This window comes from Pseudorca crassidens, chromosome 13, assembly GCF_039906515.1.
Source record: "Pseudorca crassidens isolate mPseCra1 chromosome 13, mPseCra1.hap1, whole genome shotgun sequence".
Classification (NCBI taxonomy): domain Eukaryota; kingdom Metazoa; phylum Chordata; class Mammalia; order Artiodactyla; family Delphinidae; genus Pseudorca; species Pseudorca crassidens.
In genome coordinates, this window is record NC_090308.1 from 19,458,012 (window position 1) to 20,610,313 (window position 1,152,302).

The 1,152,302-nt window shown below is 38.8% G+C and overlaps 3 protein-coding genes, 4 long non-coding RNA genes, 2 other non-coding genes and 4 pseudogenes across 24 annotated transcripts; 5 read left to right on the forward strand and 8 right to left on the reverse strand.

Moving 5' to 3' along the window:
• The first annotated feature begins 31,466 nt into the window (after nucleotides 1-31,466).
• LOC137204945 (gap junction gamma-1 protein-like) lies at nucleotides 31,467-32,634 on the forward strand (annotated as a pseudogene).
• A 16,587-nt stretch (nucleotides 32,635-49,221) lies between these two features.
• LOC137204946 (uncharacterized) lies at nucleotides 49,222-452,890 on the reverse strand. The gene is made up of 5 exons (XR_010933920.1): nucleotides 452,866-452,890; nucleotides 450,175-450,261; nucleotides 402,316-402,429; nucleotides 315,210-315,325; nucleotides 49,222-49,348 (listed from the first exon to the last, which is right to left on the reverse strand). It is a non-coding gene; the product is annotated as an uncharacterized lncRNA (long non-coding RNA).
• LOC137204944 (large ribosomal subunit protein mL48 pseudogene) lies at nucleotides 217,740-218,700 on the reverse strand (annotated as a pseudogene).
• Nucleotides 452,891-461,363: 8,473 nt separating the features above from the next.
• Nucleotides 461,364-461,975, forward strand: LOC137204947 (ferritin heavy chain pseudogene; annotated as a pseudogene).
• Nucleotides 461,976-462,400: 425 nt separating this feature from the next.
• UTRN (utrophin) lies at nucleotides 462,401-954,542 on the reverse strand. 12 transcript variants are annotated; one of them, XM_067701857.1, is made up of 77 exons: nucleotides 953,744-953,958; nucleotides 951,943-952,118; nucleotides 949,066-949,230; nucleotides 863,031-863,092; nucleotides 848,222-848,314; nucleotides 846,901-846,978; nucleotides 846,465-846,557; nucleotides 843,811-843,983; nucleotides 841,094-841,209; nucleotides 840,232-840,398; nucleotides 835,029-835,232; nucleotides 833,938-834,119; nucleotides 832,816-832,966; nucleotides 831,535-831,654; nucleotides 829,288-829,389; nucleotides 825,496-825,603; nucleotides 825,032-825,211; nucleotides 822,345-822,514; nucleotides 817,654-817,777; nucleotides 806,059-806,146; nucleotides 801,166-801,407; nucleotides 800,822-801,002; nucleotides 798,727-798,872; nucleotides 797,851-798,063; nucleotides 788,574-788,687; nucleotides 787,428-787,583; nucleotides 783,569-783,739; nucleotides 781,636-781,815; nucleotides 777,656-777,790; nucleotides 775,601-775,750; nucleotides 774,298-774,459; nucleotides 773,716-773,844; nucleotides 772,873-773,046; nucleotides 771,019-771,174; nucleotides 766,170-766,340; nucleotides 761,885-762,064; nucleotides 759,571-759,699; nucleotides 757,198-757,368; nucleotides 754,728-754,889; nucleotides 754,153-754,290; nucleotides 748,203-748,391; nucleotides 747,155-747,327; nucleotides 739,166-739,316; nucleotides 737,774-737,949; nucleotides 733,727-733,862; nucleotides 731,890-732,039; nucleotides 728,519-728,594; nucleotides 722,338-722,552; nucleotides 720,237-720,354; nucleotides 716,645-716,850; nucleotides 713,769-713,923; nucleotides 697,772-697,961; nucleotides 614,603-614,775; nucleotides 601,584-601,740; nucleotides 579,500-579,629; nucleotides 564,886-565,154; nucleotides 558,426-558,572; nucleotides 555,891-555,969; nucleotides 552,232-552,292; nucleotides 537,096-537,157; nucleotides 535,354-535,428; nucleotides 527,266-527,467; nucleotides 521,128-521,213; nucleotides 516,526-516,683; nucleotides 514,554-514,720; nucleotides 513,515-513,626; nucleotides 497,019-497,155; nucleotides 491,859-491,897; nucleotides 491,568-491,633; nucleotides 490,415-490,480; nucleotides 483,559-483,717; nucleotides 482,934-483,174; nucleotides 479,664-479,772; nucleotides 478,239-478,331; nucleotides 468,567-468,743; nucleotides 466,746-466,768; nucleotides 462,401-464,402 (listed from the first exon to the last, which is right to left on the reverse strand). In XM_067701857.1, exons 3-77 carry the CDS (start codon nucleotides 949,142-949,144, stop codon nucleotides 464,394-464,396), a joined length of 10,482 nt encoding a protein of 3,493 aa, XP_067557958.1. In that variant the 5' UTR covers nucleotides 949,145-949,230; nucleotides 951,943-952,118; nucleotides 953,744-953,958; the 3' UTR covers nucleotides 462,401-464,393. The 12 variants fall into 12 exon arrangements, with proteins under 12 accessions (XP_067557958.1, XP_067557960.1, XP_067557963.1 ...); XM_067701859.1 differs by lacking the exon at nucleotides 953,744-953,958 and adding an exon at nucleotides 953,436-953,671; XM_067701862.1 differs by lacking the exons at nucleotides 951,943-952,118; nucleotides 953,744-953,958 and adding an exon at nucleotides 954,083-954,542 and having other exon boundaries at nucleotides 840,238-840,398.
• On the reverse strand, nucleotides 874,534-874,640 carry LOC137205143 (U6 spliceosomal RNA). Its single transcript, XR_010934007.1, has one exon. It is a non-coding gene; the product is annotated as a U6 spliceosomal RNA (small nuclear RNA).
• LOC137204948 (uncharacterized) lies at nucleotides 900,516-902,436 on the forward strand. Its single transcript, XR_010933921.1, has 3 exons — nucleotides 900,516-901,097; nucleotides 901,589-901,852; nucleotides 902,286-902,436. It is a non-coding gene; the product is annotated as an uncharacterized lncRNA (long non-coding RNA).
• A 14,198-nt stretch (nucleotides 954,543-968,740) lies between the features above and the next one.
• LOC137204949 (uncharacterized) lies at nucleotides 968,741-972,675 on the reverse strand. The gene is made up of 2 exons (XR_010933922.1): nucleotides 972,603-972,675; nucleotides 968,741-969,349 (listed from the first exon to the last, which is right to left on the reverse strand). It is a non-coding gene; the product is annotated as an uncharacterized lncRNA (long non-coding RNA).
• A 32,042-nt stretch (nucleotides 972,676-1,004,717) lies between these two features.
• Nucleotides 1,004,718-1,004,800, reverse strand: TRNAL-UAA (transfer RNA leucine (anticodon UAA)). Its single transcript has one exon. It is a non-coding gene; the product is annotated as a tRNA-Leu (tRNA).
• Nucleotides 1,004,801-1,016,827: 12,027 nt separating this feature from the next.
• STX11 (syntaxin 11) lies at nucleotides 1,016,828-1,055,841 on the reverse strand. 5 transcript variants are annotated; one of them, XM_067701870.1, is made up of 3 exons: nucleotides 1,055,618-1,055,841; nucleotides 1,020,862-1,020,966; nucleotides 1,016,828-1,018,574 (listed from the first exon to the last, which is right to left on the reverse strand). In XM_067701870.1, exon 3 carries the CDS (start codon nucleotides 1,018,567-1,018,569, stop codon nucleotides 1,017,706-1,017,708), a length of 864 nt encoding a protein of 287 aa, XP_067557971.1. In that variant the 5' UTR covers nucleotides 1,018,570-1,018,574; nucleotides 1,020,862-1,020,966; nucleotides 1,055,618-1,055,841; the 3' UTR covers nucleotides 1,016,828-1,017,705. The 5 variants fall into 5 exon arrangements, with proteins under 5 accessions (XP_067557971.1, XP_067557970.1, XP_067557973.1 ...); XM_067701869.1 differs by lacking the exon at nucleotides 1,020,862-1,020,966 and having other exon boundaries at nucleotides 1,055,618-1,055,840; XM_067701872.1 differs by lacking the exons at nucleotides 1,020,862-1,020,966; nucleotides 1,055,618-1,055,841 and adding an exon at nucleotides 1,054,178-1,055,489.
• An 85-nt stretch (nucleotides 1,055,842-1,055,926) lies between these two features.
• Nucleotides 1,055,927-1,084,496, forward strand: LOC137204950 (uncharacterized). Its single transcript, XR_010933923.1, has 3 exons — nucleotides 1,055,927-1,056,493; nucleotides 1,063,706-1,064,396; nucleotides 1,084,288-1,084,496. It is a non-coding gene; the product is annotated as an uncharacterized lncRNA (long non-coding RNA).
• Nucleotides 1,084,497-1,087,465: 2,969 nt separating this feature from the next.
• Nucleotides 1,087,466-1,089,088, reverse strand: LOC137204952 (large ribosomal subunit protein uL4-like; annotated as a pseudogene).
• An 8,358-nt stretch (nucleotides 1,089,089-1,097,446) lies between these two features.
• On the forward strand, nucleotides 1,097,447-1,098,216 carry SF3B5 (splicing factor 3b subunit 5). Its single transcript, XM_067701874.1, has 2 exons — nucleotides 1,097,447-1,097,870; nucleotides 1,097,982-1,098,216. The coding sequence occupies exon 1, from the start codon at nucleotides 1,097,590-1,097,592 to the stop codon at nucleotides 1,097,848-1,097,850; it is 261 nt and encodes an 86-aa protein (XP_067557975.1). The 5' UTR covers nucleotides 1,097,447-1,097,589; the 3' UTR covers nucleotides 1,097,851-1,097,870; nucleotides 1,097,982-1,098,216.
• The last annotated feature ends 54,086 nt before the right edge of the window (nucleotides 1,098,217-1,152,302 follow it).

Consider the following 1,152,302-nt stretch of genomic DNA (forward strand, 5'->3'; position numbering starts at 1 on the left):
GCAACTGGAGGCTGAAATTTTTGAAAATTTATGCAATGCATAAATTCCAACTATAATAGAATTCATCAGAACTGACTCAAGAAGAATGCCTAAATTGTCCTATTACCAATAAATAAATAGAGTCAATAGATAAAATATTCCAACAAAGAAAATACTAGTTCCCAACAGTGTTGTAGGTGAATATTACCTTGAATTTTCACATTATGATTGCATGTTCTGTCTATGAGGTCACTATAACTTTGACATCAAACTTGGCTCTTATCTTTCTGTCATTGTCCCCAAAGAAGCTTCACCAGTTAGCCTGGTAGTTCAGGGAGCAGACCAGACTCTACCTGTAGCTTGGAGTCGAGTATACCTAGGCCTTATCTAGATCAGCTTGACCACAGCCCACCCACAGATACATGAATGAGTATAAGTATTGTTTTAAGTCACTGAGTTTGGGGTGGTTTGATATGCAGCATTATTTTGACAATAGCTAACTCACTGTAGAAAAAGCATTTAATACAATTTAACAACTATTCATGCAAGACTATTAGTAAACTAGGAATAAAAGAGAATTTCATTTTCTGTGTAAAGTGTATCTCCAATAAAACTATACTAAGTATTGTGGAAATTTGTGCATTCATAATCCCTATACCTTACAAATTTTATTTCTAAGCACTGTCCTAGAGAAACTCTTGCACATATGCACCAAAATATGTGTGCAGCTATATCTATAACATTATTAACATTGCAAAAAACTAGAAACAACACAGTGTCTTAAAAGTGAAAATGAATTGTTGAATATTCACACAATGGAATATTAAACAGCAGTACACACGAATGAACCACAATAATATATGACATAACACTGAGAATGGCAAAATGTTCAGGACTACACACATCATGAATTCATTTGTATAAATCTCAAAAACATGGAAGCTCTTAAGTTGAATATGGTTTCATAGTAGTTACTTTGCTATTATGATTTTAATTTCTATATCTATTATGTATATCTTTGTATCTATAAATACTGTATAAATATGATAACATGGAATAAAATATAACAAGTTTGTTCAGAATTACTTTATTATAATAATTTCAGTTGATAAGTCAATGAAAATTTATTAAAGACACGATATTTTAGCCTTGGTGGCTTTTACAAAGAACTTACAATGGTCAGCAATGGAAGAGATTTGAAGTATTGCTTATTATGCACAGTATTATATTTCATGGTTATTTTTGCAGCTATAGAAATGCAAATGTCCCCTGAATAAAACAGGTGACAGGAAATTTGAAGCTTTGGAATATTATGTCTTATTTATTTGTGAATGGCCATTATGCAATCACAAGGAATATATAGAATCTATTCTCAACATAACTATTCAAAATTTTATAGAGACTGAATTTAAACAGGACACACACACGCATATGTATGTACTAATTAGGGAAGGATAAAACTATCATTTGTACACAATGTAATCATCTACCTAGAAAATCCAAGAGCATCAATCAGAAAAAACTATTAAAATTAATAAGGTGCTTGTATACAAAATAGTACATAATAGCTTTTCTACAAAGGTCAGTAACCAATTAGAACACATCATGGAAAAAATCCTAATCACAATAGCAAATGAAACCAAAAAACAGTGAGAATGAAACCTAACAAAAGATCTGAAAGACCACTGAAAAAAACAACATAACACTTTCTGAGGGATATATAACCCAACCTAAATAATTGCAGGGGGAGAGCATGTTCTTGGAAGAGAACATTTAACATGTAAAAGATGTTAGTTCTTCCCAAATTAATCTATAAATTTAATGCAATCCCATATAAAATCCTAAAAGAGCTATTTATGGGGCTTGGAATGTTGAAAGTTCAATTGAAGATGAAAATACAATAGCCAGGAATATTTTTCAAAAAATCAAAAACTGGTATTTCTTCAATCATGTTAAAAATATCTAGTGTAAAACTATATAAGTAATTGTTCAGGAATAGACAGCTTGATAGCACAGAAAAGTAGAGCGTGAGAGCAGATCCAGATAATTAGGGAAATTTAACACATGACAAAGGCAATGTCAGATGTTACCTTGTGAGGAAATTAGTGAGGAAGTCATGGACGATTTAATAAGAAGTCATAGGACAATTAGATGACAATTTGAAAAAAATAACTTTTGTCCTACCTCACATCCTCACAAAATTGTTTTGAAACATATCAAGCAATTATACATAAAAACAAATATAAAATTATGCTGAGAAAATAGAGTATTCATTTATAATTTAGAGTCTTAAAGGATTTCCTGAGAATGGCTCTAAATTCAGAAATCATAAAGGAGAATGTTGTCATATTTTCCTATGTAAAAATTACAAACTTTAAAATGACAAGAGTCACAGTAATTAAAAGACAAGTCACAAATGTCTTTTCTAGAGAAATAACTCCCATTTGCCCAAAGATGCAAAATCAACCTACACATCCATTGGTCATGGACTAGTTGAACTGTAGCACTTGTGTCCTGGGGCATAATCACATAGTTCTATATATATAAACATGGAAAGATATCCAGTACATATTAGGAAGTGGAAAAAATAAATTGCTGATATTCAGTGTATAATTATGTAATTTAGAGAACTGTTTAAAAACAAAATTAATGTATGTATACATGTACATATAAATTTACATATATATATATATATATATATATACCTTACATATTGCATTGAAAGTGATCTGGGGGAATTCACAATCCACTGTTAACCCTGGTTACCTAGGGAGACGGGAGTGAGATTCAGGTATGTAGACAAGTCAAACCGGACTCTTCATTCTTACATTGTAATGTCCCTGTGGTTGAATTGTTTTCATAAAATACATTTTCTTACATAATTAAGAACAAACCAAAAACAGATGTAAAAAGAGAGTGACTGAAAATGTGAGTGAAAGAGTATGATAGTTTAATACCTGGAGAGAAATTTTAGTATTAAAAGTCAACTGTAGCATAACACAATTTATCATGCTACTTGCATTTACCCACTTGATTCGCATTTGAAGCAAAAGCAGGAGTCCTCTGTACTGAAGTAAAAAAATTAACAAGTTGTTGATGGTGATAAATTGAGGGGCCTAGAAATTTCTTGCCCTGGGTTTTAGGGCAATGGGTCACCACTGTGTCATACTTGTCAGGGAGAGAAAGCAAGATGGCCTTTCCATGCACAGACTTCTGAGTTCTGGCTGTATTGTCATTCCGACCTCAATGAAAACTCCAACAGACATCTGTGGGGTCATAGCTGAGTTGCATACCAAGCTATATTTTAGGTTATGAGCAACATAAATTTTAATTAGTTGCTAAAGGTAGGTGTGTGATAAAAATTCTTTATAAAAATGTTTATGGATGAGTAAGCTAGAAATATCTAATCTTTTGAGAATTGATGAAAGGACCTTCTCCTTGGAAAAATATACTTAAGTATACAATTTGCATACACTATCTCTTCAGTTAATTTCCTACTTGATGCAAAGAGGAATGACATATGTGTCAGACAGGGGTTAGTCCCCCAGCCCCTGTCCTCATCCAACCACACACAATCTCATAAATTCCCTTGGGTAGTTTCAAGTACCATAGACAGCTTGCCATATTTTCCTTTCTCCTGTTGGACATTGCTGGAAATATTCAGAATACAAGACAGGAACTCTTCAGCATGGCTATATTATATTGGTAAAATAAATATGTATGAAATGATAAAATAACATGTTTGCTCATTGGTGTTTAAATAATAGTTAATATGTCCTCAGCACACACCAGCGCTAAGCACTCTTCTAAGAGGAAATGGGAAATGAAGGAACTTGCCCAAGATCTCGCAGCTGGTAAGTAGCAGACATGGGATTTGAACCCAGGCACTCTGGCTCCTGAGCCTATGCTTCTGAGTACTGTGATAGATGGACTGTTAAGCCCTAGTTCATTTATACACCCACAGCCCAGCTTCAAGGTGAGAGAGGGTCTTCACATAGTTTTGCTATGGTTGAGCTTCTGGTTGCCCTTGAAGTTTCTCCCCTTTCAAGGCTCCCTCTGAAATGCCTGCCCCAGCTCCTCAAGGACATGATGTGCTGACTTGTAGCTGGGGCTCACACCATCGCCCAAACTCAAATATTTTGTTGGGAATAAAAGAAACCAATTTATTTTTTACTTGCACTCACCATCTTTTCCGTGTTCTCTGTTTCAGAGACCTTATTTATCTCTCCCTTCTCTCCGCCAGAAAGTTACCTCATTCCTCAGGAGACCTCTTCTCTTCAGACAATTAACAGACCCTTTCCTGTGACACCTCACACAACATATGGCACTGGATTTTCTAGTTATTGCTCAATCATTCAACTTTACTGTAAAGGTACATATAAGTGGAGCTTAATCCAGTGCAGAAGGAAAACAGGTTGTGTCTCTTTTTTAATCTCTTCATCTCTATTTTATGCACTGCTTTTCTCAGAGGCTGCTTGTACTTTGTTATACATAACATTGACATTGCCTTTTAAAATTGCTCCCTGAATATGAAAACCTCCCTAGCTGCCTCATATTCACATGCATCCTCCAGTCCTGACTGTATTGACTGTAGTGCATTGAAAACAAAGCCCATCACCTGCTTCAATCAAACCCAAATGACAGATTTCTACACAAAACCGAAGTCATTGCCTATGATTTTTGTTCAACTTCTCAAATTAGGCAGGAGTATTTCTTTGGGATAAAAATATTATTCAGTCTTCTAAGTGGACTTAGATCCCACTTTAAAAGAAAGAGCATAACTGATAAGAATTGGAACAGGAATGGGATTTAACTGCACTCTCTCTGAGCTGATGAATGAGGGGTTTGTTGAGAAAGAGGGCATATTGCAGTCATAGCGTTTGATCTTTGGTTAGAAAGGCCACTGAATGGGGAATAAAAAACACTAATTACCAGTTGTACATTAATATTTTATGTTGATATGTTCATGTTGGATATTTGATGTGTCAAATCGGGTACATTTTAGAGAATACATCTGGATTTGACTCTTAAAAGTTAAAGCTACAAAAGTAATTACATTGGTGACTTGCTAAAGAGAATATTCCTTTTGTTAGATGGTTAAGAATTTTTTAAAACTTATTTTGTACAGTTTTCCCTTAGGATCAAAGTAGCATATTCTAAAATTCCAATCAAGTAAGTAGTCTATGGTCTACTGCAGTCTACTATCTAATGCTCACCTGCCCACCCATCCTTCCCATCATCCTCCAGTGCTTATCTTCCAGTTCACACCTGAAGAAAAGAAGGAGGGAAGGAAAGACGGTAGAAAGGAAGAAAGAGAGTAAGGAGGGAAAAGAGAAAGTGGGTTAATTTTATTTTGAGGATTTACTGTGCACCAGCTGAGTGGGAGCTGCTTTCTTTATATATGTTAATTTTATCCACCCCACCCAGTTTAATCCAAGATAAAACTAGGATTTTTAAACTGTAAGGGACATAGGTAATGATCTCTTCCCTCTTATTTTATAGATGAAGAGAGGGCGATCAGGAAAGTTAAGACATCGCCCAAGATCATACAACTGGTTAGTGACAGAGCCCCAACTGAGCTCAGCATAGAGGGAGGGGCCATTCCCCCACCCGCTACCTCCCCAGAGCATTTATCCTTGCAGTGGGAGAATTGACAGGGACTGGCACTGAGCAGTGGTGGCTGACTACCCCTAATAAGTGACTAATGATAGACTGGCTCATGGACACATACTTAAATGGAACACTGGAAATTCCCAGAATACTTTCAGGACGGGAACACCAGAAGTGTCTGGACTTCCCGCATGGGTTAGTGGAACATCGGAACTCTCTGGATTTGAGTATTAGTATTAATGCAATTGTCATTGGATTCAGAGGCTCGGAATTTTAAGCATTTGTATTAAAGGCGTCACTGTTTCAAGTTACACAGATTTCATAAGTATTGTCTAATGAGTTTTTTGTTTTAGTTATTCTACTCAGTATTACATTTGTATTTGAATAGACCTTAATAATTCTCTACATTCAGACAAATCTATCTTGACAAATATCACAAAGAAGTAGGACTCATTGTGAGAATCACACTTCAACCTCTGGCTGCTCAGAAGAAAAATCAGCCCAAATTTGAGAGTCAGGAAAGGGGAGTTTCATTCCCAGCCCCATACCCATCTGATTGCACCTCCTTGAATCACCTCTTTTCTCTGGCCTCAGGTTGTGATTGGCCTCTTAGGCTGATCATTACTGTCCTATGTATGCAATAAAAAATTAAGTGAATAAATGGAGAAGGGAGACACATGCAGTACAGGCAAAATTGCCTGGTTTGAATCCTAACTCTACTGCTTACTAGCAACAAAACTTTGCACACATTATTTAAATTTTTGCCTCTATTATCTGTAACATAGGAATAATGATTATGGTCATTTGTTTATTGTGAGCATTAAATGAGCAAATGTATTTTAAGTTCTAATAAACCTCACTTAGTGCATAATAAACAATCAAATATATTTATTCAACTTTAAAACATTTGTTTTCTCATAGAGTCTATTTGAATATTTCCATTTTATAATGTTGTCTTATGATCTTTTGATATCACCTACAATGTCTAAAATATATACATTTAAAATTTCAGGGTAATCTTTATTTGGAGAGAAATATGAATAACCATAACTTAGAATGCTACCTGACGGTAGCATGTAACTTAACGGGAAAATAAGAATCTACATATCTGTTCTTATTTCCTTATTACCTCTTTTGTTCATATAATTGTGAAATATATTTGTTCATATATTTTTGTAAATAAAAATAAGTCCTCTTCAATCTTCATCCCCATTTTCTCTACCTTTGTCTTAATTTTTTCCTTTGTTTGGCACACAGTAATCCCCCAATAAGTTGTACATTTTGTCACGATTAGTTAAGAGAAGAAAAAATGTAATTGAAATGATCAAGGCTTTGGGGCAGTAGGAACACACTATGGATTTCTGATAAAATGGAAAGGTGATGCTTTCCTATTCTCTCTCTCTCCTTCTCTCTCTGTCTCTCATTCTTTTCCCTTATAAAGATTTGGAGGGGTTGCAAATGGCCCAATTATAGATTAGTTCCTTTGCATGCAGGCACACATTTGTTCATTCACCCAAAAGATTTATTTAGCTCATGGTGGTTGGGTACTGAGTATAGTATTTTGAGGTTTGTGTAACCACCATGAGCTGGCAATGGCTAATTTCTGTCACGCTTTACATTATTTTCTACATTTATTTGCAATAAGCAGGTCACTGCTATCTTAACAGCAAATTTGCCTTTGGTCTTTTACCTCCCCAATCACCTTCTGACAGTGAAATGTCACAGGTAACTTATTTCAGTATCTCCCTTCTAGTGAAAACTTATTGTCTCCTCAATCCACTTTGGTGTGCACATTTGCATATTACTAGAATAACACTCTACAGAGGATTTTCATTGAAAAAAAACCCCACAACAATTTACTGAATAATACCAATATCCTACAGTAATTACAAAAGTAAACGGCTTACATTCTCCAAAGAGTATCTAGAGAAATTTTAAAGTTCATTCTACAATAAATTTTACAGGCATTTTGTTTATTAGAAATGAATATTCAGATGGTCCCAAGGAATCATTCATAGAATTTATAAATGCACATTCTCAGACATAAACGTTTTAATACATAAAATTTTCAAAAACCAATATTGAAATATTTGGAAGGCTCTTTGAAGGAGAAAGTAAAATAAGGTGATCATATGCAGTGAAAAATTTTTAATTGTATCTTTAAAAGTAAATTGTCTAAATCATGTAACTTTATAGTTCTTCATCCTTTTACCTTTACATTTGAAGCCACTATTTATTCATTTATAAGTACATGCATACACATACATATATTTAGTATCAAAATCTGATACAAAATGATTTGAAGAGGAATACATCTAAATGATATTTCTATATTTTCCATTTTACTTGTTATCACTACACAATTTTAAACAATCTCATATGCCCATGTATTTAGAAACAATGTTCCTATATATCATCATACTCTCTTCAGCCACTGAAAAACATAAATAAATGTATGTATGTATATATATTCACACATTCACAAATGTATGTTTATATACACACATACATACACATATACACATACACATATGCATATATGAAATTTTTGCACAAACTTGTGAAATTGCCAAACATAATCAGTTTTTCCAGTTTTTCTTTGTTATTTCCAACTTAATATCACTGAGGTCAAAGGAGGTGAGTTATATATTGATCCTTTGGAATTTGTTGAGATTATACTTATGAGTATAGTATGGAATCAATTTTCATGAATATTCTATATGTTTTTTTCCTTAAAAAAGTATATTTTTTTCATTAATGGGTATAAAGTTTTATACATCTCCGTTACATCAATATTGTTCATTGTCCTTTTAAAATCTTCTACAGCCTTATTTGAATTATCTCTACATTAACGAAAGAGACCTGTTGAAATTTTCCATCATGATAGTATTCTTCCTAAGATGTCTTAGTTTTTCTATATAGTTTGGGGCTATTATATCTTACTGGTGAGTTGAAACTTTTAATCATAATAAAGTAACCAACACTTCTAAAATCATTTTTATCCTCTTTTGTCTGCTTGTTTTCATTTTAGAGCCCTTTCTTTGCCTTATATCAGCTTTCCTATGGTTAGTATTTGCTTGGTGTATATTTTTCATCATTTGCTTTAATTATTTTGGTGTCCTTACATTTTGCGTGCTTCCCTTATAGACAATACACAGCTGAAATTTTTTCTTTGCATACCACTCCCCTCATGCAGGCCACCTCATCACTCTCATTTGGGTCTTTCATACTCTCTCTCTCTCTGTCTCTCTGTCTGTCTGCTACATTTTCCTTTTGTGAAGGTATTCAGTATTTAACTCTCAGTTTTTGTTTATCTGAAAATTACTTTACCCTCATTCTTGAGAGATAGTTTCACTAGGTTTACAATTCTAAATTCATAACTATTTTCTCTCAACTCACTGAATATTTGTTTTCCTTCACTTCTGACTTCTATTATTGCTGTTGAGAGTTCAGTTGTCAGTCTTATTGTCATTCTTTTAGGAACATGTCATTTTGACTGTTTTTAAGATCTCTTCTTTTTCTTTGTTGTCCTGCAGTTTATGGTGAGGCTAGAAATGAATTTGTATTTATTTATGTTCTTGGGATTTTTAAAAAATTTGTGGATTTGATGATTATTTCTTTTTAATATTGTGTATGTCCTATTATCTCCATTATTTTCCTCTAGAATACTAAATGTGTGTTATATTTTTTATGTCTTATAATCTATTTATCTGCTTGTCTTTTTCTAGACTATATTCTAGATATTTTACTCATATCTGTCTTTCAGTTCACAAATTCTCTCTTCAACTGTATTTAATTTGCTGTTTAATTTTCTATATATTATTTCTAGAAGCTTTATTTGGCTCCTTCTCAAATCTGCTTATTCCCTGATCATATTTTCAAGTTTTTCTTTTATTAAACATTGCTTTACAAGCTGTGTGTCAGATATTTTCAATATCTAAATTAATTAAAAAAATTTTAAATCTGTTGACTTGTTTCTGCTAGCTCCCACCCATATTTCTTTATTTTCTTTTATGTTTCATGAGGTTTGACTTTGAGCTGCTCATTTTTCTTTGAGACCTGGGCTGAAACTAAATCCCTACAGAGATTTGCATTTGATTCTGCCAGTTGCCTGATACAACTTTAAATTCTCTCTAAGAGGAATTTTTGAATCACCCAGGTAGTATGAATTCAGATCTCAAATGCACTGCCAGGTCCAGTATGGGATTACAAAAATTCAGAGGAGAATTTTTCCCTCAACTTAGTCCTGGACCTGAGATAGGAAAAATTTCCCCGTATCTCCTTTGCATGGCAAAGTTTATTTCTTGCCTAATTCTAATTCTTACTCTTACTGTGCATGTAGCCCATAGAGAGGGGTCCAAGCTCTATGGAGTCCAATCTCTTATTAGATTCCCTACCCTGGAAACATCCTGAGTTTTATGTCTTCTTTCCCATACCTCATACCACCATGGAAGCTCAAAACAAAATAACTAGAGATGAGTGATCATCCTCAAGACAAAAATTAGCTTTGGGGCTTACTGACCTGGTAAGATTTCATTGTTTCATTTATTTGGGAGCTTTGAGGATTTACTGATTTCCTGAAAGTTCTAAAATTTCCTAAAAATGCATTTAGGAAGGTGCTTTATATATTTTAACAAAAATTTTTTTCAGCAATTTAGTTTCTTCAGGCACAACCAGCACTTTGGAGGATTATTTTGTGTGACTAACCTGCCATATTATTGGAAACAGGAGTACCCGAACATATTCTTAAGGAAGTGACATACTGAATTATGAGAGTTTTTCACAGAATACAAATTTGATTTAATAGTCTAAGCATATTATTAGATACCCACGGAGGCTATCAACATCACAAACGTGTCAAAAACAGATGCATGTCATTCTTTTCAAACTGGAATAATTGGTCAATATACTTATAGGATGTGCTTAAGGGTTTATTTTTTTCCTTTTTTTTATTTTAAATGGAGACAATAGTAGACAGAGTAAAAACGAGAATAAATTTATTGAAGGAAACACCAACTAAAGATTAAAAAATAATCTTTAAAGTTAAGGGAGCACAACTACTAGTTCCAAGCAATTATTGTGAGAGCCTCTTACTGAAAATTAGCCCCAGTAACAGGAACACATGATGATGAACCTGGTTTGTGAGTATTTTACATTGTGTTGTTAGCTAATAACCATGGAGCCATATGCCAAGGGAAAACTACTCATTAATGAAATACCTTTTGATCTGCTATCCCGAGATTGCCAGACTCTCAAACAATGATGGAAACACTAACAGTGATGAAGTTAGAAAGGAAATCACTTCCTCAGGAAATCCTACTCTTCTTAATCCACTCTTTGCACAGGTACAACACAGTCAAGGAGCACCAGGGGCAAGTTATAGCAAGAGAGTTAAAAAAATTTTTTTTATGTTTACTCTCATGACATTGCATCTATTTGGGGGAAAAAGCAGACAATTTCCCCTTTCAAAAACCTGAGAAATTTTTTTCTTTTAGGACAACATAGAATGGGATATCTATCTGGATGGAAAACTCTAAATGAAAAGGATTTTTTTCTTCCCTACCTCCTCTCCCTCAACCAACCCCAAGAACTGATTTTATGTAATATTTTTTCTAAATGATAGGATAGAAAGTAACTTCAGAGAAATAACATTGTGTTCTTCTGGGTAATAAATTTTATCAGTGTTGGGATAAATTGCAGGGAGAGATTGTGAGCCTGTCGGACAAGAAGATGGCATGGAAAGTTTTAGAGACAACACTTCAAAAGCAAGGGACTTGGGCAAACAATTTAAACAAGAAATACAAGATTATGGTCTTTCAGCTATTTGTTACAATATACAAAAGGCTTGGGAGTCCTGAGCATCTACTACTTGAAGTCCAACATAAGTTCTGTATCATTGCAATTGAACAGGCAAGGAGAAGTTTCACATAGGCAGAGTACACAAGTGTTTGGTTTATAAAGCACCAGGAAACTTCCCACATCCCCAGACAGCTTTCTATTCCCATTATGTACATGCCCAGCACTACTGGAAGGTATATTTCACTACTAGAGATCCACTAAAGATGTAAAAGTCTTCTGTGGAAATACTTTTAAATCCAAACATTTCATGGAAGTATGCAAATATTTTTATTTATCAAAATTAGGAGTTCATCTCTATTGGCAAAGTAGGGAACAACATCTGAAATTCAGAAAAAGGCAGACAGATACATAGCAAGCAGTAAGAACACAGAACCAAAACGGCCCTTGGAGATGTCTGGTTAATGCAAGTCACACAAGGAAAGAGAAGGAACACAATGCTGTGGAGTCAGACATGTACCTATTAGGGGGCCAATGGACAGAGATCAGGTGAGCGCACAATTGCATGCAGTACTTTGAGCAACAGTGGCTGATGCCTGGATTTGGAGAGTGGGATATGGAAATAAATTCTCAACCTTGAGGGGCATCAGGGAAGGACCCTGTTAAGAGAGCCAGGGTGTTAATGAGAGTAGCAGACTACAGAAAAACCAAGGGCTGGACTGACACAGAAAGCAGAAGATTGGGAAGAGAATTTTAAATGAAGAAACAATAAGAAAAAAAGTTGTAGAGAAGTCTTCTAACCTGTGGTTTTCCACACCTTGGGTTCACAAACCTTTTGTTCTCCAAAACCCTTTACACACCTAAAGATTTTGGAGCTCCCAAAAGGCTTTAATTTACATGGTGGTATGACTTGATATTTACCATAATAGGAATTAAAATTTAAGAAAATTAAAACTTCTTAATTCATTTTAAAAATTATAATAATATATCCAATTCAAGTTAACAGAAATAACTTATTTTTATGAAAAATTAGCACATTTTCTAAAACAAGAATATATAGTGAGAAGACTGACTTTGATTTACATTTTGAAAGTCTGTTTAATGTCTGGCTTAATAGAAAGTAAATGGATTTGCATATCTGTTTCCGAATTCAGTCTGTTACAGCATATTTTTTATTGAAGAATATGAAGAAAATCTGGTCACAAATTTGGAAAAGAATATTATAATAGTCTTTTGAAATAACTGTGAATATTCATCTTTAATATTATACCAAAACTCAAGAAGTAGTAGTTCCTTAAAACTTAAGTGTAGAATTTGCAACCATATCAGTGATGTTACATTAAAATCCATTTGTCCATCCTGTGCTTAAAATAGATGTTGTACCCATGCAAGATTTTGTAATATCATGCATTGGTCATTTGGAAAATATTAGTGCAGTGAGTAATGCAGCCTTTCCCAAATTGACACTTTTCATTATACAATATTCAAAAATCACATATGATAAGATCACTGATTTCATTAGGGAAGTATTCATGTGGCTAGGTGCTGTCAGACTACAGGTGGCAGATACACATTTTCTAAAATTCTAAATTTTGCTTGAAAGCTCAAATGTTATCATTGACAACAGATGCTATCAGTTGCTTTTCTTGAAGTTACAGGCTCATTTGGTTGATTCTATAGAAAATATTTGCCAAACACTCAATCCCAAAGAACCATAGGTTGACCCTCACTTGTTTCTTTCAGGTAAAAATGGTATTCCTAAGGATGTCAGCTCCTGGACAAGATGGAGTAACAGGAACTGTATTTACCCAACTACCTGATTTTTAAAATGGGCAAAGTATATGAAAAAAAACAGTTTTCAAGACATTGGAACAGAACCCTGAAAGACGGAAAGCAAATGATATGCCTCTGTAACTGCTCCAGCTTACAAGGTTAGAGAGTTTCTAGCTCATGGTGCAGATAGAGGAAACCGAGAAAGAGCCTGTGAGATGACCCTCATTGAGGACATGGAGCTGAGAGTTCAGGCAGAACGAGGTGGCTCCAGTTAGTAGGACAGAGTATAGGAAAGGAGAATTGTACAAAGAAGCCTGGAGATCTGTAGAGAACTTCTCCAAGAACATTCAGCTTCTTACTGATGAGCATTCGCATGTAAAAACACCTACCCAAGGTCAGGGAAAGAATCACCCCAAAATATTAGAGGTTGACAGTGCTGTGATCACTGTTGTATGTGTCCTTTAGGGTGGGCAGTACACATATACTTTTCTGCTGGGTGAATGCGTAGGAGTGGAATTGAGAGGCTACAGAATGTTCATCTTTAGTAGTTGCACCAATTTAACACTCCCACTGATGGTTTCCGTTTTTCTACATCCTCTTGAACACTTGTGTCGTCTATCGTTTTTATTTTAGTCATTCTGGTGTATATAACCTCATTCAGTTTTAATTTGCATTTCCCTGATTACAATGGAATCGAGTTCCTTTTTATATGTTCATTGGCTTTGTTCACATCATCATTATGGCATAACTAATCATTAAAATAACTTTGTAATGAAAAACAATTTCTTGTTTTATTGACTTAGAACTTCCTTCTCCTTAGAAATAATAGACTCAAAAATCAAAGCTTAGAGGAAATTTTCCATCAGAGTTGTTTGACTATCTTGGGCAAAGTCCACTGCAAATCTGAAATTGTAGGATAAACACTATTTAGTAAGTAGCTTTGGAAAATCTTCATTGATTGCACTAGCTGGAAATACTTTACCAAACTGAGTAATTTGGCTCATGATTTATTTGGCCAGTGGGTGATGATCAGATCTCAAAATGAGCTGAACAGCAAAGCTTTCCCCTTATGAGCTTGTGGGAGATGTCTACTATTTCCAGCTTTGATGTTAGACCAACTTACTTCAGCAAGTGAGACCTTCGGATACATGGGGCAGAAGAGGCTGTCACATGACACTGGTAAATTTTCTCTCAACAAAATTAGAACAAATTGACAGACCTCTGCTAAACTTAGAAGTAACTTCACTATGTAAATAAAAATAAGACTGCACTGAAGGGGGCATCTGGTGGTACAAAAATAGACTGCACATGGCCCAGTGAAAATTAGCTGTCATGAAAGGGTTTGCTAATTATTTTTCCTTTGGTGCTGCCATTCCTGAAATACTTCTACCACCTGAAGCCTTATGTTTGGCTTGATTTAAATATTTAAAAAATTGTAGTGGGTGTCTAAATATGCCATCAGCAAAATCTCAATTAACATAAAGTGCCCATAAGTCAGAAAAGCCCTGAAAAGGGTGCTTATCGGTATCATTAGACATTCTACCTCCCCTCTTAGGTAAAGGCAAAACCTGTGAGACCTCTCAGATAAAACAAAGTATCACAAAGTAAATAGATCTGAAATAGCTCCCTGGCCCTGATGCTTCTGCCTCCTACATTTTGTATTATTCATTTTGATGAGACCTATAATTTTTCATTGCGATTCTCATGCCACTCATTTTCAGAGAACATCACAATAACTCATGAGTTAAATGACCAAGGGAATGTTTTGAAAAGCGGAGGAGACTCTTTGGATTGTGTCTCTTAGGTAAAAGTACATTGAAACAAATCAGCTGTTAAATTTCAAATTTTAAACGTATATATCATCTCTGTGTTTTCATTTTTCTATTTAAGTAAATAAGATGAGCAATGATTCAAGGAATAGGTATCTCAGGCATCACTGGTGATAAGTAAGTTAGCTTATGGTTTAGCTATAGATTTAGTTCCTTAAGCACCAAATTATTGTTTTATATCAAACAAAAACAACAGAATTTATGAGTGTTTACTAAACACTGAGTGTCACACTAACAGGTCTGCTTGCATCTTCTTTTCTTCTCAATGATTATACAAGTTAAATATATTATTTCTCTACTTCAGATAACAAAACCGAGGCTTAAAAAGTTTACATCCCTTTCCTTTTCCTCTTTAATACTCATTCAATGTCCCTTTTGCTTGTGCCTTTCAAAGCAGTTGTTTCCTAAATTCTATTGTCTTTTTCCTCTTACAGTCTCCATGGAAAATTTGACTTACGTTATGGTTTCCTATAAGTTTGGGTAATCAGATAGAAAGTGCTAAATCCACCATTACATGTAGAAGCTGAAGACTGATGAAAGAACACTTCATTAAGGATCTTAAATATTTTGCTCACATTTTAAATTAAAAAATGGAAAATAATCACAACACAGTATTTACTTTAATCAATTATGTGGAGGCACTACTCCCTGTGCCCTTTGAGAGAGAAAATGATCTAATATATATTTGTGTCCTAAGGAATGAGAGCAATTAACATAGAGCAGGCATCTCAGTAAATATTCAAGAAATAAAATAATACTAATAGTTTATTAGTATAAGAAGCCCTAATAGTTTAATGTAAGTCTTCAAAAATTCCCAGAACTAGATATGAATATAAACTTTGTTTGCTACCAACAAAAGCATATATTTACATATTGTGCTTATATCTTGCTTTCTTCTTCAGTCTCATCCTTAGTATCTACAGTCTAATAGTCATACCTCTGAATCATTTTTTGCCATCAAGAGTTATGCATAAAATCATGGTGACATGCTTAGTTCTCGGACTTTTAGACACTTTAAGATGAACATTATGATGATTTCAATGTTTATTGAAGATATCTAGTTGTCACGGTAAGACGTGTTTGAAGTTCCTTGTATTCCATGAAAATAGAAGTTTTGTATTTATCCTTGTATCCGTTTGTTGAGCCAACGACATTTTAAAATATTTTTAAACTCCTGAAATATAATATTTGTGTTTGAGAAAAACACCAAAAACTGTCAGGGAAAGACAGAATGATCAGAAGGAAAAGTAGAAGTATGGCATTAATGAACAGACTTACTTAGTAACCAGGCAAGAGATGATGAGACAGCATCCTTCATCCTTGAGACAGCAAGGATGAAGAGGGAAGAGCATATTGGAAAGATATTAAAAATATAGAATTAGCAGAACTTGGTAGCTAATTGGATGTGCAGAGTTGGGGAGTAGGAGAAGTTTAAAAATATTGATCAAGGGCTTCCCTGGTGGCGCAGTGGTTGGGGGTCCGCCTGCCGATGGAGGGGACGCGGGCTCGTGCCCCGGTCCAGGAAGATCCCACATGCCGCGGAGCGGCTGGGCCCGTGAGCCGTGGCCGCTGAGCCTGCGTGTCCGGGGCCTGTGCTCCGCAGCGGGAGAGGCCACGACGGTGAGAGGCTCGCGTACCGCAAAAACAACAACAACAACAAAAATATATATATATATATCTCAAAGAAGATAAACAGAAGTCCTTAAATCAAGTTTCCCAGGTGTGTACCTGGATGAAAGAATCGTTAGGAGAACTACAAGCTGGTTTCTTCCTTTTTTCCCTCCTTTGAAAATATTTATTGCATGCCTTTTTTATTCCAGCCATTTTTCTAAGCTTTGGGACTACACAGTGAACAAAACTGAGTTCCTACCTTCAAGGCACTATATTAAGGAGACATAGAATGTATAAACAAGTAAATACAGAGTATGTAGCGTGTTATGGAGAAAATAAATGCAGTAGGATAAACTTCCACTTTGACTTGTGATGGAGTAACTGCTATCAAGCCAGTTCTCCCATCATGAACACCTGTTAAAGCAGGTGTTCTTATACTAATTCTTCTTATACTAATTAAAAAAGCATAAAAAGACAACGATTTGAAGACATCACAGAATATCCAAGGTAACCGTGACTTCAGGAAAAAGATTCTAAGATTCTAGAGGAAAAAGATACCACACAGATGTTACCATGACATACTGTGCACAATTTCCACTTTGAGGCATCCTTTTGAGGCATTTACCGACTCCAAAGTTATGTACATTTGGAATGATTTTCTAAGAAACCATGCTGGAGCAGTGATAAGGGGCTAAAAAGCTAAGAGGAGATTTCTGCACTATCAAAAAAAAGGAAAACTGTGAATCCGCCAAGGAAGTGAGACTCTGGTGGACAACCCAGGACTAGGCGGTAAGAATAAGGATAAACGGTTGAATTAGTGAATTGTGCGTGACAGTGTCGCATTACAGTTTTTCTTCTCTTTCCAACTATTTTTTTGGTGTCTTTTACATACCCCAAACTTTTCATTCTCATTTTCCCTCTTTTTTTTTTTTACAGTCATTTTGTATAGATGATGGGAATTTTGCTTATTTGTTTATTTTTAGCTGCATTGGATTTTCGTGCATAAGGAATAAAAGGTCATTCTACAGACTGAGAAAGATGGGTTTGAACTGAAAAGATGCGGCTTACTTGGCTTCTTAATTCAAGAGCACTATTGTATGCGAAGTGCAAATTCTTTAGCAAAGGGTACCTTTTGGGAAGAGTCTTTCTTCCTCTATTCTTGGAAAATATTTTGTTTTTATACAGCCATTATCTCTAGATGTTTACTTCTTCCTCTTCAGCACTAAGCCTCTAGGAAGCGCTGTCTCAACAAAACTGTCGTTCTCTTTCCCCAGAAGCAGTGCCTTCCTAAGAGTGCCTTTGCGGTCCTATGCACTTTCTAAGAAGACTTCATTTTACTCCCCTATTGTCAGTGCTCTCATCTACCAGACTTCAGATATTTTCTCAGTATTCACCCACTCAAGATACAGCCCTCCTTTACTGGGGATAAATCACAGTCAATATTATCTCTACTTTACTCCTACTAGGATCCTATTGTATTCTGCTCTCTTCTGCACAATCCTTGTCTGACCCTCTGCCCTGGTTTGTAATCTAGAGAATGTTTACTTAAATGTGAATCAAAATTTTCAAAAATTTCTGCCTCCCTGCTATTGTCATAGGTTAGGGGTGATTGCCTTTGTTCTTTTTGTTCATATAAATGTTTTTGGGAGAAGCGTATGTGGGAGAATTTGAAGTTAGGTGGCCATAATTAGCCTACGGGAAACCAGAGCTCTATTTTTCTTTAGGTACTGCTGTTTGAAGGTCAGAAGACTGGAAACATACCTGGAAAGTCCTCAAATTGCATAAATCATGATTTTGGCATTCATGTTTTATAATTCTGTATTTTGCTAAAAAACATTCTGTCTAAGGTTGAAACAGAATATTTTTTCCCTCATTCTTCTGCACCTAGATTTAGTTCCTCAGCATCAGTTAATTTGGCAGTAATTTTCATAGTTCGTTTTTGATATTCATTTTTAATTGAAGATAAATGAATTCACTGCTTTTAAAAAATCTAATCTCAGATATCAGACAGATGGAGATGGAGAAAGAAGAAATTTCATTCCACTTATCTTCTGTTGTATCTAAGTTTTGCCTTGTATGCTATCAATAATTTATTTTTAACTTCCAGTTTCTCCCCTGAGAGCTGTTGATACAAATGCCATTTCTGACCTTTGGGGGTTATTTGTTTTTTGTTTTCCCTCAAATATCTTTTTTAACCTGTGTAGCAGAATTCTACTAGTCACACGGGGGCATTTGACTTTCACCTGAGCCATCAAAATATCACAGTCATATATGCTTTTTACTTAAAAAATAAATCTTCTGATTAATTCTCTTATAAGAAAAGGTTAAAAACATTTTTCTATCTTACAAAAAAATCATCAATAATTTCTATAGGACTCACTTGTTCACTCCACAATGGTGTACATATATTGTTCCTTATAATATATTAAAATCTTATATATTTCCATCTTAAAGATGATTAAAATGAATGAATAATTCTAAGTTCTGCAAATGTTTAATAAAATGTTACAAAATATGGGCTATTTAATCTGATGATTTTATTGTTTCTAGGTTTATAATGATAAAGTTTATTCATTATTTCATACTTGTAATAATCTCTATCTTTTAAGAAATATATATATTAAGCACATACTATTTATGCCAGGCCTTGTTCTAGGTACATGGAGTATGGAAGCAAATAATGTGGAGAACAGGGAAACAGAGATTAGATAAACAAACAAGTAAATTAACAGATAAAATAAAATATACCAGACTGTGGTAAATGTTTTGTTTAAGAATTAAAATAAGATGCAATGTGATAACTAATGGCTAGTTCAGATTGGATGGATTAGGTGAAGAACATTCTGGGAACAGGAAACAGCTTAATAGAAACAGCAAGATGGCCAGTATTGCCACAAAAAAAAAAGGCTGGAAATGAAGAGTCTTTTTTTGTTTGTTTGTTTTGCTTTATAAATTTTGATCTTTTAAAAAGTACTGACACCATCAAATTAGAGTGAATTAGTTTTTGTGGAGATAATATTTGAAAATAATTTGAGAATCTAATCATCTAAAATACTTTGTGGACTCGATCATTTGTCAATGGAAGATTGAGTTGGTTCTTTTGATTCTTTTGATTCTTAGCTCTCTTGTACTGAATAGAAATCTGCGAATGTGGTTTCAAGAAAACCCTGCTCCCTTTGAAAGAAATACCTCCCTAAGGATAACTTTCCAGCACTAGCAGCTGGAAAACTTTCTAGTTTAATGAAAGGAAGTGCTGAGGCAAGGGAAATCTGGTGTCTGCCTTTGCAGTCTTCCAAATGGTTCTTGGAGGCTCTTAATGTGCAATGAAGAAGACCAGGAATCTGTGTTGAATGCAGATGTTAAAGTCTTCTGAATTACCCTGTCTTCCTCACAATGTTTACAAAGCAACATGTAAAACCATCTGTCACAACAAAGAAAGAAAAACCCTTTTCCTCAAATACAGCCCAAATACACATGATAAACTATGTGTGTGAGAGTGTGTATACACTATAAATTCTAATAAAAAAACAATTGTATAATTCTGTATGATGACAGATAATTGTATCCTTGCCACTAGCTGTTCCCTCTGCCTCTACACCCTGTTCCCAGACATCTAGATGACTAACTCCTTTGCCTTCTTCAGAATTTACTACTCTATTTAAAATGATCTGTCATCCCCCTTAAAACTCTACATGCTTGATTCCCTTTTCATTATGTCTTATTCATTGGTCTTATAAAAAACTATATATATTAGATACAGGAGGGAATGCAGTGGTGTGGACATGATGCTGGCTATCTGAGGCTGTCAGAGTTAGCGCAAGATGAAATTCATTTGAAGGATGCTATGTCAAGAACTCTTCCATGCTCTGTTGAAGAAAATTTCTTAGAACTCCACAAAGGACAATACTAAGCAAAAATTCCCCCAGGTAGAAAGGAAAAAAGTTCCTTCTCTTTTCTAAGCTTGATATTATTCAAAGTGAAATGTATATCTATGCACTTAAACTGAAGAAGAGAAAGAAATCTTTTTGATCATTAAGGTAATCCTTTGAGTGCATTTTGAAGATGATTCAGGAATTTTTGAAAGATGTAAACAGATATTGAATAAAATACAGTCTCTTTGAAGCCAATTAAGAAAATGGATGAAAGTAAGGAAATACAAATGGCATTAAAAATTGAAATGTCACATGTAAAATATTTTTTAAAAATTAAGTTGCTTTTTGATTTTGGCCCTTCTAATTTTTGCAATTTTATGCTTAAGAAAAGTTTAGAGTAAAAGAACTTGCTCTTAAAACTTTTATATAGTATACTAGCAAAACCAAAAAGACAACCTGAGAAAACTTTGTGTATACATGTATGTATAGTTTCCTTCTTTGTGATTTCATGAATGCATAGTTGTATTTGTTTCTGCATTATACATTAAGCTCGTCACTCTACTATCACATCTTTTAAAATGAGACAAATCCACTTAAATATTTAGAATAATGTGTGCTACAATGTTAATTGTAGAAATTAAGACATTTCAACATGAATCTGGTTTTGAGAGATTGTACAGCCAACAGAGAAAACTGTACATAAACCTACCAGCTCATAGTATGGACTATATATGCAAAGGGAAGAGTGTGAAGGCAGCCGTGACTCTAATGGAAAGAACAGAGTGAAACAAGGAAGAAAAAACAATGGTTCCAAATTTGTCCTATCTTGGCCTTCTGTGAACTTTAGCCAATAGTGAGTTGATTCTTTCCTGAAAGGGTAAGGATTGCTGCTTGATGCTTGGAATATCAACCATAGAATAATTCAATGGAAATTCCTAGAGGTAGAATATAGTAAATATTGCTACATTCTTTACAGAGGTCATTAACAATTATTTTTCATTTTATTATTTAAAAAAAATTTTCAAAGTCTTACATAAGTTTTTATATAGAGAATTTTAAATGTCTAACTTAATGGATTTTGGTTGAATAGAAAGCATTAATCTTCATGAGCCTCATGCAATCAATAGCATTTGAGACTTGGTGGGAGAAGTACTTAATAATGATACCTAGACAAATTATAGTCTATTTAATTGGAAAGACATACCTTTGAGCTAGACAGACATGACAAAATAAGGCAAATACACAGTGCTACCTTCCAGCAATTGGCTGTGTGTCTTCAATTAGGAGCAAATGCCTCAGAAGAATCAGTCCCCTGAAATCTGGCCTTCATAACAATGAAAGTAAAAATGGCAACAAATGCCATACTTAATTGATATGGTTTCTTATTCTGTACTGTATCATTCCCAAATATCTGGCTTTTTTATGGGAATGGGTTGGTTTAGATAAAGAAAATATAACTATTTGGCAAACTATCTCAATAATTTTTAAAATGCTCATTCTTACTGCCTAGTTAATTTTACTTCCATACAATAATAGAAAATTCAGACAATGACTTATACAGAGAGATACTCATTGACATGCTAGGGAGGAAAAAAACAAATAAACAAAACAGCAAGTCTGATAATCAAGCTGAGAAATTACTTCTATTTCTAGATGGAAATATCTTCTCTCCCAGAGCAATAAAAACAAAATTTTGGTAGAGATTAGAGAGGCTTAAATCAAGTGGTTAAAAAATGATTTTCTGTTGAAAATCATTGTGGGACACAGAGAAGGTGTGGAGAAGAGATTTTAAAAGGAGATAGGAGTAAGGATAAAAAGAAACAATAATGAAAATCTGGAAGTAGAGTATGGAAAGACCCCATACATTTTACTTTTCTGAATCCCTGTTTCAGCTTAGTAAAATGGGCTCTAACTAATAGTAACTACTAAGTGACTGTAATTTATTATGTGTGAATATATGGGACCAGTATTCATTCTTATAAAATATAACCAGGGTTAAACATTTTAGGGTAAAAATGAGTTAGTCTTTGGGTGAAATGCATAGGACAAAGTCTTTGGTGATGAAGTGTTAAAAACAACGGCACCCTTGTGGGTACCACCTTGTTCATCATTGGTGACCACATAATTTCAGTTTAGGAAGGGAAGGGGGAAGGCAATTTAGTTGGAAAGGGAAGGCAAAGTAGAATAAAAATAACAAAATTGTTTTCTTATTTTACTGCATATGAACTGAGAAAACATCAATCACACACATCAAAGAATGATGGTAATAGAGTTGGTGATGGTGACTGAAGACATTTTGACCCTTCCCTGGAGTCGGCAATTTTCCTGATGGTCAGTAGCTTCCTGAGGAAGGCAAAATGGCCCAAGTTTAAGTGACATGGAATACAATTCAGTTTGAGTAACATTTCTGGTTTCCAGTGACATAAATATAAACAATTTTTCAGATCTTTTTCACAAAAGATGACATATACAGTATGTCTTCATGTCATATCTACAAGGAGAAATCCTTTGATTGACTCATAAAGAAGAGAATTAGAAAATAGAAAAAAAAAAAAAGTGTCCCAATTATGAAAGGTACAAAGCTAGTACTTTCAGGTATTTTAAAATAATTGCATGTATATACATATGATATATAGATATGATTAGATAGACATATCCTATTTAATCTACTATATATATTCTATTTAATCTACTATTTTTACCAGGTGAGTTAAAATCTATACTTTTTAAGATATAGATTTTAAATTTTTAACATTTTAAAAATCTTTGTAATTCTATCAGTTTCACTCGACAAACAATATTTTGAAGATATGGTTGAGTGGCTTTTTAAAAATCATGGTGTAATATCTCCTTTTGTTTCTTTTAGTAACTTTTTTCCTTAAATTACTACTTTATCTGATAGTAATGTTATTTTGTTTAGTGTTTGTCAGTTGTATCTTTCACAGTTATCTTGTTTTAAACCTAACTTTTTGCTTTAGATATATTTCTCATAAATAGAATTTAACTCTTATTTTTAATCCAAATTGATATTACCTACATTTAAAACCCAACTCATCCATATTTATTGTTACTACTGGCATATTTGAACTTATTTATGTTAACTTATTTTAGTTTTCTGTTTATTTTTTCTTTACTTTCTTTTTTCTTCTTTTCTTGTTATTCAATGTCAAGCAAGTAGCAAGACCCAAAATTTGAGTGTCTCATGGGTGAAAGTAAGTAATATAATGTTCTCACAAAGTATCATGCTTCTTGTTTGGTCCTTCACTGTCCATTTCCAGCACGTTATATACTGTATTTTATCTCCTCTTGATGAAACAGTGAATGAAACTTGCAAAACAAACTGAGTGATACAACTGTGAAATAAGCCAGAGTGTTACCAAAGCATCAGTTCTCACAAAGATTTTCTTAGGTAAGATACAGTTTAATGGTATAATTCTTATCATAAATTTCATACTCCATTGTCCTCCTGCCAATGTAATTATTGTTGAAATAATTAGAAGTTTCCCAAGTGGATGTTCACTGCCAAGGTAAGGAACTAATTAGATTCATGATCGACTTTTAAATTTTAATTACCTCATTTCTTTCAACAAATGTTTCTTACCTATTTATATAAAAAGAACCTATAAAAGGTATACAAAAAGCAATGAAGAGGATGAAGTTATAATGTACATAATTATATGCATGCAAGAGCCTCCAAAATTATTGATGCAGCAAGGATAAAATGTAATTTTAAAATTTCCAGTAGGAACTTACCATATGGTAAGCAGTTTGCAGAAATTGCATATGGTTTTATTCCATATGATCTGAAGCAATTTTAGGGGCAGAGAATATCATATCAAAGAGTATGCTCTTTTAAGTGTCAAAATAGAGCAATGTTAAATATTGTTGGCCTGAATGCTATGGTGGTGGTGGTGTAAGTGTGTGTGAGTGTGTTAAAGAGAAAGAGACTATAAATGTAACTGACAACTTAATTAAAGTATATTCATTATAAATATTTAATTGGACTCTTAGGAGTTGATCATGTCAAAGCTCATTGGCAATTAGAGACCATGGTTTTGATTTCAGTGTTCTTAATATTTCTCCATCGAAAGAAGCCAGTAATGCAGAGTAGAAACATTGACTCATAAAATATATTTTTAAAATTTTTATTTAGATATTTTTTAACAACTAATGTTTAATTCAGGTTTCATTTTAGCTCAGGAGTGTATATTTTATTTATTTGGACTATTTCTCTGTTTTGTATCATTCACATTTGTTATATATTTCATTAATGAATAACAAATTATTCAGAAAGTTTTGATATCAAGTTCTTTTAGATTAGTAGCATTTGGTTAAACTTCTCAGAAACCTATTCTTTTGGACACTGAATTCTAGTTGTTATATGACCACATTGATGGCCTTAATATTTAGTGCAATGGAAAATTTCTAAATTCAGAGTGTGTTAACAAAAATCAAGTTTTTTTTTCAAATTAAGTGGGGTTTTTTTTCAAAAAATTGAAGCCCTCTGTGCTGGTGAATTAAAATATGAGTCTTAATGAATATATTTGCTACAAGTTTATCATTGTACTTAAGGCAACTCACATCAAAATCTTTCACAACTATTCCTCCAATTTTTGAGATTTGATTCCTGTTTCTATTCATAGATCTCCATCTGCTTTCACTTTAAATTTTCTTTCATAACCTGTCTAAAACAGTTATATATCTTAAAAAGCATCTCATCAACTTAAAGGATATTAGCCCTAGAAGAACGTTTAGAAATATCCTAGTCCAGTAGAATATTTTTTGATCCAACACATCTGAGGGCTATAACTTCTGTTAGGAATGGAGGCTCACTGGACTGTAATTTTCAATGGTAAGGTGATGCATGGTAAGGGTGAGGAGAAGGGCAAGACTTTTAACAGAATTTGCATGGAGAATGAGTGTGTATGGTTTTAAAAAGATACCCAAGAGATCTGAATATGTCCCCTCAGCTGAGAATCTTCATTCTTTAGGTAAAACAGCATGGGAGCAAATAAATCCCAGTTGTCTAGAACAGAAATAGAACTACAGCCAAAGTGTTCTGACCCTAATCTAATGCCCTTTCTTCAATACCATGTTACCTTCACTTATTCAAGTCCCATAAAATTTAGATTTCTTTCTTTGCATCAATATAAACTGACTTTGGGTAATTTAATTCAAAGAGAAAAAAAATTTAAGTACATAGGATTGCTCACGGAATTGAAAGGAAAATGCAAGAAGCAGGCTTCAGAGTAGCTCTGGGCACCTGCCCTCAGGAACAAAGAGATGTTCTCTCACTGGCCAGCATGAGTCAGGTCAACAGTTCATATGTCATTCGCTCATGAATTAAATTCAGCCAACAGTCTGGGGTCTCCTGCCCATTTTTGGCAGGAGTGGAGTGCGGTATCTTGATCAGGAATCCCAAAACTGAAGACGGGCTGATTTCCTAAATAAAAATTAGGCTGTTAATATCCAAGGAAGGATGGACTGAAAGCAGACAGCCAGAGCAACACCTGTCCACTCCAGCACCCATCTTGTGAGAAGTCTCATTTGAGCAGAGTCTTCAAACCCTGCTTTTTGGTGACAGTCATTCCTGGCATGCTTTCTAGATGCCTGTGCTGTGGTCACGAGCAGAGATTCTCTTCCCCAACTCATGCCATTCTCCCACTTAAATCCTCCTTCCCCTTAGCCCCCACTCAACAGATGGGGCAAAGCACACAGTGGAGGAGGTATTCCTGGAAAGAAGCTTTATGGAAAGGAATAAAATGAGAATGAACAAAAACTGAACAGAAAACATTTAGCATTGGAGAGGAAGAATTTGTGGGAATTCATGCCAGCTCTTTTCTGTTTTCTCACTTAGAGCATTGACTGAGTGTTACTGAGCCCAAGCTCATACTGCTCGCTGCACGACAGGCCAATAAATAGAGAGACGAGTTGTTGAGGCAAGGAATAGAGACTCAATTCAGAAAGCCAGCAGACGGAGAAGATGGTGGACTAGTGTCCCAAAGAAACTTCTTGCCCGGGTCCTTTTATAGAACAAAGAGGGGGAGGTGAGGAAGTAAAGTAAAAGAGGGAATAAATTGTTGCAAACATTTCCTGATTCTGGCCATACTCTGGAGGGACAGTGTTAATTACTTCTTTCCTACAGCCATTCACAGGTGGGCCTGGTCAGGATGTTTCCTGTGAACTAAACAAAGGTAATTTAGCTTAATGCTCAGGCATGAGAGGCAGGGTTCCCTGAGATGGGCCATTCTGTCTACTTTAAGCTACAGGCAACATCTCTTTAGTGATTAACTTGTAGCAAAAGCAATAGAATACAAAGGTTAAAGTAAAAAAAAAAACAAAACAAAAAAAACAGATCCAATATGGAGTCAGACTTGTTCTTCCCTATTACATAAGGAGAAATTGTAGGAGTGTTGGAGTCAGCATGCAGCCAACTAGAGGTGATGTAAAGGTTCCGAGTAGCCTGTCCCAGAAGAAAGTCAGAAATGTGCAAGGACCAGGCCAGGGGACTGGACCATTGTCTCCTAGTTCTGCTCTTCTTCCCACGAGGTTGAGTGAAGGGAAGAGGAACTGGAATTGAGTGGTGAAGGACCAAGTGGGAATAGTGAATTCTCCGGGATTGTGGTGTGAATGCAGTTTACATTTTGATTATGGGGTCCATATGGAAGGTAGCTGAAAGAGGCTGGGGCATGGGACAGCTCAGCAACTGGAAGCTGTCATGTCAAAGAGCTGCTTTCTTGGTGTGCGGGATGTAGCTACGAGCAGCCACAGGACTTGTGATCACAGGGAGGACTTTTACCATTAAGGGTTCAGGCATGGAGTCTGGATGCAGCTGATTCATGTGTGTGGCTGAGGTGAAATGGGCATAATGTTGATAGGACAGGAGCAAAGTCTAAATTGAGAAAAAATCACTCCCTCAGGTTAAGAAAATATAAAAAAATATGAATATAAAAATGAGTGATAAGAATTGATAAGTTATTGCCTTGAGTTGCACTTAGAGTCAAATTGTACTGGAGTCCCATCTACCACATCCATCTTACAGTTCTTTTCTGGGAGAGTTATTCTTTTACCAGCATTTATGAATGCACTATGCTATGAAAAAAACACACTTACTGAAGAGAATTTTAGCCTCCAAGACTGACTAACTCAGAATTCCATTTTTAAAAAGCTATAAAGTAAAACAAAAGTGACAGACCAACTGCGTGGAATGTTAAAGGGTCAAAGCATTTGTGAGATTGCCAATTTTAGAACCATACTCCATGGCAGGAGATGAAAAAGTATGTTTTTCCATGTGAATCATAGCAGTACAGTTTTATAGACTACCTTAGGATTTGCTACTACTGAAAACCAGGATAGTAACACGAGCTTGAAACTCTAAGTAGGAGCCAGCTAAGGAGAAAGACAAATTGAAATAAGTGAAGAGGAACTAAAACCCCTGGGAAATCTCATCTAAACTCCAGGCTGCACACCCACCCTGACACGCTCCCTAAGCTTTGTAGGCAACACCAACCTGCTCTTAACATTGCCTCAGCCAATGCACAGCCTGCTTGGCCAGGAGAGTGATTTCAGCCATTAGAAGATGAAGTTCAATTCTTCAACAGAGAGAATTTCTCTGTCCTCCAGACATCCTGTAGGAACTCTTTTTATAGATTTTTTTGTTTTGCTTTACCATTCTTTTCACAAAATACACTTATTCTGGGAATAGAGTGACAGTAAAAAAAGAAAAAAAAGGAAGAAAATCAATTTATATTTCCTACAACCTCTAAACATAAATCACCTTCATAGTGTTGTTGGTTTGCCTATTTTATAACAAATCACCTATAGTTTAATAACAAAAATAAAAGTACATCCTGTAATGCTCTAAACTTATAAGTAAAAGCATTCCGAACAGTTCTCCCTCAGGAAATATGGGATGACTTACTCTAAAATAGAAATACCCTTGTCTAGACTAAAGGCATGCCGTGTGCAAATTATTCCTGTAGCGGCAACACTCAGCTATCTGATCTCTCATCATTGTCCCCATCCTTTGGGCTTTCTGCCATCCCTGTATTTATCTGCTTGGTTTTTAATTCCTTCAAGTCCTCAGCACTACTGCGGTTCAAAGTGAGCTGTTTTTATAATCCTTTATGAAACAAAAGCTGGGCTAGTAGTGGTCAAGTTTCATAAGAAAAACCATTGAGGAAATGCCAGTGGGAAACCGGACATCACCTAACATAGTCCCAATGGTCCTGCTTTAATATCATCATAAATGTTGGAAAATTGACTTCATTTTGTGCCAACAACAAATCTACACTAAAAGCAGCAGTGACCATAGGCATTCAGAATGATGGGCTGACTTCACTGAGGGTATTGTGTCCTAGACTCATGCTTCCATGTGGGAAGAAAGTGGTAACTCCTGTAGGGCCTCTGAACTGGGGGTTTTCGATTACTCCTGTTGGCAATTACTGACGACCTCCCTCCCTAAGTAAGCAGGGTCAAGACTGATTTCAAGCTCTGCAACTGAGAGTGGGTCATGATGGCACTTGGTTAGGGGGCACAGAGCAAAGTGGCACCAAATTTTGTGTTATGGGGTAAGGCAGGCCCAAGAAGCCAGAGACCTGGTCAGGTCTAGAAAACGGGTGAAGAGCAAAAATGGGAACCAAATCAACAGCTTTGCAGTTTGGGTCAGAGGAGCATGAACAACTGGGCTTGGGAGCCTGGAGATTTACCTGAGCAGAAGAACTCAGGGCTGTAGCTCTCTATGGAGTGTCTGTGGCAGAGCAACTGGGAAGCAGAGGAGCCATTATGGGCTGTAAGAGGTTCAGTCATGAACAAACTAGTCACAATCATCTCGGTGCATTTTTAGAATGAAATAAGATAATGTACGTGACAGTACTTTGGAAAGTGTAATGCAAATGGGAGGTGTCATTATTATTGTCATTAACGTCATTATCGTCATCACGAAGCCCAGAATATCTAATAAGTCTACACACTGGAAAAGAATGAAGAAAAAAAAAATAAGAATCTGATTCTTTAGTCAACAATTTAGATGCTAAATATCCAGCACAGATGTAATTAGAAGTAAAATGATTTCATTAATGTGTACAAAACCTAAATTAAAAATGTATCTCATGTACAAGTTTAGGGAAAATTTATATTAGTGGTGGAAGGCTAAGGCAGGCACATCTGTGGACCTAACGTGTTAAACAATGTCCAAGTACAATAGATAGTGCTTCTGTGAAAAATGTGGGAAGACTTCACGTATCAGGAGAGATTTCAGAATCTTTTTAAACTTTATGAAAGCCAACTTTATGGTCCAAGTGAAAGCCCGCACATTGTCAGATCACATATTTTTACACACAGAATGCTCTCCATTTCTTTTGACGTGTTCTGTCCTGGCTAATGAAAGTGAAACTCTTTAAGGGCAGACCCTAATCTTCCCTGATCTTGCATGCTGCCAGAAAAGTGCTAAGTACTCTGTAGGTATCTAATGAGTACTTGTTTGATTACAGCTGAAGTAACAGTGTACTCAGAGCAAGGCCAAGTATTGACCAAGGACAGATCCTAAGTGCAGTGAATGAGCAGAGTAAATAGGAAACAGGAGACAAAGTAGGATACAGGAAAAAAAGAAGTGAACCAAACGAGGCCTTTGAAAAATGGTTTAAAAAAATAATCTTTTAGATCTGTACAAAGCCACCCTGAACTTTCTAGAATGAAAGAATAAAACAATAGGTTGAAAAAAACAGATACAGGGGCTATTAAGTGGACTGGGGGAAGGGTAGGATATTCTCAAAGGTATGAAGTCCAGCAAGAAGAAATTATAGGATGGACAAGGGATTGAGGAGGAAAGTGCTACGCACAGGAATCTGACATCCAGGTGAACTTGCAGATCAAAGGATAGAGAAGACAAGAGAATGAAGTGTGCTATTTGTGTAATAGGCTGTTAAAGCAAAATTCTCTCTGCCTCAGTTTTGGTTGCAACCCCAAAGAAGGCAGGCAAAACTGAGGTGCTAAGTACCCCTTTCCTATTTCAAAGTATGATGATACATCCTCTATGCAGGAATTATACGGGGAATAAAAGACAAGCCAAAAAAATCTAGTGGTAGATAAGAGGTTGATGTCACAAAGAGGCAGGCCTGGTTTGGGAGATAATTTCTTCAGAAGTAGCTACTTGAGTGTTGTGGCATTCTTTCCCACCCCATCCCTACCAGAGGTCAGGAAAGGAGTGTACTTGTGCTTATTCCTCACATCAAGCAGAGACAGGTGAGCTTCAAGAAAGCCACTTGGAAAGCTTAACTTGGAAGTCTAGAGTTTGTGAGCTTCAGAGACTGGTACCAGACCCACATCTAAAAAAGCAAAAAGGTGAGATGGTGGCTGGCCAGCTCTCCAGGACAGCAGAGCAGAAAGGGCTGCACTGGGAGTGGCTGGACTTGTGCTGAAGGTGGACATGTGGAGAGAGCTGGCCTGGAGTTATTTTGATCCTGCCCAAGAGGCTCACCTGAAGGAGTAATAGGACTCCAGCAGCATCCAGCCCAGACAGCATCAGTGCCATATCATGGTCTTATCCAGCAAGTAAACCTGCCCTGGTTTCACCAGTCCTCTCTCCTACTCACTCCATTTCTAGGGAGAAGGGAAAGGCTACCTAGAGAAAGGTGGTGGTGGAAAAGCATAAGGAAGGGAAGTGGAGAGAGGGCTACCTAAGCAACCTACCACCCAGTCCCTTTCCCCACCATAGATAGACCCAGGAGAAGAAAATAAGTGAGTCAGTCTAGCAGTGAGAAGTTTTTCATGTGAAAAACTTGCAGGAGTCAGCAGCAGGAGCGGCTTCGGCCTTGGCGGGAGACCAAGGTGAAGGCAACGGCGACGCGGGGCACGTGAGGCAGCGGCCGATGGAGGAGGCGGCCCCGGGGGACCCCGCCTACCAAAGGAATTTGGAAAACTTGTAAGCAAAACATTTCTCTAAGAAAATTTTGGGTTTCAGAAATTCTGGATCACAGGGCAAACCAATCCAGTCACCATGAGTAGGAGCTTCGTCACTTGCCTGCCGGAGGAGATCCACAACCACTCCACGTTTGTGAGGAAGATCTGGCTCACGGTATTGATCTTCTTCCGGATTGTCCTTACAGCCGTAGAAGGAGAACCCATCTATTACGACGAGCGAAGCAAATTTGTGTGCAACACAGAGCAGCCAGGCTGCGAGAACGTCTGCGATGATGCCTTAGCACCCCTCTCCCACATGCGCTTCTGTGTGTTCCAGATCATCCCGGTGGCGACCCCCTCTGTCATGTACCCGGGCTATGTCATTCATAAGGTTGCCAAAATGGAGCACGGTGCAGCAGACAAGAAGGCCCATCGGAGCAAACCTTATGCAATGCATTGGAAACAGCACCAGGCCCTGGAAGAAATGGAAGAGGACCATGAAAAGGATCCCACGATGTATCCAGAAATGGAATTAGAAAGTGAAAAAGAAAATAAAGATCAGAACCAATCTAAACCTAAGCATGATGGGCAGTGGCGGATTCGGGAGGATGGGCTCATGAAAATCTACCTGCTGCAGCTGCTGGCAAGGACCATGTTTAAGGTGGGTTTTCTGATCGGGCAGTACTTTCTGTATGGCTTCCAAGTCCACCCATTTTATGTGTGCAGCAGACTTCCTTGCCCTCATAAGATAGACTGCTTTATTTCTAGACCCACTGAAAAGAGCATCTTTCTTCTGTATGTATGGTGTTACAGGCCTTTGCCTGTTGCTTAACATTTGGGAAATGCTTCATTTAGGATGTGGGACAATTCGAGACTCACTAAACAATAAAAGGAGGGAACTGGAAGATCCAGCTGCTTATAATTATCCTTTCACTTGGGATACACCATCTGCTCCCCCTGACTATAACATTGCCATCAAACCAGATCAAATCCAGTACACCGAACTGTCCAGCAACACTAAGATTGCCCACAAGCAAAATAAGGCCAACATCACCCAGGAACAACAGTACGGCAGCCATGAAGACAACTTCCCAGCTGACCTGGAGACTCTGCAGAGGTAAATCAAAATGGCTCAGGAATGCCTGGATCTGGCAATCCAGGCCTACAATCACCAAAATAACCCCCATGGTCCCCGGGAAAAAAAAGCTGGGTCCAACAAAAGCAGTTCTAGTAGCAAATCAGGGAATGGGAAGACCTCTGTCTGAATTTAATCTTGGCTGGGCTTAAAACTTGTGCTTTTCATAGTTCATGGTAAGCAGCGGCTCACTGAATAATGACTTCCACTGAGTAAACATTTGGCTGTGGTTATTTTCAGGGACACTGTTAGCTCATGATCCAAGCTCAGGGGACTCTGAAGGTGGGGCTGGGACAGGGGGAAGAGAAAGGGGAACACAGTGTTCCTGGACACATGTTCCAGCAATACACTTGCAGAATTTTACATTTGTGTCTTCCAGATCTGGAAAAGAACAGATATATTTAAATCATTCTCGTTGAACAGTTTTTGTATGTACAGTATTATGGTACTTTTTTTTTAGTATGAGAACTTTTTTTTTATATTATTACATTGGACCACTGTACTTATACTTTTATATTAAAGGGGAAAAAATCCTTAAGATAAAAAAAAACCTCGCTTTTCTGTGGCCCTAAAGCTTTGTAACTATGGCCAATGGATAAAAGTTGCAGGGGCAATATTTATATATCAATATAAGGAAGGACATGCTTTTTAAAATTGAATAGATTTGACATACAACATTGTACAAATTTAAGGTATATGATATGCTAATTTGATACATTTATATATTGTAATATGATTGCCATTGTAGCAATATTTAGCACCTCTATCATGTTACATAATTATTCCTTCTTTTTAGTGGATGGGATAGTTAAGTTTTAGTCTCTTAGCAAGTTTGATGATTATAGTACACCATTGTTGTCTCTATTCATTATACTGTGCTTTAGATCTCTACAGCTTATTTTCTAGTTTGTTTTCTTGAGAAACATCAGTCTTATCCCCCTGTCCCACACCCCCTGGTATCCAACATATTACTGTTTTTTTATGAGTTTGACTTTTTTAGATTCCACACTTAAGTGATATCATAGAGTACTTGCCTTTCTCTATCTGACTTAATCTCACTTAGCATAATGTGCTCAAAGTTCGTCTGTCACAAATGGCAGCAGGATACCCTCTTTCCTCATGTCTAAATAATATTCCATTGTGTGTGTGTTTATAACACACACACACATACATACACACACACACATATATACACACACATACATAAATACACACACACACATATATATATATCACAACATTTTCTTAACAAAATACCAAACTTCAATATCAGAATTTGCTGAATTTCATCTCATGAGGAGTTCCTAGCATCATGGGAAGAGGAAATTTCCAGAATGGTTGCAGGATCTTCCTAATTTGTTTACTGTTAAGACTCTATGAGTAAAATTCATAAGACTTTGTTCCGGCCTTTCTTCAAGTACTGGATTTAACTTTACAGGACATGGTGGTGATTTCAAACTGCATAATAAAAATTTAGGTCTTCATTATATAAAGTTGTCATAAACATTTAATGGCCCCCAGAAATACTTAGGAAAATAATTTGGCCTGCTCTTGGGTAGAAATCATGCTCTGAAGTACAGCCGGGTGGCTAAGTATTTACAAAGTTTTCTCCTTGACCTCCAAGTTCTCCCTCCAGAAATTCTCTGTATTTAACAGCATCATTTCATTGAAACTGATCCAGGGTGGTGACCTTCAAAATGAGGATCATTTATCCCCCATGCGCTGCACTGTTCTTATGCTCTTCCCTCTTCACAGTCACTGTTGATTTCACCTACCTTAGTAAAATAGAAAATTGATAAGACATAAAGAAAACACCCTGGCATTTGTCACCATATTTAAATTACCATAGGATCCTATATGTCTGCCAAGGTGGAAGCAACCGATAGAGTAATGGTAGGGTTCAAAAACCACCCCAAGGGGAGCCAGGCAGCAGAGGACCCCAGATGCCTTCCCTTCCTTCTGTTGCCTCAGCAGCAGTGCCAGGCAAATCTCAAGGCCTGTTGTGAAAACACATTTCCCTGCATCCTATAACCATGACAAGTAAAACAGGATGCTCATTTATGTAAAATGACAGTTCCGACAGAAGTTATACGTTTCTCACTATTGATATAGGCAATGGAGTGGATGAGAAACAAACAAGAATCTTAGCCTCAGTCAACTTGTTGAATTTTTCCGTAAATATATTCTGAGTTCTGATTATGCGTTGAGCACAGTTCTGGGCTCTATGAGAGAGGCAAAATAGAAATCAGACATGATCCCCTATACTTTAAATTAATCTAAATAAGGGGCCAAAATCAAAGTCAGTGTTCGAGAAGAATGCTAAGCATTACCGGAATTCAGTAAAGAAGAAATATTAATTTAGTTTTTATCTGCAGAATCAGTTGGCGTGATAGGTATGTAATTTACCCGCTCTTTTTTTACTCCCATGAATGATCTTGCATTTGATTCAACAAGCTTTTGTAAGATGCCTATGATATTTCATCTACAAGATATTTGTCAGGAATGTGTATATATTATGGGTACTTTGATTTTCAAATATGCATTGATTCAAAATTGTTTGTTTTATATATAATTTAAATAATGTATGTGTGCCAGCATTGTCAACATAAGGATAAAGTCTTTTATCAAGCCAACACTCTATCTGTGAAGGTGTTTTTGGAGGTTATATCTTCTCCTTTTTCTACTTTTACTATTGTAGAAAGAGTCAGAGTGTTTAAGCCATAAAGACATGAATTCAAATCCCAACTTTACTACCTACTAATTGTATATTCTTGGGCAAATTTTTTTATCCTCTTTGCATATTAATATAAAGTAACATAAATAAAATCCTTGGCATATGTGCGTCAATGATTTTTGTAGCTGGATGATGTACATGGGCTTCATTGTACCATTGTGTATGTTTGAAATTTTCTTAGTAAAATACCTTCTCTGGTTCTCACTACGGGCACCCTCATTCTCTGGGTTATTTGGATCTGAAGACATGAAGTCAATGTGGGTATTGTCCACAGCTAACCCTTGTTAATTCTTCCCCTAAAATGTCCCTGACATCCTCTCCTTTTTTCCATGACTTCCAACAGTTCCAAAGGATTCCTTACTATCCTACTCCAATAAGTTCTTTACCACCAGCTTCATCTTACAGTATTAAGGTCATTATGTCGGTTACATGCTTTTCTACTGCCCCAAGGATTAGATTCCAATCCTAATTTGGCTCCTATTTACTCTCAAGCCTCCCATTGCTCATCTTCAGGAGTACTCAGGCACACTATACTTGCCCATCCCTGCTTTGTTACATTGTCCAGGAAAGCTTTTGTTCGCCATGTTTTCTACCCCTCTCCAAATCCTACCATTCCAAATCCAGTGCCACCTCACCCCCTGAGCCTTCTTTATAATTCCAAGCCTCACTGATTTCCCCTCTGTTGACTCTCCACAGAATTGTCTCTCAATACCATCATTTGGATACTGGATCCCATTATTGTGTTATCTTCTAAGTGGATATGGTAGCAAGCGTCCAAGATAACTCCCAACATCTACACCCTTGTGTGTTCAACTTCCATATTGGAACAGGGTTGGCCTTTGTGACCCATAGAGTATGGCAGACATGACAGTGTGGGAGTCCCAGACGAGGTCATAAGAGGTATTGCATCTTAGCCTTACTCTCTTGAATCACTCACTTGGGAGACATGTCATAAGGACACTCATGCAGCCCTGTGGAGAGGTCCACGTGGATAGGAACCAATTTACCAGCATCAACTTGCCAGCCATGTGAGTGAGCTACCTGAGAAATGGATCCTTTCTCCAGAATCTAGTCAAGACAAACAGCCACATGAGAGGACTGGGGCAAAACTATCTATCTAAGCCACTTCCAAACTCCTGACTTACAGGAACTGGGAAAGATAATACATGATTATTATTTTTTAAGCCACTAAGTTCTGAGGTGGTGATTTAAATAATAAGTAGAAAAATAATAGTCTATAACTCACCTCCCAACTGCACTGTAATCTCCTTCAGCATAGCATATTTGTTTAAATTTTTAAAATCCAGGCAATTATTCAGATACCATTCAACACTGTAGCAAAATTAGATAATGCATATGGGATTAGAGAAAGGAACCATCATTTATTGAATGTTTACTAAGGGACTTCACATATGCATGAGTTTTATATGCATCAAAATGGCTACATACATAGATATAGAACAAGATGCTCCCTAAATACATAAAACATTGTACTTGAGCTGTAAAGTTATGAAGTCAGTTTTTCTCTCTTTTATCATCATTTCCCAGACATGGTTTTTTAAGGGGGATTACGTGAGTGAGAGCATCTAATAAGCTATAAAGTGTTCTATAGACATAAGGCATCGTGGCTTGCATCAATTTATTTTTCTATCAAGTTAAAGTGCCTTAACACTTCTACTCTGGTACTTATTTTGCTTTGCTAAACTAGAATTAGACACGTCACTGTGATACAAACATCTCTGACTTTCTGAAAACCAGTGAAACGGCAAAAGAAAGAAGTGTCGTGGCTTTGGTACTGTACTGTCTCTTTGGTTGTTATGTGCCCAGCAGATGTCTGTTAACAATTGCAGTTGTCAAGGTCTCTGAAGGAAAGAGATGGCCCACTCACATGGGTAACTGAGGACAGTTTAAAAGGGTTAAGAGAAATGAGAGGAAAGGAGGGAATGGTTAATGGAATCCAGAGAAAGTAACTTCAGGAGAAGTCCCTCCAGCAGCTGTGGCCTTTGGTAGAGAATGTAGCCAACTGGTCGCAGCCTAACAGGGAGGGGCCAGAGGGAATCAATTCTTGGACTTCACCCTCCTTGTACATCTTCCTCTCCTGCCCATGCTCCACACTGGCTGAATGCAAACCAAGCCAGAGAGTAAGGCAGTTAGCTGGGATGATGCAGTTTGTACTGATCAGCTTCCTGGGGCACAGAGCAGGATGGAGAAGAGTAGAGAATTAATTGAGGATGGGCAGTGGGAAATTTCCAACACAAAACGTAATGTTTTTTATATAATGGCAGAATAGCCCCTTTGATGTATGGTAGGCACAGAAACCAGAGATACATCCCAAGGGACAGCTAGACACTAGGGTTCATACCAGGCAGGGTCTCAGATTCAAGATAAAAGGAGAAGTGAGGGATTATTCTCTCAAATAGCATGAGCGCGAGGAAGCAAGTGTCATTTTTGTTAATCGTGAAAAAGTGCTTTAAGTTCCAAAAGGAATATTAAATACTTAACTATCTCAAAGGTCACTGCCATTTAAACTGGTTAGATACAACTCCTTAGCTACTTAGTTGTATAAATATCCGACCTACACAGAAGGTATATTGAAAAATCACCTACAAGCTTCAGTCAAACTGACAGCATTCTCTATATATTCATTTATAGCTTCTTGACTCGATGACAACTTTTTAGAATAATTTTAATAGTATTAGTCCATGTCTCACACGAATAAAGGTTCACGTTTTAGTAACAAACACAACTAAAACATCTTTCCTATTTAAACTATAAAATTTATGTAATGCTAGTAAAGGGAAATATTTTTAGACACATAACTTGGAAAAATCTGCTAAATGGCATTTTAGTTTAATTCATGTGGTACTTTTACAATTTTAAGTTGTGATAATCCTCCACAACTATAGGAAAGTTAGTAATTTTCTCATATTTTGCATAGGTGTGCAGAACTTACAGTAAATATGCATTTATGCTGTAGCCTTTTAAAATTTTTTTGATTTGCTCTCATTATGTCAGTGTGACATGATAAGCCTAGAAAATATTCCTTATTACGTGGCTGATTTTAGAGACTCTTCCAGGGTTATGTAGTCTCTGATAGGTTGCATGCTCAGTGATTGTAGTTTGCCTAAGACAGGTACTCTGGTTTAGTGTAAATGCCTGAGATTGCCCAAATCAGAGCAAATGTTTTAAATGATTTTAGTGCATGTCAATTGTCTCAATGTACCTCGGCCAGATTTATGAATATAATTTCATTGGAAACAAATCTCAAATGTTCCTTATCATCTGTAGAGCAGTTTTCTATTTTCCGATCTGGGGAACTTTACTGTTTAAGACAATGGCTAGTGAAATATAACCCTGGGTTCAGCCACAGATCATGGTGTCAGTATCTGCACACTTCCCATCGCCACCGGGCATGATTCTGATTTTCCCAACGCTGTCCCAGCTCCTTCCTAGTTGAGCTTCCAGGCAAGTCTCCATTCCTTTCTTTTGGAAAATCATTGCTTCTTCTAGACCAGTGGTTTTCAAACTTGAGTCTGGGAGAATCACCTGAAGGACTTGTTAAAACACATCTGTACTCCAGAGTTTCAGATTCAGTAAGTCCGGAATGTGCATTTATGATAACTTCCCATGTGAGGTTAATGCTGTTGGTGAGGGGTTCTCACTTTGAGAACCATCAATCTCATTTATCCCTGGGAAGGTTTCTTCCCTAAACCAATACTGGCCAAAACATTTGTTACTCCTCCTATTCCTGAGACATTCTATTTCCCTAGAAAATCCGCTGTCTCTGACTCAACGCCATTACTTATGCTGCATTCACACCGCCTGCCCAGCTATTGCATTTTATCTGACATTTTCGTAGCTGCCATTAGAGGAAGGAATTCCAGTCCGGTAACAGGCAATTCTCGTTTATGTATATGCATTTGCTAGAGCATTTATCAGATATTATTCCTATTATCACTTTCACATGTCATGGTTGCCTCCTTAACAGTGGAAATTAAATGGCAATGATAGATGCAATTTCAGTAGCAGCACCCTTATTCTGAAGCACTACCATTAGAACCCTAGATCTAGCATTGTATTAAATCTTTTATATGAAAAGAAAAAAGTTATCTGAGGCTTCCTATGTATTAGCTTAGACCATTTAGGAAATTACATGTTCACCTTGCCACGGCCACCTTCTTGTTCCGGAAGAAGATAAAAAACAGTGTCTTTAGTTCATTTTCATACTAATCAAATTTTTAAAAAATCCTTTGGTTGTACAAAAAGACATTTGTATGTCTTTTTTCCAAGAAGACATACAAATGCCCAACGGATATATGAAAAAATGCTTAACAACACTAATCATCAGGGAAATGCAAATCAAAACCACAAGGAGATATCTCCTCACACTTGTCAGAATGGCATCAACAGAAAGACATAGCAAATGTTGGAAAGGATGTGGAGAAAAGAGAATTCTTGGGCACTGTTAGTAGGAATGTAAATTGGTACAAGTACTATGGAAAACAGTATGGAGGTTCCTCAAAAAATTAAAAATAGAACTACCATATGATCTAGCAATCCCATTTCTGAGTACATATCCAAAGGAAATAAAATCACTATCGTGAAGAGATAACTACACTTTTACGTTCATTGCAGCCTTATTCACAATAGCCAAGACATGAAAACAACCTAAATGTCCATCAGTGGATGAATGGATAAAGATAAAGATATGGTATATACATGCACAATAGAATATTATTCAGCCTTAAAAAGGAAGGAAATCCTACAATTTTTGCAAATGCAAGGACCTTGAGAGCATTATGCTAAATGAAATGTCAGAGAAAGACAGATACTGTTTGTTCTCATATATATATGGAATCTAAAGTATCCAAACTTACAGAAATAAGGAGTGGAATAGTGGTAGCCAAGGGCTGGAGGGAGGATGGGAAATGGGGAGATGTTGGTCAAAGGTACAACCTCCTGCTATAAGATGAATGAGTTCAGGGGAGGAACAGCATGGTGTTAATATACAGCATGGTGACTACAGTTAACAATACTGTATCATATACTTGAAAGTTGCTGAGAGAGTAGATCTTAAATATTCTCATCAAAAGAAAAAAAAAGTAATTATGTGAGGTAATGGATCTGTTAACTAACTTTATTGTGGTAATCATTTTACAATATATATGTGTATATACCTTAAACTTCTGCAATGTTATACATCAGTTGTATCTCGATAAAAGTGAAAAATAATTTTTAACAAAATTTTTAAAAGAAAAGAAAGAATGATCTACATAGGACAGCGTTTTATCAGGAAAAGCTTAATACAGTCATTTCTGCTCTGGCATGAACTTCATCTTTTTTCAATTTTGTGTTTAACTCTGGTCTCATTTAATACTCATAGTCAACAATAGAGAGCCTCACCTTAGGATGAAATGACTGTCTGGTAATTATGTGATGTAACCAGAAGCCACAGCAGGCAAGCAGATATGAAGTTTGGTTCAGGAAAAGGACTTTTGTTATCAGAATGTAAGCCACAGAATTGACGATGAGCTACTGTGTTTTTGGCAGACCACTGAATCAAATTGCACTTCTGAAAGAGGGATACGATGAGTGAATTTGACTGATTATACATGCAAATTCAAATCCAACATCTTCATAGGTGGTACTATAGTGTAAGCCCAGTTTTTCTAACATTGTCAGCAGCTTTTCTATTCACAGCAGCAGCAATCCAATTAAAATGACCATCAGAGCAGAGCTGAACTGCATTAAATGGTTCCCATTAATGTCATATTTAATTTAGAAGTACAGTGTTGAAGGTGTTCATTACTGCCCTCTGTAAATCTTCATTCAGCTTGTGGACATCAAGCTTTATAAATTATATTTACATCTTTTAGGAAAAATGAAGATCGGTTGGCTTGTATTCCAAAACGACTGTGTTGGGTTTTTACGTCCCTTTAAATCCATAACAAACAAATCACCACGTTTAAAACCAGTTTTCTGTACTAACCTTTCATGAAGGTGTGAGGAGGGGGACATATACTTTAAAACAGAATCACAAACTGCTAGGAGTGTTATTTAAACATGTCTTCCAGGAGGCAATGGGTTGAATTAGAAATGAATTATTCTGTTGGATTTTCAGAATTGATAATGTTGAGACATTTTTACCACAAAATTTAGAATCAGGGAATAGGAAGCTTTGAAGATAATTAAAAAAAAAAAATCTACTGAGGAGTGCTACTATTGAAATGAGCTGCAGAGTAATCATGGCAATACCTCAGCTTCCCCCAAGCATCCATACAGCACATGACTCATGAATGGTGAGCTTTAATTGATATTTTCAGCCTATACACCCTTATTCTGACAAAGGTAAAAATGTTTAGACAAACATGTATATATTTTTAAAAAACAGTTTACATATGAAATAAAGATAGTATAGAAAGAAACAGGCATCAATAAGAAGACAGTGAAAACATTAAGAATGGGCAAAAGATATTAATAGACAATCCATGGAAGTAAAAATTCAAATGTCTAAAAACACATGAAAATATGTTGAAACAAGACTAATGAGAGAAGTGTAAATCAAAATAATTTCATAATTATCAGAGTGGCAAACATTTAAGTGTAATAGTATCAGGTTTGGGGAAAGTTATAGAATTTTAGGAACTCTATACACTGCTGGAAATATAAATTGATGAAACAACTCTGGAGAGTAATTTGGCATTAAAATAGAAAATCTACATGTTTTTTAAACAGAACTCTCAAATTTAGGTTTATACCATAGAAAATAACTCAGATATGTATGTGGGTATAAAGTAGATTTACTTCTCTATAGAGAACTTTTTTTCCTTTTAATTTTATATTTTAATATAAGTTCAAACTAACACAGAATTTTCAAGAATAATTCAAATAATTCACCCAGATATTCCAAATGGTAACTCATTTGCCTGTTCTCTCACACTGTTTATCTATACTAAATTGTTTTTCTGAACAACTTGAGAAAAAGTATCTAATATAATGTTTCATTACCTTTTAGGTATATGTCAGTGTATGTTTCCTAAAAAAAAGAACATTCACTTAATCAGAATATAATTATTTAAATCAGGAAATTAATATTTATTCCGTATTATTACTTAATTTACAGACCTATTGAAATTTCATCAATTGTCCCAAACTTATTCTTTATAGTATAAGAAAATTCCAGCTCAAATATTCCATTCAAAAGTCAAGTCTCTGTAGTTTCCTTTAATCTGGAGGATTTCCTGAGGATTTTCTCAGTCTTACTCTTTCATGACATTTGACACTTTGCAAGGGTAACAAGCCAGTTATTTTGTGGAAATTCCCTCAATTTAAATGTATCCAAATTTCCTCATGATTAGATTCAGTTTGTGTGTTTTTGGCAGTAACACCACAGGAGTGATGCTCTGTTCTCTGTGCATCTATCAATAGTTGCATGGTGCCAGTTTGTTCCATTACAGTGTCATTTATCTCAATCATTTGGATAAAAATGTATTTGCCAGTTTTCTCCATTTCCAAGTTACTGTCTTTCTCTTTCTAATTAAGAAGTAATTTGGAGGGAGATATTTTGAGACTGTGTAAATATCCTATTATTCCCTGAAATTTCTCCTACTAGTTTTTATATCTATTGATAATTGTTGCCTAAATATATAATTTTTCTGATGACTGTCAAATGGTGCTTTTCTAATTTTGCCATTCTTTCCACATGTATTATTTGGCTTTCTAATCTCGGGAGAGTTTTCCCTTCTCTCTCTCTTATTTATTCATTACCTATATTACCATTGACTCACTAATTCTTATTTTATTCAAAAGTTTATAATCTTTACTATCATTATTTTATGTTCAAAATTTTCCAGATTTGACCACTAAAAAACCAGCTCCTGTGTCCTTTTGAATGGACTCTACTGTAGTTTAAGCACTGCCTTACTTTCTGGCACAAGAAAAATGTTTAGTAGTAAACTGACAGACCTTAGGCATTTAAAGCAATGCCGATTAACAAAGTACTTGAGAGGCAATAGAGTTTCTTAATGGAGACCTCAGCCCATGAAGTCAAAAGACTTGGGTTTAACTTTTACCTTAATCCTTTCTAACTGTATAATGTCAGACCAGTTATTAAACTTCTTTATTCCTCATATTGGCTCACAGTTTTTTGAGGTAGAATTTAATAAGACCATTCATGTAAAGGCCTTCACATTGTGCCTGACACATGGTAGACCCAAAAGTCAGATACATTCTAGGCATCAACAAAAGAAGTGGCTAGAAATAAGATATAAATTATTATTCTTCCTTAAAATGATACATTTATATGCAAGGGATGTTCTTTGCCCTTCTGGTCACCAGACCTTAAAACAGACATCAAAGATCTTGATAAGGTTAGAGCACATTCAGTTGAAAAGATCAGGAAAATAGGATACTTTTAATAAAAAACATATATAAAGATGGGCACAAGTATGCACATGCCAAATGCTCCATAAATAACAGAAGTTTTCATTTTCCCATCAATGTGTTACTTAAAATTGTTTATGTCATGTTGGACCTTAGGCTTTTTTTCCCAATACCTATTCTCATAGACTTGATTACAATCAAAAGAGACAAATGAAACAATAATAATAGAAATGTCTTTGTTCGATTAAGATGCCGGTACACTATTATAATATTGTATTAAGTACTATATTAAGTGCTGTATTAAATTATTAAACGCTTTAGCAAAGTCAAAAGTACTTTATTTGATATTTCTTACTTTAATGGTTTTTCTTACTGCAGAAACACTTTTTCTTAGCAATCTGCCCCAGGCCTGTCTCAGACTACTTCCAAAGCTCCATTAAGCAGACAGTAACCCACACATCACCAATCCTTCTGGCCAAAGACAAATAGACAATTTGACCAAGTACAATTGCACAGCATGACCAAGTTGAACCAATCTGAGTGCTTCCTAGGAATTGTGTATTCAGATACAAAAAATGTAGAAAGTTAGCTATAGGTGAGGATACTTAAGGCCGAGGCTGGTCAGACACGATACACCTTGTGTATTTGAGGGGCAAGCAGAGAAATCTGGTCTCGAGAAGAGAATGCAGAATGCAAATGCATTTTATATGCAAATGCAGCACATATGGACAAAAGCAAGTCAGCAATAGAGTAAAAACCAGACAGAGCAAAATGCAAGAATAGACTGATACCACGGAAAAGAGAGAGAAGGAACAAGAACATCGGGGATAAATAAACATGGGAAAAGAATGCATCCTTTTGCTTCTCTGAGGAAAAGTAGTGCCACAGTTGACAGGGCCATAGTCACAGTGGAATATTTAGTGAAGTCTGTATTACATGACTGAAATTCTCAGTTTCAAAGGTTTGAGAACTGTGTAAAATGGTTGGCAAGTTTCCTACATATAGAAAAACTTTAATAATTCAAATTACTTACAGCATCATTTTGTGTTATCCAAAGGCCTTCTATTTGTTTTCAATACAATTTTTGTTACAAAATAGTGAAGACTAAAATCAATAGTGTTCAAGAAGTAGTTGCAGGACCTGTTTAATGAATTCATTTATTTGTTCAACATAGCGTTTGAGGGCACAAAATGCTGAGCTAGGCTCTGTGATTATATTAAGATAATTATAATAACCTTGGATTTTATGCTATTTAGTAATTGAATATAGTTTGCTATAGATTATACCTTTCCCTTAAACCTTGTTTATATTTTCAAGAATACAGTATTGAATGTAAGTACTAAAGTACTCCTGGGCCATTTTGTTCATTAATTTAGTAACCAATAAAGTAATAGAAATTGAAGAGCATTAGCGATCTAAATGAAGTCTCCCTGGGGTGTAGTTCTGTTTACAAAAGTCTGAAATTCACAGTGAATTTTATATTCCTGATTTCAAGCTAAAAGGAGATTGAGAGAATATGAAGAAATACTGAGTGAGAAAAACCGATAGACAAGAAATGTATGACATGGAATAATAAAAATTTAAAAATTAGATTCATATGTAGCAAACAATGGATTATTACAAAAATGCCACTGTCCTAAATATTGTGAAGGTTTATAAGATGGGGGTGTTGGCGACAGGGGCTTTCACCAACTGATATTTTTTATTATGACCAATTCTTACCTGGAAAAAATTTTGAAGTATGAAAACACTGCATCCAATATCATGTAAATACAATGCAATCTTCTATGAGGTTGCCGCTATTTGCAATGTAGCAAAAAACAAAATCAATCCCACCCAGATTCAGTAACTTTGAATGTTTGTATGAAACAAAAACTCAGTAAACAGCTTCAGTTTACTATGTAATCACCAGAATATTCAAAGCTTTTCTCATTCACAGTTAGCTTTATTTTTAAGGTAGGACTAAATACAAGATCCCAAACCAAATACATGGTTTGAGTTTATGCAGTCAAAAAAAAAAAAGTGATCATCTTATCACACAGGAAGCTATTCAAAGGCAAGCTTTTCTCTATCCTTAGTAACTCTCTGAAAAAAGGTGTCACTTGTTCTTGAAGCCATACACTACTTCCTAATCATCCCCACATGATTTTCTAGATGGGTAAAAATGAGTTTAATCCATTCTGAAATTCTTAAAAACAAACAAACAAACAAAAAACACTTACCGTTTTGTAGGTTTCTAAATCCATTTTTTATTTCATTAAAAATGTGAAAAACATTTATTCATATCATTTATATTTTTCTTGATATTTAAAATATTATTGGTAGTGGTCCATTATTCCTGTGTCTGTATTCTTAGTTCCTCCAAATAAGATTTATGTTTCTAGGGAGACTTACTTGTTCCCTTAATCTCTTCACTTATCTCTTCAACTTTTTCCTCAAGAAGTTTATCTGAACTTTCTGTTATGGACTGAATGTTTGTGTCCCCCCAGAATTCATATATTGAAATCCCAGCCCACGACGTGATGGTGTGAGAAGGTCATGCTTTGGGAGGTGATTAGGTCATGAATGAACAGGATTTGTGCTTTTATAAAAGGGAACCCCGAGAGCTCTCCCAGTCTCTCCACCATGTGAGGATACAAGGAGAACTGCTTTTTTGGCTTCTGTTAATTATGGGGGGTGCTCAGGTGCACCATCTAGAGCCCCCTTCAGGACTGAAAGACTTACCCCCCAACTTCTCAGCGTGCTGTTTACTGACAACGCTCCTTCATGATTGCTCTCTGCTGGAGAGCCACTCTCTCTGTCGCCAGCTCCCCTGAGGCAGCCTGCAGCCAACGCCAGGTCAGTGAGGGGGGATGAAGCCCAGCCTCCTTGTTGCACCTGACCACTCGGTAGGCTGACACAGCTTTCAAGCTTCCTGTGACGTCAGCTCATGCCTTTAGTGACATGGAATCCTAACCCCAATTTTCCCTCCGTCCAATCCTGCTCACTTCTGCTCTTCAGCACGTGTTGATATCAAGATTACTTGCTAATGACAAACTGCCGTCTAGAGACTGCTTTCCCAGGAATCCAAACTACCACAGCGATCTTTCTGAAGCAGAGTACACCTCTTCCTTGAAATGCTCCTAACATAGCTTTTAAGTGCCTTCCGTGTTAGCATTTACATTTTTCCAAGATGCACTTAAGTGAAAGAAGAAAATTCAGGATTTGTCGTCTTCCATCATGAATTGGATGCTTAGAAGTCATTATTGACTATTTACTTAATGTCTCCTACAGATATATAGAAAAATAGTCCCAAGACTCTTTTTTTTTTTCAGACTAGATCCTAAAAGGAGGAAGATAGCAGGCAAGGACAGACATACCAAGAGGACCAGTGCTATGGATATTATGAACAACCACCTCAATTCCTGTCAGCACTTCAGAATCAGGACATTTTGGATGCCTGAGATAGGAAGTGTTTGAGCTATCTAACCATTGAAGAAAGAAATATGGTACTATCTGAAAATTATAAAGGCGTATACATACTATTATTTTTACTGATGCAGGAATAGGCAAACCAATGTAAGATGTGAGAAAGACCAGAAATTAATATGAATACTTAAGACTTCAATAAATTACAAGTTTGTATTTTGTTTCAATGGAAAAATGTTAAAAAAATATCGGTGCTAGAATAACTCGTCATCCTTATGATAGAAAATAAATCTGGTAGAAAATAAACTTCATACTTTATACAAAAACATACACCAAGAGATTGTAAATACAAAAATTAAAAATACATGGATATTTTTAATAGAATATTTTTATAACCTTACAATTAGGAGAAACCCCAGAAGTCATAAAGAAAACAGATCTTTTTGAATCTTTTTGATTTGCAAAGATCGATTGAAAGATTTGAAATCTTTCAATATTTTGAATTTTAAATTAAAGTTAAGACTTGGTGGGTTTTTAAAATTTATTTAATGACACACTGGAGTAAATATTCACAGGACACATGAAAGAGAAGAGCTTCATGAATCTAATTTATAAAACACCTGCAAATTTATCAGAAAATTAATCCCAATAGAAAAATGAGCCAAGTATAAGAACAAGTAATTCAAGAAAGAAGTTCAAATGGCCTGTAAAATGGAGGAAAATATGATCAATCTCTAGGGTCAGGGAAATGAAAATCAAAGCAACAATGTGCTGCCATTCCCATCTGTTGTATTGGCCACATTTAAAAGAGTTTTGCCATACTGCTGGTGAGGGTGCAGGGAAGCATGCATTCGCACTCATGATTGCCAGGCAGGTAAGTTGCTCTAACCATTCGGAAAAGAAATATGGCACTATCTGCAAATTATAAAGGCACACACATAGCTTTGATTTAGCAGTCCCACTTTTGAAATGGCAGCCTGTAGAAACAAGGTTTTTTGTTTTTTTTTATGTTTCAATTCTTCGTGGTGGCAAGAACAGCAAAACTAAATGTCCATTAGTTGGGGAAAGGTTAGATTAATTATAGCCCATCTAAATTATGGAATATTATGTAGCTATTAATAAACAAGTTAGTGCTATATCTATTGAACTGGACAAATACATCTGTTCTTATGAATTAGCTAGTGAGTAAAGCAGGTTGAGGAATAGTGAAAAATATATTTCATTTCTTAGCAAAAGCACAAGTGTGTGTGTTTGTATATACACACAAATATTTAAAAAACACATACATATATACATATATTTGGAAGTATATGTGTGTATATTTGTATGTGCAAATATATAAGTTTATATATACTCATATGGAGGAAGGTGTGGAAGACAATATCCATTCCCCACCTAGATGCCCTTGTCTTTGCGCCAGTTCTGTGCACGCATCCCAGCTTTGGCATGTTCTGCTGCTAAGACTTACCTATGACATTGAAAAGATTGCTTTGGACACAGGGGTTAACTCATTCCTAAGAGAGCTAGAAATACTTGGGAGTTAGAACCGCTGTCTCACCCCCATCCCTCCATGGGCTTCTGTACTGGGCTGAGTACAAAGGTTTTGTCTCCAGGCAGACAGACTCTCAAGGCATAATTTACACTCCAGAGCTTTCTGAGAGAGCAGGTGGAGCTTGGCACTTCTGAACTTCCACCCTTGCCTGGCTCCTTCCTTATTTCTATCCTATATCTTCCATTTCCTTACTGGTTTCTCCTGGGAGTAAATCCTTGGTAAATCACTTCCACCCAAATTGTTGTCTCAGCATTTGCTTCTGGGAGAATTCGACCTAGGACACTAGGCTAACTTTGGTTACCTCAGGGGGATAAGGAGTGCATCATTGGTTATTTAGACATTTTTGCATGGTTACACTAATTACAATAAATATGTCATTTAACTAAAACAATAAAACATCTAAAAAGAAAAAACAAATAGCTTCCAGTATCCTTTACTTCATATGTAGTGTTCGGGATAGCTAAGAGAGAATTTCTCAGTTGTACCTTCTTATTCACCACAGAGGTAAATGCATATAACCTTATTTCTGAAGCAGCACCTGATGTTATATTGCTGTATTTTTGCTTATGATTTTATGCCAGAGTACATCAGAATAAAGCAAGATTCTTTTTACCTGCTTCATTTGTTCCTGCTTTTAACCATACAGAAGTATCAGAATGAAGTTCCAAGGTTCACTTCAACTTCTTTTATCACTTTCAAGACAGCAATTCGAAAACACTTGTATTTTATTATCCTACCCAGTCTTCAACCTCCAAGTCCACTTTTTCCCTACAAAATAGAAATATTTTCTCTTACAAAATAGAAATATTTTGTAAGTGGGAATGTCTAGAGACAGCTTTGTTTTTAACTAAAACTAAAAATCTCATACGTGCACGTCTATTTCTCAATGGTTCTCCTCTGAAAGGTTTTCTCAGATACTCTTCCTTGCCAAAGAAAACTAGTCCTCTTGGCAGATGGCATCTAAATTCAAGCTCAAGTCAAATATTTATGCTAAAAAAAAAGTATTTTAGGTGAATTGCTATCTAGAAAAGTTAACCTCCTAAATTGTACTGAAGAAAATCTAAGAAAATTGTATTTCTCGGAGTTTCCATTCTCTCTTAGGTTCAAACTTGAACAGTTCTTAATCTAAAATATGTAACCACTGGAGCAGGCACAAAGCAAGAGACATAACTGATTTATTTTGTTCACTATCTTTTGTAATGTGTATTCGTAATTAATTATGTCCCACATCATTGCACTATATTTTGTAATAAAACAATTTTAACTAAAAGGAAAAAAAAACCCTACTTTGGATTATTTTGCAGGAAAGGGAGTTCTCTTTTTGAATAAATATTTACATGGTATTTTCATCCAATTTAATAAACTATTCTTATCTGGGATAAATTATTTTATAACTGAAAAAGAATACCAAACAGATATGATGTACATAGATAAAATCTCTCCAGGTGAGATGAAAACCAATAGGTAGAGCAACTTGCTAGCACATTTGTAAGCTATTTTGTGAATGAAGGAAAATGTCCTTTAAAATTTGGGGGATCCAAATATATGTATGGCACTCTATCATGATGTACTCTATTGAACTGATGTGTGCTATTTATTTGGGTAAAATTCCAATAAACATGATTCAGTAGAACATAAAGTATTGAGGAAGTGTAACAATTGCAGATATTTGTGGATGGATTCAGTGTTAACCAAAAAAATTTCTCTTTGAATAAATTGATTTGGTATCTCTATTAATTTTTTAAATTGGGATGTAAGATTTATACAGTAAAATACACTTAAACTTTTTTTTAACATCTTTATTGGAGTATAATTGCTTTACATTGTTGTGTCAGTTTCTGCTGTATAACAAAGTGAATCAGCTATACGTATACATATATCCCCATATCCCTTCCCTCTTGATTCTCCCTCCCACCCTCCCTATCCCACCCCTCTAGGTGGTCACAAAGCACCGAGCTGATCTCCCTGTGCTACACGGCTGCTTCCCACTCGCTATCTATTTTACATTTGGTAGCGTATATATGTCCATGCCACTCTCTCACTTCGTCCCAGCTTACCCTTCCCCCTCCCCGTGTCCTCAAGTCCATTCTCTACATCTGTGTCTTTATTCCTGTCCTGCCCCTAGGTTCTTCAGAACCTTTTTTTTTTTTTTAGATTCCATAAATATATATATGTTAGCATACAGTATTTGTTTTTCTCTTTCTGACTTACTTCACTCTGTATGACAGACTCTAGGTCCATCCATCTCACTACAAATAACTCAATTTCATTTCTTTTTATGGCTGAGTAGTATTCCATTGTATATATATGCCACATCTTCTTTATCCATTCATCTGTCGATGCACACTTAGGTTGCTTCCATGTCCTGGCTATTGTAAATAGTGCTGCAATGAACATATTGGTACATGTCTCTTTTTGAATTATGGTTTTCTCAGGGTATATGCCCAGTAGTGGGATTGCTGTGTCATATGGTAGTTCTATTTTTAGTTTTTTAAGGAACCTCCATATTGTTCTCCATAGTGGCTGTATCAATTTACATTCCCACCAACAGTGCAAGAGGGTTCCCTTTTCTTCACACCCTCTCCAGCATTTATTGTTTGTAGATTTTTTGATGATGGCCATTCTGACCGGTGTGAGGTGACACCTCATTGCAGTTTTGATTTGCATTTCTCTAATGATTAGTGATGTTGAGCATTCTTTCATGTGTTTGTTGGCAATCTGTATGTCTTCTTTGGAGAAATGTCTATTTAGGTCTTCAGCCCATTTTTGGATTGGGTTGTTTGTTTTTTTAATATTGAGCTGCATGAGCTGTTTATATATTTTGGAGATTAATCCTTTGTCCGTTGATTTGTTTGCAAATATTTTCTCCCATTCTGAGGGTTGTCTTTTCATATTGTTTATGGTTTCCTTTGCTATGCAAACATTTGAAGTTTCATTAGGTCCCATTTGTTTACTTTTGTTTTTATTTCCATTACTCTAGGAGGTGGATCAACAAAGATCTTGCTGTGATTTATGTCAAAGAGTGTTCTTCCTATGTTTTCCTCTAAGAGTTTTATAGTGTCTGGTATTACATTTAGGTCTCTGATCCATTTTGAGTTTATTTTTGTGTATGGTGTTAGGGAGTGTTCTAATTTCATTCTTTTCCATGTAGCTGCCCAGTTTTCCCAGCACCACTTATTGAAGAGACTGTCTTTTCTCCATTATATATTGTTGCCTCCTTTGTCATAGATTAGTTGACCGTCGGTGCATGGGTGTATTTCTGGGCTTTCTATCTTGTTCCATTGATCTATGTTTCTGTTTTGGTGCCAGTACCATATTGTCTTGATTACTGTAGCTTTGTAGTATAGTCTGAAGTCGGGGAGTCTGATTCCTCCAGCTCCATTTTTTTCCCCTCAAGACTGCTTTGGCTATTCGAGGTCTTTTGTGTCTCCATACAAATTTTAGGATTTTTTTGTTCTAGTTCCATTAAAAAATGCCATTGGCAATTTGATACAGATTGCATTGAATCTGTAGATTGCTTTGGGTAGTATAGTCATTTTCACAATATTGATTCTTCCAATCCAAGAACATGGTATATCTCTCCATCTGTTGGTATCATCTTTAATTTCTTTCAACAGTGTCTTATAGTTTTCTGCATACAGGTCTTTTGTCTCCCTAGGTAGGTTATTCCTAGGTATTTTATTCTTTTTGTTGCAGTGGTAAATGGGAGCGTTTCCTTAATTTCTCTTTCAGATTTTTCATCATTAGTGTATAGGAATGCAAGAAATTTCTCTGCATTAATTTTGTATCCTGCAACTTTACCAAATTCATTGATTAGCTCTAGTTGTTTTCTGGTGGTATCTTTAGGATTCTCTATGTATAGTATCATGTTATCTGCAAACAGTGACAGTTTTACTTCTTCTTTTCCAAGTTGTATTTCTTTTTCTTCTCTGATTGCCGTGGCTAGGACTTCCAAAGCTATGTTGAATAATAGTGGTGAAAGTGGACATCCTTGTCTTGTTCCTGATCTTAGAGGAAACGCTTTCAGTTTTTCACCACTGAGAATGATGTTTGCTGTGGGTTTGTCGTATATGGCCTTTATTATGTTGAGGTAGGTTCCCTCTATGCCCACTCTCTGGCGAGTTTTTATCATAAATGGGTGTTGAATTTTGTCAAAAGCTTTTTATGCATCTGTTGAGATGATCATATGGTTTTTATTCTTCAATTTGTTAATATGATGTATCACACTGATTGATTTGCATATATTGAAGAATCCTTGCATCCCTGGGATAAATCCCACTTGATCATGGTTATGATCCTTTTAATGTGTTGTTGGATTCTGTTTGCTAGTATTTTGTTGAGGATTTTTGCAGCTATATTCATCAGTGACATTGGTCTGTAATTTTCTTTTTTTGTAGTATCTTTGTCTGGTTTTGGTATCAGGGTAATGGTGGCCTCATAGAATGAGTTTGGGAGTGTTGCTTCCTCTGCAATTTTTTGGAAGAGTTTGAGAAGGATGGGTGTTAGCTCTTCTCTAAATGTTTCATAGAATTCACCTGTGAAGTCACCTGGTCCTGGACTTTTGTTTGTTGGAAGATTTTTAATCACAGTTTCAACTTGATTATTTGTGATTAGTCTGTTCATATTTTCTATTTCTTCCTGGTTCAGTCTTGGAAGGTTATACATTTCTAAGAATTTGTCCATTTTTTCCAGGTTTTCCAGGTTTTTTCCAGGTTTTCCAGGTTTCCAAATAAAAATTGTCCATTTTATTGGCATAGAATTGCTTGTAGTAGTCTCTTAGGATGCTTTGTATTTCTGCAGTGTCTGTTGTAACTTCTCATTTTTCATTTCTAATTTTATTGATTTAAGTCCTCTCCCTCTTTTTCTTGATGAGTCTGGCTAATGGTTTATCAATTTTGTTTATCTTCTCAAAGAACCAGCTTTCAGTTTTATTGATATTTGCTATTGTTTTCTTAGTTTCTATTTCATTTACTTCTGTTCTGATCTTTATGATTTCTTTCCTTCTGCTAACTTTGGGTTTTGTTTGTTCTTCTTTCTCTAGTTCCTTCAGATGTAAGGTTAGATTGTTTATTTGAGATTTTTCTTGTTTCTTGAGGTAGGCTTGTATAGCTATAAACTTCCCTCTTAGAACTGCTTTTGCTGCATCCCATAGGTATTGGATCGTCGTGTTTTCATTGTCATTTGTCTCTAGGTAATTTTTGATTTTCTCTTTGATTTCGTCAGTGATCTCTTGGTTATTTAGTAACGTATTGTTTAGCCTCCATGTGTTTGTGTTTTTTATGTTATTTTCCTTGTAATTGATTTCTAATCTCATAGCGTTGTGGTCAGAAAAGATGATTGATATGATTTCCATTTTCTTAAATTTACTGAGGCTTGATTTGTGACCCAAGATGTGATCTACCCTGGAGAATGTTCCATGCGCACTTGAGAAGAAAGTGTAATCTGCTGTTTTTGGATGGAATGTCCTATAAATATCAGTTAAATCTATCCGGTCTATTGTGTCATTTAAAGCTTCTGTTTCCTTATTTATTTTCATTTTTGATGATCTGTTCATTGGTGTAAGTGAGGTATTAAAGCCCCCCACTATTATTGTGTTACTGTCGATTTCCTCTTTTATAGCTGTTAGCAGTTGCCTTATGTAATGAGGTGCTCCTATGTTGGGTGCATAAATATTTACAATTGTTATATCTTCTTCTTGGATTGATCCCTTGATCATTATGTAGTGTCCTTCCTTGTCTCTTGTAACATTCCTTATTTTAACGTGTATTTTATCTGATATGAGTATTGCTACTCCAGCTTTCTTTTGATTTCCATTTGCATGGAATATCTTTTTCCACCCCTTCACTTTCAGTCTGTATGTGTCCCTTGGTCTGAAGTGGGTCTCTTGTAGACAGCATATATATGGGTCTTGTTTTTGTATCCATTCAGCAAGCCTGTGTCTTTTGGTTGGAGCATTTAATCCATGCCTGTTTAAGGTAATTATCGATATGTATGTTTGTATGACCATTTTCTTAATTGTTTTGGGTTTGTTTTCGTAGGTCCTTTTCTTCTCTTGTGTTTCCCACTTAGAGAAGTTCCTTTAGCATTTGTTGTAGAGCTGGGTTTTTTGTGATGAATTCTCTTAGCTTTTGCTTGTCTGTAAAGCATTTGATTTCTCCATTGAATCTGAATGAGATCCTTGCCAGGTAGAGTAATCTTGGTTGTAGGTTCTCCTCTTTCATCATTTTAATTATATCATGCCACTCCCTTCTGGCTTGTAGAGTTTCTGCCGAGAAATCAGTTGTTAACCTTATGGGAGTTTCCTTGTATGTTATTCGTCATTTTTCTCTTGCTGCTTTCAATAATTTTTCTTTGTCTTTAATTTTTGCCAGTTTGCTTACTATGCATCTCGGCATGTTTCTCCTTGGGTTTATCCTCTGTGGGACTCTCTGCACTTCCTGCACTTGGGTGGCTATTTCCTTTCCTATGTTAGGGAAGATTTTGACTATAATCTCTTCAAATATTTTCTCAGGTCCTTTCTCTCTCTCTTCTCCTTCTGGTATAATGTGAATGTTGTTCCGTTTAATGTTGTCCCAGAGGTCTCTTAGGTTGTCTTCATTTCTTTTCATTCTTTTTTCTTTATTCTGTTCCACAGCAATGAATTCCACCATTCTGTCTTCCAGGTCACTTATCCATTCTTCTGCCTCAGTTATTCTGCTATTGATTCCTTCTAGTGTAGTTTTCATTTCAGTTATTGTATTGTTCATCTCTGTTTATTTCTTCTTTAATTCTTCCAGGCCTTTGTTAAACGCTTCCTGCATCTTCTCGATCTTTGCCTCCATTCTTTTTCCAAGGTCTTGGATCATCTTCACTATCATTATTCTCAATCCTTTTTCTGGAAGGTTGCCTATCTCCACTTCATTTAGTTGTTTTTCTGGGGTTTTATCTTGTCAGTGAATCATGGAAGCAGGAGGTTGGATTGTGCATCCTTCTCCATTGCATGCAGGCTGCCTGACTCTCTCTTCACATGATATCTTGCCTGTGTGATCTGTCTATAGGATGGCTAAGGGGGCTTTTGTGGGTAGAGAGCTAGTTATTCTTTAACTACTTAATTCTTCATTCTACTTCTTTTAACATCGGAAAAGAATCAACAGGTTAGGCAAGACATTGTGTGCATTCAGGAGAGCACAAGTCAGGAGTTAGTTTAAACTGCCTAGTGATCTCATCCCTATAATTAGGTTCTTTCAAGGTTAGAGGGGGACAAAAATGGGCAAACAGGAAAGGGACAAAAGAGCTGCTTTCATCAAGGGTTAATGTAGCACTGTGTCTTGTAGAATACTGGTCTGCAAACATACAAACAGAACCCCCACTTCTCTGCCTATGTAAATGAGAGTTGTGTGACTTAGTACTCAAAAAATTTTTGAAGGGGAGAGGGAGTCCATCCAGTTAATAGAGTTGTTTTGTTGTTTATCTAATAATTCACACTTTGAGAAATACTGAGAGCTCTCTAAAATGGAGCTGGTAGTCCATTAAGGAAGTGTGACTTATGCACATCTCAGCCTGGATGGAATATGACCTTTTGACTACTTATTGTCCCAATGAAGGTATCCAGAATATTTGCCAGAAGCCCAAGATACCTATTGGACCACCTATCCTAAAATAACTCATGATTCCTTAAGGGCAAATATCCTGGTTGGAGTCAGAGTCAATCACAGTTCTCACCAGGCAACTTTTAACAACCTCCTGGCTTTTTGTCTTTATAAACCTCTGACTCTCTCTTCCCCAGAACACTTTAGGCTTTATCCAAATCTGTGTCTCCCAAATTGCAGTTCTTAAGACTTCAAACACTTTTCTTATTTGCAGCCTCCTATACTGCTTTTTGGTTGACAGGTGTTGTCCCCAGTGTCTAATGGGTGAAAAGACCGCACTTCCATAATTCTGACCTCTCACTAAAGCCTCACTGAAAGTCAGTGCCTTATCTCAGCTGTGCAGTTAGGAACAAAGGGAGGCTTGGTCTACACATAGGGGAGGAGAAGAATGGTAGAGAAGGTAAAGATGACATTAAGATTTGGGTCATGCAACTGGTACTACTGACAGTAATAATGTAATGATAACAAATTAGGGAGACAGTAAAGAAGAAATGATTGAAGATAAAAGAAAGAACAATTAACTGATGGTGTAAAATCCTAAAGGAGAAGAGAGGGAAAAATAAAGTTTAAGGGGAGAGGGTGGGGATAAGTATTGGAAAGGAAGTTGGATTTCAAGAACTTGTTATGCTAGGGTATTATATTTTTTTCTCATCCTTTGGTGTGTGTGTGTGTGTGTGTGTGTGTGTGTGTGTGCGTGTATAAGAATGTAAAAGTATAAGGCCCACTTGCTCACCCAGTTGAGGAGTTCGATATATACTCAACATATACCAAATTGAGCAGGGGTCCTTACCTTTTGATGCCAGGAGTTGATGGAGGTACAGAAATGCAGTTAGTCTAGCCTTTGGTTGCCAAGAAAGAGCAAAGAGAAAACTAGGCACACCATCCGGAGGCAGAGCAGGAGTATGGAATGAAGCAAGTAGTCCAAAAGACTCATCCAATTCAAAGGGCACAGGCAGAGGGCAAAAACTGGGTCTCTGGGTAAAAGTCTGTCAGGCTCAGAAGAGAGTAAACATATTCTGGAATGGATATGGGGTACCAAGCCTGGAGCAAGACCTCCAAGGAGTCTATATGCAGAGTCAGGCCCCTTCTACAGGGCATGGGCAGTCCTGCCCATGGTCAGGCCAACAAGTGAAATGGAAGTATTAAGTTCGGTCCTTAAGGTTTGGAGACATACAAATACGTAGCAAAAACCATTTGCTTCTAGAGAGTATCCAGTTGAATAAGTGGTTGAATTTTCAAGGCAAGTCAGTGTGTTTATTTTTAGTTAAATGGAAAATGATCATTAGGGTCCATTTATTTACCTTTTTATTTAGTACAAGCATACATAGCAAATAGAGTGGTTTATAATTCCTTTAAAATTTATTTTCCAAGTCAAATGTTTAATTTTATAAGGCAGCCAATTCTATGTTTCATTGAGATAGAGAACCTGTCTTTGAATTCCCATCTACAAATCTGCTTGACTGGCTGAGGTTTAATTTTTATGGTTCTGATTAGCAAATGGCGGAAGTCAAAACTGTCGCTTATTTAGAAGAGTGAAACTGATTTAAGAGATGAAACCAATGCTTATTCATTGCATATCTAAAAAATAATTGAGCTCTTGGTGAAAGATTTGATGGAAAAATTGCTTTCATTAGTAGGAGTCTTAGGAAGGCTGATTTAACATAAACAGGTCAAGCAGTTTCCAGCTTGATTTCTCTTCACATAGGCAGGCCATTTTGCAGAGTAAGGAAGTCTGACAGATATTAAACTCTAACTTTTTACCTCTTTGTAAATTACCTTACTACTTTGTCAATGTATATGGACTTCATTCTACATATTAATAATCAGTGTACATACGTTAAACTGAACCCTTTGCCATGTATTGCAATATTGCAACATACATATTTTGTAGGTATCAGAATACTTGCCATTTTAAACGTACTTTTAGTGTGTCAAAACTAAGGTTTTTGCTTTTTGTTTCTGTTTTACTTTGTTTTTAGTTATTTCCTTAACATTAGTCATCTGGGCTGTTGTCAATTTTACATCTTGGGAAATGGTACTTTCTAGACACATCTCGGCTTGATCACTATTGCTATTTGTGTGTGGGGAACCTCAGCTGCCCTGATTGGCTCAGGGAGCAAAGGGAAGCCTGTATCCATGCCTTGGAAGGCAGAGGAAAGTGCAAATGCCAGGTTTGAGGAAACAAAATGCAACGTGAAGGAAGGACCTGCTACAGGGAAGAGGCAAGACTGGAAGTGGACTGGGGGCTCTGGATAGAGTTGAGATCCAGTGCTAATACCTGCCTTGCCTGCACTGCTTCTCAGGACTTGGTCTGCTCTTCTATGGGGGAAACATCTTGGCTCTGAGCTCTAAGGAGAAAAAAATTTGAGGGGTGATTATACAACGTTATAATGATGTACTTGATAGCAGATGTACAAAAAAAGCACAAGTCTTATACATGTAACCATTTTAAAATAAAGGTTCATTGTGAAAATGGAGGGCACAATGTTAAATGTTTTAATACAGTCATTTCATTTATGAGTTCTTAATAAAAATGAGGACAATATTAAAGTATGTGAAGGGCTTTCTACCAGACAGTAAAGTTACAGAGTCCAAGTCTGTAGTTTTCTGGAGATCTAAATGATTATAGAAATAGAGCTCAGAATAAATTTTGGATTTCCTCCCTATCACTGTACCCAAATTGCTCTCGATGAGATTACCATGACTTTCATGTTGCTAATTTCATTGAAAATCTTTAGGACTAATCTCATTGCATCCTCCAGCAACACTTAATACTTCCTTCTGCTTAAAATACTTTCTAATACTAATAGCTCACATTTAACATACGTGATGCTAAGAACTTTACAGCCACATAATCAACTTCATTTACAGGTGAGGAAGCTGAGGCTCAGAGAGATTAAGTAGCCTGATGATTGTCTCATTACTGGTGAAGCCCAAGCCCTGTGCACCTGATTCCAAAGCTGGTGCTCTTAACCAGGATGCCATCCTGCCTGTTTCTATATGTCCATCTCCTCTCCCCCACCTTTCTGCCAGTACATCTTATCTGGTGCAACAGTAGAGTTGAGACTCAGCAGTAGTTCTTAGCAGGACTGCACACTAGTGTCACCTGGGAATTTTTTGTTAAATGCAGATGGCTGGCCTCGCTGGGATCAATGAACCAGAACCTTTGATGATGGACCTGCCTGGACATCTATAGGTTTAAGAAGTTCTCCAGGTGATTCTAATGGCAGAAAGGGTTGAAAACAACAGAACATCTAGAATAATAGTTCCCAAACAGGATTTATTATTAGAATTAACTGAGAATTTAAATATCTTGTCTGAGGTGGGCAGGGAATCTGTGTGTTTTCAAGAACTCACAGTGATTCTGATTATCAGTCAGGTTCAGAAACAACTTAGAGTTTCTCTCTCAATTATCTGCTACATAAAGAAGACTTTATACAGGAGCTTTGTGGTGTAGTTATTCTGTGATGTTTTAAATACCAGACCACTACAAAAAGCAAAATGAGATTTAATGAGATTTTGAAACAAAAGTAGAGAAATGTGTTTGCAACCTCCTTCTTTTTATTTTTTAATTTTTACTGGAGTATAGTTGATTTATAGTTTTGTGTTAGTTTCAGGTATACAGTAAAGTGAATCAGTTATATGTATGTATGTATATATATGTATACATATATATATGTATACATATATATATGCATATATATGTATATATATGCATATATATATATATGCACTCTGTTTTAGATTCTTTTCCCACATAGGCCATTACAGAGTATTGAGTAGAATTCCCTGTGCTATACAGAGGAATGGATAAAGAAGATGTGGTACATATATACAATGGAATATTACTCAGCCATAAAAAAGAAAAAATAATACCATTTGCAGCAACATGGATGGACCTTGAGATTGCCATACTGAGTGAAGTAAGTCAGACAGAAAAGACAAATATCATATGATATTGCTCATATGTGGAATCTAAAAAAGGGTACAAATGAAATTATCTACAAAGCAGAAACAGAGTTACAGATGTAGAAAACAAATTTATGGTTACCAGGGGGTAACGGCAGGGGGAGGGATTAATTGGGAGATTGGGATTGACATATACGCACTACTATATATAAAATAGATAACTAATATGCAACCTCCTTCTTATGACGGCCAGCATTCTCTGGTGGCCGACACCCATTTGCTTTTCTGCCTCATCGCTCACTGCTTCCTCCCCAAAACCCAATTGAATAGAAGCATCCCCAGAGCTGGAATGCTGCTTCTTGCCTCTATCCCTTTCACACTTTCCTTTACCTGGAATTCCTATTCTTTACTTCTAGAGCTGATTAACTCCTATTTGTCCTTGGAACCCCTCAAGTTCTCCGCATCCATGAAGCCTCCACCAGGGGGGCCAGGAAGAGGTGGCACAGCCAGGTGATTCCTAGCACCCTGTGCCTTTCTCTGTTGCTGTGTTTAACACATAATTAGATTAACTAAAAAAACAAAAAAAACCACTTTTCATATGATTGTAAAAATAAAATGTTTCTTATTGAAGAAAACTTTGGAAAAAATATAAAATCAGAACTAGAAAAACAAAAGCCCCCATAGTTCTAGAGATAACCACTGTTGAGGCTGGGCATATTTCTCTCCTTTTATGCAGACTGAATACGTAATTGAAGTTATTTTCACCACCATTGTGTATGCGTATGTTTCCCACTTTCCTGGACAATAGACAATGTCAACTTTTTACAGAAGTTCTAGCTCTGCCAAATGCCTTGCCCCCGTCCACCGCCTGAGAATTCGACTGCTTCTGTACCCCTTCCCCGGCACCCGTTTTAGCTCTGCCACACTCTCTACCAGGCCAGGCTCCATCCCATTTTGGTATTCTATTCAATTCCAGAGAAACTGATTGATCACTCATCTTGAAGCACTCACTATAATAAGCATTATGGAGACTATAAAAATGGGAAGACAGATTCTGTCCTCAGGGATCTATGAGCAGGGAGAGCACAAAAGACATTAAATAAAAGACCAAAGATGCTATATATTCGGGTCTTGTAGTCAGAAGGGTGGTCAAACAGTTGATGGTGAATCTGAGCTGAGCCTTAAGAGTCTGACAGGTGGAGCAGGGCATACCTGGGTTGACAACAGCAGGACCAAAATCAGCCTGAGGAATAAGTAACAAGACTTTCTCCAGGCTCACCTCAGTTGCTTGTTAGAAAGGTGGATGCCTACACCCACTGAGTTGAGGAAGGGTGGCAGCAGCAATGGGAAACTGCCATTTTAACAAGCGCTCCAGGTCATCTCATGCCATTGATTTGGAGATGGGCGTTTGGAAAGATTGGAGTATGTTCAGTTTGTGCCCTTGGGTTTCTGTCACAAGGCTATGGGATATGAGGCAGGGAAACAGAGCTTTCTAGATGATATTGTGGAAGGCAAATGGCAACCTAAACAGTCGGTACCTAATTCCTGGGCAATAGGGAGCTGTTAAAGATTTTTGAGCAAGGAAATGATATCATCAGAGCTGTGATTTAGAAAGAAGGAAAGTTAGCGCTTAGTTCCTAAACTTGGTATCTATCAGAATCTAAATCAAACTCTTAAAATACAGAGGCCTGGGGGGCTTCCCTGGTGGCGCAGTGGTTGAGAGTCCACCTGCCGATGCAGGGGACGCGGGTTCGTGCCCCAGTCCGGGAAGATCCCACATGCCACAGAGCGGCTGGGCCCGTGAGCCACGGCCGCTGAGCCTGCGCGTCCGGAGCCTGTGCTCCGCAACGGGAGAGGCCACCGCAGTGAGAGGCCCGCGTACTGCAAAATAAATAAATAAATAAATAAATTAAAAAAATACAGAGGCCTGGGGTTTTCACCTGAAATATGGAATCAGTTGGTCATTGTAGACCCAAGGCCTCCACATTTTTAAGTTCCACGAGAGAGGTCGGGTACGGACTACAAGTCCTCAGGCAGAGATGCTTTCACAGAGGTTGACCTGAGAATTCTGTGAGATCTTGCCTGCCAGTTTGTGGCTTCTATTCCTCAGAATGAGACAGAAATTAGCTTCCAGCTTCAACCCTGCAGGAGCATTACAGGGTCCTCTCTTCTGTGGAATAGCTTCCCTAACTAAATCTCTTGGGTTTTGGAAAATAAGCTGAGAAACTAGGCTGCTGGTCCTGCTGAACCCCCTTAGAACCATTACCTGCCCCATGTGCATAGTGCTTACCAGTCAGCCTCACATAGAAGGTGTTGAATCAAGCAAAACAGACATCCAAGAACAACTGAAATGTTAGAGGCCAGATTAATCATAATGCTCATTTCAGAAATGGAGACGAGAAAAAAATAAAGTTGCTTGATGTCAGGGGGTAATCAGATAATTATGACTAAAATTCAATAAACTACTGTCCTAGAATATTTGTGAAGTATTCTACTCACATTCACAAACGGCTATTTCAAACTCTCTAGCGTATCTCAAAGTAGCATTTATGTAAAAATATAACTTAAGGCATGAATCCCTTTAAGAAACAGATGAGCACAGTATCATTTTATATCATTTTATGTTTGAAATATGGCAGCAAGTTTCTCAGAGCCAGTTGTTCATAGAAAGGCTATTATCTGGTAAGCAATGAGCATTCTTTACTCAGATGTAATAGTTCATAAAATTTTACAAATTCTACAAACTTGGAAATAAGAACCATTAACCAATTAATTCTTTTTTTGTTGTTGCAGATACGAAAACTGAAGCTCTGCTAGGTAAATTGCGGAGAAAAGACTCAAGCCCCCCCATATCTGTCTGAATCTGTGACATTCTGCTGTCAGGAGACCTTGGTTAGAATCCTAGTTTGACATCAACTAATTGTAGAAGATTTTATAAGAAACTTTTCTCACCCTTAATTTTCCTTATCGGGTAAAACAGCATTAAATTTATTATTTAAAATCCCCAAGCAGTACTAAGATTCTACAACTTTGACTTTCACTATTTGTCTACCTTCTAAAATTATAAATGTCACTAAAATCAAGTTATTTAGATGCTCCTGATTCCTAACCTGCATGGATCATTGTTCAATCGTTTTTGTTATAATACTTCAGATGATAATGCAGCTTATATTTTGCATAGTACAAAGTAGAAATTCCGATGTTCTTATTTACTTAAAATAATTTGCCATTGGGCTTCCCTGGTGGCGCAGTGGTTGAGAGTCCACCTGCCGATGCAGGGGACGCGGCTTTCTTGCCGATGCAAGAAATCTTCTTTCATATCCTTTGTTGGTTATTTTAGTTTTCACTCTGATTTCCTTTTGAGTACTTAATCTTTAGTGTTCTACCGCTATTAATATAATGTTTCTTGGCAGACTTTTTGGGTTCATCCTGCTTTGGATACATTGGAGTTTCTGAACCGCAGTGATGCTGTAAAATATTGACAGGGAACAGCTCAATCTTTCCAATTTCTTCTCTGTTCACAGTTTCAAGCTCTGGATTCAGCTCATTTTTTTCTTTTTTTTCAGAGAGAGAGGAAATCTTCAGAATTTTTAAAAATGTTCTAAGAATCCAAAATGCAATTAGAAGTTTATTATATTCAGTATCTAGTTATGTCTTAGTGGGAGAGGCCTTCAAGGTGCTTCCCATTGAAAATATTCAGTCCAGATCATCTACCATAAATTCCATGTCTGAAATATTCATATTGTTAAAATAATGAGATGGTGTAAAATAATTTTAAAGCTTATAAAAACACTTGGTTTTTTTTAAAAATAGAAGCTCTCTAGCTATGTCCAAAAATTAGAGTTTATAGATATTAAAAGTGTTTTCTTCCTTTAGTCACTATCCTGGAGTCTCCTTCTTAGTCTTTCTGATCAGCTTCCTCATGCTGGAAACATTCTGAAGGATTTACTTTTGCTTAATTTTTATATATTCTAGATTTCATGCTCTTTTTCTGAAGGCTATATATATATATATAGAGAGAGAGAGAGAGTGAATTATTTACCATCAGTCATTTACCATCATCAGGGTAAGCTTGATGTTGCTTCTTTTAATCTTTTGAATCAAGAAATGATATTCCTAGAGGTATACAATGAAACATGGTTTTGAGAGTCTTTTAAAGGACAGTTTATTAATATCTTTTGAAAATCTAAGTGAAATGGTTTGTTTCCCACCATTAACAGTAATGTAATGAGATCTTTATTTCTGGAGTGGCCAATATCTACAGTAATAGAAGTTTCAGAAAAGATTCACCCTTCAATTCTCTTTGCCAATTTTCTCAAACATTATGAAAAAGACAGTGTATTGAGGTTTTCTTTTTGAGAGTAACAGAGACAACCATCTCTCTTGTTTCTAAAAAAATAGGGGGGAACTCATTTTTTGTAAAATTTTGTAAAATGTATTATTAATAAATGATACACAATCTAGAATTCTTACTACACATTCTGTCTCAGGTGCTAGATGGTTCATGTGTCACCTTTACCCACACATCATCTTCATGGAGAAAGCAGACGCAGCTATTATTAATTCCCATTTTCCAGATGGCAAACGTGGAGCACAGAGTGATCAACTGTTCTATTCAAGGAAGTTAGCTGCAAAGCCAGAGTAAAAACCTAAGACTCTATTTTCACCCAAGGGTTTGTTTTCTAAAGTTCCTTAAAATAAAACAAAGCCTGAGAAGTCAAAGTAGTTTAAAGGCTATGTTATATTTCCTGCCTCCAAGAAATTAAGGATCCATGTCACAATCTATGTTTTATAAACTCACTGTCATAATTTCACGCTGTAATTTTTCTAGACCTTTGAAGGAGATTTTTGCCAGTTTCATACCAAGGGAAATGACCAGTGAAAATAAAAATAGACACAATTGCTTCTTTACCACAAGGATCTAGGAATGGCTGCAAACTCATACAGGGAGCTGTCATTCCAGCAAGTCCTTCTTTTGTGCTTTCGCTCCCGTCTCCATTCTCCACTGGCCCAGGCCCTGCTATTACTTGGGCTTCATGTCAGTGCCACACTGGACTGCTTGCCTTCAGCTGCCCCTTTGGCCCTGCCTCTGCCTCACTTTTCCAGACTGCAGACGGCTGCTTCACCGCAGTGCACGCTCTGCCACACTTCTCCATTCCTTCTCTACTCCAGTGGTTTTAGTCATATCCTTACAAAAGGATCCTACTCCAGAGGTTTTAATCACGTGCTTACAAAATTTCATGTGGTACACATTGCTATTTTTATTATTTCCATTTTATAGATGAGGAAACTGAAGCTTAGGGATAGGAAGTTACTTGGCCAAAGCCACTCAGCTTGTAAATAACAGAGCCAGAATCTGAACCAGATTTGTTTGATTTCAAAGGCTCATTTCTTAACTGCAAGGCCATACACATAAATGTTGAGAATCCTCGCCTGTCCTCCATGCATGGCATTGGAACACTGTTGCGGGGCGTCACCAAACGTCCCCCTGTGGTGCTTCGCTGCCCGGCTCCTCTCATCCTGAGGCAGGGCTGGTTTTCCTCTGACTCTGTTAAACTATTACTTCTTCTAGGCTATGTTCCTCTAGAGTGCCAGTGTTTTCTCTTCCCAAGAATGGTTTGACCCTGGTGAATATATGCGTGTGTGTGGGGTGCAGACCCTGACTGTTATTTTGCCTGTTCGTTATAGAATGAAACTAGGCCAAGTCTTTTTCATGAACGTTTCTCTGAAAGACTTAGATAGTCTTTGCAGAAGGTACATCCACAAAAGGTACTTAAAAGGCTCTATCTGGACGACATGGGGAATATAGCCAATATTTTATAATAACTGTAAATTAAGTATACACTTTAAAAATTGTGAATCACTATCTTGTACACCTGTAGCTTGTATAATATTGTACAGCAACTATACTTCAATAAAAAAATAGAAATATTAAAAATTAAATAAATAAAAAAATGTAAAAAGAGTCTATCTAGGACTTTCAAGTACTCAGTAAATCAAACACTGGAAGTGCCCCTGGCTTTCACGTGACGTTACCCATAGACTGAAAGCTTCTTTAGGACAGGATCCAAGTCTAATCGTTGCACGTTTGCCACGTATTCCATGCACCATAAAAAGCTTTTCTCTGCCATGTGCCTGCAGTGTAGATGTTTCATCCATTTGTTTACTGTTCCCATGTTGACCTTTAACCCCCCTTAGGTACCTATCTCTTCTCTACTCCAGGCAGTTTCAGACATAACAAATTCAGGGCCCAGGGTCTGAGAAATCTGTACATCGTATTTGGTTTTTTCTTGAGTAAATGGTCAATAAATAAAATTAGGAGCTTTCACCAAAAATTCCAGATTTCAAACACGTCTTACAAGGTCAGGAGACCTGACAGCACTGAGCTGGACTGAGAGACAATCATCCCTGAGGGAAGACGTGAGCTTCCTCTGCTCCTACCCTCTCCCTGTGAAATCCCAATCGCTGAGGCCGAGAGGCACTGCCTGCAGCTGTCCCACGGCACTGTTTTTCTTATGGCAGAGTTAAAAGGCAAATAAAACCATTCATACTGTGTTTTCTCTATCCTAAGTGGGGAAATGAAAGAGTCTGTTTCAAGAGAAAATTATGTGAACATATTTTGTTGCTAAAGTGAAGACTAGAGCTATGTTTTATATAAAGAATGTTTGTGATAAAAGAAAATAACCTGAGATACCATGAACAATAATCTTAAAAACTATAAAAACATGGGAAAGATGCATGATTAAAAAAATGAAAAAAGGGCAAATTTAAAATATTTTGCTTTTCAAAACGATCTTGCTATGAAATGCAACTATGATTTAAGACAGCTAGTTTGTTTTTCAGTTTGAGATCACTGGTCTGGAAGGCTGGACTTTGTTAGCCTTGGGAAATTTATTACTAATTACTTAACTTTATTATGATAATTATGTCTTTTATAGGAAAAAAATTCTTTTAGGAGATACAGTTTGTGATACAAAGATGTATAGGATAGAGACCCTGACTTCAAAGAAGTATCTAAATGTTGTCATTCATTATTTCAACATTTGTTGAGCTCCCTTGAGGGCCAAGCACTGTGCTGGACCGGTGATGCCAAGACGAATAATGGTCTCATCCTATTAGAAGTTTATAGTCAAATGGAAGACGCACATAACTGAGCAAGCGGGTACAATGCAGAGTGATCCGTGGGGTGAGGGAGTGGGTACAGGGCACAGTGGGAACTTAATGTGGCAGACAGTGAAGAGGGGGCAGGGCGCATGAGGATGGTAGTGAGAAACAGAGCTGAGTAATCTGTAGGGAGATGCTTCTCCATGGAGTTTCATGTGTCTCTTGCAAGTAGAGGCACTGGGTATCTTTATTCTAGACATTTTTTCCAGGATGTCTGTATAATAAACAGCCTTGGAAGACAGAGATATCTCCCTCCAGAACGACAGGCAAGCATGCTTACAGTCCTGTATAATAAAGATAAGGTTTCCCTCTGAAGACTTCCCATTATAAAACGTCGGGGTTCCTTAAGCTCAGGGTTCCTCTGCAGTAACGCATCCACCAAGTAGGCAGGTGTCAAATGGGCCCATCCACATTGTCCCCCACCCTCTAGGACTTGAGAACAAGGGGAACTAATGCAAATATGCCAATCTTCCTGCTGCTTGCTGTGCCATGAGAAATAACATCCTGTCTATGCTTCTGCCTGCATCCATGAAACTAGCAAACTAACTTGTCAGCTTATAAATACAGTAAGATCTCAGACGCTTCACATTTCTTGGTATAGCCTTCTGGCAGAATTTTGTGCTCTACCTCGTTCCTCTGAAAGCTCACGCTTTGTTGGCATCTATTTTGGAAGAGGGATGTGTTTGTTTAGTGGAATTAAACAAAATAGAATAGGGGAAAAATGCTTTGAGAAAATAGAGTCAAAGGCTTTGCTTATCGCTGTGCACATTTTTGTGCAGGTGAAATGCAGATAAAGTAGACATCAACAATAATATTTAGGGAGATAGAAGTAGGGGAAGGGGGTTCCCTAAAACAGCAGCATGTAGCCTGTGTGGAACATTGGAGATGTGATTATGACTACTCACCATCTAGGACCTGGGTCATTAAATATAAACTTCAAATTCCTATCACAATCTATGTATGTATGTATGTATCTAGTTGTATCAGTTGGTGAAGGTACATTAGCTGTCTGGTTCCCACAGTCTTTTCTCTCCCTCCTCACATCTGCATTCGTCTTCCAGCCAGATTGAACAGCAGCTCCTGTTCTGCTGTTTCCTCTAAATGGTTCTCTACAAGGTCACTTACCCATCATGCTTACTTTGGGGCCTGGATGTGCTCCTTGCCACATTATATGGTCATGTCCAGGTGTTTCCCAATCTGTTAGCCTCTTTAGGACCGGACATGTTAGCATCCTTGAAAATGTAAACGAACCAAAAATGGCCACATCTCTTGAGAAGTTACATTCTGAAGCTGGTTTAGATTTCTTGTAGCTCTCCTCTTTCCTCCTTAAAGTCCTAAGCCCTTAAATGTGTCTCTTTCTGTCTCAAACTTTTCCTGTTCATAAAAAAGTAGTTATTTTGATTGGATTTACATGTGTTCTTTCTGTCACACAGAGGCACATCACCATCCCTGGGGTGTGATGCTGGATTCCTGGTCGGACGAACACACACTTCTCCGTCTCCCTAGAGGTTCATCTCTGTACGTAAATGACCAGGCAGTAGAATATTAGCATAGTTAGGCTAGCCATACACATCACACAAGTGTTTTAAAATAGGCAAACTGAAATAAATCAGGGGACGGTTGTGATCAAGTTGATTAGGAAAAGGTCACTTCCCACAGAACAAGGGAGAAAGTCAGAATCTCACCGTGGGGCTTGGCATAGATGAGCACCACAGAGAAGGTGACAGTGACAACTGAAACCTGGGGGGATATTCCACAACTTTCTTGTTTCTGCTCAAATATGCATCGCTCAGTCAACTGTCCATAAAACAGGCTGTGTTTTTTCTGTTTGTGCTTTCTGGGGTGTGTGTGGATGTGGTAGTGGAAGTGGGGGAGTGGATTTGTTACGGAAAGGAGACCAGAGGGGTGAGAGGGTGAAATTTATTGAATATAGCAAAAGCAAACAAAGTCCAACGTGAAGAGTGTTGTTTAACTGAAACTACCAGTGAAAGAGGGAAGGGCAATTTGTCCCTCAGACACCACGCTGAGTCTGGAAGCCCAGTCCAGGCAGGGTGACGTTGGATGCCAGCCGTTCCACAAGAGCCCCTTTTAAATGTCTTTTTCTCTCTAGTTATGCAGGACCAGGTATTGTTCTACCATGGCAAGGCTTTAAAACCCCCCTCAGCTGCAGGTCCTTTTCTATTTTTCTCCTCTCTGGTTGCTAAATTAATACCAAGCTCACAGGCACAGATTATCTTTGCCTAAAGGAAGGCGGCACTTGTGTGCTCTGTAGGATGACAGTTTATCAGCCCAGCTGAAATGCAGGCTTTTAGGATTTGTGCTTTCTCTCCAGCTCCGTGCTAATCCTCCTGTTATCATCTCCGTCAGATTTGTTGACTACCATCAGTGTGTCACCTGAGGTAGGCATATCTGAAGACAAATAACTAAGCCTGGGGCTTCCCTGGTGGCGCAGTGGTTGAGAGTCTGCCTGCCAATGCGGGGGACGCGGGTTCGTGCCCCGGTCCGGGAAGATCCCACATGCCGCGGAGCGGCTGGTCCCGTGAGCCACGGCCGCTGGGCCTGCGCGTCCGGAGCCTGTGCTCCGCAGCGGGAGACGCCAAAACGGTGAGAGGCCCGCGTACCGCAAAAAAAATAAAATAGAATAACTAAGCCTGCATCTCACAGTGAGTTCTTCTGTTTGCAAAGGGCTAAACCTAATAAAGTTTTAAACTGTGAGTCCCCTTTTATTCAATAAAGACAAAAGCCATCTATGTATTTGCCAATTCGTATGCATGATCAATTGATATACTCCATTAGTTTCACGAAGAAGAAAATGCAAGTCAAGAATTCCTTGTGATTTGCTTACTCTGTCAGTGATGCAGCCAGGATTAGACTCAAGTACTCAGTGAAATGTCTACAGGCAGAGAGGCTAAGCAATGAGATGTCTCTTCCCCTCAAAGCTTACCCATAGGTACGTGTCTACACACACACACACACACACACACACACACACACACTTTTATTCCACTAATCTTTAATTTGTGACAGGAGTAATCTAGATGAAGAAGATTTTAGGCAGTAATGTAACAAATTTAACTACTTCTATGGAGAGCTGTTTGGAAGAAACACTTTCATAGATAAATGAAGGTAAAGAATGGGATTCTGAAGTCTGCTCAGGCTTCAGATGTTGATTTATAAACATTGTGCATTTAAAAAACAGAGGACTTTATACTGCTTGGAAACGGAAAAGAGAGGAAAGGGGGAAAAAAGGGGGAGATTTTAGCCAGTGACATGTAGATGGTCACTAGAAGTGACTCTTTCCTCTGACTTTCAGCTGTTTGGTAATTTTAGCCAAACGCAAAATTCTCTGTGTGGAAAGAATTTGGTTGAAACCAGCGAGAGTTTAATTTTTTTTTGTCCAGGCTGATCTGTAGTGAAGGTTGTTGCTCTTACTGAGCTTATATACAAGAGGGGATAGAGACAAATTAACACATATGTAAAAAAACATAATTTAATAGAGAGATACGTGTTATAAAGAAAATAAACCATGATAACAAAAAACAGTTGACTGGGGTTGGCCTGGCTACAGATGATGAGGAAAGGGCTTAAAAATGAGGTGACATTTATGTTGAGAGTGCATAGCAAAAGGATGCCACTTTTTCTTCTGAAATAATTCATATTCAAATTTTTGCTAGTTGATGGTAGGGAATACAAGATGAAAATAGCAGTTTTGATCTACAAGGAGCTTACTATCTGAGGATTCAATAAAAGTACAAGGCATTTAATAAAGTTCTATACATTCATTCAGAAACACCTTCTTGACTTACATCAGCTGGAATTAATCTCTCTGTGAAACAAGAGAATGACCGGCTAGCTCCACATCAAAGAAGTCTTCCTGGACAAGGAAGAGGATACTAGTCAAGTCTCTTGGTTGCAAACTTCAGAATCTAACTCAGGCTGATTTAATAAAAATGGGTAATTATAGAGTATGCATAGAGAGGATCATAGAAGTGGTGGAAAAATGGAAGAACAGTCTTGGAAAACAGGAAACAAGATGGTGCCTAAAACTATACAGCAGCAAAAATCTGACCATGATGCCACCGTGTCATCGGTTCTATAAGCCCCAGTTGGGTTCCATGACAGAACCCAAGCCTGGCAGAACCACTCATAGACTGCAACACATTAAATGAATTCTGATTGTTCTGTGCTCTCGAATCATTCCCACAAGGTTCAAAATCCCAGGCAAATATATTCAATCTTCTGAGCCAATATACTATTCCCTTTCCAGGCTCAGGGAGCAGAGAAAGAGTACATCTGGTTGAACAGTGTTCAGGCCCTACATCAGACAGTATGGAAGTGGGATTGTGACAGATCCCACTTTGGCTCCCAAAATGAGAGATAAAGCTTTGCATTTTAGTAAGATTCACACAATGGGGATTTCCCTGGAAACGAAACAAGGATTAGATTCTGAGCAGGAAAAATGACAAATATCCAATATCCTTCACCATGTTTGGCTGCCCAACATCCATGTACATATTTATCCTCACACTAATATTCCAAAATAAAAAGCTCTTGCCTAATGTAACTAATAACTGTTTTGTCAGAAACTGCACTCACTCTACTCCAAGACCAGAATCTCTTCCCTTTAAATTAAATTATTCCATCTTCAGATCTGTCACAATCCCACTTCCATAGTGTCTAATGTAGAGCCTGAACACTATTCTCCCTGTACCCAAAGCATCATCATCACCTAGGAACTTGTCAGAAATGCAAATTATTTGGTCACAACCCATACCTATTAAATAAGAACCTTTGGGCATAGTCCTCAGCAATCTGAATTTTAACAAGCTCTCCAGGTGATTCTAAGAGCCATTGGTTCATAGAACTTTCTGTGATGATGGAACTATTCTATATCTTCACCATCCAATACAGTAGCCAATACTTATATGTGGCTATTGAGCAAATGCTAGTATACCTGAGGAACTGAATTTTAAATTATATTAAATTTAATTTAAACTTAAATAGCCACAGATAGCTAGTGGTTATCATATTGGACAGTGCAGGGTTATACTGTTAGCCACTGCTGACATGCAATAGTAGGAAAAAAGGAGAGAAATGATGTAAGGAGTTAAAATATATACATATTATACATGACATGACAAGGAGGAAAATATTGATAGGAGGTTTAGTCCCATTTAAGAGGAGCTTTAGCCTAGTAACTAATCTGTTACTTGTTTCAAGCATGGGGATTGGTTATAAAAGTGTAGCTTGTATCAATATTTATAAGTCTAACACATTTTATTGGGTTGGCCAAAAAGTTCTTTCGGGTTTTGCCTAAAACCCGAAAGAACTTTTTGGCCAGCCCAATATATTGCCTTTGTTTTCAGCCATTACCTCCACTCCTCAGAGCCCTTTAAGTGGTTTGATGACCCAAAGTTTTATTCTGGAGGGATCTTGGTCCTTGTTGGTCCTGGCAGTTTTGTGTAACTAGTAGTCTCCCATTAGCTTTTACGACTGGACATAATAGTAGAAGGAAGTGCCTCAGGAGCTTCCTCAGTTCCATTAATCCTCCTTCCTCCCCTCTTGGTGAAATAGCTATCTTTGACCACCTTAATAGGTTAATTCTTAGCCTATCCAACATTATAACTTTATTTTTCCCAGTAGCATGAACAAGTGGGAAGCAAACTGCCTGTGGTGGACTCTTTGATGCACCACACTGATCTCTCTATTCCCCTTCTGGAATGAAGGACCTAATCCTCTAAATGCTAAGAGGGCTGCTGGCAGACAGCCCTCAGCTGTCATCCCCCTTTGGGGTTGCCTCAGCTGAAGAGAGCCATTTCACTGATGTTCACACCCTCTTTTGGGGTAACCCATTTCCAATGACTGATAGGCTCAGGAGTGTAAAGGCTTGGGCCTCTTACCCAATTCAGAAGAGTTCTAAAGGATCAACCCACATTAGCTACCCATAGGGTCGGCTGAAATTCCTTGAGATCACAACACAGCTTGACTTCATCCTCTACCAAGTCCTGCTTCCGCATCTCTTTCCTTCCACAGGTGCTGAACACTAGAGCGCTCTGATAAATCTGTATGCTAATCTACATCTCAGAGTCCACTTCCTGAGGAAAGCCCCTGCAAAACTTTCTCATTTCAATTCTGAGGAACAATTGTATCCACTGTGAGAAGCTGTCCTTCCTTGGGCATTTAAAACCCCAACACCCCAGACTTGCAAATTGAGGCTTACAGGAATGGGAAGCAAACGTTTTGTGAGTAGATCTTTTTTTATCTGAATGCATGTGTTCTGACATGAAAGTAACTAGCCATAATTGTTTGCTGGTTCAGAGCATCTATCATATCCTACAGTTCTGCCCCACAATCTTTCCTGGCATTGCCGTCAACCTGGCAGGCACCATAACTAAGTTGTCAGTCATTCTTTCTCTCATTTTTCTAAGGCCAGCTGCTTCTGGGCACAGGATAAAACCACTGACTCTCTTTGGCATCATGTTGGGAAGCAGGACATTTCTTTCCACCAAGATCCACATCAAGAAGGATTCCCCTCACATAGGAAGGTGGTTTGAATACACACAACTAATTGTTGACATATTGCTGTGGTGACTTTAAACTGGATGGCAAGGAATTATGTAGGATGGGATATCTGGTTTTTCACAAAATTGAAGGCAAATATTCATACTTTAAACTTTATAAATACTGTCAATAATTAGACATGTCCATTAATATACAAATAAATATTTGATATCCCAGTTAACTATTCTCATATATTTTTTAATGGAGCCTTGGGCATTAAATCTCTGATGAGTATAATCTGAATTGATTTACATGTCCTAAAATAAAAGAAAATAATTTCGTTTGAAATATTAGATAAGTCTGACTTTTGTAACTGAGATGAATCTTCTCGCTATTCAGTCTGACAAATGAATTTTCTGTACATGTTTCATTCCATAGGATATGAATGACCATCTGGACTTTATCCAGTGTAAGATGTTCAGGGTCATTCAAAATTACTCTGTCAACTGAATTTTTAAAATGTGCATAAGAATGCAAATGTCAACTTACATCTGGCAGCTTAATAGAATCATTTGAACTATTTGAATAGTTGTGAAAAATTCATTTTGAAAATTTTGAAAGTTAGCAATAGTTGGATAAAATAATTGCCAATATAGACAGAATGTACTTGGTTTGGCTAGTTGAGCTGGCTTAAATACGAACTAAAAGTATTCTTAAAGTTTTTTTCATATATATGTGAATTTTATATATTTATACATATACACACATACAATCATAAAAGTAAATGAGGGACGCCTTCCCAGAGTACCTGATAATTAAGCTTTGTTATGAAGGTAAGATTTCTCCATGTGGAGAACACCATATTAATCAGTTGAAACACTGTATTATTTACAGCATATGGAGGTAAGAAAAAGCAGCATGTATTATAAAACTACAAGAGATTTAATGTGGCTGGAAAATGGTATATATATGAGAAAGACAAGAAATAGGGTTAGAAATAAGTGAGAATCAAGTCAACTGGTATTGTATGTCATCCCAACAAGCTTGGATTGTATTCTGTACTTCAACACCATAAGCTCACAGACATTATTTCCAAGCTGGCACCATATCTAAATATTCAATCATCATTCCTCTAATTCTCCTAGGGCCAACTGCTTCTGGGTACAAGATAAAAATCTAATACCTAGATTTAGCAAAAATAAGTAGGCATTTCACAGAAAAGTACACTATATGGAAATTATACATTGTGAAATAATTTTACATACATCTGTCCCTGGTTCCTGGCATGGAGCTCCTAAGACCCATGTAATTTCTGAAGTGATAAGAGCACTAGGAACATCTTTTGTTTTAACATTTGTTCCTTGACTCTAGTTCCTGACACAAGAACTCCTAAGTCCCTTGGAATTTCCTGGGTGATAGGAGTGTCTTCTGTTCTAAAAGACAACTCTTGGTGGGCTCCTAGATGGGAACTGGTCACCAGAAAGACCAACCCATGACTAGAAGTTGGAATTTTCAGCTCCACCACCATCCTCCAGAAAAGGAAGAGGGGATAAAAGATTGAGTTAATAATCAATCATGCCTATGTGATGAAGACTTTAAAGAATCCCCAAAATAGGAGGTTTGAAGAGCTTCAGAGTTTGTGAACACATCTTCATGCTGGGAGGGTGGTGCCCCTCAACTCCAAGGGACTATAAGCTCTTGCACTCAAGACCTGGACAGACTCCACCTTACGTATCTGGTTGTTCATTTGCACCCTTTAGCATATCCTTTATTATATAATAAACTGGTAAATGTGTTTCCTTAGTTCTGTGAGCTGTTCTAGCAAATAATTGAATCCAAAAAAGGGGGTCAGGGGAACCTGAGTTGTAATCAAATAGGATAGAAGTTGTGGGTAACTTGAGGGACCCGTCACTTGTGAGTGATGTCTGAAGTGGGAGAGTCTTGGGAGACTGAGCCCTTAACCTGTGGAGTCTGCCGCTAACTCCAGGCAGTTAGTTTCAGAATTGCTTGGTGTGAAAAATCCAAAACCTTGTGTCAAAAACATTGTGAATACGGTAATACTGTGAGAGTAAAGGAAAACACAGTACATTTTTCCTATGGACAGGTTGATGAAATATCACAAGTAGAACACACCTATGTAACCATTACTCAGAATGAGAAATAGAACAATAGAACTTTAAGGCATTTCAGAAATCCTCCTCTGCTTCCCCAAAGGTAACCATCCACTCAACTGATTTCTAACAGTATAGGCTAATTACACTTGTTTTTGAACTTTATAGAAATGGGGTTGGTTTGTGTCATTTCTTTTGTTCAACAGCATATGTGTATGCTTGTGTGTGTGTGAGAGAGAGAGCGATCCAATCATGTTGTTGCGTAAAGAAGCATTTTGTCTATTTTCATCACTGAATTGCATCCATTTTGTGATACATACCATAATTTATTTATTCGTTCTACTGTTGATAGACATCTGGGCTGCTCCCATTTTGCAGTGATGATGACTAGTGCTGCTATCAGCATTTTTGTATGTGACTTTTGTTGCATGTATGTACCCATGTCTATTGTATATATACCTAAGAGTGGAATTGCTGATTCATTGCAGAGGTATGCTTAGCTTTAGTAAAATTCTGTCAAACATTTTCCAAATTGATTATATCATTTTACATGTCTACCAATAGTGTATATAAATTCCAGTTGCCAACACTTAATATTATTAGATTTTTGGAATTTTAACCATTTTAGTGGGTGTGGATACGGAAACTTTAAAATGTTCCATTCAGTTCTACGTTGAGTATCTAGTATGCGCTGGAATTTCCTAAAATGCAAAAATGAATGAGACACAATCCACAGTACTCCAAGACATTCTTGCCATTCATTTGAAATAATCCCATAACATAATTACTCCTCTTCCTCAAAATCAACTATGCTTATACAGGAAATTGTCTGAGAAAAACAATTCCAGGTCTCTTTAAAGCTTGTAGAAAGTTACTATAGAATACTATATCCATATACAGGTGAGAAATTTGTTCTAAAATTTTTGTATAATTAACTTAATTACCCTGAGGAGAAGCCTACAAGTAGTTCACACGTTAAGAAGACTCATTAGCAATGCACCTGTAAACTTCTGCAACCATAAAACATTAAAAAATTTAACCTATATCAATCAAGAAGGAATATCACTATATATAGAAGTAAACACACAAAAAAACGACATTATTACTTGCAAAAGCATCTCAGATTGGATGCTTATTGGAGTCTATATTGAAGTGAAATTGCAAAGTAATTGTAATGGAATATCTTTTAAGAGATAAGATAGATATCTAAATAATGACCTATTTCAATCCGCTTATCAGTATGAATAACTTCTTCAATAAGAAAGGGAAGAAGTGAGCAATATTTTACAAAGTAGAGCATTTATACTCAACTTGGGGAATGAGGTGTTTTTCATTCTCAGGACTTAGCAAATATATTGGAAACACCTAAGAGCCTCCTTCTGGGGGAAGTACAAAGAAAGAAGATGAGAAGAAAGAAAAGTGAAGATAATTTTCAGATGGCCAAAGAGTCACTGGAATGACTCAAACCTGCCTCAGAAGTTAGTGGATGAAACAATAGTGGGAATGGACCTCAACTCCCAATCATTTCTATCTGTGCCCTGGGTCATACGTTGCTTCTCCATGGTAGACTTCTGGAACACCTACTGAGGGGCACTTTTATATCCATGACTGAAGAGAGCACAGCCAGAGGTGGAATCCTTTAAAAATAGACCTACCAAAAAAAAAAAAAAGACTTACCACCTGGCTGAATGTGTCCACCTTACATTCGTTCACACAAGCTTTGATTGAGGGTGCACGTGTTGTGCAAGTGGACGGGTATATCATGGTGAAAGACAGACATAGACCTGGGTCTAATATGTCATCACTGAGCCCTGGACATTGCCTGTCTCCCAACTTCCCAAGTCAGCTCCTGAAAAGCCATCATTTCCCCAGAAATGTTCTCCTAACTCCTTATCAATAAGGTCTGAAATTCTACATGCATTATTTCCTTTATGGAAAACATTTTCTCCCTGTGGTCCTTTCAGAGTCTGCAATATGCTTGGAAGAGTAACTGTTTTCTCCTAGAACAAAAGGAATTGTCAGGGAGGAATAAAGAGAGATACATCTTTAAGGGGGAAAAGTCACGGAAAGGAAACATTTTTGAGATATCGGAGAAAAGGTTGCTTAATTTCACAATGTTGCTTATGACTGACACATGATTATTTCATGAGTATAGACCCCCTGCTGATGAAAAACAAAGAAAAAGAGGAGAAAAGAGCCAAGTACGTTAAATCTACCCTAGGCGCGTGGATTGTCAGGCATTAAATGGCTTTTTTAGAACCTGGGGCTGTTGGACAAGTGGTTATTTTCACAACTACTATATTTCAACAATTACATTCTTCCTCCATGAATTTTGCTTTTGTTTTCAAATAATACTCTCAGGAATCTGAAATGCATATTAAAATATACTAGGGTAACATGATTACTACTTCTGGTGCTACAATTTGATTACCCTAGTTCTTCTCACAGAGAACATAGTATTCTTGACAATGATCAAAATAATAGAAGAGGTAAATAGTACAAAAAATCTCTACTTACCAATATAGTTTGTTCCCAAGGCATGTGTTTCAAGTGGGTATGAACATATAGCTACACACTTGCCAAGACTGTTCCATTAGATGTGTCGTGTGGTGCAAATTAAGAAAGTGATATCTCTAATGCGATAAACTCTTGTGAAAATACTTCCTAACCTTAGAGTTTTCATAGGGAAGTTTTTGCTAGTAACACTTTCACTGATGGAGCTTATATGACTTAACCAGGGCAGATTTGATGATATTTATATCCTTAAAAGTTCAGAGTGATTGCTCTGTCACTGGCCTCGAGTTATTATTAGAGAATGATGGAAAACGCAGAGAAGACTTGATGTAATCATAAATTTTCAATGTCCCTCTTCTCTCTGTTGAGGTATGGAATTGAAAACCATTTTCCTTGCATAATTTAATTAACCTGTCACTTTATTTTGGAGACTTGTTAATTCATGATCCAAAAGGACTGACTGACGGAGCATTACAAGGACAAAAGCTAGATGCTGAATAGAATTCAGCAGTATAAGCATGATGTAAGAGTAGAATTATTTTTAAATTAACATCAATTATAAAATGAGTTTAAAAGATTATTTACTGCTTAAGCTGGAAAGTCTGTGGTTTATTGACCTGAATTTTAAAAATCTGACTAGAGTTTCCTGACATTCATTACTGAAGAGTTAAAATAATATTGAAAAATAGTAATAGCAATCCTTTAATTGTGCCAATTACTTGACACATATTATGTTAGTTTCTGTTTACATATATATTTTATAGTCTCACAAAAAGTTGCAAAATAAAAAATTATTATTAATGATTATCAATCCATGCTCAGGGAATGTTTTATTCCAACTTAGTTTACAAAACTTATTATGGTGCCAAAAGAAAATTAAAGAGTGTATGGAAAATGGGAGAACAGTCACATTTGCATTGGGGAGACTATTCTTCAAAAAAATTTTACGTGGGCTTCCCTGGTGGCGCAGTGGTTGAGAGTCCGCCTGCCGATGCGGGGGACACGGGTTCGTGCCCCGGTCCGGGAAGATCCCAGATGCCGCGGAGCAGCTGGGCCCGTGAGCCATGGCCGCTGAGCCTGCGCGTCCGGAAGCCTGTGCTCCGCAACGGGAGAGGCCACAGCAGTAAGAGGCCCACGTACCGCAAAAAAAAAAAAAAAAAAAAATTTACATGTTAAGAATAAATTGGAAAAGGTCTTCCAACCATCCATTTCCTAAACAATATCAAAGAGATATTCTCTTTTAGAACATCAGGAAGTTATCTTGGAAAATATACAAACACATATCCTTTAGGAGTTGGGAGCATTTATAAATAAAAGAAGGAGACGGAGTGACACAGGAGTAGAAATATTAGTTACAAGGGAAACAAAGCTATATAACTTGGCCTTTGAACATTAGTCTTTTCCTTGTTTGGGGGGTTGGAGTGTATGTGCATACCTAGCACTTGCAGAGTAGGTAAGTGAGGGTCTTAAGTGAAGAATATGAGTTGAGTGGGTCTTTTGCCTACTCTAGAAAATTCTAGTTATTCTCTCATGATTTTGCAGGTCATTGTGGGTGGAGCCAGGGAGTGAGCTCCAGCTGGACGGACCACGCAGCTTGTGAGCGGCGCTGCTCCATGGTTAACCTCTCTTTGCTTGCAGCAGTTTCCACCCTTAGACCTAGATAACAGGCCTCCCTACCCTTGCCTTCTTCCCACTCCCACAGTATAGAGGACACCCTCTTGGCCCTCTTCTGGTTGTGCCTCACCCCTCAGAGTCGGGGTTCATGGTACTAACACAACACAGATGCTGGGATTCCAAGCCTCTCCTTATAGGTCATGCTTGGGTACCAGGGATCTCAGAATTCCCTGCCCAATAGCCCCAAGTCTGCTTCCAGGACTCTATGAAACTCAGAGTCTGTTCCACTGAGGATGGACCACACTACACATGTGATCACCTTTATGCCTAAGGGACAGTCACGGGGAGGCTGTGTGCAGATGTGTGAACGCGCATGTGTGCACGTGAGGCACCTCTTGATGTGGGATGAACCAGAGATGGGAAGAGAGGTACCGCAGCTAGGCGCTAAGCACCTCAGCTAGGCGCTAAGTCACAAGCATGACTTTTCCTCAACTCTATGTTCCAGCACCGAATTCCAAGGAGCCCAAGAATTCTAATGAAGATCCTATCCTTCCAGAGCATTAGGAAAGTATCTATGTCAAAGTAGGAGAATAGACCATATTTTATTTAAGAGATTATGAGCTTTACTTACAACAGCTAAATATTCAAACAACTGCAGGTGGGTTTCCCCTGGTACTCCACTCAGGCCCTGCTGATAATTAGAGCTGGACACGTCAAATATTTTAGATGAAACAATTTAAGTTTACATTTGCTAAGAGCATAGACTCTTGCATCCTTAACAGCTGGCACAATGCCTCATGCATAGGAAGTACTCAATAAATATTTGTGGAACAAGGACTAAATTTGACTTGTTCTTGTAAGTGGTGAAAACTCACATTCTGGAGCAGAAGTTCCCATAGCGGGAGATTTAGAGCTAACAGTTTCTACAACAACAGAGAGTAGATTGCTTGTGTAAATCACTTAGCACTATTTCTGTCACTTAGTAAATCCACAGTAAATGTTACCTACCATTATTAATTATACAGTCTATGGATTATGAATTCTAGAGATTTCATCAGTTGAGACTCAGTAAGTACAGTTTGTGTAGTCACTTTATGTGAGCAATTTCTTAGCATCGTTCAAGTTCCCATGAAAAGATTTCTTGCCACCTGAATAATTTAGCTTCTATCCCAGTGAGTGGTTCCAGCACTTGTCAGACTAGTTACTTGATTAGCTCTACATCTATGACATCCTTGGAGTAGACATAAATTTTATTTGAACTATCTTTTAAATGGAAGAGTTTTCTTGCCTTCAAGTTCTAATCTGCCTGTTAGATTTTTGTTTTCCATATTTGATGTTATTTGCAGGATTCGTCAGCACACACTCAGTCTTTGATTCCCAAAACGCCTGTGTAGGGATCTTAAATACACTGCATGCTGGAACCAGCAAAGGCTCTGATTAAGTTACAAAAGGAAATACTATATTATACATAATTGGCCCTTGAATAACATGGGTTTGAAGTGCCTGGGTTCACTTACACCCAGATTTTTTTCAGTAGTAGATACTAGAGTACTACATGATCTGTGGTTGGTTGAATCCACAGACACTGAGGAACCATGGAGGGCTGGCTATAAATTATACTCAAATTTTCAACTGTGCAGAGGGTTGACACTCTTAACTCCGATGTTGTTCAAGGGTCAATTGTATATTTGATAAATGAAAGAGGGAATGAATCTCATTTGTTAAGAGAATCTGTCCAAACAGTGCAGCATTTATGCATTAATTTGTCTAGATTTAACCTTAGTTTATCCCTAAGAAGTAGCTGAGCTATAATTATTTCAGGCCTCTACAAAAAACAAACAAAAACACCTTGACTGGGTTAGATTCATATATACCCTTCTCCTTGTAAAAAGTTCAGTACCACATTTGCCTATTTGAACAATGTTTCTGTAATAAAACAAGGATTACAATGGCCTAAGTTTAATCAGAGAAACACTTGCCTTTCCAGAAAAACGTGTACGGCAGTGGTAGGGCAGAGTAGTTCATTGGAGTATTTGACTATGTAGCATGAAGTGTATCTTTTTTTCTTTAGGAGCTGACGTATTTCAGCCCAATCCATTTCTAAAGAATAGTGATTAGCTCACTGTCGGGGGCAGGTAAAGTTTACTGCTGCGTTTTTCTTACACAGGCTCTCTTTCATTTTTATTTTTAATTCTGTTTCTTTTCTTGGCTTTAGTTTTAATTGTATACACTACTCAGAATTCTTTTGGGAATAGGCAGGATACAAGTACTATACTCCATAGTATAAACTCACAGAGAGCAGGGTTTTTGTACATTTTCAATACCTGCCCCAATGCCTGCATCCAGTATACTTGCTATATGTATATAGTCAATGAATGAATGAGGGTGGGCAGAACATTTGACTATTTCAGAGAGATCTAAAATTCTACTAAGAGATTGCAAAATTCACATAAGCTCTAATTTTACAGGCAGAAATTATATCTTGGGCAAGAGAAACCAAATTTCAGAGTCTCCTAAGCTCATGCTGTCTAATGGCCTTCCTGACTGAACCAACCCTGCACAGTCTGTTGCCTGGGCACAGGCATAGGAGGTAGCCATAAAGAGGCCAATTTTCTGGAAGGTTTTTTGTTCTGTATCCTCTCTGCCACTCCAAGAGAGCGAGATAGTCACCAAAGAGATAGTTAAATATTTAAGAGAATCCAGTTTTGGTTTATCACGATAAAAATTTAAGCTCAGTGGGAAAAGCACATTTGTCATCATTTTTCCAGATGTTGTTCCCTTACATTCCTAGAAAAACACCCATTTTCTCCATATATGCTTTCCTGTGGTTCACACTGAAGAGCTGCATTCTTGCTGCTCTGCTGAGTAGCACTGCTCACTGAGTGTCACTTTGGCATCAGTAGACTGGAAGAGCTGATCACGGGCAACTGTACCATGGTTGACAAGGGCAATAAACCAGTCTGTTCATTAGTCACTGTAGCCCTGTGAGACTATGTTGATAAACCGATGGTCCTTCTAGAATTACAAATGCATGTAGAAGAAGGGTAGAAGAAGGATGGGAATTGTAACAATGTTGCTATAAATATATATTGGTATAATACTGTATTTTTAGCTTTCACATTATCTCATGTGGTCCTCACAATACCTCTGTAATTTAGAGAGAATAATTATTAGCCTGCTCAATTCAGAGTTGAGAAAACCGATGCTCAGAAAGATCGAGGAGCTGGTTCAAGCTCACACTATCGTAAAACAAAAATGTGGCTCTGGGTCATGCTGTCTGTCTGGCTCTGTCTTATTGGACACAAGTAAAATGCAAGTTAGTCACAAAGGAAGAAGGAAAGAATGGTGCCTCCTTTTAGTTTGCTAAAAAAGGATGTTTTCCTGAAGATTCTGCAAGGATGAAAAAGGAGGGCCAATTTAACTAAAGTCCTTAGGAAAATAATATAAAGAGTATGCAAGGCTTTCCCCAATTGCATACTGCTTCGATTTGAAAACAATCCACAATGGATTCAGTCCATGTACCGTATTGAGCCAGCACTGCCATAGATTAGATGAGTATTTTCATGTTCAGAAAGTGACTTCAAATTAAGCCAGTAACAAAGGTAAAATTAACTTATTCTTTCTCTCCCAAAATGTGATGTTCTCATTTCAGTAATAAATAGCTATGTTAAGCATATTTACTACATGTCAGTAATTGTCTAAGTAAGTTTATATATTTTAACTCACTGAATCTTCACAGTAGCCCTAGGAATTTAGTCCCATAATTACGTGCATTTTGCAGATGAAGAAACTGAAGCATATATTGGCTAGAAACTAGCAGAGGCAGAATCTGAACCTGTCCCATAACCTTTACTTTGAACACTAGGCTCTAATGTCTCTGGTAGGAAATTTATAAGTGATAAAATTTCTTAGTAAAGAGCTTCCTCTCACAAAATTTACTGCCAAATATAAAATACAACATTTTATTTTGTATACTTCTTACTCCAGCAAAGCAAATACAATAGTGTGGTCATTGTGATTTCAGGATCAAATGAAATAGCAACACGAAAGGGTCCATTCTCACTTGACCTCCCGGGCACTCCAGATATTAACGCCTATTGTTCTCTCATATATTTTTCGATGGAAATCTCTAGGAGGAGATAAAACAATGATGAGACCATAGTGACCGCCTGTGGATCAGGTGAAGTCTGCCACAGTTTGCTAAAACCTCTTGAAAATAGAGATTAAATTTCTTATATAAGTCACCACTTTCATTCAGAGACTGTCCCCTCAAAATTGTCCTTGTAAACACACAGAAGAGTATGATCTTAACTGTAAAAATAAAAGGTCTAAAAGGAAATATAAGAACACGAAATAGAGGTTACCTCTAAATGGTAGAGAGATAACGATTTTTTTTTTTTTTTTTTTTTTTGCGGTACGCGGGCCTCTCACCGTTTTGGCCTCTCCCGCTGCGGAGCACAGGCTCCGGACGCGCAGGCTCAGCGGCCATGGCTCACGGGCCCAGCCGCTCCACGGCATGTGGGATCTTCCCGGACCCGGGCACAAACTCGTGTCCCCTGCATCGGCAGGCGGACTCTCAACCACTGTGCCACCAGGGAAGCCCATAACGATGTTTTTATAGTTATGTTGTTTAAAAATTTTCTAGAGTAAGTGTGTTGCTTTTAAAATTATATGTAAATTAATATATATTGCTTTAAAAATTATGGAAAATATACAGGAAAGTTAATTACTAAGAGAGTTGATCTTAGACGTTCTCACCACAAAAATAAATGGTAATAATGTGATACGGGTGTTAGCTAATGCTATGGTGGTAATCATTTTGCATTATGTAAGTGTATCAAATCAACACATTGTCCACCTAAACTTACACAATGGTGTCAATTATATCTCAATGAAGCTGGAAAATAAATAAAATTAATCAATATCCTGAAACTTGTCACCAAGTAGTTTTAAAAATGTGTTTTCTTTAAAGTACTATACTATCATTTGAATTCACTTATGAATCAAGGACATATAGAGTTGACAATTATAAACTTCTATAAGAGGAGTAAGGAAACTTTTTCTGAAAAGGGCCAGATAATAAATATTTTAGGCTCTGTAGACCAAAAATTTCTATCACAGCTACTCAACTCAGCCATTGTAGTATGAAAGTAGCCATAGACAATATGGGAAGAAATGAGCATAACTGTGTCCCAGAAAACTTAATTTACAAAAACAGGAAGCAGGATGGATTTAGCCTGCAGGTTGTAGTTTGTTGACCCCTGTACAAATATTATGTTCCAAGTACAGAGTTACAGCATATTCAAGCTAAAGGAAAGTAGACGATCGTCTAAGCAAAACTCCCTCAATTTGCAGATGTTTCCTGAAGAGACAGAAGCAATATTTCTTTTTAAATATTTTTCTTGTAGGCACCATATTAGTTCTCACAGTTTGACAAACTCTGCCTTTTAATTACAGTGCTTATTTATTTTTTTTTAACAAATTTACTTATTTATTTATTTATTTTTGGCTGTGTTGGGTCTTCGTTGCTGTGCGTGGGCTTTCTCTAGTTGCAGCGAGCAGGGGCTACTCTTTGATGTGGTGCGCGGGCTTCTCACTGCAGTGGCCTCTCTTGTTGCGGAGCACGGGATCTTGGTGCCTGGGCTTCCGTAGTTGTTGCACATGGGCTCAGTAGTTGTGGCGCACGGGCTTAGTTGCTCCGCGGCATGTGGGATTTTCCCAGACCAGGGCTCAAACCCGTGTCTCCTGCATTGGCAGGCAGATTCTTAACCACTGCACCACCAGGGAAGTCAGAGACAGAAGCAACATTGCAAAGTGGTAATAAATTAAAACTTAAGTTTCAAGTAGACCTTGGTTTGGGTTTCAAATTTCTGAACCTCTTTAAATTTTAATTTCCTCATCTGTAAAGTAGAGATAACACTTCATAGATTTATTACATACTTAGGTAACAATTTAAGTTCATTGCTTAGCTCAAAATCTGACATGTAGAAAGTAGTCATTAAATGTTAGCCAGTAGTAATATCTGTGGTCACATGTTGGTTGGTGGCAAAGTGAAATATCCACTTCAGTGTTGCTGGAGCCTCCCAACATGACTTCAGCAGTAATTGTGAGTCCTAAATTCAGCACTGGGAAAACTGGTGAATAAAACAGATGAGGTCCCTGCTCTCATGGCTCTTACTTCATAGCAAGTAAGAGGGAGATAGAAAATACACGTGAACAATGAATAAATAAGATAACTTCAGATAGTGAAGAGTGCTAAGAAATACAATTTTAAAAGGCAATGAGATATATAGTTACTGTGTGGAGTAAGGATGGGAGCGAGGTTTGCTCTAGATTTGTGCTGACTAATAAGAGAGCCACAGCCATACGTAGCTCTTTGAATTTAAAATGATTAAAATTAAATTTTAAAAATATCAGTTCCTCAGTCATACTATATACTTCAAGTGCTATAGCCACATAGAGCTAGTGCTGTTATATCAAACAGCACAGAACAACACTTCCATTATCACAGGAGGTTCTATTTGATAAGCTTAGCTCTAGATAGAATGATGAGTGTGGACAGATAGAAAGAAGGAAGGAAGGAGGGAAGGAAGGAAGGGTGGGAGGGAGGGAAGGAGAAAGGAAGGAAGAGAGAGAGAGAAAAAGAAAGAAAGAAAGAAGAAAGAAAGAGAAAGAAAGGAAGGAAGAAAGGAAGGAAGAAGGAAAGAAAGAAAATAAAGCAAGCAAGAAAGCAAAAAAGAAAAAGAGAGAGAAAGAAAATAAGTAAATAGGGAGATGGAAATTATAGAGATAGAGGAAAAGATAGAAATAGATACAGATAAAGATATAGACATAGATATAGCGAGTGGTGGCCTCTCTGAGGAGGTGATGTTTAATCTGGATAATGAGAAGACACTAACATGAAACATCTCAAAGCAGAGTGTTCCAGGGAGAGGGAAGAACAATGCAAAGGCTGAGACTGTGCTGGAAGGACAGACATAGTGAGGGAGGGGACCCGTTGGGGAGATAGTCGGGGAGTAGGTCATACTAGTTCTTATAAGGAATTTGGATTTTAAGCTAATGGCAAAGGAAGTCATGAGGGCATTTTAAGTAAGGGAGATATAGATCCGATGTACATTTTTTAGAGATCAGTTTGGCGTCTATGAAGTTTGGCATCTATTAGTAAAATGGGAGTTTGGAGATCGTATAGGAAGGAGACTGCTGTCGGTGAGAGGTAGTGATGGCTTGCAGTGGAGGCGGAAAAGATGAGAAAACATCTAGATTATATTTTGAAGGTATTGTCGACTGAGTATGTTGTCGAACTGGATGAGGAAAGGGAGAAAAAAGAAATATCATGGATCAGTTTTAGTTTATATGTTGAAAATGGAAATGATCGTCATGAAGAGAAGTCAGAGCAGAGTTGGGGGAGAAAATAAGGAGTTCAGCTTTAGGTCAGAAGTTGCCTATTAGACACGAGCATTAGTTTCCCAAATTACCACCAACTTGGTGGTTTAAAACAACAGAAACTTATTCTCTCACAGTTCTGGAGGCCAGAAGTCCGAATTCAGTTCTACTGGGCCAAATCCCTCGTGTCAGCAGGCCCACACTTTTTTTGGAGGCTCAGGTACCACTATTCCTCGCCACTTCCTGCCTTTAGTGGCTGCCGGCATCACTTAGCAGCACGGTCACTGCGCCTTCTCCTCGCCTATGTGTTTTCTCTTCTATGCGTCATTTTTTTTCTCACTCTTATAAGAATATGTATTATTACATTTAGGTTCTACCTGGATAATCCAGAATCATTTCCCCACCTCAAGATCCTTAACTTAATCACATCTGCAAAGGCTCTTTTTCTAAATAAGGTCACATTCAGAGGTTCCAGGAATTAGGATATAGATATTTGGCAGGGCAGGTGGATTTTTCAGCCTATCACACCTGAAGTGAAATATTGAGCTGAATAAGTGCATCTTAACATGAAAAGGTATTGGGAACTAAAGATACACACTCAGGAGTAAGTCATTGCACAAAGGGCATGTGAAGCCGTAGGAGAGAGGGCTGAGGACCAGCCCCTGGGACATTCCCAGACTTGGAAGCCCGACCTAGGAGGTGGTTCCTGCAGAAAGACAGAAGAAGGAAATCAGTGAGATAGAGAGAAAAACAGGGAGATGTGGAGCCTCAGAGTCCAAGGTAGAAAAATATTTTAAGGGCTACGTCACCAAATGCATCAAATGCAGGTAAGAGGTCAATTAAGATGGCATAGAGAATTAACCATTGTTTTTGTTAAAGAGGAGTTAGTAAGTGGAAGTAGCGAAGAGGAAATGGGAGTTCTATTTCTAGTTCTATTTCTAGTCTGGTGTTCTCTATACTCTAAAATCCTCAGTTTAAAAAAAGAACTTGGAAATGTTTGATGAAATATAGCAAACATCCTCTCAACTACATGGCAGAACTCACCAAATATTAACAGAAATCCTCAGAGCTTCAAAGCAAAATGGAAACTGAAAAACTAGGGTGAAGCAGCTGCAGAAGTTCTGCTGATCTAGACTTATTTCTCCATCTGATATGCAGGTTTTAATGGACACAAGGTTTGGGTATTAGATACATACCCAAACCTGCCTCAAATTGTGACTTACAAAAATAGTAGTTTTCCAGAAAGATTACAATAAAATTTATCAAACTTGATCTGGAATCTGGATTAAAAAAATAATCTCCTGGACAATTTTAATCACAGTTCTGTTCACAAGGGTTGGGATTTGAATTTACAATATTTGTCCAGGGTAGTAAATGTTAAGCCATGAATTTAATAAAAGTGGTCCTGGGCCACAACAACTCAGGATGCTGGAACAGGACAAAGAAAGTCTCCTCTGGACAATACCCATGTGCCATCAACCCAGACAGCATAGAATTTCTAAGCAAACAAGACCCTAAAAATACAAGATTATAAACACAAGCGGAAACAAGACACCACAGCTGAGCTACAGAAGGAAAATCAAAGAACAGAGTTGGGCTCCTAGGACTTTCAGATAATGAAAGCCGATTTCATATTTTATTTCTTTTGATGTTTTAAAGAAATTATATTAAAAGGTTTAAAAAATAAAATGCAGAATCAAAACCATGAGAAAGAAACCCAGTGCTAAGCAAAAACCCAGTCAGATTTGAAAAAAGATACTTAGAAATTAAGTATATAATAATAGAAATTTAAAACTCTGTTGATGAGGTAAAGAGCAGTTAAACCCAGTAGAAGGAAAAAACTAAGTAAATTAGAAAATAGAACTGAAGAAAGTCACTCCTAAAGAAACAGAGGGACAATAGAATGGAAACTATGAATGAAGTTAGGAGACATGGAAGATTAAATGAGATATCAGTTATATGTTACTTTCTGTGTCTGGTTCCACCTGGACTTACCTCACATACCTGCATTTAACTCAAGTGTTGATTAGACTTGGCTGGGACAGCTGGGATAGCTGGATATCTCTCTTCATAAGATCTTCACCCTCAAGGAGGCTAGATCAGCTTCCTCACATGGTAGTGGTAGTGTTTTAGGAGAGCCAGATCTAAAGTGCAAGTGTGTTATCAAGCCTTCTCGTGTCACATTTGCTAATATCTCACTAAGCAAAGGAAGTCGCACAGCCAAGCCCAGAGCCAATGTGGGAGGGACCATCCTGGGATACCAAGAAGCACTAGGGTAACATCTATGACAAACGAGAAAGCCTAACGTTTGTGTAACTGGAGCTTCAGAAAGAAAGGAAAGCATTAGTGATTAAGAAAAATAAGAAGAGGCAATATCCAAAGAGTTAGTGGCTAAGACTTTTCCAGAATTGATTTATAGATATATGCATGTATATATTTCTGTATATATATTTTCAGACTTGGAATATTCAATTAATCCAAAGTGGGCTCCACCTTAACCTACAGTATAATATCTCAGAGAACCAAAGTGAATATCTTAAAAGCAGCCAGAGAAAAAAGACAGATTATCCCCAAAAGAATGACAATTAGACTAATAACAAACCTCTCAACGCTAATGATGGATGTCAGAAAGCAAAACAATATTTTCAAAAGCTGAGTAAAAGTAACTGTCAACACAGAATTCTATATAGCCAGTAAACCATATTTTAGAATAAAACTAATATAGAGACATTTTCAGAAAAACTGAAAGCTTGTTGCAAACAAGTGAACACCACAAAATGAAAATTTAAATAATGTATTTTAGTGAAAAGGAAGTGACTCCAAAGAAGTCTGAGATGCAGAAGTAAATGACAAGAAAAGAAACTGAGAAACAGAGGTGCATCTAAACTAACATCAGATGTATAAAAGAATAATGATATCAATATACTATAATAATATTAATATAATATAATAATATTACATTAATAATAACAATGTCTAATGTGGAGGGTACAAATAGTGAATCTAAAATACTGGGAAATATAACAGTAAGTTGAGACATGATATATTAAAGAATATGGATGTTCTTATGTTGGTCAGATGTTGATATATTTTAGGATTTATTAGCTATGAGGATTAAAAGTTTAGAAATAAGCACTAGTAAAATAGAAATAGAATCTGAGTATAGATAACATTTCAAATTAAAAAGGAAAAGATCAATTCAAAAGAAGGTGGGAGAAGAAAAAAAAATCATAGAAGAGATACAAAATGTGTATATGTCAGTAATTTAAAGAACTATGAAAGGAGTAAACTCCCATTTAAGTACAGTGATGAAGGGAGAAGAAAGGGAGGGAGGAAAAAAGGAAGGAAAGAAGGCAGGCAGGCTCTACTTGCATCCTTTAGCATAGGCACTCCTAAAATATAAGGATGCAGAATAACTAAAAATGAAGTATAAAAACTATAAACCAGAAAACATTAACAAAAATAAAGACGATACAGCAATATTAATATCAGATTGAATAGGCTTGTTGTTTAAAGGCCTTTATCCTTCTATACAGAGAGGGAACTGTCATAGTGATAAGTGACACAAAGGACACATTATGGGAGCTTCCGAGTTGGTGGACGTGTGGAGGTGCCAGGAGAGTGGGCACAGAGAGGGCCTGGAAGCTCTGCCCCTGTCCACGAACCTTGCCCCACGTGGCTCTCATCCACTTGAAACCTTTCCATCACTAATAGGAATGGATCCGAAGCTCCACAGCATCACATACAAGGAAGTCTCTTCATAAGCTTTCCAGCCTTTCAGCTTTTTATTTTGGATAAACATTATATAGCCAGAGATGAAAATGAAGGTATAGGGAATGATGTCAGAAAAATGATGATATAGGAATTTCTGGTGCCTGTCCCCTCCCAGAAACATAAATTTGAACATCTATCCATGTACGAAAATACCTTCACACAAGCTAAGGATTCCAGGTGAGGAATCGCAGCACCTGGGTGAGGCACAAAAATAAGAAAAGAGACATTGAGGAGGATAGAAAAGATAGACTCAGTTACCCCCTACACCCCTCCCCCATGCAGCCCTCCCCATGGGAGGAGAGTGAAGGTCTCTTTTCCTCTGACTTCACCACAGACCCCAGTGCTGGCCTGTCCAGCACTCGGCTGATTCCCACAGCCCCAGGTGGCTCCTGCAGGGCCTGGCTCCCATAAACCCAGGCTCCTGGCGTGCCCTAGTGCCAGATTGGCCCCTTTACAGACCCAACCTCCAGGCCAGTCCCCAAGGCCCCAGCTTATAGGCCAACTCCCATGGCTCAAGGGCCAGTCTCACCCTAGCATCAGGCCAGCTGGCTCCTGTGACCTAAGCCTCCAGGAAAACCAGGCTCCTAGTAGGTCACAGTACTGCTCCGGCTCCCTTAGAACCAGATGCTGGGCACAGCCCTGTGGTCCTTAGCACCTGGTTGGCCCCCGTGAACCCTGGTGCCCCAGGCACCAGGCTGATCCCCATGTACCCAAGCACCAGCCCTGCCCATCTGTTGACCCAGGAAACAGGTCTGCCTGCCCAAGGGCTCTAACAGCAAGTCTGCCTGCAGACACCATCAGATGATCCACTGAGAATCTGGATAGGCTGAATAGTGCAAAGGACTCGAATACGGTCATACAAGTACATGACCAACGGGTACCTGAAAAGACACTCAACATCACTAATCATGAGGGAAATGCAAATCAAAACCACAATGAGATATCACCTCACACCTGTTAGAATGGCCATCATCAAAAAGACAAGAGGGGCTTCCCTGGTGGCGCAGTGGTTGAGAGTCCGCCTGCTGATGCAGGAGACACGGGTTCATGCCCCGGTCTGGGAAGATCCCACATGCCGCGGAGCGGCTGGGCCCGTGAGCCACGGCCGCTGAACCTGCGCGTCCGGAGCCTGTGCTCTGCAACGGGAGAGGCCACAACGGTGAGAGGCCCACGTACCGCAAAAAAAAAAAAAAGACAAGAGATAGCAAGCGTTGGTGAGGATGTGGCGAAAAAAAGAATACTTATGTGCTGTTGGTGGGGGTGTAAACTGGTACAGCCACTGTGAAATCTAAAAAGTCAAACTTACAGAGAGTAGGAACAGTGGTTGCCAGGGGCTGGGGAATGTGGGAAACAGGGAGATGTTTTTTTAAAGGGCATAAACTTTCAGCTATAAGGTGAATAAGTTGTGGGGATCTAATGTACAGTATGGTGGTTCTAATTAACAATACTGTATTATATACCGGAAAGTTGTGAAGAGAGTAATAGATCTTAAATCTTATCACTACACACACAAAAAAGATAATTATGTGAGGGAATACTGGTGTTAATAACTTCATCGTGGCAATCATTTCCCAATATGTATGTGTATCAAATCATCACACTGTACACCTTAAACTTACGTATGTTATATGCCAGTAATATCTCAGTAAAGCTGGAAAAAGGGAACATGATTTGAAATGTATAAGCATCAATTAACACAACTTCAAAATTTATATTATATTAATATTTATACAATTACAAGGAAAAATTAATATTACATAATTTGGGAAATTTTTATATTCTTCTCAGTAATGAACAAATCAAACAGACTTAGACTCAGTAATGCTGAGATTTAATAAGTTTGTGCTATGGATATATAAAACACTGCACCCCATTAGAGGACATGCATTCTTTGCAACCACATGTGGAACATTTAGAAAAAAAATGACTATAGAGTATACCATAAAATAAGTTTAAAAAATTTTGTATAATTAATATCATAGCATTCATACACAATACAATTGAGGCAGACATCTGTTACAAAACTACTGAAACAATAAGTAGATCTGGAAATTAAAAACACACTTCTAAATAATTCATGGCTCAAAGAATCATAAGCGAAATGCTTAGAACTCATCAATGACAAAAATACAATCTAGCAAAACTTCTGAGTAACAGCTATGATAGTACTTAGAAGAATGTTTCAAAATGAATGAGGTATTACAACAGAGAAAAGGTAAATAAACACTAAGAACATAGAACGGATAAAGCCATAAAGGTGAGTGAAAGTAAATGAAATTGGAAACAGTCATAGAGAAGATCAATAAAACCAAAAGCATGTTCTTTGGAAAAGTTGAAAAAATTCTAAACCTTTGAGAAGGGTTAAGGTGAGAAAAAAAAGAGAGAAGCCATAAATACATACCTATTTGGAATAAAAAGAGCTATATAACTACAGATAAATCAGAGACTGATAAAATAATAAAGAATGCTAAAACAACCTCAGGATAGTAATTTTGAAAACTAAGAGGAAGTACGTTATTTTCTAGGAAAACATAACTTGTAAAAGCTAACTCCAAATAAAAATTGAAAATCTAAAAAGGCCTACAATATCAAATAGTCTGAATAAGCAATTAAAAATCTATGTATAAAAACATACCATACCAAGACTTTTTACTGGCAATATCTAGCAAACATTCAAGTTATAGGGAATTCCAATCTGTACAAACTCTTCCAGGGAATGAAAAAGAAACACTCCTAACTCACTCTATCAGGATGGTAAGTCTAATTTCTCATACATATATGATAAAAGGACATATGTGAGGAAAAGGAAAATCCATAGGTGATCTCATTTATGAACATGGATAAAAACATTTTAGCAAATAAGATATACTTTTTAAAAAAGAATTCAATATATCTGTTATTGACTAGATGTTTGTGTCCTCTGCAAAATTCATATATTGAAACCTAATCCCCAATGTGATGGCATTTGGAGATGGGGCTTTGGGAGGTGATTAGGTTATAAGGGCAAAGCCCTCGTGAATGAGATTAGTGTCTGTAACAGCGACTGCAGAGAGCTCCCTTGCCCCTTCCACCATATGAGGACAGAGTGAGAAGATGGCCATCTAAGAACCAGAGTCCTCACCACACACTGAATCTGCCAGCACCTTTATCTTGGATTTCCAACTTCTAGAACTGTAAGAAATAAATGTTTGTTGTTTATCAGCCACCCAGTCTATGGTATTCTGTGATAGCAGCCCAAATGGGCTAAGGACAGTAGCCAAATTGGGTTTATTCTGAGAGTTCCATAATAGTTAAACAGGAGATTAAATAGTGTACCACAATACGGAAAAAAGAGAACCTATATGATCAGCATTGTTTGTAATACAAAAGAACGACCTTCATAATATCAACAGACAACATAACGTCCATTAATAGAAGAATAAATGAATAAATTGTGGCATATTTATTCCATAAGATAATATGGAACAACAAATGAAAATGGCAGAATTGGATTCCATGTACCAACACAAGTGAATGTAGCAAACATAATTTTAAGCAACAAACGCAATTGATAAAATATATATAGTATAATACAATTCTTATAAAATCTAAAAACATGCTAGACAATTCTACATATCTTTAGGGATGCATGCATATGTATTAAAAGTGAAAATATATTCATGAAATGATTTAAATATTAAAAAACAGCATTATGGTTACTTCAGGGGTGATAGAGGTAGTAGGAATGAGATCAAAGAAGAGTTTCATATTTTAAATAGGATAGAGGATAAATATTAAAATAATAGAAAATAGAGACCAGATTTGAAGATTCCCCAGGCAGACAAAACCAGTAAGCAAAACTGAGTTTATTTCATGAACATAAGCAAAAATTATTTCTTGTACACACTCTGATAATCATAAATGAAACTTGTCACCTTTTTAAATAACATGAGATAATCAATTTAAACCAATCCCCTGCCATCTGGAAATTCCCACTGTAATAACCAATCATTTTAAATGTTAAACAGCTTCCTCATTTTCACTTTATAAGCCATCCTGTAGCGTCATGCCTCTGAGTTTCCTACCAGTTTCAGGTTTGAAATATCCCTGCTCGTGAACCGTTTCTTTCTCGCTCAATAAAATATTCATATCAAGTAAAGCTCTTTGAATTTTCTTTTAACATTAGTGTACAAATTTTTTATGAGCGAGGAAAGGTAAGGAAGAGTAAGGAGAATAAATTCAATAGTCAACAGACTGTATGTCCTCATAAGTTTGAAAGTTTGCTGGAGTGGAAATACTTCAGAAAGGAAGCTAGAAGTATAAGAGATGGAAGTTAGAAGTCAGATGCCTAACACTGAGTTCAGAAATGCAAGATTCAGGGTGGTAACAAAATCTGGAATAGATCCACAGAGTAGATGATTGTGATGTGGAGGTAAAGATCACTGCCCTTGAGGAGGTTGCAAAGCTACAAGGTCATTGTGTAGGGGAATCCTCTCCCTGGAATTTGAAATTGACCAGAATGATAACAGAAGTCACAGAGGAGAAGAGGACAGTGGTCCAGTTTTAATGCATTCGTAGGTACAGTCTGTAAATCTGTGCTCACAGCAAAACGGAGGGGCAATATGGTAGGGTCTGATTTTCAAAAGACCTGTGGTTTTGGTTTAATTGTTTTTGTTTTGTCCTAATAAGCAGAGAAGATAAAAAAAAACTTTAAAAAGTAAATGAAGAGCGAGGAGGGCATAAACACCTGCTGGTCCAGGCACATGGTGTGAGGGCGTGTGGGGGAACTTTACTTGACGACACTCCACGGAAAACAATGTCCTCAGGGGGGCAGCTAATTTCAGTTCTAGTTACATCAGGAAGGCAATGTCCAGGAAAGAGGCTGAGGCTTGTCAGCGGCGATTGCTGCTGACTTACTCTGTTCACAGAAGGCGCAACAACCCAAGTGTGCGGCAAGGTGTGGGATGTTGGTGTGGGATGGAAATCAAGTGGTTCGGTCATATACTCAGCAGTATTTAAACTGGGATGGTGGAGAACGATCTAAGAAACTTGGGCTTCTAACAATCACTGTGAAGCATGATGGCAATAGCCCTGGTCGTGTCTAAAGAAGGGGAGGCAACTGGTTTAAGTTAAACACCCTGGTATGTAGAAGCAGAAGATAAGCTTTATCAGCTTAGAATTCAAATTTCTCTGCTTTCCTCAGCTCCCCAACATCATCCCTCAACACGCAGCTCCACTCTGATCAACACACTCTCCTTTTTGTACTGATTCAACTATTGCATATCAACTACTGTGGTATCTCTTTTATTTCCCCATGAAATTGTGATGGTCTTTTAGAGCTTGGTTTTTCTTTTGAATCCCTGACAGTACCTAGAAAAGTGCTGGATGCACAGTAGATATTCAATAAATATTTTATTGATTGAGCTATAAATTTCATTTGTCTAGGTTATAACCAGCACTCTGGCACTGAAGGTATGGCTATAAATCGGAAAGCAAAGGATCTCAGCTTTTATTACAAACTTTTTCATGTTTAAAAGAAAACCTTGGCTTGTAAAGATTTTGCCGTTACTCTTGCTTCCTTCCCACCTCTTCACATCTAAGATTTATAAAACAGAAGTAGTTGCTGTGGAGACGATTGCTGGGCACTAGAGGAGCCATTTGAGAATAAAAGCAAGAACTGCTATAATATTCAACAGCAAGAGTCTACATTAATCTTTTTGCTTTTAATAATAAAACTGAAAATAAAATACCAGAAAAAAATGTCGGATACTGTGAATTCACTCTCTTTGTTACAGAGCTGATAATCATCTGATACACACCAGTAGACACTACCCTTTGTTAAGATACTGAAATAATTCCGCACTGGTTACAAAATAGCCATTGCCCCTGGAACCCCCCCTGATAACCACCCGATGGCCCCAGCTACTCAGCCCCTGTCCCTATATCCTCCCCAACTCTCCATAATCCAGCAACTAAAGGTTAACATCCGGTCAAACAAACATGGGCTTAGCACTGTGGCCGTAGTGGACACACCAGCTGTTAAACATGGTGAATCTACCAGCTGTTGAATATAGTGAATGTCATTTCTGACTGTATTTGTCAGAGGTTACAAACTAGGCTCTTATAGACATGATTTGTGTGGAGGATTTTACATTCTTCTAAAATTGCCAATTAGCATTTGAAACTTTAGTGACTTCATGTAATAATCCAAATTTTTAGCTCCTCTTGAAAAATTGGAGATCCTGGCAACACTGGACTTTCATTCCAAAAAATTAACAGAGCAGAGTGCAACTGTCCCCTTGAAACGCTGCACATGCTTTCTACTCACCAGGCTTCACCACTTCTCATTGTTCACCCAATGGATTGTCCCTTTTCATGTAAATAGTTCCCTCTATGGATGTTTAAGTGTCTGTGCCCTGCTCTACAATAAGCCCAAATCAAATCCTGGGGAGCTGTGTTTGGTTCTAGACTTAGGGTCATTGGGTGGGACACCAGCTCAGTGCAGGTCCACTCCTGCTTTGCCGCCTCCCTCTTCCAGGTGCCTTTTGCGTCTACCAGTTACAACAGCAACTCACCTCCCTTCTCTTCTAATTCACGATGGCATGTCCAGACTTTGCAGACAAGAAAACCTTGTCTATGGTGCCTATATTCCTGAATATTCACAGAAATGATCTAGAATTGAGGAGAATCATGCACTCTAGTCTTGATATTTACCACCAATAAAAGATAGGAATGAAATTTTGTGATCTCTGCTCTCTCTATAATTGCTAAGTGAAAAATTAAATGTACAGGAAAACTGCTACTGGCAATCATCCTGCTATTTCTGGGAAGAAAGAGCTCCAGCAGGTACAGGCCCAGGGTTCCTACCTGCTCACCTGCTATTTCCTCCCTTAATTGTGACTGCTTCTGCCAGTGTGTGAATTCACAGCTACAGCTGATGATAAACAAGAGGGAATGTCCTAACACTACATTTAATCAGAATCCTTGCCTCAGTTTTCTATTCTGCACAACATACCACCCAAAACTTAGTTGCTTAAAACAAACGCTGTTGATTTGTTCGTGCTTCTGGGTTTCAGCAATGTGGGCTGGGCTGGCCAGGGTCATTCATGCTGTTTTGGACACCCAGCAGCTCATCCCTCGTCTAAGATGGCCCCTACCACATGTCTGGCAGGTGGGGCATCTGGGTTCTCTTCCACATGGTGCGCTCAGAGCAGCATTCCAAGATGGGTTGAGCAGAAGCTTCAGGGGTCTCACAAGGTCACTTCTGCCACATTCCATTGGCCAAAGCAAGTCACGAGGTCAGCCCAGACTTGAAGCGTCAGGAAATAGACTCCAGTACCTCATGGGAAGAGCTGGAAAGTCATGGGGTGTGGATTCAGAAATGAGAGGAGGTAGTACCACCTTCTGTGCAAACAACCTACCGCATTCCTGAGGCTAGAAGGGGCAAAGGGTTGGGCTCCACTATAACAGAAAAGAGGAATTATGACCAAAAAATTATTATGATCCTTTCATATGTATTGTAATCATACAACATACATTGGAAAGTCTCTGTTGAGATGGAGAATGTAAAGAATTATGGCCCAGAAAACCCTTCAAATATATTGGAATCATAGAACATACACTGGCAAGTCTCTAGTGAAATGGAGAATGTAAAGATCAGGAAGCTTCTGAAGTTCAGAAGTTCTGCTTTGGAATTTATCAAAGAAGTTATGAAGGTGGGTGGAAAGTGGAAAGGGCGGGGGAATAAAGGGCACACAGTGAGGCAGGCGAATCTGGGAGGGAGAAGCCCGATGGGAAGACCTGCTTCCTGAAACAGATGTCAACCAGCTGCCACAGCGAAACCCAGGCTCAGTCCTCAGAGTCTGGGCTGTGTTTTCCGATCAACCCATCCGCTCTCCTCTCACTCTCAAGTGTAGGATCTCATCATCTCAAACCTCATCACTGTGATATGATCCAAACAACTCCTCCGGGTTTTCCTCTTTTGGTATGTCCTGTGTGTCACACCTGCCTGGCTTAATTGTTTTTTTTTTTAAGATTTTTATTTCTTTCTGAATAAGTAAGGTATGCTCACGTTACAAAATTTAAAAAGTACAACAGTTACACAAACAAAAACCAGAGACTGAGTGAAGTTAAGCAAATTGCCTCCTAAAAAGTGGCAGAGCCTGGATTTGAAGGCAGGCTGACAGGGAGCCCATGCTTTCGACCATGGCACTGCTGAGTTGTAAACCTGGGGCTCTTCATCAGCCCTGCTCACAGAGAAGTTAGAAATTACATTTTCCTCCTCAAAACTAATAAAAAACAAGAAAGAAGGACATACCTGCACATTTCTTGGCTGAAAGAATAAAGAAGCAGGACAGGCTTACAAGTAGTCAACATTGTCCCTGTCGCAGAAATACGAAGTTATGGGAAACAGACACCAACACTGCTAGTTGTATTAATTTTGGCAACACTTGTATACCATGTCATGCCAATAAAGACAACGGAATTGAAAGTAGAAATTGAAAGCTGGATGTGGTCTGCTTCTATCAGCCTCCCCAGAGTCAGTGTGGAAGATGGAGGAGGAGAGGGGGCCTTTGGGAGGTGGGTGATTAGCGTCAGGGAGGAAAGAAGGTCCTCTGGCTTCTCTCCCTGTGTCTAACCTCCTTCCGTGAGAAGTCACCTTGGAGGAGAGACCTCTGCCATTTTTGCTCCCTCATCCCAATTGAGAAAAGAGACATAGGAAGAAGCGTGATCATTTAGGTTTTAGCACACAGACTAATGGTCTTTGGGTGATGCATCCAGATATATTTATGCTACAGATGGTGCACGGGTGTGTGCGTTTGTGTGTAATCATGCAGTATTTGCAAGTACAGACACTGGCCAAAGAATATTTACTGATAGCACTTTCCACATGGTACACCTGCGAAGGCCCATTGAGTTTTGAACACTGGTGTTACAGCAGCATGAGAAGAGGCAAAGTCATCCCACCTGCTGGACTGTGCATGGGTCCATCCCACAGTCAGGCAGATTTATCCGAAGCTGGACTTGCTATCATTCTTACTCTGCTAAACCTCTGGTAACTCCTTTCTATTTATTAACACAAATCGTCTTGCTAAAAGGCCTTTCTATATTTCTGGTCTTTTGGACCTATTTTGTAGTAAGAGATATTTGTATCCAAAGGATACATTTTTTTTTTTTTTTTTTGAGGTACCTGGGCCTCTCACCGCTGAGGCCTCTCCCATTGCAGAGCACAGGCTCCGGACGCGCAGGCTCAGTGGCCATGGTTCACGGGCCTAGCCACTCTGCGGCATGTGGGATCTTCCCGGACTGGGGCATGAACCCGTGGCCCCTGCATCGGCAGGCAGACCCTCAACCACTGCGCCACCAGGGAAGCCCCCCAAAGGATACATTTTATCCATTTGGGGCAGTTTCTGACACTAGCTTTTAATCAGCCACCTAAGTCACTCAGACTAGGGAAAGGTAGATGGATCTTCCTGCGGCTTAATGAACTAAATTTTCCTCTATCCACTATGCCCGTGCTGGCCTGGACTTTAGAATCTGTAAATTAAAATATTTTCCCCAATATAACATTAATTCTCAAAGCTGAAGTTTGAGCCCAATTCCTCTTGTCAGTAGACAATCCTTTTTTTATTTTCTCCCTTCCCTTGAATTTATACATTTAGGGGAGGTGAATAGGTCAAAGAAGAAAAGTGAGAATGTTTTTTCTATACATTACACAAAATTTCTAAGAGTCAAGCACAAAACAAACTTACCTGAACACCTTGAGTTCTTCCCCATTAAGGTGGGTAAAAGGAAGGATATAAAGGTCTATGAGATTGCTTCTTACACGTAAGAGGCTGTCTGGATTCTCAAAAATACCAGACCATGCGTCTTCATAAATCGTTATTCTACTTCATATGTTATAATTTTCTAGAGAAGATGTATGCACAATATTTATAAAATTTAATTTGAATGTATTCAGTGTTATGTAAATTAACTATATTTAAAATAATAAAAATTATATCTGTTGTTTGATGTATTGTTCCTGAGAGGTAAAATTTTACACTGGCTTCCTTAACTGTGTGTGTACGTGCACGTATGTATGTGTGTGTGTGAGTGTGTGAAAGTGCAAGGGAATAAGGGTGAAGGGTTCAGTTTCCTGTGCGCATTCTGGAGACAGAAATATACCTTCTGTGCCTTTAGCAATTACAGGCTAACCATGGAATTCGAGAACGTGACTGCAGGGTTCCTGCTCCAGTAACAGGACCACCAAGGCAAAGGCAGGCAGGGCCCAGAGCCAGGTTCCTCAGAATCATGGGCTCAAATCAAATCTCTACAGGGGGATATAAATCATGCCTTTCTTTATTCTACGCTGTGACGTAACAGTGGCCTCTGCTTTATAACATGTTTGGCGCATAGTGACTCAACAGTAAGCAAGTTTCTCAAATAAAATCTCATTTGAATGAGGGTAGGGATGAGAAAGATACCTCCTTCCAGACTCTCGCATTCCTCTTTCCCACCCTGCATCTGAGGCAGGTGGTAGAGAAGAAGGCATTCCTGAGGGGCCATTCTCAGTCTGCAGCACCGCAGACAGTGGACCCATTTATAACCAAATCACTGAACTCACTGGGGACCACATGCAGCCTCCTCCAGACTGGCCAGACACTAAAGGGGAGGCAGCACTACTAACCCCTTCTCTGTTCATTCCAGTGAGGACTCTGTGATGACTTTAAAGAAGGGCTTGGGGGCTTCCCTGGTGGTACAGTGGTTGGGAGTCCACCTGCTGATGCAGGGGACACGGGTTTGTGCCCCAGTCTGGGAAGATTCCACATGCCGTGGAGCGGCTGGGCCCGTGAGCCATGGCCGCCGAGCCTGCGCGTCCGGAGCCTGTGCTCTGCAACGGGAGAGGCCACAGCAGTGAGAGGCCCGCGTACCGGTAAAAAAAAAAAAGAAGGGCTTGGTGTCTGCCAGAGGAGGGACAGGAATACATACAAGGGGACTGTTCTGAACAGGTCGTTAGTCGGTATCAATACCTGCCACTCAAATCCACCAGATAACTTCTACCTGATTTTATATATACATAAATATATGTAAGTATACATATTTATATATAAAATCTCTGGCATCTTCACCTCCTGCATCAGGCCTGAAAACACTGAAGTCTTCAGACAAGCAGAAAAATGAAGCTGTGCTGAAACTCTGGAAGCAGCAGCAGTCCCGTTTGTCTTCATGACTTCAACATGCAAAATCGCCTCTCACAAATCATCCATTCACTGCTCCTTTCTGGAGCAGTAGCCTGGAATCATTGTCAAAAGTCAATCTCCGGGCTTCTCTGGTGGCGCTGTGGTTGAGAGTCCGCCTGCCGATGCAGGGGACGCGGGTTCGTGCCCCGGTCCAGGAAGATCCCACATGCCGCGGAGCGGCTGGGCCTGTGAGCCATGGTCGCTGAGCCTGTGCGTCTGGAGCCTGTGCTCCGCAACGGGAGAGGCCCGCGTACAGCAAAAAAAAAAAAAAAAAAAAAAGTCAATCTCCACTTGACTTGAAGGATATAGTTTAAAGATCTGTTTTGGAAACCAAGATTCCCAGCACACATTTAAAATAAGACTCGTTATTTACGCAGCACATTTTTCAAATGGGGCTTCTAGTTTGTTTGGTTTTTTTTTTTAAGTAGGAATGCTAAACTGAACACATGCTGGTGTCACTTCTGTGGCTGGTTTATTATGGGGAAAGTTGGTTGCTTGACCCGGTCAACAATGCTGTGATATCCATCCAGAGAACTTTATGGGTTATCTACTATATGCAGGGTAGTAAAAAGGCTGAATTTGTATCCAAGCTTCACTTGTACTTCGAGTAAAAACAGAGCACTTGAAAATGAAACTGTCTCAAAAAATCTGGATGATATAATCTTTGCATATACACACTATATGCCAGAAAATGCTATTAAAACCTGTTGTCGTAAGTAAAGGAGTGAAGAAAGAAAATTAGTGTAAAATGCATGTAATACCACTGTCACTGAAATAAGTGTTTGCTTTAAAAAAGAAATGATATGAAGTAAGTGCTAGATTAAGAGTCAGTGCTGAGTACAACCCCCTGCTTGGCCATCAAGACTCTGGATAACGGGGGCAAATTCCTCTTCATCTCTGAGTTTTAGTTTCCTCATCTGTAAAGCCAGGCAGCTGGAAAAGGATGATTTATTATGTCTATTTCACTATTGAAATTCTATGATTTTCTGATTCTATCTGAGTCACTCTTCCGTAACACTGAATTTCTTCTAACAGAAAACAGAAATAAGCATCAAAATAGCAAAACACACATGTTGCCTTTCATCATGAATACACATTTCCAAACTCCCAAATCTGCAGTGTACCAAATTATATTTCATAATTACCATGCAGTGTCTACTGGTATTATTTCCAAATGCTGTATTTTGTCAAGAGTCAGTATCTAAAACAATTAAAAATTTGGAATGTTGAATTCTTTACAGAGCGCATTCATCAACCACTAATGGTCATTCGTTTTTGTTTTGCTGTGATTCCCGTACCTCTTGTTTTATTATTGTAAAGGTTCTAGTGCCCTCATTGTTCCCTAGCAGAAAAATCTTCCAGGAAGAGTCAGGGAAACATTAAAGAAAGTGGTATTCTTATAATATCTGGCTGAGATACAGTTAATAATTACACTTTGGAATATGAAGTCACAGATGCCAATCAGCTATTTTTCATTTCCACAAAGGACAAAGAAAAGACTAAAGCAAGAACAAGAAAGTCTGTGATTACCCGAAGAAGTTCTGATCGTCGTTACTTTCTAGAATTTGATACCAAGAAATATCAGTCAACCTATTGTTCTGGATACATTTGAGAATATGGCTGATATATTTGGGGTGCCTGAATTGAAGGCTTCATGAAAATGACACAGAAAATTACATTTCCTCCCAGTCCCTCTCAAGAAATAGTAGAGAGAACACCCATCCCTCATCTGTTCTGTTTTAGGTCTTCCAGTATCACTACTCCCTATTCCAAAAGGTCTTGGTATATTTAATAAGCAACCGAGAACGCCTTTCTATTTACTTCTACACAAGTTGGAACTCTATTCCTGAGCTTGTGTCCTAAGTAAGAGTGTGAAAATAGTTTCTACAAAGCTGTATCTAAGCTCAGCCCTGTGAATCATGGAAATATGCCCCAAGGTAACCTGGACAGACCTATCTCTGCCCCAGCATTTCTGTGGAAAAGGTTTCTGAAGCATTTGGGTGGTTCCTTTGGGGTTTCATAAGCACAAGAGGATGGTGGCATTGCTATCCATGGTCAGAGTCATTAATATTAATATAAAACACCTCACAATAGGATGTTGATAATGGGAGAAACTATGTAAGTATGGGAATAGAGAGTTTATGGAAACCTCTGTGCCTTCTACTCAGTTTTACTGTGAAGCTAAAACTGCTCTAAAAAAAACAAAGTCTATTAAAAAAAAAAAGTCCATGACCATACAATAGAAAAATGGATAGGATGTCAAGAGACAGTTCACATGCAAAAATGAAAATAGCTATTAAATGTAAGAAAAGATATTTAATCTTACTCATAATAAGAGAAAATAAATTATAACATTATAAAGATACCACATTTTGGGTATAATGCTGGCAAAGATTAAAAGGTCTTATTAATATATCTTGTTGAAAAGATGTGGAAAAACAGGCCCTTTCACACATTTCTGAGGGCACTGCTATACCCTCCACATAGGGCAACTTCACAATATCTCACAAAATTTTAAATGCACATATTCTTTTTACCCAGCAATTTCACCTGCAGGAATTCATCATTCTGATATAATCCCATATGTGTGAAAGTTTATATGTACAATGTTATTCATTTTTGAATATTCATATCCATGACATTTTTTGTAATAGCAAAAGATTGAAAATTTGTATTCATTACATTTTGTAATAGAAAAAGATTGGAAGCATCTTTGGTGTCTATCAATAAGAGACTAGTTTACTAAATCACTGCTTAGTCACAACGCTGGGGTTGTTCAGGGATGTTACTGCCATATTCTTTTGGGTTTCAACAGAAAGAGTTTTTCCTAAACATTCTTAATTTCTTGCCCCACTGTTTTCTAAAGTAAGTTGCCTAATTAGTGAGTTTGAGTGAGAAACTACCAGCATACCTGATCCATTTGTCCATCTTTCCTTTGGGATCTGCCTGCTCCATATTTACATCTATTTCATCAGGTCATGAGCCTTTCAGGGAAGCCATCCACGTAGGGAGGCCCGTGGCTCTCTGAGCTACCTTTCACTAAGTTGTTAAGTCTGTCTGATTTGAGGGTTCAGTATTAGAAAATCATTGTCATTGTACATCTGAGCTGCATTCTCCAGTATCAGCTTTACCAGTAATATATATGTCTTTTAATCTTTATTTGCTTTGCACTGTGTTCTCTCTCAGTGAATTCGAAACTCAGGTGGGAAAAGTACAGGTGTCATATACTGTGCCTCTCCTATCCAACACACACATTGGAATCCTATCCACTCACAGAAATGAGAAATCGTAACTGGTACAGAGAGCAGATGATCTCCAAGTTAAACTGATGGCAGAAAAGAGCAAGGTGCAGAACAGCCTGTGTAGAACACTACCATTTGGGTAAAAAGAGGTGGAGGAAAGAACATATGTTCATTTGTATCTGCCTAACATATCTCTAAAAGGATAACACTCGAAACTGACAGCACTGGTTGCCTCTACAAAGGGGAAGACTGTGGCTGGGATCAGAGATGGGAGCGTTTTCAGTGTCCACTTTTGTACCTTCTGAATTTTGAACACATGAGGCTGTTCAAGCACGTGAGTTTGTTTCCTCTGCAGCACATATTGCTAAAATTATCTCCTTCTCTTCCCTCTCTTTCTTGCTCCCCAAAGTCTGTTCCACTAGTGCTGGTGTTCATAAAACAATATAACTGTGTAACATGAGAGGGGACAAGATTAACATATGACAATTTTGGGGATTTCTCTCCCCTGACACCTAAGAAGGCCTCTCTCTCTGATCTTGGCCCTCCTCCTCCATGAAGGGCTCTTTCCACGGGGTGACTGGGGCTTTGATGATGCAAAATCAGGAGACAGGGATACAGATGGTCAACAGGAAGGAGGCTGGAGGGGAAGTTCAGGTTGTTTGACAGAGATTGGCACAAGATTAACTCAGACGTACATGGAAAGTAGGTGTAAGTATGAGAGAAGTAAGGACTTTTAGGAAGGATTTCTGAGAACTTGCATACATTTCATGGTTCTGAGACAGAAGTGTGTGGGTCACAGTTTCAATGGACTTCACAAGTATCATGACTTGTAGCTGAAAACTGTCATGATTGTGTCTTGCTGCTTTGGATGGCCCCCAATATCAGCATTCAATAGACACATAAAACAAATTACAAGGATTAAAACCTTCCCTTTGATAGACTTCTACTGATTCATTTATTACAGAGAAGCATGGTGTAGTATCTAAGCCACTAATGAATCGTCAAACCAGATTCCTGTTTTCTTTTCTTCCTAAAAATATAATAGGGGTACTGATAACCTGTGTGTCCTGGGAGCTCCCAGCAAACAGTTTTGTTCACTGCTGGGTATCAGATACAAGCACTGGGGGCAGTCACGCTGGACGCAGAACCGACCTAACCAGCACCTCTGTGCCATGAAGTCCTGCTGGAGGAGACCGAGGCAAAGGCAAAGCCCCTCTGGTGGTGGGAAGAGCTCACCCCAGACTGTTTTCCCAAATCTACTGACCCTACAGTTCTCATGTCTCCCAGCCCCGACTATTGTTCCTTCCTCCAGCTGATCTCCAAAATGCTTGGTTTGGCTATTCATAGAAGACATATTTCCACGGATAAGACTGACTTCCATTTATATGTAAAACACAAAACCACCATTTTATGCAGATCATTAAAGAAGTATCAGATTGTCTTCATTATAAATTTTCTTTCACCCCAACATGAAATTCTGTTCACATATTTTCAGTTTTCACAGTTTGTTGCTCACATAGCTCATTACTTGGAAATACACACACTCAGGGAACCTTAGGCTTAAGCAAGATTTAGTAACGCTGCCCCTCTCTGCTGAGATCTGCTGGGGAGTTTGTTAAGAGTCCTTGAGTTCTGGAATTATCATGTGTTTCTATGATGATGGGAGAGATGCGAAATAATCACTAGTAAGAACTTGTTCTCTAGTCAGAGATGTTTGCGGTATGGGGAGAGAGCAGCTTAGAAATTTGATTTAAAACTCCAGGAAAAAAAATTTTCCACAACAATAAATGTCGACTGTCATTCAGACACCTAAGCAGAAGCAGAATTCCCTCCAGAACAGAAACTCTTCTGAAATACACAGCAAAAAGAGTTCCTTTCTTAGACTTTTTATAATTATCTATGAAAGCAGGAAGAGCAAAGACAGCTAAAAAATGATATGTTCTGGATGCCTTTCAAAGCTCTGATTTTACTTTCAGCTGCATCCGCCCCCCCACCCCCATCATGAAAGTCAAATCATCCTAGCCAGATATTGTTTTCATTTGGGAATGCTGCTTCCAATAGGAAGGTAACATTGAATTTATATTATGTATGGACTTTCAAAACCTTGTAGCAGGTTTCCTGCATTTCTAAATCCACGAGTATTTCTTCTCAGTGGAATCACTAATTCCTTGAATCACTTGTGGATTAACAAAGTCTATTCGTTCGCTTACACAGAACTGTGTTTCGTTTAGTAAAACATCGCCAGCGGACAATCCCCTATTTCCCTAAAATTTGGTGAATTAGAGTGAATGACAAATGAACACCTCTCCCCTTTTTTCAAGGCAAGCCCCCAACATCAGGATACACATTGGATGATGCACATCAGTGGTACCTCCTCTGATGCAACGGAGAGTAGGGAGGCTTTTCTTGGCGAGATCCCTGCAACCAGATTCACTGCCCATGGAGGAACTAAAACCCAGAAAAACAAGAATAACGTTCTAGTCTCGTGGCCAGAAAGGCAATTTGGGCAAGGAATTCTGCAGCTCTGTATTTGTTCTTTCTGGGGATGACTCCTGCCTTTCTACTGAGATTTGAAGGCATCTTCATTGATTATCACAGCTCTCACTTTTCAGATATGACTTCAATGTGAAACCCTGCTAAGCCTAGCCTTTACAGGGCTAGGCAACAAGTAGTTTGATTGCAAGTATGACATAGAAAAGGGGAGGGAGTAAGTGTTAGTGGTAGATATTATAAAGAAGTGATAGTCATAATCTCTTTTGTTCTATTTTCTATTGTGATGAAAAAGAAGATCAACTAAAATCATGACTCATCTTCTCAATCTATCCATCTGATTATAGAATGTTCAGTGGTTCTCTCATATTTCCCGTCATTATGAATTTTGTTTTGCTCTTGGGATCCGGCCATTATATTGGGTGGAAAGGCCACAGGCACCTTCTCTTGACACTCGTGCATCGTGAGTTTCCCGATACTCAAGTGCTATGCTGTTACTATAAAATGGCCTGCGTGAATAATCAGGCGACGATATTCTAAATTTAAAGGATAAATAACCTGCTATGCCTTGGTTACAAGGCTGCGACCATAATCAGTCTTCGTTCAATTGGGCTGCAAATGACTCATGATTAGAACAAGGTTGTATTCCTCCAAGAGCAGGTTACTTCTTAAAGTTAAGGCCTTGAGTAATAGAAAACTGCCTTGCCACAGTACTTTAAAGAACAAGATTACAGTCCTACTAATTAAGGTAGAAATGCTCTGTGATTTGTCAATTCAGCTTGTAAGCAACATGAGGTATCCGTACATTAAGGGAATCCACACAGTGTCTTGGGCTGGTCTGCCTCTACTTGAGTGAGTGTATTAGGGCACCATTACGTGCCACCTGAGAATCTGGAAATACATTTGTCCCTGATAATTTAACAAGTAAAATCCACATATGATGTTGACTACCTGTGGGAGTAAATCCGAAGAGATTACCACAGGTGATTGCAAAACCTCAATAAACGTGATCAGGTAGCAATTTCAGATTATTAATCAGACTCTTTCAAGATGGCAGGAAGCAAAGACATACTCAGGTTACCTCAAATAATGGACAATTATTGTAAAGAATGACAAGGAAAGAAAAGAGACAAGAAACATTCTCAGGAGCCTCATAACCAGGGATTGTAGCCCCTGAAAGGCTGCTCTGGAGTCAACAGGAGCCAAGAAAATCTGTCTCATCAGAAGTGGGCATCATAAATAGAGCTGCAGTGAACACTGTAGTACGTGTCTCTTTTTGAATTATGGTTTTCTCAGGGTACGTGTCCAGTAGTGGGATTGCTGGGTTATATGGTAGTTACTTTTTTAGTTTTTTAAGGAACCTCCATACTGTTCTCCATAGTGGCTTTACTAATTTACATTCCCAGCAACAGTACAAGAGAGTTCCCTTTTCTCCACACCCTCTCCAGCATTTATGGTTTGTAGATTTTTTGATGATGGCCATTCTGACCGGTGTGAGGTGATACCTCATTGTGGTTTTGATTTGCATTTCTCTAATGATTAATGATGTTGAGCATTCTTTCATGTGTTTGTTGGCAATCTGTATATCTTCTTTGGAGAAATGTCTGTTTATACAAAGGAATATTACTCAGCCATAAGAAGAGATGAAATTGAGTTATTTGTAGTGAGGTGGATGGACCTAGAGCCTCTCATACAGAGTGAAGTAAGTCAGAAAAACAAATACCGTATGCTAACACATATATATGGAATCTAAGGAAAAAAAATAAAAGTGGTTCTGAAGAACCTAGGGGCAGGACAGAAATAAAGATGCAGATGTAGAGAATGGACTTGAGGACACAGGGGTGGGGAAGGGTAAGCTGGGACGAAGTGAGAGTGGCATGGACATATATACACTACCAAATGTAAAATAGATAGCTAGTGGGAAGCAGCCGCATAGCACAGGGAGATCAGCTCGGTGCTTTGTGTCCACCTAGAGGGGTGGGTTAGGGAGGGTGGGAGGGAGACACAAGAGGGAGGAGATATGGGGATATATGTATATGTATAACTGATTCACTTTGTTATAAAGCAGAAACTAACACAACATTGTAAAGCAATTATACTCCAGTAAAGATGTTAAAAAAAAGAAAAGAAAGAACTTGGCAACCATTGCTCCATCTCCAAGTTTTGCCGTCGCGATGAATCTACAATTCCTCATTTCTGCTGCTTCTGACCCTACCACTGCTGACTCAGTGCATGCTCCTTATCGGGGTGCTTTCTTCTTATTTAAGGCTTTACTGCCTCATGGCTTTCTGCCCCTCATGATTCCTTTCGCTTTCTTTTAAAGTATGTTTTACTTCTACTGACCTAACTGGCAGACTCCTTCTCTGCGAGTCTCCTTCAAGTGTGTCATAGGAGAGGATCGAAATAGGCTGGCCAAGTCACCAGTGCACAGCATCCTCTTGAACAGGAGTTTCATATCAAGCCCTTTTCAGGCCTCTGGCAAGCACAGAAACCTCTGCCCTAGACTCACAGGCCCATTCAGCCTTCTCCTAAATCAGCTGTGGCCAAGGGAGCAGGAATGTGCAGTACAAAGTTGACCTACTAAAAAAATATGACTACTATGTGTAAGGAACACCTCAGAAGGGTGTGGCAGGCATTCTGAGGATAGTAGAGGACCTCCTTTCGTGCCTGATCTGGTACCACAGGAAATCAGGGCAGAATTGTGACTTAGGAAGTGGAACCCTAGTTTATTGTATTGTGCTGTATGAATAGAGGTATTTCTTGATGGTAAACAATGAAATTCCAAAAAGCAATAGCAGCCCAGTCACTGCCCTACAGAGAACAAGCTGAAGGGTCAGTCCATCTGAAAACTGCATTTATTGTAGAGATGTGTTACTCCCATGGAAGCCATATATTAACCCTCCTTCTTCTGAGCTCACACGTGCCAAACAGCCTTCACATAAAGTCAACTTTATGTAATTTGACTACAGGGCAAGTATGTATGGCTCTGTCAACATGACTATATGTATATATACAAGCAAAATAAATATACAAACAAATATATTTGTATAATACAAACAGTCTCTGACTTAAGATGGTTCAACTTATGATTTTTTTACTTTATGATGGCATGAAAACAATACACATTCAGTAGAACCCATATTTTGAATTTTGAGTTTTGATCTTTTCCCGGGATATGCATCACAATACCCCTGTGATGCTGGGCAGCGCAGAGAGTGGCAGCTCCCAGTCAGCCACGAGATCGTGAGGGTAAACAACTGATACACTTACAACCATTCTGTACCTGTACAATCATTCTGTTTTTCACTTTCAGTACTGTATTCAAAATTACATGAGACATTCAACACTTTATTATAAAATAGGCTTTGTGTTAGATGATTTGCCCAACTGTGGGCTAATGTAAGTGTTCTGAGCATGTTTAAGATAGGCTAGGCTAAGCTGTGATGTTCAGTACATTAGGTGTATGAAATGCATTTTTGACTCACTATATTTTTGAGTTACAGTGTCAGGACGTAACCCCATTGTAAGCGGAGAAAAAATTGTATATCTGTGTATGTTTCTAGACAATGTACATAGATACAGATAGATTTATATAACATATATAGTAATGCATAATACATATGTATTCTATCATATCATATGTATTCTATTATACATGAATGAAATATATAATATGTAATATATATTTCTAGATAAAAAATACAGGTAGATTTCAATAATATATATTATATATTTCTATAATAGATCATATAAGATATATATGTATATCATATACATATATACTTCGACAGTATTTGCTAATGTAAATTTATCCCTCAGAGATAGAAGAACTCATAAAAATTAAGATTCTGGGCCTCAAAAGTTGAAGATCAGCTCCTGACATGATAAGTGTCTCCGAGGTAAATTACCAGCTGAGTTTCAACAAGCCTTCCCCATATTCTACGCCTCCGCCTCACCATGAACAATAAACCTTCTATTTGAAACTTCAATACAAAATATTGCATTCTCAAGGGAATCCTTTATGTATTCACTTAATAATTGATAAGAATCATTTTCATTTAGCCAAGCTGCTGGCTATTACATTGCACACTGGGTTCACAAAATAAGGTTTTCCAAACTGAGTCACGGAAGATGGTTAAAAGGAAGAAAAAAAATGTTTCCAAGATATCCTTAAGAACAACCTGTAATTGAGATAAATATACTATTACTTGAGGATTATAGGCTCAAACTTGGCTACTCAACATCATCAGTTCTCCACCTTCATTTCCGCTTCCCTCCTGTTCTCGGGTGCAGTACACTTCCATTACTGACAACTCTCACACACAGAGCGGGTTTCAGCAAGGCGGCACGCAGAGAGCAAAGGACCACTCTTCCACTCTTCTACCTTATTAAGAATTTCAAGGTAGTGATCCCTCTGCAGTCTAGGTAAATGGCGTCTGGAGTTGCACAGTGTACAGCCTGCACGACTGTGTGCCTCGGTTGCAAATGATAACATGACCTACTAATGTATTTGATTTGTATACAGTCTAGGTTTAAACTACTGCTGTCTATTCACTTTGTCTTTTGAATTCTTAGAAAGGATGAAAGAACTATAATTACAGACAATTAGGGGACAAAAGACTCCAGGGTACACACATTTACTAAAAGCAATCAGTGATGAAGTAGTTAATGTTCAGGCTCAGTAAAAACCACAGCGCTGGGGGAGTTGTTTACATCCTTCTTTAAGGTTCTGAAAGAAATAAACTGCATCAGGAGGAAATAGTGCTTTATGTCTGGGGCCAAGGCTTGAGAGATGAAGCTTAAATACAAGAAATTGCCTGGGTTGGGTTTAACTGTGGTCGATAAATCCAGAAATCACATTGTACTTTCATTCTCTGGAGATTAGCTTCTGTAAGGTTCCTGTGTGTGTGTGTGTGTGTGTGTGTGTGTGTGTGTGTGTGTGTGTGTGTGTGTGTGTGTGAGTGAGTGAGAGAGAGAGAGAGAGAGAGAGAGAGAGAGAGAGAGAGAGAGAGAGGCTACATATATGCAAGAATGTCTCAATTCCTTCAATCAGAAAAATCATTTTGAATAGAAATTGATTGCGGGGGAGGTTATGAGCTCCTTTCAGCTTAAAAGTAGCAATTCTTCGCCCCATTAATTCTTTATTCAAAGTTTGTCATTATTTAAACACCACTGTTTGTCTCTTTCTCAGCGTTGCTGATTTGAAAAGAATCCTGCCACATTCATTAACCATTAAAGCAGGCAGGGCCACTGCGGCATTATCTTATTAAATGACTGGTTGCTTTTTAAATGACTTATAAAAAAAAAAAGCACAAGATCTACTTCCTGTCATGAAATAACCACATTGATTAAAAAACAAATCCAGCAAGATGGTCTCAAAGTTTGTTTTTGTCAAATTGGCAATGACTGTGAAAACTCTTAAGATTGCTGTAGAACAGCTTTAAGATGAAATCCCACCAACAACTATTATTGTGAGGTAGGAACAGCACTAAAATAAACAGCATGATGAGAAGAATCTGGCAAGGCAGGATGGTCTGAGCCATATGTGAAAAATGCTTCGAAGCATTTAAGGTGAGTGTGAATTAGAGAACTGAGGAACTTGATACCAACAAATTGGGCATGTCTCTTACTGACCTTGATCTGTCCCCCTTCCTCTAATGTTTCTCCTTCAGGCCCATCTCCACACTCCCACCAGAACATTCTTTCTTAGATATTAGTTAATGAAAACTGCTAGATGTTTCCCTCCTACTTACAGATCAAGTCCAAGTTTTTGACATTGTGTGCAGTGCCCTCTGTGTTCTGACGTCTTTATCTCTCCAGACGATGACCCTCTCCTACCCACCCTGAAGACCCACACCCTGCAAATTCTCTCTCCATCTCTGTGTTGTACTCTAAAGCACAGGTGGTCCTTTCTGCCTGGTATGCACTTCCTTCTTGGTCCTTCAAAATCAAGTTCAGAGATAATCTCCACGGGATTCCTTCTCAGACTCCTTTCCCTCCTGTGAATGTTTTCTTGCATCTATCATGCTGGCAGGATGGGAAGCTGGGGGAGTCATCTGCTGGAAGTGGGTATTTGGGACTGGGGTAATTGCCTTTAAGTTGTGGTTGCTTAGCAAACACACTGACTTACTTAGAACTTAGGTTGGATGTTCATTTAGGGGATTTAGGGATGCTGATGGAGATTATGTGGTAGAGGCACTGAAGCCCTCTTAGCCAGTCTTGGCAGCCACAAGATACACAGTGTATGTCTGCATCTTCCATCCGTGCCTGTATTCGAGCCCTCCTGGGGCAGAAGCTTTTTCATTTCTGCACCCCTCTGACTCCCAGGACCAGACATTCTGAAGTACTAAAGAAATGCTTTTGCTGAACTGAATGTTTCAGTCGATCAGAATACGCATATTTTGAATATTTAAGTCCTAATGAACAAAAACAACTTTCCTGAGAAAATGCAATAGTTCACTAGGAAATGAACCAGTCTTTAGGATTCATAAGGAACCTGACACAAATCTCATTTAATCCTCACAAATAACTCTGTGAACATAAACCACGGCACAACAGAAGGCAGCATCAGACAAACATGGGAGATCATTCGTTTCTGCCTTACCTCCTCTCCCTGAGTCTGGCTTCATTTCTCATTCCTCTCATGCCACGCTGTCACCAGGCAAATGTTGTGTCACAACCAAGACAAGCTCTATGGCTGGCAGTCAAAGAAATCTCACAAAGTGACTTTTACTACAGTGAATCTGCCATGGACAAAGGCTTAGCCCTGAGTCCTGAAGGTTCAGAAATTCAGTTACAAAGACTTTGTCAGGATCTTAATATCTCCCCTCAAGGAAGTTTTCCCTGAATTAAAGAACATGGAGTCTTTCTAAATGGTCCCACAGGATTCTGCACTTACCTCTGTTCAAGCTCTTAACTCTCTATATTGTTAATATTGATGTCTGTCTTATCAGATTACTGACTTCTTGAAGACACGATTGGTCCTATTTATCTATATCTCCTCTATAAGTAGGATGTCAGTACAGGTTTGGTAAATAATGAATGAATGCACGTATTCAGTTTTTGGAGATGTTTAATCTTTTGAACAAATGCCATAAGATTCTGAAATCTAAAACTATATTGTCAATTTCATAGTTTCACATTTGGAAATATAGCTGTCAAGCTATAGCAACTTCACTTTTTTAGTCACAAGGTATGTGGTGTCTGATGTGCCCATCTTCAAGGTGACTTTGTCACAGCCACATTTAGCCCTGTGACTCTTCAGCTCTGTGCTTTCACAGCAGACCAAACTTCTGTTCTCCTGGACACGTTTTTTCTCGGTACACATATAACTCCAGTCATATTTCTGTTGATTCTTATGGAGCTAGGAGTCATCCTAGCTCCTCAAGATGGTGTTGCATACATCTTCCTGATCCATTGTATGCTGATTTATAATTCAACTCTCAAGAGGGAATTCTCAAGGAGCAAACTGGCTTTAATTACTCGTTGTCACCGCATATAGTAGTTACTGTTATTTCCCCTATTTTAATATTAAATAAATAAAACAATACCTAGAAAGATCAAATTAATTGAACAAGATCATACAACTCCTAAGGGACAGAATTTGGACTAAAATTGATAGTTTTTGCTTCCTAGTCCATGCTGCTTCTCTCATTAAAAAAAAAACAAACTGTTGTTGAGGTATAATGCACATAGAGAAAGCTGTACACCTCAGTGAATTTATGTAAATTGAACAAAATCATATAAGCACCAACCAGACCAAGCATCATCATATTCCAAGTAGCCCAGAGGTTCCATTCTCTTCTAGTCACTACACCACCCATGCAATGGAAATCCACTATCCCAAGTTCTAAGATCATAGATTGATTTTCTCTAATTTTACACTTTACATAAATGGGATTATACGATATGCATATTTTGCACCTGTCTTCTTTTACTGAACATTATGTTTATGACATTTATCCATATAGTCATAGTCGTTCATTTTCATGGCTGTATAGTATTCAATTTTATGAAAAGATCACTATTTATCCACCTGCTCATGATGGGTATTTGGGTTGTTTTAAATTTGGGACTGTTATGAATAGGGCTGCTGAATGTTCCTTCCCTCCAAATTCTGACCATACATATCAAATAATTTTAGAGATGGAAGCACAAATTCACGGCAGAATGAATCAAGCCTTTTATTTTGAAAATGCTGCTTTTACCCTAAAATGTCAAGGGTGGCATAATATTCATAAAATGATTAATTAGCAACAGTAAGAGATTAAAGGAGAAAAAGCATGCAATCATCTAAAGAGATACAAAATTTTTTCAATAAAATTTACTGTTGAGTCTCAATAAAAACTTCTAGCAAACTAAGAGCAAAAGGAAAGTTTCTTAATATGTTAAGGGGCTAGAAAAAAATGGAAAATCCTTCTCTGCAACAAGACAAGGGTGTTACAACAAGAAAAGGTTGTTGTGTCTCACTACTATTCATTATGCTGAAGGTACCAGTAAGCACAATAAGATGTGAAAAACAAAAGTTGTAAGGATAACAAAGGAAAATAGTTTTATTCACAGGTGATATGATAAAAGCATGGAAAATCAAAAATTATACACATAAAGGGCTTCCCTGGTGGCACAGTGGTTAAGAATCTGCCTGTCAATGCAGGGGACACGGGTTCGATCCCTGGTCCAGGAAGATCCCACATGCCACAGAGCAGCTAAGCCCGTGCGCCACAACCACTGAGCCTGTGCTCTAGAGCCCACGAGCCACAGCTACCAAAGCCCACACACCTAGAGCCCGTGCTCTGAAACAAGAGAAGCCACTGCAATGAGAAGCCTGCACACAGCAACGAAGACCCAATGCGGCCAAAAATAAATAAATAAATTTATTTTTTAAAAAATTATACACATAAAATATTAGAAATAATAAGAATCTAGCAAGTTTCCTCAGTGTAAAAATACATTTTAAAAAGATCACTGCATTTCATTATATGAGCAAAACGAGGTAGAATATATAATTTAGTTAAAAAGATAGACTTTAAATAACATTTTAAAAATAAATTATCTTAAAATGTAAGAAAATTTAAGAAAAGAACTCTTCAAAATCATTAAGATGACATGAAAAGATTGACAAAAGACTTAAAGAGACATTTCACTGAGGAAGGCTCTGTAGTATAGAGACAAATACATGAAAAGATGCTCAATCTCATTAGTAGGCAGCGAAATGCAGGGAAATTAACCACAATACATTCTCTTCCTACCAGATTTGCAAAAATTAAGTGTCATCAAGGATATGGAATAACCAGTACACTTATGCACAGCTGGTAGTGTATAATCACTTGAAAAAACAATTTATCATTGACTGATAAAGTTGATTTCATTCAGTGAATGCAACTCAGCTATTCTACTGGTGGAATACCTAGGAATTACCCTAGAGAAACACTTCAAAATATACAAATGTCTATCCACAGTAGAATGGGAAAAAATACAGAATAAGCATATGATAGATTACTATCTATCAGGGGAATTGAATGCATTTCAGCAGCCTGTAAAAACATAGATAAATATCAAGAACACTATTGAACAAAATAAAGCAAAGTTGAAGATGGATATACATCGTGTGATTCCATTCATATAAAGTTTAAAAACAGGAACAACTAAACACTATACTATTTAGGCACAGACACATATTTGGTACGTCTATAAGGTAAAGCAAACCAAAAAATCAGAATAATCATTACCAATTAGAAAGAAAAGAATGGAATATGATTTTAGAAGGGTACAGAGAGAACCTGAAAGGTAACGGCAACAATCTTTACTTTCTTCATCTACATGGTGAATACTAGGCAGGCAGATATTCAGCTGGTACAAACTGGTAAAGCTGGAGTGATGCGTCCTTACTGGTTGTAAAGAGCTGTTTCCAGAGACCTCCAAGTCTCCCCACTCCAAGCACCTGCGTTGCCCCAACCTTGAGATATGAATTCATTTACATATAATTTAATTACTGATATTTGGGGTTTAGAGCAACTAAACGATTACTATTTGTTTTCTATGTGTCTCACCTATTTTTATATTGCTTTGTTCCTCTTTTCCTGACTTGGTTTGGTATTTTTTTTATTCTATTTTGTACTTTCTTTTATCCTTTAGGTATACAATTCTTGTCTTTTTTTATTAGTGGTTACTCTAGAGATAAAAACATGCATATTTAACTCACTACAGTCTCCCTTATGTTAATACTTTATGACCCTTGAAACAATGCTAAGAACCTTACAGCAGTTTCACTCTATTTACTTCACTCCCAACTTTGTATTATTGCTGTTGTAGATTTTGCTTCTCCATAGATTGTATACTCCACAAGGCACTGTTGTCATGTTGTTTTAAAGTTAGTATTTTTAAATCACCCACACTTTAACCCATTCTGCTGTTCTTCATTCCTCCTATAGTCTTGTATGTCTATCTGAGATCCCTTTTCCTTTAGCCTGAAAAAATTCCTTTAGCCTGAAAAAATTCCTTTAGTGTTTCTTGTAGTGCAGATGTTCTGGTAATAAACTATGTCAGATTTTGTCTGCTGAAAAGTATTTCTTTTACCTTCATTTTTAAAGGTGACTTTCATTTGTCATAGAATTCTCAGTTAGAAGTTTTTTCTTTCAGTATCTATGATGTCATTCCATTTCCTACTGCTTTCCGTATTATCTGCTCAATTGTCAGTGATAAGACCTATTGTTGATCCTCTGAACTTAAAGTGTCCTTTTTAAAATTCCTTTTAATATTTTATCCGTTATTATATTTTTCAGTTATATAATTTATTTGATTTTTTTATAGACTTCAACTCTCTGGTGAAATTCTCCCAACTTCAATAATTTTTTTCTCTCAACTGCAATCTTTTTCTCCAACATACTACTTGCAGTTTATGTGCTATAATAGCCTCTGATTAAAACACTTAAGTGTATGGTTTTTGAGAAACTAGCAATCTTTTATAAATTATAGAGGTAAAATTTCTCATGGCTTCTTTCCCACTCACTCTAAATCAGAACTTAAAGAATCTAAGAATTCTTTAAGTTCTAAATTACCTGGAGGAGGGGGAGGTTTCTTCACATAAAGAAAACCAGTTATACTTTAATTGCTTAGATGGGTGTTATTATTTTATATCATACGTGTCTGGCAGACACAACCAATTCCCTTTCCAACTCCTTTCCTGCCTGACTTCTTTAACTTCAAATTTATCTGACTGCTGAGAGTATAACTGAATGGCAAACTATAGAGTTAAACACATTATGATTGACCAAAACACAGCAAAGGCAACTTGATGCTTTGCAAAAGGTGTGTTCCCCACTTAAATGTGAAAAGTGTTGTAGATCAAATGCTTCATACGGGCATGTGTCATTGGTCTGGCAAGCTGGCTGATTCCTTGAAAGCAAGGGCAGGGCCTTAAATTCTCTTCCATTCTCTTGACACTTCCCAATACAGCTCTTTGTATATATAATAGATGTTCAGATTTTGGATGTCTCTTGTAACTATCCAAAATTTGATACAACATGCAGAAGAAATTCTATGTCACTTCAGAACTTAAGATTAAAAAAAAACACCTCTAATTATCTACTAATTCAATTAGTAATAAAATCCCAGAAATGAGATTGTACCACAAGTACTTTTAAAGAAGAGTTTTTCCAACAGCATCTGGTAAAGCTGTTGAAAGTGAGTAAGCAGCCTCTTAGTATACCACACTGGCCACAGTTCCCTTCTATAAGAAAACTCCAAGAGAATGTGGTTTGGACAAACCACTTACTGAATATATCAATAGTTTCAAGGGCAGTCAGCACAAAAGAGTTGAAGTTTTCAAAAAACATTGTACTGTAGTACTTGGTGGGGGAAGGAGCACATGTAAGATGATTAAAATTAGCTCATGTCATAGGCAAATTCGGAAATTGCAGAGGCTTAGTACAGTAAGAATTTTTTTCCAAATTAAAACCAGTTGTAGGCCTGATGACCCATTCCATTATGAGGCTATGCTATCCAGAACACATGACCTCAAGGTCACCAGGGCACAGCAGACAGGGCTAGAGGAACCAGGAGATAAATTTTTAAGAACTGGAATCACTTTGCACATTTTCCATTGGCCAGAACCCAGTCACAAAGCACAGGCAACTACAAATGAAGCCCAGAAATGTAGAGGACAAATGGGTATTTGGTGACTTAACGGTCTCTGCTACAGAAATGATGTCAAAATGAATCTTTGGCCTGTATTTTTAACTCTTCTATTATTAGATGGGTATAGAAACAGAAATCTGACAGTGATGATAACAGGGGTTATTGTGATTTTATAAAGCAAACATTTTCCTTTATTCACCTAATAAGCATTTATTACTGAATTACTATAGGCATACAACGCTGTGTAATACAATGAAGTAGGAATAAAGATAAATCAGTCTTAAACATTTTTCCTCAAGGTGTATGGAGTCTAAGAGCAAAGATAAAGACATGGTGCAGAATGTTCACTAAACTTTCATTTCTTTCATCTCCACAAACTGCTGGGGTTTTGCCTTTGTTAACAAAAGTAACAAAAACACTTAAACGTTATTCCAAGTGCTTCATTTTCTATTTAAAGTAGGAATTATACTCTTATCTACTTCTATAGGCTAAAGATTCAGCTGTCAAAGTAATATAAAAAACATGAATATAGAAAGCTGTCCTATTTTTGTTTTAATGTGATGGGAAGAGCAGTCAATGCCTCAGGGCATTTTCCTCCTGCCACGGACTGACGCTGAGACCTTCGGGAAGTCAGTTCAACCCTAAGGTCTTTGGTTTCCCCTCATTCGGACATGTTCCTGAAGGTCTCTCCCCAGTGTAGATTCCAAGTTTTGGGTTGCTTTTCAGGTTTGTCTTCATTGTTTCTCACTGTCTTTCTGTTAAAATACCTTCTTCCAATTCTGCCCAGGAAGGCATCCTGGTGCCCCAAATGAGTCTGACACCCCAAACAGAGGTCCAGCCTCTGGAATCTGGACTTTCCCAAATCTCTTCTTGCTCTGCTTTCATGTGTTCCTGTCCTGTGGCCCCTTCTCTCAATCCTTATTTCCTACTTCCAAGGACTTAGCTACTCAGATAAACTAACATGTACCCATGTGTTCATGAACCCATTGCTTCGTTCCCATCTCAACTAACACAAATTCAGGACTAGTTTTCTGGAGGAAATTTCTTCCCACAAAGAGCACTACTAAGAGGGCAAACATGAGGTTCCTTGGGTGGTGGGAGAACAAGAGAAGCCCTGAATCTCTGGCTAATCAATTGTCTGTTCCTGTGACAGAAAGTGGACATGTCACTAGATGATTCTGCTGTAGATCATCTCAAGAGAGAACACTTGCTACAATATCCCCGTCCTTCAATAGCACCTCTCCATTTAGCCAAATTTCATAACCTCCTGAGCTTACATTGCTTATGTAACAGTGCATAATGAAATGGTGTTGAAATTTTATCAAACACTTTTTCACATGTAACAGATCATATGGTCTCCTCCTTTCTTTCATAACCTTACTGAATTATGTCAACTGATTTTTGAATGTTAAGCCAAACTTGCATTCTGGGAATAAACCCAACTTTTTATGATATGTTACCATTTTTACATATTCCTAAATTTGATTTGCTAATATTCTGTTTAGGATTTTTGCATTTGTAATTTTCCTTTTCTGCAGTGTCTCTGTAAATTTTGGGTATCAAGGTTATGCTGTACTCATAAGGAGAACTGGGAAATATTTCTTCCTTTTTTACTTCTCTAGAAGACTTCATGCATATTTAGTGTTATTTCTTACTGAAAATTTTGTAGAATTCATTATTAAAGCCATCTAAGCCTGGAGCTTCTTTTATTGAATGTTTTTTAATTATATATTTATTTTTATTTATATTTGACTATTAAGATTTTTTGTGGGGGGGGATTTTTTTTTTTTTTTTTTTTTTGCCGTACGCGGGCCTCTCACTGCTGTGGCCTCTCCCGTTGCGGAGCACAGGCTCCGGACGCGCAGGCTCAGCGGCCGTGGCTCACGGGCCCAGCCGCTCCGCGGCCTGTGGGATCTTCCCGGACCGGGGCATGAACCCGCGTCCCCTGCATCGGCAGACGGACTCTCAACCACTGTGCCACCAGGAAAGCCCACTATTAAGATTTTATATTTCTTTGTATCAGTGTTTTTTTGCTGTATTTTTGCAAGGAATGTTTCCTTTTCACTTAAGTTTTCAAATTGATTAGTATAAAATTTGTTATTATATAATTTAATTATTCTTTTAATGGATAAAATATCTATAATGTTTCCTTTTTCATCCATGGTGTTTGCAATTCACAACCATCTCTCTTTTTCTCTTGATCAATCTTCCCAGGAGTTTTTCATTTTTATTAAACTTTCCAAAGAAGTAATTTTGGGCTATGTTGATTTTCCCTATTGCATGTTTTTTTCTATTTTATTCCTTGAGTTTACTTTGTTATTATTTTTCTAACATATTTATATGGATACTCAGGTCACTGATTTTCAGCCTTTCTTGTTTCTAACACATGCATTTGGAGACAGAAATTTCTCTCTAAGCATGGTTTTAGTGGCATCACAGGTGAATGATACTATCATTTAATGAAATATATGTTCTAATCCCCCCTGTAATTTCTTCTTTGATCCATGGTGTGCAGAAAAGAGTTGACAAAGCAAGCCTGACTGCCATCCTTTGAAAGGTCTGTGAACAAAGGTGGCCCTTGGCTGGCATCTGGGAACTTAGATCTGGGGAGTTTCCACCATTCCCAGAACTGTTAAGAGTCACTCACGAAGCCTAAACTACACAAACAATATGGTTGATGTTGATCACCTGCTGTCCTTCTGGGAGTCTGGCCTTTTGGTACATACCAGGCAGAGGCTGGTCTGACCAGACCCCAGTAAAATCCCTGGGCACTGAGTCTCTATGAGCGTCCCTGGTTGGCGGTAGTTCACATATGTTGTCACAACTTGTTGGAGAAATTAAGTTCATCCTGTGTTACTCCACTGAGAGAGGATTCTGGCAGCTTGTACCTGATTGATTTCCCCCAGATTTTGCCCCATGTGCCTTTTCCTTTGCTGATTTTGTTCTGTATGCTTTCATTGTAATAAATCATAGCCTTTAGTATGACTATATGCTGAGTCCTGTGAGTCCTCATAGTAAATATTGAAGCAGAGAATGGCCCTGGGAGCTTTCAACACACATGGGTTCAAACATTTGGGGATTTTCTCCCTTTTATGTGCATCTGTTTCACTTAATTGCACTGTTGTCAGAGAACATATGATGAATGATTCTAATCTTCTGAAATTTGTTGAAACTGCCTGTATGATAAGTCAATATGAATAAATTTTCCATATGTAGCTGTAAGGAATATTTACTTTGAAGTTGTGGTCAGTGTTTATTATGTCTATTAAGTTTGTTAATTTTAGTTTTCAAATATTTTAAATATTTGCTTTTTTTCTGCACGTTCTATCAGTTACTTAAAGAAATGCATTAAAATGACCTACTGCAATTGTAAATTTGTGTATTTTTCTTTCTAGCTGTATCCATTTTTGCTTTGTATATTTTGAGGCTATATTATTACTTGCATCAAATTTAGAATTGATAACATCTTCCTGATAGATTGACCATTTTTCTATAATGAAACTTCTTATTACTAATAATGTTTCTTGTCCTAAAATCTTTGATTGATAATAGCAGTGAAACATTATTTTCATGTGTGTGTGTGTGTGTGTGTGTGTGTGTGTGTGTGTGTTTTGCTTAGGTTTGCAGGGTATATATCTTGTCTATTCGGTGACAATGTATCTTTCTATATCTTTAAATTTAAGAATGTCTTTTGTAAAAAGCATATACTTAGGTTTTGTCTTCTTTATCCAGTCTGACAATTACATTCAGTATAATTGCTAATATTTTTAAACTTAAGCCTACTATCTTGCTCTTTGTATTCTACTTGTCCCACTTCTTTTGGGGAAATAACTAAAGCCCATTATATAAAAATATGGATATTCAAAACTACACTGCCTAAAGATTAGTTGGACCCTCAAGGGATGATTTGGCAAACTCTTTCTTAAATATTTTAGCCTTGCGGTTCATGTGGTCTCTGGTACAAGTAGTTAACTGCTGGTGTGGCCCAAAACATGTAAATAAATAGCCATGGCTGTCTTCCAATAAACTGTTTTTACAAAAACAGGCAACAAATTCATAGCCAATCTTTCCAACTCTTGTTCTAGAATCAATTACTTTTTTCTTTATTGGAGTCCCATGCAGTTCTTCCATTCCTTCAAATAATTTTGCTTTTTATTCTCTCTGTATTTCTGTCTTAATATGTTTTACTGACTTGCTTTCTAATTCACTGATCTCTTCTGTGTGTCTAATCTGCAGTTAAACCATCCATTGTTTTTTTTTTTTTTTTTTTTTTTTGAGGTACTCGGGCCTCTCACTGTTGTGGTCTCTCCCGTTGCGGAGCACAGGCTCCGGACGCGCAGGCTCAGCGGCCATGGCTCACGGGCCCAGCCACTCCGCGGCACGTGGGATCCTCCCGGACCGGGGCACGAACCCGCGTCCCCTGCATCGGCAGGCGGGCTCCCAACCACTGCGCCACCAGGGAAGCCCCATTGTATTTTTAATTTCAACTATTGTATTTTTTACTTATACATTTTTCCATTTGATGTTTGTATAGATTCCAATTCTCTGGTAAATTTACCCATCCTCTCATCTTTTTCCTTTGACACATTAATCATATTTGTGTTAAAGTCTATAGCTATTAACATCAATATCTGAATGTCCTATTGTTCTATTTTATTATCCTTTTCTCTGGGTTTTCAGTCATTTATTAAAGTCTTCCAGTCTGCCTGGTAAAGTAATATTGTGTATGAAAAGTTATACAGATAATTTGAGGCTCTAGCCAGTGCTATCTTTTTCCAGATAGAATTAACTTTTGCTTTCTTGCAAGCATTCAGAATAGGGTATGTCATCTAAATCCAGGCTGGGATACAGTTATTTTGAAGGTGTATCAATCTTTTCTGTATACTGGTTATTTTCTTCTTTAATCTTAATCCTAGAGCACAGATCCTGTGGGGACCTAACTGGAAGTCTAGAGGCCCCTTCCCCTCATAGACTTTGATTCAAAGTTTAGTGTCCCCACCTTTGTGAGACTGTTGGAAACTGAGCTCAGTCTCCCAACCTCTTAGGGAAATCTTTCTGCTCTGATCTGTAGCATTCAGCTCTGCACTGTTTATGAATTGGTAACTACCTCAAAGGGAAAAGCAGTGCATGACTGGGCTCACCTCATATGTTGTTCCTTTTTCCAAGATCTTCTCTCAAGTCTTGACTCTGGTCATAGTTTTGCTTTAGAGCCTTAAGTAAGACCATTTAAAGCTTAGCTCAGGATCCCAGCCCTTACCTTCCACAGATTCTTAGCTTCTTAGACTTTTGTTAAAACACCTCAACTGGTCATTGGATTATTTTTTTCCTGAACTTGTATAAATATGTTTATCTAAGCTTTAGTTCACATGTCTGTCTAGGCTAAGCATTCCCTTTCTCAGATACTGAAACTCTAAGATGGTACGAGTACTTTCTTCTGGGTCTTGACTTTCCTTGAAAGCACCAAACAGACATCCTTGTTGGTTAGAACTAAGTACAAAAGAGGGAATTCCTGGTGGTCCAGTGGTTAAGACTCAGGCTCTCACTGCTGTGGACCCGGATTCAATCCCTGTTCAGGGAACTAAGACCCCACAAGCCATGCAGTGCGCCCCCGACACACACCAAAAAAACAATTAAGTACAAAATAGTAGTTCTGGTTGTTTCCTCTTTTTGAGGAGGGAGTAAACTATCAATAAATTAAGTCAAGAATTTATCAGATGTGCTGCTTTTAGCAAAAAGAGATTTTCAGCACATGTACAGCCTGTTGAATTACACACAATACTTACTAAATCTTGCCTTTCTGATAGTTTTGTGATTTGTATTAGATCAGCCAGCCAACTTATTCCGAAAGGTGGACCAAATGCTGGTACATAACCGTCTCCAGACCAGGGGTGTGTGTGTCTGCAGGAGCTAACCGCAAGGAACAAAGGGATCAAACCACTGTGGAGCTGTTACATCAGGAATTGGCAAGCTAACTTCAAGACGTGTTCAGACGGAACTTGAATGTTATTGGTGTAAGTTAGTGTAGAATTTTCAAATGGATATTTCAGTTTTAGCTTGATCTCCAAGGGCCAGATCTCCCTCTAAAGTGGCTGCAAGCTGTGCTGCCTTCCATTCACCTCAGGATACAATTGAACAAGCCATCCTGGAGTTGGTCAAATCCTCCTCTCTGGCTCCCTACAGACTGACTCTCTTTTTTTTTGCTCTTAAGCAGGCCAAGAACCAGGCTGGAATTCGAAAACAAAGATGATTGAATTTTCTGATTTAGTCAACGTATTTTACATAAGATTCTATGTGGCAGTGATAGCTGGCCCCCAACATTTGTGTTCTTCTTCTACAGCACAGTTCTACCTGGGAAGAGGCTGCCCCATCAGTGATCCCATTTCCCAGCACTACCACTTCCTTCTAGTTCTCACCAATAGAATATAAGCAAGTGCTGAGTGTTGCTTCTAACCTGAGGCGGCTGGGAAGTGGATATGCATGTTCTACTCTTTTCTCCCATCTGTTGGCTGAATTTTGTTACCCAAAAAGACCTCAGAAGGCACTTCTTGAAGGTAGTAAGATCTCGTCAGTCTGGGTTTCTAAATAGGTACAAAAAAAGAATATGTTCATTCTCTACCAAGCAGGAATACACACACGAGACTTTCATAGAGCAAGAAGATATCTATTGTGTTACATTGCTGAGAGTTTTGTCTTATGGATATGTTAGTTCCAATAGCTAGCATTATCCTAACCAATAGTGCCTTTATGGACACCTACACACACACACACACACACACACACACACACATGCACAGACAGATAAGCATTCTTAGGCAATTGACTTCCATAGTCTCATAGACTAGCTGTCTCAATCAGCATTCAACTGGGGAAGCACACACTTCTATAGGAGGTATATACATATACACACACACACATAGGTGTGGTGTGTGTGTGTGTGTAAAGGTATTTGTTACAAGGATTTGACTTTACACAGTTGCGGGAGTTACGCAGTCTCAGTGAAGCTATTGTCTCTGCATCTGATCCAGGAGCCTGAAGTCCACAGACATGAGGACCTGCCTTGTCTGAAGGCAAGATGCTGTAGAGTGAGGGAAGGCAGGGATAATGTGGAACCCACAAGGACAGACTGGAATCAACATCAGTTCTTAATTTCTCAATGCTTCCAGACTTGAATATGAGAGTATTCTATGGGTCACACTATCATCCTTCATCAGGGAGCTAAACACAATGTGACATACAAGTGGGAGAAACTCAAGGAGGATCTGAGGACAGGTGAGGTTTCAAGTCTGGATGCTTTCCAATGCCAAGGAGGTGAGCCAGCAGGTAAGCAACAATGAGCTACAAAAATATCTGACAGCCTTGCTTCAACCTTTGGGCATTAAAAGACAAGACGGTTGCTGCTTCACTTCCACTCTCCAAATCTCGTGTAAACAAATGTCTCTTATGGATCATTCTAAAAGAAAACATGTAGAAAAAGAATCTCACCTGAACACAGTTGAGTCTAGTGAAGTTGACACATTACAGAGCCCCCCATCCAGTTTGCTGATTAAATTACAGGCCAATTGTTGTTCCTTAAAGGATTACCACTCACTTATTCAACAAATGTGCATTGAATGCCATATATTTTCCAGTATTTGGGAAGTACTGAAGATAAAGATACGAGTAAGATGTATTCCCAAACTTTAGCAACTCATCATCCAGGGGAAGAAACAAAACTATAAACAAATTATGATACCATCATTGCAATGATATCACTATTCATAGGGCATTGTACAAACACAGAGGAGAAGCAGTGTAGCGTATTGACATTAACGAGCATACGAGACCACCTTGTTCACACCTACATTTCCAAATATCCTGGGAAACATCACACGGCTCCAATACCAGCAACTTCCAATCTGCTTTTCTGCAGTCAGCAACATCCCCTACTGTCTTCCAAAGGTGTTAGCTTGAGAGTCATAAGTGTAGAAAGAAACGGTGAACCTCGTCTTAACTTTAGAAACCAGAGATGAGGCTAAAAGTAATTACTAGAAGAAAATGACATCAATTGCTTTACTTTAAATTGAAAGCAGTATATAGGAGAGACTAACAAGAGTGAACAAAGATCTATAGACTTTGTGTAGTCATTTTTCATATATATTCAATTCAGCAGTAGTATGACTTAGTAAATAACAAGCATAGAAATGACAGGAAATGGGGATTCGTTTTTCCTTCTAACACTGAGGAATAAGTTCTATGTAGGTCCATCATCAAGGCATGGAACATACAAAGTGCTTTTCAGATTGTTGAAGGCATTTCACCAGCTTTCCCTAATTAGCCAACAAACATTAACAAAATTAAAAATCAATTATAATGGCCCTCAGTTCCCAAGTGGGAAAACTGAGGCCAAAGACTTTTTTTTTTTTAACATCTTTATTAGAGTATAATTGCTTTACAATGGTGTGTTAGTTTCTGCTTTATAACAAAGTGAATCAGTTATACATATACATATGTTCCCATATCTCTTCCCTCTTGCGTCTCCCTCCCTCCCACCCTCCCTATCCCACCCCTCCAGGCAGTCACAAAGCACGGAGCTGATCTCCCTGTGCTATGCGGCTGCTTCCCACTAGCTATCTCTTTTATGTTTGGTAGTGTATATATGTCCATGCCATTCTCTCACTTTGTCACAGCTTACCCTTCCCCCTCCCCATATCCTCAAGTCCATTCTCTAGTAGGTCTGTGTCTTTATTCCTGTCTTACCCCTAGGTTCTTCATGACATTTTTTTTTCTTAAATTCCATATATATGTGTTAGCATATGGTATTTGTCTTTCTCTTTCTGACTTACTTCACTCTGTATGACAGACTCTAGGTCTATCCACCTCATTACAAATAGCTCAATTTCGTTTCTTTTTATGGCTGAGTAATATTCCATTGTATATATGTGCCACATCTTCTGAGGCCAAAGACATTTATTCAAGGTTAGGAAGGATTTATGACAAAGTGAGGAACAGAGGCTGTATCTCTGACTCTTTTTCGGTGTCCACACCGCTGGCCTCAATCACCCTGCGATAACCGAAATGAATTGTAGGTTCAAATATTCCTCCTGCCACACTTGAATTTACTTGCTATTCTCTTCCTTTCTTCCTCTCCCCTCGACAACCTGGGGGTATGACGAGTTGTATTTATTCTGACTGGTTTAAACAATTTGAAATATTATTTCCTGAGGAAAGTGACCCAGGTAAGAGCGCTGTAAATTTGTGGGTCCCAAAGTAAATTAAGGCTGAAGTGATCCAGACTCTTGGAATTTGGAACTTCAATTTGCTCCCGTTTTGGAGGGATTTTGACTCTGACACTAGAAATCACTTTTTTTAAATCAAAAACACTGAACATAAGTGGTGAAATTTTATTTTTTTTGCTAAGTGCTTAATAGTGTACACATAGGTAGAGTGATATAATTTATCATCCAAACCGGGGTATTTTGAAAATGAAAGGAGGCCTATTATTTATTATGCCTAGAAAGTAAATGGAAACAGGGCTTCCTGGACAAACTGAGACCAACCTGATCAACCTACATTGCAACATGCTTTTTTATTAATGGATGTGTAGAAACATTTGTACCCTTGGTGAATATCCATATCGTGCATAATTAATTTATCTTGGTACACTGGCTAGCTCGTTGCCCCTCACCCCGAGTATCTAAATTTAGATAGCATATTAGCTTCCTAGAACTACTGTAACAAAGTACCGCAAACTGAGTGGTTTAGAAAACAGAAATTTATTCCTTCACAGTTCTGGAGGCAAGAAATCTGAAATCAAGGTATTAGCAGAAACATTCTGTCTCTGAAGTGTCTATGGGAGAATCTGTTCCATGCTTTTCTCTTAGCTTCTGGTGTTGCTGGCAATTTCGGCTATTCCTTGGCTTGTAGAGCATCACTTCAATCCTGCCTCCATCATCACACGGCATTCTCCCTGTGTCTGAGTCTGGGTCTCTTTTCCTTTTTTCATAAGGACACTAGTCATACTGGATTAGGGTCCGCCCTAATGACCTTATCTTAACTTGATTACATCTGCAAAGACTATTTCCAAATAAGGTCACATTCACAGATCCCTGGGGTTAGGATTTCAATGTATCTTTTTAGGGAACACAACCTCTAACAGATAGCAATGATATCAAAGAGCATATTTCATTTAGAATGAAAAAGTAGCAATGGCCTTGTGGCCTCTAGAGCATGCTTTTCAATCCTTGCTGTAATTGTCGTTTCTTGAACCAATGGACCTTAGAGAGGCCGGGGACAGGTTACTGAAAGAGGGCACTGGAGAGCTGCCAAGCACAGAGGAGGTTATTTCAATGCAAGGTTCAAATCTATCTGGAGCAAATAGTCTTTAGGAATATAATGTACCTTCTTTATGGCATATCCTTTTATTGAAGCATTTTCCCCCTTGAGATAAAGCCCATGAATTCAGGCAACACAAACTTTTGATTATTTTTTAGTTACTACGTTAGGTAAAAAATTACCACATCTGTTTTAAAATAGCTCTTGGGAAGGCTAGTGATCGAATGCTGGTGGCTGTGAGCTCCAGTGATGCAAGAGGAACACGTGGCTGAGCACTCACCTTCACAGCACACAGCTAAATATATCTGCTGATGCAGTCAATAAATTATTCATGCTATTTCTGCCTAAAAGCAACACTGCCATTCAATGCCTATGAGATCCGCTTCCTCCTTACTATATTCTTTTTTCCGCAAACACCTGGGAGAAATCATTATCATGTCTTCCTGAGGTATTGTTAGCAGCTCCATGCTGTCATTTCTCAGGTTACATGACCCAGAAATAAGTTAATTATTAGCTGGAGTGATATAAAATCAGAGATGAATTGTTATCTAGAAAAGCAAAAGTAAACAAGGGAGAAATATATTCATGCCTCCAAGCTTTGGTTTATGTTTATAGAGTATTTCACATTTTATTGTTCAAGCTTATTCCACTGAAGATGCTTTAGGTTTTTATTCCTATAACTCACGGAATAATGCATTTTGAGACTCTTTGTTTATTCACTATCAGTGAGACACAGACCCCTTTCTCTCAAATGCCAGAATCAAAGTATCAGAGTATGAAATCACTGCAGACTTATCACACTCTATTGGGAGAAGCCAGTTATTGTTATAAGTTTCATGGTATATCACTATTATTCCATAGACTTTTTCAGACCTCATTAAAGTGAATCCTCTTTCTTTTGTCCAGAAAACACACATGCATTTCTAAAGGACTGGTTTACTTAATGTACATGAACATTGCACACTATACGGTGAAGTTTCAGTCATGCATGCCTTCAACATTAATAGTCACTTTGTGTTCTGTGCATTGGGGAGATTATTTTATCTTGTATTTTCATGTGTCTCTGCGTAGACATCCAAGAGATAGATTAAGAATGTTTTCAATTAAGGAGTAGAGGGAGACATTTTAATCATGTTGAGTTTGAAAAAGGGGGAATAGAGGGGAATCTAATCAATAATAGAGACAATGATACAGTTTCTGGTACTGCCATGACAGGTAAAGATGACAGCATTGACCTTATTCTAGAATGAAATGCCCAACAGACCTCAATTTTTAGACACCATCAAATGTCATATACTGTACTTAACCCATATTACAACTCCTAAATATCTTGGGAATTGTGGTAAAGCATATTTTCTTTTACATTTTACGTCACTTTCCTCTCACAACCTTTTTGTTTTAATATAAACTAATGTGTGAAGAACTGGCTAATTGGTCAGAGTGTCTAGTTAATGTAGTATCAGTGCTTTTCCTTTCTATTGATTTATATTCATATACTTATTCCCCCAAAAGTCTCTTTAACTCCTAGAAACCTTTATGCCAAATAAAATCACCTTAGAAGAACTCTTTGAGAACACCTGTATTGTTCATTTGCCAGCGTAGCAAGTCAGTAATGACCTTGGAAATTTGTTCCAAATGAAGTCACTAAAAAGTAACCTTTTGTGCATTCTGCCAATTCTCTTTAATACTTTATTATGCCCTCTACTAAGGGCTCAATCCCTTGAGCTCTTATTGTATTGACGTCTACTGATAGAGAAGATGAGAGAAGGAATGGGAGGTCTGCATCAGATTACAAAATCATGGGACTTGGTAAGGTGGTGTGATGGATTGAATGTGTCCTCCCAAATTCATATGCTGAAACACTATCCCCAATGTATTTTTCCACCCTCCTTAACCTTATGGAAGAGATTTCATTTGGACATGCTTCATAATGCTACACAGATAATCTTAAGCTTTGTCATCTCTTTATTTTGGTTAAAGTTCTCCTTGCCTGAACCAGAGAAAAATTTTTTCTTTTAAAGCTCAGCTTTTTTTTTTTTGAGATTTTTTTTTTGATGTGGACCATTTTTAAAGTCTGTATTGAGTTTGTCACAACATCGCTTCTGCTTTATGTTTTGGTTTTTTGGCCACGAGGCATGTGGGATCCTAGCTCTCCAATCAGGGATCAAACCTGCACCCCCCATGCTGGAAGGCGAAGTCCCAACTACTGGACCATCAGGGAGGTCCCCCTGAAGCAGAGGACAACTGCTCCATAAGCTGGTGACCCATAAGAGGCCAGATCTCCATGGAACCTGGTTAGGATACCTATCGTGTGAGTAATAACAATAATAATAATAATAATAATAAATATTAGCAGCCAACATTTTTCCAGGCATTATCCTAAGTAGGTTACACTTATTCTCTCACCTGACCCTTATAACCCCCTGAGTCAGGTATTATAATTGCCCTATTTTAGAGATGAGTAAACTGAGCCATAAGAGGTTAAAACCTAATAAGTAGCAAAACCAGAATTTGAATGTAGACAGTCTGATTCTAGAACATGTTATCTTAAAGCTATTCTGAACTGAGATAACATTCACAGAGGGGCAAAGAAGAGAGGCAGTGAATACAGAAGTACTAGTCCATTTAGTGATGAGGGTCTCAGAGTGTGATGGCCGAACCACTAGGACCACGTAACAGTCCTTGAAGCTGGTGTCTACAGCTGACACGTTTGTCTAACCCATTTCCAGCCACAAGTATCACAAGTATTTACTCCACAGTCATTAATATGTCTACCTTACTTTAACTCAAAAGTACACAAAGCAAGAACAGGTGCCAAGGATGGGAAATTTGGAGAATTGCAAAAATACAGATAAAAATCTAGGAGAGGCAGTAAAAAGAACTAATGTTGGTCCCAACCCAAATTTAGGCTAGAGAATGGTTCTACAGTTTAAGAAATAATTGGACTTTCTTTAGTATAAAACCCACAGAGTAGTGGCTCCTTCCAAGGTGGAGCTAACATCTCCCAAGGCAGGTGGAGGTTCCTTCATGTCTAGGGCTTCACATCATGGCCTTTGGGAACTTAAAGGGCACCTTGCCAATTGTGCAGAAACCAAAGCTATTGCCAAGAAACATAATTTGGTCCAACATTAACCCTTGAGAGTGGTGTCATCATTTGGAAGTCACTGTGAACCAGCATAGCCCAAACCCTTCGCCCCCACTCTGCGAGCTACTCACACCACAGAACTCCCCATCAATAAAAAACAGGAGTATAAGAGACTACGCTGTCCCAGCTTACCCTTCCCCCTCCCCATGACATATGCACGCTACCAAATGTGAAATAGATAGCTAGTGGGAAGGAGCTGCATAGCACAAGGAGATCAGCTCGGTGCTTTGTGACCACCTAGAGGGGTGGGATAGGGAGGGTGGGAGGGAGGGAGACGCAAGAGGGAGGGGATATGGGGATATATGCATACATATAGCTGATTCACTTTGTTATAAAGCAGAAACTAACACAACAATGTAGAGCAATTATACTACAATAAAGATGTTAAAAAAAAAAGAAAGAGACTACACTGGGAATGACAAAGGTGTGACTTTCACAAAGGAAAAAGAGTCAAAGCCAGTAAGTGTCAAAACATGAAATGCATTTAAGAGAAAAATGAGTCTTCTCTTGAACATTGCTAGAGTGAAAGGTAAGAGATGACCAGGATGATGTCGATGTCACGTGCCATTTGTTGAATATTTAGTGTACTAAACACTACAATAGACACTGATACCTATTGTTAGGGATTATTATCCTCATTCTTAAGATAAGAAAATTAAATTTTAGAGACGCAAAGCAATTTGCCTAAAGTTCCACAGCCATTCTTTCAGTAGCAAGATTTAAACCCATTTTTCTGTTACAACAAGAATTGTACTCTTTGCTGCTGAACTCCACTACCTTTGAGTAGAAAATAAGGATCTAATTCCATGTTTCAGATGATTGTAGACAGAATTCGTCCACAATGCTGCATTTCCTGCTTAACTAGAATGATTTCACAATGCACTAAGGCGCTATCACAGAGAACCACAGGGGCCGTGGTCCTCCTGCAAATGGTCTGGAGTCTAACGGTCTCCCGTCCACCACTCATGAGGCTCCACAGCAGTCCACTCTCCTGGCCAAAGGGATCTGGAAAACATTTACCCAAATTTACTGAAAATCCTTTTTGGTGTATCTTTCCTCAGGGATTAATGAAGTCCCTACTGAGCTCAGACTAAAGAATGAAGACAAGAAGCCCGGCACCTGAGAAATTTCAACAGTTATTAGGACTGGGACAACCATTTTAAGTAAACTGAATTTGAGTCACTTTATAAAATAAACATCAAATCAATGATTAGCTTTCTCTTCTAAAATGTCTTGCAGGCTATTGAAACTAGGCCTTTTATAAATTATGAAGTGGTCGCCTGAGCGGTTTTGGAAAGTGGATTCCCAGGAGCTCTGTGCACAAATGCTGTTGTTGGCTGGCAGGTTGTCAGCAGAATCTCCAGGTACTGCCTCACACAAAGGCCTGACGATTGACACACATTTAAAATTACTCCTTTCCCACTTTATTTGTACTTTCTTTATTTCTCTCTTCTCGTTTGTGATAATAAAACCTCGACTTTAACCTAGGAATCTAAGAACCTGAAATTATGCATGCAGCAGGCTTCCAGAATGCCCTGTTTGTGCACAGATTTGTTGATAAGGAATCTCAGAGAGTACATTATTTCTAAATATAGGCAATGTGAGGAATAACCACCTCACGTCAGCTAGGTACATGTCAGACCTGTGCACTTGACCCCTGCAAACCAGAGGAGTGACACAGAAACAAAAACTGTGGTAGGTACAGAGAGGACTGCCCAGATGCCCCATCATGACAGAACTTGCCACACAGAACAGCTTAGGAGTGTGGTCAGTGACCAGCTGCCAGCCGCTGGCTTCTTCACAGTGGCCTCCTACTGTGTACACAGCCACTGCACCCAACGCCACGAGCTTTCCGAGGCAGCCCACGGCTGGTGACTGACAGGTGAAGGTCACACAGAACAAGTCTGTCACGCAGTTATTCACTTGAAAACTCATCAAGGCCAACGGCTCAGTTGAACTACTTCCTCTGCCAAACCCTGTTCCCTGCTTCCTTTCATAGGTCTTGAACCCCAATAAATGCATTTGAGCCAAATTCCAACTCAGCTTATGTGGCAAACACCCAACAGTTTCTGAGCACTTATGTGCCAGAAAATCCTCTAAGATTCATATGCATTACCTTGTTTTCTTCTGCCAACAATCTTACAAGTTAGATATTACTATTACTCCATTTGCAGGTGAAGAAACAAACTTGGAAGGTACAGATTGAGGATTTGCCCAACTCCAAAGCTGGGTATTTAGCCACATTTTATTACCTATACTTGGGGCATATTTCGCGTTTTCTGGTAAGTTGGTATACAGGGTATAGCTAGAGGGCTGAGAATACGAAGGGAAATGATGAGGAAGAAGGTTTGAAATTCAAAAAAGAAATTAATCTGGGGGGTAAAGATTAAATCAGCAAAAGGATCAGAATGAAAAAGTAATCTACTGGAGATGTGTAGAGGGAGAGCAGAGTTGTTGTTAGGACTTCCGAGTGGAAAGTCAGAGGAGAGAGCCACCAGCTCTGTCTCAAGAGCCTACTTGGGAGAGAAGGTTCACAAGGTGCTGTTGGAGACCAAAGGAGAATCTAACTGACTTGGAGTTGAAATTAGATGGAACTAAGAACTGAACGCTTCCCGAACATGGAACTCTACTTATCCTATGCAGAGTCAAGTCGCCTCCCTGTGTCCACTTCGTTAGTCCTAGGATTTCCCCATACTTTTTGGTTGTCAGCGGGATGAGTTGGCGTTCTACTGAGAATCAGAGAAAGGAACTCAGCTTTTGCTGCTGAACTGCTAGAGCAGGTTAATTAAAATATGCAGTCGAGGACTTCCCTGGTGGCGCAGTGGTTGACAGTCCACCTGCCGATGCAGGGGACATGGGTTCGTGCCCCGGTCCGGGAAGATCCCACATGCAGTGGAGCGGCTGGGCCCGTGAGCCATGGCCGCTGAGCCTGCGCGTCCGGAGCCTGTGCTCCACAACAGGAGAGGCCACAACAGTGAGAGGCCCGCATACCGAAAAAAAAAAAAAAAAAATGCAGTCGAGGCTCAAGGAAACCAAAATGGAACTCAGAGAACAGTCTCAACTGAAGCCCGGTTACCACCTGGGAACAGAAGGACAGAGATCCTTAGAGACAGAAATTGAAATCAGGAATAGAATCAGATAAAAGAAAACAGAGACAGAGCACAGAAGACAGGGTTAGGTCAGAGAGCCTATCAGCCAGAGCAGTAGTTCTGCAACCCTAACTGCACATTAGGGTCACTTGGAGAACTTTTAAGTGAAAACATGGAGGCCTGGGTCCCACCTCCGATCAACATAGGACACGGCATCAGTATTTTTCAGGCGATCCTGCTGCATAGTGAGTATTAGGATCTAATGAGCTGGAGCCATGACATGTCAAAAAATAACAGGGTTCATACTTAGGCTAAAAGAAAATTGCCAGGAGAGGCAAATCCCAAGTTGTACCTAATCAAGGGGGAGTCTCAGCTTAACTTTGATTCTATGAATCACCCAATCAGCCTGCTTCATGACAAAGAGCATGAGAGTAGAAAATGGAGCATGGAAGCATTCTCCTCGTTATAGCCCCGAGGCAACTAAGCAGAAGAAAATCACCGCCCCTGGATCCTTTTGTTGATAATGAGGAAAGTAGTGATCCTTGAACATAGGGTACAAGAATTTTATCATAATCGCCATACTCACATATTTCAAAAACAATTTGATAGATCACATAAATTCATACAACTAATTTTTTTTTTTTTTTTTTGCGATAAGCAGGCCTCTCACTGTTGTGGCCTCTCCCGTCGCGGAGCACAGGCTCCGGACGTGCAGGCTCAGAGGCCATGGCTCACGGGCCCAGCCACTCCGCGGCATGTGGGATCTTCCCCGACCGCGGCACGAACCCGCGTCCCCTGCATTGAGAGGCAGGCGGACTCTCAACCACTGCGCCATCAGGAAAGCCCCATACAACTAATTTTTAAAAGAAAAATCAGAGAGGCATAGGAAAGCAAAACTAATTCAGAATAAAGTTACCAAATAAAGGCATATAAAATAAGTTCCTGTATAATAACTAGCAATTCTGTCCCCAAACTACTGTCCTTTGCCCATCCAACAACTTGCTTCTTCCTTAACACCAAATTTTGGGTTTGGTAGCAGACAGAGCTCTCTGATCTCTGAAAAGTTATGTCCTTCCCCAGTTTTCCTTAGAGGAGGAAGAAGAGGAGGTAAGCTGGATTGACTCTGAAACTTTTTTTTTTTCTAGCTAAGAAGACAGAGCCTGTGAAAGGAGTGAATTTTGCCTGTTTCTCCCTTCCGCTAGAGCAGTGGTTCTCAAGCTTTGGTCAATATTAGAATCACCTGAGGAATTTAGTGACCACATAAAAGGCCTAGGCTCCATTCTTCAAGGAGCCTGGGCCTCTGTCTGCTTTATCAGCCCTTTAGATGATTCCAATGCACAGCAACGTTTGAGAACTACAGCTAGAGATGTAGTTCATCCAGTGTCTGAAGGAAATTCAGAGACACTGGTTCCCAGATGAGATGCTGAGCCAATCCCAGCGGTTACTTATTTTCAGGCTTCTTGCTATGTAAAAAGAAAAAGAAAAACCTGTTTAAGCTATTGTAAGTAATTGTGGCTAAAAACATTCTAAGTTGATTCACAGCCAAAGCAAAAAAGGAATCACAACCCATTATAAAATCTCCAATAGGCCATAGAATCAAAATGTTCCAGGTGCTCAGAAAAAATTCAACTTAGGCCCTGAAGCCAAAGAAAAATTACTCCCCTAGGCCTGCATGAAGGAGACACTGCTTGCTGTGGTAAATAATACCTTCAGCAATATTCCTCCTAGAGATAAAAAGAGAACATTTTATACAATCTCACCATGGTGTCTCATTGCAAAATACCAAATCATATTCCAGTAACACTGATTCTGGAATAAGATATAGATTGCAGGGGATCTGAGTTAATCCAAGAGTGAAATTTAAAATATTTGGATGATTAACTGTTGCATAATATGAAAAGGTAAAAATCAAGAAGCAAACCTAAGAATTGGTTGGTTTATTAGCATGGGCCTGTAATTTAGTTTGACAATCTTTTCTGACTTCTGATACAAACACAAGCTTCTAATTTATTCACAGATACCCAATATTTACCAGATAGAACATAGTAGCTCTACCTTCCTCAACTTTATCATTAAAGCACAAATTAATTTCAACTCGGCTTGTTCCAGTTGTATTTTATTTTTTCTTTACATTTCTAGGTATGTTCTCAAGCTAAATACTTACCTATCCCTGCAGCCTCTAAAAAGTGTTCAATTACTGCTGCCTTTAAAGAAAAGCAATAGTTGCCTTAGAAGACCATGGTCAGAACTACCCACAGAAAGTCAAAGGAGGACAGGCATAAATGGAGAATGCTGAGCCCGGCCATGCAAGTGCAGGTCAGGGTGGACTTCCCCAGTGCTATCCCAGAAGTACTTCCCAGCTGGTCATTAGGTCTCAGTAGCAAAACTACTGCCTTATGTAGTAATAGAAATTACAGCCTCATGCTGACATGACTTAATTATAATTCACAACAAACTCACAGTTCTACAAGCCAATAATATCTCCTTCTGCCTAGACTGGAGACAACCAAACCCTGAGTGCATTTCCATGAGATTCAGGGGAACGGCCACTTTAATTATCTTCCTCTTTGCCTCTGATTTTCTCTGGGTCAGTACCTATACTTTCCTCCTTTAGTCCTGTCTCAGAGGAGGAATTACTTTGTCTTTTTATAAAATAATTGTTCCACTTGTTATCTTGATGCCTTTCATCCTTCCGTCCTCTGGGACTTCACTCCATCAATCATCCCTGTTCCTTCATCTTCAACCCTTCACTTTCCTCTTGTTTCTTCCCTTCTAATTACAAACATGTTTCTATATCTCCTACTCTAAAATAAATCCCTCCCTTGATCCTGCTTCTGCATTAAACTACTATCTAATCTCTTCCCTTTAAGAGGGAACTTCTAAAAATAATAGGCTATGCTCAGAGACTTCACTTATAACACTCTCCACCCCCCACTTGAGTTTATTTTCCAGCGCTTTGAAAATAGGACCTTCCCCTAACACTCTACTACATTTTGTTTTTCAGAATGATTTCAACAAGCTAATTATCCAAGTCATTTGCTTTTTTACATTCTTATTTTTCTCTCGATACCATCTGACATGACTGATCACTCTCTGCTTTTGAAATTTTCTTCACCCTTGGTGTCAATAACGACACTGTACTTTTCTGGTTCTTACTGTATAACTTCTACTTTCCTGACAAATTTGAACAGTTTTCTTCTTAGGAAAACTTACCGCTTTCCCATCTACTAATATGCGCACACACACACACACACACACACACACACACACATACATTCATATACACGTGTGCACAAAGGCTGCCGGGGAAGAATGATGCCACATCCACTCTCATCCTCAACCAAAAATGACTAGTCACCAGTGTCAGGCTAAGTTAGGGGAGCAGAGTGGGGTAAGCAGGACTTGGAGATTTAGCTCCCCTTAGAATATGGATTCTATATTGAGGCAACCTCAATACCCTAACTCTGTTCCTGGACCCTTTTCCATCTCATTGTAACGATTACATTAATCATAACTTCTACCTAAATGACATCCACATTTATTCACATTCAGCCCCAATCCTTCTATTCCAATTCAGGTCAGAATATCTAATTGCCTGCTATTATCATGACTATCCTGACAACCCCTCAAATGCTTTGCATTCAAAGCTAAGCCAAAACACCCAGCACTTAGCACAACACCTTGTTAAATAATAGAACAAACGTCTGTTTAATTGTTTATCTATATTTTAGAAAGTTTACACAATTATATACTATTTTAATAATACTAATTTTTAAAGCATATTGCACATGAAAGTTATGTCCAATGACCAGTGCAATTTTTAAAGCCATGGGGAGGTTTTACCATTGAGACACCTTGAATGACAAAGACTTAGTGTCTTCATGGTTCCTTCCATTATTTTTCAAATACATAATTTTCAGACCCTTTAACAGCAGGGTTAAAGGTTAGAGGTTGTTCCTCTGTGGTCAAAGTCTGTCTTATTAATATGCTTTTTAAAAATATGACTTCTGGAATTGTCAAAATGAATTCAAGACTACTGTATAACTACGTAAGTTTTGGAGACACAGCTAAACCTAATAACCACTTCGGCTCGCTATGGGCCTGCTTGCTTCACTTTTAAGTAGTAACTAGGGAGCATGGACTTTGTGTGTGTAAGTATATGGATGAAAGAGAAAGTGATGGTGAACAAGGGTTGGGATTTGCTACTTGTGTGTAGCTTATCCCACAGTGCCCTTCCATCAGCAAACATAACATTTAAAAATGGATCCATTGTGGGCTCCCCTGGTGGCGCAGTGGTTGAGAGTTCGCCTGCCAATGCAGGGGACACGGGTTCGTGCCCCGGTCTGGGAAGATCCCACATGCCGCGGAGCGGCTGGGCCCATGAGCCATGGCTGCTGAGCCTGCGCGTCCGGAGCCTGTGCTCCGCAAGGGAGAGGCCACAACAGTGAGAGGCCCGCGTACCGCAAAAAAAAAAAAAAAAAAAAAAAAAAAAATGGATCCATTGTTTTGTGAAACAGATCTGGAATAGAAATAAGTCTTTCTTTTAGCTGTATGGATGCTCCACTATGATCCAATGATTATACTACAGATGGACAAGCACATAAACACTAAGAAATACACGCCAAATTCATGCCCCAGGATTTATTCATGAGCTTATGCAAACTTGAAGACTTATGTGCAGCTATGCATATTTATGAAGCTGAAAAACAAGGTATATTATTATTTCCTAACCTACAGGGCTCTTGATTTTATGTGTGCATAAAATGACTATAATTTTGAGATGAAACATTTTTCACCTGCATCTGTCTTCTTATATGATGTGTGAAAAAGAAGGGCCCCGATATCATATCGATTCATCTAGAGTCATAAAGTTAAAATTGAATTCAAGACCTAGTCTGACTATTAGATACACTCAATTCTTTGCTGTTTGCTTTATTAAATAGTTTAATGACTTTGAGTGGTCCGTTAAGTTCCCACTAAAGGCAGTCAAAGCCAGCATTAGCCATATAAAGAGCCGAGTCCAAGTTTATGCTGCAAAAATTGGGTCTTGTATTATTCGTTACTCGGTGGGGTGAGATAAAAGTGGAACTGATTTCTCATGCTGAACATCCGAAAAAAAAAGCAAGAGTAATTAACAGTTTTGAGTGTTCCTATGCGCCAGGCATGGTGAAAAGCAATTTACCTGTATATTAATTCATTTTAATCTCATCATTAACTGGGTAATGCTATTGTTCCATTATACGAATAGTAAACATGAGCAGAGGAGCGATTTCATTGCTCGTAAATAATGCAGTCAGACTTCAAATTAGGCAAAAAATTTCTGGAGTCAACATTTCACTTTTCTGTTATGTTAGCTGTTTCCCAAATAAATTCAAGTAACATTTTAATTTAGTGGTAATGCTATGCATATTTAATTCTCCCATTATTCACTCAATTATCTATAGAACTCTGTTGAAAACTTCAACAACTAGGCATTCGCTATCCGAAAGTTGAAAGTACAAGATGCCAGTATTTTGGGTTTGCCTGAGACTCCTCTGCCTTATAAAATTTTTCAAGGAAAATACCTCGGAGTTTTTGGGAGCTGCCTCAGTCATCTCAATCTGTAGATCTGAAACTTTGTAGCACGACTCAGTCATCTCAGCCACAGTTTATCCATGGGATGGGTACATGACTTACACTGAGCAAAATGACCCCTGCCTTGGGAATCTGGGGAGGGTCCCTGGCTGCCTCAGTTACGACATATAAAAAATGAACACTTTTTGAAAGTAACACTCCCCTATGTGGACTTGGGAGCAGTAAAAGGTTAAAAAAAAGTACATTCATGGGGAAAAGCCAGGACAAAAGACACAAAATGAAGGTTTCCCAAGTTTCCCACAAGAGCTCCAATCCTGTGGCCCATTTCTAAAGCCTGGTGGACTTCATGCTTTCCAGTGCCATCACATTCTTGGGTTTCCATATAAACTTTGGGATATCTTTCTGGTATCCTTTCTCTTTTGGCTTTAGCTGGTTCTAATGATGTTTCTATTACTTGCAACCAAAAGAATTCTAACTAGTTTACAGAGAGACACCATTACATTTAGAAAAGTTGTACATATTTTATATATATTTATTATATTTAATTAAATACATTTAGAAAGCACTTCTTAAATTTTTGCTGAAACATTTGCCAAATATTTTTACCAGCTACCTCAATCTGAAGGTTAACCCTTTGACGGGAAAGATGAGAAAGGATAGTTGAATTTTGCTAGGCAAGACTCATCAATAAAACTGAGTCATTTACAGCTCTGCTTCCTCAAGGGCATAGAGTTTTCTTCATGTCTATTATGTAGGGTCATGAAATAAAGCCTCCAGCATGTCAAAAGAATGCTAAATGCACCATATTTCTTTTGACCTCTATTTCAAGGTCCTGAGTCAAAATGTTGCCTGACTTGGGCATCTTTCCAGCCAGGATGTGGGCCTCTCAAGAGCCAGAGGCTCTGGGACATTGGCTATGAGCCAGGTGTTCATGTGGGCAGAGTAATGGAACTTGAAGAATAATGAAAGGCCCTGCCCACCTCCAAGTATTTTCTTCAGATGCCTTTCCCAGTGAGAGTGCTTTAGCGAGGAAAAGGAAAAGAATAAAACCTCAAAACCATTCCACCACTGTCGAATTATTTTGGTCAAATGCCAAGTCAGGAGTAGAGATAGTCATAGAATGAAAGTGCTGTCAATCAAATGAGCAGTGACCAAGATGGTCCATTGACTGGGTAGTAAAAAACTAAGTCAGAGCCAGCTCCGTGGCATTAGTACAGCCTGTATTTTATTTAGCTGAAGAATTCTCAAGTCAGACGGTACAGGAATTATTATTATTATTATTATTATTATTATTATTATCAGGAATCAGGTGGCTGGGATGTAATACTGGTGTTTCATTTAGTGAGAGTATTTACTCTGTAATAGTTAATGAGTGCTCAGTATTTGAGACAGAAAAAGAATAGGAAAAAATTATCACAGGTAATCTGAGTTAATGTTCAAAAGAAATCACTGCAGTTATAGTTTGGCTGAACAGTAAATGGTTCTCTCAAATATTTGGGAAAAGTCATTGCTGCTTAATTTAATAGGTCCTTCTTATTTTGCTCAGGGCTCCTGGTAGCCATGTCCATACTTGGCTGTACATACAGATTCAGCATATGTAGTCAAAACGACGGCATAAAGGGCAGAGGAATAAAAGTAGCCAGAACCTGGAGGCAAAGGACAAATTCCTGGAGCTGAGTAGTGGTAAGTATTTGCCAAAACAGAGTCACCTAGGTCGAGAGAGCTGTAGGTCATGGTACCCAGCCGATTCTCTAAAAGCCCAGGAGAGTACTCCCAAGAGAATCAGCTGTCCACTGGCCCCAAGAGCCCCAGGTCTGTCTAAACCAAGTTCAAGCAAGACCTTTGCTATGTACTTACCACTTCTTTCTCCTCAGTTCCCAACAGAGAAGCAACAGAAACTGGGTGGCAGGCCAGGGGAAGGAGGACAATAGCAAAATTAAAAAATAGAAAAGGTATCATTAGAACTACATTTTCCACTGAAGCTTTCAGCCTAAAGCAAGGGCTGGGGAGAAAGTGACATCATGTCAAGTTAAGAACTGTGATTACAATCTGAGACAAGCAATCTAGTTTCTGAATGAGAATATACTCATTTGCAACTTAAAGTGACCCAGGACTCAGTTACCTAAAAACGAACAGAAAAGCCAAGGAGTCTTTGAGAAATTTTAGGCAGGGACCAATGACAAATACATTTGATGAGGCGGCAATGGGAGACAAAAACAAAAAGTTCACTTTAATTATATTTTGAGTTTATCTTGTTCATTAATTTGGTAGAATAACTAAGCCATTATTATTTTTCAGGCAGTGTGCTAAGTGCTTTTCATGTATGAGATAATACATGAAATTCCTCTCTATTATGAGGAAAATGTGCCCAAGGTCACACATCTAGTAAATGGAAGAGCTAGGATAATAAATAGGTCTGTCTGATTAATAAGTTCATGTTCTTAACTACTGTACTTTCAACCACTACCATGTACTATTGGCACAAAGAAATCATTCATAATTCAGTAAAAAGGTTTGAGGGAAAGATCTTTTATGAAACAGCAAGTAAAACATCCCAGTTTTATAAGTTAAAAAGTATTCTTCACATGTATTTTTCTGTGCGTATGACTGTGTGAAATATTTTTAAAGTCTGGATAAATACTATGATTTTTCTTTAGTTTGTTGGGGGATTTTCCTTCTATTTGCTTACCTTTGTTTCTAAATTTTTTTTTTACTACTATTGCTTTTGTAAAAGGAAAAAAATCACTTTTTTAAAATTAATTAAAGTATGTCTCTTCTCTGTCTTGTGTTTTATTTCCTTGAGTTTAATTGTGTGACTGGTGTTCATTTATTTTTTAAATTTTATTGGAGTATAGTTGATTTACAATGTTGTGTTAGTTTCAGGTGTACAACAAAATGAATCTGTTATGCATATACATATATCCACTCTTTTTTAGATTCTTTTCCCATATAGGCTATTACAGACTATTGAGTAGAGTTCCCTGTGCTATACAGTAGGTTCTTATTAGTTACCTATTTTATATATAGTAGTGTGTATATGTCAATCCCAGTCTTCCAATTTATCCCTCCCCCCCACTCACCCCCTGGTAACCATAAGTTTGTTTTCTACATCTGTAACTCTATTTCTATTTTATAGATAAGTTCATTCGTACCCTTTCTTTAGATTCCACATATAAGTGATATCATATATGTCTTTCTCTGTCTGACTTACTTCACTCTGACTGTTTCTTTAAATTGATTTCTATCACTGTTTTAAATTGGTCAATTCTGCCCTCCCGAGTGGCTCAGCTTCTCCTGGTCCCTGTGTTGATTGACAGTGCCTGAAGCTCCCCAAAAGTGCTTCACAGTTAGGGAGACAGCTCGCTTCCTCCTTCAGTCAAAAAGGATTGATCATTTCAGAGCTTATTGCACAAAATCCACACAATAATTATTTATTATCAAAATATAACTATAAAAAATACGATGAAACTGTAAAGCACCATTTATATAACATTCAGAAAAGGAAAAATGAGAGGAATAGAAAACACATCAGTGGTTTCCAGAGTCTGGGGGAAGAAGGAGGGGTGGACTACACATAGGCAGAGGGTAATTTGGGGGGGTAACAAAACTGTTCTATAAAGTGGTTACACAACTGTATATACCTGTCAAAACTTGTAGAACTGTACACTAAAAATAGTGAGTTTTCAGTAGGTATAGTCTATATTAATTTTTAAAAGTGAGAAGAAATACAGCATAAATCCTGATGTTCCATTGTCGATTTTGCTTTTTAGTCATATGAGAAAAATAATATTCAATAAAAGAGCTTATTGCTCAAGCTCCCTTCTTTTTGCCAACACCACTATGCTTAATTTTTCTTCTCCTCCGGGTCTCTCTTCTCTTCTCATGGTTAACAAGTTCACTAAAGAAAACCCTTACAGCTACACATCATAAAGATATTGTCTCCCACCCTAGCCTCCATATATCCTAGATCAAAGATTAATTTATTTTAATTCTATGTTTTAAATAATTAACTCAATCTTTAAATTCCATTACGAGGAAAAGCCTTTTTCTTTAAGAACAATTGCTTAAGATCATTATTTTATTCATTCTGGAAAGCATCTAGAGCAGTGGCTTTTGATTATGGCCGCACAATGGAATCATTCAGGGAGCTTTGTAAAAATCCCTGGACCTGGGGTCCTACCTCCAGGGATTCAGACATATTGCTGGGATACAGATTGAACACAAGGATTTTAAAATCTTCCCAGATTATTCTAATGTGCAGCCAAAGTTCAGAGGCACAATCTAAAGTTTTCAAAATAGACTTTTTTCTTACAGAAACTACTTCTTTCATAGCTATTCCTAAAGAAGGAAATGCTTATTTTTAGTAAGAAAAGTGTGTGTATATACAGAAAGCCATCACACTGTGATTTCCTCACCTGATGAACTGATTTGAGATTGTGTTAATGACTAATGATGAGTCATTACATTTCCTTTCCAGGTGACAACTGCAGCTGCACAAAGGTCACAGTAGCGCCACACCTTGGCATTCTGGCTGGTCAATGGAGGCGACAGGGGTGGGGCAGTAGGAGAATCATATCACCTAGTTTCTCAAATTGTACTTGGGTGGCAGCTATCTGCTCCACCGGGGCATAAGAAGTAACATTACGTCACATGAAGATAATTACAACATTGATCATAAAAGGAAAAAACAGAATCAATTCACAGGTGGGAATAAAAATGAAATGTGAACAGCCAAGTCAGCTCAGATTCACAAGAAAAGGGGAAAAGATAGATGATTTCATATGTTTTGTTGATGGTGTCCAGTCCAGAATCATGGCTGGCTTTCCCTGACCAAACCTCCTGAGGGTACAGCAAGCACCCAATCAAAATAGACAAAGATTCTTCTGGAGAAGTAAAGCTGGTAAGAACATGTATACTTTTGATACTTACTGATTGTAAGACCCTACTAGAGATGGTAAAATTCTGTGCTGGCCATCAAATGGCCTATGTAATCCTTCCACTACAGCTTTCTGGGTGAATTCAATGAGTAGACCATCTTTACCCTCAGTTTTCACATGTATTAAATGACTGTAAGAAGTACAACCTATGTAGGTGAAAGTATTGATTAGATAGTAGAACATTATATAAGTACCATAAGTCAAGGCATTGTCACCTAAATAATAACCTCTTATTTCAATTCACAGAGAGGCTAATAAAGCCTAGGGTCTTCTACATGACTGTATAACCTTCCTGTCTCCTTGCCCCGAAGCCCTCTTTTTCATCACTGGAGCTACTTAGCTTGGTCGATTCTTATCAGACAAGGCTTAATGAGACTTGGACCAGTGATCCACTATAGAATTAGACTTATTTTAGGTTCTGCACACTGCCCCCAGAACCTCAGCTCTCTAACTGAGCTCTGGCCTTTTCTTCCCATTCCTTAGTCCTTGTTCTCATGTTTTGAACTCTCACCTGGTTCCTTTCAAATGTCTCTACTATCTTGCTCTGTCCAGTTCTCCTGGGTTCTAAAGTCTTGGCCCTAAAAATGTGTGACCAGGTTGCCTTGATTTTTGTCTGTCCTACAACTGGAGGTTCCCAGGCTTCCAAGCCAAGCCTTCCTTCACTCTGGGCTGACCTACTTAAGATTTCCCATCTTACCGCCTAGACACTAAGGACAGCTATAGCTCATTAAGATTTTCTGTCAGCCAAGACCTACGCTAAGCACTTTTGAAGGGAGATATTATCATTGGATAGAAGGAAACTGAGGCTTGGAGACCAGTGTTTGTATATGACAATGGCTTGTTGGATGACAATGGCTTGTTGGATGAATATAACTCAAAGGAGCCCAAGAGTTTTATTATATTCCTAACTTACTCCAGTATAATGTCAAATAAAGCATTAAATATGGAATCCAGAATTCAGGTCCCTCCATCAAAGTGAAATCAGCTCTTTCTATTAGTCACACAAAATTATGAGGCAGAATTAAAGAAAACTTTGGGTTATCACAGGATAGTCATCCAACCTCTCTGAATTATTACTGAAGAAGAAATAGTCAAAGCTCAAGAGCTCCTGAAACTGACCTCAATATTTTTTAAAGTGTCTTTTATGGAAGACTTTGGTGGTATTTAATTATTTTCCATCTTAAAATGGTCTTTCATTTTGACTGAGTTACGGTTGTATTTAGGATGAATGAACTAGCCTTAGTCATTCCTGTGATCCCATGACCCATTCAATTATTCATGTATTTCGTATATATTTATGGAGTGCCTACAATGTGCCATGAATGGTGTTAGGGCTGGATATGCAACAGTGAAGAAAACAGACATGGCTATAACCCTCTTGGCACATAAATCTAGTAGAGGAGGGAGATAATAAATAAAATAATTTTAGATAATGAAAAATCACTATTAAATAAACAAGGTTCTTTAACAGAGAGAATGTATTGGAGTGTTGCTACACTAGATATGATTAACAAGGGAGGCATCTCCAAGGAAGAGGCATTTAAACTGAGACCAGAAAAATGGGAATACCCAGTCATGACATGTGAAATGTAGGGGGTGGAGGAAGAGTGATCCCAGCCTGAAGCTCAACAAGTGTAAGAATAATACAGCAGCAAAAAGACTGGTGTGTTTCAGCAACAGTCAGCGCTGTTTAGAACAGAACAAACAAGTGGGAATTTGGCCTGAGATGAGGCTGGGAAAGTAGAAAGTTCCAGCACCTGTGGAACTTTGTAGGTCATGGAGAGGAGCTGGGGTTTCATTTTAAGCCTGTTGGGAATCTGAAAATGTATTTGCGATGGCTAATTTTATGTGTCAGCTTAACTGGGACATGGAGTGCCCAGATATTTGGTTAAACATTATTCTGAGCATTTCCATGTGAGTGTCTTTGGATGACGTTAATACTTAAATCAGTACACTGAGTAAAGTAGATTGCTCTCCCCAATGTGGGTGGGCCTCATCCAATCAGTTGAAGGTCTGCATAGAACTAAAAGGCTGACACTTCCCCAAGTAAGAGAGGATTCTTCCTGCCTGATTGCCTTTGAACTGGGACATCAGCTTTTTTCCCCTGAAACATCAGCTCTTCCTGGGGCTCAAGCCCACTGGCCTCTGATGGGAGCTTCATCATCTGCTCTCCTGGGTCTCCAGCTTGCTGACTCATCCTGCAGATCCTGGCACTTGCCAGCTTCCGTAATCATGTGAGACAGTGCCTTATAGTAAGTCTCTTTTACACACACACACACACACACACACAGACACACACATAGTTGGTTCTGTTTTCCTGGAGAAACATCTCAGTGTTCCTGGAGAACCCTGACCAGTACAGCACTAAAGGTTTTTTGTAAAGCAAATGATTGATACAATCCAATTTTATTTCAAGAACATCTCTGATTAAAGCATGGAGAATAGTGGATTCAAGGGAGGTTGTAGTCAGTCTATTATTGCTTCTAAATATTCTTTGGCCCTCTCTGTGAAAGGATATACCACCTGCCCCTTTGGAATCAGCCTTGGCCCTGTTACTTGTTTTGGCCAATAAAGTATGAGAAGAACTTATGCCACATCAGAGCAGAAGTTCTAAGAGCCACTGTGAAATTTTGTGATTATTCTTTTTCTCTCAGCCAGGAGGGCAGCATGTCCCATATAAGGGCTTCTCCTTCAGCCTAGATCCTTGAGTAAAGAAGACCCATGAAGCAGAGGCACAATCAATACATAATGTGAGCCAAAAACAAACACCAATGTAGACCACTGAGATTTGAGGATTGCTTGTTACCACAGCATTAGGTGGAGTAAGCTGACTGATACAGAGAAGTCACAAGACTGCTGCATTTGTCCACGGAAGGGAAGCTCGTGACTTAAAAAGAATAGGAGCAATAAAGATAAAGATGAGCAGAGAGGCCTGAGATACACTGCATATTGTGATGATTAATTTTATGTGTCAAATGACTTGGCTGTGGTGGCCAGTTGTTTGGTCCAATACTTGTCTAGCTGTTGCTGTGAAGGTATTGATATCTGTGAATGAGATTAACATCTATAGTGAGTTGACCTTAAGTAAAGCAGGTAAACCTCCAAAGTGTGGGTGAGCCTCATGCAGCTGAAGGTCTGAAGAGCAAATATCTGAGTTTCCCGGAGAAGAAGGAATTCTGCTTTGAGACTTTAAAGTAGAAATTCTGCCTGAGTTTTCAGCCTGCTGATTTAGCCTATGGATTTTGGACTTGCCAGGCTCCATAGTCATGGAAGCCAATTCCTTAAAATAAATCTTAATCTCCCTTTCTTTTTATATATATATAATATTCTCTGTGACTCCATATATATAAATATATATTCCATCTCTTTCCATATATACATATATTTTATATATTATATAATCTCTTTCCACATATATAGAAAATGTTATTACAATAATATATTTATTATATATTTAATATATTATAATAATACATTATTAAATAATAATATACTTCTTGCCTGTGCACCTTGGTGGATGTCTATGAATGGTGGTTGTGTTGGGTAGAAAAAAATTAACCGCTAATCCAAAAAACTCTTGAACATTTTTGTTGCTTAAACTCTTAAACCATGGTTAAGAAAAGTTCAGACAGCCATTGGAATGTCATTGATAAAAATTTAAAAGGCAGCAAAGTATTATTGGTTTATCTGGGCTTTATGGAGAATAAAAAAATCTCTACTGGAACTATGCGCAGCCGTCAAGAAAGCCTAGTGAAATAAAATACTCCCTGAAGCGGGATATTGATCATCCACATGACTTAGTAATGCACAAGGAGAGATATTCACTAGCATCCTAGTCACCTTAAAATGCTACTTTGAAAATCATCAAGGTGGAAGCAAGCTCCCAAGATGTACTGAGTTTCAAAAATCTCATGCAAAACAGTTACGTCCTTCCTTCTTGAGCTCCCCCTCCCCTCACACCATCAGCCAGGCGGGGCCACAGACAGAGAAAGCCAAGACCTGTAATGATGACTTACAGCCAGTGGTGGCTGCAGGAATAAAACATTAAGAATTCCTCCCAGCTCTCCCACTGGGGTGATCCTTCATCACAAACAGAGAGGGTGTAAACCGGCAGCATCTGGGCCACCAGAGTGCACAACGCCACAGGTCTGGTCAGGAGGCCAGACTAAGAGAACCCCTGGGGGTTCCTAACAGAAAATGATGGGGCTCAAGAATTGCATCTACCCATGCGCTCCTAGCTAGGAATCTCATTTCTTCTACAATGGAAGACAGAAATTCACATGCACCACCAAGTTGGGTAGTTAGTTCCTTACAGTCTAATGATCACAGGCAAAGGGACCAACACAAATGTTTTCTTGAAAGGTCTACCTATGTTTACAACTCTAATGATAATTAGAGTCTAATTTTCAACTTCACTCCAGGGTTTCCTGCTAATTTCTCCTTTTTGCTTATTGCCTTAAATCTCTTTAAAAGGTAAAGTCCCTTTAGCATCCACCTGAATTTTTTTTTTTAATTGAGCTTCAGTTATGTGTTCTTGTTTGGACTCTTCAGCAGCTACTGGAAACCTTCTCAGTAGAAGAGTGCTAGGATCCTTTTCTTAGAAGTGTATTTGTTTCTGCCAGTGAAAAATGTTATTTATGATTTTAATGAGCAGAGATTTTCATTTTTGACTTCTTTAAAAAATGGAATGTCCAAGGATACAAGGCTTGTTGAAAAAAAAGATAATGTTTCTAGTGGGGACTAGCTGTAGGTTACCGTGGCCTCTCCTTGATCCCCATCTTTCCTCTTTTTTCCCCCATTTTAATTTTGCAGGCACTTTTTTCCCTTCCCCTTGACCTTCATAGTTGGTCCCATAGGACCAGAACTGTGTGCTGACCAATCTCAAAATACTAAAGTCTAAACAGAACAACGATGGCAAGGACAAACCCAAACAGCACCAATTTATCTTTTCCTTCCCCACAGCTTTAAGATTCAATGGAGAACATATATTTAAATCAGCACTTAAACTCCCTACCATCACCCTAACTGCTGAAAATAACTACGAAAGTTCAAAAGCAGAAGCTGTGAATCACTAAGAAAGGACCACATCGGGGACTTTATATTGTGAGGATACAACTTTCCTTGCCTCTGCTGCACCCAGATCCTTCCAGCAATCTCTCTTAGATTCCTGCAAGACTGGACTCAGGCAAATCGCCAGCCAAAGGGACACATTTAAGCTACGCTCGTGCCACTCCACAAAAATCTTCCAGTGTTTTTAGCAGAAAAGCAGAATCCTCAAAACTCTCTATTCTCCAGTGCTTCACCCCCTCCCATGTACCACAGGCACCAGACCCCCAATGCTTACTAAGCTAAGGAGCCCCTTTCCCCTCAGGGGCAGGAACCCCACTGAGAAAGAAGAGGCATAGGTGGAAAGAGAAGGCAACTCCACTGCTCTCATGACCTCCCCTCACCCAGCTGAAGAGTATTCTTACGTTTTCCCTGATCGTTCCCCCACTGAAGGGGTCATGTATGGGGGAAAATTGTCTTCCAACAGTCCCTATGCCTAACATCATAGGATTAAAGCCCAGCCAAGTAGTTTGGGGTGGGTCAGTTTATATTCCCGTCACGTGACAATCATCTATCTATATTGCCACAGAGACGGTGCTGGCAGGAATAGGTCCTTTCTTTATCTTGCCTCTTTGTCTTGATGTAGGCATGAATTTTGAGAATAAATTTTAAGCAGGAAGCTCAGCCTTCATGAACTTAGAGGTTTCAATCCATTTCCTCTGTTCTAGGGGAAATATTAAATGGATACTATTCTAACCCAGGGCGAGCAGGAAAATAAAATGAGGGTGGGAAGAAAATTACTGAGCATAGATTTACTTTCAATTTTGCCATTCACCTTCCAATATGGTATCTCATTAATCGAAAAACTATCCTGTAAATCAGGTACTATTCTTCCCATTTTTAAAAAATTTGAGTAAATAAGCTAAATGGTTAAGTAACTGTCTAAATGTAACTCAGAGCCATGTAAGTTAGAGAATTTACTCACAGATATCCATTTTTTCCTAATCAAACACACTATCTTTCAAAAACAAGAAAAAACGAAGGAGGGTGGGAAATTCACAAAAGAAGGGGAAATTAACAGAATCATTTTCTTGGTAAGTAGGCAACTCTGCAAGCGCTTTCGCTGGCTCTGGCAACGTCCAGATCACAGCCACTGACAAAATCCCTCCATTTTGATATAATCTCTTTAGCTCAAAAATGATTCCTGTTAAAGAAATAACACAGAAAATAGTACATTTTAAACAATTCTTTATCATTTATACTTTTAGCAAAGGAGCTCTCAATCCTTTGGGGAAGAAGAGCCACTTTTAATTTCCCCCACAGCATTGAAAACCCTGAGCATTTGGAACTCCTCTGCCGGAACTGTGTTCAGGGCCAGTTTATCAACCACATAAGGATAACTGTTACATTGCACACATTCACATTTTTTAAACCCAGCTTGTTTATCTGCTTTTTTTGGGGGGGCTCTAAATAACTTACTTATCTCCAAAATGAAATTCAGTATTAAAGGATAAAGTTTGCTACTGCCGAAGACTGTCCAAAAAAATGTACGTTGGATTCTGAAAAGAATTCCAAGGACATTTTGAGCAAAAGCAGAAAAACAAGGGTAAATATATGAATTCCAAGGAGTTAATTTTGCTGGGGCTCAAACTCCTCTGAATGCAAAACTTAGGGTATGTTTGTCATCATTTTCATTACCTTCAGAGCAGCATTTCTACTTACAGCATAAAAATTAAAAAATTTAAACCCCTCCTATTTCCTAGATTTAGGAATCCAGGCAGAGCATTTGACATGAACCTGTATGATTCACCGAGGTTCTCAGAGCCTTGTTTTTTGGCAGTATGATTTTCTGTTGGTGTGAAACTGTTGTAATATAAAGGAATATATATACTCAGGAATCTTGAAGGAGTAGGAGGGAGCAATGCATAATGTGTAAAAAGTCCAAGCATAAAGCACTCAGATGCTGCTAGAATCCCCAATTCCTGAGATCTTCTCAAAAGCACGAGAGTTTGACTCATCAGTTGCAATGGACATTGGCAACAAATAAAAACCGGAGCTAGAATGTTCAGCCAAGTAGTATAGGACTAAGAAAGAAAAAAAGATAGAAAGAGAAAAAGATAGAAAGATTGTCCAGATGTGGCACATGTTGGAAAACCTGTTCATGATGTTAAGGACAAAACACAGAAGCACAAGATTGAGGCCTCTTTGCCAGGACTGATAAGGAAGGAAGGAAGGAAGGAAGGAAGGAAGGTAGGAAGGGAGGGAGGGAGGGAGGGAGGAAGGAAAGAAGGAAGGAAGGGAGGGAGGCAGGGAGGAAGGAAGGAAAGAAGGAAGGAAGGAAGGGAGGAAGGGAGGAAGGAAGGAAGGAAGGAAGGGAGGAAGGAAGGGAGGGAGGGAGGGAGGGAGGGAGGGAGGGAAAGAAAGAGAGAAAAGAGAAAGAAAAATAGAGCTTATTGTCTGACAAGAGAACTTTGTGGAAACTGACAGGCAAACAATCTCTTGGGCCAATAATAATCTGAACATTAGAAGCATGTGTACTCAGAACTATTGAAGCAAGTCTCTACTGGGAGACGATTCTCAATAGGTCTCTCATGTTTCTGCTGAAGGCACTGACAGCCTTTTCTTCTGGACTATCTTTTCAAGGGTCTTTGTTAAGCAAATAACTCTGGAAGATAGAAGGAGTGTCTCCCTCGGGGGCAGGGCAGATTTTTTAATTTTTTTTGTTTTTTTTTGTCTACGACAATAAAGATAATCTCTCTCTCTGGGGCAAATGTTGAACATTATTTGCTGACAGTCCCTTTAAAAGAATGTTTCCTCAGCTTTGATTCATTACCTGGGACACAAGACCCCTGTGTGTGTAACATCTACCTGGGCTGCCCTGTAATGTCCCACTTGGGACTAGGGGGCAAGGGAGATAAATGTGAACATGACACCTATAAGGCCCGCTGTGCCAGAAGTAATAAAGTCCTTTGTCTCAGACGCAAGTATCTTGTGTCTTCTGCTAGCATCGTCCAGGAAATTGTGTCAGGCTACCTTTTTTTAATTGCAAGAAGGGTAATACTTTGGATCTTTCACAGTTCTTAGCATTCTGCAAATTCCAGAGAGAGAATCACATATGATGCTTTTTATAATATCTCTCAAAGCAACAACTTTTTATCCTCTAGGAGACAATTAAAGTGACATAGATGTCAATGAGAAAAATACAGGTACAAGTATGAGGAGACAAAAAAAAAACAACCCACCATTAAGCACAGGATGAAAACAATATTTTAAGTGACTTATAAATAAAGATAATGGATAGATATAGATAGATGGATAGATATATAGAGAGATAGGTATAGAGATAGATGATAGATACATAGATAGATAATAGATAGATAGATGATAGATGACAGAGGCAGACAAAGACAGGGACACAGAGACAGAGAATAAAGTGCATATTTGGGGGTGTGAGTGTACATGTGTATCTGTGTTTTCATGTGTGTATACGGATACTTAGCATTAATATGCAAGCTAAGAACACATGCACATAAGAATAAAATGTTTTCAGATTTTGCAGTTTAGAATTTGTATTTTAAAAAATATTTCTCAGACAAGATTTTGAGCCCCCCCCATCAATGAGATGAGTAGAGGATGAAGTCAGTTGGTTTTCTCTTTATTTTTCTCTTTGATTTCTATCTCTGGTGAACCTTCAGGAGAAATGATGCTGTATGAAAATTAGGTCTAAAATTGGATCATTCATTTCAATTCTATTGCTTGTTCCCTGAAAGAAAAGTGGAAGAGCAATAAATGATCTCTCACCTCAGTGTTATCAATTTGTATTCACTGTGCTTTATATCTCCCATTCAGACATGGCTGTGTCCTGACCTTCCTTTTCATTTCGTTCCAGCGTATCTTTAGCATTTCTTCTCATGGTCAGTCTCAAAAACTTCTGGAGCATTTCGCAGCTTTCTGAGGTTACATTTCGAAAAGATCTCGACCTGTTACCTTATTTTTTACAATCGTTACTTAAACACAATGAACTCTTTAGTTTCAGAGACCTCAGATAGCCTTGGACTTTGTTTCTTCAGGAAAGTTGGTATATCAGCACTAATCTGGGCAAGAAACATAACTTGAGGCAAAATGTAGCTTTTCTCTAACCCCTGGAAGCCATTTCAGCAGCACACACTAAGTTAGAAAACCTTTAATCTCCCCTAAACCAGAGAACGTGAAAAAGACTTCACTTCATGGAGCAGCTGACATGAGGTCAGAGCCTCAGAGGTGAGCCTCCCAAGTTATAGTCCCCCAAACCTCCAAAATCTATGTCGTGCTCACTTGGGTTTCTGATGCAACTCCTTTTGCTTGCCGTTATTCATTTTTTTCCTATGAACACTAAGTCTAACAACTAGTAAGGGGATTGGGAATCTCTTTATCCTCAAGGTAGTGAGACTCATCCAGTGAGGACCTAATAGCTCCCATCACTTCCTGTCTCACTCTTCCTGCTTAAGGAACACCAAGCTATTTACATTTATTGTTATACCTCCCCTTCCTGACTATAATTTACCTGCACAATAGAGGTTTAATTTCTAAATTATTATTATTATTAATTTTTTTTTTTTTTTTTTTTTTTGCAGTACGTGAGCCTCTCACTGTTGTGGTCTCTCCCGTTGTGGAGCACAGGCTCTGGACATGCAGGCTCAGCGGCCATGGCTCACAGGCCCAGCCACTCCGCGGCACGTGGGATCTTCCCGGACCGGGGCACGAACCCGTGTCCCCTGCATCGGCAGGCGGACTCTCAACCACTGCGCCACCAGGGAAGCCCCTCTAAAGTACTTTTTAACCTTGCTTCCATTTCAAATGGATACTTCATCATTCTTAATGTGAGGTCTCTTCAAAGAAGGTTTTTGTCTCTCACTTTTGACCTCATTACTTTTGCTGTAACAGTGGGTATAGTTCTGTTTTCCAGAAGAATATATTTCTATGAAAGTTACTGAAAGAAGAACTCTTTTTGCTGACTTGCTTAATAAGAAATTAAGTTAAAATAAAAACTGTGCACAACAAAGACTCAGCTGGGAGGTTTATTACCCCTGCTGGTCCTGACTCTCTCCCAAGAGTTTGTTATTTCTGTTCCTTAGAGTTGTCAGCTTTGGATGCAAAACAAAACCACGGAGTATCTTTTCCAGACCTCGTTAAGGTCTAGCCAACTGTCACCAGCATCATATCTCCATTTAGAAAGTTTCTAGTCCTCTGCAGCCTTTCTTTGCTTTTAACCCAAACTTTTCTCACTTTGGAATCTCTACTTCTTTTCCCAAGTCCTCGGGGTTTGTTTCTGTTCACAGAACATTTGTGGAGCAGTTACACCTAAAGATCCCTGATATTCCTAAAAGATAAAAACTTTCCTTGATCCAGCTGCCAGCTCTGTCACCCTCCTGAGCCCCTCTTAGATGACTTGTCCCTACGTCAGTTTCTTGGGATCTTGTCATTGCAATTCTATGTAGCAGAACTATTTTAAACATACATTAAGAACATGCTTTTGATTCACCACCAAACTGTCTTCTTTAGTTATTCAACAAACGTATCGAGTGTCTATTATGTGCTGGATAAGTTGCTAGGCACATGAGATTCATTAGATATGGTTCCTGCTTTCTTTGAGGTTACAACCTCTCAGAAATATTAACAGGTGTTTTCTTTTGTTGTACATAATCGATCACTAACACTCCAGCTTGGAAATATCAAAGGTATTCATCTCTTTGAATCCCTTTTCAACGCTGTACCAGAACTTTCACTGGGTAATTTACATAAATAAGCAACTCTCCATGGGTAAAACTTTTTTTAAAAGCCTAGATAGAAGGACACAGCCTTTTTACATAGATTTTTACACTATAAGCTATTTAAGGAAGAATTATCTTAAAGTGAAAATGAAAAAGCTCTGAACCAACATTGAGAATGTCTGGGCTCTGTCACAAAAAAAGCTAGATGGCTACAGAAAAGCCACTTAACCTTTTGAATTTCAGTGTCTGCATGTGTTAAATGATGGGTAGGAGTAAATGTTCCCTTAGCTCTCAGATCTAAAATTCAATGAATCTAAATGTAAAAGTATTTCAGTTACGAAACACTGTTCTAAACACATTTCTCATGGAGATTCAGTGAAATGTAAAAATTCAGCCAGCAGACATAGGAGAATTCACTGGATAAACAGATGAGAAGTTGCACTGAAATTCTCTACCACGAGCAGTCTAGGACGATGGTCAGGCCTGCCCAGGGGTCTGAGAGATATTCGGCTCTCAGCCTGCTCCATAGCTCAACTTCCTCTCTCAGCAAAGTCAGGTCCAGCGCCATCAGAAGATTTGGGGTTGGCTATGACTTTTCTTCTATACCTGGTGATGATCTTTCCAAATTTATCAGCACAATTAGATTGAAAAAAAAAGCTATTTGTTATTGGATATGCAGGATGATCAGGTCTTGGTAATCAGATCAAGACAGAGAGAAACCCATATAATAATTATGTATATGTGTTGAAAATGGATCTTTTCTGTGCTGTAGGGATCTGCCAATTCCAATACTGGAGTCTGAAGAGAACCAGAAGATTAAATGTAGTATTGCCTTTCCCGAGGACAACAAAATAGTGGAAACAGCAGACGTTTTCTTCATGCAATTTTAAATATATATGGAGTTAAAGAAAAAAATGTTCATAAAATTTTTATGCAAAATAGTCTCAGAGACGAATACCCACTACTCACTTAATGATTAATTGAAACTCATTTATTGGTTCTGAGGAAAAAGTGTGATTTCTTTTTCCCTTTAAATAATCATTTTTGTTTCTGCTATGGTTTTTGTTAGAGATGTATTTTTCAGACTAGCTCTTCTTAGCCTTTTGTACTGTGTCTGCATACTATGAAACTGTTATTTGGCGTTTTCCTTATTCTATAATGGATGTCATAACTGATATAAGCCCTAGTCTCTACTGGCTTAAGGGACATAAAGTCAATGATGGATCTCCAGTTTTCTGTTTTCATTGACAACAAAAGCCATTCTAAATCAATAAGTTTACCTTCATTAGACCTTGGCCAAATGTGAAATTACATAGCAAATTATCCATAGACATATAAATACTATTATAAAACAATGTCAGTGCAAGAATTACATTCATTTTCTACATTTCCCATGTTATAGTTTGGAAACATACACTATTCATCATTAGAGAAACATGCTTTAGCTCACAGCATCCCAAAACCTGTGCTACCAGAAGGAGATTTCCAACGGCTTTACTATAGATGTATATATAAACACTACTTGTATTTAATATGTGTGTTATCACCCTTTATTGTTGATCAGCCTCTCAGGGGCTGATCGTAATACTTTAAAATGTCTAGAGATGTACAGATTCTATACAATCTGAACAGTAACAGCAATTTTCCTTGATGCTATATAAACTAAGTTAGAGAGTATATTGGATAGAAACAAATTATTTTGTTTTCTTTTTAGTGTTCAAATTTAAAGAGTAGTATCATATATATGTGCAACTGAATCACTTTACTGTACACTTGAAACTAACATAACATAAATTAACTACACTTCAATTAAAAAAAAAAAGAATTGTAAAAAAAAAAAGTAGTATCAGGCCATAGTTATTAGGTGTCTAGAAACCTAGTGTGCCACAGTAAAGTAATCTTAAAAGGTGATAAATGTTTACTGGTGTGTGGGTTAATGGATACGTTTGCATGTTTCCAAATTTTATGTGTTATGCAAACTAACTACAATATTAATTTAGAGTCACTAAAAGTTATCTCAAAATTTTGTTATCTATGATTCTTTTTTCCAAAGCTATCATTTTTCACTCCAAATCTCACCTTCTCATAAACATTCTACCAGAAATTGCTGTGTGCTCACATAACTCATTTTATGGATTGAGGCCGTAAGTATTAACAAATTAACTGCAAGAGAATGTGGCAATTTAAAATTGTATCTATCCTCTTCAGAGCTTGCTGAGTCAGAGTCTATCAAGTGATAAAGATCAGTTCAGTGGATATAAACTAAACTGTAATTCTCATTAAGGGAGAAGCATGTATGAATGTGCAATGTATGTTTGAAGCCAGCGGCTTCTGACACGTATACTTTTCATTCCCACCCATCTCCTCCCTCAAAAATGGGGGTACCACTAGCATGTACCTCTCTTTTATAAGCCAACCAAAATGGGAACTCATTTGGAACTTTGAGTGATTTTCTGATAGTGCTGACAAAGTGTCAAAGCACAAAGCATATTTTGTGGTATCAAGTATGCTATAACATAATATGTCCTATAACGTCATATATGTATGTTGTAACGTATAATATGTCAATAACATCTTTTCCAAGAATGTTATTGAATTATTCTGGAGCACACTGGCAGGATAAACCTGGAAGAAGAGTCCATCTTTCTCCATTAGAAAGGAAGATCACTGGAGTAACTTGTTGGCGGGCTTTGTCAGAAATTTGTCTAGATGGTCCTGTTTGAAGACATTCTCTTACTAATCTTTGTCCTTCTATAACTTCAAAAATGCACTGTAGGGCTTCCCTCGTGGCGCAGTGGTTGAGAGTCATCCTGCCGATGCAGGGGACACGGGTTCGTGCCCCGGTCCGGGAGGATCCCACGTGCCGCAGAGCAGCTGGGCCCATGAGCCATGGCCGCTGAGCCTGTGCATCCGGAGCCTGTGCTCCACAACGGGAGAAGCCACAGCAGTGAGAGGCCCGCGTACGGCAAAAAAAAAAAAAAAAAAAAAAAAATGCACTGTAATTTTCCCCCTCAGCAAGGCTGGTGAATTTAAGATTTTTTGATTTGGTTACGTGTGTCAAATGAAATAATACATTTTTTAAAAATACAAACAAACACAAGATGTTAATCTAAATTTACTAAATCATTTGATTGAAAGAAAAATTTTATTTAAGTGGAGAAGTCAGAATACCTGAGTTGTTATAAGTTACCTATGAATTACATAAAGTCTATAGATGGAGAAAATTCAAGAAATTATAGGAGTATTATTATTAAACTGAAAAATGGAATTATAGGGGATTAAAGCATGAGATAAAGAGAATCCACAAATGGCACTTTGCATATATTTTAGTGATTCTTCCCCAAGTACCCAACTTCAAATAATTTGACCTATATCAGTAATCTACTTAAATTAAGCTTTCCACTGAAAAGTATCATACCAATTATAAAAGTTCTCTGGGGATTTCTATATATAAAGTATATTAAAATGTAAGCAACATAAATTCAAGCATAATGCTGAAATGACATGTTTTAAAACAGTTTCAATGATTTTTATCCATTCTTCTTTGTGCTTAAAACTTTGATGGGCATTACATTTGTTTTCACATTCTCAGGAACTAAGCTTGACATGTACATTTTCCCTATGCTTTCACATTTCTCAAGCAAGGAACTATGCTTGACGTGTACATTATGAAGAAGTGAGTTCTTCATAAACATAGCTGTACTGAAGTTATTTTCCATTGGAGTAATGAGCAACAAGGGAAGTAAGAAGGCAGGTGGGAATGAACTTCTGCTTCACTCTCAAGGGAGATATCTACATATAAATGTATAACATACAATTGTGTCCTTTGTTGAGGGATTCAGACTTATCTTTGGAATTAATATTCATTCTGATTATAAAGATAAGGATGGCAGAGAATTAGCTCTGAAAAAACTGTGAACTTGATTATGCTTTTTTTGTAGGACTCACACTTGTTATTGCATGTATACAATATCTATCCTTTCAAAGACATAAAAGACTTCAGATCACACCCATTTGGGGTAAATTAAACTAGGAATTTTGAACTTATATAATCAATAGGGCAGACTAGAGCTTTTGAATAAAACCTTGTACTTGAAGGATTTTCAACCCAATTGTAGTTGGTGCCTACAGACATGTCTTTTAGATTCTCTGTTAAGCAAGAAGAAGTGCAAAATTATGAATGACAGAAACTTAGAGTAAGTGGGTTCCTAGGCAGGGGACAAATTTCTCTGATTGAGAGAGATAGTTGAGATGTCCAGAACCAAAGGAAAGAATTGAAATGCTCTATAAAAAAGGAACTCCTTGGGTTTTAATTCAAACATCCAACAGGTGTGTTCAGGTGGGTGCACAGTCACTTTTCTATGGAGTTGATCAGCATCTTAAGCCCTTAGTGGTTGAAGTGTTCATTTCACTCAGAGTGATTTTCTGTCATGGGCATCTCTCCAATGGGACAATGAAAAGTTTGTGGAAAACAGACTTCTCTTTTAAAAAATTGCTTCTTGTGTCTATTTTGCAATTCAAGTGATATGGAAATTAATACCAGTGTCGAGGGTTTTCATCAGGCTTGAGTGGATGCAGGACAGAGTGTCTTCCTACAGCACTGCTTTCTTGGAAACTGCAGTGTTAAGATAAATGTGGAATGTTGTATTGGCTTCCTTGTGTTTATGCCTGATCTGCAGAACCACACTTGGGCTGTGGAGCTGAAAGCAGGCCTTGGACCTGTGTGACTAGAAGGGTACAAAAGAGTTGTGGGAAATTTGGCTACTGTCTGCAGCAGCTGCATTGGCTCTGAAGGGGAAGGAGGCAAGAGGATCTGTGTACTTGAGTAGTTGCTGGGTCCCCATGAGGTGATGCTGAAACACCTGCCCTGTAACCTTCTATAAAGCTAAGAAAACGTGGCCCCCAAGCTTACTTACACCTTGTGAGTCTCATTGCCAATTTGCCCCTCCAGCTATGACTATGCTGCTACAATGTCACACGAGGCTTTCCTTCCTGTCTTCATCGCCCCTTCCACTCTGCTTCCCAATCCTGCAGATGTGGGCAATACCAACATATAACACAAAATAAGAATGTGACTCAATGAATATTCATTGAGCACCTGCTATTTGGGAGGAGGAATGGGATTTTCAACAAAATCTCTGGAGAAAGTTATTTTTCTTCATCAAAAGATGCACACACAGCTGCATTCTCACAGACATACACACAGTCTGCGTGTCATCTCTCTGCACCCAGGCATAGTAACATATGGGAGGAAAAGTCATCTATTACTACAGGCTGTGACAATCACTGAGAAAATTTACTGCAGAAAATTAGTCAACAGTATTTCAGCAGAAGGTCCAGAAATGATCTATCAAAGATTCAGAGACTTGAGGCAACCTTTCACCTCATTTATTCAAATGCTTTGGGCAAATAAAATTATGATAAAGCACCTAAGAACCTGTGTGTCCTGTGCATTTTGACAAGCTTACTGTTAACTGATTATTTGGGTCCAGTTCCCACTCCAAGAGAAATCGATTACTATTAATTTTAGTTGATATTTCATATAAAGGCATGTATTTATTTTTATTTTTATGAAACTGAAATTCAATTCTGTAAATCCTCAGGAGGAAACGGAGGGATCACGATTTGGCTCCATCCTGTGGCCTTTAAAAATGCAGCTCAATAACAAAAAACAAACAACCCAATCCAAAAATGGGCAGAAGACCTAAATAGACATTTCTCTAAAGAAGATATACAGACTGCCAACAAACACATGAAAGAATGCTCAACATCATTAATCATTAGAGAAATGCAATCAAAACTACAATGAGATATCATCTCACACCAGTCAGAATGGCCATCATCAAAAAATCTAGAAACAATAAATGCTGGAGAGGGTGTGGAGAAAAGGGAACACTCTTGCACTGCTGGTGGGAATGTGAATTGGTACAGCCACTATGGAGAACAGTATGGAGATTCCTTAAAAAACTACAAATAGAACTACCATATGACCCAGCAATCCTACTACTGGGCATATACCCTGAGAAAACCATAATTCAAAAAGAGTCATGTACCAAAATGTTCATTGCAGCTCTATTTACAATAGCCTGGAGATGGAAACAACCTAAGTGCCCATCATCGGATGAATGGATAAAGAAGATGTGGCACATATATACAATGGAATATTACTCAGCCATCAAAAGAAAGGAAATTGAGCTATTTGTAATGAGGTGGATAGACCTAGAGTCTGTCATACAGCCTGAAGTAAATCAGAAAGAGAAAGACAAATACCGTATGCTAACACATATATATGCTAACACATATATATGGAAAAAAAATGTCATGAAGAACCTAGGGGTAAGACAGGAATAAAGACACAGACCTACTAGAGAATGGACTTGAGGATATGGGGAGGGGGAAGGGTGAGCTGTGACAAAGCGAGAGAGAGGCATGGACACATATACACTACCAAACGTAAGGTAGATCACTAGTGGGAAGCAGCCGCATAGCACAGGGAGATCAGCTCGGTGCTTTGTGACTGCCTGGAGGGCTGGGATAGGGAGGGTGGGAGGGAGGGAGACGCAAGAGGGAAGAGATATGGGAACATATGTATATGTATAACTGATTCACTTTGTTATAAAGCAGAAACTAACACACCACTGTAAAGCAATTATACCCCAATAAAGATGTTAAAAAAAAAAAAAAAAGCAAGCGACAAAGTAGCCAGCCAATTAACAACACTGGAGAAACGATTGGTCAAGCATTTGTAAAGCACGGATGTTAATACTACACCACTTAAGCAAGCCAATCTAACTTGGCATGGGGAGCATGTTATACAAATAAGAACACAAACCAATTTCCAAATGTGTTCCTCAAGCTTAGTCACTTTCAATTAACCCCCCTTCAGCATCTTAACCCTTCTTGGTCCTAGTAAAACTTGAATACATTTTAGGAGATGTGACAGCCATATGAGCAAAGGGTTTAAAAACCTTCCTACTTGGGATCTGCTTTTAATGCATTGATAAAGCTGTAATTTGGACAACATAAGTACATCAGCTTTAGTCACTAACCAACTGTTGGATTCACCAAACATGTGTTGAAGGTCCTTTGTTAACCCCTGTGCTAGGCTATGTGCAAACAACTCTAAATAAGAAACAGACTCATCCTCAAGAAATTCAAGTCTACTGAAGGATGCCACATGGCTGAAGAGCTAAGAGCAGTAAAATGTGGTGAAGGCACAACAGAAGTGTGCATAGGCTATGTGGCAGCTCCTAAAACATATGCTAAGCCAGCCTGGTCAGACCAGGTTTCCTAAGCATGGTGACTAGACAGCAGTGTCACTGAACTGCTGAGAATCAGCAAGGAAAGTGAATTTGGAGGTCTTCTAGTTCTAGTACCATGAGTCTCAGTGACAAACTAGGAGTGGGCAGGAACTGTATGAGGAGGCATGTGTACTTTTAGAAAGTGTATAACGGGCTTTCTTAGGCTAGAGAACAGGGGTGGAATTGCACTAGAACTAGAAAAGGCAAAGTACTCCTGATCAGAAGGCCTGCTATCTTTGCAGCCACTTGTGAGCTAAGAAGCTGAGAAACACTGATCTAGTTGGTTGGTTTGGAGGAGAATTAAGGCCTTGTCAGAAGGCATTGTCAGTGAAAATTTATTAAGAGCCTACTATGCACAAAGTGGTGTTTTAAGATTGAAATTAAAATATGTGGTAAAATCGATTCTGTCCAAGGTCAGGAAAAGAAAAAAAAAAGAGCCTTCCTTTTTAAAGGAGGTTAGTGTGGGTGATAATACGAGAAATTAGACAGAGGGAAAGGAAGTTAGGACAGAAAAGTTGATCGGGTCATTTTGTGCAAAGGAGGGAGTCAAAGAAGAGGGAATGTGAAATGATGTCTAAACTGCACCACAGAGAATGTGTGTTCCAGCCATGTGTTTTTGTGCAAGATGGGCTTGGGGACAAACACTGCAAAACTCAACAGACATAAACAGCTGAGACCCAAAGAAGAGAAGTGCTCGTGTTCACATCCTCTACCCAGTCAAGGCCTTCCACCCACCAACTGATTTTTTGTGTCATCAGTTACCTTTGCATATTTTAAGTTTACTTTCAACTGAAGAGTTTTCACCTCATTTAGCATTTATTCCAATAAGAATTTTTTACCTAGCTTCTTGAAAAAAAGGCAAACACTTTAACATCATGAAACGCATCACATTTTCCTTGTAAATGTTTTGTAATAAATGGGAAACTGTACTGCAGTTAGTCCAGTATTACCCAAGCAAGATGAAGCCTCTGAGCAATTACCTTTTTTCCATGGCAACAGCATATCTGCCCATCCTTCAGTGTGATATGGGAAAGCCACTAAATTGGGTCTGTTCAGTAAAACTAAGGAAAGTTCACTGAACTAGGGCAGGCGGAAGGGGGGTTGTAAATCTGATAATAACTGGGTTAACAAACAAATTGCTATTGATATTATTTATCAAGTGGTTCATTTAAGCAGCTCAAAATAATCTGCAAGGAAATTTCCAACTGCAATGTTAGAAAATGGAAATAAAAAGCAAATTTGTTAAAAAAAAAAAAAAAGAGAAGAGGAAAATGACAACTAGACTTTTTAGTACACTTGCCCACACCTAATCCCTTAGGAGGAGGCCTCTGAAGAATTCCAGGACGTTGAGTGCAGAATGGAAACAAATTTTCATGGACAGTCACCTCAGGACATCTGCCTGGACCTCACTCCACCCAGAGTCTGCCTGGGCCAGAGAGTAAACCTTTTATTTTCAAGCATATTCTGGAAAAGGAGGCCAGCAAGTGCACCTCTGACATTCATGAGAAACCATACTATTATTCTGGCTGTTACAATCCAAGGAACTGCAAGAAAAGAACAAATCAGAAAAATTGTATCGGACACTGAGTTATAACGCAAATAAAAAACAGAGGAAGCTCCTTCAGAACAAGACTCTGCAGTCGACGGCAGCTACCTTTCCTGAGGGGGTTTTATTTTATTTACTTATTTATTTTTAAATTTTATTTATTTTATTTATTTATTTTTGGCTGTTTTGGGTCTTCGTTGCTGCGTGTGGGCTCTCTGTAGTTGCGGCGAGCGGGGTCTACTCTTTGTTGCGGTTCATGGGCTTCTCATTGTGGTGGTTTCTCTTGTTGCGGAGCACGGGCTCTAGGCGCGCGGGCTCAGTAGTTGTGGCTCGCAGGCTCTAGAGCACAGGCTCAGTAGTTGTGGCACATGGGCTTAGTTGCTCTGAGGCATGTGGGATCTTCCCGGCCCAGGGCTCGAACCCGTGTCCCCTGCGTTGGCAGGCTGATTCTTAACCACTGAGCCACCAGGGAAGCCCTTGAGGGGGCTTTAAATAGAGATCTAAGGTTGGAAATTAAAGACATGTTCCTCAGGGGAAAATGGACATTATAACAATGTTGTGTCCCTGTTATCACACTTGATTACAGGTTCTCAAGGGAGCTGCTTCCCAGACAGTTTTAGAAATAAGATGTAATTTAGAGACATTTTCTTGGTGGGGATGATAAGGGAGGCTCTAAGTGGGAGGTGGGAAGAGAATGTGGAAGAGGTACAGGGAGGATGGTAGCAGAACTGTAACCTGATATGCCACACAGTTTGATCAATATGACATGTAATTACATCTAATTACAGACATCTCCTGGAACTTGGACCACAGGGTTGCAGATAAATTTAAATACCTTGGAGAAATACCCTGGCTAATATACTAAAGGACTTTCTTCTATTTAGATGAACAAACCTATTAATGCAGAATCTCTAAATCAAATGATTATACATCTGGGAACTTTGCTTATGGTAAGGAATAAAGAAATATTTTTCTGGGAGACTAAGGGCATAGAGAAACCAAAAAGTGGACCGTAAGAATGTTCAAGGGGGCTTCCCTGGTGGCGCAGTGGTTGAGAGTCCGCCTGCCGATGCAGGGGACACGGGTTTGTGCCCCGGTCCGGGAGGATTCCACGTGCCGCGGAGCAGCTGGGCCCGTGGGCCATGGCCACTGAGCCTGCGCGTCCGAAGCCTGTGCTCCGCAATGGGAGAGACCGCGACAGTGAGAGGCCCACGTACAACAACAACAAAAAAAAAAAGTAAAGAAAAAGAATTTTGAAATAACAACTCTGCTGATCTCTTTTCTACATAGGGACTTGGGAACACATTATTTGTATTTTAGGAATTATATGTTTGCATTGCCATATCAAAATTCCTCAAGACTGTCAGCAAAAGTATCCCGGAAGGTAATGTTCAAAGGAAATGTTTTGACAATACCATTTTTTTTTTACTTTTAAAAGCATATATATTGTCATGTTTGGTAATTGAAAATTTTATTGCTTAACTTAATGATACAAGATTTAATTTAATATGTACAATTTACTGTGTACAAAAAACAAATATATTAGCCTATGTTAATTAAATATTTAACGTGTTAAATATTTAATATAGAAAAATAAAATTTAAGATCTTTGCCTAAACTCACTACGTTAAAATCACCCACAGATATAGCTGGACCAAACATCAATATTCAGTCTTTCCAAAATTAAGATACTCAGTCCAGATATTTTACCAATATCTAGTACCAGCCTAAGACATAATATCAGCAATAGTAAACGGTAAATAAATGTTTGTTGAATGCATTAGTTAATGGGGAGTCCAAAGAGTCAGTTTTAATTCACCACTGTGTTCATGACATAGTTTGGGATTATAGGCATAACCATAGGTATCTCTAAATTATCCATCATTATTTAAAGTACTCTTTCTCCATCTTATAATGGCATTTTCTCCTCTTCACCCCAAGTTCCTTCTGCAGGTTTCCTTAACTTCCTTGTAATCGTGGAATCCATTTTCATTGTCCTTTTTGTTACCTGCAACCTCCATCGTTTTGCCAGTCAAGATAATTACACAAACACAACAGACTTGCTGGACATCACCTCTGTATCCATTGCTACTTGTCACTATGAGGTTTGAGCATGGTCTCTACCCTAATCTATTGGGAGAGGTAAGACATAACACACATAAAGAACAAACCTACAGTGAATTATTAGATTAGGAAACATGGGTGGTACAGAAACAAAATTCTTTAGTGACTTAAAAAGAGCAATGGAATAGAATGGTAGAAACTCAATAGATGGAAAGATACAGGAAAAGTAACTATTGAGCAGCTGGTTTCCATCAGGCCCCATGCGAGGGGATTTTACATATAGTATTTCATTTATTTCTCACATTGAAAGTTTGAGATGTACCTTTTCATAATTTTATAAGATATGAAGTGCAGCAGGGTTTCAAACCTTGCCCAGGATTGTATTGCTTGCAGGTCTCTGAGCAGACATTCTAATTCAAGTTGATACTATTTCCATTCCTGGCAGGAGGAACATGAGTTTGCACTAAGGCACCACGGTAACATTATGCACAGGTGTGTTGGACAGATAATGATGGCAGCCATCATCTAGAGCAGAGCATCTAGCGGGGAAGGCACAAGCTTGGAAATAGGTCTGGAGACACTCAGACTTCTATCTCTAGCATTTCTTTCTATTTTTGTTTTCCTTAGGATTTCCATTAGATAACTATTGAAGTAATTAAAGAATGAATGAATGAATGTCTTTTTTTTTATTCCTACATCACCCATCTGTTCTTGCATGTTGTCTACTTTATCCATTAGAGTCCTTAGTATCAATATATTAATCATAGTTGTTTTAAATTCTTGGTCTGCTAATTCCAACATCCCTGCCATATCTGGTTCTGATGCTTGCTCCTTCTTCAAATAGGGTTCATGGTGGAAGTTGGTTGTGGGTTTTTTTGTTTGTTTGTTCTTTGTCTTTTTTTGTAAATTTTTCTTGATAGCCAGATATGATGTACTGAGTAAAAGCAACTGCTATAAATAGACCTTTAGTAATATAGTGGTGAGTTTGGAGGGAGAGGAAGCATTCTATGGTCCTATGATTAAGTCTTAGTCTTCTAGTGAGCCTGTGCCTCTGAACTGTGAACTTCACAAGTGCTTCTGGTTTTTTTCCTCTCCCCATAAGTGGGACAGGATGGTTAAAACTGGCTGGAGGGTTTCCTTTCCCCAGGTCAGTTAGACTCTGTTAATACCCCAGCAGGTTAGGATCCAGTTACACTCAAACTCTTCAACACAGCCTACAAGGCCCTGTGTGACCAGGCCTGGCCTGTGTGTCCTCGTCTGGGCTTCTCACTTCTTTGCTCACATCCCACTCCAGCCACACTGGTCTTCTTTCAGTGCCCCAGGAAGCAAGGAAGCAAGCTCTTCCTAGCTACCAGGCCAGAAGGCCCTTGTCCTCATTTGCTGCCTGGTTGGCCCTTATATCCCGTTTGGTCTCAACTAAAATATTGCCTCCTCAGGGAGGTTCTTCCCTTACTACTAGAAAGTAACCCCCCACCCCATTCTCTCCAACCCTAATATTCAGTTTCAGTGATGCGTACTCTTCCTTTCAATGCGCTTATCATAATCCTAAATTTTATATTTATTTGATTGTCTCCTTGTTTACTATCACTACCTTGCTTGTGCCAGAGCACCTTAAAGACATTAAACATGTCAGTTGCGTTTATCTCAGCTTAACTACAGCCAAGGACTATGCCTGGAATATAAAAGTCAGGCAATAGATAACTGTTGAATTAATTGAAGACTGAATAAATGAATGACTTTTTTTTTCAATTTTAGTCTTAGCATGAATCAATAAAATAACATCTATCACTATTGTTTAATATCTGCTGTTAAATAAATGGTGACTTTTGACAAGTCTATTTAAGGTGATATGTGTTCACTGCCAGAGGGCAACAATAAATGGCTGTTGATAAAACAATAACTGTAATGTGGTGAGAAATCATAATATAAGGAAACAAAGTATTTTGCACGTTAGATGTTGCTGAAATCCTTATTAGCTGAGCAAGTACAGTAGTCCCGGCTTAACCATGGTTTCATTTTCCAATGTTTCAGTTACCTGCAGTCAACTGTGGTCTGAAAATACTAAATGGAAAGTTTCAGAAATTAACAATTCCTAAGTTTTAAACTGAGCACCATTCTGAGTAGTGTGATAAAATCTCTCACCATCCTGCTCCATTCAGCCTGGGAGGTGAATCATCCCTTTGTCCAGCTTATCCCTCCAGTTAGTCACTTAGTAGCAGCCCAGTTATCTGATCCACTGTGGTGGTATCACAGTGCCTGTGTTCAAGTAACCCTTATTTTACTTAATAATGGCCCCAAAATGCAAAAGCGATGATGCTGGCAATAAAGTGCTTCATTTAAGTGAAAAGGTGAAAGTTCTCCGAAGTGAGGGAGTGACATCGACATATATACACTACCAAATGTAAAACAGATAGCTAGGGCTTCCCTGGTGGCGCAGTGGTTGAGAGTCCGCCTGCCGATGCAGGGGACACGGGTTCGGGCCCCGCTCCGGGAAGATCCCACATGCCGCGGAGCGGCTGGGCCTGTGAGCCATGGCCGCTGAGCCTGCGCGTCTGGAGCCTGTGCTCCGCAACGGGAGAGACCACAACAGTGAGAGACCCCAGTACTGAAAAAAAACAAAACAAAACAGATAGCTAGTGGGAAGCAGCCGCATAGCACAGGGAGATCAGCTCCGTGTTTTGTGACCACCTAGAGGGAGGGGTGGGATAGGGAGGGTGGGAGGGAGACGCAAGAGGGAGGGGATATGAGGATATATGTATACATATAGCAGATTCACTTTGTTATACAGCAGCAACTAACACAGCATTGTAAAGCAATTATACTCCAATAAAGATGTAAAAAATAAATAATAATAAAATAAAATTAGTGAAAGAAAAAAATAAGGAAAGAAAAAACTCCGATGCTGAGGTTGCTAAGATTTATGGTAAGAACGAATCTTCTATCCATGAAATTGTGAAGAAGGAAAAGAAATCTGTACTAGTTTTGCTGTCGCACCTCACACTGCAAAAGTTATGGTCACGGTTCATGATAATTGCTTAGTTAAGATGGAAAAGGCATTACATTTTTACAATAAGATATTTTGAGACAGAGGACCACATTCACATAACTTTTATTACATGATATTTTATTATTGTTGTTGTTAATCTCCTACTGTGCCTAATATGTAAATTAAACTTTATTATAGGTATGTATATATAGGAAAAACATAGTATGCATAGGGTTTGGTACTATCCATGGTTTCAGGCATCCACTGGGGGTCTTGGAACATACCCCCTCGGATCAGGGGAGTCAACAAAGTTATCAATTGCATTTATAGGCATCATCAACCCTAAGTCTTGGAGTTTTTCAATAGATAAAAAAATGTTTCTGTGTCCCCTTCAGGATTTGACACTAATAGAGGGTCTTACTTTTGTCTTCATCTGGGGCTTTTGTTCAGCCCCAGACTCAGGTTAAACCTTGCAGAACTTTTACATCTGCACTTCTTTCGCACCTATGCTCCTTGCAGACCTAGCGTCAGGACGCCTCCATTGCTAACAACAACCCTCAACCGTGTGTGCCTAGGAAAGGCTCTCAGGAGAACACTACATACGTCCACAGCGGTTGTAGTTGGATAGTGGGGCTAACAAGCCATTTTTAGATGTTCCTTGCATTTTGTTTTCCAATTGGAAAATAAAGTAAAATAGCTTTGTAATTAAAAAATAGTAATAAATCCAGCATGACCCTTGAGCTCATTTATTGAGAAAATGAGCCACCGTAAGGTCAATTTCTTCACTGTTAAAGCTAATAATAGTGGTGGTGTAAAGGACAGATTTCACACAGTGCTCTCCTGATGATGTTTAAACAACAGTAATAGTAGAAATAATAGAGCTGATTGTCAGTATTATATTGAAACATTTAGTGAGCAATTACTATGTCAGGCACTATGCCAAGTGCTTTACAAAATATTATCTCATTTAATCCTCACAAAAATCATATAAGATACTATTATTAGCCCCATTCTACATTAAGGAGAATAAGGAAGTGAAAAGATTATACTGGCCCAGTGTTCAGTTCAACTCTGAGATATCCATTTCATGTTTTATTTTAAACCATTCTTTCATATTTGTTCAACTACGTGATTAAGGGTAAACTATGTGCCAAGGCCTGTCCTAGTCATTAGAAATACACAGGTATGTAAAGAAGTTTCTGCCCTCAAGTACTCAAATCTAGTGGGAGAGATGGCTGTGTAAACAGACAACCGTAATAAAGTGTGCTAAGAGGCAAGTTCAGGGTTCCAGGAGGATACAGGAATGGAGTGCCTAAACTAGACGTGGGTAGAAAGGATATATCAGACAGAGTGTCTTGGAGATGGTGACACCAGATCTGAATTTTAAAAAACAGGAAGCACTTAAAAAAAAAAAAAATCAGAAAGAAGTGATGTGACTTTTCCTGGGTGGCTCGCTAACCGGGAAATGATGGGTGAGAAAGCATTTAATATCAGCAAGCCTGAGGCAAGAGACATCACGGCATAGAAGAGGAGGTGCTGTGAGGAAAGGGGTGATAAGACATGAGATGGAGAGACAGCGAGGATTAAAAGGTAAATTAAATGTCATGCTTATATTATAGAAACATGACTTCAGCACGTACTGAATAATTTGAGAAAGAAAGACTGGAAAGGCTAGAAATCTTGTTGAGAAACTGCTGAAATATAATAGGCAAGTGAGAAAAAGGGCCTTACTTAACTGGGGGTGGTGGTGGCAGAGATGCCGGGAAAAGAGAACATTTATGATTTGTGAAATGTTTAGGAAATAAAACTTGCAACATTGATTTGCAATGAAGAGGTACAGAAAAAATTTAAAAGTAACTCTCAGAATATTATCATGAAATATTAGGGGAATGGATCCTTGTTCCCTGTGGAGACAGAAAAAGCAAGAGTAGAAGCAGATCTGGGAAGAACTGAATGCAGTTTCAGACAGGCCAAATGGAAGTGACAGTGGGACTCCGGCATGAAATATCCAATATGTTGCTATCCTTAAGATTTTGGAGCTTGTAGAGAGATTTGAGCTGGACAGAGATGTGAGGGTCTTCAGCATATTAGTAGTAGGTGAAAACCAAACGTTTGGGGAGATATCTCTGGGAGAGCAGGAAAGAGAGAATCTTGTACATAAAATATAGGGTTGGACTTTTGAAGGGTAGAAGTAGCAGGATTACGAGGGCAGTGGGCAATGACAGAGCCTTTCCCCAGGGAAAGGGTCAAGGCAGAGGAGCACACCAAACCCATACAGGTCAGGATTGATATTGGAAGTTCACAGAAAACTAAAAGAGGGTGGTCATATGGAAGCCAAGATGAAAGAGATTTAATTAGGTAGGGATCAGCAACAACAGAGGCAGATGAATGGCCCAATTAGATAAAATTATAAAAAACACTCCATCGCATTTGTTAATTGTGTCATCGTTGGCAACTCGGTGAAGTTAGTAGATTGGTGGGGACAGAATGCAAGTTGCAATTGTTAGCTGAGTGAACGGAAGGGAAAGAAGTGAAATCATCAGATGGAGTTACTTTCTAAAAATTTGATAAGAAATGGACAAAAAGATTGGCAAATTGCTAGATGTGGTTCAAAGTCAAGAGTTTTGGAAGGAGATTGTGGTTTTGGTTGGGAAAAGATTACCTGGATCTGAGCAGGTTTATGGTTTAATGCATAGAATCAAGTTGAAAGGAAATGAGGTATAACTGGAGTAGTGAAGCATCAGAAGGAGATGCTTGTGGGTGGAGTTAAGGATGCAGAGGAATGGGTTGACCTTGAAAAGGAAGAGGAGCATCTAATCCACTAAGACTGTTGGAAATGAGGGAAGAATGAATGGGTGTAGATAGATTTGTTAATAGAATCAGTAAGTTGAATAAGATACATTATGCCCAATGACTTCAATTTTCTCAGGAAGGTAGAAAGAAAGGTCATCTACTCAATGGCTCATAAACATATCAGGGAATAACAGCCCAGTGGGAACTCTGATAAAAGTTAAAAAAAAAAAAAAAAAAGAGTTGCTAGTGCCAGGACTTCTTTTCCAAAGGATGTGGATCTTTAAAGAAACTTGAACAGAATCTGAGGGTTGATATGCCATACAGAATCTTATATTGATATCATGAGTGTGTAGCACCATCAGAATTGGGGCATGAATGCCTATAAATGACCATTCCAAACAAATTCAGGTAAGAGAAAGGAAAGCATCATGTGACATTTAATTCAACATCAAAGCACTTACATCCATCCCTTTATGTCAAACATTAGTAGATGAGATACATATCAAAGTCACAGAGATTTCCATATATACATGTATGAAAGGAACTTTGTTCACCACAATTCCTCTTAGTAGAAGTACTGCAGAGAAATAAGAACTGAAGAAGGAGAAATAAAAGATCAATGGGCAGGTTTAATGATCCACTCAAGTTGAGGGACCACAAATTTGGAGGGGTATTCCTTGGCATGGTTAGGTGTGCTGTTCTGTTTTCCAGAAAAACAGGAATTCTGCTATAAAGAATGAGGAAGGTGGATTTACAGCATTTAACATAGGATTGGAATTTCGAAGGATAGAGACAGCAGAAGGATGGAGTGCCAATAAATTGAGAATGGAAATACGAAAAGAACTGAGATGATCGCGTTTGGGTCTGGCCTGAACAGAACTTAAACACATTCCAGAGGAACAGCTGGAATGAGAGAAAGTGGCAGCACCAGCAGCTTGGAGGTCTGTAAGATACCGAAGACAGCTCCAGTAGAGATGAGGCTAGAAAGGTGGCATATTGGACAGGAAGAATGCCTAATGAGGCAGTTTCCCAGTGACGATATGGTCCAGGTTGAGAGTAGCTGATTGGAGAAGAGGTAAAGATCACCTGGGGCAAGTGGACCAGGAATTGTGTTGCTGCATCATTGGATGTTTTGTCTACCTGGGTGTTGAAAACATCTAGAACTAATGTTCAAAAGGTGGGGAGGAGATGCAGACTATGAACTGGGCCCCAAAGGTTTTATTCTTGATGGAGAGGAAGACTGATGTTGAGGGTAGCCTGTGATGGGGTGAGGATGGGGGAGAGAGTCATACAGTCAAACAGCATGAACCCCACAGGTTCTATAAGCTCCAGCTCCAGTCACCTCTGACCTGACCCCTACCACTCCTTCCTGGGGTCACACTTTTCCAGCCATATGGGTCTCATTCTGGGTCCATAAACTCCCCAGGCAAGCTTCACCTCATAGCCTTGGCACTGCCCCTTCCCTCTGCCTCGGAAGCTCTTCCCCTGGTGCTGCAAGTTTCTCTCGGGTCTTTGCTCAAATGTCACCCTCTCAATAAAGTCTACCTGGACCACCGACATGTAAAATAACAATCCTTCATCTATCTTTCTTCTCTGCTTTCTTTTTACCCATAGCACTTACCATCTTCTTAATCTTGTTTCTTAACTGTTTCCATCCACTAGAATAGAAGCCCCTTGAGGACAGGAATATTTTAAATTGTTTTTTAAACTAGTTTTTAAATTGCTGTCTCCCCAGTGCCTAGAACAGTGACTGGTCATAGTAAATACTCAATAAATATTTGTCAAATGGATGATATTAGTTTTTACATACGGTAAATAAGTAGTAGTCTCAAATCAGATGATTTTCCTGGATGTGTGCACTCAGACATAAAGTGCTTTGAATGTCTCACAGATAAGTGTCTTCTGTTTTGCCAGCTGTTTAATGAGCATCTTCCAGATGCTAAGCACTCTGCTGGCACAGCGGATGGGAAGATGTTCATAAAAGGTTCATGCTCTCAAGGATTTCATCATCTGGTGGGGATACGAAGATAGCAAAACACCTCACTGCAACTCAAGGCACAAGAAAGTAAGGACAACCAAAGTGCTGCAGGAATCCAGAAAAATCATCGGTTCTTGTTGTTGGTTTCCAAAGTGGTAAGTAAAGAAACAGCTGGCAGCAGGGTGAGTGTGATCCCAGTGGGAACCGAGAGATCACCAGCAACAACATGGAAGTTGACAATGGTGACCAACATGCTCTGTTCTAAGCACATCACACGTGTCCTCCCATGTTAAACTCTCGATGACTGTGCAAGGCAGGTTCTATCATTACTTGTTTCACAGATGAGGAAACTGAGACCCAGAGAAGTAAGATGTAATTTACTCAAGGTCACCAAGTTCATGGCAGAGCTGGCTTTTGAACCCAGGCAGTGTGCCTCCAGAGCTCCTGGAGTTTTTTTGGTGGTTGTTGTTACAGTAACATTTATTCTTTAAATTAATTATTTTTATTGAGGTGTAGTTGATGTACAATACTGTAGAAGCTTTAGGTGTACAACATAGTGATTCACAATTTTTAAAGGTATATTCCATTTATTAGAGCTCCTGTTCCTAACAGCTGCATGTTACTATCTTTCTTGTTTATCATCTGAAGAGGGACCTTGGGTAGCTGAGCATGGCTGCAGCTGGAACAGGGCTGGAACAGGGTTTGCGTGGAGGTAGGTGGTGAGAGATGAATCTGGATGGAATAGTTCAGAACAAGGCTGTAGAGGACCCCGAACACTTTGTTCTCAGGTTAGGACGTCACTCTGTACAGTCAAGAGCTATTTTAGGGTTTGGGGAAAGGACATAACCTGTCTTGTGTTGCAAAATGAGAGCTAACAGTAGTGTGAAAGAGAAGAAGGGAGATGGTGAGCATGTAAATTTGGCCAAAGGAAATGGAAAAGAGGAACAGAGTTTGGAGACATTTCAGAGGTGTAACTGACAGAACTAGATGATGCCCTGAGAGCTTGAGGCCTGAGTGGTCTGTAAATAGAGAGACAGCACGTAGGAGATAAACACAGAGAATTATTAGAACTACACCCATTTTTATATTCACTAGTGTCAAACGATCCTTATTATCCAGCCATAAGGATAAACATTCTAAGTTTAAATAGTTTCCAGAGCAAATATGGAAATTATTCCTCCTTCCAGTCTAACAGATTTTACCACCTATGGATGAATTCAATGTAACAAGTTAATTAAACCATCTGTAGTAAAAGGTGTACATGTGTTTCCCTGAAACACCTTGGAGTCTTTATGAGAATCTTTACCTGAGTGTAGGATTATAAATTAACTTTTCTATCAACTTTTCCCCTTACATTTGTCCCTCAGACGGGGGAAAAATGACCTTCCAAATAAATTATTTTTAATTTCAACTTATATTAAAACATTTACTGTTCTGAATAGGGCTCACTTTTCCTTGAACTCATCAAATCTCAACTTCAGTAACGAGAGCAAGCGTCTGTATATACTTATCAATAAAGGTCAGCAGGGTTCTGACATGGGGGAGTATGGTGAAGACCGCCCTGCAAGGCAAGACAGGTTCTCACATGCTTGTGTAGCAAGAAAACCTCAAAGACATCACCACACTCCCCTGAGCCTGCTTCCTTGATACTCTGTAATACTCATTCATGCTTTCATTCTATCATGCACATATTCAACAAATATACATCCGGGGTCCACCTAGTGCGAGTCCTGGAGAGAGAGGGAGAGAGCTGGATTAGCCACTTCCTGTTCTCAAGGAGTTTTCAGTTTAAGTATGGCAAACTAAACACTTGTGATTTGAAAGATTAATATAATATTAAAATCCACAATGCTATCTCAAGGAAATGATCTATATTTTGGAGCCAAAGTGACCAATCCAGTTAAACACATTCAACACTTTTGATATTTGTTCCCTGGATAATAATTGGACTTTCTAGGCTTTGTAAAAATGACTAGACTCAAAAAAACTAAGGAGAAAATAAAATGGGCTAGATCAAGAGTGCCCTTCTGCCGTCAGTATCATTGCACCACATTTGTACAAAGAGGTCTGACTCCCAAGAACGCCAACAGGGTGCTACCAGGAGATTCCCAAGTCTCCTCCTGCCCTGGCTTTTACACTTAAAAAATGAGTTATTTGTCTTCAGGTGTAATATGGGGCAGCCTCTATAACTTTAGAAATATTTGTGCTTCTGACCCCTCATGCCCTCTATTACCCACTGTCTGCAGACACAGAGAAGGCCAGGCCTCCTGTGGGGCGGCCGGCATGTTTTCTAGGAAACAGTGCAGGAAGGTGGCACGGGGGCAGCTCTTGACAGCCTGTCTCGCATGCCTTTTATCTCCACTGGCCACTCACCATTTCTAGAAAAAGTGTGTCGGGGTCCTGCTGCCAAGCACAGGGGTGACCCTGGGAAGCCTTGCTGCTTGTGACAGGGAAGTGTTCACTGTGCCCTCTGGGCCAGCAGGACCACAGCCGTCAGCACTGTTCAGAGAAAAGCCTCCCTCTCTGAGCTTCAGGCATCCGAGCAGAACATCATTCCCGCAAGATAACATACAAACCAGCTCTGCTGTGCTCTGTTTTGCTTACCCAGAAAGAACCAGCATTTTCTCAGCCCTCTTCAGAGGATGAAGGACAGCAGAGAAGCCTGAGCACTCTGGGCTCCTGATTCATTGGAAGCTGAGACCTATCTCTTATTAGCAGCTAGCCCACGGCCTGGATAATGGTAGATGCCCCCCAAAACATGTGTTGAATTAATTAATTACTGATTTAATAATCTAATTAATTTATAGTCCTGTGGCTGGCATGGTATCTGGCACATGGCAAATATCAAATAATAAATATTTGATAAATATTTGATGAGTGAATGAACCAGCTGCACAGTCTGCAACTCAGGTAAGCTCCGGCTCAAGTACCAGGTCCAAGGCCATGACATTATGAGGCAGACGAAGTTGTTCCAGCCTCTCGCATCCTCACTTCCTGCTCCTGTGTACTCTTTCTAGGGCCTCCCTGGCTCACTCCAGACAACCTGTCTGCGTGCAGTGTGGTCCCGGGACCAGCAGCAACAGCATCACCTGGGAATAGGCTAGAAATGCACATCCTCAGGCTCCACCCAGACCTACTAAATCAGAAGCTCTGGGGGTGCGGTGTTGTAACAAGTCCTCCACGCGATTCTGTTGCATACTAACGTTTGAGAACTACTGCTTAGGTTTTTGGTTTTGTTTATTTCTTAGAAAAAAAAAAAAAACCCACATGAGGCTCACCCAGGAGTGTTTGCTGGACAGGTGGTTTGGCCTCTCCCCCAGATCCTAAGAATTTGAATCTCTAGGGCTGCAGCCAGGTGGATCTGCATTTTGAACAAACGATTTTTTTATACAGTAGAACCACTTCCCCAAAGCTTTGCTTTCTTCCCTTCATCTATTAGTTAATCAGTTTCAGCAAAATATTCTAGTCAATTAGATCTATTATATTACCTCAGTAAGGTGATAACCAGAGATATTTTAATACTTAACAGGGAACTAAAGGTCCCTCTGTCCTAAAAGAATAATGTGCCACTAACAATGGAAATTCAGATCCTGTTATAGGCAGTAAAGGATGCTCTGGGTAGGGTGGGAGTTTTCCCCTCAAATTAAAAGGCATCATTGGATTCCTATCTGACACAACGACAGGGGCAAGGGACACATTGGATTATATTGAAGGGTCCTTGACATATTGACTTTCTTTCTAGAATTCTACTTAGCATTTTAATGCGTTTTGTCAAGTTGTAATATTTTTTTCCAAAAAAATTAAATAAGTATTTTATTAGAAACATTTTTCATGTGTTATAATTGAATCACAACATTCACTTCATCTGGTATTCATTCGATTATGAGAATGGCCATTTTTAACCAAGCATATAATAAGACAATACAAATGATAGCTGGTCCACTTAATAGCATTTCCCCACATACCTATCAGAAATATCATACTGTTTACACTATTATCGTATTGTGCATAATGCATTAATAACTAACCTTATAAATTTACGTTATCTATTCCCACTGCAAATAATTTCCCCACCATATATTTCTGGAAGTCCCTAAGCACATGAATTAAATAAGTAAATGTAGCCTCTGCCATTTCCCCCTCTTTTCCTGCTCTGGTGTCTATTTATTGCTTTATATTTATTTCATTAGAAACCTTGGAGTGAGAGGGTTTAAATTTATGGCTCCAATAGCCACTCTGAAGTAGAGGTTAAGGAATAAGGCTTGCTCATGATAGAGTAGGTCGGTTGAAAGATATCATAGCCCTTTCCCACTGCTGACTTCCACAATTCTGTGCTAAGGTAACCATTATTTCCCCAGTGCTCCTATGACGGATCTCCTTTTGCTAAAACAGAAGAAGGCTGTAAAGCAAGAAGAGCACAGAGCCCTGAAACCATCCCCATCCAGGCAGGTCACCATCCACTTTTAACAGGACCTAACTATTCCACTGTCTTCATCACCAGAACTTTACCATTCCAGGAAACCCCTGCCCAGGAACATAAAAGTTGCAGATAACTTCATTGTTTACTTTGGAAACTTCTCCAAAGTCCCATTTCACCTAATATCAGACTGTCCGGCTTTTCGAGAGGTAGCATCAAATGACCGTTTACTCTCCAAGGCTCTTGGAAGCCTCTCCATAAAGCCCTTGCCTTGCTGTACCCACCAATTTTATTTTATTTTCATTTTTAACTTTACTTAGGTACAATTGACAAATAAACTAGTGAGCTACTTAGTGTACAATGTGATGATCTGATATGCATATACGTTTTGAAATGATTCCTTCATCGAGTTGATTAACACATCCATCACCTCACATACTTACCCGCCACTTTTTTTGGTGAGAATATATTTAAGGTCTACTCTCTTAGTAAATTTCAGCTATAGAATACAGTGTTATCAACTACAGTCACCATGTTGTAAGTTAGATCCTCAGAGCTTATTCATCCTATAACTGAAAGCTTGTATCCTTGTATCAACCGTTCCTATCTTTCCCTCTCCCTAGTTCCATCCTGGCAACTAATTTTCTACTCTGTTTCTATCAGTTCAGCTTTTCAAAAAAATTCCATACATCTGATTCCCTGCAGTATTTGTCTTTCTCTGTCTGGCTTGTTTCACTTAGTATAATGCCCTCAAGGTTCCTCCCTATTGTCACAAATGGCAAGATTTTCTTCTTTTTAAGGGCTGAATAATAATCCATTATATATATATACACACATATATATAATAACCCATTTTATACACCCACACACGCACACACACACACACACACACACACCACATCTTCTTGATCCATTCAACCACTGACAGACAATTAGATTGTTTCCATACCTTGGATATCTGTACTTTCATGTTCATTACAGCATTATTCACCATCATGTCATGGTTCTTACCCAATCTGAACCCTTATACCAGATGCCAAAGCCTCAAAAATGTCCTGAGTTTTGCCCTCCCTTCTCCTTGACTTTGTGAATAGTAAACTTAGATTTGCCTGATCCTCCAGGCTTTTCAGTGGCATTTTAAGAGAGCCAGCATTCAACACTCCAAAAGACCAGACTCATCAGCCACTCAGTTGGTATGTTTACCAACAATCTGTTTTCCAAACACCCTTCACAAAAGTTTCTGACTCTATTTTAATTCATGAGGTTCTGCCTAGCTGAGACTGGAAATGATCAGTATTGGATTCCAGCTCTGGAGCTGCCTGTGCTGCTCAGCTCCTGGTGAGTTCCATCTCCCGCTCTCATCTGCATGTGAGACAGCATTTTATTTTCCTCGGCTTTGAACTTCTGCTAGAAAAAAGAATTAGCTTAGTCACGGAGTAAGCCTAATTGTGGCCTCATCACACAAATACTTTATCTACACATTACTCACTGTTTTTATTTCCAGAATATAATTGCAAATACAAAGGAACACATCCCTGGGCCCTTGACAGAATCCAATGCTGTGATGTACTGAGCCAGCTTGGTACATTTACCCCAAAGCCAGTTCCCTTCAGAGGGAGCAATCCCTTTATCCTTATGCAAATGTTAAGTGCTTTAAATACATTAAAGATGATTGTAAAAATCATAACTCATTAATTCAAAGTGTTTTTTCAACAAGTACTGTATACATAGCAGAGTATATGTTCAGCCCTGGGTGTACAGTGGGGAAGAGAACCAATGCAGTGTCTCCATCATGGAGATTAGTCTAATTTTGAGCAGTCATGAAACAAATATTTGCAAAATAATTACCTACATTGCAATTGTACAGAGTTCTATGAGGGAAATAAAGAGGGCTGCAAAAGTACATGTCAGGGGAACCTAGCCCAACCTGGGAACTTGTCCTAAGAAAGTGATCTTTAAACTGAGACTTAAAACTATGTGATCTGATCTGCCTTCACTGGGAGATCCTGAATATTATGACACTAATTATAAGAACAAATCTTAAAAAGATGAATATTATTTTTTGCTTAAGATATATTTTATGGTAAAATTTTACAGGATATCTAAGAAAAAAGAAAAGATTTGGCACATTGTAAGTTCACAGGGGAGTTCTTGACACAGATTTCTCTAGTTGAATGTGCCCAGTTATTACTGATGGGTGTCTTTTGGTTTTTGTTTGTTGTTTATCAATATAGGTATTCCCTTGCGCATGAAAGACATATTGTGATAATTCTCAAATTTCAGGTCAAAATTTTGTTCCATCTTTTCGGTATATAAAGTTAAATTAGGAACTAAAACCTCGGTTAGTAATTTCTTCTAATTTTCATTATTTGAAAAATATTTGATTCAATTTTATTTGTAATATTTTTACCCTTCATATACTATTTTTTCTCCTGCTTATATGGGACTGAAAATGTCACAAAATGACAGAGCTATACAAAGTCCTGGAGAGGTTAGACGGATTGTATTATATCTGTTTAGAAAGCATAAATGAGAACTTCATGAATATAAATTAGTGTTTTATTTTTTCTAGTGTCACATACGATAAATCAGTTCTCTGGAAAGTGACAGTGATATGAACAGTAAAACATCTTCTCATCTCTATGCAAAATAGAGGACTTACTAAGATAAATAAAAGGAGAAACTGGGAATGAAAAGAAAAGCATTCTTGTCTTAAAGAGATAAAAATGAGAGATGGGTAACAGAGAAGGAGGAGGGTTTCATAACCAGGTGATTCCCACCTCACCATGGAAATCAGGCAACAATCCTATTCAAGCCTGGCTTAAAGATTTCACAAATATTTTGAAAACCAATATATTAAAATAGTGCATTTTTACAGTCAATCCTCCTATAATTTCCACATACATCCAGAAAGCAATATGATAAGAAGGAAGAAGAGAAGGAAGGGAAAAGGAAGGGAGGGAAGGAGGAAGGAGAAAGTGGACTTCTTTCCTTTGCTACATAGACACACAGACTCGGTGTTTTGTTTTAATAAAGAAAATTGCCCCAAATTAACATTTTAGAGGAGCTAATTCATATCTAATGAAAATGAGGATTTTATTTACAAGTATCCTAAAGAAATTGGGGAAATAATAGAAAAGTCGCTATGTAAATACATAGACATGCAACATCATACATGATGGAGATTACTGGTTCTTTGAGGGAGAATTCAGAAAGAAAAGACTGAGGCTTTTGTGCTTATATAAGTGTATTTTCAATTGCATTAAGGTACTGGAGTCTTAATGTTATTAAATTATTTCTCAGCTCATCCATTTCCTTCCTCCTGTCGGCGCCGTACATCTATAGCTCTAGAGCCATCCCATGAGATAGGAAGGTAAATTACACTAATTCCAGATTGAGCTATCTTTAATTAAAATTTTTCTGTGCAAGGATTTCCTGATGACGACAGAAACATATGGAACTCAGAAGCCCTAACACCTTAAAGTTGAATCAAATTGATTAAATTCTCCATAAAGTTGTTCATCTTTGTGCAGCATAAGAAAATACTGTTCCCCAGGCCTTATGATGGAAGCACTTCCTAGAGTCAATAGCATGTCTCTCTGCTTAGCCGCTCTCCTTTTCTTTGCTTTCTTTCGATTTCCAGCTCAGGAGCAAGATAATCTCCCCATCAGATACATTACTTCAACTTTGACATCTTCTAGTTTTAATGTCTGAATAACATTTTGCACGTGAATGCTAATAAGGTAATTTATCTGAAGAAAACACTAAATTGGACTCAGAAACTAAAGCGACAATTTCAAAACGCCAAGATAATTCCTTAATCTATCTCTTAAGCTGCAATAGCTTAAAATGAGAGTCAAGCAATTCGATCAAGTGGCAGAGATACTCAACAGGAAAGGCTGAGATACTCAGCTTCTCCAGGATCTCATCAGGCTTCTGGAAAACTTAGCTGAGTATGCTTCAAAATTTTTCACCCTTTGTCAGATTTTCCATAGCTCTTAACGTATGCTTGGAGCTAGAAAGATGGGCATATCAATCTCCTACACTACATAAATGATAATGAACCCCAGCCATATTGCCCTGGAGTTATTTGGTTAGACTCTGATATCCAAGTTCATCACCATTTTTTTTTCTTTTTGCTTTTCTCCTTAAGATCCTACAAAGTTTTTACCATAACAAATGAATTCAATTCGATCATTTGCTCCTGAATGTTTAACTGTGGCTCTGCCACAGAATATAAAGGAATAGAGTTGATCTGTGCTGTCCAATCCAGTAATCACTATCCACATATTGCTATTTAAATTTAAATGCACATTAATTGAAATTAAATACAATTAGAAACTTGGCTCTTCAGCCCATACCTACATTTCAAGTACTCCATAATCATATGTGGCTAGTAGCTATTGAATTGGCCAGTACAGAAATAGAAGTCCCATCTTCACAGAAAGTTATATTGGACAGTGCTGAACTAAATGATTAAGGAAATTAATTAATTCTTTAATTCAACTGGGTTAAGATTTTTTCAGCATGTTTTTTCACTCTCAGCTCCTTCAGAATATAGACATGCTTCTCACAAGCCTATAGTTAGGCTAGTATCCAACTTGATAGGTTAATTCAGGATCCACAGAAGAGTTTATCAGGCTGCATGAGCAGGTACAGAAGGTGCCATGCCAAAAAGAGCCATTTGAACTGGGCTGTCTGTCTGGAGGATGCAGGACTTCAGGAGGTCAATGAAATTCTTTTTTGTGGAGCTGAAGTCATGGAGCAAATCAGAGGACAGAGCATTAGAGCAGGATGCAGATGAGAAGGAAAGCTAAAGCCCAAATGCAGTTGCTGGCAGAAGAGCACAGAAGGGCAAGGGGTTCCCAAGTGGGAGTCAAAGCTTGACGTCAGAGGGAGGTAGGTCCTGTTTAAACAGTGGCAAGTTGTGGTGTCCAGACCATATCAGAGGGCTTACCTCCCTTTGAAATAGCCACTAGGATTGCCAGGTGTGCCACTTCTTGGTTCAAACAGTTGTGCTCATGCAAACCTGAGAATAGCCTACACTTAGTGTGTATATATATATACACACACACATATATATCCCACTCTTCATGAAGAGAAGGGCTCTCTTTCACTTTATCTCTCCTTTAGCTTCTTCCCACTCTCTCCTCACAGACTCTGCTTCTAATCACTAGTTGTGATATTCAGTGTTTCAATTTGTACCTGAGAAAAGCATCAGGGGGAACAAAAAGTGTGTGTGTGTGTGTGTGTGTGTGTGTGTATAGATTCAATGACCCAGGTAACTGGAGAGTGAGCCTGAACCCACACCATTGGTGAGTGTAGTACTCCACATAGAGAGGAAAAAAACCCAAATTATCCAGTGCTAGAAGGGTTAAGATTTTGGAGATGTTGGGATGGGATGAACGTATTTTGCTCGTGGGAAGGACATGAATTTGGGGGGACCAGAGGTTAGACTGTTATGGATTGAATTGTGTCTCCCCAAAAGATGTGTTGAGTCCTAATACCTGGTACCTGTAAACTTGATCTAATTTGGAAAAAGGGTCTTTGCAGATATAATCAAGTTAATGCGAATGAATTTGGATTACAGTGGGCCCTAATTCAAATACCAATGTTCCTATAAGATAAAGGAAATCTGAACACAGATACACCGACAGGAGAACACCATGTGATGACTGAGGCAGAGATTGGAGTGATGCGTCTACAAGCCCAAAAATGCCAAGGACTGTCAGCAGCACCAGAAGCTAAGAAAAGACAAGGAATGGTGCTTCCCTAGAGGCTTCAGAGGGCATGGCTCTGCCAGTACAGTAAGTCCCCGACATACGAACCTTCAAGGTGCGAACTTACAAAGATGCGAACGTGCATTCACATGTCCAATCATGTAAGTTAGTTCACGTGTCTGGCGTACATTGTCACATGTGTGCATCCTCTACAAGTGGTTGTGCTTTTTGTGCACTTCACTGTACAGTACTGTATAGAGTACAGTAGTACAGTATCTTTATTTCAAGCCCAGGATGTCCAGAAGCAAGAGTAGAAGCAGCAGTGATGTAGTTGGTACTGCTAAGAGGCTCCAAGTGATAACGATGGAAACAATAGTGAAAATAATTGAGAGAGTGGAGCGAGGCGAAAAGATGGTAGACATCACTTGTTTTTATAACATGAATCATTCAACCATAGCACGATTCTAAAGAACAAGGACAAGACTGTGGAACATGTGAGGTCTGCTGCGCTGATGATGTCGACAATAATATCAAAGAAGCGTGGAAAAGTGATGGAGGAGATGGAGAAACTTCTCGGTGTACAGATGCAGGATCAACGTCAGCGCTGAGTCCTGCTCAGCTTAATGCTGATTCAAGAGAAAGCTAAAAGGCTTTGTGAAGACTTGAAGAAGAAACACAGCGAAGAATCAGAGGGCACATCTTTTAATGCCAGCCATGGCTGGTTTCATTAGTTCAAGGTTAGAGCCAACCTTCACAACGTAAAAGTAAGTAGTGAAACAGCAAGTGAAAACACTCCTGGGGATTCAGAAAGGAATTTTATTCTATGGGCATCAGTCTACACCTCCCCATCTACCCACTTCATATACAGAACCAACCTCAATGGTCCTTCTACTGAGATACTTTGTTTTCTCTGACTATCTAGCTCTCTGCAAGATTAGAGACCAGCCCTGAGGGTTCACCTCGCTGGCTTGAAGAGCTGAGGCCTTTAGGTCTTTCTTCTTCCTGCCCATCTCTATCAGAACTCTTCTCACAGTTCTCAGTATCAGCTTGTACCATCCTTACTTATTAAGAACCCGGCAGGCTCCATGTGACCCTGAGAAGACCTCTTCCCCAAAGGATTGGGGACTGTGCAACACCTATGGTCATGATGCCCGAGCAGGGATTCCAGATTGTCACACACTCATTGACTTAGGCTTCTGGTCTTCCCTCTTGGGAATGGAGGAAGCAAGTAGCCTTGCTCTCTACTAGTCGGGTTTCTCCTATCCTGCCCCAACCCACAATTTGGTCCTGTTGTGCTCAGTTCTTCTCTAGAGAATAGTCCATAATGCAGCCCAGGTGGGGCCCCATCATTAGCATAAATAGCAGGGGATCTATTTTATACATGGAAACTATTGTTTATATTAAGCTACAAATTTTGAAGCTATTTTATTACTACAGATATTTCTTTATTGTTTTAGGAACTGAAGTGGCAAAGGCATGCATGATGAAGCATGTTAATCTTCCAGTAGAATAATGTACCACCAAGTAATTAATAGCTTCTTCTATTTAATGTGCTGGAATCTTCAAAAAAAAAAAATAGAGCCACAGTTTTGGCCAGTGAATGTGCCATTCAAACTACAGTGATGACAAAAAAGGATTGCTTGTGCCCTGGTTCACTGGCAGCAGCAAATTATTGGGACATGCTTGAGCAGTTTTTAGTTTTATATTTATTTTTTCTTTTGTGATGTTGTATTAACTTTCTCTATACAAGTCTCCCAACTTCAGGGAGTACTAGTGTAAAACTAGATGCAAATTATTTGAGACATTTGAAATTACCAAAAAGATCTCTGGGTAGGTACCAGAAGAGAACTTCTACAGAAATTCAGTCTTATGCTTAAACTTTGAAGTACAATACACTTTACTTTTGTTCTAACCTACTAGCCAGTTTACTTAACTCCTTACCTTTTTTTCCTTAGTTTCCAATACCCAGATACTAATTAAGTTATAAAATATTTCTGTTGTTAGTGTGGTCAAATAGGTAACTTTTATCCTAACAAATACACGTGGCCACCATCACAATAGGGCATATCAAAACTGAACTTATCTGTTGCACAGAGACAGACTATTTATGGCAGAGTCACACCAGAAATTTTGGTTAAACTTAACCACTGTTTCCTGCACAACAAAATCGTAAGTAACACTTCTGAATTCCTATCAACTGTGCTTCCATTTAGACTGACAACAATAATTAATTTGTTCAAAAGTTATTGTCAAAACACTTCCTGGAAGCAATGGCCAGGGAATAGGGAATCACCAATTTTATGTAAGGACCATCTTCAGAATCACGGGAGAAGGTTAAAAGGTTATGCTCAGAAATTGAATCCAACAAAGAACAAGATGAAAGATATGCTATAAATTTCTTCTTAAAAAAATCTTATTTTAACAGGTATTTTATTAAAAGTATTGCTTATGAGAGAGCAGGATGTCATCTAAAATCTACATGCTAGGGGCTTCCCTGGTGGGGCAGTGGTTCAGAGTCCGCCTGCCGATGCAGGGGACACGGGTTCGTGCCCCAGTCCAGGAAGATCCCACATGCCGCGGAGCGGCTGGGCCCGTGAGCCATGGCTGCTGAGCCTGTGCGTCCGGAGCCTGTGCTCCACAACAGGAGAGGCCACAACAGTGAGAGGCCCCCGTACCAAAAATAAATAAATAAATAAGTAAGTAAAATCTACATGCTAGGACTTTCATCTAAAATGCAATGGATATAAGGAAAACTAAACTTGACTAGTATTTGAAAGTTGACTGTCATTAGGTAACATTAGACTAGAAAAGTCTTTTGCTAGAATGATGAAAAGAAGGGAAATGGCTTTTTACAAAATTAGTAAATATTTGCTTAGCATCATTCAGTAAAGACTATGAATCATTTAAGCACCAGTAACATGGTGCCCAGTACATAAGGTCAAATTAATTTTACTATCTTTAATGGTCACATAAGAATTCCTCTTAGGGAGGAAATGATCCTCAAAACACTACCTTATATTCTGTTAAGAAAGATGAGAACTTAGCAGAGGGCATAAATCTCAGCAAAGGACATTATAATTGATGTGGCAGAGAGCTATTTTGCCTGAGAAAAGAGTAATTTGTGGGGTTTGTGCCTAAAAGGAAATGGGAAAGACAAATAAAGAGGAATGAGAAGGAAACAGGAAGAGAGGAGTAATGAAATCTCCAGAAATGGGGTAAGTTTACATTATCCTTATTTTCCCCAATGTTATTATGTGAACCTCTTTTCTCACTCATTTCCAAAAACCACTAGTAAAATCTCCCAGGATCATGATCGTGCTCACTTTGTTTGAGAGTATGTGTGTGTGCACGTGCACTCGTGTACAACCTGAAGAGAATGAATGTCATATCTTGGCTGTCACGATGCATAACCAAGGTTACTGATGCAAAGGAAAGAGACAGAGAAACAGAGAGAGGGAGAAGGAGGAAGTGAGGAAGGGAAGGAGGGAAGAAAGAAGAAAGAAAGAAAGAAAGGAAGGAAGGAAGGAAGGAAGGAAGGAAGGAAGGAAGGAAGGACGGAAGGAAGGAAAGAAAGAAAGAAAGAAAGAAAGAGAAAAAAAGGGAGAGAGAGAGAGAGGGAGGGAGGAGACATGGAAGGAGGGAGGGAGGAAGAGAGGAAAGAAGGAGGGAAGAAAGAAGAAAGAAAGAAAGGAAGGAAGGAAGGAAGGAAGGAAGGAAGGAAGGAAGGAAGGAAGGATGGAAGGAAGGAAAGAAAGAAAGAAAGAAAGAAAGGGAAAAAAAGGGAGAGAGAGAGGGAGGGAGGAGACATGGAAGGAGGGAGGGAGGAAGAGAGGAAAGAAGGAGGGAAGAAAGAAAGAAAGAAAGAAAGAAAGAAAGAAAGAAAGAAAGAAAGAAAGAAAGAAAGAAGGAAGGAAGGAAGGAAGGAAAGAAAGAAAGAAAGAAAGAAAGAAAGAAAGAAAGAAAGAAAGAAAGAAGGAAAGAAAGGAAAGAAAGAAAGAGAAAAAAAGGGAGAGAGAGAGAGAGGGAGGGAGGAGACACGGAAGGAGGGAGGGAGGAAGAGAGGAAAGAAGGAGGAAGTATTCCCTTGAAAGTAGAGAAAGGAATTCAGGAAAATCTTGGCGTGCAACTTCCATAGGCCGAGAAATTGGGGAGGGTTCTGGACTAATGTTACTTAGATCTCAACATACAGGTGGCTCCAGCTGATTCCTTACTGGCACTAGGAAGAGATGCTCTTTGTGAGGTTGAGGTACTTTCTAAAACTCCTCTAGGGCCTTATTACTATTCAATCTTTTTATTCTGATAGACCCTACGCTGCCTCCCTGAGTTGATCTTTGACAACTGTGCAAAGTTAGCCATACCAATAGCAGGAAGGATAACAACCGTGTTTCCATTACACAGCAGGAATTGGGATGCAATGTTAGGACTTGGATGGGATGCACCAGGGACTCTCCTCCCCTAATAAGGGATGGCTCAGTGCACAGAATTCCACCTGAAAGTGCCCTGGCTATCCTGTATCATGTTGCCACTCTTCTTCTTTAGTGGGGTCAGACCCTAAAACCAATGCCATTTGATCAGAGCCATGATTTAGTATCTTGACAATTCCATACTCCAGGGTTTTCTACAATGGAGAGGTCCTTCAAAACTGTTTTGGTCCAACCTCCAGATTAAGACTCTTGGTAATGCACCAACCTAACCCACACCTGGACAGCTTTTTTTTGCGGGGGGACCCTGTGTGTTGGATCATCCAGCTGTGATTGCTGGGGTCAGCCTTAGCAGCCTGTTGTGTTTCTCCCCACCAGTGCCCTTTGCCTTTGAGCTGAGTATTCCAGAGCCCAACTAACCATACGATGTAACATCTTTTCTATTATATTTCTGGGAGGAAACTGCAGCTCAGAGCTGTTAAGATGTTGCTCAAGGTCATATAACTAAACTAGGTTCTCAGAAACAGTTTTGTCTAAATCTAGACCATCTGTTCTCTCCACGTTACCACCCAGCCTCCCATTATTTATATTCTGAATCTCTCCAAGAATGATTTAAAGCTTTAAAGTTAATAACTGAATTCTGGTTTATAAATCAGCCTCCTGTGCATTTGGGTAGCACGAATAAATTCCAGTGAAATTTAACCTAATGATAAACTGGTCCTCAGTATTGTAGATCCAGAAACTGGACCGACGGTGAGTTTACCAAAGTGAAGACCCCCCATAAGGTGACCTGAAACAAATGCTCTGATCTTCTGCAAGTATTAGAACTACAATGGGAATAGTTTGGCTTCCATGAGTCTCCATGTAACCATAGACACTCTGGATAATGCCACTTAAGAGACTATTATACACTGAGACTAGAGATCAGTTGCAATTATCCTCACCTCTCAATAAGTAGCCTTAACAGCAAATTGAGTTCAACGATTAAACCTTATCTGTAAGCTCAGAATAGCTGCACTGGGGAGTAGAATGAGTCAGTGCTTCCAATACATTCTCGCCTTATCTTGCCACATTGCAGCACCACCCAGCTGCTGGCACAGAGATTCCCTCCATAATTCTCAGCTCTTTCAGCTGTATCTTAATTTTGGAAGCACGATGGGTATTTGATGTGCTTCACTAACACATTTGGACCCACTTCTTTTCAAAGTGATTCTTACTGGATCTCCTTTGAATAGAACTTTGAAGTTTTCTTCCTTCTTAGTGGGCCCATCTCATTGGCTATCTACCTAAAGAGTTATCGCCAGCAGTCTGACTAATATTACAAATGCTTTTAACATTATGTTAACTCATTTACTATCCAAGCCTCAAAAGCCAATTTTTCAACCTCTAAAAAGAAACGAAGTTTTTCTCAGAATGACAGGGCATTTCTTTTCTTGGTCTGTTCTTTAGCACCACATTGGTTAGGAACAAAATTTCTGGGTTCACAGCTGAGTACAAATGCCAGCACCAGCCCCAGTTATGTGGTCTCGGGCACGTGCCTTAATCTGCCTAAACCTCAGTTTCTGTTTCTGTCAAATAAGACTAACTAACTACCTTTATATACATTGAAAAATGTATATAAGGCACTTAGATGGGACATAATTAGCACACATTAAGTCTTGCTTTATCTTCCTTCCCTTGCCCAACTCAGCTACAGCTCCCTCTGCACTTCTGTGGGTAGGGACTGCTCAATGTCTCCTGAACATAACCAATATTCCCAACTGCCTCCATACCTCATCCTATCGGTCAACCTTCCTTTTCCTTCAAGCTCAACTCAAATGTTAACCCATCTATAATTCTCTGCCTAGTATTCCCATTTGAGGGAGCTCTGTGATTTTTCTAAACAACTCTCTACTCTTGTACAGTTTATTAGACACTTCTGGAATTCTCCAAAAGTTTCATACTTCTTTGGAAATGCTAAGGAGTCCTATTTTAGCCAAAGGTAGTGCCACACGGGAAACGGCCTATTAGGAACCCAACACCCCTCCAAACTTAGGAATTGACTGACGCTTGAACATGTGAAAAAGACTTTGAAGTCTGCCAGACCTGGGTTTGAGTCTCATCTCTGGAATTTAACAATTACTTGGCCACGGGCAATCACTTTACCTTTATGGGAATTGTTTTCCTCTAATAACACTACTAATACCCACTTCTGAGGTTTTGTTCTGAAGATTTGAGGTAATATATGAAAACCCAGAGCCCAGCCAAAAAGGATCTGCTAAGTAAACAGCAAATATAATTATTATTTAGTCAACTGGCAAAACTATTGGCTCTAGTGGTCAATTAGTCAAGCCTGGATCATACCGAAGCCTCATAGGAGTTCACTGAGTTTTTCTAGGGTATAGGAGAGCTGTGTCAGTCAAAGAGTTCAGTTCAGCTATGGCTCAGTGCAAACTCAAGTGATCCCTTGCTTTGAGAGGCCCAGTCAGATTCCTCCTGAAGAATATGAATCATTTTCATGAGTATATTAAACAACAAAGGAAGTCATTTTGACTCAGTGTTACATCCATGTTTCCCTTTGAGAAAGTAGACACTGGAAAACACACTGAGCCTACAGCTTTTAGTGCAGGTATCAGTATTACATCTCCATGTGTAACTAAGAAATATGAGGCCCAGGCATAGATGTGTGCTTGTCCAACATTTCAAACTTATCTAATAATAGAACTAGGTCTGAAACTAGGTTTTCTGACTCCTAAATCAGCATTCCCTATATGAGGTACATGAAAGGGCCTAGCATATCACTAGCATACTCAATAAGTATTCATTTTATTTTCCTTTGTTCTTCTTTTCACCTATTCCAAGTTAAACCTCTATTAATTACAACTGCTCCAAGCTTGTTTCAGTTGGGAAGTTGCTTTTGTTTTGAACAGGAAGAGAAGGAGTCTAAAATGATGGCAATGAAATCCTTTTTCCCATGGTGAAGTTGTATATTGTTCATGCCATGGAATCAATTTGGCTAAAGAATTCAAACTTTAAAGGAAAATCTCCTTTTCACAGTGGGTAAGAAACAAGCATTTCTTTTCTCAGTATGAAGAAAACTGAAGTGCAGATAGATGACAGTTCTGTCTAAAAGATATCAAGACCTGTTTCATTTTGCATCTGGATGTTTTTGACAGTATAGAGAGTCAAAGCAAATTTCTGCAAGTCTTAGAAAATCAGCGTAGAGGAATAAAATCGAAATTTTCTAGGCCTCTCTTTTATCATCACTTTACACATTTGGCAGCAATGCTTCTGTATTCCTCATTGTTTCTAAATATATCTATAGTTTTTCTCAAAATCACAGTTGCTTTTGAAAATGTTTATCATGCTTAAAGTAAATGAATTACTTCACAACCCATTGACTGACAAATTAATTCTTTTTGGAGACAAAGTAAACAATCATGTTAGATTAAAATTCCTCATTGATGAACATTCCAGGATGCCATTTACCAAATATTCATATGTTTGTTTAAAAAAAAAAGATAATATTTGATAAATTGGTGTTTATGCAATTTTTTGATGAATTAGCATTTTAAGTAGGCATAACTCAGACATATATTTAAAAGCCTTCAGGAGGGGTAACCTGATCTATGTGTTTCTTAGGAAAAAGAAAACCTTTTTCTTTAGTGTTTTATAGGTCAAGATAAAGAGTATCTGAAGGAATACAATCTTTATACTAGACACAGAGGGGCCGCAGCCATTCCACCACTCAGGAAAACATTCTCTCACTTTTTCTTCAAAATTTACACCAAAGGAAAGCAGAAGTCACCATATAAATAGTTGGATTATTTTCCAGATCTATAAAGATCCAAAACCTAATTAGGTTAAAATTTTGTATACAGGTATAATGTCTTCAGTATGAGACAGGCAGTCAATAAGAGCAGTCCATTAATTGCAAGGAAGAGAACCTGTAACAGACACTTTGTTGCCTATTAACTATCCATTTCCCTTTATTCTACACCATCAGAATCCCAGTTGCTTCTGTGATATCAATGTTTCCTCATTAAAAAAAAAAAACATTTCCCAGCCTCCCTTGCAGGTATTTATGGCCAGTGACATTCTCCTGGCTAATGAAATGTAAGCAGAAGTCATTATGTGTGGCCTCTCAAAAGGCTCTTTAAAAGCACGTTGACGAAGACCTTTGACTCTGCCCTTTCCATTCTTCCCTCATGGAGCACTGATGTGATGCTAGAGGCACTGCAGCCATGGGTCAACCCTTAGGAGACATGCATGAAGAATCTGAACACAGGCTGAGTGGAAAGAGAAAAAGCCAGGGCCTCAGGCGGCATCATGGAACCATTTTATCAGTCTGGGAGTTCCAACTTCATGCATTCCTTACTCTAGGGGACAAAAAAAAACAAAAACAATTTAAAGAGCTCTAACCGGATAATTCATAATATAGTGAGTTTTCTGTTATGTGCATCAAGTATTTCTTTTTCTCTTAAATATCAGGCTTATTTATCCTTTGAAAAGGAAATTTTTAAATTAACATTTTTTCTTCCTTGTGGAGTCATTTTGTGGTAGAATGGACATTTTATCAGCAGCATAAGGATTTCTATATTGATCATGCTCACCCTGGAAATGTCCACAACTCCAATTATACAGAATGGATTAAAGCATCAAGGAAGATAGGAGGACATATTTTATATGGACCCAAAGCACTCTCTCTTTACTATTTGTACTGTTACTACCACTACTTCTACTCTACTACTATTACTATTAATAATGCATAGAAACACTGAAATGGGAAGAGTAAAAGTTCTCTTTGCAGATATGAATGACTAAAGCAGCTTTTCCCAACTTAATATTTTATTAATTATGAAAATTTTTTAAGAAGCCACTTTTAAATTAAGACATAATTTTCAATAAAATGCACATCTCAAAATTTCAATTCAATGACGTTCATCAAATTTTTTTTTTTTTTTTTTTTTTTCCGGTACGCGGGCCTCTCACTGTTGTGGCCTCTCTCGTTGCGGAGCACAGGCTCCGGACGCGCAGGCTCAGTGGCCATGGCTCACGGGCCCAGCCGCTCCAAGGTATATGGGATCTTCCCGGACCGGAGCACGAACCCGTGTCCCCTGCATCGGCAGGTGGACTCTCAACCACTGCGCCACCAGGGAAGCCTGACTTTCATCAATTTTTATCACCCATTTATTGTCAGTCTTTTTAATTTTAGCAATATTAGTGCTATATCATTATGGCTGAAAACTGTTTAATAACTAATGATGTTGAAAATATTTTCATTTGTGTATTTTTGGTGAAGTGTTTGTTTCAACCCTTATTTTTTACTTGGTTATTTACTTTCTTATTGAGTAGTAAGAATTCTTTACATATTCTGAATGCAAAGCTTTCACGTAATATGAGCTTTATAAATATTTTCTCCCAGTCTCTGGTTTTTCTTTTCATTGCTGTAACAGTGTCTTTTGAAGAGTCAAACTTCAAAAATCAGTCTGAAATCAATTTTGTGTTAATTTTTGTAGATGTGAGGTAAGAGCTAAGAACTGAGGTTTAATTTCTTTCCCTTTATTCCTTATTAATTTTTATATATAGTTGTCTGATTGTTTCCACATCATTTGTTGTTATTCATGAACCAAGAAGAGAAATAATGAAGAATACTTAGGAAGAAAGGGACTAGAGGGTGAGGACACACCAATATAAAATTTACATGATTTTGATTTGTTGGAATGTTAAATAGAGCAACCTATAAAACTCAGATGAGCGTAAAAAAACAAAACCCCAAAACCCCGAAAACCTAAATAAGGCCAATCCACAAAGGAATACAAACATTAATACAAAGTGTCAAAAACTAAGAAAATCTAAGATAGAAATTTTTGAGTTTAGGTTTTCCTGACTTTTACCTCCATGTCTAAGCAACCCAATGTGAATTATAATTTTAAGAAATGCCCCCAGTTTGGACAGTAAATTAATAACTTGAAGAAGAGTATAATTAAATACCACTTCTTTTTCTTTGGTTCAGATTAATTTAAGTTTCATGTGGGCTTGGATTAATTTTACACGGCTTCAGTTAAATGAGTATACTGATTCAATGAAGAAATTTTACCTTGTTCAGTATTTTTAATGTTTTAACTAATCTAGTTGCTGTATTTCTTGCCCGTAAAGCGCTCCACCAGATGGCAGTAACTGTACCACCTATTCTTTTAAAAATGGAAACAACCTGCTGAATTAAACCAAATTTATCTTCAAGTATTTGGTAGAGTTCAATTTTCATTGGCGGGAGGAAAAATTTGCAGAAAAAAGTAGGTTGAATTTTTGTATGTTAAATTAGAGGTATTGTCACAAGGCCAGTGACAATGAAAAATTAAGAAGAAGAATCAAAATGAAAAACACTGACCTTTGTAAAAAATGTATAAATTGAGCCAGTAAAAGTGAAAAGGCCAAATCGGCCACATATTGAATACATTTCAGTGAAGTTTTGGTTTTTTATACTTGGTAAATTATGGTGTCTTTGAATTAATTTCATAGATTTCACTTGTAAATATTTTTGTTTGACCATAATCCAACTAAAGTACTTCAAATAGATAACAGAAATCACTGAGTTCTCCAAAAATCAATGTAATTAACATTTATCTTCAATCTCTTTAAATTTACTGAAACCAATCAAGAGAATTAAACTTTAGTTCTATCCAGTATTACAGCAGGACATAGAAGAGCTTTCTTTGACTAAACTTAATCTGGGTCAACAGATTGCAGGACTGGCAAAATGAACCAGTATATACAATCATAGATTGAATTAACAGAAGAACAGCATTCAGAACAAAGGAGAGGTAGTCTAGTCTACTTACATTGGTTAAAACATAACCTGAGGCATTGGGCTTTGGGGCTGTGTCTTTAAGGTAAATTGAAAAAGTAAAGAGTATCTAAAGAACATGGACCAAAATCTGAGTAAACTGAGTAACAGGGAATGCTAAATCTATGGAAGGAAATAGAATGCCATATCTGCAACTATGTAAAGGACTGTTATGTGGAAACGAAACAAGACTTTTTGGGTGATGTCAGCAGACAGCTGGAAATTGCAGTGAGAAATCTTACAAGAAAGGAAAATCTCCATAGGACAGAAGGAAGAAGAAAATATGGGATTGAAGAAAATATGGGATTAAGACGGGATGAGAAAGAGGACTGTTGTTAGACCCAGAAATTCACCCTAATGGACAATGGCTCTAACACTGAGACAATGATGGAATTTAAGATCTTGGGTTCCAAAAAGGCAGGCAGTTGGAACAGAAACCCCTGCAAAAAGGAGAAACCTGAAAGGGTGTACCCTTGATACAAAGGTGGCTGCAGAAAACTCTGCTTACCAATTCAGAGAGAAGTTTGTCTGTACTATGGTGGAAGGAAACTCTTCCAGAGCCCAGGTTTCCCAGGTTTCCCACTGTAAGAGAGACTTTTCTGCTAACTGACATTTCCCAGAAATTGGATTTACTGCCTCAGGGGCTGGTGAGCTCCGAGCCATTCGTACCATGGAAATAATCAAGCAAACGCTGACTATGGCAGAATCCTGAAGCTCTGCCCAGCATCTGGCAAAGGGGCTCTTTAGGTGAGATCCTTGAAACACACTCATAAATACAAGTTTTAGCTTTTGTGAAATGACACATCCCATAAGATACAGACGTATTCCAAATTATACTGAACCTATACCATTGCCAGAGTCAAAGCCTAGCTTCTAAGAAAAGGAAACAAAGCCTTGAGTCAACTTTCTGGAACATCTGACTGTTTCCTATTCTGAGCCACAGATATTGAAGGAGGAGATACACGGCTTTCAGGAGACTCATCTGCTTTTAACTAAAAGCATTTTGAAGTTATGTCAAACAATGTTTCCTCTTCAGCTATATTTAATTAATTTAAACATACTTATGAAAATAATAATCACAAGAGCTACCAGATATTGTGTCAGAACTCAGTACGTGCCATGAAACAAAGCAGGCACTGTGCTTTTTCTCCAGTTTATCCTCAGAAAAACATCATGAGGAAGGTCTTATGAAGGAGATGAAGAAATCAAAATTTAGGAAGGTTGGAAAGTTCATCCAAGGCCACAAACCATGTAACAGTCACCATGGGACTTAGGTCTTTGCGAAGCCTCAGCTCCTAACTAGGCTCAGTTGCTCACTGTGTATTATTTAGGGATAGGTCAGATGATCTATTCGGGGTCTTGTGGACGTGATGGCAGTGACAGAATGGCCGAAGAGAAGACACCTGGAAACTTCAACATGCAGACTCCATGTCACCATACGGGAGATTCTGATACCGAGCTAGGGTCCAGATGCCTTATTTTATTGACTGGCTCCCTTGGTGATTCTGAAGGACATCTACCTTTGATAACAACTATCAAAGGGAATGTGAATTCATATTTCCCATAGTGAGTTGGCATATAATAATCCTGTCTCCTTTCAATTCGAGATTATTTTAATTACGTGAGGAATTATTATGAACCCTTAAACTCAGAGAAGCCGGCCATCCAAAAGGAGGAGGAGTTAACAGACCCAAGTTGCCTGCAAAAAGAAAGGGTTCCAGGTTTAAAGACCTTTTAAAACATTGCATTTTACACCTTCCTGTGGGAGAATGACAATCTACTGCAGTATGTTAAAGCCTGGCAAGTCCTGCAATAAAGAAACCTGTTTAATTCTATTTAATCCAGGATTTCCCCAACGTCGTTTACCACTAAGTTTTCTCTTGCAGCACCTCTGAATTCCACAGCAGCACTTAAGGTTCAAGCACAAACATTCAGGGAGCTGTACCAGCAACTACTGTCAGGACGTCCCAGCTCTCTGTCATGTAAATCCTTTGCTTCCCAGACCCTCTCTTCTTTTAGTCTCCTACCCTTCTGCCCTTGCCTGGCTATCTGACTTCACAGTTACCAAGCAGGTCTGCACAGCACACCGCACTCCTGCCTTCCACTTTGCCCTTAACTCGTTGTAAAGTGGATTGGAAACCTCTGAGGTGTTTAAACTTTCTGAGCCAGCATTTCTCAATAGCTGGTGCAAATACTGGAGAAGTCCAGCTGGACAGAGTAATAGGCCAGGAGGTTGATTCTACCCCGATATTATCTTCATGTATTTAAGAAACAGTCCTGTCTTCAAATATTTAAGAAGCAGTCCTGAGACAGAGGAAGACTTGTCCTCCGTTTTTTCGGCGGCCATAACTAGCACTTTTGGGAAAGGACTTTGCACTATACAACACTGGAGTGGAATGCCCCGTCATTCATTAGTGAGTTACCCTTGACATGTTCAAGTGGTGGTTGGATACCACTTTCCAAAGTTATCTTAAAAAGGATACTTGTAGAAGGCTGGGCTAGATAATCTAATTCTAGAAGTCTAGTCTTTTTTAAAAGAGAGTGCACATCCTTTATAGAACATTTGCTATGGGTGAACTGATTAAATCATGGCTCCAGTGGTTTTATTGTAATTAGCAGGGCCGGGCAAACAACTGAAACAATGACATAACCAGCACGGCTGTTTACATTTTCAAAGCCAGACTCAGAGAGGACCCCTGAGGATGGAATAATTGTGTGCTCCACTTAAATATATGCCCCATACTAAAATGAGTTTGCAAGTTTTGATAGTTTAGCCATTTGACTAACTTAGTGAAAAGGCATTATAGGAGAATAACATGCACAAGTTTATACATGGAAAAATGTAAAATATTTAAATTGTTTTAAAAGCAAGTAAAATAAAATGATTGCTAACAGATTACATATTGTGTGGTGGGAGTGGCACTGTCCTGTTTTCTTTCCTTCTGGGAACATATTCCTGTGTATGACAATGGGAATAGGTGATTTGCTATAGGAAATATATCTCATTACATACAAATCAGAGAGATCCCCTGATGTAAAAATGAGGATATCTGATGTTGAGATCTTTTTGCCCATTATCTGCAAATGAATTAGTGCTTGATTAGATTTTTGCAAAATGAAGTTTCTGTATCAGACAATTTAAAAGCAGATAAAAACCATAATAAACCTAGTTGTGCTACTTTGTCAAAAGTGGAAATTTTTTATGGCTGATCTTAGTTTTGGCAAATCTTCAAAGAGCTCTCAGCAGACTTATTAATAGAATTTTGCAGTGGAGGAAACTGATGAGGTTACACAAAGAATTGGTAACAGAATGAGGGGGAAAAAACTCTAAGACTCCAGAGCCTTATTTCTGGTGAAGCACTGCCTATCAGATCCTTGGTAAGTGGTGTCTAAACTCTTTTTTAAAATTCTAGTTAATCTTCAGTTAAGTAGCAAGAAGGCACCAAAATGTCACCAGCAAGAGTCAAGTGTCTTAGTGATGAAAACCAAAGAAAATCAACTGTCATAGCTTGAATCTGTGACTATCTGGTACATTCTAAATGTGCTGGGTAAGTGTCTCTGGAACGACTTGGACAAGGACAGATGACAAACGTAAATGAGCTCTTTGAGGTAGGTCTTACTCAAGTTAATATCTTCATAACCTAGGGAAACAGCAAGCACTAGATAAATGCTATTGAATAAATATTGTTAGATGGATGATTTATTATGCTTTAGAATTTAATTTTAAATATAAGAATAAAAATTTGGACAATATGATTAGTCAACAGTGTAATTCAAGGGTTTATTAATAGAACAGAAACTGAAGGGAAATAGTATAAAACCTGAAAGAGCATTTTTCAACATCGGGAGATCTTAAAAGAGAAAGAGGGTCCATCGTACGGGAAGAGAAGAAAGAGAGAAATCAGTATCCTTATTTTTTCAGGCTATTTAAAGAGCTAGTTCAAAGTTATCACTCCTTTTTTCCTCTCAAATTAGAATAAGCTTAAAAGAACTTAGTCATCTTCTGAGGTAATACAAGTCTATGACTCTTATTACATTAAAATTGGCTTAATTAAAATATATTTCCATTTCCAAATTATTTTCAGAAAAATGAATTCAGTTTCTTCAATAAAGTCTGGTTATTTTGTTCTGTTTTGTTTTAAAATAATTATGCCTACCATTTTTTGAGTCACATAAAACAGATATGAATAAAATAAAATTAGAAAAGGCAATTTATTAAAACTTGATAGATAATGAAAATTTGCAGCATGTCTAGCTTGTTTTTTTCCCTAATTATCTATTCTAATTAGCTATGCTTTTATATAGTATTGATACTGTATCTTATCCCTAGGCTATATAATAAGAGAAGCAGAGTCTTTGTATAGAAAAGTATACTTTTTCTTTGTGCCATTATCTGATGCCAGTGCTACACTGAGCCAGACCATTCAAGAATTTAGTTAGTGGGCTTCCCTGATGGCACAGTGGTTGAGAGTCCGCCTGCCGATGCAGGGGACAAGGGTTCGTGCCCCGGTCCGGGAAGATCCCACATGCAGCGGAGCGGCTGGGCCCGTGAGCCATGGCCGCTGAGCCTGTGCGTCCGGAGCCTGTGCTCTGCAATGGGAGAGGCCACGGCAGTGAGGCCCGCGTACCGCAAAAAAAAAAAAAAAAGAATTCAGTTGGTGATAATTCAGCAATGAGAACTTTAACTACTCCAGGGACTGGGGTTAGAAGCATTTGGAATCAGGCAGTGTTACCTATAATAGATTTAAATACAGTTTAGGAAGTACTTCAACTAATCAAACTGAACATTTACTGAATCAAAACCATTTTTAATAGTCACCTATAAAACATGATCTATATGGTTAGCTTGCTTTCTAAATGGAATAGCTCAGATATCTCAAGCTAACACCCTACAGAGTTAGAGATGGACCGGTGAGCTGAACTGGAGCCTGACTCATTCTCTGTGTCTCCTGATCTAAGTAGTTAACACAACACAAACTCACATCTGTACCCTGTCCAATATAACCTACAAATATCACTTCCTCTTTGGTGCAAAAGGAGATTTTTTCCTTTCTCAAATTTTGTTTTAAAAAAAATTAGTCTTCCTTTTTCAGTACTTACTATATGCCAGGCACTGTGCTAAGTGCACTAAATTTATTACCTCTTTGGAGCCTCCTTTCAGCTCTGCTAATAGGTTATTATCCCTGTTTTACAGAGGAAATTGAGGCCTGTTAAGATTGTTATTTAGTCAAGTTATTTTCCAACAGCAGTTTTCCCTCTAAAATAAGTTCTGGGGATTGGTTTGCATCTTGGGAAATGTTCTGTATCTTTTAAAGAGAATTGATTTGGTTACAACAGGAGGGACTCCATTCTTACTACTAAACATGTCAACTATTTGACTTCAATCTAGAATTTTATTTGGCCCTCATTTTACTGCCTGTCTACCCTAGTTTGTCAATTCAAATATGAGTGTATTGTAATAAACTGGGTTCAAGATCTTCAGAATGAATATCAGAAATCTGACTCTGAATGTCACAGGATATTTCCCACCAGACAGGAGAAGAAAGAAAGAAAAGATTCCAGTATTCCTTGCCATCCACAGAATCATAAATGTATCCGAGGTGATCACAGAAAGACAGAGGCAGAGGTCAGAGAAGCAAGAAGAGCTAAACCAACTCTTGTTGTTAGGGCTCAGGGGAAGGTAGGAGCCGAACAAAAATGATGGGCACTGTACAAGTCGATTGTAATGTTTTGTTCACGTGGCAAATATACCTTGGGTTCTAGGTTATCCCTCACTTCTAACTGGTAACACTTCATACTTACCCAGTGTGCCTGCGTCTAGAGTTTAAGGAGACCATATTACAATGGCAGTGTGCACACAATGGGGAATGGGATGGGATGGCTGAGGGGTCAGGTCAGGAGACTTAGGGCCAGCCCAGGTCTGTAACTAGCTAAGGAGATTTGAACAGATCCCATAATATCTATGGAACTTACTTTCCCATAAATCCAAACACATTACATCATCTTTCGGGTGATTTACAGATTTATGATTCTAAAACTCCATCGATTTTTTTTTTAATTTGTTTCTTTTTCTCAGTTATTAGTTAGTCCACTCCATGCTCACCTGGCTTATATTGTTTCTATCTATACCTGTCACACTGCTAGTATTAGAAATGGTCACATACACGGTACTCACAGACCCTGGACACATACCAATATAAAATACCAAATTCTGCCTCCTATATGTGTGACTAAATTAGACCATATGGATGTATAAGTTAGTAGTAAGCTAACAACTATTAGCTTTGGAATATTTATTGGTTTGTAAACCATTTCTGATGATTTCCATAATCCTGTGGAATACATATTTTACCATTACCTAAGCTAAGAAACTGAGACTCAGATTACATAAGCATGGCAAGATTAATCAACGGATGACTGTTGCATTAGTTGACCCATGTTATTCTAACTTAACAAATTAATTTTCTTTCACCATATCATGTTTTAAGTGGCACAAACATATTGCACTTGTTGCAATTTAGATTCAAGAGTGAGAGATAGAAGAGTTATGAAAGTTCTATTTCCAGATTAAATGAGGCCAGAAATTTTGTCTGCAGCCAGTGATCAATGAAGGAAGTCTATAGGCTGACATGGTCATCAAGGGGGTTTCCAAAAAAATATTTTCTGAAATAATACACAACCACTACTGGGGAAATTTGGGCTTATTTCCAGCAGAGTCTAAATGATAGATATTTCTTTTTCCTGCTAGAATCCCTAAGCACATAGTGAAAATTAGAAGATCTAAAGCATGTGACGTTAATGACACATTTATTAGGACCTCTTAGATCTCATCATGGCAGTCAGACAAGATGCCAAGGAAGCAGAGGCTCAATGAGGAGTCGACCGGATGAAGGAGATGCTGCCTGCTCAACAACAGAAAAAAACTGGTGCTCAGGGAGAAGCTCATGCTGGGAGGTCAGAAATTCTCATTGCCACGCCAAGGATCTCCCTCCCAGGAGAGACACAAACCAGGCCCGCAGCCTTAAGCCATTTAATATGAAAGCATTTGCTTTCTCCTGCTAATGGCTACAAAGAAAAGTGCCTTGCCAATCTTCCTTAGAACTTTCTTTAAGGGCTACAAAACTTAAAGAGAGAGAGTATCCCTGTGAAATTTCTTTTCTAATGATGGAGCGTGGTTTGAAGCTGTCCAGGAAAGTCTTGTAAAATATTCGAAAAAAGGACGCCCCAAAATGAAGGTGGCCTGGCTACAGCAGACATGTCTATTGGCATCAGCTCAGCACAACCGCACTCTTTTTTCTCGCTGTTTCAGAAAGAATTTTGGCCAGAAGATTAATTTGCCCAGGAAGAGGCAGAAAGACAACAAACTAAGTTAAGATGATACAAGAAAAGCCCTTAAAGGGCTTCATTTATACTAAATTGGTCCTGAGGAAGACGATGTTGCTTTAAAAGCCTTGCAAAGAGCCTCTTACCCCCAGGCAAGCTCATGGATGGAGATAATCACCCCCAGCTGACCTATAATTACCTAGTTTGGACTGAATCCACTCCGATTATGTATGGCCAAATGGATTTAACTGAAATTCAGATTTGCTAAAAATAAAACGGCTAACGACCCAGAGCAAGTAACAGTCTCTAGATGATTCATCATAAAGACTAAACTTAGCTGGATTATCATGTCTGCTTGCCAGAGCAGTTGCTGTCTTGTTTTTGTGGATATGAAATTTCATCTTCCTCTAAAATGCTTGAAAATCAGCAATTCTGTTGAAAGCCACATGTATCTGGGAGACTGAGGATGGCTTTCTGAACAAATACTGGCCCTCTAGCCAGAGGCTACTGCCTTGATTACAGCAAGCCCTGCAGGGAGCAGATGTGATAGCTCAGCCATGCTGCACTGAGAAGGAAAAGCACCATTGCACTAATGCACAAACTTCTATTACCCATCAGATGCATGACAGCACTTACTGACTTGCCACTGTGTGCAAAGACTCAATATGCTGGGACGGGAGGTCATACTATTGAAGACACAGCCCGTGCACTGAGGGAGCTCCTCCCATAATTAAAGGGACAAAAGAGTGGCTGTGAAAAGAGAACTATGTGTACCTGGAGGCTCTCTCCTACAATTTACCTGCTGGGTGAATTAGAACAAGCAGTAGAAATGGAATACTATTAGGATAATAATATTATTTTTTTATTAAAAAATTTATTGAGGTATAAGTGAGGTATAACATCATATTAGTTTCAGGTATACAACATGATTCAGTATTTGTGTGTATTGCAAAATGATCACCACAATAAGTATAGTCAACATCCAACACAGTTATAAATTTTTTTGTAACTATGATGTGATGAAAGAACTTCTATGAATATTTTTCTGTTTAAGAAATTATTCTTAAATGAGATGCTGTTTTGTAAATGGAAAAGCAAACAAATATTAGTTTCCACATATCAGAAAAGATGACAGATATACTTAATTGAGAGCTTGAAGTCTCATGTGTTTGAGTTCCTCTTTACCTCCTTCTTCCTGCCCAATTTGCTTTGCCGGCTCTCCCTCAGCCCAAACAGGGTAGCAGCATCTATCAGGGTGCTCAGCAGAGCGTAGTCACTAAAATAATGTTCATGCTGGAGCTCGATGATAGAAACCTTAGGCAAGCAACATTTTAAAACACTATCACTCACAGAAGTGTTCTTCAAAACCATATACTGTTGATCTTTTGTTACTGGTCCCTCGTGTTAACCTCCCAAAGTAAGGGGAAATGAACAGATTTGATGAGCAGGTGCTTCTACTAGAGATGAGAGGAGACTTCTCAGTTTGGTAGGCTGCCATCCTGTTAAATGAACATAGTACACCCTACCTGTACTCACTGACCCAGACCCTTCTTTCCAAGGATGACCATCCTCCATGGAAAAGTTCTGCTCTGCTGTTCAACCAAGGTTGAGATTGGCCAGCCCCCCAACTAACTTTCACAAGTAGTGAGCTGACATCTACAAAGTGGGGTGAAATACCTCTCTAAGATTCATGAGACAGAAGCCTGGCATGATGGGAAAAACAAAGCAAATGTTTTCTGAAGTTGTTTGTAAAAAAGCCAGGACTATTCATATATTATCACTTCATTGTCAATTTCCATATGTGAAAGATGATGGATACCATTTCAAAAATGCATTGAAATGGCTTTCCAAAGGAAGGGTCCACCTCCTGCTTGGCTTCGGCTGAGAATGTCTGGGGAGATACGTTCTGAATCAGGGCCAATTCTCTTCCATTTTAGACAGACTTGTGTTTGGGATCCTATATAATCAGACTTTCACAAATTAACATTTCAAACCTAGTCACTTAGCAGGTAGTGGAAACCTAACTTAGTGGGGAAACACAGAGCTAGAAGATCAAATTGTATTTTCAGCTCTGCCAGTTACTCTATGACTAACCAATATTTATTGAGCTGACAAATAAAACTAGGACTGACCTTGGGCGAGACTAAGCTCATCTTTCTGAGCCTCAGTTGCCACAGCTGTATGAAGGGGAGAGTAATATTTGCTTCACTATTTTTTGTCTGCTGTGAAGACAAATAGGGGGATATAGGAGAACACAGTGTCCTTCAGAGTAAATGTTCCAACTAAGTTTTTCAGTATTTTTAGTACTGAAAAATGTGCTGCTTAACACAGGTAAAGGAAGCACTTTAGTCCATCCTAGCCCGATTTTTCCAATCTGACATGCTTCTAATGTAGTGAGGGGAAAATGCTGTTCAAAGAGACTGAACCCTTCCCTGAGAGTTCTGAATGATAAACCGAAGGCTATATGACCTTTCAGCCCTTACAAAGCACGAGGAAAGCCCATTTTATAAGGCAGAAGAGACAGTGTCACAAGTATATAAGTAATGATAGAATCCAAGGCCATTTTATTTTCAGCGGCACTCTGTGTTCTCTCTGCTTTAGCAAAGGCCTACCACTTATCAGTCTAATAGAGGAAGTGAATTATTCCCCAAAATTGAACTTTACATTGACATTTCCAGGAGGCTACAAATGCACAAAGCAGAAAAACAAAAGAAGGAGCCTATTGTCTGAGGTGTTATGTCAACATAATTTACTGGAGGACTTACACCTTACACTCTCGCCATCACCTCGACAATAACCAAGGTGCAGAACTACGCATCGGCCCTCTGTAGCTACCACTGTTCCCCGTCCTGTTTGGAAATGCCCGGCACAGTGCTGGGACATAGTAGGTGTTTGATTAAAACTCGTCGATACTGAATCTAATGCGTCATACCGCCCTCATCGACACTCTTCTTGTGTTGAATGTCCATTCTGAAAGATCAAATTTCATTGCTCATTCAAAGACATTTTCACATACTGAAAATCTTCTGAGAATTTAATATGTCCAAAGGGCATGAAACCGATAGACTTGAACATAGACCTTATCTGTGTTATGGAAAGGAGAGCTACAAACTGGATCATACCATCACTCCTATGCATCAACCTCACACGAAGAACTCCTCCCCTGGTCATTCTGAATGACCAGGAAACAATGCAGCTGTCGTCCCTTCTTAGAGCCCAGAGGTCACAGTCCCTGACCATGCAGTACTCAGTGACGACTGAGGATCTACTGTGCTGACAGCCCCAAATAGAGGAGGCAACACCGATATTTACAGCAGCACTATTTACAATAGCCAAGACATGGAAACAACTCAAGTGCCCACCAACAGACCATTGGTTTAAGAAAATGTGGTGTGTGTGTATATATATATATGTATATACCATATATTCATACAACAGAATATTACTCAGCCATAAAAAAGAATGAAATATGCCATTTGCAGCAACATGGATGGACCTAAAGGTTATCATACTAATATGTGATATAAGTCAGACAGAGAAAGACAAATATCAGATGATATCACTTATATGTATATCACTTACATTTCTCACTTAACTGTTCTTTTCCCAAGAAATGCCCATGTCTTTCATTTAGTTTAAAATGTTGGGTTTTTAAACATATACCTTGATTTTATTTTGAGGTTTAGTTGTCTTGATTAGTTGTATTTTAATTAGGTGACTTCTCTTATATTGATGATTTATGAAATGTCCATTCCTGTTTATACTATTGCCTTTTTTATTGGCATATACAGATTTTATTATTTTGAGTTTTGAGACTGATAATTAATATCATAACTAGATCTTCATAGAAAATTCCATGATAAATATCAAGATCTTGATCTTGATGTAAACAGAAGGGAGTGATCCCCCCAAATCCATCAAAACATCATAGATTTTGTGGAGTGAAGTCTGAGAAAACTATTCGAATCTTGATAAATAAAGCACCAAGATGCCACTGCACTGCAGCCAACATTCATCTGCAGGGCACCGCGGGCCGAGCTGACATCAGATGGCCTTTCTGACTGGCCATCTACAGCCCATAAGCATTCCTCAAGGTGTCAAATGAAGATTAATAAAAATCACTGAGAAAACAAGAAACAAAACTGACTACCACTTCGCAGTGTTTGCTAGCCTAAATAAATAAGACAATGACACAGGACAATTTTGTTGGTTGTGGATCAGTGCGGGTAAGTGGCACTGAAACTGTAGTTCTCATGAATGTGTGGGCTGAGATGGGAATATGAACAAACCACCGTCAGCGTTTGACAGGGCCGGGTAGTGGGGTCTGGCTTACAAACTCACGCCTTACCTCCAGTACTAGCACTATGTACTTCTATCCTGTTTCTGCAGTTTAGATTTTGATGGGCTTTAGAAAAAGACCACAGAAGATCCCCTCCCCAGGAGACGTGAGAAGAGAGGATGGTGGCTCTGGGGATACTTCACAATTTTAACCTGGAGTCCTGACCAGCCCTCCATGCTTCACCGACCCTTTTTTGTTTTTTCCATTTTTCCCCTTTTGCTTTCCTGCTTATTGTCCTGATCCACTTATCTTATACCCTACTCTTGGGCTCCCTGTCCTTCCCTCCGTTTTGACTAACTGTTTCCTGAGCACCTGCTAGGTGCCAAACCCAGTATTACATTCTGGGGCACAGAAAGGTACAAAAGTCTCTGCCCTCAAAGGAGGCATAGTCAAGGGTAAATGTTATCTCCTTTAATCCTCACAAAACCCTGGGAAGCACTTATTATTTTCCCTTTCATGAAGGAAGGAACTGGAAGTCAGAAAGGTTAGGGGATGTGCCCAGAGTAACTCAGCCAGGGCAAGGCCCCCATGACGCTGATCCAAGGGTCAGCTCCTGTGCTTCTCCACCAGCCCTCAGCCTCCTGGATTTCCCTCCTTACTGCACCCTCGTTCTTCACTTAGTACTTCCCCAGTTCTTCTATTCTAACTTCTAACAACTTCCCTTCTCTGTTCCCTTTGGAGAAGGCAGACAATTATTTTTAATTGATAAAAGTCCACTGGTTTTCAACCCAGTTTTTAAAAGCCCTGTGAAAAGAACAAGACTTGATATTGGTCCAGCCTTCCACAGATGATCATGAAAACCAGACTTCAAAGGGACTTGGAGAAAATTTTATTGACTCCTTACAGAACTCCTGCCTAGTTCTCCTTTGGCCTGTCTGATCTTTTTGAGGTTTATGGGTATGAGGACTGGACCCTGATTCATAATCCAGTGCCTTCAGGTAGTTTTCCCAACCATTATTAAGAACTGAAATATGTTTCCCAAAGCAGACCTGGCATATAATAGGCCAGGAAAAGAAGCCAGGCAAAGAAAGGAAGGAGGGAGGGAAGGAGAAAGAGAGAGAGAGAGAGAGAGAGAGAGAGAAAGGAGGGAGGGAGACAGGAAGGAAGGGAAGAGGAAAAAAGAAAGAAGGAAAGAAAGTCTACCTTCCAAGTAGAAAGAAGAATAGAATGCCTTCATTCGTATATTGTGAAAGTTTGCTGTTAACCAACCACAAGGTATCATTATTAAAATAACTTTCTAGAATAAAGCAAAGGGAAACAAAAGGAAGACCATGAATTCTTTGATACCAAATTAAAGCAAATAAATAAATATAAATAATAAAGTAAAATAAGATCAAGCTACCATTCCAGAGGAAGAAGATGAGAAATAAATAAATCTCTTCAAACCAAACTGTAGGAAAACAGTCTCGTTGGAAACAAACACGCCTACAACAGAATTGATCACTTAGGACAAGAGAAAAGAGCAGAAACCAGTAAATCAAACAAAGTATGAAACTGAAGTGTAGGGTTAGCATTCACCTAATCAATACCTAACACCACAGATTAACGAGGCCCTGGCAAGAGAGTCTAACTTTTTCATATCACCAACATCCAATGGGGGAGGATGTGAATATCAATCAAGACATGATAACAAGGGAAAGGAATCAATCACCTGCTTCTCAGTATTAAATAAAGGTAGCTCACAGAAAGAGCTGGTGCCTGCCTACCACCTTCCTCAGTAAGAAAACAAGAAGGCATTAGTAAGAGTTCATCTGTGAAAACTTTCTGTCAACAGTCACAAACCACACTATAAACAAGACTTTCTACCAGGATGGGAGTCTAGAGGTGTATTAAAAACAAACAACAAAGCTTTACCTCTGATTCAGTCTGCAACTAAATAACGTCATAAATGGGATGCTTTTAATAGCAGACTGCAAAGTTTTCCCCTAATGCATAGTTTTTTAAAAATCATTACTTTTCTGGCAAGCACTCTAATCTGATTACAAATCTTTTAATTTACTTCTATCTGGACTTGTAATTACATATATGAACAAATGCAAATCACTTCATTTCATAGCCATAATTAAACTATTTAAGACTTCAAAATTTTTAATAATTTTGGTTCTGAAATATATACTTGGTTAATAGAATTTGCAGCAAATTATATATAGAGAGGAAGAAAGTACTTTATCTCCATCAAACAATAGAATTACATCCATCTGTTATTTTTTAAATGGTGACAGCAAAATCAATTCTAAGGGCGTGAAAAGAAAATGAGATTCTGAATTTCTCACCATACCTTCTAGTTCCCCTTGACACACTAATTAGTCTCCCACCCTCTTCTCTTATGCCTTACAGCATGTTTGCCTGGAGGAAAAATGAAACTGGCAAAACAGAAGAGAAGCAGTGGCTAATGAAAAGGACAAGAGAGAAGTGACAATTCCTTTGAATGGAGCCATTAGCTACACGCTGCTTTCAGGGCTCCCGGCCTCAATATTCTAACACTTCCAGTTGTTTTCAGAAATTCCTGTGGAGAGTTACAGACTGTACAAAGCTCCATCCTGGATAGTTTGCTATTTGTACAATTAAGAATGGCATGCCCTTTCTGTATCATTTTTCAAGATTATTATTGTTCTTCTCTGAGACTCAAGAGAGGAAGCATAATGAATACTGTCTCGTTACTACCATCATCCGGTCATGAAGTTCAGAAGAAAATCCTTTCAAAGTTTTCAATATCAAATGACAGCAAAAATCTCTGATAGCTTTGAAAAGCAATTATGTACACAGTTTGTGATCAAATTTGATATTTTAAAACTTATATATGCTTTTCAATAAGGGGAACTATTTGAGCACATATTTTTCGGGGATCCTTGATACAGAACAAAATTAGAATTGAGATTTCACTAAAAATTACCCAACCCTGGAAAGCATGTGACTGAATCCAGTGTCATCAACATCTGGCAAGGTACTAACACATAAGCAATGTCTCTGCCATTGTAGTGTTTCAGGCACATTTCTACCCTACCATAACTTTTTATTCAAGTGTCCTGTTATATGCCTGAGGAAAAATAAAGCATATTTAAAAGGAAAAAGCAAAAAACAAACAAACAAGGAAATGTCTTTCAGCTCTTTACTTTTATCTTTAGCTATATCTTCCCAAATTGATATGAGCTAATTGATTATGTTTTTCACTACAGCGTGGTCTAGGGTTATTTATGCCTATTAGAATTCTGAAAAGTTACAAATGGAATTAGCATTACCTAAGATATGATTTTAAAATTTAGAGTAAAATAGCAAATTGACATTTGGGGCCAGTGCTTGGGGAAAATCATCCTGTTGCTGTGGAAATGAGTATAGATGCAGACCTTAAATTTCTCTGTATTCAAAGGCTAATTGTGACTTGAGGTGAATCTTACACACACACACACACACACACACACACACACCACTGAACTTGAGGAGACAAAGCACCAGGCTTTACCAAAAGAAAGTAACTTCCTGGCAGTAGACCCTTACCTATTGTTACATTCAAAGATGGTTCCTACTAGTTGGCAAGGTTGGATCTTAGCATCCAATTCATTTGGATCTTAGTTGGAAAGGTTGGATCTTAGCATCCAATTCATTTCCTTAGGGAACACCTGCCTGGGGATAGTTCTGTCCAATTCATGGGCTTCTCCTGGGGTCTCCCCTCTATGGCTTGGTACCTTCTAATATCTGAGTGAATTCGGTGGTTCCAGGGCAAGCAGAGGAAACACCAAGAAAAGACTTGAACTTCTACAAAGACAGCTGATCATGCAACTCTCCTTGTCAGCTTCTGATATTAATGGGCACTTCATCTCTCTCTGCATCTCTGATTTCTGTCTACAAAATTTGAGGAGCATTCTTTCCCTATCAGAATGATGAGTACTTAAAATAAATTTCTGTCATATCTTAGAAACTGTTTGCTAAACTTAATGTCAGTAATAGATATTCAGCAGTTCAGTGAAGGCACCTGAGGCATATGAGCCCTTCAGGTAAAGGGCCCATAAAAGTGTCTTTCAAAGACGCATACATAGAGAATAGACTTGAGGACAAGGCGAGGGGGAAGGGTAAGCTGGGACGAAGTGAGAGAGTGGCATGGACATATATACACTACCAAACGTAAAATAGATAGCTAGTGGGAAGCAGCCGCATAGCACAGGGAGATCAGCTCGGTGCTTTGTGACCACCTGGAGGGGTGGGATAGGGAGGGTGGGAGAGAGACACAAGAGGGAGGAGATATGGAGATATATGTATATGTATAGCTGATTCACTTGGTTATAAAGCAGAAACTAACACACCATGGTAAAGCAATTATACTCCAATACAGATGTTAAAAAAAAGTGTCTTTCAAATGTCCACATGGACTAATTACTATGAATGTGTGGATTTTATTCTGACTTGGAGTGTATAACAGCTATTTGTAGTGACCAGGGGCTCTGGTGTTTAGTGTAAATTACTTCTCTAGAACAAAAGAATTTGGGTTTCGTCTTAACCAGCAAAATCAATCCACAAGTGCTACCTTCTTGATAGCTGAAACACCCTGGCTTTCCAAAATGGTAGAAGTAGAAAATCCAATATCAAACTATTTTGATTTAGTTTTATTCTGCTTTTATTCAGTCCTTCCCTCTTTTGAGTCTTGATTAGCCTTTAGTTCCTGTTCTGCCTATCTCTGTCAGGAGAAGAGATAAACAACTAGAATAAAAATTGCTACTAGACTATATATTTAATTTTAACTCAGTATTTTCTTTCTTCATTTACTGACCAGGACTGTGAGAGCAAACGATGGATTAGGATCTTTGTTTTGAGGTTATTTTGTCAAGTGGATGGAGATTTACTTTTTTCTAATTGTCCTTATGACTTGGAAAGCTGTACAGTGAGCAAGAGGTACAGGTTTCAAAGGGAACCATATTTTAATATCCCATTTCCTATTTAATACTAGTTCAGAATATTTCAGATCAAAGGAACAGAACTGATCCAAAGTGCTTTAAGAAAGAAAGAAAATAAAAAAAGATTTGGTCAGAAAAAAATTTTGGTCCCAAGCCAGGTTGTCCAGAGGTTCACCATGTCATCTGAACTTTTGCATTCTTTTTCTGCAATTTTCTCCCGTTGGCTCCCCCAGGTAGCTATAGCAGTTGTTAAAGAAAAAAATTATCCTGACACTTGTTACAACAGTAAGGCAGACATAGGACTATTGCAATAGGCTATTGTTATTATAGGGACTATAACAATGAGGTTCTGCAGTAGGGGAGAGAGATTGAGCTCAACTCTGAATACAACAAGGAAAACTAAGGATTGATAGCCAAGAAGCAAGGTGAGGGGGTCAGTGGATGGAAAATTACTAAGAGGAAACATCAGCGGAAAAGGGGATTCTGCCTAAACCTACCTGAGAGTATTCTTGCTTAAGGCAGACCAGGGTGATCACATATCACCTGCGGGATGGTGACAGATGAGAAATTTGGTTAGATATTGAGGGTGATCAAATAGTGAGGGTGAGGGAGTCTCTCTTGATAACCTGAATTTGCAGGATTCTTGCTAAAACTGGGTCTTGAGGAGATGTTCAAGACAGGGTCTAGTTGGGCTCAGAGGAGTCTGTCTAGAGTCTGGTCAAGAAAAGAGTCTTTGTCCCAGTTCCAAACTCCCTGTCCTCAAGGGACACCCAGTCATGGAAGAGAAGGAGCCCAAGTCCCAGCCTTCCCTGTGATGGTCCAGGGCACACTGACTGGACCATCCCAGGGTAAGTACTGCCCCCAGAAAATGAGGACACTCAAGTTAACTGAAAGCAATCAGAGCCCACCTCAAGAACTGGAGTGGGGCCGTTGTCACTCAAACTACACAGGGGATAGGTAAAGAAATTCAGGTAGTATTACAAGAAAGGAAGAGAAAAGATGCTGCTGGTCAGTAAACAACAGAAGTACTTGGCATCTCTCTGAGCACTGATGGCCTCGTAGCTCTCCGTAGGACAGTCAGTAGGACAGTCAGTGGTTAAACACCTATGCATATAAAGTCCCTAACACAGCATTTGGGTTATTTCACAGACACAGGCAAATATTCAATTCCTTTCTATGCTCTTCCGGCAACTCATAAATAATTGTGCATTTTTTAGAACTTTGGTCAAACTTAAACATACTGCCTATAATTTATGGAGCACAGGTTTCTCTGACCCCCAAATGTCCCCAAACTGGTATATTAGCATAATATTAACTGACTGCACTAAGGGACAATGTAAGGCAGAGCACATTCATTCCTTAGGTCTTCCTGACAACCAAATTCCCCTTTTCTCTGTAGCAGTCATAAATGTCTGAAGATGATCATGCTAGGGATGAAACATACCCAAAGGCTGCCCCTCCACAATAGGATCCTGTCGCTTCTGCTTTTCTCAGTCACCTTTCACAAGTCTGCATTGCCCCTGGTCACAGAAAACTTTACTCCTAGAAACTCCCCTAAAGGCTCATAAGCACTAAGGGAACATTGGAAACATAATGGAGGTCATTGCATACTTTTAGCTGCAGCTTGTGACATTGTGAGAAACCCAATACCTGTATTTTGCAGACGGACTAGTTAGTATACAGTGGAGTACCTTAATCTGTTTGCAGTTCACTGGGTTTCCTACCTGTAAGGATTGGTGTCTTTCAACAATTCGGATAAATTTTCATTCACTATCCCTTAGCTATTGCCTCTTCCATTTTGTTTCTCTTACTTATCCCTGAAATTATATATAAGGTATACATTATATGTGTATATGTGTGTGTATATATATATATATATCTTACCACTCCTATAATCCATAAGCACACATTATATATGTATATATATCACTCTTATCCTCCATAAGCATAGTAGTTATTTTGCTTTTCATAATTTGCTTCATTTTGTCTTTTTGGATCTATATTCTCTATTTTTTTTTTAATTTTATTTATTGATTGATTGATTTTTGGCTGCATTGGGTCTTTGTTTCTGTGTGCAGGCTTTCTCTAGTTGCAGCCAGCGGGGGCCACACTTCACTGCGGTGCGTGGGCTTCTCATTGCTGTGGCTTCCCTTGTTGCGGAGCACAGGCTCTAGGTGCGGGGGCTTCAGTAGTTGCAGCACGTGGGCTCAGTAGTTGTGGCTCACAGGCTCTAGAGCACAGGCTCAGCTGTTGTGGACCACGGGCCCAGATGCTCCGTGGCATGTGGGATCTTCCTGGACTAGGGATCGAACCCGTGACCCCTGCATTGGTAGGCAGATTCCTAACCACTGCGCCACCAGGGAAGTCCCTATATTCTCTATTTTTTCAGTTTTTATTTTTTTGTAAATGAATGAGCAGGGCTCTCTTCCAATAAACCTTTATTTACAAAAACAGGCAATGGGGTTTTGGAACTGGATAGAGGTTGCACAACACTGCATATGCATTAAATACCACTGAATTATTCACTTTAAAATGGTTCGTTTTGTGACATGTGAATTTCACCTCAATAAATTCTTTTTAAAAAGCAAATAGGCAGTTGTTGGGATTTGGCTCACAAGCAGTAGTTTTCTGACACGTGACCAAGATCAACCTTTAATTCTTTGCTTCAACTCATTCCAGGCAACCCTAATTTGCAGTTATGTAACATCTACCTGCATACTTATGACAGGTCACTCACTACCCCACAAGGTAATTTTTTTTCACTTATGGACAGACCCTGATCCTACCTGGAGGGTTTTTTCATATACAAAATCTCCCTCCCTATGCCTTCTATCCACAGAGAGTTCACTTATGATTGTCTGCTTCACTAAAGGGACTCCATGCCAGGTTGATTTAAAGGATGAGTTCACTCTAACTGGAGAAATACTGAAGGGGGACATGCTTATATGCTAAAGCACCAGGCAAAGAGAAGTTGAATCCCTTAGTTAAATACACTCGACAGGATGGACTGACTTCTCACATACACACACATCTATCCATCATCAGCAGATTTTTATTAGATGGAAGATACCTAGGGTTGGCTCAAAGGAAAGTGGTGACAGTCGGCAAGCACTCCTCCACAGAGGAGAGGAGGCACCCCTGGCTGTGGAGATGGGTACTTACGATATTGAGAGTCAGGGTCTCCTCCTTAACTTTGGCCACCCAGGAAGCTCTTCCCCTTGCCACTCAGTATCACCAGTGCTGGCCTGAAAGGGTCTGCAGGGAGCTAGTTCAACTTGGCTAGCAGTTCTTCCAGTTCTGGCTGGGCTTTGAACCTTCCCTTGAAGTCTTCTTCAGCGTGCTCCCTCACTGACAGTTTGACTCCTTCAGGAAGATTGCTTTGGATTATTTCCAGGAAAATCTCTGCAAATGTAGCGCTCCAACCGCTGATCTGAACCACTCGCCCATGGGTGGTAAGAACTGAGTACAGGAGCATTTTGCTGCCTTGGACCTGCAACTGCAACGCCTCCACGGTTTTGGTGGGCATCACATAACTTTCCTCGACTTTAATGGAGAGATGGTAGCAGAGGTTGTGAACATACCGGGCATAACTCTCTGCCAGGGCCATACATTTGCAGTCAGGTGAATGTTTCAAACCCCATATTCATAATCTGTCCCAGATTAATGGGTCTCACTTCCACTTTTCCCCTCTTCTTCCTGGGCTGAGCAGGAAGCAAAAGAGAAAGAAATTCTTGTGCTTTAACTAGGTGCTTGTATCTTCCAATGCCATGCGTGGGTTGTGACCTATAGTGCCGACTGATGCTCAGGAATGCCACCTGCAGAACAGAGGGGATTCTCTCCTGAGGTTCTGAACCTCAAGAGGGAAAAGGCTTGCTTAAAAATGGTGTCATTCCTCAGACACAGCGCCTTTCCCAGAGCTCCATTCATCCTTTGCTGCTGCGCGGCCTGCAACTGTGCCAGCGGAAGATCGGCCCAAGTTGCCGCGACCGCTGGGCGTCCGAAAACACTCTATTTTTTCAGTTTTATCTTCCAGTTCACAGAGTTTCTTTCTCTTCAGCTCTATCTAACATGACATTTAATCCGTCCATAGGATTTTTAATTTTTTTTGTACATTTTAAATTTCTAAAAGTTCTATTTGATTCTTTTTCCTATTTGTTAGGGAGGTTTTTTTAATAGTCCTGTCTGCTCGAATTTTCAAGCTTATTTTGAATTGATTTAGACATATTCCATTTCATATTCAATTTATGATAATCCCAAAGTCCCTGTGGGTCTGTTAGAGTGTCTCTTGTCCCACCTGTTCTTGTGGGACTGACTTCACATGCTTTGTGATTTTCGACTATCGGCAGCTCACTTTCCTTGGAATTTTTTTCTGTAAAAATGCTTCAAGGGCTGGGTTGAAGTGAAGTTTCTCCGAAGGTAAATTATATTTGCTTGCGTCCCTAGCTTGGGATCACTTCCAAACAAGGAACACTTTAAACATGCTGCTTGAGGTTTTTCAGACCACAGAGATAGAATCAGTCCCGCCCACACATATTCACAAGGGCTGAATTTAGTTACACAGTCTCAGATGAGATTAGTTTTTTTCCTCTACCCCACATCACGGTAAGCATAGTTAAGTTTCTTTGCTTTCCCCTTCTTCACAATGAGGTTTCTTTCCTACTTACCTTATACTAAGAATGTAAAGGATATACTTCTCCAGGGTTCCAGCTTTATTCATAAGTCTCTTGTTAGGTTCTCTGCTTTATCCAGTTCTGAGGACTTGTATCCATCTCCTTTGCCCCCCAACATTCCCATGTAACTTTGGTTTTGCCTCTGCATATTCCTTCCTTTTTATCAGTGTGTTTTAAAAGGTTTTCAAAGTACATTTTATCCCGAATTTTAATTGTTTCAATCACAAGAGTCATTTACGGTATCTAATTTACTACGTTGATAGAAATAGGCATCCCTGGGAATAAAAAGTTTTAGACTTATTTTTGATTCTGTTTTTGTTTTGTTTAATTTCTTAATTTCTGTTATTCAGTTTGGAATAATATAACTTATGAACGTCCTACTCTGGTTTCATTTATGTTGGGTAATGTTTATAAACTTATGCCTGATAAATAATCGCATACAAAGTTAAATACAGCTAACTTGTCTAGGATCCCAGTGTCTACCTTTTAGACAACTGGGGAAAACTGTGTCACTGCTTCTCCATCAATCACAGTGTACCACCAGGGCTAAAATAGATTCTATGCATGTCACTTGTTTGTCAGCCACAAATCATGTACAAATTGCTATAGCACTGACTGGCACAAAATAATGTGGGGTAGAGTAATGCACAGCAACAGAAAGTCAAACAATGTTGAGTAGAAAATCAACTATCAATAAATAGTGAGCCTATTTACTTTGGTTTACATTATGTCCTTATATCTTTGGGCATTTATTTTTTATCATTATTTGTGAAATCACACAAATAAATAATCATTCATTTTCACAGGTTTTCTTAATCAATGATCAGTTTGAACTTCAAATTTTTAAGTCTAAGACTTTTCTCATTCTATTCCTAAATATTATTGGTTAAGTAGTTTGCTATTTTTTGTCAGAACTGTTCTTTTTTAATTCATTCTTTAAAGCTAAACTCACTTTGCTCAATGGCTGACAATTGTTAAAAGCTTTCTTTCAAATGTAGATGATAAACTAAAATCAAGAAAGATGTTGCTCTTTTGACATGAAAGAAAATTAACACTCTCTTGATAGAGACAGTGTTACTTGTATGTTTGCTCATAATTTTTGGATGCATCAGTAATCCTAGAAACATATGAACTATTCTGAATAGTCATGAAAATAAAACTCTGGTCTTGTTGACCACCGATTTTACCATCTACACAAGCCACTGTCAACATTCTAATATTTGCTCTCCACAAGCTTTATTTTGCCTTAAGAAAATCAGTTACCAAATGACACTGGACATCTGGATTTCTTTTAGAAATTAAGCACTAGCTTATATAAATTGACCACAGGTTTCCCACACTGAACTTCAAAACATCAAATAATTTAAAAAAGAAAATAAGCCTATTTATTGGGTGTTATAGGCAAAAAAAAAGAAAAATGTGGAAGTGGCACCAATCACCAAACTCTTATTCACATACTCTTGGTCTAAGACATTTTGTTCTCAAGGTTTCTTCTACAAATTGCATGTAACCTTTAGCAGATTTGAGGCTGGTGGCTCCTACTGAATCATACTTTGGTAACTGTTGGACCATTTTACTCAGGAATTTTTGCTCTTAGAGCAAACAAGGTATGCCACTCAGGTGCCCCATACCTGAGTTAATTATTCATCAGAAACAGGCATGGTCCTGGGTTGTGTATCTTACCTAAGCTGTTGAAAAGTTTATTTCTCACTGATTTATTTTTTTTCTAAAACCCATTCAGAGAATTTGAGTTTTATTAATCATTGATTGAACTGATTTATCATACTTAGGAAAAATCAAAATATTCTTCCAGTTTGTATTATTGACCAGTAAATACTACATTTGATTTATTGTAGTTTTAAACCAAAACACATTCGAAATCTAATCCTAAATGAGGCTGGATTTTGTGACTTTTTCTATAATCTTTATATTCTGTGGAATTCTCCCCTACCAGGTAAGAAAATCACAAACAGAATTAAGAAATCTATTCAGAAGTGAAAAGGGAAGGCAAGAAATCAAGAATGACTTGGAGATTTGGGGCTCAAATGACAAAGAGATTTTTGGGAGCCATTAATAGAAATAAGGAAGTCAAGAGAAGAAAGTGAGTCTAGTGAGAGGTGGAAGAGGAGAAATCAATTTTTTTACATATTGATTTTGAGTTAAAAATGTAAAAGTGAAAGGACTCACAAATATAAAAAATGAAACAAGGATTGTAAATAGCACAGGTAATTCAAAATGTAGGAGCAACCTAAAATATTAATAAATATGACAACATAACCGTGAAAACTTTTGAATGACAAGAAACATCAGCAAAGTCCGAAGACAAGTGACAAACTGGATATAACATTTTGGCAACTGATAAATAAAAGGCTAATATTCTTAATGCATGAAGGACTCCTAAAAACTGAGAATTTAAAAACCACGTACAGCAACACAGGAAAAATTAGCAAAAAAATGAATGAGCAGTTCACACAAAAATTAATTCAACTGGACTTTAAGCATGGGAAACAATGATTAGTCTCACTCACATTAAGAGAGATACAAATTTTAACTCACTAAGAAACCACTTTGCACCCATCAAGTAGGCAAAATCCATAGTCTCTTTTGATAAGACTGTGGGGAAACAAGTACTGTAATGCATTGTTGGTGGGACTGCAAAATTATATAACCCACATGGAGAAAATCTGACAAAACACAACCAAATTACATGTATATTTATTTTCCATTGATCTAGCAATCCCACGTCTGCGAGTCTATCTCAAAGATACAGTGGGAAAAAATGATATATATGTTTATATGTATCATATGTAATACGAGAGAGAGACTGAAACAGGAAGAAGCTACATTTTAGACTCCATCAGTACACAGAGCTGATGATGATCCTATGACTGAAAAGATAACAAAACGATGCCTAACTTGAGAAGGGACAAAAGAAAGGATGGATATCAATATTAAAATGGGCAAATCTCAGCATCTCCTGAGGCTGGGTCCCTGGGAGGAACTGTTCTAACTCAGCAAAAAAAAAAAAAAAAAAAAAATTCATTTTTCCTCTATTTGCAACCAAGAAATAGGCAGCTTCTCAGGCACAGATGCCTGGGTATTGAGAAAATGAAACTAGTTGCATTTGACATGACAAGAAAGGCTGTATCATTGGCATAGAATCCCCTTAATAGAGTGTTTCTCTCTGATGAGCAGATACAGAGTCTATAAAGTCTGCCAGAAGAGAAAGGGTTGATGGTTCTAAGATATCTTGATGAGATGATAATATCCTGCACTGAGAAAACACCATTTCACATTATTCTCTACTATGAGGTCTACAATTAATACCTACTATGCACCCTAATTCTGAGTCTTAAAAACAGTCTTCAGAAACATTGAATTCAATGTTTTTCTTCCAATTCTTGAAGGACTTGGCTTTGGGTACTCCTGGGTATAGGTACTAGAGATATGGAACTGTGGAAGGAATTTTTAAAAATATTTTCTCCTTGATTCATCTAGGTTCTTTCACAGGCAGGCAGCATTTCTCCCAACACATTCCAGTTTTACAATGTCCTTTGTCCAACCTACCAGGAATAAAATTCAGGCTTCTTATTGCTGAAACCTATAAGAAAAATTAATTCCCAGCATATCGTCATGTATAATACATCTGGGAAAGCAAGTTACTCATGGCCTCAGTGAAATTTTGGCAGGATTTTTACTGCCACACTGTTAGGGCCTACAAATGGGGAGAACATATGTATTAACAATTGGAGAAATCTCATATGGGATGACATCATCTGCATACGAGCTGAAGTGTATACTCGTATAAAATAAAACCAAATATTTCTCTGGCAGCAATCTAACTCATTAAGAATTCTAAATCATGTACCCTGAAAACCTGAAACAAAATTCTGAAAAGTTGGCATACACAGGTGAGCTTCATCAGTTCCGAGGTTTACTCACATCCCCTGTGACACAATATGGTGATGTTTTGATATGCTACGAGGGAGCATGAGTGCCCCTAAAATGTGATTCTTTTCTATATTTTGGGATGTGTTTGGTGGATTAAGTTTAGGGATATTTGGTCAGCCAGCAAAGGTGAAGAAAATCCTACTGATAAAATGTGTCTCAGTAGGTGATAATAATGAACTCAATCAGACGGCTGTTCCAGGGTAGATATTAGACAGGACAAGTTGGTATAACAGAGTGACATGTTTGAATGTTACCAGTCTTCCTAAGTGTTGATCATACACCAAATCTTTGGGTACCACCAACCAGGTAAAAAGAGGATACCCTCAGATTGTACGAGTTCCTCGATTAAAATTCAGTTAATTGATCCAGACCATCACTCAACCAACAAGCAACCTGAGATGTCTGTGCTCCCATGGAGAGGTGGCTAAAGCATATGGGAACACTCAGTTACTCAAAGACCTGAGTGCATGTCCTGGCTCTGCACATAGTAGCTAAATGACCTTGAGCAAGTTAGTGAACTTCTCCTACACCCTTTCCTCCTGCTATAAAATGGGAAAAATAATAACTATCTCACAAGATGAGATTAGTGAATATATGTAAACATTTTCCTCTATTTTAAACTGGCTCTTGAACATCAGGCCTGGAGAGTCCTTGTTTTCCCCCCAAGACGTTGACATATTTCTGTTCCATTTTATTTCTATTGATTAGCTAATTAACTTGGAAATAGTTTTCTTACCTGCATTTCATATTTTATTAACTCTGCTTGCTTCTGACATTTGCTTAAAAGTTGGTTCTAACTTTTAAAAGGGCCATATTCTTTCTTAGCTTTTTACATATTTAAAAATTTATTTTTAAAGCATCTTTATGATGGTTTTTCATGCCTCTTTTAGAGGATTGGGAATTTAATTAGATCTGTATAGGGCTTAAGCCCAAGCAATGGAAACTAATGGTAGGAATTTAATAGGCTGATGAGTGAATGATTTGAGAACAGGTGGACTTTTCTAGTGACCACACAGTAATTTTATCAAAGTTATAACTGAAAATGCCTCTGAGTATGAAAGGCATGGATACTGAGGTAGCATCTCAAAAGGAAGTTCTCCACAAGGCAGCACTCTAGTGCTGTCAGTAGAACTCTGTGGTGATGGATATTCTCTGTCTGTACTATCCAATACTACAGCCACTAGTCACATCAGGACTACTGAGCACTTGGAATATGGCTAGTGTTACTGAGGAACTGAATTTTTTACTTAATTTTAATTTTAAAATAAACTGGATGAGATTTTTATATACTTCCTTAAAACCAGAAGCCCTCCAACCTTCACTAGTTGTCTTTTTCTGTCTCCTGTGTTTATTGTCAACAAGTCCTACTGATATTTTTTTTCTGATATATATCTGGTAGTCATCTTTCTTTTTCTTTTTCTACCTTGTTTAAGGACCTCCTCAATCCATGCCAGTGAAACCCAACAGCTTCCAATCTTCTTGCTTCTAGGCTCTCCCCTCTCCAATTCAGTTGCCAGAGTATCTTGATAAATTACCAAATTCATTATTGCTTAAAATCCTTCTTTGCCAATAGTATGAAAATTCATGTTCTCAGCCTGGTCTTCAAGACTATAGTATGATCCAACCTTAAGGTCTCTAAATACATTGGCTTCAGAGTTTACTTCCAAACAGGTGATTCATTTATCTTTCAAAAGATGTCATGTCTGGTATCCTCTTATCGCCTGTTCGTTCTGTTCCTATATAACCTTCCCCCTGTCCTATCTATTCACATATTGCTGTATTCCAGGATCCTCTGTGACAGTGGCTTTTAAACTATTGTTTTTACTATAACCTATAAAAAGAAATTATTTAACATGGTTCTATAGCATACACACTGATATTTTCTATTCTTTTGTACTTTTCTATTCTATTTCTTTTTTATGCTTATCTTAAACCACTAAATTGACTTCATGATGATACTATGTCATGGGCTGAATTCTGTTCCCTAAAATTTATATGTTGAAGTTCTAACCCTCATTACCTCAGAATGTGACTGTATTTGGAAACAGGGTTTTTAATGAGGTAACTAAGGTATGATCAGATCATATGGTGGGCCCTAATCCAATGTGACTGTTGTCCTTATGAGAAGAGGAGATTAGGACACAGACCCACATAAAGGGAAGACCATGTGAAGCCACCAAGGGTAGATGGTCATCTATAAGCCAAGAAGAAAGACTTCAGGAGAAAGCAAACTGCTGACACCTTGACGTTGGACTTCTAGCTTCCAGAACTATGAGAAAGTAAATTCTGTTGTTTAAGTTTGCTAGGGTGGCAACACTGGCAAATTAATACAATGCTTTAATGGGCTGAGAGTCACAATTCAAAAACCACTGCTCTATGAGCCTTTCCTCAATTCCCACAGCACATTTTAATCATCTTATCTTGTAGAACTTACTCTCTCTACCAGTCACTTAGGCATGAAATTACATACTACTCTTTAGCTTTGTGTATATGCCTTGCCTCCCTGCCTTTATTTTAAGATCCTTGATAGTACAATATAATCTTGTTTTGTTTTCTGCAAAAAAAATAAGCACATAGTTATTAAATATATTTTTGTTCAGTATGAGATTGTTCTTTTTCTTAAGGCAACTGAGCAAAATCTAACCACTAAACACTGTCATCCCTCTTTAAAATCATTTTTTCATACCTGTCTTCCAACATCTCAATCTAAGTCAAGGATAGCAACGTGCTGTCAAACACAGCCTTACAGTCCTTCTCAGCACTGCTCCAAGCAGCTATTTCCAGTCCGTCCATGCTGCCATCTTTGGTCTAAACCAAGAAACCAACATCAGAGCTAGAATTAATGGAGTGGAGATGCAAATACATTCTACATTCTCTTGTCCATAAAAATTATTTTACTTATTATTTAAAATGAAACTACCTAGTACCATTCTGCCCCCTTCAGCTCCTCCACAGTCAAACATTCCAAAAGATTCTATATTCACCCTGTCTCCACTTTCTCATCTGCCATTCTCTCATCTACCCACACTAATATGGCTTCTTTCCCACTATCCACTCAAAGGACTCTTGCCAAGGTCACCAGGAATCTCCAGCGAACCAAATCCAATAGATGGAGTTCTTCCCTCATCTGTCCTACCTCCCAGCATTACTAAACACAGTTGCTCATTCTCTAATACTTGAAACCTTCTCTCTGGAATTCTGTGACCCCTCTATTTCCAGTTTTCCTTACACTAACACCAGCTACTTCACCGTTCCTCATTTGTAAGACCTCTGAGCGTTGTTGTCCCTCAGTACTTAACCCTGGGTCCTCTTCTCTTCTTTACTCTCACCTTAATGACATGTATTTCAAATATATATATACACATATGTGTGGGTGTGTGTATCTATCTATCTATCTATCTATCTATCTATATATATATATACACACACATATACATAAACACATAGTTTACTGGAATTATCAGTTTCACAAAACAAATAGTTTATGAGAATATGATTCTCTCTCATACTTCCTACTCCACTATATATCCTATTCTATTTAATTTTTTAAAAATATTGGTCTTAACCCGCTAAACTGATGTGATAACACTAATGGGTCGTGACTCACAGTTCTAAAAACACTGCTTTCCCGTGACTTTAAATAACATCCATATGCTAAAAATTCCTAAATTTATCTCTCTCTTCTCACTTCCAGGCTTGTAAATCCAACTGCTTATCCATTTGGCCATCTAGTAAGAAAATCGAATGTAACCTCATGAAAAGTGACGTCTTTATTTCCCCCACATATCTTTACTTTTCCCAATTAGCAAATGATACTACACTGAACCCTGTTGAGCAAGCCTGAAAACTCCAGGTTGGCCTTGTTTTGCCCTCTCCTTGGCTCCCTTCACTCACACAGAAAGAATGGACGATCAGGTCTTGTCAATGCTACACAGGGTCAGAGAGGATGATCAGGATCATTGCAACAACTGCGTTCTGATGTCAAACTGTGACTTTTTACCTGAAGTTACTCAAGGCCCTCCTCACTTCACTGCTTTGGGACAGCTGTTTAGTACCAGGTCTAGCAGGGCAGGCCAACTCCCTCAAGGGTCATGGGCTCCTTTTTCCATGAAGCCCCGAGTCTGTTTCTGCCTCATCATCTCTGGATGGATGAAGAAGTACAGCTGAGGACTGTACTGACCCACAGTTCTGCAAGCCTGTGAGTTTCACCCATCCCTCCCTTCCCGGTCCCAAAGCCGGCCTGTAAACAGCATAGCAGCTTGGCTGTTATAAGAAAGAGAGGCTACAGTGGACTCCGAGTGTCTCATCCTGAGTCTGCAGCCAAGGAATAGTTCACTGAGAGGCCGCACATTAAAAGATCAAGTCATCAAATGATTAATTTTCCACATTTATGTATTTATCAAAAATAAATTATTTAAATTGTTCATAACGCCTTTAATACTTAATATTGGCTGGATTGGCAGGGTCTACAAGAGTCGTGGGAAGCCAAGGCTCCAGGGTTCTGGATCTTCACACTCCCTCCCTCAGTCTCTTCTCCTCTGCCTCAGTCCCCCCCTTGCCTGGGACTGGCAGCCTCTGTCTTTCTTCCACTAGCAGTAAGTTCCCACCCTTGGCCTGCCAGCAGCTGAGGCAGCAGGGAGTAGGGACAGATGAAAATTAAACATTCTTTTTAAAAGCTGTTATGAAAAGACTGAACCATCCTATGGTATTAGAGGTCATAATAGAAGTCAGATAGAGGCCTGGAGGGTTACGAACTGGAAAGGGGGTGCAGGGAGAGGGCTTTCTGGTACTGGACATGTTCTATATCTGGACCTGGTTATACAGACATATACATATGTTAACATTCATTGAGCTGGGCTTCCCTGGTGGTGCAGTGGTTGAGAGTCCGCCTGCCGATGCAGGGGACACGGGTTCGTGCCCCGGTCCTGGAGGATCCCAAGTGCCGCGGAGTGGCTGGGCCCGTGAGCCATGGCCGCCAGGCCTGCGCGTCCGGAGCCTGTGCTCCGCAACGGGAGAGGCCACAACAGTAAGAGGCCCGCGTACCGCAAAAAATAAAAGAAAAAAAAATTCATTGAGCTATATATCCTTACCACTTGTGCATTTTGCTATTTCCGTGTTATACTTCAACACAGAGTAAAAATACTGAAATCCATGAAAATTGTTACAAATATTCCACGCCATACTAATTGTTATGAACCTTCTACACAGAAGAATTATTTTTTTTTCAAAAAAGAAATATTTTTTGATAATTTGGTAAGTTTTGTCATTATTCACACAGCAAAACCTAAATCCTAAAACTGCCAAAACATTTATAGGACAGCAAGTGAATTCAAAAGGATCTGCAAAAGAGGAAAGGTTAAAACTGAAAAATTCAAAGTGAAATGCTGAAATTTGGGAAGTATTCATAAAAATAATGTATTTAATATACTCAAATATATATTGGAACACAGTATAGTGTTTCCTTAAAAATATTAAAAATAGAACTACCCTATGATCCAGCAATCTCATTTCTGGGTATATATCGACAGGAAATGAAAACAGGATATCAAAGAAATTCCTGCACCCCCATGTTCACTGTAGCATTATTTACAATGAAAACAACTTGTGTCCATCAATGGATGAATGGAAAAAGAAGATGTGAAAATGTATATATATATATATATATATGCAAAAAGGAATATAATTTAGCCATGAGAAAAAAGGAAATCCTGCTGTTTGTGACAACATGGATAGATCTACAGGGCATTATGTTAAGTGAAATAAGCCAGACTGAAAAGGCAAATACGTACTACATGATATCACTTATATGTGGAATCTTTTTGAAAAAAAAGTCAAACTCAAAGAAACAGGGAGTAGAAAAGTGGTTGCCAGGGGCCAGGGAATGGGGAAATAGGGAGAACAAACTTTTAGTTATAAGATGAATAAGGTCTAAGGATCTAATGAATAACATGGCGACTACAGTTGATAACACTGGGTTCTATAATTAAAATTTGCTAGGAGAGTAGAAGTTAAATGTTCTCACCAAAAAAAAAAAAAAAAAAAATTAAATCTATGTGGCGCTAGGTGTGTTAATTAACTAGATGAGAGGTTGCAGAGAAAAACAGAAGTAAGAAATAAAAGTGAAATATGTGACGAATGTTGGGGGTGGGGGTCACAAGGAGGAGGAGACTCCCACAGAAGCCGGCCTGGACCAAATGGCAGCCTTGCAAGAGACTCCTCAAGACTGAAATTTGGGCTGTAAATGTCAGGTCTCTCCCCTCCCCCACTGTCCTAGGGCTTCAGCTTCTAGCAAATACCTTTTATCAACAGAGAAACTCCTACTGCGGCCAGGCACCCACATGTTCCTACTGCTGCAGGCCTAGGGTTTGGTCTGGTTCTTCCCGCCACAGAGGGGTAAGGAGCCAGGGCCTTCTGAGATTGAAGACCTCTCTCTGTCCCCCAGCCCCACCCCTGCACATCCGTGTCCAATTTCCACTTGTTTTGGCAGTCCCTTGACTTATTTTGTAGTTCGGGTTTCATCTGGAATTTACATTCCTGTTCCAAGTTCTCCTTGTGAGGTTTGTGTGATTTCCAAGAAAAGAAGGGAAAATGACGACTTTTACAATCATTTTCCAACCAGGCGTGGCTATTTGGGAATTTTAATGAATGCATAAAGATCAAGGGAATTGTTTTTATCTAAAATACTTCTTAATTACAATAAAATAGATTTCTGTGAAGGAAAAGCATCCCATTTTAAAGTAGTCAAACACCGTAACAAACAGACTTGTGGTTGCCAAGGGGGCGGAGGGGTGGGGGAGGGATGGAGTGGGAGTTTGGGGTTAGCAGATGCAACTATTATATATAGGATGGATAAACAACAAGGTCCTACGGTAGAGCACAGGGAACTATATTCAATATCCTGTGATAAACCATAATGGAAAAGAATATGAAAAATAATATATATATGTATTACTGAATCACTTTGCTATATAGCAGAAATTAACACAACATTGTAAATCAACTATACTTCAATACAATACAATACAAAAAAATAAAGTGTCAAACAAACAAAAGCCTTTTAAATTTGGAGTGAAGAAGAGCTCCAGGAAGAAAGTCTCTGGATGGGAGGCGAGGTCCCACCAAATCTCTTTAGGAGCCTCTCACTGATATTTCCTCTTCCACCATCAAATCAGGTCCCAAGAGAGCACACTATCTCCCTTTAAAACTCTGCTTCGAAGTGTCCTTCTCTGTTTTCAAACTGGAAGATGGAAGAAGTATAAAGGAGGCTCAGGGAGGAAAGGCTATCTCATCAACCGAGACTGAAGTCCCCCGAAGGATAAACTCTGCACCGGCATACTAAAAAAGGACCCCGCGAGTGAGAACGGGAGGAAAGAGGAGGCCAGAACACGGCACTCTGTGCTACGCCAGAGATTCAACGCAACGTAACTAGACTCATTCAGCCAGTTGTCAGGGCCAGTAGGCTAGAGAGGAGTAGGCTGATGGGTTCAAGCACTCTGGAGATGTGCAGGGATCCATGACCCCAGAAATTTTTCCAAAACCTTTTATGGATTCAGAGCAGGAGTAGACTGATGAAAGTGACATATCATCCCTACAAGGGGACTGGCCTGTGTGTTCAGTGGAAGGTGGGGAGTCTGAAGGCTGGCCAACCTGGAATAAAATCTCACTCTGGGAACACAGGCAGTTTTCTGGAATCCCACACCCCCGTAGCTCAATATTGACTTATCTTACTTTCAACCAGACTTTGTTATGTCCCTTTTTAAAGTTGTGAGGCCCAGCAACTTATCCAATCATCAATCAATCAATAGATAACACTAGTTGAAAAATCAACAACTCAAAATTCTATCTCCTTGTTTCCCTTAGCATAATTGAGACAAGAGTTTTTCCTGTTGTAGCTTTCTTTTAGAAACTAAAGGACCCATAAATAAATTAAATGTATAGAAAAAGAACAAAAAACATAAAACACCATGCTTTTCAGAGTGCAAATTTCAAGTCCTACAGTAGTTAACATCTGTTAAAAATGATTAAAGAAAATAATGTAGGGGATACAAACAAACATTATTTAACACTTCAAGAAGCAGGCAGTCTCTATTCCCAAGGGTCCAGGAGACTCCAAAATGGGGTAGAAGGCAGAGAGCTTTCACAGGGTAAAGAATAAGAGACAAGGAAGAGAATAGAAAATAAAGAAAGAACAAGGAAATAAGTATAGAGCCCAGAGCTGATGTGGCATTTGGGGATTGGCTATAGGATGTACTACATTTCTGGCCAAATGGAGAACTCCCAGGGACTGTAAGTTTCAGTTTGCTGATGTGGCACTGTGGCTCCATCTTGGGCCTAGAAATTTCTTTAAACAGCAGGTAAAGCTGAAATGAGGTTTCAAAATAGACAAACAGGAGAAGGGATTTCCAGGAAGGGGAAATAGCGTGTGCAAAGGACAAACGTGTGAAAGAGTACAATGTTTTGGAAAATTTATATGGCTTTTTTTTTTCTTGGCTTTTTTTTTTAACATCTTCATTAGAGTATAATTGCTTTATAATGGTGTGCTAGTTTCTACTTTATAAAAAAGTGAATCAGTTATACATATAAATATGCTCCCACATCTCTTCCCTCTTGCATCTCCCTCCCACCCTTCCTATCCCACCCCTCTAGGTGGTCACAAAGCACCGAGCTGATCTCCCTGTGCTATGCGGCTGCTTCCCACTAGCTATCTATTTTACGTTTGGTAGTGTATATATGTCCATGCCACTCTCTCACTTTGTCACAGTTTACCTTTCCCCCTCCCCATATCCTCAAGTCCATTCTCTAGTAGGTCTGTGTCTTTATTCCCATCTTACCCTTAGGTTCTTCATGACCTTTTTTTTTTTTCTTAGATTCCATATATATGTGTTAGCATACGGTATTTTTCTCTTTCTGACCTACTTCACTCTGTATGACAGACTCTAGGTCCATCCACCTCACTATAAATAACTCAATTTCATTTCTTTTTATGGCTGAGTAATACTCCATTGTATATATGCGCCACATCTTCTTTATTCATTCATCTGTTGATGGACACTTAGGTTGCTTCCATGTCCTGGCTATTGTAAATAGAGCTGCAATGAATATATTGGTACATGACTCTTTTTGAATTATGGTTTTCTCAGGGTATATGCCCAGTAGTGGGATTGCTGGGTCGTATGGTAGTTCTATTTGCAGTTTTTTAAGGAACCTCCATACTGTTCTCCATAGTGGCTGTATCAATTTACATTCCCACCAACAGTGCAAGAGGGTTCCCTTCTTTTTTTCTTTCCCCTTTTGCTGAGCTTAAAGTACAAGATTAAGAAAAGAGGCAATGTCATGAGAAGATGGGTCAGTCAATAAGAGGTGAGTTAGAAAAAGGATCTAATAGAATCACAGTAGGAGAGGTTGCTTGACTGTGCCAAATTCTCTTGTGGGATCAAATGAGATAATGACTAAAAAGAGTCCCGTGGATTTAACCATTTGGAGGTTGCTGATATCCTCAGCAAGGGAAATGGGGAAGGGTTAATGTAGTGTTGAGTGCCTGACAATTAGCTTTTTTGATTGTAATGTAAGTGCCTGCCATTAGGCTTTTGATTGCCAAGGCATCTGTCTCAAAGACATGCATCTCGAATAAGCATATTTCCAGCTACACAGCTTAGAGAGTCACCTCACCCATGAAGTTCCCCCTTATAAAGCTCTGGATAACCTAGATAACTGATCCCTTGTATGACCCCCCTTTTCCCTTCCTGTGCTTTAATTCCTGCTCTTAAAATCACCAGTAAAAGTAAATGTCAAACTCTTTTCCACAGTGTTTTTACCATCAGCACAGGAAGAGAATTCTTATTATTCTACATCCTTGCCAATACTTGCTATTGTGAAACTTATAAAAAGTTCCTAACCTAGTGGGTTGGAAATTATAAACCATTACGGTTTTCACTGACATATTGTTGATTACTAATGAGGTTGACAGATCTGCATATACTAATTGGCTATTTGGATTTCCTCTTCTAGAAAGAACTTGTTTACCTGACTTTTTTTTCAATTAGATTATTTCTTTCCCTTATTGACAGGAAGGAGTTCATTATATATACTAATTACTAGTCCTCTGTCAATTATATATGTTGTAAAGTCTTCTCCTCGTTTATTACTCATCTTTCACTATTTTTCATTAATGAAAAAGAACTGCTTAATTTTAATGTAGGCACATTTATCAGTGTTTTCCATTAGTTTTGTGTTTTGTTTAGAAATTCTTCCCAACCCTGGTTCATAAAGACATTCTCAAATATGCTCTTCCAAAAGTTGAAAATGTTGCCTTTCACATTTAAATCTATACTCCAACTGGAATTGAATTTTGTGCTATTTAAGACGTAAGATCTCAGTTTAATTTTTTTCCATACTGACATCAATTGTTCCCATACAATTTATTGGAAAACATCATTTTTTCCCACCTCTCTTCAATAAAACCTCTGTCATATACCAAAAAAAAAAAAAAACAATCACCAGTAAGGTGTGAACCCATGAAATCCTAGGTACCCCACCCTGGACCCCAGTAAGGGCAGAAGCCCAGGTCTGTGGGGTTCTCCCTCATTGTCTCCCTCTTTCTCTCTTTCTCAATCTCTCTTTCTCTCTCTCTCTACCTACAACCTCACGATATAGCCCTGGGTGTGCCATGTACCCTCCAGGACTTGTGAGTAATAAAGCTTGTTTCGTCAAAGTTCCCTGATGGTTGTTGCTGAGGTGCACCTTGTAATCATAATAAGAACCACAAAAGCTGGCCCAGACACCCCTGACTCCCTCCACGTCTGTGGGGCCCACCACAAGTATGGGCCCCAATGAGTACCCCCAGGCAGTCCTAGTCAATAGCATCACTAAGGATAGGCTGAAGCCAACACAAAACAGTTCATTTCATTGCAAAAATAAAGTCTAAAGCCAGTGCCAACTAAAAATTGTCACTTGCCATCTGCTTCTACAAGGATTAAGTCACTAGCCACCATAGTCACTGACCTTCATCACACCCTGGAAGGAGTTCAGGGTGGAGATCAGGAATGAGGCACTCCGTGCTCTGGGAAAAACTGGCAGAACAGCCCTTCAGATAATTAGATATTTTCAGGAGAAGATTTTATGAGCCCAAATTCTTGCATCTTCTCATATCTAGAAAAGCACTAAAATCATAAGGGAGACATCTGCTCCTCGTGACTAGCAGCACCCTTCTCGTGACTAGCGGTAACCTTCTGCCAAAATGTGTGCTTGACTGCACGTATCCGCCTTCGCCAGAGTCACATATATACTGATCTCTCCCCCCAACCTCTTCAGAGCAGCTCCTCAGAGCTCTCTGAGAGGCTGTCTCCTGGGCTATCGATCTCATTTTGCCCCAAATAAAACTTAACTCGCAACTCTCACATTGTACGTTTTTTTTCACTCGACGTCAGATTGCAGTGAGTTGAAGCATGGGTGGGAGAAGAGAATACGGAGAAATACAATATAGTTCTTTTTTTACTTCGCTGTAAAAGGAATAAAAATATGACTAAGAATACAAATGTAAAATTAATTCAAATATCAGAAATGCCATAAAGTCATTTTCTACCCCAGAACCTCAAAACTTAACATTGAGTAAAAATTGAAGTAGGCCCAGTTTGGATCCCTAAAGCAACCAAAGTAGCTTGCTAGAAAAGTTTTGTTTATAAGGCAGGTTCCCTGAAGAAGCCCAGATCACTCACTCTCTTACAGACTCCACACATACACTCAGGAACAAGGAGGCACTCTTCATTCATTCAACATTATATGAGTGTACACTGAAGGTCCACAAAAGACCAGGCCCTACACCTGGTGCTGGGGATACAACAGCAAGAAAAATGGACCCAGTCCATGTCCTCTGATTACTTATACAGATTCACAAAAATACAATTCTAAGGGCTGTGAGGGTGAGATCTCTTAATAGAGGGATGTGAGTTAGTCTGAGCAATGGGGGCTGGGTGGGAAAGACATCACCAGGGAAGCAGTGTTGGACGTGAAATCAGAAGGATGAATAGGAGTTAATTAGACTAAAGGGGGAGTGGTTGCTTTGGGGGAGGGGAAGCATTTTCGGTGTAGGCAGGAGAAGGTGAATGAAAGATGAACTGTGGTGGGAGTGCTGAGGCCGATGGGATGGGTGATAATAAATGAGTGAAGAGTCAGGTAGGAGTAAGAGTGTGAAGGGTCTCGTGGCATGTTTCCATGACTTTGGAAAACCATGGAAAGCTTTTAGGCCAAGGAATAACATAACCAGATTTTAATTTTAAAACATTCTAGCTGAAAGAAGACAAATGAATTGAAGGAATGTGGTGGTGATGGTGGAGGTAAAAAAAAAAAAAAGACAAATTAAATAAATAAAGTTTTAGTGACATTAACAGGGCTTGATAGATTAGTGAAAGAAAAGTCGTAAGGGCTGTGGACTATAACAAGCATAGAAGTCAAGAATATTAGGAATATTGGTTCCATTGGTCCCTTGAAATTCTGAAGAACAGGAAACAGCAAAATGAGACACCAAGGACATACTAAATTTGCAGATTCCCATTTCTGTCCATTTATATGTCATAAGATGATATAAAACCAAGTGCAGCAGCTTGACTGAGTATCTGGCTGGAAGGCAATCGCACAAAGGTACATCTGCAGGGTCTTGGCCAGACTTGATTAGAAATCCTGAAGAAAGTCAGGTCATCACTTGAAAACTATGCTCTAGACTCTTTGTCCTGTGTAGAACTGCTAGCTGCAAATAGCAAGGGAATCTTCTCATATGCTATCTGTAAAACAGAGCTGGGTGTTGTTTGCAGCTAAATTAGAGTAATACATCTAGCAGACCCAGGAACATGAGGGCACATAGCTTTTCCCCCTCCTTGACTGGGTGTACTTACTCTTTAAGACTGTGCCTGTAGGTCAAGTTGTGAGCTGTCTGTCTTCCTTACGTTTAAGGTACACATCCCGAACAAACGGCCTGCTTGACTTGGCTTGACTAGATACTGTAGAGCAATCTAGTCACATGTTGGCAAGATGTGTTAATTCTTTTAGGCAGGTGTAGCACCAATTAGCACTTGGGAGGGGTTATTTGGCCAATTAAGTTCCATTCAATCAACATTTATTGAACATCAGGTACTAATGTACCAGGCACTGTACACTAGGATATAAAGATCCATAAGAAATAGACATTGTCTTGAGGAATTCATAGTGTAGCGAGGAAGGAAGCATAAGTAATTAATTTAGTTCAAATCACTTCTCTTTATAGAGGACCTACTACATGCCTACTACTCTCATTACCATGTTGACACCCAATAAACCACTGACTCATGAGTTTAAGCACATGAGAATGTATATCTTCCTGAAGGGTGTTTGAACAAGAGAGAACTGAATTGATACCATGTCATTTTCTAATCAGCCTTATGATGACAAAAGTTCCAAATTTTGGCTCACACCTAAAATTAGCCTTTGATTTCTAGGCCTGCCCTTCATTATTGCTACCCATTTTTATATGAAAAGTTTGCTCTACTCTATTTAAGCCTGACAACAGTAAAAATATATACCACCTCAGTCTTTTACACATAAAATGCAAAAAAAATGACTACAGACTTACAGGGCACAAAGTCATAAACAAGGGCACATGGTAAAGAGACCATTCCATTTCTTTCCTTCAAAGGACACACATGAAGGATGGGTCTTGCTTGAATGTATCGGTACTTATGTGCTTTGGTGCCCATTAACCCGAAACATCATTGGGGAATGAGGCCAGGCCAGAGGGGATATAACTCTCTGAATCTATCTGACACTTGCTGCTGTAAATATTTACTCTGCTAGATTGTTCAGCCACTTTCAGATAGATACAGAAATCTGTGTTGGCTGAGAGGTGTCACAATGTAGTGGTTCTCTATTAACATAGGATACCTTTTTAAAAGCCCATAGCTGATCATGTATCCCTCATGCTTATAAACTTCTGTTGGTTCCATGACAATAAATTCCAAAATCATTTGATAATAAACTTAATTATTTGGCTCCTGTTAACCTCACTAATACTATCTCCTACCACTTCCCTACTCACACTCTGGGTTCCTCAAAGTTCCTGAACTTTGAATCTCTGAACATGTGAGGCCATGTCACATCTCTGTGCCTTTACACAAATTCTTTTGCCTTCCAAGAATGCTTTTCCCCTAATCATGGTTCTAGGCTCACTTTAAATACCCCTTCCTTCTGGAAATCTATATTCAGCAGTATTTCTGATTCTTTTCTCTTTCCAGACACATACAAGACTGCATTTTCCCCACCTGCTTGAACTTAGGTGTGGCCATATGATCTGCTTTGGCCAATGCAGTGTGAGAAGTTCATTTGTCCCTTCTATGTGAAAACAATTAAGAGCTTATGCACAACATTCTATATTCTCTCTTCCTTTGACAAACCAACTGAGGAGACCCACTGTTCAAGATTATAGAGCTACTGGATGGTGAATATTACCACAATCCTGGACCATGTCACCACATAAAGACCAGTTGCCTGGGTGAGTGACCTGATCACAGCAGAATTTTTTAAATGTGAGAAACATCTCAAAAAACAAAAACACTAACTCAAAAAGATACATGCACCCTAATGGTCATAGCAGCATTATTTACAACTGCCAAGATATGGAAGCAACCTAAGTATCCATCAACAGATGAATGGATAAAGAAGATGTGGTATATATATGCAATGGAATATTACTCAGCCATAAAAAATGAAATTTTGCCATTTGCAGCAACATGGATGGACTTGGAGGGCTTTATGCTAAGTGAAATAAGTCAGACAAAGAAGGACAAATATTGTATGATATCACTTATATGTGGAATCTAAAAAATACAACAAACTAGTGAATAAAACAAAAAAGAAGCCGACTCACAGATACAGAGAACAAACCAGTGGTTACCAGTGGGGAGAGGGAAGGGGGAGAGTCAATAGAGGGGTGGGGGGGAAATGAGTTATTATGGGATTATATGAAATCATGTAAAACTTTTGAAAATTGCAAAGCACTATAGAATTTTTTAAAAATACATAATAAAAACAAAAAAGTGAGAAGTAACTCCCTGTTGCATTAAGGTCCTAAGAGTTGTTTGTTCCCAGCTAAAACCTCTCCATCTTGACCAATAACACCCACCTACCTCCTCCAGGAAGATTCACCTGCTAATTCTTCTGTACGTCCACATGTTTCGTTGAAATCTGTTTTCGTGAATACCACATCGTATTACTATTGAATTCTTATACATCTGTTTCTCTCAGTAGCCAGTGACTTCCTGAAGGATGAGGGCCATGTCTAATTAATCTTTATATCCCCTAAACTGAGTGCAGTATCTGGAATACAGATGTTCAATACATATTTATTGAGACCTAGGTTTTATCCCTGGCTCTATTGAGCAATTCATTTAATAACTATGTGCTTTTAGCCTCTTCTTGTGAAAATGTAGATGAGAATGGCCTGTCTCTGCAAGGTCAAACAAGTTAATAAGAGTGAGAACACTTTGAAAACGAACAGGACAGAAACCACCAAATTATTATTGTTATGAGCTATGGCCAGACTGTCAGGAAAGCAGCAGAACTGGAAGTTGTCTACAGAAAATATGGGGAGACTGCTTTTGTATTCCTCTTATTTACATGCAATTCTTCAAGGTTTTTTCATTTCTTTTTGGAAAACACTTTTAAAAATCACTAAGGAAGATGGAAGACAAGAGGAGGAGCAAGTTCCCAGGCCCCAGAATGCTCTGACCAAATTCTCACCCTACATTTCCTGTACTGTTTAGTTAGTGATTCCCCCCACACAGGAAGTGGATCAGGTGCACTGCAGCAGATGCTACTGCTGTCCTGTCCATCTCTCCCCAGCACTCCCCACTTCCAGGAACACTCACAGCTTCTTACGGACAACTTCTAACTTTTTGTTCAAGGGCTTTCTCTGGCTACAAGAGTGTGCTCTGTCTATACGAAACCCAGGCTCAAATTTCTTGGTGCTAATGCCCCTGGCAGCAGCCCTCAACCAATGATGAAGTAGATGTTGGTGGATAAATACTTCAGCTTCCTTCCCTTTTGGATGCGAGGACTCTGAGCCATGCTTTACAAAGTGGCTTAGAGGCCACTGAGGCACTGAGCCCTAGATGCCCAGAGCAGCCCCTGCTCATTGCACGTCTGCAATGGCTTCCTTTTTAAGTCAGTTCTTTTTTCTCCACTTCTTTGTCAGTATTTCCTAGGATCCCCCTGCAAGGAAAATATTTGTATCCAAATCCTTGTCTCTGGCTCTGCCTCTAGAGAATCTAAGGCAGAATAACCCATCTTCCACAAAGTTTTATGTTTTAATATACAATAATTAATAAATATACAGATTTATGAAACAATAAATATAAAAGATATAAAATAAATAATGTGAACATATAAATAAAAACACAGAAACACATATAGGCACACCTCAGAGATATTTCAGGCTCAGTTCCAGACCACCTCAACAAAGCAAATATCACAATAAAGCGAGTCACGTGAAGTTTTTGGTTTCCCAGTGCATATAAAAGTTAGGTTTACACTACACTGTAGTCTACTGAGTGTACAATAGCATTATGTCTAAAAAAGCACATACCTCAATTTAAAAATACTGCTAAAAAATGCCAAAACAATTACAATAGTAACATCAATGATCACTTTATCAAAAATCACAGATCACCATAACAAGTATAATGAAGAAGTGTGAAATATTATGAGAATTACTAAAATGTGACACAGAGACACAAAGTGAGCAAATGTTCCCTGGTGGTGCAGTGGTTGAGAGTCCACCTGCCGATGCAGGGGACACGGGTTCGTGTCCCGGTCCGGGAAGATTCCACATGCCGTGGAGCGGCTGGGCCCGTGAGCCATGGCCGCTGAGCCTGCGCGTCCGGAGCCTGTGATCCACAACGGGAGAGGCCACAACGGTGAGAGGCCCGCGTACCGCAAAAAAAAAAAAAAAAAAAAAAAAAAGAAAACAAAAACAAAAACAAAAACAGAGTGAGCAAATGTTGTTGGAAAATTGGCACCAATAGACTCAGTCTACTCAGAGTTGCCACAAAGCTTTGATTTGTAAAAAATGCAGCATCTGCAAAGCACAATAAAGTGAAGTGCAATAAAACGAGGTATGCTTGTAAAATAAATAAAACGATATGAAATTAAAAGTTACTACTTACTCTTGCACAAACAGACCTTCTTTGGATTCATAAACAGTCTTTAGTGCAATGTTGTTTTATCAAAAGAACCAAAGTGCAAAATACGTTACTCCAGACAGCGTCATCACAGGAAATTATTTCAAGAGCATCCTTCCAGGGGGGCAGGTGGGCATGAGGTCAATCTACTGTCCCTGGGAGGGTGCGTGATGGTGGCGACCCAGGCTCAGATCTTCAAGAAGACATCAGTCCTTCAGACGTAAGATGAGATTTATCGCAAATGACCCAACAACCTTCACCCTTAGCACTGGAGCCTCAATCTGTCTCTTTCCTGAGTTTCCTTCCAGTCACTGGGAAGCAAAGTACAGGACAAGTCCCTTGTCTTTTTCTTTCTCCCGATGTTGAAATGGCTGATTAAAATGGAGAGAAACTGTCTTTTATCAGCATTCCGACAGCCATGGCAGAATTATTCCTCAAACCTTATTACCTTTTGATTTCTAGCTTCTTCCCCAATATTGTTTTCAACATTTCAGAATAAATTAGATACAATTTTTACTGTGGCTTGAATATACAGCATGGACGTCAGAGCTGAAGCTTGCCTCTTTACCAGTAAAGCAGGCCCCAGAGAAATAAAAGTCAACCACAGAAATGATTTAGTCCCAGAACTGTGGCAAAGGGAGAAAAAAATGCCATAGAGAGTATGTTAGAAATTCAAAAAAGCATGCTCATTTTACCAAATGGCATGAAATCTTTTACTTTTTTTAAAATTCACATGAAATCTGTCAGGTTATAATAAAGGCCAATTATTAATAACAAAGAAGCTTTGAGAGGCAGGTGGAGAGGGAAAATATACGCAAACTTGGGCTGAACATATGTGTGTGCTCTGGCCATTTCGACCACTTTCCCAATCAGCCCTGATGGCAGAGAGTAAGTCACACTGATTACTGAACAGCTGAAGTGATTATGTCACCTGCTGTGTAACAGTTCAGGCATTTGCGGGTAAGAGTGCATTTGCTGTGCAAAGTGACCCCTGGCAGCCTTTCAGAAACCCTATAGCTAAATTTGAAAATGGGTTTGAGAACAATATCAATTTATGCCAAACCAATTCAATAACTGACCGTACGTGGAGAAACTAGAAGGGAGCCTGTTCTGGAAGCAGAACATTTTCAAATTAGAGGGTTGACTTTCTCAGATCATTTTCATTCTGGGATTCTTTTCCATTTGTGAGTTGTTTATTTTACTGTGTTTCTGCACAATTAATGTAGTAAATTGTTCACCAGGCACTTCACATTTCATGTGCTCATTCATTCATTCTATAAATATTTATTGAAGACTTACCATGCTTAGGGCACTATCTAAAATCTACCTAAAGAGAATAACATTATTGAGGATGTGGACTGTGTCATCTATGTGGTCATGGTAAGCGCCAGGCTGACTGAGCTGAAGGTGCTGGCAGGATCTGGCATGCTGTGTGGTCTCTCTTCTCTCTCTCCCTCTCTCTCTCCCTCCCTCCCTCCTTCTCTCTCTCCCTCTCCCTCTCTCTCTCTCTCTCTCTCTCCCTCTCACACACGCACACACACACACACACACACACACATTCAGAATCCTGAGCATTTGAGGTCAACATATAAAACTGTAACAGTAGCAAAATACCTCCATGATTTCTGGGAGTTAAGAGAACTGAGGGCTAAGCTAGATTTTGCCAGTGACTTTCAATTTGGCCTTCAGCAAATGAATTCACCTCTCTCCACCTCAATTTCCTATAAAGGTGAAAACTTTCTCTGTTAGTTTTTACTACTTTATCCTCAGCTCCTAGAATAGAGCCTAGTGCTGGTAAAGCTCAATAAATATCTCTTGAATGAATGAATAAAATAGTTTGGTTTCAGATGGCTAGGGTCTGGGCTAGACCACAGAGGAACTAGAAATACTTACTGACTGTCTCTGGCCTGTGGCCTTCACTAAAAGCAGACTTAGTGACCTCTTTGGCCCTTCATTTTAGACCCAAAAACTAATCGGAGTGTTAGTATCTAGTCACTCTGACGATGAGGGCTGCTGAGGCCGAGAAAAGAAAGGGCAAGAGGAGAAATTCACCCCGATGCCTCACACAGAACTGGTCCAGGTGTTGGATGTAGGAAGGGTGGAGTGGGGTAGATGTGGGGAGATGGCTTTGGTGGTGACAGAACACATATGAGTTCAGGTCCATCTAAGCTGTTAAGATGTCATAGGAAAAAAGCACTGAGTCAAAAAGTCCAGTGACATCTTTTCTGATTACTCTGGGCAAACTTCAGTGCTAATTTCTCTGTGATTTCATTGCATCTTGTATGTACCTCTTTTATTGCCAGCACTGTAGGTCACTGTCTGTATCTGTTTGCATAACCACAAGGGTATGCGTTCACGGGGACTAAAATGCTTAGAACACAGCAGATGCTTAATAAATGTTTGTGGGAAGAACACAGTCTTTCTTGGCATGGACATTCACAAATATCAGGTTACTGCCTAAACATTTTAAAAGTTTAGTTTTATACTTGATAAACTTTCTTGCCCATCAGGAAACAAAGATGTTAATGCACCTTCACAAAGTGAAAGACGGAAGCTACTTCTTCACGGCTCTCCTCTGAAACATTTCTCAGCTCACTCCTTCTTCCATGGAAATGATTAATCACTTCCAACAATTGGTGCTTTAGGTTACCCACAAAACTCACATTACAACCTTTTGAAAACCCAAATATAGATGTATCACAAAGGTAAACTGGAGAGCATCTTTTTTCTGTTGTGACAGTATTGTGTTTGCAATACGTAAAATCAGAAGGAAAGAAAACATTGTCTTCATTACAGAGAGTGATTCCCACACAGCCAGGAAGTGGTTTTTACATGGGTTCATCAGGAACTGTCATTAAACAAACTTACTGTAGGCAAGGAAACAAATCTGTAAAGCACTCTTAGAATCGTTCATCTGCCTGTTACCACAGAAATAGCCTCTTTGCAGAGTCCTTAAATTCATTCTAAAATAAGTTTCACTTAAATACACTTTAATATGTGACATGGCATTGTAAGTAGGGAAGGGACGCCCGAGAACAACCTGTTTGTTCATTTAGTTGGCAGGGGGCACTGTTGCCAGTTAATAATTGGCTCCAATGTTATAAAACTTGATGCATTCGCTCAAAATTTGATTTCCTACACAGGGACTCTACGTGTTGAGGACCATGGATCTGAGTAAGAAGGCAGAGGCTCTGCTTCCTTGCCAAGCAGGTGGGGTCTCCTAACTCTGTCTGGTTTACTTCAGGTCACTAGGGATTCTCTAACCTAATTTTCTACCTAAGTTCTCTTAACTAGTTCACTCGGGAATTGCTGACTTTCCCGTCTTCACTCCCTGGCATCACCAGAGTAGCTCAGTGGACATGCTTCCTTCACAGGCAGTGACCTCCGTAGAAGGAATGCTGCCAATCTTTGGTCCTAAGGCTTTGCACCGGACTAAAGCGACAGTAAATGAGATTTCTTTCAGGCTGGCATGGTGAGATGACCACTTTCTTACTTTGTTTATGTGAAGCATTTTAGGCTTAGAATGAATGCCTTATTTCACCTTTTTATATGAGTGGGATTCATCAGTTTAATTTGAACGGCCAACTGTTCCAGATCTTAGGTTAAAATATGATAAGAGTCAGGGTGATTTTATTCATTATAAAATTAAATTTCATTTATTGTAAAAAGTTTCTTAGTAAAATTAGTAAAGAAACTTTAATTAAAACATTGGCAGGAAACAAAAAACAAAAAACATTGGCAGGGGCTTCCCTGGTGGCGCAGTGGTTAAGAATCCACCTGCCAATGCAGGGGACATGGGTTCAAGCCCTGGTCTGGGAAGATTCCACATGCTGCAGAGCAACTAAGCCTGTGCGCCACAACTACTGAGCCTGCGTTCTAGAGCCCGCGAGCCACAACTACTGAAGCCTGTGAGCCACAACTACTGAAGCCCACGCGCCTACAGCCTGTGCTCTGCAGCAAGAGAAGCCACCACAATGAGAAGCCCATGCACCACAACGAAGAGTAGCCCCCGCTTGCCACAACTAGAGAAAGCCCGCGCACAGCAACAAAGACCCAGCACAGCCATAAATAAATAAAGTAAATAAATTAAAAAAAAAAACATTGGCAAACTATTCATTCAACAAATTTGTACTGAAAGCCTATTATGAGCTGAACTGTGGGTTGGTTTCTTTAAATGCAAAGAATCTGCCCTAGATGAACTCACAATCTATTAAAGGAGATTAAGCCAAAAATATATTATAGAATAATAACTACTATGTAAAGTAAAAGTGACAACATTGAGAAAGGACCTTAACTCAATTTCACCTGAGTTTCTATCCTGTATCATGCTCTCCTGGGCATTTTACATTTATTATCTCACTGCTAAAAGACACTGACATAATCAAAGAATCCTTGAGGATTAGTAGCTATTTTCAAAACAGTTAAGGCCTTAAAAAAGACATTTTTAAGCACTCATATGAAATATGCATAAATAATTTAGGAATGAGTGACCCGTATAAGAATATATGTTTGATATTTTTCCAAATGCAGAAGGTGGCTAGAGGGAAACAGAAAGCTAGAGACAAAGAATTTGAGAAGGGGGTTCACTGAGAACTCCAGCTAATGTCATAGCTGGAACATTTTCATTTATCCATTTGTTCACTAACCAAGTACAAGTACCTCCCTATACAGAAGTGTTCATTTAAAAATAGAGACCAGGGCAAGAAGGGACTGGTTAGAAAGAAGAAACCAGGTAAATGTGTCAGGGGAAATAATCTGTTTCCCCTTGTCCTGCCACAGGCTACTATTAATGGGCATCGACTCTGCGCGAGGCACTAAAGCCAGGTGCGCTGAGAACGTCAACTCAACTCCACATCACTGGTACCAACAAGGCATTACTATCCAATCGAACAGATGAGGATGCTGGGCCTCTGAGCATTAAAGGATTTATCTAGACTGACTCTTAGTGGCAGAGCTGGAGTATGAACCCAGATCTGTTGGATTCCACTAGCTATATTCCACCACCACCCCACTTTAGTGTTAGATAGTGAGTGCAAAAGAATTTGCAAAAGCCAAGATTAAATAAGGAAAATATTTAAGGATGACCTTGGAAAAAAACAAAACAAAAATATATTCACCTGCATCACAGAGGAGACAGACAATAAATTCCAAGCTGCTCATTTCTGCCTGGCTTGCTTTTGCCTGCTCATTTCTGGGCCTATATTTGGTATTGTAAAAACTGTTAATCCTATAACATAGAATTAATGAGACTGAAACAACAACATTAAAGAGACAGGTTTCATTCAATACTAGCAAGTGAAAATGTATAAAAAAGAAAATAAAGTGGCAGGTTTTGTAAAGCTGAACTTCTGCAATCAGCAAAAGAAAAATATGTTTCGTGTTCTACTGATAGTAGCAAATGTATCCTTTATGGGTCGTCATGTAAATTTTAAAATCATTCCATTTTTCCCTTCCTTTTCTTATTTTACAATTGCTTATATTGATTTTATTCATAATATCTTCCTAATTGCTGGTTTTCTTTAATTGGCTAGTGAAATAACTAGCAAACTCAGGCTTGCAGTGAAATTCTTTAAAATTAGGAACTCTTGGCAATGATACTACGTCAATTCAGACTTCTGAATTTTTCAGAATTGTTGGCCCAGTAATAATGTTTGCTTTGTAATCTTTGTTAGGAGAGAGTTCTTAACTTTCAATTAAAAAAAAAAATCTTTGACATACTTCAAAGCATCTCTATAGACCAATTATTTTCTCTGTGGGTTATTTCTAAGATCCCAGCATGGTATACAAATTTTGCTTTCTGTTGTATGTTTTCCCGTTTTTCCATTCAAAATGTAATTTCCTTATAGACAATCAAAAGTCTTGATCTTCAATACTGTAATAACTTGAAGTTATAGTTACACTAACTGTGATGATACGGTGTTAGAAAACAAAACAAAACAAAACAGGAATGGAAATTTGGCTTCTTGTTTCCCAGACTGGGAATTTTCATACCTCAAGAAAACCCTTTTACTTGTTTGCTAGAATTAATGGCCAGACATTATTTTCAAATACCCATGCCTTCAGATAATATGAACTATCAAGAAGACTTCTAGGACAGGTCCTTCCAGCCTAAATCTGACCTCTCTGTTCTCTCTTGGCTGGACTGATTTCAAGAAGCCTCCTCTTCCCACTGTTCACTCTTAGGAATACTGAGTACACTGTTTGCCAGGTGTGTACCCTTACGAGATTGTTCAATATTCAGCTAAAATTGGGACAGGCTTTGTGCTGTTACTGCTCACGAAAGTCTTAGGTAATAATATCAATGGCTTTTTGGTGCCTGATATTGGGAGAATGGGGCACAAGCAAGACCTCACATCAACCTCCAAGTAATGAGGGCAGAGATCTTTGAAGAAGAAATACCCAACTTCATCGCACCTGGCGGAAAGAACACTAGCTCTACAGTTGCAATTCAGATACAGTGAATGGCTGAACTCACCTACAACGCAGAAGAGCACTGCAGCTCCAAAGGTGATGTGATGTGATGTAATGTGATGTGATGTGATGTGATGTGATGTGATGTGATGCGATGTGATGTGATGTGAAGATGTGACGTGATGTGATACAATATGGACAAACAGTTGGCACACCATGAGATAAACTTCAGGGTACACAAAAATGGTTGAATAGCGAATATTTGGACCATCTTTTTGAGTGAGCATTTCTTGAACCAGTATCTTATTTCAGGAATATCAGGTGCCACTCTTGTGTTCAGGCAGGTGCTTTGTTCTCTAAGAAGAGACTGTGATAATAGCTACACAGGACTGCATAGTGTGATCAACCCCCAGTGATTCTAGTGGAGACCATCATGGCAGCCATGACCACACCTGTCGGGGAAACATCCGGGATGAATAGATCTTCCATTCAAAAGGGGAGAGAGGATTCATCAAGGACTTCGCAATCACTGTGGAAATTTAGGGCCTGTATATGTATCAGGAATTAACTGGGACAGTATCTCTTGAGATACTAGAACTTTGTAAAAAATTTCTAACCACATGCTTTTATAACACGAAGAATACACACTAAGCAAAGAAGGGATACTTAATCAAAGAACCTAGTCCAAGGTCAGTATGAAGGATAGTATTTGTTGGGAATAAAGGCAACACTTAGCTCTAATTCTCCTGGGAATTAGGAGAAAAAAGATCCATACAGGGTGTCATAACCTTTATGTTAACCACAAAGTAAGGACAATAATAAAGGAAGCTAACAGTTTATCAAACATGTGTGTTTTTCTAACATGTATATCCAGGTATACTTTACTGCATGGCAACTCAAGTAAAATGCTTTGATTTTCATGAATGGCCTTCTAAGATATTAGAGAAATAACTAATTTTTGAGAAACTTCAGTTGATGGGAACAGATGGATTAAGAGACATTTCGTTGAAAATTGGGGGACAGACTATATATTCTTTATCTAATTTCCAGCCACTTAACTTTGCAATTCTAATAAACAAATATAATCAATATATGCTTAATGGCACGATAAAATGAATAATATTCTGATTAATCAACAGTATGTCAGAGACCTGAATTTTAATAATTCAGAGCTCATAATTTCTATGTGAATATTTGTCAATAAATCATATGGAATGTCATTAACCCAAACTTTATATATTGTGATGCTAGGTGTGTGTGTGTTTATTTATATTGGTGTGAATCTTGAAAGATGGATAAATGAATTTTTCAAAAGGCAGGTAGGAATAGATAAAGAAAGAGAAGCGATTGAATGAAACAGCACTGCACAACAGCCTGGTTTAACTCCTGATGCCAGTAAATAATATATACTTGAAATACCTGGGAAGCCTGACAGATGAAAAATATTGAACATATTTTTAAGTTTTTTTTTCTTTTTTTAAAGTTTAGATTGAGACTTATAACAAAACATCCCGATAGAATGGGAAAAAATTCAATCAATCGTATGAATGTTGTATCTCAAGATGCAGAGCATCCAGCCATGGCCGAATGACCAATTTTCACATCTTCTCCCTCTGCAAACATTTCACTCAACATTTGGACTTATGCAGATAAAGCTGAAGTAATAAATCCCATAGGACTGAAACATAATCAGATGAAAGAAGAGATAACGTCCCCAAAACCATTTTATAAATTGCAAACAACCACATAAATAGAAGGTATTATTTTTAATTAGTGATCCCCTTAACAGCATTAACTATAAATATTAATAGAAGACAGACGGCAGATTTCTTGAGAGCTTTCAAATAGATTCTGTTCCTTTGTGCTGTCCTTACCTGCTGGCTCCATGAAAATACACATGAGGAAGAAGGCTGAAGACACGCTTGTGAGATTGAGAGGCTATTCCTGCCTTAGAGAACCCCTGAATGTCTTTAACAGCAACTTTGGGGAACGTGTTTCCTCTGTGCTACATTTATTGAACAATTTTTGAGCACAGTGGTTCAAAGCCTGAGGTCTGGCATCAAGCAGAACAGAATTTGTCTCTAACCAGAAGTGAGACCTAGGGCAAGCTGCTTAGCCCCTATAAGCTTATCTCCTCACCTGTAAAATGGGAGGATCAGTCGTTATCGTTTATTCTCTGAAGGGTGCTGTGCTTTCTTACACTAATGCTTACTCTTCAGCATTTAAGCTGTGCTCTACAAAGCCCTTAGCACCTTGACAGCACACAGAGTCCCTTATCCACACAATAATGATCACATTGTTTTCAAAAATAGAGGCAATAACTCTGTTCAACACATCTGCCATTCCTTAAAATATAGCAAATCAAGCAATGTATAACCAATATGCAAGAAAAAGATTCTTGTTCTGTTTTCATGTCCATCTCTCCAACCCATCAGAGCAAATCACGGCACAGTAAAAGGAGTGTGAAGTAAAATGAGCAAATCCACATGTCCGGTCCTTTGAATGCGTTCACCTACAAGACAGAAGACCTCAGTGTCCTGGGGATTCCCTAAGTCTGTCACTGTGCCATGCCTCCCCTCTGCCAGCTGTCTGTTCCATTCCCCAGTGCTCAGGCGCTTGACCTCTCAAACAGTCATCACTCAGGCTGTGCTCTTACCTCGTGCAGATTTACATCAGCTTAAAAACCACACCTCCCCCAACTGTGGTTACTCTCTGGATACCCTTGACGTGCTCTTGGTCCTTGCCTGACTTCTGAAGGTTTCCAGTGGGAGAGAGAGGACCACCTCACTCTACACTCTGTCCTTCACTGTCCCCCCTTCTCTCTGAGAGAAGTTCGTGAGACATAAGGAACAATTCATGATACAGTCTGAGGCATTTACAGTTGAATAACTTCACCCATATCCCAGCTTCTCCAACACTAGTAAGTGACTATTCTCTTGGTAATTATATGACTAGGATGATTGGGCCCCTTCTAAAGAAAGAAGGCATGCTCCAAGATACCTTGCCGTCTTGATCGGCAGCTAAGTTTTGCCGTCAATTTTAATGCAAGTGTTTCAGAAAAGAAAATAGGTAGGTAGGTAGATAGATAGATAGATAGATAGATAGACAGACTAATAGTTATAGACCTAGGTCTATTAGCTGTACAGGTGTACATATAGATCCTAAATATAGTTATGGCTAAAGAAAGAGTTCTAGATTACATCTTGCCTCACCAGTCATGGGCTAGATCAGGGTGAAGAAGGCTTCTGTGCAGATCAAGCAAGGGCCATAAGGGCCTCTTCAACATGGTGTTGGGGTCGTCCTCCACATGTAGCCACAGAAACTTAATTTTTGCAGCCCAAGTACTTCTCTAGACTCACAAGAAACTGGTTTTACTGCTCAGAATGTTAACATATTGCTCTAATTGTAGATAAACTTAGGAATGAGGATAGATTGGCCACATGCAGAGGGCAAATGATCATATAAAAGGTGCATCGTGAGGAAACCACCCAAAGAATACTTGCCACAAAAATTTTTGCCCCAAGCCAAGACAGCCTGGTAATTCACCTCTGTACTCTAAGGATATTTATATCTCAAGAACATCTTGGGCCAATACAGGACAACTCTAATGGGTCATTTCAGCTCCGGACACCCTGTGTGATGAGGTAAGGCTGTGACTGAGGCTTCATCACAGTTCCATATTTTCCTCTACTCCATCTGACTTTTATGTACACTAGAACTAACCCCTATATATTCCATTTGGTTTTAGTGTATACCCATCTGTGATGCTCTATTCAATAACTATCCATTCTTTTCCTCTTTTCTTTAAAGTTTTGTTCACTTTGAAGACTGTCTCTGTTAAAACAAGAAACATCTAAATTCATCATTAAAAAAGTGGATATTTCCACAGGTTTCATCATGGAGTTTTGGAATCGATACTGATTGCACTAGTCATCCTAATTAGTGGAACTATTTTCATTTTACAGATTTGGACTTAGAGCCTCTTGAACTTGGTATATACATCTGAGCAAAAGCATTCGTGTATTTTTCATTTTCGTTAGGAAATGAGAGCACTTGAAGAAAGGCCCATGGTAATGGCTACCATAAAGAAAATAATCCCAATGTTGATGGAACAGAGAGATTCTGAAAACAAAAGGAAGTTAAGATATTTACCCAAGGTCAGGAAGCACATTTGTTGTAGCTCTGAGAATAGAATGCCACCTAACTCCTTGGCCAGCATCTTATTCAATAGCTTCCTCTAGTCAATATTTCTTACCTTGCCATGAAGGGCAGTAAACAAATCTCTTTAATGTAACAAATGTGAGTCCTGGCACCTTGGCTGCCTACTTGAATTTACTTCCATCCTTAAAATCTCCTTTTCAATCCGTTCTCAGGAGTACTTCAGTCCGTTTTTGCTGTTTTTTAAAGGTTATATAAATTTATTGAGTTTAAGGAAATGACAGGTAGCCCTCATTTTACAAATGAGTTACATGTATGAAATTTCATGCAATTTCTATCATAAATCTAAGGCACAGTTCAAATACTGAACAGTTCTTGATATTCTTTCTCCAAAATATCCAAATTAATTATGCTGCCCTCCATAATCCCATAATTCTTATCATATTTATTTGAATTATCTGTGTATTTATCGGGCTTCTTTAAATGCAGGTGATTTTTCTTATTTATATTTGAATCTCTAGTTTTTAGTAGTTTCCTGGTATAAGTGTGATTTAATAAATGCTGAGAGAAAAAATATTTATTTACACTTTTTAATGATATTTTTGTTCTAGCTTCCATTATATTTCCAAGAACTACATACAAGAAAGAAATGGAAACCCAATGATGCAACCCATGAAAAGTATCACACTTAGGGTTTTCCCAGTGTTCACTTTACATGGCATTTTGCTCTTGTAATTGTGCAGCAGGGAAGGAAAAATCTCTTGGCTCTGCCAGTGGTAGGGGAAAGTGGTGGATACAGGGGCAGAGTAGAGGAAGGAAGAAACCTCTATGCCTTGACTATTTCTTTATAACAGATGGGGTAGAATCATTTATTCATTTGCTACCCACTGTTTTCCCTGGGAATGCAAAAAATATTGTAGGGTTCAAAGGAAAAGACGAAAATGGAGAGAGTGCAAAGGCCTTCAGGTGGTTACCAAAATTTCAGGACTGAGACTCTCCAGTAGAGGCAGAATGTGTTTTAACTTTCTGAGATTTAAATGTCTGAAACTTGCAGGGCAAATCCAGAGCCATTTGGACACCACTCACTGGGTGTGTGGTACCTTCTACTTCTGCAGATCTGAGAGGGCTGTTATATGAAGATAAATTGCAACTCATGTCTGATGAGGGAGCTGGAATGGATAGTTTATATCTAGCAGATCTGAGGGGTGAATGCAGAACTGAGGCAGGGGACAAATCAAGAAGTCAAAAGGTTGCCAGCCTGGGTTGTACAGAAGAGAATAATTTGGAACAAAGAACATGAAGGTACATAAAGCTGGATGCATAGCTTATTAAAAATGTGCGGTCTGTGTACCTGTGTGTGTGCAGGTGGGGGTGCAAGTCAGCAGACTTAACATATACACAAGTATCTATGTATATGTGAGTATATACATAAATATGCATAATGTGTGTATGTGTTAGGACATGTTGAAAATGATCAAAGAAAATTTAGGTGATACAAACAAACTTAACACTTCATGAAGTGGGGAGTCTTCATTCCCAAGGATTTAGAGAACTGCAAAATGGTGCCAAAGGCAGGAAGCTTTTAGAGGATGCAGAACAAGGAACAAAGAAAAGAAAGATAGAAAATGAATAAGGAGCAAGGAAGTAAGTGTAGAGCCCACTGGCGTTTCGCGATTGCTACTGGATAGACTGCCTTTCTAGTCAAGCGGAGCATCTACAGGTACACGACAGTTATCTAAATTTCTGTTTGCTGATGTGCCCAGCCCCACCCCGGTTGGAAGGAGCGGGTCCATCTCTCGAGCCTAGACAGTTCTTTCAACAGTCTTTAGTGAAGCCTTTCATGACTCCCCAAGCATGTCTTTGCTTCTTCAGCAGGGCTCCCATTGTACTTGTGTATATTCCCCATGACCGTAATTTTCTTACTGTTTGTCTCCCTCTTTCCCATATTCGTCTGTGAGCTGCTTGAGGAAAAACTTGTGTTTTTCATCTTTGTATTTCTAGCTCTAGAAAAATTCCTAATATGTGGTACACGCAGGAACAATGCTTTATAAAATATCAACTGTCAACAGAAGTTTGGCAGTTTGGGTACAGTTGGAGGCTCTATTTTTTCCTTGTATTCAAAATTATGATTCATATAGTTGGGGCATTTGGGAGATCTTATGGGATGAAAATGGTTGTCCCTAAATCTGAAACTGTGGAAAGGAATGAGTAGTCCCAGCTGCCTTGTGTGTATATCTGTGCCCCAGAGCCATATTCTCATGCCGTTTGTACTTTTAAAGGAATCAAGAATTACAGATTCTAGTGCTGGCTCTGCCACTTTGTAATCTGTAGCATTCGACCAGTTACAAAACCTGAATCTCTAAAGTTTTTCCCAGCTCCAAAGTTATTTGTTGAGGAGACTTGTGCCTCTGCTATGACAAAATATCTGGTTCAGATCAGCTTTCCCACTGAGAAGATCTATAAAAACTGAATAACACATTTTGAAAAACAGCTGTTTGAAAAAAATGGGAGAACAACTAAGGCAGCCAGGACCTGAGGGCAAAAGATCCTGGAAAGAAGGAAGGTACATTGTATTGTGAATATTCACCATTTTCCTTCCTAAGTATTTGCTGATCCATAAGTAGTACAACACTCAGGCTGAGCAGAAACTGGTTATTGAAGTTTTTGGCAGCCGGAAGTTCAGAGATAAACATTCAGGACTTGAGAGATCAAGATCCTCAAGAAAAGATAACCTCAAAGAAGTGAGCTTAACATTCTACACCACATTTTTCCTCAAGGTATTTACTTATTTTTGAGCTACAGGGGGCAAGAGTGGATATTAGACAATATGTTAACTGGATGATAATGAAAAATATGACATAACATAGTTCATGTGATGCAGCTAAAGCTATACTTAGAGGAAAACGTATATCCTTAAATGCATATATTAGAAAAGAAGAAAATCTGAAAATTATATAAATATCCATCTCAAGCAGTTAGGAAGGGAATGGCAAATTAACTCTGAAGAAAGTAGGAGAAAATAGTAAGGATAAGAACAGAGTTAACTGAAATAGAAACAACTGTATAATATAATAAAAAAAAATTAACCAAACCTAGAGTTTGTCCTTTAAAAGAATAATAAAATTAGTAAACCCTAGTAAGAAAGATTAAGAAACAAATCAGAAAGTAGCAACAAATCATAAATACTAGTAATAATTACATAATTATTTATATTATATAAGTATGTAACATAATTATGACATAATAATTACATAATATATAAATAATATAATTACAAATCTTATATACATTAAAATATGAGAACATACTATTATGACAATACATTTGAAAATGTAGATAAAATTCCTTGAAAAACATAAACACCAAAACTGACACAAGAAGTATATATACTTATAACATATACACATAAAGCCCTTAATTTAAAACATTCCAACAAAGAAAATTCCAGGTTCAGACGATATAAGTAGTAATTTATTTATCACACAGACAAATAAACCAATTTAGCAGAACTGAATACCGTATATGGAAATTCATTTGTGACAAAGTTGACAGTAAAGTGCAATGGGGGTTGAATGGCCTTTACAATAAATAGTATAGGTTAATTGGATGTCCATAGTGTAAAATTGGAATTTTGAACTCCACCTCATATCACACAAAATGTCGTTTCCAAGTGGCTTGAAGAATGAAATGTGAAAGGTAAAGCAATAAAATTTCTAGAAAATAAACATAGAAGAATATCTTTTTATTTTGAGATAAGCAAATTTTTCTTAAACAGAGCACAAAAAAGTACTAACTATGAAGGAAAAGATTGAAAGTTGATTGTTATTGAAATCAAGGTCTTCTGTTCATCAGAAGATATCATCAATAGGGTGAAATGGCAAGTCATAGAAAGGGAGTAGGTATTTGCAACATGTACACCCTAAAAAGACTTTGTGGGCTTCCCTGGTGGTGCAGTGGTTGAGAGTCCGCCTGCCTATGCAGGGGACAGCGGTTTGTGCCCCGGTCCGGGAGGATCCCGCGTGCCGCGGAGCAGCTGGGCCCGTGAGCCATAGCTGCTGAGCCTTCGCGTCCGGAGCCTGTGCTCCGCAACGGGAAAGGCCACAGCAGTGAGAGGCCCGCGTACCGCAAAAAAAAAAAAAAAAAGACTTTGTGTCTGAAAATATGTAAGAACTCCTATAGGTAGACAACCTAATTTCAAAAGGGCTGCTGGAACTCTCATACAGTTAATGGAGGTAGAAACTGGGGTAATTACTTTGGAAAACTGGCAATATCTATTAAAGCTGAATAAATAAATATACGTATATGTGTGTATGTGTGTGTGTGTGTGTGTGTGTGTGTATATATGTATATAGATATGACTTGGCAATCAACTTTCTCATACTATGTGCTCCAAAAGACCAAAGAGACAAGAACAAGCAGGTTCATAGCAGCATTGGTTGTATCAGCCAACATCTAGAAACTACTCCATTTCCTTCAACAGCAGAATAAATAAATAAAATGTGAAATATTCATATAACGGAATGTTCTACAGCAATGATAATGAATAAATTACTGCCATACAACAATGAATCACCAATACAGCATTAAGTAAATGAAGTCAGACACCAAAAAGTACATACTGTATAATTCCAATTATATAATTTATGGAATGAAGTCAGAGTTGTGGTTTTTCTGGTGGGGACAGGATTACTGGGGATCCAGGGATGATGAGGGAGGCTTCTGGGTATCTGTGATGCTTTATTTATTGATCTGAGTAGCGGTTACATGGGTGTATTTACTTCAAAAAATTCACCGAGGTAGTAAACTTATGATTTTTGCATTTTTATATAACTGTTAAATTTCAATTAAAAATTATATTTAAAAAATGATTTCATACTGTTTTTCTATTTAGTACACGCAATCAAACTCAGAAGTTCTGGACAGAAGGACAAGGGAAGTAAATTGACATTCAACTTCTGAAAGTACCAGAAGGCTCTGGACCTCATTACCTGGCAATACACTTTATGCACGGTTTATACCAATGTGTATTTAAGCAAGTGGAAAGAGAGCAGCCGAGCAGGCCAGCCAGACCAGTCTCCAGTGTGGACAGAGTATGAGGTCATATTGGGGGGTAATTAGAGTTTCACTAACCCCCAGGTCCCACCCTGACAAAACTTACTTCCCAGTAAGCAGTTACAGTCCCTAAAGCTCATACCAGCAGGTCGAGACAGCACTTATAAAAAGTGCGTCTGAGGTTCCCAATAGAATTTTCTAATTTTGTTTGCTCTTTTATTTACATGAAAATCTTTGAACACTCTGTCATTATAAAGATTGATTTCTCTTTTGCAGTGAGAATCCACAATTGAAAAATACTTTCAGAGACTAAGGTTTAATAATTTCTTAAAGTGGTGTATGCGGATCTCTTGAAGTCAGGCTACTTACTCTCCAAGGTCCAGAAGAAATCTTTTTACCCAGGAAAGGACTGTTTCCAGAATGCTGCAGCCAATGTAAAATTAAGCTACCCAAGAAGGCTAATTTTTTAACTATTACTACCTATTATCACATTAGCCTAGATAAAGGGTCAGCAAACTATCGTACATAGACCAAATCCTGGCCAATGCCTGTGGTGGCAAATAGTTTCATTGGAAACCAACCACGCCCATTCATTTACATATCATCTGTGGCTACTTTCAAGCCACAGTGACAGAGTTGAGCCGTTGCAGCAGAGACCACTTTAGGCCCACAAAGCCGAATATATTTACCATCTGGTCCTATACAGAACAGATTTGCCAGCCACTGGCCTAGATTTTTGTATTACCTTCCTTATCTCAGGAGAAAGCATGGTCCTATGAGAATAAAACTCAAAATATGTACTTTTTAAAATGCCAGAGTCAGAAAGATCTAGACAGAGCAAACAGCACAGCAAGGGGCACTGCTCATGTGGAGAGTAAGCAAACCCAGCAGCCATTCTTGATTTGGAAGGATGCTTATTCCTTTGTCGATTAAAAAAAGTACTATTAGATAGAATTATTTCCAAAGAGCATGGTTTTATTCTAATGCCTTAAATGATATAGTAAATACGACAACTAAGACTAATGTATGAGCCCCAAGTGGATCTTGGATTAAAGATAAAACATAAAGGATATTACTGTGATTAATGTGGAAATGTTAATATGTGCTATAAATTAGATAATAACATAAAATCAATGTTAAATTTACTAAGTTGATAATTGTAGTTTTATAAGAGAAAGTTCTTGTTCTTAGAGGACTGAAGGTTCATGATTATCTGCAACTGAGATTAAAATGGAACATCAAATAATCAGAGAGAGATTGCAAAGGAAAAAGCAAATGTGGCAAAATGTTAACAATTGGTGAATCTGAGAAATGATATATGGGTGTTGATTGTACTATTCTTGCAAATTTTCTGTAGGTTTGACAGTTTTCAAAATAGACTGTCAGAGGAAAATCTTTTAAAAATAGATATTGAACGTTTTTTTCCTCCAATACTTGCAGAAAGAATGAAAAAGATAAAACCCCATTTTTTTTTTTACTGAGAAGTTAAATTTGTCATTACCAAATTTATTTAGATAGTCACATAAGATTATATTTCCTTCTCTTTTTACCAAGTTTTATCTCAGGCCTCACTGCATCCCTAAACTCTTCATTTGATTTCCTACACACAAGAAAAATTGTGTTAAATATTTTCTCCAGGAACACATTATACATATTACACGAGTATACCTACAGCACACGTTATAAACATATCCCTCAAATAAACATTCCCTCTAGTTAAACCTCTGTTTTAAAATCTTTTAAGGAATTTCTCACATTGTGACACAAACAGAAGATAAACAAACCAGATCCAAAGGGATCTCCAACACATGTCCCTCGTCGCTTCTCAGAAATACGGTAGCATGTAACCTCGCAAGACTGACACATTCACAGATGACAGTAGAGAATCACCAAGGGGAATACAACTATGTCTGGCATCATAATTTTATGTTGTTGCCAACTGCTGACATATATTCCACATGGCGCTTAGCTCCTGTGGCTTCAATATGAATTCTGAATTGTATTTGAGAGCCTACATCTCTGAGAAATAGAGGAGTATTTTTCCCCGTGTCCTTCATGGCAATCCCTAAATGTAAATGTGTCTACCTGCAAAGAGAAGTGTGATTAGCAGTCTCTTGGATGCCAATCATCTTGTTAAAGAAGGGGGCCACTGCCCAGGTAGCTCACACTCGAGTTGTTAAAGATAAAACAGTACGGGTCTCTGGTTCCCAAACCTACATCTGATGTAAAAAATTAGGTTCCTCTGTCTAGGTTCTTAATTTGAATTCAGTCCTTCTTTGCAGAAGACAATTTACTTAACTGACTTGGAGACTGGCTCTTCCTATATTCTAGTTCTTTCACTTTTTAAAAAAATTCCAGGGCTTTTCAGTAGACACCACTAGTCCTCAGAGTCAACAGTTGGAGCAGAGGTACACCACAGCATTATACAGGTGGTCAAGATAAACTGTTAAGTGAGGAAGGAGAGGAACAAGGGCAGAAGAAGCTTTAAGTGGAACTGAGTGCACAGTAAAAGCTCTACATGTATCTAATGAGGCTAAGACTGATAGGTGCTTAAATACGTCAAGTCAGCCAACACATCCAAATGACAAATTCTGCCCTGTCCCATGGTATGCCTGCAACATGGGCAAATGGGGCCACAGAGCTGTACCATTAAACTATCACAATACATACATAACATCAAGAATGCTGTGTTACTTCACAATCCCTGTTCATGTTCTGAATGTGAAATGAGCAACAAACCTAAGGCTCCATTTTGATGAGGGGGCCAGCAATGTGTATCCTCTCTGGGTTCAAATACTGAGAGCAGCTGAAGGCAATTTACTTCTTTTCTAAGACAAAGGAAATAATCCTTTATCTTAAACAGGAAGTTTGTGGATTTTTTTTTCTTTTTTTTTTTTTTTTTTTTGCGGTACGCGGGCCTCTCACTGTTGTGGCCTCTCCCGTTGCGGAGCACAGGCTCCGGACGTGCAGGCTCAGCGGCCACGGCTCACGGGCCCAGCCGCTCCGCGGTCTGTGGGATCTTCCCGGACTGGGACACGAACCCGTGTCCCCTGCATCGGCAGGCGGACTCCCAACCACTGCGCCACCAGGGAAGCCCTGTGGATTTTTTTTACCTCCCAAAATTATCTAGGTAAGATCTAAGTGCTTGTTGTGTTGACAGAGGCAGATAGTCAGGATAACGATAAAAGATGCCATCTAAACTCCTGCTTATTTACCAGTTACACTGTGGGAAGAATAAAACACAGTGTTGTTTTCTGGGGGCCCAGAGCTAATTCAAATAAGCCGAAAAGTTACGTGGCTTCTACAAAGTCAACATATATGTCAGAATAGTAGAATATTGTTCTTTTAAAATAAAAGAGAAGACTCAGTAAGTAAGGTCATGGGCACTAATTAGGAGAGAACCATAGATTACATCATTTAAGTTTTCTTCTCTACTTTAGCCATAACGTCTAAGATCAAAACAATCTCTATGTTCCCCACCGCCTACCCCCTTTTTAAGAGCTTCAGTAGATACTGTTTATGACTTATAAGGACAAGAAATGAGATTAGGAAATTAGTCTGAAGGCCTTGGGAAAGCAAAAGAGGCAAGATATAAGTGAAGTCATTATTTGTTTATCTAAAATGAATCCTTGGGAGCAATTACCACCTCATTCAAAGAAATAAATATGGAACAGTAAAACCAGTAAAACCTGCATCAGAAGCCATCCACATCTGATGGAAGACTTTGTCAGCCTCCAATGGAAGAATATACAGACCAAAGTCTCCTTAGAATTGCTTGCAGTGGATAAATCTCTACCACAAGCCAATTGTTCTCATAATTGGAGAGGAAATGAGAACTACTAAACAAAGAAGGTAAGACTCCAGGGTTGGGCTGACTGACTTACTTAACAAAACAGTCTATATTTTGTTTAAAACTGGAGCTTATGACAAAGGTTTGATTTTGATGATATACCACATCAATAGCACTGACCACAGAATTCACCCCATCCACAGTATTCACACCCCATTCACAAGACCCTGTCCTATCTACCTTGGAGCCCTGTACATAGTAGGCGCTCATGAAATATTTAGTGAAATTAAGGAAGGTAAGAGAGAGAGAGTAAATATGTGAGTGAGTGAATGTGTGAGTAAATAGAGAAATAAATGTTGAATTGATACGAAGTACAAGAAAAATTATTCACATTAACAAATATTAGAACTTCATTATAAGAATCTGTGGACTGTACAGCCTTTTATAGCAGGGAGATTAATTGCTCATGGTATATTAAAAAATACATATATTGTGTCTAGACTTTAGAAGAACAAACTTAGAAAGCTGTGTCTATCATTGCTGTCAGTTCAGAAAGTGCTGAGAGCAAAATTGAATGAGAATTTTCACAAACTCTCATCATGAAAGATTGGGTTTGCATGACTAACTTTGTCTCACCATGTCAGATCGTTGCCTTTGACTTCCAAAGGAGATGCTATGGGCACCAAGCTCTGTATGGGGCAAGGGGGTTGGGGAACGGGTGCTACCGAGATGAGAGAATAACCAGCCACCCTTCCTAAACATTCCTGTTCATTTCGGGTTTTTGTTTTGGGGCTGTTTGTTTGTTTGTTTGTTTTACAGAGCCGTTAGCTCTTTGGGTAGCCTGCCTTCTCATCAGATATGGTACTGATGTTTTTGTCCAAAATATTTTATAACAGTCTCCCATGATACTTTTGTGTAGCAATTTGCATTTCTTAGCCTGAGAGCTGTCTGATTTCTTCTTCTGTGCTTGGTGTTTGCGTTTCTTTTGTTTTACTATCAAAGAAAGAAACTGTACAATCTGGTAAGCCTCTTAAGAAAAGCCACAGAAGCATCGGCAATCTACTTTAGGGAACATATGAGTGATCGAATATGGTTTTCTATACAATTAGGAGTAGCACTGAGAAGATTGAGGAATCCATACCTGAAGCTGCCACCTAATAGCTTTTCAGCATGGATTGATGCCTTAACCTCTCTGACCTCCTTTTCCTTCACTCTAAATGATTGGGGGAGGGAAGGGGAAAGGAGAAGGGTGAAGAATGAGTGGCAGCTTGTTTCCTGTCGTACTCAATTTCAGGGACTACTGTGAAGATCAAATAAACTGAAAGGATTTTGAAACAGAAAAGGGCCTTACCAGCTCACTGGGTTGTTTTAAGTTGTCAGACCTTACTTGCTGCCTCTCATATTCTCCCTAATTATGGTGCCTACTGCTACTCATCCTTTTGATTCTTGGCCTATACAAAAAGGTGAAATTCCTCCAAATCCACACAGTGTCAGGCAGAAGGTCTGTAGCTTCTGAACTGGTCTAGATTCTTACTTGGGAGGATGAATGGGACTAGGGAGAGAGGTGATTTAAATTGGGGCATTTCTGGTAGCCCTTGATTGAGGGTGGTAAGCAGAAACTGGCCTGGATGTTTAGGTGATACCTCTGTGGTAACTTTCCTTCAAGGATGCTCTTGACCTAGGCAGGATGAAGAAATTTCCTTCCTTTCTAGGTATAAGTGGTTAAGAATCTTACCTCATAAATGCCCACAACCATGGGGAAATTATTCTGAGAGAAAGAAGATGACGACAGAGAGAAATCAATGAGAGAAAAGAGTGTCCTGAGACCAGCATTTCCCCTGCTCTTTTTAGTTTGGTTTCATGATTTTTTTTAACTTAATCTAGTTTGAATTGGGTTTCTCTCACTTGCAACCAAGAAAGCTGGCTGATGGGACAAAATTCAAGTTTGCGGCATTTCCGAATAAGAGCGTTTACTGACCCCTCTCCTTCTCCCCCACTCCAGGATGCAGTCCATCAGCAAATTCCATTGGCTCCTTCTTCAGCAGCTATCCAGGATCCCACCACTTCTCACCTCTTCAAGAACTACCATGTTTCTAGTCACCATCACCTTTCCTCTGGATTCTTGCCTTCTATCAGGTCTCCTGTTTCCACCCATTCCCTGCCATACTCTTCTCACAACAGCCAGAGTGATCCTTTGAAAATAATCACTTCTCCAATCAAAACATTTCAATGACTTTTCATCTCACCCAGAGTAAAACCCAAAATTCTTATCACGGCCTCTAAGACCCTCCATGATTTAGCCCCTTCTGCACCCTTTGACCTCATCTCTATTACTCTGGCCCTTGCCCACTGCACTATATCCATACTGGCCTCTTTGATGTCCCTGGAACGTGCCAAACACCCTCCCACCTTAGGGCCTGAGCTAGCTCTGCCGGGAAGGTTCTTCTCCCAGATAGGGCATGTCACCCCCTACTTTTCACACAGGTGTCTGCTCAGATGTCAGCAGAGAGACATTCACTGCCCAACCCAACTAAAATAACATCATTCCAACAGTCCCAGCCCCATTTCAATCTCTATCATCCTTACCCTGCCTCATTTTTTGTAACACTTAGCACTATTGTATTAAACATGTACTTAGTTATTTTCTTTCTCCCACTGAAAAATTCCTGAGGACTGGAACCTCAGCCATTTTTCTTACTGCCATCGACACCTAGAACAGCTCCTGGCATCCAGGAGGACCCTGCAACTATGAGTTGCATAATGATGCATGCATGGCTGAGCAAATCCTGTGGTCATTCCAGAAAGAAATCAAACTAAAGGTAACTGGCCTACGAAAGCAAGCAGGTGCAATCAGAACTTCATCAGTTACTGCACACTAATCCCTGGGAGGAGCCCTGGGAAACATGCCACTTTGTGGATAACATGAGTGATGCTGGTCTCAGGACACACTCCTCTCAGTCTCTCCCAGGAGGACAGTGGGCAGTAAGTCATCCAGCCTACCCAGGTGACAGTAATGACAGGAATAACAACAATCATAATCCAAGATCACCTACTTAATGCCAGGCTTTGCTTTTGTTAATTTCTTTTAGGGACCGCAACAACCCCGTGAGAAAGGCCCTGTTATTACACTTATTTAAGATTAGGAAATTATGTCACAAGTGGTCTGAATAATTTGCCCAAAGTCACAAAACTACTTAATTGCATAGCTGAGGTTTGAACCAGTGCACGCTGGTGCACAAATCCAGATTAGCCACACTACCGCTGGACTGCAGATGGTCTTTACCATGACCTACAGTTTGAAATATAGTCCTCGTTGTCTCTTAGCGCGCGCGCGCGCACACACACACACACACACACACACACACACACAAACGTATAAATAAAGTAAAAGCTTCACAGAACAATGCTTGCCCGCTAATGGATTATGACCAGCGAGACAAAAAATAAAGCAGAGGGCCCTGTTTGAGGTCCTCTCTACTCTCCATCACACACACCTCCATCTCTAATTCTGCTTTTAAACAGGTTCCAGGGGTGAACTACACTTAAATACCCACTGGCTCAGTGAAGGGACCTTACTGGACAGCTCACTCTATAAGGAAAAGGACACATCTAGGAGGACCCACCTAGAGAGAGAGGGAGAAAATATGACAAAAAGAGCAAGAAGGAGATATTAACTTCTCCTACTACACAATGTTGCCTAAGGCTAGCCCCATCCTGCTTGTTGGAGAATTTCTACAGATCGGAGAGGTGAACCACGGTTGTGTAAATTAAACAGTTGCTTCAACTGAGGCTTATCCATATTCCTCCAGGTCTGAGGAATGTTAGCTCAGCTCCCCTTCTGCCATTCAGAAGGCAGTGTCATTCGTTATACACTGAGGTACCTGCTGGGAGAGGACAGTACGGTCAGCTATTTTGTCTAACTTCAGTTATCTAATTGAGGTTTTATTCTGTTGTTCTTAGCATTACTATTAGATCTTTTAAATACTTTAATTAATTGCCTTTTTATCTTTCATATTTGTGCCTTAAAACAGTTTATAGATAAACACTTTCAAAATAGCTAAATAAATGATCAACCTCTGAATAGAATGATTATCAGTCTTTAGAAAACAACCCCTGGTTTTCACTTGTACAGTCACTGTGTTCCCCGAGGTAGTTTTAAAGTTCTTTTCTAGATGTTCTGGAAAGCACAATATACTTTATTTGAATGGCAGATGTTCGTGAAAATATTGGGATACATTAATAGGCTTTATAACTCACCATCCTAAAGCTTAATCCAAAAAAATCAGCTATGGATGAATTTACTTGGAAAAGTTTTATCTAGTTGTATTCATGGCTCGTTGTATTCATGGCTTTTGACCCATTTTCAGCTGATTTCCTAAACATGGCACAGGGTCTTCAAAGACCTCAAATCCTGATTTGAGGATATAGCCCCTACTATATAGAAATGTCTTTTGTGTTGTTTCTGCTCCTTTTTTTCCCTAATATTTCACCACCCACTTTTAAATTCCCAGGGGCTCCTCTTAGAAAATCAGTTCAGGCTGACCCCCAACTCACAGCTTGCCTCTGAGTTACAATTCCCAATTACAATCACCCCAAGAACCTAGTCCTAAATTTAATTTTTAATCTCCTCTGTGAATATGCAAAGTCCCTTAGAAAGTTTTTTCGGAAGCTCTAGAGTTAGCTGTTAAATTATCCCTCCTTCCAAAATAGATTTTAGAGTACACAGTGAAAACTTTAACCATCTTAGTGGCACTGAACTGAGTAAAAGTGTGTGGTCTTGGAAAGAACACAACTCAAAAGATCAGAGTTCACATCCCAGATCTACTCCTTATGAGCCATGTGAGCTCTGACCAGTTCTTTGGTCTTGGTAAGCTTCTCATTTCTCATCTAGAAAATGGAAGGCAATAATACTTCCTTCACCGCTATGGCAGGTATCAGCAATATTACAGGTGAGGCACCTGGCACACGTACTCAACTAGATGACAGGGCACAAGATAGCCTGGTGCTAAGAGCACAGGTTCTGGAGCAAGTCCGAGTTTGAACACTCCCTCTACTGCCTAATGGTGGTAGAGCCTTGAGCAAGTTATTTAATTTCTTTGTGCCTCCATTTCTTCATCTGTAAAATGAGCATGATAACAATAAAAGCAAATAGATCACATAAGGGTTAAAAACATTTTCAAACATTCAAAACATATCTAACAAATCTTGTCACATAGTAAACAAAATGTTAGCTTTTAGACCCCAAAATGTTAGCTTTTAGACCCTTTTTTCATACATATCCCTTGACGCATTCCAGGGATAACTTGAGGGACTTGGATATTTTCTTCAAAACATAGAAATTGTATATATTTTTCTCCCCAGATAGGCATTAATAAGAGAAACGCTGAAGGAAAATTTTCTCTGCAACTCATTTATATGTTTGTTTCCTGAACATAAGGCCATTAAAATCATTTAAGTTTATAGAACATTAAAACATACATTAGGCCAAGGGAAATGCTGATGCTGAAGACATTTGCTTCCATTTTATTCCTGGTTAAACAAAAGAAGCATTTAATTTGGCCAGTGAAATAGTGCTTCCTCGGGGAACTCGGGGAAGATGAATTACCCAAATGCCCCCGAAAGTTGCTTCTGCATAAATCCAATCTATCCTAGAGCTATAAATGACAACAGAAAAAAAAAAAAAATCTTAGCAAAAGCTGAGCTTAATGTGTACTCTACCTGGTGACGAATAATTTAGCTAGTCTCCCAATTTTTGAGAATCAGGAGAGGAAAAGCTTTATTGTGCATATGACAAGGTGTAAAGAGGAGTGAAAGCAAAGAATATTTTCCCTTTTGGAAATAATGGAAATGTCTTAGGTTAACTGATTTAGGACACCTACGGAAAAGTTTCTGGAATTGTACTAGTTCAGCTTCACTTCCATCATCATAGTATACATTCAGGAATTAAAAAAATATTGTCTACTGGTATGTCTTTGAGTCGCAATACATAGTAGAAGGATCAAGCCAAGCTGAGAAGAAAAGCTAATCTCATTAAAAGTATAATTTAAAATGTTGTGTGTTTTCAAATTACATGCTTAATGCCATCAGAGCACAATTACCATAAACTGAAAATGACTAGAAGCAGTATTATAGGCCAATATGTTGTTTCACCTCTGGGTGGGTTTGATATTGCATTTGCTTGGGGCCTATCTGGAGCCTGTTGAATGAACTATAAGATGTTGGAAGTCCCCATCTGGCCTAAGTAGCCATGGCTCTTTTTATATTGAAAGGTTAGAACCTGAAGAAGGACCTCTACATGGATTGTAGTCACTGGACTATCGAGGCCCACGTATATCCTAAGCCCCACTTACCTTAGAAAGCTCTCATCATTTCCCACTGTCTCCACACTGATCTCAGAGAGCCCTGCACTCTTTCAAATAAGCAGCAGAAGCATAGCTCCAACGTGACCTTGTGCACCTGATGGTATAGCTGATGCAAGGCTGAAACATTTGGGTAAGCCTTTCTCAAACTCTCAGCCATAACAAAAGGAAAAAAATACATTCCTAGAGCGAAGAGACTGCAGATACTTCTACTTAACAGATCTCACTTGCTTTCTGGGGCTCACAGTATCTAACTCATCCTCTTTCTGGGTTCATCTCCCCAAGTGGGTACCAGCATATCCTCCAAGTCTGCTGGGAACATGGGACTAGATATATACACTCTTCTGTTTAGAAAAAAGAGAAAAGACTGAGCCAGACGAAGACTGTGTTCTCTCCCCTCTACCTAAGACCTACCTTCATAGTCTTTATTTCTTACTTAAGAACCTCCTCTTGCCCTTGTAATTGACATCAGAACAACCATTCCCTTAAGAGAGGCCATAAACTCTCTACAAAAAGAAGTTGCCTATGGACCTCAACTGAACAACCATATCTCAGTACATAATGGCTCCTGAAGAGCAAGCATACATATTTTATTTCATCCTTACAGCACCCCGTTGATGTGAATAATTGGCCTCTTCTAACTAGTAGATTTTACCTTCTAGAGGGTAAAGTCTGTATCACTTTGGAAGAACTGAAAAAGTTAGGTGATACCAACCTGGGAAATGAATTTCAAAATCAACTTACTATCAAATAAAACTTTTTACATCATAAATTAACACCATTAAGTCATAGCATTATACATAGAACATTTAATATAAACTAAAAAGGTCAACAGAAAAAATCACCTTATTTTCCCAGGCACATGACAGTATTGCACGTTGATAGGACCTGGCGGGGAGATAACAAATTTCTGCTTTGCCTGTCTCTTCAGTGACTCTATGAAGGCCATATAAGGCAATATCAAAAGAATGAAAGATTGAGCTTCACTATTTACAGTCTAGGTTCCTACAGTATTCAGATTTAAAGGACAAATTAAAGTAATATGGAAGTAAGTTATTTATAACTTATAAATTATGACATGAAAATAAAAATAGTATTCTAATTTTTGTCATTTTTCTGGATTCTATTTCTTAGATTTATTACCCACCACTAAAAATACTTGGGGGTTAAGCTCCAATAGTTAGAGAAACATGACTCAGAGAGATACACTTAACATTAGCTCATGAAACTTGGTATTTTTTCTTTTTAAGATAAAGAAGTTTTCACTCCAGGTCTTGGATGTGATGAAATGAAATTACACTGAAAATGCCATATGATTACTTACACCAGAGGGGAAACCTGGAAACAATTCATAAGAAAGAAAGAGAAAGAGAAAGAAAAAAAAAAAAGAAATGAATTCGTGAAGTTTCTAAATGTACTTAATTGAGATATATCATTAACTAAATTGTAGTTTGCAGTTGTTCCTTGTTACGGTTTCTGATTCATTTACTTCTGGTTCATTTGCTTGTCATAAATTGTAGAGCCCCAGAGTCACTGCAAATGCATTGCTGAATTGCTTTTTGCCACAGTAACCTTTTCTCTCACCATCTGAGACATACATTTTTATGATGTGGGTTTATCTGGGATAACACCAAGTAATTCAGACATAGTGCAAGAGGCTCAAATGCAGCCAACAAACTTTGTAGAATTCAGACAACTTCCTACTGCCTTTGGCCCCAATTTTTCCCTAAATCTACCATCTAGTCATTTTCCTTACCACCCTCACTGACCTTCTTTTATCAACACTTATCCCTTGACACCCAAACTCTTTAGAGACAATGAAACTTTACTTAAAATGTTCAACCAGAGAGAGAATCCTTTCTTCCTTCCTCTTCCCCTTCTTTCCATCGATACTTCCTTCTTCTACTTTCAATGAACATGGAGAACCAACAATATGACAGATACTGCCTAACGGATACATATGTAACTGTGACATTGTCTTCATCATAAAAGATTTTACAGTCTGATGGAAAAGACAGACCTTCCAACATATTGGGTTGGCCAAAAAGTTCATATGGGTTTTCCTGTAACATCTTACTGAAAAACCCGAATGAACTTTTTGGCCAACCCAATATTATTACATGGAAGTGGGAAGATGTCTGAACATGTTGCTTTGGGAGCATGGACACAGGTGGTCACGTAACTCTGTTTGGAAACAAGATGGACTGTTTGCAGGGTGTGGGCCATTTGAGCCAGTAGAAGAGTGAAGCTGAAGAGGTAGATAGCAGCAGGATCATGGGGAGATCAACTGTACCAAGGAGAGTAAACTTCATCCTGTGGGCTAGAGGTTGGCAAACATGGCCCTTGGGCCAAATCCCCATCCCACCACCTATTTTTGTAAATAGTTTGGTTGTAATACAGCCACACCCAGTCTATTCAGCATTATCTGTAGCTGCTTTCATGCCACAATGGCAGAGTTTAGTTGAGACAGAGGCCATTTGGCCCCCAAAACCTAATTATTCACTACCTGACCCTTTACAGAAAAAGTCTGCTGACCTCTGCAATAGAGCAATGCCTTCCAACTCTTTCCCCCACCCTGCATCATGGTATGCAAGGAAAATGGTAACATGTGAGCAGGAAGCTGGGTTAAACAGAGATGCTGCTCACACCAGAGGCAACCAGACTGGGGCCCTGAGCTATGCAGAGCCCTGTGTGAACCATCTTAAGCTGGCATGAGTGTTAGTATTTCATCAGGCCAGGACCTATTATTCGTGATGCTGAAAGCTCAGCCTCCGTACACTGGCGCCAAATCCAATCTCAGAGTTTTGGGTGAAGCAGAAAAGCATAGCTTTATTGCTTTGCCTGGCAAACGGGGACACAGTGGGCTCCTGCCTCTCAAAATTGTGCATCCCAACCCGGGAGGATCTGATGAGGAGCTTTACAGCCATAGTTCAAGGGTGGGGCTGTGGCAAGGGTGTGCCAGGGCCTGTACTTCCTTAATCTCATCTCAGGTGGTCTCTTCTCATCTCCTCTGGTCCCTTTAATCTCGCCTCAGGGGGTTTCTTGGCTGCTCCTCCCTTGATTAGCAGCTGTTTGAATCTGCCCTTTGGAACTCAGGGAAGGTCGTGGAGGCTGGAGTCTTGCCTACAAGAAATGGGGGACCGGGCTTCCCTGGTGGCGCAGTGGTTGAGAGTCCGCCTGCCGCTGCGGGGGACACGGGTTTTTGCCCCAGCCCCGGAAGATCCCACATGCCGTGGAGCGGCTGGGCCCGTGAGCCATGGCCGCTGAGCCTGCGCATCTGGAGCCTGTGCCCCTCAACGGGAGAGGCCACAACAGTGAGAGGCCCGCTTACCGGAAAAAAAAAAAAGAAAAAAGAAATGGGGGACCAAAAGGCTTTCGCGCCCAGGAGCCCCACAGGGTCCTTTTCAGTTTCATTAGCACATGAGTTGGGGGGAAAAAAACACTCTTTGTAATCAGAAGTCACTGGAGAATATTTTAAGCAAGAATGTACGTATGTAATGTTTAGCCAGGAGAAAAAAATGCAATGAAAAATTCAAAAGTAACTTTCCTTAGGGAAATCAGAAGTTCAAGGGTTTATAGTTCTAACCAGCAAGTTGAAATCAATCACGCCAAAAAAAAGTATGTATTTAATAACTTTTATCTGAAAAATATTCTGTTAGGTTCCAACGGGAGACAAAGACATATGCCTGACATCACAGAGCTTGAGTTTTAGACCATGCTTTCCTCAGAGGACTGGAAGAAAGGACACCCCCCGTCTGCCAGTTTACTCAGGAGCTGAGGAACGATGGAAGCCACTTCTTGGCAGCCTTCTGTGACTAGAAGCTCCTGCCTGAGACAGAACCCAGAAGTCTGAGCAATGCCAGGAGTTGCCTTCTGCTCACAAATGACAAGCAGATTTGGGTGTGACTTTATCACCGCTCTGGAAAGCTAGCTGCTCACGTTTGTGGCCCTTGACTGTCACGTTGCCAGAAATTCTGTCGTCAGAAATTCGAAGCTGAAGAATTTCTTATTAAATTGTACACCCTCCCAGCCCCAGAAGTGGCTGAGCTACTTTCATCTAACAGCTTACTGAAGCTCCATTCACTCATGAAAAATTTACTGGGCACCTTCAGTATTCCAGGGGCTTTGCTAAGCCCCTGGACACAAGTTAAAGTCAATGGCCCCAGCTTAGTTGAGAAATAGCTAGATCAGGCTCTGAAGGAATAAGACCCAGGACAGCTGCAGGAGGGGAGAGAGAGAGAGAGAGAGAGAGAGAGTGTGCGCGTGTGTGTGCGCGTGTGTGTGCGCGTGTGCGTGCGTGTGTGTGTGTGTGTGTGCGCGCGCGCGCGTATTGAGGGCATGTTGGAGAAATGGCAAGGTCTTTAGACAAGAGGCAGAAGCAGGTACAGAAAGTAAATGTTCCAGATTTCAGCTACTTCACACTTTTGCCTCAGGCTGTCTCTGTAAGATAATTTCTTTTTATAACGTGTCACAAGAAGCAGCACCACCCATGGCTCACATGCCTGCATGAGGAGGTATTTACAGTTTCCTCAGTTTTGTTCTCTGATGCCTGATTACTAATTTCCCACTTAAAAAACCTGACCATTCTGATGGCAAACCAGGAAAGCAACAGAAACAAGAGAAAGATTCTTATCAGAACCAACTGACACACAAAGCCAAACGTGTTTTGATCCATAGCTGCTGAGCAGCTTGGTAACACGACAGCCTTGGAGATGCCATTCTGCATCCCCATGGCCTTCATCATTCCTTTCCATCTTTACACCTGCCCTCCTCCTGGTTTTAGGATGATGAAAATGAACTGGCCAAAAGACTGATTTCTCAACAGGTAATATTTCAATAGCTTTTGAACAATCATTTCAGGGACTTTGAAAATAATGTCATAAATGCTAGGGTGTACTTTACACCCTAGGTCTTTTCAACTTTATCCATTTGTATTCTATCTTCATTGTCCTGAGACACATAAGTTGCATTCTGATTCCCATTTCTCTGCTGGGAGTAAATCCAGTGTCACATTCCTCGCAGGAGTGGACCATTAAGACTAGATTGTCTTCGAGATTATTTACCTGATAAATGACTTCTATCATACTCCAGCAATATAGCCAATCCTTCATATAATTGCATGGTTACAAAGGGAGCAGTTTAGAGTCTTTGCCAGCATAGGTGATCATCCAGTTCAGTGACTAAATTTATTCTATTAATAAGGCACAGAGTGAAGCTTGGAAATGTCATCTGTTGTTAAACCTTAGAAGATATGATCACATCTGATTAATCTGATGTGGTGCTTTGCCCTACACTCAAAAGATAACAGAAAACTGTTGTGGTATTTACCTTTTTCTTGCAAATTGCTCTTGAGATATTGCTACTCCCCAGGGCCACCTCACTAAATACTTGTTTTTCAGAACTTGCTTCTATAACATTCAAGCCAGTATAATCAGTATTCTTGGAGAATCTCCTATACTGTGTGTGAGGTATTGGGTTAGGTACCAGGAACCCAGCAATGTACAAAATGCTCCTACTTTCTACCCTCAGGAAGCCTGGCAGGAAAGAATGGGAAATCGGTGAAACTGCTATCTACCTGGGCTGCCAAATATTCTCTGTTTGTATCCCCCACTTCAGATCCTATCTCTGCTTTTCCCAGTCCTCTGTGCCCCTGAAGCCTAACCCACACAGATACTGTGATGGTTAATTTCATGGATCAACTTGGGTAAGACATGGTGGCCAGTCTAGATGTTCCTGTGAAGGTATTTTTAAGATGTGATGAGCACTTAAATTAATAGACTTTGAGTAAAGCAGATTATTCTCCATAATGTGGGTGGGCCTCATGCAATAAGCTGAAGACCTAAGAGCAAAGACTGAGGTCCCCTGAGAAGGAAGGAATTCCACCTTTAGACTGTGTTCCTACTCAAGATTGCAGTAGCAACTCTTTTCTTGTTCTCCAGCCAGCCAGGCTGCTCTGCAAATTTCAGACTTTCCAGGCTCTACAGTCAATAATGCGAACTAACTCCTTAAAATAAATCTATCTCTTTCTCTCCCTCTCTCTCTCTTTTTTTATATATATATACATATATATATGGTCCTGTTTCTCTAGAAAACCCTGACTAATATATCCATAGGCTCCCTATTCTCTGGCTTTGGATTTGGATTTGATTTTGTCAATAGGAGGCACAGACAGAAGATCGGAGGGAAGGGGGCTCCCTGGCTCCCTTCCTGTGGGTCCATGTGTGAGCAATGACTATGTCCATCCGGCTGATGGCTGTGGCACCTGTCCAGTGGTCCTTTCCTATCTTAATGTTCTAGGTCTCTCTTTCTCTGGGTTATGATAACCACTCTGTCCTCTCACTTCTTCAGGCCTAGGGGAAGCTACAGTTTCCTATCGCTGTTTACTTGGGGTATTCACCATACCTTGTTGGTGTCCTTCAATCCCACTTATATCTACGTAAATAGTTATTTCACCTAAATTCTCCTAAATGTGTCCATTTGAGTGTGCCAGCTATTTCCTATTGAGACTGTGACTCTGAGTCACAAACTTTCAACAAAATCTCCTCTCTTCTCATACTTTAATAAAAAATAGTTTTGTAATACATAGTATACTGGGCTCCAATGAGTGGATTACTATTTCATGGTGTTTATGAATTTCTTACAGGTAAATTCTCTTCAGTGTCAGCCTGTTTACAAACAAAGAATTTTGTCCAAAAAGTTTTAGAGCAAGAAGAAAATTGATTAATTGTCCAGTTCAACCATGATCCAACACAATTTTCACACTGAAGAAATTAAATGCAGAGAGCTGAAAAGACCACACAGAATTACACAGTTAGTGTTAGGACTGATTCTAAAAACCATGTTAAACTTTAAATTGTTAAGGAAAATTTTATGTCTTAAAATCTATGATTTCAAAAATATCTTAGATGACAAGATTTGTCCTTAACAGACTGTAGAAGAGCTGATATAAAGTCATTCTGCAGATAAAAGGCGATCTCACTGATGAACTGCTCATCGGATAAGCCAACATTGTGTTTTATTCTCAGTTTGCTCTAGTTACAAGTATTTCATCCCAAAGTATTGGCAGCACACCGTCTTAGCCTAAGTATATATTTGCACAAAGACCTATAACTGCCCAAACACAGAGACCTCCTTCCACCGTGATAAAGTACAGTTAACAGATAATGACATCCATGCCTTGGGTGGCGGTCAAGGTTTGGTGAATTAATAAAATTGCACAACTGGTTTCCATCTTTGCTTATTTCTAATCTTGTTTATCAGTATCAGAGTCCATGGCTCCCTTCTGATAAATTATAATTTATCAGAAATTTATAATTTTTGATAAATTGGGTAAGCTTATCTGTTATGGGCTGAATGTTTGTGTCCCTCCCCCAAAATTCATATGTTGAAATCCTAACTCCAAATGTGATGGTATTAGGAAGTGGGGCCTTTGGGAGGTCATTAGGGTCATAAGGGTGGAGCCCTCATGAATGGGATTAGTGCCTTACAAGGCGCTGAAGAGACCAGAGTTCTCCCCTTCTGACACGTGAGGACACAGGCAAGAACCAGGAAGCAGGACCTCATCAGACACCAAATCTGTTGGTGCCTTGATCTTGGATTTCCCAACCACCAGAACTGTGAGAAATCAATGTCTGTTATTAAACCACCTAGTCTATGGTATTTTTGTCATAGTATCTTGAATGAACTAAGACACCTATCTAAAATAGAAATTGTTTCTGAATATGGATCTTAATACAGCTGTAATAGTTCACATCTGGGCAATTCTCTCTTGTTAATGTTTTCAGGAATTTGGAGTAGACATATGTGAAACTATATCACATATAGTCAGGATCCCAAGGTAGACTTTTTTGGAGGCCTATAGAATATCATTCCAAAAGAACAAAGCAGCTACCCACAATTCTCATTGTCAATTCTCATAACCACTGAACAACTGACAGGCCTCACTGAGATACTCTTAACTGTCTTGCCTGGATCAAAACCACTGAAGCTGAAGCTGTTGTACTACACTTGCTAATCCCTGAACCAGGCAGCCCTCCCTCACTGTAAAAGAGATCTTTTTCTGGCTTCCTGCAGGCTCAAGAGGAAAAGAGTTCATTTAGATTTAGATAAGGCTGAGAATCCGCCTGAGCCCCAAAGCCACAGGAGGCTCTCCCCAGCTGAGGGCTCAGGCGCCTGCATCTCAGTGCCCCTGAGAAAAGGGGTCACAGCTCCAGCTGAGCAGGTAATATTGGCTCCTCTCCTTCTCTCCCTCCTCCAGGGCCTTGCCATTCCTGCCACATACTTTTTCAATATAGATCAAACACTTGTAATTCCATTTTTAGTTAAACTGTATTTTGTCAGCTCCCAGGTGTTTCCTCCCAGACACCAGTGTGGAAGTGAGCTTGTGATTCATCATCCGAGTCCTACACAGGATAACAGGAAAAAAGAGTTTCAGGAGCTGATCTTCTTTAGCGTGGTGCATTAAGGTGTTTTGAGGAAGAAATGCATGATCATTTAATATAAAGGAAATGGCCATTGGCCTTTGCATCTTTAACCTCAGGCTGTGCAGAAATCTGCCTCCACAGGCATGTGATGCCTACATTGTGTGAAGCCCAACACATGCTCCAAAAGGCCAAGAACCACACCTGTTTAGTTTCAAATGCTCTAATCAGCTAGGAAGAAAGGAAGGAAGAAAAGAAGATGGGAGAAAGGAAGGAAAAAAGAAAGGAAGGGAAGGAAGGAAAGAGGGAGGAAGGAATGAAAAAGGGAAAGGAGCTCACATTTTCATACAGTTCATTTATCTGACCTTTGTGAAAATAATGGACCACTATGATAGGACCAAGCCAACTTGATACCTCTCCACCCCACTGAAGGAGAAGGAAGCTGACACGCTCTGAGTGCTTGCTGTGTGCTGGATGTCTCACATATTCTCTAATAAAAAGAATAGCTTACATTTATTAAACTCTATGTCAGGCATTACTGGGATGCAATTTATGTACATTCTTTCATTTAATGCTTACAATCTTTCAGGTACTATTTTTATCCCCGTTTATCCCCAAACTAAAATTTGAACACAGAACACTACAAAATCAATCACCTTTAAGTTTAAAAACTCCTCACTGTCTTAAGAATATTTAGTCCTGTTTTAAAACAGAGCTAAACAAGAAAACTGAGATTGGATTTAGTTATCTAACTCAACGAAACTCAGGCTTCCACTGAGTGGTGGGAACAGGATCTGAACCCAGTTCTATATGATGCCCAAAGCCCAAGTTCCATCCGCTGCACCATCTTAACTTCTTGAATTCCGACTGAAATCCATGTGTTTATAATCATCTAAAAAGTGCTGGGTGATGGAGCCTTTGAATTGCAGTGTTCTCATCCCACCCCTCCCCTCCTCTCCCCTCCCATATGGGAGTCTTACAAGGAGTTGAATTTTACCCTCACCTACATGGCCCCCTCATTGCCACCACTCACCCTGCCTGTGTTCTGGCTCTCTGCCTCAAGACCACGACATCCAGGATCCAAGGAAGGAAGGTTCCAACAGTCATTCAGCAGTTTTGCCCTACACTAGATTCCAGACATGTATCAATCCTGGCATTCCTCATGCATTCATTCCATAAACATTTAATGATTATCTCAATATGAACTATGAAAGGTCTTAAGGCTACAGAAATGTGTGTAGTGGAGTGAGAGCTCCTGCCCACAAGAAAACTCAATGTCCACTATAGAAATAGACATGCTAACCAAACATTTATGAATAAATAAATGCCCTGGGGGGTTTAAATCAAGTCTAGATTCTATAAATTAGACCTAAATGGAAGTAGACCAAGAAGAAGTACTGAAGTTGTCTTACGGGAGTCCCAGAGAAGTTAGCAATTGGCCTGTCTTGAAGGAAAAACAAGGGTTTACCAGACCTAAAAGCAGAAGTAGCAGGCAGAAGCCCTAGCATGCACAAAGGCAGAAGTAAAAGAACACATACAGTTCTGGAAACGACCATGGTTCCATGATGGGGGTGGGGTGTAGGGAGAGTGGCAGGATCTTGTGCTGTAAACAGGCTTTGACTATATTTTACAGGTCACAGAGTCATTAAACAATCTTAATTCCTGGTTGCAGCTCGAGAGGAATGATTCCATTGCTAGTCCTGCTTGAAGGTGCAACATAGGCTCCAAGAGACTGGGTGTTCCATTGCTGTGTCTGCTTCATTTCCCTCAGATCTGAGCGGATGGAATGGAACCAGCCTTCCCAAGGCCTCTTGTCCCTCCAATATGCTAGAACATCCCAGCCAAAGTGCTTACTGGCCATCACAGTTTCCCTGTCTCAGCTCTCCTCTCTCTCCCTCCTCCTGGCAACATTTTGAATCTAAAATAAAATCAGCTTCTGCCTATAGTGAATAATTACAATAATAATGGTATTTCTAAGAGCTTTTTGTCTCCCTCCCCGCTTCTGTCCTATGGAGGCCCCAGGGGACTGATAAACTCAGCAAATTTACGTGATGTGAAAACCAAATCATTTATCCAAAAGCTGCCTAATGAGGTTACTTTGGAAAGGAACACTACTCATAAAACAGAAATCAAAATGCCAAAAGGCAGAGAAAGAAATGTTTCAATAGTTGCATTCCTGACACCCACAGGCAAAGGAAATACAGGACAAGTGATACTTAAAGTTATCAAAAGCCATGATGTTATTTAAGGCAGATCATCACACAGGTGAGAATATAAATAAGAATAACTCTTTACACTTCCAGAGGAGCATAGTTCTTAGCTTTTCCCAAAATGTTTTCACAAATACCATCTCAGTTGAGACACACAGCTGTTTTGTAGAGGTTGCATGCTCAGAGAAACTAGGAGCCAGGTGTTTGAATAATTACCCAACGTCATGTGACCCATAAGTGATAAAGCCCGGATAGAACACACACCTTCTGCCTCATGGTCAGCATTCTTGTGATAAGCTGACTTTGATATCCCCCCCCACCCCGCCCCCTGGAAGAAGCTTCTATTATTCCACAAACATATGTTAGTGCTGATGATGTGCCAGTCAATATTCTAAGTGTTTAGGGATATTGACACATTTTACCCTGATAATAACCCTGAGGCCCAGAGAGATTCAGTAACTTGTCCAAGCTGCCATAGCAGAGCCAGGACTTGAACCCCTGTGGTTGGATCCCAGAAACCATGAGGTTATGCTGCTTCTCTGAGCTCATATTCATAATTTTTAAACAAAGAAAATGGTTCATCTCTAACTTATTATCTAACTTTCTAAAGGCTGACTGACTTTTTAGAGGTTCACTCTTTTATTTTTTTTTAAGTTTATTTATTTTATCTTTGACCACATTGGGTCTTCATTGCTGTGCATGGTCTTTCTCTAGTTGCAGCGAGCGGAGGCTACTCTTCGTTGCAGTACGTGAGCTTCTCATTGCGGTGACTTCTGGTTGTGGAGCATGGACTCTAGGTACGCGGGCTCAGTAGTTGTGGCTAGCAGGCTCAGTTGCTCCGCAGCATGTGGGATCTCCCCAGACCAGGGCTGGAACCTGTGTCCCCTGCACTAGCAGGCGGATTCTTACAGAGCTTCCCTCTTGAAAGTTCTTCAAAGTCAGTGCATTTTAATGTCTTAGACCAGGGGTCTCAAAGCCCTTTCATGGGATCTGTTAAAGTTATTTTTATAATAATACCAAACATTATTTGCCTTTTCACTCTCATTCTGTAGACAAGTGTACAGTGGAGTGTTCCAGAGGTTACCTAATGTGTGACATTGCAGTAAGTGGCATGCAGAAGCAGATATGATAATGTAACTCTCATCTATTAAGCCAGACATTAAAGTAATCGGTAAAAATGTAAAACAATTCCACTCTTCTCACTAAATTGTCTTACTTAGGAAAACAATGATTTTTCATTAAAAAAAATATGGTAACGTGATGGATTTATTATTTTTCAAATAAGTTTATTTAAAATTTTTCATTTTTAATTTTTAATAAGGTAAATATTAAAAGATAACTCACATAAACAAGAACTTTTTGGGGTCCTCAATGATTGAAAAAGTATAAATGGCTCCTGAGACCAAAAAGTGAGAATTCCTGTCCTAGATTATTTAAAATCTACCATCATAGAACCTAGTAATGAAGAGCTTTAAGGTAAAGTTCAAGAGGTGTTAAATACTGTAACATTTGGAAGTGACATCTTCAATGTCATATTTACTTCTACTCATTCCTTTATTAATAAGTAAGGAAACCAAGGCCCAAATTGATTAAGGGCTTGTACATTTAGTACAAAACTGGTACTACAAACCACATTTTCATCATAAACTAATTCTTTTGAAACTTTTGTTGAATAATAAGTTTGAAGGCAGAGTGGGAAATTGGAAGATAATAGTAGGTAAAATGAAGCATATGGATAGTATTTTAGAGTTTTCAAAGTGCTTCCATTCTCATACACTCCAGTATACACTCACAATGTGGTTCCTAGGCAGGACAGATAGCCCCAGTTTTGGGTTGATTTTTAATTTTATTTTATTTTTCTCAGATAAAAAAACTTATTTAGGTTTAAAAGTGAAACAGCACTATAAGACCTTCAACTATTAACAGTGGTCCCTGTCTCACCTATCCCTACCCTTCATATCTTGTTCTCTAGAAGCAAATACTTTTATTTCTTTGGGTAGTTTCTTGTCATATTTACAACCATGTGTCTAAACTCTATACTTACACTTCTATTTCTTGGCTAGTTTATACTCTGTTATTTGACTTCCAACTAGAAAATTGAGGATTTAGCCCTTGTTTGGCTCACCTACTGCTTTATTAAAATCTACCCTCAAAACATAAAACCTTAATGCAGTCATCTATTATAATCTCTTCTCACAGTTGTGTGGTTCCACTAGACTCAGGTGGGCTCGTCAGGTGTCTCAGGGTCCTTCATGTGGCTGCAGTCAGACGGTGGCTGAGGCTGGATTCATCCTGAGGGAGTCGTCTTGTGCACTCACGTATCTAATTGTTGCTGCAGTGGCTAACATGGCTGAGGACTGCTCCAGCTGAGGCTTGTGGGCCTCTACATGGTCTCTTCAGCATTGTGGTCTCAGGGTAAGCAGACTTCTTAGATGGCAGATGAAGGTTCTAAAAGCAGGAATTCCAAGAGAACAAGATCAAAGTCATGATCTTTTCTGACCTGGTTTTGGAAGTCACTCAGCATCACTTCCACTGCATTTTGATGGTAACAAATGGGTCATGCGGCCAGAGGGGAATAAAACTCCATCTCTGCATGGGAGATTGGCAAGACCACATAGTAGCAGAGCACATGGATGGGAAGCATTGACAGGGGCTTCTTTGGAAAATGCAATCGGCCACAGCACTCTCATTACAGCTTCCACATCCCTCCTTCCCTCCTCCATCTTTTCAACATTCAGTGTTTACATTATTATTTAATCCATGTCAGTATTTTCCACAGCTGAGCCACATAGTATATAATGATTATGTCACTTTTCTTTTACATGATTTTATTTTTCTGGACGTTAACAATTTGTAATTTTTCCTTTTTAAAATTTTTTCTTAATTTCTGTGTTCCTATGACTAATTCTTTCCCAAATCTTCAACAGAACTAAAATTCACCACTCAGTGCAGTCATACACCTCAAGGAATCTAACACGTCCAGTTTTTTTCCTTTTAGAGATTCTTCCTAGAGGCTTGGCCCTTCTGATCCAAGATGTGCTATGTGAGCCAGTCACTCTCTCTCTCCCTGATATGCAGTAGGCTACAAGGGGACTTCCACTAATCACTAACCCCTTTCCTTTCTCCTGTGTTGAATCATCTGTTTCATGGATGATGTGTCTTCTTTGTTGATTTATCGAGTAATTGTTCTATTAACTTGACAAGAAGGGCTGTATGAGAGGTAAAATTTTTGAGAACTTGCCTATATGACAATGAATTTATGTGACATTTACACTAGTTTTTCTGGATATAAAATTCTAGGTCAGAATTTTCACTTGGTGTCTATAAAGTCATTGTTCCATTACCATCTAGCTTCAATGTATTGTTGAAAAGTCCGGTGTCAATCTGCTGCTCAATCCTTTTTGTGAGACCTAGTTTCCTCCTTCTCTTAAGCTGTATTCAGATATCGTATGATGATGGAAGTCCTTTGTTATTCATTGTGCTGGGCGCACAGTGGGTCCTTCCAATGTGAAATCATATTCTGTATTATTTCTTTGACAATCACCCCCAACCACCACTATCATTTTATTTATGATTTATTTTTGAAATTTCTGCTAATCAGATATTGTGCCTTCTTGACAGCTCCTGTAAATTTTTTCTTTCCTTAATTTCCATCTCTATATTTTAGCTCTACTTTCTGGAAGATCTCATCAACTTTTGCATTCCATTCTTCTATGGATCTCTTTGAAATTTCTACCATCATGTTTTTATTTTCTAAAAGCGCTTTCTTGTTTCCATTTTTTTTTAAACAGTATTCTCTTTTCAATTAATGGAAGCAGTATCTTCTGTGAAGATTATCAAATACAGGTTTTTAGGTGACAGTAGTTTCCTATTCTTCTGAAATTTCTTTTTGTTTATTTTAGTTTCTTTCATGTTGGAAGCTTTCCTCAAGAGTCTGGTGCACTTGGTGTTTCATTCATATTTAAGAATGGGGTACTACAGATTTAACAACTGCTTTTCTGATTGAGAAGGAATGAGGTGCTTTTCCAGGGGTGCTACCAAAGTGACCATATCTATTGGTCTTTTCTCCACAGCTAGTAAAGAAAAGCTGAAGGTCATAAGTCTGGTAGTCAGCACTTTGGGAACAGGGTAGAGAGAAGATAAGATAGAGGAATTAACATCTCTATTGTAGACTTTAATTTTTTTAATTTATTTTTTTAAAAAGGGCTTGTAAATGAACCTTTAATTTGTTAAATAATAAAAATATAATCATCAGTAATGAAACAATTATGAAATTACTATCAAAGTACAAATTCAGCAAGTGAAAAATGTGTTTTAATATCAATCAATAGTTTGATTTTCTTTTACGTTTGAATCAAGATGTATGTCTAGGAGTAATCATTCTTTTTTTTTTTTAACACTGATACAATAGAGTTTAATATAGAATCCACATTCAAATTTCCACATTTGCCCCCAAATATTCTTTATTTTTTTTTAACATCTTTATTGGAGTATAATTGCTTTACAATGGTGTGTTAGTTTCTGCTTTACAATAAAATGAATCAGTTATATATATACATATGTTCCCATATCTCTTCCCTCTTGCATCTCCCTCCCTCCCACCCTCCCTATCCCACCCCTCCAGGCCGTCACAAAGCACCTGAGCTGATCTCCCTGTGCTATGCGGCTGCTTCCCACTAGCTATCTACCTTACGTTTGGTAGTGTATATATGTCCATGCCTCTCTTGCTTTGTCACACCTTACCCTTCCCCCTCCCCATATCCTCAAGTCCATTCTCTAGTAGGTCTGTGTCTTTATTCTTTTCTTACCCCTAGGTTCTTCATGACCTTTTTTTTTTCCTTAGATTCCATATATATGTGTTAGCATACAGTATTTGTTTTTCTCTTTCTGAATTACTTCACTCTGTATGACAGACTCTAGGTCCATCCACCTCAATACAAATAACTCAATTTCATTTCTTTTTATGGCTGAGTAATATTCCATTGTATATATGTGCCACATGTTCTTTAGCCATTCATCTGTTGATGGACACTTAGGTTGCTTCCATGTCCTGGCTATTGTAAATAGAGCTGCAATGAACATTTTGGTACATGACTCTTTTCAAATTATGGTTTTCTCAGGGTATATGCCCTAGTGGGATTGCTGGCTCTTGTGGGAGTTATATTTTTAGTTTTTTAAGGAACCTCCATACTGTTCCCCATAGTGGCTGTATCAGTTTACATTCCCACCAACAGTGCAAGAGGGTTCCCTTTTCTCTACACCCTCTCCAGCATTTATTGTTTGTAGATTTTTTGATGATGGCCATTCTGACCGGTGTGAGATGATATCTCATTGTAGTTTTGATTTGCATTTCTCTAATGATTAATGATGTTGAACATTCATGTAAAAGAATGGAATTAGAACACTCCCTAACACCATACACAAAAATAAACTCAAAATGGATTAAAGACCTAAATATAAGGCCAGGCACTATCAAACTCTTAGAGGAAAACATAGGCAGAACACTCTATGACGTAAATCACAGTAAAATCCTTTTTGACCCACCTCCTAGAGAAATGGAAATAAAGACAAAAATAAACAAATGGGACCTAATGAAACTTAAAAGCTTTTGCACAGCAAAGGAAACCATAAACAAGACCAAAAGACAACCCTCAGAATGGGAAAAAATATTTGCAAATGAAGCAACTGACAAAGGACTAATCTCCAAAATTTACAAGCAGCTCACGCAGCTCAATATCAAAAAAACAAACAACCCAATCCAAAGATGGGCAGAAGACCTAAATAGACATTTCTCCAAAGAAGATATACAGATTGCCAACAAACACATGTAGACTTTTATTTAGTCCCTTGTTTTTTAACACTTTACTCCTGATTTTCAGTTTTCCAGGAGCTACATGCTATTGTTTTGTTTAGTTTGGAGTCTTTTTTCTCCTTTGTTTTTATTTGTTTGGTTTTTGGTTTTGCTTTATTTTTTAGATCAAATACATAGCTTGTTTTTTAATGCAACTGGAAAACATTTAAAGTTATGCCAGCTCAATGCACAGTAGTTGTAGAGACAAGAATATGGTTGAATGGACAAATCCACTGATCCTGCACCTGAGTGACGCTCTCATGAATCTATGATGATATCAAATCAAACTAATAAGAAAAATATTTTTCTTGGAAAAAGGTACTTATTGTTTTTCACTATGATTAATGCCACAGAGGAGGAGGTGGATGATATAACATGAAAGGCTTCTGATGGCACTCGTTTTAAGAAATGAGAAATATAGTAGTCACAAGGGATTTTCCCAACAAAGACTTACAACAATCCAGCAGCTGAACTGTGGCTAAAGAGCCAGTTGGCCTTTGGCTCTATTTAATAATGTCTATTTGATAATGCAATTATTTCCTCACTAAGCTGAAAGTATCTAGTTGAGAAGTGGGAGAAAAAAAGAGAGGTACAATCAAATATTATTTTCTCCTCTGAATACTGACTTTATGATGAATTTTTTTTTTATTGTTTGGTTTTGTTTTTGTTTTGGCCACGCCCGGGGTCTTGTGGGAATTTATTTCCCTGACCAAGGATCGAACCGGAGCCCTCAGCAGTGAAAGCACCAAGCACTAACCACTGGACCAAGGAATTCCCTTTAAATTTGTTTTATTGCACTAATTAGATTAGACTTAGATTACACTAAGTGTACAACTCAACGAACTTTTCATGTGTGTATACCTGTGCAACCACTATCTAGTCAAGAGAGAGAATATTCCCAGAGCCCAGCAATTTGCCATGTGCCCCTTCCTAGTCACATCTTCACTTAGAGGTAATCACTATGCTGACTTCTAAATCTATAGCTTAGCTTTGCTTACTCTTGGACTTCATAAAAATATAATCACACAGTTTGGACTCTTCTGTTTCTGGCTTCTTTCACTCTTACATTATATCTATGAAATTTATCTATGTTATTATGTGCATCTGGAGTTGCTTATTTTTTTTTTCTTTCTGTCTAGTGTTCCATTATATGAATATTCCACAATTTATTTCCATTCCCATTGATGGAGATTTTGGTTGTTGTTTCCAGTTAGGTTATTAAGAAAAAAGCAGCTATGAACATTGTTGCACATGTGTTTTTGTGGGTACATGCATTCATTCTCTTGAGCATATCTATAAGAGTAGCACTGCTGAGTCATAGGTTAGGCATATGTTAATTTTGGTAGGTACTGCCAAATCATATTCCAAATGCAACTGCTGTGTCCTTTACTCTCATCAGCAATGTAAGAGAGTTTCAGGTACTCCACATTTTCTCTAATACCTTTAAAAAATATTTATTTATTCATATGTTCCAAAATTAGTCTATCAATTGATTTTGTCCCATCAAATTTAAATTAAGACCAGTTGACTGAAATGTCCTGCTTTTAATGATTATTATAGGACAAGTCTGCCATAATGGTACCTACCATCCACACTCTGATAGCTAGAGTTGTTTACAATACTTCCTACATGACTTCTGGGGCTTTCCTAGGTCTGGCACTTTCTGCCTCCTCCCATTTTCAATGTTACTGTTAATTCCCTGAAGTGTCCTTGAACACTTTCACTTTGTGCTTTTCATAGAAGAACCTTTTGAGACTGAATCACAATCATTAAATCTAAATCACTATTGCTCAACAAGCAGCTTATTTCTTGGCCACAAGCCAATTTTTTAAGTTGATTCGATACTTGAAAGAATATGGAAGAAATTGTGATCTATTGACCAAATGAGAGAATGTAGTTTGAGTACAAAGAGCCTCATAACATTCAATAGGCTTTTTTTTTTTTTTTCAGGAATTATTTTTTTTTTTTACAGGAATTATTCCTGTAAAAAGAGTTCAGCAGAGTGAGGATCTGTCCCATTATCTGGGGGAGATTATCTATTCCATGTTCAAATTGACTTCTTTCCATTGTTCCTCTTTTCCACTTTACATGTAAAACTGTAAACCTGAATTTAATTCCAATAAAGAGTCTCTTTATTTTTTTATTTAGGTTGAATGAGCTCATGAAGAAGGGGAAGCTAATTGGATCAAAGTAAATTAAAACATTATTTAGAAAAAACTCTGTTATAGGTGAGCTGCTCTATCTTATAAAAGTATATTTTATTAATATATTTGACATGTCCAAAAAGGGTCACACAGGTTATTCTTGAACCTATATGAATAACTGTAAATATTAAAAGGAAAATCTCATGGCAATATCAAAGTGTCACCAAGAAATGTGCTTGGTTATGTCTTTACAAGAGGTCAACTAACTCAAAAATTATGTAACAATACCCAGTTTGTGATCCTAGCTTTTAAGTTTAGCAATTTGATTTTGTCAGCACAGAGAGAGTAAATTCATCTCTTAGGACTAATTCATACTAAAGCAAGCTCGCAAAAGACTTGTGCAAAAAACAGAATTATAGTTTATGAATTAAAAATGAGAAGCATAACTGTTTTAGTGCTTAGAACACATCAGCATTTTCAGTGCATTTTCTCCCAGTAGACACAAATGATAATCATGAAGCTGTCTCATGAGCAAGGGAGTTATAGTTAAACGTTTCAATGGCATCAGACTCTGGTAAGTCAATGCATACATTTCCACGGGGCGAAGAGTGAAGGATACTTTGTCCAGGGCATCCCCTACTCTAGTTGTGCAAATAAAAATATCTACTCTAGCTAGCGTAGGCAGAAAAGCTATTTATTAAAGAGCATTAGTTAGTTTATGGAATCTTGAAAGGGCCAGAGACTTGGAGGCTATGAGCCAGGGGCAATACCAATCACACCACGCAAAAGCTCTGATGATGTCATGGCTTCTGGCCTCGCTGAGCACAGACACCACTGCTCACACTGCGGACGCTGGGTGTGAGAATCTCACCCACTGATTCCCAAGAAAACAAAACAACTCCACTGCTTCTCACAGCAGAAAATGGAACCTGCTTTTAGCACCTGCTTCGTCATGTTACATTCTTCCGATGCAAACTTTCACGCAGATGCATTTAATTGGTGAAGCCAAGGTCACATGACTGCTGCAAGGAAGGCTAGGAAAGTGAAACATGGCTTATATCTCAGGTAGATGGGAATCATAATGTGGGACATTCCCAAAGATCAGCAGGTGTTCAAAAGAAGTTGAGTAGCCATAAAGCATGACAAGTAGGGACTTCCCTGGCAGTCCAGTGGTTAAGACTCCATGCTTCCAGTGCAGGGGGCACAGGTTCAATCCCTGGTGGGGCAACTAAGATCCTGCATGCCACACAGTGAGGCCAAAAAATAAATAAAATAAAAAACCATGACAAGTGCCCTGTAGAGGACACAGCCAAAGTTTGTTTAATCCTGTGACTCTTTCCTCTGATATGCCAGAAATGCACCTACTATTGCAGTCAGGGAGGGGGCTATGGATGTGGCTGTATAAACATAAAATTTGTTGAATTTTTGGATTAAGATTGGTGCACTTTATATATGTTATAGCTCAATTTCAAATTATAAATGATAAGCAAGGAAAAATATGCTTTAATATTTAAGGACTGGATATCATTTCACCATGACCCTTTATTAATTTATTCCTTAAGCATTTAATGTTTATTTGCCCATATTTTTCTAATATTATATGAGGAAAGTAAGTTCTGGTACATCTTTGGGCACAAGGCTTATTCCATGGGAGACATTATTAGAAGTGAAATTACTGGTGAGACATAATGAACATTTTTAAATCTCTTAGTGTATATTGCTGAATTACCAGAAAAGTTGTACTGATATATATGCCCACCATCAGTACCTGGGTGTGATTTTTTCATCCCCCTCAGCAGCTTTATGAGTTACCATCTATCCTATCTTTATAAAATTGATTGACCAAAAAAGTTCTCTCCTTGTTTTAATCTGCACTTCTTTGATAACCAGTGCTGTAAACATCTGTGAATGAATATGAAATATGAATATGAAAATGAAAGTGCTTTCTTTACTGTCAATACATGCCACCCAGAGATACAGCCACACTTAGGTCACTCATTCTATTCTTGTGAGATGGTTTATATAAATCTTAATAAGAGAAAGAGAAGAATGGTATAATCTGTTCTTTAGGCTTCATTGTGTCGTAAAAATTTTCAAGTATGTGCAATTTCATATCACTGTTGGAGGACTGAGGAAACCTAACTCTAGTGCCAAAAAAACCCAACCAACCAAACAAACAAACAAAAAAAGGAAAGTTGTATTTGATGACATTGTTGTTTTTTTTGGTCCCTAAAGAGGGAAGCAGGTTCCTTTGGAAGAGAAGCTGAGACCACAGTTTCACATGAGATGGAGGAATAAATCCCTAGATTTCCTTAGACATTTAATAGAATTCCAGGAAAAAGTTGCCATCAGCAGAGGGCTCTGAAATCGATTCAGGTGATAGTTTATTTTAACTTAATATCATATTGGGGAGAAAATCAAATAACTATCGAATAACCCTTCAAACTGATGTCTGTCTCGTAGCTCTTACACTTTCATCTACTTCCCTGTAAAAAGACTCTATTAATTAGGGGCTTGGCAAGGAAAAGAGACACTCTTTGCTATTTAAACAAAAATAAAAATTCCCGAAACAGTTATTCTCACCTATAAATTTTTCCTAAAACGTTACTTTCATTTGTCAAGTTCAAAAAAAAAAGCTATACGAATTTAAATTGTAGTAGTAATTATAACATTAATTCAAGGATTTATACCTTTAAAATAGTGAGTCCTTCCATCTAGCTAAAAAGCCAATCTTCTTTCATATCTTTCTTCAGCTTTTGTAATTTTCTTCATATGAGGCCCACACATTTCTATTAGTTAATGGGTTTGGGGTGCTAGAGTAAATGGAATTTCTTTTTCCATTATGTTTGCTTACCAGTTGTTGCTGGTATAGAGAAGTATTGACTTTTGTGCATTTCTCCTGATTCAGACGCTTTCTGAACTCCCATTAATTTAAAATCTTTCAGTTGATTCACTTGGATTTTCCAAGAAATTTTCGATGTATTGATGCTGAAGGCAGGCCATTCTACTGCTATAAGATGACTTTGCCTCACCCTGTTCTGAGCCTTTCCATGCTCATTTTTACAACAGTCTCATTTCAAACTTGGTTGTCCCTCGTGCCTACTCATAATGAATGCACATGTGCGTGTACACACACACACACACACACACACATGCACACACAATCTTGCCCAAACAATACTGAAGAGATTTATAACATGACATCATCAGGAATATTCTTTATCCCCATAGGGCCCAGCTTTAGGTAAAGCTTGATCCAATAGCCCTGACACTTTCACCAAGGCCCTAGTTTCTCTGTCTCCCTGCTCTGCATAGTGTCTGGTTTACCCCCCGCACCGAGACACCCACTCCACCTTCCAAGAGCTCCAAGTTTTCTTCCTTCGGCCAAAGCCGAAAGCAAAGTGAAACAAATTAAAATTTAAAAACAAAAAAATACCAATAATAAAAGACACAGTATCAGTTCTGGAACTTACTTTCTTACATTATCCAAAGGAGAGAGAAAGAGAAGGAGTTTCTTTCTTATAGAAACTTCTCCCTCGTGGCTGCCTCAACAAACATCTCGCATCTAATTCTGTCCACGGGTATGACATGAATACCCCTGATCCAGTCACTCTACTGAGGGAAAGAGACACACTGGTAGATTCAAGACAGTCAAGACCCATCCCTGGAGTCAGCAGTGAGGTCAAAACCAACCCCGATGGCTAAGAATGGGGAGTGGCGGCCAATGGAAAAATAAGAGCGAGGACGAATGCTGGGCAGCAGACAACAGATATTCACCACAGATGGTAGGTGCTAGCTACAGGTTCTTTTGGTTCCTATACCCTACAAATCTATACTTACCTAGTACGTGCTGTCTTAAGGCAGCATCCCTCGCAAAAATTAAAGCTCCCAGTCAGTGCCCAACCAGCATTGATCCACAGCTCCTATAATTTTACCCTGAACAGAACCACAGTATCAGGATGTGTGCATGACTTCCCAACTCCTGTCTCCCCTCTTCTGAGGAAGTGAAGACAGGCTTTATAACCAGAGGGTCTTTGTTTTGTTTTGTTTTTGTTTTTGTTTTTGCGGTACGCGGGCCTCTCACTGTTGTGGCCTCTCCTGTTGCGGAGCACAGGCTCCGGACGCGCAGGCTCAGCGGCCATGGTTCACGGACCCAGCCACTCCGCAGCATGTGGGATACTCCTGGACCGGGGCACGAACCCGTGTCCCCTGCATGGGCAGGCGGATTCTCAACCACTGCACCACCAGGGAAGCCCACCAGAGGGTCTTCGGATTAGCTCCCTACTAAAGCCTCAGTCTGAAGCACTATCCCTGGTTTGCCACAGTTCCCAAAGGACCCAGGAGGGAGAGCACCAATAACTCAATGAAAAGTCACCACCTGCCACTGAAAACCCAACTCACAAACAAATAATCACCCTCTTCCCTGCTCCCCATGGAATACCTTTCATTGTAAAGAATAAATTTGCTCTTAAATAAGAGTGTGGTCTTGCTCATCATACTCATGCTCAATTGCTACCTTTGCCCTGGAAGATAACACCCATTCATTCCAGAAGCAGCTATTTCCCCTGTGATACAGGACTCCACTCCTCTAGACTCTGCACCTTGCTTTCAGATCTGATCATTTCCCACCAAGTTGCGCAGCTGATTCTAGACAGGCCTTATCTCAGGATGCTTGCCTGATTCGTCTGTCTTCTCTATAATACTTTTGACAATGCTATAAACATTCTATGCAGTCAATAAATATCTTTAATGACTTGAGAATTTTATTCCCTTGAAAGAACTATATATCCCTTGAAGTGGAACAAAGCAAGCTGAGACTGTACACATTTCCATGGAATAAAACCCATATTAGTCATTTCTCAGTAAACTTCCTCTTAGATTTTAACATGCAAACTTCATAAAACACATGTATCTTTAAATACCATGTTCTCCTGTCAATAACGATAAAGGAAAAAATGTATGTCACCAAACTTCAGTGCAACATTATTACGAACGTGTCATGCAGGTAAAAGTCTTAAGTTACATACAAAATACAACATCACACAGAGTATAAAGAGTGTGGGAATATCCCAGCTGTTGCTGGTATAAGAAAGTGGATCCTAAGAGAGGATCATAGCGCCAGGGGTCATGAAGATGCGATGACAAAGATTATGCTGGAACACACTGGCGATATGACAAGAATCTGGTGAAAACCTTTTTAAGAAAAAATTAAGCAAAGTTGCATGTTTTTAGTGTTTCTGCATCCTAAAGCCTCAACCAGCTCCTTGAAGACTAATCACAGTCTTCTGCTTAGAAGCCTTTAGAAAAGCCTCAGAAATGTGGCGCCCCTCTACAGTTCCTCTCATTCTGATAGTCTGCCTGAGGTTGCCCTTCTTTCACCCAGTCAACGCCAACTCCTTACAGCACCTCCTTTCATAACCCTTGACAAACAATAGCTTCAACCCTTCTCCCCAATTCCATTCTCAACTTTTTTCAACCTGCAGATGACAAAGAATTCATTACAAGAAATGAACTTTTTCTTGTAACTTTTTATTAGCTTTTTCCCTAACAACTATATTTATTGCTGTGTATCCATTTTTATGCCCTATCACAAACATAATATTTAGGACATGGAGTAAAAACTGTACATGTTACTGCATAAAAAGCATTATTAATAGTCTTACTAAGTGTTTGCTGATCAGAAAGGGATGGTTAATTTTTTACTTCCTAACACGGTAGTTACTTCTACCTAGACCTTTTACTGGGTTTTAGTTACATTTAGGAAATTGGCTGGTTGTTTTGTGTTGACATGTAACGGATTATAATTTTTCTCCTTTTAAATGATGAGCAATAGGATTTGGTTAGCGTTTTCATGAAAAATGCCTGATTTTCAAGAACAGATTCTTATAATTACCATTTTGTTATATTAGACGGGACAAAATAATTTTTCAGCACTTTTGAAGTTTCTACTATACTCAAAGCACTGGGCTGGGTGATACAGAGAAATCAAGGCGACCACTACGTGATTCCCCCACCCTCAAACAGCCTCAGAATAGTAGGGGAGATAAACATCTATTCATCAAACTACAATACAGGTCTAATTGTGGAAAGCAACAAAACTGAAGCAGAAACAAAGCTCTGTGTGAGCAGAGAGATGCATTAATTCCAACTGGAACAAAGGATGGAGATTTGACAATGAAGCTTAAAACTATCAAGTTAAAAATGAGAGTTTACAAGCATTAACAAATGTGTTTGTGCATATTAATCACAGCATTAGGGCTCTAAAGAGAATGGCAAATATGTCAAATTCTGACTTATCCCCTCAGTAGTAGGGAGGAGGTACAATTTTGCATTGTTGGTGAAAAGGAAAGTCTATTAAGAAAACAAATAGGGTAAGCAAGAATATGAACGAAACATCTACTTCCTAAGCAAATCAGTGCTTGGATTATTTTAAAATTATACATTAGTCATATGACCTTGAGCAAGAACTTAACTCTGTTGGCTTCATTTTTCTCATATGTAAAACTGGGACATGAATTAAATGATTTCTGAATGTCTCATAAAGTCAAAAATGCTATAATTATATAATTTGCATACAATTCAAATTATTCAGTGCCTGCCATGTATACGATGCCATATGCACTGGAAAGTATTAAATAAACATAATGCACAACCTCTGACTTCAGAAACATCATCTTTTTGGAGAGATCCATCAATGTCAGGATCTATGTGCCCAAGTGCCAAAAGGCAAGCCCCAAATAATAAGCAACTTGGGAACTGAGAGAGCAAGAGGGTCTTGGAGCCAAGGGAAGCAGCTGGCGGGGACAGGGAAGGACTTAAAATATGCCACAAAAGAAGTTTGGATTTGAGGAGAAAATTAAGAGGAAGAAGCCACCAAACTTCTCTACCTACCTCCCACCCCTGACTAAAGGCAACCCCAAAGGGGGTGTACAGGAATCATTAGAGCTCCAGATCACTGTTTGGAAAATACTACTTTATCATTCAGCAGTTAGCTACTAAATGCAAATATCTAGGCCATGCATTAGAGCAATTGGTATCGGCTGGTTTTCAAGGCTTCTATAGTATGTTAACTTACATTTTGTTATTTCTGTGAGTACTGTTCTTAGTTTTATGTGGTCATCAATTCAAACTGTGAAAATAAATCTATAGTCTGAGCAATAGTAGTAATGATGAAAACCTTAATACCTTATTCCTAGTGTTTATTATTAATAACGGTTGGGTCTGGACCTAAATGTAAGGCCAGACACTATAAAACTCTTAGAGAAAAACATGGGCAAAACACTCTATGACATAAGTCACAGAAAAATCCTTTTTGACCCACCTCCTAGAGACATGGAAATAAAAACAAAAATAAACAAATGGGACCTAATGAAACTTAAAAGTTTTTACACAGCAAAGGAAACCATAAACAAGATGAAAAGACAACCCTCAGAATGGGAGAAAATATTTGCAAATGAAGCAACTGACAAAGGATTAATCTCCAAAATTTACAAGCAGCTCATGCAGGTCAATATCAAAAAAACAAAAAACCCAATCCAAAAATGGGCAGAAGACCTAAATAGACATTTCTCCAAAGAAGATATACAGATTGCCAACAAACACATGGAAGGATGCTCAACATCACTAATCATTAGAGAAATGCAAATCAAAACTACAATGAGGTATCACCTCACACCAGTCAGAATGGCCATCACCAAAAAATCTACAAACAGTAAATGCTGGAGAGGGTGTGGAGAGAAGAGAACCCTCTTGCACTGTTGGTGGGAATGTAAACTGATGCAGCCACTATGGAGAACAGTATGGAGGTTCCTTAAAAAACTAAAAATAGAACTCCCACACGACCCAGCAATCCCACTACTGGACATATACCCTGAGAAAACCATAATTCAAAAAGAGTCATGTACCACAACGTTCATTGCAGCTCTATTTACAATAGTCAGTACATGGAAGTGTTCATCGACAGATGAATGGATAAAGATGTGGCACATATATACAACGGAGTATTACTCAGCCATAAAATGAAACGAAATTGAGTTATTTGTATTGAGGTGGATGGACCTAGAGTCTGTCATACAGAGTGAAGTAAGTCAGAAAGAGAAAAACAAATACCGTATGCTAACACATATATATGGAATCTAAAAAAAAAAAAATGGTTATGAAGAACCTAGGGGCAGGACAGGAATAAAGACGTAGAGAATGGACTTGAGGACAAAGGGAGGTGGAAGGGTAAGGTGTGACAAAGCAAGTGAGAGGCATGGACATATATACACTACCAAACGTAAGGTAGATAGCTAGTGGGAAGCAGCCGCATAGCACAGGGAGATCAGCTTGGTGCTTTGTGACCACCTAGAGGGGTGGGAAAGGGAGGGTGGGAGGGAGGGAGACGCAAGAGGGAAGGGATATGGGGATATATGTATATGTATAGCTGATTCAATTTGTTATAAAGCATAAACTAACACACCATTGTAAAGCAATTATACTCCAATAAAGATGTTTAAAAAAAAAGAAGGAAAATTAGGCACATAGAAAAATATAAGGTGATAATTAACTCAAGGAAAAACCAAAAGCTGTACCACAAAGTAAACTTTATTATAGTATATCTAGCTCTAAAGTGATTGGTATTTAAACAATCATAATGATATAAACACTGATTACTGATTTATCTAAGATCATGATACAACTATTTGAAAGGATGGGAAAGAGGAATCAGGTGGCGGGTGTCCATTAAATCCTTATCTATCATAAAGGGAAGGCAATTAGGACTCAAAGTCACTCATGTGGAATATAAAAAACTGATAAACAATAAATAAATGAACAAACCAAACCAAACAAACACATAGATACAGAGAACAGAGAAGTGTTTACCAGATGGGGAGGAGCTGGGGTGGAGGAGGAAAAAATGGGTAAAAGGGATCAACTGTATGGTAACAAACAGAAACTAAATCTTTGGTGGCAGCATGTTGTAGGGTATACAGAAGTAGAAATATAATGTTGTACACATGAAACTTATATAATGTTATAAATCAGTGTAACCTCAATAAAATAATTTTTAAACTAAAAAAAATTAAAAATAAAAAAATAATGGTTGCGTCTGTTCAATGATTCATACACCTTCCTCCCTGAGCACTCAAGGCTGCTATTAGCTCATTATCACAGGTATTGTCACTGGGCATAGTATTCTATGAAGTGTAACGGTGTTCTGATTATTACATTGTGGCATGTGAATAATGCACTCCATCATTTCATAGGCTATCTTGTATAAGGGTAACTTACTATTACTTTAAGCTATCTTAGGAAATGAGAATGAAATTTTAACATCAGAGATGCTTTCAGTTAAACACAGTGACTTGTTCCCAACACAGTAATCATACACATTCATTGTACTTAACAAGTTGGGAAAACTGAAAAAAAAAAGTAAAGTACCTGCATTATTTTTTTCTGTAAAAATGCATTTTAAACCTTCACCAAAAAAAGGAAATCAAATTATGCAAAGGTTTTGTAGCCTTTATACAGTTACAAAGGTAGTCTATTTCATAACATACATACTCAATACTATATTTTTTTAACTAACTGCCTTCATCGCCAGACCCTCTGTCAATCTTCCTCATGTACCATGTGAACTTATGACTAATTAGTTCCTGTCAGTCTGTCTTTTCTTCTAACTTCATAAATCAGCATCATGACAAACACCTCTGGACACTGTAAAATAGGGTAGGTTTTTACCCGTTTAAAAGGGGTCTGAGAGCACTCAGCTGTTCATATCATCAGGCACTGTGTAGATGCAGTGATCAAATTCTACCTTGAGGGAATATGTACCATGAGGACAGGTCTGGCTAATGGCTGGATCACACTAAATATCATGAGTTTCCCTTCGAGCTCTGAATTTTAATCAAGATTTGCTCCTGATTTTTAATCTCCAAACCATAAATCCACCTTCGAAAAGCCAAGTGGAAACGGAAGACCAAGATTTCAAAGGGAGCAACGGCTACGGTCCTATCTGTGACAAAGACATTTAAAACCTCAATACAGCAAGTCCTTGATATCATCCTTTGCCATCACGTCTGAGGAATCTTTGTCTCATAATTTCTAATTTGACAGAAAGCACCAAAATCCCTTTCCCTGGACAAAGGGACAAGCTCAAGGATAGAAAGAAATTTGGGAACAAGGTACCATTTACCTGAAGAGTAGCATTGTCAATTAATGTGTAGCTCCACTGAGGTGCAAGGTGGAGGGACGCCTGAAAATCAAGGGGACCGTGTGCTTTTGTACATTAAAAAGGCCAGGTTCTTTATTTCATGAAAAGTATGACTAAGGTTTGTTGAAAGGAGGAATATGCATGTCTCATGAAAACTAGACTTGGGTGATTTTTGAAAGAAAACAAATTAATTCTCATGGTCACCATATTGTTTATGTCAAAAACTTGACGAGAAAATCAAATCACAGCTCTGCTGTTGGGCAAAGATAGAACAAGAGTTGAAGCACCTTCCATTCTCTCAACCCCAACTCCCTAGAACCAGGGCGCCCCCTTCAGCCATGAGGAGACTTTTAGAGCAGACGAAACTCCACTGACATCCAGCCAAGATAACTGAGGACACAACTGGAAAGGCACATGGTACTGAACAAGGTCTCCCAACACTTTGGTGTGTCCCGAGAGAGAATGTGGAGACCCTGAGTAGGAAAGGGTTAAAGAGAGTTGCATGGGAGGGGTTAGAACATAATAAGTACTGTCAAGGAGAAGACTTAGCATTATGTCAGTAAGGAGCGTCTCTATGAGTCACCCTCTGATGGAAGACTTACCAAAGGAGCCCCTATGTTATACCAGGACGTAATTCCAAATACTCACACTCTGCTCTGGTTCAGGACACTTACAAAGGAATCAATGAATGGGCAACTCAAACCTCCTTTGGAAACCAGTGTGTATTCATTTGAGGAAAACAGGCAAAGAGGTAGCACCTGGAGGGCTCTGGCCAACTCCAGGAAGTGTGCAAACCTGTATTCATCTACCCAGCCTGGGGGATTTTACCTATGATTTCCCAGACTCTTCACCATTCCCCTGCACAGAGGATCCCTAGGAACCATTTTCCAAATCTCAAAAGCCCTCTGCAGGAACATAAATTTCAGTCTATCTGGTGGTGCTTAAGCAAATCATGTCTTTTAGAATAAATTCACACATGGTAGGAGTTTGAACTGGATAACATCTTTGTTTGCATAACTATTCTATAACTTTACTGGTAGCTATTCCATAACTCACTGGGTAAAATCAGGGTCCTCAAGATCTTATTTTCTATAGGCTCAGAGAAGAAGAGGGAGGAGGGAGAGGAACAGAATGACGGGGAGGAGAAGCGAGAGGAAAACACAGCACAACCACATCAGAGTACTTTATTTAGCCTTAAAAATCCCAGTGTTCCAAAGTCTATAAAAATTAGGTTGCTTTCCTTCTCTAGGCAAGATGGTACTTCGACCCTTACTTATCGCACTGGGCTTGAAAACTCAGACCACCATGAGACAGCCAAGAGGGTTCCACTGAACATTTATATCCTAGCAAATGTAGAACCAAGTAATATCCAGAGGGCTTCCCTGGTGGCGCAATGGTTGAGAGTCCGCCTGCCGACGCAGGGGACACGGGTTCGTGCCCCAGTCCGGGAAGATCCCACATGCCACGGAGCGGCTAGGCCCGTGAGCCATGGCCGCTGAGCCTGCGCGTCCGGAGCCTGTGCTCCGCAACGGGAGAGGCCACAACAGTGAGCGGCCCGCGTACCGCAAAAAAAAAAAAAAGTTATATCCAGAAATAACTCACTGCTTCCCCCTGCCCGAAGATTGAATTTTCTAATTGTCCAAACCATCTTGAACCCACATAGAGAGATTTTCCAATGAACTACTTGATTCCAGGGATAGCAAAACTGTCAGTAGTTTCTTTCCAGAAACCTTTGCTAAATCCAGCTTGTCCTCTCTCAACTGGCTTTGGTGGCTGGGAGGGGACTGTAGTGGTTCTTTTTTCTTCTCTCAGCCACCCTTCACTGAGGTCCCGGACATTGATGAGTCACTTTTGAAAGAACTGCCACATCTGGGTGCTGATAGGCTTCCAGAAAATGGGAACGATAAGATGTGGAACTGTCTACACCATCGCACCCCCGTCCCATGCATTTGGAAATAATGTCTTTCTTAAGGTAAGTAGCACTGCTACTCAGCTTCCTGTGCATCCCATTGTCTAACACTCTTACATCAATGAATTAAGTGCATGTTTTCGTACTCAAGTCTCCATGCAGTTTTCCTGTGCTGCCTCCCTTTAGGGTCATGATTCTTAACCTTGTTATGAATTTGATTAAATGATCAATCTCTCTGTATAGAAAAAAAAAAACAGATGCACAAATACACAACATTTCAGAGGGTTTCTGGGTTCCCTGAAGCCCATGAGCTGATTACCTAGGGGCCCATGGACATTTAGTTACTAAATCCTATGCAACCACATTGCTTCTGGAAATACTTACATTAAGTTTTCTGCGGTTGTATTTTGAAAAATCAGCAGCTCTAACTCATTTTAAAAGGCTCAGTCACTTACTTTCATTCAAATGTATCTTTAAGATGAGGAGATGACGTTCTCCCAGAGGATGGAGGGAAATTGTCCTAAATGCCAGTAACCAGACTTTAAGCATTACACATAATATCACAAGAAATTGGGCAATAGGACTGCAAAAGGACAGGACACATGTCACAGATACTTGGGAATACATTTAGACAAAGTCTATTGCCTACATTTGGACTGAGACTTTCCATACACTTGACATCATTGGAATACTCAAGAATTACAAATATTTGTCATATTTTATACGTTGCAAATCTGTCTTATTATATAGCCAATGTAGATAAGATCTTGCTAGAACTTTTTCACTTTAGTACTAAATCTCACTTTATAATAAAAACATGCAGCTCAACCCCAATGGCAGAGTTTTAACTAAAATGTTGTATTAGGTTGACATGAAGCAGCAAAGTCAGTAACAATAGCTTCAGACACCAAAGAGCAAAAATACACACAGTCAGCAGGAAAAGAAAGGACAGTGAGCCCAGAAAGAGCAAAACCCTGGAGGCAGGGAAATGTGAGACTCTAATCCTTTAGACATAAACTCTAATCCTAGAAAAATACAGAAAATAAGACATGAAGGAAGATTTAATATATAGATTTACATAATATAAAAGATAGAAACATTTTAAAGGGAGCATGGACTTATTGCAAAGCTAGGAAGGTATGACATACATACAAGGACAACACCAGCTTAATCCCCTAAAACAAACCTCCAAATCATCATAAAGCACTTAGAATTTTCTTGGAGAATCAATTTAACTTGTAATTTAAGGTGAAGTTTAGAACTGAAGAAAAGCTGACAAACAAAATTCTCTCTGCATGTTGGTATCAGATTTCACATCTTTCTAATGAAGAAGACCATCTGGCTTTCTTTATTCATGTATGCAGTCTTCTCAGATGTGGCACTATTTGCTTCTGCTTAATTTTGTAATATTCTCTTTTCTTCCTTTACAGCTTTCTTCTCGAGCATGCCTTAGAGAACAACATTCTCTAGAATTCTGCTGAATTGCGTGACTTCTGAGATTCTTAGGGAAACCTTTCATTGTTTTTGCTATGGGAAAAATCTTTGAGGAAAGTTATTAGTATAGTACATTAAAAACAAGAAATATTTATTAGCCCAAGCGAGTAGGAAGCTGGACTAGATTTTTATACAAGAATATTTTATACAAGAATCTATGAGACACAAGAGGGAAGAGATATGGGAACATATGTATATGTATAACTGATTCACTTTGTTATAAAGCAGAAACTAGCACACCATTGTAAAGCAATTATACCCCAATAAAGATGTTAAAAAAAAAAAGAATCTATGGCTCTATCGCATGTAGGTTACAAAAGACTGTTCCTGTGCTCAGAGGGCTTGCAATCTAGCTTGCAGACAGAATAAATAGGTATGAAATTTCAGGCACTGGATGATCAGTGTCAAATAAGTGGTACACACAAGTGTGCAGAGAAAGCAGGGGATCATGCAGGGTTGGGGTAATCATGAAGTTTCACGGACCAGTTTCAAGGAACTGGCTGCTCTCCACATGGATGCCTGAACAAGATGGAGCTGCATGAAATATACTGATTACGATTTCAGAGACCTCGAACCTCATTTCTTACTTATTTCCCTAGTCAAACCAGCTTGTACTCTTGGTGGCAAGTTCTACGTATCTACCCAGAGAACCAAATGCTAATAAAATTCCAGGAATTGAGAAATCAAATTTAGATTCAAATCAGTCTTACACTTGTTCACTCACTTGGTATAATAAACACCACATGAAAGAAGAAAAAAAATAAAGTGGGAAAAACATAAAGTAGTAAATGGTGTATATTTAACTGTATTCCATTAGCCATTTTTCCCTTCTCAGGTGAAGCTGAAAGTGGTTCTGGGAAGAGAAGATTATAGTGACTTCGGTTTTTTTAAAAGCTTAGTAAATTTGGTGATTTATTAACATGCTATCTTACTATTAGTGTACTAGTATTTTCAGACTCAATGAAAAATGGTTTCACAACTTATTTTATGATAACAGATGCTAGCATTTCAATGCCAATCTTTCTCACACAGTGTTGGATCATCATCTAATAGATGTGTAATAACTAGAAATGACTCTGGATAGAGGAATTTAAGAAAAACCAAAAATGCTCGTGAATACTTGAAGAAGATGATGAATAAATATACACAACTTCTGTGTCCTGCTACTCCCTTTTGAATTTAAGTTCAGTTTGGCGATTTTTGTTTTTGACCCAGATTGAATGGAGCTGGTCTAATGAGTAGAAGAAAATGGATTCAGTAATCTCAGTAAGTCAGGAAGATACATGTAGACTCCTTGTACTGGGTGTATATTCTAGTTAATTTCTAATAGGAAAGTGTTTCGAAAATAAATTTGGTTAAAAGAACATGTAGTTATATACTTAAAATATTTGTCCTAGAAAGGTCTTTTACTATCATCAAGTAAAATTTACCAGGTTTCAAGGGGATGCACAGATAAACTAGAAGCAATAGTGTAAAGTTTAGAGTCTCACTCAGGTTTTCAATGCTGTATCTCCTTTCCTCCTTCTCATCTCCTACCATCTGGCCCTCGGGCAGTAACCCGGCAGTGTAAACCTCAGTTGCCACCATAAACTACAAACTACCTGCTGCTGAGGCATTGAGGCTCCAGTGTCCTGGAATCCACAGGCACCGAATTTATAATCTCTATTCCTAAAATCTGAGGCAAACAGTAGCTCTTCTCACAAAGCTACATCAGTCTGGGAAAAGAACCAAATCACCTTGGCGTCTGATATCCAAAGTCAGTGGGATTCACAGGATACTATTTTCAGCAGGTTAGGATTTAGGGCATTCCCCCAGAGTAGGGATGGGGTGGTGGGCGTTTCCAGCAAGTTCCCAGGTGATGCTACTGCTGCTGCTCCGGAGACCTCACTTTGAAAACCACCGGTCCATCCGTAGACTCTGTTCCTCCCGTCATCCCTACCCACATGGCCGTTTGTTTCCAGGCATGCTGAAATTATGCAGAATGCCAGGGCTTCATGTCTGCAGGGACAGACTCTTAACACGGTGGCACGGCACCTAAAATAACTTGCCATATTTATTTTGATAATATTACAGTATCATTCCTCAAATGTCACTAATTTTTTTCTATGAAGTTTAATTTTTGAAATTAGAGGTGACAAACTGAACAGAATTATAAATTTATTCTTATTAATGATGATATTTCACTCTTGTTTTCTCTCTGCCCCTCACTCCTAATTCTGCCCCTTTGTAAAATGTCTCAGTGGGAATAATGGAGCAGCTTTTCCATTCTCATGGACTTCCCCTTGCTCCAAAGACATCTGAATAAAGAAGAGCAACGTGAATGGTAATTCTGTCCTAGTTCTATCTCATATGCTTGGCCAAGAATTCACACACCGCAATATTGGAATATTCTCTATAGGGCACTGTCTGACTAATACAAATTTCCATTCGTTTCCATTCTGTGCATCTGAAACATTAGCTCAGATTCCTAATTTTGATATTAATTCAAGAACATATGTAAAAACAGTTTTGAAAATTAATGATATTATGTAATGGTTCTGGTCAAGACTCTTGGTTGCAAGGAGAGCAACCAACTCAAGCTAACTCAGATAGAGCCATTTGTATACATCTGGAGTTTCAGGAGAAGTGGGTCTCTGACTCAGGGGAATGTCAAGGAAGCACAGTTGGGCGCTAATTAACTACAGCTGGGAAATGGTACCTAGAGCGGCCAGGGACTCTCTCCACCCTTTCTCCCCGCCCCCAACATGACTTCTCTCATAAATGATGCCTTTTCCCTCAATCCTCTAACTCCACAAACTTGATCCCCTCCCCCGTCCCACCCCATTCCAGCCAAACACACTCTACACGGCCTTTCGTCTTGACTCCCCACACCTTAACTGTTCCAGTTTCTCAAGGTCCAACCCATAACTTTACAGGAGAAAAAAATGGCCCCAGTAATTTCAGCTCCCCCCGCCCCCAGCCTGGATTTTTCTTCCTCAGCAGTGGGGGCTGGTCACCCATAACAAGCCTGTTAGCCTAGGCCTACTCTTTCACAGGAAAAGTGGGAGCAAAACCAATGAAGGAGGAGAAAGGAAGCAGGATCGTGTAGAGAGATAAGTAAAACCTGACTCAAGGCTACCAACAGCCTCGGTCAGCTCATGGCAACCATCCAGAGTTGATCCAAGCTGGAGCAAGATCCAGGGCCATTATGCCCCTTCACTGACAGTCACTGGATACGGGCTACCCCTGCAAAGAGGCGTGACCTTGGGTGAGTCACTTTACTTCAGCTGAAGCAACTCTCAAAGAGGGCTGACAGCCGAGGACTGTCTTCCAGCAGCACTCCCAGCAGCTGGAGACTGTCCTTCATTCCTGAAAGACATCTGGGCAGCACATCACACCATACACCGCAGCCTACCCTTGCACCATATGAATCCACTTCTTTCTCTAGGTTCTGGGAGCAACTCCTCCAGGATTCTGGTAGACTTCTCTTCCTGGCGGAAGCTTAGAAGAAGACTAGTGAGAAGAACCAGATCCTCCTCTGCTGGAGCTGGTCTTAGTGCCACAACTGATGTTCACTGTCTCCCTCCTCTACCACCCAGTATAGATTCCTCTCACCCGCAGCCAACACATCCTCTGGTCACCATTATCTTCCTGATGGTGTAATTCAGAGCCTCCCTGGAATCTCATCACTATGACCTTCTCTGATTGGGGTTGCTGTACTTGTCCATTTACGATCAATGTAGGACAAAGGAGCACCAAGACGTATCCAAGTGAATCACGCCGGTGCCAGATGTGTTCCTCCGTGTTCCCACGTGTTCCAGCAGCCCTACACCCTCCTGATTGGGATCAGTGATCTCTGCCAAAAAGGAAATTCATCTTCTTGCCTCTGCTGTTCTTTGGCACAAGGAGCCCAAAGTACCTAGACAGCAGCTTTAGCTTGTAGTTCAAGGGGAGTTTTGCTGTGTCCCCTGATGAAAGTGATTCCTCTTTGAGAAAAACAATCTCTAAACTCAGAGGAATGGGAAGCACAAATTTCCTGAGTGGGTCGATGGGAGTTATGGCTAGTGGGATCACTCCTGTTTCCCGCACACCTGGTTCCTGAACTATATGTTCCACCTATTGGAGACATAGCACCATTGAAAGGTCTTTGATTTAAGGTAGTTTGCATCCTAGAGGATGGAGTCTCATCCTGGCAAAGTATTATTTTTGAGTTAGCTATTCAGCTGGGCCTTCAACAGTCTGCTCCTTTATTCTATCAAGCTGGCAACTACTGGATGATGCAGTATGCATTACACAGTGAATTCTATGGTCATTGATGCCCACCTGTCCCTCCTGTTCAGGTGTCTGTGTGTCTGTTGGCCTGATGTATAGGGATCCCTGCTTAGGGACTGAACACTCTGTAAGCCCCATGAGAGTGGTGTTGGCTGAAGCCCTCCAGGCAAGAAGAGCAAACCACCCATACCTGGGATATGTGTCCTTCCTGTAAAATTGAATTACTGCTCCTTCCAGGATAGAAGGGCTCAAATGTAGTCAACATGCCTCCAAGTAGACGCTGGTCTTCCCAAGGGATGGTGCTGTATTTGTGGCTCATTCTTTGTCTCTGCCACTGGTATTGTGGACACGAATTGTCAGCTCAATTAGCCTTCTTAAGTGCTGTTGAGCTCATGTAGAACTCCATCTCTGAAATCATGGCTACTCATTTCATGCATGTACGTCAGCACTGGAGTAAATGAAGAGAGAATTTCGCTGGTTTTAACAATCTATTTTGTTGTTCAGTGCCTCTTCCATGGTGGGTATTAATATGCAATAGAAAGACATTCACACTTTGTCTTCATGCTATATGCCCACCCACGTGCCTCTCCCCCAGATCTCCATGTCCCCAATCTTCTAATCTTTCCTCCTCTAGACCAGCCAACCAAGACATTCACTACTGCCCATGTGTTTTATGTTTCATCCTTGAGCCACAAAGTAAAAGACCAGATGCACTGCCTGAAGCTCTACCCATTGGGAGGGCTTTTTTTTTGCGTTACGCGGGGCTCTCACTGTTGTGGCCTCTCCCGTTGCGGAGCACAGGCTCTGGACACGCAGGCTCAGCGGCCATGGCTCACGGGCCCAGCCGCTCCGCGGCATGTGGGATCTTCACGGACCGGGGCACGAACTCGCGTCCGCTGCATCAGCAGGCGGACTCTCAACCACTGTGCCACCAGGAAAGCCCCGGGAGGGCTTTTTATCACCACCTTTTTTCAAGAATATGCCTGAATGGTACTATAGTGCAACCACTGTTCATTTTCAGCTACTCCTCTTATTAACAATGCTTAAGATTTTTTCCTCTTCCATCAGCTGTTATAAAGGATGACCCATGTTACCACAGATTCAGACTGAAAGGGAGCCACTAGGACAATAGTGGTAGAGAAAGTGGGTATCTGCCCTACATGGTTCAGATTGCTTGTGCCCCTAGTTCTGTTTATGATCCGAGATGAATATCTTCCATCCTATGAATGGTTAGTTGATGTACCTGACCTTACCATATAGTGGGTCTGATAAAATCCAACGCACAATGGACAGTTCTGCCCAAATGAGCACTTGGTGTCCCATGGTCAGGTGTTCTGTCTCTCCTAAGGCCAGTAATATGCCAGGAGCTATCTTTTAAAAGATGTATAATTCTCTGCTTCAAATGGCATAGTCTTTCTCCAATACCCTGTGGACCTGTGTTGTGGTTTTTCCCAGTAAGGACTTACCATAAATTCCACATGATGCGTTTTTCCACCACAACTATCTATTACACCACTATACGACCTGAGAGATCACATACCTCAAGTGGCAAGGCACTCGCACTGCAGCCGGGACTTGCTGAAAGACTTTCTTGCCCTGGGCCTAACTCAAAGCTGTCAGCCTTTTGTGTCACCCAATACATCGGTCAGAGTATTATTCCCAAGTGTGGAATATGCTGCATCTAAAACTTAAAAAGGCCACCAAACATTGGATTTTCTTCTTTATGGTAGAAGTTGCAAAATAAATAATCTGTCGTTTACTTTGGAGGAGGTGCACTGATGTGGAGGATGTGAAGAGTCCCTGAATGTTTAGCCCCCATTCTCTACAGCACATGTGCCCTTACCACGTTCTCCAACATACTAGCCATTTCTTGCTTATCCATGCTGTTTTACATGATATTATCAACACAGCAGACCAGTGTAATGTTCTATAGATCTGGTCCATATTAGGACAGCTGAAGAGAGAGTTGACATAACACTGGAAAAAAATGGTAAATACTACTGTCCAAAGTGAATACAAACTTTGTTTGTCTTTTTGAAAAGAGACAGAAAATAATGCTAAGGAAGAATTCCTAAGGAAAACTGATGGCTAAGGGTCATTTTCTGTTAGCCCTTCCATCATCTGGGAATAAGTACTCTAGTTCTAGAGAAGGATTCTGGGCAGGACCACAAGACATGTGTACTACACAAAAAACCAATATTCTAAGAATTAGTATCATTAAAACTAATTTTTAATAAAATAATATGACTATAGGATACTTTACTATGCGTGAAGTATTTTGAAAAATTACATTTTTCTTTACAACAACTCTGTGAGGTTATCAGGTTGGGTATTATTATCTTTAATTTATACACTGTTAAAACCCTGAGGCTCAGAGAATTTAAATTAATTCCTTATGTTAGAAAAACTATCACTCACTTGATGTTTGATGTTTCCACAAATATCAAACATTTGATATTAGTATAATTATCAAATGATTAAAAAAAACCCCACACAACCTGACATCAGATTAAGAGGCTTTCCACTCTCCCACTGAGGATTTCTGTATGATAAATAAGACCAAAGATTCAATAATAAGAGTATAACATCAAGCTTCCCCTCTAGAATATGTGAGTGAATTTTTAAAAACTTTTCATTACAGCTCTGCTCTTTTACACTGAGAAATAATTATAAGGATTGACACTCAAGAAACAGGTCAATCAGTGAATTAAGAAAAGGATTATTTTTGGGCTTCCCTGGTGGCGCAGTGGTTGAGAGTCCGCCTGCCGATGCAGGGGACACGGGTTCATGCCCCGGTCCGGGAAGATCCCACATGCCACGGAGCGGCTGGGCCCGTGAGCCATGGCCGCTGAGCCTGTGCGTCCGGAGCCTATGCTCCGCAACGGGAGAGGCCACAAAAGTGAGCGGCCCGCGTACCGCAAAAAAAAAAAAAAAAAAAAAAAAGGACTATTTTTTAAAGTAAGAGTGCTTGACAGTTCTCGTGGGCTGGAGGGAGGCATCTCTTCAGACTCTGAAATAAAATAAATATCTTCTCTGAGAGTTAAAAAAAAAAGTCAATGCTTAAAGGATTAGAAAAGAATTAAGCAAATTTCATCTTTGAAAGAAAGACTTAGCTAGACCCACAAATTTCAACTATAATCAGAATGAAAATACAGTTAAATCTAAAGAACTATAGTAAGCCATATTAAAGGGGCTTAGTTATCCATGGAGGGAGAGAACGAGTAGCTCCAGTGGCAATACTGGCATTATCCAGTCAACCCTATCCCTATTAGAGTATGTCCAGCCCAAGAACTGATGGCCCAGGCCCAGTGGGAGGCAGATTCAAAAGATGAAGATGGATGTATAAGGCCATCTTCACTTGAACTCACGAAACATCTTTATGAAAATAAACCCTATGCTGATGTTGGCAATGATGGTGTTAAAAACCAAGTGCTAGTAAAATTCCACTACTGTAATTCTACTGTCAGGGCTCCTTGTGCCCATCTTTCCCATCACCCAAAAAAATAAAATAAAAAAAAAAGGTCATCAAGCCTTCATGCCTTTCTTGCATGGCAGCCAGAACATTTGGTGGAAACTCCCCAGCCACTGACATGTTTACTCTCCTAATTTTTCACTCAGTTTGTTCTTGGCACCTAGAGAGGACAAGCAATAACTATCATAAGACACATATGGCAGGAGAAGGCCATTGGCTTCGCACAGACTGATGGATGTGCTTATTCCAGAAAGCTTCAATTTGCAGGAGGAATGACAAGCCAAAATCTGTATGTTTTCTCTTCTGAGGCAGCCAGGATTTCTTCAGCAGTGCCCAACCATCACAAAAACACTATAGTAGCAAGATCATGTGCTCGCCATGGGACTGGACTTAGGAAGAGTACGTTCGCAGAAAAGCCTCTCCCTCAGAAGGTTCTCCTTCCATTGCAGCCCTGCCAATGACGCTCCTAAGTAGCATCATAACCGTACAACATCCTAACTGCACAGTTCCTCCTCGAGCTCGGCCTCCAGTCACAGATCACGCTCTATAATCAGCCAGGGGCTGGCAAGGAGTACTCTCTCTACAAGCAACTTCAGTGTCATGTGGTGATAGACATCCTGGTGGCTATAATGTTCTTTACTGCTTTGTAGATGTAGGCTAAAGAGTATCAGGGGCTGTGCTCCAGAAGCAGCAGCTCCATCTAATGATGATTGAACGCCATCTACATTCCTTGGTTTCCTCAGCTACAACTGAACACAAGTCTCCCAAAGAATCCTCAGGCTACTCCAACTTTCTTCACCAAAAGTGAAGCAAAGTGATACAATAAAATAAGCCACTCAAGGAAAAAAAGGAAATATCTATCACTCCCTTTTTTCTGCATTAGATGGCTTTGCATATATTAGTGTATGATAATTATACGTTTAATACTGTCTCTCCCCACAAGGCTGTGAGTTCCTTGAGGAGCTGTGGAAATAAACAATTCCATCCAAATGAAAAAAAAAGCAAAGGTTATATCCATTCAGAGCTCGCTAGAGCAAGGGAGTCAGCAGCCATCACTTGTATTTGGTAGAAACTCAAATGCAGGCAAGGGAAGAGGGAAAGCTTTATGATGCCAAAAATGGAAAGGTTCAGGTAGGCTCTGATTGGAACTTGTTGGCATGAGGAAGCAGAGGTGGGCAAAACAGAAGCGGTGCATCTTATGTGATGAGCTTGGAGAACATGTTTGGCTTTCTGGTTGGTCCTGATTTGGAAACAGAGGCAAAACATAGGGACGCTGGCACTCATAGGCTAAGTCCTGACCATTCTTGGCTGATGGTTACAGACCGTGGGCCAGACATCTTTCGTCATATGTAGTCTGATCACTGTTCGTTTGTGTATCAGTCTCTCAGTCTCCCCATTTTATCACTGACTCTCTTGCAGAAAGTTGACCAATTCAGGAAAGGCAGATATCAAGATCTTTACCTTCACTGCCTGAGGATTCTTCAGTTGTCTCCATGGGTCAACAGTATTACAAAATCTCTTTACCTTTTTGTTGTTATATCATCATGACAATCATATGAGTAGGCTGTACAGAAGCATTTAAGACTCTGGATAAATTACAACAAACCAGCATCATAACCACTATGACAAAAACAAGAATAATGAATAGTCCCTGTAAGATGATTCAGAATCAGGAACCCTAGTTGCCTAACCAAGGTCAGGAGAATAAATCCTATACGCTATGAAGATCAGCCTTAGAGAGCCAAGATGTTTCCTTAAGGCTTTTTCCTTAAGCCTGTTTTACCTTCCTTGTACCCATTTCATTGATCCAAATATAGCAAGAAATATTAGCAGTGTCACAGATGCCACCAGAACTAGCCAACAAGAAACAGTAATAGAAACGTGCATCACTACGCATGCCAACTGATCTGTTTTCCATTTAAGGCAGAGGTGGTGTTGTTAATAACATCTGACTATTGGTCTATTTGTCTGGTTTCCACTACTGTGAATACTGCTCTGTTTGCATAAACAATGAGTCAGTAATTCTTCCAGGTAGAGTATTTGAATAATTACGAGTACCGTCATTTAGGAACTCACATCTGATTTATGGAATTGTAAATAATATAAGATTTTATTATTTATAGATTTGTAATAATAATATATCTTCTCTCCAGCCTTGGTGACTTAGAGAATTAAGTTCTCTATGTACAGAAAATTCTCAGAATACCTTTCCTGAGGTAAATGAGATGTTAATGTGAAGCAAACAGGACCAGTGTGTCGGCTACAAAGGAAGTAGTATCCTACAGGGGCACGTGGAGATCCAGGGAAAAAGGAGTCATTTATGACATAAAGTTGGAACCAAGCCATTACATTATCTGGTTACATATTTGGATCTCTATTATTCTTTTCCAAATAATAAGTGTTTGGTCATTGCCCTTCAAAGGTTGTTGAATTAAAATTTAGAATTATCTAGGATCTGATCAAGAGATTATAATAATTGGTCCTTTTCCTGGAAAAAAAGGACACTAGCAAAGTCACAGGTTGATTTTTTTTAAGGTCATCTGTTCATGTAGATGCAAGTGGAAATATCACCAGCTGTAATTCCCTATGGTCTCATTTGATGAGACCAGAATTGCCCAGAGGTTTTTATGATAGGGATCTGGTAATAGCTGGCATTTCTAGCAATCAGAGAGATTGAGGGGAGTGGATAGCATTTAGGATAATCTAAGAATAGCATTAGAGTATACACTGACTAACAACTATTATTATGAAGGAATAAAAAAAGAAAAAGAGCTGCAGGTAGTCAAAAAACAGTGATCTTTAGAAACTGAGAAAAAGAGTGAATATACACAAGCAAATCAAAAACAAAGCAAGAATTAGGCAGGTGTTTTGGTCCAACGTCTTGGGGGAATCTATACATTATCTGAGGTCATCTGTTTGTTTTAAAGTTCTTGAGCTAGTGCCTACTTCTGAAAATAGAGCTGTTCTGAAGGATTTCTGAGAATCCTCAGTTTGAGGTCCCCTATTCGAGTAGTCTTCCAATTATGTGGAATTTTGAATTGCCTCTTTAGTTGTGAAATGTGAGCGCAAAGATTGACTCCCTGGAGGTTCACTGCTGTGTTTATTGTTAAAACTACCAGATAAGGTTACTTCCAGGGAGGTTCAAGGGCAGTTTTTCTTTGATATCTCTTCCAATGTATGAAACCTCCTGGTTGAATATCATACAGAGGCTCTTTGGGAAGATGTTGTAGGAAGGTGGCTTTCATCTGTTGGTGATAGGGAATGGGTATAGTACCTGAGCCCCTTGCAATATTTTGTCCTATCTGCACGCAGCAGGGAAGAGTTTAGTACTGAAGATGAAATCACTAAATGCATGAGACTTCCAGTTAACAATGTGTCCCTCAGGGAGTGGACCGTATGACCATAAGAACTAATGAGAATACTTTGGCCAAGGGAGCTCAAGGGTTTCTAAAGTTTCTCCTAATTTTAATTTAAGGAAGCCTTTTGTTCTTTTAACCTTTCCAGAAGATTATATGTGGTAAGGACAGTAAAGGTTTTGAGAAAGGGGTAACACTTTACAGAGTTCTTTTTTTTTTTTTTTTCCCACATAGTGTGTGCCTTGGCCACTGACATAAAAGTTGATATGCTACAGGCTGGAAACATAAAATCAAGCAGATTTTTAGCAACTGTAGGGGCTATAGTTTTTCAGCAAGGAAATGCTCCAACCTGTTCTGAAAATAGATGTGCAATAACTAAAACATAGTCAAATCCCATAGAGGTGGAAGCAGGATAAAGTGCATTTGAGGGTGTTCAAAAAGCCCTTGAGGCTTTGGTTTCTGGCCATGTCCTACCTTTATAATTTTTCCAGCATTATGTTGTTAACATGTGGCATATGACCCCAAAATAACCTCAGCTGTGTTTTTTAAATTTCCCCACCAACGTTGATTTAAGATAGTAACCAATCTGTCTGTACAATGACGAATAGTTTCAGGCCAATGAATAGTTTCGGCATCTGAGGGAAGCGTGCAACCAGATTTTTCCCATTCTTCCCTTTACAAACCAGGGGCTAAATGTTGGTAATTTATAATGGTCTCTTTGAATCCCTCCAGGACTTATCCTTTCAGGGATTAGACAGGAAAATAACCTGCTTGTTTGACATACTGATCTGCTAGAGCATTTCCTTTAGTTTCCATACTATGTCTTTTTGCATAAGCCTCAACTTTTATAGTAGCCATCTCTCTAGGAAAGTAGGAGTGTGTCTGAAAGTTCCTTAACTTGCTTTTCATTTCTAATGGGGGTTCTAGCAGAAGTGAGAGTCTCCTTTTGTTTCCAAAGCACACCAAAGCCATTACTATGTCAAAAGCATATCTGCTATATGTATATATGTATATCTGCTAGATGTATATATGTTTACTCTCTGGTCTTTGGTTAATTGACAAGGTCTAGTAAGTGCAGTAAGTTCTCCATTTAGGCTTATTTTACATACGGTAGAGGACTATATCTACCTATGAAAGAGGACTGTATTCTAAAGGGGAGCTTAAATTAGTGATATCATATCCTGTTTGATAACCTTCAGCTTCTGTTTTGAGGTATGATCCATCAATAAATAATCAGGTCAGAGTTCTCAACGGGAGTCTCCAGGAAACCCGGGCAGAGTACAGTGACGATCATGAGGCTCCCCTTCCAGCAAGAATGGGGGAGTGGGAGGATTCAGAGTATTGCAATGGAGAATAATAATGTGAGAGGGAGAGTGAAAGAATTTCATAAAAAGTTAACTGGCTGGCTGAAAAGTGTTGTGTGTTCTCCGCCAGCAGTAATATCTATACTGCGTGAGAAGCCATGAGGTCAAGCAGGGAACCCAGATCTAGTTCAACAGAAGCACCAACAAGTTTTACGGCAACAGCTGTCATATCAGGAGTAAGGTTATAGTAAGCAAATAGTTTTTGGTGGTTCCCCTGAAATTGAGTTACAACGGCAAAATCTTGTCCGGATGGCACAAATAGACAGAAGGGTTTTGTGTAGTTAGTGGTGTCGAAGTAAGGTTGCTGAAGAGCCCTCTTCAGCTTATGGAAGGCCTGTTAATGCTTGGGCTCTCTGAAGAGAGAGTTTCGTACCGTAGGCTCAGCCAACTCCTAAAAAGGCATCGCAATTTCGGTAAAATTTGGCACCCATTGACTATAGTATCCAGTTAAACTTAGAGATTCTCTTAATAGTTATTTTTTGAAGTGTCTAGGATAAGTCTAGATTGTTTTTAGTCTATCCAGAGAGAGTGCTTTTCCCTCATTTATGTAGGTCATACCCTAAATAATGAACCATATTTTAGCAAAAGTTGTCTTTTGAAACTGTATGTCCCTTTTCTGCTAAGGCTGAGAGAATGTAAACTGAACACTTTTTTATGAGTTTCCTTGTTCTCTGAACAAAGTAGGAGATCATCCACATATTTTTCACAATTGAATCACAAGGGAAATTTAATCTTTAAGTATTGATGTGAGGAAAAAACCCTGTGGTGTGATTGTCCAGGTGTATTGTTGTCTTATTCAGGTAATGGCAACAAGATATTGCCTATTCTGTTCTAAAGCCACACTGAAAAAGACGGAGCAACGATCCAATACAGTAAAGCAAGTGGCTTCAGGCAGAGTTAATGACAGGATGGTATTTACATTAGGTACTATCCGGAACCAAAGGATAACAATTTTGCTGATGGCGCTAAGGTCTGAACAAATTGGTATCTTCCTCTGTCTACTCTCTTTACTGGCAGGACAGAAGTGTTACAAAGGCTATTGCGTTGTATAAGACCTCTGTATACAAAGCTCTTAACTATAGGTTTGATCCCTTCTTTTGCTTCTGGCTTCAAGAGATACTGGGGAAGTTTGGATAATGGTTTGGTAGGATCCATCTGAATTTTGCTAGGTTCTGCTTCTATTATTTTTCCTATGTCAGCTGAAATTTTAGCTCATAGTGTCAGGTATGATGTAAAGACCTTTAACTGGGCCACGTATCAAACATAATGGAGAAGACAAAGGAGACACAACTTGATTACAAATAAGGGTATCCTCAGGAAATAGTCCTTCTGGTGTGTATTTCATATTACAGTCTCATTTGCAAAGTAAATCCTTCCCTATTAAGTTTGCAGGGGTGGTATCACAGAACAGGAAGGAATGTTTTTGGTTAAGGGCCCAAGGGTTACAGTTAAGGGCTGGGAGACAGGGAACATCTGTGATTATTTGAAATACCTACCATCTGAGTGGTGTGTTTACTCTTGGGAAGAGGTTGAGCAAATATGGCAAAGCCTAATGCAGAAAGAGGATTGTCTGTGTCTACCAGTAATTGATGAGGTTGACCAGCTATATTTATATTTAATTCACCCTGAACGTTTAAACTTAAGGAAAATATTGAGCTCTTTTTCCTTCCCTGAAGCATCCCTCATTCATCCGAACTAAAGAATTTTTCTTTGCCTTGGTTTTTCTTTGGTTAGATGGGACTGCCTTTTTTTCCAGTGTCATTTCAATTTATAAATATCTACAAGTGTCCTTGTCAATAGGTGGTTAGTTGGGAAGTGTGCCACCTATTTGATCTATAGGACCTTAAGGTTATTTGGGGTTTCATCTTGGTTTTGGTTCTAAAGCCCTTTCAAAATGATCTGTCAGGTGTAATTCAGGTGAAGGAACTATTTACCATTCCAATTTCATCTTTGAATTAGATCTCCAATTTCATGTTTAACTCCATTGTCAAAATGAGAGGAAAGGACTGCCCCTTCTTTAACTCCCAAATAATTTTGGAAGGATTTTCTAATCTTCCTAAAAATCTCTTATTATTTTATTACTTTTCTGTTTGCATGATTAAACTATGGTTCAACCAAATTTTAAAATGTTTAAAAATGTTTTTTTAATTTTAAATTGTGGTTAAGAAACACATAACATAAAACTTAATCTCCTTATCATTTTTAAGTGTTCAGTTTAGTAGTGTTAACTACATTCACATTATTATGCAACAGATCTTCAACTGATTTTTATTGGAAATATTTTGGGTATGACTTTTAGGGGACTGCTCTATTGCAGGGGGGTACATTATTTGACTCTCAGGTTTACTGTGGAAGGAAGGATCCTTATAGTTGCCTTTCTGGGTCAGTCCAATCACCTTTTGCAACTCAGAATTTAGCAACTGAGGTTTCAACCAACATGTGTACAACTTAATACAGATCAGGTAACCATGGGTCTAATGCACCCCAAGGAATTTTAAATTCTTCTATGAATATTTGCTGGTCTCTCTGGGTTTAGGGAAATCCTAGTTATAGCTCTTGATTTAATTTGGTTCCAAAGTTTAAATTCTACAGTTGCTTACACACTTGACTCATGGGAGGGATGGATTTTAGAGGAAATTGGAGTTTGGATTCTTAAAAGAATTAGGTGATTTGGACAAGAGCAAGAAAGGGAGGAGTCAAAAGAGGTATAAAAGGAGAGATCAGAAGGGAAAAAGGAAGAACATTTGGTTAGTGGGAGGCAACTGGAGGACAAGGATGGGGAGGATTTACCTGGGAAATGAGTCTTATGTTTTGTTATATGAGTTTGTCAAATTGCTCGTTAGCATTGGCAAAAAAATCTTCTAGTAAAGAAACCGTTGATGAGAATTTTATTTGGAGGCCTCTGCTACCAATAAAAATGCTGCCCAATGGGCCTGAAAAATATTATTCTCTTTCTTTCTAAGGTGTCTCTCAAATGAACAATTGGAGATTGGAGACAAGATGGCGGAGTAGAAGGACCTTGAGCTCACCTCCTCTCATGAGAACACCAAAATCACAACTAACCGCCGCACAACCATCTATAAAAAAGACTGGAAGCTAAGAAAAAATATATTCCACATCCAAAGACATAAAGAAGAAACCCAGCAAGAAAGCAGGAGGGGCACACTTGTGATATAATAAAATCCCAGACGCCCTGGTGGGCAACCCACAAACTGAAGAATAATTATATCGCACAAGTTCTCCCACAGGAGTGAGAGTTCTGAGCCCCATGTCAGGTCCCCCAGCCTGAGGGTCTGGAGGAGGAACCCCCAGAGCATTTGGCTTTGAAGGCCAGTGGAGCTTGATTGCAGGAGTTCCACAGGACTGGGGGAAACAGAGACTCCACTCTTGGAGGGTACATACAAGGTCTCGTGTGCACCAGGACCCAGGGCAAAAGCAATGACTTCATAGGACCTTGGGCCAGACTTACCTGCTGGTCTTGGAGGGTCTTCTGGAGAGGGATGAGGTGGGGGTGTGTGGCTGTGGCTCTCTCTGGGTCATAAAAGTTGGTGGCATAAATATCAAATGAACAATTGTGTTCAAGTCAAATGTTCCCCCAGAGTGGCCACTGAAAGCCAAATCATCTTCAGTGATTATGCCATTAGAAAAATAGGTACAAGACTTGAGAGCACCGAAAAGAAGCGGAAATGTTTCCAACAAAACAAGACGATTTAGTCTTAGACAACCCCATAGCAATGGTCGCTAAAAAGTGATGATTGTGCACCTCATGCCTTGGGCCTCAACTAATACTTATCTGCCTCCAACCACAGACCGGACAGTCTGCACCTCCAACAGGCAGAAAACTCTCAGAACTTTCAAAGCCAAGCTCTCAAATCAGAAATTAAAGACGGAAGGAGAACCTTATCTAGTTTCGTTGCTGACACACACCAACATTTTTCCAAATGGATACTAGCTTGATGAGAAACCATAAACTCAATGGTCGGTGAAGCTGGCTTTTGAACAACAGGCTTATTATACCCGGTAACGCTCTATGACTATGATCTGTTTGGTGAGTCTCCTTCTGATTACAACACTTTTAGACGCACAACAAAAAATGGAAGCACAAAGAGAACAAAAGAGGATGAAAAGGAATGGCTTGATTCCACCAAGGATGCCAAACAAACGGGCACCAATAACAAAACCCTGGTACCAAACTGAGAATAAATAGCCAAGTTATACAAAAAGAGCCCAGTTTAGGCCTAGTTCTGACTTACCCCAGGGGCAGGGATTCAACAAGCCTCAAGCACCAAAACACAGGGGCCTCCGTTGAGTATCACACGTCTAAGTGACAGGCTGTGCAGAGTGGATCTCAGTGAAACCTCCAGGAGAACTGTGGAAATAAACAAAGACCATCCAAATGAGAACAAACAGGCCCACTTATTCAGAACTTTCTGTAACAAGGGAGTCAGTCACCATCACTTGCGCTTGACAGAAACTCAAAGGCAGACAAGGGAGTGGAAAATTTTACAGTGCAAAGAAGGAAGCCTCCAAGTCCGCTGTGGCTGGAGGTTTGTTGACACGGGGAAGCAGGAGCTAACTGGAAGCAAGATATCTTACGTGATTGCTTTAGGGAGCATATTTGGCTTTCTCTCTCTCATTGGTCCTGAGTTGGAAGCAGGGACAAAAAAACAGAGAAGCTGGCACTCATAGACCAAGTCCTGACTGTTCCTGCCTGATTGCTGCAGAAGTGTTGGTTTGACTTTCCAGGCTGGTTGCTGCAGAAGACGATGGGTCAGAGTTCCACTGTTATATACAGGTAATCCATTGCCCATTTGCATATTTAGTGTCTCAAGGAAAACCCTATGACTTGTTTAAATTTTTTTCAAGGGTTCTAGCCCCAACCCTGGTAAAGAATAGAAGCTCAATAAATATTTGAGAAGAAGAAAGAGAATGAGGGAGAGAAATAAAAGGCCCAAACAGCAGTGAACCCTAATTAAGTATGATAAGCTAAAGGAAGCGTCCATGCGATGAAGCCATTCGAGAGGTCATAGGAGGCATGCCTTCAGGTGGCATTGCTTAGCTGTGACCCACAGGAACAGCAGGACATAACCTTTCAACATGTATGCAACAGTCCAAAAAGATGTCACTTAATCAGAGAAAAGCTATAGGATACCATGCGAAAATGAAAACAGTCACAATGACTCGCAAAAAATATAATCCTCCCAGGCAAAAGGGATGGTCTTTGAGGTAGTGTCTTGTGGGAATACCTATTCAAGTGTCTTTTCAATCACTTGCTTCTGAGGAGTGAGCACTGTCAGAAACTTCTGAAATTTAGTAATAAATAAGAAGTGGCTGTTTACTTCCAGATGAAACTTTATATTGCTCTCATAGGTACCTGAGCTAGACAGGACATTACAGGACATTAGTCCAATGCCTCTTCTTTGCACATACACCTGCATACGTGTACACTGCCCAGCCCCCCACCCCCTCATACACACAAGAGACAGAGAAAATTTAAATAGATTCCAACATTACCTGGAGAAAAATAGTCATGGGCTTTTTAAAAAGGAAGTAAATCAGTGCCTAAGGTGTTTGTGAGAGGCCAAGTTGAGAAGCTGGAAGTAAACCAGGGGAGGTGAGCAAAAAATGAATTGTATGTTAATTTCAAATTAGCATTTACACTGGTTCCAGGCTTCAAAGGGCAAGGATCTGAGAAGTATTCAGAGGAGGAAAATTATTCATCCTAATTGAAAAAGGACAGTCTTGAGGGATTTACACTAGGGAGGCAGGCTCTTGGGATTATTGTAATCTGTCCCCTGTTTTTAGCTGAGCTGTGTGGAGCAAAAAGCCAGCTCCCCTGGGCAAAAAACTGAAAAGCTGGGTAGCCCTTCAAAACAAGTGATGGTCAAGGGCATCAGGAGATATTAGGTTTTAACTCAGAGCTAAAAGAAAAACAAGGAAATTTTAATAGCTTGAATAGCCAAGAGCTATCTTAAGGTGTTGGAGCTACAGAGATAACTATAAAAGTCTAAAATGATACGGGGAGAAGAGGAAAAATAATTTTCCCTCTACTCTTCTAAATTCTTGGCTGAGACCCACTTAATAATAGAGGTTAGCAAGAGAAAAACAAGCAAGTTCATTCATATGCACATCTAATGTATGCATGGGAGATACCCCAGGAAAACTGAGTAACTCAAAAGTGAAGGCTTACGACTCCAGCTGATACATAGCATCTTCAACAAAGAACAATAAATTCATAGAAATGATAAGAGAAAAGAAAGCAGTTTTTGACTTCCGAGGGTGGCAAACTGTGAGAAGGTAGATCTATGGGAGAAAACTAGGAGGAGATAAAGCCTAGTTAGTAAAGTTTGTCATGTAGATTCCTCTGGCGCCTTCTACAGGCTGATAAGGTCTAAAGTTGTTTCTGGGGATTAACTTTTGTCCTTTCTGGTAGACAGGAGAAGAGGGACACATTTACATGCTACAAAATTTATTTAGGCAAATAGGGGGAGGGCAGGGAGCTTTCCTTGTATCTGCTTCTTCTCAGTTGCCTCAGCTCAAAACAATTCTTATGCTAAAGTGGCATATTTGAGGTGGCATATTCTACTACCCTTCTGGGGTGAAGGATTCTTTATGCCTTATACTGGGTTAAATAGTGACCCCCCAAATTCATGTCTACCCAGGACCTTTGAATGTGACCTTATTTGAAAATAGGTTCTTTGCAGATATAATCAAGTTAAGATGAAGTCATACTGAATAAGGGTGGGCCTTAATACATGACTGGTATCCTACCAAGAAGGAATCTGACACAGACATAGGGGAGTAGGACAGAGGCAGAGAGACTCTCGTGATGCAAGCCAAGGAATAACAAGGATTGCCAGCAAGCACCAGAAGCTAGGAACTCTCTGAGACAGTATGGCCCCCACCAACAACTTGATTTTGGACAGCTAGCCTCCAGAACTATGAGAAAATAATTTTCTGTTGTTTTAAGCCACCCAGTCTGTAGTAACTTGTTACAGCAGCCCTAGAAAACTAACATAGGCCAGAGGAAAAAATTGGATGAAAAGTTCAAAAATGGATGTTACATAAATTCAATACATATTTATTGTGCATTAACTATGCCCCAAATTGCGGCTGTAGAGAATACAAAGATACTTATGAACAGATCCTGCACTGGAGGAGCTTAGCATCGAAACTGCCACTGATTTTCACAGGAAAAAAAAAAGCTTTTCTTTTCCTTTCAGTGACGCTGTCAGGTTAGCAACATAGTGGAAGACTGATATAAGAGAATCAAAGTCATGAGTACTCAGCAGGTGGGCCATATTGTGAAATGGCTTGCAAACCACTACAGAGAAAAAAAATTGTAACTTCAGGACAAAAAGGTACAATGCAAATCAACTGGTTTCTTAAGCAGCTCTGTAGAGAAAAGTAAACTTTCTGAACTACTTTTTCTCCCCCTTCCCCCAGGATTCCTTTCTGGAAGCAAAGTGTTGGTGGGGAGGTAATTACTAATAGCAACATTAGTGCTGACACTTGCTGGAAAAAAACCTTTGGCATTTTTACCTATAACAAACCTGTCACCAGTGAAGGCACTTAAGAAACGTGCCTTGCTAGTCTTCTGAACACTAGAAAAAGAATTATGGTAATGTAAGGCATTTAACAAACACTTCATGAGTGAAAAAGGAGTGATTCTTCTTTTGCCCAATTTCTTCCCAAATTATTAGTTCATAGGGATAGAAATTGACTTCTCTTTTCCCCCAAATGATCAAATTAGAACAATTCTATCTAGTTTCAATCCCTGAAATTAAAAAAAAAATTAATTTATAAAGCCTGGAACTGACTATTCCTGGGGTTAATTCCTCATGTGACCCTCCACGTCTTCTTATGTAGATCTCTTTCCAACGTCATGTGGGTTTGGGATACATCAAAGAAAAATCGCACTGCATGGAGTTAAACAGGTAAGGGGGACTTTATTCAAGACCATCTCAGTAGAGGTCAAGACTACTGCAATGGGGGATGGAGACTGAATGTAACTCTGAATACCACCAATGGCAGCTGGGTATTTGTAGCCAATGGGCAGGGTGAAGGTGTAGATAGAAAGTTATTAAGAGGAACTTGGTTTGGTATCAAGGATAGAGGTAGACTTCTGCTAAACTGGCTTGGCAGGATTCTTGCTGAACTAGACTGGCAGGCCAAGGGTAAGACCTAATAGAGAAGAGGGCTCAGAGCAACCTGACTAATGTTCAGTCAAAGAGCGAGAGCCCTTATCAGATGATACACCCAAGTAGCCTTTGCGTTAACAGAGGTGTGTTAGTCCAAGGTCCAAGAAACGGACCAGATTTACCCACATGTTTGATTGTCTTTGTTTTATTTTCTTTTGGTTTATTGGCCAACTATTCAAATAATTTAGAAATCACCCAAGTAATTTTTACTAATTGGTATGTGTGAATTTATAGAATGGCTACAATTCAAATAACTCGTATGCTTATATCAATAAAAACAAAACTATTCAAAATTGCTTTCATGGTAAGTTTCCTTTGTTTCTTATTGTTCAATGGTTGCGACACATAAAGGAGAAAAGGAAGACAAAGAGTAGACATGAATCAGGAACAGGGCCTCACCAGATGCACAGCTACGTCCTGAGGGTCTCCCAATTCCTCCCATTAGGAGAGCTTCAGACCCATTGGCTGACTCGCTCAAAGTCAAATGGAGAAGTCAGGATTTGAAGCCAGATCTGTCTGACTCCAAGATAAGATTCTTTCCATTATACCAGCAGTTCCCAAACGCCAGCTCTTGGACCTGGACCAGCTCAAAATTAAGTTATAAGCTGTCAGAGCAAAATGAAAAATGCAAGGACAATGTAGTGAGCTTTTTTAAAAACAAAATGAATTCAATTTAAAGCATTGTTCTTTTTCTGAGATTACGGCCCACTTCTGGTGTTTAAAATGTTCTTTCTCTTGTGAAACGATAGTGGTTATGATGGCAATTATTTGTTTTTGTTTTTGTTTTTCAATGTCCTTACCAGACAAAATTTAAAATTTGGCCAAGCTATAAATGACACCTGAATGTTTTTGATATTTTGGTCACTCATGGAATTCCAGAACCCAGAAATCAGGACTGCCAAAAGTTCCCATGAAACATAGAGGAAACAGGCAGCTTGACATGTTCATTCAGTGATTTCCTCACCTCCGTGTTCACTTCAACCTCTGAAATTTAGAGAAAAGTCACTCTGATTAGAAGAAAAGTTAACATCTCTAATTGTATTAGAGAACAAGGACAGACACCAAGGCACAGCTAGAGACGATGAGACTCGAGGTGATTCTAAGGAGTAGAAGAAAATCAGCCACTGGAGGGTCTAATGGCAGGAGAAGAAAACAAAAGATATTGCTCAGACTGAGAATAAATATGCACACTATTGATGCTGCAGGCAGGACAAACAGAACCATTATCCTCTGTGGAGCCATCTTTGTTTTTTTACCTCTCCAGGGTTCTACCCACTGGAGGGATGCTTGCTTTCACCAAAGAGGGTGCATCTTCCTTAGTGAACAGGCAGGAGAAGTACAGGCAGATCAGCATTCCTGTATGTGCAGGAAGGTTTCTCATTTTCAAAGGTTACTATTTTTAAGTGACCATTTTTAAAGATGACCAGACATCTCTGACATAACAGGAGGTGTTCTATTTTTCACTTCTGTCCACTTGCTTACTTGAAGTAATAGGAAAAAAAAAAAAAAAAGAAGAAGAAAAAGGTCTTGTTTCCTACCTAACCAAAAGAGACAGTGTGTCATGTTTAAGAGCCTTACAGTCAAGAAAAACAGGTGTGTAATGGCCCACGTGCAGTGGGTAAATCAGGATGGCTCTCTAAACTTGTGGTGCCTCTGTTTCCTTGCTAATAAAATGTGACTAATAATATTCCCCACTCAATAGAGTTGCTGTGAGAATTTAAAAATGTATGTTCAATACTACATGTACCTCCAGGTATATACAATAATGTTAGCTAACGTTATGTGGACTATATTTACTGTAAGTAGGATAGCTGAGCATGTCCCAACTCAGAATAAATAATAAGCATATACTACTAAAGAGAGCCTATTGACTAAACTTGAAGTAAAAAATTAAAAATTATTGTTCACTACATCAGCAATGTACCGAGGGCCTGACAAGCACTTCTAGCTGTTGTTCTGACTCTCCCACTGATTGGCAGCTACAGATGACTAGGAAGGATGCCCACCCCACCCCCATTCCTCCTCATTCCAGAGACTCGACCTTTAACACAGTCCCCTAGGTTTCCGGATTGGAATGGGCAGGGTTATCTGTCTGCCTCAAGAACTCTAAGGATGTTGGTCCATTCTAGTCAGTAAAAAGCACTGTCCTAAAGTCAATAACTCTGTCCTTAGATTGACTCAGACTCTGAGAGAGGCAATACCATGACAGGGCTAGGGCACAGGTATTATTCCTGAGACTGGTTAGCTACTTCAATCCTTGTCCTAAGTTTTGGTTGGACTCTTTTGAGGGAATCCATTTTCCAAAGCTCTTTCAAATTCTGGATAGCTCTTCCAAGTTTATTTCTAAGTATCAGTGTCCTTTCTTATTACTTCTGGATTATCTCATACACAACCTTTATTTTTTTAAGAAGTCATCAGAGTTCATTTTAAGCCAAGATTTCTTTTTCTTATTAATTTTTTTTCTCTCATTGTAAAGTTGATAATCTTTGTGCTAAGAGACTTATGAAACAAAGTTGGATTACTCCTGGAAGCCATCTAAAGCCAGATTCCTGAAGTCAGGGGTCGCTAAAGTAAGACCAGCTGGCCAAATGGGCCCACAGCCTGATTCTGTAAATACACTTTTATCGGAACACGGTCACACCCATTCATTTACATATTCTCTATTGCTGCTTTCACGCTACAAGGGCAGAGTTAAATAACTGGGACAGAGATTGTACAGCCTGCAAAGCTGAAAATATTTACCATCTGGCCCTTAACAGAAAGATTTACCATTTCCCTGCCTTATGAAGTCAGAACGCTATAAGAAAAGCTGGTCAACTCTGAGAAAAGTTAGTTGGCTACCATCCTGATAATTAAGTAGCCACTTTTGCCCAAAATTTTCCAAGATCGCAACATGTCACAAGGAGATCTGACACTTGAAAACATTTTCTATTTTGATGGTTCAAAATGGGACCAAAATTACCATCTTACAATGGGAATTATCCAGGTTCCTCTATATGAAGCATCCTCTCCCAGAAACTACTTCCAATTAATTAGAGTTGAATACCTAAAAAGCCACGCTGGGGGTAATTTTGGTGGGAAGATAAGAGGATGTGACAGTCATAAGTCTAGATTACATTTAGTGAATGGGAAAAAAAAACCCTCCAAATTTGAAAATCTTTGGAAGAAAATTTAAAGAACAGTTTAGTTAAAAAATTAGTAAAGTTCCTATCTCTTTTCTCCTCACAAGAAGCCAACTGTACATCACAGGGGCACCAACACCAATATTTCTGAGCCAAATAACAAGCACTGGGTATTAATTTGCATTAATAAAAGAAGCATATTCTTGATGGGTTGCTCCCTTTGCTGAATAAGAGACAAAGTTTGGGAAAATGAGAACATGAGATGGAAGGCCAGAGGAGCTGCTTCTGGCTCCTTATGCAAAGACACGCTTTTAAACTTTAAAATAAGTAAGATATCCTTCAATTAAAGAACAAGAGACAATCATATTCTATTAAAAATGAAGCTAATACAATTTTTAGTTGTTTATTTGGCCACATGTTGCAGGCATTTCTCCTTTTTTGTGTGCGGGTTGTGTACAGCTGGGTCACATGCATTCTGGATGATGTTTAGCTTCACTGACTTTCCTTAATTCAGTCACCAATGAAATCTGCCACCCATTTAAAATTGTCACATCCCTGGTGGAAAGCAATTTGGAAAAACATTTTAAGAGACACAGAATGTTCACAGCCTTTGACCTAGTTATCCCACTGCTTGGAATTTATCTTTAACTAAACAATTGTTTATAATGGCACACACAAAAAAACCTTTACATCCAAAAATAAGAGAATAATTGAATTAAGATACATCAACTAGAAGAACTGTTAGTTACATAGCCATTAAAATAATTATGGAAATCATGTAACAATACAGAAAGTATTTATGGAATAATGTTAAGGGAGAAAAGTAGAATGTAAACTTGTATCTGCATTATGATTACAATATGAAAAATGATGTCTGCATAAGAACTAGGACTGGAAGGAACACAAAAACGATTTTTTGATGAATTGAAATATAGGATTACTTAGGGTGGTGGTATTATTTCTTTAATAAATGTTTATTTTTATGATGCTGTTTATAAGCTTAAAAACAGAGAAGAACATCTCACTTTTCCCCCTTCTCTTTAATATTTAAAATAATTTAAGAACTATATCAGTCATGGTCCAGTTACGAAGAAAAGAAACCATTCCAACTAGATTAAGCCGGATGGCGTTTATTCCCGGATCAAGGCAATGGCTGAGGAAACAGACTCTAGGTTGAGTTTCCAGAAATAATTCTCAAGGCTCTAACTGGGCACCCCCAAGAGCTGCTTCTCCTGCCATGACCAGGAAGCAGCTTGCAAAACTAGAAAGCTCTGTTTACATCTGTTAGCTCCCAGAGAACATTGCCTCTGTACGATCTGCACCAAGGCAACTGAGCTTCACGCTTTCTTCTCTTACTGTGTAACCCAGTTCTGAATTTAAGTTTTGGACAAGTGCAACAGATCGACAATACCTAAATCACATGCAAAATGCTTTACAGCTTCCACAGTACAGTGAGGCACTAAAAGGAGGCACTAAAAGGAGGCACTAAAAGACTAGGTGGTAAACAAGCCAGTTTCTAGTATCTGCCACAAAGAATTGCCAGATAAAATACAAGGCACCCAGTTAAATGAGAACTTCAGATAAACAACAAATAATTCTCAGAATTTCCCAAATATTGCACGGGACAGACTGATACTAAAAAAGTATTCCTTGCTTACCGGAAATTCAGACTTCTTTGGGCATCCTGCATTTTTATTTTTTAAATATTGCAATCCTACTGTCATGGAAACCAACAGAAACTGAAATCATTCCCAATTCATACAAAGCTTTGGTGATATTTATTCTCAGATACGGATTCTTGCAATAGAGTAGCCACAAATTTCTAATGGAAGCATTTTCTTTTTTTAAACTAATAAACATTCTCTCGATTCTTTATAATTTCTCCAAAAGCAGGGAGCAAAGAGGTGTTTACATGTTGGTTAGACTCTCATAACCAATCAGAAGGTATCAGTGCTGCATGGCCCCCCCTAGAGAGAATGTATTCCTTAGAGGTAATTTTTTCTCTACCGCTTTCTTTTAACAGACAAGAAGTTAAGTTAGAACAGAGTCAGAGTTAGCGCCCAGGACTCCCAGACTTGACTCTTTCAGTCAGGTGCCTCTGAAAAGAATAAACGTCCTTTATCAGTTGTGATATATTCAAACATAAGTGTCTAAGACAAAAACGTGGAGTCCTGATTAACCTCTCATAATTACTGAATGCCAGGGAAAGCATGAGTTGCCACTCAAGAACTGTGGTAGGAAAATCTCTGGACCAGGATGGCCTGGATTTTAGCCCTGAATATATTACCACCCTGCTTGGTAAGTTTGAGAATGTGATAATTCTTCTGAGTCACAGTTACTTCATCCTTGAAATGAGGTCATTAATACTTTTCCTGTTTCCTTTACACGTTGTCATAAGGATCAAGTAAGTTCACATCCGTAAAATTTTATGAAATGTAAGAAGTGCCATATAAGAAACTTTACAGTCTCATGATTGAAAATTACTGAAGTTTAAAATATTCAATATCCCAAAGATTATCCATCTGTGGTGGGCTTGTTATATGCAATACTTTCAATTCTTGCTTATTTTACCCTTGAGCAAAGTAGGTTTAAGTAGTGACAGAAGTCCCAAAGTAGAAATGGTCTAAACAAGATAAACAATTATTTCTTGCTGAAGTAAATGAACTCTGAAGGTAAATGGGACTTAATTATTCTTAGGGACTCTGGTTTCTTCTATTTTGTTCTTCTGTCATTCTCATCATACAGATTCCACCTAATTGCCCAAGATGCTGATCAACTCCAGCCATCACATTTGCATTACAGACATGAGAAGCGGAAAAGTTTTGAAGAAGGCATACACCTTCCCTTTGTGTTGAACATGCTTCCTTGAGTGTAAACACCATTTTCACTTATATTCTGTTGCCATAATTTCATCAAGTGGTCACACCTAATTATAGCAAGCTGTAATTTCAGACAGCCACATGCTCATCTATAAATCAAGACCTCTATAGCTAAGTCAGACAATATTCTTTGCCACTGCAGGTAAAAACCAAATATCTTTCCACATGAATTAGAGAGAGTCTTAGTTTGGGCTGTTATAACAAAGTACCATAGACTGGGTGGTAACAAAAATTTATTTCTCACAGTTCTGGAGGCCAAAGCCCAAGATCAGGGTGCCATCATGGTCTGGTTCTGGTAAGAGTCCTCTTTCAGGTTGCAGACCGCCTTCTTTGTGTTGTATTCTTCCACAATGGAAAGAAACTGAAAGAGTTCTCTGGGGTCCCTTTTATAAGGGCACTAATCCCATTCACGAGGGCTCCACCCTTATGACCTAATTACTTCCCAAAGGCCCCACCTCCTAATGGCACTGCACTGGGAGTTAGGATTTCAACAAATGAATTTGGGTGTTTGGGGTGGGGGTGGGGGGCAGACACTGACATTCAATTCATTGCAGAGAGGAATTCAATTAAAGATTAGAATCTTTTTTTTTTTAATGCACACATAGAGTGGAAAAGCCAAACAACAGTTGCTTTAATCATATAATTAAATTACTGTCTACATTCTATAGTTACCTTGGTATGTATCAATAATAATATTAATGAATTTAACTTTGATACAGGTTGTATTTCTAATGTTCTTTGCTCAGTAGTGATAGACCACGTTTTATTAAATGTCACACTTATTGTTAATGTCTCACAGATTTTTTTTGAGCAGTAGACATGTCAGTGTATTAATATGGATAGATAACCAGTGTGAGAACTAAAGAAATTTTTTCTAACACAAATTGTATGTTATTTAAATTCTCCCTGGTAAAAGAGAGAAGAAATGAGCTGAGACATGGGATCTGTTCACATAGACAAGGTCAGGATAGGGAGCAGGTACAGGGAAGAAATATTTTGGAATCACTAAATGAGTCAACAAATATCAGTACAGAAGTAAGATAATATATCAAATATCAAACAATAAATATCAGTACAGAAGTGAGATTTATCTTTTTGAAAAGTATTGTACTCCAATGAATTTGGTCTTTTCTGCAAGCCTTAAAGTCTCATAACTTTAACACCAGGTTTACACTCAGAATAAATATATGAGCACACAATTTAATTTTGTTTCTTATAATATATGACTTGGGGCATATATTATCTGAGTTTTAATTATCTTGTTTGTAAAGTAGAGATATTATACTACGTTTAACTTAGGATATTCAACCAAATGGCCCTCTTTTACATAATTAAAAACACTATAAAATTATATGTTATATCTGCATACTTCATTATATATAATCATACTGCAGGCACTATATACTGGTGATATTCTCTTTACTATGTATTATTGTATACACAAAATCATGTTTATTATACTTTATGAGCAATTCAAACAATTTTTCTCATATAGTTTTGACTATATACAGTATTTGTCTGATGTGCTGATTCTAGAAATGAATCATCAAGTAATTTTTTATTCCACTGCAATACCTACAACACAGATGGGTTGATATGAACACATCAAAAGAAAAAAATGGTAAAACTGTCAGCATGCAGTCAGTTCTCCATTTTGTTGGCCAAATATGAATTTTTATTCCTGAAGCCTAAGACAAGCATATTTAAATGATATAAACGGTAATAGAGTAATCTCTATAGCAAAGAAAATGACTATGTTAATCACAGTCACATAACTACACTGAAGGCCACCAGAAGATGGCAGTCATTTCTTTAAGGAATAGGATGACTCTGAGACAAATGGTTGGGATATGAGATGACAGATAGCGTGGAAGATGAAATCGTTCAGGTCACTGCTGGCTACTGCCTGTCGGCGTAATTCCTTCCCCAGGTAAGGCCAATGAACTCTTTCTGCAGGAAGTGCCGGAAACTAAAAAGCCTGACTTTTAATGCTATGGATTACACCACGAACGATTACATAAGGAGAGAAAGAAAGAGTTCACAAGTCATGGGAAACTTTTTCACCACTGTTTTTTTCTCATCTTTCTTGGCATGCTCCTCTTTCATGCTGTGTCAGCACACGTGAATGCTGAGATAAAACCTAGGGTATTCCTCTGATGTTTTCTCTAGACTCATTGATGGAAAGAGAAAACAGATTTACTGTGGTCAGGAAGAGACACTGAGGCCGATTATCTAGTCATATCCACATCCTTCAAAGAAGGTATCCAAACCTGAAATACATCTAAATCCTATATATATATAGATAGATATAGATATAGATATAGAGTAATCTCCTTCTCAGCCTCAAGGAATTAGGCATTAAGGCAGCAGATTGGGCCTTCATGCTGTGTGTCTTCAAAAACCCTCTCACTGATTTTTGTGACTTTCCGATGCACCACCATGAACAATAGGCTGAGCACAAAGAAATCAACAATCCTAAATTGAAGTTCTATAATAGTCACCCTGCTGTTTTCTTTCCTGCCTTTTTGATAAGTTGCTTCTCCCCAGCCTATGCATATAGAACAGGAACAATTTGGTTTGCCCTTGAAGAATCCCTCCCCCACCAAAAAAGAACACTGGCATTATTCACATTTTCCCAATATGGATTCATGTAATGCCATTTTTTCAGTGCTGTTTTGAAGGCTTGGAGAATGGTGAAAACTCACATTAATAAGCATAACCATTTAATTTCCAAAATTAATGAGGAGAACTCAACAGATTGAGTGCATTGTATTGGAATATCTGATTTCTTTGGAATTGCTCTGAAACTCAGAGAGGGTATGATGACCAAATGGTGCTAGACTAATGATCTTTTCATATTATGATATGAAAAGAGAGAAACAAGTATTGTAGCATGCATAGCAATTTTGTTTCAATTTGTTGATGACAAAACACATTTCATCTCAATTAACAAGTAGACTTTGTTATGAAGTGCTAGCCAGATTGCTAATAATTAAAGACTTAATGTGTCTTCCGTCATTATAATAGGACAGTGATGAGAGGCTGTAAAAAGTGTTTGAATTCTGTTTGCTCTATTTATTTGGGGAAAGGGAAAAAATCCCTATCTTCATAAAGATGAATTAAGAAATAATGCATATGATTATTCTGGGTCTTTGGGAAAAGTTAAGATATCATCTCTCAGTGCTTGCCAATGATGATACCCCAGTATAGAAATGGTCCCCAGAGGATTCCAGGCCAGATACCCTTCCCCAAACAAGTAACTCCCTGGCCCTCGTTCCAAGTTCCTGTCTCCCCCATATCTTTATAATAGACTCACTTTTTAAAAAATTAATAATTGAGAGCTTAATATATGTATGCTTTCCCATACTTGTTATACTCTTGGGTAACTGGCCTAAATGACCAGTTTTAATGTTTGTTTTGATTTGGGCAATCTAATTGTTTTAGCATCTTGTATTGAGATTACGTTAGTCACTCATTTCTTTCTTTTCCTGCAACTTAGGCATGTGGGCATGGTTCCATGCATTCGAATTATCACCAGCATCAATTTTTTAAACCCAAATCAGTTTAAGATGTCTGTTTCCAATATATTTTATGCTGAAGCCAATTGGTAATGATCCTCAGTATTTACTGAGGACCTTCTTCCCCCTAAGATTTTTAAATGATGAGCGTTTGCCCTACAGCAATATTTGCCGCTTCAAAGTCCATGTTGTGGTGTGGCTTCTTCATATCTTCTGAATGGGCTTTTATTCACCATTATCACTGTAACGAAGAAAATGGATCGACCTACACATGTTGCCTACCAGGCCCGGTGCTGTACACAAAAAGTCAAAAGAAGTGCTCTTTGGCCCTTCAGGGCTTTCTTTTAGAGATGAATTAGATCTCAAGTAGGATTATGATATGACCATTCCTGACTGAAAAATGCAGACTGAATTTTCTGGCACAAATACTCCTGAAATTTACTCTGTTTCATGCTGATCCAGAGCTCGTTCTCTGATCAAAAAAATGCAGAGATCAGCAACGTTAAGGATACTTTTTTACCAGAGTTAGACAGCCATTGTATTTAATCTTCTTTCACATATACACACTGCATTTCCCATTTAATCCCAAACACACAGAAAATTTGCCCACGTGTGACAAGTACGGCAAGACTGGGTTTTCTATACTCATGCTGGTATTTAATACAATTGGGTAAAGAAACGATTCAGATCATAAAATTTAAAACTATGATAATCACAGTTCAATTCATATGGAGTTTCATTTAAAGGGTCAAAAGTATATTCCTATGTTCTAGTTTATTTATTTTTTCCAATCTCCTAGAATTGTAGAAAGGAAAATGTAATTGATTTTGATTTGCGTCTTTCTCACTGATCTTGTGTGGTGTACTTTAGTTTAGTTGACTTGCAAAGGTCATTCATTCACAACAGAGATTCGATCAATATTTACTGAGCACTTACTTCATGCCAGGGACTGTGCTACATGCTGGGGATAGAACACTAAACAGAACAGTCCCTACTCCTGAGGCGCTTTCAGATACTTTTATAGCCAACTAGAAATAAACTCTAGATATTCAATTCCTTAATTTTCTGATCATTTCTTTATCCAGTAAGATCTGATTACCCAATAGATTTAATTATTGAATATCTGATATTTCCTCAACTCTCAGTAGGGTGTTTAGGCAGAAATTTTTCAGGTATCATTAATTCAGTAGCAAAAATGCTATGAACTATGATCATGTTCTGAAAGTAGAATTCTTAATCTTAGTTACAGAGCTTTGTGATTTTTTATTGTATCTTAACAAATAAAAATGAGAAAATTTTAATTTTCTTACAGGAAAATTAAGAAACTATCTTTGGCTCAAAAACATTTTTTTAACGTGGAGATAGATGTCTTTTAAGAAATATCTTGCACATTATAGTCAGTTAGTGAATGGCTTTTTGAATGAATGTAAGATCTTTGACAACAGAGACTTTGCCACCTTCCTTTACTTATCTGTTTCCAGCACATAAAACTGAGTGTCTACTATGTGCTGGAAATAAAGAAGTGAATTTATTTATATTTAATGAATGAATGTGGCCTCACTGATAGCAAAAGACTAATTCTTACTATTTAACTGGAAAAGGAAAAAAAAAATCACATGAAATTCCTCAGTGAAGAAAATTGTTGTGATAGCTTTAGTCTACTAAATTTTATTATAAATACTGGCTTATTTGGATTTATTTCAACCAGTTAATTTGAGCTCTCTATTCTGTTTTTAGGTTCCAAGCATTTTTCCCACTTTTATTGTTGTTGAGAAATCTGTTGTCAGTACAAGAGTAGCTTCATTGTAAGTAATCTGTCTTTTCTTTCTGGCAGCTTTTAAGGTCTTTGGTATTCTAACTTTCATTACAATGTGTTTACGTGGGGATTTCTTTTTTTTAAAAAAAAATGTATCCTGCTTAGGACTATCTTTATTTTGTAGATTCATATCCCTCCTCAATTCTGGAAAATTCTCACTCATTATCTCATTGAATATTGCTTCTCATTTTTTCTATTTTCTCTATCTGGATGCAAGTTAAATGTATGTGAGAGCTTCTCATTCTCTTCTCCATCTTTTAATCTCCCTCTCAGTTTATCTTTTTATCTCTTTTTGCTGTTTCCTGATGAATTTCACTCTGCCTAGCTTTTAGTTCACAAATACTTTCTTCACTGTGTCTAATCTACTCTTCAGCCTATTAAATGATTCATCACAACAGTTGTATTTTTCATTATCAGAAATTGTATTTTGGTTCTTTTCTAAACCTGCCTGCTTTATTCTAACAACCTATTATCACATTTTTATTTCATCTCTTCTTTTTATAACAATTTGGAGTACACCTTTAAAGAAAACCATATGAATCTCGATTTCCCATTATTTTAAGCTCTTGGGGGTCCTAAATTTGCTTTGTGTTACTTCCAATGACACTTGCTCTTAGCCTGTGCAGAGAGCATGGTCCTACAGAAAGGATTCACACATTAGTTGAGTGTGTCCGGGGGACTATGCTAATATGCATTATCACTGCAAGTGTTCAAGAGGTAAACGTTATCTTTTCAAAACTGAATGAAATGTGGCCAGACCTAGGTTACGAATTCTCAGTGGTGACATTTTTTTTTTCCTTCTATCCACCACCAAGGCCAACACAGACACTTTCTCTCAAAGTCTACCTCTGCTGATACATATATACTTTTTCTTAACCCATTCTTTCACCAACTGTTAGGATACTGGTTTTATATGAAGTTAAAGTTAATTGATTTCCCATCTTACAGAGCACAAGTCTGTCTCCCACTCCAAGGGGCAATTCAAACCTGGTCACTAAATCCAGCAAGTGCCCCTAAGACAGCTCATCTCCTTGATTTTCACCTTCCTCTCACGGGGGTTTTCTCTTTCTATCTTTAACACTCAGCCATGCAATCAAAATGTCTTGTTAAATTTTGCCTAGCAACATTTTGGGGGTAGTGAAATACCTGGTGGGTCACACTGCTAGAAAGAAAAGCTTTACAAATTATTTTTAACTCTCCTTTGTTATCTTACTTTTGGTCCCGACACACATTAATTGAAAGCGACCATTTTCATCTGCGTCAAAGGTAAAGAAAAGATGATAGGTAAACTTTTCCCAGGTGCTGGGACATCCATACTCCTGCCAGAAAAGATGTCAACTTCCAGACTCCCCTCCTAATGGCACTGCCTGTATTGCAGGGTATGAAGGAAGCGAAGACTGTACGCACATATTGATTAACACTGCTGATCAGTCCTTGTGAATGTTACTGAATCTTATTTCTTCTCTTGTTAACATTTCTGTCTTCCGTTCTGGTATCCCCTTGACTTGCAATCCTCTTTGAATCGAGGACTTTTCTCTTGAGAAAAAGAATCAGATCTCATCCAATCTGAGTAGCATAGAAACACACATTACAGGACCATCCATACCCACAGACTAGGAGGACAGACTCCTAAGTCATTCAAAGAGAGATAATACGTTCCTGTTTTCAAGCACCTATTTTTCCTCCAACCAATTTCCAGTTAAAGAGCATGTTTTTGTTGTTTAGAAGGAAGCTATGTGCTTTAAAGATAGGAATAGCAGTGAAAAGTAGAAAAAACAGTCCTTAAAAACATCTTCCTCAATGGAAGGCACTGAGGAAGTCATTCAGTGATCCTGACAAGCTAAATCAGTGGCCTAATTATTTTTGCAGAGGAAAGGTGACTCAGAAAGAATATGAAGAATGCTTACAGGAATCTGCATATTTATCTTCTTAAACATACTCTTTTCAACTCCTACTCTCACATACACGGACAAAGGAAAGGGTGAAAAAAGAATTTAAAAGCTCACATGATGTGCAGGCTGATTAAAAGTGAAAGCCAGATCTGCTGACAATTGACAAAAAATCAGGTAGTCATTTATTTAATTGGACACCAAGTGACAAGAAGGTGAGGTGATTACCAAAGAGATGAACCCTTTGTTCCAGCCTCACGGTTTAAGTCATTTCGAATGGAAAGGGAACTTCTTCAATTTCTCTAGGACACCAGCCTGAGGAGGTTTTTCAATATTAATCCAGGTAATCAGGATCAAGAATACTATTTGCCTCTCTCACAGAAAGAAAAGATTATGAGCCACTGAAACGGACGGGCTAGGAATGCTGCAGGTATTACCTCAGCTGCATGTCAGTGAGATACAGGGAAGTCTGTGCAGTTTGGTTCTTACAGTTTTGTTCAGTGGCATAAAAATATGGTTCAAAAGAGAAACCCCCAACTTCCTCCCTATCTTCAGTGACCTACAGAAGAATTTAATTTCCACTTTACAACTGTTAGAATTCTGACCCAGGAGCATTAAGGTTCTGATACAGAAAAACTGGATACTGGAAGCAAGAATACAAATACATTTTCATCTTCTTTGTACTGGATTTATGAGAGAGAAAAGAATTAAAACTTACTGAGTACCCACTATGTACCCAAGATGTGCCAAGTAATGTGCAACACACATTACATATTTTATTACGTTCTCACAATAACCCTATCATAAGAAGAAAATATCCCAATACTTCATAGGGCTAAAAATACTTTGAAAACACTATTATTCATGTCTCCAATACTTTGGGGTTCAATTTAAAGGTAAAAAATAGAGTCAACTCCCACTCAGAGCGATGCAATGGTCTCTGTTTAAAGCTCAAGTACTGGTCACTCTGAGCAAAAACAGCTGCCCTCAAGAGAATGTTGAACATCTACAAGACAGACTGCATCCCCAGCAATTCTTAGCAGCTAAGGGCCACCTTCAGGAAAGGGGAAGCAGTGACCCATACTGTAATCCTCTCATGACAGATGACATGGTAGCATCCCACCATGCCAGATGAATTCATTTCCACAATACAGGGTTGGAATACATCTGGATAGGTTAGATCAGAATGGAAGCAAAAAAGATTTGGAAGAGTGTTGCTACTGTCAAATTAAATTTTAGTTATCAGTAACACATGAATACAGGCCACTCTAGAAAGCTGGGTGAGGATGTTATCATCAGTCTTTGGGAGATAAGAGTAGCATTGCACAGGCTGAATGGAAGTGGCTGGAGCCGGGAAGGCTCCCTTCCATTCACCAGCTCTTCTGTTCCAGATAAACATAGCTCTGGGAAGATATGGGTCCCACAAGGTTAACCCAGGGGACCCATGTCACCAGGAGAGGGGAAATTACTAGATGGTGGCCACAATGAGGCAAAGGCAGGAAGGACCTCTTTTTCCTCTTCTTTATAAGTTGCCTACTGGACCATGTGCAGAAGGAGAGGGTCAGATGACCCTCACCAGAGGTCTGTATCTCTATCACTGCAGAGGGTCTTATGTTTAGACCTATAAAGTGAGATCATCCAGTGGACAGGGACATAAACTCTGAGCATGAATTGTCTAGATGGTGGGAGAACATCTTTCCCTCTTGATCTTAAAATATCTCTTGCTATGCAGTGTATTAATACAGGATTCCTGTAGGGCAGGGATAAGACCAGTAAGCTACTTTCAAGAAAAAAAAAATAGCAAGTGTGGTGTAAGGATTTTTGAGGAGATAGAATTCTCAACAGGCTGAATAGTAAAGAACACAGACAACAGCCTTAGGGGTACAGCATGGGCAACAGCTCAACAAAGATCAGGGTAGGAAGTTGACTGATCATTTCTCTATTCCCTCCCAGGGTGCAGAAGTCTTTGCTGTGACTACGAAGTAGCTTTACATAAAAGTCTACCAGTCCCGGGCTTCCCTGGTGGCGCAGTGGTTGAGAGTCCGCCTGCCGATGCAGGGGACGCAGGTTCATGCCCCGGTCCGGGAAGATCCCACATGCCGCAGAGCGGCTGGGCCCGTGAGCCATGGCCGCTGAGCCTGTGCGTCCGGAGCCTGTGCTCCGCAATGGGAGAGGCCACAACAGTGAGAGGCCCACGTACCGCAAAAAAAAAAAAAAAGTCTACCAGTCCCAAAAGGATGGAGGCACAACCTATCTAGTCAACTCATGTCCCCGTGTCTTCCTGAGGCCATCTTTGAATCAGACCCAGCCATGTTCACTGCTAAACTAGGTTGCAAAGCTCTGTGATCTGTCACCTAATAGGTCCCAACTCCTAACAGAGTAAGCAAGCATTTCTCAAACTATACTCCATGGAGATACAGATACAGTTATTGATATATAGATATAGATATACTGAGAATTCCAAGGGACTCAGGTTAAGTTTATTTAAGTCAATGATTGCCAAACTTATTCAATCATAGGACTCTTTAAAAAACAACAAATAAATCTCTTGGGACTTCACTGATCATATTTAATAGACTGGTCAAGTGGGTAAGAGTATCATTTATACTCTCTAGGACAACTGGAAATTCAACCTTACCTCATTGTCTTATGAGTTTTGCTCATCCATTTTTCATTGAAAATTTATTCAGAGCAAACTCTATGTCCACATAATAATAGTTGCTACCTAATACATAGGGAAATAAAACAGACATGGGTCCTGTCATTTGGGAATAAAAAACAGGCAATAAAAAATATCAAATGATTAGTAATAGTATCTAGTGCTATGATGAAAATAATCAGGACATAAAGAAATATGGTCAGAAAAGGACTGGAATAGGCCAAATCCTTAAAGAATGAGATGGAGCCAACCATGAGAAAGCTAGGAGCAAAGGTATACAGCAAAACAACTAAAACCAGATGAGCCTGAGTGAGATGCTATTTTTATTTTCCATACTGAAATAATACAATTATATTTCTGTATATTGCAAAGAACTTCCATCAATGAAAGAAACTTCCAAATTCTAGAAATTGCCTTCTTGTTATTCTATAATTCTTCTTGTTATTCTATAATTCTAAATATAGAATTATTCTATAATTCTATATTCTATAATTCTGGAAGTAAAAGTTGGGATATTACCTTTAAGTTTCTTACACTATCTTGTGTTTCTTTTCAAATTAGTCATCAAATTTATTTCTTGTTCCATATCCACCTACCTTGATGGATTCTATGTTAAAGAGAGTAAAGATCATGTCTGTCTTATCACTTGCTATATCATAGATGTTCAAATATCATTTGTTAGGTGGTTAAAACAATTTATTTTTATGAATAAGTATTTTGGTCCTCAGGAGTCTGGGAAAAACACTACAGCATCTGCTACAAATATCATCTTTTTGGTTGATGTAATCTTCATATCCAGGGTATTTGTTTTACATTGTTTTTAACTATGAACCATTTATATGTCATTGATTTGGGACACATAGGTTAAACAGATACAAACACAATTTTTAAATTATTCAATATCTAACAATATTCTTTAAAACTGAAGTAATAAAGCCCATGGGTATATTCCTTTCTTCAATTAGAAAAATATTTAAAGTGATTAATGTGCCTCAACGATCTTAAGTGTAGGATTATAGTGGCATATGTGTTATGAGCTGTGTTTTCTATAAAAATATATAATTTTTCAAAGAATGACCAATGACTGAATAAACATCACTTACATTTCAGAGTGAAAGGATGGATGACATAAAAATATCCTAAGTCTGGCTGATTTAAAAATTACTATTTCAAGGGAAACTAAGACAAAGACAAAAAAGAACAATAGAGGAGGAAATTTAATAATGATAGATAACTTTAAGCTAGGAGAGCTCCAACTGGACTCTTTGTTCAATGGATCCCTGTTAGAATAAGTGCTCTGAGCCACGGTCAAACTATGCAGTACCATTGCTGAACAAAACATTTTTAAAGACACATTTGCTTGATCTACAGTTCATAGAGAGTAGTCCTCTCAGATCCTCTGGATAAAAGAAACCTGAGAAAGTCTTTCTGATTCCCTTAAACAGAGTGCCATCTCCCCAGAATGGTGTTCTGTAACACAACTGTCGCCTCCAAATCTTCAACAGCCTCCTGGGTGAGACAGCTTTGGGAAAACCAGGCCAACAAGCAATGCATTTAAGGATGGTTCCAACTGGACTCTTAACAGGAGAGGCTGAGGACGTTTGGTGCATTTGGTGTTTTTGTCATTGTTGCCTTCTTTTCAGATTTCCACAAAATTCACTGTAACTCACAAGATAGGAAAGCAAACAGGGATTTGGGGCCATGAATAAAGTATATGCAAACGGCTACACCTAAGCATGAGCAGATGGCAGGATGCGACAGAGACATGGTCAAGGGAGAGGGAAACGACAGTGTTCATGTTGCCTTAAAAACTAAGCTAAGAAATTCACAGCCAATTATTGTGACATTATTTCTCAGCCAAGTAACCAAGTGAATAATAAGAGAATGAATGAACACTTAGGGGGAAAGATTTCTAATAATTAACAAGCCAATCTGCCATATTAGAATTAAACTGTATCAACTGATTAAAAATACTGTCATTTTGTAAAATCAAACAAAAGTAAAGCAAATATATTTGGGATTTTCAAAATTGCCATAAAATAAACAGAAATAATTCTGACGAATATCCTAGGTCTGGAGCTTACTTTTTTGATGATGTGTGTGTGTGCCTGCATGTGAATGCATGTATGTGTACATGAATGTACATATGTGCGTGTGTGTGTACATACATATATACAAACTATATATATGTGTGTTTTATGTGTATGTGTGTATATATATATATTTTTTTACAATCTCTCAGTTGCTATTGTGGTATTCCATGTGGCCAAATGAACATATGATCTGTATACACTTTTGCCACCACTTTATCCCTTAATCTTATGAGATGCACAGTGTTAGTTAGAATTCAGAGGTGGAATTTCAAATGCATTTATGTCCTGGGAACACAGAAATGCCTGAGTACTTGCTTAACAGTGATGTGTCCTCCCTACATACCTCTTTAGAAGGATATATATAAGAAAATGAATCTGACTCACAGTATGACTCATCCATTCCAGCAGTTAAGTTTAAAACTCCCAGTAGTTGAATAATATCCCCACAGCAAGCTGCCTGTTTAAAACGCTGTGTTGAGCACAAAGCTCAGGCTTGAGGACCAAGTGTGATCTTTTACTCTCTCCAAATGTGACTCTTAAAGATACCAAGTTCATTTATTTCTAGAAAGAGAGAGAATAGCCAGCCTACCCATGGTGACCCTGGCCCTGAACAGTCATCTAACCTCTTGAAGAGAGGAAGCAGGAGGTACAGGCCCTGGAGAGAACCAGAAAACCTTCACGTATTTTTTTAACACATAATCACTCTGATTGCTAGTTAAAAGGTGGTTTAGAATGCTAGCCTTTGGCATACCTAATGCTTTTCTCCATTAGGAAAGATGGTAAAATGCATGTGCTTACACAGAAAAAGAACAGAAAAGATTTACGAATAAAATATTAAAAGTGGTTCTCTCTTGGTGGTGAGAGAACCACTCTCACCACCAAGAATTACATTTCCATTTTATATTTTTTGTGCTCTTCTGTATTTTTCCCAGTGGAACTACATCATTTCTATAATCAGGAAAAAATATTTTTAATTATGCTTTTTCATATTAGCTTTGACTTTTAGTTTATGGTCATGTTAGAATGATATTCTATGCATCTTATGAAAGGCATTATGGCTTTTTAATTGCAGGTTTTATTTTTAACGGGGCAGGGAAACAAAGACATGAATTCTTTAGTTCCATTTTGTTTTTGTTTTTTAAAGTCTCTACTGAATTTGTTACAATATTGCTTCTGTTTTTTTATGTTTTGGTTTTTTGGCTGCAAGGCATGTGGGATCTTAGCTCCCCGCCCAGGGATTGAACCCGCACCCCCTGCATTGGAAGGCAAAGTCTTAGCCACTGGACCACCAGGGAAGTCCCTAATTCCATGTTGTTAATATAAATCTTCCATAGGTGCAGGAGTTCTGATTTTTCAGTATTGTCAGCAGTCTCTGGTTACATTAACCAAAAATAGTCTATTTAAAAAAAATTTATTGGAAAGAAGGAAGAGTATTCAAAATTCATTATTTCATTTATTCCATTATTGAATTCAGTTATTGACTGCTACACACTGGGTTTATAGAAATGAACAAAATATAGCCCCCGACCTCAAGGAATTCACAATCTAGTGGGAGAGGCTAATAAATTGACAATCATAAACAATTATATACATATACATATGCTACTGAAGCAGGTTCATCTTGCCCAACACACAGCAAGCCAAAAGGCTGAGACATCGAGGTTTGTAGCAAAGAGAAGTTTTCTTCGCAATATAGCCAAGCAAGAAGACAGGAGAACAAATCTCAAATCCACCTCCCTGAAGGCAAGGGGCTCAGGATATTTATGTGATGAATAAAGAAGCAGGGCGGTCTGAGGTGTGGGAGGTGTGGGGAGCCTGGGGGAAAATGAGTGGAAAAAGGTGTGCAGGCATAACTAAACTACAGGTCTCTGTACATTGGAAAAGCCACAGAGTGGACCCTTGCACAGGCCCAGTTGAAGGGTAGGTGGCCCCACCCAGTCTTAACCAGCTCAGCTGGAACTAGAAGCTGCTGACTCCAGGTTTCTGGAAAACGACTCAGGCAAACATCTTATTGCTTAGACTGCATGCCACTTGGAGGACATGCAAGTCCTAAGACAACCTTGGTTAGTAAGGCAGGTGAAATGGATTTGACTAATTACCCATGGTTTCATATACAATACACCTATATACATATATAGATGTGTATGTATGTGTGTATGTATGTACACACACACACACTATACATACACACACACACACACACACACACATCTATATAGTTAGGGACAAGCTAAAAGCAACTCTTTCTAGAGAAGATGATGCTTAAGCTGAGCATTAAAGAACTCTAAGAGTTAACTTGACATTCTAGAAGGGAGTAGAGGGAAAGATCTGTGCAGCGAAAATAACAGTATTTGCAAAGCTATCAATCTATGAAATACTTTGGGGCATTCAGGAAATTTCCACAAATTCAGAATGGTTGAAACAAGGAGCATATGTGAATATGATGGAAGACGAGCCTGGAATTAGATCACAAAGATTTTATAAATCCATTTTGAAGAAATTTGATTAAGCTCTTTGGCAATGGAAGGCCATTAAACACTTTTAAACTTAGAAATCTCTATATCACTTTAAATTCAATGCACTCAAACTCAATACATCTAGTTTGCCTCCAAGACTCGCTCTCATCTGGTATTCCATTTTCCAGTGAAAGTCACCATCATCTGTACCGTTTCATAAGCCAGAGAAATATGCAGCATCCTTCATACTAAACCTCTTCATCCCCACTTTCATCCTGTCACCAAACCACTACTAAAATGTCTCTCTAATCCATCAATTTATCTCCTCATCCACTGTTGCCACCCTAATCAAAGTTACCACTATCTCTCATCTGGACTATGGTGGTACAGAACTATCCAGTCTCCCCAGTTGATTTTTCTGCAATCTGATACTCACATCAAAGCCAGATCTGTTCAAAATGCAAATCTAATCCCATCTTTACCACGTTTAAAACCTTCATAAAGCTCTTATGATGAAAAGGGCCTATAAGAACCTGCATGGTTAAGCTCTTGCTACCTTTCCCAACTCATCTCACCTCACTCTCTCTGACCTCCAGCCATTCCGGCTTCCCTCAGTTCTTCAAACAGAGCATGTTCCCCCTCCCCCCGACTCCTGCTGCAAGCGCTGTTTCCTTGCTCTAGACTAACCTCCTTTTCCTCCTCTCTGCTTCACACGTCTCTCCCTCATCTCAGGATGTCACTCACTTTCCTGACATCCCTGTGTAGGTCATATGTTCTTTAGTGTGATTACTTCATTATATGTCTTTCCCATTGAACTTTTCAGTCAGTATTGTATTTCTGGCATCTAATATAGGGTCTGACAAATAGTCGATGCTCAACAAATCTTTTTTAACAAACGAATGGATAACATTAACAATTTGTGAGTTTAAAGTTTATTCTGATAGCAATACAAAAAAATTTGCATGAATAAGATTAAAGGTAAGGATAGGGTTAAGAAATAAGTTTCATAATCAGACTAGAGATGGTAGTTGTTTGAGCCACACGTGGCAGTGAGAATGGAGATGAGAGGGCAAATTTGAGCCCTATCAGGAAGTTAGCATCATCCTATGTGGCTAAGATTTCACTTTGAAACAAGGAAATACCTGTGAGCTTCCAGGAATTGCTAGATGGCTGTCACAGAAATATTTAGATGCTTCTAGGTCTTTGGATCAGGAATATTTCCTCAAAGCAGAAAGCATGATTCACTATTAATGCATAAATTTCTTTTAACAATGACAAGAATTATCCTAAAGTAAGTTTAAGTTGGTGGTATTTGGGGAGGGATGCAGTGGGGAAAGAAGAGAGATTTCAGAGCATGTGTATTTCAAAGGGTTTCTCATGTGATATTGATATAACCCCGCCCCTACTTGCACTTCTATTTATTGGCCTCTGATAAGCAATTTGGCTTGAATCCATTGGGGGTCAGAGATGACTATTACCAGAATGCTACCTGTAGCTTCACGAACATGTCAACTCTGAGGAACTAGCGTTTTTTTTAATATTGTAAAGAGCTTATTTTAAATGAATAGAATAATATCCTGTTTAATCTATGTTTCAGATGTCTTAGGTAAGACTAAGCCACCATAGTGCAGTCTTAGGCCACAATGGATTCCTGAGAAAACCTGGGACTATTTCAAAGGACTTAGAACAAATCTAAAGACCTGACTGTGACAGCTCCATGTTCTTGCTCTCAACTACTAAAACACAAAATTCAGCCAAGTAAATGTGAACATAGGATTGGCTTCGTTCAGAGATTCATGAATCAGGCAGCATCCCATTCAGCAACTAGAAGGGTGCTCCCAGGGGATGTATTGATACAAATGGGAAGGTTTTTAGGAAGAAGAGTGGAGCAAGGGAGCAATTAGCAAAAGAAAAAAAGGATTATTTTTAGGCCCAGACATCTTTTGGGGTGGGGGGGGGGTGGGAATGGCAAGGGTTATATCATGCAGATTACCTCTTCTTCCTCTGGAGGAGCGGGGAATGGAGAGGATCCGCATGACATTACTTTATTGGTGCTTACCAGAAAATTCCAGACTAGTTGATTAATATTACATTTCTGGTGAAGGTCAAAACTGCAGTCAGGTCAGTTTTTACACCTAGCTTTGGTATCATGAGCTTTAGCACAAGTGACGTCATTGTGAGCCTGTGGTTTTTTTCCCTTAACACAACCAACCACAAGCATCGATTCAGCTCCTATACATACATCTCTAGGAATTTTCAGTGTGCTTTGTAACCCATGAATGTGCCTATTACGAACCATTAGCAGAAATTTCTCTTTCAGTTAGAGTGCTTCTCTGTGAATGGGCTCATCTTCTTAAACATGGAAAAAGATTAAGAGCCATTCAAAGAGATCTGCAAGATGTCTAGTAGGGATGCAAATGTGCAGGATATGGACAAAACGAGTAGCTCCACTTGTGAAACATTTGGATTACGGGAATTTAACTTAGAAAGCACTGCTACTTTCCACTTGAGAAAAGGTTTTTAATTTTCATTTCTTCATATCCTGACTCCATTTCCTCTCTTACAGATGTGGTGATGCATTCAGTTCTTGGCATTCTAATTTTCTTGTTCTACACTGTGTATCTCAGAGCTCTCAATTCACAATTCACTTTCTTAGCCTCACTCTCAACTCTTTCCTTTTGACTTCAAATTTACATCTGCTTCTCAGAGATTTAGTCCAACATCTCCAAACACACACTGGACATTTTCAACTCAAACTTAAGATGTCATGTATACACCAAGCACATCATTTTTCACCTACTCCCATCCAGAGAAACATTTTCTATCAGTGGTAGTAAACTTGGTGTCAGCCTTCACTTAACACTTTCTATGTTGCCTCATTCAGATGGGTAATCAAGTGCTACTGACTTTCCCACCGCATCCTACTACTTCTCAAACCTACCCTATCCACCAGCATTCCCTTAACCTTGCCCACCAATCACTTTCTCTGCTGACACCCTGGTCATGGATTTCTTGCTCCCTAACCTTCATCAGTCTCTCAGAAATGTTTATCAATATCCCACCTCCCTCACTCTCAACAGATGTCCAGGCTGTCTATCACAAGCTCCTTAAGTTTCTCTATTCTCCATCTCCAAATCTGTTTCTCTACCTGAGCAAAAAATAAGTATTTTACATTTTCACTAGTGTATCCACTTCCTTGTGTCCTGAACCTTGTTTTTGCTCACTTTTCTCAGCATTTAATTCTATCATTTATCTTCTGTAGTGCCTTCATTTTCATTCATTCAATGTCCATTGGTATTTTTTCCTTCATTTACAAATTTGCTTAGATTTTAAATTTCCTAAAAAAAAAAGAAAAACCTATTATACCCCTTCTAGCTACTGTTCTAGTTCTGTCTTTCATTTCTGAAAAAAGTTCTACAATCAAATTATCTCTGTATACTTTAACCTCAATTTTTTCTTCACCTAAATAACCATTTGTCAATACGTGATCAGCCATTACATTACTAATGAAACCACACCTTCAAAATCATTAATAACCTCCTAATCACCAAATTCAATAAACTTTTTCAGTCTCCCTTTTCCCTGACTACCCTGTATTATGTACCATTTAACTATTTTTTCCTTCTTTATCTCTTTTACCTGGTTTCCATGACATCACTGTCACTGCTAAGCAGATCTTTCCCTAACTTTGACTAATCTTTCTAATCCTTTATTGGTTCCCTAAAGTCTGTCTCCATAGTTACTTAAGTTTTTGTCCATGACCTTTTATTTTCCTTCATCTTCTCCATATTCTCGCTTGTTTTTTTTTTCCCTATTGCTTCTACTTCAGGACTCATTTCTATGGAAACAGATCCCAAGTTTTGTGTACCCAGTCCCAACCCTCTTCCCATACTACAGCCAATGATTCGTTACCACCACATTTTCCCAAATTCTACATGCCTAAACTCAAATTTACTCTCTTCACCAAATGTCTCCATGTTTGTAGTGGACCCAGGATGTTTCCAGTTCCTCATTTACTAAGTGTATTTATTCAACAAACATTTACTAAGCTCATACTCTGTCATTTGAAGATCCAAACAGAAAACCAGAAACCACTCAAAATGTTCTATACAGAGAGAACTTAATACAGAAGATTTGTTACACAAGTGATGGAAGCCAAACAGGGGATGATGAAGTAACGCATAGATTAGCAAAAGCTAATCTTGACTAGAATAATGAGAGGAGGTTTTGGTAGAAGGTTCAAGATTTAAGATCACCCAGAAGAAGCTGCAACCACGGCAGAAGCTACAGCAATAACAACAAAAAAGGTGCAGCTGTTGCCAGAGACGCTGCTCAAGCAGGAAGAGAGTGAGAAATACCCTGGATTCTCACTTTCTTGTCCTCCAGTGTCCACTAGTGCCTCTTTCTGGACAAACCAATCCAGAAGCCAGTGGTCATTATAACCTGGAAAATGCAATCCACAGAAGTTACCCCTCTCCCCACGACTCCAGGGGAGGTTACACAGAGCAGAGTCAAAGAAGAGTGAAGAATGGATCTGAGAGTAAAACAAGCCAATAGATTCAAGCCACGTTGAATCTATTCTTGCCTTTCTCCCATATTGTATTCTCATACACCACCAGCACGCTTCCACCTAATATGGTGCAACTTTTCTTTACAGAAAGTTGTTCTCATGCTCTCCTCACAGAAAGGAGACACAAAGATCCATCAGTCATTATTTTTATCTCAATAATTCATGAACTTCAGGTGATATGCAGTCATTCACATCTATTTCGGATGTGGCTTCTTATTGGTCTAGTGACTTGTGCACTAAATTGTGAAGTTTAGCACCACCAAATTCCCTTTACAAAAAGAGTATAGAAAGGAAAAGGGAAAGGGGAGAGAGGATATCCATAGCTCCTGCAGTCCCCATTTCAGTAACTGGTGCCAAGACCATAGCTGATTTTTTTAAATAGCAGTTTTATTGAGATATAATTCACATATTATACAATTCACCCATTGGAAATGTATAATTAAATGGCTTTTAATATAGTCACAGATAACATGCAACTATCAGCACAATCAATTTTAGAACATTTGCACCCTCCCCCCAAAAGAAACCCTATATTCATTAACAATCACTCCCTATCTCCTCCCACCCCTTGTTGAAGATCCCCCACATTTCTTTGAAGATCAGTTTAAAATCCAGTCACCCCAGCTTTCAGGCCCTACTCCAGACTCTGAAATTGGAAACATTTACTGTCTGGCCTATTCATTTGGATTCCCCATAGTGCTAATCATCTTTTTTATGTATATGCTCTGTTTCCCCAATTAGATTATAAGTCTCTTAAGAACAAGACTCTTGTCTTGATGGAAGAGATGGAAAACATATTGAAATGTAGCTGCCTCACTGAATTGAATCCTCTTTTATTTGTTTTTTGATTAACTCATATTACTGAGAACTTTTCCCCTAAGAGAGATTTTCTTCCTTAATCATTTCCCCCAAGAAAATAATTCAAAACTGATGGAATAGATTTAACCAGCAAATTTAAGGAGTGTGTTAAAACATGAAAATGGAACAGTTAAGAAAAACACATCAGAAATTATTTGTGATTCTCATCTATTGCCAATATGCATTTAAGATGTGCTGGAAATGCTGATGTTTCTTTTGTTCCAGCATTACAACAGTGTCCCTTCACTGCGGTATATAACAAAGTGTGATACTAACACAAGGCGGGGAATAAAACAGTTTCATTTCCTCTAATATATGTTGAATTTACAACTTAAATATGGTGTTAGATGTAGTACACTTTTAATCAATTCTTTCAAATGTATAAATATTTATATGTGGTTTTAAATATGTAAAGACATCTTTCAGTCTGTTTCCTGAAATGAAACACTTGAATAATTAACACTTTTTTTTAATTTCTTTTTTTTAAAAAATAAATATCAGGGTATTGGATAAGTAAACTTTCCTTTCTATACTTATCTTTTCCTCCTTCCCCTTCCTTCATTCTTTCCTTTTTTTTTTTTTTTTTTTTTTTGGCCACACCGCAAGGCATATGGGATCTTAGTTCCCCAACCTGGGATCAAACCCACACCCCCTGCACTGGAAGCATGGAGGCTTAACCACTGGACCACCAGAGAAGTCCCTTCTCTCGTCTGTTCTTACTTTCCTCTCACTCCTTTCATTCCCCTTAGGAAGACATTAGGACAACTTCTTATATTTGTTAGGAACAATCTTGAAAAGCTAAGAAAATTAAATTAACTGTGGAAGAAGAAGAAAGTTCATATAAAATTAGTGTCAGGTTCTCCCCATCTCTACATCTTACGGTCATCATGAAAATAATAACAGGTCATATATGCTGCTTTATATGAAGCTCTGAAATAAATCCTTACCTTGAACACTATTTTGAAGTATATAATAACTTCCAAATTAGGCAACATCAGGTAATGTTTCTACGGTACTTATTTTGTGGCTAGAATTGTGTAAATGTTGGGGATGTTTCACTGTCTGGTAGAGAAAGAAACATAAATGAAATAATGGCAACACGGTGATAAAAGTGCTGTCTAAAGTACCATGGGAGCACTGAGCACAGTCATTCATTTCACCAGTATTTCTGAATGCCATGTTTGTGCCAGGTACTATTCTAGATGCTGGGAATACAAAGTTATTTTCCCTCAAGCAAATCATGGTTAATACAAAATTACCCTACAGTGTAATAATCAATTGCCAAGTTAAAGCTGAATACAGAATGTCGTGGAAACCAGAGGATGGAACTAGAACAGAGGGGGAGATCTCGGGAATGTCACAAAAACTCTGGAAAAGAGTTCACTGCAGAGTGGAATCTTAAATGATGAGTAGGAGTAGAATGTACTTGATCTCATAAGAAAAAGGGTGTGTGGAAATAGGAAGGATAAGAAAAGACCATGCCATGCAGAAAAGATCTTTATAGAGAAGTAAACAATGTGCTGCCTTAAAGGACCAAAAATTGGCATCTCTGAATTTCAAGGGGCTCCTGAAGAATCTACAAGAGATAAGACTGCAAGCAAGACGGAGAAGCAAGGAAGGATCGGGTCATGAAAACCTTCTGTGCCGTGCTTAAGGACCATAGACTTTATCTTGAAGACAACAGGGCGGCGCTGAAGAATTAAAAGAGAAATAACATGATCAGCTTTATTTTTTAGAAGAATCAGTCTACGTCTGCAGTGACAGGCTGTATTGGTGGATTGATGGTTGTGGAAAGGTAAGGGAGATAGAGGGAGACCCACAAAGAGTCTTTCTTGCCGCTCCCCAGGTGAGAAATGTTAAGTGCCTGAATTAAGGCAGTGAAAATGGGTATGGAGAAGAAAGTAAGGCTAGAGCGAATTTAGAAACAATTGTGCTTGTTTCTAATTGTGTAAGAAGGGTATAGAAGAGGGAAAACTTAAGGATAATTAGATGTCTGGCTTGTGCAACATGTAAGGAATTAGGCAGAGGAATAATTGGGGTAGGAGGGAGAGAAATGACTTAAGTTTTTATTTTATATTTTTATATCTTTGGTGGAGTATAATTGCTTTACAATGTTGATAGTTTCTGTTGTACAACAAAGTGAATCAGCTGTAAGTATACATATATCCCCATATCCCCTCCCTCTTGAGCCTCACTCCCACCCTTCCCATCCCATCCCTCTAGGTCGCCACAAAGCATTGAGCTGATCTCCCTGTGCCATGCAGCAGCTTCCCACTAGCTATCCATTTTACATTTGGTGTAAATATGAGTGTATATATGAGAAATGCCTTAAATTTTGCACATACTATGCTTAGCATTAAGAAAGGGGGTTGGTGCTGGATATGTGTGTGATAAGGTATGGATGAGACCACTAAGACCAGCAGAGAGGATCTAGAGAGTAAGAGAAGAGGAGACTTGAACCAAAACAAGAGCCCAAGATTCCTGCAGAGGAAGAAAGAACTGATAAAGGGCAGATAAGCAGTTAGACAGAAAACTAGAGAGGGTGTTAGAGCCACATGAGTAGTCTCAAGAAGAAGTAACTGAACGTGGCAAATTCCACAAGGGGATATGTATTTATTCCTTTTTACTTTTCGGTTTTCTACATTTTTTTCTACCTCCAGCTTATATTTTAATATATAAAAACTGTCATATATAACCACCAGCACTCCATCTTTATCCTATCCTGCAAATTATTTTATTAGAAAAAAATCTATTTTTAAAGCCATGTGGGATGACAAAACTTGTGCTTTAGAAGGTCAGTCTGAGAGCAGTTTGCAGGCTCTAATAATAGTCCCAGAGACGATAGACAGAAGGGAATGGATTCAGTAAATATCATGCTTATTGAATTGATAGAATTTTATATTTAAATTAGAGGTAAATAGAGAAGGAAATGAAAGAGCCACAGATATTTAGAGACATCAGGCTTGAGTATCTGGAATAGTGAGATCTGAGAAACAATGCAGGCATTGGGCTGGGGAGGGGAAAGGCAGACGACAGTGAAAGGCAATCCAGTCTGTTCTCCTAAGTGTATTCTATTTGCTTTTCACCCCAGACACAGTCTGGTAGTAATGGGTGCTATTCATCAACTATTCCTGGCTCTCCACCTCCATGGCATATGGTAGAAATGCGCTTCTTTCCTGTACTTATGGATGAGTGTACCTCGTGATAAGATTTACCCCATCAGTTGTGAGCAAAAGGAACCAGAGCACTTTCTTGCTTCTGTGAGACTCTCCAGAGCTCCTTTCCTTCTCTCACTACAACTGTCCACGTTTGAGTTGGCAACTATTCAGGCAGTCTGAGTACTTGAAAAATAACAATGAGCTTCTAACCACAATAGACACATATCATGAATGAGAACTAAAATTTGTTGCTTAAAGCCACTAAGTCTTGGGGATACCTCAGCATAACCTAGCCTATCCTGACAGACACATACTCCTTGGGTGATTTCATAAACTCCCACATCTTCAGCTGTCACTGTGCACGGATGAAATCCGGTCCACAACTTTAGCTTTCAGTCTGGAAATCCAGACCCTTACTTCTAGCTGCCTGTAGGATGTGACAATCATTTCAAACTGACCATTCTAAAACCGAACTCATTAATAGTGACTATATTTTTTTTCCAAGCACTTACTCTGTCCCAAGTGCTTGCCATTCCTTTTACATAAATTATACCATTTCATTCATATAATAAATCCAAGGGCAACATACCATTATATCCCAGCTTTAGAATATAAATCCTAAGAAGAACAGGAAGTGGTAAAGGAGATGAAGTAGATGCTCTTAGAGCAGTAGAAGAAGAACCAAGAGAGTCAAAAGAAAAGGGAGTGATAACTAACGTGAAATATCACAGATAAGTCAAAGGAGATAGAAATAAAGTGATTCCAATGCTTTGCAATTAGGAACTTACTGGCAACTTTCAAAGGAACACTGAGGTAAGGAGTACAGGAGATACGAGGTGGTGGAGAGAGTGAATACAGAAAACTCAAGAATTTTGATGATATCTAAGGGAACAGAGTAGATAAGGTATCAGCTGGAAAAGGTTGGAAGGTTTAATTTGGGGATTGTTTATAAGAGCTGCAGGCATGTTTACAGGCTAAGATGAAAATTTAAACATATAGGAGAGAGAATGAGAGACTAGTTGATGATGCAAACTTCACGAAGAACTAGACAGAAATGGTACCATGAGCACAGATGAAGAATTTAGAGTTAGGCAGAAAGAGGAATTTCTATTCTTCTGAAGTTAAGTAAGAAAGGGTACAGGCAGGTTTGAGGGGAGGAGTCAGGGTTTAAAACAGTTCATGCTGATGGTCTCCAGAATCCTTGTTAATGTGGCAAGGCCAGCTGCTCAGAGATCCAGGAGGAACGAGCAGAGGGTTCACTTAAAATATTTATTTGAACTTAGAAAAATAATGAAGTTAAAAATAAAACATTAAAGATGTTTTGGAAAACATCTTTAAAAAAATTGGAAAACACTTTTTTAGAAAATAGTAAACCCCATAATGAGTGAAGAGTGAGTGCTGATTCTTTGTTATAACCACCTTCTATTTAATCATTCATGAAGCTATGTATCGCAGGATGATTGGAGCTTACAAGTAATCCTGAACTTCACTGTTGCCAATAGTTTTAATTTCCTCTAGGAATAAGCTTTTTGTTAGAGCTTACTGATTTGTCCCTGATGTGTGGTTTCTCAAAGTGGGAAGAAGACCAGTCAGGTAGAAAGATCATTGAACAGAGACTTAGCAGATCTCACCTCCAAGCCTAGTTCTACCATCAGCTAGTCATCGTCTCCTGAAAACTGACTCACTTCTCCATCCGCAAGACCGTTCCAGGTCTAACTACTTACTTCTACTTTACCACCTCACCTACCCAGCTCCATGTATAGCAAAAGGGCTCTGGACCTTTTAAAAAATATGACTCAAGAGAGCAAAGCATTTCTGGATAAATTCCAAACTGCAACATCGGTCTTTGCTAATCAAGAACTTCTTCTCCTAACTGTAAATAAGCCCTCAATGGTCCAAAGAGGTCATGGACCCAGCGACTTTCTGGCACATGTGCTGGCATAGCACAGAAGTCAAAGAGTTCCCCAATAAAGTGTAAGAAAGTGTGTATGATCCTGTCAGAATGGCTATCATCAAAAAGAACACAAATAACAAATGTGGAGAACACAGAACCCTCGAACACTGTTAGTGTAAATGTAAACTGGTGCAGCCATTGTGGACAACAGTATGGAGGTTTCTCAAAAAACTAAAAACAGAGCTACCATATGACCCAGCAATTCCACTCCTGGGTATATATCTGAAAAAAACCAAAAACATTAATTCAAAGAGATACATGCACCCCAATGTTCTTAGCAGAATTATTTACAGATGCCAAGATGTGGAAGCGACCTAAGTGTCCATAAACAGATGAATGGATAAAGAAGATGTGGTATATATATACAATGGAATACTACTCAGCCATAGAAAAGAATGAAATTTTGCCATTTGCAGCAACATGGATAGACTTGGAGGGCATTATGCTAAGTGAAATAAGTCAGACAGAGAAAGACAAATACTGTGATATCATACAGTGGAATGATATGTGGAATCTAAAAAATACAACAGACTAGTGAATATAGTAAAAAAGAAGTCTCATACATATAGAGAACAAACTAGTAGTTACCAGTGGGGAGAGAGAAGGGTAGAAGGGCAATATAGGGGTAGGGGATTAGGAGGTACAAACTATTAGGTATAAAATAAGCTACAAGGATATATTGTACAACATGGGGAATATAGCCAATATTTTTAATAACTATAAATGGAATATAACATTTATAATAGCTATAAAATTGTGAATCACTATATTATACACCTGTAACTTATATAAAATTGTACAGCAACTATACTTCAATAAAAGAAAAAAGGTAAGTGTGTGTGTATGCGGCTGTCAGTAGTATGTGTTTGTGCGTGTGTGTATATGTGATATATACATTAGTATGATACAAAATGCTATAATAAATAAATCCTACTATGTAGTAGTTTAACGTAAAAGTCACTTCTTCTCTCTCATGTAACAACCCAATGCAGGTGTTCCTGGTTGGTGAACATTTTTCCCTTGTGGAGTAGGTGGTCCAGAGACCCTCAGACCTAACATCTTGTGGCTCTACCATACCCTAAGTTCTCAGAGTTCACTGCATCCAGGAAGAAGGGGAAAGAGAGGGTAGAGAAGGCATTTCTTAAATGAGGAATGATACACATCACTTCCTTGCTGAAGTACTGATCATACAGCCTCACCTTGAAGGAAGTGAGGCTGGTAACGGTGGCTCTTAGCAAGGCACCATTTCCCACCAACGATATGCAAGGTGAAGCATAAATATTTATGAACAGTGAGCCATCTCTGCAGAGCCAGTCCCTCTACTACACCCTTCTTCCCACACATAAAACACACTCACTGCCTCCCCAAAGAAGTCAACCCAAAGTCCCATCCAGTCACTGTATCTGGGACAACGTCCAAATCCCTTTATGGTGTATGGTGTTCTCCATCAGGGACAGGTGTGTCTCCTTGTGGGCCGTGACCCACAGTCCAATTAAGGTTTCCTTTGTGTAAAGGGGAGAATGGTGATACTTAGCAGCCATGGTCCACAGCAATAAGGAATCTTTCCAGGAAGAAATAATAAAGACCCTCTGCCTTCGCAAAGGAAGACGTTACATGCTTTGACTCTGCTTCTGCTTTTTCTGAGAAACTTCCTTGTCCATAGATCTCCATAGCCCCTGGTTCTGTTCCCTGAGAGTTTCTTTTTGTCTATTGTCCTCCATGGTCACCTTTGAACTGGGCATTGGGAAGTGTTCCCTCCTTGGAGGCTATGGCTTCTTCAGCGCATGTCCTGATGGTACCTTCAGGCTGATTTATAAGCACAGGACTTTTTTAGTCCAGGCTTGTAATGACTTTGACATTTCAATTCTCTCAGGCTTCTGATACAATTGTTTCTATTCAGCTCCATGTGCCAAGAGCCTGTGACATTATTACACAACATTGCTTAATTTTATGGGTTTTTTGCTCCCAAGTCTTTCATCTTAATGGTAGTTTCTTTGAGGCCACCTAAAAAATAGACTTGGGTGAGAAAGAAACATCCTTAAGTTCTTTGTTGCAAGAGGAAGGTTTCTGTTTAACTACAAAAATCCTAATATGTCTTCATTCAAACTTCTATTCATTCTTATTACTTAGTGTTTCGAGTCCAAAACCATTAGATTTTCCAATCCTGAAAGTCCCAAATTTTGAGAAACTTCCCTATTATTTCTGCTCAAAGTCTCCAATTCTTGCCTATGCTCATCTTCTAGCTTTTGATGGCTGTGGCATTCCTTGGCTTGTGGCCACAGCACTCCAGTCTCGGTCTCTCTAGTCACGTTGCTTCCTCCTCTACTCTGTGTGTGTGTGTGTGTGTGTGTGTGTGTGTGTGTGTGTGTGTAAGAGTTCTTGTAGCCTCCCCTCAGCATCTCTTTCACTTTCATGATGACAAATATTAGACAACAAAACCCTACCCAATCCAGATTTGGTCACAACTGAAACTCACAACTTAATAAAAGGAGGAGCATATTCAGGGCTTCCAGCTATGAGGCTCTCAATCCCAGAATCCTTATTAATTAAGCACAGTTCCCTATTTTCTTAAGCTGCAGACGAGATCTTTCTACCCCTCCATGCCTCGATGTCTCCTTGAGGGCTTGGGAATTTATCAGATAAAATTGCTCAGCCTGGCTTCCTACTAAGAACTCAGAGTGAGAGGAGTTTTAAGGGCAGAACTCTGAGCCATGTCCTTGAGTGAAACAGTCAATGTCATCTCAACCCTACAGCTGCCTTATTAAGGAGGTAAACAAAGTGAAGGAGTGGGTTGGGGCTCTGAGAGGAGGAGGAATGAAGAGGACACCTGCTTCGTGCTCTGTTGTCTCTGGTAAAACAAACAAAAGTCCAAGATTTTCATATACATGACGCTGTCTTTGTTGCAATATCTTGTCAAATAAACTGAGTCTTTAATGTGCAGTATGTTTCCCGCCCCCTCCCAAACTTTCACTATCAAGAAGATGCAGTATCAAAGGACTGCACACACTCAATTTCACGAACCAATAAGCACAGCTTTTCCATCAATTGCCATTTCGGCTCCCTGGAAAAGAATGACAGAAGTTATCAGGAAGATGCTCATTACTGCCAGGCTTTATCTGATGGTAATGGAAACCTAGCCAGTCACAAACTGAAGCTTCCCAAATGAGGACCAGCTCTCAACTGAGAGAACAGGACTGGCTGCTCCCGGATAGTTCCTTGCACATTTTATTAGCAAGAACAGCCACAGGTAAAATTTCTCCTTCGTGCAGCTTTCCCTCCATTGGCTTCCTGGCTCAGCAGAATGCCAGTATTCCTGGTTCTGACGCCGATACCCAGTTCAGATATCTTGTGGTCGTGACCATACTCTGTGACCTGTGCCCTGGGCCATCACTGGAAGATCCAGGCAAGGGCTCAATCTTGCCCAGACTGAATCAGTCATTAGGCTGTCCTCTATGCCTAATAGTGAGGCCTGGGGGCTGACATTTACTGGAGCTGAGTTGAGGTGACAGCAAGAGTTGAAGATAGAAAGGACATTAATTTCTGCTTCTGAGACTCCAGAATTGCACTAAGATCTTCTTTTCCAAACTCCAGGATGTTCAACTTTTTCTTTAATTTCATAAGCTTCCCTAATATCTCTCCAATGAATTCCTTTCTTTCTTCAAGCTAGAAAGGATTGGTTTCTGTTTCTTGCAACTTAAAGGAATCAAATTAATATTTCCTTTGGGGTGTAGCTTAGAAACCACGAAGCTCATTATATTTTCAGCATATTGCTGAAAATGAGATCTAAATCCTCCTGGAGAAGGGCCTCAACATTTTCAATATATATATTACCTTCCTTACACTCTCCTCACGTCCCCTGAATCTTAAAAACACATTTCAGGAGACTTGAAAATTTATCACTCTTCCTAGAGACTGGACCTGTTCCATATCAGAGTGCAGTTGGAGTCGGGGATACCCAGCAGAAGACAGAATATTAACTGGAGCACAGGTTTGGAGAGAATCCTGTGTTCTGGATGCTTACCCAGAAACTTCTCCTGACACCCGCACCCCACCCCCACGTACCGCCCCAGGCAGCTTCACAACAAATTCCCCTTGAACCGCAGACAGTGGATTTCCAGCAAAAGCCACAAGCACGGCACCACAGTGACTTCTATGCCATCCAGTGAGCCACAGTCATGCCCTCTCCAATGAGGTCTGGATCTCAGTTCTGGAAGAGTCCTTTTCCTGGGGCTCTCAGCCGATCCTTACCTTTACTATTCTTGTACTCTAAGGTTTACTTCCCTCCTATTAATCAATCTCTCATTATATCCATCTTCTGTTATAGTTTACAATTTTTATACTAAACTTCTCTTTTAATAATCTCTGTGTAGTTTTTGTCTCCTAGGTGGAAACTGACTGGCTGATATAGTTAATATCATATATTAATATGATGGTTAATATTATGTGTCAACTTAACCAGATATCTGGTTAAACATTATTTCTGAGTGTGTCCACGAGGATGTTTCCAAAAGAGATTAGCTTTTACATTGCTAAACTGATTAAAGCAGATGGCGCTCCCCAGTGTCGGTAGGCACCACCAAACCTGTTGAGGGCTTGAACAAATCAAAAAGGCAAAGGAAGCTTGAATTTACTCTATATCTACCCTTGGCACTCCTGTCTCAGACTTTCAGACTCAAGCTGGAATCTACAACATGCGCTGGTTCTCAGGCCTTCCAACTACACCATCGGATTCCTGGGACTCCAGCTTGTAGATGGCAGACCATGGGACTTATCAGCCTGCATAATCATGTGAGCCAATTCCTCATAATAAATTTCATTATATCTAGATATAGATATAAACCTCTATCTTAAGTAGAGATATATATATATATAATAAATATCATAATAAAAATAAATATATCTGTTGCTTTTGTATCTCGGGAGGACATTGACTAATATACCCCATTTTAGAGATGAAGACCTGAGGCTCAAATAAGGTAAATAAGACACCTATGGTCACACAACTAATAAGTGGAAGAGAGAGAATTAGAATACCAGTTCTGTCTGACTACCAAGGCTGTCCTCCATGACCTGGAAATTCCCACAGCCCACATAATTCTGTACGCATCCAGTAATTTAATGGAGCAACTGCAGATAATGCCTTTAGGCTTACTGTCTTCTAAACCGGTGCTTCTCAGGGTTGTTTACGGACCTGTGCCAGTTTACAAACTGTTTGCTACCAATGTGCAATGAGATAAGTACAAAAATTGAGTCTAAGCATGTAGAACATTTCATACTGCTACAACATCCAAGTCCATTTGTATTGTATTTTACAAAAGTATTAGGTCCACAACAAAGTAATAATTTTAAAAAACAGCTAAGTCCTTTCCCGTAGATAGTTTTCTAAACCTTGGGCTCAATATTAAGTCTAAATGTACTTTTGTAGTTGTTGCTGCTCTTTGAATCATATGTTGAAAACCTCTTATCAGGGTGGGGATACAAGATGATTATAGCTGGTGTAACTGTTACAGAATATAGATGTGTAATAAAGCACATATGAGATTAATCATCTTTGCACAGTGTTTAAAAGTGGACAGATCTACAGAGGACTTACAGAACTTTTTTTGGACTTAACAATGTTTATCCATATTAGTATAAGCTCCAATGTACTCCCTGACTTCTCTATCAATAATCAGTTAAGGAAATTTCAAGTAAACAGTCTAGATAAAACATTAAGTAGATATATTAAGCCATATTAAATTATTTTGATTCAAGGTGTGGTATAAATATATAAATATATTCAAATATAATAATCTGAATATTATGTATGCCCCTAATTCTCAATATATTTCCTCTTAAAATTAGATTTTAATATATTAACTGGTCATCATATACTTACTGAGTGACAGCTTATATGCACGGACTGAGCTAGTCTTTGTATTGACACAGAAGTGATATGAGATAGCCTTGTGTAGTTTCTAATCTGACCCAAACTCAGAGAGTAAAATGGAAAAGCAGCAATGGAAGTTAGCAGTTAACAAAGAGATTAAGTTCTGTGGAATAAATGACAAATATGCCAGAAGGTCAGAAAACAAAGGAATCAGTAAGTGCTGAGATGATGAGGCCATGGAAAAGGAGGCTTTGAGTTGGTCCCCGACCATATGCTGTGGCTAAAATGACGTGACCTGATTTGAGAAATAGCAAAAGCAGCACAAAGATGCCCAGACGTAGAAATACTGTAAACCCATACAATGTCGCAGAAATTACCACAGGGCAGCTCATGCAGAGTGCAATTTGGAAAATGAACACTAGAGTCCAGTTGATCACCACCCATAGCACAGAGATCTTACCTTTCCTTTAGATTCTAATGGATATCACCATGGAAAGGAGAATGAGTGTTCTAGGTTTTCTTCTGCAGAAAATATAAAAGGCTTATGGCTTCAGTCTGGTAACTTTTTCTCTGGCTGATTCTCCTTGACTACTAAATAGAGGCATGATTTTAAGGGGGCAGGAAAAGATTTTTTTGGCGAGGGTTGGGATAAATTCACTTGTAATTCTACCTCTCTTACAAACATGTTGCATTTAACAGAATTCCCTGGCTGAAGGAATGAACTACCCCTATAATGACAGCTTCCCCTTAAATTTCTTCTTAAACATGCTTAAAAGAAAAAAAATATCTAAACACATTACATATAATCCTGTCGTCTTAATTAAAAGGCATTAGGGCTTCCCTGGTGGCGCAGTGGTTGAGAGTCCGCCTGCCGATGCAGGGGACACGGGTTCGTGCCCCGGTCCGGGAAGATCCCACATGCCGCGAAGTGGCTGGGCCCGTGAGCCATGGCCGCTGGGCCTGCACGTCCGGAGCCTGTGCTCTGCAACGGGAAAGGCCACAGCGGTGAGACGCCCGCGTATCGCCAAAAAAAAAAAAAAAAACTTTTCATGTTTAGATTTAGAATATTTGCCATTCTTGCTGTCAGGTTCTATTTTTTTTCTTAACTTATAATTAGTGCCTTTGCTTTTGCAACTGCAAGTTCTTTGCCCTTTGTCATTTACTCCTTTTCCACTGAAACAACCTAATAAAAACAAGTAACCAAACACATTAGAATTGTGCCCAGAATAAGGGTAAACAGGTTTTGAATGAAAATTTGAATTACTCCTCAAGAAATTTAGGTCTTTGACATACATTACTTGACTTTTTATTTGGAAAAACATACTAACACTCTCTCAGAGATTATTTAAAAAGTTATTTTTTATCACAGAAAATTGAAAACATCAAAATAGAAAGTTTAAATGGTCATAATGCCACTTCCTGGAGACAATTTCATTTCTATATCCCAAAGAAGCTGAGCTGGACTTCCGGGGTGGTATCATCATTCAGAGTCTGTCTGTTACTGCTCACCCGAGATAGGCCTTAAGAAGACTCTGATTCCCAGGAAATGTGACTCTTCATTCCTGCCATCTATAATTTGATGTCTTCAAAAAAATTCTACCCCACTCATCAGTCTCCCAACCGCAGAGAGTCCGAGTTTATAAAAACAATCATAAAGTAGAAAGGTACACCCTTTCAATCTGCTGTTCCCATACTGATTTGCTGTCCTTCAAATGCTGGCACTTTTCAAAACTACAAAATCATCCTCATTTTAGATAAATGTATCATATTCTATAAAAAGAAATGTCGTTACTTTCAATCTTAAGAAATCAGGTGGATTTTAGCCACTTTTTGATCAGTGGTTCCTGTAGAAATAAAACCATTAAGACAAAAAATTGTTCAGCCTTCGTGAAAATTAAGAAAAAATGTAGCACCCAATCGTATTTAATAAGCCTTAGGAGAAAGCATCCTGCTGACATAAGTCTATTATAGTTGTGTGTTGGAAAGATAAAGTATAAAAGTTAAAAAAATAGTAACATTCCTTGAAAATAGGATCATAGTGAACAAAGGGCACTGATAAAAGATGATCCTGGTGAATAAAAGGTCTCTCAATTTATACCCTTACAGGTCCTGTTTCGTTATCTCTACTGAGAGCCAGAAGAGTGCTTCTAAGATATTTAACTGTTAACCATGAAGTTTCTGCTTAAACTCTCAGTAGTATAACCTTCAACCACAAAGCATATAAATATCACAAAGCTCATAAAAAATTCTGATTTATGAAATAAAATTCATCCCCATAATTTACAGAAGAGCACTCCAAGCGTTGTTCTTATTAACGCTTTTTATCTGAATATCGTTCCCTACCTTCTGCTAATCAGATACATCTTTGCATCTAATTTTCTCTGCAGATTCTAATCTAAGTGCACAACCAGAAGGCCGTTTTCTTCCACATTCCTTAAAACTAGTCTGCAGAGTTTCACTGGTCTGCATATTCATTAAGCAAATAATTATCGGACACCTATTTTGTGCCAGGTAAACACAGTCAGCTCTCTTCCCCAACACTAAATTTATTTAAATTTATAGACTATCTATCCTGATATTATGTTCTTCCTCCTGTGTAGGGATTGAAATATGGTGATACAAAATTAAATTGCCTCTTTTTAACATCCTTACTCGGCAAAATAAAATGCTAACAACCCAGTGCCACTCTCCAAATTTGTATTTGCAATATTACTGCTCCATGAAATCCAAAACAGCTACACAACTGATCTCGCTGCTTCCCATCATCCCCAGACTATGTTAATTTATTGCTATATTTTCAGCATCTAAACCTGTGACTTTCAATTTATGTTTATTGAATACATGATTACTGGATGGAAGGATGGACGTATCCATCTCTTTGAGCCAGACAAATTACTGATTGAAAAGACCCAAAGTTGGACTAAACCAGGGAACCAAGATGTGCCAGATGTGTCTAAATGGACCACCATCCATTAATAATAATAATAATAGTTATCATCATTATTATTAACTGCTTAGCATATGCTGTACTGCTCTCAGTACTTTGTGTATGCTAACTCATTTAGACTCCAAAATGAATCTAAAGAAAATAGTTTTATAACCCCATTTCACAGAGAAGAAATTGAATTCAAGGAGAAGATAAGAAACATGTTTAAGTGGAGGAGTCCCAGATTCCACTCTTAATGGCTACACTGTGCTGCCTCCCTTTAACAAGAAAACAGTAAGAAAATAAAACAGAAAAGAGTACAGAAAATTCACCAGCGACCTCCATCCAGTCCTCATCAAGCTCACTCTCATGTGGCATGAGCTGCAAATTCTAACTCATGGCAATGCTACTCTATATTAATCATAACATCAAGCAGCATTTTTATTTATTTGCAAATGTTATGAGTCATAACATGAAGCAACACTTATTTCCAAATTTTCTGCTGTGTTTTTTTAGATACATCCCTCAGAATCCATTCTATCCTTCACAGGGCCTAGCATTATGTCATGTTCATAGTAGGCACTCAAAAATCCTTTTTGGATTTGACTAAATTATTTTGGAGTTGCTAAGGTTCGAATCTCACAGGTGCATTCTGCAAACCCACACAACTGAAGGAATAAGATTAAAGCACAAAGAAGCAGAGGGACAATTCCTGACATAATGGAACAACTTGAGGGATTAAAACAAACATTATAGAAATCACCTGAGGCTCTGAAAACTTGATTAATTATTTCAGGAAAATACACCAACCCCGACAAAGCTTTGAGCAAAAGCTTCATTATGCGGTACTTGGCACATTGAAAGTACACCATTAACAGTACTTCTTAACCAACGGCTGCTCAATGTTACATAAATTATTGTCATGACAACTATTCCTTCAACAATAAAACTATGAAAACCAAAAGACAGATTAACAAAGCCTTATCATTTGCTATTCACAATGAGTTTAATGTTTACCCCTCAGCAGTCATCACAGACAAGGCATCTGTGTAGCAGTGCAGACGCTCCCCAACTTAGAAACGAGGTGCTCCAAAAGAACACGGGAAGTGGGCTGTTTGAACTCCAGGAGGCTTTGTCCCCTAGAGGCAAACAAATAAATGTGGGCTGGAGTTCTACACGTGTCCACAAACACCTAAATTACTCATGATTTGGTTAAAATGCACAATATTGGGAGAGGGGGAGAAAAGATCATGTCTGTATTCCTAAGTATACAACAGGAAAGGTAATAAGACTGAGGAAATAAACTCAGTCTGAAAAAGAACCCGTGGACAGTGTCAAGGGCTTCAAGGTCGAACACACTGCTTTCTTACTTCACTCTGTTAATGAACTTCATTTCCAGCCCTCTCTGCTCCTGTCTCACAGACTTTTCTCTCTTCCTCAATCTTTCCAGGCTCCTCTGAGCCCAGGATCTCTGACCTGCTGCTGCTTCTGTCTCTGAAGCTCTTCTCCTCCACCCACCTTCCCCACATCACCTGACTACCCCTCACTCATCTTCAGGTCTCAGACTAAGGGGCCATCCAGCTGAGATCTGGCCCTTCTAAGAACACAGCATAGCATCCTGGGCTGAGAATTCATGCATTTAATCTCTATCATAATTATTAGGAATTAGTACAGTTACTTGTTCTGAGTATTTCTTTAACCCTGTCTCCCCAACTAGAGACAAGCTCCATGATATCAGGGACACTGCCTGTCCTTGTCACCTCTATGCCCACATTACATAGCACAGGCCATGCTCAATAAATATTATTTGTTGTGTTCATGCATTTTTTAAAGCAATCCTCCCTTTTCTTGATAAAAATGTAATATTCACATGATTCTTACACCATGATATAGTGTGAGGATTTTGTCTTAGAAATGCAACACAGGAAGAGAAAAGGAATCTTCCTTCAAGGGCTGCAAGGAAGGAAGATTAGATTTTTTTTACAGTGGAATAAACATTGGAGAGAACAGTCAAAAGAAATCAGCTAATATATCCTCTGAATGCTCTCATTTCAGAGAGAGGAAGCAATCGGTAGGGAAGAAATCGTTGCATTATACAGTTTCTAGAACTGACCAGAAGAAGTATCATGCAGATAGGCTAAGGCTGTCTGAATCAGGGAGAGGGTTTACAGGGTAGAATGAAGGCAAGACACATCTGGCAATTCTTGTGTTTAGTACAAACACAAATTAAAGGTTTGTAGCTCAGAAAATGGCTTTTCAGGGAAGTATTCTTTTGACTTGGAAAATATAGTTCAGCTTAACTTTTTTTTAACATCTTTACTGGAGTATAATTTCTTTACATTGTTGTGTTAGTATCTGCTGTATAACAAAGTGAATCAGCTATATGTATACCTATAGCCCCATATCCCCTCCCTCTGCGTCTCCCTCCCACCCTCCTTATCCCACCCCTCTAGGTGGTCACAAAGCACCGAGCTGATCTCCCTGTGCTATGCGGCTGCTTCCCACTAGCTATCTATTTTACATTTGATAGTGTATATATGTCAAGGCTACCCTCTCACTTTGTCCCAGCTTACCCTTCCCCCTCCCCGTGTCCTCAAGTCCATTCTCTATATGTGTCTTTATTCCTGTCCTGCCCCTAGGTTCATCAGAACCTTTTTTTAGATTCCATATATATGTGTTAGCATACGGTATTGGTTTTTCTCCTTCTGACTTACTTCACTCTGTATGACAGACTCTAGGTCCATCCACCTCAACACAAATAACTCAATTTCATTTCTTTTTATGGCTGAGTAATATTCCATTGTATATATGTGCCACATCTTCTTTATCCATTCATCTGTCGATGGACACCTAGGTTGCTTCCATATCCTGTCTATTGTAAATAGTGCTGCAATAAACATTGTGGTACATGACTCCTTTTGAATTATGGTTTTCTCAGGGTATATGCCCAGTAGTGGGATTCCTGGGTCATATAGTAATTCTATTTTGTTTTTTAAGGAACCTCCATACTGTTCTCCATAGTGGCTGTATCAATTTACATTCCCACCAACAGTGCAAGAGGGTTCCCTTTTCTCCACACCCTCTCCAGCATTTATTGTTTGTAGATATTTTGATGATGGCTATTCTGACCAGTGTGAGGTGATACCTCATTGTAGTTTTGATTTGCATTTGTCTAATGATTAGTGATGTTGAGCATCCTTTCATGTGTTTGTTGGCGATCTGTAAATCTTCTTTGGAGAAACGTCTATTTAGATCTTCTGCCAATTTTTGGATTGGTTTTTTTTTTTTGATAGTGAGCTTTAACTTATTTTTTAACTTTTCTTCATTCATTTAATAATTTTTTTTCCGAGCACCTGCTATATTACCAAATCCTGAGTTAGGTCTCAAAGGTACAAGATTTCGGGCTTCCCTGGTGGCGCAGTGGTTGAGAGTCCGCCTGCCGATGCAGGGGACACGGGTTCGCGCCCCGGTCCGGGAAGATCCCACATGCCGTGGAGCGGCTGGGCCCGTGAGCCATGGCCACTGAGCCTGCCCGTCTGGAGCCTGTGCTCTGCAACGGGAGAGGCCACAACAGTGGGAGCCCCACGTGCCACAAAAAAAAAAAAAAAAAAAAAAAAAAGGTACAAGATTTCCCTTGCCAGAAAGAAAGGGAAAATGTGAACCGGGTCAAGAGAGCTGCCACTGGGCAGAGGTGACTTTTAAGCTGAGGCTGAGTGAAAGGAGTTTGTCTCTCCAACAGAGAAGGAAAGGTGTTCCTGGATGAGGGAGAGAAGAGCGCGTGCAAGGCACGGAGAGAGCCTTTGGCATGTTTGAGAAAAGAGCAGCGGTTCTCCGTGGCTGGAATAGAGAATGCATATTGTGGGGAAGCAATGAGCTTAGACAAGAAGGGCTAGATCTCGAGGAGTCTTGTAAGTCATGAGCTTAAAATTCCCTCACGACTAATGATATTCAAAATCCTTCTAAACACAGACATATTCTTTGAGAAAATCTTATACCAAAGTCCAACCTATAAAGTAGAAAAGAACATAGCTGTTCTGGGCTGCTGAGCGGCTACCTGACCCCTCACCTCCAACCTCCACACACAGCCTAAGGTCCTTCCTTGAAGACCCCAGACCTCTGAACACTCCTGCTGTGGACAGTGCAGAGTTGTTTGGGCAGGGCAGGTGCTCAATAAATAAATCAGCTAGAGTCACATGATCAAATGAGGCTTTCACTTGTCACTCTAATTTTTGCTTTTGAGATTACTCTGACTGCAGTGGGAAATGAACTGGAGATGAGAGCCTGGCACAGCAAGGGGCAGGCATGTCAATTAGCAATCCAAGTGTGGCAGGATAAGAGACGGTGGTAGAGTCTTGTTTCAGCCTCACAATATTTTCCCCACCCTCCCTGACATTACCCCTCTCTGTGGGGCTCTAGGGTTGCAAGGGAGAAATATGTGATTGCCCCTACAGCAGAAGTTGCCTTCTGACTTCCTCAGCTAAAGTGTGAACCACAGCTGGTTCCAGGAAGAAGAGAGGTCTGAAGAGGCAGAAAGAAGAGACCTTCCCAAACTGGAAGGAAGCCTAAGATGGGTATAGACCAAAGGTTTCATGGGTCTGAAGCTTAAACAATTGGAGAGATCTTCTAAAAAAATGAAGTTATGAATACAAACTTAGATTTTAAAATAAATTAAGAAGGAGAAATCACATAAATTACAGATTTTAAAGGCATTTAAAAACAGAAAACATCACAAATCCATTAATATAATACTTTTATTGATGAACTGCCCTACACACCCATTTGACACTGTTTTTGCTTACACTTCCCAGCTGCATACTCTTCAATGATTTCTTCATATAACAATTGTGTATTTTCTACAGAAAAGGTAGATAATTCAGCATTTCTTCTAGCATAGTCAGTTGCCTTTTGGTGTATTATTATCTTTGGTTATTTATTTAAATTTTAGAAAATTTTCTTTCCGTTTACTCTTTTTGGTAATATCATGTAAATTTTGAGAATTGTTGTCAAATTCAGGAAACCTCTATCAAGTCTTATGCGTGAGCTGGAAGACTTCAGGTCATTTCAAGGTTTCTTTTGCTGTGACAAATCTTACTCTTTTGATTGATGACACCCAGTGACCAGTTTGTCATGCTGCTGTCTTCATTGTAGTGCTGCATTATGCATTTATAATATGATCAATGAAGTCACTATTTTATGTCAAAACAGCAAGAAATTTAGATTGTTTTCCAGTGTGTTCGTATGAGTCACTCCTCTTCAATAACTGGATTATTAAGCAATCCAAAGTCATATTCATTATCTCTGTGTATCACTTCCTCTCACACAGAGAAAATTTTTGGCTGGCAAAAGAATTAAAAGTTATTCATAGGGTTTCAGTGTGAAGAGTAGCATACATAATAGCCAACCAATAACATTTGGTGAAGACATGACAATAAAGAAGTAATATTTGGCATCTGTTTTACTTACCTAACGCTTCATTTTTACACATTTTCCCATTATTTGATTCTGAGAAAATGATTTGGGATAATTGAGTCACATTTACTTTTTCATTTTGACTTTTTTCAATGTGCTCATACAAAACTGAATCAAATCTAGTGATTTGTTCAATAATTCTCATGATTTCAGTAATTATCATTATTTAAAGAACACCACTTTTCATTGTACCCTCTAAAGAGCAAATCCCATTCACTTAAAAATTAACAGGCATAAGTACTCTTTCAAATGCTTAAAAATAATACTAAACATTGTCAATAAAACGGTTCTCTCTTCTCGGTTCTTCAAGGTGTTCATCTACTGCACTTGTATTTGACTGACGTGTAATTCAAGTACCTTCTTGTCTGTGGAGTCCTCCTGACTTTCAGGAAGTTAAGTCTAACTTATTGGAAACACTTCATAAATTATACAATATATTCAATGTCTTACCTTGGACTCACTAGCTGGAATCTTATAACAGTTGGAATATTGTTCTTTTTGTTGTTGTTGTTCATAATATCTACTTGAAAAATATTTCTAGTGTCTGTTGTATGTTCTGTTTAATTCTCTGTAAATATTACCGGCATCATGATTTTGGGAAAAACAACAACAACAACAGCTTTCTTTTATTAAACAGTGCTATCAGGACAAACATGATACATATCAAAGTCAATGAACTTTCCCAATAAAGATGTTATTGAAAACCCTGCATGCTCCGGTGATCATACAAATTTTTAGTTTCAGTTGCAATAAGAGCGTTTTTGGCGTGCCAAATTTTGTCTTTTTGTGTCAAATTATCTTTTGCCAAAACAGTCCGTTACATTTTTTGGCTTCCACTAGAATACTCTCTTCCCATAGTACCTGAATTTATGTGTAATTAATAATTCTGAGTAACAATGTATTTAATTTACCTGAAATTAAGGCATATAAAAAATTCAAATTTATCTTTAGTCTGCTGCCACACTGTAGGGACCTACGTCGTTGTATAATATTTCTCTAATATAAAATACATTAACATATCAATGAATACGTGTAGGAGCTCTGTCACTGGACCACTTGTTTCCTGAGGATGTTTGGCTATGTTGGTGGCAATTTTGCAAGCCAATTCATCTGCAACCCCCAGATGACTTCAGGGCAACATGCCTCAAATACACTAAGATGTGAGCTAATGTGTTGGGATGAAAACAACGTGATTTCACACGTAGAATACTTAATATTTAAAGTACTGCTATAGATTTATGTTCTACAAATACAGAAATTTTGACAAATAATGTTTTTTATGATTTTCATTTTAAAAAGAAAATGAATCTCACATTTATAATGGTATATAATGTATCAACAAGTATATTTCCTTATGGAGAATTCTAACTAGGCATTAGTAGGAATTGCTCCAACACTAGCATCTGATGACTGGGAGAATTTCCCGTAAAATAACTGCTGGCTCCAAACTTTTCAAACCTCGTTTCTTCTCCACTGCCCACATATTTCCAGTGCCTTAGGATATATTTATATCCCAACCAACCTGTGGTCCTGCACCATTGTTTCACGAAGCTGAATGCGTCCTGGGAGGATTCCTGGAAGCCAGTCCTATACTACACCTACCGCTAGCAATAACATAATCACACAGAGAAGGCCCTAAACATGATCTAAACAAATTAAACATTTCCTCCACTCAACTTCCATATAGTGTGATTTCCAAAATGCCAGTAAACACCAAAGCCACCGAACATGAGATGGAATCAGAGTGGAGACAGTAGTCCTCACTGATCATGGTGAAAATACATGATCATATGAATACACTGCCAGGGTCCTTCTGATAACCTCAGAAGGGCCCCTTGAGAGTGAGGCTCCTTGAAGCAAGTTTTAATTAGCTTTATAGTAAATCCACCTCCTGTCACAGGAATAGAACATCAGGGTCAGAAAGCAAAGGGAGCATGCCCTTGAGCACCTCCAAGGAGAAGGACTAAGAAGTGTTCCTGACGAGGCTGCATTCTTGGCATCAAAACATTCCCTTGTCAAAATGAGACATGGAAGCCACACAGTCACTGGCTTTTAAGGACCTCAGAAGCTTGAAGAGCTGCATTCTTACAAAAAACCAGAGGGGACACTTCGAAGTTAGGTTTTTTGCTGTTGTTATTCTTGTCATCTCTATTGCCACTGTTGCTGTTTCCTAATAAACTGGAAACTCCCTAGTCCTCAGTAATGACCAGCTTCTCACCAGCCTAACAGGACAGGGGCTCAGAATATACTTTATTTGACAATAAAGAAATATAACACATCTTGCATGCCCAAGTTGAGATTATGGTTGCAAATCCATGCCCATTATTGTCTCATTATTTCATGTGAGATACTTATTATTTCTACCATCTCAGTAATCAGAGAGGTTAAAACAAACGTATATCATTATAGATAGAGGTATGACAGTAGCTGAGGAAAGTATTAAGGCATTATTTTCATTGACAATAATTTCAAAGGACAGTCCATGACACCCTAAAGATATTTATTCATATTCTCATTTTCAGAAGCAGTGTAAAAAGTGACTGCCTTTCAATTCTGTACTTATATATTTTCTTAATTGTTTAGGACAAAAATTAAGGTAAAAATATTTCACTGAAAACAAACAAACAGTGTTCTGCCTTGCACTTGGGTTTTTCCACAATCCCCTGCTGCACGGTAATCAGAGACCCTAATGTGGTCTTGCACCTCCATGAAAATTTCTGGATAGAATCGCCATGTGTACAAAGCTCCCCTGGTTTCCAACCAACATTCAGAAAACAGTGAGCACTGCATGCATGGCTTCTGCAAAGAATACTGTGAACTACTGTTACAGAAACTGATGCCTGACAAATAATCAGTTCCCTGAAAATGACCTAATTTAGTTGAGTTCCTAGCACTGAATAAAATGAGATTATGTGTTTGCTGGCCAATCTGAAATGTAAAATATGTTGAGTTTTTCCAGCGTGTGACATACAAAATCCTTTCAATCTGTGACTGGTATGATGCTGTGAATGTGTAAGATTGGGTGAGAACTCAGAGAAGGAAAAAGGGGGCGACATAGACACTGCCACTCCAACTTCCTGGAGGGAAAATAAATTGCAAGTGTCAGAATCAAAATAAACTGGGCATAGAACAGGACGTCAGATATGTTTATTTTGAAATATAAGTCCCAGTTCTATTCTGCCACAGGGTACAAATGTGTTGATTTTTCATTCAAATTAAAAGGAATTGAGCACCACTTCTGTGCCAAGTGCTATCCTGGGCACTGGGGATGCAGCAATGGGCAAGAAAGATACAGCCCTCGCTCTCTGTCCTGCCACGAAGAGCCAACTCAGGGCTTGTCTGAGAAGGACAAGCTCTTGACGTGGTGTGTGTTCTTCTCCTAGTCATAGAGAAATCCACAGGGAGACCAAAACGGCAATCATCAGAAACAAAGCATCCACCTGAAATTATTTAGAACCAAATAGAGCAAACAGCTCTATGGATTTTTTAACACTGAAACCCATAATTCAAATAAATAAATAAATTCGGCTTCTGAGGTCTTGAGACATTTCTTCAGGAGTCCGCATTACAAGGTAAGGTCCCTGTGTCCACGTACTCCTCTCCCACACACTTCAGAAGCCCCGCTAACATGCGTCAGACCAGGATGCCTTTAAACATCCCGTTCATTAAAACTCCAGATTCAGGGTCCATGCTCTTCATTGTCACTCACTTTCCCATGAGGCTTCGCTACAGATGGAGAATTCACTCCTCACACAGACCTGAATGTGGCGGGCAGCACAATCAAATGAAATTTCTCATCCCAAATTAATAAATTACCATTTTATTTCTTAAATGTGGACATCACTCCCTCATTCAACAAATTTTACTGAGTTCCTACAATGTACCAGGTGATGCCGTAGATGTTGAAGCTGTGAGAGTGAACAAAGCAGATGAATTTTAAGTCCCCTAACAGCCTACATTTTCAGCTTCAGAAATAGCAGTTTCTCCGCTCTTCAAGGCATTATGGGACTCAGACAATGGTATGAAAAAATCCACACTGGAACAATGAATTGTCCTATTTCATCAATTCTAAAATGCACATGTTTTCACCTGTTAACATCTCTGAAACCAAAGTGCATCCTACAGTGAGCAGATTCTCAGTCACTGCCATTATGGTGACATAGTTTGTGAGGGAATAAAAAGATCCCTTGATTATTCTGATAAGATCAAGAAAGCACCAGTACACAAACAATAACTAATAATAATAGTAGGCAAACCTCACATTTCACTGACTAAAGATAATAAAAGATTACTTCTCTCTCAGTGCAATGCTAGCATCCCATTTTGGATAGCTCTCCTCCAAGCACTAATTTAGAAACCAGATTCACAGTGAGCACTCTCCAGTCCAGGACTCTCAGTGTTTCCCTGTGGGTCTTTACCATCTGGCCGGGCAGAAGGGAAAGAGTATGGAAGAGTATGGAAGACCACATGTGGGAGATCATGTGTGGGCCAGGAAACAGCCTGTGTCACATCTGCCAGTATTCCATTGGGCAGAACCCAATCACATGGACACGCTAACCTGCCCTCTCACTGAGTCGCCTGGGCCCTGATAGAAAGTACAGCGACCGCGCCCAAGAGCAAAAATCAGACTCAGCCATGGGAATCTACAGATCCCGGACCTTGCTAACCCCAGGGCAGAAGTATGAAAAACAAGAAGCTCATCAAATATGTTTCACTTGCTTAGTATATTGAGGTTGTAAAAGCTCTTTCGTGTTTTCACTCTCACTCCTCAAAATAAATTTTTGGGATTGGTATTTTTAGGCAAATGAAGGATGAAGACACAAAAGGGTTACTTATTTGCCTGATTCTACATGGTATAAGTAGAGTGAACATATCATTTATCTTTTAAACCAGGACACTTCTGAGAAGGAAAGGGAACACTCTTAATAACTGCACCGGAGAGCAGATATAAATTGGGACAATCCTGGGCAAACTGAGACGTATTGTCCTCTACTTACCAGGGGCAGAGTAAGGACTTAAGCATAGAGCTCCAGACCCTGAGTCTGATGTTCTTTCCTCTACACTCTACCTGGTCTTTCAGTCTAATTGAATCTAAGAAATTCTTATGGAAAACAGTACTTAGTCCATTCTAGGGAACTATGTTATAATTGAGCCTTTAATGATTGCAAATAATATGTTTGCAAGATTTAAAACAAGCCCGAAAGGTGCAGTAAAAGTCACAGGTGTTTAATCCATACAAATTAAACAAACTGGGCTTTAATTGGTTTTACAGTAAAAACCAAGGGGAATATAGATTTAACGGATTCTGTTTTATGCATGATGAAAGAAACTGGACACAAGATTCCATGCTGTGGCCAGTGATTCACGTGCACAAAGGGAATCTGCCACCAAGTGTACGTGTGTGGTAGAGAGATTTTCCCCTGGACTTGTGAGTAGAGTGATCATATAATTTATCATCCAAGTCACAACACTTTTAAGAGTGAAATGGGATTCTAATAATAATTATGTCAGGGGAACAGACATAAATTTGGGCTGGCCAGGGCAAACCGGGATACATGGTCATCCCGTAAAAGAGGAGGGGGCTTTCTCCTCTCAGGGATTTTCTCCCTCATCCAGCCTGGACAGGCTCTAAATGAGGCTGCAGGGGAGACACTAAAAGTCATTGCTACTTCACTGGTCCACCTTTCTTTTTAGAAAAAAAAATTGTAGTTAATGAGGGTTTCCCCAGAAAATGCAATATTTCCTTTTCCTTAATTAACATACTGACAAGAAACCTCTATGATTTCTGTAATTATAGGAAGAACTCTAGATGGTAAGGCAATCACAATTCCTGAAAATGCTTTTGCTTGCAGATAGCGCTTATTTATTGTTTAATGTTTGTTTACTTGTACTATTAATAATATGTCTGCACTAAATTATAACAATGTTACATAAAAATAACTATTTCATCCAATAACGGTGCCTGAATGATTCTTAGGAAATAAGCTACCAAATATTGAGGGAAATGACCAATTGGTGGATTGAACACGTAGGCCTATTTAACCCAAAGATTAATCCAAACAACTTACTTGCATATAACAATGCCCAGATCAGTACCTACTTTCTTTGCCTTTTAGTTCTTAAATAAGTAATATTTCACCCAGAAGCCATTCAATGAAATATCAACAGGAAATTTTATGTAAAAAAGACAATTAATTTTGATATTGATACAACTGCAGAAACTGGGCATTCTTTCCACATTTTTTTTCAATGTGCAGCTCACTTGGAAGTCTGTAAATAGAAGCCCCCTACGCCCAGAACAATTTTCAGTCATAGCTTGCCTGGGTCTGATCATGCCAGGAACCAGAGCAAGGGTCCTTGGGGTCTTACCAACTGTACTCCTAGCGGCCTCTGGGGAGAAACTAGAGATGTGAGCCATTTGACCCTGTATTTGATTTGGGCCAGGGTACGATCATCACCTGTGCTTCATGCTGCCACTGGGCACACAGATGCTACTCTGAATTCTTGCAACCATTATGCACCCAAAACACTCATGGACTCAAGTGTAAATAGAATAAGATATAGAAACAGCCCCCAAACACTACCCAAAACACTCAAAGATTCTAATGCAAATAGAATAGGATATGCACTGCAGTGAAAACAGATGTCTAACATCATTATTATAGGGATTACAATAATAATAGGGACCGTCCTTATTCCTCGGTTGTGCTGATGTTTCTTCTATCAACTTTAACTTTAAATGTTAGGCCACTGCTGGTTCCTTAGAAGCTAATGAAAGGACTTGCACTCATGGAACCTCCACTTCTCCAGGAGCCAACGACCTAGGGAACTCTTCCCTCTGAATGCACACAGCAGCGATGTGGTAGTGATTTTTGCACGTGCCAGATGCACACTAAAGTTTATGTTTATGTTTGTGGAGATGCTTCTTTGGTATGTGTTCCAGTTATCCTTGCAGTGAAACAGACAGTCATTAATTTAGTAACATAAAACAATGACCATTATATTATGCTTACAGATTCTGTAGGTCAAGAATTAGGAAAGGGCACAGTTGGGACAGTTTTTCTCTGCCCAACAATGTCTGGGGAGTCAATCTGAAAGACCTGCATGGCTGAAGGGAGGCATCACTGGGGCAGGAGGATGCTTCCAAGGTGGATTCTTCACTCACATGTTTGGTGCCTGGGCTGAGCTGACTTAAAGACTGGTTCAACTAGAACTGTTGAACAGAGCATCTACAAGTCGTTCTCCATATGGTTTGAGCTTCTGGTAGGACAGAGACTGGGTTCTGAGTGGAATTTCCTAGAAAGAGAGAGTTCTAAGCCCAGGCAGAAACTGCACCAGCCTCAGATATCACCACCAAACCTGTAACTGTTGTGATAAATGCACCCAAATTTACATGGAAAGGACCCAGACTACACCTCAGAATTTAGAGACCATGTTTTAAAACTGCAATGTATGATACAGCAAGTGTGTCCCTTTTTCCTTCATTATTATGAGACTTGCATCTGGGGCTAGCCAATAAAACCACCGCAGTAACAGCTACAAATTAAGCTTTATTTTTAAATATTAAGCAAGCTAAGAGATGACTCACGTAGTAGAAAAAATATTGTTGCCAGTAGTTTTGCCGCTTTGAAGATGGTAAGTAGAGCTTAGTATACACAGAGTCGAGAAAATACTGAATCCAAATCACCCACTCAGGACAATGATGGGGCAGGACCCACGCAAGACCTGCCATGGGCCATTGGTAGACGAATGTTTTGCCCACTTTCTCCTGTCTACTCCACTAATAGCAGAAATTCAGTTGCAGCCCAGCCCAGTGAGACATGACTCCATAACCAAAGATGGATACCACCACTGCTTCTTAATTAACCCCTACCCCTATCTTCAGTCTGACAGTCTCAGCACTCATCTGCCTCTGTTCTTAGACTAGTTTTGGGGTAAAAATAACGTTCTATGATGACAAATAGTTAAGTGGTAACAGGAGCTTAAAATGAGGGAACTATTATTACAGTCTTCATTCTTGGTGTCTAGGATGCTAGTGCTTGGTGTCTAGAATTTGATAATCCTTTGGTTATTCATAGTACTTTATTATTACTGGTGGTGGTGATGGTGGTATTTGACCGGGGTTTTAATGGTGACCGAAATAACTGGGTTGGTCCCCTTCTTCATTCTGGTCATAGAAAAGTATTCCAGAGAACAGAGAACAGCACTCTTCCTCTCCTCTCCCTTGCTTTTCATTCCCATCTAACAAGTAAAACACAACCCTGTTCTTCTTGGTCCCAATCCATGGGAAACTGATGGAGAGATTCAAAGGACTGTGAACGTTCGTGATTCAAAGGTTTGTGTTTTCTGTGAGCTCCAGCTCTGCCCTTTACTATCTGTATTACCTTATGCAACTATCTCAACCAGTTTCCCCGTCTGAAAAAACGATGAGAAAAGTAATATGTACTTTATATGGTGTGGTGAGGTTCTGCATGTAAAGCGCTTAGCATATCATAAATGTGCAGTAACCCAGGCAGTGTAACTGTTCTTAGCTACTATGTCTCTAGTCCCAGCTGGAGCTGATGATTCTGTTTCCTCCTCCAGTCTGCATGATCACAACTTTGAAACTTCATTTCTCTCTAAAACTTTATCATTTCCATGCTTACTCTCAGCTAATTACTTCTGAATGTACAGAGGAAATCTTCCTCCTGGGGGGACCCAGACATTGCCAAAGGCCCAGGCTGCCCTAGGGTTTAGAGTCCTGGGTGGGAGATGCAAATTCCTAACATCTCCCTTTTTCTCTGCCCCACCTTCCCCACACACACATGTACATGACACGGAGTATGGCAAAGAGACACAGAAGTTGGCCTGGCCCTCGTCAAGAGCTGCCATTCCCCTGCCAAGCTTCCCCTTGAAAAGGGCCAGCTTATGCTAGAGATGCTTTCAGTGATTCAAACTGCCAGGAATGTGGGAACCAGATCAGAACTTACTCTGCTGATAGTTTCCTACACAAACCACAACGTGTCTGAGTTCACACTTACCAGGGACAATGGACAGGCTGCATTCCAGCTCTAATTTCCCATCATTATAATGTTTTAATACTTCTGAGCTGTGGCCAGGGGTGTTTTGGAGCTCACTTATGCCAGCTCACAAGCTCTGATTAATAACTTTTCAGGAATTTTGTGAGCAGTTGTCATACATAGGCATTATTGAAAATTACTTTATGTAAACTTACATATTAAAGGAGTCATATTAAAAATAAAGACAACAAATACTCAAAATGCATCACATCCTAATTATTAAACTACATCTTTCTATTATCTATGCCTTTGAGGTTATTTATGCCTATTCTATCTGTATGTTAGGAAAAATTTATGATGCTGTGCTAGTGCATATCATTTGTAGCTTTAAATTGATCATGGTGGCTACCAATCAGAGCTTGATATTTTTTGGTGTTGTTGATTGTCTTGACATGAGAAGTAATGGAGAAAATGTTAATAATGCAGATTAAACTCATAAGTGTCTGTAGCCATTACAATGTGAGTAGCACAAAAAATTGAGGACTATTGTCCCAGTATTTGGAGCAAAGAAGTTGCTCAGTCACTGACACACTAATGAAGTTCTGATAAACAACTTCACTGTTTCACTTTCATTTCAGTCCTACTTATTAATATAAATAAAAATATCATTCATATCAGAACTGTACTCATTCATCAATTACAACCTTAGGTTGGCTATTTACAAATAGAGTTCAGCAAAAATCAACTACAGCACTCCGAATTGGCTATGTGGCATTAACAATAAAGAGTATTTTATATTTTATTATTATTTGTCAATTGTGTGCTACACATTCTTTATATCAGTAAAATTTATAATGTACTTACGTACATATATATGTACAAATATTTTTTTTCCAAAAGACTGTTGTTAAACATTTACTAGCACACTACTGGTGCTGTGACTGTTTCTATTAATTCCTTATAGAAGGGTCAGACAGAGCTCAGAGAATTTGAATCTGTTTTCACATGCCACATGTAGGGGTTTCCAGGATTCTCACAGTATTGATCTTTATTTCTTCAAATATTCAGGATGGCATCTTTGCCTTATTCACAGCATGAGGAACTTTCAAGATGAATGATGTTTTCACATGAGTATGTTTATTATAATTTTATGCCAATAGATTATATAAATATGTAGGCTAATATTGAAACTTTAACTTTCTTTCATAAATTTATTGCATCTGTGATCATATTTTTCCTAGGAAGTTTGCTTGCATAACAGTAACAGAAACTTGCATTTCTCTGCTTTGTATTTCTCATGATAACAAGCTCATCATGTATGATTTCACTAAGTCACTTAACTGGGAGTACAGATTACATTTCACTATAGTTGTTTGAGTTACAGGGTGTTAGGTTTTTACCTACTAACCACACAACTTAATAGGAACACCCTATTTAATGACACTCCAGGGGAATCTGAAAAGGGCATGCCTCTCTCTAAGCTTTTTTTTTTGCAAATAGGTCCGTTGTTCCCAAATGGAAATGAGCAAAATGTTTGATGGTTTTTAAATAGTTGGTTATAAATAAGCCTCTTGATTTTAATTTTGAATGTCAAAGTTATCATAAAATTCTTTAGGAAAAGGAGTTCAGTTTGAAAACATTTAAACCTAGGATCTAATTTAAATTAAAGTGAAAGATTTGTCTGATGCTCTGGAATCCTACAAGTGGAAGGCAAAGTAAGAGGAGGCCAGCACTTCCCAGACATCTGTACACCCCAAATTGAAATGTTTGGTGAAATATGGGAATACGGGGAATACAGTTAAGAGTGCTGAATGGATTTCTAGAGCCCAGTCATTTTCCCTCTGTGACATATATCCCAACATCAAAATCGGGGTACTGCCTTTGCTATATAACTAGTCCAAGAGACTCCACACTCTCAGCAGTCCTTATTTAAATGTTTTATTTGGTCCAATCTAAATTTTAGGTGCTACATATATTTTATACTTAATCTTTTGGCTTTACCCATATGAGATATGAAAAGAAAGAAGACACAAATTCCCTTTCACTTACACTTTTCTTCCTATATTTGGAGATCACCAATTTAATCTCTTCTGGAGAGGAAAATCATCTAATTCTTGGCAATTGCATGGGATAAGCCTAATATTCTCAGAGTGTGCACTTCATGACATTTCCATTGGTTTTACAGAGGTCCTAAGGTTTCGCTGCTTGGGGGCTTAATTTAGCACACGTGTAAATACATTATGTCTCTATAGGCTAGAGCTATGGACCATCTGAGAACCAGCCCCCAGACAGCAAATACCAAAATTCTTTTATAACTGTAAGAAACTGAATATCCATCCCCAGGAAATTATCCAACTCATCACAGTAAAATTTTCTCTATGCCCATGTGCATTACCTACACTCGGGCACATGGCCAGGCCAAAGTTTAGCTAGATTAAGAGACCACTGCACATGATCTAAGGTAACGCTTGAAATAAATAGTTCTCCTGAATTCCTGTTCAAAGGAAGATAATGAACTTCTTCATAGTTCCCAATAAGGCATAATAGTACATAAAGTACGATTCTAGCAAGGACCAAGGCCGTGAGCCAAGATCTAAATTGCTCCAAGCTATACTTCCAGTCTCAGAGAGCATTTGTATTTGAAATACTGCCTAACCAAAAGGAGCTCATGAACATCTTGAGCAAATGCTAGCAAAGCTTGTAGTGGGTTTTCAAATCTTTATTGTACAACAATCCCTTCCCACCCAAGTCATTTAGAATCCCTTTTGTTCATTTTAGCTTAATGTGCTAAAGGGAGTCTGGCCACAGGGGCTTCTCATCAGAAGGGAAATAAATCGATGTCGAGTTTTGCCAAACATTTATTGATAGAACATATAACTGATCTACTGAACAAGTCGGGCACAGTAGAGTATGAAGATAAAGAAAGAAATCTTTATTTTTTCTCATATATACCTTTGCTTTTCTTCTCTGGGCAATTTCTTACACCTCATAGCTTCTCCAGTGCCTTTCAGATAATAATAAACGGTACCATCTTTAGGTATAAAAAAGTCTAGCCCTGTCTAATATCAAGTTTCACTCTCGCAACTGATTTAAAGTTTTTCTGACTCCTCTGACCTGAGCCTAACTCAGGCTCAAAACCGAAGGGCAGGAGCAGGCTCTGCCTGGTCCTTATTTCTTCATCTTCCTCATTCACTCTTCCTCCCTCTCACTGTTCTGCACTTGATTTGGGGAAGTGCAGTGGCAGAGGGGCTTCAGAAGGGAAAGGGTAAAACGGCTCCTGACTGAGAGTGGCAATCTGTCACCTCAGTCCTCTCTTCTAATGTTGCTTCGTTCTTTCACGGGGCAGCTCTGAAGAACCTTTCTCCCCCTTCCCCACAGAGATTACCCCCGCAAACAGTCCCTTTTCTGGCCTATGAAATCTCTGGCTGGACACTGAGAACCACCCCTCGGTCTCGCCCGCAGTGCTGCTGTCTCTGTAGGGTTCTTTCTGGTGACAGGCAGCCCTCCGGAGTGGGACCCTTTTCAAGATGAAAAGCCTGGCCCTTGCTTCCTGCTTGTTCTGGCTCTCAGCAAAATACTCAGCACCTTTCCCTGCCAAACCTGGAAGTGTAGGTGGCCCTTCCTCTTTGTGTTGCCATCAGGGCAACGTCAGCCAGCTTCTTGCCTTTGGACCTTCCAGCTGAGGACCAGACGCAGTCTCTGAAACTCTAAAGCCTAGGGGGCACAGGTCAAGTTCTCCAAGAACTTTCTGTCCATCTTTGCTCCCATCCAGGGTCGTCCCTCAACGACACGGGACCACAAATTTCCTTAATGTACATGTCACGAGAACGGGATTGAAACGGCAGTCTCCTTCCTGACAGACATCCCTGCCAACTTCGGGTTCTCCTTGATATACTGGGAAGTAATCTTCTCCTCTCCCCAGCAGAAAGAGAAGGCCCCTGCACAGTCATCCATTTATTTACCTCAAGGAAACCCTCATCTTCTGGGAATGATAGAGCATCCTTTTCAGAATGTGGGGAACTTGCCACCGACTGTTCTTAGCTCTGAGGCCTCAGCTATGAGTAACAGCAAGAATCTTACCTAACATCCTGTTACACACATATGCTCTATTCAGGACCCATTCTATAAAGGTCTCTGTGGGCTTATCTGCCTTCCCTTGTCCAACCCATCGAGGTATCTACTCAGGGTCTGCATTCTTACAATGCTGCTCACCTTGCTCTACAATTACTTGGACTGAAACTAATACCTCTGAATGCCAGTCTCTCGTGGCTACTGGAAAGACCACGTGTCATACCCAGCCTGCGGCACACCCACCAATCTTTAAAAAGGAGCCTATTACCCTTAGTGTGAAAACAGGGCTTCTTTCCTTGAAAATCTGGAAATATGTCCCAGGGATGCTTAGGCTGCTAGCAGAGGTGAGAAAACAAATTCCCAGCACATAAAATGGTTGTTAAGACAAATATAATCAGCATTTACCACGGGAAAGTCCACTTTCTGCGGGTGTATATTAAATACAGGAGAGAGAGATCGAGAGAGAGCACAATTTGTCGGGGGACTGCGGTGTGGCAGACTGTGTAATGGTGAAATGAGAGGCAGGGAGGTAAAGTGAGGAAGAGTTTGTTTTGGTTCGGTTTGGTTTTGGGGGTTGTTTTTGAAACTCAGTGGTCTTTAGGATTGACCAGAACAGCTGAGTGAGGAAGGGAGATGTACATCTTCTCAGACGAGGCACTGCCTAGAAAATAATGAGCCAGAATTTTTTTCTGCCACGATTGGAACTCCTCAAAAGTAAAGAGGAAAATAGGGGTTTCCCTGGTGGTCCAGCGGTTAAGACTCCACACTTCCACTTCAGGGGGTGCGGGTTGCATCCCTGGTAACTAAGATCCCACATGCCGTACAGTGCAACCAAAAAAATAAATAAAGAGAAAAATGTTTTCTAGACCTTTCCATTTTGGTAAACACATTAACTTTCACATAATTTTATTTAAAAAAATAATAATCTCAATGGCAGAGCAGAATTGGTTGGTAGAGAAGTCACCCAGCATGAATATTACTGGCAAGGGACCAGCTTCTGGGATGATGTTATTTCAACATTCTCAATAATATCATACTTAGAATTTTAACAGAGATTTTGTTGAATTCCTACTATGTGCAAGGCATAGTGTTGGTAGAAGAGATAATCATATAGAATATATATGCTATGAGCATTCACTCTGGGGGAGCTATAAAGAAGTAATTGCATAAAGAAAACTTACCCTTTACCTTAGTATCTTCAGAAATTTCCACTTTGCCAACTTAAGAGACAAAACTTTACCTCTTGATCACTCTAAATCAAGAGTTTTAAATATATTTAACACTTTTTTTTTAAGAGGGTGCTGGAAAGGAAAAGAAGGAAATGTAGAAAAGGAGATCAACAAATAGATTCAATAATTTACCATCAGAAGTTTCCTCAGAGCCACCAGCAAATCTCTTACAGAGTACATGATTAATATTTATGAGTGAGACGCTGTAGGGCCTACATCTGCCATTGCTTGGTAATTCACTTAATTTCTCTAAGGTTCCATTTTCTTAGCACTGTGGTAGAATCAACTGACCCCAGTCCCTTGGGAAGAGGGACTGGGTTTGGTGTGGAAGAAGAAAAAATTTGAAACTTTAGAAAATTAATCAGAGGCGGGTCATCTTTCTTGGATGGCAAAACGCAACAGGTTTGTACCTAGTAGAAGCTCTGGTAACTTGATCCAAGTCCAGGAAAGAGTCAAAGGCCCTCACAATAATGCCAGAGTTTATTGTTCTCAAGAGGCAGGGTGACTGTTTTTTCTGCCTCAGATATTTGACTGTATTATCGCAGAGAAAGTAATCTGGACTGTGATAACATGTGCCAGCATCCCAGGTAAACTTGTGAGGAAATTTACTTGGTTCATCTCTGGTGAGGAGACTGAAGTGATCTGAAGTTCCTATCTCCATCAGCACTGGCAGGACCACGGCCCACAGTCTTGCCTCTGAATAATTCATGACTGTGCAGACAAGAGCCTCTTGAATTAATAATTGGGCTAAGGTTTAGGAAGGTCGAAAAGGTGGTGGAGGGTAATGGAGATTCTCAAGGAAAGGTGTAGGAGACTGGAGAAAGGACTGATGTGGGGAGGCAACAGAGATGAAAGAGATCAGGAAAGACAGAGCTTTGCATGGTTCACCCTTCTTTTGAAGGCCAAGTCCTTAGACAGAGATACACTCTCCTCTGTCAGAAATCTTCAACCTCCATGAGAGCTGGGTGTGTGATGGGTTGGAGAAGACGGGTGCGGGTTGCACCAGTCAGGATTGTGGCAAGAAGGAGGGTGATGCCCAGGGGGAAATGACCACCTGCCCCCTCATTTGCAAAGGCTTGATCACAGATGGAACTGAGGAGGAACTCCTCCATCCCCACCCAATCCCACCCACATCCTGGCGTTTTCTAAACAGGGCCACCAGTGACCCACAGAGTGGAGAGTCCCACGGAACTGCAGCAGCAGAGAAGGTACGATTGGCCCACGTGGCTGCCTGCCACAGTTTAGTAAGGAGTACTATTCAAGACCAGAATAATAAATTGTTGAAGGTATACTGTGAGTATCAAGTGAGACCATTTAGGTGAAAACGCTTGTCACTCCATAAAGTGCTACACAAAGATATTATTTTCAATTATGTACTAGTCACTCAATCACATACATCTTGCTACAAAGTTACTGGTTTGACCTTCTGTCTCTAATTCCAAAGGAATCTTTTTTAATGCCTACATATTATGATTTTGAGTTGAAAGCCACCTGGATTAGGTACATATTCTTTTTCTTCTCTTCCTTTTTTCTTAGGTATATATTCTTTATTAACCAGACATCTGAAGCCCAGAGCATAAATAAGAAGGAACTGTGTTCCTTTACGGAGCTGCTTTGGAGCATCTACTTTGTCCCAGACAGCGTGAGAAGTACCAGAGACAAAAAAATAAATGAACAATTTGTACTCTCAGGAGACCTCAGTCTGGGGGAGGAGACACAACAATTCAGCTGGGCTTAGGACAGGCTGTGTTAGGACAGAGGATCACTTTTCTTAGGAACAGGCCACAGACAAACACTGTATTCCAAGGAGGTGGCCTGCTTATGTGGACAGCAGGGTCAGCATAACACCCATGCCTATGAAAAGGGAACGAAAACTGGTTGCCTAGTGATTGAGACTGGCAGGTCTGCTGTTGCCAAGAACTAGATTACATAATTAGGAACTCTGGGTTCAAGAAACAGAAACCTTGTGTAGAATACGGTGTGTGGGGAGTGAGCAGCAAAATATTAATAAACAGGAGAATAAAGAAAACAAATCTCAACCATGCAGAGTGGTACTGTGTGGTCGATTCGAGTTTGGGCTTTAAATCAGGCCGCCGACATTTGAATTCCAAGTTCTGCTCCTACTCACTGTGTGACGTTGGGCAAGCTATTTAACCTTTCCAGCCTCGCTTTTCTCATGTTTAAAATGGGGTTAACGAAAGTACCTACTTCAAAGAATTGTTTTGTGGATTAAAGAGAAAATCCTTGAAAAAGTTTTAAAACAGTTTGGGCAAAAAGTGGGAGCTCAGTAAATGTTATCATTCATCAGTGTTATGTTTCCATGCTTCAGGGAAAGCTGAATGGTAAGAATTCTTGGGAAGGAAAATCAATCTCAGGCAAGCAGGCCTCATGCAGTTTGGAATATTATGAACCGGTAAGTCACGGAGAGCCTGAGTAGTGCTAAAGACCAAGTTACTTTGCTTCCCCCCCACCTAACCCCACCTCAGCTATGGATCTATCTGTTTTCACCCGTCTTCACCACTAACATGACTCAACTTTCCTCCCTGAACCTGCAGCTACTGCTTCTTTCCTTGACTTTATTGCTCCTGCCTTACCAGCTTCTGCTTCTTTATGACGTCCCCATGCTGCTTTCTCTCTATGTGACACTTCTGCGCCCAATACCCACTCCCAGTTCTCTCTGTATTTTACGTTCAGATTTCCTAAGAGAGGGTCAAATTAGTCACTAATATCCCTGTCAGGCAAGACAGTCCTATGAGCCACTTAATAGGTGTCTGGCAAGTCAAATGGGCTCACGTGAGTTGGGCGTATGCTCCTGGTGCATTCAGTAGTGGTCAGGATGAGGGCACTGGGTAGAGCAGAGTATGTTCACCTCAGTATAACGATACACTTAGGTCTGCTTCCCACTGGACTGCTTATGCCAGAACCTCCCAGAAGTGGGCACTGGCTCCCTTAAGGAATGTGGGGCTGAACTCTAGTTCACCAGTACCTCCAACCACCGTCTGTCAGGAAAAGGTAACCAAACACTTTTTTAAGTGCACAAAACACAAAATAAAACACCAGTATCTTCTGAATTTCAAACACAATAATTAATACGGTTGAAGTCATTCTTAGCCATCATATCTCCTGTATTACAGAACCTGTGTCCTCTTTTATCCAAGAACCCAAAACGCTGTTAAATTTTTGTCTAAATTTTAGTCTCTAAAGGGTGTAATTTTCCTTCTCTGTAAAATGAGATGATTGCACAATATTGATCTTGACAATGATGCTCTGACAGTCTATAATCTATGACTCTCTGTAACATGTCCTGCGCTGCAGCCTGCATCTGACATCTGTGGGGTCCAGAGCGAGAGTACAAATGGAATTCCACATGCATAACACAGCGTAATATCATAGCACAAAAGTTCTATAAATAAAGGGAAAAAAGCAGCTAAATGAAATATGTTTGATAACATACCTTTAAAAGACCTGGGAGGCTAAATTTGAATTTAGAATTCCTGGACTGCTTAGAGTCCCAGAATGTGGCAGCACTGGGAGAGCCAGCCCCTCCCTGCCCAGGCGCCCAGCTTACAGCCTGTTTCCCAGGCTCTATCCTGCATGATGAGGGGTCTGGTGCACACACGTAGACCCCATTAATCCATATATGCAGCTCCCTCACCCCATCCCCCATCCCCCAAACCACTGCTCCTTGGCCATGCCTGGGGCCTAGAGGTATACACGCTGTCAGTGGTCTGGTTAAAATGGACAGACATGGGGGCTTGGCTCTAGGCCATTTGAGCAGAGAATTTGGGGATCCTAGGGATTTCACATGTAGTATAGAAAGGAGGGTGGGGGCTCTAGGCAGGCACATCCTCTTGGCCTCCCAAACTCCTCTGGCTTAGCCAGAGTAGGGCCAGAGCAGGACCCTCTAAAGGATGGCTCCCCAAGCAAGGGCCACTCTTACCTATGTCTCCGAGGGGTACTACACTGCCCACGACTCCCTGGCCCACACTTATCAAATTAAGCTACCAGGTAACTGTTTTGTCCCTAATTCATTTTTCTGACCGTGAAATTCTATGCAACTAACCTAATAAAGGGATAAATAGAAACATTTTAGGGAATAATGGGTTTATTTGGTAAACTTCTGTTTGCATTCTACTGTGTTCAAAGCTGCCAGAAAGAAACTTCCTTTGTCTCTACAGTGATAAGGGCTCTTCCCAATTCAATTCCCCTGAAGTGTGACCTTCTAGATTTCATGAGGAATCCTGATTTTATAAATTTCTGAATTACAAATTTCAGAAATTCAGAACAATGAGACAAAAAGAGGTGACATGGTTTGACCACAGTAGTTTGGAAATGCTCACACAGGATTCAAGCCAACTCTGACCAACTCCAAAGTCCAGATCCATAACTATTCTCAATTCTCATGAGATGAAATATGTTCAAACGACCCCTGGCCACATTTCACCTTACCGGCATAAGTCAAGTCATCTGAAAACATTTTGATTTTGCAAAGTAATATGTTTTATGCACAACTGAATTCCTGTGTCATGCATGAATGCAAAATGAAAAGAAGTATGTCTTTAAATTCAAATCAGTGGGTTTTCTGCAGTGACAGCAACCAAAACAAGATTATGGAGTAGACTGGACATAAGCAACACACTTCGGGTGTCACTGTCTCCTGTCACCCCCAGATGGGACCATCTAGTTTCAGGAAAACAAGCTCAGGGCTCCCCCTGATTCTGCATTATGGTGAGTTGTATAATTATTTCATTATATATTACAATGTAATAATAAGAGAAATAAAGTTCACAATAAATGTAATGTGCTTGAATCACCCTGAAACCATCCCCCCCCCACCAGTTCATGGAAAAATTGTCTTCCATGAAACCAGTCCCTGGTGCCAAAAATGTTGGGGACCGCTGTTCTGAGATACTGTGGGTTAGGACTGCAACATAAGAATTTGAAGAGGTGGAAGACACAATTCAGTCTGACTTGTCTCACTCTTTCTTTCTCTCTTTTTTCCTCCTTACATCTCTTCTTTCAAATCTTTTTTTTTCTTCATTTCTCACTCCTATTTATTCTCTACTAGTTTGCAAATTATACTCTCTATACACTAGGTCTTTTAACATGACTACTCACTACTTTTAAGGTCAAGGTTTTCCAGTTTCCTGGAGAATACCAGGTTCTTTGAACACTTGAACTCTAGTCATCTCTTCCCAATTTATATGTTGTTTCTGTCCAACATTTTAGCTTCATCTTGTTTTATAACCCCAGTTAGAAGTTATTAACATTGTTTCTTGAAGTCAGAGTTTGTTAGACTCACCCTATATTTACTACTTTCATGTATAGAGTCAGACCTCCCATCTGGGATTATTTGGTTTCTACCTAAAGTACATCCTTTAGAAATGCCCTCGGTGAAAGTCTACTGTAATTAACACTTTCAATTTTCAACTTGACTGAAAACATCTGCATTACTCCCTTGTTATTGAAAGGTAGTTTCTTTGAGTGTAGAATTCTAAGTTTACAGGGTTTGGTTTTTTTATTCTCAGCATGTTGAAGATAATATTCCTCTGTATTTTAACCTTTTTATTGCTATTGAGATATTAACCTTCTGTCTAACTGTTTTCATATGCGGTGATTGATCTTTTCTCTCTCCATGTATTTAAGAACTAGAGTATCATTGATACTCTCCACTATGATGTGTCTTTTTATTTGCCCCACTGGTAATTATGGATTTGAGGTTTGAGGTCTTTTAACAGTTCTTAAAATTCTCAGTCATCATCCCTTCAAATATTTCTTCTTCTTTATTCCTCTCTATTTATTCCTCTCTATTATCTCCTTCTGGGATTAGGTACATAATAGAAATTCTCACTGTATGTTCCAAATTCATTAACTGCTTTTGTTTTCTCTCTGGGTTGACATATGGAAAATTTCTTCAAGACCACATTCTATTTTCTTGATTCTATCTTTAGCTGTTTCTAAACTTCTAATTAACTCACCAACTCTTTAAGTTCAGTTATAATGTTTTTAATTTGTAGAAATTTGTTGTTTGACAAAACTTTTTAGTCATTTTTATAGTTTCTTGATACTTGCTGATATTTTAAGAGTATATTTTAAATCTCAAATAATGTTAAATATATTTAATTTATATTATCAGTCTGATAATTGCAATACCTGAAATTTTCATGTTTGTTCTACTGTTGGTTGTCCTTGTTCTCACTGATGGTGAATTGCTTCTTTGTATATTTTGTGATTTTTTTAAAGTTTATTTACTTATTTATTTTTGTCTAAGGGTCAAATCTAAGACTACTTTAAATAAAATTTTTGATTTGAGGTTTTCAAACACATCTATGGGCAGACTTGTGATTATGAATTCTCAGGAGGGGGTTATATTTTTTCTTCACCCTGAATCAAGATTTAGGCAGACACTTTCCCTTGCTGTTTTATACCTGAATATACTCAAAATCTAATTATTTTTATGTGATGTGTGATGATTACCATAGGAAGATCATAAATTTGGAGTGTGAGAGATCTGATGTGAATTACCTACTAATTAGGTATGCTGTGACTAGTAACCTAATATCTGTGAATGTGGATAATAACATTTACCTCACAAGTCTACTTTCAAGACTGAATGAAGTACATGTGTGTGTAATATCAGGCATAGAGCAGACCCACAATGTTAGCTTCCTTATTTAGGGAATGCTCATGTTTCACACATGTCATTATTTTTGCAAATGTCACCTGCAAACAAATCTTCCTTTGCCAGTTGGGAAACAGGAAAAACAATCTCAGTCCCTCTTCTCTTTTTCAATCTTTATTCATGCAACTTCCCATCTGCTGACAATGCTCTAGTTACAAGCTACAATAGAACAGCTTTATCTTCCTAGAAGTACGATTCCTACATCAGGGTAGGTAGCCAATAAAATTAAAGTATTACTAAAATAAAAGTTATTCTTCCATAGGGAGCTGTTTGAGATGAGAGAATAACACACACACACACACACACACACACACACACACACACACACACACATCTATTTCAACTTGCCTCTCAAACTCTGTAAAAACTCTTGATTCATAGACATCAAAAAATCAGGTGAATTTAGTTTGGGGGTTTTTGTCTCCTATCTAAGTTTACACCAAACAAACTTCATCTCTGTGGAATACTGTAGGAGACATGGTTAAAGATTTAGAAATTATTACATCTCTTAAATTTATGACAAGTATTCCAACAAATAGAACTCCTCAAATTGGATAACTTACTCAGTTGGAATTTTTTTGGCATTTAACTTTAGAGGGAAGATACAAGAGAAAATTAACTCATACTAGTAATTAAGGGTACAAAAAAACGAAATTTTCAGATAATGTCCTTGGGTTTGTAAAACTTTATTCCAGTCTTTCACAGTTTTTGTATTTGTGACTATAATTCTAGAAAATAAGAACTAATATTCATGGCATAAAGGCATGGGAAAATCCCCCAATGTTTAAAGGAAATAGGATTAATGTTTACACAGTATTAAATTTACTAAATATGTAGAATGTACATGTTCACATTAGAAAGAGCTCACCTAACGTTGATACATTAACAAACACCAATATGTATATATTTATAAGCATATATCATAATCTGTACCATGTCTCTTCATTCAAACTCAAGTCTAAGAAGACCTATTCTTAAATATTGTAGACGTCCTGAATTCTAAGATGGTAAGAGAGTTCTCTCCCTCTTGATTAAAAGGAATCTTGAATCTCTGAGCAGTGAGATAGCCAAACATCTCTGAGACCTTCTCTTTCTGGAGTTGGAACAGTTCTGTCTTTATTGAATTTAGTAACAGATGCTCTTCTACTCAGAATTCTAAAAGGCTAGGCAACCATAGCACTAGGTATGAACCTAAATGAATTAACCTTGCCACAAGCACCCTTCAACTATCAGGAGTACTAGGCCCAAACCTTTGAGAAAGTGGTACCTCTTAGACATTTGTCTTTCATACTGTATTGTGGACACAGAACAGCCCTGCTTTGGGAATATTCTGATGCTCTGCCCTTTGTAGTGTCACTGAGCAATGTACCAGACCACATCCAAGATCATTCAGAGGAAGAAAAGTGAAATCATAAAGAAGTCTGCCAACTGCAATACTCTGATGGATAAGGCAAGAGGGAAACATCTTTCAACTTACCCTGAAATGGTGATTGGTTTACTCTCTGAAGCATGAGGACTGAATTCCTTACAATATTATTTCCACTAGAATTCTGCTGTTGCCTTTTTACATCAAAAAAAAAAAAAGTTCCCTTTGTTAAGCTTAAAATATTTGTCTTAAAAGAGTCTTCCAGCAATGCAGGTTCATTATACAAGAATCCCAGCGTGAGGCTAAAATGATTAAGGTCATGGTTATAAATTATTCAATCTTCAGAAAGTATTTCTTGACCACTTACTTTGTGCCAGACCCTGCACAAGGAATTGAATACAGCAGTGTCTGGGGTGGAAACAGCTCCTAACGTCATGGAGTCTGCAGTCTAATAAAGAGGGAGATAGCTGAATAATTACAACTAAAATGATGGTTATAAAAAAACGTATAAGGTACAATGATAACAAAATCTCAGGCACCCTGTCTTTGGAGATATCAGGCAAGATGTTTACTCCCAAAGTGACATTTAAGCTGAAATCTGAAGAAGGAGTGGAAACTGGTCACATGAGTATGCAGGGAGGGGTGTTTCAGGGAGAGAAATTCCAGAAAGAGGGATGACTAGCTTGTGCAATTCAAAGACCACTGAGAAGGTCACTGTGCCTGGAGCACTATGAGCAAAGTGTGGTGGCAGAAAATGACCAGTGAACATAAGTCAGACTCTTTATGACCTTGGAGGCTCTTAAAATGTTGATCATTACGTTAGGGGCACTGTGAAGCTTTGAAGGTTTTAAGCAGGAGAATTAAATGACCAGATTTTAAAAGAGTGCTCTGTGTTCAGTCTGAGGTTTGTCCTCAATGTGTAGAAAGAACACACAAGTCTCTTCTCTGGGCAGAAAATGCAGGACAAATGCCAGCCTACGAGGATAGACTGGGCAAATGTGCTTATCGCAGGGCAACCCATCCTCATTATTAGGAACAACATCCAAACATGTTCTTCTATGACCGCACACAGACTCATAGCCTGCCACATCTCAGTTTCTCACAAGAACAGAAATATTACTTGCCCTTCATTGACATTGACCAGCACTATGATATAATAATATTCTCCTTGGAGGTTTTAATGGCCTGTTCTGTAACTCAGGTCATAGCCCAACTTGCAGATAACTTTCTGTCAAAAATCAGACACCAATATATCATCAAAGAGACTGTATTCCTCTGCCTCAATATTTTTGCCTGGAAATCAGTTGATCTTTGGTTTATAGCCCAATCTAGGGTTGCTGATTTCTTCCAACTTCAGAGGTTGGTATTTGGTTCCTGCATTAATTACAAAGTGTATTTGGGAAGATCATGTTGGGCTACTTAGTACACTATCTAAGGAAGGAGATGATATTCTTTTCCTTCCTTTGACCCCCAGCATCCTCTCTCACCCTTTCTTCTGGATTCAGTAGTTTAGGAAACGGTCTCAGGCTATTCCAGGTTTGGTAGCTATCCCCATGCTCAATCACAATCATCAGTCTCAAATGTATGGCTGTCAATTTACATTGGCCACATTTGAGCATCTTGGATTCCATCTACAACCAACCAGCACATCTTCCAAAACACCTGAGAACAAAGGGCTGTGCTGTGTCTTCAGAAGCATAAACGTCCTAAAAGAGTTGTTCACCAAGCATGAGTTCTATGTGTTCTCTTGGATCCTGAGATCAGGATGATGAGAGGTTGGCTGAGCTCTGAGTTCAAGGAGTCTGCCTCTGTATTATCAAGGCCCATCAGGAGACCAAGTCTAAACTCTTTTCTTGCTCCAGGATTCAGCTAGCCTCCTACTTAATACATTTTTATGTTATCAGGTAAGAGAGAACTTTGAGTGGTTGGTTTTTGAGACATCAGAGCTTCCAAACTGATCTTCATCAGAGTTTCACATGTTTGAACAGTGAGAAGGCCAATGCATGTGAAGAGGAGTGATCATAGAGAAGAACAGTAGGATTTGAAGAGAAATTTAGTGAGAAGCCAGATTATCCAGGCCTTGGAGGCCACTGTAAGGACTTCAGCTATTACTGGAAATACAATAAGGAGTCATTGCAGGCACTTGAGCAAAGGAGGGACATGATCAGGATTATGTTAAAATCTGCCACTTGTGGAGGATAGACTGAAAGGGGCAAAGGAAAGGGGTAAAAACCAATTAGAAACAATTGAAATAATCATGGCGAGAATGGATGGTGACATAGCTCAGAGAAATGGTTGTGAAGGTAATGAGAAATGGCTGATTACTTTTCAGTAATTCTGTGTCTGTCAATCCAGTGTAGCTATTACCTCATGTTAACAAATAATAAAATTATAAAATAAAATAAAACAAAATAAAATAGAATACCAAAAAATTTTCTGATAGCCCTAGGCCATGATGATGTACAAATTCTGGATAACATAGTCAAAGGCTCACTTCAGAGGGTATCTAAGATTCCAAACTCAATAGCGTGATCACCTGACAGATCCTTTGACCCTCTCAGTTGGGGAGGTAAGAGTTTGGGGAGATTGGGCTTGACCTCAAACGGCAACAGAGAAAGAGAGAGACGGATATACAAACAGACAGGCAGGCACAAAGACTGTGGAAATTGTGAGACTTCAGTGCAAGTATGTATATGGCCATTTGCTTCCCACAATTTGATTGTCTTTTGGGCTCACCAGAGCTCTCTTGCTCCACAGTGATGTTATTGCTCTACATGTAAGTCAGAGACAGGGCAAAGGATAGAGACACAATGTAGGTACCATTAATTTGGACCTAGACATCCTCCACATGGGGTCTGGGATCCTGGGAGAAAATGTAAGATTGGGAAAACCCAGCACCTTATTCTACTCCCTAGAAGAGTGCATTCTCTGGCTCCCTAGAAGAGCCAGGCACATTGTTTTTCAATTCTTTCTCCTTAGTATGACAAAGGCCTCTGCTCTCTGTGGAGTCAATTTTCTGTATGCTTCATTTTCCTGGAAAACATAATGCTTTAATCATTCCCCCTTTCAAAATGTCTCTTCTAAAAGTCAAAAGGGTGTTTTTCTTGTCTAGCTCAGACAGAGTTTACACACTGCAGCTCTGACAACATGGGAGGACTTTCTCCCATGTGCTGGGTCACCGAACACCCTCCCTGGTGGACTTAATCTAATCCAGTCCACCGAGGCCCCTAAACTGGCCAATTGGTTGTCATCACTAATTAAAGAGAACATTTTAAAGTCATTTCATGAACGATTCACAGACATATCTCAGTGTCCTTTGTATTTGCGATGGCATTCACAGAAGTGAATGTACTTGAAAAATGTCCCACAGCTCCCAGGAACTACTTCAATCAATATTTGCTTTTTTTGCTTGTCCTCGGCCCTATCAGGTCACCTTATCCTTGAATTCTGGAAGATTTTTGCTCTCATTTCTCACAATTTACTTCTAAGTTAATCCTCTCTTCACCAGTTTTTCCCTAAATCCCATGATTTCTGTTCTATTATTTTTATGTTCCTGAGCCCTATGGCACATCATTCTAAACCATTTACCTGAGGTAACCATGTCATAATTCGCCATCATCAATGCCTTTTACAAAATGATCTCCAAAAGTATTTTTAAATTCCCATCACCAACTCTAATGGCAATGAACCAAGCCCATGAGAAGTTATTAAGCAACTGAAGAGACATTCCTGAAAACCATTACCAACTGGGGTCCCACAAATTTTTCAAAGCCATAGTTCAGAAGGCAAAACATTTGGCATCAAGGTTAACATTTTATTACCGCACTTTCTCCTAAGGATTGTCTCAAGATTCCAGCTCGCTCATTTTAGATGCTGGAAGACAGTAGCTGTTAGAAAGAAGCTTGCATTGCTTGCTTAGCACGCCTCCCAATAGGCAGCTCTACAATGTGAAGAAGAGTGCCATCAGCTCCTTTTGTGATATTTCCTCTTGACTCACCCCTGCTTGGGCTGACAGAGGGATGAGTGCCTTTTTCACTGACCTGGTTTTCCCTGCTGCTGCAAAGAAACAGCACAGGGCTTTGGCACCCCAACTGTACCTCAAATAAAGGGAAATATGTGCTTCAAGAATTAAGTCTTTCTGGTTTGCCTCTTGATGTCTGGGGTAGATGCCAAGGCCCAGTACAGAACAGTCCATGCAAGGGAAGCTCAGATACTTTGCTAAGCAGCCGTACCTTATCAGCATCATGTGTGTTGTGGTTATAGAATGTGTGTCTTGACAGTTTCGAAAGCATGGTGGGACAAGCAAGAAAGCAATGAACACATGGAAAGGACTTTACCTTTAGAAGGCTGTTTTATTAATGTGTATTACATACAGAAACTGTCTTGAATTGTCTGTTCTTAAACAGAGTATCTGACATCCCTACTTTAGGTTATACTTACGACAAATGTACAAAGTCAGTAAGATAGAACAGAATAATAATAAATGGCTTTTTCCCTGTGTCAGCCAGGGATTTTCTGTCCCAGAATTAGATCTTTAGAATTCTAGAGCTTTGGGCTATGGCTTTATCAACGACACCAATGAGATTTCCAGGTTCTAAAGAAGGAGCAGGTAGAAAATAAGCCTACTAATAGTTTGTGAAAAATAGGCACCAGATAAAAGGCATGGGTTACAGGAGGACAGCCACTAGAGAAAGAGGCAATGGAGGCAAACAAGTGAAGATGGGAAGAATGCAATTAAGGAAGGCAACTTCTTCTTCCACCACTGAGCCAAGAAGACACTTCAAGTTTATTTAAAAAAAAAAAAAAAAAGAAAATCAATGGATCCTTGTCCACAAGTTACACATCTTTTGGCCTTGCTCACCATTCTGACCAATCCCCTTTTCCTGCACTCTACTTCATGTGGAACTGAAGCCTGTAAACTATTTCTTTATGCTGTGGCACCCCTGGTCTATGGATTACAGTGCACATGTGTCCAGTTAAAGAACGAATCTTTAGGGCAAGAATCAATCATCTCTCCCTCCAAGTGCATTCTACTGCTGAGAAACTTAAGGGGGTTTAGTAATTGGTCCAAGATCACACAGCTGCTAGGCAAAAGGGTGAGATGTAAGACCAGCTCTAGATGGTTGCAAGTCTCAAATGCAGCACCATGTCTCATGTAAAAGGTGATCAGCCAGTATCCTTTGATGGACTGCGTGGTTAGAGAGTAAATAAAGTTAAAAAAAGAAAAAAAGAATTTGGGGGGACCTCCCTCGTGGTGCAGTGGATACGAACCCGCCTGCCAATGCAGGGAACACGGGTTTGATCCCTGGTCTGCCAAGATCCCATATGCCACGGAGCAACTAAGCCCATGCGCCACAACTACTGAGCTTGCGCTCTAGAGCCCACAAGCCACAACTACTGAAGCCCACGTGCCTAGAGCCCATCCTCCGCAAGAAGAGAAGTCACCGCAATGAGAAGTCCGCACACGGCAACGAAGAGTAGCCCCCGCTCACCACAACTAGAGAAAGCCCACACACAGCAACAAAGACACAATGCAGCCAAAAAAATTAAAATTAAATTTAAAAATAAAGAATTTAAATCTAAAACACTAGCAATTTGAGAAGAATATTTCCGTAACATCCAATTTCATTTTCTAGTTTCCTTAAAAGGACATAGGAAGGGGTCCAGGACTGGATATAAGAGGAGCATTTCTTTCTAATTCATCAAAAACTTAGAAATCTCCTTTAGTAAGTCATTGAACCGCACATGCTTTTGTTTCTCTGAAAAAAATGAAGATACAATACTAAACATTAGTTTACGTTTCCCAATTAGTTTAGAACCTTAGATGATTACACTGTACCAAACATGAGAATAGTAACTAGAATTTTAGGGCATGTATTCCAAAATTCTTGATTATTTATTTTAAAAATCGACAAATAAATAGGAAAAACAACCATGGGTGTAACCCCTCCCACCTGACCTTACTGCCTTGGGATTCACTGAAGGGTCTCAGCACAAAGATCTAGAGAAAGATCTAAGAGCCCACCTACAGCCTGCTTTCCCCTCAGTTTCCTCAAGAGATGACATCAGGGCTTATTTAAGTGTGAGCTGACAATCCTGACCCCCACACAAAACCTGAAAGACTAAGGCTGGTAAAAGGAAGAAGTGTGTTCTCTGGACACCGGGCAATTTATTATCGTTAAGTCAATTATACTGAAGAAACACTGATTGATTGCCAACTATGTTCCAGGCACTCTGCTCTGTGTTGTGTATACAATCATGAAAACGATGAGGTTCTATCCTCAAGAACCTTTCAGAAATCCTAACTGAATCCCAAGCTGACACAATGGTGTTTTTATAGAATAGAGTGAGGGCAGAAATAAGGGAGGAATCAATGCTACTAGAGAAAAAGAGAGAGTTCTGAGACTTGAAAGGTGAGTAGCAAGTAGGAAAAAGGCATAGAAGCAGTGGGGAGAGCATGCACAAAAGAACAGTGGCATGAAACACACAGTAGATGTGAATAAGAACAAATAATTTAGGGAAGATAAAAAGAGCTGGGTAGTGCTGGAGAGGAAGGGAACATGGTAGTGTCTGGGAAGGAGGCAGAGGTTATATCATAAGAGACCTATAAACCTGATAAGAAATTTAGGTTTTAACTTGAAAGCTATGGGGATTAAAGAGAGTTAAGCAGGCAAGTGCATTTTAAAACACTTAGACTGGTGGAGCTGTAGAAACAAAGAGAGTATAGGAATAATCCATGAGAGTTTTGAGGGCCTAGACTGAGACTTTAACAGAAGAGGTTGAAAAGTATAGGGTAGATATCACGGTGGCAAAATCTACATGATTTGAAAATCAATTCAATGTTTGTAGATAGGGACTTCCCTGGTGGTCCAGTGGTTAAGACTCTGCACTTCCAAGCAGGGATGCAGGGGACGCAGGTTTGATCCCTGGTCAGGGAATTAAATCCCATGCGGCGTGGCCAAAAAATATATATCTATATGTGTGTGTGTGTGTGTGTGTGTGTGTGTAGACAGAAGTAAATTAAATAGGTGAGAATTTAACTCAGATGTCTCGTTTGGATAGCAAAATGATAGGTGATGCCATTCACCATGGTAGGCAAGACATGTGTGCTGGGATAAGGTTAATAAAATGAGTGTTCCATACGTTAAGTTTATGGTATCTGGGGAATGGAAATCTGAGTGAAGTTGTCCAAGGTCTTGAATAGACAGAGATTCAAACCGGGGATCCAGATTATCATGGGTACACAGTTAAAACTTTGAGATCAGATGTCATCATTTAGGGACAAAAGTATAAAGTAAAAGAATAAGAATCTGAGGACAGAACTCTCAGAAATAGAGAAGGAAAGGGCAGAGGGAATGAAGCATCAGCAAGGAAGGAAGATAACCATGGGAGAGTGATGTCCTAGAAGTCAAGGAAGGAGAGGGGTCTGCAGGAGGAGGGGGAGTCATCGACAGTATCAAATCTCACAGGGCAGATGAGAAAATAGCATTATATTTGTCAGACAGAAGATATAAATACCCATTTCTAGGAGGAGAGTGAATGGGTTCTGAAAAAGTGAAGATAGAAAATAGAGACTACTTTTCAGTATGCCTGGTTGTAAAGGGTGCCCTGATATAGGGCTCTAAGAAAAGGAATACAAGGGGCTGACAGCGGGGTTAATTTCTAAGTGAGAATAACTTTAGCATGTCTCCAAGTTGTTGAGAAGTTAGTGAAGAGGATAAGTTTAAAAATACAGAAGAGGGGTAAATATAGAAGAGATGAGAGAGGATGAATGAGCTTAAGATCAGCTGTAAATAGAAGCTTCTTTCCGTAAGGCTGGAGGGAAGAAGTGAAGATGTGAGTGAGCATGAAGTTTATCCCACTTCAACTTCAATTATCTTTCGGATGCAGACAGCAGCTTTACCAGCTAGAAGGGAAAAGGGCAAGTGCAGAAAAAGGGGCTTGAGAGTAGTTAAAATCTGTGATAAACATGTGGTGACTGGGAGAGGAAACTGACCAGAGGCAGACAAAAATTTTGATGAGTAGTGTAAATGGTCCATCTGAGGCTGGAGACCATTAAATGATCCTGGTACCAAGAACTCAGACGTGTGATTTTCTCTAAAGGTTAGAATGATTACAAGATTTGTATGATGGAAAAACAGAGGTAATCATTAAACACACGGGGAAGAATTTGGTTAAAGCAGCAAATTGTGGGGTCTGTTCAGAATTGATAAGAATGCTAAATCATAAGAATGAACAGGGAGGAAAAAACTGAAAGGGCTGAGGGACTAGAAACCTCAGTGCTGGTAAAGAACAAGCAAGCGGGGACTTCCCTGGTGGTGCAGTGGTTAAGAATCCACCTGCCAATGCAGGGGACACGGGTTCGAGCCCTGGTCCAGGAAGATCCCACATGCCACGGAGCAACTAAGCCCGTGCGCCACAACTACTGAGCCCACGTGCCACAACTATTGAAGCCCGTGCATCTAGAGCCTGTGCTCTGCAAAAAGAGAAGCCACCACAATGAGAAGCCCATGCACCGCAACAAAGAGTAGCCCCTGCTCTTCACAACTAGAGAAAGCCCGCGTGCAGCAACGAAGACCCAAAGCAGCCAAAAATAAATAAATTTATATTAAAAAAAAAAAGAACAAGCAAGTGTACTAGATATTTAACATGCAGGAAGGATGGGATGAATTCATAAAGGAATGTTACTTTTGGCCTCCACTTCTCCTTTAAACCTGTCAGGTAGGGGTATGGGGTAGAATGTCCTCTGCTCCTAGAAAAGCAGGCTCTCAACTCTACTGGCCTCTCTTAGGTAGTGAAAAGTTCTACAGATCCTTTAATTCACGAACATTCCAGTAATCAAAAATGTCCATTTCAATATCAATCCACAATTCAATTCTCATTGAAAGATGAGGCTTATCCCCTTCCTCACCTTGAATTAGGGTTAGTTATAGGTGAGCTGTCCACCACTTGGGAAGGTAAGTTTGTGGTTGGCTTCTTCTCTCTTTCTCCCCACTGGCTAAGCTATTTCAACTCTTGCCAGAATGGAAGCAGAGCCAGGCTGAGGGCGAGTAAGGGGGACTGGAAAGACCTTATTTGACTATGTCTGTTTAAAGAAAGCTTCATGCTCTCTGAATCCAACAAGTATTTAAAGCTTATTCTTCTCCCAAGTCATGTTTGTGCCTTCACAGATGTCCCTCCTGGGCCTCCCTGACAGCAATTATCAACATGGACATAATCCTCTCCTTCAGCCAACTACTTCTGATTCCCTCTGAATTTCTGTCCTGGCTTTTTACTGCTTGATGCCTCACCTGGCAAGGCAACATCTTTATAGAAGAAGAGAGGGAGAAATAAATAAATAAATAAACACACACACACACACACACACACACACACACACACACACACACAATCTTATATATACTCACATATTTATTTCATTTCTTCCTGTGAATTTAAATTACTGTCTGATGTTATTTCATTTCAACCTGAAGGAGCTCCTTTAGTATTTCTAGCAGGACAGGTCTGCCAGCAACAAATTCCCCCAGTTTTTGTTTATCTGGGAATATCTTTATTTCATCTTCACTTTTGAAAGAGAAGTTCACTGTATATAAGACTCTTGATGAACAGTTATTTCTTTTTTTGTGTGCTTTCTACAAATGTAATTTTTTTAATTTATTAGTTTTTTAATACACAAAATCAGTTGGAATGGTAAATTTTCACAAACTATGTAAATTAATTATAATCGTCAATAATTAAAATAACACAAGTTCACAGACATATACATGGACACTCACACTTGTTCTAGATTGGATTCCTCAATACATAGGGTTCTCCTGAACCCAAACTTTTCTTGCCAAATTCCAGGTTGAGAGTTCATCTTTTCCAATTTCACATTTTCTCAATTCTTCTTGGAATCCTGTGGGTATTATTTTCCCCTTAGACCAGGATTGTGGGGTCTTTAAAAACTAGAAACCCTAAGAGATTTCTTACTGCTGAAGCACCAGCAGATTGTGTGGTGTGATGTGATGGACACAGAAGAAACCCAGGAGGGTTCTTGATAATGTAGATAGACTGGAAAAGTTTTTTAAAAAAGATGAGAAATAAGAGACCTGTTTCTTCTCACCTTCCTCCCTGAGTGGAAACCAAGAGCCAGGAATAAGCGCATTTGAGGCTTTTTTTAAATTAATTTTTATTAGAGTATAGTTGATTTACAATGTTGTGTTAGTTTCAGGTATACAGCAAAGTGAATCAGTTATACATATATGTATATCCACTCTTTTTTAGATTGTATTCCCACATAGGTCATTACAGAGTATTGAGTAGAGTTCTCTGCGCTACACAGTAGGTTCTTATTAGTTATCTACTTTATATATAGTAGTATGTATATGTCAATCCCAATCTCCAATTTATCCCTGCTAGCCCCCCCCTTCTCCCTTGGTAACCATAAATTTTTGTTTTCTACACCTGTGACTCTATTTCTGTTTTGTAAATAGGTTCATTTGTACCATTTTTTTAAGATGATGGAGAGTTATTTCTTTCTTTCAACACTTTGAGTATATCATTACAGTGCCTTCTGGACTCCACTGTTTTGGGTGAGAAGTCAACCATTCATTGTACTGACATTCCCCTATTGTAAATCAGTCACTTTTTTCCTGCTGCCTTCAATATTTTCTCTTTGTTTTTGGATTTCATCAGTTTCACTATGATGGTCTAGAAGGGTGTCTTTTATTTTTATCATAATTGGTGTGTATTGAGCTTCTTGGATTTGTAAATTAATGTTTTCATCAAATTTGGGAATTTTTCAGCCATTATTTTCTTAAGCATTTTTTCTGCCCTTTTTCCTCTTTCCTCTCCTGGGAGTTCCATTACATGTATATTGTTACATTGATGTTATCCCACAGGACTCTGGGACTCTGCTTATTTTTCTTCTATTTTTTTCTCTATGATCTTAAGACTTCTCTAACTTCAAGTTCACTGATTATTTCTTTTGCCATCTCAAATCTGTCTTGAGCCCATCTATAGAATTTCTCATTACAGTTTTGGAATTTTTAATTCAAGAATTTTATTTGGTTCTTTCTTAGAGTCTATTCTCTCTTAAGTTTCCCTATTTGTTGAGTCATTGTCATAATATTTTTCTTTACTTTTTTGAACACATTTATAACAGCTACTTTAAGTCTTAGTCTACTAAAGCCTACACTTGAACCTACTCAGAGTCAGTTTCTATTAACTGGTTTCTCCCTTGAGTATAGTGTCATACTTTCCTATTTCTGTGCATGTCTCATAATTTTTAGTTGAAAAACTGACATTTTAGATAACTTATTATAGCAACTATGAATTCTGTTTTATTTTTCTGAGAGTTGCTTTCATTTGCCTGGACATAAACTGCAATGCTTATCTGCCCACAATGTGCACTGAACAGAACAGACGTCTCTGTTCAGTTTTCTTATTCTTATTATTACATTATAGTCTGTCTTTTTAGGGGTCATCCTTGTGGCTACATAGCTTTGTGGTCAGTCAATAATTTGTGTTGAGACCTTCTGCCTATTGATCTGTACTTACCAGGAAGTACATTCCAAGTTGTAGCAAATTCTCAAGTCTCCCTTGACTTATAATTTATGCTGCAAAAAAAACTGGGATAAATGTAGTTTCCCAGTAGGCCAAGGGTTATGGAGAGCTTATCTACTCAGCCTTTTTAGAGTTCTCTCTTTTCCAGGACCACCTCCTCATTAAATTTCTTGCTAGTCCACTGCTCACCCTAACCAGGACCACAAACTTGGGCAAGCAAAACTACAAGTTTTCCCCATTTATTTCCTACCAAGTTCTTCACTTTTATTTGACAGGATTATAGATTTTTGCCTCCTTCCCCAAATTGATTCTGCCCACTCTGACAATAATGCTACTAAATTTTGCAGCCAGCTCTAAGCTGGTAAAACTATACTTCTTTCCAGTTGTGCTGGGGTGGGAGAGAGGCTGAGAGCAGTCTAAGCAAAAAGGTGTTAGACTCCTGCTGTTCTTACCCAAAGCACTCCAGTTTTTTAAAGAATATATGCTTCTCCAAACGTAAGGTAGATAGCTAGTGGGAAGCAGCCGCATAGCACAGGGATATCAGCTCGGTGCTTTGTGACCGTCTGGAGGAGTGGGATAGGGAGGGTGGGAGGGAGGGAGACGCAAGAGGGAAGAGATATGGGAACATATGTATATGTATAACTGATTCACTTTGTTATAAAGCAGAAACTAACACACCATTGTAAAGCAATTATACCCCAATAAAGATGTTAAAAAAAAAAAAAGAAAAAAATATTATAGCATTTACGGCAATGGATGTTAGCTAGACTTATTGTGATTACCAATTCACAAATATATGCATATATCAGATTATTATTTTGTACACCTGAAAGTAATATTATATGTCAGTTGTATCTCAATTTTTTAAATAACATAAAGTAAATAAATAAATAATAAATAAATTATTTTTATTTATAAAATATATATAAATATTATATTTATTTATAAATATTATATTTATTTATAAATATTATAAATATTTTATTTATAAAATATATATAAATAACAAAATATTATAATTCAGAATCAAAAACTGCTAGTCTATGGCTAACAATAAGAAGAATAAAAGGTAAAGAACTTATGCTTTATAACATGATATTGAATCAATTATGATAAGTAAAGGCAATATAATGGGATGGATAATTCTATACTCTTGCCTCTCAAGAACACTGAAGATTAATGAGATGATAACACAGTGCCATTCGACACAAAAGGTGATGAAGCTTCAACAAAAATGTGTCTTTATTAATGAGGAAACGTGTTTTGTTTGGACATTAAAAATTCTAAGCTTGGAATTCCCCAAAAAAAAAAAAAGAATATATGCTTCTCAAATTGTGGTCTACACAATATGGACTCTGTGGTCCAGAGTCCTGAAATATTTTTTCATTTTTAAATTTTGCCAGTTTGTCAGAAGATTCACCAACTTCTTCATACTACCCTAATGGAAGTCACTCTAGGCTGGTCTCTTAAAATTACATCAAGCTGACATTACCTGTTTGGTTATGACATTTGTTCCCTACAGTTTATGCCCTGTGCTCTGCAGCTGGAAGGGAGGCAGTACTTTTCCAGATACAGCCCACTTCCATGCCCCAAGATGCTTTAGCTTTCTCAAGCATGAATCAAGCCTCACTAATCTGTGTTCTATATCTGTAGAGATTCCATAGCAAGCTCTTAATGTGGTCTCATTGGAGTTCCTCTTATTAGACTTGGAATTAGGAAGCACTTTCCTCCTGTAAATACACACTTCTCTCTTTTGATGGGGTGGACTCAATAGGGTAGCTTTCTCCAAAGAAATCCTCTCCTAATTCTCTTTAGGCCCAACAACTGAATACTTTTTAGACCTTTAATGTGGTTTATGTGTGAATTAAACTATGGTGACTTGACTTAGAATTCACTTTAGAAGGAAGTCTCTACTGTATATGGCCTCAACTAAAGTTGAGATAGGAAGCGTCCCATCTTAACATCCTGTGTCAAGAATAATCTGATGAAAGATTTGCAAATTCATAGGTGAGGTTAGATGGCACAAAAAAATACTGTAACATGGGGGCTTGTGTGTTGAGGGCTTACTCAAAACCCCAAAAGTGATTATTTTTCTAATTTAGGAACCTTCAGTTTAGTCCATCTTTAGAAATGGATGACATTCCCTTTTTTGTGGAAGGAGGCAACTCTCTTCATGTACTGCTCATGCAGACAACTAATTAAATGAAACAAAACGGTCCACAAACACAGAAAGTCTCATCAAGAGGTCCCTGTGGATGGTTCAAGTAATTATGCCTGTCAAGGGAAGATACTGTAGGAAGGATATTATGTTCAGAGAGCACACAGTGTTTTTAGTGTTAAATTTTGGCAGCCTGAGACATGATAGCATCCCTTAATGTATCACTGCCCTTAAGAAGATCAAAGGAGAAGAAACCTCTCTGCCTGCCTTTTTCAGAAGTTAAAAGAGATTTAAGAATGGAAGAGCTCAGTTGTAATGCAGTAAGTTAACAATGGATTACAAGGATCTAATAATTCCTGTCTTACTTTTATTTTACTCAATTAAGTAGGCAAAAGGCAAGAGTCCTATCTCTTAGAAAGCAGTATTTCAATACTGCTAATGTTGGTCCAGAAAGATTTGTTGAATGAATGACATCTCCAGCTTCCCTAGGGATATCTTCAATCAGAAAAGAAGACTTCAAATGAACAGTCATCTATATTGGGGGAGTAGGCGGATGTTGAGGATATGGCACGCACATTCATAATAAGCACACTTATTTTACACATATAGGAATACAGCGCTCTGCTTAGATAGTTTTGGCATCTGCTAAAAACATTAAGCACACTGTTAGACTAATTTTCAGGTCTCAGTTTCTCCATCTGTATAACGAGAGGATTTAACTAAAATCACAGATAGGGAATAAAATTTGTCCACTAAAATTGAGTGGTAGTTGTTATATGATTACCATAAAGAAAAGGATTTTTGAGCTCTACAAAGGCCTAGGGGAAAAGTACACTATGATGGATAAGAAATGTTTTCCACGGTCAAAGGATAGAAGAGTAGTGATTTAAGTTGCAATTCTGCCATCCTTGGAAATATATCTAAGGACTCTTACTTTAACATCCTATGATTTTATAACTGTATGATATAGTCTGTATTATACCTTCTAGAACAAGGCAGTCTGCTTTGTAAACAGAAATAGATCCATTCCACAGAGAATTGAGGATGAAACTGGTTTCATTTGTAGGTAGATCAGTTACTCATTTATCTGATGAGATTTGGGGAAGAAGAGTGGACACAAGTCCTCTTGCATCATTAATTCCAGACATGTTTTTCATGGGTCAAATTTTTCTTTTCTACAGGTTATATGTAATCACCCATAGGAAATTAACTTGCCACACTACAACGTAACTGAATAATACCAATGAACCCATATACTTTAATTGAAATTTTAACTTTATAAAATGCTTTCACATTTATTTTTATCCTGCATCATTGTCACTTCACAGCAATCCTCTAAGACAAATATCCTTACTCTTAATTCAGGGGAGGACTTGATGCCAAGGGAGGTTAAGTGAATTGGTTGCCAAGCCTCCCTGGCTAGAGATGGTAAGTGTTAGAGATGACATATGAATGCAGTGTATTTAACACCATGCCCAGAGATTTTTATACCACAGCTAATCCTTTTCAGAAAGTAGTTTTCAGTAGGAAGATGAGAAATGGCATAAAAGCAGGAGGTACCGAAGAAGGCGGGAAGGGAGGCTGGTGGTGACGGTGGTCAGATGTTTAGGGAAGAAAAGGGAAATCAAAATCTCTGAGCCACACATTACTGACTCCCACATTTGTATCTCAACATCCTTTACTATATACCAACTACCACCTCCACATCTCCATGAAGAGAACTCTTGATTTTCAGCCCACCCTTCCACCCCATCAAATCTACTCCTTCCACAGTTTTCTATATACCATTATATGGTGTATTAGCCTGTTCAGGCTGCCATAACAGAATACCAGACTGAGAGGCTTAAACAACAGAGATTTATATGCTTACAGTTCCGGAGGCCAGAGTCATGATCAAGGTGACAGCAGGGTTGGTTTTGGTGAGAGTTCTCTTCTCAGCTTGCAAACGGTGGCCTCCTTGCTGTGTCTTCACATGGCCTTTCCCCTGTGGGTGCAGAAAGAGATCTCGGGTGAACACCAGTCCTATCAGATTAGGTCCCTGCTTTTATGGCCTCATTTAACTTTAATTACCACCCCAAAGGCACTGTCTCCAAATACAGTCACATTGGGAGTAAGGACTTCAACATATGAATTTTGGGGGAACACAGTTCAGACTATAGCAACAGCATACAACATTTCATCTACTGTTCAAGTCAAAAATACTAGGAGTTATTCTTGATCCCTCTTTTTCTCTCACATCCCACATCCAATCAATGTACCTTTTTCTTAACATCTTTATTGGAGTATAATTGCTTTACATTGTTGTGTTAGTTTCTGCATATAACAAAGTGAATCAGCTATACGTATACATATATCCCCATATCCCCTCCCTCTTCCATCAATCTACCTTTAAAACATACCTCTACATCAGAGACATCTCAACACCTCCACAGCTACTACTGAAGACCAAGCCCCTCGATCTCTCACCTGGACCACTGCAATAGCTTCCTAACTAGTCTCCCTGCAAAGCTGTCCTTTAACCCTATAAATCAGATTATTCCTCTTTTGAAAACTATTAATGCTTCCCATATCACTTAGAATTCAAGCCAACCCCTTCCTTAGTGTTAGGAAGGTCCTCAACAACCTGGCTCCTGACTATATCTCCAAAGTTATTTCCCCCTTGTTCACTAGGCTCCCCAGCCACCCTGGTTCTCTTGCTGGCCCTTGAACACTCAAAATTATTCCCATCCCAGGGGCTTGGCCCTTTCTCTTCCTCCTACCTGGAATGCTCTTTTCCAGAACTGCCAGTGACTCGCCCTTCATATCAGTCAGGTCTTACTCAACGGTCATCAACTAGGGAGGTCTTCCCTGACCAAACTAACTGAAATACCCCCCAGCCCTCAAACTGTTAAAACCATATAGCTCACTGTTTGCAGTAACAGGACTCCACCATCCTAGGAAACTCTTGCCCAGGAAAATTGATTTGCAGACAATAGTATTGCTTATTTCAGGAACTTCTCAATATTCATTTATCCAAACAACACTAGACTTCATTCAAGTAAATTAGCTGGGCTCATCAAACAGTTTCCTCTTAAATTCCAAATCCAAGCCTCTGGTGTGTTCAACAATCCCAATCTGGACTGACAATGAAAAGCCTGCCTTAAACTAGACTTCCCAAAACTCATCAATATCCCACCTTTTCCCTCCCTATCCAAGGCACATCTAAGACTGTTGTGGCAGTGCTCTTCCTTTCAGCACTGAAATCACAGTAGTGACTCATCTTTGCTTTATCAGCAGGTTATTTTGATGATTCGGGAGAGGAGCTGGCACTTGACTCTGCCCACCTTCCTTCTCCTTATCCTGTTTCATTTGTATTCATATCATTTATTACTAACAGGTACATATACAATCATTTATTTGTTGCTGATTTATTACCTTTTTCCTGGAATAGAACATAAGATCCATAATGGCAGGGATATTTTTTGCCTTATCCTTGGCAAAATTCCTGGAAACTAGGACACTGCCTGGCACATAGTAGGTTCTCATTAAAATTGTTAATAAATGAGTGAGCTCTGTAGGTTGGCAGAGTCAGGATTAAGAAGACAAGGCAGATACAGAAGCCTCTTCATATTCAGTGAGATGAACTGCATTTCTGGTCCCCTGGAAAGATCATAGAGGCTAGAGACTCTCCCTTTGATCCTGCACAGCACTGAATCACCAGGGCACAGATGCCATGGGTTCCACAAGGCTGGTCTCCTGGGGATTCTGTCCATTCTAGTACCCCTGCCCCACCTGAGAAAATACAATCATCACCATTGTTCTGCTCTGCTTTCCTCTATTATCTTTATTCTAACTCCTTCCTTCCATCCAAGGAAAGAGGGACATGACAAAATAGAATATCTAGAAATATTTCTGGTGCTCTTTCTCCTGAAGTTTGAGCCCTATATAAAACCTGGCCAGAGTGAGGCTGTGTAAGAAACATATTTACATATTGGGAGAAGCATATATACGAGGACTGCTGGATAAAATTCAGGATGCCAACTTGATTTTGAATTTCAGGTAAACGATGAATCACATTTTAGCATATGAAAACCAATATTGCATGGGATATACTTACACAAAAAATTAATTTGTTGGACTTCCCTGGTGGCACAGTGGTTAAGAATCCGCCCGCCAATGCAGGGCCCATGGGTTCAAGCCCTGGTCCGGGAAGATCCCACATGCCGCGGAGCAACTAAGCCCGTGCGCCACAACTACTGAGCCTGTGCTCTAGAGCTCGCGAGCCACGTCTACTGAGTCTGCATGCCACAACTACTGAGCCCGCGTGCCCAGAGCCCATGCTCCACCACAAGAGAAGCCACCGCAATGAGAAGCCTGCGCACCACAGCGAAGAGTAGTCCCTGCTTGCCGCAACTAGAGAAAGCCCACGTACAGCAACAAAGACCCAATGCAGCCAAAAATAAATAAATAAATAAATGTATTAGAAAAAAAATTAATTTGTTGTTTATCCGAAATTCAAATTTAACTGGCTGTCCTATGTTTTTGTTTGCTAACTCTGGCAACCCTAATCTATTCACTTATAAATGGGCACAGGTAATAAATATAAGCGGACAATTGAATGCATGTCCCCATATGCTAAGGATGATTGGGGCTTTTGTCAATTATTTTGTAAAATATAAATCCCTAGGAAACAGTGATCTCCCATTAAAATACCATGCAAGTATAGCACTAAGGAACACAGGCCAAGCCAATTAAGGCATGGTCGTCTCTAACCCTTTAGCTTTTCTTGATGTTCATACAGGAATAAATTAAGACACATATATAAATGCTATGGAGAAATAAAGACCACCAAATGAGAACAAGGAAAGCCTATATTCAGAGTTTCTATAGCACAGGAGTCAGCCACCATCACTTACATTTTGGCAGAGACTCAAACGCAGGCAGCGGAGTGGGAAAGCTTTATAGTGGAAGAAAGGGAAGACTTCGGGTATGCCCTGATTGTAGGCTGTTGGCACAAAGAAGCTGTAGGAGGCTAACCAGAAGCCGGGCATCCTACGTGATTCGCTAGGAATATACGTTTGGCTTTCTCCGGTTGGTCCTTAGTTGGAGACAGGGACAAAGGTTAGCGAAGCTGTCAGTTATTAATCAAGTCCTGGCCATCTGAGGCTGAATGTTAGGGGTGATTGTTTGGCTTCCTAGTTGTTACCAGACATAGTAGTCTGGCTTCCTACAAATCTGAGGTATAGTAGGCTGGCCTCCTGGGCTGGTTTCCTGGGCAGCTTACTGCAGGTTGTGGGTTAAGAGTTCTGTTTTTGTGTGTGTGGTATGGCCATTGTCTGTTTGTATATTCAGTCTCTCAGTATGAGGCTGCACTATGCAATATGGCAGCCACTAGCCACATGTGGCTATTTAAATTTAAATTAATTAAAACATAAAATTTTAAATTCAGTTGCTCAGTCACATTAGCTACATTCCAAGCTTTCCATAGCATATGTGGCTGATGGACTACCAAATTGGACTGTGCAGATATAGAACGTTTCTGTCACTGCAGAAAGTTTAACAGAATAGATGACAAAACACTTTTATAACTTTGTTCATTAGACTTCCAAACCCCTCTAGGAAAATGCAAGCACCATTATCATCCTACTGGAAAATTTCCACCTTCTCCCTTCTCCCTCTGAGTCTCATTTATTCTGGCTTTCCACAATTTCACATTCTCCATTCTGTTTCTTAATTACCAGACTGTGCCTCTGCCCTCTTTTATGCTTTCCCAGTTTGCTGGGTTGATGCTTTCCTTTATTCACAAATCGTTTTGAAAAGTTACTCTAGTGAGTACTTACTGAATTACCTCACTAACTCTACTTTTCTAGAAATTTACCTCCTTCTTCACTAGCCACAAGGTTATTCCAGAAGCTGACATGTTCCTACAGCATGTCACCCCACAGCCATAGCCTCTGGTCTCATTGACTGGATACCTGACACAGCTGGGCAATCAGTCTCTTCCCTGGGAATTGGAAAGCAATTCCCTAGCCAGAGCGAGCAAGAGATCTGTTTTCTACTGGGTTATCAGTCAGCAATAAGTAACTGTGACTTGGGAGCAGGCGGTACCAGCCATCTTCTACCAGGCCATGCAGCTAATAAGAAAACAGTGAGAGACAGTAATGAAACAGATGTACACAGAGAGCGAGGCAGAAAGGAGAGATGGAGAGAGGGCTTTCTGGGTTCCCTGCAGCATGGCAATCTATTGTTCCTAAGGTTCGGCTGCTTCATTGCCCTCAAATTCAATGACACAGTCCATTATCCCTCCAACAAATTTTCTTTTTTGCTTAGAGTAGTCTGGATTGATTTTCTGTTATTTGCAAGCAAAGAGTCCTAATCAATATAAACTGTAATCAAGGGAATTTGGAACTTGCCTATTTAGAGTCTTTTTCCTTCTCAAAGCATCACACATGATCATCAAGCCCTCCTTTACTGCAAGCTGGTACAGGACGTGTATGGCTAATCTCTTGAGAAGAAATAAAGGAACACAGGCCCTAAAGTGCAAAGTAGGATAGGTTTATTTTTAGAATAAAGTAGCTCAATTAACAATGCTTACTTTACAAGTCCTACCAGTAAAAAAATGGAAAAGGGAAGGAAGAGATAGGCATTTTCTTTAATTTTATTTAAATCATTAAAATTCCATAATCATTTTTTGAAAATAGAAAGAAATTAAATTCTTACCTTTTATTAATTTATTATTTATTTATTCAATAAATATTTATTGAATATCTTTTATGTAGTGGGTACTATGAATGACACTGGGATTCCTAAAGTATAATTTTCAAAAAGCTAAAGTTCTTACTTTGTATAATTATAAAATGAATGCATGTCAAAGATTTTACTCAACTCATTAATGAAGGAACTGTTGGAAGGCAATCCTTCCTCTATTACTCTGTATTCCTACACAGGGTGTGCCGCTGGAGCACCGAAACTGACTCGCTAGGATGATAGGCAATGTCTCCTTCCCCCCCAGGACCATCTGCTCTTCACATTCAAGGGTATTCCACATAAAGCTGCTTGCCTCCTTCATGGCAGGGGCATCTGCTCCTGTTCAATGATTAATAATATCATTCCTATCTCTCCCAGAACCAAATGTGTACTTTCCAGGGTAGAGATCTTCCCCTCCTTCCAGAGAGGATTTGTTTACATTGTGAGTAAAAAATAATCTCTCTTTCCCTGAAAGGGGGAGGGGCGGGTGTTCCAGCTCCTATGTCAGTTCTGAGATTCATAATCTGGGGCTTCTCTCCTGCGGTACAGCCTCCTATATGCACAGGTGTAACCATCTGGCTCTCATCACATCACTAGTAAGGTGTTGGGCTTGAGGAACCAGTGCTACACTGTTATTGCCGTGAATAATAAAGGTGCAACATCCTATTCAGAGCCTGGTGTTTCTGCAAGCAAAGGAGTATCTCAGATACTTCACAGTTTCTGAATTAATAGGAAGTAGTAAAACGTTAAAAATGGTTCAAAGAAGAATTTGAAGAATGAACATAAATATATATTCATTAGGTATATTATTATTCATTGTATGTATACAATAAGAATCAAGAATGCTGAAATTAATTGACTAATAGATGTAAAACTGGTTAATATCCTATATGGCAATAAAACGTAATGTCTGAGGTATTATCATTTCAATAAGGCATAAGCTATCAGACAAATTCTTTGCATTCCTATAGATGAGAATCATTTGCATAACTATCAGTCATCTGTAACTTCTACGTACAGAGTTCTAAAACAACTTAGTCAATAGAAAGATGAAGATGTAGACCCTTAGAGAGTCAGATAATCTTTGGAGGGTCCATCTAGACAACAAAAGGACATCCAGCAACCTCTTTGCCCATGTTTAAGTCTTAGACAATTTTCCCGATCGTTTAAAAGAGCAAAAACAGAAATGGTCCTCACTTTCTGAAGCTTAGTCTTGTGAAAGATTGACATTAATCAACTAATGACAAAACAGTTGAATAACTGAAAATTGATGAATAAATTAAAGATATAGAGTGACATGAGAACATATCATGGGGAACCTGAGATGGTTGAGGGTCAGAAAATGGACCTTAGTAAAAAATACTGTCATGGACCAAGGTTTTATAGAAAACAATTACTTTTTAATTGTGGTTAAATTCAGGTGGCACAAATCAAATGTACTGGGGATATAAGATGAAGAATAATTCTCTCTCACTCCTAATCCCCAATCACCCTGTCCCTCTCTGGAAAGAACTAGTGTCAACAGTTTCTGGTGCATTCTTCCACTGTACGCTAAACATATACATATATATAAATGTATGCAAATATATTTACATACATTTTTACACTAAAAACTATATACCAGATGTTCTGTCTTGCTTTTTTTTACTTAACAATTAAGTTATTTTTTATCAGTACATATAGAGTGTCTTATTCTTTTTAACAACTGTAAAACTGTCCATTGAAAGGCTGCACCATCATTTGTTTAACCAATTGGACAAGTTTTTAGTTGAAGAAAAATATTTATGAGTATGATCATTTTGACTAAAATGTATGCAGTGTAACTCATTTCATATGTAAGTTTCATTTTTTGCCAGGTTTTAATTGCCCACCACGTTTGTGAAAAGATTACTGCGTTCCTTTGAATAGATATCCCCAGTCTTGGCTCTGTTAATTGCTAGGTGCAAGATCTTGGGCAAATTGCTTAAATTCATTTACCCAGAAAATGTGAATTAAAAACGCCTGCGCAAAATCTGGTTTGAAGCGTTGAGGTAACAATATGCGCCAGTGGTTCTGAAATTTGACCCTTGCAGCCCTAGAGGGCAGAAATCTTCCTACTCTGAGACACACCTTCCCTCCCACGCCCTCCACCACACATGCGTTAACCAGAGCATCTGAGCCGTTTAATCTGTTTATTTATTTTAAGCTTCTAAGTAAGATTTTATTTGAAGACAGAAGGGAAAAAAATTTTTTTAATTTGAAAAAACCCTGGAAAATTATTAAATATAAAACAATGCATAAACACAAGGTATTATTGTTATTATCTTTTCAGGATTGAAAAGGAATCTTAAAGGAAATGGGCAATGCAATTAGGACACCAGCAAATCCACAGGTGCCGCAGGGATAGGGCAAGTGGTGCAGCAAAACCAGCTCTCCCGCAGTATCCCTCCCTGAGATTAAGTCAGCCTGTCAAAGGCAATCTTCCGAAAATGATAATTTACGGAAGAAAGCAGGAGTAGGAAACTCAATGCTGGCTTGATTACTTGAGAACAAAAGCTTGAGAGCAGAAGGCTCCAAATGAGTAAGTACGCAATTCACGACCAAAGTGTTGAGGGCCTACAGAATCCTGAATGGATGTATTTTCAGTAGCTTGGGGGCCTGATGTTATTTTGAAGTACCACCCTACTCAGCCTTTTCCTGAGAAAAGCGCATTTCATCACAAACATGAACACAGTGTGCTTGGCTTAAAGCTTCTGTAGTCTCTTTTGAGCGCTATAAATTATCTTATTTTTAAGATACAATGTTATTATGTGCTATAAATATTATAATATCAACCTTCCATATATGTTTCCACCACACACACATACCACTTTCAATCTTTAGTGTCAGGTGACCAAGGACATTAAAAAATTATATAAAAACATATACATGGGCTTCAAGTCTTTCTCTTCCAAGTGGCAGCCATTCAACACAGAAAGATGTGCTGCGCCCTCTCCTTCATGGCAAACACTGCATTAGGCACCAAAGATACAGAGGTGAATAAGACACAGACCTGAAGGGAGCTCAGTGTTCGGCAGAGTAACCCAGCAGATGGCTAGGAAGGGCATTCCAATCAGAAGGATCTTCCGGTGAGAATTATTAGAATTAACAGGACTAAACTGCTTCAAAAGCAAGAGTCTAGAACATAGACTAATAGCTAAATAAGTAACTGAAAACATTACAGTGTTTGACTCCACTCTCTTCTGGTTCCACTTTCCTCTTATGGTGAAGTTCATCTTTTTAAATGCTCAGCCTAGCCAATACTTTAGCTCCTGAAAAGGACTTACATATTTTTTATAGTTTTAAAACAGTGTTACTTTTCCTCATACATTTTTCATTTATTAATGGTGTAGTGAAACGTTATTGAATTTTGTATAATGCTGAGCTCTCTTTTAGCCTAACGAGTTTGCCCATTTAGCCTCTCAATCTGTTTAAGAGATGATAATATTCTCAAGCAATGACAGTTCTACCTTTTTCTTTCTGATCTTTATACCTTTCATTTCTTTTTCTTATTAGAAGGACCAGGACCTACACTTTGATGGTAATCAATAGTAGGAAGAGCAGGCATCCTGTTTTATTCATGAATTTAACGGGAAAACATTCTAACAGCTGATCATTAAACATCATGTCTACTTCTGATATATCCTTTACTAAGAAAAGTCCCTTCTGCTCTTAGCTTGCTAAGAGTTTTTATTGCTAAGATTTATCATTAGTTGATGTTGAATTTTATCAAATGATTTTTTTCTGCATATGGTTCTTCTTTATTAATCTCCAAGTAATGTGGAGCTTTATATTCGTAGATATTCTAATGTTGAACTGTCATTTCATCCTGCAATAGACCAACTTGGTTATTATGGCTATTTGTATTATGCTGTTAGATTCAATTTCCTGGCCTACGATTTTATTTTCTTGTACTGTCTTTTTCCAGTTTTTATATCAAGGTAATAAAAATGAGTCAGATAGCTTTAGCTCTTTTTATATTTTCAGATTTTTTTTTATAAGATATTGCTTAACTACTCTTAGAAAATTTGCAAAACTTTGCCTATAAACTTGGCCTCGTGTATTTTTTGGTTGAATAGGTAAGAAAAGAATTTTTATTAGAATTTTATTTCTCTAATGGTTATTAGTTTATGCAAGTTTTTTGTTTCTTTTAAGTGTGCTAATTTCTCATTTTCCTTAAAAGATGTCCAGTCATTTCACCTGTTTTCAATTTTTTTCATAAACAACATTCTTCCTCTTGACCATAATAAATCTGATGCTTTCTTAATGTTTTGCTCTCAAGCTCTTAGCAGATATTAAACTTTGACAACTAACCTGTCCAGTTTTCTCCTTGCCTAGGCCCAATATTAATCAGTCTGTGTTTACTGCCCCCCACGGGTGGTATGACACACTGGCTCCTTCCAAGACTATCAGTGAATGTTGCATGATCCAACTGTTGTCCCGTGACTTGTGACTATAAAACAGAGCTTCTTTAAGGAGATTGTTAGTGTCCCAACTACTTAAAGAAGTAATGCAGCTTCAGCCCAAAGAAAAAATTATTTCTCCCTACTTCAACGTTTTGCATTTGCAATGGCTTATTCATTCTTACGAAGCAGGTCAAAGTCACACACTTTACAAATAACAGAAAGATATGCAGCTAGACTATGCCATATATGCCTTATTTTGAATTTCAGTTTGAATTTTATGAAGAACAGGGAGCTCTTAACTACTTTTCAGGAGCTATTTGGGTCACAAGAAGAGCACTCCTTTGTATGACACAGTTAAAAGAATTGTGACCCTAAAGAAAATGTAATCAACAAGGAGACAGTGTAAAAGTTCTAAATGGACCCAGAGAGATGCATTTCATTTATTTATTTTTTAATTGAGGTATAGTTGTTTTACAATGTTGTGTTAGTTTCTACTCTACAGCGAAGTGGAGTACCCTGAGATGCATTTCACTTAGAATGTTTAGTTCATGGAAGCATTCGACCAAGAACAAACAATAAATGTTTGTTGTCTAGATGTTTTCAGGCAACAATTTCTATTTTCTTCTTGGAAACAAAATACAAAACTCCACCTGCTTCCTTGAACTGCATGTCAACTGACTTCAAGATCCTTGATTACTCCCATTTGCTTCAAATATGGTCCCTTAATCATTCTCCCTTACTCACCAATGGCTTCAGCAACTGCTTTGCTGTCTAACTGTCCACCATACGCCCTGACATAATTTATTGTGATTTCAACATCCACTTTTGACACTTCTCAGGTTCTTGATGTTTTTAGCTCCAATTATTCTTAAGCTCTCAACCCCACCTGAGCCATGCAATTGATGGCCATACCTGTCAAGATGAAAGACTGCACTGAACTACTGAAACAGGAGGGAAGGGGGCAGGACACAACTTTTTTTTTTTTTTTGCGGTACGCGGGCCTCTCACTGCTGCGGCCTCTCCCGCTGCGGAGCACAGGCTCCAGACGCGCAGGCCCAGCGGCCACGGCTCACGGGCCCAGCCGCTCCACGGTATGTGGGATCTTCCCAGACCGGGGCATGAACCCGCGTCCCCTGCATCAGCAGGCGGACTCCCAACCACTGCGCCACCAGGGAAGCCCCAGGACACAACTTTTGAAAGAATGACATAGCCTGAGGACATGACATAAACTGAGTAGAACCAAATGGGTCCAAGATGGCAGACAACTCAACTTCCACTAGACCTTGAGCTTCAGTATACGCTCACTGTAACACATCAGCAAGATAAATGACACACCCACAGGTGCCATGACAGTTCCAAGACAGACCATAAGGATCAAAAAGTGGGTGGTGGCCCAATTACTGGAAACCCCCCCCCGCCCCTTCCCAAAATAGCTAGAATACTCCTCCCACTCATTAGCCTACGAAATTACCCACCCCTATAAAAACTGACAACCCCCATACCCTGGGACATTTCTCGCCTTCTGAGACAGCTCACAATCTGTCTGTGGAGTATGTTTCTCTCAAAATAAATCCACTTCTTACCTATCACTTTGTCTCTCACTGAATTCTTTCTGCGATGAGACATCAAGAACCTGAGCTTCATTAAGTCCTGAAACCAGGTATGTGATCTCTGTTGGAAGACCGTGGGTTTTGGCTGGGTTCGAGTCCCAGCTGCGTGGGTTTGAGTCCCAGCCACTTGAGTTCGAGTCCCAATCTGGGTTTAGGCTGGGTTCCAGTCCCGGCACGTGGGCTCAAGTCCAAATCTGAGGTGCATGGTTTCACTATCATTTTTTAACTTCCCTCTTTCTGATTCTCAGGTTTTGTGTTCCAGTGTACTCTAAAAACTCCATTCCAGTAATATTCTGACCCTTGCTGAGACCTCCAATAATACTACGTTTTCAGTAAATAATATGACATTAATGTCCTCACTTCTCCTTGTATCTGTTTAGGATTCAATGTAGAGCAAACACTTTCAATGTCCTTTCCTCGCCCTCCCTCCACTGAATTCCTTCAGCAACACCTAACTGGTAGTTCGCCTTACTCCTCACCTGCACCAAATCAGCTGAATGAGCCTGGCGAAAACCACACAGCTGTGCTGAATGGACTCACCTTAATTAGGTGAGTTAATTTAAATTTAAAATAATTTTAAGTTTAATTTAAATAATTAAATTTTGTTTATTTTACTACAATTTACAAGTGGACAATTAATTTGGCAAAATAGTGGTACTATATATCCTTAGTAAACTTTCTCTCCCCAACTTTAAAATAATTAGAAAGACCCTGTGGGGCCTTCCCAGGTACAAATCCTTTCCATGTCTCCCATTTCTTGTTCATAGGAAACAGGCTTCATTTAGCCTCCTTGACCTTCCCTGAGGTCCTAAGGACAGAGTCAAACAGCTGCTTATCAGGGAAGGGAGGGAATGCAGAAACTAAGGAGGAGCAGTCAAGAAACAGTAGTGCAGCAATGGGGCAGGGTCCTGGTTCCTCCTCAAGGAATACACAGAAGCATACTTTTGAGTTCTGTAGAAATTAAGGCCCCACCCAGGTGGAGGATGGTAACTTCAGACTGAGCACAAGATTCCTGGAACACTTCCCTGTTACCTCACCACCAACCAGTCAGAAGAAAGTCTGCACAGAGTGGAAGATAATGAAGACTCTGCCCCCCTCTCCAAATGATTCTCCCTTTGAAGCATTTCATGGTCAAGCAGAATCTTTGCTGTTGGATTTTGGACACAATTCTGACTTCTCCCCAGGTTGCTGGCCTTCCGGCCTCTATTTTGAGAGAATTACTCCTCCTCTAGCTAACACTATCCCTCCACTTAGCATATATACTCACACCTTCTCAGGGATGTCACTTGTCAATTTACTTTTTTCCTTTATTGTTAATATTCAGTATATTCTTCTCCACTGTATCATTCCAATTGACATATAAACACACTTTAATATCACCCAATTTAAAAAAAAAGAAAACCTCCATGACTTGGGTCCCCCTCCAGCTACTGTTTATCTCTCTGCTCCTCTTCATGGCAAAATTCTCAAAAGGGTTTCTGACCTCAGTTTCCAACTCCGCCTTTTCACTCTTCCATCTACTCCAGCAAAGGCTTCTATCTTCATCACTCTCCTCAAGCAGCCCTTCTTAAAGTCAGCAATGACTTACCTCTTGCCAAAGCCAAGGCAAGGTCTGCACTTTGCTCCCACTGAAGTGTCATCCATCGAAACGTAAATTTCTGTTTTGCATATTATTCTGTTCTGTGGCCAGTTGGGGCTTGCCATAGCAACAATGCATCATCAATATTTACATTTGAAAAATGAAATAGAAATTAGGGAATGAATTTAATGTCCTTTATTAAGAATGGCATATGGAATATTATAAAATTTCTTGAGTGTGATAAAAGTTATGTTACTGAACTGAGGTTTGGCTGCTCACCATTCAAAAGCCAATACTTGAGAGACAAGTGTTGGTTGGAAAGGAAAGTTTGCTTTATTCAGGAGGCCAGCAATCTGGGGAAAAGGTGGACTTGTGTCCAAAACCCAACTGCAAAGATTTTGCTTGATCAAGAAAGTTTTTAAAGGGTGAATCATTTGGAGATGGGGGCAGAGTTTTCTCATCTTCCACTGTGTGCAGACCTTCTTCTGATTGGTTGGTGGTGAGGTTAACAGGGCGGTGTTCCAGGAATCCTGTGCTAAGCCTGAAGTTACCATCCTCCACTTGGGTGGGGGCCTTAGTTCCTGCAGAAGAACTCAAAACTATTGTTTGGTATATTCCTCGAGGAGGAATCAGGACCCTGCTCCACTGCTGCACTGTTGTTTCTTGACTGCTCTTTCTTAGTTTCTGTATTTTTCTCTGATAAGCAGCTGTTTGAATCTGCCCTTAGGAACTCAGGGAAGGTCAAGGAGGCTGAATGAAGCCTATTTCCTGTAAACAAGACACGGAGGACATGGAAAAGACTTGTATCTGGGAGGGCCCCATAGGCTCCTGTTCTGTTTCAGTTATATCAGAGAATATTCCTTTTTTTAGGAGATACGTGCTAAAGTATTTAGAAATTACTTTCAAATAGCTCATTAAAATACACCCTGTGTGTGTGTGTGTGTGTGTGTGTGTGGGTGTGTGTGTATGTAGGGGAGAGAAAAAAAATCTTTTGCCTCTTCTATGAAATAATAGAAAATAAATATATATGGGTCTCTACCCCAGTTCCTGGCACAAAGGTCCTAAACCTCTTGGAATTTTCGAAGTGGTAAGAGCACCAGGAGCATCTTTTGTCTAAAATTTGGTCTTTGACCCTGGTTCCTGACACAAGCTCCTTAAGTCCCTTGGAATTTCCTGGGTAATAGAGTGTCTTTTGTTCTAATGAGGTGACTCTTGGTGGGCTCCTTGATAAAGGCTGGTCACCAGAAAGACCAAGCCATGATTAGAAGCTTGGAACTTCCAGCCCCACCCCACTCTCCTATTCTCCAGAGAAAAGAGAAGAGCTAGAAAAGGAGTTAATGGTTGATCATGCCCATGTGATGAAGCCTCCATAAGAATCCCAAATACAGGGTTCAGAGAGCTTCTGATAGGGATAGAATAGGATAGTTATACAGGTAGTTGTAGCAGTCCCAGTAGGGGATTATAGATAGAGATGGAAACCCAGGGAACTCTGGGAGACCACTTCAAGTTAATGATCACTCAAGAAACGTGGAATGAAGCAGGCTTGCTTAACTATAAAGCATGAGATATGCCCCAGGTCATTAACTGAAAGAAAAATGTTACCACCGTTCTGTTGATTTGAATAAGCGCTATGACAGTCCTAGTTTGACCTCATTCGGTCAGACACTCTCCTGCCAGATACGAAGGAGAAGCTAGTGATGTAAGCCTGAGGACTACTCAAAGAATGACGTCTTTTCTCTCTCCCCCACTTTCCTTTGATTATAAAAATGTAGCCCACTTAATCCTCAGGGCAGAGCCCCCTTGCCTGCCTGCCTGCATCTCTCACAAGGGTCCTATGTTAATAAATCTACTTCTTGCCTATCACTTTGCCTCTCGCTGAATTCCTTCTGCACTGAGACACAAAGAACCTGAGCCTCAGTAAGTGCAGACACAAGGTGAGTGATTCTAATTAAAAGACCATGGGTTCAAGTTGCAATCTGGGTTTAGGCCGGGTTCGAGTCCAGGCACATGGGTTTAAGTCCCAATCAGAGGTGAGCGGTTTCACTTGCAGGTTGCTGAACATGGGAGATGCTGGGAGAGTGGGGCACCCACAGAGAACGCAGGAGTTCCATGCCCCTTCCCACATACCTTGCCTATACATCTCTTCCATCTGGATGTTCATCTGTACTCTCTATCATATCCTTTCATTTTTATTATTATATAAATTTCAGGTGTACAGCATTATAGTCCAACATCTGTATATATCACATCCTTTTATAATAAATTGGTTCACTGTAAGTAAACTGTTTTCCTGAGTTCTGTGAGCCACTCTAGCAAATTAATTGTATCTGAGAAAGGGGGTTGTGGAACCTCCTATTTATAATCCATTGGTCAGAAGCACAGGTAACAACCTGGACTAACAACTGGCAACTGAAGTGGGGGATTGGAGGCAGTCTTGTGGGACTGAGCCCTTAATCTCTGAGGTCAGAATTGAGTTAAATTGTAGGACATCCAGTGTTGCAGAATTACTTGCTGTTGGAAAAAAACCCTACACATCTAGTGTCAGAAGTGTTGTGACTCCTGTGAGTGTGAGAGTAAAAGAGAAACACACAGGAGAAGTGTAGGTTTTCTTTAAGGTAAGTTTTCTTTAAACCTACCCATCTTGTGTTCTCTGGCTAGGGCCTTGTGAATTAAACTAACAAACTAAAGATTAACAAGAGAAAAACAAACAGAAGTTTATTAACATGTGCATCATCAATGCACACAGGAGCCTTCAGCAATGAGTAACTCAAAGGGGTGGTTAGAACTTGGGCTTATGTAGCATCGTAACAAAAGAACAATAAATTTTTTAAAAAATGACGACAAAGGAAAAGGACTCTGGGCTTCTAGCAGTGGCAAATTGTAGGATGGCAAATATATGAGGCAACTAACAGTAGATAAGGGCTATGTGATATCGTGATTTATAATAAGGAATATATATTTGGTCTTTGTCCACCTTTCTGGAAAAGTGCGCCCAAAACCCTTGGAATTTCCTTAGCAATAAGAGCAATGGGAGCATTTTTTGTTATATTGTTTGGTTTCTTGTCCTCAGTTCCTGAAATCACTTCAAAGCCATAAAGGTAAAATGGGTGTCTTGTTATTCATTACAAGTCCCTTCCAAACACAACTCAGTTTATATTAATGAGGTGACTTTTGGAAATTCCCTAAAGATGGAGGTGGGGTTTGGGAAGTGCGGCACAGTTGGGGGCGGGGAGAGGGGGGAATGCTGGTTGCCAGGGGAGCCAACCATGTGACTAGAGGGTTGGGACTTTTAGTTTCCCCTCCCAATTCCAGGGAGGGGAAGGGGCTGGAGGTTGAATCAATCAGCAATGGCCAATGATTTAATCAATCCTGGCTATGTAATGAAGCCTCCATAAAAACCCAAAAGAAAAGGTTCAGAAAGCTTTCAGGTTGGTGAACACATGGAGATTGGGAGAGAATGGCATGCTTGAAGATGGCATGGAAGACCTATGCCCTTTCCCCATATCTTACCCTATGCATTTCTTCCATCTGACTGCTCCTGAGTTACATTCTTTTATAATAAGCCAAAGATGTAGTAAGTAAAATGCTTCTCTGAGTTTTGTGAACTGCTCTAACAAATTAATGGAACCCAAAGTGAAGGTGATTGGAATCTTGAATCTATAGCCAGTTGGTCAGAAGTACAGGTGATAACCTGGGCTTGCAAATGGTGTCTGAAGTTGGGGGAGGAGGGGGAGGTCAGCCTTGCAGGGTTGAATCCTTAACCTGTGGGATCTGATGCCATCTCCAGGTAGACAGTGTCAGAATTGAGTTAAATTGTAGGACACCCAGCTAGTGTCTACAGCATTGCTTTGTGGCGCTGGGAAAACCCAGCTCCCCACATGCTGGAATTGGGTACCCAGAACCCTGAGGCTAGTTTAAGAAAGGTTTGTTATGTAGATTCCTCTGGTGTTCTCTCTGGACTAATCAGAGTCTAGAATTATCTCCAGTGATTAACTTCTCTCTTTCCTAATAGACAGAGGAGAGGGAACCACCTTTAAAATTTTATGTCTTGCTTGTAGGCAAATAGGAAGAAGGGCAGAAAGCTTTCCTTGAATCTGCTTATTCTCAAATACCTTCAGCTCAAAATAATCCTATGCTAAAGTACAGTATTTGGGGATGACATACTCTGCTACCCATCACTCGTGCATGTATGTGTCTGTGTGTCTGTGTGTCTGTGTGTGTGCACAAAGGGAAATGTACAGACATCAATATGGCAAAAAGTTAACAAATGTGATTGGAAGATATATATGGTTGCTCACTGAACTATTTCTTTTTACTAGAAGGTTTAAAATTTTTCAGAATAAAAAGTTGGGGGAATATATCATGATCGGTTTAGATGTATCCCAGAAATAAAAATATAGTTCAACTTCAGAAAAACTGTCAACGTGAGTCCCAAAATCCAGAGATTAATGGAGGAAAAAAAATAATGATTTTACCACATGCAGGAAGAGCAAGTAATAAATTCAAATCCATTTATGAGTAAAATCAAAAAACTCTTAAGAAATTGGTGTTAGAAGAGAACTTTCTTCATTTGATTAAAGATCTCTACCTGAAATCTATAGCCAGTATCATTCTGAATATTGAAATTACCAAGACTGAAGGTCCTGGCAAATTAAACAAGGAGAAAAAAAATACATATTCTTAAAAGGAAGAAATAAAATGGTCACTTGCAGAATATGACTATCTACATAGAAAACCCAATAGACATATCAGTTTCTGGCAATGCAGTGTGCTACCAATAACTAGAAACACTCTCCTCTTTTTAAAAAAAACTAGAAATTCTTGAAAATATAATAAGTATCTCTCAAGAACTATAAATTCCTAAGGGTCAAAACAAAGAGGAGGGCTTCCCTGGTGGCGCGGTGGTTGAGAGTCCATCTGCCGATGCAGGGGACGCGGGTTCGTGCCCCGGTCCGGGAGGATCCCACATGCCGTGGAGCGGCTGGGCCCGTGAGCCGTGGCCGCTGAGCCTGCGCGTCCGTAGCCTGTGCTCCGCAACGGGAGGGACCACAACAGTGAGAGGCCCGCATACCGCAAAAAAAAAAAAAAACAAAGAGGAGAATTAAAGACAAGCAACAGCAGAAGTTGATGCGGTAGCTGTATGGAGTGGAGGTACATTTCCTGACTATCAAGCAGCTTGGGTTCTAACAGGGAAAAGATTCAAGGCCTTGAGCTCATATGAGGAAAAAGGTTAGAACTAACAACCTTCTCTTACTGAGCTATAACCTCCATAAAAGGGAGAATTAGAAAAACATCATCGATCACCCCAGGGAGATGACAGGTCTCTTGTCTTCCTAAGGCTAGCATCTAGGTGAAAAAATAATTCTCCCCAGAGAGCTCAGGTCTGTGTTCACACAAGTATGGTGTTTGAATTTACACTATCTATGTCATCTGAGAACCACTAGGGTGAGAAACTAACATAAAAATTGTCCCAAGATGGTGGTAGTCCTTACATAAAGAAATGCATATATTGTCTGGAAGAAAATACCTTCTTCAAAATACACAGGGTTCTACAAATCATGCCCCGCCAAACAGGAGCTCACCCACAGGAAAAGAATTCTTCATAAGAAGAAGCCAGCAGGCACAACCGAAATCAAACTTAATGCCCTAAAAACTTGAGATAATAGAATTATCAAATATAGGTTCAAAATTAAAATGATTAAATACTTATAGGAGGAATTTATATTGATTTATAAAATTAAAATCTCAGTTGACAAATTAACAGTAATTAGGCACCAATAAAGAGATCATTAATAAAACAGAAGATTGAGCTCAAGAAATTAACCCAAATTCATCAAAAGAATTAAGTAGTTAGAAAAGAAAGAGAAGTAATGAGACAGAAAAGATAGAACAAGAAGATGCAACATACATCTTTTTCATTTAAACATTGTTTTGAAAGGCAGATCAGAGTGATTGGGAAGAGCTGAGAATTTTCCAGAATTGATAAAAGATATGAGTCACCAGAATATAGATCTTTGGATTCATCAATCCAAGGCAAGATAAGTAAAAAGAAATCCACAACTAGCATAATAAATATGTGGAATACCAAAAACCTTAAAAGAAAACAGAAGGAAAATACTGTGTTTTAACACAGAATTAATTAGAGTAACTACAGATACATCAATGTCAACAATTGAAAGCAGAAAAGAATTGAATAATATCTTCAGATCCAGCAAAAAATGAAGGTGAACAAAAAATCATTCAGATAGACATAATCTAAATGAGTTTACTATTAACACTCCAGGAAAAAATAAATAAAAAGCAAACCTAGGAGCAAGTCTGGATATACACAAAAGAATTATGAGCAAAATCTCAGGGCTTCCCTGGTGGCGCAGTGGTTGAGAGTCCACCTGCCAATGCAGGGGACACGGGTTCGTGCCCCGGTCCGGGAAGATCCCACATGCCGCGGAGTGGCTAGGCCCGTGAGCCTGCGCGTCCGGAGCCTGTGCTCCCTGACGGGAGAGGCCACAACAGTGAGAGGCCTGCGTACCACAAAAAAAAAAAAAAAATCTCAGGCAAATGCAGACAAATCTACATAAAGATTAATAACTACATAAACTAATAGTATTAATTATTTTGGCAATGATGAATTTTAATGGTAGACTTAAAATTGTGAAAAATGACATGTAAGACAGAAAAGAAAATTATCAGAATTAAAGCTCTATCACTTATAATTCACAGGAGAGTTAATAATATTAACTTTAGACTCAGTAAATATACACATAAAATTTTTGAAGGAAACATCAAAAATAACTTCTAGTAAACCGATTTCTGAAGCACATTTTTTTAATGGTTTTAGCCTAAGAGTGTAATGATGGTTCAACATTAGAAAAAATTATTTTTATAGCTCTCCATCTTAGCAGATTTAAGGAAAACAATGTCATTTCAATAGGTGCAAAAAATATTCACTAGCTGCTCATAATTTTTTAAAAAACAGAACAAATTATACCTTTCAGTAAATTTAGGAGTTCCTCAAGCAGCTAAAAGGGTAGCTACCAAAAACCTGCATAAACATAATTAATGGTGAGATGACATAAGAATTCTTATTAAAGTCAAGAAAAAAATAAATAATTTCTACTATTACTGCTTCATTCAACATCGGCCTAAAAATTCTTATCAGCTCAGGAAGGCAATTTTTTAAAAAAGCAAATACAGAGTAAAAAGGACACAAAAGTATCATTTATAGATAATGTAAATAAATCTCAAGATAAGGATAATTAAAAGAAAACACAATGAAAGAAAAAGTTAATGAAATAAACACATCAAAATTTAAAACTTTTATACAGTAAAAATGTAAAAGGAAGGAAGGAAGGCAGGAAGGGAGGAAGGGGAAGGGGAAGGGGGAAGGAGGGAGGGAGGAAGGAAAGAAGGAAGAGAGAGAAAGTTAAAAGGCAAGTGGGAGAAGCTTCTTCAAACATATACATCAAATAATTAAGACTCAGAATACATAAATCCTACAACCACTCTACCAATCTAATTTTTAAAATGAGTAACAACTGTGATCAAATTACAATAGAATAATTTCAAACAGATCATAAACAAAAGAAATGATGCTGAATTTCATTAGTAATCAAAGGAATTCAGATGAAAACAACAGGATTCCGTTTCAGAGTCACCAGAATACAAAATTTCAACAGTCTGACACTTTCAAAGGTGGGAAAGACATGGAGATAAAGGAAATATTTGGAAAGCAACTTACTAGTATGTAATAAAATAGAAAATGAACATAACCTGTGATGAGCAATTCTACTTCTGGTATATAATCGGGAGAAACTTTTATGAATGTGCACAAGGATAGCTGCAAGGGTGTATAGTATAGAATTGCTTGTACAAGCCAACATCTGAAAACAACACAAATGAGAATGGTGTTGGAACTCCATACAACGGAGAACTATAGAGACACTAATTAGATAGCAATAGACATGTGACATAGTCTCACAGATAAATCTCAGAATACTATGTTGAGTAATAAAATCAACATATGGGTCAACACATACCATATTATGGCATTTATCCAAATTAAAATAAAGATTAAATGCTATTGAAAATATCAGTGACTTGAAAACAGCAATAGAGATTGTGCAAACTAAAGCACAGAGAGAAAAAAGACAAAATAATTTTCAAAGACAGCTTCTTAGTGACTTCTGAGACAATGTCTTAGTCTGATATTTGAGGTCCCAGAGGAAGGAAATGGCTACAGAAAAACATATGAATAAATGATGGACAAAAACTTTCCATTTGTAATGGAAATTATAAATTCACAAATTCAAGAAAATTAACAAACCTCAAGAAGAAGAAAGAGAAACTACATCAAGGCACATCATAATAAAACTGCTAAAAGTCAGTGATAAAGAAAAATTTAAAACCACCAGAGAAAAAGGAATTAGTAAAGACCTCATGTCAGAAAAAGGAAGGAAGCTAGAAAATAAAGTATAAACTTTTCAATTTCGGAAAGAAAACACTGCCAATCTAGAATACTATATTCAACAAAAATATCCTTCAAAAGTGATGGTGAATTATGTGGGATTTATCTCAGAAATGCAAGAGTGGTTCCGTATACAAAATCAATCAATGTAATACGTTACACATTAACAAAATGAAGGGGGATAAAACCACATGATCATCTCAAGTGATGCACAAAAAGCACTGACACATGATAAAAACACTAAACAAACTGAGAATAAAAGGGAACCTCCTCAACTTGATAAAAGACATCTGGGAAAAACCCATAGATGACATCACACCCAACGTTGAAAAACTGAAAGCTTTCTTCCTAAGATCAGGAACAGGACAAGCATGCCCACTTTCACCACTTATGTTCAACATTTTACTAGAAGTTTTATAAAACTACAAAAATTTTTGAAAGAAATTAAGGAATACCTAGGTAAATGGAAAAACGTCTGGATTGAAATACTTAATACTGTTAAGATGACAATACTCCCCAAAGCAATCTATAGATTTAATCAGTGCAATCCCCATCAAAATGCCAGTGGCTTTTTTTAGCCATTTTAAGTACAAATCAAAAATACAATGAGATACCACTTCATACCCACTAGAATGGCTATAATTTTTTTTAAAAAAGGAAACAGGTAGCAAGGCTATGGAAAAATTAGAACCTTTCTGCATTCCTAGTGGGAATATAAAATTGTGCAACCACTATGGAAAACAGTTTGGTGGTCCCTCAAAAGATTAAACATAGTAATAGCATACGATCCAGCAATTCACTCATAGGTATATATTCAAAAGAATTGAAAATAGGGACTCAGTCAAATACTTGGACATGAATGTTCATAGCAGCACTATTTACAGTAGCCAAAAGGTGGAAACAACCCAAGTTTCCATCAATGGATGCATGAATAAATAAATTCTGATATATCCATACAATAGAATAGTATTCAGCTATAAAAAAGAATGATGTACTGATGTTTGCCACAACATGATTAGCCTCAAAAATGTCATGCTAAGTGGAAGAAGTCAAATACAGAAGGTCACATATTATATGATTCCATTTATATGAAGTATCCAGAATAGGTAAGTCTGTGGACACAGACTAGTGGTTGCTAGGGGCTAGGGCAATAGGGAATGAGGAGTTACTGCTTAACGGGTACAGAGTCTCCTCTGGGGGAGATGAAAATATTTTGGAACCAGACAGAGGAGATGGTTGGATAACACTGTGACTATACTAAATGCTATTGAACTGTATACTTTTAAACGGTTAATTTTATGTTATGTGAGTTTTACCTCAATAAAGACAAATAAATAAAACTGATTTTCTCCAATTGCAAAAAAAGGTGAGGATTTTATCAAACAAAAGCTGAGAGAATTTACATCATAAAAACTCGAAGTAACTAGTAATGGAAAACCTGCTCAACCTGATGAAGAGTGTGTGTGTGTGTGTGTGTGTGTGTGTGTGTGTGTGTTGTGTCAAAAAACCCTACAACTAGTGTCATACTTAAGAGAAAAAGCTTAAACCTCTACTCTCCCCACTTTTAATTCAACATAGTTCTGAAGGGCCTACTAAGTGGAATAAGATAAAAACAGTAAGTATATAAAAGAAATAAAAAGCATATGCATTGGAAAAAGAAACTGTCTTTATTTGCAGATATGTAATCATGTATGTAGAAAATCTTAAAGAAACCACAAGTTACAAAAACTAGTAAGTGAATTGAGGAAGGTCCTAGGATATAGGATAAATCAACTATATTTATAAATACTAACAAACTACAAAAAATTAATTATATTTCTAAATACTAACAAAAAACAACTGGGAAATGAAACTTTTTAAATATCAAAGTTTATTTCAGAAAAGTATCAGTAACATGAAATAGTTGTGAATAAATTTAACCAACTATGTGCAAGTCCTGTACAATAAAATATCAGAACACTGCTGAGAAAAAAATAATGAAAAACAGAGAGATATACCATGCTTATGAATTGGAAGACTCAATATTAAGATATCCATTCCCCCCAAATTAATCTTCAGTATATCACAACCTCATTCAAAACCCCAGCAACCTTTTTGTAGAAATTGAAAAATGTATTCTAAAGTTTTATAGAAATGTAAAAGGATTAAGCAAAATAATTCTAAAATGTAAGAACAAAGTTATAGAATTTACCCTACTTAGTTTTTAAGACATTGTAATACAAAAGTCAGCAAGACAATATTGGTGTAAGGATAGAAATATAAATCAAAGTAACAGAATAAAGTCCAGAAATAGGCACACATACACAGTCAATCGATTTTTTTAAAATGCCAACTGAGAAAGAAAAGTCTTTACAACAAATGGTGTGTGTGTAGTACCAATTATAATAAGTCTGAGTGTGTGCATAAAATATATAATATACAAATAAAAATTTAAATAAATAAAATATTGAAAAGAAAATCTTTATTCAAAACTGCCCCAAACTGGAAACAACCCAAATATTTATTAACATGTAGATGGGTAAGAAGATGGTGGTAATATACACACATACAATGTACTATTACTCCATAAAAAAAGCAATAAACTTTTGTTACGTATAATATCATGGATGAATCACAAATTTTTTAAAAAATGCTGAGCGAAAGAAACCAGGCACAAGAGTACATGCTGTTTAATTCTACTTACATGAAGTTCTAAAACAGCTAAAACTATAATTACAGAGAGCAGATTAGTTTCTTGAGGCTACTGCTGGGTATGGAGATCAATTACAAAGGCCAAGAAGAAATCTGGGAGATAACGGAAGGACTCCCTAATTTTACTTTCATGAAGGTTACACAGGTCTACACATTTGTTGAAACTCATTAAACTCTTCCCTTAAAATTGTGTATTTTACCTTATGTAAAGTATGCTTCCACAAAGTTGTGTATAGAAAATAAGGAAAACAAAAGGACATACATATTTAACACTATTTATGGAGTTAGGGCCACCAAGAATGAGCGAGTACTTAACAAAACCGTAGGGGATTTTTTTTTTCCATCCAGTTTTTGCCATTTCAGAAAATCCAGGGCACACTTCCTCCTGACAGACAATCAGGAGCAAGAGGGAGGGTGGCATTCCTTGTCATAAAACCTGACATCACCTGACTCCCAATTACCTCATGGATTAGGAGGAACTTTCAGGAAACCCCCAAGAGCAGAGATCAAAATCAAATCCAAGAGAAACTCCTAATGCATCATGAAAGAAAACCTCAAAATCGATTTGGCTGTGAACAAAACAAGGTGCACAGGGCCCTACAGCTTTTAATAATCAGACATACTCAGAGTATCTTTTTTGAACATTACAAATCAAAGGCGAGGGCTGTGGCATTTCAGAAAGAAAACCTCTGAATCACCTATGGAAATAAGACTCTTACAACAAGCTTTGACTTTTACCAAGCCTCAGAAACCTCAATGACTGAACCCCAAGGGGCTTAAAGGACACCACTGGGTCAACAGAATCACAACTATATCAGGATAAAAAAAGAATTCCTCCCTTCCACTTCTTCTTGAAGGAGGTGAGGAGTTTTTGTCACCAGAACAATTAGAAATTATTCGGTCACCAATTGACAAATTAGTTGATTTAACAGACTTAGGGTAATGCGCCTACTTATTTAGAGTATGTTTTTTAAGGTCTGATGAAAGTTTTGAGGATTCTAAACAGAGATGCCAGTCATTTCAATTGGTTCCACTCACTGACTGGGGTCCGCATGGGGTGAAAAAGGGCAGGACTGGGCTTGGGTCAGAGGTCAGAATGATGGCTCTGTTGCTGGAGCATGACCTTGAGGGAGGCGCTTGACCTCCTGTATTTCATTTTTCTCATTTGCAAAGCAAGTCTTATTGGACCAGGATCTGTAGAAAAGGAACTAGAACCTGCAGGCCTCAGAATGCACAGCATATAGGAGGGTTGGGTGTGTGGAACCTGAGGTCATGGATGAAAGTTAGAGCTGCAGTGCCCGAGGGGAGAAGTAAGGGGTGTAGCTCAGAAACAAAGTCCATTGCCAGGAAATTTCCATAGACAATCCTGTGAGTAATCTATAGATGGGTGTGGCTGGCTTAAAGGATCTGACCAGGTACACAATCAATACAACTATTCAAGATCATGGTGGGGATTAAACAAGAGCATAAATGCCTACCACAGTGGCTGGCACAAAAGAGCACTCAGGAAAAAACCTTAGGTGTTTGTTACGGGTTGAACTGTGTCCTTCCACCCTCACTCCCAGAATTGATACGTTGAAGCCCTAACCCTCGTACCTCAGAATATGACTGCTTTTGGCGATTAGGCCTTTAAAGGGGTATTTAAGTTAAAATGAGACCATTAGGGTCTAATTAGGTCTCTAATTCTAATCTGAATGTGTCTTGATAAGAAAAGAGAATTTGGACACACAGAAACACCAAGGATTTGCATCCACAAAGGAAAGGCCACATAAGGACACCAGGAGAAGGCAGCTGTACACAAGCCAAGGAGAGAGGCTTCAGAAGAACCAAACCTGCTGAAACCTTGATCTTGGACTTCTCAGCCTCTAGAACTATGAGAAAGTTAATTTCTTTGTTTAAGCCATCCAGTTTGTGGTATTTTGTTATGAGAGCTCTAGCAAACTAATGCAGTATTCAATACGAATTGAGTCATAAAAGATGAGCTACATGTTCAAGTAATGGGGAATATGTATTTGGAAGAAATGTGAGGCACCAAAAAAGCCACCTTGTCATTGGCATTGTGGATTCTGTAACAACAACCAAAAAAAAAGAATGCTTGCTGATTTTCCTATCAATAATATGCTAAATGACACATAAAATATCATTCTTTAGAGTGTTTAAAATAATACTTTAAAGTTTGCCTTCTAGGGAGTAGTCTAAGGCACAGAAGTATGGAGGATGAAATCCAAATATTTCTTCATGAAAAACTCATGATGTTCTAGAACTCTCTAGGAGTCAGGGTGCGAGCACATTCCAAGCCAAACCCCTATGTCCCCCCACTGTGCCCCCACTGCTCTGAGCAGGTTTGTCTAGTAGCCCAAAGATACATGCTAGATGGCTTTAGGGGGTAATCTGAATGTCCTTTTCAGCTTAATCAATGGAACAATGAATACAGCCTGTTCTGCCTGACAAATCAAGAAAAAAGAAGGTGGTATCAGAAGAACACAAACCAACGAATGTCCTGCTTTTATTTAGAAGAAAAAGGTGAATTTTGGAATTCAAAAGTGGGTAGATTTCATGTTGGCAGCATCCTAAACAGAATTCTTTCTGCTTTGAATGACAGGCTTTTAAAAGGGAACAGGAAGAAAATGGGACAATTAGGCAGAGAAAGACCCCACTGAGAAAAGTGAAGATAGCCAGCTGGCAGCCTCCTTGCTCCAAGGTTGCAACTCCATCAGGTTTCTCTCCAGGGAGGGTGGGGAGTGGAAAGGACGTCACAGACTGTCCCAGTGCAGTGGCAGTCCTGGGTCGCCTGAGACGGCTCTCCTGGGGGAGGAATGTCCGCTTCTCGTGCTCCTGCTCTGACTGTGGCCCGGCTCTCTAATCATGCACATCAATAGCACAGGCAGAACAGCAAAGGCATCTGGCATTTTCCAAACCGAGTGGGGCCAGTGAAGAAGCCACCTATCCATCATCCGTCCAGCCTGCGGGATAACTAATTTCTGTGAACCTGAGGGATGTTCCTTCAGAGTAACACAGGTGACAGAAGAATACAAATGACCTGTTTACAGATGTCAGTGCCAAGCCGAGCAGCCGGCTCAGTGGACAGCGAGAAACGTTGGCGGATTTTAATATCTTGCTGTCTAGCCATGGGAGTGTGTATATTGACTCACAGACTCACCCACGACCTTGGAGGGGTATCTTCTTTGTTTCTCAGTCTTTAAACAAAATAAACTTTAGTCTAGCTATGTAGAATAGCATTTATCTATCATTTATTTTTGCATTCTTCCCTTCAATAAATGTTTGTGGAGAGGCAACCATGCCAAGCACTGGGCTAGGTGCAAAGGAGTCAATCATGAATAATTCCAGCTACTCCCCTTACTCTCCCCCTTGAGGTGGCTAAGAAACAAGGCAACACACTTGATGACCACAGGGTCTTAGAGATACAGTAGGAGCATCTTCCCTTGTCTAGGAGGAGAGTGGGGCAGGTTTAATGGATGAGACATTCTAGAAAGCGAGAAATTGTATAATCTTTAAGAATACTACAAAAGTCACATCGTCTGGGAGGAGTAATACATTTCCTTTCATTGTCTTTTCAGTGGGGCAATCCTCAGATTCAAAAACATCCTGTCATTTCTTGTACCTTGTAACGGGCACTGTATTTCCCTTACTGGTAAACCAATGCATCTTTCTTCTCCCCTCATCCACCAGAATAGTCCCCGGGCAAGGAGGAGCCCAAGGGCGGGGGATCAGGCTGATATAGGGGGAGGCTCATCATTTCTAGCCCTACAGGACAGCACGGGGACAGTGGTGAAACAGAAGAATGTCCCTGCTCCAGGCTCTGTCCGAGAGAGTAGAAGTTGGTACAGATAAACTGAGGGGAATGATGTGAGCCACAGGCTTTTGCATTGGTTCACATTTGGATTCTGGAACAGACCATTTTGGGGCTGCCCTCACCTCATGGACAGGTAGCAGATATTCCCCCCCCCAGCTTTACTGAAGTATAATTGACAAATAAAATTGTATATATTTAAAGTGTAATACATGGTGATTTGACATATATATCTTTTATGAAATGATTGCTACAAGCTGGTTAATCACATCTATTACCTCACATAGTTATCTCTATAGGGGAGTGAGAATGCTTAAGATCTACTCTCTTAGAAAATTTGAAGTATACAATATTATTAAATATAGTCACCATGCTGTATTAGATCCCCAGAACTTATTGCTGAGCTCAAGTGGCCTATGAAAATAGCTCAGCTGGGTATCAATGGGCCTGCCACAGGCAGGGAGCAAGGGAGACAAACAGAGGATATGCCAGAGGCTCAGAGGGGTCCACAGTCCCAGCAGGAGCTGAGGTGAAACCAGTTAAAGCAAGGGCCCCGACCAAACCATGGAAGATGGAGCCATGAATTACATCAGCCTCCAACTTCAAACTACAAACGGCAGCAGAGACTGTGGGCAAAAAATAGTGCTATAGAGACCAGAGGAGCCAGAAATAAAGAGCCTTTCACTCTGCTGGTGGGAAGTCACAGGGAGCCTCTTACCCAGATGCCATCCTGGGAAAGAGGAGGGAAGCGAGGAGATCTGAAAGACCAAGCACTCAACCCAAAGGGACGGCTTAAATTACTGAATCAGCAAAAGGATGGTCACCAACATGTTTAGGGTTGGCAGAATTTCAAGATTTTCCCTTCCTTCTTTACTTTTATATTCTGTTTGGATTTTCTACAATGGGCTTGAATTAATTATCTAATCAGAAAAATGTGCTCTGTTTATCATCCTAAAATTACTGGGCTGGACTAATCAATTCTCTCCCCTCACACATACACACAGCTTATCTCTCCTGCTATCTCAAAATGATCAGTAACACAGGGAGAATAAAAGTTACATTTTCCTTGAAGTCTCAATTTAGGGTGAATAACTTTGCCACCACCGTCTGCATCCCAGAGCCACACCTGGAACTCCAGACCCTGTGCTGTTTCTTTGCTGAGTCACCACACCCTTTGTCCCTCAGAGACAAACTAAAGAGGTGGAGCAAATTAAACAAAGAGGGTCCAATTTAACGGTCTCTCCATAGACGCAATGGCAGTAAGTCAACCCCCTAAATTGAGTGAAATGATCAGGAGAAAGGAACAAAAATTAAATAGATCAAAGAGAGGTCTCAAAGTACAAGTAACAAAAGAAGAAATGGAAGAAAAAGATGAACTTCTCCCCTGGGGAGGCGCGGTGGAGTGGGGGGATTAGCTCCTGAAAGCTAATCTTCATTCTTCAGGCAGACTTCTGAATTATATTTTTGAATTATTTGATGTCTATATCTTCCTATACTATAGAAAACACTATTGTTATCCCTTGTATACCTTCATTTAATTGTGTATTACCTTCCAAAGCAACATTTCCACTGGACTGATTCTTGCACACTAAGACACCCAGAGAGGTGGTGTTAGCACCGTACTTTGAGCTTCAGTTCTGGAGTGACACAAATTTGGATTCAGCATTTTGCCAGTCAATCTCTTCAGTTGTGGTGATAGAAACTCAGACTATCTTAAACCTAAAAAGGGAATTGTCTGGCTTCTTTATTTGGGAAGTCCAAGATTATTACTGGCTTCAGAAATGGCTGGATCTGAGGATTCAAACAATGTCTCCGTTTATTTTCCCTTTCCCTGCTTTCTTCTGTGGACTTTGTTTAAACCAAGACTCTCTCTCCATGTGGCAAAGACGACCCTCCAAACCTCTGCACCAGGCAGTCGTGGTCCATACCTGTGGCCTCTTTGTTTCAGCATCGGAAACACTAGGAAGGTCTCTATTTAGCCTCAGCTGGCAGAGGAGCGGGGTGCTCCGTCATGTCATTCGTTAGGCTTTTCACAATCACATGGAGTGGGGAAAGCGGAACTTAACCAAAGGAAGCATTCGGAAGCAGAGCAAATATTAACAATCCATCCAATTGGATAAGTTTTGACATACATGTCTCTATTTATATTTATACACACACACACACACACACACACACACACACACACACACATACAGTGAAACTATCACTACAATCAAGATAATGAACATATCCTTTCTCTCCAAAAAAGTTTCCTGGTGTCCCTTTGTAACCTCCTGTCTCACCTCTTCCCCACTTGACTTCATCCCTCTCCCCAGGCAAGAAATAATCAGATTTCTGTCACTATAGCTTAGTTCCCAATTTCTAAACTTTAAATAAATTGAATTACACAGTATGCCTTCTCTTCTGTCTGGCTTCTTTCATTCAGCATAACTATTTTGAAATGCATCTGTATCACAGTGTGCATGAATAGTTCATTCCTTTTTATAACTAAGTGGTATTCCACTGTAAGGATATCCTATGATTTGTTTATCCATTCCCTTTTGATAGAAAATTTGTCTTTGTTTTTTTTAGTTTGGGGCTGTAGTGAATTGTGTCCCCCCCAAAGGTATGCTCAGGTCCTAAGCCCCAGTACATATGAATGTGACCTTATTTGGAAATAGGGTCTTTGCAGATGTAATCAAGCTAAGGATTTTGGAATGTCATCTTCCTGAATTTACAGTGGATCGTAAATCCAATGACTGGTGTCGTAAGAGAAAAGATATTTGAGATATACAGAAATACAGGGAAGAAGGTCATATAAAGACAGAAGTAGAGAACGGAGTTATGCAGCTACCAGTCAAGGAATGTCAGGAGCCACCAGAAGCTGGAAGAGGCAAGAAAGGATTCTCCTCTAGAGCCTTTAGGGGAAGTGCAGCACTGCTGACACCTTGATTTCAGACTTCTGGCCTCCAGGACTGCAAGATAATGCATTTCCGTTGTTTTAAGCCACGAAGTTTGTTGTAATGTGTTGTGGCAGCCCTAGGAAACTAATATGGGGCTGTTACAAAGAAAGCTGCTAAAACTCTTGTACAATTTTTGTCATTACATGCTTTCATTTCTCTTGGATAAACACCTAGGAGTTGAATGCTAGGCGATATGGTAAGTCTATGTTTAATATTCCAGGAAACGGCCAAGCTCTTTTCCAAAGTGGGTATATCATTCTACATTGTCCTCAACAGCATGTAAGAGTTTCAGTTGCTCCATAGCCCTGAAGATACTTGGTATGGTTAGTCTTCTTAATTTTAGTCATTTGAATAGGTTCATAATGTTATTGTGGTTTTGATCTGCATTGCCCTAATAATTAATGATATCTAGTGTCTTCTCATGGACTTTTATCCATGCCACACTTTTTTTGATGAAGCGCTGTTTCAAATCTGCCCATTTTTATTGGGAGTTTTTATGTTCTTAGGGTTCTTTATATATCTATGTACAAGTCCTTTACCAGATAGGTGACTTACAAATATTGTGTTCCACTTTGTGGCTACTCTTTTTATCCTCCACAGTGTGTTTATATGAGCAGTAGGTCCTAAATTTGATAAACTTTAAATTCCTAATATTTTCTTTTATGGATTGTGTTATTGTTGTCATGTCTAAAAGAAATTTCCCTAACTCAATGTTGCAAATATTCCTTTCTTGCATGCTTTCTTCTAGAAGTTTTCTAGTTTATGGTTTTAGATTCAGAACTATAACTCATTACGTGCTAATTTTTTAATACAGTTCAGGGTTCATTTGTTTTGCATATGTATATCCAATTTTTCCCACACCAGGTGTTGCAAAGCCTGTCCTTTCACCAGTGAATTTTAAATTGACCACATACGTAGGAGTCTATTTCTAGATTCTATACAGTTTCATTGATCTATTGGTCTATCATTATGTAATATCACACTGTCTTGATTATTATACATTTTAATAAGATTTGGAGTCAAGAAGAAGCTCTCTTTCTTTTTCATAGTGAATTTTACAATAGAATCAGCTTGTCAATTTCTACAGAAAAATTGTGCTGATATTGTATTTGAGATTGCACTGAGCCTATAGATTAATTTAAGGAGGATGGCCACCTAAAATATTTGCATCTTTTGATTCACAAACATGGTATATCTCCCGATTTGTTTAGATCTTCTTTAATTTCTCTCAGTGATGTCTTGTAGTTTCCCGTGCACAGATCTTACACAACCTTAGTCAATTTGATCCCTAAGCATTTTATATTTGTTATGCAATGTTGAATGGTAATTTTTAAATTTTAATTTCCAATTTTTTGTTATTTAGTGATAGAAATAAAATTGATTTCTGTAAACTGATCTTAGATTGTACAACCTTGCTAAACTCACTATTTCTAGTAGCTTTTTTGTTGATTTCATATTTTCCTTATAGAAGATCATGCCAGCTGTGAATAAAGACAGTTCTCATCTGGTGGTTCAACTGGGAAAGAATTTGTTTTCAAGCACACTCAGGCTGTTGGAAGAACTCATTGAGAGGTCACCTTCAGCTGCAAGAGATCACTTCTAATTCTTTACTTCATGGGCTTCCTCAACATGGTTTCTCACTTCACCAGTCCCAAAACGAGAACATCTAGAGTGAGTCTTCTTGGAAAAGAGGCTTATATAATGTAACGTAACCACAAGAGTGACATCCTGCAACCTCTGTTAAAGTCAAGTAGTTAGAAACAAGTCACAGGTCCTGCCACACTCAGGGGGAGAAGATTGCACAAAAATGTAAATACTAGAAAGTGGGGATCATTGAGGATCACTTAGGGTCCATCTACCACAGATTGTGACATGGGGCAGTAGTTTCCTGGCTTCTAAGTGTTTTGTGCTTAGGCATAGGAGCAGGTGTGTGTGTGTCTGTGTATATTTGTTCCTTTCTTTCTTAAGTATAGGGAGAATGATCAGGCCCTCTGGGCTATAGTCATTTCCTTTACAATTTTCCCCTCCCTGCTTCGTCAGTCAACATATGCAATGGTCAGTTTTATGGGTCAACTTGGCTAGGCTATCATACTCAGTTATTTAATCAAACACTAGTCTCAGTGATGCTGAGAAAGTATTTTGTAGATGTGGTTAACATCTACAAATCAGTTGACTTTAAATAAATGAGATTACCCTCCATAACATGGGTGAACTTCATCCAAGCAGTAGTAGGGCTTGAGAACAAAAACATATTTCCCAAAGGAGAAACTCTGCCTCAAAACAGCAACATCAACTCCTGCCTGATTTGCAGCCTGCTGCTCTTCTCTATAGATTTCAAACCTGCCAGACCCCACAATTACATAAACCAATCCATTAAAATAATCTCTTAATATATACATATATACGCTATTGGTTGTTTCTCTGGAGAACTCTAATACACCATACATTGGTTGACAATTTTCATCTACTGTTAGCTTCCTTTTCATTCTTTTCACTTTTGTGGGTTTGTAACTCCCCTTTAGTAAAAGGGGTTTGTAATACCCCTTTACATTATTTTAATGGAGTCTTTCAAGGAAAACTATAATACAACTCTGTGCTCAACTTTAAAGTGGATGTCAAGGGCTTCCCTCGTGGCACAGTGATTAAGAATCCACTTGCCAATGCAGGGGACACGGGTTCGAGCCCTGGTCCAGGAATATCCCACATGCCGTGGAGCAACTAAGCCCGTGCACCACAACTACTGAGCCTGCGCTCTAGAGACCACAAGCCACAACTACTGAAGCCCGTGTGGCTAGAGCCCGTGCTCTGCAACAAGAGAAGCCACCACAATGAGAAACCCACATGCCGCAACAAAGAGTAACCCTCGCTCACTGCAACTAGAGAAAGTCCGCACGCAGTAACAAAGACCCAACGTAGCCAAACATAAATAAGTAAAATTAATTAATTAATTTAAAAAATAATAATAATAAATAAAGTGGATGTCAAGATATATTTTACTTCATTAGGTAAGATTTAAACCTCTAATGCAATATTTCATAAGTCTCTTTAGAATTTTCTTAAAATAATGCTATTTATATGGAAAACATAAAAGAAAAAGGAAAAGGAAAAGATTCATACAAGATATGGTATTCCAATTTCCAAATAAATTTCTTTAATATTTATGAAGGAAAACTGAGAGAGACACACGTAGTTCTTAGGTACCATAATTCATTCAGAGTGGTCAGCTATAATCAGGCAGAAGCAGATGGCAGCTTTGGTCTGTTCTGAAGGGATGCCCTCAGGAAATTTCATTTTCTTGGCTTTTTATACAAAAAGCCAAGAAATTTGCAGCAGTTCTTCTACATATACAATGCATTCATAAGTGAGCATAAAAGTGTTAAAAAGTAAGGCATCAACTAGACTAGGCAATTAACCCAGCCACTGCTGCTAGTGAGCAAGCCAGGACAGGAAAGCATTTGATGGTCAACATGGAAAAGTGAACATTCCTGAATAATGGCAAGATGACTTTAATATTTTACGCAGGTATGGTTTTTCTCTACCTGTTGAAACATAAAAATTAATATATATAAGCCCTTTCACTGCATTAACACAGAAAAAAGAAAGCTGGGCATCTATAACAGCTGTGACAGGCATGTTTCAGGCACAGAAGAAAGTCACACATCTGTCTATTTCAGTATTACATGGATCTGGGTAGTAACCAATAGGAAAAGAAGCAGCTACCTAAGTACAAGGGGATACATTCATAAAAATTTAAAGTCTGAAAATCCAGCAATTACTGAGATACTGACAATTTTGAGCAATACTGATAATACTAATATTAAGTTCTTCCAATATAGAAGGCATGGTTCTAAGTGATTTTCATGTACTATCATGGCACCTTATCATCTGTAATCTCTCTTGCTGCAGACTCTTCGGAGCCACGGAGGAGAGTGCAGCAACTGGGCTGCAGAGGGCAAAACGGAGAGACTCCTGCACAGAGGATCAGTGCCCACCAGCACTCACCAGCCCGAGAGGCTTGTCTCCTCACCCGTTGGGGTGGGTGGAGGCTGGGAGCTGAGGCTCAGGCTTCGGAGGTCAGATCCAAGGGAGAGAACTGGAGTTGGCTGTGTGAACACAGCCTGAAGGGGGCTAGTGTGCCACAGCTAGCCAGGAGGGAGTCTGGGAAAAGGTCTGGACCTGCTTAAGAGGAAGAGACCATTGTTTCAGGGTGCACAAGGAGAGGGGATTCAGAGCACTACCTAAACGACCTCCAGAGATGGGCGCAAGCCGCGGCTATCAGCGCAGACCCCAGAGACGGGAATGAGACGCTAAGGCTGCTGCTGCAGCCACCAAGAAGCCTGTGTGCGAGCACAGGTCACTATCCACACCTCCCCTCCCGGGAGCCTGTGCAGCCCGCCACAGCCAGGGTCCCGTGATCCAGGGACAACTTCCGTGGGAGAACACACGGTGTGCCTCAGGCTGGTGCAACGTCACACTGGCCTCTGCCGCCGCAGGCCCACCCTGCATTCCGTACCCCTCCTTCCCCCTGGCCTGAGTGAGCCAGAGCTCCCTAATCAGCTGCTATTACCCCATCCTCTCTGGGCTAAGAACAGATGCCCTCAGGTGACCTACATGCAGAGGCGGGGTCAAATCAGAAGCTGAACCCCAGGAGCTGTGTGAACAAAGAAGAGAAAGGGAAATCTCTCCCTGCAGCCTCAGGAGCAGCAGATTAAATCTCCACAATCAACTTGATGTACGCTGCTTCTCTGGAATACCTGAATAGACAACAAATCATCCCAAATTTGAGGCAGTGGACTCTGGAAGCAACTGTAGACTTGGGGTTTGCTTTCTGCATCTAATTTGTTTCTGGTTTTATGTTTATCTTAGTTTAGTATTTAGAGTTTATTATCATTGGTAGATCTGTTTTTTGATTTGGTTGCTCTGTTCCTTTTTTTATGTATATAGATATATATATTTTTTTCCATTTTCTCTTTTTGTGAGTGTGTATGTGTATGCTTCTTTCTGTGATTTTGTCTGTATAGCTTTGCGCTTACCATTTGTCCTAGGGTTCTACCAGTCCGTTCTTTTGTTTTTTTGTTTAGTATAGGTTTTAGCACTAGTTATCATTGGTGGATTTGTTTGTTGGTTTGGTTGCTCTCTTCTTTCTTTCTCTTTTTTATGGCTTTTTAATTTTTTCAATTTTAGTAATATTTTATTTTATTTTAATAACTTTATTTTATTGTATTTTATTTTATTTTTCTTTCTTTCTTTCTTTTCTTCTGAGCTGTGTGACTGACAGGGTCTTGGTGCTCCAGCCTGTGCCTCTGAGGTGGGAGAGGCGATTTCAGGACGTTGGTCCACCAGAGATGTCCCGGCTCCATGTAGTACCAAACAGCGACAGCTCTCCCAGAGATCTCCACCTCAACGCTAAGACCCAGCTCCACTCAATGAACAGCAAGTTACAGTGCTGTACACCTTATGCCAAACAACTAGCAAGACAGGAACATAACCCCACCCATTAGCAGAGAGGCTGCCTAAAATCATAATAAGGTAACAGACACACCAAAACACACCATCAGACACAGTCCTGCCCACCAGAAAGACAAGATTCAGCCTCATCAACCATAACACAGGCACCAGTCCCCTCCACCAGGAAGCCTACACAACCCACTGAACCAAACTTAGCCACTGGGGGCAGACACCAAAAACAATGGGAACTATGAACCTGCAGCCTGCAAAAAGGAGACCCAAAACACAGTAAGTTAAGCAAAATGAGAAGACAAAAACCTACCAGACCAAATAAATGAAGAGGAAATAGACAGTCTACCTGAAAAAGAATTCAAAGTAATGATAGTAAAGATGATCCAAAATACTGGAAACAAAATGGAGAAAATACAAGAAATGTTTAACAAGGACCTAGAAGAACTAAAGAGCAAACAAACGATGAACAACACAACAAATGAAATTAAAAATTCTCTAGAAGGAATCAGTAGGAGAATAACTGAGGCAGAAGAATGGATAAGTGACCTGGAAGATAAAATAGTGGAAATAACTACCATAGAGCAGAATAAAGAAAAAAGAATGAAAAGAATTGAGGACACTCTCAGAGACCTCTGGGACAACATTAAACGCACCAACATTCGAATTATAGAAGTCCCAGAAGAAGAAGAGAAAAAGAAAGCGTCTGAAAAAATATTTGAAGGAATTAGTTGAAAGCTTCCCTGATATGGGAAAGGAAATAGTCAATCAAGTCCTGAAAGCGCAGAGAGTTCCATAGAGGATAAATCTAAGGAGAAAAACGCCAAGGCACATATTAATCAAACTATCAAAAATTAAATTCAAAGAAAAAAATATTAAAAGCAGCAAGGGAAAAGCAACAAATAACATACAAGGGAATCCCCATAAGGTTAACAGCTGATCTTTCAGCAGAAACTCTGCAAGCCAGAAGGGACTGGCAGGACATATTTAAAGTGATGAAAGGGAAAAACCTACAACCAAAATTACTCTACCCAGCAAGGATCTCATTCAGATTCGATGGAGAAATTAAAATATTTACAGAGAAGCAAAAGGTGAGAGAATTCAGCACCACCAAACCAGCTTTACAACAAATGCTAAAGGAACTTCTCTAGGCAGGAAACACAAGAGAAGGAAAAGACCTACAATAACAAACCCAAAACAATTAAGAAAATGGTAATAGGAACATATATATTGATAATTAACTTAAACGTGAATGGATTAAATGCTCCAACCACAAGACACAGACTGGCTGAAGGGATACAAAAACAAGACCTGTACATATTCTGTCTATAAGAGACCCACTTCAGACCTAGGGACACATACAGACACAAAGTGAAGGGAAGGAAAAAGATATTCCATGCAAACAGAAATCAAAAGAAAGCTGGAGTAGCAATTCTCATATCAGACAAAATAGACTTTAAAATAAAGACTACTATAACAGACAAAGAAGGACACTACATAATGATCAAGGGATCAATCCAAAAAGATATAACAACTGTGTAAATATTTATCACCCAACATGGGAGCACCTCAATACATAAGGCAAATGCTAACAGCCATAAAACGGAAAACTGACAGTAACACAATCATACTAAGGGACTTTAACACCCCACTTTCACCAATGGACAGATCATCCAAAATGATAATAAATAAGGAAACACAAGCTTTAAATGGTACATTAAACAACAGGGACTTAATTGATATTTATAGGACATTCCATCCAAAAACAACAGAATACACTTTTTTCTCAAGTGCTCATGGAACATTCTCCAGGATAGATCATATCATGGGTCACAAATCAAGCCTTGGTAAATTTAAGAAAACTGAAATCGTATCAAGTATTTTTTCCAACTACAATGCTATGAGACTAGATATCAATTTCAGGAAAAAAACTGTAAAAAATACAAACATATGGAGGCTACACAATACACTACTAAATAACCAAGAGATCACTGAAGAAATCAAAGAGGAAATCAAAAAATACCTAGAAACAAATGACAATGAAAACAGGATGATCGAAAAACTTTTGGGACACAGCAGAAGTGGTTCTAAGACGGAAGTTTATAGCAATACAATCCTACCTCAAGAAACAAGAAACATCTCAAATAAACAACCTGACCTTACACCTAAAGCAATTAGAGAAAGAGGAACAAAAGACCCCCAGTTAGCAGAAGGAAAGAAATCATAAAGATTAGATCAGAAATAAATGAAAAAGAAATGAAGGACACAATAGCAAAGATCAATAAAACTAAAAGCTGGTTCTTTGAGAAGATAAGCAAAACTGATAAACCATTAGCCAGACTCATCAAGAAAAAAAGGGAGAAGATTCAAATCAACAGAATTAGAAATGAAAAAGGAGAAGTAAGAACTGACACTGCAGAAATACATAGGAACATGAGAGATTAGTACAAGCAACTCTATGTCAATAACATGGACAACCTGGAAGAAATGGACAAATTCTTAGAAAAGCACAACCTTCTGAGACTGAACCAGGAAGAAATAGAAAATATAAATAGACCAATCACAAGCACTGAAATTGAGACTGGGATTAAAAATCTTCCAAGAAACAAAAGCCCAGGACTAGATGGCTTCACAGGCAAATTCTATCAAACATTTAGAGAAGAGCTAATACCTATCCTTCTCAAACTCTCCCAAAATATAGCAGAGGGAGGAACACTCCCAAACTCATTCTAGGAGGCCACCATCAACCTGATACCACAACCAGATAAAGATGTCACAAAGAAAAATACAGGCCAATATCACTGATGAACACTGATGCAAAAATCCTCAACAAAATACTAGCAAACAGAATCCAACAGCACATTAAACAGATCATACACCATGATCAAGTGGGGTTTATCCCAGGAATACAAGGATTCTTCAATATACACAAATCAATCAATGTGATAAACCATATTAACAAATGGAAGGAGAAAAACCATATGATCATCTCAATAGATGCAGAAAAAGCTTTTGACAAAATTCAACACCGATTTATGATAAAAGCCCTCCAGAAAGTAGGCATAGAGAGAACTTAACTCAACATAATAAAGGCCATATATGACAAACCCACCGCAAACATCATTCTCAATGGTGAAAAACTGAAACCATTGCCTCTAAGATCAGGAACAAGACAAGGTTGTCCACTCTCACCACTATTATTCAACATAGTTTTGGAAGTTTTAGCCACAGCAGTCAGAGAAGAAAAAGAAATAAAAGGAATCCAAATCAGAAAAGAAGAAGTAAAGAGTCACTGTTAGCAGATGACACGATACTATACAAAGAGAATCCTTAAAATGCTACCAAAAACTTCCAGAGCTAATCAATGAACTTGGTAAAGTAGCAGGATACAAACTTAATGCACAGAAATCTTGTGCATTCTTATACACAATGATGAAAAATCTGAACGAGAAACTAAGAAAACGCTCCCATTTACCACTGCAACAGAAAGAATAAAATACCTAGGAATAAACCTACCTAAGGAGACAAAAGACCTGTACGCAGAAAACTATAAGACACTGATGAAAGAAATTAAAGATACAAACAGATGGAGAGATATACCATGTTCTTGGATTGGAAGAATCAACCCTGTGAAAATGACTATACTACCCAAAGCAATCTACAGATTCAATGCAATCCCTATCAAACTAACAATAGCATTTTTCACAGAACAAGAACAAAAAATTTCACAATTTGTATGGAAACACAAAAGACCCCGAATAGCCAAAGCAATCTTGAGAAAGAAAAACGAAGCTGGAGGAATCAGGCTCCCTGACTTCAGACTATACTACAAAGCTATAGTAATTAAGAAAATACGGTACTGGCACAAAAACAGAAATATAGATCAGTGGAATAGGATAGAAATCCCAGAGATAAACCCACACACATACGGTCACCTTATCTTTGACAAAGGAGGCAAGAATATACAATGGAAAAAAGACAGCCTCTTCAATAAGTGGTGTTGGGAAAACTGGACAGCTACATGTACAAGAATGAAATTAGAACACTTCCTAACACCATACACAAAAATAAACTCAAAATGGATTAAAGACCTAAATGTAAGGCCAGACACTATAAAATTCTTATAGGAAAACATAGGCAGAACACTCTATGACATATATCACAGCAAGATCCTTTTGGACCCCCCGCTAGAGAAATGGAAATAAAAACAAAAATAAACAAATAGGACCTAATGAAACTTAAAAGCTTTTGAGGAAACCATAAACAAGACGAAAAGACAACCCTCAGAATGGGAGAAAGTATTTGCAAATGACGCAACTGACAAAGAATTAATCTCCAAAATTTACAAGCAGCTCATGCAGCTCAGTATCAAAAAAACAAACAACCCAATCCAAAAATGGGCAGAAGACCTACATAGATATTTCTCCAAAGAAGATATACAGATTACCAACAAACACATGAAAGGATGCTCAACATCACTAATCATTAGAGAAATGCAAATCAAAACTACAATGAGGTATCACCTCACACCAGTCAGAATGGCCATCATCAAAAAATCTACAAACCTGGTGGTGCAGTGGTTGAGAATCTGTCTGCCAATGCAGGGGACATGGGTTCGATCCCTGGTCCGGGAAGATCCCACATGCCGTGGAGCAAATAAGCCCGTGAGCCACAACTACTAAGCCCACGTGCCGCAACTACTGAAGCCCATGCGCCTAAAGCCTGTGCTCCGCAATGAGAAACCACTGCAATGAGAAGCCCACACATTGCAACGAAGGGTAGCCCCCGCTCGCCGCAACTAAAGCCCACGTGCAGCAGCAAAGACCCAACACAGACAAAAATAAATAAATAAATACATTTATTTAAAAAAAAAAATCTGCAAACAATAAATGCTGGAGAGGGTGTGGAGAAAAGGGAACCCTCTTGCACTGTTGGTGGGAATGCAAATTGAGACAGCCATTATAGAGAACAGTATGGAGAGTCCTTAAAAAACTAAAAATAGAACTACCATACGACCCAGCAATCCCATTACTGGGCATATACCCTGAGAAAACCATAATTCAAAAAGAGTCATGTACCACAATGTTCATTGCAGCTCTATTTACAATAGGACATGGAAGCAACCTAAGTGTCCATCGACAGATGAATGGATAAAGAAGATGTGGCACATATATACAATGGAATATTACTCATCCATAAAAAGAAACAAAATTGAGTTATTTGTATTGAGGTGGATGGACCTAGAGTCTGTCATACAGAGTGAAGTAAGTCAGAAAGAGAAAAACAAATACCGTAGGCTAACACATATATATGGAATGTAAGAAAAAAAAAAAAGGTTCTGAAGAACCTAGGAGCAGGACAGGAATAAAGGTGCAGACGTAGAGAATGGACTTGAGGAAACGGGGAGGGGGAAGGGTAAGCTGGGACGAAGTGAGAGAGTGGCATGGACATATATACACTACCAAATGTAAAATAAATAGCTAGTGGGAAGCAGCCACATAGCACAGGGAGATCAGCTCCGTGCTTTGTGACCACCTAGAGGGGTGGGGTAGGGAGGGTGGGAGGGAGAGGCAAGAGGGAAGGGATATGGGGTTATATATCAGCTATATATGTATAGCTGATTCACTTTGTTATAAAGCAGAAACTAACCCACCATTGTAAAGCAATTATACTCCAATAAAGATGTTTAAAAAAATAGATGTTAATAAATAAATAAAAATAATAGCAAACTTCCAGGTAGTTGTAAGAATTGAAAGAAAAAAAAAAAAGATTATGACATTCGACTTTTATTTGGACCATAACATCCTTTTCTCTTTTTGGTGTTACCACGTTTAAGAAAATTTAAATACAGACCTGCTCTTGGAGTTTAAAAGAGAAAGGTGCGATGACTACACTGAATATGGCAATATTCCTGCTCTGTCTCAAGATCTCTGGTGATGGAAACAAAGACAGACCCGGCCTAAGAGCAACCTGGTTGTAGGCTAGGCATGCCCAGGACAGATGTCAAGAGCAAAAGGTTCTGCCAGGCAGGCCACACAAACTGTCTCTGAATGGAATCTGGACAGGGAAATAAGAAAGAGAGCCAGTGGGAAGGTACTGAACAGAATAGAAATAAAATATAAAAAGACAAGCGGAGGGGCTTCCCTGGTGGCTCAGTGCTTGAGAGTCCGCCTGCCGATGCAGGGGACGCAGGTTCATGCCCCGGTCCGGGAGGATCCCGCATGCCGCGGAGGGGCTGGGCCCGTGGGCCATGGCCGCTGGGCATGCACGTCCAGAGCCTGTGCTCCGCGGCAGGAGAGGTCACAGCGGTGAGCGGCCCGCGTACCGCAAAAAAAAAAAAAAAAAAAAAATTGGAGACCAAAATAAGTAGCATAGTCACAGGGGTTAGCTGGGTTATGGAGCGGCTGTGAATCTTCAAGCACAGCTGTTCTGTGTTCCTTGGATAGTTCAATCTCTCTTCACGCCACTGATCTCATCATAGCTCCACTGCTGGAGGTGGCTGTAATATCCTGATCAGCACAGAGCTTACACCAATACACCCGGTCTATTACCATTCACTGTGCTTGACTCTCAGTCTGATAAAAACTTAGAAGCAGAGTGCAGTGCAGTGGATATTGTTAGTCACTACTTGACATCTATTCCCACTTGCAGCCTTCTTTATTTATAGAAAACCAAAATTTGAAAGGAAATTGTCCAGGGAGGCTCCTGAGGAGTTTTCTGGTTCCTAAGAAAAAGCTAAAGGAAAATACACTCTTCTTTTCTTCTGGTTGCTGGCATGTCTGAGAATGAAGTTGACGCTGAGGGAAGTAAAGAGAGCAGGAGGACAGACTGGGTCCCTGGTGACACACCTAAGCCATTAAATCAACGTGAAGCCAACTCTCCTCCTGGACCTGCCAATACTCAAGACAAGAAAGTCTTTTATGTTTAAAACCCTTTTGAGCTGGGTTCCTATTACCATATAAAACCTGTAGCTGGAGTTTAGCATTTCTCCTTTTCAGTTGAAGATTTCTTAAAAATAAGATGATGGGAAAATTGAGGGGCGGGCAGGGAGGGCAACACTGGAGTTTTCCTATGATGGGGGAAAATTTCCAACAGGGACCCTGGCATCCTACCTCTGGGTCTGGCACTTTATCCCCACTGTGCCAAGAAACAAAAGTCAGCTTTCTGGTCCATATCTTGTCCTTTGGCCTGAGGCTCCAGGGCAAGCACCAGAGTTGGAGGCCTAATGCACAGGGACCCCTCAGGGAGGACCAATGTACACCCACATCCCTCCTGGTACCTGGCCATCTACCTAGATCTCCAATCCTGAGACTTACGGTAGGGACCATGTTAAATTCAAATGACATGAGAGCCCAGAGAAAGGGAACATTTCAAGGTCTATTTGTCATTTACACTTTAGTTTGAATGATGTTGAGATGACTTCTTTAAATTGAGCTTTCATATGGGAGAGAGAAAAATCAAAAGGGAGAAGGGGAAGGAAACAGTTTCTGATAAAGGGAATGTATTAGTCTACTAGGGCTGCCATAACAAAATACCCAGATTGAGCGGCTTAAACATCTTAAATTTAATTTCTCACAGTTCTAGAGGCTAGAAGTCCAAGATCAAGGTTCTGTCAGGGTTGGTTTCTGGTGAGCCCTCTCTTCCCAGCTTCTCTCTCTATCCTTACATGGCCTCTTCTCTGTGCATGCGTGGGGAAAGAGAGCTCTCTAGTGTCTCTTACTCTTTTTATGAGGACAGGAGTCCTAGCGGATTGAAGCCCCACCCTCATGACCTCATTTAATTTTATTATCTTCTTATAGGCCCTATCTCCAAATATAGTCACATTGGAAGTTAGGGCTTCAACATATGAATTTTGAGAGAACACAGTTCCGTCCATAACAGCTTGGAATCAGATTTCTCCTACATGAGGCAACTTCAAAAAGTGGCCTTATCAAAACAGCCACAACTTTTCATAGCACAGATGATTTCTGAGATAAAACCATACATGTGAGCTTTATAGCTTAAAAATGTCTTTAGAATCATTATCTTATTAGGTTCCTAAAACTCTGAGAAAGAGGTAAGTCAGGTAGCCTCATCCTCACTTCGAGCTGAAGGAACAGGCTCGCAGAGAAGAGCTGGCCTTGGAAATGTCTTTGGCTGGGGAGGGGCAGAGTTGGGACTGGAGTCTGCAGTCTCCGCCTTAGTGGTAGGGGGAGTAGAAAGGGGGGTGGATAACGGTGATAAAAGGGAATAATCAGAGAGATAAAAACAGGAGAGGGATCTGGCACCAGGCAGGGCAACAGTGTGACTTGAACTAGAGGCTATGATTAGCTCAGCCCTCTGCACCTGTCAACGAAAGAAAGAAGTGGCTCAAGGCCCAGAATGTCTCTGATGTAAGGGAGATGCGGACAGCACTAGAAACACCCAACCTGGCTTATCTAAGGTATCACCTTGTAATACACATGAAGGAAAACTTGGAGTTCTACTAAAAAAAAGTTGTCATTCCCAAACCTTACTTCATGACATTCTTTTTTTTTTTTTTTTTTTTTTTGCAGTACGCGGGCCTCTCACTGCTGTGGCCTCTCCTGTTGTGGGGCACAGGCTCCGGACGCGCAGGCTCAGCGGCCATGGCTCACGGGCCCAGCCGCTCTGCGGCATGTGTGTTCCTCCCAGACCGGGGCACAAACTCGTGTCCCTTGCATCGGCAGGCGGACTCTCAACCACTGCGCCACCAGGGAAGCCCCTTCATGACATTCTTGCCTCACTGGAGGCAAGAACACCCTCTGAAACGGAGATCCCATCTTAAAGAAAAGTTATATGTCTCCGTTGCTACTCTATGCTTCATGTTATATTTCTCGTCCCCTTTTACAGTTACACTTCTTAAATGAGTTAATACAGATCATTTCTGATGATCCCCTTATTCAGTTAGTCATAATTGGATGACCCCCCTGTGATTTGCATATACCTTCAGTACCCTACTAAAAATGTACTCTTAAAGTTTCTAATGATCTCCTAATCAACTGTCACATCTTTTCTTGATCTATACGTTCTTTAAATGTATTGGATATCTACTCTTTCATATCTATACTTTCTCCTTCAAAAAATCTGTGTACTGGGCTTCCCTGGTGGCGCAGTGGTTGAGAGTCCGCCTGCCGCTGCAGGGGACACGGGTTTTTGCCCCAGCCCCGGAAGATCCCACATGCCACGGAGCAGCTGGGCCCGTGAGCCATGGCCGCTGAGCCTGCGCGTCCGGAGCCTGTGCTCCGCAACGGGAGAGGCCACAACAGTGAGAGGCCCACGTACCACAAAATAAATAAATAAATAAATAAATTTGTGTACCCACGTATTTCTCAACTACAAATCCCTAGTCTTAACCTTGTTGCTTTTGCTTCAGTTTGAAATATTCAACTGCATGGTTTTAATATCTTTGGTTCTCTTGTTGATTTAGTGAGTTACATAGAATTTTTGAAATGTGTTCATTTTATTTTTGTATGAGAGTCATGATTTTAACTTTTTAATAAAATTAAAACAATTGTTTTCTAACTCTGTGGGCCCTCAGAGAGCTCTAAAAACATCTATAAACTATGACTTGCTAATATTACTATATTTGTTATAATTTGTTACTATAACTCTCACAGCCTCACTTGACTTTACTAAAGAAGTTCCAAGGTAGTATCTGGGGCCCCAAACGTTCAGAAGAAACGTGGTGATCTGTGTTTCAGTGCAATTTGACTCTCTCCTACAGTAGGGGCTGTCAAACTGGAACCTGTATCAGAATCATTATTAGGGCTTGTTGAAACAAGATTTCCAGGCCCAATCCCAGAGCTTTGAGTCATTAGGTCTGAAGTGGGGCCCAAGAATTTGTGTTCTAACAAGTTCCCAGGGACAGTGATGCTGACGGTCCGGGGACAACACCTGGAGAACCACTATCTGAAAGCAAGCCTAAATTTATTGATTGCATTGCTTAGAAAGAAGATCTAATATTGGTCTAAAGAGTCCACTTAATCAATAATAGCTCTTTTCTTTCCCATAAATTTGACAACCATTTTCTCCTTTAATTAAAGTTTACTGGGACTTCTCTTAAATATCCCACCTGCTTCACTAAAATTTTTTATATCCAAAAGTAAGTCAAACATATTTGTGCATTTTGTTTTTAGTTTGATTTGGTAAAATAAGACTACCCTTCCTACCCCTCACCCCACCTCTCACCCCTGGCAAAATAAATTACCTATTCCGTTCCTTTCCCTTAACATGAGGCTTTCTTGGACTCAAAATATAAAAATCACAGCGTAATTTTCAATAAATATTTGTATGATGTGTAAGATAAAGACAGAATGAAGATGTTTACTTAAACCCGATGAACTGTATGCTTACTGGTTGATTTTAATATTGATATTGCTAAGTATGCAGTCCATTTTTATCAATAATATGACAATTGCATATGCAATTGGGGTATTGACATTTTGTGTATATGCAATATTCTGAGAAGTATGAAAATATATCTACATAATCTATGCCTGCACAGCTGTTTCTGTTAATGTTATTTTACTGTTAGGCCATCTTCACTAACATAACTTTAGCATTTCACTATCTTTATCAACATGGTTTTGCTATTCTAAGAATCTCTTGCCCAGGAAGATAAAAGTTGCAAATAACTTCATTGTTTATTCCAGGAACTTCCCAAACACCATTTAAATGAATATCAAACTGTTCAACTCTTCAATAAATAGCATCAAACATCTGTTTACTCCTCACAGCTCTTTAAAACCCTTCCCTAAAAATCCTTTTCTTGCTGGGTCTACAAATCCTAAACTATTATATCATGATTTTGATACTTATCCAATCCTAATCAAACACCTGTATTAAAAGATCTACCTTAAACTTGACTCCAAACGCTCATATATATCCCCATCCAAGACTCTATTAAGCAGTGCTCTCTTTCACCATAGTAAAAATAAACTCAGCTTTGTCTTATCAGTAGATTATTTTAGTGTTTGTTTGTTTGTTTTTTCCAGGGAGCCAGTGTTTGACAGTCTTGGAGTTCCTACCAACAGCCATTCTAGATCTCCTTACTGTAGTAGCCCAAGACCCTTGACTAGGGCACTGCTACTCTGAGTCCCCTTGACCTCCTGCCAGGGAAACTTGTTAGAAATGCACATTCTTAACCCTGCCCCACCCCCAAAACTACTCAGTCAAAACACTCTGGTGGTCAGCTTCCAAAATGCTGAGATTAACTTCTAGGAAAAAGGAACCCATTTTAGGAATTCTTTACTGTCTGCTCATATTTGAAATATATATATATATATTCTTGGCGCAAACTGCCTTATTACAACTACTTGTTTCTATCTGTCCTTGTAATTTTGGTTGTACATCTATAAGAGGAAAGTTCATAGAAAAAAGGAGGAACATACAGTATTTGTCTTTCTCTTTCTGACTTACTTCACTCTGTATGACAGACTCTAGGTCCATCCACCTCATTACAAATAGCTCAATTTCGTTTCTTTTTATGGCTGAGTAATATTCCATTGTATATATGTGCCACATCTTCTTTATCCATTTAAGAAAAAAAAAATGTCATGAAGAACCTAGGGGTAAGACAGGAATAAAGACACAGACCTACTAGAGAATGGACTTGAGGATATGGGGAGGGGGAAGGGTAAGCTGTGACAAAGTGAGAGAGTGGCATGGACATATATACACTACCAAACATAAAATAGATAGCTAGTGGGAAGCAGCCGCATAGCACAGGGAAATCAGCTCGGTGCTTTGTGACCACCTAGAGGGGTGGGATAGGGAGGGTGGGAGGGAGAGGCAAGAGGGAAGAGATATGGGAACATATGTATATGTATAACTGATTCACTATGTTATAAAGCAGAAACTAACACACCATTGTAAAGCAATTATACTCCAATAAAGATGTAAAAAAAAAAGGAGGAACAGAGGTCCCAATAACTCCCTTCATCAAACTGGCCCTAAGAAACTGAGAATTTCAGTGGTTTCTTACCAGAACTCATCCTTTGAACAAAGTGTCCTGGTTCCTTACCAAATCTAGGAGGACTTTCCTCAGTCTTCACTTGTTTTGCCCATGGGAGTCCAGTTTGGGAAAGATTTCTCCAAGCTCTTCCACCCTCTGTGATTAATCAGAGATGGCCTGGCCATTAGGCTGTGGGGCTAGAGTCATGAGGTTCACAAACCACCCTCTCTGACTAACCGTTCCCAGACTCTCTGGGTTTATCTCCATCCATATATATAACTGCATTCCCTCTGGGTCAGTTATCTAGTTCTCATATTTTTACCACTACAACTGCAAATCATGAGCTTAGCTTTCTAAATGACATAATTCACCAAGGATAATTCAGAATTACAGTAATCACTCCAGAGAAACTTTCTGATATAATCGAAAGCGTTCATTTGAGAGTCACCTTCGAACCAAAAAGGGAACAAAATTTCAAATATCCAATTTTTGCAAATTTTGATTAGCATAAGGAAGTGGTTAAAAGAAATTCAGATCCAAAGTTGTTTCCTTAAAAAAAATTCTCCACCAGGGTTTCCCTGGTGGCGCAGTGGTTAAAGAGTCCGCCTGCCGATGCAGGGGACACGGGTTCGTGCCCCGGTCCGGGAGGATCCCACATATCACAGAGTGGCTGGGCCCATGAGCCATGGCCACTGAGCCTGCGCGTCTGGAGCCTGTGCTCCGCAACGGGAGAGGCCACAACAGTGCGAGGCCTGCGTACCGCAAAAAAAAAAAAAAAAAAAAATTCTCCACCAAAGCAAATGTGAAAAACATAAAACTATCTCCCTTTTTGATTCCCTCAAATTACAAAATGAACCTACTAGTCTTTATCCTATGATTCTTTTCTACCATACTATACACCTTCACTTCTCTCTACTCCTGCTCGCTCTCTGGCACTCTCCCCTTCCGGCCTAGCTGGACAGAAACCCCCAAAGCTCAATTAACTCTTTAAACTGCCCTCAGAACAGGAAAAACCTCTTGTGGTTGGTTTTAAGCTAAGGTCTCACTATGAGTTGAAAGCCACTGTCAAATAGTTTCCAAAGTCTATATAAGATAGAACCAAATTTGCAGAGAAATGTAGGATAACTTTAGAAACCAATAATCCAGGGCTTCCAGATATACAACAATTAATTAATACATTATGGAAACTCAGGTGCAGAAAATTAAGAGAATGAGGCAGAATGGGAAGATCACAAGGGTAACTGAATAGAGTTCTAATTAAAAAGGGATCTAGAGAGGTTTAGAAGAGCTTGAAATATTGAGCACAGTCTTTTGTGGCTATCCCCACAGACTTTCCTATGAAAACAGAATGGACTATGATATAGTCTTGTAGCAAAGCACGGATAAGTTTATTTGATATTTCAAGGACAGGCTCTCTACTATTTAAGCAGAATTTAGGAGTAGATCCTAAGGTGAGGCAGATGTGACCCCAGCTTTCTTCTCACCTTTTATCAATAGTCTTAAGCTACAAAGAGGGAATTTAATATGAAAGCAAAAACTAGAATGGGAAATAGCCTTTTACCAGGCCTCAAATACCTTGCTGAATATTTTGGAAAAGGCTTGAAACAGAAACAGAGTAAGCCTCAGGATACATTTATTCTTTTACAGAAAACAAAACAAAACAAAACCCAGCTAGATACTTCTGCCTCAGTCATTCTATATGGGAAAAGCCCGTCATCTGATGAACTCATGAGTAGTTACTGTAAACAAAAATGCATTGGAAAAAAAATTATCTTGTGTTAGCCAAGAAACTACAGGAACAAAATGAAGTGAAAAGTCAGTAAAGGTGCTCGAAGGGGGAACTGAGCACCCAATTTCCTGCTTTACTTCTAAACTTACAAGTAGAAATTTCTCTAAATATTACCCACATTTTTTTTTTTTTTTAAAGGTTGGGTTTGTTTTTTTGTTTTTTTGTGGGGTTTTTTTGCGGTACGTGGGCCTCTCACTGTTGTGGTCTCTCCCATTGCGGAGCACAGGCTCCGGACGTGCAGGCTCAATGGCCATGGCTCACAGGCCCAGCCACTCCGCGGCATGTGGGATCTTCCCGGACCGGGGCACGAACCTGTTTCCCCTGCATCGGCAGGCGGATTCTCAACCCCTGTGCCACCAGGGAAGCCCCTTCTCTAAATATTAAAGGGAAAACTTGCAAAATTTTTATTGATACAGGTAATGCAATATCCACCTGAAATCCTACCACTGTTATACAACCTCACTTCTGGAGTGAACTTTTAGAATATATTAAAACGCAGCACAGAACTATTAGAATACTCAGTGGTGGGTGTCTCTAACAATCCTGGCACGCCTTGTGTCCCAGCCATAACCATCACCCTCGGGTCTTTAACCGAGTAACATGTTTTCCTCCTTAATGATCACACACCTGGTAACTGATATGCAGTGGTTTACTGTGCAAATTGAATTGCCAAACTAAATATGCTAATAGTTCCTTTCTTGAAGTCCCTGAGGGCCTTCTATTCATCATAATGGCATAGCTAATTTGGACAGTGACTTACCAATGTCAGTATACCTAAACCAAGCTCACATTGCAAATCTCAGAGGCGCCAGACTTCCCGTGGGCAACATATTCTAGTAAGCTTACCGGGGCTGGGCCCATCAAGGTTAACACTGCCCCACCTAACCGCCAATTCAAATTTTCACAAAAGCCTCTGAGAGTTAAAGGCGGACTACAAACAACAGCCAAAATAGAGAGAGGACTCATCTTACCTTGCAGCACACCGAAGAACACTCGTATCGTTCCCGTTAATGATCCACCGGAAACGATACAGGTCCCGCCTAGGCCAGTTCCGCCTAGCTCGGCTCCGCCAAGCGCGGGTTCCGCCTAGCCAAGGTTCCGCCTAGCCCTGGTCAAAAATATTTTGGGGCTTCCCTGGTGGCGCAGCGGTTGGGGGTCCGCCTGCCAATGCGGGGAACGCGGGTTCGTGCCCCGGTCTGGGAGGATCCCACGTGCCGCGGAGCGGCTGGGCCCCTGAGCCATGGCCGCTGAGCCTGAGCGTCCGGAGCCTGTGCTCCGCAGCGGGAGAGGCCGCAACGGTGGGAGGCCCGCGTACCGCAAAAAAAAAAAAAAAAAATTTTGAAAATAAAAGTCCATAAAGCTCCAAAATCTGAAACTTGAATTTATCACGTACTGGCAACTATTTATACAGCATTTACATTGCGTTAAGTATTGTCATAATCTAAAGATGATTTAAAGTATACAGGAGTATAGTATTTGCAAGCACTATACCATTTTGTGTAAGACACTCGAGCATCCCTGGATTTTGGTATCCACGGGGTCCCGCAGGATTACCCAGTGACAACTGTACGTACTTGTCCCGGACACGAGGATAACTATTCCCTGCTTCCCTGTAGTGCCAAGGCCAAATATTATTTTCTTTTTGGTGGCTCCTGAAGCTAAAATTCTACAGTAGTAAATCCGTGTTCTGCTTCTTTCAGTGGTCCTTTAGGTCAAAATAATCAATATTTGTTTACGTTCTCCTGGAAAAATCAAAAATATACTTGGACTACTATGGCCAAAAGTGTTATTGAAGTACCCTCCTATTCTTCATAAGTTTTCAACCACAACCTCAAGGATCTAAACTTCCTTGTGATTCTATTCTTATCTAGTATGTGGATGACCTTTTGTTGTGTTCTTAAGATGGGGCATACACCCTGAGAAAACCATAATTCAAAAAGAGACATGTACCATAATGTTCATTGCAGCACTATGTACAATAGCCAGGACATGGAAGCAAGCTAAATGTCCATCGACAGATGAATGGATAAAGAAGATGTGGTACATATATACAATGGAGTATTACTCATCCATAAAAAGAAACAAAATTGAGTTATTTGTAGTGAGGTGGATGGACCTAGAGCCTGCCATACAGAGTGAAGTAAGTCAGAAAGAGAAAAACAAATACCGTATGCTAACACATATATATGGAATCTAAAAAAAGAAAATGGTACTGATGAACCTAGTGGCAGGGCAGGAATAAAGACATAGACATAGAGAATGGACTTGAGGACATGGAGAGGGAGGGGGAAGCTGGGGCGAAGTGAGAGAGTGGCATCGACATATATACACTACCAAATGTAAAATGGATAGCTAGTGGGAAACAGCAGCATAGCACAGGGAGATCAGCTCAGTGCTTTGCAAAGACCTAGAGGGGTGGGATAGGGAGGGTGGGAGGGAGGTTCAAGAGGGAGGGGATATGGGGCCATATGTATGCATATGGCTGATTCACTTTGTCATACAACAGAAACTAACAGAGTATTATGATGCAATTATATACCAATAAAGATCCATAAAAAAAAAAAAAGATGGGGTGAGCTCTAAGATTGATTCCATCTATCTGCTTACTGTTTTAGCTCAGAGAGGGCACGAGGTCTTCAAGAAGTTACAATTTTGTCAAAGTAACAAACTAGGTTTCATGTAGATAACAAACCTAGAACATGACTTATCCCAAGGAGGTAAATTTCTTTCACTTATCAGATTTAGCTTTTCAAAACTTTATCAGGCCATTAGTTGAGAGACATATAAGAGAATTCCTGGATCTGGCTAGCACTGCAGTTCCTACTTTTTCGCAGTCTCCATGTCACTGTACGACTGTGCTCTACAGCTGGTTCCCACTAGCTATCTCTTTTACACGTGGTAGTGTAGTGTATGTCAATCTCAATCTCCCAATTCACCCCACCCCCCCTCCCCCCACAGTGTCCACACGTCCATTCTCTACGTCTGCATCTCTATTCCTGCCCTGCAAATAGGTTCATCTGTACCATTTTTCTAGATTCCACGTATATGCGTTAATATACAATATTTGTTTTTCTCTTCCTGACTTACTTCACTCTGTATGACAGACTCTAGGTCCATCCACGTCTCTACAAATGACCCAGTTTCGTTCCTTTTATGGTGGAGTAATATTCTATTATATATATATGTACCACATCTTCTTTATCCATTCCTCTGTTGATGGACACTTAGGCTGCTTCCATGTCTTGGCTATTGTAAATAGTGCTGCAATGCACATTGGGGTGCATGTATCTTTTTGAATTATGGTTTTCCTCTGGGTTAACTTGTTTTTTAGGGTTTCATTTAAACTTGACAGTCCCTCATGTTGTACATTCTTTGTTTTGAAAACAAAAAGTACCTCTCTGCAAGTAGACTTACCTTCTAGGAAATCCTATATTTTTCTCTCTCACATATTTCTGTACATCACTGTAATGCTTTGAATACCACTACTCTTCTTCCATCATCTTTAAGAAGGAGGCACTTATGACTCTCTAACCTTTGTAAACTATCTAGGCCCTTCACTAGATAGGCTAGAAACTAGTTTACAAAATCAAGACTTAGTTTTGATTGTTGATACTACATATCTTAACACTGAAACAGGAAAATATCAGGTGGTTCAAAATAGAGCTGCCATGTAATATGGTCCTCTAAAAGGAACAGGGGCTAGTTTAGAAAAAGGGTACTGCAATTACATCTCTCTAGACCTCTCTGGTATCTAAAATATTACTGAGATCCAGTATGCAAAGAAATTATGAATTTGAAGACTTTTGCTAATAACCCCATAGCTAATGCTGCAGGCTCTTCAAATGGGTGATTGTATTTATTCTCCCGGCTTAGTTTGGGTACTTGTGGCTCCTGAGAAGTGGAATGCAAACTCTGATTTGTCTGCGTTGTGGTGTTCAGATCTGTGATCCCCAGAGTTTTGCATACTGTGTGTAGCTGCTGTCACATTTAATGATCCAACAAATGTCTCCAACAAAAAGAACAGGAAAGCCTGACACTCATGGCAGTTGAAAAACCACCCCAGAAACCTGATACTTGATTGTAATAAATTGATGTGAAGTTGTGGCTTGATCATGCTTCCAGATATTAATGGTCTATCCTTCAGCTCAGGCTGAAGAAGCTGAGAACAGAGAGCATATACACTCACTCAACTTTGTCTACAATGTCATGAATTGAGAATTCTATTGTCCTCACTAACATAGCTTTGGTATTCCTCTGTCTTCATCATCATTACTTTATTATAACTTCATTGTTCCAGAAACTTCCTGAAAAACCCACGTATATGCACATCATACTGTTCAGTTCTTTCTTCAACAGATCGTATCAGACAACTCCCATTCACATTCACAGTGCTCATTTCCAAAAATTGCTATCTACAACTCCTTTGTTTGTTATCAATAGTATGTGGGAAATGAATTTAATAATCAGTACATGTCTCAAAGCACTGAAGAAATAGATTAGAGAATAAGTCAAACAGATTGTGACAATCTAGAACATTGTTTTGCTACTTAAAAAAATATGAATAGGGCTTCCCTGGTGGCGCAGTGGTTGGGAGTCCGCCTGCAGATGCAGAGGACACGGGTTCGTGCCCTGGTCCGGGAGGATCCCACGTGCCGTGGAGCGGCTGGGCCCGTGAGCCATGGCCGCTGAGCCTGCGCGTCCGGAGCCTGTGCTCTGCAACGGGAGAGGCCACAGCAGTGAGAGGCCCGCGTAGCGAAAAAAAAAAAAAGAATAGATCCGGAGGAAAATATGACAGAATTTTTACCTGCGTGCAAAAGAGCCAGATTGCAAAAGAAAGGGGCTTTTGGAAGAGAGAAAATATATGGTATTTATAGCTCCATTTAACACGGCAATCATATTGTTTTGTTTGTTTGTTTGTTTTGTTTTTGGTCACGTGGCATGTGGATCTTAGTTCCCCAACCAGGGATTGAACCCGTGCCCCTGCAATGGAAGCACGGAGTCTTAACCACTGGACCACCAGGGAAGTCCCAGCAATCATATTATGATTGGATAATGTTTGGGTCAGTTTTAGCAGACACCAGGAATTCCCATTATTAATTAAGCAAAGAAATAAACAAAAAATGGGATCTCAGGAACAATTTTTGGATACCCCAGCCATTCCTAGATCCTGTGGTTTTGTAATACATGCCTGGTTTAGTAATGCCTGCTATGCATGGCTTGTTTAGGAAGACACGGATTTTAGAAATAGAAATTACTTTCCTCTGGAAATATAAATGTTTCCTGAATGGAGAACAGAGGGCAAACTGTCTTGACTCTTACCCATGCTTTAGCATATCTCTTTAACGATAGAAATATATTGGTTGTCACATAAGATTACTTCCTGTTTTAAAATCCTGAATTAATACTGATAATTGTTTTACTTTTCACTTGTCACTTTTCTAGACTTCATGGGCTCACCACCTATATATATTTGCAAGATTAAAACCAATGACTAATTCAGCACCTCAAGTGTACATTACAGAATGTTTACAGGTAAGTGGCAAAAGAGTTCTGTTGCTAAATGCTTTAGAAATGCAGAGTGATACACAGGTAGGTTTTTTCAGGATTTCTCAAAGCTTTTATTATGTTCATGTGCATTGCGAATCTCCAAAGGGCCTTACAACATGCACTGTTTCTCAAAATTATTTAGTCAGGGAATCCTTTTAGTGGCGAAATCCTGCTACATCCATTGCATTTTTAGTGATCATCATGATGTCTTCTTTGGATTCTGACATCACAAACAAGCACATTGAAACATCACAGTGAAATTATTGGGATATGGTTCTATAGGTGGTGGTTAATTCTCACATTTTTTTCCTTGAGCTGTATCCCTATATTTGGATACACATCCTGTGGGGATCTAGAGCACACTACAAGTTCTTTTTTTAATAAATTTATTTATTTGTTTATTTATTTATTTTTGGCTGCATTAGGTCTTCGTTACTGCGCTTGGGCTTTTCTCTAGTTGCAGCGAGCAGCGGCTACTCTTCGTTGCGGTACACGGGCTTACTGCTGTGGCTTCTCTTGTTGCAGAGCATGGGCTCTAGGCGGATGGACTTCAGTACTTGAGGCACGTGGGCTCAGTAGTTGTGGCCTGTGGGCTCTAGAGCGCAGGCTCAGTACTTGTGGCGCACAGGCTTAGTTGTTCTGCAGCATGTGGGATCTTCCTGGACCAGGGCTCGAACCCGTGTCTCCTGCATTGGCAGGCAGATTCTTAACCACTGCACCACCAGGGAAGCCCTACAAGTTCTTATAAGGACCTGCTAATCTTCCTTGCAGCTCCCATTACTATTATCATACCCTCTTGCTTATCATTGTGCTGAACCATTAGATTAGGCAGGTAGGGATTTGTTCCCTAACTAACTCTGTTTTCTGCAACTTGAACAATACGTTGCCTGCCACTTGGATATTTTGTTTCCAATTCAGTTATAGCCACTAAATTTCAAGTCGAGGCAGAATTTTGATCTGTGGTTAACATCCTCCAGTTAATCACAAGATTTCTATTTACTTTAAAAATTTTATTATTTCATTAATAACATTTTGGGGATATAGTATCCAGCATGCGTTTTGTTTTGTACTAAGCAGCCTCTTATATTGGACATCATTACCAATATTAACCTGCATGGTCGGGGTGGGAGTGGGGAGAGAACAGGATACATGAGGATTATTTGGGGAAGGGTTGAGCTTTTGAAACTGCCCTCGCAGACATCCCAAGCAGTATAAATAGTTGTCCTCAGTTTGCTAAGGGGTAAACATGGCTCATGAGATTCATGGAGTGTAATGAACAAGACTATTCTAGATTTTGATACGCTCACTGGGGTCAGATTTATGCTAGAATGGCTAAATTCTTTCCAAAAGTTTTATAATGTCATTTTATTTTACTTTATCTAAATTAAAAGAAAAAAATTGATTCGAAGTAAAAATCAGTATTTTAATACTTTCAAAAAAATGTTTCTTAAAGTATTATCAGGAACGAATTGTAATTACATCCCATGGCAGCCTGGGACCTCTTCTCATTTAATTACAAATTCAACATTTGTGGTTTCTGGACTGACAACAGAGCAAGATGTGGGCAAATTGTCAATTAACTTTTTCTAATTACTCACGTACAAAATTCAAAACAGTACCAAAAAAGTAAGCTATCTGTAAAGGAATAGCTGAACCCAAGCATACACTGCAAATATTCCCAAATTATGAAAACTATGTCACCAACTGGAATGCCTTCAAAATGCAAGATTAGTGCCAAGTTGGTAAGTTTAAACAAAGTGCAAATAAATTGCATGTTTCTAGACAAATGCTTGCCAGGGTATGATATCACATGTATCTACTCATTTGGTCAATGTGAAGAACCTCCTGTGTATTGTGTATTCTTCCAGCTAACAATTTAAACAAAACTTCTGAGCAGTTTATAATAATATCCCTTTTATTGTATTTCTCACCTATGCTTTTTTCTTTCTTTATTGTTTTTATTTTTATTGTTTTATTCTAATAATTGTCTTATTTTTTTCTAATTTTAGTACCAGTCCTTTTCTATCAGGAGGTCTTCTGCTTCTCTTAGGATTTGGGGCAAAGACATGCTAAGTTTTCCTACTTGTGTTTCCTTCTGAAATTGGATTGATAACCTGGGGAGGAGGGGCTGACATTCTTGATCTTTGTTTTAAAAGAAGGCCTCGTAAAAAGGCTGCTTCCTTCCCATTCCATTGAGGCAGTGGACATCATGGCCAAGGAAATGGACGTTAGTATTCTGGCCCACGTCCTCTGCTTTGCCTCCCTCTAAGTTTACAAGGTGAAACCTGATGACTTCTCCCCTTAGCTACACCCTTTGTCCTGTGACTCCACAGTCTGTCTCACAAAAGAGGTGGAATCTACTCCCCATTCCTAGCCTTATAACTTGCTTTGACCAACAGAATTCAGTAGAAGTGATGATGCACCAGTTCTCAGCAAAGCCCATCTGCAGTCCCACAAGTCTGTCATTGCACAAAAACACACCCAGTTAGTTGGGTTGCTAGTGGATGAAAGAACCCCGCCTAGGTGCCACAGTCATCTGAGTCTAGCCATCCCAACAGCCGGTCAACTCCAGACATGTGAGCAAGTCCAGCTGGGATCAGAAGAGTCCTGCCCAGATCAGCTGAACCTCACACCCCATGACCTACATAAATGATTACGAGGTTTTATGGCTGCTGTGTCACATTACAGTGGCAATAAATAATACCACAGGTAGTGAATGTAATGTGATTGTGATTGGCTCCTGGCCTCCATCAAAGTCTCACTCTTGTTACTTAATTAACCTCACAAAAACACAAGCTGGTATCATATGTCAATGAACTGTGGGGAGCCTACTTACAGTGTTAGGTGGCGTGGTATTAGTGGTTTCAACAAATTCTCGAGTGAATTAAGAAAGGCCCCTGAAAAAGTTGGTCTACTGAAACAGTTGAATGGTGGCGTTCCAGAGGGGTGGGGGAATATCCAAAAGCAAACTACATTCTTTAAATATATATATATATATACATTCTCAATGATAAAAGTAACAAGCTGAAGGCTTACGCTTAGTATAAAAACAAAACTTTTTCATTTGTTCTCAGCTCCATTTTCAACTACCTACTCAACAGGTTTGCTGGAAACCAACAACTGCTTCTTTAGGAATGCGTAATGTGGATATTACTTTGAGGTAGACAGGATGTTTTAAATGTATGTTTATTGAAATGGGTGGATTTAAAAAAAATTTTATTTATTTACTTTGGCTGCATTGGGCCTTCGTTGCTGCGCGGGGGTCCTTCTCAAGTTGAGGCCAGAGGGGGTTACTCTTCGTTGCGGTGCACGGGCTTCTCATTGTGGTGGCTTCTTTTGCTGTGCAGCACGGGCTCTAGGCCCGCGGGCTTCAGTAGTCGTGGCGCACAAGCTCAGTAGTTGTGGCTCACGGGCTCTAGAGCACAGGTTTAATAGTTGCAACGCACAGGTTTAGTTGCTCCGCGGCATGTGGGATCCTTCCGGACCAGGGCTCGAACCCAAGTCCCCTGCATTGACAGGCGATTCTTAACCACTGCACCACCAGGGAAGCCCGATCGATTTTCTTTAACAAATTATATGTTTGGGGTTTTTTCTGTTTCCCAGATAGCTTTGACTTTTAGAATCAAGTAACATGATTCTCAATGCTATTTCCCCTGGGGTAGCTTCCGAAATGCACTAAATCTCCTACCAGAGTGGTAAAATCCAGTGCATATACAAAAAGTGCATTATTTAAGAGCATGAGGCTAAAAGTGGATTTGGAAGGGTAACCAACTAAATACCAATAGCACCTAAGCTATTAAAACAAAAGCTCAGACAGTCCTTGCGGAGAGTCACCGCGGTTTCCTGCTTCAACAGTGCTGGGACGGAAGCAGCGCTCACCCGCCGCTCCGGCCGCCCCAAGGTCCCCGCCGTCTCTCCTCGGCCGCCCGCCATGACGACCGTGTCCCCCTCCCAGGTGCGCCAGCACTACCACCAGGGCTCGGAGGCCGCCATCAGCCGCCAGATCGACCTGGAGCTCTACGCCTCCTGCGTCCACCTGTCCGTGTCACACTATTTGGACCACGATGACGTGGCTTTGAAGAACTTTGCCAAATACTTTCTTCACCAATCTCGTGAGGAGAGGGAACATGCTGAGAAACTGATGAAGCTGCGGAACCAACGGGGTGGCCAAATCTTCCTTCGGGATATCAAGAAGCCAGACCGTGATGACTGGGAGAATGGGCTGAATGCAATGGAATGTGTGCTACACTTGGAAAAAAGTGTGAATCCGTCACTACTGGAACTGCACAAACTGGCCACTGAAAAAAAGGACCCCTATTTGTGTAACTTCATTGAGACTCATTACCTGAATGAGCAGGTGAAATCCACTAAAGAATTGGGTGGCCATGTAAACCAACTTGCGCAGGATGGGGGCCCCCGAATCTGGCATGGCAGAGTAACTCTTTGACAAGCACACCCTGGGAAACAGTGATACTGAGAGCTAAGCCTTAGGCTGGCTTCCCGTAGCCACAGGGATGACTTCCCTGCATCAAGGCAGTGCACGCGTGTTTGGGTTACCTTTACCTTTTCTATACGTTGTACCAAAATATCTACAAGTTCTTTCCTTAGTACCATTCCTTCAAATAAAGTAATTTGGTACCCCCCCAAAAAATGAAAAACAAAAGCTCAATAGGTTTCATGTACATGTTTTTAACATCCAACATTATTTATTCCCTATCAATAAGCCTTCTATCTGTAAAGGAAATTGAGAATTATATATATAAGAGGCAAGAGAGGAACACAGAGAAAGAGAGAGACAGTGAGAGTAAGAAAGAGAATGTATTAGTGTGTATGAGAGAAACTTCAGGAACACATGTAGATTTATCAGGATATAGGCTCTCCTTATATTTTATTTTCATAAATGTACATTTGAAGTTCAGAGTCTACCAGTGAACACCGCTGAAGAATATCAAAGTCATCTTGTGTTAAAATTACTTTTATTCAGGATGAAAAATACAGATATAACCAGATTAGATGATAGTCTATGATTAGTTCTTTACCACATATTTCAAAAGAACTACATACTTATTTCCCCTTGTTGTTACTGCAATATATTTCTTTATATTTATTATTCCTTAGAAGGTTACAATGTAGTGTTTTATGTAGCTTTTCCTTAATAGCAGATAGAGAACATGTTGCACACAATTACAGGCAGAAAAAAATTAATACGTAACTTTTCAAAGTAAGGACAAGGAAGACACCAAATCTACAACTTGTAGTTCAGAGTTCAGGGAATTTTTTTCTTTAAATAGGTGCTTTTACTGGGTATGATGTGGTCTGATAAAAGCTTTAGATTTTCCACACTGCAGTAGCATAAAGCTATTTCCAACACGATGGATGAAGACGGATCTGAGGTAGAAAGGTGGTCATGGCTTTCCTCTTATATAAAACAATTTTCTTCTTCTCAAAATATCTCTGCTGCAAATAGACACCCTTGCCCCCCAACCCACCCAACCTATTCTAAAAGAGTAGGAATTTCTAACTTTAAGCCTCCTTCTGGCCAGATCCCAGTTAAAGAGAACTCAAAGTTAAAATGTCCTGATGTTTTAAAAGCATATATGCTTGAATCAAAACACATTATTTTCACTTTTTTTGGTTTCTCTACATTTGGTAAATCACATAACATGTTTAAACTGAATCAAATACATGTTAAATCGGAAGCCGAACCAAATACCCAACTGAACGCACTCAAAGGTATAAGCCAGGGTGCCAGCACCTAAGCATTAATTTCATTCTTCTATAGAAGCAGTGATGTAGGCTTTTGATGAACATTGTTCCCAAATGTATTAATCAAATGAAGGGTAATTAAATGGCTGTTCATTCACTCAAAAGGTTAAAATGAGACATTCATTAAACTTGTGTCTGCTTTCAGAAGGAAAATAACCGGGGGCTTCAAGAGTCATAGAGGGTTTGAGTATACATAAACAACCGTAAAACTTTCTTCAAAGGGAACCAAAGACAGCCATGTGTTTTGGTATCACAATTAGGTAAATGTCTGCTGTGTACTGAATGATGAAAACCAAGACCTGGGAACTAGGAAAAGTGGGACCAAGTTTTGTTTCTGCGTCAAAATGAAAATATGCTTAAATGGGCAACCTTTGGTAAAACGATCTTTGAGATTATTATAATCCTGTCATATAGATTGGAACATGAAATAAATAAAGAAATCAAGACCAACTGATACAGAGCAGGGAAATAAAATGCAGGAAAAAAAATCCCAATAGAAATGCCATTTAGGCCCACAGGATTTTTATTGTGGTCATCCAAGTGATCGCTAAAGAAATAAGTGTACGACGTCAAATAAAGTTAAACAGTATACACAGAGCTGTAGTCTAATCCATAAACATATAATATTTGATTGAAATATATGAACTTATTAATTTGGCCATATCATGGAAACAAATAAAGAAAATCTATTTGGTCATGTGGTTGATGAATTATAAATAACCAAAACATAATGGTAAAAGAGTCAAAGAAACAAATGAAGTTATTGTACAAGGTTAATATGAAGGAATGTAAAAATGTAAAATTGTCTTCTAATTCTTATGCAATTTTTATGGTTATTAAAAAGAAGGTGTCATATTAGAAAGCTCCCACCCACTTTCCCAATACTGTATACAGTATACAAATCAGTGACAAGTGTATTACCACTTCCAAATACCACTCTGTTCATTAATTTACAGTTGCATAGAAAGGGAAGAAGAAAACAATAATATATGATTATTATAAAAACAAAATATCCTTTTCTCTTTGGATAGTCAGTGTTTTACTCCTTCAGTAGAACACACAGTCAGCGCTCAACAGCATGATTCAAAGAGCCATGGAGCTTCTGATTAAATGGAACTTGAAATTGGCATTTGCTGAAAAGGGCAATACTGTAAGTTAAGAAATGTTGGTTGGCTAGATGAATACTTCACATTGCCTGTGGGAAGGGAAAACAGCACTGTCAGAACAACATTTACAGAAAACATTACAGGTAGCAGAGATGTCAACTCTTAAAAAAAAAATTAAAGTGCTTTTTTTCAGAACTAGACAAGCCCTAGTTTGCTTTGTTCAATGGGGACTCTTTACTCCCATGTGACTTTTGTTCCTGGGATGAGGTCCTTTGCTCTCATCCTGAAGTTACTTAGTCTGCTTTTTTATCCACTCAGCTGACATAGGGGAAGTCTGGAAGACTTTTATTTTGCCCAGGCTGGAAACCAAGTTAAAATTGAGAAGACTTGTCTTTGTTTTTGCAGGAAGGTACCAATGTTCAGTGAATTAGGCTGGTGTAAGCACCCTGTCTCTCCCTGAGGGTCTGTGGGAGGTCTCCTGCAGAGGCGGTACCCTTGACAATTCTAACTGGTCTCAGTCCCCAGCTGGGGACCAGACAACAAGAACTCAAGACAGGAATTACAGTCCAAGGGTGTGCAGTGGTTCCAGTTAAAGGCTCAGGGCCAACGTACACAGGCAAGGGAGGAGAGAAATCCAGGCCACACTCAGGGTAGTGGCATCAACCTTTCGAAGAGAAGTCAAACAGTTTGGTCCATCATCCTTAAAACCCAGGTCCTCAAATTCTTCTCTGAATGCATCTTTCACTTGCATGCTCTAATGGATATCTGGATCTGCCCTGAAGACACAGCTTCAACCCAGGACTGTTTTTCATCCCTCACACTCCTCAGATACTGGATAGGTCCATACTGTGTTCTCCACAGCACTTTCTCCCTCTCCTCCCTAAAAATACCCAGCTTTGACTCTCTTGTCATCAGACTATACCACCCACTATGCAGTCATCTTCTGGTCCCTTGGTTCACGTCCCCTTACCTCTTGAAGAAAAAATGGCTCACTGTCCACTCACTATTTTTAAATGTTCATGATTTCAGTGCTCACATAGATGATGCTTCCAAAATTCTGGCCTCTTAGTTCCTTGAGCTCCTCTCCTCTGAGAATCCGTCCTCACCCTTCTCAGCCACTCATTCAAAGTTGCAAATCTGGACCATCACCAATACCTGTGTCCCCTCCAACATTTCAATTTCAATCATCCCACTTTCTGACAACCCACCTGTACCTTTCCAGCTGACTTCCACTAGGACCCCAACTTCACCCATCCTTTGGTGCTACAACCCATTGATATTTGGTCTCCCATACCTAACGCATCCTCACTTCTCTTCCTACCAAACTCAGGTGCTTGTTCAATCATTATCGTCAACCCTTTGCCTCTTCCCTTGAACTGCTGTACTCTCTTGGCCAAACCACAACTTCAACTTTGGTTAAATGCAATACTTGGCCTACTCTGGTACTGTGCTCATGAACTTGAATGTTGCTGAAGGGCCACACATAGCCCTGCAGACAGGCCTCAGGTTAAATTCATGAGTGGTGGTCATTAATGCTGCCTGGCAGTCAGTCTATTTCTCTATCCATGTGCTCTCCTGAGCTCCAAGCAGCGACTACACATCCTCCAGTCTCTCCTCACACCTCTGATGCTTCCTCGCCGTCCGCACTCTCTGCTGAAGCCCCTGCTTCTGACTCACTAAGACAACAGAAGCAGTCAGAAGGCTTTTACTCTCTGGGATGAGGTTCTTCCTTCTCAACGAGCTCTCACACCGCATCCAGTAATCTACTTCATATGCCTTTGTTGTCCCTCCAGTTACTGAAGATGAACCACCTGTGCTTCTCCTTAAGCTCTCAGCCCCTCTTGCCATTAAGGCGGTAACACAATCAGAGGGTTCACTGTTTCGAAAAGATTCATAAACAAGTTCATGAGAGAAAGTGTTCTCCAAAGATTTACTGTGGTCTTGGGACACCTTGTTTCTATGAGCACCTGGTAAAGAACATACTGACAGGCACACGGCTATAGCTGCCAACAGTTCTCAGCAGAATTTTAAATGAAAAATCAAAACCGTTTCCCCTCAAAGTAACAAAACCACCTTTGTGTACCGCTCCAGTCATTGCTTTTAAGTTTGTGATAGCTACCTTAAGTAGATACCTGGGAGAACAATGTCAGTCAAACCTACCCAGGGTAACTTCATATAGTACACATGAGGCCTTTAAAAAGCTGTTTGAATGCAAAAGGTCAAGCACTTGGCATTTTGGGCATTTGGAAGGACTGGCTTGGGAGGGGTCCCCCTCCCTGGACTGACAAACTGTTGTATTCAATCAACGAACATGTCAAGCAAGTTTACTTATTTACATGGGGAATAAAGTAGCACTAAAATCGATGGTAGCTAATCACTTACTCTAGGTTATCATCTCTAACACCTAAACCAATCAACCCATTAACTCTTACCTGTGGCCTGCCGGGGAGATTTGCTGAAAGAGAAAACAAAAGTAATCAACTGAAGTTGGTACTGTGGTTCCCCCTTTCAGGCATGCAAAAGTGTGGACTGTACCATTCCCAGCTGTTAAGTGATGTTAATAAGAAAAGAAGAACAGGTTTGGGGATTTTTTTTTTTCTTTTTTTGCCTAGATGCTTTAACAGGGCTAGTTTCCCTAGTTAGCTTCTCATATCTCATGTGCTGTAAGATACAAAAATTCCACCCAAATATGCAAAAGATATGCCAGCTCTCTCAAATAAGTACACACTAAAGCATTCAGTGAGTAATTAGTTTTGCAAAAGAAATCTTAAAATTTCCTGCTGAAATCACGCCACATATTTAGTTTATGTATTAGAACAGAGCAAATTCTGTACGTTCTACTGAACAGTACAGGTTCTGACCAAGAGGTCACTGGGGAAATGAAGGCGCGCAAGTCTTTAGTTTCCGCCACCCTTACCCCAAAGGCTAGGAAGATGGTGGCGATGTGTTTGCAGGAAAGGTCTGGCCTAGTCCTCAGCACTCAGATGTCTTCTAGGAACTTGGGCTAATTGTGCCTTCCATGCGCTCAGTTAAGAGCATCAGAGAACTTAGAATATGGTGTCTAATTTGCCTTTGCATCTGAGCAGCTCAATTCCTTCTCGGTTACAGAGGCCATGGGACAGTGTAGCTGATCCGGTGGGACCTGGGAGGGCAGGCACTAGCGAGTCTCTTCTTTAACACCTCTGCTTTTTCATCTCTCCCTTTTACTGTGCCATCTCAAAATTACTGGACTGGTACTCAACCCTGGGGGACAGAGGGAGCTCCACCCCCAGTGATGATAACATCTTTTCTGGGTCAAATAAGAATTGTCCCTAATCAAACAGCATGTCACTCCTTTCATCTCTCATTTTTCTTTGCTGAGGGAAAAAAAAGACATCTGTGACCACATACTGGGTGCTCTTTGAGAAAGAAAGCAAGAAGGGCAACTTTCTTATGATGCCTGGAGGGAAAGTGTGAGCCCCAGCAGTATTGGGGGGAATGATCAGGTTAAAAAAGCCTAGTCCTACCAGGTATGTAAATTATATCAGGAGAAAAAGAGTGGATCTCCTTACACATATGGGAACTACACCTGTATGGGAACCACACCATCCTGTGGGGAAGCTTAGTGGCATTAGCATGAAGTACGCCATAGGCAGAGTTACGCGTCTCTTCTAAGTAACGAATACCCAAATCCAAACAGAAATCAAATCCATTTTGCTCCAAATCAACATTTTAACCCTACAGTCTTATAAATCATACTGAAAAAAATCATACAAGTATATTTTTTAAAGAAATCAGGAAAACATTGCATTGTAGTAGGTCTTCAGATTTTGATGAACATCAGTCAAGCTCAATAAATATAGACAGAAGGAGACCTTCAAGATGGCGGAGGAGTAAGACGTGGAGATCACCTTCCTCCACACAAATACATCAGAAATACCTCTACATGTGGAACAGCTCCTAGAGAACACCTACTGAATGCTGGCAGAAGACCTCAGACTTCCCAAAAGGCTTTTTTCTTTTGCCCTACTCTCCACGCACCTGGGTAAGGCAAAAGAGAAGAGATAAAACAAAGACAAAAGAATAGGGACAGGACCTGCACCGCTGGGAGGGAGCTGTGAAGGAGGAAAAGTTTCAACACACTAGGAAGCCCCTTCACTGGCAGAGAACGGGGTGGGAAGCTTCAGAGCCATGGAGGAGAGCACAGCAACAGGGGTGCGGAGGGCAAAGCGGAGAGATTCCCGCACAGAGGATCAGTGCCAACCAGCACTCACCAGCCCGAGAGGCTTGTCTGCTCACCCGCCGGGGTGTGCGGGGGCTGGGAGCTGAGGCTCGGGCTTTGGAGGTCGGATCTCCCAGAGAGGACTGGGGTTGGCTGTGTGAACACAGCTTGAAGGGGGCTAGGGCGCCACAGCCAGCCGGGAGGGAGTCCGGGGAAAAGTCTGGAGCTGCCAAAGAGGCAAGAGACCTTCGTTTCAGGGTGTGCGAGGAGAGGGGATTCCTTCCCAGTGTGCCCACAGAAGACAGAGCACTGCCTAAGTGAGCTCCAGAGACGGGTGCGAGCCACGGCTATCAGCTCGGAACACAGAGACGGGCATGAACGGCTAATGCTGCTGCCGCTGCCACCAAGAATCCTGTGTGCGAGCACAGGTCACTATCCACACCTCCCCTCCCGGAAGCCAGTGCAGCCCACCACTGCCAGGGTCCTGTGATCCAAGGACAACTTCCCCGGGAGGACACACGGTGCGCCTCAGGCTGGTGCAACGTCACACTGGCCTCTGCTGCTGCAGGCTCGCCCTGCATTCCAGTTATGACTATCATACCCCCCCTCCCCCGACCCCCCCGCCCCGGCCTGAGTATGGAAGAGAGCCCTAATCAGCTGCTGCTTTAACCCCCTCCTGTCTGGGCAGGTAACAGACTCCTGAGGGCAGTCTACAGACAGAGGCGGGGCCAAAAGCAAAGCTGAACCCTAGGAGCTGTGGGAACAAGAAAAGAAAGGAAAATTTCTCTGTGCAGTCTCAGGAGCAGCTGATTAAATCCTCACAGTCAACTTGATGTACCCTGCAACTGTGGAATACCTGAAGAGACAACAAGTGTTCCCAAAATTGAGGCGGTGGACTTTGGGAGCAACTATAGACTTGGGGTTGGTTTTCTGTGTCTGATTTGATGTTTATCTTAGTTTAGTATTTACTGCTTATTATCATTGGTGGATTTGATTATTGGTTTGGTTGCTCTCTCTATATATATATATAATATATATATATTTTTTCCTTTTTCTCTTTTTGTGAGTGTGTATGTCTATGCTTCTTTGTGTGATTTTCTCTGTATAGGTTTGCTTTTACCATTTGTCCTGGGGTTCTGTCTGTTGGTTTTTTTGTTTTTGTTTCTGCTTTTCTCTCTTCCTTTTCTTCTGAGCCGTGTGGCTGACAGGGTCATGGTGCTCCGGCCGGGTGTCAGGCCTGAGCCTCCGAGATGGGAGGGCCGAGACCAGGACACTGGACTACCAGAAACCTCCCAGCCGCACTTAAGAGATCTCCCAGAGATCTTTGTCTCAACCCAGTTCCACCTAACGGCCAGCATGCTCCAGTGCAGCACACCCCATGCCAAATGACTAGCAAGACAGGAACACAACCCCACCCATTAGCAGAGAGGCTGCCTAAAGTCATACTAAGTTCGCAGACACTCCAAAACACACCACCAGACACGACCCTGCCCACCAGAAGGACAAGATACAGCCCCACCTACCAGAATACAGGCACCAGTCCCTGCCACCAGGAGGCCTACACAAGCCACTGAAACAACTGCACCCACTGGGGGCAGACACCAAAAAAACCCGGGAACTACGAACCTGCAGCCTGCAAAAAGGAGACCCCAAACACAGTAAGTTAAAAAAAATGAGAAGACAGAGAAATATGCAGCAGATGAAAGAGCAAGGTAAAAACCCACCAGACCAAACAAATGAAGAGGAAATAGGCAGTCTACCTGAAAAAGAATGCAGAGTAATGATAGTAAAGATGTTTCAAAGTCTCGGAAATAGAATGGAGAAAATACAAGAAATGTTTAACAAGGACCTAGAAGAACTAAAGAGCAAACAAACAATGATGAACAACACAATAAATGAAATTAAAAATATTCTAGAAGGAATCAATAGCAGAATAACTGAGGCAGGAGAACAGACAAGTGACCTGGAATATAAAATAGTGGAAATGACTACCACAGAGCAGAATAAAGAAAAAAGAATGAAAAGAATTGAGGACACTCTCAGAGACCTCTGGGACAGCATTAAATTCATCAACATTCGAATTATAGGGGTCCCAGAAGAAGAAGAGAAAAAGAAGAGTCTGAGAAAATATGTGAAGAGATTATAGTTGAAAACTTCTATAACATGGGAAAGGAGATAGTTAATAAAGTCCAGGAAGCACAGAGAGTCCCATACATTATTTACCGGATAAATCTAAGTAGAAACACTCCAAGACACATATTAATCAAACTATCAAAAATTAAATACAAAGAAAAAAATATTAAAAGAAGCAAGGGAAAAACAACAAATAACATACAAAGGAATCCCCATAAGGTTAACAGCTGATCTTTCAGCAGAAACTCTGCAAGCCAGAAGGGACTGGCAGGACATATTTAAAGTGATGAAAGGGAAAAACCTACAACCAAAATTACTCTACCCAGTAAGGATCTCATCTAGATTTGACAGAGAAATTAAAACCTTTACAGACAAGCAAAAGGTAAGAGAATTCAGCACCACCAAACCAGCTTTACAACAAATGCTAAAGGAACTTCTCTAGGCAGGAAACACAAGAGAAGGAAAAGACCTACAATAACAAACCCAAAACAATTAATAAAATGGTAATAGGAATGTACATATGGTTAATTACCTTAAAAGTAAATGGATTAAATGCTCCAACCAAAAGACACAGACTGGCTGAAGGGATACAAAGACAAGACCCATACATATGCTGTCTACAAGAGACCCACTTCAGACCTAGGGACATATACAGACACAAAGTGAGGGGATGGAAAAAGATATTCCATGCAAATGGAAATCAAAAGAAAGCTGGATTAGCAATACTCCTATCAGAAAAAATAGACTTTAAAATAAAGACTATTAGAAGAGACAAAGAATGACACTACATAATGATCAAGGGATCAATCCAAGAAGAAGATATAACAATTGTAATTATTTATGCACCCAACATAGGAGCACCTCAATATATAAGACAAATGCTAACAGCTATAAAAGGGGAAATCAATGGTAACACAATCATAGTAGGGGGCTTTTACACCCCACTTTCACCAATGCACAGATCATCCAAAAAGAAAATAAATAAGGAAACACAAGCTTTAAAAGACACATTAGACCAGACAGACTTAATTGATATTTATAGAACATTCCATCCAAAAATAACAGAATACACTTTCTTCTCAAGTGCTCATGGAACATTCTCCAGGATAGATCATATCTTGGGTCACAAATCAAGCCTCGGTAAGTTTAAGAAAACTGAAATCATATCAAGTATCTTTTCCAACCACAATGCTATGAGACTAGATATCAATTACAGGAAAAAAAATGTAAAAAATACAAACACATGGAGGCTAAACAATATGCTACTAAATGACCAAGAGATCACTGAAGAAATCAAAGACAAAATCAAAAAACACCTAGAAACAAATGACAGTGAAAACACGATGACCCAAAACCTATGGGATGCAGCAAAAACAGTTCTAAGAGGGAAGTTTACTGCCATACAATCCTACCTCAAGAAACAAGAAACATCTCAAATAAACAACCTAACCTTGTACCTAAAGCAATTAGAGAAAGAAAAACAAAGGAACCTCCAAGGTTAGCAGAACCATAAAGATCAGATCAAAAATAAATGAAACTGAAAGAGAAATTGAGGAAGCAATCCCACTTACCATAGCAACAAAAAGAATAAAATACCTAGGAGTAAAGCTTCCTAAGGAGACAAAAGACCTGTATGCAGAAGACTATAAGACACTGATGAAAGAAATTAAAGATGACACAAACAGATGGAGAGATATAACATGTCCTTGAATTGGAAGAATCAACATTGTGAAAATGACTATACTACCCAAAGCAATCTACAGATTCAATGCAATCCCTATCAAATTATCAAAGGCATTTTTTACAGAACTAGAATGAAAAATTTTACAATTTGTATGGAAACGCAAAGACCCTGAATAGCCAAAGCAACCTTGAGAAAGAAAAATGGAGTTGGAGGAATCAGGATCCCAGACTTCAGACTATACTACAAAGCTACAGTAATCAAGACAATATGGTACTGGCACAAAAACAGAAATATAGATCAATGGAACAGGATAGAAAGCCCAGAGATAAACCCATGCACATATGGTCACCTTATCTTTGACAAAGGAGGCAAGAATATACAATGGAGAAAAGGCAGCCTCTTCAATAAGTTGTGCTGGGAAACTGGACAGCTACATGTAAAAGAACGAAATTAGGGGCTTCCCTGGTGGTGCTGTGGTTGAGAGTGAACCTGCTGATGCAAGTGACACGGGTTCGTGCCCCAGTCCGGGAAGATCCCACATGCCGCGGAGCGGCTGGGCCCGTGAGCCATGGCTGCTGAGCCTGTGCGTCCGGAGCCTGTGCTCCGCAACAGGAGAGGCCACAACAGTGAGAGGCCCACGTATCGCAAAAAAAAAAAAAAAAAAAAAAAAGAACGAAATTAGAACATTTCTTAATACCATACACAAAAATAAACTCAAAATGCATTAAAGACCTAAATGTAAGGCCAGACACTATAAAACTCTTAGAGGAAAACATAGGCACTCTATGACATAAATCACAGCAAGATCCTTTTTGACCCACCTCCCAGAGGAATGGAAAAAAAACCAAAAATAAACAAATGGGACCTAATGAAGTTTAAACGCTTTTGCACACCAAAGGAAACCATAAACAAGACAAAAAGACAACCCTCAGAATGGGAGAAAATATTTGCAAATGAAGAAACTGACAAAGCATTAATCTCCAAAACATACAAACAGCTCATGCAGCTCAATATCAAAAAAACAATGGGCAAAAAAACAATCTGCCAATCCAAAAATGGGCAGAAGACCTAAATAGACATTTCTCCAAAGAAGACATACAGATGGCCAAGAGGCACATGAAAAGTTGTTCAACATCACTAATTGTTAGAGAAATGCAAATCAAAACTACCATGAGGTATCACCTCACACCAGTTAGAATGGGCATCATCAGAAAATCTACAAACAACAAATCCTGGAGAGGGTGTGGAGAAAAGGGAACCTCTTGCACTGTTGGTGGGAATGTAAATTGATACAGCCACTATGGAGAACAGTATGGAGGTTCCTTAAAAAACTAAAACTAGAGCTACCACATGACCCAGCAATCCCACTACTGGGTATATACTGTGCGAAAACCATAATTCAAAAAGAGTCATGTACCACAATGTTCATTGCAGCACTATTTACAATAGCCAGGACATGGAAGCAGCCTAAGTGTCCGTCGACAGTTGAATAGATAAAGAAGACGTGGCACATATATATAATGGAATATTACACAGCCATAAAAAGAAAGGAAATTGAGTTATTTGTGGTGAGGTGGATGGACCTAGAGTCTGCCATACAGAGTGAAGTAAGTCAGAAAGAGAAAAACAAATATTGTATATTAACGCATATATGTGGAATCTAAAAAAAATAAATAAATGGTTATGAAGAACCTAGGCGCAGGACAGGAATAAAGATGCAGACGTAGAGAATGGACTTGAGGACACAGGGTGGGAGAAGGGTAAGCTGGGACGAAGTGAGAGAGTGGCATGGACATATATACACTACCAAACGTAAAATAGATAGCTAGTGGGAAGCAGCCACATAGCACAGGGAGATAAGCTTGGTGCTTTGCGACCAGCTAGAGGGGTGGGATAGGGAGGGTGAGAGGGAGAGACAAGAGGGAGGGGATATGGGGATATATGTATACATATAGCTTATTCACTTTGTTATACAGCAGAAACTAACACAACATGGTAAAGCAATTATACTCCAAAAAAGATGTTAAAAATAAATAAAAATTAAAAAAATAAAAACCATTAAGCACTATAAAAAAACCCATAGCTAGTGGGAAGTAGCTGCATAGCACAGGGAGATCAGCTCGGTGCTTTGTGACCACCTCAAGGGGTGGCATAGGGAGGTTGGGAGGGAGGCACAAGAGGAAGTGAATATGGGGATATATGTATACATATAGCTGATTCACTTTGTTATACAGCAGAAACTAACACAACATGGTAAAGCAATTATACTCTAATAAAGATGTTATAAATAAATAAATAAATATAGGCAATTCACAGTGAAAGTATGCTTGTAGATAAAAAAAGTGAAAAAGCATTTATTGGTCTATTAGTAAAAAAAAAATATTCAGCTTACTACTAGTATCATATATATTTGGATGATACAAATGAAAAAAACCAACAAAAGATTTTACACTAACAAAATTAGTTACAGCAGTCAGTGGAAATTTTAGAATGTTGGATATAGGCAACAGAATTAAATTCCCTTCATTAACTCCTTGCCAGGAAGAGACGGAAATGCTTGCCTCTCTGCTCTGAAATTCAATGTAAATATTTAAAAGAAAAATTTAAAAGGCCATAATTCAAGGATGCTATCAGGACCAAGTGGGAGATTAATCCAAGATAGAGGAATTCTAAAGTGTTATGTGCAACAATATACAGACACAGTAAGAAAGAAAAAGTCATGTTTAAGTAGGCAATTCATGCAATTAGGATTTAAGAATACAATTTCATTTTAATTCCTAGACTTCCAGGAGTGGAAATTCACTTGTGACCATGCTAATTTTTAATTCACAAAGGATCAAAAGTCAAGGTTAACATGCAGATCTCAATTCATTGTATGCTGGTGACAAGCAATTTTAAAGTTCTTGTTAGTTACAGGGGCTCAAGGGATTGGTTTGCCATTAGGAGGATGCCAATCTGATTTGCTTTCAAAAAATCCTCCAAGGGTGGTCAGTAAGTTTCAGGAATGCGAAGGCTTATTAAAATATTTGCTAGCTTGAGCAACTTAAAAGGGGCAACAAAGCTAAGGAATCCTACAGAATCTTCTAAGTACTATCTGGGGGAAACTTCAACAACTAAACCTTCCTTCCCAGTGGGAATATGTAATCATTCATTCATTCATTCATTCCATTCAGAAATGTATTGAGCACCAAATCTATGGCAGGTGCTTATTTCTATTCTGCATCCATTTTCTTAAAGAGTTTAATAACTTTAGGCAGAACTTTAAAAATATATATCAATTTTACCAATAAATCAGTTACACCTTTATTTTTCTGGAAAGCTGTCCCTATCTTGGAGATTTTTATATTATCAAAGCAAAGTACAATATATAAATACCAAGAAGAGCAATCTAAACCCAAATTAATAGAAGAACCTCGGAAACAAAAAATAATAAGATCTAAATTTAAAAGGATTTCTAAAATAATACTATCGTCATTTCGTATATGGGATGTACTTGAGCTCTTCAAAATAACATATGACTAGTAATACTCATCCACAGAAAACTATAAATATTACAAATATTTGTGAATGTGCAAACTTTGACTGTAAGAACACAGAGCCACATCCTGTTAAGGAATCTTGGGTTTCTGCAACTCACCCTCACAATAGAGAATTGCACAGGTGAGAAGGCGCCAATGCAAAGTGGGAGTTTAACCTGTCATGTGGATCCCATTGAAGATATATACTGTTCTCAGGAACCCATAATAGCAATTAATGGCTAATAAGATACCAACCAATGGGAATTTTACACTTGCCTTTACGGGAAGCCAAAAAATGAAATGAATGCACCCCTCTCTTAAGATTTATTTTTGCCCTATAGTTATGTTACTATTTATTTTTAATTATATTCTCTTATAAAATATGACATAGATCAGCCTTATACAATATCTCCATATAAGAATATACTGTGAAAAAGATTTAAGAGTAACTGCTTAAAAAAATTAAACTTTTAAAACATATCATGAATTCTTGTATAAAAATTTTAATATGGAAATTATACATTTTATATCCACTAGAAAGAATATATTTAAATATATTTCCCATGCTAGCTCTCACTGCCAATTGACTTTTAACTTGAAAATATCCATTATGATAGTTGAACAAAAACTTCTAAACAGGTTTGACTTACAGAATTTGTTCTTAACTAATTATTAACGTATTTGGATTTAAGCTGAACTAAAAAGTAATTTAATTTTGAAACTCTGGCTTATAAAGACTATGATGAGGTTTCATGTAGCCATTAAGTAAAATATAATGTGGAACCAACATCTCTATTAAATTTAACCTTGAATTATAACTAATACAAAGATTTAATCTGTTCATCTATTATGGCTGTTATAGAGCCTAGCAAATAAGTAACAATCTGATAGCATATGGGCTTCACCTGACCCTCTGAAGCTTCTGTGATACTCTACAGGGCCAAAAACCTCTGTGTGTGTGTGTGTGTGTGTGTGTGTGTGTGTGTGTGTGTGTGTGTGTGTGTGTGTGTGTGTATGTGTGTGTGTATGCACATGCCTTTTGGGGGGGAGCACGAAGATTGATATATGGTACATAGGATTCTGCAAACTTTGAGAAATGAAATTACAAATAATAACCTGGGAAATTATATGCTCCCAAGTATAAATATATTTATGGACTTGTGGAAACTGCCATATGTCCTTTAGGCAATTACTTCTGAAAATTCAGAGGAGATTATATTTCAAATAGCTGTTTCCACTTCCCACTAAGGCTGGCATTTTGTAAACTGTAGAGAGGTATAAATTGAAGCATACTTTTTAAACGAAGTCAATATATCATGTTTACCTACACTCCTGATAATGTCTTTTCCCTCATTTAAAATGATATTTTCTGAGAGGATGGAAAAGGGTGCGATGAGAAGCTGTTTTTTATATATATATATATATATATATACACTACCTATACAGGATATATGATATATAACAGTATATGTATATACTAAAATCTTAGTCTAATAGCTGACTAGATTTAATCACCCTGAAAATTATAAATGTATTTATAAATAATCATATTTATTTAAAAGATTATTTAAAATATAATTGTAGCACTATATACTATGTATATACAGTAAACTGTTTGAAACAGCAGAAATGTTTTCTGTGAGAGCTCGGCAGAAACTGCAAGGCGGCAAGGTACTGAAAACAAAATGTTTGGGAAAAAAATCAATAAATAGCAATCATTATATAATTTCCTCTGGGATTTGAACTGTTTTTATTTGGTTATTTTCTGGCTCTTAGTTTTCATATGGAAAATTCACAGGGTCATAATCTGTGATGCCTTAAATAGTTTGGCCTTTATACAGTGACTATTTTATTCCATGAGAAAAGAACTCCAAAACCAAAAAAAACCCCAAACCAAAACAAAAAAAAAAAGGAAAATTTGAAAATAATCCCTTTCTACACCTGAATTTGATGACATCAGAAGACAAGGTCTGAAGAAAAGAGAGGGAATTACATTAGAAAAAGCCATTTTCAGACCTTGCTTGGTATGTCACTAAAAGCTCTCTTTTGAAGTAATACATATTTCTTACTATAGCCTGCATTGAAGAGGATAATTTCTCCTTAAAGAGAGGCTTGTTTTATTTGCCTCATGTTATCACTCAGAAGGAAGACCAAAGAATCCCAAAGAGCAGTTCTCACTGGCCCTGCACCCAGGGATGTGATGGTATCTAGGCTGGGTTTCATTTGCTTTGCCGACATACGGAATGTTTGATTTGTCTTCAAATAATTTACAGTCTTGTTTCTAATATTGGTTTTTGTTATCTTACCAAAGAAGACAAAGGGCCCCACTCAGGAAAAAAGAAATGGAAGGAAAAAGCGTAGCAGTCGCGTTATGATCTTTCATACTCACAGCAGCAAGATGGAAATGTACTGTTGATCTGCTCCATAACCTCTGTGAGGTCTGTGCTGGTGTCATGAGGTGGGGCCAGCAGGTCCTCTGCCGCTGTGACAGCAGATAGAAAGAACAAGAGACACTCTGAAATTAATGTCTGGTCTTCCACCAAAACACAACTTCAGGGAGAAAATACTAGCACTGCCTCTAAATATCAAGGTGAAAATAGTTCTCCTTATAAAGGATAATTTTAGGGGAAAATTCCAAAACATTTTTGTATTTTTTTGTGGTAACAGAATTTTACATAATTAAAACTTATTAGATGTTTCTAAAGGAAGAATCCACATGTCAGGGGAAAATTCACGAGTGACAAATAATAGTCATATTATTGCAATTTATTAGTCAGAATTCCATTATTGGGCATTACAAGTAGTTTTTCATATGAGAAAGATATTCCATTAATTTCTTTTTCCTTCCTTCCTTTTGGAGACGTCAGCATAGGCTAGCTTACACTGCCACAAAACTACAGGTAGTTTTTTATTTTGGCCATGCTGCGGGGCATGTGGGATCTTAGTTCCCCGACCAGGGATTGAACCCATGCCCACTGCAGTGGAAGTGCAGAGTCCTAAACACTGGACCGCAAGGGAACTCCCACTAGAGGTATTTTATAAGATACTTTTTACTTTGATGTTTTTTAGTCTGTAATCGATAGCAAAATAGTCCTCTTATTTAAAAATTAAAATAATATTAATATTTTAGGTTTTCTACAGATTAATGCAGCAAAAGATAAACAAATTAATTTGCTTAAAGTATGTGGTCTTCAGTAGAATTTTAGAACTTAATTTCATCAGTAACAAAATGTCATTTCACTATGCCTGGTTGACAGGGCCCTTCCTAGCAGCAGTGACAGGTTCCCATTGTGACCAGTGACAGGCTGGGTGGGACTCCAGCCTCAGATGGGGGTGGGAGGGGCGGAAATGTCTGTAGGAGCTAGGATGGAGAAAGCAGAACGCTGAGTCTCCAGCCCTAGGCAAAGAAAACTGTGTTCGGTGTAATATTCTTTAGTATTTTATTCTGAATGTGTACAAGTATGAAATTTTAGAGATGGGAAATTTACTGAAAAAAAGAATTGTTCCTAAGGCAAAGAAAAAAAATAAATTGTGCTCATCCCAAAAGGAAAGAGGTCCTTTTCATCTTTCATCAGAATTCAGTCCACTACTACACCTTATATAAACAAGCGCATTATAGTTCACTATTCTAAAATGTTTGCTTTTTTGGTATAGTTAAAATGGCTTTGTACTCAGCTGAGACCACAGAGGATACAAATTCCTTTATGCCCTAAGGCACCCATGTGTGAGAATGTTATTTAAAATGAAAAGCAAACAAATGGCAAAGCCCAGAGTAGACCAGGGGAGGGAGTAGCCAAGTCTTGGGGACACGGACCTGCTTGATGGAACTGTGGGCCGGGGTCCGGATCCAGCGAGTAGTTCAGTGCGGATTGCTGAGGTGAAGCCCAGGGGGAGACGCCATTGATTTGGGAATCAGATTCAGGCTGGAATCACATTCAGAGGTTAGAACGGAGGAAAGATTCAAATAACGATTAAAGAAAACATTTCTGTTTCTAACTTCCCCTCCCCAATGACAGATAATTAAATCACATAACATTCTTCACCCTCAGTCATTTTCAAATACATTTCAGCATCAGTTGGTGGGCTCACCAGTATCCACCTGAGGACCAAGTGGTCCTTCCCTTTTGATTTGGGCACCTTGAAGAACTCACTTGGTTATATGGCAAGATTTACCTATCACTGTCAGTGTCATTCCTCAATTGTTCCATTATTTTTATGTCAACCAAGTGAATTTGGAAACATGTTTCATTCATCTTTTAAAAAATTAACACTGTTTCTCACACAGTAAATTTATCTAATTTCAAAATTAGCTCATTTTTTATTCAATCAACATTTAACAGCAATACTGGAGAGTGGTGAAGAGCACGATTTTGGATTTAGCTGCTTGGATACAAACTCAGTCACTCAGAGCTGAGTAATTCTGAGGAAATTTTTTTTTCGTGGCTGCACTGCACTGTGGCATGTGGGATCTTTGTTCCCCAACTAGGGATAGAACCCACACCCCAAGCAGTGGAAGCATGGAGTCTTCCCCACCAGGGAAGTCCCTCTGAGGAAATTTTATAATTGTCTGCTTTTTATTTATAAAAATTGGATTTTTTATTTATAAACTAGTGGTAAGAGTGCCTGTGTCAGAGGGTTTTGTGAAGGAGGTGATCAATTAGTATTTCTAAAGTGATTAGAACAGAATCTGACACCTAATAAATACTTCACAAAGGCAGAAAGTTTGAAATTGACAAGTACATGGTCAAACTAGAAAAGTGTGATCCACTGTAAAGGGAATGCAGAAGTTACAATGTTTTTGTTTTGTTTTTTTAAAATATATTTTTAATAAATTTATTTATTCATTTATTTATGGCTGCATAGGGTCTTCATCGTTGGGTCTTCATTGCTGTGTGCGGGCTCTCTCTAGTTGTGGTGAGCGGGGGCTACTCTTCGTTGCGGTGCGTGGGCTTCTCATTGCAGTGGCTTCTCTTGTTTCAGAGCTCAGGCTCTAGGCACGTGGGCTTCAGTACTTGCGGCACACGGGCTCAGTAGTTGTGGCTTGCGGGCTCTAGAGCACAAGCTCAGTAGTTGTGGCACACAGGCTTAGTTGCTCCGTGGCATGTGGGATCTTCCTGGACCAGGGCTCAAACCCATGTCCCCTGCATTGGCAGGCAGATTCTCAACCACTGAGCCACCAGGGAAGTCTCAGTTACAGGGTTTTTGATGCTGATTTTTCCATTACATCTATATAAGCTGAAGTCTGGTAGTTTCGCTAGTTTTTACTATCAGAGTTGAATTTTCCATCAACTTCTGGCATTCATGCTAAGTCATTAAGAAGGGATGAAAGCTCCACAGTCTGGAATATGCAGAGCCATTTAGATATCCGATTTCTCGAAAAGCATTACTGTGCAATTCTGAAGGCTCATGAGCCATTAGGCAGCTCTGTCTAACAGGAGGAAGCTAGTAGGGGGAGGTGAAGGTGAGCAGAAGAGCCTTCGGCTCTCTTAAGAGCATCAACAGACTACAGCAAACAAAGCTTTCAAGCACAGCTTCCTTCCACAACAATTCTACCTATGCAGTAAGTCCTTAATACTCACACTTCATATTCTAAAAGAGTTCCAGAGAAAAGTCATCCCTTACCCAGGCACCATTCAGAAACATCAATTCACATTACTAACAATGTAGCTTTTCCAATGTACAGGAGTGGCACCAAGATAAGCTTCAAACATCTCAAAGTACTTAGAGAAAACCAGCCAGGCCTTGGGGAAGGTCTAATGATGCACAATTCCAAAGTAAACCTTCCCCCAAGCAGTCTCACAAAAAGTCTGGAACAGTGACAGACATTCAGAAAGTATAAGGGGTATTCTGTGGCCCACTGTGCAGGTAATGCAAAAATTACACTGTTTTGAATGATTCTGACATGTTAAAAGATACTGATAGCAACTGCGAAAAGATGGTTTTCTAAAACTTGAGAAAATCACTGGAGAGAGAATTGTTTCTGCCTTTGACTCAATAAATCATTTCTGGAGAAAGTCATTCCTATTCACTGTGTAGGGGCCCCATACTGCATAGGCCAGAGAAAGAGGCAAAAGATGACATGAATTCTCATGTCAGGGATTCTTCAAGAGAGAAAAGTTCCAGGTCCATTTGCTGGGATTCTATACAACAGACACCTGCTGCAAAGATATCTTCACTACCAGTTCTGTGACATGATGCCTATGCTTTAACTGCTAGATGTAATCAGGTACTTAATTCTCTATAGTGTGTTGTGTCTTTATAGATGATACTGCCTTATGTATAATACTATTTTGTTATGGTCTCTAACAAGATTGAAGGCAAAAAGGCAGAAGCTGTATCTGATGCTTCTTTTATATCCCAAAGAACAGTGTTTTTCAAAATTGCAGGCTATTACCCGTTGATGAGTTATAAAACCAGCACTAAGAAAGAAAGACAGAAGAAAAATAAGAGGGAGGGAGGGAGGAAGGAAGGAAGGAAGGGAAGAAGGAAAGAAGGAAGGAAAAAAATAGCAAGTAAGAGCATTTTTTAGTAACAGCAATTAGCATTCTGTATTCATCATACATGCATGCATTCATCATAATGCAAGTTGTATTTTTTATTGTCAAGAAAGTCTGCAAACAACCGCCATAAAACACGTTATGGCGGGAAATAGTGGCTATGTTAGGAAATAAAAACTGCAAATTAATAAACATGTTACCTAATTTCTTGAAAATAGCTCATTGGAAGGAGGTTTTACCATGAAGAGTTCCTTTCCCTTAATGCCCACAGATGTTTCTTTCCCAAATGTAATTTATGCAGATATATGTTATAGGATCTTTTGCCTTAAACTATTCAGAGCTGAGACAGATTTCAGTGTTAAAGAAGAACGGGCAATTCCATCTTAAGCTGGGAAAACGCATTTTTTAGTGCCAGTGAGCCTTTAATGCTTATGTTTGAAGAGGGATTTCTAAGCCAGTCTAAATCCACTATGGAGAGGAGAAACCGGAAGTGAACCTCTCTACCAACTCTGGGACTGAGTCCCGTGGGACATGGGACTGGGGCAGACGGGGTGGGGACAGGTGACATCAAGTTCCGCACACTCTACCTGCTCTAGCAGCTGCCGAAGTCGGTGGAGCTGAGACTCCAGCTGCTTGTTGTGATTTTCCAAAATTTGCATCCTAGCCTCCAGCCGACCTTTATGCTGCCTGAGGAGTTTTGCTTCTGCTATAAGTTCTGAATCCTCCGACGTGTGATGAGGAGACACAACAGAGTCTGGAGGGGAGCCAACAGGGAGGCCCCTTCTCAAGTGTTGCTCCTTCAGCTGCTCGTATTCCACTTGCAGATTTCTAGTGCAGAGAAGGGAAAATTGGCATTAGTATTGTGTACCTCACCTTCTCACCAAAATCGTCTATGAGCTCGTGCCCGTGCTACTTACTTCCTCATAGGTAAAAACACGTACAACCATGATATAAGCAAGCATGAATAAAACTGTGCTTTTAAATAAACAGGTGCTCTAACAGACACCATCCCTGAACCCTGAAATGCAGCTGTAATCTGCAGCCAGCTGCCCAGTGTGTTAATGTCCTCTTAAAAGTTTGCCTCCACTGTACTTCCTCGACAATAGTCCTGAAAAAAGAATGGGTAAAGGTCATGTTGAAGTGAACATGAAAGAATTCCCCATCAGAAGTTTTCCCAGGGTGACACATCTTCTCCTCCTAGGTCTAGCACACCTTTGTTCTTCCTCAAGGTCAGCAATGATCCGCTCCAGTTCTCCGCGTTCTTCCCTCTCTACCGACTTCAGGATCTGAGCGGGACTCTGGGGCTGGCTCACAGGGGACTCCCCTCCGAGCGTCTGGCAGTACTGCTGGATGAGGGCATGCTCGTCCTCCCTATGGAGACAAAGGAGACACACACAAAGGCTCACAGCTGGACATGGATGTCTCTGGAGGTAAAGGAAGGAGAAACGACGATGGTCAGGATGGCTACTGACCCATGGCTGCCTTAAAGCTCAGTGTCCCAATGACCTCATTTTAAAACTCTGGGAAGATATTTTACCTAATAGTGTATGTACACTATACACACACACCAACATTCCATGCTTTGCCTTTGGTCTAACATGTATATCTCACAAACCTTAGAAGAGATATTTTACTCAGCAGAGGATATAAAGTGCAACACTTAAATAGTTAATGTAAAAGACTTTACAGGGAAAATCAATAACTGAATGCCAAAAGAGTAGGTTAAAAGACTGCTAATTAAAAATAAACTGTTATAGACTGTTTCCCCTCCCCGAAATTACGTTGAAACCTAATCCCCAGTGTAAAGGTGTGTGGCGGTAGGGTCTTTGGGAGGTGATTAGGTCATGAGGGTGGGGCCTCTAAGATTAGGATTAGTATCCTTATGAAAGAGACCCCAGAGAGCTCCCTTCCTGCTTCTGCCATGCGAGGGAACTACAAAATGACAGCTATGAACCAGGAAGGGGGTCCTCATCAGGTACTAAGTCCGCTGGCTCCTTGATCTTGGACTTCCCCGTCTCCAGAACTATGAGAAAAAAATGTTAGTCATTTATAAGCCACCCAGTTTGTAGTCTTTTGCTGTAGCAGTCCCAATCAATTAGTTGATTTCACTGTCTTTAGCATGTGGTTAAAAGCAATTTTATAATGCTTTGTAACCCAAAGCGTGGGAGAAGCAAATCCCTATATTCTTTCATTTAAATAACTTAGCATAAATTATAATTGTAGATATTTATAAAATAGCTACAGATATCTTCTTTGATATTATCAGCATGTCACTTCTAGGATCGATCATTCTGCATTAAACAAGGAACTCCATTTAACTGACTTGGGTTCTCCCACTTTTCTAACTACTTGTCTAATGAACTAGACATATTAATAATGTGGTCAAATCTAATGATTGACAGAAACAGAAGTATAACAAAGTAGACAAAGTTGATATGTTTATGTGAAGGAAATGCTTATCAGCAAGACTGGAATCCTTCCCTTCTTTTACCAGAGATCCAGTCAGATCTCCTTGTAAACGTGCGAATGACAGACTTCCTGGCGAATACTAGCAGGAGAGTCCTGCTATAGAATACCTTTGGCAGATTGTACCTGATCTGTTTTGATGGCTTTTGGTAAACAAATCCTGGAATCTATGGATTTATAGGATAGGGCTTCAGAAAAACATCTTGCAAGTTATGTAGCTATCAGAGTATAAAATGGAGCTATTCCATGACTGAACCAGCTCCCTACTGTGTAAGTGATGTGACTGCAAATATCCCTTAAAGACGTCATCTGTTACCCTGCGGTCAGAGCACATCCTAACGCAGCCAGAAGTAACCTGGTGAGTGGCACGGGCAGTCATGGACCTTTTGCTTATGAGTACTGCTTGATACTAGGTGAGATCTTTGATTCTGTGAGTCTAATTTGAAAATCCAACCCTGTGTTATCACACTTTACTCTGATAAAGAAGGGACATGAAATTGCATCTGAGGTAGTGAGTTCTTAGAAAAGGTATCTCCTGAGCACTGAGATCAGAGCGATATAAAGAAGGAACTGAAAATAATGACTGTTAGGCCTGCAAAACAGCCAAAGCACAGGTTCAGATGAGCCACTTGCTGATTTACTTTGCTTCCTTTATCAGTAAACCTCTCTAATGTCACCACCTTTCTACTATCAAATGAATGAAAAAGGAGTGGGGGGCTTCCCTGGTGGCGCAGTGGTTGAGAGTCCGCCTGCCGATGCGGGGGATGCGGGTTCATCCCCCGGTCTGGGAAGATTCCACATGCCGCGAAGTGGCTGGGCCCGTGAGCCATGGCCGCTGAGCCTGCGTGTCCGGAGCCTGTGCTCCGTGACCGGAGAGGCCACAGCAGTGAGAGGCCCGCGTACCGCAAAAAAAAAAAAAGAAAAAAAAAAGAAAAAAAAAAAGGAGTGGGACTCTTTCAACACAGTTAGAAACTGGAAATAAGAAACATAGATGGGAAGGACTGAAATAAGCTATGGCATCGTCCTTTGATTACCTGTCCTGCGAAAACACCATATGGCTGTGAAATAAATAAGGGAGCCTCTCAGAAGAATCTCATGCTTGCTTCTAAATTTAGAAGGGTGACGATAAGACGAGAGAATGGGTTCTGCACCAGTGCAGAGCAGCAGTGTTTGAAAGCAGAATCCAGGGACTTCCCTGGAGGTGCAGTGGTTAAGACTCCGCACTTGCACTGCAGGGGGCATGGGTTTGATCCCTGGTCGGGGAACTAAGATCCCACAAGCTATGCAGTGAGGTCAAAAAAATAAATGAAAAAAGAAAGAAAGAAAGCAGAACCCAAAGCTCCTAGGAGGCCCATGTAGCAAAATCAAACAGAAACCTGGCAAGGAGGTATGTGCGTGTGTGTTTGGAGGTGGGGGAGGGTATTTTCCTGAGAGGCAGTAAATGGGTAATTTATTATTATACCCTAAACATAACTGTATTATGAAGGAGCAGAGAAGGCTGTGAGGCTAATGTATCAACACCACAGGGATACCAATTAGCTGCTAAGGATAACAAGACTCTAAGTCAGTGATGCTTGGAGGCACTCCACTCAATTTAAGTGAAGAGAGAGGCCATAAGAGAGGATTAAAAAGTACAGATCTAATAAATGGACAGGACAAATGGACAAAGCATAAAAATACAGTGCATATAAACTAAATAATAAAATGAAATAATAAAGCAATAAAAAAGTAAGAGTAGAGGAGAACATTTGTAAATATTTCTCAGGCGAAAAAGAGTATAGAAACTAAAAAGACTGAGTATGCAAAAAAGAAATAATAATAAAAGAAAAATGATCATATATATCCCAGTGAAAATGTTATCTATTCAGGATAAAGCATCTCAAGAAATCAGCCAGAAATCAAAACAAAACAGGAAATCATTTGTAAAGAAAGAAAAATGTTTAGCTTCCAACTCTCATAATATTCAATGTCCAAAGTCAATGGACAAGGTCTAGAGTCCTAACCTAGCCATTCATATGACCAACCGGGTCAAGTAAATGTACAGCAAAGCGCTTTGTCCGCAATTTCCTTCCTTTAAAGATTTTTTCTGTTCCAGGCTTCAGAGTTGCAAACAGCAATGCCAGTGCCAATCAGGCCAGCCCCCCAATTTGATCCTTCCACATACAACAGTGTCGCTCAACGGCAGATGGCAGATGGAGTGAGACATCCTGATGGCAACGGCCTAAGGAGATGTCCTTAAGTTCCAGCTACTCAGATTCCCCAGGACTATCCTGAGTCCTGTCTCTTTTTGAGACATGGTTGCTCAATTCCTCCTTGAAAGAAAATTAGGATCCTTAAAATTAATGCCTTTAAATTGTCCACAGTCAGACTTTCAGGAGAAAAGGGAATATTGGGAATTGGGTTTATGTGGGCCCACATAAACCACGAGATTGATTCAGGTCTAGGCTGGGGAGGTAGCAACCCATGATGCATGGAGGTACAACGACTAATTAACCAGCTTCATAGAAGATGAACATTGTTAGGAGCCAGGGAGCTGGTTTCACTGACCAGTTTGAAGGACAGAGAAAGGCTCAAACTGCAGATACAAATGACTAAAGGGCCTTGGGTAACTTAGAGAGAATTACAAGTTCAAGTCTCAAAATTCACATCTCAAAGGCATAGGGCTTTCTTTTATTGCCTATGACTGAGATCACCCAAAACCAAATTTGGGAGATTGGGCCCAGCAGATGTTGAATTACAAATTTATTATTGTAATACTTATTCATCTTGTCAAGTCAATAGTACTGATTGGGGCTTCCCTGGTGGCGCAGCGGTTGAGAGTCCGTCTGCCGATGCAGGGGACACGGGTTCGTGCCCCGGTCCGGGAGGATCCCACGTGCTGCAGAGCGGCTGGGCCCGTGGGCCATGGCCGCTGAGCCTGCACATCCGGAGCCTGTGCTCCGCAACGGGAGAGGCCACAACAGTGAGAGGCCCGTGTACCGCCAAAAAAAAAAAAAAAAGTACTGATTAAAATGAAAATATTTTAAAGGTAAATATTATACATTTAAGGGAGAAAGAATGACCATTCTATGTCAAACCACTGGATTTTAGGTCCAGAGTAGAGTTTCGAGGGTTAAGTCCTTGTTAGCGTTCTCACTTGATGGAACCCCTGCATGTTCACAGGAAAAGAACCCCAGAATACTCAGTAGTTCAAACTGTGAAGGAGCAAAGAAATTCCAGATTGGCTTTATCAAAGTAAGATTTATTAACATATTCATTAAGAAAATATTAATGTACCAGTAACTGGAAAACAATTTCTCTTTAGTGATTTATACATTCTTACACTATTAATCTCCCATAGAAGGGAGAATTTGGTTCCTTGCCTTTTCCAGCACCTCGAGGCCACCACATTCCTCCATTTTTAAAGCCAGCAGTGTAGCACCTGTAAAATCTCTGTATCTTACCTCTGCTCCTACGGTTACCTCCCCTTCCCTAACTGACTCTCCTCCATCTTTCAAAGACCCCTGCAACTACACTGGACCCACCTAGATAATCCAGGATAATCTCCCCATCTCAAGATCCTTAATTTAATCACTTGTGCAAAGTCCCTTTTGCCATGTAAAGTGACACATTCATAGGTTTCAGGGATTAGGATGTCGACTTCTTTGGGGGCCCATTATTTTGTCTACTTCAAATGCCCTCACCATGTTCCTCCCCTGTGGGAACACTTATCCATCTCCCCTCTAGTCTGTAAGATTCCTGAAGACAGATCGACCTTTATCTATACAGTATTGGACACATGGCAGTGGTGTGCTGCTAAGCGTTTACCAGCAGGTTCTCTACAAGATAAATATATAAAAAGGCCCTGATTTGTAGCATTTTTAATTCTATGGTTTAAATACCTTCCTCACGGCCAATTTAAGCTAATGACTTCACAGAATGTAGAGCTGCGAAAAGATACACAGTTGCAGCACACAACCTGACACCCCAAGAGCATAGATAATAGTAAAGTGAAGTAAAATAATTAGGATGTGATGAGTTTTGAGTATTACTTTTGTTTTTATTTTAACCGAATCTATTGAACTGCAGGTGTATACAAATGAACTTGAATAACGGCTCTGTTTAACAAGAAGCTTACAAACTTCTTGAAAATTTAACAACCAGCTCTCACAATTGCCTCCAGCACGCTACTGCAAGGTAGGGTTACAATAAATATTTGCTGGATGGAAGAATGAGTTAAGATATCTGCTGATAGTATATTAAAATGTATTCAGCTCTTAGTCATCTGATTACTGTCTTTTCTCAGGCACTGGTGCTAAATTTAAAAATAAATAGTGCTTATTCTAATTTGAAAATAGGAGAAACTAAATTTGAGCATTGCCTTTACTCTGTTCACAAGATGCAAAAAACACATTTTAAAGAATTTAAGTTTGGTTTTAATTATTTTGGTTTTAATGATTATTTTTAAATTCTGTTTAATTCTTTAGCTATCTGTCAAACGTGGTGGAAGTCATGTGGATTTAGGATATTCAAGATACTAACCACTTTATAAGAAATACACACTAGGAGGTTAAACATGAAACAAGCATTATGAATATGCTATTATCTTGCTTTGGGAATTGTTCCAAACTCACAGTACATTAATAATAAGGTAAATCACTACTGCATTATTATATAGTATTAACTTGTTAATCTTTGAAATTTAAAATTGAACAATCTCCTGAGAGCTTTTATTTATAAGCTTAATGACAGTAAAACAATTTTTTAAAAATACTGACAAGAAGACATTCCATGTTAAGAGTGCCCTAAGGTATTTCACCTTGGCTCTCTCCATGATCTTTTTAGTATAAAACACCTAAGAACCATGTTCTACAACTTTCCTGGTTACCTTACAGCTTCCCACCAGATCCAGACCACAATGAATCTGTGCGAGTCAAGTAGACTTGACACTCTTGAAATCTTTTAGATATCACTCAGAATTTAAAATGTTAATTCCAAGGTGGTGGAGGGCGGGAAAAGTTCTAAAAGCAAGATGGCACACAACAGTGGGATAATCAGAGGGAAAATATCTGTCTAGAAAGGTTTTTGAAAAGTATTCTTAAGTTAAGGAGGCTTTTCCTAGTTGCTAATAAAATCAGATATTGGCAGAGGAGTTAACACTTTTCAATGAAGAGTGGGGAAGAGATGTCCAAGCCTGTGTGGGTTATAATTATTAAATGGCAGAGACTATGGAGAAAATGTGAGCACACAGAAGGAAGAGAATTTTGCAGAATAGCACATATTCTGTAGAATTACATTTGTTAAATTAACAAGAAATATCAGACAAATGGAATGAATATCTATACCTGTATTTATAAATAAAACAATCTGATTTTCCTGAGACAGATGAGTGGCCAAATGTAGGATTTTTTTCAGCAACTTATACGAAACTAACTAAATAAACATATCCAATTTATACTATCATGGCTTGAAAGCATAAAATCTATGTCGACATTTTTATAACCACACTTATCAATTTTGATTGGGATCAAAATTCAGGGCTGTAATCAATGAAGATTATATCCGACAGCCATAATACAAGAACTAGCTTTCCCAGGCAGCACTAATTTCATGATTTACTTACACACTTCCTGTGGTAGAGCTGCTATCAGTGAGGAAAGACCCATTAGTCCTTTCCATCTGGGCCAGTCTGAAAAATGAAAATAAGGAGGTTAGAGAATGTGGCCATATAGGGCATAGTCGACTGGTACATCCTCAGTGTTCCTTAAACTGTCCTAATTCTCACAAAATACAGAACGGCCCAAATCCCCCAGCAAGACTTTGAAATTAAAACATCTAATGTTGAGCTATATTTCTATCACCACTGCCTTAAGGCCTGGAGACCTTTATTTTATACCATGTTACTTAGTCTCCTAATAGACCTAGTCTCAGAATTGACCTCCGAGACCCTTAGGTCAGTCTTCATTCTCACACAAATCTGATTATGTTCCTCTCGTGTTTAAAGACTCTCCATGACTCCCCTTTACCAAAGGACAGAATCCTACTCCTTAGCAGGTGGGCCCCCCATTATTGGACTTCAGCTTCTGTTCCTTCATTCCTTCTCATCCTTTCCCCTTTCTCTACCTGCAATCCTTTAAATAAACCATGTTCTTTCTTAGCTCAATGCTTTTGAGTATGTCTTTCCAATGGTCCAAGCCTGACTTTCTACCTAAATTTCTACTTGGCCTAGACTCAGTTCAAATGTTACTATTTTATGGTGCTTGAACTAACCTTTTAAGGCATAGGGAGTAACTAGCACTGCCGATGCTTAGTGTATATTTCTTTCCTGAAAGTTTGTACATACCATCAAGACCAGCCTATACTCTATATTGTTTGGGGACTCTAAAATAAACCCCTATAATAAAGCTTTAGCATACATTTAATTACATATTTTAATTCATATGTGCACCCTCTCCTGAGAACACTTTCAATCCCTACTTTTATTCACTGAAAACTGGGTTACATTATCTAAACCCTGCTTGTACGGTGTTTGGATTCTCATGAGCTCAGTAATCACATCCCATGGAGATTTAGTCCACAGAATGTATAGCAGGTGTTTGGTAAAGTGCAAATTACAACATGGAGAGATGAAAGCCCAGCTTTCAAATATAATGGAATCACGACTTCTGCCAAACTACCTCCCTTAAATCAAGGCACGTTAATGATATAAGATTAATACAGAAAGAGATACATTCTGGGTGGCAGTGCAGTGGAGGGCTCCTATCAGAGTTTCTTACCGTGTAGCATACTGTTCTATTCTTGAATGGGTATCATCATGAAACAGCTGAGGAGACTGTGAAGGGCTATAAGAGAGAAAGCAAATAAACAGTTTTACACACAAATGTTGACAGATGTTACTTTAGGAATGTTAGCTTAGTTAAGTGATGAATTTGACATGCAAACAAACCACTAGGATTGTTACCCAGGGGGCAGAAGTATTATTTTAGAACAAGAGCTTAGTAATCACCCCATGCTGAGAAAGCTGATCAGAACATCAGTCTTGTGCATATGGAGCTGTGAATACTCACTCATAGTGCTCTGGCCACATACTGATGAGTGTGATAGGACTGCAAAGAGGGCAGAGGGAGACAAAAGTCATAGAACAAACACTTTAGAGCAATTTAAGACAAAAGCAGTGGGCGTAGGGGTGGGGGACATTCTCAATTGTCTTCCACTCCCATGTTTGGTTGCCCGGAGGTCCACTGTGACAAAATCAAAACTAACAGAAATGACTGTTTATTCTAGAAAAGATACTGTGTATTCAAGTGCCTGCAGGGGCCTTTTCACAGATATTACAGGATATTTGTTATAGACAGCAAACACATCTTTAAGTAATCTGACTGAAAAAAGAAACAGAACGCTCTAAAATACCTCAAAGTTATGTCAACAATAACGTTCCATAACATACCGAAGGGAGATGCAATCATATTTTTGTTTTTCCTGGAGAAGAAACTTGATCAGAATGGTAAAGTTAAATACCAAAGACTACATTGTATATTGATGGCAGAGTTGCGATAAGATGAGAATGTTCTGAATCTTTGCTCAATTTTAAACGTAAAAATCCAAATCCAGGTGTACACAAAGTATCTCAACCTCACAGATTCACTGAAAAAAGATGCGACGCTTTCCTCTACACCCGGCCAAAAGTCTCAATTATCCATACAACTGAAAGCAACTTTTCTAGATCATGATACACTCACTGTCTTCAAACAAAATTTTATCCAGAAGTTCTATCTAAGAAACTGACAAAAGGAACATTGCTTGAATCAGGGCTTGAGACTTGGAACTTGATCATTCAGTATCCCTCTTAGCCCCGGGGGTACACTCCAACCTCCCAGCACTGCCTAGAAATCCCGAAGTCTCCATGTATCCTTTGAAAACAAATGATCCTAATTAAAAGCTAGTTCAAACCCTAACCTTTTTTACTGGAGGGGAAGGAAGAGGAGGGAATACTGATGAATGTGGAAATTTAAAATTCTAAAGAAAATTAGTTTTCTAATTAAGTAAAATCTCCTGCAAAAGCTAATGCTGATTGAAACAAAGAGGAAGGAAAGTTTAAATTATTCTAGATCTACTTGATTCTCCTATTTCTATTACAGATACATACTCAAGAAAAAGTTAATGATCTCATTATCTCCTACTGGGAAGCAAAAGTTGATGTCTGCATAGCAAAGGTTAAAAGAAGATGGAAGGTCATCTTATTGGGATGGAAAACTGAGACTCTTTGGACCTACTTTCAAAAACAGGCATTTATTCAGTGTTTGTCAGAACATCTATACTGTAAATAGACTTAATTACCCATGTATAAAATAGATACAACAACAATGAAACAAAACAGTATTATTCAATAGTCTTTTTACATCACTTTTCATTAACTCTGAAATATGTATGGTGTCAGGTAAATGATTTGCTATACACTTTCTAAAAAATAGGCACTGCTTGAGAGACCATTTCTAAAATTCAAGTGTACTACAACATTCGCTGTGAGCTTTAAATGTAAGAAACATATGTACTTTTTATCTTAATTGAACTCAGAAAAGCTTTGTGAAACTGCTTGACTGGTTCCTGTAAGGTTAATTCAGTTAGCACAATAGTGATTCACTGAACTAAGATAAGAATGGCAGAGGCAGAAAGCTGAATTGAAGTTTCTCAAGAGAAAGTTTTTTATATATTGTGAAAATTTCTAAGAAAATAAATAAAGATTACAAAAACCCAAAAGTTTAGGCTTTATTGACTTCAAAGTACCTTGATTTGCAGAAAAAAATGTTAAGTGATAAGCTTTTTCATTTAATTCTAGAAGAGGAAAACTGGGCAATATTCTCCCTGCATTGTTAGAATCTATGATTAAAGGGGGTTAAAAATAAGACCAATCTATGTGTTAGCCAAGACTTCATAATGCGGCCTATCCCTGCTTTCGAGAGTAGTGTTTGAACAGAGTTTGGTTAATCACACACTAATATGGAAGGAATCTGACTCTACTAATGTTATATGAAATATAAATCAGACTTTCTTTGAAGAACTTCGTGACTCCTTTGGTGCCTTAAATTCTCAGCAGACTGTTCCTCATGCTTCCAACATTTTTGCCTTCTGAAGTCCATTTCTCCCCAGGCAGAGTAAGTGCAGTCCCAGTGTGCTCTAACATACAAATCTTCAATGGCTCCCCACGGCTCTCAAGTAACCTACAAACACCGTGGCATGGCCTACAAGGTCCTTCATTATCTGGTTCTTGCTTTTCTCTCCATTTTCATTACTTCCCATCCCAGTTTCTGAAACAATCTTGTCTTCAGGCTTTTGAAAATGTTTGCCTTGGCTTGAAACTCTCCCTCTCCTCCCCAGGCACCAAACACTGAGCGTTTGGCCCTATTACTCTTTCAGTTCTCCAGGTTAGCTGTCACTTCCTGCCAGTGCAATGCCCCCACAACCATAATTCTACTTACTATGAATTGGTTCTTGCTACAGTAAGAACTTAAAAAAACATGAAACTCATCTACTCCACCTTAACCAATACCAGGGAGAGGTGTCTATTTTACTCCTTTTAATCTTCAGGGAAACCTTTTTGGCCAGTAAATCTCACTCAATTCTCAAATTTCTTTGTCACTCTTTGAGCCTGTTTCTCAGGTTTATTTTCAACGGTAACTCTTTCATCAAGCCCTACTCATTTATTTTGATTTATTTTTTGAAAAAAAAATCTTGCATAGTTATAAAATTAATCGAATAAGCCTAATCATGGATTTGTTTACCTTCTTTTACTAATTTTCCCATAAATCCCCTCCACGCACGCATGTATAATTACTGGATAGGGGATAAGACCTTACATTTTGCAGAGATGAAAGAGAAAGCAGCAAAAGAAAATTCTAATCAGCTTCATATATAACTTCAACACATTTACCACTTTGCTGGTTTTTCTCCAATGTTCTCTTCCCACAAATAGGAGAATAAATGAAATCAAATTTTTTACTACCCACTCATGTAAATTGTTACACCAGAAGATTAAGTGGCCCTGTACTGGAAAGGGCTCAGTAGAAAAATGAACTATACTGACTCCAAGAAGGCATCCTAGGAGTGAAAAAAGAAGAAAACCTGCCCAATGTATCCAGTAGCTCATAAATCTTTTTCAAAAACGATCTTGTGACATCTGACTTAATCTTACACTCCTCCTTTTCTTTCTCTTGTTTTCCTCTCACTGACAATGCTGGTAAATTTATGTTAGCTAAAATGAAGCATCTTCAGAGTTACAGCCAAAAATCATAGCACAAAATTATTTGGCACACTTTTCTGTTCTTTTTTACTTTCACTGAGTCACCCAGAATAGAATGATTGATGTCAGTGATTACTTTGACAGTGAAAGGCAAATTATCAAAATTGCTTAAAAGGAGTTTAAAAGATCTATCTATCTGTATGATTCATATGAAGGATGCAGATATCTGGGACATAAATGGTCCCAAATGGTTTATCCAAAGAGTGAAAGGCACATCACTATTTCAAACCTATCAAAGTATCCTATAAATAAAAGCACTGTGTGATAATTCTATGCTTCAGGCAACTACTCCAAAGGTTATTTAGATCTGATACCAAGATAAGTAAAATTCTGTCTTTATTAGAAGGTGTTCAGCATAGTTAAGCTATATATTGGATACTAAAAAAATAAGAATGTATTATCATACACTTCTGAAAAAAAAAGAAAAAAATCTACCCACAAAACAGAGGACCAAAAATATACCTTTCCTTATGGATTTTAAGTATTTTTTTTTTTTTTTTTTTTTTGCTGTACGCGGGCCTCTCACTGCTGTGGCCTCTCCCGTTGCGGAGCACAGGCTCCGGACGCGCAGGCTCAGCGGCCATGGCTCACGGGCCCAGCCGCTCCGCGGCACGTGGGATCTTCCCAGACCAAGGCACGAACCCGCGTCCCCTGCATCGGCAGGCGGAGTCTCAACCACTGCGCCACCAGGGAAGCCCTGGATTTTAAGTATTTGAGTAGTGTCCTTTAAATTGAAATTGTTTCAATAAAATTTCTTCTAAAATGTACTGTGGAAAAAATGACTAGGTGGCATATATCCTAATTGTACAGAATCTGAAATCAAGCAAGGTTATCAAAAAGTTTGAATTTCTTGGTATGCTTTAAATGAGTATGTGGTATTTTTATCTACATACACAGCTGCTTTGTATTTCTTTCTGCTGCACACCCATAATGTTACCTATAGAGGGATAAAAATACCTACTATGCTTTGGTTGTGGTCTTTCTTCTACTTCTTAGCAGTTCAACAAACTAAAAAAAAAAAAACTGCACATAAATGTAGCAAAGCCCCTGGTCTATAGGGTTTTATATGGAAAAAAAATTGGACTAAATAGTCTATCCCTCTATTTTGACATCTTTGAGACATGGACTGTCATAATACACTGGACGATTACTATTCTCTGATTATCTCTCATATACACAATAAAATGAATTATGAGTTTTGAAGGTTAAATGTCAACACATTTTTATACTTCTTATTACAATTTTCTCTACTATATAATGTAGGAAACTCCATACTTCACACTTCGGAGCTTCTCTTCTGTAGTTATTTGAGAGGGCATATTTCTGTAACTAGAACTTCACTATTCTTTACGACTAGGCACTCTGCTATGATTAGCAATAAAAGTTAATTCCCCCCAAGATTCAAGCACAAGAAAATTGCCTTGGCAGGCATATTTATGCTGATATTTTTAAAAAGTGATTCAAAGATTTAAAATCATATTTATTTTGATCTTGATGTATAATTGTTTAGTAATTTAAAATTTGCTCTTGCATTTCTTCTGGCTCACTTTAAAATTTCTTTTTCTTTTCATTTCAGGCTATAAATTGCTATTCTCTGCTTTATAATCCCAACGTAATTTTGTTACTTGAAGCTTTGTTTCATTTATGTTTGTAAACTCAAATTATACACTTTTAAGAAATTTTGTCTATTTCATGTTTAGGAACACAGGCAAAATTAAACCTGGAAGTTTTGCTGTATCATCAAAAGCAAACAGTCAAAATTCATGTTGTGAAGACTGATTCCAAGTTTATTTTACCTCTTTTAAAATGAAACATTTTACCAAAACACAAATTCTTTTTGGGTATCAGATTTCTCTTTTGTCACTAACATAAAAGTAGCAGATATAAGAGCATATACAAATACAAGTTTTACTAGTAAAATTAAACTTACGTCTCTAAGTTGTCACCTTCAAGAACTGTCTGGACAGGCAGGTAGCCAAGCCGAGGATGTTTGGCAAAGTATTTCTTTGATCTGAACTTATTCTTCAGCACCTTTGTGAAGTCCCGTACATCTTCCCCAGATGTTGTCTATGAGGTTGAAAAAATTACACTTTTCTCATTAAATGGAAGGAAGGAGACAACTATCTACAATCAAATTAGAGTAGATGTAAACTGATGCAATTACATGACCACAGTTTCAGTAGCTTTATGTATGTTTGGAATAGCGCACAAGGGCATAACACATGGCACTCAGGACTCATCATTAAATATATCCAGCAATTAGTTTACAATTTTAAATTTTCTGTTGAGCATAAACCATAAGTAGATAATTTCCCCAATATGTTAAAAATCGGGCCTAAAAGTAAAATTAGTTTTGGCAATCTTACTGGTTGATTACTTTCACTAAAAAAGCTGCAATATGTTACTAAACATTTGGTGATGATGAAGTATTCTGGATATTATATGGTTTTAACTAAGGTGAATAAATCAGGCTGAGCTATATATACAGCCTGTACAAGTCAATATACATTGTAATCTAGAAAAGAGAAATACACAAGAGAGAAAGTGCAGGGCCACACTGGTTCTCTGTATTGCAAGAAATAGTCAGATTCTTGTTCTTTTCCAACCATACAAATATATAATTATTCGACATGGACTAAATTACTAATGGCCATATAAAATGTGACTTTTTAAAGAAGCATTTCAAGATGACTAGTTACTAATCATTTAGGGTGAGGTGGGCTGAAATCTACCCCAACTCCCAAGCCCTCATCCACTCAATGAACTGTTCTCTGAGCCCCAGTTTTCTACTCTGTATCATCAATTCTAGTTTTTTTTGGAATATGTTAAACAGACATCAACTTTGGTCCTTCTGAAAGTGTATTTAAAATATGGATGTGTGCAGAACTGAACTGAAACCTTGGTCATCTGACTCCTAGCCGGCTATCCCTTCTACAGCTAGACAGACCTCACGCCAACCTCTTTACAAAGCGAAACCAGAGGACTTTTCTATGATAACAAACTGAGTACTAAATATATTGACTTACCTGCCACCTGCTTCCCTCCAGGCCTTGCACCCTACCCAGTCTGTCTTTTCCCTCATGACAAGCATGCCCAAGACTCATGCATACTTGTTTCGCAAACAGAAGTTTAACAAAATGTAATTATTTTTTAAAACAACTGAATTGAGTCAACGCTTATGTGGTTTTGTTACTTTCTATTTGCTCCCATTCCACCTAAATATGTCTTCTTCTAGTAAACAGTTAAGGAAACTTTTGATTCTCTAAGCTTGCAGAGCAGAGAGAAAACATAAATCAGCCCAAGCTATTTATACATCAATCTTTGCTTTATTTAAAAGGATATGTATAGCAAGCAAAGCCCACATTATCAGTAGGCCTTGCTATCAGACCCACAATGTCAAATCTTTTCCTGAATAACAAAGAAAAAACTATATAATGCCTGCAGTTATATAGATACAGACCCTCCCAAATATAAAGTGTAGAAAATGAGCTATTAACGGGGGAAAAAAAAAATCCAAGGCACTCTGTAGAGGAAAAAGGGTTGCTATAAGAGGATGGTTTGGGGGTATTAAAATCTAACCAGGCAGAACAGGAGAAAGAAGCAGAACACAGTTGGGAGTAAAGAAGGCAATATTTAGAGACACAATGCCTGCTACAGAGAATAAAGCCAAAAGGATATATCACTACTATAAAGGACATTTGGGCTTTTAGCAATGGGTATCACAACCACAGATCATTAAGTTTATACATATGTTTATCCTGAATGTTTTGGTAAAGAGACAAAAAAAGGAAGAAGCTTTCCATGATAGAAATACAAAAAGAAGGCCCCATGCAATAATAAGCATTTATGACCCAATTTATTTCTATGTCTGTCCTTAACACACTGTTAATATACAAGGAGATAAAGAAGTAACGGCCGCCAGCTTTTACTTGGTCCATTTCCATCTGGCAATAAGAAGGTTTTTATTGCTCTGGCCAGTGATTTTCAAGCCATATCCAGGTCTTTAACTCAGGCAGCCCTGAGTGGGGTGGGTGGGAGAAAAGGCCAGGTGGGCAAGGCACCGGGCCACTTCCCCAGTCTGCCTCAGCCAGGACAGCGTACAATACAGTGGCCTTTAGTATATTCATGGCGTTGTGCAACCATCACCAGAATCTAATTCTAGAACATCATCATCACCTCAAAAAGAAAGAAAGCCTGTACCGATTAGCAATCATTCCCACCCCTCTCCCCACCCCCATCTCCTCCCCTCAGCCTCTGGCAACCACTAATCTACTTTCTGTTTCTGTGGATTTGTCCATTCTGGACATTTCTTATAAATGGAATCAAATAACATGTGGTCTTTTGTGACTGGCTTCTTTTACTTAGTATAATGTTCTTCTAGCTTATCTCTATTTTGGTTTCAATGTGAACTCTTGCTTGGGAAAAAAAATGACACATCATTAAAAGTACAAGTCCAATTCTGCATCACACATTCTTTAGCTAAATACATTCAGGACATGGAAGAACAAAGCAAAACCAACCGACCAACAAAAAACAAACAAAAAACACCTACCTGCCTCCCAAAAAGTTATAGCAGGGGTTTCAGATAATGCTCAAATTTGATATTTAGAAAAAATGAGTGCATTCTCATATACAGTGCTAATGAGGAAAAAAAAACTACCACCAGCAGTTGTAATCTAAGGGCACTAAATTCACTAATGCCATAAACTTTATGCAATATTAAAAGGAAAAGTGAAAAGTAATTCATCCCACAGGAATGTGATTCTTTAGCTGGGATAGAGCCAAGAAAGTGAATTATGCCTATTTTCTCACCAAAAAAGGTTAAAATAGGGTATTCCCTGGCAGTCCAGCGGTGAGGACACTGCACCTCCAATGTTGGAGGTGCAGGTTCAATCCCTGGTCAGGGAACTAAGATCCTGCATGCCGCGTGGCGTGGCCAAAATAAAAGGCTTAAATATATTTGTACATATTTGATCTAATTTCCTATCTAATAACAGTACCTAATATTTCTCTGTTTGAAGGTGCTAGAGCAACAGTTTGGTAAAAAGCTAAACAGAGGACCACCCACCTAGCATAATGAATATCATCAAACTCAACTCTGTCTCCATGCTAGTATGGAGACAGAGTTATTCTTGTTCTTTTTAAAGCAAACAACTATTGATATTATGATATGAAGATGAAATCGAAAGGATCATTCATTACTACAAAAATTATCCAGCATGTTAAGTTATCCATGCATTTCTCAAAAGACTAGGTTTTCACTTATTGCTGTAAGAAAAGAAATAAAAAGAACAAAAGACTTTGTAGATCTCATTAGATGTAACGAGGGTAATATATTAGCACAGAAGTCTCACCTTATAAATAGCTTTCCTTCAATCTTTTTTTTTTTACTATCAAGGGCAGTGAGAGTACCATCACTATTTTGACCCAAAAGGAAACTGACACTAAGGCTTTCAGGGATTCAGATTGACAAGGTCAGTAAGGCAAGAGCTGCTCTTGCAAACCTGGGTCTTTTCACCATACCAGAGCTATATACCTCTCCATGAAAAATGGAACAGTCTTAAGTTTTGTAAGAAAAAGAAGCCATAGCCATTGACTAAACTATTATTATAGTCTGAATTTTGCCTTTATTTTAAATAAAGTACTACTAAGATACCCTGTGGCTGAGTTTTACAAAATTTATATTGAAATGTCATTTTATAACTTTCAAATTGCATATATAAGAAATGTTCAGTGCAAGTACAATTAGAAAAAAAAATACACATGGAAGAGAAAGAGGAGAAAAATTAAAATTGCCAGCTCTTCTGTCACCCAGAGATAACCACTCTTCAAATGGTTGTGATTGGACTGTTTTATTTTTTAATCCTTTTTATTGCAAAATAAAACAGATATATAAAACTATATACAACAGGCACCTGGTTTAATAAAATAAATTATATGGTGAATACCATCCAGTCAGGAAATTGAACTTTTTTTTTTGTGGTACGCGGGCCTCTCACTGCTGTGGCCTCTCCCGTTGCGGAGCACAGGCTCCGGACACGCAGGCTCAGCGGCCATGGCTCATGGGTCCAGCCACTCTGCGGCATGTGGGATCTTCCCGGACCGGGGCACGAACCCATGTCCCCTGCATCGGCAGGCAGACTCCCAACCACTGTACCACCAGGGAAGCCCAGGAAATTGAACTTTGTTGGACATTTGAGAAGCCTCATTCCAGTCATAACTGCTTCCCACCTCTCTAAAACCAGCATCCTCATTTTTACAATAACTTCCTTGTGTTTTAAAAATAGTTTCATCACTCCAATGTTTGTCTCTAGATAGTATAGTTTAGTCTAGCTCATTTTTAAAAATCTGATATATTTTAAGTCACTTTTAGTCTACCAGATTTCTTCTTCATACTTGCCATTTCATTACAATTTTTCTGTTGGAAACTCAGGCAATTCAACCTGTGAAGTTTTCAAGAGTAGAATTTTGCTGGTTGCATATTTTTGGTGCAGTTTAGCATGTTCCTTTGGATATCCTGCAAATTGGCAGCTGGATCCAGAGAATGCATGAGACTCAGTGAGACTCACGTTTGCTCTTCTGGCAAGATTATCAGTGGTGTTTGGTAGGATTATAGGAGACACATGATGTGTGGTCATCTCTCTTACATAATCCTAGTAGCTTTCATGCTAAATGCCTATATCCATCCAATGAGGGCTTTAAAATGGTGATATTCTAATTCTACCATTCATTTTTAGTTGAAAAAAATTTTTAAGGACATCCCCCTCATCCATTTAGTCACTCAATAGTAAAGTTGATTCAGGAAAGGCAGGATTACATGTTTGATTTTTCACTTTTATTGACCAATTTTCCCTGTAATGAATTGGTTTCCTACCATCTTCCAAAGAAGACCAATTTTAAATTATTTTAAAATATCATTATGAATTCATACATTAACATATTTGATGAGTTTTGATCTATTGCAATTACTGTTGACCCTTGAACAACACGGGTTTGAATGACGCGGGTCCACTCATACACAGATTGTTTTCACTAAATATGTACTATAGCACTACACAAACCGTGGATGTGGAGGGCCCACTGTAAAGGTTACGTGGATTTTCCACTCTCCAGGAGGTTGTTGCGTTCAAGGGTCAACTATATTATCATTATTGAAGCTCAAACTGTCCCATCTTTGGCCAGTAGGAGCCTCTTCCTTGCTGTCCCATTTAGTTTAAGTTCTACTGGTAACAATATAGTTAATGCTCTCCGTCAGTCAGTCCTCCAACATCTCCAACATCAGTCCGTAGGATGTTATGCTCTCCGTCAGTCAGTCCTCCAACATCTCCAACATCAGTCCGTTGGATGTTATGTCTCTAGTTACTTTGGTCTCTAACAAATTCCCCAAGAAGTGCTCATAGGACCAATATTACCTGAGCTCTTACATGTTGATGATGCATTTCCTGTGTCCTTTGCTAGTTACTAGAAAGTTGGTTTTTCTGGACATGAAATCCTTAGCTCATATATTTTTCCCTTGAGTTTCTTAAGTATGTTCCTCCATTTTCTTTTGGTATAAAGTATTGCAGTTGAAAAGTCTGATGGTTATTTAATTTTCTTTCCTTTTTAAGTCATTTTTTCCTTTTGTTTAAATGACCAAAGGATTTTTTTAAATTTTAAAGTCCATTAATTTTACCAGAATATGTCATAGTGCTGATCATTCTGAGTTAGTGTTCTCAGGCATAATATACTCTTTCAGTATACAGATTCACTTTTTCTTGTTCTTCTGGGTTTTTTTTTTTTTTGAGGGAGGAAAGATTTTCTTCAAAAAGATTTTTTTGGAAGTAGAATTGATTAGTTTTCCTTCTTTTTAAATTTTATTTTATTGTTTTATTTTTTATCTTTGGCCCCCCCATGAGGCATGCAGGATCTTAGTTCCCCAATCAGAGATCAAACCCACGCCCCCTGCAGTGGAAGCATGGAGTCTTAGCCACTGGACCGCCAGGGAAATCCCTTTAATTTTTATTTTTAGTATTTGTTCTACCTTATCTTGGGTTTCTTCTTCAGGGACTCATATTATCCATACTTCCAGTCCTTTTTTTTTTGGCCTGTCTTCAGTATTTGTCATTTTCTCTTGAATCCCTTATATTGCTTTCTTCACTTCTTTTTAAGTTTTAAGGTTTGCCTCTTATTCACCTTCTATTTCTTTTATGGTATTTATCTGCTCTGTTTATTAAGACTAAAATTAATTAGTCTTAATTTCTGAAATTATTTTTCTTTTATTTCTAACTCTTTCCTATGTTCTGTTACCCCAAAATATGCCAAAGGGGGCATATTGATTAGTTTAAATTAATTGAGAAACAGCCAGGGCAAGAACAGTCTGACCCTACGCTTTGTCCCCCTGAAAGCAGGAAATAATCTCCCACGTAAAAGGTACCCTCCCTGCGCCACGACACAGAGAAACATCCTTATGGCTAGAAATAGGGAATTCAAGGCTGAGAAACCTGTGGGAACCACAGGCCCCAAACCTGTGGGATTCCTCTGTAATTGGTAGCCAAGCCTAAGTTTCTTTGTCTTGTCAGTTCTTCACAAAGTTATTGGGTTTTTTTGCCTAAAAGGTACAAAACTGCCTGCTTTAGTCACTTCTTTGAGTCTCTCATATGCACAAAATTAAACTTTGATTTTTCTCTTGTTAGTCTGTCTCACGTCAATTTAATTATTAGACCAGTCAGAAGAACCTAGACGGGTAGAGGTAAATTTTTTCCTCCCCAACAATATGTAGCAAATTTTGTGACTGGTGGTGGTTTGTTACCATCTAGATTTATTTGGGGGATATCCCATTACCTAGTTTTGTTGTAAATATTATCCAGAGGTTTGGTTTTGCTGTCTAGATCTCTGTCTCTTTTTATGTAACTACTTTACAAATGGGAAGAAAATGGCAAAGGCAAAAGAGATTGAAAACTCTGAAGCCACTGCTACCACCATCTCCCCCAAATCCTTCTGGACTCATTTTTAACAAGCACATAAGAACTCTCACATCCAAATGAGGACTGTCCTTCAAATTGTCATTTTTGGAAATCTAATGAAGGTGACTCACTGTGAAAAACATTTAAAAACTGAACCTACACAGACAAGTGGGTATGTGAATACTTTAAAATATACTTTCCTCTGTTATGCTGCTATTAAGAAGCAGTGAGATAATAAAGAAAACTTATCTGGATAATGCTAAGTAGTTAGTTCTTGACTGGCTCCCCACCAACTTAGTACAAATCAATCATTTAAAAAGTGTTGCTGAATTATAAAATGTAGCCTGGCGTAAGTCTGTCCATGTAACTCTCTATCCAAATCCCAAAAAATCCTGTGTAAGCTGGTATGAGATGATTTTTCACTCTTGAGTTCTATTTTGCCAACCAAAGCTGGGGGTATTTTAAATTTTCCTCTGTTTTACTCCTTGATTGGGAACAAATACAGACTTCATATAGAGCAAAATTTAGAGTTAGAGGACTACAAATAAAAAAACAAAGCCATATTCATTTTAAATCTCCTCAAAATTTCTTTGGTCAATTCATGACTTGGGATGGCACTATTACCTAATTCCTTAACACATACTCCCAACATTAGAGTTTTAACTTAACTACAAATATGCATAAATTATAGACAGAGGAAAACAAGGAAGAACAAGGAGGAAAACCAAGATTACATAAGAAACAACACAGTCTTTGGCACATGAGCAGAATAATTATTATTTGTATCATGCACAAATACAAAAATCACTGTTGAACAATACCCTCATTAGCAGGAATTACGTCTTACATATAGAAGTCAATAGTCCCAAATGATAGATGCATACTTCTAAAAGAACATTTCATTATCACAGGGCTTATCTTAAAGACGTTCCAATAGTTTTTTAAAAATTGCAAAACAACCTCTCAGTTTTGCTTTAAGTTTCCTAGATTTCAACAAGTTGAAATTGAGACACACTGAATTCTATAGGTAGGATGAAATTAGTAAGATAAGCTCAGAGTCTTACCAGTTCTAATGGAAAAATATGAAACTAAAAAATTAGCATTAACAGAATCATCAAAGGGTCAAGAATAAGTAGTGAGTCATCCAAAGTAAAATGGATTTTGCTCAAATGTCACCTTAAAAGCTAACAACAGGGTTTCCCTGGTGGCACAGTGGTTAAGAATCCACCTGCCAATGCCGGGGACACGGGTTCGAGCCCTGGTCTGGGAAGATCCCGCATGCCACAGAGCAACTAGGCCCGTGCACCACAACTACTGAGCCTGCACTCTAGAGCCCGTGAGCCACGACTACTGAGCCTGTGTGGCCCAACTACTAAAGCCCGCGTGCCCAGAGCCCATGCTCCACAACAAGAGAAGCCACCGCAATGAGAAGCCTGCGCACCGCAATGAAGAGTAGCCCCCACTCGCCGCAACCAGAGGAAAAAGACCCCGTGCAGCATCGAAGACCCAATACAGCCAAAAATAATAAAATAAAATAGAAAGATTTTAAAAAAAGCTAACAACAATGTAAATGCACTCAACTTACTGGGAAAATAATGTAAGTGGGCAAGAACCGAAAACCCACCTTAGGATGCTGAGATCAGAGAAAGAGCAATGAGGTTGCGCTTTCAGCATACTGGCAAACATCTCAAGTCTCATCTGAAGAAGTAAGACTGCCAGAAACAAACTACACTAACTCAATGGAGAGCTTTCCAAAGAATGAATCAGCATTTTCTATATTTGATGTTTATAGTCTTATTAATACATTGATGTTGGCAGGAGTGGAGAGGGGTGGACAAAACAACTATTTCTAGTATTTCCTTTTTGTTTTTGTTTGTTTCTTGCCAACCATATACAGTTGTAAAGAAGTTATTTCACTTTTAACTTTAAAAAGAAAACTTTTTCTATTTTTCCAGTAGAAAAATGATTTTCTACATTTTCTAAAAATACTGAAAGTATTAAATCTTGGGGTTTTTCTATTTTATTTCTTTTTTTATACAGCAGGTTCTTATTCGTTATCTACTTTATACATATTAGTGGATATATACCAATCCCAATCTCCCAATTCATCCTACCACCCCCCGCCCCGGCTTTCCCCCATTGGTGTCCATATGTTTGTTCTCTACAACTGTGTCTCTCTCTCTGCGTTACAAACCGGTTCATCTGTACCATTTTTCTAAATTCCACATACATGCTTTAATGTACGACATTTGTTTTTCTCTTTCTGGCTTACTTCACTCTGTGTGACAGTCTCTAGGTCCATCCACATCTCTGCAAATGACCTAATTTCGTTCCTTTTTATGGCTGAGTAATATTCCATTGGGTATATGTATGTATGTATGTGTGTGTGTATATATATATATACACACAACCCACATCTTCTTTATCCATTTGTCTCTCGATGGGCATTTAGGTTGCTTCCATGACCTGGCTATTGTAAATAGTGCTGCAATGAACATTGGGGTACATGTGTCTTTGAATTATGGTTTTCTCAGGGTATACACCCAATAGTGGGATTGCTGGGTCATGCGGTAATTCTATTTTTAGTTTTTTAAGGAACCTCCATACTGTTCTCCATAGTGGCTGTATCAATTTACATTCCCACCAACAGTGCAAGAGGGTTCCCTTTTCTCCACACCCTCTCCAGGATTTGCTGTTTGTAGATTTTCTGATGATGCCCATTCTAGCCTGTGTGAGGTGATACCTCATTGTAGTTTTGATTTCTCTAATGATTAGTGATGTTGAGCAGCTTTTCAGGTGCCTCTTGGCCATCTGTAAGTCTTCTTTGCAGAAATGTCTGTTTAGGTCTTCTGCCCATTTTTTGATTGGGTTGTTTGTTTTTAAAATATTAAGCTGCATGAGTTGTTTATATATTTTGGAGATTAATCCTTTGTCCATTGATTCCTTTGCAAATATTTTCTCCCATTCTGAGGGTTGTATTTTCATCTTGTTTATAGTTTCCTCTGTTGTGCAAAAGCTTTTAAGTTTCATTAGGTCTCATTTGTTTATTTTTGTTTTTATTTCCATTACTCTAGGAGGTGGCTCAGAAAAGATCTTGCTGTGATTTATGTCACAGAGTGTTCTTCCTATGTTTTCCTCTAAGAGTTTTATAGTGTCTGGCCTTACATTTAGGTCTTTAATACATTTTGAGTTTACTTTTGTGTATGGTGTAGGGAGTGTTCTAATTTCATTCTTTTACATGTAGCTGCCCAGTTTTCCCAGCACCACTTATTGAAGAGACTGTCTTTTCTCCATATATCCTCTCCTCCTTTGTCATAGATTAGTTGACCATAGGTGTGTGGGTTTATCTCTGGGCTTTCTATCCTGTTCCATTGATCTATATTTCTGTGTTTGTGCCAGTACCATATTGTCTTGATTATTGTAGCTTTGTAGTATAGTCTGAAGTCAGGGAGTTTGACTCCTCCAGCTCCATTTTTTTCCCTCAAGATTGTTTTGGCTATTCGGGGTCTTTTGTGTCTCCATACAAATTTTAAGATTTTTTGTTCTAGTTCTGTAAAAAATGCCTTTGGTAATTTGATAGGGATTGCATTAAATCTGTAGATTGCTTTGGGTAGTATAGCCATTTTCACAATATTGATTGTTCCAATCCAAGAGCATGGTATATCCCCCCATCTGTTTGTGTCGTCTTTGATTTCTTTCATCCGTGTCTTATAGTTTTCTGGTCTTTTACCTCCTTAGGTAGGTTTATTCCTAGGTATTTTATTCTTTTTGTTGCCGTGGTGAATGGGATTGTTTCCTTAATTTCTCCTTCTGATCTATCGTTGTTAGTGTAGAGGAATGCAAGAGATTTCTGTGCATTAACTCTGTATCCTGCAACTTTACCAAATTCACTGATTAGCTCTAGTAGTTTTCTGGTGGCATCTTTAGGATTATCTATGTATAGTATCATGTCATCCACAAACAGTGAGTTTTACTTCTTCTTTTCCAATCTGTATTCCTTTTATCTCTTTTCCTTCTCTTATTGCTGTGGCTAGGACTTCCAAAACTATGTTGAATAATAGTGGTGAGAGTGGACACCCTTGTTGTGTTCCTGATCTTAGAGGAAATGCTTTCAGTTTTTCACCACTGAGAATGTTGTTTGCTGTGGTTTGTCATATATGGCCTTTATTATGTTGAGGTAGGTTCCCTCTATGCCCACTTTCTGGAGAGTTTTTATCATAAGTCAGTGTTGAATTTTGTCAAAAGACTTTTCTGCATCTATTGAGATGATCATATGGTTTTTATTCTTTAATTTGTTAATATGGTGTATCACATTGATTGACTTGTATATATTCAAGAATCCTTGCATCCCTGGGATAAATCCCACTTGATCATGGTGTATGATCCTTTCAATGTGTTTGCTAATATTTTCTTGAGGATTTTTGCATCTATATTCATTAGTGATATTGGTCTGTAATTTTCCTTTTTTGTAGTATCTTTGGTTCTGTATCAGGGTGATTGTAGCCTCGTAGAATGAGTTTGGGAGTGTTCCTTCCTCTGCAATTTTTGGGAAGAGTTTGAGAAGGATGGGTGTTAGCTCTTCTCTAAATGTTTGATAGAATTCAACTGTGAAGCCATCTGGTCCTGGACTCTCGTTTGTTGGAAGATATTTAATCAGTTTCAATTTCATTACTTGTGATTGGTCTGTTCATATTTTCTATTTCTTCCTGGTTCAGTCTTGGAAGGTTATACCTTTCTAAGAATTCGTCCATTTCTTCCAGGTTGTCCATTTTTTTGGCACAGAGTTGCTTGTAGTAGCCTCTTATGATGCTTTGTATTTCTGCGGTATCCATTGTAACTTCTCCTTTTTCATTTTTAATTTTAGTTTTATTGCTCTTTGCTATTGTTTTCTTTGTTTCTGTTTCATTTATTTCTGCTCTGATCTTTATGATTTCTTTCCTTCTACTATGGGTTTTGTTTATTCTTCTTTCTCTAGTTCCTTTAGGTGTAAGGTTAGATTGTTTGAGATTTTTCTTGCTTCTTGAGGGAGGATTGTATTGCTATAAACCTCCCTCCTAAAACTGCTTTTGCTGCATCCCATAGGTTTTGGATTATCGTGTTTCTGTTGTCATTTGTCTGTAGGTATTTTCTGATTTCCTTTTTGATTTCTTCAGTGATCTCTTGGTTATTTAGTAACGTATTGTTTAGCCTCCATGTGTTTATGTTTTTTACTTTTTTTTCCTTGTAATTGATTTCTAATCTCATGTTGTGGTCAGAAAAGATGCTTGATATGATTTCGATTTTCTTAAATTTACTGAGGCTTGATTTGTGACCCAAGGTGTGATCTATCCTGGAGAGTGTTCCACGTGCACTTGAGAAGAAAGTGTAATCTCCTGTTTTAGGATGGAATGCCCTACAAATATCAATTAAATCTATCTGGTCTATTGTGTCATTTAAAGTTTGTGTTTCCTTATTAATTTCCTGTCTGGATGATCTGTCCATTGGTGTAACTGAGGTGTTAAAGTCTCCCACTATTATTGTGTTACTGTCGATTTTCTCTTTTATAGCTGTTAGCAGTTGCCTTATGTATTGAGGTGCTCCTATGTTGGGTGCACGTATGTTTATAATCGTTATATCTCCTTCTAGAATTGACCCCTTGATCATTATGTAGTGTCCTTCCTTGTCTCTTGTAACATTCTTTATTTTAAAGTCTATTTTATCTGATATGAGTATTGCTACTCCAGCTTTCTTTTGATTTCCATTTGCATGGAATATCTTTTTCCATCCCCTCACTTTCAGTCTGTATGTGTCCCTAGGTCTGAAGTGGGGCTCTTGTAGACAGCATATATATGGGTGTTGTTTTTGTATCCATTCAGCAAGCCTGTGTCTTTTGGATGGAGCATTTAATCCATTTACATTTACGGTAATTACCAATATGTATGTTCCTATTACCATTTTCTTAATTGTTTTGGGTTTGTTATTGTAGGTCTTTTCCTTCTCTTGTGTTTCCTGCCTAGGGAAGTTCCTTTAGCATTTGTAAACCTGGTTTGGTGGTGCTGAATCCTCTTAACTTTTGCTTGTCTCTAAAGGTTTTAATTTCTCCATTGAATCTCAGTGAGATCCTTGCTGGGTAGAGTAATCTTGGTTGTAGGTTTTTCCGTTTCATCATTTTAAATATGTCTTGCCACTCCCTTCTGGCTTGCAGAGTTTCTGCTGAAAGATCAGCTGTTAACCTTATGGGGATTCTCTTGTATGTTATTTGTTGTTTTTCCCTTACTGCTTTTAATGTTTTTTCTTTGTATTTAATTTTTGATAGTTTGATTAATATGTGTCTTGGCGTATTTCTCCTTGGATTTATCCTGCCTGGGACTCTCTGCGTTTCCTGGACTTGGATGGCTATTTCCTTTCCCATGTTAAGGAAGTTTTCGACTATAATCTCTTCAAGTATTTTCTTGGGTCCTTTCTCTCTCTCTTCTCCTTCTGGGACCCCTATAATGTGAATGTTTATGCATTTAATTTCCCAGAAGTTGAAATTTTGTTTTATATCCCTATATATTAACCAATATTGACAAGAAGATACTTGAACCTGATACTTTAAAAGTAACATGTGGGCTTCCCTGGTGGCGCAGTGGTTGGGGGTCCGCCTGCCGATGCAGGGCGCACGGCTTCGTGCCCCGGTCCGGGAGGATCCCACATGCCGCGGAGCGGCTGGGCCCGTGAGCCATGGCCGCTGAGCCTGCGCGTCCGGAGCCTGTGCTCCACAATGGAAGAGGCCACAGCAGTGAGAGGCCCGCATACCGCAAAAAAAAAAAAAAAAGTAACATGCACTTGTTTAAAAACTGCAAAAATGCAATACAAACTGTTTTAAGTGTTGTTAACTTTTAATAAGCTTTTCCCGTCCTCCTCTCTTCTCACCAAAATCTCAACGAAACTCTCAGAACAAACTAGTCCTGTCCAAACTCAGTTCATAAGCAGAGAATTTTGCAATGATTCCATCCCTAACAATTTGAATGCTGGGAGTAGCTGACGTTGCTGACCTTTCTAGCAATAAAATTTTACAAATATCTCATCCCTTCTACCTGAGCTAACATGACTCTCAAATCATCTTCTTATCTGGGCTAATGCTTCAGTTCCTGATAGCTATATTTACCAATGGGTAAGTATTCTCTCTATTGACTTTCCCCACTTCCCCACTTTTCCTACATGTATTGGGCCACTGCCCCTCAGCAGATGCATACAGCCTCTAATTACTTTTCTTTCCTGTTAGCTGTTAGCATGACTCTGTGTCTACTTATGAACACATTCCCCTACATGTTGTTCATAACTGCAATTTCATATTGCAGTTATGAACGAGATGAGTACTGTTGCTCCCATGATAACACTATCTCCCCTACAATCCTCTCCATCATGGGCTGTAAAATCAAAGGCCAAGAATAAAGGAGGTTTACACTATTTCCCCCTTAGCCTCAGCTTTAACATCTACTAAAATCGATATGCCTATCCGTTCCCCTTTGACAGCACTTGGCCAGACGCCGCTATCATCTGTCACTTCTAAAGACAAACTGATGATCTTCTAAACACCATCTCATCTCCAAAACCTCCTATGTCCCACTTCTATCACATACTGGGGTCTGCCCACACATCAGGCTTCATCATAACATCTTTCATCATCTTAACATCTCAAAACATCTTTCAATCTCAAATCTTTAACTTGGAAAAAACTTTCACTAACTCAAACCTTCTGCCTCTTACTCCTAATTCTTGCCCCCATCATCTTGATCTCTAGCCCCTCAACCCCCTTTGGTTTCTTCAACATGAGGATAGCCCAAATAAATCCCAGTACCATTAACACCTCTGAATCGTGAAGCCCGTGGCCTTCAATCGTACCTGCCATCTTTTAATTTCAAAGCCATTGAGCAATGATGGAGTCACGGACTGCAAATCCTTGCCAACCAACCTCAGCTGCACTCTTGTGGCAATGGAGCAGTCAATTTACTCACCTCTTGGTGACTCATGCCTCCCCCCAGTAGCATTCCCTTTTCATTCATATTTAACCCTATCCAGCTCTCTCTCACTGTCAGCAATTGCATGAACTCTTATAAGTCATATGTGAAATTCATCACCCTCCCTCTCTAATTTAAAGAACTATCTACTTTATGCCCTACCATATAAAAACGCTTCTAATTTGAATTAAATTTGGTTATTTAAAACAGAGAATATAGACTTAAAAAAGATCCAATTATGGTAATTTTCACTGTGAAATTAAATGATCATAAACTCTTATTCCAATAAAAAAGAAACTTAAAATTTGAATATCTTTAATATAAAATGTAACTATTTTGAGAATAAATGTTAATCCCAGAATTCAAACATACAGTGCACAGGTAACAAGAAAAAAATTTAAATATTATCTTGCTCCATAAGCTTACTTATTCTTCAAAAAAAATATATAGTCCTGTTGAATCTGTCCACATAAAGACCTCTTTTTCTCTTTCATTATATGTTTTCTGTATCTCTAGTCCCCAGCAAAATGCCTGGTATATAACAGGTACTCAACAAATATAATATTCCAGCAAGCATACAGAAAATTCCCCAAATGGAGTTAAACCGCTAAATCCAAGCCACTAACTTTGAACAAATCCTTACCTTCTCTAAGACTTAGTCTTTTTAAAAAAAAATAAGGATGAGTTAATTTCTTAGATTCTTTCCAGCTTTAATATTCTATAAATAGTATTTATAATGTCAGATATGAGCACATTATGTACCAGAATTAACTAAGCATAGTAAGAAAAGTATGAGTCATCCTTGTCCCAAGGAATTAAAAAGATAGTTGAGGAGGCAAAAACACCAACACAGAAAACAATACAAGATAACACGGAATCAAATACTAACTGGTAAAGTAGGGGCTACTGTTAGAGGCCACAGAATGATGTGTTTTGGTGAGGGGAAGCTAGAAGAATTTGGGAAGATTTCACACACAAAGTAAGAGTTAAGCTGTTTTTGTGAAAAAGTGGGATTTGGGGCTTCCCTGGTGGCGCAGTGGTTAAGCGTCTGCCTGCCGATGCAGGGGACGCGGGTTCGTGCCCCGGTCCGGGAAGATCCCACATGCCGCGGAGCGGCTGGGCCCGTGAGCCACGGCCGCTGAGCCTGCGCGTCTGGAGCCTGTGCTCCGCAACGGGAGAGGCCACGACAGTGAGAGGCCCACGTACCACAAGAGTTTGCTACCAAGAATGCTACGTTTAATATTAAAACACAGATGTAAATAAAATTTAATAAATTAATTTTTCTGAAAAAAGTATAGTTGTTCTGTGCTAACAAATTCAACATAATGTATTTGCTTAAAAGAAAACAAAGCAACAAAAAATATATGGTTAAGTGATCTTGAAAGGGATTTTTTTCCAAATAAAGTTAAGTCTAAATAAACAGAATACTTTTAGACACTAGCTAATTCAAAAGCAATATGTTAAAGCAAAACCAAATAAACAAACACTGGCTCAGTACTCACAGGTATACAATATTCCACCATTGGGTAATGTAATTTGTGACCTTTTGCTGTTCGACCCGAAAAAAAGCAACTCTGACAGACATCATAGTTAAAATGCTTTAGGCTTCTATACCTAGAGAGAAGAAAGGAAAATTCATTGGCTTGAAAGCCTATTATACAGTCCAAAACACTCACTTGTGGTAAGGAATTTCATTCATCCAAATCACCATCAAAATAAAAGTTATATTGGCTACAAATGTGGAATTTGCTTATTTAGTATTTTAGCTCCAAATTAGAACAAATAGAATCTTAAATTTCACAAAGGAAATTAAGGAAACCATCTTCCAAGTGAGGAAAAAAGCAAATTTTTGTAGTTGAAGTCTCTAAAACATGTTTTCATCTGTTTCAACATAATGAGAAGACAAATATCCATGTTAGAAGATTTTCTGTAATGTTTGAATGTGAATGCAAAATGAAAGAAGAAAAAAGTTATGTTTATTAGCTTGACATCAAAATTTAAATTTTGACGTCAAAATTTAAAATATCACTTATACCATCAATAAAAAATGAGTTTCAAAATTCCCTGACAAAGGCTTCTTGTGTGAAAGTCGGGTTAATGTACTTCACGCCAAACTTGGCCGAAGAAACATGAAGTCATTTGATTACTTCTCAGTTAGTATTTAAATGCTAAACTCCTGCTTACCAAGTTTGACCCCAAAGTCTTAGAAAATCACCAAATTCCATCAGGGTCATATATGTATAATGAGTCATGCAATTATTATGCATGAACACTTCTGTAACCTATGTAAATAGAAACTCAGAAAGATCTCTGGTTCTGGAGCAAAACAGTATAAATAACAATAATAAAATAAGCTTCACGTATTGGCTTTTTGAGGGAATGCCACTTTCAGATGGACTGAATATGCTAAAAGCATCCCATTTCTTCAGGAGGCAAACCCCCAAATGGGTGTAAGTGGGAAGGAATGATGGGCATACACTGAAACTATACAAACAGAAGAGAAAATAGCCTCCTACCACCACTGGTAGTAAATCAGCCTACCTGAATCCAACAATTGGACATTCTTTACAGATGTTGCATTTGGCCTGATGTTTTGCAGTCTCAGCTGCTGCCACTCGATGTAGAACCGGCAGCCAAACCATGGACTGTGGTTCCAGATGCATCCAGTCTACAAACTCTTTCACACTTATCTCTGGCTTGTTGTTATTCTGGTGAAGAAACAAAAATGTTAAAAGTGAAGAAAATGTCTTCATTTAAATTGCAACAGGTGTTGTTGCTTCAAAATCTTCTGAAAATCTGTATAAAAGTAAAAACAGAGTTTATATAACTCTTTCTAGGTCAGTTAAATCACTAAATATTTAAGGTTCTTCAAGGAAAAAAAATTCTAAAATTTAAAAAGAGAAAAAGAAGAAATTGTCATTACGAAGAAGAAAAAAAATCCCAATACCTTAATAGACTTAGATTTAAAAACCAAAACCAAAACCCACACAGCTCTAGGTACTCTTCACATAGATATTTTAAAACTATAAAACTCATTCATCTAAAACAGTAAACATTTGAGAAAGTAAAGACTCACTTAAAAAAAAAAAAAAAAAAAGACTCACTGATAACTTCCTAAACTTGAAGGCCATTATAAATGCCAATAAAAACTGTTATCTCTTTGTCCTGCTCCAGTCCTGTTACATCCTAGCAGGAGCACATTACGATGAATATACTTTGCAGGATTTCCAAATGTATCAACGATAAATTGTATGAAATGTCTTGGTCTCTCTTTAAATCTTAATACTAAGTAATTTTCACTTGTGCAAAGTTAAATTCATACCAATGTCCTTCTCCTGCTGTTGTCAAGGTCATTCTATGAACCAGAACATATGAGAATCATATTTAGAATTTTCACTTGGTATTTTTTGTATCTCTAAAACAAGAAAAAGGGCCATTATAAAATGTAATAAACCATAACATCAATTCTTCTTAAAGAGATGGTGTGTGTGAGCATTTTTCTCCTCAGCAATGATAAATCACTAGACATGCCTTGGCAAAATATCTGTAGGCTTGTACTTTATGCATACTTATAACATCGGTAGAAGCATTCCTAAAATGCTTTTCTATACGGTAAGCATCAAAAAAGAGACTAACGTGCTTTTCCAGTTTAATATCAGTAACTTAGATCAGTATAAAACTTGTGTACATCATTCTCCTTTTGTACATATGTTCTCAAAGAAAAGAGTACAATTTCAATAACATCTTTAACTTACATTTTTAAAAAATCTTGCCTACAGGGAGGTCAGGGCATTTTTATTCATTTATTTAGCAAACATCCATTAAGTAGCTATGATGTCCAAGGCACTGTACATAGGGATACAATAGTAAAAAGAAAGAAATAGCCCTTGTTCATGGAGCTTAGGTTTATATAAAAGAAAAAAACCACTAAACAAGTAATTATATAATTCAGTATGTTTTTATTATCAATTTTAATGAGCATGATAAGAAGGCAGAGGAGATTCAGGTGAATATAGTAGGGACACATAACCTCATCTGAAGGAGTCAGTGAAGGATTTTCAGCGGATGTGAGATTTAAGGGAAGATCTAAAGAATGAATAAGGATTAGCAATGTCAAGGGAGTTTGTGGGTGGAGGGTAAGAAAGAACATTCTAAACAGAGGGCACATGTCCAAAGGCACTAGGGCCGGAATGAAGGAACAGCACGGCTGGAAAGCTCAAGGGGACCAGTGGTACAAGATGAGGCTGCGGCAAAAGTAGGGCCAAATCATAGCAATCTAATGGCACATGTTAAAGATTTGAGGTTTTAACCCTTGAGGAACAGTAAGTCTCCTTGAGGTGGCTGCTGTTCCTTGAATCAAATGTGCCTTAAGAAATAAAATAAACTTACTGGGATGGTACCAGCGTCTTCCACCACCTGGTTCCAGCCCAAGTCCCCTGTTCCATTTCTCAGAATATCCTCAATACCATTCCCCACACATTCTATACACCAGTGATCCTTCATGAACGTTTACCTGTTGGAAGCAGCTGCGAACACTGGGTTCAATATTACTGCCCCCAAAAGCTGCTACTTCCCCCAGTTGCCGAGGGATCTGGATGGCATCATGAAGTAACAGGCCAAGCTGTCTCTGGTCACACATTTCTGTGGGCCCAGCCACTTCCTGAAAGAGATCTACAAGGAGGAGAGGCAAGAGGTTAACCTCCATCTGCCTATTCTGGAATTTTAAGTAAAATATACCTTTGGTTACGTGGAATGAACGACGTAGATTTAAAAAAAAACTTATGGGGACGTGAATTACATTAGTTGTCGCCTGAATTCCGACAACCTTAACATTCTGCATATTTGTAATCAGGAACTGGTTAACTACATGTTTCCTAAAACGATCTACTGCAGTATGTAAATACATATAAACAGACCAATAAATACAAATTTCCTTTTTAAATGGTCCAGTGTATGCATGTGGGTTCATTCAGTGGTCTCTATAAGGTTTCCCTTCTGATTGAAAAAGACAGACAGCTAAAAAGAAGCTTTCTTTATGACTTGTTAAAGGAATGAATGTATCTTAAGTAGCAAATTTTAAAAGATTTGTTTATCAATTTTTTGTATTCACTCCTAAATTCAATATTCATTGAATATATATATTTTAATTTCTTTTAAAGATTTCTATACTCAAATCTATTTTGCATAAGAAACATTAAACAGTATAAGGAGGTGTCTTTAATTTTAGGGGTTATTTTTTTAGGCCCAATCAGTCTCTCGTTCCTTATTAGCGATAAAAATTATTTTTTTACATCATTTCATGTAATAAAATACATTAATTCAAATGTAAAGGACTTAATGAAAACTCATGCATACTTTCACACAGTTCTTAGGCTTTTCTATTCATTAAAAAAAAGATGTTTTAAAAGTTTTTTGATTCAGTAAAATAAAAACTCTTTTCTTCCTTCTAGAATTGGCTTATCTTCTTTTCATCACTTGCAGTATTTTGAAGATGAAATTATTACCATATTTCCAGCAACAAAGCTAATATATTCAAATAAGTTACTTTTGGAGTAGGGAGAAATTTCATGTAAAAACAATTCACTTCATTATAGAAACTAATACTTTTTGGAAAGAAATTTCCAAGTTCTAAAAATTCAAAATCACACAAATTCTAAATGGTTTTCATGTGAAGTTTTCCAAGAAAAAAAGAATGGGGAGTAAATATTTATTGGATCCTAAAAACCATTTTCAAACAATACCTGATAAATGAATATCAGATCAAAAGGTATCATTCCCTTTTTTTTAAGGAAATAAGGCTAGATCTAACACTGTCAACTTTCAAACGACTAAACCAAGCTCAGTGATACTGACACAGTAATTATAATGAAATATGACTTTAATTATAAGCATACATTGGGAAAGCAAATTCAATAAAAATACATTTAATTTTTATTATCATTTGTTCTCTAAGATGGTTAGAGTTCTACTTGCTTCTTTTCATTTGTCAAAAATAAGACTATCATAGCCAGAAAGTATTTATCCAGGATTCTTATTATGATTCTCATTGTAAACCCGTTCCTGAGAAGAGGCCTCCTAAGTCAATACAAAGTTGATGCATATGAATAATAATAATCTGTAGAGAGAAGCGCACATATTCAGCAACATCAAGCATGCCCAGCTTTCCTCTTTTGAGGAAGATAGCTATACTACTATGCCACTATTTACGTAAAACTACACACGAAACATAAGAGAAAAGACTCCTTAACATTCTGACATATTTCTGAATTCTTCTGAAAGTTCACATGTTGATGTTACAGTCAGATATGAAAAGGAGTATCATGATGTGTGGATGGATCAGAGGAATGTTCCAATCTAAAACCCAAGTTCCAATAAGTAATCACAGAAGAGATGCAAAAGGCCATTCAAAAGGATCTTTGTAAATGTGTTGCTGATGAGGCAAGGAAGCCACTGAGTTACCAGCAGGAAGGCCAGCGTGTTGTTAGAACCTAATCAAGGGACATTCCCAAAAAGGCACGAAGAGAAAAGAAGGTGTCACCGGGGTAAAGACACTGACAAGCCATTGCAAAATCAGCGTTCAGCTGGATACCAACTGACCCAGAATAGCACCTCTGCCATTGAGTTTGGAGAGCAAAGTGTCTTGAATATTAATTCCGACAAAGAAAGTAATAATGAGGAAGTGTTCTGATACCATTAGGGAAATCAAAACTGGAATCAGAGTTGCTAAGGACCTCAAAGTAAAAAGAAAAACAAAACCCCAGAATATTTCCAGAGTCTCAGTACTCTGAGGAAAGATTTAAAGATTTCAACCCAAAGATTTCTTATTTAATTAAGTTCTAAATGGCATACTTCATGGATTAAATTAAATATCAGAAATTTTCATTGCAGGGCTTCTGCTTCCCCTGCTATAATCTGAAAGTTCAATGTGGAATTATACAGAGTATTGTTTCCCGACATTTGTAGAAAGAGTGTTCACTGTAGTACGAGTGTATGAGTACATGTATGCTGAAATACCTCTTCATTTGAAAAATTATATGCTTCAGAAATACGTGTGAAGGTATGTGTGTAGATAAAAGACATTTTTTTGTATATTGCATAGAATTTGGTTTTTGCTCTAAAACTATAGCCATCATGTTGTAACTCTTTCTTCTGGCCTCAGATTACTCCAATAATCAGCTTGAAAAACACAGGCAGGAGGCATCGTTGATCTAGAAAAACAGATCACCCTTGCATTTTAATAAGATTCATGATAAACTTTGAGGCTGGATTTGCACTCTTTTCAGAGTAAGCTGAGCAGCGTAACATAATTGTTACTTTCAGAGAACCCTAAATTCTTTTAGGAACACATGAAAACCCCAAATCACAGTTGATTTTTTTTAAAGTCCTTTTCTAATTTGAAACACTGATGTTTTCATTAACATTTTTCTTTCCCACTCATTATAGAAATAACTTTTTTGCTTTGAAAATTGTATCTTTTGACAATTATAATGCTGAAGACAATTTAAATTCTAGATAAAGTGCCACCAGGCAGAAGCCTGTGCAAAGCTTTTTTCTGCATATGGCTTACTAGGTTCTGACTCCATCAAGGCACCTCGCCTTCTGATCCTACAATCAGCTTTTCGTTTCATTTTCGCTGACATTCTTGTCAAACTATCTAAAAAAAACAAGCCGCCACGATCTAGCCCTGGAATTCAAAAACAAATTGCTTCACAGTCATCCCAGAAAATAAAAGTATTTTAAAATGTATGTATGTTCACAGAAGATGAAGAACCTAAAATTTATAGGACCTGGGATCAAATATTTTCCTGGTTTTGGTATCTCTCTATTCATGAAATATCCCTCTCCCTCTCCCTCGAAGGTATGGATATATCTGTACAGAATCATATGAGGCTATGCATGGCAGGATCAATTTACTCACATTTTATGGATAAAATTAAATCAAAAAAATTTACAGTGGGGCTTCCCTGGTGGCGCAGTGGTTGGGAGTCCGCCTGCGGATGCAGGGGACGCGGGTTCGTGCCCCGGTGCAGGAGGATCCCACGTGCTGCCGAGCGGCTTGGCCCGTGAGCCATGGCTGCTGAGCCTGCGCGTCCGGAGCCGGTGCTCCGCAGGGAGAGAGGCCACAGCAGTGAGGGGCCCGCGTATCGCAAAAAAAAAAAAAAAAAAAAAGATAAAAAAAAATTTACAGTAATTAAGAGTTTGGAGACATAGCAGCAATTGCTACCATTTATTCAACAACTGCTATCTCTAGGTATTTTTCACATATGATCTCTAGTTGCTTTCAAAGCAAGAATTAGTAGCTTCATTCTTTGTTGAAGAAAATTCACTAAATTTCAGCTCCCTGGAATGTGAAATGGGAATCTTATTACTACCTCTTAGCTGTCGGTATTTAGTGGAATCGTGTAACCTGCCCAGAGTCATCCAGCAGCCACTAAGTGGTAGAGCTGAGATTCGAAGGCAGGTCTCCCTGGCTCCCGAACCTGTCCCTTTCCAAATGTCAAGATGCCCTTCATTAACTGACAGCTAAAAGGTCACCACTGATTTATTTGGTGAATAAGAACAAATATAACGAGACTAAAAAATATATCACTTTATTTTCTTATACTATAAAATATAATTATTTGTCTCACTGTGACTATAACAGTTCTAGTCCATGCTGATTTTCTTAAGCATTGGAAATATACGGAAATAGAAAAGGTTTGGGCTTTAGAGTCAGAAATATCTACGATCTAATTCTAGCCCCACGATTCACTGTCTCTACAGCCTTGACGAGATTTCTAACCTATCCCAAGAATTATTTTTTTCAGCTGGAAAATGGAAATCACAATGCCTACATTATGGGGCAATTATGAATTAAATGAGATACAATCTGCAGTCAGTTCTTACTCCATCAATGCACCTCACATCTTGATCCTATAATCAGCTTTCCATTTCACACAAATTCACATCACTTTGCACTGACACCCTTTGTCTAGCCTCGTACATGTATGATCGAGGTTAAAAAAAAAAAAGGAGCTATTATTACTAGCAAATCATAGAAAGTAAGTCTCTAATAAGTTGTTATTATCATTATTATTACTAAAAACATTATTGGTATAAGAAACGTCTTACATACATCTGTATTTTTCTTCTAAGAGACCTTTGGAGAGAGAGATCAACCCAATCTTCAGACTCTGCACTCTTATTTTTCCAGTCCGACCCCTGAAATTATAAGAATCTCAGTGTGTTAGATGCATTTAAAACTGTATACAGTATGCTAATTATTTCTGAATATCTATTTCCTTGAGGCTAAATGGAAAAAAAATTGCATCTTAAAAATGCAACTTTCTTTTCACTTTTATTAATTAATGTTAAACCCATACTGTAAGTTCATGACATATTTTAATAGTATATTTGACTTAGTCTGGAAGAATATACAGCCTGAAGTCACTTTATGTACAACATATGAACTTGGAAGAACAAAAGAAAGTAAAATGAAAATGCTAATTATAAAGCTAAAATATTTCATTTTTATAAACACTATGAATTAAAATCTGTTAATAATTATAAATGCAAGATTCAAACTAATAGCTAGAGATATATATAATATGCATGTGACAATACAGCAAGAAAGGTATAATGATACATCTAAAAACAGATGTAAGAAAACTGACTGGAAAATTAACTATATGTTGAGGGCTATAACTTGTTGAATACTTAAAAACTTCTCGTCTTCATTGATTTTGATCTCTGTCAATGCAGTTTCTATAAATTACTACTGCAATTATAATAGTCAATGATCTTAAATGCACAGGTGTGCGATATTTATTTGGGGAAGTATCAAATTATAATTAAATACAAAATTTATTAATTAATTAACACTAGAAAATAGCTTCATATTATGCCAATGAGAGACCATTTCAATTTCACTTATAATTTGACTGGAAGAATAATTTTATCTTTAAAAGCATAGAGTTATATTTACTCTGTCTTTTATCAAAGAATAGATGAGTTGTTTACCAAATGTCACACTGTACTAGATCCTGGGGCTGGGGAAAGGGAAATGCAGAAGCTACAAAAATTAATCCATGATCCTTGCTATGAAATAACACAGTCCAGAAAAAAGTCAAGATATAAAGATTTCTATCTTTATTATTTCATATAAACAGGATCAGTTTTCAGTTTGTTTTTACTGTTAATTTTCTTATGATATGTTTTCAATACACACAAGTACAACACATTCAAAACCTATAACTAAATGTTTACATAATTACATGAATACTTAAAATTTAGTAATTCATACTATTTAAAAACATATAAATATTTGTACCATGTAACTTTAATTTTAAGCATCCTTATTGTCAAACTGTATTTAAGTCTGGCTCGTTGATATTTTTACTATTACTACTAATTGATATCTTTCATTCTCAAATTATAAATACTCAAGTTTCTGTAAACATACAATGACATATAAAGTATGAAATAAATAAAAAAGGAAAACATGCTTAGGGATTGGTAAAATGTATTTTCAAAATAGTCCCTCAGGGCTTCCCTGGTGGCGCAGTGGTTGACAATCCGCCTGCCGATGCAGGGGACGCGGGTTCGTGCCCCGGTCCGGGAAGATCCCACATGCCGCGGAGCGGCTGGGCCCGTGAGCCATGGCCGCTGAGCCTGCGCGTCCAGAGCCTGTGCTCCGCAACGGGACAGGCCACAACAGTGAGAGGCCCGCGTACCGCAAAAAAAAAAAAAAAAAGTCCCTCAATAGCCTAGAGTTTATAATCTATACTAAATCATACCCAACAAACATATTGAACCCTTGCTATGTATGTGTACAACATTCAGAATTGACCTATAAAATAACTAATACTTAAATTTTAAAATAAATATAGCCATTATAAGCAGAAACCATTTCAGTTTCCCACAATTATAGAAATACTAGTTCCAAATTAACCTTAAACTGAGCCATGCTATGAAGTGTGTTTCTATTTCATATTTTTTAGGTGTTTCCTAATTATCACATGAAAATAGACTATGTCTGTTTTCTTCCCTCCAAAAATCAGGAAATTTTATTCTCTGTACACAATCAGACAATAGACTTGAAGAAAATAACAAAAGGCTGTGCAAATAGACTGGTACATGACTGTGGCTAAGGACAAAGTAATCCCTTAAGGGAAAAAAAGATCAAACTGGTACGTTTTGGAGGCTGATCTCCAGTCTTTGGTGACAACACCAGAAGGGAACATCATCAGGAAGACTACTGAAAATGTCAACCGTCCATTCAGGGCACCACCAACGATGATAAAGGCTTACTGTGATCCCAGCATTGTTCTATGTTCCACAGGACCAAGAGAAAAGTGTTAGGACATGATTCCTACCCATGACTAGCTGGAGAGGTGAGACAAGGAAACAACTAGAGAATCATAAGAAAATATTAGACCAATCTTACGCATGGAAATAAACGAGATAATTGTGGCTGACTAGTCATTAATGATTGGTGGTTCATCTGAGTAGTTATTAGTCTCACAACATTTGATAGAGAAGGTAAGTCTAAAATCAGACACTGAAGGCACGACACAGCTGGACTGTCCTGACGAGGAGAAAGTAGATTATCATAGGAAAAGCCCGGACAAGGGGACAGAGGAAGCGGATGTGAGCACCAGAGGCAGGATTCATCAGGTACAGCGAGAACTTGCATCAAGAGTAAACGGTTGATAAAGTTGTCCAGGTTATATGGAGCCAGAGGATAGAGGGCTTTGACGTTAAATAAGATATCAGAATTTGAAAGGTAACAGGGAGTCAATGAAATTTACTGTGAGTGACATAACACAGTATTTAAGTATTTGATTCCCTGATAGTTTTCATAAGTAACTCCTGAAATTAATTCAACCAGAAAGATAGGTACCTTATAAATAAAATTATATCCGCCTTGGAATAGTGGGAAGAATGACTTAACACTGCATCAAATGAGGTTAATATTCTCTACAGGGACAAAAATATTTAAACCAAGAAATCCAGACTACTGATTTAAATCTTGATTTAAACAAATTTAATTTCCACTAAATTTAGAAGGAAGATTGTGGAATTAAGACTTTTTAGCCCAGGAAGATGAAGACTGAGAGAGGTTGTGAACTCATAAATGGAATCAGTTTTATCTTTATAGTTTATAAAGTCCTTTCTATATATATATTAGTTCATTTGCCCTTCACAATCACTTGTGTACGTGAAGCAGAGCAGATATTTTTATCTCAATTTTTCAGATGAGAAATTGAAATGCCAAAAGTTAAGCAGCTGTCCAGTTTTAAAGCAAACCAGAACCAAAAATTTGGATTCTTGTCCTCTACAACAGAAGAAAATAGACTCTTTTTTCAGACAATTCAGAATATTAGGAGTTGGGTACATGTTAAAAGCTGAAAGAAACAGTAAACAATATAATTTATAAAGTACTATCTTTCTTAGATATGGCAGTATGGTAGGAATAATCAAGTGATTATCAAAAAAGCTGAATATAGTTCCATATCTACTACTAATATGCAGTAGGTGGCTATGGATAAACTGTCTTATCTCACTTGGTCAGTTTCTCAATCAGTAAAATGAGGAGGGCAGAATGGAAGATCCTCAAAGTCCTTCTGCTTCTAGAATTCTAGGATCTCTTGTGTGTGCATCACTCATTATTTCAAGAGCTGGCTGAATATATTTCAAGGGCTGAAAATACCAGGTCTGGCTGCAACCAAAGCAGTGTAGTAAAAAGTACTGCACAAAGCAACGCAGTAAAAAATATATGGTTAATAGATGAATGTCAGATTAACTGAATGAATGGATGGGTTAGATCATGGTACCATTTCCAAGGTTCAGAGACTTCTTAGGGGTCCATAACGTCCTGGTGCATTGGATGGAGTAGATCAAAATTCCATCAGATTCTCAAAGGAAACTAATGACTTGAAAACAGTTAATAACTCTTGTTTGGATAAAGGAATAAGTCTTAGTTGCTAGAGAAATTTAGGTAATCAACTCTGGCCATCTGAGACTACCATCATATGAGTAACTATACTTTTTAGTTAGGTTAATTCATGATATTCCTCTCCAAGGTGGAAAACTCGACTGAATGGACACTGTTCTAACCTAGCATGGTCTTTGCTATATTTCTTTGGCATGGAAGGGAGATAAACCCTAAAAGCTTTTTGTCCTTTGAAAAGGAAAATTTCAAGATACTGTCTTCCTAAAAATAAGAAACAATATCTCTGTGTTGGGTTTCTCATGTGTTCACATTTGACGGTAGAAAGTGAAAATATGCCAACATTTAACTCCCTAGAATATGACTTACGATGTTTCACATACTGCTTCCTTCCCAACTAAGTGGCACTATCCCCTTTGGGCTGTCCAGTGAAAACAGCATATATATGCATTATGGGCTGAGTTACATCCACCTAAAATTCATGTGTTGAAGTCCTAACTCCCAGTACCTCAGGATGCAACTATATGTGGAGAAAGTCTTTAAATAGGTAATTAAGTTGAAATGAAGTCATGAGGGCGGCGACTAATCCAATATGACTGGTGTTCTTATAGAACATTAGGACACAGACACACACAGAAGAAAGACCATGTGGGAACACAGGGAGAGGACAGCCATCTATAAGCCAAGGAGAGAGGCCTCAGAAGAAACCAACCCTGCTGACATCTTGACTTTGGACTTCCAGTCTCCAGGACTATGAGAAATAAATTTCTGTTGTTTAAGTCAACTAGTCTGTGATACTTTGTTAAGGCAGCCCAAGTAGAGTGTTAGAGCCACAGATAATGCCGAAGCAGGGTGATTTAACATCTTCTCCAGTTCTTCCCTAAAACATGTCTCAAAATACACACCTCTGGCTCTACCATGCTCCATAGAGCTTAATGAAGTCCTTGACTAAGTATCCCATGACTTTAGCATTCTTCCTGGGACATAAAATTAAGTTATAGGCTTTGTAGTTAAAACACCTAATTGACTAGTTATTTTAGTGAATTTACTATAGAAAATGTCTCTTAGAGGTTTAAAAAATTGAAGATCAACTTAACAGTGAATTAATGTTAACAGTCATATTTTACCCTAGGAGTATAAAAATTTGCGTTACAATGAAATGTACTGAGAGATATCACACAGGGAGGTAGTAAAGCCCACATTCATCATGGTAACAGAGATCCATGCTATCTGTTCTTCAGTGAGTTTATTAAGAGCCTCAAGCACACAATGGCTATTTGATTATTTTTAAAAAAGACATTGTTATGATATTTGTCAGTATTGAAAGATAAAAGATTTTTCTAATCAAAAGAATAAATTAAATTTTAATTAACTGAAAGCTCTTGAAAGTTCTTGCATCTATCATTTACTTCTTATACAGAATCAATCAGCTGCTAAACCATACGTGCATTTATGAACTATCATCTATCTTCTTTCTCTTTAAATCAAATAAAAAACTGATAAGCACAAATTTTCATACAGCTAATTAACAGAAAATAAAATTTAGAGTTCTAATTTTCTTATTTCATCTTTGCATACTTTAACCCCCTACCAGAAGAATGAATAATTCTTAATGTTTCAGAAATATCAGCCCACAGCAGGTCTTTCTAGAATTGATTATTTTACAAACGCATTGTCACATTTCAAAAAGCCAAATTAATGGCAAATGAGTTATGCTGAAAGCTGGGAGTGCTCTTTATGTAACAGTGAGCATCTAATTAAATTACAGATATTGGAGTGTCCTACAGTATAAATTATTTAAAACACCATATATACACATAACCACCACTGCAATAAAAAAAGCTAATACCAAAAGAGAAATTAAATCCTTTTAATTGCCAAATTGCTCTTAAGCTGTCATACAAGAAATGCAGAGTGGATTATTATGAGCCAACAAATTTTAAAGTTCATAACAATAACTACAAAATTTTGTCTTTTGAAAAAAGAAATACTATAAAACATTATGGAGGAAGGAAATCGGACTTCTTTCCATTAGGTTTCCCCTAGCATAGTGACTAAAAAGGCTACAAATTTGACAGCCTTTATAAATTGAAGCAAAATCTTAAAAATCATAGATGGACACTCTTTTTTGTTCTATTGTTGGTTAAGAGCTCAATTTTTGGAAAGTCGTTCCTTTTCAACAATTAACATAAATATTTCCACTGGGAAAAGGACTTTGAAAGAAAGTATTTTCTTAAAAATTCACTTAAAAAATGTAGACATTTTGCACTATCAACATATTTCACCCAATGACTGTATTTTAATGGGAAAAAATGCACTTACGTATCATATACATTGAGTAGCCAGTTGAGACACATATCCACACAGAGAGGAACGTTGACCAGATTTTTATGCATTTGTTCAAGGCCATCATAAATTGTTGTCAGACAGTTGATGACATCTGGAACACTAAGAAGCTGATCGTTTTGGTTCAGCTTGTGCTGTTTGAAAACTTCATTTGTTGTATTCAACTCTAAGAGATCCACTAATCAGGTGAGAAAAAGGAATATGCACAGTCATTACATTATAGAACAACACTGAAACAAAACCACTGCCAGTCTTGAGTTTTTAGCTTGATTCTTCAATTTAAGAATCTATCCTTTTTAGCTAATTTTAATTTTTAAAGAAATAAACAGCATTTCCATTCTTACATCTCTAAACTCTTCTTTTATCCACATCTCTTATGTTTATGCTTTTGAATCTAAACTCTGCCACTTTTCAATATGACCTCGCTTTTCACTCTTTGGAATGTAAATTTTTCCACCTTTACTTTTGTGGCTTTCCTCTCTTCAGCTTCTTTGTACTTTTAAATGTAGGAAAGCATAAATCTCTAAGTCTAATCCTAACGGTAGAACAGCTAAAATACGACACTGCTTTTTCTCCTCACTTTTGAGAACAGCCAGCTCACCTCTCATTCATCCTTTATATCACTGTGTAACTCATCATTCTTAAACAGTTTCTCCACATGCACATCATGAGATACAAAGTTCACTGAAGATATTCTGTTAATAAAACAGGTTTGGAGAAAAATAATAGTTCTCCGCCACCTACTGAATCAAGCCTGATCTGTAAGGCCCTCAAAATCTGGCTCTAACCTGGGTTGCTTCCCATGATCCTTTGGCACATAGGCAACTTGTAGCTAGGTAGGATTAGAGGAGGTTCACAGTACAGGTCCACCCGTCCACGGCTCTTCATGTATTTGCTCCCATTCCTTGCCCTTCATGGACAGAACCTCTACAATGGGCATAGGGTGGGCACATAAGGATAAAGTGGAGCCCTGCTCTCGAAGATGGCCAGTCTGAGAAGGAGGATAAGCACACTGATAACTTCACTAAAAGGGGTGGAAATGCCCTAAAAGAAGAAGACGTAAGTTTCTATGAGAGCTATTACCACTAGGGGAGTGGAAGCAGCCTAGAAAAAGCTCCCTGGAAAGGTGGGATTTGAAATGGACCTTAAAAAATAGCTAAGATAGGGCTTCCCTGGTGGCGCAGTGGTTGAGAGTCCACCTGCCGATGCAGGGGACACGGGTTCGTGCCCCAGTCCGGGAAGATCCCACATGCCGTGGAGCGGCTGGGCCTGTGAGCCATGGCCGCTGAGCCTGCGCGTCCGGAGCCTGTGCTCCGCAACCGGAGAGGCCACAGCAGTGAGAGGCCCGCGTACCACAAAAAAAAAAAAAAAGCTAAGATACAAGAGAGATCCATATAAAGCAAGGAAAGAATTCCAGGAAGAGAGAACTGCTCGAAAAAAGACAAGAATTCAAGGAAGTCTGGGCAGCTCTGGGAACCGATGATGGCAGTGTGGATGGTGTGTGGTCACACATGGGTGGCACATAGCTACCGTGAGATAGACACACCGAGCTCAGGGGGCAGGCCATGTTGGCCTAGGGGGCGCCCTCGAAGGCCAGGAGGAAGAGGTTAGACAAAGAGAAGAACAATACATAATCTTTCCCTTCAATCAACTTTGAGTCATTCATTAGCTAACTGAAAACAGGAAAACATACTAGATTATCAAACTGCCATGTATCTATACATTTACTGAGTGTGGAGATGACTCTTCTAAATCTAAACACGTAGTTTGGAAAATTACAGAACCACATGAACTTTAGGTCTGCTCATGGAAATTACTGCTTTATAAAATTCTTCCCCATCTTCATACTTAACTTTTGAACGTTAAAAAAATAAACTTGGGAAAACATTTTTTATATATAAACAACTACTTTCCCTTTGCATGATACACAAATGTTCCCTCAAAAGCATGACATATTTTGACAGTTAAGTAAAATGAACAAACAGTTTCCTTTGTATTTTTCTATTTTTAACCATTGAATAACCACTGATTTTGAATTTTTTTAAAAAATAAATTTATTTATTTATTTTTGGCTGCATTGGGTCTTTGTTGTGTGCGGGCTTTCTCTAGTTGCAGTGCGCGGGCTTCTCATTGCAGTGGCTTCTCTTGTTGAGGAGCATGGGCTCTAGTCGTGTGCGCTTCAGTAGTTGTGGCACGCAGGCTCAGTAGTTGTGGCTCGCGGGCTCTAGAGCGCAGGCTCAGTAGTTGTGGTGCACGGGCTTAGTTGCTCCGTGGCATGTGGGATATTCCCGGACCAGGGCTTGAACCTGTGTCCCTTGCATTGGCAGGCAGATTCTTAACCACTGTGCCACCAGGGAAGCCCTAATTTTGAATTTTTTAAAGACATTTATGAAATGTGTCTACTCTAGCTGCTTAAATACCATAAAATGATTTTTTTCCCCAAATTATCTACAATGGAAAAGAACTGCTTTAAAATTATGCAGATTAAAATTATTTTTAAAACAACTCAACAGAGAGGTCATTTTTTTTAAAAGAGAGAAAGACACAAATATAGAACACACAGTCTGGACAAAAGATCAGTCCGTTTCCTCTAGATGTCAAATACATCACTGGTAAAATTTCAGCTAATTACAAAAGTAACCTGTGTACGCTTCACATGAGTTCGAGATGGTGTCAGAAAAAAAAAAAAAAGAACCATCTGGAATTTTCATTGTCATTTTTACCTCATTTCTTGGCACTGTACACTATTTTCAATTATAAACTTCCAGAGGGCAGGAGTAAAATTCAAATTCATTCTTCACAATACTTGACAAAGAGAAGTGCTTAATAAATGACAGTGGCCACAGAGCTATAATTCCTCACAGATATAAAGAAACATATTCAAATACTGCCAAAATGCTCTAAGTTTTCTGAATTTCAACACTAATTATGCCAGCAACACAGCACTGCTATTACATCCCTACATGGCCTAAAGGTGACAAAAGACCAAATTCCAAAAAGACCACTTCCTGAATCAGGCTGTCCTTGTATTTCTTCTGGAAAAGCCTCCTTTGTGATACACTTTGTAGCTGTGACAGTAATTTGCCACATCCCACAGACTATTATGTCTTCAATTTTTAGTGATTTACTCTGACACTTTGCCTTCGTGCTTAAGCCAGGAATACATCTCCCTGAAGTGTGTCACATTTAGGTACCTTTAAAGACTGACTACATTTAAGTCACAGAAAATTATGATTATCTCTTTTCAAAGGGAGACAAATGACAGCTCAGTCATGCAGCAAATGAAACAAATAGCAGAATCACTTTCTACCAACTTTCAGGCTTTTCTTTAAGCCCACAATGAGGCAAAGGGGGATGAATGGAATTGGATCTTCATTCTCCTGTTCTGCAAAAACACACACTGTTTAGCATCCGACCTTGGGCTTCTATGACTCTCCTCCTCTCTGTTTGACTGTCCCTTCTTAGCACCTTTCCTATCTCCTCTTCCCCGGACAGCTCAGAAATGTCAGTGGCACTCAAGGTCTCATGTCTGCCCTTTCCCTCTATAAACCTGATGCTCTCATTCACTTTCATTACTACAGTTATTACTTCTCTCTGGATGACTCCAGGTTCTGTTTTCTCATCCTGATCTCCTGCTTGAATACCTGATCCACATTCCCGCTGCTTTGTTCCCAACCAGAGCTATAGTATCGTCTTCCAGGAATCTCCACCTTAATATGTACAAATAAAGGTCTTACCTTTTTGTTATGCAGAAATCCAGTAATGCTGTTACTACACAGACCATTAGTCTACAAATCCCAAGATATCCTACCACTCTCCTTCTTGCACACTCTGCAATCTATCAAGTACCAAATCCTCCCAATTATTAGCTCTCCTTCCTCCTTACAAATCCATGCCCTCATCTCCCCTCCTATGCTCAGCCTCCATCACCTTTCACCTGAACTCTACTTGTCCTCTCTTCCCTTGGTCCTTTGATCTTAGATATTGTCTAACGCATTACATCCACGACTGGCCCTATGTCCTAACTTACACAAAACAGAAAACTGTTCTATAGCACCCCAATCTGTAAAGAAAATATCCAAACATTAAACACAACATTGTGAGAGCTTGAGGAACAAAAAACTAAGAGAATCAGAGAAGATTTCGTTAAAAATGACCTTGAAACTGGACCTAAACTGATTTTAAGGACATTTCAGAATACTGGACAAACTAGCTCATAAGCTACTCCATTTAGACTCCATTATTACATGATGTTCCCTGAACTCCATCCAAGCCTTTGATTCTTATGAATATAACTCCCTTCCTTCTTACCCTTGATTACAGCCATGTGCCTAAATCCTGTGCCTAAATCCTATGTGGCTTTTAGATCCTGGCTGATATACTTCCTACTCAAGGAAGCTTTGCCTTACTCTTCACAATGAAGGGAATCTCTGTCAGTATTTCCCTTTGGCTTCTCTGTTGCTGCCTAGCACATAAAGTTTTTAAATCAAAACACAAAAGAATATGTATAATATATATGTGTGGTCTAAACAAAAATAATAGAACAGGCTCCCATTAATTCATTACACAGCTATAGAAATAGGCTATCACTGTATGTTGGAAGCTCGTTGGAAAAATCTCCTTAATTACATCCCCTCACAATCACAGGGAGAACCACTAATCATTGTATTTCACTTTAAATTTCTGAAAGTATATATGTGTCCCTAAATAACAGAGCACTTAGTTCTGCCTGGTTTTGAACTATATAAATAAATGGAATCAAACTGTACAAATTTCTTCTGCTACTTGATTTTTTTCACGCAACTTTATAATTCTAAGATTCCACCATGTTGATGTTGATTACTAGTTTATTTTTGCTGCTGTATATCATATTTATGAATATGCCAAAATGAAACAAATGTTACTATCAATAAGTGCTGCTATAAATCCTATACATATTTCCTGGAGTACTCCGATAATTTTCAAACTCAAAGCATTCACCCATGGGGACTTCCCTGGTGGCGCAGTGGTTAAGAATCCGCCTGCCAATGCAGGGGACGTGGGTTTGATCCCTGGTCCAGAAGGATCCCACATGCTGCAGGGCAACTAAGCCCGTGAGCCACAACTACTGAGCCTGTGCTCTAAAGGCCGCGAGCCACAACTACTGAGCCTGCGTGCCACAACTACTGAAGCCCGTGAGCCTAGAGCCCGTGCTCCACAACAAAGAGAAGCCACCGTAATGAGAAGCCCGTGCACTGCAACAAAGAGTAGCCCCCACTTGCTGCAACTAGAAAGAGCCCGCGCGTAGCAACGAGACCCAACGCAGCCAAAAAATAAATAAATGAATAAATAAATTTATAAAAAAAAAATCATTCACTTGTGTCCTAGGAGACTGCTCTGTGCCAGAGATTGTATGAGGCCTGAAGTGGAGAAGAAAGCAGACTCACTCCTCATATAAAAGATTAGTTCATTTGGAGAGACAGACAGTAAGTAAGTAAATACATAGAATATCAAATATCATGACAAGTGCCACATAAGAAAAGAACGGAACCTATGACATGGAAAATCAGGAGTGACCTAGTTTGGAGTAGAGTAGCCAAGAAAGACTCATTAGAGACGGGTGAGTTAAACTAGGACCTAAAAAGGAAAAGAACGCACCAGCCACAAAGAGCTAAGACAGGAGCTCTTCAGGCAAGAGGAACAAAATACAGAGGTCACCATTTCAATGTCCACTAGAACTGTGAGAGCCCGCCGTGGGCCGTGGTGAATGGAGAGACCGGCCAAGGCAAAGGCCGTTCTGTGCTGAGGGCAGCAGGATCTGTTGTAAGCAGGGAGGTTGTGTCCACGTGTAACGTGCTATCTCCAAATTTACGTTCCTTGAGTGTGGGAACCAAGTCTTTTTATGTTGTTTTATCTCTTGCACAGTCTTGGAGTCCGATAAATGAATGAACAATGACAGTAACAACAGTGTGCCCTCTTTGTTAGGACACTGTGCTGGGTGGAGAGTCACGTGAAATGAGAGGCAACCGTTGACCTAAAGCAGGTGTCGACACAGATGGGGCAATTTTCCTCACATTATCTGTCACACAAAGCCACGCAAGAGGTGCTGATGGGAGAAAAAGTCATTACAGGCCATCATAAAGTTCTGAAAAAACTGGAGGCAGGTGGGATTAGCTTGTAAATGTTTCCAAAAGAAGTAAATTTTTAACAGAATTTGGGAGGACTAAAGGGTTACAGACGATTGCAGAGGAAGAAGGGTCATGGCATTTCGAGTAAACAGAAAGGATGGGAGAGGAAGAAGCAGATTAATCATAAACAGGTAGCTGGGTCAGTGGTGCCAAGGCCCCACTAGGAGAGCACTGGGGTCAGGAGGCAGCGGGGAAAGTGGCAGCCAGGTGGCCCTAAGGACATCACCTCGAACGTTTACAATCGAACACAACCCAGCATGTTTCTAAGTGTGCGTTACTATATGTCGTTTAGTTTACAGGTGGGAGGCATCTCTCTTCTGCTCCTCTCTGGTTTGGAGGGATGAGCTGAAGGATGGAGTTTTTTCTTTAGGACTCAGAAGAACCCACAGAAGAAAACAGCAAATGCGTTAATATGTTTATCTGCCCAGAAGTATTACTAAAAACTGGGCCCATGTTCACAGTGATACAAAGCAGTCTCCCATCAATGGAGATTTTGTGGCTCAGTCATTTGTCCTCATTTTATAGCTCATCAGGCCTGAGAAGCCCTTCCAGGTCTGTCAGCTAGATTCTGGACATGCAGCTGAGCCTCTTTCAAAACTGCTGTCACCCTGGCCCGACTGAGCTCACTGAAATCCCTTCTGAGTGCTCCTAATTCACTTCCTATTCCCTTACGGCTCAACGTACAGACCACGAGCCAGAGTGTGCTGGCTTTGTATTTTGAGACTGGTCATTCCGCCATACTTGCTGTGACCACTACAACCTACCAATGATTTCTGGGGCTCCAAGGATTACGGGCTTCCACGCCATCTCAGCCTCTTGTCCATCGCCTCATCTGGAGGTGTTTTTCAGCCCTTCAGACAGCTCTTCCACACGTAGCTTGTTTCTCTTATTCTAAAGCTTTGCGTTCCTATATTTTCTCGGAATGATTCTACGCTTCTCTTTCCTCAGCTCTCTTCATGTAACCAGCTTAAAATGTATTTCTAATTTCTACTGACTTACAGAGCAGGTTTTTAACCTTAATATATCATTTTTCTAAGGGTATTCTGCAAAGCTTCACTGAAGAGCCTAGACGTACAACAACTGTTAACAAGAGGCAGCAAACAGGACTATTTGGAATTATTCAAATGATGCTGTTGTAAACGTATAGGCAAATGTTACTTTCCATATTAACTACTGACAAAGCCTAAACGTTCTTTGAGTAGACTCAATCATTAAAACTGCAAGCACAAATAGAATCCAGACAGCTGAAATCTATACTCTATTACAAGCATTCATATATATACTTAAATTTAGGTTATGGGGAAAGGAATAATCCTTTAGTAAAACTATCACAGACTATCACTCTGAACATACTCTCTACAGGTTAAAGTTCATGTTGATAACATTCAATGTCTCAAGACATGTTTAAATGAACACAGAGCCCTTTATCTACTATTCTAGGTACCAGTTCAAATTTGGGTCAGGAATGCCATTTTTCAGTGTTCCTTTATTATATGATTGCACTGAATCGAACTGTTTGGAATCCTACACTTGCAAATGAATCCAAAGTACTAAAAAGGCAATGATCTACTACTTTGATTCCTTGATTTAATCCTTTTAAATTGGGCGGCAGCATAATTTTTGAAAAAGCTTTTCATGTGACTCCTGTATTTTGGTTAATTTCGTTCTCCAACTGAGAATGGCATCTGCTCATTGGTTTTACTACTGCACGCATGCTGCTGGTGCGAATAATGAAGCATTCACAGAAACACAGCCAAGTCCTTGAGCGAGGTACACTGAAAAGCAGATTAACTCCACACACACATCACCCTCTTCATTTATCTTGGTCTTAAAACAAAACAAAACAAGAAAGGCAATCCAAATAACAGAGTGATTAACTTCGGCAGGATAAACTCACAACATAGTGCTTTTTGTAGTCTTCGGATTTTGATGGCTGTACGGTAGGCAGAGAAACGTACATTATTCAGGTCAGCTGAAATGGGAAACAGAACACATTCAAAACATGCTTATGATTTAACTTACATTGAATGGCAAGAATATATTTGTTTACTTCAGTGATGGAAAAGTATTATGTCTGTTCACATGAAAAGGTCTATTCCTAAAATCTACAACATTGAAGAAAATAATTAAATGTTCATGAGCACCAGGGTGAGATACTTTCCAAAGCAGTGCTACACAGATTTCAAGAGAGCATTTTCAAAAAGGAAATGGAGGGAAATGAGGAAAAGGAAACACAGCCTGTTGACTTTCCATGGCCTAATAAATACATCCCACTGTAGGCCGAGGGCCCTGCCTTCTCTACTGCTAAGAGGGATCCTCCTGCAGGGCATCTTCCCCAAGGACAATCAGTTTTCTGTCAACTAGGCTGTCCATCTCACTGCTCACAAAGCTAGTCTTATTTCTATGCTCCTTCTGTCCTGATCGATTTGCTTCCTCTGCCCTTTTATCAATCTGGTTAAAATTATACTATAATCAATACTCAAATCTTTAGAAACAATAGATTAACTCCAGTTAATAATATTGTATTGTATATATAAAAGTTGCTAAAAGAGTAGATCTTAAAAGTTCTCATCACAAGAAAAAAAACTATGTAACTATGTTTGATGATGGATGTTAATTAGACTTAACTGTGGTGATCATTTCACATATATACAAATATCGAATAATTACGTTGTACACCTGAAACTAATATATTGTTATAGGTCAATTTTATCCTAATTTTTAAAAAATCTTAAAGATTTAGCATCAAGTTGAGAAAGAGAAGACACTGGAATTTCTTCCTCTGTCCCTTAAAGACAGAGTATCCGTATGAGAGCCTAGAAGAGTTAGAAGAAAACTCAGAAATCATCAACATTGGCCTCTTCGTTTTACCAACTAAACAATCCAGTGGCTTTTCTCTTGCTTGATCAACCTTTGCAGCTGTCCTCACCTACCCAAACAGAAGCTCACACAGAAGCCTGATATTTAAAGAGATAAAAAGGAGTGCCCCCTCCTTGCTGAAATGGGAGTGGGCATGAGAGCTTTGGGGTGCCACTCTCCCTCTCCAGCAGCACCTTAGCTCCCCCCAAAAGAAAACTCTTTCAAAGCCACTCTAATGACCTAAAAGAAGCAGCTAAATAATCAGTTCAAAGTCACATTCCACTAGAAATCTACAAGGTCATAATTCTCATCTCACGTGTTTTCATGCATTTTTATATTAAAATGAATTTAGCTTTTAATGACAACTTAGACAAAATGAAACTAGGCAAGCTAATTTAATAATATTTACTAAATAAAAAGTGAGTGAAAAGCAAATTTAAAGCACTGGATTAGAGGCTGCTGTACTCTAATTGTTTTTGTTTTCACTCAAAGCTGAAGTTTAAGATGACTCAATATGAGAGACGTAAAACAAATTACACTCCTTTTAAAATCAACCTTCTTTGGCTCACACCATTTCAAACCCTGCATTCTCTTAAGAAGAAAGGTAAAATCTGTTTATTGCATTGTCCTTAGAAATTCAACGGCTTTCACATGCCCATGACATGATCCTTTAAACATAACATGCCATGTAAGGAAAGATGGTGACTAGTGTCCATTTAAGAATATACAACTCTCAGTTGTTTAGGTTAATTCATTACTATTAACTAAAATAACACTCACCAAGAGATTGAAAGAGTTCAGTCATTTTAGGATGATCCCAAGAGGTTGTCTGTGTTTGATGACTGGAAAAAAATAGTAATATATTTAAATAAAAGAATGTATAAAATAATAACTGTCACACAGAAAATATGCAAATAGGATTTTTATTCAAATTTTTAAGAATACATGCAAAATTATCCCCCGATGGATCACTCAGAAACCTGATGCCCAGTTATTACTTAATATATAAAACAGATTTTTATTTGAGCAATTATATCATGAAACTATGCATGAAATAATTTGCTTTATCTATTTCAAAAAGCATTACAACTAAAGATTAAAACCTAGATATAAAATGTGACTGTCATGGACCCTGGCGCCTCAGCCTTGATGTAGCCAGATCAGCGTAGGCTCCAGAATAATTCTACTCAAGTTCGGTAGATACAGATTCTCATTCAGAATAAATCCGGAGAGCAGAAGTGCTCTGAAGACTTGCTAAACTTTAGAAGTCCTAATCAGATTTCTAAAGAACAGAGAAATAGTTTAACTGTGAGTAACGTCTCCACCTCACAATCTACTGAGTCTTCCCCCTCTTTAACCTTGAGTCCTTCTCTCTTCAGTGTAAATGTGCCCTTTTTCCCTGTGGGGACTCACTCAGAAACCTAGAGTTGGTACAAAGCTTATCTTAAGTGAGTCAACAAATGCAGAAAGAAGCCTTGTCAGAGCTTCCTTTATCTGACTTAAAAGTAGCATCTTCTTGGAAATGAGGCTACCATAAAAATCCCCTCAGGAGAGTTTCAGGGCTATGAAGAAGACAAAAAACCACTAGCACCTGCACAAACAAACATTATCACAAACTTTCTTATCTCATGTTTGCTCTCCTAAAGAAACACATATCTTTCCTAAAGAAACCTACTGGTTCTTCTCATAGGAGCCTTTTCTCCCCAATTCCTTTCCCCTACTACATTGAATATATAAGCCCCAAATTCCAACCTCCTTTTTGAGTTACTCATCACTGTATGCAGATTGCACCCATAAATAAACTCTTTTCTCTTGCTAATTTGCCTTTTGTCAGTTTAATTCAGAGGTCACCAGAAATTGAACCTAAGAGGGTAGAGAAAAAAAATTGTTTCTCCTCCCTGACATGCTCTTCATGAGTTTCTGGATTCTCCACTCCCCTTACATATGTGTTTCTCTTTTGTCATTTTAACTTCACACTCCTCTCTCAGCTCTCAGACTCCCCTGGTTAACCAGTATTCTTTATTGGTATTGGAACAGTTTTCTTCATGATCCTTATTCTTCACTTTAGAAGCAAGATTTTATACTTTCTCTTTTTCTGTAAATTCCAAAACTAATTAGAAGTTCTGGGGAATAAGGTAAGGGTAATAATACAGATGAATGTAGTGCTTACATTAGGTTCCTTCTCTCTCTGTGTGTGTGTGTGTGTGTGTGTGTGTGTGTGTGTGTGTGTGTGTGTGTGTGTGTGTGAACAGCTCTTCAGTGGGTCAGTGGCCTTAGTTAAAAATAGTTTACTAAAAAAAAAAAAAAAAAAAAAAAAAAAATAGTTTACTGTCCATTATCTAGGTCAGAATAGAGTAATAACACTTAATAGTACTCCAAAGACTTCTTGGATGACACTCAGTTTTTATAAAACTGTTTAGTAAGCTAAGTGAAATTGCACAGTACACAAGAGACAGTGATATTAAAATATTCATACAAGCAAATTTCAGGGAAATTAATGTTTAAAACCTATGCAATATATCAAGAAGTGGGGCATGTAACTGCAAAAAGAACATAATCGATGTTATTGTACACAGGTAACAGAACCCCCAAACAACTCATAATTTGCTTTGAAAAATACTTCAAGTTTAGATTTGAAATTAGGTATGTAAAATGTCCTGGAAATTCCAAAATCTCAAACAAAATAACATATGGTCAATGTGAAGGTCTGTCTCTGCAAGAGTTGGAAAGTTGTCTGATTCCTCTACCGAGTTCCTGACACCAATGGGAAGGCAAATATTTCCAAATATTTTGCTACCAAACACCAACCAAATCATCATTCTACCCTTTGACTAAATATCTAAATTGCTCCAAAGACCACAGAGAAAGCACCAAAGCTGTGTGCCCTGATATTTTTACTGTTCATAGTGTGGCCCAAAGCTTGACAGAAATGCAGAATCTCAGACCCCTAACTGTATGGAACCAGAATCTTCATCTCATCAAAATCTCAAGTGATTCATATGCACATTCAAGTTTGAGAAGTACTGACGTAAAGGGCTCCTAATACATGAACGAAAGTACAAAATAAAAATAGAAAAGACATCTCCAAATTTTGCTAATAAAACAACCTCCTCCCTACTATTAATAAGAATTAAAGAAGAAAAAAAAAGAATTAAAGAAGGATTTGCTGAAAATACAGTATAATCGAAAGAAATTCATCACAGGCTCCCAGTTTTAAGAGAGCCTACCAGTATTCACTTGATCTCTTGTCTCTTCTCTGGAGTAATTTCAATCCCCATAGCAACACTACTGCTCAGAGATGGACATCCCATCGTGAAGGACCAAACCAGGCTTGAGGACCAAACCAAGGCTCAAGAACCAAACTAAAACTAGGAGTAATGCAGAGCCAACTTTATACTGAAACAACAAATATAAGTACACTTTCTCTAGAATCGCAAGTGTTGTGCTTTGGCAAACAACCTCTATGGTACCACAAGGGACAAACACCACGAAGCAGTCAGACAGAGGATTGAGAATTCACTGAGAACACCCGCTTGCTAATGGCTCTTTTTACTGAAACCACCACTAGGAGCTGAGGGAACACACACATTTGGCAAACAGATGGAAGGAGGGAAACGGCACCTCCCTTTGTGAATTCAATACCAGTTGATTCATTAGGCAGAACTGCCAACGCTGAAAATAAACACAGCCTCTCCTTAGGAAAGTACAACTGCAGCTTACCAAACAGCAGTTAAAAAGAAAAAAAAAGTAGTAGATGCAGTTGGCAGTTGGATTTTCTTTCTTTCATTCTTTCTCTTTTGTAAGTTGCGGGGAGGGTTTTAAAGCAAAATCCACACTCAAGCCAAAGGCTCAAAGTATTTGAACAGCTGCAGATCGGTCAGCTCATCCTGCCAAAATGCTTCCACTCTTCCCAGAGGAGGCAACCAAAACAGAATAAAAGAAGCATTTTCCCCCCAAAATAACAACAGGTTAGGTTCTGGCCAATCTCAAATATACTCAAAGAGGGGTAGAACTTAATACTGTACAGCTTGATAAGCTATAAAGTAAAGTTGCAATTTTGTTCCTAAAGATCCCCTTTGTAAGAGGGAACAGACACAGGAATCTGTCCAAGAATAAAACGAAAAATTAAAAATCTAACCAAGCATCAATTAGGAGTTAAGTCCAAATCATATGAGGCAAACAACAGAGAGAATATGTAACATATAACTAACTAGGGTGCCCAGCCAGACCAGTTTTGCTTGCGTGGGGAAAAATGGTGACGCCTTTGATGTGGGCCAGAAATTAGTGAGTGATACACCTGTGTAGCTGAGATTATCTTTGGGCTATTTTAAACTCTGCAAAATGAAGAAAACTGATAGTAATGCAAATGGTATTTTGTCCACAAAAAATGCAAATTGTGTCCACTCAAATGCAACTGATTATTGTCCTGATGGATACTGACCAATTTGTCAGCTTTGCATCCATCCTTAATTCATTTTAGCATCCCTAACTTGACTATGAAGACTAGTACTTAGTATTCTCCTTGGAACCTGTTACAACTTCTTACCCATACCCTTATTAATTAGTGAGTTGAATGAAATCTTTGACACATGCTCTTTTTATATTTGTACAAGTCAAGATTTTACCTACTTTAAATTTTATTAAAATTTAAAAAAATTTTATTTTTAATTGAGATACAATTGGCATATAACATTGTGTAAGTTTAAGGCGTACAACATGTTGGTTTGATATATTTGTATATTGCAATACGATCACTACTGCAGCATTAGCTAACACCTCTGTCACATCACATAATCATCATTTCCTTTTTTGTGGTAAGAACATTTAAGGTCTAGTCTCTTAGCAACTTTGAAGTTTATCATACAGCACTGGTGTCTATAAATCACTGTGCTGCTGTGCATTAGATCTCCATTACCTAATTTTTAAAATTATCCTTCAACACCTAGGACAGTTCTGGTTTATACCTGCTGTCACATATGATTATTAAAGTGCCCCTGTACTCTTAACTGTCCCAGTTGGGATAACACATGACCCTAGAGTGTATGGACTTCGAGGAAATATTAAACCAGTAAGGTTAGTAAGTAGCATATGCTTCTACCTATTATTATTCATAATGTATTCTCACAAGCCACAGAAAGTTAAACACAAATAAGATTGTACACCAATGAATAGAACACAAAGAATGTTGTGTCACAACACTGCCCAGTCTATAAGACAATGAGCCAACAGCAATTTACATGTAACGTTGATAAGATACTAATGTCTGGGCAAAGACTGCTCTGGGGAAGGTACTTTTTAAACGCATTTGTTCTCATTAGAGTGGTCTCATTTTTTCCATTAAAAGATTTTGAGATGGGATCCTGGTTATCCAAAAACGGACACTTTGCCAAACACACTTACTTGTTACTTATCGATCCAATTTTATGTTTGAAACTGGATTTTGTGGGTTTTCCCATTTATCATTCCATTCCAATTTTAAAGGTGTATAAGAGAAAAAAATTGTAGGTGAGTGAGTTAATTAAAAATACAGGTGTGAGAAAAAGAATAGGTATAATGCTCTGGATAAGACAATCACAGAAAGAGAAATATTTCTTCTTTGCTGTACATAGTGAAAGAGAACACACTAGGTGAGGATGTATAACATTAATTACAGTAATAGTCTATTATTTGAGTGCTCGATTTGCACCAGGTACTCTTCTAAACTCTTTCCATGTGTAACCTCAAATCCAAACAATAATTCTGAGTTTGGTGCCAATATTAACCCCACTTTACAAATGAAGGAAACTAGGACACACTTAGACAACCTGCTCAAGGTCACAGTTAGTAAACAGTGGAAATGGAATCTGAACACAGATGGTCTGATTTAAAGCCTGAGTTCTTAATATGGAAGTGTACTTGCACGATTGGGGTTTTAAAATATTTCTCATCAATCTGTCTAAATTTGAGTCTGAGGTCCATCATTATAATCATTACAAACAACCTCATCTCTCTTGCTTCTCTCACTCATGGCAAAACCCAAGCATGGATCAGCTCAATTACTTGCCTTCTCTGGACGGGAGCAGCTGTGCATGAATACAGCTGGAGAAAATCACTCAACAGACAGACTGATTCTACTTTAAGTATTTGACTTCAAACCTCAAATGTCCAAGTACTGGCAAATGAACTACATTCCCTAATAAATGTGCCTCTAGAGACCAAAACAACAATCTACTACAGCCATTTCTTTCCCCAAACCTAAGTATGTTTCCCGGCCTGCCTAAGTATCATTTAACTGGATCTCACACTTCATTGTAAAAACTAAAAACCATCAGACTAGCATTCCTTCATCTTCCCACCACTAAATCAATAAACTTCCCTCCATCTGCCAGATTGTCTTTTTTCCCCCTTTTTAAAATGAGGAGTGATCCCCTCTCCTATGAAAGGTTCTTCCCAAAGATTTCTAAACAACTCTTGTGCAGTTAATCCACTAGTCTCAATAAGACTAGTCTCAGAATGTAAATGTTGAAGGGTCTGCCACCCTTAATATCTCTCTCTCTCTCTCTCTCTCTCTCTCCACCCCCCGACAACAACATACCCCCTGTCTTGCATCTATATTTCCTGCTAGCTAGCACCCCTTTTCTCTTCTTTGCAGACAAAATTCTCAAATGAAGAGTCCACAGCCTCATGTCCCATTTAGGACTCAACCCACTTCTATTTGATTTCTAACCTCATTCCTCCACCCAAACTGGTCCTGTCAAAATTATCAGTAAACTCCATGTTGTCAAGTGGAATGCCTGCTTTTCTGTCTTCAGCTCGCTAGACCTCTCCTCACAAGTCGGGGGGAATAAGGAAGAGACAATAAACTTCACAAGTAAGTTACACAGTATAGTAGAAGCTGAGAGGTGCTGTGTAAAAAACAGAATCTCCGGAATGAAGTTGACACTGGCGAAATGTAGGCTCTTCGAACACCCTCTTTACATATACTTATACAAGTTATATATAGGAATCAAGCAGGGCTCCCAAGTAATCAAATTTGCATTCAGGTGACTAAAGCATAAAGACAGAAAACACATTCTGGCAACCTGATGTGATGTCATTTATCTGAGTAATATCTTTTTAAAGACCTAAGAGGTAACATTTTGGAATTTTTAATCCCCTCGATCTTGGTTTCATCATGCATGAATATACGAAGAATATGGAATACTCCTATCAGTAATATTGATTCTTTCTCTGTGTGTGTGCTTGTGTGTTTGTGTGTGCTTGTGTGTGTGACCAGGGTTGAGGGGCCTCTGGGGAGGGGACAGGGGTAGCACATGAGAATGCTGTGTGAGGGTAAACGTGTATGTTCCTCAGGTTTTATGTAACTTCTTGAACCCTCGCAAACACTTCCTACCATTCTCTAGTCTTTCAAAGGCAGAAAATTCAAGGTTATACTTTTGGAAACATAAGAATAAATCTAAGGGAAAACTTAAAGTTTGACTGTCAACACTTCAAGAAAAAAAAAAACCCTTCTGTTCAAGATCCAAATAAGATAGATGATCCCACTTGGCAACGGATATCATAAAAGCACAACAGCTTCCTTAAGAAAATGCCATTGGTTTGTCATCAAAATGAAGACACAAATCAGGAAGACTAAATTGTAAACAATGGATAATTCCAAATCTGTTGGATTCAATTATAAAACTGCTGTTAAAAAGAAACAATAAGCCCAAAATGGAGTCACTTGTGCTACACCCCACCTAGACTTAATACCTAACCTCACTGCAGTTTCAGCCTCTCCCAGGAGTGGAATAAACCAATCAGTCAGGAATGTCCTGGTCAGCACTAGTGAGGGAATCTATATAATAAGACTATTGTATTCCCTTTCCCACAAAAGAAGATGTCCTGGCCTGAACCAGTCCTTTCTTTTATTTTGCTAATAACTTTCTTGTTATCAGCCTCAGCCCCCCAGTTTCTACAAGAGCCTTCCATTTTGTACAATTCCTTGAAGCTCCTTGCTCTTTACTAGATGAGCTTCTGTCCTATTCATAGATCGTTGAATAAAGCCAATGAGATCTTTAAATCTACTCAGTTGAATTTTGCTTTTTAACAATGTGCTTAAAAGTATTTCACATGTAGGATACAAAATAGAAATTGTATCTATTTCAAAGATACAATCATGTAAAGGGCTATAAAGAAACACAGGCTACAGCACACCCCAAAATACAAGTGTCAATACCCCAGGCATGAACGATAGAACAAGACAAGGTTTGTTTGAGTTTGTTTTTAAGTCGAGTAGTAGGATTAACGACCAAAATGGATATGCCTGGGTGTGAGAGGAGATTCAGGTGACACTTGTTTTGAAGGCACTGGAAGACTGTCTGGAAGAATAAACACTTAATAAATGCTGGGGAGTCTCTCATCTGGTAATATCTCTACATGGACCCAGAACTCAGAGGGAGTCCCAATCCCACCCAACTCTACCCTCCTGTCTCTTTAAACCCTCAAACTAGGGAGAATCAGACCATCAACCAACACTCCTGCAGGTCGTCTGTTGTTGCACTGGGGAGCCCTGTACACTCCTGCTTGCGGGTGTTAACCGCAGAATTATGTTTCCACCAGAGTTCAGTTTATCATTGTATCCTTAGAGTTTGTTTTCAAAGCTGAATTTATATCATTTAGTTTTTTTAAATTTAACTACTTTATCTCTTTCACATATATTTTTAAATGAGAAATTAATTCTAATTTTTTCTATAGAGTTGTATTGAATCTTCTATTGTATCATTTCAGCTAATAATCAGTACAGAAAAAGATATTCTATTTATTTCACAATTTTCATATTATTACTTCTGTACTGTTGCTAATTGTAATGACTATTTAAAAATTTAATCAGTACAAATTCAAGTACAGATACCTTTTATTTTTCCTTCCCTTAATGACCCCTCAGTGATCTTGCCTGTACCGTATCATAGACCTTTATTAATTGCATCCCTGACTCTAAAAATCACACTGTGTAGTGAGGCTGATGGTGCTGTTATAATTCAATGTAACTGAGTAATCTAGAAGATTTCAAGCCAAAACTGCACTTCATAGTTACAATAACTCCAGCACCAGCAACGTATGGATGAATGGCAGGAAAGATGGTATCTTCTTAAGTCCTGAACTAGTCAATGTATTTCTAAGACAGTGTCAACTCCACCTAAATTACCTCAACAAACTAGGACACTGGTAGATAATCTAGTAGTTGCCCATTTGGGGGCTGCTGCGCAGCAGGCGGTCTCCTGCTTAGTTTTCTAGTTAGCCAAGGTATGCTCCTCGTTTGTCTGAAGCTGCCTCCAGCTCCAGAAGGTTGAGCGATCCCAAAGTGCTTACATTCTTTCATAAAGCAATTTTATTCTTACCTCCTCATCAGCGGAGTTGGCCCAGTGAGGGTTTTTTTTTGCAGTATGCGGGCCTCTCACTGTTGTGGCCTCTCCTGTTGCGGAGGAGCACAGGCTCCGGACGCACAGGCTCAGCGGCCACAGCTCACGGGCCCAGCCGCTCCACAGTATGTGGGATCTTCCTGGACCGGGGAACGAACCCGTGTCCCCTGCATTGGCAGGTGGACTCTCAACCACTGCGCCACCAGGCGAAGCCCGAGGCCCAGTGAGTTTTAAACATTTATTTTCAAGAAAAATAGTCACAGACTATTTCTTGGAAAAACAGACTCTCCAGTACATTCTCTTATATTTCTATTTCATTTATTTATTTATCACTAAAACCAAAAACACAAGCCCCATTTCTGGAAAGAGACTCAAAGTGTGTCCCAAGACTTCTCCACTTAAAATTCTGGAACCTAAAAAGATGCCCTCTCCCATCATGATTAAGGAAGAGGAGAGGGATGAAGGCTGCTCTAGGAAGCCTTTCAGAGAGAACTAGCTTCCATTATTAGAAATATCTTTGTTATGGATTTATTTTGTTCTGGGATGAGTTTCCTTAACATTTAAAGATAAAATGCTTTATGTTAATTTCTCTTTTTCTGTTGTTATACCTATACATTTGTTAGCTTTGATTTTCCAGTGAGGCTGGATATTTGAATTTCCCATTGCTGCCACTCCTCTCTGCTCTTATTTAGGGAAGAAATATTTCACCTACATCATCTAAGCAGGGTTCGCAATTCCTCTAAAGAAATAAGCATGAATTCTCTCCTTTAGACTGTGCATACATGAGACAAGTATATGCAGTTTATGCAAATAAATTGCATGACTGCTATAAAGAACAACTACTTGCTCTCCAAGATTTCATTTGTAACTATAAACGACATTTTTTTTTCTAGCAACTGATGGATTAGGGCAATAGAGGGTACCCTTGGGAGGCAAGACAGGGGTCTAAAACAGTACTGCAGGATTATCCATAATGAACACAAGGACAGAAAAGGAAATATAAAAGAGATGTAATAAATTGAGGGAAATCTTGATTTAGACCTATTCATAAGGGGGAGTTAGAACAAGGTAGAGACTGCAAGGTAGCGGTATTTGTAGATACAGATTAGTTTATTCTGGTTAATACATTATAATATTGAGGAATGTCAGTTGTAGAGAATGTGAGAGGTATTATCTATATAATCAGAGATGACGAAAGTGTTCATGTTAAAGCTGGGTGTGTGTGACTGCATTATAAAGAATTAAGCTTTGTACTTCAGATTCTAGTGGGAAAAACAAAGCTATAGAACTGGTGAGCTGTGAGCGAGACCAGAATCATCATTTGTACCGAGACAAAGTCACGCACTTGGGGTTTAGAGGAGACGCTGTAGAGGGAGAGAGGAAAACCATATTTCCTCATTATCCTTTACTAAATTCTATGAAGCAGGATGGCTTACTAACAGGCTGAATAAGGTAGAGAGTCACCTATGCTAAAAGCCCCTATAAGGGGACCTATAAGAAAGCTTTGTTGGCCAGGCTCCTCTCAGATGGAAATCTCCCCAGTGCCAGAAAACTCCAGACCTTGTGAATGAGCAAAGGTAGAGGAGGACCAGACAGTTTGCTCTCCCACCCCAGAACGCCTGTCATGATCCCACTGGCAGGACTGTGGAGAATGACATTTGCTATCGATAGAAAAGCACCTTTGTCCATCATCAGACCACAGTGTGAACCTTCCTTAATCATATATTTGGCCTACAGGAATTAGCTTATCGTGAATCCTACAGAAAAGGCAGTGTGCAGCGTTGGAGAAAGCATGGTCTTGCTCTTAGACAGCTCTGCACTTAAGTGTTGGCACATAGCAGATGCACAGTAAATGGTAACCAGTCTAGAGTGTGAAAGAAAGGATGTCTGCTCATACTTTCTCCACCTGACTGCACTTCCCTAAATATAATCCTTTACCCCACCCAAATTTTCCATGGCACTAAAAATTTCTGTCCTCTCCCTCCTCTAACACAGAGAACAGGAGGCAGCAGGTGCATAGTGGTCAAGGGCTCAGGCACTGGAGTCGGTCCCTGGGTTTGAATGCCAGCTCTTAGATTTCCTGGCTGTGTAATCTCAAGCAAGCTGTGTGTGTTCTTATTACCTAAGCCTTGCCTATAAATGGGGGTAATGATAGTACCTATACTTCACTGGGCTACTGTGAGAATTAAAAGAGATAACCCCTGCACAGGATTAGCACAGTGGCTGGCAAATGAATATTCAAAACATGTAATTTATGACAATGACCATTATTATCACCCACTATGACTATTTATTAGTATTTTTTATTATTATTATTTTTGGATCAAAAAGATAAGCAATGAGTTTTATATGACTAATATGACATGTTAAGAAAATTCAGCCCGACTTCCCTGGTGGCACAGTGGTTAAGAATCCACCTGCCAATGCAGGGGACACGGGTTCAAGCCCTGGTCCGGGAAGATCCCACATGCCGCGGAGCAACTAAGCCTGTGAGCTACAACTACTGAGCCTGTGCTCTAGAGCCCGCGTGCCACAACCACTGACCTGCGCTCTAGAGCCCGTGTGCCACAACTACTGCAGCCCACGCGCCTAGAGCCTGTGCTCCGCAACAAGAGAAGCCACCGCAATGAGAAACCCACGCACCACAACAAAGAGTAGCCCCCGCTCGCCGCAACTAGAAAGCCCGCGCGCAGCAATGAAGACCCACACAGCCAAAAAATAAATGAAATTTAAAAAAAAGAAAAGAAAAGAAAAGAAAATTCAACCCAAGGCTTTTACTCATCATACCCTTTACACCTGAAACTCGCTGGATGTTAAGTTTTAGTTGAGGAAACGAACAACCTGTAGAAAGCACAACGCATGACCCAAAATGTACAGAGAAAGAGATCGTGCTTTTACGGTAGATCTTTGTACATTGTGAGGGCAGCAAGAGCCATTTCAAATTTTCTTAAATTGATGGAACAATGAGCTGTCATTAGACTATACTAGAAAAGAAAAATAATTAATCAGCTTTGGAAAGTCTACCTTAGACGCAGCAAATATCATTTAAAGATATGAGTTTCAACTTAAGATATTAACATAGAGGGATTTACACTACATAGACCCTTAACGGTTCAGATCTATATTGTATCATTTTCTAGAAACAAATGAGTCATGGAGCCACGGCTGTACACCTCAAAATATTAATAATGAATTACCTAGAGACAAAGAAGTACATTGGGGAGCCATCCAAGTATGTCTTAACTATCCTATAAAATTAAAATACAAAATAAAAACAATTTGTCCTTCCCATTCTCTGCCATCTTTCTTGCTATATTCTGGCATTAGAGTATATAAAACTATACCCTTAAATATTGAAAATATCTAATATTTCTACCTGAAGATTATTTTTTTGTTGGCCAAATTAATACATCCTAATATGCTCCAGGAAACTCTAGTTGCATGACAATCATGCGGTATTTGTTTCTAACATTTTTCTTCTACTTACTTGTGCAGCCATGCAAAGGGAAGTGTATATTAAAAGCCTTTTCATTCATCATTTACTTGCTTATTATTTGGGAATTAAATTTTGTTTTCATAATGATTTTTCATCTGGAAATACTGGTCTGTATAATCTTATCTCTAGTGACTGATGTTCCTTCTTTATAAGGAAATAAACTGTTAGGTTACACAACAGAGCAAATAATGAAAGAATCTGGTTAAACAAGTTTTCTAAAAATAAGAGAATTCACTCTATATACATGGGCAGATTTCTAAATATTTGACAATCCTAAGGCACTTAACACTAAAATTTTAGAATATTTAAGAAAATCCAATCTTTCACTAATGATGCTGAAAATATTTCAGGATGCTACAATCCTATAGGTCACATTAACAATATTGGTCATCAATGTATTATATATATTTTGAAATGCTGATTATAGTGCTCTAGCCAGTAAGATGCCCGATAAACCAGCTTTCACTCTACCTGTCTGCCCCATAAGAACCTTGTAGACTGAGCAAGGATACAATTCTGCTAGATCCTCTCAAAATTATAAAAACACTGAATTAGTGAAATTCGAACTTAGACAATGTAATTCTCAGTCACGTATAACCGACCTGGACATACAGAAATTCCTTTTAATAGTAATGTTGAAATGACAAATGGATTTTTTAAAGTGCCAAATCAAATAGATAACCATTGCATTAACATAAACAAGCAACAGATATGAAATTTGTTTTTCTTTTATTTTGGCCGTACCACACAGCTTGTGGGATTTTAGTTCCCCAACCAGGGATCAAACCCACACCCTCCACAGTGATGGCAAGGAGTCCTAAGCACTGGAACGCCAGGGAATTCCCGAATTTAGTATTTTCTTTACCTAGTAAGGACAAAAATATGCCTCCTGGATCCAATTTACATTTTTTAAAAATCAGATGATACAGAAGTCTAGGTCAATTCAGTAAATTAATTAACTTGATTAATTTGCATGGACTTCTAGATTTTGTATAATACATATATCAGTTTTCTATTGCTGCTGTAACAAATTACCACAAAATAAATGTCTCCCTGAGCTAAAAACAATTTGCTCTGTTGTGTAACCTAACAGTTTATTTCCTTATAAAGAAGGAACATCAGTCACTAGATCTAAGATTATACAGGCCAGTATTTCCAGATGAAAAATCATTATGAAAACAAAATTTAATTCCCAAATAATAAGCAAGTAAATGATGAACAAGGTTTTCAAGGGCTGTGTTTCTTTCTGGAGATTCCAAGAGCACATCCCTTTTCCTTGCTTTCTCCAGCTTCTAGAGGCTGTCTGCATTCCCTGGCTCATATCCCCGCCTACGACTTCATATAACCTAACCTATCCATATCCAAGGGTCAGGATATGGGCATCTTTGTATGGCCAGATTCTGCCCATTGCAGCACATCAGATTTATACTAAAACCTGTAATATTCAAGTCAATATTCACCCAGCAAATTGAAACTCTCTAATACTATAAATATTATTATTATGTAGAATATAAAGTAGAATGTTTTAAATTTGGATCAGATGATCGCATCTTTTCTTAATAAAGACGTCAATTTGCTGAGCCTTTGACTTCCTTCCCTTCATGCCTGCACGAATTTGATACTAATCAACTGCTTTCCTACCTTATACCTAAATTTATCACAACTCAGTACATGGTAGATTATACACTGATAAAAGTATTAAATTCTCTTAAGACAATGTAACATATATTGCTTATTATATTTATTATGTATTATGGAAAAATTATTATTATTTTTTTAATCTGAGGATACATTTCAGACCACAATAAAACCTTCATAGGAAAATACTATTTCTAAACATTTTGATTTCACACACAAAGAGGGATACTGGAAGAGCAGCTTAGTAGTGTTGGCATGGATTTTGTAATACCACATGCCATTTTAGGAAGGACATAAAGGGAACTTGGCCCAGAGATCTTCACTTGACTCGTGTGAGGTCACAGGACTAATCTGAAACAGCGCTGGCTCCTCATAACAGCGAACATTCTTCTCATAACTAGGCCACCGTTCAACTTATACATAAAATAGATCCAACTACAACTCTTATCACCTTTATCACATTGTAAATCAATAATTTATATCTTGGGCTTCCCTGGTGGCACAGTGGTTGAGAGTCCGCCTGCCGATGCAGGGGACTCGGGTTCGTGCCCCGGTCCGGGAAGATCCCACATGCCGCGGAGCGGCTGGGCCCGTGAGCCATGGCCGCTGAGCCTGCGCGTCCGGAGCCTGTGCTCCGCAACGGGAGAGGCCACAACAGTGAGAGGCCCGCGTACCGCAAAAAAAAAAAAAAAAATTTACATCTCAAGGGATTTCACAAGATGAATTTTATCATTCTGCCAGCGACAACACACAGACTAAGCCAAGGATCAAATCCTACGCAGACCTTATGTAAATTATACAAAATTTATAAAATGTTACATAATAGGGAGAAACTTACTATGTAAAAAAGGAGAAACTATCAAGTTGACAACAAAAATGCTGGATAATAAACCTAATGTTGCAGGTAATTTCCATAAGTCTAAAAGAAGTTGAAAATATTGAACTTTTTAATGATAAAATACTTTCTTTTTGGTGAAATAAAATGAGAAGAGTCCAAGTACTTTTTAAATGCATTTTCTGGGAGACACAAAAATGGCTTAGAATCGATACAGCTTGATAAACATCATTATGTCAAGAATATTTAGGAATTTTGTCATTTTCCCCAAATATTTTAATACCTGCTTTATAAAAATAGCAGCTAAATATATCTATAGCCTCATCTAATGAATTACAAATATCACTCCGAGTTTTAAACTAATTTCTTTCAAATATTAAATATATATTCTTTATATCTTTATAAACATAGATATATAATTTCCTTCATATAATAGGACTGAAATCCATTTTTTAAAGTTACTTCATAACTTTGATACTTAACAACTGTTGATAACTTAAAGCCTCTTAAGTTATCAACATAACTTTATTTTCTTGGTATCGTAAAGGAGAATGAAAATCAACTTACTTTATGTAATAGGGCACTTTATTTTGTGAAATGGATCTTTGCCATGGCAGCTGGACTGAAGCTGAAGAAACAAAGGGAGGTTATTGGAAACACTGCTAACCCAAAAGCCTTATGCCTTAATGCAAAACAACTGAACACTTTTTGCAGCAAATTCAGTGAGAACTGCTGGATTCCTATAATTATGAAATCTGCTAGGCCAAACAAAGAGTGGCTTTAAAGATTCATTTGAAGCAAGGAAAGAAACAATACAGTCTCAATTTCTAATGTCAACTCTAATTGAACCTGTTGATACAAATATTTTTAAATATCAAGTTTTATTGTTTACAACAATCAAAAATTAAAATTTAGTGCTATCTGGAAACTGTACTCTGTATATACTTTGATTAAGCTAAAACCAAAATTAATTTTACCTGGTATACCCAGATTGTAAACTAGATTTCTTAAGACTGAATTTTCCAGATCATTAATAGCACTCTTCACTTTGCTTCATAGTCACAGGAATAACTATTTAGGACAAACAGCATTTAAAGAAACTCAATTATATGAATTTTAAAAAGGGAAAATTAAAATAAATATAGCCAAAGCACTGTAAAGAACCAAGGCAATTATCTAGATAGAAGAATTCCAAATATTTATTTTCACCTGAAATGCACAGAAAATATAGTTCCCTACTTTTACACTAGACATCACTATGATTGAGATTTTATGTTTTGTTTTATTGAGGTACTAACTTTCTACAAATCCATTTACTCCTTTTTTATAAAAATATTCTTTTCCTACATTAAACCAATTATTCTAAGACTTATTAAGAAGAATTGTACATATGTATCTAGAACTATTAAGGAATTTTGGTAAATGAAATAATAAACAAGCAAATTCAAATAAAACTTTGCAAATATCACTAGATTCCCATGTAACCAGTTGTCACCAATTTTTCTTTTCTGAATATGGTATCATTATACTATCTTACTAATGTGTAGCATTCTAAACTTTGCAAAGCATCTTCAAATACATCTATTGATAAGGAAGTCAACTATGAGGAACTAAATATTAGAGGTGAAATTACTTGCCCAATAAATAAATGGCTGAGCCAGGACATGATTTCAGGATTTCTGAGCACTAGTTCAGCAATATTTCTATTCAACAATTCTTCCTCTCTTTATAAAGTATGAGCATTCCCTTCTCCAACTATGTCCATGAAAGTATAAAAGACGGATGAAAATGGGGAACTAGGTATATTAAATTTCTCATTAGAGCCAACCTCGTTTCAGCACTGGCACCAGGCTAATAGGTCAGTTTTTATTTTGTGCCTAACTAAACAGCCTCCTTTTATAACCATGGCTAAAATCCAAGAAATATAATAAAGCCAAAGATTCTGAGCAGCAATGGATAACAATTATTAATTGGGATTTTGTTTACACTTCTCCATTCATTTTAATAATTGTTTTGATTTGAATAACTTTGACCTTCTTGGACTGCCAGTGCTAGGCAATGAAAGGCAATGTGCTTGAGTTTCACAATTTTTACAACTTTCATTTCCTAATGAACAAGAGTTTGATTTTTATTATGAAAGAATGGTTGTTAGGTGAAAGTGTTCAGTTTCATCAATACTAATAAATACATATGCCTCAGAACTATAGAATCTCAATTATTTGTTAAATTTCTCTTTAATTTGGTCCTAGCACATAGCTTTACATTCTATAAAATTAAGTGTAAGCAGTCTGGAGTTAATTCATACCTAATGAGTATTCTGCAAGCCCATTTATTTCATCAACATTGATAGTATCCAAATGGAAATGCATCCTGGCACCCAGGTAGACAGTACATTCCAGGAAGGACTAAACATCACTCAAAGATAGGCTACCTAAGAGCTCAGGGTTGTGAAACAGGTGTGTGTGTGTGTGTGTGTGTGTGAGCGGGACGGGGTTGGGGGGGCGCGGGTGGGGTGGCAGGTGGAGTAAGGGAGGGTGGAGGGGAGAGAGAGACAGAGAGACAGAGAGAGAGAGAAACACTAACGGGAGCTAGTTTGAGCACTAGAGAGGCATAGGACAGAAAAGTCAGGAAATGACTGATTAGGCTTCTTGAAATTGTGAGAGTAAGAAAAGCCTGACCTTGAATTGAGGGAAAGCAGATTACCAACCATGACAAAGGTTAAGAGAAAATATAAATGTAAGCAATTTAGTTAGAAGACACGATATTATTACTTCAGTTTTCTCTATGGCTATAGATACAAAGGTACCTAATTGGAAAAATAAGCTTTGAATTAAGTTTCAACCTTCACTTAAATTGAATTAAACAAAGTGCTTGCTTACATATGTTTGCCAGAGAAAAGGAAAGGAAAGGAATTAACATTTAGTGAAAGCATTTGTGCGAAGAACTGTGTTAGGTGCTTTGTGTAACTTGATCTGTTTTCTTATTTAAACCTTAAGGCAATCAGAGAAAATAAGTATTATTATAGTAATTTTAAGATAAAGAAATTAACTTTCAGGGATTCACAGGCCTGGTAAAAGGCAGAATTAATATTTTAATCTTGGGCTTCCCTGGTGGCGCAGTGATTGAGAGTCCGCCTGCCGATGCAGGGGACACGGGTTCGTGCCCTGCTCCAGGAAGATCCCACATGCCGCAGAGAGGCTGGGCCCGTGAGCCACGGCCACTGAGCCTGCGCGTCCAGAGCCTGTGCTCCACCACGGGAGAGGCCACAGCAGTCAGAGGCCCGCGTACCACAAAAAAAAAAAAAAAAAAATCAGCAATATTTTAATCTCAATCTGGGTGACTCTGAATTTTATATTCTTTAGTTTCCTTAGCAGTGAGTGATAAACAAAGTAGGAGCTCAAATTACTTACTTAGGATCTCATGAACAGTCCATAAAATGAAACATTTCAGTTGGAGACTACTGCCTAAAGCTCTACATATGTGGGTTTGGCTAAATCTGCAATACCTATAGCCAGAAGAAAGGCCAAGTATGACTGCAGTGAGCCTGATAAACCAAAATCTTCTCAAAGATTTGTGGGAAGTAATTTTTTTTTTTTTTTTTTTTTTTTACTTTTTAAAGCTCCAGGTGCATTTTAAACAAATATGCACTTTTTAAGGAGGAAAATTAATTTTAAAATATAAAAATGATTTCTTTACTGTGAAAAAGTTCATAATCTTTGCATATGGCATAGCAATGATATGATACTATATTAGTTATTATAACAGATGGTCCAGTGAAAAACCCTAGCTAAGATGAGTTACTTTTTTTTTTTTTTTCTTGCGGTACACGGGCCTCTCACTGCTGTGGCCTCTCCCGTTGCGGCGCACAGGCTCCGGACGCGCAGGCTCAGCGGCCATGGCTCACGGGCCCAGCCGCTCCGCGGCATGTGGGATCCTCCCGGACCGGGGCACGAACCCGTGTCCCCTGCATTGGCAGGTGGACTCTCAACCACTGTGCCACCAGGGAAGCCCAGATGAGTTAATTTTTGCTTCACTTCAAAGACCTACCACGACCAGATTACAGAAACAATAACCAATAAGCAATCTTGTCATTGATGTTGATATCTTCTTTTATATACTCATCTGATAAATATATTTATAGCAAAGAATATAGCTTCTTGAGTGAGAGTGAAATAATATGCTGATTCATTCAATTAATGAGATCAGTCAAATTTCTTGGTACTTACTAGAGAGAAAATGCTGGGAGGATGGTCCAAAATCCCTATGGGCTTCCTGAAGCTGTTTAAGGCGATCGTCCACAGAAACCTGCACGTACACACACAAGAAATAATTTGATTTCAAAACAATAACCTTAATAACATCATTGATTTAAGTATTATAATAAATGATGCTACTACCCAAGATATGATTGCTGGTACAGACTCCTTTGTTATCTGGAATCAAAATATTGTATGAAAATAGACTCCTTCTGACATCAAGTAACAGTAAATAGTGCCAGGTACTCTTCCAAGTAGTTTAAATGAATTAATTCTTTTAACCCTCACAAAAATCATATTGGGTATTACTCATTACTATCATTGTTTTATAGAGGAAGATATTGAGATAGAAAGAGGTGTCCAAGGACATAAAGTTAGTATGTGGCAATGCTAGTATTCATACCCAGCCCATCTGATGCCAGAATCCATGCCTTAGTCAAGGCATAGGTTGTTATTAGTCAAGGCAAGTTAAGTTATTCTACACTTAACTCAAAAGCAGTAACATTCTAAAGTATCTCAAGTCAGGATGTGGTCATGGGGTCAGTGGCTACTCACCTCTCTTTTGTAAGGAAGGTGGTAAAAAAGGGTTATGGGGAGCAAATGAAAAAGAAGTCTAAAATATTCCAAGGGAGAAAACAGACAGATGAATAGATAGATGATGATGATGATGATGATGAAGATAGACAGATAGATAGATACATACATAGATAGAGATGGAAAGTGAAAGGACATATGAATATGGAATGTCTTATTTTCCTCCAAATTCATGTCCATCATCTTGATTTGGAAGTATTCAAGGAGATACCAGCTGAATAATATACTCTATATATTTTTTAACCACATTCTTAGCTCTCTATATTTTGAAAATGCAGAGTTGGTACCCTGAGAAACTAATTGCAAATCAATAACAATTGCACACAGCCTTACTGACATTTCCGTTTCCTTTTCCTGGTCTCTGTCTAGTAATGCTAGTCAGGTGTTTCACTTAGATTGTCAATCTTATTTTCAGCTGCCTTTAAATGGAACGTGTGTCTCTGGCTCACTGGCCACCTCTAGTTTCTCCTGGTTAGCTATTTAAATTACATTAGCAGGTACTTTGTTTGTTATGGCCAAAAAGCATTCAAACACCACACTTTTACATTCCAGAGGAGAACACAAGATGCTGCTCTTGAAATTTAACACTGCTGTCTGCCAGCATAAATTGTGCTCCTCTTGTTCAATCAGCAGCTAACATCTGAGCTCCAGTGGTTACCAGGCTCAGAGATCAGGATGAAAGAATACACATCCTTTTTCATGCATAACGTATTCCCTGACTTCCAATCTTTGCAGATAGTAGTAACAGAAGCAGAGTGGGAAGGGAATCAAGATGGACCACAGGAATACGTACATGAAGATAATGAATTAGAGAAAGGGAGCAGAAGAAATAAGGAGTACAAATCAAATGCTTTTGTGTTCTACTCACTAGAAAAGCATGTATGAGTTTAACAGATCCTGCTTTACTAATCCCAGATTATTAATATTCTTTTCAAAGACAGAAAAGACTGTCTAATACCATACACTCATTTATTACCTCTTCAATTTCATGAAGAAAATATATAAACCATTGGGTGGTTCAACATTTGAATTAATTCAGGACCTGTCAGGCTATAAAATATTATACCTTTAAAATAAAATGATTTTATGTGCTACCTCAAAATTACATATTTATCTTGTTATATATCACATCATTTTAGGTACAAAATATAGAGAAAGATTAGTAAGAATTATTTTTTGAATCTTCCACTTAAACTATCCCACTACTTTTCAGGGGGAGAAAATTATTATTATGACTCCTAGAAACTGGCCACTAAGTGTGACAAAGCTCCACAAAGACTGAGCCAAAAACTACTGACTGGCACATGTGGTGACTTGCAAATGCTGATACTTAGTAACACTCAGGAGGACTCTTCTTGGTTTGGCTTTTTTAAAATCTGAGATGCACAAGTCAGGCCTAGTCATCAGAACAACTGCATTAGAGAAACTAAGATCTAAGGGCTAAAGGAAAATACCCCTACAGTAAAGTATGCTAGCTGGAAAAAATGAGCAAGATACCTAAATAGCAGGCAGAGGAAGAAGGAGGATGGGAACTTCCTTAACTTTTCAAAAGAAAAAAAAAAAATACATGATTAAAGTAAGAAAAATGACTCCTTTATGAGCCATTATGGAAAAAATGTTTCTGTGACCTACTATAGGTTTCAATTACTGTGATTTAGTTGACCTTTTGCAATTTTCTAAAAATATCATATGAAGAGAACATCATAAAATTACATTAAAGTCTATATTCATAAATAAATGAGGCCTTTGGGTTCAAGATACTGAAAGACAACTGATGTCATCACAGGCTAGAAATCCATTATCAAATACAACCCATAAAGAAAGAGAAAAGGATCACAGGTGGTAGAACAGAGAGGTAGGGCTTAAAGACCAAAGTGTAAGCCTGCATTATGAAGAGGAATCAGCTGACACCTGCAAAAGTTTCCATCTCATATTAAGGTCATCCAACTGGCGAGACATCTTTAGAGATGGGTGCAGGTCAAGTGGAGACAACTGACTGGATAAATCATTCACTGTTTTAACTTTTAAGTTGATTGGTGCAATTTCTTCTCTAAATGCCTGGAAGAAAAGGACAGGAATAATGTCATCAGAAAAGAATATAACAAAAGCTAGTATTCCATATTTCCTTAAAAAAAAACACAAAAAACACCAAGACCAGCTAAGAGGCCATCAACTATAGCTGCCCACTCAAGACTCAACTCAGGTCTTGAGGAACCAGGATCACCAGCCAAAGAATCACCCTTTATAAGCTAGAGAATCTAAATAGATGCACGAAGAGAAAAATTACAATGCCAACTCATTTAAATGATTATGTATTTCCTTCAAATTTTTCATGATATGCAATTTAATCTGCAAAAATGTATGCCACTTTTATCCATTTTACTAATTTCTAGTCTTGATTTTATCTTTAATTTTCTATTTTCCTTTTTTAATATGGATACCTTAATATTTTTTCACCTGATGCAACAACTTGATTTGAACTCTTTCCATTTAAAATTAAGTTAGAAAGTGGCCAGTAAAACAAACCTTTCCTAACCACAAAATCTATGCACATTATATACTCATAGATTTATATATTTATATATCTCTTTCAAAGTCATTTATGACCTCTCTTTGCAGTTAAAGGTAGGCCAGGAAGAGCAGGGTCTATCAGAAAAGAGGTAAAGGAAGCTTAGAACTGACAAATTATGGTTCTGAACACAGTAAGAGAGCTGTTGTAAGTGGGGATTGAAGGGGTATATGCGAAGAGGGGGAAAAAAAACAAAAAATATTTCAGGTCAATGACAGTGATATGACCTGTGAGAATGAACAACAAAATAATGAAAACACTAAGTTTTCTCCTTTCTCCACATAATTCCAACCCCCTCTATTTTCATGTATCCTTTTCCCCACAAAGTCTTTGCTTAGATCCGACCCATCCCTTAAAAAACTCACTGGAGTGCCCGACCCATTGGGAAGATTTCCCAGAGGTCTTTCCCTCCCCAGCCCTAGCTGCAGGCCCCGCCCATGTGCTCCCCAGCATTCTATCTGCCATCTCCAACCTAGCCAGGATTTCCAGGCTGCACATCTCTGGACACACAAATCAGGTTTTACGGTGGGAGACATTCTTGATTGTTTGGTGCCATATGAACCACTTGTTATAGATTTTAAACATCATTTCTTATCAGAGCTCTTAGTTCTTGGTATTGTAAGCATTCATATTTTAATGCCCCCCCACCCCCCATAGAATGGAAGCTTCTTGAGAATGGACAGTCTCCAGTACTAAGCACAAAGTTTGCAATACAAGAGGGGCAGAGTTCATTTCTAATGATGAAGGCTCAAAAAATGGTACTTGAGGCAAGATTAAGCCAATATGGAATTGGGAATAGAACTGGGATATTAAAAGAGAACAGCATAGTTTTAACTCTTTGGTGTGTCAAAAATTAATCATGTACCATACTTACAGGTATTAGGTGTTATCAACATACTATTAGGATCAGCTCTCAAATTTCATCATTTCTATAATCTCCACCCCTTAAGAGACTAGGCCTATGTCTATGAGCTCCCTTTCTTCTCCTCTTTCATCACTCCAAGTTTAGCTAATGAATAATAGGTATCAAAGTGCTTTGAAGGCTATAAAGTTTCATTAAAACACTACAATATTAATTTGACTTCCTCCTTATGCTTATAAAAAGAAAACCTCTCTAACCACTTCCCAGTTCCCCCTTTTATAACATGTAAAGGCTAGAAATAATCATTATGGTTGGTAAACATCAAAATAATATTAAGAATATGACCTTATTTTTAAAAAGAAAATTAATTTTAGGTAAATCTGAGAATACGTTTCAGCATTTCAAAATTCTTGAATATGTCCAAAAACCACGAGGAAGGTCAAGCTGGAGAGTCAGAAGAACAGATCTGGAGCCCAGGGACAGAGTGAAAGATACGGACTTTGAGGGTAACTGTGTAAATGACACCCAAAACAGTGAGCATGGAAGTCAATGTACAGAAAGAAATATCACTAGAACCCTGAAGACAGCAGCATTTCAAAGTCAGGCCTGGAGATGGACATTTGGGATTCAGCTGTAAATAAATGATGCCTGAGGTTGCAGGGTTAGGTAAATGACTCTGTAATATAGCATAAAGAAAAAAGAAATTAAGAATCAGGTAGAAGAAGGGAAGCCCATGAAGACGTGAAAATTGCTGCAGCATGGAAGGAATTCAGAGCTGTGATAGTTTTTCTCCATGACTGCAGATGCTGGTCTTTCATGGATGACAGAATGTGTACAAATAAACGGATTCACAAATACAGTTCAATGAGAAAAGCAGATATATGATAACAGAGACATTATAGGTCTAAAGAATTCATAATTAATATAGAAGCATGGGACAGAGAGAGGGGTGGGAGAAGAGAATTTTTCAGTCTGGACTTTGAAAAGACCTGAATGCCCTCAGATTCAGTTTGAGAACAATTACAGAACTCAAATCTTTCAAGGTTTCTTCAGTTATGACTTTACATCATACACTAATAATCAGCTTTTAAAATCAATATCTTTGTATTTTGAAGGTATTAACGATTAAAAATGAAATGCTAGGGGTTTCCCTGGTGGCGCAGTGGTTGAGAGTCCACCTGCTGATGCAGGGGACACGGGTTCATGCCCTGGTCTGGGAAGATCCCACATGCCGCGGAGAGGCTGGGCCCATGAGCCATGGCTGCTGAGCCTGCGCGTCTGGAGCCTGTGCTCCGCAACGGGAGACGCCACAACAGTGAGAGGCCCGTGTACCGCAAAATTAAATAAATTTTAAAAAATGAAATGCTAGAAAATATTCTCAGATTTATATAATTTTAAATAATAACCAGTTTTATTTCAAAATATGGTGACAGTTTTTTAAAAATTATAACTTCAAGACAGATTTTTTTTTTAATCTTATAGAAGAAACTTTTTTTTCCCTCTATAAAAATAATACTTTTTCTCTTACAAGCCACAGGTAAAACCATTAAACGTCCTTAGACAGGGCTTCCCTGGTGGTTCAGTGGTTAAGAATCTGCCTGCCAATGCAGGGGACACGGGATAGAGCCCTGGTCCGGGAAGATCCCACATGCCGCGGAGCAACTAAGCCCGTGCGCCACAACTACTGAGCCTGTGCTCTAGAGCTCAAGAGCCACAACTACTGAAGCCCGCACGCCCAGCACCCATGCTCCGCAACAAGAGAAGCCACCACCATGAGAAGCCCACGCACGGCAACGAAGAGCAGCCCTCGCTCACTGCAACCAGAGAAAAGCCCATGCGCAGCAACGAAGACCCAACGCAGGCAAAAATAAAATAAATAATAAAATAAAAGTCCTTAGACAAACAATGCATTTTAGGTTTAATTTTGTTTTTGTGGTCCAGTGTTTTATGGTAACAAGGAATCTTTCTATGAAGAAAGTTTATCTTTTGGTTTTTAAGAGCTCCAAATTAAGGGGCTTTCTAAAATAAAGCAAATTTTTAAATGGTTTCAGATCTGCTGTATGTTCTTCTATAAAGAACCAATTTATCATGTTTTGGCTGTACTTTCCTATAAGAGAATAAAAATATACGTGGTTTTCTTTGCTATAGAAACAGAAGCATCTGTTAGTGTTAAAGGTGCTGACTGGCAGCCCGTTGGCAGATGTGAATCCCAGCCCTTCTCCTGTCAGAGGTGTGTATTCTGCAAATAAGAATGATTAAGGATAATTTTAGGAAGTTAAAATTATTCGATTACCCTAAAAGATTTTGTTTTCCAGTTGCTTTGGCATATTTAATAATATTTGGCAATAATCAGAACTTATTTTTACCTGCCTATAGCTTCACTGGGATTGGGGTATGCTTTAGAGCACATGCAAAACACCCCGGACTTTGCATCAATTTTACTTGGTTTAAAGAGACTTGGGTTTTATTTTCTTTTTTCCTAATAAGATGTTAAAATATCTTAAGCCACAGTTTATCACTTTGTCTTAAATATTGGCTGTGTTTTTCCTAGCTTTCCCACATAACCAGAAATTTAAACAGAAGGATTTGGATGCAGAGAGGGGTAATTTCTTCAATCAAATGGGATTAACAACTCTCAAAGTTTTAGTCCAGATATAACTTCATTTTTCCCTCAACACTAGTCATCCTGTATTAAAAACTGATGCTTTCAAATTGAAATGGGTAAATTCTTGCTCCAACCAAGAGGTTTTGCAAACCAATAGAACATACTTTTTGTAAACCATTGGCTTAAAGATTTTCAGTGTTTAAAAATCATCTTTTAAAATACAAGAAGTGTGCAACTTCCAAAGAACCTATCCTAAAAGGTTTTATTTTTAGTTTGTTATTTTAACTCAGATTCAATTATGGAAAAGTGTTTTGGATACTACAGTCAAGGAGGAAGCCTACTTCATTCACAGGGTCTTGGAAACATGTATATTTGCAGTGAAAGATGGCACCCCAATACTCTTTCAGTAATAAAAATTTTGGGTTGAAAATTTAATACGTAGTTTTTAGAGATTCAACTTCAAGTAGTTGATCAAAGTTAAGCTTAATTGCATTATTATGAATGAGGTCTCTACAATGAAAGAGAAGAGCAAGAAAGAAATCAAGAAAACACCACCACTTCCTAGCTGTGTGGGCTTGAGCAATATCTGCAATGTCATCATTTGTAAAATGGACATAATAATAATACTTATCTTGTTCTCGGCACATAGTAAGCATCAGTAAATGCTACCTATTATTACTATTCCTATGTCTACACATATATTTACTCATGTAATTTGCCTGAGTAGGATTCAGTTAATTTCCTAGACCTTGCTTCTCTTTCCTATTCAGCCACATGCGAAACAAAGGGATAGTATTATCCAATATATGTGCACAAAAGATGTATATCTTTTGCAATAAAAATTCCATTCATGATATTGTCAGTCTGATTTTTCATCCGTTTATCCTTTGATTTGATTGATGACTACCTAGTACATAGTTTACTATGCTACTAAAAACCTAATACACTCTAAATCTGTTATTCGTGTCTTTTATTGCCTAAATTCCATTAACTGCTTTTCTGGATATGTTCTACAATACGGGAGCCAAAGGGAATCTAGACCAGAGGTCTAACATCCTTAACTTTGGGCAGTACCTGATTACAAACAGAATTTAGAGCTAAACGAATTCTTCATTACATACTCAGACAATAAGATATAATTAGTAGATAAGAACTCCCAGGAAAACAGTATACTTTTGATTAAACTTCAAATCCAACCACCGATTTAAAAAGAAGCCTGCTAGACTACACCATGTGGATGCCATTCTGTAAGATCCAGACTGTGAGAAACACTGTCAAAGAAACAATTCAGTTTCTTCAACAAATACATTGCAAAGAAAACAAACAAAAGATAAATGGGAAATCTGGAGATTAAAAGGGACTTTAAAATATTCTTACAGGGACTTCCCTGGCGGCGCAGTGATTAAGAATCTGCCTGCCAGGGCTTCCCTGGTGGCGCAGTGGTTGAGAGTCCGCCTGCCGATGCAGGGGACACAGGTTCATGACCCGGTCTGGGAAGATCCCACATGCCGCGGAGCGGCTGGGCCCGTGAGCCATGGCCGCTGAGCCTGCACGTCCAGAGCCTGTGCTCCGCAACGGGAGAGGCCACAACAGTGAGAGGCCCGCGTACCGCAAAAAAAAAAAAAAAAAAAAAAAAAAGAAAAGTGAAGAATCTGCCTGCCAATGCAGGGGACACGGGTTCAAGCCCTGGTCCAGAAGATCCCACATGCCGCGGAGCAACTAAGTCCCTGTGCAACAACTACTGGGCCTGCGTTCTAGAGCCCACGAGCCACAACTACTGAGCCCATGCGCCCCACCTACTGAAGCCCACGCTCTCAGAGCCCGTGCTCCGCAGCAAGAGAATCCATTGCAACGAGAAGTACGCGCATCCCAAGGAAGAGTAGCCCCCCCTTGCCACAACTAGAGAAAGCCCGCGAGCAGCAACAAAAAAACCAATGCAGCCAAAAAAAAAAAAAAAAAAAAGACCCAACCTCAGTAATATAATTAAAGGTCCTCTGCTGTATTATTAAAAAAACAAAAAATACTCAACAAAAACAGGTAAAACTAACCTATATTGCTTAGGGATGCACAGCTGGGTGAAAACGTATAAAGAAAAGTAAAAGTAAATTATTGTAAAAGTCACCTTAGTCATTATTTTGGCAGGGAGGGGGGTTCTGATGGTGAGGGGCATATGGAAAACATCTATTATGTCTGGAAAAGTTCTATATTCTAATGCCAACAGTGTTGACATTATAACAATCCCTCATAACAGTTTATATATGTGGCTCTCCTTATTTGTGTTATATTTATCAATAAATTATTTCTTAAATCCTTTATCTGAGGCAGGGATGCTGACCATGGTTTTCTCAATGTGGTCTTGCAGTGAGTCGATGAGCAAGTCTCCCACAGGCTTCCAGCCATTCCGCACGGCCTCCGCCTCCTTCAGGTCAGCATCCAGGTCATCCATCGCTCCCTGCAGGTCTCTGAGCTTCTCCAACGCCTTGTCCACTTGCTTTTGCCAATTGCTAGTAACAGCGTTTAGACTTTCCCACTTCTCTTTGACTTCAGAAGACTGCTTACGCATGGCTTTGGCAATCTTTTGGGCTCTCTCCTCAGGAGTCAGTTCTGTGATTTAAAAAAAAAGAAAGAATATTTGGATGCTTGATCAACTCTACATTATTAGAGCCAAGTGTGACTCACCTTTGGAAGGGTTGCTACCAGCGTACACTAGCCAGGGTAAGGAAAACTGTTTCCATACTTCCTCCACTAATCCCTAACTACTTCTCCAAAGAAGAAAAGAGCTACTCAGAGTAAAAGTAGCCCAGTGGTTTTGGTGACTTCTGAATTTTAATGTATTTGCAAACCTTGAAATGTAACAAGATAACTCAAGAAATAAAACAATTTTTCTTTAACATAAATTAATTACATAAAATCCAAAGACAGCTTTTCATTAGTTTTTCTTTGTCCTCAGAGAAATGGGAATGATAATTGGGAGAGAAATAGCTTTAAGTCGTGAGGAAAAACTCTGAAAAAGTAAGATTAATTTATCGTGTCAAAAAAAAATACAACTGAAGACAAATAACATATCTTAGATACTTCATCATCGCTGAATCTTTAATACAAGGCATTCTTTGTAGCCCATAAGTGTAGCACATCCACAAATATTTCAACAAGAAGACAGCAAGGCTTCAAAGACCACCCTAAATATTTAATAGAGCAAGACGGCTTCCAGAATGTCTGAAATAAGGTAGACTTTTCAGACAGGAAAGGGCAGGTATAATGCAAGATGCTGCCACAGCACAGGGGCAGGAAGAAAGAGTAAGAGTCTAGAAAACAAGCAAAGGGAACAGTCAGAAGTCAAAGTCAAGTTGAAAGCCAAGGGTCAGAAATATAGTGATGAGAAGCTGGCAAGTCAAGGGCAGGGGAACTTGATGGTCACAGAGCAGACACTCTCAAAACAGCTTAAATGGATCCCCAGCGAAATACTCCTGGGGCTCACTACCCTCAACACCCCAGGATGCCTCCTTTCCTCTCTAGCTGGTTTGATAGTTGTCCTAAGTGTCCCCTGGACAACAGAGAGGCAACTCAGAAACATACAATCGAGGTAAACTGTACATTAATTTAAGATAGAAGTGCATATTCTTCTTTGAGATAACATCCCATCTTTCAGTATCAATCACATTAGCAACATCCACTTCCCCTCAAAATATTCCAAACCATTCATAAAATGCACTGAAGTTCATCAAACCTCTGGTAAGATGCACCGAAGCAAGCTCTCCTAAGCTGTAACTTTCCTACGCAACATAAATTTGTCTGCCTGTCTTTATTTAAATATTATTTAACAGTCAAAGGGACAGAACATTTATTTTTATCTAAGTTTCCAGAAATTTCGAGACCTCAATATTTAGATGAAAGCAGCTATAATAAATCCCTGGGAACTACACGGATGATGAAGAGTTTAGCAACCACAGAACTCTGAGTGTGCTGCTCAAAGGCTGTGAGGCTACACAGAAACATGACCAGTCTCCTGTCAGCTGAATTGATTACAAGAAGAGACAATGTTACGATAAGTAGATAGGTTGAGCATACCAGTAAAAGATAAATAAGGAAAATAAGTGAGTTAGAGACCCAGCTTCAAGGAATGTTTAGGCTCAGATACAGTCCAGTACAACGGTGATGGGAGGCAGTCGGGAATCCTGGAAAAAAGCCCTAAAACTTATAATATGTCAGGATTTCAAGTTTAGGAAACTTAGAAAAAGCTTTGTAAGGAAAGGGACATCATCAAAAGGGCAACTTTATTTAAATCCTTAAGCCTTCAAGGTATTTTTATAAAATGAAAAATATGTAATATTAATACGATCCATATTTTATATACATATACCATGCTCTGTGTAAGGTGAAAAAAATCATTCTTAACTTGATGAGAAAGGGAGTTGATAATTTTTATGACGGTAACACCTGTGTTTGTTAATAAGTCACTTCGGCTTTTTCAAAGATATATTTTGAGCACTCATGTTTTACTGACTTCTGTAAAAAAAAAATACAGTGCCAATTTCAGAAGAGACAACTTAATTATGATGATTTTCCTCCGGATAAAGTAAAAATTGTTTCTAAGTCAGTCACTGAATAACCTGGCAGGGAGACATACGGCTTCTTTGTCCTGTGATAAAATACCCAACACTGGCTGTGACTTTTTGTCTTCACTTAATGTAAAATCTTTTGATTGAGCAGTCTTTTTGTACTATTTATAATATAATCCCCACTCAAGCAGCTACTCAGAAGAAAAGTTCTACGTTCAATTCGCCATCTGTTTTCCAGAAAGGAAGCATATTAACTAATCACTGAGTCAGAATAAAAGTGCTTCCTGTTGCAGCAGCAATCTCAGTTTAATGCATACTTTAAACCAAGAACAGAGCGAAGTAAAAAGCCAAACAAAAACTTTCCAGGATGTTTGTGAAACAGGTAATAAGAAGCAACATGTGAAATCCCAAGTTATGACAGTTTGGGGTAAGAAAATAGAAAAAACAAATTAAAACAGCAAGACAGCATGAAAGATGAAAATAATAAAGGGATATCCCAACATTAAAAAAAAAAATCCTCGTGTTACTTGAAAATCAAAGGACAAAGTTTGCTTCAAATTTTCTGAATGGATACTTTGCAGTAAATTTTAAGACCCTCATGCAAGAGTGGAGAATCTTCTGGACCAGTGGTTCTGAATTCTGGTGACATATTAGAAACCACCTTGACAGTTTGTCTGTTTGCTTGCTTGTTTGTTTTTAAACGCTGATCCCCAAGGACGAAGTATTAAAAGATTCTGATTTAGTTAGTCAAGGGTGAAGGGCGGCATGGATCAATTTTAAAAAGCTCCCCAGGTGATTGTAACGTGTTGCCAGAACAGAACACCGTCAGCCTACTGGCTTATAAATTGATTTCTCTGGTCACTGCTGTTGAAGCTGTACAGAGTGTTTCCAATCCAGTGAGCTGCTCTGTCATTCTCACGCAGAGCAGGGCACTAACTACTGAAGATGGGAGAGCAAACGAAGCTCAGTGATAATCTAATTTGCATTTGAAAAGGCAGTAATAGAGGCTAATCAGGAGACGGAGGAAACAGCAGGATAAAACCAAGTAAATTTAGTGACAGTTCACAGACCAGAAGCACTTTTCCTAGGTCACTTTCCTACTCCCTGGGTGTGTGTGTGTGTGCGTGTGCGTGTGTGTCTGGGGATGTTTTTGAGAGAGAGTACTTTGTTTCACTCTTCTCCCATTCTTCTCCCTTCACACCTTCTCATTTATCTGGACAAAATCTGAGGATGGAATTGTATTTAATTTTTATATTTATATTTATATTACATAGTATATATAGTATAATGTGATATGATGTATTATAAATATTAACATATTCACTTTATATTTATATAATTAAAATAGCAATTGTTTTATTGTGTTACAAAACATTTAAGGAAGAGTAGATAATTATCTTTAGGAAGAAGGAAGAAGAGAGAGGAAAAAGGAATGACCAATCCTGAAGTTTTCTTTCTTGTCCAGTGGTTTTTATTCTTCAAATATGCAAATTAACTGCATGGCATTTACACCACTCTCTCCTTTCTACCCTGGGGAGAAAGACTCACATGCTTCACTGGAATACAGGTGGAACACGAACCTGGACCAGAAGCAGAGACTAAGACTTGCAATCCGCACTGCTCCCATCCTGCCCTTGGCTCCTAGGTGAGCTAGATGACCTGCTCATCCCAGCTTTATCAAGTGGGAACCCTATTTTCTCATCTGGGGAAACATTTTACACTAAGGGCCTCTTTTACCTCTGAAATTCAATTATATAAGAAAGGCAAAGCCGCTGTACGTCTCCAAGAAATCTTACAGTAGAGGAAAAAAAAAACCCTCCTTTTGTGTGCCTATAATTTTTTTTACATTTAAAAACGTTAAAGTATATGTTCCTCCGATGAAATAATGTACAAATCGATTTTGAATCAGCCCAGTTATTTTAAATAAAGATTTTCCATATTTATCGTATTTCCTTTATCAATTACAGAATAGACACATAATCTCCATACTGACTTCTTAGCGTCTAAAGCCTTATGTCATGCATGTTTGTTCTTTTCATCTTGGTTTTGAAGTACTCAGTCTAGAGACTAGTATGTCCTCGATATATATAATTACTGAATTGAAATTTTCAATTTTCTGAATGGAATTTCCAGCTTTAATCTTTATTGAGAATATTGAACTTCATAATTGTAAGTGGAAATCTTCCCACTTATTTTTTCTTCCTCCTTCCCAAACCCATGACAGCATTTATATTTAAAAAAAAGAAAAAAAAAACAACCATTTTTTTTTTTTTACTGTGAAAGAAAAGGATAAACCTTACAAAGTCATTTCAAGTATGGTAATTCCATCTTATTTGTACTGTTTGCTTATTTTTTACATGTATCTATAATCTTATTGTATTTCACCAAGAGAGGAAGAGGAGATATTAAGACAAACAAGTATAGGAAAAAATTCTCCAGAGTAGCATTTTCACCCCATGGACAACTTGGTGCAAGGAAAGGTTTGTTCATAGGCCAATTTCAATACTAACTAATTATATAATCATAGATATATTGCTTATCTCCTTGAACTTCAGTTAATACCTATAAAGCTACCGATACATGCCTGGCACACAGAAAAGCTTCAACAGAGGTTAAGTTCTTTCATTTTTAAAATGATTTTGTTACTAAGTCTGGGAGGTTTAGATATCTCTAGAGATTTTCACATAAGCAAACCAAGTTGATTAGCCAACAAGAATTCACAGAAAAAAACAAAGCATTCCTGTAGATCTAGAGACTAGACCTGACTTACTCTCACTCTTCGTCTTCATCCCCACTCCATTTTTCTCTCTCTTCTTCATGACCAAAAGATGCTCCTGATTCAGACAATGCAAAACATATTCTCCTCAAATTTTCTGATTACATGGTTAAGATCAACTTAATCTGTCTGAAATGATCAGTGTTGAAGAGGACCCTGCCCACTTCCTATACTGTATGATAACTGGTGACAATTCATTAGGAACCAGATTAAAAGTACACCATCAAGTGCCATCAGCTGATTACTACAATATTTCTAATTATTTTCATCTAATAAATTATAAAGATGACAATAGTAACAGGCTACCCAAAGTACATTAACCTGATAATGTGTAGCCTAAATCTTTCAGTGGGAATATGATAAAGACGGTAAGGATCCAGCCATGCTGCCAACGAACTTGTCAAACCCTTAAGGGAAAAAAAAAGATCGTGGACAGATACATTTAGGGAAAAGCAAGAACTCCAAAGTAAAGAGATTTAGGGAACATCTTCCACAAATACCAAAATATAAGGTATTAATGGGGGTTATGGGTGGAGGTGGGATGGATGGAGAGAACAGGAATATACACCACACCATGGACAGAGATAACCAGCACTTCTGACCAGAAGTCAATCAAGGTTGAGCTAGAGTCTGAATCCTTTAATGTTTTACTCTTCCTATAAAGTGGGCCAAAGTAAAAAACCCCAGCATTGAGCTAAGGATGAAGCATGAAGAGACCATTAAGAAGGTCAACCTCCAAGGAAAAAGGGAGGAACAGCAGAAAGGCCATGGAACAGAACTAGCTAAGCCACATGAGATCCATTTTCTGTAATGGAATATTCCCTGAATTTCCTCACACTAATGGCAGTTTTATAATTTATTCAAGTCAGTTTTGAGTGCTGGACAGCAGCAGACAGGTCACTGGTGGTTCTGAGAGGGGAGAATAGAAGTTGGGAATGTAAGTGCCAGGTGGGCAAGGATATGTTTTGTTCACTGCTGTCTCCCCATATCTAGAATACTACCTGGCACATGGTAGGCATTCAATAAGTACTGGTCAAATGAATAAATAGATCTATGTTCAATATCTTTGTTTTGATAAAAAAAATTCACCTTTAAGATCAAAGGACAGAGCTCTTCAATTAAAAGTCTCACATTTCTGGCCACACCACTGCCCATCCCTCCCCAGGCTGCTTCCCTGAGGAACATAGCCGCTAATGATCCATCAACGTACAAAAGAAGTCCTGGGGGCTTCCCTGGTGGCGCAGTGGTTGAGAGTCCGCCTGCCGATGCAGGGGACACGGGTTCGTGCCCCGGTCCGGGAAGGTCCCACATGCCGCGGAGCGGCTGTGCCCGTGAGCCATGGCCGCTGAGCCTGCGCGTCCGGAGCCTGTGCTCCGCAACGAGAGAGGCCACAACAGTGAGAGGCCCGCGTACCACAAAAAAAAAAAAAAAAAGAAGTCCTGGGCTTTCTATTCAAGCTTAGCCATTCTTATGAAAGAAGTTAGGCATGTCTTAGGTTTATGTACTGCCAAAATAAGTGAGAAGTTTAAAGTGGAGAATTTATGCCTTGGCTAGGATTATACTTTTTAAAAGATAGCAAACCCTCCAATTCACTCGTGAAGACTCCAGCTCTCAAGGGGAAAAGTAACAACAGGAAAAGAGGAACACATCACACTGAAAGCGTTTAGTCTCCTCCTGTGCTTTATGTTTAAATCAGAGTGACACTCCAGATGTTGATTTCAATAAAATACATACATGTAAATTATTGTCATCTTTTCTTACGAGGCACATGTGATTTATGGATGGCTGTAATGGTGATTAGAGACCATAACAGATGGTAAACAATTAATTTAAAATGCTGTGTCCATCAAACTAACTTTTATTATCATATAATTCTTCATCAAGAATGTTGATTTATTTAAATTGAATTTCACCATGATGGTATTCATTAGCATGCAAACAAGTTTTTGAAATTTTTATCCAATCAATATGCTTACTCAGCCGGCTCATTATATTTTAGGAAAGTTGAAGACTGGATTCATTACATCCATTCATACATTATGGAGCCTTAAAATGGGAAGGATCACACTGGATCTCTGTAGTTAACACTGGAAATGAAAGTAACATATTTTTCTGTGTCTTTTCATGCATTATAACTTTACTAATCTAATTTGGACTTACGAAGCTAATTAAATTATTGCCTTGGTCTATAGGCCTGAAAGCAATTATTATTCCTTCAAGTATTTTTATGAAAATTAAAAACACAAAGTCTAACATTGCCTAAACACCTTCTCCCTTGGTGCTAGGAAATCAGTGAACTGGTATGTCATTCTATTAAGTGGCCTAATATTTCAGAAGAGGAAAAGTAAGAATGAAGGGAAAAGCATATTAATTACTGCATGGAATTTTTATAAGTAGAAGAATATAGAAAGCAAAATCTTATTTTTACTGATTATCTAGAAGTTTTTTGATTATTGGGGTAGTTAAGATAGTATGCTATGATGGTTCAGGGCATCAAGGGTTGTGACAAGCCTGAGTTGGTGTTTCAGCTCTGTCACATGGGTGACAGTAGGCATCCAAACATCTCAAAGTCTCAGTTTCTTCATCTGTCAAATGGGTGGTAACAGTACTCATAACTCAAAGAGTTGTTATGAGAATTAAAGGAAACGGTGCCTGGAACACTGTAGGACCCTGATAAATGTTGATTTGTTGTGAACATCTATGTTGACTAACATTTCTCTCTTCTCCCTTCCTTTTTGGGCATTGATTCCTCCTCCATCTAACATGATGCTTATAAAGGGGGTCTGCCAATCCCAGAAGACCCTGAGCTCCATGTTACTCAAGCTGAGTGAGTTGTTGCTCTCTTTTGGAATGTGCTGGATCTAAAGAAGGGTTTTCCCTCCCTGGTATGTGGTTGTGAGGTATAAGGTCATAGGAAAGCAAAGAAAATGAAAACTTGTGGAGAGAGGCAGAAAGGAACACATGGAGAAAGTCTCTGACTGCCATTTAGATTCCTGTGGCCAGCTGTGTCCTTGCCCTCACTGTAATTTGGCTATGGGCGCCAATACATTCGCCCATGTGCCTACACTTACGGAAGCTGGCTGTCTGTCATTTACAATGAATGGGGTTCTAATTAATAAAGCAGTTATTAGGAAAACAAAAAATGCCCTGGGGAAAAACACCCATGAGTTTTACTACCTAATTACTTAGGTTAGGTTATGTGTAATTTGGCCTCATTTTATGAGATGCAAGGAAATAATTATTGCCATCTTTTTTATGTAACCTTACGTTATACTGAGAATCAATATAAAAGTAATTTCTAAAGTCTATGATAATTTCACCTTTTCACTCATTTAATGATCATGAAGTTTTATTTGCACAAGTTTGCTAATACTGCCACAAAATGGACTGACATAGTAGACTGAAAAATGTCATTTATCACTTCTTTGTTGTATCATAAAATATATGAGGTTTCACATAGGTGAAAAATACTACCTGGCTTTCTAAAATATTATGAAGCATTTAATAATTAAAAGAAAACAGTATATTCTGAGTTAAAATATTAACTACTACTAAATACACACACAGCTGTCAAAGACCAAAGAGGAAGAACACTAATCCATACATACTTTTTTATCTGAAATCTTTATTATTAGCCATTAATCACAGGTACAATCGTATACAACCATAAAAAGCTGTGTATGAATAAACAATACACATACACAACTATAGACACTACACACAACTATGAACACACTAAAGCGATAGCTGCTTTATTTTTCCTCTGTCATTTAAATGAAACAAAATAAATTAAGTAACTTCACCAGGCTGAAAAAGAAATAATGTTCAGACAGTCTGCAGTAAAATAATAGTTGTAGTAATAGTAATGCCTTGACTGGAATAAATTTTAAAGAAGACTCAAGAGGAAATTTATGAACAAAAAAATGCAATCTTTTTTTGTCTTAAAATTAAAACCTGAGCAGAGGAAAATAGCTTTTCTATACCCACATATACAATGATTTGTATAATTTTCTAAACACTGTTAGAGGTGAAATGTCTTATTAAAGTGTTAATTTAGTAATCGATACCATAGCCTCAACTCATAAAATGTGTGTGTGCATGCACATCTGCATACACACCTGCCTGCATCTGTGTGTGTAGTAGAGAGGGGGACGTAGACATAAAGCTCTAACTCCCCCGTGCAATTTTGACTTTTAACCTAAGCTGCAGGTAACGAACATGTGAGAAGGCACATGTATTCCCTGACTACCTCAAGACGTGTTCGGGCTGTCTTGCACATCTACTTTCACTATGCAGCTGTGTGGTTTTCAAAGGAATTCAAATCTGGGACTGAGAACAGCAGGGAGGTTGGGTGAACAAGGAAGAAGCCAAGAAACATTTGTGCAGGGTTAAGAGGCTCTAGACACTGAAAGTCAAGAAGGAGCTAGGAGGTCAGTGGCCAGTGAGCAGAGAGAAAGAGAGAGGAGATAAAAATGAAGAGATGAGTTGAAAGCCAGCCAAAAAACCAGGGGTTAAGGAGAGTCACCACCATAGAAGCTTAGTGCTCTGTCCCTTGATCTACCCTACATTAGCTGATAACCTTGGTCGGCACCACAATATTTTCTTAGCCTTTGTATTTTTATTTAAATTTTTTTTAAAAAGGCACATTGTATGATCTGCTCAACTCATTGAGATAGTTAGGAGAACACAAAAGTGGTTTGAGAAGTACAAATACAAAGAACAACGTGAATAATGATGAGACATTTGTTGTTCCACTATTCTACTTCTTAACAGATATAAACCACGTGGTTAAAATCAAATGAGAAACAATTCAACTTCACTAAGAGGAAAATTTTTTTTTTTTGCGGTACGCGGGCCTCTCACTGTTGTGGCCTCTCCCGTTGCGGAGCACAGGCTCCGGACGCGCAGGCTCAGCGGCCATGGCTCACGGGCCCAGCCGCTCCGCAGCATGTGGGATCTTCCCGGACCGGGGCACGAACCCGTGTCCCCTGCATCGGCAGGCGGACTCTCAACAACTGCGCCACCAGGGAAGCCCAAGAGGAAATATTATACACTGACGTGACACAACTGAAATCCAATTAAGAAGTTCCATATCACTCAAGATAAGGGAACTACTGACAAAGTTGTAAACTTTGTAAAATTTCTGTAATGATTCAGGTAATTTTAGTCCGATTAAAAATTATACTGACTTAATAACCATTTATAAGCAGAGTGAGTAATTCTGGGTAGCTGAGTGGTCCAGACAGCTACATTTATTCATTTAACCTGATTTTTTTTTTTTTTTACGGTTGCCATTTTGGAAGGGAATTCACTAAAATATAGTATAAACTCCTACACCTTCTCTTAACTGAATTATATTCTGTCTTCAAAAATAAACAAACTACAATTCATAGCTTCAGCTTTTCTTTTATTGTAAAAGGCCCCAAAGACTATTCTGTTTTATTTTAGAATCTCCAAGTATCCTTTTTATAATTTTCTTTCTCCTCATTGCTGTCAGACTTCTTGAAGTCATTTCTCACTGTCATCCTTTTCCCGTGTCCTGGCATTTCCATCTTGCTACATACCCATAATTCACTGGAAAACAAGTTAAACTACTTACAACAGTATCTAAAGTAAGAGTTAATACCTCGGAGAGGGTGGTTTTTCTAAGAGCTAATAAGATCTTCACTATATTTTCTACATAATATCTATCTTGGCTGCTCAGATAATTGTTCACATTCTTTCAGATTCTCAGTAACTGAGAAAGGTCAGTAAGCAAGGGCAGGGCTGAGCTTCAGATACAGAAATTAATAATATAGTCAGAGAGATGACAGGGTACCAGGGAGGCAAGGAGGAGAGCTGGGAGAGGAATCGGTCCAGGAAGAAACAAAGCCTGCAGTGAGTGGGACAGAATGAGCAGGGGCTGGGCAGGCAAAGGAGGAAGGAGTTGGAGATCAGGTAGGAGGGACCTATGGGCAGAAAAAAACCAGAAAAGACAACAGAATAAAGTTAAGAAGACCATTACCTGCAGAACATCACGAGAAGCTGGTGGGTGTCAAACGGACATTAGTTTGGAGCAGAGAGAAGCATGAGATGCTGCCGCACTGGAAAGCTGAGGCCAAAGCACTGTGCAGCCTTGTATGGCAGGTAAAGGAGCTCAGATCCCATTTCAGTGACTACCCGTGGTTTTCAGATGCCACTTTTGTGTTTTAGATGTATCACTGTAGCATCTATTTATGTTGATGCAGGGACACCAATTAAGAAAGTACTGTGAAGCAACCTAAATACCCATCGACAGATGAATGGATAAAGAAGATGTGGCACATATATGCAATGGAATATTACTCAGCCATAACAAGGAATGAAATTGGGTCATTTGTAGAGACGTGGATGGATCTAGAGACTGTCATACAGAGTGAAGTAAGTCAGAAAGAGAAAAACAAATATCATATATTAACGCCTATATGTGGAATCTAAAAAGATGGTACAGATGAACCGGTTTGCAGGGTAGAAATAGAGACACAGATGTAGAGAACAAACGTATGGACACCAAGGGGGGAAAGTCGGGGGGATGAATTGGGAGATTGGGATTGGGATTGTAAAATGGATAACTAATAACCTGCTGTATAAAAAAATTAAATTAAATTAAATTTAAAAAGATGTATACACACACACACACACACACACACACACACACACACAAAAGTACTGAGGGAATTCCCTGACGGTCCAGTGGTTAGGACTCCACACTTTCACTGCCAAGGGCGTGAGTTCAATCATTAGTCAGGGAACTAAGACCCCACGAGTCACACGGAGCGGCCAAAAAAAAAAAAAAAGTACTGAAAAGTCCTAGCAAAAGATGGTAAGGGGCTGAAATAGGGCAGTTAATATTAGTAATGATTTTTAAATGTTTAAAATATACATACTTGAAAGTTGCTAGGAGAGTAGATCTTAAAAGTTCTCATCACAAGGGAAAAAAATTGTAATTATGTGAGGTGATAGATGTTAACTAGACTTACTGTGGTGATCATTTCACAATATATACAAATATCAAATTATTATGTTGTACACCTTAAACTTGTACAATATTATGTCAATTATATCTCAATAAAACTGGGGGGGAAAAAGAAAATATCTAGCAGAGCATACCTGATAAAATTCTTTGTCAGCAACTGATCACTTGGTTGCAATAATTAGTTTGCTTGTTTTCAACAGCATTTATCAATTAAAAGATGCCTGAGAGCAACTCATCCTGTGCTATGCAGTAATAAAATAAAACTCCATAAGCTATCATAAAATGCATATATACACATATGACACTATCAGATAATTGATAACAGAAAAAAAAAGGAGCCAGGAGAAAAGGCTTTGGGAGAGAAAAATCATGGCAAGAAGTATTTTCTGGAACAGTTACTTAAAAACAAAGATGGATTCACCTTGGTGTGTCCTTTGGCACATTACGCATAGCATACTCAATAAATGCTGATTAAATAGAACCAAAAAATCATTATACAATTTCTCCCTGCTCTAGTCCCTCCAACATTGAGTACTTTGAGTAGCATCACACAAGATAACTAATGTTCAAACACTATTACTGATAGCAGTTGTTCGTAAGTCATGGTAAACAACAAAGTATAAAAGCTATTACGGATAATTTTCTTTTATTTACTTTCAACAACAGCTAAAGTCAGCCAACATTACACAAAATAATATCAGGAAAGGAGAAAGTGTGAAAATGGCTAATTGTAAAAAAACAAACAAACAAAAAACACTCCAAAACAAAAAAATCATAAAGTTAAACTGACGTGACTTTTTTTCTTGCCTCACAAATATAGTATGTGAAAATAGGTCTTAAAAATGTCCTGATGTAACAGCAAAATAAGGACTCAAAAGCCATATGTTTTTACCCCTTAAACTGACTAACCACTAAGGAAGAAAATTTATAGCAAAGTGAAACTCTAGTGATATAACACTTTTTTACTGCTATGAAATAGCTTACGTTTCCTCTATTCTCTGAAAAGCAAGGACATGAGACAAGCAGATTTAAAGTAGACTTTAAATTGGATAAGGCGAGACAAGTGAACTTCTTATTTTTCTTCCAAGCTTAAAAGAAAAAAAACCCAGTGAAATAGCGCCTTTTTCTTGCTGTATTTAAGTCGAAATGCTCTGTCCAACTTTCCAGGGCCTTGTAATCTGCACCAGACAGCGCGTACAAGTCCCTCACTCCTACCCCCTGTCCCGGCACAGCCCCTGCCCCCACCTCCCCTGCCCCCAGCTCTGCTGACTTCCCCTGACACACAGCCGTTCTGCCCCTCTCTCTGGGCTGCTGCTTCCAGTGATCCTGTCCCAGCTAATGACCTCCTACCCACACCCGAGTGTGCTCAGCGTACAAGTCATTCAACAACCTACTGTGTAGCTGTGTGCATGTTGTGTGCATACGTATGTCCGTGTGTGTATATAATACATGTATAATTCAGGAGGCATAAGTCTCCAAAGATAGAAGTAACAATCATGAGTGATTTGCAGACTGAGAGAGGCGGAGACTCAACAGTGACTTAGGTCCCCCGAAGGCTGACTAGAAAAACAGTGATACTGCCAGCAGAAAATAAAAACCAACGCTGGAAGAGATGATAAGTATGCTGTGTCTCTGTATACACACACACACACACACACAAAGGGTCAAGAAAATCATGATCCTGATGGGAAATTGACTCCGATTGAAGTAGAGCTTCCCTGAGAAAGGCTGAGGAGGAAAACGGCTACTTTCCAAATGTCTGATCCAGTTCCAGCTACAGTCAAAGCATTTTCCAACCATACTTCCCTTACAAGTAATAAATGCTCATGAATTACACTGCTGGACATAGCATGAGGTAGTCTTTCAGGTCTGGTTTTACTATGGAAAGTGAATGATGAGAAAATATTTTGAATGGCATGTTTATTTTTTAAAATGCATCAGAATGCTTTTATGCCATAAGTGAAAAATCAAAATAAAGATATATGTTGGCCTCCAAATTCATCTCTTAAATCTACCATGTGATTTATTGCTATCTGCTAGTAAGGTAGATACTGTTTCAGCTTTAAGCCAAAGTACATAAATATTATAGGTTGTTATGTTTAAATTAAAGAAATTCTGTTGTCTGCTTGTAAAAGAAAGGGGCTTTGGTGTCTTATTTTAAAAAGTAATCTTGAAAAAGAGAAGTTAAATAACCTTACCTTCTAGATATTTAAATAATTTATGTTTACTCTTGTATTTTAAATATCATTCTTCTACTTACAATTATTTATCATGTAGTTTAAATATAAGAAATATAAATTTTTATTTCTTAAAGAAATTATTTTTAGTTACACTATGCTTTTTAACCAAGTATTTTTCTGCAGTTAATTCCCCTTTAAAGTAATGATACTGAAGTATACAGCCATTTTACTTTTTAATTTAAGAATCTAAATATTTGTTCAAAATGACATATTTGACTAAAGTAATACTTAGAAGAAAAATTTTAATACTAGATCCTGAAATTCTGTAAGACATTTTAAAATATCAGGTCCTGATATGCTGTAAGAAAATTCTCTTGTCGATTCTGGTGTTTTGTTCTCCTCACATGTGTTTTTATGATGTAGAAAGAAATCAGTCTCACCTGTTTTTGATTGTAGGTTTCTTCTTGGTTCTTCAGGGGCCTCAATTGGTTGATCAGCCAGGAAAACTCGAGCTTGGTCTATAGCATTCAGGACAGAATACTCTTTCTCCTTTAACTCACGTCTCAGTGCCTTTGCAAAGAGAAGCAAAAGTTGAATTTGTAACCTAATGTGTTCAAGTCATGGAACATCTTCAGTAAGACCACTTCTGATCACATTTGTCAAGGGAATGTCTCATCATCAGCATGTTAGCGAGGTTAGCAGTAAAAATGTAAATTTTACACGTATGAATGATGAAACATGAATAAAAGCAAAAAGATGATTCCTGTAGAACTTATATGGAAAAAAAACATCAGAACCTCCAAAATTTACAATATTCACCTGAGGGAAATTGCTACAGTATATTTGATCTTACACAAAATGTACTTTTAGGGTTATCACTACCGTCAGACTGCTAAATCTAAGATACTTTTTTCTTATAAGACTGACCAAAAAAATTACATCCAGTGGTAGAGCTAGAGGCGATTTCACAAGTAGTAATGAGATCCTCAGAAGTGTTTTACATTCTTTGGAATATATTAAGAAAAAAATTAAGAGATAGAAACAAATTAAAGTACATGAAATCAAAACTAAACCAAAGAGAACACTTAAAAGACAGTCTCCAATTATCTTAAAATATATTCCATCTCTCATGCTGAGGCAATTACAGTTCTCCCCTTGTGACTTTTTCATGCAAATCTATAAGTCTCAGAATAGTTTGTCTTTAGTACTTCTGTGGTTCTAAGTAGGGTCAAACTTTCACCTCTGCTCCTATAAAATGTTTGGTGATTAAGACTTAATTGACTAGGGTTTAAAAACAACAAAACTCGTCTAGTGACTACTGCAAGGTAAGAGTAAATGAAGACTTTCTCATGTGCTATTTTAATACTGTAGCTAAATCAGAATTGCTCTTAATATTGTTACCTCTTAAATTATGTACATAAACACCTACTGGCTCTAATATTTTGCTTTTAATACAGTTCCTCGGCAATGCATTATGAAAACTCAACTTTTCATTTTCTAAAATATTACACTCTGATAGTATTTTAGAATCAACAAAGTCCTTCTGAGCATAAGTACTTTTTTAACAGCATTTGATATATGTTGGGATGACGGGGTATTTGGAGGCTATATCTCATCTTCCACAGTAAATAAAAAGCAAAAATTTTTAATTTCTAGAAATATCAGAATAATCTTACATAAAAAAACTAAAACTGAACAACAGAAAAACACTGGTAATGAAGTTGAAAGAGACCATCACAGGTGGGGAGGGATGAGAAGAGCAGGCAAGGAGTAGAGAGAAATGGCATGACAGTGACTGTGTCCTGCGCACCTGAGACTTAACAAATACTGGGTGCTGGAAAGTCACTGAAGAGCTGGACAAGACGGTGGTGATGGGGGCTGTCAGACATATATTTTTGTTTGTTTATAGTATCATTGTCAGGTCTCTGATAGTCATTAAAAAACAAGTCTGGGGACTTCCCCAGCGGTCCACTGACTGGAACTCAGAGTGTCCACTGCAGGGGTCACGGGTTCGAACCCTGGTCAGGGAACTAAGATCCTGCATGCCACGTGGCATGGCCACAAAAAAAGTCTGAGTCTGAGAGAAAGCCCCACAGGTCTGGAGAACCTATTTTCCTTCCTGACCACACTGAACCCCAGCGCTTCATAAAACAATCCTCTCTGCACAGCGTGTTGGCGGGGGAATGTCTCCTAAACTCCTTGGAGACGCTGAGGTAGGGAAGTAGAGGAGGCAAGTGTGGGCAGGTGGGAACTACGCAGAGGAAGTAAAAATATGGGGCTCGAGCTCTAATGCCAACTCACCACCCAAATATCGCAGAGGACAGCATACATTTAATATCTGTTCATACTCTACTTTGCAAATTTAATTTTGTTATTCAATTTGTTCTATTTCAATTATATTTAATTGCATGTCAGAAATGGGTTTAACTTTCAACAGCACTACACATATAATCATTTCACTGTCCTTTACCTCTCAATTAGATATAAAAGAAAATCAGCATTTCCTAACCACCTGGTGAACATTAATGATAAGATAATTAGACTCCAACAGAGTTGTTTTGTACACAGAGCTACAAAGTGTCATTCAGATTTAGGTTCTAATATCACATGACTTATATTTGGGCGGTCTTAAATGAGTATAACATGATCTAATTGGAATTTTTTCTATTTTAGTGACTTCATATTTTCATTCAAAACAATTCTGTTCTCAGGCAATAACGAGTATTGGCAAGGATGTGAAGAAGTTGGAACCTTCATACACCGTTGTTGGAATGCTTAAAATGGTGCATCCACTTTGAAAAACAATTTGGAAATGCCTAAAAATGTTAAACATAGTTATCACATTACCCAGCAATACCACTCTTAGGTATATACCTAAGAGAACTAAAAGCACATGTTCACATAAAAACTTGTACATGAATGTTCATAGCAATATTATTCATAACAGCCAAAATGTGGACACAACCCAAACACATCCATCAGCTGGTCAATGGGGACTTCCCTGGTGGTCCAGTGGTTAAGACTCCACGCTTCCGTTGCTGGGGGCATGGGTTCCATCCCTGATCAGGGAACTAAGATCCCGCATGCCACACGGTGCGGCCAAAAAAAAAAAAGTCACTATCAACTGGTGAATGGATAAACAAAATGTTGTATATCCACACAATGGGATCTTACTCAGCAACAAAAATGAATGAAATAGTGATACATGTTACAACATGGTTGAATCTTGAAAACATTATGCTAAGTGAAAGAAGCCACACACAAAAACCCACTACTATGAAATGTCCAAATAGGTGAGTGTCTAGAGACAGAAAGTAGATTGGTGACTGCTCAGGGATGGGAGGTTGAGGGAAGAATGGGTACATGCTCATGGGTCAGGCTTCTCTGGGGGGTAATGAAAATGTTCCAAAACTATCATAGATAGTGATGATGGTGGTACAACTCTGAATATACTAAAAGCCCCTGGACTGATCACTTTAATATAGTGAATTTCATGTTATGTGAATAATATCTCAATAAAGTTATTAAAATAAAATAATTCTGCTCTTTTTCCCAAAAATGTCCTCTAGGCACTCTGTTTATTTACTAACCTCTATCCCCCCTCACCTGCAAGGTAAAAGCTCATCTTGTATATTTAGTATGTTCCCACCTCAGTGTTCCCAGAGCACATCCTATTTCTTTAACATAGCTCATCCTAATATATTTTGAGACCATGCCTCTGTCCCTTCCATTATACTGTCAGTTCTTCCAGGGGAGGCTCACCTCTTAATCATTCAAAATTCTCAGTGCCTGTCTAGACATATACAGAAAGTACTCAATAAACGCTTGACGAACAGTGAATAAAAGAAGACATGCTTTCAGAATTAAATACTAGTTATGATTTTAAATTATAAGCAAGCAAAATATACCAAAGTCCCCCAAATCTGATTATCCTAAAATGGAATAATTATTGGATTCCAGTTAGCTCTGGATTATTTGAACTAGTTTGAAAATTACTGGTAAATAATTTTTGATGCAAAGTTAATTTTCTCCTATCATCTAATTCAGCTAGTAAGTACTAAGTATTTCAGTTTGCTGTGGGTCATTATTTTATTAATAGCAAATATCCTTTTCTCTCCCTAAACAAGGAACTGATCTCACTGAAAGGGGTGCTACTTCATCTTCCCTCGTTTTTCCATATCCTAATTCATGAAGTAACTGCATAGGGCATAGTTTCAAAATGAATGCAGTCATTAGATTGAAGGTGGTAACTGTTTTTACTATTGTGTCAAATCCATCTAAAACATATTGGCTTAAAACAATGACAATTTATTTTCCATGATTCTGTGGCCTGGCAATTTGACCAGCTCTTCTGCCACTGCCATGGGGGATTACTCCTAAGGCTGTAATCATCTGTGACTTGAATGGGAATAGAAGTCCAAGATGGTCTCACTCACATGTCTGGAAATTACTGCTGGCTATTAGCTAGAGCACCTCGGTTTCCCTCTATATGGTCTCAAATTGTCCAATAGGCTGGACTGGGCTTCTTCAACATGATGATTGGTGTTCTCAGAGGGCAGAGTGAAAACTGCAAGATCTTTTAAGGCATTAGCTCTACAACAGCTCTGTCCAAAAAAACCTTTCTAACGATGGAAATGTTCTACAACTATGCAGGTCAATATGGCAACACTAGTTGTGTGTGACTATTTGGTATGTACCTGAAATATGACTGGTACAACTAAGGAACTGAATTTTAAATTTTATCTAATTGTAACTGATTAAGTAGAAATGGTCACATGTGGCAAGGGTTCCTGTATTAGACAGCACAGCTCTAGAATCTGCACATCACTTCCATCACATTCCATCATTTGAAGCAAGTCATAAGGCCAGCACAGATTCAAGAGAATGGAAAAATATAGTTCATCTCTTGATGAAGGGAACCACAATGTCCCTTTGCATGGAGTTTTGGACGTAGAGAGCAAGTTTCATTATTTTAGCAATCGGCCACACAGGATACGTGGGAAAGGGAGGGTTGGGTGGGTAATATTGCCCCATGGACTTAGTACTATTTTAGATAAGTTCTCATGAAGGCATCTCAAAACAGTGATCTTTGAAGAAAGATCTGAAGGAAGTGAGGGAGCCAGCCATAAGAGGGAGGGTGGCAAAAGAGCATGTCCAGGCAAAGGGAGCTATAATTGCAAAGGTCCTGACGGAAGTGTTTGCCAGGCTTAGCAGGCTGGCACTGTCAGAGCTGAATGAGTGGATGACAAGGGTAACTACTTCTGTAAAAATATTTTATATCATGAAAGTCAGAGGGGAAAAAACGCTTTATGGTTGTTAGGAGAGGTACCTGGTAACCACATACTTCTTCATACAGCAGATATCTGGCTACCTTGCTGACTCAAGCTTGGCCATCAATCTAAAAGTTCTCCGTGTGGCAACCTGTCACAAAGCTTATGCACTTTCTATTCTACTACACAGGTGGAAAGATCCTAATGCCCCTCCCAGACAAACACACATAAATGAAGCTTGGGCCTAAAAGACCCACGATCAGCTGTAACTAGAAACAGATACAGAATAATTTCAAAAAATAAAATTGAAAATTGTATTTTAAAAGTTGCGTGCTCTAAGGTGTTTAATATAAAGGGACAGAGACTCAGCTACCTTAAGAGTTAAGAATAATAAATGGAGGGAACAACGACTGTCCCATGGCCATAATATTCGACTTCCGTGCCATCCCAAGGTGGCATGAGAGTGTGTAATAGAATTTTCCAACAACGTTTCCACCAAAATAAGAATTTCAAAACTCATATTAAATCCATACAGTCTATAAAGAAATACGCCAGGCACAAGAGAAGACAGCAATTAATAAGCCTATGATTCGAACTCTTAAGGAACTTATAAAGAGAGAGAATAGTGCTAGTGAGAACGTGGTAATGCCACCCGTCTTTGAGAGCCGTATAAATAGGGCACTGAGGAAACACACAGAGGAGGGAGGGAGGTGGAGGGGACAGCAAGCAACCCTCTCAAAAATGTGTAAAGTGTGTTTTGAAAAAGAACTTGGAATCAGATTAAAGGTAATTAGGGGAAGAGCAATTCAAGAAAACAGAATAACAGGTAAGGTAATTTAGTCCCTCATTGTTTTCCCTATTAGGTAGCTTCTGCATGCTCCTTTTCTTTTTTGGCGGTACGCGGGCCTCTCACTGTTGTGGCCTCTCCTGTTGCGGAGCACAGGCTCTGGATGCGCAGGCTCCGGACGCACAGGCTCAGCGGCCATGGCTCACGGGCCCAGCCGCTCTGCGGCATGTGGGATCCTCCCGGACCGGGGCACGAACCCATGTCCCCCGCATCGGCAGGTGGACTCTGAACCACTGCGCCACCAGGGAAGCCCTGCATGCTCATTTAAATGAAATGAAGCCCCGGAATGTCAGACTGATGAAGACCTGATGTGCATATCAGAATTTAACTAGTAAAATCACAGAGTTCTCATTCTCAATCGTTTCTAGGAACCCAACAAGCCCTTCAGCAGAGCCCACCTTTCCTCCACTTCTCTTCAGTGGCTCCTGATTTCCCATGAGTGCCAGGCAGCAGAGTAAACTGCTTCTTAGTCAACTTCAAATGCCTAAAAGGAGATTCTCAATGATCCTCCTGAACGGTCGGGGAACATTTCTCCCCACCCGCTATTAGTTCACGGGAAGGCAGGGGATTAAGGGATGAGGCGGTATAAAGAAGTGACCGGCATGGCTTAAGTAAGAAAGTCTTACAAGTCAATCAGCTCCCCTTCATCTGCATCATGAACGTGACGTCGCTCACTGTGACGGCTGAATTGCTGCCAAGGAGACAGCAGGACGACTGGCTGCTCCTCGCAGCACTGACATGGAGACGCACAGGATCCTGCAAGCCCCTTAGCATGAACACAGGGTCTGAGAGAACCTGGAGGGAGCGGGGGAATCCCTGCCGTCCCCTCTGTCCTCAGCTGGAAACCTGTCACACTGGACTGAGATAGGGGGAGAAGAACGACCAACACGTGGGTGTGCACTAAATCCCGGTGTCATCCCCTCTTCTTTAAATCACAACTGTCCCCTCTCCTCTCTTTAATCTAAAGCCATTATCCGCATTGTCTGTACATCAAGTGGCAAAGGTCAGTGGGATGCACTTTTCTTTAAACTTTCTAGAACATATTAAAATTATATGATCTTTTTGTTAAATTAGATCTTTTTGCTCTTCTGCTAAAAACCCTCCAATGGCTTCCTGCTGCACTTAGAAAAAATTCTCAACTTCCTACCAAGATCCAGAGCTTCCCTACTCTCTGAACCTCATCTACTAATACACCCTAATTTCCAGTCTCAAAGTCTTTATTTCTTTTCCTAGAATATGTCAAGCTTTTCCTGCCTCGTGGCCTTTGCAATCCAGAAAGCTTTTGCTTCACATCTCCAAAGACTGGCTCCTTCTCATTATTTAGTCTCCGCATTCGGTATGTCTGTTGGGTGAATGAATAAAGAAATGAGTAAACTGACATGAAAGTAAGTGTGGGATTCAAGGAAGGGAAACTCCTGGGAAATGGGAGTAGCGCATACAAAGTTGGTCTGCAGAAATAAAAAGCAGAGCAGTGGGGGAGGAAAGCAGTCATCTCCTTAGAGCTCTTCACAGAAGAAGTTATTTCTCAAGACATAATATCTGTGGGCTTTCTTAGCAATCTCACTGATCCTCACCGGTCAAAGTCAAAGAGATCCACAAGGGTCACCCTCCCTGACCCTTTAGGGACCCAGCTCTAATACCAAACTCACCATCAGTATAAGCATCGCCTGCCCAGCAGAGCCAGCCCACTTTCTTCTTTGCCACTACAGCGCTTGGCATCCACTTTGCTGGAGCGTTCACCATGCATTTCTGTCCTGACTTCTTTGCAGACCTGACTTCTACACCAGAATGTTCTGAAGGTTCACATCTATGTCCCAGAGGACAGAGTAGAAACTCAATGAATTTGTGTATGAAAGAATCAGGAGGCATTTTTAAAAAGTGTTTTGTGGTGTAGTAAAACCAGATAGAGATTTGCAGCCAACAGCCTTGTGTCAGCAGTCCAGTGCACACCATCTAGGCACACCTTTACCCACCACAAGCCCTTGAATTTGTCCCGTAACTTCTCTGCAGGTTAATAACAAAATCATTCTACTAACTTCACAGGTGAGATACTGAATGCAAACATACCTTGAAACTATTCAGTGCTGTAGAATAACTAGTTACTACAAAAATGATGCTAATCAAAAGTCTTACCATCAGTCTCAGCTCTTCTCCGAGACCGAGTTTCTTTCCTCGGACTTTATTCACTGTTATTTGTGGGGGAAAGTTCTAGCTGTTTTATCTACAGCTTTGGATGAACAAAACCAGTACCCAAACCTCCATTAGCAGGAACAATTGAATTTAACTTTTCTAAGGGGTAAATTCTTTAATTATGAGCAAAGCAGAATTATGCGGTCCTCCAAGATTAAGTCAAAATGTTTGGTAAGCATAAAACTGTGCTGTAAGACTATTAAGTCACTTCAGATTCTTAGAAGGCAAACAAATAAATGTAGTGTCTTTTCGTGAACCACTTTGTTCCAGAATAAAACGTCAATGTAAACCTCTGTGGTGGCAAAAATGGTTAGCCAGATTACATCACTCACAGTAATTTGGTATAAATATCAAATTTCTTCAACTGATCAGTCCAACAAACAGTGGACTTTTTTCCAATCCTTCTAGGCACAACTAAATCAAACACAGCCACCCGTTTTCCCTCTTTCTTCTTTTTGGGAGAGAACTTAAACTGGGCATCCTAAAACTGTTTTCTAAACTCCCATGCTGACATGGAATACTGGCATTTTAATGCTAACAATACAAGGTCCACAGGAAAAAGGGACAAAAATGAGAAATCGTAAGCAAGGTTGCAGTGAAACTTTACTTTCATGCGTTGGTGGAAGCAGAAAACTGGTTCAATCATTTGGGAAAGTAAATTGGCAATATACCAAGAATCATTACTATGTTCATATTGTGTGAAACAAGAATTTCGCCTTTGGGATTATGTCCTAAGAAAGTGATCCAAAAAGAGCTACAAACACAAAAGTTTTCATTATAACATTACTTATGATTAAAAAAAATGAAAGCAACTTAAACATCTAACACCTGGAAAATATTTAGGTTCACTACAATATAGTTACACTAGGGATCATTAAGTAACCTTGAAAAATTATTGTGAAAATGACTGCATAGCAACATGAAGAAATAGATATGACATGTATCTAAGTGGAAAAGACAGGAAAAAAACTATGTACCCTATTAAAACTGTGTGAAAGGTGAATATGCAAAAAGAAAATAACCCAAAATGAAAATGGATGTTTTAGAGTGGTAAAATTATGGCTAATATTTTGCTCTTTATTTTATAAAATTTGTAATAAATTATGTTCACAATTAAAAATTATGCTTTTAAGAAAAGAATGCCAAATGGAATCAAGTTCATTTATAATTGAACAAGTTACTACTTTTAAAGAACAGCATTATTAAGAATTACAAATGTGTTTTAGAAGCATGCTTTTTATAACAATCATAAAACTCTTGCATTATGTTTTACTTCAATGACCTCTCTGAAGTTAGATTTATTTATAAATGTAATACATGACAACGTAGTTACTAAATGAGAGACTCCATATGTTTAAGTCACTCCCTAGGTTTGTTAGGGATCTTAACTCATCTAGCTTTTAAGGTGTCAAATTTAGACACAAGAGGGAATCTCAAACACTGGGAGAATCTGGTGATACTCAGCACAAGAGGGTAAAATAATAAGCTATATTTTAAAACCTACCTCAACAATAAAAAATATGCCAATTCTTTTCCCCCATAAAAAAATCCTTCCAACTCTAGTTTTGAATAATTTAGGCAGTATTAAGACAGGAAAAAGGTAACCTCTTGGGTAACCTCTTACCTGACTACAATATTAAGGCATAAAGTATAATGGTGTTGATAAATTTTCTTACAACTTCAAGTACGTTATTTCTAGCTCTCGGGGAAAGATTGTTGCTTACATTTCTGCCAGCTATTATCTTTATTAAAGATTCAGCTATTTAAAAGTAGAAATATTTTCAAAATGTAATATGTTTTTGTACAAATAAAAAAGGATTATAGAGAGACAAAGAGGAAAAAGGAACATTCATACGAAAGGACCTGTTATTTCTGGGTATATTTCATTCACTCAATGTTCAACAAATATTAACTGAGCATCTAGAATGCCAGAAGTAGACAAAGATACGATAGAAAATAATTATCTTAGATGATGATAAATGCTATGGAAGAAAGAGAACAGCAGAAGAAAATAAGAGAGCTTAGGAGTACTGGGATGGGAATTACAATTCAAGGAGAGAAGTCTAGGTAGGCTTCACTAGGAAGGTATCACAGAGCAAACATTTGAAAGCAATGGATAGTCATCCATGTGGATACCAGGGAAAGAGCATTCCAGGCATAGAAGACAGCATGGTACTGTGACTGAAGGCACAGTGTGGCTGAAACCAGCATATAAGAGAGAAAATAGTAAGAATAAGATGAGCAAGGTGTCAGTGGGAGGTAGGTCACATGATGTAGGTTTTGCAGACCCTTGTGAGAACTGTAACCTCTATTCTGAATTACACAGGAAGTCAGTACAGGCTTCTGATTTATCTGAATAGGAACACTCTGGCTGTTGTGCCGAGAATAACAGAGATGTAATTGTAGCTCTGAACATCTGGTAAGAGGTAGACAGATTCAAATTCTATGTTCTGAATGTAGAACCAACAAGATTTCCTAACAGACTGAATACGCGAGAAAGACAAGAGTGAAGGTGATTATCTTTTACCCAGCAATCAGAATAGGATTCTATCAGTTGAAATGAGAGAGACTGGGGAGAACAAGTTTTGAGGGGCAGGTTCAGGAATTTAGTTCAGACGTATACTAAGCTGGAGATTCCCAGGTGGAGATGGTATGTAAACATATAAATTTGGGAGTGATTGACATTTAGATGACATGTAAAACTCATCAGGAGGTCAGATGAGTTCAGGAAGGAATAAGTACAATATAGAGAATTTGGCATGGCCTGACCCCTGAGGCATCCCAATTTCAGGAGGCTGAGGAAAGAAGGAGGAAATAACAAAGGAAACCGAGAAGGAGCTATCAGTGAGGTGAGAAGAAAATTGGGATGGAGCAGTATCCCAGAAGTCAGGTAAAAAGACAGAGCAGAAGTACACTTAGTGAGTCAACAGGAAAGGGAGGACAAATAATGGTCACAACTCAGCCAACATCAACAAACAGAGACATGACAAGTTACAATGAGGGACATATAACTCAGAGTGGGGACTTAGGACAGCTTACTTACTTGAGGAGAAAAGAGATGCTTGCAGTAAGTTTTAAGAGGCTTTTGCTATTGTAAAAGTGTTGCTTTATGTATGTCAAAACATATACTAATGTTTTTCTTTTTGATGCAAGCAGCTCTGGCTATATAATTTGCAGAACGCTGTGCAAAGTGAAATTGCAGGGCCCCTTGTCCAAATATTACTAAGAATTTCAAGATGGCGGCAGTAGAGCATTAAATCAAGTGCAGGGCCCTTCAAAGAACAGAACCTTGTGTGATCGTGACTGCATGGGACGCACACCCATTATGCAAGGCATCTGAACTGTAACAAATAGGTATTGCTGGTACGGCAGAATTTCTTAGCTTCTGGTTTCAAAAAGGTACTTATCTGATTATTGGAGAATGCAAGCAGAAAAAAAAATGATACAAACATAAGGGGAATATGTCAGAATGTAATTTACTTTTTTTCCCAACTTGCCTGTAAGGCTAAATCAGCATATACAGATCTGAAGTCATTACAGTATGACAGCAAAAAAGGGCAGCAGAGTCGTTAAATTTGATAGCACTAATAAAGCTACATGTAAAAAGGGAAAGAAAACAGGCTTACTTTTCATTGGTATGCAGACAAAATTTTTTAAATCTCCATAGTGTTTTAAAAGTTCTGGTTAATGCCCCTGAATGAACATTTAATATATAAATTCATTTTGGTTCCACCCCATTGACATAAAAAATGATGCCTGAATCAGAATACTAAGTATGAATGCTAAAACTAAGATAGGAATCCTCTAGCTTCTCACAGTAATAAAATGGTATTCTTCCCTACACTTTAAAAAATATGTGCACACACAAATGTATTCCTTCATCTAGCAAATATATTCAGTGTTTACTATCATCAGGCACTGTATTAGCTCCTGAACTTGTATTTTCTTTCTCTTTCAGCCTTGTTCTACATATAAACAAAGAGGGAGGGAAGAAACATCTCTTGCTCTACTGCATACTCCAAGTCACGCCATGGCTAATTTGGAGTATTTTCCCTCCAGGAGTTTTTGCGGTACGCGGGCCTCTCACTGTTGTGGCCTCTCCCGTTGCGGAGCACAGGCTCCGGAGGCGAAGGCTCAGCGGCCATGGCTCACGGGCCCAGCCGCTCCGCGGCATGTGGGATCCTCCCAGACCGGGGCACGAACCCGTGTTCCCTGCATCGGCAGGCGGGCTCTCAACCACTGCGCCACCAGGGAAGCCCCCTCCAGGAGTTTTGATAACACTCTTTAGTCAATTCTTATCCCAAGGTCTCTTCCCAGCTAGAAGGCTACATACTTGCACTATGGAGCTTTTCTAACCTTCCCAAGTACAAACAATCATGATTTATCTGTGTCTCCCTGGCTGTGTGTTCATACTCACATTACAGTGCTTTTGATATCTACTTTAGTCACTTGTTTTCGAGCCTGTCTCTGCCATTAGATGGTGAAATCTGTGACAACAAAAACAATCTTAGGAACTGATGTATGCTCAGCCCCTAGGAAAGTATGTAGCAAACATCAGGTGCAACTCAAAAGTTTCCTGAATGAATAAATGAACTATTAGATAAATGAAACTGTCTCTGGGCTAAATATGTCCAGAGGCAGTTCATTAGCAAGGGGCTGTATTGCTTGGTTTTACAGACCTCTACTTGCCTATATCTGTTGTCTACTCTTTAATTTCACCACTAGGGACCAACAATTATTAGGATGCCTTGCCTCTCCCTCTAAACTCGGATATTCTATGACCCTTTGGGGTGAGGTTCCAGTTACCCACATCAGGCTTGGGAGACAAATGCAGTTAACTGAATGAGGTGTGGCAGGTAGGTGCAGGCTCACATAGAGAACTGCTGTTTCAGGTCTTCACACAGACTTTGCTAACAGACCTTAGGGGGCTCTGCTTTTAGTAAGAAGGCAGTCAACATAGGTGGCAGAGGCTGAAGGGGAACTTGGGAAATAATTTAATCAATTTTAGAAGAAGGCCAATTTTTCATTAGGTAATTTCATAACACAGCAAGACACTGAAATTTCAGGTTTGCAGACAGAGTGTCAGATTACTTTAGTAGGGAGAAAACACACACACACACACACACACACACACACACACACACAGAAACTAAATTTAATGGTGGAGTGTTGCTGCTTTAAAGACAATGTTATTCTAATGAGTAAGCTTGCAAATGTATCTTGGCAATTCAGTTTAAGGCCCAAATGTCCTGATTCTTATATAATGAGGTTTGAATATAGGAATTAAATTGGGTTTAATTTAAAGCAAAGGACAGAATAGCCCTGAAGGAATGGAAAAGCCCCTAAGATATTGTACCTGAATCATACACTTTCAATTATTCTTGGTGATTTCCTTTTCTAAAGTCAAACATGTATTATACAGCAGAAAGGGTGTTAGAGCTCTGATAACTGCTCCTACCTAAGTTAATAGGTACATTGTTATGAAAATGAAGTGCAAATTGAATAGCAAAAACTGAATCTGCAATTTTATCCAATGTACAAGTATCTGACAAGTAAATTCATAACATTACAAATGAACGCTACATGCATTATAGGTGCTTTCTAAGTAATCGTTGATTGAATGATAATCTCACACTTTTGAAAGTGAAGCTACATATAAGTGACCTCACTTTCCAAAACACTTTTTAAATGATACTACAAATTTAAGTCATTAAGTGGGAAAATTCAACTATCAATTTATTCTAGAAGTCATTAGAAATATTATATATTTTAAAGTAGTAATTTATTTTGACATTTGATGGGATGAAATTTGTACCTACGTGAGAAAAAAAAATATGATTGTGTTGTTTACCAGATACCTAAAAAGTTTGGAATGTGATTCCTGTTTAATTTAACAGGTTGACCCTAGATTGTAATGGGGGGGCTAGTTTTGCTGGACAGTAAATAGCACACATTAATATGGTTTTGTTTAATTAAAACAACCCATATAGCCTAGACAGTTTTAAACAAAACAAAAATGATCAAAACTTCAAGACAAATTCTCAGCAATTATGTGAGATGAGATTAGCCACCATTTACTGAGTATTTACTGTGGACCAGGTCTCACGCCAAACAACCATCAAGGCACTTTGACTTATGATTATGATTATGTTTTAACAAGTCTGCCTATGTGATGGGTTGTTAAAACATTGAACAAAGTATTCATTATGGCTGAAAATCTATTAATGTTCTGAGTCACTGGTTTAAACATCCAAGAAAGTAGAGGTATTTAATTAAGGGTCCAAAACATATTGATGTTTCATAATATCAGTTCCTGGAACATTTACATAACAGAAGGGAAAGATGCCAATCCGTGAGTCACCCACTTCACTGTATGAGGTGGATTTTTGAGCTGAGCCTTTGCTGTGGGGCTTTCTGCATGCTCATTGCCTAGGACTGCTACATTTTTCAAGAAGCATCAACCCTACTAACTACTTAGCTTTTCTGATTTGTTTCTGGTCTATGGAATGTTTGTTGTATTTTGGAGCCCAATTTTGCCATGCTTGATTTTCTGTTTTTTACATTTTATCTATAATTCTTAGGTGTTTGAGCAGATGAGGTGCTTTGAAGTATGACCTTACAGTACCTCTGACCTTGAAGTCTCAGAGCCATCACCTAAACATTTAAATATATAATATTCTTTCTAGATAGAGTCACAAGCATAGAGCGTTTAGGTATAGGAATGACTAAAATACGTCACTGGAGTGGAGGCTGTGCCTTATTGCCCTCTGTATATTCAGCATCAATGCAACATATACGTCATTCCATGAATAGTGGGGGTGGACGGATGGATGGATGATGAAGTGACTTGCACTGCCATTATCAAAGAAAGGTTGTGAAAAGTGTCATTAAATCACTGATGTACATATAAAGGACTAGAGTATAGAAATATATGTGGGACTCAGAAAACTTTGAGAATATATGAGTTCCCATAAACCAACCCCTTTGTATCTGAGGTGACTGAACACCGATATCTGAGATACCAGAGTCTCTTAACCATCTGCAGATGGTGCAAGCAGACTGGATCCAGGGTAAAGAGATGCAAATGTAAGATAATATATACTATTTGTGTTCTTTTACTTATAAACACTCAAATATTGCCTTTCAAGGTAATTAGATTCATGGTTAAACATATATAATTTGCCTATTAGCCATTAATAAGTTAACTAAAGGCAGTGCATGCAGAAGTGTCTCATGGGTTTGGCCTTTCCATGATAAGCTGTTTTCTTTTATTAAGAACAAGAAATAAATCACCTTCCAGTCTCTAGGCTCATATCTTATCCCATATAAATTCTCAAAAATATTGTTGCTTCAATGGCTTCATCCAATTATTTGAGGAGTCTTAAGTTTTTTTAAGGCACCAATAGGCTAACACAAAAAGTGTATGTTATGATGTCAAAACTTATAGTGCCCAAACATAGTGAATCTAAGGAAAAATACAAAATGCAGACACAGAGCAACTAAAATTTAAAATATACTATAAAATAAGTCCTAGTTTAAAGAATAACCCCAAATAGCTATTGCTTATTGAACACTTACTATTTGTACTCTGCTAAGTGGTTTATACATAGTGATGGTCAGAAACAGGATAGCAGAGATTGGAGAATATGCCCCAACACCTAGTTTATAGGGCTAGTGTGTGGAGGCGGGGTGGGAATTGAAATCAGATCTACCTAAGCCCACGTGCTAGGTTCAATCACTCTGTACAGACAAGGCCAACATAAGGTGCCTAGAATAGAGAATAATACACCACTATCCAAGTGAGAAGAGCCAAAGAAAAGTTTTCAGTGAACTTGAAAACAAACACTGCTGAGGATATGCGTTAAGTAGTCAGATATCTACTTATAATTATTTTCTTCATATGACTCCTTGACAACAGATTTTGATATCACTGGAAGCGACTTTTGAGTCGCCTAACAGTTTTCCAGCATGTAGTAACCCCACATCCACCTAAGCTTCTGAGACATAGACTTGTTTTTTAGTTTGTATATAACAACATCACTGAAAATTTTAATGTAAAACTTAAGTGTTAATTAAGTGTAACATCAGCACAGGTGGTTTTCAGATGTATCTGGCAGATGTGTGTTTGTCTTGTCCATAGCAGAAGAACATATGGTATCTCTTTCTAAATTGATCTTTACAAGACTTGTGTACAACGATATTCAAGACTTGCATTTATGTGATCATATCTCCTGGAATAATTAACAAATCAGAGTTAAACTTCTTTGCCTCGTATTTAAAAAGAAATCCATCTAGTAATCTCAAGATATTCTAATTGAGCTTGGAGAGATTATGTCAAATTAATTCAACTTCCTTAAACAGTAGTGTGTGGTTCAAAATAAAGTAAGTCAGATAGCCACCTGTAAAATGAGAGAATGAGTTTGAAATCAAATACAAGGTCCCCTCTTTCTATGGGAAAATTTTAGAGAACAAAATATCTTGCCTAATATCAGTATCAAACCACTTAAGGGTTGATTTTGATTGTTCTAACTACGTATATACTTTGAAGTCATAAGGCAAGCGTTCTTTGAAGTTAAAAAGATTTTTTAAAATTTATTGTGACAGAGACTTAAATACCAAGAAGTCAGAAAAAAATTACAAAGTTTGTAATAAAAGAAAAAATGAAAAGAAAAAGACTAAATGCTACATTTAATGCTAAACGTATCTGTGAAAAAATTAGTTTAAAATTATTTTATGTTCTGTTTAAAGCTACAACATAATGTTATAATTGAAGAGAATTCTACAATCCCTTAAGCAAAAAAGATTGGTAATAAATGTGCACACGAACTGAAAACATGCCTGCATTATAAGCAAGGGACCAAAGTAGGGGATTAGAGAAATGGGTGGTTAGGCAGACAACCAGAGACTTGGGACAGCAATGTGCAGTTCACAGCTCAGCCACAAACCTTGTTGGCAATGATTCCTCATAGCACAGAGAAGACACAGGAACTGTAAGTTTGAGAGCTACAAACATAGGCTCTCCCTGACTGGAGGCTCCATGCGGACAGGGACTGTGTCTGTTTTCTGTACCTGTGTCCTTCTGGTGTCTTAGAAACTGCCAGACACTAAGTAAATGATAAGTATTTGCTGGAAGTGAAGGAAGGAGGAAGGAAAACTCAGATATCATTAAATCATATGCCTCTCATTTGCTTCCACTATAAATAAGGGGATTGGACTGAATTATTTCTTGGGTTCCTTTCAATCCTAATAATTGACAATTCTAAGTTGTACACACTCATTTGCACACACACAGACACACATAAGATTTTCCCTGCTAAAAAAAATCAGAAGACCAGGGGAAAAGATATCTCTAAGGACATGGGAAAGAAAAATCTTGCCTGAAACATAGAGCTACCACATGTACACCCAAATGGATTTTGATTTTAAGAAAAGATTGAGGATAAATTAGAGAATTAGGTTAGAACATGAGCAAGGCTGAGGTTCCACTACAGTTAGACTATACAATGCCTATAGCTGGCAAAGTTCAGTAAGAAAGGTAAACTACTACAGGTAGGTGTCACATCTTTAAATATTACCCTGATTGATTGTACTAACTATAGTGATTTGCCCTCCTTGTAATAATTTATAGCAATTAGAAACATTACTCTTGGCAGTTGGGAAAGAAGGTTACTTATGACAGAATGTGACTGTATTTGGAGATAGGGTTTTTCAAGAGGTAATCAAGTTAAAAGGAGGACATTCATTAGGGTGGGTCCTAATCCGATATGACTGGGGTCCTAATAAAAAGAGGGTATTTTGAGCAGTTTTAAGACTTCACCGTGTGAAGACTCAGGGAGAAGACGGCCATCTACAAGCCAAGGAGAGGGCCCTTATAGGAAACCAGCTCTGCTTACATCTTGATTTCAAACTTCTAGCCTCCAGAATTATGAGAAAATAAATTTCTGTTGTTTGAACCACCTGTTTATGAGCTTTATTATGGTGGCCTTAGGAAACTAACACACGTCTCCACAAACTTACTCTGAACACTATTCCATAATTTATATCTCCTAGCATCTTAGCCTGCTTAGTTCTCAGAGTTAAATATGAAGCTTTCGACAAACGTTAATAATATATAATATTAAGAACACTTATAGTTTTGGATCATTGATAAATTGGAAGGCAGACTATGATAAAATATGTTCTAGAATCTAGAATCAACACAAACCTCTACAAAGGACTATTTCCAGTGAGGATATAACAGTGAGTGAGAACACATACTCAGAAAATCTGGGCTATTCCTATAAATCATCTAATACATAACTCAGAAAGTTAAAGAAGTACAGACTGTTAAATGGAAACTCTTGACTTACTGATAAGAAAAATCCCTCAACGGTAGTCTGGATCATGCACAATGTGCTAAATGATAGCTATTGTGATAAAGAAGTAACCTGAGAAAGTCTAGAACGAGGCGCCAAGAAATCTAGAAAGCAGGGACAATCTATATCCAACTTACACTACTCCCCTCCTCCATCCCCAACCAAGGGGATTTTGAGTAGTTTTAAGACTCAAAGGATTAATGGAATATGAAAACATCATCTTTATATTAGAATTCTAAACTATATCACCATTACCCTTCCTTCTTTCATCATCATTTTGACATCTGGCTCTCTCTCATGGTCCTGGTGATTTTATTATCCACACAGACAATCCTTCCACTACCCAGCCTCTCAGCTCCTCAACCTGCTCTCCTCTAAGACCTTATTCTCCACCCAACTCGCACAGCTCATTTTAGCAAAAAGACACTGGATGTTGTCATAAACCATAAATGCACCCCTCCATAAATTCGACTTTAGCGTCCCTTCTCTGACCACCACCTGTTTTCTTTATAGAACGTGCTCCCAGTTTCCCAATTTGAACAATTCTTCAGCCCCCCGAAGCGCTGACTTTGAACACTGCTTTACTGCCCCTCACATCTCCCATATCCTCACATCTCCCCTTAGCCAGCCTCAATCCCACGAGCACCCATTATACAACTCCCTTGTATTTCTGTAACTCCCTGGCCCCTCTCTTACTCCATCACATTTGCTTGTTCCAGTTCAGCTCTCCAATTAATTCCTCACCTTCACTGGAGCAACTAAACATGGATGAAGAAAAACATTCACACTGGCTGTTCTCACCTTAAGTTCATGAGCACTGACTCCAGGTCGGCCTGTTACGCTGCCCTGCGGTCTTGGTATATTTCCTAGTTTATCGATGCACCCACTTTTACACTACATTTTCTACCTCCCCTCTCCTCAGATGTCCACATCTTCTTCCCTCTTCTTATTATATTCAGTTGTTGACCTTTCATCTTATTTCACTGAGAAAACAGAGACAATAGAAAGAGAACATCTATATGTTCCCACACCCACATGTACCAATCTACCTTCATCTGTACCCATATATTCCACATTTCTTCCTGTTAGACTGGATGAGCTCTTCTACCTAATACAAATGGTTCCACTTGTGCACTAGATCCCACCCTATTACTGCTCCTATGTGGTACCCTCCCTCCTGCGTCACTGATTTTTCCTGCTTTACAGGATCATTCCCATCATCGTAGAAACATGTTGAATTATTCTCCAACTTTACAAAACCATTACTTGACCTCACGTTCTCCCTCCAGCTACTGTTTCATTTCTTTGTTTCCTTTGTTGTAAAAATCCTTGAAAGGGCTCTCTATACTCCTTCTGCTCATATTCTGTCTTGAATCTACACCAATCAGGCTTCCAACTTCACCACACCATTGAAATGACTCTTGTCAAGGTCAACAAGACTGTCTACAGATGGTCACTTTTCTGTTCTCATCTTATTCTGCCTCTCAGCAATCTTGGATCCCCGTGATTACACCCTCCTTTATGAAACACTTTCTGCCTCTGATGTCCTAGACTCTGTTCTCTCTTGACTCTTCTACCCTCTGGCTCTGCCTTCTCAGTCTCCTCATCTTCCCAACCTTTAAAGGCAGGGTGTCTCAGGGCTCATGTCTTGGAATTCTTGACTCCCTGGATCATCTCATCCATTTCCACGGCTAATATATATGCCGATAATTTTGATTTGTTGACCTTTCCCTCAATATCAGACTTGTATATCTAACTGCCTAATAAGCATCTTAAGCTTAAAATGTCAAAAAACAAACTCTTAAACTTCCTCCCCAGACTGCTCATCCAGCAGTTTCCCACATCTCTCTGAATGATACTTCCATTCTTCCATTTGCTTTGTCCAAAAATCTTTGACTCCTGACACTACATCTCTTCTCTTTTTCTCCCAGCCCATGCAACTAATCCATAAGCAAATCCTGTTGTTATTTCCAAATATATTCAGGAACCAGTTACTTCTTACTATCTCCACTGGGATATCCTTGTCCAAGTCATTGCCATCCCCCACTTGGATTACTGAACTACATTCCTGAACTCCTGAACTTCAGGTCTCTATTTGAAAATCACCCCACTCACGGCACTTTCCTAAGCTTCTCCACATAAAGTAACACTTCTGCTGCCTATACTATCCCCTCCTGCTCTCTCTCCTTGACCTTGCTTTACTTTTTTCATGGCACTTACTACCATGGGATATATTATATATTTATTGCTTATTGGTTGGATGTCTGTATCGCTCAGAACCAGGCAAGAACTTATGTTCATTTGTTGATTCACCAGTGCCTAGAATAGTGCCTGATGCATATTAGGCACTCAGATACTTGCTGAATGAACGAACTGACATTATCATCAGCATCATTATCAATATTATCTTTATTATCTAACTGCCTGGGTCCAGAGGGTTGAAGCAGAGCAACTGCACCCTAAGACAGAACAAAACACAATCTAAAACAGGGTAACCTTGGTGGGAGCAGGAGTTAGAACATGGCCAGCAAATGTCAATGCGCACTTCTCTTGTTAAAGCTAGAAGTAGACGATCATTTCCTACCTCAAGATTTCAGTTTTAATCAAAATGGTAGCATATGGTCACAAGCACATTTTATTCCTTAACAAAGCACTTCTATTAGAAGAGCTTTGCATTATTCTACTTCATCACTAATACCTGAATCCTCAAAAAGGGTATATAATAATTAATAGAAGGGAAAACTGTAAAAAGTAAGGAGAAACTGACTTTCTTAAATCAGTAATTTTAAATCTTCTATCATCATTATTATTTTTTGCATATTACATACCAACAGTGTCTTCCTTTTTTATTTTAATCTTAGAGCTATTTCTCTATCATATTCTCTTTTCAAGTACAAAGAGAAAATTTACCCAAATGGTAACTTGAATAACCTGGTCACAAGCCTTAAAAATAAGATAAATTTCAAGGTCTTATCATTCTGTATTGAAGGAACTTATAATATAGAGGATGTCTTCCTTTAGAAGAAGCATGTGTTAGCATCTGTCATTTTTTAAATGAGAACAGAGTTCTAACAACACATTAAAATGTACAGATTTAGAAGAAGAACTTGCGTTGCATGTGAAGAGGAAAAAATATAACAAAATAAGGTGATATATGAGAAAATGGGTATGAAGATATATTATATAAATGAATGCAAAGTTAATGAGGCAAAGAATTTAAATAATACAAGGTTATAAGAATTAACATGTTAGTTGATAACTTCAGTATATCTGCTTTTCAGAGTAAAAGTACAAATTTGCATAGAGATAGATATTTGAGCAGAATAAAAATGTGACAAAAAGGGTCTAAGTTCAGACAAAAACCCCGCAAAACCCATAGAATGATCTTAAATACAACGGTCTTCATTTGCTTTCAGATTAATATCTATTCTATTTTCTTACTACTACAAGTCCTTATTTTTTCTACTTTCATTTAATAAAACAAGATAGTATATAATTCTTTATGACTCTATAACTTCTGAATTTAAGATTAACTTACAGTAAAATTTCCCCCAATATATTATTTTAAAATCTATTAGAAATAGATAAATTTCATGATCAGCTAAAAGCAATATAGTGCTTTAGATACCTGCAACGTTTGAAAAAACCTTCAGTTAAATATGAAGAGAAAACTTAATTTGAATAAAAAGGGAGCGATGCATGCAATTTGAATAAAATGCCTAAATACTGATAATTAGGAACAGAGGAGGAAAAAAACCTGTCATAATTGGTTCCACTCACATATTTATTTTATTTTGAGTACTTACTTCACCAAAATCAAAATGAATGAAAAAAAGGAACCCACCGTATGTGATCAACTTACTTTACAATGATCATACTGGAGTTGTAAGGCTGGGACATCCCCTCCAATAGGCATTTGTTTTCTAAGCTCTTCATCTTTCATATTCAGCCATTTGATCAGTTCTTCTAAAGACGTCAGCAACCTGTTCCACTTCTCAGCACTGGCCTCCAAATGAGCCCTGTGAAAAGATAATGCTGACCACATTTAGACATTTGAAACGGATCCAAAAAACTATGTACCTTCCTTTAGCCTAATAATCATGTACAACCAACTAATGCTCACGTCTAAGAAGGAGGCTGAAACTTTGTAAAAAGAATATATACTTCCTGTAAGAAACAGTTATTTCGAATAAGCTAGAATATTAAGGATATGTTGGTAATATCTGTCAAAAGTTAAAACATACACCTCCACACCACAAAGGCATCAATATGAGGCTCTCAAGAAGAATGTCCATGATATAATGCAAAATTATTTAAGCAAGTTTCAGTAGTTTATGTATAGTATATATGCACATTCAAATGTAACTTTTTTCTCATTTCATCTATATATACAAAGAGACGGATAGAGAAGAAATCATACGCATATAAAATTTTTAGAAAGATACACACCAGATGCAGTTACTACTGAGAACACCATAAACGCTTAATTTTTATATATTTTTGTACTAATTGAGTATATGCAACAGGCTCGTATGATTTTTCCTTCCAAAAAAGCTAATTTGAGGGGGGAAAATTACTAATGTCTTGATTTCTCTTGTATTCAAATAAATTACTGAAAGCAGAACATCACCAACATTTATCTCAAAAAGTTGAAAAACAATAAAGGATTACTTGGACAGAACACTATTTGGCTCATGGCTGACTGATGTCCAGTGACAAATGTTATGAATAGAAAACAACTGAGCAGAAATCACTGCAGTACTTTATACTCGGATTCAAAGATGAGGTCTTTGTTTCAATAATAATTTCTGTTTTTAGCACAGAAAAGTATCTTCAGGTTTTTAAATTATGAACTTCATAATTAGGGAACTATGTTTAGGAAAAATATTTTTTATGTGATGAAGCCTTCAATAAGAATAAAGCCTTTGAAAATAGAAAAGTAAATAAGAAACAAGTTTGCTAGTTGCTCCTGCTAGATCCTTGGAGAAAGCCCAAAGCCATGGAGAAAGCCCTGCCTCAAGCCCACACCACATGAGTTGGATTTAAAAAGATAAGTAAGTCAAAAACAACTCGAGAGACTCAAGGAATCAGTGTTTCCTCAATCTTGCATCACCCCAGTGGACAGACCATAAATGTGGACTTACATGCTAAACTGCATGAAATGGAATTGTCTTGACTGTCCATAACCTTTCAGAATGAAAGGGGCAAGGCTGATGGAGACAGACATAAGCCTTGTTACACAACAGCTTCCAAAGACTAAAGATTTATGATAGCAAAAGATGACTCATTTGGGGCAACCCCAGGTACAAGAAATCTCTGTTGACCATGTTTCACATCCTCTCATACCACAACGTTCACCTTAACATTGGCTTATGATCCCCACTTCCACAAAATTGCTCCTTTACTGAGTGATATGAAACAACTCAACCAAGCACAGCAACTACTGCCCCTCAGACCTATCAGGAATTTCCTTTTTGGACATCTGACCTACTTGAGTCTTTGTCTCAAAGCTAATAGCTCTGCTATAGTTCATTCAAAAAAATATTTCCCCACTGATCACATTAGGTGGTATTCCCAGCAGTGGATATTCAACAATATCATAAGTCTTGTTTAAAAGTTCATAATGTTTCCCAGAAGAACAACTATGTATCTCTGATCTTTAGTTCATCTCTAATTCCTAAAACAATGACCATAGTCTATCAGCCAATATTCCTGGCTAAAAGAAAAAAATGGGAGTTCTGCATATCTCTAAAATACCATGTGGGCTTCCTGGTGGCGCGGTGGTTGAGAGTCTGCCTGCCGATGCAGGGGTTACGGGTTCGTGCCCTGGTTCGGGAAGATCCCACATGCCGTGGAGTGGCTGGGCCCGTGAGCCATGGCCGCTGAGCCTGAGCGTCCGGAGCCTGTGCTCCGCAACAGGAGAGGCCACAACAGTGAGAGGCCCGCGTACCGCAAATAAAAAAAGTTAGGAGTACAGGGGCTTTCCTGGTGGCGCAGTGGTTGAGAGTCTGCCTGCCGATGCAGGGAACGCGGGTCCGTGCCCCGGTCCGGAAAGATCCCACGTGCCGCGGAGCGGCTGGGCCCGTGAGCCTTGGCCGCTGAGCCTGCGCGTCCGGAGCCTGTGCTCCGCAACGGGAGAAGCCACAACAGTGAGAGGCCCGCGTACCACACAAAAAGAAAAGAAAAAAAAAAAAGGAGTACAGAAAAAAGTTTGAGGTATCATAATTATAATTTGAAATTCTATTTTATTCTCTTGTACTTACAGTCTTTTCTGTTCATTCTACAGGTGCTATGATTAACCTCACATTACAAATGCTTTAATGAGATCCTGATTCTGTTTGAGGGCCAACTTTTCTGTGTTCATACTGATTAATTTTAGGCCAAATATGTCCCTGATAAACAATACTTTTACTTGGCAAAGAACAGAACTAAATAATTTCAAGTATATTAACTGAAAATTCTCTCTTCCAGTTACAAAGCATTTTGTCCTCAGTATATTTGAATGAGTTGGTGCAATTTCTTTCCAGTATTTTTAAATCCAAAAAATAAATACTGGACTTCCCAGGTGGCGCAGTGGTTAAGAATCCACCTGCCAATGCAGGGGTCATGGGTTCGACCCCTGGTCTGGGAAGATCCCACATGCCGTGCAGCAACTAAGCCTGTGCACCACAACTACTGAGCCTGCGGTCTAGAGCCCGCGAGCACAACTACTGAGCCCGTGCGCCACAACTACTGAAGCCTGCACCCCTAGAGCCTGTGCTCTGCAACAAGAGAAGCCACCACAATGAAAAGCCTGCACACCGCAATGAAGAGTAGACCCCACTCGCCGCAACTAGAGAAAAGTACACGCGCAGCAACAAAGACCCAACGCAGCCAATAAATAAATAAATAAAATATTTAAAAATAATGAATATTGATAAATAAATAACAGCTAGAAATCAGAAGTCTTTAGTCAATCAAGAAGTGCTTGAGTGTCTTTGTGTGCAAAACACTTATGCACACACCCTGACCTCTTATTTCAGATTATTTGATCCTGCATCTTCAATGTCTATAGTTTAACTCTTTAATCAATAACCAAACCAGACATTACATTCCTATGACATCTATTTACACACTCATTGTATTGAAGAACATGATAATGTCTTTTCCAATGCAGTTTACTTTTTGACTGCACAGAAATAATGAAACTGATCATTGAAATCTATGGCATTCAGCATTGAAGAACTATTTATAAAGATGAAGGCAATACTCTTTTCAGCGAGATACTAAAGGGACTTCGAAATAAAAAAGATAACATTGGTCTATGTGCTTCTCTATATCTTTCTTTTTCCATAGTAAAAAGCAAACTGATGTGACAGATTCTCTGCTGGGAAAATCTGTTCTGGTTATTCTCTGATAGATTATAAATATGTGTTTGGTGGATTACTACCATATGCCCAAATAAAAGCATGCTTCTGTAGTAGCCTTCAGTGTCCTAGTTTCAATTTAATTCTTTCATCTTTCAAGATGAAAGCCTTTTCTTGGGCACGGGGTTGAATGCTTTGCAAAAAGAAACCTTACATTTGTGTTTGGTATAGTTGTACTTTTTCAGTTTTACTTGAAACATTCTGAGGCTTATATTTCCCCAAGATTACAGTTAAGCAGTCATCAATCATGCTTTCAGAATCTTCACTTAAAACGTTTCTTTATCTAACACATATCTGTGGGCACTCACATTTTGGATAAGAGACTTTATTATCCTCTCATTTGCTTCAGTTCATTCTTTGGGTACCTGACATGTGCAAAGCAATAGATACTTTCACTGCATGTATTAGCAACTCAGGGTGATGTCTACTTCAGAAAATGCTTCACACAAGTTAATTCTTTTTAGATTAAGTCATCTATTTTACAACTCTCTAAACATTTTTAAATGACCAGTTATTTTTAAAACTATAATATGAAAACTTTTTGAACATAAACATCCATAAAAATGGCACCTCATCATTTAAATATTGTAGAAAAGCAACTATGGAGAAAACTATGTATTAATATTAATATCTATTTTAAATCACCAAAAGCCTCTACCTTTCATGTTTCTTCAAAGAAGTTTTTAATCCCTTCTCCCGAAGTACAGATCCAAAAAGAGAGCAAACAGTGTGAATGAGTAAGAGGAGCACTTATTAAAATAAAATACAGTTTTTCAGTTTTTCAATAAAGCCAAACATCGATGGAGCACCCACTCTGATGTCAGGCACTACACTGGTTCAGAAATAGAAGGCTCTAGGGTCAAGTTAGGGGGAAGACAAGTAAACCAAATATACTCTGAGATAGGAAACCTCACAACAACTCTCTGAGGCAACTACAGCTCAGAGAAGGAAGAACTTGCTCAGGAAGCCATGGTGAGAATCTGGAATCCACACTAAATTCTAATCTCTTTCCACTATGTTGCTCTCATCATGGACAGCACTTAAGAGGGCAGATAGAAACTGCCAAGGTATATTTGTAGACAAGTAAAGATACATTTGAAAAGTGGTAGGCCTGCCAAAGAATTTGATGACCCAAATTAAGAGGAGTAAAGATATACTATCCCCTATGGTGCAAGGAAGAAATGCACAGAATTAAATACCCATGTTGGCATTCTTACTACAAAGAAACTTTTATTTTATGGTAATACCCATAGGTTACAAATTGAGTTATAGTGAAAGAAAATACCTCCATTAGTGCAAGAATAACCAGTAACATTAAAAGGGGATTATTTCTGCTCCCAGAAAAGGAATTAAGACTGACTAGGAGAAAAAAGTAGAGTCCTCAGAATTCAGTCTGTTCTGAAAAGAACACCAAAGCTGTGCTTCCAATATTGTAGTCACCAGCAATATGTGCCTATTTCAATTTAAAGCTTCAGTTAACTAAAATAAGTAAAATAGGAAATTCAGTTCACCAGTTGCACTAGCCACATTTCAACTGCTCAACATGCCACATATGGCTAGTGGTTACTGTACCGAACAGTGCAGATACAGAACATTTCCATCATTGTAGAAAGTTCTACCGAAAAGCACTGAGCCAGAGGAAAACAAGAAGGAAAGCTGCAGAATTTTCCTCTATGAGATCTGAGAAAAAAAATTTTAGAAGTTTTACAATATGGTTAGCAAAATCAACTACCTAAAGTTAAAAGTGGTGTCAATGACATTGTAAAAGTGTGATAACGTTAGATGTAATGATGATGTTAAAGGTTAATCTCCTCTAAGGGCCTCTAAAAAGGTGCTCTGAATCTTTCAGAGGCTCATAAAAGAAAGGGAAGATAGAATTTTATCTTTGAACCCTGTTTTCATTAGATTTGAGAATTTCACTGGCCTTTGAAACCGTAAGTTAATAAGGATCCATATTAAACATTAACATATTCAACATTAAGCTGATAAGTAGATATTTAATTAACATAATCCTAAATTATACAAATTTAACATATAAGTTTAAGCCATGGCCTTCACATTACTGAATTTATTAGTAATTTCCAATTCACATTTTTCCAGGGAGTAAAAAACATTGTTAACAGTTCCTAAGAGCCTATCTTCTAGCTCAGGTTTCAAATCACTATCTTTGCTTATATCGATCTAAGTGGAATACAGACTTGTATGTATTGTTTTTTGATTGCAAAAGAATAGTTGGTAAATTAGATTTCCGTATTTTAAAAGTGTGATCAAAGTTATCCAAAAAGGGACTTCCCTGGTGGTCCAGCAGTAAAGAATCGGCCTTCCAATGCAGGGCACACAGGTTCGATCCCTGGTCAGGGAACTGGGATCCCACATGCCGCGGGGCAACTAAGCCCGTGCGCCACAGCTACTGAGCTCACGCACCTTAACGAGACAGCCTGTGTGCTCTGGAACCCTTGCGCCACAACTACAGAGCCTGCACGCCACAACTAGAGAGAAGCCCACGTGCCACAGCGAAAGATCCCACAAGCCTCAACGAAAATCCTGCGTGCTGCAACTAAGACCCAACACACCCCAAAATATAGATAAATAAAAAATAAAAAAGTTAACCGAAAAGACTGGAAAATAGTACTTAAGATATTAACCCAAGGCTCTGAGTCACATGTAATTCCGTAGTTCCAATGATCACGCCGTGGTCAATGGAGGTAACGTCAAGCATTTCACATAGACACAGTGAATGTTCAATAAATATTGGCTGTTATTATGATCTTTGACAGATAGTCTCTTTTCTAAAAATGATGATAAATTGCAGCAAATATTCCCGGCCATGACAATACTGATTTTAGCACAATGAAAGCACAATTTGAAATACAGAATGCACAGAAGGGACAGCTATCTGATGGCCTTATTCTCAGAAAAGAATGAAGCAAGGCTGCACGCAGAGAGGGAGATTTTGAGAGGTTTTGGGAGCCAATGAGGAATCGAAATCTTTAAAAATTAGGGATAGTGGTGATTATGATAGAAAATCATTCAGAATTGCAATAGCAATTCTAAGTAGAAACTGTCAAGTCTCAGTTGAAGAAATGTTATCATTTTTCACTTTCCAGTGCAACACTAGGAAGCCCAGAATTTAGATCAGGGGATAGGGAGGGTATGATTATCAGAGCATCAGCGATTGGAAAAGCAGACAGGAATTTCAAGGGGGAGAGGAATTTCAAGGTCCTGACATTACTGAAATGGTTTATAATGAAATCGAAGCTGGGTAGATGGGGTTGATGAAGTCTGAAAAGCGGAAGGGTTTAAGCAACTAAAGATAAGGAGAAAGGTGTGTAGGTTTGGGAAGATGAAGGAAAAATAAAAAGAAAGCTAGGAATTCCTCAGCTGAAAATATTAGAGCATGTGCATTTTTAAACAATCTAGTTAGAATATTGTAGACAAATTATATATACAGAATAAAACTGCAAAGTTAGGGGATAGCATATAGGTGGTCCTGGTACATATGAAGCTAATGAAAGAAGGTCCTCTTCATAAAATACATAACTCTAATGTGAAGGAGAGTTGTTTTACTGATGATGTTCTAAACAATCCTGATTTGCTAAAACAGAGGGCTCTTCTCCAACTAACATGGCAAAATCAATGGCACTCAGATGTGCATGGCCAGGTGGGATGTAAAAAAATAAAATGTGTGCTCTGAAAACAATTTGCCCCTGGTCTCCTGAGATTGCTTATCCCAGAGATGCCAAGATAACATGGGATGTCAACTAAGTCCTAGGCCTGGGCAGATTTATCAGGCTTAGAAACAAAATAGGGATAAAAGCATTTAGAGATAAAGTAAGAAGAAACTGAGAAGTCAAAATATACAGAGTTATCAGTAGAGATGTCGACACCAAGGATGATAAGTGAGGAAAAGATGCAGAGTAAAAAGGAAGTCAGAAGCTCAAATCAATGAGTAAAGTAGAAGAGTGTCCTATACATCAGGAGGAAGCAGGAATAAGATGATGAGAGGGTAAAATAATAGATGTATCCACTTCTAACGACAAGCTGTTGAGAGATGGAGAAGCAATGCTTAAGAAATAGCAGTGAGGCTGCCAACTTTCCCTCTTATCCCTGTGCGCAGGGCTGCTGTTCAGCCAGTGTCTGCTGGCGCCATACTGGGAGTTTATGGCTAGCATTCTACTTGGTGTCCATAGTAGTTGTTAAATATTCAGAATGTTCCTGTTGACTGCCAGGTGAGGAAAATGGGAAAACTGAACTCTATTAAAGAGTGTTTCAAGTAAAGCAGGCAATTAAGGGGACAGTCAACTTTCAATTATAGAGAAGAGTGATGGGAGAGTTTAAACAAATATTAAAGACATAGGAGAAGTTGTTCACAATAGAAGCCAGTGCAAGTGTGACTATACTTTAAAGGAATGAGAGGAAAGAACAGAGGAACAGGAATTCATAGTACACTCAGCAAGCAACATTTTCAGTAAGGACTGAAGGAGGCAGCTGGCTGTGGGGGAAGTTACTTCACGTTTTTGTTAATGAGAACACCTCCACACCCCAGCTCCTTGGGAAGGGGTTTTCTCACTAAGTACATTCCTGGCCTCTTCTCCACCCTTTCACTCTCTCTGTCCCTGCAGAGGTAGAGTGAGGAATCTGATTTGTAGATTTGGGGAATAACTTGATCTACTTAGCTCAGCTCACTCTTGCCTTTTGAGAACAAGTCTGCAGAGACTGAGTTCTTTTCTACTCTTCCATGCAGGGTTTCCCACATGGGAGGCCACATTGTCCAGTGACTGCTGGGAATTCTGCCTACTTCTGGAGTCCGGTTAACAGCCCCATTTAGCTCTTACTCTAAGCACCTCCTCCAGCCTAGCCTCTGTCAGTAATTAACATGACACTGTTGTTCTCACTTTTCCTTACTTTTGTTTCCTATTTCTTCTGAATCCAGCCAAGAAAGAGGGATGCTACTTGTTGGGGACCTTCTCAGAAATTCCCAATATTAGTGATTAAGAAACAAGACGGGGTAGGGAGAATTTCTATGTCTTCTGAACTAATTAGTTCCAAACATAATGGTAATCAATGAGAGTAATAATAATAGTTAACAATTATTTAGTGCTTACCATGTGCCACTGTTTTAGGTACTTTATAAAGGCTAATTAAATCAACTATTCATGATGACTCTATGAGGAAGTTACTCCTATTATCCCTATTTTGCACAGGAGGAAATACATATTGGCCAAGTAACCTCCCCGCAGTGTCACAGCTGCCAAGGAACAAAACTAGTGTTTAAACTTACTAGGCAGTCTAGCTCCAGAGTATTAAATGCATCCTGTACCACTTCTCTCTGAGGTGTGCTTACTATATGAGGGCCCATTACTAAGAATAATAAACCGTTTTATCATTTTTTTAATTGCGATATGATTGACATATAACATCAGTGTCAGGTGTACAACATAGTAATTCAATATTTTTATTGATTACACTCCATACAGTTATTATAAAATACTGACTATATTCCCTGTTCTGTACATTGCATCCTTGAAACTTATTTGTTTTATACCTTAATTCCCTTCACCTATGTTGCCCCTCCCCCACTCCCCTCTGGTAACCGCTAGTTTGTTCTCTGTATCTGTGAGTCTGTTTCTGTTTTGTTATATTTGTTCAATTGTTTAATTTTCTAGATTCCACATGTAAGTGAAAACATACAGTATTTGTCTTTGTCTTACTTATTTCAGTAAGTATAATACCCTCCAGGTCCATCCATGCTGTCACAAATGGTAAAATGTCATTCTTTTTTTTATGGCTAATATTCCATTTTTTATATATATATATATATATATATATATATGTATATACACACACACACATATATACAAACACATATATATACATATATATGCATATATATATATTCCATTGTATGTGTATATATATATATATATATAAAAATATATATATATATAAAATCTTCTTTATGCATTCAACTGTTGATGAGCAGTTGCAAACTGTTTCCATGTCATGGCTATTGTAAATAATGGTGCTATGAACAATGGGGTGCATATATCTTTTCAAAGCAGTGTTTTCATTTTCTTTGTCTCAATACCCAAAGCGACTGTAATCAAAATAGTATGGTACTGGCACAGAAACAGAAGCACAGATCAATGGAACAGAATAGACAGCCCAGAAATAAGCCCATGCACATATGGTCAATTAAATCTACAACAAAAGAGGGAAGACTACACAATGGGGAAAAGACAGTCTCTTCAATAAGTAGTGTTGGGAAAACTGGACAGCTACAAGTGAAAAAATGAAACTAGACCATTTTCTCACACCGTATACAAAAATAAACTCAAAATGGATTAAAGACTTAACTGTAAGACCTGAAAACATAAAACTCCTAGAAGAAAACATCTATGCAGTACACTCTTTGTTGGTCTTAGCAATATATATATATATATATATTTTGCATTTGTCTCCTTAGGCAAAGGCAACAAAAGCAAAAATAAAGGAATGGGATCTAATCAAACTAAAAAATTTTTGCACAGAGAAGGAAACCATCAACAAAATGGAAAGGTAATCTACCGAATGGGAAAAGATATTTGCCTATGATATGTCCCATAAGGGGTTAATACCCCAAATATATAAAGAACTCACACAACTCAATACAAAAACAATCTGATTTAAAAATGGGCAGAGAACCTGATAGGCATTTTTCGAAAGAAGACATACAGATGTCCAACAGACACATGAAAATATGTTCAACGTAGAGGAAAATCATCAGGAAAATGCAAATCAAATCCACAATGAGATATCACCTCACAACTTTCAGAATAGCTATGGTCAAAAAGACAAGAAATAACAAGTGTTGGTGAGGACATGGAGAAAAGGGAACCCTTGTGCACTCTTGGTGGGAATGTAAAATGGTGCAGCGACTATGGAAAACAGTTTAACGGTACTTCAAAAAATTAAAAATAGAACTATCATACGATCCAGCAATTCCACTCTTGGGTATATCTCTGAAAGGGTCTCTTCAACAGCTCTCCTTGTCTTTAGAACTTTTCTCATCTAATAATGCACTCTCCATAATTGTGTGGGAGGGATATTTCCAAAGCTTAAGTCTAATCATGCCACCTAAAAATTTTCAAATTCCATTACCAGTGGAATGGAGCATGGTACACACAGGTGTTCCATGATTTGTGTCTTACCTCCCTCCTCACCTTTTTCTCTAGTCACAGTCTTTCCCCTCTACATCATCAGCAAATTCTATTCTCAGTCAGACTGAACTTCTTAACTGCTCCATGAACACACAGTGTTATTTCTGGCCTCCTGCTTAGATATCTTTCTCCAATCCTCATCCAGTCCATCTGGGGAAAACTATACACCTTTCAAGGCTCAGCTTAGTTATCATCTCTTTCATGAAGCCTTTGATGATCATCTGAAGTGAAAGTTACCACTTCCTCCTTTGGACCCATCTTAGCCTGAAGAGAACTGTGAACCCCCTAGGGGTAGGGGCCATATCTTATTTATGATTCACAATGCCTTAAACCTAGAAGTAAGTTCTTATTAAATGCTTGAATCTCCAGAAATGAGTAATGAGGCTAAAAATTATTTTAATTTGTTATCACATTACTAACACATTTTACTGGAATGTATGATTTGTCTTGATCCAGAAGCCCATTGGCAAAAGCTTATTCCCCCATCTTCTAAAAATAACATTATTTATTAGATAATATTCCAACTATAGCTTATGAGTTCTTTCTTTCCAGGTTAGAAAAAAAAAATGTGACTTGACAGGCTTAGGCAATAAAGGCCAGGAAAGGTCAAAGATTTTTTTTGTCTTCATTAAATTCTCCTTCCTGAAGAACTCATCCTCCAGACTCTCAAAATTCCAGCACCATGTACACAGTCTTCACCAGGGCCAGGCCTGTGGCTTTTAGCTTGTTACACTAGTTGGGTTTGTTAGAACCTCAGTGAATGTTTTCTACTATGTTAACACTTTAAATCTTTTTATCTATTTATATTTATGGGGAACAGAAAGGTGAAACCCAATGGGGTCTGGCCAATTGAAAATTCAATTTTAAGCAATCACAAGTATATTCTCTCACTATACAATACTCTCTAATTTTCCTCTCTAACTAAAAAAGAGTAGTTGCTTGATAATGTCCAACAGGATCTTTACACAGAGGTTTCCATAGTCATGCTACATTACCCCCTTCTTTACGTGTAAAAAGAAGTGCAAATATCCCTTTATGAGCCCCAGAAGAATAAAAGCCTTTCAGGATTTCTCTTCAGAAGGAAAATTTTTTTAACATTCATTCACAGTAAATAATCCGCAAAAGATTTCTGCTCTCCATGAAGTAGTCTATAAAATGCAGAAACCAGTTGAAGCAGATCCACTGAACCCCTTTATGTAAGATAAAATAAACTAGATGCTACATTAGACAGAAATTACATAGACTAAGGAACTATCAGATTACCCCATTCAATCTTCACAGCAATCATGTGGGTTAAATATTTATATTTTGATTTTGTAAATGAGAAAACCAAGGCTCAGAGAGACTAAGTGACTTGCCCAAGTCAAATTCAAGTCAAATTCAAGACCATTTGGTTTAAGGCTGTACATTTTTCAATACATCATACTGTTTCTGAACTTTAAGATTTAAGAAACTGACGTAGGTGCAAGATCCAAGTCTTTCTACCAACATTCATGTTCTTAGTCAGTTTCCACTAAACTCATATCCATTACGTATTATCCACCATCTAGTAAACATAATTCTAAAATGTTCTTAACTCCCACTAATAATATTAATAGCTGTCACAGTAGGTCTTTTTTCAATGTCCTTTCTTAGTCAAATTCTGGTCCTCAAATTCATCCTTATTTACTTTTTACTTTCTCCAAATGGAGACATGAGTCATCAGTTATCCATTTTAGTGTCCATAAGTGATATCTAATTTCTAAAAGTACATCTTCAAATTGGACATACAAATTGCTTGACGAAGCAAAACATGTTCATTGCCAAGAGTCAGAAAGATCTAGATTCAAATCCTTGTGTGGCACTTGTTAGCTCAATATCTTGTCAAGTTCTTTATATTCATTAAGCCTCTGTCACCTCATGTAAGAAAGGATTTTACTATTCACCTCACTAGGATTTTTTGAATACTAAATAAAGAAATGTTTGTAGAGATCCTAACACAATACTTGGTTAAGGTAAACACTCAACAACTAGCAGGTATTGGTAAAATCATTAGTATTATTAGGTTTAAAATATGATATGCAAATTTGTGACTAGTCAGGAACAGTTGACAGAGGGCACTGCACATAAATGGAGCTAAAACTGTAACTTTAAAAAAAAGTATCTTTGCATTTAAATCTTAAACTATTTCTGAAGAAGTAGCATGCTGGTAAGGCTTCCTGTTCTCTTCCTGATATACAAAAATCATGAAAATTCTCCTCCCCCATTATTTTTATTTTGATACTGACAATGCTGACCTGATACTGGCAGATTTTGCTTTTAAGTCGTTCCATCTTTGGTTCATATCATCCAGTCGATGCTGAAGCATAGTAGCCTCTTCAGAATTTCCCAAAGCTTTTACCATCTTCTGCCTGTTTCCATCAAGGCTTTTAAATATGTCACTGTGGGCATCAATTTCTGCCTGGATGTCCTGAACAGAAAAAGGCAAAGAGATAACGCAAATATTAGGTATTAGTGTCAACATTACTTGGGATTGCTATACAAACTTTGCTTTTCTCATATTCCACAAATGAGTTTTTTAAAAGCAAAATAGTTAATTTTAGCTTAAATGATAACAAATTTAAGTGTTTTCACAATTTCTACATTGAAAATAATAGTTTTTAAATCTTTAATAAGACACTGATTTCCCCCATTCTTAAAAACAGAATGTATCAATATTATAATCTAAATTTCATGTATCAGCTAGTTAGATGTTCAAATTCAATGAGAAATTTTTGAAATTTTGTACGACTGTGGCTGCCAGATCACTCAACTTTGCTTAATACCCAAATAAATCCTTTCTCCCCTTTCCACATAGGCAAAACTTCCCTCAAAATATGAAGTTTTACAGAGGTCACTAAGATATTACATAATTAAACTTTCTTTTTACATTTAGACAAACTTACTAATAGTTCAGCCTTTTAATCTAATAAAATTTATTTCTAAAATTTAAAAAAGCATTCTCATAAAAATGTTTATCCTCATTAACAAATAAAAAATAATGACAAAATAATATTTCTCCTGTTGAAAAGGAAAATATTTTGTTCACTTCTATAAAGTAAATTTGAGGGCTTCCCTGGCGGCACAGTGGTTGAGAGTCCGCCTGTCGATGCAGGGCACATGGGTTCATGTCCGCTCTAGGAAGATCCCACATGGCGCGGAGCAGCTGGGCCCGTGAGCCATGGCTGCTGAGCCTGCGCGTCTGGAGTCTGTGCTCCGCAACGGGAGAGGTCACAACAGTGAGAGGCTCGTGTACCGCAAAAAAAAAAAAAAAAAAAAAAAAAGTAAATTTGAGTGTAGTTTAAGTAAAATAAGAATTATTATAAATTAATAATAAAAATTGGTTCAGACTCTGAGGAAGCATTTTGGCAATTTGTATCAAAAGCCTTAAAACTGTTGAAATTACCTATCCCACGAAGATTTATGTATAAACACATTTATCACATTGATTGTTTTTAAAATAAAAAAGTAAAAACTTTCGTAATATACATTAATGTTAGCTTATTATTAGGTTTTAAAATGGAGGATAAAAAACTATATATTGTGATGTTAATTTAATTTTTAAAGTAGGTGTTTAAATTAGCCTATGTATTTGTAAATCATTGCACACACATACATTAGAAGACTATAAGAAATAAATCAAAATAGTGCGATCTCCGTATAAGAGGATTAAAGGTGATTTTAGTTTTCTTCTTTACACTTCTCTGAGTTTCCAAGTTTCTATAAAAAACAGGGTCTCTTTTTGTAATTAAACAAATACAACAAATTTAAACTTTAAAATACAGAGGGTCTTATCAGTTGTTTAGTTCTCTCCTGTTATAAGGTTGTCAACACAATTTTCTATATTAATTTGGCAATCACCTTTTCTTCATGAATAAATGGGATGTGTAGCTAACTCTAGTGTGACAGCCACTATCATCCAACAACTGAGTATGAACTTACAAACAGAAAAGCAGACACCAGAAGGGGCCATGAAGGTGTCGGGTGAGTCTCCATGGCATTAATTGGTAAGGAATATTAAGGCAACATATTGCAGAAATAAAAATTATATTTCTGGTAATGAATCAGAATTAGTAAAAGAAGAGCAAACCCAAACACTATAATTTTGTTACACTTCTCATCTTCAATTTTCCTTTATAATCATCATTCTTCTTTAGTTTCTCCAACTCTAAATGGGCAGGGTAAAAATTTAAACAGAAATTCTTCGAATACTCAGAATGCTATTATTAATTTAGAACTTACTCCTGATAAGCAATCCATGTATTCCATTAAGAACCAAGGCTTAGTGGCCAGCGTTGAAGTGACTGTTCTTCAAGTATCTACAGACCTACACAAACCACGACACATGGAAAAGCCTTGTACAACTCACTACTCCAACCAGCATGGTAAAAAGGTATCACACGAGGTTATGGGGCAGAACTGCTGTATTATAATTTCTGGGAAGATTTGTGACATCTAAGATGACATTAATAGGGTCATATTTGAGAGATGGGAGAGGTGAACACAAAGTCTGATGGACGGCTTCTGCAAAATTTATGCTCTAAATTTGCAAGCCCATTGGTCTCTGGGTTATCTAACAACAAAGCCAAATCAGGTCTCCCTGCAAAGTGTAATCTGAGTACACCCAGAATTAGGGTTAACCACTGAACAAAAACTCAACATTGTTGACTCTTCTGCACTTTACTAGCACCTCCATCTCAGAGAGTACACAGCAGACACTGATGGGGAAGCAGGGAAACACAGCCAGATACCAATTCAAGGTTCTCAGGCTGGGCAACAGTAGGCATGTAAATGGCAATCTGGTTATAAATTGAACTTGCGAGGTTTCAAATAGAAATTCTCAGTAAAAAAGAAAAAGAAAAGGAAACTTCTGCTGAAAGATTCTTTGATGACATCTCCTGAACAACACAGTCCTATTCTTTAGAATAGAACTGTTTTATTTTTGTGTCCTGAGATGCATTTTAAGACCTCCAAAGACATATATCAAAGGCCCAGTTTTAAACTTCGGCTGTAAAGATGTATGATAGCCATCTTTCTCAAAAAGCTCAGTGACAGAGTAAATAAGCAAGGCCTCCCTTTGCTCTGTATTGTCAAGGAGAATTTGGCCTCTAATTTCCTGTGCAGGTTCCTAAACATCATTACCAGTGGACCACACCTAAAATCACAAGGCAACTTCAAACCACAACTTCCTGTAGCAGCCTGACGTATTTGCTTCTTTTCATATTCAAGAGACACAGAAAGACAGAAGCACATCAAGATTCATAAATAGTCTCCTCAGTTTCACAGGAGCATTCCACAGCATGAAGAAATTTGGATACCAAAAGCACGAAGCAAATTTGCCTCTTCACTTCAGATCAGGTGATGCCTGTTCCAATCCGGCCACAATGACAGATGGAGTAAAACAGAACTGCATCACTGGCCCAGTCAATGATCGTAAGTACTTCCATAACATTTTGGTTAAGAGCACCACCAGGGATCATATATTCATGTTGCAACATAAGTTTCAATATGTGGAAAACCCTTCCACACAGGAGCCTCATCAAAAATTAGGAAGAAAATCAACAACCAGAAAACGATCAAAGAAAAGGAAATCAGCGTACATTGTTCTTTTAATTTAACATTTGGTGGCATATTTATTTGGCCAAATATATCAAGAGCTCCTAAAGACAGAAAATCATCTTAATATTTCTTCTGTATCCTTCAGAGTCTCTGTTACACAGAGTAAGTCTAATGAAAAATAGATGTATACGGATAGACAGATACATAGATAGATAGATGGATGCAAAATTGCATAAATGAATGTATGAATAAGTTCATCTTGACAGACTGGCATATTAGCCACTGTAATGCCAAGAGAAATCAGACAAATAATTAGAAGGAAATGTAGTAATCATTTTGTTTAATCTCTTCATTCAAAAAATTTAACAGGGAGAAATTATTATTTAGAAGCCTGCACTGCAAAGCCTTGCCTAAGCTCTTTGCTGGAAATTTAGAATTACCCGCAGTTAATGAATCATGCTCCTTCATAGATCCCTGTGGAATGACGCACTGGTTTTAAAATCAAGATGCCAGCATGGAAGTCTGTCAGATCCTGACTCTGATGTAACATCAAATGCTAAAATAAATTAAAGTTCTATGAAAGAGGGTTAACTCCCATTGCACAGCTGGGAGACTTGCCCTACTAATGCTTACCTCTGTCACCTGGAAGCCTTTCTGACCATTAAATAAACATTAAAGCACAAAACGGTTATTGATAATTAGTTATGGGAATGTAATCCATCTAGAAGCACAAAGCAATGCTCTTCCAACCATTTAACATAAGGCAGTCATGTACAAAGAGGGATCCCAGCAAAGTACTCAAGCAGCTAAATTAACATTTGAAAACAGAAGAAATACTTTAAGAATTCACTCGAAAGCCTTGCAGTGTACTTTCAAACAATGTAAGCATAATGTAGAAGGTTAAGAAAAGCTAGGGGTTAGAATAAAGAGACTACGTATTTTTCTCTAAGTAAAATACCATCAAAAGCCTAAGATGCACACTTTCAGAAGAACCTTGCAGAAGACAGCTACAAAAGCTCACAGAGGTTCACTGATCAACAATTAGTCTTTTTTTATACAACACCCACTACCCAGGTCAAAATTAAGTGCACAAATAAAGCAAAACATTTATTCATTTACTAATTTAATAATTGATATTTTAATACCAGTTTTGCCCTAACTGGACATTTCTTCAATGATATAACCCATAGAGATATTATATGCCAACGCTTTATAATGTAAATCACATACATTTTATTTCTTTATAATGTTCTATAATCAAGTAGTGGCTGCAGCTGTGTAAGCAAAAATATTTCCTTAGGGCTTCCCTGGTGGCGCAGTGGTTGAGAGTCCGCCTGCCGATGCAGGGGACACGGGTTCGTGCCCCGGTCCAGGAGGATCCCACATGCCGCGGAGCAGCTGGGCCCGTGAGCCATGGACGCTGAGCCTGCGCGTCCGGAGCCTGTGCTCCGCAACGGGAGAGGCCACAACAGTGAGAGGCCCGCGAACCACCCTCCGCAAAAAAAATTTCCTTAGATTATTATAAACAGAACTGTTTGAACCCTCCTATAAGAAACAGAGATTTAGAATAGTACCACTAAGACGTCTTCAACAACTAAGTTGGTATTAGAATAGATTCCTCCTCTTTGGGCCTTGCTGACATCATTTTGGTTTATTTTTGCACGGCATATTTACCTAACCCTACATGGCCACAGAAGTGTTTTCTCTGAAGGAATCCTGACCCCTTTTCTGAAGGTGAAGAAGTGAGGTTAGCAACAACTTCCCAACTATATCCCAAGGCTCAGGCTAAATCAACAAAGTTAACCATTAGGGGAAAAGAAATCCACTGTTCCTTTCAAAAGTTGAGACCGGAATTCAGAGACAGTTTAGGATTGATTGTCAAGAGCTCAGTAGGATCACTGCCTGAGTTTCAGGTTTAGAAAATGAGGGATCATACCTTTTAAAAAATAGTTAGGTATCACCTAAAAAAAATACAACCTAATAATATCCTCAAAGGTCATTACGTGCTATGTAAATATGCTTTGAGACAGTTTGTGAGGCTTCTGGGACAGTGAGTGATTGCAATTAACTAATCAATTATTACAATTAACTTGCTGATGTCAACAAATTATTCAATTAATTGTTTATAAATTATATTTTCTTTCAACAACTAATCTCATAAATTTTAACCACTCTATTAATAATTATGGAATCACATTTTGACAGATAAAAGAGTGGTATCACCTGGTCGACAGCAGCATTTAAAAAGTAAGAAATCGGACTTCCCTGGTGGTGCAGTGGTTAAGAATTCTCCTGCCAATGCAGGGAACACGGGTTCGAGCCCTGGTCCGGGAAGATCCCACATGCTCCAGAGTAACTAAGCCCGTGCGCCACAACTACTGATTCTGCGCTCTAGAGCCCACGAGCCACAACTACTGAGCCCGCGTGCCACAACTACTGAAGCTCATGTGCCTAGAGCCCGTGCTCTGCAACAAGAGAAGCCACTGCAATGAGAAGCCCGCGTACCGCAACGAAGAGTAGCCCCCGCTCGCTGCAACTAGAGAAAGCCCGTGCGCAGCAACCAAGACTCAACGCAGCCAAAAAAAAAAAAACCAAAAAACAAAAAAAAGTAAGAAATCAATGCCAGTAATGTTCTTTTCCCATTATCTGTGATTATAAATATATGTTAGACAGTAGAGTAGAAAAAAAGTTAAATTACTAAGTGGAACAAATTTACAATTAACTGCACTTTCAAGATAATTTGAACAAGCCAACTTGAAATGATAAAAAATAAAGAAACAAAGTACATTTTAAATTCCAACATAGCAAACACTGCTATTAAGAAAAATATTTTTCACAACAAAGTAAAATGTTCAAAATCCTTGACTCTATACCAATTGTTACTAAAACATACTAACATCCTAGTGCGTTAAAATATAGTGGCTTTCCTTCTGAGGTGCACTTTATATAAGCAGGTTTGGTCTGCACATGAACATGAGTTTAAGAACAGTTATTAACAAATATTTTCAAGTTATCAAACTATTGCCCCACCCTAATTCCTAAAATCAGATTGTATAAATGAAACTGAACAAGTTTGAAAACCCAGTCAAAGGTTTTTGTATTTTAAATGTTTTAAACAACAGTTCTGGGGCACCCAACTCTTCAACTTCTGACCTGTGAAAAAGCAGTTCCTATTGCCCAGAAAGCTCTCATTTTCTTCCCCAACGCACATCTCCCACATGTAAGCCCACAATCTCAGTTCCTTCCTTAATTTTAAAGTCATCTTAAGTCCCAGTTTAAATATCATTTCTCCAGGAGAAACTTCACTGCACTCAGGTTAGATTATGTCTACCTGTCGCTCTTACAGCTACCTCCTTTTGCTCAGTCACAGGCTTACAGAATACAGACTTGTTTAAGGTCTGTATCCTCCTACTAGGCTGTAAACTCAAAGAGTGGAGGTCTACCCTGTTATCCACGCCATCCTTGAATTCAGCCCAGTGTCTGGTACATACTGTGTACTTCATAAATATTTACTAAATATTAGAGCAAGAGTAGACCTTGAAATTGGAAGTTGACTGTGTCTTTCCAGGATAAAATTTTTAAAAATTAGATATTGCAAATTGAGCAGCAAAATATAGCTTCAAATTATAATTTTAAATATTGGTCATCCTAAAGGATGTCAATATCATAAAGGAAATTTAGCACTGAGCGGTTTCTCTCTGTGTTGTCACTATGGGAAGCATCTTTCCCAAAGGATTCACCAAGAGAGTGGTGCTACTCAGACTCCGTCTTTCTCTCTCTCTCTGTCTCTCTGTCTCTCTCTGTCTCTCTCTCTCACACACACACACACACACACACACACACCCTTAGAGAACTACCATTACCATTAATCATCTAGTAGCAGAACTGCATAAATTAATAAAAGGCAACAGTCACTCAAAATGTCACTAAGCTAAAATTGTCCATTATTCTATCCTCCGTGACTACTAAATAAATGGAACAGACAGTACACAGTGCAGATGGCCAAGTATACCAATATATTAACAGCCACTGAGTCCATCAGATACTTCCACTATGAAGTACTTTCAAGGAGAAAATCAATTCATTAAAATCAAGGTGGCATTAAAACCAACTCATAGGCTGCATTTCAGAAAGGCATTTTGGTGGCAGCTTTCTGTGTCAAGTCAACTGTGAGTCTGAAGACCGCTCTCCCCTCATCACCTGGTCGGGTAACTAGGATCTGCTTGCTGCCTGGCACCTTTTGCCATAAGGTCATCCTCTCTTGGCGAGAAGTTCCTGTTTCAATCTCCTCTTTAAGACCACTCTGGGGAACACGTGGTTCCCTTCAATCAGGGCTTCCTGATCCTTGGTGAGCTGTCACCTTGAGGAAACAGTAGAGAATGTTTCCGGCCCCCTGGATCCCCAGGAACTCTGAGTCCCAGGTGCAATTTGCCCATCCTGCTAATGCTGGAAAACCACAACTCTAGCATCACACATGTTGGGACTAGATAACCAGATTACAGACCCCAACGATATGCCAAACATCCCTGTACGAACAGATACCCAAATATAAGTCACAAACCACTAGATTTCTTCAAAATTCAAAAACTATCAACTAGATATCCCCTTTCAATTTATCTCACAAACAAACTGCTGTCTTGAAGTTATGCTGAAGGTCTGCTGTCATCTGGAAATTTCAGTTATCTGACCAGTCTTCAACTTTTCAGATTAACATTATTGGAAGACCCACGACTATCCCAACCTTGTACTCTAGTTTTCTTAAAGCCTGAAATGGTTTCAGTAATCCAGCAAAACACCTTTTGCTCTGGGAACTTAAACATCAGCTTGAACTATTATAATTACTGATAAGAAAAGTGTTAAATCACCAAGTGTTAAATCACCGTGTGATCTGCTCTAGAAGCAGATCCCTAATATTGAGGAAAAGATAAGACTAAGGAAACTGAAGATAAAGGGACTATGGGAAGACCGTTAGCTTCCAAATGTATCATGTGGCTTTTGCATTGGAGCAGTAAGCCTTGGTCATTCCCTAGAACCGGCATTTTTGCTTTCAGAGTTGGGGGAAGGTAGTTGTATTTGAGGCGTGAGGTAGTGGTACCTTTCCATAATACAGTTTTCCTGGCAATGAATCAATGTAGCATAGGCTAAATATATGAGACAGCTTTTGTGAAAATACACAAAGGATTTTTTTTTAAATTGAGTTGGAGAAAAATACATTCATGTATGACAACTTCCTACAAATGAAATATGGCAAGGAGATTAACTTTCACATTGATTTTTATAAAGGCGTCTAACACAAAAATAAACATGTATGGAGAACTTCAGACTGTGAATGGCAGCAAGATTGTTTCTCTGAATTTGCCCTTTGTCTCAAAAAAAAAAAAAAATCCCAAATCAAGCTTTTGACAGGACTAGGCCTGTAGGCTTCTTTTACTGTCAATTTAACTACTAAAAGAAAAAATAAGAAATATGCTGATACTAAGGTTTAGGAAATAAAGGAGGAAACTAATATGACCAGAACTGGTAACTTCGTCAAGAAAATAGCCAAAAAGCTGAGGCAGGTTACTAACCTCTGGTATCTGACCTAGGCTTTCAAGACTAATAGCAGCAATTACAATACAAAAGGCCAGCTATTGACCACAATTACGGCCTCTCAGGGGGTCTAAGTAATGAATTATTCATGTAACGTATGCCCTATATACCTTTTTAGGAAGAAACAGACAAATCTATACAAACCAAGCTAACAGACCGGTCATAAAGTTTGTCACCTGCTGTTACCAGCTGCCATAAAGAAAGTTTCTCTAACCTCCTCCACCCCTTCTAAACGGTGAGCAAGTTGACCAGGAACCACCCTTTACCCTCAGGAATGTAGGTGCTTAATAACATATTAAAGGGAGAGGTCAAAGTGAACCCTGTGTTACAGTCCTTACTAGGACAGTTGGGGTGCGGGGAGAGAACCGGGTAGGAGGGAGCATTCAACCAGGAGAAGCGAATTCTTCTTTCTCCACCCTCTTCCCACTGCACTGTTTCTACCATCAGGAGGCAAGCAATGACTGCAATTGTTTTGGAAAAGCTTTCAAACTTTTCAAGTGACACGGTTTACGCCTTTTTCCCTGGGCAATTGTGGTTTTGTAAGAAAAAGCGCATTATTCTGTAAATGACTCAGTACAGTCTTGCTTATATTTATACTTGCAATGAACCACAGGGTATTCGTGGTGACAGCCACAGAGTACATCTTTAACAATAATGATAAGTAACTGATTTATGCACAGAGAGTACTTCATCCCTTTCCTTTTCTTTAAAGATGGGAAGTTGAAAGAATATAGGTGTTTGGCTTCCAAAGGCTATGGAAGGCAGAAGCCCATGAGCAGCACATGGAGGTTTTGTTTTGTTTAACTGTAAATGTTAGGTAGCCTTTGGCGGGCTAGACTCAGTCCTGGAGTGTGCCAAGAACTTTCCCATGGAAAAAAGAACTAAATGCAAAAATAATGATCCAAGCATTAAAGCTCTACAGTGCACACAAGCACTCTACATCTAAGACAGACAGAACCAGAAAGAAAGAGGAGAAGTCTGAGGTCAGATGTGCCATTGTCACTATGAGGCATCCTCTCCTGACTCTCAGAACTGAATCTTCAGAAAGGAGGCTGGGAGAGTCAGTGCTCGGCCACTGCAGGGAGATAAACCTGAGGGGTATGGAAAACAGAACCCAGGCCTGATGAAGTCAGACTTTGGCATTAAAACCCAGTGTTGTTGCTGGTTGTTTTTATGTTTTTTGTTTTTTTCCAAAATAACTTTCAATTAAATTACCAGCCGGGTTGAGTACAAAGGATCTCTTCTGATGTGAAATTCTAAAACTGACAGGCATCATGAGAAGCCCTCCTGACCAAAGGAAAGATTGCTAACTTGATCTTTAGTTGAAACAAAATTTTTTTAAGAGGATATCAAATCAAATGCCTTAGAAGTTATATTAAATAATCAGAATCAATAGACTATCTGCCATCTAAATGCATAGTAAAAAAAAAAAAAGACAAGAAAAGGAAGAAAGAAAAAAGTACATTGATGAAGTCTGCTTTCTGCATACCTTTTCAAATTTTGTCAGCAATTCCCGTAAGCTGAAGTTCAGACCAATCATCGTCCAGTAGCCCTTGAAGCCTACATCTTTCCGGCAAACTTCCTTCAGACAACAGCGTTTAACTTCTAAAAACCGTATCTTTTCTGGCTATACTTTAAAATCCTTTGTAAAATCCTTTACAAGCCTTGCCCTTGAGCTATGGTCCATGAGCAGCAGCAGCTTGTGCTGGGACATTTTAGCCACCCCACCGTGGGTCCAGGATTTCATGGACTTCAGAGTTCGCAAGGAATAGACCTGCTTGTATGTTCTCTGGTAGCCGCGTTCCACGAGGCTGGCATGGTCTCCTTTTTCTCTGGAAAGCCCAGGATTCCCTTCTGTTCACCTCACTAATGACCTGCAGCCCACAACTGTTCTCTCCTGGGCCCCAAGCTTAGAGTTTGTTCTCAATTACACAAAGCAAAAAAGAAGCTATATCCTGGAAACTTGCATGAGAGAAGGCAAAAAAAGAAAAAAAGAAAAAAAAAGAGCCAAGTATTACCAACTTCCTCCATTCAGACTAGTTTCAAGAAGAAAAAGAAAAAAAAAATCCTGGGTAAGGAGCCAGTTTTCAAAAAGCATGACTTATGTAGAGTTCGAACAGCAAGGAGGGCACTCTTGTCTGAAGAAACACCCAAACATGGGACAAGAGACCACCGGCTTGCACTCTCCCAGACACTGGCAGCCTGCGTTGCTATGGTAACCACCAAGCTAGTTTCAATCCATTTCCCTAAATCAAGCTATGCCTGAGGGATGCTGTGTCAGTGCAACAGAGCTAAGTTATTTAAAAAGCTGTTCTAGCCACCGGGAGAAAAGTTTAAGCAGCAGGTCTCATGGTCCCCTTTGCAGAGTTTGCGGCAGGGAGGGCGCCTCATCAGCTTTGGCTCGCCGATCTGACAGGAGTGTGGTAATCCACTTCTCTTTCCAGCAGTTGTTTATTATTTTAATCAGCATCCTCCCTTCCACCACCCCTCACACACAGTTTAAAGTGAAGCTCACTCCCACTTCCTGGAGGCCTCCCCGCCCCAAACTGCAGTACAGTATCTCTCAAATTATCTCAATCCTGAATGATCACAGGATCCATATTCCACTTTGGAGCCCACCCAAGAAAATAAAAAGGGCTGGGTCCACAGAACAATACAAATCATCAAACAAAACATGTGTGGTCAATTGTATTATTTCTAAAAAGGTTTTGACAGTAAAGTGGATGGGGAAAATCCTTTTAAAGGAAAGTTGCTTTTTTCTTAATCTCATTGACTGTTTTCATGTGGGGAATATACTTGTTTCCAAAATAAAACTTAATAAGAGAAACTACTCAAAATGTGAGTAATAACCAGTTATTTTTAAATGTGCCCTCCATTTTGATATTAAATTATTACTGGCACCGAGAGAAACACTATCTTCTACAAAGTGTTAAGAGCTTAAATGCTTTCAAAGAAAATGTTGAATCCACTGCTATTATGGACATTTGCACTGCTACTATGGACATCATTCCAAGGCAAAAATGTGATTTTCTTTTTGCATTATATAGTTATTTAGTATAACAATAAAAGTATGACAGATATGTTCATATGAAACATATTTCTCTAGTTGTGTGCAGAATTTCATCATAAATATGTAATGCTCATAAAAGTGACACTCTCACAAATGGAATGATGTTAATCTTAATATAACTAAGTTGTTTTTTGCATCAGGGCATAGAGGAAAGGAAAAAATAACCCTGATATTAGAATGTGTATCTCCTAAAAGGCTATTTGAATTACTTAAATATCAAAATTGTTAGCACTCATAAGGAGAAAGAGATTCTATTAACAACAGAAAAAAACAAAATGCTATCAGGTAACAGTATACAATGTAGTTACTATTTTTTGGATTTGCAAACCATTTTTCTTTCCATGTCATTCTCAACTTATTCATATCAGTATTTAAATAGCATGTGTTTTACATATGCGGATCTGTACAAAATTTAACAAGCTTTCATAAATATTTTCATCATTTATTCATAAAAACCAAGATGTCTCCAGAGGCAAGCTGGCTTTATGAGATTTTTACCAGAATGTGTTTCACCTCTAAGTGCCCAATTCAGATTTATAGACAGACACTACTAATTTCAAAAACAAGTTTGGTAAACTGATTGTCTAGAAATTTATAAATAAAATTAATCTGTGCAGTTTGTATCCAGAAAGAAAGCACTGACATCAGCATGACGACGAATCATCAGAAACAGAGAGAAGAAACTATACAGAAATTGACCAGGCCAACCCAGATCTGTGAAGGCTCTGGGGCCACATGCTGAGATCTTTCAGCAGCAACAAATAAACTTTTTACATAAATACAAGACAAAAGGAACCACCAGCACCAATACCACCTCCAGCACCACCATCACAAAAAAATAAATAAAGGAGAGAGAGAAAAAGAACAATCTTTCTCAGCTGGGCAAACTTCCAACTACCACCCAGGGTGCTGGATGACTGTGATCAGAGACATGTGCAAACATGCAACCCCCCCATGCACATATCAGAAGAGTGAATTAAATAAAAACTCTCTGTAACAACAGAGAATACCACAGTCTTTCTCTTAAAAACAGTCTTATGTTTAGAGGGTTTTTATACCAAGACAAGAAGGGTATCATTAGAGCCCCGAATATCTTGTATCCTTAGACAAGGCGAATCTATCAGAGAAAAGAAGCAGTGTATTAGGGAATCTTCCCAAAAGACAAGAGCAGGGGAAACTTTATCAGCATGATTGGCACTTCAGTCTTAGAAGAGATCAAGACAGCATAAGGAAAGAGAGGAAAAGCATGTTCTCACATGAATTCTAGAGTGGAGTGTCCAGAAGCCAGAGCCTCTGCCAGCCACTCGCCTCCCTGCAAATGCTCGATACCCATTCTCAGAACTGACATCCTCTGCTTGGGGAGAAAAGGGAATACTTAAATAAAGCTCCCTACTCACAGTTATAAAATATCAAACACTAGGAAGATACAGATGAACCTAGCTATGATGATGCCCTTTTCAGGAGGAAAATACTCAGTGGATCCACATGGAACCATTCCAAAGAAAAAATTTTTAAATGCTCACCTAATTTTAATAAGAGGGTAACTATATCCTCACTAAAACACTGGAAAGCAACTAAAAGTGTTATTTTTTAAAATTGAGGTATAACTGACATTAACAATAGACAACTTATTTATGTAAAAGTCCAAAGATATTCCATAAAATTCAAATAGCTAAACATTTAATATATTATTCAAAAGTACTGTGCTCTTTGATAACTGAGTGACACATTAGAAGAAAGACTTGTAAAATGTAAATGTGAATTGTTTTGATAACTGTGAGCACATTTTATTATGTATTTGTGTTTGCTATCTATAAATAGGAATACTTTCTCAGTTTAAACTCTGTATACAAAATAACCTCTTGGTAATATTCCTTACATCTCCATAGCCCTTTCTTTTTCTTAAACCAAGTACCTCTTCGATAAATTATCTCCTGTAATCCTGTAATCATTAAAACAAAAAATACAGGCCCCCAATGAAAGCAGTGCTTCACTAGAGAGACTTAGTAAATTGGATGATGAAATTTGAAGTAGTTGACATTTTGCCAGTCTAAACTAGTGTGCAAATAAATTGTGCACTAAACCTTCGAGAAGTGGAATAAACATAATATAATACTATCAGTCTGTTTGTAGCAGATCAACAAACACTGACTATCCTAAGATTCTCCAGTTAAATAAGCCATGCCTCAAACATAGACAACACAGTTCCATGAGAAAGAGGTTACCGAACCAGAGAGAAGCACAGGAAAACTCAATAAAGGAATCAGTAAAATCTAAACCTAAATTACTTAATAAAAACCACATTCCACTGCCAAAATGAAGAGACCTAAATGTACATACGGCTTTGGCAAAAACTTTCAAAGGCTAGGCTAATTTAAAATCTTTTTACACTTAAAAACTATATTTCATTTAATTTGTTAAAAGATGACTTACTATTTAGCAATTTCATCAAGGCAAGAAGACATTCTTTAGGGTTCAGTCAAATATAAGCAAAAAGAGAAGTCTAAATGCTTTGCTGGAAAACAATTTATGCCTCACCCATATAGTGGATCCTAAAGTACCCCTCTCACTAAACATAAACTTCACAGTTATAAACACTGTAATGGCAAAGTATGCTTTCTATGCAAAACCTAACAGGTTTCTCTTTATATTGGTCAAGATAAAGAACAAAAAGAAAAGAAAAGAAAGGCTTCTTGGGAGCCTCTAAAACAAAGCATATGGAGGTCAATAGGTGACTACAAATAAATCAGTACATCATGGCTTCATTCAAAATGAAGAGCTTCAGGCATGGGTAGAAAAGTTTACTTATTATAAACCCATTCAGACTTAAGGAAAGATCCAGATTATAATGGCTTTGAAAGGAATATACACAATTATCTTTTTCATAACTTTCCTAACTTGGGGTTTATTTTCAAACCAACGTAGACTCTACACCCCAATCATGATCTGAGATTTCGATTCATTGTCTACTGCCACTGTGGTTCTATTAAGGGGAGACTACATTACAGCTTTCTAGTTAACATCAGCCAGCAACCAAGTCTGTCAGCTGGTAGCTATTTAAAGTAATATACAGCCCTAAAGGGCAGAAGGTTCCATCTAAAATGGAGGCCTGAGCCCCCTGATGAAAGGCGGAACTCTCCTTTTATCCCAGGAAGTTCAGGCAATATGCTTTGTACCCAAGGAGTTATTTTTAATGTTCATCTCTTCAATAATGTCATCTCTTCTGATAATTATGCAGGTAGCAATTGGGAAATAAAAATTATAACTCATAAGAAAAAGATTCCATAAGTATTTCCATAACCTACAGCCAGAAGACTCTACTAGACATTTTTAAAGGCACAAAGAGCTTTTTTTTCTTAAGGGGAGTGGATGGGCGTAGTGGGGATTGAGGAAGAAAAATGCCAGCTGATCTGCTTCTGAATTAGCCAAGCAGGTGCAGGGGTCAGCCTTGAGCAACCTTCTAAATATTTAATGATTCAGACAGCACTTTATTAGGTGACTAAAAATAATGCCAAGATATGTTAATGTTTCAAAACCATATCCTTCCTAAAAATATGCAGCATCAGACAAGACTGAAACCATCTCACACAGCCGAACCTCACAATTCCAGATGTGTACTGACAGCACAAGCCTGTGGGATACGCAACCAAATTGCACAGGGCTTTGGAGAACGTCCTTAAAGATTTTCTAAGGGTTTTCCAACTTTCCTCAGCTCCCCAGATTGAGAAAATTAAAGCCAAAATTGAAATACAAATTTTATTAATAACAACGAATGTGTCAAGATAAATCAAAATTGAAGGTGCTGTTTTCACTCCTAAGTAACACATTGGTACTCTTCCCAGGAGGGAGTGTTTCTACAATCTGAATATGTATTTAAAAAACTGGACATTCACTGAACCCCGAAGAAGTTCAGACTTACTCAGTGAGGTCAGCTATGCTCATGTGTATAATAAAAGAAGCAGGGCTTTTGTGATGCTTGCAGGCCAATCCATTCAGAGCTGAGTTACTGCTTCAACTCTGATCCATGTTCCTGCCATCTTCCCTCTTAGCATCCCATTTGGAATTCTCTGCAAAATCACACCCCAAACCTACTTCGACTCCTTAACCATGATTCACCCTCACTAGTCTCAACAATAACCAGTCAATACACTTATCACATGAACCATTTATACGTACAAATATGGCTCCCCTCAAAGTCATAGAGTATAATCATCCTTTGTTCCCCCCCGAGAATCTTTAATTTTATTTACTTTCTGTACCTTTATCTCCATTCCCTCATATATTTATACTAAGCAACAGAGTTCTCCATTATGTCTTTGTTTCTGTCCCAAAAAGTTTCAAAAAAGTACTCTATAGACAGTGAACCCAGACAATGCATTATGCAGCTCATAATAAAATCTGTAGGCTGACTAGAGAATGAGGAATTCCTATGTTTGATAGTATTAACTTAAGCCATTACATTTCCTGGAGATTATTAACAGCAGCAGAGTTGACTTTTAAAAATCCGCCTAACTTGGGGCTGGGGATCATTTAGCAATATTCATCATACAGTAAAATGCATATAAACTTTGAGTCAGAAATTCTATCTCTAGGAATTTAATTTGCAAGCATGCGTACACACATATGTACAAGGATGCTCAGTATGTCATATCTGACGTAGCAAAAAGTTGAAAACAATCTAAATGTCCATCGGTAGGTAACCATGTAAATAAATTATGATGGAGTCCCACAAAGGAATGCTGTACAGCTATGGGAAAGAGGGTGATGGCAGTTATGTGCTGATAAGAAGTAATCTCTAATATATGTGTGTGTGTGTGTGTGTGTATACATATATATATATTGAGATTGATGTAGTTATGTAAAGGTACAATATATGACATACAGACAGTATTTCTGGACTGAGATAAGAAAATAGCAATGACGGTTGCCTCTGAGAGAAGGATTGGAAATACCAGTGCCTAGAATGGGACCCTTTCTTTTGTCTTTTCTACTGTGTGAACATTTTACCATGGGTACATGGTACGTTTTCCACACAAAAATAAGTCAAGAAATAGACGGAAAATTCCCAAGGAAAACACATTTATCTTTCTAGGTAGATAGCTATTAAAAAATGGTGGCCTCATTAGATCGGAAAGTAAATGCCACCGGAGACAATCATTTTTGTCTCTGAAAGCTTCAGAAGCTTTGAGGTGCCAGATGGTCTGACATTCTAGCAAATCAGCCCTCAATAGAAACAAGCCTTCAGCAGCAGTGGGCTGGTCAATGGTAAACTTTTCTAAAAGAGACAGAGACAAAGCCTTTTTGTTCTCATAAGTTACTCTATAACTAGTAACTCCAGCTTATTTAAGTAATAACTTTGTGTCTAAATAAGCATTATACAATTCAAGCTATTCTCTTCCTAAGGAAACCAGTACTCCTATTGTCATCTAATACTGTGATATTCTAATGGTACAAAAAATTGGGGAAGGCTTATAAAACCCATTGATATACACCCAAAAAAGATCTAGCCTGATTTGTTCAAGGCAATTGAAGTATGGCTTCATCTTTCAAACTGGGCTAAGTGATCCTACCTAGTAGGTTGGCAGAGAGATTTGAGTATCAGGGTTCACTAATGGTTTAAGAGATGCTGCAACTACAAACAGCAATTTCTTTCATGGATCTAAGTCACAGTAGTGAGAGAGAAAAGACCGTGGACCCTGCCCTGCTTATTGTGTCTGGAGAAGGCAACCTTGATGTTCTAACAAAATACTGCAGGAAATGGACCAGTACAGGTGAAGCAACATTGGGATACCAAGATCTGGCAACTTCTTGTTTAAGGCTATATCAAATAGTTGAAGGAGGTTTATAATCTCTAGCTCCATATTAAATATTGTCAAACCAAGGGTTTAGAGCACAATTTAAACCCAAAATTTGATCTGGCAGGTGTTTTAACTTTAAAATAAAACTACGAGACGATTGTAGTAATAGAACCTTTGAAAGCACAACACCGAATCAAGTATTTATGCTTATAAAAGGAGTCCTGGCATCAAAATTATAACCTTGGGAGGCTAAACAAATACCCAAGTGATGTTGCTACTGCACAAAACCTTTTTGGAATATTGCTTCCGAGATGCCTTTATAATTAACAAGAAAGCCAAATAATAAAATTGATCTCATTTTTTAAAAACATACTGCCACTTTTACCAAAAGTTCTTGATACTATCGTATCAGCCCTTCTACCTTTATTTAATGGCTCTCCAAATCCCAACCCCAAAATATCTAAACTGTAATGCAGCCCTGTTCAATAGAACTTTCTGCAATGGTGGAAATATTCTCTATCTTTGATGTCCAAAAGAGTAGTATGGCTATCGAGTACTTGAAATGTGGCTAGTGTGACTGAGGAACTACATTTTGATTTTGTTTAATTTTAGTTAATTTTGATTTAACTGTAAATAGTCACATGTGGCTAGTGGCCTTGCTATACATTCCAAGTGTTATTTCCTCACAATATTCTCAAGGATGTGCTTTTCTAACTTTCTCTAATACATACTTGCCTTTTTCTCTGTTGATAGGATTCTTTTCTCTTAAATAATAGCCTCCTTTTTTTCTATCTGTCCAAATTTTATTCAGCCATCAAGTTCCAATTCAATTTCCACCCTCTACTCAAAGGCCTGTACTATAGTTTTAACTCAATAACTTCCTTTCCACATTGGCTATCTCCATTATGCTGCACTATTATCCTGTACTTTACTTACACATAACTTGTTTTGTTTAGAGGTTATTTTGTGAATTTGTTTTACCTTTCCTTTCACCTCATTAGGGAGTAAGCTCTTTGAGAGAAGGAGAAAAAGTTAATTTGTGCCTCAAGTGACCTGTAGACTGCTTAACATACCGCCATTGTTCAATAAATAGTTTTTAATTGACAAGAGTAAAACAATTAGAATCTACTAAAATGATACACCCTTAATGTGATTTTATAATTGAAGAGAAAGTCATGATCTTGGTAGACTCTTATACAATTACAAAGTTACTAAAGGAGTTCATCTAATTCAACTTTCAAGTAAAAAATTCTAGAGGTTGCTTTAATCCCTCTTTCCATTTTCAGAAAGGATCCGAAGTTACTCCAAAATTCTGTACTTATCTGACTCATAAATTTCCCCAAAAAAAGAGAGGTGCTAGTCCTTCCGTAAACCACTCAAGTTTAACTTCAAGATAGAAAAAGTTAATTTGACTCTATTTCTTAAGTCATACTTTAAATTTTAAAAGAAAGTGCTGCCCTCTTGTGAAATGAGGTAGAAGATTTATCATTTTACTGACAGTTGAGTAAATACTGCAAAGGGATAAAAAGTTAAATTTTAACATTAAAACAAAATAGAACTTATCTCTAAATTGTATGTATTTGCCCCTCTGAAGTCTCTCCCTCCTGGTCTTGGTGAATTTTCCAAACAAATGAGGAATGGATCGTCATAGTGAACTACTTATACTTGTACTATAACTGCAAAATAATGAATGAATGAATGACTAGTATAGTTTCACAATAATTAGAATAAAAGACTGTAGTTTTTTAATTTGTATTACTGAGGGGAGAATGGGAGGAAGAGGCAGTGAATGGTACATGAGTCAATGACAACATGGCAAGTCTAAAGTCAACTCACTGTATGACACTGGGCAACAGTTGTCTTCAAGTCCACTTATTTCCATATAAGGTGAGTATTCTAATAATAACCCAACTGCATAGATTTGTGTTGAGATTAAGTGAAACAGCAGAGGTAAAATAAAGTCTAACAACTGCAATATATTTTGTCCTTTATTCAGGCAACTATCATGTGGTACTAGGTACAAGGTACCAGGTACAGGTAATAGGTACCATTAAAAAAAAATCCATGAAAGTATGACTTTGAAGGAGCTCACATTCAGAGCTATCCATGAAAATACATGGAAAATCCTTCTACAATTTCACGAAAAACAAATGTGAGCAGATTCACAATTCACAGAAATGACTGCTATGAATCCTATGGGCTTTAAGGATCCAATTAAATAGATCAATTTACTAAAAACTTCCTTGAGTGACAAAAATAGATTATTTCAATCTAAGGGTACTAAGAACTAGAATAGGAAGAAAAAAAATCAAATTTAGTGTTATTTAATAGTCTCCTCTCTTTCCACAGAGTATGCTTCTTAGAGTGAGATTTCACTTCCCATCCCACCCACTCCTCTGGGAGTGAGATGAAAGGATGAGAGGTTAGCTGCACAAAGAGTAAAATAGTATATAGCAGGAGTAGACTAAACCATCTTGACTATTTTTCCAACATTAGCAATTCACCAGTTTTCACTTACCCCTCACACTGGGACACACATGTAAATAGCTTCCATTTACGCATGAATATTAGGAACAGGTGTGCCCATAAAAGAACATGTTTAAAACTTGGAACGTTCTTTGATTTGATTCTCAGCACTCCAAGGGAGTTGTCTATTTAACGTAATCTTCAGGAAATTCTTTTGTAATGTAGAAGATCTTCTGTCAAATTAAAAGCCACCCCCTGATATACTTGTTTTAGCAGTTTGAATTTTTATGCATGAGTTTTTTTTTTTAACTTGGTAAAACAACTGACTTCTTGACTCGTATTATGATAGAGAATGAAGGAGTGTCTGGATAACGAGGTGAAAAAGTGCCTTAAGGAAGAGTATGGATCTTATATTTAGTAATGTAATACATTTTTGGCACAGATTCCTTTAAAAAATCCCTTTAAAAAAACCTATAAAAATGCAGGAATGACAATCATGCTGTTCTATTATTCTAATTAGTTGCCTCTCTGTTCAAATACCAGAGAGCCACAGAGGAACCTAGAAACATTTTGGTGAGCTAACTGAGAAAAAAGATCTCCAGTTAAATGTTAAGAAGAGAACATTAACATGCACATGATTTATAACATTTTAAATTAAATAATGCTTTGATTTTACTGGACTTAGGCCAAAAAAAAAAATTGTTGACTCATCATACACTTCAGGGAATGCTTCTAACAAATAAATGATGGTTAAGAAGGTGGGAAAATATATGCCTCAGTAACTTTTCAAGCTGAATAAATTACATTTCACTAATTTTCTTAATCTTGTAGAGGGGGTAGAAATTTGACAAAGTGAACTGTTAAGTATGTACGGTAAAACAGAAGTGGACCTAAGTCTTGTTACCATTTATTTAATCAGGTAAAACAGAATCTGTTCAATGAGCCATATTAAAGATCAACAAGAAAAGGTTTTCAAGTTCAAAGAATAAGAGAAATGTGCCCCCCTAGCGTGTGCTAAATAATGTTTTCAATAAAGGTGTGTTGATTCAATGTGATGGACCAATGAACACCAGTTTGACATACATTTTTTTAAAGAGGTGCTTTCTCCCTCCTCCCCTCTCTAGCAGTCAACCTATGGGCATCTCCCACTTGCTGCCAGTCGGGACCATGCTCCCAGCAGCTCAGAACACTGACCAACACAGCTTTCTACATGTCTCCCTCCCCCCCATTTTCTTTCCCCTTAATCCCCAACATCCCCTCTATTCAGCACGAATTTGTTAATTACCAATTTTAAGGCTGCTTTCTCTGGTTCATTTTATTTTATTTTCTTCAGATTCATACTTATTTGCTCTAACCCTTAATATTTTGTCTCCTGTTATTAATCAAAGAGCGAGGGTCAACCTACCTTGTTGACTTGTATTAACTACCTTGTTAACACCGCCAAGCACCATCTACCACGTGGATCATATTTGCGTCATGTACATAAATCCTCGTGTTTTCTCTATTTTCAAATTGAACTAGGTGCAAGGTCTAAGTTGGAATACAAAAGTTGTCTTTGGAGCCATTAAATTTAAACACATCTTCAAACCAAATGCTTTATAATTAAACAGTATCTAAGTTCTATAACTACTTATTTAAGTTAAACTACAATTCTATTGCACTAGATGAACAAAATTATGCATAATAATTAGGACAAACAAAATGATTCTTTATAGTGTCCTCAAGAAAAAAAATTACATGAGAATAAGAATTCAGTTTAATCACTGGTATGGATATATTTCCAAGACTTCAGAGAATCTATGCCAACTAGATTTGAATTCATTATCACTATTTACTAGAAATGAGATAAAACTGTTTTGTCTGATAAACTAAGAGTTATGAAACGCTAGTTATTTTTTTAAAAAACACTATGGAAAAATATAACTAAAAAACTGCTAGGGAAAAAAATAAATTAGGCCTCTAAAAATAAATGTATGATCAAATATATAATTAAACATATACCTAGCTATCATAATTTTCTTTATTTTAAAGCTCTTAGAATTATTATTAGGATATTAACAGTTTATAAAACTAAATCATATCACATGTGTTATGAATTTTCTTCTTTTAATTCTTAATCACTCAGATGAGCGGTCATTATACCCTGAATACTCTGGTATTTTATACCAAAAGCCTAATTCAGTTTAGAACATTATTGTACCTATGTATGAAACTCTGTATTTTGGATCTCTGGATCGAAAATGACATAAACATCAGCCATTGGAACTAGTCAGAGAGACTTTTTCAATACTAATTTTAGAGTTCATTTAAAACAGCATAAGAGGATGATAGAGATAATACGTCTATTGGGACCCACAAAATGGAGGCCACTCCAGTGGCCCTACCCAGGTCACAAATCTGAACCTAAGTCAGCCTGCACTTATGGGAAACACCTCATGTAAAGGAAACAGCATACACCAATCACCATCAGCCACAGCTAGCTTACCTTACTCTAGAAAACGGGACCTTTTAGCCTTATAAGAAAATCCCGACCTCCTAGCTAACCATGCCCTTGCTTCCACACTGCCTCTTCTAAATGCAATACAACTCACTTTTGCCACAAATCCCTGAGGAAGAGCGCCCCATTGCTTGTGAGGCACTGTACTCCCCTAATCCATGGACTGCTTCCCTTGAATACAGGACATCAAACTTACTAAATGGTGTTATTTTTGTCATTTGACAAGGATGAAGATTAGGAATCTTTTCTTAATAAACGCTGAGCTTTGTACATGGTTCTATAGGGTTTTGCTTTTCCTACGTGGGACTGATTTACTTCAGCAATTGTGGAGCCGCGCATTTATTCACATATCTCCCTCTTACGCAAATGTAAAAGTAAATCACAGGCATATGTGACACCATGTTAAAGAGAAAGGTTTCCTACTGAGTTTTCTCTTTTCAGGAAGATGATGAAAATAATTAACTAAACCACAAACACGGCAAGCCATAGATACTAGAAACTCAATGGGACATGCAAAACGTAATTTTGAAAAGTATACACATGCATGTATGTATAAGTATACAGTAGTACAATTTCTGATCCAGTCTCAGGACAGCTTCAGCAAAATTAACATAAATCTTTAATAAAACCCAGTTATTTATACAATAAATGGAAACTTGTATATTTCCAAGAAAACTATCCAATTCAACCTACTCGTCACTGGACAAAGTTAAACTCATTTTCTTCCTGTTTTTCCTGCATGCAATACTTTAACTTGAACCTAGACCTTGGGTAGTTCCCTTAAAACACATTATTTTCCAGTTCTTTCTGATAAATCAAAATTTAAACTTCCACTTTTAAAGTCCCCTCCCCATTTCTTCCATGAAACTCTCTAACTCTAAAATGGTGACAACTCATTTTACTTTCTAGACCTCATCATTCTCTGAGAGAAACAAGAGTCTTTGATGACACAGTACCTTTAACTTCTGCCTTATACTTTGCCTCCATGCATCAACAAATTTTCCAGGACAATGTGCTATGATCTTCACTAAAGCTGTATGATTATGTTGGATGGAAGAGCTACTGAAAAAGAGTGCTTTGGGTTCTGACAGACTCCATGGGGAAATCAAAAGTTAGTCTATGTAAATTGAGGAGCAAAAATTATCAAATTAGGCTCAGAGTCAAAATTTTCTTGATTATAGAACATCTATTTAAGAAGCACATCCCATAATACATCACACAGTTGTCAATGTAATTTATGCAGGGAAGTCAGTATCATAAAATCATACCAATATTTATTCCCCTAATTCTAAAGGTGACTACCCTTTATACTCAGAATAAACAACTGCCCTATTAGAAAAAGATCTCCTTCTTTATGGGTTGGGGATATTGTATCAGTGTCTTTAAATTTTTCTAAAAACAAAGAAATAATTTCCAGTTAAAAGATAAGAAAATGGGAAGTTCTGGAGTTCCTTGAGAGGGTGGAAGAAATGGGTAGATTTGTGACATTTTATCTCTAAACTGACCTTCTGTCACTACTTCATAAAACAGTTGGGATTGAGTCATAAGCACTGCAACTTGTCTGAGAGGGAGGAAAGCAAACACAGAACACAGAAATTTAAAACCATTCCTCCCAAATACCTCAAAATATATTTTACCTCCTGGGATTAGGGTTAAAAAAACAAAAGATCGCATGAAAAAAAGAAATTGATTATGGCGAAAATGATATCAGATTAGCAGGAAGTTAAAGAGAAATGACTAGAAGGAAGCTCTAAACATGACTAGGCCAACTAAGAAAAAAAAGAACTGAAGCTTTATACAATATTTAAACCTCTGTGAACCCACACTACAAATTAAATCCACACCTGTGAAATTTCCTGTCTCCTAATACAGGGTATTTGTACAAGTAGTATAAATTTAAAGGAAAATTAGCTGTGATTAAAAAAGAAGTTCAAACCATGCTTTTGCAGGTTTTTAACTAAGTCAAAATTGGCTAACCCACACACAGACACTCATTAAGAAAATATCATCTTTTCAAAAAGGGACATACACTCTATGCCTTGTTTGAGATCTCATTAACTTGGAATAAGTTCCAGTCAAAGGCAAACAGGTTTTACATACCGTACTAGATTTTAATTACAGCTAAGTACAGTAGCTAATTTTGTATTCATGTAAACACCTGCATTGCCTGTGTCAAGATTCCTGAGCAATAAGATTTCTGTGAACCTAAAAGCATAAAATGGACCAATCACAAATTAATTACCTTATTCATGGAAATATTATTCAGATCTTGAGTATTTTTTCCTTATGAACTGAGTTCTGCTTAACTGAATTTACTGAAGGCAAGACAAACTCAAACTCTAAAATTAGTATTTTGTTATATCACTTAGTATAATATCCAGAAGCTAGGACTACCTTAGGACCAAAGAATAATTTCAATAATGCGTTATTATCATTGGTGAGAATGTGTTAGGATCACTAAGATACTAACATTTAACGATGTAATTTTTATTAATTCACCCTCCTCTGTTCCAGAAAAAAAATTCTCTTATTTTACTTTACTTACTTATTAGTCTGAAATAGAAAGTCTTTGTCCAAGAACTTTTGGTCTTTAAATAAAAAAGGGAAAAAAAAACTGGCAATACAAACGACTTCAACTGCATTAAATGAAAATAACTCCAGTACATTTTGGACTGCAAAAACAACAAAGATCACAGTTGAGAAGCAGCTCTTTTAAAAACATTTTGATCTATAATATAAATATTGGGACCATGTTGGCAGACTTTCATACAAACCCCTAATAATAACAGTTGTTAAAACAAGTATTCATATAGCAATTTTCATGAGACCAGAGCTTTGAACAAATAAATATAAACTGTGCTCTTGATTATATGTCTCCCTGCCTCAAATCTGGATGTTGCAAGATGCTCTTTAAGGAATATAAAAATAAAGTAAGTCATTCTTTTTCTGGCAATTTCTCAGGAAATCGTAAGCTAATCATTTTAGTTGAGAATAAATATATAAATTTCATTTATGATACCTGTTCAGAAAATAGGTGTAAAAGAAAGTTTAGACTTTGTCTATTAAGTAGTCTATTCTTGCAAATACTTTCAAGCTTAACGGTAAACCATAAAGTTTCTGAGGTTCTTTAGTAATATAGCAAAGGATGTTTGCAGGGGACTTCAGAGGGCTCTCTCATCTACGTTTATATAATGATTCAGTTAATACAATGATTTACCATAATTATATTATTAGTAGTGTGATCGTTATAATAATCAGTATTATGATTCCACCTAAAATAAACTTGATAAGTATTTCCCAATTTCTATACGAACCTCTGACACAATGAAGAACTGCCTCTCAATGCGTCAGATTCCAAAATTTCTTCTTTACATTAAAGAGGGGGAAAAAAGGTGCCTTGTGATATGTCTTACCTTCCCCTTCTGCTGATATCACAGAACAGACTCACATTTTCAAAAGATGATCCTTCGTCTGAATGTAATGATCATGACTCTTTTAGTTTTCTCTTCTTTTTTTTTAACCTAAAATAGTTTCTTTGCTAAACCGCTTTTCCTAAACTCCTTTTTAGTGTTAGATTTTATAGCTTTATCTTAATGTTGCCCACATAATTTCTGGCTCATGCTGGAGTCTTTCCTGGAAATAGCCCCTCTTTCTCATTCCCCTGATAATGTCTCATGCCACTTTGGCCAGGTTAATGCCAACACATTTTTCTTTCTACAGATGGTAACTTCTAGAAAGTATGCTTTGACATCTCAAGACTTGGTTAAGTGCCCCCTCCCTCTACCTAGCAACTCCCATAGCGGCTTCCTGCAGACAGCCCTAATACAACACCTGCCACCATACCTTGCCTGTTTATATGGCTTTGTGATTCAAGAAATACTGGCAGTAAAAGCAATAAGACAAGAAAAAAAAAGTAAGAAGCAATAGGACTTGGTATTGGATTGCCTGCATGTGGCAAATGATGGAGAGGAAGTCTTCAAGAAGGATGCCTAAATTTCTGTCTTGGGTAACCGGGCAAGATTAAGCAAACAAAGGAATACAGTAAGAGACATGCATCTGGGTTTTTAAAGGGTCTGTGAAATTACCAACTGAAATATCTAGTAAGCAGTTAGACATAAGAATTTAGAGCTAAAGAAAGACAAATGCTGGAGATAAAGATTTGGGAGTCATCAGCAAACAGACAGTTATAGAGGCCAGGGAAGAGTGCATCAAGTGAAAATGAAGTAAGTTTGAGGACAGAACTCTGAAAAATTAGCTCAATACTGAACAAAGGAAAGAAAGCCAGCAAAGATTAAAGAGAAGAGACAGCCAAATACAGTAATAAAATTAAGAATATGTGATATGGGGGCTTCCCTGGTGGCACAGGGGTTGAGAGTCCGCCTGCTGATGCAGGGGACATGGGTTCGTGCCCCGGTCTGGGAGGATCCCACATGCCACGGAGCAGCTGAGCCCATGAGCCATGGCCGCTGGGCCTGCACTCTGCAACGGGAGAGGCCACAGCAGTGAGAGGCCCGTGTACCGCAAAAAAAAAAAAAAAAAAAAAAAAAAAAAAAGAATATGTGATACGCCAAGAGATGAGAACACTTGGAGACTACTGTCAGTATAAAATGGTACAGAAAGACAAAATTAGGTAAGACCTGGGAAGATGTAAGCAAAAAAGTCATTGATGATCCTGGCAACGGCAACACTGTGCTTGAAGTGAAAGCTAGATTGCATTATATTGAGGGCAAATGGAAATGAAGATGTCAAAACAATGTGAGTCAAAACTGTTTTAAGATGTCTGTGAAAGAAATGATGAATGAATGAATGTTACAGAACAGCTTACCCTGACGATTCATTAAACACTGAAAAACAAGGTTGGCTGAACTAACCACTAACAGATGCAAGAATGTATGAAGAGTAATAAGTCTAGTCCTAGTTCTTTTAATTAAATAACTGGAATCCTAGCACTAAAGTCACTTGATAGTGATTGTCCAGTTCATCTTGCTGCCCTCTAGAAAAGGATCACAACCAACAGCCACAGTTTAATACATGGACATTCAGTCAGACAAGAAAAAGACAATAAACAACATACACACAACTTCCAAAAATAATTTTTAATACTATTGTTAATCCGAAGCATGAATTAGTAACTCTGATTAATTGAAAATCAATTATAATCTAATTTTCCAAACATATATCCTAGGCCTAATTTCCTTGCTAAGAAAATGGATACTGTGTTACTAAGAATTCTACATACAAAGGCAAACAAGGATAGACCTATGTGAAATGACTTCTCTTATTGCTAAGCAAAAATTCTAGTGATTTACCACCTGTGAATCCATGCTCAAGGGCAGCATCTAGGGTCCACAGATAAGTAGTCCCAAAGGGTATAAAATCAATATTTACCACATTCAAAATATAACACTGCAGACTCAGAGAAAAGCAAAAATCCATGAAATATATTTTCTATTTAAATATGTTGCCAAAGAATAAAATCAGTGTAACTATATCAACAAGGATGATAACAGATGCACAAGAGCTTATCTTAAGCTTTCATCTGAAGGATGAAATGGTCACTATGTTTAAAAAAAATTACCCTGCATTTCAAATTTGTTTAAAATGTTTCAACTAGAAAATCATTAGTGTTTTTAAAATAGTGCTCTCATTTGATGAAAAGCTTTCCTGAGTTTGTGAACGACATTAACCATGTGGAGTACTTCAGCACCAACATCTATATTAAAAAAGCAATTTCCTGAATGTTTTCTTGATGCTTAGAGCTTCCAAAGTCCTAAAATTATACAGAGTGGCATCTAACAATAACTGGTGCATAAGGTCAAATAGATCTCTTTTATTAATAATAATTGTCCAAATATCCTAATTTACTAAAGTTGTTTAAATGGCTCATGTAAAGAAGACATAATAACTCTCTCCCCTCAAAAAAAGATTTTAAAAAGAGAGAAGACAAATTAAACCAGAAAACTGGGGCTATAGTAGGCAACTGTACTTGAACAGAGGGCTCCTGGCAATTGTAAGTGAGTCCAGAGCTCCCTGACTGCCAAGGCAAACATAAGAGCAGAGATCAGTTATATCACTCCCCAATATGAATTATAGATGGGGGGGGGAAGCAAGATGTTGAAACATATGTAATGTATAGAATAACACCATTTCTTTTTCAGAGAAACATGTATGTGAATATAAGTGCGTGTATGTATATTAACATTTTCTAGAAGGCCACGTACAAACCTGGTTGTTCTGGTTTTGTAGTACTTGGGAGATAAAAAATCACAGTGTGGGAGATATTTATAATTTATATGCTACTATATTCATGTTTTTCTTAAAAGAAATGCATTATTTTATAATTTCAAAATCTAATATAAATAAGTGCAAAATAATAAAGAAGATAGTGGATATCAGTATAACCTAAGGACCAAATGACTGCTTTAGATTCTAAACATGAGAATATGATAAAAATAAAGAAGCATGATTTCAACCACATGATTACAAAACAATTACCATTAAAAAACTCAGTGTTATCCTATTACAGTGTGGAATCAAATTTAAAGATAGCTCAAAGCAGAAATCCAATCATGTTATTTCACAAGACCAGTGAGAGATGGAGTGCAAGGGAGTATGAGAGAGGAGAGAATGAATGAGGAGAGAGAGAATGAATAAATAGAAAAAAAAGCAAGGAAGAGTTATTCTCAGAATGACTCACAAGAAAAAAATAAAAATTCAGATACATAAAATTCTATACGGTAGAGGGCTTCGCTGGTGGCGCAGTGGTTGAGAGTCCACCTGCCGATGCAGGGGACACGGGTTCGTGCCCCGGTCCGGGAAGATCCCACATACTGTGGAGCGGCTGGGCCCATGAGCCATGGCCGCTGAGCCTGCGTGTCCGGAGCCTGTGCTCCACAACGGAAGAGGCCACGACAGTGAGAGGCCCACATACCACAAAAAAAAAAAAAAAAATTCTATACTGTAAACAACTATAATCCCAAGTTATGGTCCTGGAGTAAACTATAAAGATGACTATGAAAATGTCTGGAAAAACTGAGAAAAGAATATTTCTGTTGCTCTAGTCTATCTTTATTGTCCTCATCATTAAAGGAAAACTTTGCTGGAGAATCCAGTTAAAAATGACTAATCTCATTACAAGCATAATGAAGTCACAAATCAAATCATGAAAATTTCCATTTCAATGCAAGGGAACTATTGATTAACAACTTGCAACGTATTATATCTTAGAATTTTCTATTTTAAAAATACCATCATACATATATTATAATTTTTAAGATACTTAAAATTCATACATGTAAATTATAAGCAAGAACCCCTATATGGTGCCAAAAGTCATCACATTCTTATAACAAAGTAACAAAATAATTGTCTAAGAGATCACAAGCCAAAGAAATTGAGAATAAGCTTAAATAGTTTAAAAATTTGGATAGAAAAGAAGGGCTGGCTACTGTCAATTCAGAAAACACGATTGTACTAAAAGGAAAATATAAAAAGCTTTTCAATGGCAACCACGAATAACTGGAGGTTTTATGTTGTTGATAAAACATTTCACACTAGCTTATAATGGGCCCAAATACATATAAAAAATTAAAAACGTATTAAGCAGACTAGCAATTCTACTCATACATGGAATGCTCAAAATAAATTAAAACATATGTTCACACAAAAAAAATAGTGCAGGAATGTTCACAGCAGCATTGTCCATAATAACCAAAAAGAGGAAATAATGCAAATATCCATCAACTGATTAATGAATGAATAAGATGTGGTATATGCATACATTGGAATATTATTTCGCAATAAAAAGGAAAATACCGATAATAGCTACACCATGGACAATTCTTGAAAATATGATGCTTAGTGAAAAAAGCCAGTTGTAAAGTTTCACAAATTGTATGATTCCATTTATATGAAATATGCAGAATGGCAAATCTATAGAAATGGAAAGTAGATTTGAGATTGCCAGGGGCTGGTGAAATGTGGAGATTAGAAAATACTGGCAAAGGGGTATGGGATTTCCTTTTGGAGTGATAAAAATGGTTTAAAATAGACTGTGGTGATGGGTGTGCAACTTCATGAATACACTAAATACCACTGAATTGCATAATTTAAAAGGGTTAAGTTACATTGTATGAGAATTACATCTCAATAAAGGTGTTAAAATTTTTTTTTAAAAACCTCCCCCATTGTATTCATTGATCTCAACCGTATAAACCCTATTTCTGAGACAATCCTGCCAGAGGCAGAAAGAATCTAAACCATCCCTGCCATGCATCTGTGCAGAATTACTGTAAAGCCTTCTAGTTGTCACCCACGTGGTAGCTCTAACCAAGGATGACCAGCAGACTCCTTCAACGGACACTCAGAAATTGAAAGCACCTGTTATCAGGCTCCCAACGTATAACAGGACTTCTATGCCCAAATTCCTCAAACTTCCTGGTGCCCTAGCTGTCAGGATTTTTCTAAACCCTAGTTCTCACGGCCTATTTACCCTACTTAAGAGCTCTAAATTCCAGAGTTCTTGACCACTGGAAAGACGACACATCCACAAATCCCATGCCTGGATCTGTCCTCCTTGTGCTTCACTCACCAGCTTGCACACTGGGCTACTGGAGCATGATCCTATCTGGATGTGGCTGACAGTGAGAATTCCCTTGTGCATCCTGATCTGACTGCCAGGTTGTACAGCTGAACATCTATGGCTAACAGAATACCTATCACTGCTCATCAAACCCCAGAACCTTACACCTCCTAAGCAGGTACTATACAGACAACATGTAAGATTACAAGGAAGTCAAGGAATGATGAAAAGTTTTCTGAGAAAGTGCAAAATAAGATTTTTTTCATTTATTTTCACATTCCTGGGGTTGAATAAAACCATTTGGAAAGAATGTATCATACTGAAGGGAAGAAAAAGAGTGAAAATTATCCTAACAGATCACTAAAAATATCGTCTATTTCTCAAACGGAACTCAATAGAATATTTGTGTAGTACAGCACATTAAATGGTATGGCTTTTCCTTTTGATAATTATTCCGGTGACTATCTGAAAGAAATTGTGTGTTCACTGAGATAATGTCCTCACTACAAAACAATGGATAATTCAATACCACACTTCTGAGGAAAAAATATTTTTGTTTTCAAAATGGAGAACCAGGAGATTGTATTTCAAGTTTCTTTACTCCTTAAGAAATACACTATCTGACTGAATAGGTGGAAGAATTATAAATATACACTCCCAATTCATTCTGTCAAATGCCTCTTTTTTTTTTTTTACATCTTTATTGGAGTAAAATTGCTTTATAAGGTTGTGTTACTTTCTGCTTATAACAAAGTGAATCAGCTATACGTATACATATATCCCCATATTCCCTCCCTCTTGCATATCCCTCCCTCCCTCCCTATCCCACCCCTCCAGGCGGTCACAAAGCACCGAGCTGATCTCCCTGTGCTACGTGGCTGCTTCCCACTAGCTATCTATTTTATATTTGGTAGTATATAGATGTCCATGCCACTCTCTCACTTTGTCCCAGCTTACCCTTCTCCCTCCCCATGTGCTCAAGTCCATTCTCTATGTCTGCGTCTTTATTCCTGTCCTGCCCCTAGGTTCTTCAGAACCATTTTTTTTTTAACATTCCATATATATGTGTTAGCATATGGTATTTGTTTTTCCCTTTCTGACATACTTCACTCTGTATGACAGACTCTGGGTCCATCCAACTCAATACAAATAACTCAATTTCGTTTCTTTTTATGGCTCAGTAATATTGCATTGTATATATGTGCCACATCTTCTTTATTCATTCATCTGTCGACAGACACTTAGGTTGCTTCCATATACTGGCTATTGTAAATAGTGCTGCAATGAACATTGTGGTACATGACTCGTCTTGAATTATGGTTTTCTCCAGGTATATGCCCAGTAGTGGGATTGCTAGGTCGTATGGTAGTTCTATTTTTAGTTTTTTAAGGAACCTCCATACTGTTCTCCATAATGGCTGTATCAATTTACATTCCCACCAACAGTGCAAGAGGGTTCCCTTTTCTCCACACCCTCTCCAGCACTTATTGTATGTAGACATTTAATGATGGCCATTCTGAACAGTGTGAGGTGATAGCTCATTGTAGTTTTGATTTGCATTTCTCTAATGATCAGTGATCTTGAGTTTCCTTCCATGTGGTTGTTGGCAATCTGTATATATTCTTTGGAGAAACGTGAATTTAGGTCTTCTGCCCATGTTTGGATTGGGTCGTTTGGTTTTTTGATATTGAGCTGCATGAGCTGCTTGTATATTTTGCAGATTAATCTTCTGTCAGTTGCTTTGTTTGCAAATATCTTCTCCCATTTCAGAGGGTTGTCTTTTCATCTTGTTTATGGTTTCCTTTGCTATGCAAAAGCTTTTAAGTTTCATTAGGTCTCATTTGTTTGTTTTTGTTTTTATTTCCATTTCTCTAGGAGGTGGGTCGAAAAGGATCTTGCTATGATTTATGTCATGGAGTGTTCTGCCTATGTTTTCCTCTAAGAGTTTTCTAGTGTCCGGTCTTATATTTAGGTCTTTAATGCATTTTGAGTTTACGTTTGTGTATGGTGTTAGGGAGTGTTCTAATTTAATTCTTTTACATGTAGCTGTCCAGTTTTCCCAGCACAACTTATTGAAGAGGCTGTCTTTTCTCCATTGTACATTCTTGCCTCCTTTATAGAAGATGAGGTGACTATATGTGCATGGGTTTATCTCTGGGCTTTCTATCCTGTTCCATTGATCTATATTTATGTTTTTGTGCTAGGACTATAGTCTCTTGATTACTGTAGCTTTGTAGTATAGTCTGAAGTCAGGGAGCCTGATTCCTCCAGCTCTGTTTTTCTTTCTCAAGACTGCTTTGGCTATATGGGGTCTTTTGTGTTTCTGTACAAATTGTAAAATTTTTTGTTTTAGTCTGTGAAAAATGGCAGTGGTAGTTTGACAGAGATTGCACTGAATCTGTAGATTGCTTTGGGTAGTAGAGTCATTTTCACAATGTTGATTCTTCCAATCCAAGAATATGGTATATCTCTCCAACTGTTTGTATCATCTTTAATTTCTTTCAGCAGTGTCTTATAGTTTTTTGCATACAGATCTTTTGTCTCCTTAGGTAGGCTTACTCCTAGGTATTTTATTCTTTTTGTTGCAATGGTAAGTGCAAGTGTTTCCTTAATTTCACTTTCAGATTTTTCATCATTAGTGAATAGAAATGCAAGAGATTCCTTTGCATTAATTTTGTACACTGCTACTTTACCAAATTCACTGATTAGCTCTAGAAGTTTTCTGGTAGCATCTTTAGGATTCTCTATGTAGAGTATCATGTCATCTGCAAACAGTGACAGTTTTACTTCTTCTTTTCCAAGTTGGATTCCTTTTATTTCTTTTTCTTCTCTTATTGCTGTGGCTAAAACTTCCAAAAATATGTTGAATAATAGTGGTGAGAGGGGGAAACCTTGTCTTTTTCCTGATCTTAGTGGAAATGGTTTCAGTTTTTCACTATTGAAAACGATGTTGGCTGTGGGTTTGTCATATATGGCCTTTATTATGTTGAGGTAAGTTTCCTCTATGCCTACTTTCTGGAGGGTTTTTATCATAAATGGGTGTTGAATTCTGTTAAAAGCTTTTTCTGAATGCATTGAGATGATCATATGGTCTTTCTGCTTCAATTTGTTAATATGATTTATCACATTGATTGATTTGCGTATATTGAAGAATGCTTGCATTCCTGGGATAAACCCCACTTGATCATGGTGTATGATCTGTTTAATGTGCTGTTGGAGTCTATCTGCTAGTATTTTGTTGAGGATTTTTTCATCTATGTTCATCACTAATACTGGCCGGTAGTTTTCTGTTTTTGTGACATCTTTGTCTGGTTTTGGTATCACGGTGATGGTGGCCTCACAGAATGAGCTTGGGAGTGTTCTTCCCTCTGCTATATTTTGGAAGAATTTGAGGATAGGTGTTAGCTCTTCTCTAAATGTTTGATAGAATTCGCCTGTGAAGCCATCTGGTACTGGGCTTTTGTTTGTTGGAAGATTTTTAATCACAGTTTCAATTTCAGCGCTTGTGATTGGTCTGTTTATATTTTCTGTTTCTTCCTGGTTCAGTCTCAGAAGGTTGTGCTTTTCTAAGAATTCGTCCATTTCTTCCAGGTTGTCCATTTTATTGGCATAGAGTTGCTTGTAGTAATATCTCATGATCCTTTGTATTTCTGCAGTGTCAGTTGTTATTTTTCCTTTTGCATTTCTAATTCTATTGATTTGAGTCTTTTCCCTTTTTTTCTTGATGAGTCTGGCTAATGGTTTATCTATTTTGTTTATCTTCTCAAAGAACCAGCTTTTAGTTTTATTGATCTTTGCTATTGTGTCCTTCATTTCTTTTTCATTTATTTCTGATCTGATTTTTATGATTTCTTTCCTTCTGCTAACTTTGTGTTTTTTTTGTTCTTCTTTCTCTAATTGCTTTAGGTGCAAGGTTAGGTTGTTTATTTGAGATTTTTCTTGTTTCTTGACGTAAGATTGTATTGCTATAAACTTCCCTCTTAGAACTGTTTTTGCTGCATCCCACAGGTTTTGCGTTGTCAGGTTTTCATTGTCATTTGTTTCTAGGTATTTTTTGATTTCCTCTTTGAGTTCTTAAGTGATCTCTTGGTTATTTAGTAGTGTATTGTTTATCCTACCTGTGCTTGGATTTTTTTACAGTTTTTTTCCCTGTAATTGATATCTAGTCTCATAGCACTGTGGTCAGAAAAGATACTTGATACGATTTCAGTTTTCTTAAATTTACCAAGGCTTGATTTGTGACCCAAGATATGATCTATCCTGGAGAATGTTCCATGAGCACTTGAGAAGAAAGTGTATTCTGTTGTTTTTGGATGGAATGTCCTATAAATATAAACTAATCTATCTTGTTTAATGTGTCATTTATAGCTTGTGTTTCCTTATTTATTTTCATTTTGGATGATCTGTCCATTGGTAAAAGTGAGGTGTTAAAATTCCCTACTATGATTGTATTACTGTCAATTTTCCCTTTTAGGGCTGTTAGCATTTGCCTTATGTATTGAGGTGCTCCTATGTTGGGTGCATAAATATTTACAATTGTTATATCTTCTTCTTGGATTGATCCCTTGATCATTATGTAGTGTCCTTCTGTGCCTCTTGTAATAGTCTTATTTTAAAGTCTGTTTTGTCTGATATAAGAATTGCTACTCCAGGGTTTCCCTGGTGTCACAGTGGTTGAGAGTCCACCTGCTGATGCAGGGGACATGGGTTCATGCCCCGGTCCGGGAAGATCCCACATGCCGCAGAGCGGCTGGGCCCGTGAGCCATGGCTGCTGAGCCTGTGTGTCCAGAGCCTGTGCTCCAGAACAGGAGAGGCCACAACAGTGAGAGGCCCGTGTACTGCAAAAAAAAAAAAAAAAAAAAGAAAGAAAGAATTGCTACTCCAGCTTTCTTTTGATTTCCATTTGCATGGAATATCTTTTTCCATCCCCTTGCTTTCAGTCTGTATGTGTCCCTAGGTCTGAAGTGGGTCTCCTGTATACAGCATATATATGGGTCTTGTTTCTGTATCCATTTAGCAAGCCTGTGTCTTTTGGTTGGAGCACTTAATCCATTTACATTTAAGGTAATTATCCATATGTCCATTCCTATTACCATTTTATTAATTGTTTTGGGTTTGTTATTGTAGGTCTTTTCCTTCTCTTGTGTTTCCTGCCTAGAGAAGTTCCTTTAGCATTTGTTGTAAAGCTTGTTTGGTGGTTTGGAATTCTCTTAACTTTTGCTTGTCTGTAAAGGTTTTAATTTTTCTGTCAAATCTGAATGAGATTCTTGCTGGGTACAGTAATCGTGGTTGTAGGTTCTTCCCTTTCATCACTTTAAATATGTCTTGGCACACCCTTCTGCCTTGCAGCGTTTCTGCTGAAAGATCACCTGTTAACCTTATAGGGATTCCCTTGTATGTTATTTGTTGCTTTTCCTTTGCTGCTTTTAATATTTTTTCTTTGTATTTAATTCTTGATAGTTTGATTGATATGTGTCTTGGTGTGTTTCTCCCTGGATTTATCCTGTATGCGACTCTCTGTGCTTCCTGGACTCGATTGACTATTTCCTTTCCCATATTAGGGAAGTTTTCAACTATAATCTCTTCAAATATTTCCTCAGTCCCTTTCTTTTTCTCTTCTTCTTCTGGGACCCCTATAATTTGAATGTTGGTGCGTTTAATGTTGTCCCAGAGGTCTCTGAGACTGTCCTCAATTCTTTTCTTTCTTTTTTCTTTATTCTGCTCTGCAGTAGTTATTTCCACTATTTTATCTCCCAGGTCACTTATCCGTTCCTCTGCCTCAGTTATTCTGCTATTGATTCCTTCTAGAGAATTTTTAATTTCATGTATTGTGTTGTTTGTCATTGTTTGTTTGCTCTTTAATTCTTCTAGGTCCTTGTTAAATGTTTCTTGTATTTTCTTCAATCCATTTCCAAGATTTTGGATCATCTTTACCACCATTACTCTGAATTCTTTTTCAGGTAGACTGCCTATTTCCTCTTCATTTGTTTGGTCCTGTGGGTTTTTACCTTGCTCCTTCATCTGCTGTGTATTTCTATGTCTTCTCATTTTGCTTAATTTACTGTGTTTGGGGTCTCCTTTTCACAGGCTGCAGGTTCATAGTTCCTGTTGTTTTTGGTGTCTACCCCCAGTGGGTAAGGTCGGTTCAGTGGATTGTGGAGGCTTCCTGGTGGAGGCGACTGGTGCCTGTGTTCTGGTGGATGAGGCTGGATTTTGTCTTTCCGGTGGGCAGGACCGCGTCTGGTGGTATATTTTGGAGTGTCCGTGAACTTATGATTTTAGGCAGCCTCTCTGCTAATGGGTGGGGCTGTGTTCCTGTCTTGCTAGTTGTTTGGCATGGGGTTTCCAGCACTGGAGCTTGCTGGTCATTGAGTGGAGCTGGGTCTTAGTGTTGAGATGGAGATCTCTGGGAAAGCTCTCACTGATTGATATTATGAGGGGCCGAAAGGTCTCTCGTGGACCAATGTCCTGAACTCGGCTCTCCCACCTCAGAGGCTCAGGCCTGACACCCGGCCGGAGCACCAAGACCCTGTCAGCCACACGGCTTTGTTAGAGGGCTTCCTTGGCAGCAGTTGGATGAGAGAGGCCCATGGTGAGAGGAGAAGCAGGAGAAGCGATAAGAAGGCACTTTCAGCAGTTCCCAGAGAAGCGACGGATGCGTGTTCTACGGTAAAGGCAATGGCTCCAATGGCATAGCTGCTTAGAAATGAGCTTTAAAGGAATTCGTCTTTGAATCTCCAGGCTACCCGACGATCCAGAACTCTGAGTGCATGGTAGCCCATTGTCATCATCATTGGGATCCGTGTTTGGCTATCTCAAATGCCTCTTTGCAAATATGCAATGAAGTATTGACAAAGCTACTATATTATGCCATATATTGTCTAAAAGCACACTGTAAAACGGAAAAGTTTAGAATATAAAATGATGTATATTCTTATACAGCATCTCAAACATTTGTGAAAGCTAATCATTGGTATGTTCTCATTATTATAGGGTGAAAATAAACACGTAAATCCAAATATTAGCTACCATTAGAGAAGTGCGTTTCTGTGGCTCAATACTGAAAACAATATTTTATAAAACTGCATATCCCTGCTGTTAAGAAAACCATTTAAAGGTCGGAGGACATGGAAGCCATGTTTTCTATTATTTCAGTCCTCATATTTCTGGAATTTCCCAGGGAAAAAGTAGTTAAGATAAAAACCATACCTTAAACTGTCTATAAGTTTCTCTTACAGTCAGCCCTCCACATCCGTGGGTTCTGCATCCTCAGATTCAACCAACCTCAAATCAAAAATACTAAAAAAAAAAAAAAATTCCACAAAGCATTTACATGGTATTAGGTATTATAAGTAATCTAGAGTTGACTTAATGTATACAGGAGGATGTGCATAGGTCATATGCAAATACTAAGCTATTTTATATATAAGCATCCTTGGGTTTTGGTATTTACAGGAAGTCCTGGAGACAGTCCTCTGCAGACAACTAGGGACAACTGTACTTCCTGGATCTTATATTTGGGGAGATGTCCATCTCTTACTGAGACTCTGTAACTGTATCCATAAATGTTTCTCAACTCGATTTCCCTTTCTGTTTCAGTATATTTAGAAAAGATTTCTTTAACTGATGGATACAGCTGTCATGTAGAATACAGACAGCATGAATAACCAAAAAACCAAATTTAAAAGAAAAAAAGATTTTTCATATCCTTTAGAGAGGCTGAGACTTAAGTTTTCTGACAGGACTGAGTTAAGAGGAAATTGAATTTTCTCACTACAACTTTCTCTCTCAAGATACTCTGACGGCTGGATGATCCTCAGGGAACTCAGAAAGCTTACAAAGATACAGGTTCTAATAAATTTATTTTCGTTTTGATGTACCCTGTAGCTTCCTCAGGTCCCTCAGAAGCCAAGGCATCTGAAAGACTTTTCCTTTAACATCTGAATGTCAGTCCTCCAGGATTACTCAGAAAAGTTCAGAATTACTTCACCATGGAAAATTTAGCTTTTGTTCCTTCTAAATTCTTTTCCTTCCTTTTCTTTCTTTTCGAAGTATTAGTATGCCATAGTGAAGCACAAGACATTATTGCCTTCCCAATGACAACTGGAATATAATTTTCAACAAAATAAATGACTTTTTTATAAAAGGAAAAAAGATAGAGCTCAAAGCTCTCACCAACAAGAAATGGGAGAGGAAGCAAACTGGAGAACTGACCCACAGTCGACAAAATGAAAGAAAATATTCTATATTTCCTTGAAATCATTACAAGCACTGTTCTCAACGTCTCTGATTACCTGCTAAATTACCATGGATTTCCAATACCTACGCCAAGCTCTCTGTTCTGCCTGCTCCTCCTTTCCATCACAAAACCTTTTTTTTCCTTAATTACTTGTTTCCACAAATTACTCTGTCATTTCTGAAACTTAAAGAATGACGAATCGTGAACCATGAATATTTTACAAGTTCTGTGAAAGGAAAGTTTTTTACAAGCTTCCTCTCTTTGCTCCAACCTTTGGAATATGAGCTGTGTGGTAAAATATCCAAGGATCAGCATAGCTGGAGTTTGCCACGTGAAATGAGTTAATTCTAAACAGGAAGTTACTCAGGAATAGTTCCTGGACATCTTAAAATGAATAGTTATAAATGCACAAATACACTTTGGTTTTTACTTCTAGTAAAGCAATCTTGAAAACGTGCCCTAGGGCTTCCCGGGTGGCGCAGTGGTTGAGAGTCCGCCTGCCGATGCAGGGGACACGGGTTCGTGCCTCGGTCCGGGAAGATCCCACATGCCGCGGAGCGTCTGGGCCCGTGGGCCATGGCCGCTGAGCCTGCGCGTCTGGAGCCTGTGCTCCGCAACAGGAGAGCCACAGCAGTGAGAGGCCCGCGTACCGCAAAACAAAACAAAAAAGTGCCCTACATTCTCATCTTGGGAGAGGGTGTTAGTTATCAGGCTCAGCAACAGACCAGGATTGAGAAGAGTCTTTTCAGTGTAGCTGATCTGACAGCCTCTGCTCCATCACAACCAGTGTCAGGGGACATCACTGCTAATACAACTACGAAGGGAAGAGAGAACCAAAGTTGAAATAATAAAAGTATCTTCTTTTCTTCTTTCTTTTCTCACTCAGATCAAAAGAAACCTGAAAATTCTCCTTAGGATGCTTATTGTAAAAGATGGGGAGCTGAGCGAGGGACAAGGAAGGGTGACAACTGCAGCACAGGACAGAGTCAGGTAGATAAATACTGACCTCGAGCCATCAAACCGAGGAAGAAGTATTAGTGGAATGCAGAAAGACTTAGGAATACATACGACAGATGAACAGTTCAGGTCAGTACTATTCAATAAACATTTATTAATAAGCTGTTATGTATAAGCACCCTGAAGGTCATCAAAATGAACAAGACTCAGCTCTCTTTTTGAATGTTAATCCTTCCCACAATACAAATTTACTAATTCCTGGATGTCATTTTTGAATACTCTAAAATTTTAAAAATTATCTTCCATTTTCCAAATCTCCATTCTGCATTAGCCGGTGTGCAATATGCCTAAAATAACGTGAATATATTAAATCTTGAAGTGCTCTTATAGGTGGAATTACTTTTCAAATATCTAAATCGTCACGGCTAAAGGAACAGCAGAGTTTCAGCTCAGATGAGGAACACTGTGATTACATGGAAACATCTGCAATTTAGTTTAAAAATATGATGAAGAATTCATCAGTGCTTTAAAGACTCAGTCTCTACATTTAAATGATGTATGTAACAAGGGCATTTATGATTCAGTGTCCCTGCTTCCTTGCTGGACACAGAGAATGGTTATCATGAAAGTCAGAATTATGGTTACTTCTTGAGAGAAGAGAGGAGGGTCCAACCAGGGAGGCACACAGACAGCTCTGAAGAACCAGCAACAACTTTTTCCTAAGGGCTTTTATTCTAATTCTTTATACTGTACATATATGTTTTATATACCATTCTGTATATATGCTGTATTGTACAATAAAAGGACTACATCAAGTATCCCTAGAACACACTAGAACACACAAGAAATGGGAGGAAAATGTTCACTACACATCCTTTCCACTTTTAAAAAAAACTAAATATATGCAACACTTTTTGAAAAATTAGTAAAAGCCAACAAATAAGTAAATATGTTAAAACTTCACCTATACAGGGCTTCCCTGGTGGTGCAGTGGTTGAGAGTCCGCCTGCCGACACAGGGGACGCGGGTTCATGCCCCAGTCCGGGAAGATCCCACATGCCGCGGAGCGGCTGGGCCCGTGAGCCATGGCCACAGAGCCTGCGCATCCAGAGCCTGTGCTCCGCAACGGGAGAGGCCACAACAGTGAGAGGCCCGTGTACCGCAAAAAAACCAAAAAAAACCCAAAACCAAAAATACTTCACCTATACATCATAATAAAATTGAGAGTAGGTAATGAAGATTTGCCCTCACAGTTAAAGGGAAAGATCTCAAATATAGGAGTAAGTGTTCCTAGTGCCCACACTCAGCATAAAAGAAAATTTCAAAAAAAAAAAAAAGAGCTGCAAATGTAGTAACCAATTTTCGATACACATGGTAATCATTCATCAAATTTAACAGTTGTAGAGCCTTATTTCTACAGCCCCAAAATTCATGGTATATTACAGGTACAGGTTCAGTGGCCTGATTAGTTAAACCAGTCTTACCCCAGATCCTCCTGTCTCCCAGGGCAGGTTGCTCTTCTCTACAATGACAGCTGATGTATCCCAAGAAGGTAAGTGTTGTGAATTATCCAATCTATAACCCTTGGCCTCAGAGTGCTCAAAGTGGGAAATTAGATTCATAGAATTAGAAACCCTCTGTCTCAACACACCAACAAAAATAAAATCAACTGAATGTTTCCATGTCCTCTAATTAGATGACTCAATTTAGATAATGAGTAAGCTAGAAAATCCAGTTCAGACAGCAATCAATAAATGAATGAGCTTAACCTAAGGAACATCTACTAGAGAAAAAGTCAAAGAAAAGCTACAAATATTAGAAGTTCTACAGAAGCATGGTTTCAGCAGAGCTTCCAAAGAGCAGAGCTTCAGTGCAATTCTTGTGGGATAGGAATCAATGGTTTCAGATGGAAGTTTCAAGCACTGGAGTTCTGTACACATTTCAAAGAAAGGGGCTACCACACGCCTCCCAGGAATACAATAATGAAAGAATAGTATATGCATTTAGATATCAACGGAAATATACATTGGGACAAGAACTATGAGAGATGAATAAAATGCCTGATTAAAAAGTCATGTTTATATATACCCAAAAGAATTGAAAATAGGGACTCAAGTACTGTACACCCATGTTCACAGCAGCATTATTCATAAAACCAAATGCTGGAAGCAACCCAAGTGTTGACCACCAGAAAAATGGATAAGCAAAATGTGTTATCCAACATACAATGGAATAGGATTCACCCTTAAAGAGGAAGGAAACTCTGACACATGCTACAGCATGGATGAATCTTGAGGACATTATGCTAAGCAAAATAAGTCAGTCATCAAAATAAATATACAGTATGATTCTACTTTTATGAGGAACCCAGAATATTCAAAATCAGAGACACAAAGTAGAACAGTGGTTGCCAGGGTCTGAGGGAAAGAGGGACTGAAAGTTATTGCCTAATAGGTAGAGTTTCAGTTTTGCAAAAAGGAAAAGAGTTCTGGAGATGGACGGCGATTATGATTGCACAACAATGGAAATGTACTTAACATTGAACTGTATACTTAAAAACCGTTAAGATGGTATTACATGTATTATACCACAACTTTTAAAAAAGAAAAAATCAGTCAATATGGTGCCAAGACAATTATTGTATAGCATACCTGTTACTAAAATTATATCTATATATAATTTCATACATTTATATACATATAAAATCTATAATGGTTCAAAATAGGCTTATTTTCTCTGGTGGCTATGTGCAAAATAAATATTAATATATACTGTGTGGGCTTCCCTGGTGGCGCAGTGGTTGGGAGTCTGCCTGCCGATGCGGGGGACACGGGTTCGTGCCCTGGTCCGGGAGGATCCCGCATGCCACGGAGTGGCTGGGCCCGTGAGCCATGGCCGCTGAGCCTGCGTGGGCCTGAGCCTGTGCTCCGTGATGGGAGAGGTCACGGCGGTGAGAGGCCCGCGTACCGCAAAAAAAAAAAAAAAAAAAAAAAAAAAAAAAAAATATATATATATATATATACTGTGTTTATGTAAAACAAGGAATGAAATTTTGATGCATGATAAAACATTGATGAGCCTTGAAAACGTTATGCTAAGTGAAATAAGTCAGATGCAGAGACAAGCATTGTATAATTCCATTTATAGGAGCTGTCTAGAGAGTCAAATTCACAGAGACAAAAGTAGAACTATCAGGGTGCAGGGAATGGGGAGTTACTGATTCATGGCACAGAGATTCAGCTTGAGATAGTGCAAGGGTTCTGGAGATGGATAATGGTGATGGTTGCACGACATTGTGAATGTACTTAATGCTAGTGAGCTGTACACTTGAAAATGGTTAAAATGGTTACCAAAAGAGGCCTGATCTGCTCAGACATAAGCTATTCACCAGAGCTGCAAACTGAAATACAGGTACCATAAATGCACGAAGTGAACTGTGTGTAAGGAAAATGATGGCACAAACTTGACGTCAGACAGGTGACAACCTCAACGTTGGAGAAAACACAGCGGCGGTAGGGCTACTGGGTAGAAACAGAGCAGGGGAGCATCTGCTCACTTCCAGACAGTTGCTGTCTTGTACAAGTCCACTGCTATCACAACGACCAATTCTCCAAGAGAAATTATTTTGAACTAATGGAAATGAAGCTTCTCATAAATTATAGCTCTGGGATTGTGTCTTGAAGGTGGAGTAGAATTGTAAAATGAGAGCCAATGACATGTTTGAGGGGAAACCATATCAGGTATTTATAAAACCTGGTCCTTAACCTAGTAGAAGATCTAGCGTTCGAAAAAAGGTACTTTAAACTCACTGTGCAATTTTTGCAACTTGTCTGTAAGTCTAAAATCATCTCAAAATAAAAAATTTTTTTAAATTTTAAAAGAAAAGGAAAGGAAAAGAGGTACTTTGTGAACAGAAAATCTGCAGATGTTTCTGAAAGCCATGCTAAGAATTATGGACTGTTTATTACTGATGCATAAGCAAGAGTTTTTCAGATTTATTGAAATAATTTTTGTAGTAACATGGAAAACAAATGGAAAAGGCGAGAGATAATGGGAAGACTGGTTTAAAAATGTAAATCAGGGGTCTCACTAATTCTCTAAATAAACACCCGTCACTTAACATATTTTTTTTCATTGAGGTATAGCTGATTTACAACATTGTACTAGTTTCAGGTGTACAGCATACTAATTTCTTTTTGGTTTTTTGCAGATTATATTCCACAGTCGGTTATTACAAGATATTGGATCTAATCCCCTGTGCTATACAGTAAATTCTTGTTGCTTATCTACATATATTTTAATCAAGATCTTTCCAAATCCGCATTTGCAGAGACAAAAGTAGAACTATCAGGGTGCAGGGAATGAATTATTTGCTGGCCACTGTCAGGCTTTAATATCTGTGAAGCAGCTACTGAAATATTGTCTCAAAAGAAAACTATTTACTTGACCCAGGGTCAACAGAAAGATTTTTAGCTGGAAATTGATTTTTTTCCCCGTTTCAGTTTCAGAACTAAGCTTTATAAGTCTCTAATTTTGTTTCTACTTTCAAAATAATTAAGCATCATTCAATGTTTCCCAATCATTTTTGTCATATATACATGCATAAAAGGAAGGTGAAATATATTCAACTGATCCAAAGAAATAATTTATGTTTTGTTCCATGTTGCATAGAATTGATTCTAGTAAGTAACAGAAGACTAAAGGGCTCTAGGGAAAATATTCAGAGTAAATCATTTCATAAGCACTTTTATTATTACATTTCCTCATAAATTTGGTAGCTTTTGACTGAACAAAGTACACCAACTTTTTCTCTTGAATCCTCAAGCTTTTCAACCACCTCCTTTGAAAAATCTAAGTGAATCCTAATGATAGTGACTTTATGTCAGGTATTATTTACAAGCCAAAAATAGACAAAATGCTTTCATAACAAAATTCAAGTTTTTAATTCTGAAAACTAACGAAGTTGATAAGTCACAGGTATCAAATATACACAGGAATTAAATATACAAATAAACACCAACAAATGATCCTATCAAATTTCTCCATGGAAAGCAAACACCATAAAAACACAACTCAAAATGGGTAAGAACATAGTTTTTCATACTCCAGGTAGCCTGTATGGGTATCAAATATTTGATGAAAGCAGAAGAGAAATTTTGGTAAGAAATCTATCCGGTATTAATTAATTCATCGTTGACCTAGTATTATGGAAGTTCACTGTGTCTGCTCTGCATCTGAAACTCAGTCTGCTTGTGTGCTCAAGCTGAGTTATATGCACTGGCTTCTTTCCAGTAGCATCTCATCAATTCTTCCATGTTTATCATCTAACTGCATACAAACCTCTCAGCCCCATTACTCCCTCAACCTAATTGATGGCATTTGGCTTATTTCCACTGCCAAAAAAATAACTATACTCATTGTCTCATGAAGCATATACTTCTAACCTAAGTTCCTAGAGCTACTTACTCAAATGCTTTCCTAAAGGTCTGACTTCCTACAGTAAATTAGTACTGTATGGCCAGCAGCCTGCTGGACATCTCTAGCTGGAGAGCTGAAATGTATGTCAAAATCTCAATGAATTTAGAGCCTAACTCTTCATCCCTTCCCATTGTCCCCTCTGCCCAGCCTCAGTCAACCTTAGCCTCACTTCATTCTTCCTGGTAATGGTCCTACCAACCACGCCTTCTGGTCCTCTCAGCTGAAATCTTGGGAAACATCTCCAACTCTCCTCTCCCTCTCTCATACACCCCTGATAACCAGATACTGGTGACTACTTCCTACTAAATCTAACTGCCCAAATCAACTATTGTTTGTTGATTTTCACTGACATTTCTATTCTTCAGTTGTTATTGTTTTGCTAAAGTATTAATAACATCAACATACCCAGTTCTCCCCTTTCCTTCCATCTATTACCTCTCTATGTTATACACTGTAGCCAGATTAATCTTTCTAACACACACTGATGCACTCCCTTGTTCAAAAACCTTTAATAACTTCCTTGAATCTAGAAAGCATCAAGTTCAAAATTTTTACAAGAAATCCAAATTCTCTGTAATCTGACCTAATTCTACCTTTCTCCTTTTAGTAAGTACTACTTGGTAATACTGGCTTAATCCCATTCCCAAACTGCTACTCAAACTGTCTCTTCTGCCCCCAGGGCCCTTGTCCCCTTTTCCACCACTCTCACCTTGAGAAACATTGACCAGTTTGCCAGTTTTCCCAACTAGAAGTAATGTCTCCCAAGTCTGAATTACTGTAACACTTTGTGCCTCTCTTTCAACAATAACTTCATTCTACTTGTTTTCTTTTATTGCTACAGTGATATAGTTTTATCTGCCCTCCAAAATTCCAGAGTTTTTTCTTTAAAGGCATCGCTATCTTTCATCTTTATATCTTGCCTTCCCCTACCAGTGTAGGTTAATTTCCCTAAGATGTGCACTGTAACCAGTTGTTGAATGAAGGGAACAAATTTCATAAATATTCATTAAAAAAGAGAAAAGCCTTGAAATCTGTAAAGCACTGACATAGCAAAGAATGAATTGGGAATATTGAAGCAAATATATTTCCTGTTTCTATAGCTTGCAGGGCCCTAGGACCTTTTACACCAAGAATTTCAAACAGCTGACTTAGTAATCTACCCCAAAGGGGGCTATCCTTTTTCTTCACTAAATTCTGTGTGTGCCATAATGAAATTAAAAGAAAACTTCCCCAGTGTCCTAAACGGGATCCATTTCCATTTATGAATGAAATAAAAATACAACACTCTGTAAGGAATTTCAAAGGTGCATTTTATATCTAAGTTCCTTAAATGACTGAAATGACTTCATAGGCTCAAGCTTTACTGATGTCACTAGTGTTTCTATTAAGATTGATAAAATGTAGTGCTAAGTCAGTTATTTCAACCCTTCTCATCTTACAGACAAAGAAACAGAAGGTCAGAGAATTTAAATGACTCAACTCATGCCGCTAATAAAGTTGCAGAGTCAGGACCCACACTGCGTTCAGACCTCAAGTCAACAGAGCTACTCCTTTGAGTGATAAAATACGACCAGTAAGAAAGTAAGTTTATATGAGAGATTCTTCTATAATTTTCTGGGAAAAAAAACCTGGTCGACTGGGAGCACTGTCATGGCATTTCTTTATAATGTCTCTCATACAGTCAGCTCTCTGCAGCCACAGTTTCCATATCCACTGATTCAACCAACCTCAGATCAAAAGTATTCAAGAAAAAGAAAATTCCAGAAAGTTCCAAAAAGCAAAACTTGAATTTGCCACACACCCAACAATTATTTACATAGCATTTACACTGTATTTACAATGACTTACATAGTATTTACATTGTATTAGGTATTATAATTAATCTAGAGATGATTTAAAGTATACTGGAGGATGCGCATCAGTTACTATATGCAAATACTAAGCCATTTTATATGGGACTTGAGCAGCTTCAGATTTTGGTATCCTGGGGGGGGGCGGGGGAGGACAGATTTGAAACCCATCCCCCATGGATACCAGGGGACAACTCTTACTTTGTGTTCCAAACATAACTCACCAGTACTGTCTTTATACTAGTATTTATGAAGTTGCTAATAATCTCACCCTTATATTAATTAGTCTTCTCTAATTTTTAAACAGAAGTGATTCAGAATGAAATAGATATCATTTGCAACAATCATTCACCCAATATGAGAAGAAAAGGCACTTTCCAAAGCAGATGGGAGTTTCTACAATCCTTTCCTGTTTTCTAGAGTGAAATTTCCTCTTTGTGAGGAAACATATTTAAAAGATGCATTTATAAATAAAATCCTATAAATGTTCATGCTTTATTTCTCCTTGGATTAGATGATACAGCATTATAATACAGATGATTTCTAAAATAACTGTAAAGATATCAGAACAAAACACCTATTATTAATCCATTTAAGAATAATAAACCAGTATATCTCTCTTATCAGCTGATCCCACAAATTTGTAGATGGCTATTGTTCTTAAATTTGGTGTCATAATTGTACTATTTTTTTTCTTAATTATAGAACACCACCTGTTGTAAGATAAAACAATTAACAGATTGGGGGTGGATATTGTGTTTATATAAATAGTTTATGCACAGAAAGTATTCAACTGGTTATTAATTAAAATTTCATGAAAATGTGATAAAATACTTCATAAATATGATGAAAATCTATTCATACCAAGACTAAGTAAATCTCTAAATGGAGGAGCAAAAATAAACAGGAGCTTTAAATAAATTAACTGTACCCATAAAAAGAAGTAGGGGTAAAGAAGGACGAGGAAAAAGGGGGAAAAAGAAAAGAAGATGGAAACGGAGAAAAGGAGGAGGAAGAAACAAAATGAACATTTCTTTTCCATAACCATCCAGATCAGCTTACCAGTTCCCTTGAGCATTTCCTGGGAAATGAAGCAGATGTTTATTACACTCTCAAAATGGGATCTCATATGCAGGGTAAAAGGCATGGCAGTGTCTCAGGTATGAAGAGACCTTCACACAGGTATGAAGTGTTACCTGTGAACACTAGAAGACTCTTATATCTTTCCTAATCAAGTAGCAGTGACATCCACCTGTTTCATATACACAGACTGTACATGTTGATTATTAAAATTATTAAAATTATAAGACTGCATTTTCCAGTAAGAAGGGAACACACAAATGTACGAAGATAGCCTCATTATAATAAGCGCCATATTAAAGATATTAAATTTATAGGCACCATGGGAGCCCCTGGGAGGAGGTAAACTAATTCTCCCTGAAGGCATTCAGAGAGAATTCCCTGAGAAGATGGCATCTGAGATGAGCCCTGAATGATCAGTAAATGTTTCTAGAAAGAAGGCACTGCAGACAAAAGGAGAGGCACAAAATCAGAAAAATGCATGATTCCTTTGAAGACCCATGAAAAATTTGATGTACAGTATGGTCTATCCATATTTGCAATAAAAAAACTATTTCTCTCTAAAATGGAACTCAGATTGCTATTCCCACTCCTACTACTAATAATTATTAAATAAGACTATTACAATTAAATAAGCATTTTCTATGCACTTTGTCTATAATAGCTCATTTAATCCTTACAACAACCCTGAGAGGAAAACACTACTATTACTATCCCCATTTTACAGATGAAGACACTGAGGCCCAGAGAGGTTAACTAATTTGCTCAAAGCCACACAGTATGACTTCAGGATGACCTTAGAGCCATGCTCTAACCCATGTACTGAAACATCAACCCTAATTATAATGCACCACGGCAGCCCTAACTATACAAGCGTCTCGTCAGGCCGGTCTCATTTAATATACTCTGTACAAAAAGCAGGGCGATCCCAGACCTCAGACTCACCTCCTGCCTCTAGTTAGAATCCTTTTCCACTCCTCTCCTCTTCCTTCTTTCCTCTCCTTGCTTCAGACCGCAAAACTGCCATTTCACTCTCTGTGAATCCCTTATTCCCTCTTCATTCTCATGGTAATGTCACCAACAGGGCAGTAGGATTAAAAGAAGAGTACAGAGTCTGTGTGAGACAGACAGGGAAATCCCCAGAGCTGTTTGTCCCCAGCTCACCAAGCCTCTACTAGAGAAGGCAGATTTTCATGAAATACAGAAACAAGGATGCACAACGGATGAAAAAAAGTAGTGAAAAAAAATAGGGAAATATTGTTTTGGATGCAATTTCTCATTCATTACAATTCAGCAGATCAACAGCAGAAATTGAATATCTCCCAAATATTACATTTCAAAGTGTCATGGTTCTTCTTGCCCTTTACAAACTATGCTTTTTCAAGTCGATTTTTAAAATAAGAAAGGGCTATATGTCTACCAACTAAGCAGATAGTACCTTTATTAGAACAAGAACAGAAGTTAAAAGGGCAACAGCACAGACACCCAGATTAATTTACCTACATATAAGAGTTAAAGGAACCCAAATTGGACCAAAAACATATTAGCCAATAAAATTCAAATGGAGAGTTTAGCAGCACAGGTGGGTACTTAAAAATGATTTAAATGAACTGGCACGTACGTAGTAGTGACATTTTCCATTCTGCAGTCATGGCCATCACAATGTGTTATGATCTCATTAAATTCACAAGCTAACCCCAAATAAGCCAGGCTCAAGAGAAGCAGACGGTAAGCAAAGTAAACTAATGATACAAAAGGAATACAATATATTACATTCCTTTTGCCTTCTCAGCAAAAAGGAGAAAGAAAGGGAGACAGATAGACAAGACGCATTCTTATGTGCATACAGGATATCTGGCTTGGGGTGCTGGCTCAAGAGAAGTCCACACTTAAACAATACATATTGTGAGATATTCCAGGGTTCAAGACTTTTTTTTTTTTGTTTTAAGACACCAAGTGCCCTTTCTGGGTCGTCTAGGCTTTAATCACCCACATGGTTTTAAAATACTTATTACTAACTCAATTGTAATATAAACATTAATTCACAAAAATCACACGCTCAGAATTGGGAGAGATATTAAGAGGTCACTTAAATTCTCTTCTTTCCTATGGAGTCAGTCTAACTTTGTCTTCTCCTGATTATGTGCTACAAGTCATAGAGGTAGGATACTTTATGTTTTCGGTACACTGACAAACTCAACCAAATTCCAGGGCAACTTCACACAGATTAAAGGAACTCTCCAGAAATAAATCATGTAGAACAACAAATGTATTCACCATCGTGTACTTCTTGAAAAATTTCACGAGGCACATTAACACCTTCTTCCATGCAGACACCAAAAGGTTTTAAGAGTAAACTAGACTTCTTTCATATTCGGGTTTAAGAGGTTGTAAAGCTGTATTCTGCTTCATTAGCTAATTATTCTACTTCATCCCATAATGGGTTGCATTTCTAGACTGGCCAAATTGATAGGCAGAGTTCTCAAATGATAACAGCATCATTTAAATTAGAAAGCACTGCTTAAGTGCCAAATATTCCTAATGGCTTAAAAAGCAGTTGTGCTTGACTAATGAATATGAAATAGTGGTCATACTTCTACTTACTGATTGAAAAATTAATAATAACTTAAAAGCCAACTAGTCTACGGGCACAATAATAAAACATGTATTGACCAATTTGATATGAATTTGCTGTGCTCATTTAGTCACACAGATAGCAAATTCATAATATGCTACTAAAACTTTGAGGGGTCATTTATGATTTTAAACTTACTATGAGCACAAAGCAATTATATCTAATATAATGGGCTATTTGCTAAGTGTCACAATGAAATGGTTCCGTTTTAAAAGACTAAATAGTTTAATTTCATCAAGAATTACATGTGGTCAACTTAATTCTCCTCTTACAAATAGTTCTTCTTGAAAAAATACAAATTCTGATGGAACATGAAACTTATTAAACATTTCATCCAAATATGTCCTATTACATCTTTGAGTACAAATAAAACATATTTGGTGCATCCTGACTGTTTTTGGCTGTTATTATTGTGTTTGGTGACACAGCATCATGCAGAGCTCTAACTAATAAAGCATGTAACCATAAAGTATCTTAACCTCCAAAAATTAATTATGACAAAGAAAAAGAAGTGAGCAAATGTTTTCATAGTGCCAGGTACATAGTAAGCACAAATAAATATTTGTCAAACAAATGAATGAATAGCTGGACAGATAAATAAAATTGGAATGGACTTCATTTTTTAAAATTTCATGGTTAACTACTGAGTACTAAAATTATTTGAAGCAAATACATTTTGAAAATCAACTCTAACATTTTTGAGTCTGTAACTAAAATGAAGTTATCAACTTCCTATTTTGTACTTACCTAATTTATACTGAGGTATAAATTCAAATTTCAAATAGAAGATTGCCTGTGGCAGAGTATTCATATAAATTGAAGAAATATTTATTAAGGAATATCATATTCAAGAAGACACTGTGCCCAGGAGCATCAAGAATTAAAAAATAAGTGTAAATTAAAAAGAAATTTAACCAAATATATTTTCAAATTTTGAAGTAGTGTGACATTACAGAGAAGGGGGGAGGAGCTCAAATTTATGCCCCAACACTTCTTTTCCAACATATGACAGTGACATTAAAATTATTATCCTAATTATAACTTTCAAATAGTGACAGATGACTTCTCTGAATGGTTGCTATACCTTTTAATTTAGTTTGCAAAAAAATCCATCTTCTGAATTACAACGTAAGTGCATTAACACTCACATGTATTCTCTTTTTAAAACACCAAGGTGCAACTTAATCAAAGCAAGCTTTTAGAGAACCAACACAATACAAAGTAAGGGACTTCCCAAAGGCCTGCTAAATCTGGGGATAGATTTTGATGATCTGGAGGAATGACTGGACAGCATATTTCAGGTAATCCTTCCTAAATTCTCAGGCAAGTGCTGAATGATACTGAGTGGGTGGCAATAAATTTGAGATTATGCTCCCTGCAAGTATACTTCCCAGTAGAATAGTAACTCTATCTATGTAGCTTATTAAATGCAAAGTTATTATGCTTCAACAATCTGGCCATGTAGAGCAGGGCTGATGGACATTTATAAGGAGCCAAATAAAAAGAACACATTTCTAAAGAGAAGTCCAACTCAACTCTCCTAAGATGACCTGAAGAAATGCAGGGGGCTAAGATCACTCTAATGCAAACCCAAGGGCAATCAACTCCTACAGTTCATCCCCAGAGAATGGTCACAGTGACTTTAAACTGGAGTATGTTCAAAGCAAATATTACTCAACACTCACAGCCTTAGCCTTCATAAACATAACTTCAGCAGGTCTAGCTTTAAAACATGTGCTCTCCTGATGCTGTTAGAAGGAATTAGTTGCCAAATACAAGTCTGGGTACCATATTGATGCAACTTGCTTTTTCAGACTTCCAATCATACTATTTTAAATTCAGGGAATATCAAATGAGAACACAATGATGGTTTTAGAATAATGACCTGATGGAAAGGATTAGATAGCTGAATCAATGGGTGATTTAAAATATTCTTAGTTCCTGTTACTAAACACGTTATCTGCATTCTAGAGAATGCTTCTCTTTCTATTCACCAGAGTAAGGTTGTAGTGAATCTAACTCATCCAAAACTGGTATTAAATCATTAAGAACTTAAAATGTGTAGACAGATGGAAGACAAGAACACGCTCCTAATATCAATGAAAACTGCCCTCTGATTTCTCAAGAGATCATTTCTATTGACCCTGAATGTAACCAACAGCATAACAATATTATGACACTAGTTTTGCTTGAAAATCAATAATGCAGGGTCTGAACTGAATTCATGGTGCTTTATTCAATAGTGGATTTCTGCTCACAGATTCAAAGGCAAAGGAATAGTCAATAAAAGTCACAAACAGTCCTCTAATACTCCTGACAGATTTCTTCACCAGGTGGTAGAGTGCCATGGCAGGTTGCCTGTGTTGCAGCCCACCTGCGCCTGGAGCACAACCTGGCACAAAAAATGAAGGCTCGCAATTCACAAGAGAACTGGCACAGATTTCAGAGAGACCATCCAATGAACCAGTGGGTATATGATTTGGGGAGACGAAAGAATTCTTTTCAAACACTGGAAAAACATTCTGGGTCTTTTTAGAAAATACTAAGTAACTGTAGTAATATAGAAGAAAAGCAGTGTTTAAAGTCTATCAAAGATGTTCACTTTGGTCAATTTTATGTTATGTAAAATTCACCTCAATTTTTCAAATCCAAAAATAAAAAGGCTATCAAAGAAAAATCTGTTAGAGAAAATGCAAAGTTCCAAAGCAACCACTGATCCATGACTGAATAAAAACAAATACAACTGATTCACAATTGTGATCAGTATCACAAGGCTTGCTCCTGCAAATTATTATGGCTTGTGGTTTAATCCAAAGAGATTTGCTAACAGCTATTTCCTCTCATCTGTGTGAGTCATTTTTATTATTTGAAGATAACTAATAAATTCTCTTCAAATTCCAACCACAAGCCTCGCTTTATTAAGTAGTTCTTAAGTAACAAGGCTAATTATAGTTAACTGTGAGAATTATTTAAGTGATAGTCCAGAGTCAGTAATTTCTTAAATGGTTCAAGATTTCACCTTGATATGCTGTATGGTCCACTATTTATCTATTTCAGAATAACTGAATGAAACACAGGATTAAATGGTGTATATCCTTAGGGCCAAATGCTGCTACTAATGAGGAATTACCACATGGAGATCCATGAAAACTGTTGCAGGATAGGGGAACAGTGGTGCAAAGGTCTTGTGGTAGGAATGAGTTTGGTGTGCAAGAAAAGAGGTCAATGTGGCTCAAATGTATTGGGTTGGCCAGGGGGACAGGAGTGATTTTTTTTAAAAAAATAATAAGGCCAGAAAGACAAATGGAAGCCTGATCATGCAGGACCTCGTAGGGCAGGTTAAAGGGTTTGAATTTTACTCCAAGTGTGATGGGTAGCCTTTAGTGTTTTAAGCAGAGACCTGACATGACTTGATTTATATTGCTAAAAGATCACTGGGGCTGCTTATGTTACTGCAGGAGAGTATGACAGAAGCAGAAAGAACACTTAGATGGCCACTACATTCGTCCAGTTAAAATGGCGTGGCTTTGACTGATTAACTGCGAAGATGGAGAGAAATGGTCTGATTGAGAATATGCTTTGGAGACAGACAAATGTGCTCCCTGATGTGGACCAGATAGGGATGGAGCATGAGACAGGTGAAAAATGAGCAATTAAGCATTATTTACAGGGTTTTATTTTGAGCTAAAAAATTCAGAAACTAATCAGGATGAAGATAACAAGGTGGGAAAGGGTACCACATGAGTACAGAGAAACTCCTAGGCCAGGTGTCTGAAAGGGGAAGCAGTCGGATGGGCTTTCCAGAAGTAATATCTGATTCAACACCGGAAGGAATTCAACACCAGAAGGAAGAAGTAATATCTGATTCAACACCGGAAGGAATATCTGATTCAACACCGGAAGGAGACTCCTAAAGAGAATACGCTACATAGTCAGAAAGAATAATACTTATGAAGGCTCAGAATGAAAAGATTAGGTCCATACATTTCAGAAACTGAATAACAGACCAATAATAAAGGAAAGGACTTTTGGAAGTGAGCCGTTGAGAAGTGTGAAATTTTATATGATATACATACTGATTCTGCCCTGAAACTATAGATATACCAGTTTGGGACATTGTGTCGATAAAAGTATTTCTGAACAATCATAAGTTTTTCATACACTAAAACACTATGATCGATTTGTAACAATATTTTAAACAATGTAGTACATTTTTTCTGATCTTCAATTCTCTATCAATATTTTAACACCCTGTAAATGAACACCAGGAAAGAGGCACCTCCTATGTATACTACCCAAGGTGAAGCTTCTGATAAAGGAAATGAAGTGCTCTAATTTGGAACGCCTTTGGAATACTTAGGGTTTCTTAGAGACTCATACATAGAAAGATAGAAGTCATTTTTGTTTAATATCAGAATTGCTTCTAAACTCTTGTAATTATCATGTAAATTCGTCACCGGGAAGGAAACAATTTAGCAAAAGGTTATATTTCTAACCTCATACAGAATCCATAGCTCAAAGTATGAAAGGAATTTATCCTTCCTCACATTTCACACCACTGTGCACAACATTCAACTACTTCTTTTACAAGTTAAATGTAACTAACTAACTAACCTGCTGCTGGTAACGGAAGCACCACAGGTCAAAGGAAGCTGATGACCAGGCTCCTTTTAGTCAGTCATTTGTTCATTCTGCTTGCAGAATATGCAACTGACAGAGAATTCATATTATATATCTGAGAAAATAATATAATGTTTCTTACGTAATTTGTATTTTTTCACTCATTCTTCTCCTTCAGCTGCTCTTCCTAGAATCTGCTGAATCTTTCCTCCGTGCTTTACTGTTTTTGTTTTAAGGTAACATTTGAATTTATGTTCTTGTTTACCACCAAGAATCTCACTCGACACATTTGAAAACAGCACGTTTTGGAAGCAGGCAGAAAGTATTAAACACCAGCATTGTACTGCATAATCTATTATATATATTCTATTCCATTAAAAAATTAATGATGGACAAACCAGATTGCCGAGAGCACGTCTAGTGCTAAGAAGTTATTGAAAATTCGGAAAAAAAGAAAAAGGCTATGGTTCCTAATAAGAGAATCCATCCATTCCTTCCTACAGTAACAAGGTGAGGGAAAGGCAGGAGAAGCTAGTAACAGTCTGACAGATGCTTTTAATAGCAGTGGTCAGAATATAGAAAACAGTATTTTTTAAAAATATATATGTATGTATATACATACATTTTAATATGTATGTATGTATATATATTTTATATTTTACAAAATATAGTTAAATCTTAGCACAATTTTTTAAAGTTCCTTTCTCAGTTTTCTGCCTCTTATGCTCCATCAAGGACCCCAAAGCTCATAAGTAACCCACAAACTCAAACGCACTATCATATCAACATATACAACGTTTAGGCGAAAAAACATAGCTATGTTTAACTGTGGAAAATATGTTATCCTCATTTATTCTTTAAACATTTCAAAAGTGTCACTAATGGTGGTGTTACTCTGTTATTTTTTTTAGCTTAAATTTACTCTCTATGCTTTCCATAGAGACCTTTCAATCCATTTACTGCCCACTAGGGAAAATGATAGTATATAAAGCAGAAGGAAGTCAATCTTGGTACTATTTTGACTACGAAAATGTCATTTCTAAACATTCAAGACTGCCCTCACAACTTTAAAGGAGCTCTCATCTTATGAATTATTTTGTAAGGTTCCAATGATACTTTGATGAAAATTCTCTTCAAACCTACATCCTTTATTCAGTATTCATAATACATGGGAAACTGATGTGGCTGTAGCCCATATGGAGGGCAAAGATAGTTCCCAAAACAGTTGTTGCTCTTTTTGCAAACATAGCTGAGGTTAACCAGAATGAACTAATGGTGAACAACGCAAGAATGAAAGATCTGTCCTCCCAGGACTCATGAATGGAGCTCCCCTGCCCATCACAGCCCTAACTTCCCCACTAGAATGTGAGGACCAGAAGGGCAGGTTGAATTGTCCATTGCCATATCCCCAGCCACAAAACGTTGCCTGCCCATAGCAGGTACCTGATCGATGGTTTGTGAATGAGTCTGGGAATGGATGAATAAATAATTGAAAGAAAAAATGCATCTGCCACCCTCATGCGGATCAACCCAGAGGCACCTTAATAGATTAGGGCTGTTTACTAATATTAACTTTTCAAAACCATTTTTATTTTCTTCCTACAAATAATCCAGCCTAATTGCCCTGCAGTGTTGTTATGAAACACAAAAGAGAGTCATGTCAAGGGCCACCCTAGTAACATCATTCTCAAGTTCTTCTCTCCCTCAAAAAACGTGTATATGTCTGTCTGTTTACCGACCTGTCTTTCCTAGAGGGCGAGGAAACCCAAATTTTGACCTTTAGAAACACAGTAATATTCCTCTCCTTGGATGTGGGGAGGGAAGAGAAAAGGATGAGGCTCCACTGAAAAGGCAGCATCGTCTTCATTTCCCCTCAATAAAGCCAAAATAGAAAAAGTTAAATATTTTCTCAAAACTTCTGTATTACAGTATGTTCTATGGTCATTTCAATTTCAAATGAAATGACCAACAATGAATGAGTTTCTACTATCCCATAATTCTGCACTTCATTTTTTTTTTAAAGAGTGCAGGAATTTACTTAAATCTTTGCTGACCTGAATCTCATTGGGATTGAATAAGATTTGGAATTCCAGCAGACCACTGCTATCTTTGACTGTTGTCTTCCGCATGCAATGTAATTGCCCTTTTCAGCTTCATGTCCTTCGGAACTGAAATAGCTTGGATATTTGGGCTTATTAGTTACAAAAGAAAAAGAGATCTTTAAGCAAAAAAATAATGAGTTCAATTACAAGATGGCTTGGATTCTGACAAAGAAAATATTTGAGAGTAAAACTGATTAAACACCAGGACAGGATGTCAAACAGAGCTGCAGAATCATTCCCCCTGAACATTGTTTTAAAAAAAACAAAATAAAACTTTAAAAGTTACTGTCTTCCTTCTTTGTGAGATCCTGACCTTGTAGGATGTCTCCTAAAGCTAGAGTCTATAACAACATTATTGAGTATCATGACGGATAACAATTAAACATCACAAATCCTTCTCTGTAGGCAAAATCTGGTTACTTTCACTGTTGTGGACTTTCAGTATTAAAAAACTGGTACACATTTGTGACAAAAGAGATTGTTCCCAGGAAAACTGCCCTCAAAGTAAAATTAATTAAATTGGTACCGTAATAAGAAGAAAGTGAGTTCTTGTCCTTGGGTCTGGTGGAAGTGAGGGTAGCTTAATCAAGTTTACTAATATGTCTAAGAAAACAAAACGTCTCAAGAAAAAAATGGTGGACAACATAGAAAAGCACAGAGCAGAAGAACAAAATCTGGTAATGTAACAAATCCTTAACAAGGTTCTCCAGAAAAAATAGAAATATATATACACACATCGAGAGAGAGAGATGATTGAGAGGCTTAGCAAGTCAAAAATCCACAGGGTAGGGCTTCCCTGGTGGCGCAGTGGTTGGGAGTCCGCCTGCCAATGCGGGGGACGCGGGTTCGTGCCCCGGTCTGGGAGGATCCCCCATGCCGCGGAGAGGCTGGACCCGCGAGCCATGGCCGCTGGGCTTGCGCGTCTGGAGCCTGTGGTCTGCAATGGGGGAGGCTGCAACAGTGAGAGGCCCGCGTACCGCAAAAAAAATAAAATAAAAAATAAATTAAAAAATCCACAGGGTAAGCCATCAGGCTGGAACCCAGGGAAGTGTTGCTGTTCAAGTCTGAAAGCAGTCTGCTGGCCTTCAACTGATTAAATGAGGCCCATCCACATTATGGAAGGTAATCTGCTTTACTAAAAGTCTACTGTTAAATGGTAATCTCATTTTAAAAAGAATACTTCATAGAAACATATAGAATAACGTTTGACCAAATATCTGGGCACTATGGCCTAGCCAAGTTGACACATAAAATTAACCATCACAACTTGTGAGAGAAGAGAAAAATGAACTGTGGGGAAAACAAGAAGCCACTGCAAATGTGTTTTGGGCTACAAATCATCCTTGTTTGTCAGGGACTGACAGGTATATCGGGCAAACGGACTTCAGTGCTAAAACTGGGAAAGTCCAGAGCAAGACCAGACAAGGTCATCCTACAGGGAAAGATATTTCATCAGCCTTTATCCTCATCTAAATCTTACCAATAATTCTTCCAGGCTCTGACCTTCTACGTTACATTTATATAGGTTCATGGGCGCACCAGTCCTTGGAAAAGACTTCCTCCAATATAAATAAATAAATTCATTGTGGTTTATACAGCTGCTTCTTGTGAATTTTGATATTGAGTATTCATCTCTAAGTGTATGGATAAAATCCAGGAGCCAATCCAGCCATAAAAATGTTATCAGAATCACAAACAGCCAGAAAGCCTGTTATAAGTCAGACAACCAGTCTTTACCTAGAAGCCCTTTCTGCAACCTTCAACAAACATGAATGGCAGTGAAACTTTGGAATGACTGAAACAGTATTTCCTAAACTGGTTTCCATGATAAGAACTGGCTCAAGGGGGGAAAAAATGTTTGAAAAACACTGAGATGAACAAAATAAAATATGTTCTTTACTACAGGACTTTTCATTGCCTTGAATATATAATGTGCATTGCATGGCACCAAAGGAAGACATAATTTGCAGAATTTTCCAAAGTAATTGGACCACAGAAAGCACGTTCATGGTAGACATTTTAATATCTTCCAGAACAGGGTTTAACAGATAGTTTGTTAAACACAGGCCTAACAAGATATATCAATACATGGGAAACACTTCAGTACATCAAAATATTTCCAGAAACATAACTTCTGGGTGTTCTTCTGCTTATTAATGCTCATAAGCAATTACGTAGACTCCAAATTTGTTTTGTATCTTAGTATATGATTCAAATGTTGATTCACTGATGAGTTTCACCTTTAAAGAGAGCATAGATTACTTTTCTTTTTTCACTTTGCCATACTCCCAAACCAGCAAACAAGTATTCAGCAAAGACTGTACAAGGAGATCAAGGACACCATGTGCTGCAGCAGAAGCCCCTCACTTTCTGCTTCCTTAAGGGGCTCACCTGAGGCTTGGTGGGCAACACATCCCTCTACCAGTCAAAATTCACAGGTTGGGAGTCAATGGGATACGTGTCAAATTAATCTGATTGACTTAATCAGCTCCACTAAATTTTTAAAGTTTATATTGACACTTAAACCTCAAATAGGAAGGAACTGAAGGATGAAGTATCAAGGTAAGAGAATAAGATTTGGGGGAAATTGTGTGTTGCAGGTTTGCGGGGGGGATTTCTAACTGGGAGGGGATCTAAATCGAGTAGGATCAAACACACAGAGGTCGAATTCAAGGATGCTGGATAACGTATGTTTATGACAATTTGGATCGATGCTAGTTTGACCCACTGGATATACAAGCTTTAGCACCAGATCAATTTGGAGAGAAGGTCTGAAGACTACTTTAAATATAATACAAGGTATTCATACAAACTCAAAAACACATATTTACTGAAATGAGAAAATAGAAAACTAGTAAAAATATTGAAAATGTCACTACATTGCATGGCACTTAAATTGAGCATTAGCTAATTTTAAATGATTGCTTTCTCCTCCAATGCTGCCAATATTGCCAGCAACAGATGTTGTTACTGCAAATGCTAATTATTATATGCCCTAGCCACCATCTAGCTCTTGCGCGCGCGCTCTCTCTCTCTCTCTCTTTTGGTTTGTATTAGCAACTACATCTGTGCATGTATAAACTGCATATGATTTGAAATTGTGTTTTGTGTAGGATGATGTCACCATACCAAAATAACAAAGAGATCACTTATTTTATTCCCCAATGTTAAACACTGTTTTATAAATAGTACTGAATAAAATGAAGTTCATCTATGATCTCTGACCATTGTCACATTTCAGCTTGATGGGGTACAATCAGAATTTATTTCCGTTAGGTTCTAATAAACAAATACCCTCAAAATAAAATGTTAAGACATGGAGAAAAGTCACAGAATATATTCCATGTTAACTTTCCAAGAAAGAGTCACTGCAGTGTGAACTTAAATACTATTAAAACAGGTATACAACTTGAAAATTATTCCTTTTAGCAACTCACAAAGGTAAACATTTACAAAGAAAAGGGAGATCCAAAAGGAGAACAGAAAGCTGTCTGAAATCCTCAAAATAATTTCTTCTGATTAATTTCTAAATATCCTAGATATCAGAAAACTTACTTTACCTCCATTTATACTAATGAAATCTGAAAATAAAAATTTATTACTTCATACCTAGTATTAAGTTCAGTTGTCAGATATAGAAGATGAAGGTTAAAAAAAAATGGTGCACACACTAAAGTTAAAGAATTCTGAGATTAGTTGCAAGAAACATGGGCCTATAGCCTTTTAAAGTAGACGTGACACAATAAACAGAATATTCATTTCTAAGTAACTTTCTACAAGTAATTGACAGGTCATCTCTTGCCGAAGTTATGCTAAGGCAAAAGTTATTCAGTCATAATGAAAGAAGAGTGGGAACAGATCTGGAATTGAAGTTTAACAATGAAATTGCAGGGGAAGTTCTATTATTAATGCCCTGCCTAGCAACTGATATTCTATCCTAATTCATTTCATCAAATGCTTTTGAACATCTGTTATGTGTCAATGCTGGATATCAAGGCTGTGATTTTCATTATATAGCAAACCTTTGACAGATGTGATACAGAATTTTGACACATAGAAAAATCTATTTTTGTTACAAATTTTGTACCTTGCTGTTTTGAATATAACTGTCAGAAATAAGTGATGAATTGAGTAGGTCCTGTGAGGTGGTACAAAGGCAATACAATCAAGTCTAAGACCCAAGAGGTAATATCAAGCTAGTGCCAGAGAGAGATCTTGTGTTCACTGGGAACCTGGAAAAACTTTTTCAGGGCAGTAGAATTTTACTCAATAGCAACAGAGCTGTAGGGGAGCCAAGGATAGACAATGATGAGTGTATCCTTCCATAAACGCTATAAGAGACTAGGCTCAGATCAAATATTGGCAGACTTTTTTTTTTTTTTTTTTTGCTGCACTGCGCGGCTTGTGGGATCTTAGTTTCTGGAGCAGCGACTGAACCTGGGCCCTCAGCAGTGAAAGCACGGAGTCCTAACCACTGGATCTCCAGGGAATTCCCCAGTTTTCATTTTTTAAATACTTCAAACATCCTACCAAACTGCAATATTTAGAATCAAGCAACAATTACAAAATGTCCTATCCCTTATACTAAGGAGACAGATGATGGAAGAAGGACGGGTCCTTATAAAGAACCTATCTTTAGTGGAATAATAAGAAGTCACTTGTAATACAGTATGATCTCACTTATCTGTGGAATCTAAAAATACTGAGCTCTTAGAAACAGAAAGCACAGTGGTGGTTGCCAGGGGCTAAGGAGTACGGGTATGGGGAGATGTTGGTCAGAGGGTATAAGCTTTCAGTTACAAGAGGAATAAATTCCAGGATCTACGGTACAGCACAGTGACTAAAGTTAACAATACCTTATTAATGTTATGTCAATTATACCTGTACATCAGCCTATAATTTTATGAAGTGTTAAAATAACATTCAATTTTTAATTATTTAAATCTTAAAATCAGGTCATTGATTTCTTAAGACTAGATCATTCATAATTAGGTAGAAGTTACACCTACTTCCCAGTCTTTTCTTCTCTCATAATCCCGTTTGGCCTTTCTGAAGACCATTAGGGGAGGTACAGCTACAACATTTTTGGGAGAGGTGCTACATTTGTGTGTTATGTAGGTCCTTGCCATGCAGAGTCTGTCTCATGGACAACTCTCAGAGATATGAATTACCACAACTACCACATAGATGTGGAAACAGAGTTCATACAGCTTGAAAGTGACAAAACAGTGTGATCAAAAATCAAAGGCTCTGGAATTATATGGAAACAGAACTAGAGATAAAGATGCAGGGGTAGACATAATTCATATTCTGGAAGGTCTTACATTTCAACTATATCTAAAATCATTTAATTCAAACATGTTATTTATTTAAATCTTAGGAGAATATGAATATTGATACACTACTCCTGTGTCAGGAGTGGACTAGACCCTTTTAGAATTAATTAAAAATATATGTGGGGCTTCCCTGGTGGCGCAGTGGTTGAGAGTCCGCCTGCCGATGCAGGGGACACGGGTTCATGCCCCGGTCCGGGAAGATCCCACATGCCGCGGAGTGGCTGGGCCCGTGAGCCATGGCCGCTGGGCCTGCGCGTCCGGAGCCTGTGCTCCACAATGGGAGAGGCCACAGTGGTGAGAGGCCTGCGTACCGCCAAAAAAAAAAAAAAAAAATATATATATATATATGTGAATTCCCAAGAAAATATTAATTGTTTAAATAATGCTACCACTATGCTCACAACTTCTACTTTTATTTTGAGGACTAACAGATATATCTGTGAATCCACATCTTTTAGAAATCACTGGAATATCTGATTTTTTTCATAAGATGTCAGAACCTTTTACTGTAGGAACTGAGATTTGCTATTTTGCCCTCAAATACTTAGGAAACTATTTACTTCATAACTTCAATGATGGAACTGCTTCCTAAGAAACTTGAATTCTGTAACATCAAATAGATGTTGACCAAGTGTGGAAATATCAAACAGTTGTAAAACAGCTCAAAGGAAATTGAAATTTTGTCATAGACAAAGGGCCAATAAATATAAGGAAAAATTGTTACAAGTAATCAGTGATTGCAGTGTAAAACTATTTATCAAATTGGCAAATATTTAAAAATTATAAAAGTCTTGGCTAACAACAGTATGATGAAACCAATATTCTCATACACTATAGGAGTATATTTGGGGACAGCCACCTGACAGTGTACAGCTTTTGATCCAGCAGAGCCACTTATGTGAACTCATCCTAACAAAAAAATCACAATCCATTACAGTCAAAGGTTTATACAGAAAGAATCCATTGCAGCATTGTAAGGTCAAAATTAGAAAAAAGTCATTTGTCCAGTTCACATAGTACAATGGAATATCTAACACTACCATAAAAAAAATCATGATTTTTCAATATAAAGAAATATAAAAATGCTTATAAAATACTATTATGAAAGGAAAAATCAATATTCAAAAAGGCAAAAGCCATGATATAATTATGATTCCAAATTTGTATAAATATGCTTTATACAAATACATTTATACAAAGAAAAGAAAAGTAAAATGAAATAGAGGAAGATGTTAATAACATTCCCTCCTGAGCAGCTGAATTAACTGGTAAGTTTTATTTTCTTCCTCCTTTCTTTCTGCATTTTACAAGAAGAGCACTTTCTTTTTAATATATCCAGCAGTAAAAATATAAATGCTATCTTTAAAACTAATGAAATCTTCTTCAATTTGCCAAACAAAATTAAAGGTGGTTTGCTATACGTGCATATGCATGTTTAAAAGCTGACTATCATTACTATCTTTGACAACAGTATAATTCACAGCTTTTTCTAAAAAACAATTTTTATATCAACTTCAAGATGAAAAACCAAGGCTCAGCAAGGTAAGTGACATACCCATTTCATTCAATACAGCTTTTATGTACAGAAAGATAACTCCCTCACTCCCCCTCCAGGGTTCCCTCCACTATCCCTCACTGTTTCAGAAGTAAAATCATTGCTCAGTACCGGGCGGGTGATTGGTTCCAGGACCATCTGAGATAGCAAAATCCATGGATGCTCAAGTCCCTTATATAAAATAGCATAGTATTTGCATATAACCTATGCACATTCTCCCATCGTCCCGCATACTTCAAATCATCTCTAGATTACTTATAATATCTAATACCATGTAAATGCTACGTAAATACTTGTAAATACACTCTAAGTACTATGTCAATAGTTGCTGCGTGCACCACAAATTCAAGTTTTGCTTTCTGGAAATTTCTGGAATTTCTCTTTTCAAAGATTTTTGAGCTTTGGCTACATGGATACAGAACCCGTGGGTAATGAGGGTCAACTATATCTTAATTCTTTATTTAATCTCCCAAAAGATAATATAACATGGAGAAATATTTAAATGAGTCCCCTTCCTCAATTCCTTCCAGCCCTAGCCTACCACCCCATTTCCTGATACACACTTGTCCTGCATAGGTATATATCAGGAAATGGGGTGGTGGCTTCCCAGTCTTCAATTCTTGGCTTTTATTAAAGGAAACATTCTACTGTTTTACACAGTGCTTTGAGCCTCAAATGAGGTTTCTCCCAGATTGCAATAAATATTTGTTAATTTTGATTTAATTTAAAGAGCAGGGAGGTTAATCAAGAGCAATTAAGAGCACAAACATGTTATAAATAAATAAATACATTTTGAAATCTCCCAACTCTTCCATTTAGTCTCAGAATATGCCATTCCAATTCAGACTTACAACACAGTATAAAATGTGTTCCACACAATTTTCAGTAAATAAGGAGCAACTCTAGGTTTCAAATATTACAATTTCTATCATTCTTTCACCAGATGAGAAACTTCAGTTATCTGGCAATGGGAAAAGTGTTATGTATATTGACGTATCAAAGACAAAACGCTTAAAGATAATAGCGTGTGTCCTGAAAGAACCACACCACGTGTGATTAAGTCAAATTATAAAGCAGCACCTTTAAACAGCAACTCAGAAGAAAGGCGAAAATTAAAACAAAAAGATGCAAATATGAATGGTCTTTGTAATAACCTGTTAGGAGTAAATCGCTTTTGTGATAAAAGTTTATGCGTCTTTCCCGAGCAGGATTAAGAAATTAAGAATTTCGTCTTCATAAACTTCTACCAACCTCGACAAATGTGAAAGTCAAAGACATTATGTCAACACCCAAAATGAAAAGGCCCCATTCATTTCAACAAAAGTTACCAGTTCCAAATAGGATTTGGAAAATCTTGTTAAGTAGGGGTGCAAACCAAACTCTCCTATTAGACTGAATTTTAAAGAATGAATGCTTTCATAGAGGACAATTTTCTTTCTAATCTCTACAGGAATTAGTAAACTGTAAAAAATGAGGGTATCAAGACTACATATTTCCCGCCTTGTGAAGTCACAAACTTTTGCAGTAGGCATGTGCAGCTTTTGTAAAAGGAAAAATGAGTTTTAAAATGCCTTTCATTCAAATTGAAATGAGCTAAAAGAATGAAAAGCTACAGAGCAAATATTTATCATCAGGTAAATCAAGACACTTTTAAGCTATTTTGTATTTGTCACAGTCTTAAGTTAACAAAATGTGAAAAATGCACAAAGAGCAATTGATTTTTTTAAAAGCTCAACAGTTAAGTCTGCAGAGCTTCAAGTAATCTTTTCAACCATTATCATAGTAGAGCTGCTGCTGCTTTTGAAACATTTTATCATGATATATTAAAGCACAGATGATAGTTGAAAGAACAGTAAGTAAAATAAACACTCATATACTGACTACCAGATTTAATAACTGGTTAGATGTTACCATAAGTGTTTTACCTAAAGAGATATATTTTTATTTATTTATTTATTGGGAATCATCTTCAGGTAAATCATTCATACCAGCTACTTGATTCATTTGCTGTCAGTCCATCTCAAGAACCTATAAAATATACTTTTATAATATAGGCCCATAAAATCCAAAAATAGAATATACCCTTATCAAAACAATTCAACCATCACCACTATTAACAGGTCCTAAGACAAATCACTTAACCTCTCTAAGCCTGTCTTCTCACCTTTAAAAAATGAGGGCACTCAACTTGAAAATATCCACTGTCACCATTGGTTACAAGGCTTTATCATTTCAATACCCACAAGAAAACTTCTCTCACTGGCTTATTCAATCTGCATATGAAATTCAGAGAACCCTTAAAACCCCTAAAAGGTGCAAGACAACTGGTCAGAAGCAGCCCTCTACCCCAACGCTCAGTCCTAAGGATGCACTTCTAGAAATCACTCCAAATTTAAAGCGAGGGTGACATTTGGCACAAGTAAATTATTGAACTATTTAATTGTCATAAAGTGTTGATCCTCAACCACATGAGACTTCCTGAGATTTTGGTTTACATTATAATTTCTCCAATCTTTCAACAGCTTCCTATTAAGATTTGCTGCTCAGCTTTTATAAATAAGCATAATAGGTCATTAGGCTTCCATTAGAAACAATTACTTCAAAAAGAGCAAATGTTGCCCTTTGTTTACCACCGCACCACGTTTCTCCCACAATGACAGGCTATGTAATGAAGCAACCCAGGATTTGCTTCAAATATTAATGCAAAATAGCACTCAGTCATTACAGTCATTACTTCAAGTTATTCAGTACCTATCAAAACCTCACTCTCAAAACAGAGATTAGGCAAAAATCATCTGAGAATCATCAGAAAGTTTAATTATTGAAATTCAAGAAAGATCTTCCTCAAGCCTCCCCAAATCTTCCCTGTGTCCATCAGGATCTGAGATAATGTGTAGATTATAAAAATTATGGCTGTCCTAATTCTGGATTAAATAGAAATTTCAGAATATTTCTTATGACTAGATAACTACTGCCTCAGGGGCCACTAGGCCTGCTCAGAAGACATGGTCCCTTTCATGTAGCTCCAATATGAATCTAAGTTGTTTGGAAATTGTATGATTTTGTTGGCAGAGAATGTATCTTAATATGGAAGCTGGCTTGGTGCCCTAGAAAGGAAGAAGAATGAAACGACCCTGCAGTGCAGAAAGATACGTGGTGGTTGGTATTCAACATTCTGCCACCTGAGTTGAGACTAACGGAAGCTTTTTTTTTTTTTTACATGTTACCAAGATTTTATGTAATGCAGAAAAGTACAAAAATGAAAGTGAAAAACAATCATCAGATTCTTTCATTAAGAAATAACGCAGTAGTAAACATTACTTAAAACATTTTTCAGTTAAAATAAGGAGGAAGAGTGAAAGATAAACTTCTCTACAAGTGAGGTAATATAACACTATTTCTAAATACAATTTTTTTAACATCTTAATTGGAGTAAAATTGCTTTACAATGGTGTGTTAGTTTCTGCTCTATAGCAAAGCGAATCAGTTACACATATACATATGTTCCCATATCTCTTCCCTCTTGCATCTCCCTCCCTCCCACCCTCCCTATCCCACCCCTCTAGGTGGTCACAAAGCACCGAGCTGATCTCCCTGTGCTATGCGGCTGCTTCCCACTAGCTATCTATTCTACGTTTGGTAGTGTATATATGTCCACGCCACTCTCTCACTTTGTCACAGCTTACCCTTCCTCCTCCCCACATCCTTAAGTCCATTCTCTAGTAGGTCTGTGTCTTTATTCCCGTCTTACTCCTAGGTTCTTCATGACCTTTTTTTTTTTCTTAGATTCCATATATATGTGTTAGCATACGGTATTTGTTTTTCTCTTTCTGACTTACTTCACCCTGTATGACAGACTCTAGGTTCATCCACCTCACTACAAATATCTCAATTTCGTTTCTTTTTATGAGTGAGTAATATTCCATTGTATATATGTGCCACATCTTCTTTATCCATTCATCCGATGATGGACACTTAGGTTGCTTCCATGTCCTGACTATTGTAAATAGAGCTGCAATGAACATTTTGGTACTTGACTCTTTTTGAATTATGGTTTTCTCAGGGTATATGCCCAGTAGTGGGATTGCTGGGTCATTTGGTAGTTCTATTTGTAGTTTTTCAAGGAACCTCCATACTGTTCTCCATAGTGGCTGTATCAATTTACATTCCCACCAACAGTGCAAGAGTGTTTCCTTTTCTCCACACCCTCTCCAGCATTTATTGTTTCCAGATTTTTTGATGATGGCCATTCTGACTGGTGTGAGGTGATATCTCATTGTAGTTTTGATTTGCATTTCTCTAATGATTAATGATGTTGAGCATCCTTTCATGTGTTCATTGGCAATCTGTATATCTTCTTTGGAGAAATGTCTATTTAGGTCTTCTGCCCATTTTTGGATTGGGTTGTTTGTTTATTTGTTATTGAGCTGCATGAGCTGCTTGTAAATCTTGGAGATTAATCCTTTGTCAGTTGCTTCATTAGCAAATGTTTTCTCCCATTCTGAGGGTTGTCTTTTGGTCTTGTTTATGGTTACCTTTGCTGTGCAAAAGCTTTTAAGTTTCATTAGGTCCCAGTTGTTTTTATTTCCATTTCTCTAGAAGGTGGGTCAAAAAGGATCTTGCTGTGATTTATGTCATAGAATGTTCTGCCTATGTTTTCTTCTAAGAGTCTGATAGTGTCTGGCCTTACATTTAGGTCTTTAATACATTTTGAGTTTATTTTTGTGTATGGTGTTAGGGAGTGTTCTAATTTCATACTTTTACATGTACCTGTCCAGTTTTCCCAGCACCACTTATTGAAGAGGCTGTCTTTTCTCCACTGTATATTCTTGCCTCCCTTATCAAAGATAAGGTGACCATATGTGCGTGGGTTTATCTCTGGGCTTTCTATCCTGTTCCATTGATCTATATTTCTGTTTTTGTGCCAGTACCATACTGCCTTGATTACTGTAGCTTTGTAGTATAGTCTGAAGTCAGGGAGCCTGATTCCTCCAGCTCCATTTTTCGTTCTCAAGATTGCTCTGGCTATTCGGGGTCTTTTGTGTTTCCATACAAATTGTAAAATTTTTTGTTCTAGTTCTGTGAAAAATGCCAGTGGTAATTTGATAAGGATTGCATTGAACCTGTAGATTGCTTTGGGTAGTAGAGTCATTTTCACAATGTTGATTTTTCCAATCCAAGATCTTGGTATATCTCTCCATCTATTTGTATCATCTTTAATTTCTTTCTTCAGTGTCTTATAATTTTCTGCATACAGGTCTTTTGTCTCCTTAGGTAGGTTTATTCCTAGATATTTTATTCTTTTTGTTGCAGTGGTAAATGGGAGTGTTTTCTTAATTTCACTTTCACATTTTTCTTCATTAGTGTATAGGAATTCCAGAGATTTCTGTGCATGAATTTTGTATCCTGCTACGTTACCAAATTCATTGATTAGCTCTAGTAGTTTTCTGGCAGCATCTTTAGGATTCTCTATGTAGAGTATCATGTCATCTGCAAACAGTGACAGATTTACTTCTTCTTTTCCGATTTGGATTCCTTTTATTTCTTTTTCTTCTCTGATTGCTGTAGCTAAAATTTGCAAAACTATGTTGAATAACAGTGGTAAGAGTGGGCAACCTTGTTTTGTTCCTGATCTTAGTGGAAATGCTTTCAGTTTTTCACCATTGAGGATGATGTTGGCTGTGGGTTTGTCATATATTATTATGTTATTATGTCGAGGAAAGTTCCCTCTATGCCTACTTTCTGCAGGGTTTTTATCATAAATGGGTGTTGAATTTTGTCAAAAGCTTTCTCTGCATCTATTGAGATGATCATATGGTTTTTCTCCTTCAATTTGTTAATATGGTGTATCATGTTGATTGATTTGCGTATATTGAAGAATCCTTGCATTGCTGGAATAAAACCCACTTGATCATGGTGTATGATCCTTTTAATGTGCTGTTGGATTCTGTTTGCTAGTATTTTGTTGAGGATTTTTGCATCTATTTTCATCAGTGATATTGGCCTGTAGTTTTCTTTCTTTGTGACATCTTTGTCTGCTTTTGGTATCAGGGTGATGGTGGCCTCATAGAATGAGTTTGCGAGTGTTCCTCCCTCTGCTATATTTTGGAAGAGTTTCAGAAGGATAGGTGTTAGCTCTTCTCTGTTTCATAGAATTCACCTGTGAAGCCATCTGGTCCTGGGCTTTTGTTTGTTGGAAGATTTTTAATCACAGTTTCAATTTCAGTGCTTGTGATTGCTCTGTTCATATTTTCTATTTCTTCCTGGTTCAGTCTCGGCAGGTTGTGCATTTCTAAGAATTTGTCCATTTCTTCCAGGTTGTCCATTTTATTGGCATAGAGTTGTTTGTAGTAATCTATCATGATCCTTTGTATTTCTGCAGTGTCAGTTGTTACTTCTCCTTTTTCATTTCTAATTTTATTGATTTGAGTCTTCTCCCTTTTTTTCTTGATGAGTCTGGCTAATGGTTTATCAATTTTGTTTATCTTCTCAAGAACCGGATTTTAGTTTTATTGATCTTTACTATCATTTCCTTCATTTCTTTTTCATTTATTTCTGATCTGATCTTTATAATTTCTTTGCTTCTGCTAACTTTGGGGTTTTTTGTTTTTCTTTCTCTAATTGCTTTAGGTGCAAGGTCAGGATGTTTATTTGAGATGTTTCCTGTTTCTTAAGGTAGGATTGTATTGCTATAAACTTCCCTCTTAGAACTGCTTTTGCTGCATCCCAGTGGTTTTGGGTCGTCATGTCTCCATTGCCATTTGTTTCTAGGTATTTTTTGATTTCCTCTTTGATTTCTTCAGTGAGCACTTGCTAATTAAGTAGTGTATTGTTTAGCCTCCACGTGTTTGTATTTTTTACAGACCTTCTCCTGTAATTGATATCTAGTCTCATAGCATTGTGGTTGGAAAAGATAGTTGATATGATTTCAATTTTCTTAAATTTACCAAGGCTTGATTTGTGACCCAAGATATGATCTATCCTGGAGAATGTTCCATCAGCACTTGAGAAAAATGTGTATTCTGTTGTTCTTGGATGGAATGTCCTATAAATATCAATTAAGTCCATCTTGTTTAATGTATCATTTAAAGCTTGTGTTTCCTTATTTATTTTCATTTTGGATGATCTGTCCATTGGTGAAAGTGGGGTGTTAAAGTCCCCTACTATGGGAGCTTCCCTGGTGGTGCAGTGGTTGAGAGTCTGCCTGCTGATGCAGGGGACACGGGTTCGTGCCCTGGTCTGGGAAGATCCCACATGCCGTGGAGCGGCTGGGCCCATAAGCCATGGCCGCTGAGCCTGCGCGTCCAGAGCCTGTGCTCTGCAACGGGAGAGGCCACAACAGTGAGAGGCCCGTGTACCGCAAAAAAAAAAAAAAAGAAAAAGAAAAAGAAAAAAATAGCTATTTAAAATGCAATCCTGTAGAATGGTTTCAATTTTTTTTAGTTAATTGGAAAACCATTATATCATATCTGATGATACTGCTTTTAGCTAAAAGTCATTGATAGCGTAAGTTTTCTGATTAACAAAATGTTAATTTGATAACTTTTAAAAAATAATTTTAAGATACACATTGACTTGGGGAGCTGTGGCAAAACAGAGATCAGGGAGTCATGTAAAGAGTGGTGCTGCTTTTGGAAGCCACAGGAAAACATCTGATGACAAGTAGGGATGTAGGTACTGTCTCTCTTGACCTGCCTCACTTTCAGCTGTAATCTCAACCCGTTGAAAAAGCACAGAAACAGAGCGAAAGTAAGGGAAGTAATCTGCCCAGGTGTCCATACAGCGCTGAGGCAACATACCCAGGACATCGATGGAGGTGGATGAGATGTAGGCAAATCCTTCCACATTTGGCACTTTTTTCCCTAAATACCTCAGGCTTCACAAATGTTTTGAACTAACCAAACCGTGTTTCTCACACAACCGAGAAGAGACAGTGCTCATGTGATCAACTGGAGTTCTACCTCCAGGCGAGAGACCTCTGACCTTTCCTATGGTTCAAACAAAATGTGTGTGATTTGAGTACGGAAAGAAACTGAGGGAATCTGAGAGTTGACCTTCAAATATATATATCTCAATACTCAGAACATGACAAAGTAAAGTTCCATTGCCCTAGAACACTCGAGGATTGAATTATTCAAGGAATGCAGAATTTTCCAAGAAAAAAAAAAGGGAGGGAAAGGCAGGGAGGAAGCATAAAATTTAACTATATGGGGTATAAATCATTTGAAGAACACCATTCCACTCTGTGTCTTCTTTAAAAACACATAATCATCCTTAACTACCTCTAAATAAAGGGGACCCCCACACGTAGATGAAAAGTGGTATGTAAACATACTTCTTCAGTGAATCTGAAAATCTGTTCAGAGATGATTTGCCTTTGTCATCATATACCTTTGCTTTTCGGCACCATAAGCCTCCACATAGCTCTCTGTTGTCTACATGCGAACACGAACACACACACACACACACACACACACACACAGCAAGACTTTTGTAGACATCACCCATCAATCAGATTGCTAGGTAGAATCTTCTGGTCTCTGTTCACAGAGTGCTCAGAGGCAGCTGCTGATACCACAGGAGACATGGTTTTTCGGGGATGACTTTGAGATCAGCACTGCTCTGAAAGCCTGAGTGCTCCAGAAGACTAGGTTAAGAATAGTCAGAGTTTCACTGTACGGATGAATCAGTAGCACCAAAATGTGTGTATATACCACATAGAGAGAAAAAGACTACCAACTAGGGTGCAAGAAGAGAACAGCAGAAAATAAGAACAAAATTACACTTTACTAATATTTAACGTGGAATCTTACCATGGCATATACGTATAATTTTTATATGAATATATATTATATATATATATATATATACACACACACACACACACATATATTTAAAGTATTTTTACTGATAGGACTACTTGATCAAAAGGTTTGGAGGTGATCAAAACCATGTAAGCTAAAGTGAGTTATGTATATATATATATATATATGCAGGCAAATAGAAGTTATATTACTTAAATCAAAAATTTTTAAATGCTTAAATAATGAGGAATTCAATTTATAACACTAGTTTTATATTTTTCTTATTTTTCTATCATGGCTCATATCTCAATCTACTCTACAAAAAGCTGCTTTTACCACATCCTCAATTAATAAATATTTTATGAAAATTGGCACTAAGGAAAAGAATGGTACTTATAAAACAAATTTATTCAGCTTTTACTGCAAAGATTTAGTGATGAAATATCCCAAAATAATCAGATAACAGTGAAAACAAATTAAAAGTCAACTTTATTTTTTAATCATTTACATTCACCTTTGCTTTTACTGTGCTCTAGAAGAAAAATTATTTTTATAGAATATTTTAAAGGAACTAAGCAATCAACACCATATCTGGAAAAATTAGCATCCAACATAAGGTGATTTTAGGTCATCAGGGCAATTTCAATGCTGCTAATTATATCTTCAAGTAAGCAGGACTTATGTTTCAGTACCCTGTCAAATTTTATGGGATGTATGACCAGGAAGAAATAGTTTTAAATGTAAAAAATACAAGTGAAAGTGTAAATAGCTTAAGAGAAGGGGAAAAGGATATTTTAACTCCAAGAGCTATAAATTCCAAGTGTCTCTTTTCATTCCTCCCTAATCTTCAAAACGTACAGGAAAAAAACACAAAATGAGAATATTCAACACAAATTTCCAAATGTGTCATACATAAGCTATTTTCCTATAGACGAAAGATGCATGAACATAAGCAAAGAAAGATAAGGTATCACAGAGGAAAAAGTCTGATGAAAGACTGAATTTCCATATAATATGTAAAAGTAGAGATCCTATAAGAGGAATAAAAAAGGGGATAAAATATTAACAGACACTGGATTTCAAAACACAAATATGAATTTAAAATACTCATGTCTCCTAACACTTTCCCCCATTCATTTCAGTCTGTAAATGTATTTACAATAGACTGCCTCTACCTTTTTATGAAGAAACACTGAACCTTAGCATTTCCTTTCTAAGAAACTAAATTTAGAGAATGTAGAAGGTATAGGAAGAGATAGTCATGATAGCATTTAAAATTTAAGGGGAAAAGAATTTATAGTGTCTTAAAGTAAATGAATAGCAAACTTATCTAAACTTTTAAGTATTACACATAGACTACTGATAATTAAAATACAGTTAAATACTTTCAGTTGGTATACTTTACCCATGTCAGTATTTGAGATGGCAACTGTTAATTAATATGCAATTCTGCAACTAAAACTTTTATTCATGTTATATGACCTAATATAGTTCAGTAATTAAGATCAGTTTTCAAAATATAACCAATCAAATAAAATATATTTATTTCATAGTAATTTTGCCACTTCCTATTTTAAATTTCTGGTTCTTGAGCCAAATTTCATGTATCACTGCCTTATATTGACACCTGCTGGAAAGTACTGGAATTGTAGATCTCTCATTTCGTTATCTGTATAGTTGTAAATCTTGCTTTTGAGAAAAGAAATGTGAAAGATAACATCTTCACTGAGAATAATACAAATTTTAATATTCTAAGAAAAAAAAGTAACACTTAATTCCAAACATTTAAATTTAATGGTTTCTGTAGAAAATTATAAATCTCAAGATGTCTGCCCAAAGAGTATTTCTGTTGGGAATTAACTTATCCAATGACTTCATTAACTTAACTTGTGCTAATTTGGGGTATGATTATGAAACTAATTAAGCAACCTTCTCCAGTATTTGAACTTCCACTTTTCACCTTAAACTATCTTAATACCTTGGTCACATGACTTGAGGAAAATACCTAATTTTGTGAAAGTATGCATACAAATGGATCAGAAAAATGATCCAGCTAATAAAACAATATTCATACCTGTAGATTAAAAGGATAAAATAACATGCATTAGTGAATGAGCTTTTCTTCTCTATTTTCAAAACTGCTTGTTCATGAACTACATAAACATTTTACCAGAATAAATTTATTCTCTGAAGTGCACCAAAACACAGCATATTAAAATAAATAATTTATGAATTCTTACAAATGAATAAATTAAGTTGTATTAAGTTTTAATTAACTTCTTATGCAAATGAAAACACTTCTAAGTATCTCTGCAAAGAATGCTCACTACCTTAATCTGTCTCCTAAAACTTTTCAGAAAAAAAAGATTCCAGACAGAAATACATTTAATTGACCAAACTGTTAGAAATAAGAATATATCATAGAGTTAATAAAATTCTGCTTTTCCCCTCTAATCCACTACCATATAATAAGCAGGATCTAGGTGCTCAGACATGTCCTATTTTATAACATCAGAAAAATAACATTGTCCTAGAGACAGTTGTTACAATTACAAATGAGTTTGGGCAGCTAATAGGGCAACAAGATACATTCTTGCGAATGGCACTAAGAACATGAAATAAAGGAAGAATATTGTACTGCAGTGCTGGATAAATTGCTTTAGCATTCCGGTTATAATTCCTCCCTTCCTTTCTTAAATCACTCCAATTTCTGACAAAGTAATGAGCTAGTATGAACCTAGTTTAAATAAAACAAAACAATGATCAAAAATATAATAGCTAACTTTTTAAAAAAATATAGGAGCTCATTCAATGTTTTATGTTTAGGATGACGTAGTATTTGAAATTTGAAACTGTCAAACAAGTTGCCTTCTGAAAGTGTACTTAATCCACCTGTCAAAATAAAATTCAGTTCTTCACGTTTAACTATAGTATATGAAGATTCAAGAATATGGGGAATAAATATTTTACCATAAGATGAAGTCCAGTAGTTCCTAAAATGTGTTTTATTTTTTTAAAATTGATAAACAATTAACTATAGAGAGAGGAACAGTTTTTAAGTAACCTACTCAAAGATTATTTTAAACTTTTTAAAAATTTACTGACATTTACTTAAGATTAATTTGCCATTTACTATTAAGACCATAAGTATCTCAGAGGTAACAGGTCTTAATGAATGTAGTTTTGCTGTATTTTCTCTAAACAGTTCACTAGCCCTTCTCAAAAAAACAAGATTTTGTCAATTGCAAAATAAAATATGCACTAAAATAGTACTTGTTCCTGATTCTTAAACAAAATTTAATTAAGCAATTCACTTTAATGGCTTTCACAGTCAGTCACTAAGAAAAGGAATCTTTCCCTGATAAGAACCCTGAAAGATTAGATTTTAGATCCTGAGAAGCAGTAGAATTGTCTGACAGCAGAGATCCTCATTTTCAATCACTCAGTTACCTTACAGAGCTTCTGATATCGAGGAGAAGAAACTGCCATCCTTTGTAAACGATGTAACAAAACCACAACTTTCTGCAGAGACGTTCTCACCACAGCCATCATTTTAAGTTTACCACACTTCTGCAGACACCTCACAATTTGCATTATAAATGAAGAGCAATGATCATTTCCTCCCGGTCACTGGACAATGATTTGCCAGTTCTCTGAGCATGCTCGTTTCCAGGAAAGCATTTGAAAAATACAGGGGACTTAGGTGCTAGGCAAATGAAGGCTGGTATTCCTTCAACTTCTTCTCAATTTAAAAAACATACACAAACGCCACCCAGAAAGCCCCCAGTAGATGCTCACAGCCAGTACTTGCTCAGCCCGGCACGGCCAGACAATGAAGCAAGTTGTTGGGCAGCCAAAATGCTGCCTGCTGCGGGCGAGGAGTGTGCTCAGTAGCCAAAAAGGATATTAAGTGAAACATTAAAGCTGCAGATACAAAGCAGACATCCCCTGGGAGCAGAGATTCAACACATCACCAAGATGCATGCCTTGTAGCGGGCTTATATTAAGCGATCGAGTGGCATTCACTCTCTCTAAAGAGGGATGCGTTCGCTCCCCGACTAAATGCAGCTCTGGCTGTGTTCTGTGGGATGAGTGAATAGAGCCCATTACAAATCTTGAGCAGAACAGAAGGGTACTGGACTCTAATATCAGCCCAGATGCTGAGTGCTAATAAATCACCTCCACACAGGTCTCAGAACAAGATCATGTAAAACAAAACAAAAAATACCTGCAGGGGGCATGTGGCTTTACCTAAGATACCCTAAAAGCAGAGTCATCTACAAGCTCTCAGATGCTTGCTTAGGAGGAAAGCCATCAGAAATCAAATTTCCAATGTTAGGTTAAGACTCCTCTAATTAAACAGTAAGGTTAAAAAAAATCAACAAAGTCTGTAATTGACTACTAACATTCCAAATTATCACATTTCCCCTTAGACAGAATCTTCATCTCATTTTATTTGCCATAAAGCTGTTTTACTTTTATGAGTAAGAAATATAAGACAGTATACATACATATATATATATAGAGAGAGAGAGAGAGAGAGCGAGCGAGCGCGAGAGAGAGGGAGATAGATATAGATATATAGATATATATCATATAGATAGAAAAACGCAGTACAGAATTTTGGGGTTTTCTGTTTATATGTATACATTTCAGATAATATTTTCTACTTCAGCTTGAATACCATTATAAATATCAATTGGGGTAAAGCACTGTTAGGAAATAAGCAAAATAACCCAGAATGATTAAATGACTGGGCCAAAGGGCACAGCCAGAAATAGAACCCAGAGGTTTCCCATTATCAGTGTCCTGCTCAAATTAATAACCTGGGTAAGTCTGCATTTTCACCTTTCTCTACTATTGTCATGATTCTTTAAAAGAAATGCAGCATTTAAAAATATTTGTTTCTCTTCTTTACTTTTCCTGCCTTCTCAGTCCTTCAATTTTAGAATGACTTAAAGCCCTAAATTGGGTCTTACAGGGTTGTGTTTATCAAACAGTGTTTTTGTGGGCTTCTGCTTGTCTACTTTTTCCCTGCAGCTCTATACTGAGAACCTATACTGCCTCCCTCTGGATAGGCTAACGATGTCAAAATATCTACATAAAGCCAAAATCGGAAGAGGTCATCAACGAATGATGTAATTAAAAATAGCAATTTATTCGGCAAATGTATAGAAACAGGAAGTAGATCAGTGATTATTTAGGGGTTGGAGAACTGGCAATAGGGGACTGATAGCCAAGAGGTACAGGGTTTCTTTTTGAGGTGACAAAAATGTTCTAATTTGATTATGGTGATGGTTGCACTACTTTGAGAATACAGTAAAAACAACTCAATTGTACAACTTAAATGGATGGATTGTATGGTATGAGAAATTCCAATAAAGCTGTTATCAAAAAAAAAAAAAGAAGTTGTAATTCCTGTCCCTAAACCAGCAGGTGAAGTTTCCACAGTACAGGTAGTACCCCCCAAACACTATGCTGGGTATGGAGCTGGGTATGGGGGAAAATCTGAAACGATCTAAATAATTAAAGTCTGCACCTATGGAAAAGAGGATAAAAATTAGGCTGAAAGAGAACACAGGAGATGAAAACACAATAATCCCAAAGCAGAGAGCAAAAACACCAACCCCAGAAAGGCAACAGGGCAACAGAATTTTACCCAGGAAAGAATCGAAGTATGTTAATTAACTGGCACTGATAAAATGTAAAGCTTGTATTTTGAAATATAATTAAAATGATAATAATATCTTAGAATATGGGCATGAAAATTCAGAATAAATGCATTTGAATTAATAGATAAACTGACCGGGAAGTCAATAATAGACTTTCATTCAAAAGCAAAAAAAAAAAAAAAAAAAATGTTTCTGCATCTTTGGCCAAATTCTCTCATCTGAATCAGATCCACAGTGACAACTGCATAGCAGGCATCTCCTCCTGGATGTTACTCAGATGCCTCATTTCATCATAGTCAAAATGGAATTTACCATCACATCACACTCCGCACTAACTTGCACTGCTGCCCTGACTTCTTTCCCTATATTCCCAATGTCAGATTCTAACACCACCTGGCAATCTTCTTTGTTAGTACCCCTTCCCCCGCCCTTAGTCTACCCATACTATCAAGTCATTAGGTGTATTCCCCCTGTCACTGCCTCATTTCTAGTCATTATCACCTCTGACCAGATGGCTAGAGTATCCTAACGGACTGCTCGGCTGTCAGTCTTGCCCAGTTCAAACCCAATCTCCATAAAGCCATTGGCTAGACTCCTATAAAATACAAATCCCCCTGCAACACTCCCTTGCTTAATATGCTTTAAGGACTTTTCCCCATTGTCACCAGGTTAAAATATGAAATACTTAGCAAGTCATACAAGATCCTCTATGATCTGGACCGCTCAGCTCTCCAGGAGCTTTTGTCTCCAAAAGATCAGGTTTTCTCTTGCCAATAGTCCTCTGCTGAGGAGAAAAATCTAACTGCCTTGCAGCAGGGCAGTGAAACATAAATCCGTAAATCCAAGCGATCATCCATTCTTACCAGAAATGGCATGTATCATAGCATACTCTCAGAAATTCATCTTCATCTTCCATTGTGCTTCCAAACTATGCTTTATCAAAATGTACCCAAATTCACCTTAAACCAAATACAGAATAAACTTCTTCACCTTCATGAAATATTACCACGGCCCTGCATCCAGCTGTGTTGAGACACAAAGCAAGTACAACCAGAGAACGTGTCGTGTAAGCAGCTCTACATACACCCCTTGCACACAGAGCACATACTTGCCAGGGTCCTTATTCCATCGTTCTTACGCACACATGTCTACCACCACCGCCATGCCACCAGAACATTTATTTTATAATTGCAGGTGCTTTTCCACATTCATTTTCTTCAACAAATATCTTTCCATTTCCAAATAACTTTTCATTTTAACTGTCCACTCACACAAAAGGAGAGTCATTAATACAAAAACCCAAAGGAAAATTAAAATTCTTTTGCCTCAGAAATACTCAGCAAATGGTACTAAGTCTCTAAAAATCATCTACCTATATGGTGCCCAAAACAAAGCCACGGATTTTTTTTTAACAAAGCGAAGAGAACGTTTTAAAATTAACAGCATGTAACAAAGGAGCAAGGGAGTGAAAAATCATGTGAGCTACCATGTGAAACATCCAAAACATAAACAAATGCATGTGTTTATCTTTAGATAGATTTTAATAGGCTCTTAATAAATGCCCTCTTTAATATTTCTTATGGACAAAATGGATTATTTTAGCAACGTTAAATTAGTTCTGAGAAGCATTTATCATTCGTGTTATAATGTATTTTAGTCAGCAACCTTTCTTTCTTGATGCTGGTTGCCATAAGACAAGTAATCCTGTGCTTAGTTATTTTTATTCAGAAAGATTTTAAACATCTCTATGTACATGTATTTCTTCCACAATTTGAATATTCATTAAATATTGAGAAGAGTTTTTTGGCTATGTAAGAATATATCCCAGAATAAAATGTATTGGAAGACATTATTAAACTCTAAAACAGGTCTGTTTTAGACCTGCTAAAACAAGGCTCATTTCAAGCCTCCTTTGCTCTTTGTCTAAAACTGTTACCTTCTCGAGTGCATAGCCTGGGTATGTTTTGAGTTTAACATCATTACATAAATTGAGTATCTGTGAGCATTAATAGGTCAGGCTTATCGTTGTTTAAGTCATAAAAAATAATATATTCTAGCACATACCCACATTTAGAACCCTCTATAGCCCTCTAAAAATGAGATGATAGCTAAATATTTTATCAATTAACATTTATGGTGACCTCATAAGACGCCAGAGGGTAAGAGAAAAAAGACAAAAAAGAGCAGATTTATCTTTGATACCTGCCTGCTCGCTCTCATTATCAAGTCACAAGTGTATTATGCAATGAATCAATGAATAAGAAATAAGAAGTAATGTATAAGTAAACATAGATTTTTGTTAAATTAATCTTGAGAATTCAACCATAAAACACCCTAATAGTCTTTATGCATGGGAATAAATTATTAATAAGTCTATTCCAAAAGGGTCTTTCTTTAAAATTCGTAACTTTTTAAGGATAATAATTTCAAACTTAAGAGAAAATTTGTAAGAATAATTCCAAGAAAGCTTCTGTACCCTTCAACCAGACCCACACACACATTTGTGAACATTCTGATGTTTCAAGGGAAAAGATTTCCTAAGAAAGGATTCAGAAAAGGTCATCATACTGAATTTCATAATGGTGAAGTTTTAGGGTCCAAGGGCAGTGGTCTGTATTTATTTAGAATTTCCACACAGAGCTCTGCGTAGGCAACAACATGGAATAATGCAATCTCTGCCCTTGAAGAACCATGTGATCAACTAGAGGAGGAGACAGGCATCAGATGACAATGGATCATGAGTTCACAAGCATATCAGAAATAATAACTGTCAAAATGCTGTGAGAATGGCACAGCATAAAGAAGTAACCAGATGTAAAACTGTGGTAAACAAGGAGTCTTCTCCATTGAAATAGGTTTAAAACCAAGTTCTAAGTGAGAAGGCCTGTGATGGGCAAGAGTAGGTTATTCTGCACAAAGAAAATGGGAAATTCAAGGGCACCGAAGCAGGTGTACTTGGGGACAGAAAAAAGATTCAGATATGCTTCATTAGATTCCTCAAATTTTTTTTTAAAGGAAAGATTTCGTGTTATCACATTTCATGTAGAAGAAAATGTGAACCTCAGACTGCATTCACAATCATAGCTATCAAGCTAAAGACACAGAAGTAACACCCTCAAGCCTAATATTCTTGGTTGTATACTAAGCCACAGAGCCTTTGCAGCTTTTATATTAAGTATTTATAATAAATGGAGAAAGAAATAACTTCCTGTTAAGAGGAAATGCCCTTATCGTTCAGGCTTCAATAAGGCTAACTGTAATAGGGCTTAAAATGACAGAAAAATACAATAGTTATGAGCCTGTAAGTCTAAATAAAAAACTATTACTCCCATAAAACAAGGTGTTTTTTTCCTCCATTATTAAGTAAAAGTACTTTACAGATCTTATTTCCAGAAACCAATTATTCATAGGGGAGCATGGATTTCATAGCAAAATAAGGCGACAACCTCACCTTTGAACGGTAATAAATTTTGCATGTAGATGGATCAAAAGAGCACAGCAAAAATTAAATACAAGGCGCAGTTTCCCGTGCACTTGCCTGCATCTGCTGTGTGAGTTCCCTGGCCAGGACGGTGTCCTGAAGAGCATTCTCCCGCTGAGAGGCATCTGCAAGCACATTAACTGTGGTTTCTGCTTCTTGTATCCACTTTAGGAAGTTCTCCAGATCCCTGCGAGAGGCCTGCACTGTCCTCAGCTCACCCTCCAAGGCACTCTGTCTGTCAGCAATGCTGCAAGGAACAACACGACAGGCACGTCTCCGTTACTTACAGTGTGACAGTCCACATCATGCACGCCCTAAAGAAAAATTAACAGATGGCCTCCAAGCAACCTTTATTTATTTAAGTACCTAATGTAACTGGGAGATTTGTTTATATGTGTGTCTTGAATAATCCTTAATGGAGGGGTAATGTGAATTTTGAGAAGGAGAGGGAGAGAGATATAAATATTAACATAATCACATCCATATCATAAAATAACTATAACATTTTACAGTTCGTAATTGTATGCTGTTATTCCCCATACATTTTATTTCAGTACCTTAGTATCATTCCTGACACTCAAAAGGCAATATCAATAAATATTCATACAAGTGACTAAATGAATTCTAGGAAGACGTAAAATCTGAATAAGTGTTTAAGATACAATCAAAGAATTTAAAGGACTTACTTTATATATTTTAAACACTTCAGATCAATGCAAACTGGTTCTTCAAGCTGATATAATAATATTATATTCGGAAGACACTGGACAATCAAGTTTTTATAAAGCTTTCATTAAATCTACATCAAAATTAAAGCATATAACTACCCTGGAGTTGCATGATTTAACAGACACACACACCTGTAAATCCAACCTTTCAAATTTCATGTATCTCAAAGCTCCATATAAAGAAAACAAACAACTTAATTTGCGAATGGGCACCAACAATTTCACTCCTAGGTATTTAAACCCAAGAGAACTAAAAACATATGTCCACACAAAAACTTATACAAAAATGTTTATAGCAGCATTATTTAGAAGAGCCAAACAGCAGAATCACCCCAAATATCCATCAATTGGGAGGGGAATTACTAAACAACATGTAGTATATTCACCCACGAAATATTACTCAGCCATAAAAAGGAATGAAGTACTGATACATGCTCAGCATGGATGGACCTTGAAAACATCACGCCAAGTGAAAGAAACCAGACACAAAAGGTGTGTGATTCCATTTATATGAACTACTTAAGAGAAGTAAATCCACAGAAGGAGAAAGTAGATTAGCTGCTGACTAGGACTGGAAGGTAGAGGGAAATGGGGATGGACTGCTAATGGGTGGTGGGTTTCTTTTCAGGGTGATAAACTGTTCTGAAATTAAGAGTATGGTAATGGCTGCACAACAGAGAAAATATACTAAAAACCATTAAGTTGTACACTTTCAAAGGGTGAATTTCATGGTATATGAACTGTTATCACAATTTAAAAATCAACACATGTAATATGATCTTATTTACATATTTTTTCTATCTGCCCATCCACTCATCCATCCATTTATCATCATCCATCCGTCTTTCTATCTGTATATACAGATAGAGGGGGAAATGTCTGGAACACTAACCTAATATTAAAATAGTTCCAGGTGCTGGGATGTGATGTGGTTTACTTTCCTATTTGTACTTTTCTGCATTCTTTGAATTTATAATAAACAAGTATCTTTTTTACATATCAATAAACACATTCCTTTTAAAAAATGGGTAAAAGATGTAAACAGACATATCATCATAGAACATGTATGGATAGCAAGAAGCACATGAAAAGCTACTCAACATCAGTAACTATCAGAAAAATGTAAATCCAATTCACAATGAGATATCACTACATATTAGCATGGCTTTAAGAAAATGACCAAACCAAGTGCTGATAAGAATGTAAAGTAATTGCAACTTTCATACACTGCAGGTAGGAGTGTAAAATGGTATGGCCATATTGAAAAACAGTTTGGCAGTTTTTTATAAAGTTAACCATGCACTTAAGATACAAGCCAGCAATCCTATTCCTAAGTATTTACCCAAGAGAAATGAAAACATATGTCTACACAAAACCTGTACGCAAATGATCATAGCAGCTTTATTCATAATGGTCCAAAACTCATAATAACCCAAATGTCATCAACTAGTAAATAGATAAACTGGGGTACAGGCATATAATGGAATACTACTGAGCAATAAAAATCCAAAAACTAATGATGGATACATCAACATGAATGGAACCTCAAATGCATTTTGCTAAGTGAAAGAAGCCAGACACAAAAGCTACATACTACGATCCCATTTATACGACATTCTGGAATGTCATCAACTTCAACTCAGCATTTACTTACTGAAAAACCGCCAACAGTGTTTGCCTGCCTACAGAACAAATTCAAATTGCTTCTGCTGGAACTCAATGTCCTCCATAATCTATCACTAACTTACTTTCCCAGCTTTACGCTCCTAGTTACTTTAAATAGTTCAGATCAAAGTGGTATGTTCATTTTTCTCTAGAATATTCTTAATACTATGTCTACATAATTTTATACCCACATAAAAAATGTCCTTCTGACAATCTTCACCTATCAAAGTCCTTCCAATCCTTTAAGGGTTAAAGCTACCTCCTTCAGAACATCTCAGCCCAATTAGGTTTCCTTGTCCTGAGTTCATAAAAGGTCAAAACTCTTCTTCATTCAGAAAGTCATGATATGTATCCTGGAAAAGCCCTTAGATTGTGATCTTTTTTCACCCTTAAATTTTACTTTATCTATATCATAGAGATTTCTTGTCTGTCTCCCTGTTCCAGAAACTCACTATGGGCAGAAGCAGTCTTTTGTATCTCCATATTCCTCAGAGTCTTTATTATAGCATTATGATAGTTTTATAGAATAATGAAAATCTTTTTACAATATGCCTTTAAAATTACCTCCCAAACTCCACTTTTCAAGAAGCTACTGACAGAAGTCCTCTACAATTCCTAGTTCGTAAATCCAGAAAGAAGACAATATAAAAAGCTGAAAAACAAGAAATCCAACAGGCTCTCATGCTAATGGTGAAAGGAGATCTCAGAAAAGAGGGCAATGCACCAAACTGGATCAGATGAGGGCTGTCTTCACCATTCCAGCTGTTATGTTTCTTGTTTTCATTTGACAAAATTAACAAAGGAGACACTCTGACAAAACAATAACTCAAAAGAGGACAAAAACAAACAAACTCCATGAGATCCTAGGAGGAAAGCACAGAAAATCCCCAGGATAATGGCTGTGCAGCAGGCCTGGAAAGCTGTCTCCAGAAGAAATGTCTACAAGAAAAAAATCTTAGAAGTGATAGACTGCTTAATGTGATTGACCTTGTCAATCACTGACAGGCCACTGGAAAATGTGGGAAGAATTAGCAATAGGTGCAAAGAAAACTAAGCGTATAAAAACAAGGCAATTATTAATTTCAGGTAAAATAAACAGAGAAGAAGCAAAATCATAGTAAACTTTAGTGCCTGGCTATTAATGATGTTTAGACAGGCATAATAATGTCAACACTGAATATCTGCTTCTCTAAAAATTCAATGATAAGATGGTACAGCCACTATGGAAAACAATATGGCAGTTCCTCAAAAACATAAAAATAGAACTAACATGATCAAGCAAGGGGAAGAAAAAAGCTGCCGCTAGGGAGAGGGACTGTAGTGAGTAGTGAGAGTACCACTATACTCTATTATAAATCTTACAGTATTTTAAATATTTTTGTAATCATGTTCATATATTTAATTTTTTATATTTAGAAGTTATCCACCAGAATTTGGGTGGTTGGTGGTGATGGTGTTTCATCTTCCACCTAACCCTGCCCATATTTTCAACTATTAAAATATCAACTGAAGAAAATATTAAGAATAGCCAGGGCTTCCCTGGTGGTGCAGTGGTTGAGAGTCCGCCTGCTGATGCAGGGGACAGGGGTTCGTGCCCCGGTCCGGGAAGATCCCACATGCCACGGAGCGGCTAGGCTCGTGAGCTATGGCCGCTGAGCCTGCGCGTCCGGAGCCTGTGCTCCGCAATGGGAGAGACCACAACAGTGAGAGGCCCGCGTACAGCAAAAAAAAAAAAAAAAAAAAACCCAAATAAAGATTGTGCCAAAAAAGTACTAGAATTAAAGGAGTATACAGGCACAATTAATCAACCATGAACAGACGATTCTAATTTTAAGAACACTCATATAAAATTTAGTAATTATAAAATTTAGTAGACTATTCTTATTTTAAGAACACATATAACATTTAGTAATTATAAAATTTAGCAAAGTCAAACACGTTCAGCTTACATAATCAATATCCTTTATTCTTAAGAATATTCACACGTACATAACAGGTTATGTGGCAAACAGCTAATGTAGAAACACATCATTATGAATTAGCTGTATTAAACCCTAAGAATGCCCAGACTAGGGAAAAGGATGCAAATGTCTAAGAACCTCATTGGTGAAGGCAGAGATTCCCTCTATTTGAGAGACACTTACTTACAAACTTAACAAGCATGAAGGAAGGACCAGGCTAGCAGGGGAGGTGGAAAGCCTAAAGTGGTGCTTCAGAGGAAAAGGGAGCTAAGAGAATCATGAGCGCTTGACCTTAGACATTGTTGGTTCCACTGGGTTGGATAATACCAGCAGCATATTTTGGTGACCAGTGGAACATTCTGAATCCAGAAGCTAGGGCATTTATTGTAAAACTGTCAAATCATCTACTAGTCATCAATGGGAAAACAGATTCTCCTTTAAAAGTATTCACTTTGCAGGAAGCTGCTAAAAAATAACTTTTAGACAATGGTTAAGAGATGTCTACTTTATTGGTTACTAAAGCAAAAGAATACAGGTTTTGGATCAAGGCAGACATGGCTCCACCACTGACTAGCTGTGAAACCTGGGGCAGTTGCCCACCTCCTCATGCATCATTTTCATCAGCCACTTGCCACACAAGGTTCTCCATGGTCTGAGTCTTGCTTACCTTTCCAAGTACCATCTCATTACTCCAAGCCTCATGCTACCTACAAAAACGAACCAATTACTAACCCTCAAAGTGGTCACTGTTTCACATCCAGAGCTTTACTTTTTATTTCTTTTACTTTAAATATCCTTCCTCACCCCTCCATCCCCCCACTAAACTTTTCCCTTTCCACCTGGTTAATTTCTACTTACCCTACAGAACTTGGTGCAGATACTTTCCAAACCTATAGTATCTCATTCCATAGCATCCCATAATTTCTCTTATGGTGCCTATTAGCAGGCCATTATTGCTGTAACAACAAATGACCACAAACATATTGGCTTATAACATTTTTCCCTAACCTTGTATATGAATTTGGTGAAATACTGGGAAAGTAATTTTATTTATAGGATGCAAATGTGCAATTTAATAATAAATGTCCTAGGGAATTTTTTAAAATTCACAAATATCTGGTGTCATAGTTTTTTTACCATGATCATAATCAACAACTAAAAATAATGAACATACTGAAAACTAAACTCTATTTACAGCAGTCTGAATTGTCTTCATGTTATTATAATAAATATACATTTTAAAATGTATAACCATAGTATTTATACTTATAATCTGATTTTTGAAATTAATATAATTTCATATGAAATCTGTAACAGAATCTAGCTAAAAGGTATCAGCTCTCCACATCACTCATTTTATTCTTTTTTTAAAAGGCTAGAGTATGGTATACTGGACATGACAAGACACTACAAGAATCTTTTATTTATTTTCAAGGAATTTCACATGATTTATCATAATACCGTAAGGCAAAAAAATCACTAAAATTAGATGCTCAGAAGTATGTACACACACTTTATGACACAGGCTAATAAGTTACTTTTAATGCCATTCATACGCTGCTCTCAGAAGGAAGCCACCTAATTTTACCACCTCTGCCGTTTACTAGCTGTATGCCTTGCGGTAAACCACTTCAAATCTCCAATTTTCTTTTTCCATCTTTAAAATAAAGAGCTTGGACTAGCTGAGTAAAGGGCCCGTGTCAGAATCTCTAGGGGTCCTTTTAAAACTACATATTCCATCATAGAGATTATAAGACCTACTGGAAGAGTTCCTCCATTCTCACTCCATCCCTAGCTTCAAATTCAGCTCCATTAAGAATCACTGCATGTAGGGACTTGCCTCGTGGTCCAGTGGGTAAGACTCTGCGCTCCCAATGCAGGGGGTCCAAGTTCAATCCCTGGCTGGGGAACTAGATCCCGCATCCATGCCGCAACTAAAGTCTGCATGCCGCAGCTAAGAAGTACACATGCCACAGTAAAGATCCTGCATGCCGCAGGATTTTAAGTTCAGGAAATTATGGCTACTAGACAAAGGCAGAGAAGATTTTTTTCTTTTAAATCTTGTAAAACCCACAAATCATAAAGAATAAAGATAGGCTGAAAACCTAAAAGAAGTTTTGAAGTTTAGAAGGATAATTTTAGCAAAAAATTTTTTTTACTTCAAACAGAAGTAGCAGACTATATAATTCTTTAATGCAAGAAATGGTGCAGACTGAAAGTATAAATAACTTCTCATAAAAGATTTAAAGAATGTATGTGTGGCAGATTTATAATAGTTTACATTAAAGGGAACTTGGATTTTTGAAATGTAAACTCAGCTTTTAAAGAGATTTCTGTTATAAAAGCAACTATGATAGGCTACAAAATAGCTTATAGTCATTTTGTAGCATTACAAAACATGCCACCCATATAACTGAATTTTTTAAATGTTATTTTAAATGTTAAATAATGCTTCATTTTTAAGCTACAAGATATAATATTGTTTAATCAAATGTGCATGTGCATATAATTGGTCAAAAGAGTGTCTGAACACAAGTAGATATGTCTTTTTTTTTTAAGACTTCAATGGAAAAGAGTGTCTTAGCAAACCCACAGATATGTGTTGCTACATTTCGGTACACTTTAAAGGTGACGTTTACAGTTACATGAGATTTAAATATATTTACCTCTTCTAGAGTGGAAAATAGTAGCATCACTAGTTTGAGTGGCATGTAAAAATCTTACAATGAAACAATTCTTTAAGCTTCCCATTGAGTACCTTCACAAGGTAATTTGTCCTTTGGTGTATAAAGTATCATTTAGCTAGGAAATATATTAAAGTACACTTTAATGCAGTGGATTTAATGAAGAATTAGTCACTGGAGATATCCCCAACCATCTATGGTACTTTGTGACCAGTCTCTGTTGCATAGAGATTGGGTCATCATCAGGCACTTAAAAATTCACTCCATGGAACTCAAGGAGACTGTTCTAAGCTGCTAATACCACACCACTTGGGAAGCTTAAGAGAGGTACCCGCAACCCCGCTATTCAAGTCAGAACTTGTGTGAGGATTTATCACACCACATCCTATTTCCCTTTTAACTAAGTCACTACCAGATATTTGGTCTTAGCCAACCAATACCGGACCATAACCCCAATACTGCTCCATACCTTTCCCAATCTACCCCCAAAACCCTTCTTCCATTAAGCCTGGAAACCTATTCTACGATTGGGAGATTCCTCAGATCCTTTTACCCTGTCTTAAGTGAAATTGGTTTCCCTAGTGCCATCAATTTGTCTGCAGACTTCTAACGAAGTCTTTTTCTTTTTTCTCTCAGACCCTATATGCCTCGTGATGCACAACTGTTGGAATGAGGGTCCGCCTCCTTCGAATTGCTACTTCCAAGCCGCTGTTCTCCCATCTTCCAGGCAAAATCCTACTCCTTCAAAGCAGAAGACATTTTCCATTATGCTCATATACTGACCTCCAGGTCCACGGTAACTGCACATAGGCTGCTCACTGCCTCAACAGGTAAGTGGAGTCTGAAATCCAACTCAAGATCTACTTGCCAAGCCATAGGCTCCAGTGAGGGACTGCACCTCCCAGGGAAAGGGACATGATAGACACCATTATGCACTAGTGCATCCCGGTCTCCACTACCTTACAAATACCTTCCTCTCCCCTGCTCCCTCTCCGTCTGACTTTTCATCTGCATTCTTTCTACTTGCCTCCGAGTAGATACACATTGCTAAAGAACACCACAACAGGGCTATCTTTCCTTTACATTATTATAATAAATCACAAATAGGCACCCATCACTGCCCAGCACTAAAGTTCCCCTAGGAAGCTCTCTGTCCCACCCACCTAGATTCTACAACTGATCCTCTTTCTTCCAACTTCTCTCAGTCACACTTCCAGCCTCACTGAGAGCACGCCTCATGGATCATAAAGAAAGCAGAAGTCATTGCACTGGGAATATGTCATCTTCCCCCTACTAAGGCTCCAATCCACATGCATCTATACTCGTCTTCTCACTGTCCTTCCTGTCATAATGGACAAAGCAGCCCAGCTCTTACCAAACTCAATTCTACAGATCTCACCTTATCAACAGAAGGACTTCTTTCCTCTTCCTTTGTCACCTCAGTCTGACATCACTCTACTAGATCATTCCCATGAGCATACACACATGCTTTATTTCTCATGTCCCATTTTAAAGAAAAGTCATTCACCTCTCTTTAACCTTCATTGCTTTCCAGGTACTACCTAATCTCTCTGCCTCTGTTTACAACAAACTTCTCTGGTGATCTTTCCACAAATCATTTCTATTTCCCCAACTTGATCTCATTCTCTACTTTCTACCCCATTACTCCCTTGAAATTGCTCTTTTCAAAATCACCAAAATCTCCAAAATGTGGAATTCCAGGAATGGTGTTGTGTCATCTTTTCGAATTTCTCAGCCTAATTAAACACAATGGATCATTCCCCCTTAGAAATATTATCCTCTCTCCATTCCCTCTTAAAAATATTTTCTTCCCTATATTTCTGAACACCTGGATTTTGTTTCTACTTCATTCGAAGATTTTTCTGAGCCTTTTCTGTTCTCTTTTCCTTTTTTTGCTCCATCACCAAACCCTAGACTCTATGGACTCAATCCATCTCCTTCTTCTCCATCTTTATTCTTTTCCCAGTGATCTTATCCAGTCCCACAGATTTAACCTCCACTGTAGATGCTAAGAACTTCCCAATTCCTATCTGAGCTCTGGAATGTTTGAGTTCCAGATTCACATATCCAATTATCTATTTGACCTATACACTTGGATATCTAATAGGCATCTCAAATGAGCATGTCAACATCCAGTTCTTGAATTTTTTCTCCCAGAAACTCCCACTGCCTTTTCCAGTGAACGGTACTACCACTCATCCTTTCACAAAGTGCCATCTTAGATTGCTTCCACTCCCCCAAATTACATATCTAATCCATCAAACATCTTTTCTACTTCCGAAGTACATCTCAAAGCCATGACCTTCTTTCCACCATTGCTGGTACACAATATCCCAGGATACCCACCATCTCTCACCTGGACCACAATAATCACTTCTTTACTGGCTGTCCCAATTATTCTCTTACACCCCTAAAATATATTCTCCTCATAAGACTAAGCAAGATTTGATTGAATATTATAAATTAGATAGTGTCATCCCTTGCTTACTGATTCCAATAGCTTTCCATTGTACTTAATATCCAAACCCTTTCCCATGTCTTATAAAGTTCAGCATGATGTTGCCTCTGCCTCCCTCTTCTACCACTTCTTAAGCCCCCTTATTCATTTTATTTCAACCACATTCTATGCTGTTTCCTGCCTCATGACTTTTACCTTTGCTGTTGACCCTAGAATTTTTTTCAGATGGTTCTTCTTAACCTGAATCAGCTCAAATGCTGCCTTCTGCATTATGCTTTCTAAATTTAGCCAAGCTAAATAATTCCCTCTCTTACGTAGCACCTCTTTAGTTTCTTACGTAGCACCTCTTTAGTTTCTTTTGCCTCCCAAATCATCATCTATAATTATGTATTATTTTCTTTTTACTACCTGGATCTTCCTATGAAAGGTAAGCTTCCTGGGGGGTAGGCACAGAGCACTGTTTATGGCTGAAGCTTCAGGGCTGATCACAGAGCTTGACAAAGATAAGGTTAAATAAATAAACATTTAATGAACTAACTCATGGGAAAAAAGAACAAATGAAAGCAAAGACAAAGGCTACAGGCACTGGTCCTTTAGGTTGTTTATTATGGAGTTAAATGCATTAAGAAAATAACTGCTTGCTTGAGCTTGTTATATACAAAATGAAAACATTAGTATTGTTAGGTTTGTACCACAAAGACATTATTGGTAAATTTTTTTCAAAGGCAATAAAACAGTAATTGAAATATTAAAACAATATAACAAAAAAGGAAAATAAAGAAGAGTATAATTTTTACACTTTTCTTCTTTACCAGTTTCCTTCCCAGCTCAGAAGGGAAAACTAGAAACGAAATGCTAGCAATGAAAATAAAAGAAACAGGTTGGAAAATAAAGGTAACATTCAGGGAAAGAAGCAAGCTTCGGAGAGGATAAATCAAATTGACTGACCCAAATCTCATACCAGCATACAGGCTCAAAGGATATGGCTACCAGTACTTTTCACCTAAGCGCATTAATTTGGGAGTGACAGCTGCTACAACACTCATTTTAAGAGTGCAAAGGATGGGCCAGGTTGATGTCAGGCCATAGGACACAATCCCCATATGAGTATCTCCACTGACCACAGTTCAAAGAAACTGGCCAAATCAAACAATGAATAAATGCTGAACAAGAACATTTCATTTTTATTAGTCAGCTGGGACAATAAACAATCACTGCTGAAAAAGTAATAACAGAAATAATGAAAGTTTCAAAATATACAATAAAAATAACTGGGAAAGCAATCAAAGGCAAATTCAAATTTTTGGAATGTAATGTTTTCAAAATAATCAAGGGCTTCACAAATTCAGTCTTTAGTATACACAGTATTTATATAACCCCTTGTAAACTACGTGCATTCCACATGTCCAGCAGGACGTTAATAACAAGTTAATGAACATTAATTAGAAAGACAGTGTCATTCCTAAAGAAGAAAGTTCCTTCACTAGATAAATCTGTATTTGTGGCTCTCACATGAAATAAACTTTAAAAAATACTATACCCTTTCTTTCCAGGACGGTTACACTTCTGCTTAGGCAGAAAACACTTAAATGCAATGTAAAATCAGCAACTGTGATGATTTTACTAACTGCTGTGGTCTGAATGTATCTGTCCTCCTCAAATTCCTATGTTGAAATCTTAATGCCCAATGCGATGGTATTAGGAGGTCGGTCGGCCTTTGGGAGATGATTAGGTCTTGAGGGCAAAGCCACCATGAATGAGGTTAATGACCTTATAAAAGAAGCCTGAGAAAGCTCTCTTATCCCTTCTGCCACATAGGGAAAGGAGAAGTCTGCTACCCGGAAAAGGGTCTTCACCCGAACATGCTGGCACCCTGATCTTGGACTTCCAGCCTCCAGAAATTTGAGAAGTACATTTCTGTAGTTTCTAAGCCACCCAGTCTGTGCAGTTTGTTACAGAAGACTGAACAGACTAAGACACTAACAAGAAAATTGCATTTTCTAAAAGTTTCATCTGGTAATAAACATTTAGAATATCTATACCGCACTCAGTAAATCAGATAACCATTTATTTTCTCATTAATGTAAATCGAGACTATTCAAAATGACTACAGGCAAACAACTGACGATGACTAAACCTTCCGCTAATTTAACCACAGACAGTACTGTACAACAGACCAAAGGGCAACGGACTTATAAGGAACACATAATATGACAGAGCAGATGACGATAATTTGGGGTAAGCTTTTGTTGAGCACATACCATGTATGAGGAACTTTTATACCTAATTCTTGACCCTAACAATAATCTTACCCATTAGATATGTTCTCTGCTTTACAACCAAGAAATTGAGATTCAGTGAGTTGAAATAACTTGGTCAAAGTTCACACAGATGGTAAGTGAATAAGCTGGGATGTTAATCAAGGATTGCCAGATACCACAGCCAGTGTGCTTTTCGTCCTGCCTGTACCAACCGAGAAATGCCTTAAAGCAGGCAGCAAAAGATGGCTTCCGGGGGATGGAGGGCAAAGAGAAAAATACATAACAATTAATGATCTATAGGATATTCCTTATAACATAAAGTTATATTGTCTCGTTTCCTTCATAATGTTTCAGCATAAATAACTATGTGTGTATATGTATGTGTGCAAGTATGTGTGTAGGTGTACATACATACACATATACATGAACATACGCACTCCAGGGTTAAAATAACATTTCAGACCCACATGAGGCATCTACACTCTGAAAGTTACTATAAGCCCATTTCAATTATCGTTATCTCAATTTGCACTACAAAATTTGTTAACTGGCATTAAGAGATGTAAGGAAAAAATTTCACCAGCAAAAAGAATAGTGGTCAAGATATGTCAATTAGTTTAAAATGTTAGAGACAGACCTGTTGTTTACAGAATCCAAAATATCGGGAGCCAGTTATGTTTAAGAATTAATAATTTTTTGTACATTAGAAAACTATTATTATGAATGTATCTAAACGACATGTTAGACCCAACTACGCCCTGAGGGAGCAAACACATTAATATTTCTGCAGCTAGGAACAAGGCTATTCACACTAAGCGGGATAAATAAAGACCATAATAAATAGCCTCACGTCAATTCAAAGCTTTCTGTTATCAGTGAGCATTGGATTTCGGGTGGTAGATAAGGGATCGTGAATGGCCAAATGACTTAGTCCAATTGCAATTCAGACAAAACATTTCCTTTGAATGCTGATATTAAATTTCATATATTATACCGCAATAACAGTGTTCCATGTGCAATATAATAACCCTTCACCCCTCCAGAATTTGGCTGACTACAATGTACATTCAGAACACAGCTGGGAGATGAGAGAAAAGCCATAGTGTAAAGGTGCTCCAGGGCCACTACAGCAGGCACAATGGCCATGTACTAGAGAGAGTTACATATATTTGTAGCAGAGGCCCCCATATCTTTAATCAGATCTGGTTTCTAAACTCAACACAGATAAGAACCAGTAAGTAGAATCACAAAGGTCTGAGAGGTGGGTACTCAGAACCGTCATCAGCAATAGCTGAAGTTCTGACAGCAAAGAAGAAAAATAAAGCGATTTTTTAAGAAAGATAAAAGCCCAACTGCACAGTCAAAAAAGGCTTGGATTCCAATCTCAGCTCTGCCCGTAGGAGCTCTGTGATCTCCGGTATTCCTTAACTTCTCTCTACTTCAGTTTGTTCATCGATATAATGTTGATGAAAATTTTTCCTATCTCCTATGGGTATTCAGAGGATTAAATAAAATAATGCAAGTGAAGAGCTTAGCACAGAGCCCGACAATTAGGAGATGCCCAATAAAATTTATACACTAAAAACGAAGCACAAAATCTCACAAAGCACAGCAGCCTGAAAGTATTCACCACCAATTCTTCAGAGCGTGGAGAGCATTGTCATAATTTAATAAAGAAAAATATCATCTTGGCTCTGCCATGTACCTTTGAACGTGTCATTTAACTTGTCTGAGGGAGCATTAGAGTAAGCATTCTCGATGGAAGAAAGTATGGTTCTTGGTGGTGCAAGGTGGCGGAGGGGAGTGGGAAAGATCTACTCTTTTTACGTATAAAGCATAACTATAAAGTACAGAAACAGATACACAGGATACCCACAGTATTAAAATGTCCTGTGGGCAAGTATCTGAAAAGGCTCCTTAGGCGGGGTGGATAATATAAAAAAGGTTGAGAAACACTTGTTTAAATGAACTGTCAGGTCAGGTACAGCTCTTATAGTTCCTTAATTCTCTCTTCATAACAATAATGCCAAGAATTCAAAGAATGTTTAATATAGGTTCATGTATTTTGCTAAAGAAGGCAAGGAAAGATTTGTATATTTCAGGAAGATCTTCAATTAAACAGTTAGAAATTGTAAATATCATTGTGTTTAAAAGAGAAAATCCTGGCAATGCATAGAAAACCCAGCTATCACTATGATGGGATCCCGTGAGCCACAATTTTGTTGTATTTCCTCTGCTTTATAGATAATAACATACCTAAACCATATCTAAATATTAACATGTTTACTTATTTCCCCTAAAACGCAGAAAGAAAATAGAATAAAGACAATGACTTGTAACTACCATAAAACTGGAACACTGTGGTTGTCTTAGCTATCATAAATGAAAGATCACCCTGGAATATAATTCATCTTTAATTGCCTCTTCCATCTAATCTAACCACTGCTGTAGGCTGTCTTAAAATATTTACAAAGTAAAAGCAAAAAAAGAACTGGAGTTGCTAAATAAAGCTGGCCACACATTCCTAAGTGATCAATTTTTCTGGTATTGTTTACAATAAAAACAAAGTCATAATTCTTACAGTAGACGGAATTTGTGGAAACACACAGATAAAGTATGCTTAAGGATGATCTCTCTTAATGTTAAGGCTGGGTTTTTTAACTGAGATATAATTGACATACAACACTGTATTAGCCTTAGGTGTACAACAATGATTTGATATATGTATATATTGCAAAATGATTAGCACAGTAAATTTAGTTAACATCCATCACGACACATGGTTACACATTTTTCTTGTGATAACTTTTAAGATTTAGTGACTTTCAAATACACAATACAGTACTGTTAACTATAATCACCATGCTGTATCTTACATCCCCAGAAATTATCTTGTAACTAGAAATGTGTACTTTAAAGCTGTTTTTAATTCCTCCTCTTCCCTGCCTTAGTTTTGGGATTCTTACTATATCCAAATTACCTGTTACAACAAGAGAAAAGCAGTTGTACTAAAATGCTAGAAAGACCAGTATTATAACTATATTCTGCTTTAAACACTTTGAAGTTTTGTATTTGTTATCCTTGTCTTTATATTCTCCAGAATCCTAGGGATATGCAGCAACACATTCATGTTCACATACTGACTCATAATTCTTTTCTTTGAGTTTCCCCAAATTTACATTAGAGACTCTAACTAAAAATGACATTCTAAAAATGTACAAAATACCTCCATATCAAACCATTACTACATGCTTGTCCATACTTTATTAAAGTGTTCTGATATTATCCGTTTTATTCACTGCAAAATAAATGTGGTTTTGATATCAAGTTAGCTTTCAGGCAGTTGCATCTGAATATTCACGATGTGTGAAACCATAATTTCATTCAGACACAGGTATTCACGGTACTATGCAGGAAGCAAACAGTGTTTTACGGATGATGAATATAAATATGCAGTCTTAAAGGATGCTAACCATTGTTTACAGTGCCTCAAACTCTAGATGCTCAAGTGAAAGGAAAATTTCTCTTATAAACACGTATGCTATTTTAGACTGTTCCAAATATACTGACAAGATAGAGTAATGAAAAGAAAAGATAATAAGTTAGTTGAAGCCCAACATACACTTAGTATACTTCAGGAGCTAGTGTGGATCCATGTGTTCTCAGACAAAACCGAGGATGACCTGCCCAAATAGCACACTGCTTTAATTACCGTTAGGGATAACATTACCCTGCTGCCTCTGTAATACCTAAGTGTTCCTTACCATCAGAGTACTACAAAATATACTCAAGAGGCATAAGAAAATCAGAACACATAAAATGATCACGGGCAAGGTTTAGACTCATTCAAGGAAAAATTCCATTGCAGAAATTCAAGTACCCAATGTATAAATATACACTCTGTACTAAGTGTGATAATACTAACTCAGTACAGCATGAAAATTTAAAAATAATAATAAAATATGTGACCTGTTCCACACGCTTCCATGAGAAAGCCAGAGCAATCAAATTCTCAGCTTGGGCTTCCCTGGTGGCGCAGTGGTTGAGAGTCCGCCTGCCGATGCAGGGGACACTGGTTCATGCCCCGGTCTGGGAAGATGCCACATGCCGCGGAGCGGCTGGACCCGTGAGCCACGGCCGCTGGGCCTGCGCGTCCGGAGCCTGTGCTCCGCAACGGGAGAGGCTACAACAGTGAGAGGCCCACATACCGCAAAAAAAAAAAAAATTATCAACTTGACAACATACATACATACAGCTGCCAGGGCCTTAGCATTACCTTTGTTTTAGATTGATCCATGATGTTTTTAAGTACTCCGTGGTTTCTTTCACATTCCTCGTGTCATCACTGCCATATTCCTCCAGCAGTTTCTGCAGGACATTATCGAATGCCATTACGATACCAGCACCGGGAGCCAGTTCTTGAAGCAACATCTAAGGTGTAATTTCAGATGTAATTGTTAGACCGGATCACTCAATAACAAGTATGACCAAAACACTGGTCCTTCCAGTAGGTTTTAATATGTTTTAGACACAGATATCAAAAGAAGGAAGCAAATTATAAAACAAACTCTTGCATGTAAGCTCAAACAAAAATAATTCTGGAAGTGTAAGTGATCAGGTACATAGCAGATAACATTAAAAGATTACTGTCTTTTCTCCTTTGATATGTTTTACTTCCTCAAACCAGTTGTCTTCTTTCATTCCTACTGCTATATCTGATCCTTAGAGGAATATGTATCTTATAGGAATGAGCTTACTATAGAGTTAGTTCCTCTATATGTGCTTGAAGATATGGAAAGGGCAACAACATGGAAGTCTTCTTGTCCCTGGATCACTGTGTATCACTGTTTACAAAGTTAACTGCTTGGCTGGATCCAGTAGCTAAGCAAGGTTTACTGAGAGTTGCTTGAATAAACTAAATTGATGCTGTATGTCCATAGGCATTGGTTCCTTGATAAATTTTTTTCCACCTCTGAGAGCTCTTGTATCAAGATACTCCCCATGAAATCTAAATGACAAATGAATGTTCTTAAAATGATTTTTGTAGCAACTAGCAGAAAAATCCACCCTAAAGTTCCAGAATAGAACTATACTGCTGATTAGAAAAGAATATTCTTTTTTGAATTATGGTTTTCTCCAGGTATATGCCCAGTAATGGGATTGCTGGGTCATATGGTAGCTCTATTTTTAGTTTTTTAAGGAACCTCCATACTGTTCTCCATAGTGGTTGTTATCAATTTACATTCCCACCAACAGTGCAGGAGGGTTCCCTTTTCACCACACCCTTTCCAGCATTTGTTTCTAGATTTTTTGATAATGGCCATTCTGACCCGTGTGAGGTGATACCTCAGATGAATGGATAAAGAAAATGTGACACATATATACAATGGAATATTACTCATCCATAGAAAGAAATGAGATTGAGTTATTTGTAGTGAGGTGGATGGACCTAGAGTCTGTCATACAGAGTGAAGTAAGTCAGAAAGAGAAAAACAAATACCGTATGCTAATGCATACATATGAAATCTAAAAAAAAAGGTACAGGGCTTCCCTGGTGGCGCAGTGGTTAAGATTCCGCCTGCCAATGCAGGAGACATGGGTTCGAGCCCTGGTCCGGGAAGATCCAACATGCCACGGAGCAACTAAGCCGGTGCGCCACAACTACTGAGCCTGCGCTCTAGAGCCCTTGAGCCACAACTACTGAAGCCCGTGCGCCTAGAGCCCGTGCTCTGCAACAAGAGAAGCCACCGCAATGAGAAGCCCACACACCGCAATGAAGAGTAGCCCCCGCTCACCGCAACTAGAGAAAGCACGCGCGCAGCAACGAAGACCCAACGCAGCCCAAAGTTAATTAATTAATTATTTTTTTTAAAATGGTACTGATGAACCTAGTGGCAGGGCAGGAATAAAGACGCAGACATAGAGAATGGACTTGAGGACACGGAGGGGGAGGGGGAAGCTGGGGTGAAGTAAGAGTAGCATCGACATGTATACACTACCAAGTGTAAAATAGACAGCTAGTGGAAAGCAGCCGCATAGCACAGGGAGATCAGCTCGGTGCTTTGCGATGACCTAGAGAGGTGGGATAGGGAGGGTGTGAGGGAGGCTCAAGAGGGAGGGGATATGGGGATATATGTATACATATAGCTGATTCACTTTGTTATACAGCAGAAACTAACACAGTATGGGGAAGCAATTATACTCCAATTAGGATGTATTAAAAAAAAAAGAAAAGAATATTCTGAATATGATGATTGAAACACTGATATCACTTTTAACTGTATTCCTCTGGTTAAGTGTCCAGGAGCTTTGCTGATTATTACTTTTGAGTCTTTTGGTGAAGACAATTCAGCAGACAGCATAAACACAGAGAATGATCCAGGAAACCAGGATACCTGGCCACTTGCTTTTTAAGTTGTGACCATGGAAAGCCTACATGTCTGAAGAATAAAAACATACTCTCATGTCTGAGATTTTTCCCATACATCCTTTATTATATTCTTCACAAGCGTACACTTTCATTTAGGCTATCTGAAGGGTAAATAAATGTTACACAAAAGTATAACCTAACAGCCATAACCTCCAACTCAAGAATATTTTCTATGACTGTAGAGATTTAAAATAGCACTTTAAAAATACCATAAGTGTTCAATATCATCAACTCTATAATCCAACTAATCACAAAAAAGGTACCTGCTATGATGATATTGATAAAACGGTTTGGTTATAAAGGTATTAGAAGAAACTAAACTTACTTAATACTTGATTTGTTCACTACAGTAGCCCTCAAATGAAAGTCTCAGGAGATTTCATAAATAAAAAAATACCTTCAGGGTAGATATGGAAGGGAACAAAAGGAGGGTTCCTGGGATCCTGAAAATGTTTTCTTTCTAGATGCTGGCTCATGGGTAAGTTCCATTTGCAAAGAGTCAGTGAGCTATAAATCTAGGATACACGTACATTTCTATTTGTTATGCCTCCAGAAATTTTTCAAAAACCTTCCTGGTCAAATTCTTTATATAAATTTCAGTGTACATTCTAAGCCCTTGGGAAAACATTATGACATGGGTCCTAAAAATTACAGTTAGCAACAGAACAAAAAAAGCACATCCCACAAATTGATAATGCCAGAAAGTATCTAATGAGTCTTACTTGATTATCAGAAATTTGTTTGATAAGTGGATCCCTTCGAGCTTGCTGAAGAATATAGAGGCGAGCCTCATACTTTCTCATGAGCTCCTCCGTCTCTTCCCTGTGGTCATCCCACTGAAGGCTGTCAATAATCATGTCCTCCAGCTGCTGCTGTCTTAACTCCACACCATGCTGGGTGCTATCCCACTGGTTCTTGACCTTTTCCACTGGAGGAGGCATTATATATATTTTTAAAAATCCCAGAAAGTAACAATCAGGAAAGGGAAAAAATACCTGATACCAAATTCATCACAATAAGGTTATATATAGAAAAGAGAAAGGAGGCAAAATGGTACATACATTTTAAAGGAATTTTATTATGTCTGCCACACTGTATGACTGATACATTTCTGAAACCATCCTTGAAAAAAAATCTTGAATTAAACTCTATTTTAAATGCATTAAAATATCTCACAATAAAGATACTGACTATTATAAACTGACAAACTAAAAATTATAAAGAAAATAAATTCCTACCTAATTTATATTTACAGAACCTGGTTTGAAGAAGGCAGATTTTAACAGTACATTATGATAGAACTTTATGACCAAAGATATAGTCATTTGTCATCCTCTAAGGAAGTATTGATTTTAAAAGAAAATAAAATACTTAAGAATACTTTTCACATTTGTTTTACTATAGCATGAAACCTCTCTAAAAGGAAGTGTTTTTATATATTCAAGAGAAGTGCTAAAAGTAAATTAAATTCAAGTTCTAGGTACCCAGCAGTTTTTTATTATAAAAAAATCCATATTGGCTCTTTTCCTCTCTCTTTTTTATTGTTTCTATTTCTCTTTCTTTCATTCTCTCTTTCTGTCTCTTTCTCTTTTCCTTTTCTCTCCCCTACTTTCTTTCCTCTTGTATTTTTAACATGTGTCAAGGAAAAAGAAATCTAAGGAAACTTAAACTTTTGATTAATTACTTCAGGGGCAATTCATGATTTGAAATGAAGTACGAGTAAGCAATAACTTTAAATATCTTCAACAACCCATTCATAATAAGTAGGTAGAAAGTTAGAAACAAATTTCTAGAAGATGCCTTGTATGCCAGAAAGACTGAAGGGCTATAGTTAAGTACCAGGCCAAGAAGAACTTAACTAAAAAATAACATTGCAGGGCTTCCCTGGTGGCACAGTGGTTGAGAGTCCGCCTTCTGATGCAGGGGACGCGGGTTCGTGTCCCGGTCCGGGAGGATCCCACATGCCGCAGACCGGTTGGGCCCGTGAGCCATGGCCGCTGAGCCTGCGCGTCCGGAGCCTGTGCTCCTCAACGGGAGAGGCCACAACAGTGAGAGGCCCGCGTACCGTAAAAACAAAAAAAACATTGCAGCTAGGTCATAATGAGACCTTTCGGTAAAATTCTTCAAACAATACTGGGTTATAGTAAACCATAAGAGCTATCAGTTTAAGACTGTTCAGAAAAATGTAAATTATACTTATGTATAGTAATTCTAAAAAATTGTTCAGTGAGATTATTTTATGCTGTCTTATCCAACAGTTTAAATAAATTGCTTACGTTTTAACTTAGGGAGAGGGAAAATTTATTGTAATGGTTTACTTGTCAGTTACAAAGTTACATAAAGTACTATAACTAACAGAATCCTTTAATACTGAACAAATAAAACTAAAGATATCAAGTGACAGCAAGTATCAGAGGTTTACCATAAAAGATAAGCAAATTATCCTATTCATTGGAAATAAGTGCAAAAAGCAAGTTACTATTGGTAGTACCCTCTGGCTGAGGGTGGTTTTTCATATAATGAATAATGATATGGACCATGGAGCCTCTATACCAGAAAAAATTGAGAGAAAAAAAAAAGAGGGAGTTAAATTGAAAAAGGAAGATATTCGGGAGAAGAAAACCTTAAAGCAAACTTTGGACAGAGAGGAGGGGTGGAGGAAAAAACAAAAGATGATAGAAAAAGCAAAGTGGAGAAGCTTTTGTAAATAGTTTGGTGTCACCAAAGCTGAGAAGCTCCTTTGCCATGTGATGGGAAACAGGGTCACTCCAAAGTTCGATAGGCAGAAGCAATCCACCAGTTAATAAAAAAATAAAAATTAAATAAAAATTTACAAAACGGGGGAAAGAAAGAAAATGGCTTACTTAGTAAAAATAAACCAATATTGTGACACACTAAAAGTTCTCTGCTAACTCATCTCTTATAATAACCTTGTTGCTGCAACATTTATTTTGAAATCAAAACAGTTTTTTTTTTTTTTTTTTTTTGCGGTACGCGGGCCTCTCACTGTTGCGGCCTCTCCCGTTGCGGAGCACAGGCTCCGGACGCGCAGGCTCAGCGGCCATGGCTCACGGGCCTAGCCGCTCCGCGGCATGTGGGATCTTCCCGGACCGGGGCACGAACCTGTGTCCCCTGCATCGGCAGGCGGACTCTCAACCACTGCGCCACCGGGGAAGCCCCAAAACAGTTTTTATACGGGGAATAGTTGACTTTCCTTCAGAAATATTAGACTAGGTAATAAAATACCTTCCAGTTTATATTCTGCCACAAATAAATATTTATTAAGGAACTAATTGGTACTGGGCCCTAGGGGAGGCCTCAGGGCCAAAAAGGGGAGTATTTACAGTCTATGGAGGGGAGAGAGAATTAACTGTGAGATCTACAACGAAATTATGGGGGAAAAGGTCACAGCAGGAACTAAAGACAGAAAATATAGTTCACCAGAGACTAAAAGAGGGTGGGGAGACTTCACAAAGGAGGTGATATTTTAGCTGCTTAGTAGAATTTCACCTGGGGAGAGGCCAAGAAGAAAAAAATGTGAATAAAGGTAAGGAGACTAAGAAATGTCAGGGCATTTTAAAGAATATATACAATACAGAACAGTTACAGACAGTGCTGAGGGCTAAAGAGAGAAAGGGAGTGATGAAAGCAGACAGTGATTGCCCCTATGTGTCATTCTTGAGAATTTTGACTTTGTTTGGTATGTCATACAGATTTAACGGATGCTTTTAAGCCAGCAAGCAAATTTGAAACAGAGAACTTTGTTGTTGCTGTTTTGTATTTACTTTTTGTTTTGTTTTACTTTGTATTTAACTAAAGTATTCCCAACTTCGTGCCAGGCACACAGGTGTATAGTAACTGCTCAATGAATATTTTTGGAATGACTTTTGAGAAGATGAGTTAAGAGACACAGTAAGATTTGGTTTCAGTGAATATAACAGAAGAATTGATTTGCATTCCTATGGGTTTCTCTAACTTTTGTTTTTTTTGGTTCCTTTAAAAGAAATTCTAACTTAAAAGAAAAAAGCTTCAATGTATCAGTAATTACTTAAAAGTAATGATATTAATACTTTAAGGAATTCATAAGGGAATTACGACAATGTTCCCAAAAAATAAAAAACAAGGGAAAGCTATTTTATTAATAGAGTATCAAATATCAAATTATCAAATAATATTAATTTCTGGTTGAATAATCTTCAAAAATGTATGTGTGTGTGGGTATGTGTTACCATTTTCAGGGAAGGTGAATGATGATATAATGATATAATTGATGATATAATGATATATAATGATATAATTTTTTTAAAAACCTACATTTTTCTGTGATTGCTGTTCTCACATCTGAACTGGAAGCTTTATTTTTCAAATTCTGTGCCAATGTAAAAACGTAATCAAGCTGAGGATGGCGCTGTTCTAAGTCAGCCTTTGTGATCTGTTAAGACAAAATGATTGTTAAAATAGATTAATAAGCCATATGATAAAATAGTAACAAAGCAAAATTGGTGTGTTGACATCAAACTTGTTGTTTTCCTCCTATAAGAGACAGTGATGCATCAGTGATGTAGTGGAGAAAGTGCAGGAATTGAAGTCAGAGGTCCTAGGTTCAAGTCTCAGCTCTCCCACTTATCGCCTGGATCACCAGGCAAGGCACTTTACCTCTCTGTGTTTTTATTTTCACAAAAAGAAACAATAAAATGCCTGCAGTTCAGCTATATCAACTCTGAGGAAATTAAACGAAGAAAATCTCTTTGAAAACTAATAAGTGCTTTCAAAACATCAGTAGTGATTTCTGCAGCTGATGCTTTGCATATCTGTCCTACATCAGATATGAACATAAATTAATGGCATCTACAGGGATGGAGGTAAAGTATTAGAAAAATCCTAATTGGAATAACTGCAAATTAAATAATCTTAGACATGAAAAACTGCTGCTCTAGAAAGTTTGTGTCTCTTAGTACTAATAAATATGGGAGAAAAGTTAGCAATATCAGAAAAATGGTGTGTTTTAAGTATAGAACTAATAGCCTTAAAGATTAGAAAACACAATTTCCAAAGATTCTCTCCCAGCTCTTCCTCTGTGAATTCACGAATTTTTCAGATTCACAACTTCTAATCCTGAATCGCAAAGAGACAGTTCAATGAATGCTGATCATTTCCTTCTAAGTGGCAAAAGGGCCTCTCAACACAACATATTTGAAACTAAATCAATCAAACCCTCATCCACATTCCATTTCTTCTGTTCCTGATTTCTGCTAATTGCAATAGCATCATCTCAGCCCCTCAGCAAAGGCTTTTCTCCTTGTTTTAAGCGTCTCTTGCACAGTTCCCAGTCTTCTTACTCAAGCAGAGCATTGTTATCATCCGTCTCCAGCCACAATTTAAAAAAGAAAAAGGGAAAAACAAGATGCCTGGCAACTGCTTACAGACTAAACGTCCAAAGAGCTTTGCGTGGTCTACAAGCTCCTTCACAATGTGAACTTGAGCTGCCTTTGCTCTCTTACTTCCTACTACACCTCCTTCCTGCACAATTCTTGACCCAATATCCTTCATGCTCACCACCTCATGTCTTTATTCACCCTGGTCCCTATACCAGGAATGCCATTTATTTTGTCTCTAAATGTCAAAATCCCATGCAGTCTGCCTTCGTTCACTGTGGATGTAATCCCCTTCCTCATTCTGGCTCCCCCTTACAGGTGGCGTGTACCTGTCCCGCAGCTTTTAGTAGACTGTGCCTGGCCACACATGTTTTTAATGTGGGAATAAAACTGATACCTACCTCACAAGATTATTAAAGTGAATGAAATAATACATGTAAAATACTCAGAAAAATACCTAGCATACATTAAGCACTTAATAAGAGTTTAGCAAGAGCTGTTATTATTTCATGGTTCATTCCCAGTTTCTATCTGGTATATTCTTTTCAATATCCTTAGACAGCACACAGCCCAGTACCAAAAACACACTGAATGTGGAAAAAAGAACTTTACAAATTGATATTAGATGGCATATGTATAGAAATAAAACTATAGTCAGGAGATTCTCACTTAACGATGTCAGCAATTAAACAAATAAGCTCATTATGAAATATAAATTGAAAAGGCGCTTCAACAAATTATTCTCCATGACACTAGGCATTAAATGTAACACCAGTTTACATTTACAGTGATGTGGCTGGATTTATGATACCAGTTTTAGATCATAAAAATACAGTGACTCTACAGCTCACATTGTTAAACCTGTTCTTACAAAAACAGCACAAATGCAAGAAAAGCTTTACTCATCAGAGCTAGCCCAGGATGGCTGTTTGACAGGTCAAGAATTTTTTAAAGCTCATTCTCCCAGAGTTTAAGATAAACAAAAGTGATCCAAACAGATCTTGGTGTTTCCATGACAAGCCTTTACACTAGGTACCTACTTTCATTCGGGAGATTGTCTTATTGATCTCTTCTACATCCCCGACAGTGACAATGTTGGACTTCAGCATCTGGTCGATCAACACCAGCCAGTCGGCCAGTTCTGTTATCGTTTTATCCAGATCAGCAGGAACTGAAATTTCTGAAGTACGAGGAGACTGAACAGGAATATCTGATGCAGATGATGCTAGCACCACCTTTTGGACACTGGGATGAGCTGAAATAAAAAACATAGCAAAGTATCAATAACACAGCAGGATAATCTGACTGTGGTGATGTAATGGTGACATGTATGTGTATTTATGTAAAATTTAGTTTAAGTAAAACAACTGAAAGAGGTTTTTATTTTATTTTATTTTTTGCGGTACGCGGGCCTCTCACCGCTGCAGCCTCTCCCGTTGCGGAGCACAGGCTCCGGACACGCAGGCCCAGCGGCCATGGCTCACGGGCCCAGCCGCTCCGCGGCACGAGGGATCCTCCCGGACCGGGGCACGAACCCGTGTCCCCTGCATCGGCAGGTGGACTCTCAACCACCAGGTGGACTCAATGCACCACCAGGGAAGCCCGGTTTTTATTTTTTAATACTGACATGGCAATGGCAATGGCATTTCCTGAATTATCTATATGTTTTTGGTTGTTTTTGTTTGCCATAATGGCAATTAAACACACCGTCTCACCATATTCTAGGGCAGCAATAACTCAAAAGTAACTAATGCTGATATCAAGAGAAAATAAAATAAAAACTACATCAACCATGAGAAAATTAGGAATGTTATTTTATTTTGTCAAGATGTTTTTGCTTTAATTGTAAAGCCATCTTATTTGTAATTTTCTGTTCTTTTTCACTTCCCTTTACAACATGAGCATTTGTCCCTTTTAATAAACATCACTGTGAATACCTATGTAACAATCTATGTATATAGTCTCTAACTTTTAGTTACCTCTTTTCCTACAGCTGGATACTTAGACTACTCCTGAACTTTTTTACTTTAAAAAAGAGCTTTCATATATGGTCAACTAATATTTGACAAGAATATACAATGGAGAAAAGATAGTCTTTTCAGTAAATGGTGCTAAGATAATTGAACATTCACACATGAAACAGTAAATTTGGACCCATGTCTTACACCACTCGCAAAAAACTAACTCAAAATGGATTAAAGACTTAAATGTAAGACCCGAGACCATGAAACTCCTAGAGGAAAACAGGAATAAAGCTCCTTGACCTGGGTCATGGTGTTGACTCTTTGAATACGCAACAAAATCAAAACTGAACAAGTGGGACTACATCAAACTAAAAAGCTGCTACACAGCAAAAGAAGCCATCAACACAACAAAGTGAAAAGACAACCTACACAGAATGGGGGAAAAAATATGTGTAAACCGTATATCTGATAAGGGGTTAGTATTGAAATGTATACATATAATTCAGACATAAGAAATGAGAAAATCCTATCATTTTAGACACCATGGATGGACCTTGAAGGCATTATGCTAAGTAAAGTAAGTCAGACAGAGAAAGACAAATATGTATGATCTCATATATGGTATCTAAAAAGAAAAAAAATTCATAGGAAAAGAGGTCAATCAGACCTGTGGTTACCAGAGGTGAAGGGTGGGGGGAGAGGAAATTGGAGAAAGGTGGTCAAAAGGTACGAACTTCCAGTTACAAGATAAACAAGTACCAAGGATGTAATGTACAACATGAAGACTATAGTTACCACTGCTGTATGATATATAGGACAGTTGTTGAGAGTAAATCCTATGAGTTCTCATCATAAGGAGAATTTTTTTTTCCTTTTATCTTTTTTTAACTTTATCTATATGAGAAGATGATCCATTTATGGTAATCACTTCCCAATACATGTAAATCAAACCATCATGCTGTTTGCCTTAAACTTATACAGTGATGTATGTCAATTATTTCTCAATAAAACTGGAAAAAAACTGGGTGTAAAGAAGCATAGAACTTAACACAGGTGCAGCTATAGCCATCTGTCAAGGATATTTAAATTCCTATCACAACACTGCATCAGAGAACATGAAGAATAATATTAAGGAAATTCAACAAAAGTGTTTTTGCTCTTAGGCCTTGCCTACTTATCATCTTCTAAATGAGGTCTCTTGATATTCTTTTTAAAATTTCAATATCCTCTCAGCACACCTGATTTCCTCATGTGCTCCACAGCCAACCTCAGTGGTACAGTCTCTCTTACACTTCCTCTATTTTTCTTCCAATATAGATGTATTTCACTTATTTATTACGTGTATTTACTGATGAATCCTTGACACCTAGAACTACACCTGGCACATAGTAGGTGCTCAATAAATATTTGTTGAATTAAAAAAAAAAACTTGCAAAAAAAAAACTCAACAAAAACCAGAAAAAAAAAGATCTTGCAAGAAGTATCTTTTTGTATATTCTTTACAGTTCTGATTGCCACCTTCGTAGAAATTTCCCAAAACAGAATTACTAGGTTAAAAAATATGAAAAAATTTAATGTATCTACTACTGATTGCCAAATTGTTTTCCTTAAAAGTTGGAAATTTAGACTTCCGGCAGTGTGTGGAACTTATGAGCATCCTGCATCCACACAAAATTCTATCTCTACGGATAAACACACATCTTTCACCATTGCTTCATTTCACGTCCTTTTGGTTACCAGTGAGGATAAATATTCTTCATGTTTGGTAATCAAATATGGTATAATTTATAACTGTATGTGTTCTTTACCTGCTTCCTTATCAATTTGGATGAACTCCTTATGCAAGAAAGATAAACCCCGTCACATTGCTGAAAACAATCTTTCTATTTTAGGATTTAATTTGTTTTCTTTTTATCATATAGATGTTAACGAAGTTCAGTTGAGCAAATCCATACATCTGTCTTGGGGGACTGTTTTCTCAGAAATTACTCTTGTCTTCTCCAAAGATTTGATATATATTTTCTCTATATTTTTTGTTTGTATGTTTTTGTCTTATTTTGAACAGTGGGAGACTGGTAATTGTTTTTCTTTAGTTTTTATACAAGAGGTGGTTGAATTCATTATTAGATCTATCTAGACCCACTTTAGCATAAGGTATATTAAATGAGGTTTAAATAATTTTCTAAAAAGTGTAGTCAATCTGTAAATTCAGCACAATATAAAAAAAAATCCTAACAGGTTTGTGTGTAACTTGACCAAATTATACATTCAAATTTTGATTTTAAAATTAACACAGGAAAGAAAAGGGCCAAAAACAGTCAAAACATTTTATTTTTGATAGAGGGTCATGCCTTACCAGATATTTAGTTGTATTACTCAGCTAATGATGAATGATTAACCTCATGTATTACAGACCCAGACATTCAAACAGACCACTAGAAGAGAACAGCCACAGTGCGTAGGTGGCAGAGAAGCCTGACCTTGGCAGAGACTACATTATAGATCAACGAGGAGGAATTTACTGGTCAATAAATGATGCTGAGAAAAGTGGTGACCCATGGCTGCAGCGGGAAGATGATGGGACAGATTTTGACCTCACATGCACCTTAGGAAAATTAATTTTCAGTGGAATTAAGAACCTGCATATGAAAACTAAAATTGTAAAATATAGAAGAATATCTTTATGACTTCAGAGCAATAGAGGATTTCTAAAATAAAGCACAAAAAGGAAAGCTATTAATAGATTATTAATGTTTAAGAATTCTGAAAATAGTACCACAAATAAAAATTTTAAAAGCCACAGATTAAGGGAGAAGATATTTGCAATGCACATTCCAGACAAGGAATTAGTAACAAAGTAGTTTTTTCAAACTCAAAAAAAACCATCAACCAGGCTTCCCTGGTGGCGCAGTGGTTGAGAATTTGCCTGCCAATGCAGGGGACATGGGTTCGAGCCCTGGTCTGGGAAGATCCCACATGCCACGGAGCAACTAGGCCCGTGAGCCACAACTACTGAGCCTGCGCGTCTGGAGCCTGTGCCCTGCAACAAGAGAAGCCGCGACAGTGAAAGGCCCGAGCACCGCGATGAAGAGTGGCCCACCCCTGCCGCAACTAGAGAGAGCCCTTGCACAGAAACGAAGACCCATCCCTGGTGGCGCAGTGGTTGGGAGTCCGCCTGCCGATGCAGGGGACACGGGTTCGTGCCCCGGTCCAGGAAGATCCCACATGCCGCAGAGCGGCTGGGCCCGTGAGCCATGGCCGCTGAGCCTGCGCGTCCGGAGCCTGTGCCCCGCAACGGGAGAGGCCACACAGTGAGGGGCCCGCGTATCGCAAAAAGAAGAAGACCCAACACAGCCAAAAATAAATAAATAAATAAAAAGCAGTTTCTTTAAAAAAAAAAAAAATCAACCAACAATCCACAGAAGAGGAAATAAGAAAGACAATAAACATATTTTTAAAAGGCTCAAGCACACAGGTAATTGAGGAAACGCAAATTAAAATGAAGTGTCCTATCTCCACAGGTCACAGTTTCCAAATGTGATGTCTGGGGAGCTCTGGGTCCCTAGAGACCCTTCCAAAGGGTGTGGATGCCAAAACTACGATCATCATCATAATAAGTTATCTGCCTCTTCCTGCTCATTCCTTCTCAAATGTAGAGTGGCGTTTTACTCAAGGCTACATGGCATACGATATCACAATAGAGCAAATGAAGAAGCAGATACAAGAATCCAGGTGTCTTCTCTTATGGCAGAAATTTAAAGATTTTCAAAAATGTAATGTCATATCACTTTTCTAATTTTTTTTTGTTTTGGAAAATATACTTTCTTATGTTAATATCTTATAAAATATATTTTATTAACAGAATGTTTTTATTATTGTTATTTTAACAAGTTAACAAACAAATAACTTTTGAAATTTCTCGGTTTTACTTTCTAATTAGGTAAATATTGATAGACATAACTCACACACACAAAAGGTCTTTGGGGGTAATCAATAATTTTAAAAAGCATACAGCGGTCCTGGGAATAAAATGTTGGTGTGCTGGAAACAACGCAGAACAACAAGAAGCCTCACATTCAGCTGGTGGAAGGGTAACCTGGAACAACTAGTCTAGGCAGCAGCTAGCAAAGCAAAGTTGCCCGTATTCACCACGATCACCCCAGGGATTCACCACCACATACCCTAGAGAACAGCTCATACATCATTCTGCCCAATCCTCACTGTCACTTTTTGTGCTTTTAAAACATTGAAAACAACCTACATATTCATTCACTGTTTCATCAAATATCTATTAAGAACCTACAATGTGCAAGGCACTTGACTAGATGCTACAGGTATGGGAATGTGTAAGACAAAGGCCTTGACCTCGCAGAGTTTGCATTCTGGTGGGCGTGAATGGATATACGCCACGAAGTAAAACCAATGCAAGAAGTTGGAGAGAAACAGCATGTATCTTGGAGAGAGACAGAATGTATCTGACATAGCGTGGTCAGGTCAAGAAAGGCCCATCTAAAAAGGGAATATTTGAGAAGAGAACAAACGAAGTGAGTGTGTGAAACATGCAATACCTGAGGGAAGGACATTTGGGTAAGAAAGAAAGAAGAAACAGCAAGCACAAAGACCATAAATGGAAATGTTCTTGGCATGTTAGAAACAGCAAGAAGACCAGTGTGTTTGAGGCAGAATGAACAAAGGAAAAAGTGATAAGAAATGGGATTACAGAGACAGGGAGCAGACAGATCATACACGGTCTTCTGGACCATGGTAAGACTGTAGAACTCACTTATGTATGATGGAAGTGATTAAAAGATTGAAATCAAAGGAGTGACATCAAACCTGTTTCTAAAGCATCACTTAGCTGCTATCAGAAGAACAGATTATCGAGGAGTGGTAAGATAAGAACAGAATCAGGACAGCGAGTTAGGAGAATTGTTCACTTCAAAATGTCCCCAGAAAACTATTGTCCAGTGTCCTCACCTTGCCTCTTCCCTTGCCTCCAGCAGCATCTGGTTCTACTCTGGTCCCAGGAAAGGCTAAAAGTCTCACCTCCCATGAGAGGGAATGCCTTGCACACACTGGGCAGTGAAATATGTCTTGTGTTTAGAGAAGATGTTCTTTTCAAATGATTGAAAGCAGAATAAGAAATCACAAGTGCATTGTGTTTTTAAATAAGTTTTTCTAATTCATATACAATGCTCGTAATCATAAAATTTTGTTATGTATAAAAAATTTTGTAAAGAAATAAACTGTATCTTACCAGCAATTCTTGTCTGAGCAACAGAACAGGGTTCCTGGATGCGTTCCTTCAGCGCACTAGGCACTTCTCTGCATATCTAGAGCATCAGGCCAAACAGAAAGAGAAGGATAGTATATAAATAAAGACGATTATATATTCTGAAGAGGAAGCGTTCTTCTAAATGATAATGCCGCCGCTTTCCTCCCCCTCAGTGCCTAAGCTTCTGTGTCCACTTTCACTAACCACTATCCACTGCAGTCTTGCTTGACCCCCAGCTCCACCAGCATCAAGAATGTCATCCAGTCCTTAACTGCCTTGCCCCTTTGCAACATTTAATGCTGCCACTCCCTCTCCCTTGAATTTTGTTAGTATTCTACAATCTTGATTTTACTCCCACCTCTCTGACTGATCTTCTAAGTGTCCTTCCCCAGCTCATTTTCCTCTGCCCTTCCACCAAATACCAACATTCTACAGGGTAGGATTTTTGGTCTTCTAACCCTCGATACTGGCCTCTCTCCCTGGGTCTTGGTTTCTACTGGTTTCACTTATCACGCGGAGTTTTAAGAGGCTGAAGACTCCCCAAAACCTATCTTCAGTCCAGCTTTCCCTGTCAACTGTACATTCAGACGTGTCCAAATATGGATTCATCACCTGCCTCCTTGACACTCTCTTCACAAAGTTGTCTAATGACTCTAACTATTTTTCCAGATCAGTTACCCTGATCTGGATGGTGGGCTTTGCTCAGAGGAGTTACTTGATGTCCTGATGTCCTAAGCATAGCCATCCTTGGGTTCGCTCCATCCATCTCTGTGGTGCAGCTATAGTGATCTTTCAAAATGTAACTTGTTTAAAACCTATCAACAGTTTCCCACTGCTTTCAAGGTGGTGAAATAGCTTCAAGACGGAACTTGAATTCCTTGTGATGCATGGTGAGGCCCCTAGGTCTCTGCAAGCATCTCTTGTCCTTCCAATTCATATTGAGCTACTTCCAGGACCCAGATTCACTCTCTGTCCCCTCTAGACCCTTTCACTTACTGCTGCTTTTCCCTGCAAGGCCTTTTCCTCCATCGTCCATCTGACCAATACTCATTCATCTTTTATCATCTTAGCTTGGATATGATCTCCACAAAATCTTCCACGGTTATCACCCAAAGCCAGGTAGGTGCCCTACCTTTATGTCCCCATGGATACCTCTTTGTTATAATTGTTTATCTACTTGTCTCACCTACAATAAGCTCTTTGGGTTAGAAGCATTTTCATGCTCTTTACTGTATTCCTAGCTCTTAAAATGGTGCCTGGCATAAAATGAGAGTCTGGTAAAAACCTATTAAGTGAATGAATAAAAGCATGAATGAATGAAATATCTCAGATTAGTATTTCTTAAAATGTGTTTGTTGAAATTCTCTACAGAGTAAGCATTGCTTCGTCTTAGACATTCGTAATTCACATAATTAGTGTAAAATCTATGTGAAGTCCTGTGATAAAGGAAGGTTTGGCTCTATCTAACATCATGCTCCCAAAGTGACCACCATACCCTATTCTACACAATACCCATTGACATCCTCTGTGTTAAATAAATACATGTGCTCTGATTGAATATGCACACGCTGAGTCTGGCATGTTTGACACGGGGCCAACAAGTCTGGAAAGCAGCACAGGGAGAGAGAGTAGCAGATGAAGTCAGAGAGATAACAGGAAGCCAGAACATGATGAACCTAGTAAGTCACAGTGAGGACTTCGGCCTTTACTCTGAATGTGATGGATACCATTAGTGGGCTCTGTTCAGGGGAGTTACTTAAACTGAGTTATGGGGGGTTTTTTGGGTTTTTTTTTTTTGCGGTACGCGGGCCTCTCACTGTTGTGGCCTCTCCCATTGCGGAGCACAGGCTCAGCGGCCATGGCTCACGGGCCCAGCCTCTCCGCGGCATGTGGGATCTTCCCGGACCGGGGCACGAACCTGCGTCCCCTGCATCAGCAGGCGGACTCCCAACCACTGTGCCACCAGGGAAGCCCCTGAGTTATGTTTTAACAAATACTTTGGCTGCTTTCTTGAGAAGAGACTGACAAAGGGAAAAGGAGGAAACAGGAAGAGTAGTGAAGTGGCCATTGTAGGAATCATACAACAAGAGATGACGGTGGCTTGAAACAACTTAGTGGCCACGGGGTCGTGAGAAATGGTCAAATTTATGAAATTTCGCAAACCTAAGAAAAGCCGAAAGAATTGCCCAGGGAACACCCATGTGCCACTCAATATGTACAACTGTTAAAATTTTGCTGTATTTGCCTTATCATGTATCTAGTCATCTAGCCATCCATTCAAACCGTCCATCAAAGAGACAGGTATTTTGAAGGAGAAGCTGATGATAGTGACTCCAAGGTTTATGTGTTTGTTTGTTTTTAATTGAGATATAATTCACATGTCATAAGACTGAGTTCAGGGTTTTTGGCATAAAACACAGTAAGGATGTAATTACCAGTAACTGAGGTGGGAGAAGTATACTAAGGCACAGGAGGGAGGTGGAGATCAGGAGTTTGACTTTGTATGTTAGTCTGAGATACCTATTAGACACTGAAGTGGAGATGCTGAGCAGGCAGCTGTGATGAAGTCTAGAGTAATGAGAGAGTCCAGGCCAGAGATACAGATGTGTGAGTCATCAGTAACAGTAACTCATCAAGACGGTAAGTCTCAAGCAGAGAGGCTAGATCAATAAAGCACCTAAACCATTAGATATAGAATGAGTGCTGTCATTTTAAAAGGATAGAGAGGGAGGAAAATGACTGATATGGGACCTAGCCAAACCAGGGCAGAAACATATCCATTCAATGTCCCAGACAGACCTCACACTCTGTTATGGTATGTACCCAAGCCAAAATATATAGAAATCTATTACTTTATCTACCTCTGCTTCAACTGCAAAAAAAGTAACAGTATGAGAGAAAGGACTTTATCTTAGTCATATTTGTAGCCACATACCATTACATCCCACGTGGAACCTAGTAAATACATGTTGAATGAATAAAATCATTAAAAATAAATCTACGTATGTGAAAAGTCACATGCAACATCACAAAGTTATTTTAATGCTTTCATTTTCAGAGTATAATTATTAGCACTTTATTGCCTAATTCTAATATATACTCATTATTTAATATAGTATATAATGTATAAATCTCCTAGGCCAAAAAAATTCCATGTAAAATAAGTATTCTTTGAGAACATATGCTTCCATCCATGACAGATGAAAAAAATATAATTATCAATATTAGTAAGCATTAATAAAATGTGCCCATATTTGGGTATACTTAAAAGTAAAACAGTTGCCTGGTTCCACTTCTTTAACAACAAAATCAGTAAACATGAGGAAGGTGTCGCAGTAATTCTTAACACACACCTTATTCCACGTCGAATTTACAGTTCTCAAGCTTTCTGAAATTTTTTCTCTTTCATGTAAACTCAGACTTTTATCTGAAAGCATTTCTAATTCAGTTCTATTCAGCCATTTGAGTTTTTCAGCTTGATCATCCATCTCCTGGATTAAGTCCTAAAGGAGTCAGAAGCGGGGTATGGTTAAAAGGTTGTCATACCAGGAAAAGATCAAGAACTGTATTAGGAATCTCTTTGGGAAATACAGCAAGTTCCCTACATATGAACCTTCAAGTTGTGAACTTTCAAAGATGCGAACATGCGTGCCAGCCCCTGTATGCCAGCTGTTGTACTGTACTACTGTACTTTTCAAGGTACTGTACTATAAAGATTAAAAATGTTTTATTTTTTGTGTTTGTTTTTTATGTACATATTATCTGTGTGAAAAGTATTATAAACCTATTTCAGTACAATATTATATAGCCAATTGTGTTAGTTGGGTACCTAGGCTAACTTTGTTGGACTTACAAACAAATTGGACTTACAAATGAGCTCTCGGAACAGAACTCCTTCGTATGTCAGCAACTTATTGTACTCCTATAAATGTGGACCTTTAATTTCTTAAATGGAAATAAACTTCTAAGAAGCCTAAACTTATCTTAACAAACTGTAACTAATTTGGGAATGACCTCCCACCTTCAGTGTGCATTGTGTGTACATGAACTACTACCCCTGACCCCCTGTCTCTTAACAGGGTCATATTATATCATATTTACATCGACAACTTAACATTCTGTTCTTTGCTAATAAAATTATATCTATTCTAATGAAAGGCCAAAAAAACCCCAGAAACAACAGGAGCATTTTATGCATGCATCTCTATCTTATCTCTACCTACCCTAATATACTGTCCCATCCCCTGTGACTGTCCCCAAATTGTTTACAAAAGGCATATTCCAAGAAAACTATTGAAATTTTTAGATAAGACAGGAGCAAGTTTGTTAGATATTTGTCACATTTTGAAAAGAAAACTTAATAATTGTTTGCCATGTATTTTTCATCAGTATTAAAAGTTTCTTTCCCACAATACCTCAGTCATACTCCTTTAGAAAAAAATCTCTTATCAGATTAGTGGGTATCCTTTTAGGTATACTTTGTTGCACACAGATGTGTGTATCCACACTCACACACAATTTCTTTTTGTTTAGTAAAAATGTGAGCACATTATGCTTATTGTTCTACTACAAGTACTTTAATTCTTAGCACAAAAATATAAAATTTGTGGATATAAAAATGTATGGATATTTGGGTATATTAACATATCTATATATTTTTATGTATTTCTATATGTTGTATACCTATACAACTATAAACAATTCTTGTTGGTTGCAGATCAACAAAGAAAATTTGATTAATACAACCGTGATGCTAAGTCCATAGTAAGCTGCAGTGAGTTACTCTCAACTCACTTTGAGTCTTCTTGTAGGACTCAGTTTTATAGATAGTAATCAGTAATTATCTTCTAAGTCCCAAAGCAAAAACCTATACTTCCCAGCATTATTATATTCTAAAATGATGACGTCTGTTTAAAATATTCCAAAAAACCTTTGGTCCATTACTGAGACCACATGACTTATTACTTTTATGTGTGTGAAGCCTTACCACTGCAAGAATAAAATGACAGCTGCTCTTTAAAATTAAAATTAAAAAAAAAAAAGATATTCCTCTTTAAAGTTCACCACATTTACCACAAAGGACAAAGTTTCTTCCCCTTTTCTTCTTCAGTCATGCAGTATCTTATTTGCAGTGAAAATATTCATGCATCAAAAAGCACTGGCAAATATAGAGACAAATAAACCACTTACTGTTAATTCTTGCAGGTTTTCTTCCAGCTCAGTGGTTGATCTTTTTTGCACAGCATTCTCGGCCTTTGTTAACCAACAGATAATCTCATCTAGTCTTTTTCTATAATCCATCACCTGCTTACTTTCTCCTTTTAACCTAAAAGATTATATTATTGAAAAATACTGAGAAAAAATATCCAGTTAACTAGAACATTATATATTTGCATTAGATATTCTGACTAAATATGTCATACACACAAAATAATTATTTTAATATGTATTATTTTAATATGTATTCGTAAATGAGTGTTAATAGTAATACATATGTTCCGCAATACCAAAGATTATTTGCAAACATAAGAATAAGATTTCCTCCTTCATTAAATTAAAAAACATTAAAACTAAATAATGTTGTCTTCTCTCATAGTGAAAACCTATATAGAAATTTAATACAAAGGACTTATTTTAAGCTAGATATCACTGTACAACATAATGGAGGTTTTAAAAAGAAAACATGAAAAATGTCTTTATCTAAAATAATTAAAGAAAAATACATAATTCTTTATGAGTACTCCATGGATATAGAAAAGTATCATTATATGACATATTATTCACGTTAGGTTGCAACTATTACTCTACTTTATTCATAGGAAAGAAAGAACAAGAACAAGGCAAGATACTGAGAATGGGAAATTTTTACAAATTTTCTTTTCTTTTACAAGAAAGACAAGAAAAAACAGAAATTTGATTAGCTCATTAAAATAAGTATTATATTTGAATAAAGCACCAAGTTCTAAAAAAAAATCTAGAAAAAACAAAGTCAAAGTTTTAAAGGCTATAAGGAAACAAATAGTCATATGAATATTAAAAAAAACTGCCTCAATTACATCTTTTTAATGTTATAAGAATAACATTTATAATTATATAAACCATCTGTCAAAAGATGAGAATGTGACTACAACTCATATGACAAACAAGATTATGTATTTTTAAGAAAGATTTTGAAAGCTATTTAGAGCTTGGTGGTGGTATCATTTTTATAGCTGCTGCTATTAGCTGCTGGTTTAAAAATAGAAAGCAATTTTTTAAATGAATTACATTATGTCATCCCTAATAAGAATTTACATTTTTTATGGCTATGACTTTTTCTTTTTAATCACAAATAAACTATTTTAATGTTTAAAAAACTGATAAGGGAAAGGGGGGAGGAATAAATTAGGAGTTTGGGATTAACATATACACAATACTATATACAAAATAGATAACCAACAAGGACCTATTGTATAGCACAGGGAACTATGCTCAATATTTTGTAATAACCTATAAGGGAAAAGAATCTATCGATAAAAAAGAATATATATATATATATATATATATATATATATAAACTGAGTCACTTTGTGGCACACCTGAGACTCACACAATACAACATTATAAATAAACTATTCTTCAATTAAAAAAAAATTAATGACAATCACTACAAAATCACAAGTTTTCATTTTTAAGTATCCATCAGGAGAGAACACTGCTTCAAGATTTAAAAAAATAAATAAATAAAGCAATAGTACAAATTGTTTAGACTACCAGTACCAAAACAGGTAATTTACCCTCTGTATGGAAGAGTCTTTAAATAACAACTTTGGAAACAACTCAAATACTACTATAGACCTTGTGTTTCAAAAAAGAAAGTTGTAATTTAAATTTCCAATGTTTCATAATCATGACTAATTTAGTATTTTGAAAATATATCTATGAAGAAAACTAACATTACCAAGTAATTTCAATAAGACATATTTGAGTCACACAAAATTTTCATCTGCAAACTAGCTAAATATAATCTACATTTTAAATGTTATCACTAAGTAAAAACAAGTTATAAATTCATGTTCAAACAGTAGGTAACAATTGCTCATTAAGGAATAACACCATAAGTTGCTGAACTGTGTAAATATTTAATGACTGGCACTCAAAACAAAAATAAATTGAGCTGTGTGTTGTTCCTCAATGACTGATAACAGTACACATAATAAGCCCATAAAATTGCAAGGTGGCCCCAAGTTGAGATAAATTACAACCTGAAGTAAAGTTAAACATGAATTTATGAAAACAAATATTGTTTTAGTTAAAATACAAGATGCTGGAGAAGAGATTCATTATTCTTTTCTCTTCCAAAAATTGAGCAAAACATGTATTAGCTTCACCTTGTTAGTCCCAGGAGCAATAATTACCACATTCCACAGAGAGCCATTTGAAACTGATTAAGGGAATTCCTGCAGTTATTGTTAATACTATGCCAGCAGGTACATCTTTTTCCTTAAGACCTGAGAGATAGATCATTTTCAAGCTAGAAGGACTCTCCCTGCTGACTCACTACCATGGCACATAAATCGTATGGGACCTCAGCTTCCAATCCTGCCCCTGGTCCCCTGAAGCCTCCTCACCATCCAACCTTCACAGATTTCATACCTGGCCAGACTATTTAATACCTCCCACCTTGTCTGTTCTGTGCCTTTTCCCTACAAGACCATCCGTAAGGGGAATTTATGGAAATTTGCTGTAAATGCTTCAAAACCAGCTTCAGGATCCCTCCCCTGCGATGCCTCAGTTCCACAATCCATCACCCCTGTGTCTGTGACAACACTCTATCTTCTTAATAATGTGTCATTTAATCACATCAGATCATTTTTTCCTTTAAACATTTTCTTCATCTTAGTCTCTCTGAGTTCCTTAGTCGTTCGTGTTTACTACAAATAGAGAATAATACTTTTTACAAACACCGTCTCCTTTAGTCTTCATGACACTCCTCTAAGAAGATATCCTAGTTTTCATTCACAGGGGAGGAAACTTGGTCAGCGAACTCTGAGGTCTTCCCAAGTTTTACAGGCGAAGTATTTAAGAGCATAAGTTAGCACTGTCACTAATTTTCTGTGAGACCCTAGACAAGTTACTTAACCTCTCCTCTCTGAGCCTCAGTTTCCAAAGCTGTACAATGGGTCTAAACAGTCCCCTCAGAGAGTAGTTGTGACGATTAAATGAGGCCAAACCCTGTCTCTTCCACATGGCAACCTCTCAACCAAGACACACAAACTATGATTTGACTCCTACCAAAACACACAAAATAACAGATGATGTTATTTTATAAAAAGCAGCCATAAGCCAAATATTCAAAGTTCAATATTTTATGTCATACTATATACTTGATAAAGTATTAGATTAGCCTTTAACATAACAATAGCTTATCACTAAAATAATACGTCATCTACAGAGTTAAAATTAGCAGGAAAAAAATTACCTGGGACTTTTTAACCCGAAACTATCATTAACCCGCTCCCCCCAAAAAAGGCCATTAATGAGATGAAATGTATTAAGTAGGAATCATCCATTAAAAATTGATTATCTCAAAACATAACTTCAAATAACTGTACAGTAATATATAAAATAATATGTGTAATGTTGAGTATTATATTCACTGGTAATCAAACGTGTTTGTAATCAGAAGACACCCTAATAAAATCTGGGACATTGTAACATAATCTGACATAAAAATGCACAATAATACATTATATTTATTATGTCACATAAATGAGGAACTGTACTATGTACTCAGCACTGACATATAAGGATATAGGACACCCTTAGACACCAAGAACTACCGAGTGAGAGGGATTACTCATGAAGACCCGGAGGCCTAGTCAGGAAACGAGTGAGGGAGAGGCCTGACCCTGAATCCAGATCTTCAGACTGGGAGTCCAGAGTGTTCCTCCACCTACTTCAAGTTTCTGCCACATAGTCACCATGTCATAATAAACAGGAAAAAGAGAAATAAAGATTTTTTTGATATGCATGATATCTGAGTAGAAAAGTAAGACTACAGACAGCCTAAAGACACAGAAAGAGACAATGTCCTAAAAATACAGAACATGGACATTGGAGGTCTTAAATGTCAATAAAACTCCTATCGTATTAACATCAGACAATAAAAGAACCTGGAACTCATTGGGTCGTATCTCAAAAGGCTCTGCCCAAATACCTTCACCCCGTGCCCTCGAATTATCACGGCTAAATCACCTTGGCCGCCGATCCTTCACTTCTGCAGCGATCGCACCCCAGCGTTGGTTTAAACCTGCCAGCTTGTCCTTCAAGAAGCTTCCATCTGTTGCGGAGAGTTTCTGTACAATCCCATCCCCAGTTCTGTTTAGTGCTGCAAAACTGGGCTGGTGGCTGCCGATGCCCTCCTCGAGCTCCTGTGATAGAGAACAACTCAAGATTAACTCCACTTCTAAACTAAACTGTTCTGAGGTAATGAATCCACCCAGGAACCATTGGTGTGGTGTCAATTTAAGTGTTAGAGAAACAAAGCCCTGGAAGGATATTTTACATATATGAAAAAGGCATTTTTAACACTTCAATTACATTTCATTGAACACATTAAATGAAATCTATTTTGAAATCTAACCCACTCTCATGAATGTCATCAGGCAAAATAGAGTGGAAGAGGACAGCCTAATAACATAAATCACTGCTGTTTACATTGACGCATAAGCATCAATCATGTTTGATTGAAGTGAATTGCCTATCTTCTATACACGTGCTGGAAAGTGTCTCTTAAAAAAATTTTAAACCCTCTACCCCTATATACCATTACGTCCTACCATATATAAGTAACCCTCCATGTGCATTTTACTGAGACATTGCTTCACTGGTCTGTAAATTTTTAAGCAACGGATTAAGAAAGGATATTTTAAAGTCAATTTAAGCACTTCTCTATAACTCTAAAAATAAGAAAAAATGCATTAACATATTTATGAGAAAAATAAAAGCATTTTCTAACTCCTCACAAGCCTTCTACATAAAATATATTTTAAAAATTTAATAAAAGAGAAAATATTTTCAACAATGGTAAATTGAAATGTTGCTTGCTTTCAACCATTATTTTTAACGACCCATTATCATCAGCAGAACTGATTTAGCTATTGTGTTATATTTTCCCAAGACTGAATTAGACTTACATGAGCAGCTGTCCTGATATAGCTCAAGAATAATTTACTTTTATCACAATGATCAATGATACAAAGAAACATAAGATGCCTAAGTGTTTAAGTATAGAAAATAGAGGTGAGGTATGCAGATATCGTTCTGGCCTTGATGCAGTCTTGAGTACAAAATTTTACAAGTGTTATTCTAAACATAAAATTTTAAAAATAAAATTGTTTTTCACATATTCCACTAAAGAGTATTTTTTTATTTCTTTAAAATCCTAATTAAAAATTGAAATAACCATTTTTCTTAAACCTTTAAAACTGGAAACTAGAACTGGAACAAAAATTACAGATTGTCTATATACTCCCGAAAAATTAATATAGTGAGCCCCTACTTTCGAAATCTGTCTTAAATGGCGTATACTAAATAAATATGCCACCTTTTTTAGCAGATCCTCATCCTCTGACAGAAAGCACTCACCTGCTGATGTATCCTGGCTTTCTCTAAGTCCAGGCCACCATCTGGAGCAAAAGTATCAGCCAGCAACTCTTCAGCTTCCGTTATCCACTGTGTGAGGTCATTGAGGTCACAATGGAACTGTCTCCATTCTTCCACAGCCCTATCGAAATAACTAGAGAACAACAAATAAAATAAAATAGGTTTCCCAACTTTCCAGGACCGTCTAGAAGCAATTTTCTAAAATGAAAATTCAAACCTCATTTAAACTGAAAGCCTCAAAATGAGTGAATTCACAGCTCACTGCTCTTTAAGACCAGTTTCCGTAGTGGATTACAGTTAATGATTCCTCTTAGAGAAACATGCATCATACCAAGAGCAAAGCAATCTGCATACACCACCCCGCCCCCCATATTCATGCACACATACACATACACTAGGCAGCATTTTAACTGAAAAGACAGCCTTCTCTGGCTTGGAAAATCAAGATAGATTAGCTGCAGGCACGTTAACCCACCCAACTTTAAACACTTAACATTTCAAACACCATGAAGTGTAAAATATGATTAATTACTCTATTCTCTTAGGAAAAAAATAGCGTGTTTTACTTCCAGAACACTTAGTTCCCAGCTAGAACAAAACCCAAAAGGCCAAAACACTTCAAAATTTCCTTGCAGTATACTGTTGGTGGGAATGTAAATTGATACAGCCACTATGGAGAACAGTATGGAGGGTCCTTAAAAAACTAAAAATAGAACTACCATATGACCCAGCAATCCCACTACTGGGCATATACCTGGAGAAAACCATAATTCAAAAAGTCATGTACCACTATGTTCATTGCAGCTCTATTTACAATAGCCAGGACATGGAAGCAACCTAAGTGTCCATTGACAGATGAATGGATAAAGAAGATGTGGCACATATATACAATGGAATATTATTCAGCCATAAAAAATTGAGTTATTTGTAGTGAGGTGGATGGACCTAGAGTCTGTCACACAGAGTGAAGTAAGTCAGAAAGAGAAAAATACCATATGCTAACACATATACATGGAATCTAAAAAAAAAAAAAAAAGGTTCTGAAGAACCTAGGGGCAGGACAGGAATAAAGACGCAGACGTAGAGAATGGACTTGAGGATACAGGGAGGGGGAAGGGTAAGCTGGGACGAAGTGAGAGAGTGGCACTGACATATATATACTATCAAATGTAAAATAGCTAGCTAGTGGGAAGCAGCCACATAGCACAGGGATATCAGCTTGGTGCTTTGTGACCACCTAGAGGGGTGGGATAGGGAGGGTGGGAGGGAGGGAGATGCAAGAGGGAAGGGATATGGGGATATATGTATATGTATAGCTGATTCACTTTGTTATAAAGCAGAAACTAACACACCATTGTAAAGCAATTTTATTCCAATAAAGATGTTAAAAAAAAAATTTCCTTGCAGTCTATTAGCTCTGTGTTATGGACTGAATTCCATCCCCCCTGATTCATATGTTGAAGCCCTAACCCCCAACATGACTATATTGGAGACAGGGTGTTTAGGGAGGTAATTAAGGTTAAATGAGGTCAGGTGGGTCATTAATCCCATAGGACTGCTGTCCTAATAAGAGGGAGAGACACCAGAGATATCTCTCTCTATGTCTGCCTCTTTCTGCCTCTCTGTCTCTCTCTCTCTTTGCAAGAGCACAGAGGAAAGGCCATGTAAGGTAAGGATACAGTGAGAAGGTGGCCATCTGCAAGCCAGTAAGAGAAGCCTCACCGAAAACTAACTCTTCTGGTACCAGCCTCCAGAACTGACAGAAAATAAACGTCTGTTGCTTAAGCCACCTTGTCTGTGGTATCTTATTATGGTTGCCCTAGCAGACTAATATACTCCGTGCAGGGACTAATTCAGTGTGTCCCATTAACCTGAACACAGCACAGGATAGGAGTGCCTGCAAAGCTCAGGTTAGGCAATGAAACAAAGACTATCAAGACTTCTATTCAAACATAACTCCTTTAGAAATGAGATAAAGCCAAACTCTAGTGCTTGTCATATTTGGAACATATAAGTGTAAAAAAGAAAAGCTCTGTTGGATTGGGATCCTAAAGAATTTCCCTGTGCCTCTTTGTTTAGAGTAGTGGTACCAGGAGAAGTTTAGAAGAGATCTCTGAAATTTTAATGGTTCTATTACAATGTTTATATAATAAAAAGGTAATATTATTATTTTAAAAAATAATAAAATGGTCCCTGACATCGCTAACTCCTAAATAATCTTTATGTTTCCTTCTTCCATGAAAATCACTGAATAAAAATTCCATTAATATTTGTTGAGTGCCCACAGGGAAGCAATGTTCTATTGGGCATAATGAAAATAAGAGCACTTCAAACAAAACACTAAGAGAATATATTAAGACAATCTTCATTAGTCAGCACTCAATAAATATTCATTAAATGAATGGTTCACGGATAGATAGGTATAGGTATACATAGGTAGGTGGATGGGTGAAGTCTTCTATGATGAAACTGAGTTTTAAACACTTTTTAAATGATGGAAAAAGAATGACTGATTAAATTAAGAAGGAAAACTATTCCTGGTAAAAGATGGAATTCTGAGTAAGAATCAGAAAGCTAGGAAGGTAAAGAAGTAAAGGAAATTTTAATCAAGTTTATGTGAAATGAGTGAAGAAAACTTGTTTTTGAGCAGTACGTATAAGGTATTAGAAATTAGGCCAACTGGAGAACACTGTTAAAAAGCTTCTAAGGTCAAGATAAGAAGTCTGAACTTTGTCCACACAGCAGTGAGAGGCACAAAGAAGATACAGAGGATAAATATCTGGGAAGACATTCTTAGGAGAGAAGATACACAAAGATCCAAGGATCTAAGATGAGAAGGAAGACATGACTGGCTTATTTCTCCACTGTTCCACTGTTCGTCTAAGATGGTTCTAAAATTACTTAAGGAAAAATATGAAAGCTAATGCCATGAACCATTACAAAGGAGGCATAAGGGACTTCTCAAAGAAAGATACCTGTTTATTTTCATGGTATTTATCTTTTACCACAGGCCAACAATCCTTTAAAAATTTTATAAGCAAAACAGCACAGAGACCTGGCATAGACAAATGACTTGGTGGTCACCCAGGTGTCATTATGACCGATAACAGTTATGAAAGCACAGGATATTTGCCATTGCCTCGATGTTCTATGAAAAGAAAAGAATAGAAAGGAGTGCTCACTTGTTGCTTGTAAAAGTGGGCACATAGGAATGAGGAAAAATAAACATTTTAGGATAGGTTACCAAGGTTGGAAGAGAAAAACTAAATAAAAATTAGGAATAAGAATAAGAACATAATCAACTAATACATCCAAGTACAGGGCTAAAGAAAATAAGAGAGACAACCTCCTAGCAAATGAAATCTAGTAAACACAGAAAACAAAATAATAAAATAAAAATGTGATAGAGAAGACTTTTCTAACATAAGAGAATACTGCTCTGTGCTCAATTAAAAAAAACTATGGAATAAAGTATTTTCTAAAAAGTTAAAATTTTTATAATCAAGTAAATGGCACGAATATCTGCAATCAACATTACTAATCATAACGTTCTTGAAATTCTGCCACATTAGCCAGATGCATATATGCAAATAGGATAATTGAAAAAAAGAAGAAAAGTTATCATTATATACAAATGATGCGTCAGTATACTAAGAAAGGCCAAGAAAATCAAATTTATACTCATACTCACAGGCATACACTCACACGCGCACGCGCGCACACACACACACACACACACGCACAAACACATGCAGTGCAGAAAATGCAGAAATAAGCTACCATACATCAACTCTACACTAACCAACAATAAGAAAAGCACAAAACTACCAAGTAATAGTCCTGGGGAGAAAGATGCAGACAAATCTTCAAAACCTTACTGAGGACACAGAAAAGGACCCAAATAAGTGAAAGACCACATTTCAAATTCATCATTTTTTCAAAAATTGATTGAGATGACTAAAATTTTACTGGAATAATAAATACAGAAAAAGAATATGAATTTTAATGTTAGAATAATGAGAGAAAATTTACTGTGCTGAATGAAAAAATTAATAATGCTTTAAAAATGAAAATGTTACGGTATTAGACTAAAACTAATGGTGTGAGAAGGCAGAATTAGCAAAATTAAATAAATATGAAGTTGAAATGCCTTTAAGTTTATGGTAAAGAAGTATCACCAACAATAATGGAGAGTTAAATTGTTCAGCAAAAAATATAGAGAAAATTGGTTGTTTATTTAAGAAAAACACGGCAAAATAGAACAGATTAGTGTTTCTTAACTCAGGCTGCATAAAAAAGTGAGCTAGGGAGTGTTTAAAAAGTAGGGATGCGTGGCCCCTACTCTTCCTACTAAAGAGTTGCTATTTACAGACATAGAGAACAGACTTGTGGTTGTCAAGGGGGAGGCGGGGAGGGACGGACTGAGAGTTTGGGATTAGCAAATGCAAACAATTATATATAGAATTAATAAACAACAAGGTACTACTTTATAGCACAGGGAACTATATTGCTAATGGAAAAGAATTTTTAAAAAAGAGTTGGTGTATAGACCCACCAAACTGGAGACTTAAAACAAAATACATATCAAAATAAAATTCAGATGGTTTAGTTTTTACATGTAAATTTTAAATCAAGCAAAATTGTTTTAAATATATATAAATATTTAATTACTCTCACAATGAAAAGGTAATTTATATGCATATAAACAAAATGAAATTACAAAGGAAAAGACATGATATAATTATAGAAAATTAAAATTTCTATATGTCAAAAAACACCATTAACAAAGATAAAGGGTACATGGAAATCTGTGAGTAATTAAGCAATGAACAAAGAATATGAATGGTTAATATTAATATAGAAAAAAGCTTTTGCAAATTAAGAAGTAAATAATAATACTATGATAGAAAAATAAGCACAGAACATGACCTACCCATTAACAGAAGAAATAACACTGGTGCCAATAAACATATGTAAAAATATTGAAATTTTGCTGATAATCAAAGAAACGAAAATCATATTGAGATGCAATCCATCACTACACAACTGGCAAAGGTCTAAAAAAAATCTTTCAGTGTTAACAAGGGTTCAGTAAGAAGGAAACTTTCACATATGCTGTTGGCAGAGTTATAACGACCAATACTGTGATGCAATCTAGAGCCTTAAAATGTTATTATTTTTTAACAAATTAGTCTTCATCTAATAATCAAGCCTAATTAAAGTCAGAAGTATGCATAAAGCTGTATGTAAGAGGATATTCTCTAAATGTACAGAGAAGTTTTTAAAAATCCATACAAAGAAATACACCAAAAGATTATTAAATGTTACGTTTCCAAGGATTGTATAATCACGTGAAATATGTAAGCTAAAACAAAAAAAAGAAGATGAAGAGCACCATGCCTATTTTTGTGTGTATGTCTCTAAGGTTTTCCAGTATATTTTTCTGTGTTAACATTACTCTTACACTGTAATTTATACTGAGCTATTTCACATCATACTTGACTTTCCATACATTCACAGCTACCATCAAAAGTCTTACCAATTTTTGTTTCTACCTGTTAATAGGCCTGGTCAAAAACTAGAAAGAAGGAGGCTCAAAAACATTCTATTAAACAGAAGGTTATTTTTTTTAAAAAGGCTTTGGGGTTATATATGGATTCCAGTTATCTGTAGCTGTCTCTGCTCTTCACTCACATTAATCATCAAGTGTGTGGAGAAACTGAACATTACTGAAAATCCTTTTCAAGATTTTTAAAGAAAATGGACACTATTCAGATACTAAAAATTAAAGGTGCTTCCTTCTCTCCATTGTATATGTTTGCTTTCTTTGTCGTAGATTAATTGTATGTGCGTGGGTTTACTTCTGGGCTCTCTATTCCATACCATTGATCTAAATGTCTTTTCCTGCCAGTACCATACTGTAATGATTACTATAGCTTTGTAATATGGTTTGAAGTCAGAGCCCATGATACCTCCAGCTTTGTTCTTCTTTCACAAGACTGCTTTGGCTATTCGGGGTCTTTTGTGGTTCCATATAAATATTAGCATTATGTGTTCTAGTTCTTTGAAAAATAACATGGGTGTTTTGACAGTGATTGCACCGAATCTGTAGATTGCTATGGGTAGTATGGACATTTAACAGTATTAATTCTTCCAATCCATGAACACAGTATATCTTTCCAGTTATTTGTGTTGTCTTCACTTTCTTTTATCAATGTCATATAGTTTCCAGAGTACAGGTCTTTCATCTCCTTGATTAAATTTATTCTTAGGTATTTCATTCTTTTAGATGCAAAAGGATTGCAAATGGGATTTTTTTCTTAAAGTTCTCTTTCTGATAGTTTGTTATTAGGGTATAGAAATGCAACCGATTTCTGTACATTAATTTTGTATACTGCAACTTTATTAAATTCATTTATTCTAGTAGTTTTTGGTGGAGTCTTTAGAATTTTCTATATATACTATCAATCTCTTCAATAAGCACTGTTGTGGAAACTGGCCAGGTACATGTAAAAAAATGAAGCTAGACCATTTTCTCACACCATATATGAAAGTAAATTCAAAATGGATTAAAGACTTAAGTGTAAGACCTGAAGCCATAAAACTCCTAGAAGAAAATACAAGCAGTATGCTTTTTGACATAGGTCTTAGCAATATTTTGGGGGATATATCTCCTCAGGCAAGGGCAACAAAAGCAAAAATATACAAATGGGACTACATCAAACTAAGAAGCTTTTGCACAGCAAAAGGCAACCTACCAAATGGGCGGAGATACTTGCAAACAATATGTCTGACAAGGGGTTAATATCAAAAAATATATAAAGAACTCACACAACTCAATATCAAAAAATCAAATAATCCAATTAAAAAATGGGCAGAGGACCTGAAAAGACATTTCTCCAAAGAACGTATACGAAAGGCCAATGGGCACATGAAAAGAGGCTCAACATCACTAGTCATTAGGGAAATGCAAATTAAAACCACAATGAAACATTACCTCGTACCTGTTAAAATGACCATCATCAAAAAGACAAGAGATAACAAGTGCTGGTGTGGATGTGGAGAAAAGGGAACCCTTGTACACTGCTGGGGGAGAATGTAAATTGGTATTACCACTACGGAAAACAGTATAAAAGATCATCAAAAAATTAAAAATATAACTACCCTCTGATCCAATAATTCCACCTCTGGGAATAGATCCAAAGGAAACAAAAACACTAACTTGAAAAGATATCTGCGCCCTCATTTTCACAGCAGCTTTCTTTACAATAGCCAAGATATGGAAGCAACTTAAATGTCCATTGACACATGAATGGATAAAGAAGATATATATAAGAATATTACTCAGGCATAAAAAGAATGAAACCTTGCCATGTGCAACAGCATGGATAGACCAAGAGGGTATATGCTAAGTGAAAAAGTCAGACAGAGAAAGACAAATACTGTATTTTTTCACTTATATGCAGAGCCTAAAAAACAAAAGAAACAAATATAACAAAACAGAAAAATACTCACAGATACAGAGAACAAACTAGTGATTGCCAGAGGGGAGGCGGTAGGGGGAATGGGCGACATATGTGAAGAAGGATTAAGGGGTACAAACTACTTGTATATAATAAATATGTCACAGGGTTGTAACGTACAGCACAGGGAATATAGTCAATAATATTGTAATAACTTCGTATGGTGCCTAAAATGTAAAAATATTGAATCACTATACTGTTTACCTGAAACCAATATTGTAAGTCAACTATACTTCAATAAAAACAAATAAACAAAAGTGCTTCCTTAATTGTTAAAATATTATATATTACATTGCAAATGATCATGTATATGTGAGCTGATTCTTTTTTAAGGAACGACATCACAATTTATTAAACAGGGCCTATTACAAGGATTTGAAACATATCCTCACTAATCTTAATGAACTTATAGACCTTTTGAAAAAATTAAATATTCATTTAAACATACCCTTTACGATCATTGTACATTCTATTAATTCTGTCCCATTTTGCATTCAACTGAGTAAGTGTATCCCGGATCTGAATGGCTTCAGGTCCAGAAGCTTCGAGGATAACATCTGGTTGTTTTTCATGAATGATTGCAATCTGCTCTCCAAGTTTGTCCAGTTGGTCTTTGATAGTCTATGAATATATTGTCATTCATTAACAAAATCCAGCAAAGAGATAAAAGAATGGATTCACAGGAGGCCAAAAATTTATATTGAATAAGTTACTTAAAAATAATGAGACATCATAATTGTTGCTTATCAAAACTGGAAACTTTTTAAAAAAATAATACCCTGTATTGGCCAAAGCATGAGGAATGTTACATAATATCCTAATGGTGGGAAAAAAATCCTCACAGATGTTCAAAGTGGCATTTGTACAGGACATATAAAAAGCTTCAATAACATTCTGTAAAGGTAATGAAGTGTTTGAAGCTAGAAATTATTTATATTTTCAAATACCTAATAATACTAATTTAAATGACAGAAATGAGCTATCAAACCTATCAACTCTATCAGCAATTTTATTGTGACTTGATACATAAATGCAATCAAATTATATGAAAGTCTTGATATTAGTTTTGTCAATTAACTGAAAACTTTCAGATCCCTAGTTAACTTACAATCAACATGTCATTCCATACCCAACCACTAGCCAATCTTAAATCGTTATAGGTGGCAAGATAAATGTCAACATTTTACATCTAATGACAATCAAGTTTACGAGAAAGGAATATGGTTTGTGCACGTGTTTGATTTTAAAAAGTCTCTGATGTTGTAAAGCATTAATAACTGTGCACACTTAAAAATCCATATCTACTTTTAATAAATTAAAATTTCTGACAGTATTTCACTGGTGGATACAGGCAAAATTTATTTTTCATACATATTATTAATTCCTTGGCACAAATGTAAAAGGTTATGGATAATCTTAAGTAGGCACAACGACAAATTCCTTGCTTTATTTCTACATCAACTGCAGCTATTCAAATGCAGTGTCTGGATATTTACCTTCAGAGAATCTTCCTGAAAAGAGAAGTCTTCATAGACAACAGAGCTTAGTTCTGCAGTATTAAGTGATAATTCAACATCATCCATGGAAAGTAAAACTTTGTTAATTTCAACCAGATAATCTGTGGGGAGAGGTGGTGAGCTAATTCCAGAAGCGAGCTGACCTGTTCTCTGTTGAATAGGGATTGCCTGTAAAGACATGAATAATAATAACACACATCTTTTAAATTATTCCCCCAATGAATCGTAGCAAATTGAAAACACAAAAAACAAAGAAAAAAATACTATTTTGTGGAGAAATTCAATACCATGAGCAAAAATTTAAAAACTTGTTTTAATTTTTTAAAATTTGCCCTGCACTGCTATAGAAACCATTAACAATCTCTATTTTAATTTTCATCTGTAGCCTGTTGTTAAAAGGCTTAAATAAGCTGTTAATGCTTGAAAGGTTTTTTTTAAGACTTAAGCCACCTAAATTCATTTAGCAAACAGGAAAACATAACGACTCCTTTCCTAAATTACTGAAGAAATGAGAATATGCTGCAAATCATAAAATTCTGTATGAAATAAAAATTTTAATACCATTATTATTACACCTTTTAAAAAAAATCTCACAATTAGATTAAACACTTCTGGGCCGCACTGGTGAAAAAGTAAATAAGTGAAACATGTATTTGTAACGTAACATAACAAATGCAGTAGGGGGTTTAATTAAAATAATATCCAGGCAATTCAGTATATAATCTTAACCTTTGAGAACAATATTACAAAACATGAATATCCTACATAAGATGATAGATTCTACCATGCTAAATTCAGGCAGATTCTAAACTGAGTGGATAACTTATTTACCCTAGCATAGTATCTCCTGTATCCTCTAATCAGAGCTTTCTAAACAATAAAGTGCTCTCTGGGATAGGCCACTCATCCCTGGGTTCACGTCCTTTACGCCTTGATGGCTACCATTTAATAATTGCTGCCTACTGCTTGCAAATGGCCAAAGTACATCCACTCATGAATTAAGTGGATTTCCTTGACACTTCCACCATATTCCTATATTGAACTTTTGAAAAATGATATTCCTCTGTAAACTCAGATGACAGTGAAAATGATCACAAGTACATGTTCACTGAGTTAGTGATCCTGAAAATGGTTACAATTCCTAAATGAAACCAATACCCAAGATTAACAACACTGAGTGAATAATATGTTGTTGAATCTTGAGGTTTGCATTTCTTTGTCTCCTAGAATTTGATAAACTATGACTTTCACCAAATGATGGGCAGTCCTGGATAGCCAGGTGAGAAGCAAGCCTATTGATTTCCTGACTTTATCCACAGGCTTGTTTATACTTGACACTAAAAATAATTATATTATCCTAATGCCACACATTCAAATTTTAGTCAGAAAACATTTTTAGGTATTTGACTATACATCTAAGAAGGCAAACTATATGCTATATTTTAAGCAAATATAAAAGGATGCTGAAATAAATAATGTGTTCACCCAGAAACCAGTTTTAATAAAAAGATATGAAGTATTCCTTAATAAAAAAATTTTTTTTATTTTTTCAGATTTTAATTTTAAATAGCCCAATTTTTTGGCAGATCACAAAGGGAAGCTCAATTGTTCCTCTTCTTAACTTTAAGGAAAAAGAAAAAGACACAAAGAAAGTATTTACAGGTTGAGAATTCATGTCAAAGGAGTAAAAGAACTGGGACCTATTCTGCTATTTGGCTTTCTCATCTATCAGCCAGGGTCTTGCTCAGACAGCCTCTGTTTTTCCAAGACCAAAAAGGACTCTAGGCCTCCAGCTATTTGATATGTGCCTGTAGGACATTCAACTTTATAGCACTTTCCTCATTAGCATCACTAAACATCATACACCAGGTTTGTTTTTTTTTAATCTGCTCTGCCTGCTTACTGGTGAGAGCCACTTCTATACCATAACAACCACTACAAGGCCAGGAGTTTTGTGCTGCTTCTTCAGTTACACAACAGAGTGTCATTCTGCAAGGTCACATGTATCTGAGTCTTTAGGGTGAACTGGGGAGGTCAGTAGGTATTGTAAGTAGAAAGTTCCAATGTTTTTTTTAAAAAAATCACGTTCATTAATACTGTATTTTTCTATTAATACTATACACATAATCTAGGCTTCCTGAGCCTCCATACTCTTGCTGAAGCAGCAAGTCCATTCAAGATTCAAATATGTGCTTTCTATATTCCCAAAATAGATTTTATCCCAAGACAGTGATCAATCAAAATGCCCTAGGAGAAAAAAAAAAAAAAGTCCTCAAGATCTGACCCAGACTTTACTTCTGGATAATTTTATTTTTAAAGAATTCAGCTAGGACACAAAGATACAGATACACTACAAGGTAGCATTAAATGGTACATGATGCACCTCATGTCATACAGCAACCTAAATTCCAGATAGATTAAAAAATTGATTTTAAATGACACTTTACAAAAATGTTCTAAGTTTTGTTTTTATCAAACCATAGGGAAAACTTGGAACAAAACTGAGTTGAACATCGCCAACTCTCAGGAGGATGAGGACTTTTTAAGAAAATCACAAAGGAAAAACCTAGCCATATGTGGCTAAACAAAAATTTTAAATGGCTGTACATTAAAGGTAAAATAATTAGAAGATAAAAATCAATAAGATGATACTTTTTATAGCAAATATGACAAGAAGTTAATATCTTTATTTATGAAGAGCTTGCGCGTATTTTAAAATAGTAATACCCTAGTAAACAAATGAGAAAGGGTCATTCAATATATATTTCAAACAAGACAGAGTCCTTTTTTTAGTTTAAATAAATTCGTAATTTTTAAAAAGCCACCTATATCACTTTGTAGGAGAAACCATGTGAAAGGCAGTCAATGAAAAGGAAAATGATATGCATGAGCCCCTCTGTACCCTCAGGGGAGGCTCTGGAGGTACTTGACCTGAGGAACTATTTACATCAGCGGTCCACAACCTTTTTGGCACCAGGGACCAGTTTCATGGAAGACAATTTTTCCACGGAATCGGGGGTGGGTGGGGATGGCTCAGGCGGTAACGCGAGTGATGGGGAGCGATGGGGAGCGGCAGATGAAGCTTTGCTCACTCGCCCGACGCTCACCTCCTGCCGTGCGGCCCGGTTCCTAACAGGCCAAGGACCACTACAGGTCTGCAGCCTGGAGGTTGGGGACCCCTGATTTACATGATAAATATAGGACTGAAGAGAAGGAGGCACTGAGGATGGATGTGATTTTGACTGAAACAAATTTAACGTCCCTGCCCTAACATAAACTAGGGACTTTATGATGTGCCCATGTAGGCTCATCAGTTGTAACAAATATATCTCTCTGGTGCAGGGCACTGATATCATGGAGGAGGCTATGTGTGTATTGGGGGTGAGGGGACAAGGGGTACGTGGGAACTCTTTGCTGTGAACCTAAAGCTGCTCTAAAAAATAAAGTCTGTTTTTAAAGAACAAAAACAAACAAGAAATTTCATGTTCCTTCTCAACAGTCTTCGGTTACCCACTGCCTGTCACCACCTTCTATTTTCTCTCTCTTCACCAGTCTCCACCATTTCTCCTCTCTCACTCCTTTTCTCATTTCCAACCTGAATTCATAAGGACGTTAATCCAAATGAAAACTAACTGAGGGGCTTGTGAAAGAATTTTTTCAGCTAAAAACCTTCTCATGCTTTTTGTCAGTGCACACACCACCCAATCCTTCCTATGCCCTTCCCCATCTCCTCCCGGACACATAAATTTTCTCAAATCATTCAACAGGGATAAAATATTGCTCATAGCATGCAGTAACTCATTGCTCACCTAAAAGAGAAGAAAAGAAAGGGAAGGGAAGGGAAGGGAAGGGAAGGGAAGGGAAGGGAAGGGAAGGGAAGGGAAGGGAAGGGAGGGGAAGGGAGGGGAAGGGAGGGGAGGGGAGGGGAGGGGAGGGAAGGAGTTCCATAAACTGCTGGTCCTCAATGCTGACCGCACATTAGAATCTTCAAAGTTTTTTTTTTCAAGCGCCCACACCCAGGCACAACCTGAGAGATTTTGATTTAACTGGTTTGAGGCTCGATTTCTTTTTAAGCTCTTCAAGGGATTCTAATGTTCACAGTTTAAAAAACTACAGATTTGAAAAAGTATATGTGTTAATGAAATAAGGACAAAAAAATTTTTAATGTTTTAAAATAATTTTAATTACAATAACTAATGCTAGTGAAACCCAAATGAAACAAGTCTATAATAGTATATGTTAGTACTTTTGAAAAACAAATTTGTTTATCTATTAAAAATTTAAAAATTATTTCTATTTTGGGACCATTAATGATTTCTGACTTGGGACCCAAAGATAAAGAAGTTCCAGAGAAGATAGATACTTTTAAAAGTAATAATTAAACAAAGAACTGTAATACAATCTGAAAGATGTTAGAAAGAAAAATGGAACCCAGTCTTAAAAGACAACACATTTTTCAGGTAAAATAAGAAGATAAAACCCACACCAGGGAATTAGCAAGATTCCAGAGGTGCTAAGGCACCAGTATGCTGGCATAAGGTAGAGAAAACCAGTATAGCTATACTGCATGGTGAATGACAGTGAATCAAAGAGGTAGCCAGAGGTCAAACCAAAGCCTCTATATACCGTAATTGTGACAAACCTCGCACTTAAAGCTTTTCCTGCATTTTGCAATCTTTTCCTAAACAAGTTCTTAGGGAAAGGAATCATATGATCAGCCATGACTTTTGGGGGAATAATGCTGGGAAAAACATGCTGAGAAGATGGGCCAGAGTTAAGAAAAACTGGACTTAAAAACCAACTTGGGGGCTTCCCTGGTGGCGCAGTCGTTGAGAGTCCGCCTGCCGATGCAGAGGACACAGGTTCGTGCCCCGGTCCGGGAAGATCCCATATGCCGCAGAGTGGCTGGGCCCGTGAGCCATGGCCGCTGAGCCTGCGCGTCCGGAGCCTGTGCTCCACAACGGGAGAGGCCACAACAGTGAGAGGCCCGCGTACCGCAAAAAAAAAAAAAAAAAAAACCAACTTGGGGAATAACTAATGGGTGAAAATCATAAGAGTCTGAATTATGGAAATGTTAGTAGACTGAGGAAGTTAAGTTACTCTCTCAGGGTCATATACAAGTAACTGGTAGAGCCGTATCTAACTTCAGGTTCAGACCTGTATCTACTTCATTCGGACCTAATGGTTCTAATCTTTCCTCAGTGTGGTGTGAGGAACAAGGTGTGAGGAAGAGGAAATGACTGATAAGATTGTGAAGTTTCTACCTTGAGAACTGGGTAGTTTTTATAAGTAATAACTAAGATAGGGAATAAAGCAGGAAACAGGTTGGAGGAGGGGAGAGAGGGCTAGTTCAGCTTGGGACCTGTTACAAGGCTGCAGTACAAACAGAGACAGCCAACAGGCACCAAGCAGAGAAACCTGAATCTTCTAGTAGATTCCAACATCATCAACTGAAACTGGTTCTAGAAGGATTACCTAAGTACAGACCTCTGGGGAACACCAGCATATTTACAGTGCAGCTGCAAAGATGGCTATTGAAAAGGGAGCTGGTGGTGAATCTTTTCCTAGAATATAAATCATATTTTATCAACTTCACAAATTTAGTTATTTGTAAACTAGAAATTTTTTTTAATGTGGTCAACACCTCCACACATAAAATACAGAACTGAAGGAGAAAGTCACTCCCCAAAGGTTTAAAACATTATCAGAAATCCAAAAGAGATGTCAATAATAAGGTTTTATGTTTCTATTTTCTGTGAGTCTTGCCTCATCCAAAAATATAAACATATCTAGCAATACACACGAGAAACGAGGAGATACCATTCCAACTGGTTTGTTTTGAGGTATCATTGAATGCAACATCACATTTCTCAATGGCAAGAGCTGAAAAAGTTATTTAAGTGGAACAGAGACTCCCCCATGACAATACCTTAGTTTTGTTGTATCTTGTGTGCAAAAGTAGTAACTGCAAACGGATCTTTTCTTTTTTATTATCCTCCATAGGTTGATGTAACATTTGTTCTCCTCTTTGTAGAACTTCCTCAATCTGGGCTCTCTCCTCATCCATCTGAATGTTTAAAAGATAAAAATTACTCAAAAGAAAAATGCACAGGGTCACTTACTATCAGTTCCCAAGCAGGAGAACTAACTTACAAAGTATAGTATAAGTCAACATATGTTTATCTGAATGATATACAACAAAAGTTTATGTTTTTCTTAAAATATTTCATATATGAAGTTAAAATAACTCATAAAGAACGCTAGTTTAGCAGAAGTTAAATAGAACTAAGATAACACTACCTTTATAGTCAGAAAGTATGTCTTTTTTTTAAGCATTATGTAAATCACGTGACAAACCTTACACTGACACTCACCAGAAAGTCACATTTAAATCTGTTCTATCATGTTTGGCAGATATGTGGGTAAACATCATTAATGTAAAAATATAATTAACAGATAAGAAAAGTGAGAACACCACGGTTTTGAAAATCTGCTTGAGCCAACCTTTTCATCTTCATCACTGGATTCCAAGCGCTTTTCTGTAACTTTTAACATATTTTCTATATCATTTTCTAATTTTTCCAAGTCAGAGAAAGGCACACCAGCTTCAAACGCTTCAGTGGTGACCAGATATTGGTATGATAATGGTTCCTGGCCAATCAGCAACTGTAGAAGGAAAAATGTTCTTTGAAAAGATATTCTTGTTTGTAGATTTTTGCTGGAAAGGGTGTGGAGAAAAGGGAACCCTCTTGCACTGTTGGTGGGAATTTAAATTGATACAGCCACTGTGGAGAACAGTATGGAGGTTCCTTAAAAAACTAAAAATAGAACTACCATACGACCCAGCAATCCCACTACTGAGCATATACCCTGAGAAAACCATAACTCAAAAAGAGTCATGTAACACAATGTTCATTGCAGCACTAGTTACAATAGCCAGGACATGGAAGCAACCTACGTGTCCATCGACAGATGAATGGATAAAGAAGTGTGGCACATATATACAATGGAATATTACTCAGCCATAAAAAGAAACGAAATTGAGTTATTTGTATTGAGGTGGATGGACCTAGAGTCTGTCATACAGAGTGAAGTAAGTCAGAAAGAGAAAAACAAATACCGTATGCTAACACATATATATGGAATCCAAAAAATGGTTCTGAAGAACCTAGGGGCAGGACAGGAATAAAGACGCAGATGTACAGAATGGACTTGAGGACACAGGGAGGGGGAAGGGTAAGCTGGGACAAAGTAAGAGAGTGGCATGGACATATATATACACTACCAAATATAAAATAGATAGCCAGTGGGAAGCAGCCACATGGCACAAGGAGATCAGCTAGGTGCTCTGTGACCACCTAGAGGGGTGGGATAGGGAGGGTGGGAGGGAGACACAAGAGGGAGGAGATATGGGGATATATGTATGCATATAGCTGATTCACTTTGTTACAAAGCAGCAACTAACACAGCATTGTAAAGCAATTATACTCCAATAAAGATGTTTAAAAAAAAGAAAAGATATTCTTAACTTGACCTTTCACCAATTAATCAGTGTCAAGAAAGAACTCACATTTATTTGAATTGACTTTAATTTCATTCATTCCCACGGCAATAATTTTACCAACTTGGGCTTCTCTGATTACCCATGTTTTCCGAATTCCAGCGAGGGATGCAAACTGGTGTGCAAGTGAGCGTGGCTGCCTGGAGTGGGAGGAGGGTTCCGGGACCGCAGGCGAGCACAGCAGGAAACAGTGCCATGATCCGGAAGCCATCCCTGCCATGGCCACAGAGAGGAAGAAAGGCCACTACCCAGTATAGGGACATCCCAAAGAATGCCTCCCAGTTAACTTTCCCCAGTACAATGCCCCTTTGATTTTGATACCGAAACTTCAAAAAAGTACATGTTTCTCAATGCAGTATTTTCAGACAGTATCTATATAGAAAGCCTTTACATCAATATTTATGTGCCTAAAATCAATGTAACAAATTCAGTAAAACTAAAGGCAGGAAAATAACATGCAGTGTTGGCTGAGCATGGGGAAGCTAGCAATCTCACATTCTGGTTATGAATGTATAAACTGACACAAACTTACGGTAGGAATCTTTGGAAAAATCTATTTAACAGCATTTATAGGTACAACTTTCACAACAATATCAAGGAATTCTAAGAAGTGATCCTAAGGGCATACTAAGAAATGAACAAAAAGACATGCATAAAAGAATTTTAACAATACAATATTTACAAAAGCACAATAAAAATGGAAATTTGACTTTGAATATTGTAACAGATCATTTAATTGAATAGCTGTTAAAAACCTTGTCTGAAGAGAATATACAAAACAATATAAAATTTTTGATATTTTAATATCACATACACATGAGTAAGAGTGGATATGTATGCCAAAACATTAACAGAAATTATTTATGGGGACAACAATAATTTTCTTTGCACTTTCTCTCACTCCATCTCCTATGTTTCCTGCATTACTTTTTAACATATGTAGGAAAAATCTCCCATAGATCTATTGAAAAGAATAAGTGAGCTTAGGTCAGAAGGTAAGGAAGTAGGGTCAAGGCTAAGGAAGACAAAAGTTAAAGCAAGATTTTTGTTGTTTTCTTTAAGTTGCAAATAATCTAAGTATATTCGTAGGCTATGAAAGATTGTTTGGCCTATTATATCAAGTATTTCAAAACAAAGCAAAGTTAGAAAATATTTACTTCCTGCAAAAAAGATGATCCTTCCTCTCATAATTTCAATACTTTGAAACCTTTTCTCTAATGGGTTATTTTCTTTAATACTAATTTCTTATATTCTCTCCTTCATATGCATAATCAACATAAATAAGAACAAATGCTCCAAAGTGATAAAATCATTTTAATTAAAAAACTCTTGATATATATACCATATAATTATCTATCACGTAGCTACATATCTATAAGAAAAATAGTTTTATATACAAACATAATTGCTTACTTTGGCACTTTTGATGTGTTGAGAAACCTTTTCAAAGTTTCTATTCAATTCAGCTAATTTTGGTTCTACAAGCTCCTTGCTTGAGCCTCCACGTGCATTCATCAAAACAACAGCTTGATCACGGACATTTTCTACTTGGAGGTTAGCATCATCCAGCTCAGACAGTAAACGCTAATTGTAAGAAAAACAAAATTAGCACGTGGGAAAAATCAAAACCAAACATGGGTGTAATGCTAACTCGAAAGTAAAGGTAGTTTAAATAAATGTCTGAGATTCCTAGTAAGAGATTTCAGCACCATCAATTTGAATAAGAGCTTTTCGTACATTAGGACTCATTCATGTTACATGGGAAGCATTTTCGATCACTACCAGATTGGATAAAACTTTATTTAATGATTGAATAGTCTATAAGATTTATGGTGTCACTTCTTCAACCGTTTTATTCTAAGAGTTGCAAAGCCTCTTGAGGCTGGATAAAGGAATAAGTGGCAAGGAATAGACTGACTTCTTTTCCCCCTAGAAATACTATTTACCACCATCCGCCTTTCCTTGGTGAAGGTGAACGCATTTGGAAATTAGTCGAATATTATCATTTAGTTTTTAACTAAAATATGCAACAACATTATGCAGTTTCCTCAAGCTAATTTCACAACTGTCATTAAATTCCTTCTCAGGGCTAAGAAAGGAATGCACATACCTGCCTCAATTTCTACTTCATTGGTAAGTTTTTGAAGAGTGTTGGAATTCTCTCAAGAGTATGTATGGCTGTAAGTAGATTTTGAATGAAGTCTTAAAAATAAGCTAGCTAATCTGTACGCATCTATAAATTCTGCAGATGTTTTCTTGGTGATTTACGAGAATGAATGATCCAGCAATGCACACAATCAGCTAATACATGGAGCTTAACCCACTGTTGTGAAGAATTTGTGCTTACTTGTTATGGTGGCTGACAGAAAATAAGTAGTTTGAGGAACTGTTTTTAAATCAGTGTATATAGATAGAAACAGGAGAACATCAGCTTAACTATGGAATTTTTAGAACATGTTCTCTCACATCTAAATCTGATTGTAATGAGAAAAAAAAACAGCCATTGCTTGTCTCAAATTTTGCTATCTGTATAGTGATCCTTGAAATTCTCTTTAAGAAAAATCAAGTGGAAAGAAATAAACACTTTGTAAATAAGGCTTGGCTTTCATGAAAAATTGTTTAAAGGTTATGTTAAAAGGATTTAATAAGTTCACTAAAAGTGTAATCGCGGAAATGTGGAAAATGTGGTGAGTAAAGGAAACTACCTCATTCTTCGAAGGTTTTATAGAAGCACAATTAAACACTCTAAAATGGCTCTGTTACATATGAACCATCTGCTGTGAAGGAACTCTATTTGTAACGTCTAAAGGACCTGGAATAATTGTATTTTGCTGGCAACAGACACATGCTTTATTGTTTGCAGGTTCCTCATCAAATCTTTAATTATGCACTATTTCTGTCATCAATAAACAACTTAAAGGGAAAAAAAAAGATTCATTCAAGGATGTCTGCAGAATGTTGAGAAAGTACATTTGTAACCTAGAATTCAATTGTTCATCCATGCCTGACATGACAAAGGGTTCAAAGGAAGGACTGGTGGGGCCTGAGTGGTAAAAAGAAAAGATTCTCGAAGAGGAATTCTTAAAAGCTACGTTTGACCTTCAACTTTGAAACTAAATGTAGAAACACAGGAATGAATAAGGGGTACTCTGGGCACTTTTCTGAGACTCTGGAGCCCCCGAGACAACAATTTCTTCTTTGCTTAACACCACTGAGTAAGGGTATCAAGAGGCTGAGCAAAGTGAAGAGAGAAGTCTGCCAGACTTTGTGCTTCTGAAAAAGTATACTATCTTTTTCATACAGCTGATTCGTCTGCAAAGCTGGGTCAGGGGGCAATATGCAGCAAAAAGTGAAAGCCAAATACTCATTGTGAAGTCAGTTTTGCTTTGACTTTCTATACTGCCACCAAATTTTGCAAGTCATTAAAAAAATAACTAAGAATGACCTTTTGTGGTGAACGAATGACCCAGCATTCAACTACCTTGTATGACAAAATGGAGTTTTTTTTATAGCTTATTAAATTGCAATGGAAAAATTTTATTAACAATCACATAATGTGGTATTTTTAGTGCTAACTCTTACAAGAAAGGAACGGAACAAAAAATAAGCTAAGACAAAATACAAAGAACAAACAAGAAAGACTCGGTTTATCCCACCAACATAAAAGCTAATGAATCCACTGCATGGGAAGATGTGTGCACAAGTAACTTGGAGCACTCCTCGAGAGAAAGAGAACAGCAAAACCTTCCATTCCCAGAAGTGTTACTGGTCCTCTACATTTGCTACCTTCACAATTTCTTCCCGTTTACTTGCTGGCTTTTTTTCTATCTCATCCAATAGCGCTTCAGCTTGATAAAGCCAGGTGCTTATGTGAGCAACATTTCCATCAAATATTTCCAACTGGTTTTGGTGGTTCTAGAAAGGAATTAATAAAATGCTGATACAATCATATGCAATATTTAAGACAATGATCTTAGAAGACATTTAAAAGACCTTCAAAGTGCTAACTGTACGCTGAATTTCAAGAAGAATTTCCACCTTCCTACAAAGCTCTTCCCCAATGGATAAATCTCATTCCTAAAAATGCACACTGTGACTGAGCACTTTTTAATTTTAATTTAGATCTCAATACGATGAAAAGTTGAAGAAGAATAAAAGGTGAGAGTTTCTTTTTTAATTGCATTTTGTTTTAATCCCTATCTGTCATTCTTATATTACAAATAATCTCACCGGCCCCTCCTTGATCATATTTGTTAAAAACTCATTTAAGGAAGTAATAATATTAAAAAATGATTCAAATTTTGCCTGCTCAATGGACTGTAAGTACTTAGAGACAGGGCCCCTGTTGTTTCACCTCAGTACCGACAGCACTTACCATTACACCTGGAACAGATCTCAGTGATACTTCCTGAAGCAAGGTATAACGTGATTGAGAGAATACATTTGAAAACAGTTAAGTCAGTTAAAACTAGGCAAAACTGCTGAGGCTAAGGCAAGAATGTAGAACTTGATGAAAAAGAGTGGGGGAGCCTTATGATGAAACCAAAAACTTTTAGGAATTGGATTTTATAGGATGAAGGAAACTAAGAAGAAACTTCGAAGAAAAGTGTTTAAAAACAAGGAAACAAATTATTAATCTGTAATATGGAAAAATCACTGAAAAAATAAAATGAGAACCAATAAATCATATGAGCAAAGTGTTGACAGTGGTCTGGATTCTAAGTAAGAAGAATTTATAAACACCAGATTTATTTACCTTGATAAGAGCAGATAAATCAAATGTTCTAATAGGTGTAGAAAGATATTATTTGAAAGGAGAATTTAGAAGGTACAGACTGCATAAGGCAGAAGTAAGGGCCATGAGCATGTGGAATAAAACTAGTTATAATAAAAATGAATATATAAAATATTTAATGAACATATTTTATGAGCCAAGAATTTCACATTTGTTATTCAACATTTAACAACTCTGTTAGATATGTTCTTTTAATCCCATTTTACATATAGGGAAATTAAAGCTAAGTGACATTAAGTAATTTACCCAAGGTTATGAAGGTAGTAAGTCGCAGATGAACTCTGACAGATCAAGATGTAAACCCACCAGCTTCAATGCCCTACACATTCTGGTTGATTTCAATAAATATCCAAACACACAATAATTTATTTTTCTCTGTTCATATCCATTACCCAGTAATCCTATGAATTTGGAAAGAGTCTTATCTCAGATATATCAGAACAAATAATAATTTATAGATGAGAACTTTTTTTAAGGGAAGAGAAGGTCCGGTTGCCATATATTCATTGTTATTATAAAAGGGACAGAAAAACACCATGAAATTAAATGGTCACGATTTCCATGAAATACTGGTTAACAGCGTAGTAGTGTTGTTATAACCAAAGACTAAAAACATATAGCATTTAACAATTACCATAATCATCATAACAATATCTAAAATTGGTTGTTTTAAATATAGTTTTATAAGAGCCCTACATGTTTTACGTCATAATCGCAAAAACTGTATGAGGTAGAAATTATAATAATGTCCATTTTACAAATGAGAAACCTGAGACTTAGAGAGCATTTAAGTATTGGGTTGGCCAAAAAAGTTTGTTTGGGTTTTTCCGTAAGATGTTATGGAAAAACCCAAACTAACTTTTTTGGCCAACCCATAACTTGACCAATGTCAATCAGTTTGTAGTCAAAACTTTAACTTAGGCCATCAGACACTAGAACTGGTGCCCTTAACTAGTACACCAATATTAGAACATTACAAATATCATACATATAGTTTATAATAGTATGAAAATTAAATACAATATTGTCATTAAAATGTAGCAAATAAGGTGTATTTACTAAGATATTAAAGTAATTTCTATGTATATCACAAATGGTTTATTATTTAATAGAGACATGTGAACTCTTTCTAGTTATTATCTTTTCAAAGGAAAAGATAAAATGTAGTCTAATGAAATTAATTCACAAGCAAAACATTATTGTGACAAACAGAAAATAGGATTTGGAATCCTAATCAAAACAGTATTCGTTTATACATAATTAAAGGAGAGAAGATTTCACCATGAAATTCTTCCTGAAACATACCAACAAGGTGTTGCACCAATCCTCCGTCCAGGTGCGAACCCGGCTCCACCCGGCATTAAGGACACACAGCTTCTCTTCTAAAACAGGCTCACTGCCCTCAATCAAGTTCTGCAGGGCAGCACTACTCTCTGTGATGGTATTTAAATCAGCTTTTCTCTTTTCCAGATCTTTCAGAATATTCTAGAAAATAAAAGTTCCCAGACCTACTTGATCTTTCAGAACATTATAAAAGTTTATACAACCTTCATTTTTAAAAAACTTTTTTTTCACGTATACATGACTCCCTAGATAACTTACACATGTCAAAGGTTCACAAGATTCCACAACTTACTAACATGATGAGAGTTTTAAAGTTTCAAATAAAAATTAAATATTTAATTATGCAAACACCAAAGAATGTAACAAATTTAGATGTGGAAAGGTAATTATTTCATTTATTTTAAGTATAAATTCCATTCCTTACACAACAACAATTATCTTCATCAAAACTCTAGAAATAATGAATCAGCTCCATTTTCAGTAACTACAAGTGGGCAAAGCAGGACTATCCCAGAACTCAAAATTCTAAGATGACTTAACATATTGTTTGTTTATAAGCATTACAAAAAACATTTCATCTTGTACTATACATCATAGGAGAACTAGCACGTCTAAGCTTTGGTTTTACACTTGTCTTAATATGTAAAGCTAATACTCTAGATGGTATTATGATTACTTGATTTTCACATTCATAAGTTTGACCAGGCAAGGTGTGCAGTCAGAGAATTATAAAGAGAATGTTGGGTTCCAAAATTAAAACTACAAAATTCTTTCAATCAAAAAGTAACATGCATATATCTACCCTACTTCTGTTGTACCTTTTTAGAAAAATATTTAAACGAATCATTTCAAGAAGTTCAAATCTACATTTAATCTCACATCATTAAATCACATTTTGAAAGGCATAAAAACTACAAATTCGCAAGTGAGTCAAGGTATAAGGACTCATTTGGCCACATCAATTACTGGTATTTTTATAAAGACACTGAAATATTTCTCTCAAGTGTTCTCCAGCAGGGAGGGGAAAAAACAAAAACAAAACAGAATACCCACAGCCATGCTCTCTGCAGTTAATAAGTTTCTGCATTCCTTCAGTGGCTATGCACTGATTGACTACAGTAGTCTTTAAAAACTATAAGAAATAATTAACTACAAGCAATTAAATGTAAACAGTACACACACTATGTTAATAGATTTTATTGTAAAGAAAATGGCTACGTTGAAAATAATGACTTTTAAGCTATGGAATAAAAACACTAAGTTCTAGAATGCAGATGCTATTTAAATTTTGCATTGAAAATAATTTTACGTAATATTATAGTGGAAATTCATTAAAATATTTTGAAATATGCATGTTTCTTAAATCTGACAACACAACATTGAAAAAATGGGTGATTATGTTACATACTAATGTTTCATTTGGTTTACTCTAGTGAAGAGAATGTGCTATGAATTCATGATTTGTATATACCATCTTCATTATTTCAAATCTGAAATAAGATTAAATGGGAATTTAAGAGTGAATAGTTCCAGAAGAAACAAACTTATCATATTTACTGTCTTTACCTTAAAAATGATGAGAATCAACTGAAAAACTAATTGAATTTATGTGAGTGCACAGATTGATGATTAAAAATTAAATATGCAAAAATTGGTATCGCTTATGTACCAACCATAAGAAATTAGTAAAAAAAAAAAGAAAGAAAAGCATACTTCATACATACCAATAAAATAAATATGTAGGTATAAACTTTTTTGCATACATGATAAAGTTTACAAAGAAAAAAACCAAAGCATTATGTAGAGATGTAAGGGAATTTGGAGGGGGAAATGAGACATTCCATGTTACTAAAAAGACAAATATAACAAAGATGTCAATTCCCCTCAAAACAAATTTATAAATTCAAGGCAATTCAAATCGAAATTTCTAACAATTTTTCTAAGAATTTGAGAGTAATAATTCTAAAATTCATATGAGTATATACAAAAGAAGAAGCATAAAGTTAGGAAATCCTGTCTTTAACTACATGTTAAAATATAAAGCCACGTAGTTAAACAGTTGAAGAACATTTCAGAGGGTCAGATCAGTGAAACAGAAAACAAAGCAAAGTAACAGGTAAAAAGAATATATGAATTGAGCTTGTCAAATCAGTGGGGAAAGGATAATTACACAATAAATAGTGCTGAGATAACTGGTAAACTATTTGGAATAAAAGGTTAGAGCCTTACCTCATTATATACACCAAACTAAATTCCAGAAGGATTTAAAGCATTAAAGGTAAAAAGATGAAACTATAAAAGAGCTAGAAGAAAATATAAGTAAATAATTATATAACTTTTGAGTAGAGTTGGCCTTTCTAAGCACTAAAGGCAGAAATAATTTTTTTAAAAAGCATTGTATTATTTAAAAAATATATAATAAGTTTTAAAAAAACATACAAAACAGAAAGGAAACTACAGTGGCAAAGAACAAAATAATTTTGTACCAATACACAACACGCTAAGCATTAAGAACTGTAACAGGTAAAGAGCTCTAAATTAAAAGACCAAGCTGTGATAGAAGCTACAAATGGCCTATAAACTAATGGAAAATGTTCTAATTAAATAATCAAAACATGTTATTTGCCTACCGTTGTCAAAAGTGTAGTTAAAACAAGTAAGTAGGAATTCTCACTCATAGCTGCTGGGTACATTTCTGAAGGACAATTTCATAACAGGTATAAGATGTTAAAATGGATATATCCCTTGACCCAATATTTTTAGAGGGAATTTATCCTCAGGAAGTAATTAAGAATGTATGCTATAATTCAGCCACAAGTGTTTTTATTCATCACAGCACTTTTTACAATAGTGAAAATTGGTAATAATTTAAATGGACATGAATGGAGGAATGGGACAATAAAAAATAAAATATACAATGAAATACTATTCCTATCTCCAATGTGTGACACAAAAACACTTGTAGGTAAAGGAAAATGTTAAAGATGTAAGGCTTTTCAAGAAGGTCATGAAACACTAGATACAATTCTGTTTTAAATATATGCTTGTGCCTGCATGTCTATATGTGCCTATAAAAAACTGAAATGATAACAGGGTATTCTCTGATTAGCGAAGATTTTTGCTCCTGTCTTTTTTTTTGTACTACACTATGCAAATGTTATTCAATTTGCTTATGTGACTTATGGTGCTATAAGAAAATAATGGCTTTCAAAGTGTATTGTAGAAAGAAGATAATATTTCCTTGAAAAATTTAACAAAAATAAAGTTTGGTGCCTTTGGTTGGCATTCATCCACCATAACTCATGAATTCCAGTGTTTTCCACTTCCTTTATACATTTCTTTTCGCTTCACACAGCCCATGGCAATTACACTTTTCCTGAGCTATTTTCTAAACTGAGAACATTCTTCCTAGTGATTAATATCTTGACTTTCTTACAACAATTATCTCCAAAGAAGCATTCAAATTAAGGAGCTGTATTATCCCACGACCTCATAGCACCTCCTATTCACTCCCCATAAACTGACACCTGTAGAGAATGTTAAAACTGATACCTGCAGCTTTATATAAAGTTCTGTCACAGGATTAATCATTTATTTTCAACACTTATCTCTAGTATACGTGCTTCTTTCTTAGAAAATAAATTCAGGAAAAGAATGCTTCAGCAAAAAGAAAAACTATCAATATTTTGTGCTTCATTCAAGTCTTTTTCCACGTCAAAAGATAGAACTAGCAAATCAACTCTCTGATCTCTGTGATTTCTAAGTAACTACAGGGCTAGAGAAAACTCTTGGATCTTTTATTGATTTTTTTGAAAATTCCGTTGCTATGCTCTTTACACCAGTTAGTTTGCAATAGAAGGATTAGTTACTGGTACAAAAGTTACTATAGAAGAATTAATAAATGAATTCAGCACAGTACTTTGTGAAGAATGAATACTCAAAAAATGTCACTGCTTTTGAAGGTGATAATTATAGTATTTTCAAGTACCACCTAAGCATAATGACTACAAAGCCCTCGGTGATGAGCCATGTGAGGTTAACGCTTTCAGAATCAAGATAAAAATATCTTCTGAAGATAGTTGTTTTTAAAATATTCTTATTCATTCTTAGGACAGAGACATGGAAAAAAGATAAGACTATATTTTATATGAAATGGAGAGAAATGACATCTACCCAGATTTCCCTGATCAAAATGCCACAAATTACATGGGCATAATATTGGTGGTTCACCTGAACTACAACTTACTTTAGCCCAGGAAATTTCTGTATCCAAGTCACCAAGCAAACTTTCTGAAGTGGATTTCTGTACCAATTCAGTTTCAGTAACAGAAAGCCATTCAGAGAGAGAAGCAGCCTCTTTCTTCATTTTCCGAGCCAACTGTGATGCTCTTTCTAGATCCTGTTTTCCCTCTGTCACCTTAGGAAAAAAAAAAAGAGCACAAGAGAGATCAACGTAGTGGGAATGAATCAGAGCACTAACTAAAGACCCAAACAGATTCATATTTAACCCCCAAGACAGACCTAACCTTTATCTCTGGCACCTAGAATCACACTATTCTTACTTTTCTGCAGGGGGGACAATATACTGTAGTAGTTACATGTCAGGCAGCCCTGAGTTTTCACCTTAGCTCTCCACTTACTTCCTAAGAGACCTTGGTGGAGGTTCAGCCCTCAAAAGGTTGCTATGAGTTTTCAGTGAAAAAAAATACATACATGAAGGGCTTGACCCAGTCCCTGCAGCAAAGTTAAGAAATCAATGAATAGTTCCTTTTATTATTTTGAACAGAAGATGCCTTAAAATCCTCTCAATGAGGGATTCTGTTTAAAAAACACACTTAGAAACACACAGATATTCTAGCAATGTGAGGGGGAAATAGCAAGGTTTTTTACAATCATATGTTTTACAATTAACCACTTAACGTAAAATACAGTAAATGGCTATGCAACATAAACTTTTATTATTATTTTGCTCTTACTGCTGTTGACGGAAAGCAAAATGAACTGAACTGACACTTACCAGGCTCTTGATACAGCTCTCGTACTGTGCTAACAAATCTACACGTTATACAATAAAACCCTGTGAAAGGCACTATGTTTTCCATTTAACAGAACAGGACAGTGAAGCTTAAAAATGTTAAGGCCATAACCAGGGTGGCATGACCATCAGATTGAGGCTGGTCTGACCCTTTGCATTACATGATGGTACTCTCAAACTAAAGTCATTCACAACCTAACACTGAGTTGACACTTTAAAGGATGTCACAACACAGTACATACAAAAAACATGTTCTCCCTTTCATGTGCACAGATGTATAGGTGATAACATTACCTAAGCAGTACAGTGAAAGGTCATGTTTGGGAAGAAATTTTTTTAGATGATACAAAATTTCTTAGATATAAAAACCAAATTTTCTTAATAAGTAAAATGGGATTACATTTCTTTTTTACTGGTCCCATAGGTTCAGTTTTACTCTTTGATGTCTCAAGGATTGATTATTATTAAATTCCTTCTTAAAAGTGAAATATTTTTCTATGGAGTTTAATTAAAATTCATGACTCTAAATTAATAGTACTTCAATGCAGACTTCAGGAGACAAACACTTGAATTCTTTTAAAAGATGATATGATACTTATCTGACTTTGACATGCCCAGGCAGTTACACAATTACCATAAAACAATGCTACCAAAGATTTCTGTAAACCAGGAAGAAGATAAATTAAGTTTCAACTTATAACAATTTACACTCTTCTCAGCCTAATCAATACATTTTAAGATGTACTGCATATTGAATTAGGCCATATCAAGTTGTAAATCTTTTTTTTTTTTTTTTTTTTGGCCACAGGGCATGTGGGATCCTAGCTTCCTGATCAGGAATCAGGGATCAAACCCATGCCCCCTGCAGTGGAAGTGCAGTCTTAACCTCTGGACCACCATGGAAGTCCCTCCAGTTGTAAATCTTCTACATAACCATTTATCCCTTCTCCCTCTTGAATATGCAACCATTCCCTCTCAAAAGGATCATTCCCACCAGGTCTGAAACATACTCAAATGTCTGTCTCTCCGTTTCTCTCTCTCTCTCTCTCTCTCTCTCTCTCTCTCTCTCTCTCTCTCTCACTCACACACACACACACACACACACACACACACTCACACACACACATTTCCTACTTTGGTCCCACCTCCCCTAACGACTTCCCTCTCTCCTACCTTCCCCATACAAGTTCTCAAAACCATCTCTCACCTCCCACACATACTTCAAGCCATGACATTCTGGCTTCTATCCCCATCACTCCACAGAAATTGTCTTTCCTAAGTTCAGTAATGATCCCAATGGCAACAGATCTAATGGACATTTTTAAGTGGATGTCATATTTAACTTTCAATAATATTCAAAACAGCAGCCTACACTCATTCTCATAATGCCCTCCTTCCTTCGGCTTCCCAGACCTAGCACTTTCCTGGTGTGCTGCCACTTCTTGCTACTTACTGTGGTTCTGTATATATATAAAATATATGGTTGCACAATGTGAATTTTTAAGGTGCATAATATGATAATTTGATACACATACATTGTGAAATGAGCACCACAGTCAAGTTAATTAACACATCCGCCATCTCACAGAGTTATCTTTTTTTTTTGTGGTGAGAACACTTAAGATCTACTTTCTTAGCAGATGTCAAGTTTACAATTACGGAAAACAGCATGGTGGCCCCTCAAAAAAATTAATAAAGAACTACCAAATGATCCAGCAATTCTACTTCTGGGTATATAACAAAGGAAATGAAATCATTATTTTAAGAGATAACTGCACTCCCATATTCGTTGCAGCATTATTCACAATAGCCATTGATAAATGAATGGATAAAGAAAATGTGGTACACATATGTATATAAATATATATGTGTGTGTGTACACACACACACACACACACACATATACACACACATACACATATACTTTAGTTTCTTTTACAAGCTCATCTTCCTCAAATTCCCTTCTAAATGAGGTAAACCCTCAAGACTGAATTCAGGCCCTTTTCTTTTTTCACTATATCCTCTCCCTAAACAATTTCATCATCACTGAAAACTTAACCACCTCTATGCAGATGACTCATAAAATTTATATCTTCAGCGAGCCCAGATATATTCTCCAGACTTGAATAACTTTGTGAATATCTGACATATGCAATTAACTCTCTCAAAGGCACTTAAAATGTCAACATGTCCAGTACTTGCTTATGATTTCTCCACACGTCTGCCTTTCCTTCCAGTGCCCCGTCCCAGTGATGGCACCATGATTTTCCACATGATCAAGCCAGAAACCCACGAGTCATCCTTCATCTCTCGCTCCTGCATCCCCACATCAAATCCTTTACCAAGTCCTGCTCATTTCACTTCCTAAATATGTCTTTAAAAAATCGGCTCATACCATCTCCACTGCTCCAAACTAGTTCAAACACCATCATCTCTCACAAAGAGCGTAACATTGACTTCCAAACTGGTCTTCTCACATCCATTCTTGCCTCTCTGCAATCCACCCTCCAAACTGCAGTGGGTGATCTTTTAAAAAACATATATCTGAGCATGTTTTCTCCCTGCTAAAACCCTGCCATAATTGCTCATTGCTCTTAACACAGAGATTAAAACCTTTACCACAAATTCTAAGACACTGGTCGGATCTGGTCTCATCCCATCTCTCCAACACCATGTTCCCACACTTGCTGTCTCTGCTTTAACCACACAAAAGTACCATGCTGCCTCCTGCCACAGGGCCTTTACACATGCTGTTCCATCAGCCTCGGAAGCTTCTCCACTGGTTTCACCCAGGCTACTCCTATTCATCCTTCGGATCTCAGCTCATGCACCACTTCCTCCAACCCAGACTGGACCAAATCCCCCTTTACATATACTCCTAAAGCACTACATACATTCCTTCATTACACTTCGGGCTGATAATCTGACATTACTTTGCATGGCTACTTGATTAAAGTTTTCTTCTTTTATTTCTCTCAGTTCCATTAGGCAGAGAGATAATATGTTTTTGCTTATCACTGTATCTCTAACTGCCTGTATAACTCCTCACACACAGTAAAGTCCCAATTGTGTTGAATGAGAAAATGACTTAACTCCAAAACCATAATTACAGTTAGAGATCTGTTGTAAAACCAACCACACCATTCCCATTTATAAAATGCCCAATTAATAAATACAATAATATTTCACAAATAACTTCAGTTGTGTAATATACAAAGAAGTTCTAACATACGTGTTTCAGATGTGCAGTGTATCAAAATGATACACAATGTATCACACCAGTAATCTAATCTTGCAGAAGTGTGGTCCAAATTGCCCAGGAAATGTAGGCCTGTTCTTTCTTACTAATCTGAAAGTGATCACAAAATTTCAGCTAGTATTCGCTGGGCTTATGTAGAAACTTCGTTAATATTTAATAACCAAAGAAGGGTCTAATGTATTACCTAATACAGCTTTTCAATATTGATGAGAAGGTTTCACTTCCACACATTTTTTATTTGTTTCTTTTTTTGTTTTATTTTGTTTTTGCTTCTCTGGTTTCAGGGCAGAGAGTCTCAATAAGAGAAGATGTTAAGCCTATTGGATCCAGTTGGTCACTCACAGTAAAGGGCCTAACAACTTCCCCATGAATTCACTAAAATGCCCGAATTATAGATGTTTCTTGAAAGGATTTTAAATCCTGATAGATTAATGTGAACTTCCTATCACTATTTATTAAGAGTCCTAATGTTTTTAACATTTCTCAGTAGATTATTCAATCTAGAAATCCAAGGACCAATAACTTGAGTTTATACAGAGACTATTATTTGTAGAGTTTCCTTAGAAGAACTTATGAAAAGTCAGTAGCCATTGAAAACACAGAAATTAACCTGGATTAAATATTAAAAATACATTGCTGTGTAACTATTCATCATTGTAATAGTAACACATACATTTAAAGAAAAATAATAAAAATTATTGTCATAAATGAAAACATATATTATTAATGCCATAAAATTCAAATATGCTTTCTCCCAGAAGTGAAATGTTAAGAGGCGGGCAGTGCACCTGCTCTGCTCACCTGGGCACCCAGGTCATTGTAGAGAACCTTCAGAGAAGTCAGCTGCTCATCCATCCCCTTGGGGTTGTCAGTTTGCTGCTTCTGGACAATGTGCCTTCCTGTTTTGATTACAGTCTCCACTTCAAGCTTGACTTCACTCAAAATTTTATAGAGTTTCTTAAAAATAAAGATGACAAATTTTACATATTAGTGAAAACATGCCAGCTGAAACCATTTCAGAACATGGCTTACAAAGACTGACAGCTAAGAACTAACTATGGAGATCAAAGGGCTTTATCTTTCCCAGATCTGGTTCAAAGGATGAGTAAAATGAAATCAAGGCTGTAATGACTTTTTAAAATCAGATAAGAAAACACACTCACAGAGGTTATACTTGTTTTATTAAAAAAGAAAAAAACTCAAACATGTATCTTAAAGGTTTATGAAAGTACTTGATAATACGAACATATTTCCTACATAAAATGGGAAAATGTTAGGACTAAAACCTGAATGTCTAACACTTTTTAAATTACATTTTTTTAAATCCTAAATGCTATTACAAGAAAAAAGGCAACACTGGCTATTTCTGGCTGTTGGCATTTGGAAGTATTAAGATTCATTTTTTTTCTTACAATTCTCTGAAGTACCAAGTCTACCACAATGAGTACATATTGATTATACAATGAAAAGACATATAAAAACAAAATACATCAAGATGTATATAACCACAGGAAGTCGAAGTTATGTAGGTCAAATTCAGAGCTGCCCTCATCCTTGTTACTTTAAAACTAAAAAGCTGTATTCTGGGCAGGTTCTCTTATCTCTATGCATCATAATCTTGACGTGAAACACCTCATGTGGCACTGTCACATAATAACAGACCATTGGACTAAGTTACACAAAGTCAAGGACAGTGCTTGCTCTGTTGATCTCTATATCTCAGTAAATAAATATTTACATTCATACGTGCACGTGCGCACGTATTATATATAAAAATTCATCCTATTTTTTCATTCTTCCACCCATTCAAGCTTTCAAGTAATCAAACAACCTTCCGTATGCAACAGACATGTGGAGACTGCAATTTTGAAAAGCACAAAGAACTCTTCCCAGAATTTTCTTAGCTTAACTTGTGTCATGTTCAGTTTTTTCATGATTCTTTCCAAGCAGAACACTAGTTCTACGATTGAACATGCTTGGCCACATTATTTTTAAATTTCTATGCAACTGAATTTTAAAGTTCAAGACTAAAACAGTAATAAGGCCTTTTAAATAATTTCTTCTTTTACATTCTAGGTTTAAACTTTGATTTAAAATTTTATTTTCCTAGAGAATGGTTTTTTATGCTATAATATTCCTGACATCCATTCTAAGTATAATTTCTTCTTTCACACTTTAGGTTTAAACTTTATAATTTAAAATTTTACTTTCCTTGCGAACACATTTGTCGTACATTGCAATATTCCTGACATCCATTCTAAGTATGGTTCGTCTAGCTAACTCAAATCTATCCTTTAAAATTTAGCTTATTAGTCACATTCTGCCAAAGCCCTCCCTAACTTCATCCTGTGATTAAGATGTATTTTCTTCATTTTTTTGTAGCCATGTTATACATTTGTTTATTCTAGTTTCCTTATCATTACACTGTACTAATTGATTTTACTCTCTGCAGGCTATCTCTCTCCTATCTCTGCTAAATTCCTGGGAGGAAAGGACCACACTTCTAATTTTTTAACCTGTTTTTCATCATTTATTCCTATTCTTAGCACACTTTAGACTGACAATTATTGAACAAACCATGTATATAAGCGCTAGATGAAGCCATATCACTGACGGGAAAACCCACTGGACACATTAACCACCCAATGGCCTCACCATACACTTGTCCAGATGGGTCTGTATGACATCAGGGTCCACATCCTTCACATCCAGAACGTGAAGTTCTGCTTTCACACCATCCAACACACGCTTGCAGTCAAGCATGCGCTGTTCAAAGTTAGCAGGTTTCTGGAAAAGCTGGAACTTTGTGGACACCTCTCGAAGTTTCCTCTTTTTGCAGAAATGAAAATAATAAGCAATTCACATCAGAATGATAATCTTTCTCAGCAGACAATATTAGCATAACACATATTGCTAGAAGGCGGTAAAATAAAGTAACAATAAAAACATTCTTTAAAGGATCTTAGTGAGGTTGCCCAGTCACCTTGGGGGACTGCACAGCCCTGTGTCCTGAATTACTTGACACTCAGTGTCTCAGTCTGAGATAAAATGAAAGGCTAAGCTAGCCTTGCTGGAATTAAAACTGCATTAATTTTCTTACCTGTTTTTAAAACACAATTCAAGAACCTAGAACTCACAATGCCCTTCATCACAAGGTCAGAGTGAAGGTCAGTCTGCATCCCCCATTGAGGGGCTAAGTGGTACTGCATCCCATGCACTCAGCCTGCCCAGTGTACCAGCCATACCAGTACAGATGGAGGCTCTGCGTCAAGGGAAAAACCTATACAAAGCAAACATCTAAATCTAGATTGCTCTCTCTTCTCAACTCAACTAGAAAACCCAGATCCAATAGTTTCCAGTGCACCTTCAACACATCACTCCCATCCAACTCTTTACATCACAGAGAAGACCAAAGGCATCCAAGTCGTAAGCTCTTTCTCATTTTCTTTTTATGCCCAAAAGGGTGAAAAGTAAAAGGAAGCTGCCCTCCCCCTTCACCTGCAGCACATCCATCTGACTTCCTCCTCTGGCAGTCCGGCCTTCTGGGGAGGTCGGAGGCTGAGAACGTGTGTTTCTTCTCAGCTCCTCTAGGGTTAGCTCGTGGGCTGAGATCTCCGCTTGGATTTTCTACAAAGAGATTAGAAAAGGGAGAGAATCTCTGTTTTTTTTTTTTTTTTAAGTTTCATAGAGTCATACAACAGATAAGAATATATTGACCCCTATCCATGCTTTAATAAGTGTGCGTATAATAATAATATGGGCCACCTGTATCGCAGGACTGCTGTGTGCTGTGCACAAAGGTCTTTGTATTTGTCACTTCAAATGTTCGCCACTTATTTATAAAGAGGGAATTTCCCCAGTTTCATAGCTAAGAAAATTATAATTTTTAAATGGTGATCATTTGCCATTATCTCACATAAAAACCCTGAGAACCCCCAAACCCACATGCTGCCCTGTAAGTAAGGCCGGCCTTTCTCACTGTCGGTTGGGATGGCAGAAGGAGCTGGTGCCCTTGCAGGTGACGAAACGATTACATATGCTCTCTTTACGACCTTATTGCCCTCACATCCATGGCAATACCTGGGCTTCCTGAGGAACTTGGAAGGCATCTATCCTGTCGGTCAAGTACGTTGTGAGCTGCTTGTCCAACTCCCCTAAGCTCTCCTGCAAGACCTGAAGCATGTGGTTAGTTTCACGCAGGACCTGGAGTTGCTTTTCCAAAGAAATCTGCTTGCTCTCTGCCTACAGGGGGAAAAATTTACCCATTAGTCGCTCAGCATAAATATAAACAGCTGAATATAAGAAAACCCTTATGTTCTAACCACCAAGAAAAGCAACATACTATAAGAGCACTACTTTAAGACTTTGTCCTGCATTATCAATAAATAATAATTAGCAATGATAAAAGTGAAAAGGTCCTTCTAGTATCTTACGCATCTTGCAGGAAATTACTAATTTTTACTTCTTTCTATATAAAATGACAAAATACAAAAATACCCTTAAGGGCACTATTTTAAGTGAAATAAGAGAGAAGGACAAATGCTGTATGACCTCACTTATATGTGGAATCTAAAAAAAAAATCACAAAAACAAAATGTTATATTACATATAATATAATGTTATATTTCAATTATACTTCAATAAAAAGGGAAAAATGTAAAGATTTCCTATGTACCATATTAAAATAAAGGAGAGAATAAAAAAGATGTCATTTATTACAAATTTAGGGTATTTTTAGGACTCAGCAATAAACCTATAAACAAGAATATGAAATATAACAGAAACATCTATGAGTAGAGTGAACATGGAAATCTCTCTTTTTGCAAAGTTTAAAGAAGTTCTACAGATGTGCATAGTGTTGAGCCACTATTGATTGAACTTTTGGGCTAAGTTTGATGCTATTCATGATCTAAACATCAATAGTTATTTTTTAATATGTGTTTGAAAGCTTCTAATATCCACCCAACTCTCCTATAAAAACAGTCTCCTTTCTCTACTTACTGATATGGACATGCATGTTGTGATACATTCTGAGTATGTATCTAAGAGACTATGGTATTTTATAATAGCAGCTTATATCAAACTCTGATGGCTCTAATATTTACTAGGATAATATGAGTCATTATTCTTATATACACCTATAATATGTTCCTTAAAGGAAATTAAATAGTTCATAAGTAGAAACCATCTCAAAGACAAATTTTTAAATCATCGAGTTCTGCCTGCATTATAATATAAGTGTAAGGTCTGCTCTTCCCCACCTAGTATTTCAATGCCCTCAACACCCCTGTTGGTTACCAACTTTTCCCCTCGGTATAAGTTCCTGAGGTCCGCTCCATATCATAAATATCTAATCGACACTCACACATGGCCCGGTTCTTACCAGGTGACTCAGCTCTTCATATCGACTGTTGAACACCTCCAGTTTCTCACTGATGATATCATCGAGGATCCCTCCATCAATCAGAGTCTGGCCAAGTTCCCGAATCTGGGTGCGATTGTCTGCTGGATGTCGCAAAACAGATTCTAGAGACTGAACAGGGACAGGGGCAAAAAATAATGCATTTACCAAGGCAAAGTGAATCAAGGATTCTAAAAATGTGCGTTTTATTTAAAACCAGTAATTCCATTTTCTAGAAATCTACTTAAGGAACAAGATTAAAAATGATTAATTCAGGGACTTCCCTTGGTGGCGCAGTGGTTAAGAATCCGCCTGCCAATGCAGGGGACACAGGTTCGAGCCCTGGTCCAGGAAGATCCCACATGCCGCAGAGCAACTAAGCCTGTGCGCCACAACTACTGAGCCCTCGTGCCACAACTACTGAAGCCCGCGTGCCTAGAGCCCATGCTCTGCAACAAGAGAAGCCACCATAATGAGAAGCCCACGCACTGCAACGAAGAGTAGCTCCACTCGCTGCAACTAGAGAAAGCCCGCACACAGCAACGAAGACCCAACACAGCCAATAAATAAATAAATAAAATAAAATAAATTTATTTTAAAAAAGATTATTTCACAAAAATGTCCCTCATGGTATTAATAAACACATAAAGTTGAGAACTCAGCATGAATGATAATATATGAAATTCCATAAAAATAATTTCAATAATTATTAATTACATGGGAAAATGTTCATGGTATGATACAAAGTTTAAAAGCAAAAAACAATACTATACAAATAAAAGAATTTCAAACTGTTATTGATTATATTACTAAAAAGTTTCTATAGCATATATAAAATTCAAGGCACTGTTTTATATACACACTTTATATATACATAAATTTAACCATATGGCTACATATTATTCCCATATTACAGATAGGAAAACTGAAGCTCAGAGAAGGTAAGTAATTTGCCAACACACACACAGTAAAAAGAAGAGCTAAGATTCTAACTTGGCTCCAAAGACTTGGTGATTCCAAAGCCTTTGATCCAGTTACTATAAAGTACTACCTCCCAGCATATATACATAAAAATAGTAATTCGGAAGAAGAACAATAAAATGTTTTAAAGTGTTATCTTACACTTTATACTTTTCTCCATTTTCCATATTTCTAGAATGTACATGTATTAACTCTCATGTTAGGAAAGTATGTGTTTTTAAAATAATCTTTCAAAACATTTTTTAATACTCTGAATCTCTCACTCTGCTATTTTATTTGAGAAATGACATCTTTTCTCCAGAAGAGCATCTGGCTCCTGGAATTTAGGTACCACATTTGACTTATTTCTGACCTTTAATCCAGTCATCTACTTAGTTACTACATCCTATTCTTACAAGTTTTAAAAGCACAGCTACCATCTTCCTCTTCTTTTTTTTTTTTAAGAAAATCTATTCTTTTCACACTTTAATCCACTTAAGAAACAGTTATTAAGTTATCATGTGCCACAGGCTGTGCTGGGGAACTAACTAGGGAACAACAAAAAATTCAGGCACATTTCTTGGCCTCAAGGAACTCAAGTTCAGGCTTGGGGACAGGATTCCAGGCCTCCAACACTGCCTTCTCCAGCCTGTCCTCCAATTTTCACATCTGAAGACAACAGAATAGAAGCCACTGTAAACACAGTCGTTGCCGTGTCTAATGAGCAAAAGTAACTTTATGAAGAAACAAGAGAGCACTGTCCTAAAAACATAAGGCAGAGTTTTATACAGGGACTGGTAAAAACAATCTGGAAAATCACTAGAGCGCTTTATGAAGTCTAAAATGTACTAATTAGCAAACAACTAACCACCTCATAAGGCTGAGTTTAGTGGGTCACCAATAACCCAAATATACATGATGTTATAAATACTTCAGGCAATGGAAGAAAACACAAGTTATGCTGAAAACTACCAACGAAGCGAAAGTATTTGCTGGCATAAGGCATTATGTTCCTTGTTTGAATACTCATTCAGCCTCATTGCAACAAAAATAACCACCCAGAACGCGGGCTCCCACCTCCAGGGCTTCGCTGACAGCATCTGTCTTCTCAGGCAGGGCCTCTGTGCTCTTCATCCGCTCTTCCAAAGTGTTTAGCCAGGTAGTCTCAAGATCCAAATAGTGAAGCAGTTCAATCCAACAAGACCAGACCTCCTAAACAGGCAGGGAACAGTTAGACAAGATAAGAAGCCATTTAGAGACACAATGCATCTCTACTGCTGCACATTCTGTCTAGTCAAGAATAATTTCGTTTAGGTACAGGTATAAATGGGCTTTTAGAAACTGATGAAGCTGGTATTTCAAATACGTGAAATCAAATCGAATTCTTCGATTAACTGTATTAGGCCAACTGGAGGGAGGTAGCAGACTGCTTCACCAAGATAAATTCCAAGGCTCTGTTTAAATGCCGAAAATAAAACTATATAATTAGTAGAAGAAACCAGGAGGGAAACATTATTCGTTTGTTTTTAAATAGAAAGGTTAAAAAAATACTCAGACTTGCAACGGTTTTTAACAGCTATATACGAAATTGGTTCCCTGGGTCCACCCTATTCCAGCTCAGAGCTAATGGGTGTAACCATTTGATGCAGACTCTTTCCAACTTTTTTCTAAATTCATATGAACACGTCTATATACGAACAGAGCAACTTTTTACCCAAATTGGAATTTTACTATAATTGCTGCATTAGTTGTAGTCACTTATTTCTCATTCCTGTGGGGAGTTGGGGGGCTGGGGTATGATTCATCCTCCAATTCCTAAGAGCAAAATTATGGGAGAAACAAACGCCATGGGAGGAGCCTATTTGACGGATAAATTTAGAAGACAGAGTTCAGCATGGAGCCTACTGGGTTGGTCCTCTTTCAGATCCACTGACTCAGAGGACACATTCTAGTAGCATACACCCCATGTGAGGAATACTTACCAGGTCAGGGGTCAGCAATTTTTTCTATAAAAGGCCAGAGAGTAAATATTTTAGGTTTTACAGGCCACATCTGGTCTCTGTCACAGATTCTTCTTTATTTTTTCTGCGTGTGTGTGTGTGTGTGTGTTGCTTTGTTTTTAACAACTCTTTAAAAATTAAAAATATACAAACAATTTTTAGCTCCTGGGCCATACAGAAACAGGCCACAAAACAGATTTGACCCACAGGCTATAATTTGCCGACCCCTGGCTAAGACTAAAAGGGAAAAGAGGTGTCTGGTCCCCCAAATTTCTATAGGCAGAAAGCAGGCTGAGAAATCTACTCAGCTGCAAGCAGAGCTCTATTTCTTATGGGAAGGAAGGGATGGCTTACAGAGAAGCTCTCACAAGAAGCAGGACTGGCCCCTAATCAAGCAACAGTCCCTGGCCCGAGAGTAGGAGCCCTGACTACACGTGTCTGGCTAGATTTCAGAACTACTAGCATTAGATTTCAGAGTCACTAATGCCAGTGCCTGCTCTTTTTACTTTCCACTGCCCCAACTTTTTTGAATGGGAGTGTCCACTGAGGTTTTCCTGTACCTATCTCACCACTGTGTTGGGTATATGAGATTCAGATAACTTATCTTTTTAGTGCCCAGGTCGCCAGATGGAGAGGTGTCACACCCACACACCTGCACCTGAAGAAAACTGTTCCAAGGAACCACATTTGCATTTGCACCTGATGTGGATCACATGATACTGGATTTTGAGCTTGATGCTGTACTGAATAAGACCTTAGGAGTCCCTGGGAGAGTGTAAGAGTATTTTGCATGTGGAAGGACTCTAACTAAGTTATGACCAGAGAGTGAACTATGCTGGGATTAACAATAGCCACAAATTTATTACAGCTACTCCCGTGAAGTGGTGAAATTGTCTTCTCCTCCCCTGAATGTGGGCTGGCCTTGTGACTTGCTTAGAGCAAAAGAAGGCTACAGAGATGATGCTGTGTCAAAGTGCAGACCTAGCCTTTAAGAGAACTGGCAGCTTCTGCTTTCTCCCTCTTAAAAGCCAGCTGCCATGCTGTAGAGAAGCCATAAACCTGAGAGGCCACGTGGAAGGGGACCTGGTGGATGAGAGTGGACCTGAGTGGAATATCCATAAACCACACGGAGCAGAAGAGCCATGCAGCTAAGCCAAATCAACCCACAGAATCATGAAAAATAATAAATGGTTGTTTTTGTAAGCCATTACATTTCGGCAAGGTTTGTTACACAGCAATTAATAACTGAAACATAAGTGTATATGTTAAAAATATACAAACATGTTTGGGAAGATTATACATCACTTTCTAGATAATGATTACTTTAAGAGAGGGATCAAGAGATGGTATGAGATGGGGAAAAAGGGAACGGGTTCCGTAATGCCAATTAATTTTATTTGAAAAAAGAAGATCTGGAAAAATATGGCAAAATGTAACATTAGTTATAGCTGAGGGATATGTATATGGGTGTTAGTAATATCATCTGTACTCTTCTATAAGTTTTAAATATTTCATGATTTTAAACATTTTAAAGGAATCTAGAAATAATCAAGGTAATAAAGTTGGACTCTTTGGAAGAAAGGCATCCTTACTCTAATTTAGAAATTTGGACTGTTTCTACCCAAGATCTCTTGGTAATCCCTCACATAATTTTAAGAATGCTTCCATTGTGAAATCTTTTTTCTTCTTATCACTTCCCCTTTCAAAGGCATCAAGGTGTCATATTTTCTCTTTTATCTACTTTGTTTTCTTACACTTTTCCTTTTCTTCTCTCAAACTAGTTCCAAGATAATTCTAAAAGTAATTCTGCAAGCAATACTAAAACCTTGAAATATTTCATTCCTCATTCTCAAACTGTCACCTCTGGGTCATAAAGACAGTGTGAAGAAATGACACAGAATTCATGGTGGTCTCTTGTTAGCTTGGGATAACCTGGGGACTCCATTATTTAAACATATTGTGAGTAGTTACTTTGGCTAATAATAGACAGGAAAATAAACAAACCAAAAAAACAGCAAAATCATGGGTGATTAAGGCAGAGAAGAAAACATGGACAAGACTGTAGTAGAATTCAATTCCAGGATCATCTACTGGGACTTAAGATTAGCCATACATAATGTTACATATTATGTTCACAGAATGTTAAATTCGCAAATGAGTAACCTCAGGTGTTTTAAGTTAGGCAATATCTTAATATTAAAGAATGAGTCTTTGTTGACTTGTGGCTTTCTTATTAACTAATCCAAATTACACTTATTTTATAGATTCAGAACAAATGAGTAATGAGTGAATTTAGTTTAAATACTGCAGTTGTGATTACCATTTTAGGATTCATCACAATGCCATCATTTGTTTTAGGTTGAACTAAATTTAAATTGCTATCAACTGAAGGGCTTCTTAAGTCTTTTCAATAAGATGTGACAAATGTCACACTAATATAAAAGCAAACAATCAAAAACTTAATTTTATTTAAAAAAAAACTCATAGAATCATCTACATCTTAAATCCTATGGCCAGGGTAGGGGAAATGGTCCAGCAAAATACCAGCAAATTCAAGTTAGTCTTTCTTTCACTCTAAATAAAACCTATAATTTTAGACAGCGCTCTAAAACAGAAACCTCAATTCATCTCTGTGCACTAACCAGGCAAAAAAAAAAAAAAAAAAAGGAGGTACTCACAGTATATGTCTTAGAATTTTAGGACTGGAACAGACTCTACAGATCATCTGTAATATAAAAACCCTGAAAACCTTGATTTCACGCGTAATAAATGTCTAAAGCTAAGAAACTACTTTTCCAAGAAAGTTCCACTAACTGAAGGCAGATCTTGCTCTCCAGTTTTCTTTTCTCTGTTTCATTTTTATCAACCTATTACCTAAATTATTATCTAATAATTACTACTACTGTTATTATTATTATCTCAACCATGAAAGAACTACTTTTCTTTTATGATCTAGTATTTGAAAAGAAAAATGGAGGTTTTTTCCCAAGATATGGAAGCAGCCAGTACATTACAGAGTGTGAACCTCAGAAATGCATCAGTGAAAAAACACCATACCTCCAGCGTGTGGCACTTTCCGCGAATTCTATTACAGAGAAGTTGGTAATTCTCCAGCACAACATTCAGCTCAGACGTCAATTCCTGGCCACCAGAGGGCACTTTTGCAGCTAGTAACTTGATGTTGTCCTTGAGAATCTTCACTCTCACCTCCTTCTGCAACACATCCTCTTTCGCCCTCTGTTCCAAGACAGAATGAACTTGAAAACTGGCTCCCTGTCTCAGGAACCAATTTCTTTCTTTTTCAAAAAATAACTGAGCCAAAATTAAAACATCCAGATGATTCTAACTACCTAATCTGAACATTATGAGGTAATCCCTACGGAGAGTGCTTGCAAAATAAGAATGCTAACTACAAAATTTCACTCATTATATATCCCAATGTACACAGTCCCCATGCAGACATTTTCATTTAATAACAGCACTGTTAACACCTAAGTTATCCCAAATTATGTTTACTGACAGGAGGTACTTTCAAAGTCTGGGTCCATAATAAGGACCCAGATCAATTAATTTTAATTGATCACTGGAAGTCAAGCAAAAATGGAAGTGCACCATGGTAGAAGTATTCTTTAAAAATAATATAAACATATTTTCTTCTGATAATTAACAGCATTTCAAAGATGACAAAGTTATACTGGGAAGATCTGATCTAAAAGTAGCTTCCTGCCTGACTCTCCTTCCGTGCTTGATGAAGTCTCATACTCAGGAAAATCAACCTCAAACAGCCTTTCACTTTCTCTTGTAGCTTTCTTTACTACTTAATGATTTTAAATTTCTCTAGGTTGGGATAAAATAATTAAGTGTAGTGGTTTTCTTAAAATCCTAATGGTTGTTTGGCAGAATAAAAATAAAATGTTGCCCAATCAAGAGTTTTAATCTCGTTTTTCTTAATTCTCATTCCTAGTGACCTTAAAAAAAAAACCAAGAACAACAACAAAAAACCCCCACAGAACTACAATGTCAATAGTGCAAATAAGATGGTTCTTAACATGGTAGGCTACCTTTAAAATACCTTATATACTGAATAGTTTTAAAGTTTCAAGGAAAGCTACACTAAAACAAAGTGTTTCTGTGAAAATACTACAATAAAAGTCCTTTTTATTTATTTTGACTCATACACAATAATGTATTGGTGAAAAACAATCCTTTTAAAAAATATCTGCACAGATGTTTGCTTTTGTTATACTTGTAGGCAAGTTGCAACTCTTATTTTTTTAAAAGTAGCTTTTAAGACACTATCTCCTTTGGCTTCGACACTGAAGGACACTTGAAGCAGTGTTGGAAAAGTGGGAATGATGTCCAGTTCTTTTATTATATAAAAAAAGAGAGTGTGCAAGACTACTGACACAGAAATATAAGTTTACAGCAAATACATCCTGTGGACCGAACTGATATTAAATCCCTTGACGACATTCCTAATGTTCCTCTCACCTGCTCCAACAAAATTTTGGTATTCATGTGTGCCCCATGTATTAGCTGGAAGACTACAGCTGGTGAAATAAAGATAAACCCCAACCTAATTGGGAAGTCTCTCTTGTTCTTTACAAAAAATAATTCTTCCTGAAAATTTCTGGAAGTAGATAGTGGTGATGGTTGCACAACATTGTGAATATAATTGCTGCCACAAAATTTCTGAGTCATTCACTGTGGCTCACCAAGGTCCTAATGTAAGACGTTTTCGCAGGGGCCCTCAAGACTCAACTCATGGGCCAGGTTAGCACGTGGACTCTCAGCGTCCTAGCCCTACTAAAATCATGGCAGTTGACCCTCCTTTTTTTGTTGTTGTTTTTTTTGTAACTTGAAATCTTACTGTGAGAGATTATTTGTACATTATCAGGCCTTACAGCTAGGTAGATGATTGACTGATGGATTGATTTTAAAGGGAGGAGGGGAGATAGAAAGTCTCTTGACCCTGACTGTCCAGCCTCACCTTCATTTCCTCCACAGCACTCCCAAGTTCTTCTGGTGACTTGTACTCAAAATCCCTCTCCAGGTAGTCTTCTTCTGCTTGGGCCATCCATTCCTGCATCTCTGCCAAGTCTTTTTTCAGGTTCACCACTTTTTCCTGACTTTCAGACAACCTATTTTTTTGAATAGTAATCTAGGAAGGAAAAGCCATTCACTCGAATAAACAAATCCTGATATGTTAAATGTCAGCTTCTAGTTTCTAATATCAAAAGACACAGTAATAACTTTCCACAAAGAGTCTTAAGGTTTAAAATTCAGATGAAACTCTGTATACATTTTGTGCTGATGCTGTGGAATATAAGCAATAATGAAAACAATAATTATAACTGGGACTTGGTATCACATTTTGGACATTAATCTGGAAATACCTATTATAATTCTGAAAATGCATAACTGTTGACAGAGTAATACTCAACTGAAGGACTCTAACCTACATCCATAAAAGCATATATTTCAAGGAAATCTACTATAACCTTATTTATGGGGGAAAAAACCCTGAAGCAACCAAAATGTCCATTTTTTCCTTTTTAACAGGATTCCCCATTAAGACTGCACTTTTTAAAAGCAGAGAAGAGTAGATTGCTATCAAAGATGTTGATACAACACTGCCTTACAAAATTTTGGTTTTGATAATCTACTGTACTTGTATATTCCATACAGATACAAAAAAGTTACATTAGAAAATAGGTATTTGTCTGAATCTGGTTCAATAGCTTTTTTAACTATTTTAAGAAGCCTAAAAATATCTTTCAGAAAGATCCCTCTAACCACACACTGACTTCTGTGGGAGAAGATATCATACCACACAGATCATCCAGGGCTCACTTCACTATTCAACCTCCCACTCAAATGAGATCTCGCAGTAGTAGTCACCCTGCCAGGGCTTGCTTGGCTGTGACACTGATGGTGACAAAAGCGCAGTTCAGGAATAGGATGGCTCTCTCGAGAGTAAGGGGGAATACTTAGTGGCCCTCCTGTTTCACTCTCCAAACAGGATCACAGTCATAAAAATAGACAGGCACTAAATAAATAGGAGCTTGGATTTCAGTGCCCCACATGGCACTCAGAGAGTCTACTGCCAGCAATATACACAGCCCTGCTTCCCAAGTCTTGTTGATCTAGTGGACTTTTTAAAAAAATACAGATTTCAGGGCCCCACTTCCCCAAAATTCTTTTTACTAGTAGTTTCCAAACACTAGTCAGTTATATAATATTCATGGATCCACAGAGAAGTGAGAAGAATAAAGACACTGTAGCAAACTTTTCAAAAAAAGAAAAGCTGAAAATTATCATTAATTATCTGAGATTATATACTTTCTACATTTTGGCATTAAGATGTTTTTCCTTTCATGATATCATGCATATAATAGACTGTTTTTATTTGTTGATTTTATATATCTATCCTTTCTTAGAAAAATAAAAATTTGGCAACACTATGTTTGTCCAAAATTTCTTCAACCTTTTACTACTCAATGATATACAATAGTCTAGAACTGCTTTAGATAATTACATAGCAGGTGGCTGCCTCCTTGCTGAAGACACTTAAAAATTCCCCATGTATTTATTCCCATACTTTGAAACAATAATAATCCAAAATTAATTCTATGTTGTCATATGTGTATGTATGTATATATGTAGATAAACAGATACACAGATCTAAATATCTACATGTACCTAAGCATCTATCTACCCATCTAGCTATTGTCTTTCTTGCTCTTCACTGTGACTTCCAAACCAGTTTCCTTATTTACTTCCTAAAAAAACCCCAGCTCCTTCAAGCACATGTCATCAAATTATAGCACACTTAAAAGAGTTTGAATTTGGCTAGAATGTAAGATGACATTATGAAAGTATTTTCTTAAGTGTGACAATGATACTGCAGTTTTGTAGAAGATTGTCCTCATTCATGGAAGAAGCAAGCTGAAGTATTTAGGAGTGAAATGTCATAATATTTTCGACTTCCTATCAAAACTACATATATAACAAAAAAAAAGGTATGCGTGTGTGTGCCTGTGTGTGTGTGTATGTATGTAAAGAGAGAAGGAGGAGAGAGAGAAAAGGCAAATGGGGCAAAACATTAACAACTGGCAAATTTAGGAATGGCTTATGGCCGTTCTCTCAACCATTATTTCAACTTTTCTTTAAATTTGAACTTGTTCAAAATAAGGAATTTGGGGGCAAACAAAATAAAATACTCGGGGATGCAAATATAAAATTTTCGTGTATCAACATTAAACAAAAAACATTGTATTAAGAGCTATGTACTATCTACACAACTGTCTGTGGGGTATTCCTGCATTTCACATTTTCTCCTCTTGTTTTTTACCCCTTTCTCACTCACTTCAGCTGTATGCAACCTCACTATTACTTCACTAACAAAACAAAAGCAATCAGAAGACAACTACGTCATATTCCCACTGTACACATAGTTGCCTTCCCTTCATTACCACAGAGGGACTACCTAATAGCAATTCTTTCACTTAGAGGGTGGACCTCATCCCCTCTCGCCTAATCATAGACTTTGCTTCAGCAATTATCTTCTCTCAATCTCTTCTGCATCATTTTCTCTTTCTAAGTGAAGTCCTTTTCGGCATGCAAACTTCCAGTAATACCCCTTATTTTTAAAAATTACAAAAACAGCTCTTTGGATCCCCATGTTCCTTCCAGCACCTACCCCATTTCTCGGCTCCCTTGAATAGAGAAATTCTCAAGGTTGGTTACACTTGCCCCAGTACTTCATTTGCTTTCCTCTCCTCAACATTCTCCAATGTGACTTTCTTTCCCACCACTCCACTGGAACCACTTTTCTCAAAGTCCATAAAAGCGATCATCTTGTCAAGTCTAAAGCTTGCTTTCCAGTTCTGATTAGTCTCAGCAGTCCTCGGCATTGAGCACTGTGAAAAGCTCTCTCCACTTGGCCACTGGGGCCTCACGCTCTCCTGGCATTTCCCCTCTGGCTGACCTTTCCTTCTTAGCATCCTTGGCCAGCGGTAAGTGCTAGAGACCCCATTTGCATGTCTCGTAATCTTGAATTTAATCCTTCCAGTATGGAAAGCATCACTTCACCTGCTCCCACAAAAGCCTCTCCTTGAGTCTTCACCATTTCAGTAAACAGCACCACAATTCACACAAAGTGGAAGCTTTGCAAAAGTCCTGAGCTGTCATTAACTATTCACTTTTCCTCATATCACATATCTAATCCATTACTAGACTCCCAGCTCCACTTTCAAAATATAGTGCAACCCAACATTTCTCATGACTTCCACCACTATCTCCCTAGTCCAAGGGGCCATCCTCTCTCTCCAAGGCTGCAATAACCTTTAAGTATTCTCCCCATTTTTATTCTTGCTTTCCCAGAGCAAATTATCCACATGGAAGCCAGGGTGATCTTAAAAGATCTATCATGTATCAATTCCTTGCTCAAATCACTCTGCCTTCTATGTAAAATCATACTTGAAATAAAAGTCAAAATCTATGCTTCAAAGGCCATATACAGTCCATCTCTACCTACCTTCTGACCTCGAATCTTCCCATTCTCCAACCTGCTAACTCCTTCCTTCATTCTATTCCAGCTACAACAACTTTCTTTGTTCTTTATTGAATATGTCAAGCTCATTCCCACCCAGGGGCCAAAGGTACAAGAGCACCCTCCCTTCATTAAAAAAACATGACCCAATTCTGGCCCCAGCCTGCCACCCATGCTGTAGTTATTCTAGACCACAGTTTTTCAAACTGGATGGGCTATAACATCAGTTTACTCTGTCAAGAGAAGCCACTATCTACCTCTTGAAAACCACAGGCAGTGAAGTTTAAAAACTCACCTCTTTGCTACATTTCTCCAGTTGTGTTTGGTAGTCAGCTAGTTTTGTTTGCATCCAGGTTTTGATTCCAGCAACTGGAGAGCTTCGAAGGTTAGCTTCTATTTCTTTCATGTCTTTCAGAGATGATTCAATTGTTTCTATTTCATTAACAAATGCCTGAAAACATAACATAAGCCCTTGTTGGGTTCATGCCTATATAAGTAGATGCCATTATTACAGTTTGTCTGCCTGTATCCCTGCAAATATTTTAAGAACAGACTGCTTGGGAGTCAGGACTTTTAACTACTTAAGAAACATTGTCTTAAGAAATTCATTTCACCTGGATGTTTCATATAGCCATCTGCCAAATTAGATTGGAAATACTTGACTCTCAGCAGGGAATAGTGCTTTTAATTAATTTAGAGAAGCCTAATGATTTCAACAAATATAAAATGCAGGAAGTATTACTGGCAAACTTCATTTGTAAAATATGTTTTTCTTAAAGCCTCACCATGTGGCACAATAAGAGCGATATACAACTGGTAATTATGACACTAAGATTGTCACCGTACATAAAACAGCAGCTACTGGGCCTCCCTGGTGGCGCAGTGGTTGAGAGTCTCCCTGCCGATTCAGGAGACACGGGTTTGTGCCCCGGTCTGGGAAGATCCCACGTGCCGCGGAGCGGCTGGGCCATGGCCGCTGAGCCTGCGCGTCCGGAGCCTGTGCTCCGCAAGGGGAGAGGCCATAACAGTGAGAGGCCCACATGCCGCAAAAGAAAAAAAAAAACAGCAGCTACTAATGAACTAAAATTGCTCTTATGTTCTACACCCAAAATTTAATGTGAAAAAGAACAGATACATGTATATGTATAACTGAATCGCTTTGATGTACACCTGAAACTAACACAATATTGTTAATCAACTATGCTCCAATATGAAATAAAAATTTTTTTAAATCCTATAACCATGGCCAAAAACAGAAATATGAAAAGTCAGTCATTTGTTGACTAGCTATAAAGTCAAAAAAAAGTTTATGATGAAAGATATTTTATCTAGGTTTATTGTCATGTCATATTCTTACAATTTTAATAAGAGCAGCAAATAATAAAGAAGAAGAAGAAAATGTTATTTAGTACAGCAGGTTCCCTAGATCAGCAGAACTCACAGAGCACTCGTCAAGCTGTCTTTGTAGCCCTTCGGCATCTCCTTGGACAGCCTGCTCTTTCATTAAGAAGTCTTTCACACCATCCATCCACTTCTCAATGACTTTTGAATCAGCCTAAATGAAACACAATAACAAAGGGGGATATTACTCAGTGGCATTCAACCTACTACATCTCAAGATCTATTGCTACTGGGAAAAAGGCAACTTTTCAAAACTCTGATAGCATCATTTTCATTTATTTTATTTCCTTCTTTTTTAAACTTCCAACATCGAAAATAATTATTTTCTTCATTGTTGCCTAAAATCCTCATGAGATGATATCTTGCTGATCATTCTAAAAATTTCAAAACACTCTCCAGTGAACAAAGTTATTTTGCTTAACGTGAGCAATATCTATGATTAAAAATTCAAATTAAAGGTAAAAAATGCTTTTCTGGGTATAATCAGCTTAACAATCTTTCATTCTCATATAATTTAGAACAATTCTCTCCTTAAGTTGGCTACTCAAAGCAGGAGTCAATAAATAGCACAGTGGAGGGAATACAATAGATTTTTCTTAGTTCTGCGGTTCGATGCCTTGTTATCTAAGAACCCAGTATGGTCCACCACCCAGCTCCATTCTTTCATTCAACATTTACTAAGCACCCACTGTAATCCAGTTACTGTGCGTGGTACTGGGGGGAATGAGAAAGGGAACATTTTGCAGAAAGAATGAGACTTCAGACAGGTAGTAACACTGGAACTGGACCTTGAAGAATGCAAATAATTAGGTCCAACTTGAGCTCCAAAACTAGAGTAAAGTGATGGTCATTTCTTTCCAAGGTCCCCCATCCATCACTGGTTAGTCTGATTTGTTATTTTCCCTTGCATTGAGCTGAATTTGTTTCCTTGTATTTTCCTCAATTATTTGCTTCTCATTCCTCCCTAGGAATGGAAATAAATTAACTATCTTATTCAAAAATAACCTTCAGATTGGAAGGCAGCCACTATGTCTTCCCTTAGTCTTTTAGTGATTAAACACTCCCAATTCTTTCCATGATGCTCTAGTACATGATACCCAGATACTGCAATCAACACTGATCAACATGCTCTGAAAATTACATCAACTTTTTAATGTACTTAAAATATGCCACCGAGAACCAAGTACTCTTATCCTTAAAATGTTGCAATGAATGACGAAGATGGAACCTAACTGGTATTTCACATATCGATATTACATTCAGAAAATGCCATCTAAATTTTTTTCAGTTTTATTTTTCTTATTGTAGAGTTGGGTTTTGTTTCCTTCATTTTTTTAAATTTGTTTAGATATATATTATTCATAATATTATGGTTAGCTAAAACTCCAAAATTCACACAACTACCTCAAAAGTACATTTTCCCTATCCCATATTGTTTAACTGACATCTGTAATAAATTCAGAACTTGATATTTATAAATATTAAATTTTGCCTTGTTATGTTAACGATACTAGTTAACACTACAATAAAAAGCCAACAGAATGATTTGAATTTTTAGTCTCTCCACTTTCTTATCAGCTGTGCCTCCCAGCTTTCTCTTATCTGCAAATCTGACAGTGAGCTATCCTTTTTCTGTTGGGTTTTTTTGGGTTGGGTTTTGGGTTTTTTTCCAGATGAAAAATAAGGCCAATTACAGTGCCTATCTGAGCATTCCCCCATGAGGACACCATCTCATTCATTAACCAACAAACTTTTAGCTTCGTTTTCAAAACATGGGAATCAACATAATTCTAGCATCTAAGTAGCTTTCCACTTCCTTCTGATAAGGTTATAAGAGATTTTCTCAAATACTTTGCTGATATCAAGATTTACCCAAAATGATAGTTTGTCAGCATTATTTGAACTAAATGAGCACACATGAAATGTGAGACTATGAATCTGTATTATCTAATAATCTAGTAACCCTCCTCCAAAAAATAGATAAAAGCAAGCAGTACTTAGGAAATGAGTTCGGACAAGGCTTTTGAGTGGTATCCATGCTGACTCCTGGTGACCACCACATTCTTTCCTAAGCACATGGAAGATCTCTGGTTGATCATTCATTTACAGCGTTGCCAGGAACTGACATCAAGCTTACTTCAGGTCTTTAGCTTCTAGAAAATAATGTTCCCCCTTATTTAGGACATTCACCCATCTCCATTTTTTTCTAGTAATTTCCTCACAAGTTGCATAATCGGACCTTGAGATCATGGGTAAAATCCCACGCTACTCAGGATGTAGACTTAGGCATCTGAAGGACTGCGTCGTTTTTCCATCTAACTCATAATTCAGGCTCTAATGCACCCTCAATAATGACCATTCTCCACTTTCTAATTTGCAGGGTCATTCTCTGATGAACATGGGAAGCAAAAAGTGCTTATATAGCTGGGCCTTTCTGTCTACTCTTTTCATGTTATACCACCCTGTGCAAGCACTTCCTTGTTCCCATTCTCCCAAGCAAGCTTTGAAAGCCCTTTCAGTCACACTGTGCACTTTCCCCAAGCTTCCTTTCCCTCTGTTCTTCAGCTTGTCTGTCACTATTCTCACACACCCACACTACTCTTATATATTTTCAACTGGTGACATATCTCTTCTTCTGGGTTTGCTCCAGCATTCTCAGATCTTATCCTAGAAGACTGCTTAGGAAGACATGATCAGGGCAGGGTGGAGTGGGGTGTGTAAAAGATAAAAGTGCAAAAACAGAGAAAGTACGAATGTATCTGTAGAGTTCATAAAGGGCCTTTTTAACTGTCCATTTAACTTGTTACCACTTCGTGCACTGTTAATCTCCAGCCTGAACTGTTTAAGAATGCAAGGCAGCATTACTGCCGTGTAACTGGGCAATTCATTAAATCTAGTTTGGAATAAGGAAAATGGATAGTCTGCTGGGCCAAGAATTTTTGAAGTTTATATGGAAGCATTATATTCCAAGAAGGTTTTAACCACAATCAGCCTTGACTGAAGCAAGAAGCCTCAGTGAGCCCCATCACTGGCACAGGAGAGGAAATTTTATGGCATCTATCCCCTTCCTCCCTCCTTCAGACACATACAGACCCTTGTGAGCACACACAATTCACACACACCTGCCCCTCCTCTTACAGTGAAGCATGAGAAGAAAGAAAGAGGGAAGCAACAGACACAAACCACGTAGACCAACTGATCATCTCAATAGGAACAAAGGGAACAGAGAGGAGTAAGAAAAGTGTTTTCATGACTAAAAATCCTGCAGGTAATCCTGACCACACTGAGTTCTAAGACAGGCAGTGTGCTCCGTGAAAAGAAAGACCAAGGTCTGAATACGTAGTCCAGCACCTTACCGGCCATGAGGGCTTGAGAAACTAATTTCTCAATTTCTCTTCAGGGAGCTTCCATAGCTCACCTATAAAACAGGAATAATAACAACTGCCTCGCCTGATTGTTTTGAAAAACAGAGATGGTACAGAGCAGGTATGCAGTAAATGGTAGCTAGTATTACTCAGACCTACAAAATCAAGTTAATCTTGGTAGTATACCAAGATTAACCCCATGAAAGAATTACCACTTCAGGTTCTGGTGTCTATTCCTAACAGACACTTCATAGGAATGAGTAGCCAGGGTGAGTACATATTTGCATAAGCATCCGTTTAATGTGTTTAAATGCTGCCAACATTAATGCTTGTTCCATCACATAACTGTTCAAAAGTGGCTGTTTGAGAGAACTACTGCTTATGACAGTTCTGACTAGACCCGGCTAAATTCAGCTCAGCAGAAGGAAGCCAAGTACATGAGGAAAGGCCCAAACTCTAGAAATGCCTGATAACAGAAGCTTCACAAGGCATCCCTACCCTGTGGCTACAGAGCGCGGGAAAGGTTTTTAGATCACTAAGATCACTACTAGCAGCCATTTGTGTGCAGGTAAATGCAGGAGACAGACAGCTCTGCCCTGCCCTCTAGTATCTCCTCTTTCCCTAGAAGGAAAATATTATCTCAATCCACTTGCAGCAGATGTTTCCTGTGCTTTTTAAAAAAACAGAATCTGCTCATCTTTAGGTCAATTGTACAGCAAGGAGGTTACAAAGAAAGTGAAGGTGCTCACATGAAGAGCGTTCCTCTGCCCATTTAAAACCCACTCAGCTGATGCACTTAGGAGGCTCCAATGCACAATAATGAGTATTTAATTTTTTTCACCATCTACATCAACTTGCAGAATGAATACAGGAATAGAGATATATGGAGATATTTAAACTGGGTAATTTCTAACTTTCTATCTTCTCTGGGGAGACTTCAGTTCTTTTAGAGCAATACGAAAAACTTTAAAATACTAGTAAATTTCTAAAATAAATGTCTCTTATTATTTCACATGCAACAACAAACTGTAAGTACTAATCTAGGGTAAGCATTTCTCATTCCTATTTATACTCATAAATTCTCAAAGAAATATAAAATGACTAATATGGTAGTTTTGAAAACCAAAGTATGGAACACTCTTGTTTGGAGGGGTCAAAATGCTACATTGACCATCACTGCTCAAAAGCGCTGATTTCTAAGCACTTTGGATGAGCAACACCTGCTGCTGGGTCACAGAAAAGGAATGTGAGGTCATTAAAACAATTCCTTTAACCCCACACACCCCATCTCCTAGCCCCCAGCCCCTGAGCCAGGGATAGAGGAAATCTGAAGCCTGGTAACTCTGGATTCAATACAATAAGATTCCAAGGTACACAACTTCCTCCCAGGATTTTATTTACAGCTAAATTCTTGGCATTTTATTTTGCTCCTCCCCCATCTGTTGGAATGTCCACAGCTTTTTAAGCAGCCAATATCTAACCCAAGATATAGGCAAACGAATTAAAACAGTATTTTAAGGCAGTAGGGTTTTGTTTGTTTTATAATGTTCATTAACCTCAAAACACTCTAAAAAGTGTTCCCTTGCTTAGTAAGGAAGGCCAACAGTGACTTTGCTACTACATTTATTTAGCAGAAACCACCAGAGTTCTTAAATTTAAGGTTCAGAAAGCACCAATATTCCCTTTATTAAAGTAAAATGCATTCAGAATGAGAAAAAAAAACTCTTATGAGATCATTCTATCAGTTACATGTTACCTAGAAAGAATTAAATCAGCTATACTGCATATTTTTGTTAGAAAATATTTACCATTGGGTTTTTACCCTGAAATGTGTTCCAAAGTAATTTCTACACCTGGTTCTGCATGTCTCAGAGCTCCAGCATGTCCCCTTCCCCACTCTGCGTGAGAACACAGAGTGTTCAGTGTGTGTCTTTGCTCAGCAACCGAAGGAAGAGGTATGACTACATGGGTGTCCTGCCAAGGACAACTGGGCATTTAGATTTTATAGGTCCAACCTCATTAGACACGACGCGTGTGTATGATGTCTGTAGGCACCTGCAAGGCAGAGCCTTTCACATCCGCTCACCTGCAGTACACCAGACAACGTTCCTGTGCTCAAAGAGCTCATGCCCTGGGGGAGGACAGACAGGCAGGTCTCACCATAATAAAAGCTGGCCTGAGACGGGGTTCTTGGGAAGGTGTAAACAACGTGTAGAAGAAAAGGGAATAATTAGCTGCAGGTGTGATGGTGAGTAAGACCAAAGACTGCTTGTAGAAGCAGCTAACACTTAAAGGATGAGCCGAGGAGGCTGTGAATTCCTAGCAAGTAAATGACATTTCCGGAGAAAGGCAATTGTCCAATGTATTCTTTGTGACCCACCACACTGTCTCCCCACCCGAAGCAGTGCACAGGAGAAGATGCGGACAGGGCTCCAGGGCGAGGAAAGGGCAGGAGCTATGAGATGTTCATGAGAGCACTTTGTACTATTATGGCAAAGACAACCAGATCCTTTCCAGAAATACAACTGGCATCAGTGTAGACAGTGAATGCAAGAGAGGAGAGGTTGCAAGCAGGAGTCAGATTTAAAGGGTAATGGGATTATCAGGGCAAGAGATGACACGAAAGTCTGCAAACAGAAGAAGGGGCTAAAGAGGCGATCCAAAGAGGAGGGAGCATTGGTAAATACCAATATAAGGGAGTTTTGTGCGAGCCTTGAGGACAGTTTCACAATTTCATGGTTATACGACCCTGCAGGGGACACTGAATACAGGAAAGGCAATAATATGAAATACCCTACCCTTGCAGCCCCTGAATTCAAAAATATTATTGCTGGTGATAAATAGCGTCTTAGGATTTTATAATATTTAATCCCCATAATTCATAAGAAAGTAATGTCAGTAAAATCAACAGTGAAAATATTACCTTTTTTGTGTATTTTTAAATATTTTGCTTCCTGGAAGGAGTGGTAGGTCTTTCCATGAGAGTTTTTAAAAGCACCAATTAACATTTTAATTCTTAAGTACAGGAAGTGAGGTCATTAATTTGGCATGGAATAGATAAAAAAAGAAGAATTTAAGAACATATTTGAGCATGACACTGTGAATAACAATGCTGGCCCAACCTCTACCTGTACAAAAGAAATCAGCCATGTAGATAAAGGAAATGCAGGCACATAAGGAAAACACTATTTGTCAACAAATAACAGAAAACTAAAACTTGCACATAAACAGATAACAAGATAGCCGGACAAATATTGTAGGATGGTAGGAAAAAAGTAACTGCATAGCTATGAAAATACTTTCAAAGTTTAAATGTGCTGTGTCAATGAAAAGCATTATTATTTTGAGTAGTGGGATTGATACTCCAATCCATACTCATGCATTTGTGTACCGTCTATTTACATATCCCTCATGGAGTTCCAGTATCATCTGGTTCTGTCAGTGTGGAAAAAATGATTCGAATTAGTAATACTCAGGAACTTTTCTTCCTGACTTTGAGTATGTTAACCTCGGCAAGGATCACTGTTAATGTTAGCTGCCTCCAGGAAAGGAAATGGTATTGGGGAGGAAAGGGAACTCTAAATGCTCACTCTCAATACTTCTCGATTATTCAACGTCTTCAGTGAGCAGTATTTATGTATTTCTTATATAATTTAAAATGTACTTTAAAAATAAACTTTGTTCCTAAGAAGCATCATCATAAATTGGCACTGAATCAAAAACCTACTGTACTTCATGCCTTAAAGAAAAGTAGAACTTGAATGCCTAAAAAAAAAAGATACCAGGTCGTTGAAAAGGGAAAAACAATTTTAACCTGTAAATGAATATTTACTGCAATTATCTCTAGGGGAAAAAGTAAAAGTTTTTCTAAGTGAATTGTGAGTAATTAAGTAACAAGCAATTCCTTCAAAGCAAATAAAGGAGCAAAAATGTTCTTTAGAAATAACTATTTCAATAAAGAAGTTGAATTAGGGAATACTGACATCATCAACAATCTTGTAGTTAGGAAACAAAAAATAAATTAAAAATTTGTAATTTACATTCCAAATCTGTTACTGTAATAAAAGCAATCAAAAAAAAAAAAACTAAATATCCAGACACAGGTGCTTAAAGTGAGATATTTTTAATGGAAATAAATGTGGCATATGCTCCAACTGGCCACTTTAAGTGCCTGGATTTGCTACATTAGTAACAACCCAGTAAAGCCTAAATCTGGATTACTATCACCACAGGACTCTATTTTGTGTTTTGGAGGAATGTTTGTTCTCTTTAATTTCCATATTAAAATATTGGCATGCATTTAGCTAACCCTAAAATAAATACACTTTTAAGAGTCAAAGGAGATTAACCATTAGATTAATCTTCACCTGTAAATTTCCCGAACCACATTTCAGATTTAAATATGAAAACAAAGCAATGATCTTTGAATCTGATCAAAAAAGAACTGTGAAAAACTCATGAAAAAAGAATAAGTATAATCCAAAAAGTCACAGCTACATGAGCTGTGTGGGAAATACTTAATCCAGCATTGCTCAACCTTGGCACTACTGACATTTGGGCCAGAAAATTCCTCCATTGTGGCAGTTTTCCTGTGCATTCGCTGTAACCTTGGCCTCTACCCACTAAGGTGACAATAGCACCCTCCCTTCCCCACAGGTATGACAACCAAAAATGTCTCCAAACATTAATAAATGTCCTTCTGGGAGGAAAATGACCCCTGGTTGAGAACCACTGACAATCCAATGCTTGGATCATAACCAAAAATTTTAAATTATGAATAAGGGTAATTTGGGTTTTTAAAGTTGGAAAGAATTGCAGTTGAAGACAGACAAGGGGAAGTGGATCCACTCACAAAATTAAATGAGCCAAAAATACTGAACCACAAAAAAAACCCTCCTCTTCAAAATTAATGGTTTGTTCTAATGAGATCTCACTGTAAAACTGCAGCTTAAACTTAGAGAAAACCACTTCCTTCCACTACCACCACACACACACACACACACACACACACACACACAGAGCTCTTGCCATCTTTATTCTCCTGGTCATGAACTGGAATTGCCCATTGACTCCTGTGTCAAAGAGCTCCCCTCCAAGTTCAGTGATCACCACACTTGCTGGTCTTTCTGGATCTCTTCACACTGATCTGTATAGTCTACCAGCTTCTACCACATGTTCTCTGATTTTGATTTTTAAAACATAATTTTCATAAATTTTGTCTCATACATATTCATAAATTTAATCTCATATATATTCTCTTGGGATCTAAATCCAAATATATATATATATATGTAAAATCTTCAAATCCAAATATATAATATATACATATACACACACATATATATATCCCCAAATCTAAATCTCCTATTACTAACCTCATTTTACTCACTGAAAAATATTATTGAGTGCCTTCTCTGTGCCAGGCACTGTACGAGAAGTATACCCTGGGATACATCAGTGGAGGAAAAAAACCCACTAAAGACCAAGGTAAAAGGCACTGGGGGGGGGGGCGGTAGGGAAGAGGGTGCGATTGGTTCATTCTTCATCCAGACCTTTTCTATTAGAAAACCAGGTGATTTGGAAACTTCACTACTTCACTTCTCCATCTTCCTCACAGGTGAAATGTTAAAATTCTGACTATCCCATCTGACGTGGACTTTGACCACTTTCTCCTACATCCTCACATTTATCCTTTCCTCTGGAACTCTCCATCCAGTTGACCTCTACCAAGAAGCCTTTGTGCAAGGCCAAAGGAGATAAATGTGTTCCACAGCACATTACAAGTATGTCTTTGGTTGGGATTTACACATGCCAACTTAAGTACGAAATAAACTTAAGTTTATTTATAAATGGGGCCAGAAAGAATGCAAAATACTCAAATAATAGTTAGTTACTGATAGTTACTATTTTACTCTGTAATAAACTTAAACTCCTAAACACCTTTAGATTTACCTCAAAAGTTCTGAGTTTGGGGGTAATTTCTTCAAGCAAATGCAGATCTTTGGAAACCTTGACCTTTAGTCTGTTCCACTTTCCTTGAACATCATCAAATTCTTGCTTATACAGTTCTTCTACATCTGGAGAAACATTTTTCTCCAAAGCCTTTGTTTCTTCTGCAAGTTTATGCAGTACAGGTTTTTGATTCTCTAGGATTTCATCAACGGCCTGGAAAACAGTTTTCAAGATTAAAAATACACACAATAATTTGTCTGTGCAGATGTAATAATACTGGCTATAAACAGTCAAAGTCACTTTTTTAAAAGAATTTGATCAAAAAAGGATTGTGAAAAACTCATGAAAAAAGAATAAGTGTAATCAAAAAAGTCACAGCTACATGAGTTGTGTGTCGTTTAGACACAATGTATCCTCTGCACTAAAAACCAGCAGAACAACAGGCCCAGTGAGGGCCCAAGTGTGCTGGGCTCCATGGTGGATCTGTTGCATCTGACGAAATAGTGCAGAGGCACATATCTTAAATGACCAGGGAAGCATTTTCATTCAATACAGTAAAAGAACAACACAATCGATTGTCTTCATTTCATTAAGGATACTTTATATGGTTGAGAATTTTAAGCTAGTCACAACAGAAGGAGAAAAGATGCTTTTATTCTATTAAAAATATTTAATAACTATCTTTTAGCTGCGGTCCTACATTAGTGATTAACCTTCAAATTATAAGAAATATAAGAAATGTTTGACTAATTTTGACCAAAACTGATATATTTTTTAAATAGCTGAAAAAATATTTCAAAATATGTGATACGAGAGATTAGAAATGAGCCTAAACTTCTTAGGTCTACAGGTCTTAGGACCTATAATATATATTACCTTTTCTTCCTGCAGGGCCTTCTCCACCTTTACAAGATCATTCAAGACATTCAAAGACATCTGGGCCTTATTTTCGGAATCATTTAGCAGATCTGTCAGCGTTTTCAATGTTTCCAAATACACACGTCCAGGTCGGCTCTTCAGTTCTGTTTATCGAAAAATACTTACTTTGAGAAAATAATGGCAGGAAACTAATATTGTTATACATACTGTTAATCTTCCTATTTAATAAGTGAATTCTAATACATAAGAAGTTAAACTCTGTAATTAAGATTAAAAAGGGTCTCTGTTAGAGACACAATAAATCACTGCATTGGCATTTCTGAGAGTCATATACTGACTTCATTCCTGCGGATGTTGATGTTTGAAATATTAAGTAACCCACCATCATTTTTCTTCATTTCATCATGATGAAATGACTCTCTGCAGATGGTACTACAATGTTCCTTTTGTCTCATATAATCTCCTTTTCCCCAGCAGCTACACAAAGAATAAAAGGAGACAAAGATCCCCTCAACCAGTCTTCCTCTAAGTTCAGGCGTGTAGACAAACTGCTACCCACAGAGGGGTGGACGTTACGCTGAACACCACAGCCAGGTCGCACAGGTACCCTGAGAAATAACGGCTGCACAAGGCAGCTGGAGTGATGTCTACTTCAGCCACTGATGTCAAATTTACAGACAAGCAACACTTGTGTGGAGAGGAAGCCAACTCATTTGAAGCACAAAGAGGTGAAACCAAGTAGCAGCAAAAGTCACAACAGCCAAAGGGTGGAAACAACCCAAATGCCCATCTACAAATGAATGGACAAACAAAATATGGTGTATACATACAATGGAATACTACTCAGCCTTAAAAAGGAAGGAAATTCTGACACATGCAACCCACACAAAAGAACTTTGAGGATAAGTGAAAAAAGCCAGTCACAAAAAAACAAAAAATTTTATGATCCCACTTAGGTGAGGTATACAGACTAGTCAAACTCATAGAAACAGAAAGTAGAATGGTGGTTGCCAGGGGCTGGAGGGAGGAAGGAATGAAGAGCTGCTGTTTAACGGGTACAGAGTTTCGGTTTTACAAGACAAAAAAGTTCTGGGGATGGGTTGTACAACGATATGAATATATTTTCCACTACTGAACTCTACACTTTAAAATGGTTAAAATGGTAAATTTTATGTTATGTATATTTTACCACAATTAAAAACAAAAATAAATAAATTTACCAATTGTTTTAAAGTTAAGAAACTGAACATTTAAACTGCTTTGTCAAAAATGAAAGCATGTTTTGTAACAGCAAATTGAAAAGGAGGTACTCTCAAACGCTTCACAGTCTAAGTTAACTGAATTCAATAAACAAAGAGTATGGTGGCCAAATGCCTTTCCAGAAGAAAGGAAACATGATACATTTGCTTACCATGCACATACAGAGTCTTACAAGTCATTACATAACCTACGATTGCTGCAAGGAAGGGTATGGTTAAGTGTGTAGCTGTTTAGCATGTACTCCCCATAATGTTACATAATACAGCACAATTCCTGACTTAAAAGCCAAGGAGAAAAAAATATAATATATGAGGGATGAGCTTTCAAAACCTTGAACAGTTAACTTTCCCAAACCAGGCTTATTTCAAAAGTAAAAACTCTTGAAAATTTTTCAGACTTTGAAAGAGGAACACGATTTCTTTGAAAAGAGGAGATGGCATTGCTAAAACTTTAACCATTTTGAGCAAACAGAAGCAAGTGATCATTCTTTTTAGGCCTGCTAGTAATGATTATCAGCTGGCCTCCTTCAGTGAAAAGGAGAAACAACATCCCTAAAAAAACTCTTTAAAAATCATCATGTTCTATTAACCCAATTTTAACAGCACATGAAAGCTGTCTGCATTTTTACAAACAAGGGTGAATCTAGGAAATAGTCTGAGCGTACTTTAAGAACTGGAACAGGACCAGGCACAGAGGAAAACAGAGTGAGGCTGGTGCAAAACAAGCAAGTGTACTAAAGGTCTAAATATTGGGAGTAATTTTTAAGCTAAGGCAAACTGAGAAAGGAGATGGTGGACTTGTCTAATAAAAAAACGCAACAGAATGGGTCTACCGTTCTCGAGCTGTTGGTGACGCTCCTCTAAATCCTGTTGCACAGCTTGGTAACGGCCCACAAAGCTCTCAAAATCCCGCTGAACAAAATCCGGGGCAGAAGGCTGAGACTTCAGGGCTGAGCAGCTTGCACGCAGCATTTCAATTTTGGGGTGGTGGCTACGGAGGTCTGTTAATTCTTGCTATGAAGAGAAAATATGACCACATGATTCGCTGAAGATGAACATCCTCACAGAAAGTTAATCAGAGCAGAATTAACCTAAAGTTCATGATACAAGGAGCATCTTCTTTAAATACAGGACTGGACATAGAAATCTGTCATGTTCTGGATGGTTGTGTCTTTACCTGACAGGAATCCTTCAAGCTTGGCAAGGACTGCTGGGGAGATTCTGAAAAGGGCGTGTGTTTTACCCACTCCTCTTTTGTCTTTATCGTCTTTTCAAGCTCATCAAGGTGCTTAAAAAAAGCATTTATATCTTCCTGTAGCCGAATCTTTCTTGCTAGATCTTCCAAATGCTGGGATATATTCTTCCATTCTGATAATATCTTCTCCAGAACGTTTTTTATTTCTTCAGTAGGAAGACCTTCTACGCAGACATGAAAAATAAGCAGACACTTCATAAATTATTACAAAACTTGTTTTGGATTTATTACAAACATTCTAACCTATTCAAAATAATGAGGCAACGTCATACATAGTGATCACTCCCTTAAGTCCCTTTTAACACAACAACATTGTAATGATGCACTTAAAAATAACTATGTTTAATTCCTTGATAAAAACGGGAGAGGGGGAGCTTAAAATAGCAGGTCAGGAGGGGGATGGCCAACACAAAAAGCACATCAGTCGAGTGTCAGCCACGGCCTTTTCTACAGAACGTGTGTCTCCATACTTGGCAACCTACTGTTCTACTAGTTTCCAGTCTGAGCACGAGAAATAAAATGAACTGTCTGGACTTGTCTGGGGCTCTGACGTCAGAAGGTAGACCCTCTGTCATCAAGAAAAACAGCTTGGCTAGAAAAAGGAGGAGGCAGCTTGAGACCTGTGATCAAACCACAGGTCATAGGAATTGCAAAACGAATGGCTGGAACTCCTAGTGCTGGGAGCAATCTGGTGAGTGCAGGAATACTACACCAGTAGCTAGGCCCAAGAAGAATCAGCAAGCCTACTGGGAATGCTACACACAGACCAGTAAATGCCAAAAGATCAATGCAGTGCTAAGATTACCTACTTTAGAAACACACCAGGAAACAAAATGCCATTATGTTTATTACTGTCATCTCATAATTTTGTCTCATATTTTTGAGAGGCAGAGAATGTTCACAGAAATAAGTTACATATAATAATAGGTTTTATCATAGTCCTTCTCTTAATATAAAATACCATTGAATCATTGAAAATTACTATGAAAAGGTATGGGAAATCTACAAAGGAATCGATGTCCTGAGGAAAGCATGCACGTTGAAAAAATGGGTTTAACATCTTTATTATTAGAGCAGAAGCAATAAAACTTTGTAAATATATGTAATCAAAATCCAGGGTAACGAGAGCTCTAAAGGGAAAAAAAAGGCATGTAAAACAAAAGGTCACTTAGGATCCACAGATGATGCAAATTTTGAAAATTTCTGTAACACACTGTATCCACTGAAAATTAGAAATGCAAACGTGACATTACATAATCTGAATATATCACCCATGTCAATTGCTGAAGTAAACTGTCCACCATCACACAAGTAATAGAATATTACACCTAGGCAAAACATTCACACCACAGTCCAAGTTCAATTATCCCTGTTAATGGAGATCATAAACTAACTAAATTACCACTTTCCTTTTTTTTTTTAATTAACTAATTTATTTATTTATTTATTTTTGGCTGCGTTGGGTCTTTGTTGCTGCGCATGGGCTTTCTCTAGTTGTGGCGGGCGGGGGCTACTCTTCGTTGCAGTGCGCAGGTTTCTCATTGCGGTGGCTTCTCTTGTTGCACAGCACGGGCTCTAGACGCGTGAGCTTCAGTAGTTGTGGCACGTAGGCTCAGTAGTTGTGGTGCACGGGCTCTAGAGCACAGGCTCAGTAGTTGCGGCGCCTGGGCTTAGTTGCTCCGCAGCATGGGGGATCTTCCCGGACCAGGGCTCGAACCCGTGTCCCCTGCATTGGCAGGCAGATTCTTAAGCACTGCACCACCAGGGAAGTCCTAAATTACCACTTTTCTGACAATCTGAGCAATGGAGATCTAGGCTGTGCGCCTGCCAGGTCATTTCTATTTTAAGTGGGCAAAGGAATAGTGTCAGCCACTTCATTTACATGGCAGGACAATTTATGATTAACAAGAAAGAAAATTAAGCTGGCAAATAAAATTTTGAGATGGAAAATTATCACCACTAATCCAGAAAATCGGTAAGAGGTACTCATTTTAGGTACTAGGGAAGCTGAAGAAACTTCTTCCATAGTTTTTTTTAATTCACTGACAATATTTCAGTATCCATTTACCCTTTCAAACCAATTCTCAAAATTTAAATCTCCCTCCTCTAAGCTTGATATAGTTTGGACCAGTGGCAAGTAATAAATAAAGCACAATTTACATCTTCAAAAAGGAAAACTGTATATTGTCTTTTAAAATAATTGTTTTATTCCCAGAGATCCAAAGTTGTAGCTGTTTCTACAGGACATCCAACTCTTAGATGACTAATCAAAAGCCAAAATCAATATCCCATCCTTTTATTAATTTTCTAGAAGGGATAACGTATAACATATTCCTGTCACTCTCACTTGACTTTAGCTTTTCAATCTATCACTATTAAAATCAAGGGAAATGTTTACAAAACATAGGATCATCATCAAATTCCATAGGCTTATATGTTGATATACTGGGAATTCTTTTTGGAGGGAGGTGGTAAAAGAAAATTTTACTTCGGCAGCATTGGGGAAATGTAGTTACCTTAAGGTAAATTCATTGAGATTATTTGAATTTTTTTTTTTTTTTTTTGCGGTACGCGGGCCTCTCACTGTTGTGGCCTCTCCCCTTGCAGAGCACAGGCTCCGGACGTGCAGGCTCAGCGGCCATGGCTAACAGGCCCAGCCGCTCCGCGGCATGTGGGATCTTCCCGGACCGGGGCACGAACCCGTGTCCCCTGAATCGGCAGGCGGACTCTCAACCACTGCGCCACCAGGAAAGCCCGATAAGGTGTTATTTATATTTGAAATTTTTACCTGCATTAAAGAACTTTTTTTCCCCCACAGACCCAGTGGCTCAGGGGAATGTAAAGATTAATATTTTTGCCAAGCAGTTTTACATATGATTCTTTTTCTCACCTTGCTTTGAAAGGCTTTTCTTATAAACCCTATTCCTTACTCCAACAATAAGTGCTTTGGAGGTCTGCTGAAACTCTCCTTGACAAAAGCCACAGACACCCACGGCAGAATTAGGAATATTAGTTTGACGAGAATCTTCTAAAATGTAGCTTTTAATCTCTATATTTTTTGACTTTTTATTATAGAAAATGGAAATATATACAAATAAATAGAACAGTAGAATGAACGTCCTGTACCAATTACCCAGCTTCAGTAATTAATGACATTCTACCATTCTTGAATTATCTATATACCCTACTCACTCCTCACCCATTTAATCATTATTATTATTTTCACATTTCTTAAAGTAAAATTTACTTACATTGAAATACATGAACTGTGCTGTTCTGAGAAACCTACACACACTTATCAATACATAGAATATTTCCACCTCTCCAGAAAGTTTCCTAGAGTCCCTAATGGATCAATCACCCTCCTCCAACCCAGAAAACCACATTTTAAAAAAAGCTTGGATTATTTTTCCCTCTGCCTTTTGAAAAATATGTTGATTTATTTTGTGTATATACTGAGGTCACACACACATACATACACAAAAGTATGTATATGCCCAGTATATGTTCATTTATTTAGAAATTATGGAAATGTACCACTGTCATAGATCAATGTACCACTGTCATAGATCTTTTGTACAGCTTAATTTCTTCCTTCCCTCCTCCCTCTCTCCCTCCCACCCTTTCTTCCCTTCCTCCTTCTTTCCTTCCAAACAGAATAGTATTTTCATTCCAACTCCATCCTAGCTAGGTGTCTTACTACTGGGTGTGGACACCCCATTTGGAGATTACTCTTTCAAGTATTTATTTGAAAGGACCTAGAGACAGAGCGAGAATATGATTTCCCTTGAGATACTTCAATAATTACAATAAATTGTGTGTTAAATTTATGTTAGTTACAATCATAGATTCTTCACTTCTACATTGACACTGTAGCTTGGAAACCAGACTTTATCTGGGTGATGTGGGGTAATTTCATGAGTCTATGAACTGAATTAAATTCATGTCTGTGTCAGCTTTTAGTGGGTGTGGCAGAATCAGAGTGCAGAGATTCATTTATTTAAAAAAATCTGTTATTAAAAATTTTTAGGATAGGGTGGGAAGCTTAGAATTGGGGACACTGGTCTGAATAGGGTCTGTATGTTCAGTTTAATTTTCTCATTTTTGGGGAGTGTCTGCCTTTTGTTAATGAGAGTAAAAGTGGTTTTTAACATTTCCCACTGTCATTCCACTTTATCCATTATTCTAATTTTACAGTACTGTATTTTACTTCTCTACATGTGGTTAGCAGTAATCCTACTGCTGCTTTAAAACCAGAAATGTTGAACCGAAATGAAAGCACAACTGGGTGATTCTCCCGGCCTTTCCTTCTTTTCAATACATTTGAAATAAATCCTAGGCCATGGATAATTAATGTAGAAGAAGTTTCTTTACAGAGTGTAATTTGCCCAGAGTCTGCTTATGTAAGGATGCAGATATATGATTCAGTTCAGTTAGAAAAGCAGATCAAATTCTTCAGTAAAACAGATGTTTGAATAATTACATCACTGGTTTTCTCAAACTAGTTTCATCAAAAAATTCCAGCACGGTGAAGTCTGGTAGGACCTTTCTACCTAATGCATGAGAATTAAGTTCTGTGAGTTCTCTTGTAGCACAGAAATGTTTATAAAAAATGAAATTATCTGTTTTCATTTGACTTTCACGACTGCTGTACCAAACCTGGTTTCCTTGGTTTAGCTTATTTTGTTCCTAAAGATCATCAACTACTATAACAGAGTAATGGGTCACTTGGATGATGTAGCTTTAAGAATTGACTCCCACATGTCTGGCAAAGTATTGATATAAAAAAAAAAAAAAAAAAATCAAGGTTCTCACCTTTTCCCATTTGCTCCAAAAGGATTTGTCCGGTTTGGTTTAATTCATCGAGTCTGGAACTTCTTTCCATCTGTTCCTTTTCTAATCCCTGAAAATAAAGTCCCAATATAAGAATAGTACAGACTTTCTTCTCAATATAGTATTAATGCTTACTGAAGTTTTTACATTTAATGTCCCTCCCACACTCTCTTAGGTGGGAGTTACAAAGTTTACCTAAGAAAATACCAAGATAAAGCTATGCCATTTCAAGCTACCCTCCAGAACGCTAGAGATGATTAAATTTCAAAAGGTAAATTCAAACAAACAATATAAAATTTTGGTTTCCTTAAAAATGCTCTACATCAAAACAAAAATCTTTAAAAGTCTTTACTGAATTTGTTACAATACCACCCCTGTTTTATGTTTCGGTTTTTTGGCCGCAAGGCATGTGGGATCTTAGCTCCTCGACCAGGGATCGAACCCACACCTTCTGCATTGGAAGGCGAAGTCCTAACCACTGGACTGCCAGGGAAGTCCCTGGTTTCTTTTATAAGAAGAAAAACTTTTACACTACATACATGAGTTCCTATCAGGAGGAGGTAATTAAAATTAGTATTTTAGATCCAGAATATTTATTCACATACATGGCCTCACTATACTCCACACCATAAAAATAACAGTTTGACTGAAATGAACTGAATGAACTATGAAGACAGAGATCACCAAACAAAAATAAATTAATTAATACGAAAGACAGAAATAATTTGAGCCCAATATCATTTGTTGGTGTTACACTAAGCATAGGGTATAACACAAACTTCAACTACCAGCATAATTCATACATAAATTTTTAACAATAACAATATGCTTTAGGACCCAAAGCAAAGTATTTTATCCTTTATATTCAAAGAATCGCTCTTAATTTTAATATTTATGTCTCTAAGATTTTATATTCTCAATGTCCCTATATCTGAGAGACAGGGGAAGACAAGATCTTCCAGAATTAGTTAGAAAGGGCTGAGCAAAACCATGGACACACATACACACATATGTGTTGTATACACAGTCACTATTTGAAATTTCTGCATTTGATAATTATCTAGCCACTCAAATAGTGTCCAAAATAGCACAATCAAAGCATCCAGGCAACCCACATTACTTCAACCAGACAACCTAGAGAAGAATCCCACTTCTAGGGTCTACGAATGTAAGCACTATCAAATAAATTTAACTCTCCTATTTTGATCCACACAAACCCTAATGTGACCAAGTAAAACAACCATTTTTATAGTCAAAGATCAAGAAAGAACAAGAGATTCTACGAAACACCACTAATCTTTGTTAAACTATCAATGTAAAAAGTCACTGTCAAACTGGAGAAAAATTATTACCTGCTTTTTGCAATTAATACAAACTGATTTTTGGCTACTTTTTTTATGATGGTGGTCAATTAGACTACGGATTCTCCACCCAGGTATTGCATCAGTTGGAACAAGTTATTCTTTCACTAAAATAAAATTAAGTTGATACTTCCCAAATTTGCAAGAAAAATTAGCGATTAAAGCAATGGTTAAATTTTCTTTATTGTACATTTTTCTCAGATCTTTGGCATCTACTACTTCTTGTCTAAAACAACAAAATAAACGAACTTATAAATAAAGGTAAAACACAGGAACTGCCAATCATGCCTTACATAAACATACACAATTGTTACTTTTATCCCCTCAAATATTATAGTAACAATTTCTGGAAGTAAAATTGTTCCTAGATCACAGGATGGAATTTAATTTATCAGTGTTTTGTGGGACTTGTTCCATAAAGATCACTGTAGCTTCCAAATTCTCTGCCACTTTACTGCCTTTGAGAATTGGGTTGTTGAATGATCATTAATATCATCTACCAGTCTTTCAGAAGGATATGAAATGATAGAACATAGTCCTCATGCCTGGCTCTCTTGATCCCCTGGGCAGGGGGCTCTGATGACAGTGCTTCCACATTCCCCCTGTCCAGAGTCATCATGGTCTCCTTCCATAAGCCAAGAACTTTATAGAGTGCTGAAAATACAGGTTTCAAGGGAAAATCGTCCACACTTTCTAAGCAGTGGCAGCAGGCATATAAACAAATAATGACATAAATGCAATAAGGGCTTTCACAGAGGTATGGCCAAAGCAATATGGAATCTGCCTAATGAGGCTAAAGGAGGCTTTCTGAAGTAGGAGGCATTTCAGCCACACAGCAAAGGCTTAATAAAGGGCTATTCGGAGCCCGGAAAGCCACACATGGGGAAGGCAGGATATTGAGAAAAGCGTAGGAGTCAGGAGGGCTGGAGCTCTGACGAGTGAATGAGAGGTGCTGAGTTTCTGCTTAGAGGTAGGGAAGAGAGCTGTCTGGAAGTGCCTTGTAAGGGCACTGTGGCCTTTACATTTTATCCCCACAGCAATGGCAAGTCATTAATTAATTGCAAGCGCTGGAGCTGTATAATCAAATTTATATCTTAGAACTCATCAAGACTGAGATGATATTATTAGTAACAATAACATTAAATAATAACAGTAATTTCATAAATGTGTGTTTTAATGAGAATTATTTTAATTGTTCACCGTTAAATAAAATGTTGGCTGATGGTTTGAACTGGACATCTTAAAGCTATGTTAAGAAGATGTACTACTATTGAGATGATTATCTTTTAAAATTTATTTGATTTGAATTTAAACCTACTAATGCTGTATATTAATAGATTTTCTAATTTTAGATTATTTGTGGATTCCTATAAAAAAACATACTGTTTGGTTATAGGTAAACGATTGCCTTTTCCTATATTATTGAGTTCTAGTTGCTAGCATTTTAAGTTTAAAACAATATCCTTTTTAAATGACATGTAAAAAGGGAAGGTAAACAGTGGCAAATGCTGCAAAGAAAGGAAGTCTGATGAGAATAGAAATCTATCCTTTGGATTTTGAAAGCAGTCGTCAATGGTGACGCCTAAATAAGAACAGTTACAGTGGAATGATAAGGCAAACATCAGTCTCAGCTTCTCACCCAAACATTCAAAGTCGGCCAGGGTCTGGTCCTAAACCACCTCTCCAGCCTTAACTCTCTACTGCTTTTACACATACGCCTAGCACAAAGCAAAACGAATTATTTGTTCCAAGAATCACAACACGCTTGCCCCCCTCTGAGCCTCTGCTCATGGGCGCCACCTGCCTGGTGTGCCCTTCTGACCAGCTCCAAGCCCCCTCCTTCAGTGTCACTTTGCCTTCTGGACTTCACCAGTGTATAGAGACAGCTGCAAGCCTGGCCTCCTCTCAATTCCCTCAGTACCTACCACTTTCTAACTCACATCACTGATATCTACACATACGTCTTATTTTTAAACATTCTCCAAACTCTTTATAAACGCCATTGCTGATGTAGATGGTGATACGGACTTGCTCTAGGTGCCTAAATAATTCATGCAAGGATGTACAGAGACTTAATGAACCCCAAAGACATAAATCACTGCAATCTCCTGTTGCAATTTACAGTAACACACATGCGGTACAAAGTAGCAGAGCTACAATCCCATACATTTTATAGTGTTTATTTGTTTTAAATACGTCTCTCCTCTAAAAAGAATGTTTATAGAAGAAATCTTGGGATTTGAAACAGTTTCTTGCATTCGGAAGGCAAAACATTTTCAGCATACACACATGTACTATTAGGTACCAGATTAAGATAGATCTAATGAAGCTAAAATTAGTAATGACAACTGGATCACCTTAGCAAGTGTCCCTTCCTGCACATCTCAATTAACCGGTTAAGGAAGGAGGAAAAAAAACTTCTCCTCGACGGACGACGGGAAGATGGCGGAAGAGTAAGACGCGGAGATCACCTTCCTCCCCACAGATACACCAGAAATACATCTACACGTGTAACAACTCCTACAGAACACCGACTGAACGCTGGCAGAAGACCTCACACCACCCAAAAGGCAAGAAACCCCCCACGTACCTGGGTAGGGCAAAAGAAAAATAGAAAGAACAGCGACAAAAGGATAGGGACGGTACCTGCACCAGTGGGAGGGAGCTGTGAAGGAGGAAAGGCTTCCACACACTGGGAAGCCCCTTCGCGGGCGGAGACTGCGGGTGGCGGAGGGGGGGAGCTTCGGAGCCGCGGAGGAGAGCGCAGCAACAGGCGTGCGGAAGGCAAAGCAGAGAGATTCCAGCACAGAGGATCAGTGCCGACCGGCACTCACCAGCCCAAGAGGCTTGTCTGCTAACCCGCTGGGGCGGGCGGGGCTGGGAGCTGAGGCTCGGGCTTCGGTTGGAGCGCAAGGAGAGGACTGGGGTTGGCGGCGTGAACACAGCCTGCAGGGGGTTAGTGCACCACGGCTGGCCGGAAGGGAATCCGGGGAAAAGTCTGGACCCGCCGAAAAGGCAAGAGGCTTTTTCTTCCCTCTTTTTTTCCTGGTGCGCAAGGAGAGGGGATTAAGAGCGCCGCTTAAAGGAGCTCCAGAGACGGGCGCGAACCGCGGCTAAAAGCGCGGACCCCAGAGACGGGCATGAGACGCTAAGGCTGCTGCTGCCGCCACCAAGAAGCCTGTGTGCGAGCACAGGTCACTATCCACACCGCCCCTCCTCGTAGGCTGTGCAGCCCGCCACTGCCAGGGTCCCGGGATCTAGGGACAACTTCCCCGGGAGAACGCACGGCGCGCCTCAGGCTGGTGCAACGTCACGCTGGCCTCTGCCGCCGCAGGCCCGCCCCGCATCCGTGCCCCTCCCTCCCCCCCCCCCCCCCGCCCCGGCCTGAGTGAGCCACAGCCCCCGAAGCAGCGATTCCTTTAACCCCGTCCTGTCTGAGCGAAGAACAGACGCCTTTGGCAGAGGCGGGGCCAAATCCAAAGCTGAGCCCGGGGAGCTGTGAGAACAAAGAAGAGAAAGGGAAATCCCTCCCAGCAGCCTCAGAAGCAGCGGATTAAAGCTCTACAATCAACTTGATGTACCTGTATTTGTGGAATACATGAAAAGACAACGAATTATCCCAAACTGAGGAAGTAGACTTTGGAGAGCAAGGTTTATGATTTTATTCCCCTTTTCCTCTTTTTGTGAGTGTGTATGTGTATGCTTCTGTGTGAGATTTTGTCCGTATAGCTTTGCTTCCACCATTTGTCCTAGGGTTCTATCCGTCCGTTTTTTTGGTTGGTTTTTTCTTTTTAAAAAAAATTTTTTTTCTTAATAATTATTTTTTATTTTAATAACTATTTTATTTTATCTTACTTTATTTTATCTTCTTTCCTTCCTTCCCTCCTTCCTTCCTTCCTCCCTCCCTCCCTCCCACCCTCCCTCCGTTCGTTCTTTCTTTCTTTCTTTCTTTCTTTCTTTCCTACTTCTTCTCCCTTTTATTCTGAGCCGTGTGGATGAAAGGCTCTTGGTGCTACAGCCAGGAGTCAATGCTGTGCCTCTGAGGTGGGAGAGCCAACTTCAGGACACTGGTCCACAAGAGACCTCCCAGCTCCACATAATATCAAACAGCAAAAATCTCCTACGGATCTCCATCTCAACACCAGCACCCAGCTTCACTCAACGACCAGCAAGCTACACGGCTGGACATCCTATGCCAAACAACTAGCAATACAGGAACACAACCCCACCCATTAGCAGAGAGGCTACCTAAAATCATAATAAGTCCACAGATACCCAAAAACACACCACCAGACGTGGACCTACCCACCAGAAAGACAAGATCCACCCTCATCCACCAGAACACAGGCACTAGTTGCCTCCACCAGGAAGCCTACACAACCCACTGAAACAACTTCAGCCACTGGGGACAGACACCAAAAACAATGGGAACTACGAACCTGCAGCCTGCAAAAAGGAGACCCCAAACACAGTAAGATAAGCAAAATGAGAAGACAGAAAAACACACAGCAGATGAAGGAGCAAGATAAAAACCCACCAGACCTAACAAATGAAGAGGAAATAGGCAGTCTACCTGAAAAAGAATTCAGAATAATGAGAGTAAAGATGATCCAAAATCTTGGAAATAGAACAGACAAAATGCAAGAAACATTTAACAAGGACCTAGAAGAACTAAAGATGAAACAAGCAACGATGAACAACACAATAAATGAAATTAAAAATACTCCAGATGGGATCAATGGCAGAATAACTGAGGGAGAAGAACGGATAACTGACCTGGAAGATAAAATAGTGGAAATAACTACTGCAGAGCAGAGTAAAGAAAAAAGAATGAAAAGAACTGAGGACAGTCTCAGAGACCTCCGGGACAACATTAAATGCACCAACATTCGAATTATACGGGTTCCAGAAGAGGAAGAGAAAAAGAAAGGGACTGAGAAAATATTTGAAGAGATTATAGTTGAAAACTTCCCTAATATGGGAAAGGAGATAGTCAATCAAGTCCAGGAAGCACAGAGAGTCCCATATAGGATAAATCCAAGGAGAAATACGCCAAAACACATATTAATCAAACTGTCAAAAATGAAATACAAAGAAAACATATTAAAAGCAGCAAGGGAAAAACAACAAATAACACACAAGGGAATCCCCATTAGGTTAACAGCTGATCTTTCAGCACAAACTCTGCAAGCCAGAAGGGACTGGCAAGACATATTTAAAGTGATGAAGGAGAAAAACCTGCAACCAAGATTACTCTACCCAGCAAGAATCTCATTCAGATTTGACGGAGAAATTAAAACCTTTACAGACAAGCAAAAGCTGAGACAGTTCAGCACCACCAAACCAGCTTTACATCAATGCTAAAGGAACTTCTCTAGGCAAGAAACACAAGAGAAGGAAAGGCCTACAATAACGAACCCAAAACAATTAAGAAAAAGGGAATAGGAACATACATATCGATAATTACCTTAAATGTAAATGGACTAAGTGCTCCCACCAAAAGACACAGATTGGCTGAATGGATACAAAAAAAAGACCCATATATACGCTGTCTACAAGAGACCCACTTCAGACCTAGAGACACATACAGACTGAAAGTGAGGGGATGGAAAAGGATATTCCATGCAAATGGAAACCAAAAGAAAGCTGGAGTAGCAATTCTCATATCAGACAAAATAGACTTTAAAATAAAGACTATTAGAAGAGACAAAGAAGGACACTACATAATGATCAAGGGATCGATCCAAGAAGAAGATATAACAATTGTAAATATTTATGCACCCAACATAGGAGCACCTCAATACATAAGGCAAATACTAACAGCCATAAAAGGGGAAATCGACAGTAACACAATCATAGTAGGGGACTTTAACACCCCACTTTCACCAATGGACAGATCATACAAAATGAAAATAAATAAGGAAACACAAGCTTTAAATGATACATTAAACAAGATGGACTTAATTGATATTTAGGACATTCCATCCAAAAACAACAGAATACACATTTTTCTCAAGTGCTGATGGAACATTCTCCAGGATGGATCATGTCTTGGGTCACAAATCAAGCCTTGGTAAATTTAAGAAAATTGAAATTGTATCAAGTATCTTTTCCGACCACAACGCTATGAGACTAGATATCAATTACAGGAAAAGAGCTGTAAAAAATACAAACACATGGAGGCTAAACAATACACTGCTTAATAACGAAGTGATCACTGAAGAAATAAAAGAGGAAATTAAAAAATACCTAGAAACAAATGACAATGGAGACACGATGACCCAAAACCAATGGGATGCAGAAAAAGCAGTCCTAAGAGGGAAGTTTATAGCAATACAATCCTACCTTAAGAAACAGGAAACATCTCGAATAAACAACCTAACCTTGCACCTAAAGCAATTAGAGAAAGAACAAAAAAACCCCGAAGTTAGCAGAAGGAAAGAAATCATAAAAATCAGATCAGAAATAAATGAAAAAGAAATGAAGGAAATGATAGCAAAGATCAATAAAACTAAAACCTGGTTCTTTGAGAAGATAAACAAAATTGATAAACCATTAGCCAGACTCATCAAGAAAAAAAGGGAGAAGACTCAAATCAATAGAATTAGAAATGAAAAAGGAGAAGTAACAACTGACACTGCAGAAATACAAAAGATCATGAGAGATTACTACAAACAACTCTATGCCAATAAAATAGACAACCTGGAAGAAATGGACAAATTCTTAGAAATGGACAACGTGCCAAGACTGAATCAGGAAGAAATGGAAAATATGAACAGACCAATCACAAGCACTGAAATTGAAACTGTGATTAAAAATCTTTCAACAAACAAAAGCCCAGGACCAGATGGCTTCACGGGCGACTTCTATCAAACATTTAGAGAAGAGCTAACACCTATCCTTCTCAAACTCTTCTAAAATATAGCAGAGGGAGGAACACTCCCAAACTCATTCTATGAGGCCACCATCACCTTGATACCAAAACCAGACAAGGATGTCACAAAGAAAGAAAACTACAGGCCAATATCACTGATGAACATAGATGCAAAAATCCTCAACAAAATACTAGCAAGCAGAATCCAACAGCACATTAAAAGGATCATACAAATAATCAAGTGGGGTTTATTCCAGGAATGCAAGGATTCTTTAATATATGCAAATCAATCAATGTGATAAACCATATTAACAAATTGAAGGAGAAAAACCATATGATCATCTCAATAGATGCAGAGAAAGCTTTTGACAAAATTCAACACCCATTTATGATAAAAACCCTGCAGAAAGTAGGCACAGAGGGAACTTTCCTCAACATAATAAAGGCCATATATGACAAACCCACAGCCAACGTCGTCCTCAATGGTGAAAAACCGAAAGCATTTCCACTAAGATCCAGAACAAGACAACGTTGTCCACTCTCACCACTCTTATTCAACATAGTTTTGGAAGTTTTAGCCACAGCAATCAGAGAAGAAAAGGAAATAAAAGGAATCCAAATCGGAAAAGAAGAAGTAAAGCTGTCACTGTTTGCAGATGACATGATACTATACATAGAGAATCCTAAAGATGCTACCAGAAAACTACTAGAGCTAATCAATGAATTTAGTAAAGTAGCAGGATACAAAATTAATGCACAGAAATCTCTGGCATTCCTACACACTAATGATGAAACATCTGAAAGTGAAATCAAGAAAACACTCCCATTTACCATTGCAAAAAAAAGAATAAAATACCTAGGAATAAACCTACCTAAGGAGACAAAAGACCTGTATGCAGAAAATTATAAGACACTGATGAAAGAAATTAAAGATGATACAAACAGATGGAGAGGTATACCATGTTCTTGTATTGGAAGAATCAACATTACGAAAATGACTCTACTACCCAAAGCAATCTACAGATTCAATGCAATCCCTATCAAACAACTACTGGCATTTTTCACAGAACTAGAACAAAAAATTTCACAATTTGTATGGAAACACAAAAGACCCCGAATAGCCAAAGCAATCTTGAGAACGAAAAACGGAGCTGGAGGAATCAGGCTCCCTGACTTCAGACTATACTACAAAGCTACAGTAATCAAGACAGTATGGTACTGGCACAAAAACAGAAATATAGATCAATGCAACAGGATAGAAAGCCCAGAGATAAACCCATGCACATATGGTCACCATATCTTTGATAAAGGAGGCAGGAATGTACAATGGAGAAAGGACAGCTTCTTCAGTAAGTGGTGCTGGGAAAACTGGACAGGCACATGTAAAAGTATGAGATTAGATCACTCCCTAACACCACACACAAAAATAAGCTCAAAATGGATTAAAGACCTAAATGTAAGGCCGAAACTATCAAACTCTTAGAGGAAAACATAGGCAGAACACTCTACGACATAAATCACAGCAAGATACTTTTTGACCCACCTCCTAGAGAAATGGAAATAAGAACAAAAACAAATGGGACCTAATGAAACTTCAAAGCTTTTGGACAGCAAAGGAAACCATAAACAAGACCAAAAGACAACCCTCAGAATGAGAGAAAATATTTGCAAATGAAGCAACTGACAAAGGATTAATCTCCAAAATTTATAAGCAGTTCACACAGCTCAATAACAAAAAAACAAACAACCCAATCCAAAAATAGGCAGAAGACCTAAATAGACATTTCTCCAAAGAAGATATACAGACTGCCAACAAACACATGAAAGAATGCTCAACATCACTAATCATTAGAGAAATTCAAATCAAAACTACAATGAGATACCATCTCACACCAGTCAGAATGGTCATCATCATCAAAAAATCTAGAAACAATAAATGCTGGAGAGGGTGTGGAGAAAAGGGAACACTCTTGCACTGCTGGTGGGAATGTGAATTGGTACAGCCACTATGGAGAACAGTATGGAGGTTCCTTAAAAAACTACAAATAGAACAACCATATGACCCAGCAATCCCACTACTGGGCATATACCCTGAGAAAACCATCATTCAAAAAGAGTCATGTACCAAAATGTTCATTGCAGCTCTATTTACAATAGCCTGGAGATGGAAGCAACCTAAGTGTCCATCATCAGATGAATGGATAAAGAAGATGTGGCACATATGTACAATGGAATAATACTCAGCCATCAAAAGAAAGGAAATTGAGCTATTTGTAATGAGGTGGATGGACCTAGAGTCTGTCATATAGAGTGAAGTAAGTCAGAAAGAGAAAGACAAATACTGTATGCTAACACATATATATGGAATTTAAGAATAGAAAAATGTCATGAAGAACCTAGGGGTAAGACAGCAATATAGACACAGACCTACTAGAGAATGGACTTGAGGATATGGCGAGGGGGAAGGGTAAGCTGTGACAAAGCGAGAGAGTGGCGTGTACACATATACACTACCAAACGTAAAATAGATAGCTAGTGGGAAGCAGCCGCATAGCACAGGGAGATCAGCTCGGTGCTTTGTGACCACCTAGAGGGGTGGGATAGGGAGGGTGGGAGGGAGGGAGATGCAAGAGGGAGGAGATATGGGAACATATGTATATGTATGACTGATTCACTTTGTTATAAAGCAGAAACTAACACACCATTGTAAAGCAATTATACTCCAATAAAGATGTAAAAAAAAAAAAAAAAGATTTAAGCTACAAGGATATATTGGACAGCAGAGGGAAGTATAGCCATTATTTTATAACAACTTTAAATAGAGTATAATCTATAAAAATATTGAATCACGATGCTGTACACCTGTAACTAATAAAATATTGTATATCAACTATCCTTCAAATTAAAAAAACAAAAACAAAACTCCTCCTCCACACAGGGATCTGATGCCAGCCAGCTTGCATAGATTCAAAATGTACTACGGGCTTTCCTGGTGGCGTAGTGGTTGAGAGTCCGCCTGCCGATGCATGAGACACGGGTTAATGCGCCGGTCCAAGAAGATCCCACATGCCGCAGAGCAGCTAGGTCCATGAGCCATGGCCACTGAGCCTGCGTGTCCGGAGCCTGTGCTCCGCAACGGGAGAGGCCACAACGGTGAGAGGCCCGTGTACCGCAAAAAAAAAAACCAAAACAGAAAAATAACAAAATGTACTACAGCATTCTAAAAGGTATCTTACGGCTACATTTTGGAAGACTTTGGATCCCATCACATCTTTATGCCAACAGCAAATCCATCCTGATGAAATATTTTATTCACTGCAATATTTTTGTTTTATGTTTTACCTTCAACTTCTTTTTCATTTCTGATGTTTCTTGCATCTTCTTATACTCTTTTATCTCTGTGGCCTGAATGGCAGTCTTTGATTTCAAGATCCAGTTCAACAGCTCAGCACTTATAGCATCAAACCTGATTTGAAATTCAGATGTTACCAAATGTCAGTCATTTTCGTCTATTGTTTCACTTGGCTCAAGAAAGAGGTATGTGTTTTTAAGCACTCATCAAAAATAAAGGCAACCGAGAAATACAGTAACTATACAAAATAAGATCATACATTTACAATTAAAAGTATGAAAAACAGGAACAAAATCGTAGTGTCAATGAATAAAGAAAATAATTAAATAAAAATTTTAAACATTATAAGAAACCACTTATACTTTCGTAAATCCTTTGTAGATCATGAAAAACATATTTGGTTAGATAACAGCAGAAAAGAACAAGTACAGACATTCCTAAGTTAATGCCTTGTTTAATTCAACATGTAGTTACTGAGTCTCCTATATGCCAGGCACTGGACTGGGCTCTTAATATGAAGGTAAACCAACACAATCCCAGGAATTCACAGGATGCCTCCTAAGCCAATGGGGAGGGAATGGCTTCCTGGGGAACAACAGCATTGTGCCCGGGAGTTTTCCGCATAAAAGGAGAACAAAGAAAGGGAGGAACACACTTTGCACACTATAAGTAGTTAGGTGTGGCTGGAATAGCAAGCACTAGTCGGGGGGAACAATTGACAGTGTGGCAGGGAGCCACAGGGACCAGTGACTGGAAAGCCCTGCAGGATAGATTAAGGAGTTGGACCTTACCCAAAAGACAGCTGAGAGCCAGTGAGGGGCTTAAAGCATGGGACGGACATGATTATATTTACCCTTTTGTGTTCACTGAGGAGAAAGAATAAAGAGAGGCAAGTCCAGAGAACAGGCTGTGGTAGTATTGGAAGCCGAACCAAATGACAGTGGAAAGGAGAAAAGGGGACAGACTTTAGAGGTGCTGAGAAAGTCGGTCAAAACCAGTGAGGAGGAACAAGAAGAGGAACAGTCAGTGGTTGCTGGCCATATGCCAGGCCCTTCTCTAAATGGTTTATGTGCATTATTAAGTCAAGGAAGCCTCACAACAACCCTGTGAGTATACACTGTTATTATCCTTTCTAGTGATGCAGGAATTGAGCTCGCAGAGGTTTCAAATAACTACTCCAGGCAGCAAAGCTAACAAAAGGTAGAGCTGGGATTCAAGCTGAGGCGTCTGTCCTCTTATCCAGGGCTTTGCCCCAGGGTTTCTCAAAGCAAGATCTGGGTATTTTCAGAGACTTTCAGGTAAGCACAGGTTGTCCTTGCTGATTCTTTTGGGAAACTTGGCTCAACGTGTTTCTAGTGAATTACGAATATTTGTCTTCGCATCAAGATAAATTTTTCTGGTACTTTGAATGGGATGTTGTGACACTGTAGGTAAATAACCAGGGGTCACAGTATCACTCCAACAATGGTGCACGCCTCCTGTCATCTCAAGAGCCGGTTTCTATTTAATCTTTCAGAGAAGAGGAGCAGAAACCAGATCATATGTTTTAAATGGCCTTTTGGAGACTTACTCCACCTCTGCCCTCAGTATGAGAAGGCGCAATGTGAACTCCTTGGAGGCCCAGTGATCTCAGCTCATGTTAACAGAAATGTATCTAGATTATAGGAAATGACTGTCCCTGTGGTGACTGAAAAAACAACAAAAAAATACCAGCCACTAGCAGCACCAGGAGAAGAGAAGGGGAAATAAACCATCATTTTTGAGGCATGTATTATAAGCTGTGCTAAGCAGTTATTCAAGGTTCACATCTGCTCGGACAGCCCATTTTAAGACAAGCTAATAGTGGTTTCTCCATCAGACTAAAAACATTAAAGGATCTGGAAACCATGTCACATTAGGATGCTTAAGAATACTTAGACTTTAGGACAATGTAAATTAGAATATGAAACCTATCCTTAAATTCTGAAGAGGTACCATATTGAAGGGGGGTGATGTAGCTCTATATCACTCCAAGATGCAAAACTAGCACACATGAATAGACTTAGAGGGGCAAACTTTGGGCAAAATTTCTAATAATGAAACTTCACTGCCGTCTATTATAAGGAACTGGATGTACTCAAGCCTCCATTGGTCCAGGAATGAACTGAAGGCATTTCTGCATCAATCAAATCATGGATAAAAGACTGTGGAATTCACAACTAGTTGCCCACCCAACAGACACCTCCCTCCCCACACTTCTTCCTTGCTGCCCCAGTACCCCAGAACACAACCATAGAGACTGAAAAGGCAGGACAGTTTCAACCTCCCAGGAACCCAGGGTGTGGGCAAGTGACTGAGTCCTGGCCACTGAGACCAGGGTGCGGGAGTTAGCTGATATCTTCCAGGAAAGGTTTTTCTCCAAATAAGGAAAAACTGCTCTACCTGCCTATAAAGCAGGTTATACAAGGATGTTATGCCCAGTGCTACAGCAGCATCTTGGGACCATGAGAAAACAAGGGAAAAGCCAACATGCTGAGGAGGGCAGAGACAAGGTGCCAGGATGCTGACCCACACCATCCCATTAAAACTGCCCCACCTCCGGACTTCTTGTAACATGAGATAATCAGTGACCTCATCGTTTAAGTCACTTTGGGTACAGTATTCTGTTTCTTGCAGCAGAATTCACCCTATATAACATGGTCGTGTTTAAGATCTTATAGTTATGCACTGTGATATTGTAATTTAGAGTAAGAAATGTATACTTGGTCTTTGTCCGTATTTCTGGCATCGTGTTCCCCAAACCCTTGGAATTTCCAGTGATGAGAGCAACAAAGGTGTCCTTTGTTATGTTAGTGAGATGACTTTGGGATCCCACCTAAAAAGGTGGGCTGGTTGTCAGGAGACCCAACCCTGTGATTAGAGGGTTGGAACTTTCGGTCTCACCCCCCTGACTTCAGGGGAGAGGAGAGGGGATGGAGGTTGAATCAATCACCAAAGGTCAATGATTTAATCAATCATGACTATGTAACGAAGCCTCCCTAAAAACCCAAAAGGATGGGGTCCAGAGAGCTTCGGGTTGGTGAACACATGGATATTCAGAGAGAGTGGGGCACCTGGAGAGGGCACGGGAGCTCCGCACCCTTTCCCTATGACTTGCCCTGTGCATCTCTTCAGTCTGGCTGTTCCTGGGTGGCATTCCTTTTATAATAAACAGATAATCTATTAAGTAAAATGCTTCTCTGAGTTCTATAAGCTGCTCTAGCAAATTAACTGAACCAGAGGAGGTGGTGTTAGAAACCTCTGAATTATAACCAGTTGGTCAGAATATAGGTAACAACCTGGATTTGCGACTAGCGTCTCAAGTCCAAGGAGGAGGCCGTGGAAACCTCCAACCTGTAGCCAGTAGGTAAGAAACAGGGAAGAGAAGGGGAATTTTATGCCTTGTTTAATTCAACATGTAACCTGGTAACCTGGGCTTGTAAGTGGCATCTGGTCTGGGGCAGGGGAGGAGGAAGAGAAAGCAGTCTTGTAGGACTAAACCTGTGAGTCAGAACTGGTACCAGAACCTATTTATGCGCCCTAGTCTTTTACAACCTTCCCAGCTTCCAATGCACAGTCAGCACTGGAGAGACACCCTGCCAGATACACTGACAGAATATAAACACTCAGGAAATGAAAGGTCTATGGTGATATCAACATCAGAAGCATCTCCCTCATCTGCTACCTTGGCTCCAGAAGTCAAAGTTCCACAGCCGCTGCTTGCAACTCAGAGGTCCAGTGGTCCTGCAAGGAGATGCTCTTAGGAGGCAGGAACACAGCCTTATTATCAAAATGAAGGTCATCAGATAAAATTACAATCCTGCTTTGTCTAACAAAAGCTAAACTGGGGAAATCATATCATTTTTATTCAGGCAAAAATAACAGCCCATTCACCCAAGCACTGGGATTCTACTGTCAAAGGGCAAGAATGATAGCACTACTCAAGGGCTGCTCTGAGACTACCTGCTCCAGTGCCTGTGAGGAACAGTACCTCGCCCACAGGAGAGCTCTACAGAGGATCTGACACTAGTAAAAGTTCACTATACACCAGCCATGGTTATTCCTCCTATAAGGATCCTGCATTTCTTTTGAGTCAGAAATGAAAAGATATTTTACCAAAGATGGATTTTAAAGCAAAACACGAAGAATCTATTAATAAATATGACAAAGGAATTAACAAAGAAAGAAGACATGAAAAAAGAAAAGAAGGGGGAAAAGGAAGAAAAGGAGACTAAAAATGAATTACTTCCCTGAAGTACGTTTTTTTAAAGGTGAGAAGAGAAGGAGAGTCACAAAGAATAAGGAGATGGATCTAAAGCAAAACTGTAGGAACTGTGATAGAGAAAGGAAGAATAAATGAGGGATCATGGACAATCATATCCACCCAAGATAACTGATGGGAAAGGAAGAAGGGTTCTGTCACACAGTTCTCCCAATTGAACCCAAGATAAATAAAATCATCCAGATGATTTAGATGCTTAGCAGTGTAAAGTGAAATACTCAGAAGACTCAGAGGTAGTGAGTGGTTCGGTAGTTGAATTTCCATTACAATAATTATGTCTAAATTTGCATATGATTAGTGATCAGTACAAAATAAGTTCTGAGTACAAAATACATTATGTGCGGGATTGGGTTTGGAAAATAGTCTCTAATCTGTTCTCACCTTTTCTTAGTTTCCAGATCCACAGGGATCTGTCTCTTCTTTGGGGGAGGAGGAGGAGGCAGCTCTTGCTTAGACCTTTTTGTAGTTACTTGTTCTCTTAGGCGAACCGTCTCCAAAAGATCCTTCTGAGGAATCTGGGACATTCCCAGCTTTGCGACAGCCTGAGTCACCTGAAATAAAAATCATCCAGTTTTAATGTTTTATAACAGCTTTATTGGGATATAATTCACATGCCATAAAATTCTCCCCTTGGAAATGTACGGTCCAATGGTTATTAATATATTCAGAGTTGTGCAACCATGCCCACTTTCTAATTCCAGAATAGTTTTATCATTTCAAAACGAAACCCTAAAGTCTCTGTCACAATTACTCAACTCTGTTATTGTGGCAGGAAAAAAGCCATAGATGATATGTATTGATAAATTAATGGGCATGACTGTGTTCCAATAAAACTTTATTCACAAATACAAGGAGCTGATTAGATTTAGTCCACAAGACCTGTAGTTTGCACACCCCTGCTCCAGACCTCAGGAACAACTACTTATCAATAACGTACAGCAATGTATTCAAATGTATATACTGATCTTGTATCCTGCAAGCTTGTTGCATGTTTATCAGTCTAATAGTTGTGTGTGTGTGTGTGTGTGTGTGTGTGTGTGTGTGTATGGATTCCTTAGGATTTTCTACATAAAAGGTTATATCATGTGAGTACAGAGATAGTTTTATTTTTTTCCAATTCACATGAGTTTTATTTATTTTTAATGCCTAATCATCCTGTCTAGAAACTCTAGTACAAGGACATCTTTGTCCTGTTCCTTGCATGAGGGAGAAAGTATTCAGTCTTTCATCACTGAGTGTGACGCTGGTCTTTGGTTTTTATGTAGAAGCTCTTTATTAGGTTGAGAAAGCTCCCATCTATTTCCAGTTTGGTGTGTGTTTTTATCATAAAAGGGTGTTGAATTCTGTCAAATGCCTTTTTTATATTTAGATGATCACGTTTTTGTCTTTTATTCTATTGATATGGTGTAATGCATTGATTGATATTTCAATCTTCCCTTCTAGGGATAACTCCCACTTGGTCACAACATATTCTTTTTATATGTTATTGGATTTGATTTTCTAGTATTTACTTGGGAATTTTCACATCTATGTTCATAAGAGATATTTATACAAAATTTTCTTTGCTTGTGATATCTTTGTTTTGGCATAGGAGAATACACATTTCCTAAAATTATTTGGGAAACGTCCTCCCCACCTCTACTTTCTGGAAAAATATGTAAAAGATGATGGTGATGATGACAATGATTTTATTCCAATAAGGTTGGTAGTGATATCATCTCATATTTCTGATTTGAGAAATTTGAATCCTCTCTTTTGTGCTTAGTTGGTGTGGCTAAAGTTTTGTCAATTTTGTTAATTTTTCCAATGAATCAAATTTTGGTTTTATTTAATTTCTCAATTGTTTTTCCATTCTCTTCGTTAGATATTTGTACTCTAATATTTGTTATTCTCTTTCTTCTACTTGGTTTAATTTACTCTTTTTTCTAGTTCTTAATAGAGAAGTTTAGGATGTTGATATAACTTTTTTAACATAGGCATGTAAAGCTATCAATTTCATTCTGAACACTACTTTCACTGAATTCATGAGTTTTGGTATGTTTTGGTTTTGTTTTTATTAATCTCAAATAATTTTCTAATTGTCCTTTTGATTTCTTCTTTTACTTCTTGGTTCTTTATAAGTGTGGTTCCTAAATCTCCTACCTTTTTTTTTTTTTTTGTGGTACGCGGGCTTCTCACTGCTGTGGCCTCTCCCGTTGTGGAGCACAGGCTCCGGACACGCAGGCTCAGTGGCCATGGCTCACAGTCCCAGCCGCTCCGCGGCATGTGGGATCTTCCCGGACCGGGGCACGAACCCGTGTCCCCTGCATCAGCAGGCGGACTCTCAACCACCGTGCCACCAGGGAAGCCCTCTAAATCCCCTTCCTTTATTGATATCTAAATAAATTATATTATCTTCAGAGAACAAAAAAAAAAGAAACCCTGTGCCCAAAACAGTCACTCCCCATCTTCCTCTCCCTCTTGGCCCCTGTCTCTCTGGGTTTGCCTGTTCTGGATACTTCACATAGATAGAATTATAGTGCATTAAGCCTGTGACTGGCTACTTTTACTCAGCACAGTGTTTTCAGGGTTCATCCATGTTGTATCATGTATCAGTACTTCATTTTATTATTGCCTAATAATTGCATGGATATACCACATTTTGTTTATCCATCCATCTATTGATGGATATTATCAGTTGTTTCACTTTTTAGCTATTATGAATAATGCTGCTATGAACATTCATGTACAAACCGAAGTGTTAATTTTGTTCAATTTGTTAAAATATTCTTTAAATGAATAAGATTATTTAAGATTGAAAGATCATTTAATGGATTCATGTCTAAGTGTTATCAGTTACTAAGGGTTGAATGACTGGGTCTCAGTAAGTTTTTTGAAGGTCTACTAAAATTTACTTTAGAAAACTAAAGAAGACATTCACATGTCAATTTTTCAATTTTATAGTAAACCAGGTATAAAAAAACCAACTTTTTAGTTTAGCTACTACTTTTATTTCACAAAAACTAAAACAAACCTGAACATATAATTTCCACTTAATGGCACAACACATTACCCAAAGTAAAAGGTACCTGGTTGGAGGAATCTTCTAGTCTCTGAACCAAGGAATCCCATCTCTGAGTCAGTTCTTCTGAGTCACTGTTGATCTTCTTGAATGCCTTAGGATTATCAAGTAACTGACCCACATCCTGGCCAATCTCACTCAGTTGATCCAACGCTTGACGCTTCATTTCCATGTCTTCCTTCAAAATCTAGTATTTCAGATACTTATTAGATGACTCCCTTTTAACAGGACTTTATCTTCCTGTTCCCCAGTCAGGAAATGTAAACATGTATATTTTATTATAAAATTCACCTGCCTTGCAATTAATTCCCTAAAGCTAAAAAAAAGATAAGACTCCTGGTTCTAGATCATTACATGGCAGCATTCCAGAGTTAGGTAATGAGTCTATTGACTAAATTGTATTAACCGTCGATATAAAACAGTAAGATAGCACAGGCCTAAAAGACAGATGCTGACAGTGACATCACTTACAGCCAGTCGTCGAACGCTGACACTGAGTTCCTTTTGGTCTTTGAAGTTGCTCGTCTGGACTTTATTTAAAGCCTCTCCTTTTTCAGTTAACCATGCTTTCAACAAGCACTACAAAGAATAATAAAAGTTAGAAATATATTTAGGGAATCATTTGGTAATTCAATTCAATCAAGTTCCAGAATCTCCAATCTTTATGTTACTAGAAGCTTATCCACATCTGGGATAAGAAGGACTTCAAACACCTAAGCCTGAGGCATAAATGACCCAGGAAGGCATCTTTAAGATATTACCCTTCTCAGATTTGCAACAGATCGACCTGAAATTAGCCCCACTCCTGGATAACTAAACCTAATTCTCAGGGAAGTAGGTGGGTCTAAAAGGCTAAATCCAGCTATCCAAGTCTCCAAAAGAATCACTTTATAACTCTCTAGATGCAGAGGGAAGGTCAGAGATTTTCTTGTCTCAGCCCCTCATTTTAAGGAAGAAACAGAGAGAAGCCAAATTATATGTCCAAGATCTCTTGGCTTGTTAACTGCAGAGACAGGTTCAAAGACCCACACTGCGAAGCCAATGGTTTTTTCATGCATCTTGCAGGACAACCACACTAATGCTCCAGATTTGACAGCAATTATGACTAGAGGACGAAGTTTGAGGACAGTCCAAAGTCAATATAAAGATCTTTAAACTTCATTGGCCAGTGATGCATGTCTTTTAGGCAGAAGATATTTAGTAAAGTAGGGAGATAAACATGAAGGAGGAGTCAAAACAACAAAAATGGCTGCATTGGGATAATTTTTCCCAAAATGTAGTATTTACCACAGAAACCTTTTTCTAGAGTTGAGGGGGGAAATTCTTGGTTCTGTGTTTGGAATCAACTCTTTCTCTAGTTGTTTTATTTATCAGTTTATTTAACAACCATTCTCTGCCTTTATATTCCACCAAAAAAAGGAGAAAGATTAGAAAATACAAGACAAACATGGATCCTGTCCTCAATGTAGTAAGAGTGATAAGATACGCACAAAAATAACTGTGCCACCAGTTAGAAAGTGCAGACACCACAAAGGGATTGCTTACAGTTCTGAAACAGTGGGGAGGGAAGGGAGTTTATAGGGGACTTCATGGTCCTAGATGGATAAGTCACTGGCAAAGCCCACTGGGATACCGGGAAAAATAAGGCGGAATCTAGGTGATAAGTTCTCACCTCCTCTTTTGTGCTTAGTCTAGTTTCACTTGCCTGTAGGCAGCCATGTGCAGAGTCCTTGCACCTAACAAGGTGGACTGGTTCCCAGAGGAGACCCACCATGCCCAACATCTCAGCTCGGCAGCCGGTGTGCAGGAGTGCCGGGCATGACACCTCAGTCCAAGATGGCGGCAGCAGGCCATGTGCAGAGAGGCTGCGCCCGGCACTGTAATCTGGAGCCATGAGCAACACACCTGCACCAGACCCGCGAGAACTCCACCCCCTCCCCGCCAAGAAGAACCCTCTAAAGAAGCCCCGCCGATGACTGCTGGGGAGAGCGTGGACTCTAGGGCGCAAGCTCACTCCTCTCCATTCTTTCCTCGAAGAATAAAACTTTCGGACTTCCCTGGTGGCGCAGTGGTTAAGAATCCGCCTGCCAATGCAGGGCCCACGGGTTCGAGCCCTGGTCCGGGAAGACCCCACATGCCGTGGAGCAGCTAAGCCCGTGCGCCACAACTACTGAGCCTGCGCTCTAGAGCCCGCGAGCCACAACTATGGAGACCACGTGCCATAACTACTGAAGCCCGCATGTCTAGAGCCCGTGCCCCGCAACAAGAGAAGCCACTGCAATGAGAAGCCTGCGCACTGCAACAAAGAGTAGCCCCTGCTCGCCGCAACTAGAGAAAGCCTGCATGCAGTAACGAAGACCCAATGCAGCCAAAAATAAATAAAATTAAAAAAAAAAAAAGAATAAAACTTTCCTTTGCTTCTGAACCAAACCAGGTTTCATTCTATTGGCTCGAGCATCACTGGGCAAGAGGGCCCTTGTAGGAGCCGGACTCGAAAGGGTTGGTAACAGGTGGGGAGAACTTAAAACTAAAGAGATGGGTAAAAAGGCATTCCGAGGAAGATGCCACACTTAAAAACACAGAGGCTAGAAAACCAGTTCGCTCTTCCAAAACCATGAAAACAATACAACACAACCCATAAGCAACCTATCATGCACCATATGCACTGGGAATAGAGAAGTGAAAAAGAACCAGCTCTACTCTCGTGGCCTTGACAGTCTAGGAATGGGCTACAAACTGGGAATTCAGGATTTGAGCACTGGGTACATGGAAGGACTGAGGGAAAGTTAAGTTTGGAAAGGTAGGTTAAAGTCAATCACAGAATACCTTGCTTGCCACACTTGGCTTATGCTGCAGAAATTTTGAACTAATTCTCAGAGCCCATTTCTATCTTAAAGCCTCTGCAACTGAGTGAACAATAATCCCTTGAAAGATTTTCTAATTCAGACACAGTTGATTGGTCTCATTCTCTTTAACAGCAAATTATCAATTAAGTACCAGTGTTGGCTTCAGTTCTACATTTTAACACGATTTCTCCTTCCATATCACTAACAGAAGGCCATTCAAAGGTCATTTTTAAACCTACGGTAATAAATGGCCAAAATCCCAGCCACCCTCTATTTTTAAATACTTTTAATTACCAAATTTTGATTCTTTCCAAATTTTAAATTATTTTACTTAGATGAGTAACACAGTGTTCCCTAGCAATCAATGTCTCCCACAATCATTAATGAAGTAAAATTTTAATTATTCTACGTGACTCATTGGCCTGAATAAAAGGGACTAAGTAAATTTAAATCTTTGTAAAGTGAAATGTAAATATTTCAGAAATCAGAATCAGGTCCATTATGTGATTCTTAATAGGACAATTCTGGTCTTGGGGGCAGGTGGCAGTAACTTACAACTTCACTGGGACAAATTCTGCAACCTGCTTTTTAAGATGTTCTCTCTGCCACCATATTTAGTAAATCACAAAACATCATACATCTGTTTTTATTCCGTGAAAAGAATATAGCCGCTTTTTGTGGATGGAAATGAAATGCATTTAAAAGACTCACAATGGACACTGAGAAGTGGGAACAGAGTATCTGCTTATTTTCTACACCACAATTCTTTGGCACTTTGAGGAAAAGTCTTGCTTATTTGTATTCTGTTTTGACGGTTGCTTTTCTGGAATGATGAAGATGGGCAAAGGGCCACCACTCAGACTGAAAACTTGAAGTGGCAGCTTTGCTCAAAAGGTTCATTTTCTATGTTTATCCTTACTGAAAAAAAAAATAACTAAGTGTTCAATCAATGGTGTTGCTAAATAATATTTTCTTATTAATTTCAGTAGTTATCCTGATTAAAAATCACGAAAAATTCTTGTGGTTTAAAGTTCACAAAGTATTGAATGGATTCATTTATCATTATGTACTGAGCACAAACCATATGCTAGGCTGTATGGATACAAGTTCAAATACATTACCCAACACGAATGCAGTAAAAATTATGTCAAGCAAATCCTAAAAGTAGCATATCTAAATACTAATATTCTCAGTAATGAACAAAGTCAAATTATTATTACAATGGAGCTAATATATAATGCAATCTCTATGAATAAACTGCATGATAAAATGGATACAAAGCTGACTTTTAACATAATAAACATTTATAAATTTTCCTTTTGAAGAAAAATAAACAAGACTTTATTCTAATGCCATAATTAATGATGGGTTTACTTTTCACCACTTATTTTGCCCATTATGGATAACAGCTTCATACCTGTTCTTCCAGTAATTCCTGCCACAGAATGTTGATTTCCTGTAACCTGTTCCAACGTTCTTCAGTCCATCGGCACACGGCTGTCCAACGTTCACCAAGTTTCTAGAAAAGGAAGAAACCATCCTTTGTCAACAAAGCCTTAAGAGATAATTAACACAATCCTTAAAGAAATTCTTGACATCCGTCGTTCTCCATTACGAAGTAGCAATTTATGAAAAATATTTTTATGAAAGTTGCTTTAAGTAATACAGATGAATCCTATAAATTTATAGATGAGAAAAACAAATTTCCATAGAATTTAATTATTTCACACTACATAGCTAGAAAGTGGCACAATTAGAACTCCATCCTGTAACTTTTGACCCCAAATTCCCGCTCTTTTCCATTTTATTGTGGTTTTTATATGAGAGTTTGACAGTTTCACATATACCTTCGAAATAAAGCAAACATCTATTTTCGGTGCTTCCATTTTCTTCAGGCTATAATTATCTTTAAGACAAAATTCAGTGCATCAATTGTTTCTTAACCACCTTTTACATGCCAAGACAATTTTCATCTGTAGTACCAAAATTATGAAAAAAAAATTTAATTTATAAAAACTATGTTTTGAATGAGAGAATTTCTGTGAAAAAATACTTAATTGATTTGTTCTGTTTACATTGCATGATCCATAGAAAATTCCACAAAACTTAGCAACAGAATATTACAAGTATTAGCAAAACTAACTAAATAAATTTGATTAGTTTAAAAAAATCGATCTTCATGATGACTTTCCCAAAAAATTATTTTATTACCGCTTTATAAATAATGATTAACAAACTGTAAATTTTATTTCTTCATTACTTACTTGGGAGCAATAATTATTTAATTAATATTATCTTATTTCAATACTTAATACCAGAGTAAGCTTTGCATAGCTCAAAGGGTAGAGAACGCAGAGCCAGAAGACAGGTCTGTTGTCTCAGCATGAAAACTCATTGCCTACTTAAACCTCTGAATTTCCTCACTATTAAATAGGCAAGACATAAATGCCTACCTCTCAGATTACTATAATAACTAAATACTACTGCACCAAAGGCTCAAAACCACTGGCTAATTTTAAATGATACAAAAGAAAAAGAATTTCATATGATAATTTATAGTCTGAAAGTTACTGAAAATCATCAGCTGGCAACATTATATCAGATAATCCAAGTATTGTTTAAGTAAAATACCCTTGAACAACAGGGGTTTGAGCTGCGGGTCCACTCATACGTGGATTGTTTTCAATAAATACACTGGAAAAAATTTTGGAGATTTGTGACAATTTGAAATAAAGACAAAGCACATAACCTAGGGATATCGAAAAAATTAAGAAAAAGTTAGGTATTCATGAATGCATAAAACATCTGTAGATATGCATATAACACAAAATATTGGGTTGGCCGAAAAGTTCGTTCGGTTGATAAATACGTTGTTCAATAAAGTTCTTGGTGAAAATGAAAAGTGTGTCTTTTATTTTTCCTTAAAACTGAACGAACTTTTTGGCCAACCCAAATATGTCCTAATGGACTGTTTGTTACCAGTAACACCTCCAGTCAACAATAGGCTATTGGTAGTTAAGTTTTGGGGAAGTAAAAAGTTATACTTGGATTTTCAACCGCTTGAGAGGTCAGTGCCCCTAACCCCAAGTTTTCAAGGGTTAACTGTCAACCAAAAACTCTCTTTATAAAGACTTGGAAAGATACACTATAGTCACTGAGCAAAAAGAAGCAAGGTTCGCAGAACTGGGGTTGACATTCACACATTGATCTACCAAAGAAACAGGGATATTAAATCCCACATGGCTGAAATTCTCAAACTTTGCATTTCTTTACATATTCACTGGGCCCCACTCCCAGGGACTTAGGTCTGCGCAGAGCCCAGAAATATGCATCTTAACAAGTTCGTCAAGTGATTCTGAGCAAGAAGTCTGTGGACCACTTGTTGAGATCAGTTCTTATGCTTCCACAACTTATTCATATGCCCAAGGCAGCTGTGGACCACAAGCGGCCCCAACCATTCCCCAAGGGCTGAAGTAAAGGAATGATACCTAGGTTCTCCTGTAAACCCGCATGCTGTGGAATCCCAACTGGGAAGTACAACCTAAAGAAGATTGTTCTACGATTCTAAATAAACAGTGAGACTGAACAGGAAGAATAGGGGCAATGTGCAACTGGGGCTCAGACCACAGGTCCCTTGGGACGATCCTACTTTACAGGGTCTTACCTGTAATTGATCTTCCAGAATAGCTGTAGCACTCTCGCCACTGTTTTCATCAACAATCACCACCATGTGAGTTAGGGAATTTACCTTCACCTGTTCAGCCTCAAGATCATTTTGCAAACTCTAGAGAAAAAATTAAGATAAACCATTATGTCTACTCTTTCCCATTTACCTATTTAAAATCCACTCAGTTGTCAATAGTAATTAAGGACATTTAATGAGGCACTGTGTTTAAATCTCCAATCATTAGCCTAAGTGTTCTACTAATGAAACAAACCCATTATACATCTTTACATTTCATTATGAACCAAAGCAGTTTGAAAATGCAATGTCATAACAGATTGCAAATGGGATGTCATCACTTTTATTATTTTTATTCCAAGTTTTGGCCAAAAGAAAAAAGGTGTCCCATAAACAAGTTAAGCGCCTATAGTAGGAATTAAGAATATAGAATCATTAAGTCAATAAAGTCCCAAACTTGAATACACATAGTCAGATATCATTTTATCTAGTGCAACATGGTATAAAGTGACAGATAAGTCGAATACTATTTGATAGTCAGAAGCTGTTCTGTTACCCAGGAAAGCAATTAGGGGTATACAGACAATTTCTCTTCCCACTTCTTCCATGGGAAGAGCATTGCAGGTCACAACACATATGTATATAGGTAATTTATTCAAACACTACCAATAGTGTCGTCAGATGCCTTGAGTTTTTGTGTTTAATGTATCCCTAAAGCTTTATTTATCAGTTATCTAGATATTTCATTGAAAAATAAAATTCTTCAGTTCACAGAGAGCCTATTTTACTCTACCTTTCCTTGACTATGAAAAGTTATCTCTTAAATTTGTGACCAAATTAAATCTCCCACCAAATTTTGAATCTTCACCTAGGAGAAGAAGCAATAGCTTTCCTGAAAGGATTAGGTACAGATCCATCTGAGGGTTTCCTTATTTCCCCACACACTGCATTCATGCAACACCCTAGGGTTCTTAACCACTCATAGGTCCAAAAAAAAAAAAACAAACCCTGAGAATCTTATGAACACTATGTACTTTCATAAGAAAACTACACATACCCACATAAAATTTTACCTGTGCTTTCATCCCTGGCTCAGAAAAGTCACATCCCCATGCACTCTACCCTACAGGCTGCTGAATAAAAGAGCACACTGAAGAAGTGTCCCATCTCCACACTAATGATAGAAGCCATCGGCTCCTGAGAATGCTAAGTGCTGCTTTTTCATATTTGATAAGGTATAAAAGAAATATGAGCCAGATTTACTTTATGATCTTCTAGCAGCTTCTGTAGGGATGTTAAGTCATCATCTAGGGGGCAAGTTTCCATTTTCTGAATGCGTTCTTCTGTGAGTGTTAACCAGGCGGAGAGCTGCTGTAGTTGCTTCCTCTGCAGTTCCATGAGCATATCGTGCAGCCTGTCCAAGGGGAACACAGCATTATTCCCACTCCTTCTGCCCTTTGCAACAGCAAACACACACTCCAGGCAGCCAAGAAATGGGGCAGGGAACGCATTCTTGTCTAACCGTTAAAAGTAGCATTTGGTCTTTAAATACAGAAACCAGCAAAAAAAAAAAAAAAAAATTATTTTCTTCCTAAATGGAGTCAATTAAATGCAGCCAAAGAATGCAAGTAACAGCACCCTCTATTTGTATCAGAATCATTGTTTCTTCAATCAGGAATTCCTGCCTATTAAATAGGTGGAAATTGCCATGGAATGCAGTTCGCTCCTTAACACACAATACACGCAACAAAACGAACCATGGGGAAAAAAAATATTTTAAAAAATGTTGCATGGCACGAAGTGAGAGAGTGGCATGGACATATATACACTACCAAATGTAAAATAGCTAGCTAGTGGGAAGCAGCCACATAGCACAGGGAGATCAGCTCAGTGCTTTGTGACCACCTAGAGGGGTGGGATAGGGAGGGTGGGAGGGAGACACAAGAGGGAAGAGATATGGGGATATATGTATATGTATAACTGATTCACTTTGTTATAAAGCAGAAACTAACCCGCCATTGTAAAGCAATTATACTCCAATAAAGATGTTAAAAAAAAAGTTACAAAATAGAACTGGGGATAAATATAACATAGTCCTGTCTTCACATCAGAATTAATGGTTAGCCAATTTTAATACTGCAAAGTCCATATTAAATGTCTTTGCTAATTTCTGTATTGCAACTTTTACCTTTTCATTTGGTTAACATATCAAAGGGGACATAAAGATCATACAAAATTCCAGCAACACTACATGAAGAAAAGAGTCAAAATTTTACAAGGCAAGTTCTCTGGTTATCTTGTTCTCACAGACATGCAGACTTTTCCTTGTGCTAAACTGGGCAACGCAGTCTATGGAATAGGGTTTCTTTCTGAGCTTCCACTCACCGGGACTGTCTGTCCATACTTGCCACCCTTAGTGCCTCCCATCTGGCATTCAGCAGGGTCATTTGTTCCTGAATCTCAAACTCCTCTTCATCTGACAGAGTTCCTTGTGTTATCAGCTGGTGTCCTGCCTGCAGGACATTGCCCACACTGCTCTGGTGCGCCGTCAGCTCCATCATAAAAGCCTGAGAAGGTATATCATTAAGATTTGGGAGCTGCTCAGTGAAGAAGAAAAATCTTAATAAATTGTTAATGTCTAAATGTTAATGCCGTGAGAAAAAGCAACCATGTAGAGTGCAAACAAATAAGACTTTGATCCAATTTTTTCAGCTCTGAATATAGGGAATAAGCAGCTGCCTGAAGCAAAAAGAATAGATCAAAGAGGACAATGTTACACGTGATGACACCAGCTATTTTTAAGTAAATGCTGATTATGCTACTGTTAGGTCGTGAACATGGAATTATGAGAAGATATACTGAATAAACCACCATGCTCGCCCAAGAGAAACTGCTTAAAGAAAATGACCATTTCTGTTACTTTGAAACCAAAACAGCAAATCAGACCTGCCAACTAATATATCAACACCAAGAAACTACTTAATCAAAAGAATTCTTCACATAATCCAATCACTCCACTGCAATATATCCCTGAAATAGTAGGAAATTTTCAATATATAAAATTACACAGGAATAGTGGATATGAGTTTTCTTAATCATACAATAAATAAAAATAATCACTTCCTGGGGAACATTCAAATCTAAAGATTTGGTGTATTAATTAGCCATTTTGTGTTTTGACTATAACAATACACTTCAGAAACAAGCTGTACTAGGCACTGATTTTTTCGTCAGTGGCTTCGCAGAATCTACAAATTACGGTAAGATTAAAATCCGGAATCTAATTCCAGTGCACAGTTAAATCACCCACACCAATTCTGTAACAAAGCCCTATTTAAATATCACAAGTCTTAAAATATGCCATGACCTTTCTGTGGAGCAGAATTCAGTAAACAACAAGCATCAGGGTTCAGCCCCTGATTGAGGCACAGGCACCATGGCACATATATCCTGCTCATCAGCTAGAGATTATTTACTTCGTGGGTTGCAAACTGGTCTTTGACTTCTTCAACATCATCGGAAATGTCATCCTGCTCCTGGAAAGTGTCCTCGGCAGAAAGCAACCAGGTCAGCACTTCCTCCAGTGCTATCTGATAGCTGTCCAGATCCATGTCAACCTCGGTGACAGTGCTGGGGGTTTCAGCTCGGGGACCTTCTTGCTCCTCCTCTGGCGCTGAGCTCTATAAAAACAAAGCCAAGAAAACTCACAAACGCTGTGAAGACCAGAAGGTGTTCCACAAAGACACACTGGATGGAGAAACCAAGGTAGGCACCACTGTGTCTTTGGCATCCACCTGCTTCTCAGGAGCTGAGTGAGCAACGCCGTGACATAGAATGCATTTTTAAATGCTAGGATGGCAAAGAGTACAGAAGCTGCATCACTCATGGATTCTGTACTCAGGGACATTCTAATATAGCTGGGAAGAGACAAATAACCCACATGAATCACTTCTGAACAAAAATAAAAAGGCTATTAACAAAGTTATAAATTCCACGGGTGCAACAAGGAATGCTATTTGAATTCGCCGAGAGCTAAAATAGGAAAGTTTCATAGAGGATCTGGAACCTGCTGGGCCTTGAAGGATGGATGCCATTTAAAGAGACAGAGATTAGAATCCTGCTTTGACCCTAGTTAAATTGCTTTTACTGAATTGCATTTTAGACACTGAAAGACAGACACACATATAGGTTGTCGTACTGGTGATATTTTTTTGAGGCAGCTGCCCTCTAGGTTACTAGCTGGTCTTTTTTCGAAGAGCCCGCGGAATAAGTTATTCCAAGCTCCTTCTAGGCAGTGGAGTATTTTCTTATATACTTTAGTCATATATCCAAACCTACCACCTCTCTCATTCATTTGTTCCCTTCCAGAGCAAAAATTCTTTAAAATTTGCCTACAGCCTGTCTCTACTTTATCACCTCTCATCCACAGTTTTTATGTACTATCTCAAACATACACAAACGTATAGAGAACAATATAAGAAATGCTCATGTGTTTAACAGCTACATTTGTTAACACTCCCTTTCATGCTGATTAGGCACTGGTCCCCACCACACACCTGGAAAAGCTTTTGCCAGTGTTACCAATAACCTTCTCATTGACAAATCCACTTTTCTAGCATCATCTTTAGGATGGCCATGTAATTAACAAAAAAACCAACATTTTTGATAATCAACAGTACTAGAACAACACACATAAACCAGAACTGTTCCAAGCAAACCCGGAGGTCCGGTCACCTTATGTTCCTTAAGCTTTCAGTGGCATTCCCTACCTCTGACCAGTCCCCACCCTCCTGAAGCTCTCCTTTCCCTGCTTCAATAACACCATCTTGGCTTTCCTCCTAGTTCAACAGCATTTGCCAACATGCAAGTAATGAAGCTCCTCAAAATTAAGTCCAGGGCCCTTTTTTCTTCTATGTACTCTGCCTGCATGGTTCCATCCATTCCCATTGGATTTAAAGAACCATCTACATCCTGCAAACATTTACCTTTATATTTCTGGCCCCAAACTCCAAACTCCTATGTCCTACTTCCTTAACATCTCCACTTCAATGTCTCATAGGCATATCAAACATTGTCAGTATTTAAACCCTAGTTTTTCCCCCCAAAGCTCTTCAAGCTTCCCATTTCAGTAAATGCCTCCTCCATGCACTTGACCCCTCCAGCTAAAAATCAGGGAGCCAGCCTTGGTCTCTAGCTTTTACCGCCCACATTTAATACGTACGTATAAGCAATTCCTACCTTCAAAATTCATCTCAAATCCATCCAGGCCTTTCCATCTTCACAACAACCGTTTGTCCTCAGCATTGCAACAGCCTGCTACCAGTGTCTCTGCTTCCCCGCTGCTCCCCAGACTGCTACGTCCACCACCCACTTCTCACAGAGCAGCCAGAATGATGTTTGGAAAATGTAACCACATCATAAGACTTCCCTGCTTAAAATCTTTCACTGCTTTCTCAATGCTCTTAAGATACAATTTAAAATTCTTAACATAGTTTACAAAAATACTGTGACAGCAAGAAACAGAGTGAGTGTGTGAGTGTGTGTGTGTGTGTGTGTGTGTGTGTGTGTGTGTGTAGGGTTGGATTTCAATTAGGTTAATCAGGGAAGTCTTCTCTGAAAAAGTTCCATTGAAATTGAGGAAAGATGGGAAGCTTGCCATGCAAACAGTGGGTAGAGGAGCGTTTCACAGAGAGCAACCCACACGTACAAGAATCTTGGGGAAGGAGAGGAGGAAGTCCACCACGACTGGCGTGCAGTGGCCTGAGATGAGTTGGGGCGGTGGGCTGGGCCTTGTAAACCACAAGAGGAGATGAGGTGTTTAATTAGTATGAGGGCTGGAACAGGAAGAAAACACACACCAAAGATATTCTGGAGGAAGAATCCAAATGGACCTGGTAAACAACATGCAGGAGTTAAAAACAATGAATCAGTGAGTCCACGATGAAATGACGGATGATTAGGAGAGGGATGGTGCCAAAGACAAAGAAGGGAAAATGAGTTAAGTTCCGGACCTAAAACCCCAAAACTGGAAAGCCACAATAATCCTGGAGGTCATTTAGTATCAAACCTCGATATTCTAATGAGGAATTCTGAGAACTAGGAAAGTTAGTGACCAGCCAAAGGTCATTTAGACAGGCACTAGGATCTATGAGGTGGGAAGTGGAAGGAACACCTCTAAATGCAGGTGTTCAGAAGGTATTCATTCACATACAAGAGGAGACCTTCAACTGAGAGATTAAAGAGAAATTCAGGAATTATTTGCTGACCACCTAATGCTCTACAGCACATGTTTGTAGAAACAGCAAGAGAGGAAGTCGGGCTATTAGTGTTCTCAGGAAAGTAGAGGATGGCAAGATATGTCAAACAGTAGATGATTACAACTTGACCATGTTTCCTCTCTCCAATTAACTTAATTCAACCTCTAAGGCATTCATGAAAGCATTAATGAAAAGGTTAATATTATTACACCTGCTCTTTTCTTTTTTTAATAAATGTATTTATTTATTTATTTTTGGCTGTGTTGGGTCTTCGTTGCTGCACGCGGGCCTTCTTTAGTTGTGGTGCGCAGGCTTCTCATTACGGTGGCCTCCCTTGGTGGAGAGCACAGGCCCCAGGCGCACAGGCTTCAGTAGTTGTGGCATGCGGGCTCAGTAGTTGTGGCTCGTGGGCTCCAAAGTGCAGGCTCAGTAGTGGTGGCACACAGGGCTTAGGTGCTCTGCAGCATGTGGGATCTTCCCGGACCAGGGCTCGAACCCGCATCCCCTGCATTGGCTGGCAGATTCCCACCCGCTGTGCCACCAGGCAAGTCCCAATACACTTGCTCTTAATCAAACAGCAAATGGCTTCTGCAATTCTTATCATGTCACCCCGAGCCCTAAACAGAAGTGATTATTTTATCTACACACCATGAATGGCAAATGAAATCTCCCTTCTTTTTAAAAGAGAATAGCCTTCACTATAAGAAGTAGCATATTCCATCTTTCTAACAAAAGGAACCCCGATCCAATGAAGAAATGATTCTAAAACCAAAAGGCAAACTCCGAAGATTATTTGAGCCCTGAAAAGGATGCGTCATTAATGCAGTATAACAACTATACTACTAGAGACAAATGCTTCTCAGCAAACATTCAATGATAAAACATTAGGGCTTTTCCTCAATATCACTTGATCCTCAAAACTACTAAAAAGAGCCCTTGGTTCACAATCTGGCCCCATCTCTTGCCTTCTTTTCCTCTAAGCTTTTTTCTTTTTCTGTAAATCATAGTTTGTTGAAATGGAGAAAATAAAAGAAGTGGTACCTACTACCCAAAGAAAACCTGAAATAATAATTCCTTTGAACCTTGGAGAAGAAAAAAAAAAAATGCTATGCCAATTCAAGACCATTATCATTATCACTAACATTTGAAAAAAAATCTTGTTGAATAAAAATGAATGATAATACCTAAACAAAATGAGAAGGAAAAATTATAATATCTGCTGCTTGCTGAGTGCTTATTAACATCATTTTAGATACTTCAAACTTATTAACTTTATAAAGTGGGTGGTTTTACCCAGATTTTGCAGTAAAACTGAGGATGAGAGGGTAAGTAACCAACCCAAAACAAGAAGTAACAGGGATGAAATTTAAGCTTCAAAGCCCATGCTTTCCGCCTCTCTAAAATGTATTTCTTATCACTTTGAAATCCATGTGTATCTTTTGATTGTTTTGTTGATAAATGTTAGACCAAATACCTTTTAAGGTCTCATCCCACTGTTAAGATTCTCTCATTTTATGAATTATGAGAACTGGTTAGACTAAAACAGAATAAGGTAAAATATGGATTGATTCAAGGCAGAATTATTCAGGAAGAAAATTTCATGACTTTATATCTCCTGAAAAAAAAGGATCCTCATTTATATCCTGATGAATAAAACCACTGTCAGCCCTTAAGTGAAAAACTCACCAAGTAACATATTATCAATTATTCCTCCTAGGGCTTCCCTGGTGGCGCAGTGGTTGAGAGTCCGCCTACCGATGCAGGGGACACGGGTTCGTGCCCCGGTCCGGGAAGATCCCACATGCCGCCGAGTGGCTGGGCCCATAAGCCATAGCCACTGAGCCTGCGCGTCCGGAGCCTGTGCTCCGCAACGGGAGAGGCCACAACAGTGAGAGGCCCGCGTACCACAAAAAAAAAAAAAAAAAAAAAAAAAAAAAAATTATTCCTCCTAAAAGAAAGGGAAAAGCTTACATTTTGATGGCCCTTGTGAGAATATAATGGTACAAATCCATTTTTTAATGGCAAAAAAAGAAAAAAACTTAGTACTTTGAACAGAACTAAGCTGACATGAGAAAAACCACCTTCAGTACAGGACAAGAGTGATAAAAGATGACCAGATGATAGAAGAACATAGGTCCTTAAGCATGTTATGCAGAAGCATGATCACAATCCTAGACTCTATAACTCTAGCCTTGCTGTATGAAATAATATATTTTCCTTCTTAAAAAGTAAAATCAGTAAAGTTATGGTTCTCCATTACATGCATGTGATGTGTAACAGCATGCCAACCGATAAACTGAACTTCTGATGCTGAGAAACCAAGACATTCTCAGTCAACAAAAAAAAATGCTCTGAAAGTGTTTTTATCTAGTGCCTAAGAGAAAACAAATATGGCAAGTCAAACACATTAATAAAAATTTACCTGTACCTGTATGTTAATTTCTCCTTCTTCACATTCTTTCTTATATTTCCTTGGAAGTGTCTCTACTTCACGGATGGCATCTATAGTGACTTGCTGAGGTAGCACCTCAAACAAAGATGTTAAATACATAATTATGGATTTCTTGTCAGGAAGCTGAACAGCAACATCTAAAAGTAGAAGAAAATAAGAACTAGCTTAAATTAGATGTCCAAAGTATGTGAATTGCTCAATATCGGATATAAAATAACTGTCTTAGTACCCATAAACAATGCTAGTATATTATCTTTGCAATACCACAGCTCAGTAAATTTCTATTTCATATAATATATGAGCCAAAGGTAAAGATGATTACCTACTTTTTTTTGTTCCATATCCCATTTCTTAAAAATCTTCCCTAAAAGCTTCCCCCATAAGGCTCAAAGATAAGCTATCATCTAAGATAACATCATAGATTTCATTCATAGTATGAAAATAAGTCTAGAATTCAATCCTGCAACATTTGTAACTGAAGTTTTCACATCATATACAAGCTCATACAAAAACACATTTTAATGAAATAAATAAAATACTAAATTGTTTATCTAATAATTCTGTTTTCCTAAAACTTTAAATCTTACGCTCGTATTGATTAACTATTCTACAGTGATGTAATTAAATTTCCTCCTGAAGGATCCTAGAAACTGTTAAGCACAGAAGTATCATGTCTGTAATAAAATGGCTTGTACCACATTTCAAAAGGAAAAACACCTCCTCAATTTTCACAATTCTTTCAAAAAAGTGGGGGGGTGGGGGGAAGCACTGCTTTTCAATTATTCAAAACTGTAAAGAAAAATCAAGGTTGTAATTAAACACTGAACAATACCTTCAGGATCTAACAGCTTCTCAATTCCTAAGTAAGTTTGAGCCTTGCTGAAGGCATGTTCAAGTCTCTCAATTGGGGACATTTTGACAACTCTATCCCAGCTGAAGAGATCGGGTCTGAAATCAGGATGCAAATAAAATTCAGTGAAGATGAAATATGTGGAAACAAAGCTGTTATTGTTATAATCGAATACATTTCAGTTTTAGATTTTTTTAATTTGTGAATATAAATTTAAAAGTTTATCTTTTATATCCCAAAGTCTTGTCAAATATATAATATTTTAAGGTAATCTATAAATATGAAAACAGCAGGTAAGACATTCTAAGGTTTTTGTATTGGTTAAACATGCCTGTTAAAATTCTGGAGTAGCCACTGAAAGACTAGAAATGGTATATTTCCCAAATAGTGAAAGGAAAAAAAGGGAAGAAGAACCTACCAGTATAAAACAAGAAAGAAAAGAAGATACAGAAAAAAGTAAGAAAAATGAAAAGCTCAAAACAAGCGGTAAGAATGAACTTAAATACATCAATTATCGCAATAATGTTAATGGACTAAATTCTCCAATTAAAGACCAACTTTAGCAGAATAGAAAATCCAGCTCTAATCTCTTCACAGGACACTCCTAAAGAAAAGACCCTGAGAGAATTTCCGTCCACCCCTCTCCATATAGCTACTGTCTAGTATTTCATTTCTATCTTGATTTTCATTTAATCCCACAAACTGGACATTATTGTTGCTCTGACTTACTCAAAAGTTGATCATTTTCTCTGCGCTCTATCTGCTCTTGCATCTTGGACCCACCTACACTTCTGGGATTTGCCTCTCTCGTCCCCACCCGCCCAGTTCCCTCTCTGACTCCACCTCTTATTATTCCCCTTATTCACACCACTGCACCCAGTGGCCTCCCACATGCCAGGTACCTCCTCCCCTCTTGCCTGACATATTTTTCTTCAGCAATATTTACCATTTCTATATGCTACACAACTAACATTTTCATTTTTAAAAAACTGTCTGCCTCCCTCTATATGAACATTAATTCCAAGAAGGAGGACTGGGAATTTTGCTTGTTTTGTTCTCTGCTCTACATCCTGTGTTCAGCACATAGAAGGCACGCCACACACACTTGTTAAATCAATTAAGTAACAGATGGAAAAATGTTTAAGCTAAAATTCAAGTTTTCGGGCTTCCCTGGTGGCACAGTGGTTGAGAGTCCGCCTGCCGATGCAGGGGATACGGGTTCGTGCCCCGGTCCGGGAAGATACCACATGCCGCAGAGCGGCTAGGCCCGTGAGCCATGGCCACTGAGCCTGCGCGTCCAGAGCCTGTGCTCTGCAACAGGAGAGGCCGCAGCAGTGAGAGGCCCGCGTACCGCAAAAAAAAAAAAAAATTCAAGTTTTATGATAGTGTCTCTTAACTGACTAGAAACAGTGGGCAACCTGCTTAAACTGATAAAGGAGAAGTAGAAGAAGATGGGGTGTGTGGGGGGTTTTTTTAACCAGATAAAAGGTATATGAAAAAAAAAGCTAAAGCAAATAGCAGTCTTATGGTAAAACATTAAAACCACTCCCTTTTTTACCAAGAACAAAACATTCTGCTCACTACCACCAATGCAAACTGATATTGTATTGAAGGACAAGGCACAAATGAAGGGGAAAGGGGAGAGGAGAGGAGGGAAAGGGAGGGGAGGGGAGGGAAGGGGAGGAAAAAAACTATTATAATTCATGGTCATCTATCAAAAAAAAAAAAAAACTTTCAGTAACAAATTTCGATAAGAATTTAACAAGTTTCCAGATATAAGATGTAGAAAAGTCAACTGCATTTTCATATATCAGCAAAGAACATATAGGAAATAAAACTTGAGACAATAAATAATTTACAAGAAGAATAAAACACATAACAAATTTTGCCTTTCACATTTAAACCTTTGATGCATCTGGAGTTTATTCAGGGTATGGTGAGGCAGGGATCCAATTCACTCATTTCCATTTGTTCCAACCATCTATTAATCTGCAACATCGGCTCAGTTGTAGATCAGGATGGAGCTATTTCTGAGCTCTTTATCCCATAGGTTGAACTATATGAAACTGCCATTTATATCAAAAACAGTCAAATATTGGCAATTTCATATGCTTCAGCCTATTATTATATTAGTGTTTTCTTTATAGTACTATATAGTCTCAATTAATATAGCTTCATAATTAGTTTTGGTTTCTGTTTATGAAGTACTTCAGCCTGTCTCTTCTTCAGAAGAGTAGTGGCTCTTTTTGGTCCTTTGGTATTTTATTATATAATTAGAATCTGTTCAGAAGTTTCATAAAAAGAATCATTGATCTATTTTTAATTGGGAGTTTTATAGAGTTTTCCTATAAAACTAAAGTAGGAGGCTGAAAACTGTCACAATTCTTTGTGTACATTACTGGTTAGTGCTGAATGAGTTAGTTCACATTGAACTATGTGAATTATTTTACATTTTTTAACTTACAAATATGTAGAAGAAACCATGGACACTGCACTGTGGCATTTAAGTCCTATGGAAACAAAGATGTGATGGGTAGTTTTTTTTCCATGATATTTCTATTCTTTATGTTTTCTTAGAGCATGTACAGAGGAGAGAGGCGATAGTGGGAAGGGCCTTTAGGGAGTAATAAGTAAGGGAGGGACAGAGAGGAGGTACAAATCTGTACAAATCTGCACATCCAAGAAGAGTCACATCTCACTTATGTCGGTGGAGCACGGCATTGAAGGCAAGCCCATCTGTCCAGCTGGTGGTGAAGTTGAGGACGTTGACCTGGCTGTACGGCCTGGTGGACTGGCGCACCCAGCTCAGCAGGATCTTCTCACTGTTGGTCTGCTGCAGGTCTGACATGATATCCTTCATGACATCTTTCACCTGTTCAAAAGAAACCATGGCTGCCAATAACCTCAAGTAGTCATTGGAATCCAGTCCTTGAATAAGGAATATTATATTCATGAACCATTGGATCAGGCCACTGGTATTCATTTTATTTCAAAACTTTCCTTTAAACGCTGGAAGGATAAACACATTTTAACAGTAATGATTTCAATTTAGAGGTGATTTTAACCTCACCTTTATATATTATGGCATTTTCTATATCTTAGCAATACTTATATTACACTTGGCTACAGTGAACATTACTTTCATAGCCACAAAAAGTAATATTTTAAAACTATACTTTAAACATCTTTTAATAGGAAGAAAATGCAATTTTTATTTTCTACACAAATGTGGAAGAAGGTAAGAACTTTTGGCTGACTATAAAATCCAAGAATGAAGTGCATTTCCTGATGGCAATAACAATTATAATCTAGAACTAATATTTTATATTATTATTCTAAATCAGTACATATATTTTAAGGAAGTGTTCAAAGAATGATGTGGACATATCAAAAAAAAACCCCACAAGAGCCAACTTAAGGGGGCTTGAGAAATAATTAACAATAGTGAAAGATCAGAACCTATTAAATAAGTAAAAATCCATAAAATAAGTAAAAATCCACACAGATATATAAATGAGTGGATAGATAGATAGATAGATAGATAGATAGATAGATAGATAGATAGATAGATAGAATAGATAGATAGATACAGAGAAACAAGAGACAAGGAAAAGCTCTTCCTCATAAGTGGAAAGACAATTAACAAATGTAGAAGAAATGATGAAATTAGAAAATCACTTTGCCACGCATTATATTAATAACTGATCAGGTAAGAACTAAGAATGGATCTTAAAATTAACAGATAAAAGTTTAATAAGTAGCTGAATATTTATACAGTCTCAAAGTATATCTCCACAAGATACTTTTTAATAACAAAGGGCAGTCACATTACAGTGGGGACACCTGCAGGTTCCACCTCACCCAAATGATGAGAGTTAATACTGCCAGAAAAAAACTAATGGACAGCATATGCTTCCTGATGTGGTGTATTAAGAAAAACTCAATATTGGGACTTCCCTGGTGGCACAGTGGTTAAGATTCCGCACTCCCAATGCAGGGGGCCCGGGTTCCATCCCTGGCCAGGGAACTAAATCCCACCTGCATGACACACTAAGAGTTTGCATGCCACAACGGAGGAGCCCTTGAGCCGTAACTAAGGAGCACACCTGCTGCAACCAAGACCCAGAGCAACCAAATAAATATGTTTTTAAAAAAAGAAAAACTCAACATCATTTTTCTGACATTCCTCCCAAAAATGAATAACCTGAATCCAATCATGAGAAAATATTAGCCAAATCCACATGGAAGAACATTCTACAAAATAACTATTCAGTACTCTTCAAAAATGACAATATCATGAAATACAAAGACAGACTCAGAAATTATGCCAGATTAAAAGATGACTAAAAAAACAGGACAAATGAATGTAATAAATGATCTTGTATTTTCTTTTTCTGTAAAGGATATTATTGGGGCAATTGACAAAATCTCCATAAGAGCTATAGATTACATAACTGTGTTGTTTCAATATTATTTTCCTGATTTTAATAATTACATGCTAATTGCTAGTACATGATATAATAATTACCATATGTATAATAATTAATACTAGCATTGTAAATCTTAATATTATGTATTAGACATTTTGTATTATATTAACATAATAATAATATTGTAGTTATGTAAGAGAACTCCTTGTTTTTAGAAAAATGATTTGTTTTTACAAAATACTCACAGATCTATTTAGTCAAAGAGAACAGAGGGGGAGAGAAAACACAGAAATACAGACAGCTGTTAACATTTGGAGAATCTGAGGGAAAGGTATCCAGGAATTCTTCGGGATATTTTTACGATTTTTTTATAAGTATGATATTTTTTAAATCTAATGTTTTAAAAACATACTTTTTTTTTCTATGCCAGGAAAATAGAGCAGTTTGTCAGGCTCTTTCACTCCAAATTATTATAAGTTGAATTGTGTCCCCTCCCCAAATTCATAGGTTGAAGTGCTAACCCCCAGCACCTCATAATATGAATATATTTAGAAATAGGGTTCTTAAAGAAGTAGTTTAGGTAAAATGAGATCATATGGGTTGGCCCTAATCCAATATGACTGGTGTCTTGGAATAAGCAAAGGAGATTAGGACACAAACACACACACACACACACACACACACACACACACACACAAGACCACGTGAGGACACAGGAAGAAGGCAGCCATCTACAAACAAAGGAGAAGAAACCAACCTTGCTGACACCTCGATCTCAGATTTCCAGCCTCCAAAATTGTTAGCAAATAAATTTCTATTGTTGAAGCCACTCAGTTTGTGGTACTCTGTGGCAGCTCTAAGAAACTAACACACAAATGATACATTTCTAATTCCTATTAAGAAGTGATTGAAAATTTTCCCACCTGCCAGTGCAAAATGATGCTCCAAAGTAATCCTAAAGTCAGTTTGTGATTTCCATCTACAATGTCCGTTCCTCCTATATTCACTAAATCCACCTAGTAAAAGGAAAAAAATAACTTTTAAGACAATTTTTCTATGGAAACCCAGGTTTTTGTTTTAGCTCGTTTGGACAGCAATATAAGTAAATGACAAGAAAAATTTCACTTTAGAGAATCAGGTGAACCTAAATCTCAAAAATATATTACTTATACAATAGATCAATAAAGTAATCACAAAAAGCACAACTACTGCTTCACTCATAGAACAGCTTCCATACGTCTCGTAAGAAAAATATTTCTAAAAATCAGTTGATGCCAATGTCCAGAGCAGGTGGTTGGTTTCAAAATAAATCATCCCGATGGCATCAAAGGACCCCCCAACGTCATATTACAAACTTACATTGTTCTGATGTAAAACCTGCAGCACTCTGTTAACATTATTTAAAGCGTGTAACCTTGTGGAGCCACGTTCCTTCGGCTGGAAAACAGAACACAAAATCGAATGAGACAGAGAGTCCCTCCATGTTGCTGTCAAACACTGACATTGAGATGCACGTGGAACAGCAGCTCAGCACACAAGAGCCCCTCTGTACCAGGAGCTCTGGCTGGGTTGATTCTCAAGCCACCATGAAGGCTGGTGTTGACAGAATGCAAATTCTCCCACTAACAGCACCTTAAGATAGTAGTTCCTTAGCTTGCCTGAACACTGGAATCTCCTAGGGAGCTTCCAAGAATACCAGTGCCTGTGTTCAACAAGGTCTGTGACTTAATGAGTCTGGAGTATAGTCTGGGTTTGGAATTTATAAAAGATTTCCCTGGTGATTCTAAGACGCAAACAAGTTTGGGAACCAATGCTCCACCAGGGACAAAGCTTCTTCTATCTTAGTTGGGCAGAATGAAGAAAGATTTAGAAGATATGTCCCCTCCACCCTGCACTAGTGTAGACAGAGCAGAGAGGATTCAGAGGTGCTATCCCAGGTTCCAGGTAGGATTACAAGGGCCCACTGGGAAGACTGGAATTGCCACCCAGGGAAAGGTGATCTGGGAGGCTTCTTTCTGCCTCATTGGCCAGGGAATCTTATCTGACAAAGGGATCAATCTCTCCAGTAGGTGCCTACCCACCATCTGGAAGGCAAAAGGTAGACTGTAACACGGCACACTTCGGCAAGAAAGAAATTCATCTTCAGGAGTGCATCTCTCTATACCTTTTATAGTCATTCTACCTCTTGTGTTAAAGGTTGTACCCATAAAATACATCGTCTTCATTGGCAGAGTTATTTCTGTGTGAGTATTGGGTACCTCACACATAAAGCAATAGAGTTGGATTTGATGACGGAACAAACATGAAGATAATACTGAAAATCTGAATAAAAATAAATGCCATCAGTTTTCGTAACTTTTTTTTTTACTATTTGTTAAATAACATTTAAATGTATTTGTCTCTACTTTCTACTCTTCAAAACATTATGCCCTCTTTACATATCCGCTCTTCTTTGTAATTCTCTACTGTCTGAGAGCAATAAACACATAAAGTATTTTTCTGATAAAAATAGAGCCCTCAATAAAGCCTAAATATCATTCAATCAAAAAATTCATTTAAACCCCTTTTTAACGTTCCTATTTCAGCCTTCACATTGTAAGGACCCCCAAGAGGGTCTTCAAGTATCAGTAATGATGAGAGATATGCCGTTAGCCTGGTTCTTGAACATGGCATCCCTCACCAGTGAGGTTCCTGTGAGGCCTTCTAGAAGATCCAGTAGCTTCCTTCCATCTTTGAGGTCTGTGAACATATCACTGATGGGTGGTTTTCCACTCTATAGAAGAAAAAGTACAATTTCAGCAGCAGAAATTTCATACGTAAGTGGAAAATAAATGAATAGTTTCATTTCTTCCAGCTAAAAGTCTGGGTGATCAGCAGACTATACAAGTTTGCCTTGTATGGAAAGAAGTACAAAGAACTTTGAAATCTATAACAAATGTTTTGAGCTGAAATAGATAAATTGCATTATTTCTTAGAAAGGGAGCAAATAAAACTGTGATTAATGTCAATATGCCTTGTATGTACAGTTGACCCTTGAACAACATGGGTTTGAATTGTGCAGGTCCACTTACAGATGGATTTTTTTTCAGTAGTAAACACTAGGGTATTACATGATCCATGGTTGGTTGAAACCGCTGAGGTGGAACTGGGATAGGAGGGAGCTGACTAAATTATTCATAGATTTTCAGTTCTACAGAGTCAGCACCCCTAATCCCCCGTGTTGTTCGAGGGTCTATTGTATTCCTGAGAGAGAAGATGTGTTAAAAATATACATGAGCATACAGCACCTGGAGGCCAAAGAGGCCTCCAGAGGCCAAAGAAAAGTGTGCAGATTCTTATTCCAGCTCTGCACTTTACATTCACAGGATAAGCATGGCTTTTGGTATTTCCATTATGGAAGCAGGTCACGTCATCATCAATTTCAGCTCTCAGGCACTAGGTCTGTATTTCTAGGTCCCAATTTCTGAATGATTAGGACACTTTTGGCTGTGTGTCTAAATCCAGTATCCATGCTGTATTTTGAATGACAAAACCTATAGAATTTCTAAACTCTTGCTTCTGACTAATAAACAGCATCAACTTCCCCTGATAAACATATTCTAGCATCCATGCCAGAAAATCCTACCCCATTCACAGGTAGACCTTGCCTGTCTGTGTGTGATATCATGGTTGTATGCAAAGGACAATTACTGCACAGAAAATCAGGACGCCTCAGTTTTAATCTGTCTGACCGTTAACTAACTGGTGAACCTAAATCAGCTACTTACTACTGTTTACCTTTTTCTAAATCACAGGTATTGTAAAGATCAAATAAAGAATATTATGTGAAAATGTCCAGATAGCTATAAAGCACAGTGTAATAAATGTTGTACGATTATGTTGAATCAGATTATTCCCTTCTAGTATGAAATGCCCAGAAATTAACAGTTTTACTTCCTGTCAATAATAAAGATATTTTATAACCAATAATTATTGTATATTCTTTATTCTTCACTTTAAAGCATATATATAAAGTCACACGAAACCAAATTTTACTCTGAGCTTGAAATGGGTGAGAGGGAGGAAGGAAGCCATCCTAAAGTTTCCTAAAACTTGGCATTTTCCCTTTTTTCCTCTCTTCCTGATTTCTTACATTTTTAATTATGTGTAATGTATAGTAAACTAGTGATTTCTATCATGTGGCTTTTCCATAGTTCATATACTCTAAATGAGAGGAAGTATGGTAAAGTCTTCACCTTAGAATCAGTAAAGAATAAACTATGACTTATTTATATCTGAAACAAAGCTGCTTTTCTATTTCCAGCTGCCACTATGTGAGCAGTGACGATGTCAGAGATACATGGATTATCTCCATCGATCACAATGATAAACAGATTTGAGTGATGCAGGAGACCAGATCCACAGGCAATACTTCAAGAGGCAGAGCAGGCAAGTTTTTTGCACATTAAAGATTTCCTACCTGCTCTCAGTAAAAGCAAAGGGCAGAAGTAGCCCTGGTCATCTGCTACCTCTTACCTTCCTCCTCTCAAAACCCACCCAAGTACACTTCAGCAAACTAGCCACCAAATACCCAGATTCCCTTTCAGTAAGACGTGAACAACTCTGATCTCAGAGCAAAGAGACAACAACATAGGTAAAGTTCATGGGAGAAACAAATAGGGATATCTAGGCACAGAAAGGACCTTAGGAATTACTGATGACAAGGGCAGCTAAATAATGTCTGGGCAGCATTTAACCCTTCTCAAATCCACTACAGTATCCGTTTTCCAAAAAAGAAACAAAGTAACACAAATCAGCATAGACTAAAATAAAGTAAATATAAATATTAGTCCATCTTACAAATAGTTATGAACGCCCACTGATGACCTCATTGTAGACAAGCCTCCTACCAGCCGTGTAACTTTAGAAAAGTGGCCTTTCTACATCTATTGGCTCATCTGTTAAACACTAAGATGACAGATGTTCAGTAAATGGCTGATATTATCATTCAGTACATTATCATATCATTACAGTAGTAATGTTTCCTACTGTCATAAAAGTGCCATAAAATTTCAACAGTAGATGAAAGAATGGGTAAAACAAATAAGCACTTCATCTTAGGCAGGAACGTAAAAGCAGATTCTGAACCTGAGTACATGTAAGCGTCACTTCATAGAGAAAGTTCTTCCAAGTCCCGAATTCACTAATATGATGACCTGGAGGGATATATCCCATTCGAAACTAATGAACATGATGATACAAGAGCACACCTGTGCTTTAGGCATGCCCTGTGAGACCAACATAACTCAACAGTAAACCCAATGGATTCTTCCCTAGGCTCCACTGCTGCTCAGTGGTAAAGTGGGAGGCGTTCATTTAAGAGGCAGCATTAATTTTTCCACATGAGACACTCTTTTCCTCTCTCTTGTCCGGGTCATTCATTTGTTTATTGAGGAACAAATCTTGAGAAAGACTCCTTGTGAAGCATTCTCTTGAAACAAAGGTAACTGAGACACAGTTCTGTCCTTCTAGAAGTCAATCACTTATACTAGGGAAACCAATGCCTTTATATTCTTTAAAAAAAAAAAAAAAAAAAAGACAGTAACAGCAATGCAATTTCTTTATTCTTTTTCCAAATTTCAGATAAATATTGATGGCGATCAGTAAGAAATAAGTTTTGTGCTGTGTGCCTATTCTCCTAACACTCCGCCACCCCACCCCCAGTGATGGCATGGTTGGCGTGTACTCCCATCTGGTACCTTCAGAAGAGCCACGTACACCTGCAGGAGGGAATATACAGCCCATGGATCTCTTCACTGGACAATGAAGGAAGGTACCAGGGCTCTTACAAATCCAAAACTGTGGTTCAAAACTTACATATAAAACACACACCCACACTCGCCACACACATAGCCAATCACTACAAAATACTACCTATTCCTGACAAATGCAATTTAGGAACGTCCCATAGGCAGATGGAAAGAACCAAACTATACCAAAGAGCCCGTTCCACCTACCACCTAGGAGAGTAACACCTATAAGTATGGTGATTCAGTGCTTTGTGCCTTACAACGGAGGTCAGAAAATGTCTTTCGTAAAGTTCCAGATAGTACTTAGTTTAGGCTTTGCTGGCCAGGTGGTCTCTATCGAAACTTCTCAACCCTATTGTCAAGATGTGAAAGCAGCCCAGACAATGTATAAACGGATGAGCCGACGGGAATGGTGACTGTGTTCCAACAAAACATGATTTGTAGACGTGGAAATCTGAATTTCATATAATGTCCACATGTCATGAAATATTCTTCTTTTTTTGACTTTTTGCAACCACCTAAAAATGTGAAAACCATTCTTAGCTCGTGGGCCATACAAAAACAGACAACGGAAACATGAAATGTCCCTAGACATAATAATAGCATGACTTGCTATGTATCAGATATGCTCTAAGAGATTTAGATGCATTCTTTGTTTCTTTATGATAGAACTTTAAGGTAAGAAAACTGAGACACAGAGGTGACATGACGAGCGAGAGGCAGAACTAGGATGTGATACCACAAGATCTGACTCCAAATCCAGGTTCTCAAAGTCCACACTAAACTGCTACTAAAATTATGAGGTCACAGCGTCATGACATATAGGGAAGGAAACAGTTAATCAGTGGTGTGGCAGAGGAGGTATATTTAATGACTTCCCAAAGAGGGCAGCAAGATATATACCACATTTAAATGAACTCAGAATGAAGTTTTTTTCCAAGCTTATGGCTTTAAAGCATCTCTGGTACTTCTGAATCACAGGCTCTAAACATAGGATCCACCCTGGGAAACAGCTGGGAAATGTCAGAAGTCATCGTTTAATAAAAATAAGACCTGATTCAGCCTGACGGTTAAAGTCTTATTTAGATTTTTGATTCTTTGTGAAGACTTATTTGCAGAAACTTCTCTGACAGACAGAATACAGTTTAATAATTCAACTGGACAAATATTTGGTGAATACCTCCTTTGTGCCTGGCCCTGCAGAAACACCAAGTTCAGGTCACCCTCCCCATTTACAAGCAAGGGTTTCCACAGTTTTCCAATAAACACAAAATAGTACAAATGAATAATCTTGAACTTGGAAGACAGATAAGCCTTGCGTCGCATTTAACCTTAAAAAAAAATTTCAAAGGCCACATGATAGGAATCCAAACGACAGATGTCACAGGTGACTCGCTTTGGCTGCCTCCTCTCATCCCCTGGTCCCCTGTACTTCTTTGAACTCTCTTAACACCAGTTCTAACACCATTTTGACTCCAACAGGGACCAGCGTTAATACAGCTGAGACACTGAAGCTCCTGAATCGAAAATGTCAGAGGACAGAAGCAAACTGTCATCACAATGCAGGAGGGATAAGCCGGGGTCTGAGGGAAGGCAAGGGCTGCAGATACAGTCATGGATACGTGATGGTTCAGTTGAATGCGGCCAACCTGATGGGTCCATCAGACCTGGTGAATCAGCCAGCCCTAAAGGCTGAAAGAGCCAGTGCTCAGTTTCAGCCAGCAGTGGCCATTTGAGAATCCCAGCCCACTGTTGGTAGGACTTCTGGTTTCTCAAAAGAGCTGGAAATCTGAATTTATGTGTATAATCTCCTGATATTTGTAATGTCCTAAAACACTGTGCCGGATCAACAAATCTTGTCTACAGGCATACTGGATCCTAGGATGACTGGTAATCTCTCTCATAGGGCGTAACTACATACAGGGAAATACAAGATCAGTCAACAGTGAGTCCTCTGAGGAACTGAGAAACTCTGTGGAAAGGACGGACACACACCACCACCACCACCACCACCACCCCCCCACAGACTAGGGAATACGATTGATTGCAAAATACCAGCAGAGTCATTATACTTGCGCAGTCCGAAAAAACAAAGGAGTCACACCAGATTCTTCTCCTTTCACTCATTCCTCATGTCTAATCCATACCAACCCTGTCATTTCTACCTCCGAAAACACATTCCGAAGGTGACCACTACTCCTTAGTGGCCCCACTCTCATGCACATCTCCAATACCAGGCCAACCAACCTCTTTACTTCTGCATAAGAGTCAGAATAACTCTAATTTCAAGGTGCAGATCACATCGTGTCATGTCTCTGCTTTAACCTAATGGACTCCCATCACGGGGAAATACAATTCAAACTCCAAATAAGAGATCCCATGTGATCTGCTCTCCGCCCTCTCTCTAATCTAATAATCTAATACTGAATTATTCTCCCCTTTCTTCAATACTCGCAAATCATAATTATTTCCATCGTAGGTCAAGTTTTTCAGCAGCAGTAGTAGTAGTAATGGAAAAAAAAAGTCCATGAAAGATTGAATAAGAAAGCAAAATTTAGGAAGTGCAGTTCGCAGTCCTTAAAAGGGTGAAATGTTAATGCTTTGTAGGGACAACAAACAAACCAGAAGTAGAAGTGGGGCTTGGATTCTGGGTTCAGAAGACGGCCTCCTTTATGTGGTGTGCCCTGCTGACACTAACCAAGTGAGGGAGGACAAGCGCAGTCTGTGCCTTCGTGGCACTCAGAATCTAAACAGAGTAAACAAAATCTGTACCAACAAGCATGGGGAGCAGAGCAAAAGGGATTTATGAGCTACCTTGATTCTGCCAAATTTGCACCAAATAAGAAATATAGTACAGAGTCTATCCTGTGATTTACCTAATCCCATTATAAATAATGAAGTTATTAACTGTGTATAATATGGAGAAGAGTGAAAAGATAACAGTTTTTAGATGCTTTCACCACTACCATGTCTGATGATGGTACCTTACAAATAATAAATTTGAGCCCTTTCACACTGTTTGATTACTCTGTCATTTATTTATACTCTTCCTATTTTCAAAACAGGATTTGAGGCAGTCTATTCAATTCAGTTAATATCCCCACTGTTTACAGCATGTGTGGGTATGTATGTGTCTGTGTGTGTGTCTAATTCTGTATCATACACATGGATTTATATGGCATACATATATATATATATATACACATACATAGTGTTTATACCATAATGTTTTTGCATTCTTCTCAAGTCAATCTGACACCCCAATCAATTTTAAAATGATGCTCCAGCATGTGATAACATATTGTAAGTTTTATAGTCTCTCTTTTTTTTTGATTGATTTTTTTTTGCAAGGAGTTGGTTATTTTAAAAACTCAAAAAGAAGTGAATGATTTAATTTAATATTTCTTTTAATATTTTAAAAACCAGAATCTTTAATTTATGAATCCCAAATCTCAGCACTAATAAAAATGTAGCTCTTGTAATTTTTCATTTTCTTAAAAACCAATAATGTATCAGTGAGCACTAGGTACAATGTCATTTCGGTTATGTTTATGTGTAAATGGATTTCTTTTAAGTATTTTACAACAGAAATGTACTTTTTCTCTTGATGATGGAATTACAAGTGGTTTTAAAAAATCTCTTTGGGGCTTCCCTGGTGGCGCAGTGGTCGAGAGTCCGCCTGCTGATGGACGGGACATGGGTTCGTGCCCCGGTCCGGGAAGATCCCACATGCCGCGGAGCGGCTGGGCCTGTGAGCCATGGCCGCTGAGCCTGGGCGTCCAGAGCCTGTGCTCCGCAACAGGAGAGGCCACAACAGTGAGAGGCCCGCGTACCACAAAAAAAAAAAAAAAAAAAAAAGTCTCTTTGGATTTCTTCTATTATCTAATTTTTGTAATGTGTATTACTGTATAAAATAAATATAGATTGTTTAAAAAGTGGTATCTCTAGTTAAAATTAAGCAAACTGATGAAATTAGGTTCATCACAGTTACGACACATATAGCTTAATGGATGAAATGAAGAATGCATAATCTTCAATGTCTACTTTATGATTCAGCCCCATGGTGAAAGAGTGAAAGCAGCATTGCTGTCGACTGAAAAGCAAAATGAGTGCAATAAAATGCCCAAGGAGGTCGTTAAGCACCTTGACAAACGAAAACCAGCAAAATGTGCCACAGTCGCTTAAAGAATTCGTTAAGTGCATGGCTCTCAGCCGTTCTCTTTATGAATTCATGGTGCTCAGCACAAGTTCTTAAGAACCGAACAAGATTCCGCTTAGAAGCTTGTTTGGAAAGAGGGGGGAAAAGAAGAAAAGGGAGAGAGAGACTGGAGAAACAGATGGCTCAGGTAATCCTACTCGTGTCATAGTAACTACACAGCAGGGATTTATGCAGTGCTTACAATGGAATCAAAGCAATGAAGGTGCATTTACCTTAGAAATTACAAAAAACTATAAGACACAAGCTAAATCAAATATCTTTCAGAGAATCAAAAGTCAAACAGCATGTAACAGAATTTTTACCTTGATTTTGGTAAGCAAAGTAACCGAGATAGTGCTGAGAAAACTGGGATGATAAGGAACCACGTGTGGGCTCCCACGCCTGGCGGCCAGGGGCAGGGCCACTTGCACACTCCATGGGCAAATAACCAGGCGAGGCCTGCAGGCTGAATAAACCCCAACTCCATATGCCCATCAGGCAAGGTCTGCAGGCCGACTCAACAAACAATACAGCTCATTCCATATATGTACAACTGGCAAAGCACTGGAAATGTTTGAAGAATGCAGCTCCTCAAAAGATAGGCTTCCATGGGACCAGGGTGTGGCACTAGTTAGGGCATTGATAATGATAATGTAAAGGAAGAGAGAACATTTCCTTTGTTTAATAAAGGAGAGGCAGCTGCCTTGTCCCTTCTTTCTCCTTAGGGTGTCTCCTTAAAAACATAATAGGCCCAATTTTTTGGTCAGGAAGTAGATAAACCCATCTCCAACTTTCCAAAACAAAATAACAAAGACCTCAAAATTAACTCAAAAGTCTCTCTGGAGGTTGACAGGAGACCAGCATAAGGACAATCCATTTGTCTCTCCAGGAGGTACACACTTGTTCTTTTTTTTTTTGCGGTACGCGGGCCTCTCACCATTGTGGCCTCTCCCGTTGCAGAGCACAGGCTCCGGACGCGCAGGCTCAGCAGCCACGGCTCACGGGCCCAGCCGCTCCGCGGCATGTGGGATCTTCCCGGACCGGGGCACGAACCCGTGTCCCCTGCATCGGCAGGTGGACTCTCAACCACTGTGCCACCAGGGAAGCCCCCTCTCGTTGTTCTTTATTCTACTTTACTGTATGTTTGTGTGAAATTCTGTCCAGACTTTCTGGTCTTCTACCAACTGCCTGCATGCACCTCATCTGATATGAGTATTCAATAACAAAGTGTTTTCTCTGTATTCTACGTTGCATAAAGATCTTTTGTGAGAGGATTTTTTTATTTTCCCAACAGATTATAAAAATAAAAATAACAGTGTCAGATACCTCCACTTCCCACCCAGTCTGGCTCCCCTCATGATTAGCCATGCTTGGAGGGTGCCTACCAGTAGCCCTTGGAGCTAAAAGCTTCCTAAGGCAAAAGTACAGTTGAAAATGGTCCTAGGGTCTCCTAGTCCTCTTTAACAGAAAGAGCTTCTTTCCCCCAAAACCACCACCTCTTCAACAATCCTCTCTTTATAACTCACTGGCTCACGGTGACCTAGACCTACTCATCCACGCACCAATCAGAGCCCACCTCTGAAGGTGGAGATGGTGGGGTCACATGGGCTGAATGCAAAAGCACAAGGTAGGTGGCTCTGCTCTCCCCTCTCTAGGTGAAGGGTGAAAAGGAATTTCTTCTCAGCAGATCAATACCAAAATTGATCATCAATTACAAAGACACAGCATATACTACCAAATTTCCAAATTTGTTTTAACGATTACAAATACTAATAGGCTCAATCAAAATCATTTATTAAGTCCTCAATATGTACAAACACAGCATGTTAAATAATATTTATGTATAGTTTCTTTAATTTAACCACAGTAACTAGGTGAAAGTCACTCTACAAGTATAATGTTTGGAAGCAAAACAATCAAACTGAATGAAAACAAACAACAGCAAAAAAAACCCCAAACATATTTACATAATATAGCTAAAACATGTCTGGAAGCTGTTTAGGAATATGAAATGCATTTTATTCTTTGCTTTAGGGGCACCGGTGAACAGACATAAACTGAAACTTAAGGAACCACTTGAATATTTATGGCCCCCTAAAACAATGAGTTGAGTCGTCATACACATATTCATGAAAATAAATCAATGGTAGACCCAGTGTGTAACTCCAGCTCAAATCTCTACTATAGATGTTATTTATCATCACACAAGAAAGCCTGTACAGTCTCCTTCACGATACTAAAAAGAGGACTAAACATCTACAGACTGCTTTGGTTGCACCCACCTACACATCCTTTCCCACGTCTATTTTTGTGGCCAACCACTTCCCACGTGAACAAAGTTGCAAACAACCGGACACTGAAAGCAATGTCCCACTGTCTCAAATGGAACACACTGGAATCGTTCTTCACGCCGAAACGTGTAAAACATGCTTCACAGATGTCCTCTTAAGTCCTATCAATTTAAAGTTCAAGTGTGGAATAGTAACTAAATGAAAACTTGGCTCATCTTTGTCTTCGAAAAAGAAAAAGCAGAAATCTGCCCAAAGTGAAGTTCAGCATTTTTAAGTTGGCCTGTTCTCTACCTAACCTTTATTTTCAAACTTCCTTTGAGAACCACCTCAGCAAACTGATAAAAGTGCTTCTGCAATGTGTACGTCTCTGCTCTGACAGATGAGCAGCTCTGCAAGTCAGCCAGAGAAAATGCAGGCTCAAAGTCAGAACAAATTTCCCAACGCTGGGACCGTGAGGCCTTCACTGCCTCCCTCGGGAAAACAGCTCACTAACAAATGAGGCTCTTAGACTCAGAGTGAACAGAACCCTCAACCTTTACCCACCAGACAGTGGAATAAAGTGGGCTTAATGAGCCAATGCTTTTTTCTGCTTCTGGTTTAAAATATATGAATAGCACGGATCAGGGATTACCACAAGTTTGGGAGGGGGTGGTCCCTGATAGAGTTTTAATTTAGCATTCCTAAGTAATTATAATCTCCTATAATGTTTCACAATAATGCCTCAATATTTCTTAGCAACATGAGGCAAGCTATTATGCTCAAGTGTGTTTTATAGCTAAAGGAACAAAAATCAAGTGACCTGAAAAAAATCGGCTAGTAATTTGCCCAAGGTCACAAATAAATGAGCAGCATATCCAGGAATAAGTATTTAATTTCCTAATTCTGATCTCCTTTAGATAATCATTTTCTCCCGAGCTCTTCATAACTTCTCAAAACCCAACAATCATAAGTTATTCTACACTGTGTTACTTCTCAGGATACCCAGACTCCACAGTGGTGTGTATTCTGTGACATAGTAACAAGGACTTGCAGCAAAAAAGAATGTATATTTATAGTGAATGCTATCTTAGCTATCAAAATATTATTCAGTATTCTCAAGCTGTTTACCAAATCCCTTATCGAGAAATGAATTGAGCTGGTTTTAAATCTCATTTTTCATCACCATGAATTTAGTAGATGGAACCTATTCGAAGAATCCTATCCCATAAATAAGAGAATCATATGTATTAAATCCAAATGATGATTTAACAATCTCTCCAGCACATCTCCAAGACACCAGGTAAATGCAGAAACTTTGCATCGCTGGATTTGTTTTTGTGAATAAATGGAGCAAAAGCCCCGATGCATTCGTTTCCATGAAATAACACAATTTATGCCATTTTGCACTCAATTCTACACTCTACTCCCATCTAATTCCAATACAACCACTTCCAACCGGTCTATGGATATATACAGTATTAGGTATTTAAATGTATGTTTCTGTCACTGCCATTCATTTATTTATTAAGCCTACAAACACTCACTGGGTGCTTACTAAATGCCAGAAGCCCTGCACCCATGGAGCATACCACTGTCTAGGAAAGGAGAGACAAATATTTTGAGATGCAATTATTTAAAGGACAATTATGATAAGTGCTTCAAAAGCTAACACTTTAAGAATATAGAGCATCGGGCTTCCCTGGTAGCACAGTGGTTGACAGTCTGCCTGCCAATGCAGGGGACATGGGTTCATGCCCTGGTCCGGGAGGATCCCACATGCTGCAGAGCGGCTGGGCCCGTGAGCCATGGCCGCTGAGCCTGCGCGTCCGGAGCCTGTGCTCCGCAACGGGAGAGGCCACAACAGTGAGAGGCCCACGTACTGCCAAAAAAAACAAAAAACAAAAAAAAAACACATGTTTGTATGCAATAAAGGAAAGTTGAAATAAATTTACAACAGATGCAAAAACAAGTCTATCCAAGGGGAAATAATCAATTGCATTCCAGCTACTTTGCATTTTTATGGATAAAGAATCATTTGCATTACTATCTTTTTCTACAACTCACTGAGTTGTACAGTAGCTCAAAGATGATGGAAAGCAGATAACCCAGATGGCTGAGCTGACAGGACTCCCACTAATTTTTCTGCTCATTGTAAAGTCTTTCGCAGTTATTCCTAACTCAGATAATAATGACTTGGCAAAGGGGGGTGTCAGAAAAGATGGAGAAAAATGGACAGTGTTAATGTTGAATGTATATGGCTCTAGAATCAACAAGATTTGGCACTTGAGACTTTGGCTGGGGGCAGGGGGGTGGGGGGTGGGGTGCCTCAAGGAGATGTCCAGGGGAGGAATTTAAAGCAAATTCCTAAATGGCAGAAGATGCCATCAGGGGCTGTTTGGATTTCTCAGCACAGGGGCACTATTGCTCTGTAGAGGGACTCATACTGCACAGAATAAGCGGACGCAGTTAATAATTATATTTTAAAGTCCATCAAAATATACCAAAGGCCATGGATAAAAAAGAAATGAAATAAAATCTGTTCCCCTCAATAGGATTTTTTTTTCTCTTGCTAGCCTCTGGATTACTTACTGACACCATGCCCAAATACAACCTTATCCCAACTCAGGAAGAGTCTGTGGGGAGTTTATGGAAATCTCCCAGTTTTAGAACTATTATTCCCTTTCCCAATCACCAGCATGGAAACAGCCAGACTTACGGAATTAAAACAGCCAGAGGAAAGGAAAAAAAGTGGCTGAAGTTTAGTGTGACTGCTATGAGCTCTCCTTTTTTTATATATCCAAATAGTCCTAATTCCTTTGATAAATGTGTTCTAGACCCATCCTAATTTCCTTCTAGACTTTGATTTCTTACTAGAAGTAATCTGAAAGGAAATGTTTCCAGGGTCAGCTCTACTTTGACATTTTTCTCCAAACAAAACAAGCTTTTAACAGTGGCCTTAATAAAAAATTGTTCTTGAAAAAAAATCTAATAGAGGCCTTAATAAAAATTGTTCTTGAAAAACAACAACAACAACAAGCTTTTAGCTTCCATGTCAGTTTACATAACTGGACCTACTAAAAATGATAACATTACCTGGTCTTTTCATTGTCTTGGTAATAATTACAAGCTTCCTGGGGCAAAGAATTTACATGGGACTTAAAGACCTCATTTAATATTACAAAATAACATATACATTATCAATGTATAAATTTAAATATCAAGTTCACTAAATAAACTATTCTAGTACTACTGGACTTTGTGTTCAGGTCTTTTTAAAGATATCAATGACCCGTGACAAATATTGAGATACTTCTTGAGAGAATTTGGTTGGGTACAGGACCCAAATGGTCAACAGATACTGAGAACCGTTCGGTGGAAAAGAAGTCACAGGACAATAACTGCAGTGAGGGTATTTTTAAAGCTCAGAGTGAAGGAGCACCTGGGCAGCACTGAGTTCAGGGTTCTAACTTTGCATGTATCAATAATGGCTGTGGACCTGGAAATGACATGGATCTGCTGGGCGATGCCCCAGTTCAAAAGTCTATCACATGCTGTCAAGGTAATGTCTTGTCTGAGCCAAATTCATGGCAATAATGATAAGGTTAAACATTTTCAATTATTCTTTCTCAATTGTCTAAAATCTCAATTGTCTAAAAATCTCTATTCTCCTACTTTTCCCCTTTTTGTGTCCTATCATACTGTCTACCTCTCTCTTGTCTCACAGAACAGGAACAAAAGTAACTCACCTAGTTTCAAATGTTCCCTAAATGTAGGTCTACCAAGACTATGAAGCTTTCAAATCGGTCTTCAAAATCAGTTCTAAGGTAATTCTTCCCCAATGACTCAAATAAGCTCTAAAAACTAGGTCTGCTTAACTTGCTCTACCTAGAAAATGACCATATTATCCTCAGTAATAGTCAGGATGGATAATCTTACACAACTGAGCACTCATGAAACCCTTGGGATAAAATACCTCATGTCCAGACCCTTTTAGTTCCTAAAATTATGTTGCCCATAATCTGGTCACACGAAGACAGATACTTCAGAAGTTTTCAATAATGTTGAATCTAAAGTACCCAGATGTTACCTGTGCCTCTTGAACAAAACAAATAAAAATTTACCAAAAAACACCTATGTCTGCTTTGGAATAATCCCACACATAAAACCACCAATTAAGAGAGTAATTCTTCTTCTTGACCCTCTGTCAAAGTCAGGCAGTTTTCACATTCCTTACATTCTCAGAAGCAAGATAAAATAGCCCTCAACAAAAACTTGCAAAACCTAAAAATACATTGCAATCAGATAACCAATTGTAAATAGTGGGATGTGGAACAATTTTTAAACTGCACTGTTACTCAAAGCAATCCTAAAACATTCTCATTTTGCCTCAAAGAAATACCAATGTTTGTTTTCCTGGCCTTTGCAACCTTCTCAAATAGAAAAATATGAAATGTTTGAATTTAAAGCCCCAAAACGGGTCTCTCTTTATTTTATCTTGCTATAGTGTAGTTCTATAATCCATTAACCTGAAAATTCTCCTCCCGTCTCAGATTTAGAGGACAAAATTCCAACTCCAATAACCAGTGGATAATTATATTAGAACAAGTTTAAAAATAGCACTATCAATTTCTCTCTTCAGGATTCTCTGTCCCTAACAAATATTGATCAAAACATTGATTATGTTCCAGGTGGGTTAGAAATGCTGAGATAGAACAGATTTGGGGGAAATAAGTGAGGAAGTTCACAAAAAAAGAAACACAGGGCAGATAAGCATTATGAGCCATAACCATGAGTATGACAATCCCTAAACATTTCTACATGAGGTAGAAAGGCCACCTGAATGATACCAACTTGCTTTTAACCAGGCACAAATGAAATCATCATCTTTTTAGCTAAGTTAACACGAAATTTCCCCCATGAGATATTATTTCCTAAATGTACCAAGAATTCACAGAGTCCAAAGCAGCACACTGTCACCCTGGTATCTAGAGAATGGTAGGTAAAAATAAAGAGCTGTTTACACCATGAATGTTTGTACCATGAACTGTTTACACCAGAATTTCCATGTAAACATATTATAGAGAGAATAAAGGAAAAATAAATGTATCTGCACACTCAGGAGATTTCTGTTAGGTCAACATTTCATGGGGAAAACTCACTGCACCTCCAACCAAACTCCATCAACCAGAATGAGACATCTGAATCATCAAAGTTTTTGAAATACTCTGTTACCTTTGAAAATCGAGCATTTATCCATTTGGTAAAAGTTTTCTTCTGCACGTCATTGTGTTCATCTGTGGGAGGGAAAAGGAGAGAGAGGGAAACGTATGAGAGCTTGTACCTTTACTCAGGGTGCTGAATAAGATTATCTCCATCCTGGAGAGTTTTAAATTGTCTATTAGTAGAGTTCATGAGGCACAATGATCCACAGCTAATGAAGAAGGGATGGCTGACGAGTTCAGCATGTATGGAGCCTGCTAACGAATGCCTGTAGCAGAGGGAGACCCGGGCACCTTCCCAGGAAGCTGGCCTTCTCACTCCACACCTCAGCATATTACCACCGGCCATTAAACCCACATCCATGAGGAAAGAATCAGGACTTCAGTTTCAAAGTATTATACGCGATACTTTCTGTTGCATTTTGTTTAAGTGCAGTTTCAGCATGATAAAAATGCTGTAGAACATTCAACACAAAAATCAAAGCTATCCTTTAGCAACTAAGAAACTCATGACTTCCCTCCTTTTCATACAAGTCCTACACCCTCCAAAACAAACACTACTATAAGGTTTATAGCCAATTCCATAACCCGTTTTCCTGTAGTAAGACTGACAGGACAAAGTTTTAACGATCTATAAAAGCAATCTACACATTTTACAAGCCGAGAAATCAGAGTAGTTTTTTTTTAAAAAAATGACCAACTTTGGTCTGGATTACAAATTCATTTTCCAGGCCACACAAATAAAAACTGACCTTACGAAACTAAAGCATCCTGAACTTCTTGGAGATGGGCAGAGTGACTTAGTTAGGTATAAGGAAGCCATGTAAAATGGGAATGAGTAACACTTACAAGGGCATTGCGGGGATTTGCGGATGTAAGTGGAAAACACTTGGGAAGGAGCTGGCATTGAGCTCTTTGTTGTTGTTCTAATCATAATTATTATTATAGTATATATGTGAACAAGGCAGATAAATACCCATATTACCCTTTCTGTTACTTCTAATCATATCCTCTTCAACTGCTCCCCAATTCTCTGTTAAAACTAGCAGAGTCATTGTTGGCTTAAATCCTACAAAGCAGCATGTTAACAGTCCCTGAGTAGTTCTGAAAGCTACGTAAGGCATATTTGGAACGGCGCAGAAAGCTGTGGTTCTGTCTGTATATATACACGCTGCTTGTTCCACTACCGTGCATACTGCCAAGCTGCTTCCCACGTGATAACAGCAAAATAATAAGAGAGAAGGCTCAAGTGTGTTCTGCCCTCAACGCATCAGTTTCAAAGGGCTGCCTTCAACCCAGACCTCCTCACTCATCCCTAATAGCATGATTAGACGTTGACCCACTACTTCACTAAGTTAGTGGTATCTTTGGGCCTTACTCTGTTCGGGAAGGAGAGTTTGTAATTAAAAGGTCACTCCTGGAATAAATATAGCAGCAGCGTCAGAAAAGAGTGCACTTCTACAGATCCATAAAGGTAACTGGAGACTGACTCTGAGACACAAAGGGGGCAAGTGGATGAAAAACAAAACGGCTCTCTAAGAAAATTCCGAGAGAGACAGAGCTGAGATTATACGTAGTATATAAAGCAGGAAGACACATCAACCTGCAGAGTGCTACAGTAGCCCCACCAATATGAATTTAATATTAAATATCAGTCTTCAGAGTACTTGGAAAATCCAATAATTCTGCTATGAACAAAAATATATATAAAGGTCATAAATATTAAATTCTCTTAATTCTGTAAAATTCATACAATTTAGTAAGTTTTACCATAAAATGGGGGAAATTTTGAAAAATAAATTTTATTTTACATTTTATATTCATTTTTCTACATTTCTGCATTTTATTTTTTCTTAACCTCTTTTCCAAGCATTTAACCTTCTTATTTTCAAAAACATATTAAAATATCTAATACTGGGTTCCTCTCTAGAGATAGTGTGAACCAAGAAATGAGTACCTGTCACCTTAGCAAATGATAACTAAGAACCTTCAATTGTATCACATATAGAATGAGATCAAATTTTAAAAATAGGTTCCCATCATACAGAGATGTTTATAAAAATTAAAAGGTAATGTTTCTATGATAGTCTTTATCTTAGGGTCAAAGTCTGAATATGAGTCTAAGTAAATGATATGAAATAAAGTGTTGGCTTGTAAAAGATAAATTGTCTTGCATTCAAACTTTTCAAAAGTACTCCAAAATATATAAACACTCTGCTTTATTCATTTTCCTGGTACAGTTAAAGGGGGGAAAAGGGATTTATATCTCAATAAGCCTTTAGTTCACATTTCCCTTTTCTCAGACAGACAGACAGACACACACACACACACACACACACACACACACACCCCTCCTATCTTCTACCAGACAGGAATTCAGTAAAAGACAGGAATTAGCCTGCAGCTTTTCAATTATGAGATTTTTAAAATGTAACAAATCTGAACACTTACTGGTATAGAACTGCCCTCCACACCACAAAAAATTATGCTAACAACCTCGGTCCAGGTCTCTGTTTCAGGGAGGTAAAAATTTGCTAGCAAAGTGATAGCAGGACTTAAAATCCTAAATCCCACTATTCTGATTGATCATTTTGCCCTCCTAGAAATTTATACCAAATTTCAAGTCTCAAATTTGTTCAACTCTCCATTATCAAATCAATTAGTTATTTTGATGTTTCCAAAATAAAAATGTGTAAGCAGACAACACAAATTTATATAGAACTGGATTATTTATATATGCATTAAGTAAGTGTAATTTACATGCTAAATATATTCTTTCAGGATTCCAAACAAGTGTTTTCTTTAGATTTGGATTTTTTAAAAAAAACATTTCGTTTCTCAAAGCCTTTCTCGGCTTAGTAAATCTTACCCATAACTGACCTTTCTCTATTAGGGGGACAAACACGGGACTGAACTAGGAGAAGAAAAATGTGTTAAATCCCTTAAGGCTGATTTTCCAAATTCTTCCTCTAAATATTTTGCTCTTCTTAAAACGCTTCTGACAAGCTCACACAGATCCAAGGGCCGCTGCCCAGCTTGGAATTTTATTTCTGTGATGGGTAAGAGAAGTGAAGCAAGAAACATCAACAATACCGCCTGATAAAATCTTCAAGGAAACTAGTTTAAATTGTTTTTTCACTTCATCAGCTCAAATGCACATCAGAAATTCTTTTAGCAGAACCTAGCAACAAATGTCAATTTAAATCTTAATCTGGAAATGTGGCAGGGAAATTAGGAGTCGTTTCCCCTATGAAAACACACAAGTCTCAGGAACATGTATACCACCATTAAAACTCTACTACAGGGCTTCCCTGGTGGCACAGTGGTTGAGAGTCTGCCTGCCAATGCAGGGGACACGGGTTTGTGCCCTGGTCTGGGAAGATCCCACATGCCGCGGAACGGCTGGGCCCATAAGCCACGGCCGCTGAGCCTGCGCATCCCGAGCCTGTGCTCCGCAACGGGAGAGGCCACAACAGTGAGAGGCCCGCGTACGGCAAAAAAAAAAAAAAAAAAGATGTAACTCCCAGCACATTGTTAAGCAGCTGCAAATCTAGATCATTCGATTAATAGAAAATGTCTCCTCTATTCCCTAAATGGCAAAACTAGTCCTCACTGTCAAACTAATCAGCTAAATTAGACATAATTTCTGACACGGGAAGTTTGACTTTAGTTTTCTATTTAAAAACCGAGTTCAGATTTTAAATATTCCATAATAAAGAAACTACAATTTAAAAAACTAAAATAAAATAAAAACCACGTTCAGGGAATTCCCTGACGGTCCAGTGGTTAGGAGGTTAGGGCTCGGCACTTTCACTGCCAAGGCCCAGGTTCAATCCCTAGTCAGGGAACTATTATCCTGCAAGCAGCAAGGTACAGCCAAATAAATAAATTAATTAAAATTTTAAAAATTAAAAAAAATTAAAACCACATTCATATGTACTCCAGGGCAAAAGCTCACTTTAGAATTCTCATTCTAAGGTAGGTGGGTGGATAGATGGTTGGATGGATGGTCGGACGGAAGGGGGACACAAAGCCTTGCCTCAGATGTAGTAAGGCACTGACTTTTTTTTTTTTTTTTTTTTTTTTTGCGGTACATGGGCCTCTCATTGCTGTGGCCTCTCCCATTGCGGAGCACAGGCTCCGGACGTGCAGGCTCGGCGGCCATGGCTCACGGGCCCAGCCGCTCCGCATCATGTGGGATCTTCCCGGACTGGGGCACGAACCCATGTCCTCTGCATTGGCAGGTGGACTCTCAACCACTGTGCCACCAGGGAAGCCCCGGCACTGACTATTTTAATAATTCTTAAGGAAGTGTTCTTTGCTTTACATTTTGAAACTGCCCCCTTGTTTGGTGCCTCAAAGTAATGCAGCACAGTAAGATTTGGGGAGGGTGAGAGGTGTGTCTTTCTCTTGTAAACTGCAGGAGGGGAATCCTGAAAGGAAAGGTGGGAAAGCAGAAGGCCGGTACCTAAGATGCCTCCTCAAGTTGCTTAAACAACCTGGAAAAGCTGGCCACAAGGGGACACACATATTCCAGTGTGCAAACCACTCTAGGGGCTCATAGTTGTCCCAACCCAAGAAAACACTCCAGAGATGGTGAGCTGTAATTTAATTAGAAAGGCTAAACTCCAGAGGTGGCCACTAAAAAGGCATCAATTATCTGTGCCGCCATTAACACCAGAGCCTTTGCTAATTAATTTAATGAATGTGAGAAATGTGCTTTTACTGAGGCTTGAGAACTGGCATAATTAGAAGATTAGAAACAATCTCCCACTGGTGAATTTAGTGTTATTCAATGCATCTACATTGGCCAAAATATTTTATAGACATGTCCCCGCATCGATTAAACAATAAAATCTAGCAAGTCTAGGAGGCTAGATCCCTTAAGGCCCTGTGTTCAGCCATTAGCTGGGAGAATTCTAGTTACCCGATGCTGTCTATAAGTCTAACTAAATCTTTTCTCTAAAACAGCATTGTCCAATAGAAATATAGATAATTTTAAATTTTCTCGTAGCCACTTTAAAATAAGAGGTAAAAATAATTTTAGTAATATTTAACCCAATACATCAAAATATTGCCATTTCAACATATACTCAATTTACTTTAAACTACTGATACCTTACATTCTTTTTTTCTTACTGTCTTTGAAATTCAGTGTGTATTTCACACTTATAGCACATCTTAGCTTGGACTAGTCACAGCAGCCTTCACACTGCATTGTACAGCTCTAGAATATTGCTGCATTTCCTGCAACTAAAACCTTCATGTCCTTCAAAAGGACAGAGAGCCTTGGCTTTCCAAGCTCATGAAACAGGCTGCATGAAATTTTTTTTCAGCCTGCTTGCTAATATGCACAGCAGGTTTGGTCCGAAAGTTGCCTTCATTATAACCCTGATAGTAGGACAATGGATACCCTTCACACCCCACTTTTAAGCACAGGGGGCTAATATTACTGAGCAAAACTATAGCAAAAATTAATGGTTGTGCATAACCAAATTGGTTTTGTCCATTTTATAAGACTTTCGCCTGGAGGGGTGGGATAGGGAGGGTGGGAGGGAGGGAGACGCAAGAGGGAAGAGATATGGGAACATATGTATATGTATAACTGATTCACTTTGTTTTAAAGCAGAAACTAACACACCATTGTAAAGCAATTATACCCCAATAAAGATGTTAAAAAGAAATTTAAAAAATTTTAAAAAAAGAATAGGAAATATTTCTAAGTCTTTCTTATATTCATCATTTAAAATTTTATATTTCCTACTCTTTTAATGAAAATTAGTTGTTCACCTATTTTGTAGAAAACACTGTGCAAAGAAACAGATGGTGACATTTACTGAGCATCAGACCAACTATATTGGTCCCAAAAGAGATCCAAGTGCTGCCTTCAGAAAGCTATCAAGGGGAGGTGTGTGAAGAGTTTTGGGAGAAGGGTGTGAGACAAGTACATAAATAACAGATGGACAACTATAGCTAATATATTAGGTACAGCTACACTTATAAATTCAGAGGAAAAATGTTTCTTCTCGATGGAAGTGAAGAGGAAGTCAGAGAAGAATTCAAGGAATAAATTGCATTTGAATTAGGCCTTGAATTGATATGTTAAAGCCATATAAAAATTGTTAAAAGGGGCATTTATGGAAGAGAACAGCTGAAGCAGAGTCCTAAAGGCATGAAAAGAACAGGACAGGCAGACAAAAATGTGAGTTGTTTCTCTGGCTGGATGGCTTTAGACCAGAGTTGCAATGCCACTGAATTTTGGAAATAGACTGCAGCTAGACTGTGGAGGATTTTGAATATCAAGCTGAGGGTTTAAACAAGCAAGCAATGTTGGCCACTGACTTTTACTGAGCCAAGGAGTGACACAATCAGAAGTGTCCTGTAGTTGAGTTTAACATGAAAACTAGATTTAGTAGGAAAGGAGACTGGGAGAACGGAAGCTAGTTTGAGGTATATTATAATCTCCCATACTAGATATCTGAAAGCCTGAAGTAGTGGAGTAGCAATGAGATTAGAAAAAAAGGGATGGATGCAAGAAGTACAGAGTTTTAGAGGTAAAGTTGCCAGGACTTGACTACCAAATTAGCACAAGGGTAATGAAGGAGAAAGAGAGTCCAAAAAATTCCCAGGCTTTTAGGTTAACTTGAAGGATGACAGTGCTTCTCTACTTAAAAAAAAACAAAAAAAACATAAGAACAGCACAGGAAAAGAAATGGATTAGGAAAGGAAGTTCTCCTTTGCACCTAATGAATTAGAGATTAGCAGGATATTTGGGTGAAGACACCAAGCAGAACCAGAGCAAATGAGAGAAGGTCTTCACGTGGAGGAGACCACCCCAGAAGCTCAAGTTTTCAGAAGAAAGACATAGTCCACAGCGTTAAAGCAAGCTACCGGAGGATCTGGGGGAAAATGAGACCTGAAAATAGAAAAGTGAACTTAACCCCTAAGACCCAGATGGCATGCGATGTTGTGAGGGAACAGGGAAGCTGGCTTTGGGCTGGTAGCCATGTAAATTATTACAAGTTTCCTGGGACAATATAACTACACTGATATTAACATACTTTTAAATTTTATAACCATTGACCCAGAAATTCTGGAAATTTATCTTAAGGAAATCATTAGATACACAAATATTTAGATACCTTTAAAAGGATGTTCTTCAAAGCACACTTGATAATTGAAAAAAATTGTTAATCTAAATGTCCATCCTTGGGGATTATTTAGAAGCATATTTTCATACATAAATACAGCCGTCAAAAATGATACTAGAGAAGAAAATAAAGATATGGAAGGATTTTTCATAATATATTAAGGAATAAAAATGCAGGTCATCAAAGCACACGGTGCTTCATTTATACAATGTATACATATATGACCAGAAAGGTAAGAGCCAAAATATTAGCACTGTTTATTTCTCAGAAGGTCCTGAGAGATTCTTATATTCTATTTTTATTAGCTATATTTGCTAATATCTGAAATGAGTGTATAACACTCTGTACCATTCTTTTCTTTAAAGCACCCATCCTGCAAAAGTTGTAGTTTTCTCCACTTTAATGTGGACAAGTAGGAAGGTTAGAGAATTTGGCAGCTATAAAAATAAACTGAGCTGAGAGGAGGTCTGTCTGCCTGTCTTGTCTGCCTCGGAGCGGGATGGTGAGAATAGGAGACTTCCATGTATCTGTAATTACATGCAGACAGGAAGGATCTAGGAGGGAGGGAGAGATGTTAGATGCCAACACTGAGTACCCAAGAAGGGCTCCCTTATGGAGCCAAACCCCAGAGGATGAGTGAGAGAAATGTATCAGGATCCATACTCCTAAATTAGATGCAGTTAAGAGCACGTATTTCTAAAAATGAAACTCTCCAGGTTAAGCTGCTTTTACTTATATCTGTCTTTCCAGTGAATTTTCCACTTCAGCCTGAAGAGATAATTGGCTATATGTAAAATAACTGTGCCAAGTCGGCCGATCTCTCCCCGTCTTCTAGTCCATTCACTATGGAAACACTGGTGAAGAGGGAATTGCATCACTTAAAATACACCTTTTGCAATAAAGTATTCCTAGGCAAAATGATCAGCGCACTGATCAGCTATTAAGACGAGAAGACAGAAGAGAAGATTAATGCAAAACATAAAGTTATTCACAGATTACACAAGCTACCTAGACTTTCTCAAAACCTCGTATTTTACTGACTTTCAGAAAAAGAACACATATCTGGGAGAAAAACGAGGAGTATTTGTCCTTTGTTCATATACTTTAATAACATGCCATATAAATGCAATTTTTAAATAAGAAAAATAGAGTATTTCAGAAGTAGTTTTTTAAACTTTTTTCTCTATTTTAGAATGTTTTAACATTGAGCCACAACAAGTTAAAACCAAGACGTAAGATAATTTTTTAAAAATGAAGTCATTTTAATAAATTTTCAAAATTGCAAGTCCATTAAAATGCAATCCTTTGCCCAAGATATTTATAATAAGCAGGAAGAACATGACAGAAAGGAACACTGTTTCCCCTTAAAAACTCAGGGGTAGGACTTCTCTGGTGGCGCAGTGGTTAGGAATCTGCCTGCCAATGCAGGGGACACAGGTTCAATCCCTGGTCCGGGAAGATCCCACATGCCGCGGAGCAACTGAGCCCGTGCACCACAACTACTGAGCCTGTGCTCTAGAGTCCGTGAGCCACAACTACTGAGCCCGCATGCCACAACTACTGAAGCCCGGGCACCTAGAGCCCATGCTCTGCAACAAGAGAAGCCACCGCAGTAAGAAGCTCACACACTGCAACAAAGACTAGCCCCCACTTGCTGCAACTAGAGAAAGCCCACACGCAGCAACGAAGATCTAATGCAGCCAAAAATAAATAAATAAAGAGTAAATTTATAAAACAAAAAACTCAGGGGTAAAGATTTTTCCCACGAAACTCACAGTTAAGAAATCAGCCCATGGGGCTTCCCTGGTGGCATAGTGGTTAAGAATCCGCCTGCCAATTCAGGGGACACGGGTTCAAGCCCTAGTCCGGGAAGATTCCACATGCCGCGAAGCAACTAAGCCCGTACACCACAACTATTGGGCCTGCGCTCTAGAGCCCGCGAGCCACAACTACTGAGCCTGCGTGCCATAACTACTGAAGCCCGCGTACCTAGAGCCTGTGCTCCACAACAAGAGAGGCCACTGCGATGAGAAGCCCAGGCACTGCAACGAAGAGTAGCCCCCACTTCCTGCAACTAGAGAAAGCCCGCGCGTAGCAACAAAGACTCAACACAGCCAAAAATAAATTAATTAATTAAAAAAAGAAAAGAAGAAATCAGCCCATGAAGCACAGCACTGTTTGCTTCAAAGTGTACAAACTGAAAGTTAATGAGTAAAATAATTTAAATATAGCCTTATATTGAAAAATGCATACTCCCTCATTTTCAACTTACATAACTATATAAAAAGTTCACAAGAGTTATTAATAATTTTTATTGAAAAACTTATTCAGGTAGGGTTGGATAAGGGAGATAAAAGATGAAATCCACAGCATGAACAAAAATGCAAGAAACCACTCCCCCAGCACACTAATGTTATCCTCTATGATCATTTATCCTCTAAGTCACTTTTTTTTTTTTTAATTTTTGGCCACACAGTGCAGGATGTGGGATCTTAGTTCCCCGACCAGGGATCAAACTCGCGCCCCCTGCATTGGAAGCACAGAGACTTAACCACTGGACCGCCTGGAAAGTCCCTATATCACTGTTGAAAATTAGGATCCTGCCTCAAATCAGCACTATCTTTATTTAATAGTCTCTACTGTGGGTCTGATATTTACTTGTCTTTTTTTTGAAAATTTGTAAATTCAATCTATACCATCTCTGGGAATAGCGAAACTTGGTAATTCTTTTCTATATATAATAGATCTTCCTTTCCTTCGTCTTAAATGTACCTCATTAAAGCATCAAAAAGTCTAGATTAATTAAACTTAGTTGAAGATTAATTAATTCAGTTGAAGATTAGAAGAACAATTCTTGTTTGCTCTTCTGAAACAAATGATTTTATAGCCAGTGATTACATCTTCTCTCCACTTTCATGATTTTAGACTGTTAGTCAGTTTTATAAAAACACCAAAAGCATTTGCTCCACGACTTAGGTTTCCTTACTAGACTTCGCTCACTGTAAAATCATTTCTGAAGTAGGAGACTAGAATCTTAGAGAGTAATCCATGTGCACAGTCAACACAGCTTTGCATAGAAAGGATATGTTCTCTGTTTTGTTTCATATTTCCTTTCTAATGACACCCTATAAACTAGAGTTCTTTTACATTGCAGCAACCCAATGGCCAGTGTCTTCTGAGAAACTACAGTTGCCCCTTCTCTTCCATCATCCTAGACATAAAATATAATTCATGATGACAAAGTTTTCTTGAAGTGAGCAAGAGAGTGAATCAAACAAAAAGATTTGGACAGGGCTTCCCTGGTGGCGCAGTGGTTGAGAGTCCGCCTGCTGATGCAGGGGACATGGGTTCGTGCCCCGGTCAGGGAAGATCCCACAGGCTGCGGAGCGGCTAGGCCCATGAGCCATGGCCGCTGAGCCTGCGCGTCCGGAGCCTGTGCTCCGCAACGGGAGAGGCCACAAGAGTGAGAGGCCCGCGTACCGCAAAAAAAAAAAAAGATTTGGACAGATAATCTTTCTTCAAAGCATTAGCACTTCCCTCAGGACAAGGGTAAACTAGCAAACCTGACTGAAACTGAGTTAAAAGCACACGCAATAATATGCCCCAAAGAATTGAAAGCAGGATCTTAAAGAAACATCTGCACACCCATATTCATAGCAGTATTATTCACAAGAGCTAAAAAGTGGAAGCAACCCCAGTGTCCACCTATGGATGAATGGACAAAATATGGCATATACTGACAATGGAATAATATTAGCCTTTTAAAACGGAAGAAAATTCTGATACACTGTACAACATGGATAAACCTTGAGGACATTTTGCCAAATGAAATAAGCCAATCACAAAAAGAGAAATACTGCATGATTCCATTTATATGAGGTGCCTACAGTAGTCAGATTTATAAAGACAGAAAGTAGAATGGTGGTTTCCAGAAACTGGGGGGAGACTGGGATTGGGAGTCATTGTTTAATAGGTACAGACTTTCCATTCCGCAAGATAAAATGAGTTATGGAGGTAGATGGTGGTCATAGCTACACAACAATGTAAATGTACTTAATACCACTGTTTACTTAGAAATGGTTACAATGGTAAATTTCATGTTATATGTATTGCACCACAAAAAAAAAAAAAAATTTAGGGATAAAAAGCACATGCAATAAACATTTTTCGTTTCTGTTTCAACCCGATTTTCAAAGAAGAAATATTTAGTATGTCTCAACTCATACATTCCCCAATAAGACGAATGAGGAAATTTCACTTGGTTCCAATTTCATCTTTTTTTTTAACAACTTTATTGGAGTATAAATGCTCTACAATGGTGTGTTAGTTTCTGCTTTAAAACAAAGTGAATCAGCCATACATATAAAAACTATGGAACGCTTCATGAATTTGCATGTCATCCTTGCACAGGGGCCGTGCTAGTCTTCTCTGTATCATTCCAATTTTAGTATATGTGCTGACAAAGTGAGGACCCAATTTCATCTTTTTTTTTTTTTTTTTTTTTTTTTTTTGCGGTACGCGGGCCTCTCACTGTTGTGGCCTCTCCCGTTGAGGAGCACAGGCTCCGGACACGCAGGCTCAGCGGCCATGGCTCACGGGCCCAGCCGCTCCGCGGCATGTGGGATCTTCCCGGTCCGGGGCACAAACCCATGTCCCCTGCATCGGCAGGCGAACTCTCAACCACTGCACCACCAGGGAAGCCCTAAAACTCATATTTTTAACATATTCCTTTGGAATATAAAGTCAGATATTCTGAATTCTAGAATCAGAATTTTCACTATGACCATGCCTCTGGTTATCTCACTCCAGAGGAAAGCATTTGTTCAAACTCACTGTGGTAGATACTGCTGTTTACCTACTCAATCATCCTTTTCCCCTTTCTTGCTTACAAATCTAACCTCATTTTTTCTTCCCCCTTGAAGCAAGATAGCCAGTTATAATACTCACCTCCTCTTGAAACTAAGGATAACCATATGGCCCAGTTGGGGCCGATGGTGAGCCAAAGCCATGTGCATAACTCATTCTGGGATCAGATCCTCCAGCCTCAGTCGAGCCTGCAGCCCTGGTCAACAACTTGACTGCAGCCTCATGAGAGTCCCTTGGCCAGAATCACCTGGCAAAGCCACTCCCAAACTCCTGACCCAGAAAACCTCATGAGACAGTAAATATTTGTTGTTTTAAGCTGCTAAAGCTTGGGGTAATTTGTTATACAGCAATGGATAACTAATACAGACCTGATGCTAAGTTTCAGAGCAATTTGTTATGCAGCAAGAGATAAATAACACAGCACGTATCCAACCGTCAATCTGACACCTGCACTGAGATATCTCACAGACTCATTTCAAACTTAACACATCTGAAACTGAACTGTTGGTCTTCTCTCAAATCAATTCTGTCTCCAGTCTTTCTTAACTCAGTACACAACACCGTAAACTACCCTCTTGTTCATGCCAGGACCCTGAAACCAGTCCTTAGCATTCCACAATCTATCTACTACCACAATCTATCACCAATTTCTGTTGGTCCCAAATTCCTAAATATACTTGAACTCCGCCCACAACTCTTCATCTCCCAGTCATCCCCCAGTCTGAGCTACTGTTATCTCCTGCTTGGAATCCACTAACGTAATGCCAATAACCTGACACCATCTCCTAATGTCTGCTCTTGTTCCTTTTCAATCCACTTTCTAAATGCTGGCCAGCTTGACAATGAACTCTGGAACAATTAAATTAACACGGTTTACAAAGCTCTGAATCATCTGACCCCTACCTATGCCAAGTCTAATCTTGCAATACTCTCCCCTCCTCTCAGTAGCTCCAGCCACACTGGCCTTTGTGTTACTCAGATGCACCCAGCCCTTTCCTGCCCCAGGATATTTGCTCATGCTGCTCTGCCTGCTTATAGCCCATTGTCAACCTGCTTAACTCCTATGGCTATTTCAGATCTAATTTTAAACATCTTTTCTTCTGGACCTCCCCAGTCTCTCAAAGTACCCTGTTTTCTTTTCCTTTGCACCCTATACCTATCTCAATTTGATTACCTATTGATTTGTGTAAGTCCATGAGGGCAAGAAAAGTCTACTTTGATTGCCATAGTATATGCAGCTCCCAATACACGTTGTCGATTTTAAAAATTATTGAATGAATGTATTTAATATGTTCATCAAGTCCAAACAAACTGTATATTGACTATAATTCAATCTAGACTTATAAATTGTCCACTTCAATAAAAGAACATGATTCTATTATATCTATGGCCTTTTCATCCCTCTGCAAAATTCTAAAACCACGATCACTGAGATAACCCAGATTTTCTTTCTCATTTCCTCTTTTCCACGTGTCTAAAGATCATTTTATTATGAGCAGAGAGTGAAAATGTGACTTCTAGAAACACTGAAAAGAAGAAAAGCCATAATTAAAAGAGTGCCTAAAGGCAGACAAGAAAAGCAATTCTAAAGCTCATTAGAAAATTAAATTGACCCCTGATTCATCTAAATAAGAACATTTTATCCCCCTGTTTAGAGTTTTGATGAACAATCACTTCCCTTTCCAAAGCCTGGCTGATTTGTAAAGGCAGGAGGATCATGACTGCACAAGACTGTTTTTTGATGAAGAAATCAGAGACCTGCTGATGGGAGAACCAAGAAATACTAATAAGGGCAAGCTGGAGCACACGTAAAGCAACCATACCCACTTACTCTCTTCCAGTAAATATTATACTACGCTGACTTGCAACCGGAGAAGAAGTAGGTCTGGAAGCAGACAGCGTGGGTTCTGAGGCCAAGCCACACGCAGGGAGCAGCCCTACAATCATGTCGGCAGCAGCTAACCAGAAAAGAAACTGTGCAGGGCCCTCACGGTGGAAAGAAATAGAAACCACACACGAGTCGTTCTCCCTACATTCATACACACAGACCGTCAGCCCAGCCCCAAGACTACATTCCAAGATCACATGGGTTTACGTACAAACACATAATTGTGCCAAACTTTGATAAACGGCACATATTTTAACTTAACAGATTTATGTGAATACATACTAGTAAACTACAATCTCAATTATAAATACATGTTATAATATATTACACACATGTACAGAAATTACGGTAAGTTTTTTACTTCACTAAAAGTGCAATTTTAATAAAAGAATTTAACCAAAGACACCTATGGCAGTTGTACACATAATTCCTTAATGTATAAATTACCAGAACTCACCGTTTATTTTTTTTCTAAATAAGAATATAAATAATATAAATATTTAGGACACAATTACTATAGAAATTTTCAAATCAAAACAGTAACCATATATAATGTATTCATATATACATAAATAAGATTTTAGTATTAATACTCATGTTAAACATACAATTTTAAAAAAGGCTGCTACCCCTTGTGTGGCAAGAAAAAAAAGTCATGCCATAAAACTGCCATGCAGAAGGTGGCAACTGTCAGAGACAAGCCTGTGCTCTAGAACAGGAAAGAGGTACCGCACACAGCACCCCGGCAGGAACTAGGAAACAAGAATACCAGTTTTTTTTTCTCCTCTCCTTTTTTTTTTAACATCTTTATTGGAGTATAATTGCTTTACAATGCTGTGTTAGTTGCTGCTGTATAACAAAGTGAATCAGCTATACATATACATATATCCCCATATCTCCTCCCTCTTGCGTCTCCCTCCCACCCTCCCTATCCCAGCCCTCTAGGTGGTCACAAAGCACTGAGCTGATCTCCCTGTGCTATGCGGCTGCTTCCCACTAGCTCTCTATTTTACATTTGGTAGTGTATATATGTCCATGCCACTCTCTCACTTCGCCCCAGCTTACCCTTTCCCCTCCCTGTGTCCTCAAGTCCATTCTCTATGTCTGCGTCTTTATTCCTGTCCTGCCCCTAGGTTCTTCAGAACTTTTTTTTTTTTTTAAGATTCCATATATATGTGTTAGCATACAAAGAATACCAGCTTTAAGGCCATCAAGGGACACACTCCAACCAGCAAGCAAGACCAAAGCATCTAATTGGCAGGGCAACCAGGTGGGTCCCCACTAGGAAAGAGTCAGTGTAACAGCTTTATCAAAGGTCAAAGTGAAGTAGTAAAGCAACAGCCAGGCAAATCAGACTAAGTAGAGATATATAATAATCAAAGACAAGCCAAACAAGGTCACACATTCAAAGAAAGAGCCTGGCCAAAAAAAAAAGTCACCATGACACCCAGCTACAAGGAAACTGAAATGATCTTCTGTTGATATTGATAGTAACAAAATCAGAACATCCTTTAAGCTTGAGGGAGTAAATCTAGAAACACAGCTCAGATCAATTTTAGATCCTCAAATAGGCAGATAATGTGCAATTCCCTAGCCATAATCAAATATTCTAACATGTTATAAACCAGAATGTACTAAAGTTTGTATACTTGCATAAATACCATTTAATCCTGAAAACCATGAAATGCTCCAAAGTCTCATCTATTAATAGTTCTAAAAGGATCAGTGTAGAGAATACCATAGACATATTTAGCAAAGTCCAAATGTTATTCCAGATAACTGACTACGTAAAGACTCGATTTTGACATATATTTTAGATAAAATGTTGTCAAAAAACATCCAAGTGTGTTTATGTTAACATGTTGTACTACTGTAAGTCCCATACTATGTAGCTATTGCCCAGAAGGAGAAAAATTACTAGTTTAACAGTGGGAAGAAAAATATTAAAAGGAGATTTCATCAAGATTGAGGAATTCCTCTAGATTATCCTATTCTTGGTTTCTCTGCTTTCTCTTCATCATAAGAGTTGAGTGTGGCCAATCAGATAAATCAAATGAAAGAGAGTAAAAAGAAAAAAAAAATCTATAAATGCCATATGACCTGCCAAGAAGTACTTTATTTTATACTAAGAAGATGCAGTGCAAGCAAATGGAAAAAACACACTCACAATAATTCAAAGGCTTTCCATCACAGAACCTGTTCACAACTGCAGATCTTGAAAAACATTTTACAAGCACCAAACTGCTAACATTTGTGTAATTTGAAGAAAAGAACTAGAAATAATATAAGCACATTACAAGAAATTATCCTTTTATAATAATAATGAAAATAATGATAGCAGTAGAAGTAGTTAATAGGTGCAGAGTTCTTACCATATGAAGGCATGGTACCACTCCCCCTGCATTATCTCATTTTTTTGTCAACTGAGATATAGTTCACATGCCACAAAATCCATACATTTGAAGTGTACAATTCAGCAGTTTTTAGTATATTTGCAAAGTTATGCAACAATCATCACTATCTAATTCCAGAACATTTTCATTATCCCCCATACCCTGTACCCATTATCAGTCATTCCCCATTCCCTCCCCTCCCCGAGCCCTAGGCAACCACTCATCTACTTTCTACGGATTTTCCTATTCTAGACATTTCACATAAATAGATTATATGATATGTGGCCTTTTGTGCCAGGCTTCCTTCACTTAGCATTATGTTTCCAAGGTTCGTGCTTGTATCAATACTACATTGCTTTTTATGGCTAAGTAATGTTCCCTTGTATGGAGAGACCACATTTTGTTGATCCATTCGTCAGCTGATGGGCATTCTGGTTGTTTCCACCTTTTGCCTATTACGAAGAATGCTGCTATGAACATCTGTGAACAAGTTTTTGCGTGGACATATGTTTTCAATTCTCTTGGGGATGTAACTTAGAGTGGAATTGCTGAGTTAGATAATGCAACACTTAACTTTTTGAGGAACCAGCAGTTTTCCAAAGATACTGTACCCATTCGACATTTCCACCAGCAGTGCATGAGGGTCCACATCCTCATCAACACTTCTTTCCCATATTTTTTATTATACTCATCCTAGTAGAATCTCATTGTGATTTTGATTTGCCTTTCCCTAAAGACTAATGATGTTGAACATATTTTTCACAAGCTTATTGGCCACTTGTATATCTTTGGAGAAATGTCTATTCAAAAATTAGCCCACTTTTCTGCTGGGCTATTTGTCTTTTTATTGTTGAGTTATAAGAATTCTTTATATATTCTGGATCCTAGATCCTTATCAGAAATACAATTTGCAAATATTTTCTCCCATTCCCTGGATTGTCTTTTCACTTGCGTTATCTTATTTAATCCTCGTAACAACCATGAGTTTGTCCTATGAGTATCCCCCATTTTATTGATGAGGAAACAGTTACTAAACTTACCCGAGGCTTCATAGCTAATAAGAGTTGAAGAAGAGATTCCAACCCAGGCAGTCTGCCTCCACTCATTAGTAGGATGTACTGTCACAAGCACTGAGCTCATTAGATGCTATAGCGTTAGGCACTAAATAAATAAGCAGGATTAAAAATAATTAAATTAAAAAGAAACAGTATTACTGATGCTTTGCATAGAAATTACCAGAGGGCCCTCCTCTTGTTTATACCAGTCTTCTTGAGAAGAAAGAGTAGCTTAAAATAAAGCACATTCAGCCTTACAAGGCAAAACTTGGCCTCTAAACAGTGCCTATTCTTTTCAATTGTAGGAAACTTTCTTATTGAGTTATGTAGTTGAAACAAAGGAATTCAGAATACAAGTGGTATTTTTGCTGAGACTGAAACACTGTAAATCATCACAGTGGGTATTGTGTTAGGGGGAGGCCTATTTCTTGGCCAACAACCTCCTCTGTTCAAAATGTATGCCTTCTCCAGCTCTACACAACCACTCTGTGAGAAGATGAACAAAGCAGAGTTTGAGCAACGACGATGTCATTCCGACCAGTCGCTCCTTCTCTCCTCTTATTTCTGCCACCAACCATGTTCAATATAAAAGTCAATCTACAAATAATTTTAGTATGTCTGTAGAATTATGCTCATGCTAAATAAAGGGTGAAGTAGTGCTTTTAAAGGAATATGCTAGATCTACCAATACTGGCATAGAAAGGGATTCAATATGTATAGCTAAAGCAGAAACAAAAAACAAAACAAAAACAGCTGTAAAACAATATGATTTTATATTTATTAAAAATAGGCATTATGACTATATATTATAATACATCTGCTAGCATATGCACACAAACCAAAAAAAAAAAAAAAATCATCTAATGATGGAGATTTCCCTCCCTGGGAGTAGGGCATAATTTTTATGTGATGAAATGGTTGACTTTTTAAACATATATACATAATATTTTGTTTTTTAAAAAAAGGTAGCATTCTCTCCAAAAATCCTACAAACCTTAAAAGCCATGGAAATGAATGAACACATATGAATAAAATGAACAAATGAACAAAAGGTTATATTTTGTTCTATATCTGAAGAAGTTTTAGTGACTTTACAAACTTCTTAAAGTTGTGAGAAAAACTGTGTACTTGCAAATGTGATTTGGAGTGGTGGCAGAAATTCCATAGCTCCTAACAATTTTTAAATGACTCCCTGACGCAGAAAAAAGTTTAAGAACTTTATCTCAAAAGATTATTATAAGGTCTCATTTTATAAAAGGTCAAGACAGATAACAAATCTTTGTTTTATCAGATAACAAAGCAAAGTCCCTTAAGCCAAATACAGTAGAGACATCTTCTAAATCATGAAAAAATAGTCACTAGATCTCTCTTAGGTCCTCCTCTGTAATTCTTAGGATGACCCTAAGCCAATCGTATTTTTAAGCTTATAATTTACAGTTCTTTCTAAATGCTAAAAAAATGTGTCTCTTTCCTTTGGATACAACAGAAACACCTTTCCCAAAGCAAAAAGAGAGGGAGGGAGAGACAGAGAGAAAGTCCACCCTATGAAAACTAACTTTAACCACATATACAAACAAATTATTTGGTTCCTTCCTTTAAATATTGTTTATTGAGCATCTACTACAAGTCAGACCCACTGTTCTCTAGTTAATGTCATTCTTATTTGTTATAGCCCAAGGTTTTTCCTTCTTTCTTCTACTTGATGCAAAATACAAAAACTGAAGGAATGAATGTCCAGCACCAGGCCATCTTAAATGTCCATGTGATCATTCTGAACTGCCTGTACAAAGGCTCTTTATGGGAAATGAAAAGGAAGAGCAGTGATAAACTTACAGGACTTCAATCCTTAGATCACTAAGGATTATCAGTAATAAAATAAACACAAACTTCCTCTTATAAGGGGGCTTAACATTCCTAGACTTCTTCTCTTGGCCTTCATCCAGCAAATAATTATCTCCTTGAAGATAAGTTTCTCCTTCTAAGTAAAGGGTAATCAAATTTATCATAGGAAAACAAAAGACTTAGGCAGTGTCTAAGCTAGTAGGTTATTAAACTGACATCTACTTGTCTACGACAAAACCCTTCTTCCATTCTAACAGTAAACTGAGTATTTCTGAAATGTATACTTTCTAAAAATTATTCTAAATATTATTATTCTAAAAGTTCTAAATATTATTCAATGACAATTGCCTTATCTATATAATGATGACTGGGATGGAGGTCAGAAAAAAATCATATGTATAAAATTATCAAGGAAAGGGCTTCCCTGGTGGCGCAGTGGTTGAGAGTCCGCCTGCTGATGCAGAGGACACGGGTTCGTGCCCCGGTCTGGGAAGATCCCACATGCCGCGGAGTGGCTGGGCCCGTGAGCCATGGCCGCTGAGCCTGCGCGTCCGGAGCCTCTGCTCCGCAACGGGAGAGGCCACAACAGTGAGAGGTCCGCATACCAAAAAAAAAAAAAAAAATTATCAAGGAAGAAGTGATGTGTCTAAGTGACATCTATTATTGTCTTGGAAGTATTTTCTTAATAAATTCTTGACTCATACGTAAGTCCTTAAGAACATAAGTAGAGATTTCTTGGAAGTGATATCTCCCATAGGTATGTTCCTTAGTTCAAACTAAATTAACATAAATTTTACTACTATAGCACATCAACTTTTATATTCATATGATAATTATAATGTCCAAGTTCTTATGCCAACAGTAGAATACAATGAACATAAAATCTCTAGCACCTGCCTTAATAAAACTGATTGACCTAAAATAAATTTCTCCCAAAGGTCAAACTATCACTGGATTCGCAGATGAACAAAGAAGCACCCTGTTAACTAACCTCTGACCTTCTTCCCTTTTCATAAAATGAGTCATTTAATTTGGCTACTCGTTTTGTTCCCAAATACACTTCAACATCATGTTTCTCCTTAGTAACATCCTGCCAAATGACACTTTGAGAGAAAACCATTAAATCACATTAACTGAAGTATATGGCTTCAGAATAAAGTGTAAAAAGTGGAGAATCATGAGTGGTTTACATGTTTTTGTCACAGCGAAGTTAAGTCTACTCTTTATGATCCATTCCAGAACTGCAATCCCATGCTGTCTTTCCAGCTGAAAGCACATGGGTCATTCCCTCCCTTTTCCCCATCATCAGATAAACATACAGATCATAATATAACACACACACACACACACACACACACACACACTTCTTCCAGCATTTTTAAAAATTAATTATAAGTCAGCTGCCAAAAGAAAGTGACATTTATTTCGGATAAGCAGGAATGACTGGGGAATTAACCACCACGCCAAATTCTTTGCGCAGGTCCTTTTTTTTTTTAGGTCCTCCTCTGTAATTCTTAGGATGACCCTAAGCCAATCGTATTTTTAAGCTTATAATTTACAGTTCTTTCTAAACGCTAGAAAGAACTGTGAAAAAAAAAAAGAAAAGAAAATGCAAATCAAGAGTTATCCACCACAACGTGAGAAGGACTTGACCCACCATTGCTAGTTTTGAAGACGGAAGGAGACTATGAGCCAGGGAACATGGGCAGCCTCTTGTAGCTGGAAAAGACAAGGAAACTGATTCTCCCCTAGGGCTTCCAGGAGGAATACAGGCCTGCCAACACCCTGATTTTGGTACAGTGAGACCAGTGTCTAACTTCTGACCTCCAGAGCTGTAAGATAATAAATTTGTATTGGTTTAAGCCATCAAATTCATACTAATTTGCTACAGCAGCAATAGGAAACAAACACACCCACTCATCTGCAATATTTCTCAGTCATTCACCCTTGCCTGTGAATCACAAACTTGGAAATATAAAATCAGAAGTAGTACCACAAAGCAGGGAGAGCAAAGCTGTAGATATCCAAGCTTCTATACAGATCAGCACCTACTGACAAAGCCTACACAGGGTGTAATCCCACATGAGCTAAACCAAAAGAATGAAATTTGGCCTAAGAGCCTCCTTTTATCTTTCAAGGGAAAAATAACTAGGAAAAAAAACCCACAAAACAGACAGCAAGGGAGACGCAGGTCACAATCAGAAGCAATTTCTGCAGGTATCAGCTGAGCTCCGAAACTAGAAACCGACACTGCAAATGCAACAACAGGGAAGAATCATTCACACACAGGTTCTCTCAATCACAGCTACACCCAGGGAGAAGAGTTAGCTCAGCTTTTGGCAGGAGAATCCTAAATATTGAAAACCATGAAGTGAGCTTTGCCATAACTCAAGTTAATTCTTCAACAGAACCAAGATATTCCCAAGCTACCAACCCCAATGACCAGGTCCTCAATCCTTCCCTTGATGTACTACAATAACCTTCTATACTATCCACCCTCCTATTTGCATCCTAAAGACCTTTGAAAGATTAACTTCTTATGATCACAAAGTTCTGCATGCACAAAATCTCCAAACATCCCCCAATGCCTTCAAAATCATGTATAACTATCTATATGATGCAGCGTGAAGTAACCTACTTAGAATGGCATTCAGCACGCTTTCCTATAGTCATCCCCTACTAATCTGTGCCCTCTGCCTGGAATTCTCTTCCAGCCCCAATACCCCCATCAGTTTCCATATCAAATGGTACCCTCTCTTTCAAGAAGTCTTTAGATAGATGTACTCCCCCGATCCAACTCTAAATACCCACTCCACCCCCAACTTTTAAATTCACATCATGTTTTGTTCCTTACTTATAACAAAATATTTGGGGGATTTTTAAAGTTAATAATATTGTATCAGTATGTCTCCATGCCCATGTTGATCTCCCCTCCTAATGAGATTCTTAATTCCCTGAAGGAAGAAACTGTCTTACTCCTTGGCCTCTTTCACATAGTTCCTTACACACCATAAGTATACAATAAATATTTCCTGAATTACCAAAGGAATAACCCAACATACCCTTAGGGAAAAGAGAAAAATCCTGATCGTTACGAAGAAATTAAGAGTTAGCCATGTAAGAAAACTTCTTTAACAGGGGTAACTCAACTCCAACAAAATTATAATGTTTGGGGCGGGGGGGGTGTTTTGTTTTGTTTTGTTTGCTTGCTTTAAGCAGGGGGAAATTGTTACGGGAACTGTTGAGTAAGTAGTTTCTGTCTCTCCCCACCTGCAGTTATTCCTACCACACAAAATCAAATTCCTACCGGCTGACTTAGGGCCTAGAAGCTGTCCTGAAAGAGGAGATTTAAGACCCAGCTGGAAAGCAAGCAAGTAACAACAGGAGGAACAAGATGCAACCAAGTCCACTCACCTCTCAACCATTTTACATCACACCAGTCCTGGGAAAACCAGGCTCTCAGTGCATTGCTTTCTAAACGAATCTATCCTTAGAATATAAGTTATAGCTACTAGAACTTGTGGCAATTCACCATACCAATGGACATGTGTACATAAATATATAACTAGGAGCTGGGGCACTTCCATCTCCAATGGGACAAGTAAAGATGGGCAGACTAGAAGTCAATCTTTTCCTAACTTCTGACTCAGAAGCCTAGAAAACACATAGAAAAGAACAAAAGCACAAAATATAGTTCTGGAAGATACTGGGTTTCATATCATAATATTTTGTCTCTCTCTTTGTCTCTCTGTTTTTAAATTTAAGTAGTAAATTATTATGTGCTACTCTTAAATCATTATGTGTTATTCTTAAATTCTTCTGAAAACATGAAATTCAAAGTGCTAAGTACTAAGAAACTTAATTCAAAAGCATATTTCAAATAGCAAACCAATACGATATCAAACTTAAAAATCAAGCTATTAACAAAGTAGACATACCTATAACTAACTCTTCACCACATTTCTATTCTGGACAAAGGTCCTCAAATACACCTTTATTTGAAAGTGTTACTCACAGTGCAAACTCAGCCTCATAGGTCATCATTTATCCTGAGGATCCAATGATCATTTCACCCAATTGAACTCAACACTCACATCATATAAAGAATGACATTTAATGTTTTTTTCCTTTTTGCTCTGCCTTGCTTCAAAAACTATCCAGGTGTTAATGCAGACCTCTTCTCCGTATCTTGGCAAAGTTTACTTTGAACAGGCAGTTTCTCATGACCTTCAAGTCTGTGTTCAACAATGAAATCATTTGGCCCTATATCCTATTCAGCAATTAATCACAAACAACAAAGGAAGAACTTTCACACGAAAAATGTAAAACCTATGTGGGCCAGCATTCACTGTGGGTCACTCTGGGTCATGTTCACAGCTAACGTCATTGAGGCTCTTGGAATGACCTCCGCTTTTTAGAACCTACATTTAACATTGTGCTGGCGAGGAAACATCACAGCTCTGTGACTTTTAGATAAGTGCTCCTGGAGGTTTGTACTCAGAAGAGGGTATACTGACAGACAGCAGCTGGGTGATGGGGAGATGGGAGGGTGTCGGGAGGGGCAGGGATACAGGTGCCTCTGTATGTGCTGATCACCTCCCTTCCTTGGGTGGGCTCTTTCAGTGAGTGCCTCAGGGGGAAATTTCTACCCTGTCTAGGGTGACCACACCAGGACCTCAGCATTTTGACTCCACCCATTTAAAGAAATGTAGCTGTTACATTCTAGCCAAATTTTACTTTTTAAAAATCAGCTCCAATGAGTTGATTTTTTTAAGTAGCAAGGCAAATAGTTTACTCATTTTCTTTGTTTCCATTACTATTATTATAACTATTATTAATGTGGCCTTTGTTTTTATTCTTTAAATTTTAGTAAGGCAGTGGCAGCATAATGAAAAAAATCGCTGGAATCAACGTGTGTCTCTAATTTAAAAGGCACTTCTTTCCTCATCAGCCATCCCTTTTAGGATCCAGAAATAAACCCATCTTGTCCCCCCCTCAATTCCTGGATGCTTTTAACTCAAACACAGCCTTCTAGACTAAGCCCAAAATTGAAATATTTTACAATATTATAAGTAGCTTATTTTGGAGGTGATCCCAGGAAACACGGGTGGGGAGTGAAACATTGAGACAGGAAAGAAAAGGTAGCCAGCAAAAGGGTCATTTTCAGTTAATTTATCACTGAATCTTAATTCAACAGGGAACTTGGGAGAACCAGTGTAAAATGCTCATCTCGAAGGTATCTTACCTGAGATGCAAGAGAGCTGGGGATTTATACTATAGCAGTCACTGGCAGTGGGTTGCCGGGGGCTGGTACTTCCTGCCAAGCCTGGGTGTGAGCTTTTCCAGCCAAGCAAAAGAATGCAGGAGCCTGAATTGGCAGTCTCCATGCACCGAAGCGCTCAAAGCAGGGGTTACAGTTAGGGCACCAACAGCCTTTGCTACAGCTAGGATCGGGATTATTTCCAAAAGGATAAACCAGAAGCAACCACGTTAGATGACACATATAACAGAATACAGGGTTGAGTGCTTTTCCACAAAAATATCCTTCAAAAAAAGAGGATGCCACCTTATATTTAAATCCTGAAAGGTTTAATATTATGGGGCACTGTCAATTACTGTGTCTTAATCTGAAACAGCAAAGGAGTGTTTGCGGAAAACCCAGTAATCTGAAAGGACCTCAACCATGTTCAACTTGGATGCTATTAAAGGTCAAGCAAAGAGATTTAATACAGACTTGGTTACTGAGGGTATGACTTTTCAAATTCAACTGGTAGATGGCACAGCAGCTCAAAAAAAAAGTGTGTGGGACGTGGATAAGCCAGAATCCTCAGATATGACAATACAAATAAAGAAACATAGGAAATGCTTGTCTTGACTAGTAATTATGGGGAGTGAAACTAAAACAACATGTGGTACTCACAATTGGATACTGGCTGGGGCTCAGAGATATTGACATATTTACATACAACTGATGGCATTAAACTTAACACAGTCCTTCTGGAGAACATTTAGTCATACATTAAAGAAACCCTAAAACTAAACCCCTTGTCCCAGAAATTCTATTTCTAGGAACATATCAGAAATAAGTAACTGAAATGAAGAATGGTAGCAAACATCAATAATAGTAATAACAAATATTTATATAGCACACACTAGAGCAGTGCCTGGCTGCTCTAAATGTTTTATATCAGGGTTCCCGACTGAGAGCGAGTCTGACTTCTAGGAGACACTTGGCGATGTCTGGAGACATTTTTGTATATCAAAACTGGTGGGCAGCGAGGGATGCTGTTAAACGTCTACAATGTATAGGACAGCTCCCCCAGCAAAGATTTATCTAGCCCAAAATGGCAACAGTGTCATGGTTGAGAAGCCCTGCTTTACATCCATTCACTTAAATAATCCTTGACAAACCTATGGTATTTTTATTATCTCCATTTTACAGATCAATAAAGATAATTTTTCCATGCACTGTTATACATAATTTTGAAAAACTAGGAATAAACTAAATACCAAAAAACAAGGAGTTAATAAATTATATAAAGCTACCCAATGGAAGCATGAAAATTACTTATTTGAAATATAATAAAACTAAAATACCAGAACAAAGAATTGTAAGTTTTATATAATTACAATTATTTTAAGATATGAATATAAAGACTAAATGGGAAAATAAGACATGAAAGTTACTATTCTGTTAAGATGACAGAAATTGTAACGGATATTTTTTCCTTTCTAACATTCATATTACTGTGATTTTTAAAAGAAAAAACACTCAACAATGGAGATAAGAAATTTGGAATTTTCCTTAAAGAATGAAAGTTCTTATGAAATAAGGAATATCTTATTTTAACAACACAAGAGTTAACAAGCTAAGAAGACAGTTAATATCAAGACATTTAGGAAGAAGGATTTCCATGGAATAGCACCAAATGTTAGTGTTTTAAATTCTGAAGTCATAGTATTCCTGTTCAGGGTAAGAATGAATTAGCTAGATTCTATATCTACTTCTCTATCGTTTACTTATTTCATGGTTCACTATCACCTAAAGATAATGGGCAAAAAGAATCAAATTTCAATTCAGTTACGTTTGATTCACAATAGCATCTCTATTACATAAGGTAATTTAAACTGTTATTTTAAATGTATTAATAATAGTAATAATATCAGTATTAGTAACATTATTATTGTTGCTATTATTAGCAACACGTATTGAATGCTTCCTACCTGGCTACTGTGTAATCTAATCCCCACAACATCCATATGAGGTAAATGCTTTTATGGACCCCATTTACCAGCAAAGCTCACAGACATTTAAAATTAAGAAATTTGGGGCTTCCCTGGTGGCTCAGTGGTTAAGAATCAGACTGCCAATGCAGGGGACATGGGTTCAAGCCCTGGTCCGGGATGATCCCACATGCTGTGGGGCAACTAAGCCCGTGCGCCACAACTACAGAGCCTGCGCTCTAGAGCCAGCGAGCCACAACTACCGAGCCTGCACTCTAGAGCCTGCGAGCCACAACTACTGAGCCCGCGTGCCACAACTAATGAAGCCCGCGCACCTAGAGCCCGTGCTCCGCAACAAGAGAAGCCACCACAATGAGAAGCCCGTGCACCGCAACGAAGAGTAGCTCCCGCTCGCCACAACTAGAGAAAGCCCGTGCACAGCAATGAAGACCCAATGCAGTCAAAAATAAATAATTTTTTTAAAAAATACATAATTAAATTAAGGAATTTGCCAAGGGTGTACAGTAAATGGAGGCACCTGCGTTGAAATTCGGGCAGTCTGACTCCAAAGCCCAACTGCCCCAATCAAAATACACGTGTGCTGGGGACAAGGTGGGGTGAGGGGAAGACAGCCTCTGTCCTTGCTCCTCTCCCTACAGCAATGAACTGACAGCATCTGATATGTAGGATGTAAAACCTGCCTTTTGAAATATGTTTCCTAATTTTTCTGAGTAGACCTAACAATGAATTAACCAACAGGATCTCATATTTTAAATAATTTTAAATTACTAAAATTAATTTTTATTATTTCAGATTTAAATATTATAAATAATTATTTTAATAATCAATCAATATTGACAAATAAATACTTGCCAAAAACAGCTGAGTGAATTCAAAGGAGAAAAAAAATAAGGCTGTCAAGAGTTTCCACACGAAGTCCTACAATCTATGATTCTAACATGAGGGGATTTCGTCCGATCCTCATATCCTATTGGATATTCTGTTCTCATAGATCTGAGGATTAAAAAATTAAGATTCTGTTCTCATAGATCTGAGGATTAAAAAAATAAGTCTGGGCTTCCAGTCTGGTGGCGCAGTGGTTGAGAGTCTGCCTGCCGATGCAGGGGACACGGGTTTGTGCCCTGGTCCGGGAAGATCCCACATGCCACGGAGTGGCTGGGCCCGTGAGCCGTGGCCGCTGAGCCTGCGCATCCGGAGCCTGTGCTCCGCAACGGGAGAGGCCACGGCAGTGAGAGGCCCGCGTATAGCAAAAAAAATTAAAATAAAAAAAAATTTAAAAATAAGTCTATCTCCTGTCAATAGGAAAATGGATACCTAAGACTAAGGAATAGGGGGGCTGTCTGTTTAAACAATTTAAGCATCTGTTTCTAGAATGCTGAAGAGGATCGAACAGGAAGGTTAAATATAAAACACTATTTGTAGATATCACATTATCGGGCTTACATGTCTCTAGTCTAGTCTCACCTCCCCAGAGTATATATTACGAAATGAAGTCACTAAAAACAAAATGCTGTGATCTTCTGAGATCCCTGAAGCAAAGATTAACTTAACAAATAACAGGGATCAGGACACGAATAACATATCGTCATGCAGAAAGGAGGGGAATTTGGCATGAACCAAAGTACAAGCTCCTACCCAGGCTGAGCCACTATCAGCTCAAAGCAGGCTACAGGCTGGTGTGAGGGGGAGAGAGGAACAACTGGTCTCCACATTCCACACCTACAAAAACCTCCAAACTCCACACCTGTGAGCTGTCTCAGTCATGGGCTACAAGGTCAGAAAGGAAGATGGCAGGTAAGGAAAGTGGAAAACCTCCTTTGTGCATGGAGCTTAGATTTCTTCCCACCATATATATGTATGTGTCCGACAAACTGTGAGTAAATCTTATCAAAAATACAGCCCTCTTTATATGTGGAGATTTCAATGTATAAAGAATCCAGGTGTGTCTTTCTTAGCTGTATGTTTTTAAACACCAGCAATAACTGAAATGAAGGAAGATACCAACAAGAACAACAATAGCAAATATTTATACAGCACTTACAAAAGCAGTAATAGGCTGATCGAAATGCTTTCTATCAGGGGTTTTCGACCAAGAGCAATTGTGCCCCTGAGGAGACATTTGACAATGTCAGGAGATATTTTTAGGGGATTTTAGACATTAGTAGGACTGACAGACACATTCACCACCATTATCCCTTCTGATTATTTGAACATCAATCTGATTGGTGGGGTCCCGTGCCATACCAGTTGTTAAGGATTTTTAATAGTATACCTCTGCCTGAATATACTATAAATAGTTAAAACAAATATCATACCTAACAACACCTGAGATGTCAACAAATATTTTCAATAATATGGAGTACTTCAGATATATTAACCGAATGTCAGCCTTTGAAAATAACTTTCCCCTTTTCCAGGTCCCAGAAGGCCAATGACACCTGAAAAATCTTTTCCTTAATATAGTTGTCACAGGAATTGGCACACTTGCTTTGTGAATATACTTGCAACTGTGACTGCGTGTAAGAATTCAAATGCAAAGCCCTAACTTAAAGAAAAACTTGGTACAATTTATAAATATTATTTCATCTGTAAATCTACAAACTTTTAACAATACGCTTAAGGAGGTCTTTGGTTAATGTTATTAATAATAACTTAATGAATAATAATGTTATCAGTGTTGGTTCATTAATTGTGACATAGTAAATGTCACATAGTAATGTAAGACATCAACAACAGGGGGAAGGGGATGCAATAAATGTCACATAGTAATGTAAGACATCAACAACAGAGGGAAAGGGACGCAGTGAGGGGTATATGGGAACTCCCTGTACCATTTATGCATTTAATTTCTATAAATGTATAACTATCCTAAAATAAAAGTTCCTTCACACAAGGTAAAAATACACATAATAAAATTACAGTATATTTTTCTGTACAAGAAAATAAGAAAAGCTAATTCTGGTTCATACATATTACATTTTCAGTCTCACACACTGTTGACTTACAAAACAATAAAGAAAAATGGTCAAGAATCATCCAGGTGACTTTTGACTGTGCTGCTGGATTCCACATGCACGCCTGCTTTCTATACTTTTCTGACTGGAATTCTATCTCATTCACAGAACAAAAAAAAAGACAACTGAGCAACTAAAATGTGCCAGGAGCTGGGGTAGGTCTGAGGATTCAACGACAAGAATGGGCCCTGTCTCCAAGCTCACAGACTAGAGCTCAGTTTCTCAAACAGGCAAAATGACCACTTGGGGAGATTGTTAAAATGCAGCAATAGACCACACTTTCAAAAACACTGATCTATAACACCTATCATAAATGCTGGGACAGATGAACGCTTCTAGGGACCATTGCCTTTGATCCTGGCAGGGAAGCTATGGGAGGAGCAGAGGAGAGGGCACCCAACCCCCACCTGGAAGGCAGGGAAGAATTCCTAGAAAAGGTTTACTTGACCAACCATTGGAGTGAGTTGGTTTTAATCCAATAGTAGAATGAACTTGAGGACACATCCTGCTTAGAGTGGGGAAGGCTCAGTACCAAGAACATTGACAGCTTCCGAAAGTAACTGAACACTGGGTACCAAGTACCAACCCCAGCAGCTGGAAACCAGCAGCACAGATGAGTCTAACTCGGGCCACTCCAGGACAGAGAAGGGGGCTTTGTTCATTGGAATTCAGTTACTGACGAAATATGCAAACAGGATTCTAGGCCTGATTGTATGCTGCAGGAAGCCATCCGGCCTCTGCTCACTCGCATAGTCATCTCCCTGGAAGAGCTTTTTCATGTGCTAATGGGTTTCTCAATTTTTGCCTACTTCAGTAGCAAAATATCATGTCATATTGATTCAGGTTGTTTGGCTTTGAGATTTCTTTGCTCTTTATGTTTTTGTCTCCTCTACATTCAGCCTGCCAAGAGGTGCATCTCATGATTAAGGAAACAGTCACTAAAATGAGGGCCTAAGGCACTTCACTGATGTCCCCACACTGCACACATGTGCAAACGTCCCTTGTCATCTATGTGCAGCCTGCAGACCACACAGTGGTCCTGAGCTGCTGGTGACCAGAATCATTTAGTTTAAAACCTGATTGAAAACACCCCAGCAACTACAACAGGACCCAGAAAATAGCAGGTATTCTCTGAATCATTTATTTTGGGCTCTTTTTTTTTCTTACTTCTCATTCTTAACCATGTGTGGCTGGGTTGAGGTTGACAGAAAACTGACCACTACTCCATGTAAGAAACAAAGATGAGAAATTTTAGAAAATTACAGGGAAATCAATGCCTACTTTCTTCCTAATGCAAACCCAATAGGATAAGAATGGTTCGTCGTAAAACACCAGGCAAATATTACCTACTGGGTGACTTCCAAATTATGGGAAGTAAATGTCAATCCTTTATTACAGTAATCAAGAGGGAGATTTACCTTCGGCACCATTCATTTTTATTTAGATTTTGTTACTTAGAGAAATTCTGCAGCATAAGGCCTAGCAACAAATTCAGTAAATACACAGAGTGCAATTCTCAAGCACTTTTTAAAAATGGTGCTCTGTTCATTTAGCCACAGACAAATTCTCATCATAAAACATAGGATTCTTCTTGTAACAGCAAAAGAAGTGGGTAGGAAGGAGGTGGATGGATAAGGATCTAGTGAGAAAATGAGAACTGCTTCCTCAACCCATTTGCAAAATATCCTTAATTTCCCAGCTTAAAAATCCATCACTATGAAATCCACCATGATTTTTTAAATGCATAGGAGCAAAGATAGAATGTAATCATTATTTTAAAGAATTCACATGGTCAGAGATAAAACATAGTAAGAATTTCATTTCATGATTTCTTTTCTCCTCCAAACGTCCCATAAATCACGGCCCCGCAAAAACTCACAAACTATACTTTTCCTTTGCCTGCTGTAACACTAGTTATTCAGAGTTGGACAATAAATATTTGTTAACAACTAACTAAACAGTTCTCAGAGTACTGTCAGATACCAGACTGCACGGGTGGGTCGGAGTTATGTAGGGAGAAAATGCATCTGCTGGGAAAAACTGTCAAATTTCTTCTGTCAAACACAGTCCAGGCGCTTCTAACACCATAAAGGGAGTTCTTGCCTAAGAGTTGAAGCAGAAGGTAAACGCACAGAATCCAGGAGTCGAACAAGAAAACAGGCCAGGTCAAAAGCCTGGAGATTCATTCTGGCAGCAGGTTCCTAGCTAGGGGCGGGCTGGCTGGGACAGAAGAAAAGGGTCAGTGTTGGTATGACAGGAGGAGCTGTTTCTCAGAAGGCCAAGTACATGGCTATCAGATGAGGCATTCCCATTGACGATATGCAAGTGACCTAGAAGAATCTGTGCAAGATGCCTATCTTACAACTGCTGTGTAGCCCAGCCTCTAACAGTATCTGGATCAATGGCGTTAAACTGAAATCTATCGTGTTTCCAGACCATTATGATGGTTTTCCTCTATTTGGAGAAATAGTCCTCTCTGCAGACTAAATAAAGCTTTTTACATAAGGCACCAAAAGGCAAACAGGTCACACAGTACAGAATCATATGGGAGGCTGTGTGCCCTTTCCCTTTGCTTGCTTTGCTTGCTTGCAAACAATAAAAACCTTTCTGAACAAATGAAAGTGAACTTTGAAACCAGCAAAACATTTCAGGCACCCTGCCACAAAGATATTCTCCAAACAACTGCAGCCTGTATAGCTCTAAATTTCTTGCCACTTACAGGATGTGTGGTTAAATGAGCCCAGCAGAGAATTACAGCTTTGATGCTTTGATGTCAAAAATCACTAACAGATCTCGATCAAAGGGTGAGAAAAAACTGGCAAATTTTCGCTATGATGGTGCACGTGGGGCCTCATTCAAGCCAATGTTTTATCTTCATTTAATATCTACACTGTATTTTTTTTTCTGTTATTAACTTAAAAACTCTTCTAACAGAAACAGCCAGCATTTATTGTAATCCTTCCTGCAATCTGCCAAGCACTGCGCAAGGGATTTTACACCTTTAAAGACTTAGAACAGCCCCATTATCTCCGTTTTACAAGAGAGGAAACTGAGACTCAGGACGCAGAAGAGCTGGGACTCCACCGTGTAAGTCTAAGTCCAGAGCCTTTCTGCTAACGCTAACATGTTCCACAAATTACACAGAAAATGGGTTACTCTAAAAATAATACTGGGGGGGGGGGAGGAGCTTTCCTGGTGGCGCGGTGGTTGAGAGTTTGCCTGCCGATGCAGGGGACATGGGTTCGTGCCCCGGTCCGGGAAGATCCCACATGCCACGGAGCGGCTGGGCCCGTGAGCCATGGCCGCTGAGCCTGCGTGTCCGGAGCTTGTGCTCCGGGAGAGGCCACAACAGTGAGAGTCCTGCGTACCACAAAAAATAATAAAAAAAATAATAATAATACTGGGGGACTTCCCTGGTGGCGCACTGGTTAAGAATCCGCCTGCCAATGCAGGCAACACAGGTTCGAGCCCTGGTCCGGGCAGATTCCACGGGAGCAACTAAGCCCGTGTGCCACATCTACTGAGCCCGCGCTCTGGACCCCGTAAGCCACAACCAGTGAGCCCACGCGCCTAGAGCCCGTGCTCCTCCACAAGAGAAGCCACCGCAATGAGAAGCCCGTGCAACGCAACGAAGAGTAGCCCCCGCTCGCGGCAACTAGAGAAGCCCGTGTGCAGAAACGAAGACCCAACGCAGCCATAAATAAATAAATATTTTAAAAACCAATACTGGGAATCACCATCCCTATGAACATAAGTTATCGGGACATGAAAATGTAATAAAACAGTGAGGGCACCTAAGTAATTACCTGTCTTGAGGACACCTAAATAATTACCAGCCTCAGCACAGTTTGGGATGATGACAGCTTCCACAGCCAAAAGAGAAAGTGAACATATAGAGTCCAAATCCGAAGACTCAACCTTCTGTCCCAGAGATCCAGAAATCAGGCCTATCTTTTAAGTTGGAAGTTAACCATCTTAAAACTCAAAATTCAAGTAAGTCATTCAAAATCTGCCATTTTGCATGAATTCCCTTCAGAATCAGTAGGGGTTTACAAGTCAGAGATCCAAACAACAGGGGGGAAAAGAAAAAAGGGCAATGTATGAAAAGGCAATCTATTGAAGAATTTGTCCAAAAGCCAAAAAACATATGCAGAGAAGTTCAATTTCACACACACACATACAAAAATGCAAGTTCAGACAATTATTTACTACTTTTCATCTCTCTGCCCTTTGTGGATAGCAGTTTAACAGTAAAAACATATTGGCCCCAGAAGTTACCCAAATTAACTAAAATATATGTACACAGGTCATTATTTTTAATATTTTTTAAATGGGATGCACTATGACAGGATGGTTTCATCTTTAGTTTAAAAAGGAAAACTGTGCATGTGGGAATTTAGATGTAAAGCTGTACATTTATATATTCATAGAAGAAAGTATGGCAGGACAAACAAAACTAGTAACAATGATCATAGAGGGGGAGAGGAACTGACAATTTGCCGCTTTGTATAATTTTAATTTTGCATTAAAATTTTTAAGAAGGAGGCTGATTATTTAAATATATTACTCAAAATTTAGCATCAAAATGTAATGCAATAAAATGCTTCATTAACTTGAGAACAACCCCACAGAGAGGGCCCCACTAATTCCCACCAAGCTCACAATCCAAGTTTCAATACTTTGTGGTTTAGACAGAAAGTTTTTGACCTGGGTTCCTTTAGCCCTGGCCTAAAATTTCACTTTGTCACAATGGTAGGACTGGGCTATGACTCATCTTCCTCTGCCAAACAATTAAAGTTCTAGTTCAGCGGGAAAAAAACGACTTGAGCTGCCAGTTCACTGAACTGTTCAAATCAAGGTCAAAATATTGGGGCAGGGGCAAAGGGAGTCACTGAGTCCAGATCCTATCTCATTCTCACACCAGTCCTTTCGGTGGTCCTCCAACCAAACCCTGAATTTGCAAATGATCAGAATAGAAAGCACCTGGTGCCCTCTAACCAGGGTCAAAGAACCCAAGTGAAACATGAAACCAAGATCCGTGTCACAATCATACCTTTCAAGTAATGCCAAGGAAAAACACAAGTAAAAAGATGACAGAGTGCACAGCTTCAGTTTAAATATATTTTAAGTACCACACAAACATAATATTTAATTACCCATTCCTACACTGCAGGTAGCAGGCAAAGCTCTTTATCAACTGACTATATTTTTATAATTTTTACAGAACTTATTATTCCTTTTATTTACCTGGAACTCTTACTATTGCTTGCAAGGTGCTTTAAAATATGTTACATCATTAATCCTGACCACAATCCCCTCAGGGGTACGACTGGTTGGGAGACCAGTCTCAGAAGTTCAGTGTCTTACACAGTCGATAGTAGGGGGAACTGGGACCCAGGTCCCCCCCACCCAAACACTTCTTCAGTACCATGTTAATCACACTTCTCATTTCCCTCGCCCAAAATTCTTGTTTCAAACAAGTCACTCTGTCTACCCTTCGCCCGACTGAACAATTTTTTTTTTCTCTCAAGCCTCTGCAAATTACATTCCACCTGGTCTGCCTAAGCACCAACTCATTTTCTTTATAAACATTAAGATCAGCTAAAAATTCACAAGCCCTGAGAAATTCTCCCAGACAAACCTCCCTGCACTCTGATACTCTAAATGACGTGTTCCTTTATTCTCATACAGTCAACAGGCGGGTGAGGCAGCCACTAATATCTGGCAAAGATAATCACACCCCTTCCTTTCAAACTAACTTTGGCACCAAGAACCTTTGGAGCAACCTCTCTGTAGTGTCCCCAACTGACCCCACCTCCACATTCACACACACAGACACCTCAGCCCCTGATGAAATTCTTATTCCGACGTTCTCCACCTGCCTTGCTTCATGAAGACGCCAGCAACCAGGAGCCCCGTCTCTTCAGAGAGGTCTGCTCAGCGTGCCCTGAGCCAGCCTACTCCCCTGTGATCCCTTCCAAGAGCTTCTTCCTGATGACAGCTCATCTTCAGACGGGCCACCATCTCATATAACGCACGCCCCTCCGGCAGCGCAAACCGGAAACGAGCAGGTCCAGCCCTCATCCAGCCTCGTGCTGCTCAGAGGAACCTGTTCGTCCAACCATTCCGCAAGCGGAGACGGAGACTCCGCTGCTAACAGGCGTATGGGTTCGGTGCTGATGTACAGCACTGCCAAAGCTTCCTTCTTGCCCCTCTCCTGGAGCTTTCGGTCTGGTAGGGAACCAATAACTCTCCCCTGTGCACCTCCATCTTGAATCCATGTCACAATCACTTGGATAGTTTCTTTAACAGCTACAAAGTCAAGGCCTCGGTTTATTTATGTCAGGCTTCTGAGTGTGGGGCCCCAGCACACTGGTGATGCTAACGTGGAACCAAGGTTGAGAATATTTGAACCCGTTTATCTGAAAAGGAAACGGCTGCCACAGAGTCCTGTCAGCCCGACAAGAAAGCAGGAAAGATGACAAGAAAAGCAAGGCCTCCCAGATGTGGCTTCCTGAGCAGGGCAATTTCTAGACCTAAATCATCTGTGCATTAGTAGATGCCTACAACTCCAAATAATTTTTTATTTCAAACTTGCAAGCCTTTTTTTTTTTTTAAACTTTGTTCTCCTTCAATTCGATTATTGTAACATTTGGTCATTTGTACACAGATATCAAGATTAAGTAAAGGAAAAGTAAATATTTTAAAATATAAAGATTCTATATCAAAGATAGATAGATATAGATACTCAGATTTCAGCTTACTCAGTTTTCCCTTGTTATATCTCAACGGATAGCTGAGAGGCAAATGTGCTAAATTAGAGTTCCACATTTTAGAAGACAGCAAAGAGCAAAAGGATGGTCAATTTCAAAAAATAACACTGAAAGGCTAATTTTGAACAAATATGTACTTTAATTTATTCCATTTTATTACTTGTTGTAGTATTCCCCTTAGGTTCTGCAACAGTCATTTGAAACATCAACCCCTGTATGGTCAAGAGTTTAATGCAAAACACTTATGGTTTCACTCTTTCCAGCTTACTTGAGGTGTGTAAATAAAGGATTCACCCCAAAGTTTAATCTACTATGGAGACTGCTTTGAAGACCAAAAAAGGCCACTGTTGTAATGGAATATGCCATCCATAAAATGTGTACTCTTTTTTATATCTTTATAACAAGATCACTAAAGAGAGCTACCCTGCAGATACAAGAAAATAGTAAATTAGTAACAGCCAATAAGAAGAGCGTCTAGGCCCTTGTAGAATCTGAAATCATGTAATACTGATTTTCTATTTTTATTAAAATAGAATGCCCTGAAATATTTATTTTTTTAAAAAATGCTTTCTATTTTCTTAAAGACTTTGGACTGATCACAGGGCAGGAAAGAATGCTATCTGAATGAACCAGAATTCATATTTAAAGCTGCAGTCTACTCATTTAAAAGTTTGCTTAATATTTAAAGGTTTGTTTGTTTGTTTTTCTTCTAATTATCTTCTGATTTCAACCACTATAGTTACCTGAGACCCTCTGTAGCAGGACAGTAACACGCAGACTAGCAGACGAAGAAGACTATTCATGCCGGGGAAAGAAAGAGGATTGAGAGTCAAGAGATACCTTTGAAAGGCCACAGGCTGCAATGCTACTCCTGCACGTGGGGTTTTAATTCAGTTCCTGATAGGTATTTTAATTCTCTGTTGAGACCACACTGATCTTTAAATAAGAGAGAAAAGTAACAGCCAAAAAAGAGAATTATAGCACACTGATTTCCTATTACACTTGGCCAAGAAACCAGATTTGCTAAGAAAATATGGGCTGCTCCAAGCATTCTAGTTGAAATGTGCTCCAGAGAGAGGATGCCTACCAGCATTTACCACATCATTCATATGGAGTTAGGAAGGAAAACATTAAGAGGGAAAGAGTAATTCCAAAGGAAAGAAAACCATTTTTAAAAAATTCTAACCAGCCTAAAAGTTGTCGCATAGTAACAATATTCAAGCATGATACGTAAGGTGAAATATTACACATCACTTGAGGTTTTTTTTTTCTTCAGAAAACTTATGTGACCAGTACACAAATATACAGATTAAACAAGATATGGACATCTGAACCCATTAGAAAAACTAGGTCACCCTGGAAGTAAACTCCAGTGACAGTGACCAATCCAACGTGAAGTTCTGTGTCTGCACTTCTTCTGAACAAGACTGCCTTAAAGCAAAACTCCTCCATTTACAGCCCCCTCAAAAGAACAAATGTCTGATCCTCCCCTTAATCAGCTCCGAACTATTTTTAAAAGTAAAATACATTTTTAGTCAGCACAGTAAGTCAAGCATAGTAAGCTATCATCATACAACAGCATAAAGGAAACTCTCTCTACAGGACAGTAAACAGTCAATACATAATAAACTAGTTTGAAAATACATGAAGTACATTTGTCTCAACAAAGGTATGGCCCTTGAGTGCTTTTTCCTAAGAAGCCAAGAACTGGAAAACAATCGCATGCTGAAGCGAAGGATGAAACCCACAGCGCTGGTCTCGACTATTCAGAGTCTACAACAGATGTGGCGTCAGGAAGGACAGGCCGGGCTGTTCCCATCACCGGCTGGCCGTTACTTAACACACTGGGTTCAGTAAGTGACTGAGAGAGCCCTGTCTTTGCTGATATCCTCTTTTCATAACCTCACGGGCGGGAGGGCTGGGAGTCATGCAAGTTGACAAACTTACCTGGAAAATGTTTGCTGGCCTGGAGAGCTACTTGCCATGGCAAATCAAATCTGCACTTTTTCCAACGAAATGCGGTGGCCGCCGGGCCACTCATCACCTACATTTGCTTAAGTGAGGAGGAAAAAGATGCAGAGGAAGTGGATTTTAACAAAAGCAGCCTGCGAACTGCACACTGGGATGTCCTGTTTTGGGGTGGCTTTTATTTTTCCCATGAGAGGATCTGACTAAACCTAACTGAATCTCCTCTAAATACCAGACAGGAAGTCACACTTCGCAGTTAGTGAAAATTCCTTACATCATTTTTTGTTGTTGTTTTTTTAATTGTCACAGCTAAGAGCCTTTGAATGTTTCTGATCTACTACAAAGAGATTATAACTTTGCTTCCTGTTTTTGACAGTGTCAGCTGGTAAAGGGCACCTCCACCCACCTCCTTACCCCACTATGAATATAAACAGAGGCGTTTGCCCTGAGTATACAACTGGGCTGAAGAGTTTCGTTACATATTAACTACACTTCAAAGAATAAATCAGACTTGTTATTTCACTTTAATATGCATATATACCTTGGGAAAAGTGAAACTCAAAAGGATTTCTTCTTCATTCCTTAGAGATTGCTATTATGGAAAAAATAAACTCAACCACACAGAATACTAAGATGAGAGGTAACAGTTTTGATTCATATTTTCCAGCCTATTCTATCTTGTGTATTTGCCTTGCTCTTTTGCTATATCATTTATGCAGATGTCATCCACACAGCTACATAGCACAGGGAGATCGGCTCGGTGCTTTGTGACCACCTCGAGGGGCGGGATAGGGAGGGTGGAAGGGAGATGCAAGAGGGTGGGGATATGGGGATATATGTATATGCATAGCTGATTCACTTTGTTATACAGCAGAAACTAACACACCAGTTTAAAGCAATTATACTCCAATAAAGACATTAAAAAAGAAAAATAACTTTTTCCCTTATTTTTCAATATAAGGCCTGAGGCCTTACAAGATGTATTAATAATGATCATTCATCTTCTAAGAAATTTTCCATGTCCCAAGGCTGCACTGTATAATCCATTGTTTTCGTTATTTCTTGGCATACAGCTGACTATGAAACTGACCGCTGAACCTTCCTATGTCAAAGAGAACTTTCCACTGTGGGAAATTTCTAAAACATTCATATTAAGCTAAGTGGAAATGTCATCATAGTTCAGGAGCAAATATGGTCTGTATCACCCAGTACGATTTCTAAACTAGATTCTACACAGGAAAGGCAAACCACGGAACAAAAACAAGTACCAAGCCTACAATGGAGTTTCTGCAAACACTGGACTTGAAGAAAATCAGAAGCAACAATCAGTTTATCAAAGTTATCTGAAAGTTCTTCCAAAAAGATCTAAAAGAAGCGCACTTTTAAAAACTACTCTGTAACGTCTATCCACTGACCCCTTCTTCTGCTAGATTACACGGTGGCCTCATTTCTAGTTCTTGTGAAATCAATAGACCATTTAAGTTGCAAGTATCTGTCTAGGGTATGCACTTTCTTATTCAATCTGGTGTTGACAGCAGTAATCAAATTTTGTACATACCACTAGCTCTATTATAGCTCAACAGCAACTGGCTGCCAGCCTAGGTTTACTCTCATCCAAAAGGAAAGAAAGGAGTGGACTGCAGAATTACAGAACAAATCAGCTGAAACTACAGGAGGTGGTGTGGAAGTGAGCAAGTGAAGCAGAGGCAGTCAAGACTAATCCTCCTTCCACTGGGGAGACATACACCGGGCACATCAGCACGGCCAAGCCCAGGTCAGCCGACCTTGACCATTAAAGGCAGACATTTTCTTCATTCCCTCTATTATCTGCAAACCCTCTGGGCTTTGAACATCTTATTACAACTGTCCGTCCTAACTACTGAACCTACACCTAAACCTGCAGAGCAGCAGACAAAAGCCAGAGATAAACCACACCCTCCAACACCAGAGAAACCAAATGTGAGGGAATACAAGTTACAACACTTCCCATGAACTGTCCAGACACAACTGGCTTCATGTTGTAACTCTTCTGTATGCACATAAGCTAGGATCAAGCCTTTTTCTCGGATCAAAATGTTCTCAATTCATCTTCTGTAAAAACAAGGTCGGCCTTAAAAAAAATTGGGAAGGGGGTAGAGACCTGACTTTGAAAGTCTACTCAACTTGCATTTTTAGAGTTCAAAATCTCTAAGAAAACCATATTCCTGCTAACAGATATTCTCTACTTAAAGGGAGCATGGATGATACCATTTTTTGGTTTGACAAGCAACTTTCTCCCTCATTTTTTAAAACTTGAAATAATTTTAGATTTACCCAAGAAGTTGTAAAAGTAGTACACAGAGTTTTCATATTCCCTTCACCCAGCTTCCCCAAATGTTATCATCTTACATAACCGGAAACCAAAAAATTAGCACTGATGCAGTACAATGAACTACTCTAGAGATCTTATTCAAATTTCTCCAATTGTTCCCTTTTTCTGGTTCATGATTCAGTCTCAGATCCTGCACACAAGCAACACTTCAAAAATGCATCCTTTCATTCACTATCTAATGCATGTTTCTGATCCCCCCCAAAAGACCTGTTTTCTTTCATGTTGATGAGGTAGTTTCATCATCAACCATTGAGTCTTCCAGGCGATAAATGTTTATTTCCTCCACAATGCTCTTCATACCTAATCTGTGAGTCTTATCTTGTAAGCACAGGTCAAATAGAGTTTCACAGTCCCTTGTCCAAAACCCTTAGACCAGATGTGTTGCCAAATCAGAACTTTTCCCATTTGAGAAAAGTTACACTGCACATAGGCTATACATTACATTAAAACAAAAACAGCGAGATCCAGGGCAATTTCCCCTAGTCAAACACACTAATACTTCTGCAGTAAATATGTGTATTTTATGAGGTAAGTGGGATAAGTAAAGATTTTAAAAGCATCCCAACACTCCAGGTCCAATTTTGCCACCAAATGAGCTCAGGTCAAGCTCGGGTTTTACTATCAAATGAATTACAAAGAAAATACCTTTCAGTTTTTACAGCTCTTTTTAGCTATTACAACTGCAAATGAGGGAGTGTAGACCTGTACCTATAAAATCCGTGGCCTCATGCATCTCCCACCCACCTTCACACCACATCCGCTTTCACCTCCAATGTTGCCTCTGCCTCCAGGCTCTCTTTACTCCAATTCACCCTCCCACAGAGCCTCCAGATAGATCTTTCTAAAGTACTTGCAACTCTCTAGCTTCAAAATCCTTAAAGATTTCCCATGCAAGGAAGGAGGTTGGAGTCTAATCTTCTTCATGAAGTTCACAAGGCTTCCACCAACTGAGCCAACTCCTCTGACTGTAACAGTGCTACACCCAAGAAGAATAAAAAATGAAAAAGGCATAGTCTCTGTCCTCAAGAAGCTGCCATTTAATTCAATCTCTTGAATATTTTCACCTAAGTAAAAATATAGAATATAGCTTCTCCAATCATCCAAGAACGTATTGGGATTTTTTTTTAACTCATTCTTTTCTAGCTAAGAAATTCTACCTTAGTTCTTGATCACATTAAAGATTACTAACAAAATCCAACATGTTGGCATGAAAAAGATTTTTCACATGATTCTAACAACACATGTCTAAAAATACTTGCTATGCTACTGTTGCAATTACAAAGAGCAAAAGCCAGGAAAACTTTTCTAAAAACAAGCAAACCCAAAAAAGTAACATCAAAGATGTTATTTAATGGGCTGAATGATTTCTCATGAGATTGTTTTTCCAAAGCACAAAGATATAAATAAAGTCTGAAACCATGCCTTTGTTTCCATATTATATACTAATGGAATCGAATGACATTATAACCAAGAAAATTATGTTAGAGAGAGCTACACAAAAATCCCCACCATCAAAGAGTTTAGAATTTATCCCAACCACACAAAGGCTGATCTCCAATGCAGACATTAAGGAACATGCCAGTGAAAGAGGAAAGAAATCATATTTTCAGTATTTTAGTTTTGTTTTCTAAGGTGCAAAGACACTTACTTGGAATGATGAATTAAAAGAAAAGTTCCTAGACATTGTATTTCAAGATAAAATTATAACCTTTCTTACAATTATCTCAGGAAAAGTGCACAAAAGCAGTGAGAGTAAGAGTTAAAGAACACCACCACCAAATCCCATAATGAGGGGGGTAGAGAGAGGTAGTAGGTATACCCGTGCTCTTCCTACACCAAGAGAGGGGAGGAGGGTTCCCTCCCAGGGTGGCTCTCCTCTCACAACAGAGTGTGTGAGTGTGTGTGTGTGTGTGTGTGTGCGCGCGCGTGCACACATGGCAGGTTTCTCACTGGCAGTGTTGCTTCCAAACAGAAGTGACAACTGCCTGGAACCGACAGAGATGAGGTATCCAGTGGCGGACAGCAATCGTGGTAGAACAGGCCAACACTGCACGGATGTCGAGTGATGCCACTGCTCTGTAAAGCCAGGATCCAATCTGCCAGGGGCCTGGAACCCTGCAGTGCCGACTGCTTAAGACAGGGGTCCCTGGGACAGCCACTCAGGTAGCAAACACCTCACTCTAGCAGAAGGAAGGAAGGTTATCACCATGGTTCTTCAGGGAGCAGGAATAGTTGTTTAAGGAGACATCAAAAGAGATGAATAAAATTCAGATGCTTTACAAAGAAAGAGAATTTTTAAAACATTACGAAAAAGGAAAGAGAAAGGGAGTAATTTTCCTGAATTTTCTAAATGTTCTGTTTTTATCAATCAGGTGAAAAATAAGTGTTGTCATTTCTCATTTACCTTTGTATTGTCATCCTTTAGCATGGAGCCTGGAACATTGTAAGGACTTAATGAGCATTTACTGAAAGAAGAGACACGAGCTGATGTGGAAGACATCAGAGTGAAAGTAAGAGTGGACCAGGACAGTGAGAGGAACCCTGGGCGTCTCTCACACCCAAAGAGCTTACACAAGTCCGCCTGATGCAGAAAGGAGGTGCCACGGTCTACGTTACAAGCAAAATCAAAACTAGCAGCTCTGGGGGCTTCCCTGGTGGCGCAGTGGTTAAGAATGCAGGGGACACGGGTTCAAGCCCTGGTCTGGGAAGGTCCCACATGCCGCGGAGCAACTAAGCCTACGTGCCACAACTACTGAGCCTGCGCTCTAGAGCCCAAGAGCCACAACTACTGAAGCCCATGCACCTAGAGCCCGTGCTCCGCAACAAAGAGCAGCCACTGCAATGAGAAGCCCAAGCACCGCAATGAAGAGTAGCCCGTGCTCGCCACAACTAGAGAAAGCCCACGCGCAGCAACAAAAACCCAGCGCAGCCAAAAATAAATAAATTAATTAGATTAAAAAATAGGAATTCTGGGGCAGACCGCAGCATTGCAGAAAAGGACTAGAGAGCTGTGACCAAGCGAGAAGGGTGCTTGTGGGAATGTAAAAGAAGGATTAATTTGGAAATGGAAGTGCTGTAGAAGTAGAGGCAATCTCATTGGCAAACTGCAGGGCTGTGGAGCAAAGATCAGCCAGTGAGTTTTCTTGAAGTACATCTGCTGCCATTGTGAGAGAAACTTCTCTGGTTCCTAGAAGGTTCCAGAACACTCAAGCTTCATGGGAAGGTGTGAAGAAAAGAAACATGGGGACTATTCTTTGCTGTTAGCAGTAAAAACATCTAGTGGGAGCACTGACCTAAGAGTCCCATAGGGCACAACAGCCTATGAATCCAGATGTGCCATCCATAACACTTCGTTCCTGGGTCCCCGGCAGTGACAATCTCAATTCAATGTTTCCTGTGGAGCTCTTAAGCCCTTATGCAAATCTGAAGATGTTGGCCACTCATTAGATACGGGTATTAACTTGCATGAGTCATCTGTATATTCAGCCTGCAGCTGAAACTACACAAAGATGGTCCTGCCTACTAACGGGCACACCCACCCCACTCCCATGTGTCATATCTCTGGCCATGGGAGTGAGACATAATCATCTACTTGTGACAGCTGAGGGCTGGGAATGGGGAGAAAATGAAGGATCCAGGCAATAATGAGGCAGAACCAATGCCAAGGAGATGACCTCGAGTATTTCAGTTCCAGGATTTCTAGGATGAAACAGTTTCCAAGCAATAACCAGGTGAGGAACAGAGAATGCAAGTAAGGGTTATCGGTCAAGAATTTATGAGCCATGCAACTTAGGAACAAGATTCCTGGGCTTTGGGTCTGTGGGAGCCAGTCAGCTAACTGATCTGTTTACTGAGCACCTACTCTGTTCCATGCAGTGCAGACGAGAACCAGTTCCCAGGCCAGCAGAGTGTGGCAACACCAGTGCTGCAGAGGGTGTGTGTGGTGCTCAATGTCACTGCCTCGGGGATCAGCCCCTGAGATAGGCCGGGGCCTGCAAAAGGGGAAAGGAGGGGGCAGCGGCTACCAAACAAGGGGGGACCGAACACCGCAAAGGCAAGAAATGCACAAACAGCCTGTTATTAACATATTCTAAGAAGTGACAGAGAACAGGGAGGAAGATGGGAGGGTGGAACTTGGAAACAGTACCAGAAGGTACAAAAGTGGAAACCACGGTAATCCAGAAAGAAGAGGAGAAGAAAGCCAGGCCCTTATTCCAGGGCCGTCCCCGATGGTAAGCAAGCTATTCCACAGTTCGCAGGTCGGGACCATTTATGTACCATTTCACACAAAGCTCCGCTTTCCATAAAATCTTTCTCCTCCAGAGAACGTCCATGAGTAAATCTGTCTATCTATAAAAGATTTATAAACAGAGCCAATAGAACAAACTTGGTTTTAAATTAGGAATACTGCACTAAAAATGACTTCCCAGAGGTTGCCAAGTTCCAGCAGAGGGCTGGAACTACCAGTGTTTCTATTGGAACCTCAGTCTGTAATTTGGTCAGTAAAAACTGACCAATTTTAGGGACCTCTGAACTTTAAAGTTCTTTCACATTTATTTTCATGGATGCCTGCAAAAGTCTTACAAGTTAAGCTGTGTCAATACCTCAAGTCCTGTTTGAAACATGAGGTAACTAAGGACTCATGACACCGAGTAAAACACCATATTCATGCCATGGGTGTTCTGAACCTCTGAACCAACTCCCTGCCCCAAAGTCTTTCCTCCCATCCCCTTGTGGGCCTTCTAGAAGCAGCTTGCTGGCTGTCAACAGCACTGCCTGAACCAACGTGAAGCCCAGAGGTTTCAAAGTTATTTTTCTGAGAGAAAACAATACTATATAATACTTCCTCTCTTCCTCAAAGTCATAGCCAAAAACCATATGAAAGCAAGAGGAAGTACATGTTCCTCAACAGCAATCAGCTTCCAGGTATCAAGTAGCCATAGCAGCTGCACCCCACCCCAGTCCCAACCTCTGGCACAAACACAAGCGTCAGGATCTTGAGGCCACTCAGATATGTCTTTCCACAACAGAATGACAAAAGGCCCTGACACTTCCACTCCCGAGGGCACTAAAACCATAGCCCCGAAGGAACAAGGTGGTTACTTTTCATATGAGTTACTAAACTGAGCCCCTCTACGCTGGAAAGAGGGGGCAGGAAAAGGAAATGAAAGCAAGTGACTCTAGGTTCTGGATTTCATATGCAAGACTAGCCAGCAACAGGTGCAGCGTTCCGGTGAAATTAAGACTCCCCAAACGCCTCTCGCCTCCGCAGCACAAAGGGCGCAAGCACAGCAAGCCAACATTAGCAGTGCTGTAAGAAGTGGAAGCCATCATCATTTCCTAGCCAGCAGCAATTCTGAAAAAAAAAAGAAATTTACCAGACAGTACACAAAATATTTCTCTGCTGACATGAGACTTCTTTCACACTGTCCTTTCCTTAAAACACTTTACTCGAAAATAATTTAAATGTTGGTCATAATAAAATATTTTTTAGGCTAGTGACTAGCATAGTGCCTCGTATGGAGTAGGTGGGCAATAAACATTTATTGGATGAATGAATGAAACAAGCAGGTAAATTAAAAGTTGCCTTCACAAATAAAGATAACCAAAATCTTACCCTCAAAAGAGTATGTAAGTATATTTTTCCCCGTTTCTCCAAGAAGGGAACAAAAGGCTGGAATCAGAAGCCAAGAGCAAGAGATATCGCAAATAGAAACATATCAGGATTGTGAAAACGACTATACTACCCAAAGCAATCTACAGTTTCAATGCAATCCCTATCAAATTACCAAAGGCATTTTTTTACAGAACTAGAACAAAAAATCTTAAAATTTGTATGGAGACACAAAGGATCCCGAATAGCCAAAGCAGTCTTGAGGGAAAAAAACGGAGCTGGAGGAATCAGACTCCCTGACTTCAGATTATACTACAAAGCTACAGTAATCAAGACAATATGGTATTGGCACAAAAACAGAAATATAGATCAATGGAAGAGGATAGAAAGCCCAGAGATAAACCCACCCACCTATGGTCAACTAATCTATGACAAAGGAGGCAAGGATATACAATGGAGAAAAGACAGTCTCTTCAATAAGTGGTGCTGGGAAAACTGGACAGCTACAGGAAAAGGAATGAAATTAGAACACTCCCTAACACCATACACAAAAATAAACTCAAAATGGATTAAACGCCTAAATATAAGGCCAAACACTACAAAACTCTTAGAGGAAAACACAGGTAGAACTCTGTATGACATAAATCACAACAAGATTCTTTTTGACTCACCTCCTAGAGAAATGAAAATTTAAAACAAAAATTAACAAATGGGACCTAATGAAACTTAAAAGCTTTTGCACAGCAAAGGAAACTACAAACAAAACAAAAAAACAACCCTCAGAATGGGAGAAAATATTTGCAAACAAATCAACAGACAAAGGATTAATCTCCAAAATATATAAACAGTTCATGCAGCTCAATATTAAAAAAAGCAAGCAACCCAATCCAAAAATGGGCAGAAGACCTAGACGGACATTTCTCCAAAGAAGACATGCAGATGGCCAAGAAGCACATGAAAAGCTGCTCAACATCACTAATTATTAGAGAAATGCAAATCAAAACTACAATGAGGTATCACCTCACATCAGTTAGAATGGGCATCATCAGAAAATCTACAAACAACAAATGCTGGAGAGGGTGTGGAGAAAAGGGAACCCTCTTGCACTGTTGGTGGGAATGTAAACTGATACAGCCACTATGGAGAACAGTATGGAGGTCCCTTAAAAAACTAAAAATAGAATTACCATATGACCCAGCAATCCCACTACTGGGCATAACCCCAGAGAAAACCATAATTCAGAAAGACACATGCACCGCAATGTTCAGTGCAGCACTATTTACAATAGCCAGGTCATGGAAGCAACCTAAATGCCCACCGACAGATGAATGGATAAAGATGTGGTACATGTATACAGAAAGGAACGAAATTGGGTCATTTGTAGAGACACGGATGGACCGAGAGACTGTCATACAGAGTGAAGTAAGTCAGAAAGAGAAAAACAAATATCATATATTAACGCATATATGTGGAACCTAGAAAAATGGTACAGATAAACCGGTTTGCAGGGCAGAAATAGAGACACAGATGTAGAGAACAAATGTATGGACACCAGGGGGGAAAGTGGTGGCGGGTGTTGGTGGTGGTGTGATGAACTGGGAGATTGGGATTGACATGTATATACTAATATGTAAAAAACAGATAACTAGTAAGAACCTGCTGTATAAAAAATAAATTTTAAAAAAAAAGAAAGAAACATATCAGGAAGTGCCAACCACCTATCCCCTGGCTAAAGCTGAGAAACCCTGTCTGCCATCCCTTGGAATTAACAGATCTATGCAGGGAATTCTCATTTGGAGAAGACCAAACGGGAAAAACAATCATAATCATTTGAGCAATCAACTTTTGGATTTTCCTTTCATTGAATATGCCATTTCACCTAACAGTTTCCACCTGCCATCACTACAGAATTTACAAAATAAATTTTGTTGTATAATGTTTCAACACGATGAAAATAATCTGCTGACAATATGTTATTGAAAATATCTTGTGCTATATGTGACCTGTATAAGAAAAATATGAATGTGGGTAAGATGAACCAGAAGTGAAGCCATTTTATGAGCCATAAAAACTGACAAGGGCTTCCCTGGTGGCGCAGTGGTTGAGAGTCCGCCTGCCGATGCAGGGGACACGGGTTCGTGCCCCAGTCTGGGAAGATCCCACATGCTGCGGATTGGCTAGGCCCGTGAGCCATGGCCGCTGAGCCTGCGCGTCCAGAGCCTGTGCTCCGCAACAGGAGAGACCACAACAGTGAGAGGCCCGCGTACCGCAAAAAAAAAAACAAAAAAAAACTGACAGAAAATGTAGAGGAAAATGGCAATGAAATTGAGTCCAAGATGGAGAACATTATATGAATACTGTATTAAATATAAAGAATAATTATCAGTATAAAAACATCACTGATTTATATAAGGGGCTTAAACAATGATAATGATATTAATTATAAAAATAAGGTTTCAGAGAACAGATAAGAATAAATCATCAAAATTATCAGGACATATCAGAGAACAAAGCAATACAAATAAAAATGTAGTGTAATAAATAATTTTATAAAATGACTATAAAGTATGACTTGATTTAATGACACATTCAATTTTCTTTAAATTCATGAATTTCTCTTTTGTTTACAGCTTAAGTATTCTGAGCAGAATTTCTCTCATCCCTGTATATTCAATTTAAAGAATCCTTAGATTTTTCAAGTCACTCCTTCCAAGATCCAGAGTAAACTCCCGTTTTCTTTTACCTCAAGGTAACAAACACCCAAAGGTCTTGAATGAAATTCTTCGCTGAGATCCTAAGTGCCTAGTTAAGAATTACCTCAAACTTAAGGAATAAACTGGAATAGGAAGTCCATTACAAATATCATTGGTTTTCAAGTGAGGCCTTTTCAGTCATTCATTCATCCATTCATTCATCTGCAAGGATCTATCATCCCTAGAGGTCAGGTGTTGTGCAAAGCACTATGGGCACACTGGTGAAAATCTTGGTCCCTGCCCTGAGTCTGGGGACCTCTTAGCAACAAATTAAACAAAGCAATTAGCATTGTAACAAGTGTGCTGAAGCAAGCAACAGGACGGCTGGTAGGAATAACAGGATGAATCTACTTCAAATTGGTAGTCAGGGCAGACACCTCAGAAAATGTGCAATTTAATCCGATGCCCAATTATAGTAGACGGGGCTAGCCAAGAGCTAGGGGAGGTATTCCAGGCAGAGGAAGAGTCTGTGAAGAGGTGGTCTGCGGAGCAGCACGCTGGCCACTGCCGAGGCGATGGGCAGCGATAGAGGAGGCTAATTTATAAACACGGAAGCGAAGCGGCATCTCACCAAGCAATTCGCCCAACATGCCTTTTCCCTGACACACACTTTCCCCTCGGCCTGGAATCCCTCCCTTCCACACTCTCCTCTGCCATCTGGCAGGTTCCTCCTCTGGGAAACATCCCTTGACTCTCCAGGGAAGAATAAAACTCCAGAAACGAATCCCTCCTAATCCGTGATCCCACCGCACCTAGTACTTGCCACTATTACACCCCCTAACACCCGGCACTGAATCACTTGTTCAAAAGCCGCTAAGCAGAGGTCTTGCTTTATTTGTCTCTGTTTCCCAATAGTCTATCCCGGAATTCGGCACCAGCAGACATGCAATAAATAACAAGTGAGTGAGGGAACAAACCGAGACAGAAATGGACAAATGAACGCAGAAGGGCCACCAATGCCAACTCATTACTCAGCCTAGGAGGTTTGGAACAGCACCACAGTTACAGCTGATTAACCCATTTATAGTCTGGGGGGGGAGGGCAAGATGATTTCTATCCCCATATGATTTCCATACAACAAACGCTTTGGGACAAATCTTCTGGCATCACAGAGAAGTGATGGAATAATTTTCAGAGTGCCATTAGATATGGGCCCCAATCCATTCACAACCTACAAGCATGCGTGAAGTGCCAGGCCAGGTATTAGGCTCAAAGGCTGACAGTGGCTCTGTCCTGTTCCGGAAGACCTACAACTAGCAAGCAGAGCAGATCCTATTTCCAAAATATCGCTAATGACTCACATTGTAAGATTCTTTATACGGAACTAACTTCTTTCATAATATTTTTACAAGAAAATGTTTTGTTAAAAAATTCCAAGGTCACCCATAGGACAAAATTATTTAGAATCTGCTGCTCAGTAATTTTCACACTAATTCTTGGCTCACTGAGTCATTCCGAGGTTTCCTTTCTACGACCAATGCACACAAGTTTAAGGAACCATAACATTCTAAGTGAGCCTTCTTTACCTGCCTGTGACCCTTTGCCGTCCCCATGTGTAGACATGGTAGTCACTTCCATTTCTTGCTGGCTCAGCACATCCTCCAAAGGTAGTTCAGGTTCACAAACCAACCGTGCATGCCTTCTGAAGTCGCAAAGATATGTGTACCCCTCGGCTGGACAGTGTGCTTTGCTGGAGTCAAATTTTAAAACAGGGCCAAACAGTGTGGGAATCATGGGGAGAGGAGTCCCTCCCCAACTGGCCTGACCAGAATGGTTGCATTCCTGCCCCGTAACACAGCCCAATCCCCTTCTGAGCCTCTGCCAGGCTGTGGAGCCTGTCGCCTTAAAATCCAGACGTGCGACGACACTTACCTACTTAGGAATAGCCAGGTAAGGAAGGTATATGTATTTCTACAAACACAGAAGAGCCTAGCGCTTCCTCAGTTCTCCTTAGTTTTTACTTACATTTGTGCCAAATGAAAACGTGGGTGAGGAATAATGTTTAGGAATTAAACGATAAAAAATGTTCTTAAGTGTCCAGCTCTTGCAAGAGAGCTTGTTCTCATAAATTTTACAATTTTTCAACCTATATACTCTAAACTAATCTCTAAAGCTTTTAGAGATCTAGCCATTAATACACTAAATAATACATGCTGTCAAGCTAAAAGGTAAACTCTGCCTCTTCAATCAGGAGTAAAAACACTACCGAGTGAAATACAAACTGCGTCTTTTTGCCAACCTCAACGCACAGCCCTCTGCTCATTTCATTCCCAATCACTGCCCTCATTCAGGTTTTCCGTGGGCCAAGCTCCACCCTCAGCCAACACCCGAGCGTTGACTTAAATCTGGCTTCCTTAAGGAGACCTTCCCTCACCACTCGAGCCCAGCCCAGGCCCCGTGAAGCCCCCTCATGACGCACTATCACAGCACTGCAGGACATTTATCCCCTAAGCTATGAAACAACTCTTTGTATATTCTGCAGTTTGGTATCTGTTTCTTCTACGAGTCTACACACTGCAGAGGCCAGCCACCAACACTGAGTGTTCATCAGTTTTGTTGACCATGCCCACTACAGTGCCTGGCCTGGGGCGGGGGGGGCACGCAACAAAGAGTTATTTCCACTTCATGTTGTCATCTCTGTAAAATTACTCTTAACACAAATATCATATCATATCACTTATATGTGGAATCTAAAAAAATTGTACAAATGAACTTATTTACAAAACAGAAACAGAGGCACAGATGTAGAAAACAAACTTATGGTTACCGGGGGGGAAATAGGGGACGGAATAAACTGGGAGATTGGGATTGATATGTACTCACTATTATATATAAAATAGATAACTAATAAGGACCTACTGTATAGCATAGGGAACTCCTCTGAATACTCTGTAATGGCCTATATAGGAAAAGAATCTAAAAAAGAGTGGATATATGTATATGTATAACTGATTTACTTTGCTGTACACCTGAAACTAACACAACATTGTAAATCAACTATATTCCAATAGCGACTTCCCTGATGGTGCAGTGGTTAAGAATCCACCTGCCAATGCAGGGGACACAGGTTCGAGCCCTGGTCCAGGAAGATCCCACATGTCGCGGAGCAACTAAGCCCAATGCACAACTACTGGGCCTGCACTCTAGAGCCCGCGAGCCACAACTACTGAGCCCACGTGTGGCAACTACTGAAGCCCACGGGCCTAGAGCTCGTGCTCCGCGACAAAGAGAAGCCACCGCAATGAGAAGCCCACGCACCACAAAGAGTAGCCCCCGCTCGCCGCAACTAGAGAAAGCCCGCGCGTAGCAATGAAGACACAACGCAGCCAAAAATTAATTAATTAATTAATTTAAAAAAGAAATATAACGTGAAACCCATATGTGCTTTAAAAAGGAAAAAAACTACACTCCAATAAAAAAAATTCCCAAAATTAAAAAAAAACAAAAACTAAAAAAAAAAATTTGTCTGGGTTCACCAAACTACCAAACGGGGTCCATGGGCAAAAAAGGAAGGGATGTGATGATAAAGAATAAAAACCCTAATCTACACCCTCATCATAAGATATAAACATTTCATGAATCGAGGAACACATATTCTGTTTTTAATGAGTTGAACTTATCTTTACTCACTAGGAAAATAAATAAAACACTTCTAAAGGAGAGATGATTTAAAATAAACAGAATTGGGCTTCCCTGGTGGCGCAGTGGTTGAGAGTCCACCTGCCGATGCAGGGGACACGGCTTCGTGCCGCGGTCTGGGAAGATCCCACATGCCGCGGAGCGGCTGGGCCCGTGAGCCATGGCCGCTGAGCCTGCGCGTCCGGAGCCTGTGCTCCGCAATGGGAGAGGCCACAACAGTGAGAGGCCCGCGTACCGCAAAAAAAATGATAATAATAAAATATAAAAAACAAACAGAATTATTAAATTACAAAGTTGTTTTTTATAATAAATAAAAATATGTATTTCAGTAGTTTTAGTATAAAACAACTTTTAAAGAAGAAATTCTCAAGGGACGTTCACAAGTTTAATAGTTACTGTACAGTTCAACTAACAGATATCCTTGACATATTCTTTTTTTTTGAGATATAATCGACATATAACATTACAGTAGTTTTAAGTGTACAGCACAAATAATTGATATATGTATGTACTACAAAATGATTACCACAATAAAAAGTTCAGTTACCATCCATCACCACATACACTTACAATTATTTTTCTTGTGATAAGAATTTCAAGATCTACTCTCTTATCAACTTTCAAATACACAATACAGTATTGTTAACTAGAGTCACCATGCTGTGCGTTAAATCTCCAGGATTTATTTTTGTAGCTTTTGACCACCTTCATCCATCTACCCCACCCCCAACACCCTGCCCCTATAATCACCAATCTGTTCTCTGTATCTTTGAGTTCAGGTGGGGTTTTTTTTCTTTTTTTTTTAGATTCCACATATAAGTGAGATCACACAGTATTTGTCCCCCTCTGTCTGACTTATTTCAGTTAGCATAATGCCCTCAAGGTTTACCCATGTTGTCACAAATGGCAGGATTTCCTTCCTTTTTATGGCTGAATAATATTCATATATATATATGTATAATCTCCCATCTTCTTTATTTATGTGTCAGTAGACATTTAGGTTGTTTCTGTGTCCTGGCTATTGTCAAAACTGCTACAGGGCTTCCCTGGTGGCACAGTGGTTGAGAGTCCGCCTGCCAATGCAGAGGACACGGGTTCGTGCCCTGGTCCGGGAAGATTCCACATGCCGTGGAGCGGCTGGGCCCATGAGCCATGGCCGTTGGGCCTGCACGTCCGGAGCCTGTGCTCCGCAATAGGAGAGGCCACAACAGTGAGAGGCCCGCGTATCGCAAAAAAAAAAAAAAAAATGCTACAAAGAACATGGGGGTGCAGATATCTCTTGGAGATACTGATTTCATTTCCTTTGGATGTATTCTCATGCGTGGAATTGCTAGATCATATGGCAGTTCTGTTTTTAATTGTGGGGGGAACCTCCATACTGTTTTCCATAGTGGCTGCATCAATTTACATTCCCACCAACAGTAGACAAGGGTTCTCTTTTCTCCACATCGTCACCAACAGTTATTATTTCTTGTCTTTATGATAACAGCCATTCTAACAGGTTTGAGATGATATCTTACTGTGGTTCTGATCTGCATTTCCCTGATAATTAGTGATGTTGAGCACCATTTCAACGTATTCTTGATAATGATGAAACTTCTCCAACTTTCTTCCAGAAAGACTCATCTTTGAGCCACTAAGCCCCTGGGGTTTGCAAAGTAAGGACACTAGGCAGGTAGGATTACAAAACATATCGCTCTCCAACTTCTACCAGATATTTCCATAGTTACAACCTACCGGTTGAAGGTTCACCTCCTCTTATTTCTATAACAGCTCTGTGAGAATATGCACATACCCTCCAGAAGAAGTAACAGAGTAATCATTAACAGACTTACGGTGAGTTGCTTTAATCAGCCAACCATTAATACCCACAACACTCCAATCAAAAAAGGATTTCTGGGAAAGGGCAGGCCTGGATGGAGTCAGAAGGCCCGTGAACAACATCTAAGGGCTGGGTCAGTAGAAAAAGGTTCAGAGAAGGTACAGAAGTCCAATTTTGGATGAACCTTAATGGTAGCCAGCAGGTCCCAGCTGCACTGTAAAGATTGCTCCAGAAGACTGAACACCACAGCTTTTCTTTCACACAAATTACTTCTCAGTCTCCTCCACCAAAAGGAAAATAATGGGAAAGAACCGTCCTTGCACCCCTGCTCTGTTGTTCCTTCTCCTGTTTCCCCTCTCTCTCACCCTCTCCCTGTTTAGGCTAAAACTGAAGACTTCAAGCCCAAGATCTGCCTGTTTTAATCCACAAGCACATGTCACATCTCTTTCAGGAAATTAACAAAACCCCCTAACACAGTAAATATAAACCTAAAATCCTTCAGGAAGTCCACACACCCCACCCTGCCCACCAGAATATTTCCTGGAAACCTGTCTCTTTTCAGACACAAATCCATCAGACAACCATCAACAACGAAATGAGATTTGAAGGAAAGTGAGTAAGACATTTCCCTGAAGTCCAGGTAGCCCAGAGAAGCAGAAAGAACACTGTGTCTGGGGCCATTGTGTAATCCTGGGAAAGTCATTTCCCACCCCCCACTCCTTGAATGAATTTTGTCAATTATCAGGCAACAGAAGTGGACTAGATGGTCCCTCAAAGCATCTTCCAGCTCTAAAATTCTGTAAAGGTCCATGTTACCACAACAGCCATCCACTGTTATAAGGGAGAGGGAAGGGCCGAAGGAGGCCACTTACCTCTAAAAATGATTTCTAAGTCAGGACATGCTGCAAAGAGACCATTTCAGCTTGAAGGTCTGCATGCTCTTAGTGTTCATTTAAAACGTCCCGTTCCTTACATTTGTGTTCCATTACAACCACAACCTGTGCAATGTCTAACAGAAAATCTTCCCATAATCACTAGCAACATGGAAAGTATGTGGTTGTAATGTGAGGAGTTTGTCTCAAAATAATCTGGATATTTGCAATGCACGATAAATGATTTCGAAAGCCACGAAGCTTGTCAGGCCTGGCAGAAGCTATAGAAAATGTTAGGATAATCATACCTAACTGCAGCAAGAAATCAGGTGCTGAGAAAAGACAGCTACTAAAAAAATTTAGGGGACCATAGTACTTCTGGGATTGCCAAAGAGTAATATTGTGTCGCATCTTCTATCCTGTCAATAAATTTTTTCAACAAAATGATTTCCAAAGTAAATCTCTCGTTACGTACTTACCAATTTTTACCAAAGTAATAAATGCACATTGTTTTTTAAATCAGACAGGACTACAACAAAATGCAGGAGTCCTGCTTCAGTCTTGCTTTCAAGAGGCTGTCCCCTTTCAACTGTTATCTATGTATTCTGACATTCATTTATACATTTCTAAATACTAAGTTTACAGTGCTCTTTTCTGATTGTCAGACATTATTTACAGAATGTTTATTATAGTGAATAAGGACTTAACTCTCTTATATTCAATCTCTCAGTTTCTGATATCATACTTTTAATTTCCAAGATGATCTCTTATTCTCTGAATCTGATTTTTTATAGCATTTTCTTGTTTCAAAGATGCAATTATTTTTCCACATCTCTGATAGATATAATATTATGTATCATTTTTCTCTGTTTCCCCTAAGTTCCTTTTTCCTGTTGTTTGGGTGTGGCTTTAATGACAGAGGCTCTCCCCCAACATCTGACTCCTGGCAGCCCCTCACATTTCAAAATGAGGCAGTCAAATACTCAAGTTCTATGAGCTTGGGTATCTATCACCTGCCAACTGCTGAACTCAAAGTAGGTCATCAAATTCCGTGCTGTGACTATATTATATGCCCAAGAAAAGCATCCTCTAATTGGGGCTGGGGTAAGCTTCAGGAATTCTGATGTCCCTTCATCTTCCTGCTGTCAAACCAGAACCTCACCAACCTCCCTGGGACAGGGATCCCAAGGCAGAGTTCAATTTGTCCAGAGAATGTATACATCTCTGTTCTCCTGTGCAGGAGGGGATGAAGGGGAAAGATCTGGGAGTCAAAGTACACAGTTTACAGTTTTTAGCTCCAAACTTATTCCACTTCCCCTGACCCAACCTCAGACAGTGCTGGTGACTCTAAGTCAGGCTGCTTTCCAAGCCTGGTAGGTGCATCAGGAGGCCTCTGGCTGCCACCCCCTGCTCTGGTCCCCTCAGCAGTCACCACTCTACCATCATCCTCCAACATGTGATGTCTCAACCACACACAGCTACCTTGTCTCCACTTCCCCTTGGCCACGTAAGTTTATTCATTTTTTGTCTTTTGTGGTAACTCTAGTGCTATTACTGCAGTAGCAATGATAAATACATATGTACTCTTTCACTTCTAACTACAAGTTCTGCTCTCTTCAATTTATCCTTAGGAAGACTCCTAAAATGGTCTTGTTACCATGAGCTGGGCACTGGTTGCACATGGCAGTAGGGTGCAGGAAAGACCTGTCTCTTGCAATCTCGAATTCCAAAATACAATCTTGCTAAATATTTTAAAGTCAAACCACACTTTGTACAGTAGTATCTGTAACATCAGATGTAACTGTCAGTTGATTATTCTCTTCATGACTGGGCCCAATTTGGAATTGGAATTCAATATTTACAATACAATACAGTAACTTCATATGTAATGAAATTTTATAGTTATAGTATAAAATTACTTTTTACTTAATCTTCAAATGTGAAATTTTACATTACACATAGTAATTCAATCCAGCCAGATTACAGCTGCTATTTGGGGACCTCAGTGCAGACTGACTGTATGTATTGAAAATACTAAATTGCCTTAAAACTTCTTTTAAAATTCAAATGAGGGCGTCTCTGGTGGCGCAGTGGTTGAGAGTCCGCCTGCCAATGCAGGGGATGTGGGTCCGTGCCCCGGTCCGGGAAGATCCCACATGCCGCGGAGCGGCTGGGCTCATGAGCCATGGCCACTGAGCCTGCGCGTCCAGAGCCTGTGCTCTGCAACGGGAGAGGCCACAACAGTGAGAGGCCCACGTACAGCAAAAAAAAAAAAAAAAAAAAAAAAAAAACCTCAAATGAATCTCTGAAAATGTATGCTAAAATAAACACAGAAACTCAAAGTTCATATTTATTAAAGAAAAAAATCTATAACTGTACTAAGTATATCATTAATTATGAAAGAAAAAACACCCAATGTAGATGTTCCTATAACCCAAATGCTCAGGGCCTCACAGAACTGCAAATATGCTTTAAAACACAGAAGGCAATTCCCATAATGGTAACATGCTGAAATACAGAAATAAGTACTCAGTACTTTGCTTTGGACTAGAAAGAACTTCTCAGCCGGATGTCGATATTTCCCTACAAAACCCAGTGAAACTGACTGTGGCTACCTAAGGAGGATAGAAACTTCTCAAGCTAAGAAAGGTAAGGTTTTCCAGCATATTCATAAAATTGCAAACTTTTGCCTAAAACACTTGGTTTAGAAGCTCATGTACAGCCAGTCTGATTAAGCCACTGGAAGTCACAGAAGCTCGTAGAAAGTATTTTACGAACGTTGTGAAATATCTCCGATGTATCACAAAAAGATACTAAGTGATGAAAGAAAGCAAGAAATGTAATAACATGTTCTTTCCTTTATTTCCTTTAAACCTTTATGTTTCTGAGATAGCAGAAGTTAAAAATTAAAGTAACTGTTATTGACTTCAAACTTTAAAGCAAAGTAAGTATTAATGTTGTGCTCCATGGATTCTGATCCAGGAATATTTAATAGCCCCTAACATTCAAAACACTGTATCTCAAAAATGTATTTCCTTGTTCTTTTCTATCACATCATTAGAGTGGGAGGATCTTTCTGCTCTCATTCAAACGATAATAATTGTGTCAATTATAATAATCAACTACTCTTGATAAGAGGAATGGAGGTGAATGATACTAAAATATTTACAAATAATATTTACAGTATTTAATCCACAATTTACCTGGTGGTTATGACAATTTAATGGCCTACTGAAGTAAGTATAATCAACCTAATCACCAAATTTAAAAATTACTAAGGTTCCTTCTTTCCATCTTTGTTCTGTAAATGTAGGAATTAGTCCTTGAGCTCCTAGGCAAGCCAAAATAAGTGCCACTCTCTACATCTTAGCAGAATTTACCTTCTAAAAAAGTCAAAATCAAATACTCCCTACACATTTTCCTACATCCTAAACCTCAGGGATTCTACTTGTTAATCCTTTATACGGGTATTCAGTCCCTATGTGTCAAGCATCCTTCAAGGCAGTGACGTAAAATGGTCCATGAAATCCTGTTTCTTTTTCTCCAGCACCAAGATATCAGTCTCATTTAGTGAGTTCCTGTGTGGAAAACATTTCCAAGTTAGTTTCTTTAATTTCCAAAAGCGAATAAGGAAAGATAAAAGCCCTACATGATGAGTCACAGCCATGAGTTTGGTGGTTGAAATAAATTCCTGGACCACAAAGTTACTTGCAGGGCCACTGTGAAAGGCCACAGTGGGGGATTCGCTGATACAGGTTCCCAGATGAGGAACAGTAAATGCAGTGGACACACTTGCTGGATGCTCACTAATGCAGGACGAAATGCAGGGAGTCACAAAGATGTTTGTCACATAAACATCCAGACAACTAAACTCTCTACTTAACAAACAGAAACGGTCAGATCCCAAACAAAGGCCCATATATGCTATGAAACACAAACCAGGCTCCATTTTTTAAAGTACAGGTGACCCCTGAACAAGGTAGGGGTTAATCCAAGTATAATTTATAGCTGCCCTGCCATGTCCGTGGTTCCTCCGCATCTGGGGAGTCAACCAACCACCAAGTCATGTAGCATTGCAGTATTTTCTATTACAGATATCCATGTATAAGTAACCCCACGCAGTTCAAACCAGCACTGTCCAAATGTCAACTGTATATTGTTCTTAGATTTTCTTGTAATAAGATAATTTTGGACTTCTTTACTGTGATTATCATTTGTTTGGCGTTAAAGACTAAGCACTGAGAAGTACTACGGAGTAGTGATCTAGACTGTGGCACAGCTACTTGGGTTTAGATTCTAGCTCTGCCACTCACTACCTGTGCTATGTTGGGTAAATTACTTATCCTCTCTGTGCCTTGGTTTCCTCACTGTAAAATGGGAATGATAACAGAAGTGCCACTTTCATAGTGCTGTTTTGAGAATTGAATAAATTCATGTGTGTGTGTCCATAAGTATATACACATATGTGTGTACAAACACATATACACACATATGGGTGTTTGCGTAAATAAATAATATTAAAACAGTTAAACAGTAGCTGGCATAGGAAGCAGGCAAAAACCATTACGCTACTCTCCTTGTTACTGCAATGCTTCTTACACACGAAACTTTTTCACATGGTATTTCAGATTAAAGTTAGGCAAACACTAAACATGTGCAAATGTATTCAATACGACGAGACAGAGATTATTTAAAATTATCAGCTGACTCCAAACATCTGTGCCCATACAGCCGTCCATACACGGTAAGCTTATCTGAGTGCTTTCAACCAGCACCTTCCCCCGCTTCACCCGCATCAGCAGAAAAAGGCCATAAGAGAATACGGTAAACAAAGCACAAGGAGCATCTCGGAGTTGAGAAAGTACTCAACAGATTTTAAAAAGCTGACTCGGGTGAATGTTCCAAGTAGTAAATGAGGCTTATGCGAGTCCATCATCAATCTCAATGCTAATGTTTCACACCCGGACTGAAAGGAAGGGCTGAAAAACAGAGTGAGTGGCACTAATTGTTTTGATGAATGTTTTTACACTAACTCGTTTTGATTAACATTTTTGTCTCAGTAATCCTACCTATGAGAAACTGTCCTTGGCTCCAGAAAGCCCCCTCTCGCCTTAGTTTATATACTTCCTTGCCCTGCTTCTCCCCTTACTGCCTACATTGTGAAACCCAACCAGAATGTCACACTGTGTGAGCATCAGGCATGTGCCAACCAACATAGCGGCAATATAGCAGCCGGAAACTTGGGTGGGAGTCCATTCAGCCAGACCTGGTAACTTGGACCAAGAGAGGTAGCTGCTGTCTCACTCAACAGCCTGCAGCACATCAAGAGCATCGATGCAAAGGTGAAAAGGAGGATGGGAATGAAGGCAGAAAATAACAAGTATAATAATCACAACAGGAAAAGCAAGAGCCTCCAACAGTATTCACTGAACACCCTTAACTCATTTAATCCTCAAGGCAACTCTACAAATCGATTAAAATGTAGTAGAATCATTCTCTCCCTTCTACTTAGTCCCCAGATTTCACATTTTTTAAATGTAAAATTTTACATAACTTGGGACAAAAATTGAAGGCAAATACAATGCCTCAAATAAATCTCATGGAAAATAAAATTCTACAGAAAAACCTACCAGACTCCCTTATTTACAGAAATGATGACGAGAAAACAGGAAGCAGAAGGGTACTAGGGACCCAAGTTACTCTTGAGAACAATCATCTTAATCTCAAGGACCAAGTGAATGTCTCATAAAACAAACAACTGAAAGAATTTTATCAACAAATCCTTAAGTATCAAGGAAGAGAACACGTAGGTACAGAAACTCTGGCATACCCAAAACCAGCACTCCCAAGGAAAAGACCTTATGGACAGAAACACTACCTTGGGCCATGACATTATATGGGTGAAAGGCATGTGGCTTAATTTAGAAAACTACAAAAGAATAATGAGAAAAAAAGCCTAATTAAATATTATACAAATCCACTTTAATTCAAAAAACTATCAAGCAAGTTTGTCTTTTTTACTATTTTTTCAATAGAGGTGATACAGGAATTAAGCTGAGCCACCATGTAGTTCTTGCTATCTTCTAAATAACCCTAAAGGAGTAAGAAAGAAGGAATACACTGAAGGAAGATTATTCCTCAAAGAACTGGGAGTGCGCGCCACAGAAGTCCAGGGCACAGCACCATTAGCAGAATTATCGTGCAGCCTCACGACAGTTGCCAAGCATTTTCAGTATATATCACAGAGTAATAAAATTCTAAAAGCAGAGCACCTAAGCCAAAAATGAAACTTAGGAAAAAAGATAATAGGTCAAAAAAATGGTAAAACGTAAGGACTTGAGCTTTGGGGGAAAAAAAAAAATTCCCATCTGGAAGCTATTTCCAGGAAAGGAAGAAAGAACAAAACCCAGAAAGAAAGCTTATGTTAAGAATTACTGACTTTCAGAGCAGAAATGTACACATAACTATGGGAAAAGTACCATGAGATATGATCAAATATCACAGGGCTTCTTGACGGGAAAGTTTGAGGACCACTTTTTTAAAAATTAATTTACAAAAAGAAAGGTAAGAGTAGGTGTTCTCCTCATATTACAATTTGATAACTGACCAAGACAACAGGATCTTGTACATTTGTTGCTGATTTAAGGCAAATCACCAGAGAACTTCTTCCCATATCTATTTTTTTAAATGACTTTATAAATCTGTACCTGGTTTACAATAATAAAGGATGTCACAAGTCAGAGCCTATTAGTCTAGATACCACAAAAAGCTGAGGAGATAGCTTTCTCCGTATCATTCAGTGTCCCATTATAAGGTACTGGGGAAAACGTTTTTGGGGGCTCAGGGCTATGGAAGAAAACGGTTTCACACTAGTAAATGTCTTCTTGAAAATTTATGGGTAATATCAACTAACCATTTCTCCTTTTGCATTGCCTAATAGACACTCAAACAAATGTGCATCCGAAGTTTAATAATGGGACAGGGCATTTTATGTAAAGCAGGGAGAATGCCTGTGTACTAACTCCTCTTGGCCTTAGCTTACTAATCAACTCATTTGTTCTCCTCTCTGCACTTTTATTGATTTCTTTTTTTCCAAATTCTACTTCATATGTGACTTTCTGTAGGAATCTGGAATCAGATGGGGTATACGTCTTTTAAATATTACATAAAACTTACTGTAAGACCCAACTAATAACTCAGATGTATCCCGGTCTACAAAACAAACAATTACATCTTCCCCACAGAATCAATGCAGGGAGCAAATGAAATAATGTATGTGAAAAGTCCCAGCACATAAGCTGACCTCTCTGCCTCCTTCTCTCTTAGGAAACACTTTCTCAACTTAAAATTAATTTTCCTCATGTTCTCTGGATTTAGCAAGCAATCAATTAGGTCACACATTGCTAGCTTTTACGGTGTAACTAACCAGTTACAATTCTAAAAGGTTAATGTATATCCAGATAATTCCCGTAAAAAAAAAACTGAATTTGGCTAAGACTCCTGGACCCATACATTACATGAAGTAAAAGTTTAACAAATTAGGTGGAATTTTAAATGAGGGTTGTGTAAATGAAGACACTGTAACAAAGGGATCAGTATATTAATATATTTTTGCAGACCTTCTAATTTTTGACGTTTTCTTTTAACATAACTGCATTTCCCCACTCGGTGGCACACCAATGAGCCCACTGTAACCCAATCTACAGGAGTGAGAGCTATGAGGTCGGTCAAAGCCAACAACTGACACTTTCTCCAAATAATAATCGATGTCGGTCTACCGTTTTTAATACAATAATGAAAGAGTAACGAAAGATGAACACTGGGGAAAACAGATGCTGTAATCCCAAAGCTGCATCTTCCATTTGGGAGGAGGGAGTGGGCAGAAAATAACCCTGACCAGGATGCCAGGGAGCCAGGAGTCACAAACTCGTAAGCAGCGCCCAGGGACACGGCACTCTCATCTGTCAAGTGGTAGTCGCATCTGTTCTCCGGATCATCATAAAACAATGGACAACGTGCTAGGATTCTAACATGGACAAAGTGCTTTTCAGGCAGATCCCTACTAATGCCAAGCTGCCACATTCAGGTATGAAGTCTGTACACTGCATGAAGACCCCGGGCCAGTGGGCAGAGAGGCTGAAACCCAGCCAGCACAGGGATTCTGAGAAGGAACACCGTTTTCTTTGCGCAAAGGCACAGCCCACTAAGTAAGTGTGTCCAGAAGACCGTGTGCATCTCTCCAGAGGGGATGCCTTTGTCCGGCTGCCCACCTAGAGGGGCTGCTCTGACCTAACATTCATAAAGACAAAACATCGCCAAGCAGCAGCGCTAACAGACCCACAGAACTCACCGCCTCTCCAATACCTCCTTCTGTAGCGCCCATGGCAACCGCTATGGGAACAGGAACAAGAGTCTGGATCTGGGCCCTGACCAAGTAGTGTCAATCTCAGCCCACTTCCCCTTCCCTGACCTCTTCTATCACACCAAACACCCAAACCCTCCCCTCTCTGCCCTGCATTTTACCCACGTCCCGCCCACACTCCCATCAGCCCTGGAAGAGTGCCCTGACCCACTGCCCCTGCCAGGCTTGGAGAAGGAGCCATGACGATCAGCTACAGACAAGCCCAGTCCCCCGACCCTGCTCCCTGCCCTGCTGGGTGAACTAAGAGGCATTTTATCAAGAAACAATGTTATAAAGGATGATTGCCTCTAATGGCACTGTTAGTGCTGTCCTGTCTTTCAGCTACCCTTAAATGTGACATAAGATTCTGCGGGCCAACTTGTCGTTTAGAGTTTCAAACAAGCAAATCAGAAACTTTTCACAGCACAGTAAGTGCCCAGACCAGGGATCCGAGCCCCTCCTCTTGATCTCAAGCAAGTCACTCAGCCTCACTAAACCTCAGTTTCCTTATCTGTAAAAAGAAAGAAAGAATGAGAGACGGAGACAGAGGAAGGAGGGAGGGGGCAGGGGAAAGAAAGAGAGAGAGAGAGGGAGAAAGAGAAAGAAGAAAGGCTAATAAAATACCTTCCTCCCAGCTCTGTTGTGAGCACTACAAAACGCAATACGTGGGAGTGTCTGACACAGAGTAAACACAGAAAATAGTGACCATCAGAGGTGCCCAATCCCTCACCCACGAGGCCAGCAGCCAAAACGTTCTGAAAACCAAAGGTTTCCTCATAACCCATCTGGCAGCAAAACACAACCTGAACTGACCTGAGGCTATTTACAACCTTGTTTGTGTTCCATCTGTGTGAATATTCATACATGTTAATGCAGAAATATTTTATTTAATTTTATTTTATTTATAATATATTTATATAATATTTATATAATTACAGGGTGCTGTCCCAAACTCCACCAGAGACGTTACATCATATATGGTATATGTCCCAGAAGCTCTCTGAAACCAAAAAAAATCATTAATTCTGAAACACATCCGGTTCCAAGGCTTTTGGATAAGGGATCGAGGGTGTATCATAACCCATCCCCAAACGGAAGGAGATGGTGCTTTGTTGAATCAACCCAAGAGCAGTTTCATATGCTGGATTTCAACTACGTTTCCCATCAGCAAGTTGTCACGCTGTCAGCACAGCAGGGGCTCAGCCCTGGGGCAGGGCAGGATCCATGTCCTGGGTCTAAGCTGGCCAGGCACAGGGTCAGAGGCTGAAAAGTTGAAGGGGTGAGCAGAGAGGGGATTTGGAAATCAAACCTGCTGCAGTACCTCACTTGCTCTCAGAGGACACAAGCCATCAAGCACATTCTTATAACTTGTTTAGTCACTTTTTTTTCTAAATTTTCAAAGTGAATCTAGTTTTCATTCCCAACACTGGCTCCCTCGAGTCTGGGCAAACTGCCACGGAATCACAAGGGCCACTCAAAGGGGTTTTTTTTAAGCTGTTGAAAACATTAAGCTAAATAAGTGAATATTCTCCAGCCTCCTTCACTGGGTCCTTCCCCGCACTTACCATCCATTAAAATGACACTCCATTCATTCCAAAGATACTCCACTCTTAGTGGATTAAATATATAATATGCATACTATAAATGATAAATACGAGTAAAATGAAGCATAAAAATGAGCAGTAGACGGGGAAAGTGGAGAACTTTACGCACGAAATCAAGTTAATGTTTCCCTTTACGGTACCGCCCTCTGACCTAGACAAGAAGGCCCTGCCGTCAACACTGCCCTTTGCGGGGGCTCTATTCTGGCCTCTTCCTGCCCCATTCCTCCCCATGGGATGGAGAGAGCACAGGGCCAAGGGGACATGTGCACCCAGAGCCCATGCAACCTCTTCTGCCCACTTCCCAGGGGTGAGCCACACCACAGTTTGCAAGTGGGAGAGAGACCATGCAGGTCTGGCCAGGGTGACCACCAAGGTGTGCACAAGGCCCTTCTCAGTGCAGAATGGAACAGACATGGGAAAACAGGGGGAAAGGCCAGCTCTCCCGGCCACCACGTTCTGGCATAGAACTCTTAGGAGGTAGAGAACTCTAAATTCAAAACTAGCCCACCAAGTTGTTATAAAAGTATACTTGGGGCTTCCCTGGTGGCGCAGTGGTTGAGGGTCCGCCTCCCGATGCAGAGGACATGGGTTCGTGCCCCGGTCCGGGAGGATCCCACGTGCCACGGAGCGGCCGGGCCCGTGAGCCATGGCCGCTGAGCCTGCGCGTCCGGAGCCTGTGCTCCGCAACGGGAGAGGCCACAACAGTGAGAAGCCCGCGTACCGCAAAAAAAAAAAAAAAAAAAAAGAAAGACAGTATACTTGGCATTACCCAATTCTCCCCTTCTTCTTTATGATATCAGACACCCAGCCCTCTCCCTGTTCTCCTGCAATTTTTAGCTCAGCACGTGGCCATCCACCACAAATCACACTTTTCAACCTCCCCTACCACTGGAAGAGACCACATGACCAAGCTGCAGCCAACAGGACAGCAAAAGGAATCTTGGATGTGATCTCGGGGTCACATCCTTCAAAAAGGAAATTGCTTATTTTTTACTCCTTCTCTTTCCCCTTTCCTTGGACTAGAACTTGGACAGAGTGTTGAGGGGCAGCCACAACCAAGAAGATGAGGCAGCACTGCAGGATGACAGAACAACAAGAAAGAAGGAACCAGGATCCCTGAGAGACCAAATGGAGCAGAGCCACCAAGGCACCTACCAACTCTGAGCTGTAAGGTGAGGGGGAAAAAAGCTTTGCTCTTGTTTCAGCCACTGAATTTGGGGTTTCTTTGGTTTAGCCTCTTTCTAAGTAACATATCTGCAAATGATCTAAATAAACTGGTTATAAATTAGAGACTTGTCAGTATGCTAAGGCATTCAATATAAGTCAACTATAGTGATCCCAGACAAGAGACTATAGGACCAAGCCTTAGCAAGAAAAAAAAAAAAAATGCAGAAAGGGAGGAGGGATTTTGTATACATGCAGAATTATTTTTTTCAAAAATCCTACCAGAAAAATGTATAAAATATAAAGTTAAACACACAAGAAAAAATAAATAAAAGAGCTCCAAATGAGAATTAATCATAGCACATCAAAAAGTCTATAGAATGACCTGAAAATGCTCAGTCTATCCTAGAATGTTTTCTTATTGAATATAAAAAAGCAAAATTTTAGATATACTTAAAAAATAAAGACACAGATTTTGCTCACGTGATATGATTAAAGCTATTGTTACATGCTTATTTAAAAAGACTGGAAAGAATACAACCACAACTATAATAAGTACTCGTATGGTAGTAATAACTAACATTTATTGAGTGCTTCTATGTACCAAAGTACTTTTACATATATTAATTTAATTTTTACAACAAAAGGAGGAAGGATACTATGCCCACTTTTTTGATAAGGAAACTGAGGCACAGAGCAGCTAAGCAATTTGTCCAGGTTTACACAGCCAATGGGTGGCCATGTTTAGATTCAAAACCATATCTTCTGATATGGTTTTGAACCACTCCCTATAGTATCACTACAAGAGAGTGCTGATAAAATGTTTAAATACTGTAGGATTTTCTTATTCTGCTTTTCAAATATTGTACAAAATAATATCATGCTATACTTGATCCCTAACCCAATTGAGAGATAAAATGCTTATCCCAAATCCTATCATATAATCCTTTCTATAATCCTAACAACAATATTGCTTGTACGAATCTACGTGTATAGAATATTTGGGACAGTCACAAGATCAATGCAAACAAAACTGAAATTATAGCAATGAGGAAGAAGGTAACAAAACACAACCCTTCCCTAACACAGCTTTGACAATTAAATGCTAACAATCTGGTTCTCTGGAGCTTCTAAAGCCATCAGGCTTAGATCATCTAGCCCACACGCCTTACCCTACAAACAAATCAATTAACTGCACAGAGAAACTAATTATTTCAAGGTCACAAACCTGGTTATTTGAAGAACAAAAATAGAACCTAACTCTCTGAGACTAAGGTAAGTTCTTTCTTTTTAATAGGGTGTCCAGGTTTTCTATAATTGATCAACTAAAGCAGTGATTTTAATTTAGGTTCCAAAAACCATGAAGGACCCTCCGGGGCCTGAGGTGGGCTTCCTGCCGCTCCCATCCCTTAAAACCTACCCCATTTGTCAGCCTGTATTAAGGAGAACAGCAATGCATTGTCGCATTCCTAAAACAGGCCTCCAGCGAAGACTTGTTTTCAGAAAGACTTCTAAGGCAAAAGAAAGGAAAGAAGGAATGAAGAAAGAAAAGAAAGAAGAAGGGAGGGAGGGAAGGAGGAAGAAAAGCAGGGAGGAAGGAAAGAAAGGGAAGGAGGAAGGAAGGAAGAGAGGGAGGAAAGACAGCAAAGCAAAGTATTAGCATCCTTACTGTCAAGAACCCTATACCTGGGTCCTTTTGGAGTGCTTCATCTAAAGATAGCTTCCTACTGCCAGAATTCATCTCATAGAAGAATTATCACCATCATTTCATTAAATGGTCATTTTTGTGCCAAATAAAAAGATAACATAGTCTCTGAATAAAGGACAATCTTGGAAAACGAAAGGCAGTTGACAACCTTACACTGACATGTATCTACATTATATTGACCTTAGTCTTCTCATTTCATGTCTGAGTGTTGAAAAGATCAAGTGGTCTGTCAACCAGCATTTGGGAAACGGTGATAGGCTAACACGGAGCTAATCGATCAGTACAATAAAGATGTAATAAAGATGAAACTGGTATTTGTTTCAGGGATTATACGTTTATTGAAAGCAAAAAACATACATTTATTGAACACATACCATGTGCCAGGTACTGTTCTAGATACCAGCAATTCAATTCATACAAAAGACCTGCCCTCATGGAGTTTACATTCTAGTGGAAAGAGGCAAACGTCAGCAACCAAAGAAGTAAACTGTAGAGTATGCTAGTGGGTGAGAGATGTTATGGGAGAAAATTAAGCCCGGTGAAGTGGGTGGAGAGTACTGAAGAAAGGAGGGTTTACACTTTTAATCAGGTGGTCACCCGTACGATTACCTGAGGGAAGAGTGCTCTAGGCAGGGGCCACCAGGGCAAAGGCCCTGAACTGGGAGGGAGGGCTGGCTGTGTACAAGGAGCAATAGGGCAAGGGGAGATAAAGCCAGACCACCCAGGGCCTGTGGGCCACTGTCAGGTCTTTAGTTTCTACTATAAGTAAAATGGGAAGCGGCTGCAGAACTGTGGACCTAGAATGACAAAATCTACTTCTGTTTTTAATAGGCTCACTCTGCTGCTGGTTCAGACCAGCCTTAGTGGGACAAGGCAGAAAGTGGGGAGACCAGTGAGGAGGGACTGCAGAAATTCAGGCAAGTGTATGGTGGCCTAGACCACGGCAGTGGCAGTGGAGATGGCAAAATACGGCAAGATTCTGTATAAACAGTATTTGGAAAATAGAGCCAACAGGATTTGCTGAGGGACTGGATGTGGTTATAAGAGAAAGAAAGCACTACAAGGATGACTCCAAATTTTTCATCCTTAACCTGAGCAACTGGAAGAATCAGACTGCCTTTAGGAGAGATGGGCAAGACTGTGGGATCAGGTTTGGCCTAGCGGGGGAGATCAGGAGTTCAGATTTTAACATACAAGTAGAGATGCCAAGCGGGCAGTTGGATATACAAGTATGCAGCTCAGGGGGAGAGGTCTGGGCCAGAGATAGAAATGTGAGTGCTGTGTTCAGATGGCACTTAAGACCATGAAACTGGGGAGATGACAAAGAGAGCAAGTGGTGATAACTAAGAGGTCCAAGGACTATACCCTGGATCCTCCAATGTTGGGAAGAAGAATCAGCAAAGAAGAATGAGAGGGAAACTGGGAGAGTGTAGTATATCCCGGAAGCCAAGTGAAGGAAGTGTTTCATGGAGGTATGAATGATGGACTGTGTTGATACTACTGAGAGATCAAGCAAAATGAGGAGTGGGAACTGACCCCTGGATTTAACAACAGGGAAGTCTCTAGTAACTTTGCTAAGAGCAGTTTTAGTTGAATGGTAGGGGCTATGCCCTTAAGTGCCATTAAAATGGTTTCAAGAGAGAATGAAAGGAGAGGAATTTCAACTATGTATATAAAACTCTTCTGAGGAAGTCTTTCAAAAAGGGGAACAAAGAAATGAGGTGACATTTGGAAAGAGGTGGGAGAATAAAAATAATAGTTGGTATGCTGATGGAAAAAATCCACTAGAGAAGAAAATAGTAGGGATGCAGAAGGGAGAGGGAAGATGTCCTCGAGTGAGCAAGAGAGAACGGGATACCATGACATGGTTGGGGTGGCCTTGGGTGGGTGCTGGTTAGAGGCAGATGTGGTGTCAGACCTTGTGGATTCCTCTTCAGTTGACTTCAATTTTCTTAGGACAAGAGAAGGCAAAGTCATGAGCTAAGAGTCAGAATAGGGAGGAAGCGGTGAATGTTTCAGGAAAGAGAAGATGGTATGAAATAATCATGTAGAACAGTGGGAGATGGTCACCAAGTAGCATTAAGGTCTCACATGCGATCATAAATTACACTGAGGCAAGGAAGGAAGGATGTGTTTTTCTCCAGTCATGTTCCTCTGCATAGGGGCTGGTACAGAATAGGTGTAGAGTTAGATTTAACCAGGGGTGGAGTCTGACAGAGATGTGATGAAGCAAGGACAGCAAGGGAATTGAAGGCATGAGAAAGGAGTGATTTCGATAGACCATGTAATCTCAGTAAAGGGCAGAGAGAGGACACGAAGGGATGGGCAAGAGCATAATGGTAATGGGATTGACAGATTACAGGCCCTGCTGGAGCAGAGACTGCTAAACTTATGATAACAGAGAGAGTGAGCTAGGGAATTCCCTAGTGGTCCAGTGGTTAGGACTCTGCGCTTCCACTGCAGGGGTCCTGGGTTCAATCCCTGGTCCGGGAACTAAGATGCTACAAGCCATGTGGCACAGCAAAAAAAAAAAGAGGGAGTGAGCTAGAAATATAAGATGCTTTGGGCAGAAAGTGTGACACTTGAAATCCAGATTATGGAGGAGTTACAGTCCTAAATGATGATATGGTTTGTCCAGGACATAGGCACTGAAGTGGATGACAAGATCACTAGAAAGAGAAGCTCAAAAACTGGGAGAGTAGAGTGTTGGAAGAATCATCTATGTTTACATTGAAATCACTAAAACAAGAGTAACTTTTTTTTAACTGAAGTATAGTTGATTTACAATATCGTGTTAGTTTCAGGTATACAGCACAGTGATTCAGTTATACGTGTGTGTGTGTGTCTCTGTGTGTGTATATACACACACACACATATATATATATTCTTTTTCTGGTTCTTTTCCCTTACAGGTTATTACAAAATATTGCGTATAGTTCCCTGTGCTACATAGTAGGTCCTTGTTGGTCATCTATTTTATATATAGTAGTGTATATATGTTAATCCTAACCTTCTAATTTATCCCTCTCCCCCTCCCCCTTTGGTAACCAAAAGTTTGTGGGTTTTTTTGTTTTGTTTTTGGTTTTTTTGCGGTACGCGGGCCTCTCACTGCTGTGGCCTCTCCCATTGCGGAGCACAGGCTCCAGACGCGCAGGCTCAGCGTCCATGGCTCACAGGCCCAGCCGCTCCGTGGCATGTGGGATCTTCCCGGACCGGGGCACGAACCCGTGTCCCCTGCATCGGCAGGCGGACTCTCAACCACTGCGCCACCAGGGAAGCCCTAAAAGTTTGTTTTAAAAGAGTAACTTTTAAAGAGAGTGACAGTGAATCAAGATCTAAAATCACCGAGAAATGAGAGGGAGTGATGGGTGCCCTCCCAACAATGAGCTTTAGTGGGTGATGCAATTCAATGACATGAGACTTAAGCTGGGAGGTCTGGTCAGGATGTGACATGGAAGCAAAGGGAACATGACCTGACCTCTCCAGGAATAAGAGAGGGTGGGAGAAAGGAGGTACCAGAAAGATCATCAGGAAGTGGGGTCCCCTGGTGAGGACCGCTACTCTTACTCCATGATTGGGAGAGACTGTTTGGCTTGTTTTCAAATGACAAATGTATCAACATTTTTGAAAAATGTTTGATGTTAGAAAAAATAAAGCACTGTGATCCCACTCCACCTGAGCTTGAGTAAGCACAAGTTTCACTGATTAAAAAAAAAATTCTGAACCAGATAATTAGTCATTTATGTCTGCTTATTTGCCACTTTTAGCAACAAAAGGGAAAGATTCATCAACAAATACAAATTCATTATATGCAACACTGGGTCAAACATTATCAGAAATTTTGCCCTTCAAACTTTGTGTCTACTCACCCTAATTCTGACAATCAGGTCTTTTGTTTGAATGGCTCTGAGACAACAGAAGCAATGTAAGGCCCAGAATTTGAGCTGTGGCAATCGTGTGGGTCCCCAAACTCATGCCAGAATGTCAGATCACCGATTTAATTCCCATCAGAAAAGACTGAAACCCCACAAGAGGAAACTCTAATAAGATGCAACTTTTTGGTGACTCGTAGGCCTCCTTTGAGAAAAAAATGAAAACTGTGGTAATTTTTCCCTGAAAATGTGCAGAGGCACATTTATAAAAATTTTGTACACATTACAAGCATTTCTTAATAACCCTTTCCACTCCCTCCCCAAGCTAACCAAGTCAGCTAGAATAACATCTGCAAGTCAGTTTCCTATGACTCTGGGAGATAAATGCAGTCAATTCCCAAGGGGTAAACTACCAATATCTGCTAAAAATATTAAAAATAAAAAACCACTTCTTATTCCTCAACTTCCACTGCCATAATCTACCATCTCTTGAATTTCCCTTTCTCCAGATGCTCATTCTAGGGTCAGTCAAAAATCTCAGAAAACACAGGGTTAGCCAAAAAGTTCTTTTGGGTTTTTCTGTAAAAAACCCGAACGAACTTTTTGGCCAATCCAATATGAAGAGAAATAAAACAGTTCTTGATGAAATTTTGAGAAATTTTAAGGATATATTTACGAGAGTTCTACAGATACTGAAGAAAACGGTCAAGATTCCAGCTGCCAGTTTTCAAGGATGTGATCCCAGTCCAGGCCACTCTCTTGGGAGATACAGATAACAGGTAGGTAGGTAGGTAGGTAGTACATGATAGATAGACAGATAGATAGACAGATAGATATAAAGAAAGAATACATCCCCTTACTCATCTCCGTCCCCCCAAAACCTTAACTGAAAGGCTTCACCTGCCAGGTGTTGAAGGCACACAGCAGAGTTCTTCCCTACCACTCTGTCCCATCAAGGCTCTCTCCTACCTAAAGCTTTCCAACTCTCCCCTCTTCTCCATCCCAACCACCACTCCTTAGTTCAGGCCAAGAATACCCCTCCCACTTCAACTGTGATGGTCACACCGTGGTCCTCCAGGCCTCTAGCTTTGCCCCATCCACTGCCCCAACCCAAGTCATCTGTCCTCCTAAAGAGTGAATCTGATCAGATCAGCCATCTGTTTAAAACCTCTCAGAGGCAAAACCTTCTAAAACCAGGAGTGAGAGAGAGGAGGGCATCTCCAATTGCCAGAGAAAAACAAATAGTAAGTATGTGACCAGATATTTGAATTGGGGTTTATGTTATGGGGGGTGTGTGTGTGTGTGTGTGTGTCTGTGTGTGTGTGCATGCGTGTGTGTGTGCTGGAGGAGTAGTTTGAGAAGTACCTAGAAATTGGAGGATTTTTTTTTTAATGCTGAGGTTTGAAAAATTATGAAATATTTCAAACCTGCAAACAGACAATAGTAAGATGGCACAACGCATATCATTGTAAGGGATTCTACAGTGCACTACATAGAAGGCAATGCATACACTCGTTCCGCCAGCAGCTGAAAATGCTGGCAGCTGAGGGCTCATAGCTGCGCATCACTCCAGGAATGGCAATTGGCTGAAGGTAGTTGGCTTGGCCAAACTTTCACCTCATCTCCTTCCCAGGGTCAGCCTAAAGTCAGTATACAGGTCAAAACATGAGTCCCAAGACCGAACACCATGGTCTCACTTGGGGAAACCTCTGAAGAACCATCCCAGCTCCAGGGCTCCCTATGAAATCAGATGGTGCCCCTGTTGTAACTGAACTGCAGTTCAGTTTATCCTTCCACCCAAACCTTCTTCCCTTGTTTCTTTTAGGAAATGTTCTCAAGGGCACACAAATCTCTGTCTCAAATTTTACTTCCAAGCAACTGAAATTAAGGCAATCATCACTCAGCTTTACAAATTAGCATTATTGCATATTTGCTTCAACACCAAATTAGATGCAGATTCACTCTCCCAGCTCTGAGTCATACTTGTACTTTAAATTTCAGAAGACAGTATAATGCAAATCATATACCTGATAAGGGGTCATGTTGGTTGCAACCTTTAGAGCTCCCTGAGTAAAATCTGAAACTGGCCCCCATACACAAAGGGCAAGGAGAGATGGAAGAAAGAGGCATACCACTCCTCATTGGTAGGTGACAGGTTTAATAAGCAAGGGAACTTACATATGAGGCTTGTCTTTGGTGACAGCAAGACGAGTAGATCTCTGCCTGGCCAAATTCTTAAGAGTTTATAGAGAGTCCTTAAGGGATTTAGTAATATATATGATCCAGATGGTCTCAGTAACACATTACTCTCTCAAGGCTACATCCCTGAAGTAGCTCCTAGTGTAGGAAGAGTGAGTGGAACATATATTCCAAGGATGAGGAGGGGGTGAGGAGCCTCTGATTGCCTGGATCCTCCCTGCAGGTCAACCAGCAGCCACATCCCCTCGATGACCTCCTCCAACAGGTTAATATCCAAAATATATAAAGAACTAATACAATTCAATAGCAAAAACAAACAATCTAATTAAAAAATGGGCAAGGGGCTTCCCTGGTGGTGCAGTGGTTGAGAGTCTGCCTGCCGATGCAGGGGACATGGGTTCGTGCCCCGGTCTGGGAGGATCCCACATGCCGCGGAGCGGCTGGGCCCATGAGCCATGGCTGCTGAGCCTGCGCGTCCGGAGCCTGTGCTCCACAACGGGAGAGGCCACGACAGTGAGAGACCCGCGGCCGCAAAAAAAAAAAAAAAAAAAAAAAGACAAAACCACAAAGAGGTATCACCAGACACCTGTTAGAATAGCTGTTATCAAAAAGACAAGAAATAACAAGTGTTGGTGAGGGTACAGAAAAAGGTAATTCTTGTGCACTGTTGGTGGGATTATAAATTGGTGTAGCCACTGTGGAAAACAGTATAGAAGTTCCCCCCAAAAATAAAAACAGAACTACCATATGATCCAGGAATTCTACTTGTGGGTATTTACACAAAGAAAATGAAAACACTAAGTCGAAAAGATTTATGCCCCCCCAGGTTCACTGCACCATTATTTACAATAGCCAAGATACGGAAGTAACCTAAGTGTCCATCAACGGATGAATAAAGAAAATGTACATTGGAATATTTTTCAACCATAACAAAGATAGAATTCTTGCCCCTTGCAACAACATGAATAAACCTTGAGGGCATTATGCTAAGTGAAATAAGTCAACAGAAAAAGACAAATAACCTCATGATCTCACTTATAGGTGGAATCTTAAAAAAAACATCTCAAAGACACAGAGAACAGATTGATGGTTACCAGAGGCAGGGGTTGGGGATGGGCATGAGTGAGGAGGGGGTCAAAAGGTACAAACCTCCAGTTATAAAATAAATAAGTCCTGGGGCTATAAAATACAGCATGGTGACTATAGTTAATAATACTGTACTGCATATTTAAAAGTTGTTAAGAGTAGATTTTAAAAGCTCTCATCACAAGAAAATAAAATGCTACAACTATGGTGCTAGAACATATGTTAACTAGACTCATTGTGGTGAGTCTGTTTCACAATATACACAAATATTGAATCATTATGTTGTATACTTGAGGCTCATATAATATTACTTGTCAATTATATCTCAATTTTAAAAAGTATAATTTTTAAACTGGCAATATAACAATTCACTTTGAGAAATGGATCATTTACGACCTAGAACCAAATTTGGTTTTTAAGTCTATCTGTTTTGGGGTGGATTTTGGTTTTATTTTGTGGTCTGTTTGTTTCAAATGTATCTGAAAAGCCGTCCTCCTAAGGATGACAGGGGCCAGTGGCTGAGGGAGGGGGAAGAGGAGTTAGTATTTAATGAGGACAGAGTTTGTTTGGGAAGACGAAAAAATTCTGGAAATGGATGGTGATGATGACTGCACAACAATATGAATGTACCTTAATGCCACTGAACTGTATACTTGAGAATGTTTTAAAAGGTAAATTTTGTGTTATGTATATTTTGCCATAAAAAAAATTATCCAAAAAAAAAAAATCACACACAAAAAATTTACCCACACTTTAGTCAAAAAGGACAAACTTCCAGTTACAAGATAAAGTACTAGGGATGTAATGTACAACATGATAAATGTAATTAACAGTGCTGTATGTTATATATGAGAGTTGTAAAGAGAGTGAATCCTGAGTTCTCATAATAGAAAAAAAATATTTTTCTACTTTTTAAATTTTGATTTTATATGAGATGACGTATGTTCACTAAACTTACTATGATAATCATTTCATGGTGTATGTAAGTCAAATCATTATCCCTTAGGTATATACTGGATGCTTTAAACTTACACAGTGCTGTATGTCAATTATATCTCAGTAAAACTGAAGGAAAAAATATTTATTCACACTTGCACAAAAGTCTCTGTTCAAATAGAAATCATCAATCCCACTCAGGCCTCACCAGGTAGTCTCATTGTAAGCCTCAATCTTAAAACTGCCTCAGGAATAGATCTCATCAAATTCTGAGACTGATCTCAAATTCCACACAATGACTTACAGAAGAGCAATTATGTATCTCAAACCACCCTGGAGGTTATTTAATCAATGAAGAAATGAATATTCCCTTCTGTATTTTCAAAGAGGTTAAAGATTAGAGCTCAAAGACTTTACTGCAAATAACTCAAGGACTATAAGAGATTGGGGGTTTGGTGTTTGGTTAGGTTTGGTTAAATGAATATAAGAACATCCCAAGACCTCTGGGGTGTGTTTATAGATCCTTAGGGAACTTGCTGTGGTGGTCCATACATCACTTAACTCCTAATTCATCACTGACAAAAAAATCATTATTCATCTTTTAAAATTCACTCATTTTTAAATTACTTTATAGCAAAAAGAAAGTATAGTTATATTAAATGTAAGTACTAGATTTCACCTATTTAAAATTACAAAAACAAGGAGGCAAATACATATGTAACACCTTAATCTTAAAGATAAAACTAGCATGGGCTTCCCTGGTGGCACAGTGGTTGAGAGTCCACCTGCCGATGCAAGGGACACGGGTTCGTGCCCCGGTCCGGGAAGATCCCACATGCCACGGAGCAGCTGGGCCCGTGAGCCATGGCCGCTGAGCCTGCGCGTCCAGAGCCTGTGCTCCGCAACGGGAGAGGCCACAGCAGTGAGAGGTCCGCGTACCACAAAAAAAAAAAAAAAAAAAAAAGATAAAACTAGCATAATGTTATTATGTTTTTACACTTTATACCATATCTTAGAAATCATCCCATATCAATACAGAATGTGTGATTTTTCATTGCAAATCATTCCATTGTAATGAATAAATTATAACTTAACTAAAAAGAAAAAAAACGAAAGAAAACCAACATAGAGGATGGATGTGAGGATTTTTCCTCAGGAGTCAAAACCACATGTGTCTTGGAAATTTTTGTTAGAAAAGATAGACAGTAAATTTTTATGATAAGTTCAGATGACTCCACAAAAGAACTCAGGATTCGACATTAAGCTTGCAGCAGGAAGAGGTTCAATGCACCAAGTTGAAGACCAAGGTGCTCCATGAAGAAATATTTCAGGGCTGAATATTTGGGTACGATCCTCTGGTTCAACAGACCACAATAAGAAATGCACCAAGTTTCATCACTCTCCTGACTCACTTTACACAGTTTTACCTTTGCTCAACACGACCAAAACCCTTCAGAATACAAGGCAAAAGAAAAAAATGTCCAATGCCAAGAAATCCATTACCTCTTAAAATTATTTAAAAAGAAGATTTTGTAAGTAGAAATAATCTTCAACATTTGACTATAGTTCTCCCTGCTCCTTTGAAATGCACAGACCACTTTCACTTTGGTTCCAAGAGTCTTAAGCCTGCCCCCTTTGTCCATAAATCAATAGCACTAAACAGAACGAGAACCCGCGGAGCTTGTTAAAACTCCAGATGCCGGGACCCCACCCCACTAACTGAATCAGAATCCCCAGGGGTCAATCTGACATGCAGCCTGAGTTAGGAAGCGGATAGAGGCTGAACCCAAAACCGGACTTTCAAAATAAAAGCATATGTTTACATCTATGTAATTACTGAACTAATATTAAATCACAAGACTCACATAGCTGATGAGTAGCAAGAGAAGCAATCAATCAGTATTAACCTCAAAATGCTATTCTCCATCCCCAGGTCTTCTTCACGAAAACGTCCTACACCAAAATCTTAATTAGAACATGGCATGGAAGAAATGTGCAAATATTAAAACTATGGAATTAGAGAAGATGATCTAAGCAGAGATTTTTTCAACCACGGCATTTTTCAAAGTTGTGCCACTTTCGAGACATAGTCATATTTTTTGTTGGATTTCTCTGCTACATCAGAAATGCCATTATGTGCTTTCTTCTCCTCTTTGGAAAAAAAAATGTTACATAATTCAATGCTAAGATTATTGAACTGGACAGAAATCATAATTACCCAACCACTCACCTACCAAAAAAAGTTCATTTGAAAATATCCACCTATGAAACGTTATTCTCCTGCTCTATATCACGAGCTCAATGGCTGTGCCAAAACTGATTTTTTTTTTTTTTTTTTAGTAAATTGAGTTTTCAAAACCAATGTGAGGTTGTACCACTCCAAACCTTAATCTTAGCTGCCAGAGGAGCCCACACACAAACAGTTCCCCTTATTAGCTAGGCTAGGAGACCAAGCTTCTGACAGAGAAGGCCCACGGAATATAAAGAAATCTCAGGTGTTTGGTTGTGAAAAGGCATCAGCACCAAGGCCGGAGAGCTACGGGGGAGCCGGGCCCACCTGCCTCCCACGCTTGACAGGTGTGAATCGAGGAGCAGAGGAAAGAAAAGTGAAAGGACTAGATCTGGCTTAGATTCTTCAGTCCACAGCCATCATTTTGAAGGTAAATATATATTAAAAACTCACACTGACTCACCTTTCAAATACTAAACTGACTGTATTCATTATTAAACACTTACGGCATACAAAAAAACAGAGAGAGTAATACAGGAAACACCTCTGCCTCCACAGAAACAACTTAAGGAGAAAAAAAAATCTAACCAATACATGTGAAAGCCCCTGAGTAATCTTTCGCAATAAAATTTTAAGTAATTTTTACAACCATCAACGATATTGCATGTTCCCTTGTTCCCAGAAAATCATCCTATTGGCATCTAGCTCAAATCTGGACTCAAATAAGGCTCAATAAAACTGAGTTTTCCGTTCTGTCTATATAATAAAGTACTTCCACTGTTTAGAACATTCTCCACAATTCATGTTTTTCTCTCAAGAACAGATCACCGACACAGATTTCACAGCCCTAGTAACAGGTCATGAGAATCACATGAATACAGGAATCTTTTCTATGATGGCAGTACTTCAGCATAATGAGGTACGAACACAGAGAATATTTTTATGCGCATGACAAGAATAGCTGCTCTCCTCTGCCGGAGTTGAATTTCCACCAGGGTCACTGTCCCTCAACACAAATCCCCAGGGCTCATGGAAAAAAACCAAATCTGCTCAAAGACTCCCTTCAAAGCACAGGTATTCCAGCCAAGTAAAGCTTCAGAAAAAAAAAAAAGAAGAAGAAGAACAAGAACAAGAACAAGAACTATTTTTCACAGTCCCTTAAACTCTTTAGGAAAATCCCCTCACAGATATTTCTTTAAATGAAAGAGAAAGAGGTAGACCAATGGGAAATACAACGTAACCACTGTCTTTCCTAAAGAAAGGCCTCTAAAAGATAAACAAATAAGGTAACTTTCCTCATAGTTTCATAAAACCCCACCTTGTTAAGCAAGTTTACTTTATTGCAAACATAGCATCTTTTTAGGCCTGCTATAAATGTAACCTGGTATATACAATATTCCATATTAAATAATTTATTTTATTTTTATTTCACTGGCCTCTCTTTTCTTCTCTCTCCCTCCCCCTACCCCTACCAGCTCTTTCAACGCCAGATACCCATCTGGGCATCAGACCAGGACTTAAAACTGTGCCATATCGCAGTGCATCTGAAATCCACTACCTTTTTTTCACCAGTCAGTTAAAAGCCTTGAGCAGCAGGCAGGGGAAAAGAGAAAAAGGAATTCATGTCAGAAACAGATTATCAATTTTTCTACCTTCCACCCAGAGGACTGCTAACTCTTATTTTCCCCTTTGCTAACTCTTAACAGAGAACGACAGACACAATCATCAGGGCCGGGAGCAGCACGCTGTCTCCTGCAATCGGCCCTCCTTTAGCAGGGCTGTGATGCCAGCCGGAGGCCTGGAGCAGCTCTGTCTCACAGCCCAGGGTCCCAATCTTGTAACTACGAAGGAAGAGGATATATAAATACAATTGATACTCTGCAAATTTTCTAAGAGATAGATTTAGGTACAAAATAAAAAAGAACATTCCGGCAGCCACAGAATAAACTACCTGGTAAATTAGGAAACTGGGCACTCTACAGAGGTCAAATGAGGGTTTCTAGAGTCGGATCACCTGAGTTCTCACCCCAGCTCTGGTACTTTCTAGTTCTGTAGCCTTTTTCATTGAATAGACATTCACTGCTCACCTACTGTGAGCCAGACACTGGGCTTGGTCCCAGGGATATATGGGTCCCTACTCTTGTAGAATTAAATTTTAGTAGGAAGGACATTAACAAGCACAAAAAACAAGAAAAGTACCAGATAGTGATAGAGCATATGGGGAACTTAAATATAGTGATACAGTCAAGAATGACTGGGAGAGCTACTTTCTGAAGTCAGCAGGGAAGTTCTCTCAGAGGTGACACTGAAGCCCAGCTCTAAATGACAAGAAAGAGCCCATCAGGCAAAGGCAGGGGAAGAGGGGTGTGCAAAGGCCCTGAGGTAGGCATGACTGGGCCTTTGGAGAAATAGAAAGAAGGCCAGTGTGGCAAATTATTATACTTCTGTGTGGCTCATGTCTGTCATCTGTGAAGCAGTGGTTGTGAGGATTAAACTCTGAGCACCACATCTGCACACTGTATGTGTTCCGTAAATGTAAGTTGCTAGAATTATCATCATTATCATCATCATCATCAGTGAGATCCCATCACTGGAGGTGTGCAAGCAGAGGTTGGGTAACCACCGCACAGGCATGGCCAGGTGTTGGGCCTCTAAGGTTCCCTCGACAATTAGATCCCAGGATTACACAAGAATAGAAAAGGTGAAGAAAGAAATGATAACACTGTTCCACTCAGGCTTCCTGCCTAAAGGCCTTGAAAGAATGCTTTCAATCATACAACGATGTGGAGTTTACCGACTAATTCATTCAACAAATGTTCCCATCTGAGCATCTCTGCTTCTAATCCCTAAACAGTCAAAATCCCCACTTGGAGCTAGTTGGCACAGTCTTTAGCCCTGAAGCCTACCCTCTTTAGGGGGCTTTGAGCTAAAACTTACCACACCAGCACTGAGAAGAACAGAAAAGGTTGACTTATTCTATGTTACTGGCATTAGTGTCAGCTACTGACAGAATAAAATAGCGGAGAGGATAGTCTTTGATTTTATACATATCTCAAACCATTTTATTATTTCATGTTTAAAATGTTCCAAGCAGAAGTTTATGCATCACAGACTCCACTGACAACATATTTCACTTAAAAACAATTCGTACTCTTGGCCTACTCTCAAAATACTTAATAAATTGTTAAACTTTCTGAAGCCCACTAATTCAGGCTATCAAAGATGCACTCGACGGATGAATTTGACTTGCGTGTTTTAAGTTAGGGAAAGATCTACTTTTACCCAAGCCCAGGCCCTGAATAATTAAAGGTCATATTCTTTCAAGTTCTTTTCTAAAAGTCACTCAAATCCAAGGCAAATGTATTACAACCATAAAGAAATGTATGACTTTTATATTCATGAAACTATTTCCTCACCTACTCTTGATAGTTCAGATTTCTGCTTAGATGGTGAAAATGACTTTAAAAAATTATTAAACCTCATACACTGCATAAAGCAAATTAATATTGAATATGGTCAATATAAACAATCCTAATACCTTAACATAAAATGCACCAATATTTTTATGATGCCAGGCTTTTAGACTGTCCAAACTCAAGGATTTGGAGAGGAAGAGGAATCGTCATAAACCAAGAGATAAATTTACCAGTATAATCTCAACATCACTTCTCTTTTCCACCCTAATCTCTATGCCCTCCTCCATAGCTAGTCCCTCAAAAGGAAGAAACATATAGGAACAGATTTGAATCAAAATTCTCCTGTAGGACAACATTCCCTTAAAAAAATGAAAAAGCAAAAATTCAGCATAGAACATATCCAAGGAGGATCTTTAAAAATATGCATTATAGGGCTTCCCTGGTGGCGCAGTGGTTGAGAGTCCGCCTGCCAATGCAGGGGACACGGGTTCGTGCCCCGGTCCGGGAAGATCCCACATACCTCAGAGCAGCTGGGCCTGTGAGCCATGGCCGCTGAGCCTGCGCGTCCGGAGCCTGTGCTCCACAACGGGACAGGCCACAACAGTGAGAGGCCCGCGTACCGCAAAAAAAAAAAAAAAAAAAAATGCATTATAGCTGAGTAATAGTCCATTGTATATATGTGCCACATCTTCTTTATCCATTCATCTGTCGATGGACACTTAGGTTGCTTCCATGTCCTGGCTATTGTAAATAGTGCTGCAATGAACATTGTGGTACATGACTCTTTTTGAATTATGGAATGGACCTAGAGTCTGTCATACAGAGTGAAGTAAGTCAGAAAGAGAAAAACAAATACTGTATGCTAACACATATATATGGAATCTAAAAAAATAAAATGATGAACCTAGGCACAGGACAGGAATAAAGACACAGATGTACAGAATGGACTTGAGGACACAGGGAGGGGGAAGGGTAAGCTGGGACAAAGTGAGAGAGTAGCATTGACACATATACACTACCAAACGTAAAATAGATAGCTAGTGGGAAGCAGCTGCATGGCACAGGGAGATCAGCTTGGTGCTTTGCGACCACCTAGAGGGGTGGGATAAGGAGGGTGGGAGGGAGACACAAGAGGGAGGGGATATGGGGAAATACGTATGCATATAGCTGATTCAATCTGTTGTACAAGAGAAACTAGTACAACACTGTAAAGCAATTATACTCCAATAAAGATGTTAAAAAAATATATGCATCATATGTAGATGAGTCCTTTGACTTAATCTGAACTGAAGATCCCTGTTCAACATGTAAATTTTAGAGTACCATGAGAACTGACCACTGAGTTAATATTTACCTTAAAAGAATCAAAAAAGTGCCTTCCAGAAAGCAAGGTTGGAACTAATAGGCCCATTCATATCCAAATTTATCTACTGCTTTTTGCAACATAATCCAGCCAAAAGAATGTGATTCAGATCTCAGCTATGCAACTGCTAACTTTTCAATGTTTTTTGAAGTAGGAGCCATCAAGAAAAAAAAAAAAAGTAATAGTCATCACCTTGGCATTAAAACACTCGAAGCAATTTGAGATTTTTAAGAATACTTTAAAAATACTTTAAAGATGTAAGAAGTAATACAGGCTCATTGAAAAGCTTTAGAAAGTACATATGAGCAAAAAGAGAAAAATTATAATCCCCAAACGCCAAGATGACCACTATTAACATTTTAGTATACACTCTGCTAAACTTTTTTGAAAAAAAAATATTTTTCACATAAATGACTTCCTATTGCACATATTTTTTATGTAACATCAAGAACATATTTCTATGGTCATATACATACACACACATTTTTATGAATGTATAATCTTCTACTTTATGAATACATGCTAATTTAATTAGCTCCACTGAGTTTCTATATGATTTATTCAAGTGCCCTACACTAAAAGGAACAGAGTAGGTTAACCATTGTTTCCTAAAATTATTTTGCCTATGACATCCTTATTTGAATTACACATTAGAACTTATGCTGCTTTCAAAATACTTTGGGAAATTATGATCTCACCAATCCTCAATATTGGATTTTTATGGTGTTTATCATTTTTTTCTGTGATCAAATTTTTACTTATATATTTCTGTGTGTTCCCTAGGAACAAAACTCCAAAAATGGAGTTACTGGGCCAACTGGTATGCATATGTTAAAAACATGTAATAGGGCTTCCCTGGTGGCGCACTGGTTGGGAGTCCGCCTGCCAATGCAGGGGACATGGGTTCGAGCCCTGGTCCGGGAAGATCCCACATGCCATGGAGCAACAAAGCCTGTGTGCCACAACTACTGAGCCTGCACTCTAGAGCCCACGAGCCACAACTACTGAAGCCCAGGCGCCTAGAGCCCGTGCTCTGCAACAAGAGAAGCCACTGCAATGAGAAGCCCACGCGCCACCACAAAGAGTAGCCCCCGCTCGCCACAACTAGAGAAAACCCGTGTGCAGCAGTGAAGACCCAATGCAGCTAAAAAATTAAATAAATGAATAAATAAAATTTTTTTAAAAAAACGGAATAATTTTTGCCCAACTATCTCCCAATAGTGTATGAGAATAGTCAGTCTTTTGAAATAATCATTTTTTTTTGAAATAATCATTTTTAATTTAAAGAATAGTTTGAAAGTTATGGGTACTCATCATATATACCCAGTATTTTTAAACTTATATAATTACTTTTTTATGAACATGGCTAAAGTACATAGTTATAAATATCAAAGGTCTTACTGTAATGGAGGTCAGGAAACTATTTAAGAACATAACATAACTCCTCACAATTTATAGAACATGACAAGCATGGATACATTAAATTGTCTCATGTTCATTTTCCTCCTTGTTACATTTATATATTTCTGGATATACATTCTATACTCTTTAAGAAGATATTAGTAATCCCTTATATCAACATAGTACTCTATACTACTAAAGCATTTAAATCAAAAATAATGTGGGGGCAATAAAACATTCTCAGAGCATACTTTAAAATTAGATATTAAGCTGTACCCCCCAAAATATCCTCCAAGCTACACAATAGCACCTACATATTTAGAGCCAAGACTGTAATACCCAAAATCTTTACCAATCAACCAACAATAGTGTCATAGAGGGAAATGTATCTTAAATGTACATCTCTATTAATTTGGAGCTTATTTTCAGTGCATATTTCTCCAGATTCATACAATAAGAAGTAACTTCCTAACATAATAAAGATGGTGCACACAGTAAAAACAGACTTTAGGTTCCTTTTATGGTTTTAAAGTGACTCTGGATGTAAGTTTATAGCCCAAAGTAACTCTCAAAGTTACTTAAGTATAGTGTTCACACCCAGGGTGGAGTTCTGTGCAATTTTCAAAACTCAGAAAGGTCCTGCCTGCTCAAAAATATCTCCCCATAGAGTCTAGCTCAGAATTGTATTTGAAGCTTTTTAAAAATACATAAATTTTTATTCAATAGTTCTGTAGTGGAGACAATGCATCTGCATTTTTTTTAAAAAAAACTCCCCAGTTGATTCATTTGTACAGCCAGAGTCAAAAAGCACTCGGTTATATAAAAAAAATTGGGGGAGGGAGTGGTATCCTTAAGTCCCCAATTTAAATGTTCACAGAAAACCATTAATCTGTCTTAGTCTAGTTTATTATATTACCTAAGTGGAAACTGTGCCTCGAGAAGGTTCATAAGAAGTTTCAAAATGGGAAGAACAGGTAGGAAGACACCTGTTGGCCTAGAAGTGGTCACCAAATGGGACGGAGGAAAGGCAGTATGGAAGCAAAATTCAAGAGGCTCCATCCCAGCAGAAACCACAGTACTTCTTACTTTAAGCATCATTTTTTTTAAGCTGCATTTTGTGTTCAAGGGGTTTCTTATCAATGAACAGCAATCCACTAACAGGTGGCAGTTTCACCAAGCAATGTCAAGCAACATACCAGGAGACCAAGTTGGGTTGAGAAATTAAGATAGGATACAGAGATATTATATTACCATTTACAATGTAATAGTCATTTGTCAGAATTATGTTTCTCAAAAGAAGTTTGTCTCACAAGAATAGTACAAAACAAGCCAATAAAAACCTGTGTCTTCTAAGTAGTTTATGCATAAAAAACATTCATTTTCTTAAGCTTCCATTACTTACCAGATCTGGACTTAATGATGTCACTGAACTCGTTCTGCCCATCGTCAGCCCTGGCCTCGTGTTCTCCATACTTGGCCATCTTAGCTGAGTTTCAATATAATCCAAAGACTTTACAAGGTCCTCTTTTTAAGACTTTCAGTTTTCTATAATGATCAACATCAATACCTAAAGAGAAATGGGAAAGTATTGATTTGAAATATATATATATGACTATAACATATATGTTGACATATATATTAACATACAGAACATATCACATATATTGCTATAATATACAACTATAATATGTATAATGACTATATAATATATATGACTATAAATATCAAACTATACATATACATTATATATATAGTCATATACAGTTATATAAAGTTATATATAGTAACCATTCATTCGGCAAATATTCAATCAGACTATGTGTAAGGCACTGATCTGGGCAATGGAAATATGACTATCAAAAAGAGACACAGCCTGTACTATCTTGAAATTCATAGACACCAAGCAATTAATTATATAATGAATTATTTCATTATAATACTAACATGTTACGAATGTATAAACGAGAAGCATAGAGTAGTATGAGCATACAGAAGAAGAATCTGATTTGCTCTGGGCAATTAAAGAAGGCTTTCTTGAAGAGGTGACATTTGAGCCAAGCCTTCAAGGATGAGATGAATTTAATTAGCCAAAAAGAGAGGTGGGAAGAGAATTTCCCATGTTAAGTGGCAGGAAGAATCATGGAGCATTCATGAACCTGAGCAAAGGCCAGTGCTTTTGGAGAGAACAGCCAAGAGGAGAGAGACCTGTTGAACTAGGTGAGGTAGATAGGACCAGGGACAGGGCCTTAGAGACCATGTCAAGGCTTTCCTAAAGAGCAGTGGGGGGACTTTCCCGGTGGCACAGTAGTTAAGAATCCGCCTGCCATTGCAGGGGAACACAGGTTCGATTCCTGGTCCAGGAAGATCCCACATGCTGTGGAACAACTAAGCCTGTGCACCATAACTACTGAAGCCCGCGCGCCCTAAAGCCCATGCTCCGCAACAAGAGAAGCCACTGCAATGAGAAGCCCACGCACCGCAATGAAGAGTAGAAGAGCAGACCCTGCTCTCGACAACTAGAGAAGGCCTGCGCGTAGCAACGAAGACCCAACGCAGCCAAAAAAAAAAAAAGAGCAGTGGGAATCCCGTAGATGGTTTTAAGCTGGGAAGCAACATGATTGTGGCCTAAATAAGGGCACATGGAAAGAAGTGCGTGGACTTGTGGTATATTAGATATTAAGTAAAGGTCAATAGGATTTGGAAACTGATTGGCTATGAGACGCTCAGGATACTAAGGTGCAAAATGACTGGCCAATTTTGGCTTGGGCGATTGAGTCATTCACTGAGCTGGGGAACACTGGAGGATGAGCCTCTAAAGGAAGAAATAATGAGTGTGATTTGGATTTACTGAGTTTGAGATGCCTCTGAGATATACAAGTGCAGATAACAAAAAAGTCTGATCTCAGGAATGGTCTGGATTATATATAAATCTGAACGGTTACACGTTATATCCATTGACACAGATTTTATTCTGGAAAATACATGATGAAAATTCTGCTGAGAATACATATCACTCAAAATAATTTTAATCTGTAGCAATTAATTAGTCAGAGGCACCTTTAAAATTTAAAGAATTGAGGATTCTATCCTTCAGTACCACTTTTCTTTAAGAATGTCAATAATAATAGCCCTAGTACTTTCTGGAACACAATGCCCAAACAATCCACACAGAATCAGAATTCAAGTTTAAGTTCAGCAACTTGGCTATATCCTAACATCCCCTATGAGCACCCCAAATGCTAGTTAAATAAATTAATCATTTAATTGGGAATATAACACTCAACACATCCAAATATTAATCTACAAGCAACAGACATTAATTCACATATTACAATAGGTATCACAAGCAGAGTTTATGGCTAACTAGGATAGACAACTCAGTTCTTTATTTCAAGGATACACCATGTGGCATTATTATTTTGTAATAGATTTCATTTCACATATTTATGAAATAATTAGAAGTTTTATATATTACAATGTTTTATGACATTCAAGGGAACACCGTATTATTTTATAATATATAAATATATAAAATATATTATTTTTTTCCTTACCAGTTAGGAAAAAGGTGTGTTCTAATAATAAAGAGATCAAAATTACCTTAGAAAAATGTTTTAAGTGTTAAAGTGTTTGACGCACATGAAAACTGTGGTGGATTGCTAAAGCTTTAGGAACAATTTCCTCTCTAGTAGGGAGGAATACATGGATTGTATCATCAGCCTGCCAGATTTTGTGAGGGTATAAAAAACATTTTTCATTTTTTATATCGTCCACTACTGTTACGCTTTATGGATTATTATGTAATTAAGTTCTTTTTGGGAGGTACATAACTGCAGAAGATTTGCTGAATTCTTAAGTGTATTTTATTATATTCAAGAACCAAAACTTTGTTCAGAAGAATGCACATAAAATTTCATTATGGAAAATCAGTTTTGCCCCCCAAAAATTCTCTTTACTAGAAATGAACTAATTATTCCCTTTGAAAGATATTTCTAATGCTCTCCTTCATAAGTGATCTTAGCCAAGGGTCTTCTTCAACACTTTCCAAAGACTTTTCCCAGTCCCTAAAAGATAAGTAAACTGTTCACACAGAACTTTATTTCATTGGCACATTAATATTCCTTCATTATAATATTTTATTTTGCCATTACTTAAGATAAACTCTCAAATTTTCTCTTCTTTATATGCTACAAAGATACAGCAGTAAGGGGGATCAGAGGACAAGAATGGGAAGGTGGGAGAAGCACATAAGACCATTTTAACAGTAACAGATACCCACTGACTGACACTTGGTGCCACTAATGGGCAGGGGTCTCCAAGCTGAGTAACACATGGCAGCAATTCATTATTGGTTGTCAGAAGACAGATCAAACTTTCATCACCAACAATGTGCCTCCGTGTGAGCCTCCACTTCTACATCAATAGTATGGAAGCAAGGCCATTTTCCACACCAAGCTAGGCGAGAAACAGAATAAATGAATGGGATATCGCTTTACAAGCTTTAAGCCCTCTGCAGTTGTAATTTATTGTTACCTCTGCTCTAAGTTCTGTTGCCTCGTAATGATGTTCTGCACAGTTTAGCCAGCTCTTTCTCACTGAAACCAGTACACTCTATACTCACCAGCCTTCTTCAGAACGTCTCTGGCTGTCTTATGGACCAGAAGCCGTGAGTATGTGGCAATAAACCCGGGTTGAAAGTATGGGGTTGGCCTTATGGGCAAATCTACTGTTTTAATTTTTTTTTAATTTGGAAATTACAAAATGTAAGAATACAAACATGTTTAACAATGTGCAGTTATGATGGAAATATGGTGTGGGTCCTTAGGCAAAAACTATTCATTCATTTCCACCGGGAACCAAAACCTAAGAATGCTAGAGAGAGTGGAAAAGGAAGCCCAGAGGGCCAGAGTTTGTGGCTCCGCTTGAAACTTGGTAAAAGACACCGCCCAGTGCCAAGAACTGCCATTCATTCTCGGAAGCGCTCCAAGGGAAGGTTCCTACTGTTGTGGTTAATGCTGTTTACAGGGGCAATCAATTTTAGGTAAACACCTTAAGGAGAGTTAAAGAGCTGTCTCCTCGGTCCCATAAATGCGGGTCCAGGAGGCGGGAATGACTCCGCGTAAACCTTGGCCCTCGCCGCCTGGCCCTCTGGAAGCCAATGCACCCAGGAGCTTCGCATTCCAGCAGCTCTCGCCTGACTCGCGGCGCTATCGGCAGGCTGCGTGCCCCGGGCCCACCAGCAACCAGCCCGGAGGGGCCCACGCGACTTCCTGAGGCCCATGCAAGTTACAAAGGAATGGATGAGGCTACTGCCGGTGGTCCCTGAGGCCGCGAGCTCCCGCCCGAACCCCGGGAATCGAGGCTTTCCCGAACTCGGTTCACGCCCGCTACGGCAACTGACCGTCCCAGGGGGAGTTCCATGAAGAACCGACCCGCGAGGCCCTGGTGACCTGGAGGTTGGTAAAGAGGAGGCTCTCCCCGGGGCATCCCTGTGAGAGAGGCTGTTAAACCCAGGTTAGACCCGGGCTCCCCAGTTAAGCGTAAAACAAAGTGAGAGCTCCCTGGCTCTTGGAAGTCGGACACGTTTTCTCCTCCCCTTGAAACAACCCGGGCACGAGCCCCTTTGGTAATCTGGGGCTTGGCGAAAAAATTCACTTTTAACAGCGTGCCTTCTAAAAGTTGCACAGCCTAAAATTAGTGCTGTCTTGGTTTTTAAAGAGGCCTTGGGCAACCAGAGCCTCGGACCCGGAGCCACAAAGGGACATGAATTACCTTACCACTTGCAGCAAGAGATGCCAAGGGTCCGGGAAACCAGAAGAGGCGACCGCGCTGGACTACGCACCGACCGAGCGCCCCTCGTCACCTCTCCAAAGCCCCACCCTCGGGAGCAGCAACGGCCCGGAGGTCGAGCACGTTTCCTGCCAGGCGGATAGCTGGGAACCTCTCCCCTCCCTGTCCTTGCGGACACCTCCGGGGCCCCGCCTTCCCGGGGCTGGGGTATGTGTGACAGGCCCTCTAGGAAGCCACGTCCCCTCTTGGAGATCACTGGCCCGGCGCGCACGGAGGCGCGACCCTCTCACCCTAGCCGGGAGGAAGACTGGGGGAGTCAAGACGGAGTCCGGAACCAGTCGGAGGAGTTTGGGTCGTCGCTACTACACGGATTCCGAGGACCTTCTCGCCCGAACTCTCTCCACGTTTCTGGCATTCTCTGTCCCGCCGCGGGGAGCTGAACTGGGGTTCCAAGGAAAGTGCAAGCAAAAGTTGGTTACGTCTTAGGCTCAGCCTTGAGAAGGAGCTCGGGACGCTGATCCTGGGCGCGTGAGCCGCAGGAAAGTCCATCCTTCCCACAGCCTACGCCCCGTTTCCCCGGGGCTGTGGTCACATAACCCGGCCCGAGGCTCAATAATGCATGGGCTTACCTGCTCCCGTGACCCGCGGGCCCGCCTTGCCTGCCCGCCGCCGCCGCGTCCCGAGCGGGCCGAGGGCTCCTCTGCTGTGTTTGAGGCGTAGTAATCGCGGGGGTGTGTGCGAACGTGAGCTCTGTGATGCGATGGTTTTTCAAAAGGAACTATGGAAAACCAGACAAGATCCGAAAGAAAAAAAAAATTTTTTTTGACACCCGACTGAAAACGCCCCTAACTTGTGCAATCTTCCTGCCTCGTAGTTCCGCCAAAAACAAAAACAAAACAGTCCAAGTGCAAACCTGGAACGGGCGCGCAGGCACCAAGTTTGCCAAACACTAGAGAGTTTTCCGTCTGCTGAAATGACCCGCAAGGAGGGAGGCACCGCTCCCCGAGATTCCCCAATCGGCTTCGGGAGCCGGAGGCTCCTCCTCGCCCCTCGGCGGGAGAAAGCCCGCTGCAGGCTACGGCTGCCCGCTCCCCTCCTCTGAGGAAAGGCGACTCCACAACTTTGTGCGCGAGCGGCTCGCTCCTCCGGCTCCGCCTCCTCCCTCCCCCCCACCCCCGCGGGCCTGCCCCTTTGTTGGCGAAGGGAGAGGAGCGCCGGAGGCCCAGGAGGCAGGGGAGGGCACAGGACCGACGGGGTGCGCGTGGCCGCCCTCCTGGGAACTGCCTCTTGTCCGGTCACTCGGGGTTCGCTCTCCCGAGGAGGAGGGGGCCGAGCAGGTCCGGCCAGCCGCTCCCCTCCCCCTCGGCTCTCCAGCCCCACTGCCGCAGGGCCGGCAACTTTGTTTCGGGAGATCGGCTCCTCTCGGCTCCGGGTTCGGCCCCGGCCCGGCGCAGGCGGCCACCGCAGGCTGGGCTCCGGGAACGTGGCGCCCGGGGTCACCTGACCGCGCGCCCCGTCAATCAGCGCCCGCCGCGCGCGCCCTCCCGGGCTGCAGCAGCCGGGCTGGCGCTCGACTGGCCTGGGGCGGCGCACCCGGAGTGGACTGTGAGTGCCGAGAGCCCAGAGCTAGCATGGATGCCTCGTGCTGACACGATCCCCTTTATTCAGATTATCCGAAAATGTGAGTCACACCCACCCCACGCAAACCTGGTCTTTGGTCAGGGTGGTTTTCTTTCTCCCATCTCAGTGTGCTGATGTTGCTGAATTTGGGGTCCTAGTTCCAAGGGTATATTTATTTTATATAGTTTTCTTGGTGTCATTTTTAATGTTAAGAAAAACTTGAAATTTTGTTTTACATTCGTTCATACGTACAAATACTGTTTGCGCTGACCTTGTTTTTCTATTTTTCCAATATACATACGCACAAACATCTATTACACAGCCTGTTGCAAGGCTGAGGTGACGGCATAATATGAGTTTGTGCTGTGTGTGAATTTTTCTTACTTACATATGTCATTCCCAATGTGTTCCTCTGATTCTTTTACATGATCATCACACTTGGGAGGGGGAAAAAAAAACAGCAACCTAAATTCCTAGTTGGTATAAACAATGAGGAAAGGATGATTGATAAGGGAGCTCTGGTTTATTGCTGGTTTAATATTTGAGAGTTAACAATTTACGAGGTAGTAAAGATAAACCACTAGGGGCCTTAAACAAATTTTTCAGAAAGAACTCACTAGTCTTTTATTAGTTATAAAGTACAAGTTTCCTCAGTCCATTGGGGGGTGGGGGGAGGTTCTGAAAGATAGTATTCCTTATAAAGTCTCTAGCTTAGCCTCCTTCCTTTGGGGGGATTTTCTTCACATAAGCCAAATAAAATCCAGAAGATTAATAGGAAGTGGGTATAATTTATTCATCCACTTTCATTCATTCATTCATTTTACAAACACCAGTTTGTGGCCTTCCAGTTCCACTGGCACTGTGAATAATGCAAAGATAAATCTGAGATGTTGCCTTAAAGAACTTCAAATCTAGTAAGTGAGATAAGGCAAGTAAGTAAGTAAGGAAATGCAAGATCGGCGATAAGTGCTGTAAGAAAAGGACAGATCAAGTGCTTTTTGAGTCTGTCTGTATCAAGGGAGACTGAGGTTTCTTTTAACTGATAATTCTACAGACCCTTAAAGCTGCTCATCATGCTCTGTATCCCGGTGGAGTTAATGGAAACTCAGATTGCTTCCTTTAAAATAAAACCACATTGGAGCGTCTGAGGAGTTCATTACTGAAAATTATGTAAGTGAAGAGCACTTTGTAAATTGCAAAGTGATACACAAATATTTATTTAACCCAAAATTTTGGAAAAACACAGTCGTTTGGGGACATAGAATTTCTGAGAATTTCTGAGTTTTCAAGCTCTGAGGGGATGTTTAGCTAAGCTTCCTGGAAAACCCTAAGGAAAGGGACACGTGGGACAACAGCCTCCGTCTCTATGATACTGACTGCAGCCACGCCCAGCTTCAGGGGCTTATGGGTGCCTTACCTGGGAACCTGTGCCTTACCTGTTTCTAGCCCTTCTCCGCTCACTCAGAGACTGATATACCCTGTAGACCATGAGCAAAAGGAGCCAAAGAACTTCCTACTGGTGGGACAACCAAGCGTCCCACTCGTCCTGCTCCCTGTTTGCTTTGTAATTAAGGAAACAACACTTAATGGGAGATTTTGACTTCAGAGGACTACGTTTCCATAGAACAGACAGTGCGACCTTCCTTCACAGCCTGAGAATGGAGCTCAGGGGAAAGTGGAGACAGGCCATGAGGATGTGGGTAGCAGTTACTGCCCCTGCGACCAACATTCCAGCTGCAGTCCATGTGCCTGTGATGAGGTTTTGTCTGCCCACCCCGAAGATGGATGTAGAACATTCAGAGAAAGTGATAGGAATGTGGCCTGGATCTGCCATTAATCCAAACTCTGAATTGCCTCACAGTCACCAGAGAACAGTGAAAATTCAAGAAAACTGAACTGATAATCTCTGGGATAAAGCCCTTGACATAGGAGAAAATATGATGATATGAGTATAGATTTCTATATAAAGGTGTAGCCATGTGTAGGTATATATAATATACAGAAACGTGATTCCACATAGATATGGTTCGTATACAGGAAACTGCATCCTAACATAAGAGCCAAAAAGAAAACTTTGCGACTAAACTTTTATGCAAAATTATAAAAACAGTTTCTCTCTAAACGATAGAAAAATGGGGAAATGCACAATGTATAAAAAGCAAGGCGCTTCCTCAGCTTTACCATTGGTGTTGACTGTGAATAAATACCCCACATGGAAGCATTTAAAAGAGGGACATAAACTGGAGAATTTACCTCATCTTTTTCAGGTCAAGAAAGTATAGCTCTGTGGCTTATATATAATAAAACTATAATATTTGCTGAATATTGTTGCTAAATTCTTCAGTCAAATGTCTAATACTTGTGCAAGTTGAAGAAACCTATAAATAAAATTCATTGATATAATTAAAGAAGCAAAGAGATAATAATATATGAAATTTTTAGAGGATAATTAGCACAAAGGCAGAGTTTCTTACAATTTAGTGAACTTAAGAATCACCAAGGAGCATATTTTAAATTCAGATTGCCTGCCAGCTCCAAGAAATTCTGATTTACTGGGTCTGGTGAGGCCCAGGAAGCTGCAGTTTTAACAAGCAACCCCTGAGGTTAGATCAGGATGGTTGGGGAATTGCACTTTGAGCCACTGTTCCCTAAGGGGCTGGCCTCAAATAGGCCACTTTGGTTGATTGGATGGGTCTAGAAATTGCCCTAGGAGAAAAAAAAATCCATACTGGATCCATCATACTTTCAAAATACCCACGATTAGCCTTAGCTCTTTGCATTCAAGTGTTTCATTCAGTTGTGGATCGCCCTTGAGATTACCAGAGGTCATTCACATCTCACGAGCCTTCTGGGCAATTCAGCCTGCTCAGTACAAAGCTCGCCCGCATGCTCTGCAGGGAAGGTCTGATGGCAGGAGGCCAAGAAGGAGAGGACTGTGGAGGGTATGGGAGCTGAAATGCAGGGTCCAGAGAAGCTAAGGACAAAGCACAAGGACTAAGCTGTTGGGGAGAAAAGAGCAACTGATACAAAAGGATACAATAAAGGAGGCTCTGAAACAGAAGAGCTAGGAGCAGAGAGTAGAGGGTGTAAACACAGAACAACTCCTTCAGGTGTGCCTGCCCACTGGCAACCAGAAAACTGGCGTTAGCATCCGTGTTACTTTTACTTGGTTTCATTTACTTTGCATAATTTTATCATGTTGGCACTCGCAGGGATTTTACAGAGTCTCTCCTTCAACCCTCTAATTTTGTGGGTAAGGAAACAAATGAAAGATGCAAAACTGACTAAGGAGTGCATTTAGGTAAAAAACAACCTATTGGCAGAAAATGTCCAAATTACTAAGAAGGGAAAAGAGCATCGCTGTGCTATGTAAGTTCATTCTTAACCTGAAGAAGGAGGAGGGCAGAAGATAATGTAGCTGAAAGATAACAGGCTGGATTTAAGTTACCTAAGTGCTAATTATTATATTGATGGTTCTCAGCTATATGACCTTGTGGACCTTAACCTTTAACTTCCTGTCTGTGAAACAGAAAGAATATCTCCCTTGAATGCTGTTGTGAAAATCAAATGAATTACTTAATAAAAACTATTTATCACAGAGTTTCGTACTTTTAAACTTTTATTTTGTTCCTATCTCTTTCTCTTAATTTAAGAGGATTTGGTGCCATTTGTAATCATCTTCATTTCTTATTTTTTTTGAAAACATTCCTGGAGCTCCCATTATCTGCTGAGGGGCTGGGTGTACCAATGGGAATAAGCCACAGTAGCTCTCTTCAGAAAGCTCCTGTCTAGTGAGAGAGACCAACACTTAGATGGACAACTATAAATTAACATGGGTGCACCAGTATAGCCAAGATGTAACATGAGCCTGGAGAGGAACATGTAACCCAATAGGAGGAGACAGGGACAGAGGGGTATCAAGAAGTGACACCTGAGCTGAGCCTTAAGAGATCACAGGGATCATAAAGGACATCTATTGTCTTGCCTCTGCCTAGCATCTTTTCTATTCTTTTGGAAGGAATGTTACCTCTTCCTTTAGGTAATTGCTCTTCTCCTGCGCCAATCCAGTTTTGTGAGGCTGTCAATCACTTCTCCATCTGGCCTTGGGGTGGGCTTATGACTTGGAAACAGCCAATCATAGACCTCAACCCCAGTGATAGTGATTAACCGGAAGAGAGGATGGGAGATGCAGGCTAGGCCCATCTGAGTCCTTCCAGAGGAGTTTTCACAGTGACACAGAAAGGGAAACTTCTCTTTTTTCTCTTTGGATTAGTGAACTGGAGTAGCATAAGATGGAATCCCTCCACACCCATCTCCTGCTCCTACGGCTAGCTAGAGTTCTATACCTACAGAGGAGAAAATGAAAGCGTCACACCAGGAGCTGAATAAATACGGAAAAAGAGACTTGAGGATGTAAGAGTCCCTGGAAGGCAGTGCCCTTTTTATAGCTCCCTTTTTTCTGAATGTTAACCTGTGTTGGAATTCTATCACTTATGACTGAACGAGCCCAGTGTAATATAAAAATTAACCAGGTAGGGCTTCCCTGGTGGCGCAGTGGTTGAGAATCTGCCTGCCAATGCAGGGGACACGGGTTCGAGCCCTGGTCTGGGAAGATCCCACATGCCGCAGAGCAACTAGGCCTGTGAGCCACAACTACTGAGCCTGCGCGTCTGGAGCCTGTGCTCCGCAACAAGAGAGGCCGCGATAGTGAGAGGCCCGCATACCGCGATGAAGAGTGGCCCCCGCTTGCCACAACTAGAGAAAGCCCTCGCACAGAAACGAAGACCCAACACAGCAAAAATTAATTAATTAATTAATAAACTCCTACCCCCAACATCTTCTTTAAAAAAAAAAAAAAGGGGGCTTCCCTGGTGGCGCAGTGGTTGAGAGTCCGCCTGCCGGTGCAGGGAACACAGGTTCGTGCCCCCGTCCGGGAGGATCCCCCATGCCGCGGAACGGCTAGGCCCGTGAGCCATGGCCGCTGAGCCTGCGCGTCCGGAGCCTGTGCTCCGCAACGGGAGAAGCCACAACAGTGAGAGACCCGCGTACCACAAAAAAAAAAAAAACAAAATTTAACCAGGTAAAGAGGAGACCTAAGTGAAGGCCTGAGGGTAAGCGTAGGAAGTGTGTGTGTGGTGGTAGGTTGCAGGAGGAACGCTTCCTTTTGTTGAAGTCCTGCTTAACCCCCTCAGTTGTCTGTGGACAACGCTAGACATGCCAAACCAGATACATCCACTGCCTTAGCCTGGTAAGGATGGGGATCACCATCTAGATTTCCAGGCCGTGGTCATACATTTTATATGCCTACGTTGTGCATTTGTTCCCCCACCTTAAACTCCAGTTGGATATTGCAGCTGGAATGTGTCCTAAATCAGCCTGTCTGGCAAGAGCCGTAACCCTCAGCCTAGCTCTGCCTTCTTCCTTGCCCAGGGCCAGAGTTCAGGTTCCTGGATGTACCCTTGGGTCCACTTACAAATAGATACACCCCTCTGGCATTGAGAATCCAGCCTGGGCTGTGCTCCTCCGGTTCCAACGCAACAGGAAGGCTTGATGAGGTGAGGTCCGTGTTCCTGATGCCCCTCTCGGGGGCAAACGTTGAAGTGCACAGCTGACTGATTCAAAAGGGACCTGCTTTACAGCCCAAGCTGTCTCCACGGCCCTTCTTTCCAAGACTCCTCCCTCTGGGCAACGGCCTCTCTGTATTGTGGGAAGACTTAAACCCGAGCCTGACCAAGTTATGATGTTAACCAACTGGCCCTCCTTTAGTAACCATTTTTTTGCATCTTGAAAACTCTCTTAAAGTGTTCAAGCGGTTACCAAATTCTTCCGTGTTCTCACCCTGCTTTTAAGAGACATATTACTGCATCAGTTTCCCCATCCTGTGTTGTGTGTGCCCGGAAGTCAGCGGACTTCTCCCTCTGGAGAACCAGCAGGGGCCGCAGATGCACAGGTCAGTGCCTCCTTGGTGATTGTTGCGCATTTCCGGCCATGTGGACCTGAAGAAGGACTCAAAGATCCAATCACTGTAACAGGGTAAAATATTTGGGCAGTTTATTGGTAATGTGCAGACAATTTTAAGTATTGATTATTTTAATAAACTATTTTACAAAATTAGGGCAAACTGGTTTTTAGTGTAGTTACAGTCACCACAGATCTCAAACTAGTGGCTGCCTGCACTAGAATGAAATTATGTCACCGCATCAACTGTATCTGTCCTCCAATAAGCATCTTTATTCATGTGTCTGTTCTTTGCAAAGAAAAGCAATTCTACTCAGGTACGCACTGTGCCCCTGCTCTGACACAGTAGTCACCTCCACCAAGGAGGCATCCCAGAGATCTAAGGACCTCAAGGGGTCATTGGTCAACTCACATGTGCAGGCAGAGCCTTCTTTAGAGAATGCTTCTAAATTAAAATAAGGGCCAAGTTTTTGTTCACATTTATGATCCACTTGGCATCATGAAGTACTATTTTATTTGTTAGAGACTAATATAAAAAGAACAGATGCAGGCTCAATAGGTCAAGGTTACATTCTTGCTAAATGATGCCTATATGATAACGAATCTTGCTATGTGAAAAAAAGGTTTCCCTGTACTTCAAATTAAGAGAAATGGGCAAATTTGTTTCTCACACAATACATGGTAGTATGTGGATGGTGGACATAGAGATAAGTACCGTATTTATATTTAGAGTTGCAATTTATTTCCACTAAAATGACCTTACATTACATTTATGTCGTTAATTTGAATTAAATATGTGACTTTCTTGTATTAATTTAGGGGTGGTGTTTTTTGTTTGTTTGTTTGTTTTTGCTTAAATAAATGCACAAGAGCTGTAAGCATAAATTGTCTATATTTACATTTAAATACACATTTAAGTAATATTATAATTAAAATAGTGTAACTCAGTGAGAGTCTATAGATTGTATTTTTACTTAAATAGGGTTAGAACATTACTCAAGTTTGAAAAACTCTGGGCTAACACATAATTGTGTTGACTGCTAAGTACAATCGTAGATGTTGTTTTTTTTTTTTTTTCTGCGGTACGCAGACCTCTCACTGTTGTGGCCTCTCCCGTTGCGGAGCACAGGCTCCGGATGCGCAGGCTCAGCAGCCATGGCTCACGGGCCCAGCCACCCCGCAGCGGGCACGAACCCACGTCCCCTCCATCAGCAGGCGGACTCTCAACCACTGCGCCACCAGGGAAGCCCTAATCATAGATCTTTATAAAGTATTATCAGAAACATCATATGTCACTGTGTTTGTATAATGCTGAATACTTCAATCTCTATATAGTCAAAAACTCAGTTTCAGTGGCTTCCAGATAAAGATGGAGATTAAAAACATCATCTAATTTTGCTTCTTCCAAAACTCAACTGAAACTAAACCTAAGAGACATATTTTAAGGCATAAGACTACAAGATAGGGCTTCCCTGGTGGTGCAGTGGTTGAAAGTCCGCCTGCCGATGCAGGGGACACGGGTTCGTGCCCCTGTCTGGGAAGATCCCACATGCCGCGGAGCAGCTGAGCCCGTGAGCCATGGCCGCTAAGCCTGCGCATCCGGAGCCTGTGTTCCGCAACGGGAGAGGCCACAACAGTGAGAGGCCATCGTACCGCAAAAAAAAAAAAAAAAAAAAGACTACAAGATAAAGATGACTATGACGACAACAATTTTGAAGCAAGAAAGTAGATGGTCAAGTGGAAACTGACTTTGCAGGCCTGAAAAAGACTAATTAAGTCAGCAGTGGAGGGAGGCTGAGAATAAATCTAATTTCCACTGAAATGTCAGCCCCACACCCAGGAAGTGATGGCACCAGGAACCCTAAAAGAGGAGAGTGATGGGGGAGAAAATAAAAAGGATTGGTTGCAGGAAAAAGTTAGATCCCTCAGTTCCTCAGCCCTCCCTAAACAGCTGGGCAACTGCCTCTCCCCAACCCCAGCAGAAGATCAGAATGTTTTCTCTGGATCAGGGAAACCAAGCCAAAGGTAAGGGAACTATACTCAACGAAGGGAGGATTGAGTATGCATATTCGAGGCTTATATTTCCAGCCTCTGCTCCCAGTGCAGCTCTCAGAATACAGGCAGTGGGTCTGTATTCTCCACATGGGGATATAGATAATGTAAGTACATTCAATGGGGAATCTGAACACCCAAGAAGAATCACTTAAAAGCAGACAATAGAAGTTCCAAAACAAACAGATGACCCACATCACCTACCCACAGAAAAAAATGAAAGTCATCCATGAACTGGGAGTTTCACTCAGCTTTTTATTAGAACACCCTTAATCATGTACTAACAAACAATTTAGAATTGTCAGACATCTGAGGATAACCTCTCACATAAATATCGGAATAAAATATATAAATAGATAAAGGCAAGTTGAAGTAAACAATGATTAGGCTGGCAAGGAAAAAAAAATTTTTATTACTATTAATATCTACAGAAGAGAGTAGAAGCTTCTGAATTAACGAAACAAGAATAGGAAGCTCCAAAAAAACAGAGTTGCAGAGAACAACAACAAAAAAATGTAAACATTGTTCTAAAAATGAAAACTCAATAGGTATATTGGAATAGAATATAGAAGAAATCTTGCAATAAGAAAACAAAAATTAAAAAAACTTGAAAAATAGGAGGGAAAACATAAGCAAATTAAAGGACAAGTCCAGAAGTTCCTCGAAGAGAGACTAGAGAAAACAATTATTTCATCAATGAAATAATTTAAGGTTTCTGAAAATTGCTGGATATATATTTCTAGTGTGAAAGGGCTTACTGAGTGTCCAGCAATGAAAATAGGCCCCCACCAAGATACATCATAGAGATATTTCAGAGCACAGAAGACAGAGAGAAGATCCTACAAGTTTCCAGAGAGAAGGGAGTGGGGGCAAGGTCACATACAAAGTAACAGGAACCAAAATGACTCTGAACTTCTCAACAGCAACACAGGAAGTTAGAAGAAGAAATGGAGCAATGCATTCCAAATTCCGAAGGGAAATGATTTTTAGCTAATATTAAATGACTGGCCAGCTTTACAACTAAGTTGTAAGGAGAAAAATCTTTCACTGAAAAACTTTACCTTCATTCCACACACGCATACTTTTTCTCAGAGAGTTACTGAAGGATATGTACAACCCAAACAATGGAGTAGATCAAGAAAAAAGAAGACATGCTTTTCAGAATAAATGAGATCCAACACAGGATGAATGCAAAGGAATTCTCATATTTGCCCAGAATCATGCACCAAGCATGGGGGCAACCCATCTGGACTCATACAAGCCCAAATGCTCCAGAAGAAACTTAAGAAAATAAAATTGATATAATACTCAACCCAAAGAAATATACTGAGAAGATATTTAAACACCTGGTAGACAAGTATACCAAGAAATGGTAAGCATGTACCTAGAAAACTAGGTAAATGAGAAAACAACAGTTCTTAACTAAGGGAAAACTACAAGTTGTGCAGTAAAGGAAAAGTAATCAGAGATGTTTACTAGATGACTCAATACCGAATAGCCTCCAGAGTCATAATAAGGTTAACCCTGAACATTGAGTGAATTAAAATTACAGTATATCTCAATCAGGAAGATGAACAGTAGAGAAGTGTTTATGACTGGGTTCGGGAAGAGGGGAGGAGACAAGATATTTAAGTCTTCATCTTCATGACAGGAAGTCCATAGATAATATCTAAACCTGAAAAAAACAAGAAGGAATATTACAAGTGTGTGACAGAGATTTGGAGGTAATATCAGAAGAGTAGCTTTAAAAGTTCAAAGTAGATACTTCTGAGAAAGGGGATATGGAGAAAAGCAGTTGGAGACTGACATCTGTCTTTGCAAACTTTGTAGAACTGATTCTTTAAATTATGGACATATTTAACTTTAATAAAAAGAAAATAACAGGCTGACAGAATTCATAAGTACGTGCAGAATAGTATGAAAAGCAGTGGTTTATGGTTAGACCAGAGACCCAGATCTAAGTACGGCAGGCAGGCCACAGTATGATTTTCGTGGGCCCTAGGCACTTTTGACTTTGTGGGCCCCTTCCACTATAATATCAATATTTTAAGTTATTTTCGATGTAATTTATATACTTTGACTTTTTTCTTTCTTAGACAAAATTTAATAAAATTTCATGAGCTTTTTACAAATATCATGGGCCCTAAGCACTGCGCCTACTGGTTAAATCCACCCTGCAGAAGAAAGAAAGGAGAAAAATACAGGTTTCTGTTTACTCTGTAGTTAGCAATGCTCTCTGTGCTAGGGATCAAAATTTCTAGGTCAGAATGATGGCAAATTAAATAATTTTATAAACAATAAAAACTTTTTTTGCTCTGATCCAAGCACTGTTAGTACAAAACTGTTTTACACAGTATTTTCTCTTGATTTTTCTAAATTTATTTCACAGCAGTAACATCATGTTGAAATGCTTGAACCTAGCTGCTTAATGTAAACCAATATTAAAGTTTTTGGATGTATTTTCAATTTTCCATAGGGTTATTCTCAACTGAATACAATATTAAAAGGCTTTTCTGTCTCCAGTTCTTTCTCAATTATTATAAAGTGAACCTGACATTTGCTGTTACAGTCTTTACACGTCTGTATGAAGATTATATCATACATTGTGATCAGCTTAATCATTCCCATTTCAGTTGTTTAAGTTGAAGAGATCAAGACTTTGTGCCCAAAGATGCAGGTGAAAATTTAAAGAATTTCTTTAAAATTTGTTTGAATAATAGTACCTTGCAAGTGTGCAACTCTATATATTTGTCTCAGTACTTTCTCTTTTCTACTTGGATGTCTTTCTATTGTTTCCATTTCAGCATATCTAAAACTGAACTTCCCTTTAAGGTTATCTCCCTCTCTTGACTTACTCAATCCATTCAATTGGTAACACAATTCTGGTCACTCTAGCTTGAACCTAGGATTCTTGCCTCTCATCCCCATGTTCAATATCTAACTGATTAACAAGCTCTGTTGATTCTTCCTTCGCAATATTTCACATATCTATGGTACCAGATCCCAACCTTACCACTCCTTCTCTTCTCTGTACTTGAACTTTTTTAATGGCCTCCTGATTGGCCTCACTCATCCAGCTCTTTCTCCTTCAGTCTATCCTACGCTTTTCATTACATAGTGCTGTTATGATCATGTTGTTCAAGAGTCTTCAACGGCTCCCAATTGCCTCCTGGATAAAATTGGCCATTTGAGTCTGGTAGCAAACTACTCTTTTGCTATTCTCAGATCTTTTAATTCACTTTTCGTCAAAAAATCTTTTACAGCACACCCCCATACCTTTGGTCCCTCTGTTCTTTCTTCTGGAGTGTCTCCTTGTGACTTCTCCCTTTTTATTAATATGGCTCAAGTCCATCTTCTCTTTGAAGCTTTTCTTGACTACTCATCCCATAATGATTCGGGTTCTTTGGATTCTAAACTCTTATTGTCAGTACCATTCATTTAAAATGTATCATAATGCCTTTTGGAGTTCCCTGGTGGTCTAGTGGTTAGGATTCAGCACTTTCACTGCCATGGCCTGGGTTCAATTCCTGGTCAGGAGACTGAGATCCCACAATATATGCAGCCAAAAAAAAAAAAGCATCACACTGCCTTTTATGTTTAGTTATAGCCTCTTATTTATGCATCTTGTTGCCTAAATAAATTTTAAGCTCCTGAGGACCCAGAGTGTGTGTGATACTAACATGGTATTCGTCACATAGTATGTGTCCATTCAATAATTGATTGATAAAGGAAAAATATTTTTGACTGAGCTTTTCCATTTCCATGTAGATACCTGGCATTATAAATATATATATGAATGTGAATGTACTTAATACCATTGAACTGTACACTTAAAAATGGTTAAGATAAAAATTTTGTTATTTATATTTTATGACAATTAAAATTATTATATATATACTATACCAAAGTCCATGTTTTATATATCTTCAAATTATATCTGACAATTTTGATGTATTGATACTATCTACTTGGTTTATCAAATACGAATGAGTTGGAAGAAAACACTGGGTTCGAGTCCTTGCTCTATCAGAGAACAACTATATGATGACCTTGGACAAATTGCTTAACATTTTGCACCTCCACTGCCCGTTCTGTAAAATGAGTGGACGGATTCACTGGATGATCTCCAAAGGCCCAGTTGTATGAGTCTGAAACTTCGCGTCTCTGGAGAGCACACATCATCTCCAGCATCATGGGAGAAAGCTCTTATCTGGCTCCCTTCCCAGATTTGCAAACCAAACCGTACTGAGCATAACTATTCCACTCCCAGCCCTGTGGATTCTAAAAACTGTTTGGGAAACTGACAGCAGCTATGAATTTGGAGACCTATGCTTCTGCCCCACCCTGGCTGTGCCTCTTTTTTGGGAATTCCAGCCAGGCTTGCACTCAACCGGCATGCTGTCCCAGTAGCACTCATTGTACCCAGGCCCACTGGGAAGGGATAAACCCCTCCCTTTGGTGGCCTCTCACCAGGCCTCTTGCTCCAGCTCAGGGTGTGGGAGGGGTGGGGAAAGGCACTTCTTCTTCCCTCAACTACAACAGGAAGCTCTCGGGAAACAGGTCTCATCATTAGTTTAGCAAGATTTCTGGAGTTTATTAACCTCACATTTTAAATTTATTTATTTATTTAGGCTGCGTTGGGTCTTTGTTGCTGCGCGCGGGCTTTCTCTAGTTGTGGCGAGCGGGGGCTACTCTTCATTGTGGTGCATGGGCTTCTCCCTGCGGTGGCTTCTCTTGTTGCGGAGCATGGGCTCTAGGTACGCAGGCTTCAGTAGTTGTGGCACACGGGCTCTAGAGCACAGGCTCAGTAGTTGTGGCGCACGGGCTTAGTTGCTCTGCAGCATCGGGTATCTTCCCAGACCAGGGCTCAAACCCGTGTCCCCTGCATTGGCAGGCGGATTCTTAATCACTGGGCCACCAGGGAAGCCCTCACCTCACATTTTAAGTGGAGGGACTTTTGTCTGTTTTGCGGTTGCAAAATCCTTTAAAATATATATATTTTAAAATTTCCCACTTTGGGGGAAAGAATATTGTTCTGATGGTTGTCCTTTGAAAGTAATTATGGAAACTGAGTTGTTTGCTTTTTTTTTTTCAGAATACTACTAGGTTTTGTTTGAATTTGCACAAATCTCTACTTCATCTTTTGGCTCAGATTAGTTACAGTAACTACAAATCCGTCAACCAAAAAGGCAGTTATATTAACAGTTTTTTAGAGTGCTGGCACGTTGTAAAATCCCAAAGGTTCAGTTCCTACATGCAAAGCGTGGGGCAAAAGAGGAGGGAGGGGGAATTGTCATCTTAATTGTAGATCAATAGCGCACCCCAGCTTTCCAGGAGTCCTGAACAAAGGGTAAAGCCAAATACTTTAGGTCTGAGACCACTGGACTCTCAAACAATTTTTGTTTAAAAACGAGAGGAGAGTGGGCTTCCCTGGTGGCGCGGTGGTTGAGAGTCTGCCTGCCGATGCAGGGGGACACGGGTTCGTGCCCCGGTCTGGGAAGATCCCACATGCCGCAGAGCGGCTGGGCCCATGAGCCATGGCCGCTAAGCCTGCGCGTCTGGAGCCTGTGCTCCGCAACGGGAGAGGCCACAACAGTGAGAGGCCCGCATAACGCAAGAAAAAAAAAAAAAAAAAAGAGAGGAGAGAGAGAGAGAAATTTCTTGCTGTCATTGTCTTAATAAGTATTTAATTAATTAGTGATCTGCTGATTCTCCATGGGATTTAAGGTTATTTATATAACGATTAAATAAAATTGAAACTAAATGGCCAAGGAAAGCTGGACCAAATTAAAGTTATAAATTGGAAAGATAAGATAAGGTCAGGAGCAAGGTTAAGACACAAAACCACATGGATACATTTTTGATTACTTCTTGGTGTTGTGCCACAATTATTGTGAATAACAATGCTTGTTTAATTATCACAAAATGTTAATACCAGGCCATTACTCGTGGACCCTTCTCCAAGAGCTATTCCCTTAAGTGGCTCAGTGCAGCTGTGCCAGAGCCCTACATATTTTGCTTATCTCCCTTCAGATAATGGTATGGTCTGTCCAATATTAACTTGAGGGGTTGTTCCATCAACAGAGCCAGGATTCCTGGGGTTAACTTCTTTAAATTCTAGAGTCTTATTGTTCATTTTTCTGTCTTTGTGATTGATTAACTGTCTTGCGCCGGCTGGATGAATAGTGTGGTTTCTTTGTGGCACCTCCTTGGACTTGACCTCCAGCCTCTCCAGTGGTTACCTTAAGTAGCCGGGTGTTTGGATTCTGTCAAATACAGATTCAGTGGTTATATCCATTTTTCCGGTTATGTTGGAAAAGAGGCTTTTCCGTCAGTACTTTTGTTTCTAATACCAGTTGTGTGGTTTTGTGATTACAATGCAGTTTCTTCAGAAACTTTCAATACTATATATTTTTTTCCAAAACTTTCACAACCAACACATTTTAAAAATATTAAAATAATACCGCTTTCTTTTTTTAATCCAGAAAATCTTTCCTAAAAAGGAAACTCAATCCCAGTTTGTTTATCATCTCCTCTGAAAACGAAGCTTTTCTATCTTTAACCGAGATGTTCAGCCTACAGGCTGGGCTGGAGGTGAAAAGGTCACAGAAGAATTATTCCAAAGGAGAGAGTATTAATGTTTCTGCACTCCACTGGTGAATCAGAAACAGAGAACTAAGGGCTGGATGACAGCTCATACACTAAAGAATTCTAGAGCTAGAAAAGAATGTTGCCCTTAGGCTAATGATTTCAGAGCTATATTTTCTCCCTTTGAAGTTGGCCTTGGTAATAGATGTCAAGAGTAGAGTGTGGGAAAGGGGCAAAGCAGAGACTATGGCCCCCAAGTTCTTTTTTAGCCATTTTGCTCCACTGTAAGATCATGTCTCTTGATTGGGGAGGGGCGGGGGGAGGTACGATTGACACACAAAAAAGCTGTACATATTTAATGCACACATTTTTGTGAGTTTGAAATAAAGTGTATACACATGAGACTGTCGCCATAAACAATGCCAAAACCATAACCATCACCTCTGAGCTTCCTTCCTCCCTCTTTTTTTTTTAAAGAACATTTAACATAAGATCTCCTCTCTTAACAAAGTTTTAAGTACATAGTATATTATTATCACCTATATGCACTATACTGTGCAATAGATCTCTAGGATTTACTCATCTTGTGAAACTGAAACTGTGTATTCTTTGACCAATATCTCCCTGACTCCCCCTCCCCATGTATCCTGATTTTCAGTCTGCAAGTGAGGTCATCATAAAGAAGAAAGAACTGAATTCTCTCCTTCTGAGGCTCATTGTAAACATTTCTTGTAACCTCAGAACTCTTAGGTCCTAAAAATAACCATTTAGATTTATTTCACGAAAATTTTAAATAAGAAATTTCACATATTTCTGTCTAAACAGAAGAGGCACTCAGAGCACACCCTGTGGTTACATTCCCCGCTCTGCCACTCATGAGCTGTGACTTCAGGAAAATGTTTTACCTCTCAGTTTCTTCATCTATAAAATAGTGATAATAACACTTACCTCATAAGGGTGTTATGAAGGATTCAATGAGTACAATGCATAAATGCAGTTTAGAAAACATGGTATACAATAAATGGTAATTACTCTCTAGATTTTAGTCAACAGAGCCTGATACGTAGTCAATAAAATTTTTGAAAGTTTTACTTTGGTTTTATTATGAGAGTGAGCTATGGCCTTATAAAAATTTTATTTCATTTTATTTTCAAACCTTACAAATAGCTGTGATATATATTTTGCAGATTAAAAAATTTGAAACTTCGTGCTATGGACTGAATGTTGTGTCTTCTCAAAGTCCTATGTTGAAGCTTTAACCCCCAATGTGATAGTATTTGAAGGGGGTACTTTTGGGAGATAATTAGGTTTGGATGAAGTCATGAGGGTGGAGCCCCCATGATGGGATTAGTGCCCATATAAGAAGAGGGAAAGACCAGAGCCCTCTCTCTCTGAGCCATGTGAGGGTACAGCAAGAAGATGGCCTTCTGCAAACCAGGAAGAGGCCTCTCAAATTGGCTGGCACCTTGATCTCAGATTTCCCAGTCTTTAGATCTGTGAGAAATAAATGTCTGTTGTTTAAGCCACCCAGCCTATGGTATTTTAGTGCCTATGGTATTTTAGTAAGGTCACTCGAGACCACACAAGCAATGAGTAATTGCACCAGAATTTGAATAAGTGCTTGACACCAAAGCCTTGGCTTTTTCCATAAAACCATGCTGCCCCCAAATGTTACAGGGAAGCTACTTGGGTTTCTTCAGACAGAAAGTTCCTCTGAGCCAGCCTGAATCCAACTGGTCCATTTTGCTATCTGTGTTACCATAAGTAAGTTACTTGACTTCTCTGTGCCTTGGCTTCTTCAGTTGTCAAATGGGGATAATAGTAATACTCTATCTCACAGTGTTGTTAAGATAATTGTATGAAGACCTATGAAGTATTTAGGACAGTGTCTGGCATGCAATAAGTTTTAATATTACTATTACTCTTATTGTTACTACTACTACTACTACTACTTATAACTTTGGGGTCAACTCAGATTAGTCTTTGTGAGATGGGAGGAAAGAGCACCAAATATTGTCTTTCAGCACAGACTGTAATACTTTACATAGTACAATACTAGTGTGTTCCTTGTGGAATATTAACTTTGTGGTTTTCTGAAATCATCCCTGAAAAATTTACAACAGAATTTGACTGGCCACCCAGCAGAATTACCAGCAGAGTTTTTAGAAAACAGATTTCAATCCACACTCCCATCCCTAGCCCAACTCCTATCTCCCACCCCCATCCTCATGCCAGACCACTTATCAGAATCTGCAAGGATGGGCCAGAAATACCTACATTTAACAAGTATCCCGAGTGAGTCAGATGTGCAGGCTTCTAATCTAGCCCATTTTAAAACAAGGAGAAAATGAGACCCAGAGAGGTTACGTGATTTTCCCAAGGTTCAGGGCTCTTTCCACCATAAGGTGCTAATATTCACGCAGATGTGCTGCCTGATTATTCTAGGTCTATTGCCAGCACAGTTTTTTGTCCTTGTCAGCCAGAAGAATTATAGACTCAATCAAAATGCTGAACTAGTCTCACAGATCCACCCCTGCGCACCAGGGACGTTAGGAAGCTGAGGGCTGGGGGAAGACTTGAGTGGCAGGTGCCCAAACTCCTCTCCCCTCCTCTGTGAACTGGGATGTGGGGTGACAAACATGGAGAGAAAGCAACTCACTTAAGCAGGCCTGGACTCTGGGTCTGCATGAATACGATAGGGCTCTGCATGCAAACATGTAATTTATCTTCTATTTGGTTTAGCCCTGGTTGAAAGATAATCCTAGGTTAGCCTTTTTGAAAAGCATCTTATCTCTCTTTTGTATTTTTAACCAGGTGTGACTCTCTTTTTCTGTTGTTTCGGCTGCTGTTGACATTGGGGTTGAATTTGGACCCACTGATCTTTCAGAAGATGCCTAAGTTGTTCATTTACTTACTCTCTGACAAGCTTACCTGTGCTTGTAGAGCCACCAAGTGGTTTTCATAGCAAAAATATTTCTGAGCTGTTGACATGTAAACATAGCCTATCAGCTGAGGGCCATTCCTCATGTCTTTTTAATCAAAAGACATGATCAATAGAGTGAAAAGGCAACTTATGGGATGCAAGAAAATATTTGAAAATCTTATATCTAATAAGGTATTAATATCCTGAATATATAAAGAACTCCTACAATTCAACAACAAAAAAATCAGTTAACTCAATTTTAAAAATGGACAAAGGACTTGAATAGATATTTCTCCAAAGACAACTGACCAACAAGTGTATGAAAAAATGCTCAACATCACTAATCATCAAAGAAATGCAAATCAAAACCACAATGAGATAACCTCATATTCATTGAGAAGGCTACTGTGAAATAAAGAAAGAGAGAAAGAAAGACAAAAAGAAAGAAATGAACAAGTGCTGACAGCGATGTGGAGAAGTTGATGCATTGTTGGTGGTATTTTTAAATGGTGCAAGCACCTCGGAAAACAGTTTGGCAGCTCTTCATACTATTTTTGATTGCTACTTTAATTAATTAATTACCTTAAATTAATTACTAATTTAATTACTCATACAATTTTAATTTAAATAGAACTACTATATAATCCAGAAATCTTACTTCTGGATATATATCCAAAAAAATTGAAAGCATAGTCTAGGAGATGTTTGCACATCCATGTGCATAGCAGCACTATTCACAATAGCCAAAAGGTAGAAGCAACAAAAATGTCCATCAACAGATGAATGGACAAACAAAATGAATATACATACAATGGAATACTATGCCACCTTAAAAAGCAGGGAAATCTTGTCACATGCTACAACATGGATGAATCTTGAGGACATTAGGTTATGTGAAATTATCCAGTCACAAAAGGACAAATGCTGTATGATTTCACTTATATGAGGTATCTAAAGTAGTCAAATTCATAGAGACAGAAAGTAGAACAGTAGAACAGTTGTTGCTAAGGGCTGGGGAGAAGGGGCAAAGGGGAGTCATTTAATGGGTATAGATTTTCAGTTCGGCAAGATTAAAAGGTTCTGAAGATGTTTCACAACAATGTAAATATACTTAACACTAATGAACTGTATGCTAAAAAATAGTTAAGATGGTCAATTCATGATTTTTTACTACACACACACACAAATTCTATAAATAAATAAATAAATAAAACTGACATACCAAGTGTTGATAAGAATGTAGAGGAACTGGAACTCTCATACACTGCTAGTGGGAATATCAAATGGTACAACCACGTTGGAAAACACTTTGTCAATTTCATAAAAACTAAGACTATATCTCCTCTTCCACTCTAGGAATTTACCCAAGAGAAATTAAAGCATAAGTCCATACAAAGACTTGTATAAGAATGTTCCTAGTAGCTTTATTTGTAATAGTCAATAGTAACAACCCCAATATATATCAACAGTGAATAAACAAGTTGTGTAAATTCATACAATGACATATTACTCACAAAATAAGTATACTTTGTAGATATCATTTATTGAGTTTTTATTATGTACCAAGAACTGTGTTAAATGCTTTAAACATGAAATCACAACTCTATGAGGTAGAAATAATTAGCCTTATCTTACAGATGATGAAACTGAGTTTGGAAAAGTTGGTAGCACAATATGCCAAAGCCAAAATTTGAACCTAGGTATAGAGTGAAGCCAGAGGTGGAATGCATAATCCCTACAGTGTATTTCTTGAGCTCAACAGGAGCAATACACTGGTAATCTGACAGCAAACCTCTCAGTTGAAGAATTCCTTAGGGAAAAGGAAGCTCTGGATCTCTGGCTATTCACCAGTGTTTTTAACTGACATACAGCACAATGCTGAGAATGTGGACTGTAATGGTTTTTGTTTTTGTTTCTTTTTTAATAAATTTATTTATTTTTGGCTGTGCTGGGTCTTCATTGCTGCACGCGGGCTTTCTCTAGTTGCGACAAGCAGAGGCTACTGTTCGTTGCGGTGTGCAGGCTTCTCATTGCGGTGGCTTCTCTTGTTGTGAAGCACGGGCTCTAGGCACTCAGGATCAGTAGTTGTGGCACACGGGCTTAGTTGCTCTGCCGCATGTGGGCTCTTCCCAGACCAGGGCTCGAACCTGTGTCTCCTGCATTGGCAGGTGGATTCTTAACCACTGAGCCACCAGGGAAGCCCTGTAATGGTTTTAAATGTAAACTCCCTAGGTGTGAATTCCCACAGTTATTATTCCCTAGTTGTGTGAGCTACTTAATCTCTCTGTTCCTTTACCTTTAGGATGGAGATAAGAGTCTACTCCAGTCTCTGTAGTTAGAACAGTTCCTGGCAAGTGGAGTTTTACTTTTTTTACTTCTTAAATTTAACTTTGAATTCTTCCTATCTCTGTTAAGGAGATAAGCCACATTTTTAAAAACTTCATTCAATTTAATGTATCAAAATCTGTTCTGTGCAATGCCCTGAGCTAGGCATTGTTGGGGATCAAAGCTGAGTCAGATGACAGAATCTCTCTCCTCAGGAATTCTGTAGTCTATTAAGCAAAATGCCCTATTGGCCTAGTCAGTATTGTTAACATTTACATGCCCTGTGCTTTGTGATTGATTGGACTTTAAAAATTTGACTTTGCAACATTCTAACCTATTTTGCATTATGACGTACTGTGTATAGGCCATTTCCCATTTAGGGCTTCCTAAATTACCAGCAGCACTTCTTTCTTGATTAGCAATATTTCTTGATATTAATATTGTTACTGAATGCAAGTTTGTGTGCCTGACACACAGTGAGACCAAACAAACTAAAACGTCAGAGTTTGGAGCAGAGAAAGGTTTACTGCCGGGCCAAGCAAGGAAAACAGGTGGTTTGTGCTCAGAAACCCTGAACTCCCCAGTGGTTTGGGGGAAGAATTTTTATTTTTTTATTTTTTAGATATTTACTTATTTATTTATTAGCTGCATTGGATCACAGCTGCAGCACCTGGGATCCTTCATTGTAGCACGCAGGCTCTTTGTTGTGGCATGCGGACTTCTCTCTAGTGGCACGCAGGCTTCTCTCTAGTTGCAGTGTGTGGGCTTCTCTCTAGTTTTGGTGTGCAGGCTTGGTTGCCCTGTGGCACGTGAGATCTTAGTTCCCCAACCAGGGATCAAACCTGCATCCCCTGCATTGGAAGGCGGATTCTTAACCACTGGACCACCAGGGAAGTCCCCTTTGGGAGAGAAGTTTTTAATAAGCAAAATTTGGTGTGAGGGCTAAGAGTGTGTGACTTTCTTCTGATTGGTTGGTGGTGAGGTAACAGGGCTGTGTTCCAGGAATCTTGAGCTCAACCTGCAGTTACTGTCCTCTACCTGGGCAGGGGCTTTAGTTCGTGTAGAAGAACTCGAAGATAATACTATGTATATCCCTTGAGGAGGAACCAGGACCCTGCTTTATAGCTGCGCTATCGTTTCTTGACAGCTCTTCTTTTGTTTCTGCATTACTTCTCCTCCCTATGTAGTAACTGTTTGAATCTGCTCTTTGGAACTTAGGGAAGGTCTAGGAGGATGAAGCTTTTTTCCTACTGACAAGAAATGAGGGACACGAAAAGGTTTATGCCCAGTTTAACTTACTAAGTTAAACCGATTTTGAAATAAAGGTTTAAGTATTTTAAGCATCGTCAAACATAACTGCTAGATATTGTAATGTTATACACAGAAATCAACACACCCCTTTAGTGAGGGGCAGAAGGAATCACAAGTTATCACAGCTTAAGGCAGACCAACTTTTTGGTGTTATGTAGGTGACCTCTTTTGCTTATGTGAAAAACTCAATAACATTGGAGCTGGAGTGACTGTAGGACAACTACATCTATTAGAGATCGAAGCTAGAAATCGGTTCAATTTTGGCACAGTGAAACTTGTCTAAATTGATCATTTGACCCCTCTGCAGTGTTGGCTTTGGGAAAGGACAAATAGGAGAACTACATCAGTTTCTCTAGGTTAGGGATCAGCATTAAAGCTATGAAGTAGAAACGTGTTATGGGTTGTGTTGACCTAAAAAACTTCACAACCTAAAAGTTGAGAATTATGTTTTATTCAGCAGGCATACTGAGGACTTAAGCCTGGCAGGCACCCTCTCAGATAGCTCTAAGGGACTGTTCGGAAGAGGTAAGGGAGGAATCAGGATATATAGGAGTTTTTGCAAAAAGAAAAAAAAAAAGCCCACATAGTTGGAACATCAAAAGATTACTGTTAATTAAAGAAAACACAGACATCTCAAGTTAATGAATTTAGCACTTTTCTATGTATAGGAAGATGCAAGAGTCTGGGCTCATTGAAATCATTCCTTTGATATACACCTTATCTATCTAGGGCCAGTGTCCAGTTTTCTTCATCCCGAATCCCTCAGTGTGCACTGCAGAGGAGTGGCTGCAGTGGCTGATGCCTTGATGACAAGGCAGGCAGTGACACTTCATCCACAGTTGAACTGTATTCCCTAAAAGTTCATATGTGAAGTCTTAACCCATAGTAGCTCAGAATGTGACCTTATTTGGAAATGGGATTTTTACATACATAATTAGTTAAGTTAAGGTGAGGTCAGTAGGATGGGCTCCTAATCCAATGTGACTGGTGCCCTCATAAAAAGGGAGAAAAAAAAAAGGGAAATTTGGGCACAGAGATTCACACACGGGAGAACACCATGGAAGAGCAGAGTTATGCTGCCTTAAACCAAGGAACTACCAGAAACCAGGAGGGAGACCCAGAACAATACTTCCCTGCACCTTCAGAAGGAGTATGGTCCTGCTGACACCTTGATCTCAGACTTTTAGCCTCTAGGGCTGTGAGACAATAAATTTCTCTTGTTCACCCTGAGAATGAGAGAAAATACTTGCAAATGAAGCAACTGACAGAGGATTAATCTCCAAAATATACAAGCAGCTCATGCAGCTCAATATCAAAAAAACAAACAACCCAATCCAAAAATGGGCAGAAGACCTAAATAGACATTTCTCCAAAGAAGATATACAGATCGCCAACAAACACATGAAAGGATGCTCAACATCACTAATCATTAGAGAAAGGCAAATCAAAACTACAATGAGGTATCACCTCACACCAGTCAGAACGGCCATCATCAAAAAATCTACAAACAGTAAATGCTGGAGAGGGTGTGGAGAAAAGGGAACCCTCTTGCACTGTTGGTGGGAATGCAAATTGATACAGCCACTATGGAGAACAGTATGGAGGGTCCTTAAGAAACTAAAAATAGAACTCCCATACGACCCAGCAATCCCACTACTGGGCATATACCCTGAGAAAACCATAATTCAAAAAGAGTCATGTACCACAATGTTCATTGCAGCTCTATTTACAATAGCCAGGACATGGAAGCAACCTAAGTGTCCATCAACAGGTGAATGGATAAAGAAGATGTGGCACATATATACAATGGAATATTACTCAGCCATAAAAAGAAATGAAATTGAGTTATTTGTCATGAGGTGGATGGACCATTGAGGTGGATGGAGGCTGGAAAGTCTAAGATCACGGCGCCAGCAAATTTGATGTCTGGTTTATAAACAGTTGTCTTTTGGCTGTGTCTTCACAGGGCAGAAGGGGAAGGGAGTTCTCTGGGGTCTTTGTTATAAGGGCACTAATCCCATTCATAAGGGCTCCACCCTCATGACCTAATTAACTCCCAATGACCCCACCTCCAAATACCATCACACTGGGGATTAGGTTTCAACATATGAATTTGGGGGGACATAAAACATTCAGTCTCTAGGTGTCCATTTATTGCTTTGCATCTTCCAGGTCTGAGAAGAGAATTGGGCTAAATGTACTTTGAAGTAGTGGGACTCTTATTGCAGAAATCAGAGGTATAAATATTCCCACTCTATTAGGTGCCTGTAGATAGATCTCAGCCTCAATCATAAGAGTTCCTTAAAACTGCAATACACAAGTAAAGTCTTTTAAACAGCAGTTATTCCGGGACATTCCAGTCTGAAGCCAAAAATGATCTCCCACCCAAGAAAGGAACTCAAAAGAAAAATACCAGTGACAGTAAACCACCACAATTAGAAAAAAAAAAAGACAATGCAAAAACAAAACAAAACAAAACAAAACAAAACCCCACACAAATATACTCAGAGAAATAATCTGTCCATTTAGGAAAATGCTGAAGTCTGTGGGGAAATATTTAGGATAAAGACAGGGGACTAAAGGAGTAGAAACAGACCAAAATCCTTTAGTGAATCATGGAATCTGTAAACTGGTATCAGATGTTCGCCAGTCATAGAGCCACAGGGAGCCTTAGCAACGTTTCAAATTCTTCCAAATAAGGTAACCCCAGCCAAAAGCTATGCTCTTAAAGACAGCGATTTCCTCTTACCTGCTCATCTACTTGGTTTAGAATGAACCAATTGTTTTCAGAACTATAGTGCATTTATACATGTAAGATTAGCAGGATTGTAAAAAAGGTTTCTTTACACACTCACACCACATTTTTACTGAGTCAGACTTTCCAAGGTATCAGTTGGAGAAAAGGATTTATAATCCTATTTATAGCCCAAGAAGAGAAGCTGTCTGTGGTTTCATTTGGTGGTTAGGGAGTAAGGAGGATTTGTTTTCCCATTGTAACATAGCAACTTGATTTCACTGCTGCTCCTCTGTCATATGTACAAAGGGAGATGCCAAATCCTCCAAGAGAGAATATTCCAGAAGGTGCAGAGATGGGCTGTAGTCAGCCTATGAGTTCACAGACATACATACAAAAAGTAACTACTTCAAGCTGAAGGTCTGAATTCCAGAAACTTAGAGAGTGAGTTGTATAGAATTATAGGCTTCTAGCAAAAACTCTTAATAGAATGTTAACTGGAAGAAGTAGTTGTGTGTCAATATATCCATCTTCTCTGCCCCAGGTGGGCTGGGAGTGGGGTGCTGCCTGGGCTGGAGTCTGCTCCCTTGGGCCCATTGTCTCTGCCAAGCGATAAGCAGCCGCCTTTGTCTACCCCAGTGTGCCACACAGTAGCGTTCTCTGTGTGTGACAAGTTGTAAAAAGATTGGGAAACACTGGTATGAATTACACCCACGCTGTAGGCTTTCCAAACGTGTGAATACATTCATGATTTTAAGTGGCACACAGGTATGACATTAAAAACACTGAATTGCTTAGTGAGAAAAAAATTTTCCCATTCAATTTTCTTTCAATCTTTCTAACAGGAGGAAGAGAAATGATCAGTTGGGTGTTACCATTATCTCCAACCAATTAATTTTCCTTTTAACAAACAGAGACCAGATCACAGGCACAGAGCTTTTTTCTTTTGTAGTGATTTAAAGTTTCATTTAAAAATAAACGTATTTAGGGCTTCCCTGGTGGTGCAGTGGTTGAGAGTCCACCTGCCGATGCAAGGGACACGGGTTCGTGCCCCGGTCCGGGAGGATCCCACATGCCGCGGAGCAGCTGGGCCCGTGAGCCATGGCCGCTGAGCCTGCGCGTCCGGAGCCTGTGCTCCGCAGCGGGAGAGGCCGCAACAGTGAGAGACCCGCATACCGCAAAAAAAAAAAAAAAAAAAAATTAAAAAAATAAATGTATTTAGACAAAAAAGGAGTTGATGCAAAGAAAACATTGAGCAAAAAATGGTACAAATTGCACCTTCCCATATGGCAAAATTGTGAAGACTATATTCAAATGACTGAAGTTCAGAAAACACCATCTATTGAATTTACTCCACAATATCTCTGATAAGTGATTTAAAATGCTTCTAGACTTAGCAAGCATGTTATCAACACAATTTATTTAATTTTCAGACACATTAAATTGTTAACACTTGGCATCGAAATTTGTTTCCCAGGTTCTTCCTATCATGAATTCTAATTAAATATTTGAAGATATTTCTCTTTCTTTAGTATCCTCTCCCGTACTTTTAACATCCTTCTTTTCCTGGGACACATACACACCAGGCCATCTTTCCTCAAGCCAAACTCTCTTAGGTTTCTCCCCCTTTGACTTGGTTCCGGTCACACTCACCCCCCTGGCAATTCTTCTCTGGGCTTAGTCTAATTTATCAGTGTCTCTCTCTTTTTTTTTTTTTCCTGCTGTACGCGGGCCTCTTACTGCTGTGGCCTCTCCCGTTGCGGAGCACAGACTCCGGACGCGCAGGCTCAGCGGCCATGGCTCACAGGCCCACCCGCTCCGCGGCACGTGGTATCCTCCCAGACCGGGGCACGAACCCGTGTCCCTTGCATCGGCAGGCGGACTCCCAACCACTGCGCCACTAGGGAAGCCCTATCAGTATCTCTTTTAAAATGAATTAGTAAGAACTATTTTGGTTGCATATGGCAGAAAACCCAGTTTAACCTATAGCTTAGGCAAAAAGGAGATTTTACTGGCTCACATAATTTAAAACTCCAGAATAAGTTTCATTAAAGACATGGTTTGAAACAGAGGCTCATAGAAGATCCCCAGAATAAGGATTCGTTGCTTCTCTCATCTCCCAGCTCCATTTCTCTAAGAAAAAAATTCAATCAGGCTTTTCCCTCAGGATAGCAAGAAGGTTAAAGAATTCCAGTCTTACCTTCTTACAATCTCACATCTAGTAGAGAAGAGTGGGAATCTTTCAGGAATTCCAGAAAAAGTCTCCTTGCATATTAATAGCTATGAATGTGTCGAATGTTTTCCCTTGAGCTAAGCCCTGTCACCAAAAGAATGCAATATGCTGACTGGTCATGAGTTAGGAATAAAGACATCTTTATTGGAAATGCATGGCCTTAGGTGGGGAAACAGTTGGTGTCCCAGAGGGAAAGCAAGCTGTGTTTACTAGAAGAGCTTGTGATGTCCAGATATGAACTCAGTACCCTGGGTGAGGTAAGACCAGAGAATACAGCAGGACTATCACCTCCTTTATAATGAACTTTATATATCAATATAGGAGTGATTGAAAGCATGTTCTCCATTCTGAAACTATACCAGGGGTTGTTATTTTTCCAGTCCTCTCTCTATGTTGGTAACTCATGCATGATGTGAGAAATAGAAAGCATTACATCCACATAAGACAGTGTTCTTTGGTTTCCAGACCTAAGGATATGATTAAGATGAGCTGGTGGGGCTTCCCTGGTGGCGCAGTGGTTGAGAGTCCGCCTGCCGATGCAGGGGACACGGGTTCGTGCCCCGGTCCGGGAGGATCCCACATGCCGCGGAGCGGCTGGGCCCGTGAGCCATGGCCGCTGAGCCTGCGCGTCCGGAGCCTGTACTCCGCAACGGGAGAGGCCACGGCAGTGAGAGGCCCACGTACCGCAAAAAAAAAAACAAAAAAAAAAAAACTGGGATGTGTAAAGTGCAGAGCCCAAGATGTAAGAACAATTGCACGGCACCTCCCAACGCAAACTCATCTGCTCTGTGCTATGTTGTTGGAATCGCGGTATGACCAACCATCTGTCTCTCAGAGTTTTCAAAAGATAACTAAATGTTTACCCTTAGCCCTCTTTGATTCTAAACCAGAAGCTGCTACTAAAAGGACTCCTTGAAACCAGGGAAATCATGCTCATTCTCCATACTCCCTATAGGGCCTGGCATTGCTCTCAGAATACAATAGGAATGCAATGCATGTTTGTAAAGCACAACTAAGATGAGCTGGTGAAAAAAAGAAGGAAGAAGAGGAGGAGGAGGAAGAGGAGAAGAGGGAGAAGGAGAAGAAAAGAAAAAGGGGGTCCTAGTATTGGATACCCTGATAGCAACCGGGTATGGGAACTGATAGCAAGAAAGGAAATAGAAAAAACATACCAAATGGTGACTACTGTTCAAAAAGCAGAGTAGAACTGCCAAAAAGAAAAACAAAGTTACCAGTTTCAAAACTCCATATAAAACTACAGCAATCAAGACAGCGTGGTATTGATATTCAAGAAAAAATATATATAAATCAATAGAACAGCATTTGTAGCTCAGAAGCATTTATGGTCATTGGATTTTTGAAAAGGGGGCCAAGACAATTCAATGTGACTTGTCTTTTCAACAAGTGATATTAGAATAATTAAATACCCACATGCACAAAGATGAATTTAGATCCTTATCTCATATTATACTCCAGAAAAATTCAAAATAGATCGTAGAGCAAGGTATAAATCATGCTAAATTAGACTTCATCAAAATTAAAACATTTTGTGCTTCAAAGGACACCATCAAGAAAATGAAAAGATAAGTTGTAGAAAAAGAAAAAAATTTACAAATTATATGTCTGATTAATGACTAGTATCTAGAATATATAAAGAATTCTTTGAAATCAATAATAAGAAAACAACTGGATTTTAGAAATAGACAAAAGGCTTGATGCCCATGTCACCAAAGACTATATACAAGTGGCTAATAAGCACATGAAATCATGTCCAACATCACTAGTTATTAGGAAAATGCAAGTTAAAACCATAATGAGATACTGCTTCACACCCACTAGAATAACTACAACCAAAAAATCAGGCAGTACCAAGTGTTGGCAATGATATGAAAAAAACTGGAAACTTCATACATGGCTGGCCAGAATTTAAAACGGTGCAACCACTTTAGAAAAGAGTTTGACAGTTTCTTAAAATGTTAAACATAAATTTACCACATAGTGCAGCAATTTCACTTCTAGGTATCTACCCAAGAGGAAGGAAAACATTAAGTCCACATCAAGACTCACATATAAATCTTCACAGCATCATTATCTATAATAGCCAAAAAGTGGAAACCATCCAAACTTCTATCAAGTAGTGAATGGTTAAATAAGATGTGCTATAAACATAATGGAAGACTATTCTGCAATAAAAAAAAGGAACAGTACATGCTACAACATGGATGAACCTCAAAAATGTTACGCTAAGTGGAAGAGGCCCGTAACAAAAGATCAAATATTATATGACCCATTGCTATGAAATGTCCAGATAGGCAAATCTATAGACGGAAGTGGATTAGTGGTTGCTGGAGCTGGAGGTATGAATGGGGCTCCAGCAATTGGGCATGAGGGATCAATTCGAGCAGATGGAAATGTTCTAAAGTTGGATCGTGATGGTGGTTGCACAGCTCCATATATTTACTAACAATCATTGAACTGTACACTTAAAATGAGTGAATTTTATATGTAAATTTTATATCAATAGAACTGTTTTTTTAAAAAAAAGAATACTCACAGTAATGCAGAAACAAACTTTGTAAGTAAAAAAAAAAATTATGTTTCAACCAGATGGTGGAATTATGAGTTATTTTTATATACTTCTGAATTTTCCAATGAAAAGTGCATTTTTAAATCAGAAGAAAACAATAAAGATAATTTTTAAAAATTATCCTCTGAGAGTCAAAATAAAATCACTACGTGATGGACCAGAGGAGAGTTAGGTAAAGTCACCTTGATAAAGAGACAGAGTGGCTCTCAGGCCTGCAAGGTTTGACAGTAACCTGACTAAAGTTAACAACACATTTAAAGAAAGAAGAATCAATCAGCAGAGAACACTGATCAATAAAGAAAGCAAAGAAAAGGGACAGTCATAGAGGCAAGTATTGCAGGGCCTTACCTGTGCCACGCAGAGAGCCTGAAGGCTGGTCACAGAGCAGGTGTGCACAGCCCCATGGTAGAGATGGATGCCGTACATCTCATAGAGCTTTGGGCCATTAGGCACTCTAAATACACTGCCTGCTCACCATAAAACATTTTTCTAAGCTTTTTTTCCCAAGCAGCTTTATGTATAGAGAAATCCTAGTCATATTGTTGTATTAGGAGTTAACACATATTCTGGTTTATATACTTCAGACATCTGATGTTTACACAGTGTGAGTTGGCTTGTCCAAGTTGGATCAACTCTACAGTGGTGGCAAGATGGAAATTATGCATCTGGACAGCTAAGAGAGACTGTGGAATGTGATAAATGCATTAAGGTAAATGTCTCCCTGTGAGACCACTTGGAAGCCAGCCAGTCAGTTCACCTTTCTCAGTGACAACCCAACCTTGACAAGAGCTTCTCATTCAGACTTCAAATATCAAGAAATCCAAGACACCAAGACATATTGAAATGATCGTATGCTCAGCATACTTTTTTTTTCTGGCCACGTGGCGCGACATGCAGGAGCTTTGATCCCTGAAGCATACTTTTTTAAGAAGCCACTTATGGGAAGGATTTTAATTATTTAAATCGTGTACTTACTGACTCTCGATCCATCCAGCCATAGCAATGATAACTCCATCACGTGCTAGTTCAATTCCACCCTAGTCAAAAAATGAGTCCTGTTTAAATGGAGAGCTTCCTTCCAGTAACTTCTGGGGATGGTGATGTTGGAAAGTGCCTGTGGTTTTTTACCGTCTTCCTCTGGGGACGATGGAGCTCATTTTTTTGAGCACTAAGCTACAACCTATGGGCACTTTGCAACACTGACCTTTTGTCCTGGTTCATAATATCTACTCTCATTCCCATAAGGGACTTTAAGGCCAAGCCCTTGTATCTCATTCCTGCCTGCCCTCTACCTCCTTCCATACTCACACTCTCATCCTAGTTGGACTCTGATAGTGCCCCTGCCTTGACCTGGATGGACGATTTGATTCTGGCACTCAATGCTCTGAACCGCCATTTCCTGGAAGAGTGGTTCTCAGCGTGGTTGCCGCCATACTACAGTTCAGTTCTGATGTTAAGCACCTATAGTTAGCATGGACTCTGTAGGTTTAAGGGAAGTCCCCAACAAGCCTGCCTTTACTTCAGGCACCAGCTGCAAGTCTGGGGGTCTCCAGGCTACCTGCCCTTCTGATCAACTGGTTGCAAATTTCGGGAGTTTCTACTACCCCTTCAGGTTTGTTAATTTGCTAGAATGACTTAGAGAAGTCAGGAAAGTGCTATACTTATGATTACAGTTTTATTGTAAAGGATACAAATCCTTTGTATCCAAAGACCAGCCAAATGAAGAATACATAGGGGGAGATCTGGGAGGGTCTACATGCCTTCTTGCCATGGAATCAGGACACGTCCCCCTCCCAGCACATCAATGTGTTCACTGACCAGGAAGCTCCCCCAAGCCTCAGTGTCCAGAGTTTAATTGAGGTTTCACTATATAGGCATAATTGATTGAATCACTGGCCACATGACTGAACTCAATCTCCAGCCCTCCTCCCTTCCTGGAGGTTGAAAGCGTGTACTAATATCATTGTGCCTCAAAGACTCAACTCCCTGACCCTATGGTTGGCCTTTGGGGCCTGAGCAGCCCCCATTCTGAGTCATCTCCTGAGTATGAACAGAGGTGTGGGGTCTTCTCTGGCAGTCCAGTGATTAAGACTCCCCATTTCCACTGCAGGGGGCATGGGTTCGATCCCTGGTCGGGGAACTAAGATCCCGCATGCCACGCGGTACAGCCAAAAAAATAAATAAATAAATAAATAATAACCAACCGCTTCTTAAAAAACAAAAGCAAACAACAACAAAAAAAAACACAGGTGTGATCCAAGGGCCGACCATGAATAACAAAGACACTCCTGTCACTGGGGGAATTCCAAGAATTTAGAGTGTCCCCTCCAGGAACTAGGGACAGATGCCAGTCAAATTCTTTACTATACAACAGTTGCATATTGCAATTGCCTAATAACCTTTTTGAAAATTGTCCATTCCTGGATCCCACCAAGAGATTCTCATTTAATTGGTCTGGGGTACAACCTGGATATAAGCATTTAAAAAATCTCTGCCAGACGATTCTATCATATGCTACAAGTTGTGCTAATGGCCCTGCTTTATCCCCTTAGTTTGAACTTCTAGGACATGTATGCTCCTCCAAATTAGACTGGAGTTGCTGGTTTGTTTAATGGAGCTCCCAACATGCCACTTGGCTGGGACCAGACCACTTAGGATCTAGCTCAGATCTGGAGTCTCCGTGTTCCACAACTCTAAGTGGCCCCATTCATTTCATAGCCTATGTGAATTGTGCCCTGGATTTATGCAGTGTACACACTACACAGGGTGGCCGTGTCTTGATCTAGTCACCACACATCAAGTTTTCATCAAAATTTGCCAAATGACCAACTTATCAGGTTTATTGATTTTACATATTTATCAGCTTGAATAGGACTATGTTCACATTTCTAACAGCTTTAACTTTTAATTTCAAATGTAAAACTGTCTAAAATAAATCAGAATTTATCTAAAACAAACTTGTATATTAAGAAAAAAGTAAGAGGGCTTCCCTGGTAGCGCAGTGGTTGAGAATCTGCCTGCTAATGCAGGGGACACGGGTTCGAGCCCTGGTCTGGGAGGATCCCACATGCCGCGGAGCGACTAGGCCCGTGAGCCACAACTACTGAGCCTGCGCGTCTGGAGCCTGTGCTCCACAACAAGAGAGGCCGCGATAGTGAGAGGCCCGCGCACCACGATGAAGAGCGGTCCCCCCTTGCCACAACTAGAGAAAGCCCTCGCACGGATACGAAGACGCAACACAGCAAAAATAAATTAATTAATTTAGAAAAAAAGAAAAAAGTAAGAGCTGAAAGATTCCCATATGAAATGCTGACATTTTGCTAAATTGAACATTCTGTAAAAGAAAATAGTGAATTTTGTAAATTCATATAAATTTGACATGTTAGTCTACAGATTAGCTTCTAAAAAACTGACCTTCAATGAATTGGAAGCTGCATATTATTTTCTTGGTTTCTGCTATGACTAGCTTTCATCATCTAAAAAATTTGCTTATATGAAAATGGGTTAAACCCATTTTCCACCAAGATTTCTTTGGGCAGCATGTGATTAAGAGATTACATTTTTAAAGTGTTTAAAATAAAAAGGCAAGAGTAGGGAAAAGGAAAACATGAACCACTTCTGACCCACCACGGTTTTTCCCAAAGGCCTGGCAAGTACTCTTCAGCAATGAACCAAGAAATTTTTGCAGCAGAAATTTATATTTTTTTAAGCAGCACTTGGCAACTGTGTTGGGATAAGAGGTTGTATTTGACATTAAGGCCCTGACACTGGTACATTTCCTGAAGAAAACAGTGATCACCTTTATGCATGGTATCCTTACAAAGCCAGTTCAAGGTACTTATGTGGGCCATTTTTCTGACCATCCATCTAAAGAAAAAATTGTCCAGAAAACGTCTCTTTCTGCCTCAGACTGGAACAGGAAATAATTTTTAATAAACTTCTTTTTCTGCCACCAGGAAGGGAAGGGGATCCGAGTTGGTGATTATGATTGCATTTTAAGTTACCTAAGAAAATGGCTAGTGAGAAAAAAAATTGCCTTCTAAAAAATAAACAAAGCAACCAAAGAAAAACTTCCCTAGTCCTAGCTTTGAAAGCTCATCCTGAATTCCAGACCTCTAGTTTTCAGTTTATTTCTGCGTTTTTGATGAATTTACCAGCCCTAACAGCTGACACTGTAGGACTCAGTAAAAATCCTGATAAATATGTAGCTGTGGTTGGTAGTCTTTGAAAAAGAAGTAAAACTTCCCAACTTGTTCCACAAACCTCAATTATCTCAGACTGTTAGAGCATCTGGAACTAGGGAGCCAAAAGTTAAGGGTTCAGAGCAATTGGGTTCCAGAGCTTCATTTGGGTGGGTAAAGGTGCATATTAGTTTCGCTTTTCCACCTTCTGCTCCTTCTCTAGAGAACAAATAATTACAGTGATTTATCTTTGAAATGTGCAGCTTGGAGTTGGATGTGGAGAAGTCACATATGGTGTCAGCACTTCAGCCCGAAGTAAATAAAATGGTGAAATATATTTAGCACACGATAAGTCTAGGCACTGAGAAAGAGAGATAAAAAGAAGAAACATGATTAGAGAACTTTACAAAATACCAAGCTTTTGCAAAAAGAAAATAATTATAAAAAAATACAAACAGTGGGAAAAAAGACAGAAAGTCTTCCAAGTTCCAAATTTCCATCCTAATTCTAGCTCCCAAAAGGCCAGTCAGTTTCTCAGGCTCTCGGCCTGGCTTCTTCTCTTCCAGGTTTCAGCCTCCCTCCCTGTGGTAACTGCCCGATTTTGGGTACAGCGGAGCAGTTGCTCAGATCTCTAATGCCTTTCAAGGCTGATGTGAAGATTCAACCTAGTGGTGGCCCTTAGTGCTTCCCTGCCTTTCCCAGAAGCCCCAACCAGGCACTTTGGCAGCACTGTGGTGCCTGCCATAAAAAAGATCTGCCCTCCAGAAAAGCTGCCTTCCAGTTCTCTTTTTCCTCCAACAAAGGTTGAGTCTGCACACAAATTTTAATTTGCTTTCAAGTACTTGAAAAGTCCAATAAATCAAGCAACTGACTGGGACTTCCCTGGTGGTCCAGCGGTTAAGACTCCACGCTCCCAATGCAGGGGGCCCAGGTTCCATCCCTGGTCAGGGAACTAGATAGATCCCACATGCTGCAACTGAAGATCCCACGTGCCACAACTAAGACCTGGCACAGCCAAATAAGTAAATATTTTTTTAAAAAATCAAACAACTGACTTTGCCATTGAGCACAATAGTTTGTGTGTTGGATGTAGCCTTGGATATGTCTATGCACTGAATCTCATCCCCCTCCTGCCTGAACCTCTCTCCACCCCCATTCCCGCCACCTGAAACTGCTCTTTCCATCAGTCCTCACTGATGCCCTCCTAGTTGCTACATCCAAGTAACCATCTATCCATTCATATCTTATTTCCCAGATCACAAGAAGCTGACACTGTTCACCAGTTAATCAACAAAAGACATGGATAATGTCCTTTCTGTTTTGTTTGTTTTTCCTTCAGAATCTCTGACCACTTCTTCACGGTCTTCATTGTAGCGTTCCCTTTCTCTACCCATTACTTAAATGTGAACTTTCTGCAGAACTTCATCAGAGACCCTCTTTTCACTTATCTCTTTATTCTTGAATAATTGGATTCAGCCCTTTGCTTTCATTGTCACCTATAAGTTGATGACTCTCATCTAATATCTCTAGCCTGCCTCTCTCCTGAGTTCTGATCTCATATGTCTGAGGGTCCTTGGGGAGGCAGAGAATGGGAGGATCCAGAGAGGAGGGACACATTAATGGGACCAGAGCTTTCACTTTCAGAGACTCTTCTACTCCTTTAGTGTCCTAAAGAAACTTAAAATATGCAAAGGATGCCGTCTGCTTTGCCTGGCACCTTAATATTAGCATATCGTAATTTTACTTAGAAGTAAAAAAAAAAATTAAGCATGTATTTCTCTTCTAAGTCAATACTCAGGTAGACAAGTTGAAAATTTAACAATTCCTTTAGACCGTATGTCATTATTTCAGAACAGGATTAAGAGGAGATGTGATAAGAAGAAAAAGCTAGAGTGTTATTATGGGGAGATGGTCAGTAACGTCTTTCTTATATTTCTTATACTAATATTAATATTTATACTAATCTGTACTAATACCAGGTAGGACTAGCATTGGCTACAGATGAAAGAAACCTTCTCCAAATAACAGCTTATGTCAGTCTTCATGGATGTCTGAAGGTTCGTAGTCCAGAGTTGGGAAGGAGACTCTACTAAGCCTTCAGGAAAAAAGCTCTAGCTGACTTCTCTTCCAATCCTGGGCTGTGACCTCCATCTTCATGGTCCAATATGATGGTTGAAGCATCAACTTAATGTTCCCAGGAGCAGGCAGAGGGCATGCTTACACGATCTTTTAAGTATGTTTTCCTGGAAGCTTTCCAGTAACACTTCTAATTGTAAGTCACTGGCCAATTATTCACATTGCTGCTTGCAGTTAAGAGAGAAGCTAGACAATGTGGTCTTTATTCCAGGCAGTTCTGTTTCCATCAAACACTGCGCTTCAATTACTGTGGATGATGTGAAGAATATGTGTGGGGAGGGGTACAACAAGCGGCGTCAGCAATATTGTTTGCTGAACAGTGAATAAAACCTTGAGAAAATACCTAGATTTATTAGATCATGACAGGGAATGGAAATGTTCCTTTGTATAAAGATTTTGTGTAGAAAAAAGATATTTGTACGGATAAAATCAATGAGCTCATAGGATTCTTTTCAAGGGTCCTCATGCTGGCTCAGTTTCAGGTGCAACACAGCATTGTGAGAATCCCTTGCACTAGAAGGACTTAGGGGCCCACAGGCCATTTTCCTGAGAGGCAGTAGGCAGGGACCCATTACACAGAAGCTGAGAGAGCCATAGAGCCTTAAGTGCCTCTGGTCCTGGTGGGTAGACTTGTCTGAGAAGCTGCCAGCTTGGGATGGTTCCCCACAGAAGGGTCTCTGTTATTTTGTGCAGTTCATCTCTGAGTATCCCGGTGAGGACTCCCACCATTTCTCTTGAATTTACAGACTGCACTGTGGGGATTTTTCTCCCCGCTAGTCAAGTTAAATCTTCCTTTGTTCAGAATCCTTCCTCCTCCTCTGTTCTTACCCCTTCAACACAACCACAACCTCAAGAATGTGATCTTTGCACACAACATTCTACCATATCCAGCAAAAAGCCTCAATAGATCACTCCTAGTACTTAAGGAGATTTTTGTTTGTTACTCTTTTCTTATTTTGTCAGGCAAAGCCACCTTCTTCAAGTACATGGGTAGGGGTATGTCTGTGGCTTTTGTGGCATTTCTAAGCTGTAGTGAGCCTTTCTAAGCTGTGAGCCTTAGATTAAAGGTGTTATAAAGGAAGTAAACAACAACCAAAAAATTCTTAACTTTCTTGAACTAAAAAGCTACATAGAGACCTATATTTGAAATACTGATATTCTGAGAGATAAAATAATGTCGAGTAAATATTTCACATGTACAAATAATTCAGTTTCACAACTGTGTTTTAGAAATGCTTGGCTTTTAATCAAAGAGACATACACCTGCTTTTCTAAGTTAGGTTTCAATCTATACATCAAATGGGAAGTTCAGTAGGACATCTTGGGAAGGGATTCAAAAAACTGGAAATAATAGCTGCCTGTATACTTACCAGGGACCTGAGACAGTGGTAACTCCTGGGTCCTACGTTAACCCTTGTCTTGCCACTGGGCATGCCTATGGGCCAAGACTTGTACCCTGGCAATCTCATTAAAGTAGCATAATGTAAAAGCAGAAATAGGAAGTCCTTTCGCCATCTCCATGTAAACTGATGGAGATGCTGTGAAAAGAGCAAGGCTTGAGAGATACACCAGCCTGGATTCAAATTCCAGGACTTCATTTAGTAGCAATACTTTGAGCAAGTTACTTAACCCCTCTGATAAGAAAGCAATGAGCAGTAGAAGCCAGCATGGGTTCATTAATAACATCTTACGTCAAACTAACATAACTTTTATCTTTTATGAGGTCACTACTATGCATAGACAGAGTGCATTTTAATGTTGGCACACCATTAGAAAAAAAAGTCTCAAGATATTCTTGTAGTCACAATGAATAAATGTAAACTGGATAATCATTAAAAGTAAGTTTGGAGCTGGTTGAACAATGACATACACAGATGTGTATTAATGTATCAATTCCCCGTGGAAAGGATATCTCTAATAGCAGGAAAGTCTCGCTCTGTTATGTTCAAGATTTTATCAACAACTTGAATATAAAATGTATTAAATGCTTAGGTGGCTCAAAAGTAGGAGGGACAGTGAATGCACTGGATGACAGAATCAAAATTCAATATGATCTCAATAACCTAAAAAAAATAGCTGAAATAAAGGTTATTAAAAGAGCTGTGCCAAGCTCATCATTTCGATTCATAGCTGCTTGGGAGATGGGTATGGGCCAGGTTTGGCAAGGGTGTCAGGTCAACGTGACCAGAGCAAGCAGACTGGGTCCACTTGGCTGGCAGGTATGGAGAGAGTCAGGGAGAAGAGACCAACAGGATGGGGCTCCCACTGGCCAAATCTTTAAAAATTTGAACAGTGAAATTTTAGTATTGATTGTATGGATTATAACTAATTGAATAAAATAGGAATCCATGAGCCCATACTGACAATAAATAAATAAATGAATTAATATGTGAGGGAGAAGAGAAAAGTCTATCTTATAGTAGAATGCCAACTAAGAAATATAGAAGGACTGATGGACATAGGAAAAGATCATAGTAATAGTTTTTTCAAACAAAGTCATCAATGGAGGCTAATACTAGTGGACGAAAGTATAAAATACTTAGTAATTAATTTTACAGTGAAGAACCTGTCCAAAACCATCTTATCCAAGTTGTAAAAGTGAACATCACCAGAAAGGCCTGTCTTGATGACTGAGAAGGTTGAAGACTTCTGGTTCTAAATTATACCTCAATATGTAAGGGCTAGAGTGTGACTACAGAAGACAGAGCCCATTGAATCATGAGGAGCACAACAGCTACAAACACATGCTGATGCAGGTGTGTTGAATCAGTGACTCAAATACCATCAGTGCTTTTGCTGTGAGTCACGTGAGTTTTCCAAAAGGGAAACTAACTCTTGAAGAAATTCTGAATAAAACAAAATACAATGTTCCCTTGATTTACATGTAATTGTGTACTTGGAAAATGCACTGTATATTGAAAGCTTGCAAAAACATTTTATGTTTAATATGAAAAATGGATTTTGGTTGTGGGTTCAGGTAAACAGGCTTTTAACCTACAGGGATAGCCTGCTGGACATTCCAAAATCTTGCAGGATGAAGGATAATTCTTTACTGTGTGGAACACCCATACATTGCAGCATGCCCAACCCCCCGGTCCCTCCCCAATGGCAGTAGACCCCACAAAATTATTATGACAACCCACAAGTGCCCTACTTTCTTCCAGAATGTCCTCCAGGACCACTGTTATCAGTGTTAAGGACCACTGGTTTAGAGACAAGTTTACATCTGCCAGGAGTGGTCAGTGGGTTATTTCTGCCTCATTGAAAGCTTTGTCTAAGTAAATCCCTTTGAACTCTAATATTCAACAAGTCCACAATTAAATCTCATGAAGCCATTACTTGTTCACCTTCTGAAATATTATAATTTTTTGCTTCTTTGATATTCAAAAAGATACTCAATTTATACCACTACTTAAAAGTTATGTTAGTCAGAACTCTTTTAGCTTCAAATAACAAGAAACCAACACAAATTTGTGTACATCCATACACAAAAGAGGAACTTACTGTCTTAACTTGGAAACACGAGTGTGGAGCTGATTCCAAAACAACTGGATGCAAGAATTCAAGTGAGGTCTTGGGTACCTTTATCCTTCCTCCTTTCTTCCTTTCCCCCTTTCCCCTTTTCCCTTCCTTCCTTTCTCTCCCCCCCCCCCCATTCTTTTCCCTCGCTCTCTCCCTCTTTTCTCTCTCTTTCTTTTTCTCTTTCTTTCTGTGAGCTGAATCCAGGCTCTCTCCTGGTGATGGGCAGATGGCTATGGGCCATCCTCCATTCACATTCTATCTGCTCTCTGAAAGGTCTCTGCTTCTCCTCTCCTACTCTGAACTGTGCCCCACAGTTCAAGAAGGAAACTGTGACTGTGAAAAAAATCAATGTTGTAATTAGTTGTTTAATGCCTGTGTTTCCTAATAAAATGTAAGCTCTATGAGGACAGGACCTTGTCTTTCTTATTCATTGCTGTATCCCAGCAGCCAGCATAGCATTGCTCATTCTAGTCATTTAAAAAATACTTATAGAATGAATGAATTGTTCTGTTGGAACTAGAGGTTGCCCTGCTTCCAGTGCTGATATTTCTCCACAAGAATTTCCTAGACATTTTGAAAATATGGGCAAATATTTTTATAGAATACACAGTAGCTGTGTATTCTATAAGCAGGCATTGGGATGGCTTATGGTACTGAGATGTAGAAGCAGAATAGAGAAATCCAATGGGAGGGATCCTCTTCACCCCAGATTCACCTAAAGGGCTTCTCCATCCAGAATTATCCAAGTTCATCCCCATCTCATTTTTGTCTGAGAATTACTCACAGGAGACTAAAATCAGCATGAAAGAAATTGACTAATTGATTCAATTAGTACACTACTGAGGTAATTTCAATTCATTAGGCCACTTTAAAATTTCATTCTATGTATGCTTTTACATATTTTCTTTGTAATGCACCAATAAAATTAGGCATTACACTGAATCACTGTAAAAGAGTTCTCCTGCGTAGTAATAGACTTGAATGCCAGGCTATACTGTATGAAGCACTTTTCCACACTTAAAAGCATTACATTATATATTATTTTGCATATGTTCCAAGTGACAGGGGCTTCTTATTTTTCTTATGTGGAATAAAAAAAATTTTTGTCAGGTTGCTCTTAAAATTGTAGCTGAACTGGGTGGGTCAGAATTGCTAGTGTTTAAACAATGCGAACAACATCCTTAATATAGCTATTTGTGACTAATCCAGTGGGTGTGACACTCAAGGGAAAACAATAACTTCACTTAGCATGAATTTGAAAACTTAGAGTTTAGAACTCTGTGCTATTTTTTTTTGCGGTACGCAGGCCTCTCACCGCTGCGGCCCCTCCCATTGCGGAGCACAGGCTCCGGACGTGCAGGCTCAGCGGCCATGGCTCACGGGCCCAGCCGCTCCGCGGCACGCGGGATCCTCCCGGACCAGGGCATGAACCTGCGTACCCCGCATTGGCGGGCGGACTCTCAACCACTGCGCCACCAGGGAATCCCCCTCTGTGCTATTTTTTAACATACAAATTATTAAAGGAATTTTGGGAATTTTGTTTGTAAAGAGATGCTGATGATGGAAAATTAGGCATTTGAAGATTTTAAATGGAAAAATGAAGTTTAATGAACAAATCAGAAGAATGCAATCTAAGCCCTTCTCCAAAATTTCATGTCTTTTAAAAATTGTGTCTTTTGCTGTAATTTCTATGTCAAATACAATGTATTTCCTACAGCAGAATCAATTCCATAAACAACTTTTACCTTTTTAACAAAACTGGTCTCATAGTCAATCCATAAGTACATTTTGTAAGAATCACTGAAGTATAACAATGGATTAATCTCTTGGTCATTCTACATGCCATGTACTTCCTAAGCACTTTATCAACATCACACTTAATTCTCACAACAAATCATTTGATAGGTACTTTTTGTTATCACCCCATTTTACAGGTGAGAAAACAAAGACTTGGAGATGCTAAATAACCAGTCCAAAGTCACACAGCTAATAAGGTTTGGAGCTGGGATTAATACTTGGAATGGCCACGGCCAGGCCCTGCAGCCAGTCCAGGGTCCAGCCCAGTCCATCAGCATGCCACAGCAATAGCCACACCCCAACACAACAGGAGGGTGTATGCAGCCCATATAGGGGACACCCCTTGAGCACCTGGCTCTTGTGGCCAGGTGGGATTGTGCCTCTGAGCCCCACAGAACATCTCCTAAATAAGGCTACTCCTTTGAGACTGGGAGAACTGATTTACCTAATATATAGAAACAAACACAGAAAATTAGGCAAAATAAGGACACAAAAGAATATGTTCCAATCAAAAGAACAAGACAAAAAACTCAGAAAAAGAACTAAATGAAACAGAGATAAGCAAACTACATGATAAAGAGTTCAAAGTAGTGGTCATAAAAATGCTCACTGAACTCAGGAGAAGAATGGATGAACACAGTGAGAACGTCAACAAAGAGATAAAAAAACATAAGAAAGTACCAAACAAAAGTTACAATTGAACTGAAAAATACATTAGAGGGGTTCAGTAGCAGACTGGATGAGGTAGAAGAACAAATCAATGAGCTGGAAGACAAAGCAATAGAACTCACCCAGACAGAGCAGCAAAATTTAAAAAGAATTAAGAAAAGTAAATATACTTTAAGGGACCTTTGGGACAACATGAAGAAGAATAACATTCACATTACAGGGGGTGAAAGGTAAAGCTTTGGAATGTGTTCAAATTATAGTCACTACCAACTTAAAACAGGCTACTACTTGCATAGTATGTTATATATGAACCTCACGGTAACCACAAGGAGAAAACCTATAGTAAATAACCAAAAGAAAATGAGAAAGGAATAGAAACATAACACTAAAGAAAACCACCAAAACATAAAGGAAGAGAGAAAGAGAAGAAAGGTACAGAGAGGAACTACAAAAACAGTCAGAAAACTACTAATGAAATTAACATACATGTCAATAAGAACTTTATGAAAATGGACTAAATTTGACAATCAAAAGACATAGTGGCTGAATGGCTTAAAAAAAAACAAGACCCATCTATGTGCTGCATACAAGAGACTCACTTCAGAAGAAAGGACACACACAGACTGAAAGTGAAGGGATGGAGAAATATATTCATGTGTATGAAAATGAAAAGAAAGCTGGAGTAGCTATAGTCATATCAGACAAAATAAACTTTAAAACAAAGATTAATAAAAGATGAATAAGGGCATTACATAATAATAAACAGGTCAATCAAGCAAGAAGATATAACATTTATAAATGTACATGCACCCAACAGCGGAGGCCAACATATATAAAGCAAATATTAATGGACTTAAAGGGAAAAAATGAAAGCAATACAACAAAGGTATGTAACTTTAACACTCCACTTACATCAATGGATAGTTCAACCAGATAGAAAATCAATAAGGAAAGCTCAGACTTAAATAACACATTAGATCAGAAGAACTTAATAGATATGTACAGAACATTCCATCCGAAAGCAGCAGATATACATTCTTCTCAAGTGCATGTGGAACATTCTCCAGGATAGATCATATGTTAGGTCAAAAAATAAATCTCAATAAATTCAAGAAGACTGAAATCATATCAAGCATCTTCTCCAACCACTATGGTACAAAAGTAGAAGTCAATCACAAGAAAAAAATGGGAAAAACCACGAAAACATGGATATTAAACAACATGCTACTGAACATCTAATGGGTCATTGAAGAAATCAAAGGAGAAATTAAAAAATACCTGGAGACAAATGAAAACAGAAAAATGACATACCAAAATCTATAGGATGCAGCAAAAACAGTTCTAAAAGGGAAGTTCATAGCAATATAGGCTTATCTCAAGAAACAATAAAAACTCCAAATAAACAATCTAACTTTACACCTAAAGAAACTAGAAAAAGAAGAACAAACAAAGCCCAAAATTAGTAGAAGGAAGGAAATAGTAAAGATGAGAGCGGAAATAAATTAGAGACTAAGAAAACAACAGGAAAGATCAATGAAACTGAGAGGTAGTTCTTTGAAAAGATAAACAAAATTGACAAACCTTTAGCTAGACTTACCAAGAAAGAAAGAGAGGACTCAGATAAATAAAATCAGAAATGAAAGAGAAGTTACAATTGATACAACAGAAATACAAAGGATCATAAGAGACTGCTATGAACAACTCTACAGCAGCAAATTGAACAACCTAGAAGACGTGGATAAATTCCTAGAAATATACAATCTTCCAAGACTGAATTATGAAGAAATAGAAAATCTGAAGCGACCAATTACTAGTAAGGAGAATGAAACAGTAATAAAACATCTGGATCCGATTCCAAAGGCAAGGGAATCAAAAGCAAAAATAAACAGATGGGACTACATCAAACTAAAATGCTTCTGCACAGCAAAGGAAACCATTATCAAAAAGAAAAGGCAACCTACTGAATGGGAGAAAGTATTTGCAAATCATAGATCCAGTAAGGGGTTAATATCCAAAATATATAAAGAACTCATATAACTCAACAACAACAACAACAACAAAAACCTTGATTTTAAAATGGGCAGAGGATCTGAATAGACATTTTTCCCAAAGAAGACATACAGATGGCCAACAGGCACATGAAAAGATGCTCAACATCACTAATTGCTAGGGAAATGAAAATCAAAACCACATTGAGAAATCACCTCACACCTGTTAGAATGGCTATAATAGAAAAGATAAGAAATAGCAAATGTTGGAGAGGATGTGGAGAAAAGAGAACCCTCGTACACTGTTGGTGGAACTGTAAATTGCTTCAGGCACTATGGAAAACAGCATGGAGATTCCTCAAAAAATTAAAAATAGAACTATCATATGACCCAACAATTCCACATCTGGGTATTTATCCAAAGAACACAAAAACACTAATTCAAAAAGATATATGCAAAAAAAAAAAAGAAAAAGATATATGCAACTGTATGTTCATTGCAGCAATTTTTACAATAGCCAAGATATGGAAACAACCTAAGTTTCCAATGATGGATGAATTAAAATCTATGGTATCTATATCTTTATCTACATCTATATATACAATGGAATATTATTCAGCCATTAAAAAAGAACAAAATTCTACCCTTTGCAACAACATGGATGGACCTTGGAGGCATTATGCTAAATGAAATGTCAGAAGAAAGACAAATACTGTATGATTTCACATATATGTGGAATCAAAAAACAAAACAAACAAAATAAAACAAAGACAAACTCATAGATACAGAGATCAGATTAGGGTTACCAGAGAGGAAGGGGCATGGCGGGTGGTGGGCAAAACGGATGAAGGGGGTCAACTGTATGGTGATGGATGGTAACTACACATGTGGTGGGGATCACTTCATAGTGCATACATATGTCAAATTACAATGGTGTACGCCTGAAACTTATATATTAAAAAAAAAACACTTGGGCCATCTGACTCCTAATCGCAGTTCTATGTTGCCACTTAGGACCTACACTGCATATTTTACAAATACACATACTCCTATGTTTATATTTAAAGGAGATTGTGGAACTGAGATGAATAGGCAACACTCTTTTTAGTAATCCATCTTTCCAATGCAATTTTAAAAGTTAACCTTATTCAGAAATGCTAGCCTCATTACACTATAGTAATGAATAAAATGACGGAAAATACAACCTAAACCAAAAGATAAATTTGAGACTTGAATTGCACAGGTATATTATATAGTTTATCCAGATAGACGTGATTCAAAAACTACTTAAGTGTTTGTCTCTTTGGGCTTCTGAATCTTGATTCTCCTAATGAGTAAGGTCTACCTTAGCTGAAGAAGGAGGAAGAGAAGGGAAAAAAAAGTGTGAGCATGCCTGAACCCATACCATACTAACTATACTTTCTGACTTTCTGTATTCTTGATGCTCTGACATCTGGGGCCTTGCTGACCAGGGAGGGACTGCTTCTCCCAGGGTTAGATAATTCCTAGGAATACCAGAATACTCAGGGCAGCCCCTACACTCCAGAGCCCGCTGAAATTATTCAAAGTAGCCAATCCTAAGACTGTTTACCCTGCTTTGCCCATTCCTTCCTGTGAAAACCACAATAAAAGTTCTTGCCCATGCTTTCTCCTTGCTCCCTCTGCCTCCTGACTGACGCTAGTTCTTCCCTATGTGGCCCTGCATGGTGTGCCATGGCTCTTGTTTCCAGGGAATCTGTGAGTATAAAAAAATTCTTCCTTCATGACAGTCATTTCTGTATCTGAGTGTCTTACCATACCTGATTAAAACAAATCCTGAGTACATTTTAAAACACATATCCTAAATGAAGATCAACGTGTGTACAATAAATAGAATGAACTGTGAAATATACTCAGTGGACTTCAACGTTGTTCATTTATTAAACAAGTATTTATATAGTGCATACAATATATAGAGACACTCTGCTAGGCAGTTTCCATCTCACTTCAGTAAGGACCCAGTGCAATCATTGCTTCTCTGCCAAGCACTCTGATAAGTTGTTCAGAGACATCAAAACCTTTGTGGGTAAAAATGAAACCAGGTGGTTCACAAATGAACTGGGTGGTTCACAATGCATCTCTATCCAGTAATAGAGTGGATGCAAGGGACCTGGAATTATGTCCCTGATTCTTACGTGGCATCTTTGTAACTGAACACACTCATTAAAACTTGGGGCATTATCATTTATATCATTTGAACAATTAGCAAATGTGTGACATGCAATTAATTTGTTCATTAAATAGCTGCAATTGTATTTAAAAGCAAAATGTGAAACAAAGGGAATAATTAAGATCCCCAAATTCCAACTTGCTACTAAGGACAAAGAAAGCTTCTTGTTCAAGATTTCTAAAATTGGACATGACTTCTGTAAAGCTGATGACTAATCCAAATCCCTATTTCTCTTCAACTTCAGAGTGAGTTTTGGAGTTTGAATAAACTATATTATATTGAAAGAAACAAAGATGATGGCTATGAGATAAAAGCCCTATGCATACAATTAAAATAACAGCTCACGCAAGTGCTGTCAGTGATTTGAGATTCTTTTCAATGGCAGGTTTATCATTAATGACTGAAAGAGAGAAAACAAAGGTCAATTTACTGGCTGGATTACACATAGCCTTAATGTGCTCCTAAACACAGTAACTGTGGAAGAGCCATCAGGATTTTACAGTCAGAATAAGGCAGACAGAATTTAGCAAACAAATTTGCCTCAATTTAACCAGTAGGTGTCACTATTTATATGTATTGGCAATACTTTTCCTACAGAGTTCGGCATGAAATCCAACAGAAAAAATCCATTTTGAATAACTTAAAATAAGCTTATAAATCCACACTCTTATTTATAGATCAATTTAGGGACTTAATTTATTATTGTTAAAATAATCATTGGAAAATCATTCTAAGCTTAGTGGTGGTATACCTACAAATGATTCAAATTTAAATTCAAAATATTTTAAGAATGAAAAGAAAAGGGTCTAATATAACAGGTCTACTTCTCAAGGAAAAGAAAAAATTCTGCTACATTTTAGGACAGGGTTTCCATTTTTAAGAACTACTGATATCCTCTAGCTCTATCTATGTAATTTTGGATGAAAGAAAACATTACTCTTTAAATTTATTAAGGAAAATTGTGCCTAATTGTATCTACCACCTAGGTACAATGGGTTTGGGTGTATGATATTGTCTGTCAAAGGAGGATACGAATGTATAAATGTTTTGGAAAACTGCAAAGTGGTCTATACATGCAAGGTAAGATTTCTTCCTACTTGCACAGTGTAGTTCTACTGTACTTCCCACAAACGATGGCTCCTGAAAAGGGAAGCAAACTCAGTTACGAAACACTCACCTTTGTGAGAAGAGTATTACAGCCTCACAACCACTTTGTGGAAGTAAATTTTATTTTCCTATTTGCAAATGAAGAAAGAAGGCTGATAACCTGGGAAAGTTGATAAGTCTGTCTGACCCCAAAGCCTGGGTTCTTCCTACTGAGTGACCTTGTGATATGTACTTTGTAAACTGAATCATATTCTTAAAGTTTGCTGCACTAAATTGAAATTAACTTACAGAATCCTGCTAGTCAGAGGAAATCAATGATAGAACATTTTATAGAGTAGGATATAGTAAAGCAAAAGATTCCATCTAAATTGGCATGTGAAGATTGCAGTTAAATAGTCCATACATATTGATCAATCAAAAACTTGTGATTCAGTGCCCTAGGATCCATCTGATAGATTTTCTTGTTTCCAGACCAGCAGCTTTCAGACATCATTTCACCCCTCTTTGTGGCATCTCAGTGATCTGTGTGTCAGAATTTTAACAAGCACAAGAATATTAGCTGGTCTTTTACCATTTCTGTTATAGCACAGTAGCTGGTTATTACTGACTAGAAGCTTGATTTACAATATAGTTTTAAAGGAACAAAGTAAAAATCTAACTACTCTGCCTATTCTTGGAAGTATTGTTCTGTATTTGCACTTGAACATATTAATACAAATAAATTAGCAAGAGTCCCTGCGTTCAGACTGGGAAAGCTTCAATGTTGTTGAAATCAATGTTGTTCTTGTGTTGGCAATATTTTTCCTACAGAGTTCTGCATGAAGTCCAGCAGAAAAAATCCATTTTGAATAACTTAAAACATGCTTATAAATCCACACTCTTATTTATAGATCAATTTAGGGACTTAATTTATTATTGTTAAGTCAATATTGTTCTTCCCCTTGCTCAGCTTTTAAGGAGGAAGAGAGACACAGACTGTGCTCAGTCTAACTGGCTGTTGACTGAATTAAATAATTTTCCCCTAAAAAATATTTTCTGCCAATTCAACATGCCCCCCTGTCCTGAGCATATACGGACCGACCGAGTTTCTACATCAATAGATATACTTTCAAATGTAACACTAATCACGTTGCTTCTTGTTTTGGATCCTTCAGTGGACTCCAGGCACCATACTTAGCATGGTTTCAAGATGTTTTCCCCCACCTGTATCCCTCTCCCTCTCTTCCCTGCCTCTCCCTGAACCCTACCCCTCTTCCTTCAGTTCTCAACTAAAGCTGACTCTCTGGGAAAGAGTTGGGGCTTTTGGAACTTCTCCTTTAGCACCTTGGGCATAATTTATATTTCCTCATTATAAATGTGGTTTACTAAAATCTCTGTCTCTCACCATCTAAGCTCCTTGAAGGAGAGGCTGGCTTATTTATCTGCACATCTCAAATGTCTAACAGCGACTGACGCATAGCCAGTTCTCAGTGCTGGCAGGATGCTTATTTCTAAACGGTTTAGACACTCTCTCTTTTCCTCTTCCCTTCTTCTTGAACAATTTAATTCTAAATCCATTAGATGGGCTCAAGCAAGGTAGATGTTACACTAGGGCAGGGGATGGGGGCAATTTTGAGAATTACAAATACGGATAGAAAAACTAGAACAAAATTTACAGTGTTGGATCAGAATTAGAGTATTGGTAGGAACTCCCAAATCTAAATAGATACATATATATAGATAAATATAGGTGTGGACACACACACAGACACATATACTCCCTGATTCTCTCTACTGAGAGGGCCTGGGAACAGTAACACATCAAAAGCAATGAGCACACCTACTACTGAGATCTTGCTTCCTAACTAGCATTCTCCACTAAAGGAAACTGGGGTTCTTTTCAAAATGTCTGATTCTACATTGTCTGGGTCAGGAGGCGTACAAGGTAAGCATGGAATATCTTGGACTAGGAAGTAAGGAGTGCTAAAAAATGATGAAGACATGTCAAAGGTCAGCCTTGAATAGACTCCCACTGACCGAATCTGGGACACTTTCAGCATGAAAAGTAATAATTATAAAATGGATTGTAACCATTAATTAAAATAGGACACCATGGGTGCATACTTACATGCCTTATTCCATAATAATTGAATAAAATGGAAAGTTTGATGAGGAATGGGATATTTACATAACTTCAGAGCACTTCCCCTCAAAATATGTATTAATCACAAAGGGTGAACTATAGTGGAGAAAACTGGCAGAAAAGCCTTATCAAGTGAACTAAGTTAAGATCAGTAACAGGACAGACCAAAACCATGCCACCTGAGAGACTACAATGCAAACACAGTGTCACTTCCAGGATAGCCCTGCTTTATTTATAAGCATAACCTGAATCTAATCAAGAGGAAACATTAGACAAACCCAAACTGACAAACAGATGTTCTACAAAAAGACGAGCCTGTCATCTTCAGAAGTTTCAAGATCATGAAAGTCAGGAGAGACTGAGGAATCGTGCTAGATCGCAGAAGCTTAAGGCAATGTGACAAGTCAATGCAATGCATTATTCTGAACAGGAGACTTTTACTTTAAAGGACCGCTGGTGATTAAATGGGGCCTGGGGATTAGATGGTAGTAAATTATCAACCTTAATTCCCTGATTTTAACGGTTGTACTGGAGTATCTATTTGGTACCTTACTCTCAAATGATTTGAAAAAAAAATTTTTTTCCACTGTACTTGCAACGTCCCCCCCCCCAGATTTTAGATTACTTTCACTTTTTAAAAGTATTTAAAAAACAAAAAGCAGACCGCGCCATTCGTATTTTAAAATTCTTAGCCGATTACCAATTAGAGTCCATTTTGTAGCTATGATGCATACTGTCTTCGCCTTCATGGATTTAACGGAAGAATTGTGTGCATACAATTAATTTTGGCGAAAAACTAGGAAAAGGTAGAGATGAATTTTTGACTTTTCTGCACAGGCACTTTTCTAACTATGATGCTGTATCACAAGCGCCCTTCCTGCCCAGCTGGCTGCCTCCCTGCAAGCGAGAGAACTGATCCCCGCGGCGCGGGCTGCCGCCGGAGTCCCAACCCCACCTGAGCCCCGCGAAGCCGTTGACCGGCAGCGACGCCCACCCCACCGCCCGTGCTGGCCCGGGGAACAGCGCCGGCGCCCCCGCTCGCTGAGTCGCCTCTGGTCTGTGGGAGGCGGGACCGCGTCTTGTCGGGCTTCCGCCTCTCTCAGCCAGGAGACAGAATTCCTGAGTACAAGACATGGTTTGCTCGGTGAAATTTACATTTTAAAAATAAATTAATTTTTTAATGAGAGAAGAGGAAAACTATCTACCAGGAGTGGGGTTCGAACCCACGCGGACATATGTCCATTGGATCTTAAGTCCAACGCCTTAACCACTCGGCCATCCTGGTGCAGGCGCACGATCCTCTCTTCGCTCTCGCTACAAGTCGTACTGCACCGTCCTCCTCGCGCCCGCCCTTAAGAAGGCCGGGGGCCCTTCGCCGCCGCTCCCTTAGTTTTCCCAGCTCGAAATGGAGCTGCCTGCCAGCCGGAGCCTCCTTTTGACGCCGCCGCAGCTCACTGTTGCCCCTGGCCCGCCGCGGCCGCCAGGGCAACTGCAGCCGAGCTCAGCGCGCTTTCGGCGGCGGCGGCGGCGGCGGCGACGACGACGACGACCCTCCGGTCGCTTAGGCGGAACTCGGGCCCAGCCGCTCTACTTTCGGTTTCGAGGTGCGCGGGCGCGGGAAACAAACACGCTCGTAAACCTCTGGATTCCTAGCAGCACGTTTTTGGAGGCGCCCGGGAGTGGTGGCGGTGCTGGGACGGAGCCCAGAGAGTGGCGTTTAGTTTGTTTTTTGGTTTGTTTCATTCCAGGTAGAATAAACTTCAAGGAATGAGTTGCATGGGCAGCAGCAGAGTTCTTGGACGCCCGTCCCTATGGGCCGCTTTTCTTCTCAACAAGTCACACGGGCAGGGAGTGTTGTAGCGACCCGTGTCTATACTGCGGCGCCACGTGCAGGGAGCGCGGCACAATTCGCCCTCCCGACTGGCTTCGGGCACGCTTCAGACGCAGGGCCGGGGACCTCCTCTCTGTTCCCAGACCCTCCCTTGCACCTAGATGTTTATGTTCTCGTATCTTAACTGTTCTGCAGCGCCCTCCTTCCTGCCTGTGCACAAGAGATTTCAGTTCGTCCTCTCAGTTGACTTCCTTTTCCAGGGCTTTCGCTCCAGTCTCCACCACACAGGACCCGGAAGCCACCACAGAGCCAAGGCTTCTGTGTTCTGGAGCGTCAGGGAGCCTGGGGACTGAGGCACCGTCCGGCAGCCACGCCCTTGTTGAGACAGTGCAGGCAGCTTTGACCGAGAATTTACGTCACCATGACGCATTACGTCACCATGACGCATTCACGTCACCAACTGGCTCCTCACCCACTGGGTCACACTGTGAGAAACCCATTGCCCTGCCACCTCCTGGACGCCTGTGATCCCTGGGAACACTGCCCTGACCTGTGGAGGCCTTCGCCCAGCCTGCTGCCCTGGTTCTCTGAGTTCCAGCCAAGAACATGACCGCCCCTGAGGGAGCTCCCCCGGACAGTAGTGGATGGAATTGTCCCCTACCCGCTTTGCCACTTAACATAGTGAGGGAACAGTGGCCTGCATCTACATCCCGGCCTCAACACTATCCCTCCCGCTGAACATGAGGCCTGGCCCTCCAGGAGCGTGCGGTCAAGAACAGTGATCGAGCATTTCCTCCGGCCTGGCCCTGCCCTGCTGAGAGAAGAAGGGGAACTTGGACTCTTGCCAGGGTCTAGAGACATTGGTGTGATGATGACACAGGATCACCACCCACTAACTCACCATCTCCATCTCGGAGGCTAAGTTCTGGCTTGTGCCTTAGGAAGCAGGCCTCAAAATGGAGGAAATTCCCCAAACGTAAGAAGAGTGTTCAAAAGACGCTGGCAACTGCAAGGCATGACAAATAGCCACTTGAATGTTAGAACAAAATGTGAAGGGCAGGGTGCAATGACACTTGTAATAACTGACAATATTAGAGAGCAAATGACAATATTAAGATAGATTTTATAACATTGGAATTTCAGGAAATCGCATTTGACATCTTCTTATGGGGATATGTTTCCCTCTACTTAAACTATTTTTCACTGTGTGTGTGTTTATTTAAGCCATGATATTCTTTATGCATTCTATAGTGGTTTAAAAAATAGGTCTAGGGCTTCCCTGGTGGCACAGTGGTTGAGAGTCTGCCTGCCGATGCAGGGGACACGGGTTTGTGCCCCGGTCCGGGAAGATCCCACATGCCACGGAGCGGCTAGGCCCGTGAGCCATGGCCGCTGAGCCTGTGCGTCCGGAGCCTGTGCTCCGCAACGGGAGAGGCCACAACAAGTGAGAGGCCCGCGTACCACAAAAAAAAAAAAAAAAAAAATTCTAGAACTGCTTTGATACTCCTCCCTTCAAGACATAGAGCCTAATTCCCTTCTCCTTCAGTGTGGGCTGGATCTTGTTTCTAAGGAGTAGAATAAAACAGAAGAGACAGTATGCAACCTCGGAGAGTAGGTCATCAAAAGACACTGCTGCTATCAACTTGGTTTCTCTCTGTTGGATGATTCCCTCTGGAGGAAACCAGCTGCCATGTCCGGAGCAACCTTTTGAGAGGCCCATGTGGGGAAGAGCAGCCAGCAAGGAACTGAGGCCTCAGCCCAGTCAAGCCTTCGGATGACTATGGCCCTGGCCAATATCTTGACTACAACCTCTTGAGAGACCCTGAATCAGAACCACCTAGCGAAACCTTGATTTCCTGACCCTCAGAAACTACATAAGGTAAATATTTGTGTGTTATTTTTATGCAGCTATAGATAACTAATAGACAAACTAGCCAGAGGTGGTAACTCTAGCTTTGACAATGTATTCACAGGCATATATTTTGTTTCCATACATGTATCTTAAAAGACCCTGCTGATGGCAACACCAATTGCCTAAGATAATGGGGGACAAACTAGATCACTTTTACATGATTGGTAGGAGTATAAAATGGTATGACCACTCTGCACAAAATTTGGCATTTCTTAAAAGAAACAAACATACAACTACCATAGGACCCAGCAATTGCACTCATGAGCATTTATCCCAGAGAAATGAAAACTTACACACACACACACACACACACACACACACACGAGATATTTGTTGCACTTTAATCAATTAATGATAGCCCAAAACAAAGACCCTGCTGACCCTTTTGCTAACATTGAACTTTCCTTCTTCGATTTGTTTCCAAACTCTTGAATGGAGTTGCCCAAACTTTCCAAGTCCACTCATTTACTTTCACTTTTTCCCAGAATCCTCTGCTGTGTGGCTTCTACTTTTCTCTCTCTTTATCTTTTCACAATGAAAATATCTTTACTAAAAGACATTCAAACTGTGAAAGTTGTATGAAGTTCAAACAATATAGAAGTGAATAAAGTAGAATGCATAACCCCTTTCCAGAACCCCTGTCATTCCAGTTATACTGAATTGGGACCCCTTGTCCCTTAGAGATGCTAAGCCATTTTCTGTCTCTCTCCTCCTGGTTCTTTCTGCCCAACTCTCCTCCAAGGCCCAGCATAAACCCTACCTTCCCACCACACATAGAATTGTAAAGTGAAATGAGTCTTAAGTTACACTTACCTGCAAATAGGAGTGTACAAAACTTAGGAAGGGGCTTCCCTGGTGGCGCAGTGGTTGAGAGTCCGCCTGACGATGCAGGGGACGCGGGTTCGTGCCCCGATCCCACGTGCCGCGGAGCGGCTGGGCCCGTGAGCCATGGCCGCTGAGCCTGCGCATCCGGAGCCTGTGCTCCACAGCCGGAGGGGCCACAACAGTGAGGGGCCTGCGCACCAAAAAAAAAAAAAAAAAAAAAAAAGTCTTGGGAAGTGCAAGCTTGTGCTATTCCTTCCCTTTGTCTTCCTGCCTTCAGTGAGCTGGTGTGAAATGAAGTTCCTGGAGCTGTGTTAGCATCCTGTGACTACAGGGGGACAAGCCAATGGATAAGGAGCTAACACCCAAAGATGCCAGAAGGATGGGCTTGAAGGAAACTGCCCTTACAGACCATTATGAGCCAGAGCTAGCCAGAGACTATCTACCTCCCATCTGCCTGAGGTATGGGATAATTAACACATCTTGAAATATATACCAGTGGTTCTCAAAGCATCCGGATCACCTGGGAACTTGTTGGAAATGCAAATTCTCAGGCCCTACCCCAACTTCCTGAATGTGTGTCTCAGAACTGGGTGATGGTGAGACATGCTCGGGTTTTAATGGCCCTGTTTTCACGGTAGGTTTCTGAGGAAACGTTTCCTAAGGGCTCAGACGGTATGTGTAGAGTGGGTGAAGGGTTCTACAGTATTCCACAAAGGTTGCTTCCTTGACTGAGTCCCCATTACTGGCTTGATTTCTTATCATTTACCTTTTTTTCCCCTAAGTGAGCTTATCTCCTGAGGGTGCACTTGCTGTCTTTCTGTATTTAAATAAATATACAAATGATTGCGTGGAACCCTGAAGCTGCCTTCTCTTCAGGTGTGTCTCGTCTTTGATAGACTCTTCACTTTCACTTTACTAGAAATCTCTCACTTGCTAATTTCATCCTAACACCCTTTTATTTCAACATCAGTTAAACCCTTCAACTTCCAGGTTACTTTTAAACCCCCTCCTTATCTCAACAGTGAAGAAATATGGCCGTATCATAGATTTTCAGAGTATCATTGAGACAGGCTGGCACCTGGGACCTGGGACCCTTTGCTGCAGTGGTTGCACCTGGACAAACATCTCCTTGAGGAACAGGATACAAAGAAACTATAAGGGACTTAAAATAGCTGCGTACATGCGCAGCTGGGGCAAATTATGGACAACAAGATACGAAAAGACCAAAAACCCAGCTGCCACTTCTGAGGTGTCAGGAGCAAAAGCAGGGTATTGCGCATGATCCCTGCACGCAGCACCGCCAAGGGGGTGGGCAGACCACCTAAGTCACCCCTCCACCTAACCGCGGGGCCCACCCCTATCCTCCCATATAAGGAACCAGCTTACCACGCCCCCTCAGCGAGTGAGCAAGGGAAACTGTTACTTGTTTTCTCTCCCTCCTGCTGCAGCATGAGTCCCAGTAAAGCCTTGCCTGAATTTCTTGTCTGGCCTCTGATCAATTTCTATTGATTAAAGAGTCCAAGGTCAGTAACATTATCACTAAGCAGCATCAACACTAGGACGTATTTTCTCATCTGAAGGTGAAAACGAGAAGCATCCTGTTGCTTACATTGGGGATTACGAAATACTTTCCAGGCACTTTCAGATGCCTGAGTGTGCAATTCTTCTGGGTTCCAAAGAACAGTTGATGGCTGAGCGAGTGTGAGGTCAACCAACCCTGACTCTGCTGAAATTGTGGTGAGGCTCTTTCAGACAGCTCTGGGCCGGAGATACCACAAAGGGAAGCAGGGTTGCTGGGACATGGGACAAGGGTCGGGCGACGGAGGTTTGTATTGCCTGGTGCCTTCCATCTCCCAGCAATTCAGGGCTCAACTACAGAGAAGTCCAGTGGGAATTTTGCAAAGGACTCCTAGCCTGCTTTCAAAAGGGCTCTTTACTCTCTCCTCCCTTCCCCCTCATCTTTTGTTTTCCAATTTCACTAAAGACAAATTTTGTTTTATAGAGCAGTGTGTTAGCATCACTTTACCGTGAGAAGCACTTTACATGTTACCTCATTTTACCTAATTTTCCCCATTTCTGTTTTAGTTCTTTATTCTTAATTTTTTTATAATTGCTTTACAATGGTGTGTTAGTTTCTGCTTTATAACAGAGTGAATCAGCTATACATATACATATATCCCCATATCTCCTCCCTCTTGCGTCTCCCTCCCACCCTCCCTATCCCACCCCTCCAGGCCGTCACAAAGCACCGAGCTGATCTCCCTGTGCTATGCGGCTGCTTCCCACTAGCGATCTACCTTACGTTTGGTAGTGTATATGTGTCCATGTCTCTCTCGCTTTGTCACAGCTTACCCTTCCTCCTCCCCATATCCTCAAGTCCATTCTCTAGTAGGTCTGTGTCTTTATTCCTGTCTTACCCCTATAGTTCTTTATTCTTTAAGTGTTCTGCCTCTATCTTATTATCCTTACTTTGTCTTTATTTGCATTGCCTTTAAAAGTATTATTACATAACATCCAACTGAAGTTATATTTATGCCTTGTCAAGTTTAGATTTTTTCTTAATCTGTGTGTTTTGATTTTATTTTACATATTGTCGCTTTTAATTTCTATTTTATAATTAAATCTGGTTATTTTATCTTGTAATAGTTCACTTTTCATGACATTTCTATTTTAACCCTTATATTTAAATTTTAACCGTTTAGTTTTTCTTAATTTTCTCTCTTCCGTGTGTTATTATACTTAATTCTTTTTCAGGGATATTTATTTTACTTTGGGTTTTTTTTTTTGTTTGTTTGTTTGTTTGCGTTATGCGGGCCTCTCACTGTTGTGGCCTCTCCCATTGCGGAGCACAGGCTCCGGATGTGCAGGCTCAGCGGCCCAGCCGCTCCCCTACTGATGAGTCCCAGCATTGGAAGAACAGGCACTTTCTTTCATTTCCCAGACAGATTTACCTTCTCCTGGGTCTGTGCATGTTTTAACATCTTGCCACTCAGTAACATTTCTTGTTTGACAGGTTTCTTCCATGAACCAGGTTACCAAGTGCGATGAAGATCGTGAAGAGAGGCTGTTGCCTCATCTATGCCCTTTTAAGGGTGCTTTAGACCAGGGAAAACCACAGGGCAGGGCAAAAGAATAAACTAGTTAAACATTCCTAGCCGCAAAAGAAATTCCTGTTTCGTCACATGCAGGCTAAATAATTTCTTTTTATCTAAGGGTGACATTCCTTGTATGTCCTCTCTACCCCCTGGAGATTCTCTTCTTGATTTGGTCCAAAACCGTCTTTTGAAAGACTTGGTGCACCAGCTGCTGGCAGCTGGGAGGCACATAACAGTAGGTCTGCCAGGATGGCTTCAACAGGGAGAGAGTGAGGCCTTGCAGCCCAGCCGAGCTCAGAGCTCAAAGAAAGGGCAGTTTGGGGTCCTCCAATCTCTCCTTGATCTTCAACTCCTGCAGCAGAAGGAATGGCCTTGCCAGTTATTTCTCTGCACAGTATACCTGCAGTTGAACACTTTTTTTTTTTTTTATGCGGTATGCAGGCCTCTCACTGTTGTGGCCTCTCCCGTTGTGGGGCACAGGCTCCGGACGCACAGGCTCAGCAGCCATGGCTCACGGGCCCAGCCGCTCCGCGACACGTGGGATCCTCCCGGACCGGGGCACGAACCCGTGTCCCCTGCATCGGCAGGCGGACTCTCAACCACTGCGCCACCAGGGAAGCCCAGTTGAACATTTTTGTATTGAGTGAGTATTATGGATCCCTAAGGAGTCTGTGTGTGTGTGTGTGTGTGTGTGTGTGTGTGTGTGTGTGTGTGTGTGTGTGTGAGATGAGGGAATGCCCCGACCTACTCTGGAAAATGGACTGAGGCATCTCAGGGGAGCCTCATAAAAAGAGACCTCAGTGATTGAGGACAGTTTAGGACCGTTGCTCAAAGCCAGCACCCTGAAACACAGCCTTTTATGACTAGAAGCAGGGAGCTAAGTATTTTGCATAAATTACCCCACTAGATGCCGCGTGAGAGAGGAATACGTACAGCTGAAACCCAAGCCAACACATTTTGTCCACAATTTTTAAAATAATCTGTTTTATTTGAATGGAAGAATAAAAAGGAAAAAAAATCCCTTCTTAAAAAGTTTTACAACTTTCTTTGCATCCCACCTTGGTCTGTACCTTTAATAAGGTACAGAGTCTTCCTGGCCCTACCTCGGGGCAGCCAATCCTGGTCTCGATTTGCCTCCAGTTCTGCCCACTTCAGTCCCTATGACTCAGATCTTCATTCTCTCTCTGTGCAACCTTTTCAGACTGACCATTCCCTTGGATGATCTGCTTCTCCCCAAGTAGCTTTTTCTCCAATCCCAGTTCTCTTCCTCTCACCAAGACGTTACCCTGCTCCCAGGACGCTGCCCCCTACTCTGGGCCCAGCACCCAGCACAGCACTGCATTCTTAGCTTCCACTTCTTAGAAAAAATAAGATGGTAATATTACTTCACGGAATTGTCCTAAAAATATGAAATCAAAGCATCTTGTAGGGGAGTTCCCTGGTGGGCTAGTGGTTAGGATTCCAGGCTTTCACTGCCAGGGCCGGGTTCGATCCCTGGTCGGGGAACTGAGATCCCACCAGCTGGTGGCGAGGCCAAAAAAAAAGAAAAGTGTTATGCCAACAGGTATTGTTATGTTGGTTGAACATGTTTGCTGTGGGAAGACTATTGAGCAAAGTGTGGTCAGATCCAGATTGGTGCCCACACAGTAAACAAACGAAGAAACAGAGGGGGCATGAATGTAGAACAGATATGAGGTATCTATCTCCAAGAAAACTTAGAAAACTGAGGCACTGCTCAGTGTCAGCCAGTGAGCTTTGGTACGTGTGGATGTGTATTCGTTCCCTCTTTCATTCTTTTCCTACCTTGTTCCATAATAGATTTATGGTGGCTTAGAACAAATCTCCAAGTGTGGGTACCCTACAGGTAAAAGGGGCATATAAGTGGAGACCACATCGATGGGGAAGTATAAAGATCCTGACATAGAAACACATTCAGTCCATGCATGTTCCTGTTAAATGGCTTTAGGTGCATCTCTGTTTGGGATAGCGAGACTGAGCACATGCAAATAGCTGGGCCTATCTGAAAATAGAGAGATAAGGATATATATTATTAATATATATACATGTGTTTATATATATGTATGTATATGTGTAATTTGCATGCTTTGTTCTTTTTACCCACTATAGAATGTTATGGGATGCTGGGAAACTGAGAGAGGGTTATGTCTAAAGAGTTTGCTATAGGACCATGAAAATGTATCTATATATCTATAGATTAGGAAAAACAGAAAAGGTCCAAGAAGTGGCTAGGGATGTTGCAATTAAATTGGGGTATAAAATACTTAAAAAATAAATATCAAGAATTAAAAAATGACAGTTTTGGGGACTTGTCTCTCACTTCTCATTTTTTAGGATATCACTAGTATTAAAGCATCCTATGCAGTCCCACTCAGATCATCCGTTTGGAAAGTCTTCTTTCTCACCAGTATATATATATATATATATATATATAATCTTTACAACAAAGCTGCTAGTGTATGAGGACATCTTGTCCATTCTTTATAACACATGTAGATAATAAAGATGCTCAATATTTATATGAGGGTGAAGTTATTACACTCTAGATCCAGTTCATTTTCCATTTCTAATAGTCCTATTTTATTAATTCCAGTGATTTTCAATTCTGCTATCAAAAGCAAGTCAACTGTTACTCTGATTACAAATGGATGTTTCAAACTATTACAAATGAGTGACTTGCATGCTGCAGTTCGAGAAACCTTGCATATTTTGAAGAGAGGAGTCTGATGGTAGAAAACAGAATGGCAGGATTTATACAGAGAATCCAAGACTACCATTACCCTATTTTATTATTTTTAAGCTATGCATAATATTCAGTAGTTTCCTGTCAAGATAGGAAGTTTATACTTGTAGAGCCTGACAAATATTTGCATATGACATTTAATTATAAAGCATTGGTACAAGAAGGACCCTTTTCTCTTTACAAGTTGTTATCTTGAAAGGCCACAAACTTACTCTTGTGATGTCACAGTTCAAACATTTTCATATTATTGATCGGCTTTTTATTTATTTATTTATGGCTGAGTTGGGTCTGTTGCTTGCGCGGGCTTTCCCTAGTTGCAGTGAGCAGGGGCCACTCTTCATTGTGGTGCGCGGGCTTCTCATCGCGGTGGCTTCTCTTGTTGCGGAGCACGGGCTCTAGGCGCATGGGCTTCAGTAGCTGTGGCACGTGGGCTCAGTAGTTGTGGCTCGTGGGCTCTAGAGAGCAGGCTCAGTAGTTGTGGCACATGGGCGTAGTTGCTCCGCGCGGCCTGTGGGATCTTCCTGGCCCAGGGCTCGAACCCGGGTCCCCTGCATTGGCAGGCGGATTCTTAACCACTGCGCCCATGGAAGTCCCCGATCAACTTTTTATAAATTCTAACTCTTATTATCCTGGATAACAATGCATCCTAGGTGAGCATCTTTCCTATTTTGGATATTTCTGGAGTTGTCACCACCTGTAGTCTGCGGCTGTGACTGCAGGGGTTGGCATTTGGCTAGTTAGGAGTCACTGCATATGTTAAAATAGCTTTAAAAGATTTCCACCTTCAGCCCCTGAAGGATCTATTGTTCTCTGTGATTGGTTCTTTCATTTTGTACATAAGTGACATTAGTGTATGAAATTTGCACATTTGCCACAGTCTTCTTACCCAGAGTCAACTTGCAGAGTTTGCCAAATGAGCGTCACAGGATCAGGTGAACCCAACTCTACAACGCCTCTTGGTGGCACTGGAGCACCCTTTCCTAAGGAAAAAGCCAGCATTTCACCCGCTTCTTGGCACCACAGTCAGAGCTAGGAAGGGCTTCTGGGAAACAGGGCAGGATATGGGAAAAGCCAACTGATCCCTTTCCTTTAGTCTATTGTGACCTGGCCTCCACAGCTGAACTTCTTCTGGGACTTTTTGACTCATAGCTTAGAAAGAATTAGGGGAAAACACTTGCCAAATTGAGCAGAACAGCTGCTTCCTGATTAACTATTTTTTGAGTGGAACATCCAATTTCATCTTCATAACATGCTTGGATATAAGGAATGAAATGCCACTGTGAAAACAATTCTTTCATTGTAAAAAAATTTTAAAACCCTAATATTCAAAGAAGATAGGGTCTTGGGTTTTTTAATTCTATTTTATTAAAGACTATTAACAGAAGAATATTTACTTTTCCTCAGAAGTTAATAACTATTAATTTAATTACTAGCAGCTCTCTCAGTCTACAAGAAAGTTATGCAATAATGAACATAGCACTTAGCATGTGCCAGGCACTGTCCTAAGTGCTTTTACATATTTAGTCATTTACTTCTTCCAACAACTCTATGAGGTAGGTCCTATTATATCCATTTTACAGATGAGGAAACTGAGGCACAGGGAGGTTAAGTAACGTGCCCAAATTATATAGTTGGTATATGGCAAAGTCATGTTTTGAACCCAGAGAGTAGGGTCCTGAATCTGTGTTCTTAACCACTATGCCACACCCAGACAATTACTAAAAACCAGGAAGAAAAATTCTTGCCTTTTCAATAAGCAACAGTACACTAATCTCTTAGTATACTAAAGTGAAGTTTTTACCTAATTCTCCAATGTGAAATGTGGGGAATTAAAAAAATACATAGAGCCAGCAAACTCCTTGACTTTTATGAATGATTCCAAACGAAGAAACTGCTTTATGGGTTGAATTCATGAACTATTCTCTCTTACGGAAACTAGCTGGTGGCCTGTATTTCCAATATCTCTTCCCTACCATGAAAGACATAGCAATGGAGCTGTGTGAAGACTTTTTTTTTTAGAGAAAGTTAATTAGGTCATAGGTGAAACCTATCCCTGGAGTTAGCTGAGAAAGAATTGGGAGAAATCTGAGAAGAGCCCAGTGGGACTTGGTTTCCACGATTCTCATATTTAACCATGAAATTAAAATTAGGAGCAGGGCTAGATGTCATGGTCATAAGCAGATTAGTCAGTGAGTTCCAAAGAGTTCACATACTCTTCTTTTTACTCCTTTTAAAAGTTCACTGTCTGAAGGACGCGAGAATAATGACCACTGAATAAACTCTCTCTTTTATTAAATAAGTAGAAAGAGTTAATAGTTGACTCAAAAGAAAGACAGGAAACATGGTAAGTGCGGGTAAGGGCATTACAAAGCTTGCAAATGAAACCAGATCTCCAAAACATGATGATTTTGCTAAACTATTATAAATAACTCAGGAGAGAAAGCAACATACCCCATGTGAATTATTTTTCACTCCCCGCCATTCAGAGTTCCATCCAGTTGTTGAAGCCTCAAGCAGGTAGAAAAATTTTTAAAAGAGTAATTGAAAACGCAGACTAAGATTTAAATGGTCAACACACAAATGCATAAACGGGATGTTTATAATGTAATGTATATTAAACTAACGTGACCAGAATTATTTTATTTTAAATTACTACATTGCCATGCATGAAAAGAATGGGCCACAGTAAAACAAAAGTAATTATTTCTAAGACCGTTTTTTAATATTTCTAGTTCCGTATGCATTTTCAGCATTTGACACCTGTTCTTTACCATTGTAACCAACACAGAGTTGTTCAAAATAAAGTTTTGACCCAAACTGGACTATGGAGATGCAGATCAGAGTGAGATAAACTCATAACAAGCAAACCAACACCAACAACCAGTAAAAATGTCTCATGGATGTTTATACACCATATTTACAAAAGTAAAGTTAAACCAACTGGTCATTATGTACATGCATTAGTAAATATTGGTAGTTTACATTTACATATATGTGCATTGGTAATAATCAAGTACGAAGATAACTTTTAAATTATTTTTATTTATGAAAAATATATATAATGTGACAAACATACTTCAATTTGAGTGCCTGTTCAATACTCAGTGCTTAAAAATCTTTGGAAAAAAAAAATCCCAAATTACATTCTGATGGAAGATATTAAAAGTAAGAGGTAAGGAAATAATAGTAAGTGTTAAATGTAATTTTAATAAGTAGAGGAGGTGAGCAGAAAGAAGATATACATCCAGGCGGGAATCACATAGCGTAAACCAGATGAAGAATCAGAAATGGCAGATGTGCAGTTTTTCCCAAGATCGGTTCACTCAAAAATGAACACAACAGAGGTACTTTCAGGATAGGGTAAATGAAGCCTTGATAAGGAGTTCATACTGTGAGCCGATGCAGGACTGACTTCCTCCTAGAGGTCCATGTACAAACATGCCTTGGACATCTACCGTAGAGTACGTTGCCACGTCAGTTCCTTATTTGGCTTCCTTTAAGAGGCAAGGGTGCTATGTGCCATACAATGACCTCACAAAACTTCAGTAGGCATCTGTCCTTACAGATGAAACAGCAGGTGGGATCAACTCTCTTTCCAAGTACGAGCTGGACTGGAATTCTGGGACCGAGTTTTTTCCTTCTCTAAAGACTGAGGTCCCTAGGGATTAGGGCAACTCACCCCAGTGCAGACAGCCTCAAAATCTTTCCCAGTGTGCTTCCCCTCCCATTCCTGCCGGGGATGGGGTGTGGCGGCCTGGGCCTTCTGCTAGTTGAGGCAGGGGCAGCAGAAGCAGCAGACGGTCCGGCAGGGGTTCTTCTTCTTGTACTGCACGGCCTTGCTCACCTGCACCTTGGCCTGGCCGGTGTAGTCGAGGGTCTTCTGCACGTTGAACTCGATGACGTCCAGGGTGTCAGCCTGCTGCTCCACCAGCATGGCCATCTGCAGGAAGAGGTCGTGCAGGTCGCGGATGCGGCTCTCCAGCCGCAGCATCTCGCGGTGGCGGCTCTCGATCTCGTTGAGGGCCGCCCGCGCGCCCTTCACGTCAGCCAGCAGGTTCTCTGAGAACACGTCCCACTTGCCTTGTTCGAACATGTCCTCGATCTGGTCGCCCGACACGTCCTTGCCCATGATCTCCAGCTGGCGCTGGATGCGGATCTTGCAGTTTTCGCGCTGCTTCATCTCGGCCTGGTTGTACTCGAGCATGGCGGCCTGGAACGGGAGGGTGAGAGCGCTGTACTGTGCGCGCGCGATGCGCGCCACGGCCGAGTGCGCGCCGTGCTGGGCCTCGGCGACCTCGCTCAGCGCCTTCATGGCGCTCAGCTTGCGGTGGATGCTCTCGCCCCGGGCCTTGATGTCCTTGGCAATCGAGTTGGTGTCCCGCTTGATGCTGCTGAGGCGCCTCATGGACGTGAGGAAGCGGGTGTTCTGCTTTCCCAGCCGCTTCACGTCGTAAGTTAGCTGCTGGTTTTCATCCTGAAGGTCCTGGATGTCTCGGTACAAGGATTCCAGGATGTGGTCCGTCTCGAACACGATATCCTCGGGGGGCGAGTCAAATTCATTGTCCTTGTCTGGGAACTGCTGTTCATACCGCTTGGTTAACTCCACAAGTTCTACTAGCCGGTCCTTCATTATGCCTGTAAATAGAGATACTGAGGTTAAATTCCTCAGAACTTAATTGAGAGTCAGATATTTGCATTGAGGGAATTAAAGATTGAAATAAAGAAACCTTCTGCTCACTGCTCAGCACTCCCAATTCTTTACTCCTGGGTGTAGGTAAGAAATGCACTAAAGGAGCTAAATGTTTCATAACATTTTGCTTATGAGTAAAGGACTAATATGACTGAGAGTCACGAACACACTTGTATTTTATAGCTTGTAGTATCTCAGTGCAATAGCGGAGGTGCCCGGAACTCAATCAGCAATTTCAAATTTTAGATTGCATTGGGAATCCATTTCTTTTTCTTGCTTTACAGTTCTCCAATAATCACAAATCAAAGCACACTAGAGAAAAGAAAAATAAGAAAAGACTTGCAAGGATAATGATTGTTAATTAAGGCCAGTCAAGGCTTTGGGGCCAACTCTAAGTGTTGTCTATCCTGTGTCTATTTCAGCAGTGGTGAGCATCCTGTACATCACAAGACTTTTTTTTTTTTTTTTTTTTTGCGGTACGCGGGCCTCTCACTGCTATGGCCTCTCCCGTTGCGGAGCACACGCTCTGGATGCGCAGGCTCAACGGCCATGGCTCACGGGCCCAGCCGCTCCGCGGCATGTAGGATCTTCCCGGACCGGGGTGTGAACCCGTGTCCCCTGCATCGGCAGGCGGACTCTCAACCACTGTGCCACCAGGGAAGCCCAAGAATATTTTTTTAATGATAGAAATCATGGTTTAATTTTTTATCTTAAAAATGTTATAAGAATAAAACATGCTTAAAGTAAAACAACAACAAAATGAACAAAGACAAAAATCTAAAAAGGAAGTATAAAATTTGGTGGAAGCTGAAATCTCCTTGCTCTTCTGCCTAATATCACCTGTACATACTTCAGAGTTTGAATGTCTGTTTGATACTCAGTGCTTAAAAATATTTGGGGGAAAACCCCCAAAATATATTCTACTGGAAGGTATTAAGAGTAAAAGAGATCGAGAAATAGTTAAGTGTTTTATGTGATTTTAGCAAGTAGGAGAGGTGAGCAGAAAGAAGATATTTATCTAGGTGGGAATCACATAGCACAAGTCAGATGAAGAATCAGAAGTGAAAGATGTTCAGCTTTTCCCGAGGTCCCTAGTGGTGTATCATTAACAAAACTTAAAAAAAGTTTTATATGGAAAATTTCAATCGTACACAAGCCCTGTAGCAGTAATATAACTCCCATTTATCCATCACAGAGCAGCAATATTTGCCCACTTTTAATGGCTTCTTGAAACAAGTTGGCAGCTCAAACAGAATTTCCATGTTTTTGTAAGAGTGGTTCTGATCAGTTCCCTGCTTAGCAAGGCACAACCGTGTTCTCTATGTCCATATTTTTTCCAATGAAGTAAAAACTTTCATTTTTAATAGCATGTATAGATGCCAAAATAATAAACATTTTGCCCTTTTATATAAGATTTCGTGGCTAGAAAGATTTCTTTCTACTATATAATTTGCAGAAAAGAGAGGGAAAATGTCAATAGCAGCATTTAATGGCTACTCAATCTATCAGGGATCTTGCTCTCAAATTAGAAGCTTCTCTCAAGTTGAAGTAATTAATTTTACCGCTCCACTAATGGAATGCTGACAAGTTGGATTTAGTGATAAATGGAAAATGGTGAAATACTAACCACAGGTTCTTGTCTGCCATGGTCATTACTTACATAAATTAAGCAAGGTTTTATACCATAGTGGTGTTTTTGAATACAAGTTATCCTGCTTAAAATGCCATTTCTGCTTTCTAGTGACAAAAATCAATACTGGACTTTCTCAGTGATGGGGAAGGTGACTCCTAGAAGCACAACTGAGAGGCAGAAAAAAGACCCAGGCTGGACCAAAACTATGCCTTCCCTGGCCTGAACTGCCTGATACCCAAATATTTCCTCATTTTGAACAAAATTTGAAGACACACCACAAGTTGGGGGGGGATTTCAATATATGGCACATAATGGGTTAACTTACTTAATGTATCAATATTAAAAACTCCTGCCTCCCCAAAACAAAAAAACCACTTGCCCAAACAAAGACGATGAAAAGGCAATTCATATAAGAAGAACTATAAATGCCAGTGAACACAGGGATAGTTAATATGTATCAGGTACTTACTGTAATGCCAGTAAACATGTTCTAAGCCCTTTTCATGTGCTACCCTCTTTAGTCTTCATACGGACTTCATGAAGTAGGTGTTGTCATCATCAGAGTTGGTAAGTGAGTTTAAGGAGGTTAAGGAACGTACCCAAGGTCCCCGGTAAGTGAAGAGTCCGGCTCTAGAGTAGCCCCACTTAACCACTACAGTCAACTATCTCCAGCAGGTGTATAAAGGTGAGCATGAGGGACTTCACTATCAAAACAAGGAAATGCAAATTAAACCACTGAGATTTCTTTCTGCCCCCTAAGCTGGCAGGAATTTTTTTAGATAATGATTTAAAAGAGAATTCTGTGAACGCTGAAAAAAATGCTTATAGGAGGGCAAATTGATAGAACCTTTTTGAGGGCAGCTTAATAGTATGTATAAAAGCTTTTAAAATGTGTATTTGTTTTGTCTTAAGTACATTTATTCTAAGGATATATGCAGGGGTATGTGAAGCTCACTGCTGTAAATATTTTCATCACCACAGTTTTCACAGAAATTCAAAAATGATTTAAAGGCGCAAAAATGAGGTATTGACTGCCACATAATCACAGAGTTTAGAAGGCTATAATGGGATGAAAAGTGTAAATACCATTTTGGGTAGAAAAACTATGTAAAGGGAAGAGAATGAGCAGTGCTACCGTGCATACATCCTGAAATAAAGACTTGAATAATACACATCAAGATGTAGTTTTCTTCAAATTGTGGAATTATAAATGGTTTTAATTACTTCCTTGTGCTTTTCTGTATTTTCCAACATTTTTATAATTTCCATGTAGATTTATTAATTAAATGAAGCCCCAGAAAACTATATTTGTTTAAAGGACTAACTTCTTTTTTTATTGAAAAATGTGAAAGTGAAATATTTGTTGCATTATTTTTTTAACATCATTATTGGAGTGTAATTGCTTTACAATGTTGTGTTAGTTTCTGCTGTATAACAAAGTGAATCAGCTATACATGTACATATATCCCCATATCCCCTCCCTCTTGCGTCTCCCTCCCACCCTCCCTATCCCACCCCTCTAGGTGGTCATAAAGCACCAAGCTGACCTCCCTGTGCTATGCGGCTGCTTCCCACTAGCTATCTATTCTACATTTGGTAGTGTATATATGTAAAGGACTAACTTTTTAAAGTCCTTCTTTAAGGTGCATGCATTGCAATCAGGTTATCACCTTATATGACATGGGGAAAGTACATTAGTTGACTAGCATCAAGTTGAGCTGTATTTATCTGCTTATGTTAGTATCCAATATATTCTACTCTGAAACAAGTGGATAGGACAGAGAATGGATAAATTTTGATGAACAAGGCAAGAAACGGTGATGGATGCAAGGAAGGCTTAGGAGGAACTATCATGGAAGGTAAGGGTGGTTAAGGGGCAGCATCACACACCAGAACATTAGGAGCCTGCTTGTTGGTCTCCCACTACTCCTAGACAGGTCCCAGGCTCTGTATTACTCTCCTAAAGCACTGAAAAAGCTATTTGGGAGAATCATTTCATTCATAATATGAAGAGCAAAGTGCAGTGCAATCATATAGAAAATGGCCTTGGAAGAATACAGTCAGAGGCAGTCACTCCTTCTCAAGACCTAACAACATGAAGCCATGGGTCCTAAATCAGGTGAAGGTCTAAGCTCACTTGAAGGCTCAAGTCCATAATCTGGTAAGGAGAGAGTCAGGAAGGGTGTGGGGAACTCAAGATTCTCTCTGCAGGTGTAGACAAGAAAGTAGCCTTTACCTTGCCTTCCGGCCCACCTTTTCTGGCCCAGCCCAGCCCCAAATGAGTTGGTCCCACTGATCTAGAAGGTTTCCTGGTTGCCAAGGAGGAAACATTAGGAAAACTACAACAGAAAAAAGTCAACCAAGAGGCTTCTAAAAATGTTCCCCAAAAGGTTAAAATGGGGGAGACCTTCAAGATGGCAGAGGAGTAAGACGTGGAGATCACCTTCCTCCCCACAAATACATCAGAAATACACCTACACGTGGAACAACTCCTACAGAACACCTACTGAACGCTGGCAGAAGACCTCAGACCTCCCAAAAGGTAAGAAATCCCCCACGTACCTGGGTAGGGGAAAAGAAAAAAGGAAAAACAGAGACAAAAGAATAGGGATGGGACCTGCACCAGTGGGAGGGAGCTGTGAAGGAGGAAAGGTGTCCACACACTAGGAAGACCCTTCGCGGGCAGAGACTGAGGGTGGCGGAGGGAGGGAAGCTTCGGAGCCGCGGAGAACAGCGCAGCCACAGGGGTGTGGAGGGCAAAGCGGAGAGATTCCCTCACAGAGGATCAGGGCCAACCGGCACTCACCAGCCCGAGAGGCTTGTCTGCTCACCCGCCGAGGCGGGCGGGGGCGCGAGCTGAGGCTCGGGCTTTGGTCGGAGCGCAGGGAGAGGCCTGGGGTTGGCGGCGTGAACACAGCCTGCAGGGTTTAGTGCACCACGGCTGGCCGGGAGGGAGTCCGGGAGAAAGTCTGGACCTGCTGAAGAGGCAAGAGACCATTGTTTTGGGGTTAGCGAGGAGAGGGGATTCAGAGCACCACCTAAACGAGCTCCAGGGACGGGCGCGAGCCGTGGCTATCAGCACGGACCCCAGAGACGGGCATGAGACGCTAAGGCCGCTGCTGCCGGCACCAAGAAGCTTGTGTGCGAGCACAAGTCACTCTCCACACCTCCCCTCCCGGGAGCTTGTGCAGCCCGCCACTGCCAAGGTCCCGTGATCCAGGGACAACTTCCCCAGGAGAACGCACGGCGCGCCTCGGGCTGGTGCAACGTCACGCCAGCCTCTGCCGCTGCAGGTGCGCCCCGCCTCCGTACCCCTCCCTCCCCCCGGCCTGAGTGAGCCAGAGCCCCCGAATCAGCGGCTCCTTTAACCCCGTCCTGTCTGAGCGAAGAACAGATGCCCTCAGGCGACCTACACGCAGAGGCGGGTCCAAATCCAAAGCTGAACCCCGGGAGCTGTGCGAACGAAGAAGAGAAAGGGAAATCTCTCCTAGCAGCCTCAGGAACAGCGGATTAAGTCTCCACAATCAACTTGATGTACCCTGCATCTGTGGAATACCTGAATAGACAACGAATCATTGCAAAATTGGGGCGATGGACTTTGGGAGCAACTGTAGACTTGGGGTTTGCTGTATGCAACTGACTGGTTTTTGGGTTTATGTTTATCTTAGTTTAATATTTAGAGTTTATTATCATTGGTAGATTTGTTTATTGATTTGGTTGCTGTCTTCCTTTTTCTTTCATATATGTATATATATTTTTTCTTTTTCTCTTTTTGTGAGTGTGTATGTGTATGCTTCTTTGTGTGATTTTGTCTGTATAGCTTTTTTTTTTTTTTTTTTTTTTGCGGTACGCGGGCCTCTCACTGTTGTGGCCTCTCCCATTTCACTGCAGAGCAAGGCTCCGGACGCGCAGGCTCAGTGGCCATGGCTCACGGGCCCAGCCCCTCCACGGCATGCGGGATCCTCCTGGTCCGGGGCACGAACCCGTGTCCCCTGCATCGGCAGGCGGACTCTCAACCACTGCGCCACCAGGGAAGCCCTGTCTGTATAGCTTTGCTTTTACCATTTGTCCTAGGGTTCTGTCTGTCCATTATTATTTTGTTTTTTTTTTAATATAGTTTTTAGCACTTGTTATCATTGATGGATCTGTTTCTTGGTTTGGTTGCCCTCTTCTTCCTTTTTTCTTTTTTTTTTACTTTAAAATTTTTTTTATTTTTAATAATTAAAATTTTTTTTATTTTAAAAACTTTATTTCTTTATATTTTCTCTTTTCTTTCCTTTTTTCTCCCTTTTCTTCTGAGCCATGTGGCTGACAGGGTCTTGGTGCTCCAGCCGGGTGTCAGGCCTGCACCTCTGAGGTGGGAGAGCCGAGTTCAGGACACTGGTCCACCAGAGACCTCCCAGCTCCATGTAATATCAATTGGCGAAAGCTCTCCCAGAGATCTCCATCTCAACGCTAAGACCCAGCTCAACTCAACGACCAGCAAGCTACAGTGCTGGACACCCTATGCCAAACAACTGGCAAGACAGGAACAGAACCCCACCCATTAGCAGAGAGGCTGCCTAAAATCATAAGAAGGTCACAGACACCCTGAAACACACCACCGTATGCGGTCCTGCCCACCAGAAAGACAAGATCCAGCCTCATCCACCAGAACACAGGCACTAGTTGCCTCCACCAGGAAGCCTACACAACCCACTGAACCAACTTTAGATACTGTGGGCAGACACCAAAAACAACGGGAACTACGAACCTGCAACCTGTGAAAAGGAGACCCCAAACACAGTAAGTTAAGCAAAATGAGAACACAGAGAAACACAGAGCAGATGAAGAAGCAAGGTAAAAACCCACCAGACCAAACAAATGAAGAGGAAATAGGCAGTCTACCTGAAAAAGAATTCAGAGTAATGACAGTAAAGATGATCCAAAATCTTGGAAATAGAATGGAGAAAATACAAGAAACGTTTCACAAGGACCTAGAAGAACTAAAGAGCAAACAAACAATGATGAACAACACAGTAAATGAAATTAAAAGTTCTCTAGAAGGAATCAATAGCAGAATAACTGAGGCAGAAGAACGGATAAGTGACCTGGAAGATAAAATAGTGGAAATAACCACTTCAGAGCAGAATACAGAAAAAAAGAATGAGAAGAATTGAGGAACGTCTCAGAGACCTCTGGGACAATATTAAATGCACCAACATTCGAATTATAGGGGTCCCAGAAGAAGAGAAAAAGAAAGGGACTGAGAAAATATTTGAAGAGATTATAGTTGGAAACTTCCCTAATATGGGAAAGGGAATAGTCAATCAAGTCCAGGAAGCACAGAGAGTCCCATACAGGATAAATCCAAGGAGAAATACGCCAAGACACATACTAATCAAACTAACAAAAATTAAATACAAAGAAAAAATATTAAAAGCAGTAAGGGAAAAACAACAAATAACATACAAGAGAATCCCCATAAGGTTAACAGCTGATCTTTCAGCAGAAACTCTGCAAGCCAGAAGGGAGTGGCAAGACATATTTAAAATGATGAAACAGAAAAACCTACAACCAAGATTACTCTACCCAGCAAGGATCTCACTGAGATTCAATGGAGAAATTAAAACCTTTAGAGACAAGCAAAAGCTAAGAGAATTCAGCACCACCAAACCAGCTTTACAAATGCTAAAGGAACTTCCCTAGGCAGGAAACACAAGAGAAGGAAAAGACCTAGAATAACAAACCCAAAACAATTAAGAAAATGGTAATAGGAACATACATATTGGTAATTACCTTAAATGTAAATGGATTAAATGCTCCCACCAAAAGACACAGACTGGCTCAATGGATACAAAGACAAGACCCGTATATATGCTGTCTACCAGAGACCCACTTCAGACCTAGGGATACACACAGACTGAAAGTGAGGGGATGTAAAGAGGTATTCCATGCAAATGGAAATCAAAAGAAAGCTGGAGTAGCAATTCTCATATCAGACAAAATAGACTTTAAAATAAAGACTATTACAAGAGACAAAGAAGGACACTACATAATGATGAAGGGATCAATCCAAGAAGAAGCTATAACAGTTATAAATATTTATGCACCCAACACAGGAGCACCTCAATACATAAGGCAAATGCTAACAGCCATAAAAGGGGAAATCGACAGAGAATCATAGTAGGGGACTTTAACACACCTCACTTTCACCAACGGACAGATCATCCAAAATGAAAATACATAAGGAAACACAAGCTTTAAATGATACATTAAACAAGATGGACTTAATTGATATTTATAGGACATTCTATCCAAAAGCGACAGAATACACTTTCTTCTCAAGTTCTCATGGAACATTCTCCAGGATAGATCATATCTTGGGTCACAAATCAAGCCTTGGTAAATTTAAGAAAATTGAAATCGTATCAAGTATCTTTTCCGACAACAACGCTATGAGACTAGATATCAATTACAGGAAAAAAATCTGTAAAAAATACAAACACATGGAGGCTAAACAATACACTACTAAATAACCAAAAGCTCACTGAAGAAATCAAAGAGGAAATCAAAAAATACCTACAAACAAATGACAATGAAAACACAATGACCCAAAACCTATGGGATGCAGACAAAGCAGTCCTAAGAGGGAATTTTATAGCAATACAATCCTACTTCAAGAAACCAGAAACATCTCAAATAAACAACCTAAACTTACACCTAAAGCAATTAGAGAAAGAAGAACAAAAAAACCCCAAAGTTAGCAGAAGGAAAGAAATCATAAAGATCAGAGCAGAAATAAATGAAAAAGAAATGAAGGAAATGATAGCCAAGATCAGTAAAACTAATAGCTGGTTCTTTGAGAAGATAAACAAAATTGATAAACCATTAGCCAGACTCACCAAGAAAAAAAGGGAGAAGCCTCAAATCAGTAGAATTAGAAATGAAAAAGAAGTAACAACTGACACTGCAGAAATACGAAGGATCATGAGAGATTACTACAGGCAACTATATGCCAATAAAATGGACAACCTGAAAAAAATGGACAAATTCTTAGAAAAGCAGAACTTCTCAAGACTGAACCAGGAAGAAATAGAAAACATAAACAGACCAAGCACAAGCACTGAAATTGAGACTGTGATTAAAAATCTTCCAAGAAACAAAAGCCCAGAACCAGATGGCTTCACAGGTGAATTCTACCAAACATTTAGAGAAGAGCTAACACCTATGCTTCTCAAACTTTTCCAAAATATAGCAGAGGGAGGAACACACCCAAACTCATTCTACGAGGCCACCATCACCCTGATACCAAAACCAGACAAAGATGTCACAAAGAAAGAAAACTACAGGCCAATATCACTGATGAACATAGATGCAAAAATCCTCAGCAAAATACTAGCAAACAGAATCCAACAGCACATTAAAAGGATCATACACCATGATCAAGTGGGGTTTATCCCAGGAATGCAAGGATTTTTCAATATATGTAAATCAATCAATGTGATAAACCATATTAACAAATTGAAGGAGAAAAACCATATGATCATCTCAATAGATGCAGAAAAAGCTTTTGACAAAATTCAACACCCATTTATGGTAAAAACCCTCCAGAAAGTAGGCATAGAGGGAACTTACCTCCACATAATAAAGGCCATATATGACAAATCCACAGCCAACATCGTTCTCAATGGTGAAAAACTGAAACCATTTCCTCTAAGATCAGGAACAAGACAAGGTTGTCCACTCTCACCACTATTACTCAACATAGTTTTGGAATTTTTAGCCACAGCAGTCAGAGAAAAAAAAGAAATAAAAGGAATCCAAATCGGAAAAGAAGTAAAGCTGTCACTGTTTGCATATGACATGATACTATACATAGAGAATCCTAAAGATACTACCAGAAAACTACTAGAGCTAATCAATGAATTGGGTAAAGTAGCAGGATACAAAATTAATGCACAGAAATCTCTTGCATTCCTATACACTAATGCTGAAAAATCTGAAAGAAAAATTAAGGAAACACTCCCATTTACCACTGTGACAAAAAGAATAAAATACCTAAGAATAAACCTACCTAAGGAGACAAAAGACCTGTATGCAGAAAACTATAAGACACTGCTGAAAGAAATTAAAGATGATACAAACGGAGAGATATATCATGTTCATGCATCAGAAGAATCAACATTGTAAAAATGACTCTACTACCCAAAGCAATCTACAGATTCAATGCAATTCCTATCAAATCACCAATGGCATTTTTCACAGAACTAGAAAAAAAAATTCACAATTTGTATGGAAACACAAAAGACCCCGAATAGCCAAAGCAATCTTGAGAACGAAAAACGGAGCTGGAGGAATCAGGCTCCCCGATTTCAGACTATACTACAATGCTACAGTAATCAAGACAGTATGGTACTGGCACAAAAACAGAAATATAGATCAATGGAACAGGATAGAAAACCCAGAGATAAGCCCATGCACATATGGTCACCTTATTTTTGATAAAGGAGGCAAGAATATACAATGGAGAAAAGACAGCCTCTTCAATAAGTGGTGCTGGGAAAACTGGACAGCTACATGTAAAAGAATGAAATAAGAACACTCCCTAACACCATACACAAAAATAAGCTCAAAATGGATTAAAGACCTAAATGTAAGGTCAGACACTATCAAACTCTTAGAGGAAAACATAGGCAGAACACTCTATGACATAAATCACAGCAAGATACATTTTGACCCACCTCCTAGAGAAATGGAAATAAAAACAAAAATAAACAAATGGGACCTAATGAAACTTAAAAGCTTTTGCACAGCAAAGAAAACCATAAAGAAGACCAAACGTCCACCCTCAGAATGGGAGAAAATATTTGCAAATGAAGCAATTGACAAAGGATTAATCTCCAAAATTTACAAGCAGCTCATGCAGCTCAATAACAAAAAAAACAAACAACGCAATCCAAAAATGGGCAGAAGACCTAAATAGACATTTCTCCAAAGAAGATATACAGACTGCCAACAAACACATGAAAGAATGCTCAACATCATTAATCATTAGAGAAATGCAAATCAAAACTGTAATGAGGTATCACCTCACACCAGTCAGAATGGCCATCAAAAAATCTAGAAACAAAAAATGCTGGAGAGGGTGTGGAGAAAAGGGAACCCTCTTGCACTGTTGGTGGGAATGTAAATTGATACAGCCACTATGGAGAACAGTATGGAGGTTCTTTAAAAAACTAAAAATAGAACTCCCATACGACCCAGCAATCCCACTACTGGGCATATCCCTGAGAAAACCATAGTTCAAAAAGAGTCGTGTACCACAATGTTCATTGCAGTTCTATTTACAGTAGCCAGGACATGGAAGCAACCTAAGTGTTCATCAACTGATGAAAGGATAAAGAAGATGTGGCACATATATACAATGGAATATTACTCAGCCATAAAAGGAAACAAAATTGAGTTATTTGTAGTGAGGTGGATGGCCCTAGAGACTTTCACATAAAGTGAAATAAGTCAGAAGGAGAAAAATAAACACTGTATGCTAACATATACATATGGAATCTAAAAAAAAAAAATCGTTATGAAGAACCTAGGGGCAGGACAGGAATAAAGACGCAGACATAGAGAATGGACTTGAGGACACGGGGAGGGGGAAGGGTAAGCTGGGACGAAGTGAGAGAGCAGCATTGACATATATACACTACCAAAGGTAAAACAGATAGCTAGTGGGAAGCAGCCACATAGCACAGGGAGATCAGCTTGGTGCTTTGTGACCACCTAGTGAGGTGGGATACGGAGGGTGGGAGGGAGATGCAAGAGGGAGGAGATATGGGGATATATGTATATGTATAGCTGAATCACTTTGTTATAAAGCATTGTAAAGCAATTATACTCCAATAAAGATGTTAAAACAAAAAGAAGGTTAAAATGTACTCCTTACTGTAGTTTTACCAAAATATAGAAGTAGGCATAGAAAGAACATCAAAATAAGCTACACACTCAAGAGCCTAGTTCTATATGGTGATATCTGAATAAGGGAACTATGGCAAATGAGAAAGAAAAGTCAAACAATTCTGTTGACTTTCCTATCTCATTATGATAAAGGATAATGTAATAAACTTTGGTAAATTGTATTCATAAAGTTGTTAAAATAAACCCTGCTTTGATTCACATGGAGATGAAGAACTTAAAAGAAAATTTACAACCAGCTACCAGAAATCTGCTTCTGTTTTCTAATTTTCTTTTCAGGCACGCATGTCATCTGTCCTGAGACCTGAATCCCATAGGGAAGTTGGGGAAATTATGTACGCCTTCTTTCGTTGGGCAATATGATTTGATGTAAGAGAAAATAAAGACAGATGATGGTAGCTCAGTGACTCTCAGACTTAAGGAGGCAACAGCAACTTTTGGAGAGCCACAAACATTACAGATGCCTGAGACCATGGAGGTTCTGATTCAGAGGGTCTAGAATGACCTATGGGTGATTTTAATGCACATTCAAATTTGTGACCCATTCCATAGATACTTACCATAGCAGCTTTTTATTCATAAACATCATGCAATACTGAATGATAATAGTCCCCAGGTTGGGGCAGTTTTGATAAGCAAACAACTGATATGGAAGGATTCAGAAAGATAGGGAAAGGAAGATTCAGAAAATAGGTTTCTACCTACCTCAGAAGATCAATGAGTGGGAGTTATGACTACCTAAACAAGGCAACATGCTGGGTGCTACAAGGAATAACCAATGAAAGCATTATTCCTTACTTGCTTCTAAGGGAACCAGTTATAAACAACAACACATAGTCATATCTCTGATCATAAAAGAGAGGCTTTGTGCTGACTTATTTTAAGGAGAACAAGAAAAAAACTGTTCGTACATAGTTTCGGGCTAAGTTGCCCCAAGCCCCCTCCTGTCCACCAGAAATTCATATGTTGAAGCCCTAATCCCAGTACTTCAGAATATAATTCTATTTGGAGACAAGGTCTTTAAAGAGAGAATTAAGTTTAAAAGAGATCGTTATATAATACATACATTATAATACCTTAAGCAATACCTATACTGAGTAAATTTTGCCTACTACCAGGAAAAAATAAAAACCTATCCCTGTTTCGCAGCAATATGTGAGAAACTTCAGACACAGGGAGATACAATGCGGAGCAGCAGATATACAAATCATATGAGGTTTATTATGGAGATCAACTTATAGATTACAGGAGGGGAAGGAATCCAAAAGCATGGAAGAGCTTTCCTTTCTGTATTTACAATGAAGAGATGTTTTAGAGACTACTCGTATGTAATGTGAGTCCAGAAAGTTTACGATTCTTGTTTCAACAGAAACTAAAGTACACATTTAGACACACAGATACACACACATATAAACATATAGAGGATTCAATTACAGGTAAAACTAAAAAGATCCTGCCCCCAGACATATGCTCCAAATGAGCACTTTCAAGCAGTGACTTGAAAGATAGCACCCAGGGACTTCCCTGGCCGTCCAGTGATTAAGGCTCCGTGCTTCCCCTGCAGGGGGCACAGGTTCAATCCCTGGTCTGGGAACTAAGATCCTGCGTGCCTCAGGGTGTGGCCAAAAAAAAAAAAAAATCCCCCCCACAAAAAAAAATGTAGCACCCACATTTTGATTTTCAGATTTTATAATCTCTATCTCCTATATCCTGATTTTATACGAATTTTTAAAATCTTGTTAAAAGAAAATGATGACTACAAATCAGAATGTGTCTATATGCCTAGGTCCACCACTGGTCCATATGGTGCCTTGATGAGCCCTTGTGTAGGGACCATATGACATCTGCCATATGACATCTCTGGGTGGATGCAGCCCTGCTCCAGGGCACAGGAACTGATAATCTGGGTATGGGACAGGTTTCCAGCCCCCCTCATCCCTGTGCTGAACACAACTTGCACAGCCCTATGGGATCACCCTGAAAACACCTTTCTCGACCACCTTGCCCAGTCCCTCCTACCCATCACCACCAAAGACCTGCAGTAGGGGCCAGGAAATCCCATAGGTCCTGTGTCACAGTAATTTAGCGGTTACTTTTTAGGACACACCATAGTAACACGACCCTTAAAGGGCAAGGAGTGTACTTTCCCAGCCAGGTTGATTCAGATCCATAAATAATAATTTCACTCAAATAAGTAAAACCTGGTGTTTTAAGCAACTTGCCTAAAGTCACACCATTAATAAATATGGAACTGAGATCTGAATCCAGAAAATCTGACTTGAGAGATTCTGTAAACCACAAAGCTACACTAGCGTCTTTTTCCTGAGCCTCGCCCTAAAAAGGTTTCTGAAATCGTTAATCTTATAGGGAACTTACTCCCTGTCTTAGTCCATCTGAGTTGCTGTAACAACATACTACATACTGGATGGCTTATAAGCAACAAAAATTTGCTTACAAACAACGGAAATTTATTTCTCACAGTTCTGGAGGCTGGAAGTCTGAAATCAGGGTGCCAGCATGGTCAGGGTCTGTGTCTGGTAAAGGCCTGCTTCCTCGTTCATAAAGGCCTGCTTCCTCGGCCTTCTTCTCACGGTAACCTCACATGGCAGAAGTGGCAAGCAAGCTCTCTGGGGTCTCTTTTATGGGGCCACTAATTCCATTCATGAGGGCTCCACCCTCATGACCTAGTCACTTCCCAAAGACCTCACCTCCCAATACCATCACCTTGGGGGTTAGGATTTCAACACATCAATTTTGGGGGGAACACAAGCATCCAGATCGTAGCATTCCCTAATTAAGGTTTTATATTTGGAGCAATTATTAGCTTCTAATAACATAGATCTGGATGAACACATGAAAACCTTTTCACTATTATAACCATTACCTTCTCTCCCACAATAATCTCTTCATATCAGTTTCCCCAACACTGTAATGTTTCAGTTATTAGAGCACTCAATCAGGTAGTCACTCATCACAACTGTCCAAAAGCCCACAAAATTATTAGCAATCACAGATAATTCTCTTCTAACAAAGATTCACTGTGGTTATGACTGACCCAAGACTTTTGAAATACCAAAGCACTGATACTTGGAGGTAGAAGTTTTACAGTCAGGGGCATAGAATTGACAATTGAGGGAATGCTAGCAGATGGCCTTGCTAAGGGAGAAAGTAAAGAGAGGAGCGCTCCAGGTTCAAGGGTCAAATCATCCATACGAGTTTTTCTACTGTTATCTGTATCAGCATTTACAAACAAACACAGTTGTTGCTGTATCTTACATCTGATTTGGCTTTGGCCTTGGAATGTGAAGCAAACTTTTGTCTGGAAAATACAGAGGAAATCTATGTAGAAAGAAAAAATGATGGGGAATAAATCATTGAGTCTAGTTTAATTAAACTTTATATTTCATAAAAATATAAAGTTTTTTTATGGAGTATTTTAAAAAAGAGAAGTCAATAGAGTTTTCAGGATCATTAATGACTTTTTTTTCCAACTCATAATACTAGCTAAGGACAATCCCACAGAATTTTTACATTTCTTTTTCTGTTCCTCTTCCTCTTAAAGTCCTATAAGCCACTGATCCTAATCCTGTTGGCTGGTTACTCCTCTTTAATCCTCCAAGGAAACAAATTATTATTTTCAGCTGGCATTTTTTACACGACTGCAGAAAAATCTCAGTTATCCAACATCATCAGTGCATGAGGTTTTCTTGTGTAAGCGACTTTTACCTAACCAAAGTTTCTCCCTTCAAACTTGAAAAGTATTCACTCCTTTTTGTTGGAAATCCTCTTCTAAACTGCATTGACATATTTCATTGCTTCCTTAAAGAGAGAACATTGGACACAATTTATTGGTGACTCAGATTATCATTACTAACATCTTTGAACTGTGTGATGATACACTTTTATTTTGAAATGTTTCTCTTTCCTCATGGTTACAAGGTCAAACCTTACCACAGTCATCTCCATATACTGCTGTTGACATTCCTCTCTCTCCCCATACAGGTTGTATCAGACCAAGAAATTATATAAAAACCAAGCATTTAACAATGGTAAGCTATAAGTGGGTCAGCAACACTCTAGAGTCGAAACTAAGTAAAGCAAGGAAAGAAAAACTAACTCAGTCAGTGGCAAACTGAGTGTCCAATGTGAGCCTGCCTTTTTACTGGACAACTGATATATAACCAACCCATCAACAATCTTCACAATAACTATGAAAGAACCAAATTGTTAGATTATTTCCATGATGTGATGACTATCAATTCATAACCTACTTTCTTGACCTGACTTCCTACGTGGCGCATTCTTCCCCCCCACCAAATATGTACATACTCTTTGTGAACAGTTGAAAAAAAATTTTCAACCAACATTCTTTCCAGGTCCTCCAATCAAGAGGTTTAGACTATTTCTCAACTTCTTGAATTTGGAGTGTGGCCATTAGACTGGAACTTGCTTTGGCTAATGAGATGTTAGTAAATATAATGCAAGCAGAGGCTTGAAAAGCACTTGTGCAAAAGAGCTTATTACTCTTGTAACAGACCCCTGATACAACCATATGAAGAAGCCTGGGCTAGCCTGCAGGAGGAAGAGACCCAGGGGTTTTAGTAATCCCAGCTGAACCCAGCCCACAGCTAACCCACCGACTGGCTGTAGCCACATGAATGAGCCAGGAGACAGTAACAGAAGATGGATCAACCAATCGAAAGAACTGTGAGAAATAATTAATCATTGCTGTTGAAGCCATTAAGATTTGTAGCAGTTTCTTAAGCCACAAAAACTAACATACAGAAATTGGTACCTAGAAGTAGCATGTTGCCATAACAAAAACCTAAAATATTCAGTATCAGCTTTGGGACCAGACAGCAGCTGAAAAGTAGTGAGATAACTATTAGCAAAACCCAGAAAAATAGCATGCAAACTGTTTGTGGAGACTGGAGAAGTGATGAGGAAACTGTACAGCAGTCAGGGAAAAAGGCAACCCACATTCTGCTGCAGCAAAACAACTGGCAAAAGTGATGTCTGTGGCAGCATGAAAGATACACAATGAACTTTGAAGTTAGCTGCAAAGATCTCCAGGAAGAATGTTGCAAGAGTTCACTGAGTGTTTCTAGCCGCATATAAGGTTCTGCAAAAGAGGGATGAGCTGAAAAATGAATTATCTGGTTAATAAGCATTATTTAGAGAAAATAGAGAAGAACCAGAACTCACGTGACTGGAAAAGAAAATCTTTTCTCTCTCCATTCTCTTCAGCTAGAGGACAAGAATTTTAGAGCAAGAAATGGCCTCAGAGTGAAGACCTTTGTAAAATTTAACGTGGTGCCTCATAGCGCTTCTCAGCTGGACAAAAGGGCCTCTAAGACTCCCTGAGGCACTGTCTCATAGCAGCTTGACGCTCAACCCACAGGAGAGACAGATATGTCTGACCAGAAAAAAAATTCTGGCTGTGGGTTTCAGGGGCCTGAACCCTACGGGATTCTTAGGAAATGCACAACGTTTTTAAGAGAGTTTTACTGACAAGCACAGAAGTATGACCTAAAACAGACAGAGACCATTCAAAGAAAAAGAGGCCTCTGGATGCTCGAGTTTTTACAGTAAGAACTAGGCTAAGGAAGTTATTAAGAAGCAAAAACAAGCCATTTCTTATGGAAAAGGAAGAATGTTTCAGAGGGTAGAGCCAAGAGCAGTAGAGAAATAGACACCAGTGACCCATTCCCGAGGAAGAGAACTGGGTCCTAATCAAGGAACCTCCCCTTGCTCAGGAGTGGGGGGACACCTAGCAGCACGGACCTGGATAGAGCTGCTGTGGAGTGCTGATGCTGTTTATATTGTTTCTGTAGTTTTGGGGAGGTTATCGTTTCCCTATTTCACCATGATATGTTGGGTGTGTATGGGGAAGTAACTTGTTTATGATAACTAAAAACTATGATAACTAGATAACTAAAATATATGATAGTTATAGAGTATATCATCTGAAGGGCTGTATCTGAGGGGTCTCATCTGTATCCAGAAGTGATGCAGATCATGGATAAGCCTCTGGACTCAGAGGCTGATGCCTTAATGGGATGAGGCTTCTGAAAATCCTACGATGGGGGGAGCGTTTCTTTCTTGCAGGAGAAACGTGAGTCATTTTTACCAAAGGCAGACTATATTTGATTGCCAAAAACCAAACAAACAAACCAGCCACAAATTCTTAGCAGTACCCCTGATCAACAAGTGGTGTTGATGGAAAAGACATGCCCTGTTAATAAAAGCTCTTAACCTTGGGCATTTTGGGAGAGTGAGGCGAAGCTTCATTGGCAGTAATCTGCTGCCTTCTTAGCAGTCAGTGTGTGGCAACTCACAGGGAGGGCAAAGGGCTAGGAAAGTCAGAGCCCTGGAAATAAGTGGGGTACCCCTAGAAGAGAAGGTGCAACAGAACCTGGGGAGCACATGGAAGAAAAGGAGACCAGCCTGTGTTGAGCAGTGGTCAACATATTAACTGGTTCTGTCTGGCAAAGTATTTTTTGTTGTTGTTTTTCTTTTTCGGTACACGGGCCTCTCACTGTTGTGGCCTCTCCCGTTGTAGAGCACAGGTTCCGGACGCACAGGCTCGGCGGCCATGGCTCATGGGCCCAGCCGCTCCGTGGCATGTGGGATCCTCCCGGACCGGGGCACGAACCCATGTCCCCTGCATCGGCAGGCGGACTCTCAACCACTGTGCCACCAGGGAAGCCCTGGCAAAGTGTTTTTAATAGTTCTTTAGTTGAGGGGGAAAAGCTAACTGTCAATCTATATACTTATATGAATGCATGCTTACATTATTTGTATTAAAACAAAAAGTATAATTCTCAAAAAAAAAAAAAGTAGCATCAATTTCTCTACTCTTCCAGTCTGGGTTTGGCCGTGAGACTTTCTTTGACCGAGAGGACAACAGAAAACATGCTGCAAGCAGAGGCTTGAATAGCACTAGCATATTGGGGCTTGTCCCCTCTTACTACTAAGAGCACTGAAAGCTCTATGTGTGGAAGCTCAGGCTAGCCTCCTGGAGGATGATGATCACATGGAAAGAGAGGCCAGCCCCCAGGTGACCCACTGCTCCATCCGCATGACTGAGCCCAAGTGAGGCCACTGGAAGAAGCACTCAGTATTTACTTTCTGCCAGCTACTGTTGTAGAAGTTTTACATAGATTATCTCATTTAACCCTCACAACCATAAGAGATAACAAATCGTGATTTGGTGATGGTTTGTTACCCTGGCAAAGCTAACTGATACACCCCTCTTTAGGTTTCTCTATACCCCAAGATGTGTGTTCTTCTTAAACAGGACCTAGGAGGACGACGAGACTGATGGATCAATCGTAATTTTTGGAAAGTAAATGCTGTTGCATTCATTGCAATGAACAGAGTTCACTGCTACAATTAAAAAACACAAACATAATAATTGTCCTGTTGATATATGACACCTACTTGATGATCATGGCCTAAGTACACACCTGGATTTGGATTCAGTATACATTTACAATTTTCTATTCATATTGTATACAAACGTTAATGTAAAGCATACACATAAAAGGAGCATGTGTTTCTTAACACGTCTGAGGACAGTCTTCCTTTCCTTTTGAGGAATATGGTCATAAGCATGGTGAGGAGAAAAAAAAATGATGCTAAAAAAAGATTATCTCATACACAAGCAGCCTCCACAAGCAAGATTCTGCAGAAGCTGTTTGATAATGCAGTATGCTAAATCGGGGTTCTTGAGCAGTGGGGGCAGGACAGCACAGAGATACTAGGCAGTTCTAACCTTGGCTGAGTTTCAGTGTGATAAGAGGTTCTGAAAACTTGAAAAGCCAGTTTTGAAATGGAGGTAGATAGTTAAGTGTATCACAAGTCTATTGTTCAGATCACTAAAGTAAAGAACACCAGTTAGGCAAAATACAACTTCCAAACACGACTCTCCTGCCATATTCCAAACCTCCCTTTGTCATCCAAGACTGAACCAGAGACAATTCTTGCTAACAAATGAAAAAGAATAAAAATTAGTGTAATGTGTACCACGTTCCTAAGGAACATTAGAAGTGGATTAAGACCCTACTAGTCTTTCAGAGTGTTTAAGGTAATCAGGATACTGCTTCTCAGTTGTAGAACCTGGTTAGAATTCCACATCCACTCAGGGCAGTGGAAGAGAGTGGCTAAGTGTCCAGCCTGAGAAGATAAACTCTGCCACCCCTGGGACTAACCTGGGCTCTCTCACTGGTTTCAGGGTTCCCAGTAGTAAGAGAGGGCGATTCCTAATAGATAAGTGCTTTTCAAATGTCTGCTGATGTCACATTTCCTTGCAGTCACCTTCTCTCTGCCTTATCTTCCACATGTATAAATACCAACTGCGTAAGATGATGAAGAGAATTAAATGAGATAATCCAGGTAAAGCTCTTAGAAGAGTGCCCAGCAGACAGTAAGCACTCTGTATATGCGCCCGATTATCGTCTATTCTGTGATTTTAATTTACTCAAAAAATGAATGCAGATTCAGTAACTATTAGTATAAATAGTGCATTTGTTGATATACTGCTAACAGTTTATTACTAACAGTTTGTTACTCATCTCATAATCGTAAGTGAACACTAATATCTGTGGGTCACCAGATTGTTTAAGGTTTTCAATAACTTTTTCTTCCAACTCTTTTTTTGTAAAAATTTCTTTTTTTCTGAGTATGAATGCAACCCTTGCTCTTTGAAAAGAAGAAATAATCCAATGACACAATTGTTTTACATGGAAAGTAAACATGTCTCATCGTTTAATACCACTATATATAATGACTATAAAATAACCAATGATAAAAGGCTAATACATATTCTTCCAGACTCTTTTCTAATCTAGAAAGTTGTGAATTCTTAAGAGACAGTATCCAGAAGAACTGACCCTGATACTGTGAACTATGGAACATTTTCCTCGTAAACTGCAAGAGTTCTCTGGGTTTCCTCCTGCCAGGGAACCCCTCAGGGATGCAGGGCTATAGGGCAGGTACCACCATACTTTTCACCACCAACATTTTCGTGCAGGTGGTAGCAGGTAAAAAGGAACACCGAGGGCAACCTGGAAAGGGAAAGGAAATTCTTTAAAAAAGAGAGAGAATCCTCATGTTTTACTTTCACACTTAAGAATCCCAAAGCGGTTACTCCAATTCCACACACTTGGGAGACTGAGTCTTGAAGTGCCTAAGCCAGTCTGAGGACTGCTATGTTCAGGACTCGGGGTTTGTAAAGTCAGTGGCTAGGTTTTCTTGTGGGAACAGATGAACAATTTTAATTCAGTAAACATCCTTCGAACATCTCCCTCATAAACGTCTCACAGAGGTAAGCCCCATTCCCCACCCCATGAGGTTTTGTTGCTCGTGGGGGAGCGGTGTTTGTTTTGCTTTCCAGGAACATACTGGGAAGAAGTCTTGCTCATCAGCTAACTGGCTTGAGTCCTGAAAACAAATGTGGCGCGTGCGAGAAAAAGCACTCCCCTGGGTGTCAGAGGACTGCTCCCCGTTTCCTTCTCTAGCTGTATAAAGTAGAGCGAGACATTTCATATCTCTGAGTGTCAGTTTCTCCATCTGTAAATTGGCAATGACACTATCTCATAAGGGTTTCTTTTTTGATCAGTAAATGAGGTAGATAATGTATATAAAAGCACTCTGTAAATTTAAACGTCGTTTACAAACATGGTGTTAGGAGTTATTATTTTGCACAGTTGCCACTCATAATCAGTTTATTTCACCAGGTAGTTCATTTAAAATACTACAAGTACTACTCCTTAAGAAACATGTGCAGACCAAGTGATTTTAAATGATACTGTAAAACCCAACAACTATTCTAATATCAGTTTCTATATTATTCCTAACTCAAGTGACAGAATATTAATGCCCTATATTCACTCAGAACCTCAGCAAAGTATGAGTTAAATGCCTTGCATTTACTGTATACAAGATGTCCAAGGAAACAAACTCATTTATCATAATGAAATTTGAAGGGAATATCTCACATTACACTTATCAAAGAAGACAAATAACAACTTTTTGAAAACAAAACTGACAAACTAAAAAGCAGAAGCTGACCAAATTTCTTATACATTTACCCCAATATAAACTGTTCCACATAGCAGTTGTGTTGCTTATTACTAATATAGACTCAACACCAAAAATATAATCTTACAGATTTTTTAATATTAACAGAATTTTAAATTTCCCTTATATCTGAGCTTCTATTTTGTATTAAAGAGATGCTGCATCTTTGCAGTGGTAATTGGTAACTTTCATAATTGGATTCAGGGGATAACCTCCTATCCCACCAAAACTGCAGAAAATTCTATAGCTAAAGAATAACTTTATTTGTTCTCTCATGAAGAAACTATCAATATCCATGTAGAATAATTATCAGCAACCATGAAACACATACAACTTTTTTTTTTTTTTTTTTTTTGCGGTACGCGGGCCTCTGTCGTGGCCTCTCCTGTTGCAGAGCACAGGCTCCAGACGCGCAGGCTCAGCAGCCATGGCTCACAGGCCCAGCCGCTCCGCGGCATGTGGGATCCTCCCGGACTGGGGCACGAAGCCGTGTCCCCTGCATCGGCAGGTGGACTCCCAACCACTGCGCCACCAGGGAAGCCCAACACATACAATTTTAAATATCATACCTTTCACTTTTCTGTTGAGCATTCATTATACTGTAATAAGATTTTAACATTATATTTTTTAAAAATCTCAATTGTATTAACTAAAATATATTCAAGAGTGTAAAAATCATGGCATCTTGTTAGCTAAACCAAGTTGGGCACTGTGTTAACTAGCTTCTAAGTAATATTCATGAAATAGACTATGTGATTTAATGTTCTTGTGCACATCTTCAGGACACATATGCCTGCACAAGCTACTGGGACAGACACTTTCATGTGTTTATTCAACAGGTATTTTGTATCTATTGTACTCTGTGCCAGGAAATAAGAGGGGATGAGGTTAACTCAGTGGGCAAAAGAGTCATGGTCTCAGTCCTTTAAAAATATATATTTTAGGGCTTCCCTGGTGACGCAGTGGTTGAGCGTCCGCCTGCCGATGCAGGGGACACGGGTTCGTGCCCTGGTCCGGGAAGATCCCACATGCCGCGGAGCAGCTGGGCCCGTGAGCCATGGCCGCTGAGCCTGCGCGTCCAGAGCCTGTGCTCCGCAACGGGACAGGCCACAAGAGTGAGAGGCCTGCATACCGCAAAAAAAAAAAAAAAAATATATATATATATATATTTTAGATAAGCAAAAAATGTTTATAGAAAGCTTTTTTTTTTAAATTTATTTATTAATGGCTGTGTTGGGTCTTCGTTTCTGTGTGAGGGCTTTCTCCTGTTGTGGCAAGCGGGGGCCACTCTTCATCACGGTGTGCGGGCCTCTCACTATCGCGGCCTCTCTTGTTGCGGAGCACAGGCTCCAGACGCGCAGGCTCAGTAGTTGTGGCTCACGGGCCTAGTTGCTCCGCGGCATGTGGGATCTTCCCAGACCAGGGCTCGAACCCGTGTCCCCTGCATTGGCAAGCAGATTCTCAACCACTGCGCCACCAGGGAAGCCCAGAAAGCATTTTTAAAGACATAAATGAAAATTTCAAAAATGTGAAATAAGACTTTTGAAATATTTAAAATACAGGTATAGCTGAAACTAAACTTATGCAACTTGCTCATTCTCAACAATTTAAAGACATAACTATGAAGACAATGAGGGAAATACATCTTCAGTTGTCTGTGTAATTACAAAATTTTTCTGAATTTCAATAACTGGTGTCATCTATGACATGAAGATATAACAGCTTAGAATTTAAATCATGCTGCAAAGTCGAATAAACCTGTAGTGGATTCCCAGCTCTCAGCAAATTGGAAAAACACTATCCATCTCCAGGGGTGCTCAGTAAGGTGCCTGAGACACAGTGAGTGGGTTCTCAACAAAGGCAAGTATTTTCTCACATGATACTTATGGTTTTACTCATGTTGGTAAACATACACACTCTCCGTAACTATCAACAGGAAAATCTGTAAATGAGAGCTACTCACTTTTAACTTCACTGCCCTTAGTCTGTCCTGGCCCAAAGAAACTCCACTATGGCCACGTCATCCTGCCCTGCAACCAGAGATATCTCACCCCTCCCAATCCCTGTCCAAATTCAAAACTTGCCTGCTTAGGGACTTCCCTGGTGGTCAAGTGGCTCAGAATCCAAGCTCCCAATGCAGGGCACCCAGGTTCGATCCCTGGTCAGGGAACTAGATCCTGCATGCCGCAACTAAAAGATTCCTCATGCTGCAACTAAGATCCAGCGCAGCCAAATAAATAAATACATATTAAAAAAAAAAAAGACAAAAAACTTGGGACTTCCCTGGTGGCGCAGTGGTTAAGAATCCGCCTGCCAGTGCAGGGGACAAAGGCTCGAGCCCTGGTCCGGGAAGATCTCACATGCTGCAGAGTAACTAAGCCCACGAGCCACAACTACTGAGCCTGCGCTCCGCAACAAGAGAAGCCACTGTAATGAGAAGCCCACATACCACGACGAACAGTAGCCCCTGCTCGACACAACTAGAGAAAGCCTGTGCGCAGCAATGAAGACCTAACACAGCCAAAAAATTAATTAATTAAAAAAAAAAAGAAAAAGCTTGCCCACTTAAACATCCCAATCCTATGTTCCATCCTCTACTTTTTTAAGGCAGTAAATAGCTATTTTGATGAATGTATCTGTTCTTATGTGCTAGTAGCTTAACATACTACTCAATCCAGAAAACACACTTGTATGTTTAAAGAAGACCTATATTCTGGGTAAAATGGCAAATTAAACATTACTTTTGTTCCCTTCCAAAATTCCACTAAAGGAACTTTTGAAAAGGCATACACCAATGAGGTAAAAAACAAGATAGAAGAGAGCAGCAACAAAATTTTGGAAGCCGTAAAGCAAATGGGCAGTGACAACTAGCCCAGCAGATACAAGGAAGTTGAATCCTAAGCAAAGAGTGGAGAAGGCCAAGAAATGATTACACCATAAACAAGTACTCAAAGGTTCAGGAACCAGAATTGAAGGCAGAGTACTTACGGAAAACGAGGTGATGGTGGCGGGGTAACAACAAATATGTTTGGTTAGAAGCCTTTTTAACAAGTGAGTGTATCCACCATCCCCTGTCCTACCCTGGCAGGAGAGGAGCAAGGCTAGCCTCTGAATGTAGACTGGGTTAGAGATACCCACCTGGAGAGAGGAGGATTAAGTGAATGTTTTTATAGGGAATGTTGGACCTCCAAGCCCTCTGTTCACCTACCATCCAGCACACTGACCTATGTCCTATAGGCAGAAGAATGGAAGACCATTTTCCATAAAGTAGAAAGAAAGAAAAAGAAGTAAAAAATAACAGAAAAGATGAGGAATTTAGGGGTCCAATCCTTTAAGTTCAAATTCCAAATAATAGGAATTGCAGAGAGAGGACATTATACAAGGAGAGAGAAAGAGACAGAGAGAAACAGATCACCTACAAAACATTAAAGGTCAAAACACTTAAAACTAATGGAACATGGGACTTCCTTTGTTGCACTGTGGTTAAGAATCCACCTGCCAATTCAGGGCACACAGGTTCGAGCCCCGGTCTGGGAGGATCCCACATGCCACGGAGCAGCTGGGCCCGTGTGCCACAACTACTGAGCCTGCACTCTAGAGCCCACAAGTCACAGCTGCTGAGCCTGCGAGCCACAACTACTGAAGCCTGCATGCCTAGAGCCCGTGCTCCGCAACAAGAGAAGCCACTGCAATAAGTCCACGCACCATGACGAAGAGTAGCCCCCGCTTGCCGCAACTAGAGAAAGCCCGCGCTCAGCAATGAAGACCCAACACAGCCAAAAATAAAAATAAATAAAAATTTATTTTAAAAAAAGCTAATGGAACAATGCCTTTTAAACTTTTGAGGAAGATGTATTTTCAACCCAGAATTCAATCAAACCATCAATCAAATGTGAGAGTAGAATAAAGACATTCTCAGATTTACAAAGTCTCAAAATTTTTTATATCCTATGTTCTCTTTCTCAGGAAATAAGGAAATGAAGCAGAAAATATACAAAATAAAGAATCCTAACGTGAGTTCTAACAGAGGAAAGAGGCAAAGGCATTCCAGGATGATGGCAAACGGAAACTCTAAGATAATAACTATGAACCTGGCTGAAAAGATATCTGTCTAGATTAGGTGAGTAGGCGGCAGGAGAGATTTCTTCAGAAAAATGAAACTGATAGAATGCCTTATGGGTCAAAATTGCTGGAGCAGAGATTTAGACAATTTGGGGTTGAGTAGGTTGTGAGTGTAAATGAAACTAACAACAATAAAAACCAATTAACTTCCAGAAAAAACATTATGTAGTTGCAGGAAAGTAATCATGATATAATACATGGCTCAGCTGTGACTAGCATTTTCATAATCATAAAAATAAAATCATGGAATACTGATCTAACAAGTTAGAATGGAATTGTGTTGGGAGGATGGGAGGAGGGGACAGAAAGGGTGCGTATCTGGGGAAAAGGTGTGAAAATGAGCTAAAACACCATCTTCCATACAGAGCAGTCAATAGGTCATGCCTAAAACAAAACAAAAAACAATCAAGAAATAGTAACAGAAGAGTGTTATTTAGAGACATGAATATAAATACTAAAAGAAACAGCAAAAATAGTCGAAAGTAGTTGCCTTTCGGAAGGGGGAAATTAAACAGACTTTTTGTCATTAGACTTTTATTTTTCATTAAATGTTTTATGGAACTAGTTGACTCTAATTATGTATGAGTAAGTTTGATGAAACTAAAAACTAGAGAGAGAAAGAGGAAAGAAGGAGGGCAGGAAGGGACGCAGAAAAGAAGGGTGGGAGGGAAGAAAGCAGGAAGGAAGAAAAAAGGCTTTCTAGATATCCAAAACACTAATCCAAAGGGCAATGGTGTGAATTTATGAGTTTGGCTTGGCGCTAAGCAGGAACTCTTTAGGAATCCTCCGTCTTGTCTGCTCACTTCTTTCTCTCTCTCTTTCTCATGTAAACATCTCTTTACAGGTTCTGCTTTAGAATGAACACTTATACACATTTATAAGTGGAATCTGAAACTCTCCTCAAGTTAATATTTTGACTGAACTAAATCCAAAATTCCTGCCAGGGTTAAAAAAAAATCTGAAAAAGAAAGTGATCCTAAAATAAAGCTCAAATAATAAATAATTAATTTTTTTAGAAATTGAAAAGAACACAGCACTGGTGAAGCGGGGGAAGCCCTAGCAGATATTAACACCTATTATAAGACAATAATTAAAAGCGTGATACTTTTGCCAACCTGAAAATTAGATAAATGGACACAAATAAAACATGGAGAAATATACCAATTATATATAAAATATTAGTTTATGAAGAAGCAGCCATCAAAAAATAATAGGGGAGGAAAAAATTTAAGCAACTAGATGATGTAATTGACTAGCAAGAATGTATTTCTCTCTAATCCTTACCAAAGACCCCATAATATACCTCAAGAACATCAAAGAATTAAAAATGCAAACATCAGTAACAGAAGTATTACTAGAAAATAAAGTGGAATATTTATCAGTACTCTGGGATAATAACTTTCTATGGGATTTGAGGTTGTGGAAGAACTCTCAAAGAAAAAGACAACCAAATCTGATTATATAAAATTTGAAATCTCTATGCAACAAGAAAGAATGATAAATACTAAAAATTAAAGCAAGAGATTGGAAGAAAATATTTGCACAAAACATAATAGACATTAGGTAGGTACACAAAATTATGTGAATAGACAACCTCAACTGATAAGACGATATACAGAAAGACAATCACAGGAGATAAAATATTCTCAATAAAAATATGAAATGATAGTATCTGCTCTTTAGCAAATAAATACAAATTAAAAATAAGATACTAATTTAGACTTATTAACGTAGACAAAAATGAGGGGGGGAAATCACAATACAATGTTTATCGATGCTTTAGTTACTAGATGGAAAGAATAAAATTGAAAATACTATTGTGTATTTATGCTGCTGTCAGTGGTAGGTGTAGGTATCTAGATGTCAACAGAAAGGAGAAAATGTTCGTGGCACTCTAAGTTTCAGCAAAGGGCAATTAATACCTTGAGAAGTTTTCTAATTAAACAACAACAAAATTATGCTGACTACATGGAATTTTCTTCTACAAACTGTTAAGCTTTTCAGATGAGTTGACACTACTATAGTTTTGACTCTTTAAGGGATAAGCTTCATCCTCTAAAGAGTTCTACATTTCCAAAAGGAGAAAAATATTACAGTTCACCACCATAGCTTTTTATTAAAAAATTCTCATTCTCATTGAAAACATAAAAGTTGACATAATTTACAAAAGTATTCAATTGGATTCACAGTGGTTAAACTCGTCACCCACCTACACTGCAGCAATAAACCAAGCTCGAACTATGCAAAATAGAAAATGTAAGAACAAATGTTTAGAATTATTTCCTCACCATTCATATACTCCCTATATACAATATTTATAGTAAAAGCAAGAAAAAAATTAGAACATATATTGAGTATTACTTGCAATACCAAGGAATATGCCAAAGCATGGAAGTAAAGATGTGAGAAAACATTGCAGATGGTCATCATAGGACATCACATGTCCATTCACTTAAAAATCACACTTCCAGTCTGAGTTATATTTCACTTGCACTATAGTCTTTAATTCCAGTTTTTAGTATCAACGTTTTGAGATGCTGGATGGTGTAGATATGTTTATGTTGACTTAAATGAGATACAGCAGAGCATTCTACACCTCCATCTACATCTAGTAAACGCTGCCCCATGATGACTTAATCCTCCCTTCTCTGCGATCAGCCAAATGGATGGTATCCTTTTTTTCTTTTTTTGAACCAGGGACTGAACCTGGGCTTTGGCAGTGAACGTGCCAAGTCCTAACCACTGGACTGCCAGGGAATTCCCCAATGGATGGTATTAGCATCCATTGGGGAATTAGCATGAGTTGAGCTGCTAAACCAGGTAGAGGCTACCAACTGCAATACAAGTGCTGCATCCCCTCTCAGCAGAGCTGAGAAAGTGAAGTGGAAAGATGAGAAGTCAGAGCAGACACTGACCTCTAAGCAAAGGTTCTGCAACCTTGGTCTATAATAAGACCCAAAGGCAAATCTGTCAAGCGCCCTCCTAGGCCATAATCATCAGATTCTTAAAATTAACTCTTAAAAAGCTGTAATATAATCTCATGATTTTCAGAGCTTTAAGTTTACATCATTTTACTGTATATTACATATTAAAATATTAACAAATTAGCTTCTAGCAATGGAACATTGAAAGAGACACACAGAAACTTCCTTCCCTGTTCCTCAGCATCTATTTTATTCAATAAATGAAGGAGTCATTTTCTTGTTCTCTCTTTGCCAGTGTGTGCACTCACATACTATAAACACACACCACGCACACACACACACATGCATGTGAAGGATGGGTCAGTTTTGAACTACAGAGACCAAAAGATCTTCCTTTGTTTAAAAAGAGGTCCCTTGTCTTATAACCAAAGCCAGGCTCATAGCTTCTATTTTTATATAAATTGTGTTTCATAAGAGTGGGACACTTTCTCTGACCTTAGATTAAGCTGCGTTCCTGACTCCATGATCTCACACTTTCTTATACCTCCTCTTTCCTAATATTCATCATATTCCATTGTTAATTGTTTCATTGCTTGTCTTCTTTGCTTGCCAATAAGCTCCATGGGGTCAAGGGCTGTACTTACTGTGTTTGCCATGCACCCCAAAATGTCCAGCTAATAGAAGAGGCTCAATAAATATCTGTTGAATAACTATGCTTGCTAGACTGATTATGTCTTTCAATCCTTTTTGATGAGGCTAGGTGTCCTGTACACCAAGATGAAGAAGACAGTCATTGCCCTCAAGGTGCTCACAGGCTGGTAGGGAGGATAATGATAAAAAAATGTAATAATAGGGGGACATATGGGTTTACTTTCTGAGCTCAGTAGAAAATGGTGAACTCAACTGGATAAGGGGAAGGGAAGGCTTCCTAGAGAAGGTGATGTCTGAGCTGATTCTAAACGGTTTAACAGGGGTTAGCGGGCAAGGAGAAGGGGAAGGGACCAGGCAGAGACAACCTGAGCAAAGGCATAAAGCATTGAAGGTATAGGAACTAGAGCAATTTGGTACTGCAGGAGTGAACCAAACATATCAATATGTGCTAGGAGTTTTACCAGATTATTCTTTAGGTGACTAACATTTCCGACAATGACCTGACTCAAATTCAGTGTTTTTCCTTTTGAAGAAAAATAATTATTCCCCATTTCAATGAATCAGATAATATATTTTCCTGACACAGTTAATCTGTCTCATCCTATTAGACAGTCATTTAAAGCTTTAAGACAGCACCTCAAAGTTTCATCTGGCATAAGATTTTTCTGGAAAATCTTACTCTCCTAGGAAGTTTACTGATTCTTATAAATTCACTGATTCCCACCCCACCCCCCGGCTTTTATCTACAACTATTCCAGGAATTTGGCATCTCTCCCCCAGTTATCAAGATAGTAAAAAGCCAAGCCAGAAACATCTGCCTCTCTCCAGCAATCCTGGTCAGAAGCCAGCCAAGGAATTTGGGCCAGGCTCCCCATTGGCCACACCAGGAATATGCTATGAAAGACAAGGGGTGAATATTACTATATCAAGCCTGCTGGGATTAAGGCTCAGGTGCTCCTCTGTTCCACAGTTCCCATGGCTTCTTGCTAATCTGAAAAATTCCAATAGGCTTGGTCACCCTCAAGGGCATAATGGTTCAGGGCAACGGGTCTTAAACCATAGCATGGATCAAAATCATCTGGGGAAAATGTGTTGAAAATGTCGATTCATGGGCTCCACTTTTAAAGATTCTGTTCTAGTAGATCTTGAAAGTTGGCCTGGACTTCCCTTTCTGTTTTCTTTTTGTTGTTCCTTGGTTCATAGAGGATGTTTTAAAATATCTCAGGCAATTCTGATCTTATAACCTACAGGCTACATACTGAGATTCACTGGAACAGTCTGGGGCCTGTCAAAGGCTTATAAAAAAGGGAAAGGGGAGGATGGAGAGAAGAGAGAGAAAATGTAGCTTAATATCACAAAATTGTTTACCATTTAACAAGGGTAAAGCCTTGAATTGCAGCAAAGACCAGCACTTCTGTCGGTGGTCTGGACAGCCTGGGTGTTTGGTTAGCTTTCTCTACTGTGCACCCCACTCCACTCATCCTAGCCAAGCCTCACCTGGCTCTTCTGCGACTAATCTTCCCAGGATGAAGGCTACTGTCTTCTTGCTCTCTGGTTGGCTATTTGAAATCCTTAAGGGCCTTAATGCCAGCTTTCTGGGCTTCACTCATCAGGGCAATGATCTGGGTTAGAAAGAAACGGCAAGGCCCTCGCAGAGAACGCTGTCTTCCAGAGAAATGTAGTGGATGATGTGATACTCAGATCCCTTCACGACCAAGGCCCCTGTTCCCCCGGCTGCCAGGAACATTGGCTGCGGAAGGTTCACAGCTCCAGGAATTGCCCTTGACTAAAGGGAGTTGCTTTGTCCAAGATTACACTTTCTGCCTGAATGCAGGCCATGTGATGTTGGCGATACAGTGACCAGCTCCCTTGCTTCATGGTGGCAGAATGATTCTGAAGGGCCATCCCACCTCCAAAGCTCCCCACTGTTGAGACCACCATTGTACGTGCGCTGCAGTTAATTCTTCCCTCTGCGTAATCCTGCTGCCCTCCCTCCCTGCCAAGTGTTATTCCCAGGGCACCTCCTCATAAATTTCTTGTGTGCAAATCTCAGAGTTTGTTTCCAGGAAACCTGACCTAAGGTACTGGACTTGCCTCTTTTAGTCAAGTAGTGAGAGCACAGCATACTGGGCCTCTGCACCTTACTTCTTGGGTAACGTTGGGTGGTCCCCTAATCTCTCCCAGGGTCTCTTTCCTCATCTATAGAATTCGAATACAGACAACAATAGTAATAATACTTATTATATCTGTTTTGCCAGGCTTTTATGAGAATTAAAGGAGAAAATATCCATGAGAGTACTTTGTAAGTAATGAAGAACTGTACAGTCTTGTCAGCTGACATCACTATATGTTGGTTTACCATGTGATAATCAGGAAAGAGGAGAGGAAGAAGTGGGATATCTACTAATATTATACAATTCATCTTACACACTGTGCCTGACTTTATCTGAAATTAAAAGATTTGTGTCACTAGTCAATACACCCAGGCACATAATAGAAAATTTAAAAAAAAAACAACCCAGGAGGTGAGACATGCATTGCTGCAACCCTGAAACTGAAACAGAAGTGACAACAATCCTTGTTCACTCTTTTTCCATATGAAGATAGCAGGAGAGTTATTTCCACTACTCTGAAAAGTCAGAATTCACATGATTACCCAAAAGGTTATGCAATGAGCAATGAAATGTCATTTTATATCTCTGAACAGAGAAACAAGTAAAACAACTGGGTATACAAAATGGGGAACACTTTTCTAAGCAACTTGTTATTTCTGGATTACCTTGATACCGTATCCACTAAAAAGAAAAAAAAAGTACATTAACTGAAAACATTTAATTAGCTCAAGAAAGATAACTGGAAATTACCAATCCTAAAACGTCTCCCTACTAAAAATTACCAAATTATTGAGTCTTACAAAGAACTTGAATGAGATGCACAGATAATGTCTGGTATCCACAGACTCAGAAGGAGTGACCAGCAAATGACTTACCCTGACAGGCGGTTTCATTATCAGCAAAAGTCACAGAATGGTTAGCACTCGGAGGCTTAGAGACCTACCAGAGCCCCTAACTCTCGCAATGCTCCGCTCTCAGGGAAACCACAGTCAAAATGAGGAGGCCAGACAAACCCACATGAAATATTAACCAAAACCCTTCCCTGTATTGTTCTCTGAGCACTGAATGAATTACAGGCAGGCATAGAGGAATTTAGACCAAGGGGTAAACATGTGGGCTGGATCACCCCGGAAGGCTTCATGTCAAGTCTCATATAATGAGAAACTATAAATATCTAGATTTCCTGGTAAAGCTAAAGAAATGCTGAATGAAACATTTTGTTTGTACGTGGAGAAAACATTTCAAAACTTCTAGTTTTAGATATTTGAACATTTTCAAACTTCCAGTGAGTTTGCTGATTCATTTAGGTACAACATTAATTCAACGTCTATAATCCTTACATGGTCCAAAGTAGAGGCCCCTGAGGAAAAAGAGAATTAGACCGTGTTTGCTGAAGAAAACTCAGAGAATTATTCAATGCCAAGGTAGGCCGAATCATGAAATGATGAGAATAGTGAAGAGTTGGGGTCAGATTTTTTTTTTTAGGGGGGGGGAGGTGGGGTTGTTAGTCAAAAATATCTTTGTCGGGACCAAAGGAATCGACCTGAAAATAGAAATGAGGGCCCGAACCAGGAAACCTGAATCATTTTGCTCAGCAAAAATCAAGAAAACAGGGGACACAGCAGGGCCAGCTTCACTTACCAAGATTCTGGAAGTTAGAAGCAGGAGGGGCTGGTAAGTACCTGCTTTGGGGTGAAACCAGAACAAAATGGTCCCAGAAGGCAGATTCTAAACCAGGAGTATAAGATCTGGAGCTGTTATGGACCTGCCTGCATCTGTTAGTAAATCTTCTACCACCAGACTCTGCTCTGTAGATTAATACCCCCTGGCCAGCCTTTCTGCTTCCCCGTGGGAGCGATACTACAGATCTTAGCAACAAAATATTGAGTGCATCTAAGAAACACGAGGTGCTAAACTGAGGCACTGGGAGGACAGTTGTGTGGAAGCTGTGGGAACCTTCGGTCACTCCATTAAAATGTTTTAAATTCCCAGGAGAGATGTTCTGATTATTCTAGGTTTATTCCTAGACCAACCAGGTATTTCTTGGGGTGAAGGTGGGGGGGAGGGAGGGGTGCCACAGCACAACAGGACCAGAGGGAGCCCCATCTCATGTATTGGTTGGGCTATTCCTGGTTGAGGGAGAATTGTCAGGATCAGGAGAGTGACTCTACTTTGAGTTCACCACAGTGTCTAAAACATCATTCATTCATTCATTCATTCACTCGTTCATTCATAAAGACACCATATCAGAGCAGAGTGGTTAAGAATGCAAGATCTGCAAAGGGGAAAGGTGAGGAGGAAGGATAAATTGGGAGTTTGGGATTAACATATACACACTACTATATATAAAATAGATAATCAACAAGGACCTACTGTATAGTACAGGGAACTCTACTCAATATTATGTAATAACCTATGTGGGAAAAGAATCTGAAAAAGAATCGATATATGTATATGTATAACTGAATCACTCTGCTGTACACCTGAAACTAACACAAAATTGTAAATCAACTCTAATATAAAATAAAAATCATATCAAAAAAAATTTTTAAAAGCAAGCAAGGTCTGGAACCTGACGCTTGGGATCAATTTCCTGGCTCTGACAATTACTAACACTGCACTTCCTTCACCAGTGAAAAGTAGTTAACTATAGTACCTACCTCACAGAATTGCAATAAGGAGTAAAAGACTTGATTCACGTAATGAGCCTAGAATAGTGCCTAGAACATAATACGCACTCAATAAACTTTAGCTATTGTTAGTATTCATTCAAAAATGTTTCACGAGTACTGACTATATGCCAAACGCTGTGTGAGATCCTCATCATCCTTGAAACCAAACCAACTCTTCCATTTATGTTCCTACCTTAGTCATTAACTAGAAACGCGGGAGTCATCCTAACCTCCTCCTTCTCCCTCATTGCCCACTTCTGGGTTCTGTGGCCAGGTTCCACCTACTGAACATCTGTCAGCTCCTTCCCTCTTTTCCATTCCTCACTGTCACTACTTGACTCGAGCCTTCTTTAATTTCTCATCTTGAATATTACAACAATCTCCTCTGTGTCTCCCTAAGGCCAGTGCCACTCTCATCCAATCTATTCTCTCTCTTGATTCTAAGTTGTCTTTTTAAAACAGGTATCTGACAATATCATTCGATTGACTAAAGTCCTTTACAGGATAAACTCTGAGCTCTTACATGACACACGGACCTTCATGACCTGGCCCAGCCTGTCTCTCCAGGCCCCTCCCCAGCTGGTGTCCACCCCCAAACAGGCTGATCCTTCTGCTGGGTGGTCTAGTCCTCCATCCGCTGATGACTCCTCCTCTTACATTAAGGTTCATTATTTAATGAATACTTACTGCCTAACACTTATCATGGCTGAAGCCTGTGCCAAGTTCAGGGAGTACAATGATGAAGATCACACTCAACCCCTTCTCATAGAAAAAGTAATTTTGACGCTCTTGAGAGAGAAATAAAGTATGGAAATTAAGGTAAAGTTGTCTCCAATTTACCACTGTTTCCGTCACTAGTTGGATATCTTACGGAATTGGAGAAGCTGAATATATTCTGGTATCAGGTCCAAAAGCACCTCAGCATGATTCCAGTCCCAACAGTGGATTTACTCATTTTGAGTCATACAGCTATAATGCGTTAGAAAAGGTTGATTTGAACTATAAAAAACAGTGATCAGAAAGTTGCTTCAATATAGAGTTATAACGTTTTTATGCCATTAATCAGTCACTTAAAAATGCCTGTGACTGTCTAGGGGTAATAACAGGCTAGACTTATTTTTACATGGTTATTAGATAACATGAAATATAGTCAATTCAGAATCTCTAAAAATCATGCCTTTCTAATTAATATATTTTTAAATCACTTATTGAAAGAAACACTGACGAATAAGCTCAACAGGCTGCCTACAAAGACAAGTAGATGATTAAACCCAAAACCTTCCTCGTTCTTCCAGAAATGATGACGCACTTCATTGAAAATTCCAGATCTGCAAGAACTTCAGTCATATTGGGACAGAGGCTCTACTGTGGGCATAGATCTGTCATTGCACTCACCTCCTTCTATTAGATTTTGCAGTGGATTTGCCAGGCTTCTACACCAGTCTTTAGGGCTCTTGTCAGCAAGATCTTGTCTTATTCTCAACTGTATAACCAGAGCTCGGTAAAGAGACTGGCACAGAGAAGGTGCCCAATGACTGTCTGCTGGGCTGAATTCAGCTCAGCTCAGCTCCAACAGTGATGCTGTCCACTTCTCTATTGTGCCCCTTCCTAAGAGCTGCTAACCTGCTGCAACAGACCTATCAGCTTCAACATTTTAATTTCTTAGCTCCAATTGGTATCCACCATCTTCACAACTTTTCATGTGGCACTAACTTACTAAAGACAAACTGTCCAAAATATCTTGATTCAGAGTGACATACAATCACCAGGTAATGTGACATACTTCTACAACACCATCCCAATGAAAGTAATAACAAACCAGTTATTGAAGAGTGAAATTAATTTTCTCTTGGGCCTCTGTGGCAAAGCGCATGATTTTAATGGTTATCTTACATCAGTCTAGTGACCCTAGCTGGTATGCTGTACCATCAGGTGCTCTTGGAAACAAAACTTTAAACTGTTACTTCCTATACCACCAGCCCCAGTTTAGCAGCGCCTGCATTTCACATCTTAATTTTATTTTAAATACAGCCAGAGCAAACCTCACTTTTCAAAAGTTCATTAACAAAGTCTCACAATTAAGAGAGTAGCGCTATGACTCATTTTTGGATACCCGTGTGGAAATAACAACTCCTCCCTTTGCTGAGAAACGGCTTAAACAAGTTCATGAGAACCACAGGAAGTAATACAGATCTTGGCTACTATGAGCCGAGTCTAGATAGAATTCCCTCTCGGGACGGTGTGGTGCTTCTACGCGCTGCCACTACCTGTTGTCCCCATTCTTCTAAAAAGAAAACAGTCTTATGTGGGCTTGGAAGGAACTATTTCAAGGCAGTATCAACTTCTCCGTATTTCTTGGCTCCTGAGTCATACTGCCAAGTTCAAGTCAAGAAGTCTCCATTCTGGTATTTTTGAGAAAGTGCAACCTAATAGGAAGTGAAGAGATGATCAAACCGAAGTAATGCCTCAACTAATTTTTTTTTTTTTAAAAATCAGCCTTTCGACTCAAAAACAAAAGTAGTCTTGGGTGGATACTGTATAAGGGAAGCCTACAACAGGTTACCTCTGAAATCATTTCTATGAAGCCCTAAATGCGCAGTCCCTTGTCCACTGGGAGAAAAAGCAATCACTCCGCTCGGTATTAGGAACCCAAATGCCGTGTTCCCCGACGTGCCGAGAGGCGGCAAGAGACCCGACATCCCCCCAAAGGCATCCCTCGTGTCCCCGACCAAGCGAGTCGCCCCACAGCTCTCAGCGCACAGCCTAGCGGGGCGCGTCCTCGCTCCTAGGGGCGGTGAACGAGAGAAAAAGAGACCCAAGGGGAGAAACACAAACCAGGAACGGGACCGCGCGTGCGAACCGAGAAGCCCTCTCCAGTGGGCGCCCGTGCCACGCTGGGCGCCGGGCGGGGATGGAAACCCGTGGCGCGACTCCTGGCGGATGGGCTCCCGGCGCCTCCAGCAGCTCCACTGCGACCGCCCCAGCTCCGCGCCACTGCCACCGCCGCATCTGGGCGCCAGCCCGTCACCCTGGGCGTCGGAAGTTCCCACAGTACGGGACCAGGCCCCGCCCCCGGACGGCGGCGCCGGATCCCCGCGCGCCCCGCCCCGCCCCGCCCCGCCCCACCCTGCCCTACCCCGCCCCGCCAGCAGCCAGGGTGCTCCGAACCACTGGGACCCCTCCCGCTCTCGCTTCCGCTTCCTCCCACTCCTGTGCGCCCCCGGATGCTCTGGGCGGAGGAGCTGAGAGCCGCGGAGTGCGCCGCCCGAGGCACGTAACCCCTTTTCCTAGCCACCGCCTCCTTGGCCGCCCCCCAGCGCCGGGGGCGTGGCCCAAAGGCGCGGGACTTTCCGCCGGGATCCCCCTGCGCTGGTGACGTTTGCTGGCCGTGCCGGTGCGTTTCCCGCGCGGTTGTGAGTGCTGGGGTGACTGAGAGGGGCTGCGGCCGGCTCTGCACCTGCCGCGCGACCCTGTCGGCGGGTCCCCCCGAGGCTGAGCACCGCCTTCCCAGAACCCACCCGGATTCAGCCCTTTCCAGTGAGCTTTAAACGCCAGCCCGGTTCATTCATTCATTCGTTCGTTCGATACTAACCTAGCGTCCACACAAGTGCTGAGGATACTGCGTGGCCAAAAGCACCGCCAAGACATTGCCCTCAAGGACCCGGCATTCCAGTGAGGAAAGATGAACAGATAAAGTGTTTATCATGTGAGGTTAGTGGTATCTTGAAAAATAAGGCTGAGGCTTAAAAAGTTAGAAAGTGCTCGAAAAGGGGGGTGAAAAAAAGACCTACATTGATGGGGAATGTCAAAGAAATGCAGGAGCCAACAGAAAGAGCTCCCAAAGCCAAAGGAGGAGCAGCTTAAACAACAAAATGAAGTAGTATTAGATTACAACCTGAAGTAAGAACAAACAAAAAACCCCAAAACAACCTCCCCCGCCATGAGTCCATAGCAATAAATGGTTGGATAGGGAAGTGGTGAAGAGATAGGCTCTCCTTCAGAAGAATTCCTAGTAACTTGTGTGGATACTCCACCTGCAAGGAGTAGAAGCCTAACTTCCCACTCCTTAAGTACAAGGGGCTCATAGTGACTTTCTCCCCAGAAGTACAATATGGAAAAGGCGGGAAAAGAGTAGCTTTACAATGGGGACATCTGAAAAACACTACCTCAGCCAGGTGATCAAGGGGGACGTTAACAGTCATAAATCATATTGATAGTATGTGCTCCTGATATGATGTGATGAAAGTGGCACTTTACCTCTGTGATCTTCCTCCCAGAAACCCATAACCCCAGTCTTGTCATAAGAAAAACAGGCAAATTCCAGTAGTGGGACATCCTACAAAATACCTGACCAATATTTCTCAAAGCTGTGAATGTCATAACAAAACAAGGAAGGTCTGAAAAACTGCCACAGCCTAGAGGATCCTAAGGAAACCTGACAACTAAATGTATGTGGTGTCCTGGATGGGATCCTGGGACAGAAACAGGCCTCTAAGTAAAAACTAAGGAAATCTCAATAAAGTATGGGCTTTCGTTCGTAATTAAGTATCAAGACTGGTTCATGAGTTGTGATGATGTACCATACTAATTGTACAATGGTGGTAATAGGGAAAAATGGGAATGAGGGTTATGGAAACTCCCTATATTATCTAAAACCGTTCTAAAAAAATAAAGTTTAGTTTCAAAGTAAAGCAAAGTAAGAGAGGTGAAGGGGTACTATAATAAACTGAAGAAAATAGGTTTATTGCAAAGGCCTCTAAGATAAAACCGTTGAGGGGGGAAGCAGTGTGGATATTTGGGTTAAGACCATTTCAAGCCAAGGGATCTGCAGATGTAAAGGCCTTGAGGCAGGAGCATGCTTGGCTTCTTGGAGTAATATCAGTGTGGGTGGAACAGAATGAATGAGGGAAGAGTGATAGGTGGTGGAACTGGGGTGGGGAAATAGAGCATATAAGGCCTTGGTGGTCATGATAGTTTTTAAATTTTACTTTTATTGAGAAGGGAAGACATTGAAAAAATTTTAACAGAGGTATGACCTGATGTGGCTTTTTTTTTTCAACCCACTGTTGTGTTGAGGATAGATTAAGGGACAAGAATGGAAGTAGGCCAGCCAGTTAGGAAGCTGTGATGGTTAATTTTACATGTCACCTTGACTAGGCCTGGGTTGCCCAGGTATTTGGTTAAACATTATTCTGGGTATGTTTGTGAGGGTGTTTCTAGATGAGATTAGCATTTGAATCCATAGACTGAGTAAAGCAGATTGTCCTCCCCTGTGTGGGTGGGCCTCATGTCATCTGTTGAAGGCCTGAATAGAACAAAAGGCAGGATAAGGGGAAATTTGTTCTCCCTAGGCCTGACTGTCTTCGAGCTAGGACATCAGTTTTCTCCTGACTTCAGACTTGACCTCAAACTGGAACTCAGGCCATTCACTCTCCTGCTTCTCAGGCCCTCAGACTCAGGCTGGACTTATACCACCACCTTTTCTGGGTCTCCAGCTTGCCACCTGCAGACCCTGGGACTTCTCAGACTCCATAATTACATGAGCCAGTTCCGTATAATACAGTCTAATCTCTCAGTATAGATATAGATATATCCCCTATTTGTTCTCTTTCTCTGGGAAACCCTGACTGACACAATGCCATGGCAGTGGAGCTGGTGAGAATGGGCAGGCTCCGGATCTGTTCCCAAGGAGGGGCTGACAGGACTGGCTGACTAATTGGGTGGGGTGAGAGAGGAGTCAAGGATGAGTCCAGGTTTTTCCTTGGAGCAATGAGAAGAAAAGAGGTTCTTTATGCAGAGGTGGGGAAGACTGCCTGGGAAGTAAGTTGTGGAGGTTGAGGGAGGGGAGGGGAGGTTTGTGAAAAACTAAAGAGTTCCATTTTGGGGCTTCCCTGGTGGCGCAGTGGTTGAGAGTCTGCCTGCCGATGCGGGGGACACGGGTTCGTGCCCCGGTCCGGGAAGATCCCACATGCCGCAGAGTGGCTGGGCCCGTGAGCCATGGCTGCTGAGCCTGTGCGTCCGGAGCCTGTGCTCCGCAACCGGAGAGGCCACAGCAGTGAGAGGCCCGCGTACCGCAAAAAAAAAAAAAAAAAAAAAAGAGTTCCATTTTGGACACTTGAAGTTTGGAGTTGTTAAGCTGTCAAGAAGGCAGTTGGATCGGTGATTTTGGGATGGTGGGTTCAATCTGGAAGTCTTCAGCACAAACATGATGTGCAGACAGAATTTAGATGTCTGAAGTCTGAGTCCTGGGGCACTCCAAAGTTCAGAGGCCAGGAAGATGAAGAACAAGAAAGGAGAATGAGAAGGTATAATCAGTGAGATAAGAGGTAAACTGACAAAGAATGTTCCGAAGCCAAATGAAAAAATGTTTCAAGAATGGTCAAGTCTATCAAATGGTGCTAAAATGCGTAAAACTAGGATCAAAAACTAAATACGGAGGTCAGTGGTGAACTTGATGAGAAGGGTTTGGTGGTGTGTGGTGACCAAAGACTCCTTGGAGCCCAGAGAAAATAAAAGGAGAGTAAGTGGAGACAGAGGAATGAGGCAGTAGCTGGAAGGAAATGTACAGTCAAGGGAGAATTTTTTTTTTTAATTAGAAGATATACATACTTGTATGCTCATGGGTGTGAGCCAGAAAAGGGAAGGAAAAAGTGACAATGCAGAAGAGAAAAGAGATAATTGCCAGAGCAATGCTCTTGAGTAGATGAGCAGATGGGATCCAGTGCACAGATGGAAAGCTGGGGTTTATTGGGGAAGATAGGGTTCTTCCCTGATGGCAGAGGGGGAGGCAGAATGTATGGGCACAGAAGCTGGTAAATGTGGAGACAGGAATATGTATCATCAATGAAGAAGCAAGACCATCGGCTGAGAGTGAAGAGTAAGAGGAAGTTTGAGAAGAGAGGAGAAAGTAGGAAGTAGCATCTCGGGACAGGGAGAGAGTAAATGGACTTTGAAAATGTAGTCAGATTGTTGAATAGTACTAAGGGTTCATTTGAAGTCCGGGATCATGACTATAAAGGGAGGCCAGTTGGTATAGTTGTGTGTTTTCACGAGCCTCATTTGCCTGCTTGGGCGCATAAAACTAGACAGAGACATAACCAGATATAACCAGAGTTTGGAGCTGCCAGGTGAATATGATAGAGGAGACAGGGACAAGAGTGTTGAGTGTCTATGCAAGGGAATGATTATAATGAAGGACCGTGGCATCTAAACTGACTGACGAGAGAAGAGAGGACATGAATGATAGTGATGAGGCCAAATAAAAAGATATTAGGTTAATGGATTGGAAGTTCCAAGGTGTCAAGAAATTGCGGCAGTTAGCAGGTTAGAGAGATTCAGTTGGAAAAAATACACGTTGGGTTTGAGACAGTGGACTACGCAGGGGTGCAGATATGGATAATGGCGCATTCTAGGGGTTCTCTGCAATCGACCTGACCACCCAGCCAGGCCCCCCGCTAGGTCTTCTGTGTTTCAGATATTTTTCTGGAGATGTTGGCTCTCACCTCCAGTCTAGATTTTTTGAGTCGTGAGTACTTTAGGGCAAAGCCCAGATAAAGCAGGGCCAGCGCTTGAAGAGGGACATAGCTGCCACATAAAGGCTCATCCCCTGTATACTGTGGACATCATCTTGTGTACTACTGCCATCCCTCATTTGAAGGGCTTATAAACGCATTGAATCTTGGGGTTGGAAGGTCATCTATAAATAGTCATTTTATATCCCTACAACATGTGTTCATCACCAACTGCCATTTCTCTTTTCTGTGCTAGTTTTCAAATTACTTGAGGATCTGTGTTTAACCTATCTTTTAAAAATTGTGATTAAAATACATGCGACATAAAATTTACCATTGTAGCCAATTTAAAATGTGAAGTTCAGTTGCGTTAAGTACATTCACATCGTTGTGCAACCGTCACCATCCATTTCCAGAACTTTTTCATCTTCCCAACTGACAATTCTGTACCCATTAAACACTGACTCCTCATTCCCTCTCTTCCCAGCCCCTGGCAACCACCATTCTACTTTCTGTCTCTGTAAATTTGACTACTCTAGATAGCTCAAATAAGTAGAATCATACAATATTTGTCCATTTATAACTGGCTTACTTCCCTCAGCGTAATGGCTTCAAAGTTTATTCATGTTATAGCATGTGTCAGAATCTTCTTCCTTTTTAAGACCAAATAATAGTCCTATTTCAGTGTCTGCTCTCCTTTTCCTGGGGTGTATACCCAGAGATGGAATTGCCGGATTGTATGGTAATTCTATTTTTTTTGTGGGATCGTTATACTATTTTTCACAGCAGCTGCGCTGCTTTACATTCATACAGCAATGCACAGGGGTTCCAAATTTTCCACTTCTTTGTTAACACTTGCTATTTTCATATAAGCTCTTTTTTATTCCCTCTCTATTTGATACCCTGCTGGGCACATGATGCTGTATGAGTCAATAAAGAACTGTTATTAACCCTGTAGAAAAGGGAAATGAGATTAAACGAATCAACTTGTACTCAGCAAGCCCCACCTCACACACCTTGTTGTCTTACCGTACCCACATGTGGCTAATTAAATTTAAATTAATTAAAATTAAGCACATTTTTAAATTCGGCTCATCAGCTCATTAGTGACATTTCACCATAATAACTAGTGCTTATTAGTATCCAATATATTGGACAGTGCAGAATAGAACATTTCCATTATTGCAGACAGTTCTTTGGCTACTATATTGGACAACACTTCCTTTTTTTTTTTCTTTTTGGACAGCACTTTCTAGATCCTGGTAGCCACTTCTTTGTCTCACAAATCATATTTGGATAAGCTTTTCCAGAACTGGACAGCAAAATTTAAGATAAAAATCCTTCTTTTAGAAGGGAGGAAATATGCTGCCTAAAATGTCTGTGGCTCTTTGGCACATAAATGACTGCTCTGTGAATTCTCAAAAGTTTTATGTTTGAATATTAACTTGGACTTTTAGTGATCATGTGTTTCTGTTGCACTTGATAATTACCTTTATGAACACAGACTTATAAACTATTTAAATCTTTCTTTACGTCCTTTGAAACACTTACCTACTAAACCATAAGTTTTGAAAAACATTCTCAGAATCACAGTGGAGGCTGTGTCTATTCTACTTACTACTGTTTACTCAAAGCCTAGCACAATACCTCAGACATTGGAGACTCTCAATAAATATTTGTTAGATGATGAGTGAGTGAATGACCAAAGTAAGCCCCGAGCAGAACTTGGGGAAGCTCAGGGTACTGAGAGAGCATTTTTAGAGGGTGGCAGGCAGGCATAACAAAATTTAGGAATATGTCTCTAGCATTGATATAGCTTAAAAAGACTTTCTTTTTTTAAACAGAACATGGAATTTAAGTTATGTTCTTTTATCCCACTGTTGAAAAAGTAGCTTTAAAATTCCTATAAGGTTCTTGTCTATTGCATGTTTATAAAACTTCAACTCTATTTTATGAATACTTGCCACCAATGAATATAACAAGAAAAAATGAATTCTAGATTTTATAATGTCAGCATGTGTGCAGATATCTTCTGTTTGCCCCTTCAGATCCACTTTCTACTACCCTCTATCCTGCTCTCAACCCTGGGAGGTTGATCTGAAAGGATTATTCTAACAGGCTCTTGCGCTCTTTGCTTCCCTTGGGTTTGGCTAATAGGAAACTCTTGCAGGAGAGCAGAAGCAGGGGATGAGGTCAGGGAATTTATTCGAAACAGAAGGGATCTCTGTGTCCCTCAGCATAAGCTCACCGTTCCTCTAAGGTGATCTGTTCTATGTGATTCCCTCTCCCTTCGTTCCAGATACCACTCTCTACTCAGGATTCTCAGGGCTGGGTTATGACAGCCCAGAGGTCCCTACAGTTCCCACTGTGCCTACACCTTTATAATAGTACCTTTATTTATAAACCTTCCTTGAATTGCGGGCTTCTCACTGTTGTGGCCTCTTTCGTTGCGGAGCACAGGCTCCGGACGCACAGGCTCAGCGGCCATGGCTCGTGGGCCCAGCCGCTCTACGGCATGTGGGATCCTCCCGGACCGGGGCACGAACCCATGTCCCCTGCATCGGCAGGCGGACTCTCAACCTCTGCGCCACCAGGGAAGCCCCGATACAGCATTCTTAAATGGTAGCTAGAACGTAGTGTCCAAATCCCTGCTTTGTTATGTTTATACCTACAGTCTACGAAAATGTTCCCTGATGATATTTTCATCTTCTTATTTAAATCCACTGGTTAGCTTTTTGAAGAAACAATGTTGTATGTCATATGATATAAATTTTTCTCTAGTACACTCAGACTAGAAAAATATTCTCAGATTCACAGACAAATCTTTTTGCATATAGCTTCTCTACATAAAATGTAATTTATGAAAATATAGAAATAAGATTTTATAAAGTAAATAGGTAAATTTTTAACATTTCAGATATCCCAATATCTAATAAGCTCTTTAAAGGTATGTGAGGAAATCATACCTCAGTACTTCAAACAAGCCATCATTACTCAATATACACAGCTTACCAGAGAACAGTTTCTAACCCTTTCTATACACTGAATGTTTCCCTGAAATTCATATGTTAAAACCTAATCCCAATGTGATGGTGTTGGGAGGTGGAGCCTTGGGAGGTGATTCAGTCATGAAGATGGAGCCCCCAAGAATGGGATTCGTGCCCTCATAAAAGAGGCCCCAGAGAGCTCTCTCGCCCCTTCTGCTGTGTGAGGACATAGAAAGAAGATAGCCGTCTATGCACCAGGAAGTGGGCTCTCACCAAATACCAAATTTGTCGGTACCGTGATCTTAGACTTCCCAGCCTCCAAAACTGTGAGAAATAAATTTCTGTTGCTTTCAAGCCACCTAGTCTATTTTTGTATAGCATGTAGCCCGAACAGATTGACACCTTCTTTTTTTTTTTTTTTTCAGTACGCGGGCTTCTCACTGTTGTGGCCTCTCCCGTTGCGGAGCACAGGCTCCGGAAGCGCAGGCTCAGTGGCCATGGCTCACGGGCCCAGCCGCTCCACGGCATGTGGGATCTTCCCGGACCGGGGCACGAACCCGTGTCCCCTACATCGGCAGGCGGAGTCTCAACCACTGAGCCACCAGGGAAGCCCCTAGATTGACACCTTTGAAGCTCGAGATTTAAATGTACAATTAATTATTAGCAAATAACAGATCATTAAAAATAATAAACCCCATAATGCTAATACCTATATCAAAGATAACCAACACTTATCATCTGCATCACAAATGTATGAGGTACGCACAACTCAACCCCATTTGACAGGGGAGGAAATGAGCCTTCAAATCTGCTGTCCAGGGCTTCCCTGGTGGCACAGTAGTTAAGAATTCGCCTGCCAATGCAGGGGACACGGGTTCGCGCCCTGGTCTGGGAAGATCCCACACGCCACAAAGCAACTAAGCCCGTGCGCCACAACTACTGAGCCTGCACTCTAGAGCCCACGAGCCACAACTACTGAAGCCCACGTGCCTAGAGACTGTGCTCCGCAACAAGAGGAGCCACCGCGATAAGCCCGTGCACCACAACGAAGAGTAGACTCCGCTCGCCACAAGTAGAGAAAACCCACGCAGCAATGAAGACCCAACGCAGCCAAAAGTAAGTAAATAAATGTATATGTATGTATGTATATATATTAAAAAAAAGGACTCTCTTGTCCACTGTCGCAGCACCAGCAAGCAAAGGACCCTAGATTCAAATCCTAGTGTCCAACACAAAAGTCTATGTTTACTGCCGCGGCCTCTCCCATTGCGGAGCACAGGCTCCGGACGCGCAGGCTCAGCGGCCATGGCTCACGGGCCCAGCCGCTCCGCGGCATGTGGGACCCTCGCGGATCGGGGCATGAACCCGTGTCCCCTGCATCCGCAGGCGGACTCTCAACCACTGCGCCACCAGGGAAGCCCAAGTCTATGTTCTTAACTACCAGTAAAGCATCCAAGAGCAACTCAAAGACCACAGAAAAAACAAAAAATAAGAACTTTCCAAAGCAAATAATTTATTTCATCGTGTCTCCTGCATTCAAAGAGCAATGTCAAAATCTAAGTAAGCTTAGAGAAATTACTAAAAAAAAAAAAAAGAAAAGAAAAAAAAATGCAACAGGTAGCTCTCATAGAAAAGCAAATCTCTTGTTTAGTAAAGCTTGTTTTTCTGTGCATGGTACACAAGAGGGGATAGAAAATGAGGGTGGAAATTGTACTGTTTTGGTATTAGTTAAATTTTACAGTTCCTGAAATGACACCATTGTATTTTTATTTTAATGCAAATTAAATGAAAACTTTCCTCTGCTATATTGGCATACTTGTTGTAAGAGGCCTGACATTTAGCATGTATTGGCTACTCTATGCATACAAATAGAACATTCTCTGTGAAAGAGAACGGGCTAAACAAATCTCGACTACAGATAGCATAATTGATCTGTTTAATAGCTCAATAATTTTTCTGCAACTGATTTTGCATAACAACTTGCAAAAGTATTTTAAGATGAGACTGTTGCTCAATACTCACTTCTGGTAAACCCTCTTTTGCACCATAGTCCTGTCTGCAGAACTGGTAAGAGTGAAACAAAAAAAGCGTAAGCAGAATGTAACAAACAAGCCATGCCTTTTACAGATAATATTTAGTCATAAGCCTTTAAATACTGGTTTTGAATTTGAGTAATTAAATTAGTTCTCAAAAGTGTGGCTTTCACAGACTAAGTGTTTTTACATCCATATTTTGTTCATTTAGGAGAATTTGTGCTATCCATTTAGAAACTATGTTTCTACAGCAAAAAGCCTTACTTAAGTTGTGCTATCCATTTAGAAACTACATGTTTCTACAGCAAAAATATGTGGTTTTCTTCTCTTTTTCCTCTTCATCCATTTTGTCCCCTTGCTGCAGCTCCATGTCTTTATTTGTCTTATTTTTCCCTTTAACACACTCTTCAGATGGACTGATTCTTTCCTCAAAGATGGTTTATAATTTCTGTGAGTTCATGGACCACAACCAGCATTCTTTCATGACCCTAAAGAAAATGTAAAAATACAATATTGGTACCACAAAAAAAAAAGTGTTTCAAAAGATGAGTATTTTTAAGATGAACTTAGTAAAAAGTGATACAGTGAAAATAGCTTGAAGTCTGAGAAGTGAACTCATAGATTGAATGCACAGTCTTTCCTTGAGGATACCTGCTCTTGGGATGATGATCTTGTTGAGAAGACTTTGGAGAAGCTGACCGATGTTCCCCTCAGGTCCACAGCTCCTTACCTTACTTACGTGTCCCAGTGTGAGCAGGAATCCTTGGTAGGAGCTGACCTGGTCCTGCATCACTAGCTCTGGGTGTTGAAAGCAGGCCACTCCATCTGACTTCTTGAAACCCTATTTTCTATAAGTTGATGGTGGCAAAGGTCAATTATGAAACAGGAACTTTTGACACAACTCAACATCCCTAGTCACAAAGAAACATTTAAAACACATGCCCCCGTGCAAATCAAAATTCGTAATTGATTACAATGCAGATATGAGTGCTGAACATAATCTATTCACGCCTTATTTCTTTCATGGTCATAGTACATCATTTCTCCAGCCTAAGTAATGAGTACACTCCTCTTCAAGGAAGAATATATGGCACCCAGTGTTGACAAATTACCCAAACATAATATAAATGCAAGGTAACATATAAACATGGTACAAATTCCTTATGACTACAGACTCTTTAAAAAAACTATAAAACCCAAACCAACCCACACATTACAAGTATAAAGTTAATAATATTAAAATAAACAGCATTGATTTAATGTACTTTTTTGTATTTTTTTAAATATTTGGCTGCGTTGGGTCTTCGTTGCTGCGCATGGGCTTTCTCTAGTTGCTGCAAGCGGGGGCTGCTCTTCATTGCGGTGCACGGGCTTCTCATTGCGGTGGCTTCTCTTGTTGCAGAGCACGGGCTCTAGGCACACGGGCTTCAGTAGTTGTGGCACGTGTGCTCAGTAGTTGTGGCTCGCGGGTTCTAGAGCACAGGCTCAGTTGTTGTGGTGTACAGGCTCAGCCACTCTGCGGCCTGAGGGATCTTCCCAGACCAGGGCTCAAACCTGTGTCCACTGCATTGGCAGGCAGATTGTTAACCACTGTGCCACCAGGGAAGCCCTTGATGTTTTTTTTTGATGAAGCAAAACCACAAATGTTTGTTCCAAAAGTAGAAAAGGGCATTGGGGTTTTTTGTATTTCACTTATCTATATGGCTGTCTTTATTTTGAAGACAATGCTCATTTGAATGATCCTCCTTATCATGGCTATTATTTTTCCTTTTATTTCATTTTTTTAATATTTATTTATTTGGCTGTGCTGGGTCTTAGTTGCAGCACGCAGGATATTCGTTGCCGCGTTCGGGTCTTGCAGCATGTGGGCTCCTTTAGTTGCGGTATGTGCGATCTAGTTCCTGACCAGGGATGGAACCCAGGCCCCCTGCATTGGGAGTGCAGTCTTAACCACTGAACCACCAGGGAAGTCCCTGATTTTTCCTTTTAAACTATACATTCATCTTGAATCATTAAGCCAGCTTGATGATTTTTTTCAGCTTTATTGAGGTATAATTGACAAATAAAATTGTAAGCAATTTAAAGTATACATGGTGGTGATTTGATATATGTATACATTGTGAAAGGATTCCCACCATCTAGTTAATTAACACATCCATCACCTCACATATTTATCCTTTTTTTTTTTTGGTGAGAACATTTAAGTTCTATTCTCTTAGCAAATTTCAATTATATAATGCAGTTGACCCTTGAAAAATATGGTGGCTAGGGGTGTCAACCTCCCACACAGTAGAAAATCGGAGTATAACTTTATAGTCAGGCTTCTGTAACCGCAGTTTCACATCCAAGTATTCAACAAACCACAGACCGTGTAGTATGCATTTAATTGAAAAAAAAATATGTGTGTAAGTGGAACCATGCAGTTCAAACCCATGCTGTACAAGGGTCAACTGTACAGTGTTATCAGCTATGGTCGCCACGTTTTACATTAAATCCTCAGACCTTATTCATCTCATAGCTGAAAGTCTGTAACCTTTTACCAAACTTTCCTTATTTCCCCCAGCCTGCAGATTCTGACAACCACTTTTCTAATCTCTGTTTCTATGTTCGACTTTTCTTTTTTTAAATTAAAAAAAATTTATTTTGGCTGTGCTGGATCTTAGTTGCTGTGCATGGGCTTTCTCTAGTTGCAGTGAGTGGGGGCTACTCTTCGTTGCGGTGCGCAGGCTTCTCATTGCGGTGGCTTCTCCTGTTGCGGAGCACGGGCTCTAGGCGTACAGGTTTCAGTAGTTGCAGCACACGGGCTCAGTAGTTGCGGCGCGGGCTCTAGGGTACGCAGGCTGCAGTAGTTGTGGCACACAGGCTCAGTTGCTCCGCAGCATGTGGGATCTTCCCAGACCAGGGATAGAACCCGTGTCCCTTGCATTGGCAGGTGGATTCTTAACCACTGTGCCACCAGGGAAGTCCCATATGTTTGATTTATTTTAAAGATTCCACATATAAGTGATATGATGAAGTAATTGCCTTTCTGTGTCTGGCTTACTTCACTTAGCATAATGCCCTCAAGTTCCATCCATGTTGTTGCAAATGGCAGGATTTCTTTCTTTCTCATGGCTAAATCATATTACATATGTACATTATGTATTGTTTATATTTATTATATAAATATAGATAGGTAGGTAGATAGATAGGTGTTTATGTATAACATATATTCCTTACCCATTTATCTGTTGATGGGCACTTAGGTTGTTTCCATATCCTGATCATTGTGAATAATACTGCAGTGAACATGGGAGTGAAGATATATCTTTGATATCTTGTTTTCATTTCCTTTGGATTTATATCCAGAATTGGGATTGCTGGGTCATACAGTAGTTCTGTTTAATTTGAGGTGGAACTTCCGTACTGTCTTCCATAGTGGCTGCACCAATTTACATTCCCACCAACAGTGCACAAAAGTACTCTTTTCTCCTCATTCTCACCGACAGTTTTTATCTCTTGTCTTTTTTATGATAGCCTTTCTAACAGGTGAGGTGATAACTCATTTTGTTTTTGATTTGCATTTCCCTGATGATTAGTGATGTTGAGCACTTTTTCATGTACTGTTGACCATTTGTATGTCTTCTTTGGAGAAATGTCTATTCAGTTCCTCTGCCCATTTAAAAATCTGATTGGTTTTTTGCTTTTGAGTTATATGAGTCCTTTACATATTTTGGACATTAACCCCTTATCAAGATATATGATTTGCAAATATATTCTCTCATTCGGTAAATTAACTTTTCATTTTGATGATGGGTTCCTTTGCTGTGCAGAAGCTTTTTATTTGATGTAGTCTCATTGGTTTATTTCTGCCTTTGTTGCCTTTGCTTTGGTGTCCAATCCAAAAAATCATTGCCAGTGTCAAGGAGTTTACCCCTATGTTTTCTTCTAGGACTCGTATGGTTTCAGGTCTTATGATCAAGTGTTTAATCCATTTTGAGTTGATTTTTGTGTATGGTGTAGGATAGAGATCTAGTTTCATTCTTTTGCATTTGGCTGTCCAGTTTTCCTAACACCATTTATTAAGGAGACTGTCCTTTTCCCATTGTATATTCTTGGCTCCTTTGTGGAAAATTAATTGACCATATATGCATGAGTTTATTTCTGGGCTCTCTATTCTATTCCATTGATCTATGTGTCTGTATTTATGTCCAATACCATACTGTTTCTGTGAAAATGCCGTTGGAATTTTGATAGAGATTGCATTGAATACCTATCAAACTGCTTTGGGTGTATGGATATTTTAACAACATTGATTCTTCTAGTTCATGAGCACAGAATACCTTTTCATTTATTTATGTCTTCTTCAATTTCTTTCAATTTTCAATTGATTGAAAATCAATCAGTCAGAATGGGCAAAAGTGTTAGGATTGGCCGACAAGTATATTCACCTCCTTGGTTAAATTTTTTCCTAGGTATATTATTCTTTTTGATGCAATTGTAAATAGGATTATTTTCCTAATTTCTCTTTTTAATAGTTTGTTCCTAGTGTATAGGAACACAACTGATTTTTGTATATTAATTTTGTATCCTCTACCTTTACTGAATTCATTTGTTAGCTCTAACAGTTTTTTTTGTTGGAGTATTTATAGTTTTCTATTTATAACATATCATCCACAAGTAGAGAAAATTTTTCTTCTTCCTTTCTGATTTGGATGACTTTTATTTCTTTTTCTTGCCCAGTTTCTCTGGCTAGGGCTTCCAGTAGTATATCAAATAAAAGTGACAAGAGTGGGCATCTTTGTCCTGTTCCTGATCTTAGAGGAAGAGCTTTCAGCTTTTCACCATTGAGCATGATGTCAGCTGCCGGCTTGTTGTATGTGGTTTTTATTATGTTGAGGTACATTTCCTCTATACCCAGTTTGTTGAGAGATTTTATCATGAATGGATGTTGAATTTTGTCAAATGCTTTTTCTGCATCTACTGAAATGATTATATGATTTTTATCCTTCATTTTGTTATTGTGATGTATCGCATTGATTGATTTACAGATGTTGAACGATCCTTGCATCCCTGGAATAAATCCCACTTGATTGTGTACGATCCTTTTACTGTATTAGTGAATTTGGTTTGCTAATATTTGTTGAGGATTTTTGCATCTATGTTTATCAGGAATATTGGCCTGTAATTTTCTTTTCTTGTAGTGCTCTTGCCTGTATTTCGTATTAGGGTAATGCTGGCCTCGTAAGGTGAGTTTGGAAGTGTTCCTTCCTCTTCTAGTTTTTGGAAGAGTTAGAGAGGATTGGTATTAATTCTTCTTTAAATATTTGGTAGAACTCACCGGTGAAGCCATCTGGGCCTGGGCTTTTGTTTGTTGGGAGGTTTTTAAATTACTGATCCAATCTCCTTATTAGTAATGGAACAGTTCAGATTTTCTATTTCTTCATGATTCAGTCTTAGTAAGTTGTATGTCTCTAGGAATTTTCCATTTCTCCTAGGTTGTCCAATTTGTTCATATATAATAGTTCCTAGTGACCTCTTATAACCTTTTGTATTTCTATGGTATCAGTTGTAATGTCTCCTCTTTCAATTCTAATTTTATTTATTTGCGTCCTCTCTCTTTTTTTTTTTTCTCGGTGGGTTTAGATAAAAGTTTGTCAGTTTTGTTTCTCTTTTTTAAAAAAGAAAAAAAACCAGCTCTTAGATTCACTGATTTTTTTCTACTGTCATTATTCTCTATTTCTTTTATTTCCATTCTGATATTTCATATTTCCTTCTGGTAACTTTGGACTTATTTTATTCTTCTTTTTCTAGTTCCTTGATGTGTAGAGGAAGGTTGTTTATTTGAGTCTTTATTTATTCTTAATATAGTCATTTATTGCTGTGGACTTCCCTGTTAGAACTGCTTTGCTGTATTATATATGTTTGGGGATGTTGTGCTTCCATTTTCATTTATCTCAAGATATTTTAAATTTTCTCTTTTGACTTCTTCTTTGACCCATTAGTTGTTCAGTGGCATTGTTCAATCTCCACATATTTGTGGATTTTCCAGTTTTCTTCTTGTAGTCAATTTCTAGTTTCATACCATTGTAGTAAAAAAATATGCTTGATATGATCTCAATCTTGTTAAATTTATTAAGGGGTGTTTTGTGGCCTAATATATGATCTATCCTGGAGAAAGTTCCATGTGTACTGGAGAAAGGGTTTATTCTGCTGTTGAATGGAATGTTCTATAAATATCTGTTAAGCCCATCTGGTCTAACATGCAGACTAACTCCAATTTTTCCTTATTGATTTTCTGCCTGGGTGAATCTATTCATTGTTGAAAGTGTCAAAGGAAGCTCTGCTTTGCATTTATAGTCATCTGGAAGAGAAGAATATGTAGGTTTATAACAAACACTGTATAAAGCTCCATTTTGGATTAGAAATAAATGTTTCAAGATAGTTCTGTTTGATATTACCTATTTTATTGCTGCTGCTGCCATAAAGAATCAAGATGCTTATCAGATGGAGTGGAAAAAATGTTGATAGAGACTGCCTTTACAATCTGCTTCTAGTCACACCAGTTTTCATCCCCTGACAGCTCCTCATTGAAAGCCCGCCATCTTGTCTCAATCTGGGTCTTACCTCTGTCTAAATGTGACCCAAGATGTGGGGAGGAAAAAAATCCCCCCTGAGAATTTGCATAAAGTTGATAGTCATAGAAATTTGAAGTCTGAATTCACATTACCTGTGTGGGACAAAGAGCCTCAAGGAGACAGTTTAATTTATAGTGGAATTGGTTTGGTTATGCCACCAGACTGGCTGAAGCAAAGTCACACCCTCTCTGAAATTTTATGCCATTTTAGCTTCCCTAGTGCTGTCTTGAGACTGTCATCCTCTCTCCTCTTCCTTCAGACTCCTCCAGCGGCTTCCAATTCTTTATGCAGCAATCCCTCCAGCCTGCCATTTAAAACATTCAACAAACTAGCCTCAACTTACCTGATCATACCTCCCCCTGCATTCCCCTCGTGCAGCCCAAGACTAAGTCGCTGCCAGTTTATGCAACTTGCTGTTCTCTGAATGCATCTTCAGGCTTTCCAAGTTCTTTATGTAATTTCCAATTTCTTTATATAATTATTTATATAACTGTCCACCTAAATTCCCTTTTCTTTATCTTTGCTTATTGAAATTCAAGACTCCTTGATGTAACCTGTTCTTCTTACTCCACCTACTCTAAAAGAATCCTTCTTTTTCTGACCTTTCTGAACCCCTGTTTGTATATTCTTTCACCCTTCTTTCCTTCCTTCCTTCTGTCCTTCCTTCCTTCCTACCTTCCTTCCTTCCTGTCATTCATCAATCACGCAATAAATTTTGCCGAGCGTTTATAGTACTGAGCACTCTACTAGAACAGATGGTTCCTGTTCTGGAAGACGGTCACAGGTGGATGGGAGTACATCTAAGTGGGACCTGATGAAGGCCTGGGCTGGAGGGCAGTAAGATGCAGAGTATAAGAGTCAGACCACCTGGGCTCTGCCAGTACTAGCTGGACCAAGTTACTCACATCCCTCTGCTTGCTTCTTTATTTGTAAAATCAAGATTATAAGGGCACCTACCTCACAGGATCATGATGATTAAGTGAGTTTACTATGTAAAGATCTGAGAAGAATGTTTGGCAAGAAGTAAGTACTCAATAAATACTATTAGTATTATATTGTGAATGGAGAGAAAGTGGTGAATGAGAGTAGATTTTCCTGAAAATAAGTGTCTGAGAAACCCTACCCTCTACCCTGCATTCTCCACTACTTGTTGAAGATTAAATAGACAAACAGACTTTTGGCAAGACACCTCTTTCGGGTTGATTTAGGAGCTGGTTATGTACGTTTCAGGTGCATTTGATGACTTCTGTTCCTATAGCGAAGTTATTATCTCTTGACCTAGAGTGGCTTTTAAAGGTCACTATTCACGCTTGAAGTTTTTTAAGAAAGTCACTGTAGAACTGATAAATTTACAAAGAAGTTTAAAAAAATTTTTTTAAGCTTTTCTGTGAGGCTATATTAACACAGCCCTCTAGCAAAGCAGGGCGATCATAAGAGTGAAGCTAGAAGACTGATTTTTAAGATGACAGGTCACAGAAAGTATAGGTTACAGAGTCAGCAGGCAGGTAAATGGTGTTTTAAAATATTACAAAGTATTTTAATTAAAGTAGGGAATTTTGGAAGCAGATTATCTGCTTTCAATTTTGGGTTGTACCTTCCCTAGCGAGATACAGTGGGCAAGTTATTCAAAGTTCCTGGGCTTCAGTTTTATCATCTACATTATGGGATAATACCTCTATTTGGGATTAAATAAGACAGTGTACATAAAAGTGCTTGAAAATAGAGACAGAAGGGAAGAGAGGGAAGGAGGGAAGAAAGGAGGAAGGGAGGAAGGAAGAAAGGGTGAGTGCCAATTATATTCCAAAGAAAGAGCCAGAGAGTAATGCTTGACTTTTTAAACTTATACTCAAGGTTAGAGTGTACTTGAGAGGTGTTTTGTTACGGCATTGACTTTATGAGTTAAATCCACCACTTTTCAAACTAAGTGCATAGAGTGCTTTGACTTTATTGAGCTGCTTGCTTTCTTATGTTATTACTTGAATGATGTATTAACCCATCATACACTTTCATCTTTGTAATAGTTGAATTGCACTTCAATGCCTGACCATGAGTTACTGTGGCTCAGAACACTTAAGAAAGTTGACTGCATGGAGAAAATTTGAGTAGCCGAGTGAGAACATGGCAGATTTCCATAAATCACTTTTATTGAGAGTTGAGTCCATCTTTCCTATGAAAATTATTTTTAGGGCAATGTTCCATTTGAGGGAAAATGAAAATTAATGGCATTTGTCAAGATGATGATGAATATGTTTCAACACCAGTGGAAAAGAACAAGTTTCACAGAAAATGTAAACTCTGTACTATGTATTTACCATTATAACTATTTCAGGCTCTTTGGTAAAATGTTAGGAAGTTTGGCTGAATTAGATATCGTTCACTGTGCTAGCTATTCTCTGTGTGTCCTCCCAGGTTCATTTTCAGCCATTCTATCTGCTTCTTTGATCCCCAGGAGTTCCAAAGGCAGGATGAGACTAGACAGAATAGTTCTTCTCGACTCCCTTCCAGGTGACACCGAGGTTCTGGCAGTGTCCCTGATCACTGTGGCTCCCGTGGAGCCTGGGGCCTGCTTGCAGCTCCGGAGAAGGAAAGCCTTCCTGCCGGTTCTGGATGCCTCAAGTTTCCTTCCTGGTTGTCTTCACCTGTCTTCACTTATGTAAACTTAATAGATTCTCATCTAAATCCTGCCTGGAAGGAAATTGTTTTTTGCTGGGGCCTAGCCGGATATATTCTCCATTAAACAAAGTGTTTAAAACCCTTCTGGGGTACTTGCTCTTACTCTCCCTCACTTTATGCCCATATTCCTTTCCTGTCTGCCTATCTGGACTTCAGGCTCCAGTATCAGCCTTGCAGAGTCTGCTTAACCAGCAATCCAACTGTGTAAGGTCGACCCCCTGTGTGTATATGTATACACACATATTCATATATATATTCATGAAATTAAAATATCAATAATTCCTTTTGTACCTTCTCTTTCAGCACTTTAATGTCTATATTTAATGTACGTTTTTTCTAATTTCCTTTTAAGGTTTTCCTCTATATCACTAACTTTCAATAGTTTGATTATTATGTGCTTTTTGTTTTTGTGTATTCTTTGGAGCAGGGCTAGCTAGGCAAGTTCTTAGACATAACACCAGAAGTATGATCATTAAGGAGGACATTAATAAATTTCCAGAATTTAAAACTTTTGGGGCTTCCCTGGTGGTGCAGTGGTTGAGAATCTGCCTGCCAATGCAGGGTACAAGGGTTCGATCCCTGGTCCGGGAAGATCCCACATGCCGCGGAGCAACTAAGCCCATGCGCCACAACTACTGAGCCTGTGCTTTAGAGCCTACAAGCCACAACTACTGAGCCTGCGTGCTGCGACTACTGAAGCCCGTGCGCCTAGAGCCCGTGCTTCGCAACAAGAGAAGCCACCACAGTAAGAAGCCGCACACCGCAACGAAGAGTAGCTCCGCTCGCCACAATTAGAGAAAGCCCGTGTGCAGCAACGAAGACCAAACACAGCCAAAAATAAAATAAATTAATTAAAAAAAAAAAGAAAAACTTCTGTGCTATGGAAGACCTTGCAAAGAGGATGAAAAGACAAACTGCAAACTTGGAGAGGATTTGCAAGCCATATACAGTATCTAACAAAGGCCTTATACCTAGAATATCTAAAAAACTCTCAAAACTCAATAGTAAATAATCCAGTTATAGAGCAAACAAAAGGCATGAAAAAAATATTTCACCAAAAAGAAATAAGGATGGCCGATAAGCACGTGAAAAGATGTTCAACATCATTAACCACTAAGGAAATACAAATTAAAACTACAATTAGATAACACTACACACCTATTAGAACTACTAAAATTAAAAATAGTGTTACCACAAAAGACCACATATTGATTCCATTTATATGAAGTGTCTAGAATAGGCAAGTCTATAGAGACACAAAGTAGACTGGTGGTTGCCAGGGGCTGGGGGGAGGGGTGGGGAGTGAGTAATAACTGCTAATGGGCACAGGGGTTCTTTCAGGTATGATTAAAATGTTCTGGCATTAGATAGTGGTGATGGTGCATATGTGAAAACCCACTGAATTGTATGCTTTAAAAGGGTGATTTTTATGGTATGTGAATTGTATCACAATTTTTCAAAAAACGGAAAAAATAGTGATAATGCTAAATGCTAGCAAGGATACAGAGAAGCTGACTTTCTCATACATTGCTGGTGGGAATGTAAAATGGTATAGGTACTCTGGAAAAGCATTTGGCAATGTTTTACAAAACAAAATATGCACTTACCATATAATCGAGCAGTCACACTCTTTTATCCCAGAGAAATGAAAACTTATAGTCATACAGAAATCTATATGTGGGTGTTCATAGCACCTTTATTCATAATATAACAAAATACTACAAACCACCCAACTGTTCTTCAACGGATGAATGGTTGAACAAACTTACATCCATACAATGTAATACTACTTGGTAATAAAAAGAAATGAACTGTTGATACAGGCAGCCACCTGTATAGACCTCAAGGGCATTATGCTCAGTGGAAAATGGGACTGCTAAAAAGTTACATACAGTGTGATTCCATTTATAAGGCATTCTCAAAACGATAAGATGATAGAGATGGAGACATTAGTGGTTGCTAGGGGACAGGGATGAGAATGGTGGGGGAAGGTGAGAGGTGGGTGCAAATACCAAGAGTTTGTTCATGGAATCACTCTGTATCTTGATTGTGGTGGTGGTAGCATGAATCTATATATGAAATAAAATTGCATAGAACTATAGACACACACATATCAACAGTGCCTGAAATTTTTTTAAATGGTGAAAACTCAAATAAGTATAGTTAACAGCAAGTTACCAACATCAATTTCCTGGTGTTGATGTTGTGCAGTTATGTAAGATGTCACCAAAGTGGGGAGGGTACATGGAACCCTGTGCTATCTGTGCAACTTCCTGTGAGTCTATAATTATTTCAAAACAAAAAGCTAAAAGAAAAACACAATTACAAGGTCATCCCCAGGAATAAATACTAAATTTGAGTGTGCAAAGTCCAGATAAACACACACATATATGAAATTCTTTTACGAGGAATTTTTTTAATGTGCTATTTCAGATCAGAGAGGGAAATATATACCTCAGCAAGTGGTATTAGAATAACTGACTAGTCTATGGTAAAATAATATGAAATTAAACTGTGTTGTTTTTTATTTCCTTCACCAAAATAAACTGTAGAATATAAATTCCAAAGTAGGTACTCAATAAATGTTGAGTCACTGGATCAGTGGGCATAGAGTTTATTTGTTGTTGAGGAATTGTAGCTAATACAGAAAGCAGAAGACAATAGGTGTTGACCACTCTGACATTCTCTTTTCTGGGAGCTTCCATCTCTAGGGACAGCCATCTCCCCAGAGGCCTCCTGAAAAGCTCCAGGGCAGAAACAACACATCCCCTTGTGTATGTAGGATAACCAGGAGAGAGAGGTTGCTTTGCGGGGAATCTTGGAGTGTTCTTAGAGACAGGCTATTCTACTCATAGAGATGTACTGAGGATTCACTGAGATCACGCATATAAAGGGCTTAATACACTGCCTGGCACATAGTAAATACTCCATGATTGCTAGCTCCTGGAGAGCCTTGTCTGCAAGGCAAAGGAGTTTCAACAAGAAAGAGTTTGAAAGAGCACTATTAGCATGAACAAATAAATAAGCAGGCAAACTTTTATGGAAAAACAAAACTCTACTTGAGAATGTTGAAGACAATGTCATGGGACTAGGTCTTGAAGGTGAAGTCTTTCTAATCCGAAGGCATAGCAAGAGCAAAAATGTGGGAGCTGTGAGAGGGCTGTGGGTATATTCAGGGAATGACATCACATTTAGCCTTTCATTCCCGCTAACCCACTGCTGTCCAGGTCCATCTCAAACCAGATTTGCTGACGTAGCCTTCCAAGGTGTGTCTCTGCCCGGAGTTTTTCATCTCTCCAGTTCTTTCAAGATATGGTGAGCAACCTTCTACAGTAGATTATATTCATAATTTCATTCCTCTGCTTAAAACTTTTTGTGGCTCTTCACAGCTCATGGATGGGGTGCTGTATTTAGGATTATGGCCAGCTATGAATGACAGAAAGCCCCAATAACGATGGCTAAAACAAGACAGAAGTTTATTTCTCTCATATGAAGTTCTAGAGATAAGCATTCCAGTTCTCATATGTAGAGCCAGGATGTCAGGCACTCGGGTTCCTTCTATCTTGTTGCTCTACCATGCTTGGCTTCCATGTTTGAGCTTACCTCATGGCCCAAGAGCATGACTGCTCCAGTTCTAGTCATTATGTTCCTATGTCTTATTCTGTTCAGGCTGCTATAACAAAAGTACCATAGGGCTTCCCTGGTGGTGCAGTGGTTGAGAGTCCGCCTGCCGATGCAGGGGACACGGGTTCGTGCCCCGGTCCGGGAAGATCCCACATGCCGCGGAGCGGCGAGGCCCGTGAGCCATGGCCGCTGAGCCTGTGTGTCTGGAGCCTGTGCTCTGCGGCGGGAGAGGCCGCAGCAAGTGAGAGGCCCGCGTACCGCAAGAAAAAATTAAAAAATAAAACAAAGATTTAATTAAATTATTATCTTGTCCCATAATCTTCAGTGGGTCCCTATTACTTACATATTAGGTCCAAACGCTTTTACTGAACACAGTATTAAAATCCTTCATAATACCATTTCAACTTGTTCTCCCTCTTCTTCCCTACCCTACTTTATCCCTTTCAACTGGCCATTCTCTGAATATACCATGACCTTTCCATTCTCCATGGTTTTTCCCATGACAGACCTTCCACCAGAATGATCTCCTAAAAGCCCAGCACCAACTTTTGAAATGCTGCACAGACATCCAAACCTCTTCCAAATTATATTTCTTTATAAAGTCATTTTTCACCACTTCTACTAAAAATAACCTACCAGTTATCTGAATAGTTGCTGTTTTTATGCTGCATTCCTTTATAATAAATTGTAAAATGTTCATATTCATAGCAACAATTATATTGTAAATTACATAGTACCCACTACATGTTCCTCACCTTTGTAGTACTGGGAACACCTAATCTCTGAATTTTTACCTAAGAGCTGCATAATACATATTCATTAAATGAGATTGGTATATAAGCACTAAATTTATAGAAAGAAGGAGAAAAACCTCAAGCCAGCTCACTTTGGATGAGGCACTCATTCAAATTGGATTAAAGGCTTTATCAACAATCTAGTATTAATTCTGTCTAAATCTATATGTGCTCATTTGGAATTGTTTTGAGTGATTTGTGTTAATAATACAAAGCTGAATATGGATTTGCATCGGGAAGAACAACTAGTAAGAGCTATTTTCAGCTCTAACAGGGAAGTGACAGTTTTTCAATTTTTAGCATAACTGTTATAACTTATCTCAGTCAAACACTTGCTAGGTCATTTAGTAGGTCACTTATGTTACTTAACTTTCTATTTTAATCTCTCAGGCCTATTAAGAAATAGGAAGAAAAGAAAATTATAGTTTTGAGTGCTACTAATTTTTTTTGTGACAGAGAGTTGAAATGAAAATAGTTTCAACGTTGAATTGTCTGTATGTTAAAATAGGACTACAAATTCTATTTCATATTAATCATTTGGCCATGTTGGCCATGTTGGCTCTTTAATAGGTTAAGACAGGAAAAATATGGCTATATTTGTTAAAATAAACAAACTCCAAATTTAAGATTAATAAATTATTTGAAAATAAACCCCACATTGGCTTTATAAGGACACCTCTTCCTAAGAAATGGGATTTCATATTAACCCTTTTGTAATTTTATGTTATTTGTCCCTCTGTCTATCCCACATCTGACTTCTTTTTGTGGCCATAGTTCTTGTTTCTGATCTGATTAAAACTATTTCATGCACTTGTATTACCTTGGTTTTAAGGGAGGACTGGGACACCCGTCAGAGCTCAGGATTACACATTTCCAGCAGAATCCTAAGCTAGAAAAGAAGGCTTAGGTAAGTATATGGATGGAATGAAAATAAACCATAAGGCTGATATTTTTAGCTCTAATTCTATCCAATGTTGAGTCATTTTTTGATACAAGGAAAGTCAGTTATCTTTCTAGGGCAGGGGAAAACAAAAGAAAAGACAAATCATTCAGCCAGTGACTCATGGAATCATCTAGGTACAAAACAAAGCATAACAAAAACAACAAACCAGTATCTTTTTGCAAAGGTTAGTTTTGAACACTAGATACTCTAGGGTTTTGGTTCCTCTACTCACTTTGAATAAATAGTTGCCATTTTGGAATTTAATTTAAAAAAAAAGATTTTGACAGAGAGTTTATCATTAAATGAAAGAATTTGGGAGGGTGTGTCTGGGAGCTAGAGTGTTCCTTAAACTGACAGTAATTAAAATGTGTATTTAGGGTGCCTCCTTGGTGACATAGGGGCTCGAGTTTACGACACTGAATTGGGGAGGATGAATGGAATAATGGGTGGAATAATGGGAGTAAAGCTTTGCACACCCAGCTGAATGTTCTCGACAGGCTAGAGCTGTAACAAAGCTTCCCCAGGCTTCATCAACCTGAAGCTGAGGAGGGGGCCTGGAGAATTTCTGAGAGTTCCCAGAGGGTTCACACATGTACTCACGCATGTGCACACCTGTCACCTGCTGCCACAGTCCTGCAGAGTCACAGTGCTATCTATTGACAAGTCTTCCCAGCACAGCTGTCTACCATCACACTGGAGGCAGTGAAGCCCTTAAGATGACAAAGCTGTTGATGTTCTGCTGTGAAGTGGGAAGTAGCTGCCCTGATCCCCACCCCCATTCACATGCAAGACTTTGTTAGATGAGTCCCTAAGTTGTGCTCCTTGTTTCCAGTATATTAGAGATTTTAGTAAAATACCCATTTGTTTTTCCTTATTGCCCCCAGTCTTTGCAGGTCTCCGACTTGGGCAGGCTCATCATGCCTGATTCATGTCCCAGGGCTTCTCAGCTCCAAGACAGAGAGGAAAGGACTTCCAATAGGTCACCTCCCCAACTTCCACACATTTAAACCAGTCAGAACATCCACAGCCTAGCAGAGTGCTGACACGTGAATGAAGAGCCCTAAATGTTTGTCAGGGAGTAAATGACCAAATGAATCTTAATAACAATCACAATTTGAATCTTCTCCCACAATGCTTTTTAATCTACATGCAAACAGGCTACTGGCAGACTTTGTCAACCCTTTTCCCCAGACATCTTGGCTTGTCCAAATTCCACTTAGATTCAAGCTGCCTATCATTTAATTTCATTTTATTTCCCAAATAAATCCGTGAACTAAGTATTGATATCCCTATTTTATAGATAAAGGAAACTAACGCGCAGAAGTTTCAGGATCTGCCCCCCCCCCAGATCACTTTTATCACATCCTTGTATCCATCCCCCAGCTGCTCTAGGCATTGGCTGCTATCAACTTTTGAAGAAGTGCTTTCTTCTCCAGGGAATTGCCCCATATTGAATAGGAGCCGCCTTGCCCTTGGTGCAGACCACAGCTAGTGACTAACACTGGGATACTAAATACTGAGCTCCTTGTCTCAAGAAGGGACCAACTCTGAGGTGCAGTTAATGCTCCAGAGTTCCCACTGAATCAATGTCATTAAGAAGTTCAGTGGTGGCTCTCTTCTGTAGGCTGGAATTGATGAAAGATTCTGTTATAGAACTAGGATCCCTAATAGCCATGGAGATGATAGGATTCCCAGAAGAGAAGAAGCCATATGGTAGCCCTTTACCACCAAAATCAACATGGGTATAATGTTCTTAATCGGCAGCAAGTTTGGAATGGAGTGGAGAGGGGTCTGATCTCTAGGAATCTATGGAGATATTTAATAGAAGAAGGTGTTCTAAGGAGTGAGATAGATGTGCATCCACCAAGGATACTGCTTAAGAGACCAAGAATAGATGAGCAGAAGCCTATGATCAGCTGCCTCAATGGAAAGTCATGATCCCTTGCCCATTTTTCAAGCCTAAGCCAATTTTCAAACCCACCAGGGAACGTCTCCATTGTCTGAAAAAGAGGCTAGATCCACATGAAGAAGGACCCTGCAACACCGTGGCAAGTGTATATAGTACTCATTCTCCCAGTTCTTCCCCAAAGGGTCTTATGGCTGTGCACTAGGGTAGCCATGCACTAGAGACAGGGGAATACATGGCTCTTTTAAGGACTATTAGATACAGAGTCTGAGTTGATGTTAATATCCAGAGACCCAAAGCACCTTCTGACACCCTTGTTAGAGTAGGAGTATGTGAGGGTCAAGGTATTAATAGAGACCTAGCCAGGTATACATGTCTACTCATCCACAGATCTACAAAGAGATCATTTCCCCAGTGTTTGAAAGTATAATTGGAACAGACATTAGGATTTTACAGAACCTTCATATTAGTTCCTTGACTTATAGAATAAGAGTTATTGTACTAGGAAAGGCAAGTAGAAGTCCCTGAAACTACACCCTCACCTCTCAGCCAAGACTGTAAATCAAAAACAATATTAGGTCTTCCCTGGTGGTGCAGTGGTTGAGACTCCGCCTGCCGATGCAGGGGACACAGGTTCGTGCCCCGGTCTGGGAAGATCCCACATGCCGCGGAGCGGCTGGGCCCGTAAGCCATGGCCGCTGAGCCTGCGCATCCGGAGCCTGTGCTCCGCAACGGGAGAGGCCACAACAGTGAGAGGCCCGCGTAACGCAAAAAACAAACAAACAAAAAAAAACAAAAAACAAAAAAAAACAATATTACATGTCAGGAGTGGAGTGGCAGAGTTTAGTGTCACCCTCAAGAATTCAAAGGATGCAGGGGCGATGGGTCTCATTATATCCTCCATTGAATTCATCATTCTGCCCGAACTAAACCAGGTGAATTGTCTTTTTTCTCTGTATATGACCTTGATTTTTAATAATAAAATAAAGGCTCTCATGTATGAATAAACTTCAAATGCTCCTACTTTACCCCCTCAATGACATTTCTGCATTCCTTCTCTAGTCTTCAACAAAGGAGCACCTCTTTTCTCCTCAAATAACACCCTCCCATTTAGATTTTATCTGACCTTCAACTTATTCCATCAAATTATTCTCCTTTATTTTAACTTCATCTTTTCCCTTGACTTGTTCTCAATCCTCAGTATATGAAGATGCTTCAGTTAGTCCGAAGTTAAAAATGAATTTACCATTCTACTAGTAATGGACATTTGGGTTGTTTCCATTTGGGAATCTGCTATAAACTTTCCGATTATGTGTTGTTCTGTATACATGTACAGAATAATCTCTAAGTCAGTGGTGCTCAAATTTAGTTTTCATCAGAATCATCTAGAGGACATGTTAAAACAGATTTCTGGGCCCCATTTCCCAAGTTTTTGATTCAGTAGATCTGATTAGGGCCCAAGAATTTGCATTGCTAACATGTTCCCAGGTGATGCTGATGCTGCTTGATCCAGGGACCCTACTTTGAAAACCACTTCTATACATCCAGTAGTGGAACTGCTTGAACATAGGGTATGGATAGCCTCAATTTAGATAATACCAAACTGTTTTCCAAAGTGGCTGTACAATTTACAGTACATTTCCACCAAAAATTAGAATTCCTCACCAATATGTTGTATTATAAAACTTTTGATACTTTGCTAATAATGATGGGCATATAGTGGTATCTCATTGTTCTAATTAACATATCTCTGTTTACTAATTATGTTAAAAACACTTTTTAATGTTTATTATCCATTTGAATTTCCTCTATTGTGTATTGCATAATCAAATGATTCATTTTTCTATTGGATTTTCTACCTTTTTAAAAAATCAAATTGTAGGGCTTCCCTGGCGGCGCAGTGGTTGAGAGTCCACCTACCGATGCAGGGGACACGGGTTCGTGCCCCAGTTCAGGAGGATCCCACATGCCGCGGAGCGGCTGGGCCCGTGAGCCATGGCCGCTGAGCCTGCGCATCTGGAGCCTGTGCTCCGTAACGGGAGAGGCCACAACAGTGAGAGGCCCGCATACTGCAAAAAAAAAAAAAAAAAAAAAAATCAAATTGTAAAAGTTCTTTATATATTTGGAAACAAATTTTTTATTGTTGTTATTGATTGGTTACATAGGCTGCAAATACCTTCTCCCAGTCTATGGCTTGTATTTTTATTTTTTAATGGTATATTTTGTTAAGCAGAAGTGCTTTCTTTTAATGTAATTAATGTACTAATCTTTGCTTTAAAAAAAAATACATGATTGCTAAGTTTAATTTAACTGCTCTACCCAATCCTGCCTTATGAAAATAACAAAATGTTCCTATCAAAATTACATTGCGGGCTTCCCTGGTGGCGCAGTGATTAAGAATCCACCTGCCAATACAGGGGACATGGGTTTGAGCCCTAGTCCGGGAAGATCCCACATCCCGCGGAGCAACAAAGGCCATGTGCCACAACTACTGAAGCCCGCGCGCCTAGAGCCCATGCTCTGTAACAAGAGAAGCCACTGCAATGAGAAGCCCGCGCACTGCAACGAAGAGTAGCCCCCGCTGGCCGCAACTAGAGGAAGCCCACGCACAGCAACGAAGACCCAATACAGCCAAAAATAAATAAAATAAATAAATAAAATTACATTGCAATGTTAGTACAGGTTTGATGTTTTGTTTTTGATACAACTCTACTAAAGTTTGGCACCAAATACACTTTTAGAAAGTTTTAAGGCTTAATAGAGACTAATAATTTCTCAATGCAGCCTAGAAGTTGAGAAAAGAATACTAAGAATTCTTGAATCTTCCAAATACAGGCAGTCCCCAATGCATAGAATTTCTTCTAAATACAAATGACCACCCCCATCAGGCTCACATGTATAGAAACGCCTCTTCTGCTTCTCCCAGTGACCAGACTACCCAGGCATTGTAAACCCATGCTGACGGCCTCACAGAGGAAAAGAAGGGGGGAAAGATGAGAAGAAAGTAAGGCAGAGAGCTCTGTCACTGCCGCCAAGAGGCTTTTGCTATAGTTCACGTTTTACTCTTTCCCCCAGGCCTATATTCCCACCTCCTGTTTCCCCCATCTCCACTCCAGAAATCCCTGCCTTTGGGTAGAGCTAAGAGATTTTCCTATCATTTGGCCGACAGCAGTGTGTGGCTTGAGAGGGGTGGACCACAAGGGCCAGCGCTGCAACTTCAGGTTTCTTCTTGACAGTCCAATTTGGAATTCACAAACAATTTTCTTCTGTATTAAAAACAAAAACAAAACCACAGTTATAAATGGTAGCTCATTTCTACAACTAGAACATTACACTCTAAGTTAAACAAGTTAGTATGTTTGGGCTTAAAAAGCTAATCACCATTTATGACATTTTTTTAATGGGAGAAAAAATGCTCTGAATTCCAAACAACTTTCTTATAATGACTTTCGAATCACAAGCCACTTAAAGGATGGAGACAGGAAGTACTCAATAGAGTCACATGGAATGCGTTTCTTGGCTCCAAAGTCAGCGGGGCAATTGAAAGAGGGAAAACTATCTGGTTGACAAAGCCGCGTGCAAATCCCTGCAACGTGCCAAGTGTAAGAAGTGGAGTTTGGCAGGTAGCTCTTGCAGGCACTTAAGCAGCTAGACTGATGGGAATATGACTAAATACAGTTACTGCTTTCCTAAATTTTTATAATGATGAAGGTATTTCTAGCACCTGGCCTCAGCTTTGTAGGCACTCATACCAATAGCTCTACCACCCTCTCTCCTTTGTTAACAGTTGGTCCAACAGGAGTGAAGGGTGGGAATTGAGACTGTAGCCCTTTAGGCACTCACTGGGAGAAACTTTTCACCTGACAGATTAAAGCAACATGACTCTTGCCATTACCTTTGGGCAAATATCATGGATTTGGCAGGCTGAAACTTTGCTGCCAAACTGCTTAACTTCCTGGCCTAAGGTCTCCAAGTCTCTTCTGGAAATTGTTTGTAAATATGGTCCAGAGATTCTGCAAAACTTTATAAAGTGGTCTAAGCGAAATTTTCTTCCCCTTTGGTGTACCTGAAGAGCTGACTTTTTTCTGGAAAAGTATCAGAAACAGACCAGAGTCAGTAGTCATTTATGTGAAGCATAAATTGCTTTTTAGATATTATTAAAGAATTCAAATCTCAGAGCCCAAGGTTCTTGAGCATCTTCTTCCCACCATTAACAGGAAGAAAGACCTATGAAGGTTTTAAATAACCCATTGCCTGAATATATCTGGATAGATTTAAAGTCTTGCAGAAGTCAGTGGGCCCAGAGAGAGGAAGAACGGTAGCTTTGGAAGGGAAATGTCCATGTCATTGGGAAAGAATAAAGGCCAAGACTTAAGGCTGGTGAGAGAATCAAAGGAACAATTCACAAGCAAAACCGCCTGTAAAGAGACCAAAATCAGTCCCTTGTGAACGAAAGGCAGGCATTCCTATGTAAGACCTGGGGAAGGTTTTCCATGGCAGAAATAGGGCACCTCAGAAGATCAGGGTACAAAATCTTTCCATAATGCATAAGACCAAGAGCAACTTTTTGGTTTTTCTTGACAGCTACCGAGGAAAAGCAATCAAGATGTTCCAAGAAAAGACCGCAGAACAATAGGGGGGATAAAATAGAAAGGATGCGTTGGGGTTTAGCAGTGGCAGTCTCAGGAGTGGAGACAGAATGGCATTCGGACTTAAATGCAGTATCCAGAGACTCCTCACAACCTTTAGTGTTACTGCTTATACCTACCTTCTCTATCCCACAGCAATGGACAGATTGTTTCTTTGGTTTTTTTCAATGGCTTTAAACTCCGCTACTATTTTAGTCATTTCTAGATACCCAGTTAGCTGACAGATCGCTGGTGCAACAAGGATGCGGAAGGTCCCACTTCATCAAGCCTCACTGTGGCCTTGCACCCTACACCCCCCTCCCCAGCCCTTCTTACACTTCCCCTCGTAGGGAATTACAAATGAGCATTGCTAGGGAGTCACGCTGGGCAGTCTGGAAGGCAAAGCCCTCTGTGCAGCTCTCAGGAGACTTCAAATACACAAGCCCTCTTCCCACCCCACTCCTTTGGGCTAAGAGACACATTCATATTTGACAGCCTATCCCTCGAGTTTCTTGCTTGGCTACGGGGAAGCAAGTTGCTTCTCTTAATGGAAGGAGTTGAGGCCCGTACTGCAAAAATACAAAAAAACAAAACAAAACAAATAAATCAATTACATGTTTTAAATAAATAGAACCGTATTTATCTATCATATAGTCTAAAAGGCAAAAGTCTCTTAAGTATTACAAATACTTTTTTTTGTTTTGTTTTGTTTTTTTGGCGGTACGCGGGCCTCTCACTGTTGTGGCCTCTCCCGTTGCGGAGCACAGGCTCCGGAGGCACAGGCTTAGCGGCCATGGCTCACGGGCCCAGCCGCTCCGCGGCATGTGGGATCCTCCTGGACCGGGGCACGAACCCGCGTCCCCTGCATCGGCAGGCGGACTCCCAACCACTGCGCCACCAGGGAAGCCCACAAATACTTTTTTTATTATTATTTTTTTTAATGTTTCTCACTGCCTCTTTGATCAGGTCTTTATTCAAAATTAGCTGTCCAAAATGATTTGACCTTTACTGAATAAACAAATTTAAGCTTATGCAGCAGCCTTCTTTTCCTCTGTGCTGGGTTTCTTTTCTGTGGGCTTCTTTTTTAGCAGGCTTCTTTTCAGCTGCTGGTTTCTTGGTCACTGCAGCCTTTTTTTCCACCAAAGCCTTCTTTGGCTTCTTCAGCTTCTTAACGCATACAGTCTCCTTTCCCTTCCTTCCCACCACAGGCTTCTTGCCTGGAATCCCCTTCTCATCTGATCTGGCTTCTAGTGCTGCTGCTGCCCTATCCATCCGGATTTTGTGGTTCTTGGTCTGGCGAAGAATGGTGTTCTGGCGCATGGTCTTTGCATATGGGTTTAGCTTCAACATGATTCTCGGGTTTTTCAGTGGATTCTTCTTCAAGACGGTGATGAATCTTCTTGCGTGGTGCTCGGAGGGCTCTTTGGATCTCTGGGCTTTTCAAGATTCTGCTAAGGTCGGGCTTCCCTGGTGGTGCAGTGGTTGAGAGTCCGCCTGCCGATGCAGGGGACGCGGGTTCGTGCCCCGGTCCGGGAAGATCCCACATGCCGGCGGAGCGGCTGGACCCGTGAGCCATGGCCGCTGAGCCTGCGCGTCCGGAGCCTGTGCTCCTCAACGGGAGAGGCCACAGCAGTGAGAGGCCCGCGTACCACAAAAAAAAAAAAAAAAAAAAAAAGATTCTGCTAAGGTCTGTATTGAGCATCTTGTGCGTGGGGAGGTTGTAGTTACTCTTGAGGGAGGCAGCTTTACGCCAAGTGCCATGCAGCTCCTCTAACTTGCGGAAAAGCACTTTCGGTCCAAATGCAGAAACGTCCCACTTGCCCCCCAGAAGCAAATTTAAAAATGTTCAGTTTGCTTATATTAAGCAGAGTAATTCCAGGGATGTTTCTGAAGGCCTTGATGATACCGTTGTCCTCATTACAGATGATGCAGGGTCCCCTGCGCTGGATACGGTGACAGTTTCTCATTTTGCCTTTGCCAGCTCTCATTCACTGCGAGGCGTAGACCTTTTTGATATCATTCCAGGCCTTAAGTTTCTTCAAAAGCAAAACAGCCTCCTTGGTCTTCTTGTAGCCTTCAACTTTATCTTCAACCACCAAAGGAAGTTCAGGAACTTCCCCTATACGATGACCTTTAGACATGACCGGCGCTGGTAAAGCCGAGGCAGCCAACGCACAGCAGATGGCATATCGCTTCTGCGTTGTATTCACTCTGTGGTGCCAACATCGCCAGGTCTTGGTTGGCGCAAACATGAGGGCCCCATGACACATAATTCCAAAAGCATCCTGACCAGAACAGTGAGTGCCGCCACCTCGAACCCTGGGAATTCGAGCCACAGCTCTGCCAGTTCCCCAAGACTCAGCACTGGTTTGATGACCTGCTAATCCACTGACAGCATAGGGCTGTCTGTCGTTTTTGCTCAAGTTGGCGTGCACAAAGTTCACAATATCTGGTCGAATGGGAGACCTGAACACAGCAGGCAAAGTGACATTTTTGCCAGATGACTCCCCCTTTTCAGAGTACACTGATATCAGTGGACGAGCACACGCCATGGCGGGAGAGGAGAAGGCCACGCTCCCCTCAACCCGGCGGCTACCACAGGAAAAGCTACAAATACTTTAAATAACATACATAAACAGATTATTCCTAAACCTAACATGAAAGTATTAATACTAATGGTATGATTTAATTTATCACCTTTGCATTTAATTATAAAATCTTCCTCTGGTTAAAAAGTCATTCATCTACTAAATGAAGCAGCAGTTTTAACATTGAAGATGATCAGAGAGGTTCTGTTTCAGAACTGAGGTTACCACCTGGAGCAAGTCATTGTTACTAATTATGCAATTTATAACCAGAAGATTACTTACCAGTAAGAAATTTGAGACTGGGAAGAGGACCTGAGGGAAATTTAGGTACAGGATAATCTTTTCTGAACTACAGGTGGACACGTGGGTCCTAAAAACCATCTCTAAGAGTGGCTTCCAAGCCCAAACCCCTTAAGTGGAATTTCTCAACCTGCCTCTTTGAGTTCATAAAGTAAATAACCCAGCCGATAGCCATTCCTTGAGCCCTCCGCAGGCCCAGGGGTGTGCACACCAGCAGCAAGTGAGCCTTTGGGAGGACAGGCCAGGGAAGAAGACTGCATAAGCCCTGTGATTCTTGGAATTTGTGTTTCGAAGCTTGGTCTGTGTGTGTTTGAGCCAGGGGTTAAGGGAGTATCAGAAAGGATTGGGTACATCCCCTTGACCCATGGACTTTTCAGCTCATGGGAGGGTGCAGCTAGAGAGGAGCCATAGCAGGACCTTCTAAAGTGATGGGGGCCCAACACCAGGTCCACTCTTGCCTTGATCTAGGGGCAGAACTGCACCTAAACTAGGACGAAACTTCAGGTGCTTTTCTGACTTTTTAAAGTAAAGCTATTAAGCCAAATATAAAGATTATCCTAACAAATCAAGGGACTCAAAAGTAGAGACGAAAGCCTATACCAACAGTGTTTTGCTCTCTCGAGGGCCCCATAGAATAAGATGGTGACTGGACATATTTTTGTATTTCTATAGAACAAATCAGTTCCTCAGACAACTGAAACTGTTAACTCACTAAAACTTTATTACTAGAGCAGTCCTCAGGAGCTGTAATGCAAGAATTCCTTTATAAGAGAGGGTTAGAGGCAGATACCTAGTTGGAAGTGGGGAGACTTGAAACTGCATTTGCAGAGTGGTTTACATAAGCTGAAGAAAATGTGAAAGGAACAGGTGGGGAAAGGGCACCATTGGTACTTTGCCATGACTGTGTGTGCCAGTCTGTTCCATCCCCCAAATTCCTTTTTGACTTTAAGCTACCATAAATAAATTAACAGCATTAAAAGTATTGGGCTTGCTTCTGTGTCATCTTTTTGGGCCACTGTACACAGCATATTAACACAGATCCTTTGGGGAATGCTAAGTTAAACACTCATAGGTGACAAATGAAGGAGAAACAATACAAATGAATAAAATCACAAAAATACACATACAGATTTTGAACTATGTTTCTGTTTTATGAAAATAAGTGGAACTTGTGAAAAGTGAAATAAACCATACGTTGATAAGCCCAAAGGCTTCTCTTCTATGCACATAACTTGTTCTAAAAATTCAAGATGAAACAACTTCCCTGTGTTGAATCAAAACTACCAGGCATTAAACCTCCCCTAGGAACTAGACAAATCTTATACGTTCTCAATTCAAATCAGAAGAAAGGTATAAACTCAGCTCCTATCCTCCAGGTTAACTTGTGACTTTTACTCTATGTAGACCATAATGAATCACATGTTTAATTGGATACCTGAAATGTTGCATAGAAGGTCATTCCTATCCAATTCACTTTTTTTTAACAGTAGGTCCTTGTTGGTTATCTATGTTAATATAGCAGTGTATACAGGTCAATCCCCAATTCCCAATCTATCCCTCCTCCCCAATCCATTTCACTTCTTGTTCTCAGATTCCGTATGTTAATTTTTGATTACTGATGTTCAAGGACCTCAGCTGAACTGACTCAGCTATGAAAAATTATTCCTTGTACTCTATATAGATAACCGATTGAAGCAACTCTAAAACAGTTAAAATTTAATATATTCATAATTTTGTAAAGCCTTGTCATGGGTCTTTTTTACTGACATTAACTCCATAGAAAAAGTTGTTCCCCCCAAATCCACATATTTTAGGCTTAAAGTAAAGGATGGTCATGACTTTGAGGTGGATAGTCCCAACTCCTGGGGAATGCTTTGAGATTTGGGGGCATATCCATGCTTAATCCAGTGTGTTAATCGAATTCAATGAGTATTTATTGAGTGCCGACAATGGGTAAATCACTATGCTAATATAATGGAGAAAAGAGTTACATATTTCAAAGGAACTTATGTTCAAATGAGATATGCCAGTTTACAGCATGATTTATGTAACTATTCCTTTACTGTTGTCACCAAAATTGTTTCCAATCTTTTGTTGTCATTTAAGATGCTATCGTGAACATTCATCATTCATTCATTTTTTCACTGAATATTGATTCAGTACCTATGTCAATCATTAATCTTAGTGCTGCAAGATTTCATATTACTGCAACAAATGGAACATGTACCTAATACTTCAAAGTTCCTTTGTGAAATTTCTCCTGTGAGAAATTTTTGTTCAGAAATTACACCAGCTTGTGATTGAATGTTATCACTAAACAGAGAAGGACCAGCCTATAAAATCTCAAGTGAAAAGTTATTGAATACATGCCCATGGCAATCATATCTGCTCTAGAAGAATTTTAAAAGTACATAACACTTTATCCTTTTGAAGTATATGCCCAATTAGAGATAAAACCCTCCAAAAATTGAGGGTTCTAGGTCTGCTCAGATATATGAAACCCATGGTAGCTGGCAAAAGAAAAGCTGAAGCTAAAGACATTTTTGACCACAGCAAAATAGGATCATGTCCAGCAAACTTCTTTTTAAAAATTCCCTAGATTCCATATCACCTAAATTCCACATCATCACTTAATCCAGCTAAACATAAAACCCCAAAGTAAAATACGTATGATGATAAGGGAAAGATTGCTTGCTTTTCTCCTAAATTATCAGTATAGTTGCCTTTGAAAACACAGCAAACCAAAGTTTTGTCTTCAGCATTTCAGTCACAATGTAACTTTCCTGCTTACCATGGTTGAGAAGCTCAAGGTTCCTAATTATAAAATGTTCTCCGTCACTGGTCTGTTTGTTGGCCTTAAATACTGTTTTGGCGACCCCTAGTGTGAAACATGATATCAACACCTGTACGTACAGAAAATCCTTTTATAACTTTAAAACTTGCTTACAGAAAAAGGGTATCTAAAATAATTTTTCACCAAATGAGATGTTATTTTTGTTCATTTCAATTTGAACTTTGTATTTTTCTGCAATAGTAATAAAATTTAAATATAATTTCTGGATACACAAGATCTTTGACAATCAATAAGAGGGTAGTTATTTAGAGTATAATACACCCATACAGTGGAATAGTATGCAGCTTTCAAACAAGACAAAAAAACCAAAAAGAATAAGGAAGATTTTTATGTACTCATATGAGATGATCACCATGATATGTCAAAGAAAATAAAACAAAAAGCAAACAAAAAAGTCAAAGTAGAGAACTATGGTGAGCATTTTGCTACCATCTAAATTTTAAAAGGGGTAAAATATCACATATATCTGTATATACTTAAATAAATATATCATATATAATTGTGTTTTCATTTTAAAAATCTCCGGAAGGATAAATAAGATATGCATGGCAATGGTTACTTACTGAGGATGGGCATGGGAAGTGAGCACATGTTGGGAACTGCATTTCTTTGTATACATTTTTGGTTTTGAACAATGCCTTGACCATTCAAAATATTAAGTGACTTTAAAAAAATTTTAAAGCCCGCAGCTTTAAAGACAGACCAAGAAAAGATGAAAAGAGAAGACTGTTACCTCACATTTGCAGACTTAAAAAATAGACTAGACAAAATGTAATTTTCTATCTAAAAACATATATTTTTTCTTTTCCTTATACATTCTTTTATTCTATATCCTTTCCACTGGCATCTTGTCTTGCTTATTTTCCTTACTCAAATGCCAAATTGTACGATGGCATTTGATAGTTACATTGAAGCAACCTAACAGGCAGGATCCACTTGAGGTAGTATCTTGGGACTGGAAATAGTAACAGCTCTCCTGGCATGTCTTGCCAACAAGGCCACTGGTTCCAAACCAAAAGTCTTTATTTACAAGAAGTGTAAGAAAATGTGATATTCTTTACTAGGTGACAATTTAAGACTCATAAGGAACATCTTTAAATATATATAGCAGATACCCAGGAATAAATCTAATAGACGATGTGAAAGATCCATATGGAGAAAATTATATAAGCTTTATTTAAAGTCAAAAAAGTAGACTTACATAAATGGAAATATTTACTATGTGCATAGATGAGAAAACTCAATATAGTTAAGATGACAATTCTCCCCAAATAAATCTATAAATTCAATGTAACTACAATTAAATGTGAAGCAGGGTTTCTGTGTTATCTGTAAGCTGATCTTGATACATGGAAGGGTTTTTTTTGATGTCTTTGAGAGTCATTTGGGGCACTAAGAGTACAAAATACTATTCAGAGATTTATTTAGATTTTAAAAGTTAATGTTCAATTTATTAAAGTTATAAATTGAAAATCTCTTTCCTTAAGCATTTAAGCTCAGCAAAAAACCTAAACTATTTATTAGCTTAGTAAATTTTCACAATCACTTTTAAGAGGCTTTTGGATAAAATTTAGTTTCACTCCAAATTTTTACTCTTAAACATTTTATACCATACCTTTTAATGTAATATTTCAATTTTCCTTTCAAGTATTGCAATTGTCTGACCTAACAAATCAAACCTTCTCATGTACTTAAATTATTTTCACAAATCTAATTAATTAAATTTACAAATATGTTTTTTAAAGTTCTCATATATTCCACATCACTGTATAAAACAGTGATGAATTGTGCCCCAGCCCCGCCAAATGGTGGGGTTAAAGTCCCCAACAAACATTTAACTGCTAACCCCTAGTAACTCAGAATGTGACTGCATTTGGAGATAGGACCTTAATGTGAAATGAGGTCATATGGGTGGACTCTAATCCAATATGACTTGTGTCTTTCTAAGAAGAGGAGATTAGAACACAGACACACAGAGGGAAAACCCTGTGAAGACACAAAGAGAAGATGGCCATCTGCAAGACAAGGAGACAGTCCTCAGAATGAAACCAAGCCTGCCAACACCTTGATCTTGGACTTCTAGCCCCCAGAACTGTGAGGAAATAATTTTTTATTATTTAAGACACTCAGTTCTTGGTACTTTGTTTTGGCAGCCCTAGGTAACTAATATACCTTGGCTCTTAATTAATACATTTAAATGTATTTCCCATCTAGCTCCAAAGGTCTTTGAATTTGAGGTTTTTCCTCTCATATCCTTAGAATCATTCTTAATGATATAGAAATAATATTAATTTTCATGGCTTTATTTGATTACTCAATCACAATTTCCATGAGGATTTTACTGACAATTCTAAATTCATGTGGAAGAGCAAAGGATCAAGAATAGTTAAGACAGGGCTTCCCTGGTGGCGCAGTGGTTGAGAGTCCGCCTGCCGATGCAGGGTACACGGGTTCGTGCCCCGGTCCGGGAGGATCCCACGTGCCGCCCCGTGAGCCATGGCCGCTGGGCCTGCGCGTCCGGAGCCTGTGCTCCGCAGCGGGAGAGGCCACAACAGTGAGAGGCCCGCGTACCGCAAAAGGAAAAAAAAAAACAACAACAACAAAGAATAGTTAAGACATTTATGAAAGAAGGTACAGGATTTTACCCTGTCAGATATCAAGACTTACTGTAAGGCTACAATAATTAAGATCTTGTGTTACTGGTATGGGTACAGACAAAGAGCCTAATAGAATAGAATGCCCAGAAACAGACCTACACATGTACAACAGAAGCATTAAAGATGAGTAGGGAAAGAATGTATAATGAGTGATTGGTTATCACTGGGAACTAGTTAGCCATATATAGATCCGTAAAGCAAAACAAAACAAAAACTTCCAGGTGGATTAAGTTCCTAAACATGAAAAAGCAAAATTCTAAAACTTTTTAAAGAAAATGAAGGAAACTATTTTTTATGGTCCCAGAGTAGAAGAGAGTTTTGTTTATTTTCATTTTTTAAACCCAATGCAAAAAGCACAAACCATAAAGGAAGGCTGATACATCTGACTACTTTAAACTTAACTTCAGTGTAACAAGAGATACCCTCTCTTTCCATAAAGAAAGGGTAAAGATGAGCCCCAGACTGGAAAAAAAATATTTTCATTGCAAATAACTGGCAAGCAAAGTATCCTGATTATTTAAAGATCTCCTTAAAAATTAGTAAGACAAACATCCCAATAAGAAAATGAGCAAAGGATATGAATATGCAATTCACAGAAGCAGGAATATAACAGGCCAATAAACATTTTTTAAAAAGCTAGATAAAACACATAGCTAAGGCTACATATATCAACAGGGATACTGACGAGGAAAAAAACAACTTTCATAACAATACATACATAGTGTCGTTTATATGATGCTTTTAAACATGCATAACAAAAACATCTATTGTTTATGGATATACAAACTTTCAACAATCAAAAACACAGGATCAGGATAATTAATTCTAGATTCAAGACAGGATCCTGAAGTGAATAAATTAGGGAGGGGAATACAAAGAAATTTTCAAGTTCATTTGTACAGTTTTATTTCTTTAAAAAACAAAACCAAAACAAAATAACAAAGTTGGGAACAAAAATGGCAAAATGGCAAGGTTTGGTATATCTGGATGGTAAATCCACAGGCATGCCTTATAATAGTCTCTACGTTTTAGGAATGATACATTTGTTATAACAGAGTTTAAACTGAAGGGGCAACATTTTTTTTTCATTTTTGATACTGGCATGTATCTGATCCCATAAGGAATATTTTTGTAATTTAAAAAAATTAAAAAAAAAATAAAGTTGAGGGCTTCCCTGGTGGCGCAGTGGTTGAGGGTCCGCCTGCCGATGCAGGGGACACGGGTTCGTGCCCCGGTCTGGGAAGATCCCACGTGCCGCGGGGCGTCTGGGCCCGTGATCTATGGCCACTGAGCCTGCGCGTCGGGAGCCTGTGCTCCACAACGAGAGGCCACAGCAGTGAGAGGCCCGTGTACCGCAAAAACAAAAAGCAAACAAAAAAATAAAGTTGAATGTATTTAAATCATCATGCTGTACATTAGCTCTCTAGACTTACTGGTCCAACATAACTGCAACTTTGTACCAGAATAAAAATATTTTAAAGTTATCTTTCACCTAGTAAAGAGTTCTATTTGGCTGTCATGCAGTTGTTTATCCATTCATCAAACGTTTTTTGAGAAACAATCTCTGCCAGGCTATGAGGATATCATAAAAGAAGCTTATGATACAAGACATCATCGAAGAAAGTAAACAATTTTTCAAGTAGTTTGTATTCGCGTGAGGAAGTTCTTAAACCAAATATTGGTTATAAAGTGATACTAACAAAGAGACGTACAGGATAAAAAGAGGAAGAATTTACATCTGTCTGGAGTAGCCAAAGGCAATTTCAAGGAGATACTTTCGAGCTGACTTAAAGGGAGAAATGTTTGCCAGGGGAACAAAAGCATTCCAAGCGGTGGGAACAGTTCCTACGGAGAAATGGAGAGGCGAGCCGCACGGAAAGATGAGAAGGAAGTATAGGCTGAGGGCGTGTAGGGTGGGGTGAGAAGCTGGAGGGAGGATATCAAAATTAGAAGCTTAAGAGGAAGGAGGGGCTTGATGTGGGCGCCGGAACGTGTCGGAACTGGTGTACTTTTGTCACCAGGCAGGAAACGGCGGCCCTGCAAGCGTTGAAATAACTTTCCACACAACTTGTAAGATACTTGGTTGGCACCAGAACTCGCGTCTCCTGACTTCAGCGTGGTCCACCCCTGGTTGTGAAGGGGCTACTGTGCCTCGTTAGCTTCGAAAGCGGAATTACAGCAAGAGTTCATTTGCCCAGGAGCTTATAGCCCTGTCCTATTAGAGTTTCTCATTTCCACTCAGCCCCAAACCGCCGGAGGATGCTTCACACCTCCCAGACACCGTGCTCCCTTAGGCCGCCCACCGTCTTTTAAACATCCTTCAGGGGTCCCAAGAAGCCTGCGCTCACCACCTCTCGGAGACCACAAGTCCCAGTATGCAAAGCTCCTGTTAGAAAAGGGCCACTAACTAGACCAGGATGCAACGCTCTGCGAAGGGGGCGGGGCTCTCTATAGGGGCGGCCCAGTGGTAGCGTCGCCTGGGCAACTCCAATTCGGTGACAGAATACACTTCCGCTTCCGCCTCTGAGCCCTTAGACCGGGAGTTTGCACTACTTCGTAGATGTGACGCCATCCGTCTGCGACAGCGCGGCTCCGGAGGTTACGCCGGGTGGCTCCTCTCCGGTTTGAAGCCCCAGAGCAGTTCCTTGTCGTCTGCGGCCTCTGACCTGGGAGCAAAGGGAAGAGCGGCGAGATGACGGACCGCTACACCATCCACAGCCAGCTAGAGCATCTGCAGTCCAAGTACATCGGCACCGGCCACGCCGACACCACCAAGTGGGAGTGGCTGGTGAACCAGCACCGCGACTCCTACTGCTCCTACATGGGCCACTTCGACCTTCTCAACTACTTCGCCATTGCCGAGAATGAGAGCAAAGCGCGAGTCCGCTTCAACTTGATGGAGAAGATGCTGCAGCCTTGCGGCCCGCCAGCCGACAAGCCGGAGGAGAACTGAGACCCCGCCGTGTCACCGCTGTACGTGAGCACCTCTCCCTGAGTTCCGCCGGTTTGCCGTCGTTCCCGCGTGTTCCTCCCCCAAGGGGACTGATTTTCCATGCCTCTACTTCTCGTGTTTTACTTGTGCAGAAGTGCTTACTGGGGGCGTCCCGCCTGACCTGCCTTCCTGTGGACCCTGTTTTCTTGTGGAACACAGCGTTGGGAGACCGTCAGGACCCCTGAAAACTGTTACCGGACGGTGGAGAGAGTCTAAAGCCAGCAAACGTTAGAGAAGACGGCACTGGAGTGAGACGGGATTTAGAGGCTCGTTTTCGGCTAGTTGATTGTCGTTGTTGTTTTTTCCATAAAGTTTGGAAATGTTTCAGTCTCTTGGTGTGGACTACTTGTGTTTTGGTGGAGGGGTCCAGGGACGGCTCTGGAACTGTGGTTTCAGGGGAGGCGGGAGGATGGTGGGGGGATAAATAAGGGGAGGGTTACGGAGGGGTTGGGCGGCAGTGCAGGACCAGCGTTCATTGCCGGACACTTAAATGCGTCCTGCACAACCTTTAGAATGTTCCCCATCCCCGACTTTTCCCAAGAGCTTTTTTCAGGCCCATAACGCTTTCAGTATTGAGGTTTGTGATCATTGTATCCCTTCTTTTTCTTTCATTCAAAAATATCTTTGCTGGCATTGCCCTCTCTCTGTAAATTGCATCCTCTCTTTCTTTTGGGACTTTGTGGACGTGTCTCGAGAATTGACAAGGTGTCAAAACGAGTTCTTTCATTAATTCACCATTCAACAAATATCTGTTGAGCGCTATGTGGCAGGCATTTCCCAAGCTTTAGGGGCTTGTATTACACTAGTTGGGGGAGCAGGAGGCCCCACGAACTGTAGACATAAGTAAGCAAATGTTAGAAGGTGCTGTGGAGAATGGGAGTAGCAGTAGGGTTGCAGTTTTAAACAGGACGCTCATGTTAGACTATTGAGAAGGTGACATTTGAGCAGAAACTTTAAGGAAGTGAGGGAAATAGCCATGCAAAAACTAGGGATATTACTTTCCAGGCAGAGGGAACTTCAGTGCAACGTTCCTAACACAGGATTGTGTCTGACTTGTTGGAGGAACAGCAAAGAAACAAGTATGGCTGAAGGGAGTGAGCAAGGGAAAGAGTACAGGGATAGATTATGGAGAGGAAACAGATAAGAGTAGAGCCCGGTAGTCCAGTGTAGACTTGTGGATTTTACCCTGAAAAGGTCGGGAGCCATTGGAAGATTATTAAATGATACGATCTGACATATTTCAGATAAGTGGGTCTCAAACATTTTGGCCTTGGAACACCATTACATTCTTAAAAATTCTCGAAGACCCCACAGAGCTTTTGTTTTAGAAGGTTATAGCTGTTGCTGGTCACCAAATTAGAAATCAAAACTGAGAAAAATTTTAAATACCTGTAATTCATTTTTAAATAATAATAAAACCATTACATGTTAACAAAAACATTTTTTATGAAAAATAACTATTTTCCAAAACAAATAATTTCGTGAGAAAAATGGTGCGTTTTTTTTTTTAAACAATTTTGCAGATGTCTTCAATGTCTGGCTTAGGATAAGACAGCTGGATTCTTGTATCTGCTTCTGCATTCAAACTATTGGGATATGAAGTTTTGGTTGAAGTATTTAAAAAAAGCCATTTCACGTAAATATATAGTAAGGGAGAAATCTTTTTTTAATGTTTAATTTATTTATTTTTGGCTGCGTTGGGTCTTTGTTGCTGCATGTGGGCTTTTCTCTAGTTGCAGAGAGCGGAGGTTACTCTTCATTGTGGCGTGCAGGCTTCTCATTGCAGTGGCTTCTCTTGTCGTGGAGCATGGGCTCTGGTGTGTGGGCTTCAGTAGTTGTGGCACGCGGGCTCAGTAGTTGTGGCAGTCTCAGTAGTATCTTCGAGGGATGTGGGATCTTCCCGGATCAGGGCTGAAGCCCGGGTCCCCTACACTGGCAGGCGGATTCTTAACCACTGCGCCACCAGGGAAGCCTCAGGGAGAAATATTTTAATAGCCTTTTCGAATAATTGTGGATATTCTTTGACACTCTAGCAAAACCCAACAAGTGGTAATTGCTTAGAAATTAGTTACAACATGGGGTCCGGTCAATCAACTTTTCATTCTCTATTACATTAAAATTCATTAATCTATCTTGAACTTTGTGGATCTTTTACCCATACGTGATTTTGAAATATCTTGCATTGCTCATTTGGAAAGTGTTGGCTCACTGAGTTACACAGGCCCTCTAAGTGTTGACACATGTCATTGTGTCAACATACCACAATATGTACTTCGTACATATTATTAGTATCACCACTGATCTCATCAGGAAAGTCTTATAGTATTTGAAAGCTGAAAAACTAACAGCGGTGGTATAAGTTTTCCACAATTTGGAGTTTTTGCTTGATAGCTTAAATTTGGTCACTGATAGCAAATACTGTCTGCTGTTTTCCTTGAAGTGACAGGCCCATTTGGTTCATTTTCAAGAAAATATCTGTCAAATACCCTGAGTAACTGCAGTTCGTCAATCTTTCAAGTAAAAATGATGTTCCTTAAGAAAAAAAAGCCAGTTGAGTTTGTAACTCAATAGCAAGTGCTTTTTCTTGAGAAAACGGTTGTGCTTTGGTGGCAGCAGAAATGCTTTATGCATACTACCAGTTTTGTCATGAGAAATATTTAAAAAGATGTGTCCTCATGGGCTAAGAGTTCATAAAATCAGTACGTTTTATTGCTTCATCAAGGACATTCTGAAGTGAAGCTGAGTTGATTTTATTATTTTGTTTTTATTGAGAGTACATGGCAGTGGAGAATACAGTGACTTCCAGTAGTTCGGTGCCACTATCTTGATTGATGCTAAGTGCTAGTAGTTTTACTCACTGTTGCTTTTGTACCATCTGTACAAATGTTAACACAGTGAAAATGGCGAATAAAATCTTAGTATTATTAAGAAAATAGTGTTGACTTCACAGATCTCTGAAGTTCCTTTCCTACCATTTTCACTTGAAAATAAAACTGAGAGACTGACAGATTAAACTATAGTTATTTAGACTTGAGTATTTAGCAGATATTTTCTCAATAAATGAATGAGATGGGCCATCACTTCAAGGAAAACAACTGAACTGCTGTTTCAGAGGATCTTTCTGGCTGCTGTGTTGAGAACAGATATAGGTAATGTAATAGAGAACAGATTGTAATTGTCAGCAATTAAATAAAAGTATCAATATAAATGCTTTTCCCCCCATAAAGAGTAGGAGAGAGTCAAACTGTAAATCCCCATCCTTACAAAATTGGCATGAGAGTGAGCCCTTGTCCCTCATTGGAGTCTGTAGCAGTAGACCAAGAGAGATGACAACCTGAATTGGAAGTAGAGAAGAAGGCACTGGATATTTAGTATGGGGTAGCTTATATAAAGAATCAAATGAGGACTTCCCTGGTGGCACAGTGGTTAAGAATCCGCCTGCCAATGCAGGGGACACGGGTTCGATCCCTGGTCCGGGAAGATCCCACATGCCATGGAGCAGCTAAGCCCGTGGGCCTCAACTACTGAGCCTGCATTCCAGAGTCCACGAGCCACAGCTACTGAGCCCACGAGCTGCAACTACTGAAGCCCACGTGCCTAGAACCCGCGCTCTGCAACAAGAGAAGCCGCTGCAACGAGAAGCCCGCGCACCACAACGAGGAGTAGCCCCTGCTCGCTGCAACTAGAGAGAGCCTGTGCACAGCAACGAAGACCCAATGCAGCCAAAAATAAATAAATAAGAATCAAATGAGTAATGTGGAAAATAAAGAACTGCAAGAATTTAGAAGAAAGTTAGTAACCTAAAGACCACCATGAACTGGCTTGGTTTATATTGTTAGGATTCATAGGGACAAGGATTTTGGTCTGTTTTATTACCTGATATAGCTCAAGTGTCTAGAATTGTGCCGGCACATCACAAGTGTTCAATAAATGTTGAGTGTTGAATGTGGAAAGATAGGGCTTAATCTAGACAATACTCTAATTTATGTTTTAGGCAGTCTTCAAGTTCACCAGAGTAGGTCAGACCAAAGAAAAGAGATATTTGAAAACATGCTTCTTAGATAGTAATAATAGCTAACATATTGATAGCTTTTATGGTGTACTAAGTGTTCTATCTTATGTGATCTCTGGGAGGTATTATCTTTGTTTTACAGATGAAACAGCTTCAGAAAAGCTATTTGCCCAAGGTCACACAATTACTATGTGGCTAAGCCAGGATTTAAACCAAGTCTTTCTAGTTGCAAAGTACAAAGTCTTAAATATACTGTTGCCCAAGCAGGTCTAGTATATGAAAATCATATTAGAATAATTTGAAATAAGTTACTGTCTCAGATGAAAAATGGAAATATTAAAAGTTTAGTAGGTTCTAATGAAGGAATATCAGACCAGTGTGCAAGTTCTTATATAACTCTAAGTAAAAAAATGTAATTTGAAATATATTGCATAAAGATAATTTTAATGGGTATAATAATTTATGTGGAAAAACTCCATTGGAAAATTTGAAAGTAAACAAAATGCAGTTCATAAATTTACTTGAACCTGTTACTCTTTTTCTGTACTGGTATAGAATAATATTTGTATCAAACACAGGAGGGCAGCAGATGATACTCTGGTAGAAATTGCTTTTGGAAAGAGCTCTAAACTTGTAGATTTCTGCTAATGGGAGAAAATCAATTCTTTTTATATTTATTTTCAGTGATGTCATTAGAAAGCCACTTTATGAACTATAAAGTGATAAACATGTTTATCTTTGACAAATATGTAGTGAATACTACAGATCACGGTATTATACTTACAAGGATGGGACAAGGTAAGGACCCTACCCTTAAAAGGATACTAGTTAGGGAAATGAATACAGCACCACATAAATAACTCTGATCTGTAATGGCAAGAGGTGAGTGCTAAAGAAAGATATGGAAAAAAGGTGATAGAGTTTACAAGAAGAATTTTTGAACTGCCTGTGCGGGAGTGAGTGGATGAAGACATTGTTGAGAAAGAGGCTTTTAAGCAGGACCTTGAGTGATAAGTAAGATTTATTTTATTTTTATTTTTTTATAAATTTATTCATTTTATTTTTGGCTGCTTTCAGTCTTTGTTGCTGCACGCAGGCTTTCTCTAGTTGTGGCGAGCGGGGGCTACTCTTCGTTGCAGTGTGCGGGCTTCTCATTGCAGTGGCTTCTCCTGTTTTGGAGCACGGACTTCAGTAGTTGGGGCACACGGGCTCAGTAGTTGTGGCTCACGGGGCTCAGTTGCTCTGTGGCATGTGGGATCCTCCTGGACCAGGGCTTGAACTCATGTCCCCTGCATTGGCAGGTGGACTCCCAACAACTGCACCGCCAGGGGAGTCCCGATAAGTAGGATTTATATTTGCCAAAATAAGGGCAAGGCATGAGGAGCCTCTGGAGATATGACCAAGCTGCCCTAGCAAGGCCAGGAGAATTCAAACTGCTTATTCCTATTTAAAACCCTTCGATTACTTCCAATAACTTACGGCTTATAGGGCCCTTCACTCTTTGGTTCCCGCTCTCTTCAGAAGGCTGGAAAAGCAAGTTAAGGTCTAAATCCTAGGATAACAATGTTATCTCAATTAATCTTCACAACAACGCTGGAAAGGTTATTATCCCATTCTACAATAAGCAAACAGAAATAGGAAAAATTAAGTTGTTTGCATAATATCACTCAGTTAGTAAGCAGTTGATCAGGGACTTACACCCAGGTCTGATTTTCATAGGGTAGGTCAAGGTTTTCAAACTATGTCTCACAGAATTCTAATTGCATGAAAAGTTATAGATGGTTTTTTTTTCTTGGGGGAGGGCGGGTGGATAAGGAGAAGGGAGTATTTTGGTTAAATAAGTTTCAGAATTGTTCCACACGATGGAGGTTCATGCTTCAGATTAATTTTTTGAAGTTCTGCAGTTAGAAATTCTGTTTATCATTTCCTAAAATTTGAACTTGGAGTTCCTTTTCTTAAGAAATACCAAGATAATTTTGAGCAATTTTTGGGAGGGATACTGCTTTTGTCAACGAAAGAAATTTGAATAGAGAAATGATGTATTCAACCCTGGGCTTGAGAAAAATGAATTTGCTGGCAGTGTGTGGGTGGAACTCATAACCACAGATAACTTTCCTTTCCTTCTTAGATTATTCTAATTCCTTCAGCTGAAAATAAGTACATTTGTGAGTGAAGAGTTCTTTGTTCTCAGCTCTGATGCTTTTCATGTCTCCAAAACTAGTAACTTAAAGACATTAGAAACAAAAAAGACTTAATTATATTGCACAAATTAGTTATGAAGCTATCTAGGGTCCATTCTTTTCCATGACAAGGATGTGAAAAAAGCAATGTTATTGAGGAATTTGGACATTTTTGTTTACTCATTTTATTAGTGTCTGGAAGATGTATACTGAACAAAGCATCGGCAGTGAATGATCTGACAGCCAACAGTTGGTCTACTTCAGAGTGATGACAATTTGTTCTTATTTTTTATATTTATTTATTTTATTATTTTTTAAATTTATTTTTGGCTGCATTGGGTCTTTGCTGTGCATAGGCTTTGTCTAGTTGCGGCGAGCAGGGACTACTCTTTGTTGCAGTGCGCGGGCTTCTTATTGCAGTGGCTTCTCTTGTTGTGGAGCACAGGCTCTAGGTGCGCAGGCTTCAGTAGTTGTGGCACGCAGGCTCAGTAGTTGTGGCTCGCGGGCTCTAGAGCGCAGGCTCAGTAGTTGTGGCGCACAGGCTTAGCTGCTCTGTGGCATGTGGGATCTTCCTGGACCAGGACTCGAACCCGTGTCGCCTGCATTGGCAGGCAGATTCTTAATCACTGCACCACCAGGGAAGTCTGACAATTTGTTCTTAATTTAACTGGCTTTTTATCTCACATCCCACATTCCTTCCAGGCTCCCCATGTCCTTCATTTTCCTTACCTGCAATACACACATCACACATACCTGCCCACTCAATCACTTAGCACGGAAATAGTGATTAATTAATAGTGATTAATAGTGGGAAGGGGTAAGAGGTGCTAGGAGGAAATCAAGACATGGAAGAATCCATCTCATCTTTCACTGGGTGCAAATGGCCTGCTACAAATGGCCATTTACCTCCAGATCCTCCCTTTCCTCCACTTCCCTCATTTCCTATCCACTGTTCTCAGTTGTTATCTTGTCCCCCGCCTTGCCTCTCATCACTCTATCCTCCTGCTTTAGTGAACCTTATCCTTTCTTCCTCCATGTTGCCTCACGAAAGCAGTAGACTTCAAAACAGAAATGTCTTCTTACCATTAAAAATGGGGAACAAATGAAGTAGGCAATTTTAGGGGTTGTGGCACACAGCATTGAAGTGTGTTCACCTTCTCAGCCTCCCTTTCCAATCCAAGCCCTCTACTAAGCAGACCAGAGCACTAGTCCTGGTTCTGGTCTACCACTATCTATTTCAGAATTCTACCCTTTATAATGAGGATAATATCATGGTCCTATCTCCTTCACCAATTTTGATATGGATCCAGTGATATTGTACTTTTTAGAAAAATTTGTCTTTTCCTAATTAATAAGAAAGGTATAAAGAACAGTATAACATGGATATACCTTCTTCCTCAAATTGACAACTGTTGATGTTCTGTCAAATTTACTTCTCTCTTTCCTATTTTTAAAATAATTTTGCAAATAATGTATGTAAATGTGGCCCTTCTAAAAAATGAAAGGAAGCACTACAGATAAAACTAATGTTTTCTTTGACCACTCCTAGCCTAGTTTTTTCTCTCTCCTCATATCAATCCCTACCACCAAAATGATCTCTATGAGTATATTTTCAGTATATCCATTAGACCAAACATATGTCTCTATCTATCTATCTATCTGTCTATCTATCTATCTATCTATCTGGTATAGAAGTATTTTGTGTTTTAAAAAATACACAAATGAAACTATTTGTCAGTTCCTTAAAAAAGCTAAACATATAATTACCATACAATTCAGCAACTCCATTCCTAGATACATACCCAAAGAAATTGAAAGCAAGGACTCGAACAGTTATTTGCATGCCAATGTTCAGTGCGGCATTATAGCCAAAAGTGGAAACAAGTGCCCATCAACAGATGAATGAATAAACAAAATATGGTATATACATATAATAGAATATCATTCAGCCATAAAAAGTATTGAAGTTCTGATACAAGATTCATAGATGAATCTGGAAGACATTATATTACATGAAATAAGCAAGACACAAAAAGACAGATATTGTATGATTCTATTTATATGAGGTACATAGAATAGGTAAAGTCACAGAGACTGGAAGTTGCTTAGTGATTATTAGGGGTTGTGGGGAGGCACAGGGGTAATTATTACTTAATAGTTACAGAATTTTTGTTTAGGGAGCAAAAAAGTTTTGGAAAAGATAGTGGTGATGGGTGCACATTGTGAAAATAATTAATGGCATTGAATTTTGTAATAACCTATATGGGAAATGAATCTGAAAAGGAATGGATATATATATGTATGTGTTTAACTGAATCACTTTGCCCTACACCTGAAACTAACACAACATTGTAAATCAACTATACCCCAATATAAAATAATAATTTAAATTAAAAAAAATTAATGCCATTGAATTTTACACTTAAAAATTATTAAAATGGTAAATTTTATGTTACATGTATTTTACCACAATTCTTTAAAATTAATAAGATAATATATCAAAACCATTAAATAGTATACTTTAAATGAATTGTATGGTGTGTGAATTGTCTCAATAAAGCTGTGTTTATATATATATTATATATAGTATATTGTACTTGTAATTCTATGCTTTTTTCACATATTATATATATATTATTGAATTATAATTGACATACAATATTATATTAATTTCAGGTGTTCAACATAGTGATTCCATATTTTTATACATTACGAAATGATCACACACATTATATTTTTAAGATCTATCCTGTTTGAGAGATATGGACATGTAGTTTATTTCTTTTAATGCTACACCGTGAGACTATACCACAATTTATATATCCATTCCCTAATTAAGGGCACAGAGATTGCTCCCAACATTTCACTGTTTCAAACAGCGATGTACTGAACAGCCTCATACATGTCTCCTTAGGTGTGGGCAAAGTGTTCTATCAGGATACAGATGTGTATCGTGTTTTGAAAGGTGAAAAACATTGTATAAATGTAGGGTTCTTACTTTCAGAACCTTTACTCTTGGCCATTCATTTAATGAATGTTTATTGAACCTGCACCAAGGCAAACAGGGTCACGGGCTTTGTGGATCTACAGTCTGTGGGGAAGAAGACGAGTAATCAATTGATTAGAATCAGAGGTGACAAACTCGTGAACACTTCGGTCTCTCCAAGGCAGTTCCTTCTGCTCTGTAGTTTTCATCTGGACCCACCTCAGCTTCTCACTCTTCCTTCCCTCCACTTGCCCCCTTTCCCTCCCACTGTTTCCATTTGTTATTTAACCCCCTAGGCAGCATTTTAATCATCCCAACCTCTTTTCCAAGAGTCCTTCCTTTATCCTTACTTACTTGCAAAACAAGTAGAAGCCTTGGAAGAAATTTTTCAGAAAATGAGTTTAAAAGGGCACAATGGACATTTTCCCATGAAATTTAGGGCTTAAACATCTCTTATCTTGTCTTTCTGCTAGGTTAACTCTAGCATTAGATGGTAAAGAATTATTAAGCAACGACAATGATTTTAGCTGATACTATTCATCATGTAGCTTAGCATTCAACACACCACAGATGCTTTAAAAATATTTATTGACCAACAACACTAGTAGGTTCTGTTATCAGACCATGTAAAGCACAGTCCTAGGCACTGAAGAGATACAAAGATGATAAAAATAAGGAAATAGTTAATGGGGAAAACAGTACACAAATGCATCTCCTGATTCTAGAATAGTGGACACTCATTAACTTCATTTGTTGAATTGTGAATAAGTGAATGAACAAATGAATAAACAAATACATAAGAAGCAATGGGAACTGGGTAAAGTTGAGATGGGTATTGAAAATGCTGAACATAGGGGCTTCCCTGGTGGCGCAGTGGTTAAGAATCTGCCTGCCAATGCAGGGGGCACAGGTTCAAGCCCTGGTGCAGGAAGATCCCACATGCCACGGAGCAACTAAGCCCGTGCGCCACAACTACTGAGCCTGCGCTGTAGAGCCCGCGAGCCACAACTACTGAAGCCCACGTGCCACAACTACGGAAGTCTGTGCACCTAGAGCCCACGCTCCGCAACAAGAGAAGCCACTGCAATGAGAAGCCTGCACACTGCAACGAAGAGTAGCCCCTGCTCACTGCAACTAGAGAAAGCCCGCATGCAGCGACGAAGACCCACGCAGCCAAAAAATAAATGAGATTTTTAAAAAAAAGAAAGAAAAGAAAATGCTGAACATAGATTGCCTATCACTTGGCATATGAATAAGCAATGTGAAAAATATCAAATACCCAAACAACTTGACAACTGCACATAAATGAAAACCTTAAGCTGAGTAAATCTCAAAATATATTTTTGATTTAATAAGCAATTTCACGATATCCATTTTTATAGGATCACATGAGAATTCTTTTTCTTAATTTCTTGGGGAAAGGATATTTTGCTGAACACAGACATCTCCCATAGGTGGTAGAAAATAATTACCAATTTATGGAAAATAAAATCTGGGATACATACATCTCAGTAAGGACCCACTTTGGGGATGATGAGTATAATATGGCAGCACAGGACTAAATATGCACCTTGTTTTCCAGTTAATTTAAATGGACCTGTAATTATTAGAGTCTGAATTGTGAAAATATATTTATACTCGTAAGGTTGTCAGCTGATTTGGCATTCATTTTTTTCTCTGCTTTTAGTATTCCCTCTGGTTTTTGTTTTATCTCCCTCCTCACTTATCTCCTCTTGATTCTCATTGTTCTGTCATAAGAAACTTAACAGATAATTAGTAGTGGTACCAATACATCTTTAACCTTTTCTCTCAGCCCTAAAACTTCTTTAGGTTTCATATATTAAGACGTGTAGTGCTAACTAATTTCACATACTCTGAAGTTCATGTCATAGAGACATGAAATTCTAAGGTAGCAAATAAGACATATTTGTGTGAAAGATTCCATAGTTTGTTAGCACACATTTATTTTTATAAATGAGCATTGTTAATGGGAGATTGAATGCTAAATAATACTTATATATCTTTAAGAGTGGGTACAGTAGAAGGAAGTTGTCAGGGTTATTCATTTGTATTAGGAGCACTTGAGTATGCTTAATGTACTAATTATATTTGAGCTGGTTGTTCATGCTTCTGTATCAAACCTCTTTAAAAAATTTAAGGGTGATGAATTTAACAGAAGTATTTTTGAATAAGACCATAAACGTGGGTTTATTCACTATTTAAGCCAATAGTTTTGCTCACTACAAACTCTATGATGAGATAAAATCTACAACCCTACCTAGGCCAGGACTCTTGGAAATGTTTCTAGTGAGAAGGTAGAGGAAGCTGCCTGGATGCTGTTACCTGAGAGCCAACCAAAGGGCATGTCTTGCCCAGAGCGTCATGTGTGCTGTAAAAGGCCAGGGTTGCCTCCTAATAGTGCTCTTTAAAGAGTCAGAGTTTGGACAGTGGTTATTGATTTTGTATTCATGGAAGGATTATTTTAATTTTTAGAAAAAAAAATATATATATATTTCTAGATATATAGAAAGAAATAGATATAGATATATAGAAATAGATATCACCATACAGAAAATTTCTTTGATATTCAAAGCCTGTAAAATTACTCATACTTGTTCTTTGTCAGATTAGGACTGCCTCATGCCTTTATGAAAATCATATTTGTATGTATTCAATTGACTCTTCCTCTATAAATGAGGAGTTTGCCCTACATCTAGGTAATTTTACAGATCATTAAGGTCCCTATCCATTCTAATGTATCATTACTAATTTATATGAAAGCCCACTTTTGCCTCTGACACAAGGTCCGGGCAATTAACAGGGTAAAATTTGGCTCTCACTGTGTGTGATGTCCTTTTTTTAAGTTTTAGATAATAATGTCATACATGTACAGATTTCTACTGAAACCCTGTGTTTACGCTTAGCCTTTGATTTTTAAAATTCCAATTAGTATTAATAATAACTGGCTCATTTTTTCGAGTATGCATGTAATAAAACTGATTTTTATGAGCTTTATGACTAGGTCTAATTTGCTGAAATCTTTCATTGTCAGACTATTTGTGGGAATGCTAAAGTGCACTTTTATATGCCCACCATGTTAATAGTCAGCATCAGTTGGCTTATCTGTCATATTAAGCATTGAAGTGAAGACGGCATTGATTTGTACACCACGTACTGTACCCGGGATGGCACCTCTTTTCTTTGTTCTTCTGCCTAATCTGCCGAATATTTTCTGTTCCAGATTTCCACCAAGTAACTGAACCTTAAATATCAGAAGTGCACAGCACATAAACCTAAAAAGGATTGAATTCAAGCGACCCTCTAATTTCTATGTGGTGTATTTAGTAACAGCTTCCTTGAAAGAGCACTGCTGCTTTTAAGAGATAATGTTAAATCTACGTTCTAAATTGGTGTCATGGCTTAATTTTTTGTAATGAGAGATTATGGTTTTCTAAAAGGATAGAGTTTACCACAAATATGTGGTTAATAAAAGTCCAATCTGTATCCGTTATAGTACTACTTCTAGAAATTCCTCCCAATGCAGCCACTTACATGAAGTTTGTATTTATCCCGTTCAGGGTGTACAGAGGAGTTGAGGTAGAATGCCAAACTGACCTGGGAAAATCTGGTGAAGGATTTGTCCTTTCTACCTAAAAGGAACTTGAATGGAGAGACAATTTTAATCATTTTTATATACTCATTAACTATATACAGTGCTGGGATATAGTAGGCACACAATAAATATTTGTTGAATGTGTCTTTATGCCTAGGGATTTGTCTTCTCTATTCTAAATCAGGATTATTTTAGTTGCAAAAAAGAGTATTGAGAGCCACACTGCCTGAAGTAAAAAGGGAACTTAGGGGCTCATGTTACTAACCAGTCCAAGTGCTTCTGTCCTGGTGCATCATGATGCAGGATTCAAACATATTACATGGTCAGAACTTTGTTTTTCTCTGTCTTAATTTCTTATTTCTGATTCCTCAGTGCTGCCTCCATTTCCTGAAAGTTGCCAGTAGCTCCAGGGACTATATACTTCCAGGTTCAAGGCCCAGACTTTTCCTGAACCAATCATTTTGGTCAGGGGTATTAATATATTGACTAATTTAGCCTTGGGCATGTGTTCCACCCCTGGATTCCAAGTGGAGTCAATGCCTCCAGAGGTGCCTGACCCCACAGTAGGCAAGGGTGTAGACCCATTGAGAGAAATAGGGCAACAGTTATCAGAAGAAGATTGAATGGACACTAGAAAAAAATAAACTATAGTTGTCCTCTGTAAATACTTACACTTTGTCAAATATTTAGTCAGCTACATGCTACATATTTCATTTCACTTATTTGAAAATGCATATTCCCCCCCCCCATTTTTATATCTCTGAAATTGGGTTGCATCGTGTAAGCAGGGACTCTCTTCTGAAAGAAGTGGGTATTGAACTTGGCATTTTATCAATAGTAGGCATGTGACTCAGATAAACAAAAATGAAGATGAGAGAGGTGTTCTAGAAGGAATAGAACAGATGGTAAGAAAAAAGTGGAGGTACAAATATGTACCTTGGGAAGAAAGATGCCCCTGGCCAGAATGAGTGGTTCAGGGAAAGTCAGGAGTGGAAGGTTTTTAAGGAAATCTATGTTGGAGGCCAGATTGTGAAAGATCTCCAAATGCCCAATGAAGGAGAATGAAGGAGTCTGGACTCAATGTTATGAGTCTTGGGGTAATGGGGATATCCAAGCAGAAATTTACTTGTTCAAAATTATGCTGTTAGAAGATTAACCTGGAATCAATATGAAGAAAGTATTAGAGACGGAAGAGTGAAGGGGGTAGAAGGGGCAGGGTACAGAATGGAGAAGAAGAAAGTTCTGTCATCTGTCACTGAAGAATGAAGGCAGAGCAAATAATCTGAGAAAGAAATAGAAATGAAAATAATAGAAGGCGAGCAGATCCATTCTAATATGCGATTCAGGAGGGTTCCGAGCTCGTGGCCTCCCACAGACACAGCAAATCTACAGCTACATATGGAACAGTTTCCTCTGGAAAAAAACCCAGAAACTAGCTGAGCAACTCCTGCAGATTGGGTGAATGAGAAAAAAGCCACATTGAAGCAGGTAGGAGAGGCTGAGAATCAATTTTACCATTAACCCCAACCCCAATGCACCAACCACAATAAGAAGGAAACTCAGACCCCATGGCTTCTCTTTGAGGAGTGAAGGATTTGGCCCATATCTGGTACCCCGACTTTTAAGGCCTGCCCCGGAGAGTGAGCCCCCAAAACATCTAGCTTTGAAAGCCAATGGGGCTTGCATTCGTGAGATCCATAAGACTATAGTGAACTGATAAACAGTTCTTGAAGGGCTCTCACAGACTCACCCAGGCCGGGGCTCAGCACAGAAGCAGCGGACTGAAAAGCAGCCAGACTTTCTCTGAGAGAGGCTTATTTGCTTATCTTAAAGCACCCGCCTGAGGCGGAGGCATCTAATCGAACACACATCTAGGGTTCCACTGAAATACTCTTCAAAGATGGAGGCCAGTGAGTGCCATCTTTCTCTGCCTCACTGCAACTCACTGGTATCTACTAAAAACAAGCTTATGTACTCATCTGGTACCCTGATTTTTGCAGCTGTCTCCCCGAAGATACCTCTAGCTCGCTGGGCTCTAGTGGCGGGCAGGGTTTATGCTCACAGATCCCCCAGGACTGTAAAAAAAAACTGAGAAAGAGTTCTTAGCTACCAACCCTAGGACACAGCAGAGGCAACAGACGTAGGTACCCAGTCTTTCTGTGAAAGAAGCCCATTAACTTATCTTCATAGCTGTGGCCTGAAGGGCAGGCTTCTAATTCAGCCCACACCTAGTACTGATTACAATCCAATCCAGAGAACAGGGAGGCTGGTGGGGGCCATCATCATGCTATCTGTCTGCTGCTCCAGGTCATTGTTGTCCCAAAGAAAGAGCTTGTACACATCCAGCACCCTGAGTTTTGTGTCTGCCACCCAGAGGACGCATCCCGTGATATCCTGGCTCTGCTGCAAGTGGGACTTGTGATCAGTAGCAAAGAAAGAAACACTTCTTAACTGGCTGTTACCCCAGGGCTCAGTGCAGAGGGAGCAGGCAGAAACACTATTCTCCCAGTCTTCCCCTGAAAGATGAATATTCACATACTTTAAAAGCTGCTGGCTGAGGGTCCGGATTCCAGTCATCCTGAATCTACGTACTGAGTGAGATCCTCACTTTTGAAACACTGACAGTTCTTGGCATGCCCTTAACTACTGGGAACCACTAAAAAATAAAGTAGGCTGCTTCAACAATCACAAAGATTTGAAAGACAACCAGGATCTAGGGCAGGGTTAAATGAAAAGTTTCAACTCCTACATGAGGCCACTCCTTCAAGACTGTGAAAGGTGGCTGCTTTATCTAACGCATAGAAACCAAGAAATAGAGTCAAAGAAAATGAAGAAACAGAGGAACATGTTCCAAATGAAAGAGCAAGATAAAACTCCAGAAAAAAACCTGATAGTTCAAATAACAGTCATAAACACGTTCACCAAGCTAAGGAGAAGAGCGGATGAACAAAGTGAGAATTTCAACAAAGAGATAGAAAATATAAGAAAGTACCAAATAGAAGTCACAGATTTGAAGAATATAATAACTGAACTGAAAAAATACAATAGAGGGAATCAACATTCTTCAAGTGGAAGAAACAATTAGTAAACTCAAAGATAGAACAATGGAACTCACCCAATCAGAGCAGCAAAATGAAAAAAGAATGAAAGACAGTGAAGATAGCTTCAGCAACTTACGGGATAACATCAAGAAGACCAACATTCTCATTATAGGGGTGCCAGAAAGAGAAGAAAGAGGGGGGCAAGCCGAAAATTTATTTAAAGAAATAATGGCTGAGAACTTCCCTAATCTGGGGAAGGAAACAGACATCCAGATCTAGGAAATCCAGAGAGTTCTAAATAAGATGAACCCAAAGAGACTCACACCAAGGCACATTATAATTAACGTGTCAAAATTTAAAGACAAGGAGAGAATCTCAAAAGCAGCAAGAGAAAAACAACTTGTTTTGTACAGGGGAACCTTCATAAGACCAACAGCAGACTTTTCACCACAAATGTTGCTGGCCAGAAGGAAGTGGCATGATGCATTCAAAGTGCTGATAAGAAAAACAAAACAAAAAACAAACAAACAAAAAAAACCCTGCCAAACAAAAATAATCTATCTGGCAAAGTTGTCATTCAAACTGAAGGAGAGATAGAGAGTTTTCCAGACAAGTAAAAGCTAAAGGAGTTCATCACCACTAGATTGGCCTCACAAGAAATGTTAAAGGGACTTCTATATGCTGAAATGAAAGGACAGTGATTAATAAGAGGAAAAGATGAATTATAAATCTCACTGGTAAAAGTAAATATACAGTAAAATTCAGAATAATCTCATTTTGTAAAGGTGGTGGGCTAATCACTTATAAAGCTAGTATGAAGGTTAAAAGACAATTGTTTTAAAAAAACCTATAACTACAATAATTTGTTAAGGGATACACAAGATAAAAATATATAAATCATGACATCAGAAACATAAAACATGGGGGAGGGAATGAAAATATAAAGCTTTAGAACATATTCAAACTTAAGTTGTTATCAACTTTTTAAAAACTGTTATAAATATAAGTTGTTTTATGTAAGCTTCATGGTGACCACAAAGCAAAAGCCTGTAGTAGATATACAAAAGGGAAAGCAAAAGGAATCTAAGCAGACTACTACAGAAAATCATCAAATCACAAAAGAAGAGAGCAAGAGAGAAAAATCAACAAAGGAATTACAAACAGCCAGAAAACAATTAACAACCTGGCAATAAGCACACACTAGTCAATAATAGCTTTATGGAAATTGACTAAATTCTCCAATTAAAAGACATAGAGTGGCTGAATGGGTAAAAAAATAAAAAGACACTCTATTTGCTGCCTATAAGAGACTCACTTCAGCTTTAAGGACACACACAGACCGCAAGTGAAGGGATGGAAAAAGATATTCCAAGCAAATGGAAGCTAAAACAAAGTTGGGGTAGTTATATCAGACAAAATAGACTTTAAAACAAAGACTGTAATAAGAGACAAATAAGGTCATTATATAATACTAATAGCATCAATCCAACAAGAGTATATAATATATGTGAATAGGAACACCTAAATATGTAAAGCAAATATTAACAGATCTAAAGAAAGAAATAGAAAGCAATACAATAGTGGTAGAGGTTCTATCAACAGACAGATCATTGAGACAGAAAATCAATAAGGAAATATTGAAAAAATAATAAGGAAACATTGGCCTTAAATGAAATATTAGACAAGATGGACTCAAGAGACATATGCAGAACATTCCAACCAAAAGCAACAGGATACTCATTTTTCTCAAGTGCATAAGGAACATTCTCCAGGATAGATCATATGTTAAGCTACAAAACAAGTTTTAATAAATTTAAGAAGATTGAATCATATCAAGCATCTTTTCTAACCACAATGGTATGACACTAGAAATCAATTACAAGAAGAAAACTGTGAAATTCACAAATATGTGGAGATTAAACAATGCTACTGAACAATCAGTGAGTCAAAAAATAAATCAAAAGAGAGATTTTAAAAAATATCTTGAGATAAATGAAAATGGAAGCACAACATCCCCAAATGTACGTAGTACAGCAAAAGCAGTTCTAAGAGGGAATTCCATAGCAATAAATGCCTACAGTAAGAAAAAAGAAAGACTCAAAACACAACATTACTCTACACCTCAAAGGACCAGAAAAAAAAAAAAAGAGCAAATGAAGTGCAAAGTTAGTAAGAGGAAGGAAATAACAAAAATCAGAGAGAAAATGAATGTCATAGAGACTAAAAAGACAATAGAAAAGATAAGTGAAACTAAGAGCTGATTTTTTTTGGGGGGTGGGGGCTGTATCACAGCATGTGGGATCTTAGTTCACTGACCAGGGATTGAACCCATGCCCACTGCAGTGGAAGCATGGATTCCTAACTACTGAACCACCAGGGAATTCCCAGGAGCTGATTTTTTTTTTTGAAAAAAAATAAACAAGAATTGACAAACCTTTAGCTATACTTACCAAGAAAAAAGAGTATATGAAATCAAACATATGAAATCAAAAGTGAAAGAGGAGACATTATAACTGATACCACAGAAGTGCAAAGGAGCATAAGAAACTACGATGAATAATTATACACCAAAAAAGTTGAACAACCTAGAAGAAATGGAAAATTCCTAGAAACATACAACCTACCAAGACTGACTCATGAAGAAACAGAAAATCTGAACAGAGCAACTATTACTAAGGAGATTGAATCCATAATTAAAAACTTCCCAACAACAACAAAAAAGTCTAGGACCAGATGGCTTCACTGGTGGATTCTACCAAACATTTAAAGAAGAATTAATACCAATCCTTCTCAAATTCTTCCAAAAAATAGAAGAGGAGGGAACACTTCCAAAATCATTTTATGATGCCAGCATTGCCCTCATACCAAATCCAGACAAGGACATGACAAGAAAAGAAAATTTCAGACCAATATATCTGATGAATATAGATGGCAATGTCCTCAATGAAATATTAGCTGGTGGAATTCAAAAATAAATTAGAAGGATCATTTACCATGATCAAGTGGGATTTATTCCAGGGATACAAAGATGGTTCAGCATCTGCAAGCTAGTCAATGTGATTCATCAACAAAATGAAGGATAAAAGTCATATGATCAACTTAATGATGCGGAAAAAGCATCTGACAAAATTCAATATTTGTTTTTGATAAACACTCTCAAAAAAGTGGGTATAGAGAGAACATGCCTCAACATAATAAAGACCATATATGAGGCTTCCCTGGTGGTGCAGTGGTTGAGAGTCCGCCTGCCGATGCAGGGGACACAGGTTCGTGCCCCGGTCCGGGAAGACCCCACATGCTGCGGAGCAGCTGGGTCTGTGAGCCATGGCCGCTGAGCCTGCGCGTCCAGAGCCTGTGCTCCACAGGGGGAGAGGCCACGACAGTGAGAGGCCCGCGTACCGCCAAAAAAAAAAAAAAAAAAAGGCCATATATGACAATCCCACAGCTAACATCACACTCAACAGTAAAAAGCTGAAAGTTTTTTCCTCTAAGATCAGAAACAAGACAATGATCGCCACTTTTATCAACATAGTATTGGAAGTCCTACCCACAGCAATTAGGCAAGGAATAGAAAGAAAATATGTGTACAAGTTAAAAAGGAAGAAGTAAAACTGTCACTATTTGCAGATGACATGATATTTTATATCTAGAAAACCCTAAAGACTCTACCAGAAACTGTTAGAATATATGAAGTCAGTAAATTGTTGGTTACAAAATCAATATACAAAAATCTGTTGCATTTTTGTACACTAATAACGAACTACCAGAATGAGAAATTAAGAAAATAATGCCATTTCCAACTGCATCAAAAAGAATAAAATACCTAGGAATAAATTTGACCAAAGAAGTGAAAGCTGTATGACATTGATGAGAGAAATTGAAGACTCAAATAAATAGAAAGCTATTCCATGCTCATGGATTGGAAGAATTAATATTGTTAAAATGTCCATATTATCCAAAGCAATCTACAGATTCAATGCAATCCCTATCAAAATCCCAATGGCATTTTTCACAGAAATAGAACAAACAATTCTAAAATTTTTATGAACCATAATAAACCCCAAACAGCCAAAGTAATCTTGAGAAAGAAGAAAGGTGGTGCTATCACAATTCCTGATTTCCAACCACACTACAAAACTTTAGTAATCAAAACAGTATGGTATTAACATAAAAACAGACACATAGGTCAATAAACCAGAATGGAGAGCCCAGGGATAAATCCACATGGATATAGTCAGCTAATTTATGATAAAGGAGCCAAAAAAATACAATGGAAAAAGAACAGTCTCTTCAAAAACTGATGTTGGGGAAACTGAACAGCCACATGCAAAAGAATAAAACTGGACCACTATCTTATACCTTACACATGGATTAAAGACTTGAACATAAGACCTGAAACCATAAAATTCAAAATCCTAGAAGAAAACATAGGTGGTAAGCTCCTTGACATTTGTCTTTTCAAGGACTTTTTCAATTTGACACCAAGGCAAAGGCAACAAAAGCAAAAATAAACTAGTGAGACTATATCAAATAAAAAGCTTCTGCACAGCAAAGTAAGCCATCGACAAAATGAAAAGGCAACCTGCAGAATGGGAGAAAAGATTTGCAAATCATATATATGATACAGGATTAATATTCAAAATATATAAAGAACTCATAAAACTCAATAGCAAAAAACCAAGCAATCTGTTTTAAACATGGGCAGAGGGTCTAAATAGACATTTCTCCAAAGACATACAGATAGCAAGCAGGTACATGAAAAAATCGTCAACATCATTAATCATCAGGGAAATGCAAATCACAATCACAATAAAATACCTCACACCTGTTAGAACAGCTGTTATCAAGAAATAAGAAGTGTTGGTAAGGATGTGGAGAAAAGAGAACGCTTGTGCCTTGTTGGTGGGAATGTAAATTTGTACAGCCACTATGGAAAACATTATGGCAATTCTTCAAAAAATTAAGAATAGAAAAATTTTTGTTGTGTAAGCTACCCAGTTTGTGGTACTTTGTTACAGCAGCCCTAAGAAACGAATACATATAGTTTTGACAGCAATTTTCCAGGTGATACAATTAGTTTCAGATACACAGAGGGGTTTTTACAATAAAACAAAACAAAGCCCAACCAGACCAATTGCAACCTTAACACAATGTCTTTTGATTGTAGACAGGCTTTCTTTGCAGTAGTCTTTGAAGATCTAAAGTCAAGTATTCAGCATGAAGGATAAAAAGGCATGTGTGACAAGCAACTTGTCACCAAGTCAGTTCCCTCAGAACTAACCTTCAAAACGAAAACTCCACTGTCTGTCCTCAGTGTTCTTGGAAGGCATGGTGGGTCTAGGCAATGCGGCCTTACACAGACTAGATCCACACTCCTCCAAAGGCACTTACATCCACTTCTTTCCTGACCTGCTGCAGTCTCTATAAACTAACTTTGACTAGTTCTGTCAGAAGAGACAGGAAAGGAAATAGCTAGATTCTTAGAGGTCTCTCAATGGCTGGGGCTTTCCACTGCTCTTCAGCACTATTCTCAGATCCATCCCACACTGCCTTATTTGGATGGGGATTCCCTGAATCCCCTTTGAAACTGGAGAAGTCCCCTGGAGCCACGGGGGAAGTGGGCACTGGCCTGCACAGGCTGAGAACTAATTAGTGACTTCCGCCTGCCTCCCTGCTTAGACCACTTTAATACAGGCTTTGCATAGCATAGAAATTAAGGATCTAAGGCTCAGGATCAGGCCTCTAAGGATCAGGGGGTTAAGCTGCCTAGATTCAAATCTTGTCTCTGCTACTTACCGGCTGTAAGAAAAAACGTGGAACCTAATTGGTTTGTGACTCTAATTCCTCACCCATTAAATAGGAATAATTCTAGAACCTATTTTTAGGTATGTTACGAAGTTTAAATTCTTTATTACATATAAAGAGTGTAAACTAATACCTGCAACATTGTAGGTACCTAATAAATGTAAGTAATTATAATTGTGCCATATCCTTTATGAAATTTCCATAACATTGAGAAATTATCAAGTCCAAAGAAAATATTTAGAAACTACATCCTTATGAGAAATTTATATATATATGATAAAATATATAACTATAATATCTATATATACTTGGGAAAGACACTTCATCTTATCAAGTTCCAGTTTTTAACCTGTAAACACAAGATTCTGCACGTACACTGCCAAGAATAGCGTGTCTGCACACACATAAGCTAAATCCCTCTAGTTATTTAAAAATAATTGCCTCTATACATCTAAAAGCTTCAAAATCCAGCCCTCATAATCAAGAAAGGTAATTGGTGTGTGGGAGTATTTTATTTCTTTTTAAATGGGTAAATTTTTAAAGAGAGAATATTCTTACAGTAGAGCATACTGAATCAAAGAACATAGTCATATAAAACAATGATAATCATTTCCTGAATTTCTTCTAGAATAATTTTGACTCATGTTTATGTGTCTTCAGATCCTACACTATGTCATCATTCTACTCTTAGGGAAACCATTAGAATATGACTGATTCATTACAATTGGTACCTATTAAAAGATTAAGAACCAACTGAGATGAATTCAGGAAAAAAAAGGCATCACTGAAAGACATGTTTTTATGAGTGACCCATCAGGTAGAGGAAAAAAAACAAAATGTAAAAAAAAAAACAAGTAGCATAAGTTTACAGGAAATATGGGGCTAGAGAAACAAGTACCACAGGAATGAAGTAAACAGACAAATGCAGAATGTGGGACATTAAGACATTATGGACCTGGTTTCTTTCATAAATCAATGGCATAGAAAATAAAAAAAACATTAAAAAGAACTTAGGAGACATAGCAATCAAATGCACTGGGAGGAACTAGTGTGGATCTTGATTGAAACAAAACAAAACAATACAAAAAACAGTTGTACAAACACATTTTTAGACAATTGAGAGTTTGAATATGGACTAGGTTTTATACAATTCCAAGTTATTGTTAATTTTGTTAGTGTGATAATGGCTTTGATGTTGTATAAGAGGTACAGCGTGAAGGAGGGGTGAAATAAGCTGATGTCTGGGGTTTGCTTTAAATACTTCAGCAAAGGAAGAAAAAATATATATACATGTGGCAAAATCTTGGTATAGTTGTCCCTCAGTATCCATAGGGGGTTTGTTCTAGGACCCCTCAGATACCAAAATCCGTGGATGCTCAAAAACCTTATATGAAATGGCATAATATTTGCACATAACCTACGTATATCCTCCCATATCCTTTAAATCATCTCTAAGTTACTTATAATACCTAATACAATGTAAATGGTATGTAAATAGCTGTCCACACTTGGCAAATTTCAAGTTTTGCTTTTTGGAACTTTCTGGAATTTAAAAAATGTATATTTTTTCAAACCAAGGATACAGAACCTGCAGATATGGAGGGTCGATTGTAATTATTAAATTTGAGCAGTGGTTATATAGGGGCTCATTTTACTATTTTTTCTTCTTTGTATATTTAGATTTTTCATAATGTATCAGTCTGCTAGTGCTGCCATAACAAAAAAATCACAGACAGGGTCGCTTAAACAACAGAAATTTATTTTCTCACTGTTCTGGAGGCTGGCAATCTAAGATCAAGGTGTCAACAGGATGGTTTTCTGGTGAGGATCTCTTCCTGGCTTGCAGATGGTTGCTTCTTCCCTTCCCTGTGTCATCACATGGCCTTTTCTCTGTGCATGTGCATCTCTGGTATCTCTTCCTCTTCTTATAAGGACACCAGCCATATTGGGTTAGGGCCCCATCCTTATTACTTCATTTTACTTTACTTACTTTTTTAAAGGCCCTGTCTCCAAATACAGTCATTTTGAGGGTTAAGGCCTCAGCATGTGAATGTGAGGGGAACGTAATTCCATCCATAACACATAATAAAATTAAATTACTTTTGCAAAATGTATAGTTTTAAAATATTACTAGTTTTTTCTAATAGGTAAAAATATCACTGCATGTAATTTTAGCCTATTAAAATTTAAAGGTAGAGGTTGAGTTTTACATCTCATCCTTGCCATAAATAACATTTTTACAGAGTGAATAATAATATTAAGTATCTAAATAGAACTATTTAAATTTCCTTTACAGATTTTTTTCTCTTAACATTGTCACATATTGTAATTCAAGACAAGGTAAGACAGGTATCATAAGAATATACATGCCAAGCATATTCCCAGCACACTTGTGATAAAATTTGGGAAGTAGTATATGGGAGAAAAGGGACAGAAAAAAAAACCCAAAAAGGCACTAAGTTTTCAAGTTGTGTGTCTAGGAGAATGGCGGAGCTGGTGGAATTATGTAAACTGAAATACGAAGCTAGTTATAGTGACAAGATACTGAGTTCAGGCTGGAATATTGAGTTAATAGGTCAGGTAGGAAGCCCAGGGGAAAATGACTCACAATCTCTCAGGGCTAGAGATTCACAAGTTGTGTGCCTGCAAGTGATTCAGAATAAGCTTATTAAGGACATGAGTAGAGAGGAGAATGAGAGAAGACAGAAGAGGGAGAAGGTTTGAAGCTGGAACACTGAAGAACCACCCACATTTAGGAAAGGGGAAGAGGAAAGTATGGAGATAGAAAGCGCTTGAGTGTTGTAAGAACCAGGAGATACAGAGTCACAGAAGCTAAGTGAGGAATTGTTTGCTGCCAGAGCTGACATTATTTCCTCAATTCAGAGATAATAGCTTTGAATGGACAGATAATTTCATGTAGGATTTCCTTTAGCTTCTTGATAATTGCTTTGCCTCTGCTTAGAGATGTTAGATATTTCCTTGAGGCTCTTTCCAATCCTTTCTCCCTCTCCCCAGCAAGTGTACAGGTAGAAAATATTGAAAGACTATATAAAATGTAGGTATGTGAAATCTACATAATTTTGGATTATTGATGTATGACATGGGATGCCCGGGAATCTGGCTTGTTTTGAAGTGTTCAACCTGATGGATTACCAAAGGAACTTCTAATTAGGGTACTATCAGGTAGATGTCATGTAGCCAATTTTTAAAAATCCATTAATTTTCCTTTAAAAAAAGAAAAAGCCCTGGGAGGAGAGTGCGAAGGAGGGGCAGGTCAACCTGGTAAATGGTTCAGAGAAGTCAACGATGCTGAAGACTGAGCCCAGTGTATCAGCAATTAGGACATGAGTATTGATTGCGAAGGAAGGAGGTAAACTAGAATGGTGGGGAAGCCCAGATTCCAAAGGGGTGGATTCTAAGATGCTCTGCAGAGATTAAGGGCCAGAATTTGAGGCAATGGCGATAGATACTGACAAAGTTTGATGGTAAAGGAACATTAGCTATAGGTAAATAGTTGGAGGGAATGGCAGAGCTGTTAGACAATTTTATATTAATATTAATAATTTTTTATTTAAAGAATAATAGAGGCCTTAGCTTGAAGGTAGAAACCCAAGAGCCAACAAAGGGGAGGACTTTGAAAACACAAATAAGAGGTGACAATTGATAGAGTCTAATCCTGGAGCAGTTGGAGGTTTGAGGTTTAAGGCACAAGGATTAGCTTTTGCTGGGAGGAGCAGTTTCTCAGAGAGGAGAAGGAAGAAAGATAGATAATGGGAAGATGAAAAGATATTTGTGGAAACTCCAGGGGGAAGGAAGTACTTCTACTGGAAGTAGAAGGCACCTCCATCCATTGAGAGTGAGGAGGGGCATCAGTGGAGGTCTTGGATGGAAAAGGTTTAGAACTGTGGAGATAGAACATGCAATGGAGAGAGGATGAAAAGGATACTAAAAAGTGGTAAATGCTCTTCTGAGATTATATGAATTCACAGTGGATCCAATTAACATATTCCTCTGGTGTTCCAGCAACACGAAACAATTTGGGAAAGTAACAGTAAAAGTGGATGGGGGGAGATTCCTGACCCCGACTGGAGGGAGGTCTAGGGAATGAAGAGTTTCATGGTGGTAAGGAAATACGTGCATTAGGAAAAAAAAAAAAAAAAACCTATACTGGGTAGGGAGATAAGGGAAGTCAGAATGGAGGTAATGGACTGAGAAAATAGGAAGGAGTTCTAGGGATTAAAGGTCATAGAGACATTTTTTTTAGAATAGGAAGCAAGACAAACCAGGGCAGAACGAGAGGCTGCCGTGTGAGATGAGAATTCTATAATCTTGGAGTAATATATTCACTAAGTCAGTCCCTTACATGGGTAACTAATGAGTTCCTGGAAATGTGTTCAAAAGGCAAATGTATAAGGAAAGAAAACCCATAAATGTTATAAATGGTTCTCATTACTACAACAAAGAAATGATTACAAAATTCCTCATTATGGTTTCTGCCAGCTCTGGCTCCTTCAGGCTTGAGCCAACTGGGGAGCAAGTAAGAGTTATAGCCTCCCTGCCCCCACCCTTGAACCCCAAGCAGGAAGATAGACAGTGGCTGGCATCAAGCCACCCCTGACCCAGGCACTTAGAGAGATTAAACCTGGCTTCCAGGGTCAGGCCAGGCTGTCTAGTTGGAACAGGGGAGGGGACAGGGATTGAAGCTGTCATTAAGGGGTAGAGGCTGTCTGCCAGAACCATCATGAACTACCCCACCACCCACTGGGTAGAGCACGGTCTAGACTCTGGGACGTGACCCCCCCAGCCTCCTTCCAGATGCCATCTGTGGGGCAGCAGAGGTTGAAGAACACTGTCATTCGGTCTGGAGCACTGGGTATTGGGGCCATAAGCCACCAGCACTACTCAGGCTCCCCTAGGAGCCTGACCTGTTGGTGAGCAGCTGATAGCAGCACTCATTACTCAGCAGCTCGTGTCATCTCTCAGCAGATGATGACCCAGGTGGAATTTGGTGTATGAAAGGTAGCTGGGCTATGGGGGTGGGTATTAATGTAGAGTGTACAACTGTACAGTCTGTTCACAACTAAGATACTGCATTTGCAAGTTGAGGTCCGCTGGATTTGCCAGTGAAATTTGTATATGAGGGTTGTCCTAACTAGATATGTAACTAAGGAGAACTGTATTCTCAATCTGGGATTGGGGGATGAATTTGCTTTATTTTATTTTTATATATGTCTGGTAGATCAAGCTTGTTATTTATGTTTTTCAAACTTCCTATATCCTTACTATTTTTGTCTGCTGAACCCAACAGTAATGTAGAGAGATTCTGTTGAAATCTCCTGCTATAGTAGTTTTGGTTCTTAAACTGGCTCCTGTACACAGAGGGCAAGGACAGACTTAAGAGGTAGACCACTCCAGATTGGTAGGTGGCAGGTTTAATAAGCAAGGGAACTTACACATGAGGCTTGTCTGGGGCGGCTAAAAGGTGAGTAGAACTCTGCACCTACCAATCTTAAAAGTTTATATAGAGGCCTTAACTGGGTTCAGTCACGTACACAGTCCAGATGGTCTCAGCAACACCTTTCTCTCTCAAGGCTATGTCCTTGAACATGGCTTGCATTGTGGGAAGGGTGGGTAGAGCAAATATTCCAAGGACGGGGGTGTGGTGGGGGGTTAAGGACCTCTGATTGCCCAGGTCCAGCTCTCAAGTCTACCAGTGGTCACGTCCTCTCGATGACCTCCTCCAACAAGTAGTGGATTTGTCAACGTTTCCTTGCATTTCCACCATTTTTTGCATTTTATATTTTGATGTAATTTTAATAGAGTTGTTCCATAGCTTTGCTGCAACAAAACAGTTATAATACTTCAGGATATACTGTCTTATAACCTTACTCTTGAAATCTGTGAGTAGAGACAAGTATCCGTTTTAATCATTGTATATTTTTTTATTGGTAATACATTTATTGTTTGGTCTTGTTAGAGAATTATACCATAAGTGATTTGCTATTCATCTATTAAAAATACAGAAGGGGGGCTTCCCTGGTGGCGCAGTGGTTCAGAGTCCGCCTGCCGATGCAGAGGACGCGGGTTCGTGCCCTGGTCCGGGAAGATCCCACGTGCCGCGGAGCGGCTGGGCCCGTGAGCCATGGCCGCTGAGCCTGCGCATCCGGAGCCTGTGCTCCGCAACGGGAGAGGCCATAACAGTGAGAGGCCCGCGTACTGCAAAAAAAAAAAAATTGAAAAAATTATATTTCATTTGCTGAGCATCAAAGCTGACCTTGTGCGCAATGAAAAAATGCAGAGTGGAAGTTATTTTCTCTCAATATGCTTAACTTTATGTTTATTCGTTCATGAGCTATATGTATACATTGTGATAAAAAATACAAGGCTAAAAATACTAAATATTTATTGAATGAAAGTTGAATGAGTAAAGTCAATTGTGTGTTCTTGTTTTTTGTAAGAGGTGACTCAGATTGCAGTTTGGCCAACATATTCATTCATTTAACACATGTGTTTTTGTTTTTGACCTTTTGATCCCCTTCACCCATTTCTTTAAACTTTGCTTTAAATTTAGGCTCAAGAACCTCACATCTTCTGCAGGTCATTTAAGAAAGCACCTAGAGTTCCTTTCCCCCTCCTTTTCTACTCTCCAGCCTGCTGTATCTACATCAGATGGTCTAACGTGCTCTACTTGGAAGTGCTTAACTGCATGGGCTAAAGAGCACGGACTCTGAGTCAGCTTGCCTGGGTAAACATTAAAATGTTCACTGTGATTCCCTTCATTAGAGCCACCATTTCATCCCCTCCTCAGAATTTCTGAAAAATCACCTATTCCTTGAAAGTTGCATGTATGCCCCCTCTCTCACTTCCTTTATTGAATTTGTTTTTGAAAGTCTTTGAAAGTTCACTTCCTGCATGAATGCTTCCCTGCCTGAGGGAGAGGTAGTGAACTTGCCTTTTTTATCTAAACCTGTACCTCCCATCCCCCAGCCCATCCAAAGCCACAAGGTGACTGACTAGTTGGGGGGGGGGGGGGAGGCACCAACGGATTGCTTAGAGGCAGGTATTTTATTTTCTGTCTTAACAAAATATTGTGGGTTTTTTTGCACAAATACAATAAAAACAAAACTATGGCTTCGACCTCACAATTTACAGGATTTGACGTCCTTTTGAATTTTTTTTCCATATTTCTTAGATATAAAATCTTTTCCCTCTGAGAAACAGGCAAGAAAAAGGATGTCCCTCCTCATTCTTCCCCCACTCTTGCTTATGGTCCTTTTATTCTTTGTTCTCTCCTTTTTCCTTTTGCTCCCTCTTAATTTGATTTGCACATTTTATTGGCCAATAGTGACTCAAGAGTGGAGACAGCGAGAAAAAATAGAGGGGAAAGAAAAAGCTCTTTGCTATGGTGTCATTTTATAAGAATCAACACCCATTGACTTAATAAGCACCACTGGGCTTCCCTGGTGGCGCAGTGGTTGAGAGTCCACCTGCCGGTGCAGGGGACACGGGTTCGTGCCCCGGTCCGGGAAGATCCCACATGCGGCGGAGCGGCTGGGCCCGTGAGCCCTGGCCACTGAGCCTGCGCTCCGCAACGGGAGAGGCCACAACAGTGAGAAGCCCGCATACCGCAAAAAAAAAAAAAAAAAACCACCACCAAGTACCACTTCATTAATTCTTTTATGAATTCATTCATTCAACAAATATACTGTTATGTGCCTGGCACTACACTAGGCACTTTTTCTCGTTCTACAAAAGCAAGTTGTGGGTCTAAGCTTTACGTTTTGTTCTTCTGCTATAGAAACTTAAGAAAATAACTACTAGAATTGATATCTTCTTTTCTCCCACTTTGCAAGACATGTGACTTTGTGTATTTTTGTTAGTTTCTTCTCTTCTCACTGAAGTGTAGGAAAAAGAGCCAAGGTTTAGAATTCAAGCAAAACTGGGTTCAAATCCCAGCTATCTGTGTGAAAAGAGACATTTACACAGTTTTGAGATTTCAGCTGTTAATGGAGGGTAACTACAACTAGAAACAAAGAGATGTAGAGATTCAGAGAGATTCAAAAGTATGTAATTTTTTATACTCTAAGTGCCTTATACAAGGAGACTTCCTTTCATTATGCTATTGTTTGTCTTAGTTTATAAGCCCTTTGGGCATAGTTTATAAACCCATTAATCTGAATTGCAGTAGTATTAATAATCGATAGAAAAAGTAAACACATAATGCTAGCCGAGCAAGCAAATGTGTGACCTGAACACGTTTAAGTAAAGCCATTTATCGATTTTGCAGCAGGGTACTTCACACGCAGGCCGTGTAGTTTCAAGGGCAATCCATTTGCTGCTGTACTTAGCTGGGGAAATTCTGCAGTGAAAATTCAGAAATACAGGTATTGCTGAGGCACTTCGTTCCCTCATGGGGGGAATTTCTTCTTTTCTTGCTCAAACAATAAAGTTATAGTGATATATTTACACATCAACATTTGTGAGGTGGAACTGTGGAAAAACCGGGTAGTTGCAATGTGACAGAATTGGGTTGTGTGTGACCATGGGCCGCGAGCAAGTTACATGGCTTCTCTACGGCTGAGATTTTTGAGCTGTAAAATTGGCGTAACGTTTGTGCATGAATTATGTGTACTTAAAACAGCTGTCACATAATTGACAATCAGTGTCATTTCCTCCCCTCTCAGGTCCACCTGACCGGTTACAGGGAAATCATCCCGATAAACAACACCTGTTGAGTGTGCCAGGCCCCATTCCAGACGTTTCTCGCCGTTCGCCTCATTTAATTCTCGCAACAACCTGACGGAGAGCATTTGACACATAAAGCTAATGAGGCTTCAGCAGCAGGCCCCCTTACTTACACGAGTCCCCCCCGAAGTCCTGCATCTAATTTCCTATCTTCCCTTGAAGAACACCCCTCCCCCCATTGTTTACGTTTCAGGCCCCACAAAATCTCAATTCGTCCCGGATGGGTACTATTCTTTTTCTAATTTTGCAAAGACGGGTGAAGTAAATTGCGTAATATAACACACTTGTTAAGCAGTGGAGCAAGATTTGAACCGAAGCAGCCTGACCCCAGAGCCCGAACTCTTGGCAGCTGGAGGTGATGCCAACGGTGTCGCTGGGAGAGAGGCAGAGCGGCCAACGCCGGGGCGGAAAACCAGCGCACGAGTCCCCCGGAGCAGCTACGGCGGGCAGGCTGGGGTCGGAGGGGATCACCCCGCCGAGGCTCCCCGCCCCTTCCTCCCCTTCCCCTTCTCCTTTTCCGCGCCGCCGAGCCGGAGCCGCGCCGCTCGCCCCGCGGCCGCCCGGCCCGGCCGCTTCCCTCCGACTGCCGGCGCCAGGCCGCGGGGTCCGGCTCTGGAACTTTGCAGGGAAGAGAAACTCGGCGGCGAGTCGGAAGGACGAGAAAGTGAGGCGCGCGGCGGGGCGGGGCGGGGCGGCCGCCGGAGCCGGGCGCGGGGGGCGCGGCGCTCAGGTGGGCGCGAGGGGCCGGGTGGGCGCGCAGGCGGCCGCGGGGCGGCAGGTGCCCCGTGCGCGGCGGCCGCAGGGTGCAGGCCGCCCGGCGAGGCCGCTCGGGCGTGCTGCGGGGCGTCCGGGCCGCGGGCGGCCGCCTTTGTGCGGCTCTGGGCGTGCTTCCCCTTTCTCTCCAGCCCGCGGCTGCTCGCTCCTGCGCGGGGCGGGGCGGGTGACGGTGACGAGGGAGCGGAGGCGCTGCCACCTCCCGCTCGCCCCGCCGTCTCCCGCGGGGGGCGTGTTTTGCCTGATCCAAGTTCAGGGCGCACAGAGGCTGAGGGGGCTGGAGGTCTGCGTTACCAAAGGGTAATCATTTCTGAACCACCCCAAACGTGAGAATCTCAAGTTCAAGCGTAGCTCGTCCCCAGAGAGACTGAGTTGATGGGAAGAAAATGACAGAGTGGAGGCGAGGGAAGTCCCCATAGACTTAAGGAGAAAAGGGACCGGGGGCCGTGGCACCCCGGGCACCCTAGGCGACGCACAGCAGAATGACGGGGGCAGGGTGTCCTTGTTGGGTGAAGGTAGTCGGGGTAGCGTTTGCAGGTGCGCAGCTGTGTTGTTTTGGTATCAGCGAAGGCGCCCGTGCGTGTGTGTGTGCGTGTTGGTGGGGGAGGGTTGCCGAGGGAAAACGACCCCCGGTACTAGTTTCATTTACCAAGTGTGAGGAGGTCCACAGGAGCCCCTTGTTCTATTGAGAAAAATGAGTCAAGTGACAACTATTGCAGCTACCTCAATATCGTAGTCTTGAGCATCTTTGAAAGAAAGAAGAAATGACTCCGAAGTGTTCATGGAGTACATAATGACACACAAGATTTATGTTGTCTGGTGCGGGGCTGCCTAACCTGAGGCACCTCTCGTAAGCACCTGGAGAGTTTTTCAAATTAGCCCTATTGGGGCCACCCCAAAGGTCCTGAATCACAGATGGTGGGGCTGAAACCCTGACCTGGGCATTTTTGTAAAAGTTTCCCTGGGGATTTTGCTGGGGGTTGCCTGGTTAGGAAGCAGGAGGTAGGAGAACTTGGATTCTACTGCGTGGCATTGAGCAAATTTTAAGCACAGTGTTTCCTCATCTGTAAAGTGGCCCCTAAGAATTTGTTCTCAAGATAAGATAGTATGGGATGTGTGGTAGTGTGCTGAAAAGGGAGAAATCGGAATAATAATACAAAATTCTGGTGCAGTGGCAACAAAGGACGCATGCATTTGTTCTGCAAGTGATGTGTAGACTAAGGGGAGGGGAGAGGAAGAATCACCATGCCTGGAAAGGAAAGCAGGGGGGTTGTTTTCAGGTGGTCAGATCTGTAACAGTGTTGGTGTAAACTGTAACTCAGAAAATCAGTCTCGTCCAGATGAAAAGCGGGCAAGCTCCAGCCTGCCCCATCTGCGGATGGCGGTTCAAAAAATGCACCGTGTATATTTCCTCTTCCCCAAAACCAAAGGCTTTATATTATTTTCATTTAGGCACATCAAGAGCCAGTAATCACCAATGTGTCCTGCCTTGTGATAACCCCAGTCTGTCTGAGGTTGCATGTTTTTCTACTGCATGTGAGGTTTTGTTCCATTTATTCAACAAATTTGTGCCGAGGACCTTGATTGTAAGCATGCTCAAAATACAAAGATAAGGAAAATGCTGGTTTTTGCCCTAGCCATGTCTGTCTAGTGGAGGCGACTGATGTGAAGATGCCAGTCAGAACCCGGTTATGATGATAATACAGGTAGAGGATGAACAAAGTGCTGTGTGGCCCAGAGGAAAGAGAAGCTCCATCAGCTTTGGGGGAAGGGCGTCAATCAGAGGCAGCACTGGAATGGGAAAATAACGCCCTTCTGCAAAAGCTCTGAGAATTTAGGATTCTGTGTGTAGTCAAATCTGTGTTCTTATTTTTCAATTTGATGACATTCTCGTGTACTTGTATGCTGACAGTCTAAAGTAGAAATGACTTTGGTTTCATGATGACTCTTAAAAATTTACTAGGCTTTCTGTCATTTTACCTTTGTAAAAGTCTCAGCTCTGTCTAAAGTTAATCCAAGAAAGGTTGTTAAGCAAACAAAGAAAAAATGTAAATGTGTCCTACATTCTTTTTTTTCCTACATTCTTCCTAAATATTTAGTTCCACTTAATATTTAGCTAAATTCTTTTAATTACATGCACTTTTAAAGGTTATACTTTTTTGGGGTGGTTCTCATAGTGTTAATTAGGAAAGCTTAAAATGATTTAATAGAGGAGAGGGACATAAAAGGAAAACTGTAAGAGGAATACAAAGGGAATAACTAGAAGAAAGAGTTCAGGAGGAGAAAGGAGTTTGACAAAATTGGTGGAAGAAAAAAAAATTGGTGGAAGGGGCGGAAGTAAGCACGTACTGGGAAAAGAGTCAAAAAGAAATGGGTGAATCAAATATGGCTGCCAGCTTCTTTGGGGATCTGTTGTCTTACATTTTGATTGAACATGTTTATAGACTCTTAGTTTTCAATTTTATTTCAAAAACGGAGAGAGGCAGTATAATGTGGTACTTAAAGCATAGGCTAAAGAGCCCCTGAGTTTGAATAATTTACTAGCTAGTGACCTTGGGCAAGGGCCTTAACTAGCTGTGTCTGCTCATTTGTAAAATGAAGATGTTAATGTGAGCTACAGGAGGCTTGTGAGGATTAACAGCTATGATGCTGTAATTCTGGACACCTGGCTGTGATAAAGCCTCAATCAGGAGTGGCCTCTGCTCTTGTTTTTCTTCTCTAACCTAACTGGATCCCAGTGGAAGCACTGGTAAACTGGGCAGATAGCATTGTTCTTCCTTCCAGCTGAAGAAACTGGAATTGGGAAAGGCTGACTTGCTAAACGTTAGCAGCTAAAGTCATATAAGCTAATGGGTAGATGAACTGAAGTGAGAAGCTTTGTCTTCTGCAATTTAGCCCTGTGCCTTTCTCCTGCTTCATGCTGTTGCTGATTCGACCATGGCTGAGGTTGACTCTCCCTGGAGTTTAAAGGCGCAGAGTCTGTAATCATGGGCATCTGTTACAACTGTCTACACACACTGTCACCCAGTGACTTTCCACTTATTGTTGATTTCTACATAAATTACATTTTTCTTTGAGGTTTATTAGGTGGGAGTCAGTTCCTACAGGGAGTAGGGGAAGACTGGGGGAGCCATAAGGAAGTCACACATGGAAGAGCTTTCAAAGGGGGAACCCCTCTCTCCAACTTCCAGTAATGTGTTGTAATATTACTAGAAAAAATCGTCAGCTTTATTGCTCAGCGACTTAACTGCTTTCATCTGCAGCTGGTGGTTCTGGTGCAGAAATAATATTTCCTAGCATATCCCCTTTCACATACATGTGTCTGGTCCCCGAAGAGGTGGGGGGCGAAGGGATCATGGCTCCGTACAGAGAGCTCCTAGATGTGGGTCAGATTTTAATTAGGATGTTAATTGGTAATTTGCAGTGGAAAAGTATGACCAAGAATCTCTTTATTGTACAAGATACAGAAATGTATAAAGGAAGAATGTTTTTGAGTAGCCCCTCATCGTTGGTTCATTTTTTCTCATGAAGAAGTATACTTAATCTTCATAGATGACCTTTCTACTTTCAGGTGCAGATGGCCCCCAATTTCATATCTTTCAATTCATCATTTTTGACCTTCTCAATCAAGCAATTAAAAATGTATGTGCCCAGGATAGTGTTGGATGCTATAGGTGATACTGGAAGGTAGAAAGTCAGCATTTAGCCTAGGGTGCAATTAATGTAAATGCTAAATAGGTGTGGCACGGTCGCCTGAAAAGAAGAGATCAGAGGGCTCTCAAGGAGTTTGAGAAAGCTTCCTGGAGGGGGAGAAGGGATGTGTCCTTGCTGCAGGGTTAGAATGGCCTTTCAAATCCCCATCACCTGGGGATGCAGGAACAGTGGGTGGCATTAGGGATAGAGAGATGAAAGAGTAAAGGTACAAATAACTGAGGCCTCGAGGCTGATGCCCCAGAACCACCCCAGGTATCCCCAAAGACTAAAGCATGTTTACTTTCTGGGAAGCCTTCAGGATGGAAGAATATTAGTGGCAAGACAAAGCTTCCTCTGACGGGCTCCCGGAAATTCACAAGGCATGAGAGAAGATTTCTTGAGTGACTATGATAGGCAGAATCTATTTGTTGAATACATTTGCTAAATATATTAAAAATATCTGGGAAACTTAGGGTTAGAATTAGGGCTAGGGGTGTGAACAGTTTTGTCAAAGTATAAGTGATTCTTCTTTATTATTGGGAACAGGGGTTAGAGATGAGGAAATCACAGGATCTCTGGGAAAGGGAACTGGAGGGGAGGTATTGGGAGAGGACTTTGATTGGGACCTTCATTGTTAGACACAAAGGCTCTTGAGTCTCGCCCAGATGTTGGATGCACTTTAGCAGGACCTGTGGGTTTGGGTCGCACTAAGTTAACTCATAAGAATCTAACGCATCCCATTTTCAGATTATTAAGTTATATCTGAAAGATGAAAGTGCCTAGCAGACCCATTTACTTTTTCTCAGCCAGGTTTAGGCATTTTCCTCACGGCAGGGGTAACCAGTTAAAGGCTGGAGGGCTACTTGCTGAGAAAAGAGAACAAAAGAGTTGACTGATTCAGTGCCAGTGTCGCAAAGCCATGGACGCCTATGATATGCCCTTCACCTGTTCATGAACAAGGACTTCTTTGCTGGCGGGCTGGCCGGCCAGCCTCCCCCTTGCACGTTATTGCACGTGGTAGAGACTCCTCGCCGGATGAAACGCTCTTCTTCAAGTCTCCTTTCCTAGACTCCCAGATATCACCACCAGCCTTTACTTATATTTGTCAGCCACATGTCAGATGTTTATGATTTTGATTTATTTAGTTATGATCATCTCGCCCAAATTGGAGGTCATTTCTCTTTGGAGAAAGTCTAGTACTTTTGAGTACTATTTTGGCAACTGCACCAATTTTAGCTTCAGTAGAGGTGTGTGAACTTGGAGTCACTCTTATCAGAGATAATCAAATATTGGCTCGGCCTCAACTTGGATCAACATCTGGCTGAAGGTCCAACTGCAATAATAATAGGTTCCTCAAGCATCAATTTGTGTGAGTCCACGAACCTGAGGACTTTGAGCTGAGGAAGAGAGAAGAAGCATCTAGAGGTAAGAGAGATGGAGGGGAGTGGTGTGTGTGGGGGGATGGGATAGGATGGTATTTGGTAACTGCCCAGCCCTAACAACCCCTTACCCCAGGAGCACAATTACCTAGCCTGGGATTTTGGGGAGAGGGACTAAAAGCATGAGCTGATAAGGCTAATTTTTTGTGGGGTGTTTTTAGAGGAGGATCAAAGGGCATATAGTGTCTTTAGCAGTTTGAAGGTTTGGAATTTTGGGGGTGTGTGGGAGATGGCACCTGAGGCACAGAAGGGTACGGTTCTCTGAGCAGCATGCCTGAGCAGCTGGTGCTGGGGCATGCCCTCCTCCTGCCATGGATGGAATAGTCCTTGGCCAGGGGTACATGTGGGGTGCATTTGTGATCAGAAAAAAATGGCTTTTAATATACATATTATCCAATACAAAAGAAGGTATTTATAAATAGTTCATTAATGTTTGGGGAAAATAAGAGCATGAAGTTTTTAGCCACCAGATAAATAGAACACTTTCCATTATTGTCAATTTACAGTGTTTTCACACACGTCATTTACCCTGTCTTATATAGGTGTTGACATTGCTTAATAAAGGTGAATATGTCAAAATATATAAAGTAGTGGTTCTCAAACTTGTTCTCTGGAACTGTAGATTCCTCAGGAGTGCTCAAAGGTGGGTGTGGATTGGGAGAAGAGACGAGGGAAAAGTAAAGCAAATCGTATTTTACCTTGTTGCTCCTTCAACTCATCTGTTGAATTTTTATCTGTTTTCTATGTTGAGCTTCTGATGTGATATCGTTATGAAAAAGGGTGTATCTGTTTTCAAAAGTAAGAGCGCCACTATTATGTGAGCTTTCAAAGGTTAAATTCTATCCCGAATTATAGGGCTGCCCCGTATTTGGAAAGTAAATCTCCCTGTGAATATCGTACTCGCGTCAGGACGTTGGCTGTGTAATTGTTTGTGGGGATCAGATTCTCTCTCCCAGGCCTGGTTATCATTAATAATAGAAATGTACCTTTGGCTTTCCTAAAGCCACCTTGACTTACGATTTATCTCTCTGACAGTTGTGGCTCCCAATCTGGAGATGAGCACATCCACATTTCCCATTTTTGAGCCTCCAGACTTTGCTAAGGATGAATGTAGGGCAGGGTTCTGGGCAGAGGGGAGATGAACCGACGGGAGGGTTGCTAATGGAAGAGAGTGGAGAATCCAGCTTGGAGCAGAGGAGAAAGAATTGCAGGCTTGGGGGTGGCTAGGGGTCCTGAGATAGAGGCATCCAGGATGCTAAGAAGTGAGATTTGGAAACAAAGGCAATTGTGTTTAAACCATACATATATTTTAAGAAAAGCCTCATCTGTATAATACAATTCCTCACGTTAAAGAATGCCGAGGCAGCACGGTTTTGTACAGCAAGCACAGCAAGAGACCGTGGGTTGCGGTTCTGGTGCTGCCTCTGTTCTTGGCTTTGTGACCTTTGAGTCTGCTTCCTTATATATAAAATGAAAGTGTTAAAGTAAGCGCTCAGCAAGCTTCCTTCTCTGCTGAACAACCTGTGCTTTAGGGCAAGTGTTTTCATGAATATCTATGGATGTGCCTCTCCGTGCACATTTCTCATGTTTCACATTTCTCATATAAACACAAATTAGATATTTCTTTTTCAATCTATGTGGTACCACCATCTGTTCAGGATGTTTTTCAATTGAAAGTTCCATTTTTTTGAGCTTTAACAAGATTTGGGTGGAATCTTTCATTATGAAATATGAAACATGTATTTGGAACATCTTTCATGTTGAAAAAGCACCGGGTTAATGCATTTTTCCCGTGTTTCATTTTGACACTAAGCTATGTTAGATATAAAATAAAATGGCATTACAATAAAATTAAATGGCTTTAAAATTTGCATTATCAGTCATCTATTATTTAAATACTGTATTTCATTTACAAATTTTAAATTTGCCAGAAATATTTTGGTAAACTAGTATAGCTCACACATGAATACACACACACACACATTTTATTTTTCCTTTAGTAAATATAAAAGAAGTTTGAAGGATATATACCAAACTTAACTGTGGCCACCTCTGGGGAATGGACTATTAGAAGGGCCAGTAAACTTGGAATTTTCTATTTTACGTGCTTTTGTATTGTTTGTTACAGTGAACACATTAGTTTTTATAATTTCATTCATGTGATTTGTTATGGAATGAGCCTTTATGATAAAGTATTTTGTTGGATTTATAGATACAGTCACCATTTGACATAAGTAATTTAAGACCTAAAGTAAACTAGTATCATTTTGTTAGACCATGTAGAGAAATGAATACCTCTTCTTTGATGGATTTAGGAGTTGATGGTGTTCTTTTGGGTGTGTACTTGGACAGGGTTCATGTGTTAGATAATGTAAGCAAAGACTTTTCTCCAACCCTTACAAGGCTTGAGCCCAGAGATGAAAAATAAATTTCATCATACTTGATTGTGGCTAGAGTGGTGTGTTGAGAAAGATTCTGAGATCATATCTAAGTTCCAATAACTGGCCTGACATGGATAGTAGAGGATGAAGAAAATGGCTAATCATTTGCCATTTTTGGCCGTCCCTGAAGTCAGGACTTTTAGGTGATAAGTTTCTTTACGAAGGTAAACATTTCTTTCTGTCCAAATCTCTTAAGGACTCTAGTATATAGATTATACTTAATCAGATAATATTTTATGTAGTTAGTGGACAGTTTCATGATAAATCATGTTAAGACTGCAAGGACTGGCATCTTTTGTATTCCTCATAGAAGCTGGAATGATACTGTACTTAAAAGAACTCAAGAATTAATGACTAATGAAATAAATGACTGATTTGTTTGGGCAATGTGAGGTTATCGATAATAAGGATAATCCAATCTGATTGAGCATCAATTAAAATAAATAATTTCATCCTCCTTTATAGAAATATTTACCAGATTGATGTTAAGTTGAAAAAGTGAGTACTGTGCCTTATAATTTCTTTCTGTGACCCTCCTCAATCATCTCAATTTTTGACACCAAGAGAGAGTTAAATGGCTTACATGCATGAAGGTGGGTAGCTCAATTTTTACATTTGTGGTTTAAAAGGGCACCAATGTTACACATATACTGGATGTAGAGAGAGGGTTACTCATACTGTTTACATTCATAAGGAGTAGCTGGTGGAGAAGGAAAAATACAGAAAGAAAGTCCTGTCCCCCCCAACCCACCCCCACCTTTTTTTCTTGGAAAAAAAAGAAGAAAGCACTTAATCAATCACAGAGTAATGTGAAGCTGCCAGCATACTGTTTCTCCAGTTATTTCAGACTGAATTTTAGAAACAAAATCCCATATTTGGATGACATCCTGCTTACAACCATATGAACAAGATACTTACTCATCCATCCATTCATTTAACAATATCTATTGAGCACCTACTACCTGGCCAAGCACTGTTCTAGACTCTGGGAATAGAGTCGTGGGCACAAGACTGCATCCCTGCTCCATGTTATTCATTACAGATGAGAAAATTGAAGCTCTCCAAAGTGTCTGGCCCAACGTGGTAGAATTGGGACTCGATCCTCAGTTCAGTGTTCTAACCTCTACACCACACCATCTCACGTAATTTTGGAGGATGCTGGTTGATCAGCAGGACGGTTCTGTCTGCCTTTTCTTTACTCTCCCCTTGTTTGTGGTCCACTCTTTTCCATCCTATGCAGAATTGTATGGTTGCAGAGAGATACGCTGTCTGTGAGAGTGTCCTAGGGCAAATCATATTCAGTTTCTGAATAGTAACCTAAGATCATGCTATTAAAAATGATATGTGAGTAAAATAAAGAAATTGGAACAGTATTTTTCCAAAATCTTGAGTTTTAATTTGGTAGAGAGGAACCAGCATTTAAAAAAAAAAAAAGAATTTAAAAAATCTTAGAATGCATCAAAGCTAGTAAGGTAAATATTATGTAACACTTTTATTCCATGATTATATGTTTATATTAGGTTGCAACATGAAATTTTTTCTTTACTATTGGTCGTGGTCAAAAACATTTGAAACACATTGTTTTAAAGGGCATCAGGTAAGATAGTGTTTGTGACAAAAATAGAGGTGTATGATTATCCTTAGCTATCATTTGAGTGTGTGTGTTGTTTACCTAAAGCATTCGTAGCAATCAAGTAGAATTTGTGTAATGAATACTGGTAGAAGTTATCTGGCGTCTGAATATACGCCTGAACAGATTTTTTTTCTTTAAACACACACGTTGCAGTTACTGGTTTCCCTGTGTCCTATACTTTTATTGCGGTTTCCTGTATTGAGTGGTTTCGTTATTTTTTGAAACATATTTATTTTGTAATTTAATTGCATGGCATATAGAGAAACTTGGGGAAATAAAGTAACTAATTGAGGCAATGTCCTATACATTATCTGATTATGATAAAGTCTACAGCTGATTATAATAGAGTTGTTAAATATTACATACTAACTTATTTTAAAACTGATTTAATATTTTTCTCAATTTCTAAATGTTAGTGGATTTTGCCTGAAGATATTTATATTAAAAAGAGTAACAGATACAGTTCCCTAAATTGGGGTTTTTCATAAATTATAGGAAAAATCACTAATTTGGAATTTGTGATAATTTGGGCAGGGATTGGACTGACTGATACTTCAGAAAGATAAGAGCTTGATGCTTAAAAAAACTGTGTAAATAGATTTTTAGAGTTTTAAATATGTGCCTAAATACATCTTTGGAAGCACATAAGGAAAAAAATCTACTTTTCTATGTTGTGATTTATTTCAGAGATACGTGTAGAGTGTCAATTATTGAGATGACCAGGACAGAGATGTATTTAAATATTATGTGCTTATTCTTTGTAAGGCATGAACTTATTCCCTAGAGTAAGCCTATAATCTAATTATGGAGACAGAAACGTAGAAGAAATGCTAACCTTAAAAGGGTGTAGAGATGTTTTTCTCTCCTCAGGCAGAGGACAGGAGAACAACATACAAAAGAAAATTTCCTTGAGAAGGGTCTGGGCAGGAAAGCTGACTGAGCTCTGGTTGCTGGTATCAAATACCTTCCAGTGGGATTGCATTATGGGCACGTTTACTGTACTTGAGTTCAACTAGTCAAGGTCAAGAGAAAGAAGGAGAAGAACTAACTAATAATTAGTGCAGGAGGTTATACCTAGCATTTCACACAATGGGTTTATATTCTGGAATAGTATATCATGGGGATGTGAATCTCTTCGTCCTTTAGATGGTCTTAATTCTGTTCAGCTCTTACCAGATACATAAATATTTTTAGTTCAGCACAACTGTACCCCACTTACTCTCAGCAAACAACCTGACATCCTACCTCATTTAAAAAAAAAAGAGGCTATAAATTGTGAACTGCTTCCTTCCCATTCATCCTTCCCCACCCCTGCTGTTTACTGTTCTCTTCTCCAGCCTCAGATGTATCTCTCTTAGTTAAGACCGTCTTCTCTCCTCCAGGACTTTGCTCCCTCAGTTATACCCTCTCCTTCATAATCAAAGGCTGAACATACAGAGGTTAAAAATCCTGGCTCTGGAGCCAAAGTATGCCAGGTTGGAATACGGTTTTGTACTTTCTAAATGTGTGACCATGGGCATATTGCTTAACCTCTTTGTGCGTCAATTTTTCCATTTGAAAAATGGGACTAGAAATAGTGCTTACCTTATAGTGCTGTGAGCACACCATGAGCTAAGGCAGGCTAAGGGGCTTGGAACAGTCTCTAGCACAAGCTCTCAGTGAATTGTTTCCACCATTCCTCTTCCTCCTACCACCGTTATATAAAAACGGTGGTAATCTCTAAATCTCTATGGTTTTCACCCCTTAGCCTATGTTTGCTGAACCATTTCCTATTCTGGAAAAGAATAAGGCCAAACATTCTCTTGACCCCGGTCCCTTTTTAACTACTATATTCTCTTTCCTCTTCCTTCCCAAGCGTTTTACAGACTATTCAAGGTTAGCTGTCTCTACTTCTCCCTCTTTTATTAGATTTTATTTTCTTTGTAGAGATTGTTTTTTAAAATGGGATATTGACTAAATACAAACATTATAAACTATTTTCTGTTTTGACTACTCTGAAACCCTATGTATTTAGTACTTTTAACTTGAGTTCCCTGGGTCCCTCCCTAAATCCTTCCTTCCCCATTTCTGAGTGTTTTACTTTCTTCATAGACTTACTTAATATTTGTGCATATTTATGAATACTTTTGTATATTGTTGAACTTTATAAGTGGAGTTATGCAATATAAATTATCCTGAGGCTTTTTTTTGAACAAAACTACAATTTCATCTATTTTTATTGGCATAAAGAATGTCATATGCCAAAATTTATTCATTTTCCTGTTGATGGACATTTGGACCTTTTGCTCTTCTAAATGGGTTTGCTATGAACACTCTTGTATGTGTATCCTGGCGTACATATACACAAGTTTTTCTAGGATTCATACCTAGGAATGGAATTTCTGGGACATTTAGTATATACCTCTTTGTATCATTGAATATTACAAATTGTTGGTAAAGTGGTTATGCTATTTGATAAACCCATCACAAGTGTAAACATTCTTGTTAGACTTTTAAATTTGGGGATGTGAAATGGTATCTGACATTTGATTTGATTTGATTTCTGTTTATTTATTGGTGCTGCACAGCTTGTGGGACCTTAATTCCCTGACCAGGAATTGAACCTGGGCCACCACAGTGAAAGCACTGAGTCCTAATCACTGGACCACCGGGGAATTCCCAGCATCTGATATTTTAAGTTACGTTATCAGATTACTGATGAAGTCAACCATCTTTTCATTTGTTTCTTGACCATTCTGGTTTATTTCTCAGTGAAATGCCCATTTAATGTTTTGCCCAGTTTTCTTTTGGGTTGTTTATCTCATTTATTTATAGTAGTCCTTTATAATTCTGAGATAATAAGCCTATCTCCAAATTTGTGGTTTGTCTTTTCACTTTCTTTATGTCCTTTCCTCCTCCTCTACCTGCTTTTGAAAAATTTTTGTCACTGATTTCCAGCAATTTGATTATGATGTGTCTTAATGTGGTTTTCTTTTTCTCTTTTTTTTAAAAAAATAACTTAGATATAATTTATATGCCGTACAATTCACTCATTTAAGGTGTACATTTTTCGACTTTCAGTATTTTCATAGGGTTGTACATCTATCACCATAATCAATTCTAAAACATTTCAGTACCTAAAAAAGAAACCTCATACCCCTTAGTCATCACCTTCAACCCTTCCATCCCCCGGCCCTAGGCAATTACTAATCTACTTTCTGTCTCTCTATACTTGCCTATTCTAGGAATTTCATATAAATGGAGCCATCCAAGATGTAGGTTTTGTGACTGATTTTTTTTCACACAGCATAATGTTTTCAAAGGTCATCCATGCTGTAGCATGTATCAGTACTTCATTTTTTTATTGCCAAATAAAATTTCTTTGTATGGGTATATTATATTTTATTTATCCATTTGTTGAAAAGACTCATTTTTTCCCCATTGAATTGACTTGGCACTCTTGTAACAAATCAACTGGCCATAGACATATGGGTTTATTTTTGGACCTTCAGTTCTGTTCCGTTGATCTGTATCTAGTCTTCTGCAAGTACCACATTTTCTTGATTACTGTAGCTTTATAGTAAGTTTTGAAATTGGGAAGGGTGAGCCCTCCAACTTTGATCTTGTTTTGCAAGATTGTTTTGATAATTCTGGTTCCCTGGAATTTCCATATGAATTTTAGGAACTGCTTCTCAGTTTCTACATAGAAGTTAGCTGGGATTTTGATAGATTGTGTTGTACTTATAGATCAATTTCAGGTGTTGCTTTCTTTATTTCTAGTAACGTGTTCCTCATTTCCTTCCGAGTCCTCACTGGTAGCACTATTAATGCCCATGTTCTTACTAACAGTCTAAGGCTATCTAGGCTTTTTCTATCATGTTTCTCCAAATTCTTCCAGCTTCCACCCACTGCCCGATTCCAGGGCTATTCCATATTTCTAGGTATTTGATGTAACAGCGTACCACGTCCAGGCACAAAAGTCTATATTAGTTTTCTATTGCTGCCATAACAAATTCACATAAACCTAGTGGCTTAAAACATTTATTACCTCACAGTTCTATAGGTCACAAGTCTGGGCTGACCCTTCAATAGCTCTTTAGCATTATCTCTCACCAGTCTTTGTGTATTTTAGGCTTTAGTGATAACAAGCTGCTGGTAGTTCCCTGTAGATATCATGTCATTTACATATCTCTGCACTTCTTATGGTGTTCCCTTTACCTAATGTATTAGTGTGGGCTGTTGTAACAGATTACCATAGACTGGGTGGCTTAAACAGTAAACAGTTATTTTTCACAGTTCTGGAGGCTGGAGGTCCAAGGTCAAAGTGCCAGCATGGTTGTGTTTTTGATGAGGACCCTCTTGTTGGTTATGTCCTCACATAGCCTCTCCTTAGTATTTGTACCCAGAGTGTGAGTTGTGGTCTCATTATCCCCTTATAATTTTTTGATAATCCCATCATAAGTACTCTACCCTCATGACCCCATTGAAACCTAATTATCTCCCCAAAACCCCACCTCCAAATATCACATTTGGGGGTTAGGCCTTCAACATACGAATTTTGGGAGGACACAGACATTCAGTCCATAGCATTCTGCCCCTACCCACCTCAAATTCGTATCCTTCTCACATGCAAAATACATTTATTCAATCCCAACAGCTTCAAAAGTCTTAATCTATTTTAGCATCAACTCTAAAGTCCAGAATCTCATCTAAATATCACCTAGATCAGCTATGGGTGAGACCTGAAGTATGATTCAGCCTGAGGCAAAATTCTTTTCCAGCTATGAGCCGATGAAACCAACTAGTTATGTGCCCCCAAACTACCATGGTGGGACAGATATAAGATATACTTTTCTATCCCAAAAGGGAGAAGTAAGAAAGAAGGAAGGAATGGTGGGTCTCAAGTAAGTCCATAACCTAGCGAAGCATACACCATTAGACCTTAAGGTTTGAGAATAATCTTCTTTGGCTGGATCTTGTTATCTTCTGGACCTACGGGGGCAATAGTCCTGACTCTGCAGCTGTGCCAGGCTGGGGTCGTGTCCCTACCACTCTGGGTGGGCCTCACCCACACAGCTCTCTTAGGCAGTGGTCCCACCCTTTGAACCCTAGGTTGGGGCAGCCTTGCCCTCTCTGGGCCCATGTACTCTGGGTCTGTGGTGGGAGTGGCAGCCTGATAATCCCTGAATCTTCTTGAAGTGTCGTTCTTTCTCTTGTCTTGAAGAATAGTGTATGATCACAACCGAATAACTCTATGGTCAGGTCCCGTAGGATCTGAGAAGTCTGACAGCCTGCCTTCATCTTGTCCCATCTCTTCCCCCTTCAGTTCAAACTGGCAGTGTTCCTGCTGGGGTGGCTGATTAGGTCAGGTCCATGGTTCACACCCATACTAATCTCCTTATCAAACAGTCAGTCAGCCACAGTGTTCTCTCTAAACATATTTCTCATTTTTTTGCAATATGGATAAGCTGAGACTCTTCCCAATCTTTAAGTTCTTGGTTCCTTTTTGCTTAACAATTTTTTCTTCAATTCCTTTTTCTCTTTTCACGTTTTACTATAAGCCATCAGGAGTAACGAATCAGCTCCTTCAAAACTTTGCTTAGAAATCTTTTCAGCTAAATATCCAGTTTCATCACTTGCAAATTCTACCTTCTGCAAAACACAGAAACATGAACACAATTCAGCCAAGTTCTTTGTCACTTTATAACAAGGATTGCCTTTTTCCATGGCCCAATAGTGAGTTCTTCATCTGCATCTGAGATCTCATCAGAAAGGCTTTTACCATCTATATTTCTACCAGCATCCGTACATGATTACTTATGTGTTTTCTAAGAAGCTAGATGCTTTCTCTACAGCTCTTCTCTTTGCTTTCTGAGTTCTCACCAGAATCTTCTTTAAAAGTCTCTTCACAGCAAGCAATGTTGGCTTTTTCTAGCATGCACCTCAGAACTTTTCCAGCCTCTGTCCATTACCCAGTTCCAAAGCCCCTTCCATATTTTTAGGTATTTGTTATAACAGCACCCCACTTCTCGGTACCAGTTTCCATCTTAGCTGGTTTGGGCTGCTTTTACAGATTACTATAGACTGGGTGGCCTAAACAACAAACAGTTGTTTCTCACAGTTCTGGAGACTGGAAGTCTAAGATCAGGGTGCCAGAATGGTTGGCTTATTGGTGAGGGCCCTCTTCCTGGTTTTATCCTCACATAGCCTTTCCTTAGTGTGTGCATGCAGAGAGAGCGAGCTCTGGTCTCACCATCCTCTTATAAGAGCCCATCACTGGGAGGTCTACCTTCATGACCTCATCTAAACCTAATTCTGTCCCCAAAGCCCCACCTCCAAATACCATCATATTGGGGGTTAGGACTTCAACGTGTGAATTTGGGGTGGGGGCACAAACATTCAGTCCATAGCACCTATCATGCTCATCCCACTGTATTAGCTGATGTCTTTATTTTCTACATTAATCTATAGAGTAATCTCTTCTAGAAAATTGGATTCTGCTGCTGAATGGAGCTAAGTGGCTCAACCCTGTGTTCCCGTAATAGCATGAGGTTCTTCAGCTTCACTTACTATGTTGTATCAGAATTGTCTTTCACATGTTGGTCATTCATGGATGTGTGGGAATTTATATCTTGTATTATCGGACTTTTGCTATTGTAAACATTGCTTTATTGCCTAACCTTGTTCGTATGTCATATAGCACATTAGTCCAGCTGCAGGATATATTCTTAAAACTGGAATTGTGAGATCAAAGGATACACACATTTATACTTTTGATAGATATTGTCCAGTTGCTGGGATATACCAATTTATACTCTCACCAGCAATACACGAGGAATGACAGTGCTTTTCTCCAAACCCTTGACAACACCGTATGTGTTAAAAATCTTGGAATCTTTACCAATCTGATAAGTGAAAAATCTCAGCATAGTTTTAATTTACATTTCTCTTGTGATGAGCATCTTTTAATAGATTTAAGAGCTACTCTGTATTCTTCGCTAAATGAACTGTGTCTGTTCATATGTTTTGCTCATTTTTCTATTGAGTTGTTGGTCTTTTCCTTACTGATCTGTAGAAACTCTCTCTATATTAAGGAAATCAGCCCTTTGTCATGAGTCACAGAACCCTCCCTCCCCCCACACCCCGCTCCAGCTTGTTGTCTTTTAACTCTGCTTATAGTGTGTTTTGTCATGCAGAAAATTTGATTTTGTTACATGGTTGAATTTATCAATTTCTTTTTCATGGCTTTAGGAGTTTGTGTCACACTTAGGAAGGCTTTCCTTACCACAGGAAGTAATTTCAAGTATGTTGAAAGCTTACATTTATTTCATTCTTTGTAATTTAAAAAGTTGATAACAATATAGAAGTTCAATAACTGGAGAATGATTGCTTTAATTGTGATATCGCTATATAATGGATTATCATGCAACCTGTATAAATAAGGTTTAGAGGAAGTTGCTCACGTGTTTACAAATGAATGTCATGGGAGGACGTTTGTGTTCAGGTTGAGACCAGAATCAAGACCGTTTCTATTCCAGATCATCTCCATGACATAAAAAAAATGGGAAGGAATAAGTGGAAGGCACATTAATAATTGTAATTGGGTGGTGAGATTATTTTATTATTATTATTTAAAATGTCTTCTGGTTCTTTGTCAGCTTCTCAAAGAGGGTGTCTTTTTATAGTGAGGAAAAATACCACGTGGATGGCCCTGCAGTTCTGTGTGCATCGTATACTGTGTGCTTTGTAGGATCCACTTGCTTCAGCTACTTGACATTCTCCACACCCTCAGCAGCCCAGCAATGGGACAAAGAAAACCGATAATTGTTTGTCCAGAATAGAGCTAGTTTATCCAGATTTTCTTCTTTTCTTTTTCTATTGTCAGATATCAGGATCTCAGGGAACATTCTCCTTTATGTATTTCACTGTAGAATAAGTGCAGCTCAAATTACAATGGTACCCTAAAGTCAGTGTGTAATAGTGATTTTTAAAAAAAATTCTCTTTGAAATTCTTAATAGAAGTCTGTCTTTTAAAATTAAGCCTTTTTCCCCCTTTTTTGCTCTCTACACCCTCATAATACTTGGTAGAGGGTTTCTTCTGGGCTCTGTTGAGTTATAATTTCCAAACAATGAAATGCAGCCAATCTCAGTGCTTGAATTTTGACAAATGTGTTTATCCTTAGAGCTGCCACCACAATTAAGATAGAACATTTGCATCAGGAGACTACAGAGGCCTGACTTTAAAATAGATATAATTTAAAAGATATAATTATTTTATACTAATATACTCTGGAACACCTACAAGGGTGACAGACAGTTTTAGGTAGAGTTTTCAAAAGAGGTATAAATGTTTGAAAAGTTAATGGCTTATACAGTAACTGTATATAGTTAAATAATTAACTTCACAAAGGAACTCTGCTTTGGTTATAGCATAAAATTGTAATAAGTAAACACGATAAAGAGCCATATGAGCCATTAGTTGAATTCTTTGAGGTGCTGAGACTTCAAAGGGACAGTCATGCATTTTGGGTGTTTTGATTTCTTTACATTTCCTAGTCATCTTTTTTTCTTAATCCTGCAAGGCATTTGTTTATGCTCATATCAAAATGAATGATACTCTGAGGCAACTGGGGAGCATTAGCAAAATCCCTTCTTTAGGATCTTATATGTGAGTCTGTAAACATATTAGCAAGACTGGAGAAATTGAGATAATTAGGATAGATATATAATAGCAAGTTTGGCAAACATGATTAAGATTTCCCCACAGAGCAGAGTGTTTCCCGGTAAAGAGATTATTTTAAATATCAAACCTCATTTCAAAAGAGAAACACTTAAAGAAGCTTTCATCTGTTGGAGCAAGAGCCTATGTTTGTGTAAATCAAACCATTGCACAATCTCAGAATCTGAATGTGGAAATTTCATAGATTCTTTTCAGTGTGGTACAGTTAATGCTGGAGGTGGGTGGGAGTGGGGATCAGTGCTGTTATTTTGGCTGTTTTGGTTTTATTCCCTCACATTTGAGGGCTTGGGCACCCTCCTGTTCATTCTGCCCATCAGCTACTTCTCCCCTACTCTTCTTTTGTCCTGTTTTCTCTTCCTCCTTAGCCTCTTTTCTTGGAATTGTAAAAGAAACAAAAAGAAGGCTCTCACTTGCAATTTCACTTTTTATTCTGACTACTACAGATTTAACTTCTTAAAAACTGTGTACTTCAGATAAAACAATGTAAATACTAAGTTTTATTAATATGCTCTGCATTTAAGAACCCTCAGGTGAATTGATCCAACCTGGAAATCTAAATTGAAAGTTAGTTTTTCAGTCTTTAGATACTTTCTTTCCATCTGTTTACCAGTAGTTACAACGGTTTGCAGGGCATCCAAAGGATTAAATACTAATTTATCTTAAGCATCGTTGTGTGCTTATGGAATTGATCTAGAGATTAGAAATGAATGTATATCCCAACTCAAAATAACAGCTAAATAGATTTAGTAAACAATTCAGAGGCTTGGATAATGTTATTGGAAAATCATGGCTATAAGGATTTCTATAAAAATATACTATCAGAAATTTGTTGGGCCATTTATTGAGAAAATTTGTACAGCAAATGAGTGCCGGGTCTCTAAGTTTCATAGCCTGGCTGACTATCTTAGCTAGTTAGCTGCCTTAAATTCCTTTGGGGGTATAGTAGTGTATTTGTCTGCTAGGGCTGCCCTAAGAAAATACCACAGACTGGGTGGCTTAAGCAACAGAGATTTATTTTCTCATAATTCTGGAGGCTAGACGTCCAAGATCAAGGTGCCATCAGGGTTAACGTCTGGTGAGACCCCTTTTCTTGGTTCATAGACGGTTGACTTCTCTGTCTTCACATGGCCTCTTCTCTGTGGGTGTGGAGAGAGAGATCTCCAGTGTCTCTTCCTCTTCCTATAAGGATACCAGATCTATCAGATTTGAGTCCCACCATAGGACGTCATTTAACCATAATTACCTCTCTAAAGGCCCTATTTCCAAATATAGTCATATTTAGGGTTAAGGCTTCAACATATGAATTTGGATGGGGGGGCATAATTCAGTCTTTAACAGGTAGAATAAATTATAAGTAAATAATTATAAGTATGCAGTGATACTACTTGGGCTAAGATTATGTGAACTAGTTAACGTTGTACCATTTTTTTTTGTATGAATCATAGAAAATAGTTCATTATGTTATAGTTAAATTTTTTTTTTTTCTTCAAGATTTACTTGGTTCTCTTCTCCTGCTAAACTTAAGCTCCTTGAGGCCAGGGACATACCTTATTGCAGTAGCTTTCAAGTTCTTTTGCCTTTAATCTAAATTAAATGCATTTTACATCATAATACAGGACAAACACACACATACTCAAAATAATTTCTCAAAGCAAAACCTTATTATGGAAATTGTGCTTTTTTTTTTTTATCTTTTCATTTCAATAGGGAAAAAATGCTGGTTGTGACCCACTAGATTGATTTCATGACCCACTAGTAATTTGTGACCCACTGTTTCGAAAACGGTGGCTTATTAGGTTTTGGTTGATAATACTTTACAGAGCTCCTGGCACATAGTAGGCCTTCTGTAAATGTTTATCAGTATATGAATGATTGAATTGAATGAGTAATAAGGAGCTAGAGTAAACTAGAGAAATTCTTTAGAGGCAGATTTGTCCATTACTTGTTGTCCTTTATTACTTAGTATTCCTGTTGGCTTCTATTCGTGGCAGTGTTCCCAGACTGACTGAATTCAAATCTCTTTAGGTGGCAAGTGGTGTTTTCTTTTTTTAATACTTTTTATTTTAGAGTAGTTTTAGATTTACAACAAAAGTTGCAAATGTAGTCAAGAGAGCTCCCAGATACCCAGCACCCAGTTTCCCCCGTTATTAACGTCTTTCATTTCTATGGTATATTTGTCATGATTTGTGAAGTGAGCCAATAATGAGATGCTATTATTAACTGAACTCCATACTTTATTCAGATTTCATTAGTTTTTCCCTAATGTCCTGTTTCTGTCCCAGGATTGCATCCAGGATAGCACATACATTCAGTCCTCTTATCTCCCTAGGGACCTCTTGGTGGGGACAATACCTCACATTTTCCTCTTTTGATGACTTTTCAGAAGTACTGGTCAGGAATTTTGTGCAAAGTCCCTCAATTTGGGTTTGCCTGGGTTTGTTTTCTTCACAGTTAACTGGGGTTTTGGGGAAGGAGACCATAAAGGTAAAGGAAGAGGATACGTGCTGTGAATATGACTTACTACTGTCAATGTTGACCTTGATCACCTGGCTGGGATGGTGTTTTTGTCAGGTTTCTCCACTGCAGTGTTCCCTTCTTCCCCTTTCCATACTGTACGTTTTGGAAGGGAGTCACTGTGTGCAGCTCACCCAGGCAGTGGGGGTTACACTACCTCCTCGAGGGCAGAATGGCTACACAAATTATTAGGACTTCTCCTACACAGGATTTGTCTATTCTCCCTCCCTTATTTATTTATTTATATCAGTGTGGGCTCATACTGATATAAATGGATGTTTTATTTTATACTTTGGATTGTAATTCAACTCTGCATGAATTATTTTGTTGCTCAAATAGTTCCAGTTTTGGTCATTGGGAACTCTTTCAGGTTGGTTCCTGTGTCCCTTTGAGATACTGCCATCATCATTTTGTTTTTGAGCACTTCCCTGCTTACTGGCTTTACAAGATGCTCTAGGTTTATCTTGTGTACTCCATGTCCCAGCCGTAGAATCAGCAGTTTCTCCAAGGGGGCCAATTCCTTTTATCGAAGGATGTTATTAGAAAGAAAGATCTGAGCACTGGGTGTGCTCTTTGCTATGGTATGTCATTGCATCTGGGTCTTCTCAGACAGAGATAGGAAATATGAACCTGTGTATTACACATATCTCTAACTATTTCTATATCCATCTGTATCTTCGTTAGCTAAACATGAGCTCATAATGATATCTCTGACTCTAATCCAGTATGACATGGCTTATTCTAGCCTTCCGCTCTTTATCATCTGTAACCTTCCTCTCCAACAGTGAGAGAAACTTGGCTCTCAGCATCCACCATCTATTTACTAATTTTTCATTCCAGTATGTGGTTTCAGAACTGTTAATTTGTACCCCCATGGGAAACAACTTTACCAGCTAGAGTGCAGCCCTTATGTACAGTTCCTCTTGTCTTTAGTCCTTTCCAAAGTTACGTAGATCGTCACCCTTTTTCTTCAACCCACTTCAGTGAATTTATGCCATACATTAGCAGTGGATTCTTTTATCACAATCTGCATTTCATTCTGGGATCCCTTGACCTCCTGGTTGATTTTTCTTAAGTTTGCATACATTAAGGTTTACTTTTTATGCTGTATAATTCTGTGGGTTTTGTCAAATGCATGGTGTTATGTGTCCATTACTACATTACCATACAGAATAGCTTCACTGTCCTAAAACATCTCCTGTGCTTCACCTAGTCAGTACTCTTCCCTACCCAACCTCCTGGTGAGTTCAATCTGGTTTTCATCTTTACAGTGTTCCCTTTTCTAAAATGTTACATGAATGGAAACGTACAGTACGTAGTCTTTTGAAACTGGATCCTTTTACTTAGCAATACGATTTAAGATTCTTCCATGTCATTGCATGAATTAGTAGCTCATTCCTTTTGATTGCTGAATAATATTCTGTCGTATGGATGTGTCATAGTTTGTTGATCCATTCATCTGCTGAAGGATATCTTGCTTGCTACCAGTTTTTGGTGATTATGAATGAAGTTGCTGTAAACTTTCATGTACATGTTTTTTGGGCAGATCTAAGTTTTCCAATCAGTTGAGTAAATACCAAGGAGGGTGGTGGCTGGATGGTGTGGTATGTTTACGTTTAGCTTTGTAATAAACTGTCAAGCTGTCTTCCAGAGTGGCTCTACCATCTTGCATTCCCACCAGCATGGTGGGTTGTTGCTCTGCATACTTGGCAGAATTTGGTGTTGTTGGAGTTTTTGATTTTAGCTGTTCTAATAAATGTGTACTTGTGTCTTGTCTTAATTTGCATTTCCCTAATGACAAATGATGTTGAGCATCTTTTCATATGCTTTTAGGTCACCTGTATATCTCCTTCAGTGAAGGGTCTATTCAGATCTTTTGCCCATCTTTTTAATTGACTCGTGCTCTTATTGTTTACTTTTAAGTACCCTTTGTATATGTGCTTATAAGTCCTTTATCAGATACGTGATTTGCAAATATTTTCTCCCAGTCTGTGTCTGGTCATGGGCATGTGGGTTTTAAAAAAGTTTTTTGGGTGATTCTGAACTTCTAGTTCAAAGTCCCAGACCTGATTGAAATAGGAGACTTGGATCACCTCTTCAGCTACCTTCTCCACTCCCTTTCCATTTCTTACTAGTTAGCCTCTCTGGGTCTTGATGGCCTCATCTGTAAAATGAGGAATATTAATTTACCTTCCGGAGAGCGGGTATCTTTCAATTTTCAGTTCTATGATTCCGTGACCACTTGACCTTTTGAAACCCTCCTGGAATGCTACCAGTATACAGTTAAATCTCCTTACCTTTCTAATTGCTTTCACAAAGGAAAAGAACTGCATGATCCCGACATCGAGAGCCTTTTATTTCTTTGTGGAATTTTATTACTCCCACTGCCTAAAACTCAACTGTTATGATGGCATGCCAGAGTGAAATAAATCTGTCAGTATCTTTAAAATGACAGTAGGACAGAAATCTACTGGATCATGTCTCAGAGGTACTGCTCATAGAAATGAACTCCATGTTTACCATGTATTATAAACTTTGTACACTTGTGGGTAGGTGAGAAAACAATTTGGCAGTTTAGAATTTCTCTCTATCCTTCCTCTATGTAGTTACTCCATCATTAAAAAGCAGATTCCATTTCTGTAAAACTCGGGGTTTTTTTCCCTGCAAAAATGTCCCCTGAAGGGCAGAACAGGAAAACTACAAGTTATTAGACTCACAGAGAGTAAGGGTAGAGTACCTTGAAGGTTATCTACAGATGGAATAATTTTAGATATTAATTAAACCTTAGAACAGTAACACAAAAAGTACAAAAATAATT

What these genes read in the sequence shown, in the direction of transcription:
- SF3B5 (XM_067701874.1), top strand. Translation starts at nt 1,097,590, where the DNA reads ATGACGGACCGCTACACCATCCACAGCCAGCTAGAGCATCTGCAGTCC.
- STX11 (XM_067701870.1), bottom strand. Translation starts at nt 1,018,569, where the DNA reads ATGAAGGACCGGCTAGTAGAACTTGTGGAGTTAACCAAGCGGTATGAA.
- UTRN (XM_067701856.1), bottom strand. Translation starts at nt 949,144, where the DNA reads ATGGCCAAGTATGGAGAACACGAGGCCAGGGCTGACGATGGGCAGAAC. An exon ending in ACCAGTTTGCAACCCACGAA is followed by an intron (nt 834,120 to 835,028) that starts GTAAATAATCTC and finishes ATACCTTCTCAG; the next exon opens with GCTTTTATGATGGAGCTGAC. An exon ending in GCAAAATCTGCCAGTATCAG is followed by an intron (nt 601,741 to 614,602) that starts GTCAGCATTGTC and finishes ATCTTTTCACAG; the next exon opens with GGCTCATTTGGAGGCCAGTG.